The 1,153,433-nt window shown below is 43.3% G+C and overlaps 23 protein-coding genes, 6 long non-coding RNA genes and 2 other non-coding genes across 117 annotated transcripts; 15 read left to right on the forward strand and 16 right to left on the reverse strand.

Annotated features, from left to right (window-relative positions):
• The first annotated feature begins 338 nt into the window (after window positions 1–338).
• Window positions 339–4,328, forward strand: POLR2L (RNA polymerase II, I and III subunit L). 2 transcript variants are annotated; one of them, XM_064657624.1, is made up of 3 exons: window positions 339–454; window positions 685–792; window positions 3,861–4,328. In XM_064657624.1, the coding sequence occupies exons 2-3, from the start codon at window positions 698–700 to the stop codon at window positions 3,967–3,969; spliced, it is 204 nt and encodes a 67-aa protein (XP_064513694.1). In that variant the 5' UTR covers window positions 339–454; window positions 685–697; the 3' UTR covers window positions 3,970–4,328. The 2 variants fall into 2 exon arrangements, with proteins under 2 accessions (XP_064513694.1, XP_064513695.1); XM_064657625.1 differs by lacking the exon at window positions 339–454 and adding an exon at window positions 501–524.
• A 15,586-nt stretch (window positions 4,329–19,914) lies between these two features.
• On the reverse strand, window positions 19,915–53,995 carry CD151 (CD151 molecule (Raph blood group)). 2 transcript variants are annotated; one of them, XM_064657657.1, is made up of 9 exons: window positions 53,972–53,995; window positions 39,319–39,438; window positions 33,555–33,658; window positions 32,576–32,767; window positions 28,003–28,077; window positions 25,396–25,500; window positions 24,378–24,533; window positions 22,847–22,933; window positions 19,915–22,053 (listed from the first exon to the last, which is right to left on the reverse strand). In XM_064657657.1, exons 3-9 carry the CDS (start codon window positions 33,636–33,638, stop codon window positions 21,994–21,996), a joined length of 759 nt encoding a protein of 252 aa, XP_064513727.1. In that variant the 5' UTR covers window positions 33,639–33,658; window positions 39,319–39,438; window positions 53,972–53,995; the 3' UTR covers window positions 19,915–21,993. The 2 variants fall into 2 exon arrangements, with proteins under 2 accessions (XP_064513727.1, XP_064513726.1); XM_064657656.1 differs by lacking the exon at window positions 53,972–53,995 and adding an exon at window positions 53,505–53,610.
• Window positions 53,996–56,646: 2,651 nt separating this feature from the next.
• CRACR2B (calcium release activated channel regulator 2B) lies at window positions 56,647–103,058 on the reverse strand. Of its 10 annotated transcripts, XM_064657640.1 has the most exons (19): window positions 102,961–103,029; window positions 101,378–101,508; window positions 84,693–84,948; window positions 83,111–83,222; window positions 80,309–80,480; window positions 78,055–78,201; window positions 77,666–77,756; window positions 77,441–77,533; window positions 74,354–74,541; window positions 73,604–73,675; window positions 73,132–73,186; window positions 68,961–69,040; window positions 65,818–66,112; window positions 65,493–65,634; window positions 65,181–65,262; window positions 62,614–62,728; window positions 60,838–60,945; window positions 60,046–60,122; window positions 56,647–59,030 (listed from the first exon to the last, which is right to left on the reverse strand). In XM_064657640.1, exons 3-19 carry the CDS (start codon window positions 84,903–84,905, stop codon window positions 58,946–58,948), a joined length of 2,127 nt encoding a protein of 708 aa, XP_064513710.1. In that variant the 5' UTR covers window positions 84,906–84,948; window positions 101,378–101,508; window positions 102,961–103,029; the 3' UTR covers window positions 56,647–58,945. The 10 variants fall into 10 exon arrangements, with proteins under 10 accessions (XP_064513710.1, XP_064513718.1, XP_064513711.1 ...); XM_064657648.1 differs by lacking the exon at window positions 101,378–101,508 and having other exon boundaries at window positions 102,961–103,058; XM_064657641.1 differs by lacking the exon at window positions 102,961–103,029 and having other exon boundaries at window positions 101,378–101,726.
• Window positions 103,059–104,117: 1,059 nt separating this feature from the next.
• PNPLA2 (patatin like phospholipase domain containing 2) lies at window positions 104,118–133,191 on the reverse strand. Its single transcript, XM_064657653.1, has 9 exons — window positions 132,772–133,191; window positions 117,895–118,127; window positions 117,664–117,729; window positions 113,708–113,917; window positions 112,727–112,787; window positions 111,749–111,916; window positions 111,204–111,336; window positions 110,308–110,430; window positions 104,118–109,504 (listed from the first exon to the last, which is right to left on the reverse strand). Exons 1-9 carry the CDS (start codon window positions 132,956–132,958, stop codon window positions 109,240–109,242), a joined length of 1,446 nt encoding a protein of 481 aa, XP_064513723.1. The 5' UTR covers window positions 132,959–133,191; the 3' UTR covers window positions 104,118–109,239.
• Window positions 133,192–133,305: 114 nt separating this feature from the next.
• LOC135415655 (uncharacterized) lies at window positions 133,306–140,832 on the forward strand. The gene is made up of 2 exons (XR_010431220.1): window positions 133,306–133,828; window positions 136,020–140,832. It is a non-coding gene; the product is annotated as an uncharacterized LOC135415655 (long non-coding RNA).
• On the reverse strand, window positions 139,231–143,837 carry RPLP2 (ribosomal protein lateral stalk subunit P2). 2 transcript variants are annotated; one of them, XM_064657659.1, is made up of 5 exons: window positions 143,739–143,837; window positions 143,227–143,350; window positions 141,474–141,522; window positions 139,734–139,832; window positions 139,231–139,348 (listed from the first exon to the last, which is right to left on the reverse strand). In XM_064657659.1, the coding sequence occupies exons 2-5, from the start codon at window positions 143,347–143,349 to the stop codon at window positions 139,272–139,274; spliced, it is 348 nt and encodes a 115-aa protein (XP_064513729.1). In that variant the 5' UTR covers window position 143,350; window positions 143,739–143,837; the 3' UTR covers window positions 139,231–139,271. The 2 variants fall into 2 exon arrangements, with proteins under 2 accessions (XP_064513729.1, XP_064513728.1); XM_064657658.1 differs by lacking the exon at window positions 143,739–143,837 and adding an exon at window positions 143,461–143,709.
• Window positions 141,183–141,315, reverse strand: LOC135416825 (small nucleolar RNA SNORA52). The gene has a single exon (XR_010431762.1). It is a non-coding gene; the product is annotated as a small nucleolar RNA SNORA52 (small nucleolar RNA).
• A 138-nt stretch (window positions 143,838–143,975) lies between the features above and the next one.
• On the forward strand, window positions 143,976–163,088 carry PIDD1 (p53-induced death domain protein 1). 6 transcript variants are annotated; one of them, XM_064657633.1, is made up of 17 exons: window positions 145,684–145,807; window positions 146,365–146,445; window positions 147,555–147,926; window positions 149,644–150,057; window positions 150,728–150,931; window positions 151,787–151,841; window positions 152,048–152,249; window positions 152,911–153,039; window positions 153,344–153,517; window positions 154,104–154,251; window positions 155,256–155,391; window positions 155,623–155,773; window positions 157,279–157,402; window positions 158,562–158,680; window positions 159,058–159,165; window positions 160,120–160,325; window positions 161,054–163,088. In XM_064657633.1, the coding sequence occupies exons 3-17, from the start codon at window positions 147,644–147,646 to the stop codon at window positions 161,289–161,291; spliced, it is 2,691 nt and encodes an 896-aa protein (XP_064513703.1). In that variant the 5' UTR covers window positions 145,684–145,807; window positions 146,365–146,445; window positions 147,555–147,643; the 3' UTR covers window positions 161,292–163,088. The 6 variants fall into 6 exon arrangements, with proteins under 6 accessions (XP_064513700.1, XP_064513705.1, XP_064513704.1 ...); XM_064657630.1 differs by lacking the exons at window positions 145,684–145,807; window positions 146,365–146,445 and adding an exon at window positions 143,976–144,343; XM_064657634.1 differs by lacking the exon at window positions 146,365–146,445 and having other exon boundaries at window positions 145,677–145,773.
• Window positions 162,677–168,666, reverse strand: LOC135415654 (uncharacterized). The gene is made up of 2 exons (XR_010431219.1): window positions 167,485–168,666; window positions 162,677–166,884 (listed from the first exon to the last, which is right to left on the reverse strand). It is a non-coding gene; the product is annotated as an uncharacterized LOC135415654 (long non-coding RNA).
• Window positions 168,667–168,817: 151 nt separating this feature from the next.
• Window positions 168,818–221,190, forward strand: SLC25A22 (solute carrier family 25 member 22). Of its 2 annotated transcripts, none has more exons than XM_064657654.1 (10): window positions 168,818–168,916; window positions 192,732–192,838; window positions 196,936–197,061; window positions 200,202–200,257; window positions 206,304–206,394; window positions 214,866–214,984; window positions 216,647–216,818; window positions 217,139–217,293; window positions 218,147–218,222; window positions 219,043–221,190. In XM_064657654.1, exons 2-10 carry the CDS (start codon window positions 192,819–192,821, stop codon window positions 219,194–219,196), a joined length of 969 nt encoding a protein of 322 aa, XP_064513724.1. In that variant the 5' UTR covers window positions 168,818–168,916; window positions 192,732–192,818; the 3' UTR covers window positions 219,197–221,190. The 2 variants fall into 2 exon arrangements, with proteins under 2 accessions (XP_064513724.1, XP_064513725.1); XM_064657655.1 differs by lacking the exon at window positions 168,818–168,916 and adding an exon at window positions 187,454–187,477.
• Window positions 221,191–221,958: 768 nt separating this feature from the next.
• Window positions 221,959–227,189, forward strand: IRF7 (interferon regulatory factor 7). 4 transcript variants are annotated; one of them, XM_064657649.1, is made up of 11 exons: window positions 221,959–223,552; window positions 223,631–223,793; window positions 224,068–224,230; window positions 224,311–224,393; window positions 224,573–224,618; window positions 224,728–224,832; window positions 224,921–225,103; window positions 225,260–225,385; window positions 225,520–225,906; window positions 226,060–226,277; window positions 226,827–227,189. In XM_064657649.1, the coding sequence occupies exons 1-11, from the start codon at window positions 223,530–223,532 to the stop codon at window positions 226,971–226,973; spliced, it is 1,644 nt and encodes a 547-aa protein (XP_064513719.1). In that variant the 5' UTR covers window positions 221,959–223,529; the 3' UTR covers window positions 226,974–227,189. The 4 variants fall into 4 exon arrangements, with proteins under 4 accessions (XP_064513719.1, XP_064513721.1, XP_064513722.1 ...); XM_064657650.1 differs by having other exon boundaries at window positions 223,313–223,552; window positions 226,060–226,178; XM_064657651.1 differs by lacking the exon at window positions 225,260–225,385 and having other exon boundaries at window positions 223,305–223,552; window positions 226,060–226,178.
• A 200-nt stretch (window positions 227,190–227,389) lies between these two features.
• Window positions 227,390–237,726, reverse strand: LOC135415643 (malignant fibrous histiocytoma-amplified sequence 1 homolog). 3 transcript variants are annotated; one of them, XM_064657638.1, is made up of 10 exons: window positions 235,748–237,726; window positions 233,829–234,708; window positions 232,915–233,206; window positions 232,344–232,530; window positions 231,113–231,303; window positions 230,522–231,009; window positions 229,155–229,312; window positions 228,479–228,638; window positions 227,986–228,056; window positions 227,390–227,884 (listed from the first exon to the last, which is right to left on the reverse strand). In XM_064657638.1, the coding sequence occupies exons 1-10, from the start codon at window positions 235,764–235,766 to the stop codon at window positions 227,703–227,705; spliced, it is 2,628 nt and encodes an 875-aa protein (XP_064513708.1). In that variant the 5' UTR covers window positions 235,767–237,726; the 3' UTR covers window positions 227,390–227,702. The 3 variants fall into 3 exon arrangements, with proteins under 3 accessions (XP_064513708.1, XP_064513707.1, XP_064513706.1); XM_064657637.1 differs by having other exon boundaries at window positions 227,390–227,545; window positions 227,778–227,884; window positions 233,829–237,726; XM_064657636.1 differs by having other exon boundaries at window positions 233,829–237,726.
• Window positions 237,727–237,865: 139 nt separating this feature from the next.
• Window positions 237,866–269,318, reverse strand: PHRF1 (PHD and ring finger domains 1). 4 transcript variants are annotated; one of them, XM_064657627.1, is made up of 18 exons: window positions 269,095–269,318; window positions 263,135–263,286; window positions 262,674–262,796; window positions 260,934–261,166; window positions 259,883–259,966; window positions 258,770–258,891; window positions 254,197–254,294; window positions 253,480–253,652; window positions 251,580–251,709; window positions 250,371–250,507; window positions 249,393–249,580; window positions 248,461–248,580; window positions 246,351–246,505; window positions 242,689–245,481; window positions 241,966–242,042; window positions 241,160–241,420; window positions 239,934–240,062; window positions 237,866–238,821 (listed from the first exon to the last, which is right to left on the reverse strand). In XM_064657627.1, the coding sequence occupies exons 1-18, from the start codon at window positions 269,301–269,303 to the stop codon at window positions 238,687–238,689; spliced, it is 5,319 nt and encodes a 1,772-aa protein (XP_064513697.1). In that variant the 5' UTR covers window positions 269,304–269,318; the 3' UTR covers window positions 237,866–238,686. The 4 variants fall into 4 exon arrangements, with proteins under 4 accessions (XP_064513697.1, XP_064513696.1, XP_064513699.1 ...); XM_064657626.1 differs by having other exon boundaries at window positions 241,891–242,042; XM_064657629.1 differs by having other exon boundaries at window positions 263,135–263,249; window positions 269,095–269,204.
• Window positions 269,319–272,861: 3,543 nt separating this feature from the next.
• LOC135415661 (uncharacterized) lies at window positions 272,862–276,776 on the forward strand. The gene is made up of 2 exons (XR_010431223.1): window positions 272,862–275,075; window positions 276,097–276,776. It is a non-coding gene; the product is annotated as an uncharacterized LOC135415661 (long non-coding RNA).
• Window positions 276,777–277,187: 411 nt separating this feature from the next.
• On the reverse strand, window positions 277,188–325,612 carry LOC135415659 (ras association domain-containing protein 7-like). 7 transcript variants are annotated; one of them, XM_064657687.1, is made up of 6 exons: window positions 325,531–325,612; window positions 283,893–284,046; window positions 282,798–283,702; window positions 281,661–281,829; window positions 280,895–281,005; window positions 277,188–280,192 (listed from the first exon to the last, which is right to left on the reverse strand). In XM_064657687.1, exons 2-6 carry the CDS (start codon window positions 283,993–283,995, stop codon window positions 280,161–280,163), a joined length of 1,320 nt encoding a protein of 439 aa, XP_064513757.1. In that variant the 5' UTR covers window positions 283,996–284,046; window positions 325,531–325,612; the 3' UTR covers window positions 277,188–280,160. The 7 variants fall into 7 exon arrangements, with proteins under 7 accessions (XP_064513757.1, XP_064513753.1, XP_064513752.1 ...); XM_064657683.1 differs by lacking the exon at window positions 325,531–325,612 and adding an exon at window positions 313,678–314,332; XM_064657682.1 differs by lacking the exon at window positions 325,531–325,612 and adding an exon at window positions 296,972–297,110.
• LRRC56 (leucine rich repeat containing 56) lies at window positions 325,583–420,412 on the reverse strand. Of its 14 annotated transcripts, none has more exons than XM_064657670.1 (16): window positions 420,179–420,412; window positions 412,313–412,425; window positions 398,351–398,496; window positions 391,795–391,963; window positions 389,791–389,955; window positions 382,046–382,133; window positions 375,083–375,143; window positions 356,276–356,372; window positions 355,686–355,883; window positions 350,078–350,255; window positions 347,765–347,965; window positions 346,671–346,735; window positions 345,423–345,553; window positions 344,480–344,673; window positions 341,374–341,740; window positions 340,173–340,645 (listed from the first exon to the last, which is right to left on the reverse strand). In XM_064657670.1, the coding sequence occupies exons 5-16, from the start codon at window positions 389,944–389,946 to the stop codon at window positions 340,453–340,455; spliced, it is 1,929 nt and encodes a 642-aa protein (XP_064513740.1). In that variant the 5' UTR covers window positions 389,947–389,955; window positions 391,795–391,963; window positions 398,351–398,496; window positions 412,313–412,425; window positions 420,179–420,412; the 3' UTR covers window positions 340,173–340,452. The 14 variants fall into 14 exon arrangements, with proteins under 14 accessions (XP_064513746.1, XP_064513740.1, XP_064513739.1 ...); XM_064657669.1 differs by having other exon boundaries at window positions 398,351–398,499; XM_064657676.1 differs by lacking the exons at window positions 340,173–340,645; window positions 412,313–412,425; window positions 420,179–420,412 and adding exons at window positions 325,583–325,683; window positions 399,835–399,938 and having other exon boundaries at window positions 398,351–398,499.
• A 209-nt stretch (window positions 420,413–420,621) lies between these two features.
• HRAS (HRas proto-oncogene, GTPase) lies at window positions 420,622–461,741 on the forward strand. Of its 2 annotated transcripts, XM_064657690.1 has the most exons (7): window positions 420,661–421,003; window positions 421,587–421,697; window positions 451,153–451,306; window positions 455,936–456,114; window positions 458,387–458,546; window positions 459,265–459,389; window positions 461,440–461,741. In XM_064657690.1, the coding sequence occupies exons 3-6, from the start codon at window positions 451,196–451,198 to the stop codon at window positions 459,382–459,384; spliced, it is 570 nt and encodes a 189-aa protein (XP_064513760.1). In that variant the 5' UTR covers window positions 420,661–421,003; window positions 421,587–421,697; window positions 451,153–451,195; the 3' UTR covers window positions 459,385–459,389; window positions 461,440–461,741. The 2 variants fall into 2 exon arrangements, with proteins under 2 accessions (XP_064513759.1, XP_064513760.1); XM_064657689.1 differs by lacking the exon at window positions 421,587–421,697 and having other exon boundaries at window positions 420,622–421,003.
• An 8,314-nt stretch (window positions 461,742–470,055) lies between these two features.
• On the reverse strand, window positions 470,056–547,980 carry LOC135415656 (USP6 N-terminal-like protein). 6 transcript variants are annotated; one of them, XM_064657664.1, is made up of 18 exons: window positions 547,897–547,980; window positions 535,928–536,009; window positions 502,494–502,785; window positions 499,896–499,927; window positions 498,324–498,379; window positions 497,472–497,545; window positions 496,864–496,949; window positions 496,112–496,151; window positions 495,316–495,396; window positions 486,578–486,685; window positions 482,658–482,767; window positions 481,986–482,034; window positions 480,386–480,506; window positions 479,437–479,531; window positions 477,807–477,872; window positions 476,326–476,425; window positions 474,893–475,045; window positions 470,056–474,704 (listed from the first exon to the last, which is right to left on the reverse strand). In XM_064657664.1, the coding sequence occupies exons 6-18, from the start codon at window positions 497,535–497,537 to the stop codon at window positions 473,440–473,442; spliced, it is 2,340 nt and encodes a 779-aa protein (XP_064513734.1). In that variant the 5' UTR covers window positions 497,538–497,545; window positions 498,324–498,379; window positions 499,896–499,927; window positions 502,494–502,785; window positions 535,928–536,009; window positions 547,897–547,980; the 3' UTR covers window positions 470,056–473,439. The 6 variants fall into 6 exon arrangements, with proteins under 6 accessions (XP_064513734.1, XP_064513733.1, XP_064513732.1 ...); XM_064657663.1 differs by lacking the exon at window positions 498,324–498,379; XM_064657662.1 differs by lacking the exons at window positions 498,324–498,379; window positions 499,896–499,927 and adding an exon at window positions 531,826–531,969.
• LOC135415662 (uncharacterized) lies at window positions 518,097–529,403 on the forward strand. The gene is made up of 2 exons (XR_010431224.1): window positions 518,097–518,464; window positions 525,382–529,403. It is a non-coding gene; the product is annotated as an uncharacterized LOC135415662 (long non-coding RNA).
• A 110-nt stretch (window positions 547,981–548,090) lies between the features above and the next one.
• Window positions 548,091–548,163, forward strand: TRNAA-AGC (transfer RNA alanine (anticodon AGC)). Its single transcript has one exon. It is a non-coding gene; the product is annotated as a tRNA-Ala (tRNA).
• Window positions 548,164–553,050: 4,887 nt separating this feature from the next.
• RNH1 (ribonuclease/angiogenin inhibitor 1) lies at window positions 553,051–567,756 on the forward strand. Of its 2 annotated transcripts, none has more exons than XM_064657692.1 (10): window positions 553,051–553,305; window positions 556,657–556,762; window positions 558,418–558,588; window positions 561,363–561,533; window positions 562,209–562,379; window positions 563,205–563,375; window positions 563,869–564,039; window positions 564,974–565,144; window positions 566,385–566,555; window positions 566,966–567,756. In XM_064657692.1, exons 1-10 carry the CDS (start codon window positions 553,086–553,088, stop codon window positions 567,051–567,053), a joined length of 1,611 nt encoding a protein of 536 aa, XP_064513762.1. In that variant the 5' UTR covers window positions 553,051–553,085; the 3' UTR covers window positions 567,054–567,756. The 2 variants fall into 2 exon arrangements, with proteins under 2 accessions (XP_064513762.1, XP_064513763.1); XM_064657693.1 differs by lacking the exon at window positions 553,051–553,305 and adding an exon at window positions 554,951–555,031.
• Window positions 567,103–570,913, reverse strand: LOC135415664 (uncharacterized). Its single transcript, XR_010431225.1, has 2 exons — window positions 570,703–570,913; window positions 567,103–569,824 (listed from the first exon to the last, which is right to left on the reverse strand). It is a non-coding gene; the product is annotated as an uncharacterized LOC135415664 (long non-coding RNA).
• Window positions 570,914–592,247: 21,334 nt separating this feature from the next.
• On the reverse strand, window positions 592,248–615,245 carry CHKA (choline kinase alpha). Its single transcript, XM_064657694.1, has 12 exons — window positions 614,858–615,245; window positions 611,031–611,142; window positions 604,158–604,211; window positions 600,217–600,330; window positions 599,455–599,588; window positions 599,162–599,266; window positions 598,731–598,789; window positions 596,475–596,562; window positions 595,445–595,553; window positions 594,858–594,964; window positions 594,441–594,522; window positions 592,248–593,642 (listed from the first exon to the last, which is right to left on the reverse strand). Exons 1-12 carry the CDS (start codon window positions 615,166–615,168, stop codon window positions 593,583–593,585), a joined length of 1,335 nt encoding a protein of 444 aa, XP_064513764.1. The 5' UTR covers window positions 615,169–615,245; the 3' UTR covers window positions 592,248–593,582.
• Window positions 615,246–621,012: 5,767 nt separating this feature from the next.
• LOC135415666 (uncharacterized) lies at window positions 621,013–641,495 on the reverse strand. 3 transcript variants are annotated; one of them, XR_010431227.1, is made up of 4 exons: window positions 640,507–641,495; window positions 639,469–639,566; window positions 636,467–636,550; window positions 621,013–621,519 (listed from the first exon to the last, which is right to left on the reverse strand). It is a non-coding gene; the product is annotated as an uncharacterized LOC135415666 (long non-coding RNA). The 3 variants fall into 3 exon arrangements; XR_010431228.1 differs by lacking the exon at window positions 639,469–639,566; XR_010431226.1 differs by having other exon boundaries at window positions 639,469–641,495.
• Window positions 641,496–648,646: 7,151 nt separating this feature from the next.
• KMT5B (lysine methyltransferase 5B) lies at window positions 648,647–678,345 on the reverse strand. Of its 4 annotated transcripts, none has more exons than XM_064657695.1 (10): window positions 677,821–678,345; window positions 670,136–670,372; window positions 669,149–669,296; window positions 659,048–659,213; window positions 657,720–657,829; window positions 655,698–655,864; window positions 655,032–655,051; window positions 654,712–654,848; window positions 652,788–652,984; window positions 648,647–651,464 (listed from the first exon to the last, which is right to left on the reverse strand). In XM_064657695.1, the coding sequence occupies exons 2-10, from the start codon at window positions 670,287–670,289 to the stop codon at window positions 649,999–650,001; spliced, it is 2,565 nt and encodes an 854-aa protein (XP_064513765.1). In that variant the 5' UTR covers window positions 670,290–670,372; window positions 677,821–678,345; the 3' UTR covers window positions 648,647–649,998. The 4 variants fall into 4 exon arrangements, with proteins under 4 accessions (XP_064513765.1, XP_064513766.1, XP_064513767.1 ...); XM_064657696.1 differs by having other exon boundaries at window positions 670,136–670,375; XM_064657697.1 differs by having other exon boundaries at window positions 652,797–652,984; window positions 677,821–678,342.
• LOC135416564 (proline-rich protein 2-like) lies at window positions 675,424–678,733 on the forward strand. Its single transcript, XM_064659781.1, has 2 exons — window positions 675,424–675,457; window positions 678,072–678,733. The coding sequence occupies exons 1-2, from the start codon at window positions 675,424–675,426 to the stop codon at window positions 678,731–678,733; spliced, it is 696 nt and encodes a 231-aa protein (XP_064515851.1).
• A 61,156-nt stretch (window positions 678,734–739,889) lies between these two features.
• On the forward strand, window positions 739,890–763,654 carry LOC135415669 (uncharacterized protein C11orf24 homolog). 7 transcript variants are annotated; one of them, XM_064657702.1, is made up of 7 exons: window positions 740,136–740,280; window positions 741,100–741,222; window positions 745,225–745,321; window positions 745,707–745,755; window positions 757,616–757,854; window positions 760,544–760,660; window positions 761,821–763,654. In XM_064657702.1, the coding sequence occupies exons 5-7, from the start codon at window positions 757,698–757,700 to the stop codon at window positions 762,981–762,983; spliced, it is 1,437 nt and encodes a 478-aa protein (XP_064513772.1). In that variant the 5' UTR covers window positions 740,136–740,280; window positions 741,100–741,222; window positions 745,225–745,321; window positions 745,707–745,755; window positions 757,616–757,697; the 3' UTR covers window positions 762,984–763,654. The 7 variants fall into 7 exon arrangements, with proteins under 7 accessions (XP_064513774.1, XP_064513769.1, XP_064513773.1 ...); XM_064657700.1 differs by lacking the exon at window positions 745,707–745,755 and adding an exon at window positions 757,393–757,510; XM_064657704.1 differs by lacking the exons at window positions 740,136–740,280; window positions 745,707–745,755 and adding an exon at window positions 739,890–739,908.
• Window positions 763,655–804,208: 40,554 nt separating this feature from the next.
• LOC135415670 (low-density lipoprotein receptor-related protein 5) lies at window positions 804,209–938,388 on the forward strand. 2 transcript variants are annotated; one of them, XM_064657707.1, is made up of 23 exons: window positions 804,209–804,397; window positions 833,851–834,247; window positions 847,462–847,659; window positions 851,109–851,305; window positions 853,097–853,228; window positions 869,020–869,416; window positions 869,891–870,062; window positions 908,818–909,034; window positions 910,610–910,899; window positions 912,895–913,121; window positions 913,450–913,634; window positions 915,258–915,581; window positions 916,664–916,866; window positions 918,952–919,163; window positions 921,045–921,235; window positions 923,053–923,262; window positions 925,543–925,668; window positions 928,374–928,610; window positions 929,172–929,282; window positions 931,858–932,094; window positions 934,250–934,389; window positions 937,232–937,329; window positions 937,934–938,388. In XM_064657707.1, exons 1-23 carry the CDS (start codon window positions 804,307–804,309, stop codon window positions 938,193–938,195), a joined length of 4,854 nt encoding a protein of 1,617 aa, XP_064513777.1. In that variant the 5' UTR covers window positions 804,209–804,306; the 3' UTR covers window positions 938,196–938,388. The 2 variants fall into 2 exon arrangements, with proteins under 2 accessions (XP_064513777.1, XP_064513778.1); XM_064657708.1 differs by having other exon boundaries at window positions 804,258–804,397; window positions 833,851–834,002.
• A 24,243-nt stretch (window positions 938,389–962,631) lies between these two features.
• Window positions 962,632–1,016,788, forward strand: PPP6R3 (protein phosphatase 6 regulatory subunit 3). Of its 12 annotated transcripts, XM_064657713.1 has the most exons (25): window positions 962,650–962,760; window positions 976,376–976,546; window positions 983,825–984,057; window positions 985,449–985,635; window positions 987,047–987,184; window positions 987,695–987,760; window positions 988,201–988,313; window positions 989,019–989,132; window positions 989,801–989,930; window positions 990,767–990,919; window positions 992,833–992,982; window positions 993,474–993,538; window positions 995,631–995,746; window positions 996,145–996,230; window positions 1,000,614–1,000,700; window positions 1,002,286–1,002,383; window positions 1,004,472–1,004,526; window positions 1,005,226–1,005,356; window positions 1,005,960–1,006,078; window positions 1,007,398–1,007,551; window positions 1,008,827–1,008,933; window positions 1,009,891–1,010,041; window positions 1,012,932–1,012,949; window positions 1,013,278–1,013,400; window positions 1,015,321–1,016,788. In XM_064657713.1, the coding sequence occupies exons 3-25, from the start codon at window positions 983,831–983,833 to the stop codon at window positions 1,015,370–1,015,372; spliced, it is 2,640 nt and encodes an 879-aa protein (XP_064513783.1). In that variant the 5' UTR covers window positions 962,650–962,760; window positions 976,376–976,546; window positions 983,825–983,830; the 3' UTR covers window positions 1,015,373–1,016,788. The 12 variants fall into 12 exon arrangements, 11 of the variants coding, with proteins under 11 accessions (XP_064513782.1, XP_064513784.1, XP_064513788.1 ...); XM_064657712.1 differs by lacking the exon at window positions 976,376–976,546 and having other exon boundaries at window positions 962,632–962,760; XM_064657715.1 differs by lacking the exon at window positions 1,012,932–1,012,949.
• Window positions 1,016,789–1,054,218: 37,430 nt separating this feature from the next.
• GAL (galanin and GMAP prepropeptide) lies at window positions 1,054,219–1,062,303 on the forward strand. Of its 2 annotated transcripts, XM_064657722.1 has the most exons (7): window positions 1,054,219–1,054,353; window positions 1,054,509–1,054,589; window positions 1,055,267–1,055,321; window positions 1,056,235–1,056,306; window positions 1,056,712–1,056,798; window positions 1,059,845–1,059,922; window positions 1,061,998–1,062,303. In XM_064657722.1, exons 2-7 carry the CDS (start codon window positions 1,054,509–1,054,511, stop codon window positions 1,062,048–1,062,050), a joined length of 426 nt encoding a protein of 141 aa, XP_064513792.1. In that variant the 5' UTR covers window positions 1,054,219–1,054,353; the 3' UTR covers window positions 1,062,051–1,062,303. The 2 variants fall into 2 exon arrangements, with proteins under 2 accessions (XP_064513792.1, XP_064513793.1); XM_064657723.1 differs by lacking the exon at window positions 1,056,235–1,056,306.
• Window positions 1,062,304–1,100,652: 38,349 nt separating this feature from the next.
• Window positions 1,100,653–1,139,385, reverse strand: CPT1A (carnitine palmitoyltransferase 1A). 11 transcript variants are annotated; one of them, XM_064657727.1, is made up of 20 exons: window positions 1,139,267–1,139,385; window positions 1,127,260–1,127,338; window positions 1,126,963–1,127,117; window positions 1,125,856–1,125,995; window positions 1,125,281–1,125,452; window positions 1,122,052–1,122,153; window positions 1,120,691–1,120,828; window positions 1,119,743–1,119,820; window positions 1,118,981–1,119,088; window positions 1,117,862–1,117,949; window positions 1,115,133–1,115,328; window positions 1,113,925–1,114,113; window positions 1,112,788–1,112,893; window positions 1,111,517–1,111,633; window positions 1,110,561–1,110,725; window positions 1,109,760–1,109,894; window positions 1,108,925–1,109,077; window positions 1,107,275–1,107,379; window positions 1,105,165–1,105,257; window positions 1,100,653–1,103,751 (listed from the first exon to the last, which is right to left on the reverse strand). In XM_064657727.1, exons 3-20 carry the CDS (start codon window positions 1,127,101–1,127,103, stop codon window positions 1,103,665–1,103,667), a joined length of 2,313 nt encoding a protein of 770 aa, XP_064513797.1. In that variant the 5' UTR covers window positions 1,127,104–1,127,117; window positions 1,127,260–1,127,338; window positions 1,139,267–1,139,385; the 3' UTR covers window positions 1,100,653–1,103,664. The 11 variants fall into 11 exon arrangements, with proteins under 11 accessions (XP_064513797.1, XP_064513803.1, XP_064513799.1 ...); XM_064657733.1 differs by having other exon boundaries at window positions 1,127,251–1,127,338; XM_064657729.1 differs by having other exon boundaries at window positions 1,127,260–1,127,396; window positions 1,139,267–1,139,338.
• Window positions 1,139,386–1,153,433: the final 14,048 nt, after the last annotated feature.

The raw sequence follows: 1,153,433 nt of genomic DNA on the forward strand, positions 1-1,153,433 counted from the left end.
TCCGCCGGACAGGGCTCGCGGGTGCCGTGCCGCAGCAGCCACCAGTTGCGCTTCCAGCCCGGGACGGCTGCAGTACCTCAGGCAGGACGGGATGCGAAGTCTCACCGCCACCGCAGCCTTTCTCGCAACGCAACAAGTGGCGCGGGGCGGGGGCGGCGCGGGGGCGGTGGCGGAGCGGCCGCTCAGCGCTCGGGGCGCCCCGGCTGCCACTCACCGCGCCGCGCGCCCGGCGCCGCCGCGACACCGCCCCCCCGCGCGCGAGCGCGCCAGCGCCGTCTCTTGGGCAGCCGGGGACGCCGTACCCTGGGCCGATACCATCGGGTATCGCTAGGGGGGGAGCCGGGCCGCTCTACCCGCCCGCCCGCCGTGCCGGCCCGCCCGGCGGCGGCAAAGTTCTCCCCGCGTGTCGCGGTGGTAGCGCTCCGGCGGCCATCGGGAGCGGAGGAGCCGCGCGGTGGGAAGCGTTCGGAAGGGCCGGGGGTTTCCCGGGAATGACCGGGCGGGATCGGGGGATCTGCGGGCGGGTGGGAGGGAAGGACGGGCCGCTCTCCTCCGGGGAGCCCTCGGTTCCGGGCTCGTCCGGCCGCCCCCGGGCCTGTGCGTACCCGGCCCTGCCCGCGGTGTGTCCGAGCGCGGTGTGCGGGCGCCGGGCGGGAGTTTGATGCCGTGTTTGTGTCCTCACAGCTGCAGCGCAGAAATGATCATCCCGGTCAGGTGCTTCACGTGCGGCAAAATAGTCGGGAACAAGTGGGAAGCCTACCTTGGCCTTCTGCAGGCGGAATACACGGAAGGGTGGGTGTTTGTCGGTGTGTTCTTTGACTCACGCTTTAGGTACGATTGTACAGTGCATAAGATCACAGAATTGTGTCCTCTGGAGATCATCTGGTCCAACTCCGCTGCCAAGGCAGGGTCAGATGCGTTAAGTGCACGATCGTGGCATTACAGAGTAGCTGTAGAGAGGCTGAAAACCACAGGTATACATTTAACTGAGGCTATTTACCCAGAGCTTAGAAATCGCAATAGGCAAGAAAGTACTAGTTTCCCCACTGAATCTTTCAGGGCAGTAGTACGGAAGTTGCCAAGTCACAGCCTTTGTACCCAAAACATTCTCAGATGTGTAATTCCGTGCTGCTTGTTTCTTCCCTTCCCCTTCCATACACTCCGCTCTGACACCAACGTGGTGGTGGTTTTTAAAGGGAGAGAAAAGAACAAGTTACAAATGCGAGAAATAACTAGCGCTGTTGACAAAGTGTACCCCTTTTAGGTTTTTTTTTTTAGAAACATTTCATATTGGCTACCCGGAATTGCTGACCTTATTTATAAGCGCTGGTTTGCTGGGGGAAGGGGAAGCTCTAAGTACCTGATCGATAGTCCTAAGGTTTCTGTTTTAAGAAGTCCGTCCGTGTTTTGTGTAGCCAGAGTTGACTGTTAATAGTTCCAGGAGGGTCTAACTATAGTCAGACTACCTCAGAAGCAGTGAGAAGGAAATTCTTGAGAAATACTTATGTTGTCATCGAGTTTAAGTATGAAGAAAAAGAAAAAAAATCCATGGATGTTGGCTATTCAAAGGAGTGAAAATGAAGTTAGAAATTACATTGAAATTGTTAAGTAGAAAGTAGTATTTGCTTTGCATTCAAATGGTTACAGATCCTAATAGTTCATACAGGTAAGTCCATTTAAAAAACTATGGGAAGAACATGTATCAGCAACAAGCACTACCTTTTCTCTAAAGTAAAACTGAAAACATTCCTATGGTATGTGATACTATTTTGTCAAGGAAAGCTTTGCTTTTTGAGTCTCATCTAAACTGCTAGAAAGTTGTGGTTATTCGCTGTGCTTATTCTTTGATGTGCAGTTTGCACGGGAAGGATATCCTGTCCCCCCACCATTTATCAGCTCCATTAAAAACTGTCCACTGAAAATCTTTTTCTAAATCTCATTATTTTTGTCAGCAGCCTTTTTACAGAGCATTTACATCTCAGAACTTGTCAAATGTAGCAGAGTAGAATTTTGCAGCTGCTGAATGAAAGGTATCTGTAAAGTTCCTACAAATTTTTTATTCTTTCATTTACGGAGTTAAAAAAATTACAATAGTTCAGAGTCCTAATCGTTTTTCACTAATACTGAAATTTATCAGAGCTATTCTGATAGTACTTCTGACTTATTGTCTAGGCATTGCATTTTAATATTTTCCCTGTCTTCATTATTTCTCTGCTTTTGTACAGGACAGGAAGTTGTATATTGTCATTGACAAATGCTCACTTGAAAACAATTGCTGCGGTCACTCATGTGATTCTGTGGTGCTTGTTCAAACTCATACAGTTAGGGTATTGTAAGAAGCAGCATTTTCAGATATCAAACAGTTGAAATCTTCCAGAGCAGTATTGGAATCAATGGTGGCTTAAGAAATGGATGGAAAAAATGGAAAAACTTGTCTAACAAATTAGTAGTTAAAAAAGACACCCACAACTTCCTGTTTGTCCCTTAAAAGTGTTCTTTTTTTCACAAGTCTTCGGAAGCTGGAGGAAAAGGGAAATACAACTAAAGTTGTCTTGGTTAAAATGTATAGGATGACTTCTGGAATTCTGATTAATGTTGGTGTTTTTCATCTCTATTAACTGCATGTAGAAGTTCAGAACTTCCCAGATAGCTCTTAAAACTTAAATGTCAACAGACATCAGATGCTTTTGTTCTCAAGTGTTTTGTAAAGTTTAGATATCATGTGATGTTATTTATAAGCATTCTTTTGAAAAAACCCACAGTGTTCATATACTTCTCTTAAACAACTTTTGCGGGTGCTAGTCCTAAAATGAACAGCCCTATTTATGCCCCTGAAGAACTGTGGATAGGCACAGTATCAGCAGGGACTAACTGATACCAGAGAAGTTGCTGCAGTTTGACTCCTGCATTAAAGACTGTACTGCTTGAGGCCAAACAACCTCTTTCTAGCTTATCCAGAGGCCTCCTTTCAGCCATTTGTATTTTAGAAAAGTATCCATCAGCTTCTTCCTACAGGAGAATTACAGGTTTTGGGAAATTACATTTCTTTTAAGCAAATGCATTATTATTGCACTGCATTGTGTCAGTCTAAAGACCTGAGATCAGTCATATGTCATGAATGTCAAAATCTGAAGTAGTACCAGACTGGCTTTATGTTAATAGATTGGAGTTAAAAGAGCTTGGGTGTTGTCACTTATCTTTAAGAGGTCTGATAGCGATAGCCATGGAAGACACGTGCAGTGGTTCAGGCTAGGGTGACTCACACATCCTCTACCCAATGATAAGAATCTGGAGCAGTCACTTAGAAGGAATTAAGTGGAAAGCCTGTAAAACACAGATTTCTTGTTGATGAGCCAGCAGGTACTTATTTGTGGGGAGCAGGTTGTATAACTGAATGCTGCCTTGTATGGGAACTGGAAAGGAATTTAGCCTTTCTCAGAATTAGAATCCTTGTGTGGGGGAGTTTGCATTTTGAGTTATTTTAGTTTCTGTATATCTCACCTTTTTAGCGTGGCCTAGATTACAAATTTATCTTGTGAAATAGGCAAGTATCATGCTCAGTTTACAGAAACAGGTTGTAACAGTGCCCTCTGAAAGTTCAATTGTTGTGTCAGCTGGACACCATCTTTGGCAGCAGGTCATGTGCTGTGGCAGGGCAGAGAACAGGCAGACACCCTGTGGACAGTAAATGGAAAAGAACATTAACAGCACATGCTGAATTTCTGTGTCTTACTTTGAACTGCAAACAAATTTTCCTTTATGACTGAGCTCAAAGTAATCAGTGCGTTGCTTAGGAAACGCTTACAAGTGGTTCTGACTCACTTCATCCATTATTTTTTTTAATTGTTGTTCATTGATAGAGATGCCCTGGATGCCCTTGGTTTGAAGAGATACTGCTGCCGCAGAATGCTCCTTGCCCATGTGGATCTGATTGAGAAGCTTTTGAATTATGCACCCCTGGAGAAATAAGATAGAAAAAGTACTATGCTGCCAGCCATGTGGAACGGTATCTCCAATTCTAAACTTGAAACTGGACTTCAGGCAGTAAAGGATGAAAGCCAACTGTAGTGCAACCATCGAGAGATGTTTATCTTCTGGATAAAATACTGCCCTGAGCCACTAGCGTCTTTCAAGGAAACAAAGGAAAGATGAAGTCCACTTAACCGAGATTTGGAGATTAAAAGTTTGGATGCTTCTTTTTAAATCCGTGTTTGGAGTTGTTTTGTGAACTTTTAGATGCTTCTGCCAGTAAAAATAAATGTTTTTTCCTGTAGAAAAATTATTATATTTCATTACAGTGTTGAAATAAAGGAGGTCTTACCTTGTAACCTTCATAGAGTTTCTGGATAAAGTTAAGCATACTCTTCAATGGATCTTGCCCTTTGGTCGTGCTGGTTGTTTTGAGGTGAGGGATACTGCTAAGTACCCAGTTCAGTGTCCTGCACTGGGCAGGCAAGGGTTAGAAATGTGGGACTGAACTCAAGTTCCAGTGACACAGAAGTGGGTGAGCTTGTTTGATAGAAGTGAGGCATTACTCTGGAAAGCTGCTGGAGCCAGCAGAGTACACTTTCCACCGCATTTAAAGTCAACTTGCGGTCTCTACCCCAATCCTTACAAAACACTGGGGCTGCTGTATCTGAAAAACCAGTGAATCAGATGGTGCAGTGCCTTTGCTGAGGTAAAACATGTGTGAGTGTTCCCATGGAAAGCACTGGATGTGAGAATTTACGCATGCTGGTGTGAACAGGATCAAAGTCCTGATCCTGCCAAGCACCTGCACCCCTCTGTAGCTGGTACATACGCAGGCTTTCCACTTGTTAGTCATTTCACTGACTTCACGTTGTTCTGCGCGTGTGGCGCGGCACTGCCTGGCCAAACCGAGAGAGCTCTGTGCTCTCCTGGTGGCATGAAACAGGGAGTACCAGCTGTACCTGCAGGCCTTGGGAAGGTAACCTACACTGAGGCAGGCACTGACCCTGCCGAAGGGTCTCGCCTTCCTGTTGCACTATCATCTTGTAAGTTGGAGCACGTTTCTCTCTCTTCTCTGACATGCAGAAAATGCAGCGTTCTGGGTGATGTGTGCACAGGCACACAAACACACCTTACCTGAAAGTGAAGGAGGCCCTTTGGTACACCTGTGCATGCTCAGGATTCTGTGCAAATGCAGCGTTAGCTCATCCGTCACGGCAGCCTTGTAGAGAATGGGCTCGGAAAGGTGATAATCCCTTAGTTTGCAGCCTGTTACTCCTTGGTGCACCTAACTTTTGGCATTCACATATTGGCTGCAGGGTAAGAAATATCTCTGTGGATTCTTTTCCATAGAACTACAAAGAAGTTGAACAAAACCTGGCTTTCCAGAAATGCTAATTATTTAAGGTGTTTACTGGGTCAAACTTGTACACACAAACTAGATTGTCTCACAAAAGAAGTGGAAGGACTGCTTGCCTTCGGCTATCATCCCACCAATCTTTACACTTGAACTTGTGTTTCAATTTCCTACAAGGCAACAATAGATGTTTCCCATATTCATCAGTTCTTCACTGAAGACATTTTAAAACCAAATGCTTTATCCTAACACAGAGAGAATTAAGCAATTAATTCTAGCATTTGTTTCCTACTTGGTTGGGTAGCTTATGCTCTGCATGCCTGCTGTGTTAGCCAGCTAAACGCACTTCAAAAAAAAAAACAAACCAAAAACCCTTCACTCCTCTTTCAGGTTATTTTTTTTAAAATGGACACTGTGAAATAGAGGATGACCTTTCCAAACTGAACTCGTGTAGGCCGCTTTTCCATGCTACAGTGGAGCGTTACAGGGTGAGACGTGCCAGCTTGTTCACAGATCAATCGCCCGGGCCCCACGCTCGCTCCGTGAGCTGCACTGGAAAGCGCAGCAGCCCAGACGGGTACGTCTGGCAGAGGCAGCCGTGCAGGATGCCGTGCAGAAAGCTGTCCTGCATCACTGCCAAGGAACTGGATTAGACGAGCTGACAGGACTTGGGTTTCTATCTGCAAAAGCAAATTTCTAATCTAGTTTTCTGCTTTAGAATAACATGTTTCTTTTCAAAGCGCATGCCAAGTTGTCTGATGTGAAAAGTTATGGCTCTTAAATACTTGTAATGAAAATGCAAATTGCAGAAACACAGCAGGCCTCACTCAAAAATGCTAAGGAAAAAGAAAAATCACCTTTGTTGCTCTCATTACTGTTCTCAAAAACAATGCAGTGGAAGCCAATGACAGATGTTACACAAGGAGCAGGAAAAACACCTGAGTAGCAAGACTAAGGGACAGCAGACATTAATATTAGCTCATGCAGCACTTGACACCCTGTATGCACCACAACTTTTCCTCAAGAGTTTGCAAATGCAGTATTGACAAAAAAAAAAAGCCATTTCTGTAATGTGGCAAAGCAAACAGTTTATCGTGTTCATGTGAAAGGTTTTCTCAAGAGTTTTGTCCTTCAGAGGACTAGGATCAGAAGCAGAGTTTAAATCCTGTTGCAGAAGCAGTCAGTGAAATTTTCAAGGGATTTCTATAAATCCCAGCTTTCACCCCTGCTCATTGGTAACTAGGAAAGTAATTCCCTTTTTGCTGTCATTTCTCCTGTGATACCTTCTGCAGCAGTTAATAACAGGAGTATTGGATCTGCTGTCTAACCTTCCAGATCTCTTTGGGAAGAGCCATTACATATACTCACAACAACAGTACTTTTTCAAGGCAATGTAAAAGACACATGGATATACACAGAAGAAAAGAAAAAAAGCCTCTGTTTTCCCTGAACCTGAAAAAGGAGCCCTTAACAGAATCAACAGATAGGCAGAAGTGGCAAAAAAAGAGAAATGGTATTGAATATGCAGTCCTTAATTACATGCAAAATTCTGTCAATTGGAAGATTCCTGAAAAAATACAAAAATCCCACTGTATCCCTCTGCAGTCATTTATTCACTATACATATAAAAAAATTTGGAAATTTTTCAAATCTGTTTTGAAAGACTGTTGCAGGGCTCCCACTAATCTGGTGTTGTGGTATTACCCCAACCAGCACCTAAGTCCCACACAGCCACTCACTCATTGCCTCACCAGCAGGACTGGGGAGAGAACTGAAAGGGTAAAAGCCAGAAAACTCATGGGTTGAGTTTAGTTTAATAGATAAAGCAAAAGCCATGCACACAAGCAAAGCAAAACAGGGAATTGATTCACTGCTTCCCATGGGCAGGCAGGTGTTCAGCCATCTCCAGGAGAGCAGAGCCCATCATGCGTTAACAGTTACTTGGGAAGACAAACACCTTAACTCCAAATGCCCCCCTTTCCTCGTTCTTCCCCCCACTTTACATGCTGAGCATGATGTCATATGGTCTGGAATATCCCTTTGGTGAGTTTGGGTCACCTGTCCTGGCTGTGTCTTCTCCCACCATCCCATGAATTTCCAGCCCCCCCGCCAGCATGGCAGTATGAGAAGCAGAAAAGGCCTTGGCTCTGCGTAAGCCCTGCTCAGCAATAACAAAAACATCTCTATCTTATCTACCCTGTGTTCAGCACAAATCCAAAACACAGCCCCATATCAGCCACTGTGAAGAGAGTTAACTCTACCCCAGCCAAATCCAGCACACCCAGTATTTGAAAAGAGAGCAGTCACAATTGGAAGTGTAAGAAAAGACACCCCCGGTCACCCAGGCCGCAGCCTCTCTTCACACACCACAATTGTATCGAAATAATAAAGTAGTGCCTGAGACACACATGGTGGGAGTTGAGGTCATGAAAGTACAGAGGAATCTGCTTCTGGAGTTCAGCATCTTGCTTCTACCTGGAGCATCAGCACCAGGCTACGTGTGTGCTTGGAAAGCTTCACGATTCTTGAAATGACAACGTTAAACAAAAAAACCCCTCTTGATCATAACTCTGAGTCCATCTGCAGGAAGGAAGTGCTTTTGTGCCTATCTGTAATGAGCCTCAGGCCTTACATTTCAAAAGGAGTTTTGCTCTGAAAAACCACCTCTTGTGAGGGTCTCACCCCAGGGTGATTTACTGAGAAATGTATGCTCGGTTTTTGTTCTTCCCATGACTTTTCCCTAAATGCAGCCTGGAACTGGATATTCAAGTCTGACTTCTTGTCTATGCTTCTTGCCTATACGAAGAAATAGGAAAACTCTGAAAGTCCTGATTAAAACCAGCACACAAACCCCCATAGCTGTATGTTTCAATTGAGATGCCTAACTAGTCCTGTGGCTACAAAACTACATTTCATTGGTAATAAACTATGAAGATACAGAACATGAGCTACCTCTTTCCCTGCAAAGGGCCTACAGGAAAAATCAATCCTCGCCCTTTCAGAAAAAAAAAAAAAGAACCATCACCGAAACCTATTTAGAGGCCTATTTGCCTCTAAAATTTAATTCCAGTTTAATTCCCAATTGTTTCTAAGTTCAGTACTGATCCTAGTAAGAAAATAGCATTTCTACTTCGCCCCCCTCCCCCATGTAATCCATTTGAGCTCAATTAGCCAGTAAGATTTTCTTGCTACCGAAACTTCTCGGTAGTAAGACCAAGTTGGAGTTGAGACATCTCCAAAATAATGATGTTTCAACCTAGGTCTGACTGTTTAGATTATGAACACAGATTTGCTTTCCCTCTTCTGCGCATCGCACCGGGATTTACATTGTGGCTCTGTTTTCAGATCCGATTTTTATTCAGTTCCTCCAGCCAGTGAGAAAGCATTTTTTAATTGCTCAATAGGGACAGCACAATAGAGATGTTTGAAAACCAAGGGCAGGAAGCACGAGGCTGAGACTTCGTCTCTGCCGTGCTGGATGGTTTGATGTGTTGCCCACTGAAGTCTGTGGGAGTCTTTTCATTAACTTCAACGTGACTTAAAATGGCCTGGTGGCATGTGGTGCCTTACACCACTCGGGTGTCCAGGATTAATTCATATTGCTAAGTTCTGCTAAGAAAAGCTCTTTGAGGTGCCCAAGCCTTAGAAACTCAAAGAGCTTTCAGATCTTGCTGCAGACCTCGACCATGGGCACTTCTAGCACATAAGGCCATAAAAGTAAATAAAAGGTAAGAAGTTATCTTTGGCTTCAGCGAGTCCTGCCACCCAGAGGGAGCTGCAAGGCTTCGCTTTTGGGCTGGCGCTTGGAAGCAGCACAATATTTACATGGGAGTAGTTCTCATTTAAACCCTCATTGCTTTCTCCCTCATATTCCCTGTCAGAAACATAGAGGGAATGTAGAGCCAAGATGTGCAGAAAGCAGTAGGGTTTGTGCCCCTGATCTAATTTCTCCTCCACAAACGCACATCTTCCAGACACTGGCAGTCACCCTTTTAGGTGAGCTACATCTTGTCTTGTGCTGTAGGTCACACGTAGCTGGGGTGAAGCCACCGAGCTCCCAAGCACCACACAAGTTTCCCCACAATTTCCTCCAGGATACATCTCCTCCCATGTTGAACATTTTGTCTTGTAACAGCCACACTAGAAAATTCATGCAGGAAAGCCCTTCATTTATCCCTCCAAAATACAATGCAAATGTTTTAATAAAATGGGTTCATTATTTCCTGCCTTTTAGGAGCTGAACAGCCAGTGATCAAAGACAGGCGTGGAATAGCAGACAAAAAGCTAAAAGCCCACAGACACTGGGAGCACAAGAACCCTGCAGCTAACAGCAAACTTCAAAGCAAGTGGCAAAGGCTGTGGTCAAGCCTTTCTGTAGGCACTGATGACTTTGAACTAACCCACACCCCACCCCATCGGCTGGATTTACAGTTAGCAAGAAAGAATATTGAATACTCACTGTTTGGGAAGCAGACCTCCTTCTTATAAAACCAGGTCTACTTGGAGCACTCCAAGAAATGAACTACTTCTAAAAAACATTAAATAAATCAGTGGTGTGATTCAGTGGGAGCACAGGACAGCTGTGCTCAGCACCTGCTTTTAGATGCTGACCTTTCCTGAGCTGCTGCTTTCCACATTTTCTAGTGTTCTAGCTTTGAATTTCCTCAGAGATTAACCTAAATGTCACTGTCCTTGCCAACATTTCTCCAGAGACCCGATCCAAGTGCATAAAGCTCAACAGGAATCTTTCCTGGAATGCTGGGGTACTTTGGGTCCATCCCTTTCCATCCTCTCTTTGCATTCTCTAGGCTGGTCCCATCAGGAGTGGAGACTCCCTTTGCCCAGTCTCTGTTTAACCTTATTGCTTATGTCTTTTAAAGACAGAAAAAGGCTTCACTTCACAGTGAAGTGTCTGTTTAGGGACAGGCCCTGACAAGAACAAACGGTCTCATTAATGGGAACCTTGGGCAACCAGTGCGATGCCTGAGTTTCCCTGCCTGTACCTCTGAGATGGCACCTCATCCCACTCTTCAGAAACCATCAGAGACAGGCAACAAGGAGAAGCCTAATATCACCAAACCCCTGGTGTATTCTTGCCTCCCTCTTATGAATGACCCCTATCATATAACCTCAAATCCTAAGAGAATATTTTTAACTAGATTAAAAAAGCAGTTTTTGACACTAAGCAGAGCCCAGTGTGGGAACTGCTGATGGAAAGCTGCTGCCCTGAGCTTTTGCAGCAATTCAGAGATCGGCAGCATCACTGTCCCCAGCAACCCAGAAGATACAAGAACACAGCTAAAGTCCAATTATCTCCAGCTATTTACTGAAAGCTGCCTTAAAGAGCTTCCCCTCCTTTTTTTTCTTTTTAATGAAGTCTTCCCTACAGCAGTGTGTGTAAAAGTGTGCTCCTTCCCAGGCAGTGAGAGGAGAGAGAAGGGAGAAGCATCCACTTTACGGAGCAAGGGGTAAATGGTAATTAAGGCAATGCCAACTACTCAGGGTTAAAGGCTGCCCTGATGAAAAAGAATGTGCTCCTCCCATCACTGATCACCTACCAGCTGCCCAGCTCTGCCCAGCTCTTCATCAATACCATAACCAAGCAATACAGCCAAGCCCTCAAGCCTCCCATTTCCAAAGAAAGTGGGAACTCAGAACTTTTATAGTTGAGTTTACAAATTCATATGTAGCAATGCAATAGCTAACACTTGGGCTGGAGGTATAACAAGAGGTTTTTCTGAAATTACCCCCCAAAAATTTGAAAACAAGAATCAGATGAGTGCTGCTCTTGGCTGTAGGCCTTTCCTTGTAATGAGATGTGCAGCTGAAGCAATTACTAACTTTAGTTTTTTAAAGAAGCAATAGCAGTTTGACTGGGAGGTCTTCCTCCAGGAACGAGCTAGTAAATGAAAGCATTAAGTTAATAAGGGCTTGAGTGCTTCAGATCATTACAGAGATGGCCTGCAGCTCCACAATTCTCCAACTAGATTTTTTTTTTTAATATTATTGTCAAAACAGCTTGAAGAAAACCCTCGTTGGATCCACTGAGCATTAAATGCATCGTAGACAAATGGCTGCTTTCCTCTATTAAGCAACGTCTTAAAAGGCAAAAAAGTAATAATTAAATTCCACTGATGAATAATTGCTTCTAATAAATGAAGGACAAACAAATACCACTGGCTTCAGCAGCTTTTATGTCAGTGACCCAAGCTGCTACTGAACCAAATGGATAATGCATGCTGCAGGAGCTGGGAGCAGCACCACAGAGAAACTCCCATTTCAGCTACACCAGAGACATTTTGAGACACGGTTCTTGGTGTCTGAGCAACAGCCAGAGCAACTGGTAGTTTCTGGCAGCCTGGCATCCACACAGTTAAACCCATTGTCTCAAACCTTGGATGGGCAAACTTTCTTTGGGCCAGGTGCAGGACATGGATCTGCATTGTCCAGAACACAGCTTGATCCTCCACCCAGGATCAAGGTGGTCATGCACTGCCTGAGTGAACGTCCTTCATGGAGGCTGGGGCTAAACTGCCCCAGACCTACCACAACAGTTTACCTTCACTCCTTGCCAGGGTAGCATGCCAGCAGGCCAACAAACTCCTACAGCTTCCACATCTCAACTCAGGGCAGATTTCCACAAAAGAAGGTGACTCCTACAGCTAGTACCTGGACAGCAGAGCTCTTCTTTCTATTGAAGACCTCTTATAAATTACATCTTTTTTTCCTCCTATCTCACCTCCCTCAGGCATGTTCCCAACTCAAAACATCTGAAACTTACTCTAAACTTTGAGAATGATCAGCTAAACGTAATCAGAAAGAGCTTCAGACCTTCACTCCCTTTCACACATCCACTTTCAGAGGGGTTCACAGAATCACAGAATTAATTAGGTTGGAAAAGACCTCTGAGATCATCAGGTCCAACCAGTGATTGGATACCACCATGTCAACTAGACCATGGCACCAAGTGCCACATCCAGTCTTTCCTTAAACACATCCAGGGATGGTGACTCCACCATCTCCTCAGGCAACCCATCTGTGAAGAAATTCCTCCTAATGTCCAACCTGAACCTCCCCGGCACAGCTTGAGGCTATGTCCTCTCATCCTGTCGCTTGTTGCCTGGGAGAAGAGACGGATCCCCATCTGGCTACAATCTCCTTTCAAGGAGTTGTAGAGAGCAATACAACTTGGACTTGAGCCTCCTCTCTCCAGGCTAAACACCCCCAGCTCCCTCAGCCGACTGCTGCAGGCAGAAGCAGGGAAGTCATATTGTGTATGAGGTTACTGCAATATCACAAACTTAAGCTGGTTATTTCTTTCTTCTTTATTTTAAAAGCTACAATATTCAGGTAGCTCAAGGAAAAACAACCTTTGGATTTTGTCTGCTCATAAATCCATCACAACAGCTTGGGGGAAAACAGTAAATAAGATACTGAAAGAACAGCACAAGAGGCCAAAAGAGGAGCATCTGCCTCTGGATGTGCTATTTGCAACCAAAGCCAGGTAGCTGGCTGTGATATTAGTGTGTGGTATTGATTTGTTCTTAATCCAGAGAAATGCCCCTGTAATGAACTCTGCTGTGCCCTTAATGATTTCATATTGAAGGATGTTAGGTGCCTTGCTCATAACAGAGTAACAGCAATTCCAAAAATAGCAATCCTCATAATAAAATGTTATTGAGGAGCCTGAATTTCAATATAAAAGGGACTCCGCTGTACTCAAGGGCTTACTAGATACAAATGCATACTTTAAAAAGTTGTATTAAAGTCATGTTGGTACCTGAGTTACAGAGGCAATGTGAGATGCTACTCCAGGGAGCAGCTGAGCCCCATGTCCCCAGGAAACTTTTAGGTACATGTAATACAGGCTGGATTTAATCCCACCAGATGACTGGGGCTGAATGGCTAGAAGGAGCTGAGACGCTTTTGCGAGCTGCCTGTGAGGGCAGGAGAGCGTGGCTGCCGTGCTCCTCAGCAAATAACAGGGACAGCACAGGAACAGGGCGCTGGGCCAGGTGCCACATGCCTGATCCTGGCTCTGCTGCTCATCCCCCAGCCTCAGGCTGACATCTTCCAGAGGGCCACCAGCGAGCTGCAACTGCAACTGGTGAAAAGGGGGCTTGCGAGAGAGGGCGGCTGCCGCCAGCTGATCAGTGGGGAGAATTTGGTGGGCATTCCCACCAAGCTCAGGGTCACCACAAAGAACTCAGAGTTGGGAGCACCAGGTCTAAAAGTGACTTGCACTCACTTGCAGGTGATTTCTCAGCCTTAGCTTTGTCAGTGCAGCAAACAGCAGCCTCAAACTAAGCCTGCCAGCAGGGCTTCCCAGCCCTATCAGCACGGACCTCATTCTGCAGGCTAGTCTGGAGGGAAGGACCCCAGTGGCTGGGAAGGATGGTGGTTGTCCATCTCCCACTGCAGGCTCGTTTTGTTGGTGCTAGAGTCCCCCTCCTGGACTAGAAGGGCAGAAGGGAAGACTCAGCCCTGCAAAGAGTCGCCTGGAAGCAGCTTCAAGCCTTCAAATTACCCTCATGTACCAATCAGCTTAATTTAGAGCAACCAGGGGCATTTCCCACCACCTCTAGAGGGACTGGGGACAGGATTAATTAGCCAGAGGAAACAAGAGGTGAACATTTGCCTCCTACAAACCTCAAAAGGAAGCTCGGAGTTCAGCTCATAGGTTATCCACGATGTAGACTGGAAAAAAAGCCATTAGCTCAATTATGCCTTAATTTAGAGCATAACTGGCTTGATTACAGCCCGTTGTTTCTGACCCCTGCCCAGGAGGTATGCCAGCCAGGCTGCTCCTGCCTGCAGGGTCTGTGCACAGGGCAGGTGGGAACACCTGAGGGGGCTGTAGTTTGCTGCCTTCTCCCTCCAGGACCCTTTCCTGGGGAAAAGTGGTATTAAAAACTGGGCCGGAAAGGTGAACTTGTTCCCCCAAACTGGCTCTAAGCAGGTGAGGCAGGAACTGCCGCCTTCTCCCAAAACCCTGAACTCGCTCTCTGCTCTAGCCTAGTTCCTGCTTCCACTTAACCCACAGGCTGGCAGCACATGGTCCTCCCCTGGGAGACAACAAGCATCCTTGGACCTGACTCCGGGAAGGACTCTGAATCTTAATGCAAAGAAACAAGAGCATCTCTCCAGCAGTGAAGAGTGGAAGTTATCTGCACCCACAGCCCAGAAACCTCTGCCTGCAAGAACAGAATCAAGTTTACTCAAAGCTCCAGGCTATGCAAAACTAGAAAAAATTACTGATTCTAAACCAGAAGCTGCAGTTTGACACCACTGATGTGCATTTCCCATTGCTGTTTTCAGAAGAGGAGTGCCACCAGACTTCAGCAGTTTTGCAGGGTCATAACTCCTTTGGAGCAATATTTTTATTGTTACAGGCAGAACTGAAGTGATGCAGCTGTGACCGGGGCTTGGCACAGCTTGAATGGACACTAAAAGGAAGCTCTGAATCTAAGAGGGCAAGGAAAAGAAAACACTATTAGGAATTTGTCCGCTGTGCTTAGCAGGGGGCTCGCAGGTGCAAAGGAGCTCAGCCCTCACTCAGGCAGGTGCAGGATGCTGTCTGCTCCTCCACTCCCATCCAGCACAGCACCACCACCATCTGAATAGCTGGTCACTTCACTAAAGGGGTCATGAGCTCTGCCAAAAACCCTGATGCAAGAGGTATCCTCAAACCCCTAGGCAAACTGGGGACACAACACCAAGCTCCTGTATTCCAGTCAGTACCTTAACCACATCCTCAGCAACCCACTGCTCTGCTTGTGAAATGCTGCCTCTTCTCGCCCACATTTGTTTAAATTCAGTTCGCTCCCAGAAGGCAGAATCAGTTTTTTGGTGTAAAGGGGGCCAAGAGCCCAGATTTGTTAGAACTGTGATTTTAGTAACCCCATCCAGTGACATTACCTATGGAAAGGTAACTGTAAAATACATTTGAAAAACATATTTAATACATATGCAATCTTGTTTGCTGTTCCATGATTTAGGGCTCCACTCCCTATTCTAGAGTTCAGGACTGTTCAATTCCGAAGTGTGGACATGAAATGTTTCTTTTGAGTAATCCTGTCACAGCTGCCAGCTAGAGCCCAAACAACTGAATCATTCATGAGCCCATCCGCAGAGCACGAGGCATTCAGCAGAGGAAAGAGCAGGTCAGCCTTTAACTGACTGCTATTAAAAACTTTCATTAAAGTCCTGGAAAAGGGTGGTGGGAGAGGGAGAAAGGAGGAGAAGGAAATAAATTATAACATTGATCATGTTTGTGGAAGGACGATGGAAGTGGGCTGGAAAATGCAAGAAAGGACAAAATGTGAGTGAGCCTGGGATATCTCAGTCAGGCACGTTTAAATGGGACAAGATCTAATTTAGGTAAATATAAAATAGTGCCTGACAATGCTCAGCATATAACAGAGAATAACATGCAAGAGAGGAGCCATAAGAGCTGGGCTTGGAGGGACATGCCTTCAGATGTCACTTTGTAGTGACATTAGCTGTTATTTCAGTCTGCAAGGAACCGACACTTTCTAGGAATGGAGATAGCAGTTGGAGTCCCAAAACCTGAGCCTAGTGCCTCACATCTCAGGCCATCACTGTTTAATGCTGCATCCCAAAATGGGCAGCAAGAAATCAAAGTGTGTAAAACAACATGGGAAAGTAACTAGTCACTAAAGACTGTTTGAGAGGGTAAACAGCTGATTAAACAGGAACTGGAGAGAAGGGAGAAGGCAACCATGGCTCTGGAATAACTGAACATGTTTCTATGGCGGCAGATTCCTGGGGTAAAGGGGTTCCAGAATTTTGAGCAAAATAAGAAATATAATCCTCACCTGTATATAAGTTCCTGCAGGAAATGGAAATCCTCCAGCATAGCAGGAGATATGTAGATGTAGGTACACACACATACGGTCACAGCTGTAAAGCGTCACCCCACACCTCTGCACCCTGGAGTCAGTGCTTGCTTTGGGTTGGCCTCCAACCACAGAGGAGTGTGAGGGGCTCAGAGCAACCCTCATGTTTCCCCCATGGCAGCCAGGGACACATGCTACAGCCATCAAAGTCACATCTGGGACTGCAGGGGACAGGGCTGGCTTTTGCTGTCCCAGTGTGGGGAGACAGCAGCTGCTGGCAGGATCAGGCCCTGTCAGGGCACTGGGCTCTCTCTACACACTGTGCGAGTAGAAACTGCTCCTTGCTTGTCAGCAAGACAATTCACTGCTCAGAAAAATGGAGCCTGGAAATACCTGATGCTCAGCAGCTCCTTTTCTGCAGGCAGGAGCTGTAATCGGAAGAGGGAAAGCTGCTGATCCTGATGGCCTCGGCACATGTAGCATCCTTTCTGTTAATGCAAGGCAGCAGGAACGCAGAAGGAGCAGCCTCCTTTTCAAGGAGTAAGAGGACTTTGAAACCTCAGCATGCCTGATGGTCCGCTGTGCTGGAATAAGTCACTGAATGCATTTGGTGGGCATTGGCATCCCTGCTGTGGATGTAACTATAGCTCATTTAAGGGCATTATGCTCCCATCCCACAAGGGATTTGTCATTTTTGAAGGCACCACACGAACCTGCTCCCCATTGCCTCCTTAGCCAGCTGGGTGGTGCCATCGGCACCTTCCCTCCTGACCGGACTTTGGCGAAGAGCAGGGACAGGCAGACGTGCTCCTCCTGCAGGACCAGCTCCCGGGGAGACACGGCGCAGGGCCGGCAGCCCGCGGAACTGGTCTTTAATAGAGCCCAGAGCCCCCACAGCAAAATCGGCTGGGTCAAGAGAAGCTGGGAGTCCCTGCTCATGCACACCCGTGCCCCAATTCAGCAGCAGAGCTGCTTCAGCCAGCTCCCGTCGCTGGTCCATGCTGAGTGACAAGGAGCAGCACAGAGCACCCAGCATCTTCTCCCACGTCCACATGGAAACCTGGGGAGGTTTTACGGCAGGAAGGAGAGAGCATTCCCCTCTGCCAGTTCCCAAACAGGCTGCATTTGTCCTGTCTCGACAGGGAGAAGAGTATCACTGCCTGAGTCTCGACTTTTTCTCTCCACCACTACAGCTGTGCTTAGTCGCAGCCCATCAGGAAAACAAGGACATTACAACCGCTAGGAACAGAGGATTCACAAATGGGGAAAGAAAGGGCACCAAGGCCTCCCTGCAGGGAAAATTCCTCTCGATTAAACGGCAGGAGAAGAAAAGGCAGGTCTGTGAACTGGTTTGGGGTTAGAAGCAGCCCGGCAGGGGAGCTTCATAAAATACCTGTGTCTTCTTTGAAGCTGCAGGAACAGGGTGACTGCCCACAGCTGGACCCTCGCAGAAACTATTTACTGCTACATCTGTTTTCCCTTTCATTCCCGAGCAAATTGTACTGACCACGCGGGCCCCCCAGGAGAGCAGACCCCCGGCTGAGCTAACTGCTGAAAAGGGCAATTAGCACACTCCAAATCTCCAAAGGGGAGAAGACTGTGCTCCTGCCTCGAGAGAGGTGGCAGCATGCAAGAGACCTGAGGCTGTGGGCCCGCAGGGATGCTGTGAGATGGTAATTGCACCCTGATCACAGACACTGCAGAACCCAGCCTGCTGTGATCATGCAGAGTGTCGTAATAAGACAATGCCTGCCTGCTAAAACTCGCAAATTGAGTCTTAGAGGTTTTTTTAAGAGCTGATTTTAGGCAACATTTCAAACAAAAAGAGAAATCCCTTTTAAGCAATTGCTTCATGCTTAAAGACACTGTGCTACAGACTTCACAGACACCACCCTGTGACAGTCTTGTAGAAGGGGTGCTAATTTCCCTTTGGGGGTGGCAAAGGGTGGCCACACTGCACCCCTAAGGACACAGAGGGGAGCAGGACAAAGCGTAAGGAAGAGTGCTGTGGACATTTCTCTCTCTGCGCGGCAGAACTGTTTGGACACAGCACAGAGCCATCCATGCCACCTTTTGCCCCTCCACTGCTATCATGCAGGCAGGAACCAGCCTGTCTGCTCCTCCAGCCCCACTTCGGCAAACAGCCCTCCAGCGCAAGCCCTCCCTTATTCGTTGTGCTCCACTTTAAACTCACCTCTCCTGAAAACAGGGCTTGGGACAAGGTCTTATAAATGGGTCAGGACCACTTTCCTGTCTTACCCAACGCATCCCAGGAATGCAGCTCCCTCCCCTCAGCAGTACCACAGCAGGGGCGCTGTCTCACCTCGCCACTCCTGAGGCACCCAGGCCTGCCTCCTCCGCACAGGCAAACACACTTGGGGGGTGTTTTGGCAGAAATCCCGGCTCCGAGCCGAGTGCTGGCCAGGTCAAGCTGTCAGCCTCAGCCTTGCGAGACCAGTGCCTTGCTGTGGGCATGAAAATCAGGCACGTTGCCGGACCCGGCAGGAGCGACCCCTCCGTTCCGGCTGCGGGACCTGCGGCCGCCCCTGGGGCTGGAGACAGCGCCGGGCCGCGAGCGCCACCGCGCGGCCGCGCCCCCACCTGCGGCCGGGACAGCGGCGCGGCCGGGACAGCGGCGCGGCCGGGACAGCGGCGCGGCCGGGACAGCGGCGCGGCCGGGACAGCGGCGCGGCCGGGACAGCGGCGCGGCCGGGACAGCGGCGCGGCCGGGACAGCGGCGCGGCCGGGACAGCGGCGCGGCCGGGACAGCGGCGCGGCCGGGACAGCGGCGCGGCCGGGACAGCGGCGCGGCCGGGACAGCGGCGCGGCCGGGACCCGCAGCGGGACGTTCCCAATCCTAAATCCCAAACGGCAGTAACAGAGGGCACACGCCTGCTCCCTCTTTTCGAGGTGCAAGGTGGCCACAAGCTACTCTACAGAGCACAGAGCAAACACTCAGTCACAGAATCGTCAGCGCTGGAAGGGACCTCTGGAGATCATCCAATCCAAGCCCCCTCTGGAGACAGGGTCACCTAGAGCAGGCTACACTGGAATGCGTCTAGGTGGACAGGCAGCACTGTTTCCCCTTTTATTCCTAAGCAAACTGTACACAGGACCCAGCACCCACACACGCCCTGCTACCCTCTGTGGTAGGAACAGGCTGCCCCATTGCAGTAGTCCTTGTCCTTTGTAGCCAAGGTAGAAAAGAGGAAAGATTTCCACTGTCTTTGTGGTAAGTGGAAACAGCAGAGCCCTGAGCCAGTTGAGAGCCTCAAGTGGTCTTCTGAAGCAGACCTGACTGATAACCACAGGTGGCAGTAGGGCCATCACGGTGAATTTGGATGTTACCTGATGGAAAAGGCCCTGTCACGCCTGCCTCAGAGCTCGGCCTGCGACAAGGAGGTGTAGCCTGTGTGACAAGGGTGAGAGCACAGACCCTGGAGCAGTGCTTGGATGCACACACCACAGCTGGTATGCACTACCTCGTGCCCTGAGGTTCTGCAGCCTCAGCCTCTGGTGCCACAGGGAGCAGCCTGCAGCACCCCATGGCAGCACGTCATAACCAGGCTGGCGAGGCAGGGATGTGGAGCAGATTCTCTCCCAGCTTCCTTCCCAGGCTGGTCCCTCAGACTGGCTTCTTCTCTAGAAGCTGGCTCCTCAGCATCAGGATCTGAGCCATCCATAGAACCCACCTGGCATATGGTACCCGTTCAATTTTGCTGCATAGAGTCAGTACAGAACCTTAAGCTTTATTTTTCTATTGGCCAGCAACTTAAACTGGGTTAAAAAAAATCCAAAAGCAATGAATATTGTTACACAGAGAAAAAGTATAAAACAACTCAGTGTACAAAAGCCAACTTACTGTTCATATCTCATTCTTCCTGGCCTCTCCCAACCCTGTACAATGTCTTTGAAGGGAATGGGCAAAGGCAGCTATGAAGATATGCTTAAGAAACTAGAAATATTGCTTCAAGCAACATGCTCAATATTTTCCTCTTAGTTAGTAGTCAATACTTGTTAAGGAACTTTACTATAAAACAAGAAATAATTTAGAGATTTCTCCTTTAGATCATTACACAATAATTTAGATTTCTTTCCTACTGCTGTGGAACCAAGGATACACCTCAGTTCCTCCACCTCTCTTTTCAGCATTAGTCAAGGATTATTTCTTGGGGCTGATGATGAGGGAGTTTCAGATTGACCTGCTCTGAATTTTAGCATGTCACCCTTTAGTGCCAGTCCAAGATTTCTGCTCTGTGAACCAAAAACCCCACAATGCTGCAAGACCCTTTAGTGGTCTGGATGATTTTGCTTGTGTTGGCTGTCTGCTGCCAGGGACAGGGCTCAGCCAGCATCGCTAAAAGCCCAAGAGAGGAAATAAATTGTTTACAGAAGTCTGAGCCTGTCTTCACTGCTCAGAAACACCAAAATCCCATGGCCCTTGCTGCTTCATGAGTATAACAGACACACCAGGAATGAGGGCTGAGAGGCACACAAGATACCATGAATTCAGGCTGAGAACCTGCTGGCACTAAGTCCATGGCAGCAGTGATGTCTGTGTCCTGTATGTATACAGTATCTCAATGCACAGACAATATTTAATTAAAATCTATTCCACTGCAGCAAACAGTTAACCCAACACTACCAATTTACCAAGTATACTGGGTCAGATGGTTCAAACTGACTCTCCTGACTTTCTCAGCAGTAACCAGTAAAGTGGGCTTCCAGATAAAGCCAGAAAACCCTCAGCTGATTAATGAGGTCTTTGGAGGCTGATAAAACATTTGTATATATTCATTTCCTGCCCAAGGGAGGCAAGCCTGGAGGGTTTAACTAGAAAAATCAAGCCAAGGGCATGTCCCTACATGTATGGTAACAGATAAAGAAGGTATTTCCCCTAACTGAACAGGCCAAAGGGAAGCAAGATATGCCAGCCCCACAAACAGACCAGCTCTTCACCAAACCTCAGCAGGGGATAAGTAGGAGGAAGTGTGTTCCCCCTCATGCTAGAAGCCACTCAATAAGACAGACAGAATTAGAAAGTAGTCCATCATCTTTGCATCAGAATTGGTAGGAAGAAAAAGGCCTCTTGTAGCTCCTAATGGCACTGTGTTGGGGGAAGGTTCAAGGAAGAGGAGGAAGTGCTGAGAAATCCTAAGGCACTCACATCTTGGCAACATGAGAGTCACCACCAGATTTCAGCTGCACCAAGTTGTGCTCCCAGTTAGCAGGACAAGTAGCTCCTGCCCCAGTCAGCCAGGCAGGCATCCTTTCAGGTGAAAACAACTGTGTTAGGATGTTGGTGCACTCTTGGGAGGAGGGAGAGAAATCTTCCATGTATGAGAAACTCAGCTCTGACTCCAGCTCAGCACAGAAACATCATCTGTCCTCAGTGTCAATGCCCAGTGCTGCTGAGCCACTTCTCAGAAAGCAAACCATGATTCTTGTACAGCATTCTGATAGCTTCATGTTGGCTCAGGAGAAGCCTCAAGAGAAGTGGCCTTGGATAAATCTTGCTTCATAGTTATAACAAGGGACTGTTTCGCTAAAGCTTCTAGCAGAAGATCCACAGCTCTTTTGTTTCTTGACATGGAAGAGGACCCGCTGAGCTCCCGGCTGCCTTGTACACAACAAGGAGGGTGACTTTCCCCCAGAGGGGCAGGTAAGGCGGTGCGTGGTTCTAAAGGCATTTAATTATAGAGCCAAGTCCTCAGGTTACAGACACTTTGGTGGTGGTGATGGAGAGTGGTCAGGTTGGCAGGTGCTAAGGGAAGTGGCAGAAGGGGAGCAACAGTGTTCCCACAGCTATTAATATGGTTCTGACTTTAAACTCTTGTACAAGCAGCAGGTGAAAATCATCCCAAAGATCTACAGAGTGAAAAGAGAAGAGAGAAATATATGAAAAAAGAGAATGGATGCGGCGGAGGCAGCCACTTGCAAACTAGCAGTCTGGACTCTGGCTGGTGTGGCAGCCAGCTCCCGCCTGGCGGTACCACACTCCAGCTTGCAATAAGCAGCAGGAGAGAACATAATCTGTGCTAATCCTTGTAATTAACCACCAGTAGCTTCGTGGGGTGTAATTTGGCTGCTTTCCAGAACAAAGGGGAAGACAACGAACTCCCAGACACATCTGCATCAGGAAAAAAAATATCCTGTGCTCTCCTCTCTATTTATAGATATGGGACACCCATATCCTACCCTTTTATTCATCGCCCTCTCCAAAATAATGGCAGACCCACAGGGCTGCCATTCAATATGACACAGCTGAGGGAGAAATTCTGGATGATTCAGGATAATCCTGAGGAGCCGGGGTAGGAAGGCCCCTCCGGTGGAGCGGCTCCCCCGCCGGGCGGGCAGTGACGGCACATGGCCACACGAGGGCTCCCTCGGGCTGCCGAGCCGCCGCCATGGCCGGCACGGCCCTTCCCATGGCCCGGGCAGAACTGTCCCCTGGCCCTGCTGGATACCTGCAGGGAACTGACCACACCGGCTGAAAGGCTTCTGCTTTGGAGCTGGTGAATCCTCGGGTCCCCGGAGTACCTGGCAACTTCTTGCCAGGCAGGGAAGGGCAATACAACACCAGATGTTTCTTCCATCCCCTGGCTCAGGGGTTCCTTTAACTTCTGCCCAGCAACCCCAAAACTCCACCCAGCCCTTTTACCTGCACACAAGCAATGCTGATGCCCACTGCCCCAATAATTTTCAGATGTTCTTGAATGAAGTTTTCCAGCTTGGTAATGCAACCGCTCTGCAGGGTGAAAGGAGGGACATGGAAAGTCAGCTTCGTTTTAACCTCTTGTTTAATTTAATCCCATGGTTGTGACACGTGAAAGCAACATTATTGAAGGTGGTGTCTGTGAGCAACCTCTTCCCCCAGTGCCACTGGAAAAGTGACACAGATGATGTGAACTGCATCATGTTTTGTATTGCTCTGGACCAGCTGGCTCAAGAACCACTGAACAAACCCAAGGTGGCTGCTGGCTGGGCAGGAGAAATGCAGAAAAACCTGCCACATCACACAGAGCATGCCACTCTTAGATACGTGGAGAAAGATTCCCTCACTCACTACCTAGCACATGTCTGGGGAGGATATTTACTCCTGTCAGGCCAAAAGGCCAAGGAAACGCTGCTGAGTGGATGCAGTACAAAAACACTAAAATAACAGGAACCTTTTCAGAGGAAATTCTTCCCGCTGCTATTTATGACAGCAGTGAGTTTCAGTTTGAACCTGGAACACCAGGCTCTGGCTGCCTCTGCCTTGCAACTGCATCCTTGGCTGGCATCATGACCTTTCCCTCCCTGTTTCAGGCCCAAGTTTTTATCGTCAGAAGGCAAAATTAAATCAGCAAGAGCATTCTCTGTTGCTCTGTTTGTTTTTTTTTTCCTTTAAATAATTGAACTGTTTAACTCTTGAGACAGGTTTTCACTGGAAACATCAGGGGGATTTATTGTGTAGGCTACAGCAGTGCCCCAAGGATGCTGGGGGCCCTCTTGCCTCAGGAGTTTACAGTGAACACACTTACACACATGCAGGCAGAAGGAAGGAGTGAGCACACAGCCCTCCAGGGAGGGTTGGCAAATGCCTCATTTTTCCCACAGCAGCATTAGATTTTATAGTCAGACCCAGCTGTCGTGATATGAAGTAGATGCTCCTGTTCCCTATCTGACCCTTTTCTAGGTTTTCCTTCCCCAAAGCCACTTAAATAGCTTCACCCAGCACAGAGAGAGGATGGGAATTGCCAGCCCTGCCCCTCAAATGGTTGTGGGTTTCCACTCTTGGAAACACCTCATCAGCTCGTGGACGTTTCCTGCACTACTTCCTCATTGGGTCTTGCCCAAAAGGCAAACCTTATGGGAAAGCCTTCTTCCTGAAGAACCACAGGAAGCTGTGTCAAATGTAGGACTTGCATCCCAAGTCTCCTGCCAGAACCAACAACCTCTCCCACTTTCCCCATTACTAATGTACTCAGTGGTAACAAATATAATTTAGTATTTTTCCCTATACCTACATATAAATTAATAGCCTAGATGGCTGAAAGCTCAGCTAAAGAAATGAATTCTGCTTTCTAAGGCATGCTACTGACTTTGAAGCCTACTGATATACCTTGCATTAATAACCCAACACCCTCGCTCCCTGCCCACCTCCTTTAGATACTTTGCGACAGGTGGTTCTGAAGCCCTTTTCTCTTTACCTCCTTGTAGATGTTGGAAGGATGGTCTCTTCGCCCACACAGGTCAGTTATCGTCTTACAGCAGCTGTCTGGGACCTTCCGCCCGTTGGCCTCTGAAGATTTGATCCACAGGCTGTCAGCCCAGTCCGTGTGGTTATTGCTCCCACAGCACTTGAACTGTACACACAGAGAGCAAAGCCTGAGCCTTCAGCACCACAACCTCCTTCTCCCTCCAGCCTCCCACATCAAGATCTGGACTTCGCCCTCCTTTGCAGGGACTCCAGCTATCTCATGGGTTTGGGTTTTTTAGGCTACTATAATTATTAGTGACTTCTGTGTTAAGCATCCCCCAGATGGTCATTAAATATCAGGTTCATCTATCCTTCAGCAGCTGTGACTGTTGGTTACTGCTGGGATGAGCTGTAACCAGAGTGCACCTGCAGCTGCCTCAGCTCTTAATCACTGGAGAGTGTTAATGATGGTAACAGGGCAAGTTTAATTACCAGTTACTATCACAAATGCACCTGCTTTGGCAGTACGTGTATAGCAACCCCGCTGCTTTTAAAGTGCCTATGCACAAGGGTCCTTTCTGTGGGAAAACCTGTCAGAACTGTGGCAGCCCCAACCTGAACCACTTCTGAGCAGCAGTGAGCAGCAGTGGTGGGAGAGCTCTTCTTTCATTATATCTTGCTCTCTAGAGTACTGAGAAATTTAATGAAAAATGTCAGCAATTTCTCCAAAGCTTTGAACTGGGAAGTAGACACAGCTGTCAGAGTGACCTGGCAGCTCCAGTTCACTGGGAGCACCTCAGATGTTGTTTCCCAAGTGCTACTGCTATTCAGTGATCACACCATGCAATTCTGCCAGTTGCATGGCTCAGGCCCTGCACCTCACCCAAATTTGCCTTGAATCAGGACAAGAACATGCGCTCAGCATACAGAAGAAATACCTGGAGGTTGGATGTCAAGAGATGCCTTTTGTATGCTTCGTTTTAAGCCCTGCAATTGCATTAGTTCTCTTTGCCTGCAGAGATCCTTACCTCCTGCTGCAGTTTGTCTACAGCACTGGTAACACTCTCTTCTCCCTCCTTCCGGTACTTCTGGGTCATGGTGTTCTTCAGATTTTGTTTCAGCTCCATGCTCAGCTGAATAGAAGAGACAAATGGGATAAAATCACTAGGCAAACTCACTCCTTGGAGTGACCCAGAGCTCTGCATGTTTTATTGCCTTTGCTCCAAGAGGAGAGCAGAGCAGAGAGCCCAGTGGAAGCTACAGCTTCCTTCAAGATAATCCTCCAAGGTTGGACTGGACAGGCTTATTTTCAAATGATTACGGATCTTGCCTCTGTTTTAATAACTGGAAGGAGGTGTTTTGGGACCAAATTTCAAACCCTGTTGCACATCACCATATGGCTCCTCACCTGAATATGTAAGATTGCCAAGACATGCCTGCAACAAAAGGGAATATAAAACTGTGCCTGCTTAAACATGAATATGCCTGTGACACCATGTGTAGTCTTCTTCCTCTAAGCCTGTGATAAAATACTAAAACCCAAGTCACTCTGTCCAGGAGCAGGAAGAAATCAGTGTCCTTGGCATCCTGGACTGAAGCCATATAGTTTGAATACCTCTTGTATTAGCTTCAAAAAGGATGCCACAGGAGGGAATTAAGTGTGTGACTGCATAAGTACTGCAAGGCCTTTCTTGGTAATAGAGAGATGAAATCTGATTTTGCAAGAGCAGAATTTCTGAAAGCATCATCATAAACCACTGGCATGTTCAGGTGATTGGATTCAAACATTTATTCATGTGGAGACTTTAAGCTAGATGAATTCTTTGAATTCTTCTCACTCATCCAGACATCAGCGAAAAAGTACCAAAGAGCTGCATCTTTTTTTTATCATCCTAGCAGATCTTTTTTTTTTTTTTGTCATCCTGGTTCATGCAGCAACTTTCCTAGACCAAAAAATGTCAACATGATTTTTAGATGGAGTCAATGAATGAAACAGGTGAGCAGCACCTTTTATTCCACACAGTAAGTAGTAGATGAAAGGTCAAACATCCATTTATGCCAAACTGTGCAAAATACAGTCTGGAGTTTATTCTCCCTTTGAAACACTGTTTCTTCCAACCCCATGTGTCCGATGACAACAACACCTATCTCACAGAGCTGATATGAGGCCCTGTTCACTAATATTTGCAAAATGCTTGGAGATCCTGGGCCAGGAAGCTCTGTGGAAATGCAAAGGACTTAGCGTAAAAGAAAGAAAGAAAGAAAAAGGTTCAGCAACTGGAAGGCAAAGGCAAATAAAGGGGATAGTCCATTAGCAGAATTATTGCTTGGAAGAAAAGGAGTTACCTGCCGGCTCACGGGACAGAACTGCAGCATGGAACAGAGATAACAAAAGAACCAGTTTAGACACACACGCAAGAAGCCTTAGACACCAAAGCGAGGGCTGAAATAAAAACAGTGGCAAACAGAGCAAGCATCCTGCAACCAAGAGAGAAGGGGGATTTGTCAGCCAAAGGGAAAGGGGAAGTGCAGTTATTGATCAAAGACACACTCAAGCGACCTAAAGCACTCAAGGGTACAGTTCCAAATATGCTGTCCCTTATTTCAACCTAGGGATCAGCTCCTCTTCATCCACTGTCACATATGAACCTCACGCCTATGCACAGATGGATGGACAGACCCTGGCTCCCTGCCATCCCTCCCAGGATTGATCTTTTCCCGTTAAATATGCACACTCATACCCCAGATCCCTTCTGGGCAGGAGCTAGCACAGTTCTTTGGCTCCTCACAAACCACCAGGGCCCATCTTAGCAAGGCGAAACACAGAAGGCCCAAGAGAAAAAGGAATGGCAAGGAATCCTGGCAGTGAAGTCAACAAGATGGGAAATTCAGCTGCTTTTCAGACAGCCACTTGATAACAATCCTAATTTGCCATTTCCAATCAATTTCCAGACATGAGAGCAACTTCACAGGCTGTTTGTGCCTTGGTGGTTAAATGCCCTTTAAAAACAAAGCAATTACTTCAGCCTCTGCTCTCAGCAACTGCAAAAAGTGCCAGGCTAGACCTGCAGCTGTTGGGAGCCTGTGCTCTTTCTCTAGCCCCTCAGCTAGGCTTAAGCTGGGTTAAGTAAAGCTCTCAAAAACTTCCTTGACCTGAAAGGACCTCTCAGCTGGACAATGCTTTGTCTTTGCGAGTTCAAAGCATGGCAGGTAGCTTGCTGGATGCAGCAGGAACTGTTCCTATGTCCTGAACATACCAAGTGGCAGTAATGTGATTTCAGTTGCTTGCACTATGCCTTGAATGGTGTCAGGAGAGTTCCTAGATCTACATAGCCCCAAAAATTGTCTTCTACAAGCGTCTGCAGAAAAGCACCAGACGAAGGTGCACCACAGGAAGGAGATGAGCAACAAGGCTAAGCAGCCTCCCTAGAGTAACCACCACTGCTTTGTCTAAACCAGTAAATAATCCAAGGTCTTCTGTATGGGGAAGAGAGTGAGCACTGACATGTGAAAAGGAGAACCACAACCAGACCTAGGTCCCAAGCCTCCAAGACCAATTTTGGCTGGAGAAATGTGATGATAATGAGCTGTTCTCCCTCCCTCATTTGAGTCCCTAAGATCTACTGTCCACTCACCTGCTGGTAGTAGATATAGGCCAGGATTCCAGCAATGATCTCCAGGAGAAAGATGCACAGCAGCAATATGAAGTACTGTAAAATAATGGGAAAAGCAGGACATTAGAACAGAATGTAAGGAGATGCTGTGAGCCAGCTTTTCATTAGCTGGTAAAATGCCTGACTGTCTTCATCGATCCTTTCCTCAGCAGTGTTCAAAGGCAGGGGTTGGGATTCAGACCTTGACAGGGTAGGAAAGGAACAATCCCACAGGTTAAGAAAACCACCAAACCACAGGATAGTTGAAAACAAGCACCGGCAAGTGTGAGTTTAACTCAAAGAGCCAGAGGGATATAGAGAGTGGAAAAGTACAGGCAACTGAGATAAGATCACTGTACAAAAGAAAGTGGTTGCTGGATAACCTGATGACTGCACTCAGTATCATAGAAAACATCTGATTCTGACATCAATACAAAAAACCACCAACTTTTGCTTGTTTTGATATTGTTTGGGGCATTTTACCAAGTTACTAAGGTGCAATCTATATTATAATGATGATTCAGTAAAGCCACAAAGGAATCATTTTGCCAAAGATACAGCAGAGCAGCTAAGCATAGACCACAGATTATTGTTCCCGTGACTCCTGTGGGACTCAGCCACAGGCTGAGGGGCACTGCTGAAGCAGATGGACTTCAGCACTGCCTCACAGTCATGACTGTGACTATATGTTCTGCTGAACCGGGATCTAGAGGGAAAAGCTCAATATCTCAAATCCAAAGTGAGAAGAACTCCTGGAAGACTAAAAGGAGAACATGACTATTTCTTAAAAGGGCTTAATGGCAGTGACATGGAAAGGGACATGCCCTACTTACCAGAAGGAGAATTATATGGACAATACCAAAAACTGTTTGGGAGGCCTATTCCTATACACAAGTAGGGAAGCCAAACTCATGAGGAATATGTATACTAGATTAAAAGGACAAAGCAGCCCTGAAGACACAGGGTGATGTGGCCACTACCTCCTTAGGGTAAAAGAGATTTTCAGGGAGACCCCCTATCTTAATAAACAGCCCCTGCCTTGCCTCTGGTCAGCAATGAACAGCCTCTTTAAGGATCCAGGCTGTTCTATGACTGCTACTAAATTCATCTTCCTGTAGATAAAGCTGAACAGACATCAGTTCCAGCTGTAACAATAACTTCACACTAAGTCCCTGAAAGAGCTGACCTCCCCAGGACAGAACAAGGACAGTATCACCTATTTTCTGTTTTACCCCTGAAGGGTCTGTTGTCAAGACATGAAGTGAAGGGCTCTCAAAAAATGTCACTAGACATCAAGCCATCTCTCCCTTCTCAAAGGACTGTGAAGACCTGGGCAGAGCAAGGTGACCTACACAGCAAAGATGCCTTCAGTTGCATGAGGTTTAGCCTCCCACTGTGCACTCTTTTCCCCAGGTGTTTCCAAGCCCATTTTTCAGAATTCGAATTACACAAACACTCAGGCTTCCTCTTTCACCCTGTTGGGATTCATCAGCTGCAAAGGACTGACAGCTGGGTTTTATCTGCAGACCCAGCTTTAATCTGAGCACACAATCTCAGTCTTTCACTCCCCAGCCCGATCGATGATCACTGACCATCTCTGCAGCCTGTACAAGGTACTCATTCATACCAGGGGAATGAGTCACCCAGTGGGGAGCAGGATAGCTAAAGGCTGGTTCCAACATTCACAGGAGACTGAAAGGAGGCAAGAAAGGGTTGGCATGCCTTGACAGAACGCTGACTCTCTTTTGCTGGGACCTAGTTATGCTTAACTGCTCTGACATCATCTCTCTGCTGAGAAGGAGGCAGGAGCATGGCAGGATGCTGAGAACAACCAATGAACAGGAAAGCTTATTTATTTCTCCCTGTTCTGTGTAATGTCAGAGACATTCAGGTAGAGCTGAAGCTGTGTCACCACACAGCAGACCTTGAAAAGTTTGAGTCACAAGGCCCTTGTAAAACCTTGTCAGGGAGGTTAGTGCACCTACCACCCATGAATTCAACCTGTCTCTACTGATACACTCCACCATTATCCTTATCTCAGTCTCACTGTTCCCTGAAGGCCGCCTCCAAGTATCATATCGATATAGGGGAGCAGCAGCTTTCACTATGGACACATGCAGAGCACAGGGCTGCTCTCCCTGCTCTTCATCCATAGCTGCAGGGCTTTCTTAGAGGTCTGCTGTGGGAGGAGTAGGCCAGCTCTGGCATGGAATTGTAGGGACATGCCCTACTTGCTTCTCAAGTCAGAAATGTGTGATCACCCAAAGGCTTGTAGCAGACACATGCCCGGACCCGGGTGGGCTCTGGGCAAAATTTACTCTTACCCTGGCTCTAAGCCAGAGTCAGGGCTATCTGGTGTCTCAAGATCTACAGGGTCCAAATTGCTTCCATCCAGCTTCAAGTGTTTGAATGTAAGTACCAAACATTAGCATGTTTTCTCTGAATAACCCAAAAAATAGTTCAACCCACCAACGATCCAAGTAATTATCTGGAGGCATCTTTCTACTACCTGAAGAAGAGATATATAGCAACTATACTCCTAAATCAGCAACCTCACTTCAGTGGGAGGGCTTCAAGCTGAAATGCAGCAGGAACAGGAATCATAACCCCTGTGTGTTCCCTTCTCCCTGTCCAAGGTAGCTGACTAGAAGAGGCAGTGTGAGGGGACAATCCAGAAGAAAGCCACCTTCCCTCTTTATATGCAAGGTCTTCTATTTGATGGGTCTATTTGATGAGATTCCTGTTTGCATCTTGACTGATATATAACATAGTAGTGGTCTGCTTATAAAGAGCTGGAATGCAGCATCACAGCCAGTCAGGCCGCAGTTCCACTGCCGTGCCTGCTCATGGAGCCAGAGAAACTCCACATCTGCTGCCCAAGCCTCAGCAGAGCACTTAATTAACAAAGGCAAATAAGCAATGTCAAAAAAACAGCAGTACAGCTGTGGGTGATGAGCAATGAAATACTATGAAAAGCCTTGAAGTGGGCCCATAAAACTCATAGCTACATAGAAGGCAGCAAAAAAATTCACAGCTTCCCAAGTCTTCAACAGAAAAACAAACTAAATACCAGATATGCATTTTACAAACAGCACTCAAAGCTGTCAAAAATCCATTTTTAAAAGCAAAAAGAAAGCACTGGGGAGAGCAGAGTGCTGCTTATACCGCTCCCTCCCATATTTACAGGGGTCTCTTGTACAGAGAGAAATTGGGACCGACTGGCACAGACCCTGGGGTGACAGTGAAGCTGTCAGGATTACTGTCTGAGCTCAGAGCTGGCAAAGGCCCCCAGCGAGGCTCACCCAGCCCTGGCAAGTACAGCCCTATCTCAGATTACTCACAGCAACCAAAGCAGAGCACAAGCAAGAAGAGACAATAGGCCTGTCACGACCCACCACTCTGAAAGGACCCGTGGTGTAAGGAGACAGAGTGACCTGTTGTTCCCAAGAGACAATTATTAGTTTTCTATGGCAGATGACAAAGAAAACCCCACTGGATTTTCATACTTAGCTTCTGGCTGAGGGAAAAAGACAAAGGGAGATCTCTTTGGCATCGAGAGCAAGTGAAGCAAGGCCAAAACAGTCTGCTGCAGACCAGGAGGCTAATGAACAGCATCAGCAATGCACTCAGTGTCCCCTCTAAATTTTATTCTCCCTTCCTGGCCCTACTCTGCCTCTCACAGGGATTATCAGGTCTTCACAGCAGTGGTACAAGCATAAGGCTTGCTCACAGCTTCTATTTCTGCTCCTCTATCCAAACAAAAGAGGAGAAATGAGACAGTCAGGTGAACGAGCATTTGCAAAGGAAGGAGCTGGTGAAGAGCTGCTGAAGTACCTTTTTCTGTACTTGTGAAAGCCAAGAGCCACCGATTGTTATTTCAGTCACTGCTCTCATTACTGTAGCCCAGACACTAAAATGACTGCTGCTGCACTCCAGACTGAAGGGGATATTTGAGAGGGAGGGAGCAAAATAGAAATCCCAGGGCTGGTCAAAAACTTCAGTGTCGATGGGTGAGCAGGGAGCTCAGGAAGTAACACAGAGAAAGGTGTAAAAGAAGCAGCAGATTATCAAAACAGTATGGCTTTTTTTTTGTGGAAGCAAAACTAAAATAATTTTTTTGCAACTAAATAAAATATTGGAAACGTTCTTATTTTTGACAGCCAAGTGAAGAAGTGTGTTAATCTGGCTTGAACCTACTGTCATTAAAAGCTAGTTTTGCTACTTTCCTCTTCCTTCCCATTTTCCAAAAGAGAATACAGGATGGGCAGGAAAGAAGGAGGAGACAAAAGCCACAAGATTTTGAATAGTTTTAAATAGACATTCTTACACAAAGCACAGGTTTTACAGCTATACTTTGTACTTTTGAACCATGCAGCACATTCTTTGTGTGGATGAAAGGAAATGCTCTGCAGCAAAACCTGCCCCCTGGGACAAGGACAGCACTGCTGTCAGGAGCTGGAGGCCTCAGTGGTTTTTGGTCCAGGACAAACAAATAAGGTTGGCGCACAACACAACCAAGCTGTTCCCCCAGACAAAACTACCAAACGAAACTTACCACTCTCAGCAAATTCCGACGCTCTTTGAAGGTGGCACAGCAACCAAGGATGCCAGTAACCATGACCACCACCCCAGCCACCACCAGAATATAAGCAGTTGCGGAGTATGTGCTGGAGGAGAGCAGGCTGATGTAGTCACTCTTCTCAGCAAGGGTCCAGGTGCCCACTGCCATCACGGCCCCACCAGCCAGCTGGGAAGGGAGAGAAGCAAGCACATGAAGGGTTTCTGAAGTATGAACTTCTTCACCTCCCAAGCAACTGGACAGGGACACCAAAATGAGTCCCAGCTCCATAAGCTGAGCCAAAGATGATCTACGTTAAAGGATGGTTAAACTCTAAACTTTGCAGCAAATGAACACAGAGAAACCAACCACACTCCCAGCAGCCCCCTCTCTCTTTGCAAGCCTTGTGTTTCCAGAGGGTTTTATGCAGCTTCTAGTAAGCTCAGACAGTTTTTCTTAAACATCTGAGTTGGACACTCTAATGCTCTGTCCCATGCACCAAAGTAAAACACAACCCTTTGGCATCAGTAACTTTTCTGGTGGAAAGCACAACTGTAAGAAGCTCTAGTGTGGACCAGCTGCAAGAAGGTGTGTGTTATTCATGCTCTAGCTGTCCCACTTCACTGCCAGGACTCTCTCTGCCATTTTGAGAGGAGGAATGGCAAGGTAGTGGAGCCCTCAGGATCCTGGAAAAAGTAAACCAGGTGAAAAAATGAAGATTATTTTCAGGCTTCCTGTTATTTTCTGTATTTGATAACATGACCTACAAACAACCACAGACAGCATCAAACCACAGCTTCTGTAGCATGGGCAAGCAATCCCAAGGGACACGACTTCAACCCACAGGACGAAAGCTGTGTCCTACTGACATCAGCACTTCTTGACAAAGACTTCATCAAGGCCAAGATTTCTGTGCCCCTGACACCAAAACTGCAGTGCTGTCTCAGTGCCTCTGAAACAGATTGAAGTTTCTTACCCAGAAAAAGAAGTTGAAGATGAAGAGCAAGTACTTCAGACAGATGGTCCCACATGTTTCCTTCTTTTCTGTATACTCACGCATCTTTCTGGCTCAGAGGGGTCCTGTGGGGGGAAAAATTATTATTATTATTATTGTTGTTGTTGTTGTTGTTAATAACAGTAATAAAAGAGATAAGATCTTGAATCAGTCATTCATCACATCGCTTCTGCCAAAAGGTGATTGTTATTACTCCCCTCCTGCAAGAACTAACACCTCCAATCTTTTGCTAAAGAAAGCCATTCAACTGACTTCCGGGATGCAGGACAGTGCTTGTTTAAATAAAGAGCTCCCATATCCATTTGGGTGACCTACAACACACAAGACCTTGTACAGTGTGAAAGGGAGGCAGACAGTACCAGCATGTGGCCTCCCTGTACTGCCTTCATCCTCCTCTTCTCTCTCCATCCTGCTGTCACTTCTGGAGAATAATTTTTCTCTAGATCGACACCTCCAGTGGAATGATCAGACCCACCACTGAGTGGTCATGCCAAAACCATGAACTGTGATCAACATTACACTTTGGAAACTTCAGTAGAGGCTACATTCACTTCTTCCTATTTGAATTGAAATAAATAAAATCCCAGACCTGTTCTCCAGAAAGTCAGGAGCCAGACTGGATTATCACCTGTAACTGCTGTTCTGAAGGTGGCAACAGAAACCTCTGTCTTTGATATCTACAGAATAACCTGTCTCCAAAGAATATTATTTTCTTACTGGTATTAGTTACAACTCCCTTAAATAGATCCTTCTCTAAGTTTGGGCTATTTTTAAACTTTACAACTGTAACTGGGAACGTACGTGTTGTAAGTTCAAATGTCCTATCCTCTTTGAACCCCAGCAGTATGTTGGAGTAATTAATTCTCTTCTTCACTGCTTACTCCTCATGGCCCTTCTCACTGGCTAGCTGCTTCCCAGGGCAGCTGTCCCAGCTCCTAAGAGTAAGAAACATAACTACTGGCTTCAGCTGATCTGACAGTATAAAACACCCCTGCAGATACACAACAAAAGGGAGTTCATTGTGAGTCAGTCCCAGTGTTACAGATCTGCTGCTCTTGAGCAGGTTTCTCAGAAGCAGGTCTGCAGCAAGTGCAGCTCCATGTCACTTCACTGCCTGTTGTTCAGACCTCAGAAGGTCTAAACCTCTCAAAAAAAAAAAAAAAATTCTCACCACTGCCTGACCAGGCAGACAGGACAAAGGCACTGCCCAGACTATCACTGGTGGCATCATCTGTGTGAGGCAGGAAACAGAAGTGCAACCAAATTCACACCACCTGCATTCAATTAAAAAATCATCCCTTTCCTTCCCCAGCAGCCATCAGGGAATGATGCAAAAATTGTGCACCCATATCAGAGCAAAATGTTTTCCTAAAACAGCAATTTCCCTGGAAGCAGGCAGGCAAACAGCCTCTCCCTTTTTCCAGAGGCAACCGAGTTCACGCTTACTTAGATTACAAAACTTCTTTCCACAAGTGATGTAAGCTCCCTCCAGGGACCCACTGCAGCTGCAACCCAGCCATGCAGTACAGACACTTATCTACATTGGTAAAACACCTGACAGCAAAGAAAGCAAGCAACCTGTGTGCACAGCCAGGCTGCACATCAGGTGATTGTCAGTATTATCTCTGCCACCACACTGCTAAGCTTTGGCTTTAGAGCCAGAACCTAGGCTGGGAACTGCAGCTGCCCATTCTGCAGGATCATTGTATTTTATTTGCAGGAAATTATTTCCTTTTGCTGTATGCCAGCCCACTCCTAAACCTCAGCCAGGCCTCTCAGATGAAGCTAACAGGGAAGGCAAGGGTGAGAACATGCCAGCAGTCCCACCCATGCCTGTACCCCCCCATCACCATTTCACAACAAAACATTTTTCTCTAGAATAACATCTGGCAACAGCAGTTGGCAGCAGAAGGCCGTTTCACCAGCAAAGGGAGCAGCTCTGAGATGGTGGCACAGATCAAGGAGAACAACTCTGCAGAGTTATCTTCAGAAGAGATCAGAACCTCCAGCAATGCTCAGATTAATTACCATGTTGCAGCACAAAAGGGCCCGGGGCCCTGGGAAGGAATGGATGCTGCTGGTACTGTATGTACTGAACAGACTTGCAAATTCTTGATGCCAAGACACCTCGGGAACACAACATTCATGGAAGGTGACAGATTTACAGCTCCCAGAGGCTTCATTTAGCCACAGAACAAGAATGGCAGCAGCAAGGCAGGCTCCCACAGCCACACATGCCAGCACAACCCAAAGGGGACCTCAGCCCAGACATGAGAGATGCCCTCTAGTAGCAAGTCTTTTGCCTACCCCTTCTAACATCAGGGCTATATATAGAGGAATATGCACTGCAGGTCTGCAGAGACCAACCCTGATTCCTATCAGTGATAGCAAGGGGATGGTAACAAGGCTTACTGTCCTTGGGCTGGCTCCTTGACCCAGTTACCCTCTTGCTCCCAAGGATTTTAGAAACCTTCCTTCCTTCCTTCCCCTCAAAGTGTGTCCCCTGCTAAAAAAAGCAACTACAGGTATTTCCACATATTGCCATAGAGCAGATGCTGTGCCCTAGCAAAGGACACCAACTTGTCCCTCCTTCTGATCCAAGAGTGCAGAAATCCCAGTCACAACTGCATCCTTTTCTTGGTGAGGACTGGGCAAACACACAGCTGAGACTGCACCTGCACTCAGACAAGAGTCTGAAATCCCCCCAGGACTGCAGGTCCTGCTCCACCCAGGGCTGCGTACAGATCTTTCAGGCAGCTTGGCTTTGCTGCTGTCAGAGAATCTGCCTCTTTCCAGAGGGCTGGCAGAGAACAGCAGGTTTATAAAGCAGGGTGATTCACCAGGGATGGCAGGCCATGAATCAGAAAGCAATCAGGGCTGTCTCCTATATAATCTATCCTTCCGAGCCAGGAGCAGAGCTGATGGCACTGGCTGCCTCTGCTTGCTATATGACTCACCCAGCAAGCTATTCAGGGAAACAGCTCTCTCTAGACCCTCTTTTTGGAAGTCATGTGTTTGTGCTCCTTGCCTCAGAGTGCCTGCTGCCTCCCATCACCTACCAAGATAGGCTTTAGGGAGATATCCTCATCTTCAGAGAAAGCGAGTGAGGGCAGGAAACTACAGTGAAATACCTTTCCCAAAGAACCCAGGCAATGGAGAGGGGAGCCAAAATCTCCCTCCCAGGCTTATGGTAACTACAGGCTCTGAACCTCATGGTCCCAAAAAGCACAGAGGTGTTGATCTGTGCCACAGCACGGGGGTGAATATGGGGAGGCCTCATCCTGAATTCACTGAAGTAATCACGGTCTCCTGCCTTCCGTCACCTTGTAACAGACCCTCAGAAGTGATATGAATCACTCTTGAAACCAGACAAGAAGCAGTAACAGTAATTAACACATTCTATTTTAAAACACCGAGGCAAAGATCTACTCTGAATCACATCAGTAATTATGAATGAGCTCTCCAAAGAACAGAAAGTGGCAAGCTCTGCCACAGGGGTGTATTTACAAACACATAAAAACATATTACTTAAACATGAGCTTCATAATGGGAAGCACTTTGCTAACTGAAAAAGTGGTTAGAAGACTAAAAGCACTTCCATAATGAAGTTCACTTGGTCCAGTCTGACAGACAGTAGCTTCATCAGCAAGCTAAATTTAAGCAAGCAATTGCAGTATACAAGCTGTGAAAGTGAATTCACTAGAAACAACAACAGGTTCCTGCTATGCTCACACACACTTCAATGTAAGTGATAAGGAGAAATAATCCTCTAAGGAAAACAAAATACACAAAGCTGGGAAGAAAAAATAAGGACAAACTCAATGTGACAGAACCTACAGATGAAAGGGAGGGGTAACAATTGGAAGATTAATTCAAGAAACTGGGAGCTGAACAGCTTGAATCCAACTTTCCACTCTGACACATACTTTGTGCATGGACTTGGGCAAGTCCCTTAGTCTGATCTTTGCCTCTGCTCTTCCTCCCCAGTGCAGGACCTTCATCTTCCTCTAAATCCAGTGATGTTACAAGGATCTGCACGGAGAAGCCCTGCTGACAGAGGAATGCCATCTGTGAGGCATGACAGGCTCCAGGTGCCTGGCAAATTGGCAAAAGCCCTACACCAACACAATTTCACTGACTCAGAAGTGCTTTTGCCAACAGACTACTTCAGCCAGTGAACTGGCTGAAAGAAAGCAAACTCTTCTGGGCTTAGCAAAATCCATACTTACGAGAGGACTGTCTGGCAAAGCAATTTTGACAATCATTTATGAGGCTTGCTAGTTCAAATACATCAGAGATTGAGAGATGTTAGTAATGAAGTACAAGAGAATGGGGTAACACTGAAGCATCTACATGAAGAGCAAGGAGCAAAGGATGATCCACCTACATAAACATCTCAAAAAAATAAAAAAGACAAAGAGTGAGTTCATCCTGCCCTGTCTGACTGCTGGGCACAACCTCCTAGCTGGGTAGGAATATACAGTGCATGACTGCCAGGCAAGGCCGGGATCACTTCAAAAGTGAAACCATTCCATGGTCTGGTTTTCTTGGGCTCCCATCCTACTGTGATTGAACCCTTAGGACAAACTGGACAACAGGGAGCTCATCAGAAGTTGAGCAGTTTGGCTCCAATTCTGGGTGCTGAGCACCTGGGAACACAAGCACTGCACAAACAGCTGTTTCATTGTGCTGAGCCACGTAAAATTTCAGTGGCAGGCCTTGCACTGGGTGTCCCACACCACCCCATTGTATTTTTATTTGCAGGCCCAAAGGTACATACAGGCACACACCCACATCCCAGTGCAGAAAGCACGTGACACGCACACACACTCTCCTGCTGGCTAGACATTCATTTAGTCATCCCAGACATCGCTTGGTGCATTTGCCTCAACTTGCACAGTAACAGGACTTAATTAAACAGCAAAGAAAGCCAGGCCTGCAGGCATTTTCTGCACAACCTGCCCTAAAGCAGCATCTGACAGATGGGGAAGAAACAATGCCAAAGCAAATGAAATAGCTTCCAGGCCATTAGGAGCATCATTATTTTTAAGTATTGATTTTTGAGTGATAGCAAGAAAATTGGTATCCAACACATCAGTGACATCTATTTCACAGATAACTCGCATGCCAGAAGTTGGAGAACTTCTAACCTCCTTGCCCATGCACACAAGAAAGACTGGCTGCAGGAAACCCCACTGCACCCATGCTGCTACAAAAGTAGCACCCCAAGGGGCGCAGCCCCCCACCAGTACAGCCCCCTAATGCACCCACTGGGTATGCTGCTGGCCTGGAGGGAAACGTTCCACTGGAGCCTGTCTGAGCTGGGCTGACAACTCTGGCAGGCATTAGCAATGTAGTTGTCCTCCCCTTGGTATGTGCAGGGCAGGTGTTGGCCAATAACTATAATCTTCAGCAAACTGACCGAAGATCTCATTCTCCAGCAAGGTTAAAGTCCAGCCTTAGAAAGCATGAGCTCTCTTAAGTTCCCTCTCTGTAAGATGAAAACATTACCATTGCTACTTTACTTAACCCTCTGAACATCCTCAGAAAGGGCCTCCGGCAGCGTATCAACTCACCAGCCCAGAATGCAGCTACACATCATTTAAGCAAAGCCTTCCCAGGGCAGGAATTCTAAAGTTTGCAGGTGAAGAGCTCAAATTTATGCCATGTGGCATTATTCACCCTAAAGTGAGAGCCCTCATGGATCAACAGTCTTGACACTGACCTTTTACCACCAAAGCAGCTTACAGCACCAGGGCAAATGTTCAGTTCTCTCCAAGTGCTTTCTTCCACCTCCTCTCTTCTTGCTGGCTCTGGTCTGCTGTGGATTCAGGAAAGCAAAAAGCTGGAGAAGAAAAGAAGAGAGATGCAGAGAATCATGAACTATGTCAAAGATTATTCAGGGAATCAATATTTGATTATATGCTTTGCCATCAAGTCCTTTAAATAGAGACCACGTGATTTCAGAATACACCCTGTGAATGCATTTGATTAAACTGCAAAGCATGCACTGGATAACAGCAAAGAGCCAGACTGCAGCAGTGGAGAATATGAAAATCTTCTGCTGGTAGAAAGCTGTCAGAACAGATTTATATCTACTGCTGCATCCTGTCAAGGCTGTGTACACACAATGACAGCTCATTCTAGTGCAAAAGGCCTGAATGCAACTCCATGAGAAAACTTAGGAAGATGACCCTTCTGTGCAGTGTGAAGCCCTAGCCGGTGTTAGTGCCTTGAAGTGATCACTGCTCCTACCCCTCCCATGGGAACTGCCCAGGAAGAGAAAAGTGGTGGGCAGATGGTACCAGAGCTCATTGTATACATCCATCCCCTGCTCCAAGGGCCTACAGGCCCTAAAATATAGAGCACAAGGCAGAGCAGGGTCCCTGCAAAGCAAAAATGTGCTAGGAAATCAGTCTTCTTCAGCCTCTATCTCTGCCCAAGTACAATCAAGACACAGTTCCCAAGCATCATGGCAGGCTCTGCTGGAAACAGCTATCCTGAGTTCATCTATCACTGCCATTCATCCTAGAGCAAGGCCTCACCCTCACAGCGCCAATGCAGAGCATCTCCTTCAGATAAACAAGAAGCCACACAAAGGTGCCTTCAGTCTGAACAGGAGTTATTTCTCTACAACCTTACCTACATTTGTCATAGAATCATGGACAGCTCGCTGTGCCACTTTCCCAGCAGACACCGGGGTGGTTGAAGTCCCGCAGCAGGACAGGAGCCTGCGAGTGTGATGCCTCCTGTGGCTGGAGGAAGAAGGCCCCACCAACAGGCTCCCCTTGTTCGGGTGGCCGGTAGTGAACACCAACCACAAGGTCTCCTTTGTTGCCTCTGTCTCTAGTTCTTCCCCACAGGCTTTTGACCTGCTCACGGCTATTCCTCAGAGCCAGCTCTTCACACACTGTCCATTTCTTGGGGTACAGGGCAACCTGCTGCCTCTCCTTCCTCACAGCCTGCAGCCATCCATAGCCATACTCCAGTCATGGGATTCATCCCGCCAAGTTTCAGCAATGGCAAGTAGATGGTAGCCTTCTAGCAGCACAGTGGCTTCCACCTCCTCCTGTTTGTTGCCCATGCTGAGTGCATTGGAGCAGACACACTTTACTTGGGCTGTTGGACACGTCACCTTTTCAGAGGAACACACCTTAATTCCTTTGAGGTCTTTCACTGGTGTTTCCCTGTTGGCTCCTATTACTTCAGGAGCCCCTGGCTCCTCTCTCTAAGACTTCAAGTGTGCTCCAGTGTACCCAGCACATTGCAAACCAACAGGCTGAGGGCCCTTGCTAGCATTCCATCCCTCTAACCTTGGTGTGTCATCCCATGGCTTGTCATTTCTGTGGAGGCAGCCAGGCTGCATAAGGCTGCTGTACTGGAAAATGGCCTCTAGTATGCTCTCTTTCCCCTGCTTTTCTAAGATAGAGGGTCCCAAACTTTCTGCAGTTGTTTGTAGTGCCCCAACCTCATCCATCTCACCTTCATCCTACAGCAGGCAGGCTCCCTGCAGTCTGTTTCCATTGGCACTGCAGGTAGCAATATCATGAGGGGAAGAGAATAGCAATTATTCCTCCCTAGCCTGTCTTTTTGGATACTGAATTAATGATCCTTTGATCTACACCCTGACACTAACTAACTTCACAGCCTAAGGCTTAAGCTCTTATCTGCTGCCCGTACTGAGATATGGAAGCAGTAATACTTCTTGACTTGCCTGAGTGGGATAATGGAGTTTTTGAAAACCACCTGGGAAGAGAAAGTAGGTACTTTTTATTAACAGATCAAATTTAATAATTCATAACCATTTTAACTTCCTATTATTTTCAAGGAGGGGTTCCTGCAGGCCTTCACCTAGCACAGTATGGGCTACACACCTTCATTTATAATCAGCTTGGATTACCCCTGCTGATTTTCCCCGTGAAAAATGATGCCAATAAGAGACCGAAACCTGTTGATTCACATTATAAAAAAGCTTCTAGACCACAAAAACATCTCTTGAGAGAAACTGTGAAAATCTCAGCACTTGAGCCATTGAGAAGCATGCCAAACAAAGTTCCTGGAATCATTAACTAAAGATCGGACAAGGGAACTTTCCAAGGAACTGGGAAGAAGAGGGAAAGCACAGGCAGCACAGTCACCTGCAAGGTAAGCAATAGCTCTGAAGCATCCTCCTGAGGCTGAGCACAAACTCTCCTCATGAGGCCCTTGTGCCCTACCATTTATCCATCTGCTTCATACTGCTCCCACACTCCTGGCCTTCCAGAAGGATGCAGAGCTAATCGCTTTGCTTCCCCTCTCAGCATGTTGGCACATGCTGCAAAGTCAATGTACTTGTGCCTCTAGGGCTGGAGAGAATGCAAAACACAAGTCAGACATCCAGTGAGGCAAAGCTCCTTCTAAGGAATTGTCATTTAAGCTTGTGGGGGCAGACACACAGAATGGATTTTGGTCAAAACCCCTTCTCCCTGACATCTTGACCTCTTGACTGGGAGAGCACTTTTCTGAAGAACTAAGAGAGGATGAGTCCCCATGTTGGGAGTTTTGGAGGATCTCATCTCAGCACTCTCTCGGTCTAGGCAACATCTCCACAGATACATCACAGTCCTGCTGTCACCCCTCGGGATCCTTGCCAAATCCCTCCTTTCTTCTACTGTGGATCAAGCTGCTGTGTTTTGAATAGACCCCTCAAGAGAGATGTAGAGACCCTTAACTCCTGCTAAGTTTGATGAGAGCTAGGTATCCAGAGAGGAACTGCATGCCTAATGCACCTGCAAAGAGCTGCCTGCTCTTTGAGATAAGAGCTATCTCTCAGGATAAGAGCACTCAGCCCCTCCACTCATATTTTCAAGACTATTTATTCCCCAGGGGAGGGGCTTACTGAAGCATAAATAACAATAAGCGTAAATTTCAAATTCAACAAGGATTTACATGTTCAGCACCACCCACATACCTGTGAATTAAGTGTTTTATGAGGGGGTTATCCAAACCTGGGTGAGGCAATGCCTGGCTTCGAGATCCTTGAGGATAAAAGGGACCTTGGCATAAAACCAATTTTACAACCATTAAGGAAAAAAAGGCATGAGAGAGAAAGACAAGAGTGATCAAGTGTGTGCCTGGGACTGCATGTGTCTGTACTCAAGCACCATTGCACTACAAAGCAAACAAAAAACTCTCCATAGGCCTTTCTGATCCTGACAAAACCTGCAGCCAGCCACATCCTGAGAGCAGAAAGCCCATGTTTTCTGCTCCCAGAAGTGGATAAGCAGGGAAGCGAACAGACCCTCCAAGCACCCAGTCCTCAGGAGGAGCTGGAAGGCAGGCCAGAGACCAGCACACACTGCGTGACCAAGGGGAACTCCTTCTGCGTCAAACAACATCCTCTTGTATTTCATAAGGCCTCCTTTATCCTGAAGGATCCCAAAGCACTTTATGCTATTTATACACAGGAACCACTTCACTAGTCATTGAACTGAGGAGAGGAACAATAACCGTCTCTTTTCTCTCACTCGAAACACCAGAAATCAGAGCCTGGCTGTGTTTGCAGAGAGCTCATAGCAATGAGGGTTTGACACAACAAGGAGCAATAGTTCAGATAGGTCAGGGTTAGCCAACAGACAAGACAAACTCTTCACTGCAGCCTGCTATTGGTATTTTAAATTCTATTTTCCCAACTCTGCTCATGGGCATTGTGGGGTTCTCTTTGTTTGGGTTTTTTTTCCTTTTTTTTCTTTTTTTCTTTTTTAAGCAGGGCTTTGTCTGTGCTGGAGAACTTACCAGTAGCATTAAACCACATTTCTAAACAAAACAGTTTGTGCAGAATCAGCTTTCTGCCTGATCCCTTCCTATTCATTATCTTTCTATTCATCACATTCATTTCCAGCTCAGCTCTCAGAAGTGAAGCCACTGGGTCCTCAGTGTTTTCAGGGAGTGCTCACAAAACCTCCCTTCCCTGTACCTATGCCAGTACTAGGACCAAGTCAACAAGCACTAAAAGTCCTGGGAGAATAAAAATCCTCCCAGCCTCTGAAAAGCCTATTCAGGCAACTCTGTACATGAACTCAAAGCACTCTGCAAATAATGGAGCAATGATAACAATTTTTTCACTCTGTACAAAGAGCTGGGATTTTACACAGTGGTTTGAACTAAGGGCAAAGACTAACCAAAGAACATGTGCTGCATTTTAGCTAGTGCACAGTCACTCAAAATTTGGCTTCAGTGTCATTGCATTTTTGTTTCCTACAAATCATCTGCCAAGCTGTTCTGTCCTCTGGAAGACCAATGCAGAACACAAAGCTGTAAGATGCAAAGTTTTCAAGCTACTTGTTAGCACTGCCTTGCCTGTGCACGAGACACCTGAGCACAGAAAGCATAAAGCAAGAGGTGCATAAAAACCCACACCAGCTTTAGCTTATGTACAAAACTTGTTTTGCTTTGAGTAGGCTGTTCCCCTTCTCACTTTCTGTGGTACAAATGAGCAAAGCAAAAGTCTCTGGAATCATCCCACAGAGCTCTCCCAGGCTTGCCTCAATTTCAGCTCTGCAAAGATCATATACTAAAAGTAGCTGACAAGGGATTTGACAGTGGAAACTAAGGTTAATGTTCTTACCGTTTCAGATATGTTGATGATTAGCTCGGGTCTGGCATCAGCCATGCCAGAGAAAACCTCTGAGCATGTCAGCAATGGAGCAGGTACCTGCAGTCCCAGGAAAGGGGCAGTGCACTTTGCAGTGCCCTAGCACACTGACAGAAAAGTGTCATCAGCCACATCATGCAGCCACAGAAGAGGGCAACAGCAGCTCTCATCTCATCATGGCAGCTGGAGATACCGGTGACACCTTCAGAAGCCTCCCTTCCTACCAAGGACAGCCTACTCATGTGGGAACACTCTCACACCTGGAAATACCCACTTCACTAACAGCAGCACCAGGAACGGCCAAGAAGTCTCTTCTGACCATCAGTCTTTATATATATCCCCAATATCCTTGTCTCAGGAAGTGTTTTCAAGCAATCACTGAATGCTTTGAGGAGCTATATTCCTCTCCACAGCTAAAAACACTTTACTGGAGTGAGATCAAATATCAAGCACAGTCACGGACAAATTAAATGACATTTCATTTCCAGGAGCTGTAAGTCCGAGTTCATAGGAGCTGTCTCTCTCCTGTTGCTATAGGAGCAGTGCTGGAAACAACGCTCATTCCACGCTGCATAAGGCTGCCTTGAAAAGGGCCGTTCTTCCAGTAAAATTAAACAATTCCCAGCCAAAAATAAAACGTTCCTCCCCTTCCGCCTTGCTCTTGTGTAGCACATTTTAGTAACTCCACCAAACCATTTATGCAGTTTTATTTGGACCAGCCTGCAAACTTGACAGGGAGGCACCAGCAAGTGAATAAACAACCAGGAGGCAAGGGCTGCCCTCAAGGCAATTGCTTGCTGGCCCTTCACCCCGCCTGGGGGCAGGAGAAAAGATAAAAAGAAGTCCCTCACCCCAGAGGACACACCAATAAGCTCTGCAGAAATCCCCCAGCCCCAAGTCATCAACTACTTCCCTGAAACACCTCACTCCACCGGTTCCACGCAGAGGCCAGGGAGCTGGGCTTGCTCAGGTCCTCTCTGCTCCTTCAAATAAACACACAAAGGGCAGCTCTTCGTGAAGGGTACAGAGCAACAGCCAGTACAGAAACTCTGGCAAGTCTGTCTCAGTGTATGTCCTGGTTTTGGCTGGGAGAGAGTCCGTTTTCTTCTTAGTAGCTGGTGCAGTGCTGTGGTTTGGATTCAGTATGACAACAATGTTGATAACAAACCCATGTTTTCGTTGTTGCTAAGTAGTGCTTACTCCAGATCAAGGACTGTTCAGTTTCCCACGCTCTGCCAGTGAGGAGGTGCACAAGAGCGGAGGAAGCATGGCCAGGACAGCTGATCCAAACAGGCTAAAGGGATGTTCCATACCACAGAACATCAGGCTCAATAGGGAAACTGAGGGGAGTTGGCCTGGAGCCACTGATAACCGCTGGGGGATGGGCTGGGCATCAGTCAGCAAGGGCTGAGAAATTGTACTGTGCATCATTTGTTTCTCTTGGGGTTTATTTCTCACTCATCTGTTTATTGCTATTGTTATTATTGTTATATTTTACTTTATTTCAATTGATAACTGTTCTTATCTCAACCTATAAGTTTTATTTATATTTTTTTGACTGATTCTCCTCCCCATCCCACAACGGTAGGGGGATGAGGGAGGAGTGACTGGCTGCATGGTACGCAGTTGCTGGCTGGGGTTAAACCACAACAGCGTATCATCCATTGCATTTAGAGCTGTCAGGAAAAAGAAACTGCAACAGGGTTCCTCTAACAGATGCCAGCACAAACTAGCTGGACTTCAAACAAAGGAGGAAAATCCTGCAGGGGATTTCTCCAGCAACCCACCTTCATGTTACCTTAGCACTCTATGAGCAAGTTTCAATAAAGGAAAGCCTAACTTACTTTGAAACTTAATCCTTCCCACACCCACCCCTTGGAGGTCAATTTTCAAGTCTCATCTGATCTGTTATTTTAAAGGTTAAAATTTTAAAGGCTAAAAGTAGTCCACTCTACATTCTGTTATAGTACATTTTACCCTGGATTACCCATCAAATACCAGGAAGATTCAAGAAGGCTTCAGGAGATGGGAGAAACCACATACTTTGTTCCCTCAGGAGCCTCTCAAAATGTAGCTGGCACATACCCAGCGTTCAGATTACTTCTTTGAGCTCAGCAGAAAGCAGCAGAGCATTTTGCTCTGCATGTAAGAGGAGCATGGCAAACATCTGGTACTGGGCAGACTTATTATCCATTTTTCAATTCATCCAATGCCATTAGTGAGCAGGAGGGGAAAAGCAATCCACAGCATGGCTCGCTTGTAGGTTATTTAAGACACTCAGCAAGTCCTTAAATATTAAAAGCAAAACATACCCAAGAGAAAATCCAGGAACAACACAAGTCAAAAGTTTCTAAAGAAACTGAGTAACTACCTTCAGTACTAAATGCCCACTGCGAAAGTGAGGTCCCTCTAGGATACAAAGGGATAGAGGAACCCAGAAAACAAAACTCACCTCTTACTTTTTGAAGAATTTAGATTAAACTCTAAAATTCATGCTGGAAGTAACCACATCAGTTCTGGCACTGAAAATAATCCTCCTTTTATTGACCTCAGATGACAGAGTGTTCCAGCACTGACTGCTCAGAGACACCTCTCACTGCAGGGGTAGATGGGCACACAGCAGCATCATTGGACTCGGTAACCTGTGCCCAAACTGAGGAAAACAAAAAAGGCTATTTGGTCAGGCTGATGCAGGGAAAGCAGACCCGAGCTAACCACACAGGGTTATCGACGTAAAAATCTGTGAGGACACTGCTGATCCAGGGAAACCAATTTCCCACTTACACACTACTAAATATACTGTTGATAAGAATTATGTAACTACAATGATTTAATTTGGATACTTTCACTGCTCTCATCTAAGTTGGCTTCCCGCCCCCTCCTTTTTTCCCTAAAAACTTTTTTCCCCCAAGAAGGTTTTCTTCCACATGCATACCTGTAGCCCAGGTAAAGCTTGTGACACCAACAAAAGCAGAAGTTTCCCTCTGCAACTGTCTGCTTTTCCCTCTCCCTTCTTGCAGCACACCTGTAAGCCAGGATCCACACTTCCCCAGTGCCTGAGGGCAAACAGCCCAGTGACATCAGCAACCAGGATTTTGTCCTGGTGTAAGCATGTGGTTTAAATTCTCTTTTTTTTTCCCTGTCTCAGGACACACTGCACACACTGAAGGGAAGCCCTGGGGAGAGCACAATGGACAGAGCAGGCCTTTGTTAAGCTCTCCAGAGCCCATCTCTGACACTGAGCACAGCCTCATTCCCCATGAATGAACACAGGAGCTCAGCAGGAGGGAAAAAAACAGACAACTGACACTCAAAGATGCAGAAATCAGCCTGACAGTTCTTCCTCCCCAAATACAGAAAGAGGTCCTCCCAGTAACAGGAAAGTTGTCCTCCCGAAAGCCCTCCAAGGGGACAAAGTACATTGGAGACCACATCAAATCTCTCCTCACCTCTGGCAGACCTCTTGCCTAAGCCAAGTCTCTCAGCAAAGATGAAAGGAGGGTACTCCATATAGCAAGGAGGGACCTGCAACTAACCACAGCTCAACTCCTCAGCAAGGTGTACTTCCACAAAGGACTCAACTCATCCCTTCTGTGCTACAACAGCCAAACCCAGAAGAACAAAGCTTTCCTGTACACACATTCCTTGCACACAGCACTTGACACACAGCCCCAAGAGCCCTTCCTGCTCCAGCACTGGCTGCTCCAAGGCAGTGCTTGCCACATGTGTCCATGTGCCTGGCTTCTGTGCTCACTGTACACCGCTGTGATGGCACACACAGCTCCCCAACACCTCCCAGGAGCTCTGCATGGAGCTCACAGTGACCACGGAGGAAAACAGAAAAATCATCTCTGTTTCCAGAGCAATGTGGGGGTGAGATATGGGATATGAATTTCTCCCTTCTGGATTCCACCAAAGCTATTAAGAGATACTGACATTCACAGGCCATGACTCACGCCTGCCTTGTCAGGCACTACAGAAGTCCCGCTCACTGGCTGGCATGCCAGAAATGTCAGCATGGCTGGCATCTGCCAGCTGGCTCTGTTAGATATATAAATTAGACCAAAACCATCCTTCCCCTGTATTTTCTTTATTGTTGCAGCATGGTGGTCACTGAGGATCAGAGCACTCCCTGAAAACATAACCATGCAGGCACTACAGCTCCTACTCTGGCAGGTAACAGGTCAGCAATGCACTTCAGACAAAATAGAAACCTCTCCCCCAGTATTTCCTACCTCGAAACACTCTTGGTCCCAGTTTTAACTGGATCTCATTAGTGAAGGAGTCAAAGAATATGTTGTTCATACTCCAGCTATGTCGATAAGTCATACACTGGAATTTAAAGAGCTGCCAAGGACTTTTTTCAATAGTGCAAAACAGCAATTATCTGCTTGAACCTCCTCCTGTCAACTTCTTCCCCATAGGAGCAGAAGTGTTCCAGGGCGAGGTATCAGACACATTTTCACCTCGCCCATTTGTACTGTGCAGCAGATCTTTCTCCCACAGCATCTCCAAAAGGTGTTTCTTTCTCTCAACCTGTCCCTCTCCTACAGTAGCAAAGACATCTGTGAAACATGCTGCAGATTTCAGCACAACTCCACAGCTTCTTAGGAATGTACAACTTCCACGCTGCAGCTACAGGGACAAATTTCACCAAACCACAGGCACTTTGCCTTACAACTCCTTCCACTGCCCCAGATCCCCACTGCTGTTTCCTTTCCTATAAAAGTAAAAAGAACCTGGGTTGAACAAGTGAACTTTGCTCCTTTTGCATTCAGCTCCGGTACCAGCCACAGATAAGAAACAATGGTCAATGCCAAACATTTTATGTCACCTACTTCTGCCTCGGTTTTTCTTTCATCAGCCTCATTACCGCCGCCAGGAACAACCTGTAGGTCTGAGCAACATCCTCTCTTGCAACTCCCACATCTCATTTCCACCTCTCTCAAGAGACTGTGCCACACCCCACATCCTCCACACTCCCTCTCTTGGATGCACTCACCTCAGCAGGCAGGAAAGGTAACTCCTCAGCAGCCTACATGGATGCAGTATTAATCACGAGCGAGTTGCAAGGTGTGTATTTGGTTGGCTGCACCCTGTGGACAGTACCTGTGGGTCAGCATCCAAATGAATTTAAACAGCTGCCAAGGACACTTCATTAACCACCTCAGAACATAATTCCTGATATCCTCCCTTATCCCACTAAGCCAGTATCCTGCCTCCAATAGTGTCCAACACGGCTGGCATCAAAACTATGCATGAAATACACACACAAATACATATGTATCAATAACTGCATGAAAAGCCCAGCTGACATGTCATGGCCTCTATTCATGCTTGCATCCTTCTACACAGTCGGATACAGTTTTAGTCCCACTGTTGACCTTACTGCACTCCTGCCCGAAATGCACCCACGGAGCTGCACAGCACTTTTCCGGCTCAGACTGGAGAGTCATAACCACCCAACCAGCACAAGGAACTTAGGTTAGAAACACAGACCAAGTTGGTCATACCCAAATGCCCAGGCCACAAAACACACCTCTTACTCTGCCATGCAATGCCAGGAGTGCAAAATAGTCATCACCCTCCTGCTCATTTTGCTGGAGTTGTATTACTGTCAGCATCCACGACACAGGACTAATAGGACTGCCTGAATTCATTCCCTGGGATCCCAGGCTGTTGAGATCACAAGCAGAGGAGTCTGGCAGGCAGGACAGAGAGGAGCACAGACAAGAGAGATGCCCATCAGCAGTGCTGCTATTACAGTGCAGATCCTTGCCAAGAGGGCCTGGCAGCCAACAGTTTTTGAGCTGTGGGGAGAGATGGAATGAGATGCTCTCCCCAGAACTGACTGAACACCTCATCTCCACTCTGCAGGCCTGTCACTCCTCATTTCTCTCTCCACATCTTGGCTTCAGACATGGGGTGGTAGGGAAAAGCATGTTTCTTAGAGACTGGGAAGATGGTCACCATCCTGGGGGAAAGCTCTATCAAAATGCACATGCAAAAAAGAATGGGGAAATGGGGCGATTTTACAGTGACACTGTTCATTTTATTTCAGCTTGCTGTGGCAAAAGAAAAAATCACATTCAGGGTCTGAAAGACAGGATGAGTGGGTGAGACCTGTACAATCCTGAAGGTTTTCAAACAACCAGGGAGGCTTAGGTTTCTGTTCCTTGCAGAACAGAAGGAAGCCTCCTTCCTTGAGGGAAGCTGAGATGAGCTGCCATTTCCAGGAGTGCCCCTCCCTCAGGCTTTCCATGACCTCAGCTGTCAGGGCACGCACACAGTGAGAGCTAGAGATAATCCAATGTCAAACCCAGAGCAGAGAGTAGAGTAGAGGAGTAGGAGAACATCCTCTCAGGAGGTTTCAAGAGCAAGACTGATGAGGCCACTGGGGATAGTAATGGTAGACTGGGACAGGAGAAAGCAAAGCTACCTCTTTTTGCTTATCAGAGCAACTTATTTTTTTCTTTCTAAGCTTTTGTTTTAAACAGAGAAACAGTATGATTGCTCTATAAATGACCACATCACCTGGAAACACCAGACAGGATAGTCTGCCACATACAGGTACACATGGTGATAGAGATGTTACAGGTACAAATACACGTAAAAAAGTATTTTCCTTCTATGCATAAGAAGCAGCTCAAATGCGCTCCTTAGAGCAGAATCCAAACTACGTAGAAGCAACAAGTGAGTTTACCTGTGGGATGCCCTGGCTAGAAGAGACACAGCTCACCAGTCAACCTCTTCAGGGCTGTTTCAAGAGCAAGGGAGTTGTTGCCTTCTATGTATGTGCAATGGAAACAGCTAGAGTTGTGATACAACTTTTATTAGCTGGGAATAATATAATACGCCTGTTGGAAGCTTCCTAAGGGTAAAGAGAGCACTTCATCAGCCACTCCCACCTAGCATTTTTCCTTGACAAGGGAATACAAGCAGCTTTCTTCCACCCTCTTGTTGAAGAATCTCAAAGACACAAACTTCTGGAGGCTGCACTGAAAGTAGCCTTTGCACATCCAGCATTTTGGCAGTGTGTGCCTTACTGTATTTGAAGAGAAGCCTCAGAACCCTGCCCACTTCCAAACTGGCATAAGACTTCCCTCTGCAGAAGGGGGGCTGGGAAACTAAAGCTTTGCAGAAAAATCTTCTTGGGTTGGTATTCCCTGCTTACTCAGAAAATTCATTACTTTTGTATCAAATCCAAGAGGAGAACCACAATGCCAACAGGACTGTAGTAGCTCCCATTACTCTGCACTCTGGTGCACTAAGAACAATCCGCCTTTAACACACCTGCTTTGAGGCAGGTGAAAGAAAACTTGACTATTAAACTCCCACAAAATGTACCACAGGACAGACTAACCACGTTAGACTCCAGCGTAAAATGAGGTGTCACACATGGGACATTGTTTCAAGCACTCAGAAAAGGTGTGTTCTTATTGTTTCCTGGAGCCAAAATAGTGCAGGGATCGCCAGGACTTCTTATACCAGCCAACTGGGGGAGTCATTCTCCTCCACTGCAGAAAGACTCCACTGAGAAGGTAAGCCATTATTTTAAAAAAGCCACAGGCCAATGAACATGTGCAACAGTTTGGAATGAAACGTGCTTTTTACAGAAATACAGCATAAGGACAGAAGGACATACAGATCAGGAACCCAAAGACATCATCAGCAAACTATAGAGCAAGGATGTGATCCAAGAGAGTTATACAGAGGAGATCAAAAGCTGACACCTCCTCCAGCTCACAACTCAAGCTTTCAGCAAGGGCATCTGACTCAAATTACTGGCACGTAACAGCAGCTGTAGCAAACCAGAGCCCAGGCCCACCTGTGCAAGGCAGCATTACGCCTTCGACAGGGACCTGTCACCAGATGCCTCACATAAAACATAAGTGATGCTGCCTCAGCTTCCAACAATCCAATTCCTCGTTGCCCAGCTCATAACAATCTGCAGACTGGGAAATGCCTGTCCTAGGCACACAAACAGCTTCAGAGAGGATAAACGCACTAAAACTTTCGCATCAACTTTTCTAGTTTCTGTGAGCTCAGCAACAGCTCAGCAGAGAGAGGCACTCTGTTCCCTCCATCACAGGCAGTCCTCTTTGGCAGCAGCGAGAGTCACCCAGGAAGACTGGGATGGACCTTTGACTGGTGACACGCTAAGAGACTCTTCAGCCTCAGCAGTACCAGGCGGCAGACATCCATCCCAGCAAAAGCTTCCCTAAGAATGTTGGCAGTGGCCTCCTAGGTGGCAAAGGAAACACATTTTGGTAAAAGGGACTTATTTCAAAACTGTTTCAACAAAATGGCCACTACTGGGCCACCTCTGATGAGTTATGTTAATCAACCCTTGTTCTAGAAGGCACTATGTGAACTCTCAAAGCAAGCTAGGAAGAGCTGTAGGGGGACAAAGGAAGTGAAGCAGTGTCATTTAAGGGATGCTACAGAGTAACTTGAAATAAAGATATGTCATTGCTAAAATTCAACAGGATACTGCAACATGTTGATTACAAAAGCGCTCAGGAAAAGTCAGACTTTTTTTTAAATTTACATCAGTTTATGTTCCTTATGAGATGACATGGGGCAAAGGCTGCTGGGAAAGACTCCTCATGGAAAGCAATACTGCTGTACATCATCAACCATCAACACCTGCTCCCCCTGATCCAGCTTCCAGAGAATGAAGGAAACAGAACATCGCCTGGACCGTGTGGTAAACAAGGGCTCCCCCTCTCTCTCTCCTCCGCCTCCAAGGGTCCTGCAAGCCCAGCATAAAGGCCAAGTCTTTAATTGTACAACAGGGAGACTTAAGTGAACAAAAGACAGAGGGGGATAATAATAGTTTCACAAGATTATGGCAAGATTCAGAACACCTTTACTAATGCACCGGCTATGCAAAGCTTCTGACACCACGCGCAACAGGTTAAAACAGTTTTCTAAAGAAAAAAAAAACAACACAAAAACAAAACAACAAGAAGCATGCAAGGGTCGAGCCCCTGCGAAGCTGTGCAATGGCACGGGGCGCTAGAGGGGAGGCACAGCAGCGCTGCGATAGAGCCGGGCTCGGGTGACCGCGGCCAGGTGCTCAAGGGGCCCGGGGTGCCGGGAGGGCGCGCCGGGGCCCCGCTGCCGCACAGGGGCCCAAGGGCACCGCTTTGTCCCCGCTGCCCCGGCACCGCCGCCCCCAGCCTCTTCTCCGGCCCCGCTCCCCCGAGGCCGCCGCGCCCCCCGCCTCCCCTCCCTGCCGCCGGTGCCGCCATTTCGGGGGCGCCCCGCCTCACCCTCCGCAGCCGCTCCGCGCCGCCGCACGCCCCGACCTGCCGCGCTGCTCGGAGGGAGGGAAGGCACCCCCTGAGGAGGGCGGGAGGGAGGCGCGGCCGGCCCAGCCCACCCTAGCCCGGGCCGCCTCCCCCCGCCGCCCCGGCGCTCGCTCCGGGCCCGGCCCCGATTCGCCCCGGGGCCGCTGCTGCCCCTGCCCGTGGGAGCAGCGGGCCGAGCGCGGCGGTGCCACCGCGGCCCCGGCAGCGCTGAACGCGGCTCTGGGCTCCCGGGCCTCACGCTGCCGTCTCCATTGCCGCAGGCAACGCGTTACAGCGAACTCCCAACTGAAGCGGCTTTTTTTTTTTTAAGGCGTCAAACTTGGTTGTTAAAGAGTTTTCCATGAAACACCCTGTAAATCAAGATCAAGCCCTGACTGGCACATTGCCTCATCCTTCCATTACCTCACTTTCAGCCGCAGCCCACATACCTCTGTGCGGAGCAGCCCTGAGCTGCGAGCAAGGCCCTTGCCTGCTCCCCTCCATGGCTGAGTAGCCTCACATGGTTTTTCAGGGATGGGGTGAAGAGAGGAGATCTGGTCAGGGAGGGAGGAGGTATGGGCAGGGAGCGAGGGAAAATGCCAGCTTAGGATCTCCTGGGTGCTTGCCCCAAGTGTGACATTTAACCTCTCCATGCGCCCAACTCAAGAATCACATCATCCTTCCCAAGAAGTAAACTCAATCCTCTCTTCCTCAGCTGATGGGAATCCTGCCTAAGCTTTGCCTTGGAGCTGCTGGAGGGCCAAGTGATAGAGTAGAGCCCTGGGGGACTAGGTCATGCTTACACACTGGTAGGTTTTTTGCAGGGAGTGTGTGGCAGAGCCTGGAAGCCCCAAACTTCTGGAAGTCCCAAACTCCTGGAAGCCCCTACCCCAGGCCCCAGCCCTCCTTGGAGGAGCCTCAGGTACCCCGCTCCACTGGGCTGCTACCTTCTTGCCATGTCCAGGGATTTCATGCACAAACAGGAGAAAACATAACCCCCTGCCCCGGCAGATTTGGGTCAGCAAATGGGCACGACCAGGCACAAGTGTTGTCTGCACAGAAATCATGTGGCTAAAGGTGAGATACACCACAGGACCCCCCACTCCCAGTTCTCAGCTTGCTGCCGGAGTAATAGATATTTACTGGAGATACCTGTTTGCCTCGAAAAGACTAATTTTACCTGGTCAGGTGTCCTGTGGACTAGTAATTTCAGAAGAAGCACACAGCTACACTTGTGTTTGCAGAACAGGGCCTTACCAAACCACATGGCTTGATACATATATAAAATATGCCTTGCAGGCTGGAGAGTCCAGAGACGGATTATTGTAGCCACACCAACAGAAATTTCCGTGTGACTCATAAACAGCCAAATAAGTAATGAACATCTGCTAACAAAGCTCTGAATTGCAGGACTATGGGTCTATTGGAATTGAGTGGGAGATTCCCAAACAGAGCTTTAAAGGTGTATAGCACGGGCTGTGAGATATGTTAATACTTGGAGATTAAGTACTTGGTCTCTCTCTCTCTCTCTATATATATACCACACTAAGCAATTAACAAGTAAAAAGAGCATGAAAAGAAACAAACAGAAGAAGGTGACATGACAGGCTGCATGATCCCCATAGCCAGAACTCATTAAATGTGTCTAAATGGAAACTGTCCCCTGGAGTTCACCCTGCTGGAATAAAGAAGGTAGAGGAAAACAACATCTCAAACCTTTGCAATTCCCACATTTGTCCTATGGGAAAGCTTTAAACTTAACACCTTGGCTTAATGCTCTCTTTTCAGCCCTGTTTTGGCTTTTCAAAGAGATGCTGTCAGCCTAATCCTCTTACGCTTACCCTTAGCATATTAACATGAAAGAGACAAGTGAAACCCAAAGCAGAGTGAGGTCCCTTTGCCAGCATGCAGAGATTGGTGGCACCATGGCTGCTTATCAGAGCAGCTGCTGGTTTTTTTTTTTTTTGCTTTTGCCCCTAAATCTGATTGTATACACAGCTGCACTGTTGCCTGTGCCAGGATAAGGCTTCCTGGGCTATAAAAAGAGTACTTTCTTGTGATAGGATTCCAAAATACCTTACAGGGTATGTGCAAAATGTCACTTGTTTCCTAAGAGACTGCAGCCAATATGGTGAAGGAATAAGGCCCTGGGCAGTCTTATTTTGCATCCTCACTCATCTCGTGCCACCCCAGGATGTCTCCATTATTTGCTTTTTATTTCTGCTGCAGTTTCCAGCAGTCACTTGCAAAGGGTGACTGCTCCTGGTCTTCCATTTAGAGGCAGGAGAGATTCTGACACAACAGGAGGATGTAGTAAAATTAAGAATTTTGTGGAAACTCTGCTCTGGTTTGGGTCTGATATCAGAGAGGTTTAAAAACTAACAACATGCACCTTCAGACTGTATCTGGGTCTTCCAACAGGAATTATTGTGCTGAGAGACAAAAAAGGCAACAAAAGACCTTCCAGTAATAAACCCCATCCTGGTGCTTACTGTTGTCCAAGCACAACCCGCTCAAACTCTGTGCCATTTTGTCATGCTTGAAACAAAAATCCACCTTTTCCTGCTAAAAAAAAAAAGATGAAGTTACAATGAACTACTTGTGTTATCAATTTACAGCAAGGGAAATGAGTAATAATTTGTTTGGTCAAAACTGCAGAGTGATTAATTCTATAATGCACGAACATCCAGCTGGAGCCATGCCAAGGCACAACGATTAAAAGCAACCAAATTCATAACTCTAGTGAAAAGGATGCATGGGACATTAATAAAATGAAGGTTTAGTTCTACAGATATAGGTAACAAGGTGAGAACGTGCCCTCTCTGAAAGCACTACACACCCAAACACTGGGGAAGCATCTCCCCTTTTTCTCATCCCTGCTCTGCCTTCCCTGATCAGCTGGACTCTGGCTGCTTGAAAGAGGTAAAAAAAGACTGGAGATTAATTTCTCTTCTGCTGCCTCCGAGACATGGGCTCTTGATCGACTCTCTCCCTACTTACAAGACCCCCTGTGTACCATCATGGGGGACAGGCAACATCCTGAGCAGTGAGAAGTCACTACAATCACTGAAGATGGGAGGCTGAATCTCTTGCAGCATCTGAAAAAAATCTCTCAACACAATGGTTTGTAAGACAGCATTTCTTTATTATCTGTACTGTTTGCACACTAAGAAAACACGCATAAGGTTGTACATTAAAAGAACCTGGTAGTTCTTGCCATTGCAATATGACAGCACTGATCAAGGTACTACACACACTGCCTGTATTTGTGTGTCAGCCGTAATTTCATGCCTTTGTCTTTGATGGGCTCTGTACAGAGTGTAGGAGGCGCAGGTTCAGAACATTAGCTACTGCTCTCTTCCTTCTGCAGCAGCTTCCCAAATCCTGCTGCTGCAGGTAAGTAACTTAGCATTACGGATGTGCCACGACCAAAGACACCAATTCCTGGCCAGCCACTCCACGTTAACCGGCACCTGGAGCTCCCCTAACACAGGTGGTGGGTTCGACCTGTTCAACAGGAGATAATGCCTGTGCTCCTTCACGCCTACACTGGTTAGAAAGACACATCTATGTCCAGATTAGAGGTGTTTTCTGAAAACAGATGATTTCCCTTCCCACACATTGTTTCTTGCAAACACAAGGAGTCCCACTGGCAGCACTGCTGGTGTTACTCTAGGCTCCACACTAGCTACCCTGGTTTTGGACCTTTTCTAGCTTTCTGCTTCCTAGTTTCTGGAAGGCATTACTGCAGTTAAACACAATGTGAGCCACAGCCAGCCAACAGTAAGGACTGAGCAGGAGCTTATTACTTTTGGGTATTCGTTTTACTCAGAAATCCTGCTCTTGCAGAGAAAAACTTCCTTTCCTATCTGGAGTAAAGGGCACCAGGAGGAACCATGGAAATTCTTTGTAACACTGGAGGCCTGTAAGTGACTCAGAGCACTTTTCCTGCATGGGATATTCCCAAAGAAATTTGTGCAATAAATAGACATTCAGAGTAACCACCTTATCCCAAGGGAGGAAAGACAGTGGACAAATACAGGCCTTCCCATGCTGCAAGGTTGGAGGGACTGCTTCAAGGCTGCAGGAACACATCTTGTGCCTAAAATGTCAGTCGCATAAACAGGCTCAAAGGTGAAAGGGAACAGAGCATTACCAAAAAGGTCACTTAGTCCTACAAGGCTTTAAGAGCAACCGAGCTACAAAGCAGAAAGCATCACACCCCAGAGCACACCAGGAGCTCCATGCCCAGGCACAGCTGCAGCTCTGCCAACAGGCACATGGCTGGGGCCAGTTTCTACCTCAGCCCTCACCTCCCCTCGCTCTACTTTGCCCCACTCCTGAGCAACAAGAAGGCCCCTTCCCAATGGAAACAGGTTCAGTCCAGCTCTTTCTCAGGCCCTTCACCAGGAAAGTGAGGTTGTTGCACAAGGTCACTGCGAGAGAAAAAGCTGCATTTGACACAAGCAGCTGCCTTGTGCTTCCAGCCCAGGTACATTTGAAAGCACTGCGGGAAAGGCAGTTCCAAGTTGCCGGATATTCTTCAGGAAAAAATAGGAGAATGGGAGGAAACAGGCAGCGTTCAACCTTAAAACAGGCTATATATGGCTCCCCTACTTTGTACAGCACAGCTCTGGCAATGGGTTATGAATCAGCAACACATGTCAGCACCTGTGAGTCCCAGGGCAACTGCTCTGTGTTCAGTAAACAGTAGGAGAGGGACAGTGACAAGGTCCATTAGGGTAACAATGAGATGAAAGCCACTGGGGTGACTCATTCTATCAGTTCATACCATATTCACACATGGAATCAGTTGACTACAATATTGACAAGTCCAACTTAATTTTGGAGTAAATACAGGCCCTTATCCAGATCTTACAGGAAGTGGTGGAAGCGTTCTCACCACAGCAGGATCTCAGCTGGGCGCTACTGTCACAGAGCCAAGAGGAGATGCTGTTCTCTGAGATGGATGGATCACTACTTAAAGAAACTTAAATTTGGGCTAGCTCTATCTCTTACACTAAAATTCTACTTAAGACAGCAACCATTGTGTCCTCCACTCTCTGCTGCTAGGCCAGTTCTTTACCAGAGAGAAAAGGAACAAGACTTCATCCCTTTACAGGGAAGCAAACTCTCCAGACAGAAGGCCCACTTTATCCTATTAGCAAAGACAAGCCAAATTCCCCCAAAGAAGCAGAGGCCTCCAGAGACCAGGGCTGCATGCAGAGTTGGGAAATGAAACAGTGCAGATAATATGCACATTTTGGCCTGATTTAGTGCCTCAAAATTCATAGACTGGGAAAAGCTTCAGCTTCCCCAAATCTCTGGAGAGCTTATACCATCAGATTCAGCTTGCTTGAAAGGAACCCCCAGCTTCATGATACAGTGCTGGCACATGCCTCTTGCTGACACATTGATGTGCCTTATGTGCAGCACCCTTTCCTCCTGCCGATATCTTCCAGCTGCAGGGCATTCTCCCTCTGCCTGTCTTCTTGTGCTGTCAGCAACCTGGAAAGAGCAGCACAGACCAAGAACACAACCTGGTTACTGAGCTCTTCCTCCCAAGGCATTTGCCTCTGCCCTTTGCTTCCCACCAGCCATTTAGGATTGTAAGAAATGACTGGCCAAGAGACCGGACTTCTCTGGAAGTTGGGCTAGATAAACCACCACACACAGAAAATAAGCATGAATTTCCAGGGAACAGGGAAAGAAACTGGACATATACAAGAGGGGACCCCATGGCTTAGTAGTCAGAGCACCAGACTGGGGTGTGAGTGGTCTGTGCCTTATTCCCAAGCTCCCACACTGATTTCAGACTCTTGGGCTGTTTGCTTCACCTGTCTGGGCCATCTCGGGCAGCAGCATGGTAATAAAGCACGCTGAAGGCATGTGCTATGGGAGACACAATTTACCCAGCTGATAAGTAAATCATCCCAGTTAATGAACAATTAGATCCTGCTGTGGATTTAACAGAGATGATGTGCAGGAGGAGGTGAAGGGATAAAAGAAGACAAAAGGATAATTTCCTTGCAAGATTTCAAATACTTTTTTTCCAAAACTATCTTTTTGTAAAAAAACTAAAAATCTTAGAGCAAACTTCTTTCAGCCTAACAAAGTGTCTTATCTCCCTTTAAAACTACTGCCACCAAAATAGCACAATCAGTACAATGCTTAGTAAGATAGGGAAGAAAAAACCCTCAGAGCTGCATGCAGACTTCCAAAACACCAACTTAAAATCTATAATAGTACACAAGGTTTTTGTGGTGAAATATTCAAATTAAACTCCCAGTCTTGCAACAGCCAGCTCTGCCAGATGAAATTTTGTGTGTGAAAGTGTCCAGTCTACAATTGGTGCTCTCCAGGCACAGAAGACAATGACCCAGAGTCAGGAAGTCAGGTCTTTTTTGCGACATGGCAGAAAGTCAGTCTCTGACACACCCCTCTTCTTGGCCATCCCCAGGAGAGCCCACACCAGTCACCTATAGTGGGGAAAATATCCCAGGGTGACTTCCTGTTCACTGACCTGGCCATGTGCAGCATGGGCTCCATGATGTTATAGCCAGTCATCGCACTGCACTCATAGAAGACAGCCTTGTATTCCTGCCAGAGAACACAGCAAGCACCCATGTTGGCTGCCACTTTTCCACCACCATTCATTCACATCCTTGGGAGCTACTCCACCCCCACCACCAGGAACTCTTCCAAGATCATTTGGGGCCAGGAGAGTGGCTGTTATCACCCCCTCACCAGCCTAGAAAAAGGAGATGCTTTTCCAGCATTGGGGGCCCAGACAGAGCATCCAAAAGGGAGCATTGGAGAAGTTGTTCGGGAAAAGAATATATCTGCTCAGGGTACTTTAATTCCCTTACCTTTGTGTTGCAGAGTTCAGAAGATAGAGAACACCTTTGAAACCACTTTCAGCCTCCCCCCACCCAGGGGCCAAAGTCCCAGCAAGCATGCAAACAAGGGATTGAGGGAAAAGGCAGGATGATATTACAGTAAGGAGTCCTCAGATGGGAAAACAGCCATGCAAGTTTTCTTCAGAAAGACTATATGGAGGCATTAAGCCTCAAGAGAAATAAATGAGCCTGCCTCAAGGGCCATTGTGTGCCACATAAGAGCCACTATCTCATCCTGCCTGGTACCAGAGGGACCTTAGTACATATTTATATTGGAGAAACAGGGGGTGAGGGAGAGTGGCAAGGTACCATACTGGAAAATGGCTCCAAGAAGGGCTTTCTGCCAGCCAGGCTGCCCTGCTAACAGCTGAAGGGAGGCTGCAGAGCAGGTCAAGCAGCAGAGCAGAGAGTCACACCTTTGCCAGCCTTTCCCCCTCCACCTTGGGCACATTCCGGGTCTCTCTCTGCACAGCATCCATTTTATTTCCAAGCAGAAAGACCACAGCTCCATCCTCGATACCTTCCTGCAAAGGAAACAGAGTAAAGAACCCTGGAAACTCAGCTGAAGGAGGGAAGTAACTCAGAGCAGATCCTTCCAGTTCATGCAAACAAGACCTTCAGCAGCACAATTGGGCCCTTTAGCTCAATAAAGGGCCATTCCTTCAGTAGCCCCAGGGATTTATGGAAGAAAGCTTAAGCTACTGGAATGTATTCCAAATCTCTGTCATGTTCAGCTGGGATGCTGAGAGAGGGGAGACAGGACATAAGTTCCTCTCAGGGAAATAACAAGCCTAAGGAAAAGCAGCTTGCCCCATATGCTGCTGGGAATTTGAGATCAGGCAGAGCTTCTTAATAAGTTCAATAATTTTTGTGTGTATGTGTGGTACTATTCCTCTGATGTGCTGTCCTCAACTCAGTGATCCCTTGCTAAAAATTCACTGGCCAAGCACGATAAGCAACTTTCAACTTGTACACTGTCTCTGTAGGGACTGTTTATTCTTGGAACCCTTTACATCTGGTAAAACTCCCTCAGGTTCCACTGGCTCACTAGAACATTGCCAGAGTTAGAATAGGGCTCAAAGTTATTTCCAAACTTGAGTGCCCTGGATGACATAATACAGTACCTGAACAGCTTCAAAACAAGATAAGTACACAGATGGGCAGAGGAAAAGAAGAGAGATATTAAAAGTTACATATTTTGCCTGCTTTGATTTTCTGTGTGCTCAATTTAACCTTCCTGAAAGAAGCCTGATTTTCAGAGGCTGGTTTAGTTTTGAAAATCTTAACCTTTGATCTTTTAGAGTCCAAAGAAATAGCTGAGTGGTTGTTTGTTTGTTTTTCCCAACAAGCCTGTGGAAGTTAATAATATTAGAAACCTCCATCCTATGCTTATTCATTTCACAAGCATCTTGTTTTATTTTGAGACTCAGCATAATCACAACAAAACCACCTTTCACAATTCCCATTCAACATCTTGATCATCTACACGCAACTTATTTAAATCATATAGATGGGTATTTTTGTCTCCCCAAGGAGATACAAGCCACAGATGAATGCTTTTTTTGAGAGTTTGGAAATAAAAGGCAGGAGGGCAAGTTACAATATTAATACACAGTTATCAAATAAAGAAAAAAATAGAAAAGGAAAAAATTACCAATTGTTAAAGTTGGAGCAAATGAGGGAAACAAAAAAAGCTATTACTAATAATGCAGTCCCATCTAGAAATATCCAAACAGAGTCAGGATGTGACCATACAAAGTGCTGTGCTGCAGGTCTGAGCCTAAATGCATCAGGGCTGTCTCCCTTTCCTGTGCATAGGCTGACACCAGGACATCTCCTTACCTGAGCACAGGTGTGACGTGACCATGTTTAGGAGATGTTGCCAATGCACATGGGCTGCTTACAAACACAGACTACTGTTGTGGCAGGTCCCACCACATTCTGCCACAGAAACAGCCCTCCTTCACTCAATGGCCTACACTGGCTTTGGTATCTTCAGCACAAAGCCCCTGGTCCCAGCCTGACTCCCACAGGCAGTACCCACAGCATCTGCTTTGATAATTCAACTCCACAAGGTCAGTAGGACCTCCTGGGGCGCTGGGGAATGTCGCTCCCAGACAGACTGTTGGGACTGGTCTGGAGCAAGGCAGTGGTAGCACCACGAGCTTGGATAGCCGCGGTCCCGCTCTCACCTGGATGCTGCTCATCCAGTTCCGCACGGCCATGAAGGAGCACTCGGCTGTCATGTCGTACATCACCAGAATCCCATCTGCCTTCCGGAAATACTGCTTGGTAATGCTCCGAAACCTGAGCCCAAACAAAACCAAAGGCACTCTCAGAACCACGGCTGTGTAATGACAAGAAACAGAGCGGGATTATCTGACTTTTAGTGCAGGCCCTTTGCAAGGCCTGGCAGCCCCCGTGCGTGTCCCCTGGGGCTGGTGTGTACACCCCGGCAACAGGTCAGATCCTGGCACTCCTGAGGCAGGCCAGGCAGCCAAGGGTAACCAGGAGTCTTTCCAAATGCATGGTGCTGAGAAAGCAGGAAGGAAGACCTTTGCAGGTGAGGAAGAAAGAAACAAGAATCTGCTTAGGAGAGATAGGAAAAGGAAATTGCCTATGAAAAGGGAAAGTGCTGGACTAAACATGATCTTTCTCTAGAGTCTGTAAGAATCTGCAGACTAAGCTGTACCACAGTACAAACTAGGCATGCATAATGTCTGCCCCAGTGCTGCCAAAACAGCAATTAAGATCTCAACATCAATAGAGTCTGTTTACAGTCTTGAATCTATAAATCAATGCCATCATAAATAAAAAATCAGGAGTTAGACATAATTTCCAGGAAAAACTCCCACCAGACATCTACTGTGTCCTCTCCGTACCAATTAAAACCACAGGCTTGTATTTTTTTAATAAATTAAAAAAAAAAAAAAAAAAACCAAACAAAAAAACACCAAACAAAAAAAAACCAAACCCCAAAAAAACTAAAACAAACAAACAAAACCAAAACAAAAAAACCCACAAAACCAAAAAACCAACCCAAAACAAAAAAAAACTGAAATAAAACCAACCCAAAAAAAACACCAACAACCAAACCAAATAAACAAAAAAAAACCAAAAACCAAACTCAAACCTTAAAAATCTGTAAGCAGTTTGTGACAGAGCCATGATATAACCACACTGATTGCAAACTGATGGAATTAAATGTAACACAAGTACTGAGATCTCACTGGAAAGCTGTGTATTTCAGCCCTGCACAGGATAGCAAACTCCACTATTCTATTACGAGCCAAGAAAACCTACAGCAAGATGTGACCCTCCTGAACTCTTCAGATGATTGCCTGGAGCCTGTTCTTTCTCACTGCAATAAGGGCATGACATTCTGGCAACTACCCAACTGAGAAAGCACAGACTGTGTCTTTGGCAGTCAAGGTGCATCTCTGGAACTGCCAGACAGACCAGATGCTCCAGAAAAAACATCAAAAGGTAGCATGCACCTTTCTCCAGAAGCAGTAAAAACTTTTGCTTCTTCCCATGTCTTCTAATTGGTATCAGCACTGAGCCAAGTTCTCTCTTTCAAGCACACATCTAAGACCTGCTAATGCTAAAGATCATTCTGCAGACAATCTCTTGAATTTGATGCAATCTGGCCCCAGTAAAATGTCACATTTTATGTCATAACTCCCCTTACTGCTGAGTTTCAGCACTGAAATATCCACAGGAGTCCTTTCAGAAATCATTATTTCTTTAGCATGAAGCTTGATTTTGGAAGAGATAGTTGCTTTTCGATAAGATACTCCTACTTAGTACATTCCCACCAGGTCTGCATGGTCTAGCTGACTGAGCAGACAGCGCCATTGGCACAGTTTAGGATTATAATATTCCCATGATCTCAGCTGCCTCCTGAAGGCCTGCCCCCATAACATATTTAGCCCTAAATATCCAGTACTTATTTTTGTCTGGCCCTTGAGGTTCATGGTCCCCTTGAAATAGCTTTGCATCTTAAGCTTCAAAGTGTATCCCAAGTAAAATGTGATTTATGTGAAGGTAGAGGCCTTCAAATGGGAACCTGTGTTCACTGTCACAAAAAGCTGCACAGTCCCTCTACCAAGGATTATCGCTTCCACAAGTCTATCAGCAAAAAGGGACAGTGGGAGGGGCCAATAACCTCACTGACAGAGTCCAGCAGGGTAGTTCAAATCACCTTCCCCACAGGTCAAACTAATGCAGCTGGTTTTGACAACTGACTCCGACCTGGAAAGGTTCACACAGTCCTTCCCACCCCCTGAATAGCAGGTGGTGGTGAGCAGCTGGGGACAGGAGTAGCACAACCGAATCTGAGAACAGAATGTCTATCCAGAGCCTTAGTTTCTATCCTAACCTGCAGCCCTGTCCTGCAGCTTTTCCCAGAAGTAGGCTGATGCAGGAGAGCTTTGAGGGTTGGAGGAGCTTTGAACCTCACACCATACAGTGATCTATGGACAGACTACCTGGAGCCACAAGCATGCACATCAGACATATGGAAAACTACTTTTCTGTCAATCCTGAGAGAGATCTCCCCAGGCTCTGCTTCACAGCCAAAGCTTCTAGAAATCTCTTGAAAGAGGCCTTTGCTGCAGGTTCAGCACTGGAATAGCTGCTGTGACCTCTCTGGTCCTTCTGAAGCTAATAGTTTTCCCAGGGGTAGAAACCAGCTGCATGCACTTTCCCTTTCCTACAATGAGTCTCGCAGTAGGGCACCCTCACAGAAATTACTTACCTTTCTTGTCCAGCTGTATCCCACAGCTGCAAGGCAACCTGGGTGTTATCCACCATTAGACTCTTCACCTGGTAATCAATACCTGTCAGGAAAGTAACAATGATCATAAGGCAGGAGAGGGAGAAAGGCGCTTGCCATTACAATGGCCAGGGATCAACTCTGTTCAGTTCAGGGAAATTGCAAGATTGATTCAATACTGGGAGAGGGACCATCTTGACCTTTAGTTGGGCTATAATACAGGCAAAAAAGCATTTGTCCAGGCTGACTTTCCCACCCTTCTTATCCAGATGAGTCAGGGACCCTATTACTTACCGATGGTTGCATTGAGCTCAGCCAAGAACCTGTCATAGCAGAAGCGGTGGATAAAGGAACTCTTCCCAACACCAGAGTTTCCTACAAACACCACTTTAAAGATGCGATCTGGGGAACAGCTGGCTGGTTCCAGTGCCTGGAGCTACAATGGAAGAAAGGGACTCAGTTTTGAAAAGCCTAGCTGCAGGCTGTGCTTTCATTTGTGCAGGCATTGGGCCCCTGCACTATAAACCTATGGAGCTGGAGTTAGATGGGAAGAGAGTCAGAAACCCTCAAGTCCCTGGTAGCAGGTGTTTGAGGAAGAACCCCAAGTGACTACACTCACCCTGGTTTCAGTGCCAACAGGCTGTGCTCTAGGAGGCAGCGGAGCAGCATCTAAGCCATCTGCTTTTTTTCTGCAGTCAGTGTCACCCTTCAAAGTCATCTTAAACCACTCAGTATCTGCTGCCAAGGGCCATCTCTCCTTGTCTCTAGGGTTGTCTCCAAAGTTTGTGCTTTCTCCTTCTCCTGTCTTCATCCATGTCCTGTTGCCTGGGAAGTATTTACAGTTCTTTCTGTTGGGTTCTTCCACTGCCACATCCGCTGGGAAGGTGAAGGGAAGGTCCGCAGAGGCCAGTTGTCTGTATTAAAGCTCACAAGCATCACAGGCAGGGTGGGAGGGTAGGGAGTGAGGAGATAGGGAAGAGGAGGAGGTTGCAAATTCCCAAAACAACCAGCACAATCCAATTAGTGCATATGCAGTGCTTGCAGGAACTCTACTTCATACATACACTCCCCACACTCCCCGTGACTAAGTCATCAGAGGCACCCCTAAGGAAAAAGAGACAGCTCACCTGAGCTGTGCTGCACTCATATGTGCCAACAAATTTTTCATTGGTTTTAATAAAATTTGCCGGCTTCTGGATTTTTTTTAATAATTCTTTGCCTCCCATTTCCCCCAGTACTGAAAAATGAGGCAAAACATACAAAGGTGGCAAAAAGAGAACCTTAAAAAAAAAAAAAGGTGGCAAAAAATACCTCACTATTTTTCTTACGAAACACAATACAAAGAAGTAACAAAGGTTTTGAGGTTAGTGAAGAGGGTTTTGCCTGCAGGCAGCGGCGCAAGGGCTGTCTGATATCCCAGGGAGGCTGCATGCAGTGTGCCCTCTGCTGCAGGCACACAGTCCTGCTCCAGGGAACCTGCCCAGCACTCCCGAACACTGCTGTCCCAGAGTCTTACTGAGTTCAGGCAGCAGAAACCTGCCACAGATGTGCAAATTGCAGTGCACATTCTCACACAGGTGAGAGTCACTTTGTCTGGTGTTGGCTCTGCTCTGGCCTGTATCTATATCTGGCCAAGGTATGGGAGCCGGGACCTGAAAGATGTTTCTTTTTAAAGCTTCCAACCAGCCACACTGGCTCTGAATGGCAACAAATGCCCGGGAACCCTGTCCAAGCTGTGGTACTTGGGAATAGGTGTTGCACAGACTGCGCCCACACAAGAGCGGGGTGATGCACTTTGCTCTGCAGGGGGCAGAACTGACATGGTAAGTGGAGAAACAAAAAGCCAAAGGGAGTGAGAACTCCCTTAAAACTCAACCGAAGGGCTTTATCCACCACAGACATCTCCATTGCCTTCGCTGGCCAGCAGATTGCATTTGGAAGCAAATTACAGCTTTCTACAGTCAGTCTCTTCAGAGGCAGTACATTCCACCTCACTTTGCAACATTTTTCTCTTGCTACTAGTGCAGGAATCAAGACAACTCTCCTTTCTCACTCCTACAAGTACGCCTTATCCGGGTTGAAAAATTCCCCTGCTGCCATGCCTACACTTCCATGAAAGGGAGCTCACATTCCTGGTTGTCCTCCCTACATCTGCCCTGAATGCCAGTCTAGAGCCAGGCCAGCTGGAACCTCTCCCCCTGAAAATCAACACATACTCCCAGACTCAGGCTCTGAGGAACAGCCCCCATCTCCCAAGGCTGGCACAAGTCACGAAATGAGGGGTTGAGATTCAAGAGCCTCTTTGCGGGGGGGGGGTGGGTGGGGGGGTGGGTAAGGAGAGGAGGGTAAGGGACAAACACAAAACTTTCTGAATAGTGACTCCAGATCTCACTGGTTTTATTCATGTTTCTCAAGCAATGTGATGTGACACAGCACTGGGATAGATACAGGGCCAGCAACTACTTCTCCCCTTCTCACATCACCCTTACTGCCAGACTTCTCCACCTGTTAAGCCTTTTCAGTGGGTTTATGCCAGCAGCAGCTAGAAGGATCTCTGCAAGAAATACTTGGGGAGGAAGACGGGGGAACTTGGTAGTCTGATCTGATGGATAGCATGTGTGCCAGTCACGCAGCCACGAAAGAGCTCTGCCTCAAACCTGTCCAAGCAATCTCCCTTCCTGGGCTCAAGAGTCAGCCCTGCTCCACAATCCACTTGGTTTTCCACCAGTCCATGAGCTAAGGAGCCTGGAGCTCAATGCCACTACCAGAATTGCAGACATTAAGTGTGGGTTGAAGCTGGAAGAAACTCTGAGCCTAAACCCATGTCTCTGGTTGGCACTAGGAGGAACCGGGGAGCAATGGAACCCCCTGCAGAGACCTGGTAAGAGACAGGGAAGTGTGCTGCCTTTAAAACTTGTTTGGGGCCAGCAGTTGCAGGTGAGATCCAGCTCCAAGCCAAGTCAGGGCTGGGCTGGCCTCCCCTGCCTCCCAGAGGAACCAGGCTTTTGGCCAATACCAGTGTGCTGGTCACACAACTAGTTCACAAGGGCTGATGCTAAACGCCAGCATGGTTCAGGCAAGCATACGTGGGTATTGAAGGAACTGCATAGTCTGCTTGTATGGGGGGGGGGAAGAAAAGGCCTTGGCCACACAGACATGTTGCCTGCCCTGCCCGAAGGGAGGACTGGTGTGCCAGCTGAGCTTCTGCATAGGTGTACAGGGAGATGGGCAAGATGAACACACCTGGAACTGGGCCCTGACCTTGGGGCCTTCACCTGCCAGAAAGAATCCAAGACTAGTGAAAGTCCTGCCCTCTCCCATGCCCCAGGGATATGGGCTCTGGCATGAGACACCAGTGGACAGGATTTCTGCCTGAGGAGGAACTGGCACACTTGGAAGTTGATCCAGTCATTTCAACAGAGCTGCCTGACTCGGTTAAAGGCAGCCTTTGTGATTCCCTTCCCATGAACAGTCCCAAACCTTCTGATGGCACTTAGGTTTGCTCCCCCATTGCTGCAGTTAAAAGCAGCAGGGCAGCTACCTCCCCATGGAAGTTAGCTAATGGTATCTCAGCTTCATGCTGAGCCAACACTACCTGATGCCAAGAGGCAGCTCGAGCCATAGAAAAGCTGCATCCCTCCGTGCTCCCAAAACCAGCCAGCACCAAGGTGGGAGAACTAGACACAGGGCACAGTTTGACTGACAGGCTACTCCAGTGGGCATAGACTGACACCATGAACACAACACAGACACCCATCTAACCGTTTGACTGGCTTGTCGTCCAGCAGGTAACTGCCTAGCACTGAGCCTTTCTTCAACAGGGGCTTTTTGTTCTGAGGCACCTGGAAGTTGAAAAGAGAAGGAATGAAGAATGTGATTACGAGCCAGGAACCTGCTCAGCCCCCGTTCAACCACTCACCACCTCTGCAGAGCACTTTGGGGAGGCAAGGCTGGAGCCCTTGCAGCCCCACACCATGCAATGGTAGTGCCCCACTGGAAGGTTCAAACAGAGGTGAGCACTGGGTGTGCTTTCTTTAGTTCAGATAATTTAATTCGTGCAAGAAGCCATCACTGTTGCTGCTTTCTCCTTCACAACATAATTCATCAAAAGTAGTAATGTTCCAAACTGAATTCTTTCTCTAGCCAGAGTTTTTATTTCTGCGGTTGTTCTCCACTTGGTCTCAGTTGAATCTCTCTTCCCCCACCTCCCTCTTTATTATGGTGATGTTTTGTGGGACAGGCCAATTGCCCCCTCCTGAGAAGACACTAATACCCCTCCCTCCACCAGTGCTCACCCAAAGCTGCACGTGAACCACAGGAAAGGAAGGAGACCACGCTGCAAAGGGCAATGCACATGCTTTGCCTTACATGAATATCCCTCTCCATGCTTTCCTCCAACTTACCTCAGACTGTACACTTCCTACAGCCAGTATTCACTAGCTCCCCAGAGAAGGAGAAAGCAGGACCACTTCTCTCACAACCCTCTTCCCCCCATACAGCAGCTTTGCATTCCCAGTGGAGTCAAAGATGAGGAGCTTGCTTGCAATCACACAGCAAAGCCTGTGGCAGAGAGGGATTGACCTGCAAATCTTCCAAATGCCATGCTAAAGCCTAGTCCTCACCCCACCCCAAACAGACCAGCTCACTGCTCTGGCCACACACATAAAACACTGAAACAGCACAGCAAGGTGCCCATTGCATCGGCACTGGAAGAAAGGGAGATGTATCCAGTCTGCAAGTCTGGAGATCTCTAATGTGCCCTCACAAATTATTTCTGGGAGTAAAGGTGTGGAAAGAAGGGTTTGCAGCCTGCCAGATCTGCCTCTCACAGCAGTTTTGAACTGACCAAACACCTGCAGGCAGCTCTGGACAGGCCTTCCTTTGTACTGTCCACAGCCCTGGGGGAGGACTATGAAGATTATTTCTTCAGTAACCCTTACTGAAGGCTTATTTTAAGAGGCAAAAAAATTAAGAAGCTGTTCTGTTGGCCAGAACTCCCAGAACACCTTTACTGCAACACAGTTGAACAAAAGCAGACACTCTGGACTCCACGGAGGGCCTCACCCAACTAGGAACTTTAGGGGGAAGGGAGGGGAACAAAACATTTTTTACATGTAAAACATGTTCAAGAAAAGCTCCAGCCACAGAAACAATCCAGCACTGAGAGGCTAACAACTGTGGAGCACAAATCTTCCAAGGCAAAGGACCCCCAAAAGCATAGCATCACTTCAGTCATCACAGCCAGACTGTGTTTCAGACAACCAGTGGTTCTCCAGCAGGGATGGAGGAGGAAGTTTTCAGTGTTTGAGCAAGTTCCCTCAAGGGCACCCTCTAGCTACACAGAAAGGACAGCACTGTGTTGCAGGCCAGTGGAGCAGCCGCAACCTTCAAGTCACCTATGGGGCAAAAGGACTCTCACACAATGTGCTATGACACAACCCTACCTGGAGAGGAAACAGCTTGCAAAGCACATACTTGGGTAAGAAAGGAGAAACAATGGGGCATGTTCTGCCATTGGTTCTGCCATGCTTTATTGGCCTGCCAGGTTTGTGCAACATTTGACTTTTCACCAGGATGGTAAAGGGACAAGACAACATCACAGCTGTATAACACACGATGGCAAGGATTTCACAACAGCACATGTACAAGCATTTTGGATGGGAAAGATTCTGGTTTATCAGTGAAATACAAACACATGTCCAATGTAGTTTAAGTACCAAAACACTCGTCATGATGAGCAGACATGAAATTTGCTCTGTCAACACGCAGTGTGCAAGCATAACTCCACAGCCAGATGGGTCATGGGTGTGAAACTAAACCTGCAATCCCTGGGTCTTAAAAAATATCCATCGGTGGTTTGCACATAGGCAGAAACAGCCAGACATCACTGTTTGTGACCCAGACACTGGGACAAGAGAGCGCCCCACAGTGACGTGGGGCCAGGCCCTGCCCACCCTGGCAAGGCCAGAAACTCTTATGAAGAGCAAGGTATTAAGCTGGGCACTGAGAAGAGCAAAGGAGCAGTGACTGGGTTGCTATTACCCATGAACAGCCTGATCCCTCCTTCCAACCACTTCAAAATTTTTGCTATGAAAGAAACTCTGTTCATCACACCTTCACTTCATGGAAATAACACAACTCTTCCCAGCACTAACAGAGGGTATCAAGGCCTTGGGTTTCTTTTCAGCCTGTAAAAGCAATGATAGTCTCTGGCAGAGAGCGTGTTGCACAGTAGGGATCCCCATCAGAACTCTCCTTTTTGCTCCTGTAGGGCAGTATTGATATTTTCTCTCTCCCTTACAGTGTGACAGGCTGGACAGCAGATCTTCTGCAGGTGTGTGATGACAGCAGCACCTCTGCAATCCCTTGGAGCCCTGCTTTCCTGCAGACTGAAACGAGAGTGGCCAGAGGAAGAAAACCTTACTCCAGTACAGGCTTCAACTGCCCAGCATGACATAGACTTGACAGATAAGCAATGGTGGTAGGAGGAGTTCACCCTGCTGCCTCATTCCCTACTGCCAGTGGCAGGAGAAGGGAGAGAGCGGCTCCTCTGTGCTATGACTCTCTCTGCTAGGCTCTCTCTTGGCTCTGTCTGCAACTGCCATGTTTCAGAGCAGCCCCCAGCAGGACCTAGCAGGGGAATGGGAGAAGAGAACAGAGGAGAAGCAGACAAGCTTTGTACACACAGAGGTACATACCTGAGCCGTGGTCTCCCCAGGCCACCCATCCCACCCACAGGAACCCAGAAGCTGATGAGGCACAACACATGGAAAGAGAAGATGAAACCATTTTCTTTGCCTGCTTGCCCTGGACTCTGCTACAGAGTGACAGTGTTTTTATTGCTTCTCCAAGAGGGAGCAGGAAGCTCTGGTGCACATACACAAAGCCAGCAGCTTTAAAAATGGAGATAAAAAAAGATCTTTCAGCTTTCAGAAACACACACACGCACACACACAAAGGCATATGCACACACATCTCATCTCCATCCAAAAGAGTTACTGACATTATTTTATACAGCTCTCCACCTGGAGAAGAATTCGAACCTCTCTCCCAGCAGGGCATTCCACTCCCTATCTGAGCACAATCCCTATGCTTCCTTCCACATTCCCTTACAAATCAGACAGAAAGGCTCTCGCAGCCTACCACTGCCTGTCCTCACTGCAAGGCATCTACATCCAGATCTTCAAGTGGGGCATGGTGGCAGAGCAGGCAAAGACACATGGTGGCAGGGATGGGTTTAAGAGGACATAGCAGCCTTGCCAGGGACATTAGGGAATGCAAAGACGGTTTCATGAAAAAACAGTAAGAATTAAAAATAGACCCCATATTTGTGCTTATCGGGAAAAGGCCAGAGATTGACTGTTCCAGATGTCAGAGGCCCTACTTTATCCTAGCCTTCTGACACAAGGCTCACTGCTGCACCTCCACCCTGCAGAGTTCACAGGAATGGGGAGCTGCCCCAGAGGAACATCTGAAAACATCTGCTACAAACTCAAGGGGTCAGAAAAACTCCAAAACCTTCCTGTGTGCCCCTCCACACCCAGTCAGCCAGCAGCACATCTGGGAATCCATCTTCTTCCTCACCACCCAGCTCCAGGGATGCATCCAGCTTTACTCCCCTCCTTGCCTGTCACAACACACAGACCCCACGTGTGCAGCAGGCAGCACCCACTGCAGCCCTGCACAGGGCTGTGTGACAGTCACAAGCCAACATGCCTGGGGTTAAACTCGGGCACTTGGCAACAGCAACCAGCAGTGCTTGTCTCCAGCACGGACACAGAGGTGCTGTGAAGTCTGTATTAGGCAGCACACCAGGCCCTGTGAGCTCAGGTCATTGTCCCCCGTGGAAGTGACGGGCCCCCGAGTGATGACAGCAACAGCAGCAGATGAAAGGAGGGTGGTTGGGAATTGGGATTTTCTTTCTTAGACTAACCAGCTTCTTGGCTTCAAAAGCGTCTCGCTCATCTCGAAGTTTCTTGTTCATCTCTCTGCTCCAAAGGAAGACACAGGAAAGACATAATGAGGCACTTGTCCAAAATAGGGTAAAGAGAACATTTGAAAGTGAGAACAGAAAGGCAGCTTGAGGCAAAGATGCTATTTAAGGCCAAACATGTTGGGATTTCCGTGTATCCCAGCTCAGGTAATGGGCTCCACATGTTTCTTTTAACCAGCGGGAAAGACTAAATTCCTGCAGAGGAAGGATTACCTCGTGAAATAACAGAGTCTGTAATCTGCCAGAGCTGGCCAGATTGCACAACTCTGTCTGGACCTAGAAAAACAAGCAGAGTCTGAGCACTGCTTAAATACAATCCCGTAGCTTTCCATGGGAGAAATGAGCACAGTGCTGAAACCTCAGCCCCTTACATATGTAAGAGCTCAGCATTTCCCTCCAGCCTTGCTCTTACCTGAGGAGCTCCAGCTGGCGAAGGAGGCTTTGTTTCTCTTTCTGCATGTTCTTGGAGACTCTAAACACATCCCTGGGTGAAAGGGATTTTAAAAGGGGAAATAAATTAACGGGAGAGAAAATACAAAGATCCCTTTCTCAGGGGCACTCATGGTATTCTCAAAGATAAAGGCCTGCCTTATGCTAGGAGGATTCAGAGGAAGCAGCACTGCTGTGGGAGCTGGGATGGCTGGGTTGAACCACAGCTCTCCTGCTCTCCTCTAGCCTGAGGGGAGGCAACCCATCTTCTCCATTTCCTCAGCTGCCAGAGATGGGGAGGATGATCACTGCCATCTGGATTTGAAACATCCCAATGTTTTATCTATGTATTATTAGATTTAACCCAGAAATGGGAACAGAAGTGATTAGAAGAGTATCTTTAAAGAGAGCACTATAGAGGTGATGGTGAACTAGAAAATACATGGAGAAGACGACTTCTTTAGGCTGAGGCTGTACTTTTGCACTGATTTTCTAGCCAAATATCAATGAATATATTCATTTCCCGCTACTGGTAGGCATGAGATAGCAGTATCACTCCCCATTTAGGCCCATAAGACCATTGGGATGTCTCTTCTTTTCCTCAAGAAGAGACAGGCAATCCTCTAATAAGACCAAGGCTCCTAATTAGAGATCATATTCTTTAACTGCTTGCCCACCCTTCCTTCTCTGCCTGTGTCCTTGCCCTGACACCCCCTTTCCTGTCCTTTCCCACCTGTCCTTCTGCTCTTGCTCAAGCTGAGCCTCTTTCTGAAGCTTCTGTAATTGCCCCTTCACCGCCTCCAGCTCCCATTTGCTTTTCTCCAGCTCTTCCAGCAGGTTTTCATTCAGGTGCCGGAGCCTTTCATTCTGCACCCGGGTCTCCAGCTGCTCTGAGTTCAGTGACTGCAGCTGATGTTCCAGCTGCAATGTGAGAGGAGGAGGAGGGATTAAACACAGAGAAGAAGGGTCTTGTGCTACAGTGATGCCTGTAAAAACAACCTGAAAAAGCAGATGTAAACAAGGCAGAAGGGTAAACACAACTTAGGTCTGCAGGACCACTAGTGGCATCGAGAAGGTGAACTGGAAGGAATTCTTTCTCATTATGCCAGCACAGGGGAGCAAGCAATACAATTAGGCACAGCTGAGGAAGTGCTTCAGACAGCGTGAGGAGCCTGCTGCTGTCAGGCACTGTAGAAATCAGAGCACAAATGAGGGTCAAAGGAGGACTGGAAAAATTTGGGCGGAAGCAGGAATGTGTCTGTTGGGACCTATTAAGCACAGTTGTTGAAATGCATCTTCTGCTTTAGGGGCTTCCTGAGCCCATGGGAGCCGAAAGGGCGATATATCGAGGTGCAGGGGGTATCTCACACTACACCTGGAAAGTCAAGTGATCAGGTGGCCTTTACTACTGCTGGAGACAGATATACTGTTTAAATGCCACTGGGACACAGCTGCACTCGAGACAGCACAAGCCCACAGCACAACTAACAAGCCTGATTTGGGAAGCTGAAAGCCTGCTGTCACATACTCAAGCATACTCAGTGACTCAATTCCTCACACATGGCTGGCATAGTCTGGGAAGGAGTCACAGATAGATGCAGCAGTCAAACCTGCCCATCTCAGATGACAAGTAGGGCACTGCAAGAAGGATCATACGGACACTTCAGTATCTGGCCAGCCAGACCAGATAACCAGGGCCCTCTGCTGAAGCTGGTGCTACACAGAAACTGCGGCACCATCTGAGAGCTTACAGCCCAAAATAAAAGCATACAGTCCATGCTTACAAACAGAGAGAAGCGCCAGGAATCAGGTCTGATCAGGGTAGCAGGTGGCAGAGTCAGCCTCCACATTTACACCTTCAGCTTGCCTTTTCTCTCAGCCTACTTTCTCCCCCTCTCAAAGGAAAAATAAAGCAGCACAGTGTGGCACAAGGTAAAGTGCTTTTTTCCTTGCTACCCTGCTCTGTGCCAGCACATGTGAACAACAGTCATGAGCAGGAATGAACAGAGCTGACCTTTCCTAGGTTCCCTGAAACACAAACCCTACATCTCTTCCCACTGAGGCTACAAGGGCAAGTCACACCCAGCTCTGCCTGGAGACCTCTAGTCTTTGGACATTGGGGAAAATTTCAGCATGACCATATATGCTGAGCAGTGGAGTTTAGACTAAGAAACCCCTGCTTACAGCCTTTCGAACTTTCAATAAGCCAAGGGACAGGCTTTAAGTAAAGCACAACTGCCCCTCCCTAAGAAATCTCCATCACCTAAAACTCTCCTGTTTATGTTGCCTGTACCTGGAGGTGATACTGTAGAATAGCACAATCACACTACTGGTCTTACACCACAAGAGGGACCCGATTATCCACACAGCTCAGAGTTAAGGGCATCAGAAATGACAATTTGAGTAACAATGTCTATGCAGCCCAAGTATTCTGCCTTGACCCATAGCAAGATGAGATGCTACCTAGGAAGAGCATGCCCGGGCTCCTAACTATGGTCCATTCCCCTCATACGCCCCCAGCATCCATGGTCCCTGGACTAGGGATGTTAGAGGCCACATCTCTGACTATTCCTCCTTTTACCAAACATTTACAAGCCTATCGTACAATTGTTTGTCCAATTAATTTTTGAACTGCCAATACTCCCTGCCCCCTATGGCCAAAAGTCCAGCACTAATCTCTGTGTAAGGAAGTATGGTCTTCTAAATCAAATTCATACTGGTCTCACTGAGTGTCCCTCCTCTCTTCTGTTGCAGGACTTGGGGAATAGCAGTTTTATGTGGACCTTATCTGTCACTTTCCCGAGTTCATAAAGCTCACTTGTATCTTCCCTCAGTCCCCTTCTCTCCAAAATCAAGTCTAAGCTTTCCCAGTTTCCCTTCCTAAGGCAGATGCTCCATTTCCATAGTAATGTTAGTTCTCTGTATCTTCATACCCAAGGACACAGTGGAATTAGAGAAGACCAGAAGTGCACTCGCCAAATGAGGCACTCAAAGATGTGGGCAGCAAGAAAAATACATGCACATTATCTTATTCTTGATATCCTCCCTGATGGCACCTCAGTTTTGCTGGCTTTTCCAGCTGCTGTACAGTGAGCTGATGTTTTCAGAGAAGTGCTGTTTCATCCAGATCACAGATATGTACCCAACTTGGATACCCCCAGTCACCAGCATCTTACAGGTGCCTGCCATGACTTGTTTCTGTGGGGGCCACGGAGCAATTCTTCAGACACCAAGGAAGAAGGCATTCAGAATGGCCCATCACATACAAATGTCCATGCCCCGGATGGCAGGCTAAAGGAAAGTCTGTGCTTAGATCTTTTATGTGACTGATTAATCAGTATATCAAGTGCCCAAATGCAAATCCACAATATGTACCTCTTTAAAGTGTCACAGAACTGCTCACTACAGGTCGTTTTGGAGCAGTCAGAAAACAAAAACTAGAGAAATCTGGCTCTTTTATGTCCATACCCATCTTCCTTACACACCACAAAATACTCCAAACTCACAAATTTCAAATTTTTACCCTGTCTTTCTTGCCAGTATTGTACAACTGATAGGTAGATTGTGCCAAGAGAATACAAAGCAGATAAGAAAATGCATGAACAATACATTCACAGAAAGGCATTATAGTTGAAGACAAACCAATTATTTGACAAACCATTTCAACACCTTTAGAAACAGGAGAGAACTACACCAGCTAGTGCCAAATTAGCTAGTACTAACCCTGAGTAGATTAACACCATTTTTGGTCAGAAAAAGCCTTAGCAGAAAGACAGCAGAAGGGGATGTGCTTGTTTAAGAAGGGTTTGGGTCGTGTTACCTTCTTCTGACGGTAGAGGATTTTCTCCAGCTCCTGTTCTTTGTTGTGCAGTTCCTTTTGGAGCAGGTTACTCCTGTCATGTCTCAGTGCTTCCTGCAAAGGTAAAGATACAAAGCTGTGCATACAACACCCAGCACAGTAAGAGCTGTTTGGTGGCCAGATGAGCCACCACCTCTGCTTTAGACCAAAGGAGGTTTGCCTTTAGCCAAGAGATAGATGAGGTACCTGGCAGACCAGCCTCTCCCTTTCTGCTTTGATCTGTTGTTCCATTTCTTCATAAAGGCACCTGACTTCTCGGTCATGGTCTGACTCCTTCCTACAAAAGGCAGGTGCACACAGGTCAGGAGAGAAAAAGAACACAGAAAGGAAAGAGGAGGGTGGAAATGGATTCCTACTAACATCTGTGTGGCCTTGAGTGGGATTTTAACCAGACCATGTGTTACGGGTGGGCACTGATGCCAAACAAACTCATGGGGATCAGATCAAGATAAAGGGTCATTTTATTATAGCAGGAAAAATCTCTACATCCTGTAACCCAGTCTCTCCTTGCATTTGAGGCAGGACCCAAGCATCAGCTGGTTCTTGACAGCAAATGGCCATGATGTTCTCCTTACCGCTTCAGTGCCTGTTCCATGGACTCCTTCTCATGATTCACCTCCTTTATGTATGATGAAACTCGCAACAGAAATTCTTCAAAATTGGATAAGAGCTCCGGACGCTCCTTTCGTAGCCGAGCCCAGAGCTCCCGAATCTCATGTGGACTGGATCAACCATACAAGAGAGAAGGAAAGCAAATGAGTTTCTGTGTCATCTTACGAACTGTTATCCCAACTCCAACATGCACTCAGGACAAACTGCTGTTCTCCTATGATGACCTCCATTACACCATCAGAGCAAAGAGGGAAGTGACAGAGCACGCATGTGGAGTGGGATCTGCTGCGACATTAAAATAAAGGGAGTCATCTAGAAAGTTCATCCTGGAGTTATTTTTCCCAAGTATTCAGCAATAAGACATTTCGTGTCTAAACCAAGACTTGAAGAGATGAATATTCAGCAAATTTCCTGTGAGTTACGGTCAAGCAACAAACTGTTATAGCTCAGGGATTTTAGCACACATCGCAGGTGTTTTTCTTACACCAGGACTGTACTGGTCCTGCTACTGTCCTTATTTTTTTAAATGGGTTTGGAAACTGAGGCACAAAAAAGATGCAAATTTGCTTAGGTGCTTAATCAGAATAATAATGGAGAAAAGCCCTAGAAGAAGTCTCCTTTTTCTAAACCTGCAGTAACGATTACACTGTTTTGACATTTAATTTCTTGCACCTTCAACGCAGCACTTATAAACTTACTCTTTCCCCAAGAGTCTTATAAGCCTGCAGACATCATTTCATGCTTCTTTTTAGGGAAGAAATATTTTGTTTTTTTAAAATCTATGAAGTACTTCGGGGGAACTGCTTTGAAATATACAGAATAATTACACCTATAGATATTATCCAAATAGATTTTTTTTTTGGTATATGTATTTGCCTCCCTTAATATCCTTTGTGAAAAAAGCAAACAAAATAAACAATCAAAAAGCTCTTGATTTCCTCTGCCACCATTGCATGTCAGCCTCCTTTTTCTTTCCCAAGCTGAAAAAGCTGTAGCACTTCATCAAAACTTCGTGTTTTAGATAAAAAAAACATACTGAGTCCTGTTAGTAAATAAAACCATTTCTTTCCTGAGAAAACAGTGAAAATAATTCAGATTTCTGCTCTGACCCCCATTAGCTTCTGTTTTATATTACTTCTTTACAACAGCTGGCTTCCTACAAAGGCATGACATGAAGTAGCTACTGAACTCATTGCATAAAATTGCAAGTAAGTAGTCAAAATAAAACACAGGATAATTCCACTTTAAGACCTGATGCTTCTCAAAGCAGAGTTATAAACAGTAGAGACTGTTTTTCCAGAACAGTTTTCCTTTCACAGTGTCATCCAATTACTTGAGGCATAACAGCTTTCCAGAACGGAAAAGTTGTTTAGTATTAAAAACGTGCAGGTGCTTTACATCACAATACAAATGAGACAAAAAAAGTGTTTTGTGACAGATGCAACTCTGAAAGCAGCAAATTCCTTCACTCTCAGCTTCGGTCTCCAAGCCTGTCCACCTCCTTCCCTAACCTGGGCTGCTCCCTGCAAACTGGCAACACTGTTGGACTACAATGCCTGAAAAAAATAACTGCCACAGATGCAATTGGCACCTCAGCCCCTGCAGCTGTGCATCAGTAAGAACCAGTTATGCACAGTACTTCTCTTTGGAAAGCCTAAACACAGGCTGGATGACACTGGGGCCAGGACACTCTACTGGGGCCACATGACCACAGCATTAATATCAAGTTTCAAGGCTCAGGTAAGCATCCCTCGCCCAGCTTAGCCTTTCACACTCTTCAAGATCAGCCCAGTCCCAAGCAACAACTTGAGCATAGATTAAACATGGAGACTCTCAGAACTGATTGTCTGAAAATACATAAACAGTCACACGTCATTCTGGAACAGACAGCACACTCATCCTCCTTATCTTGTCTAACCCTCGCATGCTTCTTTTCGCTTGCTGAACTTCCATGCCACCAAGTGTTATCTTTTACAGCTGTGGTATGAACTGGAGTTTGGGAAACGCTTTGTGAAAAGCACTGAGCTAAAAGCAATTGGTAACTGATGAGAAAAGCCAGACCTCACTGCATTTGCTACCAAGCATATGAAAATCCAAGCACTGCTTCAGAGAGCAAGCAGCTCGGTTCACCTCTTTGGTCTCTTCTGGTACTTTGAAGTTTTGGTACTGCAGGATCAAAACAGGGCAACAGTAATGCCACGCGACTCCCCTACTTACTCTTCAAACAACTGGGCTGCTCCAAGCTGCTCCATCATGGAACAGAATCGTTTCTCTTCATCGTCATCTGCTGGGTCCAAGTCATCTGACCAGCCTGACTCAAAGGTCTCCTCGTGCCTGGAGTGATCCATTCTCCCAGCCCCTTGACACAATTCAATCCCTATTAACTTCCCTGGTGGAAGGAGAAGGAGAGAAGAAGAGTGAAAAAAGTCAAATTGGGTGTCATTTAATAAGCCGCTACTTACATGGCAGCCTGACAGAGCTCCAGGAGCAGCTGCCCACACTCTGCTGGGGCAGAATACAGCTCCTGGTCAGTAAAGAGCCTCCGTTCTGACGTCCTGAGTGATGTCAGCGTCCAGTCTGCAGTGCTGGGACTGAAGCTGGCTCCCAGCCCAACGACAGGCTGCCAGGGCTCTGCTCACATCTGTGCGAAGATGATCTATCACCCGCGGCCTTGGATTCTCAGCACGGAAAGCACGCGGCACGAGGTCACTTCACTCCCACGGAGCGGCGCTGTGAGTTCCAGTTGCCAATGATCCCACGTGTTCCCTCTGGACTGCACACCCGGCCCTGAGTAGTACCATGCCTCAGTTCCTCAGCTTAAAAATGAGGAGGAGCTCATTATCCCTCCCTTCTCATGTGCTAAATCTATTCTGATTCAAGTGCTACAGGACAAGGAGAGCCTTTTGCTAGGATTGTGTAGACTGTCTGAACAGAATGAACTTATCCCTCTGAGCACCTCCTCCTGCCCCATCCCACGTATGGAGGGCTTCCAGCTCTCTGGATTCTGTTTCATGCTGTGACACTAATGCCACGAGAACCTCATGCTATGCAAGGCATGTGACAAACACTGGTGCTGGGAACAACTTCTTCTCAAGAAACAAATCAAGCAGTCCTATCCAAAACACAGGGCCCCATCCTGTATACAGAGGTCATATCTCCATCAGCAGTTACTCTTCCTTTCCAAAATATATCTGCTTGGCTCAAAAGGCAGAAATGACATCCCAACTACAAGACCAGGAGTCAAGGATGTTCAGAGCACAGATGAGAACACGAAGCTGCTCTAAGGGGAAAAATATCCATCAGTATTGTACCTCAAGGGACTTAACTCTACCACTTCTTAGCTCCATGCATCCAGAATCGAGCTGCTTCTCTCACACTCTTAAAATGTGATGTAAAAAAACTTGCAGTGTGGAGATACAGGCCCTACTCAGTTTAAAGCCTGATGCTGAGACAGTTAATTAAGCAGAAGGGGTTAGATTAGGCACTTTTGATGACTGCTTTAAAGACAGAGTCATTATGTCGTTATCTTTCTTTTACAGATGGGAAAACTGAGGTAGAGAATGATCTGAAGATTGTTTTGTCATCCTAGAAGGAGCAAGGAGCCCTCTCAAGAAGCAGACTTGATTGCAGCTTGAACAGCTTTCTTTGATTCCCCTCTGTACACTCCATAAGGAATACAGCAATATGCCAGGCCAAACTCTTGATTTAGGGGCGAAGTCTGAAAAGGATTTCAATTATTCCAGACACAAAAAATGATTGTAAAGAAAAGAAATGCAGAAATTAAGTGTTTTGCCTAGACTGGAGTAATTGCCATGGAGTCAGGCTGCCAAGACAGGGTCGTACCTCACACAAAGGGAAAACTTGCCTACCTCTACTAGTGATGGCACTGAGGCAGGTGCCCTCATGATGCCAATCTGTGGCCGTGGCTGGAACAAATGCCTCAAACAACAAGATTTGGGAATAACCAAGTCATAACACAGAGGGCACTGTGGATGCCAAGGTGCCCAAATGTTGCCTGTTCACCTTCTACATAGTGCTATACAAGAAAGCCCACAGTCTTGTGATTACAAACACTTTTTTTGTGATTACAAACAAGATTACTCTTGTTTCTAGCAAAGGCAGCAGAAACAGCCGATAGGGGCACAGGCAGAAACAGGTACAGTCAGCAGTCACTCAGTGGTTTAAAACAGTCCTGGAACAGACTGTCCCAAGATACAGCTTTCTGGGTTTATTCAGGGGAGATGTTTGCAACTTCTCCATTCACAGTGGCTGTTTCTGACCATTCAAATTCAAGCATCAAAAGCCCTCCCTCCCAAGTTGTGAGAAAGCCAGGAGCAGCCACAATCTGAGCAATCAGGACAGCAGAATCACTTCTGAAAACCCTAGACCATCTATGTTCACTTGCTTTGACCTGGTACACTTAACACCTCTACATGTCCAAGGAAGGTGCTAACAGGTACAGATTTTCTGAGGGCTTAAAACCAGCTAAGGCAAATAAGCACCTGTGCTGTTGGGTGAGGACTCTGGTATAGGAGCAGCATTCTCCTAGTGTTTGGAAAAGACAAAAGTAAGGAAAATATAAAAGCTCATTTGGCAGTGTTCTAGCCTACTAACAGGACTCCTACTGATGCTCTTGAACAGCACTGCTACCAGCTGGAGACAGTTGTCAAGGGGCATATTTCTGTTCCTTTATTCAGTGAGGGTCCTTATCCAGATGAATAACTGTGGATCAGATAGCCAGATACAGGCTGCAATATGTACCATCTCCAGCAGGTGTTCAGAAGCTGGCTCTACCAGGTAGGCAGGTAACAGTTGTGGAAGAAGGCAACACAAAGCCTCGGGAAGGGGGATAGCTGTATAGCACACCCACCTTCTCCAGTGATACTCACCCGAGCATGGGGCATTGTTCTGCATAGCTGGTGCAGCTTCAGCAGAACCACCGCACTTTCTTTCTTACCAACATAAAACATCATGTCACAGGTGGGCTTTTGCCTTCCTCTGCCTCTGTGCAGTCCTTACCTAGTCCCATGCTGAACTCCACAGGTGTCAGGTATCCCTTATTGTTCTGTTCCAAGCTGTCAAAAACAGTCTCCAGCTGCTGAAGGGTTAGGGGCAGTTCACTCTGGAGCCGCTGCAAAGACATAAGAATGAACAAACTGTAGGCATGACTCAAGTCTTCCCTGTGACTGTCCCTGCCATCCTCAGCTTTGGCTCACAGCAATATGCCCTTTCAGCACTGCATCTTGTCCAGGATGTGATAGTCTGCCAGTACAGCTGAGTGATGACACAAACACCTGTCTGGAGCCATTGATATGGCGACACTTTCCACCGCTGGATGATTCAACCAGAACCACAGAGAGGGAATTTCAGGTTATTTTGTTTGGAGGGAGCTCAACCCTCCTCCTCCCCCACTTTAGAACCACTGCCTCTAGTTTGCTGTCTGCCTCCCTACACCCCTGCCTGGAGGTGGCTGCCCCCAGGGCACTGCCAGCCTCCCACAACCACTGCTGCTCCCAAGAGAGCTCTCTGTGGGCACATCAGATACCAGCTCCATCCCGCTGGCCAGAGAGAGAGGTCAGACTTGTGGGTATCTGGATTCAGTTCCCAGGTCTTGCAGGAAATCTTGCAGATTATAAATTAAATGTTCAGTCCATAACAGCAAGTTAGTTTTCTTCTGTCATATTGTGTCTGCTGGGGCTGTAGTATGACTCCCACAACATGGGCAAGGAGCAGAGTAATTTCCCTTCATAATACATGTGCACCTACTGTGGAGGAAGGGGACCCAAAGAAACTTCCAAATAACAGAGAGGTGTAGGCTAAAACCTCATAACTGTCTGTTAAATGTGCAGCTTTAGATAAAAGCTTAATAAAAATGTATTAATATAACTACAAAAAAGTAAGCTTCACACAACCCCAAACAAAGTGAGTCAATATTTCAAGCAGCATGAACCTGTCAGTGTTAATTACAGATGTAAGGAGAGATGGGACAAGAGAAAAACAATCCACATGTAACCTTCCTTATAAACCTTTAAAAAAAACCTCACTAAGAACTACAGAGATTGTGTTAACAAATACTGCTTTTAACAAAAAGGAGCAAAACACATTATTCTAGAGCAAAATTATAGTTCAGGCCTAAAGTGAGTTTTTGAGATGAGGCTTTAGCCATGACTGAGACAAAAAAGTTATACAACTTTTTTTGGTAATAGGTTGGTGCATTGTTCATTGTGTGTTCTTTTGGGGGGTTGTTGTTTGGGGTTTTTTTAATTAAACCAAGATTCTTTTCCCCCATATTTTCCATCCACTGCATGCTTGTTATTTGTAAGAACTGTCACAATTTTTTTTATTTTATGCATTCCTTAAAAATTTGGAATTGCAGTCCAACTTGTCTCAGGAAGTCCCTGGAGGTGCAAGGCCCTCTTGGGATTTTTGGTTCCTAGCAGCTGGCTGTGGCACAGTTTGGCTCCCAGATATCTGAATGAGACAGAGTCTACGGGCACACCCACACTCACCAAAAGTAAAGACATGGCACATTCTCCCCACTTCTGCCACCCATGACTTTACAGATCCTCCCAGAACAGGGGAAGGATTTTTTTTCTCTCACCTGCATGTCCACCTTAGTGATAAAACCCTTCTCATCCTTGTCACACAGCTGGAAGAGCTCCCTTGCCTTCTCAAGCATCTCCACCTCCACATCTTGCAGTCTACTCGTTTGGCTGGAAGGAGAAACACAAGAAGCCACCTGATCCTCCTCATCCCCTTCCTCTTCTCCTTCCCAGCGGACATATCCCAAGAGCACTCCCCTCTGGTTCTCCATCTTCTCAAAGTCTTTTCCCTCAGGGCATGGGCAAACAGAAGAGCTGTGGGACAGGAAACAGAGAAAACCCTGTCAAACATGACCCTCCAATTCCAACCCACATTTGATCTAGTTACATCCTTTGTCAGTTGAAAGAGCAATATTGAGCATCCATATCTGGATTAGATAACCTTTAGAAGACCCTTCCAACCCAAAATATTTCATGCTCATATGAACTGAGCGGAGGGGGCGAAAGGGAGTTTGTGTCAGAGATACACACCACACGTAGGTACACACTGTACACAACATGGGTGTAACTAAGCCTTCCACACGCAGGAACCCTCCACTTGTGATGGGCTCCAAACCCTGCACCGAGCAGGGATACTCTTTTGCTATCTCTCCTCCTCTGGGTCAGACCTTCAGGGCAGTGTGAGCTCTTTGCTGGTGAAAGCCAGCTGCCAAAGGAAGGTTTCAGCAGAGAGGAAAGACTGGGAAGGTAAATCTGTGTGGGAACACAGTGATAGTCCCACATCAGCTGAGACAGGAGGCTCAAATGCTGCAAGCTGCTTTTGTCTGGTCTTAGTTCCTTTGCTAACAACTTTTGCTCCTCTTGTTACTTTTCTGCACCACCTTTGAACACCAAACCTGCACATCAAAACTGCAAGAACCCAGAGCACGATAAGAGCAGACAGGAAGGAGTAAGATCTGTGCAAGTAACAGAGGAAAGAGAAGAAGGAATGTTTCTCCCAGCCCTCTCCCACCCAGGTCCTCTTTCTGGCCTTCCACCGCTGACATCTTCTTGTTAATGCTTTCCAAATAATAACTCCAACTTTTTTTATGCTATTACAGCACAAAGAAAGGTCAGACAATTCCTACACTGGGAACTCCTGACCCATTGCCTTCAAGCCTCTGTTTTGGGAGCTCATAAGCTGCCAAACAGAATTTTAATCTGAAATGTTCACCTTTATAGGAAGGAAACCACACAACTATAGAGACATTTCAGAGGCCAAAGAAAATAATTCCCATTAGTTACAAGTACCCAAAGCAAAAAGGGGAGGAATGAGAGCACCCATTTAAGCACAGCACTGTGATTGTAAAGATTTATACAACGCATCCCTACCCCAACCCACCTTCCAGCTTACTGATGCCACGTTAACACCCTCCAGACAGCTTTTCTTCAGCAACACCACCACATTTTTAAAGCCTTTTTGCATGAATTGCTCTAGATTTCTCCTTCTGCAGATCTGTATTCTGCATTGCAGGGCTGAAGTGAGCTGTGCAAACAGGCTGAGAGCAGATTTAAACAGTGCTGGACAAAGAGGGCTTGCGGGTTGGCTTCGTTGCTTTTTTTTTTTTTTTTTAATCTCGAAGAAATTAAAAGCCACATACAGATGCCATGATAACAAACAAATTCTGTTTGCACTTCTGGTACAATGGGAGGATAAAGAGCACGATGGCCAGGAAGAATGTCACATGGGAGAACGATATGAAGCTGACACAAAAGGAGAAGGCAATTATGTACCACGCTATTTGACTCTGTTTATTACTGCTGGTTCGTGAGCCAGCGGGTGGTTCTGCTTCAAAGAACAAGCAGAACGCTTCGCTCCCCCTTTCACATCAGTGTTTTTCCAGGACACCTCTGTTTAGTGTCACTTGAGAAGATATTTATGAAACTCTGCAGAAGACTACCTATAAATGGGTACTATTGTATGTTTCTAATCAAGTAGACATTCCTGGCAAGCAATGGACACAGAGCTGGACTCACCCTTTGGGGAATACAGCAGAAGAAAGGAGGGAAGAAAGCAGGAGGAAAAGTAAGGAGGCAGATGGTGTCTTTCTCTCTTGCTCTTTTTCAAACCAACCCTCATACCAGGCATTTTTTGTGTTATGGAGCCAAAATAGCAAAATCTAGAGATTAAAGTTTGATTCTATCTATTAGCTGGACAGTTAGCTTGCTTCTGATGGCAAGTCTGTATGTGTAAGTAGTAAAGAGGTCAGGAAGAACACCAGCTTACTTTCCACATTCAAGCGAAAGATGCGAAGCTGGCTTTGAAAGAAAAAGAGGGGGAAAAAAAGACCCAAGTATCTTATGCTGCCTAGATTTTACAGGTGATTATGGTGAGGAATAACAGCCACATTGAGGAACGATAATTAATGGCTGCTACAGGCCACCTTCCTGAAGTTTATTGTCAGACCCATTCCTTTTGCAAAGATACAGCCTCAGCACAAGCAGCACCCTGTACCAGACGGGGAGCACAGGCGGCAGCAGAGGAGGAAAGAAAAAGGGAGTTCAAAGCAAGAGCCACGGTAGGATTGCCGAAAACAGGCAGAATAAGAAAAGACACGAGTAAAAAAACATGTTTTCTGAAATATCCCTCTAGCTGCCTAAGAGACAGAGGCCCCCAGAAGTCAGGATGATCTTACTTTCCTATTATCAGCTTCATCATTTCTATTTCAAAAGCCAGAACAGCCCACGTAGTTCATGTCTCCCCAGCTTTGCTACAGCAAACAAAAGGTGGTACAAGGAGGATGTTCTGTTCTCTCTCCAAGACATTTTTTGAAGCTGAAATCCAACCCATTACATCTCTACCTCTAGCATTTCCTCACTTTATCAAAAGCCCAGCTGTACTGTAGCTCCCAAACACTGGCTGAGCTAAAAGCCCCTTAATTAGAAGAGCTGGGAGCCTGACATGGACAAAAGTCTGAAAGGACTTTACTCATGTAAAAGACCAAGCCCATTAATTCGTTGTTCAGAGCAGGCAGTCTCTTATCCAAGCTGCTTCAAGTGGCTTCAAGCCAGATGTGGCTTTTTCAATTGTGAGACAGCACTTGAAGAGGAACAAAGCAACGACTAAGAGAGAGCCCCAGTAAGCAAAATACATCGCAACTCTGATGGACTTCTTTCCCAGAAGCCTGTGACTGAGAAGCTCTTCCTCTCTATCCCTGTTTGTAAGGCACTGCATGATGTAAGTGCAGATGAGGCACAAAGCAGATCTCAGTCTAATAAGTGCTGTCATACCTTCTCCAGTTACAATCATCACTGCAAAGTACTGTGGAAGCAGCTTCATCAGCAAGATGCAGAGCATCACTGAAAGACCTCTTTGAAAGAGGCTGAGGTCAGTAGAGTGCCAAAACTGTGGACTGGTATCCAAAAGTGAGGCAAGCAGAGCTGGCTTGGGTGCAGAAGGACCAGCTTGGGAAGAGCCACACTTGCCCGACACAAGTGGTAAAGGCAGAGAAGACAGGTACAGGCAGATAATGCTTTTGGTCAGGCAAACCTGCCAGGCTCTGCCAGCAAGATGATGTCAAACCACCTCCAGTGACAAAGCCAGCGGTTGTAACACAAGTTTCCTGACAGAATTAATTTTCCCAGGTCCCTTCTGGCAGGAAAATGCAGTTATATTGAGTTGCCACCAGCTAAGAATTAATTTCCACACCTAGTCTGGAGTCAGGACAACCTCTGCATCTTGGGCTGTTGATTTCCATCACAAAATGTCCCCAGTGGGTCATGGCAGAGTTTGTCTAGCCCAGCATCTTGCCCTCAACAGTGGCCATGAATGACTGGTGAGGGAAGAATAACAGCAGGGCAAGCAAAGAGAAGACTTTCCTGAAGACACCTGTCAGGTACTAGCCACTGTCAGCCGGGGGCAATTCCCGAGCTACCTTGTTCCTTCCTTATCTTCCAAGACACTTGCCCAGCCTCCCTTTGAAACTGTCGAAACATTCACTGTTCACAGGAATATGCTGATAGAAATGCTGTGCCTGCTACAGACAGCGGGTGCTGACAAAGCTTCATGGGACTATTACAGTTTTCTGGGTACATGGTTTGAGCAGCACCAACTCCACGAGATGGAGTCCCAGCGTCAGCTCAAACAAGACTTCTCTGCCACCTTCACATCTGGGAACTGTGCTAGAGACCAAAAAGTCCTCTCCCAGGGTCTGGAAGATGGAAGCCCCAGGGACACTGGGGGCACCAATGGGCTCCAATCACCCTGGTCAGCCCCAATGTGTAATGTTCTTCTGCAGCCCCATCTTCTCCCACCCCACAGGTTTGGTTGCTTGTGCTCAAGGTCAGCTCTGATATTGCACAATCCAGATTTGGGCAGTGTCCAACACCTGAACAACCTGATACACAGCTTGAGAGAAAGCCAGGCTTCAGGTCCCATGGATTACACTGGGTGTCTCCCACCATGGTGTGTGCCGGGGCTCAGCAAGCAAAAATTCACCTGCTCCTGCAACACAACTTTCCCACGGCCTAGAAAGCAAACATTGGTCCTCTCAGACACAGCACAGAACGGGAAATGGACTGCCATAAAGACAGCTAACACCAGATTTTCTATTTCTGCACTGAAGTAACCCAGAACAATTTACATGAATATCCTTAACCACCTGAGGCATAAACAGAGGTTTGTCCTGTGCAAAACTGTTGCAGAAAGTCAAATGAATCCCAGCATTCTTTGGGGAAATCATGAGACCTGAATTTTAATCCTGACTCAGCTGGCCATATGGCCCAGGGTAAGTCATGTCACCTGCCTATGTCTGTAGACTGTTAGCCCCTCCAATTTGGTTCCTGATGCTTGTGGCAGCTGGCACTTTATTTTAAGACTCAGTTCCTGGAGACTGATAATTACATGTGAAACTCAAGCACCAAAATAGTTTCAAAGACTCGAAACTGAAGAATGAAAAATCTGAACACAGAAACTGCAAATTTCAGCAAGCAGAAGAACAGACCCAAGGTACTTTTCCTGGAAAGGGGAAATACTTATTTGAAGGCAGCACTACAGGGTCACAGTTTCCAATTTATTGTCTCGGAAAGCATCTCGTTGTAGCCACAAGTAGTTTTAAACAGGTAAAGGAAAGTCATGGCTAAAATACTATTGACAGCCAAGCCCTTATCTATGTGACCGTGACCACCATGAGCACATGACAACTTTGGGGTAGGTTGTTTTTTCCACAGCCCAATGACAAGGAGAAAAGGAAAGTGGGGAGCACAGCCAAATTTTCTACAGCTGGTCCTTAGATGACCCTATTCACCACAGGGCATTGTACATGCACTGAATTCCTAGCAGTCCTCCCCAGTGCAAGACAATGAATCAACAGTTAATAAGGAGGAAAAACCTAAGCATAACTGGCTTAAGTGGCTTACCCAGGATTACAGAACAAGTCCAGTGTTTGGGCCCTGGAGAACTATAAGGGAAAGCAGGTTTTTCTTTCCTGTACCACTGAATTTTTGGTGACACAGTTGTAGAGGGGAATATTAAATAATAATCATTACAGGTGTCCAAGGTGTCCCACAAACAAAAGTGCTCAGATACTTGCTGGGAAGTTTCCCAAAAGACATCCTCCTGTATCTCCGCCTAAGACAATATTATTAGAAACAACAAAACCACCCCCATACTAAAGCTAAATATTTAAGACGTTTATTTAAACAAATCAGGGGAACACACACCCTTTCCTTTCAGCTCCTGATGCAGAAAAATAGTCTTACAGCTTCGAAGGAAGGAATCCACCAAATGTTTAAGTACACATTGATCACACTCCTGGCACATACACTGGATGAGACAGGTTTGATCCCTTATATGAGGAGATATTACACAAAGAAGAGAAGGGTTTGGTAACAGATCCCTGCAGCAGGAGCCTGTTGCTTCAGCAAATTACAAATGCACAGCAAACACACGCCAATATGCAGTAGTACAAAGCATTTGTTACTTTTTCGTGGAATTGGAGTATCACTCAAGAGCAGATGAGTAACAGGTAAGTTTTAAAAGAAAAGGGCAATAAAAGTTTCACAGGTTCTTATACCATTTGATATCAAACACATGCCACTTGTTCTGTTTGTTCTACCTTCTTTTTGGTCCCAATGTTTTGAAAGCTAATAATTACTATAAAAACTGCATGCTGTAGGTCACAGTCACATCTACACATCCCGTATTTTATAGTACTGTGAAATTCAGGGATCAAATATACATATTTACAATTATTATCCTAGTTGCATGCAAAAAGCACATATTCTAAATGCATTGACAAAATCACAGGTATGCAAAACTGAACAGATGAAGGCATAGCAGAGCTCTTGCCAGGGAAAGACACTGACCTGTGTGTCAAACTGACTGCCACACAGGCTTAAGTTCCAAAAGATGCTTAAAGGAATTGGGTACCCTCTTGGTGGAAATTTTTTTAAAAGGCTCTGCCATGGTGCCTGAAAAGGCTGGGAGGAGAGCAAAAAGAAAATAGTTATGTCTCTAGTGTACTTTGTTCAAAATTAATTTTCCTCTTTCCTTTCTCTAGGAAATTTGTTTCCATTGTTTGGAATGTGTTTGGGTGGTTGTTGGGTTCTCCCTTCCCAAAGGGAAAGGCAGGAAAAGAAATACACTAAAAAATGAGAAAAACATCAATTGTTTTGTGAGGGTTTTTTCTTTAGAAAAACCTAAGAAACCCATACACACCCTGGGCAGAGAGCCTGAAATCAGGTGTTCATATCTAGAGCTACACTTTACTCTCTGTTTTAATTGCCTGCACTTGACTGTATCTCTTTAAGAAAACAGGAACAAATCCAGGAACCTTTGTGTTGTTTATTCAGCAGGGGATTAGCCCAGCTTGATAGCCCTGAGCTAACCCCTGCTGCAGGATGGATGGATGACTTCATCATGGGATATGGCAGTAGGATACAGAGGTATATCCCAGAAACAGGGACAGCTGCAAGGGGCTTCATCTTTCTGAAGAGCAACTTAAAGAGGAGCTCTGCTGAGATTCACCATTTCCCTCACCAAAGCTCCTCAAAGGGGAATTTACCATATCAACTTCTTGATCTAAAAAAATTTCCATGGGGAAACTGTTTGATGCAGACTCTCTGCTCCTATCTCCCAGCAACTTGAGAGTGGTAACACCTCTCTTTTTCCATTTTGAGAGGTGAACAAATAAACTTCTTAAAACTGCACTCAGTTATGCTTCCTGATTCAACGGCACAACAGAAAAGTACCAATGTGTGCCCAGAACTACCAGTATGAGAAGTCTGCAACACAGATAGGTAATTACAACATACCAAAACAATGCTCTTCACCCAGAAATTGCCACAATTCCTCCATCACAGCCTCATGCCACTCCCCAGCTATGCCCATCTCTGTGGCACTTTGCAGCTCTCTCACACTGGCACAGAATGGGCACTGCAAACTGGAGGCACTGGAACCTCTCCTACTAATTGGAGTTTTGGCTTTGCTGGGCTGTTTTTCTTGGGGAATGTAGAGAGAAAGCATCAGTTTTTCCTCTAATAATATTTGGGCCAAGAGTTAATTCTCAGCAATTAAAAACAAACCCCAAACCACATTTTTTCCATAAACAGCTAATGGTCTTGGATCTGTCAATATAACTAGCACATAGCTGATTTTTCAGAAAATAAAAAGCATGCCTGCAATAAGACATGACAAATAGTAACAGCTAGTTTAGAAACAACTTATTTTCACAAATTCCTTCACTTTATAAAGGCTTACAGGTTTCTTGAAACTTTTTTTTAAAGAGACAGAACATTACATAATGTACAGTGCAACATAAGGATTCGTCTTCTATACCGCAGCAGCAGAGTAATGGAAAGAACAGCAAGATTGGACCCTTTGGGTTCAAGAAGAATAATTAATTGTATTTTATAGGCTAGAGATCACGCTGCACATCACAGAGGACGTGCTTAGCCAGCAGGAAGCAAACATCTTTCACTTAGTGAAGGAGAAAGGGCTCTGACCAGTATCATTTCCCACTGATGCCACCACTGTTCATGTTGTACCACAAATGTGCAGTTGTTAGAGGACAGGAACTACCAGCTCAAGAACATAATTGAGAAAGACAGGATACTTTAGCTTAGATTGTGAAGAGATAATACAGCTTTTATTAGCTAAACACCACTAACAGTGTAGTGAAGTTGTAGATAGATGCTGCTCTGAGTTCAGCAATCAGAAGGTAGATTATGCCTGTGTAACACCAAGTATGTTGACCACAGAATATGTGCTCTGCTCTGCTGGTGATACCTACCGGCCAGGCAGATAGGCAGGACGCAAAGAAACTTTCTTTGCCAGCCCAGATCTGGGAAAAGGAGGATAAAAGACTCAGGATTTGGTGTTTGACATCAAACATGCTGGATCATTTTTGATTGAAAGCAAAAACTGAGAACTCCCAGGCAAAGGAGATCCCTGCTGTCTTCTACTCCTCTTTTCCAAGAGCTGGTGAGGCAGTCAGGAACGCCCCAGAAGGAAGGCAACTCCAAACCTAAGCTGGCATTTAAAGCTCTTCAGGAAATTACATAAGTCCAGGGCAGCTCCTCAGCTTGTTTAATTGACCATCACTGGTAATTCCCTCCTGCCTTACCTGCCTCTTTAGAGAAGGGAGCACTTGCATGCAGAGCAGGTTGTACTGGAGGCAACAACCAGAAGTCAGTACACTTCTGCTGCTCATGCCACTAGTTACTGACCAGCTAAGATGTCATCAAGGAAAACAGGGCCTCAGCTTCTGCAGCTCAGCAAGGACACATCAGGAGAAATGCTGCTGGGGAGACTCCTTTCACACCCTGCAAGCAGCAAAGGCACCAGGTACACGAGGCTCTTCCCCAGCCCTCAGGAATGCAACCACACTTGGCATCCTACAGACAATTAAGTGTGGGACTTGCTGACAGAGGATGCTGAGGATGTCACAGGCTGCAAAGTGGCTGTTTTATTCTGCCCTGAGTTTGTCCATGAAGGACAATTACATAAAGTATCGATTTTGGTGAAAATTTTCTGATTCACCAACAGCCAAAAGAGTGTACTAGAAAAGTATCATTACACATCTATGCTGGGAAGATGAGGGATCTGCCATTAGCTGCTGTAGGAGGTGCAGAGCTGGTTCAGCCTGGCTGCTTCTCAGCATGAATAGAGGCTGCTTTGTCATCTGCAAAAACCACCTTCAAAGTACACAGAGTCTTTGACCAAAAGCACCACAGCATTTGCTGTGTTTTCACCACCAACAGTCCTATGAACTGGACTTGGTACTCCAACAGCTTACTGAATACATGCGACAGACAATGATTTCTTTTCCAGCTGAGCCAGTAAGTTCTATGCAGTACCTGAAACCTCCTTATCCAGAGGGCTACAACTGCAGGGGGCATGCATGAAGTTCAAGCACCTTTTCCTCATCCCAGGAAATTCACCTCCAATATCTTAAAAACCACACACGGCTACCTCACCCCCACAACATCTTCCAGGCCACATGTTAGCAACGGGACCTGTGGGAAAAGCTTTTCCTCACTATTCTGAATTTGAGAGATGCACTTAAAGGGTAAAAACGGTCTGCAAATATTAACAAGTAGGAATGAGTATGGGGAGGATTTCTAGGCACTACAACTCACTGTAGAAGCCTCTCCATGGCTGGTGCTGTATTGGTTTTGCCCAGGAGGGATGTATGAGACCCACGGACAGTTTGACCTTTCTGCAAATGTTGTTAAAACAACAAACAGAGCCGAGGCAGATGGTGAAGCCAATTTCCAAGAAGACATTTAACCCATTCTCTGCCTCACAGAGATGAAACTTGCCATGTGCACAGGTGTGTGACACTTGGTTACCTCTCAGCTCATAATCTACCCTGCTAACAACAGGTATAAAAGTAAAAATTCACTCCTTCCTGTGAGCTAAGGAGGTGTTGGCTGTGCTATGCAAAACACTTTTCCTGAAATGCCAGTGTAACCTATGCACTAGAAAAGGATGAAATCTGTGCTCTTAGTAGAGAAACCTCTTGGCTGTCAGACCACTGAGGGGGACACAGGTAAAATCTTGAATCCAGGTACTCCCCCTCCCAAAAGAAGAAAGGATCAGTCTGAATGTACAAGATATTCAGAAATACCCTCTTCCTTTCTCATTCAGGGGGGACAATCACCACAAAATATTAAAAGCATCAGATTTCTACAAGACAGAAAACTAGAGAAAGTTTTGAGCAGCCACAAGCCTTGAACTGCTCCTCCACAAAGTGGGATAAGTGTGCAACTGAAGGGCACCTGTTCCCTGCCTCCCAGGCACAGTTTAGTACAAGAGGCAAACTTGGAAGCAGATGCTGTTTGAAAGGTGCTTTTGTTCAACACATACAGTTGTTCTGAGAAAGGTAAAATTACTGTAGGGGGGTCATGCGGTGGGATATTCCACTCTTTGACAAAAGCTGTCACTGAGTCAGAAGCCCACAACAGGAACAATGATATAGGATTACAGAAAGGGGCAAAGGGGAATAGGGATGTTTATGAGAGATAGAGGAAAATTTCCTGCCAAATGTTTTTACAGAAAAATTCCTAGTGGTCTTCAAAACCATGCAGCAGGAAATCCTTAGTAGTTCTTAATCTGACCAGCTCAAGGCATCCACTTCATAAGAAAACATCACAATCTCAAATATTCCAATATTCAGCTATTACTCTAAATCAGCAGTTTCCAAAATCAATGAGTCACTAGAATTAGTTAAGCATCTTGCAGAACCACATCAGAACTGAGAGCAAGTTTCTTAAGTTCAACATTTCCAAAGACCTCAAGTGATCCAAACTGATGCATTAACCGTCGTTAATTAAGCATTCCCAGCTCTTGAAAAACCAATCAATAAATTTTCCTTCCTCTGTCATGGGAATAACAACTGGTTTTTGCAGTGGTATACAATGCCACTGCACTCAGTGAGTTCTATTCTGCTGCTTTAAAGCAACAGCAGGAAGTCAGAACAGAAAATTCCTAGGAAGAAACTCTGCTGAGACACAGCAACTCGCAAACTCCTTCAGACTTTCTTCTCCAATAACTCCTTGCCCAAACGAGAGAGACTTTCTTCCCTCCCCTCCACCCCATTTTCTCTCTCTGCAGGTGTCCCCAAATACCTTGAGTGGCAGGACAGTATTGCTCCCCTTCCCTGGAACCAGCAGTGTATTCCACAGCAAAAAGCTAGTGGAGAACAAACTCTGCCACTGTAAATAGAGGATCAGAGCCGGTCCAAGCTGGGAGGTGTGGTTTGCAATGCTCCCTACGCATCTCATCCCCTTTCCAACACAAGCTGGTAGCCATCAGTTCAGAAAGCAGCACAGGAAAACCTGCCCTTAAGCTTCCAAGGTAAATTCGTTGTAATCCTGCCTTGCACACAGCAGTGAAAGAGAAGGGCTTGTTTCTGATCTGCCTTAGGTGAGACGGGAAGAAGTGATAAGAAAGCAGATTAGCCCTGGTCTCATGCTGAACTTACCTTCCCTGAGAAACTCTAGCTGTGCTTGTAGGTAGCTCTCTGCCTACCTCCCATCCAATTTCAACAAGGGAAGAGCTGCAAACTACCCCTGTGAATCCTGCCTCAAGTTTAATTCCACTTTTACAAGGCTGGAAACCTCTTTCACAAAGAGAAGGACAGAGAGTATAAGAAAAAAGAAAAGCAAAGCATAAGATGACAGGGCAAGGAGCATGTTTCCAAAGCACTGTAAAACACACCCCAGGGGTGGAGTACACATCCCAAGACTATCTCACTAAAGCAGTCAGAGATGCCACCCTCTATCCTGCCACTGACCAAAGTGTCACTCTATGCCACACCAACCCAGAAAGGAAGCAGAGCCACTCCTGCCTGCTGACAGCTGGAGATGCTGATGGGGATTTGTCATTCAGCAGCAGCTCCAGAGCCCCCTGGCAGCATGAAGATGTCCTGAGCTGTGTCAGCTCCTACTAGTTAAGCCTGATGCCTTCTCAGGAAAGGTGACAAAGGAAAGGGGAAAAAAGAGCATGTTGAGACCCTGGCCAGGCTGGCTCTTCATCACCTGGCATGATTTTGTCCTCTTTTTTCACCCTTACCCCAAATGTCTCTTTTGTCAGCCCTCAAGGATAATATTTGCTCAGAAAACAAGCTTTGCCATAGTCATGAGCGAGCAACCCTAGCCTCTACAGAGATTAAAAAAACCCTCTTCCACCAATTTCCACTGAGAAGACTCCAGCTTATAGCTGAACAGCAGAGACCTCATCAGCCTGCAAAGACAGGAGCTCCAAATAGCCCCATCCTACCTGCAACAAGCAGTAGCAGGACCTGCAGAAAGCAAAGGTAAAGGCTGGTCCTTCCCTATTAGCTTAAGATGGTTATTTCAAAACCCAGATTAAAAAATGGGCATGAAGACAACTACAAGCCATCACAGTTGTCTTTAATACAGGTTTAACAGGACCAGAGAGCTCCCCTGAGCCATCTGGGAGGGTTCTGTGATGCCAGAGGGCAGCTCTGCTCCACTCTGACCTCCTCAGAGGCTTGGCTTTGCCTAAGCCCCAGGACCCCACATGCTTTGGGGAAGGCTCTAGCCTTAGCAGTGTAGCTGTGGCAAAAATTCCAAACCAAACAAACCCATACCAAGTGAAGTATCTGCCTCTGAGTAGGAGAGTTTACTCACCATTTTGTTCCCAGTGGCTGCAGAAGTCATGCTTAACACTGACCCATGGGCTTGGCTGGGATTCTGCTAGAACAGTACAAAAAAGCAAGCAACCTGCTTTCCTGCACCTTGCAGCCTGTCCTGTCTCTAATCTCCTCTTGGGGTTCTTTATAAAGGTTCTCTTAGTACTGACTAGAACAAAAAAGCTTATAAGACACAAAAAATTAAATATACACATTGGAGCCACATTAAAGAATCTTTAGCGTCTCATGGATAAAGGTCAGGAAACACAAAAAGTTATGGTTCCCATAGTAATGCTAATCCAACCATACTGCACATCATTGTGTATTTAGTGGTACACATTGAAAAGAAAAACCCTTCATCTACCAATGCTTAAAAGGTTTCTGATTTAGTAAAGGCACTTGAACACCACCCCCCACACGCAACATTTATTGTTCTGAGCAGTGGATTTTCAGATCGAATTGGATTAAGCCAATCTAAGCATCACCGTAGCTCCCCATATCCAGGGCAATAGCAAGAGCTCTCAAGCATGATTACAGACTGAACATTATTTGTCCAACCTGAATAGAGGAAAGGGATCCAGGCGTCAGAATGGGTTGAGTCACCAAATCACAGTTGGTGCAGATTCTGCACTTGGATGCAGCAGGGAGGTGGTAAGGAGAGAGGGGAGAGAATGACCGACCAAGCCCCAGACACCCATAACCAGTAAATGTTAATCCATTTCTATAAACACTCATTTACTTGATACTGACAGCCTGAAATATCCTCCTGCCTAGTATCCCACCTCAAAAGTCTGGAAACAGACTGTGAGTGAACTACAGCCATGCTGACCTTCCTCTGGCACAAATCTGTGTATTCTCTGTCTCCAGGCTATTGAAGTCTTACCTTCATGCTTTACATAAAGCCTGCACCACTCTTCCAAGAGGGAACAGCTACAAGTGGTCCATTTGCATTGAGCAGCTCTGACTGAGCAACCAGATTTGCATTGGAAGCGAAGGACTCTTTGTGCCATAGCAAACACATTAAATCAAAAGGGTTTGAGCACCTGTACTGGAGCAGAGGATTACTTCTCTGGTTACATGTCTGGGAGAAAGGAAGGCAGAGCAAACATCCTGTACTCCTTTAAGAGGCAAAGAGGGTGAGGAAGAAGAAAGGTAGCTCTCAAGCACAGAAGCAAAGCATGCAATGGAAGAAATGTCTATTTGTAGGGGCATCCACATGTGTCCTTTTCCACCTCCAATAAATCTGAATTATCTTCCTAGTTCCCATGATCTCAGACAGAAGGGCACAGTTCAGGACAACAGGCATCTGTGAACTTCAAAAACCAGAGAGGTGAAGAGGTTCTCAGCCCTGCTCATGGAGCAACGTCAACACCAGAGTCCACAGCAGGGCACAGGAACACACAGCAGAACTCCTTCTGCCCACAGGGTTACTGGATGCCGGTTCCTTTATTCACACCCATCAGCCCCTTGCTCTCACTATCCCTTGGGGTGCACTCACCTTCCTTTTTGTGCTCCAGCATCAAGTCTCCATGTTTTAAGGAGGCTTTGCAACCCTTCCCACAGCTGCAAAGCCTGGCTACTCCTTTGAGCCGCACAAATTCCAGTTGGCATCTAGCCACACCTGCCAAGGGTAACAAGGATTTGGTCATGCTTTATCTTATCTAAGCAATGATGACGCTTTTCTTGCCTCTTGGGCAAAGCTCAGTAGCTCTGCACCTGCCAAAGAGGGGAGCTGGGCAGAGCCCAGGAGCTTCAGCCTGCAGCAGTGCACCCCAGAGCAGGATGGCTCTGCTAGCCTGCCTGTCCCACCCACAAAAAACAGGCACTTAGTCCACAAACAAGAACTGTGGACAAAATAAGGCTAAGCAAAATTTACACTTCTCATCTCACCACCACCTCAGGTGCTAGCACAGGCATACAGCTCACCTTCCCTAAAAACAGTACAGCCACACTAGTCCTTGCCAGTAGACAAAGCAATATTTTACAGGGAGTCAGACCACTTGTCCAGAGAGAAGACTTCAATATCTGTCCTGTGTCAACCTACAGGTCACCTACAGCTTCAATTCACAGCTGGAGATGAGCTTGGTTTCCTCCTTGTCATTTTATAGAGGGAGAAGAAGGGAAACTGAGGCAGATAAAAGCATCACTCTTACTCACAGATGTTTTGAATTCGATGGAGAGGGATTCATCTACTCTAACAGTGAGGGCCACCAAGTTCCAGTATTATTCCATGTCCACCTCCCTGCACCTCTCCCCAGCTCCCACCATGCTCAACCAAGGCTTTACAGCTAGCCTGCAATCTCCTTCTAACCCTACTTTTCCAGAGGCTGGACTCACCTAGCTATATCCAAACATAGCTGGATTTTTCCCAGAAGGTTTGTTTTCCGTAGCCTAAATTACCTATTTATGCATTCCACAATGTTATTTTAAACAACACACAGCTACCAGTTCTATTCCTCCAAAGGTCTGCAGATATCTTGCTTGTTATTCATTGGGAGAACTTGAGATAGGAAGCAATAAACAGCTGGGTGTTGTTACCTTGATTGCACAGCTACAGCAACTAGATATTTTTCAAGCCTTCACTGCATTGCTTTAGCCTACATCCAGCACATGTGCTAAAGGCTAATTCTTTCAAAAGAGCTGTAGGATAGGTCTTAAGAGCCTTGTTCATAGTCTCATCTCCTCTTCGGAAACACAGGTTGCCTCAGCCCATGACACATCACCTGCTGTGAGCAGTGGCAACTTGACATCTGCCAGGATCTTACCAAGAGCACAAGTTCAAACCAGCCTCAAGCCCACACTGTGCTGGACCACCAAAGCAGATCTCCAGAGGTTCACGGCTCCCAAACACATTTTTAGAGGTCTCCTACCATCCTCCGAACAACACAAGCCTTTTCTGCAGGACTTTCAGGTGTGTGTAATCCTCAAACTTCCTTCTGAACCAGGCACACCCTTCCACATAGACAGGGGCAGTAACTAGGGCAGAAAAGTGATACGAAGTCTCCTACCAGCACAGAAATTAAAACTACAGAAGCAGAGGCAACAACTCCTCCTTCAGATGACATCTCTGCTAAATTAACTGCACTCACACACTTCACTAAATAGAAAGCAGGGATGTTACAAGCCTCCTTGCTCTCAGTCTTATTATGTGACAGATTTTCTTCCAGTTATGCCAAGCAAACGAGAACACTGTACCCTTCCAAAGCATACCCCATTTCCTCCCAAACAAACTTATGATTAAAGCCACAGTCTCTAAGAGCACAAGACAGTATTTGTTCCTGCTTTAGTGCTCTGTAACACATGGTTAAGAGAAAAACACTTGGTTAAAAAGTCCACAGGGCTTCCCAGTCACATTACCCCAACCTGAATGAAGCACACCATGGCTCCAGACTTCATTTGAAAGTCCACAGCCTACACAGAACCCAAAACAGGTATTTTTGGCATTGTTTTCTCTCAAAGCTCACAGTATTTGTTATTGTGCTTGAGGTGCCCAGGTCCTGCAGTCCAGTGAAATACTGAGATTCAAGCATTTCTTGGAAGCTTATACAGACATGCAGAAATCTCTAAGACAATCAGAAATGAGCACGAGAAAGCAGATTAAGAATTAAAAAAAAAAATAAAAAGTTACATCATTCCATGGTGGTTTTTTTATGCCTAGTTGATGGTTTTTAAAAGCTTAGGGCTGGCAAACCTTTTGAACATACGGCCTAAGGAGAGCACATGGTGCTCCTTGCCATAGGAGAAGCACATGGGAATACTTAGTAGATCCACCCTAGTGCTCCTTGCCCAGCTGCAGAGATCAGGTTTGCTCAGCAAAATGAGCAATTAGGGCAAAGCACAGGGAAATCCTTCTTGGCATCAGACAAGAAATTAAAGGTTCAGGATGCAGGATGGGAAAAAGAGAACACTGATAGAAAATATTAAGAGGGGTAATCAGAACATCCACAGCACCTCTCTTTCAAGCTGCTGGGCTATGGATACCTCGAAGAATGCACAGTGACAAAGGACAGAAAGCTTTACTGACTGTTACTATTCTGCTCTTCTGGTAGGACAACAAAATGAATCATTCCAGATTCAGACAAACAAAGTAAATCAATTATTTCCACCTCAGATTTTATACAGACAGCAAGCCAAGGCATCTGGCAGGAACAAGATGGCTGCTCCACCCAGTGGATGAGGACACATTTTTGCTGCAGCTGAAGTTTCTTGTCACCATCCTTAAATCCAAGATGAGCTTCTACAAACAGGCAAGGAGAAGAGGGATAATTAAGTCACCAGAGCAGCCTTATGAAATCAAACAGATTTAGACAGTGAGTAGCTATATTATGGAAACCAAGCCTAGTTTATTGTACATAAGGATCGATATCCTCAAAGCTCTCTGACCATGAAGAACATTGTGCATGGAACTGTGTCCACATGATTGCTGTTACTGTCAATTGTCCTCATCCCATTAGTTTATTCTCTGAGGCTGCCTGGCAAAGTCACAAGGATCAGCTATTTCCATCGCCTTCAGGAAATGTATAAATATTTTATATATATATATATACATATTCATCTGCATAAACCTGCTTATATGATCCTCCAAAATAAATACAGCTCTAGAACATAAGAAGTAAGATGCAATTGCCCCTGACCTTGCATAAAGCAAAGCTAGAAATTAAGATTTTCTGAGAGCCCCTTGATGCACAACAGCCATCGTCTCCATTGGAATAACCAAGAACTCAGTAGGTCACAACTAAACAAGCAAGCTGTGTCTGGATTATCCTGCCTCCTCAGGATATTCCTGAGCACCGCCATCTCCCTGTGTCCCAGGCTGGAGATCCCTGGCCTCTTTTCCCCTTGGCTGTTTTCAGGAAGTCCTACAGGAAGGACTTGAGGTTCAACACACAAGTTCACTGAAGTGCATCCCATGCACACAGGATGTTAAAAAGACGCTGCAGCCTTAGGAAAAGGAAAGCTCTGGTATTTTTTCCTTCCAAAGAGAAGGAGAAGCAGCACCGACAGAGCTGCCATAGGGACCTGCAGCATCTTTACTGTGCAGTGTCATCTGCACCTGAATCGTGGCAAGAGAGAACAGTCCCTGAACAGAGGATGCTGTACAAAAAAAAAAAAAAAAAAAAAAAAGAGAGAGAGAGAGTAAAAGGTCTGCATTCAGGTCCAACACGCAAGACCAAAGTCCCGTGACCTTATATCAAAGAAGCCTGGAAACTTCACAGCAAGAGGAGGAGATAGGGTGAAAGGGGCGGCAGCTCCCCAGCCCGGACCCGACCCGGTCAGCGCTCCCCATCCCACAGCACGGCCGCGGCTACGCCTCAGGAGCGGCGCGCAGTGGGGAAGGCAGCTCTGCACAGGAACGTGGATGCTCCATACCTGTCCCTCACCGGCAAGGCACCTCCGACAGCTGGGGGCGAGGCAGGTGTGTGGCTCTGGACAGGCGAGAACCCCGCAGCTCACAGAGCCCCCCAGCCCTCCGCTGCCTCTCCCCACAGCCGCAGGGCGGTGCGCGGGAGGCCGGACAGGCGAAGGTGCCTCAGGGGCTCTTCCCAGGGGCGGCCGGTCCCGGCCGGGCAGAGCCGGAGCTGCCCCGCGGAGGGGACCCGTCCGAGGGGTACCGCGCCCGCAGCTCCCCCCGCTGCTGCCGGTGCCGCTGCCGGCCCTGCCCGCCCCGGGAGTCCCTCACGGCGCTTACCTGGCCCGGCGAGGGGAGCGGGGCGGCACCTGCGGCCGCCCGGGCGGGGGGAGCGGAGCCGCCGCTGGCGCCGGGGGCGGCCCCGAGCCGGAAATGAGCGGGGCCGCGGGCGGGCGGGAGCGGGAGCCCGGGGCCGGTCCCGCTCCTGCCCCGCGGGATAAGCGGCAACAACCCCCACCCACCGCCCCGACCCCAAACACCCCCGAGAGACGCGAAAGCCGCGCACCCAGCCCCGCTCGCAGCTGCTCCTCCGGCGGAGCCGCGGACATCGCCCAGGCGGCTTTTGGAAGGAAGGAAGATCAATTTCACCGAGTTGGGGTATTTGTTATTTTGGTGGCATTAGAGGCTAAAAAAAAAAGCTGTTCGCTTTACCAGCTGCATGCTGTAATGTTAATTACAGTTCTCGTTCCCGTCACGTGGCAGCACTTAACGAAGTCTCTTCCTAAAGTTTACTGCTGTCAAAAGCCCGGACCAAGACGAGCCCGAGCCCCGCAGCGTCCAGCCGACACCCCGCAGCGGCAACCCGCGGGCTGTGTGGGGCTATTTGCCCTGTTCCCGGGGATCCCAGCTGTGCAGCCTGGCCGCAGCTCCCTGGGCTGGCACCAGGGAAAGCCCCGACTTTCCCACAACCCAAGAGCCGGTGGTTTCCACGTGCTCCAGCTGGAGATTAACCGTGGCAGACCTTGGTATCTGACCAGAAGAGGCAGACACACAACAGGCAGTACCATCTATTTCACCCACTTGTAAATAGAGCCGTAAGAGACAGGTTCGGTTTCCTCAAGAGAGGCCCTTGTAGTGGAGAACTTTAAAATTTGTGAATAACTTTTTACTGACCCTTTCACAGGTGCCAAGCACCTGCTATTCCCACAAGATGGTGCTTAAGTCCTCCCGGAAACCAGGGTTTACCCAGAAGCTCCAATAAACAGAGAGTAATAGCATGTAGGTCATTTCAGCTTGAGGAAGTCAGAACTGGAGCAAAATGCACCATTTTTTCACCTCCAGGTCAATGCCCCATTCATCACATGCTGATACATGTTTACCCTGAGATGAATCTGAAGGGTGGGGGCCCTAGCAAAACAAACCCACATCATACAGTGCATTCAAAAAGTATTTAATAAACCTCGAAATAGCAAGACAATCTACCACAGCCAGGTAAATATATTGAGAAAGTTTTTATTAGAAGATATATTTCTGCCAAAATAAATAGTTACATTTTCTTCAGCAAAACATTAGAAAATAGAAATGGGAGAGAAAAAAAAGCATCAACAATTTAATACTGAACTTTTAAAGTGACTGTGAACATTACTCAGTGACATTGCCGTGAAAATATGTGACTTGTGTATGCTATTGCTGGTCTGGTTGCTGCTCTGACATCAGTAATTTCCACAGGATCTCCACCTGTATTGTGTGCTTAAGGGTCTTCTGAAACTCAGTGGCAGCAGTGGAGTCCCAGGACACATTTAGCTCAAACAGCTGTTTTAGATGCTGTTTTCAAGAGCAAGAGGAAACCCCAGAAGAAAGAGGAATTTATCTCAAGGTTACATTTCCAAGTCTTCTATTTGGAACTAGAGGTCTCCTCCCCACTCTGTGCAGGAGGGCTGACGTGGATCCACAGAGCGAGATGGATGCAGTTGGAGGCTGTCCCAGTAGAGCTGCCTGCAGCGTGGAAATGGAGCAACATCCCACCAGCAGGCAAGGGGAAGGAGGCAGAGCAGAGGGGAGCAAGTACTGCTGCACTCAGAAAGGCAGACACCACAGGGGCACAGAGGGCAGGCAGGCCAGAGCCCACTGTAAAGGCACAGGGTGTGTTTGGCACAAACAAGCTGGCTGACATGGCAGCCAAGTGAGGTGGTCCGTTCTCTCATTGATTTAAGGGAAACACAGAAACTAAGCTTGAGAAAACTGTTGGGAAGGCCCTCTGACTTTGGCAACGCACAGCCCTGCCACCCACCACATCTAGCACGTTTAGCAGAAATGGACCCTTAAGGGAAAAAACACATACAGTTTCAGGTATTTCTCCTAAACCACTTTGGCAAAAGTGAGAGCTCTTCTCTCAAAGAAAGTATTGAATTACTAGATTAATTTTTAAAAATTAACAAAACCACTGGGAAATATACAAGTACTAGGAACACCCCAGTGCTGTCAGACAGCAGATTCTCTTTTATTCTCTGGTCTGAGTGTTGCAGGTACACAGCCCTCCAAGAAACCATGAGAAAACAATTCTAGGTGCTATACATGGTGGTCAGTATTTCCTCCTATCCCTTGAAAAATCAGCTTGTTAACAGTATTAGCAGTAGGGCAGGCAGCAAACCAAACCCAACATCCTACACACTAATTTTGGGTTACAGACCATGTCATAGGTATGGACTGTTGTACACAAAACAACTCTACAGTGTTGTGCAGGTTAGGGGCTAGTTAGATGCACAAGAAGTTCACCATTAGCCTTGTTAAAAGCAGCAAGTAATAACACAGGAAGGAGAAAAAAAAAAGTGGATTCCTGAATGCACAGACCCTTTATGTGAAACAGTGGAAACAGCAAGGGTTGGGACTCCTGCAGGAGTCCAGCGAATGCTATAAGATAATTGGACATGGACTGCATGAACTTGTGGTCCAGGAACCTGACCTCTCTCCCACCATATACTGGAGAGCAGATAGGCCCTGGCAACCCCCTGACTGGCTGCCCAGCCACACGTTTTGCTGAAGAAGGGACTGACTGCTACAGATGACCTTGTTCCTGTGAACTTGGCGAGTGTAGGTTAATAAGCAGTGTCTGCCCAGAAGACAACTTTGCATGCCATGAGGTACACACAGAACAAAGTTTTGAAGAATTTCAGTTAGCATTATCACAATAAACACTTTCATATCTAATCCAGACTCTACCACAAGGTTTCCAGAGATTTCAAAAAGAGTGAGGTCTCATCTAGATAAGGCAGTACTGCATAACAAAAAGCTATTTCTTCAAAAGCTGCTATAACTCTTTTTCTGTATCAGTGGACAAAATAATCTTCCCTACTTCCTTCATCCTTTATTATCTGTGATGATCAAGCAGCAAGAATTTCAAGCAAATGGGTGAAACTTCTCAAAAGAAAGATGAGGGTAGTTTGAGGTATTTTTTACAGGCCTGCAGTTCCTTTATCAGAGCCAACAAGCTATCGCTCAACAGCCATTTTATCACTTGGGCAACAAAAACAGGCAAAGAAAGGGTTAATACAGAGTGGTGCTTTCCCAGTATCCCTTCACACCCTGCAAATTATCATAGGAAAAACAGGAATTTCCTTGTGAAAGTTAGACCTTTATATTTAAAGCCAGGCTTTGGTTTGTGGTTACAGTTTGAAGTGTACAAAAGTTTCTCTTTCAGAAGTTACTATCATAAACTATACTCCAGATGAGGTGAAATACAAAACAAAACTCAGGCCTTTTTAGTCTCTTGAAATACATGAACCAGAACCTGCAAGCCTTCTGGGTCAAAGCACTGGAAGAAGTGGCATCAGCCCAGTCGGCACCAGACCAGTCAGTTCTGATGCAAAAGGCAAACAGAGGAAATTCAAGGGACAAGGGTGCCAAGCTGCAACTTCTTAGCACACTCTGTTGGCAAGAATATTTTGTTTCATAGTTTAGTGGTTTACATAATCACTCAGTGGTTTTACCAGTCCAGGAAGAAGGGATAAAAAAAAATAGTTGCATCATTTTCTCCACCCATATATTAACACAAAAAAGGCAGAGTCAAAAGGGCAGCAGCTTATAAACACAGCATTTTCCTTATGCAGCTTTGTCCCTCTCAGATGTTTTGCTTCAGATAAAATGCCTTAATTTCTTGCCACTAAATATCCATATGTTCTTGCCAGTTGCTCTGTATGCATTAGGGACAAGAGATATGCCTTTGGCAAACTAAGCCACTGTGCAGCCATTCCCCGAAAGGTAGTCCAAAACAGTGGAAGAAAAGGAATCTGACCACAAAATGAACACCTTTTCTCAATTCCAAATTTCATCAAATTCATCTGCTCCCACTAAGTGACAGTAGCTTGTTGCTGGTTCACTTCCATTAGTTACATAGATCTAGCAGTAAGTTTTTTCTCCAGGCTTTGGACAATCACAAGATTTACTTGTTTTGTAATCCAATATTCCTATTCTGATTTCAGAATCCTCCAATTTTTTCCTCTTCCTGTAGCAACTTCCCTGTTCCCTAATTGACTTAACTATGCAAAGCTTAAGACTAAATCTGACTGCATAAATGCAGGCCCACTTTATAGGCTATGCAGGCCCTTGTGTTACATAGGTAGGTTATATCCAGAAAGGGCAGTGGGGTAATAATCTAGAGTCACAAGCTCATACTTGCACTGGCACCTCCTGGGCAGCACCACAGCTGCTCACTCCATTGCCTCCCAGCTTGGAACAGCCACTACTGAAAAGTCCCAATGCTTATCAGAATCTCCACACAAACACCAAACCCATGCCCAGTGCACAATTATGCTGATAGGAAACAGCACCCACCACCTCACCCACACTGTTCATGTAGACATGATGGAGCAGATTTGCTACTTTTTCCAGCTGTTAGTAGAGCTTCTGGTGTTATTTTCCCTTTCTAAATCTAAGGTGCAAAACAGAGTCTATAAATTATAAATCACTATTCCAGGTATAGGCTATGTAATCAGCTTCAGATACCCTGTCCTGCTCCCCAGCAAAGACAGCATATGTTTGCTTTGGCCAGTTGCACGCTGTTTCTGCTGGGAGAGGTAGAAGACGCCTCATGTAGCTGGACAAGCTGCAGAAAGAGATACCAGGAGCTGGGTTTGTGTCACAGTGTGAAGACTTAAGCTTAAATACATGCAATCCCTGCAGGAAGCCATGTCTCACCCTGTGAAGAACAGGGAAGTTCATACTTCTACACAGCAAGTCACAACCAGACCACCGCTGAGAAGGCAGTGCCTCACAAGGCACAGTCCTGCCCTGCTACAGACCCACTAGCACTGGTCTTTTAAGGGGCAAGACAAGGAGTAGCCAGTTCCAAGTGGGCTGCATGTGCATCAACAGTCCCATCACTTCACTTCTGTGTCCTGCTATTGCCAGCTGCAGAGCTGTACCTGTGAGCCACAACATAAGATGAGCAAGCTGTGAAGCTGGTGTAGCTACAAGCCTAAATCCTTCTCACTTCAAAGCCTCAAAAAACAAACTTCTTGAGCAAAAACCAGATAGAAGCCTCAGTTTGGCAGGAGATCCATTCTGTATCACCCACTTGGAATTTCCCTCAGTTGTACAGTCCCTTAAGGAGCAAAGCCCAACCAACCCCTATCAAAGGCAGCCACTTCCCCAGCACTTGCTGTGATACTCCACCACAAGCCTCTCAAAAATAACATGCCCTGCACAATCTCACCTTCCTACAAGCACTTCACATTGCTTCAGTTGCTAAGCTAACCCTGAGATAGTCAGGCTAAGGTTTTCCAGGGCAAACCCACACTAATTCCATTCACACTGACAGGAATGGAGCCTCAAATTTAACATTTCCCTGGGGAAAAAAAATAAAAATCTGTCAATTACTTCTTTAAATAAGCTCAATGACTTACTTAACACTCAGAGTTCAAGTTGCAGCAGTTCCTTGAGTACAAAAGTCAAAAAGGGAGAGACCATTACAACATGAATCATGGAAAATACATAACTTTTCTACACTTTTCCAGTTCCAGTGCAGTCTGCAGCAGGGCCAGCTCTGGCTTCCAGTGTGGATGCAGTTAGGAGAGAGAGGAAAGGACATGGTTTCAGCAAAGAAGAAACTCAAGAGGAGATTTGGAAGCCACGAGAAAAATTGGTTTGGCAAGAGGCTACTTCATCTTTCAGTAGCACAAAGAGCTAAGGGATGCCAGATGATTTAAGGAAAAGAACCGAGACACATGCTTTGAAAAACAAAGGAAGCTAAAAGCTGTATGAACTTGAAAGCGTCATCTACATCCTGATTATTTTGCGGTAAAAAAGCCAACGGCAATTCAAAGTGCACTATTTGGGAGAGCCCAGCTGAGTCAGCATCAGCCTGGCCACAGGCAGTGGGCAGGCCTCAATGCAAGTCTAGAACAAGGTATCAGCCTGTGTGTGCCTTTGAACACAGAGATCCCTTGCCTGGCCCAGTGGGCAACAAATGGCTACAGTCAATTCCACCAGTCTCTATCCTGGGGAAGTCCCCTTTGCAGCATATTCAGAAGCACAGGGCAGCCTGCTGCTGAGGGATGAGACTGGTCCCACCCCGTGTCCGCTCCCCTTCCCACCCACCCTCATCCCCTCACGGCAGCAGGATCAGAAGAGTGGCAGGCACTCTTTTGCACAGTCTAGAGGTGGAAGCTTGATCTGCAACCCTTCCCGAGGAAAGAGGGAGGCCTGCATGTCCACATTGATGCAGAGTAAGCCCAGCATGAGCTGGCGCTGGTACTCCTCCCACTTCATCATGACATCAGACACGGAACGAGTGCTTCTCATCCACACGGGCAGTGCTTCACCACAAGGTGGCGAGGAAGGAATTGGCAGGCTCTGGGGCCCTCCAAGCTCGAGGTGATAGTAAAGCCTGAAAGACAAATACATGCAAAGGATCAGTACATGGGAAGGCTTGAGCAGGTACCAGACCAGAGCTCCAGAACCACAGCCCTATTTCGTACTACCACTGACTGCATGACTGTAGTCAGAAGTCTGTGTGTGTGCGCCTGTTTTCCTCCTCACAACTCAGCTCTTGTGGATAAGAATCACACCCTTGTACTAGGATCCAAATTACAGCCAGGACCCTCTGCCTACTACTCTGATCTCTTCCTACCTTCACTCACACAACAGCCACAGCCTCAAGCCATGGGCTGTTGCAGGGCATTCAGTTCATAAGCACAGAAACACACACAGACCCAAAGCAGTGTCTCGTTTGGAAACTGTTGTTTCCTGGCCACCACATTGCCTCCCCACCCTAAACCAGGCCGAGATCTTGAGGCAGAAGAGGTTGTTTGAACACAAGTACTTCTTGGAAGGGACTTTTGGGGGACCCTGGGCCAGAAAATGCCACAAAGACAAGCACCTCTGTCTTCTGTAGGGAGCATACAATAAACTAGAATGCTATTTTAATCAGACTTACATCTTCTGCCCTATTGCTAAAGTGACAGCTTCATTACAGGGTCTGCCCTATAATGGGAAGAAGGAAGGAGACCTTGTGCTGAGTCTATCAGAAGCCAAGAGGCCATGGACCAGATTTACATTTCAGGTTGGGTGGTAAATCCTTCTGATCAATTTGTGCCTTACTTGCTCTGCTCCAAAGGAGTTGAATATCTAGAATTCAAAGGTGAAAGGAGGACTCATCCATAACAGTGCTGTGAAGGAAAGCAGCCATACCTGGCTGAAAGATGGCTGCCCAGTTTCTTCTTAGCTTTCTTCACAAAGTAGTTGCAGATTTCAATAATCTGCTCTCTCATCCATCTAATATCCTCAGGAATATCTGGGAGCCATTCCAGCAGCCTGTAAAGAGACCAGAGACAACTGTTAGCTGCACCACATAAAGGAACAGGATGAAAAGAATGCCAGTTTTGCCTCTGCTTAATTATTTTTAGTGACAAATGTGTTGAGGCATTTATACTACCATTCATAGAATTAAGGGGGAGAAGCTGTGAAGGTTGAGAATAGCCCAGAAGATTATTCTTTACATTTTCTGTCTGGACTTTCTATATTTTTCATCCAATTTCAGATTTGGAAAATGTTTTTCTCTAGCCTTTCTATCTGTAAGGAGATAGTTTGTCCAACTTTTCATAGGATACTTCATACTAAGAACAAGCCTGACAAATCTGTCTTCCCAGCTATGTATGAATAGAGCTGGAAATGGTTGGGACTACTCTACCCCTCACTCCAAAGGGAAACAACCTCTTGTGTGGTTCCTAATTTCATTCCTGCACTCCCAGATCAGAAGTTTCTCTCAAGATTCAAAAATTTACCACCATTTTCTAGGGCAAGTTCCAGCACACAGCCATCTTCCTTCACGCTGGAAGTATTGGCTGTAACTAAATGATGCAGGAAGATAGGAAAAGTTGTGGGTTCTTGGTTTTTCTGTGTGGTTTGTTTTTTTGGGTTTTTTTTTTCCCCTATGTCTGGTAATTGTTGGGAACTCCTTCCCCAGGAACTCTGGCACTCCAGAATTAGAGAGGATCCTACTCTTTGTCCATTCATGCTCCACCAGCTACATCAAACACTTTTCTGCACTGGGAAGAGCCCTGCTGAGGGACCAGCTGAAGGTTTACCTGACAGTGAAGGAAACTGCAGACTCCAGAGGCAGCATATAGGGCACCATCATCGCCGTGGCCACGCGTACAGGCAGCATGTTGGTGAGGCCAGTCAAGAAACTTCTTCTTTCAGCACAAGCCTCCAGAAGAGCTGAAGGCAGAAGAAAATATGGCTGAATCCCCCTAGTAGGTCTATCTCTTTCCTTGTCATACCCCAGAAGTTACCCAGCCTGAGGTCTCCCCTCGCCACCTTCCCTATCTTAAGGAAGTATTGCTCAGGTTAGTGATTCCCTGAGCACAGCTGAGAACAACAGCTTTTAGCTCTATCACACTCCAGAGCAGCAAGCAACAGGATTCCCTCCTCTCCTTACCATGCAGAACACTGTCAAAGGAGTCAACCTCTCCCAATCCAGCCCTGACAGGGCAAGCTACAACTTCATCTAAGAGACCCCCAATTCTATCTAACCATCAACAGGTGCTGGTCCGGTCCCTGGGTATGGCCAAGTCCAGCCATAAGCAATAACTACACATTCCAGTGATCCTCTGAATCCTTTGAATTATACCTTGGTTCAGTCTGGGAGGCAAGTGTTCGAAGATGTGCTCTTCAACAACAGCAAGGGCAGTATTTTCCTCTAGTTGGTCCTCAGCTTCTGTTTCTTCCTCTTTCTTCTCTCCTGGGGGAGCTTCTATGGCAAGAAGAGGACCGGCAGGACTTGGACGATGAAGGAGACCTGAAAAGAGAAGTCATACCTTAAGAAGGATTCAAACTGGCTGTCCTGCCTTGCTTGGCCTTTAGAGTATTAGTCCTCCCTTCACCCTAATTCCCCTGAGGCTGAGGCCTTACCCAGACTCTTTAGCTTCTGTCGTCTGTAATGCTTACCACAGGGAGCTAGAAACCTTGCTGTTATAAGATAATTCTCTCTTTCCCCACCAGAAATTCTCACATTTCCCCTTTACATTCTGCAGAGTGCTGTTTGGCAGAGTTTTGTTGCTCAAATCTGCCAGCCACCAATCTTGCAGGCAAGATTTCCCTCCGGCAGCACAATCCACACACACAGCTGTATGACTGTTGTTATCCCAGTTATTCCGGTTCAAATCTGGGAGCAGAAAGTGCCTGATCCACTGTCTATGGACACGAGGTGGCAGCAAGCACACACCTACCGCTACAGCAGCTGGAGGCAAGAGCCCAGGGCTGGCACATGACAGCAGTGACACAGCAGCACTTCGTCGGGGCTGCTGAGGGCAGCATTACACATAGCCCAGCTGCATGTGCAAGGAGCAGGGTATTTGCAGGAGGTCCAAATGGCACTGGTTGGTGCCCAACAACTGTGCTGGCAAATGCAAAGGTGACCACTCCACCTCTGCTTCCCGAAGAGCTAAAATAGCCTTATTAATGAAAATTCCATATCCCAGTATCTGAGGCACAGTTCAGTTCTGCACTTCTGCCTTTCATATGCACAATCGACTACCCTCAAAGCCAAGGCACCAAGCCTGGCACAGAACAGGCAAGTCAGCCCACCCTACAACACCCAGTGCTTTACCATTCTTCTTCAGGAAGTGCAGTGCATCCTGATAGCCCTGCTTGCACATATCCCGCAGCACCTGTGGGCAGAGGAAGGGAAGAATAAGTCATTTGGAAATTGGCTGAGCAGAGAAAACACCCAGCTCAATGCTGCCTTTAGAGGAATTCTCCTGACTCCTGAGCTATCCCAAGAACAAGTCTCATTCTTGCCAGGTCTTCCCAGGCTTTGAGCAGGACTGGGAGGTATAACATGAATACACTGGATATGGGAATCACAAGATAATTTAGATTGGAAGGGACACCTGGAATCCTACCTAAGTATGAGCTTAAGAGTTGCAGCCACCTCATTTCCCCACTCAGAGCTGATGCAGCTGTGGGCAGCCTTCAGCCAGTCACTCTGACAAGAAGCCCAGAATACCTGCAGATGCCAGGAAGGGCCACTGTGTTTGCAGATAAGGCCATCTAAGACTAGAGAGGGGGTGGGAACAAACTTGCTCAAGTAATCAGCACATGAATGCATGCTTATTATGCCCAAATGTCAGGGCTCTCTGGCATTAACATTTCCTCAGAAGCACACAAAGCTGTTTGCAGTGCCACCTGCTCCACTTGCACTTTTTAAGGGACAGGCACTGGCTTCAGGCTGGCAGCTCCATCCTGACCTTAAAACATCCTCGAGTGCACATTGGTTCTGATGGCTGATACATCTTTGTCTACAGTGAGCCTGATTTCTTGCCAGCTCTACTCTAAAGAGAGCAACATGGGTATACTTCCCAAGTAACTGCTGCCCTCTAAATTCCAGATGTTCTAGTAGCAAAAGCAAATCAATCCATCTATATGACCTTGTGCAGATACTCAAGGTTTGCCAAGGCACTGGGTTGATAATGTCAAAATTAAAAACCAGATAAACAGAAGATACAAAACTAACAGTGTCTGGAACGTTCTTCTGCTAAAGTGCAAGCAGAGCCTGTTCCCCAACTTCTAGTGTATCCAGGAAACTCACCTGTGGCTCTGGAGGAAACAAGGCCTTTGAGAGGCGGTAGAGGTTGCGAAGGTTGAACTGGATGCTTGTATTGGTGACTCTCAGCTCATGCATGTTGGTGGAACTGTCCCGTGGACAGATATCACTTTCTCCCGAGAATGGAGACACTGTGATTGTGTTCTTCAGCTCATATTGTGGCAAATTGTCAGAAATCCCTCCATCAACGTATCTCTGAAATCAAGACAAATGCAGCAATCTTCATTCTCCTAACCGATCAAGCAGCTTTTTTACTGTGTCCCTCTTCCTATTTGCGCCAACAACATGGGAAGAGTATGGAGTACATCCACCAGCACTGGAGGAGTCAAAATGAGTGACAGCATAACTGTGTTGCCTATAATCTCCTTTTGCTATGTGCTTTTCCTCCTATGGTTGACTGTGTTGGTTGTAAGTATTCAATAAGAAAAGCATATTCACTTGTGTGACTGCTGACTTACATCTCCTATGGGGTTTGACTACTGTCCAATTAAATAATAATACACACCAACAACCACCTACAGTGCAAATTAGCACTGATCTAAGCTGTCACACTGTGACATTGTGCCATTTTTCACTTGTGTTTAAAGTGCATAAGCTCAGACACAAGTCCCCACTGGCAGAAGGCTTGTTACCTAAGAGTGAAAACAACTGATTTGTTGGTAGCAGGCTTATCAAGCAGCAATCCCAACACATGCATACACACTGGGAATCAACTTGCTGTGGTGTGATAACAGAGCACATGGGACTTGGGTTTTGCTCTTAACAGGAACCCTCTTATCAGAGAATGTTCTGTACTTATATACCATAAGCACATTTGTGTTACCCTTGCAGAAAGGGCAACCCCAGTAGCATGTTCTCAAAATATTCGTTGGAACCTATAATTGCACAAGGAGCTGAGCAAGTCAATCCCTATCACAGGACTTTGGCAGAGTAAGCAACATGCAAAACCTAAAAGCAAAGGGATGTTGGTCAAGCCAAAAGAGCAGGAAGTTTGAGACCTTTGCACAGCAACAACTCCAGCTCTTGCAAACCTCAATTACAGAAGAGTCCTGTCAGTTTTGTATCAGAGTTGATCCTGCCATTTACTGCCTGGATTCCTTCCCTTTGGACAGGTTCAAACACAAATCATTATACAGGGGCTACACAGTCCCATAGGTTGGAGCTGTAACATCTTTCAGCTCTCTGATGGGTGATGAGCTGAGCTGGTATGTCTAAACCCAGGCAGAGCATGGAAATGCTGACTGGGAGAGGAGGTGCTCCATTCTGCATCCTGCTTCCTGTTGTCTCAGGCAGACCTACCACCACCAGCCTTCTGCTGCATAGTGCCTAAGAAAACACCAGATGTGTTGCCTGGAGGGTGCTTTGCAATTTGTTCTCTCTTGCTCTGGATGGCAGACAAGACAGAGAACTCTCCAAGCAGCTCATCTGAGCCTGAGGAGCAGTTTGCAGGCTCCTAGTCTGAAAGCAGTCAAATTCGGCTATAGGAATCCACCTGGATTTGGACAGTGAAGAATGTGGAAGGACAGGCTAGATTAAACTGAAGGATGAGTACACCCTCTCAGAAACTGTAACACTTAGCTTGCTTACAGGATGCTTTCCAGACAACAGAGGTGCCAACAATCAGTTGAACCCTCTCCTCCTTCTAAAGTGGCCAGCGGTGTTCCCTAAGCCAAAAGCAACCACAGCCAACTGTCATTGTCATCCTTTCCCCAAAGCTGCTCCACTGAAAGTCAGACTAGACACAGCTAGAGCTGGAGACATCTGGCTGACTCCCTCTGCAAGGATGAGATCATGACAGGCTGAGTGGGAAGAGGACAGAGCAAAGCAGGCAGCATTCCACTTTCTTTAAAGAAAAAGGAGGTTAAGTGTTTTGGCCACTTGGGCAACACTAGTTTTGCACTAAGGATGCAGAAAGACATGTTTCCCTGAGGGTGGCAGCATGAGTGCACGGATGCCATTAGAAAAAAGGCTCAACTACAATAAGGCTGACAGGCAAAGCCTTCTCACTCCACAGAAATTCAGGAGTACACATGCACACCCTACTCTTTGGTCCACCACTTCCCAAGCAATGCTGATTACCATTCCTTAGTAAAGCTCAGCTACCACTTCTCTGGATTTGCCTGAACCTCCAGCAACCCAAGCCTAACCACTCTCCAGTCTCCCACAAAACCCCAAACAGCTCAGAGCCACAGGCTGGAACCACCAATTGCTTGCAGGCATGAGCAGCAGCTTTAGGGGATGGCTTGTGGTCTGGGGTGCCCACTTCCATTCCCTTACTGTGTCCTCCCATGCACAGGGCCCCCTCACTCACATGATCTGACAATCAGCTTTGTGACCCTTGGTAGTGGTTCTCACTCGTGCTGCAGACAGTTCACAGCTACAGCATGTGTTGGCAGGTCAGTTACTGACCCTTCCACTCCTCAGTATTTAAGAATTTTTTTTCCTCCCCCACCCATCTCCATCATCCACTCCATGGGGCTACCAGACCTCAGAGAAGTGAACACTAGAAAAAAATTAGGAGGAAGGCAGAACATAGATTTTGTACCTTGCACACAATCCTGTCACCTTGAAAACTGGTCCTTATGCCAGACCTGTCAGTTTATCTCGTGGCAAATACAGTCACTACAGGCAAGCTAGGAACCATGCAGTCCTGTTTCAAAACCATTTCCCAAGCTCATACCCAACCCAATTTAACCTTTTCCCTTGTCAGCAACCCCCTTCAGAGCCATGCTTTTCTGGGGAAGAGGTAGGAATTAATTTCTTCATCTCATATTCCCTCCCCACCTTTCCCCATGAGAAGTCATCCCTCCATGTGCCAGGGCAGCTGCACATTCCAGAAATCCCAATGCTGTACAGAGTTTTGGAATGTTGAGATTTTTGCCTGATCCACACTGACCTCAATTAGCCTCAAAGAGGTGTAAGGCAAAAGCCACTGCTATGCTCCCACCAGCTATGGAGAAAAAGCCCTGCCTGCAGCTGCTGAGCAAATACCAAACCATTACTGATTCTGTCACCTCTGAAGGGCTGGACATTGGACATCTCTTCCAGGTCATTTCCCTGCCCAGCATGTTTACACAAGACAAAACCAGCCAAGTTGTGTATTATGCAGGAGCAAAACAGACCTCGCTCTTAGGACACAGGTAGCAGTGGAAGCAGATTTGATGCTGTGCTCTGACAGAGGCATTTTGGTCAGGCCACTTTTGAGAAACCAGGGCACACATACTTTAACAGCCATTCTCCCTCTCCTTTTGACTATTTACTTCACAAAACCCCTGCCTTTTAACCTGTACATTAACCTATGTAGCACAGAGGAGTGCAAGCTCAGCCGAGGCCCTTAAAGCCCTTTCTGCAATATTCAGAAATGCTCCAGCTCTGCACAGCTTTCAAATGCCTTCATTTCTAACATGCAAACACAGCGGGAGAAGTTGCTCTTGGACAGCATTGGACAGGACTTAGAGAAAGCTCTGGCAGGCAGCAGAACATTATTGTCAGGGAAAGGACAGGAAGAACTCCATGGAAAAGAGGGCTGGTATCCATACCACTAGTTAAAATCCCACAGAAAGTGTCAGGCACATGTCAGAGGGACTAAGCTCGTGACTTCTATCCGAGACCCAAGTTCTTTCCACATGCAGATGGTTGGAGCCTCAGTGATGGAGAGCACTGTACCATGCAGCCATGAGAACCATCTGCTAAGCCAGCCAGCCCTCACCCACACTGCTATATATTACTGTCATGTTAAATCCGTTTATAGCCAACTGTGGGCAGCAGTAGAAAGAAACTTCCACTGTTGTAAGCTATTTATTTGGGAAGTTCTCATGTCTCTTCAGGCTAAATGCTGCCAGCACACAAGCAATAAGATTGCCAAAACTGAGTATCAGCATTTCTGCCTTCTTATTCATTATTATGTGATTTAATGAAGGACCACCCTAAGTCTTACTTACCACTCCACGCAAAGTTGGAGGTATCAGCCCACAGTAGACGGGGATAAAGGTGCTGCAGACACAGGCCTGAGGGAGAAAGAGATCCAGAATTTAAGAATCACAGAGCCTACTGAAACTATTACTCTTCCCAGAACATCACACTGCCATGTGCTGACAATTATACTCCAGTACTAAGGACATTTGAAGATCAAGGCATTTCTGCCTAGCCCTCTGCAGTAAGTTTTCATTCACCTGGATCAGTTCCTCCTTGGAATTGAAGTCTGAAAGTATCACATTTTCTCCATCAGAGACCCGTGTCAGGGAAATACCCAAACGTCCTGCTGCAACCTCATGCCCATTCTCTGGCACGGTCTTGGACAGACAGATCCGAATGGTCTTCACCAAGTTGAAAGAGGGATGGAGTGGGCCCAAGAACCTCTTCCGGGCTTCTTTTGACACCCGAATAATGCTGGCACCAGCCTCACCTGCAACAAGAGGAAGACAAATGCACCATGAAATCCTAGCAAAACCAGTCTTCTCCTTTACAAAACTAAGCATGGAAAAGCCTCATTCCCAGCTTTACTCAGAGGTGTCTCCCCACTGGCTGATATACAACTCAAACCAAAAGGCTGTTACAGGTGGTATTACAGAAGTCATGGAAGTTTGCTGTCTTGGCCCTTACGCTCCCCCATCACAAAGAGCTACCCTTCTCTCATGTATGTCTTACAAAGTCAGGGAAGATGACATGCATCTGGTGAAGGCCTCATACCTCTTCTTAGATCCTGTTTCACTGGCCAGTGCAGGGCTGGTGAAAACAGACTAAGAAAGGAAACAAGGCAGATACTTTAATAGCTTTGAGCTTATGGCTAAATCCACTAAAACCTTTCTAGAAACCATCTTTCTCTTGATGGGGAGAAAAAAAGTCAAAGCTAAGCAAAAGTGCCAGTAAACAGGAACGTTGGTGCTTTCCAGCTAAGTGATCCCAATTCTGCTGTGAAATGCCACATTTCAGGTAAGATGGACTAAAGCTCCATTAAGGATTTTAGGGACTCTGTGACTTACTGTGTCCAATTCCACAGCACTAAAATAGGCCCCGATGGGAAGCAGGACTCATGAAAGCAACACTTGCTTTACCCTTTCACACAGTGACAAACACAGCACAAAAGGGAAGGCATCTGCTAAGCCCATTATCTCACGGTCACTAGGAGCCTGATCTGGCAAGTGCAGAACTCTCCAGTGGGAAAGAAGGGATGGGAGGAAACAAAAATATCAACCTAAGCCAAACCCTCAACATCCAGCATGTTGCCCTTTGCACACACTAACTGCTGCTTCCAAACACATCTCCTAGTCATGGTGAGATACAACAGTTCCTCTAAGTACCAGCTAATTGCTGCACTCGAAGCAGTGTCAGAAATATACATGTGAGAATAATTTAAAAAAACCAGGAGAAACGAGAGATGCTTTCACAAATGAAGATTTCTCTCCAATCAAACTGAAGGTCAGTTCCTGGAGAAAGATGAAAGACTATCAGTTCAAGCCAACTGGAAGTCCCTCCATTTTGCTCTCCCATCCAGTCTTTCAATTGCAGAAGGGAGGCAGCAGAATGAAAGAACTCAAGTTAGACCCAGGTTAATAAATACAACAAGATAAGAGCAACACCCTCAATGCTATGTTGACACATCCCACTCTTTTGCAATACACGTGTGCCAGCAGCATGTTTTCCATCAATGCAGCCTGGGAATGTGATTCTGTGCTTAGGAAACCCATCAACACCAGTAGCTAAAGCACGCAGAGAACTGGACCTTTGACCACGACCAGAGACTCTGAGGTCAGGATTTTTAGGCACTGTGAGGTAGCAACTTAGCAGAAAAGCCAAAGTTCCCTCCTCTGAAGCAATATTTAGCACTATAATCCCAGTCTTCAGTCCTAGAGCAATGTTTAGCAGTCTAATTCTGTTCTTACTTACTCAATTAGCAGTAAGCCATTGAGCCCAGCCTGTTCCAGTTAGTAGCCACATGGTTCAACATCCTTCCCAACATGAAGGAAGTCAGCCTCACGGAAATCACACTTTATAAGCACCATGACATTAGCACTCATAATGCTCCCTTTAGACACCTTTCACATCAGACAAGGGGAGGAAAGACACACAAAGAAACTGCAAAAGAGCCAAAACCTGAACAAATCCCAGCCCAGCACCTTGGCCACATGACCCCAGGAAACTCCTCTGCACTGAGTACATTGCAGGGAATTGCTGGCTTAGCTGAAAAACTTGGTGTGAGGGTGGGTGTTGAGCATGCAGCTGAGGGGAGACACCCTATGTGCAGAGACCATGCTGGGGGGAGCATAAGGGGGGGTGTCACTCAAGGGATGGTGCTTAGAGAAGGATCCTTTCAGGCTTGGCATCTCAATGTGCAGAAAGACTTGAAAGCAATACTGAAAACAACTGCAATTAAATTGAGCTTATGACTGTTTGAGCAAAAATGTGAGCTGGAAGTTTTTATTTAAGAAAAACAAAAGAGCAAAGTCCCAACTATGCCAGGAAACAGACTGTCTCAGCATTTGAGGGCAGGCTTCAGTTGCAGCTGCCTACTCTATCATCATTTCACACCCAAGAGAACAAAGTAAGAATTACTGCTAATTAGCAATTTCATTCTTTGAATACTTTCTGGGTGCTTGTTGTTTTGGGTTCCTTTATACACATGTGCATACCTGCCTACCCACAGGAGCTTTGAGGTATTTCTGTTTAAGGACATCTGTCATTCTGTTGCATTTGCTGGCTCACTTGAACCCAAGCTGAGTGTGGAATGGTTCTGTGGGAAGAGACTGGCACAGGGTAACCTGTGGCACCACCAGCTTTCCTGGAAATAAGGATAGCTGAGGGTTCGGCCAAAGAAGACAAGTTTACATAGCCAAGATCCATGACAGATGACAAGCCCTCTTGGAAATACATTTGGGAGGAGAGAGAAGAGGTGACAGTGTTTTGATCCTGTTACTACCAGAAGTACTATTTCAGGAAAACCAGCTCAAATTCTGCTCGCAGCCTCCTGGAAGGAACAGCTGAATGAGAGGTGGTCAAGAGAAACAATTCCTACAGGGGTCAGCCACAAACTGCCAATTATTGCTAGGACTAGTTCAGTGCCAATCCAGTCCACAGAAAAGTTTCCCATGGTTTTTGATGGATCTGCTGATTCAGGACACAGGGAAAAAACTAAATTTATATTTCCTTATTGAGGTATCTACCGAGGGGCAGAAGCAATCCCTAATAGTTGGCAGTGCTTGCTGAGAAAATACTTCATTCTTTTCACACCAACCCATTAATTCAACACTTGTCCCTATATAGATTTACTAAGGCAATATTCCTCAAAAATTTAGATATGTGTAATATTCCATTTTCATTAGAAAAAAACATATCCCTTTTTGTCCTTGCCCCCGTCACTGCCCCAGTGGGTGTCTCTATATGTGAACCCAAGTATTGCAGGGCTGTTGTCCTTATCTGAATTTCAGTTGTGATGACGCAAAGGAACATCACACAGTTGTGTCCTGAAACACCCCAACACATCCCTTGCCAGGCAAGGGAAGCCAGCAGCTCCCTCTCTGCTGGTGATCTGCAGTGGCTACAAGGGGCAAGATACTCTCACCCATGGGAAAAGTCTGAAGGCAGCTGCTAGTTCACATTTCATTTTTAAGCTATGTCAAGCCAGCTTCACGTTAGCTTGTTGACAGAGCAAGATTGTTCCCTTAAAGAACTGTTACTTTGCCTCTAGAACAGAAGATCTGAAGATCAATCACCTAAAACTGATGCTTGCCAGGCAGTGGGAAAGACCCTTAACTGCACCTAAAAGCTCTGGGATAAAACAGAAAGGCTCCTTCAAGCCTGTGCAGTGTGCAAGGATGAGGACCATTGCAAAGCTTAAACACCACACGGCAGGAGAGGGGACAAGTGGGGAAGAAGGGCCTCTTCAGACCCACATCTTCAGCAGCAGGGCTTTTGCACTAAGGGCATCATGATGGTCTGCTGTTGACATTAGATCACATTGACATCCACTTGCCAGCCATCAAAATGACAAACGACCCACAAAGTATTTCAAGTGGAAAAAAAAAAAGCCTGACATTGACAAAAATAGGAGCAGAAAAAACAGGCTGAAGAGGGAGAGGGGCACTCTGGATATTCTATCCAGCAGCTCAACCATGACACTGCAATTCCCTCTGGGAGAGCTCCATGTCAGCACAAAGATCACCCTCTGCACCAGGGACATTCCCTGGCTACTGCAGCAGTAAACAGGATGCAAACTTAAAGGAAAGGCTCTCCAATGGGGATGGAGAGCAGAGGATGGCACACAGTTGATGGATGCAGGGACAGCATCTCCCATCCCTGCTGGCAGGAGGCTCGGACAGAGAGGTCACACCCCAGACTGCAGATGCAATAACTTGTCTGGACTGCCGGGGCAGGCAGGAAACTGTGCAGATCCTCACTAAACCTGCTTCTCATTCAACACCAACAAGAATTCAAATGGACTCCTTCCGACACATCAGGAACACAGGACGCACCCTCCTCAGTCCCATTACCCAGGTAAGGCTCCAGACTGGCCAGACACACCAAGAGCTTTGAAAAGAAGCCAACCAGCAGAAGGAAGCACAGGTGGTTTTGGTATTCCCCCAGCACCCTGACAGCCTTGTTAGTTTGGGATCACATGATCTATGGATCTATGAGCTATTTTTACTGTAAGATTTTCAGGACAGGAGTCAGCTCCTGTGTACTGTAACCAGGAACCTCATTCCAGAGCTGTTTAAGTTCTGCTCAGCTGTCTGTTCCAGTGATGTTTGTGTGATACTCAGCACAGATGCTCCCTGTAAGAGTCCCCGCTACAACCTTCGCACAGCTTTCAACTCAGAGGGCTACTGAGCATCATGGGAGTTCTTGTATTTCCCATTGGTAGATCCCAGTCCAGACCTGAATTTAGAACTAGGATGAGTCAGTAGGAATTTACTAGCATGATCTTCCCCAAGGTTAATGCATCTTGGTTGCATGTCCCTTGCTATTTCAGCTGTTCCTGTACCTCATCCCTGAAAGAGCTAAAACTCAGTCTCTAATGGTGAGCACAGGTTTCAGGAGAGATGTCCCACATTCTTCCTGGGCACAAATCCTCAAGCTGCTCCAACTCAGCATGCACAGCTCCTGCATTTGCCTCTTCTCTGAGTACCAAAAGTAAGCAATACACCTGCTTTCCTGCCTGGCCTCTCCCAGGAGATGATACAGTCTTAATGATAACACAGGCCTGTCACCAGCCCAAAAAATGCAAAGCTGTAAACAAGAGGCACCAAAAAAAAGTTTGCAAGTTGACATCTGGAAAATGATTAACAGACAACTTTACTGGATGTTTCCTCACAGGTAGCTCAGATAATCAGAAAGGGCCTGTTTGTTCACCCCAAGGAGCAGTGCACAGCAATGTGCCCAGTGACCCAAGGACAACCCCAATTCTTGTGGGCAGTGACCTCAGTTTGTGAAAGATCCCATGCCTGGGTCGACTTCTGTTCCTCTTCCCACATGCACACTGAAGCAACCCTGTTTCCACTCATTGTCCCAAGAGAGCAAGAACCAGACAGCATTTCAGCTGAGCTGAACAAAGGCCAACTTGTCCTGAATGGGAACCTAACCCAAGAGGTTCTGCGAGGGTCCATCAGAGAAGCTGAATGGATGTCAAAGGAGGGTCCAAAGACAAATCCATGCCAGCAGGAAGTAAAGAGCAATGTCTTACAATTCGCCCTTATAAGACATACTCAGGTGACAGGTGTACCCCACCACTGCAGACAGCTCTTTAATTTCAGTCTGAAACCTTGGACAAATGCCTAAAAGCATTGGGAGTGGAACTCGCCAGAAGTTGTAAAACTGCCACTAATTAACACAAAGACAAACCACTCATTTTTAAACATTTGAGGCTGGGGGTGGCAGCTGGCAGTGAAGCCCTTAAGGGCACCAATTGTTTCCACATCTGCATTCGTCTTCCTGTAAGGCAGTAATATTCAGACACACCATGTACCAGAACAAGTTGTTCTTCTGGGACTTCCCTAATTTTTGTTGTTCTGAGGTATATTAATTTAATTTGTATTTATTTAAAGATTTTCACTTAATCCTTCTCTCCAACTATTTTGCCATCAGATAAGAAACAGTTCAGTCCACTTGGCTCCAGATAAGAGATACAGGAAGGAAGCTTTTATTTTTACTTTTGGTGATACGTAGGAGGCAAACACAACTCCCCCCACAGCCCCACCCACACAGTCTTCAGGCAGCCCTACTGTTTGACCAGCTGTTCCCTGTGGCAGGTAACCCTTCTCATCAGGGGTTGTGTACAGGGATTTGACTTCAGAGTACAAACAAATGATTTTTGCAAAGGAGATTTCTTAGAAAGCCTGGCCACCAGCTGTACATAATGGCCTTTCTCCCCTTTGCTCAGGAGTGAGGGGCACTGACACATACCCTATTGGAGTAACTCCTAGGGATCCCTATCAGACTATGGTAAGCAATGCCTATTCCGACCTTAGGGGCGGGGCTGGTGCAAACCAGAACCGAGAGGAAGAGACAGCTTTTCAAGTAGGGCCAGCTCTCGCAGCCAGAGGCGGATGCTGAAGGAAGGGCTCAGCCCACACCACTTTCTGGCTCAGATTCTTACTGCTCAGCATTGCAAAGTCTAAACACAAACTGTGTTTAGTCCAAGACACAGTCTGCAGCAAGAGGGCTAAGTAAACCCAGATCACCTGCAACTAATTCAGAACCAGCAGCCTCCCTCTTACTAATGTGTTTGTTCCCAACACATTTTTCTATTTCAACTAAAATTTGGGAAAAAAGAAAAAAGCTGTCAGTCACTTCATCTGTTAAATAAAGCCAAACCAAAAGGAGACATTTTCCCCCTTTGAGTCAAGAGATTGTTATTTTGTGTGCTCTAGATCCCACTTAACAGATGAATCAGAACTATTGCCACATGCTGGATATGGGGTGCATAAGGAGAAGATCTGCTTTTAAGCTGCCAGGGTTTTTACCTCTTGCACTGAGCAGCTCACCAGGCAGCCCATAGTGACTGTCTCCTGCCTATCCATCCACCAGTACCTACAGGGTAGGACCCCCATGCCAGCCAAAGTGCAGCTGCACCATTCACACCTCACTTCTGCTTTGTGCAGAAGCAAACAGGCTTTGGGAGAGCAGGCTCAAGAGCTGCCAGGCTTGATTATGTCTCCAGCTAAACCTTTGCACTGAACTTGTTGTTGTGTTGGCACACCAAAGCCTCACCAGGCGACTGCTGTTCTGCAAGCTGAGACTTGCTTTGTTTCTGTGGTCAGGACAGGAGCACTTGTTTTTGCAACACAAATCAGAAAAGAGAGCAGCTGCTACTGAGAAACAATCAGTAGGAAGGCCAGGAGGCAACTCAGTTCAGGCACATAGCCAGGATCATCTGTCACAACCACAACAGCAATCCCCCACCAGCCTAATCTTCCTCTACTGTAATTCCCTAATACGAGGCTTAACACTGCATTTCTGTTCATACCATTAGAGAGAAATTAAATGGCATAACAGTGCATGAAAAGGAAAAGTTGCTCAGGACTCCAGGCAAGCTGTACTGAAAGCTGTGTTCCGCCCTCATCCATCCATCAATCCCATCAGTGCTATAGTGCAACTCAAATTGCTTGGCATGACAAGAAAAGAGTAAGAGAAAGTGCAGCTCAGATCCTTGCTGCTCACTTTCAACCACAGCAGTGCTGAGTTTGAGGTAATTTTTTTAAAAGCAAGTACTCATCCAGAGAAAGTTAGTGGAGGGAAGAAACAGACCAAAAAACATGTTGTAATGATGAGAAATTACATTTCTCCTCTGGCTTGCACAGAGACAAAAGTGGAACCACATCCAACTCTCAACTTTATTCGCCTGAGTGAAAACGACTAACACAAATGCTCTAGTCACTGTTATTCTGAACAGGAACCAGTGCAGAAAGATCAAGCCTCACCCATGTGCACAATGTTACACACACATTCCATATTCGCTTCTCAGGGTCAGTTTGCAGGATAGTACCACACACACACACCCCTCTAGAGAAAATTGCACTTTTTCCACTTCACTAGAGGAAAGATGTTTTGGAAAGAGATCAGGGCCTGAGAGTACCTTTGCCAGGCACCACAGATCCACAAAGACAAGAGGTAAAGTAAGCAGTCATCATTTCTATTTCCACTTTAAAGAAAGAGCTGCCACTCCAGCAGCCCTTCAGCTTTATCACACACCAGCCATTGCCCTCAGCTGGCTCACCAACATGAAAGCAAGGCCCACACACAGCTTTTGGTGGCTTTCAGCCTAATCCCCACTGAATGCTTTCCTGTGTGCTTCCAGGTGGCAATTGTTTCGTGTCCAGAGATACCAGGCATGGTTACCTCTGCCACACAGAGAGCAGCCTGTCATTCTCCCTGTCCTTTATCCGTACACTTGCGTGGCTGCTAAAACCCCAACGCAGAGTGAAAAGAACAGCCCCTAAGTCCTCCACTGGCTCTCAGCCTGCATCATGCCCAGCTCTCATGTTTGCACGGCCGGCCAACTGCTCCAATCCATGCCAAGCACCTCCCCGTGCACCTGCAAGCACACTGCCTGCTGTGCCCGCTCTGCCCCGCCATCTCACACAGGCATGGTCAGTGTCACCTTACACCCCAATCTCTTCCCCACTAGCCCTACCATGAGCAGGGCAGGCTCCAGCAAGGAAGCTTTGTCCCAAAGCAGAGGGGCACGCACACTTTTCTCTAGAAGTAATCTCATTTTATTGGAGCAGCTTTGGGCAGACCCCAAAGTAAGACCCCATGACAATACCTGGAAACTCTTGCTACCTTTCTTCCACAGATATCAGCAGTGGTCCCCAAGCCACAACTCCCAGGCAAGCTCTCCCAGACACACTGTACTGCAGATCAGCGTAACCCCAGGGACAGGATCAGGACTGTCACAAGCAGCTATTGAATCCCAAGTGCCAAACTCTCTCCTCCCTTCCTCTGGCCTTTGTAGCTACAACAAGCTCCAGCATCTTTTCTACACTCCCAGGCTCACCAATCCCCTCCTTCCTATGTGCACCTTGGAAGGGATTTTCTACTGCCCCAGACCTTATCACTTCAAGGACACATTCTGCCTATTCCCAAGGACACAGACTTATTTAGGGCCTTCCACATGGAATTATTTCTTCTACCCCTCGTTTTCACCAGCTCTTAATCTACTTGCTTGACAAGGAACACAACCCAAGGCAAACACAGGCTCTGCTGACTCCCACATACTTGAAGGCACATCCTGACTTTGAGGTGAAAGTCCCAGGAACACTTGGCAGAAAGGAAGAGGACAAGTGTTAGACGTGGGCAACGGAAGTGTAGAAATGCAGAGAATTCAATAGAAAAGTGGTAACCAGTTTGGAATCCAGCCACCAGCAGGGTTTGTATTGTCAAGAGCAAGGTAGACAGGAGTCACCCACTCACACTGCTCTTTAGAGTAGGAGATTTCTAAGGCTTTGGAAAGGCCCTGGAATTAGAAGGCTTGTTCATTCCCATCTTCAGAAAGAAGGAATGCTGACCAAATTGCCATTTCTCCAGTCCTTGCATGGTCCCCTTCAAGTACAGTACAACAGAAGCACAGCAGAGGAGAAAATCCTCTCCAGCCAAGCCCATGAACGTTTCATCCGTGCTTCAGGGAGGGCACAGAGTGGAACAAAGAGAAACCCAGAGTGAGCAGAGGCCTGACATCAGAGTACAATCATCCCAAACTCAGTGCACTGGAGGGTAGCACGGCCCTCACAGACAGGAAACAAACACCATCAGCTACTGGACATGTAGGCAGAGCTCCTGTAACCACCACAGCAGCAAGGGTTTGGAACTGGATGACACAGCAAGGAAGGCTTCTTGATTTATCAGGACTAAACTTCAGAACATAGGGTGGACATAGGATCCTGAAGAACATCCAACAGCTTCTTCTATTTTCTAAGGAGGCCTTGCAGTTGCCTTGAAGAGTTTGGGGAGATAAGAAGCAGAAAGAAGTGGAACAGCCTAGACATGCTACAAGTTCAAGACACATTCTGAACCAGTGGGTGAGAAGAATGACCATGCAAAGACTTCTTGTGCTGTTGCCACTGACACTGCGTAGCTGCTTTTGTGTCTGAAGAGCAAGGCTGGGCACCAAGCTGCTCTGCACACCTGCTGTCTCAGTGGGGTGCCCTAAGAATAAACACATGCATTGCTATGACCATGATTTTCCCTAAAAGTGGCGGTTTGGCTTCCCTTGCACTCATCCAAACAGATGTCCATAAGACCACCTTTCCTCACAAGAACTTCCTTATTAGAGCAGGCAGGCAGCAGGAACAAGCTCCTTCCCTCCCAACAGAGGGTATTGCAGGGTGCTCTAGCTGCCAGCTTACTCCTCTGGACACCTGATCCTGCAGCCCTGTGACCGCTGAGGGCACTGATCCAGGTTCGGCAGCTCCTCCACCAAGGCAGGGAACTTTTCCAACTACATCCGCACAAAACATCTCCCCACCCACCTCTATTTTCCACCACAAAAAGCAACTTTACCACTTCCAGGGAGCATCAGAAGGTTCCCCATGAATTACATTCACATCTCCATGTATATACATAAGGATATTCCTCCTTCCATTGACTGGGCTGTAGCTACTGAGCTTCAAAACTTTTTCCCCAGGTAGGGCCTCTGCAGGAGGTACAAGTGACCATCTCCTTTCAAGGGAGGGACTGGAGTTTAGAGATGCCCCAGATGCTACGAAGCTGTGCTTTGTGTCCCTGGGGAGATTCATACTCTCTTCACACAGTCACACAAGACAGCATCACATATACTTCCCCTAGGATTAAGCATCATGATTCATGCTTTGACCAGCATAAACTGGCATTGCTCTGAGGACTCCATAGACTCTTAAGCTGGTTTATTTCCCTCTCTCAATCTGGGATTTGGTATTAAGACTACACAAACACACACAAAAAATCTCCATGACCAGTCCTTAAGGCTTTGCGTGCGCATAATCAAACTGCAGAAGCACAACATTTAAGATGCTGCTGTTGCTAATTATCTCAGTTTCAACAGGTGAAAGGCTTTGGTTGGGTTTTTGTTGTTGTTTTCGGTTGGTTGGTTTTTTTTTCCTCCTTCTACCCAATGGAAAAAGTCTCTACAGTTCTTTGGGGTATTTCCTGGTGGTCACATGGTGACAGCTGACAAGCAAATCTTAATGTCAAATAACTGTTACTTCATCTCAGGTCAAGCCTGAGATAGAGCCCTGGCCCTAAGATACCAGTTAAAAATAATTAAATAACTAAACCCTGTAAACAACCCAGGAAGAGCTCTCCACAGAACATCTCAAACAACATAACTCAGCCTAGCAGATCTATGGCCCTTCTGTATTCTTAATACTGGAAGCTTTATCTTGCTTTATCATTTTCTGCCAACTTTGTCACGCTTTAGGAGAACAGCTAACTTCCACATGGGGGTTTGAAAGCCAGTTTTGCCTTTGACAGCAGAACCCACCTCTTCCCCCCAAAATAGAAGCAATTCAGCAGTTCCAACTCACCCACAGAAAGCTGCGTAGGACAACGTTCACATGCCACACAGACAATTGAGATGCTGTTGGTTAACTATGAGTCAGAAGCACAGGCTGGGACCTTAGCATCAGCTCAAAGACAGCTTTTCAGTGACTACAGCTTCATATCCCATCATTCATCCAGGTTGCTACACTCTCAAAGCAGGCACACAAATCCCATACAGCTCACCAATAGGAGATGATTCAAGACTCTTAACAAAAGTATATTCTCTACTCAGTATTAAAGCTTTAAGAATCCAACAGTGGTTGCATTTTAGCATTCCTTGTGACTGAAGAAGAACAGTCTTGTCATGTCACATAAGCCAGTTTTCCTCATCCAGGCCAGTGACTTAAGGATTTATATAGACAGGTAACTGTCCTCAGAGCTCCAGGCCTAGTTTGTGAAAAGCTGCAGGATTTGAGGCATGCATAAGGAGCCTGGAAAGCCAGCACAAAAGAACTTTTCACTTGCCTGGCACATACAGGTGCATTTCCTGGTGTGATAGACTCCAAAAGCCCCAAGAGAAGACACAGGTGTGACAGCAGGCCATTTTCCAGAAAACCCTTGAGGCAAGAAGTGATTCACTGGAGTATGAAGCTACAACACTGCAGTATGCACAGTCAAGTAACATGTAAACACATGAGACTTTGCTCAATAAACCCTGATAGCCACATGGATTATTCTAGTGGAAAAACAGCAATGTTTTTTCATGTCAGCAAACAGAAGAACCTCAAAGCTGGAGAGAGCACTTCAGATGCAGGACAATATCACTGCTGTAGCCCCGGACAACAAATCCAAGATCTCTACAACTTAATGGTAAAGTGCTTATCAAGAGCTAGGCGAGGTCATATCAGACCGTAAATACCTCTTATATAAATATAAACTCCCCTGCCTAACTAATATGCATGCCCAACCAATGTTCTTTATTTGGCATTCTCAAATGCGCCTTTGAAGCTCACAGTGTGCTCCCAAGGCTGCAGATCCTTTAGTCGGGGCTTTCAGTTCAACATTAGCCCATAGCAAAGCCTTCCTGCCCTACACAAATGATGACAGCGTGATCTTAATTCAGGGAGAAGGCAGAATGAGTTCAGAGGTAAGCTGAACAGATGCAGAGGCCAGAAGGAAAAAACTCGAAAAGAAACCAGTAAGTGGGATCTTACACGCTGAAGTCAAGGAAAATTTCTTTTCTCTCTGATCAGGTTCTCAAAAAGATTGGAACCAAAGAAAAACCCAAAGGAACGAGTTTTTTCACTCCTCCCCAGGAAGTATTTGTCTTTGCACAGTAGAGTCTCATTCTGTTCACAGCCAGGTACACAGGCATGAAGGCCCTAACCTTACCTACACACAGCCAAATAAGCAAAGCTTCTGCAAAATTCCCTTCTGCTTATCATCCATCAAGAGACACTATTTAGCATTCCAGTTTGATGGACAGGGCAACAGGCAGTGCAGGGTAGCAGTTTCCATAAGACTCAAAGCCCATGGGCTATAACACCCGCTCTCAAGCAGAAAACAGCCACATAACAGACACACATACTTCGGACCCTACAAGAGCCTGTACTAGATTGAACTGCTCTCCTAGTACAGGCTCAGCTGTACCTTCTGCCCTGTCCCCTTTTCCCCCTATGATTTCATTCTAACCTCTGGACCTCTGCCTGGAAGCTGCACTGTCAAGAGGGTTTATGATATGGACAAAGTGCAGGAATACCATGTGCCAGCCACGCACCCCATTTGCTTTTACTTTCAGAAGTCCACTCTGTGGCCTTAGAGCTGCTCTCCACCCAAGGTTTATGCCAGTCACGTAGGTGAGTCAGAAGAAAACTATTTTAGAGACATCAGACTGAAGACTGAACTTGAACACCCAAGATCCAAGCCCTGGCTAGCTTTAAACATCACAGTTTGCCCTCCTTCAGAAGGTAGGTGAGTGCTGCCTCCTAGAAGGTGGCCCCTAACTGAGGGGCCACCCACAGTACCTCATAGGGAGTGAGAAAATCTATTCCAATTCACAGAAAGCTCTCTACCAGGCTGGGGGCCTCCCCGAGGTACCTTAGGGCAATCCCTGGCACTCTGTGGATGTTCTGGACATATAAATAGCAAGGGCAAGGTAGACATGATAACAGGCTCAGCACTTGAGCAAGGCAAAGGATTTGGGAACTACCATCAGCCTGTCTCACACTTGTGCCACACCTTCCAGTGGCACGGGGACCACCCCCTTAGGGAACTAATTGGGCAGTCACCTCTTCAATAGAAGCAACAGTAATTAAAGCAACCAAACCCCTGGCAGCTATCTGTAAACAGATCCCTACTCATGAAGGGATTAGGGGAGGCCTTTTCCCTTGTCCACGATAAAAGCTGTCACCATGGCATTATTATAGCTTTTGAGACCTCAGACGGGGGTCTGAACAGCTGTTAAAAGCTTCCCATCAGGCTCCAGAAGTTACAGTTGTGCTTCATTGGGCATGTCTGTAAAGAAAGTAGTCAGGAAAGAAAATTTTAAACATAACTGCACAGAAAAAGCTAACTTGTGCTGCATGAAGGCTACATCTCAAAACTCTACCTGTCTCCAAAGAAAAGAAAGTGCTGTGGAAAAACACCTGCCATCAAAGTGAGAGGACTTCAAGCAGTAGACAGCTCTGGCTTCCCTCGGCTCTAGGAGAGACTCAGAATTCTGAGACTATATAGGTATACCTGATTCTCTGACACCACATTTCCCATTCAAGCTTAAGATACTTTTCTGCATTTGTATTCTCAACATAAAAGCTTCCAAGTACAGACTCTATCACGTGTTTGTTGACTTCCCCCCACATGCAAAACAACAAAAAGCCAGGAGGCACCACAGACCATTTTCTTCAGCTGTTCCCCAGACACAGGGACACTCTACACTGTGTGTCTGCTTAAGAGATAACTTTTTAAGGTTTATTCTGTGACTTGAAAAGAGAGATAACATCTATCTGAACTGGAGACCTAGCTCTTGCAGAGGGCAAGAGAATTCCTCGGTGCCCAGCACCCTAAGGAATAACCCTCTTCCAGAAATAAACATGCAGATTAAAAGATGCCCTACTCAGAGATGGTCTCCGACTCTCACCTGTACACAGGTGCTCGGTGTCTCCACCTCCAGATGCTTTGCCTCCCGTTTGCGGCCACCAAGAGCTGGTGCCCACATGGCAAGAGGCTCCTCTTCTCACCAAGAACCCCACCAGACCTACACCCAAGCAAGCCAAACCCACGAAGCGAGCCCAACAAGCTCACATTACATGAGGGGTGGGGGTGTGTTTGTGTGTGTGTCAGAACCGGGAGCCCTGCGCCGACTTTCTACTGTCGGGGCCTCCTTGACCTCAGCCACCCGTCAGGGACCGGGGGAAGAGTGCGGGGGGGGGATGTGTGTGCTAGGGGTAAAAGGTCTTAAAAACAAAGCGCCGCTCGCATTTCGGGAGCAGGAGGGCGCAGAGCTATTTCCACGCACACACACGCACCCCTCGCCACTCAGTAATTAAGAAATTAGCAACAGCGAAAGAAGAGGCGAAGGAGCGCCGGGCTCGCCCCGCGCTTACCGAGGCAGGCGCCGCTGACGAGGGCGGTGGCGGTGAGCGCCCCGGCCGAGGCGCCGTACACCTTCTTGGCGTTGGCGACGAGGAAGGGGGCATGTTCCTGCAGGCAGCTGGCCACCCCGATGTGGTACACCCCTAGGAAGCCGCAGCCGGCGAAGGAGATATTCCAGGTGGAGTCCGGCGGGAACATGGCCTCCGCGCCCCGCGGGAGGCGGGGGGGCCGTGCGGGGAGCAGCGGGGGCAGCCGCGGCGGGAGGGGAAGTCGCGGGTCTCTTCTCGCACCGCCTTGGGACAGGCAGGAGATGCAGGAGGCGCTGCTGCCGGGCTAGAGGGGCTGGAACACGGCAAGATTTGCCGCTGGCTTACCCGCGGCGGAGGCCAAGCTTATATGCGGCGGCCCGGCCGTCGGGCCCGCCCCCGGCACGGCCACCGCCCCTCCGCAGCCCCGGCTGGGGCGGGATCGCCCGGCCCCTCCTCCCAACCCTTCCTCCGGTGAACCCCGTTCCCGGCCCGTGGGCACTGGGGGCAGTCACCGCCCGTCGAGCTACTGAAGCCGTGCTAGCGCCGCTCCGAAGCGGCAGGGGCTGAGCCAGCTGCTTCTCGCAGCATCCCAAGCTTCGCCCTGTACCGGAGCAGCAGGCTGCTCTCCCCCCACTAAACAAGTTAATTATTGGAGGCTTCTGCTCCAAGTCCTTGGGGTTTCCTTGGTTTTTCGGGGGATGGGTAAGAAACGTGAGAGGAAGGGAAAAGCTTTCCCCTTTCACAAAAAGCTGAGGAGCCAGAAGTAGGCAAGACTTGGCACACCTACATCGTAAGAACTGGGAAAAAGGCAGCCCCCCCTTAACAGCTTTCTCTGCCTCAAAACTCTTAGAATCACAGAATATCCTGAATTGGAAGGGACCCCCAAGGATCATTGAGTCCAACTCAACCCTTCACAGGACACCCCAAGAATCACACCACGTGCCCGACAGTGTTGTCCAAATGCTTCTTGAACTCCTCTATGTTTGGTGTTGTGACCACTTCCCTGGGGACCATGTTCCAGAGCCCAACCACCCTCCAGGTGAGCAACCTTTTTCTAGTATCAATGTAAACCTCCCCTGACACAACTTCAGGCCATTCCCTCAAGTTCTTCCACTGGTTACCAGAGAGAAGAGATCAGTGTCTCCCCACTCACTTTCCCTCATGAGGAATTTGTATACTGTTATATACTACTCACCAACACACACACAGTTGCTTGCCTTTGCTAACCTTCCCTCAACCTTTTTTCTCCATATGCGTCTAAGCTCACCAAAGCACTTACCTTTGGTCAGGGCAAATGCAATTTTCAGTAGTGCTTCTGCACAAGCAAGCCCACAGTGTATCAGCTCACCACAGAGCACCATTGGGTGAAAGGCCAGTGCTAGCAGGAGATCAAAATAGCTTTCAGAAGCTGCAAAGATCCCCTTGTCATAAACAATACAGATTACAGTCATTCAAACAATTATATAATTATGAAAGTTTACAGGGATATCAAAAGCATCAGCATAACAAGAAGCAGACTGCTCAACTCAGAGCCACAAAGCAAGATCAGCAGGAGGGAGGTTTGGGGGATACAAAACAAAAAGCATAGATAGTTGTTTAATGGAAACAACATAGGGCAAAAGCGCTTCCTACAAAAGTTTAAAAAACTACTTAATTCATCATGGCATAAAGCTCTTTGGATTAGTTTTCTTATATCCAGTCAAAAGTTTCTCATTTGGGATACTGTTATACCTGTCCTTAACAGCTCCCAGACTAAACAATGCCAGGCTTTCCTCCCCACGGGAATTTCACCAATTATGTTAGTGGAGGTCATCCAAGTAGCCCCTCTCCTGTTCCTTCCACTCCAAATATCCTTTCAAATGATACAACATAGGTTGATACCCTCCTCACAGAGAGGCCATCCAGGCTGCAAGAATAGCTGTTCAATGCCTCAGTCTACTGCCTCACAGTCAGGTGACTGAAGTTACCAAATTCAGCAGGTAACCCTTGTATAAATCTAATATTTGAGGTGAAGTTAGGCATCACACTCCAGCCTCTACAGACAGAGTGCTTTTTCATTAAATGTTTGTGCTTTCCTTTCATCAGACAGGCAGGAGTACAGCTTTATCTTCCTTTCAGGTCCTGCCCTGGAGCCCACCACCTCACCTAGCTACTAGGAACTACCCTTAATACATATTAGCTGACTCTGGAGCACCTGAAGAATTAACCTTCCTTATCTCAAGTCCTCTGCTCATACCCACCCTTCTCTCTCTTCCTCTTATAACTGTACTTGCTTTACAATTTCCTTCCTCCCTTGCGTTTGATGTGGTTACGTAAGCCCTGTCAGCCCTCATCTCCTCCACCTGGAGAAGTGAGCACTGGCACACCTGCGCTGTGACTCTTAAAGGCCCTTAACACCAAGATGATCATAGTGCTTTCACCCCATGCTCCTGATGACACAGAAAGGTATTTTCATGTAGTCGAACCCAAAGAAAACATCATGTCTTGCCTTTTCCAGAACAGAGATTGTTCTGCAGAAGAACCAGTCAATGGGCTGTGACTTTAGTGGAATTCTGTGGCAAAACCGAGCAGTGAACCTTGTTTGCAGATACCTCCCTAATGCTTGTAACTACAAGAACATCATTCTCAAGCCAACGCTGCTCCCTTTTTTTGGCCTTTCACAAACCTTAATGTTCCTAGCATATCTGGAAAACAGAAACAACAGTGCTGTGACAATGCTGGGGTTAGTTTCACTGGATTTCTCAACAGCCATCTCATCCTGAGTTGTTTACATCACTCTGCCTTGGCCCTCAAGGTTACTTATTTGAGTAGGTTAATGCTGCCCTGCTGAAACAGGTTGATGAAATGAACCATGTGAACACTAATCTCTTGTGAAGTGCTGCCTGGGCACTGTCACGAGTAGGCTGGCAAACAACTGTGTTTTTCTCAAAAATAAATCAACTCCCTAAACTAATCTTTATCCGCCTTAATAAGAAAGTACCATAGTTCTGCTATTGCTCACAATGAGGCAATAAGCCAGATCAGCGAGATTTACAAGGCAGCTTTTCATGTGTATCAAACTCCTATTGGAACATTGCAAGTTCACTCATGCCCTTACATGTTGAGATGCCACTGAGGCAGCTTTGTGTGCAATCTCTTGTTGGTTTATTTTCTAGCCTAAGGAATGGTGAGCAGTTAGTACATATGAGATAAGAATGTACAAGCAAACAATCTCTATTTGTTTTTTTCAGGTAGGACCCTGGTTGATACCGGCCATTGGGAATTCAAGGAAAGATGACAGGCAGTCTGCTACAGACTTCTGAATGTTACTTTAATACTGTTGCCCATAGTCAGCAAGACTAGTGTAGTGGCCACGAAGCCCATCTCGAGTTGGACTTTGCATCACTGGAAAGCCTGACTCTGATGTCTTTTTCTCACCTGTGATGTTTGTGTGTATCAGGCCATTCCATGACAAACACTTGGCACTTGCTTCATAGGAGCATCTCCTGAGGCAAAGGATTGGTCCCCTTGTCCTACTCTCTTGGGACTGAATTTTCCTTCTTGGAAAGCTACAGCAGATATCTCTCCCCTACGTAAGTCGCACATACCAAGTTCAGCAGCCTGTGTGCATGTAGCAGCTTGCAAAATTGGGCCTTAGTAGTAAGAGTGAAACGTTTTGAGAAGTGAAACAATTTGAGAGTGGCCCCAGGGAGCCGTTGCTTATTGCTTTACCGTAGTGTCCAGGACGTTCTCCCTGCCTTCCAAGTAGTGAAGATGTCACGTTACTCTCCCTGGCCCATGGTGTTTGTTAGCAATGATTTTCAGGCAGAGCTGATTTGAGATGCAGCATTTGTGCCCTAGTGAGGAAAGCTCACACAATTCAACGTCAAGCCTATGACTAAATCACTCTCTCCTGCTGTCATTTTGGTAATGATCAGTTACCAGTTTAATCTTCAGGCACAAAACTATCTTTCCTTCTCTTCTCTTCAATGCCCTTGAACCTTTCTTTATGAAGAATTCAGGACAAATTAGTTCTAACTGAAATGGATTCTGCAAGGGGATGGACTAGGCCACAAGCCCAAGTGTTTGCAGGCACTAGTTTTCTCTGACAGCATCGTGGAATAAACACATCCACCCCATCAGTACCCTTGCCTTTGGAAATCATTGCTAAGTCTGAAAAGGCATAAGTGACACTTGAAAATTCAGAACAGTGACTACAGAGCAGGAGTAGGAATCTCAGCTCCTTCATATCTGAAGCTCATTGAAACCAGCAGAATGGAGTGGTTAACTAACTCCATCCAGCGCACCTAACAAGTCTGCAACAGAGTTTCAGGCACATCACTGCTCATATACAAAGCCATCAGGTGACAACTGTTTCACAAAGAGGTAAGGGGAAAGAAAGCTTAATAGGTTTTGATTTTGCTTTCGGAAGAAACATTTACCATGCAGAGGTTTTAGCCAATTTTGTAAAACGTATGAAATCTTGGAGCAGAGCTGTGCCCTGACCTTCTCGAGGAACACCGAGGAGGTGGTTATGTTACAAACTCCGGTTCCCTGAGATAATGTAGCAAGTGCTGTATTTTCAGTGCTTTCTCTGAGAGCTGCCCCCCAAAATTTCTTCTCTAAGCAATTTACCAAATGAGCTGTCCTTTTTCTCATAGCAGATTGAGCTACAGTAGTTTTCATTAAAATTATGCACTTTCAGGAAGGAATTTAAAAGTGTTACAAGGACAACCAGCACAGAATCAGGTCCATAACTCAGGGTTTAACAGGTCACACAGAGAAGATAGACAAAAATAGGGTGAAGAATTTATCTAGCTGTAGTTGTACTCCTCCCCTCAATCTCAATAGCCAGCAGCTGGCACCACAGATTTCAGTGTCATCCCACAGGCCTGGGCACAGCAAACTCATCGAATAGCTCAGTGCCATTGAAACAAATTCCTTTGTATGTGGAAAAACCCTGCTGACTGGTGTGACAGGGCCATCCCTTCCTGAGAAAACATCAACTTTGCTATTGCAGCAGCCAAGCAAGGCAATATGGGGCAAGGAGGATACCTCTCAGTAGTGTCGCATCAAAGAACCACTCTTTTCCAGTGACCTGAAATGGAGAAACCACCACAGAAAGAAACACAGGTATACCTGCACCCCTCACAGGGCTGAACCACTGCCATTATTACAAGTCTGACAGAGAACTACAGTGAACATGAGTGTTTTTCATTACTACCAGATCACCATGATAGGACTTAAGAGCCAAAGTAGATGAAAGGTATTGGCACTGTTACCTCCTGTAGTTTTTTCTTGCAACAGGCACAGAAGGGCAGGAAGGGTTAGTTGCTTAAATCATGGCCATTTTGAGGCTCTTTCAACTGCTCTCTTCCTTGGCTGCTGTGAAGTATTGGGCGTTTCCTCTCAGTGCACCACAGGGAGATAAAATAGTTTTTTCCTACTTGGATTTCACCCATCTCTCCTCTCAGAAGTACTTGCCATGCTTAGTCCAATGAGTCATAAAGAACACAGCTGTATCAGCTAGTGCTTTTTCTTTTCCTCCCAAAACATTAGAAGAGCTCCACAGTACACACTGCTCCAGGACACCTTTGTGACACCACCTGTGCAAATCTGGCATGGGAAGATCATCACTGGTGCAGTTTGTACTCTCTAACACTGACAGATGACTTCCACAAGAAGTCTGGGTAAGTTGCCTGCCAAAACCATCTTCTAGCAGAAGACACTTACAAATAAAGCAAAATTTACTGTCCTCCCTACCTGATGAATTCTGGGCACACCAGAGATCAGCTTCAGTTCTCCAAAACCACCACTGACATGTAAGTTTCTCTTTGTTTAGATCAAGGTGATTCATATCCTGATAGCTCAGCTACCCCAAGAACAGCCATTCAGCAGGAAGGGCACCTTTACACTCATCTCAGTGCAGTATGGGGTTTTTTTCTTAGAGATTGTGTTAAGCATATGGATATAACATGAAACCCAAGCAGTCAAGCATTTTATTGGTACTGTCCCTAGATCTTAGAAATCTAGCACAGTGATGAAATAGGTCCTTTTAAAATATTAAAAAAAAAAAAAAAAGAACTCTGAAATTATGATGTTTCTGACTAATCCAGACCTGATGTCCATTCAGTTTCATGTTTTCGAATTGAAAAAACAGATCCTCAAAAATAGTCCTATTATTGATGAATACGTGGGACTCTTTACTGGGAGAAGGTTAACATCAGGTAGATTCCACTTCCACATACTGTTTAAGAAACACTAGTGTCAAAACAAGCATCCAGGTTCACACAAGCTTTGCCATTTCCTCAGTACTTTAATAGCTGAGTCCAATGGCTTGGCAGAAAATTCGCACACCTGTTGCAGACAGATAAAAATCAAAGCCTGTCAGAGCTATTTTAAGAACGGCTGTCTGAATCCAACAGCACTTGTATGGTAATAATAATAATAAACTCAAAAACATTTAAAACAAAGCATTTTAATAATTTCTCTATAACAAATAATTAATCAAATAGGCCGAATCCCATGTCATCATCAGATTCTTCAGATTCTTCTTTCTTCTCCTCCTTTTTCTCCTCAGCTGAAGGAAAAAAAGACCAAGCAAATGGTCAGTATAAGCACTTTTTGCACCACAGATTTTCACGATACAAGTTTTGGTGATCTCAGCTCCTGTATTATTGACACTTCAGTCTCCATGGTTCATCCCGACCCCTTTCAACAGCCAAACACAAACACCAAGGGGACACAGACACTATTGCAGGGATGTGCTTTATGCCACCAAGTCTTTTTGATTCTTGGTTCTAAGCCAGACCACTCTTAAGGCAGACAAAGAGCAAATGCTTCTGATTGCCCAAAGGAAAAGTAACTCTTCAGTTTACACGTCCATCACATACTGAACAGCCAAAGTGAACAAGCCTTGAAATTTGAACTAAAGGAGCTGTCCATGCCTCTCCACTCATACTCACCAGCAGCAGGGGCAGCAGCTGCAGCAGGGGCAGCAGAGCCCCCTCCAGCAGAGACTGCCACCGCTCCCCCAGCCGGCATGCTGGCGAGTTTTCCGTTACCTGAGAGGGACAGAAGAGAAAGTATTTACATGCTCATCCCAAGCACAGAGGTCAGGGGAAATGGAAGAGAAATGACAGTGCAGAAAAAACAGATCCTGTCTCATGGACTGAACCTGTCACTATTTGCTGAAAGGAACAAGAGACTGCATCCTGATAAATATATTCTCTGAGAAACACTCAACAGTTTTAAGCTTCACAAAGGCTTATGCCAAGAACACAGACAGCACATTATTGGTAAGTTTTCTTCTGTACACAAAGTGCCCTATTTTTCCTCCAGAACCTGTCATATAAAAATAGTAGCAAACATCCAATTTTGCACACCCATGAAGACTGTTCTCTGAATACAGCACAGTAGCCCAGAAATTGATAATATACCCCTGAAGTACCATATTGGCAGCACTGGCTTTCCCCCCTCACCTTTTTTTTTTAAGGGTATAGAGAACCCTGAAGGCATAACTGGATCACACAGGAGAGAAGGGGAAAGACGTATTTATGGCAAAGAGGACAGTATTTTAAACAAATTCCCCAGCATGCTATGAACACTGTTGCATCTCCTTTGAGACTCCTGATTTATGCTCTTATTTGGAAAGCCTACTAGTTCTCTGGCATCTGTCTTTCACATACCAAGGCTCCCTTGGCATTCAGAGGTCATGTACACACCGTGTTTGCCTGTATTCCAATTTCTGGGAATCAGTTTCTAAATAATTCTGTGTTACTCCAAGCTCTAATAAAATAGCAAAGTAAACAAACATGTTTCATATGCATGTCAGTATGTTCTGACAAACAATTTACTTAAAGTATTATAGGAGGGGATAGCATAAGTGTGTTGTAAGCTCATGCATAATAGCTCTCTTAGGTCTTCAGATCACGTCGACATAAGTGTCCACGTGACCTCACAGCAAAGCCTGGCAAAGTCCTGGCAACCTTTAAGCAAAAATATGCCTAAAAGTTCCCTTGTGCCTACACACTTGCAAAAAAATAAAAATTCATTAATCAGAAACCTTTGCACTACCTCAGCTCTGCTTTACTTCAGCCCTATGACCCAGTCAATTCATGCTAAAAGTTCCATCTTTAACCAATTCATGTTAAAAGTTCCAGCTTTGGTAAGAGCACAAGTTTCTATGGAAATCAGCGCTCAGAGTCCTATCTCAGGAAAAAGGAAATGCCAGACTTGAGGAGCTCTAGAAGAGAGGTGCACTGGAGAGGCTTGTGCTCCTCGCAGAGGGTGTAACTGTGCCCCCCATACCAACTCACACTGTGTTCTTTACCTTTTACATCATTAGTGCACACAAGAGGGCAAACACAAAAAATCCAGAGACCCTGAAGGAAAGCTGACTCTTTCTCCAGTCAACATGTCCAGAAAACTACATCATGAGCAGACCACCAGTAAGCTCATACATGTTAAAGTTCTCCAGTTTAATGTGGTCCACAAGCGAAACCCAGCAGGTACTGGCACTGACCTGCAGGGAATTAGAATGGACCTGGATTTCAGCCAATTCAGCTGCAATCCAGCATGGAAGTCCTCAACTGCAAAGCTAAACGGACGAACAATCAAGGAGCTGGCAGCAGTTCCACATTCTCAGAGCTAAGTTATCAAAGTTGCAGACAGAATTACCTGTAACGCTCAGAGACTCTACTTACCCTGAGCAATTACATCTTCGATGTTTTTTCCATTCAGCTCACTAATAACCTGTGTAAATAAAGTTTAGAATGTTAATACTTTCAAACCAGCATGAGAATAAACTACATTTAATTAAGTTCTGATTAATCATCACATACAATGGCTACATCCTGATGTTTACACAGCCCCAAAGTTCTTTATTTCTCAGTGGAAGAAACAGGACATTGAAATGAAAACTTCCACCAAGTCTTTTATACTTTTCTGTGAAAGCTTTTTCAAGAAATCTATTACAGTAAATTCGTAATGAATCTAAGGATCTTGCAGAAAGGAGGATACACAGATGTTGTGGAGCCAAGTAGCAAACCCCACTAATGGTGTGTAAGTCACTGAGGGACTGTTAACATTTCTTGCTTAATGCCCCCTGGGAGGCTCTGGAGCACTGGGTCCTGTACCAAAAACCACAAGGCCCCCTTCCCAGCCTTACCAAATGTTAACAAGCTGGCTATTGTATAAAACACAAACCCAAACATTGCTAAACCAAGCAAGTACTTAAAAATAATGCCCCAGACCTTACTGGTGAGTCCTGGCTATCAAGAGTCAGTGCTGAACACTGCTGAGTAGCCAAAGCCAAAGGACTTCAACCAAGAGTTTTCCAACAGGCACCTTCTGCTCACAGGGAGCGTGGGACATGTGAAACTCTGTGCCTGTGTTCTTGCTCCATCCAGAGGAAAGGTGCTTTTGAGACTTCACTACATTTACACTGGCTTAAGATACAGCCAATGCAAATAGAAAAGGATTAATTATGATCAAAACAAATTCCAGATACTGGAGGATCACAGAAAGCAATTAATTCATGAAGGTATTAAATCTAAACAAGACAAAGACATAAGACCTGGCACTTAAACAGGAGCATCACGAGTTCAAACCAACATCTCAAGCCATGAAAAGGATGATGTCAGCTCAGCCAACCTGTTGTCTAGTTGAGCCTCTGGTAAAACACTGTTTCCAACTGGGAAAATAACTTCTTTTTACCTCTACCTCTCTGGAAACACTTCACATACAAGTATGGGGTAGGTGACAAGATCATTTTATTGGGTTTTTTTTTCTTTTTCCCACGGCCACTAATTTTTTAAGTCCACAATGCTGAAAATCCGTTTTATTACATGAAACATTCTAGTTAAAATACTCTCTTCTTCAAAAGTCTATCTTTCAACACAATCATTTCAGCATTTATTTTCCAAATCTTCCTACATCTTAGTATCAAACACCTTTAAAGTCCACGTTAGGACTTGCCTATGTTTCTTGGTGAAGAAACAAATGGTGCTTTGCAGCACACTAAGAATGTATGACTGAAAACCAGGCCTTCAGAAGTGTTAGTTCAGAATCAGTACTGACCAGAAACTAAAATCAAACAGGAAGTGCAGACTACACATGATGTCAGAACAGAACTTATTTTCAATGTGTACTCATTTGTAGCCACCATCTTACTGAGAACGATTAGACTGAACAACCAAAAGTCAGCAACAACTGACAAGAGGCCTTTGTGGAGGACATGTGTTGAATAAGAAAACTAGACTTCTAACTAAAGTTGTAAAAACAGCTGTGATTGGCTCAGTAGCGTTTTAGAAATCACACACGTAAGGGCCACCGAACATCGGCACAAAGTAAGGGCAGATCAACAGCGAGGCAACCAGAACACTGAAGCCAAAGGAACAGCTCCAATGTCTGGCGCTGGCTGGGACACGACCACCTGGAATTAAGAGGCAACGCCACCTTGTTCATGCGTTCATCGTCCGTCTCGATGCCGACGCTGTCGAGGATCTTCTTCAAGTCCTTGGACGTAGGGGACTCGTTGCCCCCGAGCACAGCGAGGAGATAAGCAGCGACGTAACGCATCCTGCAACACAGGAGAGCGGCGTCCTCAGAGCCCACGGCCCAGGGGGGGCCCAGGGGAGCCCATGCCCGCTACAGCGCTCTGGCTTCGCTTGCACAGGAGCACCCGCGCACCCTGCACTCTGCCCGCCCTCTGCCAACACCGAGCCCGCACACGGCAGTCCGGCAAACGCTCCCGCTCTGCGCCGAGGGACTGCAGCGTTCGGCTCAGCCCGTCCCGTCCCTCCGTCAGCCCCGGCCCAGCCGCAGGCCCGAGAGCACATGGCCGCCATTCCCCCCCCCGCCTGCAGTGCTCCTTCCCGAGCCCCGCCGGCGGCCGCGGGCTGAGGCGGGTGGGCCGGGCGCGACCATTCCCGCGGGTGGGGGGCGGGGGGGGAGCCCAGCGCACTCACTTTGTCTGCGGCGGCGGGACACGGGCCTGGGGCGTGCGCTCGCGAGGGCCGCGCGGCAAGGAAAGGGAAGGGGCGGAGCCTCGGCAACGCCTTCTTCCCGACACCCCTCAACAACGAGCGCTGCCATTGGGCCGCGCCCGCGGCGCGCGGGCGGACCAATGAGGAGCAGCGAGCGCGGCCGCCGGGAGCGCGACCGATGGCGCATGCGCAAAGCGCGGCCACCTGTCCAGTCACGGGGTTGCTGGGGAGAGTCGTGGCTCGTATTGCGATGGGTGTGATTCCCAAAACGCACAGTCATAGGATCTGCTAGGCGGGAAAAGACCTCCAAGATCACGGAGCCCAACCTATGACCTAACCCTGCCACGTCAACTAGACCATGGCCTTAAGTGCCATGTCCAGTCTTTCCTTGAACACCTCCAGAGACAGTGACTCCACCTCCCCGGGGCAGCCCATTCCAATGCCCAATCATCCTTTCTCTGAAGAAATTCCTCTAATGGCCAACCTAAACTTCCCCTGGCACAGCTTAAGACTGTGTCCTCCAATTGCAGCACCCTGCCCTGCCCTGGGGTGGGCACAAGCCCAGCTGATCCACACACTGTGTCCCAGTATTTGTTAATTTTGTATCTGCATGGAGAGGGGCACTTGGTGGTGAATCCACAAAGCCAGAGTGCATCTCTGTACAGACGTGAAACAAATGTTTCTTCATGGAAAGGGTGGTCAGGCATTGTAGTGGGCTGCCCACGGAGGTGGTGGGGTCTCAGTCTCCAGAGGTGTTGAAGGAACAACTGGATGTGGCACTTAGTGCTGTGGTTTAATTGTCGTGGTGGTGTTTGGTCAATGGTTGGACTCGATGATCTTGGAGCAGCCAGCAGGACAAGGGAAGTAATTGTTCCCCTGTACTCAGCACTGGTGAGGCCACACCTCAAGTGCTGTGCCCAGTTCTGGGCCTCTCACTTCCATAAGGGCATTGAGGTGCTGGAGCAAGTCCAGAGAAGGGCCTGGAGCTCAAGTCCTATGAGAAGCGGCTGAGGGACCTACAGTTGTTTAACCTGGAGAAAAGGAGGGTCAGGGGAGACCTTATCACTCTCTACAACTGCGTGGTGGGGGTCAGCCTCTTCTCCCAGGCAACTAGTTGATAGGACAAGAGTCCTGACATCACCAAATCAATTAGGTTGGAAAAGACCTCTGAGATCATCAAGTCCAACCTATGAGCAAACACAACCTTGTCAACTAGACCATGGCACTAAGTGCCATGTTCACTCTCTCCTTAAACACTTCTGGAGACGGTGACTCCACCACCTCCGTGGGCAGCCCATTCCAATGCTTAACCACCCTTTCAAGTGAAGAAATTCTTCCTAATGTCCAGCCTAAACCTCCCCTGGCACAGCTGGAGACTATGTCCTCTTGTCCTGTCACTGGTTGCCTGGGAGAAGAGCAGACCTTCTGGCCACAACCTCCTTTCAGGGCGCTGTAGGGAGAGCTTTGAGCAAGGGGTGCTTCTCGCAGGGCAGCAGCAGCGGGGCACCAGCCGGGACTCGCCCCTCGGGGCGACACGGGGAGCAGCACACACGCCGAGGGGCCTCGACAGACCGAACGCAGCGACACAGCGGCTGGAGGCAGGTGCCCTCCGGGTGGGATGAGGGCTGGCTCGGCAGCCCCCAGCCCTGCGCCCTCCTGGGCTCGCAGCCCCCGCTCCGTTTCTCTCCCTGGATTTGCAGCGAGTGAGCACAACACCCGGAGCTGCCCGTGCCTCCCGCTCCCTTGGAGCCCAGGGGAGCCGCACCGGGACCGGCCGCGGTGCCGTGGCCGTGTCAGGAAAATCTCCTTTCGTGATATTGCCGTGGCGGCGGAACGCCTGGCCCTGAGGATGCCCAGGGCCACCAGCCCTGCGTCCCGCCGGCTTTGGCACCTCCCCGCCCCGTCCCACCCCGGCAGCGCGGTTCCCGAGAACTTTGCAGGAAGTGCCGGGCAGAGCCCAGCCCAGCCCAGCCGAGCCCTGCCCAGAGGCGCTTGTTGAGGGCCGGGGGCCGGAGGGGTGAGACAAGTGTGGCCGTGCTCGGCGGGACACGGTGCGCGGGGCCCGGCTGGAGCTGCTGCCGCGGGTCGGGACGGCGGGATGTGGGGTGGCGTGGGGCCAGGGGCAGGGCATGTGTGGACAGTCCGAGACCCGTGTGTGTGTGTGTCTGTGTGCGGGGATGTGTCCATGTGCAGGTTTGTGTGTCCGTGTGCGGGTCTGTGTGTGTCCGTGTGCGGGTCTGTGTGTCCCTGTGCAGGTTTGTGTGTCGGTGTGTCTGTGCACAGGATGTACAGACCCGCGTAAGGCGGCACACCCTGAGCTGCCTCTGTGGCCTCCAAGCCTTTCCAGCCTGGGCAGTGTGGAACTCCCTTTCGGTTCCTTCACCATCAACATCTTTACAAAGCTGTAGCAGATGATCTTTTTTCTTACGGTTGTGTTGTATACAGCCTATTTTGTAAGAAATGCTCACCTTTATACTAAACCAGCAGTTTCACTTTTATCCCACTGACACTTGGTTTCACGATGGGGTTCTATGAGGACCTGTTGCAGTTTTTGAGCTGCCTCTGGGCTCTGCTTCCTGTTCTTGTCATTACATTCCTGCCCTTTCAGGGAGATGGGTGTGATGGGTGTGACGTCTCCACCAAACTGTCCCTTGGGAACATCAGTCCTGCCATGTCCTACAGGTTAACAGTAAAAGCACTGCTCCTCAGGGCGTTGCTGGGGCATTAGCTTATTTCTACTGGCCTCGAAAGTAAGAGCCAAGTTTGTTCTAGTTCTGCATCACTCACTCAAACTTTTATTCACCTATTTGATCCATGATAGAGTTTACAAAGAGCTCTCGATATTCACATCATAAGCTAGTTTAATTGCCAAGCTCAGGAGGAGTTGCAAAAGATAAAGAAAGTGGAAAGAGTAGGAAACAAGGTCCTTGGAAGTATGTGACTACTGGTGTAAAAACAAGTGTAGTGCCTCTGCTCATCTTTTAACTACCTGTGTGCTATGGTGATAGTGTCTTCTTCTAAAAGTCCTAGATGGATGAAGGGTTCTTCACACTAAGAAAGCAGAGGAGTAATTAATTTGTTCAAATTTTGTATCTCTGCTCCTTTAGGTTCGAATCCTTCTCAGCATGCACTATGTGATATCTACTTTTTCCCTTTCCCTTTGTGGAGGATGCTGAGGGGAAGAAACAGGGACTATCTGGTAACTAGCTGGCCACAGCTCTGTGCCTGGTTTGCACTTCCACAAGAGCCCAGTCTGACTGCACAGTCCAGTGCTCCTGTGTCACGGGTGTGCCTTTTCTAACCCTGGCCCTGGCCCTGACATGTTTGCTCTGCTGCCCTTTGCCCTCTCACTTCTATCCCATTGGAACTCGGTTTCACAACTGGGTTCAATGAGGACCCATCACGGTCTGTGAGCTGCCCCTGGGCTTTGCTTCTGGCTCAGCTCTCCCTGTCCTAGTTTTCTTCTCCACTTGTAAAGCTTCCCACTAAGGCACTTTGAAATCTGCATAAGGAATAGGCATTTACATTTGTATCTTTTAAAGTTAATATTACTATTTATTCTGATGGTGGGTAATTGCTCCATTCCTTGCTGAGATGTTGGCTGGAAACATCTGAGGTTTCCCTAGGAGGAGAAGCCTCTGTGGCATCTGTCACTCTGAATTTCTGTGCTCTCTGCCTGCAAAGCTTTCAGTAACATGCATGTAATCCTTCTTGCCCTTTTGCTGTGATTATAAACTGTTTCCAGCCACTCTGGGCAGGGGCAGGAGGCATTCACGGTGCACTTGTGTTCTCTTTCAGCGCCATCTTTCCTCCTCCTCCTTGTCTCAGCTGCCTTGTGGTGCCGCTGGTTCCTGCCTGCCTGGCAAGTCAGAGCATGTCCAGATCCCATGGAGGAGATGCAGAAGACAGTAGAGCTGCTGAGCCTCTGGGACAAGTGCGTGGAGGGGGCTTCGGGGGCTCCTGCGCTTGCTGGCCCCTGCCTTGCAGGCAACAGACTGAACCTGGATGTTTATCCTGATGGCTGCTGCCATTTCCTCCGGCTGTTGAAGGAGCAACGGGAAGAGGTGGTCCAGGTCGAGTTCCTTCGTCTCAGCAGCAACGATTGCCTCATTGGCACCACGCTGGACAGCCTTCCTCATCTGCAGCACCTGAAATCCCTGGTGCTGAAAGGTAAGTTGGCTCGTCACCACCCAACTTTTCTAGGCTCGGATTTTCTGTTAATCCTCCTCTCTACATCTGCAGGACGAACTGCCCTTGGAAGTGTTTTGTTCCAGTGTCCCTTACCTCAGCTTTGGCTCTTAGCCTTACTCAGAGCTGCATGCAGATTTCAACAAGATACAGCTTCTAGACTCTTATTTCCTTACTTTGTTTCTACAGCTGCCTGGGGATCAGTTTTTGAAGTCTAGTTGAGTTGATGCTGCAGAATTTTCTCTAATCACTCTCTTTAAGAGCATTTTTTGCAGTTATTCAAGAAGAGGGGGATTGAAAGGTGTTGGATTTTTTGGTAAATGTTCAGCCCCTCTTTAATTTTTGGACGTATAATAAACTGTCTTTTCTGCATTTCCATCTGAATCAATCCATGCTTAAATCTTTGCTTACTGCCAATAACTGTACGTTTAGCAGAGTTCAAGACAGACCAGAAGAGGTTGATCAACATTTTATCTAAAGTATGACTCAGGGCATGCATGTAATTTGGCAAAGTGTAATAACTGTTAGAGCTATAAGTATTAGATCATTATTTGAACTTTCTCATCTCTTTATTGTGGGAGGATCTCAATACAAGTGGTATAATTTCTTTATCAGACTGAATCATTTGCTCTTTGGGAGGTGGAATTTTAAAAATAAATGAGAGAAAAAAGAGGGAGTTTGTGGCCAGAGTTCAGGGTTCTAGCTGAAAACTGAAAAGGTTGAGGTTCGTTTCTATATCTGCCACAGATTTCTCATGTGAAGAATTTGAAATTCTTTTCCATCTTTAGTAAGGTGATGATATTAGTCCTGTTTAGTGAGATGTACGCACATCCTGAGCATCCTGAAGTGCAATAAAATAATTCACTAAGATTTTCTTATGTTCAAAATGAAATGTGTCTGATAGCTTGGTTGTTTAATTTTGCACCATTATGCAGCATAAAAAGTGTTTGGTGCCCTCTGCTGTATGTGGATACAAATAGAGAACAGGAGAGGGGGAGTAGGAAACAATGAACAAACAGAGAAGTTTCCTTTTGTTTGCTCAACTTATTTTCCACGGGTGCAGCCCTTCTCCAATTTGAGTGTCACAAGCTGGGGGGGGGGGGGAACTTGTATCCTTCTTTCTCTGTGCTGTCTGGCCTACACAAAACTGAATTACCTACTTTTCCCCCCCCCCCATTTTCACTGCTTTTGCCGTGTCTGCCCTCCACTCTTGCAAGGGCAGATCTCGATCCTCGGGGCTGTTTGTTTCTCGACAGCATGGACAAAGCCTTGAGGGGACAGACTATCTCCTTAATCCATAAAGTGTTGTGTGTTGGCTGCTGATGCTGGTGAGGAAGAGGTGGGGAAGGAGAGTAGGAGGCTTGGAGGTATATGGGCCACCTTGCTGAAGGGCAGTAGATGTGTGGGGTGTCCTGGCTAGTTCTGAGCTTTGACTCCAGATGTGTTTAGCAGAGCTGTACTAGTTCACTGTGGCATCTAGATTTCATAACAGATTTTTATCATTGCACCCCTTTCACTGATCAGAAAACTGAGGCATGAAGCAGAAGACTCACTTCTCTGAGTACTTTGTAATCAGTGTTGCTCACTGTGATCAGTAACTCCCCATCTCATGAGTCTCTGCGCTAAGGAGTCTCATGTGAGGCTGGTGTGGTGTCCCTGTTGCATACTGACCTCTTCTTCTACTTCCCTCCACACCCAGGAGGCCATGCTAGAGATCAGTTTGGTTCCTGTCAGCGTGGCTCCCTGACAAGCTTGCCACAAGACTTTGGGAAGCTGAAGTGTCTCACCCACCTGGATCTCAGCTTCAACAGACTCTCCACCTTGCCGAGCTCCATTCTCTACCTCCCCAGCCTCCATGTGCTCCTGGTGAGCCACAACAGCCTGGTGGCACTTCCAGAGGACTTTGGCTGTCTTAGCAAGCTGACTTTCTTCTCTGCTATGAAAAATCAGCTGACCGACTTACCTCAGAGCATTGGGGAGCTGTCAATGCTGCAGACTCTGGATCTTTCAGACAATGTTTTGCAATTGCTCCCCGAAGAAATTGGGAATCTGCACAATTGCAAAGAGCTGGTTCTCTCTGGAAATTGTTTATCGAGCATCCCAGACTCCTTAGGTATGTATTTTATAGGGGAAAAGAAGACATGGGCTTGCCAAGCTTTTGGTACAGCCTAGGACCTTCTGAGGTCCTTGGTCTCTGTCCCCAGAGCTGTTAGCCTGCTGGAGCCAAATGAAAGGGATAACTGGAAGAAACATACTTGGTTCAGTCAGTCCCTTTGAGCATTAATGGCTCTCTGGATCACACTTTCTGTTCCTGTGGATCAGCAACATGGTTAAGATCTCAATACAATTTACAATCTGGCCTGGCTGCTTTTGGGTAGCACCCAGGACTGGAAACAGAAGAGCTGGGGTTTGATGGGATACAAATCTGGGCTTGAAATCACAGTGTACGGTGTGGACAAGTCCATGGAACTGGACTCTGACTTCTGCTGCTCAGCCTTCTGGCTCTTGGATCCTCTATTACTTTGTGCCTGAGGTTGTTATTGATGCTGTCACAGAAGTGTCTTACATCCACACTCATAGCTGGGTGCTGAAAAGCAGAGGACAGAGGAGGTTGTGTTGCCTCTCAGCTAATTCCCTGCATCCCTTTATTATGTGAGCTATAGAGATGTTGGGCTTTTGTACTTTTCCCTCATTATATGTGTGTTTACATGGGATGAGGAAGGAGGGGTTAGAGCTGATGTGTGACACAATTAACAACAACTTGTTCTTGTTCTAACCTGCAGCCAATTTGAAGTCTCTGCGTGAGCTGCATCTCCACAGCAATTTCCTGGTGACGGTCCCTGCCTCGCTTGCCAGCCTGCCCAACTTGTCCAGACTTGATCTGCAGAACAACTGCCTCCGTGCCGTCCCCGCTGAGATCCAGGCCTTGCCATTTGTGGACCTCCATGGCAATCCCTTAGGAGAAACTGAACCATCTCTGCAGGCTGGTAATTGCAAGGCTTCTGCTGCTGTGTGTTCAGCCCAGCTGTTCTCTCACTCAGCCCAGCATGGTGTAGATGGGTTTGGATTAGAGAAGGCAAGCAGGGGGGAATCAGATCAGCCTTTATTTGTCTGGAATAATTATTAGGTTGTAAGGATACAGACAGTACTAGTTATGTTTTTATGAGCCCAAGCCTGGTCCAAAGGGCTCAGTTGTCCCTGGAATTGGGCTTTCTCAATAAGGTTTAATTGTGGAAGTGAAAATGGGATTCACAGGAAATGAATCAGGAGAGGTCCCTAAAGAGGTCTAGCCTTTTTAGCAGAGGTGAGCACCAGTTCTTGGGCTTGCTGCTCAGCCCTAAGGCTGTGGTGGCTTATGCTGGAAGCTCAAAGAGCAGTAAGAGGTCATTCTGCTATGCAGTTACCTCCTGCTTTCCTGGGGTTCACAGGCTGCAGGGGAGCAGCTCTTTGTTCAAGATGAAGGTGATGAATAAGCAGGAATCTGAGCAGGGTTTCCCAATGGTGCTCATGTTCACAAGAGCAATCACTGATGCCCAGAGGTGGCCTGAGGCAATCAAACATGGCCCTGAGAGCTGCAGGGCTGGTAGATTGAAATATTTTATGATTCCCTCTGCTTCTGAGTTTCCCAGGGGGAGAGTCAGCATTTCCTTGTCTTGGGACCTCTAGACCTCTTGCCATCCTCTTGCTGCTGCTTGATCTGGAGCCCGCTGCAGTGTGAGCAGGGTTCCATTAGTGGCTTCTGTCAGATTAGGATTAAGCCAAAACTGTTCAGCCTTTTTTGTCTACCCTGGTTCAAGTAACCTCTGTCTTCTCCTCCTACCCAAACCTTCTTATTGCCTCAGGTGAATCCAGTGCTAGAGGGCTAAGAAAACTCTCCTGTAGATTAAGAAAGCACAGGTAAGCCTCTGTTATGAAGAACTTATATTACTGTGGTGTTACAAGGTCCCAGACAAGATTGGTGCAAGGTGGGGATTGCACTGCAGGAATGTATAGGCTTATAGCCTCAGCAGGCCAGTCAAACACAAGTATGAGATTCTTCTGTTGATTTTTGGAGGACTGAAGTCATTGCACAGTGTCATACATTCATGCATTTCTTCCAAAAGCTTTCCTGTCACCTCTGAAGGCTGCAAAGTGGTCCTGCCCTGTGACATCCATTTCTACTTTCCAGCGGGGGCTGTCTCTGATCCTCTCCGGATCCAATTCCGAGTCCTCGAACCGGACCCTCAGTGGGTAAAGCTTAGACACCATGATGTCTTGCTGAGTAGGGTCCTGGAGCTGCAGCCTCATGGGGTCAAATTCCAGCAGGTGAGGACACATCTAAGTCACCTCCTGATAAATCTGCCTTTGCAGTAGCTCATCAGAGTCTTCTGAAAGAGCCTTTTGGGATTTTGAGACAGCTACCCCCATAACTGCTGCTTTTAAATATCTGCAGGACTGCCTTTCAAAGAAGCCCCACTGCAAAGACTCAGAAAGGACACAGCCAGCTTCTCCGGAGCTGTACTGGCCTGGTGCCTTTGCCTTCCCCACTGCTCTTAATTCAGCTGAGCTGTAACCTTTCTCACTCACAACCCTCCTGCTGTGCCAGAGGATAAGTGCTGTTCCAGCATCTGGCCTTAGCTTGTAAAGAGAATGGTTTGCATCCTTCTGTAAAAGCCTGATCGTGTGGTTTTCATTCAAGCTGGCAGGTAGTTACACCCCCAGCCCCATCATGGCTAACAAGTAGCTCACTGGAGAAGTTGCTTTGCCCTTTCTGCCCAGCAGCTGCTGAACTTTTCCTGCTGTCCCACTCCATAGCAAATCCGACATCTGTCACCTCCCCAGAGACTGCAGGGTAGAGCAGATTCCTTCCTGCACTCCCTGCATACAGGTTGTGTGTCACCTTCCTCCTTCTTGTTTGCACAGGAAGCAGAGCTGGGCTTGGTTTTATCCTTTCTATTGGTGTCTCACAGCAATGCTTTTTTGCCAGGAGGTGCAGATCTGGATGCCGTTTGTCCGGCCTCGTACGCTTCACGAGCATGAGGTGGTAGTTCGGACCTTCAGTGGGCAGAGCTGGAGTGATCTGAGAACAAGAGTGAAGGAGAAGAGAGGATTAATGGTGAGCAGATTGAAATGACTAGTGACACACATTGTTGCTCTTTGGTTTTGCCCAGCCAAGAGTGAGTCCATTTGAAACATCTCGTGAGTGCATTTTGACCAGCTGCTATAAGATGTAGTGGATTTCAGCTCCAGGTTTCCTCTCTCATGGAGGTGTGTCTGCTGAAGGTGGTGAGTTGCAGCCTGCCATGCTTCATCCCTGTTCTAGTGCTTTCATCTGCTCAGCTGATACTGGTCCTTATTTTCCTGCCTTTATTGTATTAAATTATATACCTATATATTTTCTTCCCTGCCTTCTGTTACAGATGGCTCACTGTAGTGTCCTTCACTTCTCTTGGTTCCTTGTTGTGGGTCGACTTGTGCAAGATGAATGTGAAGTGCCAGCAGAGGGGACATTGCTCTTTTCCAGAATGGATCCAGACATCAAAGTGATCTTTCCTCCTGGAGTCACCGAAGAGCCTCGCAGGGTCAAGATGCAGGTATGCATGCTTTAAAAAACAGCCTTTGGTAAGCTGTGGTGCAGCTGTTGTCCCATGCCAAGTACAGGAACTGAACTCAAGATGTCTGCCCTAGGGCAGTTCCTATCTGACATGGGTGCTTCATGGGCTGACCCATCTCAGATCACCTTCTTTCTTAACTTCTCTGCCTGCAAAATGGGCTGTACTGCAAGCTGCCCTGTGGGGTCTCCAGCAGACCAGCAGGTAGCTGCTATAAAGGGAACACAAGGAGATTTTGCCTCTTTTTCCCTTGCAAAACTGAGCTTGGCAAAACAGCTCAGTGAGACTTGGGTGGGGGGAAATCTAATGTGGATCTAATTCTGAAGCCACCCCGCTAAAATTAATTGTTCTCTATAGTTACCAGATAGTGCTAAATGCTATTGTAATATCTTGGTCTGTCCCAGCTTGCAGGTTGCCAGACTTCAGCTAAAGTTCACTGTGCTTCTACTTCTCACTGGGTCCTGAGGCAAGAGCTGCATTTGCCTGCTGGGTGCTGGGGGAGCTGTGTGAGCAATGTGGGAATTTGGTGTCTGACTGCTCTGCTCACTGTGCTGTCTGCCATGTCCAGGTGCTGCACGTCCCTGCGGAAGTGATAGACGAAATCACAGCCAATGCAGGGTGCAGAGCCAGTCCCCTGCTCTGCCTCTCCCAGGACTCCCTGGTGGATTTTCTCAATCCAGTGACAATTCAGCTGCCCCTCCCACCTGGAATCACAGGTTGGTTCATTCCTAAAACTGGCAAAGAGAAATGCCATATGTGGAAAACCACAAATGGCAAGCTGAGAATTTTGTTTGCCTCTCCTGTTGATAATAAAGCTTGCTTTTCCTGCAGGAACAGCAAAGTCTATCTGCTGAGTGAGTGGTCATAAAGGGTGGTGGGAGCTGAAGGTAGTTCAGATCCATCAGATCAGTGCTGGGCTTCACAGACGAGACAAGCTGGGAGAATGGCCTTGGCAAATGGATTTTTCTGTCAAAATGCATGTGTATTTAGACTGCTGATTTCAGTATGGTGGATTAGAGAGTCACTCCTGCCAACCGAGGAGATGCTTGGTGAAAGGGCTTTGAATCATGATTGGGAATAGCTTGAAACAGGAAATGAAGATGCTGCCTCCAGGGTTCTGCCTTCTCTTTTCCTTGCTCATGACTCAGGTGCTGAGCCACTGCAGTTAAAGCTGTATGATGATATGCTAAGCCATATCCCACTCTCAATACTGCTAAAAAAGTAAAAAAGCCTCAGTTGTGCCAGGAATTCTTCTGTTTGCTGAGTACCACATGTCTCCTAATTCCTACTTTCTTTGATCTTTCCTGGCTTGTGAAGAAGTAAAATTTTTTTGGGTGTGATACGGTCTTTGTTATAACACTACTTGATATTTGTATGTCTGAAGTGCATCAGGATTGGAAAGTCTGTGGGATGTACATTAGAAAGAGATGGAACTTAGTTAGATTTTGGTGTTGAGAATTGTCAAATGAATCTGTTGGTGGAAATTGGCACACTATTGTTTTAAGTCTGCCTATTTTGCCAGAATATCCTTGAAGCATTGGGTTAGCATAGTCCTTTTATTGCTGCTTTTCTTTGAGCAAAGTTAAGTCCTGAATGAAGGCCATGAGCCTTAATTTGATGCTTTTAAAAAGTAAATCACCCAAACCCGTGGCTGGATTTGTAAAGCAATGAATAAAGGCTTCTACTGCCTATAGCATCTCTTGATTGTTGTTGTCTTTAGGGCTAAATTTGGATCAGTTAAGGCTGCGTCTTCTCCATGGTGACCTGGAGGGCCAAACCTGGGATGACATTACCAGTCAGGTGGAGCTGAAATTCACTCATATTTATGTGATGTTTGAAGTCACTCACTTCTCCTGGTAAGTGCAGGATTAGTCCTGAGGAAAAGATGGGATGTTCATCTGCCTTGCTTTTCCCACACTCTGACCAGAAGTCATGCCATTAACCCTATCTGTTCCCTTTTCTCTTTGCAAGTCAGGCCCAGTTTAGCACTTTGTCTCTACCCATCATATTTTAAAATCTTGTGGGTATGACACTAGTGTTTCTATCTGGACAGGATCCCTCCTGTTTCTTAATTCCTTGTCTGCCAGGTACTGGCTGTGGTACACCACCAAGACCTGCATTGAAGGCATTGCCAAGAAGGTCTATGAGCGACTGCGTCTGTACCAGGTGAACTTCATTGCGCTGCAGAGGAAGAGGGACCCCGAGCAAGTCCTGCTACAGTGTGTCCCCAAGCACAAGGTCTGATCGGTGTTCCATTGCCTTGTTCCTGAGCTTCTTGGGCCTCCATTTATAGGATATAAGGGCAGCAGTGCACCAAATGGTCCTGTTTACTGCCCCAGAGTCATGGCTGGAGTGTGCTGTCACCACACAGTTGGTGTGATACTGACTCACAGAGAGCTGGGGGAAGAAGGAAACCTCATTCTATGCAGTGGCACATGCCATGCATTGATTTCCTACCCTGAGGATTGGGCTGCTAAAATCCACTGAGCCAAAGTCACTGGCCATGTATATGCTGTTAGCATCCAGCAAACGTGAGGCAAAACATGTTGGCCTAAACTTAAGTCAAAGTTAAAGCTTACACGTCACTTGTCTGGGCTAGTGGTGTGGGCAGCAGCAGTGCTTTGATTTCATCTGGAGTGGTTAGAAATGGTACTCTTCCCAATGTTCCTTGCTGTTTACAGTTCAAGCAGTGGACAGAACATATGACCCCTCCTTAACCTACTTCAGTGCAACATCAGGTTAGTTTATGCTATGAGTTTGAGCTAATCAGGCTGACTTTGTAGGGAAGGAGATGGGAAGCACTCATGCATTCTCTTCTGCTGCCTCTGCTCTAGGGGTATCAGCCCTGAGCAGTGTTGCTTCAGATGTTAGCAAAGAGAGTGTGCATGTGTTTGTGGAGCCTGTACCTTGACAGGCACTGCTGCTCGGTGAGGTGGGGGTTGTGTTATCAGGCTGCCGGTACTGGGCTGCATATCCAGCTCTGCATAATCCTCTGATCTGGTTGCTTCTTCTCTTAATTTGTTTTGTATTGAAAGGACTCATGGACACAAGCATCTGCAAGGATTCTTTATATCTTGGGTTCTGGGCTAAAATTATCTCCACAGGAGGCAGCAATGACACTGACAGTGAGATCCTGGTTTGGGTGTGTCTGTATTCCTGCTAGGGGTGGTCATGGGGTGAAAGAGGTTTACTTTTAAAAATAGAAGGAAGACTAGACACTTTGGGCCCAAGCTAACTCTTGCACTGCCTCTGACACCCCAAGTCTGCCACTATGATCACAGACTGCAAAGCCAAAATGAGCTCTGGTGTATTGTATGAGCTGTGTCTTTTTGCAGAGAAAATGTCTTTTAATGGTATACTGTGAGGGGGACATGGTAGCAAGTAAATCCTTCCCTGTCTTTGAAGGTTACTGACCTGTTAAAAAAGATACATTGCTGAAAATGCTTATTTTAAAGGCATCTTTGGAATTGCCTATCTTTGTTAGTCCACATAGACTTGTCTGGTTTTTATTTGAGAGGAGGCACAAAAGGCACAAAACTCAGAGCACCACTTCTTTATCTGTAGTGAAGGTACCGGGGATAGCAGGGGGAGGGTGTTTGTTCATTTGTTTAAATCCTTCTCATCTGAAACGGTCTTTTCTGCTTAAAGGTGAGCGAGAGGAACATCAAGAGTGTAGGGACATGGGCCAGGGAACAGACATGCTTCAGGCCAAACACGGTGTCCTGTGTTGTCATCCTTGTCAGGTTGACCCAGTGCTGGAGAGGCTGCAGAACCGCTATCAAGGACCGGAGCCATCTGACATGGTGGAGATGTTTGAGGGAGAGCAATTTTTCGCAGCTTTTGAGCGAGGCATCAGCATTGATATGGGTATGGCAGTACTGTGCTCATGCTGCTGCTCCCTACCTCTTGTGCTTCTCTGGCCCCAGGCATGTTTCTGCTGGGGGCTGTACTCATCCATGACATTCCTCTCTGTCTTCAGTTGGACCACTACTCACAGCAGCCAAGATTTTGTCACATTCTCTGGTCACCCATCTTTTGTGTCTACTTTTCCCTATGAAAATACTGTTTGCAGACTTTCATTTCTTCTCGTGCTCTTGTAAACCTGCAGAGGGCAATAGCTGAATGTGTTTATTTTATGACTGATCTGCTTCTGCAGCCAGCTATGCCCTTTTCCTGGCATCTTAGACACCACACTGGGATGCCCATGGTGATCTAATTAATGTTGCCCATTTCTGAGAACACATATAAAGTTGGGGGTTTTTTTTGAGAAGATATTTCTGAAATAATCTAGAACAGATAATTCCTGCTGTTGGAGTCACTAGAAGAGAAGGAAAGAGGGAGCAGGATAAAAACTCAAGACGATGTTTTATGTCCCAATGTGGCTGGACCTGTTCCAGCTGCAAAATGAGCCATTTTCTGCAAAACTCGAACACGGAGCTCAGTTTCATTGGTGTAAAGTAAACACAACTTAAAAGTGCACTGGACTTTCAGTGGAGTTCATGAGGCCAGAGTCTGTCCCTCTATCTTGATTTAGGCTGGACTCTTAACTTAATTTCCAGCTAATTACATATATCAATGTTGTACCTGATTATATTTTTTTTCCTTTAGCTCTACTCTGCACCCCTGTATAAATGGTGATGAGATGGGTGACGGTTTTTTGTGCATTAAAGGGTGCTATTGCAGCTGATTCTGCCCTCCAAGGGATAGTATGGACTGAGATGGGAAGGAAGCACCAAGGATGGACTTAACTCCATGTGCCATCCTGCCTTGCCCTCCGTTCTTGAACTTTGTCTCTGCCTTGTGTCCGTTCTCCTTTTTCACTTGTAGGACTTGCTTTCTCTATAGTCAGTGTTTTCTGCTTTCCTGTGTCACTCAGTGAGGAAGGAAAGGTTGCAATTCTTTCAGCCATGAGCAGAAGGACTAGTTAGTAGCATGGAAACTGCTAGTGGATGATGGGGTGTTGGCCAGGCTTGAAAAGCTGCACACTTTTCTCCACAAGTTGACTGTTTGCTGCTTCTTTGCACAGATCGCCCTGACTGTGTGGACGGACGTCTGTCATTTATTTTTTATTCCCACTTGAAGAACATGAAGGAAGTATATGTGACCTCCCCTGTGGACAGGAAGGGCCAAGCTGTAAAAGGCCAGGTGAGCAATGAGTTACACGGACTTTTTGTTTCCTCTTTCATCAGCATTGCTTTTACAATACTCCTCATAGTAATCTGAGTGCTGCACATGACTCTTTTCCTCCCCTCTTTCTCTGGTTTTGGATTTCACTGACTAAACCCTGAATAATCAAGAAGTGTAGTCTGGAAGGATCACTCATCACTTAGGACTTACATTCCTGCTGTTAATTCTTGGGGTGTTGGCAGTAAGTCCAGCCCTCAGTGCTCCTCCCAGTTGCACGTAATTTGTGGGCTAGGGATAGGTGAGAATGTTGAATTCAGACAGAAAAAGCACAGTGCCAACAGGCTTGGCCACTGTGCTTGAATCAGAGCCTCACTGCATGCTTTCTGTTTGCAAAGGTCTCCTTCTACCGAGGGGCAGTTCCAGAAAACATCCCTGAAGATGCCAGCAGGAGGAGGAAAGGAGCAGACTCCCTCTGGCTTGCAACTTTGCCCATCAAACTACCTGTAAGTTGTCTTCTACAGAAAAATCAATCTAGATGGGATAGGAACATGGCCTTCCTGCTCAGCTAATTTTGTTTTCCTCTGTGAGAATGGATGCAATGAGTGACTACAAGAAATAGCTGCCCAAATAGGTCGTGGTGATTTCCCACTCCTTGTGAGTGAGCTCTTCTGAAACAAGAAACATGAATAGCTAGGAGTGGTCTCCATCTCTCCTGTCATCTTGCCTGCCAAGCACAGGCTTGTTGGATGGGTGGTCAGAGAGGGCGGATCCTTTGAATGAATGAGGGATGTAGTACACAAGGAAGCTCACTGTAATTAAGGGAAGTGTCTGTTTTGTTTGTAAATTTCTTAGTCACACAGCTCATGCAGCAGGAAAAAAGAAAGGATTAGGAGGAGGTAATTATGCTGGATTTGAATACAGACATGAAGTGTAAGTATTTTGGTGTGAGCTTTAAAGTCTAGGCTGTGTGTTATTGTGAGAAAGGCAACTTTTGCTTATGGAATTTAATTGATTTTTGAGAAGCTTAAAACAATATATACTTTGGTAGGCTGAATGCTTCCCTTCAGATCACGTGCCATGATCTCACATCCGTTTCTGTCTCATGCAACCTCAACTACAAATCTAGACTAAGTGCTCTCTTGCTGCTGAGGCACAAACACACTTTTGAGACATGGCTCATTTTAAACTGCTCTTTAAAGACAGGAAAGGAAATTTTCAGTGTGAGCTATGTGAAAACTATGATTTGATATTTTTCTGAGGCAGTGACCATAGCTGGTCATTGCCAGTGTGAGTGCTCCTTACTTCTTACAGCCTGACTCTTCAGCCCCGAGAATTTCCTTTCTCCCCAGTAGGAGGAAGGAAATTTCTGTATGGAGACTGAGTGGCCAGACACTGTCCTCTATGAAAACAATTTGTAGAAGAAAGTATGTTCTTTCTTTCTCTTCTCTGTGACACAGCAATTGAAACCCCGTTGCGATGAGAATCCTGGTCCCCTGTGTGGCTTCTCCTTCCCTCCCTTGAACCTGGGCAATGCTGAGACTGGCTACCTGACACAGGCAAACCTGCTGAGCATTGCCAGGCGTGTGGGATCTGACTGGCAGACCATTGGCCTCAACCTGGGCTTGACCTATCAGCAGATTGAGCGCATAGGGCACAATAACAGGTAAGATTGTACAACAGTGATCAACAGTGATGCATTCTATCTGTCTATCTATGTATCTGTCTCTCTGCAGTGTAATAGTATAAATTAATGCTTGGCTGGTTGAAAGGTTTTACACTGTAATTGTTTCACTGAATAAAAGACGAGTTGACTAATGGTTCTTCTCAAAATAATGCCTTATATAATGGAGAACTGATTATTTTCTCTTGCCATTATAAAACAAAGCTTTTTGTTTGAAAAACAAAATTGGGAAATAACAAACCTGATGAGCTCTGTAGTTCAGCTGAGTTGCATTCCTGTTTTGTTCTGTGATCTGGATTCCTGGCCAGACTCCATCTCTTACAATGAGCAATGATCTATGGCTTTAATTGTGAATATCATCTGTATGCAAAAAGAGCTTGTGGTACCTCATGGGGCATGCAGTCCAACCAAAAAGCCAGAGCAGTAGGAGAGAATTAGATTTGTTCTACTATTCCTGTGGGGAAATTACATTCAAAAGGAGAATGCCTTTATTTGTTATTTTCGTTAGGAAAATATTTTTTAGAGAAATGCTGTTGTAGGAGCTGCAACTCCTGTAAGATGGGTGGGGAAGAGGCAGGCCCACTGAGCGTTTTGTGCGTCTGGATGGCTTCTTTGGGGCTGTAGTCATGGACTGGGACTTAGGTCAGGTCTCTTTGGGTTGCCAGTCAGGAGAGTGTGTTGGTTACTTCTGTGTTTCCTCCTTTCTTCAGAGACGACCTTGATAAGCAGATCCTGGGCATGCTTTTCTCATGGGCTCAGCAAAACTCAGAGGATCCTGACTGTGTGAGCAAGCTGATTACAGCCATGAAAGAGAGCGGCCGCCAGGACATCGCTGATGAGGTTGAAACCATCATTGATCTGGGGCGACAGAAATACAGCGAGTCCATCCGCCGCGTGGGCTTGGAGCAGGAGAGCAGCACGGAGGACTCAGCAATAGCTATGATGTAGCACCTAGCAGAAAAAAATGAGTTTCGTACAGGGTCCCTCTGCAAACCCAGAGTGACAGTGTTTGGGGATGCTCCCACCTCAAGGGCCAGTGTCTTCTCAGGAGCTGGGCATTGATTTACTCGTGAGCAGACTGCTGAGCTCTCTTGGGTCTGTACTCACATGCCACTTCTGCAAATCCTGGGAAGTTCTGAGTGCATTTATGAGTGTTTTCTCTGCTTCTACTGCTTGACCTTGAGCTTTAGCTTTCAGAAACGTGGAGAAATTTAGAGACTAAAGTGTCTGTCAGTTGAGTACTGGCTAGTGTAGTATTTAATTAATTAATATTCATGTTACATGTATTTATTTGTAACTTATTCCTGTAACTGTGTTCTGCTGGAAACACTGGATGTGAGCATTTGGGTCCGTTTGTGCTCCAGTGCTTGTTGGGAGAGTGGAGGTGCAGTCATGAAGGCCTGTGATGTGGTGGGAACTGTTCAGCTATTTCTGTTAATGGTGTGTTTTGCTCACATGAAAATGTGAATTCTATTCTCCATGAAAATGTTTCCCGTTTTCTGTCAAATCTCTTCTAGTTCCCTTAGGTCCAAAACAAAACCTAAGTGGAAGAAGGAAAAACCAATTTGATAAAAATTTTTAGGAAAATTGCTCTTGTTTTTTAGTTTTGCTCCAAAAGCTATTTTGAAACAAACAGGCTGCTGCACCTGCCAGGCTTTTTAGATGAGACTTACATGGTGCTGATCTTTGACAAAATTCCAGTTTCATTTTACCAAAAAAAGGTAAAAATCCATAACCTGTTCTGGGAGAGACTCTAATATAAGTGAAAGTAAAATTTCCCTTGCAGTTTCAAAGGGATAGTCCTCACATCCTCCCAGTGAAATATGACTGTGTAGTAGTGAAGATGTGACCCCTCCTGAAGTTTGGTGAAAAGCATGACTTAAATTTGCATTTTAAAAACTGGTCTGACCAGCTGTGAAATAGGCACTGTTGTGGAATTGGCATGAATTGTGCTGAGCTAACTTCCCAGTTTTTTCTGTCTGAGTATCTTGTATAAGGCTGGAAGCATTTACTGCTTTTTAACTGCTCAGTTATTGACTACTGAGGTGCCCTTCTCTTCCTGTTCCCTGTCTCATGATGGCCCTCAGTTAGTGACCCAGTAATGACAGTGGAAAATTTCATGCAAGCTTTTTGAAAGACGACTGTCATCTAAGTAAATTCAACTCTTTCAAGACAGATTAGAATTCAGCATAACTCTCTAAGCATTACTTAAAGGGCTGTTTGCAGTCTGAAAAAAGAAATGTATATAAAAATGCCAGGTTGCAACACCCAAAGTCAACCTGCAGTTGCAGGTTGGAGAAATCCTGGTGTTTTCTTCCCCTTGTGAAGTATCATTGGTGGCTTCCCTGATGCTGTTTCAGACCTGCCGTCACTATTATTTAAAGAGAGGCATCAAATCATTCTGCTTTTTTTTTTTATTTAAGGCCATTCTAACATCTCAGTCCACAGGGTGCTTAGTGTCCAGTCCAGAGCACTGGACAATGACTTACAGACTTGATTTGCCACCTTGGGCCTAGGGACTTCCTCAGATTTGATTTCTTAGGTGCTCCCCTCAAGTCTTATGTTGGGTTCAAGTCATCAGTTCTCTTTTGAATGTACCTTTTCTCTTGTATTCTGTGTCATATGTTCTTGTCTGTAATTTCGATGTGTTACAATGAGTTATTTGTTCTTTCCTCCAGTTTTGGAGAGATGCATTTGGGCGTATTGCTCTCACTGGGAATAAAATAAGCACTCAACTGTTCCACATCACAGTCTACTAATCCATAAATGCCTCAGGAAGTTAGACAGAGACAGGTCCCTTTAATCCTGCTGGCAGAAAGATACTGGTGAGCTTGGCTGTGCTGTGCAGAAATGGGAGAAGGGCCCCTGTTTGGATACTGCTGGCTGCAAAGTGCAGGACAGACTGCAGCCGAGTTAATGGTGTCCCTGGAGCTTGGCTTTGCTGCAGCGGGGCTAAGCTGGGAAACACAACGTTCAGGACATGAGCTGAGCATATGTCTGGGGCTCAGGTGGAGCCCGGCCTGTGGTGAAAGTGCAGAAGGCTTTTGTCTAGGCAAAATAGGCTAAGGAAGTCTACAGGTGGCATAAGGCAGCATCCACAGCTATGAGATGAAGCTAGGCTACACTTAGCTTTCCATTTGTGATGGCCAGGCCACAGCTGAATTAGGCAATGCTGGAATAAGGGATAGGGTAGGCTGGACTCTTATGAAGGGCTCATCCAGGCATCAGCAGAGCTACAGCTCTTCCAGGTAACAGATAGATTGGTTCCAGGAGAGAGAGAGATTACTGCCAGGTGTTTAGGTTGCACGTGGTATGGGCTGCAACTAGGCCAGGCAACAGGAGATATCAAACAGTATCGTCAGTAAAATGGCTCTTCAGGATTTGAAAAGCTGATAACTTAAGGAAAGTTAAGGAACTACCCCAGACAAGTACTTCTATTTCCAGTCTCATTGCTGAGTGGCAGCCGCTGGGCCAGGCCACCTTACTGGCATCTGGTTTTCTCCTTGAAGTGACACCAAGTGCCCAGCTGAGGATCTGGAGGTGCTGGCAGGAAATCAGAGCAATTGTCCAATGCTCTTTCCTTTAGCTGACCTGGAAGCAAATATTTGAGCTGGATGAGAGTCAATGGAAAGCATGTTATTTTGAGAGAAGTAGGAAAGCTGGATGAGGGAGGTAATAACAGGTTAGCTGGGTGAGGACATAAGCTTAAGTATAAATCTTCACCTTGCTGCTTCTTCAGCCAAGTCCTTGGAAGACTTCATTCCTTCTGGAATCAGCAGTTGTTTGGGAAAAATGTTTTTTGTTTTCTTACCTCCAGGTTGGAGAAAAATGGAAATCCTTATAATTCTTTATCATCTTCCCAAGGCCAGAGCTGAGAACAAGCATGGGTTGTGACACTGGTTGTAGCTGCTCCCTCTCAACTCTGCAAGTTTCTGTCTCCTGGGGTCTGACACATCCTTCATATGTTGCAGGAGCATCGGGCTGAGTGACAATCCCGGCAAAGCTTTCAAGCTGGTGCATTGAGAGGAGCAAGAAAACAGTGTCTCCCTCTCAAAAATCCCTTACAACAGATGACTGGGTTGCAGTCAGGGCAGGGAAAAGGAAATCTTGCTGCAAAGACAGACTATTTTGTGTCAACTGCTGTGTATCAATGATGGCTGGAGGGCAGAGGCAGTCACAGATGGATCCATCAGCTTTTTGGGGTCTCAAAATAACATGGCTCTGAAGGAGGTGGCAACAGATCTTTGTGAGGTGGCAAGCCTGGAAAACTTTGACTCTCCCTGAGGTCAAGCTGTTTCACCCATGGCAGGATAGCAATGTCCTTAGTGTCCACTTCCCCCTCCATCCTGGCAGGATGGACCCATCCCACCTTTCTGCCACCAAGAAACAGCAAAGCAGCCTAATGTGGCTCCAGGTTTCCCGTAGTTATCTGCTGAAAGGGCAGAAGAACGAATGAGCTGTGGAGGGTGAGGAACACCGAAAGGTCCTGGAGCAAACTGCACTGTTTGGCATTATGTGGCCACACACCACAGGGGGAAGGAGTGATGTTCCCTATCCTGCAGTGGCCCATAAATCCAGTGCCACCTCTGCACAGGGAGAGATGCATATTGTGGGATGCCGTGGGCCATTTTCTCCCTGGGAAGAGGAGGAAAGCCCTGCTGAAAGGCTCCTGGGGCAATAAGTGGCTGCAGCTGTGGGCTCCCTGCCAGCAGCTGTGCTCAGAGTGAGATCTGGAGACCGATCTCACAGCCAAGACAGCGCCATTCATCGGCACTCAATAAACAAAAGTGCCTTGCTGTTTTCTGCAGGAGATAAGCGTGCAAGGCATAACATTGCTTTCCCTTGTGCTCTCTGTGCTGAGTGTGGGAGCCTGTGTTGGCTGCCAAAGGAGCCGAGGCACTGCTGCTGTGGGACACGCTGCGGACAGGCGGGTGGAACGGGGGCTGCTGGGTGTCAGGCAGCCCTGAGGCTGGAGCTTCATGAGTGCTAGGCACTGGTGAGATGCTGGTGTTTACTGGAGGTTGCCAGTCCTGCAGGATGTGTTGCAGGAGCTGGGCCATTTTGTAAGCCAGTTCATGACATGTTAGCCATTAGCACTCCAGGGTCAACCCTGCAGCTCTAAAAGTCCCTTACAAAGGGAGGAAAATTCTCCTTTTTTTTTTTTTTTTTAACACACACCTGTGTACCTTGAGCATCAAGGACTTTCCTCCTACTATTTGTTAAGGCATTTGAATCAAATAGCTACTAAGAAGAACGGGCTGTTTCCAAGGAGCACTGGCCAGAGGGGACTATGTACGCTGGTTCACCTGCGTGGTCTTGCAGCCTTGAACTTTCAGGGGCAACAGAGCTGAGGATGGGGTTAAAGCTGTCCTTTTCTCACATCCCATTCAGTCCCCAGCTGCATCTACATCCTCTCTCACTTCTGTAGTATCAAGTATCTGCACAGAAAATGAAACCAGACCTGCTGGGTCAGTGGTTTCTGGGTGATTCCCAGCATCCAAACCAGTGGCTAGCTGTTAATCTGTTCATTTTATTCATACTGTTTGGCTGTACTCTCAGCAGTCAGATGCTGAATGTCTCCCCTAGTGCCTCTGTGTCACTACCTTTGGCAACACATCCTGTGGTCCCAATGGAGAATGAGATCAGGTTCAGTTGAGATTGATTTTTCCAGAAAACAATGTTGACCAGTGCTAATTATGTTACTGCCTCTTCAATATTTATCAGCTAAATTGTCTACCAATGTTCTGATACTCATGTATGGCCCAAGAGGCATAACATATATGGCCACCAGGCCAAGGGAGCAGTGCCCAAGCTTGCCTAATCTGGCTTTTTTAAGTGTTGGTTTAATAACCGCACCCATCAGGTGCTTGGGGATTTCACCGGCACTCCATGATTTATTGAAACAGAAAACAATAAAAATGGGGAAGGAAGCTGAAAAACGCAACCTCATGAAAGCCTCTTTCTTTGCAGCAGGCTGAACTTGACCCACGTCCTTGCAGGGCTGAACCAACCCACGGCCACTCTGGCAGCCAGGCTGAAAGCAGCACAGAATTTTGAGACTCACACAGAGTGAGCTTTGTGATGAGCCAAACACAAATTTGGTATAATGCCCCCATGTATGCCATGATGACAACAAAATTGCCTTGTACAGGAGGTCCTGAGCTCTGCTCTTCGTCTTGTATCAGACACAGACACTGCTGATTTTGAAGCTCCACTCTGTGCCGAACAGTTTTAAATCTCTCTTGTGTCTGTCAGAAGAAAAAATTTGTGTCTGAAAGCAGAGGAAACCTTGACAACCTGGCACTCACTGAATGTGAACTTTCTTCCTCTGCTTCCTTTTTTTATGCCCTCTCTTAAATGCTGCCGGAAGAAATGGGTCCTTTGCGCCATGCAGGTTACAAAGAGCAGTTGTTTTTATGCAGCAGAACCAAAAATAAAAATGGGTGATTGCAGTCCTCCTAAGACACCGCACAAAGATGGACAGTGTTAACCTCTTCTTTGCCAGGGGATGGTACTACCAGTACATCTATGGCATGGCATGCTGTGATAAAGAGTAAAATCTGAGTCAAGTTGCTGAGGTTAGTTCAGCTTTTGTCTGAGCTGGTATACCACAGTGAAACCCACTGATGCCTTTACAAAACAGGGCAGAGCAGGGATGTGCCACCATCAAGGAAAGGAGTGGGAAGGAGTTTTGCAGCTGGGGAGTGAGAAGGAGTGACCACAGCTCCCCCACATTGTTTTGCTCTTCCCCAAGCTGGGGGAGCCCCATATCAGTGCCTGTCACAGCAACCTGCCCGCAACCCTTGCCTCCCTGCTTGCTTTTCCAAGGTCATGGTGGAGACAAGACTGTGGGCTGGACAGACTATGCTGGCAGCTCTCTGCCCACAGCACTTGCATTTTCCTTCTGTGTTGGATGCTCATCCAATATATGCCCATAAAATGGCCACAGTGCACAGGTCTCCTTCCTTGGTCAGGCACCACCCTTCTGCTGTGAGCTTTCCACCTCCTGTGCTGTACCTTCTCATACTTTGACCAGTCCAGGTTGAAAAGCACATAAGCCGCTCCCCTTTTCAGCTACATCCAATTCATTAGCCTTGGCTTCTCGTGCTTTGCTGGCCTCTGGTTTACATCTTTTTCTCACCTTGGGATCCAGGTCCCTGACTGTGATAACAAGCTCCTCTTGTTTTCAGGTGCATGAACAACTGTGAGGTTTCTGGGCTGTTCATCACGACTCCGCATAATTGTCGCTTCCTCTATGTACACAATGTCCTCATTAGCCCTACATGCTCCTGGTAGCATCCTTGTAGGCACGCTGATCATCTCTGATAACTGTGAATTTGTGCTCTGCCAGCTCCTGTGAGCCCTTGGTGCAGAGCTGGTAACTTCACACTCACTGTGTCTCATATTGGCAAGTGCTGGGTGTCTGTGAGCAGTAAGGGAGGTTCCTACAAATATATTCCCCTGGAGATCTTATCCTCTCTCCTTGGTAGTGTTGCACCTGTGGATGTCATAGAATCATAAAATGGTTTGGGTTGGAAGGGACATTAAAGGTCATCTAGCTCCAACCCCACTGCCAAATGCAGGGACACCTTACCCCAGACCAGGTTTCTCAGAGCCCCATCCAGCCTGGCCTTGGAACATTTCCAGGGATGAGACATCCACAGCTTTTCTGGGCAACCTCACCACTCTCACAGCAAAGAACTTGGTCATCCCAAGAGGCACAGAGATCTGGCTGGCTGCTGCTGTCTTCCTTGGCTTCATGATTAGTTTCCAAGGTGTGCTGAAACAGTCCCCATGAGTGTTTTGTCCCAGCAAGGACTCAGGCCCCATAACCTCCTGAAGCCGTGATGGAGCCTGCTAACCCCAAAAGTGATGTCCACCTTTAGCCTGTCAGCTGTCCTGTGGGGCAGCAGGCAGCACAGCACGGTGACCCAACTGCCAGGTCGCTATCCTGAAGGGAATGACAGAATCATAAAATATCCTGAGTTGGAAGGGACCCACAAGAATCACTGAGTCCACCTCTTAGCCCTGCACAGGACATCCCCAAGAATCCCATGTGCCTGAAAGCATTGTCCAAACGCTCCTTGAACTCATCCAGGCTTGGCGCTGTGACCACTTCCCTGGGAAGCCTGTTCGGCTGAAGAACTTTTTTCTAATATCTAACCCAAACCTCCCCTGACACAGCTTCAGGCCATTCCCTCGGGTACAGATGGCAGATTTATTATTCTCCCCGCCGCACCGTCGCTCGCCCCGTGTCCCGCCGTGTGCCGCCTCGCCAGATGCCTGTGGGCAGGGGCCGGGGGCGCTCGGAGGGCAGTGCGGGCTGCGGGCACGGCGGGGCACGCCCGGCAGGCCGGGCCCGGGCCGGGGGAGGCGGCGGCGGGCCCCGGCCGCGTTGCCATGGGGACGCGGCGGCCGCCCCGGCGGGGAGGGACCGGCGGCGGCGGCGGCTGTTCCTGCGCCGAGCGCGGCCGGAGGGGGCAGAGCTGAGCCGGGCCGGGCCGCGCCGCGCCAGGAGCTCCGCACCCCGCGCCGCACCGTCCCCGGCCCCGGCGGGAGCCGCCGCCGCCTCGGTAAGTGCGGGTACGGCCTTTCCCCGGCCCTCCGGGAGCGCCGCCGGGCGTCCCGGCACCCCTCCTGCCGCCGGGGTGCCAATCTCCCCCCCCGGCCTGGCCCCTGCTGTACTGGCCCCGTCGCCGCTCACCCCGGCCCCTCACTTCAGGGCTGTGCCGGGCGCCCTTCCTGCACCCCCCCTCCCTGCGGGGCCGTCATCTCGCCCCGGGGGCTGCGGGCTGCCCTGGCCCGCTGCGTACCTCCGGGAGCTCCGAGCTCCCCCGATCTCCACCTCCCCTCCTCATCCTGGGGGTTTTAAGGCTGCCCAGCCCTTCCCCTCCTCCCTGGGGCCGGGGTCCCTCTGCCGGCCCTGGGGGCCCGGCGCTGGTCGCCCCCCGCTTTCCGTGGTGCGGGGGTTGCCCTTGCGGGGCGCGGGGGCTGCAGCCTCGGCGCGCCTTCCTCTCCCTGCCCGCGCCGGGGAAATTGCGGGTGACACGTGTGCGGTGCCACTGAGCCCTTTAGTGCCGCGGAGCTGCTGCTTTTTGTGTTCAAAGCGGCTTCAGAATTTCTCCGGGGCTTCTGGTTTCTGGGGCGATTCGTAGGATTCTCTGGCCTCCCTGGTCGCGGGGCAGGGTCCTGCATCTAAGCCCCTCTGAGCTCCTTCCAGACTCTCCTAAGCCAGATCTGTGCCTCTTTGAGGTAGGTCAAGGTTATTGTGCTCTTCATTCAGTGGATGGGGAAAGTGGAAACACGGACAGACTGTGGGATTTCCTCAAGGTCACCCCGGGAATTGGACCCCAAGCATCCTCTCCTCTCCTCTCTCGCTGCACCCTCTGCAGCTGCTGTGCTCCTGCTGGGTGAAGGCAAAGTTGTGGAAATGGGATTTTCCAATGCCCCAGGCCTCTCTCCTGCAGAGCCTCTCAGCTTTTAGTTTCTTCACTTTGGCAGGTGTCAGAGCAGGATTCCAGCTATATTTGTTGGGCCTAATATCGTGTAGCTGTTAAGTATTTACAGTTAAATACTAAGTGTTTTTACCATAGTATGTTCATCTCTGAGAGTCTCGCTGCTGTTAGGATCTGACCTCGTGGCATTGCTGCTGCAGTTGGGATGATATCTGCAGTGATTTTTGATCACTGCAAGTAACTGTGGCTTTGCCTCTCAGAACTCGCTTCTGGCAAATGCAAGCAAAAGGCAATTGAACTATAGTGGTACTCGGCTGATAACAGTGTATCCTGTGGGACTGGGTGGTGGTTGTCTTCTTGTCCGCTGCTTGTGTTTTGCTTTGCAAGCTGTTACGACAAGGATGTAGACTAGTTTTAATAGGAGGAGTTACTCTAACCTCTTCCCCAGAAAATAAACGCCAGGATATAATGAGGAGTTACCCCTTTGAGTGTCTTGCCTGTAGGATTTTTTAACTGCGTGCTACTACTTCTTGTTCACACAGGTGCAGTTTTTTTCTGGTGCTGTGCCCTTGGGCTCATCTGTTCACTGAGTGCCTGTCATAGTAAGGAGTGTTATATTTTGAGGGTGGTGGCAAATGTTGACAAGGATGGCTGGCTGAATTGGAATAGGGAACAAATCTGTGTCATAAATTGGAGCCCTGCTCTGTTCTGAAGGAAAGTCTGCAGTCTTGTTTGATGTCCAGCAATCTTGTTAATGTCTTACTAAGATGCCAGAACCCTAGAAGATCCTCCTGCTGCCATTTTAAGAAGGGGTAGTGTGCTGTATTAGGTTACTAAAAAGTAGAAATCACTGACAGCTTGTCAAGGCCATTTACTGCTCCTTTCCTGCCAGTATTTAAGTTAGTGGGCAAGATGGTAGAAATATCAACCTGGCTGGCCAAGGTGACAGCAGCATGTACATGTGGAAACAGCCCCCTGCTCACTTTTGCGTCATGTTTTGTGTTGTAGGTCTCTGGCAGGGCAAAGGTGTGATGGAGTGAAGGCACTGTGATGCAGCAACTGGTGTTTGGTGTGCCTTGAAGCTGGGGTGCGATGAGGATTTGGAGCTGTGCTCTGATGAGGGTGTTATAATGGGGAAAGTTTTGCTTAGAAGCTGTAAACATTTCATGTGCCTATACAGTTGTTCTTGCGTAATTGTTGTCATTCTGAGAATTGTGAAATAGTAGGAGGGCATGATTTTCTGGAGAAGGGCAGCAGCGTTTTTAGGTGGGGAAATGTGCTGTGTTTAGCTACAGTAAAACGTACGTATAGAGCCAGCATCCCTGACCAGGGGTCCACTTCCACAGATTCCCCTAAGAACAGCTTTTCCACGACGGCTAAAGCCCAGTCTAGGGAACACCCTCATTGCAGAGTCTGCAATGGTGTGGAAACAGTTAATTGTCTTTGGCACTTCTTGAGGAATATGTTTAGTGCTGATAGCTGGGTGTGCAGCTGCAGGTTGTGCCCGTGGTGGGGGGAAATGATGGGAGCCCCAGGCAAGGAACTATAACCAGATACCAACCCTTTGCACAGCAAAGGGCATAGGGACCTTTGGCATTGGCCAGGAGCTGATGACACAGCAGGAAGACCCCAGACTGTTTGGGTGTCCGAGCTGTAAGAGTATAAAAGCCTTTGTTGGGGGTCTCTCCCAGGAGGCACCATCTTGAGCTGGTTTTTTGTGTTGCTGCACCACAGTTTAATTCCTCTAAGGATCCAGACATCTGAGACTCTGCTGTGGTAAACCCAGGGCTGAGCTGGTAAGGAAACCTTGTCTGACTGTGTGAGTGGGGAGTGTGCAGGGAGACAAGTAGGACACCTGTCAGGTCACTGGAGCCGTGCGATGTGAAAGGGCTTCAGTCCCAGCAGCCCCTTGCTGGGGCCCATCTGGGGTGGTGAGAGTGTGACTCCTGGAGTGGCTCCTGGATAGTCAGACAGGGAAATTTCCTTAATACACTCTGGATTTTATCTGAATAATCTGCAGACAGGAGGCTGTGAGAGTGACTGATGAGTTGCTCCTTCAGCAGGGAGTGCCTTGGTGTGGTGTAAGGCTGCATGGTCTCCATCTCCGGTTCTCCAAGGGGCCAGGCTTTGGGTTTGCTGCTGGGCTGCTGGTTACATGTTTTACAGATGTTGGCAAACCTCTGGACTCTCTTTCACCCCACTGTGGAAATAAAACGCTCTTGGAGGGTAATTGCCAGATTCACCACACTTACTGGAAGATGGTACGTCCTTGTGAAATCCAGCGGATGCAAGGCTTGTGTGTTGGGAAGAAAAGTTTATCAGTGTTGAACATAACTGTGGAGGTCCCCTGGTGCTGGCTGGCAGCAGGTCTGCCTTGTTCCAGCATGATTCTTGCTTTTGTCACTTGATCCTTGGGCTCACTTGGGGGTAGGGAACTGCAAATCTTCTGCGCTGCCAACTTTCCAGTGCCAGCAAGATGCCCTACACAGGGTGTATCTCTTAATGGGCTGGGTTTGTCTGCCTAAAATCACTTTGTGCTGCCAGAATGACACAGAAGAGCTTTGAACTAGGCCTCAAGGGAAAAGGAAAAGAGGAGTAAAAATGCAAAATATTTTTGTTCCGGTGTTTAGGAGAGCCTGTGATAGGGAGACAATGTGTAACCAAACTGGATTTGGAATGTCTGGGACAAATGAATTTCTTTGTGATCCTGAGTGCTGCAGTTCATGTGTATTATGGTAGGGTGCTAATGTCCTGTGAAGGGTTTTTCTGCAGTTTCCCCTTTTATAGGCTGTTCCAGAACAGAGAGGCATTTCTTCCTAAGCCTACCTTCTTCCTGGCCTTTGTTTTTCAGGATTTTTTTTCCCCTGTTGTTTTGTTGATGGGGTGTTTTTATTTTTTATTTGCTTTGTTTTTCCCCAGAATGAAATTTCTACGCAGCTATGGCAGGTCAGTGGTGTCTCAGAGCTGTGCTCCTTCACCCTTGATGTAGCTCTGGCAGAGGCAGTGGAGCAAATTTGGTTTGCACCAGCGGAGTTTGAGCCATCATGTGGGAGCCCTTGAGCAACAGGAAGAGCCTGGGCTCAAAGCCTTTTTAGCCTGTCATGTACAAGTTTGTTAATGTCCTGTTAGGCTTCCAGTTGGACACGCTTTCCTCCCAGCTGCCTCTACTCCCGTGTTTAATTCTGCAACACTGTGTAAGGACAAATGCCTGCACTGCTCCTTCGATAGCAACAGTGCATGTGGGGAAGAAATTGCCTGGTCACAGCATCCTGCCTTCTGCTACTGCAGGTACATAAGGACTGGTAATTATTCCTTTTACATCTGTGTATGCATTCACCTAAATCCTTAATGGTGCTTTCAGGAAATGCAAAAGCCTGCTTTGATGCCTGTGTTTGCATATTTGGGCTTTCTTAGAAGTGGCCAAACATCTGCACAATTAGAAGCTGGGAGAGTTGGAATTGTCAATTGCTTATCATGGCAAAGGAGCTAGGGATGCTGCCTATTGAAAGCAGTGCATTGTTTTTATTTTTTACTGTTGAACATGTTGAACACCGTGGCATTCCTCACAAATGGCTTCGTGGACTCCAGCTGGAGCCGGTTGCCTTGTGTGTCTGCAGTGAGACATCAGGACGTGACTGCAAGCTCCTCTTCTCCTCTGCCAAAGAGGTGTCTGAGATCTGACAGGGCAGTGTGTTTCAACTTCTCTGGTACCTGTGATTTGATGAAGCCATCCTCCTTTGGCAAGGCTGAGTGCTCTGGCTGTGCCTGACTGGACTGGGGACTGTCATTTGGCCATATCCAGCTAACAGTGTGGCGGGTTGCTAGAGCTAATGCTGTGTTGCTCCAGCTAATCCTAACAGCAGATAAATATTTTTTTTCCTGTCCCCTTCTGTTTGTTTTCCAGCACAAAGATAGCAGGAAGAAGGAGGTGGATTGATGCCAAACTTGGATGTTGCTTTAACCTTGCAGTATTGATTGCCTAGTAGTTCAAGTTATTGGGAAAATAAAGTAACAGGAGGTACAAAAGCTCTAGAAAACAAGGCAAAACCCCAGACAAACCCAGTGAAAAGACCTTGTCACTCTAGGTGGTTTGGATTTGTGTCTGGCAGTTTCCTCTTACACATCTGCAAATATAAAAGCTTTGAACATTTGCTGTCTTAGGAGGGCTGTCTACATGGAGATTATATCCTTGGGGAAGGGAGAGGCACCCAGGCAGTGCTGCTTGTTCTGTATCAGAAGAAATGCGATGGGATACTGTTTATTTAATTTGTGGGGTCTCGACTGATCTTAACTTAGTGCAACCTGTGGTAAGCTGCTCACAGGAATGCAATCTTATTTTATTTTGTTAATTTTTTTTTTGTCACTGTTTCTTGTTCTTATTTTGGTAGTGCTCTTGTGGGTGGGTGGCTATCTCTTGTCAAAACTCCCTGTGCCCTGCTCCTTCCTTTGGCGCTGATGCTGGTGTATGATGTATCAGGACAGCTGTCTGGATTTTTTTTCTTTCCTGTGTCAGAGGCATTTTTCCAGAGGCAGGAGGAGAGAGGCTGGTTTTAACCAAGCTGTGAGTTTCCCAGAATAGCATGCATTCGAGGAGCTGGACATGACTGTAGTCACATTGAAGACTGTGCCTGCCCCTCCTGGAGTTTGACTCCGTGGTTGGGGCTCATACTTTCAATTTAAAGGCTGTCCCAGCTATAAGGAACTTTGTGGACAAGGTGGGGAGAGGGAAGGAGAAGGAAATCTTCCTCTCTTATACAGGTCACTGGTGCTTCTGCACTGAGTGACTAACTGGCTTGGAGGAGGTGTTTGGGAAGAGAGAAGGTATGTGTTTTTCTATTTTAATTAAAGAACAAAGATAGGGGACTTTCAGCAAATTATTTTAGTAGGAAAGAGATGCTGTGCAAGTGAGCAGTTGGTTTGGATCAAGCCAGAAGGAAATCCAGTAGCTTGATCCTGCATTTCTGAATTCAGCTTCCAGTGAAGCCCTTTTGCTTTGACAAGGGCTACGCTGTGTGGTGTGGAAGCTCCTACCCAGGAGGAGTGCTGGCTTTGTGTGGATAAGCACATGGAAGGAAGCAGTAGCATGTGATGTGCTTAGTCTGGGGCAGTGCATCTTCTCTTTGGCAGAGGGCAGTTCCCTGTTGCCTGACAGGTGTGGTGGGATGGAAACACCTTCTTCAAGGCCATGTGCAGACTGGGAGCATGTTTGGTGCCCTGTTCAGTGCTGCACTCTTTGCTCTACAGTAGGGATTTATAAAAAAGAAGTAATTGTGTTTTAGGGACAGGCTGTGTCAGGGGCTAATTGTGAATTTGGGTATTGCTTTCTCCTTTGCTACAGATTTAGAGCTCGACCTGGGATAAGCAATAAAATGTCTCTGATTCTGTTCCCTAGAATGAAATGGGGACAGAAGTGCTTCCAGGGTTTTGCCACTTGTACACAATGGCAATGGCAGCTGTTGCAGAATGTATGATCTGATGTAGTAAATGGCCTCTTCTTCTAGGTGTTAAATTTCCTTTTTCAATTTGTGTTGGCTTTTTCAAGACAGGGGTAGTAGCTTCCTTTTCCATGCCCTGGGTAAGCTGAGCTCTTCTCTGTAAGGCAACAGGTGCACTTGTTGTTTCATCTTATCCTTTGGGAGTAGCTGTTGTTTATGAAGGCTGTTTTCTAGGGGTAATAGTTTTTTTAATGGACATAAAACTCATTGTGATGGCCAGACCCCCTTCCCCTGAACTGTCCCACTCGTCTTGTTAGCAACTAAATGTGTGCATGACCTGAGCAGCTGTTGTCTTTTTAATGCTGTTTTTTTATTTTTTGCAGAAACTTACAATGTAGAATCACCAGTGCCCCACTCTGGTTCTTCACAACTAATGGAGAGCTTGAAGGAAATAGCTTGGATACTGAAGTGATAAGCACAACAGAAATGCCAGACGCTATATAAACAACTAAAATCAGCCCCTGGCCCTTGCTGAAAGAGGGATGAGTTGCAGAAATACTTCAACAGATGGTCTGAATTTGACTTTGGAAAGGGGGGAAGAAATGCCAGGCCGCTGCTGAGCTGTGTGTGGGCGCGTGCCCAAGTGCGCCGTGCAGCGTGCAGCCTGCCAGCACGCTCCTGGGGAAGCTGAGCAGGCTGCTCCCGCAGCATCCATGTGCTCGGGAGGCACCTGCGCACTGCTGACTCAGTTTCTGTGGCTCTGCCAGGTCTCTGGTGTGGTGAGGTTCAGCTGTGCCCGCTTGTCAGGCTGCTCTGGTGAAGATGGGCGATGGCCAGTTTGCAGAGGCATGGGGTCAGCTCACGGAGAGAGGCTGCGGAGCTGCTGTGCAGCTTCTGAGGTGTTGCTTGGCACACGGGTGAGATTGTAGGGAGGTCATAGGGTGCAGTTACCGGGACCTGTGTCAGTGCAAATTGAGCTGGTCTGGAGCTGGAAACAAATGGATCAGCTGTGCTAAAGGTCACGTGCTGTTTGGACACACCTCTGCATATATGTGAGCTGGCAAGCTTGCTGGCAGCTTGAAAGGACGTGCGATAGGAGAGGGTTTCCATGTCATGGCTGGGGACTCTGATGAACTCCCGCAGAGCTGGCTGCTGTGGCCAGCCTTCCCTCTTCCTCTCCCCTGATGAGGTTACTGCTCTTGCAGGGGAAGGAGAACATGGGTTCCCCAGATGGGACTAGACCTGGGGTCCTGACACCAACCATGGCAGCAGCAGAGTGGTGCCTCACCTCCTGAGTGGCTCTGCTGTGAGGCAGGCAGGTTCCCATGTCAGTAGCCACAGCTGACTCTGAAGGGGTGGTGCAATGAAGCCCAGAAGTCCTTGTCCAAGGACCTCTTGAGCAGAACCGTGTGTCTTGATTCCTGCATTGCCAAACCATTGTTAGTCTCCCAAGGCAACGTGCCTGCTACACTTCTCACTGGCACGACAACTCCTTGTGTCTACTGCTGCCTGCTGTTCCTGCCACTCACTGTTTGATGAGACAGTGTTGTTTGGTAGTCAGAGCAGAGTTGTGAGGTGTCCTTCAGGGATGATTTTTGTTTGGAAACTTTCTGAAGACAGGTCTAATTCTTAAGCAGTGCAAGATGAATTGCTTCACTGAGGATGTGTCAGGTAAATTCTTGTGGATACATTTGGCAGGTAGCGGCATTGCACTGCACATGCGGAGTAGCCAGGTTAGACATTTAATGTCTAGAGAAGGATTTCTTTTCCTCTCACTCTTTTTCCTTTCTTGTGTTACCCATCCCCTTGCACTCTGTTTAGGTGAGCAGGACTGCACGTGTTGTCATTTGTCTGTAGCCTCCGAAATATGTTATCTTCCTGCTGGGAATGCCTTGCCTGCCTTGCAATCTGCTGATTCAGAGCACTCTGGGTGAGCAGGGAGCCAGTGAATGGACTATGCCATAGACTCTGGAGCCATCAGGCGGTGGTTGCAGTCCCCTTGACAATTCCTCCACTTGTCACAGAGTGCGTACAAGTTTCCCTGGAGGAGCTGCTAACCTCATTAGGAGCAGCATGACCCATGTGGGGCTGCTGCTGTGTGTTTAGCTAGGAACCATTTTGCTATGATCTGAACAGCTTTGACATAAGCAAACAGCTGAGGTGGGGAGGAGGGAAATGCTGTTTGTGATGCAGGAAAAGAGCAGTTGTGTTCACGTACCCCCACAGCAAAGGGACTGGCAGCAGCAGTATCCTGTGGCTGAGAGACAAGGAATATTGATTAACATGACATTTAAGTGGCATTTCTTCTAGTATACTGGGAGCATTAGTCAAAGTCTACCTTCAGCTCTGAGAAGTAATGAGATAAGCTTCCTTCCTCAGAGAGGTCTCTGCCTGCTGCTGCAAAGTGTTTGGCAGGCTGGGAGATGTCCTTTTGTTATCCTGTCAATTCTGTATGTCTGGTCCCTTGTACAAAAGGCACCTGAAGTACACCTTTGGCTCTGGCAAGCAGAGCTTATGTGGTGGCTCCTGCTCCATGCTTCTCAGTCACCTTGCTTTAGGTGGAGCCCAGCTTCTGACTCTAAAAGGTGACACAGGAGGGAGTATGTCCTTTCACACCCTGGGGTCCTCTTTGATTAACCTGAGATATTTTAGCGTTGGTTCCCATGTTGGTGGCTCTCGGGGCACTGTGGCTTTGCTACAGGGACAGGATGTGGGGTTTGATGGATGCTTTCCACTTCCAGTCAAGCTCAAGCTGTCCCTCTTTGGGACACTAAGTGACAGCTATCAGTTGACACATAGACCCACAGGGCTCTGGATTTCTAGGTCTTTTAAAAAATTCTGGTGAGGGCCCAGAAGCTCTTATCCCCCAGGCTTCCCTGGAAGGATTCTTTTTCTGTTTCATTGTTTTGTTTTTTTTTTTTTTCTGATGTGCACAGCAGGCAGGCTGCAGGCTGCTGCCAAGAGGGGCAGCCCTGCTTCCACTCCTGCCTCTCTCTGCTTGTGCCAGCAAAAGCATTTGTGTGTTTGCAGCTACATATTGACCTGGGAATAGGCCTGGTCCAAAATGAATTCTTCAATTTGCTGAGGGAGGGGAGAGCTCCCTTCTTTTTTGGCAGTAGCCTGATGTTATGCTGGGCTAGCAGTTGAGTAACCACAGCCTCTTCTGGGAAAGAAAATCACATGTCATAAGAGAGATGCAATTGCCAGGGGCTAAAAATCCCTGGTACTGTTCCCTTCATGAGAATATTTGCACCTTCTTTGCCAACACACTGCCAAGACTGCACTGAGCCTGTAGCAGTGCCTCTTTGTGCAGGACAAACTGTGTTGTGCTACCTTTCCACAGCATTGGGTCTCACCTGGTGCCTGATTGTAGATTCTCTCTTTGAGGGGGAGATACAGCATCGTGTCCTTACTGCCAGAGAAGACTGTTGCTTTTCAGGTCTCCTAGGGATGGCCCTGTGTACTGCCAGACTCAAGTGGTATAGGAAGAAGAGAACAGAGGGTAAAAACACCCCAATGCCTTTCCTTTGCGCCAGCACAATCCCCTAGCGCGCGCAGGAAGAGCATGTGCTTCAGAAAGCACTCGGTGAGCACCTGTCCTTGGAGATGCAAAGAAGTATGACCCACTTCCTCTCCTCTTCCTATCCCTCCCTTGCATGGTAAGAAGTGGTGGCAGTGTCTAGCAGACACCCTTAGTGTGAACATAGCTGATTCTGAGCCTTCCTCGCCAGGGGTGGCAGAGGTGAGGGATCTGGTTAACCTTGGGCTGAAGAGGTGGGAGGCTCCTCTCTGAGTGCATCTGAACCTTGCTGGGATTGTGTCTCTCTTTCCTGATGTTCTTTTGCTTCTCCCTGCTGCAGCTTGTCCTGTTTCTGAAGGTTCTGTTCTTATTTTGACATGGGAGGTACGCACTGGCCTGCCTGCCTCCATTGCCAGATAGGTTAAGGGAGGATATTGGGATTGCTTAACTTGGCTAAGCTCACGCTGCAGGCTCTGCATGCTGCCTGTCTGGCTGAGCTGTCCTGGCTGACTTCAGGGACATGGAGGAGACAAGTCTGGGTGAGGAGCAGCACATGGCTGAATGCTGGGTGACTTGCAGCCCTTGGTGCTGCTCCGTGGCTTGTGGCTGCTGGTACCATGTGGTCCCTGTGGGAAAGGGGTTCCCTACAGGGTCTCTGCCTCACAGTGTGTCAGCAGTGTCATCTCAAGACTTGTGACGTGCTCTGGGCCACAGAGGTAGGAAGAGAGAAGCTGGCTGGACCTTTGGAGAGAGGATCCTGTGTCCATCATTGTACCGAGGGCTGGGTGAACGAGCAGGGCTTTTTGCACCTTAGCCAGGCAGCAGCTGGGCTGACCGCGCCGTAGGGTGCCAGCCACAGCACTCTGGTGCTGCTTCTCCAAAAGCCCTGTCAAGGCAAGTACTTTCCACTCTCTCTCAGCTATTATGAAAGAGCCTGGGTTTGCTGCACCCTTCTCTCACTTGCCCTCAGGGCATGCTGGGCTTGTTTGAATTAATGTAATTAGCACATGCCTTATTAGCTCACTAAGGCACAAAGAACTCATGTATATTTGTAGCCAGGTTAAGCAGCCCCTATTAATTTAATAACCGTGTCCTCCTCAGTGCACAGCAACAGTTAATCACCGGTGGTGACTCAGGACCAGCCAGTATGGAGGAAATCTGGGCAAGGTGTATATGTGTGCGGTTCTCTTTTATTGTGTTGTATTTTTATTAACGAGCAGAGCTGTGAAGGGAATTAGCAGTAGATGGAAGGGAGCTTTCAGTGCGGGTTTACTAAACAGCCAGCCTTGGATGTTTCCTATGCCCTGTGCTGTCTGTAGAAAAGGATCTGGAGAATGAATCAGCGAAATATAACACTGACTGGGAGGTGGAAATATGCAGAAATAAACTTCAGCAACCCGTGCTTGGAACTCTGCTCCAATCAGGTTATGTACTATTTTACTTCATTGTCTACCCTTTTCCCCCCGGTGAGTCCTGGGGCAAGGAAGTAGCTAGTGTATTCTGGTGCTGCTCATATCTGAAACTGTGAAAGAACAAGGTTCTTGTGAAAGAACAAAAATAGTTGCAAGCAATTTCATTCTCTGCAGCACTGTGGTCCTCTGTTCCTTTTACTGGCCTGGGACTTGCCACACACAGCGCTTGGCTAGGTCCAGTGGAAAGCTGCCAGAATGCTTGCCACCAGGTGTTTTGTGGGTTTGAATGTTTTTTTTGCTGTTTGTTTGCTTGGTTGGTTTGGGTTTTTGTTTGGGTTTTTTGTTTGTTTTGTTTTTTGGGGGTTTGTGGGGTTTTGTTTGTTTGTTTGGGGGTTTGTTTTTATTTTTAAATTTTTGTTTGTTTAGGTTTTTTGTTTTTGTTGGGAAAATAAAAGTCTGTGAGACTGTGGGATGACAGCGGATGCACATGAGTCCATATGCAGCAGGTTGAAACAGATAAATTTATTTGTCCTTCCTTAGAGCCCATTCTCAGGACAGCCCAATTTTTGAGTGAAGGTTCTGTGAGTGGTTAGTGGGATGAGGAACTGCGATGGGTGAAGAGCTGCAGAGGTGTCCATGAAAAAGTCTGTGGGAAGATAAACAGCTTCTGGGGTACCTCAGATGCTACCCAGAGGTGGTGATTTTTTTCCCCCTTCCTCCTCTTTTTGTCCTTTGTTTCAGGGGCAGGAAGGAAAACTGCTCAGCTTGGTGGGAAGGAGTCTTTCCAAGCAGGATCAGAGTAGCTGACTCAGAGCTGTGAACTGCTTGGCACACACCAAGATAGGAGGTGTTTTTCCAGGGCAGCTTTTTAGCCAGTGTCCTGGTTTTAGCTGGCATAGAGTTAATTGTCTTCCTAGTAGCTGGTACGGTGCTGTGTTTGGATTTAGTATGAGAATAATGTTGATAATATGCTGATATTTTAGTTGCTGCTAGGTACTGCTTACTCTAAATCAAGGACTTTTCCATTTCCCACTCTCTGCCAGTGAGGAGGTGCACGAGAAACTGGGAGGGAGTATGGCATCAGGAAAGCTCTGACGTAGTTGCCATCATGGAAACATTTTGGGATGCCTCACATGACTGGAGTGCTGCATTGGATGGCTATAAGCTCTTCAGAAGGAATAGGCAAGGAAGGAGAGGCAGTGGCTCTGTACATTGGGGAGTGTTTTGACTGTCTGGAGCTCAAGGATAGTGATGATCAGGTTGAGTGCCATGGGAAGGTTAACAAGGCCAACATCCTGGTGGGAGTCTGTTACAGACCACTCAACCAGGATGAAGAGGCAGATGAAATGTTCTATAAGCAGCTGGCTGATGTTTCACGATTGCCAGCCCTTGTTCTTCTGGGAGACTTTAACTTTCTGGATGTCTGCTGGAAGCTCAACAAGTGGAGAGGAGGCACTCTAGGAAGTTCCTGGAGTATGTGGAAAATAACTTCCTGACACAGCTGGTAAGTGAGGGGTGGTGCTCCACTAGACCTGCAGTTTACAAACAGAGAAGGGCTGGTGGGAGATGTGGTGGTCAGAGGCTGTTTTGGGCACAGCAGCCATGAAAGTACAGTGTTTTCAATTCTTGGTGAAGTAAGAAAGGAGGTCAACAAATGGATCCAGAAAGGCTGAGCATCCTTTAAGAAGGAAATCTTAGAGGCACAGGAGCAGGCTGTCCCTGTGTGTCAAAAGACAAGCTGGCAGGTGAGAAGGCCAGCCTGGCTGTACAGGGAGCTTTTGCAGGAACTCAGAGGAAGAAAAGGAGAGTTTATGACATTTGGAATGATGCCTTAAGCCCCTAATGGTTTTTATTTTTCTAATACTTGTAAATTTTATAAGTAGTGGAAGTAGACTCTAAAAGCAGCATCCCTTTCCCTGTAGCACCCTTGTTTACACATTCCTTAACCCTCTTACCCCATTCTATGCTCCCTATATCACTCCTACCCCCGAATCCAGTAGAAATGTTTAGTCTTTTGTCAAGGCAAGGCCTAGATTGTTGGCAGAACAGCATATCAGGGTCTAAACCACAGAATACGGTCAAGAATTAGGTAACTATGTACCCTTTGTGCTCTGATGAAGATGAAGATAGGATGAACAGAGGGTCCCAAAATGCACCCCAGACCCATTTTCAGGGGGTGGACCTGGGGCGGTCCAGAGTAAAGGCCACAGGGTGGACACATCTGGGATTGGATGAATGATATTATAAAATGTAACATCTCAGGCACGGCCTGTGCGCGTCTTGTAACATCTTTGCCTTGGCATAATAAACCCTTTCTTATCTCACCCCTAATTAACTGCTCGGGAGATTTTTTCAGCACATAACTCCCACGGCAACAGGAAGAAGGGACAGATGACTCAGGAAGAATACAAGGGTGTCAATAGGTCATGTAGAGAGAAAAATAGAAAGGTGAAAGCTCAGCTAGAACTCAATCTGGCCACTGCTGTGAAAGGTAATAAAAAGTGTTTTTATAAATATACCAGCAACAAGACAAGGCCAAGGAGAATTCCCATCCTTTATTGCATGCTGGGGGAAACAGTGACAAAGGCTGAGGAAAAGCCCAAGGTACTTAATGCCTTCTTTGTCTCAGTCTTTAACAGAAAGATTGGTGATCCTCAGGGTAACCAGCCCTGTGAGGTGACAGGGGTGGAAGTGTTGTTCTGCTGGAGACTTTACAGAGGGATCTGGACAGGCTGGATTAATGGGCTGATGCCAACCGTATGAGGTTCAACAAGGCAAAGTGCTGGGTTCTGCACTTGTGTCACAACAACCCCATGCAGTGCTTGGGGCAGAGTGGCTGGAAAACTGCCTGGTGGAAAAGGACCTGGTTGACAGCTGACTGAACATGAGCCAGCAGTGTGCATAGGTGGCCAAGAAGGCCAATGGCATCCTGACCTGTATCAGGAATATGTGGCCAGCAGGACCAGGGCAGTGATTTTCCCTCTATATTAGGCATTGTTGAGCCCACACCTCGAATCCCATGTTCAATTTTGGGCCCCTCGCTGAAAGAAGGACATTGAAGTGCTGGTGTCCAGAGAAGGGCAATGGGCTTTCAAGAAGAAAAGTCTTTTCTAGTGCTGCATGCAGTGTTCTGAGAAAAAACATACTCATCTTGTGACATGAAGGTGATGGTCATCCATAGCAGTCGGTCGTTGACACAGCTACCACCAAGCTCCTTGACTTAGGGCCATCATCAGTGTCTTGAAGGCCTAGAATAGCATCACATGCATCCTGAACACCCCATGTGATCCCCAGGGCAGGGCTGCCAGGTCTCAGCACAGAGTCCACAGTGGGCACAACACTGACCTGAGCTGTCAGTCCTTCCCCTCTGGCAGCCTTGGGTTTGGCCACAGTGAGCCAACACCATTCCAGGACTACACACTTCAAGGCATCTAGCAGGAACAGCTCTGTGGTTGGTTGTGTTGCTCTGGTGAGGTACTGATGCAATTTGACCTGAAAAGATGCTTATTTCTCCCAACAGGACCACTTGCACCCCTCTCTTTCAGAGGAGAAAGTTGAGAGCCAAGAGCCCTGGTTTTGCTGCTGATAGGGAATGAATGGTCCCTTTCATGCCTCAGGACCTCAGCTCAGTGCTCTACCTCATTCCTACTGAGTGAACTAGAACCCGACCCTTGCTTTCCCTTGGGCTTCTTGGTTGATTGTTTTTAATTACTGTTTTGTACATGGTGATTATTTTAAATTGGGAGGAGGGAACTTTTTTCTACTCTACTGGTCTCTTGGCAGAGCAAGTGAGGGATTTGCACCATGTAGTTTCTCCATGGTATGTCCTTCCAGATCAAAGGGTTGGTCTGTCTGTCACCATCAGCTGGCTCTGCCTTGACCACCACAGATTATTGAAGAGAAATGCTGTATATAAGCTTTTAGTTGTTCTCCCAGCTCTGTCTCCCATCTGCCAGACTCCCAAGTGCTCAGTGAAGCTGTCCTCTTTCTTCAGCTAATGCTGCATTTCTCTGAAGCTGTAATTTCTTAAAAACTGGTACAGAGAACAGATCCAGAGGAAGGTGGATTTAAAAATATTTAGAATCACACCAGTTCAACATGTGACTACATGATTTCTCAATCATGTAGTGCCTTTACAGGCACTTGTAAAGGGCATTGCTGGCAATAAACCCACTTATGTTGTCCAGTAATGTTCAAGCTGCACTTGCTTGTACACCAACATGATCATGTGCAGGCAATTTTCCTATCTCTCAGTTGTCTTGTGCTTCCACTTGTTGGCTCTTCAGATGCAAAATAACTTCGCTCATTATAATCTTAATTTAAATAATCATTTTATGTAGAGGTTGCCACTTACATACATATATATAGTTCATTGTGTTTGCATACGTATAACTTGTTCTGTAGGTACTTTTTATGGATCCCTTTGAACTGGTGGAGGGACTTGCAGGTCTCTACAGACCAAAGATTGGAACTCACCACTATTTTCAAGCAACGTGCTGAGCCTGAATTTTTGCTGTGGCCACGCCCTGAATTCTTATCACCGCATCACTGAAGATTTTATGATAACAGGAATGGAAAGGGTTTTTGGCCTTCTGGCACCTACTCCAAGACTGAGTTTGCCTTTGAGCATGAATAGTTGTCCTAAATTTAGAGGCTATTTACTTGTGTTGTAAATGTTCATAGGAATGACAGGGCAGCAGGGCTGTAGCATACTTGATGTGGCATTTGTGTGGCGCAGAGGAGCCAGGTCTCTTGAGACTCATCCACTAGACCCAACTGCCTTTTTGAGAACTTGGAGAGGAGGCAGGTTGAGATGGGAAGAGCGCCAACATCTCCCATGGGTTTCCTTTGCCTCCCCCTGAGTGTTGCCAGGGGTTCTTTGAGGACTTTTAGACCTCTTGTCTCTCTCTTGCACTGCCTTCAGAGAGTGTTTTAATGACTCCATGTGTTCTTAGTAAGATGACTGCAAGCTTGTTTGTCCTGCTGAAACCTTCCCTCCGGTTCCTTCAACTTGGCAGCTCCAATGTCTTGGATAGCAAGACTTCTCACGTGAACCCTGGGTGAGTCACTTCACCTAACAGCTGTCCTTACTCATCACATCTTGCAGTTCAGTCCTTGCATCCAGGGCTGAAGGTCAGTGCAGCCACTAAAATAACAGGTCCCAGATATGCACCAGGGCCTTTTGGTGTGCTGCAGTACTGATACCAAGCTCAGCTTCAAGATGAGGTCAGCTTTCCATCTCTCCATCCAGGGCAGTTTCCCAAGACACACAAAGTCAAAGGGTATACCAGGTGTTTGTTCCAGATCAGCACAGGCCTGCTTCTCAAGTCTTTCTGTCTTGGCAGATGGCTTCACATTGAGCAGTTGCCCTTTGCAAACTTTTCTGCCCAGCCAAAGTGGGATGTGACCTGGTAACTGGAGTGTGAGCTGGCTCTAGCACCTATGAAACTAGTGTCTGTTTCCTGAGCTGTCCTGGAGTAGATCTGAGGGGTAGGAAACTCGTTTAGGAGAGAGATCATGCTGGTGCAAGAAGAGGCCTCCATGGGACTCCCCTTGTTAAGTAATAGGGCAAATGGCTTCTGCTCTAATCTAAGCAAGTCGCTGTTTTTTGACCTGGAGAAGCTCTCCAGATCAGGAAGGCACTTCTCTTGCTGCCCACAGTGCTTTTTGGAGGCCTTTCTCCAAGTCTTTGCTCTCACAGAGGCAACAGCAGGTGCTTGTTGTCTTGACTTACTGTAAAACATTTCTCGGCAAAGCAGGCAAAGTTGCATGATGCTCTACTGGGAGTGGGGGACCAGCCAATTCTTCCAGCAGTATGAAGAGCCCAAAGGAAAAGAGGAGTGGGAAAACTGGGTGTGTTTCTTCTGCTCCTACTGCCTGGAGGCAGGATCATCCCCACCTACTTCTCTGCTCTTTTGTCCTCTTGCTTTCCAGTAATACCTGCCACTCCACTCACTTCAATCCTTGCTTTGGAGTCAGCGGCTATGTTGGCTTTTCCCAGTGTGGCTGAGCCCAGGCAGACAGAGGGACAGTTGCTAGAAGCAACTGAGTGTCTCGCTGATGTTTTTGGTAACTCTTTTGCTTTGCATTGAGGTGATCCTGGTGACTGATGGCAGGAGGTAAATCTGGAGAGAGAGAGAGCTGCCTCTGGCACACAATGGGACTTTTCTCCCTGAGATAGGAGGGTTGGTTCTGCCAGCTCAAAAGAAGCTCTTGAGTGCTGAGCCCTCTCCCTCTTTGGAGAGTGAGGAAGGTGGCTGCATTTTCAAAGCCAGTTTTGTCTTCTTGACTGCTGTTGTGTGGATCTCTTGCAGTATCAGAATGCAGGACATTGCCGTAGTCTGAGGGGCTTGCAGGATTGTCCCCTGTGACATTCTAGCATGGTCCTGTTGTGACTCCTCTCCTAGCAACTTTATGGGTGACTACATTGAAACCAATGGGTAAAGGATGTGATGGGTAAATATGTATGCTAAGACGCTGGACTGTTTTTGTTCAAGGCTTGTTTTTTTTCCTAAGCCAGAATGTAGTCATAGGCACAGGGTGTTTCTCAGGCTACCAACTGTGGTTGGAAATCCTGTCTGAAGGTGAAGAGCAAGCCAGTGATGGAGCTGGGATGAGAGAGAGCTCAGGAGCTTTTACTGCTGATCAGGAGTTTTGTTCCTCTTTTCCCCCTCTGTGGGCATCCAGGTAAATCTGTACTGCCACCACCTATGTTTGCAAAGCCAAACATCTCTGTAACATGCCCTCAGCCAGGGAACTTGTCTGTTTCTTTGTGGCATGTGGGAATGTTTTGAGGCATTCTCTCCTCACAGGGTCTCACAGCATGAAGAAAGTAAGGCTCCCCAGACTGAGCCCAGCACGCAAGGAGAGTGGAGGCTGGATATGGGGGCAAAGTTTGCCTGTGGTTTTGCAAGGGTGCCAGCCTGACTGTTTTTGTGGCGATAGGAGGGGGTGGAGGGGGGACACCCATCCCAAACAGCTGGAGGGAAGCCACACAAGACAGGTTGTGGAGGATGGAAGGGACTGCAGAAGCTGAGGGTTCTTGTGGGGGGCTGTCAGGAAGGAGTTTCCTCCGTGCTGGGGCTTGACATCCCTGTGTCTTGCCAGCTGAGTGGGCACTGTGCCACTGAGCCTGTTTCCATGGAAGGGAGAGGTGTGAACAGCCAATGGTGCAGGCGGCTGGCATGGCACCTCCCCGTGGGGACTTTGGCCTTTTATCATCTGAGGCAAGCGGGGAAACTCCACTGGCTGGGCTTGGTGCTTTCAAAGCTCAGGGTGGTATGGGGACAGTTGAGCGCTGACCACGAGGCAGGTGAGTTTGTGAGGCAGGTGAGTTTGCGTCTGCAGCCCCAGGGCTTGTGTCTGGTGGCAGAATAGTACAAGTGGGCCGCGCTGTGCCCCTGCACGGCTGGAGAGGGGACAGGCTGTGAGGGTGGGGAGCATCCACCAGCGTGTTCGAGAGCTGCTTTGTTTTCTTGCCTTGCCTAATCCTGCAAGGAAATTTATGTCAGTGCCTGCTTTCAAGTGCCTAAAGGCAAGTGAACTGCAGAGAACTGACACCAATTCCCTCCACCCTCTCTATCCCAAAATGTTCTGAGCAGCATAGAGCCAAGTTGACAGCTTCTCCCCAGGTGAGATTTCCTGGTACCGACTCCTCCGTGCGCTCTGTTCTTGTCACACATCTAGAAAGCAGCTTCTCTCAGGAAATATTTGCAGTTTCATTTTGCACTCTTTAAACCTTAATCATTGCAATGGCCGCTTTGCTTCAGTCATTAGCAAAATTGGGCAGTGTCCGCACCTTTGCTCTTAGAAGGAAAGTGTTGTGCTGATTCCAGAGTTTCTCCTCTCCCAATGGGTATTTGTTGCTGATTGCTTCCCCCACCTTCTCTGACTATGAGCAGTTGCGTGGCTAAGTCCTCTTGACACAGTGGATGCTGGCATGGCTTTGCTCCCTCCTCTCACCCTCTGAGCCCTGTTTCTTGACATCAGCTTCTCTCACTGGTCCCTGAGTTTTCCTGCTCTCCAGACAAATCAAAGTATGTGGAAGGGAGTCCTGGCTTCCCCTTTTGCTATTTATTCTCAAGTTAAGGTTGTAGTTTGGACATTTGCTTTCAGTGACAGCTCCCTGTGTGTGCTGGCCTCCACTTCTATCTCATTCTTGCCTGACTGCTCTGCACAAATGTTTGTGCTGGCATGAAATCAGGGATGGGAACACGTTTAAGTGTAGGGAGAAGACTGGTTTGCTTTCTTCAGCCACAGCACCCGCTGACGTTTGCTAAAGGTGTTCTGTCAAGACGTCAGCCTGTGTGTGCTCAGACAAATCGGCGTGTCCAGCATTCTGCACCTGAGAGGATGTGCTCACCTGCAGTGGAGCTGCTGGGGAGCAGAGAGCCTGGAAATGGGAGGGCTGGCAGAGGGCAGAAGCAAAGAGCTGGCTTCTGGGAGGGCTGCAGGGTGCTGCTGGCAGGACTGGGGTAGCTGGTGGACTGGGAGTCTGCAGCTATCTTGGAGGATGCCAGCAGTGGCTCTGGCAGCCTGTCAGGGGAAGAGTAGGAGAAGGAACATGCTGTACCCAGGTCAGACTGGGTAGAGCAGTGGCATCTGGGGGTAGAGGTGGCAACCCACATCCACAGGGCAGTGTGGTGGCACTAAATGCAGTGAGCATGGTCAAAGAGGTTTGGGTAAGCTTACCCTGTTCCTTCTCCTGTGATGTCTTGGCTTGAGGAGATGTTGGGTGCCTGTATCTCCAGTCCAAGCTTGCTAGTGTGACACATGGTATGAGACAAGATGAGGTCTGTGTGTTCCCCTCCATGCCCCACGCTGGGCTGTGAATCTCTGGTAAGCACTTTTCCCTCACATGATAAGGCAAAAACCAAAGGTTCAGAGTTAAACCCCATGTCCCAGGCTGGTCAGGAGAGCAGATGCAAAGGTTGACCTGAAGAAACCCTTACTGTGTGGGTAGTGTATGTGGTATTTGGCAAGGCAGGGGCAAAAAACAGCACTGCTTTGCCAGTGGCTTAGACTGTGAGGACCAGATACATCCAGAGTTTGCCAGGGTTGCCTTGTGGTATCCCACTCTGGCTGCTCTGTCACTGTCCGGCTTTTGGGAGGTGAGAAAAGGAAGAGGCAGGGTTGAGGAGGCTCCTGGGCTATTTACATGTGTCAGTGTGAGCTTTGGGCTGTTTGTACCGCTTCTCTGCCTAGCACGGAGATGATTCCCTCTGCTGCGGTGTGTGTGTGGCTCTGAAACTAATTTGCTCGATCATTTTAATAAATGTAAAAGGGATGTCCTGGTGTGCAAGTAATGGGGCATTAATCCATGCCTAGCTGTGTTAACAGCACTCTAGGAAGGAAATACGCCCATGCAGTTCTCACTGTTAATTATGGGATGTTTAACTTAGGATCCCCCTTCTGTGATAGCTGCTCAGCCTTTTTGGCTTTTAGGTGAGTCTCTGGTGGCTCTCGTTTGCCCTGCCCACCCCTACCATTTTCCTCGCAGCTCCTCAGCTCCTTGTGCCATGCAGATTCCCAGTTCCAACTGTGAGTGCCATTGTCCACCTGGCCATGAAGTTTAACCATACAAAGCCTTTCTGAGGCATCAGCACCTTTTTGGTGTTGCTGGCTTGTCTGCTGCCCCAGTGCAGGTGCTGGTGGGAGATTTCCTAGGAAGATGCAAGCCTTGCTCCCTGACACTGCTCCTATAGGAAGCCTTGGAGCTACATCCTTGCTTGGCTGCAGATGCTTGCCTGCTTTTATTTGCAGCTTTTGGCTCCTTAGAGCACTGTGTTTCTGGGGAGATATACTTGGGTTGTTATTTAATCTCTTTTCTTTCTAGGTTAAATGTATAAAGTTGTTCTGAATTTGTTTTTTAAATGTCCTATAAAATTACTGGCATTCTCTTCCCAATCTGGTTTTCCACCTCTTAGACTGCAGGACCGTAGCAGCTATTTTCTTGCCCTGGAAGCGACTGGGGTCTGGCTCTCTACAGAAACTCCCTGGACAAGGTGCTGGGGGCTTCATCATTCACTATCTTTTAAAGGACTTTAGGGAGTTCTGTAGATTACCGCAAAGTGCTCAGATAAAAATTTGCAGTGACTTTGGGTTTGTTTTGCAAATGGTCATTCATTTGAGCTCTGTTTAAACAAACAGAGTTCAAATAAGCTTTCCACTTCAGTGCATTAAAATCCCTTAATTCATTAAAATCCCCTCTCCACAGACATAAAGGCCTCTGCTGTGCCAGGTGCTGTTTAAACAATTATCAAGTGCTGGTGTCTGCTGTAAAATGATCACATTGTTCACTTCCAGTTGGTCATCCACGAGTTGAGTGGCTTTTGTTAGGGGAGATGATACTAGTCCTGGTATTTGCTGGCTGTAGAGCCAGCACCAAGGAAACTTGTAACTTTGCCCAGTTTTAAACCCAGGAAGGTTGTTTTTACCCTGTCTTGCTGTGCAGCTGCAGCAGGAGTGTCTGTTCCCTGGTGGGAAGCAGGAGCAGTTTTCCAGCTGGATCAGACAGCTGGGGAGGGCTCTGTAGTTCCTAGGCAGGTACACAGCTGAAGCCAAAAGTCAAGAGAAAAAAGGGAAGAGCTAAACTCAACTCTCCCAAGTCCCTCTTGGTTCAGAGGGACTCCATCGCCCTACTTGTGTCATCAGGTAAGAAACAGCCCTGTGATACATTTGTGTGTCCATATTGGTCTCTCACTCTTTGGCTACCTGGCAGTGGTGAATATTGTCAGCCTTGCTGTCTTTTCTTAGTGATGCCCTTTGTGATGGGTGCCTGGCCTCCTGAATGCCTCTCTAGAGGAAAGGGTGCAGCAGGGGCAACAAGGGGGAAGTTTTCCCAGTTTGGTGCAGGCTATCAGTACTACTCGGTACATATATTTTGTCAGAGCTGCCTCAATAAACACAAATATCCTATTGAGGGTGTAGACATTACCATGTGTCATGAGTTTTTGTGGCTCAGGGCTTGTTTATGCCAGGCTTTCAACAACTGATCTGCCTATATTTTTATATTTTGATCTTATTCTGGTTAAACTGATAGAAAATTAGATTAACCTAAACCAAACTGCTCTCGTGGATGTGCGTATGAAAGCACATGAAAGATGTAAGTGATTTTCACTCGGAAAGCACAGACTTAGCTGATCTGTAGATTTTTAAGGTCTGTGTCCATAGATAAGTTGAGATCAGGTAAATTCTCTGAAGAGGGGTCACAGAAGATTTAACACTGTAGTGCAGAGGGTGAGGTTTGTGTGCAGTGTTTTGAAGAGGAGCCCGTTTTCTCAGTGAGCTCCGTATGCTGGTCTCTCACAGCTTTAGGTGAATGTGGGACTCGAGAAAAGGCAGTTTCAGTCTCATGTTGTCCAAGAGTGAGACTGTACAAATGGTTTCATACTGTCCTATCCTTGGCATTTGATGTAATAGGGAGGGGGAGCAGGTCAGTGCTGAACTCCTTCCCATACTTGTTTGCAGAATCACTAGCTCTTTTCACTTTCAGAGGCCTCTTATTCTCAGGAATGCTCTGGGACTCAAGTTGTATCTTCAGAGCAGAAGTGTCAACCTGTGTCACCTTGTTGGATGTGAGATTCTGCGTGGCTTAGGAAGTTTGCAGTTAAGGGGCAAATTTCATTCCAGAGACAATGGGCGAAGGTATGTCCTCTGCTTCTGGCTCAGGTGAGGTGGCAGGTAGAAGGCAAGAGGGAAAAAATTGGCTGAGTGCTGCTGATATACCCGCTGAAAGCATAGGGCATCTGATTCCCAGGCTTGAGGTGAGGAGGCAAGGATGTCTCCACAAAGCTGAAAGCTGTGGCTGCTTCTGAAATTTTCTCCGGTGCCCAGATTTCTTTGTGTGGCAACTTCTACCAGCTCTCATTAAACAGGAGCAGTTAGGAGTCTTAGAGAAAGCTGGTTCCTGCAGTCTTGAAGCTTCAGTGCTGTGCCAAGACAGCTGAGCTGAAAGGAGTGGGCCAAAGGGCAAAGTCACATCAATAGCTTGAGGGACAGACACTCTTAAAAGACAATGTGGGCACAAGACTGAACATGGGCTCTCTGTTTGGGCTCGGAAATAGAGGGAGGATAGTCACCTCTGGAAGTGCAGCTTTTTGAAGACTGTCCATTAGAAACAGCACATATGTGTTGGAGGGAAGTGCTGAACAAGTCTTGTAATAATGTGATTGTTTTGGGGTAGCTGGGTGGACCTGCAGTGGGTTGGGGATCCACATGATATGGAGCGAAACGCTCCTTAGAGTTTGAGAGAAGTGACAGACACTGCTGTCCTGGATGCTGGGCAGAGCTTGTGCCCTGCCTGGCTGCTGCCCTTCCTCACATGCTGCTAGAGCCTGATGATTCTGGCAACTCTTCCCTCCATATGTCCCTGTATATTTATATACACACACATTTGTAAGGCTTCCTCTGGAGCTCAGTCTCCTCTCTGAGGAGATCAGGTGCTCCCTTAAGTCACTTGTTCCTCAGCTGGCCTAACCCTACAGCCTGCCCAGTAACACCTGAGCTTCAGGAAGATTTTAAGTGTCTCAACTTTGTGTCCTTGGTGTCTTTCTGTCCTTTCCCAGGAAGAAATTGAAGTGAAAAAGACGTGACTGAAAAAGAACAATTTGAAGGAACGGATTCATTTCTTAACAAGAACAAGTTTGAATTAAATGGCTGATAAACAGATCAGGTAACTTTTAAAAAATTTTTTGAGTTGTTGGTTGTCTTTCAAACTTATTTCTGTTTTTGACACAGGAGGTTGGAGGTAATCACCTGATCATCTCTTCCAGCTTTAAACAGTTCTGATTTCTTCTCTGCTCTTTTCTTTATCTGTTTTTCTTCAGCCTTCTCTTATTTTCTGTCTCTGCCATGATGTCACATCTTTGCTTTCTTCAGTTCTTTTTTCTCATTGCCTTGTTCTTTCTGCACTCTGCTTTATATTCTGCACAAGTGTGTTCCTTTTTGCTTCCTCTTTCAAAGGTCACCTTGACCTGCTGACTTCAGCTGCTGGCATCAAAGGAGCAAAGCCAGCTCCTTGACCAGCCAAGGATGCAGCACTTGTAATTACAAAGTCCACGTAGCCTTGTGCAGCCTTGTGCCCCTTTAAAGCCAGTCAGTGCTTTGAATGATTGCAGGAACATGAAGAACCAACAATGATTAGTGACACTTAAGTGCGCAGCAGGAACTTTAGAGCGTTAGTCCTGGCATATGCAAAGGCTTGATTTGAGTCCTTCCTGGAAATGAATTGGGATGCGTTTTTGGGAAAGATAGTTTTGCCCTCTAGCTTCCTAAGAGCTGTGTCAGATGGATCTGCACAATCTTGCATGTAGTTTTAACTTTCTGTTGCTTATGAAGTTGCCTGGATAAGTGACTCCTACATGCTGTGGGATTCCTGTGGGGTTTTTTGTGATGCTTTTCTAGCATCTGCTTTTCCAGGTTACCAGCTCAGGGCAGGTGGAGTCAGTGGGTGAATGAAACCGGGTGACAGAGGGCCAGGACTTGGCAGTGCCTGAATGCTGCAGGCAAGAGGGCTGGCCCTTCTTAGTTCTTACTGTGGTGAGGATATCTTCCTGTATGCCTGTCTTCTGCAAATGTGAACAATCCTGAGCTGTGCTGATAATAAGACAGCATTGTGAAGTGTTCATGTGCCTAGATATGTCTGTCATTGGCTACTGCATTTGGAGTGCACTTGGTACTGTTCTTGCACACTATGAAGGGCACGCTGAGATTCACCTCCATGGAGCCTGACAGGTGTGTGTTCCTGATAGCCTCAGCAGAGCAAAAGGACCAGATGTCCGTGGCCATTTGAAGCTTGGTATTTTAAATGAAGAGGAGACACGTCCTATTGGATGTTTCTTGGCCCCTCCGATGTGCTCTTGGCACTGTGAACAGCAGCTTGTTAACTACTGGGACTAGTTAAAAGGGCTGAGGAGGAGCACTAGGAGAGGAGAACTGGGATGCCCTTCTATCCCTTCTTATGTTAAACTGAGCTTTATTTGCATGCTAGCCTGTGTTGTCCCTGTTTCATTAAGCCCTGCACACGTAGGTAGTGAGAGGCAGTAGCTGTTCAGAAGCTAAATAGGACAGAGAGACCAAGCACAGTGTATTCTTATCCCATGAGAGAGCAGAGAGTGCTGACGTGAAAAGTGAGATCACTTAGTCACAAGGGAGAAAGCTTTTTATTCAGGTGCAGTGGCCTTTGTCTCATGTTATTCTCTGTGCCTCAAATCCCTCATCTCTCCTGATTTGATCATCTCCAGTCTAGGTGACCACATGTCTGCAGCAGTCACAGGCAGCCAAGGCAAGGAAATCTGTTTAAGCTTAGAGTGTCTACCAAACACCTCTCTCCTTGCAGCATGCATCTCTCACTCCTTAGTAGAACAAGATTGATAGCAAAAGACTAATATCAACAGCAGAGGTTGGATACAAGGTGAGATCAAGGGCATCGTATTTCAGTGCACGTGGAACTTAATCTCAGTGTCTCGCCAGATACTGCCCCATAGTCCATCCGTACTAGTCTCCCTCTGCAGTGTGCATGGGGGAACCTGGATAGCTGGATTCAGGTGTGATGGTGTTGTTGAGCAAGGATTTCTCCTGCACAGACACAGGGAGAGGCCCTCTGCAGTGCACATTGCCTAAATTTTTGGCTTGCCCAGGCATATCAGACTATTCCCCTTTATTGCTGGGGTCTATGCTGAAACTGGGCAGTCTCTTGCACTTATAGTAGCAGCAGGTAAGATCTTTGTGTCTGTGTCTCACTCCCACCTGATATAAACCCTGTGATGATTTCACTGTTAGAACATGTTGAGAGAGGCCTGCCCTGGGTATTTCAGGGACACTGAGAGAAGTGATGACAGTGCTGAGGATTGAAAGGGGCACTCGCTGTGCCTCACACTCTGTGACCTGCCAGCAGTGACTTCAGAGCTGAATCTGGGGAGACTGAGGTGATCCTGTCTTGAAATACCTTCCTTCCCAATGGTGCCTCTATCTTGACATGCTTTTATCTGGTCTCTAACCTCCTTTTTCAGGGTGACTGTGGGTTAAATAAGGAGGGCTCCGTGATGTGAAGCTTACTGTTTGAAATTGTCCCATGTCCTGAGAACAAGTTGAGCGTAGGAGTTTGCAGGCAAATCTATTCCCTTCTCAGAGTTTGGCGCAAAGATCCCTGAGGCGACAGAATCTCGAGATGGTGAGATCTTGCAACCTGGCCCTGCATTGAGCTCATCCACTGATTTGGGCCTGCTTTCCTAACATACTGTGCTTGATTTAATCTCAACACTGTCTTGTTTGGAGTTGTGGGCTGAGCTCAGATCTGTCTGCTTGTCCTTGGCACCTCTTCTTCCAGCTGTGCCAGCCCTGGGGCTCAGTGTGCGTTATATTGGTGCAGGTGTTGAGGAGGAAAGAGCTTTGGCTGCAGGACAGCAGAGGCTGAAAGAAAATTCCTGGGGTGTCAAGATCAAGCTTAGCACTAGTGGACAAAGACTTATATTTTTTTCCCACCCCTTTTTTGTCTGCTTCCCTCAGGGAGACCTCAAGTTGAAACCTTGAGGCTCCATATCCTACCTTTTCCTCAAGCATGGCCACTTATTGATCCTGTGTGCAATTTCCCCTTGATGCAGAGTGCTCTGCAGTGCTGTTGGGAGGGTAACTTGTTTGCAAGGCTTCACCCCACCATGCCATGGCCAGCCTCACCACTGCTGCTTCCAAAGGGTAATGCAGTCTGTCCCCCCGTCCAGAGCAGCACATCACTCATGAAAGGCAGCATGCCTGTTCCCCCTGTGGGAGGACTAGGCCTTGCTGGCTCAGTCAGCTGCAACCTAGGACTGCTGTCAGCCCTCAGTTTAATATCCAACACATCCTGTGTTCAGGGAGCCATATCTTATGCTTTATTGGAGGGAGCTGACTCAAACACGCTTCCTTTGTCTCTGCGTGCAGTGGTTTATTGAGCATATAAGTGCAGGACATTTTTCTTAATTGAATTTGCTGGGAACTCGTGTTTAGCTGATCTGGCTTTCACTCAGTGCCACTTGCAAGAATTCCCCGTGGGAGCACAAGGGCGAGTGGAAAAAGCCATGCATTTTGGAAGCACATGCAGCCAGCCAGGTTTTGATTTCCCCAAGAGGTATGAGCTCACGTCTCCACATCTGCGGCCGTGCAGGCTGCCAGTCCAGCGGTTTTGCGAGGCTACTGCTTTGTGTGTGTTCCCCTCGCCCTGAGCGGTGGGTCTGGAAACAGTTTCCCGCGGTTGCAGCCGTCTGCTCCTTGGCTGCCAGCTGGGCGCTTCTGCCGGGCTCGTTCCCACATGATGGTAGCAGCTGACGTGTCACGAACCTCTCATTAGCTTCGTATCTGATTGTGGTGCAGGAAAGCATTTGTCAGTAAACCTGCTGGCTCAGATGCCATCCGGCCCTAACTAAAGGCTGTCCACGTGGTAGATGGTCCAACACTCTGTCTTTTCTCCTCTTGGGACAACAGAAACCCTTGGGTCCTGGGGAACAAGGTTTTTCCTTGCTCTTAGCAGTGTATGGGCTAGCTGTTTGGCTCCACTCCACTCAGCAGTGGTTGTTCCTGATGGTATGTGCTGCTTTCCCCACCTGCCCTGTTTATACAGCGGGAGCCAAGCTTTGCCTTGGGGCAGAGCTCCCTTTGTGCCGGGGAGGGACAGCCTTTTCTCACAGTGATGTATTAACTCTGGTCATGCAAAAGAGCTCAGTTCTTTCCTCTTTCCCTTCCCTGGTGTTACCCAGTGCTAAGACATCTGTTTCTGTCTATCTCATCCTCTTACAGTCTACCTGCCAAGCTGATCAATGGAGGGATAGCTGGGCTGATTGGGGTCACCTGTGTATTTCCCATTGACCTGGCAAAAACTCGCCTGCAGAACCAGCAGAATGGCCAGCGGATGTACACCAGCTTGTGAGTACCACCTGCATGGGCAACATCCCTTGGGGCTTTTGGCAGGGAATCCTTCCTTTTTGTTACCTCTTTCAGGTGAGTTCAGCATTTCTAGGAACTGGACTGTCCTCAGGAAAGCCAGGGGACAATCCTGAAGCAAGCTGTGCTTGAGGAGATAATCCAAATAGAGCAGCTATTGAGGCTGCTGAGCTGAGCAGATGAGATCTCTGCAGAGGGCACACCTGTTTGAATTCCTTGCTTGGGAGCAGAGTGTTCACTGCTGTCAGAGCTCAGGACCAAACCACAGGGAGTCCCGTTCGATTCTCTGCTGAGCCGCAGTCAGGCACATGAGGGAATTTCTGCCTGTCTTGTATTTCCATCGCTCTGGTATTGGAGATCCTTCCTTTGCTGTGTCAGTTTTCAAAAGACAAAGCAGTCACCCATTCCCAGTCTAGACTGCTGTGTGCGGACCTTTTGAAGGATCACAGGTTGACACATGCTGTGGTTACTCCAGCAGTCCTGTGTCCAAAAAAAACCCAAGTGCTGCAGGCTGTAGGAAAAGAAGGCATGAGTATATCCAGCCCACCGAACTCCCCTGGAGTTTGTGTTGGACTCATAGGGCTGTGTGTCTGCTGTGGGAATGCACACCACACAGCACAAGATGCTTCATCCTAGGAACCAGACACAGGCCTTAGTTTTCCAAATGTACTGCTGTCATTGAGGGGGAAGAAGGGACTGGGATGGGACTGATGAGGTCTGTCCTGTCTCCCTTCCACTTTGTTTAGAATTTGAGGCAGAATGGGGATAGGAAGAAAATGCTCTGAAAATGCTCTGTATGTTGATGATTTTAGTCTCTGTGCCTCCTTGCTCTAACTGATGACATGTAATGATGCATGAGCTTAGGCTGTAGGCTCTGGTGCTTCCCTTGACAGTTCTCATGCTCTCTGCTCCCTGCATTGTTTGTGTGCCCAGACTTGTTGGCAGGATGCAGCTTCCCATCTTGCCTTGCCTCTGCTTTTGGTTGTGTTCTGCTCCTGCTGCAGATTGCATCTCTCCCTGAGGATCACTTATCCCCCTGATCTTACAGGTGGCAGCAAGAGGAGTATGGACAGGATGGAGAACTTGTAGGCTCCCCTTGGGACTGCGTGCCAGGATGCCTTGTCCCTGGAGGGAAGCTCAGTAGGAGAGAGGCTTTTATTCTCCAGCAATTGAGCACAGATCTGCTCCATAGCTAGGAATTGCTGTGGGATGAGGCACTGTTAAGGAATACATAGGATTTACCCTGTATATTTGAGCTGGCTCCTTCTAAGAAGGGGAAAGGATGAGCTTTCCTAACAAAGGCTGCCCAGTTACAGGGGCTTATTTTTCTGAAAATACTGTGTACCCATCAATACCAGATCTCAGAGGTGTCTGCTGAACACCCAGGAAGGCAGCTAGATCATTAAGAATTTTACTGTCTTACTTTAAGATAGCATGCCTTGCTTCTGCTCAGCTCAGGAGACCTTTAGCATCAGGGGAACCTTTCACTTGAAAGAGCCAAAGATGCTTTGGAGCAGTTCTTGAGGGCTGGAGATAGCTGGGATTTTGGGCTGTCCTGCCCCAGGTATGTTATGTATCATTTTAGTTGGCTATTGGCTCCCTTTTCCAGGAAGAGAAAAGAGCTGGGCATGGCCTTGGCTGCATCTTGTTCTACTGCAGCTCGAGGGGCTGGAAGTGACATGCAAGCATGGTGAGGCAGCAGGGCTTCATGAGTGTGATGGGGAACAGCTCTTCCCAATCCCATCCCAGCCACAGCTTGTTCAAAGCAGCACCACTGGCTCAAGGAAAAATGTCTTGTCTCCAGCACTGCAGTGGAAGAACTTGATGGGAGGGATAGGAGAAAGGTGCACTGAGATTTCCTGGGCTTGCAAATGTGTTGAAGGAGCTGCTCCAAAGAAGGAGATGGGTGTGTGCAAGCTGCAGGAGCTGGGGTGGAGTGTGTGAAAGATGGGATCCCAAAGGATGTGGAGAGTCCCAGCAGAGAGGGGCAACTCATTGCTGTGACTGGCAGCAATGCAGGATGGGCTCTTCACAAATAATGTGGGGTACCCTAGAACAGTCTTGACTCAGGTAGGGACATAACACTCTCAAGGGAACTGTGTATTTCCTCCTTTTCCACCTCAACACTACTACAGAGCAGAGATGAAGTTTACTCCTTGTGTTGCCAGATCTCTTAAAAATGAATTCTTGTTTTCATCAGCCACACTTCCCTTATTACTGCTTAAAAGAGCCTTTTGGTTCTGAAATTATGTATACATGCATGCATTTGTACTTCTCTCTTCCCCTATGGCCATAGAAGTACCTGTCCCTTCCCAAACACCCTAAAGCCACCTTCAGCCAACATCCAGGCTTTGTGCACCTGTGGTTCGGAGAGGGAAACTCTGCCAGGGGATCTGTGCTGCCTTCTTGAACTGCGCCTTTGGATTTGCTAGGTGTGTGTCTGTGCCTTCAAAAGCCTTTGTGCCATTCCAGCACTCTGCATAGATTTCCCATTTGCAGTAAATATATTTGCAAGAAGGAAGGTGCCAGTTTTCCCCTTGGAGCACGGCACCCTGCCATGCTCTTCCCAGGGCAAGAGCCTGAGTGCTGGCTGCCTGCTCTGGGACCTGATGTGTTAAAAGTAAATGCTTTAATCTGTGTGGGAGGCCACAGATGACTGAGTGCTCAGGTCATCTAGTGTTTGTGTGTGTGCCTTGTGTCAAATTTCATGGACTAAGTCAAACAAGCCAGCATGGAGGGTTTTGGCCCCCCTTATTTCCCTTCCAGAGCTGGATTTAAAAATGCATACATGGGGATCTGCTTGTTAGAGTATCTCATGCGCGTTTGCCACAGGGGACCCTGGATAAATAGCCCTTGCAGTGACACTCTTCCCTTTTGTATTTCTAGAAAGCAGACAGCGTGTGCAGGGTGAGCCGGGGGTTTCAAAGCCCCTGTGAATTAGAGGTTGAAATTGGACTCAGGCCTCAACAATGGCACATTCAGAGGCTGACGCAGTTCCCCTCTCAACTCAGGGTTTTGCTGACAGAATGCAAATGGAAACCACTCCAAGATATTTGCTTTGTTTTTCTCTGTTCTCACCCACCTTTGAGCTCCTGTGGTTCATCTCTCTGTTTTGTTTGCAGGTCTGACTGCCTCATTAAAACAATTCGGTCGGAAGGCTACTTTGGCATGTACAGAGGTAAGTAAAGCTGAGTCAGGCACAGCAGAGCTTTTGCGTTGGAAGCACTGGTGCGTAAGTGGGAGGAAAAGCTCTGTTCTCTGGCATATAAAGCAATAACCTAGCAATATCCTAAGAGGTTGAACATTGCAGCTGTTTCTGAAAATAAGCTACTCCGTGCAGTTGTCTGCTCAGCTATCCATCATTGAGGGCTTGAGTCCTCCCCGTGGTGTTAAACCTTACCATTTACTGATGGTCATCTGTACTAGCAGTTTAAGTGAAGCTGCTGGACTTCGTTTCAGGACTCTACGTGTTTGTTTCCCGGCTTGGGCACGGTAACTTTTGCCAGAGGAGCAGTAGCAAATCAACTCTTGAAGTATCTTATTTTGCGGTTGATTATTGAGTTTATGTCAAAGCCCACCACCAACATGGTCAGGCCTGATATCTCTCAAGCATGCTAAAGTGCTTTGTTCAAGTATTAAGACAAGCAGCTATTAAAACAAAAATAACATGCCCCCAGAAAAGAACTCCCTTGAGGTGGTAAGAAAATCAGAGGTTGGCTCACAGTGGAGCTTCAGCTGTTTGGTCATTGTGTGTTGATTGTGGGGGGAAGTGGCAGGTCCACAAAGCCCCTGGAGAGGCTGGAGCCCCTGGAGCTTGAGAAGTTTGAAATATTGGATAGTGTTAGGCCTTTCCCATGAGAACAGTGAGGCTAATTAAATGTTTCCATGGACACAGCCTTGAGTTTTAGGGAGTTAGCTAGAAAAGGATAACAGTGCAAGGACGAAGCTGTTGACTGTGTGCAGGTGTTAAATTCCTAAGTGTTTTTGCAAAAATATATTTACATTATGTGTGTGGGAAAGTAGGGGCCAGCTAGCTCAAAAAAACCTACCTGCTGCTCTGAGGCAGCAGACATCCCTTGTCTCATCTTTCTTCATGTGTGTGTGTGTGTCTTCTTTCTTCACGGACCAAAACCTAATGACAGATACCCCACGACAGCTGACCTGCTGGAAATTTCCTATCTCCTTGACTTAGGCTGTCTGTTGCAGCAGCGAGTTCCTTGCTGATATTATACCTTTTATAGTTTAAACCCAAAATCCATGGAAGTTTTTAAAGCTTTTGAGGAGATTTTGAGGAGAGCAGGCCAAATTCTGGCTTTTATTTGTAGCAGAGGAAAATATGGAGTACCTTCTTGACTCTCAGCACAATCCAACTGGCTTAGTTGGCACTGAGGTCTGGTTCATTTTATATACTGATAGTCAATTGCCTTCATATGCAGTTTTTATCTGAGGTGCTCAGATAGCATTCTTTGTGGCACTCATTCACTGATAAAGCCTGATTAAAGTACTACTATAATTGAGTCCTTGCTCTTTGTCTTTCCAAGCGGAAGTCCGGAGGTGCTGGCGCCTTGCTGTTGGCATGTGTAGCGTCTCTTGCTGCTTCTTCTAAAGCTCCTAAGGAAACACAGACACTGTGGCTGGCCGGCCTGGGAGCAGGCATGACTGCTCAGGCAGCATCATTTGCCAAGCTTGCTGGTGGGCGTTTCAGGGGAGTGTGGTGGATGATGAGGATGGATTGGCTGCTTTGCCTGAGCTTTCCTGGGATCAGGCAACAAGACAAATAACCCTGAGGAACCCTGGCAAGCTCCATCTTCAGTGCTAGCAGTGACGCCTTCCCCTTTGACTTTTTCCAGAAGCTGGCTACTTCTGTGTTTCTAGCCAGGAATGGAGCCTGCATTAACTTTGGCTGTAAATATGCAGTGGCAGGCTGCTTGGTGGGGAGCAGAAGGAAGAAGCTGTTCAGGTAAACCTACAGGAGAGACTGTAGGACCCATCAGGGCTTTTGGGAGAGACAGCTGAGTTCTGTAAGGCATAGGGTGGTGGAGGGGATGTGCATCACCAGGCCACTTGTCACTCCCAAGCAGAAATCTCAAAGGGTGCAGAGGGTTTTGTGTACCTCTTGCTTTTTCCAGCTCTAACGAGTCTGGTCAGCTTGGTCCATGTCCCTGTGTCTGTTCCCTGGACTGCACAGTGGCTTGAATTTACTTTTCACCTCTGACTATTAAATGGGGAACTGGTTGGAGAGGGCTTTTCTGAATGGCTCCTGTTCCTTCCAGAAATTCATAGTATTTTGGCATGGTCAAGGTGCGAAGGTGAGTCCTGTGCCTCAGTTCTGTGAGCTGACATTAGCAGCCCTTCCCTCACTCTCAGGGAGAGGGTTGGTGGGTAAAATACATCCCAGATTCATGAAGAATGTGTGAGTGCTTTTCTGGAAATAAGATAAAGAGATGTCTCAGCCTTGTGGACAGGGAAATATGGAAATCAGATGGTGGGATTGGTTCCTGCTCCCTCCATCTGTCCCAGTTCCCCAGCAGAATTTGCTGAATGACTCATGAGCTCTTATTTGTAGCCTTTAAGCTGAAATTGGGAGGATTATATGTTAATATGCTAAAGTGGCAGCTGCTGTTCCCCATGGAGAAGTCACAAGCACATCAGTTGTCCCTGCAGATCACTTGGCCTCAGTTGGAGGACAGAAGGGGTCTGTTTGGGTACAGCCATTCCCACTGTGTGACTTCAGGGCTCCTTTATGTGCGATTCAAAACTCCACAGTGTGGACAGGAAAAAGGCTTGAGCTTGCAGGATGCTTTTCTGCAGAACACCTCTTAAGGGGTGTGTGTGGGCAGATAGTCCTTGCTTTGAATGAGTAGTCCATAGCAAACTGTGTGATGTACAAGACAATCCCAACATTTCTCTCAAGTTCTTGGATTTGTTTGGGGTAGGAAGAAGAGGTTTTTTTCCCTTATGTTTTTTTCCCATAACATCTAGGTAGCAGCAGTGCCTTAAAGCTGAGTGGAGCTGTCTAGCCCTGTCTGTGCTCAGGGAATGACGGTGTGCTGCCTTCAGACATGATGCCGAGCGAATGAATCCATAGTGCCTGTGGGCTCCTGGACCCCATGGGCATCAGTGGTAGGGGACCTTGGAGAGATGCTCTCTCAGCTCCCTGCTATAGTCCATCCAGAAGCCATCTAAAAATCCCAGCACATGTCCCACTGGGTAATCCCACTGATGTTTGAAGACCAACTGTTTAGCCTCCCTGGCAGGAGCTGAAGGCCTAGATCAGGCTGGGGAAGTGCCCTCTGCTGTTGATGACATTTGGAGGGTAGCTGCAGTTTAGCTGCAGTCGTGTGGCAGCCTTCCCTGGCCTCTGCTAATAATATCTCCCACGTGTCCCAGTGCTGCACTGGGGATGACTCAGTCCCCCTGTTATGTAGGTTGCTGGTGGTGTGTAAGGGCTTCTGTAGAAATGCGTTTTAATAACAAAACCCAAACTCAGTGAGAAGGCGGCACTTAGAAGTTCAGTTGGCAAACAACTGGTTTTGCCCCTAGTTGATTTTGTTCTTTGTTACTTGTTTTCAAAATCTTTTTTAATGATTGCTGTTTATTTTTCCATGCTGTTTGTCTGTCTTTGCTTCTGGTACATGTAGCGTTGCCTATAGGCCAAGGTTGGCTTTAATTAGGGAAATACTCATTGGCGTGGGTATAATTGAAGAGCTTTGAGATTTTGTAAAAAGATAGAAAACGCTGTGGAAAGTATACAGCCAGCAGCTGAAGTATCTACTTTCTCCTCCTCAGTGAATTGAAGCTGTTATGGATTATTGAGGACAGGGATTATGCATTCTCTGCTAAGCAGCTTAACTGAAAATATCAAAGATGTAGTAGAAAACCCAGGTTCATTAACTTTTTTTTCTGTATATTGCATGTTTTTACCCTCTGCTTTATTTGCAATTGAAGGAGAAATTTCTGTGAAAGCCTCCTGGTTCCTGGAGGAGGTCAGCATGTGGAAGCATACTTCTTGAGTGCCTATCTTGCTTGATGGTTTGGAGTTTTTCTTTCTTTCAGTGAACCCTTTGCACTGGTGTTAGAGTTGTTAGAGTAGATGGTTTATGCTTTTTCCTTTCTCTCCTTGTTTTTCCAAGGAAATAGTTGTTCATGCTGCATGTGTACAGGTGTTGTATTTTCTAGCCATTGAGAGTGGGGCTGAAGTTATCTCCAACTTGGCATTTGAGGAAACACTTCATGGGTAGCCACTTCCACTTGAAAATTAGGCTTTGTGGATTTGCTTTGTAGATCCCGATATGATTGACGTTAAAAGATGGAGGTGGAGCATGAGGGTCATGTCTGTGAGGCTTCTTATCACATGCAAGAGCCATGGTGGGGGGGACATGATGGTATAGGAAGAACATCGAGCTGAAGCAGTGCAATCACTGGTGCACTAAGAAGTTTGCAAAAACCCAGGAGTGTGAGAGTGCTGCCCTGCTCCCTGCTAGTTAATTTGTCTCGTGTAAAAGATAATGGCATTTCTTGGATGTCATGGCCAGTGTGGAATGAATGCATTGGCTTAGCTTGCTACAAGGTAGCGTTATGCTGTGTTTTCTGCAAAATCTGAACATGGGAGTTGAAAGGGGGAAGATGTGTTGGGCTGCCCAGCCCCGTGCAGCAAAATCTCTCTCTTTTCATGCTGCAATTTCCTGCATGGTGGAGATGTGTCTTCTGAGCAGAGGATGCAGAGCCAAGGATTCTTGTGTTCTGGTCCCAGTTGCAGTGGTCCCAGGAATCTCAGTTGCGATTTAGCTTCCTAATCTTAGGAAAGTCCCCCTAAACCTTTGTCTTTCCATTTTTGGAGAGAGGAGAGTCCATCCTGAGGAACCGATTGAGTTGCCTTTCTTCAGGTGTGTTGAGCCCTTACAGCTCTTGTCAACTTGTATTCAAAGGTCCTGAAAATGAACCACATTAGCTCTTTGGAGCCTGGTGGGGGTGCAGGACTCTCTGGCTGGTTCTCTTTGGAAAATGAATCTTTGGGACAAGTTGTTTAAATCTCAACTGCAAGCATAAATGCCTGTATTTGTCTTCGTTCTTGCAAAGGTGTTCATAGGCCATTAGCAAGTCTCAACTGTAACTCCATCGAAGGGCTTGGAGCTCCGTATGCTTCAGTGCAGGCAGGGAGACCTTGAGGTTATCCACTGGAGGACTTTTGGAGCCGTAAGATTTAAATGGAGGAGAATATTCTGGAGTGTTAATGTAATAGTGCAAAACTCAGTATACTGGGAAGGGACTGGCCCTTCCCTCACCCCATTTTCCCCAGGGCAGCTTGGAAGCTGCCTCCCAGCCACTGTGTTGCACTAATGCCAGTGTTCATGGCCCAGAGCAGCCGGCCAGGCCACGCAGACGTTTCATTGTGGCAGGCACAATACAGGGATTTGCTGTTTGTTGCTCCTGACAAAAGGGGTAGTTATGGGGGGGGCAGGGGGGGAGCCAAGGCTTGTTTACACCCCAAGTCCCCCAGCAAGCCTTGCCATGGAGGTCAAAGGGGAACTTCTGCAGGCTGCAGCTTGTGGTGGACAACAAGCCGCTTAAACGGTGGCTGTTCTGGGAGTGACACCAAGTGGTGATACACAAGGGAAGCCACTTTATTCTAAGGGTCTAGAGCTGGCTGACTTCAGTGCAGATGAACCAGATGACTTCAACCAGCTTCCAGGTCTTTCAGTGGCTCTACCTTTTCTGGGCTGCCTGGTAAGCAAGCTGCTCTGGTGTTTTCTGGGAAGGCAGGAAGCAGGGATACTAGTGAGAAGGGAGGGCAGGGAGGCTTTTGCCTCTCAGCATTACAAAATATTTGCGAAGGAATTGGGACAAGTTGTTAATCCAACTTGTACTCCTTCTTTGAAGGATTGATCTGCATCCTTCTGAATTTCTAGGAATGCACCCTTGGATGAGAGAAGAGGATGCATGTATGCATGGTGGGAGGCAGTAGTGAAGCTAAAGAAATTACAAAATACATATTGCAAATGGAGTAGAAATACATCTGGGGATATTTTCACAAAGCCAAGGTGTTGGGAGGCAGAAATCCTATTAATTTTCAGAGTTGTTTCTTATTTCTTAATCCATTTGGTGCACTGGGAGCTCTCTTTCATCTGTCATTGGTTTTGAGCAGAAGTTACGACACATTCCTGAAAAACCCAGTTAACAATTCCTTTATTCTCATTCTCCAATGGCCTTTTTTTCTTGCTCAGGGGCTGCAGTGAACCTGACTCTGGTGACCCCAGAAAAGGCTATCAAACTGGCAGCCAATGACTTCTTCCGGCATCACCTCTCCAAAGACGGGTGAGTAGGGAGTTGACCTTTTGCAGTCAACTTAAAAGACACCGGCTTTTGGAACACGTCTGTTGAGAATCAGGGCAAAGGTGAATGGGGTAGTGCAATGGCTGAAATATGAGTTGACCTTGAACAGCTCAGCTGGTGATTACCTTCAGGCTAAGGATGTAATGTCTAAAATGGGAAGCGTAAAGCACTCCACTGGATGACTGCTCTTTATTCAAACTTCTAAAAATAGTCCAAGACTTAAGCCAAGGTTAGTAGATCCAGAATTTGTAGAGCAAATATTTGAGAGGAACCCAGTGGCACTGATCATTGCTCAAACAGCTGCTGGGAGGACCCTTGTCCTCAGCATCCTATTGGATGCTCTGATGGTCCTCCTTGCTCAAATAGATGGCAAGTCAAGTTCTGTAGACCCCAAACTTAGCCCCCCTTTTCTCCTTTTTTATCTTGAAAACAGTTTTAGAGAGGTGGTGAATCTGAATTGACAAAGGGCACTTGCAGCATTACCCAGCTGCTGACCTGCATATAAATGCTGAAGGAATAAAATTATCTGTTCAGCTTGCAAGTGAAGGGTGGTTGATGTGAATTGAATATGAGTAAAAGATGCAAGCTGAGCAGCTGAGAGGGGCTGGGCCCTGAATATTTAATGCCATTTTCACCAAGATATTTCCCTTGCAATTTGGAGAACACTTGTATCTCCCTTCAGACAGAGACCTTTCTCCAGAGACAGAGAAGAACACTATCTCCAGTCCTCAAGTGACAGTAGCTGGAAAACAGCCTGCTTGGGATATGATCCCAACTTTTCCCATTAGCAGTTATGGGGTGGAGCCTCACTGAAAATGCAAAGCTCTGGCATGATTACTTGGCTTAACAACTTCCCAAAACATACCACATCAGTCTTGGCTGCTGCAGATCAGTGGCTCAACAGCTTCAGTGGAGATCGTGGACTGACACAGGTTGAAGATCTGTTTTTTTCATGTGCCTATTTTTTTTTGTTCTGGAGTCTTTTAAAGTATCAGCTAACATATGTCTATGTGACTCATCGGCTCGCAGCTCTTTGTGATTTTCTGTCTCTTCAAATAGTGTCTCTTCTGTGCTGTGCTCAGACAGTGGGAGGTGATGATGTCCTCATGGCTCCTCACCCCTGCCAAGCGGTGGATCTGATCCGTGCAGCAGACAGCAGGGTGCACCTTGGTGTACTGCAGTAGACAGCAGCACAGCTCTACCACCACCTACCAAGAGGGGGCTTAGTGGGTTGTACAGGCAGGACAAGGAGTGCCAAGCTACCACGTCTTGTACTACCACTAAGAGAATGGCCCATGGAAGAAATCAGATTGGCATTGCAACATATTTGGCATTCTGTGAGAGCCATCACTGCTGTGATGTTTCAGCCATTAAAATGTGACATGCCTGTCAGTCAGTGTCCTGCCCCGTGAGAGGTAAAGACTTCCTCAGAGGACAAGTGTGTGTGTCTGCCTCAGTGATGGATCTAGCTTAGAGCAGGACTTTGGGTAAATGGGATGCAGCTGTTTCCATGAGCAGCTGAGGTCTTCACTCAGACCTCTTCCAGTTTCACTTTTGGGTTCTTGACTGGTCCGCACGTGATGTGGATGATGGGCTGCACTTGATTCAGAATAAAGGAGCTAGAGAGTTTTTCCAAGAGTAAGACACCCTGTTCTCCTAAATCATATGTACAACTGGGACTGGTACTACCATGACCTGGGGCACTACTTGGGGAGTGGCGAGCCTTTTGTCTCAACACAGAGTGTTTTTACTTCCTTTAGAGAAAACAGAGGTTGGGCCACAGTTAGGGGACAAGAGCTAGGCAGCCTGTGGAGTTGGGGTCACTCATCTCATTCAGCCACCATGGGGGGCTTGGATGAGTGAAAGCTGGTCAGTTCTGCTCATGAGGGTAGCCAGCTTGAGCTGGACAGAGAGGCAGAGCCTTGATACTGCTGTGGTAGATGGTTTAAGGTGTTTCTAACTAGAAATGTCACTCCAAGATGTGATGGGAAAGAAAATGCCTTGTAGTTTTTGTCTGTGGCTGGTATAGGCTATGAACATGGAAGTTCCAGTGCATTCTGTCATCTTTCTTAGTGCACAGGGAGTAGAGGGTGATGGGTAAGGCCATGACATTACCAGTGATGCGGAGGGCCCTTAGAAACTGCAGAGCAGCTGCTTACCATGGGGTCCCTTTCCTCTGTGTTAAGGAAATCCAAGGCCTGGGGATGGAGTATGTAACCTGCTGGAGTTGTGCCTGGCCATGCTGCAGGCAGTGCATGTACCTTGCCTTTGGCAGTTCACGTGGTCTTTTCCCATGTGTAGCACATGCAGCAAATAGTGATTGCAAGGGGCTGTTTTATTGAGTCACAAAGCTATGTGACTCCAAGGGCTTGCCTTGCTCTTGCAAGCTGTTTGCAGTCTGCAGGTTTCTCCCTTTGGATGTTTCTGTCCCAAAGGATACTCTGGTGCTTTCTGACTCAAAGCTGCAAAAGTGTTCTAGATTTCTAATTTGATATTGAATGCTTTTGTTGCTAAGTATCTAGCACTTGTATTGCTTGAAGTATGTTGTGTGAGTTGGTGATCCTTTTCTAATAAAATGTGCATGTTCTATCAGTTATTTGCCAATTAAAATATGTGCTATTAAAACATACCTCCATGTGCAAGTGGAAGAAGCATGTGTGGACCAGACACAGTGTGGCAAGTCCAGCATGACTCTAAGTACTCTCAAGTTACAAAATGACTTCCAGTGTATATGGATTTATTTATTTTTATCCTTTGAAAAACTTAGTGTTGAAATTGCTTTTAAACTGCTAGGATAAAAAAGTGGCATAAAGCCTATTTTTGAAAGGCCAGACTGAAAACAACACCTGTGATGTAGGAAGCTCCTGGCTACAAATTGCTGGAAGAATATTTTGGGGATGTTGTTATTGCAGGTTTGTGCTAGACTCCCTTTTCCCTAGCTGTGTTCTTGGATGCTGCTGGACATAGAGTATTGGGACAGCAGATCCTCATGTGGGACCTCCTGCCCTTGTTGGTGCATCTATCTCCTTGTGTCTGGAGATGTCTGTTCCTGCAGCTCTCTCCACCCTAGGACTAGCTCAGTGCTTTTCCCCTCCCTTTGGTGCAGAAAGGTTGTGTGCTCACAGGCTGAGGGACTTGTTTTCCCCTTCTTTGCCAGTTTCTATTTTGATGTCATTATGAGAACCTACAGCTACAGCTTCTTGTTTCATGAGGAAACAAAACCAAATTGGTCCTCCCAAGCTATCCTGGTCATTAGGAGTAAGGGAGGCCAGAGTGAGTTGTGTGGGTGCCTAGAACACACTTGCTATGCCAGGGAGGAAAGGAGGGAAACAAAGATACTGAAAAACCTGAAGGACACCCCATAACCATGACTGAGAGAGGCAATAAGGGTCAAACATTTTTCTATGATAATTTTGACCTAAGATTCTCAACAGTTCCCAGGGGAAGAAGAAGAAAAGGTGACCCACAGGAGAGTCTTCAGGCAGGTCCTTGTGGCACTCTGTAGGGAAGAGTCCCCCTGTGGCTGGGGAAGGCAGGATGTGTGAGAGAGGGGAAACTTCTAGTCTTCAGGCTGCTGGAAACAGGCGGGATTTTTTTTTCCTGTGGCTCTCTGAAGCTGGATGTGTTGAGAGACTCATAATCTCACAGCTACTGTTAAAATAGTAGTGGCTTCACTGTCTTGAGCACAAGACATGAGAAGAGGGCTAAGTGAAGCACTCGAGTGTGAAACTCTTGGGTATGAAGCTGAGGAAGCAATTTAGATCGGTAGTACACCAGCTTTTGAAGTACATCACTGATTTTTGGGTGGCCAGTGTGCGAGGCCTCTTTGCCTGATGTAAGTAGTGCCTACGTTTTATGTCCTCTTTGAATCTGGGTGTTAAACACTTAATAAAAATCAGTCTCTTTAAAGCATCCTACAAGGTTTCATGTTTATCTCCAAAGTGTTGAGTGCCAGACAGCTGTTTTGTTTGGCATGTGTTTGCCAAGTTTTGTTCATTTTTCAGGTTCTTGGTGAAATATTCTGACTTGGTTACAGTAAGAAGTGTTTCATGCCTTCTTACATAAGCAATTTGTTGCTCATAAAAACTCTTTAGTGTCCCTGGATGAGTTTCCTGTTGCTCTTCTCCAAGATTCCCTTACTTCTCCTGTCCTCTTTAGTCTTGACCTTTATTTTGTTTGCAGTTCTGAAGCAAAGGCTGGCAATCTGCTGTCTTAGCAGCTCGGATCCCTCGGAAGACCAGCACGACTGAGTTAATTCTGCCTTTGCTGATGCCAGCAAGTTTTCTTCCTTTTTGCTTCCCCCTGCCTTGTGTCTTTCCTTAGGGACGAGAAATAGCCAACTGTAATTCTGAGACGAGCAAGGCACTTTTCCTTCAGTCCTATGCGGGTGTGGAGACCAAAGCTTGTTCTCCATTGCCTTCCCAGCTGATATGTCTTCCCAGGACTCTTTCCTTCATCTGCTCTTCTTTCAGGGTCTTCTAAAATACTCAGACCATCTCTTCTGTGGTGCCTGTTTAAGAATCCATTGCATGACCTGGTTGATTCATGAGCTGTAGAATGCTCACAGACAGGCTGTAAAGTGGGATGCTGCTGCTAGTCCTGCTGCTGAGCTGCTGAATCACCCCGCACACACTGTGCTTTGGTCTTTCTCTCCCCTTGTGGGCCAAGGCAGCCTCTCCTGCAGTTATCCATTGGATGCTCAGACACTTCTTTAATGTAGGTAACCCTCATCCAACTCACTGAGACTTGTAGGTGAGGGAGAAGGAGACAGTTAAGAACTGATAATCTTCCTGTGCCTATTCAGGGATAGCTGTTTGGAGAGGGCTCTTTTATTTAGCATACAGAGACTTGGGGAATTACAGTGGGTTGAAGCTGTTGACATCAAAGGTCAGCCAAAAAGTAAATGCACTTTTAACTGTTAATCTGGAGGGAACTAGACATAGGCTGTTTCATCACAGAATGCACCCAGGAGAGGAGCACTGCCCTCGTCACCATTCCAAGCACGTCTTGGGACAAAATGAGGGCTGTGTTCAACATGCCCAGTCGTGTTACCCTGTTCCATTGTTCACTTCCACAGACATTCATATTGGAAAAAAACACTTGGGATTTCCTGCCAGGGCAAACCTGATGCAGGCAGAGAGTCAGCCTTCTCTTGACTTAGTTCAAACACACAACCCAGAGCTCCTGCACATATCTGGAGTAATGACTACCAGAGCAACATTTTATCTGGCAATGCTACTTTGAGGTGTATCTGCCCCACATCAGTGCTTCATTTTGCTTGTCTGAGGTATTTTTGAGCTGGCATTAGAAGTGAGAGGGAGCTTGTAATGGAAACTTCCTTGCTTTTACATTTCCCAGCATCATAGCTCCAGCTTTCTGAAGTGTGGTTGCAGCGGCTTGTTGCTCCCCCTTGGAAGATCGGGGATGGGTTAAAGGGAATGACTGGTATTTTGTGAGCGTGTCCCCAAGGGGCTGTGGCAGACAGGGTGCCCTCCCTTTGAAGGATGACTCCTGTGTGTTGGTCCCCTAATCCATATGAAATACCCACTATTTGAATTGTTTGAAAGAAACTGACTCTGTTTGGTTTGAAACTCTTTGGGAACATTCTACAGTCTGTTGACTGTAGAAGTTATTTCATGAGTGAGGAAAGTGATTTCCAACCAGGGGACACTAACCTCTTGGGTAGGAAATGAAAATGGATGGCTTTGTATGGATGTTTTCTTAGGTCAGAGATTTTGTATCCGGAAATCTTATCGTCCTGATTCCAGAATGACTCTTTTTAGCCCCTGCCCAAGCAGAGTAAACTCGCATATAGTCAAGATTTTTCAGAAACTTGAAAAAAATACTACTCTGCTCCCATGTGACATCAATATACCAGTGCTGTCAGAGATCCTAACTTTGGACTGATGTGTTGCTCTGGGAAAGTCCTCCATAAACCTCTAGTTCCTGGTTTTGACTTTATTTTTCAGCTCTAGTTTGAAACTCTTAATTTGGATCAAGCATGAATCTCCTCCCCTTCCCATTTGTCATTGTTGATTTGTCACAAATTACTTGTATGTCAGTTAAAAAAGTGGAATGACTGATTTCTGCCAGTGCAGAATTTGGGGCTATTATGTGTATTTTATATTTAACACCCTCTTGCTGTGATAAAAGATGATTTCTGCATTTGTAGGACCAGATCTTTGCTGATGTTGCAACTTTTGAAGTTAGTCGAGATGTGCCAGTTTTTAAACCACTGAGGATAAGGCCTGTGGTGCCTTAAATATTTAAACCCCTTTGTTGTCTAGACATGAACCATTTTCAAACTCCTTTTATGTGCAGACTGGTGAGGTTTTGCAAAGGGAATTTGACCCCCTGTATGGCAAATTTTAAACCTCCCGTCAAAAGATTTGCTTATCTTAGGCTATATTTTTCTTGGACTCTCCCCAGTTCCCAGAATATACCAACCAAAAGCTGAAAGGCATTGTTCTAGGTGCTTTGATATACCTGTTTGACATCTCTAAAATAAACCCACATGTGTAATCCTTCTCTGGGTCACACTGGCATAGCTCCATGGAGTTCAATCAAGTCAGGCTGACTTTTCTTGGCTGGGATAATGGTCCACAGATGAACAAGCAGGCCAAGTCTTCCCAATCTTTTGAACTGGGTATCAAAGCAGTCACCCTGGATGAAAGCCAGAAGAAATGTACTCCAAGGATGCTCCAGGGCTCTTGCTAAAGTGGGAGATCCTCTGCTGTGCTGTAGAGGGAGACTGACAGCCAGCCCCTTTGAATGGTTTGCTTCCTCCCATGGCCATGCTAGGGACTGTGCAGCCTTGCTGCCGACTGCATTGAGCCATGCAGAGACTGCTTCTGTGCTTCAGGCTGACCAAAAGGCACAAGTTGGCCACCTCCAGGTGGCAGTAGCAGTGGGGACCCCTGGATTGGCACACCCTGGTACCTCTGTGCCTCCAGGAAAACTTGCTGTGCACACTTCAGCACCTATGTGGGTAACTCGGTGGGAGGGATTGTTCATTGCAGCTTCTCATCTATGGGGGAATTTGGAAAGGAGAGACTGCGAAATATTTCTCCGTTCAGCCTCATAGGAGAGCTCTATATTTAGTTGCTGGTAATCTCTGTTGTGGCTGTGTGCCTCTAATCCCCTGCTCTGATATCCTCCCTGGAGAAGATGAGAGGTGGAGAAATTGGCCCAGCTGACGTGGTGGCCCAGCAGGATTACAGCACATCTGCCCTCCCTTTCCTGAAGGGTTGGCACTGAAGCTGCTTTGCTGGCCCACTGCACCATGTTGTGCTCTGTGTGTGTGCATGTGAAACCCCTGGCACGGGAGTGTGCCTTGGTTTTGCAAGGGAATAGGGCATGTCATTGCGGGACTGCTTTTGCCATTGTGTGGGGACTCTCCCTGAGCAGGTTAAGATGAGGTATTGGTGCAGGAGCAGGGCAGTGGGAGGCAAAAACAGTACTTGCATTTAAAACAGAAAAAAGATGAGGCTGTTTCCCTTTGGCTGTGTGATTTACATATGCCTCTTTTTTCCCCCTTTTTAGAGAAGAGAATGTCAGATGTACTTTTTAATCAAGTCAGTGTTTTCTGGTGCCAAGGCGTGAGGTTTTTTACAGGGCAAAAACACATCAGTTTCTGAAAATTGAGACTTCATGAGTTTTTGCATCCTGAGTTCCTCTTTTTAGTCTTAGCTGGGCTATTTCATGGCTTTGGAACGCAGGGAACAATGAAATGCTGCATTTTATTAGGCAAGAACATGCCACTGATAATCCCTGCTCTCTAGTGCAGAGGACATACAAAGTTGCAGTGATGGGGGTCCATCCCACCCCCTTGTCTCTCAGGAAGTTTAGTGCAAAGGCTACTTTTACAGTTTTGGAAAGGCTAGTGAGATGAAGCAGCTCATAACCACAGAGGAGCTGCCTCCCTGATTCATGTTTGCTGTTTATTTATTTTGCTTTTCTTGGGGAACTCGAAAGCAGTAAGTGTAATGTTTTCCCCCCTTGCTCCTTGCTCTGTGGTCTCTGTTTGTTGACAGTGTTTAAAGGACTAGGCTGGCAGAAGGAAAGCTGCTTATCAGCCTTAATGCTCAGGTCCTCTGGTGCCCCCTGAAGTTGATACCCTTTCTGAAAGCTGTGCCCCGCCCAGGGGCAACATCGTGCTGTAAGGGAGCTGAAGCACTCTGTCTGTGGATGGAGAGGGTTGTGTGCTCCCATCTGGGGCTGTTCTGACTGGGCTTGTGGCTTTCTCTGAATGTTCTGTTTCTGGGACCAAAGGAGTCTATTCTCCAGGTCTGGTGATGCCAGCAGAGATGTCAAGCCTGCGCTGTGCTGAATTGTCTGTCTCCTGGGCTGCCTTTCCTGTAACCTCCAGGGTCAGAGATGTGCCCTACGCCTTGTACCAGCTGCCCCAGTGTTAATCCAGGCCACCTCCTCTGACCACTCTTTTTTTTGAGCAGGAAAAAACTGACACTGATGAAGGAGATGCTGGCGGGCTGCGGCGCAGGTACCTGCCAGGTGATTGTCACCACTCCCATGGAGATGCTCAAAATCCAGCTGCAGGATGCAGGACGTATTGGTATGTGGACTTTTCTTCCCTGTGCACTGAGCAGGGAGGGGAGAAAGGGCTGGGACTGGGTTGTCAAGGTGGAGGTGAAAGAATGAGTGGAGAAAACCTTTTTCCTTCCCCCTGCTCTCCCAAGTCAGAGATAGACTGTAGCAGAAGTTTCTCCTCTTCTTCCCAGCTTCCTTTCCCCACACACTTCTCTCAGCTGGCTTTGCAGAGGCCCTTGCAGTTACAAAAGGTGATGGTTTTTTTGCTCAAAGCAATAGGCTTGGCAATTGAAACAGCAAATGCTGCTGGTGGATGGAGAGAGACAGGAGAGTGACTGGGTGGTCATTTTGTGAGTGATTGAAACTCGTTAGATACTGTGCAAACAAGAAGGGATTAGCATCTTCCAGTGCCTTTCCCTTGTGGTGCTTCCTCCATCTCCATGTTTTCTGATGTCTGTTCTTTCTCCCTTCTACCCCCCTGTAGCACCTCCCTAACAGCTTCCCAAGGGGATGTGCTCTTTCCAAATGACTTGTCTCCCCTTGTACTCTGTCTTCTTTTCTTCCTGACGAAAACAGCAGTTGTCTCGGTTGAAACAGTAAATAAAATTCTCCCAGTGCACTGGATTTGAACGAGGTTTGGGGTCAGGCTCTCGAGACTGTGGGCAGGAGCTGGCAGACAGAGGCAGGAGGGAGTGTGAGCCTCTTGGCTGAAACAATGTGGAGTGTTTCTGGTGAGAATGCAGACCAGTCCAGCACAGAGACTCTAGGGGAAAGAGTTGATTGCTTTTGCCTTAGTCTCTTCCAGAGGTCAGCCTGGGCGATGGCCTCACTCCCCAGGAGCCCTGCATGACACTGTTAGAATCCGTGTTTGTGGCTCTTCCTGGAAAATGGGCCAATTTGCCCTTTAATCTCTCATTGGATGTGGCGTTCCTGAATAATCGCGGATTTACTTTTTCTTTCCTCTCTTCACTGTTTTTAATGCAGACCTTATCCTCTTTGTGTGTATTATTTTAAAATGTTTGAAGGAATTAAGCCATGGTTTGAGGGTTCAGGAGAGGTTTTTGCTGCTGTGAACAGCCTGTTCTCTGTGTGGCAGGAGAGCTGTGGTGTCCCGGTGGCAGCCAGAGGATTGCCTACAGGTTGATGTGTTCTCCATCTTCTGGCCAAAGGGCAGAATTGCATCAGTTGGGAAAGTGGGAGAAACCAGGTTGTATTTATAAATCTGGCTGAGAAACTCCCCGGGTTAATGATTGCTTTCAAGGGAAGGAGACAAAGAACAGAACTGTTGAACTACTCTCATTTATGAACATCTTTGCTTTGTCGTACAGGCAGCTCAGGGACACAGCTGGAAGCAGGGACTGGCACCTGCCTACTCATAGCAGCTCCTGTTCTCTGCACTGCAGGGATTGTGTGTGACAGGCTGCTCCTGCTCAGGCAAACCATTTGATGGGAAAGTGCAGTGAGCATTCCTGTGGTGTGGCAGCACCAGATGCCATACTGGGACAGGCTGAGGGAGATGGGCAGACTGGGAGCAAAAGCTTGCAGGGCACCTGGCTGGCCTTCTATGGCCTTCATGCATATTTTGTCGCACCTGGAGATCTGCCTCTTCCTCCTTGTCCTATGGCACCAGGCAGCAAGAGATGCTGCTGAGCAACTTGCAGACCTGTGGTTGTGCTCTTCTCCCCAGCGGCACAGAAGAAGCTGATGGCAGCACAGGCCCAACTCTCCTCTTCCCCTGCGGCGGGGGCGGCCGAGCCGGTGGTGGAGACGCGCACCACAGCGACACAGATAACGAGGGAGCTGCTGCGGAGCAAGGGCATCGCGGGACTCTACAAGGGCCTGGGAGCCACACTGCTAAGGTAGGGTGGACAAAACTATGGTCCTCCACATGTGCTGGGGTCTTCAGTTTGAGTGCTGAAAAAAAGGGGGAGCCCATTGATTCTGCAGGGCTGCATGTCTCCCATGGGCCTGTTGTCCTTTGTGCAGTCAGTCTTAGCCCTCTGAGTTTCCCCTCCTGTCTGCGTTGCAGTCACAGAGTTGGGATGTCTGCATTGCACTCAGGGCTGTGCTGCCAATGTGTGATGCTTGCAGCCCCTCCATTGCTCACTTTCTTGGTGTCCTTCTCTGAGTTGGCTCATCCTTGTACTTCTTTCTTCCCTTTTCTCCCACCCCACTGCAGGGATGTCCCATTCTCCATTGTTTACTTCCCGCTGTTTGCAAACCTGAACAAGCTGGGCCAGAAAGACCCCAATGTCAAGGCTCCATTCTACGTGTCCTTCCTCTCTGGATGTGTGGCTGGCAGTACGGCTGCAGTGGCTGTCAATCCTTGTGATGGTGAGTCCTGAGCAGCTTGTGGTGGTGGCCTGGTGCCAAGTGACAGGAGTAAGAGGCCCAGAGTGGACTAGGTGAGGAGGAGGGTGACTGCCAGCCTCTTCACAGTATGAGGGCACAGGGAGGCACAGGAGGGGACCTCTGCTGTCTGAGCTGCCACCAGCTCAAATGGTGTGACTTCAGCTGAGCTATAGTTTTGGCCACAGCTTGCACAGAGGTTTGCAGTACTCAATAGGTACACCAGAAAGAGGGTGTCATTCATTTCAGTCATTCTTCACAGGAATGGCTGCAGACAAGCCCCTGAAAAGCCACATTTCCATGTGGAGTGATAATATGCAGACCACTTACATACATATGGTCATGGAGAAACAGAGAAAGCCTTAAATCTATGGCCTTTTCTCCTGCCTCACAGCATCTGCCTTAAATACTACCTTGGCTTCTCTCCTGTGAAGAACACCAGGAAGTAACTCCTCTCTCTACAACATTGCACACGCTCCAAGGTGTGAAAGAATGTAAAAACAGAATTGTATATTTTAGATACTTCTTCCAGAAGGAGCTGAGCATTTGAAAAGGAGTTCCCAGAAAGATATCTGAATTTGGAAGTGTTTAAAGCTTAAGTCAGCCTTTGAAACCTGGATCACAGTGAGGGGAGAGGTTGGGTTTTGGGTGGCTGTGTGGGTTTTTTATCTGTTTATGAAGGGATGGGTTCTCCCCGTTCTTGCTGATAAATATACGAAAGTGGTCTGTGTTCTTGGTAATCTCATTTTGGCAGTGTTTCAAAGACATTACTCTTGGGCTGGCCCTTGCCTGCTACGCTCCCAGTGCTCACCAGTGTCTCTTCTCTTCTTCTCCCCAGTGATCAAAACGCGGCTGCAGTCCTTGCAGAGGGGAGTGAATGAGGACACCTACTCGGGAATCCTGGACTGCACCAAGTAAGACTCCTCGTGAAGGAGGGCACCATATCAGGTGTATGGCATCTGCTGCTGCCTGCTGCCAGGCAGGCAGTGCAGCTTTTAGACCCAACCAGCAGCTTCTGTTCCAGGTTCCCTCTGAAGCTGTGCTTTTATTAATCTATCTATATCCATATATATATATATAGTTATGTAAAAGAGAACTTCTCCCCATATTGAGCAAGATAAATATAGCATTTATATTTAAATACTTATGTCCAAACCCCAGTAGTCATAACAGTGAGATTTTATTTCTGCAAGGGAAGGCAATGCTGTGGTTGTCTCTCCTGAGGCCCCGCTGTGTGAGAATCCTACAGTATTAAGTCTTGTATTCCTCCTGGGACTGCTCTGCACAGTGTCTGCAGGAGCGCTGCCAGAGTGGGCTGTCCCCAGCTGCATCCTGTGCTAAACTGTGGTCTGGCTGCTTCAAGACATGAAAGGACTTTTTCTGCTTCTGTATTTCTGTCATGGCCAGAATCTCTTGCCATCTGGCTGTGTCCCATGCTGAGGGTGGAGCTGGCCCCACTTTGGTACGGGGGGACCTCTTGATGTAAGCTTGGAGTGGGTCGTCTTAGCTGTACTTCCAGACACAGGCAGATGCTCCTGCTTCTGGGTCAGATGTAGGGATGGGGCATGTTTCTGCATGGCCATTTGCAGAGCATGTGGGTGATGATCTGCTGTGGGGGCAGTGCCTGGATTTAGCCTCTGGAGGGAGACAGAAAGCCAGGGCATGGCCAGAAGCTCTCCTGGCATGGTGGAGGAGTGAGGTGGACACTTACCTGTCTCTGCTGTTTCTCCCCAGGAAGATCTGGCAGAAGGAAGGGCCCACAGCCTTCTTCAAAGGGGCATACTGCCGAGCCCTGGTCATTGCTCCTCTCTTCGGCATTGCACAAGTTGTCTACTTCATTGGCATCGCAGAGTTCCTGTTGGACATGCTCCCCAAGCCCCGGGCCTAGCCCTGGCATGCTGGTGTGCCCTCCCGCCCTCTGCAGCGCTGAATTCATCCCCGTGTTCACCATCCATGTCCATTGATGTCAGAGCAACAGCACAAAGGGTTCGCGCAGGGATGCCGAAGGGATGTGGTCCCCAGATGAGCAAACATGGGGAGGGAGAGAGTCCCTTCTCTGTCTTGGTCTGGAACCTGCTCCCTCCTGCTCCTTCCACGGACAATAGTTAATTATTCATATCTCTTTTTTTTTTAATTTCCCTTTCTTTTTTTTTAATTGTCATTCTTAAGGACACTGGTAAGCACAGACTGGGCTTTCAGACCCAGAAGTCTCCTCTCAGCCTTGGGGAGAAAGAGAGAGGGGAAAGAAATAACTTGAACCCTCATCCACCACAGATTCCCTCTTTCTTCCTGGAGCTGCCAGCTATCTGAGGAGGAGCTGGAGGGGCAGCTGTGTCCCCTCAGCACCTCCTTGGCTCTGCTGACCTTGGGTCCAGAGCGTGCACTGCACAAAGGGGGCTTATCTTATTGCTGCTGGAGGCACAGTGTGGGGGGTGCTGGATCTGGCAAGTTCCTTGGCCTGGAAACCTTCACTCCTCCCTTCTCCCTTTTTAAAAACGAGTTGGACTTAAATGAATGCTGATTGTTAATATTGATTTTGTAATTATTTTTGTTTTAAAGCAAAAGGGATATCCCTCCTAACTAGGTGTCACAGGCACATTCTGGTGAGGTGCAGAGATAAGATGTCTGCTCTGTAGGGAACATGTCTGTGGGATCACATGAATGTCTAAAGGTGCTTCCCTGCTTGGCTACAGGCAGGGAAGGGAGAGGAACTTGGGATCAAGTTATTTTCATTTGGGGGTGTTTTCTGGGTGGGTTTTGGGGGGGGCGGGGTGTGTTTGGTTTTGGTTTTTTGGAGGGGGCTTTTATTTGTTTGTTCTTGGTTTGTTTGTTTTTTTTTTTTAATGTGGGGTTGTGGGGAGGGAATACCAAACAAGAAACCACTTACATTCCTTCAACCTGCCCACCCCCAGGGTGATAAAGTGGTGGCTGCAGGTGTAGAGTAGCTGATCTAATTTTTTTCCAGCCTGACCCCAGGTGTGGGAAGGGAGGCACCTACTCCATTTCTGTGGTGCCCAAACTCAGGGAGCCGCACTAGAAATGCTGCTCCTGCGTGCTCACCTTGCAAGGTGAAAACACAAAGCCTGGTTGTGTTTTGATGTTTAACTTGGGTGTGTTTGGAGTCAGCCAGTGTAGAGGAGGCGGGAAGGTTCCCGCACCCTGATCCAGGAGCTGTTTGCAGGTGCATTACCTGCAGGGTGAGTCCTCTGCATCACAAAAAACTCGGGTGGTGATCACTGTTGGGTGCCAGAGGCCAAATCCACACCTACAACTCGCTCTGTCAAAGGGACACTGCCCCAGCTAATATCACTTGTCAGAGGACTTCCTCGTTCAGTACTCTTTTGGGCTATGTAATTAATTCTAGTTTAAATGACCTTAAGTGTGAGACCTTCCAACCCAGTGTGATCTTCTCCGTTATTTATTCCATTTGGTGCAATCCACCCAACTTTGGTGTTGAAATTAAACTGGTTGAATTCACTTTTCATTCCTTCTTTTTGCTTTGTTCTCCAGGCGCTTGCTTGGTGTTTGTGTTTCAAATGTGTTTTAAATTAATTAAAAAAAAATCCCTGTTTTTAATGTTTAAAAGGAAACCACCTCTGTTTCAATGTTCTTGGGTTAGGTTTTTGTAAAACCTGTATGTTGAGGGCCTTCTTCTGTGATGAATCCTTTTTCTCTTCAAGAAAGTTGTTCTGTGGCTAATTTGTTATTTGTCACTATGCATATATGAATAATTTTCTTTATTTTTCTTAATGACTTCTCCATGTATCTGGGAAGGAATCTGTGCAAAGATGATGATAGTTGTCTGTTCTGTGTGTGGTGCTGTGATGCTGCTCTTGCTCTGGATTTTCCTTGGGTGGAATTAAAAGAGAAAGATTTATTTTATTTTTTTTTTAAGGTGCCCCATTCCTTGCTGCTTTGTGATTTACAAGGAGGGTCCTCAAAAGAGACTTTGCCAATAAAATTAGTGGGGTTTCAGCCTGCCCTCCTGCCTGCAAGGATTGTCCTCTGAAGCAGGGTGACTTGTGGCTGCAGGGGTGTGTATGGGGTGCAGGTTTGGATTGTGGGGTTAAGTTTGGAGGAAAATTTGGTGCAGTGAAGGGGTGAGGTTTAGGGAAAGCTCTCCTTTTCCTTTGGGATGCTTTTGAAAACCTCTTTGTAAAACTGACTCTTCCTTCTCAAATCACCAGCTCTTCTTCCCCTATGTTGGAGCTAGTGACCCTAATGGGGCTGATTTTTAGCTTCTTGGACATGTCCCTGAGTCAGCAGGAACTGGGGAGGCAGCAGGGGATAGTGACCGTGGCTGCACAGGAGCTCCCCAGGCAGGCAAAAAAAAAAATAGAGTTTAAAATGGGAGAATTCTCATCAACCTAATTAATCATTTATTAACTGAAACCTGTTGGTATTGATTGCAATAATGAGGAATAAAAGTAAATAAACACACCTCTGCTCCCTTCCCTGCAGGTGCCACTTGTCCCTGGGGCAGCAGCTGTCAGCCAGCGAGGGGTCAACTCCTTGTGCGCCCTTGCCGGTCCCTCTGGCATCTCTCCACCCACCCCAGGCCCTTCCCAGTCATACCTTGTCCATGTCAGCCCTGTCCCTTGCTCCCACCCTGGCTGCCATGGCTCCTGTTTGGGTTTCATGGTGTTCACTGCCCTTATAAATACATTTTGCTGGAGCTGCTGTACTTGAACCCTGTCTTGGGTTCAGGTGTGTGAGTCAGTTTTGGCTGGTGGAATTCCCTGGAACGCAACAAGGAAATTTCCTAAAACCCTGGGGAGACATTCCTACGAAGCAAATGTAAAATTCTGGCAACTGATAGGAGAATTCCTGGAAAGCAAAGGGAAACCATCCTAGAAAGTTAAATATTCTGGAAAACAAATGGGAAATTTTCTGCAAGACAATGTAGGAATTTTCTTGAGAGCAGTAGGGGGAAGTAGGAATTTGTAGAAAGCAATGGGGGGACTTTCTATAGGGAGGATAGCGTAGAGAGACAGGGAGAGAAATTCTAGAAAGCAAGGAGGAAATTTCCTCAAATACCTAGAAAATTTCTGAAAAGTAACTAATAATTCCTAGAGGGTAAATTTCTGAGAAAGTGAAGGAGAAATTGGTGGAAAGCAAAAGGGAAATTCCGGGGAGAGGAAGAATGATATTATTTCAGAAATAATTTCTTGCTTCCCAGGGAGTAAGTCTCATGGGGGAATTTCCTAGGAAAGCACTGGAGATCCTCTAAGCAGAGGGGAAAATCCTGGAAAGCAATGGAGGACTCTAGAGAGCAACAAGGACATTTCCCAGGAAACAAGGAAGAAATAGCCTTCAAAGTGACTGGGAAATTTCATGGGAAACAGTGGGGTTTTGTTTAGGAAGGAAGCTGAAGATTTCCTGGAAAACAAAAGGCAATGTTCTGGAAAAACATGTAGGAGTGCCTAGTAAGCAGCAGGGAGAAGTTCCTGGAAAGAAGAGGAAATTTCCTCAAAAGCAGCACAGTGGGAAAAGAGGCAGCAGCAACTCCGTGTTTCAGCCCCACTGACCCCCACTCTGATCCTTGGGTAATGAACTCGAAAAACATCTCAGGGGATTTGAGTGGTTTTTGCTGCTTCCCGCAGAGCTCCAGGGGGCTCAGGGGAGAGCCGGGAGGGCGCTGGGGCTGCCCCTGACCTGCCTCCTGTCATGGGTATGGATGAGCTGTTTCGCCTCTGCTTCAATGTCGAGCGTTGCACTCCGGGCCTTGGCCTTTAATTGCGTTTTATTTCTTGACAGCCTTAGCTGCAGCCGAGGCAGCCCGGGAGAAGAAGGGTTAAAATAACAGAAAATCGCCCGGGGATTCCCAGCCCTGTGCCCAGGCGCGCCCCGGGAAAACCCGGCGGGAGCGGGTGCGGCTGAGCCCCAGGGCTCTGTTTGCCCCAAGCTCACGTTTTAAGTCCGGTTTATTTATTTTAAATATGGTTAGTTTGGGGAGGGGGTTGCGCGGGGCTGCGCAGCAGCATCTCCGGGGGCAGGACCGGGCTGGAGCATCCCCCGGGCACCCGCGGGAGCGGCGGGACACACACGCACACACCCCCACATACCCTCCCCTCGGGAGCGGCGGCACTTTCACTTTCGGAAGGGACACGTGATTTCCAGGAAAACGGGAGTAGGCGGATAAAGGACCGGGCGGGAAGCGGCCGCCCCCCGCACCGAGGTCGCCGCCCGTCCCGTCGCAGCAGCTCGGCGGAGCCCGCACTATGGCAGCGCTGGAGAACGAGGGGTAAGCGGCGCCCCAGCACCCCCGGGCCGCCGTCCCCGGGTGGCTCTGATTGCCCCGGTGACGGCCCCCTGCCCGCAGGGAGGCCCAGAGGCTGCGTTTCGTCCCGTGGCTCCTGAACGCCATCAACAGCGGGAACTACCGCGGGCTGCGCTGGCTCGACCGCGAGCGCACCACCTTCCGCGTCCCCTGGAAGCACAACGCCAGGAAGGACATCACCAGCAGCGACCTGGAGGTCTTCAAGGTAGGTGGGATTGAGGTCACCAGCAGGAACCTCACGGTCTTCAAGGTGAGCGGGATGGGGCTGATATGCAGTGCTCTTTCCAGGTCTTCAGGGTGGGAGGGTTGGAGTGACCACGCCTTCAAGGTGGGTGGGATAGGGTGGTGACCAGCAGCGAGTTGAGGTCTTCAAGGTGGGTGGGATGTGGGAACTGGGAAGGCAGGGGAAGACCAGTCATCCCTGAAACCTCCATGCTCATGGAGACAGAGGCCCCATGCTCACCTCCTTGCACCCACAGGCCTGGGCAAAGGTGGGTGGGCGGTATGAGGAGTCATCTGAGGACCCGGTCAAGTGGAAGACCAACTTCCGCTGTGCCCTGAGCAGCACCGGCATGTTCAAACGGCTGAAGGACAATTCCAAGTGTGGTGAAGACCCACACATGGTCTTCACCATTAACCAAGGTGAGTCTGCCCCCAGAGGGGGCTATGTTGGGTGGGGTGGGCGATCTCAGGATGCCCCATTCCTGATGATCTCTTTTCAGCCACCCATCAGCGCAGCACGGAGGGGGATTTCAGCAGCCCTGATCCTGCGGTGGACCAGCAGCCAGCACAACAGCAGCTGCAGGTAGCTGGGTGGGCACAGCAGGCTAGTGGGGTCCCCACTGCCACTGCTCAGGCATTGCACCTCTATGGCCTTGGGCTGCTCTCAAGCTGCAGCCCAGCTTCTGGCCAAAATGCAGGTCACGGGGAGGCTGTGAGCTCCTCAACCACAGCAGAAAGATCCCATCCTGCTTCCCTTCACAGGTGGAGCTTCACCCCCAAGACATGGCCCCAGAAATTGCTCTCCCAGGTAAATGTTAGTCCCACAATCATTTTTTTTTGGAGGGGGCACCCCGCTAGGCTCAGTTGGGGCTGATTTTGCGGTTGTGAGACATCCCACCTGCTGTGCTCCCTCCTAGGCAGCACCGACCCCACACAGCCCATGTCACTGGAGAAGCTGCTGCAGCTGTGTGACATCTCCCCCCGTGACACTGTCTGCATGACCCCGTCCTGGGTGCCCACAGGTGAGACCAGCCCTGCTCACAGGATGCAGAGCGGGTGGCTCCATGGGTGGGTGATGCCAGCACCTCCCCATTGGTGATTTCCCTGCAGGGGACACCCTCAACCCGGACATCCTGCTCCAGCCTCCCCAGGACAGCCTGCTCCAGCTTTATGCCGACCCCAGCCAGAACAACTGCTTCCCTCTCCCAGCATTTCAGCAGGGGGTGCCCACAGTGGAGCAGCCCGCTTTGGGCACCTACAGGCCCCTGAACTTCATGCCACCAGAGGAGCTAGGTAGGTGCTGTGGGGCAGGATCCAGCCCTGGGCATGGGAATGCCATAATGGGGTGGGAAGAGGCCAGGGTGCTGCCACTTGCAGCCCATGTCAAAGCAACCCCCATCCCGCTGCATCCCGAATCCCCATGCCGATGCTGCTCATGTCCCGCTGCAGGAGCCGTGCCACTGCCATGTCACCTGACAGAGGGCGTGGTCCCCATGCAGTCACCAGGGGAGGCGATGTTTTTGGTCCCCGCTGCCAGCCCTGTGCCACAGCCACAGCAGCTGGTGGGTGACACAGGTGAGGGTTATTAATTATTAGTAGTTATAAATTATTATACTTATTAATAGTAAATAATGCTGGGGGGGGTTCACTTTGGAGAGGGAGAACATTTCTGTTTGGAGGATGCGGCCGCTGATCACTGCCTGGTGCAGGTGCCTTCGTCTCTAACCTGGATGTCACCATCTACTACCGGGGAAAGGAGTTCCATCGGGAGATCGTGCAGGGCAGCCACTGCCTGCTGACGTACCAGCCCCTCGGTGGCTCACCAGCGGTGGCTCAGGGTCCCTGGCACGTGGTGCACTTCCCCAGCCCCGCCAACATGGCCGATAGAAAGCAGTGGCGTATCACCGAGGAGCTGCTGGGCAAGGTGGGGCTGCAGCTGGAGCAACGTGCCTACAAGGTCTTTGCCACCCGCCGGGAGAAGTGCAAGGTGTTCTGGGCCCTGTCCCAACAGCTCGAAGGTGTCGAGGACCCCCCATTCAACCTTCTCTGCCGGGATCAGGAAACCCCTATTTTTGACTTCAGTGAGTTTAGCACAGGTGGGTAGGGTGTCACATTGTTCCCCATGTGTTGTTTCATCTTCATCCTGGTTTTGGGGCTCACGGGAAACAGGATGTTACAAGCATCCAAATCTTCCCAGTCCTTCTGTTCCCCAGGCTCAGCCCAAAACTGATCCCTGTCTTCTCTTGCAGAGCTAAGGGACTTCCGCAACGGCCAAAGGCGGCGGTCCCCTGACTTCACCATCTACCTCTGCTTTGGTCAGGCCTTCTCCAAGGCCAAGCCTAAGGAGGCCAAGCTCATCCTGGTCAAGGTGAAGGAGCCAACAACCACTGCTGCCCAGGGAAGGGGAGAGACTCATGAGGGCCAGGGGAGCTGGGACTCTGGGTGTCTGAGGAGGGGGACCCTCGAGGTCTGTGGGAGAAGGAGGATCTGGGTGCCTGAGGAGGGATCCTTGGGGGCTGGGGCAGATGGGTTTCTGGGTGCTTATGGATGGGGACTCTTACATGATGGATGGGGGATGGAGGTTCCTCAGGGTCTGGGGAGGGGGACCCTCAGGGGCCTGGGGAGGTGAGTGCCTGGGTGCCCAAGGAGGGAGACCCTCTGTGGGCAGTGGAGATGGGGATCTGGGAGCCCTTGGCATTTGAGGCAGATGGATATCTCGGTACTCCTTGTGGGGCTGAGAGAGATAGGGGAACTGAGTGACAGGGAGGGCTGGGTGACCAGGGAGAGAACCCTTGTGGACCAGGGGAAACATGGGGCAGCGGTGGACCTGAGTCAGAAGACACTCGGGGTCTGGGCGGGATGCTGTGGAAGGCAGCCCAGGGATGGGAACCTTGGGGTGGGGGAGACAAAGGATGCCCCAGACACCTCCTCCCTCCGCTCCAGGAAGACAGGGCTATGCAGGGTGCTGCAGCCGCATCAGGCAGCTGCCCATAACCCTGACATTTTTCTTCTGCAGTTGGTGCCCAAGTTCTGCGAGTACTGCTATGAGATGGTGCTGCAGGAGGGAGCCTCATCCCTCGACAGCCACACCATCAGCCTGCAGCTCTCAGACTCCTTCAGTCTCTACGATCTCATTGAGCAGTACACCATGCAGCTGGACTGACCCCCAACCACCACATGGTCCCTGGGACAGGCAGCAGGACCACTGGGCACTGTGCAAACCGGCACCCCCAGCTCAGGGACAGCTTCACTGACCAATCCCGGAACTCACATGTTTCTTTTCTCCTCGGTCAGCTGCTAACGTGTTTTTGTGGGTTGTGATCATTTACAGATTTATTTTCTTAATTTTTCCAAGTTTAAATATATGTTCAGAAAAGTAGTTCCCTCTTGCTGGTGTTACCTGGATGTCTGCCCCTACTATAGGTCTGAAACACCTCCTGTACACCCCAAAACGACGGGGGTCCGGCCTTGTCTCAGCAAAGTCCCTGCTGGCAGCAGCGGGCTGATATCAAAGCCCTTGTTAGCACCTTCTTCCTCTAAACTTTTAGTGAATGAGGTGACTTCCCACACATGAAGGGATGCATTTATCGATTCATTTATTTCCGTGCGTTAAGACTGCAAACATGACTTTGACTTGCAAGCAGAGAGTGTTGAGGACAGCTTGGCTTTGGCTAAACAAAAGTAATTCTTCAGCAAGTGCCTCCCCACTGGCTAGAATTATTCACTGCAGATGTTCTGGAAAAATAAGGCAGTAACTGCAATATGAAGCACTCGGACCTGAGCTCTGAGGCACAGAGGTGGTGCTATCTCAGGGAGGAGTGTGGAAACCAGAGCGCTGCCTGAAGATGGGGTGTCCCCTCCCCAGGCCGCAAGGAACCACACCCCCCTCATTTCAGGAGCGAGGGGAGAGAACCAATCTGGTTATCACCGTTGGTCCCTGGGCAAGGGGAGGTGGCAGTGTCCTTACCTGCCTAGTGACCTGGATGCTGCTGGGCCCAAAGGTGGTGGTCCCATAGCTTGTCACGTAATAGTGAGCAGGAGGTTGTGCTGGGGGCTTCTCCAGCTGACTGGGCACTGTGGGAATAGGACACCCTCAGCACCTCAGCTCCATGAAACCGTCAGCCCTCTTTCCCCTGAGAGCTGTTGCAGCACAAACTTGGGACCTTTGGGCTCACCTTTGGGGAGAAGCAGCTCTGTGCCAAAACAGTGTCCACACGTCCCACATGTTTTAACATCTTCCCTTGTCCTGCGGAGGGAAAAGGCACAAAAAGAAGGAGCAGGAGCTGCCTCAGCAGTCCCCATGGAAGATGACGCCAAGACAATGGAAGAGGCTTGCTTTTCCCACCCTGACCTGAGGTCCCACCATTGGACCTGGGATACCTGCTGCCCTCCCAGGGGCCTGAGCACTTTCAGCTCTTCATGAAACGGGACATGTGGGCATGTGTTCAGAGTGAATATTATGTGCCTAAGCCCAGAGTCTCAGCTTCTTCACCCTTCTTTCCATGATCGACTTTCCCACACCAGTAAGTGCTAACAACACGTGGGGCATGAGCTGCTGCCATCAGGAAGAGGGCATGTGGCCTCTAGCAGCTGACCAGCCCCACCAGCATTGCAGTAGCGGTCACCCAGGTCCTGCCCTTGGCTTGGAGTGGCACAGCGTGTACGTACATGGCACTTGTGCCATCCATGTCTGGCCAGATGAACTCCGCGGGACAGCCCGCTGTTCGGCAGGGAGTCTTCACACACACGTGCAGCCCCGGCCACTCCTCAGCAAGCTTCTGGATGATGAGCACAAGTGCCACGAGGAAGTCCCAGGCAAACTGAAAACCTTCCAGGCAAAAGGAGAATGTCTCACTTGCTTACAGTCCCCAACCCCAGGAGATGCTGTGGTGATGCACCCATCGCTTCCAGCCCGCCACACCACAGCCAGAACAGTTGGACCAGCTCCATATCCCAAATTAACCAAGACCCATAGCCTTCGTACAATAGCCTTCTAACGATGTTAGAAGAGTTCCCCTACTCGGATGGCCCTTTTGCTTGTCACTTGAAGACTCAGCCTGAGACTGTACTCTGCTGGGGTCTTTATGGGGAAGGATAACACATTTGCTCCATGAGAAGACTGAAAACTTGACTTTCCACCTCCATGTGATACTTTAGAGGGGTCCTGAACAGAAGTGGATGGAGAAAGGGGAAATTTTTAACTGAACTGCTGGTGGGCCCTGGTCGGACTAGGACATGTGGCAGAGGCTTCTTGGGACACTGCCCAGAGGGCTGGAGGTGGCAGAGGGGGAGCTAAGGAGAAACATAGGGTTGGGAGTCATGAAATATGAATCAGGAATCTTACCTGTCCTTCCTGCTGGCTTTCTGCACCGGAGCTCCAGGTAGCTGTAGGCCCTCTGGTTATTCTCTTTGATCAGCAGAGGTTTGCCATTGCATACAAGCAGGCAGGTCACCTTGGCCACCCAGTGTGTGGAGTAGAAGGAGCAAGCTTTCACCAGGAACCTGTGAGGAGATTCCCCATGGCTTTCACCAGCCTCCTCCTAGCTTATCCCTTGCACCAGGAGAAAGCATGGCACCAGGTGAACTTGAAAATATGAACCCAATTTCAGTAAAAACAGAGGCAGACACCAAATGAGGACCCTCCCCTACCAAAAGCTCAAGCAGCAGTAGCAGCTTCTTAAGCCAAGAGATGATTCCAGAGTTGGCCATCTGCCCTGGTTTTGTCTGGGATGAAGTTAATTTTCTTTCTAGTAGCTGGTGCAGTGCTGTCCTTTGGATTTAGGATGAGAATGATGGGGATAACACACCAATGCTTTAGTTGCTGCTGAGCAGGGCTTACAGCAAGTCAAGGACTTTCCAGGTTCTCATGCGGCCCTGCCAGCAAGGAGGCTGGGGGTGCACAAGAAGCTGGGAGGGGACACAGCCAGGACAGCTGACTCCAAATGTCCAAAGGGATATCCCATACCGTATGGCATCATGCTCAGCATATAAATGTGGGGGAAAGCTGGCTGGGAAACCATTGCTTGGAATAGGCTGGGCATTGTTTGGTTGGTGCTGAGCAATTGTTTTTCCTTTGCATCACTTGTTCTTCTTGGGTTTTACTTCTCTGTTTTTTGGTTTCCTTTTAATTACAATATTATTATAGTTATTACTGTTACTATTATATTTTTTTTTCAACTATTAAACTGTCTTTATCTCAACCCATGAGTTTTCTCACGTTTACTCTTCCGATTCTCTCCCCCATCCCACCAGGGGGAAGTGAGCGAGTGGCTCTGTGGTGCTTGGTTTCCAGTTGGGGTTAAACCACACCGCCATCAGGTAAAACTCTGGAAATAAGTCCACAAGGCCAGGAGATGTTCCCAAAATTGGTACAGTCCCATGACATGTAGAAACTGGAACATCCTTAGGTGGGACTGGGAGACCTCTGAATACCTGGACAGGTGCAGACCAGCCAAACACCACTCCAGATGAAGGATGAACCAGGAGCGTGGCCCTTGGTCACATCCAGACAGTGAACATTGCAATGGTTCATCCAGGACTCCACATGTGCGTGGCAGAGCTGAGAAGCCACCCTGATACCTTGACTCCCAGCCTCATGGCTCAGCAGATACAAGTCTCAACAGCCAAGGGCTTGCTGACAGTCATACTGGCACTGCACCGAGCAAACCCCGAGTCACACAACCTCATCAAGGGCTGGAAACCGCTGCTTACCTCTGGAAGAAGCTCTCAGGTATTTCAGGTGAGAAGTAGGCACGGATGTGGAGGTCCTCGGGGTGATCTCCTCCCCACACCTCAGAGACTTCTTCTGTTTGGTTCAGATAGGTTGGGAACAAGTACCAGGACTCGCCTTGGCTCCGTGTTGTCTCCCATGGCTTCCCAGGCACAAACTCACTGGCCTGTGGGTTGAGTGCTTCCATATGCCTCACCTCCAGGCAGAGCTCAAAGTGCTCCAGAAGGCTGAAGAGCTTCCCTCTCCCTCTCTGAGGCCCGTTTCCCATGATTTCCTCAAAGACATCCCACATCCCTTCCGAACGGAGCTGGTGCTTCACCAAAGCACGCACAGCCTGGTGGCACAGCATTGCCTTCGACTTGAAGGTCCACACCCAGTTGGCCCTGTCTCTGATGGTGGCGTGTTCCCCGATCAGTGTCTCCACAGAGATGCTCTCGAGCTGCTGGACTAGGCGATACCTCACAAGGAGCTGGATGGGAAGAGAAGAAGTGACAAGGTGGCAATGAGAGCAGCCCAGCAAAGCTGCAGAGCTTGAGCCCTGCAAAGTAGATGGTCCTGATGCCCATGCTCACCTTGAACATAGTTATTAGGAAGGTAGGCTGGAGAAAAACAGTGCTTTCCAGTTGCTTGATTTCCTCATACCACACGACAAGCCCGATGCGGTGGAGGTACCGCAATATGTCCTGGAGAAGCTCTCTGCCCAGGTTGGCCAGGTGCTTGTGCTGGGAGAGTTTGCTGAGCAGGTACTGGAGGTCCATCATGCCTAGAGAGAGATGCAGGAGTTCAGCATGCATCTATCAGACACAGCATTCCAAGGCAGATGCTTTAGAGAGCCAACAAACACCAGCAGCACCCCATATCACCCATGCCATTCCTGAGGAAGCAGCTGGGAGGAAGCAGCTGGGATTGGAGCAATGCTCAGTGGCTGTGGCCCAAAATGCTTTGCCTATCCTCAGCTGTCCCACTGCCACCCTGCAGCTACCATGGTCTTGCCTTGACTCAGCGGTGGCAACAGCCAGGATTTACTGGCACATCTGAAAAATGAGGCTAATACTGATTTCTGTCATTGTTTGAGAAAGCAGGTTTGTTTCCAGCCAGAAAACCTCAGATTGCCAGTTAAACCTCTGATTGTCATCCAGTCATGCAGAGACAGACAACAAAACCTGGCTTATCTCCACAAAAGAAAAGCATTTGCTCCTCATTCTCTAATCCTACAGTGGCCAGGGGAGCCAGAGATGACACAGGGTGCTGGTGCTGTTTATACCTGCTTTAGGTACGTAAGCAAGGAGCTGGGACTGCCTGCTAGTCCTGCTAAGTGACAAGAGACATAGAGAGGCGTCTAGGGAGGGGCAGGGGCCATTGAATAAAGTTAGCAGGATGTAGATTTGGAAACTACATAGAAACATTAAAGCTATGGAGTTCCTTCCTGCAAGATTTTTTAATTGCTTATACAGTGAAAAGGGGAGAAAGAACAATGTTACTGGAAAGACACAAACTGGACAACACGGCCAGCTAGCAGAGCCTCCTGGTGAAGACACAACTGGCTTTCTCCTATGCTTTTCCCTAGGCACCTGCCTGGGGTGAGGGGGGTGGGGTAGATGCTTGTAGTGACAGAGTTGGGCAGCAGCAACTAATGCTCAGCAATAATGCTGCAAGGTCTTCTGCAGCAGTCCCACTGCCACACAAGCAGGGCCAGAAGGTACAGCAAGCACCGGAGACCCCATTCTAGATTCAGGAAAGCTCTGGAGAGAGCCTGTCCCAGGCACAGGACAGCAGGTCCTCCCAGGAAGACGTGGCACTCACCATGATCTGCCGTCTCCTCGCTCTGTGCGATATCCACAATGGCAGCTTCCACCTGCCTGTAAACAGGTGGCAGCACTCGGACCACCTCGGGGAAGAGCTCCTCGTTCTTCACGTGCTCCAAAATAGTGGCCTCGAGCTTTTTGATATCACAGTGATCCGTGCAGTTGACAGCAACTAAGCTTAAGATCTGGAAAAGAGAAAGCACATACCTGCCAAAAGCACATCCAGAGGAGTCTTTTAGCTTTTGAGGTAAAGGAAGGACCTAATGCCAAGGAGGTCACACCTTTGTTCTGCAGCAGTTCCTGGAAAATCACCTGGTGATGGTAAATGACCCCTCACACTCCTCCTCAGGCACTTGCTACAAGCCACAGGAGGAGATGCCCATTACCTAGCAGGGACAAGGACCCAGCAGGTCACAGCCAGGGGTTACCACATCCACCCCAGCCCGGGGAGCAGCTGCAGTAGGGGCTTGATGTATTAGCACCAGGTCACTATTGCCAGTAGCACACTGGGCTGCCAGAGACAACAGGTGACCACAGACAGCCAGAAACCAGGATAATCTCAGCCCTACGGTTAATGTGCAGCTCTCCATCTCTTTCAGCCTCTCCCACTGGTCTATGTAAAGCTTGGGCTCCTCGCTGCCCTCCAGGTTGTTGATGCAGTGAGTGAGGTTGCTTTTTCTCTCTGCCAGCATGGCTGTGATCTTGGCCATGATGTCCTGCCTCTTCTCTTCAATCTCCTCCTCCTGGCAGCAGTCCACATGGGTTCCCACAGGAAGCACCACTGAGTTTGGGACTCGCATGGACAGGTTGTTGATCCAGAAACCAACGAGCTCCTTGAAAGTGTCGTCATTAGTTTGGTACCTGGGGAGGGAGAGAAAGAAAATCACAAATTCACGTCTCACTCTCTGGATCTCCAGACAACTTCCACCAGTGCAGGTCTGACCATGCACCCTGTGCTGTCCCAGGAGTTCACCAGAGAAGAGATCAGACTTCAGAAGCTGACATGGGCTGTATCCAAGCTCATCCTTCAGTTTTCCATCCTTAAGCTAAGCCAGTTAAAGCTATGGGGTGTAGAGTCCACCCCTGCTGTGGATGGGAAATTTTTGTGCTATACAGGGACAAAACCCAAGCGGTGATGCTTCCTTCACATTCAGGGAACACTGCAGGATATAGAGGCATTGTAAAGGTATTTCCAAGGCAGAGAGCAAATTCATGTAGACAGGGTTCAATTGTCACAGAAGAAGTTAGTGCTTATTCAATCCCTCTAAACAGAGGCTTTTGGCAAGGCAATGACAGACCTAGTGGCTTAATTAAAAGACTGATCTGCAAAAAGGGGGAGGGAGGAGAACTAGCTACTCCAATGGTGAGAAGACCAGGCCTCAAGGTCCAATGGAAATGGTGTGAATTTGTGCAGGGGAAAGTTTCCCTAGTTCTTTTTTTTCTCCCCTGCCTCACCTGGAATCCAAACCAGTTGAGCACTTACATGTGAAGATTAATGACGAGGATGACGAGCGCCTGTGGGGTGATGAACACGTGGTGAGTCATGTAGTACTCCAGCTGGCCGGCAAAGTCCCAGAAGAGAAATGTGAAGTCCTCGATCTGGAACTCACTGATCTCTATCCCAACTGTTCGCTCTTCCTTGGGCACCAGTTTGGATTGCCCTTGCTTCAGGCTTTTGCAGATGGTGGACTTCCCTGCCAGTGAAGCCCCCAGGAACATGGTCTTGACCCTTTTGTCCTCCTGTCCCAAACTGTGTTGAAGCTGGATGAAGTAATTCCGTATCTGCTGAATGCCACCAGCGCACACTTCACTGGGTGGCTCCCGGAGGGGGTTCCCTTTGGCCTTAAACATTTTCAGGGATTGCCTCTGAAAGAGCTCCTTGGGGAGCTGGCGAAGGGCATTATTCTGCACATGGAGCTCCTGTAAATGTGCCAACTGCAGGACAGGCAGTGGGAAGGTCCGGAAAAGGTTGTTGGAGATGTTGAGGTATTGGAGGCTGCCTTGACAAGCTGCCAGGTCCCTGGGGAGGGCACAGAGACGGTTGTTGTTCAGCCGCAAGTGTTTAAGCCTGGGGAGATGGGAGAAAATCCCCTCTGGGATGACCCTGATTTGGTTCTGATTCAGCTCAAGCCTCTCTAAACAGACGAGGCTCTGGATTTCATTGGGAAAGTCCACAATCTCATTTTTGGACAGTATCAGCTTCTTTAGATTGCAAAGCTTAGAAATGCCAGTGACTGTCCTGAGCTTGTTCCTGTCGACGTCAAGGCTCTCCAGCATGGGGTTGCTCAGGACTGCTGGAGGCAGCACACGCAGCCTCTGGGTGGAGAGAGACACTTCACGCAATCCATCCTCCTGCTCCTGACCTGGACACAGGGGACAGGGAAGGTGGTTAAGAGACACTTTGACCCTTTGGATTGCAGACCACTTTTTCCCTTGAGCTCTGCACAACTTTGGGATCATTTTAGCCAGCAAGGAAAAGCAGCGCAGCTGGTTGAACAGTGCAACCACAGTTGCTGCATGAACAGCTCCTGAAGAGAGAACTGCAGCAGAGGTACAAGGATCTTGGCTGGGGCTAAGACACAACAAGAAAGTTCCCACTGGGGCTAAGTCACAACAAGAAAGTTCCCATCAGATGTTGACCTGTACACCAAGCATCACCTTAACAGATCTGCTCTCATGCTTTGAGCACTGCAAGAGCTCCAGCCACAGATGCATCTACCCCAAAACTGGCAGTTTGCTTATCCCAGCAGCAGGTTGGCAGGGCAGAGCTGACGTCAGGAGGACAGCTGCTCTCCAAGTAACTCACCCAGCCTACCCTCAGCTCTTGACCACAGCTAGGGAGAAGTGTTGAAGCCAGGGCTAGTGAGTTCAGGCACTTCCTCTATCTCATCCTCTCCCCTTGCCCCACTCCAGATGCAGATGATGCTGTGATTCCCTGCAGAGGTGCTTCCAGCCCCAGGAGACTGGGGGAATAATGCAGGTGACAATAGGATTCCCCAAAGGACAAGGCACACAGGCAGGGACTCAGTGATGGCTGAGAACATCCCCAAACAGAGCATGTTTAGAGTGGAGAGATTTGCAGGCAAGGAGAACGCCAGCAGGATGCAGGATGGGGATCACGCGATACCAGAACAAAGCATGGCTATATTTGCTTTCCTCTCCCTTGTTTCACTTCCTCACCACGTGACACCAAACATGGCACCCCCTTGTGCAACGCACCCTGCTCAGGACTGACTCATCATCATTTCTCAGCATCCACTTGAACACACAACCTGCTACAAGCCCAGCAAGAAGGCAAGCTTTCACCCTCTCCCAAACACCCGGTCTCTCCATCAGGGACAAGCCAAAGGACTCTCCCCCCACTCTGAACCAGAGCAGTGAAGAGCCGAAGCAGCTACTCACAGGCTCCGGGCTGGGCCATGGCCCGGCAGCAGCACCAGCTGGATCCTCCAGGGCGTTCCCCCTTTCGTTTCCTCCCCTTGTTTCACTCCCCGCCTCCCCAGGCTCTGTCTGGGAACCCACCCTCCCTTTCTCCATCCAACCTCAGAGCAGCTCTCAACAACCTGAACACTCTGGCCAGATGGCAGGGCCAGGGCTGTGTCCCAAAAGCAGTTCTGGAGGCCTCCTGTAAGACAAACACGGTGGCAGAGCAGCTCCCGAGTCAAATTCCTAGTGCAGCATCCCTCCCTGCCTTTGCTTAAGGAACTTTTGGCATTACCCCTGTTGCAGAGGAGCGAAGGGACACTAAACAAGAAGTTATCCTGTTACCAAATTACTGCATGTGTTCAGTAAGATTTCTTCCCTTAAACAGGTGGCAGCATCTGATCCAAGAGGGCCAGGAAGTAGCATACACATTATACTAGACAAACTGTTTTCTAGAACATGTCAGAAAAGGCATTTTTAGGTATATTTCTCATTGCCTGTCCCATGGGGCAGCTTACAATTTGATAGATTTATTTTTAATGGCAGACAGAAAGAACCAGTATTCTTGTGGATATAACTTCAGTGGAAAGCACATGCAGAAGGTATAGTTTTCAGCTTCAGTGCTCCTCTAAGGCAGTGGCAGATGCAGAGGTAACAAATTTAAGAGGTCTTACAGCACAGGCACTCCCAATACACCCTACAACAGGCTCTTATCTTTACTGCCAATTCAAGGCTAACATTAAACAAGAAGTGAAACAGTCTGAGGAACAAAACAGACTGACACTGTCTTCCTGGTAAACAGTGTAGTTGTTTCTGTTATTTGGTCAAGGCTTGTTTTTTCACACCACCTACCCTTTTTCACTCATGCAGACAGGTTATTCCTGAATTATTCCTCTGACACACTGGGAGGTGCCCAATTTCCTGCCTAAGTGTTTGCACAACTAGATCACATTCCCTCATTCTTGTGCCAACAGTGCCATAGAAGTGTCTGAACTTTTATTTTGTCAAGAAATCTATCAACAGTGTTTGTATTTACAACCCCACGCCCATATGCCAGGTATGTATTCTGGCTACAAGTTTAGCTTGGGAACTACAGCTTCTCTTTCAGCTGTTCTGCAGTCAGTACTGAGTCTTTTTCAAAAAATCTTCAAAGCAACTCCAAAGTTATCACCTCCTTATATTCCATCCAGGCTGCACTTCCACACAGGAAGCACACAGACCCAAGGAAGATTAACTCCAAATTGCTCAGGGCTCATCCACAAACACTTCTCTAGGATGGTGAATGATGGGAGCGAAGCATTGTGCCAATCCAAACACTACTGGTATATAGGCTTGTTTTGCTGAAATAATAAACTCCCCAAACAAGCTACTTGGAACCACAAACAAAATTACAGTATGCAGACAAAAATCTTACAATCAAAATCAGAGTAACTGAAACGCCAGGAACACCAGCAAGGAACCAAAGGTCTTGCTATTTGTGAGTTTTCCTAACTCACTATGGGGGAGGAAAGAGCTGCCGTTATTTGCTTTATAAAACTCATCCCAGAGAGCCTAAACGTCTTCTCTTGGAAGACAAGCAGCAAGACTGTCCTCAAAGAGGGCAGTTTCCAAGAGGTTAGGAAAGCCCTCAGTAAGAAGTGCTGTTGCCATCTGGTCCAACAGGCCACATGCATTCTGTTCCTGTGAAGGGAAAGCCAGTTTCTGAGTTGTATCTTACGGGTTTTCCCTTCAGCCTCCCTGTGAAACATCTCCTCCCTAACATAGTTAAATGGGGAATGATTCAAGTCAGGTTTAAGGGTGCTGAATATATTTTTAAGTGACTGTTTTTCAGATGGTCCCTTAAAAGATCTGTTGCTCTGCAGTACATCCGGGCAAGGAGCGTTGTTAAAGAAATCAAGATGAAGTCAGTATGTGTGCTGGACTTCTTTGGTTCTTGATAGGAAAATGAGTCCTCCTACAGAGGAGGAGGGGCAATTACTAATCCAACTCCAATTCTCTTCTAGAAACACCGTATTCCTTATGAAAGAGCCAAGCCTGCAGGTTTATACAGATCAGCCAGGGCAAAAGGCAGATGCAAGACAAACAAAAGACACCTGCTATAGGACTAAAACCATTCAAAATAACTTTATAAACTCTGTCACATTTCTGCTTTGTACATCAGTTCAACCTTATCCCTCCGGCTTGTTACTGAAAATTCACGACGCTTGCTTTTTGTTTCACTGTTTCCTGAAAGGCAGACATGAAACCAGCCATCAGTGCATTATTTACACAAGTGCAACACAATCTTCCACCCCGAAATTAATTTTTTTCACTAACAAGATACTTCCAACGTAAATAAACACCACAGCTTGAGCAGTGTTTCTGAAGTCAGTTTATAAAGGTTAGGTCATTTCTGCAATCCCCAACTGCCAGAGCGACTAAAGCTTCGCTCACCATCCAACAGGCTAAAAATACAATATTTCAAGTATTAAATCAGAAATTTCTAAAGACAATCCATTGATAAATAAACACAAGGGAAACAGTATACAGCTTTCAATATACTGTAAGAAAAGTGGTGTCCAGTTTCAAACTTTAGCAAGACAAGTGCACAGCCCAAAAATGTGATCAAAGTAACCCTGAAAACTGTAGCAATCCGGGAGTCCCAAACATTAATCTTTTCTGTGTTTCCCCTCGAATTACTCTGCTGGTCTGAGGCATTTGATTGTTATGTAGTTCTACATCTGTAGGTAATCAAAAAAAAAATCCTAAGTTCATTCCCATATGGAAACAATTCAAGAGAAGGTTCCATAGATAAGTCCTGTTATAATCTTGTTTCTCTGCACTTTGTTTACAATGAGATGCAACTGCAGGTCTGTTATTTCCATAGTGTCCACAGCTATGATAAGTTCAGTCCAAATCATGCTGGCTGTGGCTTGCTCTCAGTTTTCCACTTCACGTGTATCTTCACTATCAGTTTTCTTATGTTTCCTCATATGTTTGTATTTTTCCACATATGCCTTCACCAGATTAGCCACCTTCATAGGGTTGATCTCTCCACTTTTGCTGTGGCAGATCTGCAGGGGATTAAAGGGTATTCAGTCAATTACAGCAGTTCAGGCAGGCAAGAAGCAAGTGACAGACAGGACCTGAGATGCTGTCCAAGGGAACCAATTCCTGCACAGGCCCTCAAGTCTCATAGCAGTGTACATTAGAAAACAAAGGTAAGAGGAATATTTTACTTCAAGCATTCCAGAAATGGCCCAGTGCTTATCTTCTGAGCACCAACTGAATACAGAGGCATCTCTGAAAACAGAATTATTCATTTTTACTACAGGCTTTTCCACCCATCCACCCAGTTTTACACTATACGTGGTAACCAAGGAAGTGCTGATATCCCATATTTCTGATAATTTTGAGGAAGCAATGCTCAGACTAAAAGAATTTGGCAGTTTTGAGGGCCTATCTTGAAATACAGGAGAAAGAACAAACCCTACAAAGAACTTTATCCATGTTCAGAGAGGAGTTCACAGTGACTTCAGCAGCGATGGGTGTTGCTCAGCTCTCCTACACACAACATGAGGTTCATATGGGTCACGTAGAAGATATGAAATTGCAGCCATTATCTCAGGAATTTTGATTTATGATGGAATTTCCCAGTGATGGCAAGAATGCAGAGCAAGGACAGTCTGCTAAGGTATCAGTTAATTGCCTTGACTGCAAGAGCATTACCTCCCCTTACAAGACAACATTTACCTGCTGATCAGGTCTTTTTTAGCCACGATCTGGTCAGCACTAAGATTTGGGACAGAAGTCAGTATCAGTAAAACTGCCAAGCCCACTTTTAAGGTTCAGGGACACCACAGACAGACGCTCAAGGAACTAATGCACAAAGTATTTTCTCACTTTATCAGAAACAGTTGACAATTCTAGCTGAAGTTGCTAGTGAGAGAGACTCAACCATTCTCATCCAAGGCATGTACCACGTAATATTTCACCTCAGGCAGCTCAAGCTTAGCAATGTTCTTGTTTCAGCACAGGACAGTAGGGTATGAGTCAGGGTCCAAAAATCTGCTACTCAGTTATGGCGTGTAACTGCCAAAACTGGCACGTGCAATCCAAAGTACTGCCACTTATTTCATGACCTGCCCAGCTCCTCCTCTTGACTTTCTTTCACTTGTGCCCTTACCTTTTGCACTGCTTTTCGAAGGATGCTCTTGTATTCCTCCTTTGTAATCTCCCTCTTCTGGTAAAACGGTTTGATGGCAAGTTTCACTTCTTCCACAGCCCTTTCCTGCATGTGAAGTTTCTTCATGTACTGCAGAGCAAAGAGAAGTTTATTACTTCGTGCTATCTTGGCAATGGCTTCTGACTGTATTTTTCTCAGAAAAGCTCTAACAATGAAAATTCTCATTTCACAATTTCAACAATCCAAGGTAATCACCTCAAAGTGCTTTCCTTTACTGTCAGTTGCAGTCCTGAAACAAATACCACTTTGCACTATGAGGAACCCTTGTTTTATGTGGCATTTATTCCGCGTCTTAAAGAACGTGTTTTAAGCAGGTGACTACAATGTCTACTTATTAACTTTGGTCTCGTCCTTGCCTTGCAACAGGTCTGAAGTAAACATATGTCCATGAAAAGACATCAGATTATAAAAGCAGCAAATCATGGCTGCGAATATAAAGCTTCAGACAGCTCTAAAGTCAATCTGAAAATTGCAGAGTTGCCTATAAATTAATGATTACAAATGCCACCAAAACAAGTTCATAAAAACTGCTGCTCATAAATGGAGGCTTAGTGGAAAAAGCATCTTACTGTTTGGTTTTGTGCTAGAAAGTAAAATAATGGGCTAAGAAGTTTTTGTTCTCATGTTAGCATCCACTATGCTTAGAGCAGATTGTCCATACAGCAAACCCAAAACTCAGCAGCAAGGGACTAGCACTGCAAAATCTCCAAAGTATATTACTATCTCTGCATTTTCAGTGCTAATAAACAAGAAGATACAGTCCTACCTCTCTATAAGATTGTTATGAGGACTGACATTGATTTCAAAGCTGGAGGGGAAAGGAAAAACCAGGTGTTTAGAGACATCTGGACATTCTGGTTTCTGGAAAGTCCCTTCCAAACACTCACACAAGAAGGTTTCAGAACTTTAAGAATGTATTTTAGATGCTTTAATCCCTCTAACTTCTTGTGATGAAGCAGTAGAAAGAAGAAACCTCAAATGGAATAAATCCCAAAAGAATTCAAGGAAAGGATTGCCTGCTGCTCCTGGGTTAGCATCATCAGGCACCAAAACCAACAGTGACAACAGGGCTGGGAAAATACAGTATAGAAAGCTTTAAAATCCCCCAAATTAAAAAGTTCAAATAAATAATGTTACACATTTGCTACTTGGCGGTGTTCACTCACTTCCTCATTTTTCATTTTATCCACTGGAGGTTTGGGTGCTTTGATCTTTTCTTCTGCATTTCCAACAGAAGCAGCTTGGACTCCTGGCTCGGATGCAGTAGCCAAGCTGCCTGGTTCTGGAGTGAGGCTCTGTCCTGCCACGCAGCCAAGCGCTGGAAGACTTCCCTGCATGATAAACTGGACCGTGGGCTGGCTGACCGGGGCATAGGGGGGAAGGCTGGAGGGCAGAGGTGGCGTCAAAGGGATATTTTGACAGTACACCTGTGAAACAGATACCACTCTGTAAACGCTTGTGCTTACAAGACAGAACATCAGATCAGGATTTTCAGAGCACCAGGAGCTACCACCAGCCTCTCTTCACCTTTTAACTGGTGGACAGAACAAACTGATGGCTCAGACCAAGGCCACCAAGCCAATATTTACAGCCTGATCACAGTCAGGGAGAAACTCACAGCTGCTCAAACAGCACCATCTTTCTGCAAGTTACTGCTGAAAGTTACATGCAGAAGCTGCATGTATAGAGCAGAATTAAAAGAAAATACATTTCTTCAACTGTAAGGACCACTTGAGAGATTAAATGATTAGAGGATTGCTGAGGTGTATGGGCTATATGAAATGTACCACACGCAGAGGAAGGCAAACTCTGCCATGAGAGGAGGGTGTTGCACAACGAAGGCACAGATGAGATGAGATGCCTTCCATGACACTTAGGTGCTGGAATAGGAACCAACCTGAGAGGAACCTAGATCAGGAAACATAGGCTCAGGAATCATATAATTGGTTGGAGGAGGCTCATTTAACTGCACCTGATTTAACGTTTGGTTCAAGTCCTCTGCTTTCCAGGCCCCTTCTTTTGCTCGCTGAAGTTTGTAAAATGGTATCCCTAGGTTCCCCAAGAGAAGAAAAAGAAAATATTTAAGAACAAAATAAAAATAATGCGTCAAAGAATTCAAAACCAATTATATTGTTTAAATAAAAAAGATCTAACAACAAAACTCGCTCTAAAAGTATTCTGTTTAGCAGTCATCCACATTTTAAAGCTTCTGATAATAGAGAACTTCTCATTCTCCCAGGGAACCACACAGGCAACTCTGTCAACACAAATAGCACAGGGGCCCAAGCCAAACTGTTTCTAGCAGCTTTGGTTTAGCAGTACTCACAGGAGTGAGCTACAGAGATTTGTCATGCTCCTTGGTTCTGAGAAACACTTATAACTTCTGAAGGCAAAACAACCATTCTAGTTAACTGCAGAAAAGGTGGGACATGGGCTGCCAGTTCAGAGATCGGGCTGCAATACGCGCTTCATGGCCAAACAAGCTGCCTCTGGCTGGTTGAGCTGTGCTGACAGCACGTCCTCTCCAATTCATTAACACAACTCACCTCATGATTTCAACAAGCACAAAACGCCAGCTCTCAGGATTGGAAACCACAGGATCACCCCAGCTCAGATGACAGAGCTGTTACACTACAACCCTGGGCTGCTTCAACAGTCTGCTTCAACTGCTGTTTGTTTTCCAAAAGAGACTTACTTGGAGCTTTTCCAGCAGACAGTGTGCCGCTTTCTTCCTCTTGAAGATTCCACGTAACTCTTTTCACTGGTGCTTTTGATTTCAAGGCAGGACCCTGAGGTACCACTTCCAGTTCAGGCTTAGTGAAATTACTCATTTTCTCATCTGACACAAGGCACTCCTCTTTAACCTCCCTCACACCATCTGTAATTTTGCTTTTGGACGAGCTTTGAATTTGTGCAACCTCATTTGAAACATGCATGATAACTTCCTTCTTTGGGGGTTGTTCCATCAGAGATGGACATAATGCAGTATTTTCAATTTTAACTGTAATCTCTAGGTTTGTATTGCTACAGCTACCGAGCACTGCTTGATCAGTACTACTCAATAATTCTGTTTCAGCAAAAGAATCCACTTTGCCAATTGGAACACAAATGTTTGTGATCTCTGGCACAGGGAATGCAGTTTCACTGGTCACTTCCTGACAGATGGGCTCCACCTTTATAGTTTCTTGGACCTCTCTCAGCTGAACTGGAGTCTCAGCCTGTATTTCCTCAAGTTGGACATTTGGTTCGATGGTTATGGAAAGCTCTTCTAGCACTAACTCCTCCTTTGGCTCTTGTTTGAGAGAATGGGGTTGCTCCAGACACCTGGTCAAATTTTCAACTGGAGGCTTTTGATCTTTTTCTGGTGGAGGAGGAAGCGAGGTCTCCTTTGATCTGTGTTTTCTCTCTTTGGAACGTGATCGCGATCGCGGTCTTTTTTCCTTTGATTTGCTGCTTTTGTGCTCCCAAGATCGAGATGCAGAGCGAGACCGAGACCTCCACTTTCTCCTCTCCCGAGATCTGGATCTCGATCTCTTTCTGTCCCTTGACCTCAAGCTACTGTCTTTATCATACCTCTCATAGCTTTTGTCTCTCCTGTGCTTCCGCCTTTTAGTCTTTTCAGTGCTGTTTGACCGGGAACGGTCCCTCCGCCTTGATCTTGATCGAGACCGTCTTTTCTTTTTTCTATTTTCATAAAACTCAGAAGTGCTTCCAGGACTACCTGAACGTGACCTAGATTTCCTTCTCTCCCTAGACCAAGAAGTTTTTGCTTTTTTATCCTTCGTTTTATCCTTCATTTTCTTTTTTTTAGATCGTTCACGACTGCTAGAACGGTCAGTAGAAGACCTCTTGCTCTTGGATTTCAACGTGTGTGTTTTGCCGTGCTCTTCTCCACCTGACCAAGAGGTAGATCTGGAGCTTCGGTCCCTTGAGTGTGCTCTATCCCTAGACCCTGAACGCGATCTCTTACGCTCTTTGACAAGTGCTTTTTTCCTTTTCATCTTCTTCTTGCTTCGGGAGCTGGAGTTTGAGCAGGATCTGGAACGTGATCGCCTCTCTGCTTGTTCTACCTTTTGGACTTTCGGCTGCCCATCATTCTTTGAGGGACTATCTGGTTCTAGTTTCACATTAATATTAGGTCTCATCAATTCTTCAGCATTAAAGAACACGTTAGGTCCCTCTCTGCTTTCCTCCTTTAGACACTCTGTAGTAGAAATTTGCTTAACAGCAGATGAAGTGCAAGGACTGCTTAGAAAATCTTCCTCATCCATATTATCTCGTTCCTCTGCATCAGAGATCTGTTCTACAATCCTGCTTTCTACTGTCACATCATCACGAGACTCTGTATTACCAGATGGTGCATCAGAGTCAGCCTCAGATCCAAATATATTTTCTACCCTGTAAGGGGTGAAACGACGGACAGTTTGAAATGTTTGAACTTTTGGATTGTCAATGGAAATAGTCCTGGTAATATTAGTCAGCGGGATCCCGGAGCCAAGCCTTTCAGGACTGCTGTTTGCTGAACTTGAGTCTGATCCTGTTGGCTCAAAGGGATCATATATTTCACTTTTGACCTGCTTTTTCTTAACTGAGAAAAGAGGTGAAGGACTTTCTTTCTGTTGCGCTTCATCATCCACAGGGCGGAAGGTGTTACAAAATCCTGGGTTAGACAGCCTGCTTGGATGTCCTGCATTTCCAGGAATATTGATTTTAAAACTCTCAAAAGAGCCTGGGCCTTTGCCCCTGGAAGTGCCCAGTAGTGACGAACTGCTATACACACCAGTATTGGCAGAAAAAGACACCCCGCTTGTACGTGTCTGCTGCTGACGTTCCTTGGAATTCGACTTCTGACTTTCCACCTTGCTACCCTTTCCCGGCTGATTAGTGCTCTCTTTACCAGTCAGCTGAGTTATACAGGAGCTGGGGATGTCACAGCTTTGGCTTCCTGTGGGTTCTGGCTCCACCTGCTTGTTGCTGGTTTCTTTTTTAATCTTTGGTATCCTGGGAAGCTCAAAGATGTCAATTCTCTTGGAAGGTGGTTTTAATGGTTGCCTCACAGTTACAGCTTTCGAGTCAGAATTCAAGTTACAGCTCAGGGGCTTTGAAGATGAGTCAGTGGGTGAAAAGTTTTTAGATCTTCCATTAAATCTGGGCACTTCACCTAACTTGGAGCCATGCCTGCTCAAAGTAGCTATATTCTGAGACTGAACAGACCTGGGTGTCATTGAATATTCTGATTTTACAGTTGCCTTTTCTGATGCAGTCTGTGCAGGGTTTGCTGCAGACTCAGTCCTGCTCAGTGAGGGTGAAGGCAACGAAAACAAGCTTGAGGAGAAGGGTCTGGTGTGAGTACTCAGCCCCGAGGAAACGGAAGGTCCAGCAATGGAGCTACTTGCTGTGGTCCCTGAGTGCACTGTACTTGGGTGGGTGTTATGCCCTGAACCATCATCCACTCTCGAGTCACTTGCTGATTTTCTGTGAAGCGGAACTACAGCACACAAACACACAATTAAGCTTTTCAGTAGATATCTGTACATTTTCTGCCAACGTTAAAAGAAATACTAAGCTCATCATTTTAAGTTCCACTTTGATTTGCTGACATACCCCACAGTAATAAGGCAGTCCGATAGTTCTTTCGTTCAGATACTCATGGTATAGTGCCAGACAACCACATCTTTGAGGTAAACACTAATGTTTACAAAAGAAATTATTCTGTTCTGTAGATATCACCAGATTAACGCTTATTATCTTGCAGTTGGTGATTGACAAAAACTGACTATAACAGAGAACGCATGGGGTACTTATTTTAAAAACAAAGCTCTAAGTTTCAATTTGAAGGGATTCTTTTCAAATAATACCATGCCAAGGGAATACACAAATGGAGATGCTAGCACATATTTAGAGTTCTACTTCTGCAAAGAAACTTCTTGCCAAGGTCCTCCATGTTGCTTTTCAAACTGAAGTGCAGATCACAGGCATGGTAGCAATGCATGACACATGCCAGAAAAACTGGGTACTAAGATAATTCTAGTCTATCCAGTCCTACATTTTTAAAACAAAGCATGAAACCAGTTCTTTCAGATCTTTTGAAAGAAGAAAACTATGTATTAAAACCAAAATCCTCCAGTAACATCTCAGCTCTGCAACTAAAACAGAGACAAGTAACAATATTTCAGAGCATCTGCCTTATAAGACAGATTACTGTTGGTAGTCACTGAATCTATCCTATGAATTCAAATGCTCAATAAGTGTATCCCTGTGTTTGAAGCTATTGCAGCCTCTAGGATCAGGGCAGATGAAACAAAGAGGCAGATGAAACAAAGAGGCTAACTGCACTATGAAGTGCCAAGTCCTTACCTGCCTTCTTCGCTGTCAGTGAACCATCTCTGTTGATGACCACATCTGAACTACTCATCATGAGAAAGCTCTGTCCAGACAGGATACTTCCCAACAGATCAGGCACAGGAGCAGCTTCTGCTTCTTGATCAGGACTCAAGGCAGGTACACTGCTTCTGCATGTTTCAGAGGGGTTATATTTCCTTTACTCTTACAGCACTTGTTCTATACACACACGTTACATTAAAAAGAAACCAAAGCCAAGGGCATAAACAGAGGTCAGCCAGGGAAGTCCACTACTAGTTTTGGCTTCACTAGAGTCATTCAGTCCCCATCTCTCTCTCTGACAAACAGAAGGTGAAGCTTTTATTGACTTCACACAAGACCACCACAAGATACAAAAGCCTGTAATCATACCCGAGACCTTTTGTTAACAAATGCTTTAAATCTTATTTAAGAATGGTGCTCACTGTATTGTGTATCAAGATTAACTTTCCCGTGCATTTAGTATGCATCTTTGAAGGATAAACCATTGTTCATCACTTCAGAGGTATCTCCATCCTAGCTGCTTCTCTTGCCCCCACAAAATCACAAACACAAGTGTATTCCTCGGGTCTACATTCCTATCTAAAAAAAAAATTACACAGCTTGAACCAGTGTTCAGCACCAGTAAAGCTACACAAGGTGCCACAGGTAGGGTACCTAAGAGCATGGCACAGAGAAATTACACTGAAAAACAACAGCAATGGTGCCACACATGTGAAAACACAAACACTTCCCTTCATGCTTTACTCAATCTTATGAAGATGGTCTAAGTTCTTGGTTCTTGAAATATGGACTGAAAAAGTTTGGGTGTTTCTGGTGTTGGTATTTGGCTTTTTTGCTTTTCTTTCTTTGCATTTGTGTTGATGGGACTTGGGGGTTTGTTTTGTTCGAGTTTTCTAAAAAACAAACTTCCGAAGGGGCCAATAGGCCCAGCTCTTTCAGGGAGCTATACTTGATTTCTGTATGACAACAAAGCAAGCTTTATTAATGTAATGTACACCAAAACCCCGGTAATAACATACAACAGAAAGACAAAATGGGAATGCTACAAGAATTGGCTGCTAAGGCCAGACCAGGAAATTCAGTGTATTCCTGGCAAATCAAGCCTTTAGAAAAGCTGAATGTCAGCTAAACAGTTCTACCTTCTAAACAATATGCTACTCAAATAACTTATAGGACATGAAAAGCTTCATGAAAGGCCTCCTTCAGAATTGAGACAGGAAAGGTAGAGAAAATCTAAGTTATCATAGAAATACACTGCCTTAATCCTGAGAAACCAATCTTCACTGTAAGTCACATGCACTAGAGGACAGCCATGTAAACCTCTCACACCTCTAATCACTTAAGCTGAGCTCCCTTCATTTCTTTTCAGCTCTCTAAGCTTTGCAGTTGGTACCTGTCTCAGTGATTTTCCCCATTTGTTTTCTTCTTGTCATGCTCCTGGTTCCCTTTGTCTTACCCCTCAGTTCTGAAAATTCCCCGTGGCTGCCAATGGGGGGCACCCAGGGCTCCCTGGCCTCAGCAGGTGCGTAACACACAGACATCTGTCAGACAGCAATGCTACTGGTAAACCGCAGGATCAAACAAAGAGTTTTTTCTCAATTTTCTGAGCTCCAACAAATGGCAAAAGAACTGGGTGAGGTGGGTACAGCCCTCAGCTTCTTTGGATGTGCAATTAGATTCCTTGGCCCTCTCAAAGAAGCAAGTGGTTTTTTAAAGGTTAATGAGACTGGAATTTAAAACATACTAATGGAGTTACCAAACAAACACAAAACAGAAAGCAGGAAGAGTCAGATTAGGGTGGAAATACCAACTTTAAATTTCAGTGTAAATGTTAAAGGTAGGATGAAAGAATGTGTGTCCTTCAACATAAAAAAAGATTGCACAAATTGATGTGGTTATTTATCTACACTTGTGCAGGCATGCATGTACACACACACACACCCACACACTCTCTTTTTGAAAGATAAGAAAAGAAAAGGTAAGAAAAGGGTTAAATCAGGATGATCACTCAGTTTACTCTTTCATTAGGGTCATTAGACAACTAAGAAAAATAGAAGTGAGTAAAATAATAATGGATTTTTACCTGGGAAGTCCCACAGAAATGGGTCTAGCTACAGGACGGTGAGACCTCAGTGCCGACTGGGAGAGAACTCTCCTTTTGGCACTCACTGGTGAATCTGGATTTGCTGGAACCTCTTCATTACTGTGGTAAAACACACACACACAAACCCTGAAATTGTCTGAAATGTTTTTCACATCAAATTGATGAAGTAGATAATACTACTAGGACAGATAAGTTAGAGAGCATTGCTTGTTGTATTATGGTACATTGAAAAAATATCTGTGCAATGTACTTATTTTCTGTGGCTATATAAATAGAATAGCATAATTTAGCCAGCAGAGACTCAAATGTAGATTTTTATTTCTAAAATATTAAATGGACAATTTCCTTTTATGAAAGGTTCAAAACGACTTGTTCAGTGGAAAATTAAATTTCACCAACAATAATTTCAGTGTCCCCTCCCTAAAATTCAAAGTTTAAGAGTGACACAAACTATGGCATAGTAAGATATCTCCTCATTTTAAAGTGTCTAGAAAAGTGAAGATGAAGGAGAAACATGGAAGATTTCACAGGTCCATTTAATTCTATATTAAGTCAGTTTTCATTGTGAATCATATATGCTAGCTATCTTCATTTATAATAAATAAATAGAAAGTGATGGATCAGGATCAGACTCTTTCAGATTCTAGCCTTTCAATAACCCCAAAGATCTTATTAAAGGTTTCCATGAGGCTGATTATTTCAGCAGAACTCTTTAGAGAAACCTGATTCTTTAAAAGCTCAGCAACTCTACCCAGAAGAAAAGAAAGAACAGGCCAAAGTGTTATGATGAGTTGTGTATCCAAAGCTGCCTTCAGATGTGAGATCTACACTCTGCATGAAGTCACACGTACAAACAACACAACACTTGGTGAAATTATCAGGTCCCTTACCATAATCCAGAGATATCTTACCTCTCATAAGGATCCAACTCATATGGATCCCCAAACACAGACAGAGAAGCTGCTCCAATATCTGCTCTCATCAGACCAAGTGAGGGCTCCATGGGTTTGTACATGGAAGGAATTGAGGCCCCACGCACAGGTTTACTAAGACCAAGAGTTCTTGCAATACGGGAGCGAGTAGTAACCTCATTTTTTACCTGCACAGATAAAGAGATTGGGTTATTTGTATGTTAGGGCAGGTATGTACCCTGCATTTAAAGCCCCAAATTCTTCATAGGCTGAGTCATCAGGTTACTGATGCAGAAGTGGTGTGCATTTATTATTTATATTTGTTTTAAAGCATTTATTAAACTTCTAACTATGGTCTGTATGTCCCTTCAAACAGATCTGCACGTATCAGATTTAAGTGACAAGATATATTAAGCTTCTAAAAATCTTTAATAATGTCAATTCAAAACTGCTGGTTCCTTATTAAAGGAGGACAGTTGTGTCTGTAGAAGGTAAATTCTAGTTAAGGTAGCTGATGACAAAAGTCAAGCTGGTGCAGAGTATTCGGTATAATTCACACGAGAACATTACCCAGAACTGAAAGGAATTTTGGAAGCCCTTATGGCTGATTAACTGGGTTTGCAGCAACATAGACACAAACATCCATAGCCTATTAAAAAGAATAGGTAGTGGTAATTTTAACTGAGCTTGCATCAGTACCAAGCAAACACCACATCTGAATGACAAGGCAGAACACAAAGCCTGCAGGACATGCTTTACAGTCTGATCCCAACAGCTCAGGTAACAGGATTTGTCAGCAAACCCAGGAGGCCTGCCTGGAAGTTGCAATTAATTTCCATGTACAGCATCTTTCTGGAGTACACTGGACACATCCTGCATGTACTCCCACCTCACAGAAAGGTGCCTGCTATGATCATAAGATGGCATTTTTTCCAGCTGAATCCCATGTTATGGCGATACTGACTGGCAGAAACTCACATGTGATCTTACTCTCGTCTTTTTCCCCCTTCTCTTCTTTGTCACACGCTTGCGTCTCTTCAGCTGTGTCCCCGAACTCTTCTTTCCAGCAGATTTTGTCTGAGTTCTTTTTCTGCCTCCTACTTTCTTCCGCCTACCTAATGGGACAAAAACCAAGGATCTGGCTAAGTGCTAGCACTGCATTTTACCCTGTACTCCCCTTCTCGTACCCCCATGACACACAAAGCAGCTCAAAGAGAATACAGTGTGCCACAAACAGCAGGCAGACACAGTGACATAATTAGGATTTATTTAAAAACAACCTTCAAGACATGTGCTGGTTTAAAAGTAAACCGGCTGAAGAAATGAATCCAACTCAAGCGAGGTTACAAGTCAGAGTTACAATTTACTAAAAAGATTACAATAAATACAATGACACAGAGAAAACCCGGTTTTAACCCACAAAACAGATGTATAACTCAGCATTCTGGGACAAGAACAGAACAGTGTTCGTTAACCCCTGTGCTGAGCACCATGTGCCCCCCCGGGTGCAAAATAAAAGGAAAGGAAAACCTGTTGGTCTGCATAATGCTCACAGTTCTGTTGAAGTAATGACTGCAGTCTTGTCAAGAGTGGCAGTCACAGTCCTGCCAAAGTTCTGGTCCTTCTCTGGATCCAACGAGTGGTACCAGAAGTCCCAAAACCCCAAGATTACATATGCTCAAATTTAGGTGGGAATATCCAGTACCTCCCCAGGGTGAGGAGTTTCACAATGGGTGATTTAACTCTGTCAGTCATGGGATAGTTTTGGAATCTTTGATGGTCTAGGTCATTGCAGGTGCCTATTATGCCAGTCCACTGTGGCCCATTAGCAGAGACAACCCCTCAGGCTGCGTGTGAAGCTGCTAATGCCTCCCCGGAGAAGAGTTATCACAGCTGAGTCATTAGGTGCCAGGTGTGCCCTGGGCAGCTGCTGCAAATAATTAATTATTAACAGTCCATCAGAAATGACACAGAGGGTGTAGAATACACAATTTTGGTTATACCCACATAGCGATAAACTGCTCCCGGCCCCTGTAACTAGGACAAGACACTTCTGGGCAGAGGTGGTACAGGAAAAGACAAAAATGCATGTGGGATACTTCCCTAGCTGCACAGGTGTGGCAGCATACAGCAGATGCACAGTACTTTGTATGATCTGGGCTTTCCTGAGGTGCCTAATGTCCTTACCTGTTTTTCTTTTCTGCCTAGCTGGAGCCCGTGGTGTAAGAGGACGCTGGTAGACAGCAGTGTTTAAGCCTGCTACAACTGCCTCAATTGTTTCATCCAGAAGAGATGACATGAGGTACCTTGGCACATGCTGTGTGGGGGATTAGAAGTTACATGATACAAAGGTCAGCAACAAGTTACTTATAAAAGCATTTGATGAAAAATGGATTTGAGATTCGAATAAGGAAACCCCCCCTACCATATCACCAAGCTGACAGTTAAGCAATTATGTCACTTATCTATTGACTGACATATTAATGACCTTGCTCTTTGGCCTCTTTCAGAATTACAAGTCATGGCTAGTCTAACTCTTTAAATGAGAACAATCCCCAAGACTGACATTTCCTCAGTGAAAGAGTTCACCTAAGAACTTTCTCAGATTCACCTAACCAACCTCTGCCTCATCACACAGACTGTGGGGAGCAAAGACTGAAAAGCCAACAAAGTACAGATCCACTGTCTTAAACATCTCATTCTTTAGGTCAAACTGACCTGTGAAACATGTCCAGAGGCGAGTCACCCTGCCAAAATATCACTTCACTGTCAGTAGCAGGGGTTTCTCCAACAAGTTTCAGATTCCTCTTCCTCTCTACACTCAGGGATGCATGCTCCCAGCTTCTCACTGTGCTTGGAGGACAACAGCTTACACACCCTCAACCAGTGGAATCAAGGTTCAGTCAACTCAAGGTATGAGCCAAAATAAGATGCACTTTTATTCAGAGACAAAGGCAATAAATAACAGTGCCTTTCTAGTTTGTACTCATCCCTGCACATTGAGAAGCAGAGCTAGGAACAGCCTCTTAAGTCCTGGGTTCCCAGGCTTACACTACTACGCAATGGTAAAGTCCCTGGGCACCACCTCTCTCACTTGCAGGAAACAGTTGCACACTATTTCTAAAACAACAGGCAGAGAAAGAAAGAGAAGTACCAGCAGTTCCCTTGCATAGTCCTTCACTTCAAACAACTCTGCTCCCATTATTTTTCTTCAAAATATAGCCCCGATTACTCAGATATAATTACTTAACAACAATGCATCACATGATTCCTCGACATTTTCTACTTTATTAATTCTTCTAAAGCTAAAATTAAAAGGCCTGGGTTTTGAGACAGTGGGAGTTGGCAGTCAAATAAGATCACTCCGTTACACAGGACATAATGAATTTAATGACAGCTAGAGCACTCAGGGAACTCCTTAAATCCAGGGGAAAAACATGATAAAAACTTAAGGCAAGCTTGATCTTCGTTCATGGCATTTATTTCAACCTGTACTTAATACTGTAAGGAGGGATCTCGGGTATTTGGGATATTTTCTTGCACAGATTCTCTGGTACTGTTAAGGTGGCTGAAGTCATGCTGCCCCATTACTGAGGACACTAGCACCTGGGTTTTTTTCTTCAACAAGAGGCTGAATTTCACCTCATAGAAACCTTGAAAATACTAAATTTTTCTCTTCAGTTGGGCTGAGGGTGATCAACAAGTTCTACTGCTGTGGGAAAAGAAGTAGAAGGACAAATAAAGAAATACACAGCTGTCAAATAAACATGCTAAAGAAACAGATTTGATGCACAAACTGTGTATTAATAGCCACTGGGGAAAAAAAAAAATACAATTTTGCTCACACCAGAGGTGATAAAAACACAGATTAAGAGAGGAAGCTACCGCAGCATTTAAAATAGAGAGTCTTGGCCGTGTGCTGCACTCCATTTGCACATGTTCTACACCTCAGTTTAAAAGAACTCCATAACTACTACCCACTGTGCTACGGACAGTCAACATAGACAGCTGAGCTACTTAGGTGGGGATTTATCTCAGCTCTCCCACAAGGTTCTTCCAGATGCTCACTAGCAAACACCCCAATTACCTGAATCCGCTGCGCCGTTGTTATCCGGTTCCGGTTCACTGTTGCCCGGACACGCTCGCTCTGCCGAGTCCTGGCTATAGCTCGGGTCCGGACGTGAGGGCGTAGCCGACTGGTGGTGGGAACAACGTCTGCCATGAGAGCAGCCACCTCTTCTTCACTGACATGATCTGTATCTTGAAAGAAAAGATGCTGAGGTCACTTGTCTTTCTAGATGTGAAAACATTTAAAGAATTTTGGATCAAAAAAAAAAAAAAAGAATTGTCCCTTATTCCCTTTCTTAAACCAATCACCCCCAAAGGAAGACACTACCCTCTCAAAACGAAATGAGCACAGACAGGTACAGACTGTTACACAGTAAGATGCTTTTCTAGGTAACAAAAATTGCTGTTACCTTGGCAAACTGAGGTCAGTATACTGATAAACTATTTCCAATGTAATACAAAGCAGTTGCATTAAGGTGCTGGGCTTGCCTCTGAATGCTTACAAGAAGCAGCTCCACAAATTGTAAACGCAGATGAAAATCCTCATAAACAAGATCCTCTAATCAGTCAAGAGTTCAAGTCAACTCTTATGGTTCAAGAGAGAACACTTATCAAAACAGTTGTTTAAAACAGATAAACCCAGGACATTAAACACCTCTTCAGAACAGCACATGCTTCCCATTTTCTAACTCAGGAGAAAAATATTTACTTTGAGTGGATACTACAAAACCCTTACCTGCAGCAGCACTGGCACCCATGGGGGCACAGGCTGGACAGAACCATTCATCTACAGGGACTTCACTCAGAGGAGGATTAAGGCATTCCATGTGATACCTTGGGGAAAAAAAAAAAATCAAACAAGGTGGTCCTTAACAAGAGAAGAGAGCCTTTGACCTCTATCCATGTGCTACGTAAGGCAGACTCATTTTCTTAAGCTTGAAACTACAGTCTATGCATCTGCTTCCACCAGTCTCCAGAGAAAAGATGCTACCTGCTGGTTATATAAGGGTCTTCAATTCTAGATGGTATTTTCATCACTTTAGAAAAGTTTAGAAAAGTGAACATTTTCCCCTCACTGTGTGGTGAATCGCTCGCCATTTGAACCCAAGCTGCAAGAAATGTGCAGAGCCAAAACTGATGGTGGCAAGAGAAGCACTGAGGTGCTGGGGAAACAGGCAATCAGGAAACAACATCAGTTTCCTGTGAACCAACACAGCATTCACACTACTGGCACTTAGGAACATTTTATTTTGCATGACAAGGCACAGGTCAAGTGCAATGCCTTGTTATGCTGAATAAAGGCACTGCATCCCACATGTACATGATTAAGACAAGCGGTGATTAGGATTTCTCTGTTATTGCACAGGTTAGGTGGCAGAGCATTGGTCAGTCACTGGCTCCATAAAGCTGCTTGCAGGACTGCAGACTAAGCACACTGACTTCCAGTCACCACCCAGCTAGGAACTGTCCTTACCAAACCTCAAGGGGAAAGAGGAAAGCATGATACTCCCCTAGGTAGGCCTTTGAAATGTTCTCTACCCAAGAGGTTGAGCAGCCAGACTGAACACCAACCACTTAAAGAGAAGCTCTGCAATTTCTTCAGTCCAGCAGTTTAAACTCAGAGAAAGCAACGTGTGTCAGTAGTATAGAATTTTTGAAGCAACTCATGTTCAAGTTACACTGCTAAAAAGAATTAAAACAGATTTTCCAAGTAAATGAGATGCTTCCCATGAAAACTAAATGCTTAGACCAAGTTCCCTAGGCAAGGAACACACGGAGACCACAGCTTTCAAGTAAGTTTCAGCTTCAAATCAGCAATTTTATGACCAACTTTGTTCTTTTTCTATAAGAGAAAAGACTACTGTTATTTCTGGTGTAGTAGAGTGTTTCACTCTGAAATAAGTAAAGAAAAAAGAGGGAAGCTCTCTGTTTCACCTTCTCTTAGAAAAATTCACTGCCTGATAACTCAGTGTCTGACCACAAGGTAAGGAAAGGGAAGGAGCAACTATCCAACCCTCTAATCCCAGTTTACAGCAATACAAAAGAAGCAATGAGACTACAGCCCTTAATCTACCTTCCTTCCATGACTCCAGCTTCAGATTATGTCTTTCAAACCTGCTCCCAACTATGTTGCAATAAGCTCAATTTGCAGCTGTACTGTCAGAATTGCCAATATTATGTTTATACTAAAATATATATATTAATTGTCAATACAAAATGGAATACCATGTCCTCCTTGCATGAAAGAGTATACTTCAGCAGATGAGATTTTACACTCTTTCAGAGATTGAAGAAGATGAAATTGAAAAATGCTGCTCACAAAAAATCATTACTTTAAAATTAGACTAGCAAAGTATATTCCTTCTGTGGGAAAGGAGAGCTCATTCTCCAACTGCCAGCTACCAGGAATGAGATCATTTCCCCAAAGTAGTATTCTGACAAGTAATACTGTTATGTTCAGGCCCAAGTCATAGCAAAAGTGCTTGTAGCAAGAACTTCACTACATACTTTTCTAATTATGTCTGGGAGTTCTGAAGTCAACTTATGACCCACTTGACAAGCAAAGACTTTCAGCCCTAAAACTTTGGACACTGAAGAACCTATTGCAACAGCTATCTAGAGCCCCTTGGAAAGGGAAAGAACCTCATCATAAGGGAAAGAAAATCATCATAACCACACTCAATGCTAAATCTTCCAGAAGGATGATACTTGTTTTTCAAAAAAACTCCCAACAAAACCTGAAAAAACAGCCTTGAAGCAAAGTCACCTCATGCTCACTCCCTCAGGTTCCTTTAATTGCAGTCTTGCACCCACCCCCTCACAAACACAAAGACACTGTGTGTCCAAGTGGTCTGGTCAGGATTATTTGTGTGCAATGCAGAAAGCAAGAGATATTGGCCATCAAGTCCTCAACACATCTCTCGAGCTCTGTGACCAGCAGTGAAGAACTGAGATAAAAAAAGGACGTTTTGTACCTTTCAGGAAGAAATGGATGCTTTTAGGGAACTTTTGCCTCATCACTCTGTCTCAGTCTTCACAAACAGTAAGAAAAAACAGGTCTACGAAATTAAAGAATTTTGGTCATGGATGCAGCCCTGTTCCTCAACTTCTTGACACCAATCTCTGTATCACTGTTACTCGCTTCTTGCTACTTGGTAACCTGAGCGTAGTCATACATTAATGTGTCACACCATAATGCAACTAACCCTTTTTCTACTGTTTGTTCAAATTACTAGACATCCACACTTCTGTAATCATACCAATCCTAACGCTGTTGTTACACAGTTCAGAAAATTAGGCTGTTACAAGACATCTGAAAATGGTTTCAATGGAAAAAGATTTGATAACTTACATTTGTAAGGTAACAGCATTATACCACACACTTTGAACACTGTAGAAAGCCATGTCTAGCTAAAAGCAGTAACTCCATTGGCTTTAGAATTGCTGGCAAAAATAACTGAGGAACTTTTCAATCCAGTGTCAGGTCAGACAGAGAATCTAGATGAACAAAACCAGGATTTGAAACAAGCTATTCTCCATTTTTCTAGATTTAACCTCAGCCACAAAGAGCTAGTAATGATGCCTTAAAATCCACATTATATAGATTTAGCATAGCTTTTTAGCACTTTTGGTATAGCTAGCTAGTGCCTTTGGCCTGTTAGTACCTTTGTACAAGAATTCTAAAAATGCTGTTTAACATTTCTTGTCAAGAATTCCAATAGACAAAGATTGCAGCAAGGTAAAGAATAATTTATCTGTATAAAATGTTCTTAGAATAAGACAGAACAGGCACATTGCTTGATATAACTGAGTCAAAGTGGCTCAGAAACCTTAAAACTGTTCCAGAAAGCGTGCTACTGTGCCGAAGACCAAGGAGCAGGATGAGGAAGATGAAGATAAGGGGTCTTTGGGATCACCAACTCAAATTTGGGAGGTATGACAAGGGTGGTATGATGGGATAAATGGTTTTGGGAAGTAGGTGTAACAGATGATGCAATGTTAGATACTATAGTATAAAACTGTAGCATCTCTGTAATTCAGTCTGCATACTTCAGAAATGATTCCTACGCAGCCAGCATGCTATAAATAAATGAGTGCTTTTTGCTTTCTCATACTCAAAAAGAGTCTTAGAGGGTTCTTTCTGGCCATTTAAGGCATCAGTAATGACTGCAAGTTCTTTTTCCAGAAGTGCCTCTGGAAGTGCTAACTCTAGAAATCAAGCATATATAAAGAACTTCTTTTAGGAAAATACGACAAAAATTTAAAAACTGTATCAAACTAGAAATAAAAATGTATAAAAAAAATGGAGTAACTGTTGAGAGATCAGAAAGAAAAATCTGAAGCAATACCCTGAGCTGAGATGGGCTTATGAAAGTTCAGAATGAACTTAAAGACATGGCTTCAGGTCAGACCTATGAAACACTGGTTTTGATTAAGTATTTTAAATTCAGTGTTCTGATGACACTCTTAACAATATTTAGTGTTCCTGATTTTGTCTATTTTCCAGAAGATGAATCATTGTACATGGACACTACAGAACATAAAGACAAAATTAGACTTATCAGGGATCCAGTTAGCTTGCTAGAGGAAATTTCTGCAAGATTATTCTACATATTCATTGCAAGCATCTCTTTGTTCAATGGGTAACTTTTGACAGCAAACTGACAATGCTGGAAGACTGATTAAACATCACAAGGGCTTTAAATTTTAGCAGAAAACTGTAGGCCCAAACTTGTGTTCAAATATCTTGATGACTGTACTTAAATATCTTGATGACTGTACTTAAACATTTATTTTATTAATCAAGGAGGGAGAAAAAATATGTTGGCAGAGACAGAAGTATGCAAGAGTAAGAGAATCAATTTAAGAGTTATGGCTCTAAAGGAAAAACATTTTAAAAAACTGCGAATCTTAAGCATTTTTCCTGCACAGCCCTAGTGCCCAATCAGCTGGGACCAGTCATGCATCCTCTCCCAGAGACATAAAAGGATGTATATTTTTTACCCTTCATGCACTCAGATGTTGCAGGGATGAGCACAAACACCTTTATCACTTGAAGGTATGGTCACCTGTTTCTATGGTCTGCTGCACTGATGTGCACAGGACTCTCCACACACGTTGCTACATGACCAGAAAAGGATCCATCACATCATGGGGATGGATGTCTGCACCGTAAGCACATGGATGCACAGCTGGCTGCATGATGAGCCTGAAGAGAGCAGCAAGGGGCAGCCTACAGACCAGATAGTGTCTGTGGACCAAACAGTGGTCAGATCTGCAGGTGCTCCATTCACTTCAGCCTTCCTTACCCTGCATCACAGCCATCACAGAGCAGCAGGCGATCCTCGCGGTCACTTCTGCCACACACCTCACAGAAGGTTGGGTCATCCTCCCCATCGCTACCCTGAGTTTTCGTGTTCTCAACAGGAATCTAAACAAAAGAGGGATTCACATTTTATGCACAACGTGGCACTTTTAAAAATCCATCAGCACATTAAGAGTACCTGCAGCAAAATCTAACAGTGAAGAGAACAAAAGAGCTGTTACATACCAGAACCTTCATTTAGTTCATTCAACACATCTAAGACCTGATGAAATGCCTGAAAACATCTCCTTAACTTGTCTACTGTCAGACACCAACAAATACAGAAAACTGCACTTTAAGAACAGGCAAAACAAAAATTCACAAATAAGATCAAAAGTAGTCAAAAAACCCCAAAAGACCCCAAAAACAAGACAAAAGAAGAGATGTTAAATTCGCACTTCTGTTAAAATGCAAAATGTAAGAAACCATCAGTTCATGAAAACAGAGCATGAAACTCCTACAAGTCCCCTGGAAACCAACATCTTTCTGATATCAATAAAGAGCAATGACAGCTCTTCAATATTCTTTTGTGAGCAACTACCAGCACACACAACCAGTGCCTCTCAGAGCTCTGCTATTGCCTTGTGCCTCTCTCCAAACAGTGCCTTTAGGAGCTCTACAATTACCTTGCACCTCTACCCCCTTATAAACCCTACTGCTACACAGCATTGTGGGTAGCAAGACATAGGGAAGAGATCATGTATAACCCAGATTATTGCTATTCCCTGTGTATAGCACCTGCAGTACACAGGGCACTTTCCATGTGTGGACAGGCTTATCCGTCGTGCCTGTCCACACATGGACAGTTTTCAGTCAGATGTCCATTATGAAAAAGAGACAGCTTTGAGAAACACCTTTTCTGCCACAACACGGTATTGCAGGAAACATGGTTAAGTGGGAAAAAAAATTCTTACAGTTCCTTGAAAGGCAAATGCAAAATAGAAAAGAAATAATTCATCCAGATACCAAGTATCAGATAAACATGCTAGAGGTGTAAACCTCTGAATAACTATCTTGTGGCAACTGGTTTTGTTGTTTGCCACAGTAGAAGGCTTACCTTTTTTAAGATTTTACCACCAAAACGTGCCCGGATGCTAATGTACTTAAAGAGGATTCGATCCACTGGACAGGAGTTTGCATTCTAGGAAAAAAACCCAAACAATTCCCAATACAGTTAATAAGTGCGTCTCTTTATTCAATTTCTAAAAAGGAAGTCTTAAATTATTAATGAAATAAGCATTAAATTAATGTAGTAGTCATTTTAACAGCTATGATCTTGACATATTAAGTACTTAAATCTGACTTATCTGATTTGCAAACAGCCTGTTGGATCAGAGAAAACATACATTTTTAGAGAAGCATTTATTATACCGAAGCAACTTAATTATTATTCAATTGCAAAGCAACATCAAAGTTCTTCCAAACATTGCCTTGAAGCAGCACTTGTGCTTTAAGGCATTTTCTTTCTTTTGGATAAATGAGCGAGTAGAAATGGCTTACAAATATATTCAATAAGAGTGAATTTTTTTTTTATTTAATTAACACTGTTACTGCTGCACACACAGTAAGTCTTGTTGTAATTCTCACCCTGAATTATGACTGGGGGAACTACACAGGTGGCAAGGAACTCAGACTGAAAACTGAATTCAGAGCAAGTTGCTGCTTGTCATACTCTTTTATATCTTCTTTATGTTTAGATGTTTAAAACAGATCCCCATCCAATGGTCACAATACAGAATTTAAGAAGAGATAAAGTCAGATATACATACAAATATATATATATTTTAAAAAAAGCATAGAGAAAATCAGTATTGCTGGTGTCTTGACTTGAAAAAGCAAAAGAATTGTAAATGCCTAGAAACACACTTGCTTACGACATTACAGCTTCCAGAGAAGAGAACAGATCAGGATGGGTACAAGAAAAACAGATCCACACTTCAAACATGAATCCTGACAAACAGAGCAGTAAACCAAGTCTGTTTAGAAAAGCTTAAAGCAAATATGAATATTACATTTTTTTGCTCTCATTACAGCAGAACAACCTGATCAGAAGAGAGAGAGCAGAGCACTCCAGAAAGCCACAGGACATCACAGACAGAACAGCTCACCTTAGACCACTCCACGATGCAGTCCAAGCAGAAGTAATGGGAACAGTTCTCAGGAGTCCCAACAGCCTGATCCCTAAACGTGTTGAGGCAAATGGGGCAGTTTTCACCATCCTCATCAGAGGAGATGTTCGCTCCGTTTAAGTGTGGCTCTAATTTCAAAGAATCAGTCATTCCCTCCACAGTGGCCTCAGTTTCCTCCTCCTCTTCTTCTTCTTCATCATCATCTTCACAATCTTAAGATGGGAGAGATAAAAACCAACTAGCATGTGCTGCAGGGCTTCAGCAACGAGGGCAGAGAGGGCAGGCAGGACAAGGTACTAGTTCTCAGAATTCCAAGTAAGCTTATTTTATGAGGCTGGAAGAGCGAAGCACAGCCCTCCCAGTTTAAGGTAATAATTTTTGCTGGTTTATTTCTTCCTAAATCCCTTCACTATAAAACAATGGATTACTCTGGTGAAAAATAAAGCCTGATAATGTGAGTAGTCTTCCAAGAGATTAAAAGGACAGACAGCAGAAAAACAACAGATTATCAAAACAACAAGACAGTAAGCTATGTTAGACTACCACTGAACAATGAAGTTAAAACAGTTATAATAAAGTTATAATGTACCCAACTTCAGAGGGCAAGCACCAGCAATACACTGATCTGCAGAACAACAAATTCAAGATTTCCCCACTATATCACCATTTTGAGAGTCAAGGGATCGAAGTGCCTTGGAGACCACTTAAAGAAGCCTGGTTTTGAGTAAAATTAAACACTCAGCACACATTGTTGAAAGGTACTTTTTTTTTAAGTACAAAATACAAAGACCTGTGTTAGTCTTTCCCTAAAACCTGTGAATTAAGTTGACATTTTCAAGAAACAGGAAAAAATTACCTAAAAAAACCATACTCACTTTGGGGAGGAGGGGGAAGGGAAGTGGCTATTGCTGGGTTGTTGATTTTTTTTTTTTTTAATGAAAATATGGCTCTTGTCTTTTGCATTTCCCACTGAATTTTCCTGTCTGGACATAACAGAAAATACTCTGAAAAATGAATTAATAAAGCTTTCTGGCACCTGGCATCAATTTTTTCATCTGTGTTCACATCAGGCTAACTGGTAATTTGGAAAATTGCACTTCTTACTTCTCAACAAGCTTTAAGATTTGATAAAAACCCTCCATTTGTCTATCCTAATATTAATTTGAGCACAGCAGTGTCAGAAGTACATGTATCTACAGAGTATGTTTTCAGTAAAATTAACAAATCCAAGTAACATCCACATTGTTTTTTCAAAGAAAAAATAGTCAAGTCTTCTTCCCTCCTCCCCAGGCATAAGAGCAACAGTAATTTATTTTCAGAACTCTCCAACACAACATTCACTTTAGAGGCCCAAAGCAAACTAACAAACATGCTTTCATAAGTGAAAAAATAGCATGAGCCATTGCTGCAATTTTGACATTTTTTTCCCAACTCATGCTCGGGTAGAGTTCACTCCTGATGACTGCAACTACATCACTTTAGTTAGTGCATAGTCTTCAAACATACAAATGCTTTAAAAGCTTAGAATATTGGGGAATATTACTTGTTTGTTTATTAATGGAGGATGGCCTGACACAGTTGCATCACATCTGTGATGTGGCCTGACACAGCTGTATCTGTGGATCTACATTTCATTGTTCATTTCTGGAGGAAAAGCTTTTATCTCACTCTTCCTCAGTTATGAAAAAAATGCCTGTTAACACACATTAACAGACCTACCTTCTAATTCTTCATCTTCACTTTCTTCCTTGTCCTCCTCACCTCCTTCTTCCTCAGTGTCATTATCTTCCTCTTCACTTCCAGTATCATCATCTGAATCACAGCTATTTCCACCATTGCTTTCTTAAAAAGAAAAAAAGAGAAGAGAGGAAATACCTATTTGATGCAGGCAGACAGGCAGGCAGAACAGCAGAGGACACAGCAGAACTCCTGCTCAGGACATTACATATGAAGCGAGACCCTAGATTTCTGCAGTGGTATCAAAGCTGCCCATTTTGAGAAACTCAAGGGAAGCATGTCAGCAGTCTGATACACACAAGCTATGAAGCAAAGCAAAACAAAAAAATTTTCAGGGAAAAAAGGAGATAAATGGTCAGAAATACAACTTTACCACCCTTTTGGGGGTAAATCAATAGGTTCCCCAACCTATGCAGAAACACATGCAGAGAAGTCACATTTACCTGTTTCACTGAGGAGTGCAAGACACTGCCTTTTGCCCTTTCCTAGAGCAGCATTCTTGTTTATCAGTTCATCCTGGCTGTCATCATCCATGGCAGGACATTGGAAATCCACTCCCTGCAAGAAGGCAGACTTCAGTGAGGCAGTGCACCACCTACAAAAGCAGGGCAGGTGTCAGTCCGTCAAAGAGCATCCAACACATCTGTGGAGATGTGAATGGCAGAAGGGACATTGCCCTCCCCACACCATTGATTAGCTTCCCCAGTTTCAATTCAGAGGTGGCTACAGGTAAGCAGCTATTGTTATGTGAGGTTTCACAGCCTTACTGGAGTAGATGAAACCAGCTGCTTGAGAAAATCAACTTAGGTGAAAGATACAGCTTTATCTTGGGCTCTTGGATGACAGAAAAAGGTATAATCAGAATTCCACTGAAAACAGCAATAGAAAAACCACAAACTCCAAAACCATTCTGTGGACTAGAAATAAAATGCAAAACTGAAATTGACCAGAGGCCATGTGAACTAGGCCTAACAGGATGACAATATGTGTTTCAAATCAAAATACTCTATCTTGTCCAATTGAAAAGAAGATCATGTGGCTTAGGTCCTTAAAAAAAAAAAAAAAGGCAGGCCTTTGCACAGGTCTGTCGTGAAATAGAGAAGCCTCAGACCTCACAACCATTATTCCATGGAAAGGATAAGACTTGATTTAGTGCATATTAATACAATCACATTAATTGCTGTGCATCAGCACAGGCTGGCAGTAAAACTGACAGATACTGCGAGATGTCACATGATCCAAACTCACAATGACAATCAAATCAGAGCTTTTAACATATGATGCTACAAAGCATTAAGACAGACAGACCCCTTGCCAACTTCTATAAGCAAGTCATGGAAATACATAATTAATTGACACTCAAAGCTAAATATCATATCTCAATATGAAAAAAAAAAATGGATTCTTCTGTATGTGTGACAAAGTTTCAATCAGGTGCTCTTCTCCCACTCTCCCTGCTCTGTACTACATATCTTGCATATTAAGAGATTTTTTGGAACAAAACATTATGTTTTATTCAAGTGCTCTTGATCCATACCTTTGCTTGCACACTCCCTTTTTGAGCCACGTGGCACAGCTCTGCATTAAAGAGCCTCAAAAATGTAGGTTTTGCTAAACCAGACTAAACTACAAATGGAGTCTTCAACGCAGAGGGCAAAAAAAAACTAAAACAGAAAAAAGATCGAGTTTTAGCACAACCAAGTTCTTTTAAAGATTTCTCCTAACTTCAGTAAGATTCTTGACTAAATAGTGGTTTGAACTTTTAGCTTAATTCGTGGCTGGTAACAGGAGTGTTTAAAAAACTGTTTAAAAACAATTGATGTTAGCTGAAAACATGCCGACTCATCAAAATCCAGTCACTTCATCACGCAACTTAAAAAATAGGAAGAAACACTAGGAATTTTTCAAGTTTCGGCAGTGTGTATGCATGAATTATTCAAACTGAAACTCAGTTATATAACATCCTCTCGAAAGCTCAGTTAGCTACAGCAGTGCAAAATCTGTGGTGACGTGACAGCCAGGACACATAAGGGTGTGAGGACTGGCAGCACCAGCCCCACAGCAGGGCAGTGGCAGGCACGTGTCATATACGTGTATTTTGAACCTCTGCCTTTACCACTTCTCCATCAGCAGGCTGTGGGAATAGAACGGGTTCCTGCTGACTTGTCACTGCCACATCCAGCCAGCCATGGCACTCCTGAGCCACCGAGGACCACGAAGGCCAAACAAAACCAGGGCCCGCGAGAGTAAAACTGTGGATAAGCCTCCACTTCACTACAACCATGACCTTCATTTCCCTGCTCTCTAGTTTTCCTTAAAGCAAAGCAGGTAAGCACAGGGAGAAGATCTTTATATTTTGAAAAGCAACTCCTACAAGCCACAGTTCTGACCAACACACACTTATCTACATTTCCAAACAGCCTGCATTTCTTCACTGTAGTGGGATAAAACAACTACCCATGTTATTTTTGCCTTGCTACAACCCAGAAAGATATCCTTTAAGCACAGAGGCAAACAAATCAGCACTTGTGACTTGACAATCTAAACTGACATATTTATGTTGCAAATGCAAGCTTGTACTTTGCTCGGAGGCAAAACTCTGAGTTAAAGAAAATCTGGTATCGCAGCAAACAATTGCATCTTCAAATCCTGTCAGTAAAAAAAGTCTGGTTTGTGAGTAGTTGAAAATAGACAAGGAGAAACCAAGCAAGATGAAGTGAATTTGAGATTTTAAGCACATCACAAATATTACTTTTCCAAACTGGGCAGCTGCTCTTAAGAAAAAAAGTAGGAAACCAAAGTTGACTGTACACCTAACATGAGAGCTCCTTCTTCTGTGTTTTAAGAACAATAAGCAGCATTTCTAAGCTGTTTCTTTTTTTTATGGAAGACATTTCAAACAAATTACCACTGTGAAACACAAAAACATTCATGATACACTTCAGAGAGCTCACCACCTGTACAAAAGCCCAGTTTTCTCCAGCACTTACCACATCAGAATTTTTCTTACACATCCCCTCCCCCACCCAGCCCCGAGCTAGAACTGGCAAATACAAAATAGATGAGAAGCATTTTTATTATTATGCAAACCAAGATGTTTGGTTAAGGAGCAAACTGTAGTCTTTCCTCCAAGGCAAACCTTAACTATGTCCTCCTATGACATAAAACCCCAGACTGTTAAAAAGCAACTGGTTATCCCTGAAGGCCATTGGGCTCAGGCAACTACAGCTGCTTTTAGTTTTGGGGGTGCCAAAGCCCTGCCCTCACTGCTGCACCCAACCCCCAGCTGCTTGGTCCCTTGGAAAATCCTGTGTGCAGTACTCTACATACAGGCCTTCAGCTATAAACAGCTCTCACATGCACTGATCCTCTCTTCTGCATCCCACTTTGTAAGTCTATTCAAAGGAATTTAGGATGCAACCCAGGGACACAGATGCAGGGTAACCTGGCCAGAGATCCCTTGTCTTCAATACTACTAACACTTATAGCAAACCCCACCTCAGTTCCCTAGGCAGGTGCATTATCCATTTGCACAGCATATCCAGTATCTGGATTGCAGGTTGCACACCAGGTTGGCTGAAGGCAGACACCGTCCTCCTCCCTAACATCCCCCTGCTTTCAAATTCTCATTCAGAAGAACCTCAGAATACCTTAATAAACCAATAAGCCACAGAAGTGATGAGTGCACGGCAGGTATTCAGTCACTTCACCCTCACCAGTGCTTTCCCCAGCCATAGGTTTCCTTCCCCAACTTTCCTTCACCAAGACACAACCTCACTAGGACCAAGTCGGGTTTGCTCTGAGTGCTGTGTCCCTTCCACAGTATATGTAGTAAGCCTGGCTTTGCTATTAAAACAGATTATGTTTTTACACAGAGATGCCTTAAGTAAGTTTAATTGTACAATCAAATAGCAATTACAAATGCTTTCTTCAAGCCGTATTAGCAACAGGGCTTTCTGTTGGCTTTAAGAACAGAGAAGATTAAGTGTTCCCTCCAGAAGAAGTGTTTATCAAGCAAGCACTTCAGTAAACATTTAGGTTTTTGAACTAAAATCCTTATGCATTACATTGTAATTATAAATTACAAATCAGTAATTTAACGTACTTTGGGTATGTTCCGGCTAGAAGGCAAGTGCAGGTTTCCAACCAACAAGACGAGACACAGTTTGCAAAAGACACTCCAGTTCCATCCCATCTGACATGAAGCCAACAGAGCTGCCTACAGCAGCGAGTGGCTCTTCCAGCCACACGCGCCTTCCCTTCTAGCACCAACCGATCTCCTCCTCCACCAACTTCTCACAGTAGTTTCTTGGGTTTTTAGAAACAGAAGAGCCACTAAACAAGGCATTTACTTTAGTCTGCTTGGGTAATATTCTGGATTATACACAGGCAAAGAAAAGTTTCTCACAGGATTTTCTCGCAGGGCAGTTTTGAATGCTGATCTAATTTCATGGGCCGTCACTGAGCCATCATATACCAGAGACCACTTATTACTAAACTTTAGTCCACTAAATATTCAAATTTATGAGGTTTCAGTTCTCTTTGAGACATCTGCTTTATTTGTTGGTTTGTTGCGGAGGGGGGGGGAAGGGTTTGGTTGTGTTTTTTCTTGGTTTTGTTTTTCAACCAAATAATTTGGTTGTCTCTGGAAAACCAATGTCTCACATCAGAGCACTCTGGGTGTGTTTCCAATTTCATATGCTACATTTGAAGAAAATAAAACAAGAGTTATAAAAATCATTATTGTACACAGTTGGAAAACATCTGGATATGGTGTGAATACTATCTGCCACCACCACATTTCAAAGGTAAAGACAACTTGGCAGGAAAATTATTCAGATTAACAAGAGACTCCTACGGCCTAGAGCTGCACACTACCAGTCTAGCATGCACAGGGAGCTTTAAGAAAGTCCTCTAAATCTAAATTTAGATCCCTGTTTAAATTACCAAAAAAAAAAAAAAATTAACTCTTAAATCAGAACTGCCCATGCAACAATTTAAACAACTGAAGCACCTAAGAACCTAAGAGATAAGGCACAAATAATCCTGGGGTAGGCAAGGAAGTGCCTATCTGCCACCCATTCTAGCCCTGCCCTAAATTTAGCCACCTTAATTCCAGGAGGAAAATTGTTCACCAGAGCTTTCCCAGGAGCTCTTTCGGGAGTTTGTAATGCAAACAAAGCAACACACAGGCTTTGCAAAAGCACTTTTGAAGTTCAGCATCTTACCCAGAGGAGCAGCCAGGCATTTTGTATTTCTGTATTCAAAGCAGCAGCCAAGGTCTATGGAATTCCCAGTCTACAATTCCCTGCAGCCATTGGCTCTGCTTCCAGCTGTGAATTAAACAGTCTCCAACTTCACACATCCTCCTCTTTCTTAACAGGCTTCTTTTCTTAGGAAGAGTCACCCTTACTGGTGAATTCCCTTTCAGTATCAGTCTTTCACACCAACCTCATCTTTAACTACAGCTTCCCCTGCTATTTATGGGCATGACTGTAGGAAAACAAAACAAAACAAACTGAAACAAACAAAAAACTCAAACAAAAACCTCACACACTTTTATTATTTATTTTGCATGGCCATAACAAACAAGACCCACTGACCTAGAAGAAAGGAAACATCAGGAACGTGTACATGGCAACAAACCTACAGGAAAGCAAGCAGCTAAAACTACAAAAATCACACCTACCCCACTGTCACAGAGTTTGGGGCGGACAAAGGGAGACACCAGTGGCACAGCTTAGAAACCTCTCAGTAAGCACAGGTCCCTCGGGGCAAAGTTTTGACGACTAAACACAACCTTGCAATAAGCTAATACACCATAAAATTATAAATTTTTTTTTTGCAAGAAAAACATAATTTCTATTTGACAGCCGCTGGCTGAAAGAGCTGATAACTTCTCCAACACTCATGGGCGCACTGAAAACAGCGGGAATGGGTGGAAAGGGAAAGGGGGGTTGGGGGGAGGTGGAGACACGACAACCGGAAACATCTGGGGTTTTGTTTACTATCTACACTATACTTACACATGTATTTAGCGTATTTATTTAGACTTCTGGCGCAGCAAAGGCAGCTGGATGGCTCCCGGGCCGAGGCGCCCCCGAGCCCGCCCGGCCCCTCCGCAACCCGCGGGGGATTCCCGCGGGAATCCCGGGAGCAGCCGGGGAGAGCCTGACCCGGAGCTGCCCTCCCGCGGCGGCGCCTCCCGCCCGAAAACAACCCAATAAACATTGTGTTGTCGCTGCTGTTTATCGGAGCGACACCAAACAAGGGATCCCGAGCGTGGCGGGGCAATTCCCCGCAGGAGCGGAGGGGCGGCCACTCCGCGCAACTCCCGCGGCCCAGCCCTCGCCGCAGGCCGCGCAGGCCCCGGCAGGCGCCCTGCCCGCCCCCGGGCACTCACCGAGGAGCAGTCCGGCGCTCACATTCCCGGCAGGAGCAACCCCGGCGCTCGGTCACATCCCGGGACCCCGCGGCCGCCTCTCCCCCGGAAGCGCTGTGGAAACACTGGCGGGTCACGGGGCGCCAGCGGGCGGAACCACCGCGCGGCGGCGGGGGGGGTGGGCCGAACCATCTGGTGATGGGGGGAGAGCGGCCGCGGGGCTGAACCATTGCGGGGGAGGGGGGGGCGCACCGGGCTGTACCACTGCGGAGCTGCGAGGGGGGCCGCACTGGTTGATCCCCGCGGGTAGTGCCGGTCCCGCTCCGGCCGCTCCCCGTTGCCCCATGGAAGGAGGGCTGGCAGAGGTGACTCCCCTGGCATCCCTGCCCAGTGTCCCCAAGCTTTGGAGGGGAAGCGGGGTGCAAACGCCACCGTGCTGCGAGGGGTGCGGGGGGCCGGCGGGGCTGCGCCCGCGGGATGCTCCGCTCCGCTCCGCCTGGGGCCGTCTCTCGGGGTTGGGAGCATCCTTGCACTGCCCGGTCTGGCCCGTACGGTGCGGGAGGACACGGATCAGTGCTAAATACCTCTCGAAGACAGCGCAGACCGCGGCTGTTTTTTTTTTTCCCCTCTAACTACGCGTGGCTGGGCCCGACCCAAATGTTCCCGTGGCACTGGGTGAGCGCACGCACGTAGAGGAGAGGGGCTGGTTTCGCCCTGTTCCCATCAGCCGTGGGTCTCCGCCGGGCTGAACTCGGCTGTCAGCCGGCGAGGGGAGAGCAGCCCAGGCTGTGCTCGCAGGCGGACGTGACCCAGCGCTAACGTGCATGTCCTCGCAGACACTCGGGTCATTGTCAGGAATGAGACGGGGGCCGGGGGAGAAAACGAGGTCCTTTTCCAGAGAACACAGAGCGAAGCAAAACCTGCGCCAGCCCTGCTGCTGCCTGCCCGCTCGGGGCCTGTGAGAGGGGCGAAGCGGGACGGGTCGGGATGAAAACGCTGGTGATGCCACAGCCGGCGAACACGCACAGCCTTCGTGTTAGAAAAGGCAAGAGCTGCGCTGCGAAGAGGCAACTTTTTATTTGCGTGTTAATTGATGAGGTGTTTGCCAGCTCCAAGGATAGGATGGGGGAATGTTCCCCCTTTAGGTTTGCTCCCCGAGCCCGTGGGACAGCACAACGGCACCGGCACCGCACCAAGGCGGGCACAAAGGGCCGGTGCCCAGGGCATCCCGTGACGCTCTCCTGCCGTCCGCGGATGCAGGTCCCTGTCACCGCACGCATCGTGGCTCTGGCACTGCCGCGGGGACTGAAAGCCAGCTGGGAACAAAGGGAAGAGCTGCACGGTTGGGCTAAGCGGGGGCTCTCCCCGGGGCAGCACCGGCCGTGTCAGCAGGACATTTCATCCCAGAGATTAAGGGCTGAGCCACGAACTTGTTTGGAGCTGGAGGGGGAGTGGGGGCTGAGGGCAAACAGCACCCACCAGCACTGTGGCAAAGCCCTCAGGCCCGGGGCCTTGCCAGGGAAATGGCAGATCATCCTCTGAGCCCAGGGGTTCTCACTGTTCCTTTAAAGACTCGGACGACGGCACATCCAGAGCGAGGGCCCGATGCGCCCGTCTCTTGGACTGCAAGCGAGCGCTTCGTCCGCCGCATCCCGCATCCTCCCGCCTGCCATGCTCTCGGCTGGCTCCACGCCGGCCCTGCTCCACGCTGGATGGCTTAACACGGCACTCCGGGAGGTCCGAGCAACGACCACGGCTTGGCTGTGCACGCAGCCAGCTGTGCAAGCATCGCTTCAAAACACACTCCTTCCCTGTGTGCCTACAGTCAGGGGAAGGACTTTTTTTTTTAAATAAAACCTGAAATGTTTGGCACTGCCTGGAAGAAGAGACGAGGGACTTGGCAGAGGATAGCAGCTATCAGCACATGTGTCCCGTGCCCTGCAGAGCAGCTGGCAGAAGCAGCAGTGCTAGTAGGGAGGTGCTGGGGCAGTATCCAGCCATGTTACTCCCCACAAAAATACCTATTTCAAACCAGAGTATTTTCCATGGCTATGCCTTGCTTTTGTTGTTGGCTCACCCCTGGAGGGCAGAAGGGCTGGTGTGCTCCAAGGACGATTTCTCTCCAACTCGGGCACCAGCCCTGTGCTGGGAAAGATGTAAAATACGTGACTTTTTCCCTACGGCTACTGGATGAAAACAAAAACCCTCACATAGCACACACACAAAATGACAACAGAGACAGCCTGTCATTGTGTGGGCTGTCACGCAGAAGAGGGGCTGTCCCCTCACCCCCCCTCCCTACCGGCAACAGGAGAGCAGAGCCATGGATGGCTGGTAAAGTGCTTCAGCAACACTCGTAAGGAAGTCCCTTTGGCGGGGAATCGCCACCAGCTATCAGGGAGCCCGCGCTGAGTTTTGCTTTCAGATCTTACTCCAGATTGCAAAACACCCATTGGAGCCGGGACAGCTGATGCCAAGGAAGTTTTCACAAGGGATGCAGAGCTCTTGCCTTTTGTCGGACAGCACGCGTTAGAAATTCACCAAGGATGAGCCTCATGGCTGCTGTTTGGTCAGTGGCCACAAAACCTGAAGTGTTTTTTCCTGACCATCAGCAGTATGATTGAAGCGGGGGGTCCCACCAAAAGGGCCCACTCCCCCAGATGCCTGAGGAGGGGATGTGTGTTACTTTGGGCAGATGGCAGCCAGCCTACAGGCTCGACGCCTAGGTCTCTGGGGCTCCAAGCAAGGATTTTCCCACTGCAGAATAGTGCTGCACCCCTCCATAAAGCTCTGTCTCTGGTGCTTGGCAAATCCTCCTTGAGGTGCACTAAATTTTTCAGCGTTCCAGCCATTTGCTTGGCTGTGGCTTGTAGGGTGATGGGCAGGAGCGAGCCCTCCGCGTGAGAAGGTGAGAGCGCTTACACTGACGGTACCCAGAAAGCCTCCAACTGCCCTTACCTTTTTTTTGGGGAAGTTGATGGGAGCAGGCTCCCGGGGCCAAGGGACCCCATGCAACACCCCTTGGTGCGAGGAACCAGATCCACCCCCCGGGCACTGCGAGGGGCGCTCGGTTCGCCAAACGCTCAGCCCAGAGAGGAACAACCGGGGCGGAAATACACAAAAAAATAATGTGACACGGTGACATTTGATGCAGCAAAGGGAGAAGGGGCAGCGAGGAGGGGGCGGCCGGGGACACCCTGACCCCCCCCGCCGGCCTCCCCGGCCCGTCCCCCCCGCACCGCCTACGTGCGCCCCGACACTGCCCTGATGGCACGGCCCCGGCGGGCCGTACCATGGGCCGGGCTGCGACGGGGGCGGGGAGGGGACGGAGGGGAAAGGGGGAGACAAGCGACGGGGGCGCGGGGCGCCAGCGGGGACGGGGCTCCCCGCGGGAGGCGGCGGCGAGGCAGGGGGGCGCCGCCGGCAACCGCCGGCCCGAGCGGGGCGGCGAGGGCGGGGAGAGCAGGGGTCGGCGGGGCGGGGTGAGTGGGGGGCGGGCGGCGGCTCAACAGGTACAAATGGTTCCTCCCCGCAGCAGCAGCGACGTGCAGAAGCGAACGCGCCGCGCCCGCCGCTGTCACCGCCGGGGGGCCGGGGGGGCCGCGCCGCGCGCCCGGACACGCCCCGCCGCGGCCGTCGGCGGGCGGTGGCGGCGCCGCCATTGGCTGGGGCCGCGCGGGGGCGGGGCCGGCGGGCGGGCGCGCGGCGCCGCCATTGGCTGGAGCGGCGTGGTGGGCGGGGCGAGGGGCCGCGGCGCGCGGCGTGGGCCGGGCCGGGGCAGAGCGAGAAGTTGGCGGCGGCGGCGGCGGCGGGAGCGGGGCGGCGGGAGCGCAGGTGAGCGGCGGCCGCGCAGGGGAGGGACGCCCGCTCCGGAGCCGCGGGGCGCCGCCGGCCCCGGGGCCGCACGGGCGAGCCCGTCCCGGGGGTGGGAGCGCGGAGCTGCAGCCCGGCGCGCCGCGGAGCCCGGCGCTGCTCCCCCCTCCTGCGCCCCCATCCTTCGCGCTGCCCGGTGTGTCCTGTGCTGCAGGCGGGCCCCGCCGCCCCCCGTCACACTCCAGGAGCAGGTGAGCCACTGACTAACGCACATTGTGCTCTCGGCGACTCCACTGTGCGTGTGACAGCGGCTAACCTGCTCCTCGGACATCGCTGTGCGGCCGCCTCGCCTCCACGGACCCGCGCCTCGACGCCTCGACGCCCGCCTCCCCTCCCGGCCCCCCCGGTGAGGGGCTCCGGCGTGCCAAGGAGTCGGCGTCCCCCACCCAGCGCCACTGTCCCGTCTCCAGCAGCTCCCCATGCTCAGCGCCGTGGACCCCCGATGCGCCGTGGGTAGCGCCCCGCGATCGGCCGCACTGCACAGGGGAGCGTGGAAAGATGGAACACTTCTTGCAGCAGGGCTCAGTGTGTCCGGCAGGAGCAGAGATGAAGGGAAGGGGCCGTGTCGGCATGTGGGTACAAATAGTTGATGGTAAAGTTGCTCAGGAGGGATGGCATGCGCCTCTCTTTCCTCCCCCGCTCTTCTCCAAAGCAAATAAGTGCTAGTGGACTCCGTACCAAGTTAAAGAGACGCATCATCCCGGCCGGTGACGTCTTGATACCCGGTCAGCGACTAACTGAACTGCTTTTGCCAAGGGTGTGTTAATAGAAGAAACTCTTCCTAGTATTGCCCTGGATGAGTCACATTTAAAGAGAGACTCTCTAATCTGTTAAACGAAAAGCAGAGACGAGCCTCACTTTCCTTTTTTGTTGCTGTTCCTATCCTACCCTTCACCTTTACTTGCTGCTTTCTGCTTCTTGTGCCAGGGTTGTATTGGCGCCCCAGCCCTGGCTGGGCATTTTCAGAGCTGTCTTGCATGATTGTGGTGTGATGTCACGCAGGGACCTCTGACTTCATGGCCCTGAGGAACAGGAAGGCGAGCCAGGCAGGGACTCTTCCAGCCACCCAGGGTGGCTGTCATTAAAAATGGAGGAAGTGACGAAGCAGATGGCTTCTCCTACAAAGTTCTCTCTTGTGATTTCTGGGCTGGTGAAGAAGCTGAGTAGTTGCAAAGTGTCTTTTGTGAAGAGCAGCACAGCTTTATTGTCAGCTCAAGTTCCTAATAATAAGCTAGGATTCACCGCAGCCTGCCAAGGTTCCCTGAAAGGACTCGGGTATTCTCCCTCTTCCTTGAGCTGCTCCCATGTAGCCCTGCACCGCTGTAAAAGCTTGATCTAAAGGAATTGGCAGTGCTCTGGTCAGTAAGTAGTTAATTGCACAGAAGGCAGAGCAATGTCCGCTGCATGGGTAAAGTCTCTCACTGAGAAATTTTGCCTGTCCCCATCTCTCCTGCCTGTTCTTGTTTGTCATTTCTCCCTCTGAATCCCAGAGGAGCGCCTGCTCTTCCGCAAGAAAAATCAGCTCCCTCTGTTCCCTGTGCAGACTGAGTGAGTCTGGGGTGCTCAAAGACGCTGGAGAGTCAGGAAAATCAACTGAATTTACTAAAGCTGCTTTCATGCTTGTTCAGAAGGCAAGTGGGCCTTTTTTTTTGATGGGGGCAGAGGAGGAGGTGGGGAGGGCAGGCAAGTTCGCAGCTGTCTCAGGCCTGGAATGCTTTTTTCCTCCCCAGCTGCACCTACAGCATCTTCCCACTGCCAGTCCCGAGCAGGCAGGAGCACAGTGTAGCCACACGGAGACTAGGGAGAGAGGGAAACCTGGTGCAAAGTCCACATGTGTACAATTGTGTCTGAAAGCTGAAACAGAAGCCCACAGTCCCCTACCACCCCATTTTATAGGTTACTGCGCATGTAACAAACCTGCATCTGAAAATGAAGGTGCTCTGTTTCTCTCTGAAGAAATAACCCTGTGTTTGGGACTGTGCTGTCTGATGACTAACCCCTGGAGATGCCACTAGCAGAAGCAGCTCTGCGGGTCACCTGGCAAGACTTGTCCCAGTTCCCGTGAGCAGCACTGTGGTATGAATGCTTCCAACTTCCTGCTACCTATGGAACCATCCTGTTCAGCTCCAGTAAGCAAAGGGAAGGGGTTGAAAAGAAGTTTGCTTGTTTGTTTTTGCTGGTTTTTTGTGTCTCCAGTAAGCGGGGGGAGCATACAGCTCAATTCCTGTTTTTAACATTCTTGGGGCGTGATTCAAAACTAACCTGCTGTGCTGTCACCTGAAGTCTTCAATAAATAGTGCAAAACCAGTGTTTGGGTGCTGATTACTGTAATCCAGGGTGCCAGACCAGCTGAAGAGGAAAGCTGTGCCTTCTCAGTGATGTGTCTGATGTGCGCTGCATGCCCTGTGCCTCCCATCTCTTATTTTGCCTCTGTAGCCAGGGAAGGTGGCTTGAAAAGGAGAGCAGAAGGTTGTGACATGGTCGTCCCTCAAGCAGAAAGCCTGGCATCAGTGCCTTCCCTCCTGCCCCAGCCCAAGAGCTGCTGAGTGCTCCTGAGTGATGAGAAAATACACTAGGACTGTGATGCCCCTTAATTTCATGGTTTTCAGTAGCTAATAAACAGGTGATACTTAGCTTGGTAACAAGAGTAGTTGCGTGCTCTCCCTCAAAACTGATGCTGTTAGCTTTTTGGTGAGGGGCAGAGCTATGCCTTACAGGAGGGAAGATGCTGAATATCAGGCCCACTGAGCTGAAGGGACTCTCTGTTCTCCTCAAAGATTTTTGTTCTCATTTCAGCAGCTCGTGGAGGGAAACAAGCAGGCCTAGCCCTCCAAGCATCACACCGAGAAGTGCCTGTCGTGTTCTGGTGTTCTGTCTGTAACGTGGCCCACTGGCAGGCCCTACGTGGTGAGCCTCACCGAAGGAGCAGGCTGGCCTCTGAGGAATAGAAGGAGTACATAAATTGTTTAAGAGGAAGTCAGTTAGTTAAATGCAAGCAGAGACTTATATAATACATCCCAAAAAAAAAAAAAAAAAAAAAAAGATTTCTGCTGGCAGGAGGTTCCATTGGGAGAGAAACTTGCTCATCCATAAACAAGAAAATTTCCCAGCATCCTCTAGTGCTTTATGATTTTTATTTTTTTTTTCCAGGGCAAGGTAGAATGCACTCAGTCTGTACTCTGAGACAGAAAGAAAAATCATCATAGGAGAGCAGACAATGCTCCCTGCATGGACACGCACGCCAGTTCAAGCAGCTCTTCTCCATCTGCAGTGAACTACCCTGGTAGAAGCTGTGCACCCAGGAGCAGCAGAGCATCTGGACACCACTTGGGGAGCAAAGCCAACAAGCATTTTCTCCTCCAGATATTCACACCTTTCCTTATGTAACTGGAACTGAAGTGTGTGCTTTAAAAGCTGCTTGCCAAATTCAGGGGCTGGGAGGCAGCACAAGTGCTTCTACCACTCTAGATGAAATTTAGGGGAAAAAAATCCAAACCCAAACACTGAGGTACTCGTACAAATCTGTGACTGTGAACTGGGGGTGGTGTAAGTGTCTTGAGAAACTGTACTGGCCTGGGGCAGTGCTGGCACCCAGACCATCTGCACAGGATGCCTGGCCTAAGGAGCTGACAGTCTAGAGTAGATGGGTGAGGAGATGGGGGCAATTTTTCTATTGCCATATTAAAAAAAAATTAAAAATCATGTAGTGCAGTGAGGAAAAGAGCTCCAGGGAGGCTAGAGGTAGCTGAATTACTCTCCTGAATGATGTCTTGTGCTGACAGAGCCTGCAGATTTATTTAAAAAAAAAGAAAAAAAAAAGGCATCAAAAAGCCAGGGCTGATGACCAGTGACAAACAGGTCACTGTGCTTTGTGATTTTTGGGTGGCACTGGAGCCAGTAGTGAGAAACATCTGAGGAGAGAGAAGCTCTGAAGCCCATTCCCGCCCACTACAGGGAAGGAAGAAGCTGCCCACAATGCCTGAGGGACATGGGGACACAAGTCCTTGCTCAGCCAGGCACAGCATCCTCGAGCCACCCCGTACGCTTAGATCCCTGCCTTGCCCGCAAGCCAGTTGTTCCCTCTCCAGCACGCATCGTACGCTGGGCTTTTGGTTTGTTTTTCAAGGGAAAAACAATAATTTATTTGCTTTGTTTTAATCTCATAACAATGGGTAATTCCTTCCTACTGCTCTGTAGTGGCCTAGAAAAGGACAGCATCATCTCCACTGTAGCAAGAAGGCTTGTCCCAGGGCATAAAATTTTAATTAGGAACAATCACGCAGCCTTGAAATGGGAATTGCGAGCAGCAAAAAAAGTCAAACCATCAATAAAATATTCAATGGCAGAAATGTATTATTGACACAGGCTTTGGAGCAGATAAAAGCGGGAGGGCGGGGGAGCCAGAGTGGGTATTGAGCCTCCCTCAGTTAAATAACACGCGGGGACCTGCACGTTCGCCCTGCCATCGCAGGCCCCCCGTGCCGGGAGGAATATAGGTCACCCACGGCTGGGGAGCTCCTGAGGTAACGTGTGGGTTTGATTAACGCCTCTCCCCCCCACCGCCACGTGCACCACAGCAGGGACAGAGGTGTTAATCAAAGTAATTTATTGCCTTACAAAACACTGCTGCCTAGGCAGCAGCTGGGCGATGGTTTGTAGGACACAAAATGAAGAAAATCTGCAAAGTGCCACAGTCTTGAGCTGAAAAAACAAGAGTTAACCCCTGGCTACAGTACTCTTTCTAGGCCCCTGCCTGATTATCAGACCTCTGCGGAGGACACGGTCGAGTTACACTGTCTCCCATCCCATGCAACAGTTCCAAATCCTGCATCCCAGCCAAGGGGCATCAGCTGAGGGGCCAAAATCTGCTGTGAGATATATATTTTAAACTTTCATTTTCCACACCCTACCACACCTCCCTCCAGGAAAGACTGGTGCTGGTTTGACCTGTGAGATCATGACTGAACAGAAGTAACCCGCAACAACAATAAATAATATATAATCATAACAGAGGGCAAAATCCCCCACAAAATCAGATTCAAATTAATTTTCTGCCCCTGTTTTTTTCCAATAGGAAGTGCCATAAGTGACGACCCTTTTCTCTTGATTACCATTTATTTTGCTGAAGGCAAAGCTACAAATGTAGCCCCAAAAATGAAAGATCCAGTTTTTAACCTGCAGAGGTCAGTTTTTCAGGGCATGCAGAGGACTTTCCAAAATCTAGCCATATCCAAGGCAAGTGAGTTTTCTAAACCCACTTCTTGGGTGTTTTTCCCAGGCAGCACTGAAATGCTCTTTACAACCTCCATCACCCTCCACTTCTCTTAGCGAGGTGGAATCTTTTTAAAAAGCAAGAGAGTCCAAAAAAATGAGTGCACAAAGTCCAAAAAAGAGGCAAATGGGAGAAACTAGATGCAGCTGCATGGAGCAAATGCATTTTTAACTAATTTCCCTGAGATACATGGTTTAAGGAGGGAGGTGAGGAGGAACTTGAAAAAGAACCCCCCAAAAAAAACCCAAAAGCCCCAATTCAAAAAAGACAACTTCAAAATTGCATTTCCTCACTGCAGCAGCTGTCCAGTGGTAACCTGAGACCAGTGATCTCCCAACAAAACAAACTTTAATCCTTCAATATCACTTGACCAACCTGGTGGCTGTGGTAGCACCTTGAAAATTGGCTTTGAGAGGGGCATGTCCCTGGGGACAGAGCCCAGCAGTCTCAGGGGAGATGCTGATGGACAGCAAGAGCTGACGCTCTTGGCTGCTGTTATCCAGGTGCAGACAAAGGGGCTTGAAGGCAAATGGGAGGTTTCCCCTTACCTGCTCCTATCTGCAGACAACCGCCATCCCCTTTGCCTCCTGTCCTAAAATGCTCCGAGCTGCTGCTGTGCATTATTAAAAGGTTGTCATGTTTCATCCCAGAGATGGCCACATCTCACCGGAGACAAGCTGCATCCGCCGGCTGTAAAGCACTTTGTGATTTTAAAAAAAAAGAAAAAAAAAAGAAAAAAGAGCACTGTGTGCATAAGATTCAGTCGGTTATAAAATACTTACAGCTTTAATTCAGCAAATAGAAAGAGATGGCTTGGAAACGAAAGAGGCAGCTGCAGGGTGCACAAACAGCTCAGATGTGTCCGTCAGGCACCAGACCAGGAGCTGTCAGAGATGGCTCACCCTGCCCACAACAGCACGCTCACTTGGCTCAAATCCTTTCCCAAAGATTTATTGAAAACTGGATCTGCAGCACACAGGATTACATTCGCACAGGGAAAGCAGGATTTTATGGTGAACGCTGTGCCCAAGTCATGTTTTTTGCATATGACGCGTTGAAAACAGGCTTGAGGATCTGGACAAACTCATTCCCTCCCCAAACCGCTTTGGTTTTGCAATTAAAATACAAGGCAACCCACTGGGACAGAGGACAGATGAACAAAACAGTAGCTACTGGCCATCAAGAGTTAAAAAAAACAAACAGAAAAAAGAATCAAAAAAACCCCCAGGGGAAATGTCACCAAGAATGTTTTGGTCCTGCTCCCCACTCACATCACCACTGAGGAAGGGCTTATTCTGCAATTTTTTATTTTAAAAACAAGTTGAAAAACTGAGTGGATATGAGAAAAACAAGCTCCTGCTCTGTGCTCCATTGCTCCCTTCAAGCGTGGTCCAATGGCACCATGGAAAATGGGCTTCTACTACAGGTTTCTTATAATATATATAAGAAAAGAGGGGCCAGAAATTTGTCTTAAAGCTGCTCTTGTGCCTCCCCTGCAGCCAGCAAAGAGGCTATTTGTCATGGCCCTGCTTGCTGCGACCAGATGCTGTAAAATCTGTTAACTTGCTCCATCCAGGTGAGTCTCCAGGCAGGTCTCCACTGCAGCTCTGCTCCCTTAGTCAAAGGAACAAGGACTTTTCCAAATGTACGATGGATCTTTTGAGAAGGCTACGCAGAATGGGAGCACCGCTGTTTTCTGTTGAATATAGAAATTGCTTTAAAAAAAGTAGAAAGGGGTCACTTTCATCCACAGGGGAAGATGGTTCCTTTGTGTCGTCAGTCTCTGGTTTTATTTTATAGTCTGTAAAAATACTCTGTCTGGCCGTCCACATCCATTCACGATATAAAGCAGTAAAAAAAAAAATATAAAATATATATATAATATGGTTTATTTATACAGTTACACTTGCAAAGCAATTGATCCTCCACTGCCTGGGCCCTTCTACCTCCAGATGCTCTGCCTGGTTGATACAACTGCAAGACAAGAGAAAAAAAACACTTGAGCAATCCCACCATGGTGGGCAAGTGCTCACAAAAAGGGGAGCAGAAAAGAGGATGTACGTGAGCGCAGAACCTGGGAGATGGACATGCAGATGCTGCAGCATCTGGCAAGATGGGGGTGGATGTATTGGGCAGTGAGGAGGACGGCAGTAGGGTTTTGCTGAGGCAATGGTGGTGTGGGTGGGAAGGGGATGCCAGGATGGAGGCAGCATCGCCATGGCAGGCAAGGACACCAGAGCTCACTTTTGCTGCACTCAAAAACAGGTGCAAAGTGAAAAAAGAGTAACAGGAGGTAGAAAGGGGTCTGGGGTGAACTGGTTGCTAAGATGGAGCAACAGTAGCTCCTGTAAAAGACGGGATACAAATTCTCCCCACCCTAATCACAGTAAGGTCTTAGCCCAGAGTGGCAGGAGAGGGGGTGAGGACCATCCTCTGCAGCTCCCAGCAGGGCAGAGAGCTGGACTACCAGCATATGAGCCTCTGGCAGCAGAGCAGAGACTGCTGGAGTGTGAGCTTTGTGCTTCCTAATGGCATCTATAAATAGCTCCGGCCTCCCACTACCAGCACACGCTTGCTCTCTGCAGCCCATTTTGGGCAGCAAAAGCCTCTCCCCTCTTCCCACCCATCCTCTGCAGACTGGCTCATGCTCCCAGGGCCCCAACAGGACATACGCACCCTCAGGATTCAGGCTGGACACCAGGGGCTCCGGCAGGGTCCTGGGATGGCTGAGGAGCTGCTTGGTGCTGACTCGGGGAGGCGAGTCGGTACCAGCGGTGGGAGGAAAACCTACAGGACAGGGAAATACACCTGGCTTAGGCAGGGCTTGCCTGTGCTTTGCTTTCTGGGCACAGCTGCCGCAGTGCTGCAGGGCAGTCACATCACCCACTCCAGGTGCTCTGGAGGAGAAACCACCAGGTCCCCTTCTGTGAGAGCCCCCCCCCCCTCCTCTTGTCCCTGCAAGGATGCAGACATGGCCCTGGGCACCACACTCACCCTTCCCCTGCCAAACACAAAGAGGTCATTGGTGACCAGAGCCTGTCCCCACCAGCCCACAGCCCCTGGGGACTGACGCTGGCCCTTGGCCACCTGCTTTTTGCTACAGCTGCTGCGGTGACATGCAGCAAGGCTGGGAAGGAAAGCTCCCTGCAGCCACCTCAGCCCCTAAAGCAGCACTGCAGGATCTGAATTCTGAGCATGTCTAAGAGCAGCCCCCAGGCTTCAGTGGGGGCGAGGAAGGAACCCCAGGGGTGGCAAAGCTCAGAAACCCACTGGAGTGGTGAGCGACTGTCGTGTCAGCACCAAACCCCATCCCTGCTGCCTAACCTCAGTGCCCAGGGCAGAACCAGCCAGCTTTGGGACTGATGCCTTGGAGAAGGAGGCAGGGAGCAGGCAGAGGACCGCAGAGCAGCCCCTGTGGCCGAGCCAGCGGCAGCATGCTGACCTCCGTTTCTCCGGTAGGCTGGCAGCTCGCACGGGCTCGGCTCCGGCTGGGCATCCTCCTCAGACCTGGCCTGCAGGACAGTCACCGTGGCCCCCGTCTGCTGAATAAACTGCTGCAAATTACACTGCCTCAGCTCCTTATTTAACTCCTCCAGCTCTTGGGTCTGGGCCTGCAAAACACACACCGAGGGAGGGAACAGGATGAGCTGCATGTTCCCCTTATGTCCCCAGGCCACAACCTGGGGATACAACCCCTGGGGCTGCTCCCACAGTTGGGGCTCACTCTGCCAAAGTCAGTGGAGGGGACCTCAGGAGTATTGTGGCTCAGCTGCCCCTCTCCGAGGGTCTGCAGGAAGGAGGGTGCTCAGGCAGTGGCGATGAGAAGGCATTGTTTTGGGAAGAGCCCTGGTTTGCTGCATCTCCACAAGAGGGTGCGAGCAGCCGGCAAATGGCAGCCGCTGCTGTGCTGGGAGATGCCGAGCACAAATGAGATGCTTAAGGCAAGATGCTGGAAGCATGGCCAGCTGGGAAAGGGCAGCTACCTGGCTGGGTGAAAGCTTTTTGCTTTTGCTCCACCAAAGGGGACCCAGTGAGCGGAAGGCAGGAGTCACGCAGCCCCTTGACTCCCTGATGTTGGGGAGCTGCAACAGGTGAGCTGGGGGGGCATCACAGCTCAGCCTGAGCTGCCATCTCCACACTGTGCAGCCCCCTGCCATGAGCCTGAGCCCCTGCACAGCTTGCATGGTCAAAAGACTTTGTGCACAGGCACTATGAGGACCTATGCTATGCCCTCTGTGACTCCTTCATCCAAGATAACATCGACTCTTGTGCCAGTGCCACCAACCCCACATGTGGACCATTTGCTCTCCAGCACCGTTGTCTGTGCTGGAGCAGGGTGATGGTGTGCTCCCAGGGCACTAGTCAGCAGGAGCCCTAGCCCAGATGCAGCTTGCATGCAGAGCGATGGGCGTGTGCCCTGTGCCAGCCGGGTCAGAGTGGCACTCAGTGCCATGTTCACTGCCCAGGTAGGGTAACTAACCCCACTCAACCCACTGGTCCATGGGACTGGAAAGCTGGTCCCATCCCCTCCCCAAAAGTCCCACTACCCCATGGGGTGGCTCAACCCAGTCCTATCTACCTGCAAGTTCTTTTCAGCTTCCTCCAGGGCCTTCTCCACACTGGCCAGGTTGCTCTCCAGCTGGGTGCCTTGCTTGACCTTGGCCTCCAGGTCCCTTTTCATTTTGGTGGCCATGTCCTCCAGCTCTATGGGGCTGGGCAGAGAGATCTCCTTTCCTCTCTTGGCCCTCTCAGCCATCTCCCACTGGATCTCCTCCTGCAGGGCTTCAGTCCGGGCACTCAGCTCAAAGATCCTCTGGGTGTACTCCTCCAGGCTGGCCCGCAGGCTTCTAACCCGCTCCTGCCGCTCTCGCTCACACTCCTTTTCCAGCCGGAGCTCGCTCTGCCAAAATTCCTCCTCACCCAGCTCTGTCTCATTCCTTCGTACCAGTTGCTCCAGATAGAGGATCTCATTCTCCTGGCCGGCAAGCCGGCTGCGCTCCCAGAGCCGTAGGTCCATTTCCAGGGTGTCCCCATGGGCCTCCAAGGAATGCAGCTGCTCCTGCTGCTGCAGCACCCTCCTAAACAGCTCCTCTTTGGAGGGTTGGACAATCCCACCACCCTCCAAGTCGATCCCTTCCCGTGTTTGGTGCCTCCATCGGCTCACAGCGAACGGGTCGCTGGAGCCTGTAGGACCCAAGTTGAAGGTCATGGATTTTTTTGGCTCCCGAGAACGGGGTGCATCCATGCTGGTGAGCCTGGGCTTGATGGGCAAACTGGCCCGGATGAACGTCCTCTCGGGAGCTTGCGGAGCACCCTCTGAGGAGGGCCGCTCGGTCATGCTGGGGCCTGTCCGCCGCAGGATGAACTGCACGTCGTTGGCATACTGTCCACACTTGGCCAGGGACTCCAGGGGGCACTCCAGCGGCAGCAGCTGCCGCTCCTTCTCCCGCAGCTTCTGCACCAGCACATAGCGGCCTGTCTGACCTGCCAGGAGGTGAGCATATCATTTAGGGAAAGCAGTGGCCAGCACTAGTGGGCTGAGGCTGCTGCCCCACCGGCAGCAGCTGGTGGCATCCCCACAGCTGCAGAGCAGGACCCCCACCCACCCAAGGTCTCCCCTTCCCAGGAAGCTCCTGCAAATGGGGCATCCCCCCAGCAGATGGAGATGGCTCACCGATGGCCCGTGCCAGGGCAATGACCACTTCTTGGCAGGTAGTTTGCTCTGAGACACCGCACACAACCCTCTGGATCCCATCCACCCAGACCTTCAGCTCCATCCCCACGACTGCTGGGCCTCAGGTGCACTGGGTCATTGCAGGACAGGCTGCCTGTGGGGAGAAAAGAAACCAGGTTTCCATCCCAAGCTGCTAACAAGGAATACAAGACACTTGAAAAGCAGTGTCATTAAATCATCATCCCATGGGTGAATTCTAGACCAAGGCTTGCTGCTGCCCTGCACAGATTGCATTTTTGTTGATGTTATTAAACACTGATATTCATCTGCAAAGAAAAATAATTTTTTTCCCTCATGTCTGTGATGGGAAGAGATGGGGTTTGTGCAACTGCATCGTGTCCAGAGGATGCCCAGGTAATTTCTGCTGTGAGCACAGACTTTTAATGGGTTTGCTAGACTTTCACTGCAATTTCTCTGACAATCTGATAGCATGGCACAGGAGGATTTTCCAAAAAACATTGGAAAAGGCAGAGAAACCACTGGCTGCCTGCTTTTACAATGGAATTTTGAGGGAAGGTGCAGATAATGCATATTTTAATCTATTTATATCCATCTCAATTTATCAGAGAGGGATTAAGAAATTAAAATAATACCTCTTTCTGCATAAAAACATGACCAAAAGTCAGGTTTGGGAGAGGGATCCAGGCATAAACACCCATGATGAAGCCCAGGCTCTGACCAACACTGGGGTCTGACTCAACTCTGACCCATCAGCTACTTCTAGCTTAAAACAACACCTGTTAGCCTGGGCTCACCCAACTCCTGCCTCTTCCAGCAGCTCAACAACTGCAACGGTCATAAATAAGAAAAAATTAAGCACAAGCTGTAAAGAATTCAAATATTTGAGCTTATGCTGTTTTCAAACACTGTGCAAAGGTATATCTATTTTCCTTGTTATAATACTGTTTTTAGTAGTGTCAGTCTTGTCTGAAGGCCCTGCATGGAGGAACATAGACAGGAAACTCCCAGGCCCTCTGTCCTGAGGGTCACAAACTGCTTTCACAACCTCACCCATGTGGTTGCAGCCCCTCCATCCTGTGCTCCAGCTGTCCCAAGTTTGCAGCCAGGCTGTGAGAAAGCTTGAACTCAGGTTAAATATTCCTTCATTATTTTTGTTGCCTACTTGAGTAATCAAAGGCGGGGGCTTGAAGGGTCCTATCTCCAGTGACAAGGAATTTTAGTCATGGTGTGAGAAAGGTGAGGAGGAAATAGGGAAGACATGTCTTGGTGAGGCTGTTCCGTGCAGGTGCCGGGTCCTGTTGGTGTCACCTCCCTGCCCACCTCCGAAACATGGGCACAGAGCAGTGCAAATACCTCAGCGCTGAGCTCATGTTTGCCTTGGCTGAGCGACCGGGGAAAACCGGTGGGGATGAAGGGCACATTGGGTTCAACTGACCTCCCTGAGAGCCCAAAACGACCAAAATTTACAAGATTTGACCCAATTTAACTTTAAAGCTGGGTTTTGGCACTGCTCCCCCTATTCTGTGTATTCACAGCCGCAACTGTCCCCTGGCATGGAGCAAAGTCCAGGTGCCACTGTGGCACCACCCAGCTCACCCTGAAACCACTGTTGTACACTAACAGACACACCCCAGCCTCCCCCTCAGCAGTACCCTAATGCCAAAATCGGAGTGGCAACACATCCCGGGGAGCATTATCCCCCTGCCAGGGACCCAGCTAGTATCAAATCCCACCTCCTGTGCCATGACCCGGTAAGGAGGCCAAGAGTGTAAAAATAAATAAGAAAAATAACCCAGCTCATTGAGTCACGCCACACAGTCTCACCTTGCCAGAGAAATCCAGTGGCTGCCGAACACTGCGGGCTGTGGAAGCAGGATGGCTGCCGGCACACGGGTCCCAGGCACCCGTCTGGGTTCAAACCCCGCACCAACCTCTGGCCCCGCCTTGGCTGGCGCTCCCGGGCAATCATTTACCAGCAGCCAGCACGTGGCACACCACTGCCAAAAAGCTGGGAGCGGTGGCAGCCAGCTTTTCTCCTCGTGTGAGAGAAACCCCCACAAAAAAGCAGCCAGGGCGTTGTCCTCGCTGCATCTCCCCCTCTCACATTCCCCAGCACCCCAAAACCCAGTCGATTTTATTGTTTCCTTAGATCTTTGCAAGCACAGGGGGTCCCTGTTAACTAACTGATCACTCACTGTAACAACTGGGGTATTTGGGAGTCATTGTGCCCAGCTCGCTGCCAGATACAGGATGTTATCTGTCTCCCTGAAGAGGGTGCTAAATAGAGCTGGGGGCTGCTCCCTCCTGCCTTCCAAGGGAGGATCAGCTCCCACCCAAAACCAGCCTGGCTGCCCTCTTCCTCCAAAGCTCTGGGCTCACAGGGAAGCCGACAAGACGAAGGTTCATCCTCATCTGAGGTAAACCTCCAGTGCTCCTTGCACCCTCCAGTTCCTGCTTGGAAGGGACATCACAACCTTAACACAGCATCTCATTCCCAATATCCTACTATGCCAGTATCACCCTAGTTCAGAAAAACCCACCAGGCAATAAACCTAAAAGCCTTCACCTCACCCCCAGCATCACCTCTGCTGTAGTCCACCCAGCTCTTTACCATCAGTCAAAAAAACCCAACAGCTGGGGGACAGTCTCATTGCTCCACTTGCAAATACAACCCTCCTCTTCTCGAGCTTTGCTGCCAACCACCTGCATTAACAGTTGCACCACCAGGTAACAGAAAAAATGGGCTTTTCCTTGAGCAAGAACTGCTTTTCTTGGGGAAGAGAAGCTTCTGGAGGGAGGCAGATTTCCAGCTGCCTGTTTGTATTTGCCCTAGGAGGTCACTTTGATTACAAGCCAGAAGTGCAGGCAGCTGCCAGGCCCTGCTGCTGCCCCAAAACAGCACCAGGGAAGCAACCAGGTGGCTGCAGGTGCCGGGCCACGTGATGGCCACTCATTTTATTCTTTTCCCCACCATTCCACCACTGTGGATTTGTAAACAATTTTTATCAGAAGCAGATTAAAAAAATGACTAATTTTCTGCTCCCGTCCTCATACGATACATCCTAAAATTGAGAGTAGGGATGATTCATACCACGACTTCAACAGATTTCCTGAGAGTCGGAATTTCAAATGCCGACACTAAAAAAAAAAAAAAAAATTTAAAATTAAAAATTTTAGATCTTGCAGCTTTATTTTGTTTACTGTTGTCTCCAGCCTCTCTGAAACTGTCAGGCTAAAGGAAGAGGAGATGAAGCAGCATTTCTGCATGTGCAGGAGGATGAACATTCTGCTCCTGCAAACTGCCACCCTGATTGGCTGCTGGGACTTGCCAGGGCTTGGTGATCTTCCTAGACCTGAAATAATACATGTGCACTCACCCTCCCAACACTGATTTGCAGGGACCCCTGCCGTGTCCCCCACAGGGTCCCTCAGAAGCTGAGACAGCACCTTCCAGCCAAGGACTGCAAGCACTTTGCAAGAGCCTTTCTACCACATTTTGCCACACACAGGAATAAAAAAAATCTGGTTCAGAAAAAACCCACCCATATTGCACTTAACAGCAAGGCTATCCTGCAAACCAAATCCCAAAGTGTCCCAAAGACCTCTACCAGAGCTCCTAACAAGGACCATCTGGGACTAGCATAAAGGTTTTGAGATGAGCATCCCGCCGGCACTAGGGTTTCACACATTTCTGTGGGTTCACTCACCTCCCTAACTATGTCCACCCCCTGGCAGGAGAGCAGGGCCACAGGAAGAGCTTCCCAGAAAGTGTAATTAAAACTGAAAAGAATTGATAAGACCAGCCTTTCGGGTCAGGGTTTGGGCTGGGGGTAGAGTCATAGAGACTCATAGTTAATAAAGATGTATTTGTACTTGTTGCAGGCTGTGATGAGCCTATCTGTGAAGCACCAAGGTGTCCATGGGGAATAGCAGCTCTGCATTTCTTTGGATACACTCCAGGAAAATGCTGGGGTACTGTCAGTCATTTTATTCCTACTTTGACCTTGACCTTCTTGTTCTTCTCCCACCCAATGCCAGGGGGATGCTCATCCCAGGCACAGAAATAAAAAATAAACCAATACATAAGAAAACATCAAGCAGGGAGGGGAGGGGTGGCCCCATGCCACCACCTTTCATGCTGGCAGGCTCACTGTGACTCACTGCCCTGGATCAAGTGCTGTGGTGACACATCCAGCAGCTATTTAATACTTCCTGAAGTCTCTCACTGCCCAAAGCACTGGGTCCAGCTCCTGGACACCAAAGGGAAGAGATAATACTTGTCTGCCTGCTGAGACCGCTGGTGGGGGAGAAGCTTCCCTTCTACTCAGATGTGGAGAGGTGACCCAACACAGAAAAGATCCATAAAGAACCAAAGCCTCCTGACAACACTCATCCCGCAGCAGGTCGGAGGGGATGGGCTGTGGTCCAGGTTTCCCTCCAGACCATCAACAGTGTCCTCTTGCCTCGAGTCCCTCTTTTGGAATGACACCACCTGCCCTCAGCTGGGCTGTTGCAGGGATCAAGCAGCTCTGCTGGGCTTTCCATGCCATGTCCCTCCCAGGCCAGAAGGTGATGCCACAGTCAACGCTGACACTGCTGGCATGTCCAGCACTGGGCAGAGGTCAGCCATGGCAAGGGTTGACAGTGTGGCGCTCCCAGGGCTGGCAGTTCCCATGCTGGGTAGAGATGACCATCGACATCTCTGAACGAGCTGTCTGTGCAGCAGACTCTGGGGACCATTGATGGTCACTTGCACTGCATCCAGGAGCAACAGACAAAGCCCCTGCCTACAGCAACTTGGGTACATGCCCTTTCCATTGTGCCAGCTTGTCCTGAGGATGGTGGCCCCAGAATCCCAAAGGAACACATCCCCTGGCCTGGTGCAAAGCTGTCAAGACCTACCAAAGAGGTCATCGTCTTGTCCTTCAGCATCGGGGCCATCAGATTGTGGGCAGGACATCTGCACAGGGCTCCAAACCAGAGCAGCAAATGGGTTACTTCAACCCAGCACAAAGCATTGACAGTGGTTAAATGTGCTCAAGAGATGACAAACGAGTCCTACCAGAGTGGTCACAGCACAGAGAGGCAGCTTTTTATGCTTCCCTGTCACAGGGAAGGTGTGCAAGCATTACTCACCCCTCAGGCCTATGGAAGCCGCCAGCTCTTACGCAAAGCAACCACAAGCACCCAGGAGCAAGGAAGCAGCAGGCATGGAGCTCTAATTTACACCCAAGCAGCTTATTTAGGGGTGGCCATAATAGCCTCCACATCCTCAGTTCACCCACCATCCCCCATCGAGCTCCCCACTCTGACATGATGTGCCTGACAGCAAGCCCTAAAAATCAGCAAATGACTGAAATCAGTAATTTAACCTGAAGGTGCAGTTTTACCAGAGATGTGCAGATGGACCCCAGCCTAAACACACCCCCAAGCACGCTGCGCTTCGACAGCAAGCAGTGTCTTCTGTGGGCATCCTACAACGCGTAATGCACATTCGGCATCTGCAGAAGTTTCATCCATGTTTCAAAGGCTTTTTGCACCCAAAAGGTGTCAAAGAAAAACTATATCCTGTGGCACCTGCATGCTCAAGAGCTGAAGCATAACTTTAGTCTGAAGTCACAGACCACCACCAAAGTCTCCTGGCAGCCCAAGGAGGATGAGCCCCATACATGAGGATCTTGCAGGAGCTGCCCAAAGAGACAGATTTCTGGAGAGCCATAAGCACTATGCCAGCAACCACCTATTAAGAGAAAAATAGAGGCTTGGAGATTTTCTGCTCCACTTCCTCCCCAAAATTACAGACCCACACTAACACACCTGTGGAGGCTAGCAATGTTGAGCAGGGCAGGAAGAGTCAGGGACAAATCCTGCCCAGGGCTGTGACACAGGATGGGGACAGTCCTCGGGGTGATGGCCTCCAGCAGATTTTGGGGAGGGAGGCTCATACTATGGCTGATGTCAGACACTCACTCCATCCCAGATCCACCTGTGGGGATTTCTCTTACCATTTCTTTAACCCAAGCTTTTGGATCTGCTACAGCATCAGACCCACATGAAGGCTTCAGAAATAACACTGGGAAGAAGCCGGGAAACTTTTTTCCCCCCCTCTCTTAAACAAGCTAAGATTTATTGGCATGGCAGGCCAGCATTGAGAGCCAATTCAAGGATCACAAGCAGTAATGACATTTCAGGGACGACTACCAGTCAGTCCATCCCAGAGATGAACCACCAACCAAAAGCTCATTATATATTAAAAGTATCAAAAAAACCCCCCTCCATCTACTGCACACACTCACATTACAATGTTTCAGCCTTGGAAGCGGAAGGATCATCTTTCGCACCTTCACGCATCACATTTCTCCCTTGCAGCACTAATAGTTACTGTCCATGGGGGAAGAAGAGCTGGCAGGGCTGGCTAGTAAAGTCTGCCGTAAACATGAAGGTTTTCAAGGGAACCATTAGCAGCACCTGCTATTCCTGTAACCATTACCACCCCCCTCAGACCCGCATGTGAAGAGTGACTTCATGAAAGCAGCTGAAAGTAAATCCATAGTTTCTTTTCAAGGGGGAGAAGCAAAATTAGCAACATGTAGATTAGAGGGAAAAGAGGAAGGGCTTTTGTACTGCCATGCTCATTTTTCCTTTCTATTGAGCTTGCCCTAATGCCATGCCCAGGATAGGCTGGGGAATTATTTAGGTTTCCAGCTCCCAGCAGAGGCAGGGCTAGGTATCAGTATTTCTGGGCCCTAGGCTGATCTAGAACTGATCTAGGCTGATCTAGATTAGGTTCATCATCATCTTTAGGGGATGACTCTCAATCCAGCTCTGAAGGGTATTTGCCAGACCATCTGCACAGAAACACAACCACGGCATGCATATGCCAGCAGGTCCTGTGTCTCTGCTGCATTCATCTTCCACAGCAGTCATCAGTGAAGGCATGAAGTAATTTGTGAACATTTCCCCATTATTACACACAGCCCATTCCCCAGGTTGGACAAATATTGCAAATCTAGAGATGCAAGAGCCTGCTCAAGCCTTGGAAATACTCCAAAGTACCCTCTTTCTCCTCCCCAGCTAAAGATGTGAGAGAAAGATAATTTCCATTCCCCCTGCTCGAGGGCAAGACCCATATAGGGAAAACCCAACCAATGAGCTATTTGTCCCAATGCCTCTAGAAGAGCCAGAAACAAGCCTCAAAGCACAGCTTTCTGGAGATGCTCACCCAGTCCAGCCCAGGGGACAACATGCACCTTGGCCAGCAACAAGGCAAGTGGAGACAGGCACTCTCCCTGTCGCCTCTCTAGTTAATCAAGAATTTCATTTCCACAGGATTACAGGAAAATTCAGGCTCTGCAGCTCTCCTCCAAGTAGGACCAGGGACACAAAAAAGCAAAATGACCTACAAATATTTTCCTGCCAACCTGCCTTCCAGCCTCCTTCAGGAGAGCTGGTGTCAGCCACCAGCAACTGTCTTTCCACTCTAATTCTCATCCTACAGGAGAAGGTGATTAACAAATTAGCAAATGCACAACCAGGGATAAACCTCCCAGATTTTATTTGCCATTTCCAAAATAACTTGCAGTTTCCTAGCCTGCTTCATAAAGCAGCCACATGTCAAGGACATGCTGCTGGGTCTCCAGAGGAGAGGATGCACTGATGAATATGCAGGTACATGCTGTCAGGGATATTTATTTATAACTTTATAGGATTGAAAAGGTCTTTAATGACCATTTGCAGAGAGCTGAAAAGGCTCCTTTCTCTCACACACACAGACACAAAGACAAATAAGCAAGAGAACCAGAATTAATCCAGGCTGAAACCTTTGATAAGACACTTGGGTATTTTAGAAGTCTCTGCTTTCACACTACTTGGTTAATTAGGTGGAGGTACTATCAATCCCACCTAAACCTACCCAGAGAAAATAAGCTCTTAAAGTACTAAAATCATGGCATATCTCTGGAGAGGCAACTCAGTCTGGGACATCAATCCAGGGGTAAAAATCACTGTCCTTCAACAAGTGATAGAAATCATGGCCACATGGCCTCTGCTGGGAGGCAGAGGACCTTTGGCTGAAGGGGTTTTGATGCCAGCAAAGGGCTTCACCTCCCTCTCCACATGTAGGTCTAAACACTGGCAGTCAAAGTATGCCAGCACTCAGTGATACTTGAAGGACTAGGGTAGGACAGGAACTGGTGCCAGGGACTGCGCTGGCTCTCCTGCCTGTGCAGAAAGGGGGACTCAATAAAAATATATTGTTTTTTCTGAAGCATTTAGGAGCTTAATCCTCACACAACTAACGCTCACCTGGGGTCACTTTGTGGAAATATGTCCTTCTGAACTTTCTACTCCAACTTCTTCATACTCCTGGCAGGTCATTAAAAAGCCAAGTGAATTCAAAGAGGACAGGAACAAATCCAATGTCGCAGTCTAGGCAATCCTTGAACCGCATAAAAGTGCTCCAAAAAAATACCTGAGTAGTAGTTTTGAGGGACAACTAGTCCTCAGCATGCAGCATCTCAAAAATTCAAAGCAATGTTTCTAGTACATCCACTCCTGGGTCCCAAGGATGTTTCCCTTTCAGAGTGGGAAGAACAAATGTCCTTTTGCTACATATGATGCTGAGTTTATAAGATTTTTTTAAAAGACTAGAAAGAGCAATAGAAAAGGTCTTAAAAAGAAAGAAAGAAACAAACAAACCCCAATGAAATCCCCCCAACAACTACAGGAATCCTTTCTGAGGTACAAATGCCTATGCAGATACAGCTTTTTTCCCCATTGACGGTGGGCAGAAGGGAATACCTTGGACCAGGTATGACGTGTTATGACCTTGTGCCCAGGCTGGGTTAGCCCTGGGAAAGCGTCGCGGATCCACTCCTTTGGGATAGGACCCCGAGGACGTGACAAGCAGGCCTGAGAAAGCCCCATTCCAGAGGAATCAGGGCAGGGAGAAGAGGAAGGAGAAATGACCTCAGAGCAAGTCTGGGATACACAGACTTTCTACAGGATCAAACCATTATGCAAGGACCTGGGCATACTGGTCAAGAGGCCAGGGGGATCGCAAGCTGCCTTCTGACAATTGAGCTGTCCCTCAGAGAAGCAGGGGTGTGTGTGTTCATGTTGCAGGAACCAGCCAGCACCAATCACAACATGCAAAGAGGTCTACTCAGCATTCCTACCACAAGTATGTTTGGCTCCTTGCAGAAAGGAGTGCTGACACCTCCAAACATTGCCAGAACTCGGAAAAGAAAATATAAACTGGCAAGTGAAAACAGCAACCACAAAGCCTCCAAAAAAACCAAATCAACCCATCTTTATTCTTATCTTGAGATGCCTATGGTGTTCATCCAACCTGCTGCACACCACCAGCTGCCTCAGGCAAGCATCCAGAGGCAGAAACCAGCTCCCTGCCGTACACTCACACTTCCTGGGGAAAGCAATGTTCCCAGCAGGAATCATTAAACCAGCAAGAACCCTTCAAGTGTTCTCCCTGCAATCACACAGTCAGACAGCTTCACAACACCATCTGGGTGCCAATGGCTTCCCTGGGCTGGTAGGAAAAGCAGGGAGCAAAGGGGAAGCTGCCACTTGCTGGGCTTCTCTGACAACACAGTTATTCTCCTACAAGATGCTCTGTGTGCCTCCAAAGTCCCCGTTGTGCTCAGGAGCATAGTGCTTAGCATCATGGAGAACATCCATGGGGGACTCTGGATCCCAAAACTCTGTTGAGAGCACTGTGATATTCCATCATCAGTCCTTCCAGTTACACAGGAGGCACCTGGGAAGGGTTGAGTACGCAGCTCCTAAGACAAATAGCTTCAGCAGGTTCTGCGCTACAGGAGGGTTAGGAAATAGCAGAGAAAGCCTTCCCAAATTCAGACAATCCTCAACTGCCCAGAAGTTTCCAGCTTCGGGCTGATCCATCCATGTGTTTGGGTAAGAAGTGTTCCAGGTTATTTTTTCAGCCCTTTTTTTTTTTTTTTTTTTTCAGTAACAAGTTATTCTAGATGACTAGCCTGAGGCAGCTGGAAGCACCCCAGCCCTCAAGAAAGTGCTGACTCCAATCCACAAAAAGCCAGATAATCAGCTGCTTTTAGAAGCTCATGAACTTGGCATCTGAAAAATGGAAGGACATAAAAATGGTAGCAATCATTTGCAACAATAGGATTTTGTTAAAATCCTTCAGTGGAGACATGCTTATGCCTTAATTTGACTACACAGGTTTACAAGGGCACAGACAAGTTGGGACAGATGGAAGAACATCCTTTAAAAAATGCTTTCAAAAACAATGCATATACACAGAGCTAACACTTAGTATCCCTTCACATTTATTTAATCTTGGGCACAGAGCAACCCACTGTCAAGTAGCACCTGGACTTCTTCCTAGCTCACCACAGCACATGACCTCACAAGACTCTGGAAAATACTCTACTCTGAAGTCTTGGCACACACATCATGGCCTCCCAGCCAGGGAGGATTAACCCCTTGTCTGGGTTTGGTCCCAAAAAATCACCCCTACAACACATGGAGAAGCAACAGAACATGGGCTTGGGTCCATTCCAAGCCACCACTGGAGGTTTTTCATATAGCAGAAGACACAAGGCAGGACAGAGAGACACTGAAAAACATAGATGAGATGAACCAGTGCAGTTCAGATGGTAGCAGAGGCACTCAAGTAATATTTCCTAGCAGCACATGGTGATGGTGAAGGCAAGCACAATACAAATCTCCACTACGGAGGTGGACAACGCACACATTGTCAGAGCACACCAGCTCCCACCAACCCCATTTAACATCCAAAATTCTTCAGCACAGAAGCTCCTCCATTTGTTCGGGGCAGTAAATCCCTGTATCTTCAGCAATTACACCACCCTACCTTTTTTGGTCAAGTCATATTTCCAAGAGCAGGGAAGCCAGGATGATTCAGGCTGGCTGCTGCTGCACCACTCTGGCCAGCCGCCACCCAAAGGTTTGGTCAAGCCTGGCAAGCTCCCCAGCACCCTCACTGGGGCCTGCGGGTATCCAAAGCTACAGAGTAGCTGAGCATAGCCATAACTCACTTTTTTAAGCATAAGGGGGAAAAAAATATTTAGAATAAATTAAACTTAGTTTTTAAGTTGTTTTATTATCTCAGGGTGAGACAGTTGCTCAGGTCCCCCTCTTCAAGCCCTGGGTAGAATTAATTCCTATGTCTCTCTTGCACTCATTTGCAAAGAGTTTTGTATTTTAGAGCAACTGCCACCCCTTTGCTAGGAAATTTCAGAGTGCAGGACCTCCAGACCGGCACCCACAGCGCTGCAAGCTGTGCTCCCTGGCCTCCCAGCTTTCTATGAAATGGTGGAAAAAAAGCTTTAGGAAGATGTAAGCACTTGTGTGAGCTTTTTGATTTCTATGCCATTTCCTTCAAGAGGGTGTGGGGAAGCCAGCGGAGCTATGTGGAGAGGGAAGCTAGGCACCATGCTCAGGCTCTCCCAGCAGATAACTGGGATACAGGAGGATTCCTGGCATTCCAGCGGCACCAGCGGAAGGTAAGAATGTCCATCCTTCCCCATAACCCCTTCCTGAGCAGACATCACCAGCACTGACTGATAAGGCAGGCAAGCAGCATTTGGAAACGTTCCCACTCCTACCCACTGCACATACAGCATGTGCACACGCATTTGTTCTCTTTTCCCTAAAAGGGCTGCAATTCCTGCTGCATGAGGAGTGTAACCCCACACAGCTGCCTCTCGAGGTGAGCTGACAGGTGTGTGTAGCATCACTGTCCCATCCCGGCGGGATCCAGCGCCCTGCCATTTGACGGCAGAGCTCTGGCATTCGTGCTCCCACACGTTCCCGGGGCCCAGTGCCTGCCTGGCAAGTCTTGGCAGAGCACCAGGCCAGGGCCCGCCAGCGTGCCGTTAACACCAGCATCCCTGAGAGGTGGCCCTCGCTCACTGCGAGGAGCAGACAAAGCTTCTGTCCTGCTTCCCAGAGCACTTCTCACTCATTTCCACTTGTTTCTCCCTAATTTCTCCTGAAATCAGCCACCCTGAGGGGAGTGCCAGGGGTTGTGCTGGAGGCAGCCCCTCTGAGTGAAGGGGTGCACGGCTCTGACCTCTCCTTCTGCACGAATACCACACTCTTAACACACATTTGGGTTTCTAACCTGCAGTTACAAAGTGCTGTTGCAGGGCAGGGAAAAACCAGGGAGAGAAGTTTGGTATCCCGTCCCCCCTCCCTCCTCCTCCCCGCAGCAGGCCACAAGTGGAGTTACGAAACAACCTGCCAACCTGCCGGCAGAGTTCACAGAAGGCATCAGAAGTATGCAGCTGAAGTCTGGCTCTTATCGAGGAATTTAACCCTTCTCCTCGGGGAGACGGAGACGTCTCTGGACGGAGGAAGGACGGGCAGCTTTGTCCCAGGGATGCAGATGGCGAGGGGAGGAGGCTCACGGCATGGACTGCTGAGACCCCACGCCGCCTCGGCTGCTCCTCCGCTGGGGGCTCTGGCCAGCGTTTTCCGCGCTAAGTGGGGCCGCGATGCTGCTCCTCCGAGTGCGGCCTGGGTGGCCCATGCCGGTGGCCAGAGCTGCTGGGGATGCCCGTGCCAGCGCCCGGCTCCCCGAGCAGGTGGGAGGCAAAACCACCCGGCGCTTGACTGACCGAGACACGACCGGCGCGGCACCAGGCAGGTGGCGCTGGGGCTCGGGGGCTCTCCAGCGCCGAAAGCCGCTCCCAGTCAGCCCAGCCTCGGCTCTCGTTACGGGATCCGGGGTTCCTGCGGCGCCCTGCCCCAAGCCAGCCCCTCGCCGCCCCCGCTCCAGTTTGCAGCCCCGGGGGATTGTCCCCCTCTCCCGTGGGCCCTGCCAGGCGGTAAGGCGCCGGCTGCCCCGGAGACAGCTCTCCCCGCGGAGACCCGTGTCCAGCGGCCCCGCCGCAGCCGCAGCCCCCTCCCCGGGGCCGCTCCCGGAGGGGCCGGCCCGGCTGCGGCAGGGCAGGGCCGCGCCCCGGTGCTGCAAAGCAGCGGCGGCCACTGGCCGGGAGGCCCGGCCCGGCCCCACGGCGCCGGTGCGCACTCACCTGCCGCCGGCCCGGCCACGGCTCAGCAGCTGCAGCTCCGGCTCCTCTCCTGGGCGGCGGCGGCCGCCCCGCTCCGGTCCCGCCGCTCCGCTCCGCAGCGCGGAGCCGCGGAAACCTGCGGCCCGCCCCTGCCGCGCCCCGCCTCGACAGCCCCGCCCCGCCAGGTGAGCCCCGCCCCCGCCAGGTGAGCCCCGCCCCCGCCAGGTGAGCCCCGCCCCGCCCTCTGCGTCCCAAACTCACACCGCGGCCTCCGCTGTTTTAAAAAAAAACAAATCTGAAATTCTCCTTAAAAAAAAAAGTCTTAAATTCTTCTTAAAAGAGCACTGAATCAACAACCTTAAATTCTTCTTTCTTAAAAAAGTCATAAATCCTCTCTAAAACCAAACCAAAACAAACTAAAATTCTCCTTTTAAAATAAAGTCTTAAATTCTCCTGCTTGTTTTTTTAAAGAGCTCATAAATTCTGCTTTTGTCCCCCTAAAGTCTTAAATCCTCTATTAAAAAAGCCCTCTTAAACAAAGCTTTTAAAAATATTAAATTCTCCTTTTATTTAAAAAACTTATTAAATTATCTTTTCTTAAAAAGTCTGAAAACATTATCATGGTTTTTAAAAGAAGTCTTAAAATCTTCTTTCTTAAAAACAAACCAAGGAAAATCTCACTGTACTTCTCTATCCCTGACTCCTGGCCCCCCTCCCATGGGGCCATATGGGCGGGCTCATTCCTGGCTGGAAGCGCTCAGCCTGTTTGACAGCAGGGCCCAGAGCTCCACCTGTCCTGGCAGGTCCCCAAGCAGAACAGAGGAAACAACCCCTTTTCAGAGAGGAAGAGCTTGGCCTGGCCCAGGAGGGGGGTGCAGCCCTTGTGCCCTATGCCCTTCAGCCGGCCAGGGGCTTAGAACACCCTAAAACCACAGCAAGACGATAGGAGGGAGACAGGTTCAGCCGGTTTTGGAAGAAGAAGGTGCCTGCTGCTGTGCTGGAGACTTTGGAAATTTCTCACCTCCTCCCTCTATCTGCTTTTCTAGCTCCCAAAAAACCCACCTGAAAGCTTCCCCTGCCTGGCACACCAATACTCTTCCTCCACAGCCCACTAAGCAATGGGGATGGCTGTGATGGCATCAGCCTCAGCATCCCATCCTGGTGGTCTCTATTGGCAAAGGTGCTCCAGCAATGCTCGTGCTGGTGCAACCCCAGTGCCAAGCATCACCCACAGTGAAGCACACACACAGTTATGTTTATATTTCTTTATCCAGAATCTCTTGTGAAACGTCCTACCACTCATGAGGAAGGATGACCCAGCCATCAGACCACGGATCCTGAGATGACCACTTCAAAACAGATCTCAGGGTTGCTGCTCCATCACAAAATGTGTGTTAATTTTAACTGATAGTCAGAAAGTCCCCATCTCATGTGGACCTTATGATATCCGTATCTAAGGTTTTGGATATCCTTAACTATTCTCTTCTCCACATCCAAGCTGCTGGGATTAGGAGGTGATGCAACACACAGGTATGTAGCTGTCACTCGGCAGCTTTAATTGGGTTTTTAAATGAAGTTTTCTGTTGTTCTGACATATTCCTCATAATTATGATCTCCTAAAATCAGATAATACATCTGGCACTCCATAACACAGGCCATGCCCTGGAGACCGTACAGCGCAGGAGGAACAAAGATCCATAAAAGAAAACAACAAAAGCTGTTCTCAGGAGATACATATCTTATTTATTAGCTTGGATACTCTTCTGAGATCCTAATTAGACACATACTGAGGAGAGGTTCATTTGCCACTAGTGAGGATGATTGTCTTTCCTTTAATAAAAAGATTTTGTGTTTTAAATCTTTCTGTCTTTTACAGGTTGTAAAAATATTGGAAAATCCTTTTCACTTGTAAAGGTAAAGCTAATACTGTGGAAAATAATCTTCTACCTCTGCACCCACGCCTTCATGATCCCTTGATCCCCCACCCTACTGAGAGTTTTCCACACCTTCCATTAACCGAGATGGATGAAAGCATCCAGGCTATAGTTTCACAATGGTGAGCTCCTCCAGCCTGGCTCACGGACCACCTTCTCCATCCATTGCACTGTCTCAGTGCATCCACTGTCTGGATTTATTCCTAAAGGTCCTGTGATGTTGAGGCCATCTTCAGGGACTGACCAAGGAATAGTGACTGAACTGATTTCTAGGTTTGGTCTCACTGGTTCCTTGCTGGGTTTTCCAAAGGTTTGTCTTAGAGTTTTGAAAAGTCACATGGTTCTTGTACACTGTGTAGCCAGGCTGCTTCTGGGAGGAGAGCAATGCTGTCTCAGCATCTTGAGCAGCTGAATCATAACCAAGCAGGTCCTTTGGTCTCTCCAGCAGCAGATGAGATAGCAACCCTATCTGAGTTTCCCCAAAGAAAATGATACTGTCTTGCTGCTCTCCTTAGAAGCACAAAAAGTGTCCTTGCTCTGATGCTTCCTAAGATACAGAATACGTTTGCACAAAAAGCCCCTCATGAGTACAAATGCAGTGTGTGCAAGGAGAAGGTCACCTTTCAGTGACCAGCTATAGCCTCTCTTAGCAGAGCTTATCTCCCTTGAGACAGCCATCCAAGCCAGCTCAAACACAGCAGTGTTAACCTGTGCATAGTCAGCACGGGCAATAAGGGGAAAAGGGGTATTTGAGGCACTGGGATCTGCAGAGCTCTTGGGTTTCGGCTTTAGGCACAAAACCAAAACCCTCTGAGCTGTTGTTGGGAGGGGAGAGTAGAGGAAAGCTTCTTTTTTAGGCCCATCTCTAAAAGGAAAGAGTGAGAAGCCAGATTTTCAGAGGCGTCTCCACAGGAGCTGGATGCAGTCAGCATAATGGCTGTCAAACCTTCCTGCCAACCTGAGGGTTGTCTGTTATTTTGTCATCTCCCAGCAGGCACCAGAGGCAAGAGCTGCAGTCCCCCTCCTTCTGAGGCACAAGGGCTACATGGCCCCCATGGTGCTTTCCTCTCCTTCTCCCCTTCCCATGGACTCCTTAAGGCCTTGGGAATGTGGCTCCAGATCCTGTGAGCCTCAGGAGATTTTTCAGTCACTATCCTTTCCTGACACAGCCACAACATTTCATGTGCCTCAGGGAAATTACTCAGTGCATCCCTTGCCTGCCTGAGCATACAGAAGGGCATGTTTATCCCAGATGAGTTTTCCTCTCAAATAAAGACAACCACCCCCAAAATGCCAGCCTTTCCAGCAAAGTCCTGGCACCAGGAGAGAAAAGTGGCCGGTACCATATGGCATATTGACTTTCAGCAGACACCCTCTACCTCAAGAGCCGTAATTCAAAGCTAGAAGAGAGGACCTATATATATGTACATATAAATAATATGTATAAATAATACATATAATTACATCTATATGAAAATAGATAAAAATATTTATATATATACAGGAGTACTGCCTCCCATTGCTCAACATATATTTTTAGCAGTGTTAGGAAGTGCCCATTGACTCTTTCAGTACTCTTAGGACTCTGGGAAATTTGGAGGGTATGAAGTTTTCCCAGGTTTCTTCAGAAGGTCAACCTGCAGTTGATTTTCTGGCAAGGGTTTTATTATGCAACCATACACTGTTTCGGTAAGAAACAGAAGATGCTGCCTCAAATTTAACAAAAACACTTCTCTGGAAGAATTTTTTTCTCTGTTTCTAGGACAACAAGAGACATGAGAAAGAAAAGATGCTGCAGCATCACAGGAATGCCGAATCGGGGCTCAGCATCACAGAGCCACTGCAGCTGACTGCCAGTGTACTACAGACCATACCCCATCATTTCCACCTGCAGCCCTGCTTGGGTTAGGGCTTGGAGGAAAGAGAGACTTTGGTCTGGTTGGTAGACTAGCTGTTCTCCTTCAAAGGCAGGCCTCTTGGCCTCTGAAACTTGATATATTTCTTGTCCTCCTGCTTTATTCAAAGGAGCATTAATTCTGCTTCTGCAGCAGGCCTGGAAAATTTGCTGAGCACTTGTCTCCTGTGACTGCAATACAAATGGTGATGCTCAACAGCAGCCTGTAGGATTGCGGTCTGAGACAGTAAACTTTTTGGCTACATTGGTCTTATGTATTTGAATTGCCCTGTGTAGGCAAACATCCCCTTTCCAAAAGCACTGACAGCCACTGCAAGGGCTGCATGTGTCTCTCTGCTTTCCACACCTGGGGTGGTGGGAGCTGTGAAGGGAGATGACCTGCGAACGGTCTCATGAAAAGTGGTGTCCAGCACATTCACAGTACAAGACGAATATGAGCCAAGCGGAAAGGCATTGTAAAAACCCACGACAGAGTCAGAGCCAGAAATCTCAGGTCCCTACATCCTCCAGAAACCTGCACTGCCTTGGCTTTGCTAGAATGGCTCTTGCAAAAGGTCCAAACCAGCAAAATCCAGCTCCAAAGTGGAAGTGAATAACTCAAAATGTGGGGCAGAGCTCTCGCCCCTTTTGCAATAAAAAGTAGAAAAAAAGGGATTTAATTAGGTTGGAGCTCTTGCATTCCCATCCAGCATCCTTAGGGGAGAGTATGGTGGGGTCATTACAACCTCATTGCCATTCCCCACTTCAACAGTGAGTTGAGCTGTGTGACACCAGGAATAGGGGAGGAAGAAGTAGCTGAAACAAAGTTGGATAGGAGTGAGAGAGAGAAAATGGACAGGAGAAACAGAAAGGGGAAAGGGCAACACTGTCAGGAGAAGAAAGGATGCCCAGAGCACATCCCACAAGATTTTATTTCCCATCCAGCTGCTGGACAGAATTCTGAAGACCTGCCTTTAGCCTAGGAAATAGCCTCATTAATTATGGCTGTTGAGTATGGGAATGCAACAGCTCTTCACCATTCTGCTGCTCAGGGAGCCTGTGACCCAAGCCGTTCAGGTTTCCCAAGCATTTAGCAGTGTGGTCATGCTAATTTAGTTCGGTTTTTCAACTGAACTTGCAGGGAAAAGTCCTCTTCTTCCCAGAGGCATTGAAAGTTTTGACCTCCTGACCCTCCCTTTTACTAGGAGGTTCAAAAGCAGCATTGCAGCTGTTAAAGTTTTTCTTCATGCCTCAGTGATTCTCTGATGGGGGACCAAGCCGGTGTTTATCTAGGCTTGACCTCTCTTCTTTGAGCCCAGAGATGTCTCTTTCATTCAGTGCTACAGGCAGGGCAGTGCTGGAAACCTCCCTGCCTTGCTATTCACTCCCTCCCTGTGTGCAAATGCACCAGTACCCGTTACTAATCCATCCCCCACCAGGAGCTGGGATTCCCGGCACTGATCCTATTTGTCCATCATGCTGCAGATTCATTTACCTTTAATCCACCATGACTTGTCTATGAAACACAACCCTCCTGCTCTGATGCTGGCATCCATTTGGCTTCCAAAAGTCAACAGTTGGTGTCTGAAAAAAAAAAAATAACCTCCTGCCTAGCAGGCCACTACTGGCCTCACATGGACCTCCAGCGTCTTGTCCTCCCCTCCACTGCCAAGGCTCGTTATTTGGAGAGGACATCCTCCACTTAATTTACCTCTTTGTCACACACCGTATCTGTGACAGGCTCCCTCTTTCTTAAGGACCAAGATCCACCAAAGCACATGAGAACAGATTTAAGGTCAAGCATCTTGTTTCAGGATGTTGCTCACACGTCACATCCCCTATCTGAGACCTTGGAGAGGGATGGCCTGATTCATTACTGTTGTATCCTGGATATTTACTCACAGCAGCCTGATTTTCAAGCTGACAGGGCAGTGCCTTCTGCTTTGGACAGGTGCCACCAGCTCATCTCAGTGCTGAAGCATTAGGTTAGGATGCAAAGTGAGGTGTGAGAAGGCGGGAGAGGAAACCTCTCTGAACTGCTAGTCTGTAGAGCTGTGGGATTAACCACATGCACACCAACAGATTAGGGTCATTAACGTAGTCATTAAAAAAGGGAGAGTCCTACTGTGAATAATGACAGGTGCTTCACACTGGCAGGTGCCTGGTCCCTGTGGTGGAGGCTTGAAGGTGATGAGATAGACATGAGTGTTGTAGACATCTCCAAGGCAGGAGCAGCTCTTACCCTTTTTACGGCTCTCCTGCCACCTGAAAATAGTGGTAAGCACAGAAACATGCATGGGTGAGGGGCTGAATTACCCTGGATTGTGCTCCCAATGTCCACACTGCAGAGCCATCTGCAGAAAGATGCCTGTGGTAGAAGCTGGGGTAAGGGTCTGCACCATAGGCCCCTGCATCCCTGCTCAGTTGTTATCTCTTTAGGTGAGCTCAGCTTCCCTAGCTGCAAAGTTGGGATAATGTTTAGTTTGCTTCTAGGGGTGTGGAGGAACAATTAATTAATGTTTATGAAATGCTTTCAGATCCCTAAACAAGAGGGGTGAGATAAGCAGTGAGGATTCATGAGGTAGGTGCAAAGCGTTATGATGAATTATTGGAATTCAAAGGTAAATTACTGTTATTGCTGCCTAATAAGCAGACATAGCCATTAGCCTCCGACAATCTGATTTCTAACGCTGTTAGCTCCTTTCCCCCTCCTTCTTCTCAGCAAGATTGTGGTTTCATCTTTGCTACTTACACCCAGTTGACTGTAAGAACCCAGTAAGTCGTGGGCTGACCCACCTGGCCCATCTTCTGGTGGGAAGGAGAAGCATGGTGCAGCCAGCCCTGGTGCCAGTGTGGATGAGACCTGCAGCAGGGCAGCTTGCACCACTGTCAGGAGCTTTTCACCAGGGAAGGCATCTGGGGGAGGCAGATCACTCTTCCCTGGCAATGGGGAGCGTCTCCAGAAGCAGTTTCCCATCCAGCTTCAACCAGCAAGCTTGCTTCTTCAAACCCTGTGGTTTCAGGAGATGTGAGTGCCCAGATGCAATCCCACCCCTCAGGTGGGCTGGGGAACATGCCTTTTTGCATGCCCCTAGCCCAGCCTTTGCTTAGAAAGGCTTAAATCCCAGGAAAGATCTTGCACTGGTGAAAGGTAGGAGTGCACAAGGGCAGTGACACAGGGAACAGGCACAGGGGAGCTCAGAACTGCTCTGAGCTGAAAACAGTCTTTAGGCAGTTTGGCCATCTTTGCCTGGAAACCAAAGTGAACCTGACCTGCTTTAAACCAGTGTGAGTAATGTGAATCCCAGCCTGGCATAAGCAGGTTTTTCTGGTTCTTGCTGCAGCTTTTCCCCCTCCTTCCCTGCCTGGGCTCCCAGTTTCATGCTGGAAGGGCACCCGAGCCTGGCACAGTTTCCATCCTTTGGGACACCTTTTCCTGCTCCCTACCCATGCCATTCCCATTGATCCCTAATTGCTTTTCCAACAACATGCCTCAGTAGCCACCTGCCAGTCTGTGCTCTCAGAATCCCCCACATTACACACAGCCAGTCCCTCATCTCCAGCCTCACAGCCCTCTCACATCACCAAAACTGGAGGTTCTCTCCCATGCCTTGCTCTGCTGTGGCTGCTGGTGCCAGGTGTCAGAGCACAGCACAGACTCACACCAGCTCTGCATCTTGGTAGTGCCAAGTGGGGACCTTGCGCAGAAACAAGGAGGGTTCCAAGCCTGGATTGCTTTGGATACTGACTTGGACATCCAAGTCCACCTCTCAACACAAGCTTGCAAAGGACAGGCAAGTTCTATAGTTTCTAATTGTCCTAAAATATTTTTATACGCAAAATCTTTTTTTTAAATTTTTTTTTTTATTTTTCCCTGGCTAACACTAGGGTTATGTATTAAGACCCCAGTTCAGCGAGATAGTTAAATCTGGGCTGGAACCCAATACTAAAGACATAAACCCCTGCAGGATTTAATCCTGGGTTTCAGTCCTGTTGAGCCAAAGCTCTTTGGTGAACAGGGATGAAGGCCTAAAATCACTCCAGTTCCTCTGTGTCTCCCTGGAAATTCCAGTCTGGTGGGAAAGCAGCCAAGCAGCTGTCTCTTTTAAAAGTACAATGATGATAACAATTGTTATCCTTAGTTGATTAAGTCCTAAGTGGTTCCTATATGCACCTGAAACACACAAATAACAATACCTAAACAAAGAGGAGCAGAGATTTTTTTCCTCTTTGACAAAATTTCACAGTCTGTCTTTTAATTTTAAAGATAAATTGTTAATATCTTCAAGGGACTGCTTCTTGTTAGCTATTGATTTTACATGAAGATATTTGGTCTCCATGTCCAGAGTACAGAAGTAGATTAGGCCATGTCAACTGGAATTCACTTGGGGAGCCAAATAGAAAACAGATTTTATTACCTGCTCTGCTAAGAATAAATAGTACCTGATGCCTACGTAGTATCACTGTATTCTTAACCCAAGTTTTTCTAGTAACTACACGAATCATGCAAATAAAGTTGCTTTTCCATTTGTATGTTAGCAGCATGACTGAAACAGAAATATCATCCAACAGATGCACATTCAGCATGTATCTTCCTTTCTATTGGGAAGTCAGTAAATTGGCTTTTGCTTCCATAATGCTGAGCTCTTGGCAATTTCTGAGCACACCCGTACTCAGCACACAGCAGGCAGCTCTAATAACAGGCGACCTAAGCAAAAAGGAGGATTTAGACTGCCCTCCTTGCTCACCAACATTTTCCACCTCTTAATAGTCAATATTTGCCTTCAGGCTGTGGGTTAGTTAAAGAAGTCAGGGCAGCCCAGCACCAGTAAGGCTCTGCAAGTGGTGTTCTTCTCCCGCACACTGAGCGAACCAGCATGGTCCCAAAACACACACAACAACCCTGGGAAGGACATGGCACAGCACATGTACTCCCCTCCCAATGGCTCTCTGGAGGGTCCTGGTTTTTTATACCAAGCATCCCCCCTCTTCTCGCCAGGCATAGGAAATATGCCTGGCTACCATTCAGAGAGAGTGGAATACAACTGAGAAGCCAGACACTTTAGACAGGATGAAGCCTGGACTGTACTGCCCTCAACAAGTGGGAGTTTTAGAAAATACCACCTTTGTGAAACCAGAGAGAGAAGACAATACAGAGTGTGGCATGGGCAATGAAATATGTATGTACCTAGGACCTCATCCAGCCCTCTCCCGACACTGTACCTCTTGCCTTTGCATTCAAGGGGCACTGGATCTCATCCAAAAAAGATGCAAGGGAACAAATGTAGCCCTGGCAACCCCACCAAGGACCGGGAGGAACAAAGAGGACCTCCGGGCTGAACTTGTTTCCATTTTTAATCCTTATCTATACCCATCACCCCCATGCATGGAAAGAGGCTTCTCAGCTGTATAGATTTGCATTGCTATGGGAGTTTGAAGTGATAAAACATTTGGCCTGCCTATTCAAAAACAATTAGTGATTCAAAGCAGTCTGAGATGTCTTAAAGGGGCCTGGTTTTCAAAGAGACAGGTGCTCTGAGCTGACTTTAGGGGAAAATTGATTTTTTTAGAAAAAAGAAGTCATGGGCTGCTTGAAAATACAGTTCCTTCAAGCCTTAGTAGTGAAAAATAAATATTGTACAAAAAAATCCAGTTTAGGCTGGTAAAATCTATGAAGAGGTGGGAAGAAAAGGCTTGATTTACAGTGCTGGTAGAAGTACTGTTTATCTATCTACTGAACACATATAATTTATATTTTCATGTTACAGGTTTCCCCTCCACCACCACGAGTAATGCAGGCAGAGCCATCTCCCACTAAGGCTGCTACCCCAGCATCCCTGTCCCAACACAACATCAGCACCGAGCCAGACTTTCTCCCCCAGATCTCCATTCAGGAGAGGATGTATTTTTTGAGCATTGTTGCTCTTGGACTTTTAAATCTACCTAGGCAAAAGAGCAGCTTACCAGCCTTTAATCTGACTGCAGGGACGAGCACATCCTTGCTGCCACTGTTGCAGGGCAAACCCAGGGAAGAAATGAGACCTGCACCACAACTGTTACAGTCTCTGAGAGAATGAAAAGCCCTGGAAAGGCAGCCTGGGGATGACTACTCTCTGGGTCTCTGAGAAAAGGCAGGAAAATTCATGCCAAGAATGAGTTTGCCTGTGCAGAGACACCAGGGCAGGACAAGCTGGTATATAAATGTCCAGTGCAGAGGAGTGTCCACTCTCCCCCAAAGGAGTTGTTCTGTGGTGCCCTCCCCACGCAGCTCCTTTTCTCCTTCTATCAGTAGGAGATATAAAGAGGCTCCTGCAACAGGCAACTGAGGCTTTTGCTTGATGCTGTGGAGGCTCCAGCTTCTCTCTATCCCCATGCTGTCTAGTCATGCTGACACAACTACTGAATTGTTGGGTTAGGGGGAAAAAGGGAGAAGGAAGAGATTTCTGACTTCCATCTGGAGGCATTTTCTCCTCCCCACTATGCTGTGTACAGCACCAGGGCTCCCTGCAAAAGCATCCCAGTCAGCCAAAGTTGTTTCCACTGCACGTGCCACATTGCCCGGGGGCTGCTGCTGGGGCTTTGCCAGGCAGAAATAAGCAGAAGACTGAAGGAAAGGGTAGGGCTCAGATAAAAAAAAAAAAGAGGATTTCTTCCAGAGACCACTTAAAAGCTAATAGGGCAGAGGGCCACAGCTGGCAGGGGATGCATTTTAAACTGCTTCTTAATCTGAGAGCAGATATATCCATCACCATCTCTAACATCTGTCTGGCAAGCTGGATGGATGGGGGCAATAATCTCTGAGGCTGTTCCATGCAGACTAACTAAGAGGGAAACTAGGCAGCAGATAAATTCACCACCCATCAGGGGTTTCCAAGGCAAAGCACTGGCTGTGAGCAGGTGCTGCTCAGCCCTGGTGAGCGATGGAGGAACACTCCCAGGTGGTGCAGATATCTCCCTTTCCCCACAGAGCTGCAGGAATCAAATGCTCACCGGGGAAAAATGCCCTCCACTACATGCAGCTCTGCAGGGCTTAAAGAGCGTCTTAGCTGCTCAGCTCCAGAGCTAGTGTTCTGTAATTCAATATAAGCCTCCAACTGAGATCAGGGCATGCAACGTGCACTTGCACACATATGGGGACATCTCCTACCCCAGCAGCTTTCATGCTGGAGAAGACTATTAAAAGGAGAGAGAAATAATATTTCTTCCTATCTACCAAACGTAAAATGAAATTATGAGATCCAGCTTAAAACCAAAATAAACAGCACGCAGATATCAGTCTGCACTTTTAGGCACTTACATGTCTTCTTTCAACAGATCCCGATTGATTTTTGCCCAAGCTATAAAGCATCAAAGGCAGAGGCGCAAATTGCAGCTGCTTTCCCTGGTCCCAGGCTGCTAAACCTGCACTTCTCTGCCATACTTGGCCAAAACAAGGGGCCAGAACTACAAACCTATTCCAGGTGCTCTTCAGAGTTGCTATACCTGCAAGAATAACCTAGATTTTAGGCAAGGTCATGAGCACGTGTGAAATGCAAAAACTAGCAGTAAGACAAGAACCATGGGTGTTGTGGAAGGGGCCCAAGACACCTGTCTGGGGCTGTTCTCCAAAGGTCCATCAGCCTTCATGGTGTCTGCTGCGTTTCTTGTCTCCTCAACAGCAGCTGTTTGTGTGGATATCTCACTTTTCTTACCACATACACATGCAGCATCAGGTTTTAACTCCCGCTGTTGCAAAGACACCTTAGAAATGTGACCCTGAAATGCTGCAAAGGTTCAGAAAGTAAAGCATACTCACAATTTACTTATTCAATCTTAAACTTTGGGGCTGTGCTGCTTTTTGAGTTGACAAATTGGTGTGGTTCAAATAGAGTACTAAAGTGCCAGAGGTTATCCCCCAAATCAGGTGTCAGAAAGGATAAATGGAGTCTAATGGCAGCTACAGGAAGGACTTCCCTAGATCTTATGGGACCCTCAAAGTCATCTAGCAATCACCTGGAACAACTCACCAGACAAGAAGAAAGAAGAGGCATAGCTGAACCAGTAGGTCTGGAGGTGGTCCAGAAGACCATTTTCAACCCACTGCTGGCACCCACCACTCATTCCCTCCCAAAGGAAATTTACAGCCACTCTGGTTCACTTGTGTGACAAGTTTTTCTTCCCCTACCTCTGCTCAGGTGTGACTATATCATCTGCTTTTCAGCCAAGAGGATGCTTCACACTGAAGGGATCCAGAGACAAGCCTTGTAATTAGGAGGTGGGTGCCACCCACCAGTTAATCCCTCCTCCTTCCTCATTGAGCCTGGGAAATATGTAGCCAGGTTTGTTTATATTGCCCATACAACTTATCATTTGTTCATACTGCTTTCTGTCTTCAAAGCACTTCAGAAGGAGTTTTGCAAGCTTCTCCCCAGCCCTCATGTGACAAAGGATTTGGAAAGGGGATGGAAGGGGAGCAGAGAAAAGGAAAGGTAAATAATTTGCCCAAGGACAAAGAGAGTTGGCAGTAGAGCCAGGATCAACACCCAACAGCTCCAGCCTCTGAATCTCGTGCTCTGATCTCTGCCTGTACCTCACTATCTTCAGGTTCAAAGATATTGTATTGGTAGGGCTTATGGTATTGTGTAGCTCAGTGATCATCTTGGTACCAGAGAGCAGGTTTCAAGGGATTTCCTTCAGCCCAGCACTCCTGTGATCAGAGCCACTGGACCTAGTGGTCCTGGACCAATGATTAAACTAAAGAATTTCAAACATCTGGCAGTGGTCAGTAAAACCACAATCAACATGTTTCCCTTATCAGCACCAGAGGAACGACAGAGGAAAGGATTCATCCATGACCTCGCATTCAAGCTGATATTTTGGACTGGTTAAAGCAGGCAGTGGTGGGCCAACAGCTGCACTTTCCCCTCCACCATGCCTGCACTGCTTTTGGTGCAGAGAACTAGATCAAGGACTTGTCCAGCTGTAGAAAATCCCCAAGGGAGAAAATGTTGTGCTTTTTTTTTTTTTTCTTACGCCAGACCAGTGCCTCTGCATCAGGCAGCTGGGTAAATGCTCATGCCAACAAACAAGGTGGAGCAGTGAGTGCTTGGATCAGGCTGGGGAAGGAGAACAGTTTAAACCACTTTTCCCATCACTAACCATAACAGTAGAGCAGCTCCAGGCGTGTCAATGGAACTACAGCAACCTGGACCAGCACTATCATTTCTATCAGCCAGTACCTGGAAACATCTGGCCCACTTGCCCAAAATTCTTAATATATTGATAACCCTGCCACAGCTTTACTGTTGGTACTGACTTGCTAAGCCCCTTAAATCATTGCTGGGGCAAGAGCAGACTCTCTCCTGGGTTGTCCTGGGCCCACATATTACTTATTTTTTCCCCATCACTGGAACAATCTTGTACTGGAATTTGTTTTGCTGCAATTTTTCTCTCTTGCTACAGAGGGAAAGGAAAGCTCAATAATTTGGAGAGAAAAGACATACTCCCCATCTTTGTCTCTTAATCATGAGACAAAATGAAAAGGTTCGAGCAGATAAAGAGCCACTCAACCAGAGCATTCCTGGTACCAGACCAACCTGGTGAGCTCGAACCTTGGGTAAGGTGAGAGCACCACTATCAGCCCCTTGGCCCTGCTGGGAGAGCCTGCCATTTGCTCTCCTTCTGGCAATGCGTGTCAAGGTTCTGCCCCTTACTTTGCTTTCACCCTCTCAGCTGTAAAATAGATGTAAGGCATCTTTCCCAAAGCCCTCCAGGACCTGATGATGAAGACTCCAGAAGCATTAGAGGACTCTAGCGTCACCACTGCTTTGGGGATTACTCCTTTCTGGGGTAGGAGAGGGTGGCAATTATAGGGATCATGTCTTCAGCCCTCTCCTGCATGAGAGGGGAGGGCAAAGCAATTTTGGCTTTTCCACTGATGGGTATGCAGGGCAAACAAACACAAAGTGCCAAGGCTGGAGATCGCAGGCACTGGGGGTGATGCAGCACCTGAGATAGCCTCCGACACTAGGACTAAGTGAGGACTGCCAGCTCCATGTACGTGCAGGCTGAGTAATATCCTGAGGAGCCCAAACACACATGGAGATGGCTGGGACTTGAGAAATCTTGCCCAAGGGCCATGGGGCTCTAGCAAGTGACCACACAAACTTCTGTAGATCCCACATTCATTAAAAGTAAAATTAATGTCTCCCCTTAATAACCTCATTAATGATGTCTGCTCTCCTAGGAACCAGGATTGCTCGAACCTCATGTCTATGGATGAAATCTGAGCTTATGCTGAAGCCTTCTGGTGAGTGAGCTTTGCTGGGGTCCCTCTGCTACAAGGACTCTCTGGGATCTAACAGAGATTTGGTCTACGCCAGGCATTTCTAGGGACAGTGAGTATGTCTTTCTCTTTCCTCCTTTCAAGACTCATTTTCAGGACACTTTTAGGTGTCCTGAAGCAGAGCATCTCTACTACTTAAGTGTTTAAAGGGTATGAAGAGAAGGAAGGAGCACAGATTGACAGGCACGTGTCCTACCATGAGTGTCTTTTCTTTAAGAAACTGACAGGAAAGAAAACAGACCAAGCTTTATTTTTCTTGGTATGGAGAAGGGATAATTTCCTGTTCATGATTCAGTGCTGTCATACGGAGACAATGACCGTCCTTTATACTCCTCACAGCTTTGTCTTTAAAACACCGCTCATGACAGCACACCTCTCCAGGTAAGGTGCAATTACCTGGGAGTTCACTAGCTCACCACTAGCAATTACCCAACTGCCCTGTGTCCCATCAACACACCCTAATCACCACATCATCACTACAGCCTTAAGACTGGTGGCTCCTACAGTAAATACCATCATTAAGCATCTGGGAGTGAATTTACTACCAGCCATGGAGTGGTTACTTGCTGGGGTCACTGCAAACATGCAAACTGAACAGAAGGATTGTTATAAAATATGATCCCACTCAAATAAAAGCAGATGCTATTAGCAAGGAACAGGCACTGTTGATTCCATAAAATACCAGGAAAGACAAGTTATTTAATGACTATCTGGGAAAGTCCTGCTTCAGTGGGGCTAACACTCCCAGTCATAAACTCCCTAGGCAGAATGCTTGGGGACATACAGAGTGAGCTGAATTTGTTCCTTTTTATGGCCTGCAAGGTGTGGGTATGCTTTCCCCTCTCTTGGGTTTCAGAATGACATTACTGTTCATGGGTTTAATAAGGCTTGAAGAATGTACTTGCCTTAACCCTTCAGAGAAACAAGGCTTATTTGAACTAATTGGAGCAGGGAGAGCTGCTGGTCCAAGTAGGAGTATCACCCAGTCTCAAATTGCTAAATTTTAAAAACTGGCTCTAAAACATGATTGTTGAAAAAAAAGAATGAAAATACCCAATCAGTTTAATTCATCTTTAGGCTTCTGAATTTTCAGGTTCATTTAGGTCAAACCTCCTCTTACTACATGGGACAGATGTTTTTTCTTAACTTTTATTTAGATATAAAAAGCATCACTGAATCTCATAGACCTGGTACGTGGGTTTTCCAGGCAAAGCCTATACTGCTGTAAGTCCATCACCCCAGAATTATAAACCTTGGCAACACTGCATTATGCAGGATTTTTTTTTAACTGACAATTTGTGTTGCATATTCCCACTTAAACAGTGAAAAATGATCTATGTAACAGGCATGACCCTTTCCCTTTCTCTAATCCCCCCACAGTCCTGGGATAGGCTGACTGTGCTAATCTTACACCTCCAGGTCATCAGTGAGAATCCAGGTCAGCAACAAAACACTGCCAGCAAAACCCTTTCTGCTCATTTTGTGATGTCCCTCTGCCTTTCCCTAACACCAGGATCTTGAGGAACTGCTCTTCTGCTACAAGCATGACAACAAGTCTTCTTGTGCCTTTGGCACTGTGGGTAAGAATTGCTCAGGCAGCCCTCAGCCCTGTGCCCTGATAAAGAACACAAGCTGTGATCTCAAAGGTCTTGGCATTGTTGCCCCACTCGTGGCACCAAGACCTTTCTGAGTTGGGGTGCTGCTTTTCAGTGTGTGCCACTGAATCCACACAGGACACCAGCCCTTCCACAAGCTCACCACCCACCACCGGAGCCAGGAAGCTCCTCTGGGATGGATGTTACCCTGTGGAGGTGCTCCCTCGTTTAGGACAGCTTGGACCTGCTCTGTCATTAATGGCTGGCACATCTTTCACATCTTTTTACATGTTTGTCTCTGCTAGTTTTGACAGGTGCAAAACGGGCTGTGGTGAGTGCTGCCTCCCCGTGCCGGCAAGCGCCCTCCCCCAGCAAGCTTCTTACATCTCTGCTCCCATCTCCCAAGTAGAGGAAAAAGCCTTTTCTTTACAGCACACCCCCACAATGCTCCTCGCTTCCCTACACACAATTGAGCCCTGGAGGGCCCTTCCCTCCTCACCCTCCCCCCGGCTCCAGAGGAATGGACAGCTATCAGCAGGAAAAGCTTTAATTCCAATTTAAAGCCACCTTCTTCTAGCACAGCTCGTAGTCTTGGCTGCCCTGCAGGGCTTTCGTGAGTTTGGTTAATCAGGCGAACCCAAATTTACCCAAAATCACCTGCTCCGTCCTCTTGGGGCAAGAGAGCTGCCTACAAACTGTCTGAAGGCTGCTTGACTCCTTCCTCCCTGCACAGCTTCTACCCAAGCATCCCTCCCACAAAATCACTTTCAAGACCCCCAAAATCCCGGTGATTTCCCTTGCCCTACTCCCACTCAAAACAAGCTCCTGCACTGCCGTGTCTGTAGACGGGAGCACAGGTGCCGGCTGAGCGACGTGTAGAGTCAGTGCCGCCGTCGGCCACCTGACACCCACACTGAGTGAAACTCATCCCACCTCCAAAGCTGGGGCCGGGGCATGGCCCGGGACCGCGCAGAGGGTACCTGGAGGAGGGCCGGGGGCCCTCCGCGCTGCTCCTCGCCGTCGATGCCTGCCTTTCTCCAGCACCCGCCGCGCTCCCGGAGCCGAGTGGGGACGGGAAAGTCTGGCTCCTCTGCTTCTCGTTGCCAGGACACCTTGGCGTTCAAACCTGAGCTGGGACCAATCAGCCCCGGGGCCGGGGAGCACCAGCCTCACGTCATCCTCCCCTGGCGTTGATTTGAGCGAAAAAGCGTGACAGCGGTCACACAGCCCGTGGGGAGCTGCCTTTGTGCGGGTGGGCTCTGCCCCCACCCCTGCCGCTTGCTGGAAGCCTCTTCTGTCAGGCTGCGGAAAACAAAAGAGCCGCGAAGAAGGGAAAGGAAAAGAGAATTTCTTCCGACTGCCAAAATTGATTTCGAAAGCCTGGGCTCTTCTGGATGTCCTCGTTCTTCACCTCCCGGCTCCAGCCTAGACCCCGGGGGTCACCTCATCAGGGAGAGCCAGCGCCTGGGTCACTTCATTCAGGGAGCGATGGAGCTTCCCCAGAACTGGTAGTGTGCTCCTTGTCCCCCAGTGTGGCTGCTTCCACCTGACTGGCTCTGCCCCAGACTGTGCAGCATTGGTGCAGACCCACAGACTCACAGTTCCAGGGATGCTTTCTGGCTTGGCTGCAGTTGCAGGGGCATTTTTTCTCCCAGCCAGCCCCTGCAAGATGTTTTTTACAGAGGCCAAAACTGCAGCCCTAAGTGCCCCGTGAGCACAGGGCACGTCAAAACACAATGCAAACAGTCCATCTTTTGTTAAGGAAACTTTCCTGTCTGATCATTCGGGAGGCACTTTGGCTGTCCCAGTCCCAAACTTGAGTGCCTCCCGAATGATCAGACAGGAAAGTTTTCTTAACACCTTGGTGCTGGCTTCTCGGCTCAAACAGGTGCAGCTGCTGCCAAGGTGCAAACCTGAGTGAAAGATGCAGCCTTGTTTCCTGTGGTGCCAGTGATGAGAACCAGGCGATGAGAACCAGTGATGAGAGCCAGTGCATTTTGCCTGCCCACAGCTGAAGAGGGTTAGACCCACCAGGCTCCTTCCCAAGGTGGGTAGGTCCAGGTGCCCAGGTACAAACTGAAGAGAGACTTCCACATCACCTTGGTGGTGGAGATAGTGGGATGGACAACAGGGATCCAGATATCTTGGCAGAGCTTCTTCCTTTGAGCCGTTTAGACTCTCCAACCCAGGCATCTATGTGGATCTCCTTCCTGCTCACGGTTCAAAGTCATAGCATAACATCCTTCATGCCCAGAGCAGATGCTGAGCCTCTGGGATAAGTGTACTGGGTTTCTCTAACCCTGTTGCCTGTAATTTATTCTCCCCACCAGAAGACAACTGAGGTTTTGCCTGCTCCCAAGAGAAGATGACCTGAAGTGTGGTCTGAGCATGCTGGAGGGTGGAACCATAGGATCAACTCCATGTGGTGCTGTGCCTGACTCACTCTCTATTATACCACCTCCCAACCACTCATTTCACTTCATTAATTAGCTACGCCGCCGAGGTGCAATTCACTCCCGTGGCCTGCGCTTGGGCTGCTTTCCTTGTCACCCTGTGCCAGCAACAATTAATGAATCCAGGCTGGCTCCTTACCCCACTCTGCTCTGCAGGTGGATGCGAATGAGCTGTGGCAGCCTTTTCCCTGTGGATCCACATCTTTCCTGTACAGCACCAGGCACCCAGACTGCCTTCCTCACCTTTGGGCTTAATTCAGCACCTCTTGAATGAGGTATGATTTAATTAAGGACACTGTTTCTGCAGAAGATGGCCCATGTGAGGCTGTAAAGGACTTTAACTCATTAACTTTCTGGACATACCTACAGTTAATTTGTGGTGACTTTATGCAGTAGACAAGCACACAGGGAGGTGTCCATGTGGCTCTGAGGTTGCTCTGCTCATCCTTAGCACCGAGCCTCCAGTAGTGCTGGTCAGACCACGGTTACAGACGTCCCTTGTTTGGCTCAGATATCAGATTTCTCCATTGACTCAATGAAGGAGGAGAAGGCAAATGACAATCACAGAAAGTGATGGGATGGATTTCACCCCCTCATTAGTTCCATCACCCCAATTACAGAGCTTGGGGAGGATGTCAGCTGTCAAGCAGGGATACAGCCCCACCACCACACACAAAGCAGGAGGGTGAAAACATTGACATTTCTGGCAGCTTTCCTGAAGAGAACAGACAACATCTCAAGAGATCAGGTGCATATCAGCATGGAGCTGGGGGATATGAAAGGATATCCCTACCAGTGCTGTTAGTGCTTTTAAAAGCAAGTTAGGAGGGCTGAACAAGGCAGCAAGACCTGGCTGTCTGGGCACTGCTGTGGTGCAGCAACACACAGCAGTGAGCTGCAGTGCTGCCCCCAGGAGAAAGGCAAACAGCAGTCCTGGCCATCATGGGGCTTGGGGATGAGGCTGTCAGAAATACTGAGCTGAGGTGGTACCAGCTTTTCTGTGTTGGAGAAAGAGCCATTTTCTGCACTTCTTGCATATGATTTAGAAGCATTCCCCTTTATCCTCAACCCATTCTGTCCTCACCTGAGCCAGGAGTGAACTTCTAGCCCCTCCCGGACTCACCATCTTTTATCTCAGGCTTTAATGCAGGCAGCTAATCTTGGGTCCCAGTCACCTGGGGAGATTTTCAATCAGGGGAAAAAACACACTTGAGAGTGATTTCTCTCTTAAGAGACTGACTCAGCCCCTGGAAGTGCCATCTCCCTCCTCCACACAGGCAGGAGCCAGGTATAATCAGGCATAGTCTCGTGTTAGATGGGAGAGGAATCCTGCCTCCAGACAAAATCAAAGGTGTGAGATACCAAAATAATCCAGAGGGCATGGGCCTCACTCCTTAGCTAGGAGTCATCCCCCAACCAGCCCCATGCATTTTGTCCAGGCATGGGCAGCATTGGTGTATTGGATAAGTGAGCTCAGCTCCCTCCTCCAAGACTCACCAGCTCCTTCAAGAACTGGAGATACTGCCACTGCCAGCATGGGGAGGGAGCACAAGATCCCCTTTTGCACAGCTCTCTTGCAGCCAAGCTGTCAGAAAAGCTGTTGTGTCACGGACAATGGACATCCATGCAGACAGCTTGGATGTCTGACCATGGAACCTTTGAAAGTATTATAGTGGAAGAGGGTCTCAGCAGAAACCTCCTCTACCATGTCACTATGAGTGTCATAATGCAACGAGGCTACAAGATAGCAACAAAACATGCCAAACTAACCCAGTGGTGGGGCAGAGTGGACTCAACCAGTCAACCATTGGAGACAGAAAGGGGGTGGTCTTTTCCAAGGACCAATGGCTCGGTTTTGCCCTTTAATGCTTCTCCAAGCAAGATCTGCTCTGCCTGTCATTGGTGCAGGTGTCCCTTCCAGAGCCACCCAACATCACAGGCACTGATGCAGTGGCACATGGGATAAGACCCTAGTGGGATGCAGCAGAACAGTGTGATTTCCCTTCAAGCAGTTATTTGTTTGTGAGCTCCCCAAAATCCCCAGCTAGCCAACACCAGAGCTGGTGAGAAATAAACCCGTTGTTTCTGGAGGGGCTGGAAGAGGGCCCAGCAAGTATTGATTCAATTCTTCATTCAGTGCATGTTTGAGTGAAGCAATTCAGAACTGTTCCATCAATTCAAACTTGCGTAATAATATTAGCCACAAAACTCAGGAACTTGGTCCATCTTTCCTAGCAGATCCATTATTCTGAATCACTCCCTGAGTAACGACAATAAAATGATCTTGGCCTGATACATCAAAGCCAAAACCCCTAAAAGTCTAAGAGACAAAGTTTTCATTATCACCTTTTCCTGGACAAGAATACCCTACGGGAACGTTCCCCATCTCCCTCTTACCTTGAATAAATAATATTGTAAAAGAAGTATAAGAATAAAGTAAAATTTAGAAAATATATTCTTGATAAGCACATCTTAAAAAAAACAAAAGAAAAAAAAAAGAGAAAATGTGCAACCCCCTTTTAGCACTCAGAGCAACCAGAGCCAAGGAAAACAGCAGGGCTGAAGAGGAAGATTGTATGGGCACTGCCAGGGTGGGAACAGACTACAGGGAGGGAACTGTGACCCCCACTTTTCCACATGTACACTTCACCCTTACAGTAGTCTTAACTTGAAGTTACATATTTTCAATTCAATAATACCTCTAAAAAACCTATGTCCATCTCTGCTCTCCCCACATCACCTGCTCTCAGGTGATCATCTCTTCTAACCCATACTTTTGGTTTAGCCTATATATTCCTTGGACAAACTCCTCTAAGGTGGCAATCTCCTCTCCCCATTCTCCCTGAAGGGTTTTCCTTTACCATTAGATTTATTTTGTCACATGCCCAGCAGGAACTGAAATGAGGGCAAACAAGTGTATTCATTCACGTCTCTGTCTCCATATTATATCTGTCTCACAGGTAAGATGCAAACCCTGCTGTGAATAACAGCTTTAACCATGGCAACACACTCCAGCAACACAAACATAAAGGCACTGAGGTTGTAAAAAGGCTGGAAAAAAGAATGAAAGGAGGAGAGGGACCAGGTCCATCAAGGCCTGTCAAGAGCCAGGCACCTGGACCTGGGTTGAGCAGCCAGGTATTAGGGGTGGTACCTCTTCTCCCCCTTTTTTCTCCCTTTGTACTCACATCTCAGCATCTTGCTAAGCGGAGGTCTTATTCCATCACCTCTGCCACCACTGGGCTTGACTGACCCGGCATAGAGCTTATTTCCTTCTGCCCCAAGTTGTAATAAAGGCACATTACAATTGAAGATCCTGGCTGCTTGAAAATTACAGACATCCATCACTGTGTGGCCTGATGGAAAAACCAGACCAGTGGTGAGATGCCATCATCTCAGCTCCATCTTCCTCCTGTGTGATGAGCTAGCCACATGGCTCAGGCTATAAAAGCCAACAGCCCCTTCTTTCATTATGGGGTACCCAAGCCCCTTTCATGTTAGACACCGGCATCATCTTGCTGTGCTCATAGGACAGCTTCAAGGGTACTTGCTGGCTGAAGAAATCAAAGCACTGATTTACTCATGGAGAGGACAGAGATCATTGTTGGTATGGAAGAAAGAGAGATTTTAGCTGTTCAGAAAGCACCTGCAATGCAATCAGGTTATTCCTGGCATGCTTGAAGCCTCCAGTGAAGACCCTGGCAGCATTACATGAGGCGCTGCACGGGCAAGGCCCTGTCCCACTGAGCTTGCAGGGCAAAGGAGCAAGATTGATGAGAGGTGGAAGAAAGCGTGTTTTATGAATTCCATTCTCCAAAGAAGATGAAGAGCAAGGGTTAAGTGGCCCTCCCACAATCAGCCCAGATGCCCACAGCAGTGTCAGAAGTGGACACAGCCCCACTGCTGTTTCACCTCCCTTGTGGCTGCTAATATTCTTAAGACACAGCCAGAAATACAGGACTGCCACCTGGTCTGGGTGGACTGGTCTCTCTCCTCTGAGCAGGGAAGTGAATCTGGACAAAGCAGCAGCCTTTTGCTATCCACAGATGAAATGTCATAATTTTTTGATGATTTTGACTCTACAGTGACCTCAGACCTCCTTTTAAAGGGTGATGTGGGTTGTTTTGCTTATTCTTGGTTAAAATCCAACAAGCCTTTGCAGCCTGCAAAGAGCGAAGGAGATGGTGATGAGGCACACTGTCCACAGACAGTGAGACTGGAGGTGACACCCGTGGCTTAGGAAAGCTGTACCCATGCAAATCAGAGAGAGGAGGAAAATTGGAGTGGCATGGGGAGAGGAGCACCCACAAGGGTAACTGGTTAGTGAGGAAGAGAGGTGCTGAAGGGTTAAAGGGTTTTAGTGAAAGCACAGAAGAGACTAAATGGATCGGAGAGTGAAAATCCAATTAGGAGATCTAACAGGAAGAAGCCAAGCCCTGAAACAATAAAGATAATAGTTTTAGATGCCAAAGAAAAGATTAGAGTGAGAGCAGATTTGTGGTGGGGCCAAGAGGAAGGAGAAATTGTAGCAAAAAACCCAAAAAAAATATAAAGAATTATTATTCGTCAAGACAGATTCTCACTACAGTCTCACCTACAGCAAAGTTCATCTTGGGACCCACACTGTGCAGCTGGTTCTCACTTTTATAATCGACTGAATGCCTTCAAAGAAGTTTGAAGTTCCAGTTTGAGCCCCTCACTTTCTTGTTGGCATGAAAGAAGCCAGAAGAGAATTGACCACACTGAGGTTTGTTTGCTTTCTTTGCTCTTACATGTTGTTTTGTAAATACATTTTACCTGGGGTAAAAGCAAAGAGGAGGAGCTGGTACAGCTTCAAATGTGTCCCCTTCAGGTCTCAGGGGGGCTCTCACCTACAGTCCCTTACACAGCATGGGGTCTCTGCAGGAAAAACAAGGAGATTAAACACTGGGAGCATGGCTTTGCAGTCAGGAGACAGGAAACAGTCCAATGCTCAATGAAACACTCAGATGAGACTTCTACCCTTCCAGAGGAGAAAGAGTCCTGGATCAAAAAAAAAAAACCAAAACAAAACCAAAATCCCAAGCTGGTTATGCATGGTATGCTGTGCCAATTACTTAAGCAAGCAGGATCACAGGAGCTGGCACAGCCTGTGGCCAAGAAACATCAGCATCTGGAGGGAGCAAGAGCTGTGGGGCAGGCATGCTTGCCAAGCCACTGCACTGACCTGTGCCCCAAAAGGCACCTCTTTGAAGCCTCAAACCCCAAATGTAATAGGGCAATATGGAGAATGGGATGAAGGAGGATCAAAGGTCTGGGGGAGCCTCCCTGCAAGCAAGGACTCGTGCATGCCAGGCCTTCTCAGTCTGGAAAAGACATGGTTGAAGAGGTTATGGTAGCGGGCCATGAAGTCATGCATGGCCCAGAGAAGGCTGATAAAGATTAGTCTTGCCGCCTTCTCCCAGTGCAAAAACCGGCGCTGATTTCAAAGCATGAAGGTTCTCATGTGATGGGGGTCAGACCTGGGGATCTCTTTGCCCAAGGATGCTGTTGGCTGTAAGCATTTGCACAGGTTCAACACAAGACTGGACAAGTTGGTGGGGGAAAAAAGCCATTTGGATTAATAAATATAGACACGTGCTGTTTAGGAAGCCTAGGGGATTGTGCTCTTGACCTGTGTTAGTAGCAAATGGTGAGGGGACATATGGGCCACACTCTACCCATTTAGACCTCACTCCTGGAGGCGATGGCAAGGGGTGAGAATTGAGGGAATGCTAATCAACATGCCCTTGAGAGCACCTACTGCTCCCTGTAGCCACCCTGGGATGCTCAGCAACTCAGACCCTTGATCTTAGTATAGGATTTTCTACTTCCTCATGGCTAAACAGCCACATGGATCCCAGTCTTGTCCTAGGATCACAGCTTATCAACAGGAAAGCATTATAGGGAGTGATTTCTTCCTGTAGTATGTGTCCTCAACTGCTAGCCTACATCAAAGAAATCCAGCCACAGCCTCATCCAACTTATTTCTAAAGTGTGACTTGTTATACTTAAAAACAGAGGTCCTCCCACTGAAGAATCCCACCATGCCAACAGAGGATCATCCATCTCTCACAGGGTTGAAGCTCCATCTCCAAGCTCATGCAACCCCACTCAGCCCATGGCCATGCTGTGTTTCTCCACCACCAAAAGCACACCACTCACATTAGACGGCATAAAGCCTCTGACCCACTTGTCAGATGGGAATACACTCTTGCCAGCACCAGCTCCCAGATGGCAAGAGGAAACCTTTGCCAGCCCCACGCCAACCCCAGGGCAGCAGGTGCCCCTGCCAACTTCCTGTGTGCTGAACCATATTTGCTATCTCAGGGAACCACGGAGCTTTCATGTTTAATAAAGTGAAGGCTGCACAGGTGTGGGGGTAGCAGATGGCTGGCTGAAGGTCAAGATGCTCATGTGCTCCTTGTCCCTCCCATATTATGTCTTCCTCAACTCTCCCTCTGACCTTCCTTTCATCTGGATGCACATGGTGTGGATGTGGGATGTGATGTCAAGCCAGAAACTGTGGCCTGACTTTTATTGCCTTGTGAGATCACTGACCCCCACAAGAGGTGCCAGGCAACAGCCAAACCTGTGCTGGGTCTCTGTCTTGTGCCTATTGGGAACTGCCTCATCTTGGCCAAAAGAAGAACCTTGCAATCTAACAGAGAGGTCTTTTCAAGCTCTCAAGAAGACAAAAAATGCCTGTGCCTGCCTGGCTTACATTTCGTCAGCCCATGATCAGCTCAGAGACCCCAACCCCAAAGCACAGCACTGCAGAAGCTGTGGTAAACCCCTGCGCTGCCAGGACATCCTGGGAAGGCTGCAGCAGAGGAGAGCTGTTTGAACTGGAGCTGCTGCACTCGGAGTGCAGGATGGAAATCTTGCCTAAGCCAAATGTTAATGAGATGGCAGAGGCTCTGGGCAGGCTTTGTACTTTTTTTCCTCCTGGATTAAGCAGCGGCATGTGAGGATCATGGAGCTGAATGGCTGACAGCTGAAGGTTAACATCAGGTCAACAAGCCCTTTTCCATGCCTTTCAGTCCCAAGACCCTGAGGTGAGAGGGTTACCTAAAGCAAACATTTTTAAAAAGGCAGTTCTCCTTTCTTCCCTGTCTCTTTCCCTTGCTTGCAGAGGAGATGCCCTGGTTTTGAAAGCCAGCTTGAACACTGCTTATCTGTGAACATCAGGATGTGGGAGCAAAGGCAAGCCATGGCTCTTCTCCCATCTGAAGTCCACTGGTTTCTTTTTCCCAGGACGAGCTCACTCCTACACACCTGCAAGTGTCTGCAAGCACCTGAGCTGTGCAAAGGAAAGCAGGCTTCAGCTCCTGACTCTGCAGCTGATTTCTTGGGTGATGCCAGGCAGGTTTTTCACAGACTGACTCAGCCACCCTTGGGTTTCCTTGTATTGCAGAAGGATAATCAAGGTCCGGGCTCTGACGTCTCTTCCCCAAAGCAAAGGTCATCACCTCTCTCCTCATCACCCTCGTGATGTGTGCTGAGACGGTAATGCCCCCGATGGAGCAGTGGTTTCTGTTTGATCATCTGGGTGGTACCACAACTCAAACACAACAAGTGGCTTGTTCCCCCCCATGCTGCTGTGCAGAGGGCTGTGGGCTGCCCTGGCCTGCACCCAAAACCACGCAGTCTCATCAACAGTGTTAAGGACAGTAGAGCAAAACATGGTACTTTAAGGATCTTTTTTTCCAAGGCAGAGTTTGGTGACTCAATTACTACACACCTTTAGAAGTAGTGATCCAACACACTGGATGGGGAGATCCAGGGCAGCTTCCCCTGCACAGAAAAGTGACTCGTGGGAGCTGTTTCCTAAAGGGATCCAGCTGGGCAGTGGGGGAACTTCAGAGGGGACCATGGCTGTCCAAGCTAAATAAAAAACCCAGCCAAGCGTGCCACAGGGATGAGAAGAGGTTCCCCAATCCTTCCCACTGCCTCTGCTATGGGTGCATCAATCCTGAGCAGTCAGAGTACTGAGAAACTTGGAGACGAGGAACAGAGGAGGGAACAGGAGGAAAAACAAATCATAAACCACCACAGATACTTCTGCCATCACCTTCTGGCCACTGCTTCAAGCCTTGTTAGCATTCACAGGTTGCATCGATTTAAAGCTGTTAGAGTAATTAAAGTGGAACAAATTTCCCAGGAATTTTTTTTCCATGCACACACACACACACATGAATGTGGATGTATATGTGTATATATATATATATATATACACGCACCTGTAAAACTGAAGCACCATCCTTTACATTGCCATAGCTTACTTACTTTTGCCTAGGAAGGAGGTATCAGTACAGATTTTTAGGAGATGTGTTATCAAATGTTGCACGCCTTATAAGACAAAAATATCTCACTTTCAAAACACCTGCCACATTTCTGATTGGTCTTTATACCAATAAAAATGTCATGTGCCCTCTTGGAAAATGAATCCAAAATGATTATGACTGTAGATTTAGATTAGTGGAACCACATTAAGTCTTTCTGTATTCACTCTCATTTGAAATAAACACTGTTAATTTAGGTTAATTTGTAACTAATTGAAAAAATCCTTAATTCAATTGAAGGGACCATTAGTCTATTATGTTCCAAATGAGGCTGTCAATAGAGCTCTCAGCTGATTATATATTGCCTGTCATAATTACACCAGAACAGAAGCACCTGAGAGTTTCCGTGGGCAGCCAAGAAGCCCTCAGGGTCTGTGAGGGGAACTTGGGGACAGTGATAAGACATTCAAGCCTTTTCTTCAGGCGTGGTGCTGTGAACAGAAGCATGACCACTTGAGCAGAAAAATAGCCTTTTTGGGCTCTTGATCCTCCAGTCTCAGCATTCCCACCTCCCTGATGCCTATTGCCCTCTGATGTGGCTTAGGAAAGGAATCACTTACTTCCTAAGGGTGTGTGGGGAGGGAGCTCACCCTGCAGCCCCTCAGGGACCCAGGCCTAAGGGAATCACTTGTTTAGAAAGATGTAGGTGCACATTAAGGTTTTGCATGTGCCCAGTGCAGTAGTTCACCCTGCCCACGGCAGATATGGCCCCCAAAATCGTACCTTGCCGAGAGCCAGCTGGTTGCCCATCATCACTCATTAGGCAATAAAGCTTATTCCAAAGTCAGGATCAGTTTGGGGTATTTGGGCAGTTCAGCCCAGCCAGAAACAGGAATGGGGCAACCAGCATCCATGCCCCACAGGACCAGAGAGGTGGAAGCATGACTTCTCTATAACCCAGCCAAGATCAAACACCCCATTGCTTGTGTCTTCTGCCACATTCTTGCTTTTGCTCCAGTGAGCGGAGCCAGTATAAAACATTCCCTGCCATTTGTTGAGGGTCAGCTGTGATGAACCCATCCAACCACTGTCTGTGGTAGAGCCACTGGATTTGAGGAGAGGGAAAAAGCAGGAGACAACATATTTTTGATGTTAGTAAGGCTTTAGACATTGTTACAGATAAAACCATTCTCATGAGTAAGTCTGTGGAATGATTGTTGAGATTAAAAACACTGTACGGGGAGTGCACAGAGCGTATTTACTGGTTTTTCTGGTCAAAACAGAGAGGGCCCAAAACTGTTAACCCATTCAGGTATTCAGTTTGGAGGTAACAGCAAATGAGAGGAGTTGCCAGCACACCTGAGAAAGGGATTATGATTCAAAATGGTGTTGAGAAATCAGAGAAATACTCTAGAAAAAAAAATCCCAAAATATAATTCAACAGAAGTGTGGGTGAGGTGAGATGGGATAATCAGTCGGACAAATAGAGGATGAAGAGAGTTATCCTTGCTGGAACAGTCAGTTGAACAAGAATAATAATTTCTATAGAAAAGGTGCTTTTGATCATAATCTATGATACGGGTTAATCATGCTGTGTTGGATGGCTTAAAACAGGTCCCTTACTTGGTTATCTCTGCTCTGTGCTGGTAATGCTTCTCAAGAAAATAAGAAGCACTTGAAGAGAGCTATACAAGTTGGGGAGAAAAGTGATCAGATAGGGGTTGGTAAAGGAATGGCGATCATTTTGTCTAGGAAGGGGAAGGCTAAGGAGATGTTTCAAATACACAGAAAGGGCTGTGATGGAGACCAGAGTTTGTGCAAGCAGAATGAAAGCAATGCTTTGCAGTGGGGCCAAGGGCAGTGTGGGCTAAACGGGGCAAAACATCTTTATCCCAGCTGTCAGGATAGCCAGTGCTGCACCGGTGGGAACTGGCAAAGAAAGTTTCAGGAGAGCTAGGACAGGGCTAGGCAGTATGATGTCACCTCCCCTTGCCCCTTCCCCTTGCTCCCTTCCTCCCAGCCCAACAAAAACTCATGTCTCATTTGACTCAGGCAATGAAACAGTGCTGGGAATTACCTGCGTGGTATCTGCTGCAACATGGCAGGTGAGAGCAAACACCAACAACGTTGCAGGAGCTTATAATGAACTTTTTTCATGTTTGGAGTTCATCGATGCCAGCTGGATTGCAGTCATTGACGACGGTGGTTTGTAGTGCGGAGATGCTGCAGCCTGCAAAAATGGGGGAATAAGGAACAGTGATGGTACCCAGCTACAAATATTGCCATTTATATGTGTCCCTTAGCCTTGTACAGTGTCTCTAGCTGATGAAGGGATGGAGGCTTTTCCTAAAGCTACCAGCACAGAGATGAGACTACAAAATTATGCCATTCCTGTATGCCAAAGGCACAGACGATTACAATTTTTCTTCTGACTCCTACTCATCCCGCCTCATGAAGATCAGATTAATCGTGGCACATGATCAAAGAGATTGAAATGAAGAAACCAAGAACCAGATAGCTGCCGCTACTCTGCTGAAAAACTTGGGTGCAGATAAGGACTGTAATTTTGCTGTGAAATAGCCTGGGCTAAGAGAGGTGAGGGATACGGTGTTAACCCCATGTGTTTTTATCCTAACAAGTACCCCAGCACTCCTGATTCAATGAGAACCCTGTTATCACACTTCTAGCTTCAAGAAAAAAAATTCACTGCCTTTTGGGAGAGTAAAAGCAAAGTGTGAGACCTGTGAAAATCAGGAGAGCTGCAAAGACACTTTGCCATGCAGAAAATGCACATGGTGGCTTGCAGCACTTGTGGGCTGAAGCTCCTGTAGATGAAACTCAAAATGTTCCCAGGTCATGGTTATGGACCAGCTGCAGTCCCAGTAGCCCGTCCCCTGTAGCTGAGGACCAGCAACACACCATAAATTGGCCCCTAAACCCACCATCCCTCTCCTAGTACAGAGCAGTTGCTTTAATGAAGGGTTAGCACTCTCCAAGAGAAACTTGGCAGTGTGGGGCACCTGTATCCCACCCACTCCTCCTCCTCATTCTCCTCCTCCTAGCCTGCTTCTGGCACACCACCCACAGACCCCGCTGGCCACCCTTGGCAGCTCCTCAGAGAGTTCCACTGAAGCAGAGCCAGATGGAGCTGCCAGCTCTCCTGTACAAGATGGCACAGGCTTTTCAAGACGCCTCTTCCTGGAGCTGCCTACTCCCTGTGGGAGGTGTAAGCGAGGCACGTGTTGCTTCCCCTGATGAGTGATCCTCCAGTGTGTCCCATGCCACCAGCGCTGCCACTGAAGCCTGTGCTTGGTTGTCCTGCAGAGCTACCAAGCATCAAACTGGCTCAGATAAGCACTGCGTCACCTCTTCCAAAGGCCCTCTGCGTGGAGTGCAATTCAAGACAGAGCATTACGGCTGCTGACCCAAAAGCCAAGGGATTTTCATGGTCACCTGGCTGTGTGAGCAGTATCTGCGTGCACAAAAGTCCTGTCCATGGCCCGTGACCTTGTCCACCATCACGTCGAGATGGTGCCAGCAGCAGGATTCCCAGCCTGGGAAGTGAAATTCCTGGGAAGACCCTCCTCCTTGCACACTCCCAATTTTTATTCCCACTTACAACTTTGGGAGGACCATAGGGAAGAGTATCCACCACTGTCCCTTAGAGAGACCTGCCTCAGGCATCCTGTGGGATGTGCTGCCTATGACATGCTGGTGGGTGGAAGGGGAAGATGTCACCTGCTGTGACACACATCTCCATGTGGAGATGAGGTGTTTGTGCAGGGTGAGAAAAGCCAAGACCACTGCAGCCTGGTGGCTCTGGCAAATCCTTAAGGTAAAATCCTCTCTTTAATTCCCGGCATTTTACTATCTCAGTAAAGCCCAGAACACATAAGGGAGGAAAAACAGGTACCCTGCCTGCACTGCAGCTTGCCAAAAATGAATTCAGGTGTTGGCCACACTGCGGACACTTGCTTCAGGTTGCCACAGGGCTTTGTCACAGTTTCAAGCCTGCTGCAACCATAGGTGCTGGGAATGCTGCCTTTGGAATATGGGAAGTGACCAGTATGGGTCTGCATGGGAGCAAGCAGGCAGGTGTCAGATTTCCAGTGCTTGGGAAGCAGAACGCAGCCTTTTGTGGGTTGGGTGAGCTGGCTTGACACAGAGACTCGCACGTCTCGCTGCCATTGCCAGGGACCGGGCTGTCTTGACACATTTCCAGGAATCTTCATCTGTGTTGGAGAAGCACTTCTTGCCTCTGCAGTCTTGATGGCTGGGGAGAGATTGGAGTGTTCAGAGATGCAGTGTTTCTTCCAGGGGGAGCAGGCAAAAACAGCTCATCTGGCTGTATTTTCATGCTGGGCTTTCAGCAATCAGATAAACTGGATGCAAAAATATCTTGTAAAAGGAGAAAAAACCCTTTCACACCTAAAGTGGGACCCCAGGGCTGCTGTTGAGGGTCTATCACTACCTGGGGAGCCTGTCAGGGCATGTGGAGTGGTAGACCGCCAAAGGTGGCATGGCATGGCCAGGGCCATGTGGGCTGTGTGTGCATTGTCAACACAGCTGGAGCAGCACGCAACACAGGACAGTGATGAGGACCTCCAAGTCACAGGCAGCCTCCTGGCTCTTCCCTTATCTCTTTAGCAAAGGCCTCTCTGGGGTCAGGCCAAGCCAACACCAGATACAACCTTAATTACATGAGTCTGGTTTTACAGCTACCATTTCTCTCTGCCGTGGAGCCACGTTCAGCCCTCTGGGTGCTGCTCTGTGTTTTTAGCTCACTTGGCTGATGTTTGCAGTGCTGGGCTGGGCTGCCACCAAAGCAGCTGAACCCAAGAAGTGTTTTTCAATATAATCACTTTTGCGCTGCCATTGTTGTATGGGAGGAGGGATGGCAAAGTGCTCGTCTGAGGGATGTGGACTTGGTCCACCAGCTGTGATGTGGCACTTGCCACACCAGGCCTAAGGCCACCACTTCCTCCAGCGAGGGGGCTTAGGAGGTACCTAAGGTCTGTTGTGATCAAGGGTGGTGGTTGCCACCTGCAGCAGACCTCATGAGTGACACATGATAATAAAACAAATATACAAGAAAACCCCTTCCACCATCTCTCCACTGGCCTTCACCCAGGATGCAGGGTGCATCCCTTTGCTGGCTCAGCTTTCTCCATGGTAACAGATGGATGTCGGAGTCCCATCCCCCTTCATGATGCTGGGACGGGCGGGTGGGAGACAGATGGTGATGGAGGGGAAAAGAGTCCAGATCCTCCTGAGTGGCAGAAATTGCAGGAATCCCTGATTGCCGAAGCCAAGACGCTGACCCAGAGCCGTGGGAGGGAGGGAAAGCGGAGGCGCGTGTCTCTGCTGAGCCTGGAATAGCAGAGCAGCTGTTAAGTTATCACTTGTAATTATTACAGCATATGGGAGGGAAAGAATAGCTCTCAAAGGGAGAAAAACAAATAAGGAAAAGTCGGGCTGCCGCAGGGCTGAGCTGCAGGAGGAGTGACACTCAGCACTGTGGCGGGTCCCCACCAGGTGGCAAGGGCATTGGGGGACAGCTCTTCCTGTCCACAGCTCTGGTAGGAATTTGGGTGCAAATATTTGTACCCGCAGGACTAGGTGCTCACCCATCTCAGAGGGTGCCCACTGCCCACTCAGGGCCATGGATATGCTGGGGAGAGGATGACACTGGCTGGGGTGTTGCAAAGGGATAGAGCCTGGCATGCTCCCCTGGTCCCTTCTCCCATGCATGATACGACTGCTCGCTCTGCAATTTGGCAGGAGCCATCGCTACTGCGTGTGAGTGAGGCAGCAGGGCCATGGGCAGCAGGTGACACCACTAGAGCACCAAGTGCCTGCATGCCATGGTTTGGAGGGAGAGCACTCAAATTTCTCACCTATGGATGCTGCCAGCCCATGTCCAGTGCTATACAGGGAGACAGAACGGGTGGCATGGAGCACTGCTGCTCACACCGGCCACTGCAAGACAGGGCTGGAACTGCAGAGCCAGAGCAAACACCTGCCCTCGGCTTCAGGATGCATCAGTTAGCCCCAGTAAACCAAAGGGGAAAGTCTCACGGATGGGCCCCACATGGGACAGTCTGCTTGCAGGAAGGCATGGAGCAGGGGAGAGCAGCAGCATTAGGAAGAAAAGAGAAATTAGGATTACAGTCTGTGAATGAGGAGCAATCACAGTCTCTCTTAAGTCCTGTGCCACTTGGAATAAGTGGCCTCTTATGGCAGTTATTATTCTGGGCTTTCAATATCAGAAAAAAAATAAAAATGGCAATAAGTCCTTGGAAACGTGGAGCTATTGGCAGCTGCATCAGCTTCATCCCACCTTTGGACTGCAGTGTGGGGACAAGGAGTGTCAGGGGATGCTACCCTTGTCCCCACCCAGAAAAAGCCTGAGAGACTTAATGAAGAAAAATCTAAGTATATCTGCTATGTATTATATGCAGATATTTAAATTCACTGATAAAATTCACAGCCACTGAGCTACAGATTTTCCTGAGAGTGGGAGAGCTTTTGGAGCCCATTTTGATATTTGCTTGTCCTGCGCAACAGGCACATAGCCACAGAGATGAGTCAAGACAAGAAAGAGATGTTACTTGTCCTGTTCCCATGCTCTGATGGCTTTTCCCTGGGCAGCTGCTACTGGCTACAATTGGAGATGATGCAGGACCAGGGGCAAGGGGTTAAGGGGTTAAAATCTATTCTGAAGAGATGCTTTTATACTCTCTTATATTCACCTGTCTCCTGCTTTTCAGCTGTATTTTTTTCCTGTCTACTGCTGCCTTCTCCCTGACAGTGTAATGATTATCCTCAGAGCAGGTGAATTGGCACCCACCTGCTTACCTAGATCAACACCAGTGTGTCCCTGGGTCTCTCATCCCAAGCCAACCTGATCCCATTGCAAAAAGCCACTGGCTCTGGTGAAAAACACCAATATCTGCTGGAGCAGGAGATGGAGAACCCTGGACACACTGGGCTAATGTGCCAGGACCAAAGCACACCACTCCTAGACTGAAGCCAAGAGCTTGGAGCAATGCCTTGGACAGGCACTGCCAGCAGGACACTGATGTAGATGAGTGCTGAGCATCTGCTGGTCCCATGGGAGCCTGGGAAGTGCCCTTCAGCTCTGGTACTCCACTTGGACATGCAGCACAGGCAGCTGTTGAACAGTGATGACGCTGCAAACAAAGCTGTGACAGAAGCATTGGAAATAGGAGACGGTTCAAACTCTGTGATCCAGAACAGGAATAAATCACATGTGGCAGACAACAGCCCCAGCACCCGTTAAATAAACCAACCAAACCCTGCCAGCATCCCAGGATCCTTGCCAAGACAGGCACTGTGCTTGGAGATTGAAGGACCAGCTCTGCTGCTAGCACAGCCTGGGTGAAGATCAGGGAGGCAACAACAGTTTGCACCAGATGGGAATCTGGCCTGATGCTTTCTAAACTGCTGGCCCTGCCAGGAGAGCTGACCCCCACCTCATGCACCCAGGCTTGACTGCTGATGTGTGGGGGTGACCCGACAACCCAGCTAAACCTGGAGGTGTTCCCCTCTGCACTGACACCTCAGAACAGAGGGAAGCAGCAATGCTGAGATTTGTAGAGCTGCTTGGTCCTTTCCTCCTCCATCTGCAGTGACTGAGGGGTAGGGAAGGGCTGCAGCAGGGCAGATGGGGGCTGTGCCCTGGCACAGGACACAACTTGGGCTGTCCCTGCCCATAGCAGTGGGTTTGGAACTGGGTGATCTTTAAGGTCCTTCCAACACAAACCATTCTATGATCTAGAATGAAAGTATTTTCAGCATTTCTGCCAGAGCCTCCCTGGGGGACTGTGCTGTGTCAGGCAACCAGGAGGAGACAGAAAACCTGCCAAGAGCAGCAAATGGAGGAGAACTGCATTTGTAGTTCTTTCTTATCTCCATTTTGGCCCTGGATTTGCAGTGTCTGAGTTAGAGCCATCAGGGTTTTGACGGCTAAGCCCTCCTTGTAGCAGGATGCTCTGCCTAGGTGGAGGTAAAACAGCTCAGACTTTGCCCTATTTGCAAGGAGTTATCAGTGATGGATGGAGAAGGGGGGTCACGCTGCTTTTGGTGTCAAAGAATGCTGAAACCAGCCTGACTCATCAATACCAAAGTTAAACATTCTGAGGACATGAAAAACAATGTTTCCTGACAGAAACTGGCACCAGCGAGGAGGTGGCAGACAAAGTTCCTGATAAAGGAACCAACAAGTTATAGTACTGATAACTTATCTAATGGTGCTGAGCTAGGGGCTGCTGAGCTGACATAGCTGGCCTAGAAACATATGACTGACAGGAAATCACTTTATACTATAAAAGCCCAGTCCCACTTTTTAATGTCAGGGCCTTCTAACACACCCCATCTCGGAGTCCGTGGAGATTCCTCTCTTGAGTGAGGACTTCCCTAAAGGTTACTCCTTAAGGCTGAATGAAAGAGATATGCCCATGGTTGTTGGTATGGGTGAATAACATCAATCTCTACTTAATAATTATTTTGCTAGTTTAAATATTGTTACTTCAATATGGTTTCAAGAAATAGTGTACTATATTAGTAGTTACAACTCTCTATATTCTGTAGTAAACAATTCTGATTAAAGTCTTTCAGTCTAATCATCATTGTCATCATCATTTAAATAATCATTCTATTCATATAAATATATTTGGTTTGTCATCCTTAATTCTGTAGGACAAAGTTGTATAAAGGCACAATTACACCTATATAATCCTTTAGACATAAACTGTTGATCAAGTCTGGGACCAGGACTGGATCCAACTGCACTTAAGACTCCTCTCTGAGAAGGAGTTTAGAAAGCAAGGGGTCCTTTCTGACCCTCATGACTGAACAGGAGGGTTTCCATGATAGACCTTGTCTGAAACTTCCACCTTTGCCCATGACAATCCTGCATCCCAACTCCCCCTGCAGCCCTTGTTCGACCTCCCACGCCCTCCATTCCTGACTCAGGGCAAGGTGGCAGGGATGCCAGAACCACCCCAGAGCTTAGCAGGGAACAGACACACACACACACACACAGTCACACACAGGTGCATACACAGAGTCCCCCTCTTGCATTTTTGGCCACCTTCCCAAATGCCAGCATGACATAGCAGTCCCTTTCCATCTCTGTCCCTTCTTCTGTAAATCACTCACAAAGTTACTTGATCTTAAGGTAACCCCTTTTTCCACAGCAGCAAGGGCCTCTCATTTGTTTTTACATGCCATTAATCTAATCCGAAGGTTTGTGTTTGGATTCCTGCTTCCCCTGGCTTGTTTGTAATAAAAGAAAATCAGGATTCGGCAATAGCAATTGAAAGAGGAAGGTAATACCTCCCTTTTTCTATCAAAATTGACACTAGATAAAATAAAAGGGACAGGAGAAATCAGGGAAAGTAGAAGTTTTGAACTTTTTTTCCCCTCCATTTAAAAAACCTTATTTGTTGCTTTGACCCTACAAGACCCCTGAATATTTTTAATTCCTTGCTATGGCTGTGAAACCCCACCTAGGGAAGCAGCAGGAAACATTCCTTGGAGGATCCTAGCAGCTTTTGGAACTGAGCTTCTCAACAGGGGAAGGTTTGGTGACTAATCCAGGAAATCCCCTTCTCCTGGACAAGACATCCACATCCTGATCCTGGCTGCTGTTCCTGGTGTGCAGCATTTTTCTGGTAAGGACTGACAGATTCATACCCAGACCCTGGAAGATGCTTGCCTTGGCAAGACATTAGCAGTCATTCAAGTGGTCTGGAAAACACGATCTGTTGTAACCCCTCCTCTCTTGAGGAGGGTGTGCTTTGGAGGGGGTCCATCACGCCTGCCTTGTTACTAGTTCCACATCTGATCCAGCAGAACATGGTTTTCCTCCTGTGACAGGATTGCACAGTGCTCCCAACCTGACTCCTGCTGCTGGCACACCCATCTTCCCTGTGCTGACCACTGCAGCCTGTGCTTCCTCTTCTGCTTGCCAAGTGCCTTCCTCCTGGGGCAGATGTCCCAAAAGTTTTCAATGCTTCCTCCCACGGCAGTTTCACCTTTTCTTTCTCTCCTTGAACATGACATCTCCTTTCCATGGCAGATGGTGCAGCCACAAGTGCCTGTACCCTTGGTTAGTGCGTGTGCCCTGGCACAGCCAGGAGACCTCATGTGCTCAGCAGTGTCTCTACAGGCAGCATGGCCAGGGCAATGTGTTTTGGCTGGTGAGGAGAGAGCAGGTACTGTGGTACTCACCTTCAGGCCCCTGTCATGGCTCTAGACGTCCCCTGGATATGGATGATGCTGGTGACAGCAGCCTGCAGCAGCAGTGGCCCAGACATGAAGAAGGGACTGTTGCAAGCTGTTGGGGAAGAAGGGTCTGATCCTGCCCACAAAGCAGCAGTAAGAACGTGGGTGTTGATTTTTGCCAGGCTCCACATGGGGAAAGGGCTGGGACAGAAATGACATGGGCTAGGTGGTGGCAGATATGGAGCCCTTGGGACCTGCCAGGGTCTCCCAGTGCTGTCCTGACATCAGAAGGAGGGCCAAGATCCCTGCAGGTGGAAAGTCATGGAAGAGAGAAGAGCTACAATAAATGCAAACCATGCCTAGCTTTCACAACTCTTCCAGCGAGGCCCTGCCAGGGAGGTACCAGGATGCCAGGTGAGGGGCCGAGCTGGGTTAGAACCAGGAGCAGGGCAGGGGAAGGACAGAAGAGGTGAAGGTGGGGATAAAGTGGAGAGAAGTGGCAGAGAGCTTTCACACAGCTGGGCTGGGAGAGGACTGGTTTCAGACTGGAAGACCTAGCAGCAGGGACTTGCCCAGCAGCACTGGGGAGCACAGTCACCAAGGAAGTTCTGCCTGCTCTGCTGGGCTCTGGAGATGAGAGGGCCCTGGACAGCATGGGAAGAGAAGCTGGAACTCAAGCCATGCGTTGTTTTGAGCCTGTTTGCAGCTCATAGCTGTAGTCTGTGACAAAGATCATACCTTTAAAACATGTTGGGATTGCACATAGCATAATCACGTGCCCTATAACACTACTAATGCCTGAAAGCACCACAGCTTTCCAGTGCTGAGGCAGGTCTGGGATGTTCTCCATTGCACTTTGAGGGCATTGCAGGCTTCCTAAATTTCGAAATAAACCAAAGCCGTGTGCGATACAGCAAGCCACTATCAGCATAGCGCATCTGGGGGCATCACACTAGGCAAGCACACTGCGTGCTGGATAAGATAAAGAAGAAAACGTTGAGTGTCTGACTGTCAAACTCCTCCCAAGCGCTCTGGAGCTGCTTGGGTTTGGTTTCCGACTCTATTACACTTGTGAGACTCTCTTCTTCCCTCTAGCGTCCATTCCAATTCTTACTCTTTAGCTAAAGCGGCGCTTGCCTCGTTGCATGTGCAGTCACTCCCTTCCTGAGACACAGGTTTAATATTTATAAATGATACTGCAACTCTCCACCCAGGAATCCAACGTTTTATTTTTCGGTTTACACTGTGCCATGCAGGAGGATCCTGCAAGGCTGTCATCCCCTGGCACAGTTGAAAAATGATCTCAATTACTCCCTTAATTTTAGCATGATGGTGCTGAGCTACAGCTGGGGATGCGCAGCCACAATGAGGTTTCTGATGGCAGTGAGGAGAGGACGTGACAGTGGTAAATGTATTGTTCGAGGGATGGGTCAGAGCAAGCCCCTGCTCTTGTTGCCTTTGTAAGACAGGCATCTCTCAGATCAGGATTTGTCCTTGGGCTGTAGGAAACCAATGCAGAGCTGAAAAACTACTCAACTGCCCCTAAGGCTGGATCAAGGCTGTCACTGAAAGGTTGTTTTATTTCTGGCGACAGCAAGAGACCTCTCAGGCAGGATCTCCATTACCTGGGTCCCCTCCCAGATAGCCGGACCGGTTTCTCTAAGTCCAGCCAGCCTCCTCCTCTTTGAGGACAGAGATGACAGACATCCCCCTCTTCTGGGGACTGGGCAGCAGACCTGCACTCCTAGATGCATCTGCAACAGGCCAGCTCTCTGTCTGCACTCACGGTCTGCAGAACACCTTGAATTCAGTCCAGGACAAGTCCTCCTTGCTGTCCTGCAGCCATCCTGATCTACCTGCCCCACTGCCTGCGCCTCCCTGGAAGGTCCAAAAGCTTCACAGGCCTGCTCAAAGAGCCATGTGCACCAACTTGAGGTGTGCTGCCCCAGCAGTCACAGGCTCCCATGCTGTCTCCACTCTCCATGGCCGATCCTTTATCTCAGCCAGAACATTTCCACTATCCCCTAGGGTAACTTTAGAGGAGCAGGATACAATAAAAACATGGCCAGGATACTCTGGCATACTGAGAAACTATTGCAGGGCAGGATTCATCTCACCTGGCTTGGATGGTACCATCTAAGCCATCACAAACCCTGTTTTATCAATGGAGAGACTGGCACTGTTGGAGCACAAGCCATCTGACTAATCATACTCCAGGAGCGTCTGCGTTCTACCATGGGTGCAGACCTGCCCATGGCAGTGAGCCTAAACATGTCAGGTTCTGAACAAGCCAAGGAACCATGTAGGAAATAATCCTGAGCTGACCTGTCATTTGCATGTATTTGAAGAGGAGGCATGTACAAGACTTTCCCTCCTGAACATCTCCTGGGCCAAAGGTCTCCTCCTTGACAGCCAAAGAAAGTATCTCCTCTTCATCCTTTAATGAAGATGAATTTGTTCCAAGTGCAAAGCAATCCCAAGCCTTCAGTGAGAATAATGGCCTTGGTAACAAGCAGGACAGACAGCCACGAGCCCTGTGGTGGTCTGCTGTGCACACAGCTGCCATGGGGACCCTGTCCCCAAATGGAATGCTAAGGTCTCTGCCGTGGGCGGGGCTCTGCAGAGCTAAGAGGTGTAGAGCACAGTCCAAGTCTGAGCAGGAGCCACCTTTGCTTTTCAGGGCCCATTTGTCTGAGTGGGATACTGTCCTAGACATGCTTCGCTTCAGGAAGAGGGACAATTTTTAAACAGTGAAATAACAGTCTGGCTGGCACACAGCTCCCTACTTATTTCTCCAGTTTTTTTTTTGTTAAAGCTCCATCTGAGTGGAGCCTTTCAGCATGCAGGACAGCACCAGCCACTCCTGCAGAGCTGCTCACAGGACACCAGTGATGTTCAGAGGCCTCATGGATAGATCATGCTTCTGCTAATGCCACAGCATTGTCACTTTGGGCCAAATCCTTTTGCTTCTATCCCTGCTCCCTGCAGGGCAACTGTTCCCAGCTAACCATTGCCCCCCTTCCCTTAGCAGCACATAGTGATGAGACTTGGCTCCCAGTGGAAAACTCTTCCCTGCAGTGCTGATTTATTAATAGGTGAGGGGAACAGCTCTCACCCCTCTCTCCAGCTTACACACTAGATATCAATTTGGCAGCCAGCAGCAAATGCCATTAAGGCAGTGAGACACTTAAAGGCATCAGCAGCTCCTGGCCCATTACAAGAACAAGGAGATGGACTCTGATAATGCATATCTGAAACTCGTCACATCCAACTGGAAGCAAGGATCCTACTGAGATAAATATTAGGAGTCTGAAAAGGCAAGGGATGGGAATAAGCTTGTTCATTAAAGGACTTTCTCCATATTCAAGGGACCAATGCAGGGGAAAAGCAACAAAAAACCACAAAATGAAACTCCCCATATATTTTCGTTTTGGGCCAAGAGAACTGAATTCATGAGTAGCCTATCATACCTGACATTTCCTAATGCCAGGTATTAAAGCCTATTAAAGCCCTGGCTGACTTTTGCATTTTCTAGATGAAAAGGGTGGAATATGGACAAGCAGAGGCTAAACCAGAACAATAATTTTCTCTGTGGATCTGTTGTGGCTGTGCAGACAGCAATGGCCCTGTTTATTTTGCTTGTCCTGGAAAATGCAAGACAACAGCATGGTAGCTCTGGGAAACCTGGAGGCACAGCCACTAATGGCAGATGGAAGACTACCAGTCCTTCTTCCCCATCAGGTCAGGCTGTGATCACAAACTTGCCCTCTTGAGCCTCCCTGCTGCTCCATGCATGACAGCCTGGTGTTGGGTCCCATTACTCATTCAGCTTCAGAGCACATACTCTTGCACATGACCACTCATCAGGTCAGATTGCCCAGAAGGGACACAATGAAGGTGGCACACAAAAATCTGACGCCTCCGACACAGCTGTCCACCTCTGCCTGGCTCTGCTACCTGCTAAGCTTTCATGTGCTGGGAACTAACCAGTCTTACTCCACTCCCTGTGCCAAAACCATATTAACAAGATGTGTGCAAGTCAGAGGCAAGTCTGGTGCCAACATGCTTCACCATCCTCTCTGTATGCCCGAAACCAGGCTCTGCCCTGCTGGGTAACACAGCTGGAGATCCACCTTGGGAAGGCAATGCCCAAAAGCTAAGCACTGTTGCTTCACTGAGCCTGAGAGCATCCTTCTCTGGCCTGTTGCCCTGTGCTCTGGGTACGTGGTCAGCAGTGCAGCTCGAGACCAACCACATCTCCCAGATAAGCATGGGGTGTTGTGTCCACAAGGTCCATCTGAGCTTTTGCTTTCCTGCACTTAAACCAGAGGTTCAAATGAGGAGAGTGGCACTAAGATGCTGCCCTGCAAGAGCCCCAGGGCCCCCAGCTCCTGGCATCACTGATTTCTGCTGCAGCACAGTGCCACTAAAGCCACAGCGCTCATCTCAACTACTTCACTCCTCAGGCCTTTAAGTCTGTACACTAAATCCCCACAGTGGCACCACCAGGACACAAGAGCACGTGGCATTAAGCCTGTCTTACATATCCATCCCTAGCAATATGCACCTGAGGAGGTGATGCAGTGATTATCAAGTGGAGTAGACATCTCCTCTCGTCTCTGTGAACACAAGCCACACCATGATGCAGCATGTGATTGCCTCGGTTAGGCCACCAGTGGGGCAGAGCTGGTTAGTAAGGGGTGGAGTGGCTCTTTTGAAAGTCACTCACTGCCTGCACCCCTGAGAGTTACCACTGGGGTACCTGAAGAGAAGGTAAAACGGGCAACCCTGAGTTAAGTGGTCTGGATAAAGCCCTCAGTAACTTGTATTTCCCATACCTGAGGGTTCAGCTGTTTTTTCTGACCATTTCTCCATGTCCTCTCTGCCACCTCAGAGAAGCTTCTTGCTCCATGCACACAAAGAGCCAAGCTGAGTTTGTGGTGAGAGAAGTTAATAGGTGCTTTTGAGAGACTCCAGATCTGTACCCAGAGTTTTGCATTTGCAGATGCACATGTTCAGACCTATCCATATGCCACAGTTTACATGCACAAACCCCAGTGACCCTTTCTTTTCCCCTTCACCCCTTTGAAATCAAAGATGCCAGTTGAGAAGGAGGCTCTGAATACTTGGAGAAGACAGCCCTACCCATTGCCCACTAATACAGCCCTGGATATAGAGAAGGGCCTGACTGTCACCAGTGCTGACTGACAGCGAGGCCCGCAGACTTCAAGAAGGCAGGGAGGGCACAGACAACTTCTGAAAACTGTGCTGTCACTGTCTTCTTTCGTTTACAAGGTCAGATTTTTCTTTTTGTGATGGTATGATCAGTGACACTGGCAAAAAGTCAAATTTAGGAGGCCCATATAAGGACACAGGCACTGTTGCTGGGTGACATTTGACAGGGAATCCTGCTTGCATCCACAATATTGCACAGAATCACATCGCATAATTTTTAATGATTTTGATGGATGATTTCCACTAGGGCTCATCAAAACTGGGCAAGCTAGCTTCAAACTCCAGACATTCTGTAGGAGAAAGTGGTACAAGGAGCACCATGACAAAAGGAAGTTTTAGGGCTCTGTCTATTACTCTGCTTCTCTATGTTAAGATGGCCAGCAGAAAGCAGACAAACCAATTCACCAACTCATTATGTAATTACTGTTTTATAAACTGATTTAAAAATATAATCTAACCATAGGAATTTAAACTGGAAAAAAATGTGATGATGCTTGGTTTCAGACTGCAACGTCAATAAAGTTGTAAGGCACAGTCATCTGGAACAGCAACTCAGTCTGCTGTCCCACTAAAACAAATGTTTTAAATCTCACCCAAATATAAAGCAAATGCCCTACTGGAAAAACAAGAGATTATTCCCTTACTTCCCTGCCTTGTCTTTGCTGCATCATCACTTAAAATCATTCAGTTATGCTAAATTGGAAAGTCTATTTGATCTAAAAAAGCTAGAGGTAGGATGGAGGTGAAAGGCACGTGCAGGGGATGCTCCGACACCTAGTGCCAGAGATCAACTCTGCTAAAGAAATTTTGGAATGCAATGTCTAAAGTAAGAGAAGTCCTTCCAGGTAGCTATGGAGCAAACAAACATGCTAATATTGGGATAAGCCACTTGTTCAGCATTTGCTCCCATAGCAATGCATCTAATAAGGATCTCTGATGCCTGTGAATGGGGTGAGATCCTGTGGGGGCATAAGCTCTGAAACCATCCAGCCCTCCTGGGCTCTTCTTCAGGCAGTGCACCCCTCCCTTAGAACCTGCTCCAGTCAACACTTCTTCTCAAGACTTCGGTTTTGGCCCTCACATGTTAAACATCCATGACTGCAAAAGGCAGGTGGCATGGCTGCTGCCTCGTCACCACCTTCAGCCCACTCCCAAACAGCAGGCTCCATGCTCTGCTTTGTTCATTGTCCCTGCTTGACTCCCAGAGCAGGGCATGGTGTGGTGGAGAGGAAATACGATGGAATTTGTTCTGTTTTAGTGCACAGAAGTTGCAAAAATAACCATGTTTTTCTGTAATAAGAGGTTCATTAGCTCCTTGGTTGATCAGCGGTTGCTCTTTAAAGTATTTCTGGACCATCTGTATCCTGAATTGAGGCAAATCATGTCATTTGTTTGAATTGCTCTACTTGCACAGCTCTGTGTTTAGCTGGCAGAAGAAGCTGAAAGATAGCATTGATCCTTCATGACTGTTCTGTGTATATGGCTTCAACACATGCTGAAAACTGAGTATTTTCTAGGACTGAGGACTTCTGTTCTGAGATGTTGTTGTGGCAGTGGTACTGTCTGGCAGTGGCTCCAGCACAGCCCTGGCAGTCAGGGGCCAAGAAGCATGTGTTGGCCTAAACCTCTCTGAGGCTTTCGTGGATGAGCAGACAGCTGGATGCTGGTGGTTGATCTCTCCAGAAGGGCTCTCATCCATGATGGGCCTGAGGAAAAGAAAGAAATCCTGTGGCAAGATTGCACTCTGGATCTGGGTATCTGCATGCTCCTCACCAGCTCTGAAAACTGATCCAAAAGCTGCCAGGCCTGGGATAAGCACAAGGAACACCAGCTTCCCACATAAGGCATGTGTTCTCTGCCTGTACTGACTCCATAATGACTATGTTAACTGAAAATCAAGCTGTCATGTCACAAGTTCTCAGCTGTATTTCTTCAAAAAGCAACACGATGTTAATCTTACAGTAAGTGGGTTCAGAAATAACAATGTTTTGGTGCATGTGACACTTCTCTAATGTCTATTTTATTTTCCAGAGCTCATTCTAACGTGAATTCATGTCAGGGAAAAAAACCTAAGTGGGATGTCAGGAACTTGTCCTGGAGTTTACTCGAGGAGAGTCTTGAACAAACGACACAACAAGAGCTGTGCAACAGACAGAGCATTGGCTCTGTGTGAGGAACATGAGAATGGATCAATAAGAACACAGTAAAATTCTGGGCTATTATTCAAGAAAATACAAAATTTCTAACACATGAGAAAATGTTTCATTTAGCATTAGACAGACAAAGGTAAATGTCAGCACAAATAAAAGGAATTCTCTTTACAGAACAGGGAGTAGACCCCATAGACAACACAGAAGTCTGCTTTTTCCTGCCGTGAAGTCCCTTCTGTTTTCCCCAGACACATTGCAGGCATTGCTGTCAGCAGTGCACATACCTGATCCTTGTTGATCCAACAGCTGTTGGTCCTGGAATAGGCCTTTGCTGGCTGGTGCAGCCAGCAGGTTGGTGCTGCCCTTGGGATCCAGAGGCAGACAGCATCTTGTGCAGGCTCAGGAAAGCAAGTTCTTCGTCCAAAGGCTGGGCTGAATTTTCTTTATGAGCCCTTGACTGGCATCGCTGTGTACACTGCCTGTCCTCCTCTTGGCTGGGTATTTTTAGGCATCTTACCCTGTGGTTTCTTGTTTTCCAGGATCTTGCTGCAACACTCATTAAAGATGCAGGCGAAGGGCTTTTTGGAGGGGATGGAATTAAACAAGGGCTTGGGTTGGAGAACACTGCACCCTCCTGAGTCTGTGATGAACCTGAAATAGAGTGAAAAGCACAGTTCATCTTACTCCTACACGACTAATCCAGTGAGTCGTTTTGGAGATGCTGTGTGATGGAGATGGGTGGGCAGATGTGTCCTGGGGCACACAGTGATGCTGGCCTTGTTGAACTGATTCCTCTGATAGTCAGGGGTTTGGGTTCCTTGGCAGCCTCCCTGCCAGTTATGCTGGTGATGTGCCAAGCACCACAATTGCTCACAAGCCATGCAGAGCTCAAGAAAGACAGACCAGCTCACCTGCCCTGCTGTTCTCAGGCAGGATCACACCTGCATCATTCCTGGCCAGTGTTTGCACTGACTTGTTTCAAATACCTGAGGACTCCTTCCAGCGATCTGAAGTGCAGGGCACAGGAATAATCACACATGAGTGGATCTACTTTTTTCTATTTGGCACAGAGATCATAGAATCTCATAATTTTGAGATTAGCTTTAAAATTACAGAAAGTGCCTGACTGCCAGCGAACATACTGCACTACATGCAGGGCTACTACTTGGCTGTTCGTATTTCAGCCCATGTAATCTTCAGGTGCAGCATACAGAGAAGAAAAAACTTGTTGCTAACTTATATAACGACCATGCATATATGTTTAAAACCATTCTATACATAGCAGGGATCTGATTGCTCTTGTCTACTGAAAGAACCAACCATTCTATATATAGCAGGGATCCAATTGCTCTTGTCTATTAAAAGAACCAACTGTACCTAAGTGCCTAATGTGCAGGGTCCAGGGCAGGAACATAATCTAAAGAATGTGTCATAAAAAACCCAGGCCCAGAAAGTTCAGCTTGGTAGCTCCTAGTTGATGGGGATGTATTTTACTAGCTAGGTAACCACATAAAGCTGGTATAAAATTTTCACTGAACAGTTTGCATCATATTACGCTTTTAAAATGTCTAAACTTCATAGGGTTTTTAAATTTGTTTTTAAGTATAGACACACTGAGAGACTGGTATGCCTGACTCAAGAGCCTGAAATAACATTCAGTGCCTTCCAAAGAGTGCAGTTTATATGGATCTGATGCTGCAAACACACTGCGTAAGAGTGGCTTTACTCAGATGACTTGTCCTTTTCTGGTCAGAAGGATTGCTTCCAGCAACAAGTTCTTCTGTGACAAACTCACATTGGGTAGGACACACTTCTGCTTTTGATTTGGGATCTGGGTCATTCACCCCTGCCACCTTAGATAATAACAGATTTCAAACCACTCCATCATTTCCCAGCAGATTTGGTTACAAAATGGTCAGATCTATGCCCAACCATTCACTTTCTTAGTACTATATGGCATGACACTGGTACATTGTGAGATGTTTGTGACATTGCCTTCTCAATCTACAAAGATGATGAGACCATAATATTCAATCTAAAGAAATAACATAAAATGTAAAAAGATAACATTAAATCTAAAGAGACTATGAGATCACAATCTTAAGTCTTCTGTGGTCACTGGACAATAGGTCATTCCTTTAGATTTTTCCAAACAGTTTCTGTTGTTGTTAAGGAGATATTGTTTACACCACTGTTAATACACACAGAGGCTTTGAATAGTTTAATGATATTTCTGGGGTTTTTTCCCAAATATATTGTATTTTTCCAAATTTTAATAGATCCATTTTTGCCCTTGAAAGAAATGTAAAATGAAAACTCATGTGCTTTTATTTATTGAGAAAAAAGAGTTATTATTAACAATAGAAAAAGATTTAAGTTGTAATTTTGTGAGGTCCTCTATTTGATATATATTTGGAATAACAGTTATTAATGTTTACGATATTCTTAAAGACAATATTCAACAAATGTTCATTCATATAAAGGCAATTTCAGAGAAGCCTTTGGCTTTGTTCCTGAGTAGAAGAGCATGTTTTGTTTTTAAACTCTTGAGACCAAGGGAAGAGCTCATTACAGGTCTACAACTTCCTTGAGAGGGGAAGAGGAAGGGCAGGCACTGATCTCTTCTCTGTGGTGACCAGGGACAAGACCCGAGGGAATGGCCTGAAGTTGTGTCAGGAGAGGTTTAGGTTGGATATCAGAAAAAGGTTCTTCATCCAAAGGGTGGTTGGGCACTGGAACAGGCTCCCCAGGGAAGTGGTCACAGCACCAAGCCTGATAGAGTTCAAGAATTGTTTGGACAATACTCTCAGGCACCTGGTGTGACTCTTGGGAATGGCCCTGTGCAGGGCCAGGAGTTGGATTCAATGATCCTTTTGGTCCCTTCCAACTCAGCATATTCTGTGATTCTGTGATACCTTTAGTTGCATATCTTTCCAGAATTCCCAGTTGCCCAGTTAAACCTTAATCATTAGCTCAGTCATTATTTACATCAATGCCAACTGAGTTCAAATATAGCTCAGTTGGAATGACAGTATTTCAGACTCACCCAGCACTGTCATAAATTAATGACACAAAGTAAAAGACAGAGGCATGTCCTTCCTCTATACTTGATGCTAAGTTAGAGTAAGATCACCTTTGATCCTCTTAATTCTGCAGATCCGTGCTGAAATATATCAGCTGATGGTCAACACAGCTGACCACCATGTCCTGCTTAAAAACTGGAATGGATTATTTAGGCTCTGGCTCTGCAATGGTATTTCCAAATTACTCCTCTAGAGCACAGAAGCCACATCTCATAAAACACTGCAGTTACCAATACACATATCTACAAACAGTAGCCTGTGTTACTAGCCTGATGCTAACCCTTCCCCAGAGGTTTTGGTCCAGTACCTGAGGAAGACTTGGAGAGACTGGAGTGGCAAGAAGAATCAAGTGAAATCCTTTCAACGAGGTCCTCATCATAGGCCTTCCTCAACTCATCTTCAGAGCTGTCAGTCAGGCTGCAGTTTTCACCCTCTTCCTCATGATTAAGAATTACCTTTGATGCTTGGCTGGCTTGTTCTTGCTGACCTGTTTGCAGGCACCTGGACAACATCAAGTATCCCATCTTTAGTTAGCCCTTTGAGTGAGTTTATGCAGCCAGTCAAGTGCAGTTGGCATGGCCACTCAGGCAAACACCTAGGCAGTAGATTTAGTTATCCACTCTTATTTCACACTTTTTGGGTGATATGAAAAATAATTCTAATTGGATCAGCCATCTAAGATGCCTGTGTCTGATTATCTGAAAGTGTCCTAAAGTTAATCAGGAGAAGTGGGGCAGATTTAAAATACTTCCTAGTAAAGTAAGCTCAGAAAAATAAACCCATTTTTACTCCCAAAATAACCATTACCTGCCTGTGAGATGGGGGAATCTCAGCATGATATTTGTCTTTCAGCCTTTCATTTGGTTAGGCCAATGTGCTGCTTGAAGAAAACCTCGACAACTTTCAGCTCTTCTACTGTCTGAAGGTAGACACCGTCAGGGCCAAGAATGACTTACCAGTTATAAAAAGTCATTTCCCTGCTGTGGCTAAGGAAGTGAGCCCACCCTGCCTATGCTGGACTTCAGTTTGCTCTAGAGAGAGGTCAGAGCGTTTTTCTTCCTCAACCAGATGCTCGAGGCAGGAGGACAGATGGAAGGATTGCCAGCCTGTTCCAAAGCAGGAACAGGAAGGCAGGAGGCCAAGACTATCCCTCGAAACCGCCACCAGGTGGCCAAAGCGCTTATTTTATTTTTGCAGGAGAAAATGAATGCCTACTTCATTGCACGACAGGAACTCTCCCGCGGTCTCACCTCTTCTGCTGCTCTCTCCATACTCTCAGTTCAGAGGACACATTTTCCTGGTGCACATCTTTTCCTCCTCCAGAGTCATAAACGTTTTCTGTCCTCAGACTGCTCAGTTTCAAAGGGCTCACTGCAGGTTGCTGTGAAAATGACAGAAGTTATCTGGATAACTTTGGGAACTCTCCCCAGCTCTGTTTCTAGATGTGGATTTTAGAAGGCATTAAAGTTCAGTTACCTCTGAGTTTTTAGATAATCCCTCACCATTTTCTTATCCTTCAGTTTGAACAAGTCCCACACCACAGTCACGTGCTGTTACAGCCTGAGGAACCCAGGGCAGCAGTGACAAAACTGTTGATTTACATTTCACTGGCATATAAGCCTGTAGCATCTATACCAATAAACATATTAAGACTGGTACCACAGAAACTGCATCATTCAGTATATGACCACAGTCCCATTCCACATCCCAGTTTATAACACAGTAATTCACTCAAATGTTCAAATTTTTTTCAGAAAAGCTTCCAGTGCTCAGGCAGTGGCAGGAGAAAGACAAGAGTGGGATATATTTTTTCACGCAGTTCTTTAACATCTGTTGTCAGGCTGCTGACAGTGCAGTGATGTAGGTGTCCTGTGCATGCTGTCTCCCTGATTTAGCACAGCCTGTTTAAACCTGCACTCGTGTCTGTGCTGTGTTGAACCTCAGGGCCCACAAAGTGTGACGAGATGGGCTGCACCCAGTTACATACATGGGTGTCCTCTCACTAAGCTACTGCTGAAATGAGCAGGCTGACCCGCAGGGCTGGGCTACCACCCCACTGCCAAGAGGCACAAACTTTGGCTTTGTGTTTGTTTAGTCGATGGGAACGACCTTGCAGAATCAGCAATCTGACTATTTATGCCAACATCAAAGAACCAATGAAGTCTTTTGCCTAATAACTGTTGTAGAAATACCATCAAATTTTGTAATCCTGTCTTGCACTTTGCTCACTGCAGGATGATAAAGAAATCTGCCACCAGCAGCTGGTATGTGATTTTCACGTGTTCCTTTACAGGTGATGGTTAACTGCTGCTAGCACATGGGCACGTCCAACATCATGGCAAGAGACCCTCTGTCCTCCTCAAGGGCAATAGTATGTTTGTGTGACTTTTGGGCAACAGAAGAGAGTGAGCTGACACAAGCCACATTGGGAGTTCAGTTTATCCCAGGATTTGTGGGGGTCACCAGGCAGGAATATGAAGTCTACAAGAGAAACATACACCTAGTTTTTGCCTCCTTTCACGAAGGGCCTTGGTGGGGTTCCCACATATAACTTGATTCAGTCCTAGGAAAGAGAGGAAAAAAGAAAACATTTTACTCCAGTGATTAACAAATGATGCAGTCTTTGAAATCAGTCAACCTTTTCCAAATGTGCCCTCAGCTGATTGACTCTGCATTGCTTCATCTCATTCATCATCCTGAGTCCCACCTATAGCAAGAACTGAGGAGGGACTGGCATCTGAGAGAAGCAGACCACAATGCCTGGAAACAAATAACATCTTCCTATCTAATCTGCACTCTGTGGGGTGGTGGAGTTGCACCATCAAGTTGCTTCCAGAAGCCAGGGAAGGATGTCTTGGGAAGTGCCAAATATTGTACCGTAAGTGAACTTACTCTCTATCCAGCTGTCCCCAGGGGCTACTGACTTTGTAGTACTTCCAGGTGACCAGGGCAAGACAAGCAGTGGAACACCTGTGTTTTGGGCTAGTCTGTAGATCAGGTATGTGAAGTTAAGGAACTGACTCCTTTTGCTAAGGGATCAACCACAGTAAACACAAAAGAAAGTGCTCATTGACCGCAGCGATGCTGCTGCAGTATGAGACTGCAGAACACATAGCCTGAGCACATGATCCAATGGGGAGTGAAGGAGCATCACCGCACCTTTATACAGGACTACCTTGGACCACATTCCTGTGACTGAACAGGATGTGACCAGGTGTTAGTCTGTAGCAGTTCTTAGTCCAGTGAGCCCCAGCTAGGCTGACATATTAAAGGGCTGAGCAGGACAGCTTTGATGTCAGCCTTGTCAGCAAGGGAGCACCACTGCAGTATGGGGCTGTCAGGAGGGACAGCAGCATATGATGCATGGGGATGAGGGGTGAAGAGTGGGCAACTTTCACCTTCTGCTGCAGGAGGAAATAAAGGAAAGCTTACAATAGAGCAGGTGAGTCTTTCTTGGAAGAAAACATATGCTGAACCTGATCTAGCAGTGACATGGATGGATGGTATTCAAAGCACCCAGGCTTTCATCAGTACTAATAACATTCAGAAGGAGGTGGAGGTGTGGGAAAGAACAGGATTAAAAACACATTACCATGTGTCAAATCACTGGAGTCATCTTCTGAGAACAGCATATCAGAAACAGCAGGATCTGGAAGAGGACGGCTACCATATAAGAGGTGGGCATCGCTAAACCTCCCTACATTAGCAGACCACTGTGCATTTCCAGGTCTGGAAGCTGTTGGGGGTCTCGGGCCACATCCAGACTGCCTTGCTACTGCCTCAAGATATGGATCTAAAAGAAAGATTTCACTAGTGAAAGCACAGTTGTATAAGGCTTCAAACCACACCATCACTGTACATAGCCAATATAACTGGCTGCTGCACATTTGAAGCTATAGGGCACAGAAAAATATGTAATTGCAGCTAAAAGAAACATGCTGGAATGGGTCAAGCCTAGAGAAAGAGGGTTTTCTGTGCTGCACACAAGCCATTCTGTTATTTGCAGATGGCAGAATGTGGGATGCCCAATCAAAGTAATATCCCTTTCCCACTCTTCTTCTGCTCTGGGTAACCAGGGACAGACTACTGGGGTCAGGAACTGCTCTGTGCTCACCATCCATCTCTGGTTGTCCCACAGGTGAATCTGGATGCATCCAGGGCTCTGCTACTTCCCCTGCCCACATGCCCAGGATAAGTGTAAGCTGCCTCTCATTTGCTGCTCACTTGCCCATGGGGGAACCATTGCAGACTTGCCACAGGCACAGCCTAAGCTCCCAGTCTTAAAATACATTGCTTAAATGCCAAGGCACAACACAGATGGTTATGGCCACCTTAACAGAGCAACTAGACAATCAGGGCAAACTGTACCAGGAGTTACAGAAATCTGGGAATGGCAGTGATAGGTTTTTCCAGTACTGCCTCAGAGACAGATACTTCTCTACCACAGAAAGAAAGGTGAAAACTGCATTTTTGTAATGCTGCAGGACAGTGTGAATTACAAAAGCTAGCAAAGGCACTCAGAGCCTTGTCCTCTTACCTGCCCAAACGCTGGCTGTCCTGGGAGCACAGCACAGATGTAAGAACAGCATATGCAGCCAATAACCCACAGAAGAGTGAATTTCATTTCAGTGCCTAGATGAATAACGCCTTTGTAAAGGGTTGAGCATCTACCAGCTCCACAGTGAGCCATCAGCTCCGTAATAATAGGGCCATTTCCTTAAGAGCTGAGTGTCTTTAATGTATCTCAGCCATAGTTGTTAACACAAACTCATGTAATACACAACACGTGAAAAGTATCCAAGTCAATATTGGTATAGGAAAGAAAAAATATGGCAATGTCTGAACCTGATGATATGAGCTCATCATTTAGAGCTGACAGCAAGAAGATAAGTCTGGTTACATGAGGAAATAACATGAAATCACAATTTTGTGCTCTGTCCCTACTGTTTCTGTCAGCAAACTTTGTTAACTAGTTTTCTGAACCACAGGTGATGTTACCAAAGTGGGATCACTGAGGGATCAGATTTTAATGGATTTTTTCTCTACCATAACTACTATTACAACTAATGATTTGGACCCATAGGGATTAAATAAATGAAAAATGTATGTACTTATTCCAAAACAGATTAAATTTTTAATGGAGTACAATTGGCAGGCAAACCACAATTGAGGGGTGGGGGGCTAGGAAGCCAACTGCATTGCCCACACTAATGGGAAGCAACAGGAGCAGTTATAGGAAATACTTTGCAATATTTAATGGTATGTGGTAAAGTGCATGTAGCATGACACTTAAAGCATGGACATCTGAACTACTACCAAGGCTGTAGGTAAGGGGACAACAGATTTACTTTCAAACCATTTACTCTCTACTAATGAATGTAATGGACTCAATCACAGTGGAAGAGAAAATAGAACAGATCTCTTATGAGACCATGCAATCCTGATGGGATGTTGCTACCACTGAGGGGTGATGACCGAATTCCCTTTCCTATTATTAAATTGGAAAAGGAAATACTACTACATACATGCTACATGGGATTAACTGTTCCCATGGAAAGGGATGTGAACAGCTGTTATCGAAACATTCCTTTCCAAGCTTTGCTTCTTCCTATCATGCAGAATGAACCCTAAGTACAGTCTCCCAGCTACTGCTGGATTTGCTTGATGCTCTATAAGTTTTCTGCATTTTCCTGATCTTGATACCCATCTTAGGACAACTTTCATTTAAATCTGCACTGTTATCTGCTGAATTAAAACTTTCTTACTTCCCAGGTGAAGAAGACAACATCCTTTGTCCCTTCACTATAATTAAATGTTGGCTTTGAAGAGGCCAGCTTGCTCTTCATCTTTCTTTCTTCATATCACATAACCTGAAAAATGAACCCCAGTAGGAAACCTGTCATACCTAACCACGAAATGCCTCCAGCTAAACCACCTTCCTTGATGGAGTCCTTGATGATTAGACGATCTTCATACATCTTCTTGGAAGGAAGGGGAACAGTCTGGCTTGCTGGTATTTTGTCCAAATACTTCAAGTGGGGAATAAGTTTTTTTACTTCTGCTCTGTAATTATAACCTGGTTCCTGAAGAAATTGAGAAAGTGGTCAGTTTAACAGCCTGTGGACTTCCACCAGGAGCACAGCACTCTTCAGTTTGTATGACTGCCATATAACTTGAAAGGTTTTCTATGAAGCAAACCTATTCATCTCATTTGACAGATACAAATACAGTCAGGAGTTTAATTTCACTGTGCTTTCTCCTCACATAATTTCTACTTGAGTTGATCATGAACATGTCCTGAGCAGTGCAAAGACCTGGCCTTCACCAAAGGCACATTTGCTGTTTACCTACTGGTGACTTTGGCATTTGTCTTTGTTATATTATGTATAATTTGCAAAAGTATAGAAGGCCAGTGATGCCCATGGAAAGCCTGGGCACCCTCGGCATTCAGCCAGTCTGTCTCCCTGCTTTTGTGATTCTCTGGTTGTTGCATCAATACTCAGGTGATAGGAAGACTTGAAAACATATTATGAGTGTTGCCACACCAGCTGATAGGAAAACAAAGAGCATTTTCATGGATCGTGTTTTTAGGCACAACCATAAATCATCTACAGTCAATGAACTGCACTGATTTTCTGGGGCAGTCTTCAGGGGTTTGGTGTCTGATTTTACACACTGCTAGAAGCAAAGGCTTACTTCAAACTATCTTTTTTTCTGCAAGAGGTAGCATGCCAACAGCAGGTGCACAGAAGACTAAAATGGGCTGCAGTTGGGTTTCTTTTCTGTGTGCTGGAAAAACAATATGATTGTTCCTGATGCACAAGGCCTCAGTGTGACAGCCATGGGGAAAGCACTGGTGTAGCCCCTCTCTGCATGAGTAGGTGGAGCTGACAGGTTGTAAAATGATTCATGAGCTCAGAGCTGGGGGACCCCTGAGCAGCAAGGCCAATCCAGAACAATTACATCTGTGCTCAGAGCACAGTGCAAATTGGCTGTTTTGGTGGATTCCAGCAGTAGAAAGAAATCTTCTTGTCGTACCTTCACCTTTGGGAAAACTTAAAAATACCTCAGGGCTAACTGGGCTGTACTGGTTTGCAGTGGGAATATGTTTGGTTAAAGCAGTCTTGGATTACAAAAGGCAGCCAACGGTCTTGCAATCTCTTCTACTAAAAAAACTATAAAGGCAGAGTGGACTACTAGTAGCAGAATAAAAATTGACAGCTACCTACAGATCAACTGCTTAAGCCAGGTAAATGTTACACTTTTCGGGACATTGCATGTCACATTAGAAAACCCCACAAAGTCCTCATTCAATACAGAGTTGCCACAAACAAGTGTTTCTGTGGGACCTGACAGGCTGGATGCTCTCTCCCTTTGTACGGTGCAGCACGGACGCTGGCAGAGGGAACTCACCAAACAAAACGTGTTTGTTGTTGTTAAGAGGCAGACACTAATTTTCTCTAACTAAGCCTTTAATCCTAATTTAGAAAATGATTCAACCATTCACGGCTAAAGCCACTTTCCAGCCATGTCCTGTTGGAGAGAAGAATCATGTTACATTCATGTTACATTACTGTAACAGAGGCTGCAGAATTTATCATCAGGGTTGCTCTTGGTTTAGATAACAGGGGAAGATGAGCTCATCTGAAAATCAAATCACAGGGAGCAAACAGGCTATCTGAAGAAAGAACAGTAAATTTAGTTGGACCATTCTGTAGATTACAAGTAAATAAGTAGGAGAGCTTATACAGAGCTGTAGCAAGGGCCAGACTTGTAGTAGAAGACTTGTAGAAGGAGCTTGAAAAATTAGAGCTAGCCATCTAGGGCACACCAAAGTAAGCCCACATCTATTCTTTTCTATATTTCGAGTGGCTTTTCTATACCCTGAAGAAATGCAAACATCAGTTGAAACCACAAAAGCAACAAAGTCCATGGAGAAACTCTCGGCAGCCAAGGGCTGGATCTACTTTGTAACCACCTGAGGGCAAAGCAGCTTCCCAATACAGACACTGGGTGGGAGACTAGAGTGAACTCACAGTCTGTCTCTGCTACAACTCAGTGTAAAACACACAGACTCCCTCAACAAATTCTGCCTGGCATTTGAACGCAACTGTTTGCACAGAAGTAGACACAGCCATTCTGTGTGAAGAAGAGCAGTAGAGCACACCACCACATACCACTCCTCTTTGCACTCCTGTTATGTGACAACATGCAGCAGCATCCCAAGGACTGATTTCCTCCTCTGAACAAGCCACAGGAAATCTGACATTTCTCCATTACAAGTATATTTAAGGACCGAAGATACCAAATGAAAACTACATCCTCCAAAATCATCATTTGCATTGAGCAGGAATGACAACGGAGTAGAATCAGACTTTCTGCACCATTAGGACACACTGCACTATTTCCATGGTAGGAAGCTATAATAAGGAAGTGTCAGAAGTTGTATTTAACTTCACGGGAGTAAAAAGAATAAATAGACATGCTTTGTCCATCACTAGCAGGCAGTGCTTTCTTACTGTGGGAACATGTTTTTTTCCTCTCATGATTGCATCTTCCATAACGAAGGAATGTTGATGGAGAAATTATTCTGATTACAAGTAGTTACAAGTGTGGTCTCTTAAGTATACTTTCACCATTTCAAAAGAGAAAGGCAAGTATATAACATTTTCTCTTGAATTCCAGAGAGGAAAATTATGACAGCTAAAGAGCTGCCTTCCATGGCCCCTTTTACTGAGTGGTATGATCAAGCCAACAATTACATCTGAAAAATGCTATTAACTCATGCATCTAAAAAGTGCCAAGATTTAAAAAATACACATCTACTACATGATTGAGTTTTACTGTTAGCACCTGTTTTCAAGTCTAAGTACAGGACAAATATCAAACCTTACCTTTTAGGCAAATAAACAGCATGATTACTTTGAAATGCATAGTGAAGCTATGGAAAATGGCACAGTGGGATCACAGTGTCAACTCCTGCTCTGATTTTTGAACCCTGCATTACCAGCTCTTTATGGTGCCATAGGGAATTGCACCATCCTTAGTGAGTGCTGTGTATTCCATGGCTCTGTCTGTGTGTGCATAGGCCTCTGACCTTCCAAAAGACCTGAATGCCAGTATGTTGGTGCACTGGCCATAAACAGTCAATGACATGCACTAGAAATTATGTGACCAAAATGAGGAACGGTCTTTTGTGGCCAAGTGTTTTAAACTCTTATTTTCCTCCAGTTCCCTGCTCAGTACATGCCAAGATGCTTTTTTTTAATAACCCAGCAATACTTTTTTATGAAGCAGGAGAAAGTGAAAGAGAATAATACAGCTCTGAGACTGTTCATGTAGAATTAGATCTCCCTTGCTGTGCTTTGCTTGTTGACTGCCCTGAAACCCAAATCAGATAATGTATTACTGTGTTCTCATCTTTGTGACACAGAGGATCTCATGCCCTCAACAAAATACCTCAGCAGAAATTATTTTATCATTTCAGTACGTAAGAGGTGAACTGCTGTATTTTGTATCCTCAGCTTTCTATGAAGGTCTTTTTAATCATTTGATTTTAACATTTCAGGGGAAAGGGCAACAAGCAGTTCCTACAACATAGTTACCTCAAGCATCATTTTCTGAGGGTTCAACTTTTGAGCATGGTGGTGTTGAAGCACTTGCTTTTGGACTGGAGAATCTCCAAAGGAAATGCAAAAGCCTCAAAAAATGGATATCTAATTACAGAATCATAGAATCACAGAATGGGGGTTGGAAGAGACTTTTGGAGATCTTCTAGTTCAACCCCTCTGCTACAGCAGGTTCACCTAGAGCAGGTTTTACAGGATCATGTCCAGGTGGGTTTTGAGTATTTCCAGGGAAGGAGACTCTACAGCCCCTCTGGGCAGCCTGTTCCAGCGCTCTGTCACATTCCAAGTAAATAAGCTTTTCCTCATATTCAGATGGAACTCCCTGTGTTTCAGTTTGTGTCTGTTGCCCCTTGTCCTGTTGCTGGGCACAAGTGAAAAGAGTCTGGCCCCTTCCTCTTAACACTTGCCTTTGAGATATTTGTATGCATTGACAAGATCCCCTCTCAGTCTCCTCCAGGCTAAACAGGCCCAGCTCTCTCAGTCTCTCCTCATAAGCAAAGGGCTCCAGTCCCCTAATCATCTCCCTGGCCCTCCGCTGGACCCTCTCCAGCAGTGTCTTGTCTCTTTTGGAGCTGGGAAGCCCAGAACTGTACACAGCACCCCAGGTGAGGCCTCACCAGGGCAGAGTAGAGGGGCAGGATCACCCCCCTTGTCTTGCTGGCAATGCTTTTCCTAATGCACCCAATGATACCATTGACCTTCTTGGCCACAGGGACACAGTGCTGGCTCATGGACAGCTTGTTGTTCACCAGGACCCCCAGGTCTCCTTAATCTTCTTTTTGCTACCAGTGTAATTGAACAAGCCCTTCTTGTTGTCCTTGATAACCTTTGCCAGATTAAATTTCAAGTGGGACTTAGCCTTCTTCATCACATTCCTGTATACTATATTCCTATATAGTTGAAATACTATCTTTCTGTATTCCTTACAAGTGGCCTGTATTTTCCACATTCCATAAACTTCCTTCTTCTTTTTGAGTTTTGCCAGATGCTCCATGCTCATCCATTCAGGTCTCCTGCCCCTTTGCTTGATTTCTTACTCATAGGGATCCACCAATCTTGAGCTTAGAGAAAGTGAAGCTTGATTATTAACCAGCTCTCTTGAACCCCTCTATCTTCTAGATCCTTTACCCATGGGATTCTTCCTAATAAGTCCTTGAGGGGGCCAAAGTTAGCTCTCCCGAAGTCAAGGGCTGTAATCCTATTCATTGCCCAGCTTCCTCCACCCAGGATCCTGTACTCCATCATCTCATGGTCACTGCAGCCAAGGCTGTCCCCAACCTTTGTATCCCCAAACCAGTCTTTCCTTGTTTATCAGTACAAGGTCGAGCTGCACACCCTCCTCGCTGGCTCTTCCACTACCTGTGTCAAAAGGTTGTCATTAGTGCTCTGCAGGAACCTCCTGGACCGTGTGTGCTCAACTGTGCTGTCTTTCCAGCAGAGATCAGGGTGAATTGAAACCTTGTGATTGGGCACATCTTGTCAGAAAAATACTGACTACTTTCTAACCTGCTGCAAGATCCCTACAGTTCAGAAGGATCCACACAGCTGGGGTCCAAGCTCATCCTTTCAGACGCCTGTTTGCACTGCAAGCAGTGAGAAGACAGATGTGAACAGCTTATTCCTAGTTTAGTCCTGTTCTCACAGGTAAGAAGGAACACATTGCTAGGAAACAGGCCCGAGTCTTTACTAGCACTCTCGTATTTAATTTGTGGTCATGTTGGACATCACGCCCATGAGACCACAAAATCAGAAATGAAAGGTGAGAAATACATCCCATGCCATTACTTAGAATGATACAATAAAAAGATCCAGAAATGTTTTTCATTTCCAACTCAAAGTTAAAAAGCACAAAATTAACACAATATGTGCAAACCAAGTCCTCACCTCTGCAGATTCTGCATTTGGCTTCAGGCAAATAAGGTTGCCCTCCAGTGTCAGGTGGCTTAGCTTGCAACAAAGTCTCAAGTACTGCATCTGGTCGATGTCCTCAATATTGTTCCCTTCCAGGTCCAAAACCTCGAGGTGATCTAGCCAGGTCAGCTGGCTCAGCTCAGAGATATTGTTATAGGCTATGTAGAGTTCCTCAGCAAAAGTAAAGAGAATAAATATGTAAACCACAGGCTTGCACAAGTAACACTCAAGCTTTGCAAACTGTTTTCTAATACTTGAAATATGAGATTTTACAGGATGAAATTAGCAAGGAAGTGAACATTTTTCAAGTGTGGCTGTTGTCGCCCTAAACAACTGGGGCTAATATGGCAACAAACACTATGTTTTATGCGTATTCAGGATCAAAGCAGATTGTTACACCTCATTTAAAAAAAGCTATATTGTAGCATCTTTTAAACATGCAATTCAAAGCATCAGACCAAAGCCATTTACGAAAACAAAGGGTGAGAACAAACACTACAAGCAAAGAGTATCAACTGAAGATAGTTCTGAAATTGTCATTTGGCAGGACACTGTATACTTACTTTTAGAGAGCTGCAGGAAGAGATCCCATCTAAATCTGAGAGCCCACAGCAAGCCATCCACAGGACATAGAGGTGAGACAATGAAGTTCCAAGATCCCTGATTAAAAAAATAAAAATAAAATCAAGCTCTATTTGAATGGATGAAGAAAGTCAAGACTTCCTTTCTTTTTACTAAGACTAGACCACTGCTACATACTTCAAATCTCACATTGTTTACAAGAAATGTCATTAAAAATGTTCACCTTCAAAATAGAGAATAAAATTATACCCCTCTACTCCTCTCTCTCTTAGACATCTTTGTCTAAGACATGACAACATGTCACCCTAGTTCAGTTTGATTAAGATTATTCCAAGCACTATGTTATGGTAATTCTGCCATAAATCACTGGCAGTTGCTAAAGATTAAATGAGGTTTTCTTACGCTGGCATCCTTTGATCTACACACAGAACACATATGAACATATCTGAGCTGACTGCAGAGTCATCTCACTTTATCCTTTTATGGAGTTACCCTTCTGGTTTTGCAATTGAAAGGAATAGCATTCTTGCCAAATAACATTTTGAATTAGCAGAAAATTATAATCTTTTCCATCCTATTTTCCCACTCTGTAGATGTAGCAAAATATAAATAAGGGATCATTTACATGAAATCTAAACTTTCTGGCCCTAACCCAGGAAACCACACGCTTAACTCCATGTATATGTAATACCCCACTACATTGCAATGGTGCACAATACAAAAATAATGCAAAAAAGGAGGCAAATCAAACTGGGGCCTTAATCAGCTTCCATGTTTAGTAACATTAAGCTGCATAAAGCCCCTACTCTAACATAAACAAAATATAACACTTTATCAAATCCCAAACCAACTAAAAGCCCAGAATTCTCTACTGTAATCATGATATCAGGCTATCTGAACTAAACAGCAGGGAACAAAATATGAGGACAGTTTATCAGAGGAAGTAGAAACTAGCATGGAGTTCAGAGAACCACCGCAATGGCTGAGGTTGGAAGGGACCCCGAGAGGTCATCTTCTCCAACATCCATGCTCAAGGGGGGACTAGTTGCTTAGGTCCACATCCAAACAGTTAAATAGTTCTTAGATGGAGATTCTTGGACTTCAGAATTGTGGGTTAACTATATTTTATAATATCCATTCCTATAATATCCATTAAATTTTCTAGGAAAAATTTAAGAAGATATATGCTGTGGGGTCCCTTCTGATCTTGGAATAAAGGTAACAGTTCATATACTCATGTCTTCTCTTTATAGATGACAGAGAACAAGAGCAGCTTTGCATTGCTCTCTGAGAACATCACACAGCTTTGATACAGTTCTGCAGCAGAAAACTTGTAGGTAAACTGCCTGCTTCAGGGATACTGTGCACTCAGCCAGTTCAAGAGGTCAGGAAGGAGTGCTTTAACCAGTGGAGATAGATGTATACTTGTCTGTGGCTTTTGTTGTTTCTCCACTACCTGAATACTTGGGAAGGGCCATGTCAGGAGAAAGGAGACTGCATAAGGCTGAATGGAGGATGGATGCATGGAAAAATATCCCCAGATGCCTCTCTCCTGTGATGTACCAAAACTGGGGATTTTCATCCCTCTGCCTTCTAGGGACTGATATGTCCATGGACATCATTCAGATCTATCTCACTTCATTCATCCTCTATCACTGCAGGGGCCGTAGGCATTGGGTGCCTCTAATTATCCCTTCCTTGAACACTGCCAATTTAAGTAAGCTCACAATGGATACACCATACAATGTGTTTATGCAACATTTTATAATTTTTTAAGTGCAAACAGTGCAGCTTAATTAATGGCCAGAGCAAGGCAAAAAAGAAAAATCTCAGTCATACAACACATCTCTTTCTGTCTAAGGCTACTCCTCCTTACAGGAAAAAATTCCCAACTGACATAAAGCACAATTTCTCCACTGAATTCTGTGCATCCAGGCAGCTTGCCTATACTGACACAAGGATGAAGAAAGCCCCCCATGCACAGAAACTCTTTTCATGTATATGATTCCTTCTGCAAACTTTACCTTATCCCTTAGCTATATGGCAACAGGGAACACTTGCCACAGTGTCACTGTTTCTGTGACCAGATAAACCCCTAAAAAAATTTCTTTCCAAGTCCTAATTCATATTTGCCTGACCCGAAGGATCGTAATGTCCCTGTATCTCATCACATCCCTGGCTTCGCATAAGATCTTCCAGGGACTGTTTACATTGTGTATATTTTATAAATAAAACAAAAAGGGATTCTAAGGTTTCCTTGAGGAACAGATGCCTCCCAAAGTAATATTTACAGAAAATTTATTATTAGATTTGCAAGCTGCATGCCTATAATAAGAAAGAAATTAAATTACACAAACAGAACCTACCACCAAGCAAGGACAACACATCCATAAACACAAATATGGCATTAAGAATAATGGGTCATTTCATGACCCACTTCAAGCACTGAGGAGAGTTTCAAATTTCAGGCTAATTTTGGTGCATAATTTTCTTTTCTGTAAACCACTGAACATACATAAAAGGAGGTAGTCACTCTCATTTTTGTGTCATTGAAACAATGCTTTTGATAGATGCTCTGTTTATTAGGCCAGCAAAACTGAAGACAATCCTAACCTGATTACTTGACATATGGTATGGTAAGATATGGTTAGTGGATTTTATTTTCATGTTTTCTTTGCCTTGAATTTTCTAACTGAAGGTTTTTTGCCACAGAAGGAGATTGCAGTAATATGTTTGTTCCTAATGTTTCTCTGTCAATAAAAAGAAGGCCAAAGCAGAGTAAAGAATTAATTCCCACTCAATTTTTACACAAGGCCCCAAAGAACAAACAGTTATCCCCCTCTAGTCCTAAAACCTTCATGCATTTGTAGGAGTCCCCTGCTCTGACTCAGAACTCAAAGACTTCCAGAGTTAAATCATATTTGCCTCTGTGTGTCACAGTTTTCAGTTCCAGTGCCAACTATGGTTAAACCCAGTGGTCACAAATGGGGCCAGTCCCTACTCCCACTCTCTGCTACATCACACAGAGCACAAATTAGCTATGAATTATAAGCTAACAAGTCTTTAAGCATTCTCCTGCTGTGGACACCACCAGAAGAAGACACTAACTGAAATGACTTTGAAAACCTACTTACCTTACTCTTAACAATTTATGCTGCCAAGTGTATAGTCTCAAACCCATTCCAGTTTCATTCATGGGTTGCAGCCTGACTCTCCTACAGCTAACTGGTGCAAGCCAGGAGTAGCACATTTAAGGCTGATACTAATCAAAGTTTAGTATCAAAGATTAGTATCTGTATTCCAGACAAAGGAATTAGGTTGTATATCCCATATTCTGGGTAATTGCAAAAGGAAGAACTGCTGCATGTTTGCAATGCACCCCAGTGTTTGATAGCAGGGCCTTTGTTATTATAAAAATGCATAAACAGATACTGCAGAAAAGAAAAAAACATGGAAGCTGATGTGAAGTGGTTTCTTGTGAGGCTGAAGTTGGCTGTCTCAAAGCTCATCTTTAAGTCATGAAACAAAATACTAAGAAAGCATGAATTTTCTTGCAATTTTTGGTATTGTTTGGCCTAATTTTGCTCTCTATTTAAGGAAATAGAGTTAGCAAGCCAAAGTATCTTCTCCCCTGCCCCTCAATAACAGCATTCCAGCTCTTATGAAGAGCAAATGACTGCTCTCTCTCCTTCCTTGCTAACACTGTGAGAAGAGGCAAAAGGACTTTTTCCTTTGTCCAGGCCTGACTGCAGAACTAAATTCCTCTCGCTGACACTGGGGTCATGGAGCTGCTAAAGGAGCCTAAAATTCTGGATCGTGCAGTCATATTTTGGCCCTGCAGATCTTTATTCCTGCATCCGTAATGAGTCATCCCCAGTCAGAGATGTTATCACATATAAGTACATCTGCAAATATTTTATTCAGTAACTAACAAACTAATCTTTTGGAAGCTGCATGACTCACACTGCAGCATCAGAAAAAATTCCCTTGTTAATTACTAGAGAGATAATTGCCCTCGAGAGCAGGGCTGCTGTAAGGTGAAATGGCCACATAAAGCAAGCTGCTCCTGACAACCGCGTGCACCTGCATTTCTGAAAATTCTTCTGAAATATTTTGGCTGGTGAGAAGATAACTTAAGAGCTTCCAAGAGATGGGAGTGTCTCCTCTGGGACCAACTCTACTGCTGGTACATCCACCTTGGAGGCAGTAAGAGCAAAGTGAAGAGTTGTGTGAGCACGCATGACCACCATGGGAGTGCAACTGTACACACAGGCATGTTTTCATTTGTTTTAAGTGCAGAGGGTGAGATCAACCCAAACTGGGGAGATGCATCTCATGACCTTTTAACAAGAAATTAAATGAAGGGGAATCTGCACTCTAATAATGACCTACTAGGGTAAACTATTTGAATATAATAATAAGCTCTTAATAACAATTTATCAATGTAGTAAAGAGAGAAAATCCTCTATAATTATACACGTCGTGTAACAAAACAGCCCCCCCCAAATAATCATTGGCTGAGACTGAAATTAATGAGACACATCAGAGACCAGGGCTCTCCTGTATTAGGCATGATATAAATGTATAGAAAATTACAGCATCTATTCCAAAAACAGGGTAGAGAGCATGATTGAAAAGTTTGATAGCTGAAAGAAAAAATATGAAACATTGTACAAAGCTGGTGGTAATGGGTCATAGGACACAGCACAGGAGTGCCCCAGTGATGTGCAAACAACAAAGAACATACAGAAGGAACTAGAGGATGCTGTAGAGGAAACATAGCTCCCATTAATATACACATTAGGTAATCCAATTCCAGTGAACAAATGTCCTGTACCAAGTGACATGGAAGCTGGGAACTTTACAAGAAGGGCAAAGAATTAAAAGCCATTATATATCCTGCTCACCTCTGCTATGGTTTATTCAAGTCAGGTTTGAGGCAGAGAGATGGAGCATGGGGTGGGAATGTGTATGTCATATGTGTGGTTGTGATAAACAGAGAATTACAGCTCCTGAAGCTGCCAAACCAGAGCACACTCCACATACATACGCTAGTCCACACACACTCCTATGTGATTGCCTGCAGAAAATGCACTGAATACTAGATCATGTTTTTAATATCCAAAAGTGCCAAGGAATCAACATAGACTTTAACCTTTAACCCACAAATTTGCATTTATAATTGATTTTGAGAAAATAATATTAATAAACTGAAGGATTTGAAACTTGGATTCCAGCTATCTCCAGATACTGCTGCAGGGATGGGAACTCATCAGACAGCTCTGCATTTCTGTATGGGTCTTGGCAACACCCTCCCCATTTGTGCACAACCATTTAGGATTTTTCCCACAAAATCTGATGCTCCCATCTTGTCATCACTCCCTCAGACTAGGGAGAGAGCAGAGGGGCAATGAACAGTTTGGCTTACAACACCTAATAACAAGTTTGAGAAATAATGTGTTCTTCCATTAATCCAACATCTCTGTTCTTCAGGGATTGATTTTCTCCAGCCAAAATTTTACTGGATGAAGACCAGACCTGAAGAGCCAAATCCTGCTCTTGGTTTCACCACAATAAATCTTGAATAGCTCCACTGAGCCCAAGCTACCCAGTAAACACAACAGCACAACCCTGAACACATTCATCACCTTGAAAACCACAGTTTCTTCTGGAAATTGGTTTTGAATCATTCACCTAGAAATAAAGCACTAAATCCACTGAACTTGCAAACAGTGTCTCAAAGCATGTGTGCGTCTGTTGAATAAATCTTCAGAAGCAATACATCTAAAATAGCCATTGATGCGGATTTTATTTTTTTAAAGGTTGGTCTGAAAAGGAACACACTGGTAATCAGAGAGATTTAGACTGTAAAAGAGTATCCAAACTACAACCTTACAAAATAAAGGAAAAAAAGAATCCAGTCTCTGATCTACAGAAATCAAGTGAGATATATCAAGCCACACTGTGATAATGACAATATGGTCAATGTCAGCACACAATGGTTTGGTTGTACAGATAATTCTGACATCTGAAACAAAAACTTTTAAAGTCTGAATGTATTTTAAATCAGTAACATATGTTCTAATAGGAAGCTTACATAATAGTTTCATTGTGTTCTCAAATAACTGTATTTCAAATTGTAAAACTGATTGTATGCATGTGTTGCTTGTACTTGATCAAATCTATGACACAGCCCCCAACTCTGCAAGCAACACTGACACTACGTTCTTGTTGTCCCTGCAGTGCCCTTTCACAGTTGAACAAATGTCATACGAATGTGAAGACCCAACTTCCTTTGCAGTATTGCAGTCTTTGTTGGTTTTGTATCTGCCCTTTCAAATTCAAGTAGCAATATGCCAAAAACTGTTGGCTTGCATCTCCTCTGTCTTGCACCTTACATCGCCATGACACACAGGTTGCCTTCAGCTTCTTATGCTCCCTTGTGCCAGTGTGAACCACGGCCCAAGGTGCAAGATAACAAGCATCATGTCCCATCTTTTGCTGCCAGAAGCTCACTTTTAGGCTGAAATACCACAGAAACGTAGCACCAAATAATCTGGCCACATTCTGCCTTCTGAAGATTAGCTCAGTTGGTCAGAGCATGGTGCTAATAACACCATGATTGTGGGTTTGATCCCCGTATGGGCCATGCACTTAGGAGTTAGACTCAGTGATACTTATGGGTCCCTTCCAACTCAGAATATTCTGTGATTCCGTGCCACGTAACTGTGCAGCTTTTCAACAGTAAGGGTTCTTAAGCATAGAGACATGTTAGAGACTTCAAAAACTAAGCAAAAAGACAGTTTGCTAGGCAATTTTTAACTCATATGCTCAAACACATCAGAGGAAGGCTAGTGTGTTTTAGGCTGAACAGAAAGCATGCATTTACCAAAGGTCTTCTTAAATAAAAGTTGTGTCTATGAAATTCTGTTTTCATATCCCCCTTTTACATGCAAATGAAGAATTTCTGTATGAACAAAAAGTTATTGTTGCCAAAGGTCTTTGCAGTAGCATGTCTGTTGTCCCATATTTTTTAGGTAACCTAACTATGAATAAGCAGCTGTTTTCAAAATGGGCTGCAGTGCTAATGCCCCTGGCAATATTTCTCCCAACAAACAGATTTCACTATTTTATTCCAGGGTTGTGGTATTTATTTTGTTGGTTGGTTGCTTGTGTTTTAAGTTTCAAGTTTGGAAAGGGGTAAAGGTCTGGTATATTGCTTTTTTTAACCTGTGGAACTCTGCTGCACACTTTCCTGACAGAAAAATGGGTGACGGTGAGGAAATGCAACTGCCTGGTGCTGCACAAAGGGTTAATAAATTAGGGAGAACATTCAAGGCTTCACACTTTGTCCAGCCCTTGACTCTGCCTTCTCAGCTTTGCTATGCCAAGGGGAGAAACAGCTGCTGCAGCTTTTGTGGGCCTACCACTGCAAATGGCGATTATCAAGGAGTCGTGTGCTTTTGGCCAGCACTTTCTCTAAAGCAAAAGCCTGAAAACAAGGACAGGAGACTACCTGGCTATGGCAGTCAAAATCACAAACTTCAAGGTAGTTTGTCTGTTTTCCAGGACTGGAGTCAGAGACCACACTGGTGGTCCTGATAAGAGTACCTGAGCTCTGCCATGGACACATCTGTGACCAGTGCTTTAACCACAGACACTGCATAAAAGTCCTTGTTGCACTAACACCAGTTCCCACCTCCCTGTGCCTTTAGTAGGACGGGGATCTCCCCCTCCAGTGCTGGCAGGTGAGGATGGCCTCTGGATAGAGGAGATAACAACAGTGGAAGAACCCAAACCCAATGAGACACATCTCTGGGCCATTCCTGACTTTTTCACTTGTCATTGTTGCCTCTCATTGCCTCATTGAACTCACTGTAGCAACTGCAATAATATACCAGGTGCTATGCTACTTGCAAGCACTTTATTTGCCATGTCAGATTATATTTCATTTAAACAAAAAGTGCTTTATGAGACCAACAGGAGAGAAGTATTTGTAAGTGAAATGGAGTGCTGATACACATGCTTCTGTAACTAGTGATAATTGTGTCTACGGTAACCCAGATGTTACTTCTGTTAGAGTTAATAGAGATGAAATGTAGCTTTAATTTCAAGTGCTCTCAGTTTTAGTTGCTGTCAAAAAAACCTAGAGCAGAATAATGGGCTTGATCAATGTTGATGGAGTCAGAAACAGCAATTCCCTAACACACGAATATACATATGTGGAAAGGATAATGTAATTTTGTGTTAATTTCCTTTTGATCATTAAAACTGCTTGTCAACTTAATTACTGCTAGCATTTTAACAGTGGAAGATCGGTTGCTTTAACTCAGCTCCCACAATCTGAAAGGAGTAGGAGTTGCCAAAGTGTGTACCTGTGGAACAAGACCTGTCCTTGATTTTTTTTTTTCCACCCTACTCCAGATCCCACCCTTGGCATAAAGCTGCATCCTAGAGATGCTGGAGAAATCCAACACACCATGGCTGCATCTCATCAGATACATTATGTCTTCCACAAGACCAAGTGAATTTTCAAATAGGAAAAAGTTGAGACACACAGTAAATAAAACTCTCACACCTACATTGTCCCTCAGTTTAGCCCCAGAGCTACTGACAGTTCCTATAGCTTTGGCAACTGTTCATTCTCATTGCTGAAAGCTTACATGTAAAAAAACCCAAAGGACAGTGAAACTGTGGTTACAGAATGAGTGAGTTACATTGAAGAATTGAATCCCACAGTGCTTTGAAATTTCCTGCATGAATAACTTTTCAGTCTCCCACATGTTGTGTGCCTGTTTCACAGTATGTTCCAGGTCTGAGTTTTGGCAGAGTAAGACAGATATATTCCAACTTCGGTTTAATACAGATCTCATCCTTCAAAATCAGCACTTGAAACTTTTAATGCTGCAGGGTAAGCAGAAGGAATATTCTATAAAAGATCCAAATCATCTGACAGGTTCAGTGGTGTTAACACACACACCACTAAAAAGTCCCTGAAACCTCTTTTTCTGTGTTCCAGAAAAACTGAAATTCTAGATTAGTTGACCACACACAACTACAGAATTGGATCAGCTTGGAGTAGCTGATCAGGCACATTTGTATGACATTAATGATTTTCTCCTGTGGCTGAGGATAATTTCTTTGTAACTTTTCCTTTTTTTTCCTTTTATATCTGTATATATATAATAAGAAAAACAAAAAATACAGGAGCTCACAAGCAACAGATACAGGTACAACTTGGGCCTGTGAATGTCAGGTGATTTACTCCAAATTTCTTTTATCTCTCAGCCTCTAATGTTCATTCCCGATTTGGCATGACAGACTTGTCTCCACATATCCCAAGTCAAGACTTTTTCCTTAAAAAATAGCTTCTAGGGAGATTTTCTCTGCTTGTACTGGTTGCCAGATGTTCTTTTACAACAAGCAAACAAGATGCAGAAGAGAAGCTTGGGGGACCTCAGAGCCCATCAACCCGACTACTGAGGCAGACGAGACCTTACAGATTTCCATACTACCGGTGTTACTACAAGGCAGAACCTCAGCACTTACTGTACAGTAGACCAATAGACATCTCAAATCTAGTGGACATATAGCAAATTCCACACCTCATTCTTGACTTCTTTCAAACAAATTCCCACTCCAGGAGTATCAAGCAGTAGATGTTGTAATCTCTCCTCAGTCATGGAGATGGGCCTTATGGCAGAAACGCAAAACCTCACAAGGGCTCTCAGCTGCCAGTGGTGCCACTGATCAGCTCACTGAACAACGGAGAGGCTTCATCACGTGTGAGCAGACTAACTGTTCTCAGCGACCTCCTGCCAACCAAAGTCCCAAAAGGTCTGCATGAACAATTTCAAAAAATTCTCCGACACATCTCGACCCCACTTTTGACCACCTACAAACAGTTCCTTTGTAGACTAATTTGCAATGATTCCTTTGCAGGAATAACTAATTGCAATGTTTCCTTTGGGTTTGCAGGCTACCAACCATCTCATCAAAATGGTACACAGTTTTTGTGCAAGAGAAATGCACACCATGCACACCTGTAACTACAGTGACAAAATAAGACTCATTAAACAAATAAGCACATTTTCAAATATTTTTAAAATCCCCCAGCATGATTTAGCAATCATATTTTATGTGCTTCTTTTATAAAGGATAAAGTTTATGCTACTGATTCTTCCTATTTCTAGGGTCAAAATGTAATGTAGTGATAAAGCTTTTTTCTTTAAGAAGTTCTTATGGAACAAACATTACATCTTAAAATTGGGTTTATCCTAGGATGCTGAGAAAAAGAACTTGAAAAAAAAAAAGGTCTGTTGGACCTTAATATGGACAATTACTATAATTACAAATAAGGGCAAGACAAAATAAACAACAATAAGTAGAGTAAACCAAAACACTACAAGTTCTTGCCTATAGTGGGATGAAGCAGTAGGAAGCAGAGCAGCAGGACCGTGAGGCTGACGAAGCTCAAACCAGGAGATGCCACAAACGGTCTTTTTGAATACATAATCCTTCATAAAACTTCTACTGCCAGAAGTGGAGGTGATAGGTTTTATTATCAGACCTTTGTGTTCAGGTTCTCACTTCCACAACAAGAACATGCAGTGCAGCTTAAGGCAAAGGGTGAAGAATATGCATGCATTATACATGCTGATGAAATCACAAACTTCACCTCCTAAACCACAAAGGCATTTCTGTATTTCTTTCTTGCAGCTATTGATCCAGCTACCAATGCATCTGAGAGATCTGATGCATTGTTTTAAGATGTAGAGAAAAAGTGTGCACGTATTTTAGGGTAAAAATAGCAACAGGCCCTTTGTGTGCAGTAATGCATCCACAGAAAATAAGAACAACTAAATCAGCTCCTGTGTGGAGAATATTCTATAGAAATTAGATCATAAAACTGATTGTACACTAAAATTCTATTTGTTCATTTTTTATTCATATTGCTTGGCAGTTACCAACTGATGAATAAAACCATGTAGCTTAATTTCTCCTCCAACCTGACTTGCTACCTTTTTTAAAATCAGAACTACCTTGCATTCCAAGAATGTAATTTCCCACTGAACATAATTATTTTCAATAAAAAAACCAAACAAGCTGCAGAGAAGCAACTCTCTCGTAGGAGAAAATCAAAACAACTACAAACCCATTAAACTAATGCTGATGATTTTACTACCTATTTCCATGAAGACAATCCTTCCACAGCTGCATAGCACTAAGGAAGGAGGCACCCAGCTCAAGCTGTTTTTGTGTTACTGTGTCACGATTAAATTGCTTAAAGGATCTAGACATCTGAGGCTCTGCTATGGGAAACCCAGGGCTGAGCCAGTGAGGAAAACTTGTCTGACTGTGAGTGTGGGGTGTGCAGTGAGTCAAGTGGGGCACCCATGGGGTCACTGGAGCCGTCCAATGTGAAGGGGCTTCAGTCCGAGCAGTGAAAGTCTGGGGTGGTGTGGGAGTGTGACTGACAGTGGCTCCGGGGTGGTCAGACAGGGAAGCTTCCTTAACAGTTAGTTCCACTGGCAATGAGCTAATTACTGTTGCTTCCCAACCCTGTTCTTTGGGTTTTCTCATATGAGGATTATAACCATGTTTTCTCATCACTGACTATAATTAATATTTAGGTGTAAGTTTTCATAAGTGAGCCCTGACACTGACAGCTGAAACAGAGCAGCTGCAAAATGCCTAATAGCCAGCCACCTAAGTACTTATTTGTTGGCAGAAATTAGCTAGTTATTACCACCATTTTTATTTATCATATCCATCCAAAGCATGTAAGCAAGATCATGATCCCATCAGGCAAAGCGTTATACATAACTCATTCAAAAGACTGTGTCTGCCCAGGAGTAATAAATAAAATAAACAACTGAGACAGAAAATATGGCATATTTCTACAGGATGCTGTAGAAACAACAGCTAACAGGAACTGAGTTGTATTTTTGAAGACCTGGTTCACTGTGGCTCAGCCATAAAGTCCAGTCTTGCGACAGCCTATTCTAGCCAAAGCCTCGTCAGCCACAAAGCCTTTTTTGCTACCTCTGGGTGATTAAAACATAAAGCTTCCCCTGTAATTCCAGACACTGGAATCAGGTGGGCTTGGGGACTGCTGAAAGGTTCCTCATTTACTGAAAGCAATTAGTGCATCCTAAGTAAGTACTACGTGTAAACAAACAATATTTGTAAGACCAAAACACCACTTACTAGAGAATTTCAGAGGTTCCCTTCAGAAATGACAAAAGCTTTTATCCATGCATTTTCTTGATGAAGGGAAGGAAAAGTAAAATGGTGTATAGAAGGTGAGAGCCAGCAATGAGGCTTTTGCAGGTGGGGATACATGCACATTTTGCTGCTCACTGACTTTAAAAGAGTAAGGGCTGGATTCTTTGCATGGGACCAAAGAGTTTACCCTCAAATGTCAGAAGGAAGGCAGAAGGAAGGTTCTCAGGTCTTCTCAGAAGAAGGGAAAAACTGAGAAATGTCCCCCATGACAGTCCTCTGACCCCCTGGAACACACTGTGCTGTCAGCACATCTGTAGCTGAGGGAATGCTTGCTTCAAGATGAGCTGCATCTCCTGGACAACACCAAGTGAAGCTGAACCCCAGAGAAAGTCACACATGGGAAAGGTTTGAGGCCTTCACATCAACAAGCCCAGGCTCCAGCAGAGGTATTTACTACTCAAATATTAGCAAGTTAGTGGCTGAGGAAGCAGAAAAGAGAAGCTGAACTCTAACCTTGGATGGGTGCATGACATGAGAGAACATCCTGAAAGAAAAGGCCACTTTTTACCAAATATACTCAAAGTGTAACGTCTATTCAGATGGTGGTACAATTATTTAATGGGCTTACCTTCCCTTGCAGGAGTTTACTGGCAGACTTGCTGCACACATTATCTATTATTAATTTATTTTGCTATTTCATTAGCAATGTGAATGCTGCAAAAAGTGTTGTGGTCTATGATGATCCTCTTACAGTTTTCATGCTCTCTATTGTATGGCAGCTCGGATCACAAAATAGACATATGGTAGTGGTGCACCTGGGGGAAGAAGCTACCACCATGGAACTGCTCAGATGACAATGAGAGCAGATCCTCTCTGCTTGGTCTGTGATGAGACAGATGCATTAGACCCTCCCCACTTATCCTATCATGGCAAGGAGATTTTTAAACCTGGAGCTGCAATGGTAGGCTCTGCCTCACAATCCTGTTCCTTACAAGTATACTCTGTACCTGACAGTCTGAAATAGATGATGGGAGCTCCAGCTAGGGAAGACTTCAGAAAACAGAGTGCTGAAGGCAAGAACCATGTAAAGGCACTGCAAGGCCATACATTTGTTTTGATGTCCTCCGTGCCTGCTGCAGAATGGAGCCCAAGCTCCAGAACTGCAGTGGTGCCTTTGTACAGAAAAATTAGTTCAGCTTCCCTTGTTGGTGAATCAGCCTGGCAGAATCCCTGACATTTAAGATCATAAAGACATTTACACTATCTAGTTTGGGGACCTGACCTGGTGATATTAAGCCAGAGCTAGGCATCTCAGAGAGCTCTACCTAGGACAGAGAAATGGTTAAAGCAATCAGATTTCCCTAGGGCCTAATACAGACAGGCTGATGGTACTTTACTCAATATAATCCACTCAACTAAAAGTAGCTGTATTTCTGCCCCCAAATCATTACTTTTTATCAATAATATGAATATCCCTAAAACCATCAGTGCTAAATAAAACTTGAGGCCGCAGCAATTTTGCCAAGGTTTATAATGCTCCCAGGGATCTCCAGGCATTAATACAGAGAAGACTCATTAATACAGAGATTAAGATTCAATTTAAATGGTTTCTTAGTTCCTGGAAAGCACCCAAATTCCTCAAAGAACATGTTCTTAAGAGAGACTTCACAGCAACCTTAACCACTGAAGGACTTCCAGGCTGGCTACACAAAAGAAGTAACAGAAACACTTCTTACAGAAACTATCTCGCATTTGAAATTAAATGCTTTCCCCACCCTGGAATGCGAATGTGAAAATAAACAGTGATGCTCTGGGCACTGAAATAAAGGCATGAAGCAATTCACCCAGACCAAATCAGAGCAGTGGTTCTCTGACAGCACGTGTAAGTACAACCCAGAGCAAGAGGACCCTGATCCCTCACTAAACACTGCAAGAAACTACTGTAATACAAATGAATCATCTGTTGACAAAAATGTGCACCTTTAATGCAAACTAAGCAACTGAATTGATTTTAGAAAATATTTGTGGATTTTATCTATCATAAGAACAATGCTGATCCTTGTTGCATAAAACTCATTGCATTTATGTGTGGTACCTGTGTTACATGCATCAAACATAGTAATTGCAAAAGATTAGAAAGGACAGGTAGAAGAAAAAGCAAACTGGAGGGGAAAAAAAAAGAGACAGGAAGGAAAGGAATAAGTAAAAATGACAAGGAAAAAAGCAAATTTAGGGGAATGATGCCCCCACATTTCTCCTGTTTGAGGGAAAATCATCCAGCAAATAGTCAGTGCCTTAGACACAGAGTATCAGTAATACATCAAGTCTTGGGGTGATAAGTATCACAGCTCAGTCTTATACAAGATGGTGTAACTTGACCCAGATCCAGCAAAGCACTTGGATCAATTTTTAATTTTCATCTTGTGAGCAATGCCACTGAAGGCAAACTTTGTGTGATTTTAAGAGGTGCACATTTCCTTAAACTCTTCATTGGATAAGTACCAAGGAGTTATATTGCTAAGTTCAAATACCTAAAGATCTTGATTCATGTCTAAAAATATTTTTAAACACTCTTTAAAGCCCTTGCCCTTAATTAAGAAAGAATTTACTTGCCTCTGGTTTCTTAAAGTCATGAAATGATCAGCAAACCCCTTACTTAAATCACTTGGCTCACATTTTCAGTTTTTTTTTTCACAGCCAAGAGGGCTCAAAACATTCCAAAAAGTGAATATAGAGATTCCTGTGTAGGTAGCCTTGTCTCCAGGAGCTGGTGCTAAAAACCAAACCAAAACAAATACCCTAAGGCTCATAAAAGCATGAGAATTGTTAATTTTGAATGCAATCTGCACCTTGTTCATCTGAACTTTCTGACGATTTTACTGACTGAAATGGACCAAAATTACTGCCCTCTTGTTCTGGGAGATGCTTCTGCAATAGTGCCAGACCAATTTGAGAACTGCAGCAATGAAATGTTAACTCTACCTGGATAAAGAATATCTGCTTTCCTTTACTTATATCCTTCATACTCACTTTTTCCCCACATTTTGAAGGTTTTGCACTTCATCTCACTTGAACTATGACCTCTCCCTGCTACAAGCAGTTGCTAAAGTAGCCCTGAGAGCAGATTAGTCTTCTGCTGGCTACAATGCGTGGAGCTGAATGGGAGGAAATGAACTTCAGCTGGTGAAACAGCTTCTGCTGTAAACTTATGGGAACCAGTTCCTAAGCTCCCCTTATCTGATTTAAAAGCCCTTTCGTAAAGATATCTATCTAAACATTTTTAAACAGATCTTTTCATTCATTCCTGAATTGAGAATAAAAGCAATCTGATAAAAAAATATATAGGCTATGTGCCAAAGCAGAAGTAGTAATTCATTGGCCTTGAAGTATAGTTCTTTTCCTGGAAACACTACAAAGATGAGGACCATGGTCATCACACACACACAAAAAGAAAAAAAAAAAAAGATAGGTTTGACTTTTCATCCTCGGTTATCAGTTCATAAATCTAGAATTTCTCAGCTGCTAGCAGATGGGTGAAGGTCACCAAACAAGGACATAATAAAATTATTGTGATTTAGAAAATTAACAACAATATGAACTAATTTCTTTTCACAGTACATTGGATTTTCCAGAGCTGTTTGCCTTTAGCAAAGGGCCAGTAGAAAACCAAAACCCAGAAACAGCCAAAAAAGAAATTCCCTTTCAACCGCCAAGAATGATAATCCGCAAATAAACTCGGATATATTTTCCTTATGGATTAAATGAAATAGTTGATAATGATATCCTACGCTTACATACAGTCTTTTGAAGTTTCAAGTATTCAAAAGTAATGCAAGCTTTAGGAAGACTGGGGAGGGACTATGAATTGACAACTAAAGTAGCTCAACCACATTCCCCATGAAAGGAATCAGAACTTCTTCAGAAACTACCAGGAGAAGCCAATATCCAAATTCACTGGCCTAGCAAGCCTTGCTCTCCCATAGAAAACTGTAATACATGAATACCTTGATTCCTCACTGTTAGAACATCCCTCCTTTGATTTCTACTGAACAGCGAATGGCAACGCACACCTCAGCATCCTCACAAGTTAAGTTCCTATGTGAGGTTGACAGGAGTAAACACCTCAAAAACTAAAGTCAGGATCATAAATCTTCATTTTGACATCTCCCTCTATCCTGTTTACTATCAAGTCAATTCTTTCCACATTTTCAAAATGAAAATATATGTTTTAATTCCATTTCATCCTAAAGTAATTAGGTAATTCTACTCTGCAAGACAAAACTAAACAAAAATAGTGTCAAAAAACAAAGTTTCCCATCTTATTACCCACTTGTGTATGCACAGTCTTTTGTTCATAATAATTCAGAATAATATGTTTTTTTCACATAAAATAGCATGAAAAGAATGTCTGCTTTTAACATTCCAAGTATGTACAAAACACCCTCTATCTTTTGCCTGCTTTTTTTGTCCTTACCTTCTTTTTAGTAAACAATCCAATCTTACAGTCTGATCCTATGAGCTGTTTCCTGTTATCTGCTGCCCATTTTCAAATTACAACCACAATGATTCTGACCTTATGGCTGAGGGAATTACTCTGAGAAGGAAGAACAATTTTTTCTATCATCCTCAAAAGTCTCAGTTGCAAGGGTTTGTTTGAATACAACAAAACAATCACTTTTTGGACAGAATTCAAATATCAACAAGATTGATTCAGAAATAAGATTTCCAAATTTTGGAATAAATGGCAACAGCTTGCTGAATGGAAGCAGCTATGTTACATTAGCTATAGCAGGCATCACCACTGCTGTAGCAGCAACATTACTTTAATGGGCATTAAATTGACATGATGCAGACATCCAAAAATAAAGTTCAAGTAGTCAGGCTGCGCCTGCATGGATGTGCCCTTAAATGATATGTGTTTATCAATGACAGATTGTCAAAGATGGGAATTAATAAAGGAAAGCTACTGCTGTAACTATACCGAATGAGTTCAAGTCTGGGAGAGCTAACAAAGTCGTCTTTTTCTTCCTTTACCTATTCCCTGAAAATTGCATTTAACTGGCACACAGAAAGGACACTTATTTGAAAGTGAAGCAGGTAGCTTCTCCTGGGATTTGTGTGCCTGGGAATCGTCACAATATTAGACTTGATATCCAAGCCCAAACATATTTACATTATAGTGGGTCAAATAAAACCTCAACTTGAGGCCAAACATTACCTGCATCAAAAAACCACAAAAATATCAGGTCAAAGAAAATGGTTTGCCAGAATGTCTCATGACAGAAATTAGAGTCTCAGACTACAGAGCTGCACAATCCTGCTAACAGCAGTCAAACAGTTTAGCTTTCCTGAACTGCATTCTATATTCGATACCAATAGAACTGGTCAAAACATTTTCCATTGAAACACTCTAAAGTGAACATGGATTTTTGACCAAACTAAGAAACACTTTTAAACTTTTTTGCTTTTTAGTATAATATTTTCTGATATTGTCAAAATTGTAATTTTTTTTTTACCCACTACTTACTCCTCCATTGCAATAATGGAGCAATTTCATGCTTATGACAATGGTTAGTTGCTATTAAAATAATTGCAGCAATGTAGAATTACCACTTTTAGATGTTACGGACTAGAAGGTGGGAAAAGCAAAATTTAGACTGCAGATACTTCATCTCATCACCAGAACAAGGGAAAATAAGATCAAAGTGTGACAACTGAAGTTCATTAGCAACTTTAGTGAGACCAAAAAGAATTTATCCCCATTTCTTATCAGGAAACATGTTCTCTTTAACAAGAATTGGCAAAACCACTACCTTTCCCCCCCCAAATTTAGCAGATAGCCACAAAAAGCCACAGAGCAGTCCCGTTTAAAATAAAGATGGCCTTTTACACAGCCCTTTCCTAATATGAACTGTAGTTTTCCACTATGCATTAATTACCAAGGGTAATACAGATATCAGCACAGAAAAGACAGCTCTGCTTCCTCATTGTGATGGTTTTCACTTCTACCTTTCCAACCAACCAACTCCCCCATTGTCTGGGAGAAGACAGGTGATGATTTCATGAAGCTCAGTAAGCCAGGGACATGCAGTCTTCATAGCAGCTTTTATAAACCCAACTTCATTAACTTCAATAGAGCCAGAGCGATTTTCATCAGCTGAGGAACTGGTCTGACCTGTATAGAACGGGCTACTGCGCACAATAAAAGCCCAAAGGCTGAAACATTCTGAAATCCAAGCACCTAGACACAGATAAGAGGTGAGTTTTTAGCTCCTTTCAAACTTGTAACAAATTTCCATGGATGTCAGGATGGCAGGAACTTCCCTGGTGGCATACTAGGGCTAATTCATTGGCACCATTGCAGCTAGGCTGATTTATTCCAGCTCAGGTCCCGTCCTTAAACTTATGTAGTAGCAGAGCATATATACATGACCTAATCCCTTATCATAGCATGGAGAAATGGAAGAAATGAAAGCAGCACAAATGAAGATTTTACCACTTGAATAAAATCGTGGACTGTTATTCTTTATACTTATTTCATAGAATCATTCATTTCTTACCTCACAGACACAAGTAAGCTATTGTTCAACTTCAGTTCTCTCAGATTAGGTAGATGCACACCTATAGGAACAGAATAAAGAATCACTTTGCAGTCCTGGGATGAGAGTAGAGGAAACTTAGGACAATCAAAAGTTGAAGCATCTAATTTTACTGTTTAGCTGTTTCTGCCAGATCTGCACTGGAATTCTTCTAAGGAAATCCATGAGATTATTTCACTCAAAAAATATTTCATCCTTTGCATTTTTGAAGCACATACGTATTGTCTGCATGACTACTCAATTATAATTTTCTGAACCCCTCTCTGACAGGGCACCTTTCCAGACAGACAACAACAGAAACTGGCTTCAGGGGTGTCTGTTTTCTTTGGTCTGATTCCGCATCCTTATTGACTATTAACTGAGTGATACTCTGAAGAGGTAAGGGATGCTTTAGAGTATAGCATTCCATGACTTATTTATGGAAAGTAGTGATGGACTTAACTGGATACACAGCTAAGTGACAGTTCTTCAAAATGTAACTGAGTCAAACAACAAAAACACAATGTTCCATGTTACATCATCTTTTATAGCTCAGAGGTCCCCAAAACACTACTTCTATTTTGCTAAGCATTGCTTTCCCCTTTTTAATTTTCTGGATCTGATCAATTGTTTACTATTGAACTGTACAAGTTTCATATCTATGAAAACCTCAGTACTCTGTTGTTATTACTTTAATTAATGCTTTTTTTTTTTTCTATCCCTGAGAGACATTTGCCTTTTTGGTTGCTTCTAAAGATGTCTCTGAACCAAAATCATACACCAAATCCCTCCAAGGTACAGAATAATTTGGACATAAGTCTCAGGAAACATTTGTTATTGACAATAACAAACTTTTACCCTTTCCCACTAGCAGAACCTACCCAAGGCTGGTGAGCATCCTCCAGTATAACATGCAATCATGTAGAAGTAATACCAATTTTAGACAAACTGGATCATTGCTGAAACATTAAATTGTGTTCTCAGCAAATATTTTTATGAGTCCTCTGAGTAATCACTCTCTGGCAAGGGTGACTTATCAATGTCCAGAAGGGCATCATTCCAGCACTTTGCAAAGGATAAAAATTAAAAAAAAAAAATGGAAACAAACAACAAAAAAAGAGGTAAAAAAAAAAAAAAAAAAAGAAAAAAGGAGTGGGATCTCCAAAGCAAACAAAGGAGGTTTTGTTGTTCATTCCCCAAACAGAACAAGAGCAGTTATGGCAAAAACATCTTAATGAATCGTGTTTTAGTAGAAGCATAATCTACATCTAATGTTATTTGGGAGTGATTATAATGAGTGATCTTTATGCTATACTGTAAATATTTAACTTCATGTCTTTGCAAAGCTCTTTTGGAAAAACCAAAAAATTCAAAACACCTTGTGCAAATTTTTTAGCCATGTTTTTTAATCATTTTCCATAGTCCATAAAAATCGGAATACAAATTATAACACATAATCCTTATTCTGCAGGGCATACCTTCTCATGTCAAACAAGTTTTATTCATTTATAACAAAACAATTTGGAGTCCTGGCAAAGGAGATATTAGGATCTCTGTAATTATTCACAGCAGTCGTACTAGCTGTTGAGCAAATACTCCCTACAGAAAAAAACCAAAATCTAGACTAAAAAAAATTGCTGTCCTGTTTCTGATTAGGACAGAAAAAAATCAAAATCTAGACTAAAAAAAAATTGTTATCCTGTTTCTGATAGGGACAGAAAAAAATCAAAATCTAGACTAAAAAAAATTGCTATCCTGTTTCTGATAAGGAGAGAGAGATTCAATGATGTCCCCCAAAGTGTTAAAGGAAAGAGTGAGAAGGATGCAGTAGCCTTTCCAGTCCCAGCTCAGCAGTGGATAATAGCCTTGCCATGGATTCAACCAGAGAGGTAAAAGGGTTACCAAGCAAAGGCTATTGCAAAGCATTACAAAGCAAATGTGTTTTAAGAACTAGCATTAAGCAGAAGATTTGAATGAGGAGTCAAGAAGAGTAGTGCAAGAGAAAGGGAGAGACTTGCCTGAGAAAAAGCTTTCCACTGAATGCATTTAGGGTTGGTTCAGGAAAGAACCAACTATTAACAGAGTGACAGGCTGATGATATAATTTTCACATCTGGTTATTTCATTACTGTAACATGATCCTCCATCCCAGATATTTTGGCATGATCTATCTCTAGGATCTTCTAGAGTGCTACACTCTAATGTGCGGTTTGCTAGACTGAAATAGAAGTATTTTATGCGTAGTAGTGCAAAATTCTGCAAACAAGATTCTGCAATGTATTTCTGCAAGTCTGCAGGTTATTCCCTCCTCTAAGTTTTATATCGATATGTAATTGTTCTTTGGTGTTAAAAATTCATTGTACATGGTTTTTACAGTCCCAAGTGCTTATATATACATTAGAGCCTGAAATATTAAATTAAGAAGAGAAAATTGTAAAATGAAGGTGTCAAAATAAGAGATCTACCCAAATGTAACAATATGTTTCTAATTTTCTTAATTTTAACCTTCATGGCATCTTTCCTGAGAGCAAGGACACAAATTATTCTTATATTCAAATAAAAATACTCTAAAATATCAACAATGTTAACTTCAAATATTGATTTTAAAAGTACAGACCATATATTCCTTATTCTGAAACTGCCTTCATGGTGCATAATTTCAAATTTCAAAAACGAGAATGGTCCAGGAAAATGCTGACAATTGCAGGACAAGGCTAAGAATTCAGAGTGACAAGCAACGTTATCTCATCTGTCTACGATTCCCTTTCGCTAAATACCGTTTTTGTTACATGGCTCTGAAATTACTAACCACCAACAATGTACTGGTGTTAAACTATTCTACTGTACTGTCCCAGTGGAACAAAACTAAATGAAGAGTAGAAGGAAATCGAAGTGTAAGGTAGGTGAATAAAAGCAACAGAAGCACATTCAACAACATCGCCTGCAGTGCTGCATTTCACAAGCAGGGTAGCAATGCAGATGTCTTTCTGAGCTGCCTTGGCAAAGCAGGTGACATTTAGAAAACTGACTAGGAGTAAGGAGAAAACAGCCAAAATGCTGGTTTTGTTATATTCTGCAATCTATAACACTTATATTTATAACACTTGCTGTTTACACTAGGAAGTATTCTTTAGGTAGCATCATATATCTTGTTATCCTATTGTTAACAAAAAACGTCATGTCTTCACTTCTTATGTCTTTTGCAATATGGACTAGTGAAAAGCACACAAAAGAAATTACTAATAAGTACTTGCACTGCCATTAGGCAACCTTCATGCTTTGTTGATCCTACAATACAAAACAGGCATGTGAAAACAGGCTGTACTCTTCCAGCAAGAGCAACCTGATATGTAAATTAAACAGTCTACCTAATTCACTTAAGATGTATTTGATCAAGTAAGATACATCACTTCGATGTTATTTCTACACATTTTCTTAACTTGCATTTTTTTTCCCCACATTTCTGAGGTGAACTGGGCAATATAACTGGAGATAAGAAAGCAGCACCTGCAGGCAAACTCAAGCTAGCTGCAGTCGAGCTACCTGAGATGTGAATCTCCCAAAAAACACATCAGTGCAGGCTTTAACATAAGCATGCTGCCGCAGTACACACTTGTGACTCATAGAGACCCTGCTCAAGCCCTGCTGCAGTGGGTTTTGTCCAAGCCCTACTCAGCAAGATTTGTCAGTCCGAGCTAAACCAAGACCAGGATGGGCCAGACTCACACCTCCAGCCCCTGTACTGGCTCCCTGACGGTGCCAGCACCTGCTGCTGTGACACCGGCTACCGACAAACATCTCCTGGCTCCGCACCAGGAATGCCAACAAATAGGGCAAGAGGAAAGAGAGATGATGACCCTGTGTGAAAAACAGCGCATGCCTACTTCTGAACCTTTAACAGAGCTTTTCCTTGATAAAATGCGTGCAATGGAAGTGGCAATCTCCAGACACGTAATCAACTGAGCCTGGCACCAGCAGGCAGCAATTTAATAAGTAGCAGCGAAGAGCACTGTGGGTAACTTGATTTGTAGGTATTGAAATTACTTAGAAATAAGAGGACTATGTAGTGTCTTAAATAACTCTATCACACCATTATTTTCAACATGAATTTCTGTGAGCAGGTCACAAATGCAATCCCATATCTGTCAGCAATCAAAACTGAAGGGATGAGCTAATGAAAAGCAAATAGTCCCTGTTTGAGTATGAACTGAAGTCTACACGCAGCTGAAAAGCACAGAAATCAGCTCCAAGATCTGCAAAGCTGGATACAAGACCTGCTAGGGTTTTCAGTGTTTTCCCTGTCACTCAGCAAGGCACACTGAAAACAGCTAGAGATTTCAGCAATTACCCCAAGCCCCGCAAATACTCAGATTCAAGCTCTGGCATGAAGCCTTTCCTTAATTTTAAAACTGATCACATGAAAATATCTTGATAACAGTCTTTCTGTGTTTTAGCCCACACCCTATCCCTAAGAAAAGTAACTGTTCCCACCACGTCACGCCATTGTGTAGAAGCAGACCTGACAAACTGGGAAAGGTTAGCAGGATGGTGCTTTAAAGTTTAGCACATCCCAAAGTGGAATGGTCTCAAGAAAAACATCAAGCAACAAGTTTTAAATCACTCTGGAAATCTTTAGGCCCTGCGTGTTTGTGTTACAGTCTGTAACACAGGCTGTGAATCTTGAAATGTTTCTCAAGTGGAAACTGTGTTGTAAATTTGGGATTCCAGTGGTGCAAGGTTCCAGGTGACCCAGTTATGTGCAGTCCAGTAACTTTTAACACTTCTACCTGGCCATTTAAGTGCTTGCACAGCCTGTTTTATCTTTACACATAAAACCAGTTAAAACAATATACTGAGTTTGGACTAATCATCCAACAAATAATTTCTCGATGACAAAGATGCTCCTTCCACAGCCAAGGAATACAGTGAGAACAAGGTTAAGTGCTTTAATATGGCTACAAAGCAAGCCAATTAGCCAGGTTTCAAATGCAAAAAACCCAAAATTACAGAGCAGTCCAGGCTGGAGGGGACAGTTGGAGGTCTCAAGCTCAGAGTCAGGTTGTCCGTGACATCAGATCAGGGTGCTCATGTCTTCAACCAGCCAGGTCTTGAAAACCTACAAGGATGAAGTCTCCAAACCTCTCTGGATACCCCTATTGCTTGACTGTCCTAGTAGGGGAAAAACTGAACTTCTGTCATTCCAGTCGGTCTGGTTCTTACCCTACTCTTTCCCTCAGGCTATTTCTCCAGACCGCTGTGACCAGGGACCAGGTCGGCAGCACAGTTCCAGGGGCAGGCAACCAACAGGGAGCAGGCAATGAGCCTAACACCTTCAACAGCACTCTTCCCTACACCATTCACATTGAAGACATCAACTGCTCTGCAACATCCCTAAAAATTTAGGCCTTACTCAATGCACATAAAAATCATCTGCCATGTGGAAAAAACAGCAAGAAACTGAAGATCACTGGAAGCATTAAGTGGCAAACTTACTGCCCTAGCCACCTGTTGACATTTGCAAAGAGATTTTCTCAGGAAGGAAATTCAGAAGTGCACTCAAAAAAAAGACAGAAGGAAATTCAGGACGGTCTTGATGTTCTGTTATTCTCAAAAGCAGTGGGGACCTGCAGCTGCTGGTTTTTATGGCCCTCAAGGGCCAACTCTTGGTGCAAAGAGTGGGATATAAACAAAATGGAAATTGTTTGCAACATGAGAATAGTGCTCTGTGTTCTGTAGAAGCTGCAAAAGCCTAATCATGGGGAGGAGAAAGGGATTTATCCTAGTAAAAGAAAGGAAAGGGAAGAGAGAGTGAAAAAGGTGAAACATTTTGCTAGCTCATCACAGCTAATGTAAAATGGCATAGGAAAGGGAGCATCACTTCTGAGCATTGTAGAAATGGCATAATGAGATTTCCTTATCAATTGGAGGAAACATGACTGAATAGATTATGATCTCTGAAAGAAACGGATGTAATTCACTTTAAATTATCAAGTGCCTATCAGAAAGAGACCTATTTGTGAAACAAGTAGAATAACCAATACAAGGGGGCTATATAATTTCAGACAAAAGCCCCCTTCGCTGTACTTGCTTAACTATTCTTGACAAATGGACATCAAAAGACCCACTAAAGCTAATCAACTGTTACATTATAGTCATTTGCATATGAAAAATTAACCGCTTGGCTGAAAATACCAACACATACTTCTGGGGACATGGCTCCTTTCAGCACAGAAAACATTACCCTGCAGTAGTTACTCAGCTTCAATGTAACAGAAGATAGACTTGGTTGTGGTAGGAAGCCAAATGACAGAAAACGATTGCCAGTACCGGGGAAAAAGGAAGGTTTTATATTCTCAGTGTTAACTCTACTACAGAGGGAATTCCTGTGGTACTTCTCACTTCCCTGGTGCAGTGATGATGACATAGAAATGAATTACAAGCATTAGGGCTGTTTGTGGCTCATCAAAATGACATATCTACAGGACCTTCCTCCAGCACAGCTCAATGAGGCAGTACAGGGGGCAAAGACAGGCTGCTGGCAGCATGAGCCACCTGATATCACTGGCAAAATCTCAGTCACAGGGAAATCTTACAGGGGAGGAAAACTGACCTTTGGCTACTCTTTTGCTAGAGACAAGTACTCTAGAGGACAAGGTAATCAGTAAATGCTCATTTAGGGCCTAGAAGTGTATTATACAAGAAAAATTTGTTCAAGCTAGTTGGCTTTAGACAGAAGTGGTGTCACTCATCTCATTGTCATATTTTCAGTCCTATTTAGAGCCTCACACAAGAAAACAGATCAAGGAGTGTGAGGTACCAGGGAGATCATGTTTCAAGAGCTTTGAGCAGGACACTACTTTATATCGGCTGTTGGTCACTGAGTCCCCAGTCCAAGACACGATAAAGGAAAAATTGAGATGGTGAGCAGAAAATAGTGTTTTCTTACCAAAGTTTCCCAAGCTGGTCTCTCTTGTATCTACTCGCATCTCTAGGGCCTTCACTTGCTGCAGATCATCTACCCCTGCCAAAGCTTTCTGTAAAGACAAGCAGAAATATATGTGTACTCTCATGCAATAAACCAGATGTCACAGCAGCAAAAAGCTGTAAAAAGGCTTTCAACCAGTGTTTTGTCAACATATATTTCAGGACAAAATGGCTAGACATGCAATCACATTAAAATAAATTTAGTATTCGAAGACCTTTCTTTCTTGTAGCTCCAAAATATTCTAGTCTCCCATAACTTATACATTGTTTAAAGAGTCAAGGCCAAGGGTTACATTCAAGCTGCAAATCAACAACAGACCTACATGCCCATTAGCTTCATTTAAACAGCGTGTCCATACTTTACAATTTGCACAAGTCTTGCACTAATCCTCAGCAGATAGAGAGTGTTACCCCTAAGTATCACCTGTAATCAAAAAGGTAAGAGGTAGTAAAACTCAATAAAACACACTGGTTAGCCTTTTAACCTGAACCAGTGAAAAAGAAACATAATTTTAGCTCAAGCAGCTAACTTTTCTGAAAGAAGACAACACTAGTTACAAGAATTATGAATTCCTTCGAAAATATCTAGGCAATGCAAATAGATGCCTCCAAAATTTCTCATTATTTTACAAAGTCTTTGTAGTTGGATCAACCACTGCATTAAGCAAGGATGTGTGTGTGAATGCAGACTCTTTCCTATCTTATCACAGGATCTTTCCTAATACCCTAAAGTCTGTGTTGATTGATACACGTACTTTTTGCCTTGGCAGGGTAAGCAGAAGGAACAAAACAAGCAGAAGCTACACACAGGGGAGAGAGAGAAGCCCTAGGACCTCCAGTGAAAACTACAGAAAGGCTGTGAAATCCAAAGATGCCAGGCTGCAATTCCACAAGCAGCTGAAGTAATCTCACATTCCCACTGTTCTCATCTCCTGTTTCTTCCTGCTATGATCCAGCTTCTCTCTCCTCAGTTTTTGGGCCTTTACTTAAGTTGAAAGTAGGAAGTCATTCAACAACCTCCACATACAAGAGACAAGTTTTCTTAATATTAAAAAGTTACAACATTATTTAGTTTTTTTAATAAGGGAGAAATGATTCATTAGAAGGGAATGTGTAGGACCACCTTAGGCTTATGAATTTTGGGAAGAAAAAATAACCACGAGAACATCCCATTCATTTTGCAGGGGAAAATATGGTGGTTGCAGTCTTCCTGCTCATTAAGTAACATTTTTATTGTGCAGCGAAGTGGCTGCAACTTCATTCACTCTGAAGGTTCCACATCCTCTTACAAAGCACCAAGTACAGTCTGTCTGTAACTGAGTTTAAAAGAACACAGTTTCCAGAAAAAGCTGAGCATACCTTCTTGAAAAACTGTCTCCCTTTATAAGGTGTTGACTTGCACTCCTAAGAAACAGAATTATCCAATATCTTCAACTGCTTTTGAACTATCTTTAAAACATTATGTTTAAAATTACTTTTAATCTTATTTTTTAAACTGTAATTTTAGGCAGGCTGAAAAAACATAAGCTTCCAGACTGTCTTGCCTCCCCACTAGAGTATGAGAAACAACGGTCTAAGGTGAAAATGTGGGAGTTCCCCATGGCACCCAGAAATTTTCTTCCTATTCCCAGATGCAGCCACCACAAAACATGTTTTGCTCCTGCAAAGGTAGCAAGGTTACCAACTACAGACTGCTTTCTCCCTCCAAGTAAACACAAGATCTCTCACTGCAAGACACATCTTGCAGTAACCCTTTTCAGCAGATGACACTGTCTGTCACGAGATTATGTGTGAAACAAGAGCTGGCTGATGTCCTGGCACACAACCATGCACTTGGATCACTGGATTTGGATGCAAGCTTACTGACATTAAAGGAAACCGCCTCTGAAAAATACCTCCCTGCTCCCCATCAAAACAGTCTTAAGAGCCTACATCAGAACAAGAGGAAGTCTCAGAACAAGTAATAAGCTTAGGGTCATACACTTTGTCAGTAGAGTAGGAAAAGGTCCTGACACCACAAGGAGCTTTTGCTCCTTTTTTGTCCTTTTCTCCTTGCTGTCAGCAACTTCCCTTCATGCTGTCCTTCCCCTGCTGTATTCCAGACAGCTTCCCCTCACAGTTCTGCTCCCTGTTCTTCTCTTTAAAAATCCAAGCATAAAAGCTGCCTAAAGTTATATTCTCTCATTTTTTAGGGTTCCCTATTCCTTTTTCTAATACCAGGGATTACCAGTGTGATTCTTTGCCCTTCTTTTCCTATTCCAGATCCACCATTTGTACTTTTTCCACTGTCTGAGAGTTGAGCTGCTTAATGCATCCATATTTTTGTACTGCAGCAGGCAGAACTGTGGCTCCAATGCTGGAAAGGGTTATTGGCCATCATCACCAGCTCTTTGAACTACAGATAGCTGTCTTGAAGCATGTGCTAACCAGATGCAACAAACTCCATGTATTCCTGGTGCCCACCTCCATGTTCTGCATTTCCAAGAGTTCCTGTGAAAATCACTGTCCTTCCATCTGCTGATGCCAAGGACATGCTTGGAGAGCTTGAAACCAACTTGCTGTGGGGTGCAAAAGTTAGTGCAGTACATAAAGGAAACGAGAAATGCTCCTGGGTGGAGGATATGAGCTCATTTAAAGGCACTAGAAGCACAGAGACCCCAGGTGTTGACTGCAAGCTAGTCAGCAAGCAAAAGGCCAGGGCAGCAGTTCAAGAGAAGGTTATGTGGTGAATAGTTCCTGTGGAAGATAGTTAGGATATTACTACTCCCCAGACACCATTCTTGGCATACTGATGCAGCTGCAAGTGTGATACATCTCGTGTAAATTCTGACAGCTAAAATTCTGACACCAGGAATGGGGGAGATTGAGGGAAGGATGCAGAAACATTTAAAGAAAGATGATAAATATTTAGCAAGATCTTTTTATGCTGTTGTTTCATGTCCAAGCACAGGAACCTTCACCAAAATTCGAAAGGATGCATGTATAGGAAGAATTTTGATGTTATTGAGTAGCAAAACAAAAAAATCATGACCAAACACACCGAAGGGTCATCAGCTTGGACAGATAAATGTCTGGCACCACATGGACAGAAGTGATGCTATGGTGCTCTGGGTCTCTTCATTTCTAGGGCCATCCTAGGTCTAGGGCTGATTGTTGGTGTTCAGAGAGGATTCTGCTTGACACCCACCTGCAACCCAGCAATAGAGGTACCAGTTATACAGAGAAGGAGGATGTTTTCTAAAGAATCAAATATTAAAATCTTCTGGAACATGATGTTCAAGAATGTGACCTGACAGCTTGATTCTGAGCAGCATTACACTCCACTGTAAATTCATTTATTTGAAAGGATACATTTCCACGGTAAAGCACTGCACAATTCTTTGAAGATGAATACACAGTAAGTAAAACAAAGATGAATAAAGTTCACTTTACATTTTTTCACCTTCTTCAAAATAGGAGTAAAACTATTTTTCATGATATTATGCAGAAGTTATTGGTTAATGATTTAGCCAGTATTTTAAGAAGCAACTGCATGATGGCTCACAAACCATTCCCACCATGCAAAATGTCTGGCCAATATCTAACTGGAGAGCATGCGCTTGTTTGGAAAGTTTTCCTCTGACTGACGAGTCAAGCCAATAAGTATTCTGTAAAAATTTCAAATGAGAAACACTTCTGTGCTTGCAGAGCTTCCCAAGTGGCAGAACAGTCACCCTGGCATGCTGGGAAGTCCCACTTGCAACTATCTGTAACTTCCTTAATTGGCAAATAATACTTGTTCAATTAAAATTGCCATATACAGTTGATGTCTTCTCTCTTCCCCAGATTTTTCACACACTCCAAGAAAAGTAGGTATGTTTCTGAGGAGCATGTTGCATGCAGCTGTCACAGAAATATTTCCAGCTGTGCATTTATTTTGCTGATCCTGGTTAATTTGGCTAAGACAGGAATTCCTGAGTGGTGAGTTTGTTTTCTTTCAATATTACACCTGTATGCAAATATGTCCATTCATGTGTTCATTGCTTCTTTTTTTTTTTTTCAAATTCTCAACTCGAGTATAATCTCTCTGCAAAAAAAATTTCTGCAAAAGGAAAAAAGAAATGATCGAGTCATTTCAGCAAGAATCCAATCTGCTATTCCAGGACCCTCCAGCATTTTTTCCCCCCACGAGGATGACTGCATACCATATGAAATACACCCTAACCTCCTGAGCAACAAAACTAAACACCACTTCCGAACATGTGTTCCTAAGTTTAGAAAACATGATTAGTTGGAGCAGGATCAATAAATAGCGAAATTAGAGAACACTTCCTTTCTTCTCTAAAGATCACACACAAACGTGATTGTTTTTTATAATGTGACAATATCTGGAAGATCATTTGACCTTGTAAAATGAGTTTCTTGTGAGAAGTGCAATGCATTTTGTGGAATTCAGGAAAAGATCCTTTGCAAACAGTGGGGAGAGGATGGGGGTTAATAAAGCAAAACAAAAATGTGATTCAAGACAGGTGGCACCCTTAATTTCAGTTTTTCCACATTTAATGAAAAATCTGTGCCACAGACCTAAGAGAGTTAAAAACTGATTGCCTATTAATAGCCAATTTGCAGAACAAAGTGAGAATTTGCTCACTCTGATATTCTACAACATCTGACAACAACACATAAGCACAAGGACAAGCAGAGCAGGGAGCTGGAAATATTATTAACACAAGTACAAATGAAAAAGCAAGAATGCCTATTCATATAGAGGAAGATTAAAAAGTACAAGAGAAAATTAACATTGACACTAGCAGAAAGAATAAAAAGGACATCTAATGATACCAACTCTTGCATCAAATCTTTTGACCTGTAGCTTGGATGAAGAACATTCAAATATAAAAGGATGTTACCTGATAGCGCAGCAAGAGAGCTGGCAGCAAGCAGAAACTAGATGATGTGATTAACATAACAGGGATATGGAATCATACAGGATTTGAAGTGAACATTATGCTGAAACAAGCCCACAGAAGACCAAACTCTGCAGTGAACAAGCATAAGGTCTAAGTGAAGGGGTCTGCTATGGAGTAGAGGAGAATGGGCAAAGGTCCAGTGGTTCTGTAGAAGTTCTACAGGGTCCAAGAAGACAAGGAAAGGAAAAAAAAAACTGGTCCAAGCCAAACTTTACTTTCTTTGGAGGAAAACAATCCAGCAACTGGATAAAAAAAGTGAAGGGATACAAGTTATCACAGCTTTTACAAAGAGTTCTTAAGGATAAGGACTGCTAATGGAGACTGATAATGTTTTCACTACAAAATAGATGGCCAGTCCCCTGGAAAAAAGGACAAAATGAGTCAAATGTGCAGGTGGAAACAAGGCTGCAGGCTGCAATTCAAGGTGCCCAATCTTCACAATTCTGCACAGCCAGACCTTCCAGCCTCCCCAAACTCCAACTGAGCTGGTGCAAGAGAGAACACTGCAAGGGCAAGGAGTAAAGCTGAGTATGTACCTCAGTACAAAAACCTTCCTCAGGAACCTCCATCAAGTGTCCAAATATCTGCCTACACAACACTGCAGAACTGGGGCCCATGTCCTTATTTGAATGTAAAATAATTTTACTTTAATGAACATGTATTTTAAAAGTGTCTTAGTTTCCTTCTCAGAGCACTTCAGCGAGTACAATCAATAACTCCTAAAATATTCACAACAATGAGACAATCAAGAAGATATTGCAATTGTACTGATTTCAGCAAAACAACCTTTCAAACCATTTCATTGTCAATGGCATGTGGTTTCTTAAAGAAATATGCATGTGAAAACCTGTTTCATTAAATGTTTGAACATTCTGAATGTTTGCAAATCCTGAGGAAGTAAATTTATGGAAGCAGTGGTTTCCATTTGATCAACATAAAGGTCAAAGAATAGATAGACTGGATATGTTATTAAAACAAGCTAAAAACACTATGAATGTTTCCTTGACAATGTCATGTAATTTTTCCTCTGAGCAGGAAGTATCCCAGCTATGCCAACACAAATGTGAGGTTCCAGGGCAGGAAATAACTATCCAGAAAAATTAGCAGGAGAGTATGCATCCATTTAAAAGAATTTTTGAAATAGGATTCCTTACAAATGTTAAAACACACAATCTTGAAGAGGAAAGGCTCAATTATTTAACTTATCTGCATTTAAAAAAAAATACAAAGTAATGAACAGTAAGGTCATGGGATGTGGGTAACATTGCCTTACATACACTTTTCTGCTTACAATTTACTGTGAACTAAAGTAGCAGAGCTTCAGAAAGAGAACTTCATGCCAATGAAAGAACTTTCTAAGGGTTTAATTCAAAGTTTATTGAATCAGAGGGCAGCTGTTTTGGTTACTTTAATGGGCTTTGGTTCACACCCTAACAATACAGACTAATCTGAGAGATTCCCATTGGATTTATACAGAGTGTTGAAGGCCATAAACACATTAGACTGGTCAAACTCTATGCCAGGTTTTAAAAAAAAAAAAAAAGTTGTCAGAGGTTCTCATGAGCCTGAGGAAAGGGAATGGCATAAATCATATAGTCATGTAGCAATTTTCCTCCAGAGTGCTTAAAGTATACACTCTGCAGAAAATTATTTTTGCATCTTCAACCATTTTACAAACACTAAAAGACTTAGCTACTAAGGGAACAACAGTTCGGAGAACAACTTGCTGTTTAATCTACAGCACATGGTCAAAATGGTGACTGGTATGTGGTTCGGGAGTGGTGTAAACCTGCAGCTGGAATATGCTGCCTGCGGAAGCTCATGTCTCTCCACTGGTGCAGTGGATACACAGAGGATTATGGATACTGCGATCACCACCCGGCCTGGCATATGAATGCCTGCCAGCATCTGAACCACAGTCTTGGCAGCCCCACCTGTCTTTCATAAATTCTACCCAGCAGAAGAGCTACTCTTCTGTAGCTCTGCAACATAGAAAGGTTCTCCCCTTAATTTCTGCTCTCAGCTCTCCCTTCCTTTAGCAGGGAAAAATGAGGTTATTTTCTCAGCTCCTGCACCTCCCACTGGATTTCACCTTTAATTAGTCCTGAGCAAATAAAACACAATATGCAACCAAGTATTCTTTCACGACTATTTCACAAAGCGAATTCCTTCATGAAGATTTAAGCATGTAACTTTCTTTCAACAGGCTGCACACTAAAATAATTTCCCCCAGTCAAAAAGGAACGTGGCTTTCAAATATGCTTTGAAATTCCACACACTTTGATATACATACAAAGTACTTTTAGCATTTGCAGAATATTTTAATTGGCTTTGTAGAACGACAGATGATTTCACTAATTCAGAAAAAAAAGTTGTGCTTTTAAAGTTACACTTCCAATCTCTAGAACAAGGTTAATGCAATTTTTTCCCCTAATGCTAAGATTCAAGGTACTCCGGATGGCATTAATAAGATCTGTGTAGATTATAATTATGCTACTTGTACTTTTCTTCACGCTGCTTCAAGAAACCTAGCAATAGAAAAAGCCACATTCATGCTGGCAGTATTTTTGATATGAAACAAGGTGAAAGGAGGACAAGCACTTGATACACTTTCATAAGATAGAATCTACTTCATGCAGGAGTCTAAATGTCAGACAAACAATCCATAATCAGCACAATAGCAGTTGGAAGGTTAATGCAGCTCTGTATATGCCAGTTTGCCTCTTCCACTTCATTAAAAAGTTGGATGCCTACTCACCAGTTTCCTGGGGGAAAGATGTTCCTCCATAAGCAGCTCTCCATCATCTTTAATCAGCGGACTGGGATTTTGGTTGCCTCGCCAATTCAAATCAGTCATCTGGACTCCAGATGAGCCCGGATGAGAAACTCTGTCAGGATTCCACTTCAGGTCCATCTCAACACGCTTTGAACAAAAGGATAACAAGCAGTCTGATTTTTTTACCCATATTTATTATTTTCCCTTTAGTAAAATCTATTTTGACTCCCATTACAAGACAGCAAATGCCTATGGAGATCCAGGTTTCTTTAATCAGAACCCAAAGCAATGTGTCATGTAACATATATTCTTCCTTTTCTTCACCCTCAAGAGCTATCAGAGTCCCACACCTCACTCAGCTTTAAGTGTAGGCTTTTACAGCAAACTATTGTTTGCAGTTATACAAAAAGCTAGGCATACCCATAGCTCTGTAAAAGGATGTTAGATGAGAACAAACAATTCAGGACACTAGCCCTTTTCAGTCTTCTCACTATTCCACTCACCCTTTTCCAGTGGCAATGAATTTCCCATCCACATGGGCCTCCTACCTACCCATTCACTCCTGAGAAACATGAACAGCACTCAGCAAAACTCTGCTGGACTCCAGCAAGTGCCAGTACCAAGACATGCCACCACTTCTCTCCAGCATTTTGATCTCTGCCTGCAGGCAGCATGGACAGAAGCTGTCTGTATTGCTGTCCTAAATTAAATATACCTGCACTGTCACTGGCTCTAGGTCAGGCAGGCTATGGCTGCTGACTTCTCATTTTTAAGACAGTATTGGAGAAAATCAATGTAAAATACAATTTAAACAAAACTGTGTATGCTTCAAGTGAGGAGTGAAATCCAAAGTTGGAAGAAGAAGCACTTCAAATGTGTTCATTCTTCAATTCCCAAAGCTATTACTTTCACAGAAATATTAGCAATTAACTTTGAAATATGAGAGTAAGCATATGTACACTTGTTAGAGGCAAAAAGCAATTGGCTGTTCCCAAATGGTACAAGCACTACTATGATTTATAAAGCTATTTACTATTACTTGGCAGCAAGGAAGTATCACAGCTGGAAACACTGCTGTAACAACAAAAGGCTAGACTAGAGAAAAGCCGTCTTGCTCTGCTAAAGGGACACCTGCAGTTTTGTTCTGTTCTCCACTGTGAAGCAATAGCGCTGGAAAAGTAATTAAATGATCAAGCTAATCATAACTGGCTGACAAAGCTTCAGTGGTGGCCAAGACCTGAGAATTACCACCTTCCTTCCCCCTCATACTAATAAACAGTTAAACACAGGAGTAATTTCTGTTAGGATGAATAGAAGTTCTCACTGCTCAGCTAGTCGCCTCTGCTTGAGAGGACTGTCTTGTTAGTAGGTGAGAGAGGTTTAGATCGAAGAGACTTCTTGCTCTGACTACTCATGTCCAGTCAAAATTCTTCACTTGCAAAAGAAAAAGAAATTCAAAGGACTAAGTACTGTCAGCAAAAACAGCAGCCCTTATTAAAAGAAAAACAGCAACGAAAAATTAACAATCCACCAAATCTCTCTGCAGAATCTCCTAGGATTAGAAAGGGAGGAACCAAACCCTCAGACTCCTAAGTGCTCCTTTCATACATTCATCAGGGGAGAGGAAGCCCACAGAAAGCAAAAATTATATTTTCAGATCACTGCACGTACCTGGCAAGCACTCCTACAGAAGCTGACTTCTCAAATGTGCTACATCTAAGCCACAGCAATATTCAATGCTTAAAAATCATATTCAAGAATAAATTCTTCAGAGACACATACTTCCTTTCAATCTTTATTACTGGATTATAAAACAACCACCATAAGTGAACTGAGCAGTGATATTTGCAGCTTCTACTCAGCATACCTATAGTAGTATAAGGACAACTTCCATATTTTCATACTTCTGCCCATTAGGAGGGACCTCAAAAACACTATGTGTCTTATATTTTGAAAGAAAAGTTACAACCCATAAATTTCTATTACCTGTTTCTTTTTCCAAAGACTTCTAGAATTTCTCAGATTTTTCTCCTCTGCTTTCTTTAGAGCACGTCAGTATGATTGAGTCAGTAAGAGTTGCAATAGTCATCAGTTGTCCAAGGAAACTAAAGAATCTTCTGTGACAGCAAGATCTTCTGGTGTTGTCCTTATTTTCCTAAGAAGGAATTATTTTGGTCAATAACTGACTTGGAGTAGAATATCTGTCATATAAATTCTGGAATACTTTGCCAATTGCACAAGATTTGTGTTGGATCATGTGCAAGTACTGGTGGTTCTTCCTAATTCAAGTGAAGATTGTTATTATCCAGAGATAATCCTGTATGTTACCAGAGCCAAGTGGAGCAATAGTTAGAGAACACTGATGTAACATATGAGCGAAAAACATAATGAGATAATCGCAGGATTATGCAGATTTGGGCCACAAAGAGTTAACACCCTTGCATAAAACAAATTATTGTTCTCCCTCTATTGGTCCCTCGCTATTATGTTTCAGAATTTCCTCAAATCTTAGAAACGTGTTGATACAGCACTTACTTTAGGTTGACAGGGAGATCAATTTATGGCTTAATATCCAAAGTAACACTTTGTTTTATACTTCCTGCTATTGATCTGTTCTTGTAATTATTGTAACAGTAGATTAGTGAGGAGAAAAGTATTTTCATTACAAATTGCCAGGGATCAAGTTGAATTATTGTCAGCCATTTTTTAAATGCTTCCATCACTTCAAAACTTTCTCCATAGAAGAAATAATCTTCTCCTGAACATGGATCAAAATATCATCCTCAAAATGAGGAATACAGAAAAGTAAAGAGTGCAGGAATCGTAGCGGTGAGGTGCCAATCTTACATAAAATCCAAAAGCCTCTGAAATCTCCAGCACTGTGCAGAAGCGAGAAGCGGGCCTGGCACAACACTTGTCTTCCTACAGATACAGAGGATATACTGCTCATTTTCATCAGGTCCACCTGATTTTCTGAGACAGGTAAAACCACTCCAGTAAAGCCACCTCATCCACTCATTTATAATGCTAAAAACCAAATGAGAGACCTGTGACTCTGTCAAATGCACGGGAGAAGCAACCATTGACTCTAACTAGTGTTAGCCTCAGTGGGACAATTTACAGGGACTGGAAAGATCTTTTTGTCATTAAAGAGGTCTGAGAAGTCACAAACCTGAAGATTTCCTCCACGGGGAAGATGGCTGCATTGGATATGTATTGGATGTATGAGCTGAATGGACTGACCATTCCTGCAAGACTTTGTGAGACCAACAAGGATGGAAGCTAACTGCACCTAGTACAAACCTTCAACAAATTCAGTGGGACAGCAAAGCAATACCAGTAAGTAGACGAGCTTCAGGGAAAGAGAAAATGGACAAAAAATAATGGAGTTTTGTCCTGCATGTGAACACTGAGAAGAGTAAAATCATGAAAGAAACAAAAGAATTTGTTTTTGCAGGATTTGCATCAAAGGCATTAACTTAACAGGCTCATACATATCTGGATAACTAGAAGCAGATAATAATTGAATGCAGGAGAAATTAATGACCAGAGCAGTAACATGGAAGATCTTGAATTCCACGAACTGTTAAGCTGACAACTTTCTCCACTGCTGCCACTCTCCTTACCAAAGTGAGTGTGCTTGATCATGGCAAGCTATTCAAATCTCAGGCATGTTGTGAAAGTCCATTAAAAACTGCAGGACATTTTAAACATATATAAATACCACTAATAAAGATCATTATTAAAATTTAATGATCCTTGCAACCACATGTTATTTGAAATCCCTGCAGAATACTGTAATTTGCCAGAAAGAAATTGGCAGAGAAGAGTTACTTGATGTTCTTAGGGTCTGACACTGGTAAAACTCCAAGATTTTACTTTCCTAGTACAAGATTTATTGAAGGGTCAATGGTAGGATTGTGTACTCTTCATTAAATATATATTAATACACATTTCAAATTCAGCAATCACCATGAATGTCTGACTCAACATTAATTATGGCCTCTTAAGAGTGTGTAAAATCCTCTGAATTGTGTGACAAGGCATGTTTAAAAACAAACAAACGAAATATCAAACAATAGTAATCAATCCAGATTTAGTCTAGGAAAGGCATATACCTCTATATATTAACATCCCGTACAAAAAGGAATCTCTGCTCCCTCAGGCCAGCTTCTCAGCCAGCATCCTCTCCTGCTCTGTGGCTACTCATGCCTTCACTGGACAGGGAGGGTACCATTTCAGTGGGGGTTCCGCAATCTTTGGACCCTTATCTGTATGTCACCAGCCTAAAAGTTCTCTAGGAAAAAACATTTGAGAAGCACTGTGCTATGTATCCCTTCATGACAGGAAGCTTGCACTGCAGACTTCCATTTCTCTTGTCTTGCACAATATAGTTTTTATTTGTTTAATTCAGAACCACAAATTACAGTAGTGCCCATACTGTTACCACAGACACAGAATGAAAACAAAGAATTCTCTGTTTACTGAGGATTTGACAAAAGGTTTGGTTTATAAGTCCCGAGGGAACTATGAGGGCCCTTTTAAGTGTAATTTTGCGCAAGTGCACTGCAGATAACCTCTTCTGGAAAATAACTGTTTGGGCAGCTGGAATTTACTATGATGTCACCAGGAAACTACTGTTACAATAATCCACCCATAATGGCAAAAACAGTTCCTGCAACATTTATGTAATATAAAGCATCTCGCAACACATCAGTCTATTTTAGCAGGTGCGACTTCCAAAAAGCTGAAAAATAAAACATCTGACCTGTTATTAACATGAATTCTTTTCAGTGTATGACTGGACAGTATGATTCTAATCTTCTGCTTTTGTTAAGCAGAAGGAGGTAACAACTACTTCAGTTATACTACTTTAATATCATGGGATCATGTAAACACCATAAAGAACATTCATAAATATTCCAGTTGTGTGCCCCACTAAGAAAAAAAGCTTTTAAGAGAATGCTGAAATATCAAGATATCAATATCCAATTTAATATAAATAAAAATTCACTGACATTAAAGACACTGAATGACTTGAATGCTCACAAGGATAGTTTTTTGTAAGTGTTCAGTCAATTTAAAGCCTTGGGTCGAGCACCCAAATTTACAGATAAAGCAAGTGCATTGATTTGTCTCATTTGTTTACCTTCCTTATTTGTGGTTTTACAAGCTGTAAGAGCCCATGACAGTCCTCTGCTACTGCATGTAAATCCTGCTCTACAATTACCATGACCATCGTAGGTAATTTTCAGGACTTATGTTGCACAGAGTCTATGTTGCACAGAGTCTTCAGGGTAAGTTCTTGGGAGCTTTGTGGACTTTGTATTACCCCCATGCACAGAGTTGAGTTCAAACTGTGCTGTCACCCAAAGCAGCAGTGATCCCAGAGAAAAAATGCATGCTACAAACCCAGACTAGGTTTGAGCCAACCCTGCTGAGATAAAAGATGCCTAATATTCTTTAAAAACATTGCAGTAATAAATAAAAAGGCAATGCACTTCAATGTCACCTGTTTCTTCTTTATATACCTACAAATTGCATGTATTAAATTGCATAATTACAATTGCATGTATAATACTTTCCCAGATCCTGCTGAGAAGGTTGTAGAGTAATGAGAAATGTTTTATCATATGTGCTGGAAATGCCTCTATATCAAATCATTCTGGAGCTAGCCTGTCAAATTGTTAAGGAAACCTTCCTGTCTGATCATCCAGGAGCCACTCTGTCAGTCACACTCCCACCACCCCAGACTTTCACTGCTGGGACCGAAGCTCCTTCACAGGGGTGGCTCCAGTGACACGATGGGTGCCACACTTGACTCCCTGCACACCCCACACTCACAGTTAGACAAGTTTTCCTTACCACCTCGACCCTGGGTTTCCCACTGCAGAATCTCAGATGTCTGGTTACTTTGAGTAATTTAATTACTCAATGCAAAACCAGCTCGAGCTGGTGCCTCCAGGGAGGGACCCCCAACAAAGGAATTCTCGGCATTTTGTACCCTCACAGTCTGTGCATCCAACCTGTTCCTCACATGCTCATCACGTCCCTTACACACACCTCTTGGTCCAGTGGTGATTTTGAAGTATCCACTATTTGGAAGCATTTCCAGATTCCAGCTAAGAAAAGGACAGTAAAGATGGACTTTTTTTTTCCAGGTACTGTTGCATTACATTTATGAGCCTTTTGAAATACAAACTTCTGTGCAGGATGAAATGCATCATATATGGCATTTCTGAGTTTCAACGTGCTCTGGTTGTCCTCAAACAATTCTCAGTCCATTTTGTTTGGTAATTAAGCTAATTGAAGCAAGAGATTACAAGCCCTGCAAAGCCATTTGAAGAGCAGCTGCAATGTTTCTGATTTCCAATGTGTTGCTCACATGGGACAGATTGTATAAAAAGAGACAGATTTTAGCTGAACTTGTAGAAAAATACTAAACAATGGAAGATGCTGCAGGAGCTTATTTAGTAATAGACATTCCCAAAATTTTAGCAAGAGCAGAAAACTCACTGTGAAAAGGACCTTGCATAATCAATTTAGGTTACTGATGAAGATGCATTATAACTGTCCTGCTGGGTCAAGACGGATCTCCAACTAACTACTGTAGTCAGAAATAGATCCTTTAAAAACAATATCAGAAGTGGGGTAGTCCAAAGAGGTCTTTCCCCCAGCATATGGCTGTAATTTCTGGCAATCAACTGCTCAGTATCTTCGCAATTCCAAAGGTGGTGTGTTCAACAGCTGGGGAGGTATACAGGGAGGCAATTATTTATCATGTGTTGAGACGTGACAAATAGTCATCCAATGACTAAAGACAACACAGAAATTTTATCAGGAAGCAGTTTCTAAAAAGGAGAAAGTGCATTTTTGCACTGTATTTATTTGAATTGTGGAAGACACCGGCATAGGTTGTTGTGGAGGCAAAAATTAGAAATTAGGTCAAAAGCAGTTAGAATTATGGAGGATACATCCCATTGTCCATTTTTTCCATCTCATTTTTCATCTCCTCTTCTATCTGAAGTATTTCATGGAATCTATTTCAGTTCTGCCATTTACCCTCCAAGATGATCAGTATTGGACGTAAGTCGAAAGATGTGGCCACAGAGACAGTACCTGATTTTCCACTGTTTTCAATTCCTTTACTCAGAAGTTTTAACACTGTCTATTTGACCAGCTGCAAGATGATATTTTCAGAGAACAATCACAACAGCTAAATGCTCTTTCTGAAGTAACAATAAGTTACTTAAAGCCCTTCATTCTATATATGTTTCTTTTCTTCACGTTCATCACTTTGAACTTGGGTGGATATTCTATTAAAATAAAGCAAAACGACGCCCAACCACTACATATGCTAGTAACATTAAAAAAATGAAAACCAAAGTAGTTTTAGAACTCCATTATAAAAATTAAAACTTAAGATGCAAAAAATGTAAAATAAACAGCCAGGGGTTTTTTATACTTCAAATACTGCTTCCTGATTTTAGAAGCTACAGTCAAAGGAATGCACGCTTTCTGAAATTTTTTTTAAAATATCAGATAATGCTTCTTTGAACCAGCCAGGGTCTACAATCTTTTCCTTTTAATACAGATACATTAGTATTTATTATGTCTGCCATGGCAAATCTGGTCTTTTGATTTGTATTATAGCAAGTACTTGTGGCCTTACTAATATAAGTTTGGTTCCAATCCTTTTTCAAGCCCACATGTGAATCTGTAGAAGGTATAAAAACACTAATAATTTTACCAGCAAATTAAAGTTATGCAGATGTACCTAAATAATTAATTTCTGTGAAAAGCTCATGAATTTTCTGATTTAAAAAATAACCTCTTCATAATTCCTCATAAATAAATATTACGCCATTCCCATTAGTGACAAATGTAGCAATCCCAAATTTACGGCATATCACATAATGTTACTATTTTGCAGCACTAACTTTTATACTACTTCAAACTTTGGGAATAAATGTGATTTCTTTAGCTGTTTCCCCCGAGGAACTTCAGTTTGAAAAGCACATGCACCATCATAATCATACATAGTAATATCACTCCAGTCCACTGTTAAACTTGCATCTGGTCTCACATATAATCTGAATCCTGCTTTTATATAGGATCAGGTCCCTTGAACTGTGTAAGAACAGGCTGATGGCAGGCCAGGCCATGGGCAGAGCCTGTTCTCTCTTTTACTGATAGTAGCGTATGACCAACAAACTGAGCTGCCCATAGGCGGATGCATCCATATATCAGTGCCTTGAGAGGTCAGACCCAGAGAAGCCTTGTAATTCTCAGTGTTAAAGTCAAGAGAAAGAACACAAAGATCAGAAAAAAACTCAGTGCCATCCCCAAAACAAAACCTGTTAATGACAGCAACTCTGAGATCTGACATGCCTGAATGCTGCATTTTTAATCCAAGTTCCTTCAGGCAAACTCAAAACCAGACAAAATAACATGATCCAAAGTAATAAAATTAAATGGGAGAGTATTTTAAAAAAAAGTTCTGAAACATTTTCAGTAATTTGCACATTTGAAATTATTTTACCTTTTCTTCCAGTGCCACTGGTGTTCTGCATCATTTCCCATCCCCCTTCTACAGACATCTTAATTTAGCTGTCCCAGCCGTTCATCTCCATTTATCTTGAATTACAGGTGCTCATAGTGCAATTTGTTATTTAACTGCTCCATGTCCTGCTAAAACAACAGTTAAGAATACAATCTTCAAGAGAATAAAACTAAAACAAACCCAAGAGATTCTGAGCATTTCACAATTAATAACAAAAAGTATTTTGTCCACTGTAGCAGCAGAAGTCCACACTCAAAAGGGCTTAAACGTATAACAGGACATGAAGTAGTAGAGCCTAGAAGAGCTTAATGAAAGTATAACTGAATACAGTTCCCAAGCAGATCACGAAAAGGTGAGGGATTTGATATGGCAGAATCTACATATTTGAAGAAAAAAAAAAGTTATTTACTGAACAAAAAGAACAGTCATTTCCTAGGTGGTAGAAGTAAGTTGAATGTGTGTTAGAGAAAACATTGCCATTGGGGTAGCATGGGATAAAAGGTTAAAGTCGACATTTAATATATTTCACTGTCAGAAAACATTGGCTTGTAAAAGCAGTCCGAAAGGAAAATAGTAGGCAAGCATGAAAATCATTATCAGGATTCAACAACTACAGAAGACAGGTGCAGAGCAAGGATAGCACAGGCCTCACATACAGGCCACAGGGAGAGCTGAAGATATACAATTAACTAATTACTGTCTGCTAAAAACTATGAGTAGGCAATATGAGTCTTGCTGACAGCAGGTACATCCCCAAAACATCCTCGTACCACAGAGGGCTGGTCAAGGACCACACCTAGCCCTTTCTGCAAGAAGTTAAACAAAACTTAAAGCCTGTAAGCTCGGCACTGTAAAGTCTCTTCAGCCCTTCAAGAGAAGTTGAGGAGGCAACACAGAGGAGCCACATTCTCTCAGCACAAAATACCTGGGGATACCCTCTAAAACTTGCACCTGCTGCCGAGGACTATTTATTCATCAACTTTTTTCTCCTCAGAGCTCCACCAAAACATAAAATTTAAACGTGCTGTTAAACCAGATTTATTGCCAACACTGACATAAACAGAGACTTTCGGTCTCAGCCCTCAGATGCTTTCCACCCGTGCATAGGCTGGATTGCTACAGTGATGCACATGCTTTGGTGGGGTCTTCAAGCCCTGGGATGCACTGGAGGTGTCCCACACCAGCCAGCGTGTCCTGCTCCAGCCAGCTCGTCGCACACTAGCCAGTAAGTCCCGCAGTGCTCACCGTGGTCACCACAACGGCCTTTGTTAACGCCCCTAAAACCAGCTGCACAAGCCCTGGGTAAGGAGGGTAAGCCGGACTCCACGTTACTCCAGTCCCCACGCCCACCACACGACCCCAGACACCTCCGGGCTCCCACTGCTCCCTCCGTCCCACGGGCTAGAAGCACGACCCCTCCACACGGGCCTGCCTCCTGGTGGCGGGGCCGGGCCGGCTCCTACCTGTCGGCTGGGCCGCGGGGAGAAGGGAGAGGGCAGGAGGGAGACAACGGGAGCGCCGCCCGTCGCCCGGCAACGCCCGCGGCCCCGGCACAGGGACCGGCCCCCGGCTCCGCCCATCCATCCTCCCCATCGCCGCCGGCCCCGCCCGCTCCCGGGAGAGGAGCCGGAATGGAGCAAGGGCATCCTTCCGAGGCACGAACGCTTCCCGGCTGGGACTAGCAGAGCAGGGTGCTTGCAGGGGGAAGAGTGGACATGCAAACAGCGGGAGCAAAGTGGGCAGAGAAGGGCTGGGCACGGCATCCCATTTTCACGGGACGGGAAATGCAGCAGGACCTTGTGTGGGATTTGGGTGGCAGGTGATCACACGGCTGCAGGAGTCAGTGTGACGGTAGGAGGGGTTGGGGACATCTCTGTTCCCAACAACATCCGAAACCTTTGCTGTCCGATGAATAACTAATGACACCACTATGCACAAATGTGATTCCACATGCCTGCAGTGTGTTGAGGACCGAAAAATACAGCTTGTGGTGTGTAACAAGGCTGGTTTCACCAAAGTATTTTGCATTTAAAAAAACCCTAAGAAACAAACAGATTAAAAGATTACATTTCCAGACCAGAGTTGACACCAGATTAGACACTTAAGAATTAAGTTTATCATAATCTGGATCCAACGGGACGTGGTTCAACTTTTATTGGTGACATGATCAAACATCTGTCAGTGGAGGAGTGCAACCCCAGTGCAGCTCCATGAGCAGCAATGTGCTATTCTTTCACCCTTCACCATCTCCTGGTTGGAGATTGCCACAGCATCATCATATTCCTTTTTCACTATTCAACCTCAACATGAATTGAATCATAGAATGGCCTGGGTTGGAAGAAACCTTAAAAATCATCTAGTTCCAACACTCTTGCCATGGGGAGGGACACCTCCTTCTAGACCAAGTTGCTCAATGCCCCATCCAATCCGGCTTTGAAAAAAGTACTTACTAATTTCTGGGGGAAATTTTCTGGGACATCAGAAATTCAGAGTTCAGGATTACCTTCCTGTGGTTTAATGAGTTACCATGCACATGCAGAGCCATCTGAACTGACCATGTTAATAGCCTTTCCACTCTAAAACAAACATGTTTGCTTTCCCTTAATATAATTTATTTTAAAAAGCAAGGGACTAAAGCACAATGCAGTCAGTTTTCACAGCTCCACTGAGAGGCAGTAATTCATTAAACCAGGTTAATTTAATCATTGAGACTCATCTGTCCATAAATTAAATTTGCCTGTTTGAACACAGGCATCACCTGATCTTTTAGACTCACCACAATATATTTATTCAGAACATTGCTCTTACCATTCTCACCTGCACTTAGAAGAAATCCACATTTCCACATTTAGATATAGGATTCATAAATCAGGGACCTAGGAAAATGAGATTATACCCTCAGTGGTCCCACATCAAAAGCCTGCTTTTTCAGGGGCTTACATTCGGGATGGTACCCAGCATTTTCTAGGAAGAAGCCCTTAGCAGAGTTTCTCTTGAGGGCAGGAAGGTACGAGTTCTGGAGGGAATACACAGAGTCCTGCCTGCCATTTAGAAGAGGTTGGGGTTTTGCATACCCTAGTTGCATGCACTCACCCCCTCACACCTCTGGTATATACTGTACCTTTGTGAGGATGTTGGAGAGTAGCAGCTGCTGGTGGATTGCGTCGGCATTTCCTCTGCAACAACATTAAATTTACTCTAGCATTTGGAAAACACTTAGACCATAGGCCAGGAAATGTGTTGACTCCCCTCTTGCAGGGTCCGACGGTCAATTAACATCAGAGAAAACCACGAGGGGCCTGATTTTCCAAGGTGATGAATGCACTCAGCTCCACCTGGTGTCATTGCAATCCAGCTGCCCATCTTCACAGGAAGGAAGGCAATGGGCCTTGACGTGCTCCAGGAAGGTAGTGTGATTCATTGAAAACAATACTGAATCACGCATCTGCCCCTTGAATTTTATTCCCAGCTATGACATTTATTTTCTAGGTAACTAGCTCAAGTCACCTTGACACGCTTTCTCAACACACTGCTTCTTGGGATACACTTCCCAAAGATTATCTACAGAGTACATGTATTGTGTATGCACACGTCTGCATGGTGGTTTTCTTCTTTTCCCTGCTTTGCTGGAGATAATCTTGTTATAGCCAATGCTGCCTGAACTACTTGAAACCAATCAAAGAAGAAATGCATCTTTCCATCACTGAGCAAGAGAAAAACGTGGCACAATTTCAGGGTAGATACAGAAGCTTTATGTCTGTCCTGTTCAGAGTTACTGTAATTGTGCTGGCATGATTCCCAGAGCTGAGCTAAGGTCAGTGAGAAACCTGTAAATTAATTACTGTGGAGCCGATGTGATCTCTATCCAGGAATCACACTGCACATTTATGAAGCTTTATAGGAAAGAAAAGTTATGTTTCGGTTTTGCCAAGAAATGTTTAAAATTTTAAAATCTTGATATTGACAATTAGCACACTCTGAACCTATTTGGAGATGTTGGACTCAATTCTGGTCTCACCATCATAGGAACTCCATAAAATGGGTTAGTCTGAATTAATTATATCGGTGCTACCCAAATGAACAGGAATTGGGTAAAGCCTTCTCTGAAACCGAGCCTGGATGAGCACTCTTTCCTTTGGGTGTCTTATCTTACAAAGAAGAGATTTGTCCGTCCTTCTGGTTTTATCCAGTCACTGGCAACATCCAGTCAACCCAGTCTCTAATTAATATTATTAATTAGTAGCTAATCGCTGTTGCTACTTGCATTAATAGCTAATCGCTGTTGCTACTTGCATTATTAACATTTAGGAATCCCACTGTACTACAGCCCAGAAACACAGAAGCAGAAAGGACTTTCTGGTCAGAGGAAATAGTTTTCTGCTATTGCAGGTAACCACATCAGAGTCATTTAGATACCTGTCAGTGTCTTCCTCCTTATTCTGAAAGACTGGTCCAAAGCCTCTCTCTGAAGACTACAGACCTTCTAATTTATAGGCTAAAGTTATTTATTGCCAAACTATACCTACTCATTCTCCTGCCATATTATTTTTCACCTTAAAATAACTCTTCCTCTCCGATGTTTGATATATTTATAGGGCCCACTGTCATCTCCTCTCAACACTTCTTTTGCGGAGTCATACAAACCAAGCTCAAAATTTCTTGTCATTAAAGAAGGCTCAATTTTTTTTGGTATATCCTGGGGTCACGTTATCAAGTTCATATCAAACTGGTTGCTCATAATCACTGACTATTAAGATGGGGTTCCTCTCTTTCTTTGTCCTCCCTGATTGTAAAGGCAAATGGAATGGAAGTTCCCACTGTAGTAAAAGGTTTTGTAAGTATGTGACCCTGCACTGTGTACCACTTCATTTTATTCAATTCCTATTACCCCATCCCCTTCTTCCTATCTTGCTTTGATGACATCCCTTAGTAATTAGCAAATGTTACTAGCATGCTTCTGTCTTTTCCAAATGGCGCTAACAGAAATTAAAATTAGTATTGTCCATAAGAACCTCCACTACAAACTATCTTTTTGCCTGACAGTTGTCCTTGCAGCATGATCTCTCACCCCCATTAGCCAGCTCTGTAATCACTTTTTGTCTTGTGAGAATCCCTTTTCCAGCACAACTACCAAATTCATAGAATCATAGAATAGTTTGAGTTGGAAGGGACCTTTTAAAGGTTATCTAGTTCGAGTAGATAATACAGATCAAGGCTATTCATCCCCATTTTATACAACAAGACAAAAATCAAAACTAATTTGAGATTAAGTGGAGAATTCATACTATGGCACTGCCACCCCCATCCAGACTGCAGCTCTGCTGGAAAATTCTCCCATCTTCTTGTATTACACAATAAGGAGAACACTCACTACTTTGGCAATTCTTCTCTCAGTTAAGAACCAACAACTACCATAGTATTAAAAAAAAAAAAAATCAGCTCAGGTCAGCAGAAAGAGCTTTGAAGTCTCGACTGTGGCATTAACTTCATGATTTCATGTGAGTGAAGTCACTCTGTGCAGGAGATGATGTAAGAACAGTTTCAACCACAGCAAGTGTTTAGAACTTCATCCTTAGCATCGATGAATGAGGCTGGGAGGGAATAACAACTGATCCAAAGATCCGGAGGATGACAGGAGTCTGCGAATTGAATTTATTTTGCTGTCACTGCACCTGGCATGGAAAGAAAGGGCAATGAGAGAACCCAGTTAAAAAAACATCTTCTCTGACTCAATGAATCTGGCCATTTGTTTTTGCTCCTTTTCACAGGCTTATGTGCATTCATAAACTGCAATCAGAAAGGAAATCTTCATCAGGCAACATATGGCATTTTGTACAAAGCAGTATCTTTTCAAGCTGAACTAGACCTGTAAAAACTTTTGCTAGCAGTTTTTATAGAGTATTCTAACTCACACTGAAAGATGGGTGATCATAGTTTTACTTTGCCCTTGCTTCTGTCACCAAAGTCGCACAGAAACCATGTGTGACATCTGGGGATCTGACCATGCACTTCAGGGGTCTTGAGCTACGTGCTGAGTGACAGAACCTGTCTCCTCTCACTGTTGTATGCTCACTCAAGGAAAATGAACACTTTTCTTGGCTCAGTAGATTTTTGGGGTACTAAAAGGCAATAAAACCAGCAAATGGCACCTTCTCATGGTGAAGAGTCTCTTAGAGAAAAGGTAAGCTTAAGACAGGCTTCAGTTGTGTTGGGATATCTCATTAGCTTAAGCCCTAATTCAGCTCTGCTGGGAGAGAAGAACTCTGATGGAATTCCACTTACTTTCAAGCAATAGCAGGTACAGATGACACACCAGAGAGCTTTTTCCTTCCTTTGTACCATTGCTTTAGAAAAGCAGGCTTTGGTTCATGACCAAGTGATTCTACTCAGAAGTAGCTGCATTACTGTGCAGTCAAGATGATTGATTGGGATGAAAGACATGAGGTAGTAAAGGTGAGATAGGGCACTATATTAATATTTGAGCCACTGAACCAGAATTTCCTAAGTCCATAAGGGCTTATTTCCTAATTCTGTCTTAATTTTAATGAAAAGTTGTAAATAAATAAATAAATAAATAAATGTAAGACTTTTCTCCCTTCCCATTTTTACAGGAAAAAGGAAACAAAAGCTTTCTTGCCTGAAAAAAATATTGAGAGCCAGAAAAATATGTTTGCACTCCCTTTTTTTTATCATTCCTGACTCAAGATGAATCAACGGTAACTTGAAATGCCCGTGTATAAATTATTACTGTTTTGTGTCTCTGTTCAAGGCCCTCTATCTTTCTCAGTTTCTTTTGGGTCAAACTATTTCCTGGTTTTGGAAAGCACAAGGATGCTATCTGCACACATCTGCTTTTCCAGGGTCTGGTATCCTGTCCTACTGTATGGGACAAGTCCAAAGTTGCTCTACAGCTGCCAGATGGTAATTTTTACTAAAGAATTGGTAGGTACAAAACCTGACATTGTTACAACCATCGTACTACTACAGGGGTTTCATTCAGTCTAGGGGCATTACAGTGCTTGGTGTGGTAGAAATCCTCTGTAGGAGAAGGTCTTGCTGAGAGGTCTTAAAAATGGCAGGATTAAAAGAAAAATATAAAAGGAAGAGCGTTGGCTATGGGACTAGTGCCCCTGGGACACAGAAGATCTCTTGATGATGCTATTTATAACCCACACCTGGTCCACATTGTTGGTGGTCCTTGCATTTCTTCTGGGATGAATTCCATAGTCAATGATTGAGTTACAAGTTTGTTTTTGACAATAAACTAAGAGGAAAATAAATTGATGTTAGAAAGGAATTAAGGTTCAATGACCTTGTCCACAGTTTTTCAGGAGCATCACTTATTCTTTACATCACTTGTTGCAGTGTAAAGGAACCTGTGGCCCCACTATGCTTTTTAGGTCTGTTTTTACAACCAAGCTTTTAAATTCATCCAGCTGTTAAATTCATCTAGTTGTCTTCAGACAGGGGAACCAACAGCTTTCCAATGTGTACTTGCTTTTGTGCCAATGCAAAGCCACAACAAAATGTTTCCAAATCAGAAAGGGATCTATTTATTTTCACTTCCCATCAGTGTAAATGGCAAGATATGATGTGAAGCAGTGGAGAAATTGGGGCTTTAAAAAAATTAATCAGGTCAAAGCACCAGTTTGCATGCTATTACACCACTAGTTTGCATATACTTTGCACAGTTCAAAGCTTACTCTGAATGCAACTCATGTACACCAAGGCTTTCAGCCATCACAGCAACAGCACTGCTGTGAGCCACGCTACAGACAACAGCTCTGGCAAAAGTCCTTCACAAATCCCTGTCCAACAGGAGAGGAATAAGGTGGCTGGAGTGCAGTCTGCAGTGGTGGAGGGAGGAGATCAGCAGGTAGATAAGAGGTCAGGCAGTTCTGAAGACTGGAACAAACACTGCAAACCCACTGCATCCCTGTGCACAGCCATGTAGTCCTAGGGCCAGTATTAATAGCTTAGAAGACATGGCTCTCTGTCTTAACATGCTAAGAGCCAAAGTGCTCCTTATGCCTTAAGTGCCTTATGCACTCCCAACGCTCCCAGGGGTGTTTCAGCTCCATGGTATACTAGGTGATTTGTGCTCACTTCTGGCTCAGCATCAGTGAACAAACTAAGAAAAGGCAAAAATGGTCCTATCTGCTCTGTCAAAGGAACCCTTGACCCTACACATCTGCTTCTGCTGCAGGCAGTGTGGAGTTGAGTTCCGCAAATACTATACAGGAATGAAAAGTGATGCAACACACTACTGTACTGTACTGGATTTTCCTTAAAATGGAAGGGGCTCATGTAAGGGGCTATTCCATGAATAGCCTCTTCAGAAAGCCTTGGGATTCACCTGTATTTGGGTCATTGTCATGTGTAACTTCCTCTAGACTACTGGAAGGAATCCTATCCTCACAGAGAGGGAAGTAAGTTTCGCTCAAATGACAGGAGAGACCTGATTTCCTAATACTCTCTTTACAGTCCTGGCTCTGAATTTGAATAATGCGTGCTTAGAAAAAGGACTATGTACTTACGTTCCAGCAGCTAAGTTAGGTTAGTGATAAGAAGAGATGGATTATTGGTACACTTCTGTACATTTTATGCACTGTCTAGAAGTTTCAGTAAAATTCAGCTCTATTACCTAACTCAGCATGCTGGCTGAGTCCCAGACAGATGCTCAGGTAGTGTTTACAAGTATTAAAAACTATAAAACACATCCCAGGGCACACGAATCTCACACCTACCTCAAATGCCTTGCTTGACAGGTTGTTTTCAAGGCTGGATCTGTCAGCAGCCCCACTGGCCGGTGATGGCACATGGCAGCGAACATGGCATGTTGTTTTCTACCAGGGACTCCAGCTGTGCTTGTAGGCCAGCCCTTTGGCCATGAAAACCCACACTGTATCACTGTATGCTTGCACCTTTGGCTCAGCACTCCATCCTAGTATCCTCTTTTCTTGTAACATCTTAGAAGAGACCCTGGGGTAAACCCTTATAGTGGCTTAATAGAAACTCCTAGTGCCAGAACTGCATGGTGTGCGTTTGGCTGAGCAAATCCCTTCAGCAGAAGACAGAAATTCAGAATAGGAATCCTCCTTTGACCACAAACTACTGTTATCTATAGGAGTCATGATGCTCCTGTAGTACTGTGACTCACCTTCATCCACTTCCTATAGTCTGAGCAGACCTTTCATTCCCAGACTCACCTACCATTCTTAGCAATGGAAATGGATCTTTGACAATCTCTGTTTCAATTTGGATCTGAACTTTTGGAAAACATAAAGGTGGCAAAACCAGTGCTGGATTTGCACCTGGGCTTTTCTAATATGATGGGTTGCAGAGGCTTGATCAATTAAAAAATATTGCTTCGGTGGGATGAGCAGAAGTTCATCCATTGCACTGGCATTAAAATGACTCAACTCTGCACAGTGTTTGGCTCCTGCTATTTTGTAGCAGAGGCCAATGTAGATGCTTATGTCTAAAATACTACCAAGCAATGTGACAAAATGTGTTTCCCCCACAACCACTCCTGACACATCACCACTGTCGGAACCTGTCTTCCTTGGATACACACAAGCCTCCCCTGTCCTGTCCTGCACTGATCACTCCCTATACCTTGCTCGGGATGTACTAACACAGGGACATTCATTAAAGACCGTTCCCAGTAATCTTGGGTACCAAACACAGGCAGCTAAGTTACCAGTTGATTACTCTGTGCAGTAACAAATCAGGTTACAAGTTAAGCTGGTGTTAAAAATACATTTCCTTCTCATCCTCCTTAGAAGTCAGTGGAAACATAAGTGTCTAGCACTCAACTATATATTCACTGTTTACTGGTTAACTCCTGTTTTGTGGAAGGCAGATTTTCCAGGTGTAGTTCACAACTTCCTTTTCTAGAGAACTGAACAGCAAGCAGCTGCCTACAGCTGTTTGCATGGGTCACTTCTTTCTTCCTTGACATACTTGCCTTACAATACAGAAGCAAGACACACAGCCCTTGGCAACCTGGAGAGTGAAATACAGAGATCTGGGTGCAGGTGGGCGGGTGGGGAAATAAATAAATAAATAACCAAACCATGGGTGTGATCTCAAACCTATTGAAGTCAAGGAAGGGATTTCAAACCATATCCGCTAGGTAGCCTACAAAGAGGTGCCAAACTAACTCTAAGCTATTGGGCTTTCCAAAACCTCTGCAAAGACCATACTTATAAAGCAGTGTTGTGTTGACAACAACCATTGTGATAACGCCTGGTCAGTGACCATTAATATACAATCCTTGTTCCAGCAGCATGCTTGGCTGCAGCAAGAGTTCAGTGAAACTGTTGACTGCTGCATGTGATGAGTACAAGATCTTGAAACACGGAACAAACCCTGTTTGTTCCACAGTCAACATCCCAGCAAGGGCAGTTCCCACATCACTACCATACCACGTACCTTCTTGTTTGTGATCGCACGCTTGAATTGCTTCCTCACTGCTTATACAACAGCTATCTAGGAAATATGTTCAAGGAGTATCCTAGCACTCTAAGCACAACTTTCTGATATGCCCAACTTTTAACCAAGATGTTAGACAAACAACTGCTGAGGAACACAGGTCCCTGTGACCACCCTACCCTGCTGCTAAGTCTGGAAGCCTTCCTGCTGTGTGGCATGGTGCATGGCCAACTCCCAGATACATGGGAACCAGTGCTGCTTCTTCTGAAGGCACACTCCTCATCAGTGTAATGGACAGGACCAGGGAGCAGAATCGACAGAAGACTTGGGGGCTCTGATAGCTGATCAAGATAGCCAGGTACTAGGGCTAATGACAAAGCTCTGTCTGGATGGAGAGAGAAAGGAGAGAACATAAATTAAAAGCAGGAATTAGGCTGAGGAATATTTCAACTATGATCCCTGAAATGCCACAGGTAAGGAAAGATCTTAGAGTAGGAAATGTCTCCATCTTGAACACAGCAATACCTGAGTACCTTTCATCTAGCAATTTCATAAAACTGTTTATGAAGGTACTTTATATCTTCTCTGCTGCAGCATAATATCTGCTTAAGCCTGACATTTTAAAATACCTCTGCCACATGGAGATGGGCAGGTGACTCAGTACAAACATGCAGACCTCAGCTTGGCTCTTTCATAGGTGCTGTCATATCACAGTCTGGCTTCTGAAATCAACAGCTATTATATGCTTCTGGAAAAAAGCATGCCAGCCAGAGGGCAAATCTGCCTGCATAGTCACTGCACCTGGCATTACAGCTTATGTTACCATCCACTCTATCTATAGGTACCAACCATCTACGAATGGAGCAGCCCAGGGGCCTGGAACATCCCTGAGGAACTGTGGGCTTGGGATGGGACGTGCTGCTTGCTGCTGTACCAAAGCCAGCTGAATGACGTCTCAGAACAAGGTGCAATTTTTGTGTCAACAATGGGATCATTAATATGAGCGTCTGCAGGCTTCAGATCAAATCCCTTTCTTAGAACAATGCAAAGGGAGTAAGGAGGTATTTTTTGTTGAGCCTAAAGCTGAGCTCCCCTGCTCTGGACTGCAGCAAACAGACAGGGGTAAGTGCGTGCGGACAGAAAGGTCTTTGCTCTCTAAGCCTGCCTGGCTCCTTGCCCAAGCTTCAAATGCAGCCTGTGAGGGTTTGACTCGAGACAATTTGATGGATACTGTGTGGGTGCTGGAGGCAAGAGAAGCCAAGAAAATGAAATATCTGTCTGTCAGTTGTTCTATTTCCTCAGATATTTAATGCAAACCCTTCACTTCTGGAAATAAACTCTGCATGCTACTATAGATAGGGTATGGATTTTAAGTGTGATACTGAGAAAAGGGCGCAACACATAAACCAAAACTGAAGAGTTTTTCATCTACAGATCCTGTTCCATTCATTACATGTGGTAATAACATCCATGTGATAAATTAATTTTTTTCTGCAAACAGAAAATAGCAATCCCCATTAATCCCATTCTTTGACCTCCTCTGCAATATGCCTGAGCCTTTACTACTCGCATAGCTTTTACCTTTACCAAGTGCCTTAAGCCCTCTGAATTTTGATCATTGATTGCCTACAACTGCAGTGATTAAACTAAAGCCTGAGCCATCCCCATTACCAAAAGCTCACCACTCACCTTTTCTGCAAATCAGATTTCAACAGTATTCCTCTCCTATTCCCCCTTGTCTGACTCTGACTGAAAAAGATATGCAGGATCATTTCCCAGGGTTAATTTTTAATCATGTCCTCACTACTGCAGCGAATGAAGTAATTTATTATCCAGCAGGCAGCATGCTAACATACTAGGAAATAACAAATGCTAAAGGAGGTGACTCAGGCATAAGCAATCAGGTGGAGCTTTACATTCCCACCTGCTGGATGGCTCAGCACAAAGAGCCAAGCATGGCGTTTCAGTTTACTCTGCTTGCGTCTCCATCCAGGGGACACCTGGACTCAAGCCACACTGCCAGTGAGGTTTATTTGCTTCATAGTCATGTGCAAAGCATGTACATAAACAGAGGCTGTGCAGCCAGCCCTCCCTCTGCCTGGGCACTCTTTTCCTCTAATGAAGGAGGTTAGTATTCCTCCTAGGCGGTCATCCTTGCTGCAGGAATGTGTCAGCCCAGGCAGTTTGGCCCTAAATAACGTTTTGTGATCTCAGGCAGACTGAAGCACAGCTTACCCACCTGTAAAACAGGTTTAATGGTAGTTGGCTTTTTTCTAGAAAAGCTGGGAGGATTACTTCATGTCTGAGATCTCTAGATGAGAACTGCTTAGTGGCAGAGAGCTTTTTAAAATAACAGCTCAAAATTAGGTCCAGAGCAGGTTGGCAGCCCTGTGAGCAGGTAGAAATAACTACAGAAGCTGCACTGTTCTTGTCTCATTACCCAAGAGTCTCAGAAAGGCTGGGATGCAGATGATTCACAAACCAGAAAGTGCTTTCAAATTACTTATTAAGTAGGATTCATGTTGCTTTTACTGCTCTGGGATGCACAAGGTTGGGCTGCAGAACCTCTTTTGCCATCTCTTCAGAGTGAAATGTGATGGTAATGTAGAGTTCACTCACCCATGTATCTATCACAGTTGTATTTTTGCCTCCCAGAGTAGCCCAAAGACCACTGAAGAAGTACATGAATCTTTGCTGTATCTGCAGTAAGCTTTGGATCAGATCTTAGTAAGCCAACAAGAATATGTGGCTAAACATGCTATAGCAAGTTCACCAGCATGTGCTGATCTCTGCAGGAGTGCTGGTCTAAGCGTGCTCCTGAAAACCAGGAAGATCTTGGCTAAGGAGGCAGTAGCTTCTTGCTTAGTCCTTACTGGAGCACACCAGTGCCACTTAAATGGGGGAACAGAGTAGCTCTGAACCCATTCCCTCCCCAGTGCACTATTCCAGAGAACATAGAGAGAGGGTACTGTTTTACTCCTAATTCACTTTGTGATCACATAAGTCCCCCAAATCCCACTGCCAGTAAGCTCCAATGATTAAACAGCTCACTGAAGGGAAACTATAGCTAACACCTTCTATCCCTATCAAAGCGTATTGCTAATGAGGACTGGGAAATCGCTCAGTGCTAATACAACATCTGTAGATTAACATAAGCTTACTCATGTTTTTACAGTTAATGGCTGAAATTCCATCAATCACTTGGATTCATGTAGCATTTAGGATCAGTGTTTTGGTACGTTAGCCTCAGTATTTCCCCAACTGAAGTCCGCTGACTGTAAGTGGAAAAGGCAAAGTCATGAGTCTGAAGCCAGGGAAGAAATTTGCAACATGTTGCTTTGGGCATCTCAGCTTAGGAAGCTTGCAGGACGTCTGACTTCTGAAAGCCCTCAGAGAGTATCTGAGTGATTTGAACACACACACACACATCCACACACACACACACACACACACACACACACACACACACATCACTGCTCAGCTCGCAAACACATGACAAGTTACCTCGAAACATGCAGTGGCCCACACCAGTCCTTCACAATGCAAGTGACTGTAGGTCCTCTTCTGCCTTTCACCTTCCCTGATGGAGAAGCACCAGAAGAAAGGGGATGACCAAACTGCACACACACAAAAAAAAAAAGATGCTGTGGCTTCATTGCGGGAAAGTGCTTTAATAAGGAAGGGGGTAGCTGCCAGCAAAAAGAGAATCTGTGTGAAATAGGTGTAGAAATACTCTAGAGAGATCAACTATGTCACCTCACTGACTGAAGGGACAATTTCTAACCCTGTGTTGCTCTTGAAGGCATTTGTGTGGGAGGGCTATGCTCTCACTTTTACTAGGGGTCTCTCACTATTCCAAACTGGATAGTGACACAAGAGCATAGCCTTACTGCTAAGGAGACCTTCCAATATCTCACATGAATCTCACTTGATGTGGCAATACCACTACCATCATAAGCTCACAGGGAGCTGTGTAACTCAGAATCTCTAGCTCTGATGACTGTCTGAGCTATACTGATGCAGCTGTACTGAAGGAGAGTCTACCTTTGCTATAAATAACATGAAGGCTGAGGTCACCAATGGACTCTGTTACTGCAGCAGTGCATATTTGAGGTAGTCACAGAAAGGGACGAAGGAGGAGCTGAAAACACTCCCCAGGAGCATCAGGAAGAGGCTGCCACAGAGGAAAACAGATGTCTGTAATGGGAAGGGAACAGATAAACTGGCTTTACTAAGGTATACAGGAGTAGAGTGTACACTGGAGTGTCCAGAGCACCAAGAAGCAGAGAGATGCTGGGAATGCTGCATTCCATCCTCCTCTCCAGTCAACTAGGTAGCTGCATTCTATGTGAGTACTGCTTTGCATCAGCTTTACTTGGTCACATAGGTAGGAACCAAGGTGGAGGGCAGCTCCTCACAGAATTAAAATCAGAATTTAGGGAAGGACTTGATAGAAGAGAAGAAAAAGCTCAGCAGCATGAGTTTGATGATGAGACGGAGGGCTGCATGGCAGAGACAGTGTGCAGCCAGTACATTAAAAAGCAATCAAAGGAAAAGGAACCAGTAGTTTAACTGGATAAAGACAAATGTCTTTAATTCTATCTGCTTCTACCATGTGTGCATGCCTGAATCATGCTGCGTAACACTGCTTTGAAATTTCTGCAAGAAACAGATGTAGTTAGCAATTGTTCTTTGATGCTGAGGGGAAGAAAATCAGCATTAGCTTATGAAGAAGTAAGAAGACTATTTAAAAAAAGACTATGAATAATCTTAGTGTCTTCTCCAGGAGAACATGTGGGATAGTCTGAGATGTCAGTAAAAACTCATCTGGTACAGAGAGGCCTTGAACTACAAGATAAATCTGTTGCGCATCAGTGAACGCAGAAATGACACAGGGCGCAAGACATCCCTTAGCAACTCATCCCGTTTCCACTTTGGAAATCTGGCTCCTGCCAGCAAAAGTGACAGATGACCCAGAACATGGTAAGTGATCCCAACTGTCCCATAAAAAAATTGATAGCATGTAAGTTGCAAAGTGTTCAAACTTTTCTGTAGAGTTTGAAAAAGAAATCACATGGAGATTAAATATCGCAAGGGATTCTTAACAACAAATAAGGCTTTCAAATTCCAAAGATCTGAGTTACTGCTGTCTGAAGACAAAGGCAAAACCCCTCTCTCAGAGTGCAGTGATCTGAAGATCACACCAAGGGAATGATTGATGTTCCATTCAAGCTGACAGCTAACAAAAGCTCCTTTACATATGCCAGCAAACCATTGCCAGGAAAATCAGTTTGGTTCCCAACATACATATTCCTGCATTACCAGGCCTCCTACCCTATATGACCCTTGCTGATTTACAATGGCAGGCTCAGCAGAGAGTGGAAGGAGATACGGGACCTCACCAACCCTGGCAACTCTTGGTCAGGTGAGGGTATTTCATGAAAGAATCAGTGCCATTTCTAAGTATCTCAGGCTCCAGACTCACCATATGATCAGCTATAAATCCCTGGAAAAGGCACAAAATGTCAAAAAGAACACTTGTTGGGAGCTTAAGCAAACACCCACAGGAACAAATGAGACACTGCAGAGGGCAGTGTGCTTCAGGTCAGACTGAAACCAACAGGCAGTTGTAGAAAGAGACATTGCTTGTAAATACAGTCCCAGAGATCAAACCTGTATCTCATCTCTCCCACCTGACCACTCCTCCAGCAGAATCTGATGTCCAAACATCCCACTCAGGTGAGGGCCTCGTGTTACTAACTATTGCATATCATGGCTAGGGAAAAGCCATTGTTGTCATTCCTATGGTCTCTCTACAAGGAGGCTGACTGGGAAATGGCCAGCCTTGAACTATGTCTTTTTTTGTGTGTGTATTTGGGTTGTGGGGTTTTATAGAAAAAAAGGAATCAGCAGCTGTCTGTATTTTTAAACTACATAACATAGACCTCCTTCCACTTCCAAGCTCTGATTACAAAGCCTTTCACTTCTGTGATTACAGAGCATCTCCTCTCTGCAAGTTTCTATTCTCAGTTTACAATTGATCAAATCTAACTGTTAGTAGAACTCATTTCAGTCAACAGGAATCTTTCCTCTCTCTAGCTTTGGTGGTACTTAGGCCAGGCACCTGGCAAGTTCCTGCCTTGCTTATTTCAAAAAGGAATCCATAAGAAAGATCCTGTCCTGGGTCAGACAGCCCTCCAGAATTGATGATTTTGCTCTATTCACCTGGAATCTACTGCAACATTTCAAATGGTTTGGTTGAAAGAATCCTGAGCACTCTTACTTAGTAGAATTTAATCCAATATTTATGCCATTATTTTGGCGATTAAAACCAAAGTGGTCCCACTCACTGCTTGGGTCACCTGAACCAATGGAGTGTTTTTGGAGATGATATAGAGGAAGATTTTGTTGATTAATTGAGGGTTGATTAATTAATTTAGTGTTTTGTTTTGTTAATTGATTACTCCAGCATATTTCTCCAGTTCAGTGTCTGTCTTAAAAAATCCTTTGACACGAGGACTGACTGGTCTTTTTTTTCCTCTGTGTGGTCTCTCAGTTATACTGCTGCTTCCAAGTCTTAGGTATCTCCAAGAGTCCGAGGCCCTTGGGATGATGGTACACACTCGCAGAATTTCACTCTTGTGATCTGTCTTCTGGCTATGTCTCTTATGGTACAACCTGCACTGAGGATTACCCGCAAACTCTCCAGTCTCTAGGAGACTGTGTTAAATCACAGTGTTGAACAGTTTAGCATGGTTTCTTTGAGATGACTTTAATTTGATAGTCTCATGGTTTCTTTGTGCTGCAGAAGACTCAGATTTTCCCCATAGTCTTTTTATAGTCAGTCACTCACAGTATAAGAATTCATTGTCAGGAGCGAGCTCTAGCTTTGCATGTCCACATAGATTTATCTGATACATTAAGAGTTTCTCTCAAAGGCTTCTTTCCAAGTCATGCTATTGTTGGGGCTTGTAATCTAGCAGTATTTTCTCTACAGCCTCACCAGGAAGCTACAAGAGGATTGTCCATGACTCAGAATAATTTTACGTGTGAATTCAGCTAAGCCCCCAGGCAGCTCGAAAGGCTGGCCACTGTTTCTCAAGCCCTATACTACATCAACAGCATAAACTTCAACTGGGAGAGAGTGTTTTTAAAATAGAACAGGGAGCATACACTTCATTCCATCACACAGTCGGAGCTGTGTTACTTGTGGTTCATATCAGTAGTCTAGGGATTAAGAAACTTTCAGTTTTTCCTTCACTTTTCAAGACTATCCCACAGAAGACATCTTTTCTAGCTCAGGAGCAAGGCAAACATTTTCTGTATACCCGAGACCCACTTCGGATCTACAAATGAGTCAATCTTCAGCCCAGGAATCCAGCACTAGTTCCACTGGATTCTGTGACTATTTGTGCATAGAAGAGTTTTCAGAATTGTCCTCCTCTGAGCCAACAAAACTCAGGTTTGATTTTCTCCCACAGTGGTAATATGAGTGTTTCCCCTCTCTGCCCTTAGCTGATTCCCTTTGCCATTTCTAAACTCACTCACTAACCCAAGTAAAATGTGTAGCAATGAGACTGCCCCTCCCAGGAGCAGCCCTGTAAAGAGCATGGGTTTGAACACAGACTTTGCAAGCCTATTCCATCCTCTGTCCCAGGTAACTCCAAAATACTCATAGATCTGCAGAGATTTGTTCCACCTTAAAAAAAATAAAGAAAGGAGGAGGAGGGAAGAATGGAGATTGTCAGAGAATGCAAGCCAAATTAATTTCAGAATTGGTTCATCCCTTCCCAGCATCTTCAGAGTTGCATCAGCTTGCTGCGGAAATGGATTTGGCTTTGTGTTTCTGAGAATCCAGACTTGTTTCAATTCTTCTGAACACTTCTTTCTTTCCTTCTGACTGCACTTCAGTTTTGATCCAAGTATCAGATAGGCCCACGAGACAGCTCACTTGCACTGAATCTAACACAAACTTCTGACAGATTCTGCTACCTAGATGATGCAGTGAACAAAATGGATAAGGTCAGCTTCTTTCCTTGTTATAGCAGCAGAGCACCTTGTGATGATAATTTTTTTTTCTGTTTCATAAGCTGCTTGCCATGGCAAATTGCTTGGGTTACTCTGTCAGACACCAGAAGGAAACAATTTGCGTTCCCTAGAAAAATACAAATTTTAAAAGTTGATTGCATATTGGTTTGCTTCTTGCTATGACACTACTCATCCTCTAAGCTCAGGGAGAGATATGCAAGGAAAACAACCCAGTATGAGAAAAGGACTTGAAGGTTTCTTGGGTCTAATGTATCTGCAGAAGGACTAAACTAAAAACTCATGAAGAATATGGTACAATGGGAAAGTAAAACTCCCAGGGGTCTCTGCTTTCCTCAGTACGCTCTCAGAGATACTGTTAAAGAGATCACAATGATAGAGTCTTCCTTGCAAACACTTTTCAAGAAAGTTTCAGTTACACAGAAAAAGTTGTGCATCCAGGAAAATGGACTAGGGAGAGTTAAAAAAAAAACAAACCAGAAAGAATCTGCATGATTAAAAGTCAGGGGAACTGGTAAATATGGTGAAGCAACAGGAGATTAAGAACAACAAAAGCAACTGACATCACTAATCTACCTTCTTTGTCTGCTGAGAACTGATATACCCTTCAGTATATAAAAAATATATGATGCATATCTGTAGGTATTCAAGTATGTATCCTTGTGAAGCTAGAAGATTACTGTTACTTACTTTGCTGATGATTTTGATGATCACAAGAACTTTTCATGTTCTTTTTAGGATTTTTTTTAGGGAAAAAGAAAGAATAGTTCAAGTTGGCCATTGTCTGAGTGTTTCTACTAGAAATCACTCCAAAAAAGACTATAATTTCAAATATGTCAGTGATAGCCTTGATCTGTAGCTGATGAGCAAGTTCAGTTGCTTACTAAGCTTTTGGCATAAGTCTGTATGTCACAGAGTGGACTCCTAACCTTATGTCTTGTCTGTGATTTTCCTCTTGAAGAAGTTAGAGAGGGGGTGCAATATCAAGCAGTTATTTTTTGGGTCACAGCACCTACAAAAATCAGTGACATACTTCACAGACTGAATTTAGTGTTGGTACAAAAAGTCATGATGGGATAAGCATGTCTATGAGTTCTGGCCTCCCACCTGCAATTAACATGCAGTTTGGGGAAGACAATCAGGAAAAACTGAAGGCATGGGAATGATGGGACTGCTTTTCAACCCCACTGCAGATCTGGTTTTCACAGTTTCACTGTGGCAGTAAGGACCTTCTAAGATACTCTCCCTTTCCTTTTTATTGCTTCACATGCCAGTAGACCCAGTATTTGATTAGCCTTCCTCTCCTGTCAAGCAAGACTTACAGCAGTTAAGAGCACTGCAAGATTTCTAGAGAGCTGCACATTTCTCTTTGCCTGCCTTGAGGTTCACCATAGAACACTGCTGCCTGGTGGGGCAGCTGGAGGAGTTTGTTGCCAATCCAGCTGAAGTCACAACACTGGTTGAGTTAGCAGAGTAGTGTTAGTAGGCTGAACTAACTTCTTGCAGTAGCATTTGCACTGCTGTTGCTGTGGCACTGCACATCCCACGTTTAAAAATGAGGGTTTTGTCTTCCAGAGGCTTCAGACGAGCCGGACACTTTTCAAGAATTAAACTCAAGTTTAGAGAAAGGAAGAAAGAATCTGCTCAGGCAGAACCATATTTTACATACAGAATGGGCTATAACCTCAGCAAATGTAAATCTGTGCTCTGACAAAAGCAATGGAGTTACATTGCTTTGCCAAAACTGAGGATCTTGTCCCAATATTTTGCTTTTATATCAAAAAATAGAAAGAGGAAGAAGACACCTTGAAGTTAATATCACCCTCTGTGCCTTTGCAGGTTTGCATCATCACCCCTATGCGATTGTGTGGTTATGACTCACCAATAGGAGATTATGTCTCTGCTTCCAGCAGTCTGCAAACAAGTAGTCCTCAGGTATCTTATATCCTGATGTGATCTGGCAGTGAAGAATGAGCAAGTAAGAGGCAGTTTCAGTTCCATCTTCTGGTGTTTCTTGGTTCTTGTAGGTCACAGAGAAGCCCAAGAAGCATGAAACTGAGATTCACCCACAAATGTGCCTGTTTTACTATCTGTTTGGTTCTTGCTCCCTGAAAAGTTCTTCTGGGCCACCCAGGTACTGAAAAATATGAGCCTGCTTTCAGGGTGCTTCAAAAAGCAAGATTTGTGCATGCTCCAGTACCCTGCCTGCTCGTTAGAAACGGCTAAAACAAGACGAGACAGGTAGCACGGAGAGGCGGTGCACCGTGCGTGCATGTGTCTGCCTGTGAGGAAACCCATCACCTTTGTGTGTGCTGCTGCTTCTGCCCTTGGCTTGGTCAGGAGAGATGCTGTGTTTCTGTGAGCTGTGGTCCTTGCCTCTGTGGAGAACCGAGAGGTCATCCAGATCCAGGAGGGCTTGTTAGAAGCAGGGAAAGAGTTTAAGGTAGGTTAAAGCTTCAGCGTTTTTGTTTGGACCTGTCTGTTTGTGTGCTGGCTTTCAGAAAGTGCTCCGGCAGGTTTGTTTGTGCTGGTGCAACACATTTATGAGACCTGAGAAAACCTGCACAACCCTCTCAACGGGTATCCCTACAACATGTTTCATCTGCTCTCTCTACAAGCTTTGCAGGGCATGTGCTTTCCTTTTCTTATGTGTCAAACGTAATATCTAGAACAATAGGTTTTAGATCCATTTTCAGATTACTAGATACTTTTGTAATGGAAACAATAAATTGTTTAAGTGTGCTTGAAACATTATGTCAGAGAGAACAGTGCTTTTCCAGTACCGCATACTTTGTTTGGCATCATATTCTGCATTTAAGCTTGATCACTTCTGCGTGCTGCTGGATAACAAGGTGACTGTGCAATCTACTGTCCAGTTTCCAAAGTAATAGGGGAATCATGCTGCCTTATAGTAGAAAATGTCTGGTGTACCGTGACAGGAAGCACTGCATTGACAGACCTAAATTCATGGCATGAAGCTTGAGTCCACCAAGATTTACTAGCTCTGATTCAGCAGTGCTCCTTGAGGGACCCAAACAGGATCAGACACGAGCCTTCTGCCACGCTCGGACCTTCGTCTGTAACTCCAGTAATTCTGGAGATAGGCAGAGCCTATCTCTGCTGCTAAGCCTAATTGGACCCCAGCTGTCTTACACAGAGCCAATTCAGGTGTATTTTCTTTTGCGGCCTCTCCAACTTGCTCTGGAATAATTTGGAGCCACCTATTTTTCTAGGCATTTCCAGGGGCCAGATAGGAGCACCCTGTGAGCCGAGTTTAGCCCAGCGGGTATTCAGCCGGGGGCCGTGACCGGCAATCAACGCTACCTTTCAGGGGTCTCCGGTCTTCCTCTCCAGAACGCCCCCGTGGGGCGCCGACAAAGGCAGCGCAGCCCCGGGTAGCCCCGCGGGGCGCGGGCGGCCGCCAGGCCTTCCCCTGACCTCGGCTGCGGGGAGCTCCCACGGAGGGGCCACCGGGGGCGGGAGGCGCAGACGCGTCCCCGCGGGGCGGACGCCGCGGTCCCGGCGGCTCCCGGGGCCCGGGGGCGGCGGGGGGTCACCGGCCGGGGGTCACCCGCCGGGGCGCGGCGGCACCGCCCCCCCTTCGCCGTCGCCACCGCCCCAGGGACCGCCCCGCGGCCGGGCCGCGGCGGGCGGTGGCGGCGGGTGATTGACAGGCAGCGCGGCCCACCCGGAGGGCGGAGGCGGCGGGGGCCGCCAATCCGGGGCGGCGGGCGGGCGACGAGCGGCGGGCGGGCGGGGCGCGGGTTGGGCGTGTGCCGCGGCCGCCGGCGGGGCGCGCTCCCGCTCCGCTCCCCTCCCGCTCCCCCCGCACGCACATTGTCCGGGCGGCGGCGGCGGCACAGCGCCCCGGCGCCCCGTGCCAATGCGGGGCGGGCGCGGCACGCCGGGGGCGCCTCCACCACCGCGGTGGAAACTTCCCCTCGCCGCCGGGCCGACGCGCGGCTGAAAGCCCCCGGCGGGGAGGAGCGGAGCGGGGATTCGCCCGCCTGGGGTGGGGGGAGCGCCTCGTCTAGTTTGGTTTTTCCTCCATTGGAAGGGGAAAAAAGCAAATAATACTGTTACCCGGCTTTAAACTTCCGCGCCCCGCTCTCCAGGACGCGCATCCCGCCCGGCGGGGTGGACGAGCCGGTGAGTGACCGCCGGGCTGGGGCTGGGGCTGGCTCGGGGTGGGTGGGACGCGCCGTCGCGCAGGGGCAGCGCCCACCGGCGCGGCGGGGACGGGGCGGCAGCGCCGCCGCCACCTGTTAGCGGGGCTGTTCTCCCCCACCCCGGGAAGTTTGTACCCCCACCGTGCTGGGGGTGCCCTCCGCCGTGCCCCGGCGGCGGCTGTGAGGAAGGAGTGACCCTTAGCCCGGTGGGCGGTGGCGGGGACCCACCTGTTCTCCTGGCCGCGCCATGACTCTGCTGCCTGGGCGCTGCCTGCCGACCCCAGCCCCGGCAGGCCGCCGAGGTAGGAGGGTGATGGGGTACCACCGATCCACAGCCTCTTCATCCCCTTTACACTCCTCCTGCCCTCCCCCTCCCAAGCTGCAACCCCTTTCCCTTTTCCCCCCTTGCCCTCCGGCTCCCCTCCCCATCCCTTAGCTGCAGCCCTCTCCACCTGCTCTTTCTCGCACCCCCAGTTTCCAGCCTCCTTCACCCACCTTTCCTCACCCCCTTGAATCCTCCACGCTGCTCCTGTCATGTGACTCCCCACTCTTTGCCCAAGTAGGTGCCTGCTGGGCTGCGGTACCCCCCAGGAGAGACCAGGTTCACGGCAGTGCCAGGCGTCGGCAGGCCGGGGGCGAGGCGCGGAGGGGGCGCGCAGGTGGCGGAGGCGCAGGTATATATGTGCGTCTGTGATGAAGTGAGCGAGGTCCCCGTTCTGTGAGCATGCGGCTCTGCGGAGCTGGTGACACTCCCTTCCTCCTAGAGACGCTCTCTGCCGGGGCTCTGCGGCGTTCCGAGGTTGCCTGCCTGCCGTGCCAGGGTGTCGCGGGGTCCGGGGGTGCAACGCCTTCAACCCAAGTGAAGGGGCATCTGAGAGCTTGCTTGGCCCGTATGGATCCTGGTTGGGGCTGTGTTTTAAATTGCCTTAAGCAGTGGAGCGTGTCTGGAGACAAAAGAGACAATGAGAAATCAGAGTGGACTGGTGAACTCTGGAGCGGCTGGAGAAATGCTTAGGACAGCTGGAAACAGGAGGACCGTGCATCAGGAATGGCTTGTTAAGCCATTGTATGGCAAGTCAAGCCATTGACTATTTCAGTGTCCTAGGTTGGATGGTAATGTCTCTTTTAGCCTGTGACATGTCTCTTTTTACTCTGGTCTTTGATATGCGGAAGGGGTACAGACTCTTGGTGAGGCTGTGTCACGATGTACTCCAGTCTGGTTGGCGTGGGTAGGCTGTGCAGCTTGGAGCAGGAGCTGGTTTTGAATGGAGGAAAGCACATGAGGTTTGGTGTGAGCTCAACTAAAGAGTTGCTGGAGTCAGAATTGGTAATGTGTTTATTCTTCAGAGTATTTTGATTTTGCAGCTGGTGATTTGTGTGATTTCTGCAAGTGTTTGTAAAACAGCCGTGACTTTTAATCCATGTGTGTCCCCTCTCTGTGCGTCTGGCCCTTTCCTTGTCAAATGTTTTCCCTATGTGATTAATACTGTGCCAACTGCTTCATTTCAGCACTGGGGAGGCTGATGCTGATTGATTTCCTTGTTCAGTCTCCTTGGTGGGTCTGGAGGCTTATGGGTGTTATCACTGCAGAAAAGTCTGCTTTTGGGTGGGAGCTGTCAGCATGTCTTTTTTTTATCTCAGTGAACCTCTTATTTCTTTTAATTAAAAAGAGATGAAGTATACATGGTAATATCCTTCATGTTTACATAAAAATGATCTTGTAATTAGCAATAATTATCTCAATTTGGGATATTGCTGTGATATTTAAATAGGACATATGACCTGAGGGGCACTTTTCTGGCCCCAGGGAGTTGCCCTTGGTATGGTTCTTTCCTGTGATGAGTTTGATTCTTGGCTGCTGTCAGTGGTGAAGGTAGAACAGCAGTGGGAGTACCCTCATGCTTCTCTGATGTCTGCCTAGAAAGCGATGGCCATGATTTCCTTATCGGATCTGGTGCTGCTGCACAGGGCTCCCTGGCAGACCAGCCACCACATGCATGGAGATGGTCTGCCTTGATGGCTTTCACTCCGGGTCTGAGGATTCTCAAGGGGACCTTGCTATTGTCTTGGGGGAAGGGAAAAAAAAAGGGCTGAAAAATTGCCAGTTGACCTTTTTTTTCCTAGTTCTCCTAGGGAGATTTGGAAAAGTCTGCTGATAATGTGGGAAAATTCCCTGTGAGAGTAGAGATCCTGAGGCATCCTTGTCCATGTAGCCATCTTTCACCTGACTTCCCTTTGCTTTAAGAGGAGCAGAGCTAAGCTCACAGATGTAAACATTTGCTTCCAGGCTGCATATGGCACCTGCTGCCTCCCCTCCTGCTACTGGTGCACCCCAAATTTACCTTCCTGCTAGGCTTGGAGAAAATACCAGGTTTTCTTGGGGTGAAAACCTTTATGGAGTAAGAAAAGTCGAATGCTGGGAAAATGTTCAACAAAATAAAATCCAAGACAAAAAGTGCTACCTGTAGAGAGGTGTTAGTTGTGGGAATGTGTTAAAGGCAAAAAGTAGGAATATCTCCTCTCCTGTCTTTCAAGATGTGTTATACAATATACTGTACTTTTTGTCAGTCTAGGAGAAGCAAAATGGTTGTGCTCCAAGGATTTTTTATCTAATAGTAATTTATTACCAGCTTTCTATTTTAACATTTTTGACCTGTAAACTTAAAACCAGAGCTTATTAAGCAACAGATAAAAATGCTGAACGTATTTGAATTTTACGTGTGTTAATCTAATAACGTATTTATGACATGATATTTGATCACCTCTATAGCTGGTTGACGACCAAAGTGTATTAATCAAATAAATTATTTGACAAATATGGATGAGATTAAACAAATTATCTATTTGCCAGCTGCCGTTCAACTGATCTGCCATGGAATGTTCCCTGTTCTCTTATCTTTCCCTTCCAGTTTTCACTCCACTTTTTCATGGTTTATCTTGTTCTGAACTGTCCTCGGTATCTGTTTCACTTACCTCTTTTGTGTCATGGTTTTCTGTTCATTCTTTCTTTTGCCTCTCTATTGAACCTCTCTTTCCATGCTTTTTGAGTCTAAATTAGCCATTTTTCCTCTTTTTCTCTACCTTCCTGGTGGAGATTTTTATTGAATGGTTCATAGTCAGCTCAACTAAATTGGTATGTGTTTAAACCCATAAAAATGTAAAACTAAGCTCAGACTGTGTGTGAGTGTGAAGATGTTTGCTCAGTGGTAATGCTTCTCTGCCTCTCCCCAAGTTTTTTGGCTGTTGCAGGGTGTTCCTGCAATTCTGGAGGTTTTTTCCAGCTCTGGTTTTTGCTTATGCTCTCCTTATGCCTTTTGCAAACGTGAATTTGATTTTGTATCTTAAGAAAGAAACTGGGATCAAATGGCAGACCTTGTGTTGTTCATTGATTGTGTATCTGTATGCAACCTGCTTCCATCTGCTGTCTGACCAAACCCAGCTTTCCTGCCAGGCAGTTCTGCTTTCCTCCTGGCATCATCCTTCCTCCCTGCTGGGTTTACAGCCAGGAGGTGCCTTTCAATAGGGCAAAAGGAACGAGTGCTCTGAACGTTTTCTGACTTATCTGTTAGTTGCAGAGTCTGTATGACTGTCAGGTTGATGAGGGTAAGTGGCAAGAGGTGAACAGGTTACTGTGCATGACCAAGCAGTCACAATATTCAATTTGATCTAGCATTCAAAGATTAAAGTCTCTTAAAAATGAGATTGCTGTATGGAGAAGACTTGAATTGTTTTAGGGTTTTGTTGTTTGTTTTTTTTTTCCACGGATGAAATCTAGAGATGGGGAGGATATTTTTCAAAAACAACGGAAGGAATAGAAAACCTTGTATTTCAGGGGAGGAATTTTGCTATTCTTTGGCAATAAAGCACAGACAGTCCAGAGGAGCGTGATGGGAGTGCTCAGAGTGCGTGATTCGCCTCCACTGATGGTTGCAGTGATGTTGCAGCAGCAGATGACCTAAGCTGTGTATGTCATAGCTGTCTGCTTTAAGTACTCCGAGTTACGAGTTACGTGATGATGCCCTCTTGTACCCCTAAGGAAAGGTCTCTGCTGCTCCGAAGTTAACAGTTACACCTCTCCTCTATGTCTTCTGAGGCGTTTTGGATAACGAGTGCACTGACAGAGTGAGCAATCCAGGTGGTACATTGTTGCAAAGCAGAATTGATGGGGGAGGATGGAGCCAAGAGGAATATTCTTTTCCAGGTAATTATTTACTGCAGGGAGAGAGGGAAGCTGATGATGTTTGGTTTATAATTACAGATATCCAGAGGAAAATACTTCGAGACAATCTGTTTTATTCTATGTGTTGCTGACTATTTCTCTATAACGTGGGACCAGCACGATTTAATGATTGGCTTAGTAAAAGCGAAACTTCATTATCAACTTCTCATTGATGGAATATGGTTTTACAGCTTCCTATGTGTAATGCAAAATGATCTGAATGCTTACAGAGGGAATAGTCTTTCCATGCTCACTGTCTTAATGCATGACCTGCCTGTGGTGCCCGTCTGACAGCATTGTGGGCTCTTGGAACAGTTGATCTCTATAACTGAAAGATGACTTTGTGGTTAAAGTGCAGGATTGTGAACTGGGGAGTCCTCACCCCCCCTATCTGGTCTTGGATAAGCTATTTGCCTTATCTTACTGGGTTCTCTTCTTTAGGAGTGATACTGACCCAGCACATATCCAGCCTGTCTGCTAAAAGGGTAGGATACCCTGGGTGAGAGGCCCTCTGATAACGTAGAGGTAGTGGCAGTCCGGGTACTTGCGTACTAATGTGCCAGGGGCCAAACTTTAAGTGGATTTTTCCTTTTGCATGGCTAAATGCATTACAGATCAGACTGCTTGTATGTAAGTTAAATTCAAGAGCTGGTGGAGCCGAGTTTAAATGTGTGTGTGTGGGAGCAATAATGTGACGAATACAAAAAAGAGACATTGCTGCAATGTCTCTGGGAAGATGCCTGTATGTCTTCTGCTTGTTTAGCATCCTTGAGAGAACAGCAGACGTGAGGGAGAAGCTGTGGCCTGTGAAACGAAGAGGATGTCTTGCTCTTACTGGGAGAAAAGATCTAAAAAGCCAGGGAGTAGGAGTGAAATGAGGGATGCAGGTGTGCACAGCGGGGGGTGCTCTGGGCTGCCCTGTTCTCACTGGGTAAGGCTCTGTGGGAGGAGAAGCAAGGAGGAGATGAGTGGAAAAAGGCAATGTGGAGGCTGCTGTTGTGCAGGGTGGTGTGTCAGCTATCCTGCTGATCTAGGCTGAACAGAGGCATGGATGGCTGGCAGTGGAAGTGCACAAGGTCGTCTTCCCTGAGAAAGGCAGACCACTCTCCAGAGGAGAGTCTGGCTAGCAAGTGCTTGTGCCTGAGGCAAGTTGGGATCTTGTTCAGTGGCTTGCTGAGAAGCGAGCTCTGTTCATCAGTGGCTTGTTGGTGTAACAGGCAGCCATCGTGTAGGCCTGCTCCAGTGTTGTGTTGAGTGCTCTGATGCTCTGTGCTATCTTCAGCAGTTCTGTGGCTTACATCCAGCCCTATTCAGCCTGCTCCAAAATGTGTGTATAGAATAAGCTTGAATGTATGAAATTGGAGCCTGCAAATGATGGATTTTGTCCTAACCCAGCTAACCACTGCAGCAGTAAGAGCAGTATTCCTGGTGTGGTACTAGGTCATCTGTTTCTGTAGTGATTCTAGCATCTGTGCTTGTTCCCTGCTGCTGGCTTTGCATGAGATGCCAAGGAGCTTAATCTTATGTGGGGGGCTGGAATTCATCCTCCAGGAAAAGGAGAAGGCTGGGCTTGAGAAACCAGGCTTTGGTTGGTATGATAAACAGATAAAACAGTTGTTGACTATGTTAAGTAAATAAAGCATCACCACTTCTTGGAGGTAAATATGGGACCAGCCCCCGACTTGTATGTGTGCTAATCTTGTGATTAACTTTTTCACTGTCTCCCCTTGGATCTGTGTCTGTAGATGCAATGGCTCCTTTTGAGTCCCACTGTGTTAGGCTCCTACTGTGAACAGCACAACTCTCTCCGTTGTAGAATACAGACCCAGCAAATGCTGGTGAAAGCAGGAGGTACCTCCTCCCTGTGTGTGTCTGTGCACACTCCTTCCCTCTCCCCTTGTGTGCAGAGGCTGAGTATATAACCTTACAATATAACCTTGATCATGCAAGGTTTCTCCCAGTCTTGTTTCTCTCAGCCTTTTCCTGATTTGCATGATACTGTATGAGGCCAGCCAGCTTTTTCTGGAGGGTTTGTCCCACTTTCTACACAAGGCAGCCTTGGGTGAATGGTCTGCTCCCTGACCTTCTTCGACAGGCGTGTGCTGGCTTCTTGCTCTGCTGGTGTGGGAGGGAGTACAAATGCTAGGGGGCTAGGCAGGGGGAGGACATTGCTGTGCCTGTTGGTGTCACCTCCCATCTGGCAGTCAGCTTAGCTGCTGATGGATGAGGAGATACACAGAAATCCCTGCCTCGCTTTCTGCCTCATCGTTCTTCTAAGGGGTGTGGAGACCGAGAACTGTACTGAAGTCTGTGAAGGTCAGAGCTGCTCTCTCTACTCCTCTGAGTACAAATGCATGTCCTCCATTGTGCTGTACTTAATTGCAGCTGATGGCTCTGTAGCTATTGTGGTGTCGCCCATGAATTACCAAATATCAACATGTTGATTCTCAAAACATATGCACTGGAAAGAAATGACCACCATTACTGTGGTGAAGGTGAGAAACAGAGGTGTGATACAGTCAGACCTGGACCTGGAAAAGTGCTTCTGCTCCTGCTTTTCCACAGAAACAAGAAGGCTGTGTGCTGGTGGGCTCATAGTCACAGAGGCATGTGCAGGGTCTCACCAGGTCTGTGGCAGAGTAGAGAGGTAGATGGATGAGGGTGGAAATCTTGTAGCTGATTTACAAGCAGGATGCATCCGGTACAATTGTATTATGGTTCCTTGTGCAGAAGGAACGAAAGCCACAATATTCATCCCAGAAAGTCACCACAGAGGCAACATCAGAACTATTTCTGAGAGTGGCTGGCAAAGTTGACACAGATGTGTTGTCCAGTGCAGATCAGTTCTGTGTTCCCGTTCCTGTAATACACGTGATACTGAAGAATCAGTGGCTTTAGAGATGTTTTCAAGTGTGAGAACCATAGTTTTCTGAAAAAACTATCCTTTTATGTATCATTCTTGGTCATTCAGAGACCAGTGTTTCCACAAACTGTGGTAACGTTGACCAAGACTTGAGGAGAACAAGAAGATGGAGCACAGAGGTAGGGCTGTGAGGAGCACAGCCTGGACTCAGTGTGCAGATCATGATCTGCATGGGGTTGTTGAGCGAATGCAAGGATAGACAGAATCCATTGGCATCAGACTGGGAGGTCCACCAGTGGCAATAGGTGACTGAGGATGGAGGGTGCTTTGCAACACACAAGGTTTTTAAACCACTGGCAGTGGTTATTTAGAGCTGCAGCAAAGTGGTTTTTTGTGGGCCTACCACTGCAGCTTGACTTTGACTTCCAAGAGACTGGTTTACTACCACTCCATCACAAACCACAGGATCTTAGGGCTGATCCTGTGTGGAGTTGTTGTCATATGCCCACCTCATCCCCATCCCTTCAGCGCTGGTCTAACAAGGCAGAACCTTGGTGGCGTGAGGGCGCTCCTCTCCTTGTGGCAGGCACAAGGAGGATACAAATAGGAGGAAAATAGCCTTCCTTGACTGATTGCAGCAGTGACTTTCAAGGTTTTGTTCCTGAGATCACTTCCTATTTGCCATCCCCGGCAAGAGTTTGGGCAGTTGTCCTGCAAGGAGGAAAGGTAGGACTTTCAGACCCCATTTGCTCTCAACTAATAGTCATCTGATCCCCACAACTACTGCAAGATGTCCTCTGCTTCATATTCCTTCTGTGCTGAACACATTGATCTGTGTTCAGTAAACATCAGCTTACACCTCTGCTGTTCCTCTTCTTCTGCGGTGTATATCCAGGCACCCAGCCTTTTCCAATCTATGAAGTGTCCAGGCCTGCCTGCCCCTCATATCTGCTAGAAAGTGAAAAACTGCCAAGTATCTACCAGTGCCTACAGCCAGGGCATACACTGGGCAGGGAGAGGAGACACATTCTTATAACCTCTTGTTTTACAGCTGGGGAACTGAGGAATGGAAATTCACTTTAATAGGAGGAGCCTAGAGCAGAGCTGACAACAGAAATTGTTGTCCTAGTCTAGCACTTTGACTGCAAGGTCAGTTTCCCACTTCCTTGGGTAACTGATGAGTGTCAAAAGATTCAGCACCCAACTGTTGATGTGTTGCTAACCTGATTTTCTGATGACAGCAGTGCTTTCTTATCACAATGAACCCTGAGAAGGTGAGGGGTTGTTTCTTTTTACCATTTCAAGCAAGGCTGTCTTGACTGTTATTTTAATATTTTAGGTGTCTGGTCTTAGAAGTGATGTGAGTGGAGGACTGGGATAGCAGTAATTTGCATGTCACTCTCCCAGGCTGTAAGTGGGGCTTGTGTCTGTAGAAATTGATAGATACCCCATGGTAAAGCTGAGTGTTGCGTTGTGGGTTGGAAAAATGGTAAGAAGATTTGGGTAGTTGAAAAGAGATGTTGGAGCCCTCTGTATGGGGATTGATTTAAAATCGGAGGGCTTTAGGATCTTAATTTTTGTTGGTGGCAGATGATTGCAAAATGAGCCATCTCCCTATTGGTCACCTGCATCAAGACACTTTTTGTGGAAAGATTTAAAAAAACAAGATGCAGTTAATTGACGAGATCTTTGAGGTTAAAAAATAAAACAAACTTCCCGAGGGGAAAAAAAAGTAAGTTTCTTCAAGAAGCAAAAACCCTTTACTTTTTTTCAAAGCAGTTTCTGAAGCACCTAATCTAATCTTTCCAAAACAATTCTCTGACTGCCAGGGCTCACATATTTTAAAAAATGGTGTAGAAAGAAATGTATAGTGACAGTTTAATTTGTTGCTGAAATATGGTCACCTCTGGGATAATTCAGAGCAACCACAGAGTGGATGATAAAACTGTTCAGGATGGGAGATGAGTAGAGGTAGCTGAGATGAAACACCAATGGAGAGTGCCCATGCAGAGGTGTAATTCCTGGAATTTAGGTTTGTCTTCCTCCTTTGACTAACAGAGCTGTAGCCTGTTCGCATATTCTGAACAGGGCAGTTGTTGCTGAGTCCTTAATGTGACAGCAAGGGAGGTTTTTGTGGTGATTTCCCCAGGAAGGTGGTAGGGAAGAGCCTCTGGTATTAGCCAGCTTTAGGGATGAAATGGATGCAGAAAAAAAGCTGGATGATTACAGCACATAAGGTACAGGTCCCTGGCTGGGGACTTGTAAAAGCCCAGGGCATCTAGCTGGATATTGTAGTCACCAATCCACAGATGCAGATTGAGCTGTGTTATTGTAAAGCTGGCCTGAAATTTTACTCTTTTAAAGAGAGAAGAAGGCAATTGTGGGGTGCTCTTGAGAAGGCAAAGGAAAGCCTTCCTGAGTTTTAGCGGAAGATGTACAATTTATAAAGAAGGATGTATGGAGTTGCTTATCTGAAGTGTGCTCCTTGTGAAGAGTGGGAAGCTGAGTGCCTAGGAGAGGGCTGGGCTTTTTCAGAGCATGCTGCTAAGCACATGCTTTTTTGGCAAGCCCTGCAATTGCATTGCAACAGGGTTATGAGGTCTTGTTCAAATTCTGCTGAAGTTGGTTGAACTACATTGACTGCATGGGATGGTGGGCAGTACAGCATCTCTCAGGTCAGTTCAGGTTTGTATCTCCTTTATTTCAAAGTCTGCACCTGGAATGAGTTTATTCAATTTGCAGCTTAGAGCAATTTAGGAATAAATCACAGAGGAAGAGAAAAAGGAAAAGAACACTACCAGCATAAGAAATCAAAATAATCAAATGGGTGGTGCTGTGGAACTGAGATGTGACTGGCAGGCGCTGTGTGGAGGTGGACAGCCACCAGTCACACTTTCTCAGCATGGCTTCCTCTGCTGGGGCAATAGGAGCAAGTACCTGTTGGGATTAGGATGCAAAGAGATGGTGTTTAAAATCTGAGGTACAAGCCTGCAGACTCAGTGACAGCTGAATGCTGGGGTGGAAGAAAAAGCTCTACCACCAGTAAGTCACCCTTTCAGGGAGCTAAGTTGTACTTGTTTTCTTCTGAACTCTTCAGTTCAGTCCCACTGTGGGTGAACGTTGTGCAGTCTCTTCCGTGCTTGCTTTTTTGCCCGTATTTGCTTTGAGGGCCCTCATGCATCCTGTTATCAGGGAAGTTATTCTGCCTGCAGTCCTTGTCTGAGCTTAATTTTCTTATTTTCTGTAGCACCAGGGCTGATGGCTTCACAAATCTTAGAATAACTCCTCCATCTCTCCCCTGGCCAGCCTAGCAGCATGACAGCTCCATTTAATGTGTGCTGTCTGCTTTGGCTGTGTGCCCCTAGACTCATTATTTTGCAGTTGTCTGCATCGAGCTCCAGTGTTGCCTGCCCCAAAGGATTGTATATCAGAAGTCATGAAAAAGAGAACAGTCCTTAAGGTTGCTCTGTAAATCCCAAGTCTCTCTGCTAGAAGAAATTGCAGTCTTGCTGCTCTGTTCTTTCCTTTCCCTTGTCCTTGCCCCAGCTCTGCTGCATAAGTGTATCCCTCCTTGCCTGACATGGTGCATGTTTTCATGGGCATGAAGTGAGCCTTGCAGGCTCTCTGGGCAATGCTCTTTTTATGGCACAAACTGTTTGGTGCCTGGGATGTTTTCCTTTCTTCACCTGCTAACACAGAGGCAGGTTGAAACCTGCAGCTGTGCCTTCTCTTCACCCATCCCCCTAAATTATTTGGATCCACTTGGAGTATCTTTACGGGGAAAATATTGTGAAGCTTTCTTGCTTCAGGTAGATACTTCAGGGCATGAGCCTCTCATCTACCACTTGAAGTGTAGCATTACCTTTGGGCCTTAGGGACTGGAAGTGCTTTCATGTTAGGTGCAGAGTGAGATAGTCCCTCTCTGAAAGCTTACAAGTGAAGTGCAAGATGGGGAACATCAGAGTGCAGTTCAGCTGTCCAGATACTGACATCTAACATCCCAGCTGCATACTGTCAGTCCCGCTGTATAGGCAGTGGAGGAAATGAGCACTTTCATCTCATCGTAGTGCAGGTAGAGATCTGAAACAGATTGTGCCTGTCTCTGTTCATTGATGATAAAGCAGCTCTGGACAATGGGCTCTCATGTTGTAGGTGAGGTGAATCCCACCTTGATTAGCTGCACTGAGCAGGTTGGGGTAGCACACAGAAGTGGCAAGACAGTGTTGAATGTAGTCAGTCCTTGTCTTAGCTGTGTGCTGTCTCATTTGGTAAACATGTGTGTCTTCCTTTGGTCAAGAAGCTATCCTTCATTTTCATTCCTTGCTGGCCAAGAGCTGGAGGGATGTCATCTAGACAGCAACTGGAAAACAGAGTTGCTCCTAGGTGCTCTCAGAGGTGCTGCTAGGACAGAGCTGCAAGCCTGTCCCAGCTCTGGACCAAGCGGCATTTTAGCTGAGTGAAGGCAGAAAGTGTAGGTAGGAATGGGACAGTTTTATCCCTGTTTCATCCTTTCATACTGAGGCCAAGCAGCTGCTAGCATAGGTCAAGGGTTATTCGGCTACTTCTCAGGAGCTCCTGACCTCCTGAATGTGCCCAAACAGGTATTGTATTGCTGTGGGGAAAGACATGAGACCTCTAAATCTGGAGCTGAGACAATGGCATGGGACTTCAGATTGCAGAGTAACAGATGATATCAGCAGGAGCCCTGCAGTGCCTCAACAAGGGCTGCACACCTGGGTATTCCAGGCTTGGTGGGTAAAACCCCTTTCTGTTAGGGGAAAAAGAGCTTTTTTCCTAACACCAAAGCACTGTTAAATGTCGTAGTTGGGCTTTGGGTATGATGGAGCTGGTTTCTCTGGATTTCTATCCCACTTGGCCGGAACCTTCATGATTGCTCTGAAGACCCTGTCATTGTCTGCAGGGAGCAGGTTGGAGGAGCCCCAGAGCTGTTCTTGAAAGAACTGAAAAAACAAAGCTGAGCCAACTGGAAGGAATAAAGCCTGGTAGCCTGGGGAGGATTTTCTTGACTGGCTGAGTTTTTCCTTTGATTTGGAGCACTTGTTCCATCATGCCTTTTGCTGGAGAAGAATTAGCCTGATGGCAGAAATGCAATACACTGGGCGTTTTGGGAGCAAAAATCTGTCCACAGCAAGAGACCACAGATCTTGAACTCAGCCTTTGAGTCCCTGTGCTGGCAGCTGATTGCAAGACTGCTCAGTATGGGATGGTGCTGTGCCAGCGTCTTTACCCTCATTCTTATGCCTTTGTCGTCAGCATGATTTAATGCTAGAACCCTGAAGAAAAAAAGAGTCAGTTTTATACCCCGATGTTGTTTGTTATTGATAATCATGCTATAATTCCCATCAGTTCAAACACCCATAAAATGATGGTTAGCTCTGAAGAGTCCCTGGAAGTCTTCTGTGTGCACTACAGACATTTCAAACTTAAAATAGCAGGGAATTTATCAGGGGGAAATTTCTGGCTGGGCCTAGGTGCGAAACCCACATACTGTGGTACAGAAAAAGACAAAAAAACTACCTTATATTCCATTAGATAGTGTATTTTCCTCACTTCACAATGCATCTTAATCTCTCCCTGCTATCTTTTCTGGCTACATGTGTCCATGAAAAGCTTTTGTACTTTTCATCTTGTGCTTCTAGGAAACAGAGAGGGCAAGTATGAAAACCATCAGGAGGCTTTTGATTCAGTAAGGAAGGTATATCAGGGCCTTGTAGTTAGGACCCACAACATGTGTTTTGCTCTGATACTTTCTTTACTTGTTGTCCTTTCCCTCTGAACTTTGGTACAATAAACGGTGTCTGTGTTTGAAGAGCGTCCCAACAGAGAGGCACCTGGCACAGCATCTGGTCCTGGCAGCTTCTCTGCATTTCTGCTGCACGTGGCCTCTTGCCTGGTCAAAAGTGCGTCGTCAGTGGCACCGAATGGCGAACGTGCGCCTGTCCCTTTTTCCTGCTCACCCAAGGTAATTCCTTCTGCTACTCCTTCTGTGTGGCAAAACATGTTGCAAAGGGAGAGCTGCAATGCCTTGCTGTACTCTGTTATTCAGGTGCAAAACTCTGAGCCCCGTCTGCAGCAGGGGTATTGTGCCTAGGACCGGCTTTTTGCTGCAATCAACCTGCTGCTGGTTGGATGCACCCTGGAAAAACAGTGCTTTTTACTTGTTAATTTTTGCCACCAGCAGTATGCTGGTTGTCTTGTCAACAAGAGGTGGTTTGTAGGTCTCTGGAAGATTTGCAGCAGGGTCACTTGGCTGTTTGCTGTCCACCAGGACACATACAGGTCTTTCAAAGCTGGTGGGAGAAACCAGGATCCATCCATCGATCCCTTTCACAAAGGTTTTGTAACAATATAACCTTCCTAACTAATTTTCCTAACTCCCTAATAACACGTGTACGTAACTAAATCTAGGAAGCCAGGGCTATATTGAGCCCTAGGCATGGGAAGTTGTGTAATACGATCAGGTTGCATATTGTGTCCAGGGCAGAGCCAACTGTATTGTACCAACAACTTCCTTAAGATTTTACCTTTAGAGTGGGAAGACAACTCCCATCGCAGGGAGCCCCAGTTCTCTAGTAGTCCACCAAAGGCTGCTTTGGTTTCTAATTCAGCTCTGCAAATACTGTCTAGTGGCTTCAGACTGGGTATGAAGTCAGCTGGTATTATTTCCCCTGTGAAAGCTAAAGCGAGGGAGAGAAAACTGAAGCAGCTTGTCTTAGCCTGAGTCAGCACTGCAGAGTTGCGAGTGTGTTTCTGTAGAGCCTAGTGAAAGGTCCTTGCCTTATGTGTCTTGATATTTTGTTGGTTACACAACTTGCACATCCCATAGATGCAAATATTTTCCTGAGGTTGGTCCTGGTTGCCCAAGGAGGGTGTTTGCTCAGATTCTCATGCTTTGCAATTAATATGAGTTTGCAATTAATTTAAGCTTCTCAACTTCATATGAGAGAAAAAAAGGGAAGTCGTGCTAGGTGGTTTTGTTTGTTTGGGTTTTTTTTTCCCTCTCCTTGTTGTTGTTCCTCACCAGCTGGCTACTTTGAAATGAGCATGTTGTGGTTTGTTTTTTTTTTTTCCTTAAGCAACAACATGTCGCTGCAAATTCAGCTTTGGAGAGGTTGTGGGAGGTTTTGTCCGCTGGCATTGCAGCTGCTGCGGGCAAGGCACAGACAATACGTAGTCCTGCGGCTGCCCAGCCTGCAAGCTGGGTCTGGCTAAAGTGGATGCCAGCCCAGCTGAGTGGCATGATCCTTCTTTCCCGCTGAATTCCCACACTCGCTTGGCGGTGGCTGGGACATGCTAGTCCTGCCTTCCTCCGGGGTGTGCAAGAGCAGCCCAGTTCACACCATGGGATGTTGTCAAAGGAACCAGAACCTGGTGTGTTGCAAGTAAATATCTTTTCTCCACCTCATTTAGCTACAGCAGTGTTATCTCAAGAGGGCTGTATGAAGTGTGCTTGTCACCGACAAGGCACTGACACAGCTCATGGAAATATCTTGCACGTTCTCTCCTGAGCTACTGGATGAAAATTGGCTACTTCAGAGGGTAAATTGCCTCCATATTAGTACACATTCAAAAAAAGGTATCTAGTTGAGACCTAGAGAGCACACATCATCTTTAGGTACAGTGGCAAAACTTGGAGTAAACCTCATGAAGTCTGTGTTCATCATGTTTTCCAGAATACTCTCTGAACTTGCATTTTTATGTTTTGTGCTCTTCAAAAGCAACAATTCCTTTAGTGCTGTAGAATAAAGGAAGCACTTGCTTAAAGTGGCATGGAGGAGTTGTCGCCCTATAAAACTCAGACTGGCCATCAACTGTGTTTCACAGTCATGCTGTTGGCCAGTCATACTGGTGGAGTTTTCAGACCTTGCAGCCACTCTGAAGTCTTTTGGGGGGAAAAAGGCCAAATACATGAATTTTTGTATCTGATCAGGGTTTTTGACTGCTAAGTTAAGTCAGATTTCCTATCTGAGTTGACGTAATATGTCCTGAGTTTAATCAAAACTGTATGGAAGTAAGGGCAAATGAAACCTGTGGAATAGCAGCCACCACTTGGAACAGCTTCTTTGTGGAAGATCTCCATTTGAGTAAGAAATACTAACCTTAAATATACTTTTCATCAGTGCAGGTCTTGCACCCTCTCTGTCCTATCTTAGATGTACAGGTGAAAGGCAATAATTTTTATGTGGGGTGATAAAATATTTGTGATTAGTAGATCCTAGACTGTAATCAACCTTGGATGGAAGGAATTAATTTAGAATGGGGCAACCTTCACCACAAGTTTTTAAGAATGGATTATGAGGGTAAGTTGACAAATTCCAGCTTGTTGACAAATTCCATCTCTCAGAGCTCTTTGCTTTCATTGCTGTTGAAATATAAATTTTCCTCTTGTGTTAATACACTCACACTCTTGCTACAGAACACTGCAGCATCGTTTTGCTTAAGTAGTGTTTCAGGTTAAAGTTGGCTGGTTTGGCATGTGAGATGGTGATTTTCTGTGGGATTTTTCTGTTTTTAAAAACAGCTTTTTGCAAACACTTGATTCATTTTTTTAATTTAATTTTACCCTTTTAGTTGAAGTTTCTGTGTGGGAACAATGAGAGCTATGTAGGAATCATACCCACTACACCATGCTGTGGCCTTGAAGGTTCATTGTAGAGACACACATGGTCCTCAGGGAGTTGCTTTCTGAAAATAAGAGGATTTTAAGGGGGAAATCAAAAAGCATTTTATTTCTAGGTAGGTGCAAATGATGTCCGAGAGTGAGAAACTGTTGTATGTGCCTTAGGAGCCCTGAGAAACAGCACTGGTGAGCTCTACTGCCCTCAGACGAAGAGGGAGGCTTTATCAGCACGTCACCCCTTCCCAAAATCTCACTGGTGGCTTGTTGCTCTGCCAGGCTCCTGTGAGAGCACATGGTCATGTTTGAGATCTCACAATATTGGCAAGACTGTAAAAATTCAGAGTTTAAGCTTAATCTCTGAATGTATTCTAAGGAAAGAGAATTTTATTGTTCTGAGGATTTGAGGAGCTATGGACTCATGAAGTAGAGCCTCTGACTGCAGATACTGTGGTGGTTCTCTGCTCCCTGAAGGAAAAAAACCCACCAAAGTACCATAACTCTGAAAGAGGTTCCTGTCCAAAAGTGACGATTTTCTGTAGTTATTCCTAGTGACTGTTTCCTCAGAGGGATAATTTCCATAACTTATGCGCAATTTTTTAATCCAAGTTGAAGCCCACAAGACAGATGGGGTTGTGACAAGAGCCAGGAAGTTTGCATCATCTTATTAGACTGGATCATCTTTAACAGTGCTGGTTCACATCACCTGTCCATTTTCTTGCTTGCTTTTTCCATACTACTGGGGGAAGAAATAAACTCCCTAACAACCTTGTGTCATTCAGCATTACTCATTCTTGCTGTCTTGAATGGTCAGCAAAGGCACCATGGGCAAATTCTATGGCGTGTGGGTAAGCAGAATTGGAGAGGAACCTCAGACCATGTGTAGGACCAGGCTCCTACCACTTGAACAGTGACTTCATAGCTGTTATAATTCGTATTTATAGTAGCATACCAAAAAAAGCCTCAAGGTGTGAAAAGAGATGCAACCACCAGTATGAGCAAGCTGTGGTCTTTTGGTGCACAGTCCATCTCTATGTCCCACCAGCCCTGCCTGGAGCTGCTTTTAGTGGTATTTGCTGTAGCCCAAGAGGTAGTTGTGTGAGCTTTTTGGTGTCCTGAGGTCCAGCTTTCAACCCCCTTTCCAAACATCATGGCTTAAGTGTCAGAGCTTCAGTTCTTGTGTCTTTGCTGGTACTTATGAGGGCAGATGCTGAACACAGGGGTGACTAATAGAAAAAAAGGTCAGGATTCATTTGCTGGGGGCTGATGGCAAAGGGTGATAGCATGAAATACACCCCACAATCAGTGATTTGCAAAGTGATGTAGGTCATATAACAGATCTTCCCCCACACACACACTGTAGTAGCATACAGAAAATATAATAATTTTACTTATAATAATAAAGTTGTGTTACTATACACTGGGGAATTGAAGGCAGATGCTTGGATTTTTCAGTGGGCTGAAGGGAGGTTCAGGTTTTGTTTTCTTTATTTATTATATTTTAAACCAAAGCCAAAGAACTGAGTCAGCTTGATCTTTGCTGCTGCAGTTCCTCCACTGTGGTCCCAATGCATTGTCTAACAGATGCCTGTACCTCCACAAGGCTGGATGAACCAGAGACTGGAGGCTTATTTTTGTCACTCCTGTTGCAGAAACTCCTTAGGAAGGTTCTGTGTATCTTAGTAGAGGGTTCTGGGAAGACACTCAGCTGGTGATCCCAGGAGCAAGTTCTCTGTGCCAGCACTCACCAGCACCATATGCAATTCCTCATGGCAGCCAGACCTCCAGGGAGGAGAAAACTACCACCTTCTTCCTTGTTCTGCTTTATGATGGCTCAGTTTTATAGCTGCTCCGTAGGCACTCTCTTTGCCTCCCTGGCTTAATGAAGATATATTTGTAGCTTTCACAGGTAATGTCAGTCTACCTTGCTACTGTCTCAAGATGCAGGGAGGGGTAAATGTTCCAGATTGCCTAAGGTTGAAAATTAAAATAGACCAAGTGAGGTCCTCAGCCAGTGTTGACTGTCTTGTCTTTAGTGGATTCAATGCAAGGACATTACTTTTTACCTTTTCCTGAAGGTGAACCTTCAAGGTGAGATCTCAGTTTTGGGACTCGTGTTTGGTTCTTACTCTTTGTCTTGTTCTGTCCTCTTGCTTCCTTTGGTAAGCTATAAAAGCTTGCACCTTATCCATATTACACACGGATAATGTCTTAGGGCTGTCAGGAAAAGTCGCCTTTGAAGTTCTAGGTTTGCCTTTTGTGGTTATTTTTTTCAGGTCAAATACAGAACTGTTTGCATGAGCCTCATAAAGTCCAAGAATAAATCCAATGAATGCTGCTGTGTTCCTTTTTTAAATGTCTCTGCAACATGTGCTTCCCCAGCAATGCAGAGTTGTGCTTGGGCAGCAGGATCAGAAGGTCTGAGAGGCTAGTTGGGAGATGTCTAGACACCAGGAAAGAAAAAGGGAAGCCATATATACAGATATAAAAAGAAGTGATGTTTGTAGTTTGGGCATCTCCTGCTCTTCTCTCCTTCCTTCCCATGACCTTTTCTTGTTGCTGTGTGGTATTTACCTGGGGACTTTGCTGAGCAGAGGTTGATCTGTGATGAAGGTCCATTGTCATGCCTGACAAAAGGATGCTTCAGCTAGAAGGACACCTGCAGGATTGTGTTGCCCTGTTTTACTTTTCCCAAGCAGTGACTCTTCCAGCTCATGCTGTGGATGTTTTGGGTTGTACTTTGCGTGATCTCTTACTTTCTGTGCTCTCAGGAGAAACCAGGTGCTAAGAACAGGGTGTTGTGTGTGCTATCTGTGTCTGGTCACCAGGTGCTTGCCATGGTAGTACCAACTGTGGGCAAGTGCTGGTCTCTGACTTTTCCTACTAAAGACATATTCTCTCTAAAGATTTCAAGGTTTTCTTCCTGTTTGCAGCTAGGATGTTGTGTCGAAGCTCCCTTGCATTTCTTTGTCCATTCACTTCAGGGACTTTCTGACTCTTTTTCACAGCTAGATGTCATCTCAAGCTCAGGACATGGTGTGCTTCCTGTCTGTACCTCTTTCAAACAAGCGACTCTGGTTCATGTGGCTGGAGGGAGCGTTTGCCCGTGCCGTCGTGCTGGTCCGAGTGAGGATCAGAGCCCTGTGTAGCTCTTTTCTCTGTCAATTGTTGATCTGTGTAGAGAAACACCTAAATTGAGTCAAAGAGGTAGGGCAGGGTCTCTGAAGCTTTATGGTCATCTCAAGTGCAGTGCCAAAGCCATATCTGGATCTACTCATTGCCTCTACCAGGATGTCTGAGGGACTGGGATTCAACTGAGGGGATTCTACGATGATGTGGTTATACCTAACCTTTAGGCATTATCAAAGGGAGCTCAATCACTCTTCTGCTTTCAGAGGCTTTGCTTATTTGTTAATCAGCTTGTTGGGCTTCAGTGTTGAGGTAGGGCCGCATCTCACACAGGCTTGGTGTCTTGCATTTCTGTGGTTTCTTTTCAGCCTTAGTTACTCCGCGGATGCTGGCTGTGAGCCCACCCAAATCCTGCATGTTGTCGTCACTGTGGACTTCCAAGGAAGCTCTGGAAGGAAACCCACCCAGCTTCTGCTGATTGTGCAGGTCTGCCAGCAGATGCTGGAGGCTGTGACGGAGGTGGTGGCATAGGTGTTGTGTTCCTGTCCCCTGCACACTCAACCGCAGCCATTGATAAGGACAGTCTTGGGACAGAAGCTTGAATGTGGGGCAGCAGAAATCCCCAGCTTTATCATAGGTTTCCTGTGTGACTGTCAGCAAGTCACTTAATTGTTGTGGATTCTTCATTGCAGGATGGAGTTACTATTTCCTTGATCTGCAGCTCTGTGTGTTGCTGGGGGGTGTGATACGTGAACCTGCGTGAAGGCTACTTAGAGTTGAAGGAGTATGTCTTCTGTGTCCACACTGTGATCCTTGCAAGACAGGCAGGATGAGTCTCTGGCAGTGTCCCTTTGTTACTCCAGATCCAGAAGAGGGGAATTCCTTCCTTTTCAGCATGGAGTACATGCAATCTGTACATCTTCAGTCTTTTTTTGTAGCAGGCCTGTGCTGTGTTTAAATAACTCAACTACAGCAGCATTGCTTGGATTTTTTTTTTTAAATCCAGACTGCTGCAGAGGGCCAGGATATGAGAATCACATTATTAAGGGTATTGTGGCTGAGATTTACCACGAGCAGCAAAGTGAGGCTCAGGTAATCCAGGACCCTAACTTTAAATAAAATCTGCTGATCCAAACTTAATTCTTGCACCTTTACTTTTGGACCTCTCTGTTTCTCTCAGTGTTGCTCAGTATTGCACACACAGTGTGTTGGTTGGCTCTGCATGGCTACAGACTTGGTCATGATGAATTCATTTGCCATGCTTGTTGAAGGGCTGGTTTGAAGGTCTTCTGTAAACCTCTGTGCCAGCTGCACTTGCTGCCCCATTGCTCTAGGTTGCAGCTGCCAGGTCCATAAATCAGCAACATGCCCCTGAATATCTGCTGCATAATTACCGATGCATATTCATGTTTGTTACAGCATTGTGTCACCCTGCAAATAATGTATCGTGGTGGGAAGGAGAGCAGGGACAGGCTCCCAGCAGCAGGTGCCTGCTCACTTCATTTTATCTCCTCTTTCTGCTGTCACCTTGTCTTTGGCTCCAAGATGCCCCCTCACTTGCTTTTCTAATGCATTTTCCCCAGCTGCTTCTGGATTTGCTAAAGTGAGCCCTGCAGGTTTTATTTTTGCTGTGGTGCCTTCTTCCTCTTCATCCCTGCTCTGCTAATAAATAAGGGGGTGTGCCTGCAAAGGCTCTGCAAGGGCTAAATGAGTGCGAGAGGATGATCATTATATTTGATCATGTAAATTAAAAGGCTTACTAATAAAAGACATTCTGGAACTATCTGATCTTGGCTGTTCCTTTGAGCTCTTTTTAAAATGAACTGTTTTGAACAGCTTTCTATTGATGTCCCATTGGGAATGGAAGTGCAATAAGGAAACTCAGTCTTTGTCCCTCATCCCAAGATGGACTGTCCCTCACCCACAACTAGCCTGGGGAGATGATGCTGTTGCACCTGTCCTGCTTTACCCTCTATTTTGAAAAATGAGGAAGAAGAAAAGTTCTTTCCCTGGAAGAGAAAAAACTTTGAAAAAAATATGTTTAACAGCCTGTGATATACCACATGTGAGAGAGGACAGATGGGTGTTGACTCTGCTTTTCCCCTTCCAAGATCCTAAGTGCTGTCCAGGGAAACTGGGGGAGCCAACTTGAGGAGTAACCAAAGCATACCCCAAGAGACAGTTGAGTTCAGCACTGCCAGGGCTGGCTGTCCCTTCAGAGAGGGATCCCTCTCACTCCTACTCTGTGTTTCTACTAGGGAGACTTGAACTGTTCCCAGAGGATCCTGTTTCTCTGTGGAAGCTGGTTAGCCATCCAGGGCGTGTGTGTCACGTGGGCAGGAGCAGACTGGGCACCTACTGTCCCAAGATACTCATTTGTCTGCTTTTCTGCTGCTGGCCAACAGCTTCCACCTTTTTCACCCAAATTTGATGCTGCTGGCTCATTGTCCGGACCCTTCTGCTGCAACAGCTGTAATGTGATAAGATATGTGCTGTATGCACCATTCCATTCCTGGAGACTGGAGCTCACCACTACTCTTGTAATGTTATTTTGCTCCAAAACCTTGCTTTCTAAAAAGTCTCTTATCCATTAAATATTTACATTAAAAAAAACCAAACAAACAACCCCCTAAAAACATTATCAAAATCATTCTTGAAACTTTCCAGCTGCAACCATGCTGTTTTCTTATCCACGTATGTGCTGTGAAGATACATGTGTTAGGATTTAAAGCAAGCAGGAAGCTGAACAGCCATACCTATTTCCATTGCAAATTCTTCTCAGCAAAAATGGCTTGGATGCATTTCCTGAAACCAGTTTCCTAATTTTTCCTTGTCAGCAGTTGTTTGGGAGGAATAAGGAAGGATGGGGAAGGAGAGGAGAACAGAAATCTCATACCGGGAGTGCCTTTCCTGACTACGGGGTCCTTCTTTTGGTCTGATATACGTCAGTGGTGTTCAGGTTGGGATTGGCCCTTTCCTTAAGTGATGTACAAGGCCATCTTATATCAGTGACTTCCCCCTTTCTTGCAGTTGGCTTTGAGTGAGGGGTAACAGGAGCAATGCTCAGCCTGCCCCTCTGCTCCCAGCCCTACCTGCATTTTCCATTGTTTATCTGTGTATTCAGAACATCTGCCTCTCCACTGGCTGCCTGTGCCCATGACCCAGTTGTGATTTCATCAGGATAATTGGAGAGCAGGGCCCCTTTTTCAGCACTCTGGGCTTTCCTGTTTGATGTACCCTGCTTCCCCAACTCTCTCTGCCTAGGAAAGCTGGGCTGGAGCTGAGCTGGCAGCTCAACACAAAGACCCAGCAGGAAACCAATGGCTTTGCCATCCAAAACCTTTACTGGGAGCTTTTTGTCTCAGGTGAAGACCCCAGATGGGAAGTCACATTGCCTGAATTTAGTTCCCAGCTTTACCATTCACTGATGGCTTTGGGCCAGTCCCTTGACTTATTTGCATCCCCTTGCCTGTCTCTACAGTGAGGAGGATGGTGTTTCTGTTCATGCATGGCCACCATCCCAGCTCTAGCAGTGGGTGCTCCATCTCTTGCTGCTTAGTGGTGAGATCTGCATTTGTCCCTTCTTATGCTGTTGCAGCAGAGAGCCAGACAGCTGCAGCCTGCATGGTGAAAGGACCATGGGAGAGGCTGTACCTTTCCCTGGAAGTTTGCCTGCAGCTGCTCTTCTCATCACCAAGAGGACCAGGCAGAAGATACCAGGTACCTTAGGAAACCAGCCTGAAGACAGCCTCTCTTGCAATTCCATGCCATTACCAGGCAGTAGTTTCCCCAAAGCCTGATATTCTCTGTCCTTGTAGTTACATAGATCCACTTACACTTGCACTGCATATTCATCTGGTCCAAGTTTCTAGTCATTGCACCTTATATCTTGTGGGAAAATCAATACAATTTGGTACTGAGACTAGCAAGACAAGAGATTGCTCAGAGCTTGGGTTTGTGGTTGTGTACCACGTGTTTTAACAGTTAACAGTTACTGTCATCTATATTGTGGGTCGTGTTTTAAAATTTCCTGGTTACCTGTCCATCTCTTTATATACTCAAGATACATCATGCTGCCTTTCACCCATCCCATTAATGTTTATAGGTGGGATTTTAATGTAAAGGAAAGTTAAAAGCTACCTGTTCTCTTAAGCTGCACCTTGGCCTCTGTTTTATCATTTGTTTTTCTGAAAAAGGCTGAGAGGCCTGGGAGAAGTCTTCTTTCCAGGGCAAGGTGGAGGGCTGCCAGCCAAGGCAGGGAAGCGTCTGCCTCTGAACCACCTGCTTGGCCCAAGGAGGCTGGAGAGGAGATGAAAGCAGAGGAGCCCTGGCAGTTTGCAGCCTTCTGCATCTCCACAGTGAGAGCTTTTCCTCCCCCACACTGCTTTCCCGCATGTGTTAGTAGATTCAACACTAGGTCCTAAGTCCTGACTGCAAGATAAGAGTTCATTTTTTATTTAATTGTCCTCTGTTGTCCTGGCCTGCATTGTGGCATGTTCACGCCTTCGTGCATCCATCTTTACCAACTTTCAGACGCAGCTCCAGTCTCTTCTTTCCTTAAGCAGGCTACTCTTGCTCATCTGGAGTCTCAAAGAGCACTCAAGTATTAGATCATAAATCACAGGCATAATTTAAAAACCATCTTCGATTTTAGTTGTTGGTTTTTTTTCACATCACTGCCAGATGCAGATAACTGGTGTTTTCGGGAAGTGACTTGGGTGCTAGCACAGGTGGTCTCTCCCATCTGCTTGTGATTTTTTTTTGAAGGGTCTGCATTCAGTAGTGGTGTGGGATGTATCATGTTTCTTTCACCCTTTTCATGGACTGGCAGTGATTAACAGCTTTCTCTCTGTGGAAGTTAGCTTGGAAGATTGGTTCTTCTGTAGACAGTATGGTGGGATGAGCAACTTGTTATCAGGGAGATGGGAGGTGGTGGTGGGAGGTGAAGATTCCACTATGATTTCCAAGCATAGCCCAGTACTTGCCAGAGTTTCCTAACTTCACATGCTGCTCCTCATGGCACATGCATGATGCCGGAGGTGTGGGCATGAGCAGTCCTGATTTATAAGCTCCTGAGATAAGGGGCCTGCTCATCTTTCTTTGGAGTGTAATGATTTTGCTGGCCTCTATTGGCTGGAGGGAGTGGGGTGGGCGGGCAATTCCTTTATCCAGAAGGAGGCTCTTGGGTAGCTGGTTTGTTCTATGAACTTCTTGCATTACTGACTTGTTTAGGTTGTTTGCTGGTTTGAGTAGTTTAGGTATAGCTACCTCTACCGGTTGTTTTTCTTGGAATAAGCTGGCAACACAGAACTTAATTAAGAATATTTATTGTTTGAAAGGGAAAGCAAGAACAGTATAGTTGCACTCACTAACTGCCAACAAGCAGTGACTGCACAGCTTTGTCTTTTAGTCAACTGTCTGACAGCTGAAGCAGGAGCCAGGGAACAGAGAAGAGGTAGCAGCTCTGGTGAGGATGGTACTATCTTGTTTTCTTTTGTCCTGTATCTTCACAAGCTCTTTGCAGTTGTGTAGTCTCTGGCAGAGGGGTTGTGTTGCCACAGATGCTTCAGCTGAAAACTGCAAGGGCTGGGCCTGCTGCAGTGACCAGTCTATGCCTGTTCAAGACCTTGTGCAAAGCCGTGGCTTATACCTTGCTGCTGGGACATGTTTATGGCTGCTACAGAGCAGCAATCCCTCTCTTCCAGACCTGCCTATGCCTTGAACCTGCCTGCAGCTTTCTGCTGTTCTTCCTCACAGGTTTCTCCTTGAATGTGCATCTGTATTTTGAGCCTCCTACATTATGTCATTCCTTACCTCTTTTCTTTTTTTTTTTCCTCTGCAGCAATATTTTTCTGCTCAGTCTCTTGGGACAGGCTGTCTTCTTCAGATCTTGAAGAGCTAGCAGAGGATAGAAGAAGCCATTCTGTTCCTTTTTGGCTTTTTTTTTTCTTTTTTTCCCATAGTAGAAGACATTTATTATCTCCAAGTCATTTCTGCAAAGCAGGGCCAGCATTTGCAACTTTTATTCCCTCTTTGGCATCCCTTGCTCTTCTTTCATCTGTGAGGTGCAATGTCTGATTTTGCGGGTACACAGCCAGCAAGCCAACAAGCAGCACAGTGGATTAGATTTACAGCCCACTTGTTAACTTAAAAAGCAACAAGTAAGTTAAAATGAAGCATTGGCTAGGCAGATTTGTAAGAGTATCAGCATGCCAGCCTCTTTTACATAATTTCTGTCAGGCTGGGCAGGCCAATGAGAACATCAGCATTTTGATCCTAGAGTAAAAACAAAAGGTGGCATTTCAAACCACTAGAGAAGTTCCTTCAGTCCCTCCAGAGGCTGTATTTTGTGATGCCGATGACAGTCTTGTGCATGAGCAAACCGAGGAACCTGGACAGTCAACGTAATGAGCCAACAAGGTTTACTTTTCCAATGCTCAGAAATCACTGAGTAGGATCGTGGCCGGAATTGACTGCTGGTAAAAGGCTGAGATAAGTGTTGTTCTCCTAGAGGATTGCAGACCAATTCTGCCTGCAGGGCATCTCTGCTGAAGGGAAATAAAATCAAATGCTGTGGCATTTGTGGTCATAGGGCTCCTGGGTTCCTCTGGACCGTGCTTTGGAGGAAAGGGTGCCTGGTCTGGGATGTGCCCAAAGAGATTTGCAGAATTGAAACTGACTTTCAGTGCTTTTAAATGCAGAGACTCCCAGTGGACAGGTAGAGGGTAAATGTTCAGTAATGAACAGCTGTAAAACTTCTGCCATGACTGGCCTCAGTATGGCAGTGCTGCACAGAAATCTGTCTCTTGACTTGTTTAGTTGGCTTGGTGTCCATCCTGGGAGAGATACAAGGTGATGGGAGGAAACAGAGGACACAGAGAAAGCTCCTTCAGTTATTCTGTGGAAGGAGTGTCAGAGCCTCCCTCGTGGTGAACGTGCTGGAAAACCACTGCATATCCCTTTCACTTGACGCCTGAGCTTTTGTTGAAACTGTGGTGGTGTGATGTGATGTACTGATGGGGTCAAGCCCCTCGAGTTCCTCACCTCTGGTAAGTTTCTGAAGGCTTCACAGTCAGGTCCCCCAAACCACCTATCTGTGCTGGAGCATAGGAACCATGAAGATGAGATTGTTTTTTGCAGGACACAGCTGCATCTCTGGGTAACACCTGTAGCCTTGATGCCTAGACCTGCTTTAGGTCTTAGCTCAGTGAAAGCTTGTGCCGAGAATCTTGGTCCTTGTTTCTGTGGGCAAGGCCTCCATGCTGCTTCCCAGCATGCGCAGGCAGGGGACATGATGTGCCTTCTGCCCTCACCCACATCTTCATCCCTTCCCTGCAAGACAAAGGTAGGATGCTGGTGTCCACCAGGGCTGGCTGCTTGCTCTCCCCACTTCCTGCACAAGGCTGGCAGATGTTTCTTGTTTGCTGGAGCTGTGTGGCTCTGGCTGCTGGGCTGGGAGCAGCTGCTGCTGCCAGGCAGAAGCACTCGGCGAGTCTTTCCTAGACAGCTTTGAATGGGAGCCAGGAGCCCTCTCACTACAGGAGAAAATCCACGAGGTCAGGAAATACAGCAGCAGCAGCTCCGGCTCCATGCTGGGGGTGTTGGCTTGGCATGTGGATTCCAGCTCTCCTCTTTCCAGATGATGCTCCTGAGTGGCTCTCCTCCTTGCCATCTCACTCAGCTGTTGCTTGACAGCTCTTTGTGGCTTTTGGTGTGTGCAGTAGCTGAGTACTGCAGAGGTGATAAATTTGGATAGGCAGGGGAAACACTAAGTGGTGACCTGGATCAGACCTTTCAGATCTGCTGAAGAATGGAAGAAGCTGCAGAAGATGGAAGAAGCTCTGTTCCTGCTCTGTGTGGAACTGGGAGGCTGTGCTTTTGTGTTTCCCTCTGTTATTTTGTGGTCAGCTCTGTGTGGGCTCTGTCTTAGCTGCTGAGTAATAGAAACTGGAAATCCTCACATCAGGAGAAGCTTTCACAACCACCAACAGTCTGTAAACGTCCATCTGGTGTGTCCCCAGCATGAGAATTTGGGGTGTCTGTTACAGTTGCTCTGACAGGAGCCCCATGCTCTCTTCTCTGCTTCTGGTTTTTAGGAAGCCAGAAACATTGTCTTTGGGATGGCTGTTCCATGAACCAGCCCCTGTGGTGGGGGTGGTGATGTTCATGTGGCATTGAGGTACAGCCACGCCTTTGTTGAAACCATGTGTGCATCAATGAGAAGCCTTATTCTTCCCATGTTGAGGAGTAAAAAGCGTGATGGGGAGCTGTGAGATGGTGTTGGTAAGGTCAACTTAAGGATAAGATTGGCTGCCCAATCTTAGCAGAGTTTGGCCATATGGAAATTCCTGCTTTCCTTACAGGCTTTGGCCAGGTTGCTTCTTTTGGGGCATTTGCACATGTTCTGATGTGCAGTTGGGTGTGTGTGCTGCTTGTGAGGAGTTTGCATTGTGGATCCTTTGGGAAAGGAAGCAAGCTCATCTGAACATTGATTTTAACACATGTTAATTCGGGCAGCTCTCATGCCCAGAGCTGTCCATCATTCCCCACGCTCTTGTGGACATGTTTTGCAGCAATGGTAGGAAATGGGTGGGTAGGCTGGACTTGCTATCCTCTGCAAGCTGCAGAATCTCTTCTGCCATTGCTGGGGCAGGGATGGCATGCAGAGCAGTGAAGAGTTAGCTGAGACTGGCACCTTCTAGGTATGGTGTGAGCAAACACCAACTGTTGCAGAGTTCTTGTATGTAAATTGTCTGTCTGCTGGCCATGAGTAATGCATTAGCAATATGTCCTTTGCCCCTCTCATTTCCCCTGCCTCTTGGGTGGGTGTGGAGCAGGAAGATGTGGGTCTGTGTTTCTCTGGAGGAGCCAGATCTCAGAGCTCTGGGCTGAGGTGGTGATGTGCAGGGCTTGCTGGTGTGCGGCTGCCCCTCTGCTGTGCAGTGGAGCTCACTTGTGGTCCTGAGCAGAGTAAGACCCTTAAGCTGACATGGGTGACCATGTGGCCCCCACCTCCTGCTGCAGTGTGGACCAGAAGGCTGGTGTGGCTGCATGGGCTAGGGGTCTTCCGAAGGGATAGGCAATGCCTTCTGCTGTGCTGGTTTTGAGGGAGGACGTCCTCCTTGAGAACTCATGTCTTTTCCTCCCTATATTGAGTCAAGGCTTTTCTCACTGCCTTATAGCAAGTCCTATAGGCCTGGGCAGTTGTGTAGTCCTTCTTGAGCATCACAGTGGCAACTGCTTCATCATCAGCATCAGATACAGAGCAAGGTCCATTGTAGCCACTGCAGGCCTTTATTTACAGCCACCATGTGTTTTGCTGGGGGTTGCAGATCTCCCTGCTCTGTAATGAAAGATGGGAACTGGTTGCAGAGTTTCTTCAGACCCTCAAGACCCCTCTGTGTTCAGCAGTGAAGCTGTTTGCTGCAGGAGCGATCCCCTCCTGGCCAGCAGTGTTGGTGGAGATGGTCAGTCAGCATTTGTTCCTCAGTCCCCGTTTTATCCTGTCACCGTCCCTCATGATAATTGTCTCTGCCCAGAGAGATAAGAAGCCTGGGGTGGGCATCTCTCTTGTCCCTGAGAAGCAGAGTATGTGAGAAGGTCACAGACGTGAGAGTGTGCATTAATGGAGCAGAGCAATGTATGCGCTTAGGTTCTTTCCTGTAGTCTTGTTTTCAGTCTGCATCTCTTCCTTGGCTGCCAGAACAGAGGCAGATCAGACTTTCCCAGGAAAAAGTGGCACATTTGGGTAGGCACTTAGGGTATGACATTATTTACACTTCATTTTCCCCCTCCCATCACCACTTTTCCATGGTGTTTTACTGCTTCTCCAGCAGTGAAGAGCAGCACAGCAACCAGAGGTCCTGGTTAGGGTTAGGGTGGCATCATGTTTGTTATTTGGTTGCTCCTTGGCACCCCCTCCTTTGTCTCTCTTTAGTATCCTGGGTGCTGAGAAGGGCATGAGCTTTGTTTGCCTTCCGACTACCGAGACAGCAGCTCAGAAATGGGCTTCGGGAAGAGGTGTTTGTGTCCGACTGCTCCCAGCTCGAGTGGGTGATGGAGCTGTCAGAGTGGTTTAGAGTTGCAGTCAGGTGGGGATTGAAGGCAAAAGGTTCTGGCCTCCTTGCCATTAGATTTCTGCTGCATTAGCAAATGCATTAAATGCAGTCTGGATCTAGAGTGGCCGTTGCTGGCACAGTTCGTACCAGCTTCCAGAGTTTTGGGAGCAGGGCTGGCAAGCCTTGGGAGGAGGATTGAGTGATTTAACTGTCTGGGGTGGGGACAAGGAGCGTGTTCTAATCCACATGCAGTAGTGTTGCAGGCAGCATTGAAGGCTGACTGTCATGGGGAACTGAGAGCTTGTCTTCCTGCTACCTGCTGCATTTTGGGTGCTTTCCCCAGAGCTTGCAGATGGCAGCTGAGAATGAGTGTTGGACCCTGGAGTGACTTTCAGAGGGCAGGGCCTGCAGTCCAATGAGGATGGATTTCTATTTAAACCTTTGAGGTTTTGTAATCTTCCTGCAATAGTTCCTCTTTCTCAGTGGGCTTGGAGCAGAAGTTTAAGGGAGGAGCTGGGGGGATGTGAATTTTCTCCTGCTGATGGGCCGTGGCAAGTACACAGTACTGCAGAAGTGTAGTTTGCTCATCCTGGCCCTAGTCATCATTTCTCAGTTAGAGCTTTTCATGGCAGCAGCTCTTTATTCCCTGTTGGGCATGCCAACTTCATCTCTCGGGAGCAGGGGTGCCCCTTCTGCCGGCCTCCCTCTCTGATGGCCAGCACAGTGGGAGGCACCGTTGGCTGGAGGATGGGCAGAGGGTGTGGATGTGCCACTGTCTCAAACCTGCCATCTGGTTTGAGGTTTAATGCAGTCTTGAGGGTGTAAGACATGGCAGTAACAGCATATTTGGGTGGGGCTGGATGTTTTTCCCTGCTCCTGTGGGAATTGACATCCCAGCCTCATTGTCCAAGAGTTTCAAATCTATCAGATGATTGTCATCTTGAGGTAAGATAAATCAGGGACAACACTGAACACTTTTGCAAAACCAGACCTCTTAAATTGATTACTTTAGGGATTGATTTACACAGCATGTACCTCTGTCTTCTCATCAGTAACACCTCTTGAAGTTTGCTCAGGGAATCTGTGAAGTTTGCATTCAGACTGTCAGGCTGAAGGATTGCAACATGCCACAAAATAAACATAGTTTTATTCAGTTTGATGGATTATTTTGCCCATGTTAAAGTAACTTCTCCTAACATGGTGACCATGTTTCTCCTTGCAGGTGGTGGTGCTCCTGGAAGTCCTGAGCTGGGGTCAGCTGGAAGATGACTGAATACAAGCTGGTGGTGGTGGGAGCAGGTGGTGTTGGGAAAAGTGCTTTGACGATACAGCTCATTCAGAACCATTTTGTTGATGAGTATGACCCCACGATAGAGGTAAGTGGCTCTGGGCACAGGGTCTGTCTTGTCTGCATGTTTTCCTCTTGCTGTTTTCCACCTTGTCTCCAACCCAGAGCATACTCAGTTTGATCTCAAGTCTGAACTTGATTAGGAATGTTCGTCTGCTTTGCAGAGCTATTCTGAGTCACTACATGTGTGTTGAGAGGTCACAGTGACCGACTTGTGTCTCCTGCAGAAGGACAGTGATGTCTGCTGAAGAGAGATGACACAGGAGGCAGCAGAAGCAGGCAGAGCTGGGCAGGTGCTGAGAGGCAGCAAAAAAGTCCTCTTTTCTGATGAGGTGACAGCACAGGGAGGGATTAAAGGTTTGGGACTGAAGAGCCATTTTGTGCCTGTGCTTCCATTTCTTCTCCTGTCAAATCAGAGTAAATATATTGACTTTTTCTGCAGGATATTTTGAGATTTACTGATGAAATGGATTTTACCAGAGCTTGGTTGTATTATGTATGTCCTGCAGTTTGAGACGTGCCAAGCAGCTGAACTGTTGTGGTTCACAGAGTGCTGCCTCTGCTTCATCGCCAGGAGTTAGAGGTTGATGTGTGGGTTTCGCAGTCAATGTGGATGGTAGCACTGACCTGTCTAGCTCAGCAAACTTCCTGAGGAAGCAAGCAGGGACCCTGTGGTCTTCACAGGCTGTATGGGGGTAGAGGGGGATCTGGTCTTCAATATCCATTACACTATTCTTTTTTTTTTACTTTTTAAAAACATATTCCATTCTCTGTCTGCTATCACTGCAGCTAGTGGCATGTTAATTAGCCTCTATGTGACTTACACCTTTGTTGGGGGAGATGTGGGTAGCAGCTGCTGCTCTGCACGAGGAGTAAGTCCATCCTGGGAAGGCAAATTGCAGCTCTGTCATGTCTCTTGGACAATGACCTCCCTGTCTGCAGTCCTAAAGAATTCTCTGCCAGATGCGTATAAATACAGCTGTGGTTGCCGCAGTTATTATTATCATAATGGCTAAAGGCCCCAGCTGGGACCAGAAATCTATTCTGGTAGGTGTTGTATGTGTAGTCCCCACCCTGAAGAGCTTACAACTTAAATAAACAAGCAGGACAAGGCTTGGTAGAAAGGCTGAAATAGTCTTACAATCCTACAGACAGGAAGGAGAGAAAGCACTTAAAAAGCACATGCTATTATGTCATTTGGCCAAGGTCACCTAGAAAGTCCATGGCAGAGACTGGAATTTAATTTAAGGGCTCCTGAGTCTCCTTGCTTATGGATGCAGTTGCCTTGTTCTCCAGCTCCTCTCTCCTCATGTGCTCATCCCCAGTAGCACTGTATACTTTTCTTAGAAACCCATTCCAGGTTGTTTTCAGCAAGAGCTGCTGATGGAGAGCAGCCTCCCTGGGGAGACATCTGCATGGATGAGTCCTCTCTTGGACCTTAGGTGGGCAGAGGCAGCTCTCACCCTGTGATGTGTTGGGTTTTGGCATCCTGTGTTTTTTGTCTCCAGCTGCCTGCCCCTTGTATGTACCCTGCAGGGAATTTTCTCCATGTAAACAGGCAGTGGGGAATGTAAACCTTGCATGGCATTTCCCAGCACACCCTCCTCACCCTACCCACTCCTGCACTGCCCCGGGAGATGCCTACTCTCTCCTCCCCTGTTCCCTCCAGCCCCATTCTGTTCTTCTCCTCTTCCAAAAGCTCTTTAGCCCTCTCACCCCTGGTACTTTTCCACCTGCAGGTCCCACCAACCCTAATGCCTTTGCAGCTCCCTTGGTTATACCTCCCTTCCCCTGCTACCCCAGCCATCTTCTCATACATTTTAGGAGACTTCTTTTAATTATGCTTCATTTTATGGGGATTTAGGACACACAGAAAGCTACCTGCCAGCCATCCAAATGTGACCAACAAACCACCCTCCTGTGACTAAGCTGCTTTGGATCGTGCCCAGGAGCTGACTATGACTGTTCAGCCAGCTAACAAGCAGCACAGCAATGCTGAAATGAGCAGGATAAAAGGGGGCAAAAAAGAGTATATGTGCATGGAGCAAAGGCATTGCCTGTCACCCAAATGGACTGAGCTCAGGCTGTGCTGCAAAGGGCGGTTGTGAGTGGGTCAAGGTGCACTGAGAAGATGCTCCCCAGGGCAGGAGGGTTTTGTCCCCTGTCTGGGGCAGAGACCCTGACTGGATGCCTGCTCCCCTCCTGCCCTCCTGACTCACTATTGCAAATGTTTGGCCCTGTAACTCAACACTGTCCAACCCACGACAGCACATGCTCTCATGCCTACTCTTTTACTGCTGAGAAACCTTAAGACCTTGATTTTGGGAACAGGAGGGCTGGGGCTCCAAGGAAATGTATGCTACTGGCATTGTCCCATGGTGAATAAGCAGGGATGGAGTAAAGAATTTCACTGTGTTGAGAAATTCTTTGGTTCATCTTCCAGCTTCTAGCAGCTGGCTAGTAGTGGGCTTCCCAAGCCTCTGATCATATCCTGACTGTAGCATTTGACAAGTGGACGTCTTGGCCTGGACCCCCAGCACATCCGGGATGCTCCCAGCATCTGCCTGGGATCCTGAGTCTGAACGCCAGACAGATGTTGTTTCTGCTGCCTGGCACTTCACAGCTGCATCTGGCTGCTTTCCCCTCTGCATGAAGGTAGGGTAGGATATGAGGGGCTGCAGAGGAGCATTGAGGCAGGGTGCTGATGTGGGCTGGTGGCAGCTACCCCTGCAGTGGCAGCCAGGTCACCTGGCAGTGTGGCTGAACTGCCATCCTGAGACAGGGTTTGGATGAAGCTGCACACAAAGCAATGATGGGGAGAGCTTGTCCCCTTCCTTTGCAGGAAGCAAAGCATCCTCTGCAAGGCAGTTAATGCTTTTGCCTTGTAAGCAAGCTAGCTGGCCTCACGGGCAGCCTGTTGATGACCTGAGCTGAGGTGTGGGATCTCTCCTCCATCTGCATGCTGTATGCTTGAGAGACCTCCTATAACTGGGGACTTGGCAATTAATTGTGAACACGTGTGCCAAGAGGCTGGTCCTCTGTACACAAGCCAAGGTGCAGGGGTAGGAGGATGCTTTGCTGGACAGAGCAGGCACTAGGGTCCCCTTGCACCAAGGAGGCTCCAGGTACATTATTGATTAGAAACGGGAGCACATTCCTGCAGGGCAGCCTGCCAGTTGCCTTCAGAGTGGTTGGCTGGAAGCCAGCCCATCACTCGGTGCTTATTCTCGATGGGTCAGCAGTCCACTTTTTGGGAAGGCACAGCTGAGAAGGTCGTGGCAGAGCAGATCTCATCTCTGATTTCACAGCCCTCTCTGCAAGGTGAGGAAAGACTTTAATTAGTCCCAGCAAATGATGTTGTTTAGTAATGAACCAAAGGATGGAGGCTGTGTTGGCCCCATTCCCTTCCTGTGCTGCTGTTGGTCCTGTTGTGACCTTTGCTGTGTCGGCTGTTTGTCTGCAGACCTGCAAAGCTCATCTGATAACATTGTTGTGGTCACTGGAAGAGCAGCCGACATTTGAATTAATTTTAAACTGCAGCCGTAGCCTCTGCGAGTGGTTGCAAAGCACTGTTGTGGTCATACCGCTGACTTGCACCTTTTTCGTATCTTTCATTTTGGCTTCTTTCTCTTGCTGGGGGTTGAGGATGCTGCACTGTCCACAGGGGATGGCTGTTAGAGAGGGAGGAGGCTGTCCTCCATGCAGGGGCTGCCCCAGCAGCATCCCTGCTGATGGGATTGAGCACGGGAAGAGGCATGGTGGGAAGGAGCAGCGCTTTGAGAAGCCTGCCTTCAAAATTAAACCTTTTGAGGGATGCCCTAGGTGATTTCCAGGCCTCCTCACATCTGTGATAAGTTGTGATTGCCTCTGCTGCAGGGAAAACCCCCAACTTGAAAGGACCTGCCTGGATAGTTCTTGCCTCTCCTGGAGCCCTCTGGGCACAGACTGGTTGTGGGAAACACCCGGCTCACAGCATGATTTTATTTTATTTTTTTTCTCATGTTTAAGGAAGAGGTTTACCATCAAACCCAGTCTGCAACCTTACTGGTGGCATATTGCCTCCAGTGCCTGATCTAAGATGCATTGGAGGCACTGGATTTCCAGGTCATTTTAAACACCTTCTAGTCCTGCAGATTACAGATTGTGGCTGGAAGCCCTGGCTGGCTGGAGCCTCCTCTCCTGAGTGTCCCCTTCCAGCACCCAAGCAGGGTGGCAGCAGAAGGGATTAGAACTGGGACTAAATAATGCTTAGGAAATAGTTGCCGAGGGTTGTGCAGTGTGGTAGAGATGAAGCTGCGCCTGGTCTGCCAGAGGCAGGGCTGGGAATGTGGAGAGCAAGCCAGGAGCTGTCTTCTCTGTGGCTCAAACAGACCAGGAGAAACCTGCTTAGCTACTCCCTTTTTCCTTTGTGTTTTTTTTGTTTTGTTTTGGGTTTTTTTGGTGTTTTTTGTTTGTTTTTTTTTTTTTTTAATTATTATTTTCCCTTTTCCTCTCGTTTTTGAAACAGATTGAGTTGTCTCTTTAATGGAAGCTAAACGCAGGCCGAGCGTGACCTGGCATCTTCCCAGGGATGCACTTGCTGCATCCCTTTGTTTAGCCAGACCCAAGCCCTCTCTTAATGCATCCTCCTCCCTTTTCTCCCTCTTGTGGCCTTCAGGATTCCTACAGAAAGCAAGTAGTCATTGATGGAGAGACCTGCTTGTTAGACATCTTGGACACCGCAGGGCAAGAGGAGTACAGTGCCATGAGAGACCAGTACATGAGAACAGGGGAAGGATTCCTGTGTGTCTTTGCCATCAACAACACCAAGTCCTTTGAAGATATTCACCAGTACAGGTCAGTATCCTGGGAAGGGCCCTTTCCCTCTTGCCCTGTGCAAAGGGGAGGCCTTGCCTCTGCACCCTCCTGCCCACCCTTTTAGATCAGGCCCAGTGGTGGAAGCACTGGCTGCCAGCAAAGACAATTAGCTCAAGTGGCCATTCCCCAGGGAAGAGACGGAGCAGACGGCTAATGTCAGTGACTCCAATAAAGCCCATCTGAAGGGATTCCTTGTGGCCTTTGGGGACTCGGTAATGTAATGTTTAAGTGTTTATGGTGACTAAAGAGAGAGCTGATCCTGTATGACCCCCTCCTTTCCCTCCCTAATTAGTGGAATTGCTTTGTTAGCGCAGTCGATCTCAGGGACTTCTGCTGGGCCCTGGAGCTGGGAGAGGAGGCTGAGAAGGGCAGGGAGGGCTGCTTGCTCTGCTGTCTGCCATTGTGATGAGGCTGTAGTCTGCCAGCTGCACACATGCAGGGAAAAGCAGTCTTGCCCCTTTGGAGCTTGGTTTCAACCAGGGCAAAGACTGAGCAGGAGGGGAATCAGGACCCCAACGAGGTAATTTGCCCAAGACAATGTACAGGGAAGCGGCGACAAAGCAGGGACCTCATCCCGACATGGTCCTGCTTTGGCAGCACCTGAGTAACTCATCCCACTTCTTCTCCTTGCTGACATCACCCCTGCAGAACTGGAGAGGTGAGGTGATACAAACACAGCAGGAATCTTTCCTGTTTATCCCAATGCTTAGGGAGGGATCACTCTGCCTTGTGCCTTTTTCTGAGGCTTGGCTGTGATGGGAGGCACTTGCAGAGGATGCAAGAGATGGCTCTGCCTGTCCCTGCTCTGTCCACTGCCCACCAAGGGACTGTGTACCCCAGTCCCCCACCATAAACTGCCGTTCCAGTAATCCTGTTGTTCCAAGCACAGGCACAGCCCTTCCTTGCTCCATAGTCCAGAGGTGCTGCTCTGAGCTGTTTCAGTCTCAGTGAGCAGGCTGTTCAGTGTAATAGCTGCACAGGTGGACTAATTTGGCTTGTTTTAGCTAAACTGGAGGACAAAGGATGGGATTTTCCTAAAGCACCTGAGGGATTAAGCAACATTCATCCTTGTGCTGGGACTGGTGCCTGTGAATTGCTTGCAGGATGGCACTATTTCAAGTCATCATGATCGTGGTTTAAATCACTGGCTTTCATCTCCTTCAGCCTCTGCTCTTTGTGTTTGCACTTTTAAAGAATATTCCCCAGAGAAATGCTGGCTCTTCCTGGTTAGTAACCATTTGAAGATATCTCTTTTCAGCTAAGTGTAGCCTGTGCACTAAATTTAGTACTTGCATTTGCTGATCAGGATGTTACATGGAACATTTAAATGGCTTTATGGCATATCATGCATATAGTTAGACTTCATTTCTATGTTCTACTTCATTAAAAAAAGATAATTGATTCTTTTGTATGTGATACATGTCCAGCTGCCTTTGGATGGAAATTTGCATTAAATTAAAATGCAGAAATTGGCATTTTAAATAATGCTTTTATTAGTTTAATAAAACCATGTTAAATGTTCTTGATGCATGAGCAAAAAAAAAAGCTAAAGTTAAATGATTTATTAAGCAAAGGAAGTTATTATCTATCAGAAGGGAATTGAATGGATTGTTTGTGGTCATAATGGACTTTAAGAGTTTTAGAAGTGGTAGATCTCATCCTCGTCCACCTAGTTTTAGATCCAAGGTTGGAATGAAGAAGTGAGCATTACAGTTTTTTTAGTTCCCAGTTGGTTTCTCAACTTTGAATGACCTGAACTAAACTGAGAGGGAGCAAATACTGCCTGTGCATCTGCAGAAAAGGTTACAGCTGCCAAAAGCTGCTCTATCAGCTCAGCAAATTCTGATTGCAGTTGATTTTTTATTGTTTTTATCCCCATTTTGGGGAGATTACTTGATCTAAAACGTTGGAAGTAGTACAGGTAAGTCCTCGAGAATTCATTTTTATTTAGCTTAAACTATCTTAAGGTCATTTCTTAATATAGTTTATCATAATTCAAGTTGTTTTGTAAATAATTGCAGTTAAAGAGCAGAAGTATGTTTAGTTTTCATTTCCAAAAGTGCCCTAGCTATTTTGCTTTTTATTCACTTGTGTGCCATAGTCATTTACATTTTCCTGAAAGCCCAACACAAAGCACTTGACAGGAGCGAGGCGTAGCTGTTGATTCTTGACAAAGAAGCTGGTGGGGATTGTTCTGGAGCTGCCCCTGATGCCTTTTCTCCTTTCACTTTGTCACTTCTTCCTGTTTCAGGGAGCAGATCAAGAGGGTGAAAGACTCAGATGATGTTCCTATGGTGCTGGTGGGGAATAAATGCGACCTACCAGCCCGGACAGTGGAGACTCGGCAAGCGCAGGACCTGGCCCGGAGTTACGGGATCCCCTACATAGAAACGTCTGCCAAAACCAGACAGGTAGGAGGAGGGTTTTAAACAAAATGTTCTTCTTGTTTTCTTTTCTCTATTGCTGCCCTGGAATGGCAGGAACAGGCAGACACCAGCTTGCAGACAGATGGGTGCAAGGGCTGGGGTTAGTTGCTTCTTCGAGGCTAAGTGCTCCGTCAGGATGTTCTCTCCCCAGTCTGGGCTTGAGCCTCCAACCTGGAGAAATGCGTAATTCATGCTCTGGCAGCAGTGATACTTTCTAAGGCCTTTCTCCCAGGCTCTGGAATAACCCCCATAAGTCACTGCAGGTCAGCTAAACTCAGGGGCCTTGGCTAACCTCATCCGTCATCTATTTTGGCAGACCTACAGGCAGAATATACCAGTGCTGGAAGGACCATGTGGGGCTCCCAGAGCACAAAGGTGGAAATGGAACAGCTGACACCTTCAGTGGTCCAGTGGTGGCTTTTCTCTTGGTGGTAGACCTCATTCAGACTGCTGAAAGCTGATGAAACTCAGGGACTTGAGAGCTCTTTGGCCTCGTGGTTGCTCATTCAATCTTGCTCTCTGTTCGAGGGCCACACTAAGTCCTTGTTAAGTCTCCCCAGCTTGGTTTTCTGCCTTTAACTCTGCAATTTGCACTGCTGGAAGACAGAGCTAGGAACACCTTGCTGGGGAGCAGAGCCCTCTCTTCTCTCCACTGTCCCCTCTCAAAGTGGGCAGCTGCTTGGAGTGATGCTTTTTTCCCCAGGGCGTTGAGGATGCCTTCTACACCTTGGTGCGGGAAATCCGTCAGCATAAACTGCGCAAGCTGAATCCCCCAGATGAGAGTGGCCCTGGCTGCATGAACTGTAAATGTGTGGTATCATGACTATGGTGAGTTGTGGAAGCAGGAGATGTGGTGCAGTGGGGTTATATCGGCAGCAGGCGATGGAGTGCCATGGAGATACGTTGGAAGCAGGGCAGGTGGTGACTACAGATGCACTTGTCTGCAAACATTTTTTGAATGAAACACCTTTTCATTGAAATAGCAATAGTCAAAATTCCCACTTTCCTGGGGAAGTGTGGGAGAGGAAGGCGTTGTTAATTTCCCCCCTCATTTTGTAAAACAAGATTCTATAGAACTGAATTTTTTTTTTAAAAGTATGTTTTGTTGTGCTTTCCCCAAGAAAGCTTGTTCCCATGTTGCTGCTCTGAAAGAGAAGTTAAGCTGGTGTTGAAGCTGTACAGCTCAATGCCTGCTCACCAGACTGGCTCTAGAAGAGTTCAGATGAAGAGCTGGGTGGGTGCATTGCCTTCTAATGCACTCATGAAAATTGCCTCATCCTAAAGCTGTAGAGCAGACCCGTCTTGCTGTGAAAGTCCCATGTTCCTCAGAAGAGTTTTCCCCATTAGATGTTTCCCCTGGGATATTTGGAACTGATGCAATGTTGAGAATTAGCCATAAGGGGGCTGTTTTGCTTTTATAAATTGTGTGTGCTGGAGCCAGAAACAGTGTTTTTCAGATTGTTTATGTTCACTTGCCTCTTTTTCTTCTTTTTCTTTCCTTGTTATTTTTTTTTATGATGAGTTTATTTAAATCATTGCAATCCTGCTGGATAGCAATCAGGGAGAGCTCTGTTGTTGTCCCTGCTGGTCTTAAACCAAAGGCCTGTGAATATCTGTCTGTGTAACCAACTCGTTCCATGGCAGAAGTGGAGAGAGGGGCAATTGGGGATGAGATCTGTATCTCTATCTAAGGACATCTGGGACTGGAATGTGGGAGAAAAGCCTGCATGAACATTGCCCTTAATGTCTTTTGGGGAGTGTCCCAAGCATCTGGATTGGCCCTTCACCTCTCTAAACAACTGCTGGAGTCCTAAAGAGAAGTGCATTATATCCAGAGATGGTGCTAAGAGGGTATCCTGAAGGTGGAAGTGGTCAGCTGGTGGTTGCCTCCGTTGCTTTTTGAGCCAAAGGCTGTGAGCACATCAGAGCTCTTCCTCCTACCCCCACCCCCCAAAAAAAAACCCCAGCAAACAAAAAATGCTGGCAGTGTTTGCTTCCTATGAGCAGAAAAACACCCAAGGACCCCACCCCTCTGCTCCCAGCTGAGGCACGTGAGGTCATCTGGGGGCTGAGCCAAATGCTGTGCCCAGCACACTTATCACTACTAAGGGAGATTTTCCAGATGTTTGGGTCCTCCAGATGTTCAGGAGCGTTTCCTCCGGATGGGGATGTGAGCTCAAGGCTCGTTTCCTGCTCTGGCTCACAGCTGACAGCATGGGCTTGGCAGACACTGCTGCTCCCTTACACTGCCAGGAGCCTAGTCCTTGTCACAGCCCGGTGGCAGCACTGGTGTGGGCAAGAAGGGGAGGGAAGGAGTCTCTTGGAAACACTCCTCTCTCTTAAAAGAGCATGCCCTGTGAGTTGCCCAAGTCTTTTTCTGCTCAGACAGAAACTGGAAACCAGACATCCCAGCTTACTCTAGCTGCAGTGGCCGAGAGCAGGGAGGGAGGAACATCAAAGCACAAAGGGAGAAGTGAGGCAAAGACATGCTGGGATCTGGGGAGGGGAAGGGTGGGTGTGTGGCCAGGGAAATTTGGTTGCATTTGCCCTGGATTCACTTTGTGGTTCCCATCATCCCTGGAGGAGGGGGGAAGATCTTGCCAAACAGTGCCCCTTCCCACAAGGAGGTTCAGGCAGAGGCAGAAGGTCTGGTGAGGTGCCTGGGGCTCACCCATCACTCCAAAGCTTATTCCCTTCAGCAGATGTGCAGATGCTTTGCTGAGCCAGGCCCAGGCCTCTGAGACCTGTGCAGCCTTTTGCTTTTCTCTGTGGGCACTAGCAGAGTCATTCCAAAATGTGAGGAAATTGAGAAAATGGAAACAGCCCCGATGGTTCTGATGGTGAATGGGTGCTAATGAGTGTCCTCTTCTGGTTTCAGCTGACTGGACCGTGTCTTGGAGAGGTTCCCACTGTGCAGTGCACAAGGACAGAGGTGAAGCAAAGGAAGAAGCAAACGGATTCAGAGGAGGAATATGGGGGAGGGGGAGAGGAGGAGGAGGAAGAGGACAGGGTGAGCATGAGCCCTCCAAGGACTATCTCACACTTCACCCAAGCCTGCGGCAAACAACATTTTTTCTTTTTTATCCCCATCCCCTCATCCTTTGGCGTCCTCCCACCCCGGCAACTGTACAAAGCCACAGATTGAATCACAGTAAATTATTATTTGATGGTCTCGACAAATCATCTTGATGGCTGTGTTCTCCTTCCAGAGGGTGCTGCTGCTGGTGCTCCTGAAGGATTGCTGATGGGATGGCAGGGAGCAAAAGGTGCTGATATTTGCTCTCCGCAGACCAAGGTCATGCTGTAGATCATGAAGGTGATTGGGGTGGGAAAGACAAGCTGCCTTTCAGGACAAGACAGCTTGTCTTTGTCTCCAGCAAGTTGTTGTCATGGTCCCGTCACCTCCAGCCCACCTGAAACTCTGCTGGCTCCAAGTTTTGGTAGGATGGAAGAATCCAACCAGTCCAAGCTTGTCCTCGGTGCTCCCTTGAGTGCCTTGCTTTCAGCCTAGTTCTTGTGTGATTTTTTTATGGCCTCAGATGCAGTGCCTGGAAGGAAAGAAGCAATGAGGAGGAGATCCAAAAGCCTGGTTCACTTCAGCTGGTGCCAGTTAGTTGCTTCTGTGACTTTTTTCCAGGCAGCTCTTTCTGGCACAAGACCTCCATAATGTGTTGTGCTCCAGAGGTAGAATTAGGCCTTTCTGGTCCCCTCCAGCACCTAGCTAGTGCTAACACCTGTATAGTACATATACCTCAGGCTGTTCTAGTCTGTTGGCAGTGTGTAAAAGTATGCAAATCCTCATCTGCCCCATGCGTGGCTTCATTACTGGTGAGCACGTAGAGAAGGGCTTTCGTGCACTGCAGATAGCTGTCTGGCCGCTCAGCCACTGAGACTAAAGGATTCAGGCTTCCAGTCTTGGGTTTAGAGTAGGTAAGAGTGTTTTGGATAAGGGCTAATGTGTTGGGAACCCCATCTTTGCTCACCTCTGCTCCTTTGTGATTTTTGCCTGAGCTCTGACCTGTGTGCTTTTCACTCGCAGACCCAAGATGACGCACTGTGCTCAGTACTGCGGGTGGCTCAGTACTTGCTGCCTTTCCCTCTCCCAAGCTATTGCACATGCTAATTTAGCTGGCATCCAGAATAAAGAGCACCAAAGGGGGAAGGTGATCCAGCTGAGTGTGGCAGAGAGCTGTTCTGCATGGGCTAGCCCAGGCCTGAAGAGGTGCTGGCTTTGGCAGCCAAGGCCGGTCAGGGTTGGGAGTGGCGAGGGCGGTGTGTGAGTCACATGCTTCATATGGCAAAACTGGTACAGAAACCCTGGTCACCCTCAGCACAAAGCCACAGCCCACCCAGGGGTTCCCAGCATCCATGTGAATAGCCTGCATCCCACTCCTCATCCTCCCTCATGCCAGGCAGCAGCAGAATTAAAGCAGCAGAAATTCAACTCCTATACTGCTTGGAGGTGCTGCCTTTGCTTTTGGCCTGGGCAAGAGAGGACTTGTGCTAATGGCTTGGGTTTTTGTACATGCCTGCTCCCGAACTGCTGTGGGGCACAGCCCCCACCCTGGCTGCAGCTGCCTGGCACCCTGTTCCCATAGGAGAAGGACTGATACCAGCTAGAGTGGGAGAAGTTGCCCAAGGGAAGAGCTGCCTTGCCTTTAACTGGGTGTGCTGTTTGCAGCAGCGCCTGTCCCTGTGCTGTAGGAGTGCTAAATTTGCCGAGTCTGGTATTACATGGTAGGACTGGACCAGAGGCTCCCAGAAAACCTCCCAACCTAAGCTGTTTCAAGTGTGAAGCCTGGAAGAATGGTGTTTGTTCCTAAGTTGGCAACTTGTGTGCAGCATGGGGCAGAGGGCAGGGATACTTTGTCCTTCTAGAAGATGACTAAAAGCCTTAACAGTTAGTGGGGTGGGTGGGTTGACATGGGAGCCCTCGCTTGGTGGTGTTTCTGCACTAGGAACCTAGTGCTCTTTATCTGCGATAGAATTTCTCCCATCCTTCACCAGGCCCTTGGTGAAGGATGGGATAGCTGTATCTGGAGGCCTGCAGACGAGAATTAACACTATGTCTGGGGCTTTCTCAGTGACTGGACTCTGGATGGCTCTAACCACGGAGAGCATTCTCTCATTTCTGGTTGGGAGCCAAGTGCCACAGTGAAGGACTGGGAGCTGTGGTTAAGCAGCTCCCCTGAGGAGCTTCTGGGAGCACTAGGAATGAGGTGTCTTTGCAGGGCAGGCACCAGCTGCAGTCACAAGAAACTGGCACGTCTGGGTGAGGGTGTGCTAGTGACACTGGCCAGAATGCAAACTACTTCAGCAGCTTGGTTGGGAGCAGGAAGCCAAAGTGGGAGCATCTCCCTTCCAAAATGGTTTCTGAACTCCTCAGAGTAAGGTTTTCCAGCTTGTTCGGGAAAGCTCCATGTCTGGTCAAGTCACATATGTTATCATAGCTTGTTTGAGCACCTGCTAGTTGCAAAATACTGTTGCTTCCTTGGACCACTCTTCCTGGCTGTTGCACCAAGAGGTGCTGAAAATGAGCTGTTTCATCCACAGGTCAGCATTCAATGTCACCATCAGGCACCAGACAGGCTTTTCTTCTCAGCAGAAGAATTCAGTTGAAACTTCACAGCTTTCTTCTGTTGTACACTTCAAGTGATTTCAGATATTGACAGTTTGTTCTGGTGTAGCTGGTTGTAGTCCTGTTTTATGTATAGCTAAAGCAGACCTAGATGTGCTAGGAAACACTGGGCTTCTGCAAATGGCCCCAAGAGTTCTTCAGCAGCCAAGGTCTTCCTTCACCTTGGTGCAGGTGGTAGGACAGTGCTATGACAGGACAGCATTTCAGAAATCCAGTGGTCAGGTAAGAGGTAGAACTGGAAACAGAAAGCATTCTGAGGAGGACCTAGCTGATGAGTAACATTCTGAGTCTGGCAGTTCACAGACCAGTCTTTGCAGCCTTGTGGATTGCACCCAGCAGAAGCAGGGCAGCCAGGACCCTTTTTCAAACAGTGCTGGTCAGTAACATGACCATCTCAGGAGCTGGTTAGCCTTTTGTGTTAATTGGAAGATCACAAGAAACTCCAGCTCAGGGTCAAGTCCATGCTGAAAGCTGGAGATAGTTTGGGAGCAAAAAGGTGCTAAAAGCTTGACACCACAGCTCTTCTCTGGAAATCATGTTTTAATTGTGTATTAATGTAGTGCTGCATCTTTGTTTCCAGGAGGAGAATCATGACAGATCTTCAATATGCAGTAAAATACATCAGCTGTGATCTGATCTGATCTTTTCTGTAGGCAAAAACCAGATTGTATCACTTCTCTCAGGTGGAGCTGTTCCTCTGGATTTGGCTTTTTCACTTGCTACCTTGGTGCTGGTAATTTGGGTACAGGACAGCAACTTGCTGGCCATGACAGGCAGAACGTCAGTATATGAGCTCATGATGTATTGTCTGCTTGCTAGCTGAACTTCTCAAGTCTGAAAGTAATGTCAGAATTTCAGTTTCACTGGAGTGAATGTAGGCCTGGAGAAGGAATTGTGGGGTTTGGAGTTGGTTTTTCCCATAGTTTTTTAAGGCACATTTGTTCTAGAAGTACATGGACTGGAATATGCAGTTTTCGGACGCTGCAGTCATTTCCCTTATGACAAGGAGTTTGTTGCCTGTCTCAACTCCGCTTCTGTGGCACAAGCTTAGGTGAGCAGAATGTACAATTATTCTGAAGGGCTGATCCTGTTGCATAGCTAGAAGCTGCAGGAGTCCACAGAGGAAAGCTTTTTGCTATATTTGACACATCAGCTCACGTTGGCTGTTGTGACCTCTTCAGCTGGTCATGGCAAGGCTGAACTAAAGCTGGTGCTGTGCTCCAGCAAGTGTGAGCACCACTTCTGAGAAGGCTTCAGTCATCCTACTGATTATCTGTTGACACTGTATCTCCTGTGATGAAGGAGAGCCACCTTTGAACCTGTACTTAAATGACAGAATAGCTGACGAGGTCTGTTCTAGTCTGGTCAGGTACATGTCTCAGGATGTATAATGTATGTTTTTCTCTCACACTGTTCAAGAGCCTCACACCCTATTACAGGGGGGTTGGGGCTCTAGAGACATCACAGCTGAGTCAACTGAGGTAATTGCTTACAAGTCCTTAAAGATGCTGATTAAATGCTGGAACAGATCTCATGCCTTTTGGTCTCTCAGGGCTTCCACAGAAGCATTTTCCTAAGCCAGCAGAGATGGTGACGCCAAAACAGATGAGCACATGGTGCTTGCTGAAGGCTTTGGCAAGCACCTTGGTTGAGTTTTCCAGGAGCTGGCAGCAATGGCTCATTGCTGGAGTGAGAACTGAGATGTGATGGTAGTGGCAAGGGTAGGTGAATGAAAGGCTTGAGTTTTATGGAGAAGCATTGGCTAAATGCTGGCCTTATCCTCCTCACCTGCAGTCTGGTTGGGTAAAGAGGAGCAGACCAGGTTTCCCTTCTGGACTACAGCCACTGCTGCAGACCTTTTCAGCCTAAGTGGTACTTCCAAATGGCACTTTTTGCCTCCACCAGGAGCCATAAAGGTAAGCAAAGCCACTCCAAGAACCAGCTTCCCCAGGCAACTGCCTGCCTGAGGTTATCTAAGTCTGTCTGCAGGCTTAGGTATCCCAGGGGCTGGGCGCTGATGTGGAGCCAGGCTGTGGCCTCCAGGGCACCAGAGTGGCTCAGGCTCTTAATGGGATAGTTGGAAGCAGGGGCTTGTGGTATTGCACCCTGGCTATCCACAGGTACCTCTAAGGGACCTCATACCACTTTTGGACCAAGATGGAAGTTTCTTAGTTTTTACCTTTCTCTGTGTCTTAGGAGGAGCCTGTTTTCCTGTGTGGAAGAATAAGGCTCAATAAGCCAGGCTTTGTTGACTTCAGTCCCTCAGATTCATGTCTTTGTGTGTACCTTCAAAGCCATCTCCCATCACCATCTTGGGCTCATTTGTAACTGCTGCCAGTGAGTGAGGATGCTTGTGGGATGAGACCACTTGCTGCGTCAACTACTGAGATACTATTTCACCTCTGGTTTGCTTGTCTCCTGCACTGTCTTGGTGTCCACATCCTTCTAGGTGAACAGGATCCTGGTGTATGCCCTGTGGGCTTCCTCAGCTGCTGAGGTTGTAGGATTGGGGAGATGGTTTGAGAAGGGGTCAGACCTGCCTCTTTCAATTGCCAGGCTCTTCTGTTCTCCATGTGCTACCGATGTGCTGTAGGAATGAGGTGACATTGCTCAGAGGACCCCCAGCAATGGTGGGAACTGGGACAGGCAGATGGGGCTGGCCCCACGTGCAGCTCCTTTCCCCTTAGCCAGATGGGCCCTGCTCTCTGTGTGTTGAGTACAGAGTCTGTGGCTTAGCAGATGTAAGGTACCAGCCCCAGCCATGGCTGCTGGGGCTGGGGGAGCACACCCTGTGCTCTGTGTGCCCTCGCTCTGCTCTGCAACCCCCAGCCACCACTGCCACAGCCCCTTTCAGCACAGGAGAAGCACGTGAGTAGTGCAGCAGGACATGGCAGCAGGTGAGCAGCACAGTGGGCGAAGAGGAGGAACACTCCCAGGCCCAGCCAAACTCCGACACCGCCCCTCAGCCAAACTGGCTGGGGCGCAAAGCTGCCAGACACAGCACACCGATCTCTCTCCCCCCACTACATCCTGGGACCAGAGCCTAAACCAGCACAAAGCCTTGCTCCCTCCCTCAGGTTGGCTCTGCTCCAGGCTCCACTTAGCATCAATTATTCAGTGCCGACTGGCTGAAGCGTTGCAGAGGCACACAACGGGGGTTGATGAGCTTTCCATGTTGTGGGTGGTGGGCAGGGAGGGTGAGGAGTGCAGCCATGGCTTGGCAGAGACCCAGCGAGCAACAGGGATGGAAGTGGCCACCTGCTTGTCCCAGCTCCTGGCACTGCTGGTTTGACTGTTCATGAGCCAGGAAAGACAGGAGCCATATGGGGCTGCAGGGCACCAGAGCTGAGCACAGCCTGGGGAGTCTGCAGTTCTGCCTTGGGGTCATTTCTGGGCAGGGATCAGCCCTGGGAAATGGAGAGCTCTGAAAGCCATGACGAGAGCAGTGGCTCCACCAGGGAAAGGGTGATAGGCAAATACCAAGTGCAGGGGGAGAGGCTGTGGGAGGACCAGTCCCTGGCTGACAAGGCCATTAGAATTCAGGCAGCAGCCTCAATACCTTCTGCAGAGTTCATTTGCCACTGGTCCCAGTGCTGTCTAGCAAGTGGATATTGGTAATGTTGGGCTTTGGGACTGCCCTGCTCTTTGTCCCCTGTGAGCAGCAGCCAGGCCCTGGGGGGACACAGGAGAGGGCAGGGGGTGCTGCTTGACTGATGCAGGGGCTGTCTGCCCTCCCATCCCATTAGGGACATGAGTACTTTCCGTGCTGACACCTCCCTGCAGCAGGGAGCATGCCATGGCCTCGTGCTCCTGGCACCAGCTGGAGGCCTGGCATTTAGCCTAGGCTGAACACCAGACAAGGTTTATGTTCACCCCGAGGTCTTTCACTTCTTGGGTAAGGGATGGAAGTCCTAGGGTTACCTGGTGAGCAAGTCCCAGGGGAGGTCTCCCCCTGGGGAGGACTCTGCAGTGGGTGCTTGGCATCCCAAAACCCTACCTGTGACCCCCATTAAGCACCAATTCAAGGCTGGGTACTGCTGTGGCTCCTGCATTAGCTGGAGGGATGCTGTCAAGAGGAGGTGGTGGAGCCCTGCCTGTCCCTAGTCCTTGCAGGAGCAGGGTGAGAGTACCCTGCCACAGCTAGGAGGCCACAACTGAGCACATACATGGAGTGTGGGAATCAAGGATACCTGTAAGCAGTATCTTACTCCATTTTTTTTTCCAACTACCAAGTGAACCAAGGCTGTTTAATAAAGGAACAAACCTAGCACAACTCACCTACCCTGGGGAAAACTCTGCCCTTCTGGACACTTCTGCTCCCTCTTTGGCAGGGAGGCTGTTCCTGCAGTTGGATAAATGCCATCTCTAATCCCTGTAGTGCCTGTCATTTAGGCAACCATGGCAGATGTTCAAACCTGGTTCCACCTGGCTGCTTCCTCCCCACTACCTGAAAGCCAGCTGGGGCTGTTGGCTGGGAGGTGACACAAAGCAACTTGTGCAACCAGACTGCTTGTGGGTGCCTGAAACACAGAAGGGTCTGGAGTTTGTTTCACTCCAGCCCATGGATGTCTCACCCATGCTCATGCTGGCATCCAGTGTGAAATAGCACAGGAGATGTGCCAAGAGCTGCATCCTCAGGGCACTCCTGCTCCGTGGTGTTTACTGGTGCAGGTTTGGTTTTTTTGGTAGTGTTACAGATCAGGTTTTAAACAGTTAATGTAAATTAGCTAACTTAAAGACACTGGAGAGCAAGATAGGAGCATTTTTTTTCCTATTTGACCTCTTTTAGGTGAGGCACAGGAGTGATAGAAGCAGGAATACCAGCCTACAGCACCCAGCAGGTGATACACAGGGATGCCAATTTCCTGCACTACTCTTAAATCCCAGGGTGGCATTTAGGTAATCCTGGCCCCTCCAATTGCTGTCAGTCTTTGTGCCCTCTGTGCTACTCTGGCAGAGACAGATGCCCCTGTGTTTACTATAAACATGTTGCTTAAGAACAAATGGCAGCTTTCTCTTAGGGAAGCTAGAATACTGCTCACATTTAACACCCCAAAGCCAACAGTACCATGGTCATCTAAATGCAGGAAGCCCTGGCCATGAAATCTGAGGTATGTCAGAGGTACTGCTCACACACAGCTTTGTAAAATTCATCTTCAGCTGTGAGCAGCCCCACCTTATGCTCCCAGTGACTGGCATAAACGTGACTCAGTCCTGACTCATGAGTCGCACCCACCCACCCACCTGCTGTGCAAGGAGCTGTGTCCACCTGCTCCCTGTCCTGTCCAACCCTCCTAGCACTGCCTCCAGCCAGGAAAAAAAACTCCAAACAAAAAATCTTGGGCAAAAAAGAAGCTGCAGAGGGGCTGCTGGGCAAGGGGCCATGTGTCAGATGGGATGCGCAGGAGCTGCAGGCAGAATACTGCCCTTTGCTCAGGTGGCAGAGGACAGGGCTATGTGGGATGAAGCATTTTTCTTTCCACTGCTGCTGGGGATGCCTGGATTTAACTACAGTAGAAAAGCCGGGAGGAAAGCAGAGATGAAGTAGGAGGGACCCTCTGCAGCTGAAGCTTACCCAGGGAACCAGGATAACACTCAGGAGAAGGCAACCAGTCTTGCTGCAGCTTCTGTCACTGTAATAAACCTCATGGAGTCTGATTTTATGCTAAACTTCTTTAACCATTATTATTATTATTACAACCATGTAAAACACAGCATCAAATACTTTGGACAGTTTGGATCAGCGTAAAAAGGAATGATAACTTTTTTTCCCCCGAAAAAAACTTCCTTTAAAAAAAATAACCACACAGGAAAAAAAGCAAAAAAAAAAAAAAAAAAAGCACAGACATAACAATGTTTCTTTAAAGTAATAATTATAATACATTAGAAAGAGTCACGGAGGAAGCGTTCCACGCTGTAAACAAGAAAAGCAATTAAAAAGAAAAGCAGATGGTAGCCAGGTTCTCAAAGTGCACAGCTGAGAAACCCTGACCTCAACCACAGTCCCATACTGGAACTCGACTCCATGGTTCCTGCTGCCCACCGATGCTGCAGCCACTCAAAGTGCTCAATCACAAACAAACAACAAAAACAAACCAACCCCAAAAAACCCCAAACCCACAACACTGGTCTTTACATTGACATGGAAGACAGCAAGGCAAAGAGTTGTCTCAGGGCTGCAAGGGCTAAGATGGGGAGAACTGCTTTCCCAAGTTTGCTCACAGTAAGAGTGCCTTTTGCCAAGGGGCTGACACTGTTATAAGAGGCTGGGCAGGGGGCAAGTGGCTTAGACCAGTTAATTTGGTAAGAGGCAAGTGGCTTAGGCCAGTTAATTTGTCCTGCTGAGCTGCCACCCTCATTCTTCCCTTCCTATTCCCCGTGAAAAGAGCTGAGGATGGGCCAGGTCCTGCCCATCCTGTCTGCCACAGACCTGACATGGCTGCACTTTTGTCTGCAGCAAGAGGCAGGTCTGCAGACAAGAGGAGGCAGGATTTGTCATCTCCTTGTAGATCATGCTTTGATGTGCTGAAGTAAAAGCATCACAGCAAGGAAAGCAATGTACGCTGCTGGCTCCCAGCCAGCTGTGGCAAAGGGCCTCTTCCCAAACCTACCAGCTTTCAGGGCCTGCAGGTTGGAGAAGAGCTTCTTAGATGGCACAGTGAGGAGCTCAAAGACCTTCCCAGCAAGAAGCACATTGGTGGAAAGGGGGAGCCTTTGTTTGCCTGGTCCAAAGGTCACTGAAACCAGCTGGTGGCTTCCCCTAGGCGTAGAGGTGACTAAGGACCTTGCTGCTCATTCCCAGTAGGTCTTGAAGGGGAGGAACTGCCCCCTCAAAATTCACGTTGAACATCATACACCAAACGCTATGCAATGAGTACTATGCATTTGACAGCTCTCCAAAATTAGAGCAAACCACCTTCTTACATGTTAGTACTGCAAAACATCCCAGACATGCTGGATGAGGAGCCCAGGTGCACAAGCAACATGATGTGCCAAGGCTGTGTGCCTGAAATGAGGGAAAATAGGTCAAAATGAGGGGAAAGGTCTCCGCTCCTGCACGCATGAGCCAAATGCTCAGATGCATTAGCAGGAGTCCTATGCAGGCTTCAAGGAGAGGACAGAGCCCCAGGCTACAGAAGCCAAGCCAAGATGTGACCAACAGCCCTCAGATGCTTCTCGTTGCTTCACAGTCAGCTCCAGTGGCCAGTGAGCTGCCAGCAAAAGGCAACAGATATCTGTCCTGAAATACTGCTCAGGTATTTTAACACACAAATAGGTTTAACTATGCAGAGTTACAGGAAAACATACTCTAAATTAAAAACAACTCAAGCACCATTGTCCTAGAAAGGACCAGTGGTGTCTCAAAACACAAATACTGAACATTCATAGAGCACTTTTCCTCAAACAGCAACGCTTGACTCCTCACAACACCCCTGCGAGGTAGCTAATAGAGTTATCCCTGCTTTGCAGAGGGAGAGGACAGCCAAGGCTGGAAGCTCAGCAGAAGATGGGGCCTTGGACAGAGCAGGGGTTGCAACAGAAGCTGAGAGTGCTGTGGTCTGGCTGGCTACATCCAAAGAAAGATCAGGTGCTCCCTTTGACACTCTTCCTGCTACAAACACAACCAACCACACGTACACAAGGCAAAATAAACCCTGATAAATCATCAAATCATAAAACGTGATGAATTGGAAGGGACCCATCAGGATCATCGAGTCCAACTCCTAGACCCCACTAAGTAATTTAGTGGAGGTTTGGGGCTGGGCTTTCATGTAGGCTTCAGATCAGGTTATGCTATTGAAGCAGCCTGTGAGATAAAAAAAATAGTTTTCCAAGTCTCCTTAGAAACTTAGAGAAGCTTTTGCTCAGAGTCTCTGTTGAAGGGGTGGGAATCACACCTGCAGCCACCCCTTCTGAACTGCAAGGTCAAAAAGCACATCTAGATTGGTTTATTTCTTGCTTCTTCCACTGATCTACCTTCCTGATGAAGGCCCTTCAACCTCTAGGCATGCAGTAGATGCTGGAACAGGATTTTGGACCAGCTCTTTCAGTGGGGTGTGTCCCAAGGTCCCTGCACACCTCCAACCAATGGCATGGGCTGTGCAGCAGCAACACTCTGGGATGGGGAGAAGATGGACAGGCCACCAGGACTTGGTGCATGAAGGGCAAGCAGGCATGTGGGCACCTATCATGCCCAGGTTTCCTTCCTTGGTTGTTAATTTCTGTGTGGTCTAAACGAGAAGAGCTGAGATCAGACCCTGGGCAATGTGCTCCCTCTCCCCAACTCCTACGCCCTTTTCCACCCTGACACTTAACCTGCTCAAAGTAAAAGCGGACTTCAGCTTGGGCACTGTGATTAGATGCCATCGCACCTCCAGCAGCTTGCTCATGCTGACAGGCCTCCCGAGCCAGCAATCCCTTTTTCTGTCTGGCCAATAAAAAGGCAGCGAGCCTGCTCGCCACGCTGGACCTGCGAAGGAAAGGCCAGCAGAAAGGTCACTCAGCTCAAGAGACCAGGCTCAACATTCATCACCGGCCTTCTCACCTTGAGAACTTGGGAAAAAATGACCCTGTTGGTGGTCCTCCACCGGGGTAACACCAAGCAGACGCCTTAGGGACTCAGCAGCTGTTAAACCTCTTCTCTGGGACACCATCCACCGTGGCGGCAGGAGCTGGGTACAGCTGGGCACTGCTTTGTGGAATTGCATAGAGGGAGCAGCAGGCCAGGATGCCATGGCCCTGCCTGGAAATCCTGCTGCCTACAACCATGGGTCTGGGAAATGAAATAAAGATCTATTGCTACAAGGCCTTTGAAACCAATGCTGTGGCTGTGCTGATGGGGCATTTTAAAGAAAGCATCTTGGATTCCTATGCCTTATGCCTGCTTCCCTGGCCATGGGTACCCATGGCAGGCAGGAGCAAAAGAAAACACGCAACACATTCACCAGCCCTGCCTCTTCCCCCAAGCCATGTGGCTCAGGGAGCTTTGAGGAACAAAACATGAAATCACTTTCCAATTTGTCCATAGGAAAGACGCAAATCCAATTTGTTGGTGTCTCCTGTTGCTGGTGGCCCCTGCTTCGTCTCCTCGCTGGGCACACGTACCAAAGCACAGCTCAACATAGGATGGCTGCTGTGCTGTCACCCCGACACAGCCCTGCTGAAGGATGGGGATCCTGTAAATGAGGCAGGGGTGCTGCTCCAGAACCCACTTCCTCTCCCTCGCCTCCCCCATCTCCACTAAAACGTCACTGATTTGGGCATCTTTGCCAGGGGAGGAGAGCCTGAAAGGAAACTGTTCTCTGAGTGAGATTTGACAACCTGTGGTGGTAATTTTGGTTTGGGGCTCAGAGGGGGTCGTGGGGCTTTCAGTGCATTTAATGGTTTCTGGAGGCTTTTCTGGACATCTACCTCCTCCGGGTCCGGCGTAAGAGTTGGTGGCGTGGAGGTGGCAGGCAGGGGGTGCCCAGTCTCTGACAGAGGCAATGCCACCTGCTTTCTGTTCAAGAAGTCCTGCTCTGTTGCATGGGCCAGGTGGAGGGGAGTGACAGTTTTGATAACGATGTAGGGGCTGTTCCCCTCCACCACAGGGGATGATGCCTGCTGGAAGGGGCAGCCCTCACCCAGCTCTGCTCCCTCCGGCTCGCTGCTGGATAAGATGGGCACACTGCCTCCCGCCACCCTGTCCTTGGGCCAGTGCACAGTGCTGGCGGCGCTCCCCAGCCCATTCTGCAGGCTGGTGAGCTCTCCTGTGGATGCAGCTTTGGATGCTGAGCGCTTCAAGTCCATTTTGCCCGGCAGCACTGCTCCGCAGTGCTCCTGGTCCACTGCCTCCCTGTGCCCACTCTCGGGGGAGCCGTCGTTCTGTGACGTGCAAGAGAGACGCCGGCAGCTGCCCAGCAGGGGATGGGGGGGTGCTTCAAGCGCTGCATCTTCACACAGGGAAGATGCTTGTTCTGCCGGCAGGGCAGCAGGATTTGGCTGCCATACTGCATCATCCGTAGTGGAAAGCTCAGCAGTGCTCAAGTCAGGAGGAGTTGGCCTGTTTTGGAGAGAGGAGTCTAAGGAGCTGTGCTCAGCTGGGGCATGGAGGGGGACTCCATGGTCCATCATGGCACAGCCAGGAGCAAGAGGAGGCTCCTCTGGAGGCAGGGCCGTGGGCAGGAGGTGATGATGGGCTTGTGTCTCGCTTGCCTTCAGAAGAGATGATGGCTGCCCGTCCACAACGGGCTCCACCCGGCCCTGCTCTTCCAGTGGCTGCCCACCAGGAGGAGGCAAGTTTGTTGCTTCTGCTGCTTCACTGCCCTGGAGAGTGGGAATCCTCTCTTCCACCACTGTCATTCCTCCTGGTCCCTCAGGAACTCTGTGAGGATGGGGCTCCCTCTCCAGGGTGTGCTCACCCGCCCGGCCATTCTGGCTGTTGGCTGCTGGGTTGTCCTTTACAGCTACTGGATTGAGAGAGAGCTCCAGGCCCAGGGGTTTCCTTGGAAACTCTTCAGGCTTTGCTGCATTAAAAGCAGAGAAAACAAAATAAGACCCAAATTGTGCATCAGTCCATTTCTGTACGCCCTGAATGCAAGGAAGGCAGATGCTCCACCCAACAGGTGCCAGCCTTTCTGGGCTGCCCCAGCTCCCAGCCAACCAGCGGGATGCTCTGGTCCCTGCTGGGCTGCCCACCTTCCCCTCTACCCACCTGGTGGTGGGAGGTCAAATTTCATCTTCCGCAGCTCAGTCATTGACACCTGCAGTTGCTCGATGACTGCATCGTCCTCATACTGCAGGGAAGCAGCAATTTTCTCCTGCAGAAACTCACGTAAATCTTCCAGTGTCATCTTCAGCAAGCGCTCTGGGGAACAGAAGAAAACAGTAATGATAGCAGCACAGCCAAATTGCAGGGTAGCATGAGCGTGGGTTGCACTGCTTTGGTTTTATCTGGGATTCTGCTGCTGTTCCCACCCTGCAGTGAGACAGCCTGAATGTTTTCGCCCCTCTCCCACCTTTCCACTCTTGCTCAGGGTCATCAATACATGTACATATCCCTGTGCCACCTCTGAGCAGTAGCTCTGCAATGGCAGGACAATGGCGAGGCTGGGAGCTGTGCTGACAAGGATGCACGTTTTTGGCCATTTCTGGAAGTTCTCACCAATACCTCTAGGAGGAGGAAAAGCTCCATGAGACAGGCCCTGAGCATCAGGCTGACAGCTACTGCTGGCAGCTGCTACCACCAGCCAGGGATGCCAACCTGCACCAGCCAGCAGGCAGGGATGCAGGCAGAGGTGCTGGCCCTCACCAGGGTTGCAGGCAGGGATGGGATACAGTCTGGAATGGGTTGCAGGAAGGGATGCCAATCTGCATCACATTCCTCAGGGAGGAGAGATTTCACAGGCAAGCTGAAACATCTGCCTGCCTGCCAGTTTCCAGCTTTTTGCAGACAAACAGGATACTTCAAGATTTATTTCTGGATAGCCTGTTCTTCATTTAACTGAAGGAAGAGTGGGGGGCTGTTTACAAAAGCCAACACACGCAGTCCCAAAAATCCCGCTGGCCTAAAGGTTTCCAGCACACACTCCTGCCCCAGATCAAGGCCACAGAGTGACAGAGCAGGGTTGCGATCTTATGGGAGGACAGGGGTTCAAAGTCACAAAATTCTCACGGTAGAAACATCACTGCTCTAATGTTATGCAAGAAACCCAGGTTTTGATCAGTTTAGAAGTATATTAATGGATTTACTTCTCCTTCTACAGACTTTTCAGCTGAACCACCACCTAGAGTTCTGCAGACAGATGCTTCAAAGATGCAGCAAAGAAAGATGCTGCAAAGTGTGGCAATTGCTGTCGGTATTGCCCCTAAAAAGCCTGTTGATAGAATATGTGGGGCACATACACAGAATATGTGTAGAAAGAGGCAGCTGGGAGCGTTTCAAGTGAGGTTTGTGTGTGATGAGCACAGCACGTCAACCCTTGCAGCATCTCATTTCGTCCCCAGAGCATCAGCTCAGGACTGTGACTTTTATGGCCAGCGCAGGGCCTGGAGAAGGCTGGAAGTGGCCAGCAAGGCGTTCTGGGTTGGCAGCCCAAGGGCAGCCCAACACAGGGCCACGCGGGACACAGTCTGCTGGGACCTTACTTTTGTGCAATTTGAGGATGGTGTAAGCCATGGCTGTCAGCACACGCTCCCCTTCCAGGATGTAGATGTCCCACAGCCGCAAGGTGAGGGTGAAGGGCGTCTGTTTCAAATACACAAACAAATACACATAAGGGATGATGATACAGAGGTTGGTGCCATCACTACATCCCCTTGCACCAAAACACACAACACAGCTAGGCTTTGGAAGTCTTGAATTCATCTATAACACAGAAATATATCTTTTCATCTATGGCTTTGCCTTAAAGCTAACAACCTTGGGTGGCTGGGAAAGTACTTAAAACCCACCCATGAATGGAGAAAAATGAGAAGCTTTCCTCACAAGCATGCTAGCACATGGATTCCCCTATCCTGGAGGGAGCACCATCATCTTTCAGCCTTGCAAGCACACAAAACAACTCCTGTATGCATCCAAATTTCTCGAAAGGGCTATTTATGGCATAGGTCTGAAAGCCCAATGATGCCTTACTAAGCATTAAAAAAATCACTCATGTGGTGTCCAGAGGAGTGGTTTTCCTTATACACAGACTTAGTTCTGCCTGCTAGAAACACCTCTGCAAGAGGTTTTCATCTGCACCCACACCCAATCTGACAAACAGGAGTGAACTGATATCCAAAGTGATGAAGGAGCCTTATACCTCCCAGCAAAGATCTAAGGCATCTCACTAACAAAAACGTCAGTACTGGTCCTACTGTGACATGTAAGTTCAAATTTAAGATGCTGCACTCCAGACTTTGGCACAACTGACCATTGCAGCTCTTTTGCCACATGCTACTGCAGACTTTGCATTTTATACAGCTTTTAGTGGAAGACTGCAAAGCAGTGAGTCCCCTCTCAAGGGGAGGAGGTCATCCACTGTTTTACAAGAGACAGGGCATCAGAAAATTGAGACTGGGGCACACAGATGTCCTAAACATTAGCAAGTCTGGACATTGCATTCAAGTGTGCAAGCAGAATACTGCCCCTAAAAATAAAGTAGTCTTGGCTCAGGACTGGCAAATTAGCTCTGAACAAATCAGGGTAATTTTCTCATGCTTTCACATGTTTCCAGTCCCAGCCCTCTCGTCTGCCTGCAGCTGCTACACTGCTATTTGTTGAAGTTTGTGCCCCCAGCTCTTCTCCTCCCTATGCTGTTTCCAGAGCCCAAGTGAGGTTAATTGCCTTTGCAGCAGTGCCAGTGGGCAAAAGAAAGATCTCTCCCAAGTTTAAAGCTCATGCTGCTGCTGCTGAGCCATCTCCCAGCAACTGCTTTAGATGAGGCAGCAGGAATTGGTTTGTCATCAGTGACATGCAGTTATTTTTAGCTTCTCCTTTATTAATTTGTCTTATGAGAGTGTGCATAGTATCCCATCTTATAAAATATTAACACTTTCTTCAAAGTATGATATTTAGAAAAAATCCCTGGCAGATTAACCATGCATGCAAACAACAGAGCAGCAAAAAACCCCCAGAGCATCCTCACCCGGTCAATGAAACACTGCAGGAACCACTTGGTTGTATAAATCCCTGTAGTCATCTGCTCTTTGTCCTGGGGGGAGACAGCAAAGAGAGACAGGCTTTCACCGGGGTGGCTGCTGGAAGTTCAAACAGCTCATAAGGCTTTGGGGGAGGTTGGTTGGTTGGTTGGTTGGTTCATTAATGCTAGGGTCTGGGTTGCAGGATCTGGCTGTGGTTTGTCTCCCAACAAAGCCCCTGCTTTTAATACCAGTTTTGAAGCCCTCCTTTGGCCAATCCTCGATGTCGACAGACTTCAGTTACAACTTTGGACAGGAATTTCTAGGAGAAGCTTTTCTGGCCTACTCCAGGGATCCCTACTCCAAGGGATTTACAAAAAACTTTGAGGAACCCAAACCACTCACTCCTTGCAGATGACCATTTTTGTTTCCATAGCAATTCCCATGCAAGCCTCTCTGAGCACAGTCAAGCCAGCTTTAAAATCACCACCTCATTTGCATGGCATGGCATGGCTGCTGCAGGAGCAGGACAGCCTGACAGGCTAAGGAAAGCTCTTAAGAAGTCTTAAAAACCTCACCATCATCACCCTGTCTAACGGTGCTGGATGCACAGTGCTCTGCCCGTGCACAGAACTGACATAACCGCTCCTGCAAAGCCAACAAAGCGGTGGGGATGGGAAGAGGAAGAAGCCCATGGGATTAACGTCTGAGACTCAGGCCTTTGCTCTTGTCTGGTGCTGAGTACCTGCAACCCTGGAGAGCCTTCAGGAGCAGGAGGCATGAAGCAGCTTTCAGAGTTATTCCCACCCTCCCTCCTCTGCTGGTGACCATAATTAAGTGAAAACCTGTCCTGGCCCTGTTTCACTTTTACAGGCAGGTCTGGCTCGTTTGTAGCACGGAGCAAGAGCTGTTGGAACTGATGGCAATATAAGCAGCTTTTCCTGGAGCTGGGGGCCACCAAGCCCTTTGGTAGCATAAGAAAACTTGAGGAGTCTGGCCACTGAATGCCAACTGTCTTCAGCAAATGCAAGGGTGGACAAGGCAAAAAAAAAAAAAGGGGAGCAGGTGTTGCAAAACAGTTGCCTAAGACATTAGACTGCAGTCGGTGTGTCCTGCAGATGCTTCTCCAGCTATCAAACGGGCCTGTACCATCTGCTAGAGAGAAAACCAACTGGACATGCCTGAGCAACAAAACACAACAGCAAATGTTATGTGTCTCCTGTCTTTAAAAAACAGCAAAGCACTTGGAGCTAATAATTACTGAATTAAGACTCCAGAAAATTCAGCATCAGCCTTTGGGCTTTGCAGCTGGTATAAGAACACAGTCCAGCCTCACTGCTGTATGGAACAGCTCCTTCTGCTGCAGGCCCTGTAAGCCTTTCTGCCTGGTTTTCCTAGGGAAGCCTTTAGATTTTAGCAGTCCCTCCACTAATGATGACCAGCAAGCGAATGATAACCGTTTGCCTCAGCAAGGTTGGGGCACCCCATTTAATAAATGCTTGCCTCTTTGTGGCTGAAGCAGTCCAACATGGTTAGAAGTATGTTCGGTTGTGCATCTGTTTGGCAGAACATTACATTAACTGCTTTAGCATTAAAAGGTGGTATTATTTTATAGGAAGACTGATAGCAAAGAGATACCATGTGCTTCTTCAGTTTGGGAAACAGTTTGCTTAAAATCTGTTCGTGGTGAGCTTGAAACCTCTGCAGCTTCGGGAACCCAGGAATGAAAAAACCTTAACAAGAAAAGATGAGAGAAATAAAAAATAATCAGAAAAGCTCTGGAGCAGGGACAGGGACAGTCTGATTTTCTAGAAACTCATCTCTTCAATTGCCTGTTGAAGTCAGCTGGACCACAGGGAGCCCAGCTACCTCCCTCCCAGAGTCCGCCCTTCACTCCATCTACATGGACAACGGGACCCTCAGACCAACCTCAGCTGGTCCTTCTCAACCAGCCCCATGGACCAGACCATGCACCTTCCCCAGCCCACCTGCCTGAGACTTGGCTTGGCCAAGACCTCTCTGAACACACTTCAGTGCTCACCAAGGTTCAGAGAAAACCTGAAGATGTTTGAACACCACAAGCTTGTGCAGTGCCCTGTAATCTCAGTTAATCACATTTAAGACTGTCCAGAGTTATCAAGGCTTAGCCCTCTGCCCATAAAATAACCACAAGTAAGATGAAAGGATCTTTAATTCGTTTGAAGTAAAATAATACAGCACATTTGGTGGACTTACATCCACATTTAATGGATGCTCTTGGATGTACTTCTGTGAGACTTCTTATAAACTCATAATCTTGAGTTAATTTACTGCCAAGGGCAAAGCACTCTGGAGGGAGGATAACACCTCTGTGGAAGTGTTAATTACTGAGCACTAAATTTCATTGTCGATAAAACACATTTTTTTCTGATAAGAACTTGTCTGCCTCCAAGAGCAAAGTTCAACTCCACAGTCAGGCTGCGTATATAGTTAAGCCTTACCCACTTTAATTAAACAAGTATGTGAGGAGAAACAAGGCTCTACTGACCAACTAAACAGCCTTCCCTTCTGTTGCCAGACACCCATCCACATCCCCCCCCAGCCTTACCGTGCATGGCGTGTCGCTGATTGGTCAGCAGCTGTGCCAGTGCCCAAAACGCATCTTCTTCATTCAAGTACATCAGGAGGATGGCTGCAATCTGGCTCATCCCTTGGCAGTAGCTCACTTCCTGCAAGAGCCAAGAGGGACACACTTACTACCATAATGCTAAAACTGTAGAAGCAGGTCAGGCTGCCGATGCTTCCCTCTCCTCTTTCAAGGTTTGTCCTGTTTCAATGTCTTTACCATTTATGTCCAAATTCACAGCTCCCACATGTCTACAGCATCTGCTACATCACTGTCTCACAGTAGATTGGGTTGGAAGGGACCTGCATAATCATCTCGCCCAACCCCCCTGCCATGCACAGAGACACCTTCCACTGCACCAGGTTGCTCAAAGCCCCATCCAACCAGGCCTTGAACACTGCCAGGAATGGGGCATCCACAGCTTCTCTGGGCAACCTGTTCCAGTGCATCATCACACTCATTGTGAAAAACGTCTTCCTTATGTCCAACCTAAACATATCTCTTTCAGTTTAAAAATGTTGCCCCTTGTCCTGTCACTACGTGCCCTAATAAAAAGTCTTTCCATCTTTTTTTTTTTTATAACACCCTTTTATATATTGAAAGGCTGCAATGAGGTCTTTCCAGAACCTTCTCTTCTCCAGGCTGAACAATCCCAACTCTGACCCTTTCTTAACAAGAGAGGGGTTCTGACCCTCTGACCATTTTTGTGCCCTTCCTCCAGACCTGCTCTAACAGGGCCTCCAGCAGGAGGTGAGGGGTTTGAAGGCAATGTTACCCCACCATGCCTCTGCTCCCTGCTCAAGCCTGGAGGGTGAGGGACAGAAACCCAACATAAGAGGTGCCTGCAGCTACTTCAAGGAGATAGGATGACAAACAGCATGTGACTGATGCTGTTTTGGATTCCTTCAGCCATATGAGCACTGAAGTAATTAAACAATAAATAAATAAAATAAGCATTTATCTAGTATGAGGGAGGCTCCTTGACTAACCCCTTGAGCATCTTCTGTGCCTCACGGGGTAACTGTCCCCTCCTGGAGATGGAGGCTGTAGGTTCAGCTGCTAGTTTAGGCTTATTCTTCCTATGCCCTTCAGCTAAAAAATGACTGGTTTGCTCTAATAAGTCAGTGTTCATAACAAGGAATGCCATTTGGTGTAAGACAAGAAGGCAGAAACATGGCAGACTACCAAGAGACTAACTAGTGTTGCTGGAAAGCCAAAGGGCAATCCCCTGTTCTTTGCTGACTCTCACCCAAACTGAATCTGCCAGATGTCATTTACCAGGTGACAAAACGAACAAAGGAATGAAACAACTATGCAAAGACTCCTGTACTGCCTGAGAGTCTTGCAGCTGTCTGTATAAGCCAGCATTAGGACTTAAAATTGGAATTACCACTGGTTAAATATGTGTGTCTATTTTATATATATATATATATATAAAAATATAAAATACATATTTTGTATATATACATACAAACATACTTGTCTACATATATATATATAAAATGCTTTTTAAAAATCTTTACGTATATATATATACATGTAAATCACAATGCTATTCATGTTGACTGGACTTACTACTTACGGTGTTATAAACAGAGTATGCTGACAAGACATGGAAGAGTGCCTGTTGCCTGGGGAGAAAGAAGGATATTAAAACACTTGAGCCCAAAGTCTCCAGCTTTGTGACCACACCAATGCATTCACAGAGAGCAAAGACCCTGAAAACACCCAGCCAGTTATGCCTTTTGCACAGGAGCCTCCTGCAAGGAGCAGGTCTCACAAAACTAGAAAGCAACTTCCTCAGAGACTGTGTAGGGCAGCTAGGTGTGACCCATCCAAGTGACAAAGCCACTTTGTCAAACCTCTCCGACTCCATCTGTTGTGGAGACCCCATCCCACCCAGATCCTGATGGGCCCACTCCATCATCCCAGCCATCCCAAAACAAGCCCTCTGTAACCCTGGGGGACAAGGCACTGCAACAGGTTAGTGGTGCTTGGCTCTAGAACTGGGGCTGAATGTGGTGCAGTGTGGACCTCTCTGAAGGGAGAATCAGCAGCCCAACATGTGTGGGTTGTATTGTGTGGTGAGGGTTTGAGGAGCAGGCAGAGATGGCTTTGCTCTCCTGTGAGCTGCTCTGAGCCAGGGTGCCAGTGGCCACCCCAAACCAGGGGACTGCTGGCCCCTCTCCAGCTGATCCCCCCATATCCACTGGCACCAGCGTCTGTATAGCCCCGCGAAGCCTCCTGTACTCACTTCACTCCGTAGCGATCCCGAAACATGATGTGGTTTCGGAAGGTGCGGTTAACATCCAAATCTATCTGCTTGATTTCCGATGAAAAACACTTTGCTTGTTCTTTCATTTGCTGGACAGGACAGGGACAGACAAGAGGCAGAAGTCAGACACCATCTCAGTCCATGCCTCTCCCCCTACAGTGGGAAGTCAGGCTTCCTACAGCAGGAGTGGCAGCTTGTGAGCTGCACAGAGGTATCCAGAGCAGGGGACATTGCCACCTTTCAGTAAGCAATGATATGCAGCCTGGAGGTGAATCCCCAACCCTTGTCTGTGCTGCTGGCCCAGGAGAAGGGGACGACCCCACATTCACACACTACCCCACATTCACACGCTACGACAGTGGCAGCTGCCAACCCAGCCTTCGCCCATCTTCCAATGCAGATACTGAGTTTTCAGAATCTAAAACCTTTACAATTAAATTCCACTTTGATTTATTTTGATTTCTTAGTCTGGCTGGCTATCATAAAGCATTGAGAGCTCTGTCAGTGCTTAAGGAATGATAAACTTCCTTAAGGAACCAACATGCAAGCGTACACACTGAGTCCCTGAGCTTTTCAAAGGCTCAGTCATAACAAAGTCCAAACTGTTATAACAGACTCTGAAATGATCTCCAACTACTACTTGCCCTGCAGAAGAGAATCATCTAAGATTTAAGGAGTTTCCATTAGAAAAGCAGTTCTGGGGTATTCCCTTGGACTGGTGCAAATTTTAAGAAACCGGCAGAGACCAGAAGAGAAACTAAACCCAAAACCAAGAACTCCCATGTTCCCTCCATGCTGGTTAATCATTTAAGGCAGCATCACATAGACAAAGGACTTAAGTCCAGTGCAAAAAAATGAAAATTCAAATGAAAGTTAAGACCCCCTCAACCAATTGTGCCCTCAGAGTTCCAAGCTGAAGGTGCTCCATGGACAAATCCCACCACAGTCCCATTCATAACCCACTGTTCAGCCCTGTGCTGCAGGCAAAGGCCATTATGCAATAGCCAAGGATCTCATCTCACAGCCTTTAGATACCGCCAGTGGTCATGCCCTCCTCCTTTGATAGCTACAGAGCCAACTGCATGAAGAAAATACATTTTGTGACTGTCTTCAGGCAGACTGAAATCCACCAGCAGGTTAGAGGCAGCGAAGATAAACAGCAAGCCCACCCTGCCTTAAGCCCAGGTTCAGGACCCCTCCTGGGCTGACACAGGAGACAGAAAATAACACATCTGCACAGATGCTTATTATCTGCTCCAGCAGCTGCCATCCTATGAATGCTTGTCAGCCTGACACCAGGTGCCTCCATGCCGTTGTTGACCTCCTGAGGTGGCCACATCAGCTCTGGGGAACATCAAAAGGTCAACATTTGGGGCAGTCACAGCATCTTGGGAATATTAACTCCAACCTTGAAAGCAACTGTGTGGAGAAGCAACAGTATAAGGGCTATTTTGAATTTTTGCCTGCACAAGACAAGGGAGGATAAAAGCAGCCACAGAGTGAAGGTCTGATGAAGAACATAATTTCCCTGCTGTAAATACTGTGCTCTCTGCATCTTATGGATACTTGTCCTCTATAAAGCAAATAGACTACCTGAGAGAAGAGGATTATTCATATCCACTGGGTCAGTTCAGTTCAAATTTCCCCGCTAAAGTCCCTCTTGTTTTCCCTGCCAGAATAACATGGCAATCTCTCAAAGACTGTAAAAAACCCTACTTCAGTTTGTTTTGAAGTACTCCACCTGAATAGCAGGTAGGTTGCACAGCACTTTCTCGTCTCCATGCACTCAGAAGACTTTAGTAATTGCGCAGATGTTAAAAAAGAAAACCCAGGTTGGGTTATTCTCCTTTTTTTCCTGTTTAAGTAAACTGGGGGTTCCACAGTTGCTCTGCAGTTGCTCTGCTGAGCTCATTAGCACTGTGAGCCCTGCAAGCTGGTGGCAGAACAGAGGCTGGGAAGCTGAAGGTCCTGTCCCAGAGACCTTGTACAAAGCAGTGGGTAAAAGCCAGGATGCCTCTGCTCTGCCCCATGGCCAAGATGTTTCTCCTGCTGCCTTCTCAGCTCCCCTCAAGCCCTCCAGTTGTGACTAACAAACCCCAGAAGAGCAGAGCATCACACCCACATCAAAACTAAGCATGGCATGTCCCATGGTAGCCTCCGGGCTTTTGTGCTACAGTTCACACCCCCGGGAGAAATGGGGTGGCCTTGGGACCAGCCCCTACATGACACAAGTCTGAGGCTGAGGCTTAGTCCCTTCTTGAAAGCAAAACCCCTCATCCAGGATCTGCACTGAGCCTCTCCTGGAGGAAATTAGGAGAGAGCTAATTACTGGCAGCAGGTGGCACCAAAGAAGAGGCAGATTAAGATGAGCTTGTAGAGGGTTTGCATCCAGCAAAGCTTATTAGCCCTGAAGCTCCTGTTTATCGCAGACCCCTCTGGAGCACAGATAAACTCCTTTCGACTTTCATTTGCTTGGATTGCTTCCCTGCCTGTGTAGCACAGCTTTGAGGGAGGGAGCACAATTTTAATCTGTGTTCTGGGAGATCTTCCTTATCTCTGCTGACTGCAGTGAGCCCAGCCCACCTTCCCCAAGCCCCTGCCTGTGCCCCCATCCCAGCGGCACCTCGCCAGTAACATCTATGCCTGACTGACTATAATGAGCGTTATCATCATCCTGCTTAATAGGCAGGGATTTTTAGACATACGTGCTGGAAGCAGCACTCAACCTCCTGCCTCTGAAAAATAATTGTCTCCACAACACCTCGCCCTGGTACGTGATGCGAGCTAAATCATAACAGAGGTTTGGAAAATAAGTTAATTATCAACCAAAGGCTACCATACTGCCTATGGAAAGGAGCCAAAACACCTGAAATAAAAATAACAAATACAAGAAGCCCTGTCACTTGGGTTCCTGTTCAATGCATGCTACAGAAACTGCTTATTTAATGACATGGAATCCAAGCCTGAAGCATGCAGTGCTCTGGTAGGAAGCAATGCAAGGGAGGCTTTTTTCCTACTTGCAGAGAAAAGAAGTGATTTTTAACAGAAAAGTAGTTTTTTATTTTAATATTGATTTTTAGTAGAAACGTTCACAACAGTTATAAAGAATTGAAGATGGAAGATAAAAGAATCCCCTTCAATCCAAGCTCTTCCAATGCTGTCAGTTAACTTTTGGCTGCACATCTAAGTGCTAAGCCAGGACCCTGTGCTCAGAATTAAACCAACTTACAAGATCTGCCTTCACCCCACCCTTATTTTGGTTTCTTGACTAACAACCGATTGCTGGCTGGTTTAGGGCTTCTCACCTTGCTGCACCTGGGGATTTCAAACTTTCAAGCACACACAGAGGTTTGGGGTACCCCCATCCAGCACCTACCTGCTCCAGGGTACTCGTGACTACTCTGCATCACCCCAGGGAGCTCAGGGAACTGTGAGCGGTACCTTTGCTAAGCCTTCCCTCACTTTTTCCTGCATCTCTCCCTAAAGATGCAATAAAACTGACAGCAACTTTGCTTGCAACTCCCAGCACAACAGATGGAAGCAGCATATTACAGAAAGCAGCCAGCTAACATGCTAAAAGACCCCAGCTTGATGTACTCCCACTGATAAAGAGTTTATACTAGACAGGATGAGGCCTCACCACCAGCACACACCCGAGGGCACTCACCACGCTGCTGCCCTGTGAGGGAGCATGCAAGGGCCGTGCAATCCTCCTGCCCATTAAAGCATCCCCACAAGAACTCCCATTTCTCTCCTGCCCATGCCAGTGGAGATGGAGACGCCTGCATGCACCACGGGTCCAACTTGCCCTGACTGATGAAGCCCCACCTAACCAGCCTCCCCAACCACTCTAGCCTCCTCATCACCTTGCTCTTGTCTTTGCCAGGAAGAGCTCATACCTCATATTTTCCTTCGTTCTCCTTCTTCATCTTCTCGACATCCAACAGAAGTGACCAGACCTGGCCTCTCACTTGGAGTGGGATCCCTTTGTACACTCGCCGGCACATCTGCAGGGAAGGAAACGTGTGCAAGGTTAGCTGGTCCTGCTGGTGGCAGAACAGATTTTCTCCATAGTTTGCTGGGGCAGATCAGCAGCCATCTGAGCAGACACCCCAACCGGTCACTTCATCTGCCTGCACTGGCACATCTGATGGATGAGCTGACTACCTACATCCATTGAAGACAACTACTCAGTCAAAATCATAGAATCATGGCACCATAGAACAGTTTGGGTTGGAAGGAACCTTACAGATCATCTATTTCCAACACCTGTTTTCTGCCATGGGCAGGGATGCCTTCCACTCCACTGGGTCGCTCATAGCCCCATCCAACCTGGCTTTGAACACTTCCAGGGGTGGGGCAGCCACAGCTTCTCTAGGCAATCCATGCCAGTGCCTCGCCACCCTCACAGTAAACAATTTCTTCCTCACATCTAATCTAAACCTGCCCTCTTTTAGTTTAAAACTGTTCCCTCTTGTCCTATCACTATCTTCCCATGTAAAAAGTTGCTCTCCCTCTTTTTTTATAAGCCCCTTTTAAGTACTGGAAGGCCACTAAGAGTTCTCCCTGGAGCCTTCTCTTCTTCAGGCTGCACAATCTAGCTATCTCAACCTATCTTCAGTGGAGAGGTCTTTGTTAGGAAGCATTGCTCCTGAGCTTGGGGGAGGCAACGCCTGAATATCAGCCAGCTTCCTTGGATGCCTCTTCCCTCCAGGGCTTTATCCCATGATCCTTGAAGAGGACAAAGTCTGTTCTCCTGAAGTCCAGGGTAGTGAGCTTGTGCATCCTCCTTGCTGCCCTAAGGATCTTGAACTCCAGCATTTCATGGCCGCTGCAGCCAAGGCTGCCCTTGAACTTCACATTCCCCACCAGCCCTTCCCTGTTGGTGAGAACAAGGTCCAGCACAGCATCTTCTCCTCGTTGGCTCCTCTGTCATTTGGAGAAGGAAGTTATCATCAGTGCATTCCTCCCATATTGCTTATGCCCTGCTGTGCTGTCCCCTCCAGCAGATACTGGGGTGGCTGAAGCCACCCATGGGGACCAGAGCTCATGAACATGAGGCTGTTCCTATCTGTCTCCAGGGCCTCATGTGCTCAGTCTTCCTGGTTGGGTGGCCTGTAGCAAACCCCCACTAAAACAACACTTGTCCCTGTCCTCCCTTTAATCCTGACCCACAAGCTCTCTGCTCCTCGTCCATTCCCAAGCGGAGCTCCATGCACTCCTCACTGACACAGAGTGTGACACCCACTCCTCATCTCCCCTTCCTGTCCTTCCTAAAGAGCCTGCATCCTTCCATTCCAACGTTCCGCTCCAGTTACAGAAGCCACCCCACTATGTCTCCATGATGCCAATAGGATCACAGCCCTGCAGGCATGCTTGCCCTTGGACTCATCTTCAAAGACCAGATGCAGCATCCTTGGCTTTGAAGCCTTGGATCTGACCTGGCATAGCTGTTCTCATCTAGATGCTCAGGGACTGACAGAAGAACACATTTTTCCTTGGAGAGGAGAGCCCTCACCATGAGAGCCACAAAGATGTGTCCACAGCAGCTTCACAGCTTGACAAATGGCAAAGCAGATTGCAGGCTACACCAAGGGCTCTCCCCTGAATGTGCAGGGCACTCAGCAGGCAAAGAAGGGGATTGGGGACAAACATGCACATGTTCACTTCATCTCACAGATGCTTCTTTCCTTTTTCTTGCCATAAAGCCCTTTCTCTCTAAAGAGACCATTAAATTTCAGTGTAAAATGGAAAGAAAAAAAAAGCTTTTGTTCCATTGCTGACTTATTCCATTAAAAGAAAATGCTTCATAAAAAAGAAAAAAAGCTCCATTTTGGAGTATTTTCCACCCTTTCATTCATCCCACCCATGAAATGCCTTGCAGCTGCAGCACAAAACCAACTGGAGCACTCCTCCAGGCTCCTGAGGACCTGCAGCACATGCCCAAGCTCCAGCCGTGGAGGGTATTTATGTTGTGATGTGGTGCTCCCTCAGAACCAGACAATCTCTTGTGAGGGGACAGAGGTGCTGGATTTTCAGTCATGGGAATGAGCTCGAGGCTGAGCAGGGCAGCACCCAACCAGGCAATCAGCTTGAGCTACTGTCACTGCCTGGTACAAATGTACCTGCCCACCTTCAAAATCCCTCTTTTTTTTTTTTCCAAAGGTTGTTCTGCTTCATGCAATCCAGGCTGATGTAAGAGAAGGGCTGCAATTGACAGGGAAGCATTGAGATCCTAGTGGAAGGTTTTCTGGATGTGGGCCTGCTGCACTGTCTTTGCATCTCTTACACCAAACTGAACATCTGCTCTTGCTACCTTTCCTTTCTGACCCACCTCACACCATTGCCTTTTTTATTTCCAACCTCACTTTTTAAAGCCAACTTTTCACAAAGATATAAGGACCATAACCACAGCTGGCTCGCAGCCTCTGTAGCACAGACCCATGCCCCTCGTTTTGTTCCTGTCTGCACAGCAGCACTGTGCCTACCCAGGGCAAAACCCAGCAATGGGCTGAAGAGCCAGGACAAGATGAGGCAAGACAGGAGGTGGAGTTCAAGCAGACAGGCTAGGTGACAGCAAAGAATTAACACCACTATCCCAGCCAAAATAGGTATATAAACCAGCTCTCTAGCAAGTGTCAAGATCACCATGTAGTACTAGGAGAACTAGATGTGTGTGGGAATGCTTTTGCACCCCATTATGATAAATATTTCAGTATTTCTGCTGTCACAGGAAGTGTCAGTGTAATGTATCCTGATCCTGTAAGTGTAATTCACATTCAACATTCAAAACTCCATTCTCTGCACTTCCCAAATCCTTGCTTTGCCCAAGTGCTGCTTAGCACCAGCTTTGAAGGTCCAATATACAGCCAGGACCAAATCCTACAGAAATCCTTTACCAGATCCTGCCCTCCCCTCTGTCTACCTCAAGGCAACCTCAATAGCAACAAAAGGCAACCTCAATAGCAGACACACCCATAGAAGGCCATCATCCTGCTCAACAGCATCCCGCATTTTAAGAGGGACATCACTAATTCACCATCTGCACATCCAGGGGAGTTGGTTCTGCTCGTCCAAGCTCACGTGGGGAGGTGCTTCTGAGGACAGCAAACCTTCACACCATGCAGGACAGCTTCATCCCCACAGGTGAAAGACCCAGTTCCTGAGAGTCATTAAATCAGGATGAAAGAAGTGCAATGCATCAAGAGGCACAAAGGTGAACCACATCCCCAAAGTAGTACTGGTAAGGCACCCATGAAAGCCTGGCTCCTGCAAGCACTCATGCCTTCATGAAGAAAAAGCTGAGGTGGGATCAAGAAACTGGAGTATGAACCAATTCTGATAAAAACACCGATTCAGAAAAAATTATTTATTTCCAATGGATTAGGAGAGACTGACTGACAGCTGCCAGGGTAGGTGATGCTTAGCTCTGTGGGAAGAAAATAATTTTGTTTTGAATTCCCAGAGCTGGTATTGCTGTACTTTAATGAGTGCAACCCTCAGTGGCATATAGTAAATGTCTCTAATGATTTTCTTTGCACAAGTGTGGAAGGAACAGGAAAGTTACAAAACATGCTGAGATGACACTGAACTGAAATGCCTTCATGTTATTTATTCAAGGGCTTTCCTCCTCCCACCGCCTCCAGACATGAAAGTGATAAAACCTCGGAGCTGTGAGTCACGCAGAGGAAAAATGAGCAACTTTTCTGCACTGTGAAACTTAAAGGAAAACAGGGAAGTTACCATTACAAGCAGCATTTACGCTGGGATGAAGTGACAGAGGTAAGGCATCAGGTGATGACAATTCCTGTTTCATGTGAGAATCAAAAACAACTCTCAAGGTCACAATTTTTGATCTCTTATGGACTGCTCAGCCCTTATAGATGGGAAGGGAGCAACCAGATCACGTGCTATGCAGACTGGCAGACTGACCAATGCAGGGCAGGAAGAATGGACATCATCCCGCTCCACAAATGGAGCTGCTGGTGGTCAAAGCAATAGTTCAAGACACTGTGCAGAAAAGCCATGTCAGCCAAGGACTGAACCCACAGTGTTTAAAACCTGCTGCAGATTTTGTCATAGGATCATCTTCCCTCTCTAGGCTTTAGCATACCAAGGTTGTGGCACAGAGGCCATCACCACCCCATCCTTATCTCTCCCTTCCCCATGTATTTTCTTTCTGGTAATTGGGATGGGGAAGACTATAGAAGTACAGACCTGAGCTCCATCTTCCTGCATCAGAAATCTCCTCTGAGAAGTACCCAACCAAGTGCTCCAGGTCATTAACTAGAAGAGTGGAGTTACTGCCTTTAAAGACAGAACATGTTTTTGCAGTAGTTAAGACACTGCAGTTAAAAAGGGGTTGGGAGACGTGGGTTGGTTTTTAAAGCAGAATATACACATTGCAGTTCACTTTCACACTTTGCAGTCTGTCACTGTTAGCTTCTCAGCCTTGTGCATGGCTCACCAGGAAGAGACTGCAGGAGCAATGCCCAAATCTCGATATGCATGGTGATATCCCTTTCAAGTCTCTTTCTATACCCACATACATCTCCAACGCCCTGAAGTGCAGGGAAGCCCCCCTTCCTAAATTCCTTTAGGGCTCAAAGAGTGATCCTTCTGAAGAGGAAAGACTTCTTCACATCCTCTACCAATGATGCACCAGGGGAAATGAGCTATGAAGATTTTCACCACCACCACGACAACCATCACCCCAGAGAAGAGGATTTCTTTTTCGTACCACAAAGCCAGCTGAGTGCACAAAGATGACTGACTGATGATGTGGCTGTGCAAGACACTTGGCAGATGGGACATCACTGCACATGGCTTTTTTTCCATACAGATAATGCTTACTCCCAACTCAGCTGCTGTGCCCGCAGCTGGGGCCTATGCAGCTATGCCAGATGAGGTGTAACCAGGTCTGCAGGGGCTCCAGCAGCAAAGCAGGGGCAAATTTAAATCCTAAAGCTGATGGGCTGTGGGTAGGCATTTACCTTTACTGCCTGGGCTACCTTTGGAGGAGAGAAAAATGCAACCTGCTCTTCCAAAATGGAAAAAAAAAAAAGGCAGGCGAAGCCACCCTGCAGCTCCCAGATGCAACCCCTTTTCTTTCCCATAGCATTTGCATGCAGGAGACCTGACTTCAGCCAACCCTGACATGACAAACATCTGCTGGCTCTCCCTGGCATTAGCAGACTATTTGCTCCTGGGGGTCTGTGTCAGTCCATACAGATCCCCAATTCATCCTAAACTGCTTTGCTGGCATGCACTGGATTAAGTGCCCTGCACTCCCATGACCTTAGCAGAGACCAGGCTACCCCCATGCACAAAGGCAGGCTTTGCCTAAAAACCAGACATCTCTGACCAAAGACATCCCTTTTTAATGGTCCCATCCCACATGGACAGCAATAAGACACAGCTTGCAAATGATGCAGATGTCATATCCTCTCCCTGCGACCGATACTTCTGGCTGAAATCCATCTATTTCAGGGCTATGATGAATAAATTATCCCACTGTTGGAGCACACACAGCAGAGCCTTTTTTCTCTGCAAAACTGTGCTGCCTGAACTGTTATATTTTTACATGCACCAACCACTTCCTAACCTTCCCAAGCAGAGTCAGGTTGAGATTTAAACCTGGGTTCAAACCAGCAGTGAAGAGGACAAAGATCACCTGACCCTCCCTGTGCTGAACCCCGAGTAACACAATTTAGCACTTCTTTGCAAGTTTGACATAGCTTAACTCTGCAAAACAGTGTGGTCCTTTCATGGACTCCTTTATTTTTGTGCCCTTTCCCTTGTGGAAGTGCAGCCAGAAAAAAGCACTATTGCATCATTCTAACCCCACCCATGTGAGGAATTGTGCTGGTGTCACTTTTTGCTGATGTTGCTACTGAAATTAAATCATGTCGCTACAAAATGTGTTGAGGAGAGACATGGAGACAAATCTGAAGTGATAACGAGCACAGGGAGCCTCAGGACATCACCTTAATTAAGATAATCCTATTTGTTTCTCATCCTGAAACAGGTTATGCCAGAAATTATTTTAGGCATGGTCAGGCCATTCTGGGCTAGGAACTGTAAAAGGTCTTCCTCTTTTTTTCACCCTGATTTCCTATAATCTGTGACAGCCACAAGACCCAGACTGCAACCAGCAGCAAACAGGGATGCACACTGGCTGCAGGTGAGGGAACAGGAAGCCAAACCTGCTGCTCTCTGGCAATGGCTCATGCCAGGGGTCTGAAAAAGCTGCTTTCTTGCCCACTGATGGGTAGCTGCTTTGGAGTCAGCACCCTGGATGGGTACAAAACCTCCCTCCTCCTGCGGACATTTCACAACACAGAGACTGAGACAACAACCTAAGCCCCGATCGGGTACAAAGATGCTGCAAAACACAGTGGTCTGCTTGGTAAGTCCCTCTTCATCAAGCACTCAATATGATCAGATGTCTGCCAGCTCCAGCATATGAACTGGAACTCAAAAGGTTGGCCCTGAAATCCAGAAAGTCCTAACCTGGAAAATAAGACAGGTTTCTACATCATTCATGCAGTCAAAGTCAGGGCAATTTCTCTGTGAAACTGCCTGTGGTTCCAGCAACAAGATTTTTTTTCCTTCTAAAAAAGCACAGTGTATCAAAATGAACATCAAAGGGAAGATTCCTGTCTTCAGTAAGAGGAATTTTTCAAAGATGACATCCTAGTCATTGTTAAAATAACATGGAGCTGCTGTCTTGTGACACTCTGGTTTCTATCATGTCAGCAAAGTGGCAAAGACAAACCTGAAGAAAACGTGCAAGGCAGATGTGTCAGCCTGAGTGCTCAGAGAGGGAACAAAACCAACCCACTCTGCTTTAAAAAAATCAGATCAAGGGCTTGTCAGATTTACTTTACTTAGAAAAGAAAACGTAGCCATCTCAAGGGCATGACTGTGATCCCAGCATAAGGTCTTTGAAATGCCACAGCTGAACTGCATCCAGCCGCTGTAACAGGAATATCTGAGCACCTTCCATGCTCCTGACATGAGAGCATGGGGTTGCACATCTAGGTGAAGGGTACAACCTAATTTTACTATTTTTTTAAAAGCACTTTTTTGTGCCTCTCAGGGTCTGTGTGGCTGCTACAGACCTCCCTGCCTGCACTTGTCTTGGCACAAGGCAGCAGGGTGTTAGGCTGGACGGGACTGAAACCAAAGTTCCTTTCTACTCTGGGGTCACCAGACTGCTCCCTTCCCTGCTTGGGGCCAAGCACTGCTTCTCTGTCTGCTGGGAGAGGGGACAGCCATTTCCAGTCCCCCAGCATGAAGACAATGCCATCTCTGTGCCCAAGAGTCATCGACCATTTACAGGCTGTTATAAATAACATCCTTTATTCTACTACAAGAGCTCTGTGATTTTCTGACCCAAAGACCCTCAAACCCCACTTGCCGGTCCAAGCCTTCGCCATCCAGCAGACCTGAGTGATGTCAGCCACAGTGTGCTTAACACACCCACTAATTATTAAAGTAAATCCAAGATAGATGGGGATCACTATTGCTCTACACCCCTCATGCCAGATTCTGTCTGTCCCCACTGGCTGACTCAGGGAAGTCAAGTTGTGCATCATTACTCGCCCCCAACATCCTCCAGGACCCAAAGGAATTCCCTGCACTCTGCTGGAATTCAGTGGTTTACCCACAAGGCCACTAAACAATTAGTGCTAACTTCTAATTAGGAAAAAAACAAGCCATAGGAGAGCCTCTAATTTTGCCTGTGGAGCAGCACCGATGAACCAAATAATTAGAACCACCCTGAAGTAAACAAAAAGACTTAAAAGTCCCAAGCCCATCTATGCCCTATCCCTGCTCTAATGAAGATGATTTTGGTTTTGTTTTTTTTTTTTAAAAAAGGATGAGACTACAGCTGGGTGAACTGATGGCTGGGCAAGGAGGATGCTCTGCTTGACATTATCCCTACAGCTATGCAAATATTCTCATCTGAGACATTTCTCTCTGTGTAACCCTATTAACCAAGCCCAAATTTCTCCCAAGGACTCTCAGTAGGAGCTAAAGCAACCCAGATAAACACCCCACTCCTCCTGCTAAACGTGAAGGCTATCTCCATCCTTGATTTTCACACACAGGTGGACACAAATCTAACACCTAAGTGGCTTTTCACAGGCACAGCTAGGAGCAAAATATGAAATCCAGGTGATGCTCTAGACAAATAATTCTTTCTCCAAGGAGAATTACAAGGAACATCAACTGGACCGTATCAGTCACATCTCCCACATCATTCCCAGGAGGTGGAGACACAGAAGCAATCTGTGGCGTGCACTGCCCCTGCTCTCACTGGGCAGGGACCCAGCTGGGCACACAAATATCTCTGCTGTGCTCCTGTTTGCACAGGGAAGCAGAAGTGCAAACCCGTCAGCAGCATTTAGGAAACCCTTTTTAAAACCATGTAAGTCAGAACAGGACTTTTCCCTCGACTGGTAACCCAGCAATTTCAAGGAAAGGTTTAAAATATTAAAGACCAATGAGTAGAATTAGGCACTGTTCCAGTGATCTCTGGTTTCTCTATCAACTTTTTGAAAGCCTGACTCATCATAAGGATGCACCAGACCCGCCCTTCCAGACACATGCTCTTTCTTTTCCTCCTTACCTTGTCACTGTTTCTGTATTTGCCCCATTTCTTCAGCATCTTAAGCCACTTGTCCACACGTTCAATTTCCTGCTGTTTTTGCTGGTGGAGGGAAGAGAAGATAAATTTAAGAAAAAAAAGCCCCAGAAGATAACTCCTGAAAACACAAAACTTCGTTCTCTTAGATTTAAACTTCTATGAAAGACTTCGCATTAGAGATGGGAATAATCCACTGCTGCTTGCAGAAACTGGTAATTTCAACCCATGGTAATTAAAAGTAGCATTGGTAAAAATGACAAGACACACAGGCTTAACATAGAGAAAGCATTTCCAAGAGGATATTCCTTGACAATAAAAATACTTGCAGGTTCAGCTAGCCTCAAAAACTGTATCACTGTATCAGACTGGCAGAAACATGATGCTGCTGAGTCCTTGTTAGTAGGATCCTAACAGAGGACATGCTTTCATCTCAGGGAAGATGAGGATGGAGATGACCTCTTTCCCCTGCACACGCAGTCCCCCTTTTCAAGCCACAGCTGCTGAGCACTGTGCCAAAGCAGAGGGAAAAGCCCAAAATTGCTTGAAAAGGTGCTTTTTCAGTTTGGCGTGGAAGAAGAGATGCCTGACCCAGGAAAATAAAAGCTCCAACAGCTGGGCATCGTGCAGAGTTCCCACCTCTGGGCAAGCAGCAGTGACCAGTGGGTGCTGGCTGCCTGCTTCGCTCTCACTTGCACACTCGTTTCCTCAAAAAACATTCCCTCCCCAGATGGTGTGATAAGGATGCCACATCCATGATGACTGAGCTGGCAGCTCTCACCTTCTCCTCCAAGGCGGTGCGGGTTGGCAGCTCCTGCTCACTGGAAAAGCAAGGGGTCACTGGTTACTTTGTGGGCAAGAAACCCCACTACCCAACAGGAGCTCCTGGGGGGTAATCAAGCACTGGACATAACTAGAAATCCTGGGCATATAGCTCCTCTTCAATACACACATCATTAGCAATTTAAAGTGTGTGGAAGCAGAATTTCTGGACAGCAATTTCTTCAAACCCCACTCCTACACACAGAATGCCTACTATTATAACTTTTGTTCATATTTGGAATAAAAATAGTTCTTTTAAGCATTCTTCCCAGGCACAGGGTGTGCATCTAAGTCATCTGTGCCTTGCTTCGGATGGGGATTTCCTAAGGGAACCAAAGATGATCAGATATCTCATCTCTTCCTATACCTCCCTGAATTGTTAGGTGCAAACACAAGAGCCTCTCCCTCTGTGACAGACTGTGGTCCTTCATGGAGGGACAGGAGCACCAGACTGCACCTTCTAATGCCAGGCTTGTGATAGGAAACCACTTCTGAGCCTCGCCTCAGAGGAGATTCAAAGCATCAGAGTGTTTGAACATGCACAGTTGAGGAAGGAGGCCCATCTCATCTTTCCTCCTGCATTTGGGATTGATCAAGCCAACCCATAGAGCAGCTTATAAGAAAGATGCTGGGCCTGTCATGCTTGGTGCAGAAGGATGGCCCACACACATACACAGGTCAGAGGAGACAGGATTGGGCAGGAGGACTTACTGTAGGAATCCAAACCGGTCTGTAACTTTATACAGGGTGAAATCAGCATCTTCCCAGTGGTCAATCGGAGCTCCTTCCTGTCTGCCCTGAAAACAGAAAGAACATTTGTGAGCTGGTCCCAGCATCAGGAATGACCTCATCCCACCCCCAAAGCCCATATCCCTCTCTCCCTGCATGCTGAAAGGCACAGAGCAAGAAATGCAAAACCTGTGCTAAAGAGACAAATACAACACAGGCAAGAGAAAAACAGGCAAGTTCAGTCTATCCAGCATTCCATGCATGCCTCTGCTACAGGTTGGGAAGGGCTGTACATCAGAGAAACCGGTGCTGTCAGGCACAAGCTGTCCTGATGTTAAGGGAGCACTGAGCATTAGAAGCCCAGCACCTTTTGGGATCTATACTGAGCACACAGGGGATCCTCAAGAAACTCCATGGATATAGTGAAAGGACATGTGCAGGCAGAAGAATGCAGGGAGAGCTGGCATGAAGCCTGATGGCATGAGGGTTTTTGGGGCAATGTCTGCAGGGAAGCAATTCTTATTTGAAGCATTCCTAGCTACTAGCTTCAGCCTTAGCCAGCACGCTGGGGAGAGACTCGAGGCTGGTACCTTCTCATACTTGGCAACGATCTCTGCTTTTTCCTGGGCTATTAAAGACTCTATATCCTTCTTCATATCAGAAGCTGTAAGAAAAAAAAAAGGAGGGGGGGGAAGGAGATACATAAATGTGTAGACACCATGAGAAATACCTGGAGAAGTGCTAATACAAAGCATGTTTGCTGACAACTTTAGTTGCCATCCATATCACAAAGCTAAAATTAGGCTGAGGTTGAAAAGCTGCTGTACAAAGCATTTGCAGGGTTTGCCTGAACACAGCAGGACTGCCAGCTCCCTGCTCCCTGCACGAGGACACAACCGAATCTGAGCAAGGGGGAGGCTAAAGCCAGGCCACTGCAGGCCACATTACCCAAATGTTTGGACCATTGCAGCTCTCTAATGGATACCAGGAGCCATCCTGACCTTCCTTTAAGAGGAACAAGAAGGATTCTTGTCATTGGACAGCCTACCCCAGCTTCTGGTTGAAGCTGCATCTCAGCAGTGGTGCTTGCCACCAAAATAAGCCAGAGCAGCCAAAGGCGTCACACTTGGGATCTTCTGAAGGATGTGATCATTCCTTGAGGGGAAAAAATCTGGGGGAGATATGATGAGCAAAAGCATCAGCACTCTCCAAGGCTCAGCCTACTTCTCCACACCTTCAGACATCTGCAAGAGATTATTTGTCTCATCTTAACAACTCCTTAATGCAACCTGTTTGTTGCCACATCTTTCAGGCATGATGGAGATGGCTGGGACATCCATCTTTCCCTCATTCTTCATTTTGGAAGCAGTTGCCAGCAGTGTGATAGAAATATTACACCACATGCAATATAATCAGGGCTATCAGGACAGCTCTTTAGTAACCTATTATCAGCCAACAGCACAGGCATGGCACCACTTGACACCAATCCGTACGGACACTGGAAAAAGGCAAATTCTTCAAATTCATGACAGGAATGGGTGTATCTTTCCCCATTACTGACAATCAAAACAGAGCAAGGATGGAAATATTAAAGTGTATTTTGTTCTTTTATTTTTCCAAGCTCTCACTTCAAGCATGAACTTTGCTCAATACATTTTAATCACAGCTTAATTTTTCAAAGTAGCAAGATTTGAGTAACTGTCTCACAGTGTCATCTGATATATCTGCATCTCCTCCTTCTCCTGTGAAGTTTAACCCAAAGGCAATTCCACTCCCCCACTTCTGACACTGTTTTTTTTGGTTGTTACGGGGCCACAAAATTCAAATGATGTCCTTTATGTGCTGCTAAAAATACAAATATTCTGCAGGCTGCAGGGAAAAAATAAACTGTACGTCAAATTAAACGGGAAATTTTTCAAGACGTTTACAAAGCAAAAGCTATTCTGAACATCTATGACCACACTCTGTAATAGAATAACCAAAGGAAGAGCAACTTGGAGAGCAGCAAGAACACATATATTTTGGCATCCACCTCTGCAAAAGCCTCTCTGCAGCCAGAAACACCAGACTGGTGCAAACGAGCCAGTTTTGCATCTCATGCCTGGAGTATGCATATTTATTTTCTCTTTCTACTATAATAGTACAAAAGTCCAAATTTAGGAAAAAACTTGAAAGCAGAGAAAATGGTTGATGGCAGTGGGAAGGATGGAGATGGTAAGTGGCTGCACCAGCCTCATCTGATCACAATACTGCTGCTTTGTGGAGTACAGAGACAGTGCTGTGCTCAGCTAGGTGATTTTCAAAGTACTCTAGAGAGGGAACAGAATATAGCTTAGCTCTGCAATAGCCTATATTGAATATGGATTTTTTTTTTATTTCATTCTGCACATACTCAAACTCCAGAGTAGTTTGACGCCATGAATTATATAGCATTTGCTTGAGGAAAATGACACCTTGTGTACATGGAAACTACTGAGACATTTTGTTTTCTGAAGCATTTGAGGAAACACATCATTTTTTTCCTTGATATAAACAGGCTTCCTACAGAAAGAAACAGGCTGTACCTGCCATGCTTCTCCATATACCTATATATGCCTGCATACTTTCTTTTTTTTTTTGTAATACCACTCAAATTATTTTCTCAAGCCTGACACCCAATTTTCTCCCACCAGTACGGTATTTTCCTAGCAAACAGATTTTTTTTCCACAACAAACACACAAGATGAAGTTGCTATGAACAGGAATGGTAAGAAAACTTGAACAATGCAACAATGGTACTACATAAATTTACTGGGACATCAGCAACAGAAAGCTCCAAGCCATGCACACTTAAATTCAACTGGGAAACAAAGTTATCAAGTAGTTCCTTTTAAAAAGGACAAATTGAAAACACCCACAATCTGTCATCTCACACTAAAACTTGCAGCTTCCAGTTTACAATTTAAGGAAGTAAAAATTAATCTCAGCAAGAGTAAGCCTAAAGATTTTTAATGAAAATGCATATTACTACCTACCTGCATTGAACACTATCTAGCCATCGGTAAGCCTGAAACAAAATACCAAATTTTTGGATGAAAACAACTTTCCTGAAATTAATTCACCAGCTGGGATCTCAAATATTGGCAGTGGGAAGAAGGTGTCTGCATCAAAAATCCAAGACTTGGTGTATGTTCTCCACAAAGCAGATTTACTGTTATAACCTTCCCCATATTTTTCCAGTCAAATCTGCCGAGCTCCCGTTGCCCCACATGAGGTGGTACCCAGTGGGACCAGCCTGGCTGGGAGCATGGGAACCTCTGCCCAGCAGTCATCCAGGCCATTGCTGCAACCCTGCTCGTTGCCCAGATGAAGAACAAAACTTTTCCCATGGCCCAGCAACAGTGCTCTCTGTGACACAGTCCAGGACACACACACACATGTCCCTGCTACCCCCAGTCATGACTCTATCTCTCATTCTTATAAATCCATTAACAATTGCCCTGCCAGTACTTGCATCAAGTGTCACTTGGCAGAAGGGCTTTTGGAAATGAAAATATCAGTAAAATCTCTTTTTACGAAGCATAGCATAGCAACATGTTCTCAATCTTGGGCTGGATTTGAGGATATTCTGGAATCAAATTTTTGAATTTTTTGTATTGTAAAACAGCATTTACTCAAGCTATTTAAGATTAAGACTATCTCTTTTGGTTTTCTGGCAGGAGATCATTGAAAAAGGAGAAATGGTTTTAGGTGAACATGTGTTCACATTCTGAATGCGCCCATTTAACTTTAAATACAGAGTGCTGCTAGGAGAAGAAAAAAAAAGTACATTTTGACACACTGTACTTCACCATCATTCTGGCCTCTATCAGACTGAAACTACTGCTGTGGAATAAAGTAAAAAAGGTATATACTTACTACAACCACATCCACCACTGCTGAAACTCAACAAGTCGCTGTTCCTGTTTCATGTTCTATTTTAAAAGAACATTTTAACACAGCATTTTATGTCTTTAGCCATCTATGTTATAAGCCTACAATTTTTCCTTTAGAGAATAGTTTTAAAGAAAAGGCTTATGCATCTATGCAAATGAAAATGCTTATACAACATCTGCTAAGAGGTGAGACCCTCTCGTGACACAACTGCAGTCTGCAACACTTCCCAGCAAAGCACTGCTTTCACTTCTAAAGCCAGTATTAGTTGTAAGGTGACTCGTGCACTTGCACGTCATGGAATAAACCTGGGCATGCAAAGCAGTACAAGGGGCTAAAATCCCTATCGTGGCTTTTTTAAGTGCATGAAATGCACCTCGACACCCTTCAAACCACACAGACTCATGGCTTGGAGCAAACTGTCCATCCTGGTTGCCTGGTAAAATTTACTGGGCACAGTCAGCAGCTGCAAGCCAAGGGGGGCTGTCACCAGAGGCTCTTCTCCCACATGCTTAAAGCCTTTCAGAAGCAAAGCTGTGGGGTTACACCACTGCACGTACCTACCAAGCACAGCCAGAATGAGCACGGCTTTTGGACTGCTTCAACTGCATCACCATGGCCCAAGGAAACCCTAGAGCTTCCCAAGACATCCAGGAGGGGCTGTGGGCTGTTGCAGACAGGCGCTGGCATGCATGGCTGTGTGCCCTGTGCCCCAGAGGTGACGAGATGAGGGGGAAGTGATGGCCACAGGCTCCTAACTGCAGGTAGAGCTTCTGCTTCGTGAGAACCAGCCCCCACATGAAAGTCAAGCTGCTCCTGAGGTCTTGGTACAAGATTGACAAGCATCTCCACCTCCAGTGTTGCAGTGTTGCTGCTGCTGCAGTATTTTTTTTACTATAAACCCAATTTCTATTCCAAAATGGACAACACACTCAATGTGCTTGCATCGAGCATGTCTGCTGATCCCCATCTGCAGCCCCTCTCTCACTAACAAACCCAGACTGCAAACATCCTGGCCAGGCACTGGCTTCAAAACAACATATCACTGGTCTGTGCATCACCAACCTTAGCCCAAACCTGGCACACGCTAGAACCCTGCTACTGGAACGGAAATCAAGACCTGCACTCACAAAGTGAATTATGACTTCAGGAATGAAATTACTATCAAGCAGGATGAACCAAGATACAGGACATCCTGTTTGCATGTTTATTTCCTTGACTACAATCCAAGAGCACACAAGCAAGCTTTTTTGTTTGTTTGAAGAGCATAAGGAGCACTAGCTGAATTGCAGGGAGGTTTATGTTTTAACTGTCTTGGGGTCTTTGAAAATGACTGCACATAGATCACTTTAGATGAATCACAGATGTGTTACAGAAAATTCAAATGAGCTTCTGTCCTAGTAAACTTGCATTGTATCTGAAACTGCACAGGATGCTGTGCTGGATAAAACCACGGTCACCTCCTACAGTAGAGGTACTGGGAACACCCAAGGGAGAACTGCAACTCACTTTGATGCCATCAGCAATATCCCAACAAATCAGGGGATTCAGCATCACTGCAGATGAGATCCTGCTGATTTATTAGCATGTGTACCCACAGCACACAATGGCTCTCAGGGCGATTCTCATCTGCTCCAGAGCCGGTTTGTGAGTTCAGAGAAGACAGGATGAAAATACAGCCCAGCTCCAAGCTCCCTTACCTGAGCGTTGTATCAGGTGCCGAGATGCATCAGCTCAGCTGGAGTTGTCCACTCCCCTGCGGGCATCTACCTGGCAGGAGCCAGCTGTCCCTGTTGTGGGGTGGTGAGGACCCCCAGCAGCCACAGCGCACTGGTCAAATGCCCCTCAGCTCACTTGTGCTGCCCCAACTCTATGCAGTGGCTCTCCTCCACCCTCTGCTTCTCTGGCATGTGAGAGCTCACTGTAGGTGGCTGGGAGAAAAGGCAAGGCAGGAGGCAATCCACACGCACGCTCTCTTGTCCCCCAGGCTCACTGCAAAGGAAATAAGAAGTTAGTAAGCTTTACAGGCATGATGAAGGCTCGATCCTTTACCAGAACAGGGGTCTTTCCACATGGAGGAAAAGGCAGGTCCCACTGGAGCAGGCAGAAAGAGCCTGGTGGGGAGGGAACAGCCTGTAACAACAGGGGACTCAATGGCAGAAGGCAAACTACGCTCATCTGCATTGCAAAAAAAACCCCTGGTGTGGTTTTCCTGGCCATTTTCTGGCCTGGTTGAGTGCCAAGGGATAGAGGGGCTTCCCCTTCAGGTCTGAGAATCCAGCACACCTTTGTACCAGCAGGCACGTTGTACTGGCAACTCAGCAAGCAGAATATGCCCCCAGCCTAAGTCAAAGGCACAGTATTACACCCAACTTCAGCTGATCTAAGAGCATGTTGCCACCAAGAAGGGCTGCAGTGGAGGGTCCAGGCCATTCCTGTGGACTTTGGTCAGGTTAAGACCATCAATACAACATCACTGACTTGCATGGCAGAAGAGTTGGCACTGGCCGTGCCACCTGAGCCACTTACCAGCCCTTGCAGCTCCTACCTGATACATCCAAACAGCTAACAGTTCAAAGGACACCAGAGCCCAACATACAGCTATTGTTTATAAAAAACTCCAAGGTTTTAGTTCTCACTTTCAGCAATTCAGAGAAGCAAAGTACTGGTTTCACAAGTGAGAACTCAAGACATCACCCCAAAGCACGATGCTCTGTTTGCAACCAGCAAGCACTGGGAGAGGAAGCACAGCTCACTGTCATGGGCAGCCACTTCAACAATGCCATCTCTCCTCCAAATCCCCACACAAGCACCTGTGAATGGAGCTATCCCCACATTCCTGGGCGGTCCTGTGCTGAATTTCCCTGCTGTCACCCCTCCAGCACCCAGATACAACAACTTGGAGACCCCAGATGCAGAAGACCTTGCACTCTTTCTATCTAGAGGTGGCTACCTTCAAAAACAAACAACCCATAACACAGATTACATTTTATGTAAGTGATCACTGAGTACGTTATAATGTGGCTTAAATGCATTATAATGCAGATTACACGCATTTCCCTCTGTTCTCCCAATTTGCACCAAGTTTTTACAGTACAATGGTAAGGTGTGGTCACAAGATAATAATACTTTGCCACTAGACTATGGCAGTATCAAGAAAACCAAATACATTGGCCCAGTCTTCTAGTTATAGAAATAACTAAAACCATGTAAGATTGCAATTACATGCCATCCCATCCACTCATCACAACCAGCGTGATGGTAGCACTGACAGTAAACAAAATCTGAACCCTCTCCCCACCATCCTTCTCCCTGTGTTCCCAGTACTTACATCTCACTCTCATTTTCACACACATTTTTGGTGCTGTGCCTTGGCAGCCAGGTTAAGATCTTCCACCCAAGGATGGAGATGGGAGGAGAGAAGCAAGAGGGCTAATACAGGGATTTGCTCTCCTCCCTGCTTACGCTCAGTAAGCCCAGCCTTAGTGCTTCTGCACAGCTCAGCTGTTGCAATGTCAGAACATGCAGCTTTAGATGTAAGCTAAACCCTCCGAGCAGAGCAGTGAGTCTATAAGCAATTCTTTGTCAGCTTCTATTTTTAGACCTCACAGGGAATAAAAGAGCATCCAAACACTTTTTAAGCTCTTTTTAACATGAACTCATCTTCTACATACAACAACAGCAAAAAAAGCCAAACGGAAGACCGCACAAAAATCCCAAGATGCATCATTATTTAAATAATTTTTCATTTTAAAAAAGGAAGTAAACTGAAGAATGCAAAAGTCCACACGCTGCTTTGGGAATTGAAAATTAATTTTCTCTCTGCACTCCCTCCTTCTTCCATTCCAGTGGCTATAAAAAGGCCAAAAAAAAGCCAGAGGGAAAACAAAAAAAAAACCTCTTTTTTCGGGTGATGCACTGACCTGGAAAGGAACTATATAAACACAGTGCTTAGGAGCTGGCTTCTTCTGTTTGCTTAAGACTGTAAGAGCAGTTTACTTCTCTTTAACTATAAACTAAAGGATGCTACAATGATGGTCATTCTGCATTGGACATGCATTCCTCTTAAAATACTGCATTTTATTCCTTTTGGTAAATGTAGCAACACCAAGGGACACAATACTTTTCCTTTTTACCATTCCCACTGTCATCCTTGCCTCCAGCTATACTTGGCAATTTTGGGTAAGCTAAAGGCTCCTTTTGCATCTTCTTTTGCTATTTAAAACTTTTCCTGGTTTTAGCTTGGCAGGCACTGTCAGCTAGAGGCCACCCAAACCTAACACGTGCCCGAAGCAGCAGGGTGAGGACACGTGTCCTGGTTGATACCCAAGATGTCACCCTGGGCACAGTGGAGCTAACGATGGTCCCTAGCCAAAACCCAAAGAACAAGGATGCAAACATAAGCTATCATGCTGCCGGCAACCTGTGCTCTCTTTGGCACAGACAGGCAGCACCTTTTTTAAAACACATGCAAATAACAAATGTACCATTATATAAAGTCACTGGGGCATCCAATGAAATAAAGGAGTAGGAAGTTAAAAATCTACGAACAAGATGCAGCTTGTCCATGAAAAACTTGTCCAAAATAACTATTAAGGGGAATGACTTATAGATATCTAAGCTGAGTTAAAGTGAGATGTATGCTCCTATGCTGACCGTGTCGGTCTTGCACTGCTTGCCAGAGCCCCAGGCTGCACCCCATTTTTAGGAGGGGAGGCAGCTTCAGCCATTAGGCTGACCCAGACTAATGCCCAGCCCCTAGGAAAATATGTTTTAAATTACATTCTCTGAGTACCACCCTCATTCCTTCAATCATTTTAACGAGTTTAATCAGCTCACACTGCCTCCAAATACAGAACCCTTGCAGTAAATTATTTGTATTTGGCAGCCTCTGCAGAGGACACTCCCTGATCATTTTGCTGGCAGTCCCCTGGACTTGCATTACTTTCCAACAGCATCTCTGGATGCTAATGGGCGAACTTTTGTTAACTTCTTTTCTACCAAAGCCCCATGCAAGCGTATCCAACAATAGAAAACTTCAGAGAAATAAGAAGTATTTGATCCGACACCAGAAAGGACTGAGAAAATGTCTCCCAAAACTTTTTTACAGCCTTGAACTACATGCTGGCAGTCTTGGATCACCTTCTTGTCTTGCAAGTGCCTTAACATTGCTTCCATGAGGATCTGTTCCATGATCTTTCCAGCCACAGAGGTGAGGCTCATTGGTCTGTAGTTCCCAGGGTGCTCCTTTCTACCCTTCTTAAAAATAGGAGTGATGTTTCCCTTTTTTCCAGTCACCATGGACTTTGCCTGACCACTGTGACTTTTCAAACATGATGGACAGTGGCCTGCCAATCACATCAGCCGGTTCCTTATGGATCCTGAGATGCATCTCATCAGGCCCCACAGACTCGTGCCTAATCACTTTCATCAGGTGGTCTCAAACCTGCTCTTTGCTTACAGTATGAGGGACTTCACTCCCCCAGTCTCCCCCTGGAGGTTCAGGGACTTGAGAGATGTGGGAAGCCCGACTGCCAGTGAAGACCAAGGCAAAGGAATTGTTGAGTACTTCAGCCTCCTCCACATCTTTTGTTACCAGTTCTCTCTTCTCATCATGGTTGTCTTGCCTTTGAGGAAATTTTTCACATAAGAAGTCCTCCCCTCTTCTCTTAGTGGAAAACATGTTCATAAAATCCAACTGAAATGAAGACTTAAGGTAGAGGTAATATTTCAGCTTATGAAATGGTCAGGTAGGACACCCTGTTAAAAGCAGCTTGCCAGCTTACAAGTCAATATAAAAATAACTCAGAGATCCTTGGGTTCTTTTAATAATGTTGAAATCAACACCTGTGTCATTTGGTCAGGGCTCCAAAATACATTTTAAAATTCACAGTGTGTTTGGCTGTTACCACTTTACTGTGGTCAGTGAAAACTAGACCTACCACTGGGGTTGAAAGATAGACAAGCAATTTCCCAGCTAGGGAAAATTAAACGGTACCAACGTTTTGGAGTAAGCCATATTACTGCAGCAACAGCTTCTGTACTGAAGTTACCAGTTCAACGAATTGATGCTCAGGGGATTGGTGAAAACACAGCTGGGCAGGCAGGTGTTGGATGCTGGTAAGAGTTAAGTGTGGAAGAAGATGCAAACTTCCCAGTCCCCGGCAAAGCCCTAACGCTGGTAGCAGGCAGCTGGTGAGGTGCCATGCCAGGCAGTGTGACAAGGGCTAAGCAGCACCAGCTCCCTATCATCAGCACAGCCAAACCAGTGCTCCTGAAACTGTGGCCTGACCCAGCCAACCACAACGCCATGCAAGCGTGGCACACATCTCTCTGTGACTGCAGCTGGGAGTGTCCGGTCTCAGAGCAATGCCTTGCATGTCCCTCATGCAGGGATGTAAACAGCTGCTGCCCCTGCATGTGAGCTTGGGGGATAAAATGAGTCTTATCTCCTCCTCCACCAGCCTCACGTTCACCCTAAAGACCCCAACACCACTTTTTTGCTTGCAAACATACCTTCAGCACTTGAGAAATTTCCTAATTAGCTAAACACCACTCTGCAGGCTTGGCAAGGATTGCTGACATCACCACACTGCCATCCCACAGGCTTTACCACAATGGCAGTGCTTTCCCCCAACCCTCAGCAGCGAGGTCGAGCCCCCAGAATGCACGCCTCCATCAGGGAGATGGCAGAACACTGCCACACTTCGTGGCATGTACCACCACGTAATAGTGTATACCACTAGCATCCCTAGGGCACCTCAAATCAGTGTGAACCACAAATTCAGGGTTGCCAACTCAGTGTCCTCCTCACCCCTGGCTTGGAAACCACCTGTGATGTTGTGATCATCATGGGGAGGCATGAATTCAGCTTTGTTTATGAGGGGAGAACACTACCCTGAGCACATTATCTGGGTCAATCCTTATTTAACACCATAAAGGACTCAGAGGTGAAAGAGCAGCAAAATGAATGGCCTGAGCCAGCCCCCTGTTTGGAATCCAGCTCCATGTGGTGCATGGAGAGCCCCAAGCAGGTCCAGTGTGAACCTGAATCTGCAGGTGCCTGCCACCGTGAAGCCCAGGACCCAAGGGGATGTACAACCGAGAGAGCCAGGTGACATGAGCAGACATCAAACTAGATGCCATATTTGCATTTCTAGATTTTTCAGAGGCATTCAGCAGCACCTTTAATCAAACATGCTTGCGGAAGCAACACAAGGAACTCCAGAAAAACCCATGCTCAGAACCGCAGTGGATCTATTACCTACATTTACTGTTTTGCATGTCCTCAGCACTTCTGATCTGCATAATGGACTGCAATGGAGGTGGGATAAAAGCAAGTCAAAGGAGACCACAGCAGGCTCAAGTCTATTAATGGACATGATTGAGAAGGGTTTCTCCAGTGAAAGCTGGAGCTTGCTTTGGGAAAGTTACAGTAAAAGTTAAAAAACCTCTTCTTGGACAAGATAAAAAGCAGAGGGAGAAGTTTAAGTACATGAGAACTTGTGACAGTGACATAAAGACAAGCATTTGGTACGATGGAGAGCCATGTAAGGGTGTCCAGAAAAGCAGCAGGAAATTATGTTCTCCCCAGGAAATAACCAAAGACAACTCAAGTGTCACCTACATTTCAAGATGCAGTCTTAGCTGAAGGCATGCTCAGCTAAAGAAAAAAAACCCAAAACTATTCTGAACTGGAATGATACATTTGTCTTAAAAATGTTTTAATGTTCACTCAACAAAGCAACAACTAGACAGTTCACTTAAAACAGTTCACTTATAAATAAAAAATTTCAGTTAACTGCTACAAAAAAGGCATTTTCAAGCAGAATGATCATTTCCTCAGCAGCTTGGGAAATTAATCTTCCTGTTCAAAAATCAAAACCTGGGAGAGCTGAATCCATCCTACTAAATGATAGCTGAACTCTGCACTGTGCAAAAAAGCTTGGAAAAGGGAAGTTGCCAATAAATAAGCATCTGAGGGCAGTGGAATGCCTTTTGATAGGAAAGGCACTTTTTTCCCTGACATAAAGAATGGGTCCAACACAAAGAGTAAGATCCCTGCTTGAGTTAGAACATGCCTGCAGGACTTCAGATAAAACTTCAACATTGAATAGCAATTGCAGGGGAGCTTTTTGCATTGTTTTTTACACAACCTCGAGTCTTTCCATAGAAGAATCTTTCCAGAGAACAGAGATCAGAGCTGGTTCACTCTTTATCATCACTGTCAGTTGAGTAGAGAAGGGCCTCTGTGAGTTCTCCCTTTAATTTAAAGCACAGTTGCTTAAGTTTTGTCCTGAGTACAAACCAAGGAGTTCAACTCCCCAGTTCCCATTTGCCACTTAAGCCTGGACCTGGATTCCCATCTTGGCTCACTGGTCACAGACCTTCCTTTAGCATCTGCTTCACACAGGTGCACAGCTGCAGCAAAACAAAAGCTGTGCCTCTCCCACCCATTCCAAGCAGCCTCTTGTTATGGATATCTCCTCTCCTAGGACCCGCTAGATGAGTATATGCACTAAATCTCTTTTGCAGCAGTAAAGCCTGTGCTGCCCTAGAGCTATTACATGTTTCTCCCACTTCCTTCCATTGACTACAAACAAAAGCTTGTACTGTTGCTCACCGTTATCAGAAAATATTTGCTTTCCCAGATTGTTTCTGCCCTCCCTGTTTTGGAAGGGTTTTCAGCAGAGTAACAGGCTCACTCCCAACAATAAGCAGCAGGGGGTGATTTGAGACAGAGGCCCTTCAGAGCCCACCCAGGAAATCCAGCCTGGACCCAGGCACAGCCTGGTCCTCCCCTTCCCAACCCTGCTGGGGACTGCACACTCCAGTACTGGCTCCATCACCTCACAGGTCCTGCGAAGGAGACAACGTTCCACCAGCATGGCTTGAAGAGACCCGGTCAGTTCTGCACCACTGACCTGGCTTCAAGTGGCTGCCTGTGTTTTCCAGCTGCAAACCATCTCCAGAAGATACTCTGTCCACTCTGAGTATCTGCTGTATTACACTCCAAGTATGATACTCTGAGAATCTGCCCTTCTCACCACACACTGCATTTCCTTCCTGCCAGATCTCTTATCACCATGTTTCACCCCCAAATCACCCAAATGAAGCTTCCACTCTTGCTGATGTTGCTCCTTTACTCAGCAACCAAAAGAAACACTCTCTCACCATGCACTAAGCCCATGGCATTTCTGCTAATGAGCGATGATAAAGAATTAAACACAGGTGTCACATGAAAACAGGGTACCAAGCTCACAGTTCCCAAAAAAGCAATACTTAGTCACTTTTTATTTTTAATGTAATCTTTTTTTAAGCAGCCAGAGAAACAAGTGTCAGGTCCTAAACCTAAGAAGGGCACCAAAAGTTTAAGTATTATTCAAGATATGAAACGTTGAACTACGGCACCCCAAGCTGATACCTTGCGGACTCCTGACTGAAATCTGCCCATGACAGTTGTTGCTAAGCCCAAACAGCTTTCTTATACATGCAGGGATTCTCTGCAACGAAAGCAATACCCAGATAACCATTTTATGCCCCAAAATCGACACAAGGGAAAATGTGGTGCCACAGACAACAGGCTCCTGCAGGAGCTCAGCACCTGCCCTGCACTCTTTCCTGATGAAAGCTCCCAGGAGGTCTCATTCAGAAAGGTCAGGTCTTAACTCTGGCCATCACTTTGGCACAAGGCTCTCCTGAAGACAGTTCTAAAATATGAGCTTCAAAATAAATAAGTAATGTCTTGGTCCCAAAATAAGGGGAGGAGAGAAGGGGGGAAGCAATAAGGCCACTTTGGCAAGTTTCTAATGTTGAATGATCCATAACCCCTTTCAAGCAAAATCCCCTTTACTGGGGCAAGTCCTGCCCAGCCCCAGAGCAGTGTGGGGCTTGCAAACACCCCCAAAGCCACTGTCCCCAGCCAGCAGCTGCAGGATGTGGGCTCATGTTTTTGCAGAGCAGCAACCCTTTTTTTTTTTTTTTCTGTCTCAAGGTTGGACCAGTGACCACATGCAGTGTCAACACCTTCAGTAGGCTGGTCTGTCACAGTGCCTGTGGTCATTAAAAAGGCACCGCAGCATGAAAGGATTTGCTGGAAAGCAAAACAGCCTCAGCTCAGGGAATGTTTCCTTAATTTCATTTCATTTATTGACAATTAGCAGAAACCATTGATAACTGATCTGGGTTCTGAAAAATAAAATATATAGAAACAAGTAAACAACAACTTAAAACACCTTCCTTGTCCCTTCCTCAGGTTCAGCCTAAGCCAAACACCTCTCCAGCCCCATCACCAGGTTCAACTTCCCTGATGCCCACTGTGATGGAGCAGTGCACCACAGATGCAGCACGGGCACCTCTTGCATATCTTACTCCTGCTCTCTTGCCCTCGAGCCTGTGTGTCCTTATTGTTTACACTCGGCTTAATTGCTTTCCTCCCACAGTGCCATCAGAGGCGAGCTTGGGGAAACACCTAACTCGGCTGTTCACTTTGGAAAGCCAGATCACCAAGAGACAGACAGCATCAGCAACCCAAACTGAAAAGACTCTCCTGCTTTTCATAACACTTGTCTTTGAGAAGCTTTTTCATGGCCTCTTTGATGTTCACAAAAGCCCAGGTCCAGCTTCTTTACTCTCAGGATCTGTTCTGGCTTTTCAGTCTATCAACAACAGGTGAGGAGAAGCCCATCAGACTGAGGACTTTCAGGTTTCACACAGGAATTTATTGGCTCTCTTATCTCAGAGACAACATCTGCAGGTAAATCCTAAGAGCCTCCAGACAGTCAGCCACAGCCCAAACCACAAAGACCTGAAATTTAAACTGCCATTCCTTACACCTGCCTTCCCATGGGATTCCTGGACTACAGCCTCTCCATTAGCACATCATTCCTCTGTCCAAGCTTTCCTCTTTCAACTATAAAAACTTGTCCCAATTCACTTTTTTGATCTCGTTTTCAACTGCTTTTAAGAAGCAGGCAGTGGCAATTTCACAGTTGCTCACAGGACAGAGGAAAACCTGAAGCATAAGCCATGCCTCTCAGCTGGGAAAGATCCCTCACAAGATGCACCCAACTCTAACATTGCACCCTTTTAGGTACCAAAATCCAACAGAAAACAAACAGATTTCAATAGTTCTACTGCCTGTGGGCTGCTCCTCCTTCTTCTCCTCCCCCCATCTTTGTCTGAAAAATCTTCTGGAACTACGAAAATTCTAAAGTGTTAAAGAAATGCATTATTAGCAGAAGGTCACAAAACAACTTGAGAATAGCTGCAGCTAAAAATACCCAATCGCCACACCCCTTCTTTAGAGAAAACATTATCAGATGTCACTTCCCAATGGTAAAAACATATTTGTTTGTTTTTTAATTAAGGTTATATTTTGAACACTGGATTTTTTTGCCAGGGAACACAGCAAGAAACTTCAGGAAAAGACCTTGTTTGATCCCTCAAAGATCCCACTTTTCTGTACTACCTAAAGGAAAGATACTGTCAGAAACTGGCACCTGCAAATCTGTATTTTCTTCTAGCACCACCTAACTTTGCAAAATAACTTGCTAAAGAGAACAAAGTATTTTGGCCCCCCATACCAAGTTGCAGAGTATTTGTGCAATATGATTTATTTTTATTTTTTAATACTTCAGAGTATCGAGGTGGTGAACATGGGAAGGAGAAAACATCAACAAATAGAGCAGCAGTGCAGAGGGCACAGGGCTGGAAACTGCCTCTCATTTCACCCAGATCCTAGGTGGGACTGGAAAAATCTGCATTATAAACAGACAGAAGTGGTTAGTGTGCTGCCCAAAATCTCCCAGCTCTAAAGGGCAATAAGCCATGATGTACAGCAACCTCATGGCTTCCTTCAACAGCCAGAGAAGCAGAATTAAGGAAGGTCAGTTAAATGCCCCCCAGCAGAGACCGTTATACCTTTTCATTGGTTAAATAAGCTCTGGTTAACTGATCATAAAGAAAAATACCCAGGAATTACTGCAGGCAGGTAAGGAAATGCCTGTGATAACATTTTAACAAACTGAGCACGTACAAGGGGAAGCTTAGTACACCATAGCATGCCTTCTCCTCCAAAGATGTAGATGAAATCCAGGAATAACTTTTCCAGAAGGTACAGAAACCTTGTCCAGGCCACAGTCACTACTTTGTTACCCTTAACAAACATGTGCCTTTCCTCCATTCAGAAACACTCAAAACAATACTTTTTCAAGAAATCACACACAAACTAATTTTGATAATCCATTACTTTGGTGGTCAACTCTTACCCTGCTGCCCCCCCCCCCCAGAGGCCTCCTTCTCTCCACCATAAAATAAGCAGTACATCTCATACATGCCCACTCCCACTTCTTTATGCCTGTCCATGCAGGCATTCGTACCTTTAGTCCACCTGCTTCCCTATCAAAGTTATTTGAAATTGGCCTGATGCAAAATTCAGTAGCATCAAAGAGACTGTGTGTGCAAAGCCTTCTGCTTCCCTGAGACGTCAGGGTGAGTACCACCAAAAAGCACTTCAGAGGACTAACCTGAAAGTGATGAGCAGGAAGACAACCAGACCACCACACCATATTATAACACCAAAAAGTTTCCTAAAGGAGATGCAGAAGTGTGCTGGGGGGCCTGGAGTAATTTTGAAGGACATCCACTGAGCAGAACCACAGGGGTGTACTGGGAAAGAGGCAGGGCTCAGCTTCACAGCCACCACCTCCCTCTGTCCGCTCAGCCTGGTGGAACTCGGAAGACGTGTCCACATGATGTCATTACTGGGTTGGTGTCTAAATAAAGGAAGCTTTTTATAGAATTTCTCACTGACAAACTTATTCCGGTAAACCCCGAGAGCCAAGACGTCAAGCTGAAGGGAAGGAAAAGGGAAAACAATAACCATAGCCTTGCTGGGGCCTGGGCAGGTGGGTGGAGTCTCAGGAAAGAAACCTAAACAAACTCAAATTTACTCCCTAATACCTGCTTGTTGGATAAAAAGCATGGGTAAGAGCAGCGTGCAGTGTAAGGGAGACGTGCTTTTACACCATCTGTCACAAGGACACACAGCCCATTTCTGCTTCAGGTACGACAGAGAAGATGAAGACAAGGAGGATAGAGAGAAAAAAAACTTTGCTTAAAGAGAGTAAATAAAACATACTTCCATGTCAGAGGGGTTTTCCAGCTTCATATTATTCATGTGGCAATTTCTGTGATTCCTAAAAGCAAACTGGCATTTCTGTGTATTCAGAAGACTCTTGGTTGCAAATGCCTTAGGCTCAAATCATCAGCAAACAGCATTTGCTGGAAGTTCCAAAAAACAAACAGAAAACCCCAAACAAACAAACAAAAACCTAACAAAAGGAAAGCAAAGGTCAAGTTCACATGTGCCTGCATGTCATCCTCTTCTTCCTAACTCTTTACCACTTCCACAGCACTAAGGAGCAGTTCCCGTTCCTCCCTCTGTTCCTCGGTGCATCTTTAGCAGGGCATCTGCATGGAAAGCAGTTGCAATAGCCTGGTGACTCATGCTGCTGTAATGTGGGTGGGAACTGCTCCTATGCCCAGCTTCTAAGGACACAGCCTTTTATGGTATTTTTAGAGTGGAAGCTGTTGTGGTTTGTAGCACTTTGCCCTTTGTCTTTCAAGAACCTCCAAGGAAAGAGCTCACACTCCCCCAGAGCTTCAGGATGCAACAGTGAGGAGCAAAGGCAGGTGATGAGCAAGGCAACTCCAGGCTCCCTGGACTCCCGTGCCCAGACATGCTTAAGGGATGCTCAAGGATGTCACCAGTTCTGTGTGGCTGGTCATAGTCAATCCACAGGCTCTCCCTTCCATGTGGCAGGTCCTTGTGTGACTGCACCACCCCACAACCTCGAGAAGACGGGAGCATGCATGTTACCTGTTTTGTGGACACCTTAACTACTACAGCCCGTCTTTCTAAGGAGTCATTCCCTGTATCCCCTGAATCTTGCCACCCTGTGGCAATACACTAACAACCTCATCCTGGCGAGCCACCAGACATCCTGTTTCTACCCTTGACGGGTTGCCGGCATATGAAAAGCTGGCAGGGCTGACAGAGTCCCATCTGTCTTGCCTCAGTTAATTTAGGACTACATCTCTCCAGCAAGGAGAAAATTAACTCTGTAGGGTTTCTAACCCATACAAATTAGTGTGAAGGGGGGCACGAAGCTATTAGGAGAAAGCAGACAAGGGTGTTACACTGAAACCAGGTTAAAAGCATCAGGGATAAGGGCAGTGGCAGAAAAGCCACTCTCTGGGCTTGTGGACCACAGCACGCCCAACTCAAACTTGGCAAGACAACGAAGAAGGCTCAGCTGTGCTCTTTGAAAGCTGAGGGTCATACGTGAGATTAAAAGGGTGTCCCAAAACATTACTCCATAGGGCTTGAAACAGGACTCTGGTTGCAGACATGCAGTGGATTGCTTTAAAGGACAGCCCCCCATTCTCCTTTGCACTTGAAGCATTATCTGCTGTAGAAGAGGAAGACATGAAAGTTTCTGCATCTCCAATCACAACTCCAACCAGCAGTTGATTTTAGTCCTTTTAAAGTTGTTAAATTCAAGAGGAAATTAAATTATAATCTGCACATGCCTAAGAAGTCTAGGACAAAAGCGAGCAGGATGAAGGAAAAAGTAATAATCAGTCCTCCTGATGCAAAGCCACTGACATTAAAGGTATTTTATAATTCCTTCTGAAATCCCGCTGAATTCTGGAAGGAGTCAGCTTTTCAGTCAGGACCGATGAACGACAGACTGCCCTACAAACATTTCACCAAGTGGGAAGCAGCAGTGGGAAGTTACTCTGCAGCAACTTCTCAGGTAGGAGAGACACGATGGAGGGGAAGTTCGGGGGAGGTCCGTGTGGGCAAGCACTGCACAGCCCACAACATACCTTGGAAGCAAGCCAACAGCAACAGAGGAAAAACATTCCAGCCCTAATGCAAGTTAAAGGTGACACAACGCATTGTGCTGGGCACAGCAACCCCCAGCATCTGCCAAACAAGGCACCAGGGGCAGAGCCAGGGCCCTCCAGACAGACCAAGATGGAGTCTTTTGCTCCCCAAGCAGATGAAATATGTTTTCAAGTTTAGGTAGTCTTCCTGCTATTAGATAACAGATCAAGATTACAGAATTAGTTTCAGAAAAAAAAAAATCATGTGAAAGGCTCCATCCTGTTCAAAGGAATACAATGTGTTTCCTGTGGTCTTATTCCTAAATCCTGCAGAGGCAGCTTGGCCATATGAGAGCAAAATGAGCTCTGCCTTGCCTCATTTCTCATTAAACTACTAACTACACACAGCAGTGGCAGTGTAAAAAGCAGGACAAATTACTCAATTTTCATTATACTTTACTTGGACCAGTACTATGAAATCTGAATTAAAAAAAAAATAAAAAAAAAACAGGAAGGAAAAACAAATGGAACAGAATAATCAGCCTAAAGCTCCTACACCAGAAAAGGGACACATCCAGTCCTGAACTCAGGTTCACATCTCCCACGCCAGACAGACCTCTGTATGAAGCCTTTAGTTATCAAAACCTGCCATCTGTACTTCTGAAAAAGCCAGGAAAAGGAGGAAATGCCAGTTTGCCTCTACACACTCCACTCTGTAGTTGCTGCAGGCAACTTGGTGCTGCTCTGACCTTGGTGTGCTGCGCTGGCAGACCCCTGGGACCTTGCCCTGTGAGACCATCCACATGCCCTTACCTCCAGCTGTGCAGTACACCTGCATTTAACATCATTTTAGTACTTTTTCCCACAACAGAAAAACTTTCCCAGCCAGCAGGTTCTCTGTAAACCTAAAAGCATTGGATTCAGATTCTGACAGAGCAACAACTTCCCTTAAGTTGTCAGGTGGTGCCAGCACAGCCCGGACTTGGATGCATTTGTGCTTGGATGTATCCAGGCTTTGCAGCTGATGGTATCTTCAAAGGAGCAAATCCAGACAGTCTCCTCAAGTGCTTCCAGCCCTCTCCTCCTCCGCTGAGTGTTCCATCCTGCTGAGAGACCATCCTGCTGTATACCATGAGAGCTGGGATACAGCTCCCTTGGAGACAACCAGACTGTAGTTTGCTGGGATGGCTGTAGGAAGGGATGGATGCCTTTCTCCCCCTCTTCATGGAGAAAGGGCTTCTTTTAAAACCATCCTGTGGAGGATGCAAGGTAGACAAGTCTCTCCAGAGGAAGAGGCACAGGCTTAAAGCATTGGTTAGCTGGAGATTGCAACCCAGGCTCCACTGAAATGAAGGAGAATGCTGCTAATGCATCTACAAGGAAACCCAGATTTCCACTGGTCTTCATACAAGGCCAATCTGAACTAGAACATAGTGTTTGCTGGAAAGGCTGAGCTCTTCATAGCTCCTGTTCCTTATGAGTTTTTCATGCTTATCAGCTTACTTTGCCCTCACAAATCTGCAGATGGGTTTAAGCCCACAGAAGCTTCTGCTATGGACACTTCTCAAAGCAGTTTACATCATGTCAGGGTTGAGTTTGATCTGATGGCTTCAGGAACCCTTGCAAGGAAAAAAAAAGAAAATCTGAGAAATTACATCCTTCACAGGATCTGCAGATGGTGTATTCCTCTCAGCGGGAGCAAAACCATTGAAAAGATAGGAAGCAGCCTTCCAGAAGGAGATGCAGACATTGCCAACATAGCCAGGTGAAAAGAAGGAGGCAGCAGACCATGACAGAGGTGTTGTTTTAAACAGATCCTCTGCTGTTTTACAGAAAGGAGAGGGAAAAAAACAAAAAGAGAATCACCCCACTGTGTGAAGACTGCACAACCTATTACCTTCATCAGTCCTTTGCAGGGTCACAGCCTTCAGCTAAGCATCTGCTTGGCTGGACCCAGTCTGCAAATTATATAGTAACGGGAGGCTTTAAAGGCCTTGCAAGAAAATGCAATAAAATAAATAAAAATCAGCTGGGCAAGTTCTGTCTGACAACTCATTTTCCCCCCATCCAATACATTGCCGTGTGGAGACACTGTGGCATGAATCAACCTGTTTTGGCAGCACACGTCTAGCCAGGAAGGGCAGGATGCATCACTCAGGCAGTACACGGGCAACACCCTCCAAAAGGCTCTGTTTACCCAGCAGGAGCCAATGCAATCCCTACACAAAGCCTGCAAGTACATTTAAAGCTCAAAAGTAATCTGAAACAGGTCCATTCTCCACTCCCACTCCGTAAATACAATCCAAATTGGGTCATCTCCTAACAATGAATGAATGACACTCACTTAAGCCTCTCTGCAGTGCTGACATAATCTAGGTCCTTTCATTCTCCTTGTACTGCAAGTACTAAAGATGCTTTTGTGCATCCTCTGAAGTACTCCATTTAAAAAACCATGGTAACTAGGGCATTGCATTCAGATGCTCTTGGGAAAAAAAAACACCATTCCCCTTGCCTCTCAATGGCCTTTTAGGAGGCTTGGGACAGAAAAACATCACCTAATTCAAACTCAGCTTCACCAGGATGTCTGGAGCTGGGTCCCACGAATGGGGGATGAACACAATACTGGGTACCACTTGGATCTCCAGTGTGAAAAACACCAGCAGTAGGATGGCATATGGAGAAAGGGAGCCCATCACCTGTGTCCTGCAGCTAAGCAGCACCCAAAAGTCCCATTTGAAGTCACCGAGTGCGACAGCACAACTGTAGCATCCAACAGGTAAAACATCCTATTTTCTTTTAAAATTATTGAGTGTTCCTAAATATCTCAAGTTCTTTTTAGGGGATGACAGGATTATTCAGTTTTAGTACTTGAGCGTGACAAGGAGTAGGGGAACCAAGAAGCAAGTTTTCCTGTTATCTTTGCATGGCAGTAAAAGTTTAAGGAGTTTTGGGGTTGTTTTTTTTTCTTGCTCATTCCTAATGCCTCAGAACTGTGACACCCCCCTGCATGGCAGCTTTTGAAGTTTGTCTGCCGGCACCAGCATCCTTCTCCTTCCTGAAAAGGAAATAGTCAGAGGTGTGGGCACAGAGATCAGATGGAAAGAGCATGGCAGCTCTCACTAAAAGAGCCATTAGCTGGGAAAATACCCCACTATTGCAAAAAAAGGGATATTTGTCTAAAATGGAAGGTCTATTATTTGTATTTTTAAAAAGAAAAACGTTCCTTAGGAAAAAACCCAAACACATGCATCAGCACCAGAAAGTCTAACAACTTTAACATGACCTAACTGTTTCACTATCCCTTATATACAATTTTACCAGACTTTTTTCCAAATCCCACTACATACTGTTATGGAGCCACATTCCAAGATGAAAGGTTTTAAAAATAGAACCCTTTAACCACAACATCTGCAAAAGTACCTCAAAAAAAAAAAAAAGGAAAGAAAATTTTAAGTCCTATCCTATTATGCAGGCCATTCTCCAAATGATGCATAGAAAGACATTTTCAGCCTGTCTGTAGGAAGCAGCATTGGATTCACAACAGCATTGCTGCAGAGGACTTTTATAACAAAATTCATGCCTGTTTGAAAGAGGTGCAAGCTTGAGAGAAGATAGGCAGTTTTAAAGATTTAAAGAATAGATTCTTAAATGGGGAAACTGAGGTATGTAATGATTAGCCAATTCCTCAAACAGCAGAAAATTTATTTCTGCCCGCTAACACACTGTCATCTTTGCTAACACGGGCTGTCAGGGTGAGAGACGTGAGCGGGTCAACTGAGGACAAGCTCAGTAGTTCTCGAATTCCTAACTCTGCTCCTGACACCATCCAATGTGTAACTTTTCATGAGGAAAACAGGAGAAAGCTTATAAATGAAATCAAGACAACAACAATTTGGGGAAATGATCACAACCAGATGAGCTCCTAGCTCGTGTGGGACATGGAGCCATAAACCCAGGTATCAGCACAACTGCTGGCCGTCTTGTGAGACATGCAAAGACAGAAGGTTGTTCAGAGGCTGAACTACTGTGCCCTTACTTCTAAATATTAAGGGGAAAATATAAAAAAAGAGTATTAAACTTATGTAAGCAGCAAAGAATAAAAGCTAAAATAACAAGGGGTTTGCACGAGATGCCCCCATTTCTGTATCGTAACATGCGCAAGAAAAAAGTGGGTTTTTTATAGCCAGCATTTAGTATTGTTTTGTTGCTATTTTTCTTGAGACCCTAAGAGCACTCTCCTCCATATGAACCTTACAGGATGGGGAAAAAAAACAGGAAAGGCTGACACTTTTTGTATTGCTCTAGCAGGCCTCTGCTCATTTAGGCTTTTGAAGGCAGAAATTTTTTATGAAAATTAAGGAAGAGAATTAACTCTGGAGCCTGCTGCTCCCTGCCACCTCTCTTGGGATGAGTATAGCAGCTCCTGGCTGTGCTCCCTCATCTCCACCATGGATGACGCAACTGGGAAGAGTCTGCTCACAGTCAAGTCTATGAATGTTTCAACCATTGCCTCCTCCTTTGAGCAGCTGCCTAAAAGCTTACCCAAACCTGGGCCTTCTGCCACATCATCCGGCTGCTCTAGCTAATGAGCTCCTCTGTTTGTAAACCCAAGCCTTGACAGACACTCTCTGGTGCACGGGTACATAACGTGCTCACACAACCACAGATGCTCCCTGCTCCCAACCTGCCACAAGGCTTCTCCATCCCCTGCACCATGCACCTTGTGGGACAGCAGCCTGTTGACTTTAGATCATCAGAGGCTGGCACTTCACAGGATCTGCTCCAGCAGGAAGGCAGAGCTTCAGGAGTAAGTTCTCCAGCAGCATTTCACTCTGCTTTGCAAAGCCAGACTGTGCCGAGTTTCATCTCACAGCGCAAGACCCACAGAAGTTTAGCTCCCAGGACCACTAATGCCAGCTACACTGTGGCAAGTCACCTTGGTTAATGCATAATGTCTGCCACCCCTTCAGGGGAAGGACAAGTCCCTGGCATACCTCAACCTAAACAGCAGAATTTTGGTGTTGCATCGCCACGAGTTTCTTCAGGAACACGAAGAACCAAAGAAAGCTACTTGCACTTGGATCAAGAGACAGAAGTCTGCAGTGCTGTGTTGTGGTATAGCGGAAAACAGCAACGAAATGCTTTTTAGAGAGCAAATGACAGCCACCTGGTTTTGCTGCTGCTATTCCTAAAGAAACATCAGACACATCCTGGTCCCAGGTGAAGAACAAATCCCACACGCACAGCGGATACCAGTCTCACAGGAAACTATGACAGGTATTGTAGCACAACCCAAAAAGCAGGAGGAGAGGAAATGTCCCACCAAACTATCAGCACTCAATCAGGCAGGCGATTTCCTCTGCTCAGAGCCATCATCAATTAGTCATCTTGGTGTTTGGGAGCCCTTGCCATAGACAAAGGCCCTTCTCAATCTGATCTAGCACCAGCTACCAGAAAATGGAGAGTGAGTTTTAAGGAAATCTTATTGGAAAGAGAAATCAAGACACACAGGAAAAGTTTCACCAAAACGAGTCTCCACACAGTTTCTACTCTATTGCTGTTGATGGATCTCCAATCCTCTTAACACAGACCACACCGAGACAACACAAGGTTTAGCAGAGAAGTAGAGATCTGTAGACTTAACTTTTAGCCTGCTCCCTTCGTCAGTCACCTCGAGCAAGAGCCCTCACCAATCATGGTAACTGGCGAAGCTTCCCCTTTGCCTCCATAGCCCATACGAAGCAATACCCCTATATGCACAAAGAAGAAATTCATAGACATTCAAATAAAAATCTTTGCTGAGGGGAGATCAGAAAAACCCACAGCCAATACACACCTGTCCTCCCCACACGCCACAGGAAATTAAGCTGCTATAAAGTGTACTATCTATTGTGGAACATGACAATCAATTCACTGGATACACCATTATTTCCATCAAGCCATGTCAAGCAGTAGTGCTCTTGTATAGGAACATGTGAGTTGGGCTTTAGATGTGTTGGATTTTTTTATGTGTATGGACATAAATTCTGGAAAATTTGAGGAAACAGGGCTGGTTATTTTCTTATCACAGCACTTGGAAAACAGAAACAAATTCATTTGTGGCTTTCAGTACTTTAAACTAAGTGAACAAATGGAGAGAGCAGCCAATTTCTGAATTCATCTAGATGAATTGCTGAGATCATGTCATTAGCAAACACTGCTCTCACTTTGGTTTTGGCTGGAAAGCCAGTCCAAAGGGGTGTCCAGTTACAGAATGGAAACACTGATAAACTGCCTAATGTTTCAGCAAGAGAGTAAATGCAAGATGTGTGACAAAAATGCTTGCTGAGTAATAGATGTTGGGTCACATGGCATGTTTCTAAATTCCTTCTCTTTGGTATGTTCAACAACTCTTCCAGGAAGAAAGTCAACACGATGAAGCACAGAATGCTTTTTTCAAGTGAGTCTGCCATTACTCTATTTTCCCTGCAACTAGAAGATCAGTTCTAATCCTCTTCAAAGCGTCCACAAAGCATTTACCTAAATGCTGACTCCAGAGCAGCACGGTCAAGGCAGAGAGTATATAGCCACGAAATATTAAGCTGTGGGCATCACAAAAAAAGGCATCTACGTACCAAGGCAAGAAAGAAAACAGGAGCCACTGCTGTCATGCAAACCATGTTAGGAGCACAGAGAAAGACCATGAGACAGCAGATGAAAAAAGACAATCAGAAGGAGGAAATGCTTCTTTCAAGTGACCCACAATTGCCCTGTAGCATGTTCTTCTACTCAGAGTGAGTTATAGAAAGTATCTGCAAAGTGCAGGAAAACAAGACTGTTGCAATTATTAAATTCAGTGACTAATTCTCCTTCCTTGAGGATCCACTCTGGTTGTCCCCAGGGGAGGGGATACTGGCTGAGTTGGATCTTGGCTGGAGCCAGCGTGACAGGTCTTTCACTCTCGAGCTACCATATGTGGGCATTACAGCAAAGCTGGGAGACTGGGCCCCAACATTTAAGTCCTTTGACCAGACATCTTAAGAGACCATCTCTGCCAGGGCTCTGAAACATGAGCAGACCAAGAAGGGATTACAGATACTTCCAACAGTCTTTGCAGATAATAACCACCATCTTCTCTTTCCTGAGCAAAGGATTCAGAGGGGAAACACTGTTTTTTCTGGTGCAGAGCCCAAAGCAGTGAGACACAGACAGTCCTGTCTTTTCCACAGTGTGTCACTCTGAAACAGAAATTGCAAGTGTTCTAAAAGACAAGAACAAGAGCAGCAGCCCTTCATCAACCCAAAGGCAGCTCAAACTCTGGGACTGAGATCGCCACTGAGTGGCACAAAATTTATCCAGCATCTACAACTATCTGCCCATTACAAAAGGCACTTGCTCTCATCATTAATGGGCCACAAGCTTTACAGAGGAAATCTGAAGGCAAGAGGCATCTCCAACTGCTTGGACATCCCTGCCACACCAACCACTGCAATCTTAGATGTTGCAACAAGCAGATCGTACTTACAAAACTCTTGCATCACCAGACAGGACGAACTTCCAGGAAGACACACCAGAATCAGCTCTCTACACCACAGCATTCCCACACAGAGCAAACACTTCCACAGCCATTAACTGGTGGATGACACTGGAAGGCTGTGAAAACCAGTACACTTAAAAGGAATAGAAAGGCGATGTTGTGCCATCCTGCTGAATAGAGCGAGTTTTAAGCCACTTTACTCCTGCACTTGTCCTTGATGATTTAAAGGACCAGGGCACTGTTTTCAAGCTGTTCGTTTCTTTCACTACGTATCCAAGGCAAAACCTGGCACAAACAAACCTGCCAGAGTGGCTGTGTTTTTCCTGCAAAACAGAAAACATCTCTCATTAATAGTGGAAAGGTTCATGGGAGGGAGGAAGCTGATCCACTCGACTTTAAGGCTGCTCTGTCAGAAGATGCATGAATGCAGGCAAGGTCCAGGGAAGAAGTAAATGGCTCACACAGAGGACATCTCCATCTCGCTTGAACCAGGTAACACAGAGCAGAGATCTCAATAATCCTTCTCCCTGTGGCAACCAACCCTCCAGAACAAATTAGCAGCAACAAAATCTGACAGAGGTCCTTTCTTCTGAAGGTTTTTAGCCACTTCTGCCTTCAGATGGGAAATCATAAGGACTTTATGCAGATCATACAACTTGTCCTCTAAGCCACGGCAGCTTGCCTTGATGTCAGAAACTGCATGTGCACATAAAAAGAAGTATTTTGTCTCTGCTGTAGCTATTTTCCAACCAGGCTGACAAAGTCCTCCTGTTTCTTCATGCTCCTCCTGTGCTTCCTATTCTAGACAGCTGTCTCAAGTGTTTCATGTACTTTCACATGAGGTTATACTCACTTCTGAGTACAAGGAGCCAAGACTTCTAAGGTACTAAAATGATAGGTTACAAAAATTTTATGAGGATGCTCTCACCAGTTGCTGATTAAATTAAAATCTGAGCTCTATGGACATTGCAGACAAAAATAATGAGAGTGATGATCGCTATTAAAAACTGCGGGCCAGGCATCTCTCGCTCCACAAAGAGGTGCAGATAAGCATCATGCCACTGGCCAGCTCTGGGGCTGGCAGGGACCACTCAGCAAAGAGGTGTGAAACCCTGTGCTATTGGAAAGGTGCACACAGAAACATGTTATGTTTCAGGGCCGACAAATCCCTCCGCTGAGAAGGTTAAAACCAGGACATCCCATAAATGGGGTCTGTGCATTCATGGTCCCCCAGCTGTGAGAAAATGAGAGCTGACAGCAGTGCCAATACAAGCAGTCTGTCCTCTCTCCTGTTCACTAGGTTTATGTGCCGACGATGCAGCCTGTGGGCATATCGTACTCGCTCTTTATATTCGGCATCCAGCTAAAACAACAATTCCTCTTGTTTCTTCTCCCACCTCAAACCAGTTGGGCTTCTGGCAACTAGCAGAGTAACCAGTCCTCTGGTCCACTAACCTGAGCATCTCTGCCTTGTGCTAGACTTGTAAACCAGCCCACTTCAGCCTGAAGCTAGGTGTCCTGCAAACCAGGGCTCCTATCATGCCACCATGGAGAGATGCTCATGCAGAGTGGCGAAGCAAGTCCCTCAGCGCCGCCACACACCAGTGTCACGCTCTGTTTTAGCATGCCAGCTGCAAATGGAGGCCAGTACTGGATGAGGTTTCCTTCCTCCCAACAGTACTTCTCGTTGTATCAAAAACACAGCGGAGAACAGAAACAGAGCTGTCCTGTAGACGTGCATCTCAACTCTTCTAAACAGAGTAAGACCCGAGTCTTGGTCTTCCTGCATCCTAGCTCAGCATTGTCTGTCACTTTTCATGCCCCAGCCTGCTTTTGCCTAGGATTGCACCATAGAAACACCTGCATCATCATCATGAAACTATAAAATGCCTGCCATCTCCAAGCTGCAGATTTCTGGCCAAAGCAGCAAGCCTTTGGAAGTCTCTGATGACTGTTTTTTCCTCCCTCACCTATATCAGTTCATCTGAATAACAGATGCTTCCTTTGTTAGTTTTGGTTTCTGTTTTGTTCGGAGGTTTGCTCACTTTTCTTATTTGAGTTGCTCTTAACAAAAAGCCCAGCTCCAGGCTGTGGCATGACCTGTGCATTAGGCTGGCTGCTAGATTGCTCTTTTTTGATCTACTAATAACAGCTGTTTTTTTTCTCTTGGTTTCCAGGGAAGGCGAATAGCTCAGCCTCCAGGAAAAAGAGACAGCAATTACATTTACCTCAAACCAGCAGAGTGTTTTAGTGCAGAGCTTGCAGAGCACACACTGAGCTGGTGCCCTCCAGCATCTGCGCTGTAAACGGAGCACACTGGGGACAAGCTGACCAAACTGAGAAGGCTGACAGCTCCTTGCCTCTGTGCTGCGGAGGGTGTCCCCAAAATCCTCTGAAGAACATCTGATAAGCCTCTGTCTCCCTGCTACTTTCATAAACTGTAATTCTAGATTTGGAAAGAAAACAATATGCAACAAAAATTAATCCAAAGACTTCTCTTTGTTAGGGTCACATTTCCACCAAAAAGGAGGTGATTGCTCAATTTGCAGATCAATGCAGCTTTACAAAGTACTCAGTAAGCACAACCACTGTGACTTCTCAAGTTCAGTCCAATATCCAGCACAATTCTTCATTAGATATACTAATAGTTAAGTATAAAAATGAATAGTTATGTCTACAGGTAAGGTTTTACGCAGGTAAAAATTCACACTGCATTCACTTTGCAGGGTGTTATCATATCAATAAGTAAATCATATTTTCATGTATGCAACTGCAGCTATTAAGAAAGCATTAGGCATCTTATACCCGGTCTTGTGGAAGGTGTCCTTGCCTACGGCAGGAGAGGTGGACTAGATGATCTTTAAGGTCCTGTCCAGCCCAAACTGCTCTATGATTTCATGATCTAGCCTCTAATTTATTAACACCAAGTCTGTTTTCTCATGCATCATCCTTGTGGCTTTTGCAACCTTAATAGGGATAGCAGGGGACTACTTTATCACAGATACCAACGATGAGGGAGAAGGTACCTTGTACCTCTGCAGCATGCCAAATTGGTAGAACAGAACCGAAGTGATGCTTGGTTTTATAGGAGCTGTTTTAGCTATACCAGTATACCACTATCATTACCTCAACAGCATAATTAATGAGTTATGGCAACTTTATAAAAATAGGCTCTTTGAAAGGTGTGCCAGCTGCCAAATCTATCGGTATTATTTTGCATGACAAAGTGTGCCAAGCCTGATACTCTGCTCAAGCAATGTAAAAAACCAGATTTTTGGGTCGATCCCCAGGACAAACACTCAAGCAGACACAGCAGCTGGTTTTTCCAGAGACACGGTGAGCCGGGTACACTTGCAGGCTTTTCCATACCAGACTCACAAAGTCCTTCAACTCAAAGAAAGTTTAATTCAAAGGGTTTCCATCAGGAAAGCAGGAGTCTCTTTCACAACATGCCTGCCAAATTTCTAAGGCTAGAAAGCTCAAGCAAGATGTATAGTCCATGCATTTTGTTTCCCCTTTTAATTTTTTAATTTTTTAATGTTTTTTCACAATTAACGTGCCACTTACAGAAATGGCTACTTACAGAAATGCTCTCTCTCAATGCTAAGACTAAATGTATATCCAAGAGAGCTTCATAACTGAGATAGAGGATAAACTAATTTAAATACAAGCCAGCCTATCAGGAGGGTTCTTAATATACCAGGCAAAAAGAGACAGAGAAACCACTGCAGCATGGAGATGACTACTGATCGTCTTGCCTTGGAGGCTTGAAGGGAATCTGCAATTTTGGTGGTAGAAAGAGAAGGAAATGGCATTTTCCCTCAAATAATATTCAAACAATTGTCAAATACTAGTCCTTCTGAAAATTACATTTTTTAAATTGACTTCTAACCATTTTTTTCAAGGATTAGCATAACCAACTTCTGACTTTACTAGGCCTTTGGCATCTTTAGGTAATCATCACTACACCTACCTAAGGGATGCTGCAGTGCCAGGGTTAGGTCCTTCAATAAAATACTCCCTTGTTTAACCTACACATAAAGTCTTCTGAAGGCTGAACACCAATATTTTTGGCTGGTATCTGAAAACAGTCAAAATAACAGGTGCTTAGAGTAATCTTAAGTCAAACTAGACTAAAGAAGGAAAGAAAGTGCATATTTTCCTATGGAAATAAAAGTCATCACCATGCTTAGAGTATAACTCCAGGTCAATACAGGCAAACACCACACAGTTTTGAAGAAAATAATTAATATCCATCCACACCTATCACCAAGCTTCTCAGAGGGGCTGATACAGCAGGCCATGACTTGAAAAGAGGACAATGACTGAGACAGGAGGACACAAGCTCCTCTGCTCTGAGACCAACCCATCACCAGCAGCAAGCACACTTGGCTGCCCGGCCACAAAACCTAACTGAGAAAAAGCATCTCCCCAAAAAAACCAGAACCATTTTAACTGTGATTAAAAATACTTGAGTTTGCAGTTTATACACATGAACTCAGAAGAGATGCTCTGAGAAATGTTTCTCTCTTGTGGTTTCTCTAACAGCATCATCATTACATCATTAAAGGGGAGACACTAATTCATTCCACTACTAGTTGCTTAATCCAAACACTTCTCTATGGCCATTTAAATAGTCAGATGACATTGAGGTTGTTTTGACTAGAAGATGCACCACTGGTTTCTCACATGTGGATTTTATTGCAAAATTCTGTTGTTACACTGAGGGAAAAAAAAGCTTATTCAAAGGATAAAACAGAAAAAGGACTTGAGAAAAGGTTATTAATCTACATGTGCCCCATTCTCCACCTCCACCAGTTCTGTTTTTACTTTTTTTCCCCCTATCCTAAGGGACACAAGAGCCAAGGAGCATGTTGTTTGCTCTAGCCCATCCAACTTAGCTGGTCAGCTGCAACAAGTACTGGGATCCTGTGTTCAGGTAAACACTTAGGAAACCTATCTCCTGAGCATCAAGGTCATGGTAATGAGCTGGTGGTTGAGAAGATCTCAGTGACTTGCTGTGGTGGCTCACATCCTGTCCCTGAGTAGTTTGCTCATCACAGTCCTCCCACTGATGGATCAGCAGACTCCCAGTACCCAAAGGCCAGGAGTTCCCCCTTGATAAGATCAGTAATCACTGCAGAGAGGGGAAGAAGTCAGACACATCCTAGGAGATGCCACTGCAATGCCAAAAGTATCATCTACCTGGGCTCATGTAAACCAAAGCCTTTCACCCCTGTTCAGTGCTCAAAGGGAAGGGGAAAATCCAAACATGCAAAAAAACCCACATCTCACATAAAAGATACTTAGCGGGAAAAAAAAAAAATCTGAGTGGAGAAATTCATTACTGCAGCTTATTTTAAATTAGGGAAGCAAACTTAAGTCTTTGCACAGCCAGAAGATCATGCTCTGAACAAACCAAGGGAGGTCTGCAGATGTACACCATGCTGACCACAGGGTTCAGCTTCTGAGTTCAATGTAGGTAAAGGAATGCTTCGATGCAAAGCTATGTCAAGCCTGGTAAACACATATATATACAGATCCTATTAATAACCTGTTATTTCTGGAGGGAATTGGGTGAGCTTGAAAATAAGCATTGGTCTGGAAGAGTAGAACAAATTTAACATGTGAGATGCTGTGTAGAAAGGGTTTATTATGTCACTAGAAATGTTTCTACGAAAGTCAACTCTGTCAAGGTTATGAAGTCCTGCTTAAAGGTGAACTTGGCACAATCTTAACCAAAACCTGGCTAAAACCAAGCAAAAGCTACACAAGAATCACACTTTCATAAACTCAAATGTAAGCACTACAAAGGCAGCTTTCCTGCCTGGAGCTTTGAATATAAGGCCTTCTCTAACAGGAAAAAAATATTTTCTGCTATGTGACCCACAAGACTCCAGAAGCATTTAGGAGACTGTTTTAGTCAAAGTCAAAGGAGGTTAAAAAAAAGCCTATAAAAGTGGAAGACAGAGTGAACAATGCTGAGCTATTCATTCAAAAATGAAATCTGCTTCTGGGAGTGAAGGGGAAATGCACACCACAATAGCTTTGGAAATCACTGCCCAGAACCCTCAGGAAAAGAATAAAAAAAGGAAAACATACTTTCAGAAATCAAGAATGATAAAAGTAACACAGAAGAATTACAGCAGTTGCACACTAGGAAATAAAGACCAAAAAGAAAATCACCATGGTCAAGCCATTTATCCCAGCTCTCATAAGCTTGTTTTTTACCCAGTTTAATCCAGAAAACTGGTGCAGGGGTTTTGGCAGCTGCCAGCACTTGTGCCATGCAGGGATGCAGCCCCCAGTGCTCCCCACCTCGATGCTCCTACTGCAGCTCCCACCTGAAAGTGGGACAAGCCCAGATGCCACACCTGGACTGCTTGCATCATGCTAGGGCAGAAAACACAGAATGAAGGATGGATTGTGGATCCCTTAAAAAATCCTCTTTGATTTAGATGCAACCTGCTAAATCCCTAGGGGACTGTGCTTCTCCTTGGTGTGGTCCTCACCATGCAACATGGAGGTTTGGAAACACATGGGGGCTGATGGCAGCACTGGCAGCACCGTCACATGCTGTGCATGTGCTAGTCTCTGCCCTCCTCAGAAAGCCTCTTATTTCCACTCAAAGCATGACCACTGAAACCCCAAAAACAGCTATCCTAGATTTTTTTTTTTAATGCCTATTTCAGGAATAATATACCTGGAAGTACTAGCCTTGTGCTGGCATTTTCCCAGCCTCCCAAAGCCTACCACGGGCCCTGCCACAGCAATTTTTCAGGGTTAGATAAATAAACAAAGAAATGGGTTATATAAATAAACAAAGAAATAGACAACAAGCCACAATTATAGATACCCACCAGAAACCTTTGCCATTTCAGGTTCCCATTTTCACCTTCTTTCTCAGTCTCATCTTCCTGCACCCTGGTAGCCTGGTACAGGAGCCTCCAAGGCATGTTAAGTCCAACCACAGCTGCATATCAGCCAGCTGTGACTTCACTTTGCTTGTTCTCTATGGCTAAAAGGCCAGGAGCAATGCAAGACCACTCTGGTTTTATGGACCACACCATTCACAACATCCCGGATCCCAGCAAAGGACACAAGCAAGAGACTGTAACTTCATTTTCATAAATCACCAGCACACCAAACCCATGTCTTCCAGTAATGCTATCATTCTCCTTCCTTTCCCCTCTGTTACAATACCTCAAAGACCTAAAAACACTTATTATTTATCAATCTAGCAATTCCAAGAGCTACTTAGGAGGAAAAAAAAACCCAACCCAGATTAGACCAGCAGGACTCCAAAGCAGAGCACTGGCGCTTGTCTGGAAAAAGTGGCACCACTCAGACAGTCTCAACAAGCAGCAAAACATAGCCAAAACCACTCTTAATGAAAGCTGTGTCTTTTCTCTGAGGAAAACAAACAAGTGAACTACAAGGAAACTCAGCCAAAAAGAAAAAGCAACACAGTCCCTTATGAACTGATAAGACATGAGATAGCCCACTGCATTCCCAGTTTAGAGAGAAAAAGCAGAATATCCTTACTGTTTCATTTCTCTCTAATTCTGCTATATGGGTTTTTTTGCAAATCTGGGTTTCACCTGAGAGTAATGCAAAAAGGAACATAAAAAATCTCAACATAAATGACAACTGAAGAGTAGCCATCTGTGTGGGCGTTTCTCTTTCCAAAGAAAACTTGGAGTGAAAAGGGTTTTCCAATGAGCCAGCCAAGAAAAGGGAAACTTCATCAAGAGTCACAGTGGGATCTGCCTGGAGAGTATGCTTCATGCAAGTACCGGGGCTAAAACCATTCCCCTGCCCACTACCAGCAGCCCTCAGAGATGTCCATCTGTCCACTGTTCCTTATCTTCCCTTTCAAAAACTGCCATTTTTAAAAAGCTGCTGGGAAGCACACATTGCATGGCAAGTAATTACAGAGCAAAGCAGAGCAGAGCCACCTCCAGGGATAAGCAGCAATTTAGACAGTCACCAAACACTGACCGTCCACAAGGGCTGCATGACATCTCTGCATGTGAAACCACACAGAGACACTGACACTGGCACCTCACACTCCGCTGTGTACGCACGAACCGCGGAATGCCCACGGATCAGACCCGCGTGCTGCAACTGCTCACCTGCAATAAACAAAGATTTCAAAAACGGCGATCTGACCCTTGCAGAAGTCAGCTCTGTTCTCTGCTGCAGGTAACCCACAGACTGCCAGAATTTCCATTGCTGCAACCTCACACGCAGATCTGGGTTTCAGCATTCAGCCACAGACTCCTCACCTGCTTGAGTACCTGGGGCTGGAGGCTGCCAGCTAAGCACAGACCTCAGCCTGCTCAAAAACCCAGCACATTTGCAAGGCACAATGTCAAACTACAGCAGATAGAATGCTGAATTAGGCTGCTCAGCCTCCATCCAGCTCCTTCCAGGGCAGCTCCACTAACACCACTGGAGACAGGGTATTCATTTGGAAATTAGCAGTTCACCTTTGGTCCAACCCAGGACAGCTATTTTCACAGTACCTTTACCAGCAGATTACAATATAAGCCCACATACTTTAAGCATAGTTCAACGACACCAGCAAAAATTCACTGATAGAAAAAATGTTTTCCTACCAGTGTACTCAAAGCTCGAGGTAGACACTTCCTTCTTCAAGCACTCAGCTGCTGGAATGAAACCCTCCTTCCTTTCATCTGAGGGTCAGAAGAAAAGCTGAACCAGGGATGCCCTGACATTCCTGGTCATTTTGTAGCAAGTCACTGTAAAAAGGAAACTGAGCTGAATATTCACGTGCTTAAGGCCATTTAAAGCAGAGACTGCTTTCCTAACATATCAGTGTTCTTCTGGCCTCTGAGGGCAAGAGACGGACAGGAAAAGAACTATTTTTTGGGGAGAAAGCACAAATAAGATAGGAGTTTCCCTGAAATAATTAGCAATGTGAGGGGAAAAAAAGGAAAAAAAATCCCACAAAAACCAGCCACCCACAAACTTTCCCTAAGGAAAAGCTTCAAACTTATGAAGTGTCTATATCCACAGGCCATCAGATGGATGGCAAGTGTGGGGCCGAGCACTGCAGCAACACTGGGAGACAGGAGATCTTCTGCATCCCACATGTACACCGGATTTGCAAATAAGTTTGTAACTAGAAAGTCCCCAGGAGCTATGGAAATTTGAGTAGCTACAACAATCCTGATTTGCCAGCTGATGTTTTTTCAACAGGAGATACTAACAAGTCTTCGGAAAACATATGCCCCCTCCCCCTTGGAGAGAAGAGTGTCATTTTGGCACTTATTTTTTCCTAGTCTTCTCAGGAAGCTTAACAGGAAATGGCAGAGACTTCCCCCACTGCATAAATTTTTTTATCAAGTTAAACTAGATTAATTCCCTTGGGAAGATTACTGCTCTAGACAGTTGATGGGTGCTCCTACCTTGATTCTCATGGTGCTTCTACTCCAATGACTGAAACAGCACTTAAAATTTTGTTTCACCCCCAGTTCTTTCACAAAGATACAGCTCCATTACCCGCAGGCAACATATACCCACTTGGACCAAATGCAGAATACACCTAAATTCCTAGTGCTACTTGCCCTCTTTCTTCTGGTTTCCAAACATTCAGAAGAAAATTAACACTGAATGATTTCTCTTTGTTTTCTTAATGGAACCATGACAAAGCTACTGTGCAATTGTCTGCTATGGGAGGGGAGGAAAGAAGAAGAAAGATAAAGAAAAACTGCGGGAGTTAATCTGCAGCAGCAAACAAATATTTACATGCCCACATGTGGAGTCAAGTCTCATTTTTTCAGAGAAGTAAGTACCAAAGGCTTTGAACACAGTCATCCACTCTCTGGTGTCACTCTCAGATGTCTGGTCCTTTCAGCACTAACAGTTAATGGTAACAAAGATGCCTCTGTAAAAGGAGTGATGGAAACATCAGGGGAGATGCAGGAACAAGAAGAAGATATTTCTACCTCTGAAAGGTAGCTGTTATGTGAGAAGCCAGTGCAAGACCCAGAGTGGTTAGGAGCAGTTGGTGAAAGCAATGAGGCGTATGAAGAGAGTTTGTCCCTGAAGCGGCAGCTGGGTAAGAGAGGAGGAGACAGCTGCAACACTGCCCCAGGACATCCCATGTGCCACCCTATTCATTTCAGGGTATCTGGCAAGGGTACTCAAACATGGGGATGATAATTCCCGTATCATCAAAGAGCTCAACCCTCAGCGAACCTCCTGTGGCAGCAAACGCGAGTGCAACAGGACAGTGCAACACACTGCATGATGTAACGCTTCCCATGGGTGCAGTTAAGGTGACTTTGCTAATTCACTGCTCAGGGTCAGGCCAAGAAGTTGGCTACATCAACCACCTGCCCTTGAAGAGCAGTTCCCATCCACTGTTGGTTAACCTCTGTGGCAGCCATCACAATGAAAAATAAGAGCAACCCAGACTGAATTATCCACTGCAGCAAATGCAATGCTGTTCTCAATTTGCATTACCCAACTCTTATGCTCTCAACAACAGTGTCTTAAGGTATTTTTCAAGTCAGCATTTAGCTTTTAAACTAGCTAATATGACATTTCCTCTCCCTTCCCCCAGTCCGAGTATTTGGCAAAATCGCTTCTTCTGCAAATTGCACTGCAAATGCTGAACTGTTGCCAGTTAGACAGGGAAAGTCTTGACTAAAAATAAACCACGTTTCAGAAAATAGATCCCTTCTCCATACGATGAAGTAGTGGATAATACATGCAAGCAGATCTGCCAGGAGAACACAGCCTCCAGATTTGCATACGAATCTCATCAAGCTCAACAGACAGCTGCAACTCCTGTGATTTGTCCCATCTTAACAAAAAAAATGGGAAAGAAAAGGAGAGGTAGGGTTGAGGGTGCTGGGATAAATCAACTTTCCATCTGTTTTGGCAGGAAGAGAAGTGTCACCACCATCACTTGAGTGCATCCCCAGTGAACCAAACTGCTCATAACCCATATGGGAGGAAGAGGATGGCACTGCACTCCCTATATGGTCACTATAAGAGGCAAAACCTTGTTACAGGAAATTTGCTGCAATTCAGGCATGAGAAGAGAACCTGGGCTTTTGCCACCTGAGTCACCAGGAGTCTGGGGCACTGACTCAGTGCTGGCTCCCTCCGACTCAGACGCACCTGCAACACCTTGCTAGCAAATGGAGGCACTCCTGCCTTCACTGTTCCCATTCTTATTATGGTTCTCCCTCTAAGAAGAGGCCTTTTACACTAGAAAATTAATTCAAGGAAAGGAAAGCACAAGGAGAAGGTTAACATGGGAAGCACAGGCAGTGCTCTACTAACCAGCTCTGCTTTATGCTCCAAAGTGGAAGACACGTCTGCTTGCATGGTGTGATAAACCCTGAGAATTATGGGAGAATTAGGTGGAAACAGCTCCACCCTGACTCCTACTTCTCCAGCATGTCTGCGGCACCGCCCAGACAGTCCTGGATGAACCAGGTTTTCAAGAAAGGTCTCTTTCCGTAATGAATCCATTTCACTTTTTTAGGGATCGAGAAAGCTTTATGCAGCAAGTTATGGCTATGTCCTTATACAGTCAAAAGGGCCATTTGGGCAAGCTAAATGCAAGGCAATGCCATTTTGAGATGAGATCCATCAGGGATGGACGTTCGCAGAGGGAGTTTCTTTTGCTCTGTAAGCTCTTATGGCAAGCTGAAGGCTCGAGCTCAGCATGCCAGGCCAATCCCTTCTTGTCCATCGATGCTCTCACAGCAGTATCCATCTACCTGCTTTTCAGACCTCGCCTGAGCAACCACAAATGGCAAAATATTTCACTCCAATTCCACTGGTTGCACACACACCTCTGGTCGGCCAGGAACATAATTCCATTTGATAAAAAAGTAGATTGCAACCCAGCCCTATATTTTCTTCTCCTCAAAGTAATGCAGGAAATGAAACAGAGGTGCAAGCGGCCCTGCTGGTAGCACAGCAAGGGGCATCACTGAAAGCATGTTTGGCATCTCAGGGACCATATCCAACTCAGGCAATCCACTTTGCAACTGTCTGGCATTCTAAGACTGCAGATTAGATTTTTCAGTTGAGCACTGATGCCTTAAAGCAATAACTAATCAAATAACTCCAGCAAAAGGACACACAGGGCAGCACAACAGAGGCACTACTCCACTGCTCTGGCTAGCAATCCGTGGCAGAGCAGAGCAGTAATTATCCAGGGAGGAATAAGCTGCTACAGGCTGCTCTTGCCATACATTAAGAAAACAACAGCAGATTTGTTCGTGGTTGGATACCAACACGAACACAGCTCCCTCCCACTCCTGCTCGGGATGCAGGCAGACACACACCACGGGGGAGCTACCAAAGGCCAGCAAGGCAGGAGGGCGCAGCAGCCGCCTGCGCAGCCGCGAGCTCAGCCGGGATTCCCCAGCTGGTGCTCCTGGAAGGAAAAGGTTGTGCCTGCGTTAGCGAGGAGCATGGCCTCCCAGGAGCTGCTCTGCAGCGATGCTGTGTTTTCCAGTGCTCCCCTCAGAGGCTGTCAGCAAGGCTAAATGCAAACTTTGTCTTCTGCCTGGGTGTTTTCACAACGTGTCTGGATGGAAAAAATAACTACTCACTGTGGAGCAGTCTCCTCCACAGTGTCCACCCCACACCCATAAGGCAAACTCTGCACGTTTCACTGCTGGACTCATAAAGACCCTCTTCCCCTTGCCAGGAGCATGGCAAACATACCTGTTCTGAGCATCAGCTTCTCTTAAAACACTGACCAGGAGCCAGGACACGATTCCCATTGGCATAAAGGAACTGGCAAATGCTGTAAGCATTACAGAAAATAGTAATTAGTGACATTAGTAAGAGCTGGCTGGGGAAAGGGAAGGATGCCAAAGCAATCTCGCGAGAACTGGAAGGGTGTTAGATCCCTGCCCTGAACACACTCCTGTCTAGCCCGGGCACCACAGTGGAGGTATCTGGCATGAGGCTGTCAGCGGACTTCTCCAAAATCACAAAAGGAAGCCAATGTAAAAGGCAAGACAATAAGTCCCAAACCAAGGCTGTTCATCCAGTAAAGCCTCCTCAACAGTCAGTGCACTGAAGTTAACATCCCTGAGATGCCGCTGAAGATCTGCTCCACAGCACTTGTGCAGTTTCTTCTAGTTTGCAGAGCAGGCAAATCCCACATGATGTCAGAGCCAGGCTGCTTCCATTTTTTCATCATCATCATTATTATTGATTCATCATTATGGCTTCATAATAGAAACGGTTTTATATCTCCCACTGATTGCTATATAAAGCTTTTGTACCTTAGTCACAGAAAAGACATCTAGGAGCACTCAGCAAAAGCTGTGACAGAAGTTGCCTCTGAGGGCTGCAAAAACACGTCACTTTGGGCATGTGAAGTGTCTGCTGCATGCCAAAGAAGAGGTATCAGGAATGTTTTACTGGAAACAATTCTAAGCACCTGTAAGGAGATGTTCTTCTGATGATACAACTGAAGCAAAGGTCACCACATCTAGTACAATTTTACTTTTCTAATTCTGTTCATGCAATGGTTCAGGGATAGCAAGGAACATGGTGGATGAGTGATCATCCTCCAACACACTCTAACATAGACAGGATTTGGAATCTGAGAGAGGTAAGGAAGCAGAGGGACAACTTATCTAGTCAAAGCACCAAACCAGCAAGGGGAAGGTATAGAATCAGCCTGACAATGTCTCGTGTATTTCCTGCCAACTGGACTTCATTACGAACTGTGAGAAAACTTACTCATGCAGCACATCAGTTTACCTTGGACTGAGAAAAAGAGACTTGCCTGCTTTCCCTAGTCTCTGTGGGTGACTCAGAGACCTCAGTCATTGCCAGCTGGTATTTAAAAAACTGAGAAAAACTGCAATTCATTTGCAGTACCCCCTCTCTCATTTTTCCTCTTCTCCTTTCCCATTATGGAAGGGATGAAGGCATTTCTGAGGATGAAAACAATGCAGAAGGCCACAAGACCACAGCACAGACTTTGGACTCCAGCCTCAATCACAAATTTTCCATCACCATTTATAATCGTTCTCCCTGTTGCTTTACATTACCACTCCAGCCAAAACACAAAAGCTACTCCTGTTATACAGAAGACCCCAGGAGGGTCTTCTGTTGTTCTTTTTCAGCCAGTAAATGAATACTGTTCAGCAGTTCTACAAAGACAGAAATAACGTGACAAATCCAACCTGGCCAATAATCTTCAAGTATGGAAGGACAACTTTCCTCCCCCAGCAAGGAAATTCATACTTTAGTGTCACATAGCTTAAATCTAAAGGGGGCTGCTTTAGCTTTGTAGGACTTCATGTGCACTGGCATTGACCCACGACTGCCCCAGGGCTCAGCATATAAAGATGATCAGCATGGCTGCCATGCAGACAACGTTTTCTCCCTTCCTCCTCTGGCTCCTTTTTCCTCTAACAACTTTCTCAACATGTTTTCTACTATTAAGAGAACATTGCAGAAACATCACTGGCAAAGTTCAAAACTCCTCGCCTCCCAGTATGGTTGAGCAAATCAAAGAGATGCCTGTATCTTCCCTAAGTGCTGCTGGATTTAATCAAACCCATATGGAGGTGGCCTGGCTTGCCTTCCCAAAGCAACTGCAGCTCTCAGACAAAGCATTTTGTCTCGCAGTGGACAGATACACTAGAGTGCCAGGGAATCAGGCTGCCCAGCCTTTTTCTCTGTTCCCAAACTCCCTTCTCACGGTGCCCAGCAGCATCACTCATCCCCAGGGCTGCTCCTCCCCAAGACATGACCAGGCTCCAGGCAATGCAGAGCACGGATGACACACTCATGACAGCAAAGTTCTTCTGCTACCTTCCTGCACCTCCAACTTGCCCACCAAAATATGTATTTCTCAGTGTCCCCACCTCAGCAACCCTTCTCTGTCCTTGACCAAGACATGATGACTCATTGCCTGTTGGCAGACTGAAGTAGTGCTGCAGAAACACGGTAACATTTTATTTCATTTAATGCAGTAAAAAAAGATTCACCAGAGTTTATAAAGAAGTTATGAAGCAAGGGGGCAGAGGACTGAGCAATACCAGGTGACTACAAAGGGAGAAGGAAGCATCTCCAGATCAGGAGTGAAGGGTGCAAGAAAAATGATGGAGCAGGGAAATAGGAGGGTTCTGCACAGCAGGAGTGACCAGAAGTCCCCCAAACTATAAGCAGTAAAACCAGAAGGGTGACACTGGCCAAAAGAGCAAGCACATGACCTTGGTGGACCTGCCAGACCCCAAGCATGATTGTGCAGCTTTGCTAATGCCCCGGTCACAAGCAAATACAATCACCATAAAAGAAACCCTCCTCTGAAGCCTAAGTAGAGAGATATGGTGTTTCCTGCCAGCTTTGAGAATATTTAAGTTTTCTCTAAGAGGCTTATGCTAATTTCTGCCCCCCTCCTGTGATGATCTTCCAACATCAGCAATTTCAAGCTCAAACTAACAGCCATGGCTGCCCCCAAACCAACATCAAGGCTGAGTTCTGCATTGCTTTTAGGAGGATGATGCACAACTCTCTTCGACACAACATGCAGAGTGAACTCCTCAGACACGGCTACAGCACGATGTGAGCGCTGCCACAGCCATGCCAGCTCCCCAGCCACCAGGCCCTGAGAAGTCATCGTCAAGGCAATAACATGCTTGCAACTAGCACCTAGCACAATGGCTTTTCAGCCTGATATGGGTCAGATGAAGGTTTTTAACAAGTCAGGCAAGAGGATAAACCTACCCCCAGCCTTATGGCTAGAGGAGAAAGGACAGCAGAATTTGTCCCTCCCAGAGAGGCACTAACACATCAGGCCCTGGTCTGCAGCGTATTTAAGCAGAGAAATCATAGAAACACAGAGTGATTTGGGTTGGAAGGGAACTTTTAAAGACTATCTAGTCCAACCTCCTGTTGTGGGCAGGGACACCTTCCACTAGACCAGGTTGCTCAAAGCCCTGTCCAACCTCTCATTGAACACTTTCAAAGACGGTGCATCCACAACTTCTGGGGACAGCCTGTTCCAGCGCATCACCACCCTCATCACAGAAAACTTTTCCCTTGTATTCAATCTAATATTTTCCTTGATATGTTCAGCAGAAAGTTTTCTTTTAAAGCTGTGCTCAAAGTTCTCCCAGAGGGAAACCTCCCCTGGGTTAACTGGGAAGCCAAACACTTCCAGCATGTACGTGAAGCCATCCGATAGCAGTGCCCCTCAAAAGCCTCTACTAACATTGTAGCCTAAAAGAAATATTAACACACTTACACTCTTTTTTTTAACACATTACCACTCTTTTACAGAGAAGAAAACGGGGGTAGAAGCAGGACATGCTCTACCAGGGGCTACATAGCTGCCCTTCAGCAAGCCACGCCCACTCCCACATGCTCATCTGATCCAAAATTACCCTTCTCTGCCAAAACAGACAGTCCTGACTTTTCCATCCTCCCCCTTCTACACATCCCAGTCATCTCTACACTTGTGGTAGCAACCATCATTTGCTTGATCCAGCTGGAAGCCATCCCAGAAAGAAGAAAATAAAGGGGAAGGATTCCTGGCAGGAGAACAGCCTGAGATCAGCTAAAGCTGATGGGAAGCATGACCTCAGAAAGATGGCACAGTGGTACATCTGGAAACCTAGATGAGGCTTCAATCCATCATATCTTTGTCTTGCACAGGATAAGTCACTTGAAATCAGTTTAACAACTCCATTCACTGCTGAACCTGCTCAGCCACTTGCTTTTCTAAAGATCCATCCACAACAGCCTGGTGAATTGCTGTGTGAAGTCTCCAGACTAGACTGATGCACCCAAACAGCAACACACCACAGCTATGCAAGCCTCGCAGCTTACCACATAATGCTGGTAAAACAAAATTCCTCCAAGAGGTTTGGGGATATTTTTTTTTGGGGGGGGGGTGTTTCGTCATAGTTGAAGCATGTTCTCAAATGGTTTCCAGAAGAGGAGCAAGGACAAACATATACAAAGGATCTAGCAAAAGCTCTTAAGCAAAGCAGACAGCAGGAAGCTGAAAATAAATACGCAAAGCTCTTTGCAGCACCGAAGTTCAAATCCATCTGGGTATTTCCAAGGCTGTCACGGCAGCCCATAGAAGGGATTTTCCAATTCCTTGCAGAGAAATCCTGGAAAATAAGGATGGAAAAACAGAAGCACAGGCTCAAACTGTAAGTCAGCCCTTCCTGAGATGTGACATCCTTCAACACCACGGGGAGTGTGGAGGGAGGAGCACGACACAGCCCTGCAGGGTCCCCACAGGCTGGCTTGTCCTCAGCACTGGGTAGCCTGAGCCCCCTCCACCTCCATCCTGCTTCTCCCCTGGCAGAGGTGTGATGGAGGGGTTGCAACAGACCCAGAGGTATCAAAGGGGCTGCCAGCACCAGCCTTCACATCCCAGCCAGTCACCTCACCTCCAAAACCAGCAAGAGGCACGATCCCCACCTCAAAAGTACTTGCCACAAGGCTGCACTGAGTGGGGAGAGCTGATCCATCAGCTTGCTCAGGTGTCCCAGCAGCAGTCTCACGGAGCTCCCCACCACTAGCTGCTGAAGGAGGTGAAAGAGGCAGAGCTAATCCTCTCTTGTTTTTCTGAGTTACACAGCATTAGTCACACAGGCTCCTGAGGAAGCTGCCCCAGGGCCCCCAGGCAAGCCTTGCCTTCGATCGCTGCTGCGTGCTCCCACTGAAACCACCAACTCCGCCTGCTCTCGACACGAACAGACAAGCAGACAAGCACAGTTCAAAAACTCACATTCAAACCTCCTCTAAACACCTTTCACAGAAATACCCAGAACTGCTCCTCCACTTAACACAGTTCTTTTTTTCCGCCACCAGAAAAAGCACAAAGCTACTCAAAATGAGTTTCCATCATATTAAAATCAATTCACCAGCTACACATCTCCAGCTACTCCATTCCCAGTTTTTCTGATAACTGTTACCATGCAAAGCACATGCACATCCCCAAAGCATCCTTAAGAAAATCACAGACTTTATTACAAAGCTGAAGCTTTCGCCTCTGCAGAAATTCATCTTCTCTTAGTTTAAAAAACAAACCAACCACAACAGACTAATTAAGGCCGACTTCTACCGAGCAGAGTTTTAGAAGTCAGCTGCAGATAGACGTAACCACAGAGCTGATGCTAGGCAGGACACAAGAGTCATCACATTAGAAGTCCAACGTTCATACTGGGGACCTTCCAGTCTCTGCAAGCTCCCGGCAGCAGAGAGTTAGGGCAGAGCATGGCTCCTTGACTTGCAGGAAAAAGCAGCTCATTGCACTCAGCCAAGACACAAGAGACCACTGGTAACAGATGGAAGCAATGCCCACACCTGGTTCTAACTAAAGATGAGCTGCCAAAGCAATCAAGCAAGCCCTTCGGCTGCACCTCCACAGAGGTCTCCTGGCCCGTGCCACAGTTCTGCTTTCACCACCAGCTTTGCAACACCAGAAGGAATTGCTCTGCAACACAACGTTGCAAGCAGACATCTGCAGCGGGAGCAGCCTCTGGTGCACAGCCTCTTGGCTCATTTCTTAATACAATTTCTTGAAATAAACCAAGAACAGCTAAATTCATTCTCTCTCAGCTCAAGCAGGATACTGGCTAACCCAATTTTTTCATTTCAGTCTGCCACTTCCAGCAGTCAGAGAAGATGGACTAGCAGCATTGTTTGAGCCACAAACCAGGAACACGTTTCCCAGTCAAGGACTGGAGGGGCAATCACCCCTCCTGCCCAGCCTCTCTGGGTATGGACCTCTCTGTCCCTCTAGCTGACCCCATGCCAGATCCAGCACCCTGCAAGAGGTGATCAGGGCTGGACTGCTTGGATATGCCACAGGAAGAGGTCAGTGAAGATCCAGCAAGCATCCATGCCCAAGGCAGCAAAGCAGTAAGAGAAGAGATCCCTGTAAAATCCAGACAAAAGACTTGAAAAATTGTTTCCTTAGACACATAGGAAGCTGACAACAGTCCACCAGTGCCAGAGGGGGACAGACACTCCCAATCCCGTCTCCCTCCTGTTCCCTCCAGTCTATGCTGAAGGGAAAAGCTCTGGCTGCCACCGAGACTCTGCCTGCCATCAGACTGAGTGCTGGCACACAAGAGGGCACGACAATGACAATTTCCATCCAGACCTTTGGATATTAAAAGCATGATGAGGGCAATGCTGCAGGAAAGAAAACTCCACGAGTTCTCACGAGTCTGCAAAGAGCTAGAATAACTGAAGGGATTTGCAGACTGAGCCTGAAAGCACACACACACTTCTGAGCAGAGTCCACCCCTTGTCTTGACAGACGTGTGGTGCAATTTTTTCCACGGAAACTGGATTACAGCACCCTACTTTAAGAGGTGACTAATCACATTTTAAACACATCAGCTGGAAAACAAGTTCAGCCCCTTCAGTGGTTAAGGTCTTATGACACTTACTGGTTTTCTCAGCTATATGTTATGCATGCCCCCCTTCCTACTCCTAATACAACTTCAAATTCCACCTGCTGTATTTCATGGCAAGCTGATCTTGATCCTGCTGATTTCTGGTGAGTGAACTGGCCCAAAGCACGTGCATGAAGAAGGCAGGCACAAGTGCACAGCTCCGGCAAAGAGAAGTAAGAGATACACGAGCAGGTTGGGGACTTAGGATGGCTGTCCCAGCTGCTGCAAGGTCACCAGCAAAGTGTGCACCTCGCTGTGCTCAACAGACAACTCTCCCCCACACCTCTCACAGCAGAGCAGGCATCGGCAAGCTACTGAAACCACCAACAAACAAGCCTTTTGAGACTTTAATTCTGCTGTCAGGATGCCAGCAGGGACCCAAGTCCTAAGGAGATCAAATTTGTACTGAGGGATACTTGGAGAAAGCTGGAGTGATGGGGGTACGTGAGGGGCTGAGCATTCCTAGCACCTGCTTCCTCTTCATGGACCTTTTTTCCCCCTCCACTTTGGACTGATGACAAGTAGTCTCCCACAAAGAAAATCCTGTACTGAGCTTCAAAAGATGGGGGCAACCATCTTGTTTGCTAGAATTTTGGGGTACCAGAGCACTGGGACTCACTGGTGCTGTGAGCTCCCACCCTACTGGACACAACTGCTTGGCAGCTGCCTACAGCACAGGAAGCTCGTCTACATAAAGCTGAATGGTGCTGGCTCCTGTGTTTGATTTCCAGGTTCCGAGACACAAGGAGAACTAAAAATATCCCAATTAACCATTCTTTTTCAACACAAGATTTGATGACCGTGCCACAAGGGTATTATACAACTACAAACAGGAACATGTGGTCTGCAAATCAAAAAGAAATCAAACTGAGAAAACAGGTGGCCAGGACCATAACCTCTGAATTCAAGCGTGGACCACATCCAAAACTGTGGAGGAGCTTGCACTTGCAATTGCAGTGGCTAGCTCTGAGGGGCTTGCAAGCTTTCTGATGTGACACGCACAGGGTATATAATTTCTGCTCTGCATTGCTTATATACAGGAATCTTGTTCTGGCAATAGCCCATGGAAGCTGTCTCCTGGGTCAGCTGGGTCCTTAGCTGGATGCCATGCAGCACATCAGGAGTCAAGCAGGGAACTTTTATTCCTGGTCAAACCCATTGCCTCTGCTAGGCTCCGCTGCTAAGGATTTCTTCACATGCAGATTTAGCAGCAAATTTTTTTATCACTGCCCAATCTTTACATTGACATCTAGACTTTAAACATAGTCTGTGGGTAATACTGGAGTACATTACTCACAGCAGTGCACCTGGGAGAACCAGCAAATCCTCTCCATTTGAGCCTGAGCGTCGGCTTTACCCTGGAATTACATTTATCTCTCTGGCACTAGGCTCTCGTTAATGGAATTACCAGGCAGGCTGCTTCAGACTTAACACTTGAGAGAAGCGGGCTGGGATGGCTCCACTCCAGCCTCAACCCGAAAAGCCAGCACTGTTTCTCCATCCTCCAGTGAGCTGCAGCCCTAACGAGCCCGACCCCGTGACGAGAGCCAGGGAAACAAAAGAAACAACCCCGAACTGTCCAGGGCAATCAATATCTTTCTAGGAACATCCAGGCTTCTTGCCAGCTTTCTTCTAACCCCGATTTAGCTCTTCTGCAGTGCAGAGGGGGATGGCACGCGCAGGAGCAACCCAGCGGGATGCAGAGCCGGCAAGCGTGGCTGGCACTCGGGGAGGCCAGTCTACAGCAGTCCTTCTACTAATACCTCACACTGAGGGCGTCAAAGCAAACACACAACTACGGAAAGCACCCATCCACCTCGAAAATCAGAGCAAGCACTCCAGTCTGAACACTTGTTTTAGAAATACCACTGCTACTTAAAATGGGGAGGCGTATCATAGCAAACCAGCCAAAATTGCTAACCTCAGCATGAGAGGTTACCCTGCACTTTCTAGAAAACTGCCTTCCATCGCACAGCAGCTACTGCACTGCCATGCTGAGCAATCTGCAGCGTGGCATGAACTGGATACTTAAAGCACCCCTTCACCACCCAGCAAAATGGACAACTGGGAGCATCACAGGCTGCTGAAAGCCAAAGGGGATGCAGCAATCAACCCTACTGCAAAGCTCCTCTGCAGTTTCAGCACCTCTGTGGGCTGTTCTTTGCACAGAGCAGCTGTAGGCTTCTTTAGATGGCCTTTTCCCAGTCACCTGCAAAGGGACTTCTCTAATCTTGGCATGGAGTGAGCACAAGGAGAAAATAGAAATTCACCACAACTTGAACAATGTTTGCCCCAGATATATAGACCTAGGAGCACAGCACTGCCAAACCAAGTGGAAGATAGAAATGGTAAAGCAAGGAGAAAACTGACTTGCAGAGTATAGACATGCCCTTACCAGCTTGAACTGTGGGAGCTGAACTCCTCTCTCCTGTAATTAAAAGGCAGGAGAGGAAAGCATTGGAATTATCCCAGTGTGACTGCAAAGGACTGACAAGCTTTGAGTTTCAAAGTCCATCTTAACACACACTCTTTGGTGCAATTTTAATCCTAAAGAAAAGGAAAAAAAAGAGGTTTTGCTGCAAGAAAAGCTGCCATACAACATTGGTATTAAACAACACAAGGTGCAAATGAGGGAGGACTGTGCCTGGGGTTGACCAAGCAAAGTTGAAGGCAGACCTGTCTTCCCCCCTGCCCCTGCATTTGCTCTGCCACTTACTCTCAGCAACATAAGGATTTAGAGAGACAGACTGCCCCGTGACAGGAAAAACACATGTAACACCCGGGCAGTGAAACCTCACATCTGAGAGCATCTATGCAAAACACAGCCTGAAACATATTTTCCAGCTCCACAGAGTCAACTTCATGTTTTGCAAAGCCGAGCTGGTGAAACACTACCGGTTACATCCAAGGTGAGATTTGCCAGCAGATGTTACTCTCAAGCATCTCCCTATTTTCTGCATATCAGAAAAAAAAGAAAAAAAAAAGAGAAGCCTATGGGAAAGATTATGGGGTCCTGCAGCTCGAGGTGATGTAAAAGAGACAGGAGGGCATCAGAAAAAAAAAAATTACACAAGTGCAATACTCTTCAGCCTGGCACCCAGCGGAATAGCCTAGCTACGAAAACTACTTTCTTTTCAAAAAAACCTATAAAGGTAAGGAGCCATCGGAATTATGAGTCAAGCTCCAAGATAAGAAATCAGGCTGCTGGATGGGTGCGGCTGCCTGCTTGTTTGGTCGCTGTTGGGGTTTTTTCAAAAGATAAACATGTCTTTCAGAATGTGTTTGTTGGCCAATCTTCTCTCTGCTGAAAAAAAAAACCAAGAAGGAAGCTCACAACCGTGAAAACGATAAATGAAAGGCAGAACAGTTTCTGATGAGCTGACGTCACGCTTCATGGGCCCTTTAAAGTAAGATGCAACATATCAGTATGTTGAAAAGAACAAAAGAGGAGTAAATTTAAAATTCCAAGTAATTCAGTAAAATATCATTCAGAAAAGCTATTAAGCAAACTCTGCATGAAGCAGAGCCCACTCATAGACCAGAACCTGTCAAGGAAAAGAAAGAAATGTTTTATATCTATTTCAATTTTAAAGTTGTTGATATATAAGAGTATTTAATCAGAAATTCACAGTCTGGAAAAGGCTCACTGAGCAAATGCATCCAGGAAAAAAAGTAACTTGTATATTAGAGGTAGAACTAAAGCAAATGCCTTAGGAAGGGTGTAATATTGAGCAGAGAATGTTTTGAATCCAACAGAACGATGACTTGAACACAGCCACGGTAGAAGTACAAAAGTACTGCAGGAAAGCAAACAGTGTAAAGGACCCAGAAATTCGATGGAGCAAAAGCCGCAGCAGGTCCCATTGCTCTCGCCAAATTCCCTGCTGCTCAGTGAATTGCAATAACTTGGTGACAGGCATCACTGCCTGAAGCCCAGCCAGCTCAGCCCAGGACTTTGCTGCTTTCCAAACACAAGGTGTTAAGCAGCTACCACCGAGGTTATACAACAAGGTTATTTGGTAATCCCTTTGGTTCAGAAAGAATTTTGCATTGGCCATCAATGCTGCTTGGTTTTGCCTTTTCTTGTTCAAGAACATCAGAGGGGAGGAAAAGTGACCAAGCACAAGGCAACCAATTTACTAGAATGACAGGTTTTTAACTAAGTCCTGGATATCACTGCTGCTGAACACCGACTTAAATTAAAGTGGCAAGCCCATCAATAACCTCATCTTCCTCAGTATAGTGCCGGCAAAGAAAGGTCCCAGTGCTCTCACCTGCTTTGCTATGCACACCCTGATTGAGAGCATCCCCTTTTCCCACCAAAAACAGGGCACCAAAATCCCATCTCATCAATGCAGCTCCCCAGAAGGCTCCAGCACATGCCCTCATCTGCCATTTCGACAGGCGCCCAAAAATCCCTGTTTCAGAGCAAGTAACTCCCTCCTTGTCCAGAGAGGAGATGTTGTCTTTATTTCAGCTAGAGCACAAGGGCATACGGAACGATTTCTTGGGGAAAAGACCTCACGATAAACCCCAGTGCCAGATACCACTTTTCTGGGTGTTGTTTTCAGAGGAGGTGAAAACACGCACGGCAAGGCGGGGGGAACCAGCTGCCAGCAGCTGGTTAGCTCATCAGGCACTTGAGCTGCCGCATCTCCAACTGCCCCAGACACCCGGAGGGACCAAGCCCGCACGTCCCACCATCGTTGCCAGCTGCATCCCCGGCAGCAGGTATTTTGGGGGCTCCCCTGGCTGCCCACTCGGCTTCCAGGCCGAGCCCCCCGAGCTCCCGCAGGGAACAGCGGGGCGGGGTGCGGGCTCTGTGCCCGCAAAGACCGTGCCTGGCTGCGGGGAAGGCGAAGCCTCCCCGAACAGTAACCGCGGCCATCCGGGCCGCTCCCGCGCTGCTCCATCAGCTGAGGTGGCTCAGTATTTTGTGAGGGTTGTTTTTTGTTTGTTTGTTTCGTTCTGTTTTGACCTCAGTGCAGCCCCAGGGCGGCTCAAAGGACCACCTCGGTCCCCCGGCAGAGTGTCTGCCGGGAGCACAGCCCCGCGCTCGGACCCCCCCCCGCAGCCCCCCGGCGCACAGCCCTGTGCATCCTGCCTCCCAAACACACAGCCGCCCCAGGCACAGCCCTGTACAGCGCCCCCGGCACACAGCCCTCTGCAGCCCCTCCAAGCGTGCAGCCCCTCGCACCCCCCCCCACCCCATTCCCATTCCCGCCCCGCTCCGGGTCTCACCGCGGGGCGCATCCTCCTGCCCCAGCGCGCGCCCAGCGCCCAGCCCGGCCCGCCGCGCGCCGCCGCCGAGCCCCGGCCGACGCGCTTCTGCGCAAGCGCAGTGGGAGACCCAACTGGGAAGTGCAACTGCCGGCAGCGCACGGTGTCTCGCGAGAAGAGAATATGTGCGCGCCGGTAGAAGAAAACGCCGGGGTGGGGAATTAGCTCAAATGGTAGAGCGCTCGCTTAGCATGCGAGAGGTAGCGGGATCGATGCCCGCATTCTCCAAGTACTTTTCGTGCTTTACTTTGCCAGGCTGCAGCCCTTCTCTTCCTTCACGGTACACAAGTGCAATACTGGTTTTGCTTTTTAAAATTTCTTATGTTCTTACTTGCTTCCTTAGCATTCCTAAAGATCATAGAATCATGCAGAATATCCAGGGTTGGAAGGCACTTACAAGGATCACTGAGCTCTGCACAGGACATCCCAAGAGTCACACCATGTGCCTGAGAGTATCATCCAAAAGCTTCTTGGACTCTGTCAGGCTTGGTGCTGTGACCACTTCCCTGTGAAGCCTGTTCCAGTGCCCAACCACCCTCTGGGTGAAGAACCTTTTTCTAATATCCAACCTAAACCTCCCCTGACACAGCTTCAGGCCATTCCTTTGGGTCCTGTCACTGGTCACCACAGAGAAGAGATCAGTGCCTGCTCCTCCTCTTCCCCTCACTTGGAAGTTGTAACTGCAATGAGGTCGCCCCTCAATCTCCTCCAGGCTGTGAACAGACCAAGTGACCTCAGCTGCTCCTCATACGGCTGCACAGATACTGCATAGATACATGTGCCTATCCCATGCTTAAGGCAAGCAGAGTGCTCTCTGTGTATTCCCGGCACTTTGAGTGGGCCGTTTGCTTTCTTACTTGATAATGGACGAGGCCAGCAGCAGGGAGCAGCTACCCACTGCCTCCAGTGCTTCCCAGCAGCTGTGGCCCCAGCCATCATCTACCTGTTCATCCCATCCAGGAGCAGGGGGCCTCAGAGATCTTCTTTTCCTGGGAGCCTCCACTAGAGCTGAAACACTCATTTGCCTTTAGTAAATTTGAGAAGGAATCAAAACTCCTCAAGGAGTCATTGACATAGGTGCCATTTAGTAAAAAAAATCAAGCTCAGTGAATTTATCCAGGTGCTAATGTCAGGAAAACACTTGATTTCTTCACATTCTGTTCCTATTCTACTGCAAAAAGCCCCAAGGAATAACCAAAGGCTTTAAAGAAAAAGAGAAGCAGTTTTTAGAAACTGAAGGTGTATCATGAAAAAACCCCAACCCCACAGGATTACGCTCAGTTGGCATTTCTATCCCAGTTACTAGCTAAACGGGAAGCCAAAGGTGGAAAACAAATCTGCACACTTTCTTGGGTTACATGCACGAGGAAATGACCTTCCTGGCAAATTTCAATAACAAAGAGTGGAATTCAGCTTTCAAGCTGCTCACAGGCCCCAGCCAACACATGAGGAAACTGCAGAATATCCCACTCCCAAACCTTCACAGTGAATTAATTGACAATTAATTCCCAATAGTCCAAAGAAGAACAGGATTGAAGAGAGGATACAATGGGTTGAACACAATGATCTTGGAGGTGTTTTCCAACCTTAATGACTCCATGATTCAAAGTGATTTTTTGGCAGAAATAACCACGAATTCTCATGGGTAATCTCATGGAAATTAAAAAGAGATGTCTCCACTGGCAGAGGACATCTACAATTCCTTTCCACAAAATGACAATGGTAACACACAAACTGAAGTCCGAAAAACAAATGAGTGTATGGTTGTTGGGATTTTTTTTAGCTTGAAGATTTCATCCTTGCCTTTTAAAGCTGGTTTAAACTCAGGCTTCTGAGTTCCATACAAACTCAGGAAATAACTAGCTGTCACTACAGTGGTCTTTAAAGCTTCAGAAAATATTTGACTCTTCTTATGCAGCAGGATTTAACAGGAAAGTGAAATCCATTGCAGTCTCCTATTTCATCAGCTGCTACACAGCTGGCATGAAGACACTGTGTTGTGAAGTACATTTGTATCTGGTCTGGTCCTGTCATTTTCCCCTCTAGCTCTGGCCTCACCTCAACCCTCAACTCCTTCAGTATCTTGGTGACCACGGGCAACCTCGGGGTGATGGAAAACCACTGGACCGTAAGTCTGGTCAAACTGATGCTGCATCGCCCTCTGCAGACGGGCAGGCAACGACTGCCACGGGCTGAGGCAGAAGACACAGAAAAGCAGGGATGTGAGAAAAATTCCTCTGACCGTACTTTTTCTGCAGGTCAATGCAGTCCAGTGGTTGATGAACAAATCTGGAAAGCTCCATTTTCTTGGCGCTCCATTTTCACTGGACCCACGGTGAAAGACTGTATCCAGACGGATAAAATATGACACATAGAGTCACAGCATTATTTCATTATAATGCTCCCCACTCCTCCCAAAAAACAAAACCAGCACGAAATGGAGAGACCAGCTTTTCTTTTACAAGAACAAGCCGACCACATCAGAACAGCAAACATTTCCTCCCTAATGGTTTTCTTCTGGGAATCTATAATGAGCTGCCACAGTATGGAACATCCATATGCGTGCATGCACGCATGCGAGTCAGGGTGAGCATTTGTCTGTATTTACTGAGGAACCCAAAGCTTGCTCAGCCACCTCATAGCTCCCAGCCTATTGCTACCAGCATCTGTTTATTGATCTCTCTTTTTTTTTTTTTTTTTTGGCTCCTGAGACATCAGTTGAGCCACAGTGTCAGGTTCTCTGGCTCCACAGATGCTTTGTTCCCCAGTGCTTAATCAGCCCTCTGGCTCTTCAGGAATGACTCAGGTTTTGCATTTCTTTACCCTACAAAGCCTTACTTCAAGTTCACACACTAGCTCAAGGAACAAATGGCTCCCAGCAATGGATCAAGAAGGAGTTAGAACAAGCCTCTCAGAGCAACAAATGGAACTGGGTGTATGCTTATAACTCGCTGTTTTGATCACCATGGCTGAATTTATGGAATGAATTTGCTTGTAAGGATGGCATAGTCAAGTTAGCAAAAGATCTGCAACTACTCTTAACAATTTTATTGTTTTTAATTACTATTAAATATACGCACAGAGGCATCTTGAGAGCAGAGAGAATGGAACAGGAAACTGCTAGAGGGGAAAAGGCAAAGCTTTCAGCTTACACTAATGGTCTTAATTTAAATATCCTTTTGTAAGTTTGCTCTAGGGTTATGTGCTTAAAAGTAAAGTCATCTTAAATGCAGAGATACATTTTGACTTCCTCAGATCCCACAGCACAAGACCTACACTTCATGGGTCCATGGCAGCCATGCACAAAAGCAGCAGGGACCAGATGGACCAACGTAAGGGGAGCACATAAATAAAGGGGAGATAAATTTGAGTGAACTCAAAATGGACATGGAAAAATGGTGATAAAGAAGGGAACACAGGGCAGATGTCCCCATCAGACTCCTCAAGGAGTCAGACCCGAGTCTGTAGACACAATCAAATGGACATACCTTCCATGCCAGGAGTCTTCCACTGTTTCTACAGCAAGACACATGCATGTATTTCTCACTACTGTTTGCTGTTGGATTTCTTAGCCCCATTTTGCATTGTTTCCTCTGGACTTGTGTGTACATCTGTAAGTAGGACAGCCTGGTCCTGCTTGCTAGGGGGAGGGCAATAGATTTGTCCCAAGATGCCTCTTGTTGTCCCCGCAGTGAGGGCAGCCAAAGGGATGACAGAGAGATAAAAGCTGATAACATTTTGGCATGGCTATTTGGCTTGTAAATCTAATATTCCACAAGCACAGATCAGTGTGTATTGGGTGCTTTGTCCAGGGCAGGAGGTCTACAGGAGGTCCATGTGATGTAAACGTCTCTGAAACCTCTAACAAACACTGGACTTCGTCCTTTAGGGAATCCTGGCATGTGCAGTGGAGCAAGAATCAACAGTAGAGAGATGCCAGCAGGGGCAAAATAGGAAATGAGACCTTTGCTGTTTGGCTGAATGACAGGCATCTGATTTCAAAATGCCTGGTGGACCAGGGGATGGTGCAACCTCTTGCCAGTGTTCATTCTTCCTAACACTGGTGGTCTTCCTGGGAGCATCGTGCCAACACAGAAGGGTGGAGACACCCTTCACCAGCCACGGCATTCACCCATCTGCCTGCCAGGGAGCATCCTAACAAGCAGAACTCAAAAGCTTGTGCCATCCCCAACCTTGTGCCATCCCCAGATTTTTGCCTGTGGTTCAGTAGATTTCAGGTCAGACCTGAAACAGGCACAAGGACTGTTCTAGCAAACTCTTTGTGTGGACAGTCCAGTGTCTCCTGGGAGGGAATGGGAAAGAGGTGCACTCTCTAGCATTTAGCTCTCTTCTGGGCACGAAGGAAGGTGGGTTTTAGCTCGTTGAGCTCTTCTGGTGGTCGGTTCCCGTCTCCTCCAGAGGAAGGATAATAAAGGTAACTGTGGGGAAAACCTCTAGTGCTTCACCTGGGGCTCAGCAAAGGCTCTGTTTCCCAGGTTGCAGTGCCATCTCCTCTGTCAGCATCAACAGCTGCGGGAGGGAAAAATGCAGCTGGCCTTCTGCCTCTGGCTCATTCACAGGCTATTGAAACATTAATTCATCTTCGGACCATAAAGGATGGGGAAAGAAAGCAGGTTAGTTCAACCTGCAATTAGCATGTGATGCAGCTTGAGTGATGGCAGGGTATTCCTTGGGGAGCAGAAGACCCAGTGGGAATTTGGGAGGAGGAGGTGGAGGAATGGGTTCATGCTTGCTGCTGAGAGGCAGCAGTTTTAGGGAGGCACAACCAGGGCTGTTACCAAGGGACCCTTCCAGGCAGTGTGAGCATCCAGCTTGTGCAGAAGCAGGGGGCTGCCTGTGCCCTAGGCCCTGCTGGGAGGTAGGGTGGATGACCCCTAGGTGAGGTGACAGGTAAGCAGTAATGTGCTCAGCATCACTCCTTGGCCAGGTGGGGCAGGGCTTGCCTGGGGAACGGAGAAACTATGCAATCTCCAGCATCTCTATCCACACTTTAACAGTGTGGCGGCCTCATTTTCGGATGGATCCTTCAATGGCAACCACTTCCTTGCTCTGGGCTAAACCATGTCGAGTGGCTACATGATCCAGTGTTAGAAGTTAAAGCCACCTCTGTCCTTATCACGCTTAGTGCGATGGTTGCATCGTCACTAAGCCAGACACAATCGCGTACAGAGTGCTTGCTCCTTGAGCCCCTGGAAAGCTGCCACGGGAGGAAAAAAACCGTCACAGCCCAAAACTTGCTTTCCTCCCTCCAGCAGGCACCATGTGTACGACAGCAGAGGTTGCGTGGTAACGGCAGCAGGGAGGCGCCAGCTCTGCCTTCCTCGCTCCCCGGACGGCACCGAGAGCAAGGTACGTATCAGCAGCAAAATCAGACTCTGAAACTCCCTGAACTTTCCCTTCTGCTTACCGGGGGGCAACACGTAATCGTTTTAAAGCCGTCCTTTGTAGGCGGTAGCTGGTTGTGCTTAGTTGAACTGTTGTGTGAGCCAGGGGGACGGGAACAGGGTGTTTGTAGGAAGAAAAAACTCGGGGAGATGCTGAGATTTTGGGGGTGAGGGAGGAAGGGAGGCAAGTCACTATGTTGCCTAGAGCCTCGCGGCACTTCAAAACCTTTCTTTGCTCTGTCTCGTGAAAATCTGAATGAGCTTTTACTGGGGCTAAAACTACTGGGAAACAAAAGGGAGACAGGGAGTTGCCGGCAGCCGGAGGAGGAAGCGAGCCGAGTGATGACGAATGCCTTCCAGCCCTGGCCCCCTTGCCCCGCCGCGGGATGTGCGGGAGAGCCGCTGGTCACTGGGGTCGGGGGGAAATCTAGGGAGGGGATAGTCACGGCAGCGGCCGAAGTCTGGCGTGCCCATCCTCCATCGCTGTCACGGCTTCGTTCCAAACAGCTTAGAGAGAGGCCTTTGTGCCAGCGAGGTGCAGCTCGTCTGCTCGGCAACATGTTGCGCTAACGAGGGAGACAGAGAGAAAAGATACGTCATGGATAGGACCGGTGACAGGGATGGAGAGCGGGGACATCCCAGGCCCTCCAAGCTGGGCCCCCGTGCTCAAGCTGTCTGGCAAGGTGGAAGGCAGGGACACCACAGAGGAATGGATGTTTTTGTTGTTCCCAGTTTCGATCTCCCTGGGGAAGAACAAGGCGGGGTCCTGTTTCCCCCAGCCAAGACCCCGCCATGGTGCCTCTCCTCTGGGTGATGGATCCCCATTGTCCTCCAGGTCCCAGCATGGGTTACAGGTTGCCCTCCGAGTCAGCTGGGACACCACCTCACTTTTACTCTCATCCTTTGTGCATCCCCTAATTATAGGGATTTCTCCTGCTCCTGTTCTCCTGTCTTGTATCCCAGTGCTCCTGCTCCGGGTGGGGGTGGGGAGATTGGGGTGGATGGGAAACAGGGGCAACAGGGGATGGGAGTAGAAGGAAAGGGAGGAAAAGAGAAGGAAAATAGGTAAGTTGGTGAGAAGAGGGGAAAGAGAGAAGAAATGGTGTAAGAGGAGGGATAGCAGAAAAAGGAGAACAGAATTGTGGAAAAGGCACAAAAGAGGGAAAGGGAAAAGAAGGGAGAAGGAGGAAAAGAAAGAGAGAAGTGAGGAGAATACAGGAAAAAGAGGGAAGGAAGGGAGGGAGGGAGAAGATGGGGGAAAAGAGGGGGAAAGGGAAGAAAAAGAGGGAAGGGGGAAGCACAGGAAAGAGAAGAAAGTGAAAGGTGAGAAGGGAAAAGGAAAAAGAAGGAAGCAAGGAAAACCGGAAAAAAGAGGGAAGGAAGAAGACATGAAGGGAAAATATAAAGGAGAGTGGAAGGGGGAAAGAAAGGAGGGAAAAGGGGAAAAGAAGTGGGGAAAAGGGAGGGAGAGGGAAGCAGGCAGAAGTCAGGAAAAAATTAAGAAAGGGAGACACAAAAAAGGGGAAAGAGAGGAGAAACGGGAAAAAAAGGGAGACACAGAGGAAAAGGGCGTAAAAGGGAAAAAAGGAAAAAAAAAGGGGAGGGAGGAGGGACAAATCCTGCCCCTCCCCGCTGCGCTACCAGGCGGAGCCGGGAGGAGCCGGCGGCAGCTGCGCGGTGGCGGCGCGGCGGTAGGAGCTGGGGGAGCGGGCGGGGGGGGCTGGGGCGGAGGGACGGAGAGAGGGAGGAAGGAAGGAGGGGAGCGAAGGAAGGAAGGAAGGAAGGGAGGAAGGTTGCGGGAGTTGAGCGCTGCCCGCGGTGCGGGAGCTGTCGGGAGGCGGTGGAGCTGCGGGCACAGGGGCCGGGCAGGGGCAGCAGCGATGGCGGGTGTGCCCGCGGGGCAGCGCCGGGCCGGGGCTCGGGACCCCGGATCGGGATCCCCCGTCGGCTCGCAGGGAGGTGGCAGAGCTCGAGCGGGTCGGAGGAGAACCTTTTGTCGATCCGGGTTTAGGGGAAAACCAGGCAAATGCCGGGGAGGGCTCTGAGTGTCCCCTGGCGTGTCGCCGCGGGCGGGGGTTGCTCCGACCCGCATCACCCCGGGACACGTGGGCTGTGCTGCCATCCCACGGAGGCCGTGGGCCGGCATTCCCGGCAGCGCCCGCGTTGGGAAGGGCAGAGGCCGAGCACGTCCATGAGCTCGTGATCCCGCTGGCGCCGTGTCCCGGGTCCCGCCGTGATTCCCGAGCGCAGCCCCGCGGTCGGACGCGTCTCCTCCTCACGTGGGTGAGGGGTTTGTTGCGGACGAGACCTTACGTGAGCTCTGATGCCGAGCGCGCCTCCGAGAAAAGCGAGTTTGGCATACCCGCGATGCTGTGGCAGCAGGAGGTGATGGGAGGGAAAGCGGTGGTTAACTGCAGTTCGCATTCCGATGTGATAGCTCAGGGGATTATTTCTTTTACAAACGCCCTGTAGTCTGAGTCATGTTGGCCAAACCAGGGGGCCAAGGCTGCATTTTGTCACCTACTGCAGCGCAGCTTCTAATCCCATCCACTGCAAACTAAGCCTGGAGCTCAGCTACTGGCCTTGTCGTGGTTTTGTGCACATTTATCTGGAGCTGCTCTGCAAGGGGCAGTGTTTACATCAGTTCAGAAATGCAGGTTGACTGCAGAGCAAAAAAATTCCTGCTTACCAGCTTCTGGTACTTGACTTGCACCACCAGAGCAACCTTTCAAACCTTGGAATCAAGGCATGAAGGAACACTTTTCCCATTCACCGAGGTTCCACTTCTCACATACAGACATATGACTCACAGGATTTTTAATTTGAGCCCAGGCAGTTCTCATGTTCATTTTTCTCACTGATCCTAATTCTCTCAAAATTATCCCAGTTTTAATTATAGCTTGAGGTTCCACAGTTGGTCGGTGTGCCACGCTGGTAGAGCTTGGCATCTGTGTGGCTCAGCAGTGCAATAGTGAGTAACACCAGTGCCTCTGAAAAGCTCGTTCTGGTTAAGCTCCCTTGGAGAGGGAAGGGAAGCTTCCTAGTTTCACACAAGCAGCATTCAGATAACCGGCTGTTGCCATATCTCTCCAGGATTCCTATTTCCCTCATGGAGAACGGCCTTGACAAGTCCCAAACAATACCATTCCAACTCTGCTGGCTTATAGTGGTGCTTGCAGCAGAGTAGTGTTGGAAAAATATTATCTGTCCCCTTTGCACAATGTGACTCATAGCTGAGAGCTGAGGGGGTTGGAGAATGTTGTTGCTTCTCAGTCAATTAGAAAAAAAGGTGGTTTTGTTTTGTTTTAATTTTCAGGTCTTATCTCAACTGCCAAAATGGAGCTTGACATCCAGTGTGAGGAGATGAGCCCATCCAGATGGGCTGAACTTCTGACTACAATGAAATCCTGCAAAACGATCAGGTAGTAACCAGTTGTGTATCATCTCTTCTGAGTAAAAACTGTTGCAATTCTCTCCTGTGCTCTTCACCTTCAGAACTGTTTGACATAGGACTTAGAAATTGATCAGCAACAGTATTGATTCTACCTATTTTTATCCAGAAAGTTAAATTAATTTAAAGTTTTTCAACAACAGATAAACATCGTTTGGTATGAAGCAATGTTGCCCTGATTCTGTGGTGTGCCATAGAGCTCAGCTAGGTGATGTGATTATCTAATATTTGACCACCATTTTGGTTATTCTGCTTTTCTCCCTCAGGAGGGGGAAGACATCACCCTGTGCTCATTAGGTTGCACATTCTTTGGGCTGCAGCTTAGATGCTGTCTTAACTTTTGCTTAATAGTCACACACAAGCCACCTACCATCGGCTTTTAATTCTTCACTTGACCTTCAGAAGTACCAACCTTCTTTGTTGAGCAGACAGCATGAGGGAACCCTCTCCTGGGGTGTAAAGTGTAGGACAGGGCCCAGAAGAGTTGCTCCTGCAGTCTTTCGCCTCTGCTGGTTGGGAATTCACACCCCACAGGCTGGTATCATCCTGCTCAGGCTGGAGAGGATGGGCTGCATCATGCCAGCAATGCCTCGGAGGACATCAGCCAGGCTGAAGGTGGCTTGCTTTTGTTTTGCAAAAGAGCTTTTGCAGGCAAGCTTCATGGGCCTGGCCTTGACTTCCCGAGGCCTGCCCTGGGTGGCAGAAGGCAGTGGGATGGTTGTCTCCTGGGCAGAGGGTGGGCTGCTCCAGATGTAGTGGATGAGAGTGGCTGCAGCATGGATTGTTCATCAGTATTGAACACAGTCTCATTGGGAATCAAGTCTTCTTGCCAGAGGGGCAGAAGGAGAAACCTAGTGGACCCTCAGTTTTCATGCTGTTGTCTAAGAAAAGTGACCAGGCAACTTTTGGCAATCCTGACTGTGGCTGGGGCTGTGGGGTTCTTCATAACACCTTCCTTTTCTCCCATGTCTTTTCTGCCTCCCTCTATGGCTCTCTGCCTGTCCTGGGCTCCTGATTCTTTCCTTGGCTCTCCTTTCAATTCAGTTAACCCACATCAATTTAGCAACAATGAGAAAAATGCTGATGTCCAGTGGGAGAAGCTGCTGCCATACTGCAAACTCACCGTTTGTGTGCTGAGATTCACGGTGGAGGGAGATGGTGCAAACCAGCATGACTCACCTACAGGAGACCAAACTGCTTGTGGGTGTCTCTGGGGCTGGCTGAAGATCCAGCTTGGCTGTTCTCAGTGCAGAACCAGTCTGACAGCCTGTGAGCTGCCTCTGGTTAGACATGGCCTCAGATGGCAGGCAGTTTGCCACTGTGACTGTTTAAATGAAGGTGCATCCTACAGCTGAAGGGGAATGATTTGTGCCCTCCTCTGTGCAGCACAGAGGAGGAGTGAGGCTTGGGGAACTGCCACCCAGCCCATCCTGTACTGCAGCCCTGCAGAGAGCACATCTTGTTTTGGGCCATGCAACGCTCAACAGGTCACACACATACTTATGGAGGCATCCCAGGAACTGCAGAAGACTAAATTGCCCACTTTGCTTTAAAAGGGAATGCTCCAGCCAGGGAGAACAGAGCAGTTCTGGGGACTAAAATGCTCCTTCTCTCTGTGTCTTTCAGGTTGGATGACTGCAATCTCTCCAGCAGTAACTGTGAGGATCTCTCTTCCATCATCAATACAAATCCATCCCTCACAGAGCTGAAGCTGAACAACAATGAACTGGGAGATGCAGGTGTTGAATACCTGTGTAAAGGGTTGCTGATGCCAAGCTGTAGCCTACAGAAGTTATGGTAAAGCCCCATTTTGTCTTGCTCTAACATGCTGTTGTGAACGAGTGTTTTAAGGTCACTTGAATCACTGGCAAAGGTATTGGCAAAAGCAGGTTTAACATAAAAGTGAAAGCACAACAAAGTTCACTGGGAAGGTTCACTCTACTACTTACTAGATGGTTAAAGCACAAAGAGAAAAAGCAAACAAAAAGCTAAAATAAATCTAAAACCAATGTCAACCTAAAAATTATCTTCATGGAGGCTGGGGTGGGAGGAAGGATAATGGTATGGATAAAAAGGAATAAAGAAGACTTTCCTGTTGAGTCTCAAGGTTCAGAGTAAACACCCTTGCTAACCTGAGCCCCAAACTTGATCAACAGTTTAGGCCTAAAGGTTTTAACATCACTTAAACTTAACAGCATTTAAGCGATAGTTTAAATTAAACAATTTAACAAAGTATTCATTTAGAATTTACTATAGCACAACAGTTAAATCAGGCCTAACCTACAAATCTAAAGTACTTAAGAATCTAGCAGAGCAACAATCATAGTACATTTGCTGTAGCATATTGACACCTGCACACACACAGACCTAAATAAGTAAGTACAAGGTGCTTGCATCTTCTCAGCGGGTGAAGGACTGAGCCTCGAGGTGGGAGGGGGTGTCAGCACAGAGTCCATCGTTGTCATTTGGCAATCCTCTGAGTATAGCCAACTTCAGAGTTTACCAACTGACTCTGAGAGGCCCCGTTCTGGTTGCAGCCCACTGTGGTTCAGGAGAGCTCAAAGGGTCTCACTTTGGACTGCTGTTTATAAGGTCATGAGAGAGTGGGCTTTAGTCATAATAATTTTTCATCCTGGTTGGTAATTTTCTTTGAAACTTTGATAAGGAAAACGTTATTCCACTTGGGTTATTATTCAGGCAAGAAAAATAAGTTTCTAAGGCTGTTTATTTAAAAAAGAGGAGCTCATTAGACAGCGTTAGTTCCTGGGAACAGACAGTGAGCTTTTTTGTAAGTTCAAGGGGACCTTAGCCCAGGTGCTATTTGTCAAGGCCGAGGCCCAAGGGAAGGGAGGGGATGCACCACTACATGTGCTTGCAGGCAGCTACGGGTGAAATCATGAGGCAAACTCGTATGTGGTGGTATTAAGAGCCATGACAATCCGTTTCAGCCATTACCATGGACAGATGGCTGGAAAACCCCAGCAGTTTGTATGTAAGTGGTATATTTATTGGAATAGTCCAGATCATCAGCCTCTCTTCATTTTCCAGCACAGAGGGAAGGACAGGTAGGGTTTTCCCAGTCACACAAAGGCTTTCTGGGGACTTTCTTTAGAAGAGGTGCTAGATCTTTCCACAGTCTAGGCAGCTGAATTATCTGTTTAGGCCAGCTTAAACAGAAGGATGACCACAAAGGGCCCCCACTCTGCCATTAGCACATACTTGACATTGTCACAAATGCATTTTGCAAAGGGCTCTTCTGCCAGTATTAAGCATGGTATTCAACATGTGGTCTGGTTTGCTTTCTCCTTTCTCTGGGAGCCAAGCAAAAGGGTGTTCTTATGAGCCTTGGTCTTTCAAGAGCTGTCAGCCTTTCTGCATTCTACCAGACTGGCTCAGTCTCAAGCCTTGTCTTCTCAGCTGGGCAGAGCCAGCTTGGTTCGGGACAGCATGTTTTATAGAGGCACCCCGCCACATTATAGCATTAGTGAGCTTCCATCAGCAACCCTGGTGCAGGAGCTTTAGTCAGAGCCAATGGCTGCTGCCCCTGCTCCTCAGAAGCCCTCAAAGAGATGGTTTCTCTGTCCAGCATCTCTTCTTCAGGATGCTGGAGTCCTCCAGCTTGTGAAGGGGGTCTGGGACACTACCTTGTAAAAATCATTTGCCTTTTAAACCAGATATGCCTGCTTCAAAGTCTCTGTGTCCCCTGCAATGAGGACTCAGACAAATAGAGGGAAAGTTGACTGTGAAGCTAATCAAATTGCAACTCTCTGATGGGCCTTCAAGAAATAACTGTGGTACTCTGTACTGGAAGACTTAAGTAATTTTTCAGAGAGTTTGTCCTAGGCTTCACACTTCTCCAGATGCTCAAGTAACAGCCTGGATTAGGCTTTCTCAGTTCTGTAGAAATATAATTGTCCATTTTTGAGGTTCTAGTGAGAGCAAACAAACCCAAGTCAAACTTAGTACCTCCATTCATGACCTCTCTCCGTTGTCACAAAGTCTTGTCCGATAACTATATAAACATCCCATAGCAATACTAGCACAGTTCCTGTGCTACTTCTCCAAGCCTGAGTGCTGAAGGATCAACTTTGTAGACCCTTTTTAGAGTATACCAATAAACATCTAAATGATATCCATGGATTTAAGCCAAGTAGGATGAAATTTTAACTTCTAGCTACTCTGGGTCATATCTCTAGAGGGGGCAATAAATCATAAGATGCCACTGCTTTATCTCTGGGATCAGCCTCGCTATAATTAAAACAGTTCTATAAAGCATTTGTGGTGCTACTTCATGTAGGGTGGATCCTTATTTATTCTGCTGGAGGTGCTGTATGAGCAGTTATGCTGAAGGAAGCATGGGAGCTATTATTCATGGTACAGATATAATACTAACTGAGAGAATATTTTAACATCTGTAAAACAGCAGCACTAACCAGGATATATCGTTTCCTAGAGGGTTAGTGCCATGGTGTCCTTTCCAAGCTCAAACCTTGGCAGATACACCTCGCTGAGAAGAGCCTCTGTAATTCTGGGGGTGCATTTCCCTCACCCTGGTTGCCTCTCTCCTTCAGGCTGCAAAACTGCAATCTGACAAGTGCCAGCTGTGAGACCCTGCGGTCTGTCCTCAGTGCACAGCCATCCCTGACAGAGCTGCACGTGGGTGACAACAGACTGGGAACTGCTGGAGTGAAGGTGCTGTGTCAAGGGATGATGAACCCCAGCTGTAAGCTGCAGAAGCTGCAGTAAGTAGTCACTGGGATTTTTTGGTCATCAGACAGGTCATGCTTGTCTTTCCCTTGAGAGAAGGAGGAGTTTTGTTCCCAGATGTGGATTTCTTCTTGTTTTACCTGAAATTGTGTCACACTTATTGACACCAGTGGGTGTCGTGGGTTTGTAAGACTTGGGTGTCTGTTCCCATAGGCTTTGTTTAGGCCTCCTGGCAGCAGTGGCTGTAAATGCAGGACCTCTTAGACGTCCAGAGGACATCAGATTCTGCTGCCCTTGGTCTTTGTTTTATGACTGAGCGGGACCTTGGTCTATTTGCAGCCCCCATCTCGGGCTGGGAAGGCCCGATGGTGAGGCTGTGAGATGGTGTTGCAGTGTAGAGCTCAGCCATGTGCTCCAGAACAGCCTGTGCAGTGGTTTAATGGAGGATTAGTGTAAAAATGGGTGGGTAATTAGTCTTGCTAGGGTCCCCTAGGATCTGGTTTAAGAATCAATGCTTCCTGCAATGAGCAGAGAGATGCTGTTAAAAACTCTTATGGTTATCTCTGTCTTTATGCATTGCCTGGTCTCAACTCATGTTGGCATCTTTTCTGCCCCGGCTAACACACACTTTGCCCACAGCTGATTCTTGCAGGTCGTGAGACGTGGTAAAGACAGTTGGTTTTCTGCCTGGATTTCTCTTCTTCTTGCAGGCTGGAATATTGTGAACTCACAGCTGATATTGTGGAAGCTCTCAATGCCGCTCTGCAAAGCAAGCCCACCCTGAAGGAACTCAGCCTGAGCAACAACACTCTGGGAGATACAGCTGTAAAGCAGCTGTGCCGGGGACTGGTGGAGGCAAGCTGCAACCTAGAGTTACTACAGTAAGGAAGAGCTGGACATCTCTAATTTCAACCAGTCCTGCTGCTAGTCATACCATCCATAAGACAGTAAAAAATATTGCCAGGAATGCTTGAAATTTAGGCCAGATTTTTTGCAGGCTCAGATTTATGTAACAGGAGGCTGTACACAAACGAGTGTACAGCTTTCAGTTTTGGAAATTTTGGTACCACAGGTTAAACCAGCACTTACAAGGAGGGACTGCTCGCCAGTGTCTCAGAGCAGAGGAACAAGTACTCTCAGTGGCTTCAGTTCTTAACTTTGAATTACTAGCCAGATGAGCATACTTATTAGAGCCCTTTTTTGCTACAAAACAGAGGTGCTGGACTTGGCCTTGTATCTGGGGTAAAGCCCTTGAAGGGCTTTTGCGTGTGTGTTAAAAACCCTTGAAGGGCTTTAGGGTAGAAGCACGATTCATTTTATATTGCCCCTGTGGTTCAGCAGGGGTTGGCTCAGCGGGGACTCACTGTATGATACAGCCAAAAGTTCCTCTTAAAAGGGATAATCAATATAAAGTGGGAGTTCAGCAAGAATGATCCTTGCTTTAATGGTTATGAATGGATAGGTCAGAGTAAAAATGCCCTGCAGCCTCATGAAATGCAGGAGCAGTGTGTTCCCTCACCCAGAGCCCATCTAGGACACCTGTATCATCTCTGAGCCTTGCAGGATCTAGCAATGCCCAGCTAGGCTGTACTGGTTTGCAGCAAGGAAGCAGCACATAGACCCTTCTCAGTCTGAACTGGGTGTGTTGAAGTGTATCTAATACAGCAGGTCTGGAGCAGTAACTCCAACTGTGCTTTTTCATGCAGCCTGGAGAACTGTGGCATAACCAGCGACAGCTGTCGGGATATTAGCACTGTTCTCAGTAACAAGTCATCACTGATGGATCTCTCTGTGGGGGATAACAAGATCGGGGACTCCGGGCTGGCTCTGCTTTGCCAAGGACTGATGCATCCTAACTGCAAAATCCAGAAGCTGTGGTAAGGGTGGGAAGAGGTTTCTTAAATCCCTTGTGCAGCCCTCAAGCTTTCAAGGTTGTGCTGCTGGTTCGCTCCTAAGTGGAAAGTGTCAGTTACCCCTCTGGCCCAGTGAAAAAAGAATGTCTCAGCTGCAGATTAGTTCCTTCTCAAAACTGGTGGAGGACACCATGAGCAAGCAGAACCACGCTGAAATCACTTGGATCAGATTCTGGGAAGAGTGTGAATGGAAGTTTGCGGTGGCATTGTCTTGGTTTCCTGTTACCTACTAGAACTGCATGTTCCTTTTTTTGTGCGTGTGTGTTAAAAACAGAGCTTTTGCTGCAACAACTGGAAAGTAAGGAGAAAGCTGTGTGATACGATGCATGAATGGGTTTTGTAAAGGATAGAAGAAAATGAGATGATGTAACCAGAAATTCAGAATACTAAAATAGGATTCTGTTTTCTGATCTAAGTCATTCTTGGGAGAAAATAATGTTTTTTTTCTTCCCTGCAGGTTATGGGACTGTGATCTCACAAGTGCTAGCTGTAAAGATCTCTCCAGACTCATCAGTACAAAAGAGACCCTCACAGAGATCAGTCTAATAGACAATAACCTGAGAGACTCAGGGATGGAAATGCTGTGTCAGGCGCTCAAGGATCCCAAATCTAAACTTCAGGAGCTATGGTGAGCTGCTGTCAAGTTTCACGTATCCACTGCCTTCTTTGAAGGCTTCACTGAAGAAAGATGTAAGTGAAGTAGTGCCCACCAGATTGATGCTCAGTTGCAATGGTTGTATAAACAATTTGTGCTGGTTGTTAATGAAAGGATTTATGGAGTTGAAGAGGGTTTTTATAGACTTACAAACTTAAAAGGTATTTGTATTTCTAAACTCGTAGACACTTTGAAGATCTGCCCCATAGTCCTGTTAATAGGAGACCAAACATCACTTGTAGAGCTTCTAATATATTTTATCGTGCAACAAATGTCAGCTGAGAGACTTTTGAAATTTGAAAGGCCTCATGTAATAGCAAATTGAGTGCTGTGATCAGATATCTCAGGTTCTCCACTGGATCTAATCTCTCTCACTGATCAGCCAAAAGAAGCTGTAGTGACATAAACAGTTCTCAGCATCCTATCCTGTTGACTGTGTTACCCTTTAGTCTGGGACGGTCTGGTGGCCAGGAGAGGAAATTTGTTCTTTCACTCAGAAACTGAACAAGCAACACTTGAACTTTTCTACTTTGCAAATTCAGCTCCTGCCCCAGCTGGGTTCTTGCCCTACACTGGAGGCTTGGAAGTCAACCTCAGGAGTGCATGGTGGAGCCAAGAGTGACTTTTAGAGCAGTGTGCTTCATTTTTGATTGTCCCTGTGCTTGATGGGCAGGTGCCTTTCGTAGGTGCACACTCTGAGACAGACAGCCCACATATAAGAGTGGGAGAGGTGCTGCTTAGAAAGAACAGAGCAGATGGGGGTTGAGGGGAGTACAGTGATTATGGGAAAACTCTGGTTTCTCTGTTCCCACTGCCTGGGCTCCTGTTAAGCAAATGTAGAGAAGCGAACGGTGCCTGATACTCTCTAGATCTCCCACCTAGATCTCACGTCACTTTTGCCTTGCAGGGTTAGGGAGTGCGGGCTCACGACTGCTTGCTGCAAGGTTGTCAGCTCTGCGCTCAGCACCAACAAGCACTTGAAAGTACTGCACATGGGTGAGAACAAGTTGGGAGATGCAGGTGTTGAACTCCTCTGTGAAGGGCTGCTGCACCCCAACTGCAACATCCAGTCCTTATGGTAAGGTCCACCCTCAGAAGTCATCTTCTCTCTTGCTGCATTACCCTTCCAAGACTGTACAGAGAGAGAGAGACAGCAATAGATGTTAGTGTGGTATTTTTTTGTTTTGTTCATTATGAAACAATTTGCACCACAAGCTACGATTAAGTAGTCCAGGAGCAAGTCAGTGGAAGCCACACCTTCTTCTATGTATTCTGTCAGTCATGATCTCGAAAGTACAGGCTGGCACCTGTGTGACAGTGCATTCGTAGCTGTCCACAGGTGCTGTCCCAGGTGCAGAACTGAAAGTTCACAGCACAGTGTACCTGGGACAAAGAGTGGGGAGGCTGGAGTGATCTTGCTTTGTTGTGGGAGCCATGCACTGTAGAGCTTCTGGTGCCCTTCTCTAAAATCACGTGCAGGGCCTCTCTCAGGTGGGACACTGACAAGGAGAAACTGCTGGTCGAGGTGTCATGTGCTTATTCTCATGCCTGCCAGTCTCAGTGCAAAGCCTGCCTGGATTCACCTGTTGCCCCTTATTCCCATAGTCCCTATGGGTGCAAATACAAGTACTGATCCAGCCTCACTGGTAGGAGTAGGAGGCCATCTGGAGCATCACCTCCAGCCCTGTGGTGGGCTTTGCCTTCTCCATCTGCCTGTCCCTTCCCAGGTGGGCACTGAGCTCTGGACTGTGTGATGCTCAGGGCACCTCAGTTCCTTCTCCATGTCTCTGGACAGAAGCCGGAGCTGTGCTCCGATGCCTGAGTCTTACAGTGAGTGAGTTGAGCCAAAGGGTCGTGGGAGGCATCAGTAAGACTAGAAGTCTCTTCCAGAAAGATATGTTTGCTGACCAGTTAAAGCTTCTCAACTGAGAGGTCTCAATTGCCCTTTTTGGAGAGATTGTTGCAAGTCTCAAATAGCACTCACATAGTACTAAAGTTTAGAGATGATTTATGATCACTTTAAACCAAAAACATGATGCCTGGTGTTGAAGTTGGGAATATCTTCTATGGGTTCCTTCTACCCCTGTAGCCACACATTATTAAGCTTTAGGGAGGACTTCTAGGTGTTCAGCAGTCACCATGAGGGTGGCTGTCTCTGTGCTGAGACCACAGGCCAGCCCCTGCTGATATCTCAGAGCTGTCAGCTTCACAGAGATTGCTGCTCCGTGCTAGGATGTCTGTGTCTGCTGTCTGAGGGTGGGCTGGTGGTCCCTGGAGCCATGGCTCACTGCAGTGTCCTCTCCCTGCTCTCCCTGTAGGCTGGGTAACTGCGATCTGACGGCAGCCTGCTGTGCCACCCTCGCCACCGTCATGACCACCAAGCAGTGCCTTACCGAGCTGGACCTGAGCTACAACCCTCTGGAAGACGAAGGCATCAGGAAGATCTGTGAAGCCTTGAGGAATCCCAGCTGCAACGTGCAGCAGTTAATGTGAGAGACGTTTGTGGCCCTGTTGTGTTCCCCCTGTCAGGTGGCGAACTCAGAGAGCTGTGGGAGGCTGTGGGGAGGGGGCCGCAAGCACCGGCTCTCTGGGAATTGCACCTGAGGGCAACTAGTGACCAGGGGGGATTCAAATGCTGTCTGCATGTCCAAGTGACATGACCACAGTGCCTTGATCTGTTTTGATCCACAGGGCCAAAGAACAAGGAGAAGGTGATGCTGGTGAGGGAGTAATAGGGCTCTGGATTGTAAAGCATGTTTTTGGCTGTTGGGCCGGACTCAAACCTAGATGGGGCCCTTCCTGTTATATGATCTTCCCATACTGGCCATCTGTGCATCGTTCTCTTTCTTTAACAGGAGGATGCTCACTAAACTTTGCTTGTCTTTTTGTTTTGGTGTAGTTTGTATGACATTTTGTGGAGTGCTGAAGTGGATGATGAACTGAGAGCCTTGGAAGACTCCAAGCCTGAAGTGAAGATCATTTCATGAGTGGTGACTGCCTGCAAAACAACGTCAAAGCAACATCCTCTTCTTTATCTGAACTTTCCATACGTGAAGCTAATTAACTTAATAGAGAATTTTCTTGTACCGAAACCATTTTTGGATTCCCTGATTGGGTGTCTGGAGAGCTGATTGATCTCCTGTGCATCTCTGGATGTACTAACTCTGAGGCTCATGAAAGCTGCAGCATCACTATCCTTGAAATAAACAATTACTGTCTTATAGAAGTGGGTCTCTAGCCTTTAGGAGCTCTTTAATCCTATAATCCCTTCTAATGAATTAGTTGGGCTTTAAAGAGAGCTCCTTTCCCAAGGCAAGAGAACTATGCACTGTATTGTTACTACGTGTTGCTTTTGATAGGTCTCTGGGGGAGGCTCTCAAAAAACCGAAATGTTTTTTAATCTAAAATGGAGTTCTCCCCTGTCTTTCCCTGAAAGAGTTATTGGAAAAGCAGTGGTGGCCAAGGAACTAGAGAAAAAAAGAAATGAGCAGCTGTTCAGCTGTGTAATGTCAAAACTGGTGTCCTTTGAAAAGTGATTTTCCTACAAAAGATGCTGTGTGCATTCCTGCTAGTATGGGAAATTATTAAATGATTGATGTGTTTGCTCTGGCAAAGAGTGGTTCTACAGGAACTTTATACTTAATTTTTCTACTTATAAAAATAAAATATATCTGTATATTTCTCCTTTAAGACCAGTCTAATCTCTTCTGAATTACAAGCTTGTTTTACTTGTTTGGTTTTGGTAACTCTTTAACTGAAATATATCAGAGATCTTAGTCAAGGTAGACAACAAGCCTAGAAGACATTCCAGTTTTCAGGGAATGCTGACTGGCTTTTCATGCCCAGTCAGAGTTTTAATAAACCCTGTTCCAAGAGTAAATGCATCTGTTGCATGCCTAAAACACAAAAGAATGAACACAGCTTTAAAAATGTAGAAGGAGAACCTGGCATTGCCCTGGGGTGGCCTTGCAGGAAGAACGCCAAAAAAATCCCATTCCCCAACATCCCTTTCTGGAGTGGTCACTTGGTGTTTCATTCACTTGCAAGTCCTGCATGGGCACCCAGGTTCATAGAATATGCTGAGTTGGAAGGGACCCATCAGGATCATCGAGTCCAACTCTTGGCCCTGTGCAGGATACCCCAAGAATCACACCATGTGCCTGAGAGCATCCTCTGGGCTTTGGCTTCTGATACTCACCTATTGATCATGTAGAGGCTGTAACTGGCTTTTTTTTGACCTAAAATACTTGAGCATTGTTTCTACAATAGCCTTCACAAACCTCAAATGGTGCCTGTGAAACAGTTTAATTGTGTCTTCAGGCAGGTATGAAGGATAGGATTTGTCTTTTCCTCGAGGCATGTCTCTTGATGCTGCCCAAAATGCTTAAAAACCACTCCTTTTTGCTTTGGTCTTCCCCATCAATAAAAACTTACCCATTCTAAGGAGCTCATTAATAGGCTTTTCAGTTCATGGTCTCTCCTGGACTTAGCATGCACAGAATTCATTTCAAGCTGGGGGAGAAGATAGGGCTGCAGAGGGGAAAGAGAAAAGTAGGGGGAGCCAGGAAAATTAAGCATCTGCTTGGGTGTAAAGACAACTCTAAAAAGACACAGCAAATATTAGAAACAGATTTCTGAGAGTACTTGGTATGGTGGATAGAAAAGGATGTCTGAGAGGGAAGCAGAAGTGCTCCTGGGCTGCTCCCAAAGCAGTTTGTGGTCTGGCAGATTGAAGGTGAGGTGGTTTGCAGGCAAATCCTCCCTTGGCCCCATCTAGTGTGCAGGATGGGCTAAGGACTGCATCATCCAAAGTCAAACCCTAGCTAAACTACCCCACAGCCAGCACTTGTGATTCGCAGGACACGCTCCCTGCAGTGTCCCCTGTGCTGGCTACCCAGGGGGGGCACTCTACCCTCACACTGCAGCACAGGGCACCACTGTGCTGCTGTCCTCTGCTGCCTGGAAAGTGCCTCCTTCCTCCACTGCAGGCAGAGGAGCACTGGGAAGGGTCTGCTGCCATGGCCTCTCTGCAGGCATTCAGTCTCCGACAGTGTGCTCCAGCCTGGGTATAAACCCTACGCCTGGCTTGGGTCCCAGAGTGGTTCTGCATTTCCTCCAAGAACACAGACAGAATTTGGAAAGGTCTCTGCAGCACATGCCACGTGTCCAGCTGCCAGCTTCATCAAGAAAAACCACAGGAGGCATATTTTGCCACCTCATGAGCTTGGAGCATCTCAGGCCAGGCCAGCCCAGCAGAGCTCTGCAGGTCCCCCCAGGATGGGGGGTAAAAAGCAGGTATAAATCCCGGGATCCAGGAGCAAGCCACTGTAGCAAGAGACATTTGCACTCATAAAAAAGACTGAAGCAAGGATTTCTACTCCTAAAAACTCATTTGTTTTTATTCATCTATTAGTTGGTCCAACTCACTGCCCTGGCAAACCTTGTCACGTCAGTGAACTCAGGAGAGTTGAAAGACAGAGAAATTTGCTGCTTCTGCATTTTAGACGTGTGGGTTGTCACCATTTTAAGCTAAAAGTAGTAGTCAGTAATTGAGTCACAAACCTTTCACATGGACTAGACAGGAGGCTGGCAGGCAAAGCCTTGCTCATGCTGAGACAACAGCTGAGCACTTGCAGCTTCTGGGACATTGCAGTCACATTCTGGTTCTCAGGTCAAATGGTTGGATCCCCGTCGTACAGTGGTTTGTAAATACTGACTTTCTACTAGCAAGGGCTGAGTTTCACCTCGTGTAATGAAGCTTAAAGACAGAATTATACAGCCAAAATAGAAGATTAAGATATACAAGTATGACTTCCAGTTTAAGCAAATACTAGAACCTTAAAAAACACACCCCAGAGATCTTAAATCCAGAGAAAACAGATCTGTATTTTAGATCTCAGTAACAGCAACAGTGGTTTAGAGTGTGGTAAAACTTCCATTTTCTGCTAGTAGTTTAGGATTCTAAAAAGAATTTAATTTTTCACTCATCACAGCATATGATCACAAGCAGGGAGGTCACAGTGTTCCCGTTAATGTTGCCAGAGTAGTTAAGCAAACACTGCTTACAGTTTATACCCCAAGCAAACCTCCTACTTGCTTTGGAAGATCTTCAAATCACAGCTGCCCTGGCATCCCTGACAACTCTCTTGCTGCCTGGGCTTTTTGGGAAGGAGCTCCAGTGCAGCAAGGCTCCAGGCACCAGCTTCAAATGACAGTGATGCTAACAGCAATTTCAGTGCTCCAGTTGAATCTGAAAGGGGAAATCAAGCCAGCTGTGTTTGAAGAGTTAACCACACACAGCTCCCCACTTTGAAAGCAGCACTTGCCATCTGAGTCATTCCCAAGCCTCTACTAAAACAGTCTGAAAGGGAGTTACTTCTTGCCTGAATTCCCCTTTTGCACAGAAAACAATGATTTTCAATTATAATTTCCAACACATCTTCTCCTTTCTGTGTGCTTATTTCCTCAGTCACCCCTTCCTCCCCAGCACCTCCTTTTCATTTCATCTCTTCTACTAATGGGGAAAACACATGGGAGAAAAAAAAAAGAAAGAAAAGAACAAAAAAACCTGAAAAACCAAACCCCACTAAGGGGGAAAGTCCCTCATAAGGTAAGAAGAGTTTTGATCTACTTTACCCATTCCCCTCCTCACAGCTGAGCACGGACATCTTGCATTTCTCCTCCTGGGGTACAGCGTCACAGCCCTCTCCTTCCTCACGTCTCCCACTTGTCTGACACACCACAAACACTGGCCAGTCAAGTGCACTCCCTGGTTGGCAAGGATTCACAAATTGACAGCTTGATGAATGTGTGAGGTAAATCTTGCATCTCTCAGCTAGAGCCAGCTGCATCCACCACGAGATGAAATGCAGCCCCCAGCAGGAGAAAGAAAGTGGGCTGGGTCAGATGACTGCACAGATGATAAACCTTTCCAAGCTAGAGGGCAAATTGGAGGCACATGGGATGCACAACCATGTAGCTGGGGGGATGGAAACTTTAACTGGCCAATATTCTGTCAAAGCCTATCTGGTTTGCAATTAGAGGCAGGTATGCAGTGGGAGAGGTGAATTGTTGGCAGTACCTCAAGCCCTTGAAGATGTTCCAGCAGACACTCAGAAAGTCCCAAGACAGGCTGTGCTGCCATCAGGCTGGCACACTGCAGCCCATAATATCCTCAGAGGGAAATAAGGTACCAGCACAGCTGTCATTTGCACAGGTACCCTACAAGCAACTCATGCAAATCCTCCAGTGCTGCTCACTGTTTCCTACCTCCCTGGTAATTATCACATCCTAAGAACCACAGTGTGCCATTGGGACAGTGAATAGACTCCATGTACCCTGCACTGCCAGCACTTCCCACCCCAATGTCTTTATGCCCCAGGTATTGCTTTTGCCTTGTTCCACACTTCACTTCCACGCTTAGTTCAGACCCTAATCACGCTTTGCAGATGATTAAAGCACCTCTGTTTCTGAATACAGAAGTACTCTGCAGGCCCTATTGTAGTTGTCTGGGAAACGCTGCCTGCCTCCGTGACTTGTAGGTGCAGCTTAGCTAATTGAGCTCCTGGTAGCTGGGTTACATGTGTCAGCTCATCTCTCCTATGCAGTAACCGCAAACCAAGTCGTGAGGCTGCACTTGGAGATAATTAGAATACAAAGCACCAAAGAGTTTTCTCCATGGCACTTCCCACAAAAAGGGAAAATAAGACTCTTTCATTTCTCTCTGACTGCAGTGGGGAGCTGCTGCTTTCTTCTCCCAGGGGATCTCTTCCCAGCTCTGTGCCACAGGATGCAAAGCAAATATAGATTAGACGTGCTACGTGGCATGCAGCCATGTCTGCTAACTACAGCAGGATCAAAGATAGCTATAATCCCAACAGTGTGGGTTAGATTCAGCTAATGAATTCTCTGGGGAAGAAATCTTGCCAGATTTGGATGACTTCATAAAGAGCAGATAGAGCTTCCAAGGCTGGAGAGACCAAATGGTACTGATCCGAGGCTTCTCAGGGAAATTCATCCAAGCCCAGGTGGGATAAGGAGTGAAAACCAGGTGAGGGAGAAAGGAAAGCACTGGAGGATGGCTCCTGTCTTGCTAAGCAGGGTGGTAACTTGTTTTTCTAATACAGCAAAGCAACGTTTTACCACATCAGTGGCAGTGTGGCATGTGTATGATGATCTGCTTTTACACCATTTCTGAAGGCTTTTGTTTAAGTGCCCAATGTTGAGTTAGACACGTGGGAGGAACTGTAAAGGGGATTCTCTTGGTTTTCCAGGGAAATACAATGATGTTCCCAGCATTCAGGTGCAGGTTCTTAAAAGTAACTTCTCTCGGATGAATGACAACGAGTTAATGAGTTTGAAAATGAGTGTGTCCACTGCCTATCAGTGATGGTTAACAATGTTTGGAGGTTTTTCTAGGCTGAGCCAGTCAGTGCATGGGTCTCCTGTCCCTCCCTTGCTCACTCATACTCTTAAAAGGGAGCAGACAAGACTGCTCTGCCTTCAGGATGTTATCACAGGATGATTTCAGGGTCTATTGGTAACGTCAAGGTGTCTTTGATTCACAAATTCTCTCCCCATCCTAATGAGAGCCTACTCTGCACTGGCAGAAATGTGCTACTCCCCTCACTGATGAGATGGTACCCTCACTTGATTACTATTTCCCTTCCCCAAGACAGACATCCAATACTTTAGCCTCTCTGCGGTTGCGTGAGCTGAGAGCACACCCCTGGATCGCAGATAAAATGAAATGAAATAAAATAAAATAAATATCTCTTCCCACTTGCTTCTTACTTCTCTTCCTTCCTCAGCTGTGCAAGGTCACAAGCTGTGACCATGTCTCATTCCACCTCTTTTGTCCAGAGGCATCAGGCCCAAGAACATCTGAATACAGCTTGCCAGACTGCTCCAAGATGCATTTTTATTGTAAGCAGGTCACAAGGCTGTCTCAGAAAGTCTAAACCATATGGTATTCACACCAGGTGGTCAATGCCAGAACCTGGATGATGGCAATGTTAACACTGGACTCTTGGCAGGTCCCACTAACAAGGTCTTGCTGATGACAATGTCCCTGCAGCAAGAGAGCCTGAGCAAAAGCACAAGATCCACTGTCTTCCTACCCATGCCTCAGGTGCTGGGAGAAGAAACGCTTCCCATTGAACTGGGATCTTTTCTAGCTGGACTAACCAGGACATACCTGTGCACAAGCTAAAGCAAATGTAAGTGTAAGACCATGCAACAGCAATTTCTTCCCGCACTGCACTAATTTTTGGGGTACCCTATCTAAACATTCTGCTTTTCAGAGACACGATCCTCAGGAGTTTTTAAACTCTGGCCTCTCTAAAGGCTTTCACAAGCTATCAGGTAAAAATCCCACTCCAAGACCCTCTTAATCATATCCGAATGTCATCATTTTCAGAAACCCCACAGAAACAAGCAATGGACTGAGTGACAGTCTGGTAGAAAAAAAAAAGACCCCCAAACCTGTGGCATGAATATATACAAAGAGTGAGACTCTCCATCTGAAAGGAATGGAGAGAGAAGCAAAGTAGAATAGAATAACCTAGAACAGAATAGAACAAAACATAACACAATATATTCTATATAAAATATGGCACTTCTACTTATATCTGTGTAATATAAAATGCTGCTCTTTCACTTAAACAGAAGCTCTTCCCATGTGTGCACCAGGGAGACACCTCCCCTCATCCCTATTTCCATGGCAGGACTAGACAGTCACAGAGACACACAGCGAGGAAGTGAGGACCAAAGTACTGACACATCAGGTCAGCAGCTGGCCCCACTGCAGTGCTTTTACAGGTACTGCAGCCCACCCACAGCACCTGTGCAAGCAGTTCCCATCCTCCATTGCCCCCCAGCCTCCCAGAGGGTACTAGAAGTAGCCTGGGTAAGTTCTGGATGGCAAATACAAATTTTGACCTTTTACACATAGGGCTACTGGGATGCTCCAGTTCTTCAGGCTGCAAAAAAAAAAAAAAAACCACAAAAAAAACTGCAGCAGAGACATACCACAGCGTGTGACAGTGACCTTGGGTTTTGTTTCCTTGTGTGTTAAGGAGATCTGCAGACCTTGTGAAGTATGAAGCTGAGGGAAGTGAAAACACTGGCAGAGCATTTCCTGGGGAAACTGTTGCAAAACCTCTCCTCTCACCTGATCAAAAGTTTGACTTCTACTTGCTTCTCTTTTGTCTGTCTCCTAAATTTTCACTGAAAAAGAAACAATCTCAAACCCTTCCTGTCCTTTCTCCTTCCCCTATGACTGATGAGATCAAGTTTCTTCTCCGCCTCCAGCCTGTGTCTCTCTGGATGTGGTTTCCAGTAAAATTAATTCCTCAAGTTCCTGGTGACCTTCCTGCAGCTGGCCCGGGCTCACTGGGGAGGAGGAAGCCCAGGCAGTGAGCTCTACAAAGGGGAAAGAGCCAGCTCAGCAACAGGAGAGAGGAGACAGTACCAAAATACCATCAGCAGCTGCTAAGTACAAACTGGTTATTAGAAGGTTGCAGCTGCTCCTCTCTAATTAAGAGAAGAGCCAATGCCAGAAAGAAAAATGTGGCAACAGGGAGATTAAAGTCTGAAAGAGCCCATCCTGCATGGCCAGGGGTGAGGGAAGCAGTGCATACTTGCTTTCCATGCTGCAGCTCAGCTGTTGGACTCTCAAGTGAGGCTAGGCTCTTTCCCCTCTTTCTTCCCACAGCCAGAACCATGACTAGATGCCCGTGCTATGCCAGGGAGCCAACCTGCCAGGGGTGCTGGCTGTACCACACAAGTCCTCACAAACTCCACTGGCTCTACTGCAAAGGCACCAGGTCTAAACACACCTTCTTCTCTTGCTACCATTGTAGGAACAGGAGGGAATGTCAGCACTACCAGACTATAAAAGACCCATACCTCTCTTTTTCTCTTTTTCAGTAGCCATAAAGAAGGGTGCCTCGACCAGAGAAGAAATGGGTAATGGCTTCTGGAGATGTCTCCTTCTCTTACCCCTCTGAGGAACAGAATAGGACCACTCTCAGGGTACAGCCAGCTGAGAGGCTGGCCCTTTGCAACACAAAGAAGACCAAGCTTGCCAGTTACCATCAGCAGCCAGAAAGGTCAGAAAGCCCAGAACCCTTAGAACTCTTTAGCTTTCAGATGGATGCCCTATTAATTTATTGGACATTTTATTTTTGGGCTCTGCATTACTGATATGGGGGGACGGAGAGATTTAATTTCCCTATAATCTGTTTCCCAGTGCTCTGTAGTCTCCTGTCCCTTGCCACAGGCATTCCCTGCGGAAATGTGCTTGGATTCACAATACTGCAACAGGATGCAGCATAGAAACTGCGTCCTGAGGTAAATGCATGGCACTGAGGTTAATGAGCTGAGGGATATCATACAGTGCAGAGAGAGCAGAGGTACCTCTAATGGAGATAACATGGTGAGCAGAAGCAGCCTAAAGCTACTGTTGGCCTCTTTTCCCTAAATTCTTGTTACTCATGTTTGGCTGCTTCTGACTTACCCCATTTAGAGCTACTTTGGGTCTAGCTGCAGAAGTAACTCTGCAGATGTACCTGTGAATACCCAGGATTTTAAATTTATACCATGCCTTGGCATCAGATAGCTGTGAGACATCTTCTAGATTGGGATGGATTTGAAATGTGTGCTGAAGGGACAGCAGAGAAGACATCACTGGTGAAACCCACAGCAGATAGGTCGTTTTCCAACCAACTATTCCCTGCAAATGATCTGCAGATACCATGGGCCAGCAGTAAGAAAGCACATGAAGCTGAATTCTTTGTACTTTGAATCCCTTTCCACATCATACCATTGTGCCCAGGAGCTCAGCTGGAGGCAGAGGGAAATGGATCATCCAGAAATCTGGAGTTGCACTAATAGCAGGATAAAGACAAACTGGTGCTCCAGAGCTGGTACAAACTCACAGGTCTCAAGGTGTTAGCTAAAGGTGTAACCAGCCAGGGATAGATGGCTTTCCCAGGACCACATAATCCTTTACTGATCTCTGGCGTGTTTTGCTCCTCCTAGGAGCTGCAAGCCATTGCTGCACCTAAAGGCATCTGTGGACTAGTAGGTCTGAATCTGAATGCTGATTCCCATGTGTTGCTACAGATCTCATGTTCCTTGACAAGCCTTCAGTTGCATGTTATTTCAAAGCCCCTTTGATTTGGCCACTAACTTTTCCAGGGGTAGCAAGCAGAAATCTGGGGAGCTTACACCAGTGTGGGAAATGGCCACATGCTGGAGAAACAGCTGTTGGAAGGGGGACACAAAGAGGGGACTGAAGCCATGTGTGAGCACCTGCAGTGACAACCCCAGGCTGCCACGAGACAAGTGTGGGCAGCTGGTGGAGGACATGCCCTTGTACAAGGGGATTCCAGCACTCCTGCACCTCCAGCCATCCATGGCAGGGAGCAAACCTTGCATGGAGGAAGGGCAGGACTCAGCAAGGTCAGAGGGGTCATGGCCTCCATGCAGCCTGTTGAAGCTGGTCTGAGAAAGGGGACAGGGCGAGGTAATGTTGCTTTGATGTTCCAGTAGGCAGATGTCCAAGAGCAGTAGGGTGGAAGCAGGGGTGGAAGCGTAGCAGAAGGGATTTTTCAGGTGATACCACTGAAAGAAAGCATCTGAATTTTACCTCTTCATGTGGGCCACCGTTGCTATCATAAGAGCCCGGTCCTGACTCCCCCAAAAGCTCATGTCTGTACATGGAAACATGTGAAAAGAGGCCCTAATGACAGGTAACTCCTCTTGAATGAGGTTCAGCTGTGGTCCATATGGATGCACAATTAGAAGATAGAAAAGCACTAAAATGTTAATTGGTTTGTCTAAGCTCAAAGAAGAAATGTAGCTGGGAGCTTGGATTTGTATTGAGATCCTCTCCAGCATCTCAGAAAGCAATCAACATTTTTTTCCTAGTAGACTCCCAGGCCTGACTTACTAGGACTTCCAAATTTGTTACAGAAAGAGTGAAAGCAGAGGCTTTGGGGCTATTGGAGAGAAACTATCTTAGGGTGAGTGCTACTGTGCTTGCATGAGGCAGGTTGGTAATGGGGAAATATCACCCATCTCTGCTCTGAGATACCAGCCAGAGGCTTTCATTAGCGGTGCAGCCATCCCCAAACTGAACACATGCACCTCTCCCCACACTGCAAGCACAAAGGTCATGTCTCATCTCTGACTTCCGTGCAGAGGAAACTTCTTGTGATGCGTGGGAAGTGACATCTCTCTCCAGGGAAGGGTGCTGCTCCCAGCACCCAGGAGGGCAAGAACCCAGCAGCACTAAGGTGACCATGAATGTGGCACTCTGCTCTCTGTCCAAACATAGGGAACACCAGTGTGAGACACATCAGATGTCTGCCTATCTCACATCATCCTGCTGCAGGAACCCATGATGGGTCTTCAAGGAGGCATGAAGCTGGATCTGCCTCCCCACCCTTCTTCTCCCCTCTCCAGCTGGATCTAATGGCTCAAATGTTTTCTGCACCCTGAAGCAGGGAGTTTAATCTACCAGCTGACATTTCTACTGTCATTAATTCTAATGAATCTAGATACTCTTGCTGTCCATATCTATTTAGTCTTTCTCTGAATCTTGATGTATTTTTGCCTTTGGGAATTTCTGAGCCAGGTTTATTGCATGTGGTAGGGGGAAATAAATGAAAGAAAAATAGATTTTCACAGCTTAAAATTTCCTTTCACCTGTTTCACTGTCCTGATGTGATAAGACAGACCAATTTATCATTTCCTATACTCCCAGCCTGCCTCGGGACTGATTTCCTAGGCTCTCAAATCAGCAAATTCCCTCATAAAAACCATCCTCTGATTTGCCTGCAGGCAGGTATGGGTTGAAACTCCAGTTTTCCTTTGGTTGACAGTTTTTCTTAGTGGCACTGCTTAAAAATTATGCCACTCTGCCCCAGTCACAAGACATATAAGGTCTCACCTGCCATAAAATCTGTTAAATGCATGGCTGGGTTTTACAAAAATAAAAAAGTGATTAAGATCACAAAGGCTTATGTTGGTGTGGGAATCAAGTGAAAGGAGGCCAGTAGAAAAGGGGAGGGAGGAAGAGGTGCTCTGTTGAAGTGGGTGCTCCTACAGCCATCCCCATCTTTGCATGGTTCCTCTCATGTTTGCTTATCATACGGAATGTCTTGGGTTGCACCACAGGTCTGGATCCCTGGTCCTGAGACAGCAGAAAGGAGGAAGTTTGGAGGAGGAAGACGGGAGAAATGCTGCAGTGCACTGCAGACTGGTGGCGATGTGCAAGTTGGGATGAGGGGTCCTGCAGAGCCCAAAATTCAGCTGTCTGAGGTGCAAAGCCCATGCAGGGCGATGGGAGCATGTGACAACTCAAGGGTGCTTGCAGGGTGTGGACACTGTAGTGCTAGGTGATGGAAGCTCTCCAGGCAAAGAGAATTGCAGAGCTGCAAGGACATAACAGAAAGGAATCCCTGTTTTTGTCATCCTCAGTCCTTCCCTCCCTGCAGAGGCCATGCACAGCTTGGTTGTCTTTGGGGTCTCCTTTCTTTTATTCATGACCACCTTCAGCCCTTCCAGGCTTCAATCTCCAAAGCTGTCTGAACACAGAAGCAGCAGCATTCCTTGATGCCTGTCAATTTGACTGGCACAGCACCTGAGGCAGAGGCTTTCTCTTCCCTCTTTGGGGATGTGCCACTTGTGTCTTCTACAGCAGACAATTTTCCTCTCCCAAACCCATATATTGAATTTCAGTTGAAGTTGATCAGGTCCAATGGAGTGCTGCCCTCATGGGAGCACACATGGACAGCAGGTCTGACTCCAGATGCAGCCAAATGATGCTGAGTTGAGGGTGAAAAAGGTGGCTTATAAATAAATACATAGCGTTTCTATAGAAATATGTATTATTATGTATCTGTAAAAAAAATTAAATAAATAGGTACAGAAAGACAGACAGGTGGGCAAGTAGCTTTGCAAATACTACCATAAAAATATCACTGGAACGAAGTGCTATCAAACCTTCATTTCTTTCTCATGCAGATTTTTCCACCTCAAGGCAAATATGTGGAGAAGAAGTCAGATTCTGGCTTACAGGTGAACACACTGCTCAGGAGACTGTTATTCCACCCTTGGTATAATGAGTCAGTGTGTTTGTGCAGTTAAACTATTAAGATAATTTTACTCCTCAAAGTCTCAGAGCTTCTATAATTAGTCTCTGGCAACTTTAGGTTTGGAGCTATTAACACAAATTGGAGGTTCATTCCTTTACAATTGCCTGTCTTGGTTGTTGGCTGTGTTTGTCTAGTTTGGGGTGCCTGGGATTGAATCCAAGGGAGGAGACTTCTGTCTGAGGTCTCTGCCCCTCCAAATCATCTCAAACTGAGACACCATGGCAGAACACAGTACAAGTGGACTGGAAGCAACACATCCAGTTCAGACACACCTGGATACCAAAGTTCTCAGGTCACTTTTGTTCTACACTCATGTTAGATCTCCCTAGACTATGGCAGATCTGACATTCATATCTGGAGATAAATTCTGGGGTCCAACCAACTCAGCATTAAGTTTCAAGTCCCCTAAACTACAGTTTCCAATGCTGTGCTGCCATTCAGCTGGTGGGAAGAACTCTGAAGGTAGTCAAGCTGTGCCACTGAACACTTTGAGAGCTCTGACATCCAGGATTTGGTCCCAGCCAGGAGTGTCTGCAACCAAGCTTAGCTGGTAGAAGTAAAAAGGAAGATGATCATGGATTTGCCCCATTGAACCGCACCTTCCTTCAGTTGCTGGCCAGGAAAATCATTTTAGAGGAGCTGGCAGCCGCCCTGGGCACATGTGTGCAGGATTGAGCAGCCTTTGATCAGCTCAGCTTGTTAATCTGCCCACATGTGCCATGTGTCTCCTCCCCAGGAGCTCCCAGCTGCTTCGGTGCCTGGCAAACCTCCCAGGTCCACCCTTCCCTCCCTCCTCCTGTCTAAGCACCTGCTTTCTGTGGCAAGGGAGGGAGCAGACACCTGCCTCTCCTCTTCCCTGCCAACCCAATCATTCTGCAGTACGAGTCCTGCTTTGCAGACATGTCTCCTCAGTTAAAAGCAAGAGAAAAGGGAGCTGCCAGGAGCGTGCACTGTGCGTCAAGCCCCAGCATCTTCCCTGTCATTTCCATGCTCCCAGTGCTGTTGGGCCTTTGGCAGCCCTCCCACCAAGACCCTAAAGTCATTATGCACTGTGCTCCTCATGCCCTACATGGGCCCTTTGGGTAAACAAAAGCCACCCAAAATCTCCCTGAATGTGGGTCCTCCCTCCCCTGTGTGCAGCAGCTGGCTGGCAGCAGCGTTCCCTGCCTGTGCCCCCCACCTGGCCCTCCTCAGGTCCCCTCCTCCTGGCCTGCGCAACTATGTCCTTGGGGACAGTGGCAGCTGCTGGGGCAGGGAGTGGGGATCTTTCAAAGTGCCAATTTGTGATGGGCTGTCATGGGAAGGAGCCAAAAATGCTGAGACTCATCCTGCTTGCCTGCCTCTGGACCCCCAGGTACCCTCCCTGGCAGGGCTGGGCATCTTCAGGAGCAGTTCAAACCTCCTGAGGGCTGAGCCAGACCTGTATAGCGTTTCTTCCTTGATGTTGACTTGAAAAATCCAGTCTAGGGTGATTCTAGTCCTTGTGGACAAGTATCATTGTCATGATGCTCTGGTACAGCCACGTTTGCTGGTGAGGTGTAACAGTCCACCCACCAGTCCCTATCCTTGCCTCCCATCCCTGCATGCGAGTAGCTGCTGCTGGTAAAGCATGTGATTGTTCCTAATCTGCCAAAGCAGTCCTGATAAGAACAATCCCTCGTCAGGAATGTTCCTGATGCCTTTGGACAGAAGCTGCTGTCCCTACCAATCCTCCCCAGCAGCAGCAATGGAGCCCCACTCCTTCTGAAATCCCAAGGATCTTGCCCAAACCTTACCTTCAACACACAGGGCCTGATGCTGGGCAACAGCATCCCACCCAAACTGGAGTCCTGGAACAAGACTAAACCATCACATCCAATGGCAGGTCAAAAGCAGGGAGTCAGGAAGCACCCCTGGCTGTGCCTGCCCACACCCAGCTGTGTATCCCCAAACACCACTCACACACTCTGCATGGGGATATGATCCCCCTGGGAGATCTTCTGCATATTTTAGGATTTTTTTCTGCTTGCAAGGACAGAAGAAGTGTGTGTTTGGGACGGCTCCATGGCTGCTTTCTCATCTGATGGCACACCACTGCCATATGGTCCTCATCCAGTTCCATCAGGTGGTGGCAGTCACAGCTCCCATTCTGTCAAGCAAAGCAGGGGGTTATACCAGCAGCCATCAATCAAAAATTGTGCTTCCTTCCCCCTGTATTTACCCCACGTAAACAAAATGCAAATATGTGTTTAAAAAAACAAACTGCACAGAGCTGGCGGGGGACCAGGTGTCATCTCTGTGTCACTGTGTCAGCTCTCACAGGGCCCACGGCAGCATCACCAAGACAACAGCCATTCAAAGGAGGAGCAGTCTGTTCCCCTGGAAAACACAACAGCATCAGCCTGACCTGTGAGCCTCCAAGGTCTGCTTGCATCTAGATAACCATCTGCTTCCCACACACCACTGATCTCCTTTTCCAAGGCTCTCATCACTGAAGATAAGAGGCTTCATGACTGATTTAACTTTTCCAACAAACTAGCTGGGAGGTGAATATTATTTCATCCAAGAGATAAGGGCATTGACCAAACTCACATAGAAAGCCTGTTATAAAAGAAGGAAGAGAATTTAAACCTACAGAGCCCTGGTATTGCTCATTAATCACAGACAGAGGCTTTACTCCACATGGGAGTGCAGCTGAACTCCCTACAAGACAAGTTTCTCACCAAGGAGCTTGTTAGGAGACCATCTTATCTAACCACCCTGTGGTTGTAGCAGAAATGAGAAGATGAAAGTTGTTACCTGGTAGTAGCATAGTGTTTGCAATCCTGGGTTAAAAAGAGGTTTTATTAAAAAAAAAAAAACAAACAGGAGCTTGGGAGAGTGAAGGGGGGGATAAAAGGCAATTGCATCTTTGGAGAAAGAGAAGTCTGAGTTCCTTATGCCTTTAGAATTTGGTGCAGGGACCCAAGGCAATGTATTTGGTCCACCTTGCTTTGTCTGTAGCTCTGTCTCCCTGCATACCTGGCAGTGTGAAAGCTGATGAGAGCTGAGGCTCAGCTTTTCCCTGCTGAGAATCTGCTGGTGCCTCACAAGCATCCCCCAGTGAGCTGAGCCCCGACAAATGCCGGGATCTCACACTGGCTCCCAGCAGCTTCCTTTTCCAGCTGATGCTGGGGAAGCCCAGCACCCTGACTGCTGCCACCCCTCTAGACACCTCTGTGTGGCACTTTCTGGCTGCAGGGATCACGGTGGAGGTCAGACAACAAATGCAACAAACATATCCTCTGGCCAGAGGGGAGGAATTCCTGATGCACACACCCTTCAGCCTCTCATTTGAGCAATGTCTCCCTGTAGTTACAAATGGGATAACAACATGGCAGGAAAAACTACACTAGAAACAAGATACATGTGTGAGGTCTGAGGCGGGGAGAGGAAGAAGCAGTGTAAGCAAAAGGAGGAAATGTTGTGGCAAGCCAAGTGAGACTGCAGGGAGAGGTCTCCTTCGTGTACCAGGGATCTGGCCAAGGACAGACTTCACTTTGTTCTTTGAAGAGAGAGAAAGATACTGGTTCACTCAGCCCATGGCCCAAAGAACTTCAGGAATGAATCCTTCCCATTGCCCTCTCCTGAAGCCAGCCCCAGTCCACTGGGAAGGTTTGCCATCCAAAGACAGCTGGGCAAGAGTGAGAGAAAAAAAATAAATCTTTTTGATGCTCCAGCAGTTGAAGACCCAATCTTAAAGGCACCCAATTTCCCTGAAGCCTCACTACAGCCTGGAAAACTCAAGCCTTGCCAGGGTGGTGTGTTTGGGCATCTGACTGCAATTTGAATTTCTCTCACTCAAAAGAAGCCTGCAAATGTTTCTTGGAGCCTTATATTTGAAGGCAGCAATCTAACACTTTTTGTTTGTCCTTTAGTTAAGCAAGACTAGCAGTTGGAAATGCTCACGTTTCAGTGAACATTAAGAAGTATTGATAAGAAAAGGCCTGGAATGAATTCAGCTGATACAGACTGCAGTATGCCCTGTCTGTATACAGGGTTTAGAAACAGAAATTTTTAGAAATAACTGCTGCTGGGGCCCCAGATTGTTGCCCAATTCAGGTAATAGTTTCTCTTTGTTTATTTAAGATTAGGCCCTGTCATCCCAGTCTCCAGCTTGTTTAATATGGAAATGGTACCTTTTTGCCCTTTTTTTTTAAGGCTTTCTGCATGGGGACTCAAGGGTGTTTGGGGCTGATGTTTTGGAGATGTCTCTCTCACCATCCTGGTCTTTTCCATAGCCCTGTGTTGTACTGAGCCATTTTCCTGAGTGATACATTGTGGGAATTTGAGAAAGTGTCCTCAGCACACAGTCTGCAAATTTGCTGTTCTCACTCACTGGAAGTGAAACTGTTCCTCCTCTAAGAGAAGCAGAGATTTATGTTTTCGGGTCAAACCCACACTCAACCTGTGCCTTCTGGGGAATGTCCTTGACATCTGGTTTTAAATGTGTTAATGAACAAACCAATGCCTCCAAGCACTAAATATGTCATTTCCCTGCAGTTTAGAGAGCAGGGGTTTAGATGGAGGTATTGTTAAAGGCCACCAAGACGCATCACAGCTCCAGAGTGTCTGGGAGAGCAGTGAGCAGGGATCACTGACAGCTCATAGTGTGTTGCTTCCATCTCCTGAAGATGTTCCCCCTGCCAGCTACTGCTCTGAAGCAAGGACAGACTGAACTCTGACTATATATTCCATGAGGACTTTAGCTGGGTCTCTTTACAACCTAAAAAGAGGTTTCTCACCTGGATTCCTCTTATGATCCCATTGTACTCAAAAGCATCCAGAGACTGCTGAGCAGTTCTCAAGTCCCGTTGGTTTTCAGATCTGCCCTCACCACAATTTTACATGCAAGAGGGAAGGTTCAGGTCAGCCCCAAAATGAGCAACTGGGCTTACAAAAACTCAGCAAGTTTTTAATCACGATATCCCCAATCTAATTTTTTTCTTTTTTTTATTATTATTTTCTTTTTTTCTTCAGTTTGTTTGTTTGGTTGGTTTTGGTTTTGTTATGGATTCAAACATTTAGATGGCCTTGTGCAAGTGCCGGACAGCTACACTGTATTAAACAAATGAAACCAAAATGTGACCTTGGAAGGCAGGGCTTCCTTTGATTTTCTTAAGGCTGAGGACAGGTGAACCAGTGAGAGCTGGAAGCACAGAAGTCATGCTGATGGTTTGCCTTGCAAGGACACTGCTCCAGGGGCTGATCATCTCCCATTGTCGGCCCAGCATCTTTATCAGCGGCCTCACAAACTGACTCCAGTCAGTCATGCTCACTCCACAAACAGAATATTTGCTTTCAAAGACTGAAGCCAAAATCGGTTGCTGAGAAGGTCATCCAGGCCTGGAAAGAGAGGGGTTTTTTTAATATCTCTGTATGTGTGTACACAGGATGCATCAAGTCAGCTCTACAAACAAATTGGTGCCATCAGCTGAAAGTTCCCAGGGTTTCCAGCAGTAGAAGGGGAAAATGAGCATCCAAAATAAAAAAAAAAAAAAGCAAAATCTGCAGCAAAGCCCATGGGATCTGAATGGAGAACAGATAGGGGTTACTGGGCCAAAAATATTCTCTGTCTTTTATTATCTGTTTGCAGAGCTCATGCAGTCCTTTCCCTACAACGTTAATGCAGGATCCAAATAAGTTTCTTCTAGAAAGAGGAGGCAAGGATGAACAGCATTTCAGTAACTTGTCAGTGCCTGCAGTCTTGATAGAAACCCTGATGTAATAAAAATATGGATACACTGGGAACAAGGGCAGCAATCAGCATATAGTCTTCTGCTTTGTATTGGTGGGAAGTAAAGATTAAGCAAAGAAATCCGTAATTTAGCTAGGGCTTGAGGAGAAAGCACTATTAAAATAACTTTTCCCTTTCTAAGTGACATCCTTGACTTCTGCGATGGGATTAGAAATCCTAGACAAAGGGCAGCTGGCCTTTACATGAACTGCCTACTCTTGTGGCTCAGGCCCTCATTCTTCAGGAAAAACCATTGAATTCACTCCCTGTGACCTGAAAGCAACTGTGAAGTGTAGGCAGAGCTTAAGCCTAAAGCTTCCCCTGAGGAATGATCAGAGTCAGGATAGGCAGTTATGTTGCAATTTCTGGGACAAAAGTGTGTAAATAAGCTATTGACCCACTGAACTCCAACTCCAACAAGAGAATATACCAAGTAGGAACTTTGAGCTTCACTAGATCCTGAGTCCTGCTCTCTTAGGTCACATTCTGGTGGGCACTAGTTACAGCTAGTAAAATAGCTTTTTTAGGCATCATCATCCACTGCTGCTTCAGCTGGAAGTGCATCAAGATCCACAGGATTATCTTCAGATTGACACAGTGGAGATAGGCTTTTAAAGGCCATGATTCCTACACCTCCTGCCCAATACCTTTGCAACTTTACACATGTGTCTTGAGCCAAACATATCAACACAATACACTTCTCAGAGGTCAGCACGCTCACTTGTACTCACAGAGCACTCAGTTTTGCCAGAGACTATACAGTGATGCAACACTAGCAGCTTTCCAAAACAAAGGTTGTTCAACAGATGCATGATGCTGGGTTAACACTGTTCTACCACTGAAGTAATTCACCATGCACAAGTACACCGGACCTAAGGTTACTCCTAGAGCAAAATATTCAGTGAGAACAGAAAGTAATTACCTTATAGATTTGGTCAAATCCCTGTCAAGATTTCTGGCATATTTCACTGCTCAGAGATGACTTAGACTCAACATGAGGAGTCCAAGACTTGACAGAAGAAGAATGTAATATCCTCAAGGTAAGGTGGACCTGCTTGTTATGCCAAAGGCAGGGGTGCTAAAATGTGTGTGCTGCCTAATACAAACCCATGCTGGAAATGGAGGTGAGTCCAACTGAAAAAGCTGTATCCAGAGACTTAAGTCACAGATGAATTCTAAAAGCTCAAGTCTCTTCCACAGGTGAAGATACAAGTGAAACATTATCAGGAAGTCCAGGATATGAGGTAGAAACTCTTTGCAACTATAAACATTTTGGTGGAAGACTATAATTTTGTCAGTTCCTTGTGGATGCCGTATTACTACATCTAACTGGAAGTGAAAGCAAAAAGCCTCATTTGGGTGTTTGAAGACAGTGAGGATGGTGGCGTCCTCTTCCTCAGGGCACTCGTGCCTGGAGGATCTTTGCTTGACATCCCTAGTCCAGAATCACAGGTTCATTTGAAAGCACTCCCTTCTGTTGCCAGCTCTTACACAGTGCAAAGCTCGAGACCCGGGAGGCTGCGAGCCATGAAGCAGCCAGGCAAAGGCAGAAGCAAGGTGAGCCGGAGATTGGGAAGCCCCTTCCCTGGAAGATCCATGCTGCCACGTTGCCACCTGGCTCTGGTGCTGAGCATCAACCCATTGTGGCCCAGAGGGGCCATGGCAGAGCGAGGCTCTGAAGATGCACAGTGAGAACCAGTGACTTGCACAACAGGGGCATTTGTACAACTGCTGTTTATAGTGTCTCTGCTTTTGTCTTTCTCTTCCATCGCTTCCTCTTTATGTGTCTACTTTCTTGGGAAGTGAGAACATGAATTGTGACGAACTGTGGTTTCACATATAACACAGCTGAAACATGCAGCCAGGGAAACTGCTGCTTAGGTATAATTTAATAGTTCTTATTTTGTCTTCTTTTGGTTAAATTGAACCGTAGAAAGGATCATAACCATGACATTCACCTGCTCCTTATAAAACATCGTCACCAGTCAGTTACTCAGTACTTTGGCAGGTGTACAAATATTTATTTATGTAATAATTTATAAAAGCCTGCATAATTATAATTAAACTTTGCAAAAATATATAAAAAGTTAATCAAGTATATATATAAAAAATATCAGTTGGGACGGGTCATAAAGAAAAATAAATTAAGATATTAGGAAAAACATCCATTTTACTCTAGGTTGTTCACACTTTCAGACTGGAATGAGAAGACCTCAAAGAGAATTTCAAAAACCTGAAGTCTGAGCCTTGAGCCTTCATCCAAAATGTAATTTAATGTAAATGAATAGTTTGATTAATTTTATTCCTAAAGAGAAACCAGTATTTTTCCAAACAACTCTACTGAGGGATTTGAGAAATAACTATTTGTCTTTACAGCTCTAGCCTTCTAATTAGACTTTCATTCTAAGGTGAATTTTTAAGCCCTTCAGACTTGAGACATTACACACAATCCTCTATAATCTCTTCCTGAGGAAATTATTGTATTATTTAATATTCCTTGTGTTGGGTAATTACAGCAGTCTTCCTTCCTCCTTTCCATTCATTGTTCTCTTTATTTACTTTTTCAATAGGTTCATTCTCAGCTGACTTCCAGTGTATCATGCTTCAGTGAGGTACACCAAGAGCATGGCCTTAGTGGGATTATTCAGGATGGAAGATTTGGGATTTTAACACAGAAACTGCTATACCCTTTCATTCAGTACACAGAGTCAAGACAAATACAGCATAGCAGCTGCCTCACAGGCTGTAGGAGGAACTGCAGTGACAGGGAGAAAAAAACACATGCAGAGGAAACTGAGAGTTTCCAGATGGCAAACACCAGAGCAGAGGTCAACAAATGTTTGAGATGATTGCAGGCAGTGATTTTTCTCTGCCCAGCCAGAGGCTGTGTCCTCCTAGGTGGGGAGAGCTCTGTTTCAAGGCAGGACACAGGCAACTGGTAGCATTTCAACTCTGTTCAAGGCTGTGCCTTTTGACTCTGCTGTATTTCCGACTTGGTGGAAGCTGGGAGCTTCTCATCGATGCCCTCACAGAGCTCTTTAGAGCAGATGCCAGCTCTGACTTTACAGGACCTTGAAAGTTGTGGGCTTTGAAAATTAGGAAGGATGGCTGATTGCCAAGTTGTATTTTATTTCCATAAGAAGGGAACAGTGAATAAAAGTAACATTCCTTAGGACTGGCAGCAGAGGCAGCATTCGTAAGGCTTTCTGAGAAGATATTTAGTTCAATATACTGGGGTGGAATTCAAGTGCTGCATACTGTTCCTGGCTCTGCCAGAGTTGCCTATGACCTGTAACAAATCCAATCTCCTCAGCTTGCTCTCCTGCCTTTTCTAGCACCATTCCTCAGACAAGTACTTCGGTGCTACACCCGTTCATGTCTCAGCCCGGCTCCTGGTCAGGATGCTTTCTCCTAAGGCAGGGCTCATTCATGAAAGGTAGACTAGACTGCAGTCAGACTTTATTGGCTAATCCCTAGTTAAAGAGACTGGTAAGTACAAATCATATCATATTTGCACATTATAATACAATTACAATAAAATAGCACTTAATCCTGAGGCAATAGAAGATCTGCATACTTTGAAAATGAAATCCATAAAAAGTGAATCTTGCATTCAGAAAACACAAGTAGCCTGTTTGCTAGTGATCAGCTTCGTTGCCTGGGTACCAAGTACAGAAGCTCCTTTTTGCTTCCTGGCAGGAGCCTGTGAGTGTATGCTGTATTTTATTTCAGTCCAGAGCCATTACGGCCATCTATTCATCTCCAGTGAAATGTTCCATTTGCTGCTTCACGCAGACCCAGGCTGGCATCAGAGACAATCCTGCCTGACTGTTGAGGGAACTCACCCAAGGCTGCCTCAAGAATCTCTCAAGGAAGGATTTGAATTCTTAAAAGCCTTATTGTCTTCCTAAGGCACAGCAAACAGTGTTTCCTCTACCTACCTGCTTTTCTGTAAGGCACTGAAAGAATGCAGGGTTGTGCTGCCCGGCAGCTGCAGGCGCCTCCCTGCACTGGCTGTTAGTGTGCTAGGATAGTTGAACTGTGGTGGAGAAACAGCAGCAGGTTCTTTTGACTGCTGGACCTGTGATTTTACTAACCCTGGAAAGCTGTGATGACTTGCTGACGTGGTCTGTGGAGAAGACAAACTGGTATCTTGAGGCATCAAGCAGATTCAGTGTGATTTAACTTATCAGCTGAACCTCAGGAACCCACAGCAGTGCAGTTGTAAAGCAGAATACATAGGCTCAGAGGTGCTGGCACTTGGGCTAAGGACAATCATCTTTCTTCATCCTGGGAATGAATTTATTGGCTTTCTCATTTCCTATTACAAGTCAGAGAATGCATTCTTCAGTTCCCAGTCCTACAGATTTTTCATAGAATATACTGGGTTGGAAGGGACCCATCGGGATCGAGCCCAACTCCTGGCCCTGTAAAGGACACTCCAAGAGTCACACCATGTGCCTGAGAGCATTGTTCAAATGCTTCTAGAACTCAGACATGCTTGGTGCTGTGACCATTTCCCTGAGGAGCCTGTTCCAGCACCCAATCACCCTCTAGGTGAAGAACTTTTCCTGATATTCAATCTAAACCTCACGATGCAGCTTCCTCAGCTGTTTCCTTGAAACCCATCACTAGTCACAGGAGTAAAGAGATCAGTCCTTGCCCCTCTGCTTCCACTCACGAGGAAGTTATAGACTGCAGTGAGGTTTCCCCTCAGTCTCCTCCAGGCTGAACAGACCAAGTGACCTCAGCCACTCCTCATATGGCTTCCCTTCCTTCACCACTCTCATGGCTCTCCTTTGGACACTCTCTAATAGCTTTTTAATATTGTGGTGCCCAAAACTACACACAGGACTCAAGGTGGGGGCCACACTCTTGCAGAATTAAGCTAGGCTCCTTCCATCCTATCATCATGTCTAGTAAAATTGCATGACAAATTAGGTCCGTGGACATCACAGCTGCAAGCCCAGTGCACCCTTGAGGGGCATCCACAGCCATAATAACCTGGGATAAATAATTATATCAACCTGAAGGTGTGAAAGCCAGATTGTTCCATTTAAAACGTAGTGTGAACTCAGCCAAGTTAATATGAAGGAAAAAGCAGAAATTCTTATTGATATTAGGAAACTGAGAGAGAGAAAGGGAGCTGACTTGCAAAGTTACGTTTTCATGTAATTGCTTTTTAGAACACTATCGCACCTCAAAGTCACTGTAAAGAATGCCCAACAGCCATGGTGAAATTTTCCCATTAGTGAACAGGATCTTCTGACCCATTATTGAAGAAGCCTAGCAGCGAAAAACTCAGCAGTTCTCAAAAAGTAACTAGTCAAAATAGTGGTAAATCCCAGTTTCTTCCCACAATGGCAAAACCCTGTACATTTGGTGGAAAAACCAAGAGTCACATTACACTGAGAGCAAAAGGTGCTCTTGCTTTTTGCCATTGTTTCACCTCACAGTGTGTTCCCTGAGGGTAAGGTTGGAAATAAACTTCCTCCCTAATCAATTCTCTAGAGAACAGCAACTCCAAAAATAGTGTTATTCTTTTAGTGGCATCACCACTATCAAAGATGTTTAATTTACTGATTGATTGTATCCAATTCAGCCCAGAAATATCTACTTCTTTTTGATTTCAGAGAAGGCCCTAAGACTGTGCAGGATGAATTTGACAGGGTAAGATCCTTAATGAGCTGTAGTGGGACACTTAGTCCAAGCATTCGGGCTTTTCTTACATAAATGGCCATGGGAGTGATATGGGTACACCCTAAGCTATACCAACTACCCACTGAATCACTTCAAAGGGGCAGCTGAGACCTTCCTTTAAAAGTAAAAGGAGTTTTTTGGGGGGGGTTGTTCTTTTAACTCTTCTACAAAGCCACATTTTCACCAGTTAATAGTAGGTCCAGACACAAGAATTCAGTGTGGAAATAAAACCCATCAGTTTCAAGAAAGAGTTCAAGCACAAGTTGTATTTACAAATCACCTGAATCAATCAGTAGTTTTAAACTGCCTTTATGAAAAAAAAGACTAATTTCAAAATGGTTAAGGTTAAAGAACTAAGAAATACTTAACTACAGTTGTCCCAAGTCTTATGAATATGGCTTCACAAGACCATTAGAAATGCCAATACACTTAAATAGCTGCTTCGCCAGCTTATAAATCCACTTTAACATACTATGAATAACAGAAGGCTGCACTCAGTTTGTGTTTGTCTACTGCAAGTTCTCCAAGAAAACTGAAGGAACGTGCCTTTCATAGGCAAATATACAAAAAAAAAATACCAAGGAGAAACTAAGTCTCTCTGCTCATTATTTTTTACTTACCGATGTCTCCTTCACTAAGTGTACCACACAACACTTGGGGGAATCTCATCCTCTTTAAAATGAATTTACATTACAAAAGACAAGCTGGAGCATACTTTGCTTTCCTCCAGGGTCTTTCCTCACCCTCAGAAACCTCAGTAGTAACACTGATGTACAACTGCAGTTCTGGGACCTACTTGAAGCATCTTACCAAAGAACTTTAGTTTTCTCTCCAAATTTGTTTAACAAGAGCCATCTTAACCCTAAGAAAGGGCTTTGCCTCTAATGAAGCCTTTTTTACAGTTTGTACTACCATGACCAAGTCTTCTTCCCTTTTTGATTCTAAGAAACATGAAATGCAATGCATGAATCATTCTCCACAGGTTTCTCAGGAACTTGAACCTACCTTTGGAATAAAAAACAAGGCTTCCTACAGAATCAAGACACCTACTACATATCAGTTCTTTTCAACTAGCTGCAAAGCATCATTCTGAACTATTTGTTCCCACACCTTTCACTACCACTGCCATTTCCACTGGGTTTGTGTGCAATAGTACATTAAATGAAGCCTTCAGTGGCCTAGTGAAATTACTTGGCTAGTTATACTTGCACATCAGATGAAATATTTGTAGTAAAATTCAATGTGCTGGTAATTTTAACCTTCATTTTGAGGGTAGTTAACAGGGCAGATACAGTAAAATGCTTAAAACTAAAACTTTTCCCACCTCTACAGCTACAGACTTCTAAACTGTTGTTCAGCCTGCTTTTTGTCGCTTGCTTAAAACACCTTTGTTTCTATTAGTATTCAGTCAGACAATAAATGCTAGAGATACCTTTAAGTATAAGATACATTCCACAGCACTGAGCCTGTATCTCAGTCTACCTTTGCAAGGAAGCACTTCCAGCATTAAGGCCAGAAACAGCACCTATTTTATCCTGCAGCTATAACAAAGACAATAACAATGTTTTTAAGTGCTTTATATTTATTATAAAGTATTAATAATTGAACATATGGAAAATGATGCTCTATACAAGAGAATAAAATGACAGCTTTTACAAGTTATGCTATACAGTACATGAAATGCTGCACATTTTTCAGCTGCTTGGAACAGTATTTGCTATACAAGTCAAAAAGTGTAGACTTAGAAGTTTATTTATAATACAGTGTGTTAGAAAGCACAAACAAGTAACATTCAAAATAAACAAGCTCCCAAAAAAATCTAAAGAAATCTTTAGATGACATGTACATAGATTATACTCAAGTTTCAATATACATGTTATTGTTCCCCACAAGATGCTCCACTTTACTGAATCACTGGAACATGATGAGAATTGAAGGTGCAAGAGAAGCACCTCCCAAGCCACATAAGGACTGGATGGGCAGAACAATTTCCTGAAGTGTTCTCCAGTCTTTGGCTCTACTATTTCTTACAGCCATATATTGTGGCAACACAAGAAGAGAGACAGGCTTCAGTTACCAGTATTGTCAATGCCAATCCAGTTATCTGGGGAGCTGCTAGAGCAATTCAAGGCACTCTTCCTAGTGCTGCCAGTCCACAGAACCCCCTGTGCAGGACATAGCATTTTAAGAGACAACCAGGCTGGGCTAAAGCATGTTCTTGAAGGACATGGAATGAACAGTTCAAAACAAACTCCATCAGAATGCCCAGTTCAAAGCTCATTCATACTTCACTTCCCAGGCACACTAGCTTAAGAGAAACATTCATGTATGTGTCAGTAACACTTTAAAGCACTCTGCTTCAATGTGTTTAGTTGCTTCTGGTTAAAGTGGTGTAACTTAGCAGCAGCTTTGAAGATAGTGTTCATGGGGCATGTTGAACCTAACCTCACAGTAAGTTTTTAAGCCTACTTCACAGTTTAGCAGTTGTCTCCTTCGCTTTTCCTTCTCATGAAGAGGAATGAATCATCTTTTATAGCTGTTCTGCTTACAACATAAACCATAATGCCAACACCCCCCCCAAAAGTACTCACAATAAGTTTGCTCTGATGCATGTGGTATTGACACTTAATTGTAAGCTTCTCCCATAATATAGCTTCTAGATTGAAAAGATTTAAAGATATTGCACTGTTGTATTTTACTTCTGCCTCCCAATCTCATTCCAAGTATTTACGAAACTGTAAACAAGTCATTTTTATAGTCTTCAGTACTGTACACCTGCATTCCCAGGAACTGGAATTCAGTGACACCTTCGTTAAAGATACAGTAGCCTAAGCACAGTGAAAGTTCTGTCCAGCTGCCCTCTTCATACAGTAACCAACAGGCCACTCCTCCCACATTCACACCTTCAGCTTCCTCTTCTGATCAAAGTAGGCATCGAATCTGGATAACGCATATTCCTGGAGAAATAAGGGATGTTTAGTACTCAATAAACAGCTCAGTTTTCTTATTTGGGAAGGGGAAGCATAATGAAAGTATTAACTATGTTACTCTCATAATCCATCATCTCAATGCACTAATTAGCTCTATTTGGGAATGATAATCTCTCCAGAGGTGTTCTGGCCTCTTAAAATTTCCTCCAATCTTATTTAAACTCTAACACAATTAACTGCTGCCCAAACGTCAGAAAAAACAGGTACTGCAAAGGTCAGGACTTCACTGAAAAGGCTGGCTCCTGCACCAGTTCCTGCAAGATATTCCATGTACCTGACAGTCATATCAATTTTACAGTACACCGAACACAGATCAAGAGTCAGACTGATCAGTCTCTCAAGTACAAGCAGCTACCTGGCATTGATATTGTTGCACACTAAACATCAATATGTTGTTTCACGTGCACTTGGAGTACTCAGTTTCAAAATTCACACTCATTGCATGTTAACTCCCCTCTTGCACAGAATGCCTTATTGCAGAAGAATGCACCACTGCAAGGCATCGTCCCACTGCAAGACCTGACACATAAGTCTATAGACTCTAAACATACCAATGGGAAGAATTTAAGAAGTTTTTAAAATATTAGAAGTTTTTTACATTCTTAAGGAAAGAGCACAAACTAGTAACAAATGGATTTTAAAATCTTTACTCCACTTAAAAGATATTAGATGCTATGAGAGGCCATTTCATTTACTTTCTGATAATGTTCCACAGGTTTAGATTACGTATTTTTAGTTGTGTGAAACTACAATTAAAGAACTTACCAGGTAACCAAACTCAATGGACGAGATCTTTGCTTGTATAATAGACCACAGACCCCAGAAGAAGTGTGATGCAAGGGCAAACCTGAAATTACAGGGCTATGTTTATTGAGATACCCAGCTAAGTCACAACACCTTATTTCAATGTCCTGCTAGAACAGTATTCCCTAGTGTGGGCATGTCCACACCTTTTCTTCAAGTATGACAAAAATAATTCCATTAGCTTCCCCATGTAGTAGTATTTTGTCTATGCCAGTATTTGTGTATCACATAATATTGCAATAGACAGATTGTTCTTTACCACATATAAATAGCTTACAATCTCTCTTGGCTCAATTTTCTCCACCCAGTGAGGTAGTTTTAAGTATAGGATTCAAAGTGTACCTGTAACTTGAGATACAGTTGTACAAGACAAGTTACCTGTTAACTTCTACCAAAACTTCTTCTTCTAGTTCAGACTTCTCTTCATTGCTCAGGCTTTCGAAGCCATCATGGAATGCAGACAGGTAACTGGAGATAAAATGAAGCTAGAAGGCAGGTAAACAACAGAGTTACAACTTTGCCTCTCAAGACATACTTGCTTCTTTCAGACGTAGGCAGACCTTCCAATATGCTGCCATTTATTTTTTTCCCAAATACGAATAGTGCTGGAGTTCACTTTAATATTAATGGTGGTTCTAATAACTGCTTGGAAGTCTGGTTTAAGAAGACATAATATTAGGACAGGCAACATTTTGCTACTGGAAATTCATTTCAGAGTTGCAGTCTGCAACTGGACTCTTTGTGGTGGATTGCTACATGGCACATAGTAAATAGTCTATCCTGAATAGCTATTAAGTTACTATGATTATTAAAGCAAAGGTAGCCAGGATTACAGGCAGTGTTACATCTAAGGAAGTCATGGAGGAAAGTTCTTGGGACACAATAAGTCCAAAAGAGAATTGAAAAAGAGTTAAGATTTGAAAACTGGTCATTGGCATTTTATTAATTATGTTTTATGTGTCTACCTGTTGTTTCTTTGAAGGATATTTAAGAACACTAGCTTTGAAGAATGGGTACTTTTCATACGAGTAATCATACATCCATTCGCAGAAGTGATTTCCAATGTCAAATCCTCTGAAAAAGAAAAAGAACCTCAGTATTTGCAAACTAACAATCTGTTTTTGTTTAAGCAAACCTAAAATCAAGTTTAAAAGCGCAAGCCTACTCAGAACTTACTTCAGTTTTGCTGAAGGAGGTAGAGAATTGATGACTAGAATAAAACTTCTTTGCAAGTTATAAAAACCATTTAGTTAAGATGGGTAGTTAAGAATGAAAACTACCATCTACATGAAAAACCTAAACTTTGCTACCAAATTCCATACCAATGTAGACATTAAAAATACTTGAGTATGCAGTACATCTCAGCATGAAGTCAGACACATCTCTAACATTATCACAGGCAAAGAGATCATATTCAAAATATTCAACATATCTACTTTTACATTATTGGAATTCAGTGTTTCATTATGTTCCAGCTATGGTAATGTTTAATGATCCCAATGACTTCACACGCTTAGATCATCCTTAAAATACAGTTCACTAGACAACTGAGGGAAGAACAAAAAGCATGTTGTGTAACCATGTAGTGAAAAACCTCGGATTACTCATCTGCATAGATGAGAAAGCCATTAGACAGGACAGAAAGAAAAACCACAAAAGCAAAGCTGCCCTATATGCATGCAAACACATACAATATACCCTTCTCAGCTTCCCACTAGAAAGAAATTTTGACATGCAAGCCAGAAGCCATTTGTGCATAAACAAGCCCTCTAGTCTGGACAACCAAGGAGCTCCAACAACTTTGCCTCTGCTGTGTGCCTATACTCAACAGCATCAGGACCAGAGCTGTTTTGACTAGTTGTATTTGCTGACCACCACTAATGGCCCAGAACACAATTTAGAATGGACAGACAATCAATACTGCAGCACTTGGTCTCCCTGTAGCATGTAGAAAGTAAAACATTTTCCTGCTATATAGAAAATAAAGTGATTTACCGGTAATTATAGCTGCTGTATTCAAAGTCAATGAGCATGAGCTTTTGGTCTTCTGAATTCTCTCTGCCTTCCAAAAGTAAGATATTACCTGAAAATTAAGATAATACTGCATGTTCAATAAGGTTCCCAGGAAAATTAGAGAAAAACAATACTGTATATCTTAAGATTGTTCAGCTAATCCCAGTTATCCCTTATACCTGCATAGAAGAATTATGGGTGTGCTGGTTTTGGCTGGGGTAGTTAATTTACTTCATAGTAGCTGGCACGGGGCCATGTTTGGATTTGTATCAGAAACAGCATTGATAACACAGGGATGTTTTCGCTACTGCTGAGCAGTGCTTATGCAGAGCCCAAGTCTTTTCTGCTTCACACCCCACTCCAAAATGGGACTTGGGGGTGCACAAGGAGTTATGAGGGGGGACAGCCAGGACAGCTGACTCCAGCTGACCAAAGGGATATTCAAGACCACATGGCATCGTGCTCAGTATACAAAGTGGGAGGAAGAAGGAAGAGGGGGAACATTTGGAGCCATGGCATTTGTCTTCCCAAGTCACCATTACATGTGATGGGGCCCAGCTCGCCTGGAGATGGCTGAACACCTGCCTGTCTATGGGAAGCAGTGAATGACTCCCTTGTTTTGCTTTGCTTGTGGGCATGGCTTTCATTTTCCCTATTAAACTGCCTTTATCTCAACTCACGAGCTCTCACTTTTACCCTTCCAATGCTCTCTTCCATCCCACTGCAGGAATCAAGTGAGAGGTTCTGCAGGGTTGAGTTGCCAGCTGGGTTTAGTTAAACCACAAACCAGAAAAGCCAAGTTGTAATGGCTGTTCACCAGCCCACTGGAAATTGAGACATATATGATAAAAACTTGTAAAGCTGGAAGAAGAAAGTTTTCATCTCAACAGGCAGAGGTAGATTTGTTCTCCCAAGTATTCCTGTTTCTTAGAACTAACTCAGGTGGCACTGTCAGCCTTAGCAGTCCTTGCTGCATTGTTTCTTTCTACAGCTCGAGACCTATAGATTTTGCACCATCTCTCTTATCTGTGTAGCACTATCATTGATCACACAACACTTGGGACAGAAATTGCTTTTCAGCAGCCTGAAAGCCACAGTCTGACCACTCTGCTGTTCTAATACGTGGCATCATCAATACCTACAGAAAACTCAGGACATCGCTTTATCTGTGTTTCAATTCACATAGTCACTGTAATTCATCTGAAAGACATCAAGTCTCCCTTTCTCAAGTGGCAGTTAGTAAACAAATTCAGAGTAAGGTCAATTTCTGCAATATTTTGACCCCTCTCTACAGATACATCTGTTCTCCATGCCATACCCTTGCACCAACAGAACAATCATTGTATTTTACAGAACTATCGACCCCCAAATCCCCTGGAATTTTAGGCTCCACAGCTTGCCCTAGCCCTATTATGCTCTGACTCCTCTAGTACAGCACCTTGCCATATCAGCAATAAGACCTCAAACTCCACCACTACTGAGCTAGCTCTTCAGACCTCAATCAATTTCCCTTGTGCTGCCTATCCTTACGTGTCTCTTCCGCAGGGCAGTCCTCTTCCAGGCTAATTCCTCAGCCTTTTTTAACAAGGCTGGGACCCCTGAGAACAAAACAGCATACGGTCCCAGTATAGCATCCTTCCAGCTCAGCCCAGCTTACCCACTGTACAGGTGACAGGGAGCACACAGCATACCCAACACCTGCAGTCCTGCCTCCTCTTCATCTTTTTCAATAACCGACTCAGGAAAATTACTATTCCTTCCATGAGTCCCAGAGAGCACTTAAAAAAGGTGGATAAGGTTTTCCTAATGTTTCTTATCAGTACAAAATGAAAACTGCTGAGTCAAAATACCTTAGTCTCCATTTTCACCACTCACTTTACTTTCTCAGTATCTTTTAAAACAACTGAAGTATTATCTTACCCTGATCATGTATATTGCAGACAGCAAAGAAAGGCATGGTCTAAACAGAAACACCCAAGGCTCCCATCATCAACTGACCTGTACTAACAGAGCACTATACATGCTTGGCTTAACCCAGTTAGATACCAGAGTTCTCTTAAAAAGCCTCAAGGGTTGCTGAAGCCAATACACTTTGCTTTGCTACTGCAGCGCACCCGAGAGCACAGGCCGCTCTCCAGGGCAGCATCTCCACAACGTGGCTGCCTGTCAGAGAACAAACAAGTAACCAGAAAAAGCTCAGTATTACATCATTGAACAAGACAAATATTGGCAGCTTACCTTCTTGACAGTCATTGTGGCAAAATACAACTGGTGATGAAGTAGCTTCAAGCATAGCTCTAAAAAGCAGCAATATAGGATCTTGTAAGTAACAAATCACTAAGTTCAGTTCCATTTCCAGGTGAAGATGAATTTTGTTATAAGAATTTGAAGTGCTATTCCATCCCAGCAAGACCTTATTTTCTCAATTAGTAGCCAAACATCATCACAATCAAGTTTAACTTCACTGATCAGCAAGTCAGATAAGCAATTTGATTGCATCAATTTGTGGTCATATGAGATTCAGGTTGGCTACAGAACCAAAAACAATCCCCAGCTTGTAAAGTAAAATGAATATAGGGTGTTATACTGTATAATATGTTTGAACAAGTATACAAAAATCCATACAGAAACTGCAAATTGGTAGATAGCAATAAACAAAATAAGCCTACCTTAGACTTTTCATTTCCTCAGGGAGATTGTAACTGAGAAGTTTGTTCAGTTTTCTGGTTTTGGATTCACTGGTAAATTTAATTCTCAGCACTTGATTTAGATACCTGTTAAAAAAAACAGACAATAATAAAGCACTTGTGACAATGAGTATATTATTCTTCCCATACTATGTTACTTCATGTAACAGCTTCTAGGTACAGTGAGAGCTTGTGTTCTCAGAAATTCAGGAAGAATGATCTGCTTATCAACATTACAACAGGTCACCTTTTTTCTGAAGTATTGCATAACTTACTTTTCCACTGTTCCAAAAAGCCACTTAGGTTCTTTATTAAATGGCATTTTCATGCCATGAAATCTAGCCATCTTCTCAGCTATTTCAGCAGATATGTCAGGTAAGCTTAGTTCTTCAGTCCTCAGTTTCCTGCTCTGTAATAAAACACAGTATTCTTAAAGTGCAGTTAATTGATTAATTACAAAAGTGTGATTAATTACAAACACTAGCATTAGTCTCTATGTAATATAGTGTAAAATACTAGCACGGTACCCAAGAAATAGACTTTTTTCATCCCAGATGAACTTATAAAATTGTTGCCTTGGGAAAAGCTGAATTCGCCAGCCTAGCTTACTTATGACTTAATCAATTCTCATCTAGATCAAGACCTGGGGAGTATCACATCTCACACTAAGAATATCTTCAAAGCAGAATGAGTATAAATATTTAAGAACATCAAAAGCATCTGCTCTTGTTGCTGTTAGAAGGAAGTGTGACTCCATAGCTTCCCATGCTATGTTTGGTATCTAACAAGCTTTTTATCTTCATTTATTAGCCTCTGCTACAGCTAAAGAGTTTTTAGATATCTCTCCCTGGCAAGAGCTATAACAGGGCTCTCCAACACCCACTATAACTGTATCAAATTACAGCCAGCAATTACTACAAGCTGCCAAGTATTTCATTCCCACATCTCTGCTTTTCTGGGCAGTCCAGCGACCTTCTTGTCATGACTAATTAAAACAGCTACCAGCCGCCCACTAACTAATTATGAACAGGACTTACGGGAATGAATTCCTCCAGTCGCCCTTGTGGAAAGATTCCATACAGCTTTGGGCCAAGCGCTCTCTCTGCAAGGATGGCAAACATAACACTTTCCAGAACCATGGTTTCTGCCCCCTATCAAAAAAAATTAAAGCATTAGTTGGTGCTTGCATGGAAATTAACTTGGGTGTACACAATAGCTAAACTGCTACAAAGTGAGACATTTTAGGGCTAGCTTTAAAAAGAAGACTTGACATTTTACTAGCCAAAGTTCCTTGACTAATAACTTTTAGTCAGCATGGGAGCAATACAAGTAATTTTGCTTTCAAGTTTAAAGCTGGGGAGGAAAATCTGTACAGGTACTGTTGGTGGGTCAGGTCAAAGGAAAATGGCAAAAATCAAATATCCTCTCCTCTCTGACCTGTGGAACTCTGCAAATTCATTTCCTGAAGGAGTTATCCTACTGAAGTACAGAAACTACAAATATTATCCTGCATTAACAATTTTAACACACTTCAGATCACAGCCTTACAACAGGACATTTTAACAACACAAGTGAATAGAGTGAATGCCTGAACTAAATTTTTCACTTTGAAGAATGACTTAGGATTCCATCAAACACATTTTAGGTATTCCCTATTTTATTTTTTTTGAGAGAGTAATTGAAACTCCCAAGGACCACATGTGTATGAATAAACATTATTCCTTTTCTACTGCCAACATACCTAAGCTTCAATAACTTTTATCCAAGGTTTTCCTTATGTCAGTAAACTTGGTCCACATGTAAACAATCACATGCAGACAGCTTTTTAATATGAATGTTTAAAAATTAATATAAATATGAAATGTCTCAAAATACAGTTTAAATCACTGAAGTATAACTTTCTTGATAGGTAAGATTATCTGTAAGTAAATACAGAAGCCACATTATAAATCACTACTAACAATTATGTTAACCAGAACCCAGCTGTACTTAAACCCTAGTGATCTGCTAAGCCTCTGCCTGTTTCTGAGCAACTCATCTCAAAAGTCTGACCCATGACACTTAAAAGTATAAGAATTAAGAGCACAAATTTAAGAAAGCTCTCAGGTATTTCTGACTACAGAGCCTTTTGCATTATTGCAGTCAATGCAGTATCAGTCAGTAAATAAGTCTACAGAAGATCTACCCTTGAGTACGCTTCAGGAAGTACTGTTGATAAATTTTTATTATTGACCCACACCTTATTTTGACATCTTCAAAAAATTCTAGGATTTCACATGGAAGTGTAGTAAAGATTCATGTAACTATGTTCTTTTCACTCAAGTTTAAGACAATTTGCATATGACTGTATTGCATCTGTTCTCCACCATTTTTTCACTTCAACTCCTCAAAGCAACAAATGCATTATCCACTAACACAATAAAATATGTTTTTAGTCATTTCACATGCCCCCACCACCAGATCTGAACTTTTCTGTTCAATTCTGAAACCTAATGCCAAGCACCAAAAAGCAAACTAGATACAAGTTACTGAAAGTCCACTCCATTATTAACCAATACTGACTTTGCCTGTGCCTGGTTCAACGCCAGAGTGTTTTAAAAGTCTGTTCCCATTAACATGTCAGTTCCTTGTTTTCACATCTTACTGGAAAACCAAGTAATGGTTCTTGGATAACAGCAAGTACAATAAATGTTATTCATTAAGATGTCCCTTCATGCATCAGAAGTGACAACCAGAAATACTGAAAGAGCTACTTCAATATTAAAAAGTACAGGCAAATGTTATCTAAAAGCAGCAGTGTAAGAGTAGTCAAGCTTGAAAGCTCTGATACCTTAGCCTTAAAAGAAAAAAGTTTAGAGTACCAGAAGAACTTCCTCTACTGTAACAGAAGAGTCACTTGAGAACAAGTCCTGTTAGAGCTCTGAAATAATACTGTCTATGAAATCTCAGACACAAAGGGTCCTGCTTTATAATACCTGATGGACCTTTTACCAAGTCTCCACTCCATACATTATTTGTCAAGCATAGGTGTGAAAATAAACTACTGAAGGACATAGAAAATTCTATAGCATACCTCATACAGACACTGAACAAATCTAAGAATCTGACTCCCCATATAAATGTTCACCTGACAACTTTTTAAAAGATCAAGCACTGTAATCAAGTAAATGATGTACCTCAATGCCTTCAAACACTTTGCAATACACTCATGCTGCCAAGACAGTAACCTGTTGTTTTAAGCTCTGAAGTTCTCAGCTTTGATCAGTTTCAAAGAGATGCATCCATAAGCACTCGTATTTAAAACAAGCATTTGGAGAACATCTGACCACTAATATTTTTAAATAAATATTTAGAGATGTTGCATTTTAAACCTATGAACTATAAACACTCTTAACAAGACTTTTCCAGTATGCAACTCCCATTCAGGCAAGGAGAAGTCAAGTCTTTCTACAATTCAGTTGGAACTGAAGCTTCTGCTATACACTATAAAATACACAAAATAGTCATATTCTGAGGAAAATTACCCCTAACTATAGCAAAACCAAGGTAAAACTTAGATAACCCCTATTAAAAGACCTTATGAGCTGACAGAAGACTAGCCAACATCTACTCACACTAGTCACACACCAGGTAGCTCAGAATAGCTACAATTCTTTTGCTAGTGAACCCAGAGGATTTCATTCTCTCTAAAGGATACCCAAGCAGGATACAATTTTTACCTAGGCACAGGAAGATTAACAAACCCACTCTGACAGTAATTCTTGAGAACACTGATTCAACAGTGAAGTTTTAGCACTACAAAACTAACAGCAGAAAACAATAACCTACCAGCAGAGAATCACTATTTTCAGGCAACAGATGAAGACAGTTCAAAACCTTGTTTCCCATACTGCAAAATCTCTATGAACTTCTGGCACCAGGGTGGGGCTTGTTTGGGTTTTTATTTTCTTTATAAAACTTAAAGAATATATTTTTTTTTTACAGAATCAGGGTGAAGGAGAAATCAAGCCACCTCCACTTTTCATCACTGAAGAAAACTGAGGCATCAAAACAGCACATTTTTCAGTTCAGTCTTGGTTCAACTGATTGAAGTTGTTCCAGTAAACTAAACTGAAAGTTCAACAAAACTTCAGAAGCAGTCATTCAACAACAAAAAATTTAAAACCAGTTTCAACTCACTAGAAGAAAAAAAAAAATCCAAATGCTTAAACTGTTTCAGATGGTATTCCCATAAGGCTAAAAATACAAAGGGAGAAAAGCAGCACTCATCAATTGAGTAAAATGTACTTTTCCCTAGTCACTGCCAAAATCATTACAGAGCTGAAAACTGATAGTACATAACAAGCAAGGCATCTGGCTAACATGCTGCATCCCTTACTGAAAAAATACTGCCAGGGTAGAAATCTACATTACCAAATCCTATTAAGATGAGTTTATGAAAAGTTACACTCAGTTAAACATTATGCTTCATGAGCAGAAATGGTTCCAAGTGCAAGAACTTTAAAGTTTGCAGAACACAGATGATCTGAGCACAGTGCTAATCAGAAACACTTCATATCCAAGAGCAAGTTCTCTCCTGCTCCATTTACTTTCCTCAGAGGAATTCACCGATATAATAGAATATAAGGAATAGGTAAAGCAGAGTACTGATCTTCATCTACTAAAGAAGGAAGAGTCTAATACTAGAAATAGCAGTACTGATACCAATGTTTGAATTTAGGGTAGGATTGGGGGCTGTTTCTTCATGATGTGGAATGCTTAAATCTTTCCAAAACTACGTCCAGACATTCACATTATAATATTACTTCTATGAGCGAATAAATGTCTTTATTACTTCTTACAGTTTCTAGAAACAGCCCAGAAACTTTTCATAGTTTCTACAACCAGGTAGAGTAACTACCGGTTTAAAACAAGCAGGATCACTACATTTCCCTATAACATATAAAATTCCGTAAAATAAGCAAATTTAACTACTCACTTGTAAGTCATTTTCCTTCTGGGACTGTACAGACTCTCCCTTATCACAGGACCTCTATGGATGAGAAAAAGCAAACACAATGAGAAGATGAAATTTAACATGATTAACCTGCAACCACCAGAACAAAGGGAGTAGAAGTGCCAGCTACAATTAACTAGAAGTCTCAACACTGTCATGGATCTGTGACATCTACAGCACTAGTATCCACCTGACCTCTGACCACCACACTATTTCAACAATTCCAAAACCTTTCAAAAGGATGTGCCACTGAGACCAAGCCACTGATTTTCAGGTAGGTTTTTATTGCTTCCCAGTTTACCAAAATGAGATTTCAACGTACCATAAGCTTAGAGAAACATTTTTAATTAAGAGAAAATTAAGTCCCTCTGCATGACATCTGGGATGATATTCTTCCAGGCAAAGCACTTGAGACACATTACAGAGATTACATACAAGCCTTAGCACTATTAAAAAGAGGCATGTTATGAAGGCTACAAAGCATTTACTTTTTCCTGTTGTCTTATTTTCCAAGTTTCTTGTGACTAGAATTTCCTAATTAAGAGCACACTGTCTAGGCTCTACGTCCAATGTACCACTGGCTGTGCAAATGCAAGATTTTTCTGCAAATGAATTGCCCATGTAAGCTAGAGGTGTCTCACTGAGAAGTGCAGTATACTAGCAAAACTTTAAACAAATTCCATGCATCAAGTACTGTGCTAGGGTTGTTAACAGTCATTATAAAGCAGTTTCAGGGTATTAAACCATACCATCAGCAACTGAACCCTCAATGGCACATGCTTTTAATAGAACTGCATATTTAAAATTCAAGATGTATTAAAAACCTTTTCCTTTAAAGGGCTTGAAGGTAAGGAGAAGAGAAAGCAAATATCTGCTTAGAATTAGTGACAGTTTGTGGCTGCTATTTATGTCGCAATTCCACCATTGACTGTTTAAACCGGACTAGCTTTAGAGGCCCATAAAGGCAGCCTGCATCTCCACCTTCTGAACACAAACATTTCATTCACAGAACCATGTGCATACCTTTCTGTTCCAAAGCTCTAACATGTCCAAAACAAGGGTGGAAATATGAACTTAATAGAATACAGTTAAGCAACATCAGCTGCCTTAAGTACAATACAACAAGCTAATGATTTATACAAGCTATGCAGTTACAGTATCTCAGAAGCTATAGAAGAAGGATAGTTAACATAAATCGATGTTCTTTCAGCAAGTACTTCCCATAACACTAATAAAATAAGTTTAAAACAAAACAATATGGAAACTACTATTACTTTATATTCCTTTCAAGGAAATTAATGAAGTCCAAACATATTCACTACAGCTAAATGTGTAAGTACTTAATAGCATTAAGTCATTTACAGAGGGCTTCTCTGAACAAGCATGTCCTACATCAATACCACTCACAGATTTTTCTTGAGCAGTCAGAAGGTTACTCACCATCCAGGAGTCTTTCCTGATAAATGGTGCTCTCAGAATGGTTCAGTTCATCAGAAGATAAGCAGTTTAGACTTTTCCCTAGAACCTGAACTGGCATCTGCTTTCCAGAAGTCATAGTGCATAAAGAGCTAGCCAGTTCCAAGAGTCCACCTCAAATTAGTGTTGGAGAGAGCCTAATGGCAGCTACTGTGCCATTGCAAAGAGACAGAGCTGTGTACTGCGGAGTCATCACAAGAGGAGACTTCTGCAGCACCCCTTCCTCTTTTCTGTTCCCTCAGCACGGAGCATTAGTGTCCAGAAGAGAATGAATATGAATTTGTAAATAACTTGCAAACATGAATGGGAGCTTGGAGAGGATCAGTCTTCACACATGGCCATGTAATCAGCCTAGAGTTAGGGAAGTCTTCAGTATGTATGGTCAAGGAGAATTAAGTAAGCAGGATGCAATTTTATGTAATAGAAGAGTTTGGTTAAACTAAGTTTAACAGATATTAAAGTAGTAGAATTTGATTGTTTCCTGATTGCACAATCACCTATGAGAACAGTAGTTCAAAACAAGACATCTATTATGATGAGGCATTTGATCAACCTACTTAGTTCACTTGTTCTTGGCTAAACCATTGCAAACTTCATCTTTTCCGTAAATTAGAAATGGACAAGTGTTCTGTAGCTTTAAGATTTCTTTAAATATTTGTTCAGTGCTTCTTTTATTGTGGGAGTGTTTATTCTCAAAGTAGACTGAGAAAGCTAACTACACTTTCAGTAAGGGTGAACAACTATATGCAACAGAAGTTTTCAGAGACTAATTTGTGATCATGTAAATTGATTTTAATGCAGGATACAAGATCAAAATCCTAGAGGACAGTGTACATTGATCTGTGATCAGAAGATGACCAGACAGTGTTTATGCATCTGGCAGTTTGACACAGAAAATTGAGTTCAACATGTTCTCCCTGAAGCCCCTAATTAATTTCTCTTGTAGCTGGAAGATGAGATCTGTATCAAAAATCCCAAATGACGCTTGGCCAGAGAATTCGGTACAGAGAAGGAACTTGCATTTCTTTTTTTCCTCAAATAATTTTTAGCTCTGCTCACAAATTTAATGTTATAACTCAATTTTTCTGAGTTTACCCAGCTTTAATTTTCAGTACGTCAAAATACTACAATACCTTGATTTAGACAAATCCTTAGGAATTCAAATCTCAAGAAATTATGACATTACAAGGAACTGCCTAAGGGTTAGAGGTGACCTGTGCAGGGAAAACTTTTCTAGAAGGTGTTAGAAGACATTAATTTGAATTTCAGCGTACAGAAACAAAACCAGCTTTAGATTCAGCAATAATTATTTCTCCTTCTAAGGATCTGCAGCTGATCATCTATCCCTGTCAGACCTGAAGGAACTGATACTAATTTGCTGTAGTCCTAAAATCTAGCATGTGAAGAATTCCCAGTTCAAGCTCTACAAAAGCCAAAGACATCTCTAATCCTCTTCATTTCAAGCCACCATTCTCTTATGAGGGAGCAGAGAAAAGGAAGTAGCAGTTTTTTGATATTCTGTTATTGCTGTAAACATTCAGATGCAGACAGTAGTAGCTGGTGCTACTCAAGGCTTATTTTTAAACAACGAAATCCAGTACTAAAGAAAATGAAAGCTGTAGAGAATGCTCCAACTTCAGAGATCTCATACTATACCGTGAATCGTGTCTGTCACCTGGAAACCAGAGTGCTCTAGGCACGATCGCATGGGCAAGCCTGCAGCAGAGAACACATGCATATACAACTAAAGTGGTACATTACCCCCAGAACACCCTTAACTCCACCCAACACAAATATATCCCCGTAAGAGGTGCTTGGTTTCTTTCAAGCCGTCTGCCAGTGCCAGGGATTTGTAGTTACTCCATGCTACAAACAGACATGGACACCAACAACCACAGAAGACGTTGATAATTACAGTTACACAGCAGTCTGCATTTTATTTAGTTACACAAAATAAAAGGCAGCAAGGCAGGTATGGAAAAGATTTACCACAGAACTGTGGCAACCATTTATACTTATTTTGCATCTGCTCACATAGAAATTGAGAGATCAGAGAGGAACATTAGGTATACTGGTTTTGTTTTTCTCATTTATACACAAGATTTTGTTTTGGCTGTTGCAAAGTAACAGAGCCCCAGTGAATCAGAGTTCAAGGTTCTTTTGACATGTGTAAAAGAATGGGAATCAATCCCCAAGTTACCTTTTGCTAGGTGAACTTTAAAAAAAATTCACCTTAGTTTGAGCTTTTTTTTGTTGTTGCTATCTTATGTTGAAATCCTATCAGCATTTCTAAGATGTTATTCTGAATTTAAGTAGAAACTCTAGTGATCTGCATATGAAGTCCAATTTTAAAGTCTGGACATTAAGTGGAATATTGATGGAGAACCTTTTGTTTCAGTTGTTAACTCTAATACAACCAACAGAAAGACATTTTATCTCAAGGAGTTTTACTTTCAATGCTCCCCTTTAAATTTAGTAACTAAGCTGGAGCAAGAATAAGTGAAGCAGAGTAAGACATTTCCCTTTTTTCAATGTAGGACATATCTGCATTGTGCCTCAAACATTTGAGTTTTAATGTGGTTAGTACTTTAACCTGTCACAAGTATACAATACTTGTCTTAAGAAAGAAAAGTTCTGCTCAAGGATACACTCAAGAGAAGTCCTTGATTTATGAACGTCCATGCCAGTGCGACCATTCATAATAATGGCCAAGCCAGCTCAGTTCATCACCCCCCAACTCCCCCCAGAACAGTCATGCACACAAAAAATTGGTTTAAACATATCAGCTATGACAGAGGAAGGCACAAAGCCTTCCCTGTGTGGCAGCTTTGGCCAGCTGGCATGGTTTATATTGGATGAGTTTCATGTACTGACATTTGTGTCTTCCAAGAGTCATAATAAGCAAACTGGAGCTATTTTCAAACTGCAAAAAAGGTTCCTTTAAAAGGTGGCTCAAAGAATTATGGTGCCAGTATCATTCATTCTAAAGTTAGTAATCAGGTATCCATTTTTCACTTGTATTCAAAATTTTAACTTAAACCTGTCTTCTGTACATAAAAGAATTTGGTGCGGGTTGCTATAAATATACAGTATTTACAGTAAGGAATGAGAGCTGATATAACTGTTTTATGTTCCAATTTCAACAGAAAGTAAAGTGGACAAGAGTTAAAACATGCTACAAAGGCTCAAACAAACAAGTGGTAACTACTAATACCCAGTGGCAGTTACAATTAAGTCATTGAGAATTAAGTTGTGATTTTAGTATAAGGTCTCAAAACTCAACTTACTTAAGCAGTGCCCCTTAATTTCTATAGGGTTTTTAACTTAAGCAACTTTACTAAAAAATATCAAATCACTCCCTCTTAACAGGTTTGTCATAACATTCTGCTTATGCCACCCAGAAACTCATAGGAATCCTATGTGAGGTTTTCAAAATATCCCAATAAAACAGTTTGCTTATATTTTAACTTGCATTTAAGGTAGAGGGGCTGGAAGAGACAAATGTTTGTTGACAAAAATTGTGAACCTCAATGCAATCTGAAAGTTTTACCTTGGGACTTTCTCTGCTTACTTAACCTTTAGTGAACTGCACCAACAAGAGCAGTCATTTCACTGCCACTATGGAAATAAAGGAAGTTAGACATCTCAAAAGATCCTTCAACACCAAGAGTAGAAAGGTTAGAAAGTTATGAACACACTTTCAATTTTCAAACCAAATTAGTTCTGATTTTAGAGTCCAAAAATTAATTTTGATTTCTTCAGTGCATAGGGGCACAGAAAAGCCAAGTTAAACACCCTGAGGGAAGAGGAGAACAATCAAATTCTAAAGTCCACTTTTCCTTTGAAATACAAGGGAAAGGCCACATTTCTTCACAGCTCTTGGGCAACAGAAGCTCTACTACTACAAGTTTTACAGCCCATGTTCCTATTCAAGCATTCTACATATTAAGCCAGCATTACATTAAAAACATTAATAATCTTGAAAAAAAAATCCAACCTTAGTATCAATCCTAGAAATCGTTTAGAAAACAAAGTCTCTCACCACCATTTTTTTTCACTCTGCTTTTGGTTTCTCTTAAAACTATTTAAGCTTGAATTCATTAACTTTTACACACTTTTCGAGTTTAACTTTCCCAACACACATACAGTGGTGTAGCCAAGCATTTCATGCTATTTCAAACCACTGGAATATTTTACATATTTCTGGTAAAGTTTGCTACCACAGGAAAGTTAATAACTCACATAAATATAATAAAGGAAGACTTTAAAGTCAGTAAAGTGACACTATCCAATGAAACTTTTAATAAGTTTGGTCAAGACAGCAGAAGCAGGAAGAATGGGCTGAAATTTCAGGAACAGTCAATCTCCTGCAGATATTGGATCAGTTGTGCAATGTAAGTGACCAAGTACTGGAAAATATAAAATTAATGGATAATAAAACCAGACCCTCTAAGTCAAATAGAAACAATTGCCAACATACAAATGTCATGTTATGAAGCTGCAATTTTTCATAACATTAAACATTTACATTATGATTACTTGTTTGCAATATAATCAAATGTCTAGCAGAGATGGGTAAGAAGATCTGCTGTACAGCCCTACAGTAACAGTCTGTAAGCTTTAGAAGAGATCACCTTTACAAAATATTCTTGCTTTTAAACCTTAGTATTTGAAACAGATTTGCCAACCACTTCTCTTAAGGTTTGACAAATTTCAGTATTATTTACATTTTACTAACCAAATAAAAGTAACATTAGAAGAGTTCCACAAACATCTGTTTAAGCTTCTGTGCCAGCTATGAGGCATATCACACCTTTAGGAAAGCATGTTTTGGAATGAGATGACTGTACAGTACTGATGATCGCTCTTCATTCTTATTCTAACACTATAGATCAAGTTTTCCAGCAACACAACTACCCATGAGATCTAATAAAATGCTTGAGCACTGTACAAGCTTGACAAAACCTTCAACTAATCTCCGAGATTCATAAGTGCTACCAAGATTAAAATTAAGCAGTTTAGTCTCTTGCAATCTTGCTAGTTATGTCAAAGTCCTACATTCTGTACAGAAGTAAACTTTTCTGAAACACGACAGTCCAAACTTAACAGCGTAAACAACACATTACTGCTCAAACAGACAGCAAATGAGCCTTCAGTTAACACTCGCCAGCCAGGACCTGTGTAGAAAGGAGTGTAAGTTCTAGACAATAACAAACCTTAAAGAAAATTGCTTTTAGCTAGCAATCTATGCCCCCCCCCCCAGTAAAACACATTCCCCAAAGGATAAAGTTGCACAGTGTGTCACAAATGTAGATCTCTAAAGATATTACAGTGAAGCTACAGAAACCCTCCCACTCCCAAAGCACTCTATGTACTCACCATCTGCAGGATTGCACCGTATAAGCGCAGGAGAACTTTCCGTGGTTCATCTGCAACTGTCTCAATGGTATCAGGTAGTGAGCACTGAAACAGCATGTTGCTGAGGCCACCTCTAAAAGGAGAAAAATACATTTATCAGGTAACTTGCATGAGCATACATGTTTCATTTTCAACAAATTAGAGGTGCACATACCTTTTGGCACAATTAACTGGTCTACTCTAACAGGAAAAACAGTTTTCTAACAGTACCAATAACTCACAACATATAAGTTTTAGATAAAAAAATGGCAGCTTCATGCTTAACGTATAGTTCACCATCAAGGTCCATTGATCCAAATCACAGCTCAAGCTATGAATGAATTGATGTGAAAATGTAACAAGCAACTAAGATGTAGACTTCTGTAAATTATTTTCAGTGATGGAGTCTTGTCAAATATACTTGGCTGCACAAGCAAAACAATGTCAGAATAAATTTAAAACCATGCTGTGAATATAAAAGTTTGAAAGAGCTGGTATCACTGGGATGGCAGCTACAAAGTTCAGCTGTAAAGATTTAACCTGAATACCTGCACTACAGCATTGCTGATAAAAGTCTTATGCTGTTGTTCTTAGGGACACACTTTCAATTTTAAAATTTACAAATAAAGTTCTTTATTTTACACAAGTTGCTCATATTTATTTGTCAAATCTGAAGTTACACTCATAATCTCATCAAGATAGACACAAACTAGGGAGATCTGTGCTTCAATCACCCAGGTGTTACACAAACATGCCAGCTTTTTATATAATTAGTTTTACAACATATTTTTAAAGAAAAAGCAACAGCATTTGTTCTCTATGGGTTTATCAGTCTAGATAGATACTAGATTGGAGAAACTAAGCTTCTTGATGTTTTAGTAGCTCACTAAGGACACCTATCTACTCAACCCGCATTTTCTTTACTGCATCGACTTTCCACGTTCTTTTCATTATCAGTATGTTCATTAATGAAGTTCTCAAATTTCTCTTCTGCAAGAGATTTTACCTATGGCTTCTTCCTCTCCTATAAGAGGAAAAAAGTACTGAAACTTCTGGTTTACTTGCAAAATAGAAATGCAAATCAGCTCTACTGAAAAGTCTTGTCTGTCTCGCCATTAAAGAAAAAGCTTTCAAAACCAGATACAATCCAAACAGAGTAGCTAGCAGTAAAGGGATGAGGTAGCACATAATTTAAAAAGTAACTTTACTTACAGCATGCTACATAGTGTACCGCTATGGATTCGACTCTAGAATTTGTCACCCTGTGACCTTCTTCGCAACCTAATACAGTTTTTTCCTAATCACCCAAACCATAAGTATTTAGTATTACCTTGCAGTGTGCTTGGATTCCAAGAATCCATGGCAGATCCAAAATGCAGCGGCTAAAATGCAGCCCTTAATCCTAACCTGATATTCCTCTCAATGCTTTTTCAAATGTTCTTCTGTGTTCTCTTCCAGCACAATGGGCAAGTAGTAAAGACTTTCTGAAGAAAAAGGCTACCAAGGAGACAAGGGCTGGCCTACATATCCAAAGTCAGTGATTGAGAAGGAAAAAAGAAATCTCAAGAAAACAGGGTAAAACAGCAGCTGCACAACATGCTTAAGAAAGGAGACAGAAGAGAACCAGGTGGCTTGGCAGGCATCCAAAAAAAAGGATGTTTAGAGACAAGAGATATGAAGTAACTTTGAACCATGAAGGTGAACAGCTAGAAAAAAATCCCATGAGACAGATGGAAAGGATACCAAACAAAGAGCAAAGCCAGCTATTCAGATGCAATCTGAACACTGGTTGGTTATACTAACTTCTGGCTTCATGTGAACAGTGCTAAACAGATTTTTTTTAAAAAACATTTGCCACCTTTTCTAAGGCTGATGAAAACTTTGGTGAAAACATCAATACTTAAATAGAAAAACTAAACACACTGAAACCCACTTTACAAAAAAATACTGGACTAAAGCTCAAAAACCTGCATAGTTACATTATTTAAACACATGCTCAGCCTGCACAGAGCACATGAAAGCCCAGAAACTCTTTTTTTATACCAGACAAGACAAACAGGAGTGTCTTACTGAGGTTGAACTCCATTAAACAGAAGTCTCCCTATAGTTTTATGCACTTAAGACTTCAAAAGGTACCTCTAATCAAGGAAATCCATACGGGAGTGTAATAAAGGCATTGTTCTCCTGAAAGGTCAGTAGACTCAACAGCTTGTTTAAGGGTCAAAAGGGCACATCTCACTCACACAGATAAAGCTACCAGTTAGTTTACTGCTACAAATTACTCCAAAGGGAAGCCCTTCCAACAGGGTCATCTATATCCAAAGCTACCCCAAACCACAGCCACAGCATTTCGATGTGCTTATGTATTTGCATTCTGTTTAGATGTGAATCTTTCTTTGCTCTCCAACAATACAAACTGCACTCCTTCATCCTATGATACCAAGTACCTGGCAGCTGTTCATGAACGCGATTTTGCACTCAAGACAGCAATACTGATGGACACATTGGAAAATGCACACTGAGTGCTTGACTTCAGTGAAACTAGAATCAGCAAACCAATATGATGCATTTGCTGCGGATGAAAGTGGTGGGAAGACTTTTGCCAAAAAAATGTAACTGCCAATTAGCATGGCAGTTTAAGTTTATGGTCTTAAGTTTCAGCCCACCTTCTCTTCTTCCCAATCTGGAAACCACCAAGCCATTTTGAAGTGGTGTCTTAGAAGGGAAGTTCCCAAGAAATGCAAAGGTAACTGTGCTAGAACACAAGGCTTTAGAAAAAAAATACCAAAGTCAGCAGTACACATTAATACAGATGAAAACTTAAGCCAATCAAACTACACGTATATCAGACTAGTCTGTTCAGGAACTATATCAGCCTTCTAAAAATCCTCTCCTGTCGTAAACTCCTTATGATCACATCAAGAAGAAATGATCTAGAAATACTAATACTACCTGCACTGGCTTTCAATGAGTTGCCATTTTTAATAAGGCTTTTAAAACGCATTTAGAAATGGGCAGAATGGGATTTTGATCATACTTTTATACATCAGGGGTCTGTCAAATGTTTATGATTCCTTAGCCAGCAAGGGTATATGTGTGTATATTTTGTATATGAACGAAAGTAGAAACACTAGGAAAGCAAACTCAGAGGGGAAGAAGGTAATACCTTTATCCTTTAAAACTGTACATGACTCGACATTTGATCAGGTAGAATGATCAATCACGAAGACGCTAGACAAGCGGTGTGCAAACAGGAAACTCTGAACTAACTCCGGTTTAGTTAAAATAAAATAAAGAGGCAAGAATCTCAAACACATTACATCATATGGCTTCTAGAACATCCCCTATTTACATATTTCTGCTGCCAACGTGCTGAGTCACGAGCACCCGCTACTATTTGCGCTAGAAGATGACTCACATCATCGATACATCGCGTTCACCTGCTGACTGCTCCATCCGGAGCAGCCGGGGCCGGGCCAGAGGGGCCCTTCTACCCCGGCAGGGCGCTGCGGTCGCGGTGCAGCGGTTCTTGCCGGCTCCATCCCTTCCACCGCCGCGGCCCGGGGCTCCTCCCCCGGCGCGGGGCCGACACGGGGCTGCCGCGATGCAGCAGCCGCAGCAGCCGCCGCCTCCCCCGCACCGCCACCAGCTCCGGCACGGAGGTGCGGAAGCCAGCCCGCTGCCCTCCGCCCACAGAGCCGAATTCAGGAGGGATTTTAAGAAAGAAAACGAAATAAAAGTGAAAGCCCCTCGCCCCCCGCGCCGGGGATGCTCCGCCCCCCGGTACCGCCCGCCCCCCCCGCGCTGACCTGATGGGGCTGATGTGCAGCTGCTCCTCCCGGAGCCCCCGCCAGGCCCCCGGCAGGAACTCCTTGCACCACAGATACGCCCGGCGCTGCGTCTGGGGGTCGAGCGGCGGCGACTCCTCCTCGGGCGGCGGCGGTAGCGCCGGGGGCGGGGTCGAGGCGCCGCCGCTTCTGCCCGCCGCGGCGGGGTCCTTCCCCTCGGGGTCGGGATGAGCCAGCGGCGAGGGCGGCTGCCCGGCCGCGGCGGACCCGCGGCCGAGGAGGAGCCCGAGCGGGGACGGGTCGGCGTCGCCGTTGCAGAACTTGGTTTTCATGGCGCGGCGGCCGTTGGGGCGGCGAGTGGGGGCGGCAGCGGCTCGCGCGCGTCCCTCCACCGTCGGCGCCAGCGGCGAGTGAGCCCCGCGCTCGTGCCCGGCCCCCCCTTTTATAGGGCGGCTCGGCACGCGGGCCCGCTCGCGCCTCACGCTCCCCTCCCGCTTGCCCCTGAGTGGCTGGAGCCGGCCCTCGGCTCCGCCCTCCTAGCGGGGGGTGGGTGGGGAAAGGCGGGGGGAGCGCGCGCGCGCCCGGCTCGCGGCTCCTCCGGGCGCCTGCGGTCGGTTGTGCGCGCGAGGGGAGCACGAGGCGCTCCCCCGCGGGGCGGGGGCTGAGCCCGAGGGCAGCGCTGAGGGGACGGGGGAAGAGGGAGAGCGAAGGGGCAGGTCGCGGTGCGCCGTGCCGTGGAGCTGAGCCGCTGTGCCTGCGGTGATGCCGTGCTGGATGCCGCCGGCACCCCCGCAGCCAGGGCTGGCTGTGCCGAGCCTGCACAGCGTGCCAGCGCCGTTCGACCCGTGACGTGCCACCGAAATATGCGGGAAATCCCCTTGCGGTGCGAAGTGGATGGCGGCAATGAACGATATGCTTATTTAAAATCTGCTCCTTACCGAAAGTTACCCAGTCACTTTTAGTTACCGTGTGTGAGGGCTGGTTTATGCCCGCATGGTAAACTGGTCTCTCGTGGCTCGGGAGAAAATCCTGAACGAAAAGGTAAAGCGACAGGAACAAAAATAGCGTCCAGACGCAGTGCTTCCGAGCTGAGTTTCTTCGGTAGTTTTGGCATTGGAAAGAAATGTTTTCCCGTTTTGGGAAACGCCAGCACCTGCCTTACGGTCCTTCCTCGGCGGCACCCGAGGGTGGGAGCGGTGATGTCGCTCCCAGCTGGAGCAGCCGCGGCTTTCTGCCCCTCCGGCCCGAGCGGGTGGGGTTGCTGCCCAACATCTTATACCACCTCGTCATAAATGAGCAGTAAAGCAATAAATCCCTTTAAGCCTTGAACTACCTTTGTACTTCTCTGATTTTTTCCCCCTCCTTTGGCTGCTCGCCCTTGATGGTCTTTTACTGTATATGAGAAAAGCTCGTGGGCTCCTGTAATAATAGTTGCCATTTATTGTGGTGATCGTTGTTAAAGCTGGGGATTGCTGGGTTGCTAGGGACTTCCCGATGTGCTCCGTCCCTCATCCCTCCCCTTCACTGCATGGGCTGCTCCCTCATTTTGTCTGTGTGCTTCGTTTTGGTGCTCTAGTGCTGGAAAACCCCCAAGTAACCCAAGAATTTTCTGCGAAGTGGCAGGAAAACTCCAGAACTGGCTTCAGAGCAGCCTTTGTGCTGGCAAAGCAGCTTCAGCACAAGTGAAGCTGTTTTGGCTGAGACATACCAGACTCTAGTTTAGAGGCAGAGCGGTATATGAATTAGGGTTGCCAAACTGGGACAGAAGAGACACACATTTTCTTTTCTCCTTATGCTTCAGATCTTCATTTATTAAATAAAATCCCTTAACCCAGGCACAGATTAGGATGCTGGAGAGGACACAGGCAGTGACTGCTGGAGATGGTAACACAGGTTGCAGAGAAGCCCTTTCTTTTTCAGGTCCCTGCTGAAGTACTTGACAGCATCACTGATGTTGAAGAGCTAAATACCAAAACACAGTTCTACAGATGGAAAGCTTCTTCTGCAACAAATGCTTATGTCTCTACGTGTGGGAAGAAGTGGTGAAAATACCAAAAAAGACTTGCCTTTCACACAGGCCTTTCTGTTTCCAAGTGCTTGAGCTTCACACTGCTTTGTCATGATAGCATGAGTAACAGGACTTTTAATTTTAGTTTTTTTCATAATTAGAGTTACTTAACTGATTTTTTTTCTAGACTGCTATCAGTGTGGAACGAGAAGGCAGTCAAATCAGAGAAATTAAATATTTGTTTTTCTTGGGTATAGAGAATTCTATCAACTTTTACTATACAATAAAACTCTGACTCGTTGTTACTGGCCACTTCGCTGATAGCTGTTCATATCAAGTCATAAGCTTTGCTTCAAAACTTCCAGTAATCTCTTTCTAAGTATCAGGGAATTTAAAAGGAGATAGGAAAATTACGATCTATTTTTTTATATCCTTTTTATTACAACACACCCTTTCTTAGTGTGAGTTTAGCTTGGGTTCCAGTCCTTTAATGAGTTCCAGTTTGATAAGTATCCTGGATCCATATGAAGGCCACGTGTATATTTCCTCTAGACATTTGTTCCTCTCATTACACCCTTTATTGTTTTAACACTTTATTAGCCATTAGCAACTCGTTGTAATTTATTGCTGATTTTACAAAAAGGGTGTAACTCGTTTGAAAACAGTTCACTGTGTTTTACAACAAACTGGTCTATCTTCTGGGGAGCCACAAACATATAGAGCACACTAATGGCAAGTACTCATGGTAGAACTCATGATACACATATAGTGAGTAATCGTAAGGGCCTGCAGGTTTAGTTGATGTGAAGGCAAATCGATATGTTATTTGCTAAAATTATTTTTCTTTCATTATGCCCAAAAGTAAATGTTGGTTTGGGAATTCATTATTGCTTAAGATGACTCTCATGTTTAAATTGTGGGTAGTAGTCCTTTCAGCCATGTTACCCCTGCCAGTGTGCATTTCAAGTGTGGTTGGTTTGAGCGGGCAGGAAGCAATGTGGCAGCAGTGGCACAAGCTTGCTCTTATTGTAAGCCTAGGCAGCAGTGCCAACAATGAATGGTCTGAAGGTATGATGGAAAACCCAGTAGAGCGTGTGGAAAGACAGCTAGTGATTTCACTAAACAGCAAAATAAACCATTTTCTGCTCTTATTCAAGAACTTCCCCAATTTAGCTCAAAACATTCAGGAGGAGCAACGCACGAGAAATTTATTTGCTCTTCTTCATGCAGTATGCATTAAATGGATAAACAGAGTGACAGGTTCTCCTTAGAGACTACTAAGATGTAATAGTCGTAAGTTTTAAGTCCCCATTCAAATAAAACAATTAGGAAAAAAAGAAAATAAACCCATTTCTTCTACTTTTATATGTAATATTTTTCTGCTCCTAAGGAGAAATCAATTACACTTAGGTAATTCATATACTCAAATCAACAGAAGTAAGGCTTCTGCTAACACTGGAATATATTGAAACTTAAAAGGCATCAGAAAAAAACTAAAAGAAGATAATTAAGTGCTGAATTATTGGCTCAAAAGCTCCAAGACTGACTGATTAGTTAAAATACTGGACTCAGGTTTGAGAAGCCTGATTATGTTCTCAGCAGCAACTGATACTTGTTTCCATTTAGAAGCACCTTGTTGTTAGGTACCAATGCAACAGCCTACCTCATGGATTAGTTGATCAACCAGCCATCTTCTTCAGTAATAGGAAAAGGCAAATGTGTCTTCATATTCCTTATGTCAAATTTTACACCATAGCAACCAAGCTGCACTAGCTCACTTTTTTTGTAGCTAGCAGACATGGGTTCTATATATATGTTCAATTTCTGACTCCATCTAATAGGTTAATTTGCTGCAGCATCTAATAAATGAGACCAATTAAGGGAGTAATACTTCAGCTGCCTCTATCCCCTGGAAAACCTAGCTTTAAAGCCTGCGAAGGAAGTAACTGAGATAAGTAAGGTTAGATCACAAACAAACACATAGCGACTAATTCTGCTGTAAGCAAGGTAAAATCTAGACTAAGATCCCCTCTTCTGGTGTGAGCAGAGCCTTGAGACTTTGTATGACCTCCGCTGTCAATACGGAGGGACACAAAACTACTCGTCACAAAAATATCTTTCCCCTCAGACAATAAAAACTTTGCCCTCAACTCTGTATCATGACCAGATAATCAATGACTGAACAGAATATAATGATCAGTGAGTCTGCTACTTCCTTTGAAGTAATTGAGACACTTCTGCAAGTCTTAAAAGAAATTTCTACTTTTCACTGTTCTGAATGCAATCTTAATCATATACTCAATCACAAAATAGTCAATCATTTCTCTTTTCTATGAGAGTATAACATGAACCTTTTGTTAATTTATTAATTTGTGTGTTTTAGTAAAGCTTATTGGAATTTTTTTTCCAGTTTTCTGTAATGTATATCTGCAGCAAGGGAATTGCAGCAGTTAGATTGATGATGATTTTGTTCACATCAGTTGCATTGTGGCAGCAGAAATTGCTTATTGCTCACAAAAGAGCTAAGTCTAGAATTCTGACTTATAAAGCACTTAACTTTCTTTCACAAGTCTTTCTCACTATTATACCGAGTGGCAGCAGATTTTACTGGCCAGATCAAATGCCACCTAAGGCTGGATCTGCCACATGGCATAGAGAGAATGATAGGGCACAGATACTTATTTCAGCTGAAAAGCTTGCAGACATCATAATAGCAGGTGTTGATAAGCTGTTGATTCTTCATGAACCAGTAGCAGGTTGATGTTGAGTTTGTGAATCCCCTTTCTAAAACTAGTCTGGGGATGGAGACTTTGCTGTGGGAACTGTGCAGTTGTTGCAAGTGTGGGTGATAGTTCAGGGCTGTCCTTGAGTCCCTCAGAGCCTCTTGGCTCCCCACCTCAGTGCACTGCTCACAGGGGAGCATTTTGCCATAGCAAAATACTCCCAGCCTAGTCCTGCATTCAAGTTGCACTTGGAGCGGGGAACCTGCTTTCGTTTTTTGACTCCTTGGTTCTACATCTGGTATGACTTTTGACATATTTTAAACAAATACGAAGGCTGCTGTTTCTTATTCCCTGCATCAGTGGCCAAAAAAATGCTACTCTGAAAGACAGGGATGAGGAAGGTTTGCAGTTGTGTTAGCCACCTAGGTGAGATGCAGCTGCAAGAGAGTCTGCACAGCTGTCCCCTCTTCCTCTTCCTCAGTGATAGGAAGGGTAGTGGGATCATGGCAGAAAATGTTCTCCTGTATCAGTGTCTCCAGCAAAAATACTGCATGGAAAAATAGACAGTAAGCAGCCTAGGGAGAAGAGGGGGGCATAATATTTCACCCAAAGTCCCTTTTGCTCATCTGTTATCAAGACCATTTGCATCTTCTGTGCTTTGACATCGTGAGAGAGAGAATTTCAGGACTAAATTCAAGATGATCACATGTTGTTTTATTTTCCTGCTGTATTTGGTTTCCAGCACCAAACACGAGGTGCAGCTTTGGCCCTTGCAGTGTACCTACCAGAGCAGACAGGGTTAAGGAGGGTAAAAAGGAGGGATTTACCCTAGGCACTGGTTGGTACTTGTGTCTCCTGTGAATGCAAGGGGTGTGTTACACAAGACAGCAGCCCTACTGAAAGGATAATATGCTCATTCATTTGCTATGTTGGTCTAAGGTAACCACAAAGACCTAGAGCTTGTACAGTGCCAGGTACTCCAAGCAGTACACTAAGATAACATTACCTGGCCCTAGTCCCAGAGAATGACTTTTCCCAGAGTCAAACTGACCAAGCCTTTATTATATTACAAACTATTTAGTTTCTTACACTGCATCAATTTGGTCTTATTGAAGAAACCCATCTGGGAAACTTTCCTAGGACCTCAGATTCAAAAATCCAGTAGGAATTAGCTAAGTATTCTCTTACGTCTTTTAAAAACTCCAGGCTTAAAACTCCTGGTTGTGTCAGGTACTGAGGTACAGCCCCAGCTTCAGGTGTAGCTGCAACCCACAGAACAATACACCACGATTTGAGTGTCACTTTTAATACGGGCTCAGTTAATTCATTATTCTCTCCCATGAGTTCAGGCACTTCAATCTCTGCTTTACGCTTGGATAAAGAGTCAAGCTCTTCTACAACCCTATCCCAGCTCCCCACCCTCTCCCCCCTGCGCTGATCCCCAGCAGAGTTCAAGAGTGCAGCCATGCAGCCTTTGTCAAACAAGATTCCTGAAGCAACTTCCCCCTCCAGCCTGGGGACTGCACAGAAATCCCCTTGCAAGGGAGTCCTCCCAACCTATGCTCAAAGAAGAAAACAGTTGCTATAGTAACCAGTTCTTTACCTGCACTGAATTGGCTCTCTCTTCCCTCTTAATCTTTGGTTTTATTAGTTCTGGATGAGAAGCAGCTCGTCAGGTCAGGGCTGTGCTTGGTTCTGCAGGCTGGAGGAATGGGTGAAAGGCACTGGAGGGGGGTCCTCAACCATCAGGTCGTCGTTGCTTGCTCAGTTTGCACCACTGTCCTTTTGTGACAGTGCCACCCAAGCCACAGAGGGACAGACTCTTTGCTTCCCCTTCCTGCCCCAGCTTGTGTTGGTGCCCTACTGCTCTCCTGTCTAAGAGCTGACCTGCCACCTGCCATCTGTAGCTTTCCTTCCACATCCTTTGCAGCCTCACTGGGATATATTTCAGCCTGCCAGTAGAAAAAGAAACTGGATATAGTCTCTTTTCTTCGATAGAATGTTTTTGTAACTCTTCCTAGGGTTAAAAATGACCACAAAACCCACTGAAAACACTCAGGAAATTCTAAACTGTGATAATCTATGTCTTTTCCAATATGCCTACTGTGGCCAGGTATTGGACTAACAGTTTTGTGCATTATGAATTCCACTGTGGAAGTGTATAGCTGAAAGCCAAACAAAACTGCTACAAGGAAGAACATGCCAGAGCCACTAGCTGTCTCAAGTTTGCACAGCAGACAAATTGCCTACACAAGGTGGGGCATGTCCCCCTGACAGCAAGTGGGCTGGCAATGAGGTAGGTATGATGTGGTGACTAGGGAGGGGGAAAAAAGCCACAGAATTAATTACCATGGATGTAATAATGGTCACCAATAAAAAGCTGCAGAGAATCATGTAGGACAAAGCAGGTAGTGCACCATAACCAGGCACCAGGCACTGTCACTGCTTGTGTTAATTGCTCAGAGCCTGTGTGCTGTGAAGAACCCAAGCGCATTCACTGGACACAAACAGAGACGGAGCAAGCCAACTAGAAGACTTCCTTCTTATGTTCATGTGGCTTCCAGTAACATGATAGTAAATGCTCTATATTTAAGTATAACACAGTAAAAAGATTCTAGAGTACACCTACATGAATATGTTGCTTGAACAATAGGCAGTATTAAAGTAAAAATGTGCATACATTTCTAAAACATTTCAAAATCTATTATTTACCCAAATAATGAGGTAGGGCACAGACTAATCTTAAAATGTCCTGGACTTCTAAAATGTCTTTTTTTCCCCCTCTGTTTTTGCTTGTTATGCAGCAATTTGCTATGCTAAGCATGCTTAGCAATGGACTAACAAGCTGAAGTGATTGATTTGTGATGGAACTTGCAACTCCAGTACTGCTGGTTATTCAAGCATGGTGCAGTTTTTTCCTGTGTTAAGATGTAAAAAAGTGGATTCCAGATATGGATTCCAGACACCATAGTCTTTACTTGGGTGCTGATTATACTTAAGCAGTTGGTATCGTTTCTATGCCATCCTGGCCGAGTTTCCCATTTCAGTCAAAGAATGGTTTCTAGCTGGTTATCTCCCCATGGGCCATTAAACCTCTATCATGGGTGCACTCAGAGTAAGGAGGTGGAAGAGAGAAGTTTTGGAATCTTTGAGGAGTCAAGCCTGCAGCAATGGCAGCAATGGAACTCTGCTGGCAGAGCCTGGGGCAAGATATATGTTTAGGCAAGAGCTTCAGCTATTTGCTGCACTCAGACACATTTGTTCCTTCTCAGTGATAACAAGGAGCAGCTTGAGGTTAAAGAAAGGTCATTAAGGTAGAAAATGATTCCAAATATGCCACAGTGTGATCATTCATGGTGAACTGACTGCCAAAGAAATGGTCACTGGACTTAGAGCACACACATGGAGGGCAGACAGGGTAAATACAGGAGGATCATGAGAACAAAGAAGTTAGAACATTTCAGGGGCCGGCTGTGTTCTTACATACACACAGACACACACATTGATTTTTCAAGTGTTCTAGCCTGAGACCTAGAAAGCTATAGGTCTTGTCTGTTTTACACAGACACTGAGGATTTCTTAACCTATCTGAATAGATTTAAGTCACCATTGCTATTTGTAGGAGGAAATGCATTACTCTGAATTTCCTGGGCTTGTTTATTTTATATAAAAAAATATCTCTTCCAAAAGATCAAAAAACATTTTCAAAGTAAGTCCTCTGACCTAGTATCTTTGATTAACAATAACTGCTTATTGTATAGGTCTTTAGATTCTTTCATTAATCTTTTTATTGCAATATTGGCATAAAATGAATGGAGTGGGTTTTTGTATGAAACTCCTCATCATCCAGACAAATGGCCTTCCTTCAGAAACAATCACTGATAATGCCCGGGAGGTGAAGGTAACTTTACATAGAGCCAGAGTGGTTTTGTGATATACCCTAAACTTCACAACTGTGGGCTAGTTTCTGATGCCAGAATTAAGCTCACTGTTAATTGTTACCAGATTTAGTGCTGCACACTATAGTGTTTTTTAATGTGGGATTTTGTAAGTAATTAATTCAATCCTATTTTTTTTCCACTTTGACAAAGAGGAATAACACAATTACTTATGACAACTAGAAAATGGTCACCAAGAAATTAATCCAGATTAGAAACCCTCTGAAAACAGAATGAAACCCATTGCCCCTCTAACCAGAGCACGTACTACTCTGTTACAGGTATCAAACAGATTTATGAATTAAATACAACATGATATAATTAATTTCCCCTTTCCATTCTGATGATAGCGCGTGCCAACTCAATTTACAAATCTGGTTCGTTACGTATTAACCAGTCATCTGGGAATCTGATTGAGTAACACACCAATTGTTGCAAAACCAAGACTCCCATATAAATCATGCCTGAGTCCTAAGTAAATATTGGTTCAAATATTGATTCACATGAGAGATAGGGCTGCAGTTTAAGAGGTTACAGGTGCCGACTGAACTACTTTAGAAAGGACCACTCCCTCCGTGTTCATTTGAAATTCACATCAAAGTGCTCATTTCACTTTGAATTCATGAGAACAGAGCACTTGCCTTCACTTTTGATACTGACACTCTCTATATCAGAACCTATTTTTGATGCACTAAAATCAAAGGTATCACATCGTGTATGAGTACTAAGTTATTCAGTTATTTACACTCCAGAGAGATGTAACATCTGGGTAGATGAGAGTGAGACACAAGAATTTATTTTTAGGTAGCATTAAAAGCAGGAGGAGAGGGGAGACATGCAATCTTTTCCCTGTTTATAGATGCTGTAACAACTGCTACACAAATAAGCAAGCAAACAAATGGAAAAAAAGAATGTGAAGTGAAGGAAACATCCAACAACAAAATGAAAAACTATCTTTGACACTTTTGAAAATTGAAGGAATCTCTCATCAGTTGAAGGAAGCTCAAGAGAAAAGGAAGCCCCATCCCATTTGTTTTTACACTAACAAGATGTATAGGGAGATGCATCTACACTAGCAATCTGCTCTTCCATTGCAATATAGCTATCTCCTTCACTTAGCCTTGAATCCCAATTGTTCTTCTGAGTAGGGCGAGTACAGATCGATCCTTCTGGAAACATTTCGGTTAGAGATCTAACCAAGAATGAGTTCCCCCAAAGTCTCCTGGGCCCTTCTGTCTTAGCAAGTCCTAAGCCAGCATCCAGAGAAAAGAGTGAGTATGCTCCATTCCAGCCAGTCTGAGCAAGTGGACTGTGAATAACACAAGCCAGCTGCTATAAATCTGCAAGTCTTTTAGATACTCACTTTTAAGAGTGGTTCTGTAATTGCTATATTGACTAAATGAATTGTTAAGGAATTGGTTTACACCACAGAAATGAAGTTTCTGTTTTGAGCAATTTAAGATAAGTACATTTACATAAAAAGACCTCAACCTGGCATACCTTTATCGCTTAGAATAGCTCATTGCTCTTATTTTTTAAAGGCACAGAAAATAAATCTGTGTTTGTTTTACTTTCAGAGTGACACAGTTTTCTTAATAATATTTGTAACAACTGTTGGAATCAAAGCTTAGTCACACCACATGAAACACGATATAAATCATAATAGTTTGGAAGTGAATAATGAACACCTAACTAGTCACTGAATTCAGAACAATTAGAATCATAGAATATTCTGAGCTGGAAGGAACCCATGAGGATCCAGGTAAACCATCTGAGAGCATTGTTCAAACGCTTCTTGAGCAGTGACAGGTTTGGTGCCATGACCACTTCCCTGGGGAGCTTGTTCCAGTGCTTGACCACCCTTTCAGTGAAGAACTTTTTCCTAATATTCAATTAGGCCAACAAAACCTTCTCTGGGTGACATCTTTACTGTGATATGTTTTCCACAATGTCATGCAGAAAGTTGTTCTTTGAACTCTGTGCAGACTCTCCTTGCCGTGGACTCATCCCATGCATGCTCAACTGAATACTTTTGGCCTGCAGTATCTGCTGTGGTTCAGCCTCCCTGTGCTCCATGGAACGAAGAACAGAGCAAATGCAGTTATCTCTCCATTCCTTCTAATTGCCAGTGGCCATGAGACAAAATCCCCACACGTATCATTCCTCAGCACGTTGTGCAATTTTAAACCCTTTCCTTACAAATGTATTAGCATATTCCTCTGAATTGTGCAAGAAATTCTTTTGTCCACTAGTTGACAAACTAGTTAGTGTTAAGAATATTTTTTGCTATTGCAATCTAGCAGCTGCAGCTGAAACAAACTTCTAGTGGTTTCTAGTTCATCTGTAGCCATATTTTTTTACCCTACAGAAGCTGCCTTATCTGTCACAGGAATTCAGTTTGCCAGTTCTCTTCAGAATGAGCCTTCTTTTTGGGACAGGATTTGGCCAGACAGAGTTCTGCCTCAGCTTCTCTGAAGACTCTGACATGGATGGTGGGAAAATGCACCCACCCAGAAAGAGCACAGGATCTCCAGCAGCAGCATATGGGACCTCTCTAATGTGACTTCCCGTAGCATATCAGGGATATCAGCTATGCACCTCACCAAAACATATCATGCCTCACAGCCAGATGTCAGATAATGTACACATTGCTGCATCTGCGCAGGAGGATGAGAGTGGCCTTTCCTCACTCATTCTTCCACATATTACTGTGGGATCCGCATCCCAACCACCTGGGAAAGCTTGTGCTGCCATTTGGAGAAATGCCAGCAGCAAATTCAGCAGCAGCCAACATTAGCCTGGGGAACCAAAGCTTGGTGGTACCCAGTAGAATCATGGCTACATTAGACATACGCTGAAGCAACTAATTTAGGAACTAACTCCAAGAAGTGCTGCTCTGGACCCAATGTGCTCTTTTTCTGTTCAGATAAAAACATCTCAGCCACTTTGCAGTTCTCAGTGCAACACTGGAGCAGAGAAAGTACTGTAATCAAGGTGTGACTGATTATTTCAGCATTCCCTCCCAGCCCTTCTCTAGTGCTGGGTTCAGGGAAAGGGGGCTATTTTGTACCAGTGTCACAGCCATTACTATATTTAGAGGATTTTCTCCCAGCTCCTAAACAACAGCATAAAAGAGTTAAGATGTGTGCTTTCTGGGCATGGTTGAGATGGAAAAGTACCAAAATATATCTCTATTTCAGCCATTGGCTCTGCTATGAGAAATAATTCTAGCTCACCAACCATGTAACTCAAATATTATTGTAATTACGGGGCTCCACAAGAACAGGAAAAAAATCTAACTTGATTTTGACTCCAAGCACAATATCTGCAAGATTACCGCCCCTCTGAGGTTTCAGGAGACTGTCTTACACAGAATTCAAACAAGAATAAGCTCTTCCAAACACAAGTCCCTAATTTGTTTTCTTACTCCTGCATCATAGATTTTGCCAGACATTGTTTAGCAAGTCTCTTTGAAACCAGCATTTATGCTAAATGAGGAGCTAGTGGACCAGATTTTTTTTCCTTTGGGAATAGATGAAAAAGCCTACTTAAACCTTTGTAAGAGGTTTCCTTCTTTCACATGTGCATGCCAAGGCTATGGCTGCCAAGGCTATTGCTAAAAAAGGTTTCATTCATGGATGGATAACTTGCTTAGCACACTGACAGTGTGTGCAAGATCTCAGGAAGATGTTCCCCATGCAGAAGGTCTGAAGTGAGCAGCTATCCTCTTGTCTTAAGACTTACCATTCCCTCCTCCTGGAGATGCACTGTGGAGGACATGACAGGTAAACCCACAGACACGTAGTGTTTCAACAGAAGAGCAGAACCAGCCCTGTCATTAGCCTGTTTGGCTTAGGATTTCGTGCATTTGTCTTTAGAGGACACCAGAGTCCCCTTACCTGTCTGGCAGTTGGTGTTCCCTGGCACAGCCCCAGCAGTCCTGTTATCCCAAGTAGATGGGAGGCAGAAGCCTGGCAGTGATGGCCCCAACCTGGGTCAGGCCATTCTAGCACTTGTACATGACCAGCTGTCAGTGCAGCCTGAGGGATGCTGCCAATCCTGCCTCTTACTGCCCTTCAAAATCCCTCCTCATGGCTGCATGGCTGCACGCCACAGAAAGATGCTGCTCAGTTAAAGTTCAAACCAAATTTGTAGCCAAAACCAACAACTCCTGGCCCTTTCCAATCCTGAATTAGAATGACTTCAAAACAAATAGAGTGACCTCAAAAAACCAAAAATAGAAGTGCTACTCAGTCACCACCTGCCTTCCTAGAAAATCCTATTTCTGTCCTTTGCACCTACTGACAAGCCCCACGGGACCTTTCCATTGGTGTCCTAAGGATACACAGTCCAGCAAGCTAGCCCTGTAATGAATGACTTGCTGTCTGTAGTGTTTTGTCCCCCATATTGAAGTCTACAGGGGTCTGTTACACCTGTTTTTCCCTATTCAAAAACCATCCATCTTTGTGTTAACTTGGTAGAGTCACAACCTTAATAGAACTTTCTTGTTCCTAATAGATTATTAATTCACAGTCTTCCTGTGTTCCACATCTTCCTTTCACAGTGCAGAATGACTTGGGTCCCAGGATGTCCTCCAGGATTTTATTACACCCCGGGTGGGATTTCACCACAGACATCTGCATCTCAGCCCAGACCAAACTTCTGTCAACAGCACCAAGGGCAAGGTTCACTTAACCCTGAAAATTCTTCAAACAACTGCCAATTTCTTTCCTTTGACTATTAAAGGAACCCAGACTCGGCAGCTTGGGTGTACACACCTACTTTGCAGATATCTAGAATGAGGATGAACACCATCCCAAGTTATAACTGAGTTATGCCTGAATAGGATTTACCTCCCGGTTATTTTCCCACTGCTCACACAAATGAAGGGAAAGCTGTGCACCAACAGCATGCAAGGAGCATGCCCTTTTTTCCAGTAGGAGGGCCAGACTTCCTTTGGGTTTGTAACTTTTGCAGCAGAATCTCTTTCCTTCAAAGTACACCATGAACAAATGAGATTAGATTCCCCTAAATTCAGTGTAGTCCTTAACACCCTGGGTTAAACAGTCTCTATTATTTCCTTAAAAAGCATCTCCACTCCAGAAAGATGCAAAGTCCCTGCACAAGAATCAGTTCATGCATTTTCCCAGTTCTGGCCCTTATGGGGGCATTTTGGTCAGACACACATCATTTTTCTTCTGTGGTTTTGAACACGGCAACTTTGTGATAGGGACCCCTTGAAAAACCAGAAGACTGCCATGAACATACAGAGGAAGAAGAGGTAGCAACTGCTAGAAGCAGCAACAGGGAGCTGTGAAAAAAACCCCACCATGTCTTAATGGCAAAAGAGAGCTTGGACAGAAGGGAGGTGGTGTAGATTTGCACTGGGAGGGTGGGAGAGTGTTGGCCTGCTGGGAATAGGGCAGGGGGCCTGTTCTTAGACGGTGGCCAGGATTAGGTAGACCAGGACGGGATGAAGGTCTCTGTGTCCCCTTGTCTCTTCAGGAAAGATCTACAGAAGCAGAAGGTTCAGCACACATACTGCAAAGGCAGAAGGAATGATAGTTTCTGGTTTAGCCTAGCTGTTCCTTTTGGCTGATAACCAGTAAAAATAAAGCTTTACTGTTATTATTACCACATTTGAGAGATCAGTGTGAAGGACAACCCTGCCATCAGACAGAGAGTAACATGGGAAGGATCTAATAGCTCCCTCCTATCCTTTTCTCTTAGACTGTGCTAAAATGATAACGCTTGCCTTATCTGCAAACAGCATAGGAAAGTTAAACAAGCCTTGAGTCAAGGGGATGTAGACATTGCCCCTATGCACTAACCACATACTCTTCTAGGGGAAAAAAAAAAAAGACCAACCTGCAAAAAGAACAAGTTTTGAGGTGTTGCTGACCTAAAACTATAGTCCTATGGTTCATCATGTTCCACCTACAAATATTCCCCCAGGTCCAGATCACAGAGTAGCAAGATCACAGATATGGAGTTTTTTGCCTGTAGATCAGAATGTAGCCCCCATCAATGCAGATAATGCTCTAACAGTGGATTTCATCCATGCAACAACAGAAATAGGAAAGAAACTCTGCCATGGAAACAGTCATCAATAGACAGGCACTGCGTGGTGTCTGATCTAACGTGCCTCCAGGAACTGTACTGCTATGGAAAGGTTTGCAGCATGTGGCAGGGAAGAATTAAATTGGGAAATTTCTGCTCTTTTCTTTGTGTTCAGAATCAGGTTGTTTGCAGCTGAGTGGTAAATTCTCTTGTACAGTGCTTGTAAAGACAAAAATGCAGTTTGGAGCATGTAGTTTCCTTGCTGCATTAACTCTGGATAACTGCGGCACTGCATCATGCTAAGCAGAATATGATCCCTCTACTTCTTATAAAGTTTTTGTGCTAGTAGTCATTGAAATCCCAGGCAACATACTTTGCATGGTACTTGTATGATTTTCCTTCTATGCTACATCAATTTAATTAAAATATGACAGACTTCTGAGAAGGGCTTTGTTAGTTCCAAGATGTATTTTTTAATGTTCTTAGCTTTCCTCTCAGTAAGGTGTGTTCTTCCACACCCACCCTTCGGCCTTGAGAAGGCCAATCCCTAAACAAACCACTCCATGCTCTGTTTGTTTTAGTAATTCTTACCCAAGGTCTTTATCTCAGAATCCTGTTTGTGCAGCTTTGGACAAGATTCAGCACTTGGTGGGGAGGGTGAGTGAGGTGGGAAGGATTTCTCAGTGCCTTTAGTTTTTAATATGTTATCTTACCTGTGACTATTAAGTAGATGATTTACAAGCTTCTTGACACTGATATGGTGTGAATTTCTGCCCCTCACGGTACGTGCAAACACAACTTGACACAGCAGCTATAGGAGGGGTAAGGGCTGCATAGAACTAGAGTTTCTGGACTGTGCACAAAGTGCCCAGGAAACCTTTGTGGTGGGTAGCCCACTGCAAGCCCTATCACCTGCTTCTGGTAGGTTTGTTCACACCACCACCACACTAAAATCATATCCATTTTCTCTTGCAGCTGCAGCTGCAAATTCACAGCTTGCAGTGCTACTCCATGTAGTAAATTTGCTAATGGGAGCAGTGTGTCTGAGAGTCCCTGACCAAGAGACACTTGGCAAGGACAGGCTGCTGCAGCCCGAGCAGCATGAGCTGCTGCTATGTGAGCTTAGCAGCACGGCACAGGAATGCCTGGAATGTTTCAGTCAGCAGGTACTTCAGAGATCCTGTTCTAGTAAATGTCTGCATTTCTCAAAGAAATAGTCCCCCCTGCCTGCTGCCCCTCTGATACAGTGACGGTGATCTCTATCTTCTGCCCTCCAAGCCCCACACAAATCAAAATCTCTCCAGTTCCAGTCTTACTGTGAGGCAAAATCATTGTGGGAAATGAAAATTCCACAAATCAGCAACATACCAGTGTCTTTTCAAACATGCTGTGTGTCTGGATATGACCTTGGAAGGCAGGCTGCTTTTAGAGGATGGTCCCCTCCACAGCAGTGGGGCCAAACGCCTGCAGCCCATCAATTCAACAGCTTCCAACAGCCTGGAAAAGAAGCTGCTGATCTGCCTGTTAGAGGCAAGTGGAGCTATCATAGTTTTAAAGACTGTCTCTTTTTTTAGTAATCTTCCATATGCTGTCCTCACCTTCCTCCACCTCTCCAACACAAACACCATGCAGACTTTATGAGTAAAATTTTCAGGCAAGGACTTCTCTGGTGTCTTTTAAACTTCTCACCTCTGCAAATCAGTGCTTGGCAAAATAAATTTGTCCCTACCACACTGATCACCAGCCCAAGTCCCTACCACACGAATCATCCATACCAAAGACTTATTCTTCAGTGTCTAGGGCTGTTCTGGGAAAAGATGAGATACAGTATGGAGTCCTCTTTAATATATCCTAAAAACACTTCATTGCAAGATTCTCAAACTATTTTAAGTGTGAAAAACCTCTGCCCATTGGATTAATTCTTATCACTTCTGGACAGATAAAGTGACTGTCAAGAAACATCTCTGGCTCATTTATAATCCATTAAGAAACTTCACTTCTGGGAGGGAAGAATGTAAATCACTGTAGCTGGCACTTCAGTTGATTTGAAGGGTAGATGTGCCAGTGTGAGCGGAAATGGAAGCAGGGCTTGTTGCCAACTTGGCAGTGTAAACTCCTGGAAAGACACCAGTCAATAACATCTCCTTTCTTGTCTCCAAGTTCACTTGTGTCACTTGAAACAAGATGCCATCAACCAAGCCAAAAACTTCCAAGTTCTATACTCACGGCCCACCCCATTCATGAGATTTGTGTTAGGAGCACAGTACCAGGGACAACAGAACCAGCTGTTCCAAAGTACTTCATAGTCACGCCATGCAAATAGAAGTTTCCTAAGCTATAGGTACATATCTTGTACACAGGCAGGATAAGCAGAACTTTCTGAAAGAAGAATTAAAGCAATGTTTCTTGCACAGTGGCAAGCACAGCTAATTGACTTTCTGAATATAAAATATTAATTCAACATATAAATATGAGAAGAAGGAAGAAATAAATTCACTTAACACAAATTTTCTCTGTGTTGGTAACCTACTAAAATCCAATCACATCAGTGGTCAAAGGAGAGATTCCTCCGATGTTCAACCCATTCATCCTCACTGTTGATCTAGGGCACTGGCAGCAGACAGCTCAATCCATCACAGGTGTGTAGAGCACAGAAAGTCTTGTTGGGTAGGATTCCTCCACTTCAGTATCATGAAACCCATCCTAAGACAAGCTGCTGCTGCTTGGGACTCAGCAGGAACGGGTGTCTGACAAAGTGATTGTGTCAGGGATCTTCCAGTGTGGCAGTGTGACAAAGCTGCAGTCTTGATCCAAGGAGCCTGTGTACTAAAGATGCAGCCCAGCAACAGTGAGAGATCGGATGTTACTTCCAGCTGGAACATCTAGGACTGTAGCATGCCAGGCAAACTGCCTTGGCCAGGTTTCTCAAATGCTGTGTACCCAAGCTTTTAGTAGTGTTCTCTACATAGAGAACACTACAGTTGAGCAGCAGCTATTCCTCTGGGACTCAATGTCACACACAAATCCTCAGCAAGTGGAGAAATTCATCTGCCAAGGACACATACAGAGAAACTTTGAACTAGTGCAGGATGGGCAGCATCCAGTCCAGGTGCTTCATGCTCCTTTTGTACTCCTGTAGGCAAGATAATCCATCCTCAGCTTCTCCCTGAAACAAAGCTGAGTAATGGGGTCCTTCCTAGATTGGTAAAGGGAAAATAGGGTCTGTCTTCTACGTGCACTGCAGTGAACTTTAAGAAAATTGTAAGAAACAGCCACCTGAGCTCTTGTATACCACTTCTAGGACCCAAGACAGAGTTACATCAGCAAAATTAAGGCAGCTTCAAGGTTTTATTAACTCAACGGTGCAGTGACATCCACCCCATAGTCTTCTGTGAACCTGCTGAGAGTGTGGTAGAGTTGGCAGGACAGATTTCACTCAGTCCTTTAGTGGGTCTGATCTGCCACTGACTGGAACTTCAAAGCAGATGAGAAATGTGACTTGCTCAGACTAGCTTTCATGGATGGTGACACAAGCTTCAGGGGAGAGGTGAATTTGGCATGTCTTAACTTGTATAGAGAGAGGAATTTCCTTTAAATTATTATTGCTCTACCAGCCATAAAGCCTCAGATTTCTGTTTGTACACGACACTTCTTCAAACAAAGGCATTATACTGCATGTGTAAAAATCCACCCACTGGGGAACTGCAAAACTGAACACGCCTTCTGGAGAAGTAGCTTCTAGGAAAAAAGTCAACAACTCTAGAAAAAGGACAATTTTCATAAAATTGAGAGAGAAAACAGAAAAATCCCTTACGCTTGTATTTCTGCTTTCTAACACATGGTGCATATGTTTATCTCTTTCACTGCATGAGAAAATGGCTGCACAGCTGCCTGGAAATATCAGTGCAAGGTCCCTCCTCCTCAGTACAGCTTAGTCTCGTTAATCTTTCCAAGGTCTCCCCTTTCCACTGTCTATTGCACTTCCATCTTCTGGGCCATCACTGTTATTTTCTTCTGTCAAGGTCACTCTTACTTTTGTTCTTGTCCCATTTTTATTACCTCCCCCCTTCTTCTGTTACCATCTTTCATGCAAGTGCCACTCAGCCTCTCTGTTGTCTCTCTTGCTAACTCTCTTGATGAGCAGAGCAGCTGAAAGGCAGGAAATTTTTAGAAATAGGAGAAACCACAGCTTTCAAACCTGGCTACAGGACCAGTGTTTCTGCTGTCCTTTATAAGCAGGAGTCACTGCAAAGAGAGTCTGTGCCCTTTGCTCTGGGTGAAGATGCTGTGTTCTCACATAGTGTCTCAGTTTATAACAAAAAGGCTTCTGCATGCTGACTAAAATAGCAGAGGAGAGACAGAGCAGAAAGGGTTGGGAGGTGGTGTTCAGCTGGAACAAATAGTGCTTCCAACTGAGTATCAGGGTAGTCTATAGTGTCAACTGCTCTCTTTCTGATTCACAGCTCAAGAGACCTGTGTTTTCCACAGCCCTGTGTTCAGCAGGTAGTGTGGCACATGCACTTCTGCAAATTCCAAAGCAGATAGGTGATGCTCACTCCTGGCAGTGATCTGGCCATTGACATTCCTCAATTAGGCATTCAGCTCCATCCCTGCCCCCCAAGTCCAGCAGCTTAAAGCACTACCACCACCCTTGCTGCATCGTTTGCTCTCAGAGCATGAGTGACAGAGGGTGTCCTCTCAGTGCCCCAGAAGCAGGACAATAGCACAGGATTCACAGAGCCTGAGGGAATGATTTGCTGGAGCACACAGTGTTGGCCTAGTGCCACTACCATGGAGGTCAGGGACAAATCAGCCATTGGCTTATGAAGCAGCTGGTACTATTGAAAAATGCCACCCTTGGGCTCTGTGAACTTGGGCTGTGTTCCCTATCCCACAGTAGAACTGAAAATATTTTTCATCCACAGTCCCATGGAGAGGATGGGCAGTAGAGAAGAGCTATGCAGACAAATGTCCCTTTCTTCCTAACACCACTTTGAGATCTGTCCTTTAACCAGACTCCTCCACAAATGGACAAAATCACAATCCTTTAAATAGGAACTTCTTGTTTTTTGCATACACAAATTTGTATGCAAGTAGAAGTGAGAGAGCCCATGAGTTGTCAGAACCCACCTAAGGCCACATCCAAAACTTCAGCTGAATTTAGCTTCTTTCAACAGCTGATTCTGTTTGGTAGTTTTTCTCCCCTTTTAAACAGATGCCCAGAAGCAAGCAAACAGCAACAAATTAAATATCCTGGGAGACCTGCTATGCATTACTGTCATAGTTTAAGCATCACTGTTGAGCTTTCAGATAGAGTCATATCCAGGCAGTGCAGTGCCAGCAAGTAGAAGGACCATCTGAAAACAATTTTAAAACTTAAGGTACACAACTGAAGTAATGAAAGATGGAAGCAAAGACCTATAAAGACACTAAAATGAAGCTAAAGAGACTTGCCAGTGTCAATAGACAAAATCTGCTGCACACCCAGCCTTAACAGGAAGCAGGAATTCCTTGCCTAGAGATGTCTTCTGAACAAAAAGTCGTGGAAATTATAAACTCTCTAAGAGCACTGTCCCTTGGATGGCACCAGCCCACAGGTCTCTGGTGAGATGGCAAAGTGCATTCCTCTGAAGTAATACATGTGGTTATCTCAGAGCACATTACAAAACTGAGGTGGAGATGGTATTTATATTGAGGTTCAAGTCATGCTTTTTTATAATGGAAATGTAATTCTGTGGCCCTTTAGTGATTCTTCAACTGTGGAGGTCCAGAGTCTAAAGTCTGGCCTTCATAAATGGCAATTTGCTCATGCTCAGTTGACTCTGATGTTGCCCTTTGAATGGACACATCAACAATATGAGTTAAATTGCCTCACCCATTTCCACTAAAGCGCTTCCTTTTTTATACCATTTTATCAATCCAAACTGGAAGCAGAGATGACAACTCAGACCTGCAAGAGTGAACTTTGGCTGCCGTGTGAACTGTTTACCCTGACCACTGTGTAGTGTCACCCACTAGGCTCCAAAATCAACATGAACTACATGATCTGATGGGCTTAGATAACATTCACCAACAGCAGATAGAGAAGCACTGGAGAAGTAAACTGTCATACTCCAACTACTGCCTCGTGAATTGCAACACTGCTCAGGTGTAATATACACCTCCAGCCAAAGAAAGGACACACACAGCTTATAGATCAAATCCCACTTTCCTCACCTACACAAAAGGGGACTTAAGCATGGGCCTAGATACTGTTAAATTGTAGTATAGGGGGCTGCTCATAACACAAACTTCTGCAGGCACTTTGTCATGCCTGCTTGTACTAACTTAAAAGAAGCTACACACTTAAAAGTTTACCCCCTTTCAGGATATGGCTCTAGCACAGTAGTCTCCTAGGAATGCTGCAAGCACTGATACCTTGCACTGTCCTCAATCTGTCTTTCAGAACTCTGCCCGATGCTCCCTGGAAAATTTCCCAGGGTGGTTCAGCTGACGGTAGCATTAAAAATCACAGCATGTGTCTATAGGGTTCTTTGTATCAGACATTCAGAGATAGCACACTGCAAAGATGCAATTGTTGCAGCTATGTGCTCTTAAAAGACTGCTTCTGTCTCAGGGAATGTCTTTACCACAGATGACCATCTCCAAGAAGACAGCTGCAGATCTCAGCCAGTGAAAATAGTTTATTCCCTAGCAGCTGTATAACTTCAAAGCTGTATAACTTTGCTGCAAAATTCACCACTCAAGTTTTGCCCTTAATTTGAGGGTCATCCATACACAAAACCTCTTAAATCTTTCCACTGGCACACTAAATTAAGAGTAACACTATTATTCATGCCAGTCACTGCTATGGCAGCTTCCCTGCCACGCTAGTTTCCCAGGACTACTGTTGAACAGATACCTTGTGCTGTCCTCATCTTGTCCTTGAGAATTCCTCCCATTATTCCTTGGAAATTTTCCCAGAGTGGTTCAGCTTACAGCAGCACTAAGAATCACAATCACATGTCAGCAGATGGTTTTGTATCAGATGTACTGGGATATAATGCAGTATCCAGATACAATTATCACAAAGTTAGCTTAGTTATATCTCCTCTTGGTTATTTAAAAAACAAAGAAAGAGAGAAAGAAAGGAAGGAATAAATAGCAAAGTAAGTCAACAAGAAACCACAATCCCTTCCCTAAGCAGTAACCAGGCTACTGTGCTTTGGAACTTTTCCTAATATAACAAAAGACACCATGAAGACAGGAACTTTGGCAGCAGTGGTTTTGAACTCCACAACCTCCTCTGGTTTTTTACGCATATGTCACCGGAAATATAATGGACTGCTAGGGAAGCAGTCAACCTCCAAATGGATATCTAAGCAGCAGCAAGCCTCTGGAAGTTACTATTGCTGGAATTGAAAAGAGATTTCCAGCGAAGCAGCCCCAAATTCCTGTGTTAACCGATGTCCTGTTTTGCCTGACCACTGTCACCATAGTGACTGCTGGAGCTGCCGCCGAGCCACTGCCCTGCGGCTCGGGCCGGAGGCGAGCGGGGCGCTGTGCTGGGAATGAGGTGATTTAGGGCCCGGTGATGGAGATGTGGGCCGTGGAACAGGGCGCTGAAAGCAACCTTGGGGTGCACTGTGGTGGGAAAAACAGCTTAAAATGCAAAGAGGTGCAAGTACCTTCCCTGAACGCCAGCCTCGAAGAGCCAGCACCGCCAAAGCTGTTGCAATGCTACGAGAGGAGTCAGAAGATGAAGGAAAAGGATGAGGAGCATGAGGAAAGAAGGCATGCACAGCAACGCAGCAAACACGGTTTAGCGGAAGCTGGAACAAGCTGTTTCATTCCCCTCGGCATCATTTATGTGGACTGCTCCCTCTCCTGGGGAAAACTTGCCAAAAAGAAAAATCATAACCTAAACCGTTTCTTCAAGCAAACGATGCACCCACAGAGCTCACAGGCAGACAGTTCCCATGCTTCCAGGTTCAGGAGAGTAGGGTGCAAGACCCCCGTGCTGCCCTTCCCAGTGTGTGGGTCTGCCCTGGCTAGAGGAGCCCCGGGTGGCCAAACCAGCTGTAACCTCCAGACCCCGGTGCACAGCTAAGCATCGCTCCCACCTGCACAAACAGTAATCTTGTCTTCTCCCCGCTGTGGTGCTGCTGCCAAGCACCACCCAGACCATCCTCCGCTCTCAAACCAGTGGAGCTACCCGGTGGCGCAACAGGCGAGGATCCAGGAAACAGTGCTTGCAAGTACTTTTCAGAGTGAATGCTGGAGTACAATTTCCCCTTTGCTGGGAATTGTACAGAAATCATCAGTTCCAGTCTTTAGTGCTGGTAAGGACTGACAATTTTAGCCACAGAAATAAATTTCGGAGTCTGTGAGCAAGAAAAAGGAAGGACAATCTTGAAATACTCCTGTGGTGAGAAGTATCACTTGGTGTGTGCAGCCTGGAGGAGTCTGAGGGGGGACATCATTGCAGTCTCCAACTTCCTCATAAGGGGAAGAGGAGGGGCAGGCACTGATCTCTTCTCTGTGATGATCAGTGACAGGATCTGAGGGAATGGCCTGAAGTTTAGGTTGGATATTAGAAACAGTGTCTTCACTCATAGGGTGGTTGAGCAGTGGAACAAGTTCCCCAGGGAAGCAGTCACAGCACCAAGCCTGACAGAGCTCAAGAAGTGTTGGAATGATACTCTCAGGCACATGGTGTGACTCTTGGGGATGGTCCTGTGCAGGGCCAGGAGTTGGACTTGATGATTCTTGTGGGTCCCTTCCAACTCAGCATGTTCTGTGATTCTGTACCTAATCTTTACTCCTTTAGGATTCCAAAGTGCAGTTAAAATCTTTGCAATGAAGCTAGCTCAGAAGACCTTGCAATAAGATTAGAACCAGCTGGTGAAAAATGGCACGTTACAGCAGCCAGTAAATATCCACATGAACCAGCCCTGGAGAGGTGAAAGGCTCTGCTGAGCTTAACAGCTCATGAGCATATACCATATTATCTGATACTGGTGTATGACTAATACCTTCTTCCTTCTAAATCCTTGACCATTTGATGATCTCTGCTGTAGGAAAGATATCATTTAAATGCACAAAATTAAAAATGAGAAAAGAATTATTTCCATTTTACAGGGGGAAGAAAGTGGGATAGGTTTGCCTGTAAGTAGAAAGCAGTGGCAGGGCTGTAAAAAACCCAAACAAAGTAGTACATTCCAAATCCCTGAATTCGACCAAAGTCATCCACCTTGTACACTACCAAGTGCTATGACAGCTTTGTGGAAGCTTTCATCCTGGTGATGCAAGGACAAAAAAAAGCCCTGCTTGATTCTTAATAGTCCAGGAGAGTCATCATATGATACCACGTCAGGCAATCATGCAATCAGCAAAGGTCACAAGACACAGAGCCATTCCTTTTGGCTTTACAGCTGCTTTCCACAGCCAAGACTCCTCCTTCTTACACCATTTTACAGTGAAGTGCAGCAGCACTTGTGCCTGCCAAGCACTGTGAAGCCCTACCATAAGTCAGGTCCTGTTACAGGCACGTAATTTTTTAGTGTCTACAGGTGCCAACAAGAGAACCATAATGGATTTTCAGCATCTAATTAATCTAAATAGATTCTTACTGACTGCAACTGCAGCTGCTTGGCAACATAAATGGGGTGCAAGTCTCACCTGTGTGCAGATATGCTAGGCTGGGGTTGAGGAGGGAAGCTTTTCCAAAAGATAGAAAGGAATGTAGAAAAGTCACTGTTGTCCTACATCTTCTACAAGCTAAAAGAGGAAAGAGGTCTTCCAATAATTTTACTGTTCTGTGAGTTACAGCTACCTAATTCGAGACTCATACTACATACGTAAAAGTTTGCATGACCAGGAAAGGTCCTTCTCCTGAGAAACTTTTAGCTTTATTAGACTTACAGGCTTTATTAGGTCACAGGTAGTACCATCTCTGTTTTGCAGACAGAACACAGATCAGGAGCCAGACTTCAAGTGCTTCAGTGATGTGTAAGGCAAGTCTAGTAAAGGCAAGCCAGAAGGATACACAGGAACAGGAGAAGTAATAAATATAAGGTGGAAGAGTTCAGGACTTTAAAAAATAATATCTATTACAACCTTGCCTGGGCAATGCAGCCAACCAGTCTGATTCCCAGCCACTCAAACAAACTGCTCTTCTCCCACAGAAACTGCCCCTCTGCTGCTGGAGCTGTGGCATGGTATGGCAGTCATTGCCTCAGACTCCAGAGTGTGCTTGTCCAGACTCCTGTGCTTGTCACCAGCCCACCTCTATCCCAGATCATGGGTGCAAACTGCAGTGTGTGTGTGTGTGTGTGTGTAGTTCCCTTCTGCCTCCCTTAGCTTGCTACTTCTGGCAGACGCATTTGTCAGTAAGCTGTGGAAAAGCTCAGGGCCCTTAACCCACTGATAACCATGACTACTCACCCACTAATTAAAAAGTTCAAGGGCACACAAACAGCTTGTAACAGACAACCAAGATTTCCTGCATCTCTGACCTCTGTCATCCCACCAGACACTGGACATCCCCGTTAGTGTCAGGGAATTCTTAAACCTGCCCAGAAGGTGATGCATCAAGTCTTTTCTCTGCACCTTAACTAGTGTTTAGGAGATCAGTGCTGTTTCAGAGTCTGTCACTTCTGTCATTGCTGGGTTCCCTTAAGGAAGCCAGTTTGTTTTTTTGTGCCCCAGTATCTCCATCACTTCTTGGTAATTCTTGATCCAAAGAAGGCATGGGCAAAAGTAAGAGTCCAGAGACTAAACTGCCTGGTTTCTGTGAGAGCAGCAAGACAGGCTACACAACAAAGAAAAAGGGCCACATAGCCTGGATTGAAGGAAGGCCAGGTAGTGTTCAGCTACATTTTTTGCTATTTGTATTCATCCCTAATTTTCATTAAGACTTCATAGAAATTGATTTACCATGTCTGTTTAGATAATAAATACCTTGCAGTGTGGGAGAGAATAGCAAGTAAACCAAACATAAGAGTTCAGTATTCTAGAAAAAGATGTTGCCTAGATGGCCAGGATATTCCTACTACTGATGGCACATAGCATGGAGATGTGACCTCACAGCAAATATTAAATTAAAAGTATTGCATAGCAACAGGAGAGGCAGCAGCCAACTTGTTCTCACTTGATTTTGGGAGCTGTAAGACCAGCCAACCACCCCTCCCCCTCAAGAATGCATACAACATTCCCAAGGCAGGTGTTAATGCTGGATCTCAACCAAGAAAGAATTCCTATAGACCCAGGGGATGAGAGGAGGATGTTACACTGCTTGCTTCTTTCCCCTTTCCCCCTCATGCCCCATTCATCCTGTACTTGTACTGCCCCTTGCATAAGGGCCTTTAACACAGTGGCCAGCGGCTCCCAGCAGGATGTGAGGCACAGCAGCACACACTGCCTGCCTGCCCTTGGCAGGAGTTGTTCTGACTAATGGAAACAGCAGAAACTCGAGAGACAGGCATGGATAAGTCTGGAAAGTGCTGAAGGGGGAAACTCCAGGTGGAATGCAAAAGGATTAAAACCAGCAAGAGCACATTCAGCATCAAGTTATTTCCCAGTTGCCCTTGCCGAGCATGGCTGGTTGTTTTCTTCCCCCAGGTAACACTCTGATGCGCTCCTGGGATACCTCACAGTACAAAACAATAAATGGCCGAGTAGCTTGTAACTAACACACATTCGTCTCTTAAGTGGAAGTGGGGCTGCAGGGCCAAGCAATTCCTCTCTTGGAAACTGAGTGCCACCTTGTGCTGGGAATGGTAACAGTCAATGGATAAAACCCAGCTTGTCCAGAAAAGCAAGGGAGAGACAGGGGACTAGAAGCTGTCGTTGGAGCAAAGCTGCTTTAGGCGTTTTGGCTTTTGGAGATCTCTCCCTGGTACCAACCAGCATCACTCCCAATATCCCGCTGTAGGGCAGAGTCTGCTTTTTGAAGGGACAGGTGGGCCCTAGCAAGCAGCTCTTTGCAGGTATGCTGTGACCCCAAACAGCAGCACAAGTCAGCCCTCAGCTGTAACCGTGCACACAGAGCTACCCCTGGAGGTGTCAGCTCTGTCCTTGGCACAGGCAAGTTCAGGGAGAAACATGGTGTCACCTCAGACTGTAAAGTTTTGCTGAGTGTCACTGACATTCCCACTGGAGCCTGGTTTGCGACAGGTAAACCTGTGAGTAGTGCAGGTGTGGAAGATGAACCAGCAAAATGCAACAAGAATTTTACAGAGCAATTTCCAAATGCAAAATACTGCTAACTGAAACCCAAGTGCAGGTGAGGGAAGGCAGCTGGCTTGCTTGGGGAAGGTAATAGCAGGGTTTGAGTTTCTTATTTGTTTCTTTTAAAATTCAAGGCTTTTTTCTAAAGATGAGTTAAATTCCATCTGGTCAAATTATATGCTGAAAATGAACTTCTGGAAACAGCTGCTTCTCTACACTGATTAGCATAGTCAGCCTCATGGAAATGTTTTATTTGTTAGTTTGTTCAAAAATGAGAGGTTGTTACTGTGTGGAAATGTATTTCAAAGTCAGCCTAAAAGACTTTGCACTGCTGTGGGTCACTTTAGGTTTAGTCTTTTTACAACTTGGAACATTTTCACAAGCTGGCTATAGGATTGGAGACACTAGTACTTTGAGTTTTATTTATCTCAAGGTTCCTTCACAAACTTAAGTGAGGGGAAAAAAAACAGCATCTGGAAAATAGTTCAGTAGCAAGGGAGGAATTCCCTTGCAAGCACCTAGGAAAGCAACAGGGTGTGAGTATCCTTTCATGAAAACTGCTCACAATCAGGATTCAGTAACATGAATTTTGAAGGCAAGACTACAGCTAGGTACTCCTAAGGATTAAAACGTCCCAAGGACAACACTGTTTTCTCTTAGAACAAGAATGGTAAACCTAGGAAATTCAGAATTCAAGTTATTTTCAAAAGAAATCTGACTGTGCCACAGAAATGCAATTAAGAGTGCAAAGCTCTTATCCCTAAGGGTCTTACACAAAGCACAATTCCAAAGCTACACATCTAAGCAGTGCCTCTGTCCCCAGCAAGATCACAGATGTAGATAGAGGCTACCTCTAGGGACATACAAGGCGCAGTCAGACAGATAATTTTTACCATCAGTGATTAATCACCCCGACTGCACCGGGCACAGGCAGGCACATCTCAGCTTCCTGACAGAACGTAACAACACATCCTAAGGGGGAGGGAATACCATCACTGGAAACTTGAGAGCAATTAGGACAGAGAGACCACCACCGGGGCTGAATTTGTCTTCCATTTCCCTCTCCCAGATTCTTGCCCCCTTTGGCATTTGCAGCACACAAGCTCTGATGTAACAGGGCAGAGGAACATTATCAGTGACACCACCCACTTCAGAACCAAGGTGGCCAAGCGGGGCTGACGTTGGTTCCCAGCAGCAGGGCCACTCTTGGCTGCTTTGGTGCAGCTGCTGCTGGGAGCACCGCTCTGGGTTCTTGCTGACTGTGAGCTCTGCAGCCATAGCACGAGCTGTGAAGTGGGTTTTTTTCCAGTCTCCAGACCTCTCCCCTCTCTCTGTAGAAGCACCACTTCTGGGGTGGCAGCTGCATCGGGCGTGCAGGTCAGCTGCATGGGTGGACATGTGATAGTGGAAAAGCCCTTTAAGGAAAGAGCAAAAGATGGGGTAGAACATTAAACTCCCAGAGGGAAGGAAGGAGCAGGAAGCAGGAGGACTGCATGACCCAAATATTTCCCATCGGGGAAGCGTACCATTTAACTGAATGCTCGGTGCCATTGAAATGGTACTCCTGTGCTCTGCCTGACAGCGCTGTGAGAAGGGCTATGTACATATGAACTAACTACTGATTAGTCATAACACCATGCATGTGCACTAAAACATATGCATGCTTTATTATAGCATTTTTACTGACAGCGTAATAACTGGCCAGCCTAACAGAGAAGTGTCAGACATGAGCAGGCATGAGTGACCAGCTCCTCCCTTATCTAACTTGTGTTCTCACTAGCCAACAGCAATCATTTTCTCTTCCTTCCTACCAAATATTCTCTGGAAGTTCTGTAGGTCCTGTCCATCCTGACAGACCTTGTCATTAGAGCAAAGCTGCAATGGCTCAGACCAAAACAGATCCTGACATCAGCAGGGTCAGACAGAGAGTTTCTTAAACAATGCATACTTTGAGGGCACACCCATGGCTGGATCCCCAAGCTTGCTCTTGCTTTTTAAGTTTGAAAGTATTATCTGCTGAAGCATTAGCAGTTTGGCATTATGGGAAGGTAATCCCTCCTGGACTGTTTCCTACTGTGACTGGATGGGCCATGGCTAATCTTGGCTCTAGGATATTTTGCACTTGAGCTACAGGAGAGGACTTAATCTCTGGATCTGGAAAGACTACTCTTCTGTCTTGGCATTCAGAACAATTCAAGAGATTTTGGTAACCATGAACTACCCAGCAGTCCTGTCCTAATGTTACACATGGTTTATGCAAACATGAGTACAATCACATCCTATCCATCACATTTCTATAATTGTCATTCTCTGCCTTAGATCACAGAATCACAGAGTGGTTTGGGTTGAAAGGGACCTTGAAGATCACCTAATTCCAATCCCCCTGCCATAGGCTGGGGCACCTTCCACTAGACCACAGCCCATCCAGCCTGGCCTTGAACACTTCCAGGGATGAGGCACCCACAACATCTCTGGGCAACCTGTTCCAGTATTTCATCACCCTTACACTAAAGCATTTCTTCCTAATATTTAATCTAAACCTACTCTCTTTCAGTTTGAAGCCATTCTCCCTTGTCCTATCACTGCATGCCCTTGTGAGAAGTCCCTCTCAAGCCTTCCTGTAGGCCTCCCTTTCAGTGCTGGAAGGTGCTCCAATGTCTCCCTGGAGCCTTCTCTTCTCCGGGTCAAACGAATCCAGCTCTCTCAGCCTCCAACCTCAAGGAGCATGGGGTGTTCCAGCCCTCTGATCATCTTTGTGCCCTCCTCTGGACCAGCTCCAGAGATCTCTCTCTGTCCCAGCTCCATGTCTTTCCTGTGCTGAGCACTCCAGAGCTGGATAAAGCATTCCAGGTGGGGGTCTCATGAGAGTAGAGGGGGAGAATCATCTCCCTTGACCTGCCGACTACACATCTTTTGATTTACCTGTTTACCACCAATTCTGTTGTAAAATGTTGCAGCCAAACACAGTAATTACACAGAATCACAGAATATTCTGAGTTGGAAGGGACCCACAAGGATCATTGAATCCAACTCTTAAGTGAATGGGGACTGAAGCAAAAAAGACTGCAAATCTGTTTATGAAATAGAACTGACTTCTGGTGAGCATCATAAAGCATCAGTGGAAAAATCTATGGTTTGTTGGATCCCTTGATAGCTCCACACTTGACTGAAACTCACTACCACAACCAGAAATCTTTGCTAATTAAGCTAAAACGATTCCTGGGCAACATTGTTTTTCTGGCCCTGTACCTGCTTCATCTCTGAGTTACCTGTGCCTGTAACAAGGAGTCCTCCAACACCTCAGTTTGTTTCTGTGGCAGGAACTGCTCTGATCAAATTTCATGCAAGGATGAATCCAAATAAAATTACAGTTAAATCAAATGGAATGAAGTCATAGATTTCCTTTGTCTGTGGGGAGAAGGAAACAACCTGTATAACTTGCAATAACAAAAATATTTTTAAAATATTTGTAAATAAAGTATGTAAACTCAAGCACGACTGCCACAGAAGTTCCTTTGGTGGGCAAAAAAGGAGCTATAACAGGCAAAAAAAGAGCAAATACATAGTTACTGTTGCTGCCAGGAAGTGATGCTGAAGAACAACATTCCACCATAACCTCGTTACCTGAAATCAAGAGTTTAGGAAGGGGCAACAGAGATTATGCAAGGCCATAGGTTTACTTATAACCCAGCCCAAACAAGAGAATACTCACTGGGGAAGGGGATTTAGGAAAAGGCATGACACTAGCAGATAAATGCAAACTTCAGTGCTTTTGCTTTTAATTTTCAGTAAACCTTATCCTGCACAGCTCCCAAACCTTCAACCTTTCATTCTAAACAGGGCAACCCACCATACGATTATGGGGAGCAAAGGAATTGTGTTTCTGAGCTTATTTAAAGAAGGTGCACTGGCAGCACTAGGCAAAATGGACAAAAAGGAACCAGAAAAAACCCAGCCCAAGCAGACGTGAATACATTCCTTGGGTACGTGTAACACACAGGGGCTGGCAGAGTAACTGAATAAAGCCAGTGCACTGTGAACAACAGGGTAACAGTCTTGAACGACTGAGCTTCAGGCAAGGCAACACCTGAGCATTCAGAGTACAGACAGCAACAACACCTAATGCCCAACAAATATACTGGAGGGAGGGGGGGAGAAAACAACAAAACCAAAACTGGGCATTTGAAATACAGGAGAAAAAAAAGATGGTCACAGGACATTCACATTAATCTTGCAGAGAATCCACAACAATTCTATCAGACACAGTTTTTTCAGGTCTGAAACCCTCGCATGCATACTACAGCAGGAGTTACAGATGGGGCAGAGAAGACCTTGACTGATGCAGAGGGGAGACACATTTCATAAATATTGCAATAGCATCTGAGAGTCACAAGCTTCTGCTGTTTGCAGAAACATTGCTGCTTCTTGGTACAAGCTATTTTCCAGAAATTGCCCAGCGTCCATGGAAACATCCCTGTACACGTGAAGCAGAAAAGGCTTTATTCTTATTCAGCTATATCCAATGAAATTGTCCCTCCTTTCTATATCACTCCAAAGAGACACAGGGAAAGGTTAGAATTCCCTATGCAAAGCACACAGAAATACATTGAGCAATCATCTTTTCTGTCTCTGGGATCAACATCAGTGGTATCCAATAGGATCGAACTGCATGTAATGTATTTTGCATCAGTTTTGCTGTACAGTGTCTATGTAAGTTTCTAGATGACCAGTGTTCAGGAGTGTTCCCTCTCTCTTGTGCTCACTGCCTTTGATGAGCACTCACAATTCCATAACAGTTTTATGATCGAACAGTATCTGGTTTTGTCTTACAAAGAATCAACGCCTTTGCCCCAACCCCAATAACTCACCACATCACAGATGCCAGTCAGCATACACTTACGCCCGCTACCCAAACATTCAAAAGCTAAATCTGCCCTCAATGATGTATTAGTTCAGTATGCCCTGCACGTGCTGGACACTCCCAAATCCGCAGCCAACCTGCCATTTTCATGGTGGTTGGGATGTTTCCTTTATAGCCCAATAACCTGCCACACATAACACACAATGAGCTGGCAAAGCACATCTACAATACGCTTCCTCCAGTTCTTCAACCTGCTAAAAGGTGTGCTGTGGTCATCTCAAACTTACTCAGCTGTGGCATCTTTTCTTACCCATATCTTGGGAAACGAGAGACACCAAGGCTAGATGGGCTCTCTGACAGTCAAGTCACTATTAACTCCACAGTGCTTTGCAATCTGGACAGCAAGAAACATGGTCAGGTTTTCAGGTGACACAAACATTCACCTTCCCCTACCACTAAGGTTAGGGAAACATCAAGATCTGCCAGTTCACCTATTGATGATGAAAGAAAAATGCCTACTTACTGTGTCAGGGGAAGGACAGAAGAGACTGGGGTTGTGGAAGCCCTGCCTATCTTACCAACTTGGAGGAACACATTTAATTGTTTTCAAGGTATCTGTAACACAAACATCTGTGTAGCAGGACACAGCTGTGGACCCATCTACCCTGGAAATGACTTCGAGCTTTTGCTCAGACTCTCCAAGACAAGAAGGTTGTTCAATAAACAAGACCAATCCAGAGATCTGATGCCCAAAGAGCTACTTACACTTATTTTCACACCAGAGAAAAAGGAAAGCAAGTTTCATTAGGGAGTTGGCTGAACTATGAATTCAGTGGCCAGGAAAACAGCTCCTACATCTAAGGGGAGGATTAATTTGCAATTTCTTCCCCACCTGTTTTATGATCTGCTCTCATTGCTTGATGCTGGTTTAGCAAGCCCTAAACTTGCTCTCAAGTACGCTGTCAGTAAATACCAACAATGGTGGGCAATGTTTACTTGCTGCATCATCTCCCTCTCCCTCACATCTCCATGTGAATTACATTTCTGTAAACCTATTACCTCCGCACAACAACCACCAAGGCTGCCAGATGAACCTGCAAGCAGGAGCAGCAGGGAGACAGAAGGCTGCAAGGAAAACTGCCTGTGGATTGAGGAGGGGAACTGGTATCCCAGAGCATGCTGCAGCAATAACCTATAAGGCAGTGAAGGAAAAGTGAGCAGATGCTCTGTTCAGCTCCTCACAGCTCTCACTGATACAGCCACATGCTTGCAGGGCACAGCACCCAGTGAAAACGCCTGGCAATTCTTGAGGAAAGAACTATACTACTGTCATTTGTCATCAACTGTTTCCTAGTACACTTCCTACTACAAAGCAAGCCCTTAATAACACAGCTATCTTTCCTTTAACCCAACATTTAATAACCCATTTTATATGATACTGGACATTGAAAGATCCCAGAAGACGATCCACCACAGCTGTCAGCGTACTCACCAAAGCTTTTGTGTTGTCTTCCCTGAACCAAATGCCCAGGTCTGACTGGAGAGGCCGTACACTGCAGACAGACAGACCTACTCATGTTTTAAAAAAATACACACCCTGTTCATGAGACACAGTGACCTGACCTTTAGCAGACTGTTACAAGTTACAAAGTTACAAGTATTGGGTTTAATTCTACACTTAATTCTCTCCATGGATGTTCTCCAGTTCACCACTGGGTAGCACAGTGGCCACGCAACTCAAGCTCTTGCTCTTTTGGGCAGACACGATAATCCTGTGCAGCCAACAGTGGACTTAACCAATCCAACACCAACTGTTTTAGGATGAAACTTGTTTCTACACCCCCAGATATAGAAACTCTAAACCTTAATCCATGGCTGAGTAGAAACACAAATACCACAGACTGAAGCGATACACAGTTATGTCAACTATGATGTTTTAGACCTGTTTCACAGAAATGGCTTTTGAACAAGCTGATTTATACATACAAACAAGTCCATTGTGCCCAGAGGTTTCCTAACATTCTTTTATTAAAAACCAAAGAGCCAAAGATCGCCCTGATGCTCTTCATTGTTATAAAGCAGACTCTGAAGTATTACGTGAACTACGTATGAGCAAAGAACTCCAACTGATGCAAAGTTTAAAACTAGGTTTACAGTTTCCTATTTTATTGGCATGGATGTATTTCTAAACTTAAAAACCCTTCTGGCAAGTTATCTCAATTTCATATGACAAAATTTCTCACAACACACAAATATTTACAACATATACATATTTTTTCAGTCTTTTACAACTGGTTCTTAAAAGACAAACAATTTATAGGTTACCACAGAACAAAAGCTGTGACTTAGTTGTTTTTAATTTGATAAAACTATCATAAGTTAAAGTGAATAGATTTTCTTTAAATTCCTTGTAGCATTTTACAAGTGCAACAGAAAAATATGAAGAACCAATTTAGGATAGCTGCAGTTCATTGGATAAATGTTGCCCGTCGTAATCACATTATTTCACAGCAAATTCTTGAAAAAATAAGCACCAATCATTCTTGCAAAGAACAATTTTATCTAAAAGTATTGAAAAGTGTTAAATACAAGGTGTTTAATTTACGTAACAAGCAATAAATACACCATATCCAAACTTTTATTCTGCATACTGCTACCCTTGTACATATAATGTACTAAAAAGTCAGCAAATTGTCAACACCTTTTCATATTTTTTTCTCTTTTTTAAAGAAATCAATTTGACTTCCAACCAACGGTTTGCTACTATAACAAAGGCCACAAACAGTACGTCTGGGACAGCATACAGTGTTAAAACTGACAAACTCCAAGGGGGGAAAAAACCATCTAGCAAATAAATTGGAAAGCTGTAGATCATTGCTGGTGATATTAACATATACTAGAAAACCTTAATATGCTGCTACTATGATTTTGTAAATTGTTTAGTCAAATAGTGTAAGAGCAAACTAACGCTCTTACCGATCAAAAATAATTCTGTAGCCACACTGTATTCTCATTGTCCTGCATGGAAAGATCTGATGCAATTTCATAACTTTGCTTGAGCCTTTATTTTACAACAGAGCATTACCTCTAACTCGGAATTGCACATAAGAAGGCTATTAAAAAGTACAATAAAAATCTGCACAAATCAGACTTAAGAAGAGTCAGGATGCTGTACACTTTCTACAATATTACGTTGACAGGTGAATAAAGAAGTGCTGCCACTAAGTTTTTCAGAAAGTTCTTTAGTTGAGGAATAATCAAATGGAATTTTTGTTGTTTTTTTTTTAATTATTATTTTTTTTTATTTTATTTTATTTTTTTTTTTTAAAAATGACATCCAGGTCAGTTTAAGACCTATAAGCTTATGCATTGAGCCTTAAAGACTGATCTTCTCTCCTCCTGGAAGAAATATCAATATCTATTGAATCCTTGCCAACAATAAGCCTTAATCTCTTCGCTGGAGGAAGAGGAATAAAGTCATCAAACTCATCATCATAATCATCTTCCTCTTCATCGTCCTCTTCTGATGAAGATTCATCTGCTGTTTCCTCTTCATAGTGACCATAATCATCTACTTCCATTCTGGACTCCAAAACAGACAGAGTTTCACTACAACACATACCATTTTCATGAAGGTCCTCAGGGTATGTCCCTCTGTTTTCTTCCTCTCGTTTTAGCTGTATTTTTAATTTTGTTGAACTATTGCCTGATCCTGAGTTAAACCCATTATTTAGCTTTGCTACATATAAGTTATTATCCTTTTCATGGTCTTTACTTAATTTGATGCTTATTTTTGAAGAATTCATTCCATCACTTTCTTGATCATTTGTCTTGCTACTGCTATCATGGCGCCTACGAAGAGTCAGTTTAGGGATCCCAGAGCTATTTTCAAGGATAAGTTGTGCATCATATCTTGTGATTCGTCTTTTCTTTTTACTTTTTGCAGTTCTAAAGCTGTCTTTTGCTTTAAAATTGTCAGTTGTTACAGAGCAGCCACCAGATCCAGGGATGCAGTCTTTAAAGCCAACAGGTGTGTCCACCACATTATTCCTCTCTTCAAGTTCTGAATGAGAACTAATCAAATCTGGTACTTTGTCTTTCACAGCTGTGTTGTGCATAGTATCAATTTCCTCTGTTTTTGAAGATGTTTTCACAAGCTTTCCTTGTCGAGATTTCTTTTTTGATGTGCCTGCATCATTTTTCTGGCACCTCCCCTCCCCTTTATGTGATGGTCCATGAGCCACCTCGTTTTCATTTCCCGCACGAGACTGCTGCTCTACAACGTCCGATTGTGTTCCAGTCAAATTATTCTTATAGCTATCCAACGTATTTGGTTCAAGCTTTGTGTCAGAGGTCTCCTTCAAACTCATCCTTGTTCTCATCGACCTCCTTGTTATGTATGTGCAGGGTGGAATATCACCATGCTCATGAGCACCTTTCACAGAATTCAGTTTATGTTCTCTCGCTGCGTGCCTCGTTAAGCATCCGCTAGAGACTGCAACTTTGACTGGTCCCTCCAATTCTTTATCCTTTTTAATGGGCAAGTTTTTATACAAAACTACTTTAGGCTCTTTGAGAACTAAATTTCCCATTTCAAGCTTTCTAGAGGCATTCTTTTGCTCTGGCCTTTTGCACTGATTTCTCAACTTTATCTTTGAAAGTAAAGGCTTTGCAGGCTTTTTCAGTCTCTTTGGTACCCTGGAATTATTTATATGAGTTAGTTTAGATGAGGTAGAATTTGATGATGCTGGAATTCTTGATATAGACTGTCTGGTTAACGTTCTATTTTTGCTGTTCTTTTTAACGCCAATTGAAGATTTTCTGTTAGCTGCAAAAGAAGAAATTAGTTTTGTTATGACACTTCTTTATCCTGAATTCCCACTCCCAAATACTGTAGTTATTTCATTTATTTGGAACACTTCAAGAGAATCCATGAAATAGGACAGACAGTATGCAGTAAGGAATGAGACTGCTTAACTTGCAACTCAAGACATGAAAGGAATTGCCAAACGAGCCAAAAGTACAACTACATTGCAGATAAACTTTCCCTCACCAATCAAATTTGGTTTTTACTGAATTTTTTCTTCTACCAATTGAAAAAACCCCATCTATTTGATATTATCCACAGTTTTTACTGAGTATTATTCCAGCAAAATCTGAGGATCAGCATGCTTCAGTATTAACTCTGGGATTTTTTCCTCAAGAGGGAGACAAAAACCCCAAACACCTTAACTAATGTAGTGGTTTCAGTTTCAGGTATCACTTAACTGTCACAAGCAAGAAAACCTTCCTCTGCTCAACAGATGTGCAACTCTATATCCAGGTAATTAGAGACTATAAAACTTTTTGGGGAAATGTTTTGAGGTGGGTTTTTTTTGTGTGTGTGTGTTTTGTTTTTGTTTTGTTTTGTTTATTTAATATCACAGCAGCAAACAGGAAACAACTGGCACCATAATATTTTATGTGGCTCCAAACTTTACTAGTTAAGTCAAAGTTTAAATTATTTACATTTTGCCCATACTGAGGGTGGTGAGGGTGGGAAAGGGGGGAAAGCAAGTAAATGATACTCACTACTCCATCAAGGGAAGTTTTGCAGGAACATTACAAACAAAAATCCCTTCCAATTTCTTCTGAAATTACTAACTGTGTGCACTTTCACTTCAGAATAGGTACCTGACCTATCAATTCTGAATGTGGAGAGGGAAGAGCAGCCCAATTTAAACAAACTCTAAAGGAAATGACTATTTCTTTAGTAATCTCTACTAAAAGTATTTATTCAATAATTGTTTTCCTACAGAATATAGATAATTCAAACTGTGTAAGTTTCCTTTCCTAAACCACACTACTGCCTGTGGTAGTTTACCTTGTTTTGAAATACAGACATTAGTGACAGGACGTTAAGTTTTTACACTTTGTATTTGATTTTGATATAAATAAAACAAAACAATAACATGCCACCTATTGTTCTTGAAACACTTGTGGAAAGCCATGAATTTGCTATTTAAATTGCCTTCAGATTCCTCAATAAATTACAGTTTTAATGACCAGTATCTGAGAACATCTCAACACTAAGAGAGGAATTCCATCACAGTGAAAGTTTTCCATGTTTTTAAGAAACCTTTAACATCTCCAAGCTTTTCCCTTTACTTACTTGCATTACCTTTTTCCTGAGTGGTATCTGCATCAGTGTTAGAGCTGACAGACTGGCTGTCTGAATTCTTGCTGCTGTCACCCAACTTTTTAAGCCTGTTCAATCGTTTATCTGTTTCTCTCAGTCCATATTTACTATTAATCACAGGAGTAGGTGCTGGTAATCCCACTCTTGATTTAAAAGCACCAGTTCCACGTCTACAAAGAAAAAGAGGACACAAAGTATTAATAAATCTCAATGTAAACTTACAGCTTCGTTTCATATACAGTAGTTTGAATCCCAGGAATATCTGGATAAATGATACCAAGAGCCACTGAATTGGATCGCATTTTGTAGGTTGTTTTGTCTTCTGACATGTCATCTTTGGTGCCTACATGTCTCAGTTGGCCAGCATGAACAGCAGGCTCACCTAGAAAGAGTACATGGACAAAAGCAAATCTTCCTGGGAATGACTTTTGGAAGCTTGAAAAAAATTGTACAGCACCAAACTTCCCACTGCTCCAAACATACCCACAGTTTCTTCAAAGTCTAGCATTTTAACATTACAAATTAACACCCTTTACAGTACAGTCAAAATTGAGTCACTTAAAAATGATTTTTTTTTTTTGTGGCGTACAAAGCAACAGTTGCCTCATCTGTCTTGAACAAGGAAAAATGAGTCCTTACTAACTTCCCTAAAACAAAATCTTTCATATTTGATTGCTGTAACATTGCCTTGTGACTAAAATGCAAATTCCTAAAGCTAGAATCACCCAAACATTAGCTTTAAAAAATAATGTTTTCATGCACTTAAAATACAAAAATGACAAGGTAATGCAAATGTTCAGACACGCAAAACTAGTTTGCCCTCAAAAAGAAAGCACGCCTGTAAAACACTGAAACCAACAATCATGGTGCCCATTTATTCCACACTGAACAGTCCCCAGGACTGAAGTACATTTTTACCAGCATCTCTCGAGATAAAGTGTGAGATTGTACCCTTCACTTGGAATGATCCACCAACATCACATGAGCTTGGATGCCCTTACCAGAAGGTTTTCCCTTGATTTGCAAGATTTGTTAGTGACCAAACTAGCCAGTAAAAATCAAAGTAAGATTACTGAACTATTTATATGTAGGTGCACTATGCTATTGTCCATATGACAAATTCTCATCGGTCATATTCTCAAAATGACCAATATTTTGTCCTTTGTAGGGTTTTTCTTTCTACAGTTAGATCCAACAGTAACAGAACCGTTAAGAGTTCCGTGCGATTCCTCTTGGAACTGGGTGAAGCTCTCTCAAGTGATGCCGAGCCTGTCTGCTCACAGTGAGCAGAAATTTCAGTGTGGCAAAAACCAACTAAGAAATTCTTTCAACTGATTTTGTGAAGAAAGCAGATTGGGACAGCACAGGTGGAAACCAAATATAACAACTCTGCTGCTATTATGTGATGCACAGATATAGGGGAATACTGTCCAAACTAGTAGATCTTTACCAATACACAAACTCCCAAATTCTAATAGCATTGGGTGAAAAACTATTCTGCCCGTTCCCAGCAGAAGAGAACTTCAGGTCAACATATAAAAATGAAATTTGCTTTTTCTAGTGCAAAAAGGAGCAAATGTTGGGGAACAGTTGACAATGGTCTTGTAGAAGCTGTTTTTCCTTCCAATTCTACTTTATTCAGTACAAATATTTCTAAGAATCTACACTTATGATTTGATCCACTTTGTCTCATGTTGGGCTATCTCCAGAAAGAGACTCAAAAGAAAAACAGAATGCAGAGTTCTCAGGAATCATGACCATTCTGTAACAACATAGAAAAATCATTACAGCAAATACCCAGGAAGCAATTTTTTGTGTCCAAAAATCTGAGTACTCATAATCAAGGACTTCCAGTTTCACAAAATATGTCATGAAACCTATTTACATCAATGTATACCTTTCACAGGTGTAACATTCGCAGTATTCATTATTTTCTCCAAAAAACCCATCTCCATAGTAACAAGAGATTTCTTCTCCAGGTTCAATATCTCTTAGAGCTTTCACACATGCCGTATCTCTGCCCGTTGATACAAACTGGGGAAGGAGATGACAGGAAGGGAAAAGGTATAAAATAAGGTTAATCATTAAGGCTGTATAGTATCTGAGTAAGAAATAAAAGTAAAACAGTCAGGGAAGAAAAGTTGCAGGGACAAAGAAAAACAAAACAAAACAAAACAGCAGGGTGCTTTATTTATTTACTTTTAATTTCTTGCTTACCTTGCAGTTAGGTCTGCAATCTGAAAAAGGTCCAAAAGATAAAGTCAATTAACTGTGGATAAGACCTGAAACATGAATAGTTGTAGATATCTAAAGTAAGGATTCACTCTGACTTTAATAACTGTAGAATCTCAACTAAATATTGGGAGTTAAGTTAGTATTGCACAAAATCATACTTCAAAAGGTACTTGTTTTGACATAGTTGGGTTTCTGAGCTCTTCCCTATTCTACCATAAATGTTCAGTTTCCCTCCTCTTTAGGGTGAACAGATTTATCTTAAGTCCTACCTGCTTTTCCCTGAATTGCTAAACTTCTGTGTAAAATGTTAAAGAGGCATAAGAAGTTTACTTAAGAAAGATGTTACTGTTGACTAAGTTCACAAAGAACTCAAGGTAACCCACCATATGCCCCAGTAATTTAGCTGTCAGTTCCAAAATCGATTTCAAGTAAGAAGGCATCACTTCCTAGAGCCTTCTGGGAGTTTCCCAGTTCACAGCTGATCAGCTCTGGTTGGGAAAATCCCAACAGATTTTGTCCTACAGTAATACCGTATGTCAGATTCAGACATTTTTCTCCAAGTTCTTGTGTTATTCAGCTCACATATAATAATGCTTCTGAGTAGAATTGCTTATGCCCTTTAACATGCTTCCTGCGTTTACTACTCACCATGATTGATAAATGCAGCAGGACCAAGCCACAGTTGTGCACAGTTTTTTCGTGTGGAATACATGACGCTGAAGTCATTTTCCCCATGTCTCAGCAGCATGTTTTCTTCCATTTCTGATAGTTCAGCAATGCAGCCCACAAGTAATTCTATTTTATCATTTCGTTTCCTTTAGTGCAAAGAGTAGCAGAAATAAGAATACACGTGTCAAAATTACAAAATAATTTCACAAAAAGAGAAGTTGCAAAACACTTCTTGTTATTGACAAACCATTCCACAACCCTATAAGCCTCATGTTTTAATTCACTGAGAGACAGGATATTAGGCTGAATAACTTTTTTCCAGACTCGAAATAGATGTTTTTATGCTACTATATAGAATCAATTAATCAAATCTGACGTCAGTAACAATTATGACCATTATTTCTACAATTTCCTGAGACTGCAGGCAAGAAATTGTAAGAGTTGATTACTTCAGCTTCTACAGTTGTTAAAACCAAAAGCGAGATCTTTTCATTTGTGTACACTCCCTCCCCATCGACACTTAAGATATTTTGACTTCCTACAGCTGCTCCTGCTTGGCGTTTCCTATGCTTCTTCCTGTGGCCAGGAAAACCCGGCATAATGAAAATGCTTACAACTCCATGGCTTCTTAAATGAGGCCCAGTACTGACTCGAACAAAGGCCAGAATTCAAGCAAGATGTTTTCCTCTCTCATGAGCAGATCTTCAGCATGAAGCTGTTAGTTGAAACAGACCGAGGAAGGGGGAAGGACGCACACCAACAAAAATCCACAAATCCAGGAAGCCTTGGTGTGCAGGCAGCCCATCTGAACAGAGCAGAGGCACTGCCTGCTCAGCCTAGGAAGAAGCACACCACTTCTGCTCCCCTGTATGGGCACTGTTTCCACAGCTCCTCAGAGTGGCCATTCCATATTTTGGCCAGATTACTCTGACACAGATGAATATGGAGATACTAAACATACATGAAGGACATACACTAGAAGCCAAGTCTTTCAGGTGCAAAAGTCTCCTCTGATAGAGAACGCTGAGAACTCTATCAAGTTTGAGTCTCAATAGTTTTCCAGATATCAAGAGGGTTAAGAAGCAACTTTCCTGTCTTCCTTGCTCTCAGGCCACTCAAGATTTGAGCGTGGAAAGTTAATTCATTTCTAACACACCTACATACAAAGCTTCAAGAATCAGCCAAGGGGTGAATTTAAACAAAAAAATCACCAACCAGTTTTTTTTTTTTTGGGTTGTATCCTGATTGTGGAACTTTCAACTATGGTCATGAAGAGTTAGAAACTAGCCTCAGCCTACTTAAAGATTACTCAACAACACATGGAGGTTGTGTTGCTGCCAGCCCAGTGTCCAGCCACTCCATCCTAGCCTGCACATAACAGCATTTCGTCACCTCAGATGCGCTGGTGTGAATGTGTACTGCCACTAAGCAAAGCTAACATAATTTGTGTGTGAGTTTATTTTAAAATCTGAATTAACTTGGAATCTACTGGTGTTGCCATGCATATGCTTATAATGAAACTCAGATGTTCCAAAATGAGATGTAGAAATACAATGGGGTTCCAACTTTGTGTTTCCAAGAGAGATTTATCTTGGAAAATCAAAATATGCAAATAACACCCCTGTTTCACGAAGGCGAAAACCTCATTTCCCCCACAATAATTTGCTGCAAATCCACCGTAATGTCATGTTTCTCACAGGAGGCCAACAGCTCATGACTAGAGGAAAACAATTATCTGACTGAAAACAAGATTAAAAAAAACCTTGTATAATGAACACTGTATGGATATGCCCAAATATACAAAGGAATGTCTTCCAGAGGCATGTATCCTGTGTTAAGTACTTAGCAAAAACACACACAAAATTCAATTTGCAAATAACAATACAGAACTGTATTTCATGGGTTGCAGTTTTAGTTCTAAATCACCCTTTTTAATATCTTTTTTAGGGTCTTTCAAAATAATTGACAGAAACAGAATGCAACAGTAAATGCATTTCTTACCATTCTTTCGTTGCAACAATTTTGGCTCCATTTTGCTCTGAAGAATACCGATTACAAGGCAGGATCTCAAACCCACTGTCAGTTGCAAACATTCGTAAATAAATAAATACCTGCAATGAAAAAAACCAGTATTTTCCTGTTACAAGCAAAACAAAAGCAGTGAGGAACTTCTTATATAAATAGTGAAAGTCAGTGACCTGCACAAAAACACACACAAAATGGATATTGCAATGGGAAATATGAAATATGAAATGCATTGCTGTACATTTTAGCCATACACATTATGTTGGTCTTATTTCTTCACAATGACTCGCAGGAATCCTCACGTGGGTAATGTGACTATGCAAAGAGTTTAAGAAAATTAAAAATGCCTTGAATGGTACAAAACTGGACCAACCAATGAAAATGGATAATTTTTTTCCTTAAAGTCACTGAATAGTTGCATTCAAATAATCTCAAATCTTTAAGAACCACTGAGATCTAACAATCTACAGGAACTCATGTTATTATTTGAAGTCCTGAAAAAAAGATATTACTTCCACGACAAATTTAGATAATGAATTCAGGGACTGTTGGATCAATTTTTTTCAGGTGAAATGTGGTTGTTTTACTCAAAAAGCATTTGACAAAGCAGAGTTTTTTTCTGCTAATTTTTTTCCACACTACTAGATTTGGTGCACTCTAAAGTAGGCCAAATTCCTTTTGATTGTATCTGGAAACAATAGACTCATTCCTGAAGAAGTTTCTTTTTTTTTCTTAAGTAAAAAAAAACAAAACAAAAGATGATTTTCTTGCTTTGAACTTTGAGAATCAACAACTTTTATGTTACATACAAAATGGATTTGGGGTATGGCAAGTGGAGGAAGAGGAATAACACTCCCACATAAAGCCCCTATACCAAAAACAACTGAGGTATTTTGAGGTAACAAGGTTCCTCCCTTTTCCTTTACCTTCCTCTGTCACCCAATTTGATTAAAAATAGCTGTAAGCAAAAAAAAAAACCAAACAAAACAACAAACCCAACCAAAAAACAAAAATGAAAAAAACCCCAACCAAACCACAAAACAAACAATGAAGGGGAAAAAACTTCACCTTCCTTTTTACATGTCTATTAATAAATGGCACTGTAAGTTAACGACAAAAATAAAAGTGAGGGTGTGTCTAGTTGGCTTTAAAAAACAAAGGAAGTTTCTGATAAAAAACAATCAAACAATTAACATGTAACGGAGCAATTGATTGCTTTACTACTGCTACATTCCTAAGAAATTTTTATGTTTTCTTAGCCTTTCAACCATCTGAAAAAGCACATTAATTACAAATACACCTACATGTTCCTTGAACAACCTTTCCTGCATTTTGTTCTTGTTAAGAAAATAGTGCCGGGCCCAGTCACCTGACGTCAAGGACTTGAAGGCTTTTTCTAAGTGCTCATCTTTCTTAAAACGTTCAATCACCTCTTTTAGTTCTTCTTGCCTTCCTTTAATAGGTCGAAATCTGAAATAAAGAATAAAGCTATTCCAGTCCATTGTCAATCATTCTCAATTCTTCCTTACAGTTACTCACAGTACAGAGTTCTTTTGCTAGACATATCAATATTTAACTCCTAGCATAAAGAGACTGACCATCAGGTACTCAAATCACAGGTCCTCATTTCCTGAGGAAGGGGCAGAAGTACGGCAAAGCCAAGCGCACTACCTGGAACCTTTAAAATCCTCTATTCTGCCAACGAGCATGATTTATTTACAAAACAAATCTCTGATAAGGTTAACCAATGCACAATAATATTTCCCTGTTTTCAGCACCTGTTATTTGGAACAAAGCAGCTAAAGAACTATTATAATAAAAGTGTTACTTTTTTAATAATAGTATAACTTTAGTTAACAAATTTGTTATCATTCAAAGTAGTTGTGCAAAAAAATTCTGCAAATAAACTGGATGCTGTTAAGTTTCCTAGTTAACACTGGTATTAGGGGATCTGTGCACAGTACTGGCTTTTGTAACTGGGTTGTGTGTATGTGGGTATATGTGATTTTAAATTTAAGCCCTCTACAACATCACATGCCACATGATTTTTTTTAAATAGGGAGCAAACAATTAGGCAGTGCAACCAAAAAGACCGAATAAGAAATCTTGAAACAGAAAAAACGCACAACTACCTTGAGTGATTTCAAATCAACTTCTGCCAAACCCAAAACATTATTATATTGACAAATTCACTACATAGGTTTATGTGGAATGCAAACTTAACATGTGCATTCATACAAAACACACCTCTAAATGGCTACAGAAGAAATATCTATAAATGGTAAGACACGGCAGAGCTACTACATCCGTGGAAGATTAAGGTTCCACAAGTTAGTGCAGTTGTAAGAATTTTTTCCCCCAAACACTGGCTACAGGAAACAAGTAGCTGAAAAATCATGGGCAGGTAAAATATGAAAATGAACCCCTGTACATTAGCAGAGAATTCCACCTTCTTCCCAAAGATTGAGATTTAAGAGAAACTGCCCTTCATATATTCAACAGTAAAAAAAACAGGTAACAGAAAAAAACTGCATGACTGCCAGAAGCAGAAGCTCCATTTTGAGCTGCAAAACCACCAAGAGAAAGCAGCACTTAATTAGAGATTATGTCGAATCTCTATAAATTGACTGAGCACATACCCATATATGCTCTGCTTTGGGACAGAGGTTGGGTGTGTGTACTTTTAAGTGCATGACACACCCCGGGGGGACTCTTCACAAAGATAAAAATTTTCTAGGGTCATGAGAAATGGTTTTCTGCAGATCTTTTTACAATTTGTATGTTTTGCCTACACAACATATGACAGAAGAGCTAAACAAAATAACAGCTTTTGAGTAAATCTGTAAGACTAAGTCCTGTTACTTGCTGCTTGACCTGCATTACCATGCTGATTTTATTTCCTCTTACTTACCAAATGAAGTCGGTATTCGACGACAAAAGTAAACAAGGGGAAATAAATTATTGAAGTTGGTGGAAGGAAACCTCATCAACTTCCTCACTGATACTGTTTTTTAAATTACCACATAAATTGGCTTATTCTTATCTTAGAATGTTGCCAGTAACTTCTTTTCAAATGACCAAGTAAGAGTTGCTGCTTCTATGCAACTTGTGTGAAGGAAACAAAATACCTTAAGTGTTAACTCTCAGTTTTATTTTACCTTTTAAGATATTAAGAATCTAATAAGAAAGAACTAACAATGATGAGGATTCAATTTCCTTCATTAGAAGGAAAGTGCTGTATTTATGCTCCTGATAGAATAAAAACAGACCTCCTAACAGCAGTATCACTTTCAGCAGGTTATCAGCGTTCCATGCTACCGCTTTTATAAATCTTCTCTGCATCCTCCTTCAGAAAAACTTCCTTGTAATATAATGACTAAGCAACCTTTGAGACACTTTTGAACACAGCAAAATTTATCAGCAAAAACTTGTGAGTTTTCAGAGAACACAGCACAGTAAGGAGTTCTGAGCAGACAGGTAAATTTTCTTCTGGCTGGGATATAACAACAAAACAGGAGTCAGTTAAGAAACAGATGCCTGCTTAGAACTGTGGCATGCATCATGTCAAGAAGTTTCCAAAAAAGCTCTTCATTAAGGAATATACTTATCCCATCCTCCCAAAAAGCTAACTGCCTAACAAGCTGCTGAGACTGTATCATGGAAGAAAACTCTCTACAGATGACATGATCATCATTATTTTTGTTCTGCAGCACACTAAAGTCTCCCTCAACTTGCCAGTCACACACAGAAGTATCTCTATTCTCCCAAAACCAGAAAGATTTCTCCCAGATTTGATAATCATAATTCACAGAGCTTCCTCATACATCAAGAGAATGTGAAGTCATATAGCCTGAACTGAACCTGACTAGTTTCAGAATGTGACCTGCTGTCATTTTTAGTTTTAATCAGAAACATTTTTCCATCAAGGAAACTTATACCAGGGGAAGCAGAAGTAGAATATGCACAAATATGAAGAGTTAACATTTTGCTTACACCTTTATCTGCAAACATTACATGAAGGAAAAAACCTGCAGGATTTACAGCTAAAATTGGTCTTCAGCTATGTCTGTCCTTTCTGGGCTACATGAATGACTGCCCTCTCCCTTACACTATATATTACATGTTGAAATGCACCATTTTTTTTAGCTATGTGACCTGCAGGAGCAAAGACAGGTGGAAAAGCCACCACATTCAAAATTGCATTAGCACCTCAGACAGGCAGTGTATATGCTGATAGACATAATCACACTTGTTTATCATCAAGGAGCTTGGTACAGGCTAGCTAAAGAAAACAGTATCCCAAGTCAACTACCAGTGGGAAGAAAGCTATCCCAACTGAACCCCCATTGGGAAAAAAAAAATAAAGAGAAAAAAACAAAACAGGGCAGATGCCAAGCTTGACAGTGGCTCTCAAGACCTACAAAAAAAGAATCAACACCCTACATTTTCTAGCAATTAGAAGCACATTGTACAGCCCCAAAGTGATGTTTATATTTCAGGTTTCTAACAACCTCCCATTCTCAGAGGCTGAGCCAACATCTACATGACCAGCCACCTTAGGCAGCTCGAAACCTGGCCTCAGCCCTTGAAAAGTCATCCACATACCTCCATGGATGACATTCAGTAGGTGTTTCTTTGGGTTCCTGTCTCAGGCATTCTACACTGCCGGTGGCACTCCTTTAAATGATTAGCAGAAACTCAAGTAACACCATTTCGAAGAAGTAGAATAGTTAGTGTATGCCAAAGTCTTGAAAAGGCCAAAAAGGTGGCTGGAAACAAGAAGGGGGTGAAGAGACTGTACAAACCCCCAAACACTATAAGGTCAGATGAATGCTGCACTGTATGTCAGGCATTTCAAACAGGAACTGAGTTTTTTAAACAACATGACTCTCTGCACCCAAGGGTTCAAAAATCAGTACCAAGGGACCTCCTGCAGCACCTCTATCAAAATGTTGCACTTACAAGGTGACAAAACAGAGATAATGAGAAAAGATATGCAGGAATCCAAATAAGCAAAAAGTATCCACAAATACACGGGAAGATGCTGGAAAACATGATGTACAACATTTCACTTCAAGGGTTCCCAAATCAGGTGAGACAGAATGACACTGTGCACCCTGAGCTTGAGTTAGTGAGTTGTTCAGAGCTCAACAGCATATGTAAACTGCACTGAGAGCATATAAAGTTTACAAGCAAATTCAGAATACTGCAGTCCAGACTCCTCATGAAAGCTTCAGTCTTTCACAGGTGTATCTCCATACATACGTTAAAAGGTACCTTCTGACTTGAGACACTGAAGAAGACAAGAAAGCCTAGAAGCCCAGTGTTCTTTAAGAATTTGAGGGTCTGCTGGTAGATACCTCACTTGTCCCAGGAGTATAATTTTTTATCTATATTATATATAGACTATGTAACTATATTATCATAGTTTCTTTATTAGTCCTTGGCAACCAAAAAGCCAATTGGTTTTGAGAAGCAATCTTACATCCTACCATTTTGGTGTTACAGGGCTTCCACATTTACACATGACAATAAACCCCCCAAAACCTATAAACCTGATGGAAGAGTCTACACAGCTGTTTTTGAGCTCCACCACGAAGAGAGCCTGAAAAGGCCCCACAGCAAAATGTATAGAAAACGAGCCAAAGAAACTGGCTTTTAAGTGTCAGTAAAACAGGAGAACTAGTTCAAAGAAGAGAGAGATAGAGCACAAGGAAACCAACTGAACAAACCAGCCAATCCAGTCTCTAAACCACTTTAAATGGTTAAAATCAGAATTGTTTATGCAGACTTCTGGTTTGCTCCTGTGAACAGTACCTTTATTAAGTTCTGTAAGGGAAGCTGAACAAGACACTTTAGTCTTTGAATTTGCTCATATGCACAGATTCCTTGAGCTACCCTACGAACAACTTCAGGGATCAGGTCTTATGGAACATGAAATTTTCTGCAAAATAGTCTGTTGTTAAAAGTAAGCTAAGAATGAAAAACCCAGCTATGACACTATCTTTAAAGAAATAATAATAGCCCTTCTTCCTCACAAGCTGCAGAACAGAAACTTTTCACACTTCCCTAGAAAATACTTGTTTTTCCCTAGTCAACAAGATCCAACAAAACTATGGCTACTGCAGTTTCAAAATCAGACAGAAGATGATCTTATCCCAACTAAGGGCAAACTGATGTGGTCTCAATAAGGAAGACACAGGAAAATGGCTCGGGGAAGCAAAGCTCTTTCTCTCTCAAGTTTCTCTTACCTCGGGAGTACTTAAAGACTCTTGAAACTCCAAGGTATAAAGCCAAAGGTCAGTGAGATGCTTGCCTATAAAGGAAGTTAAAGGAGAGTTTCTGGTAAGTTCAGAAGCACAGCACCTTGCTCAGTCTCAGTCACTGAGAGCAGTGAGTTTGAACAAAAAGGATAAACTGATCCTGAAGGAGATCCAGAGTGAAACTCCACAAAGCATAGGAGTGCACGATAAAGAGTTATACTTCCAACACCTGTTTCTTAATTTCTGACTAGGGAACATCAAGACGAGTGAATTTATCAAAACATATCATCCAATTAGCCTCTTAACAACAGGGACCTTGTCTGGATGATATTTCTATTTACGTGGCTGTGGAAAGACAGCAAGTTACTATTCACGCAGTAGCAGAGATTGAGCACAAAAGCTAAACTGCAAGCCTGTTAAGCATTCAACACAGCACAACAAGACTTGAAAATCATCTATTTAAAATTAGTGTAAACAACTAAATTTAATTAACATACATTTTGGCTTCTTTCCTGCTCAACTCTGTAGTATGAGTTTTTTTTTTCCTCCCTCAAAGCTGGTTGTATCAGTTACGATCAACTTTTTCTGCCTTTAATCACCAGTACTTCCATATGGGACCTCATGTTCTTTAGAGGCTAAATTTCAAACAAGCATTCTTAATGAAGAAAGTATTCTATGTTATCTAAATTTCTTGAACACTAAACACACACCAGGTCTGGTCAAAACTCCAATACAGCCTAGGGCAGAAGTAAAGAAAATTCTTTATATAATATCATTCTCCTTAATAAGAAATACTTTTTTAAAATAAATATGGGGGGTACAAACCCCTCGCCCCCAACACTCTCCCCCATTCGTATTCTAACACTCCACATGGTAAATTCAATTTAGCAGTTACCATGTCTACTGGATGCAAGCCACTCCATCTTTTGGAGATGTAACAATTTTTATTGAAGCTATAAGTACAACTAAAAAAAAATGTAAAAGTAAGGTGGTGGGTGTTGGTTTGAAGGGCAGGGTGTCATTTGGTTGTTTAGGGTGTTTGGCAAATGTTGGTTTCAACAAAACAGTCGATTCCAACATAATCACTGTGCGATTACACACAGTGAAGGAAGACAACCAGAAGCAAGGTAAAGGACTTTATTGAATTAATTTTACCAGTAAAAATAATCTAAAAAACCCAGAGAAAGTAGATTTTACAAAAAAGTCAAACAAAAAATAATTTTGCAAAGTACACAGACACTGCGGTCTGAAAAATGTAAAAGCTTCAGTGTGAAACAGGTTGTCACCACATAAGAGCTCTGTACCTCTAACCCAGCATCTCCATAGCACCACAACACCAAAGTTGAACTATACAGCCACAATATCTTATTTAGCAGAATTCACGTAACTTTTTCAACCTCCAAACTCCATTCAAGATGAAATTAATAAGATTAATTATTATATTGAAATGAGCTGAAGAATGCAGAAGAGATTCAGCATAGACCCTTAAATGCAAGTGATATGGAACTGCTTTGTCTTTTTTGTCTTTGCTGCTCAATGATGACTCTAACGGATGAAGCGTGGTGTACCCTGTCAAGTTCAGGAATGACTGTTTATACCAAAGTCAGAGACTACTCCTGATGCAGTGTTGAGAGACAGCTGCTTCCTGTACATCATCCCTGAGCACTTTATGTTTGCAGTGGGAAACATGGAAATTCTCAAAGCTTGGTCCTTTCGTCCCGTGTTATCAGACACCACCACCCACCCCACACACCAGTTTGTAACATCACAAAAAGCAGCAATATGGAGGTAAAAAACACCCTTAGATTCTCCTAGAACAGACCACAATGTATTTGACTTCCTAAACCACTTGCAAACTTAGAAATACATTGGAACTGCTCTCAGTATTCCCTAGCATGATGCTGGTGCTTTAAGGAACCAGGAAACAACACTGACTGTTAACAGCAGCAGTATGATCAGAAGTCTGGCTTAAGGTTTAAATACTAACACTTCATATGTGAGACAGTAAGGAGCAGATTAGCCATTAAATCATGCAATTTCAAGATTCAGTGCTGAGCCTAGGGAAAAGCATCTGAAAATGAGATGGTAAGATAGGCAAGAATTCACTTCACTTTTTACAAGTGTCAGTTTTAATCTCTAGTGTTTGACAACCTTCAACCTAGGATGTATAGCTTGCAAAATGAGTTTTGTTTTCAACACAAAACCAACCAAATAAGTCCTGATATAACAGGATTTGTACAAGAAGCGACAAAACCTCTTAGAACAGCTATAGTTGACAAGAACATACTAGGTAAGATACAGGATTTCTTCTATTAACTGCTAGCCCGCTATTCTGTGGAGATAAGAGCTACAAACTGGATGAAAGAATGACAACTCAGCATGTAAAGAGGATTGGAAGCTCTGAAAAAAAACTGCTTCCCCTCAGAAATCTAAGACAATGAAAAAAATTACTTTTGAGTACAGCCACTGAAGACATTTCCAAAGCTACATGTTATGCTGTCCATCAAATCCCTGGTGACAAGAAGACATTTCAGAGGAACACTGGACAAACACTTTGGGGGATTCAATTGCAATCTTTTGAGAACTAGTCTTCAGCTGTTTCAGCCATTCCTGACTTGACAGCTTCCAGAGCTAATAGCCCAATTCCCAAGATGGAGAATATTCAGGAATTGCAGGACTTCATTTTTATGCCCCCCCAGAAAAAAACTCACCAAACCCTCAAAAATCCCCACAAAACAACAAGTAAAATAACAATCAAGTTCTTGTCACCATTGCACCAGATCACTAATTCATTATAAAGAAGATGAAGTATAAAGACATTTCAACAGCAATCTAGATACTTTACTATAAGGTTTTTTTCCCCTAATCAATATACTCTGGACAAATCACGTTCACAAACTCTTCAACTAGAAGAATGAATGAAGCAGAAAAAGTGCTTATAGAGAAAACACTCATACAGAGAAAAACACAGATTTGGCTCACAGAGGTAAGGTGAAGTACAACTTCATTAAGTAGTCATCAACTTATCCTGGGCTGCTACTTGCAAAAATACAAACCTCTTCTGTGTTTCCAACAGCACAGCAGAATGGTGGCACAGGCGCTTTCACAAATCAGAACAAGGGAACATGAAATACTTGCTTGCCACCATAAATGGCTGTTTTATGTTAAGCACGCCTCAATACAAAAACTATGTAACTAATATGACTCCATCCCACTGAAGCCCAAGATGCCCAAACATAAGCTGTAAATCTTTATTTCTACTACATCGTAGTATTTGGGTACTGGCGTCTGGCATTTTGGAAACAGTCTAGCTTTTCACACTTGCTTTCCCCCCACCTTCCCTCAAAAGCCATAAGAACAACAATAAATCTTAGGAGCTCTAGAAAGACTACAGTTTACTTGATGGAAGGAGGGTAATCTAAGCATCACAGCTACAGTAACAAGCAGATGTCATCACCGCACCAAAAAGATAAACAAGAACTATGCTGGTGCCTCTATTTTAATTCATTACAACAACAGAAACTCTCTCAATAGGACAAGAAAGAGGCAAGCAGATGTGCTTCTAGTAGTTGTAAGCCTCACCTAAGTATTTCCCATACTGCTCCAAGACTATTAACTACTCTCCTTGAAGACTGCCTGTAACTGTTCTCCAAGTCTGAGAAAGGAAGAAACACAGGATGATGGTCTTTGTGTGGCCTTTTGGCTCAAAATAGTAATTAAAGAAGTATTTTAGGTGTTGACACCATATCAACATAAACCACCATTTATGACAGTAGGTTCTCCAACTATTAAACAATGAATACATCATTCCCTTTGTAAAAAGCCTAAGAATTAACTACCTGTGTGTAATCTGTAGACTATCATTCGTGCAAGAAAACAAAAAAGTCCTTTGAGCATATATATTTAACTTGATTAACTGATCAGAATACAAAGACACTTCAAACTAAACTGTAAAAATATCTACCTGGACACTGGGCACAATGTGATACTGTAACCAATAGCACGGAGGGAATAGGAAGAATTCAAACATTCCTCTTAAAGGTGGATGTTGCACTCTCTAGCAAAAACAGAAAAATCTCTTTGGAGTAAGTCTTTGCATTTATTAGGACCAGACAGCTGAAATTTCATGTGCAACTCATGCTGTCAGGTTATAACAGCAAGCACTTATGTAACGTGACAACACCAATTAATCTAAAAGTCATTTTTGAAGCAATCAGTTTGTTGCATACACACACACACAAAATCTGCTTAAGTGGCACTGTGGTTATGTGACTGTGCTGTGCAGGTGAACTGTCCTTCTTGAAAAATTGTCACAGCAATAGTTTGAAGAGCTGAGCAGTCTGTTTCCCAAGATGTGCTGCTTCAAAACCCTAGTTCTTATTACTGCACACTAATAAGCACCTGATTCCAGTCCTTGGAAACTTTAATTTATATATAGCTTTTCCATTAAGCTATCAATGCAGATCTTGTATGCAAACAAGAGCTTAGTAGAGCTCTATAGAATATACTTATCATCAGTAGTACATCTGTAAAAGAGGGAGAAGCACGAACAACTAAACCCTGAGACCACCACATGAATTTACACCAGATGTGTAATAGTACAAAAGTGTGTGAAATTCTGGTAAGCAAGTTTCCAGTTGGCACGTAAAATTTATCTTATGCACATAGACATGTCTGAGTAGCAATTCCTTAGCATAGGTCTGCAAGAACTTCGAATCAAGTGGCACCAACACTGAACTGCTCCGGAACTACATCTTTCTTGTGATGTTGTAAAGAGTAAGAAAGGGGGGGGGAAGGCATCCAGGCATATGAAATAAACAGAGAAGTCACCAAACACTGGCTTCTCTCTTTGAAACATTTCACATGACTAGTGGTTTAAATTATGATTAATTAACTGTTTCAGCCAGGAAATGGTGCCAAGTAGCAACCTGCCCTACAGCACAGATACATGAGGCTAATGGAAAGACCTACGATGGAGCACTGTGAGAGTGTGCATTTGTAGTGCTGAGTTCCAGTCTCGCATGCAACACCATTTTAAAGGCAGAAGCTACTCACAAATTGGCATTTTTTCGCTTTCTTAAACATGCAAGAAATTCCAACTAAGAAGACAAATTCTTTTCTAGAAATATAAAGACAAGTTACCTAGTATTCATTTTGTGTGTCTGAAAACCTAAATAGGGATCAAGAACCAAACTAGTCGCTAGGTCATCGTTTTCACAGAGTTCCTTGGCAGACATTCCAGAGGAAGGCACATAACGACTTTGACCCTCAAATCCTGAAGCACCGCTACCTGCGAACAAGAGAGCATAAATTAGGTATCATCTAAGGGACATTATAAAGCCCAGCAACATCTGGGGACAGACAACCACAGGTTGGAGGCAAAAAATATAAAATGATTAAGGAAGATGATAAAATACCTATAGAAGCAGAGGCACAGTTAATTTTTCCCTCTTGCTTTTGTTGATTTAGGTAGCGGCCAATGAAGAAAGTGTTTTAGAATGTTATTTTATGGGTTTGTTTAATTAATTTTGGTTTCCTTCTCTCTTTCCTTCCCCAACTACAAGCATCTTTCCAGACTACACAGTTCAGTCATGCCTACCTCTAAAATTTCTGACCTATAAACATGATGAAGACATGAAATTTCAAACCTGACTTTCCCAAGATCTGAAAAAAGGACTTAGGACTTTGAATTTGTGTTAAGTCCTTCATCCCAGATCAACAGCGAAAATGAAACCCCATATTCCTTAAAACCATTTCACAGTGATATCGATGTATGTGACTTCATTAAAAAATGGCGTTTCCTTCCACAAGCGCATTCACCAAAAGTTGGGCTAGTACTTCAAATTATGTTATCCACTTCAAATCATACTGGTTTTTACTTAGGGCCAACCACGTATCTTATTATTATACGAGTTCAAAATTAATTTGCACCCAGTTATTCTTACTTAACTTTTAAACTGATCTGAAGGGAGTTAACACATCCAAAAAATACAAACATAATTAATACTTGTGATGTTAGCTCCATGCTGACTGCAGACCTCCCTGATGAATTAAGATAAGACAGAAGTATGACTTGCAAACTGATTAATTTATCACATACAGCACTAAGCAGCATAAACATGTACATACATCTGCTTGATCTTCTCTCGACCCCGTTTTTGCCTGTCTTTGGATTCTCCTTTCCCGCATGCTGCAACTTGGTCTGCGCGTGGTCATTAGACGACTTGCTTCCACTTCTCCTGCCATTCACCACCATGTTCTTGGATTCTCCCAGCCACTTCATACCCACAGACGATCTGACTCAGTTGCATTTAGTCACTTTTCAAAAGGCTTGGAGAAGTGGATGAATAAATTCAGTTCCAATTCCTACTGGAAGTAAAACAAACATGATTAGAACTTACTGGGAAACTCTTTCCGATACACAGATTTTAACAAAAATAATAATACCCCATAATAATAATAATAAAAAAAAAAGTGGGGAGAGGGAGGAAAAAAGATGGTGATCTGCATTTGCATTAGGAAAAAAAAGAAGCAGTTCATTAGCACTAGTACACGGAACTGTGAACAGGTGAAGTATTGTCCTACAACTGACAATGACAACTGGCAGGAGAGACTGAATTCTAAAGCTGATAAATTGCTAATGACAACTCATTTCAAAGAGCTGGACTAGACACACACATGTACCTGTACAAGCACACATACACACAGATAAACACACACAGAGCTATGTGACTCCAAACCCAGAGTACTTTCAAATACTTATCCAGTTAAGATTATATCCCCTAATAAATAAACCCCATGACCTATTAAGAGCTCTACAGCAAAGAATGAGATTTAAAAGCATCCTTCAAGAACTAAAGATGAACACAGTTTAGAAAAACAAAGGGAAAAAACCCAATTAGAAAGCAGACATTTTTTGAATGGGGTGGGGGAAAGATGTAAAATCTTTATTTAAAAATCAGAGATCAAAAAGTCCTCAATGATGACCTCGAGGACCCAGGCTACTATCTGTACTGTTCCATATAACAAAAAATACAGTCACAACACACCTGGCTCAAGGTGACAGTACTAAGTGGGGTCACAAGTAGAGCTGAAATTTTACAGTACATAAATGTCTAGCAAAGCACATGCTATCTTTTGTGAGCAGTCTCAATGTCTTTTGCATAAGTAACCATAAGAAAGCTAATAATGTTTTTGTACACAGTTGTACCTCACTCTGTACAACTTGCAGGAAAAAATCTGACACTGATTTACCCAGTTATTTTTGCATTTATGCATTAGTAATTCACTTGATTTTAATTCACCCTCCTCGCTGCTTCCTCACAAAGAAATAAATTGAGCCTTTTCACTTTACCGTAATTATGAAAAGAACGTCAGTGCTCTGCTCACAGCAGGTAACAGGCATATTGTAAAAGGCATTTCAATCTGGTGGAAGAATGTCGCGACAAACTAACAGATGTTTGAAATACTGTCTTTTGTAGAAATTCTGCTTTTAATCAGGTAAGAGTAGTGAATTACTAGATTTCTGTTAGACACCTATGTGATCCAGCCACTGAAAACTACAGAAACGTTTACAGCCAGATGATTGGTAAATAAGTTACTTACAAAAATTCAGAAGATTGAGGTAATTAGAGAAAACAGTAGAGACAAGTGTATCACATATTAACAGATGCATTGGCTCAAACATCTTACTAGAACATATGACCCAGAAATCTACACGTCTTAGACCCTTTTACAAATTGTCACAGAAAGACAGCAAAGCCTATCAACAAAGTGTAACAGAATCATACTGAGGAAAAGCCAGATCAACTACTGCCTCAATATAAGGAAAAGCAACTTTCTTGCTGCTAGTGATAGAAAGGATTTGCTTTAATCTCAAGATTAAAAAAAAAAAAAAAGAAAGGAGAGGGAGAGAGAGGGAGGGGGGAGACAGACAGAAAGGTTTAAATGTCTATGTTACAGGACCAGCAAGCTTAACACAGCTTTTTAAGACAGTTATAGCCGAACAGCTGGACTACCAGAATGCAAAAGTCACTCTGCATATTGACAAAATTCTTTAGGAAGTTATCAGACAAAGCCTAATAGAAGCCAGAAACTTAAAATTTTCTAGGGAAAACTCTATTCATTGTATTCAGCTATATGCAGAAGCAGACACTTTTACATAGAACCTCCAAAAAAATCCTTGGATAGGTTGGGTTTTTTTTCTTCACAGAGCTTGCCTGATAACACATATCTAAAAAAAAACCACCAACAAAAACCCGAAAACAACCAAACAACCAATCAAAACTTTCCTGTTAAGCATCCCACCTTCTCTCAGAAGACCAACCCTGTGAAGATCTGCCACTGACTGACCATCATGTAAACACTTAATGACAAACTCACTCTTAAACTTCCCTTTTCCTGTTTCCCAATCTATTCATTTTACAGGTCTATAGAGTCTAACTAAGCCCCACTCCCCGTTTTTGTAATAGTGGTAATGAAGAGCATTAAAACAGAAACTACATTAAAGACTTGCACTAAATTCAGTCTCTTTGTAAACCAGGACTGAACTCCACCCTGTGGTGTGCTACAGCTCAAGGGCAGTACAGGTGAATGACGTCTACCATGAAGTCTAATTGTAGAACACTGTATTGTATCCAACAATCTGAGGGAAAATGTTCCATAGGGTATTGTTCCTGATAACTAACAGATACAGTAGCTACACTTTTGGCTGAAGGAAAGGTACTTCTGCACTGAGAATGAGACCCATCTTTCACAAGTCCAGCTGGGGAGGGTGAGTACTATCTGTGCTAACGCACCTCTGCTTAACAAATAACAGTAAAGACAAGAAAGGTACAAAAGATAGGAAGCAATGTGGCCATAGAAGAATACTCAAACTATACTAAACGTTAGGAGAAACACTTCCTTATGCTCCAAAATAGACTGATATATACAGCCACATAAGTCCTCCTCAAGCAAAATTAAATCATTTAGTGAAGCCTAGCAAAATTCTGGTGAAAAATCATTATTTGTTTGAGCCCGGCAGCCTAATGAGCAAGAAAACCTTTGTCTCCATCTATTGCTGCCTTTTTTTTTCTAATAGCAGCCAAATTACCAACTTGAAGACTTCAAGTGTGCTTCTTCCCCCTCTGTTCAGAGACAAGAGGCAACGGGCAGAAACTGATGCTCAGGAAATTCCACCTGAATATGAGGAAGAAGTTCTTTACTGTGTGGGTGACTGTGCATGGAACAGATTGACCAGAGTGGGTGTGGAGTTCCCCTCACTGGAGACATTCAAGAACCATCTGGATGCAATCCTGTGCCATGTGCTCAAGGATGACCCTCCTTGAGCAGAGAGACTGGACCAGATGACCCACTGTGGTCCCTTCCAACCTGACCCATTCTGTGATTCCTTCTCTCAATACACAAACACTGCTTTCAAGAGATGATATCGAAAGCCAGAATCAAAAGACAGGATTCTTTTCCCTATGAATGTCACAGCTGCTAATACCAGCAGAAAACCTAAAAGGGAGCAAGAGATGCCCCACTCATCACCACTATGTGATCTTTAATACATCTTCAGATGCGATTTGCTCTCACTACTTTCTACATCAGACTCATGCTGAGAAGTCCTTTAGGAACTGAGGGAGAAAAGAGATGAACACTATCTTTCCTACTGAAGAAAAAACTCAAATATACTTACACCACCACATAATTTGAAATGCTTGCTACAGGGCTCTGCCATCAAAAATGTAACACCACATATGGACCACTTATGACTTCAGGTTTATCTACACTGTTAAGTTTACCAGCACAATTAGAGCTTCCAAGGGACCTTTTTTACTTCAAAGTAAATGTCCACACTGCTGTTTTAACCCTGCTCTTTACATTTTTAACCACTATTCCTTATAATTACGCTGCTTTTCATAATGCTATTATGGTAGTTTTACAGGCATGTTTCCTCAAATGCCAATATATAGCTCAATTGCATTCAGCACCTCTCATTGAGGTATTTGGCATTTCATTTTAACAGTACTCTAAACGATGAAAACTCAAGTTTCATTTACCTGTATTTAAATTTATTAAACCTATTAACACACTTTCTGGGCATTATTTGCATTTCAATAACATTTGGAAGCACCAATCAACAACTGAAGCACAGACATCATTAATGCTGCCATCACCCAAGATACTCACAAAGCCAGAGTTACCCACAGGTGTCTGCCAGACTGATTAAACAGTATCATCCAGATTTATATTCCATTTGGAAAGCCTTAGTCCTTTTATACCGGGAAGTGTAGTAAATCCCTATGAATTTGAGTAAAGAAATTCTATGGCTGTTAAAATGTATCTCAAAAGTTGTCTGAGCCTCCTGGATTTTGGGTTCTCATCTGTGAAATCTATCAATTCAGAAAATTCTTGTTTTGAGGGGGAAAAAAGTTGCACAAAACCAAATCATTAAAACTCTAAACCATAGCAACAATAACACTGGTTACTATAAGAAATTCAAGTGTCAATTATTTTAGTCTTCCATAACATAGTTCTTTGCATATAAGTATTTATTACTTAAAGAACAGGGACAGTTTCTAAGATAAGCAGTGGATTTTGTTCATCCTTCTCCAGGACACAAGCAAAGACACTAGGGTCAGGAGGTTTTACTAACAGGCAGGGTCATCCTCCCCTTTCCCATGGTCTCCAGTATACAGGCAGGCAAAGGACCTCCTCCTAAAATATGGTTTCTCAATATTTTTTTTAAGAACGCAAACACCTAAATTTTGGCTCGCCTTTTTTGTTTATTAGTGGCCTAAAGCAAATATAAGACACACACAAAAACAAACCCAAAAGACCCACTGATGGCAGCCTCAGCCCTTCTGGACAAATCAGTGATATCAAGAGGAAAGATGTAGGTTTCATTATGCTCTACAAAAAGCAACAGAGCTTTGAATTTGGGAAGCAGAGCAAAACTATGCAACTAGTTTTCCTACAGGATTACCAGAGTAAAAAAGACTGGTCAAAATCAAAGCTGAATGAAAATTTGCACAGCTTTAGGGAGCTATTCAAAACAGCCTCAAATCTTATTTTGGTTACTGCCCTTGGGATGTAAATTGGACCCCCAGAAAGAAAACCTGTTTTTTGAGTGTTTCTTTTCAGCTAGTTAGTTCTGAGAACAGGTTCTGTGCAGAACTGTACGTGGATTAACAGTGGCACTGGGAGGCTGCAAGATTTTGAACTGACCTGAGTCAGTTTTGACACACTGTCACAGAACTGCAGCCCCAGGATGCAGGTTCGTGAAAGCACACATGGATCCAAAACTCACCCAAACCCAGGCTTCAGTCTCCCACCAGTAGCTCAGTCTGTACATTCCCCCCTTCTCCTGTGCCAGTTCTTTTGCAGCCACGTGATTTGTGTGTGTCAATTTGGATACTAATCCAAGCACAATGCAGGCACAGAAACAATCCAGTACGAGCGCAAGTGAGTGGCAGAGAGGGAATTACACACACAGAAGTGCTTTAGCAGCTCCTGCCCCTGCTCCTCTGCCCCTCCATGTCCTCCACTGGGTGCCCTCTCCGGGTGAAGCTGAGTAACTGGCTAAGCAAAACTCCCTGAAGCCTGTGAGATCCCCCTGACTGACTGCAACAACTCCAGCAGACGTTCATAGAGACAATCCAAAACCTCACTGCTTCCAGGAGAGGGAGAACCTCCTTCCTCCTGCTTGTCAATTCACACAGACATTTCCACCAACTCTGGAGTTCAGGTCTCCACAAGCCAATTTACCTGTGTGTGTCTGTAGCAACATGACTTACACAGGTTCAGTTCAGGGCAGTCCCACCACGGCTGTATCAAACAGTTCAGTGAAGATGCCAAGCCAGCATTAACAGCAAAAGCAGCCCTGCTGCTTCCTCAACTTTTGTGCCCACTTCCATGCCATCCTCCCTCTGTGCCCACAAAACAAATACAGAGTCGAGTGACTCCAATGGTTTGGTGACCGAATCAAGGGGGGAGTCAGACAAGCCTGAACGGTGCTGTCTTGAGCACAAGAGGATGCTGTGGGGCAGGGGGAACACACAGGGTCAGGGAAGTGGTCAGGAGTACTGAAGCTGGGACTTCTCCCAAATTCTCTGCTTCTCAAATCACAGCTCTGGATTCACTGTTGAGCACAAAACTATCCCACCTTACACTTACTATGTTAATTGAACTGTCTGTTGCTTTAAAGCACAGTGCTGTTTGAAGTGAAGAGCATACTGGGAATTGTAGTCCTGGAACAGGATAGTGCTAACAGAGCAAAACAAATATTCAAGAGCCTTGATGAGTCCTGCTACTGACTGTACAAGGATACATCATCCTACTCATTCATTTAATATGCAATACATTTAGCAACTGCTTTAAATAAATCTGATTTTCCAGTTTGTGAGCTCCGATGGGTGTAAAGCAGAGATGTCTGTGTCTATCTGGTCCTAATAACAAAATAGCCTGATTAAAAAAAAAACAAAAAAATCTCACTTTTCAATCAAATAAGCCTTGATTTCTTCACACATTGTTACTTGCAAGGAATAAAGCTCAGAAAACTCAAGAGAAAAGTTCAGTTTTAATGAAAACTGAAGCGGATGCATCCAGAGCTAGAGTGACTAAATTATGGAAACAAGTCATGGCTCCGTGTGAACTTATCCTACAATACATTTTAACCTCAGTGATTAAAACCTCACACTGTGTATTTATAGTTACACTATTAAACACTTCGATCAGATTGCCATTCATAACACAGAATCACAAGAATCAGTCAGGTTGGAAATGAGCTCTGAGATCATCGAGTCCAACCTATGACCAAACACCACCTTGTCAACCAGACCATAGCACTAAGTGCCACATCCAGTCTCTCCTTAAACACCACCAGGGACAGTGATTTCACCACCTTCCTGAGCAGTACGTTCCAGCATCTAATAACCCCTTCTGTGAAGAAATGCTTCCTGATATCCAATCTAAACATCCCCTGGTGCAGATTAAGACTACGTCCTCTTGTCCTGAGACGTGCTGCCTGAATCCAACAGACTAGAAAACTCCACAAAGTTCTACATTTCAGGTTCTCACGCTGCCTGTGACACACCTCAACAGAACACCCCGTACTCTCCCCCCCCTCCGTCCACCCCACGCTTTTAATGTTTCCGAGAGTAACGCCTTGGAGGTAACTTGACGTTAAAAGTTTGAGACACAGATGTTGGACAAAGACTCGCCTTACCCCCTTCCTTGAAAGCTTGTATTCCCCGATGAAAAATCACGCACACATAATAATAATAATAATAATAATAATAATAATAATAATAATAATAATAATAATAATAATAATAACAATAATAATAATAATAGACAACCCAAGACCTCGGGGCTCTCCACCAAACTGAGGCAAGCTAGGGAGGGTCACTCCAACCAGACCTGAAACTGCTGGCACCGGCTGAAACTCCTGGCACGGCACCCGGGCTGACCGGGCGGAAGGGGCGCGGGCCCGGCCCCGGTCCGGGCGGCACCGCCCCCGCCCGCGGTGCTGCCCTCTGGCGTTCGCCTCCCGGCGCGGCCCGGCCCGGCGCGGCCCCCACCGCCCCCGGCCCCGGGGTGGCGGCCCCGCCCGCAGCCGTCCCTCCGGCCGCGGGCCCCCGCTCCGCCCGCGGCTGTCACTGCCCCGGCGGCCCCCCCGCCCTGCCCGCGGGGCCCCGCACGCCGCCGGGCCCCGGGCGCGGCCCCTCACCGCCCCCCCCGCGGAGGGGCGCAGCCCCCTCACGGCCCCGCCGCCTCTCCCGCCCCGCAGAGCACACACAGACCCCCTACCAGAAACCCGCACTCACCGCCCCGCGCTGAGTCTTTCACTGCCGGCGCTGCCCCCGCTGCCACGGGGGGAAAATGAATCATCAAAGGGAAGGCAGCGGGGGGGGGAGGGAAAGGGAGGAAGCTGATGGGGGGAAAGCGAAGATCGGGCGAGGGAGAGGCGGAGCGGGGAGGAAAACTAAGGGGGGGGGGAGAAAAAAAAAAAGCGGCGATAGTGATAAAAAATAATTCCGAGTGGGGGGAGGAAAAAAATGGCGGATTAAAATCCAAGATGGCGGCGCCGAGGGGCTAGCGGCACCGGGGGGAGGCGGCGGGGAGAACCGTCTGGAGATCCCTCCGCCGCGCCCCGCGAGAAAGAGTCCCTCGGGCTCCCCCGCAGAGACCCCGCAGGGTGGCGGCGAGGACCGGCCGCCGCTTCCTCCTCCTTCTTCTCCTTCCCTGCGGGGAGCCCTCGTTCCGCCGCGCTGCCAAGCCAGGCGGGCGTCGCGCCGGTCGCCGCGCCCCGAAGTTTCTTCTTGTTCCTCCCAGCGGATCCCGCGACCTCCTCGCCCCGTCCGGGGAGACGCCGAGTGCCCCTGCGCTCCCGGCGGCGGAGGGACACCGCGGACACCCGTCGCCGCTGCACTCCCGCCGCCGCGGAAGGATACAGCTCTCGCAGGGAAACACCACCCGCCCCCAGCCGCGCCGCTCCCGCCGCCGCCTCCTCCCACCGCCGCCGCCGCCTCACCGCGGGCGGCGCGGGGGCAGCCGAGGCAGCGCGTCCGGCCGCGGAGCGGGGACGGCGGCGGCCGCAGGCCCCATGTCCGCCCTGCGTGGCGGAGGGATCCCGCTGAGGGAGGGAGGGAGGGAGAACGAGGCCCGGGTCGCCTCGCACGGTCGTGTGTGCGGGAAGAAGAGCCGGCCGCGGGATCCCTCCGCGGAGCTGCCCTTTAAACGCGGGGGACTCCCTGCCGCGGGGCGAGTGCCGGGATGGGGCTGCGATGTTTGTGGCTCTGCTGCCTCCCGGAGCCCCTTGCCCATCTGTCCCGGGGGTCTGTGACGGGACAGCGCGTCCTGCCTTGCCTGAGCGGGGAGCGGGCACCGCAACCTCAGCGACTCCGGCACCTGCTCGGCCGGAGCCGCTGCCTGACAGAGGCATTTAAAAATGGCCCCCGCGGGCCGGAGGGGCTGGGGCGGCACCTCCCCCCGTCCCCTCCCGGGGCAGCCCCGGGGGCAGCGGCACTGCCCGGTGTCCGCGCCCCTCACGGCGTGGCGGTGCCGCGGGCTCCCCCCAGCGGCGGGGCGGGGCAGCGCCGCCGCCGGGCCCCGGACAAAGGCGGTGCGTGGCTGTCGCGCCCTGTCGCGATAGCGGGGCGGGGAGGGGCGGTCGCGATACCGCCCTGGTTCAGGAACAGGCTGAGCTAAACGCGTTGGTGGGGAAAAAGGCTTTTCAGTGCGGTAGCTGCTGAGCGCTTTGGCGTTCACAGGGATTGGAAAGCTCGGAATTCAGGGAAGCTGGACGTTCAGGAATTTTACGACGGGCTGAATGTTTCATGTTATCTCTTCTGTATTTTGGGTGTGCTTATAACAGAACGGACTGTTCGCAAATACCAGCTTTATTTTTATACGTTTCCTAAAGCTTTCAGATTGTTTGCACTTGGTCTAAAGTAACCAGAAACGTCTGTGGAAGAGGAACGGATTTGCCGTGTAACACCTCTCCTGTCAACAGCTACTCACCAGGAGTACCAAATCCTCAGTTTTGTTCATAGTAGGATGCTAAAGATTTTCAATAAAATATAATTTTGCATGTGACGTTGTTTAATTTTGCTTTAATATCACAAGTGAGATGATATTGGAAAGGTCATGTGTCTCAACAAGCTAAATTGCCAGGGAAATTGATTTTACTATAATTTCATAACAAGAAATTTCCTCTGAAGCTGAGATTTTGCCTGCCCAGTTGTTAAACCAGAGTAACACAGACCTATGTAGATAAATTATAAACCTCTGAAAGATTTAATTCAAGCTGGAATGGACTGTCAGAAACATCACAAGGAGTGACACTGTGATAATATCAGTAACAACTTGTGTTTATGTTTTATAGTGCACCAGGTTGCTCTGTATATTTATGGGAATAGCTACACTCATCTTGGAAGGTTAGATACAGCTAAACTGGGAGATGCTGAGTTCAGTCCCTACAGCAAGGAGAATTTTTCATAGCTCCAACAATGGTTGATGAGTCTTAATGTGGTTGAAGCAGCACACATCAAAAAAACCCATTTATATCCCTTTGATAGACTCCAGCAGGTGATCTGGTAACAAAGCCCTGGCTACATCTGAAAGGATGATACTTTTTTTTTCAGAATTCATTAGTTTAAGATTTATTTCCTCTGCTATGCTGGTAAAAGTCATAAAGTTAAATAAATAAAAAAATAAACACTGTTTCCAGTTTAATTACAGTTGGGTTTGTTATTTCTTCTATGTTATAGCACTCTTCCATTATAGGCTTTTGATTCAATAAAACAATGTTTTTGAAAATAAGGAAGTTGGATGGTCAAACCATGGTCAAAGAGGATGCTTCAAGAATAAATTTACTATGTTAAACATGTGCCCATTATTTTTTTTCTGGAAACCAGCAGATACATGTCAAGTATCTCCATCTAAATGTAATGTTGGAAATTTATTGTGCTTTTTATAGTGAACAAACCTTAGGTAGTTTCAACATTGGTTTCACATTCTAAATTAATGCTACTGCATCAGCCTAAACCTTCACCATAATGTGAAAAATCTCAGATAATAAACCTTTATTGTTTTCTACTTAATTATCCAAGGGTGGTCATGATGGCATTATTTGTTAAAGGTGTAAAAATTCCAGTCAGTCACATGTTACTCAAGTTGTCTATAGCGATTTTGTGACTTCTGCTGGAGAGTTTTTTTCTGGTACTATTAGATGGAAAGATTTTGAGCATGCACAGGACAATGGGTAAGTTTATTTCAGTGTACATTGGCAAGAATCATTAGTCTTTGTTCCCAAAGTAGCCTTCCTAAATTATTACAGTTATAAAAAATTTCTTTTTGCAGATTTTGTAGATGTTCCCACTTTGGGAATAGTTTTTACATTTTCAACATCCCGTGTCCCATGACAGTACAATCCTAATATCGCAAACATTTTTGGTCATCAGGTTGTTACTGAAAAATTGTAGTCATTAAAATATTTGTGTGATGAGGGGTTTTGTACAAACCATGTCTTTTAAGAGGCAAAAGGTGAACTTTAGACTTGAGTTACATGTAGAATTTGCTGGTGCATTGCAATCGCTGGGGCTTTGTGTCAGTCCAGACTCCTGCTCATAGCTGCAGAGCCAGAATCCAGCCCAAAGCCTCCCTGTTCCAGACCACCTCTGCAACAAAACCTTTCCATTGATATGAAGCCAAATCCAGCTTAAGCTGAAAAAGATACAGCTCTAGCTGAGCAAATGATGTTTTGTGCCTGTGTGTCCACTCTTACTTTATTCGCAAATCTGAGCTAAATACTGTGGGTAATTTGGAGATCTACAAACGTATCATTACAATTGAAAAGTCCATCACCTGCCTGACAGTTCTACTCAGCCATTTGGGTTTTTTTTGCTTACTTTTATTCTGTAGTGCTTTTACACAGACCCAGCATAAGCAGTTCTGAAACAGACGTCTGGGAGTGTTTCTGTGCCAGTGTCAAAGCAGGGTGGTCATACATGTTCTGGCTCTTCAGCAGGCCTGCCAGGCTATAAGGCACCTTCATGCCACAGAAGATTTAAAGCACACTGTGACTTGTGCTGTGACTTACATAGAACTTATTTTGGAATTTTAGACTGGAAATACTGTGACAAAGCCCTTACTTCCAGTTATGCCAATTTTCCAAGCCCAGCAATATCACTGAGTGAACTACAAGGAAGGAACCAAAGTAAATCATCAGGTGTAATGAGTTTGGTCTTGCATTCATGGTGATGTTTTGTCTTCTGTGCATGGCAAGGAGATGCTCTGTAGCCCTTATTTTCACTATTGGGAAGAAATGATGATATGCAAAGTTCCACATTGTGAACGACACTTTCCTGTCGGCATGGTCACATGAGAATTTGTTTCCTTTGTATGCTGGGTGAGAACATACCTTCCTGTGACACCTTTGAGAGGATTGTTCCCTTCCCTCTGTGCAGGAGCAGGACCTTCAGCACGATCCACCATGCCTCTATAAAGGTGCTGTGAGGGAGACCGTGACCGTCAAGGTGTAATCACCTCTGGCTGGTGTCACAAGTTGGCTTCAGTTACAACCCCAAAGTTGAACATCCCAGATGAATATATGTAGGAATAAAATTAAAGATGTTTCCCACAAAAATCTTAATAATTTATCAAAAATGTACATATTCTTAGTAGCAGATGGTCAATAATAGATGATAGATGGCCTGCTCTGTGTAAATTAATGGCTGTAATTCACTTGAGGGGATCTGCTGATGTCATAAGCTGCCAGAGTGCAGCTTGAGTGATTTATTAACAGCTGCAGAAATCCTAGACTGAATTACATCCAAACTTATGGTTTCTGGATTTTTATTTATAAACTGTGTAGGTTTGTATTTCTTGATTATTGTAGGGATCTCTTCTGTGACTCTAAGACGGGGCACAGTGAGGAAATGCTGACTATAAAAGCTCAGCTGCCTGACTGCACTAAAGGCAGATTTTTCAGACATTCTCCACTGATGCTTATCAACAGCAACTCTTTCCATTATTTTTGAAACAGTCTAATCAATATCTGCAGAGGTTTGCATAAGTCCTGTTTTAGGTTTTGTTTCCCCCCCACTGTCAAATATAAGTCATGTCAGTATCTTCAGATGTGTCGTTCAATGTTGTATTCATTGCTTCTGTGCACACTGAGCTGTGTCCAGCACAAAAAGATAGGAAACGGCAGAGAGACAAACAGGAATAAGTGTTCTCTCTAATAATAACTGGCTTTTTCTGTTTAGGAAGAAGGCAACAGATACAGAAGGCTAGAAAAGGTGCCTGGAAACCAAAATTATTTGTGTACAAGGAAGAGACTATTCCTGTTCAGAGAGAAAACCCTTCCTTTGCTCCACAGAATTCCTGTATGGTGAAAATCAAAATTTTCTGAATATGGATCCCAGTTTTATCACACCCTTCTAACATGTGAGCATATGCAAGCAAATGAAATAATATTAATTTCTGTTTCTTTTTCCTCCTCCCCAAAAATTAGGAGCTGATTAGGATGATACTAAATCCTGTTTCTCAAACATGGGGTACATTTCCAAAATGAAATGCAAGTTGTAGAGGAAGAGAAAAAGGGAGATGAGAATAGATTATGAAGAGTTGCATAGCAGGAAGGAACAGTCAGAATTAATTTGCAAATAACTACGCACATTATATTTGCTAAAGATGCAGAATTTCCTGAGAGAACTCACAGCAAGTGTTTGGATGCTGGTTAGATCCCAGTGAAAACCCTTCCAGCCTTCTCTCTTCTCTCCTCTCTCCTCTGAGATTAGTTTTATTTGTTGATAGTTAGATTTTACAAGTCCTTGGGAGAGTGCTGCAAGGAATGCTGCTTTGCTACCAAACACTGCTTTACTCCTGCTTTTCTTCACCAATGTCTGTCTGGCCTGTCTCTGCATAAGAGATATGAATAGAAGAAGGCAGTATTTGTACAGAAAACAAAGGTTAGAATTTGAAGAAAAACAGGCTCCAGAAATTGTTCGCTGCCTTGAGGCAAAGCCCTTTCAATTAATTATGAGTTTACTAATTTCAGTAAGCCTGATATTGATCCTACAGTGTCATGGACAAAGTCCAATCACATCAGGATCCCACTATGTTAGATATTATACAAATGCACAGAAAGGTATCAAAAAGGTGTTTAAAAAATGGCTATTTTTTCTCTCTTTCCCCCCCGCCACCCCGCTTTCTAGAATGAAATGCTCACCTCTGGATGCTTTTAAAATTGCTTATGGTTTTGCAGCAGCATATATTAGAAGGCTTGATTCTTCAGGCTTGCCTTTAGCTGTAGGAAGTATGCATGTAGCAGATGACCAGCTGGACCACAGTCTGCCCATGATTTGCAACTTCCAGGTCAGTTCTGAAACACAGTCCTTCATTTCCTCTTGAATTTTATCTGAATCCATCTCTTTCCTTTTCAAACTCAAGTTAAGTTGGTTGGTGTTTTGTTTTAGTTGTTGTTGTTGTTCCTTTTTTTTGTTGGGTTTTGTTTGTTTGTTTGTGTTTCTGTTGGTTTGGTTTGTCTTTTAAAGTACAGGATCATGGAGAATTTCTGATGGGTAATGATCTGATTCCAGCTAACCGTGCTGTTCAAAGTGTTATTTGTCCATCTAAATTACTACTATTAATTATCTCACACCTGGAAAAACTAGTGTCTGTTTCTAAAATGATGCAAAGAGCAGAAAAAGGGCAAAAAAAGGACTCAAAAATGTGTTTCATATTCTTCTTTGCAGATTTTCATGCACTAACACTGTTCTGCCATTATCTGATTATAGAACTTAATACTAATTTCTTCTTATCACTGCTTTTGGATTTGTTGGAGAATTATGTGGGTATTCATCTTTCTCCCTCTCCTACCAGAGCCTGTCAGGCCTTTGGTTTTCTCCTGATGGAGGGTGGTTCTCAGGTGGTTTTTAGGTTGGTTTTTTTTTTTTTTTTTGCTTTTTTTAATTCATGGAATGCTCAGTCCTTTTATGCTCCATCAGCAGTAAAGAATTACCTCACAGTGAGCATTGGATCCACATGCAAATCATGTATCCCTTCTGACATAAACCACACAGGCACTTTGCCAAGAGTAAATCCCAAGAGAAGGGCATTAAATCAAGCACGATGTTCTGTTTTCCCTGTGCATACCTCAAGCCCCAGCTATTGTTTCCAGAGAGGCTACCTTACCCAGAAATGGTGCAGTGACATGGATAATTTGTGCACTTGTAATTTTGACTTCATGTCCCAGGGCTGACATAAGAATTTTTCCTCTCCTGGAAAAAAAAAAAAAAAAGAAAAAAAAAAGGAAAATAGAACATTTCTGTCAAGTGACAAAAATAAGTTGAGTGTATCTCTGCATCATTTTCACCAAGAAGAATAGAGTTTACTGTGTTCATTGCTTGCTCAGAAAAGGGAAAAATGTTTTCTACCGTGTGATTACACATTTTGGAAGCATGCAAGAGGTTAATTTAGGGGAGGGAAGGATGAGGAATTAAAAAAATTCTGCTCTTTCGGCTTCTTCTTCTTTTGGGGAAGAATAAAAAGTATGAGCTGAAGTAAGTTTGGACTAGATGTTCTATTAACACCTGCAACAATGGAAAATGTCTCAAGACATTTCATGTCTTAGGACATATATGCAACTATTGAGTATCTGTTTTTCTTACATCTCTGTTACATTGGAAGCTTGTGTCTTATGGAGGTAGCTTTGAGACCAGGCTGGAAGGAAGCCAGGAAAAATCTCTTTCAAAGCCAGCCAATTTTTCTAGGGGATTTGGATACAGTACCAGCTATGAGTTCTGTGGGCAAAACAATTTCAGTTTTATTTCAGATTGAAAGGCATAAGGAATGTTGGTATTTCTCTGTTGCTACAACTCTACAGTGCAAAGTGTTGGTTTTGCTGTACCACCCTTACAATTCTGCAGATGGGAGTGTCACACCACTTTACAGGATGTTGGCCCTAAAGAAGTGCTTGATCAGCATCAGGAGAGGTTCACAAAGGTCCAAGGCAAATTCACTCTGAAGAGGTGGAATTTTCTGTGACCTTTGCTTTGGTTTTTTGGAATCACTATCCATTTAAGGTGCCAAACTGAGGCTAATTAAGAGAGGTTGTTGCTCTGCTCTTCGGTAATCAGAGATCGCTGTAAAATATCATAAAGTGGGCACTCTGTCTCTATCTGCTTTTCAAAATTTTGGTCACAATGCCCAGTTGGCTACTCTGTGCTGTGGTGAGTTCTGCTAAAGTCCCTATGGTGGATAATTTGTTCACTCAGAGTGAAAAAAAATAGATCATTTGTCTGTGCTTACTTTTGAGGCTTTCACTCAGTGTGCCTGTGATAAGTATGTATATCTCAGTGCAATGGAATTACAGCTTTGGTAAGATGTCTTCCTTAGATATGATAGAAAGTCTTGCTGGGCTTCAAAGAGCAATGCAGTAAATCTGCCTCATTATTATCACTTCAGGAGCTGTCATAATTGACATGCTTCCTTGTGACTGTAAAACATATTGAAATATGTCACTGGAAAAGACCTTTTCACTCTTCTTTCATCTCTGTCCAGAACTGAAGTTTGGAAAAAATATCTGATTACTGCCATGGATGTATATGGAGGTGGTTTGAGGCCTCTGTTTTTAAGCTGTGGAAAGACTGTGTTACTCATCGAGGCAGAATGGAAGGCAAGAGATGGAAATTTTTTCTGTACTCATTTTTTCATACAGGCAAGTGTGAAATTACCAACACATCTGGACTGGGCTTTGCCTTGGCAACAAGTTTTTTTTGGCTTGAAAGGTTTTGGTGTGGTTGTTGGTTTTTGTGGGGGTTTTCTTTGAGTTTTTTTGGTTTGGTTTTTTTTCCCGCTCCTTTATGGGCTCCATCTTTATGACTTTGGCATTTGTGTGAAACCAGAAAATGGTAGGTGTAAGAGGCAGGATTGCAAGCTCTGAACTTGATGAGTGGGCTAATACTTTTAAATGACAGAAGGATATAATCAGACAAACTCAAAAAAAAGGGCTATAATGTGTTCTAGGTATGCCTGCCTATTCTTCTGACTTCTGCAGAAGACACCTTCCTCTTGGTCAATCTCTAAAGCTATCTGTCTGCTTTTCCACTTAGTTGTAGCACTTTGCTAGCAGTTTACAAAGGAAGCATTATGAAAATATAAAATCCTCCTACTGAAAATGGTGCCATTAAAGGTTAGGGAAGGACTGGGATGACAGATGCATCAATGCTGTTTTAGTTTTGCATATGAAACATTTCGCTAATCTCCTGTCTCTCTCTGTTAGTTTATTGTCTTTCTAGTCTTCTTTTTTGTACCCTGTCAGTAAGTTAATGAAGTCTATTCCAAGGACTTCAGAATGTTTAAAAAGTGCATTACAGGAAAGTAAAAGGTCCTCCTGAATTTCATCGTCTCACATTCTCCTTCTTTCCCTTTAGTGAAATAATGAACTTGCATCCAGCTTTCTGGATGAGCTGGAAAAGAAGTTCTTCAGTAGTATTAGAAGCCCAAAATTGTCATTCTTGTTCAAACCATACAGAAGGAAAATTGTCAAAGCTGTAGAGACTATTGCTCCTCAATTACAAATGCAGATTATTATTTGATTTGCTGTAACTTTATGATATTCCTTCTCAGTCTTCTGACAGAAGTAACTGTGGTCATGGAAGTGCAGTGACAGGTCTTGTAAGATGAAGACTGGTTTGGCAATTTTGGCTTTCTTGAAATTTCTGTGTGTTTTGAAGACCCAAATCAGCATTATAGGAGGTGTGGTTTTACCAGCAGTAGAAAGGAGGCCTCGGTGTGCAGATGCTGCATTAGCACTGACAAAGAAGCAGCCTGTGCTCCAAGACTGAGGGCAGGTCTGGCTGACATGATTCAGGGCTCTGAGTCTGTAGCTGAAGGCCAGTCACTTAAATGCCAAACCCATTTACTTCTTTGAAGAACTCTAATATGCCTCTGAGGGGAGGTGGAGAGGAACAGAGAAACTTGGTCAGTGGTGCATCAGGATAAACAAGGAATCTCCATGTTCAGGATTAGTGAGAATAATGATGGTGTGATCAGAGTAGACGCTTGCACATATGTCTACATACAGAAAGGAAAGGAATTTTGCTTCTTTTGCTTTGCTGTCTTTTCTCATTTCTATTATCTGAATACAAAAGAATATCTGATGATAGGGAAAATTTTTCTTGAACTTTCTGAATATTGATGGGAAGCCCCTTTTTCTTTTAAGGAGCGCTGGCTTTTCTAGTCAGTGGTTTTTCACATGAAGAGGAACATGAAGTGCACTTTACCATTGTTCAGAAAGCTCCTTCTCTAACAGATGTCTGCCAACATGAAAGGGCATATCTGCCTGACCTGCCACAAGCAGAGAGGGACGGTTCTCTCTCAAGGAGTCAGAGCCCAGTCTATCAATGCAGCCTTCTTCACATCCCAATCATCTTGGAAAAAAAACTACTTGGCTGCCAGACAGCTAATAAATGCTTAGTCCCAAGAAAAGGCTACTGGGTTCAAATCTGTAGGCAACATGGCTGGGAACAGCAGTCTAGGTGGCTGCAGGATGCATACAGCTTGTGATTTAGGGAAAGCTGAAGGCACTGGGAAGGTGCTGGTTTCACTGAGGACCTTGAGGGTAAGAGCAATGTCTTATTAAATGTCTAAGTCTGATAGATTCTGCCTTATGTACCCACAATAGAATTCCAGTCTTGAAATTGGGCATTAAGGGCTGCCTTGTGTTCCCATGCATAAAGGACACTGTGTGTAAGGCCCAGCTGCCAAAGATGTTGCTGCATGTGCAGCGTTGTGCTGAATGCAGAGAGATTAGTGCACCTTGACAGCAAACCCTGAAGGTTTTCCTCAGCTGCCTCAAGAAATACAGCGAGTTTATTCTTCTCTTTGAAACAGCTTCTGTGCTGAAACTGAGAAGCAAAGAAGAATAACCTTTTTTTCTCCAGTCCAGCTTTTCTTTCAGTGGTGCGTTCCCCTCTCCAAGAAAGCCATAGAGTTGGTATGTAAGAGCAATGCCTTTAAAGGACTGCATGACTGAAATCAGAACTTGTTATTTATTATTATATCTCCCAGAAAAGTATTAGCCTTCTTCCCTTTATGGTTAAATACTATAAATTTTTCTTAACTTTTTCGTAGTAACACCTAATATCTGATGCAGGTGCGCTCTTGGCTTCTGCCAAGACAGGGTTGGCCAGTCTCATGCATCCTTACCCAAAGAGGCCACTTCACACTGATGCCCCCTCCCCCAATTGTTGCCTTGTCAGAGCTGCTCTGACCATCTGGTAATCCTTGGGTTGCACGATAGATACTCCTCGTAATGCTGTTGCATCTTTGATCTCAAGCTCTGTGAGTGGATTTCATGCGACCCCTTCTGCATTCACACAGAAATACTTCTTTTGCATTCTTATTCCAACTGCTTTATGTTGGGGATGAAACTTTAGGTTACTATCATATTTGACAAGCAAGCAGCAGTGGTCTAATTACAGTCCCTGTAAGCTCTTAAAGTCAAATGGCCCCTCCCGATTGAGAACTCATAAGTCTAGAAGCAATCTATTTGTTACTTAAACTAGACATAAAAAAGGAAAAAAACCCAAACCAACAAACCTTAGTTGTTAATTTTTTCCTCATACATTTGTTTACTCAAGGCAGAAAAATGTGTTTGGTTAAAGTACAAGAAGGTGCTATTTGCAGGACTAGCAGGAGTGGTCCTACTTTTGGTGTATTTTTCCGCAGCATTTTGTGGCTAGTGCCCAAGTGCTGTACTACTGAGTTGTTCTGCTAGAGCATGTTCTAGACCATATTCCTCTCTGCTGTGTAAGGGAATGGCAACTCCACGGGTTATAAGCCAGTAATTTAGGGATTCATAATATCAGATAGATACTATAGAGCAGGCATTTTGTAAAATCCTGCTGCCTTAGTCTAGCTGTTCCTCTCTCTGTTTCTTGTGGAAAATTTTTGTCATGTCTTATGGGTAAGATGATCTGATTTTTATTGGAATTTTCAGTTTCTTTTGAAGTAAAAGGTTTTCTTAAGTGGAATTTTGCAGAGGGAAACTGTTAATGGACTGTCTCTGTAACGTCTTGTGGTGAGATGTTAGGTGTATAAGACAGACTGACAGTGCCCTTTTCTGTGGGAGGGAGGGCAGCACAGGGTTGAGCTTGCTTTCAAACAAGGGATTACTAGATCCTTGTTTGCTCTCCTGGTGTTTGCAACCTTATTTATGAGTCTACTCATAATCCTCCTATTTTAGGAGAGAATTGTGAAGAAAGGTGATTCATCCCTCAGGATGCCTGACACCCTCTGACTCTCTGGAGTGTGGATAAATTTGTGTACCCTGTACAAAGTTGGGTGACTGCATTAGTTTTGTGGCTGCCTGTGGTCAACACTTGATCCTTTTGGGTCATCTCTCTCTGATTCTCTTGACCGTGGAAATACTGACATGCTTAGACATCATGTTCTTTGACGGCCTTACTTTTTGGCAGAAGAATCTAGTAAGCTTTACTTACCTGTTTTGACTCCATCATCTTCCTCTGTTATCTCAAAGTGAATCGAGAATATTAAGTTTTTCTGTCAGCCCCTCCTCAGTGCTAGAGCCATTTCAAGGTAACAGTGAGACCATGCAAGCCACACTGTCTGCAAGGTGTTGAATTTCTTGTTTTGATTTGTTTGGTCAGTTATGCATTGTCCTGCTGGCAGCAGGGCCTGGACACAGACATGGTCACCATCGCTGTCAGGAATGAAGTTAGGTTAGGAATTTGGAGAAAACAGCAGTCCATGCTTGTGTCACCTGAAGGATGTCAAACACACCCTGTGTTTTTTATTCTCCTTGTGCCTCAGGACTAGGCATGAACTTCAACAGTCAATGGGCAGAGTGTTTTCAGGAAACAACTATTTGTGCTGTGCACAAATCTTTGCTGGCTTCTGGATTGTCAGATGAAATGTGATACACGATGTCCTAAGTGGATTGATTCCTGGTTACCTGAAAAAGAGAGGCTGATACTGCTGCTTACAAGACTGTCTGAGGTATCTGGGCTAATAGACTCTTCACAAGACAGTTGCCAGAGAAGGATCCAGGACTTTTCTTGAAAATTAATTTATGATGAAATGTGTTTTCCCCATCAGATTGGTACCCTAATTTATTGATTTTCAGTTCATATTTTGAGTCTATACTTGTTTTCCTGAATCCTTAAAAATTCAGAAGCCTGTGTGCATTCATTTGTCCATAGTTTTCTAAAGCTCTGAACTGTGGGGACTTGGACATACTGCCTTCTGCAGAAAGCTGGTCTTTCTAATATGTTCAAAAATGTGTTCTGTAACTGCTTAATATTGACCAGTGTTTAATAGGAATATCCTGTTATCCACCACAGGCTGTGAACTCAAAAAACTGAGAATTAAACTACATAGAGACCAGGGGCTGTCCCAGTACTGACCTTCTGACTACCCATTTCTTGCTCAATGCCCAAAATTATCTCTTTTCTATAGCAGAAAGATGTGACCATCTTACTTGCTCTCTGTGATTTTATAAATACAAAAAGTTATCAGGATATTTTAAATTAGCTGTTAATAAAGTCTTTCTGATTTATTGCAGGCTTCTCTGGAAAGTTAAGCCTCCCATAAAGCTGTCTAGCAGCGATTTGGAAATTTAATTATGTTTTTGCTTCAGAGGTTATGAAAAAAATTTCTTTGTGAGGGTGGAGAAGGGAAACTGAACTTTTGAAATCACTCTCCTGCACTGAGGAAGGCCAGCTAGACCTAGGTTCACAAATAAAACTTGTTTTTAAGGAGCAAAGTTTTGAAGCAAAGGAAAAGACAAACTGTAATGAAAAGCCAACATTCAAGGAAGCATTTTAGGCCAACATCAGCAAAACTTCTGGTTTACTACCACAGTCCAGGCACAGTTACACTGTTGTAAAATAACTGAGCCAAAAGAACATTACCATTTACCTATGTTATGAATGGTAAGTATTAGTGTACACAACTGCCCATTCTGGGTCACTGTGAGGATGATGATGCACAGACAGGGCATCACCATCATCTCTATCCATGAAAATCCCTCACCACAGAGTATTAACATGGGGGAGTTGCTAATATTGCTTTCAGAAGGAACGATAAGTATTAGGGCCCTGATCTGACAGCTTTAAGACAGAATCTTTGCCCTTTTCACCCTTTCTATGCCATTCAGTTAGTGTATTTTAAAAGCTTTATGCTAGCTTTACATATTTACCTACAGCCACATGTCAAAATCAATACATTCTCTTTAAAATTCATTTGATGCATTACAGTACTGGAGAGAATTTCCAGTGGGAACATTGAAAAATTGGAGATTAGTTACCAAGTAAATATCTGAGGTCTGGCGCCAGAAGGCTATTCTGGTTTCATAAGGACAATTTAATAATTTTTGCCTTTATGTGTGTCAGATTAATAACTGAATGATTTTTGTTTGTGATTCTAAAGATTCCTTTCCTTTTATTTCTTCTGGCAGCTTCTGGACTGTTAACATAGTTGTGAAAAAACCTAGTCTAATCAGGCTACACAAGACCCAATGCATCGTCCACCTTGTCCCCTGGGTCATCAGAGCTCTTCTCTGCATTGTTGCTCCTGATGCTTAATCCAACCTGCTGTGCAAAGGAGACTGCTCTAATTTTGTTTGCTCCCTACACAAATTTGTGTGGTAAACAAAGATTTTGCCATATTTTTCCTTATGCTATAAATCTTAACAAAACACTTTCTCAACTAATGGCTTTTTCTCCCCCAACAATTTGGGTCCAGCTGTTCATTTAACAAATAACGGTGTTGCTCTTTTCTTTTAGCACCCTCTAATAAACCAAGAGTAAATTACTGGCTGACCTACTTTCTGGGATTGCTTAAATAATCCTCAATATGGCAGTATAATTTGATGCCTTAAAATACAAGGCATACAAGTTGCAATTTAAAAGAAGAAATATTGAATACTAACAAAAACACAAGTGGGTAACATAATAGCCTGAGGGATATTATGTTTCATTTCTAACTTTCCCCTCCCTTTATTTTTTTCCCTTCAGCAGCAGCATTTTGTTCTCCCCTCTTGTAGATGAACTAATTCCTTAACCTCTGAATTAATATTTCTCCCATCTTTGAATGGGTGAAATACTAATGATCTGGTGTTAAAATGTGTGGTTTTTTATCTTTAATAGGTAGTATGTTTTAAAGGGAGGGCAAAATGCATGCTTGCATGCTACCATTTCTTGCTTTGTGCATTCCTTGTGCATTGCTGAGCAATTCCCAGTGATGGCCCCACTTAAAGAAGAATAAAAGTATTTCAGGAGGGGGAAACACTAAGATACTAAGTTTTCTTTTTTAAAAAGGCAATGGAAATAGTTCTAAGTCCACAGTTAGGCAATCATCTTCCTAATTTAGCAAAGCATTTTACTTAATTCTACTTAATAAGCATTTTGTTACAGATTCATGTTATAGCACTCAATCTCAATTTCAATGACACAAGTCTCTATTTATACTTGTCTGTTTGGGACCACTTCACAGAATCACAGAATCACAAAATGGGTCAGGTTGGAAGGGACGACAGTGGATCATCTGGTCCAGTCTCTCTGCTCAAGCAGGGTCATCCTAGAGCACATGGCACAGGATTGCATCCATGTGGTTCTTGAATATCTCCGGTGAAGGAGACTCCACAACCTCTCTGGCCAATCTATTTGAGTGCTCAGTCACCCACACAGTAAAGAAATTCTTCCTCATATTCAGATGAAACTTCCTGAGCATCAATTTCTGCCTGTTGCCTCTTGTCTTATTGCTTGGCACCACAGAGCAGAGCCTGGTTCCATCCTCTTGACACCATCCCTTCAGATTCTCATAAACATTGATGTTTATGAGTCATCTCATCTCAGTCATCTCTTCTTGATGTTGAACAGGCCCAGCCCTCTCAGCCTTTCCTTGTAAGAGAAATGTTCCAGGCCCTTAGTCATATTTGTTGCCCTCCGATGGACCTGCTCCAGGGGCTCCATGTCTCTCTTGTACTGAGAAACCCAGAACTGGACACAGTATTCCAGGTGAGCCCTCACTAGGGCAGAGCAGACAGGCAGGATCACCTCCCTCAACCTGCTGGCAATGCTCTTCCTAATGCACCCCAGGATACCATTGGCCTTCTTGGCCACAAGGACACCCTGCTGGCTCATGGACAGCTTTTTGTCCACCAGGACCCCCAGATCCTTCTCTGCAGAGCTGGTTTCCAGGAGGTTGACTCTCAGCCTGCATTGATGCATTTTTTCAGTAGTAAGTAAGATATGAGAGAAAGATGCTATCCCCTCAAAATTCTCTGATTTTTCTTTCTAGTTACTTCTTTCTTTCTATTATGTTGATTTGAGTCCCCATGTTGTAAAACTATTACACACTACTGTTTGCCTACATAAATAATTATCAAATAACTTCAAGTTTCATATATGACAGAGTAGCAGTTCAAATCTTGACAAGGATGAATCTACTTTTGGTTATTTCTGCATAGGCATGGCAAGCTCTCAGTGGCCTCTAACTGAGAGAACTTCAAGGCAATTTTATTCTTCATGATTCACCCTGTTTTGTAATAGAGTTTGGCCTCAAGTTCCTGATCATGGCTGAATTTCAGAGATGCTGAATGCACATCCTGGTCATCACTTTGAGTATGTTGTTTCATCACAAATCCGTGAGTAATGGTATTTCTAATTTCCACTTAGTTGCTTAAGCAACCTCTTAGGAGTTGGGCCTCAGTGTATATGCCACAGAAGACTTACAGTGAATGTGTGGTTACTGGTAAACTAAACAGCATTGCAACTTCATCTCTGTAGAAGCCTTTGCTCACACCTACAATCTTGGCTTAAACAAGGACCATTTATTGCACAACTAGGAATCTCTCTGCCTGGGTTTGTTGGATTTCTGATTTAACAAGAACAAGTGCCAGTCATTAAAAAATTTAATATCTGATCCAATATACTCTGCCAAAGGAAGGGTTTTTTTGAATGAGGAAGATCTACACAGGAAACAGAGAAAACAGAACAACTTGGTGTGGTTAGAAAAATGTCCCAAATATACCTTAGCAACTTTCAACAAAGAGCTGGGATCATCTGGGTTAAAATGAAATGCTTAGTCACTTCAGTGTCGAACAAGACTAAAAATTACCTAGTGAAAGCACTCAGCTTCTGGTTCTAACCAGGAACTGCATTTATATTCGAACAAAATAATGAGGGAAAAAGGACTAGATAAAGAAGAACTTAGCTGTACTACAGAGGTTTGATAACTATCTGGTGGTAGTTAAAATATGCGAAGAGAAAAGTTGTGGAGCCAGGTTTGTTCACAGGATGTCTTTACAAATGAATTAGAATACAGCTTCTCTTGCTTAGTTTTAGGCCCCATGTACAGCTGTCATGTTGTCTAGGAGACTGATGAATTATTTCACAAAGAAAGTGATGAAAGCTTTTTTATGAGTCATGTAAGACTGGACTGATAAAGCAGTAGATAATAGTACAGAAGCAATTGGATATTGACACTAAATGGGGAAGGACTCAGTGGATTCAGCAATCCTTATTTCCACAGTGGAGATTAGGAGAGAAGAGAAAAGGAGAAACGAATAAAACGCATGTGATGCCACTCAGCTGCATTTCTCCATTTGCTCAGGATAACAAGTGTTAAGCCAGCATTACTGACAGAGACTTACTGTAACACCTAGCTCCTTGTTCAGTGAGAGGCACTGGAACAGTTGTTAAATGTAAGAGCCAAAACTGTGCGAAGAATAGAGACAAGAATAAAATTCAAAACCTCCTTTGCCTTAAAAACACTTCTTGCCTGCTCTTTCCAATCAGTTTATTCTGCAATAATGATCACAGAAAGATTGTGGTTGGTTGTAATTATAGTAAAAACTATGCTATATGTTAAGCTTTTGGCATTCTTTCTCTTACTGTTGGTCTGCAGAGTAGGTGTAAATTAGCCTGTATAAATCTTTATGCTGCTTGTGCTTTATGGTTTTCAGGGATAGCTCTTTTAATACTCCATGCTAGGATGACACTGGACACAGTATTCCAGGTGATACCAGTTTTCAATCTCCGTTTTTCTGTAAGTGGTTTTCCTATGGCATGGCCATAGGTGCCCTGCTGTAGGAAATGCAGCTTTTTAGTTTTCCATGGTGAATGTGTGTTATTTGTTCTAGCACCATGAAGTTCTGGAAGGAGACTGCAGAAATCTTTTATTACATCACCCTTTCTGAAGCAGCAGGGTATCTCTAAATGTAATAGGCATGTCAAATGAGAAGTGTTTCTTCAATTTGGGAAGAAGGGTTGCAAGAAAAGAAGAGGAGGAGGAGAGGATTTTCTCAACAGCATCAGGAATAGAGTTTCTCCCAACACTTGCATTGTCTACTGAGATGGATTCTTTCTTAATTTCCATGCCAGAGGTCAACAGGTGGAAGATCACGTCTCTCAGTAGGAAAACCTGCTCTGAGACACTCCTTCCAAATGGTTTGAAAGGGTGTGGTTGTATGTGCAAGTCCCAGCAAGTGCCAGTTGCACTTCTTTACTTGACAGGGAATCCCGTTGAAGTCTTCAGTAAGGCAATGCCCTATCTAAGAGGAGACAGGCAGAGAAGACAATATTTAGAGCTTCCTTGGGTCTGTGGACAAGATAAATTAATGGATTGGGAACCAGAGAAGAAATGCAAAGGAAAAAGAATCACAAATTAAGTAGTCAAGAGGCTAGAGTTCCATGTTTAGGCTGGAAATTTGTTAGGATGTCCTATGGGCTCATTACGCCTATGGACTCGAATGGTGTTTCCCATTGGATAGATACTACAGTCTGTCCAAATGGATAGTGTATATAATCCTCAGGACACTTTAAGGGAGCTGAACCTGTACTTTGTCTGTCTCTTGGTTTTTCTTTGGTCAGACTTCATGCATAAATTGTGAGAAGAGACATCTCCTTCTGAGACACTTGTTTTGTACTTGGGAGAGAAGGCAGCCTCCTTTACTGCCCAACAAAAGACTGCTCTGCAGTGAAGTGTGTGTCTTCACAAAGAGGAAATATGCTCTGGCAAGGAATTCCTCCTATGAGATGAGTGTAGTGGCTCATAAAAAATACACATGTTGTGAAAAAATTCCCATTGCCACATGGACCTAGGGGCATAATTGCAGCTGAAGTCAATGACTGTATAAGGAAGGATGTTCAAAAGAGCAATATCTCCCAGGTGAACATAGGAAGAAAAGCTTGGACTGTGCAAAATAGACCTCATTTTGTCCAATACATGAAGCCCTAAAATGTTATTGGAGCATCTGGAAAAGGATGATGGTCTCTAAAATCAGGAGAGATAAAACATTTTCTCCAACCCACACTAAAACAAAAGTTTTTCCCTGACCCATGCTTGTTTACCTGAAGTAGTCAGTCTGAAGCCTGTATACATGACTTCTAAGAGCCCTGGAAACTCAGTCTGCTAGTTCAAGGAGATGAAACAGAGCACTAATTTGGTAGCCCTTCAGAGTCTGGCATGGTGTCAAAGGTGATCTTCAGTGTGTTATGAGGGAAAATTTGTGTTTGCTGTGATCTAATCTCTTGTACTCAACAGTCCGGTGATGTCATTTAATGAGAGGAAATGAAGAGTGTTTGGTCTTTGTGCTGTTTTTGTCTGTGGTAGAGTTAATTTTCTTCCCAATAGCTATTGTGGGGCTGTGTTTTGGATTTCAGCACTTTCTGGAAACAGCACTGAAAATGCAGTGATGTTTTAGTTCTCTCTGAGCTGTTCTTACACAGCCTCTACTTCTCACACCACCCTGCCAGTGAGGAGGCTAGGAGTGAATAAGAATTTGGTAGGGATGCATCTGGGACAGCTGACCCCAACTGACCAAAGGGATATTCCAGACCATGTGGCATCGTGCTCAACACATAAAGCTGGGGGAAGAATAAGGATGGGATGGATGTTTGGAGTGATGGCATTTGTCTTCCCAAGTCGCTGTTACATTTGATGGAGTCCTGTTGTTCTGGGGATGGTTGAACACCTGCTCGTGGGAAGTGGATTAATTCCTTATTTTGCTTTGCTTGTGTGCATGGTTTTTGCTTTACCTATTAAACTGTCTTTATCTCAACCCATAAATTTTCTTATTTTTACCCTTCTGATTCTCTACCCCATCCTGCTGTGAGGAATTGGGTGAGTGGTTCTGAGTTGCCAGCTGGGGTTAAACTATGACAGTCTTAGATTCAAAAAGATATTTACCATAAGAATTGGGAGGGCAAGCCACAGGGTCAAAAAATGTTGTTATATGTTTTGTCTATTCCAGTTGTCAAAAAGACATGATTTTACATCTTGGCAGTTTGAGGTTTTCTAATCTCCTCCAAAAATCCTTGCTACAGTATTGTATCCATTTGTACCTTTTGAATATTCCCTGCTGACATTTCAAATCAGTTGAAAAATGGTCTTTGGAGAAAGTAGAAGCATCTGGATATGGGACACTATTAAATATATAGAATAGCAAAAGCTGGACTCTCTTCACTTACTTTCAGTGCTGCTGCAATTCATTTGAGACCATGTACTTAGCTGAGTCTGGAAATCTGTTTGCTGTGGGCTGCACAAGCACCAGAGTCCTGTTCTAAATGCCTGCTGAACTGCTGTTTTTCTTTGTAAATGAACAGTTGGAGAGAAATAAGGAGGGAAGGGACTAGTTTCAGAGAGCTGCAGAGCTGGGCAAGTCTGATTCTTACTCCAGTGCTTTGCCAACTTGACTGCTGCTTCCTCAAACTATGCAGGTAGCAGGGCAGTTACCAGCCTCTGTCGGGGTATATATGATGCAGTTGCACCCAGAAGTGCAATAAGTCAGGCAGCAGGCAGGGTGCAGAGTGAAAACAGCATTGCTTAATTTGAACTGACAACATTTGGATGTAACACATCAGTAGCTGTAAAGAGACAGGAGGCATTTCTCTTTAGCTGGACTGCTGATGTCAACTTGGATAGCAGATGCTCCAGCTAGATTAAAGAGGCAGGATGGAAAAGGTCTCACTTTCTCACAATATCTACTTGCTATTCTTACTGTTTTCCTCTAGCCTTCTCATCTTTATCTTACATTACACTGAGACCTCTTTGATTTTCATATGGAAAAAGTGTACACCTGCAGTCCCACTTCTGCATCTCTTTTCTTACAGAGAGGTAGTATTGGCAGGAAAATGATGATTAAATATTTCCACTTTCTCACTTTCCATTTATTTCAGGAATCAGCATACACCTGCACACATGCACATGTTGAAAGCCAAAGCTGGATGTCTGGTACTCAAGATCCATACCACCCTTTAACTGTGCCTTGTGCAGTCAGATTTTATTCAATGGTATGATGCATGAAATGGCAGACAGAAACATTCTGTGGGGACTGTCACATAACAGCGGCAATCCTGTCCTATGCATAGTTGCAGCCCTGCATAAACCCTGAGTCTCACAGGAACCTAAATCTGACCTGCACAGAGTGAGGGATTGCTACAGTTTAAATAAGCCGAGGCAACTGGAGAAGGCTCAAGTGCAGACCTTCCTCTATTTTGAACCCTTGCTGCCCTAACTCAAGGAATTCTATAATGAGCCTGCCAATTAATACATATTCACACTGCTTATGGAATGAGACAATGCCCTGGCTATTAAATCTCATACTTGCTGATGGGTTTGATGTTGCTGTGGCTGCTAAGCAAAATGTGTGATTTTTACTTTCTTTTTACTTTGTTCTCTTGGAATTTGTTTCAGCATGTTCAAGTTGCTTTTGGTATCATGAGTTGACTAATCTCTACATTATTATTATTATTAGAGTACAGCCTGGAGAAAAACTTGGGGTTAATGTGCCAAGTAGAAGGCACTGTATGTACATATTATCTGCTTCTCTGCAGTGCTTTGTTCTTGCAAACTTGCTCTTGCAAACACATCACAGAGAATGACAGAAAAAAGTGAGACCTAGAAGTCACTTGGCCTAATGACCCTATCAGGAGAACCAGACACTAAGTCCAGCTGCTAGACCCAGACCTTAGGTGGTTGGCCTGGGCAGCCCCTGGATACCAACAGATCACATGTGGTTATCCCACAGGTGTATCCGGGCTGGTGGATTTGAATTATCTGCCAGTTGTGGTTTACGAGATAGATAAGGGAAATGTTTGGTGGTGATGTGATTTAGCAGCAGAGGGAAATCCCTTGTGTCATCTCCCAAATACCAACAAGAGGAGACAGACCTTCTCCTTGTCCCAACCTAGCAAAGAAAAAAAAAATGAAACAAAAAAACCCTTGCTGACTCAGCTTATGGTTTGTTTGTGAATAAACAAACTGAGTTCTGAAAATTAATTACTAATCAACTTGGGGTTTGTTCCTGTTCTTTGTGTCTTGGATTTCTGTTGTTTTGGGTTTTTTTAATACAGGATGACTGTAGAAAACGAGTAAGGGGCGGTTCCTTTGTTTGTGAACTGTTCGCATCCATACGAGGCTATTGGTATGAAAACCCGCCATTCCCTGAGCATCCTGGCTAAATAAAAAATCTTTGGAGCAAAGTGCTTAAAAAGGGCAAACAAGAAATGCAGACTTGGGGTGGGGATGCGTGTGTTAACACTGGTTTTCAATTTACACTGATATTTCTTTGACTACTTAGAAAAGAGTTAAATGACAGAATCACCTGACCCTCTTTTCACCTCCCAAGGTTGTACCTTAGAATGAGAAAGGCTCCCCTGCCCGCTTTTGAAAGAAACAACTTCAAAATCTTTGTGGCTCGGGATGGCCCCGAACTCCGTAGCTGGGATGGCATCATGCTCTGCACGGCCCGGATTCAGCAAGACCGAGATGCAGCCTGTATCAGAAAGACAAAGGCAGAGATAATGAAAGCGGGAACTAACCCAAAGAATTAAGGGAATCGTGCAGCATCTGATGAGAGCTGAAAGGAAAACCCGGTTGGTGTTTCCGAGCCCTGGAAAGTCGTCTCCACTGCAAGTGATCCGTTCCGTCGCCGGATGCCAGGAGGTGAGGACGGGACAAGCAGGCTCCTCCTTAGGAGGTCCCTTATCAGTCACGGCATAACGTGCTTCTGGTCGGCTACAGGAGTGCAAGCGACATAAATGGAATTTTCTCTTCCCTCTCCGGCAGAATTTTGCAGAGAGATGGGAGGTGGACGGAAGGAGTTAATCTCTGTGCAGTCAGACTGTGCCTCCTCCCCGCTATTTTGTCGCCGGCTCCTCTGTTGTTGCTGTACTGTGGTGCTCGGGCAGAGCTGCCGATGGAGCAGCTCCCTCATTGCACCGCCCAGGCGCAAACACCGCCTTCTCAAAAACTCAGGCGATTCACCTTTTAAAAATTAAAAACAAACAAACAATAAAAACAAAACAAAAACCAAACCCCACACTAAAGGGCTTTTTAAACATATGCTAGCAGTTTGCTTTCCTTTTCCCTGGGGATTCAGCTTTTAAGTCTCTGTAGTAAAGCCTCAGCCGTTGCTTTCTTGAAAGCACTCCCAGCCACTGTATAATTCTGCTTTTTATGTCCACTCCTAAGCAACAGCCGCCACCACTGTCAGCTCTGCCATGAGTATCATCCTGCCTTCCCACTCTTTCTTTTATAAGCTCTGCTGCTGTCAGAGATCTGTGTAATTGTTCCCATGGGGCTAATGTAGAAAGGCAGGGTCACAAATCAAAAGGATCACTATCATTGCCTATCTCTACCCTTCCCACCTCACAGAGGGCACAAAGCTTCTTTCTGTTAGTCTTGAGTTGGATCTTGTAGCTTTTGGCTGAAGTAGAGAATAGCCTAGATACTTGTCTCTGCCAAGTGAGGATAGCAGAGCAAATTCTGCATCAAATCATCAGTTTGTTTACCCTGCAATCATATTTTCTTAGGTGCTAAAATAATTAACACTTCAAAGGCAAGTGATATACATTTTACTTGCAAAATTGTAGGTAGGGTGTTGACCCTAATACTTTTGGATTCTGACATTAGCTATTTCCTGACAAGAAAAAAGGAATGGTACTGCATAAAGTAAGATCTCAGTACAGAAGTTTGGAAATTGCCAAAGTCCATCATGCCAGTGTGCACGTTATTATCTATCCTTAATTTGTGAAGGCTTATCCACAGCATCTGACCTAAGTAGTAACCCTTCACTCCCTTGAAAGGTGCAGGTAGGATATTTTTGTCCATTTTCACATCTAGGGTATTCCGCTCCTGGAACTCCATATTTTCCAGCGTGACCAGGGATGTGCACAGCACTCTGTGTTATGCTTTTCATGTAACAAAGGCACTTCCTCACCACTTGGCCCTGTGTTGGTGATGAGATCTGAGTTTTTATTTTAAGATTTAAACTGGAAAAGCATTATTTTTTCAAGAATCTCTGAACATCAGCAATTCTAAACTTTACTTAGGATTTCTTATGACATGTCTTGATTGCCATGTGGTCTTTTCAAGCTTATTTCAGAAGTGTGTGCAAGTCCAAAGTCTTTCCAAGTATGAGCATGTGCAGTCCCATTTGGCATGAGGGATATCTGCCATGCCTCCAGGGCAAATTACTGAACTCAGTTTGGCCCAGGGACATAAACCAGCCTTCTGCTTCCCATGCATAGTGTCAGAAATATAATCATGTAGCCTTCTTTCTAGAAGACTCCTGGACTGCACAAGCTCTGCCAGCAGGATCCCAGTTTTAAGTGAACTGTGAAACAAAAGAGCTGCTGACTGACATAGTGATAGTACTAAAACCTTGTAGAAGGCTTATTGACTTTCCTCTGCTTAATTTTATTTTCAATTACAGGATCAATATAATCGGGAAAAACTTTGTAGGAAAATAGTCTCTTAATTGACAAAATCAAAGCTTTGACTAACATAATTTAAATTTTATGGCTAGCAATAAACTTCTCCATTTAACACTGGGTTTAGTTTTACCCTGAGAAAACCAACCATGCTGGCCTCTTGCTTTTCACAAGGCATTCATCTTGTCATGACCCAAAGCTTGCACCTTCTTTATGGAAGAAAAATGAACATTTTTCTTTAAGAGGGAAAAGAAGAGTATTTTTTTGTGACTGCTCAAAGTCATATCACATCATCTTGCAAAGCACGATGGAAAGGGATGTGTGACACTCCCTTTTTTCAGGGCCCTCAGACACAAAATATTCATCTTATAATGCCCTTTGCAAAGAGATGTTCCTTACTAAAAAGCTGATAAAGCTGATAATGTGAACTATCCTTACACGTCCTAACTCATGGAAATGCTACAGTTTGTACCAAAGCTCAGTGAATTCAGTGACCTCTGGGGTGAGCTGGGAAATACGTGCTTTCTTCAATACTCATTGAAACACAGCCCATCCCTGTAGCTTCAAGGAGCCGTAGAGGATGTTCTTCTTAATACTGTAAGGTAGTCAGAAGATGACAGGAGCTACATAAATGAGAGGATATGGATCTTTGCATTTGTACGTGTGCACATACGTATGTGTGTATATATAGGCAGGGTTAAATTTAGACCTTACTTGCCACAGACTGACCTAGAAGCACTTCAGAAACTGGAAGTGCTCCACTTCACCCTGCTCTTCCACCTACACAAATATTTACACATGCCTTGGCACTGGCATTCTTTGGACCCTCAGTGTCACACATAGGTTTGTAAATGGGAAACTGAAACTGTTGGAACAGGTGAGACAGCAGGAAGGAGAAGTAAACACCTAGAGTGGGACTCAGCACACCCCAGGGACAACCTTCTCCACTGAGAAGGGTGGCATGACATCTCCAGTAATCCCACATCATCCAGTTCGACTCTACTGAAAGATTGACCTCAGTATTGTTTAACTTTGGTGGCATTTGGGTTGAAACCACATGGAGAGTTAAAAGTTCACAGGGAAGGGAAGGGAACGGAAACACAGGCTGAGCCCAAAAAACAACCTTTTGCCACAAAACCCCTCTGGCCCCTCAGCACCTGAGTTTTGTGTAAGCTAGTACCCAAGCTGACCTTCCTGAGGATACAGGATTGTGTGTGACAAGATCACAGCCAGTGGCAGCACGGCTGCAGGCCAAGAATGAGGGAAGGAAGGCTAGTTCTTCAAGTCTGAGCTTTGTTGACGTTGGCTTGTATTTTACCATGATTGGTGTTCGGATGCCAATATGCTAAAGGAGAGGCAGAGCTGGTTTGACAGATCCATGCTTGTGTTACAATGAAATTCCTGGAGCAGTGAAAATTTTCAGCCATGCGGAAATCTTTTGCTATTTCAAACAGTGTTCAGAATGGCAGCAATTCTTCCCAGAGCCTTTAGCCATGAGCATGTGGATATTGACTCTAAGCAGAGACAGGATGGCACTGGATGAAGGTTGTATTTCTGGAATACTCTGCCACACAGACTTATTTGATAACAACAAAGGTAGAGAAAAGACCTGAAGCTGAAATAATTTTTTCCTTCTCTCTTGTCTATAAGGGATACATAGTCAATGAATATGTCACTGAGCAAAAGCAGATTTCTATCAACAAGATGAACTGGCCAAGTGCAATATTGCAAAGGCCAGTCTTGATAGTCGATCTGAAGAGGTAGAATAGCAGTAATTTAATAATAACAGCTTTTTGCACTGTGAACTGTCAATTCAGAACTTCATTATCATTACTGCTTAAAAATATATATGTTTATATTTGGTTGTACAGCAATCTGGAGTTTCATGAGGACAGCAGAATTACAGTGGTATATACATTATATATAACTCTCAAATGTTATTCCATTACTGGAAATCTCAAATGTCACACTCATTTGGATTACTCTGCTTTAACTCTGATCCTTTGAGATTCATCTTAGAATTGGGCTTTTGGAGTCAAATTGAGGTGAATCCAAGAAAAACGTTCAAATTTTTCATTATTTCCACCTGAAGTCACCTCACTCCAGTCAAGCCTCATCTAGAAGCTTCAGAAACTCAGCAGGTTTCAGATAATCTAGGGAAGCCATGGGTTTGCACTGAAACCTGAAGTTTAATGAGATGCACATGTTTGATGACAAGTTGTGCAGACATCCAGTTGTGGCAGGCTTCAACAAGTGTGTCTCAGCACACAGTCTGCTAAATGTCAAATAAAAGAGCACAGGGACAGCGTATGGTGACAGCCTGCACCTAGGGAAGAGCAGATTTAAAAAAGCCCAAATCTTATTCCATGCATCGTTTTCATTTGTCATGAAGGATTTATCATGAAACCTGTCTTGCTTATCAAGAAAACAGCAGTACAAAATGAGAGACACCTGGAAAGAGAGGTATATTCGAAAGCTGCTCCTGAGCTTAAGAAGCCTTGAGCATCATGGGACACATTAAAGACATGTGGAAGTGTCTAAGGGAAATTAAAAGTTACTCAGACAATGAAACTGGAGGAATATAAAAGACTGCTCAACAATGCAGATCCACATGTGTGAGGTAAGGCCATCACACCATGTGATGGAGTGGGAGAGTAAGACAGGGCATTTTGTGAAAAGTCTGGAACTGCTAAGGTATTTTTGCAAAAAAAAAGTCATTTACTGAGGAAAGGCTCAAGGTGACAGCAAAGGGAAAATAGTACAGATATTTGTTCAGGACTAAGAGTTTATTTCTATCAGTAAGGGATATTAAAAAGTTTACTGACCAGATAGATGCTGGATGGATAATTAGTTCTCCAGCAGATGTCAGGGTAGTTAAAATCCCCCATAAGAACCAGTGTCCTGTGGAGAGTTTGACACTGCTTCAAACTGCCTGTAGAAGGCCTCATCCACTTCCTCCTCCAGATCAGGTGGCCTGTAGCAAAAACCCACAATGGTGTCACCCTTACTAGTCTACCCTTTTATCCTAACCCATGAGCTCACTACTTGCTCATCATCCACCCCAAGACAGAGCTGCATGCATTCCACGTGTTGCCTCATATAGAGGGCAACTCCACCACTGCACCTTCCTGGTCTGTCTTTCCTGAAGATGAAGGTGCTGAAAAAATCACTCAGTGCTCATAGCTATATTATTTATGAAAAAGTTAACAGAATGAAATCAATGGGTGGGCAGAAACATGAAAAGCAGAAAACAGTATCAGTGGTGTGGTGATCAGCACAAATGATGCAAAAAATATGTAGAACAGATCAAGGCAACTGTTAAAACATCTACAAAAAGCAGGAAAATTGCATAGTGAGCAAGGAAAGGGATTCTTCATGTGACAAGGAGGAGGTGTATTTAGGATTGTAACACAGTGCATCAAAATGAAAAGGGATTTTCAATTTATAGTCACAACCCATCCATCACTGGCAACAGCATGGTCAGTGTAAGGTATATGTCAAAATGGAAGGGTTAAAAACATATCTGCAATCAACTGCTATTTGGAAGAACAGTGACTGAGCTGGAAGAGCATGCCTTGATAATGGGAAAAGGTTAGAAATTAAGTAAGTCATTTTGTGGGGAGTTAAATATATATATGTCCCTTAGTCTGATCAAGAGGCTACATGCCACTGTTTTTCAGGACAATCTAGAGCCACACACATGGGTGTTAAACAGACTTTGCGGTAAGTTCCCTACAGCATCCAACAGCATATCCAGTGTTTGCAGGGTGTGCATGACAATTTCTGCAAGTTTTAAAAGAGGATAGAAGGCAGGTTGTACAACAGAAAGAAGAATAAAAGAACCAATAGACTGGACTGACTTCATAAGGATCAGGAAAGAGCATACAGAGGACTTTTTGTGAGCTCAAAGGAGTTAAATCAAAAAACAAATGAAAGGAAATGCTTTCACTTGTCCATAAGAAATAAAATCCATTCTGACATGCCATTAGCCAAATTCTTAATAAATTGAATGCAATGGCATGATTTTAACAGTTCTGCTGGAACACAACATTCTCCAGGATCTCCACTTAGAGAGCAGCATTTGCAAATACTGCATTCTTAAATGGCTTTTCTGAATATATCCAGGACAGTTCTTCTGGCTGCAGTATAGTGGGCCCAAGGGCTATGCCTAGCAGAGAAGAAAATCTACACTGATGTACTAACAGACTGGGCAGCAGGACCCTTACCTCAAGAACAGTAGAGGACAGGACTGGAAATTGTAAGAGCTTAGAACACTTAAATCTAATAAGGCTGAATATCAGTTTCAAAGAATGAAACCACTTCATTTGTAGGGTGAGACTGTTCTCAAAGGGAAATCTGGTTGAGGTTGAAGAGACTTGAGCACTGCTGAAGATACAGTCTGAAACAGTCTGAAAAAAATCTGAAATTGTTATTCAAGTTTGGTTGTGTCAGTAAATTCATGCACTGAGGATCATACAAAGGGCTGCTTCTTCACAATGTTACCCAATGCGTATGTCACACATGAAGGAACTGAAACATGTCAAGGATGATGTGGCCAACCTGTGGCTGTACTGTGTGAGAGGCCATTAGATGGGACTGGGGTGGATGACACTGGGCTATGTGAATACTTGACTGATGGAGGAGATGTGCCAGTAGATGTTGAGACAGATATCACCAGCTCAGCCAGGAGCAGGCTTGTGAGAACCTATCTTCCTGAGACAACCTGAGTTGCCATATGTCCCCACCCTATCTCCATCAGTCACCTCCAATACTGAAAATTATAGATACTGTCAACAGACATAATGGATATCAGCTGGCTGATATCCTTGCATCTTGCTCACAGTCATAAAACAGGTGAAAAAATGAACTCTACACAATTCTGAGTGCATGCCTGGGACAAGGAAATCGAAAACAGACTCTGTGAAAATTATTCACAGAATTATTTTGTTGTTAGTTCCCAAGCTGAACAATCTGTTGCTAGTATGGACTTATCTAAAAAAGTTGCATAACAGCAGATTAGTAAGATTGGCTGAAATCCCTGAAACTGACTGTGCCATACTTACCATGATTTTCAAGCAACCTGAAGGCTTATGGTATTTTGTCTGTTATGGGTTGCTATCTTTACAGGTTTTTAAGTAAGAAAGGAGATTTGAAATGAGTTCTAAAAAGTGATATGGTTTGATTTAGAACAGCGATTCCTAATCTGTTGTCTATGAGACATCAGGAGGTAGGCTGCAAAGCATTATCAATTTATTTTCTTTAAAACCCACGCACGCATATTCCCATGTATTCAGACTGAGAAAATTACCTCAAATTTAGTAACATCCTACAACATATCTCTAGAACTCATTTATTTAAAAAGAAGGTACTGTGCCTATAATAGCCCATTCAACTATTTTTGTAATAATTTCACCCACTGTACTTAAAATTACTTTGTTTTCATGTGACCTGGCACAATGACAAAAACAATGACACATGAGCATAGTGGTAAGTGCTTGTCCCAAGTACCTCAAGTATAGGTTACACGCTTAAGGGGTGGGTGGGGAATCTGATTCAAGGGGGAAGTTTTGCATGCTGACAGGACAGTGTGGGATTGAATATCTGGTAAAACCTGATTGCTGGCAAGGGAAGACTGGAGAAGTACAGGACACATTTCAGGTTTTAAATAAAAAATAGGTGGAAATTTTTGTTATTTTATTTTGCACGTAATTTTCATTTCTAGTTAAAGGTTCATCTGGAGATCAGTCTTGTCTATCAAGCAAACACTACTTGTGACATTTCAGCATCACAATTTTGGGGTCTGTGCACTATGAAATTGTGCACAGTAGCACTAATGCTCAAAAAGAGCCTGGCAGGGCTCATTTGGCTCTCTGTGGTGAAATCATTTTCCTTTTTTTTTGCTCTACCTGGTAAGCTATCCCACTGAACACTTCCATGATGTCAGATTTCCTGTCTAGAACTTTACCTTTGTAAAGCTTTATGTCCTTATGGCTGTGACACAGCAAGCTGTAGAAAAGGAATGCTTCTCATCCAGGGAGCAAAATTAAGGGTCCTCTAACTTATGACTCTTGAGTTGCTGAATGATTTTTGATTATATCTTGATAACTTGTGAGCAGCAGAGTAGAATAACTGCAGGATGATGTTAATATGCTCTCTGGTTCTCAGAGGAGCAAGGGTGTGAGGCTCGCTTCACTACTACTAGTAAAGCTTGTTGAGATTATTGCATAAAAACAATGGCATAAGCAGTAGCAATGTAGCCATTACATACATATTTTGCAGTGTTCAGAAAAAAAATGGGGCTTCTGTAATAAATAAAAGAACCTAATAATGATGTATCAGTAGTAAAGACGTATATAAAGACGATGATTAAAGTAGGGTGGGTTTGAATTTCTGTGAAGATGAGATTGCTGACTGATGGAGGAACTGACTGTAAGTCCCTTAACTAGGATCCTTTAGGCCTGTCTCATCTTGGATCAGTGAGCCATAAGTCTGCTCAACAATGTGTCTTCCTCTGTCTGCTCCATGCATCCCTGTGTGGCTCTGAGACAAATGGGTTTTACTCTTTTTTGACCACAGCTTGGAGCTCAGTTCAATTAGCAGCACCAGATGTGGGTCACTTATCTGTCTAAAGGCAGGAGGAGCTACAAGGAGGAGCTGAGAGAGATTTGGGGAGTAGGAATCCACACTGGACACAAGAAGCATCTTTTTTAGTGCTTTGTTGCAGAATAAAACTCTGGCCTGAGAGATGTATGAGTGGAGTTGCAAGCAAGCCCTTCCTCTGCTGGAAACAGTGTCTGGTGATATGTCCAACACACCCTTCCTCCTGCCCCTGGTGCCCTGCAGGGTGGGGACATGAGGGGGCTGCCACTGGAGGAGAGAGCAGTATGGTGCATCTTCAGGGAGTTCCCCCTCAAAGGGAAGCCATGCTTGGCTTTGGTGGGTGTTTAGAGTCTTCTTTGGAAGGACTTAGCAAATCTAATAGTGTGGTTTGCTTCTGCCAGGATCGGAAGAGTTGCTCAGGAGTGTGTCGGGAAGATGAATTATCTGCTAACAGCAGTCAGGGGTTCCTGCAGCTTTCCCCGGACCCTCTGGACCTGGTCTTGGTGGTGAGGAGACTGAGGCCAGCTGGATTAGGGTAGGGGAGGTGCACATGCTTAGTTGAGCTGCTCTTGAGTTGACAATTCCTACCGCTCCTGCTTCAACAGGCATGCTCTAGAAACTGTAGTGCTGCTGTTATCTAGCTCGTGCATCACCTCAAAGGCAAGCAGACTTGACAGCAAGTGGGACCAAGGAATAAATGAACTTGTACTGTGTGACTTCATAGGTCAACAGGACAGGGAGGGGTCAACAGGAACAGTGGAGGAGAAAAAACACACAGCAACTTACAGCTTCATTTCAGATCTCTTTCTCTCTCTGCTTCAGTGAAACAGGTTCCTGCCGAAATCAAGCCACTTCATTTTTCATTCTGAATGAATCACTGCAATTCTGAAACAGAAACAATAAAGTAAGGTCTGACTATGCCACCCAAATCATTGTGACAGAACAACTATGGCTAATGATGTGGCATTTGCCTTTTGCCCAACTAGGAATCTTTATCTGCCTCTGTAGGAAGTGCTGTGACTCATTTTCTTTTCAGATGGATACATCCCATTCCCTAGCATAAGGTGAGGAGAGTGATTCTTGATCCCTCAGCAGTTATTTCTAAGGATGCAGGAAGCAAAGCACTATACACACTTCTGTATTTGCCAAAACTATGGCTGGCAGACAGCCATCACGCTGCTCTCCCAAACCACTTGTTTCCATGAGGAGGGAGGGATAGGACACAAGTATCAAATTGTCAATAATCACTCTCAAATTGTCTTACAGGACTGCAGAGACATCAATTTCTGTCTGCAAAGTGGGTAACTGTGCTCAGAAGCCATAGCAAATGAGCATGATGAGCACGTGTGATTAATTATGGGATGTGGATACTCAAATCCTGTGACCAGTTCTGGGCCCCTCACTACCAGAAAGACACTGAGGTGCTGGAACGTGTCCAGAGAAGGGCAACAGAGCTGGTGAAGGGCCTGGAGCAAAAGTCTTCGGAGGAGCAGCTGAGGAAACTGAGGTTGTTTAGCCTGAAGAAGAGGAGGCTCGGGGAGGACCTTATTGCTCTTTACAACTTTCTTAAAGGGGGTCAGTTTCTTGACCCAAGTTATAAGTGATAGGATGAGAGGAAATGGCCTCAAGTTGCACTAGAGGAGGTTTACTTTAGATACTGGGAAAAATCTCTTCACTGGAGGGGTGATCAGGCATTGGAACAGGCTGCCCAGGGAAGTGTTGGAGACACTATCCCTGGAGTTGTTTTTAAAAGATCTACTGAAATTGCATCAGCAATGCCGTATACTCTTGGAGGCACATACCCCCCACGCCACTTCCACTTCAAAGAAGGATTAATTCAGGCTGTAATGAATATGCACAAAAAAGGGTTATTAAGATGACAAAGGAATGAAGATCTTATCTTAAGTGAAGAAATCAGAAAGGCTGTGGCTGTTGATCCAGGTAATCTGGAATGGAGGAGGAGAGATGATTCTTGTCTGTAAATCCTGCATCTGTGTAAATATTGGCTGAGAGGAGAGAAAGTTAAAGCCATGACACACGTTGGCACAAAACCTAACAAGTTTAATTGGGATATATAGGGTTATATATAAATTTATGCAAGAAGTTAGAAGGCTTTTAGCTGTTCCAGGGATGCCTCAGCTGCTGGGCAGTGGCTTTTAGAATAAAAGCCTTCGCTGTTTCTTTCCAAAGTCTACAACAAAGGCATTATTTGTCTTTCCCTGAGGAAGGAGAGCACATGTCCCTAAACATTTCCAACAAACACATGCACTGAAGCGATTTGTGTTCCCTTATTTGTATTTCTACAAGGTTTCATCTTAGACCGTCACAACAATTTCTTAAATGAAGAAACTGGTTTTTAATCTAGGTTGTTTCCTTCTTGGTTTGGTTTTTTTTTCCACCCAGACTCTCCATTTATATACAAGTGTTACAAGTCTCTCTTGAGCTTGCAGGGCTGGAGAGTAATTTCTGCCCTCAATTACTGTGGCATCAAACAAAGCAGAGGGAAGGAGACCAGCTGAGCTTTTCTGCAGCATCCCTATAATATCTGCTCAGTCATATCACAGGCAGTGGAGTTTTATGAACTACAGAAATATCCTTTGTGAGTGTAGCATTTCTCCTTGCTTTTGCCCAGTCTAAATGAAGCCTGACAGGCGTACGGATAGGTGTGGTGGGTTTACCTGTGAAAAATGGGGACAGTGCTTGCAAGCCTGAGCAGTGTTTTCTGTTCTTATGTCTCTTTTCATTCAGTGCTGAACAAACTGATACTTGAAGAAAGCACTGTCCTGCTTTTCGGGTGGGATATAGAACATGAGTAAAGACTCTCTGCAGATGCTGAAGTGTTGTAGCTATACTGGGAGGGGAAGTGGCACCCATTACTACTGCCTGATATCAATAGTTTTGGGGTTATTTTAATGGAGGATCCAAAATGCTACTGGCATTAGGCTTTGTGGAGGCAAATCTGTTCTGCTTGTGGAATAGGAATAAAGCTAGCAGCTGAAATGCAGTGACACACAGATAAAGGCACATTTTCCAAGGAATAGAAGCTCCTCTGAATTTTTTTTTTTACCCTGGAAACCAGAATCATGACATAGATTTGAAAAGCATCAAGTATCATCTGTGAAGATTGGGTTGACCCACTGGATAGCCCACCTGCCCTGCAAGAACAGTGCCCACCAGAGACCTCCTGCATGGTCCCAGCTGTCATACTTGGGCAGATCTCATCAGTGTGGCAGACAGGGAGCAGACTCCTGGGCACAGAAATGTCTCCTGTGGACCTGTCCAATCTGCCTTGGATGTGACTCAGTGTCCCAACATACTTGGTGAGTGGCTGGTTTGTAGTGAAGTCCTTCACTCATAGGGGCAATGTTTTTGTACCCGTCTCCTTCAGAGAGCTGACAACAATGTCTGATAAATTTTGCTCAGGTTACCCTTCCTCATTTTTCAACAGCTGAGAGGCAGAAAATCTCAGCAGCTCAGGCTATTGCTTTTTAAAATGCTTTTGTTTAGAAAAAGGAAGGCTGTAAAGGGAAATTAATTTTTTTTAACCAGGTCTAAAGACATTCATGATGATGATGACCTGCTGACAGTTCAGTTGCAAATAACAGCTATAGTATTTGTTAGCAAGGTCGGTTTTTATGAGGAATGGCTGAGGGCACTGGGGTTGTTCAGCCTGGAGAAAAGGAGGCTGGGGGTGGGGGGGAATTATTGCTTTCTACAACTACATGAGAGGAGGCTGTAGTGAGGTGAGTGTTGGTCTCTTGACCCAAGCGACAAGTGATGGGACAAGAGTAAAGCCAGTCTTGAATTGTGCCAGGGGTGGTTCAGACTGGGCATTAGGGAAAACTGCTTTGCTGAAAGGGTTATCAAGCATTGGAACAGGCTGCCCAGGGAAGTTGTGGAGTTGCCATGCCTGGAGATATTTCAAAGACATGTAGACATAGTACTTAGAGACATGGTTTAGTGGTGGACTTGGCAGTGTTAGGTTTGAACTCAATGATCTTAAGGGTCTTTTCCAACCTAACTGATTCTATGAGTCTATATTTACTGAGATTTAAAATTAAATAGGAGACATCTCTCACAAGATTGTTAAAGCCCATGACAATTTTCAGGAAACAGAGAAGTTCTATTTCTAGTGTTTCCTCTTTCTAAAATTTATTTTCTTTTCTTGGGAGCTTTATTCTTTATTGCCAGGGTGGTACTGGTTTAAGTACTCTGCTTTCCCCCTGCTCCAAACTCTGCCCCCTCCCTCCCCACCTCAGCATCATGGCACTTTGTTGTATTGTAATGTCTTCTTATCCACTTCTGGTGTCACATTCTGTCACGTGAATGGGCTGCTGTGCCACTGCCAAAAATAAATGCTGTGCTGGCCTTTCCTAAATGTGTACGGACTCAGCTGGATCTCCAGGACTTTTTATAGCCCTCCAGCACAGTCCTATCTTTGGTAGCATCAGCATTTCCATAGCAACCAAATGTGATGTCAAAGCAACATGGGGTTTTTTTTTGGTGAGAACAGGCAGGAAGCAATGAACTCTTCATAAGCAAAGATCCAATTTTAATGCAAATGTCTCTCATAATGTCTGCCACCACCGCTGTTTATGGTTCTAATCCTAATTATCTCACTGTTACCTTGCTGTCCCCCATCTGTCCTACCCACCTGTTGCATGATCTTTAGTTAGGCTCTGCAGTGTGCTCTTCCTTACAGGAATATCTGTGTGTTGTTGAGCAGAAAGGTGTGCTCTGTTCAAAGCAAGGAGGAGCACTTACAGGAATGGGAGAGATGTAGCAGTAGCATTCATACACAAATATTTATTTTTTTCTAAACTAATGTAATTGGTCAAGACCAGCCTTCTCCGGCCTTTTCCACTGGATATATTTCCAGTGAATGGGTAGGCCGTAGTGATGGGAACTGAGTCTCCTGACTATACTTTTCAGGACCTCTTCCAGGGAGGTTCTCCAGGGGGAAGAATCATGGATTGATATATTACACTGACAGCCCATAAGGGAACAAGGGTAACAAATGAACCTGCAAGTCCCAAAGGCTGCTTACTAATCCTATCTTAAATAAACTCTCAAGACCACAGATTCTGCCTCAGCCTTGTCCACTGGCAGTACTGCCACTATGCATGTCCTCTAACCCAGAGGACAGCAATGAACAGTGGGGGATTTAACTTTTAATAGGATCTATCTGTCTTTATCTGCAGTACTGCATATTCCTTGGACCAAAACACTCACGTGATGGAGACTGCCTTGTGGTATTAAGGATTAAGCCTGTAAGAATTTTGATTTGTAGGGCAGACTTCCCCCCCTGCTGAGAGTGGGAGAAACAACACATTGTGGCTTAAGGCTGCAAAGAGTAGAATTTATCTACTCAGCACTCTCCTAGATGTCATCTGTTTTGTTGGACTGATTTTTTTACAGTTTAAGTGAAGATATAAGGGTGATTTCTCTATCCACAGCAGTGAATGGGGTTCACTCAGTTCTAATTTGGGCAATGAAGAGTCAATGTACTCCTCCCTGTCCAACTTGAATCAACAAATAAATGAGTTTACTTCCTTTTTAATTACAGGTAAGTCACTGGCTCATTGGCAGCAGAAAATGCTCTACGGTTTTCCCGTAGAGCCTTCAGTTCTCTAACATTATAAAATAAATACATACATATGAAACAGAGCTGAGAGAGAAAAATGAATGAATTACTCCCTGGCCCTGCAGGGGAAACAAGTTCACACAAAACCTTATCTGCATTTACGACATGGGAAGACATAGGCAGACGTACTCATCTATAAATTGCCTTGCAGACTTGCTTCTCCACCACCTCATAGGCACTGGCTGGTCCCCTGCATCCCCTTTGTCACGGTGTGACCACGGGAACATGGGATTGTGGGGCTCCCTTGCCCAGATGGGGCACATTGAAGCCTTGTACAGACTTGGGGACATCTCAGTGTGCCAAGGGCAGAAGCGTCTCATACCCTTTGTACCAACCTCAGGGCAACAAGAACATTCTCATCTCACCCCTGTGTGATGTGCAGCTGAGCTGTTTGCTGGGCTGAGCTGGCTGCTGGCTCAAGCAATGTGCAAGACACTTCTGCACACAGCAAGGGATCCTACGTAGTCCAGCCTAACAACCCAGCCTCTGCTCACCTTGGCGCAGCAATTAATCCTGAAGCCTAATAATGGCCACAGACCTGTCGATTATGCAATTAATAATTTAAAAATAAATGTATATAAACTCTGGCTTGTGATAGTTCCTTCCATAATATAGCCATCACTGTGTTTACAATTTGCAAAATGCTGCTGTTACAGTAGCTTATTACAGAGATACTACGATTTACTTCAGTTTTGTCACCATTTTGCAAAAATTCTATCTATTGAAAAGTTTTTCAACCAGTATGATGACAATAATAATTATTTTAGGACAAATTAAGCAAGTCAAAACAACAAATACATACTGATACATGTTTTATGACAAAAAATCCTAACAGAATATAGCTAGATAAAATATAACAGAATACAGATAAAAGAATAACAAATCTGGCAAGCTAGTTCTTAAATTTTATGGCAAATTGATTTTTATATTCAAGAAACTTTGTAAGGGTTCGACATCCTAGGTGTTACATGCATGATCTCTCATTTTTATTGATATAACTTATTTAAATGTATTGAGAAAATGGGTGTTTCTGTGGTCTGAGCACTCACACACATATTCCTTCATGCTTCTGATCAGTTTTAAACACCTATACTACAGACCCAGTCTGAAGAAGCCATTTCAAGCTGTACACAGAAGTGAGGGTACCAGAACAAGACATATCTCTTCATCATTGTAAGGGAGCCAAAACAATGCTCCATGCTAACAAATTTGTGTTACTAAATTCCTTAATTACTAATCTTGGGCGTATACACCAAATTGACAGCGATGGGTTCACACAACAGCATTGTGCCTTGCTGGTGAGCTGCTGCCTGTGACTATGGCTTTAAAAATTGTGCTGCTGAGTCTTGTCTTGAGACCCTGCTGCCTACCCATTTCCATGCTGAGAGAGCTGAGCAAGTATTTACTGTTTCTCAAATAACACCCAAATGCACTCATCCTAGTCTGTGCCTTTTGTTTTTCTTTTTTTTTTTTTTTTTTTTTATGCCTGTAATACCTCATAGAAGCTAAACCACAAAGGTCAATCAACTCAGACAACCAGTGCTTCCTCAGGGAAGATATCCAGGTAGTCCCTCAACGAGATTTAGAAAAGGAAACACCTGTCAGCACTCAAGCAACCATTATCAAATTCCAACCACCTTGATCTCCTCCCCTATGCAAGTCTTCTTCATCTGCAACACTATCAACAAACTGAGCCAAATTAGTGCCCAAGAAACCCTGGTTTCTGCCTCTCTCTAGGTTTGGCATTTCAGTGCTAGCAAGGATATTAGGAAGTTTTGTTGTTTTGTTGTTTTCTATCATCACAGTGCGATTTCATGCACTCTGACCAGCATACTTAGGTTTATGAACTCTATGCAGGAGCTGGTCTTTAGCAGCCTCTCCACATTTTGTCCTTTCAGTTAAAACCTTTGCATTAAATACTGACAGTGTTCTGCGTCTGTGTCAAGCAATGAGGAAAAGTTAAAAGCTACGTAAGTAACCCAGACCTAAGCAAAATCACCTGCTTCTGCTTTTTGGGTCACACTGTGATTTTTACAACTGCTCTGCAGTGTCATTTTCTGCATAGAGTTTCCTTAGCAACAATGTTAACAATTGGCCCAGGGCTAGACCTTAACATTAACTCATGTTTTGGTTCACATGCAGGGCCAAAAAAAGGGGGAAAATAATCTGCTTATTTATAATCCAAGATAAAAGAATGTTGAGATTTAAAGTGACTAAACTTCGTAGCAGATCCTCTACAAGAATCAGCTGTACTTGAGCAGTGCTACCTAAAGAACAACCTCCTGTTTGTATCATGCTATGAGTATAATGTGGGATTGCAGCATGACCTGCACCTGACTGATCAGAAGCTGTTTGCTGTATGTTTTGTGACAGGCCACAAATAATCCTGACCTCATATATTTGTAGAGATATTGAAATACAATGAATTTGCTCAACAAAATTTTATTCACTTATTCAGTCAGCAAAACAGATTACTGTCATAGGATTTGATGGTTGTACTAGGTAAAGGGTCAGAGCAAAGTTTTAACCCTGAATCTTTGGAAGTCTGCAGAGAAAAGGGGGAAAAACATAAATTTGGAAAATGATACTACCTCTGAGACCATCTCCATGTAAAAAGAAAGGTTGTGGTTACTTCTACTGGCAGCAAAAAGGCAAGCTTCAAAGCTAATATAGGTAAAAGAAGAAAGCTACCAGCAAGGAGGCTACTAGCAAAGGAGATATCCATAGCTGCTACATTTGTTACATGAAGCTGACTGGGAGAAGGGGGGAGTTGGAACAAATGTCTCTGACACCTTCATTTGATGTTACCGGTATCATGTCCTTTTCTGAGTCTGAGTGCCTGTGTAATACAGAACCCAGACACCATTTTTCTATCCTTCCCCTTGGAAATGCTCAGGGCTTTGCTGACAGTTGTTGCAGAGAAGCAGTGTAACAAGCACATCTCCCTCTGCATAACACGTGCATCAAGAGGGGAACCAAACCAGACTGTCTGTGTGGGACTTGACTGACACCTGATTCCTCTGTGGTATCGATTCTTAATCCACATTGCCACTGTGTGAGCTCACAGACACTAGCACAAGTTATCTTGGTATACAAGTGTAGTGATACTTCTGTGTCTTGCTTGAGCTGGGGGAAACAAACACAGCGAGTTGGCAGCAGCCTTGCTATTTGCCATCCATTTTGTTCTTCATGAGGTGGCATGGGCCTTCCTGAGACCCTGCTGAGGTGATGAACAGGGAAGAGAACAAGGCAACTGCAGAAGCTGAGCTTCCATAGGTAAGGTGAAGCTGAAAGATGGTGTGCCTCTCCTCTCGTTCCTAATCCATGAGGGTCCTGTCTTGATAGCACTCCTTTCTTTTAGGGAGGTGAGGCATTTTATAAAGCCTCGTTTGAGAAATTTTTCTGACCACCTGTGAGGGGACAGCTTCTGCCTTGCAGTGAGGAACAAGGTAACCTGGTTATAGAGAGGCTGATGTGTGACACTGGAGTGTTTATATGCTGCTCATGAAGCAAGTAAGGTTTAACTGCTTTTGGAGCTACTTGGTTGCATTTAGATTTTTATTTAAGTCTCCCTAGAATAAGAGACAGCAGGGGAGGACATACTGTACTCTGCCTGCAACTCATTTCCAGATGCCAGGATGCCACAAGGAGCTGAGACACCCAAGAGGACAGGTACTTTCAGCAAGTTGGGAGAAAAGCATCTTTCTAGGGATCTGAACTGCTAGCATTCAGAACCTGATCCTGATCTCCCTGCAAGCTCTTTGTGCATGTGCTGTGGGAAGAACTTTCCCTGCTCCCTTCCAGCTTTATAATGCCCTGGACTTGTTAATAAAAAAAAGTTACAGGACAGGACAGGCAGCTGTTGCGGTCAGACACTACAAAAAAACTTCCACAAAAGACAAAATTTATCCAAGGCGATAAGGAGGAGCAGTGTCCTTTTGCAGAGCCATCAGTTTTGCAACTCTCCATCTTCTATACTTATTTCCAGGCAGCACAAGCCAGTGTGACCTGTCATTGTTTGCCTAAAGGGATCATTTTGCTTTCCAGCAGAAATACCAGATGCTGTTAATTCTCTTTTACTGCTAAAGAAATGACTGTGCTTGAGGGAAGCCTGATACCAAAGGCCCTAAGAGTCTTCTGTCTCTCTGAGGAGCTTCTTCTACACACCTTTATGGACACACCATCCTCCTCCTTCCTTGGTTGCCTTCCTTCTGCACTCAGAGTCTGTTTTACATCCCAAAGAACAATGGAATGTTTAGGACATTACCCTAAACATGGGATGTCCTCATAAACTCCCTCCAGACTAGTCTTAGTCCAGGTTGCCCTGCAAATCCGACCATGGTCTTGCCTTGGCCTCTCTGCATGAATAGCACTGGGGTTGACAGGTTTTGGGGTGGGGATGGGGTTTTCCATCTTTCCTGAAATAATCCAATGATTATGGAGAAAGACAGCAGAATGGCAGCAATGGCAAGACTGATCATGCCGTGCTGGATACAAATGCAAACTGGCAGTCCAACCACAGGACTGGGACAGGAAGACATGATGAATTTGGCTGTGGATTTGAGCACTTTGGGGTGTGTAATTGTGTGCAAAAGGCATGAAAGAAAATGGTTAATGACTAAAAAGATGAGCTAGAAGCTCTGAGTGAGGCCTCCATCTTTGCGTTATCCATCTTTATTATGGTAATGCCTTCAAGATACAACCATTTTTCTGGGAGTGGAGCCAAGTAAGGAACCCCATTGGTTCCTTCTGGAGCAGTTTAGGGAGGTTTCTCCTCAGCAACACATCCTTGGCCAATGTCTACTCTATGAAAGCTGGAACAAGCCTGGATTTCATCTCTTGTTTGTGCCAGGGCTCCCTTAGGATAAAGTCGGTTGCTGCATTTTCTTACTCCCTAAAGACACTTCTCTGTACGGGGGACCAAGGGAGGGATCTACCATTCTGCATCCACATGGCTGGGTGAAAGGAGGCATGAGACCTTTTCTTGTGCTCCACTGAATGAGAAGGAAAAACCCAGGGCTTTTGCTGACTTGTTGCTTTTAAGCAAGACATTCTTCTCCTTAGGGCACAAAGGAGTTTGGGTGTATTCTCCTCAGAGCCCAACTCCATATCGAGCACCAGGAAGTTGTTTTCCAATACTGTCTTCCTCTTCACAGCTGAATTAAAGGACAGGACCAGTGCTTCTCTTTAGCCTCTGCGTATGTGGCAGGCTGCCTGCCCAGTAAGACATATAGTCTCAGGCTGGCTGTCCCTGCTCCAAGCCCTGCAGAGCTGCTGACATCTCTGACTTTCAGATTTTGAATTGAACAGCTTCAGTACGCAGATTGTGAATGACTCAAATGCTCTTCATCAGCAGTTGTTGAATCTTCCCCTTTCACTTTCCAGGAAGGAGGAAGAGACTGATTTATTCATTCTGCTGGGTGGCAGAGGACAGAAGTAAACTGTAAGAAGGAACAGCATATTCTAACATTATTCAAATCCCAAGGCTTAATGCATGCAATCTGCCCTTCCAGGATTTCAGCCCTCTCATGAGTGATATCTTAATTTGTATCCAATTGCAAATAAAGTGTGCACCATTTAACTTTCTAAGGGAACTCTGACAAGCTGACATGTGAGATGTTCCTCGTAAGTTAATGATAAACTGGTTGCAGAAAGCTACTGAAACTGTGCATGTGTGGTTATATCATTGCTTTTCAGAGAGCTGACTGCTCATCTTTGTCATGTGTTCTGTGCTGCTTGGGGAGATTTTTGTTTTGCTGAAGAGTGATAGAAGGGGAAAGGAGAGAGTGAGAAGTCCATTTTTTGAAAGGAACATCATTCAAATCCCCCTTCCTGTGGTGCTGAGGTCCTGAGCAAAGGATTAGTTTTATTACTAGTATTTCCTTTTACTATGATGATGATTAGAGGTATCAACACTTTTACTGGGCATGGTGCAAACATAATAAATTGCCTCTCCCTGCCTCTCAAATTACCAACAATCTAACAGTCTGATGTCAGCAAATCTGAAACCATTAAGTGGCTGGGAATTCACTACCCTAGAGAGAAAGACACAGATCACTGGTCACCTCCCCCTCACATGCTCAAGCCTTTAACTCAGTTCCCTATGCAGTGACATCTTTTTCCTTTAAAAAAGAAGAGCAAAGCAAAGGTCTATGCCATGACCCAGAATTCTGTAGGTCCTGAGACTCCTGAGACTCTTGGTAGGGAGAATAGCCTGGTCTGTGGCAGACTTGCAGCAAATGGCATTTTGCAGCCAGGCAGCCTTCATTCCTGGGTGGGTGCATCTCCCTGTCCAGAGCTGTGTGTCCTACCAGCCCAGCCTTTTTAAAGCACTTTACTGAATAAATTCTGAAGGGATGCTGCCAGGACACCACATTCAGTACTGTTAAGATTTTAAAAAATCACTTCTATTGTTTTAAGGGTATTTTCTATTTCTGCTATAATTTTTGCTGAGAAGTGGTGACAACCCTGGAGTGATGCATTAGTAAACATGCATAGTTCATTCCTGGCTATCCCTTTCCTTATCTCAGACATCTGTTGAAGTAATGGTGATGTCAGTCAATGGACTCTTGACTTTGTTGATTCTTCTCCAGCTCAGTCACCAGCTCCAAGTAGGATATGGCGTTCAAATTGGTCATGTGGCCAATAGCTTTTCCACAATTTTAGCGTGTCATGCTGATATGATTCATTTTCGCAAGCAGCCAATTTCCCAGTCCTCCAATAAAAACCCCCACAGGTCTCAGTTCTTTCCTGGCCTTAGATATTACAAATTTTAGCCTCTAGGGAGCTGGTAGCCCCAAATTCTGGGGCAAATGCTAATTAAACAGCTGTATTTCAGCCACTTGGGACTAGTAACAAAAGGCAACAGCTGTGTGAGAATTTTTCCCATTTCAGTGCTGCAGTCAGTGAGCTGAGCAAAACTCTGTGCATCCCCATTTCCTCCCTCATGCAGGTGTTACACAGTGCAGAGCATCACATGGGGCTTGGGTTTTGACCATGTTGGAGCATAACAAGCGAGGAGGACTGCAGCTGCCTTTCTGACAAGCGAGAAAAGGAGCATCGTCCTCTAATTACTCTATTCCCTTCCTGAGAGGTGAGTTCCCCACAAAAGGTGATAGGGAAGGCTTAAATCAGTTGAGAAAAGGAGGCTTGAAAATTTTATTTTTTTTTTAATGAGAAATGAAGTATTTTTTCCTCAGTTTGTTTTTCTCATTACAGATAAATAGAAAATGGAGGAGGGTGGTCAGACACTGGAACAGGCTGCCAGGGAAGTGTTGAAATCACCATCCCTGGAAGTGTTCAAAAAGCCTGTGGATGTGGCAACTGGGTATATGGTTTAGTGGAGAACATGGTGTGTGCTGGGGTAACAGCTGGACTTTATAATCTTAGAGGTCTTCTCCAACCTTAAAGATTCTGTGTCCTCCAGGCCCTGACACAGACCTGCAAATGAGCAGCTGTAAAAGTTGTGAATGAGTTTTGGGTACAGTGAGATCCTTGAAGTCATCTTGCTTCCTTTCCTGTATCTGGCAGTGGGCAATCACAGACACATGAAGAAGAGCCTAAGAAAAGAGCAAGCCCAGAGTCAAACTTGTGAGGGTTTTCACAGCTGAGTGAAAACAGCAGAGTTATCTCTGATAATTTCTTCCATGCCATCTGAACTACTGATTTCATGTCAATGGGCACAGAATGGCTGACGGCTGCAAACTCTGTGTGTTCCAACATGTCAGCAAACATGCAGTGGATCGGAGCAGGCTCTGTGTCTTCTCTCTGCCTCTGAATGAGCTGATTTAAGTAACTTGATGGCATAGAGGGAAGGAGATGGAGGCATCCAGGTAGATGTTTTTCTCTAGTCTTGCAACTACTAGGCTCTTTCAGACAAAAGAAAGCTACCAGCACTATGAAACCATGGCCTCTCTTGCCTTGTCATGGTCTGGATGGTTTCCAGGCCAACTAGGCAGATGAAATCCCATTGTATCTCACTTCTTGCTGTGACCTGATGGTGAAAAATGCACTTTTTCTGTCCGTTTTCTTATCTGCCACCCATCTCCTGAGCCATCCTGTGGGAATTCAGTTTGAGACAGGAAGTGACATTCAGCTGCGCTCTTATCTCCTCCACAAAGAAGAGTATTTCTTTATATGCTTGTTTTTTTAAAGTCAGGGCCTCAGGAAAACAATCCCACCTCTCCCTAAAATGCTGGGAGATACAAACACTGAGACCTTGGCCTGTTAAACGTCACTGGAATAAGCTGCACCTCTCTGCTTTCTCTCCAATTGCTTTTTCTTTCAATTTTACCCTTCAACTCAGAATGTGTCCCTGGAAATGATTCCTTCAGACATCCAGTCCCCAGCATCCTAGAGGATACTACTGCCTGCACAAGAGCAGCTGGATCTCCTCTGCATGCCTGCAAGGCTAAAACACTCTGATTATTTCATGGAGAAGATGGAAGGGGAGAGATCAGATAGCTGGAGCTTAACCCCTACACAGCTGGATCTTCTACCTCACTGGCAGAGTGGGTGTAGGTTGGGACACACCCAGGTCCTGCCTGAATGACCTCACTTTTGAAAGAATAATTGTTAGGAGAAAAAGAGGTGAGGTGTTACCAAGCAGCAGGGCAAGAAATGCAGCATCAAAATAACATGGCATCTGCAAATTTTGAGAAGAGACAGCAGAGAGGAGCTGGGAGATGCTGGTGCTTTTCTGGCCGAGGGAAAGCAATATCAGGGCTGGGTATCCTTTCTGAAACAGTCATATTGTAGTCACACTGGGTTTTTTCTCACCTAGAATCATCATCTACTTTCAGAGGCAGCAACATCATTGCTCCTGAGGGGTCAGGCTGGTATTGAGGGCCAGCCAAAGAAGCTATCCTTTGAGGATGGCCCCTGGGTGCCCTGCACATGGTGAAGACCACCAGTAGCCTGCAGTGGATGAGAAGTGGGCAGGTGGGGGCACAGTTCCTTAGAAGAAGGCCCCTCTGTTCTCTCCCCAAAGCCTCCTCCAGTAGCTGGAACCTTCAATCCTCTCTAGAGCTCTGCCTGATCCTGAGGCCTTTGACAGGCCTTCTACCTGGAAAATCCCTCGGGAGAATTTGTTCTTTTACTGCTTCAGCTAGTCTGTCTGCTGGGCTTTGTTTCATCCCCAGCCCCTAGGCATAGCTCCAGGTTGGACCCCATCCTTCGCTTCCCCAGACCCCCACCCCTGGCACTACTACCCTCCAGCTATGCATTTGCAAGGTAAGAGTACAGGCTTTCAAAGCCCATGATGCTTTGCAAGAAGACTTGGGGATTATTTGCAGTGCACTCCTCTTCCAGATCATTCTAGTTCTTGCTCCCAAATACTCCTCTTTGCTTCTGTTCACCAATACTTGAGTGGAGCCAGTGTCTTTTGAGACATGTAAGCTCTTTGGTGTACCCCAAGCAAGGAAAACCAGTCTTACATCCTACTGGCAAATGAGGGCTTTCCACCCCTGCGCTTGTCTCCCTCCCCAGTGGCAGCCTCTACTGCTCCTCCCATACATGGAGTGAAGCCTGCTTTGCTGGGAACAGCCATGTCCCTTTAGGACAGGAGAAGATGAAGTGCAGATCCTCAGCAGTGTTCCTTCCTCCTCCCCTCCCTATAATGCTGGGCAGCTGCATCAGCCTGACGGAGCTTTGAGCCGAGCTGTCACACGAGTGGGAAGTGGCAGCATAAAGGGACACGCAGCCCGTGTTTATCTCCCTGCCATCCTGCCTCCTCACTCCCTTCATGCCCAGGCTGTGGATTGCTTACTGCAGTGATTGGTATGAATAGGATGGAGAGAGAGGGATGCAGAGGGGACAGTGCCCCACAGTGTGTGACCCCCCACAGGTAGTGACCCCCCCACCAGGAGACTCACAGAGCCACACTGCTCCATGCTGCATGGGCCATGAGTGCGTTTTATGCGATGGCTCAGGGTTGAAGCCAGCTTGGTTTTGGGGTGAACACCAGGAGAAATGTGTCCTTGGGATAACACACCACAAGGGATGTTACAATGCTGCCTGCCCCTCCTAGAAGGGAAGTTGCAGCATGTCTCACTCAGATCTCTCTGCTGTCCACTTTACCCGGAGTCTGCTGCACTTGGTGGAAACAGTTCAATCAGCTTTGAATTGGATCTGTGTCAGCAGGGAACAGCAAAGCCTGGCAGATTGAGGTGGTAGCTGCCAGCAAACCAGTGGCGCCCTCTCCTGCCTTATCTTTCCTTTTCGGTTTGCAGCCAAGTCATCGCTGTCTTTACAGGGTTTTGTTGGATAGAAATACCTTGTCTCTGTCCCACCTCAGGAAAGCAAAACTTAGTGCAACCTCCTGGACACCTCTTTTCCAATAGCAGTTTGCAAGCCACCACTCTTACTTACGGTTTGGCATTTTTTCCCCTTCTGCCTCTCATTTCTATCTAACAGTCTTCAGAATCATGCAGACTCATTAATTTCCTTTGTTGTGCACTCCTGACAGAGACTTCCTGCTCCTGGTTTAGCTGAGGTCTGAGCAGATCCTGTGCTCACCTATCCTGCCCCAGCACTCCTGATGGTGGCAGCTGGATTCTTTCTACATGCAGCATACCCTAGGCTTTTTTTGCAGCTGCCTGGTATTTGAGCTGTACAAATCCACACTGGTGTGCAGTGGAAAGGTCTGACTTATTTGGTACAGAGCTTGGAATTCCAAGAATGGGGTCCTGCAGCAATGAATTAATCTCAGACTGACACAAATGGACATCTGGCCTGCAAACTCAAGTGTAAGAAGTGAATATTCTAGGTAATTTTTAGTCTACATAAACACCATCTAGGATTTTTTAATTATTTCACAGCATGTGATCACATTTAAAGGAGAGAGAAGACATTTTGCCATTGACTGTAGTAGTTATAAAATGAGAATATGATGCAGATTTTTAGGTCCAGGTTGTTTTATAGGGGTCAGGGAGCTAATTGTCCACCTAGATCTCACATGTGAATACAGAACACTCTGCAGTGAAAAAACCTGCATGTTACTCTGAATATGATTCCCCCATGAGGTACCTCTCTGTTTAGGCAGAGTTTTCCAGCAGTCAGTTGCCCTTCAGAACATCAGCAGCTAATGCTGTAACCTAAGCTGCCCAGAAAGTTGTCTATTATTGCAGCTATTGCCATTAATGAAAACTTCCAGCTTAAGAGGGAGTGTCATTATCTGTAACATGGTACTAAGGGCAATGGTTCCAATAGCAAATGATGATGCCTAAGAAAACCCTGCAGGCTTGAGATCATGAGAAATACAGGAATTTCTGACCTTGTATAGTCTGCACATTTTTTTCTGCCAGCTGATGCTAAATCTACATTAGTGGACAGCAAAGAGAGAAGAGGTTGGCTGGCAAAGGGTGAAGTCAGGATGCCCACTGATCTGCCCGTGTCCTTGCTCTGAAGTTTGACAGTGCTGCTGGAGACCTTCAAGACATTCTGTTTTCTTTTGGCATGCACTGCAGTCCAGCCCTGAGGGAGAGACCTTGCTAGCTGATTTGGAATGTGGTTTTATTGCATTGATGCTGACTCAGATGTTTTACAAGGGTGAATTCTGAACCTCATCTACCTGCTAATGTTTCCTTAGATGTCTGGGGAGTCAGAGCATGGGGGCAGACCATCTGTCATCCCCAAATCAAAAGAAATACTTGAAAAGTTCACTTGGAAACAGAAATGTTCATAGGCTACGGCTCAAATCTGGGACTCTCTTACGCTTGAATAACCCCATATGGAATGGTATTGGCAGGAGCCAGCAACCTCTAGGGCACACAGACATGCCGCATTACGCATCTGAAATGCATGGCCATGCATGAAGATTGCCAGAGTCAGGAAGAAACAGCTGCAAAAGAAGCACCAGATTTTGATGAAATGTGTACTGACTTCCAGTGGATCAGAAAAAAAACTCATGGGGAGGAGGAAAGGCTGCCTGTTCAGGTGACCAAGCTTTCTATGGTAAAATGATCACTTCTCCTGCCAGCAAGGGTTTAGATCCCCTCAGCAAAACATGCCCACATAACCTACACCCCAGGGGCCACCAAAGGCATCAGGACACAAGCTGCAAAGACAGAGGAAAATTTGTAAATCGCTGTTGGATTTGGGACTTTTAGCCCTGCTATGTCACTATGAGTCCAGGAACTGCCCAAGGAATGGGGTGGCTACCAATTTTTTCTAATATACTTAATTACAGATCAATTCGCTCTGCTCAACCTCCAAAAGTTGTTGGATATAGATAGAGCAATAAAAGGCTTAGCTCAGCTGTCACTCAGTGGTAAAGTAGGGCTGGTGCCCTTTGGTAGTGGTGTTTGGAAAGAGATGTTCTACTTGCCCAGTGGGAGTCTGGCTGGATATTCAAGAAGTGGCTTTAAGGTTCAAACACCTCAAGGACAAGTGAAGCTGGAGGATGGAGAGTGATCATAAGCATCATATGTGCTAGTTAAATGTTAAACATCTTGGACTACTATGGGTTTGTTTTTCCCTAAAAACATAGCCCTCTGCTGGTTACTGTAGGCTACAAGGTACACTTGTTCTGAGGCTTTTTTCTCTAATCCTAAGGATTATAAATCTGTATTATTGCTAGTGGGTGAAAGCTCAGGTATCTAAATCACTATTATGAAACTGGAATCACACAGCCCAAAAGCCCTGTTGCATGACTGCAAAATAGCCAGAGGTGACAATGCTGCAGTTAAGTCGGGCCCAAAGCATCTGAGTTAATTTCCAAAGCTTCCTCTCCTGCAATTCCTCCTCCTGAAGGCTCCTGGCTCCTCTGGTGAGGGTGACCTTGATTAATAATGCAGAAACATGTGAGAAGCCAAAATCAGCATTAATCCCTAGAGACAGTTCAATAAAGCAACAAAATGGTTTTCCCCTGAGATGTGTATTTATCCTGACAGCGCTTTGATGAAACAGATGAAAATCTAGGTAGGAGGGCTGGTTCTGGTGACTCCTGGAGCAACAGGCATCTTGTATGTCTCCCTTCTGCCTCATGATGGATAGAGGGTTTGTGTCTCCTCTCCCTCAGGATAAGTACTGCCAAGGTCCTACCTCCTTATAGGCTCAGCTCGTCAGAACTCAGCAACAGAGAACACAAGCTTTCTCTCCAGCAGCCCCCAGATATTCTGGAGACTTGGAATGGGAACCTCTTCTGTGTCAGTTCTGTGGCTGCTTTACCAGAGTGTTGCAAGATGCATGGAGAGGCCATGGGTATTTGTCCTGCAGCAACACATGCACAGAAAATGGAAATATGTGAGAAGCAACATTACCAGAATGTCCAGAGGGACAAACTCCAATGGTATACATGCACCTCCATATTCAGACAAGTACCCTCAGTACATGCAGTGATGACCAGCTCAAATGAAATTTAACACGAACCAAAAAGAAAAAAGCAGCTCAACAACATAAACCCTTGGCAAAATGAAACCAAACTGAAAGCCCATCTGCAAAAAATATGTTACAACCTGACTCATTAACAAATTCTCATATGATGAGTAATGTCTCCTGGCACCTAGCAAGCAGTTAACACCAAGCTAGCAGAAGTCAGGAAGGATGTTGAATAATCCTGTGTTTTGCAGAGACATCAGCAGGTGATCATTCTGGTGGTATGGGTCTTCCCTGGCTCTTTCAGAGGCTCTAGCCCTTTCAAAAAGAAGGCTGCAAGCCATGGTTGCAATCCATAAATATGATCTCTGAAATGTAGTTATTTCCTTCAAGGGTGCTTACAGGAACTCCAGTTTTCACTTCTCCCTCTGCTCTCTAATCTATTAAACCAGAGATAATATGTTACTGTAGGTAAGTTAAAAACTACTAAAATGCTTTGTGATCTACTAAAACTCTTGTGAGTTTTTTCTAGCGTTTTGGGTAACCATGTGAACTGTCTGAACTACTGCCCAACTTGCTTGCACTGCTGAAAGTTTGACATTGCTTGAGTGATGTAGTGAGAAACAGGGGCCTCATGAAGTCATTAAAGAATAGAGGGCCATATATCTCACTCATTCAGCTCAGATGCCAGCATTGGCAGATTTTTTCAGTGTGTTATGTTGTTGCTCAATGAGTTGTGCAACCACTCAGGGTTTAGAAGGACTGCACCCAGTACCTTATTAATTCAAAAAGCATGGTGCCAGCCTCAGATAAAGGGGAACTAAGGACCTCATGCAGTGTCAGGGGTTTGTTTGCGTTCTTTTCTATGCCAACAACTGTGAACATTTTTCCTGGACTGGAGTGAGGAAACGTCCTCTAGCCGGGTTCTTTCTGGTGATCAAATGAGCAGAGGAGTGGCATGTGGCCATATTGCTTCATAGTGATAGACAAAACAAAATCCTGCAAATATGTCTTTTTGCTTAAGGGTTTTTCTTTCCTGATGTGATTACACTTTTTTCCCTATGCTTTTGCAATATCATGGATGTCGAGTCCTCTCTTATTTCTCACTTTTGATGGAATACCTGTAAACTACCAGAGAGATGCCTAACACAGAAATATGACTCATGACTCTAAATCTAACTGCCAGTTGCCAGCCCTGAATAATTTCCAGGTTCCTTTTCCTGTGTTCCTCCTATAAACAGCTCTCTAGAGTACACAGATCTTTGATATGAGCTCCCAAGCCACCTGCTCCCTCCTCACCTGCTGTTCTTTCTCTCTTGGCATGAAACGTCTGGCTAAGGTTTCTGTCTCAAAGGATCTAACAGCTGCTGAACTGGGTTATTATCTACAAAGGAAGGACCTAGGGAAACAGAGAGACCAGTAACTTAGCTGTAATTTTTTCCCCTCCAAGCAAGGAACATTCATGAGAGTAAAAGGCAAGAAAAGAAGCTTTGTTTGCATTGTCACTTTGTGTCCTGTCTCCTCTCCCCTCAAGAGTGATCAATCTACATGGCTTCTGCTGGCCCAAAGCTAATTCACAGTTCCCAAAAATTAGAGATTTTCCCTCTGCACCAACAGAGAGTCCCTGTTAGCTCACCCCAAAGCTGTATTAGCTGCTTTTGTTAAGTCTTTTGTAAGCCTCCATATGTCTGTGTTCAGCTTGTGTTTTATCACATTCACCATGTCCCTACCCAAGACAGAGCCCCAGCTTTTATCTCTTCTACACCATGTCTTATCAGCTTAGGACAACACTCCTACTTCTTGGAGTTTGTCCTTCCACATGGTTGTATTAAAAGGTACTTGGACTGAATGGGCCTATGGCCAAGTAATCCAGTAATGCCATATGACTGATGGTGGTAGATAAGGAATTTTGTAGGAGTTAAACCACCTGGAAATATTGTGCTGCTCTTAGGCACAGCTGTCAGATGGTACAGTGTTATTATTATTATTTCCACCCTTTTCTTCCCTCTCTAGTCACTTTCTCCTTACAAAACCCCAGATTTAGTCTGAGTACCACAATGTACCCCTATGACCTGCTGAAATGTGGTGTAAGACTATTTCTCAGGGACTCATTCAACAGCTCCTGTTTAAATTCTCTTTTCCCCTCCTCTTCCATAATAGAACACTCTTCCTTTTAGTGGTTTCCCACTCTCCTCTAGCAAATACCCTTTGAGCAAGCCAGTTTGCACTGCTGAAGAGTGAGCCTGAACCAAAGGAGTTTCCACACTTCTGATTTGGGAAATAGAGATTACAAAAGGGGTCAGCCCAGAGCAACAAGTAGGAAGGTTTAGCTGTTGACTAGATCAGTGGTCTCCAAAGTGGGTGCATGCATCCCATGGAGGGTGACAGACTATTCATCAGGGTGCAGGAATATAATACTATAACTTCAATATACATATATGTAACATATAAATACATATACATCTATTGGTGATGTGTGCTCAAATTTTTTTACAGATAGTGGTATGCAATCAAAAAAAGTTTGGGAACCACAGATCTACATTTACCACAACATGCCTCCCCTTCCATGCTGTTCTGTCTGGAGGGTCTTAGCTCTACATTTACATCCAAGGAAACAATAGGATCAGCCATTGCAAGGATACTTTAAACTTGGCTATGAATAGAAAGACTCTATAGACAGGAGGGCCACATGAAAAGGAGACAACCATCATCTCCGATGATCTGGTTTCTGCACATACACAAGACAGAGGCTATTATTTGCCCTGTGGACAAACAGAACTCCAAGGGTTGTCAGTGAACCGATGTTTATCAAGGAGTCATTTTCTGTTTTGAAGGCGATTCTCTGAAGTCCTCTGACCATGAATGCTGACAGATGGTGATCTCTGGTATAGCCAATGTGGATGTAGGAGTGTTTTCCAGTAAAAGAACATACATTTTAGTGCCATTGAGAAAGCAACACTTAGGCTTATAAAAGACAAAAGATATTTTGCCCCATCAATATGGATTTGCATACTTGTAGTTTGCTGTTGTGTTAGGCAGTGCTTCTGCATTCACATTAAGTCTGTCATAATCAAAGTAAAATATGTGAAGCCAAAGAAGGCAAATATCTGTTTTTGGGGACATTTCTTCTTTTTTTTACCACTATCTAGGTGTGTGGTTTCAGGGTAAGAGAATAGTAGTGTCTTTTCAGATTTGAGCAGCTGGGTGCCACCTCTAAACAACTGACATTTTAAAGTGATTATCATTAGGCTTCAGAGTTCAATAACCTAGTTGGAAGGATAGAGGCAGTGCATACCACCTGTCAGTTTGAAAGAGGCAGAAGAGACACTGCTATGACCAGAGATTGTAGTGCAGCTGTAAGATCAAGAACTTTGAAAGGACTTTGCTGTGAAAGCATCACTGAAGGCATCACTATGGAGCAATGAGGGGCAGAAGGACATACCAAGCAGAAGGAAAGGTAACAGAACTAGCAACTGGTGACAGTCTGTTGTTCTGCACTGTTTGTGTGAATTTGTTTTGGGAGTGTAGGTATCAAAGGAGGCCCATTTTCCATGACACTAGCAGCCTGGGGAACTTTGTAAGCAGCCCAGGGAACTTTGCAAGCAGCCCAGGGAACTTTGCAAGCAGCCCAGGTTGCAGTATGAGACTCAGATTGCTTTGGAACTGTGTTGCAGAGTGGGAGTGGGATAGGCACAAAACATCCCAGCTAACCTCAGAGATATGCAGCAGTCGGTGGGGCAATGAACAAGGTTCCCCTGCCAGCATGCTCCCACATTACACTGTCCCCTTGGACAGCCTCGTGCCTATCAGCAGCTGCTTTGTGCGATGTGCAGGAGATCTGGTGCAGCAGGAGGAGATGCTGGTGGTGTGCAGTCCCTCTCTATATCCTGTGCTCCTCACTTCCACCTGCATCCAGTGCACCTTCCTGCCTTTGTGCATGTGTGTGTGCATGTGTTTGGGAAGTTCAGCCGCCACCTGGAGGACACGGAGTGCTGCAGCTCTACTGCCTGGCAGTGGGGCACGTCCCCACCAGTGGATGCTGGTGGACATACACTACTTAGCCAGCTGCGCAGAGTGCTTGTGGAGTGCAGTGTGGCACGTGCATGAATTGGACATGGTTGCTCTGCTTCTGTGACAGGGTCAGGTCCAGAAGAGAAGGTCAAAGAAAGCTTTAAGGGATCTGGCTGAATGCTGGTCTTAGGGCTTTACAGAGTGACTTCAGCTCTGTTGCCAAAGTGGCATGAGGGTGGGCTTATATCAAAACATTAATTTTGGCTGACAGGATGGCAATAGGTTAATTAAGCAGGAAAAGCAGTGAGCAGAAGATGCTTTAGTCCTTCTCTGTTTTCTCACAGGCTCTGAAAAGGGAAATGAGTCCCTAAGCCACCTTTGGATGTGTGCATGCACATCCTTGTCTAGCCTGCTTTCCAGTTGGTCTAATTCCCCACTGGTGTTCAGGCAATCTCCTTCCACCACCCCACTCCTTCTTTGAGGCTTTTGGCACTCCTGGGGTTTCCTGGGTTGTGGCTGGGAAAGCCCCAGTGTCCTGGGCAGGCTGTAGGGGAAACTCATGTAGCACCAAGAGTGCTCAGCTCTCAGGTCAGTAGACAGATCATTATTTAGGAAACTAAGCATGGGAAAGTATGCTAATGGTTAACTGCCCTCTCTTGCCCTGTTTGCACCTGATCTCAGGAGGAGATTGGCACCATGCAGTGCTGTCCTTCAGCTTCTGTGGACACTGCATGTACTGCTGTTTCAAAAGATACAGGTATTCATGCATGCGTTATATCATTAGAGCAGCTATTTTGCTGTTCCATCAGTGCTTCCACTATTTAGACTGTTGTGTGATTTGTTTGGGTTGATTTTTCTTTCTTTAAAAAAATCTACAAGTACAGATTGTGATGGTGTGGTAATAATACAGTGCCTCTTTCTAAGCAGGGATGCCTCAGAACTTGTCTGAATCCATTCAAAAGGCTTTATTTTAAAATAACTAGCTTTTTTCTTTTGTAGCACAACAAAACAAAACCACATCTGCTCCACACTGAGTTCATTTGTGCAGGCTCCTGTTCATCTCATGTTTTAATATTGAAGCTATAAACCCTGGAGTGCAAAGGTGGTGAGCAGAATGGTGTCTTGCAGAAATGCCACCAGACACGAGGCTGACAGCAACACTTCCATGCATTGATTCAACGATCTTTGTTTCTTTGAGTTATGCAAGCAGCTACAGACTGTTCCTTCTGTGCCTGTCTAAGGCCAGAAGGCTGGTGGCTCAATGGATGCTGCTGTTAGGATGGCAAATAGAGTGAAAATGCTGGAAAATTCATTGGCAAATCATTGCTTGTACACACACAGGCTGAAAAAAAAAGCAAGAAAATCAACAGCAACATTTGCAGAGCATTCAGCCAGCTTGGGCTTCAGCTGTACATAATCTTCAGGTGTTCTTGGCATCGGGTCAAGGTCCTGGTTTGTGGTATGAGGAGGAAGGGAGGAGGAGGAGGAGGACTGAAACCGGAAGTCCTGTATCTGACTTGAGTACGTTGCACTCAAAATCAGGTGCAGTGCAATCTGCCATCTATTTAATTGGGAAAGTAGCATTTGAGCTTGATTCCTTATTGTGACTGATCTTTTCAAGCAAGAAATCCCTGCTTTCAGCATAAAGGATATAGGCTCAAGTTCCAGGTTATTATTTTTAAGCACTCCTAATCCCTCATGTTAAAAATCCTCCTGGCATAGCTCTAGGCAAAAATGAGATTTGGTGACTATGTCGTTGCTTTTTTTGTTTTGTTTTCTGAATGGCAGTTCTCTGTTCTCTGCCACCCCACTCAAACCCCCACTTTTCCCACTGTATGGATTCTTGCTTATGTTGCTTTTCCAGCATTACTTTCTGAAGGGGTTGTCTCTTGTTCTCAAATACATCCTTTGCGTCGGCTTGGGCTGTTCTTCAAAAAAAGGAAGCAGCCAGTGCAAAGCATTCTGGCATGAGTCAGAAATACTTATGGATGAGCTAAACACAGCAGAGCCGAAACCAGGTCAACAGTGGCTCTCATGAGAATTTTTAGCTATATCCCTGGAGTGGCACTTCTGATCCGTCTCTCTCCCAAACCTTTACTGCCCTGTGTGGTCACACCTATGCCAGGAAGGGTATGCTTAAAATGTTTGTGGGGACAAGGAAGGTTACATTGACTAGCCAAAGCATGTTTCACTTTTCCTTAGGAAAAATTCATTAGTTAATACACTGGAAATGTTTTCCACCCTCATTAGTAAAGACAAAGCCTGTCTGCTCTTCTTCTTCTTCTTCTGGATGGTGTTTTGCATATGAGGATCAGCTCTTGTGTGTGTCTGTACAGCAAGCATCAGACAACTTCCACATCTGTTCAACATGAACATTACAAACCAGAAGCAGAAAGCACCATATCCTCCCCCTTGTGGTGATGTTGGAGTCTTTGCATCATGAAAAATCCAAATGCTAGAATGGCCAATAAGCTTCAATTTGGATCCTTGGGAATTGGAATAAATTCATATTGCAAGCCCCGGTTCTGGTTTATTACATAACCCTGTGGTATATGATGGCACCACTGCCTGCTGCAGTGCATAACAGGCCACATCAGCGGAGTGTAGCTGCCAACTGTAGTCCAAAGACAAACTACAACAGCACTCCCACCTAGACTTCACAGGGCACAACATCTGCCATGGATGAAACATGAATTTGTACTTGGCTGAGAGATTTTCCTGGTTGCAGTGTGTCGGCAGGGTAACATGGTGAGGTTGTGCTTAGAAAATTCTCAAGATCTGCTTTTTGCCGTGTGCCATGGACCAAAAGCAATTTTAACAGTTTTCTGACACCCCCTTCCTGCCCCACCCTCTTGAGCAGTTTGTAGCTCTCTTTGGTCCCAGGTTCCCTGCACTTTCAGCCTGCACTTTCTCTTGCACTCCATCAAGGATGATGACCCTGGCAAGGAGCTGCACCAGGAGGCAATGCTAGCTAGTCAGGAGAAAGACAGTTAAGTACAGGACGTTGCAACACATTTTGCCATGATGTCAGGTACGATACGCGTCTGATAATGCAGTGCTAGAAATATCTTTCATGCTGCTTCTCTGAGGAGTCAATGTATATTTAACTTGTGCTTCAGAGATTCCCATGGCTTCAGAGAGGAAAGATTTCTGGCAGAGTATGATATGCATTTTTCATGACAAAGCTGCAGTAACATCATGCCAGTGGCACAGCTCTAGGAGTCTGAACATAGGAGGAACATCCTCATGGGTCCTGAGTAATGTTATATCCATGGTTGTAATGTTCTGTGGATGCACAGGGAAGATAATTTGTAGCTGTTTGCATGTATTTAATGCTTTACGGTAGTTCAAAATGCATTCAATTTGATGGTCTCTCCCTGTGACCAATTCTTTTATTTGGTGTATATTGTTAAAATTAAATGACATGAGAATCTTGGCTTTAAAATAAGTTTTAAAAGTGCATTTGGAATTTTAATTATAAAATTTGACTTTTAAGTGACCACTGCCAGTGGACTGGAACCCCTCTGTTCAAATACAAGAACTTAATCTCACTGAAATTGAGATAAGGTTATCCATGTTTCACATTGCCACATGTTTCCTCACATACACCAAAGTAATTTTAAAATGATAGTCAAGATTTGTAGACAGTATCTTGATTGAGAAAGCTGGAATGCTCTGAAAAGACTCACAAATTACAAGAACTGGCCAGACTCATGGTTTGGTGGGGCTGAATTCAGGGCTGGGAAAAATGCAGGATCAGAAAGGAACCATGGCCAAATCCCTTCAAGACTGTCACGCCAAAGCAAGCCAGTGTACAGTTGGCTGAAGGTAGTAGTCCTGCTGGAGAAAAAGGAATCTCTTTCCCCAACTAATATGTCCCTTGTGTCAACCTAGAGTTCCTTGCTAGGAAAACCTGCACTCCTGCAGTGTGTGCTGCCTCAGTTCCACAGAGAATAGTACCTATTCCAGCACTGACATTTTGCCGAGAATGTAATCCCCAAGGAATGTATTTCATTATCACACTATTGTCTTTAAAAAAAAAAAAAAAGCTCCAAAGAATCAGCATGGACTTTTTTTTTCCCAATGTGATTTTCATTAGTAATTTATTCAGATGCCAGCATGCAAACTATGCAAAGAGCAAATCTCTTCCTCTAACTGTAAATATTTACAGATCATATTAAATGGTATTTAGTACTCTGCAAACATATTGTCAACAGTTCTATCCAGATTCTTCCCTAATTACAGCCTGAGAGTTGGCACAGGCATGTCCTCCATGAAAAGATGGTTATCAGAAAAAATAATAGCAGGCTAAATAGGTTCCTGGCTTAATTAAGACCGGAGTTTATACCAGAGGTGAATCTGGCCCACACTGAGTTAAAACTCTGTTGTAGCAGCTTGTACATACCACACACAGAGCTGGAAAGATGATGCTTCCCCGGGGGGACAGCTTTCCCAAGCAGGCTGGGAACCTTTCTTGGGCCCAAAAGGGCCACTACAATGCAGGGCAGAGAGTTTCAAACTTTCACGTGTTTTAAGGGGTGTAGTTCCACCTTTTCTTAGACATAATAGGAGATGTATGACTATTCTTTAATTTGCATCAACTGGCTAAGTTTATTTGAATAGTCCAGAAGAGCAAATATTCCCCATCCAAATCACCATCTGTTCTTAAAACAGAAATGCGTTAATTCTTAAACACAGACCTGCCTTTTGGTCTCCAGATCAGACTGCAAAATCCCTGAATGGGTTAATGTCTGGGACAGAGCTTGATTATATTGAAGCCATTTCTGTTTAAACTAATGTCCTAAAATCTCCCTTCCTGTACTTCCAGCCCAATCCCCGTTATAGCATTTCATTATACCCCATAACGTCTGCTGTCCTCACAATCTGGAACAAATACAAACCAACTGAAAGCTCAGTGGTGACTTATCCCTCATTTATATTCTAGAAAAACCTGCTATTGCAAGCATGCCTTAGCACCCTGGCTTTTCACATGAGGTATGTAAAGTTGCAAAGATCTCTAAAGACTTCAAAATAATGCCCTCCGTGTGTCTCAAACAAAACAGCCGGACTGACTGACATTCTCCATGCGTGGTACAGAGACAGGTGGGCAAGGGCACATTCTTGACATCCCATTATCTTTGATTGCATGATCTCAGCTCTTTTTTAAGTGCCTGTATTTTCCCATTCCACATCTGGACTTTTCCATGCGCAGTTTTTTTTCCTCTGTTTTTCCCAGAGATGTGCTTGTTTTTCACTACATGAACCCTCAAGGCCATGCGCCCTCCTGCTTTGTTCAACAGCTTCACGTTATTTCCTCCATCACTGTGCTTGGTCCTGCCAGATAATCTGTTCTACAGCAGACAGTGCCCCTCCCCCTTCAACTGTCTCTTCTAATTCTCTTAAATTGCAGAGCTTCCTTCTCCCTTCCTCCTCCTCTTGAAAGGAGGGGAGGGAAGATTTCAATAGATGTCAGTATCCTACATGAATGATGGAATGCTATATCTATACAATGTATACAGACAGAGATGCTTTAAATGGAGTACTCAATGTAGAATGCCGGCTAGCTCTGCATTTTGTCTATTTTTAATTAACTGATGAACCAGGGTTTCAACTCCTCCGCCTCCTCCTTTGCTCATTTTGAAAAGCAAATCTGTGTGTTCTAAAATTACATTGGGATGTGCGAATGATTTCAGCATCACTTTCATCTATGGCCAGATTAGCAGTAGCAGACAAATCCATAGAAGAGTTGAAGTAATAAGGGTTTTTTCTTCACCTGTTCAATGCCACAGTCACATCTCACAATCTGAACTGTGCCTGTGTGTGCACAAGGCTAGTTTCTGCACCTTTTGTTGGATGACTCTTCTTTCACAGAATCATAGAATGGTTTGGGTTGGCAGGGACTGTAAAGACCATCTAGTTCCAAATCCCCTGCCCTGGACAGGGACACCTTTCACTAGACCAGGTTGCTCAGAGCCCATTCCAACCTGGCCTTGAACACTTCCAGGGATGGGGTATCCATAACTTCTCTGGGCAACCTGTTCTAATGCCTCACCACCCTCACAGCAAAGAATTTCTTCCTAATGTCTAATCTAAATCTCTCTCTTCTTTGGGCATTCTGGAAATAACCCAGAGGAGCTGAATTAAGGAGATAGTGTGCTTGCTCTAAAATGGGCACCCAGGGTTTATTGGAAGTCCTGCTGCCATTTTAACGAGCCAGCTCCACACTTCAGAGTGCAGCTCAGACATGTATATTATGTATGTGTCTGTATACACACGAACATTACATGGTATACAAAAGCTTCAAAGCTCCACTGCTGCTAGGATGTGCCCCAAACAGCTGTCGGCTGCTGATGTGCACACTTTTGGCATAGGCAGCAGCGCTAAAAATAGCGAAACAACAAGGAGCTCATTTCTGGTATTTGATTCAACATTTAATTCCGAACATTCTATACTTAAACAATGCTGTGGCCAGTTGTATTGTGTTTCTGTAGCCAGGTTTTGGTATCAGGGGCCTACAGGGGTGGCTTCTGTGAGAAGCTGCTAGAAGCTTCCCCCATGTCTGGTGGAGCCAATGCCAGCTGGCTCCAGGATGGACCCACTGCTGGCCAAGTCTGAGCCAGGACTAGGAATGATAGTAACATATTAATGATCATAACATATTAGGAAGGAAAAAAAAGTTGTTGTGCAGATGAAAATTGCAACCAGAGAAGAGCGGAGTGAGAACATGTGAACAACTGTGCAGACACAAACATCAGTGGAGAAAGAGGCGTAGGAAGTGCTCCAGAGCACCGGAGCAGAAGTTCCCCTGCAGCCCGTGGTACAGACCACAGTGAGGCAGCTGTGACCCTGCAGCCCATGGAGGTGAAGGGGGATGCAGAGATCCACCTGCAGCCTATGGAGGAGACCCAAGCTGGATCAAGTGGATGCCCGAAAGAGGCTGTGACCCCATTAGAGGCCCATGCTGGAGCAGGGTCCTGGCAGGGACCTGCAGACCCATGGGGAGAGGAGCCCACGCTGGAGCAGGTTTTCCTGGTAGGACCCATGGCCCTGGGGGGGACCCACGCTGAAGCAGCCTGTGCTGAAGGACTGCACTCCATGGAAAAGTGACCCATGTTGCGGCAGTTTGTGCAGAACTGTTGCCCGTGGGATGGACTTATGCTGGAGAGGCTCGTGAAGGACTGTCTCCCATGGGAAGGACCCCAAAGGGAGCAGAGGAAGGACTCCTCCCTCTGAGCAGAAAACAACCTGTGATGAACCGACTGTAACCCTCATTCCCTGTCCTCATGCGCTGGTTGGTAGAATTTGGAAGGAGGGAGGGGTGGGGGAAGGTGTTTTTAAGATTTATTTTTCTTCTCATTCTCCTGCTCTGATTCTGTTACTAATAAATTTAATTAACATCCCCACTTTGAGTCTGTTTTTCCCAAGATGGTGATTGGTAAGTGATATCTGCTGGTCCTTATCTCAACTCATGAACCCTTTGTTACATTTTCTCTCTTCTGTCCAGTTGCTGAGGGGAGTGTGAGAGCGGCTTCAGTGGATACCTGGCGTCCAGCCAGGGTCAACCTGCTACACCAGTGGACTGCCATCAGGAGACTTGCACAGAGTATGAGTTATATGAGAACATTCATTCCTAGATTATGGTGGAATATATGTTTTTCACGGTCCAGGGCAGCAAGAAGCTGTTATCCGGTACATTTTCCTAACTTTTGTTCCTGCTTGGTGGTGATTATGAATCATAGAATGGCCTGGATTGGAAGGGACCTTAGGGATCACCCCGTTCCAAGCCCCCCGCCATGGGCTGGGACACTTTCCACTAAACCAGGTTGCTCAGAGCTCCATCTACCCTGGCCTCGAAAACACGGGCAAAACGCGTTGGTAGTGAAGGGAGCTTTGACAAAGCCACTCCTACTGCTGTTCCTCAACTCGCAGGGGGTGACGCCGGAGTTCGCGCTGTGAAACACCCAGGAGGAGGAGGAGCAGAACACCCTCCTGCGAGCGCAGCTTGTCACTGCTGTATCCTAGACCGAACTCTTAAAACCCCACGAACCCTAAGCTGTGGAGCACGCTCAGGGTAATTTAAAAATAACAACAGCAAGGTAATTCCTACACCACCTCACACAGTGACACCACCGGTCCCTGAGGGCCGGCGCACGCGTCACTTCCGCGGGCAGTCCCACCCTCTGCCCCCGGCGCCTTCCCGGGGCCTTTCCGGGGTGAGACGCGAGGGGCGGGGCAACGCGAAGGAGGCGGGCCCATGGCGGTAGGGGGCGGGGCACTGGGAGAGCAGGCCAATGGGGGGTGGAGGGGCGTGTCCGGGGCGTGGCTTGGCTGTGGCATGTGGCGGGGCCGGGGTCTCCAGGGGTCATTCCCATCCTTGCTGTTCCCTGCCTTTCCCTGCCCGCGGGGCCGCGCGGGGTGAGCGCCTCTCCTGCTCCGCGGCCGCGTCCTCCGCCGGGCTCCGCCACGTCGTGAGTTGCGGGCGGGCAGTGTCTCGTCCTGGGCCTGGGGGAGCGCGGGCGGGAGGGACGCGGTGCGGGGCGAGCGGCGGTGCCGGGGGTGTCCGGGGGGCCGCGGAGCGGGGGCGGGTTGGGCGGCGAGTAGCCGCGGCCCAGGGGCGAGCAGGAGCCTCGCAGCCGCTCCCAGGAACTGCCACAGAAGTTGGAAGTTAATTTGTCACAGGAGTTGCGAATAAATTTTCCGATAAGTTGCATTTCCCCCCGTAGCAGCGGCGGGAGTGGTGGCTTTGCTCTCCTGCGGCGTGTGGATGCTTGTAGATGATTTTGTTCCTGGGGAGGTGGGAGCCGGGAAAACTGGGTTTCCTTGTGGGGAAGAGAGGTGATTGACTCAGCAAGTAACTCGCTGCCTGAGAGTAACATTTTTAGGCCCTGTGGACCACCTCAAAGGTACGGTGTCCTTACGAGACGCCACCCTTATGCGTGGCATCACTGATATGTAAATATACCGTATGTCTGTATAAGTAAGATTGAGTGTGTACAGTTGGGATTACCCTTGAAAGCAGCATCCTGCTTTGTGTGGTATTGCACTGAAATCTTTCACCTCTTTTCCTACCTTAAGTAAAGGTTTTCAGAAGGTTTAACTGTACCCTAGGCAATGTTAGCAAGGTGTCAGCTGGAATCCAGTAAATGGTAGGAAGAATAAATACTGTTCTTTGACCAAGCTCTCAAATACAGCATCCTGTGGGGAAATCCTATTGCAGTGGATCTTCTTCTGATGGATTCAGCAAATCCTTTCACTTTCCCCTCTGTCTCCTAATCTTTGTTTTTTAGGATTGGCAAAGAAAACTCATGTTACAGGATCCTGTCAAGTGAAGTACCTTGATGTCCTGCATGTTAGCTGACTGAATCTCTGCCAGGCTTGGTCATGCAACACCACTCCTGTTTCCTGATAAAGTGAGTTAGCTGCCTGTTTACCAGAGGAACAAACCCAAGAAATACTAATCCTTTGCACCTTAAGCTAAATTGCAGTGCAGCCTTGATGAGTGAGGTAAACTTGCTGATAGTGAGCATTCGGTGCCCTTTAGACCTCAGAGGGTTTGTGATTGATCAGTAGCTTTGAAAACTAGGCAATGTGTGTTGATTCAGTGTTTCTCTCTCTGAAGTGCATGTATTTTTTTATTAATCCAAACTATCTACCATAATCAACCACTACTATATAGATTAATACAGTCCATTGCATGGTAATGGATAGTTTGGAAGGAATCTATACATTTTTATTAGCTTTCATGTCTGTAGTAGATTAGAGAATGTGCTGTCCATTTTTGCTGCTTGGTTCTAGGTTTCATATATATATATATATCATGTATGTATACACACATGTATTGTTCTAGTACTTTTCTGGGAGAAATTCCAGGCTACATGCCTCTTAAAATGTTGGTGAGGACATCTTTATTTTTTTGTTTTAATTGCAAATTCCCTGCTGGATTTATAAACCCATCTGCCAGAAAACAGACTTTGCATCTGGTTATCTGCTATTGAAATTCTAATTGGCACATCCATACAACCTGAAGCCTCTGCCTTCTAAGGAAAGTCTCCTGGCACAGACTTTTTGAAGGCTCTGGGAGTAATTTGCAAAAAGAATTTCCAGCTATGGTGATGAAAAACATCGATGCTGAATGCCTGATAATGTATCTAAAATGTCGGGATGCACACCTTAGATTACAGGGTTAGCTAATGTAACTACTTAGAAACATACTAGCAGACTTTTTCAGTTGTGTGTTACTGACTAAATTTTCAAGGGAAAATACTACAGGGACATTAAGGAATGGAGATGTTTGTTTAAAGCAGTGCGTGTTGAAAATGTCCAAAACTTTGCTTGAAGGAAGTGTGAAGAATTGATTTGTTTGGGTAAAGTTTCTTGCCTAGTATCCAGTTCTGCTGATGTTTCCCCATGCTCTGACACATAGTTAGCTGAGTATGTGCTCTGTGTGTCATCATCCACCCTTGGACACAGTTTTATAAACTGAAAGAGCCATTGAGCAAGTCCAGCTAGAGTTTATGCCAGCATATTTGCAGTGAACATTTCTGGGGGAACCTAGATGTAGGAGGAAAGAACTTGCTGCTCTGCTGTGTTCCCACGAACCAGGGTACTGTAGTGTCTGTTTCATCCTGGCCGCTGTGCGTGTTCCGAGTGGTGCTGGGCTTATGGCTCAGAGCAGTGGTGGGGATGGCTGGGTGTCATGCACATGCATTGCCTTCTGTCCCTTGTCTCCATATGGAGATGTGCATTGTCTGCGTGTGAGTGCTGAACAGCCAGGCTCAAATCCATCTGCTCTGACCGGTTTCTTCTCTCATCCCTGGATGTCACATATAAGCATGTTCAGACATTGCTAATGCAGTATGTTTTAGATTTATCCTTGCCTTTTAATTGTTGCTTTGTGTTTGATACAAACTTCTAATACCAAAAGCAATTATGCACTGGGAAAGCCAGAGGAAAAAGCAGTCAATTCACTGACACTTGCATATAGATCCTCAGCTGCTGTGCATTGCTACAACTCCTTTGCAGAGCAATGACAATCCACACCAGCTGGCCATTTTCCCTTTTAAGTATTTAAATTGGGATAGGATGCCTTTCTTAAGGAGATGTTTGTCCCTATGTACACAGCTGGTACAAAGTCCGTTCGTGTGGTTGATGAGATACCCTTCCCACCCTCTGTTAACACAGTAATTGTTGGACGAACCTCTATGGTTTATGCTGCACCAGGAACCAGACTAGGTGATCATTGTGGCTTTTTTCCCTCCTACCCTTAAAAGGACTGTGAGGGCAATATCCCTGCTGTGAGTGCTGTTGCTGGATGCCATCTGACACTGTGTGCTCTGGCTCATCAGGGTTGTTTCCCTTTCCAACTTCCAGCCTGTTCTGTAGGTCTAATCCTTTGTCATACCCCACCTGTCAATGATACCCAGCCTGCTTGGGTGTGGAAGGGCTGTTGACCCAGAGGGCTGTTGACCTTGTTGACTGGGAAGCCAAGAAGTCCTGAGAGGTATCAAGGATTTAACACATTCGTTCCTCCAGTAATTTTTGGTTCCCTTTCTACATCTTAGACTTGGAGCAGTCAGTGGGGCTTGTGAATTGATAGGTGTGGTATTAGTATGCTGCTGGCACTGCAGGGACAGTAATAATGCTGAAAATTGGTGCAGGCAGGACCTGGTTGCACACTTTGGAAACGTTGTTCACAGCTCCTCCAGCTTTTGACTGCTGGCAATCCAAGTCAGTCAATGTGCAGGTAAGGTGCCCAAGGTGCCTGTGGTACAGCAATTCGTTCAGGAAAGGACAACTTATCTCCAGCATGGTATGGGGACCCCCTTCTTGAAGGAATGTTTGCATGGACATTGCTGCATGTTCCTGTGAACAACTTATCCAACAAAAGCAAGTGGCAAGAACTGCAGAAGTGGGTTTTAAAGCTCAGTGGAACCACAGGATTGCCTTGCTAGTGTGTAGAGTAGCATTTAGCTGAGGGCTCTGCTTTGCTGTTACTGTGATTTCACTGGAATGAGGTTTCCTTAGGGCAATTTTGAATGTCCATCAGCATAGGTGCAAAACTTCTGACAGTCTTCTGTTGCCTTTGCTGGCTTTATTTTTCTTTGCTGTTCTGGGGCATGGCCTCAAGGGTTGGGTTGGGTTTCAGTGCTGAAAGGTGGGCATGCTACTGCACTGATACCAAGCTGGTGCTGTGTAGTGTTTGTCAAGCAAAATGGGACTGAAACACTGTCCCCAGTGGCTGCAATTGCCATGGTGGGAAAGTTGGTCTTTAAATGCACTTGGCAGAATGTGAGATCTCTGGATTGACAGCATGTGGGTCTGGATTCTCCATCACATCCTTTCCTCCCGTTTTACATGATAGCTTGTCAACCGTTTGGAGAGCACACTGGGCGCTTGTTTGTTTGGTTTTTTTCTTGTAGGACAATGTGGTATGAAGAAAGGAACAGAGGGCAGAGAGCCAGGGATATGGGTACTTGTTTATTTGCAGCCAGCTGGACTGTCCCCCAGTGCATGTGACAGGACCCACAGTCCGTTTGTACTCTGCTCGAGGAACCAGCTGGTCCTCCATTTGAGCAGGAAGGTTGCACAGTCAGTGCAGGTTACAGTTGTGTGCCTGGATTATCTCGCTGCATCACCACAGCTCCTGTCACCTTTGCTTGGGGAGTCTCAGTTGGGCTGTGTCCTCTAAAGGACAGCTAAATTGTGTTCTGCAGACATGGCTATGGAGTGTCCAAGCCCCCATAGCTGCCTCTGTTATTCCCTAAGTACACAAAGAGGGAAGAGAGGTTGTCTGTGTGCAAGAGCCTTTTATTAATTTACTGAGACATTCAACAAGTCCTCTTCACAACTATCACTGCTTCTGCTAACAATGACTGCCCAGGAGGGCATTGGGATTGCCTGGGCTCCATCTGACTCTGACTTGGTGCCAGGCCTGGAGAACTGCTTATGCAATAGTCCAGGAAAACACTTGAACCTGTACTTCTGATGTACCCTGGTGTCCTGGTTTCAGATTTGTTAAAAAAAAAAAAAGGTGTGGAAGTGGAGGGGAGTGACTTGATAAAATTTGCATTGAATTTTACGTGTATGCTTGGGTTGCATTTATATTTGTTTGGCTTGGGGAGACTTTGCAGCACTTTAGCTAAATCTGGTTTTAAATCCACTTAAGTTAAACTCCTAGCACAACTTGTGTGTGGAGACCAGGATGAAATCTCATTAATTTTAATAGGATTAAGCATGTTCTTTTGCTGAGTCTTCCCCTCTATCTTTTTTTTTGTTTGGCTTCTCTGTATTAAAAAGCAGGATAAACCTTTCCACTCTTCCACCTCTTTGTGAAAATGCTTTATCAGTCTCAGAGAAATGTCTCTCTGGTTGCATACAATAATATTTTACACATTTTTTTCCTGTGCTTTCAGCTGTAGTCCTACTGCATCCAGTCTTTTATTGGCTTTTGCTTCCCCTAAAGGCACAATAATTCCTGGCAGCAAGAAAACAGTTACAAGTGTTTGCATGGTAAGTTTCTACGCTCAAAATCATTATTTTTCCTTTTGCTCTCTCTGGATAGATTTGAAACTGCTGTAAAACAAGTCAATTAGTAGAGAGAAACTCTGTAGAAGTCAGCAGGAACTGAGCATGTGCAGATGGGTGAGGGCAAAATTAATCCCTGTTCGTGAACTGTGAATAAATTGAAGAACAGGAAATAAAGGTAGAAGTGTTATGAATGCAAACTGGTTAAAGGGAAATATTTGGGATCTGTCTAAGATTAAGCAAACCATTAATTGGAGAGGAGGCTGTTTCGTGCATTTGTGTTACCTTTTCATTTCCTCATTTCTCAATGTACATCATGCCCTGAATGTCAGTATTGATTATTTTGATTTGTATGTGATTTATGTTATAGGAACACTCCTCTTCCACCTCTCCTTCAGAAAAGACAAACTCCACAGCAGGTATTTCTGGATGTTCCTGAGATGCTCTTAATGGCACACTTAATAAGCATATGCCTTCATAGGAAAAATAAACTGTCTTGTAGTTATGTACTAAGCTGGATTTCAAGAGACTTAATTTTCATTTCCAGCTCTGACTAGTTCCTGTAGCTATATGCAAATGACTCAGTCTTCTCACACCTATAAGATAAGGGAGGGCTGGTCTGTCTTACCTGCACTCCACTCTTTTGAACTGATGCCCTGTTGTTCTGTGGGCTGGTCTGTATTACAAAGGTTGGGCTGATGTCTCAGCCCAACTTTTGTCTCAGCAAAGCTCCTTTCTACCATCAGTCCTTGTGAGGAAACTTTACATCATCAGTGTGTTGTCTTGCTGGCAGTAGCATCTAGATTTAAATTCCTGTATCTAAGTAAAAAAGGAGAACATAGTGGAAAAAAGCTTTCTGGTTTTTTTTTCCATACAATAAACAGGAGATTAGCTTATTAAGGGGGCTAAGGAAGGGAGTTTCTGATGGATGAGAAATGCCCAGTGGTATCTTGAAATTCTCCATGTCCAAGCAAAGAGTACTTATTCCCTAGATCATAGAATCATAGAATGGTTAGGTGTGGAAGGGGCCCTAAAGATCATTTAGTTCCAAACCCCCTGCCATGAGCAGTGATGCCACCCACTAGACGAGGTTGTTCAGGTCCCTGTCCAACCTGGCCTTGAACACTTCCAGGGCTGGGGCATCCACAACTTTTCTGAGCAACGTGTGCCCATGCCTCACCACTGTCACAGCGAAGAATTTCTTCTTAACATCTAATCTAAATCTCTCCTTGTCCTTTCACTGTCTGCCTCTGTAAAAAGTCACTCTCCCTCTTTCTTATAACCTCTTTTAAGTACTGAAACACCACGAGGTCTTCCTGGAGCCTTCTCCAGTCTGAACAGCCCCAACTCTCTCAACCTGTCTTCATAGGAGAGGTGCTGGACACAGCACTCCAGGTGGGGTCTCACCAGAGCAAAGTAGAGGGGTAGAATCGCCTCCCTCAACATGTTGCCACACTGCTTTTGATGCAGCCCAGGATACAGTTGGCTTTCTGGGCAGCAAGTACACATTGCTGAGATATGATGATTTTTTTAAGGGTTTGTCAGCAGTTTATATTTGTGTTGTAGAAATGACAGGATCCATGTGTTCTGGCTGTAGTGGCCATGAGATGAGTTGGCATGTACTGTGGCTGAAATGCATCATGGACAATGTCTGGGGTATAGCTGACTCTAATGGCCATGTTTTGGTTGGTGAAGCCAGCAAGGGAATGCAATGTCATAAGCCTGCCAGCAGTTACATGACTCAGTTTTATGCAGGTCACAGGTTCCACTAGTTCTGCTAGACTTACTCTCATATATAAACACCTGCTTTGTGTGTTGAATAATTACTGCTAAAGACAGATCTGCTGATGTGGAAACACCTGATAATGTTCTTCAGGGACACGCTGCTTGAGTTTGAGTTTTGAGTTGAGCTGTGATGCAGGTGGCTTTTGTTACCAGCTGACTTGATAAGTAAAAGCAGGAAGTTTTGTTTGCTTGCTATTTAGCAAATAGCTTTTAACTGAATCCCCTATATTCATAGATTCCTGTTTGTTGTTTTTCTCTCATTGGAAAGAGAGCAAGGTTTTCTAGGCTTTGAAAATCTCATAATGTGTAGAAGTTGGATATGTGTTTATGCACTGAAATATATTCAGTGAAGTAGCAGAAGTGGATTTCTGGTGCTGATAACCCATCTTCATAAGGAATATCTGAATGAAAGTGTTTCAAAATAAAATATAAACAGAAAATGCTAGTGAGGTGAGGTGGAGGGTTTTGTGAGTTTTGGTTGCTTTTTTTTTTTTTTTCCCCTGCAGGTTTTGGCAGTATTTGTAAGTAGTTCTTTCTGGGTGTTATGTTCTGCACTTGGCCCTTGACCCCTCTGAAAGTTGAAACAGATGTCATGCAAACTGTGGTAAAGGCAAACTGTCCCTTGGGAACTGACCAAAAACTGCAAACCCTTCTACTGAATGAGCTCTTAAGTTATTGCATGACTTGTGACAAATTTGTTTGCAGTAAATCAGTAAGATTACACCTGCAGAGGTCCCTTCTGGAGTTAAAATACATGCTCCAAGATTGTGATACACAGCTGACTCAAGCATTCACATTTACAGTTGTTCTGAGTAAGATATCATGAATGCCATCCAGCTGTAACACTGGATTTCATACGGCGATTCATCTGCATAAAAGATGTCTGGATGAAGGACAGAAATTGTAAATATGTGTACAAATTTATTTCGGTATTTTTGTCTCATCTCCAGGAAAGTTATTGCTGGAGAAAAGTGTTTTAAAAAGCAAAGGCTGAAGTGGTGGGCATGCAGTTTAAATGGCTAGAGATTGTTTGATATTGTAGATGTTAATATGCATCTGTATAGGTAGAGAGTTTTCTGTACTTGTATGTCAGTGCTAGAGGATTTGCTAAGCAAGATGTGACATGTAATTCCTCTTAGATGGCTGTCATAAAAAAAAAAAAAGGCAAACAAAACCAACTCCAAAACCCCCCAATGCATGCTGAGAACACCTAATCCTCACTGAATTAGTTTTTCTGCTCCGTTATCTGCTTGGACAGATTTACCTTGTGATATGATTTCAGGCAATTGAAGTGAAAGTGCTTTACTGTAGAATGGCTCAGGTGCCCGAGAAACTGAGTGCTGAGACAGAAGCTGGATTTTGTTGGGAAGCTGGTGGAGGCAGAAGCACTGTTTTCTAGGGCAGAGGAAGCCTTTAATTTCTCCACACTAGCGAAGGAAAGTTGTCAAGGTACTTCCACTAAGTGCTGCAAGCACTTGACTGTTGGGTTACGTTAGTGAAACATAATGTTTGTGGTAGTTGTAATCTCTCTTGGTTAGATGGTGAGATTCAGGTATCCCCATGGAATAGTTTTGGAGTTCTCCTCAGCGACATCAGCAGAAGACAGAAAGACAGACTTTCTTCTATATCAAGCTCAGAAAGGTTCAGAAGAACCTGCTGCTGCCTGTGCTCTCCCTCTTCCATCAATGAGGGGCTCTTTAGTGCAAAGACATTTGTACTGGAAAAGCTTTGAGGAGCTCAAACCAAACTTATTTTACTTTGACTTATTTAGCGGTTTTTGAGCATCAAGACTCAAAGCTTAAATGAGTTCCCCTGAAACTGAAAAGAGGGAACCTACAACGAAGTAGCTGCTGCCCTGCTGCCCTGTAGGAGATGAGATACCCAGGAGCTGGGCTGAAGCACTTCTGCAGATGCTGCCATGAAGTAAGGAGAGGGAAGGATGTTTTTCCTGTAGGTTCTTATAACCCATAGGTTTACATTCATGTTGCTGAATACTTACTGGCTATGGAGAACCTGCCACAGGGAAGGTCAGCAAGGTTTAGGAAAGCTGCTACTGCATTTGATTTTTATTTTGTTTAGAAAAAATAGACTTGGCTAAGCTTCCCCACCCTGCCCTGTGATTTCCATGCCTTTCAAGCTGTCAAAATCACAAAGCAAGGAGGCATGCACCAACAAACCTTATTTGGTATCGCTATAAATGTGTTCCTTGCTTGAAGACTTTAGGAAGAATCTCTTGATTTGTGCTATGTATTTGTGATTTATGTATAGTGAAAAGACCCTCAGTATCATATTGTATTGTGATAAGCTGGAGTGTCTTTTTGCTGCGTCTTACCTGGGAGATCCTTGGTATGAAGCTACCTTTGTTTTTTAACCTGAGTTGTTCGCTTAAAAAGAAGAAACCTCCTATAATCTAGTAGCCTTCAGGATGTTTTGCTTGTGAGGATAAGGGAAGGTGGAGGCACATATCTTTTGATTAATTTTTTTTTAATTTGTATTTATTCTCTGTGTTTCAGAATATGCACAAAGATCCTATTTCTTTGCAGAAAGGAGAAACAGCCAAAAATGCTTTCCTTTCTTCAAGTTCTTTTAGCGCTGAGCAGAAGTTTCCTTTCAGTCATTGCACTGGGACCATGTTTGGCTGTTTCCAGGCTGCCTGAACTTTCTTTTCAGTTTCTGAGCTCCTCACAGTACTGCCTGATGCTTTTGTAACATAAGGTGCCATCTCTGCTGTGTGTAACCCTGCTGAAAACCGTGCAGAGGCTTAAATTCCTGAGGAAAGTTGCAGAACCTTGTGTTCTGGATGGAGATGAGTCCTCTGTTTCTACAGACCTAAAATTAGTGTTATGGCGACATGAACCCATAGAGGAGCATAATGATTTCTCAAAAATATCTGGAGTGAAGGATGGCATTTCAGTGAAATTTAACTTGATCTGTATTGCCAGGAATTTGCTGATTGTGGTAAAATTCTGCAGGGCAGGAGGTGGGTGGGTGACCAAACTTCAACATGTTGGCAGTTTTACTTGCTCCAAAAGTAACACTTGGTTACTTGTGCCTTCAGGCTGAAATTGCTGCTTGTTTAAGTCTCTGTTAGCTCCAGACTTGTCAGTTTTGAATTTAATAGCACCTCAGGCACAATTTATTCCTGTGCATGTGCACTGTGCTGGTTCTAGCTTCTAATGCCATCTGTCAGCAACCATGAACCACCCTTGCTGCAGAGTGCCTGATTCTGCAGGCACTTAGAAAAAGTCATGAGTTTGCCTTTTACCCTTCTTGAGCAGCTTTGCTCTGTATTAGCTCAATGGCTGCAGAGTTCATGTGGGAGCCACTGGATGGTTCCTTTGAGGGTCTTGTTGAAAGCCGTTTAATTTGAAACACATGGTATGAAATGCCCTACATTTGATCTCCTGTTCCCATGAGACAACACCATGTCTGAAAATTTGCTATCTGTTTCAGGTTCAGATCAGACTAGGGAAGGTTGCAGTTGAGCCATAGTACATGTTTTTATTGCTTGGAGGTATTTTTGTTGACAGATTTATTGTTCACTCACAGCTTTATGTAGTTAGCCTTTGGCAGTTCACTTTTCTGTATATTAAAACTAGATTGTTTCAGATATTTCAAGACAAGGCACAGTTTCATAAATCAAATAGCTGTCTGATCATTTTTCACAGGAAAAGTGTCCTGCTGAGTAGTATTTCTCAGCATTGGAGCTGCAGCACATGGCACTAATATGGGGGAGAAAGGATGATGGATGGGTGATGCTGGTTTGGGGTTTTAGGCTTTAACATTTATTTCCTCAGAGGCAAAGTGTTGTGGCCATGAAGCCTCAATGGTGACAGTGTGGACTGTCCTCAGCTGTATAATCTGTCTGCCTTGTCACCTGAGGGAGGAATACAGGTGGGGAACAGAGGCACAGAAAGATGGAAATGGGTAAAGCTGGTAATACTTGAAACAAAACTAACCCAAAAAAAGCACCCATAAGCCCCAGTGTAGCTAAATTTGCCTGTTGTGGTTTAACTCCAGCTCACAACTCAGCCTCACAGAGCCACTCGCTCAATCCCACATGGAGTGAGGGTGGAGAATGGAAAGGTAAAAGTGAGAAGACTCTTGGGTTGAGACAGAGTTAGTAGGAAAAGCAAAAGCTGCGCTTGCAAGCAAAGCAAACCAAGGAATTAATTCGCCACTTCTCATGGGCAGGCAGGTGTTCAGGCATCCCCAGGAAAGCGGGGCTACATCATGGGTAACAGTGACTTGAGAAGACAGACACCATCACTCCGAACATCCCTCCCTTCCTTCTTGTTTCCCTGGCTTTATATGCTGAGCATGATGCTGTACGGTCTGGAATATCCCTTGGGTCAGTTGGGGTCACCTGTCCTGGCTGTGTCCCGTCTGACTTCGTGTGCATCCCCAGCCCAGCCTCCTTGCTGGTGGGATGGGGTGAGAAGCAGGCTCATTCCCTGAAGCTTGTAGATGCTGCTGTAGGCGTTGCAGTCACCTTTCCTGTGGGGTGTGTGTCATGCAGATTGATAAGAGATTTAACTGTAGATGGAGACTACACTACAAATTGAAGGAGGTGGTTTATATTTAGGGGAGGAGAAGATGTATAACTTTATTGCTGCCTAATTAAAATACTTTTGCTTATTGGGCTGTTGTCCTTAACAGATTCTAGTGTGATGCAGTCTGTGTAGGCTTTTTGGCTTTGTAGGATCTTTTAAATCTCTTTTTTGTAGACGTGTATTGGGAGAAACGTCAGAAAAGGCAGAAGCAAACCAAACCTATGTCCATCCAATACCCTATTTTGTCTGCTGCAGCAAGGAGTGTGCTGCTAATGTGCCTGCTTTTCTGTAATACATGGCCAGCTGTGCCATGTTAACTGAAGAATTGTGTAGGAGAGGGAATATAAGAAATGAACTTCTGGATCTGAGCTGGCAATGTTTTTTCTCCGAATTGCATTTCAGAGCATGTGTAACTTGCGTCCTACTGTTGCAGCAGATCATCCTCTAATGCTCTGCTGCCGTCACGTCAGCCCCAGCTGTTTATCAGATCCAGCTGGCTGGTCAGCATTCTAGCCTGGCCAATGTATCTACGAGATAGGACTCATGATTTCTAGGCACATTTTCCTTCAAAACTCCCTCTGAAAGTATGGAACTCTGCACTTCCATCTCAGTCATCTTTCTATGGGAGCGTTTTGTTAATACTGGAAATGATGGGGGCATGGAGAGCCAGTATTGGGGCAAAAAATGGGCCTCTGATTGTTGTATCCTGGTTTTCCAAGGAAGTGGGAATGCTTCACACTGCGCAGACATCTTAGGAAGTCAAAGGAACTGTGTCCAGACCAGGGACCTAGCAATGTATTTCCTCCTCTATAATCTGTAATGCTTCTCTGCTTCACAGTCTTTTCATTCTTCATTGTTGGTAGTACATTACATGTTGTAGAAACAGCTTTGCAGCCTGTCAATAACTTTCTTGGGGAGCCAAAGGAACTTAATGGCTCTAAAGCTGCTGTTCAGAGAATCATATAACTTCGTCTGGTCATGCTCAGCTGACATTGGGTCAGCCTCATGTACCTTTGGTGCTGCCCCTTCTGTCTCCAGACTTGGGAAGCAAAGTGCTGCTCAGGATTGCAGCGCAGATTCCCTGTCTCCTGTATTCTTGCCTTGATTTACCAAACGAGGTGTGCTTGTCTTCCCTTAGCAAAATCTAATTGAATTCTGTTTTTCTAAAGAGAGTAATACAGCACTTGTTTAGACGGCTGACAACACAACAAGTGTTTAGCAGCAAATACAAGTGGGAAACAGGCCTTATGTCTTCTCAGCTGGACGGGAAAGTAGCATTGTTGTCTGCAAAAGGAATCCCACCTCTGTTTTCCCTGCTCTGTTGATATACTGAAGCTAGAACATTTCTTTGCTACTCTTTGACCTTATTTCATACCTAGTCCATGCACACTTGTAAGAATGAATTTTGAGGCAGTGTCTGCTGGCTCTTCGATGACAGCTCAAAGGAGCATGTGTTGCCTTAAATGATTTGCTTTGCACACTTTGTACCTGTGATCTCTAACACCCACGCTCCCTCTTGCCATGGGTTTTTTTTGTCTAGTTCTACATCTCTCTTTTCACCCTGGTGCAGTCCCTGTGTGCACCTTGCAGCTGCTTAATCACAAACAACTGAGTCTGGCTGGGAGGGCGTGGAGGCAAGGGATTTATCTTCCAGAGGCTTCTCTCTGCTCTTGAAACATCACCCTAATCATTTTCTTTGAAATAGTACTCTGCATTTTTTAATTTGTACAAATTCCTTGTCTTGAGCCCTGTGAGAGCAGCAAGAAGAGAGTAATTCTTTTGAAACCCAGCAGGCAGTACGCTCTGGATATGTGTGTACATTGCAAAGTCACCAGTCATTCAGTTGTTGACTCAGTTATTTTAGTTATATATGCTAAGTTATAGCCACAGATGACAAAAGTGAACTTTACATTTTTCAGAGCGTAGTCTTTTCCCACATTTTATTTGTTGCTGTCTTCTGTGATTTTTTTTTTAACTTTTAATTCCCTTGGGGATGCTCTAAAAGTGAAGAAGGTCATGCTCAGAGTGTGAATTTTGCCCCGATTTCTCAAAATTAATTCTGATGGGAACAGTAGCATTCATCTCTTCCATCATATTTTCCAGGCAGAGTGTGGTTTCTTCTGGGGATCAACAAGATTTGGAGAAGGTTTAATTAGTGCTGTTCTGGGTTGTAGGTGTGTGGAGTGGGTGTTCAGTGGGGTCTCTGAGCACAAGTGGAGCTATGTGGAACTGGCTAGAAGTATGATAGGAAGGCAAAAATACAGCTTGTTGCTTGTGATTATAAAAGGCAGTTGTTAAATCAGGAAAAGTGATCTGCAGATAATTGTAACTCTTGTTCTGGATGTATGGGATTGGCTAAGGTGGAAGAGGCCAAAAAACCCCACCTCTAGCTGGAGGTTCTGATATTTAATACAGCATCCTAAGTGCCATTTGTACTGCATTAAAGTATGACTGCATCTGGTTATCCCCTTGCTGGACTTGGAAATGAGCTATTTGCTTCTCTGACACACTTATAGTCTGTGCATTACGTTTGTCTACTTCACATGCTCAGTCTGCAACCTGTAAAGGGATTTTTATAACTGGCTAAAGAACACTGAGAAGTGTTTTAAGCCTCTAATTTTGGATTGAGTGTCTTAGAGGAGATATTATCAGTTGGCCACTGAGGAGACCATGTTTATTGAGAGGGAAAGGGGAGACAAATCTCTTGTGTGTGAGCTTGGCTAAACCACTGTTGGCCTAATCCAGAAAGGCTGCCAGGTACTTTGGAAGAGGTGAGAGTCATGTGCTGGGGTTTTGCTTTCCTCTAGAGTCGTTGCAGTTGAGTGGAACCAAAGTCAGCCAGGATAGGAAGGACTTATAGTGAATTAAGGTGGTTGAAGATACAAAACACCTCTTTGCATAGGGGACAGATAGCTATGTTAACGCAACAGCTTCAAGACACTGAGTGTGATCAACATTTAATCTTACAAATATCTTTGGTACTTGGGTTGGTTCAGTTTTATTTGTCCTAATATACTGAGATTTTAACTATGATAATAATTATAGTATTTATTCATAGATATAATGCTGCTATATCTGCAGTTTCAAAATGCAATGGAAGATGTTTATTCTTTGAGGGTGGTTAATATAACTAGAGAATTATTAGTAAAGGTAGGAAAAAATTCTGTAATAAGTGTTAAGTGTTTGTTTTCATTGCTGTTATTCTTTACTACTTTATTTAAAACAGTATATGCATACATTATTGCACAGGCAGTTCATTCTCAGGGTCACTTCTTAGGCTGTAAAATAATGCTTCTTGTAAACACTTTACCTTGAAAATGGACAGCAAAGAAAAGCTGCACTCTTTAAAATATAAAATTTGCCATTAATTATGTATTTTTTCCTTTTTTTTTTATTTTCTGTGGATCAAATACTGCTTTCTGCATCTCTGCCTAGGTCTGCTGAACTTTAAAAAAAAGTGCAGTTATTTTGGCATGTTGTGGTGGGAGTGCAGGTTGACAAACAGTGTTCTGAGGCAAAGTACCTCTCTCAGTGTCCGTGAGAGAACCCAGTTCACTTGCTGTAAGTTAAAGGAATTTTTGCTGTCTGCCAGCAATAAGGATCTGCCTGTTCTAGGAAAAATCTTTTGTGGGCAGAGTTACTTCATGTCTTCCCTTGCTTTCCCACTTGCTCCCAGTCTTGTCAAACTGCAGTTTTCAATTGTTAATCTGCAATATATGCTAAGAGTGACAGCAAGAGCATGCTAATGGCTAAGGCAAACTTGTAGAAGTGTCTTGTAATTTGGAACAGTGGGAAAAGTATTAAAGTTAGCTTGGCTGAATAGCACAAATTAATTACCAATAAATTACCAATCCCCTGACAAAAAACGTGGGGCTGCTTTCCTGAGCAGCTGATGCCAGTGTAGCGTGTTGCCAAGGCTGTATTTGTGTATTGCACAGGTCATCTCCTCTTCTGTGCTGATTCATTCAACTCCTGCTAAGGTGCACTTGGAAGAGCAAGTGATAAGGAATGAGCAAAGTCAGTCTGTGCTGTGCGTGTGTAGTGTGAAATGGAGAGAGACCCTCGTGAAGCTGGTGCTGGCTGGACACCAGGCGTAGTCTCTGGTACACAGGACTAGATGGGGCTGCTGAGCTGCCTTTCCTTGCCAAGACTTCTGTTGTTAGGTCAGACTTAGAAATATTTCCAGCTGCCAGGTGGGATGACGCGAGCGTGAACTTTTGGCTGCACTGAGAAACCTGCTCACACAAAGCGACTGCGACGCTGTGCACACCTGCTCCAAGGAGAAAGCTGAACGGGGGTGCATGAGCTAAGGTCAGCAGTGCAAGTACCCTACAGCCCAGTCAGTTGGGGCTCCCCTGCTCTCTGGGAAAGCAGAAGATATAGAAATGCTCCATCTATTTTCAACAGGTAAAATAACTCTCTTTACTAGAATAAGTGGGCAGGAAGGAGACTCTGAGTTCCTTATGGAATTTGTAGGGTGACTAGAGAAGCTGAACTTGAGGCACTGCAGTTTAGTATCGAGTTTTGTCCCCATCTTTGGCTCTTTGACCATCCAATGTGGACCTGTATATTATGTGTCCTCTGCGAAGCTTGGGGTACCTGTTTATATTTCACCCCTTTTCACACAGGGTTATTTTGAAGCTAAAACTGTTGTCCTTTTTGGGGCTTGAGGATATAGAAGAAGAAGGAAAAATTGGAAACAAAAGTTCCATGGTAGGAGGCATCAAAATGTTGTGATCTGTGAGTCAAAGCTAATAAACGTTATTTTGGGCTTTCTTGGAGGGGAAAAAAGGCTCTCAGTCAGATTCTTAAATTCACAAGTGTAGTTGGGACTGGAGTTGAGAACTCAGGCCGAAACTTCTTGCATGGATGGCTAAATCAGGGTCTTACGCACATTCCTGATGACTGTTAGATGTTCTTCACTATGATATTTATACCATTCACACATGCTGCTCATTCTGTGTTGTGAGCTGCCTTTGCAGTCATCACATACATCCTTGAGATGTCACACAAAGTTGAATCTCAACACCCTTTGAAGGCTGTGACATTTCATAAAAGCAGGATGAGGACTAAAACTTGCTTCAGTGATGAGGAAGAGGGTCGCCCTTAAAAATTACTTAGGTCACAGCCTTAAAATTGGTGTGGTTCAGGCTGAACTGTTTGGAAGCTCATATAAAGCTTTAAAAAGCCTCAGAAACAGGAGGGTAAATCCAGACAGAAGCCAATGATCTGCTCTGGTATCAGCTTGAGCTGCTTCAGTGACTTCAAGGATGAAAGCACGTCCATTGGGACAGAGACTTGTGTGTGCATTGATAATGAAGGAAAGACATTGCCAATTGTTTTATGTGGGGAAATGAAGGCTTGCTGTGGGTGTGAATCTTCTTCGTAACAGTTGATGTGTCTGTGTAATGTCTTGGAAGATCTGAAATAGTGGCTTTTGCTTGTTTTCAATCAAAGCTTCCTGTAGCTGTCTGCAATGAGCAGGAAAATCAAAGCAGAAATCAACCTTTGGTTCTTGGTTTTGACTGACTCTGTATAAAGGCAGGGACAGGACTATAGTTCCCCATATTATCAGTGTACTCAAACTGGTGTAAACCCTTCTGCTCAGCCTGGGAACAACATTGAGGGTCCCAGAATGAGTCAAAAGGCATCATATCTGTGCTGTCATATGCTTGTGTGCTTTGAGATTGACTTTGTACCCATGGCTTTTGACTTAAGCTGTTCTTCATTGGGACCTGGGAGAAGAAGAGCAAAGTACCTTTTCCAAAGAAGGAGCCTCTCTGTGAATTTGGGAATGGTCTGTACTCTCCTGCCTCTGTGTCCATGCTTGTTTGTGGTGTGTAATGATACTTGCCTGCCTTTTGTACATTTTTTTTCTATTGCTGCTGATAGGAATATAGAAAGTTTTGTTTTGTTTTGTTTTGTTTTGTTTTTTTAATAGGTATATTGCAGTGGATCTGAAGTTGATATAAGAAAGAATTGCTTCTGGGAAGAGAAGCCTCCCTGTAAGGCCAGCCCTGAAGATGTGGACTGCCACTGTATTCTTCCTGCTGATTTCCTTCTCTATATGTGAACACAGGTTTTCTGTCCTAAAGGGCAGAGGAGTCCATGTAGTGCAAATAAACAGGCTTACAACTGAAAAACAATGCAGGGAGGCTTGTCAAAGCCCAGGTGCTTCAGGTGAGGTTCTTGTCCCTTAGATGGAATTCCAGCTGTGTTTTCTGTTCCTTGAAGGTCTCCACTGCTCCCCTGACAACTTTCTTTCTTAATTCCAGTTGTTTACGGGCTTTTACAGTTATGCTTCTCTGTGCAGTGCTGTAGTGCTAAGTAACTTCTGACAGCTTTGGTTAAATTGAATCCAGAACAACTGTTTCCCAGGGCCCTTCTAGCTTCTATAAGAAACAGCATGCATGTGCTCTTGGTGTGCACTGATAGCGTGCAAGCAGTGTTAGGTCACTTGAATTGAAGAGTGATTATTCCATTCTGCCAGATGTTTGCAAGTAAACAGTGCTCTTGTAGACAGCTGCACTAGAACGAGTAGTCTTTGTTCCCTGCTATGTTTTTCCTGCCTTAGAAGAAACTACTTGTATCCTGCAACTGAGCACAGGGTTAAACAAATCTGGCGAGATGAAAGCCTTCTGCTCACTACCTCTGGGATGTCTTTATAAAAGCATTAAACTTCTAAATGAGTTTGAGTTATCCTTATGAAGGTCTCAATCCTATCTAGCCACACGTGAAAGCTCAAAAAGCTGGTGATGTTGTGGTGAAGATGAGGCCTTGGCTCAGGTGAATGAATATCTGACATTCAGATTGTTAGGAACATAATAAAGATGCTGCTTTTAATGGCCAGGAGTTTCAAAGCTGTAGTTCAAACATGAGACATTCCTTCGTAGTGGAAAGAAAGTACCTTTATAAATTGTTTTATTTAGGAGATAAAGTAAGGGTGAGTTTGTTTCCCAAGGCACCAGGGCTGTGAAAACTCCAGGTTCTGTTTTTTAAGGTGCTAAACCCTAGACAGATGACACATTCACACTGACTGTGCTGACACTTAGGGTCTGTAGCACTTCATGTTGGTGTGTTCCACCTGACAATCTCTAACTTGTATGCACGTGTCATCCTTAACCTTCTGATATATTGATAGGGTAGAAAAGGTCATCAGCTGCCTTTTCCAGAAGAGAAACATAAAAAATTTAGTTAGCCTGCAATAAGGGCTGCAACATGATTTGGCTGAGTGGTTGGACCTGTTGCTGACTTTAACTACTTTGTTGTCTCCTAATCTGTTAGTACAGAATAAGTCCAGTTGAGTGTTAGCTTTGTTGAGCAGAGGGTTTGAGCCTCTACAATTAGGTGACCCATTCCATTTCAGGAAACCGTGCAAGACTGAACCCAAAAGCATAAACTTTTCTAAGTTTTACATTCTGTATTAAATGTACTGAAGCAATTTAATTTCTATTTGTTACTTGATGGCTGGTCTGTTGCACTACCTGGTGTCAAGGGAGGTGGAAAAGATAGAAACTCTTGACATGAATGTATGTGCAGAGAGATCATCTGGAAAGAAGGACCTGAAATGTTTTTATTTGTTATTAGCTTTAGGTTTTAAGATCAACTTTACTGATCTCATTCTCATCTTCCCCAACAATATTTTTTTTATGTTTTCTGTCACTACAGACATGAGACCTGAGGCTTAGTTGTCAGAATAGTTACACATATGTAACTGTTGGTAAGAAGCAATAGATATTATTTTTTAAGATATTATAGTTTTAAGTTTTAATCTACAGTTGCACAGGGAGATGTCTTCATAGCTACATTGCTTGGAGAAGTGGAAAAATAACATTCCCAGCTGGTTAGGCACTCTTCCGTAGATGTAATTTGTACCTTTGCTGACATAACATCAGTTACTTATGGAAGTAGTGCAACTACCACAGCAAAAAGGGACCTTTTGAAGTTCCCTGGTCCAACTCCAATTTAGATCTGTCTGTTCAAGAACTGATGGAGAGACATCTCTGGTCCCCAGTCCAGCGTTGGAGTGCCCTTGTGCTAGAAACTAACTTTTTCCCTTGATGTTGAGTTGGGATTTGCTGTAAATCATCTGCTTCAGGCCCTCAGACGTCTAATAGTCTCCCTTGGACTCACTCCAGTATTTCAATACCACTCTTGTAAGCTAGAGAACCCAAAACTGGGCATAGTGTTTAAAATACCTCCTCAGTATTTGCTGGAGGAGGTTCATTCCTTCCCTCAGAGCTTAGTTATGTATACGTAGACATGTAGAAAGAAGTTAGTCAGTTCAAAGGGATGCCAGGAAAGCGATTTCTTGCTGTGATGAGTTTATTTAGCTTGTGTTGGGATTTGACTTAGTAAAAGACAATTTCTGTGATGGCTCCCGTGGCTAATGGTATCATTATTCAAAGAATGAAGAGTGAATTTCTGTGTAACTCCAAGCACTGAGATGAGAGCTGTCTCCTATGAGTGATGAGATGGATGTCTACTCAGTTTTGGCTCATTTATTCTTTTTCCCTCAGTAAGATATGTAGATGAATGCTAGCATTTACATGAGAACAAACTGTAGTGCACTTTCTTTGTCCCTGCCTGGGTGAGTGAATTGCTGTTGTTAGGAGATGTTGGTACCAGAAGACAAGCAGGTAGGTAGGCTGCAGCTCCTATATTGATTTCATTGGCTTTCCAGTTATTTTCGCCAAGGCTGAGTCAGGATCCTTTTAAGGCCAGACCTTCTAGTTATTGTGTGGGTTTGGGGGTTTTTTTGTGTTTTTGTTTGTTTGTTTGTTTGTTTTTTCCAATTCTTTAATTAAAGCTATGAAGCAGCATGTTTGGTATGTTTTGTGTAGCAATGCATTTTCTCTGCTGTTTTCAGGAAACCGTCGCTGGAATTGGTCTGTGCCCTACCAGAACCACTGCATCCTCTTGCAGTGTCCCCAACTGAGTGTGTGCCAAAATGCTGGGGAACAAGACATCAAAGATCTACTTGGAGGTAAAGCCATGTTTCAGGTTCCTAGTGAATCCAGGATCCTGGTTCTTTTGCTTTAAATGCCTGTGTTTAGACCTTGATAGGCTTTCAGCTGAGGGAGATGGATTCTGAAATGCCTGTAGGATAATTCTGTAGGTAGAGTTGATTGGAATAACCACGACCTAAGGTTTCTGGCACCTGCACGTGCAGGCTATGTCTTTGAATAACTTTTGTAACTGTTACCGAGTAACAGTTTGTTTCCATGTTGAAGACATCATTCATTCAAGCCATTTGCATGCCACACGCTGTCCTTGTGAAAATAAAGTCATAACAGATGTATTTATATTTTTTTCAGAGAAAGGAAAATGTCTTGGCATTGTTTTTCTCTCAGATTGCCAGAATTTTGTTCCAGAGTCAACAGGCTGCTTCTATAATCAGAGCAGCAATTGCTCATGGTGACTTTCCAGTGCCAGGGTATTGAATTTTAATTAAGTGACACAATAACAAAATGGAGCTTATTCGTAATTGAGGAACCAACCTTTTAAAGTATGTTTCAAGAAATCACTGTACCCCAGTTTAAAAAAGAGTTTGTTCATGGTTCTTTTGGGTTGGCAAAGGTTTCTCTGCAACACACCAACCAAGACCTGTGATAAGCAGATGGGGTTTATGTCACTATAAATCTAGCTCACTAGTTGTGAAGGAAATTATCCTGATGTAGGGAGGTGTAAGTGGGAATTTCTGCCCATTTTTGAGAGGTGAAAATTATGAATCTAAGCCCAAAGGCTTTGTCAATGATGTGTAATTTTGAAAGCATGAGTCTTCTTCTCAGGAGCTGACATTTGTAATGCTGCTCCTGTTGATAATGTGCTTCTGCATTGTAGCTCTCTACTTGATTACTCCCCTTTTGTGAAATTAATTCCCTGGTTGGGTAAATACTAGAGGTCTGTGGTAAAAAAAACTGAACCAAACCAAAAATCCTCAAAGGGATTATGTGCAATAAAGACAGGGCGGGGGGGGGGGGGGCTGAGTTTTCATGTTCTTGCTGAATTCAGGACTGGTTTATTCCAGTTGTACTATGTCTACTGCAGAATAAGTGTTGTGGTGTGCATGTTGGGGGGGTTGAGGTTAGATTTGAGCTTGAGAGTTTTATTCTTACAAAACTCATTGTTTTTGTCTTTTTGAAGAACTTGTCAGCAGGAAATGGGAAACAGTCCTGTTTCCCCACCAAAGCTATCCACAGAAAAAGGAGAGGATGCTGAACGCACAGGTTGACCAACACAGTGTGGAAAACCTGTTTTCCTCAACTGCTCAAACTCACAAAATTCATTTGAGGCATTTGCTTGGGTTTGAGAATGAAAATGTCACAGCAAATACAAGCAAATCAATTGCAAGCAGTGCTACCACTCCTACTGCCCCAGCTGTAACAACAAACATTACAAATGGAAGTGTCTTCATTACCACTTATGAAACAACTGCCAAAGCTTCAAATGCCCCTGGAGGTTCTGATACCATTGCTAAAACCATGCAATCCACTGCCTTTTCTCCCACTTCTGGTAACATCTTTTCTTCCACTTCCAGCCATGCCGGCCAGATTGTGGTCACCAGCCAAAAATCAGGAAATAGTAGCTCTGTCTCAGTATTGTCCCCCACTTCTACTTCTGCTCCCCTCACTGTTACTCCTAAGGCAGGTACTCAAACAGAGCAGTCTAACCCAGCTACCACCACCACCACCACCAGTGCTCCCCACTCTAACAACCCCACCACTGCTGGAGCTGACCTGAAGACACTGACCACAACATTGACCACCCCCATCCCACAGGATGCAAGAACATCTTCCACTGCTACCAGTCATGCCATGACACTCAAACCCTTGGAGAGTTCTCACTCTGCGAATCCACTGCATGTCAGCACGCTGCCAGCTCTAAAGCCAGAAGCAAGTACAAACACAGGATCCTTGAGTGAATCAACTTCTCTTCTGGGCTCCACAAGAGGTGCCATGGTTTTAACTAGAGCCTCTACAGTAGAAACTACGACTGGGCACGGGATAAAGTCAACATCTGACATCTTTTCAACAACCATGGCTCCAACAGATGCACCCAAAACAACAGCTTTGGACCTCACAGAAACTCAGGACAAAGACAATGAGTACCTTCTCATTGCTGCCGAGCCTCTGACTCAGTACTTGGTGGATAAAAGTTCACTTCTTGCAGTGCTTTTAGTTGGTACGGTTTTTTTCATAACTGTTATAGTTCTTTTCCTCATGCAGGCCTATGAGAGCTACAAGAAGAAAGATTACACACAAGTGGATTACCTGATCAATGGAATGTATGTGGACTCAGAGATGTGAAGGGGTGGGAATAATACAGTAGGCAGAGAGGTGGAAAGGAGTTTCAAAGTCTGTCTGACTTGTTTTTCCTTCCTATTTGCCTATAACACAAACTGAAAGTGCTTCCAAATTTACTTCTAGTGCAATTGAGGAGAAATGCCATGTACTGTATTAAGAAGAAAAAAAATAATTTTTTATTTAACTGTGCAACAAGTTGCTGTAAAAACGTAAAAAGAGGAATAATTTTTAACATTTTCATAATGCACAATAGCTTTGGCCATTATTTTTCATTGCAAAACAAACCTAACAAGGGGTAAGCTACCACCCTCTGAAAATGCTGTAGCGCTTCTTCAACTGTGCAAGTTGAAGTTACACTGCAAGTTCCTCGTGTTCCATTTGTTTCACATGTGCTCCTTGGAAAACAGAGCAAAGGATGCTGTCACCTTTTGTGAAATGCTCCCAAACAGCCAGATGAGAAGTCTGGAGTATTGTTGTAACAGGGAACTTTTAATCCAGTGTGTGTCATATTTCAGTATGCTTCTTGCTTGTAAAGAGGTCTGTTTACAAGGTATTGTAAACCCTGTTTACTGCTAACCTAAGATCTCTTTTCACCACGGAGTGGATTACTGTGCCTCTGCACTTAAATGATCTTATTTTTGTATTCAGTTAATAAACGGGACCCTGGAAGGGCATATTTTGTTGTGTTTCTGTTTTCATTCCTGTCCCTGCTGGTTCAGAAGCAAGCAAATGGGCTTTTGGGGCTTAAGCAAATTACCTCCACTTTAGTATTCCAATTATGGGAGCTTTGAAGACCTCACTGAAAGTATGGACATGTCTGAGAAGATACTGATCATCTTCCAGAGTACTGCTTCTGTAATTTAAGACCAGTATGCTACCAGTCTCCCAGGTATGCAGACCCACTTATTGCCTATTATCTTTCATGCTTAGAGCATCAGGCTCTGTTTTGGTTTTGCTTTTGCATTTAGGACCAGCACAGAGTTCTTAGTATTTTGGAAACTTTATTGCGCATGCAGTTGCAACTTTCCTCCCAAGATCTACATTTGAAAGAATGAGTAGAAAACACTTGGTTTTTAGGCAAGTATTCTTCAGTGATTAATGTGTCTTGAATGCAACATACATACCATTAGCAAAATTATGGTTCAAGGTCTGTTCTTGTTTTTTTAACCATATTGATAGCTTCTCTCTTGCTTTGAATTTGTTGGCTCTTCTTTAATCCTGCTTACACGTAATCTTGAGTGAGGGTGATAATAAGTAAACCTCAGAATCTGAGCTGCTGAGTTTTGGTTTCATTATTTATTCAAATTCTTCAGCTGTTTAGAATTTGGAGGGAATCTTTACCCTAGAAGAGGTTACTTTGTAGACGACTTCATCATCAGTTGAAAGTGCTATGAAAAGAAATGCAGATAGCACAAGCAGCAACAGAGCCAAGGCATTGTTTGAACAAAATAGGCTGGAGAGAGTTTCCTGAATCTTACCCAACTCAAATATTGAGGTCAAAACTTCAGCAAGTAGAGTATGTTGAGCAAAGAGATTGCTTTGGAAGTGAGATAACTTGGTTGTCAGCATCAGGTTGCATTTTGCAGTACTTCTGTGTGGACCACATCTGCATGGCAGTAGGTTAGAGCATCTGTCAGGGTAAAAGAACAGGGAATCTCCCTCCTTGGAGAACTTGAAGTATAAGCCACAAAATTCACACCATGTTTCCTAGAGGGGGAAAAAATGTTTGAGGATCTCAATTGTATTGTATTTTAAGATTATTATTAATTGGTTTGCTCTGAGCAGAAGGAATCCCACCTCTGATTTCTTCCATCTTTCAGGAGCATCTATGCAACAAGGTGCTGGGAACATCCCCTAGCACAGCTGGGGAGTTGCACCCTGTTGAGATGCTTGGGACTGTTCACCTCTCAGCACAACTGTTTTGAGCTGTTAGCAGATGTCTGGCAGATGCTGCTCTACAACCACAGAGTCCAGAGATTTATCTTTACATGGGGATCTCAGATTTTGCCTTAATTGCAGGTGAGTCACTAACCACAAACCTAAGCATGTGGTCTTTGAGCTCTGCTCCAGATAACTAAGATAAGAGCTGTCTCCTCGGCTCCCTGCCATCTCCCAAGTAAGGAGGTGAGTGTTACCTCAGATTCAGCTCACTTCTTCTCCTCCTCGTTTAGGTGTCTTGGATAAATGCATGCATTTTGACAGGGTAAATCCAGAAAATAGTGGATTTTAATTTATTGTCCTTTTAGTTTGTCCCTGTCTGTGTAAGTGAATTTCTGCCTTTAGGAAGTGCCTTCCTGCATAAGGGGTCAGTGTTGCAGTTGTTCTGCTAGTGCTCTGCAGTATTTTTTTTCTAAATTGCCTGAGCCATTTCCACAACAGAAATCATGATCATCAGACTTATAAATGCTTATCCTAGTATGGGGAATTTTCTGAATGAACTTTGCACTCACTGTGGCTTGCTTTCTTTTGGTCTCTGTGGATCTGTTTGTAGACCCAAAGTTGGACACCAGATTCTGTGGAGTGGAAGTCTGTGAAGTTGCACTGATTTTTAGTCTCCTCTTTGAAGAGATATTAGACTCCTCTACTGATTTGTTGGAGAGAGTAGGAAGGGAAGGGAGAGAAAAGTAACATTACTTAAAAAAACTCTTGAGTTTTTCTGTTCTGAAAACAGATACTTTTGAAGATTGGTTTATTAAAAACAAATAAAACCCTTCAGGGATAATTTAAGTGGGGATGATATAATTACAAGAGTTGAAACTGGGTTACAACTCTATTTACAAGAGTCTAAGGGAGTTTCTCATGGACACAATGAGAATATTACAACTACATCATGGCTAAATGAAACCACCTCTATAAAAATCTTTGTGGCTTTTTAGCAGGTTCTTACAGGAAGGTGAGTACTCCTCAGAATCTTGATGCAGTTCCCACAGCTCTGGTATGTTTACATCCAGGTATCCTCATCAGATACTAGCACAGCCTGTCTTTTCTGTTCTTATTTGAGCTACTGCACTTCCAAGTGTGAATTACTTTCTTAGCAGAAACTGAGCTTTTTAGTGTTAGGCTGAGCACCAGAATGAGTCTTAGCTCAGAATGTTTCTGCACACAAGGTGGAGATCTTTGTTTGCTGTAGAATCATGGAATGATTTGGGTTTGAAGGGAACTTTAAAAGTCATCTGATCAAAGCCCCCTGCAATGAGCAGGGACATCTTCAACTAGATCAGGTTGCTCAGATCCCCATCCAACCTGATCTTGAATGTTTTCAGTGATGTGGTGTCTGCCACCTCCCTGGACAGCCTGCTCAAGTGTTTCACCCCCTCATCATAAAAAAATTCTTCCTTATTTTTAGTCTCAATCTACCATCTGTTAGTTTAAATCCATTACCCCTTGTCCTATCTCAATAGTGCTCAAAGTGCAGTTTAAGCTGGAGAAATGTGAAGTAGGTTTTCCTTTGCGTCCCAATGGTTTTGTCTCATACTAGCTCAGTTTAGACATTAAAAATCACAAAACCTGGGCTGGAGCCTGGCCTCTGAAAGTCAAGGTGTGTTTTCTAGCTTGTACATTGAAACCCAGTTGTAAAGATTTGGCAGCTTTTGTGGCTCTGTTTTTTTTTGTCTAGCTACTTGTAAGCATTGAAAAAGGAGAGCAGTGGGACTGTGGAAGGTGGGTTGCATGTGCAGTTTTCTAAAGGTCTCTTCTGTATTGGTGACTTGATATGCAAGTCTAAAGTGATTAGGATTTCTTCTCTGCTAACTCATCAAGCTAGAGGTCACCAGCAGCAAACATACACTTTGTTGTTGCCCCCCAACTCATGGTTTCTGTCCAGGCTAAAACCAGCCTCCTGGAATGGCTTCACTTGTTTCGCTTTTGAGGCCTTGTATGGTGGCACGTCTGCTGCATCTCATGGTGCAGTATTGCAATAGTTAATAGTGAGTATGTTCAGGGAGAAAATGCAACACCTTTAGAATTTTGCTTGCAGAATTCACCATATAACAATAGATAGGGTCCTACCAAGTTCTGTAGAAGATGTCTGCCAAAGAACTGCCAAGAACAACATTCTGCTGCTGTGAAGCATAGCATATCTGATGCATGTTGGGTTTCAACCTGTTGCATGGCCTCTTTCTCAATAAAACAGGAACATCCTGGAATTACATTTAGATTAGATTAATTCTGAATGTCACCTCCCTCTTACTTCATTACCTGTATTAGAAGTATGTTGCTCTAGACAAAAGAGAAGAAAGGAAATAATGGAATATTAAAACATTTAAAGGAATAGTAGGAATGAAGAACTTTTCAACTGCAAATATGAGTTTGCAATATGACATGTGGTGTCCAGAGAATTAAAGAACATATGCAGAACTCTTAAGCATGACCTTTAAAACAGCTAATCAATGTAGTTGGAAAATGCCCAGGAAAGTCTGGAAATGGAGGTATCACGGAGGTTGTTTCTCTGGATTTGTCTGGTGGCTGCTCATTTTTGGCATCACAAAAGGAAACCTGAGCGTTGCTCTACTAAAACATTCCTAAGGACTTTTTCCACTGTGGGTTCTCTGGCATGCAGTAAAGGAAGTGTCCTTGTTTCAGCTGGGGAAGAGTTAACTTTCTTCTTAGTATCTCCTCCACTGCTGTGTTTTGGATTTAGCGTGAGAAAATTGTTGATAACACTGATAATTTAGTTGTTGTGCCAGCGCTGCTTTGTTACTTAGTTGCCAGTTGGGGTTAAACTGTGACAGCAAGTTTATATTGCAACACCTCCTAGACCGGGGCAACTCCAATTTTCTCCTTTCCATGGCCTCTAAGTCTCATGAAACTTAATTTCCTTTGTTGTGCTTGGCTGAAGTTGGCCCGTGGGTTCAAAAGCAAATGCTTTCATCTTGCACAATGTATCAGTTTGTAAGTGTGCTTTTCTAGAAGAAGCCAGGCTAAAGAACGCAGAGCCTGGAGCTGTATTGATTCCTCCCTGCTAGAAGACCTAAGTAGTTCAGAGTTAGGGATTGCTTTGACTTTTTGGTCTTGCTGGTTATTGTGGGGAAAGCTGGTCTTTGCTCTTCTGCATTTTGGCTCAACGTCCTTGTAGTTTCGTGTCCTTGGATCTTGTCTTTCTGTGCTGCTGCTGCACTGGATGATGTCTTTAGAGCAGTCCTGCCTTGGCTGAGAAATGCCAGCAGGTTGTGCTGCGGGGCTCCAGAAGGGCTTGCCTGTTCAGCCTCCCCCTGGCAGGGAAACCCCAAAGGATCTGTGAAAAAGTCTCCGCCTGATCTGGGGCTTCCTGGTTAGGCCTGGGTGATGTTCAGCTTTTGCTTTGGCTGAAGTTATGTTTGGATTACGAAGTATGTTTGAAGGAGAGGTCCTTTGCAAGCACGAAGAACTTGCCCAACATCCTGCTGGTCCCAATTAAAAAGACTAAAGCTATTTGGACTGGATTGTACAATCTGTTTGAAAAAGCAAACAAATACCTTGTATTCATGAAAAGTGCCTAAATATTTTAACCCTTTCATGCTCAGACAGGTGAAATTAATTACACTGATTTGCAAGTCACGGACTTTTGCAAGTTGTTCCTGTTCTTTACTGCATGAAGATGACATAGCCAAAGCTTGTGAGTGTAAATACTGTTGCATCTTCCACATAACTCTTATAACACTAAGGAATGAGAAGAAAGGAGGAAGGATTTATTCAGCTGGAAAATGCTCACATTTAGAAGTGACTATTCATGGCTAGTTAAAAAAATAATATTTAAAAAATAATATTTAAAAAAATAATCCAGATTTAACCAAATCTAGAGTTAAATTAATCATTCTGCTCTCAGGTCTTGAGATTACAGCAACTGTTGCAGATTAAAAAGTGAGAATTTTCAAAAGTACTTAAAATCTGAGTGTTATGTTGTGATTTCTCTAACTGCCACACCCACTACAGGCATTTTGTGAACAACTTTGCTCATCCTTGGTTAATGCAGTTACGCTGAAGGCAGCAGCTGAATAATAATTAATGTAAACTGTACCATGGGGCAGAAATTCCCATGCTTTTGGGAACATGACTTACTGCAGTAGGGGAATGGGAAGGTATGCAGTGGCTGACAGGTGGTTCTGCATCCTTGTGGTATCAGGCAATTGTATGGTGTGGCACCTTGTGTGATCCAGGTGATGTCAGTGAGCAGATGAACCTGCAAAGTGCCAGAAGGGAGAGTTTGCTCAGGGAGGGAGCTTTGCTGATATTGGTGCACAGGGCAGTTCTGTTAGGGAGCAGCTGAAATCCTTGCTGATGACTTATCAGAACTAGGTAAAGCCTCTTATGTAGGTATGTGCTAATATGGCCATTCAAGATACACAGGGTAAATGGAAGAGATGTCTCATCTGGGTGAATGTGCTGTGTACTTCTGACCAACTCAGTAATGGGCACCTGTTGCTGGTAGAAGATGGCTCCAAACTGATTCCTCCTGCATGCATCCTGGTGAGTATTCCCAGCAGTGAGAGATCAGCAGCAACACTGTGTGCTACCAGCCCATGTGTACAAGTTCCAGGCAGAAAGGCCATCTGATCTGTAGGATAAGAGCCAACTCTCCTATCTCATTCTCCTGATTGCTGGGTCAAGGTGTATTGCAGAGGTGTTGTAAGAGCCAGGTGTTGTTAGAAGGCCAGTGTTTTGGGCTTTTCTTCTGATTTATTGATTTTTACATATACCTATGTGTCTTCAATATTTAGAGTGAAGTAGTATTGGGCTAAAGATCTTCAGAAAACCATGAGCATCTCTGGTAATGGCACGCTGGAGCAGGTCAGTTTTCACTGGAACTTTCCCCAAGGCTTGGTCCCTAGCTGGGGTTGAAATCCCCAGCATATAACAGAGGTTCCTGTGGTCCAGAACTGCCTTGGGAATTTCTGTGGAAAGTTTTATGCTTTTCATCCTACTTAAGTTTGCAAGAAGTAGAGAGACTCTTCTACAGAAAAGAGCATTCTCATACCCCAGCAATTTGTCACATGCAGTGAGCATCCCATTTTGAAGGAAATGGTGAACCTCATGAACATGGTCTCCATGCCTCTCCTCAATCACACAGTCTTGGGGTCTTTTGTAGCCAAACATAAAACTTTTTCAAAAGATGATCTCACCCATTGAAAATCACATCCATATGAACTAAAGCAGGAAGGGGAGCAGTGGCTGAAAGGGATGGAAGGCCCCACGTGGGCAGCAGATGCACATGGCTTGCTCTGGGACAACCCATGCGGTTTTTTCCAGCTGTGAACCTTGGTTCTGCCATCAGCGTGTGCGAGGCTTGGTAGAGTGTACTTTTTGTTGAATGTTTGCAGTTTTGTTAGACAGCGGGAAATTCTGGAAAATGTTAGTGAGAGCTGTCAAACTGTGTAATGATCTCCCAAGGGAAGGAGTAGCAGCTCTACAGGACTTCAAATCCTTGCAGGCTGATGTAGCACAGGAAAAATCCAGGGGATGAAAAGGATGACTTGAGAACTCTGCTGTGAAGAAGTAATGAATGATGCGAACTGTGTGCATGCTAAAGGTTAAGGAAGACTAGACATTCCCATGAAGAACAGTCCTTCCTTAACTGGACTGGGCTATTAGTCTTCATGCTTCTGGGTGTACAGGATTGCTGACCAGATGAAGAAGTATACCTTTGCATGCATTTGTACAGAACTGTCTGCAGAGGGAATTAAAAGCCAGAATAGAAACATTCTTTGAGGTATGTGATGTTTGTGCTGAAGAGATGTTGTTACCCCATTGACTCAAGTTGCTAGCAGAAAATACTGGGCTTAGCAGATCGTGTAGCAGGGTCATGGAGACAATTCCTGGCCACAGGACTGTGTAAAAGTTTGCTACATTACCATGTCCTTTTCCTAACTTAGCCTTAAAGCTCTTCTGATGCCTCTCACTAAGGAGAGAGCACTGCAGCAGCAAGGTGGGATTGCCTCATGTCCCCAGTGCTGTGTGTGGATGCCCACTGTGGCTGCTCCAACCCCCCCACAACATGTGTGTGTTCATGTGGGCATGTGTTGGTCTAGGAACTGTTGTCCCACAACAGCTTTGAAGTGGATATAGTTCACCCATTGCCCATACAGATGTCACTGCTCTTTTCGAAGGAAAATGCAAGACCTGTCCTGTGAAAAAAGAAGACATATGTGAGATGCCTCTTCCACATCTCTGAATCTGGTTCCAGCCCTGAACTGTGAGGCTTAGTATTCCTTCATGTCTTGCCATTTCCTGCCAAAAGTGACCAGCAAGGTGTGACAGAGAGGCTGATTCTTATTCTGAGATTTATTACACCACAAATTCCCCTTTAGCACTGCTAATTAAATCTAAGCTTCACTTAACAAATGACAATGTACCTTTCTCAGGGCCACAGATGCCATGTGGTATCTGTTCTTTCTCCATGGGTTTCCTGGTCATTTCAGTGAGTTGAGGATGTCATAATATAGATGAGACTAATAATAAACCTGCACTAAAAGCAGCTGCATTGTGGAGGAAGTCTAAACCTCAAAGCAAAGCAAGGGGGGACAGTTTTAATTGCAATGTGCTCTTTAATTGCCTGGGCTGGAGCTGACCTGCCTGCCTTGTGATACTGCGTGGGTTGGTTGGGGATGCAGCCTGCATTATTAACCGACTGCTATAATATTTACACAGATAATGTTAGCCTCTGACACTGAGAGTGATTTTCTGTGCAACATTTTGGCTTGGGACACCTATGTACCCTGGGAGAGAGGAGATCGCGTGAGGGCTGGCATGGGTCTTTTTGCAAGTTTCTTGTGCTCCTAATGGGTAAAGAGTCACCAGGTAGGAGACAAGAGTACCTCTGGAGAAGGTGGATTTTAAGTCATCTCACCTTGTTCTTTTGTTTATCCCCTAGCTATAGCAGCTTTGTTGAAGGCTTTTTTCAGTGCGCTTACATAGGCTTCACAGGAGAGCCTTGTCTTTAACAGCTGGCTTTGAATTGCACTACTGGAGCTGGGCAAGGGTGTGGGACAGATGGGGCAACCTGTGCTGCAAGTTGAGGTGGGGCTGAGGTGCCAAGGCAGGTCACTGGAAGGCTGAGATGGCCTCTTTTTTTTTTTTTTTCTCCAAAGTTTCCAGTATGCCTGGTCAATACATTTTAGCTACAGCTGTCACTTAATGGGGATGTGCTGCAGCATCACCTATTTGAGCCAGCAGAACCTGGAGAGAAAGGGGTGTCTTCAGAGAAAGGCCATGCTAGTAAAGTCTCTGAGCTGATTTGCTGAAACAGCTTGGGCAAATGAAGACTTTGAGTGCTGGTTCCATTGGGACCTCCTGAAGTGCCTCCTTGTTCATTGGATCTGGACCACAAGCTAAAGCAGAAGGTTTCCCCAGCACAGCTGCTGCTCAGACCCTAGCAGGGGTGAGCAGTGGCTGCCCTAGCCAAGCAGCAGCTGTTTTGTGTTATGGAGACTAGTAACAACTTCCTCTTCCCTGTGTGTATGCTGGTGGCATGGCCCATGTGGTGGCCTGGCCCATGTGGGGCCATAGCTACTGCCTGTCCTTGTCACTGCTCTTTGGGTGATCTGTGTGTGCAGGCAGCAGAAGGGAGGTCACTTGTTTTCTAGCTTTAGTGTCAGGGCAGGCTTTCTCTTCTCGGCTCAGAAGAGAAGGGGCTAGGAGAAATGAAAATGAGCTGAGAGGCTGCTGCTGCTTGCTTTTGGGCCAGCTGTTCTTGCTCTGTGTCTCTCATAGCTGCATTCACCAGAGTCAGGGAGGGCAGAAAAGGGGAGTGTTCAGCAATCTACTGTAGAAGTACAGAGCAGGAGGAAGAGGAGACAGGTCCTTGAAGTTTCATATTAAGTACCCTGTCTGTTGAACTTTGGCTGCCTGTTCAGGAAGAGTGGCCTTGCATGGACAGGCTGATGAAGAGCACCGGGTTCTCTTGCTTGTGAGACTGGCTGGAGGCATGATCTCAAACAGCTGGCAAAGCAGCAGCTGTGGGGTGGGTGAGAGCACAGAGAGGCAAGTGACTGCACCTTGTTCATCCCATACAGAGCGCAGAATGACCAAATGCATTGGTGAACCTCCCTTCCTGATGGCACATTTGCCAGGGTGTGGTGCTTGACGTTGTTCCCAGTCTAGGAGGTTTAGGCATGCCTGAAATTGTCACCAGTAAGCTGTGCCATGATACAGGGAATGTAGGCTACTTGAAGCCAAAGGAGATGACCCCACTGGCTTGGTGGGTTGGAGCCAGGGCCATAGAGTCACTTAGGCTCTACAGTCTTTCCACATGTTGTGTTAGTGGCACCGATGGTTTTCTCTAGTGCAGGTGCCTGAAAATGGGTGACAAGTGAATTCAAATGGCAAGAGCCAGCCTTGCTGCTCATACTCTAAAACACCTTACTGGTGGGGTCCATTCTCCATCCTTCTGTGGCTGTCACAAAAAGGCCAGAGGTATTTTAGATTTGGGGTAAGAGTAAGAGACCCTTTCTTAATGTTGCTCTTTGCAGATTAGCTGGTACAAGAATGTGTGACAAAGTATTTACTCTTCAAGCACATAAAAGTAAGTAAAGCTGACCAGCCCCTCCTATACAATGTAGTAGGGTTTGAGGTTTAATTATTTAAAGTATTTTAGTCATGCTCCACATTGCATTAGGCTGGAAGGATACATAATTGAGATGCCGCCCATGGCTTAAAGAGCTTGTGCTCTGTGCAGACTAGACATCTTTGGGGTACAAAAGAGTGAATGTAGAGAAGTGGCAGCTAATGTAGGGAAGTAGAGGTGAAGAGTGGTGAAGTCAAAAGAAGTGGCTGGACTTCTGCTTTCCCGTTTCCTGCTTTCCATCCCTGACAATACAGTTTCTGCTGTTTTAACACAAGAAGGATCCATGGTAAGGGGGGAAGGAAACAAAAGCTGTTCTGCTCTAGAGGTAGTGTCAGTTTGCTTTGAAACTTTCCATGAGGCATCGGCTCACTGTCAGAGATGTCAACTCCAAACAAAACTGTTCAGGACATTTCCTCAGTGTGCTGCACTGCAGCAGTCCTCGTTGGCTGTAAAGCTGAGCAGACCACTCAGGGTGGTTTGGAACTGCCTGCCAGGAAACATGCCTTCATTTATTGCCAGGCCAGGAGAAAATGTTTACAATGTTGTTTTGCATGGGTATTTCAAATTGCAAGAGACAAAACATGGTACCAAGGCTCAGCATGCCTTCCAAGAACCAGAGATGGTCTGCTGAGTACAAGGTCTTAAAAACCATGGATTTTCATAAGATCTATTTCTAGCCTTCTCTGGGATGTGGGTAGCCATGGCAAAAAAAGGGGACTTTTCATAGTCTGGTGTCCCCTGTCCTTCTGCTAGCTGGATAAGAGTCTTGTGTTGAACCTCTGTCTTCAAGCTGTTGTTCTGTCAGCTACAGGCCCTGTTTGAGGTGTCACTTCATCAGGTGTTTGTTCCCCAGGGGTTGCTGTATCATCTGTGGTGTACTGATTCAGCTGCTTCTTCTGCTATACTCTGTTCTGAATTACCAACATGACTTGTTACGAGTGGGTTTTTCTTGCTTTTTTAGTTTTTCAAACAAATATCAGGAAGAGATTTTTCTTCAGTATCATCTTCTTCAGATGTTGGATGCAACACTTCCTTTAAATTGCTTTCATTTGACTTGAAGAATAGGCTCTGAAAAGGTATTTTGTAGCATTCAAGGGCTAACTAATTTGAGATGTGTTTTCACTGGAAAACTAACAAGTGCGTTTCTGAACCAACTTTAAGGTTCTCTTTTCTTGATGAAGTACTGGATTGCTCAAGACAAGGTGACAGAATATTTATTTTAACTCCTAAATCATGGCAAGAGTTGTATTTACCCCCGCCTACTCACTGCCTTAAAACTAAAAAACAGCTGAACTAAACTTTCCAAAATGTTTTCTGGCAAAAACCAGAAGGGCAAAATTCCACCTGAAAAGGTTGAAGTTGCTTACAACTGAAAAAAGCCATTTGAGAATAGAAATGAGAGCTGTCCATATGTGCTTCTCATCTAATATTAATAGTAATAAGAGTGCTAGATGGCCAAGGAACATTTTATAGGTACTTCAGGTACCTAAGAAGATGCCAAAAATCTGTCATGTTGACAGGTCTTAACAGTATATGGCAGCATTACACAACAGCTCTTCAGAAGTGGAGAAAACTAGTTCCTGGTGAAAATTGAATTAAGTAAAGGGAACTCTAATTAGTCCAGCTGGAGTATAGCCTGGCCAGTAAGATTTTTAAAACTGTGCTTGCTGTGAGCTGTGTCAAAAGTGGTCTATTCTCCACTTTGCATCTCACGCAAAAAAAGGAACCTCTGAGAGCAGAGATTAGCTGGCACTATGGGAAGGTACAGAGTTCAGCCTGGGAAGGGAATAATCTAGTAAAATTCAAATGCCACCTCTGGCAGAACAAGGTATTTTATTGGCAGCTGTTTATTCAAGTGTTGACTCAGCCTAGCTTTTGAGATTTAACAAGATTGAGAGCCTTAAGGGGTTATGGCCATGGGCATTAATAAAGCAATCTAATTAAGAGATAATTAAGTCACATTTATTAAATTCCTAATTAAGCAGCCAACTGTAAATTTGTTAAGTAAGGAATGCTCAGTTGGAATTATTCACTTTCCACACCCTAGTAAAAGGTTAAAATGGGTGGGGGAAAAAAAAACCCAACAAAAAAATTCCCCCCCCTTCTGAAATATGATTTATATTTTAGGTGTGGTGCTTGTGGAGGAAGCAAAGACTAAAGCCTCTGCTCTGCTGAAACGGAGGGAGAGCATTTCCAGAAAGTTACCCTCCTTCTGAGAGTGTTTGCACAGTGGGAATGGATGTGTCTGCATAAGTGCTGCTCCTTGGGAACAAGACAAATGCAAATCTGAACATGGGAAGGTATCTCTGTTGGTCTTCCTGGTCTCTTAAGCAGCTTGAGTTAAACTCAGCTCTGCTGTAAACTCATGGCCTCCAGTCTTAACTAGGACCACGACCAGACCTGAACTGCAGATTACAGTATCTGGCCAGAAAAAAAAGAGATGTGGAAAAATAATGTATTTTGCTACTTCTGTTTCACAGATGAGGAAAAATAGGACCAAAAAGGAACTGATGACATACCTGAGGTGACCTAGGGAGACCATAACTGAAAACTCAATTGAAGGCTTCTGAGCAACCTCCCTTAAACAACATATGTTCCCTTTGCACTGTGAAAGGACAAACTGTGTTTGTCCTCTGTATGGGACAGTTCTCTGCTCTTACTTTCCATTAGCTTCAGCTCTTCTTTGCAGAATCCCTGATAGGTCAGATTTTTCTGCTTAAAGCCAAAAACAACAAAAAAACCCCCAGCTGAATTGATATTTACTGACTTGGGAACATGGGAATCCAGAAAAAAAAAAAGTGCCAGTTTTATCTTGGGTTTTTTTGTTTGATGATGCAAAGAGGAGGATGATGGGAGAGGACTCCAGCAGTGCCCACGAACCTTGCACAGAGCTGGCAAGGGCACAGTGATACCAGTGGGTTTGGCCACACCTACGGGAGTGGATGGTAGGCAGCAGCATTTGGCCTGGGGCTCTAGGGCAGGCTTCTAGGTGGAGCCTAATAACCTTTCTTTCCTACTCCTCCTAGCTACTGACAGCAGTCCTGGAAGCTGTTCTGGCTTACTAATTTGCCTCCCAAACCATGTTCCTTTCCTGAAAACTCTTTTGGACCCGATCACTAAGATAAATGTCTTGCCACAGGGTTTAGCTTCCCTGCCTCATTTAAAGGGCTGGACAAACTCATAGCTGTAGACAGCTGGTGTATTTGGACTGATCATGGGCATCTCTGAGATTTAGTTTCTATCGTTTATCTGTCTGGTTCAAGCTCCTCCATTTTCCAGAAAAAAGATGACGAAAATGCTGATGGAGTTACAGGAATGATTAATAGCCTAGGGCACTGGCAGATGTCCAAGTTTACCAACTGCTAAACTGTGGCTCAGGGCAGTAAATTCCAGTCCAAGCTATTTAAACACCTGGCCTGTCTGGGAGACATTGTTTCTTTCAGCAGTCCCAGAGCAGCAGTTGGAGTTGGGAATATGAGATTTCCAGATCAAATGAGGATTACTTTCCTTTCATTCACACACCATGGCTGGAGATCATATCCTGGGCTAGCACGGATCAAAATAGTGACTGAGGGATAAAAGTGTTAAGCATGTATGCACACAGCAATAACCAGTTCATGAATAGTTTGCACTCCTCTTTTGTCGCTTCTGCCTTTCCTGGTGCCTCTCTGTTTGCCTCCTACTCTGCTATGGATTCTTCAGTCTACAACAGGACCTCTAGCTTTAATGATACTTCAGCCAGATTTTTCAGCCAAAGCTGAGTCTGCTTCCTGCTGTCCCGTGTCCAATAAACTACAGTTGTCAAGTTTCAGGCTTTCTTTGGCTTGCATAATTTTGAGAGGCCCCTTGCTTCTCACGGGCTGGGGTTTAAGGAAAGCAGTATGCTCAAGGTTCTCCAAGGCTCTTAAACTCTTAACAGCCCACAGAAGAGAGCTAGTGGTGTGGATGGGCTTGTATAAAGCAGGCTGAGCTCACCAATGTAGTACTTTGGACCAAGTTTCCAGTCAATGATTTTACAGGTCTTTTCCAACCTGCACAATTCTATCATTCTGTGATTAAATTCTGATGATGGAACAGAGGCACTGTGGTGTGGAACAGTTTATGCTGCTTTATCACTTACATCTAGCCCAGCTCTGGATTCAGCTTCAGACCTTCTTTAAGGAAAACGGGTCTGGTCAGATGAGCTGGGTGAGGGACAGGACCTGGAATTAGGGACTGAGACCATGCATGACAGTTTCTGAAAGACTTTCTTTGGGGGATGGCTGGAGCTGGAGCTGCATGGTGCCGGGTGTCACCCATTTAGGGTGACAAAGCTTGCACATAACATGTAGAGCTGGACTGTGCCTTAAAGCCATTCACTTCAAATCACTTCAGGTGTTAGTACCATTACAAGGTGGATGAATGTAGACAAGGAAGATGTTTCCTTTTGTCCTGCTCCTTTTTCTCTTGCAAGTCACAGGATTATCACTCAGAGCAGTACTATCTTGCATATCTTGTATCTAGGTCATGTTAGTGCCCCTAGTACCTGTTTTCATTTCGGTCAGGCAGGAAAGCAGCTAACACAGAGGTGAGATTTCAGATCTGACAGCTGTTCAGAGTTAGAAATTCTTGTGAGGATATGAAGTGTCTACAAAATGATCTGTTGGTCTGGCCTACTCTGTTTAGCGAGGTCCATAGTTTGATGGGAAGGGATGGTCTTGGGGAGCAGGCAGGGCTGTTTTTGAAACACCGGGAATACTATCCAGCACTGAAGCCTTCCTTCCTATGGGCTTGAATTTGCTACTCTGAATTTGCACTTGCTGAAGCTGAGGGATGCTTGTAATTTTGTAGTTTTATATTCAGAAATACATATTCAGAAACATTTACTAATAATACATTTCTTCCGCCTCCTCTCCCCCCCTTTTTTTTTTTTTGTTAGCTTTGCTTTCTCCATATGAATTCTGATTCATAATGATACTCTCTCTGGTTATTAAGTCTCCTTTTCCTCTACACCCTTCCTCATGCCTCTTTCGTAGACTAAGCCAAAAATATTTGTCTACCACAAGCGATCAATGCCAGATTTGTTGTGTGGGCAGGACTAACAGTGAGGGATAACAAAATAGAGAAAAATTGATGCTTCACTAAAAATAGACCTGCTGCAGAAGGTAGAAACTGTTTCCTCATGTTGAAGCTAAACGATAATTAATTGAGCAATTGGGATGAATTTGGAAAATGATTCTTGGTGAACCACATCCTTCCTGTGCTCAGCAAGGAGGCAGAGGATGATGCAGATTTGAAGCAAGCGCAGCAGTGGTGAGAGGGTTGGTGTTGCCTGTCCTTTGGCTTTGTTGTAAGTAGCTAGAGCATTATCATACAAGGTGATACTGGCAGTTCTTGAGATCTTCCTTTCTGAATGAGCAGGAGTCTGTCAGTCTCAAATGAAGCAGGCAAACTTTGCAGAGAGAGAGGGCATGACAATGTTTCTTTCTTGCTTGTCTGTTTTCCCCCGTACTTTGCCTCCCATGCCCACAGTTTTGGGGGTCTGTCACTTGCCATGACCATCAGTGCCAAACACTATTTTAGTGAAGGCATCCATACTGTCATATAGCAAACACTACTGATGTGGTCTAGTGCCTCTGAAAGTAATTTAGACTTAATTCAGTGTTTTGCATTCTGGATCAAGCCTTGAGACTTAATCCAGCTATTTTATTGTACGTAATTTAATCTGTTGTCCTGTAAACCATGCTCTCTGCCACATCCAACCAAAATTATATTTTCATCCTTCTAATACATCGGATTATAGCAGCCAGTTCCCAAGTAGCACCTCCTGTTTCGTTATAGCTAATAGATTGTTACCTACAAGCACCACGGTTGCCAGCACAGGAAGAAACCTGTGTCAGAAACGAGCCATTCCTGATGATGGGAAGTTGAAGGTGCCTGAAGGACAGGGAGAATGCCCAGCCAAGTCTGGTGCACTCTTCTCAGAAGGCAATTTGCAGTGAGAGCAAGGGAGAAATAATATAAAAAGTTCTGAGATAGAGTTAAAAATGTGTATTCCTTTGCTAGTCAGGATTCTGCATCAGGATATTGAATCCAGTTCTGGGGCCCCCAATATAGGAAGGACTTGATGGAATGGGTCCAGAGAAGGGCCACAAAAGTGATCAGAGGACTGGACCACCTCTCCTATGAGGAAAGGCTGAGAGAGTTGGGGTTGTTCAGCCTGGAGAAGAGAAGGCTGTAGGGAGACCTTATTGTGGCCTTTCAATATTAAAAGGGGTCTTCTAAGAGAGATGTTTAGTAGGGCCTGTTGCAAAAGGACAAGGGGCAATGGTTTTAAGCTAAAAGAGGGTGGTTTTAGATTATGGATAATAAGAAGAAATTATTTAATCTAGGGGTGGTGAGACACTGGAAGCACTTGCCCAGAGATGCCCCATCCCAGGCAGAATGGGACTTTGAGCAACCTGACCTAGTGGAAGTTGTCCATGCACATGACAGGGCAGTTGGAACCAGATGATCTTTAAGGTCTTTTCCAACCCAACCCGTTCTATGATTTCAGTATGTGACCACTTGTGGTTATTATATCTTGTCAGTGGTAATGGCAGGCCCTCTATTTTGAAAAGTACGTGCATCTAAACTTGTGCCAAATCATGCCTCAGTCTTGCATTCAAAAGCTTAGAGGAAAACCATGTCCCACTGAAACCAGCAGATGAACCAGTCACTACTCGAACAGTTTATTTCCTATGATTATTCCAATGATGTCCATTGATGACAAATTAGGCAGAGGACTTGTAATGAGGGTAATAGTTAAGTGTCTGTAAATTCAATGAAACCCCTGGGAAGGCAGAAGTGAGAAGCACAGATTTGTGCCCTAGCCAGGGAGGAGACCGGCAGAACTCAGCTGTGACACTGTCCCAGTATCTGTTTTGCCAAACCACTGTGATGTGGGCTGGCCAGCTAGTACATGTGCTAGACAGATGGTCAGCCTACGCACAGTTCTTGACTAGCAGCAAAGCATTATTTTTTGCCTGGTGGGCAAGAGACAGGGGAGCTGAAGGATTTCTAACTGTGGAGGTGTCGCAGTGAACACTGGACGTACATCACTGGAAAGAGAGTTGTATCAATCCTGCTTTACCAGAGCAACTTATCATAATCAATGCAGATTTCACTCCTCTCCTACTGATGAGTCTTTATCAAATGGGCTGTAACAATTGTTTTGGATATTCTTACAAAGCTGTAGAAATGCCAACTCAGTAGAACTATCACTTTCTAAGGGCAACTCTGACCCCTTTTGTGTATTGCTTGGTTTACACTTTGTGTTCGTTAGTCTTCACTAATTTTGATCTTGGCATCTTGAATCCATGGGAGTCCTAGACATGCAGGCTGGAAAAGACTTGACAAAATCATGCAATCCTCCCTATGACCAGAGGTAATATTAACATATCTAGACCATCCTGTAGACCGTATCTAGAGATCTTGACAATGATTTGTTTACACCTGTTCCTAAAGATCATATATGAAGAGGATTCTATATCAGTTGTCTACTATAATGCTTAACTAACTTAATAATTGTGAAATTTTATTGCAATGATTAACTGAAATCTTGCTTATTATAAATATAGCCTTTTATATTATTTTCAAGGCAGAGAACAGTTTTAAAAGTTTGTATTTAAAGTGTTTTGCCATATAGTCTTCATCTTTTTCCCAGTGAGGCAAAAAAAAAACAAACGTTCTTTCTAACTTTTCTCTTTATCATAAATCTTAACTATTAATATTGTTAATTTCCTTTAACTGGATCACATTTTGGGTGAGAGAGATTTGAAGGATCTTTACCTGCTAAGGTAGAGATCTATAATCATAGAAAACCACTTTAATACCCACTCAGACAAAACAGTGTCAGGTGCCTCATATGTCCAGTAATGGATAGGGAAAATATAAAAATTGGGGTATACTCTACTTCATAAGGCATGCTCATCTTTCAGCAATCAGTGGTTTAAAAACTTCCTGAACTGGAGGTTACATCTCTATCATCACATTTAATAGACCCCGATGGACTAATTCTATTGACTGAAAAACAGATTAGACAAATTTTATGGTTAATCTTCAAAGCATCTGGTGACACTGAGTTCCTCAATTTATGTGCTATCCACATGAAAAACATATTTCCCACAGTTTGTCTCAGGCATGTTTGCCTGGCAGCTTAACCACTGCTCCCATCCCCTTTATCCCCCATTAGCTTTTGCATTCTGAGAAACAGCAAGTGTTGTCCATATCATTCATGTTTGCATAGACCAGTGGCAGTATGTCTGGGTTTTTTTCTAGAATCCAATGTATGTTACTCCTGAAGTCTTAGAATAAGATTGACCTTCTCTAGACCAATTATGACAATTGGTCAGCACTCCTGGCTCTTGTTTAGTTTGTGGTTTAGTCCAAGTCCTGACCACTTCAGTGCCTTGCCTAGTCAGTTGTTCCCCTTTTTGAATGATTGTGCTTGGTTTATTATTTCTCCTCTGCCTCTTTAGGGTAGCCTCTCACAGTTTTCTGAACTTTGCTTATCATGGTGCAGGCATTTGTCCTGTTGGTGGAGACCATTGGAAGCAGTACTGTGAGTCTTCATCAAGGGCAGAGCCCTGTGCTCCAGCACCGAAACTCTGTCTCACAAGATGCGTAACAACAGTTTGCTCTGGAGTTGTCTTCTTCTGCTTGGAGTTGTCCTGTATCTTTGTTTGCTGGAACAGAAGCAGCAGCCTGTCTTCACAAAGAATCTAAACTGACTCATCTCATCTGTGCCATGGAATAAGAGCACGGACAGCTACTGCAGATTAGGTGTCACATGGGCCACGAACTTTGAAAAGTTTTATTATTGGCCCTGGTAGACTGAGAACTACTTTCGTTCGCTTTGATTGGTGGTTCTACAAGAGAAAGTAAATATTAAATGCTGGTCCCTGGCCAAATTAGTCTGCCAATTGTTGCATCATATGTGGTATTTCACCTTAACAGTTCCATCCAGCTAAACAAATAAGATGATCACTTAAGGATGAGTAGATGTGCTGTGAAATGTGACCCCTAACAACAATTAAAAAAAAATAAATTGGAAAGTTGTGTTTTCTTGAAAGCTTAAGAAGGAGATAATGCATAAATTTGAGTATTGCATTATAAATCACTTAAATCCTTCGTTGCAAGGACTGGCTACCAGGAGCCAGTGGCACCTGGGCTCTTGAGTTCCAGCAGTTGGCGGTGAGTCTGATCATCTGTCTCTTGGTACCAGCCTCAGCCTTGGTGTCCCTGTGCTATGCTGTGCCACCAGAGGAAGATGGAAGGCAAACTTCTCGATGAACCTTGTTCGGGCTCTCCAGCTTCTCTGCAAGCTTTCCAGGACACTTCTATATGCTGAGGGCTGCCCCTGTGTGCTGCCCTGAGAATGGATATGTTCTGATGCAGGTATTGTGTGTGTGCGTGTCTGTACACATTAAGTTATAAAGCTAGATGACCTAAAATTATTACAGCTCCAAAAGGCCTACAACAAAGGTTATCATAATCTCTTTCCTCTCTTCTAAGCATGACCTGAATTAATGGCTTTGGTTGAAGTCTAGCACTTTGTGAAGGGAAGTTCTTGCATTTGAACAAAGCAGCATGGTGGTAGTTCAGAGGAATGTAACGAGCTCTTCTCTTTTTCCCCTTTCCTTTCTGAAAATGGGGGGTCTTTCCTATTCCTTCTCTGTGTATTATCATTCACTCTTACTTGCATATATTTAATATATACATTTCTCAAAAACAGTAAAATGTAAAGATGTGGTCCAAATATTAGGAGGGATGGCTCTGCAGGGTTGTGGCTAGACTGAAGTGACCTGTAGGTTTAACCCTGCTCTAGAGGACCAAAGTGCTTCAGCATTCTGTGCCTAGACAACCCCTGCTTCATAGATTGTTGTTAGAACAGCACAGTAAATATATTTTATGGGGTTTTATGACATTTTAGAAAAGAGGTTGCACACTTTGTAATTTTTATGAGGGTAATGAAAGATCACAAAGCATACTATGATTACAGTTTGAATTCACCAAACCTGTCCTTTTTTTTTCCTTTTTTTTTCTTGTCTTGACTATTCCTTTTCCCATTCTAAAAATTACCCGGTGCAGGGAACTCATGAGGGCTGGGAAGTCTGGCTGCACCTGCACTCTGTAACCTCAGTGTGTTCACATCATCCTTACACAGGCCTCATTACTTCTTTTACTGCAGTCACATTACTGAGGATGCTGTACTAAACCTTTTACTGCAGTCACATTACTGAGGATGCTGTACTAAACCTTTATTCTGAGCTGTTTACAATCCTTGATCGTTCTGTTTCACTAATGCTATAGATCTGATTCGGTAAAAAAAAGAGTTGCTGTACAGATGTCTCTATAAATACCATGAAAAGCTTTTGCTCCTCTTTCTACTTATTCTATATAACTGATCTCAGGAAAGTTACAGGGAATCTTCCAGGGAATGCAGCTGGATGCTGGCGATGATACATGCAGAGAGATGTGAAAACAATACAGTGGCCCTGCATCTATATTAAGGGGCAATAAAGTTGTGTGTAACACAGGAAATCATAGGCCAAATATTGGCAACCACATCCTATGTAGATTTTGCTGAGATTGGCTTTGATTGCCAACTGGCAGCCAGAAACTGCCTCTGATTCAGTTATTCCCCAAGGCCACCCACCTGATGGCTCAGAGGCACTGGAGTAGCCAGATTGGTTGTGGCCACAGCAATGCTCTAGTCAGAGGTCAAGTGAGCATCTCCTGCCAACACAGAATGAGCTGTCCTGATCCCTTCTTATTGGTAGATTTGTTTTAGGTAAGAAACTAGAAATGCTCTGTATGCTGCATTACTAAAATGTTGTCTATGTTGATATACCTCTTTCTACTGGAAGAGTGCAGGTATTGGGGTTTGACAGTAGTTTGTGAAAATCTGTTGTGATGGTAGGTAGGAGGAAGTGTTTCCAAACCACCCCTCTGGGGACTTCTGCTAAGACTCATCAACTCATTGCAGTAAATTGGCCAAGGACCTTGTTGGGAGGTGAAATTTGAGGTGCTTGTGAATGTGGCTGGCATTGCCTTAATTAACAAAAATACAGCTATACACACAAGCTCTAGTGAGTCCCATGAAGGCTGGTGCTTGCTGCTAATGCCCTTTAGGTACTCTGGGGAGACTGATCTTCCTGGGATATCTAAGCAATTTTCTGATCGTCTGGAGCAAGGAGGATGTGGCAGGGGAATGATCTCTTTGAGGTACATGAACTATTGTGCTGCCTATGCAGCAAAGCAGCTGGACTGAGAAGGAGAATCAGGTAGGAGTTAAAAAGCAAGAAAGCTCGTTCTTTGGCTGTTGGGCTGAGAGAAGACTTGCCTTTCTAAGCCTCAAGAATTCCAGTGTTATGAGAATTACTACCTGAATATAGCTTGAAGGAGGACAAGCCTTGAGGTGGTAGTCAATATATCCTGGCTACTCAAGAAATAATGTCCTTGATAAAGGTCTGGTGGGAGAAGAGGTTGCTTTTTGACCTTCCTTTTCTTCACTTTGCTTTCAGACTCCTGCTTGTATAACGTTGGAATAAACTTAGATAACCTAAATTGCTGGCCTGGAGCTCATACAATTGGCAAAAAATGGTCAGGAAAGAAAATACAATGCTACTGCTTTCCCCTGGCTGGTTACCACACCTTCATCCTATCACTGAGGCTATTGGTAGCTCCAGTTGCCCTTGTTTGCTGGATAGGAGGAGAACTGAGCAGCAAAAAGGCAGACAAGACCTCAGCTTCACAGGAGCATGTTTTAAAGCTCAGTCTGATCTAAGGGGTGAGCACAGCCTGTGTAAGAAACCTTCTCTGCAAAAGGCTGCACAGATCTTGCCAGATACACAGCCCTGTACCTCCCTCACCATTTCCAGACTGCAGTCTGTGGCTGATGGAGTGGAATCATGCTCATGAGAGGGTTCTGCTAAGCTCCATCACCAACCTCATCCTTGGCAGTGACTGAGAAGAGCTGGAGGTGAGGAAGAGGAGCAGAATGGTAGTGTGGGTACCAGTTATTCATCTATGAAAAGAGAGGAGGTGCAAAGCACCCATCGGGTATCCTAGAACCTGTCTGAAACCCCTGTCTGAAACAGCTGAGGGCTGTGTGGGACTCAAGGTGGTTCATTCAGAGATCACTCTAGTACTTAAAGCCACTTATTACAGCAGCATACATTGACATGTACTGCTGGTGCCTGAACTCATCTTGTATGTCTTGGCTACATCAATGGCTTGCATATGGCCATTTTTTCCTCTTGTGAGTAGCAAGAGTTACAGATGATCACTCACTGGGGTTCCTAGAATGGTTCAGATCAATGCATCTTGTCCCCACATTTCTCAGAGTGCAATTTACAAAAATCAATTTAATTGCTTTTGGGCCAGCACAGGCCAAGTTCATGATGTGACTTCACAGTCAAACTGAAGGGGTAAAATGTTCATTGGTTCACAGTGAGCACCTATACCTTTTCTTTGTATTGAAACCTAAACTGAATTACCCAGACTTCTTCAATTTGCAGAACTGGTCCTGAAATATCCAAAGCCCAGGCTTTCCCTCTGAATTTTGCCATACTAGTTTCTGGGCAAAACCACCAGAAAATAGAATACAAACGAAAACATAAGAGAGGAGGTGTGTTCACCACCTGCCTGTTTTTAAACAGGGGTCCACCTGGTGAGAAGGTCTAGTACAGTTTAGATAGATTCTTCTTGTGCCACAGTGATTTTCCTATCTCTACTTCAAACCACTCTCTGCAGGCTTTTTCAGAGAAGTAAGAATGTGCTACTCTGCTGCACAGAAGCTACTTATAGCAATGTTCATGGTGCTGGAGGGCTGTCAACTTTGCTAAGTGGTGGGGCAGGGGGGAAGCAGGGACTTGAGATAAGAATAGTAAGTGAAATCTTAAATTTGATGGGCCTGTCAAGGAGGAAATTACAGCTTGGAGGAGGAAAAGTGGTTGTGTTTTGAATTTTCTGTAGTAAATATAAAGTCTGGGGGTTTTGGCGGTGAGGAGGCAGTTCCACCAGGAATGTGTAAGGCTTTGTTTTGGACATGCCTGCCACAGCTGTTTTTCATTATAAGAAAGTAAGAGGAGGACTTGGTGACAAGGAAATCTTGTATACTATGGTAGAACTGGTGTAGAAGATGCAGAGAGGCAGGCAGAGATGAGTGTGAAGGGAGAGAGGATAGAGCCTGGAGGACACTGGAAATCACTTAAACAGCCCAGGTGGTACCTGAATAAATTTGGCATAAGGTTACTCTTTCTTCCCTATCTCCACTGAAACAACAAATTGCTGACCTCACCTGGCAGTAACTGCAGTGCAGTTCCCAGCTGTGCCAGGGGCCGGGTGCTTGTATTTTCATGGTCTCTTTTAGAATATGGTGCTTGCTTTTTAAATTATATTTTAAATTCTGCTCTCAGGCCAGCTTGAACTTGTACTGTGGAAGAAGTGGTAGTATTTATGGCTGCTCTGCTGAGTTTGTAAAGATTTCTGCCAGAGGGAGTGGAGGGTGAAAGGGGAGGTGAGAGATGCACAGAAGAGCTCTGCAGGTCCAATCTACAAATGTGTCAGCATGCAGCTATGCACCATTACCTGCTGTTCACAGGAGGCAGAAGGGTGAAATAATGTGTCCAGGGCCAGACAACAGGCTGTGGTCAAAGCACAGGCAGTGCAGCCATGTCTCAGCCCTTCCTGTTGGACTCTGCACTTCTCTGGATAAACTGTACTGGTCATCCCCTGGTCCTCCATGTGGAGCATCAGCTTCTTTTTCTGCAGGATCTGTTCATGTAAACTGAATGCAATTTGAAATGAAAATAGAAGAGAGATACACCTTCATCCTTTGCTTTCCAACCAGGCTACTGAGAAGGTTTAGTGCTGTACCAACAATACCACCAGCCATGCATTTGGCCAAGGAGGGTTTGGGGCACCAGAAATGACAGTACTGCAGTCGAAGGATGTTCTGGTCTCGTTTTCAAGGCAAACTCTTGGTGCATTAACCTAGTCTTGGAACAAAGTTGTCCAGCAGGACTGACTGAGATACTCTATAACAGTGTGCTGTGCTGTATACCATACCCCTGGATGGGACCCCTGTTTGCCAGATCCTGTGCAGCTGCTTCCCTGGATTTCAATCATGACCCAGATGTGAGCCATCCTCGCTGTTGGAAGGACCATCCCCAGGGGAAAAGGGGACATTTCCAGACAGCACATGTGTTAGTGGAGTGGGGTCAGCTATCTTAATGTTATGAATGCAAGGCAGCTGGGCTTGCATTTCTCAAGTGTGACCCCCAGGACCAATCTGTCCATCAGTGAACAGAGATGTTTGAGATATTCAGTCCTTTATTTTGATCCTTATCTGACTGCCAGTCTGATTTAAATACCTGGTCTCAAGAAGGGAATGCTGAAGCACTTCTCAATGTTGGTCATTCAACAAGTCACTCTTAGATCACTCTTTTAGTGTGGCTGTCAGGCTCTGGTTTGTAAGAAATCTAGATTACAGCTACCTGGGGAGATAAGAAAATGAAGCTGTTCTCTGAATCTTTTACAACTGGAGTCTTCAGTGCCTAATAAGAGAGAAGTTCTGTTTTGAAATATTGTCTAGATGTGGCACTCCCATAATGGATCTTGTCCTGTACACATTCTTTGATGTCTAAGAACAGTTCAGGTCCTGCCTCTCCTTTGTCTTCTCAACTAGCCATCTATTTTTATGAAACTTCTGCAAATTTGCTATCATTGAACCCTCTATTCTTCTATCAAGACTGACAAAGGGTTTTAAAATATTACAGGAGGAAAAAGAAAATGATGGCACAGGTAATTCGAACATACAGTTCAGTTTCTTACCACTTATGCCCATTTAAGAGGGCCATGATGCTCCTTGGATTGTTTGTATAAGGTATCAGGATGTTTCTCTTTACTCTTCCTAGCTGCCCTCCTATTTTAGAAAGAAGTGATGAATGACTTTTGCTTCTTCTTGAAGTAAGACTCTTAGCAGTTATAATAGCCCACCATGCAGGAATACCATGTTATTTATGAGCTTGATCTTTGAATACAAAGCTGTTTGTTCCTACCTCTTCCACAGTGGATTGTGCCCACAATTTTTAAGCTCTGCTAAAGTCCTTTTGGATGCTTTCTTACAGGTACAGAGCAAATATCGGAGAGTTCCTAGTGCAGACAGAGAGAAATAAGATCAGAGCCCAAAGCAGTTCTGCTCCCTGTGGACACATTGGTGTGATAATGGGAAGCAGGATAGCTAAGGACTAACCAGGGCAGTGCCAGAAAGCTGGCCTGTTGACCACCTCTCCTACCAGGAGTCTGTTGTTGGATTCTTATGGTGCTATCACGGTGCCAAGAGCCTGGATCAGGGAAGTCATAGAGCCAAAATAAATATTTAAGCAAACACTGATGAGCACAGACTGCCTCTCTAACATGGGTTTCTCAGAAATTTGAGTGCTAAGACCTTGAGCTTTTTTAGTTTCTGCCATAACAACTAAGATGACCTCTTTCTTTTCTCTCTTTTCCCCCCATCCCTCCTATTCTGGTTTTTTTTTTTTTTTTTATTCCATAGGTCCCAAATCACCATTATTAATCACTTACAAGGGCTAAAAATAAAGGTGGGAGATGGGAATAAATATTCTACTTCTAACATTCAGATTCAGTTTGGGCAGGAGCACAAGGTAAGCAGTGGGTTTTGTGTCCTTGCTCTTGGCAAAGACAGTGCAAAGAGGATGTACCAGCCACGGTTTCAAAGGAGAAGGTGGTAATAAGGCATTGCTGAATTTCAGGAGAACAGCTTGAGAGCCTGGCTCTTGCTTCTCTAGATCTCTCTTCCTTTTGGCTCCCCAAACAGTTTGCAATACTCGAGAACAAGAGTAGGTCTGGTTTCTGCTTCCCAGTCAGCTGGAATGCCACAGGATGTGGCTTCTCTGATTTTCCTCTCTAGTCCTCTGGGAACAAAACCTTCATGTTCCAAATACAGACACTTCAGAGAGGAGGCATGGGCAGATTTCCCCACACTCACCTCTCTGAGCCAAGTGACTTGCTTTGTCTCCCTTTTACCAAGCAGCATTACACTGAGTCCTTTTCACAGCTTCTTGCTTAACTCACGTAGATTTGCCCATCACTTGTCTTCTTTCAAATTATTTACAGACTAAGACATACCTTTTAGTTGAAAAACTGGGAGTACTGATATTTTATAGTAAGTAGACTCATGGTCATATTTCAGCCTACAGCTTTTAGAGGTCTGGAAACAAACATTTGGTTTTTCTCAAAGCCAAGAGCCTTTATAACCTGTTACAGCCTACATCTATTAATGCTCTCAGACACAGAGCCTCCATAGATGCTTTTTTTGCCTGGCATGCCTTCCTAAGGTTGATTTCTTTATTTTCAGCCTTGGCAGATAAAGTGCAAGTGCTTTTTTTGCAAGTAGCCACTTTCCACTTTGGCTTGTTATTGCCCAATTGCTAAGAATCTTAATTCCTGTTGTGTTTTATCTTTATTTCCATTTCGGTTTGGGTAGTTCCTGAGTTATGGTGTCTTCTCATAATAATAACAGATGTGAGCATGGCTTCTCTTGTGGCATAGACTGTACAGAGCAAGACAGTATTGCCCCCTGTGCCCGTTCATGTGAGCTGGCAGTGCATCACAGAAGTCCTTTAGTGCATAAAAGGTAAAGACACACTAATTTCCATGTGAGGAATTTTTTGCCTGCCTCGCTGATGAACTGATGGGACTAGTGTGTAGCTGTTGTGTAGTGTGCTTTACTAGTGGATTTGAACACATTTCAGAGGAAAGCAAGATTAATTCCTGCCCTTTTACTGGCGGGAAAACCAAAGCACATGGAAAAGTTATTCAGGAGATCAGGTGCTGAACTGAGAACACAACCAGAATACAAGATTCCAGCCTCTCAGACTATGCTCATTACACCTCCTCATGAGGGAATGCAGTCTCTATTTTCATTCCCTTTCTATCCAAATCTGCCTGCTAGTGTCAGATCTCCCACTACATGAACATTATGTGGGCTGGCAGGACCTCCCTGGCATTTCCCAGAACAACTCTCCTGCAAGGCATACTTGAAGGCCTCACTGGTTTAGGCATTGGTCCAAACTTGCTGGGATGATCTGTGAGGCACAGGGAACCCTAGGACAGGCACTGCAAATCTTGTGCTCTCTAAGAGTCCTGGCACCATGAGGTAAGAGGAGTCTCGAGAGCAGGAGGTGGAAAAAGCAGGACCAGATCACTTCTGGCAAGTCCTAGGTCACTTGAGAGGGGAAAAGGCAGGCTCTCTGGTCATCGTTGGGTACCTGTGTTTGGCCATTCTGGGGTGCTTACAACTAAGAAAGATAATTCACAGAAATGGAGGAAATAAATTATAGAAAGCTTATGTTGGGGAGTCTTGTTTTTTCTCACCCTTCCCCTTCCTTCCTTGAATCTCCATATATAAGAGCTTCAGAAAACACTGAAATATTCCCTTTTATCTTACAGGACTTTTTTAGACATTGTATTAGCTATTGATATCGCACACTTTCAAAATATTTGGGTTTTTTTCTTTTTTAGTGATGCCTGATATTAAGAAAGTCAGCAGTTCAACAGCTTTATCTACTCTTATCTTAGGGTTTGGTTTTTTTCATGGTGACTATTTGAATATTTTCAGCCCAGGCAAGAGAGAGAAATTGGCCAATTTACAATTCTGTTCATTAGCACTGTTCACCTCTCTATACTACTGGACATGCAGAAAACTACTGTAATTCTTTTGTAAAGAGCTGTTGAGATTAAGGTAAACAAGGGAGAAAAGAGCTCAAGAGGTCAGCTGCTACATTCCCCAGCCTCAGGACAGAACTGACTGTACCATCAATCTGAGAGGTGTTTATCATACTTGACCCCTTAAAATCTCTGGCAGGGCTGATTTCTCAATCTCCTTCGGTATCTATTCCAGCAATCCATAACACTGTAATGTTTTTCCTCATATATAAACTGGACCCTCACCTTGCTGTGATTTGATCCCTGTACTTCTTGTGCTGTTTACCAAGGGTATGGAAAGTAGGTTATTCCTTTTCTCTTAGCAGCAGCTACTACTGTTCTCATGTCTCTTCTCAGTCCTCCTTTCTTTAGGCTGCCAATTCTGATGAATATTGCACCTACTGATGGAGTTTTACCATGAATATCACAGTCACTCTGTAATATTTTTATCCAGACCATATTTGTCCTAGTTTGTTTTTGCCAAGATCAAGTGAAACACTGTTAAAACCCACAGCAAAGTCACTGTATGTGGTTCCTTGTGCTTGCCTTGTCTCTCTATGAGGTCTTTGTCATAAAGACATGCTTTGTTGCATCTGTTTGTGACAGATATGGGTTGGATTTTACCTACCTCCAGAATACTGGGTAGATGCTCCCACCTGGGTTGTTAGTTTTGTTTCTTCTTGGAATTGAAGTTAAATGAAACAAGTCTGACTCCTCTCTTTCCCCTTTTCTTAGATAGACACTGTCTTTACAGCTCTTCTGGAAACATGCTAGTCCTGCACAAGCTGTCAGATACCATTGCTGATGGCTTCAAGGGTTCTGCTAAATTTTCCTGGATTCATTGAATCCAACTAAAAACTATATAGCTTATCTACTTTGTTGTTTATGAGTTCTAGCCTGAGGTTATCCCTGATATTGCTGATATTAATGTTGTTGACTGCCTGATCTGTAGTGTTTTTTAATAGACACTAAAGGAAAAAAATTCATTAAACACTTCCTGCTTGGTGATATCTAATAAGAGCTTTCAATGCCTCTTAATAGATCTGTTCATCACTTGTTTTACTTTTACTAGTATTGTACAAATGGGAGCTTTATCATCTTTTTTTCTTTGTATTTCACTTCCTGTCATGGCCTCTCTAATTTTCATCTCTATACATCTGTACCAGCATTGCTTGTAATTTTTATTTCCTTTCTCAGAATGTACACGCCTCCTCTCTCTGGAGGAGATTGCTGAAGAACCTTAACATTTAGTCTCTTTCTCCATGCCGTTTCTACATTAGGATAGTTTGTGACTTAGTTATGCATTGGTTAAGGACTGGAGACTCCTGTGAACTTTTTTCCCCACAGGATCTGAATTCTGTTCATTTAATTTCACGTTCAACAACTTATTTTGCTCTTCTCACTTCTTCCTCTCCTAAGACTCCAAGACTTTTTTTTCTCCTTCTCAACCAGTTTTCTCTCCCGCTTTTCCGATTCGGTGCATTTCACTGCTGCCAGCATCGAATAGGGAGGACTTTGCTCCTCTGAGTGGTATCACAGATTTTGCATCTGCAGCATTTCTCCTTGCATACAGCTGGACAACCTGCGGAGCAGCCTGTCCTCTGTGGCATTCTTGTCTCAGTTCATCCTTTACTTCTCCTGACAACTACAGGCAACCATTGTCATGTTTCAGTTTGGCTAAAGTTTTGTAATTTGGTTCCTAAATTGTTTTCTTATGGCCTTAATTTACCCCAACCATTTCTGCGCTCTCCGTCAGATCTTATTCCAATTTGCCAGCCACACTGAGGAGTTAAAATGCTCATTTTACAAAATCCCTCGGGGAAGATAGCAGCAAAGAAAACTCAGAAATGCTGGATGGGTGTGCGGTGGAGGGCAGTGAAAATCAGTATAGCAAAGCTAACTTCAAGGCTAGCCTGTTTCTGAAGTCAGTAAACTGGAGATAGAGCTGTTACAAGTTTCTTGTGAAGACCTCATTTTCATTTGGAGTGAAGAGGATGAAGGCATTAACTCAGTCACATCCTCCTTGTCAGCAGAGAGTTCTACCGTATTGGCTGAAACAATTGTTTTCATCTTGTAGAATTCCAACAAGTAATGAAACCTTAATCTTTCTGTTTCCTAAGCAGAACATCATGTGTTCTCTATTTTAATTGGGTTGAGGCCATGCTGATACTTCATTAGTACAACTATTAGCCTTACATGAATTCTTGTGTGTAAGTTCTGGTCTCCTGAATGCTGAATGGTGCTTCAGTGTCACATTCCTGTGCCTGTGTATGCCTGATAAATCATTCTGTCAAAATTCTTGTCTAATATGTATTTGTGTTGGGCAAATATTGTAATTTTGATGCATACACTTAGTATTGGAGGAAGATGGGTGAAGGAAAACTGTAGAGTTCAGAATATGCCAAGTACCTGATCACAAAATGATTTGGGTTGGAAGGGGCCTTTTAAACATCATCTAGTCCAATGCTCCTGTAATGAGCAGAGACATCTTCAACTAGATCAGGTTGCTAAGAGCCCTGTCCAATGTGACCTTGAATGTTTCCATGGATGAGACATCTGCCACCTCTCTGGGCAGCATGTTTTCAGTGTTTCACCATTCTCATAGTAAAAAAAATTTTATCTTGCGTATAGACTGAACCTACCCTCTTTTAGTTTAAAACCATTGCCTACAGCTCGCTGTGCTACTTTTCCAGTAAATGCTAGAGTGGTTGAAGTCCCCCCAGCAGGATGAGAGCTTTGACCAAGACTTTCAGCCTCGCTTCTGGACACTTTAGGTTTGTAAGGTGCAAACTATGTGAAGAACTGGACAGATGCACAAAATCCAGCCCCCCAAACCAGTTTAAGATTTAATGTTTAGAGGGTAGGGAAGCTCACAGTAATAGTGGTGTTGTATTTGCTTATTGCTGTGGATACAGTTCGACTTGATCAGTTCTCCCATGCTGTTTGCAACACAAATTCAACAGCCACCTGCTAGCACATGAGAATTTGAAACTCAAATTAACTCTAAAGTGAGAACAGGGTTTTTAGTTCTATATGACCAAAAGTTTGCTAACTTTATAGTTAATCGTGGACTGTCTGTAAAAGAAAAGGGACATTCTTTAAATAGTGTTGACAGACCAATAGGAACAATAGGTTCTTCATCACTAGACTCCTAACTTACTGTGGATTATGGCTCTCCTAGGAATAGCAGCAATCCTTATTATAGCTAGATGCTGCCGATTACAGTGAGTCCCTTATCACTGAGCAGAGTTCCCACGAGCTGCTGACATAGCACTGATTTGGTTCAGAGCACTGTTTCTGGCAGGACTATGTGCTTTGTCCGACAGGGCTGAGAGAGAAAAAAACCTAATTATTTAAAAATCCCAAATCGTGACAAGTAAATTAATGATGAAAAAACCGCTGTGTTCCACAGTGAAAAGTGCTACAAGAACTTGCTATGAAACCGTAGGTGTCGGCTCGGCTCTGCGAGGCTGCGGTTCCAGGAGTGCCGCTCCCCAAGGCTGCCATCTGCAGGTTCCCATGCTCTGTGCCGGACCTTCAGGCACACGTCGCGCTGCGGCACGGCCAGGGAAACAACTTCATTTGTCTGCACAGGCAGAGTTTCACTCTTCTGATTTGCCACATAGCAAAATCAGTATAGGCAATGTGTGCTCGCAGCCTAGAAAGCCAGCGTGTCCTGGGCTGCATCCGAATCAGTGTCCCCAGCAGGCTGAGGGAGGGGAGGGGATTCTGTCCCTCTACTCTTCTCTGGTGAGACCCCACCTGGAGTGCTGTGTCCAGGTCTGGGAGCCCCAGCACAGGAAGTACATGAACCTGGTGGAGCGAGTCCAGAGGAGGGCCGCCAAGACGATTATAGGGATGGAGCACCTCTCCTACAAGGAAAGGCTGAGAGAATTTATTTTTTTCAGACTGGAAAAGAGAAGGCTTAAGGGTGACCTAGTTGTGGCCTTCCGGTACCTGAAGGGTCCTACAAGAAGATGGAGAGGGACTTTTCACAAGAGCATAGTGACAGGAGAAGGGGGAATGGCTTCAAACTAAATGAGAATAGGTTTTTAGATACTAGGAAGAAATTCTTTAATGTGAGGGTGGTGAGGCAAGTGAGGAACAGGTTGCCCAGAGAAGCTGTGGATGCCCCATCCCTGGAAGCGTTCAAGGCCTGGCTGGCTGGAGCTCTGAGCAACTTGGTCTAGTGGAAGGAGTCCCTGCCCATGGTAGGTGGGTTGGATCTACATGACCTTTAAGGTCCCTTCCAACCAAATCATTCTATGATTCCATACATTCTTATTTGTTACGAAGTGCAGAACAGGTACTGTTCAAGAGAATGTTGAATGCAATAAATCTTTGTGTGTATTGATGCCTAGTAATACATAAATCTTACAGGAAACTTTATTGGGGCATTTTTTCCCCCAGTTACACTGCTCAGCAACTTTACCCCACAGGTCACTTTCCTCTTTGTTTTTCCTCCCTTAACTTTTCTTCTACTTTCTTTGGCAGCCACCAGGAGCATGCAGTGTAATCCCAGCAAGAACCACTCCCAGTGCTGTCAGCAAGAAGAGGGCAGGTAGAATTAATGTAACTGCATTCAGGATTGGTTTCGACATCCACCATTTTAATATCTAAATATCATGGCACTGAGCCATATCATAGGGCCTTTCCCATTGCATACGGTGGAAAGATTCCCATCTTGCTGGGACAGAGCAAGTCTTGCCTGGCATCTTAACCACCCACAAATATTAGTCAGATGGTTACTAGTTGAGCATGGCTTAACCCCTGCTTACAACATTTTTTGTCTTGAACAGCTTTCAAACGTACAAGAAACTTCTAATGCTGAAAATGTCAAAAAAATCACCTCAGTCGGTGATCTTGCCTACAATCTATTTAAGGGAACACCTTACCACCAGGCTGTTCTGATACTATTGCTACATACTCCAGTCCTACTTGGTTGATGCTTTTAATGGTGGAAGTGAGCTTTGTCATTTAGGTATGAATGAATATGACAGTCATGTACTAGTGTAATGTACTACTATTTTACGTGTGTGTATCAACCGCAGTTAGCTGGAGTGTAAAGTGAGGCAGAACTTGGCAGTTATATGAATAAACATTGTGTTTATTCTTCCCTCAAACAAACTCTTGTTGCTCTACTCAGTACCCAGTCACCTGTGCAGTGCAGAGATGTTTGAAGCAGTGTAGGGGCATATAAAGATGCTACCCTAAATCACATCATTTTTCCATGCCCCATTCAATATCTGTTCTTGCATCCTCACTATCTCAAGGGCAGTTCTACCTGATTAATACTGCATTTGGAGAAGGCTTCTCATGCTACCTATTTCCCGGTGTCCTTTAGGTCCCTGTAAGCTGTGGAGAAAGGAAAGAGCCTTTTTTTACAAACAGGGCTGCTTTGTTGGTTGCACAGATGTAGCTTAGGCTAGACAATGACTTTGCAGTCTAGGGAAAGAAGAAGGAGGAAGTAAAACATATCTTTGTGTTGTGTTCAGATTTTTGTTCTTAATTCTCTATAAGAAAAGTATTTCACAACATCCTTCTCTCTAAATGGGAGAGATATGGATTTGATGGATAGACTGTTCAGTGGATGAGGAATTGGTTGGATGGATCCATCCAGAGGGTCAACAGCTTCAATGCCCAGATGGAGATCAGTGATGAGTGGTGTCCCTTGGGTCCATACTGAGATCAGTACTGTTTAATGTCTTCATCAATGACACAAAGACATCAAGTGCACCCTCAGCAAGTTTGCAGACAACACCAAGCTGAGTGGTGCAGCTGGCACATCTTAGTGATGGGATGCCATCCAGAGGGACCTGGACAGGCCTGAGATGGACCCATGGGAACTTGGTGAAGTTCATCAAGGCCAACTACAAGGGGCTGCAGTTGGGTTGGGACAACCCACAGTATCTGTACAGGCTGGGGGATGAAGGAACTGAGCGCAACCCTGCTGAGAAGGACTTGGAGGTGCCGGTGGATGAAAAACTAGACATGTGCTGGCGACATGCACTTGCAGCCCAGAAAGCCAAACATATCCTGGGCTGCATCTAAAGCAGTGGTCGAGAGAGGAGATGCTGCCCTTCTACTCCACTCTGGTGAGACCCCACCTGGAGCGCTGCGTCCAGGTCTGGGGGTCCCAGCACAAGAAAGACTTGGATCAGTCCAGAGGAGGCTGTAAAAATGATCAGAGGGCTGGAGCACCTCTGCTATGAGGAAAGGCTGAGAGAGTTGGGGTTGTTCAGCCTGGAGAAGAAAAGGATCTGGGGAGACCTTTTTTCAGCCTTTCAGTACTAAAAGGGGGCTTAAAAGAGAAATGATGATAGACTGTTTAGCAGGGCCTGTTGCAATAGGACAAGGGCTAATGGTTTTAAACTAACAGAGAGTAGATTCAGACTAGATATAACCATCCTGGTTTCAGATGGAATAGGGTTAATTTGCTTCCTAGTAGCTGGTACAGTGCTGTGGTTTGGATTTAGTATGAGAACAATATTGATAACACTCTGATATTTTAGTTGTTGCTAAGTAGTGTGACTCTAACTCAATCTCTTCTCAGTTTCCCACACTCTGCCAGTGAGGAGGTGCACAAGAAACTGTGAGAGAGCAGGGCCAGGACAGCTGACCTGAACTAACCATACCATGGAACATCAGGCTCAGTACAGAAACCAGTGGGAGTTGGCCTGGAGCTGCTGATCACTGCTGAGGTGATGGGCTGGGCATAAATTAGTGGGTAGTGTGCAACTTTATTGTGTATCACTTGTTTTTCTTGGGGTTTATTCCTCGTTTCATTACAATTCCTCGTTTTCATTACAATTATTATTATTGTTACTATTGTTGTTCTTGTTATTATCATGATTATTATAATGTTTTATTTTAATTCAATTATTAAACTGTTCTTATCTCAACCCACAAGTTTTACTTTTTTTCCTGATTCTCCTCCCCACAGAGTGGTGGGAGGGAGTGAGTAAGCAGCTCCATGGTACTTAGTTGCAGGCTGGGGTTAAATCATGACAACATAAAAGAAGAAATGTTTTACATTGAGGGTGATAAAACATCGGAACACATTGCCCAGAGACCTGGTAGATGCCTCATCCCTGGAAATATTCAAGATCAGGTTGGATGGAGCTCTGAGCAACCTGACCCAGTTGAAGATGTCCCTGCTCATTGTATGGGCATTGGACTAGATGACCTTTAGAAGGTTCCTTCCAACTATTATTCACTTAGGGATTTTTTTTAGACACTTTGAGATGCTGGAGATGGTAATCTTCTTCTTCCTCTGCAACTGAATTTCCATGCACTTTTATATTTCCTCTCTTTGATCCACAATTTGATGACTCATAAGTAGACACAAGGTGTATCTCCAGTGCCAAGAATAGTTAATTTTGCAAGCAGCTTTGCAAAGGTTATTTGTCATGGAGGTTTTAAAGAAAAACTCTAGCTTGTACAGTGCAGGGAATTGCGATGAGTGCTATGGTAGTAGCTGTAGCAGGGAGGGTAGTTGTAACCAGAAAAGCATTCAGAGTCCAAGTATCACCACCAAAAAAACCCACTAAACTATTTTTATGTTTTCAGAACTTTTTATGGTGATGTGTTTCTCAAGCAATGTCAGCCCCTCTGTTCCTGAGGTTGCTAGCCAGCAGGAGGCTTTGGGAACAGGCTCTTTACCCGCTGTCTCACTTAAACATTGTTTCAAATGACAGTTAGCAGGACATTTGTCATACTTCTTTTAATATTAGTTTTCCTCTTATAAGCCATCTCTCTCCTTAAACTCATTTTTTCCAGGAAGTCTCTGTCCTGTAGCACTCTGATCCCTTAGCTTGCAATGTCTCCAGATTTCCCTGTATTTGAGTTACTGGCATGTGTGCCCTATTTGTCCCTGGTGGAGCAGAAACTGTTGGCAGATGGACAGATGGGTACTGCGGAAAATCTCCAGCACTGGGAAATGCTGAAAGATTGCCATTCTCTGTCTTTTTCTTTCTAGATTACTTGCAGCACTGTCACCTAGATTACTTGCAGCACTGTCACCCCTTAAAATATGCCATAACCATTTGATAAAACCATTTTTTCTGTGAGATCCCAGTTCTATTTGTGACTGCCATAACCAGCCTCGCTGGGGTCACTGCATTAAAAATGCTGGGGTTGCAATTTCAGGTGTGGCACTGCAGCCCTGTCTATGCAGGAAAGCACAGGAAAGTTCTCCAGCTTATGTGTAATATAATGTAATGTAATATAATAATGTGCATAATGTTCTCCAGTTATACCTATAATGCACCCGTGCTCTTTTGCTCTGAAAAGAGTAGCTTTCTTTGATATTTAACCTTTCACTGAGCATCCTAAGATTTTCAAGTCTTTTCAGTCCTTAAAGCCTCCCAATAAGCATAAAGAGTACTGTATAGAAAATTTAAATGCACCAAAATTTGGCTTCCTTTTCACTGTTTTATTTAGGAGTGTCTTAAAAGTACCTTACAAGCTGTGGGCTGAAAGATCACTGATTTTAATCTAAACTGAAAAAGTTGCTCCTTTTACTGTCTGCATGGCAGATTGTGCTGGTTTAACTGTTCAACTCATGTTAAGAGTTCATCTGGGGAAGGAGGAGAAGGAAGGAGAGGAAAACTGCCACACAGACAAAGTCGGGTTGCTGAGATATTTTGAGGAATAATTAGTTTGAACAAATTAGACAATTATCCTTATGCAATGCCAGGGAAACTGCATGATACAAACAAATGAATTATTTTTCTTACTGTCATCTTCTTTATGGATAAGAAAGTGACTTTTCCACCATTCCAGGCAGCTTGATGAGTGCAGTACAGTGATTTAGTTTTAAATATTAAGTATTATTTGGTACCTAGGAAATCACCCTTTTCAAAGCAACACCTAAAAGCCCTATGCAGCCTCAGGCCACTATTGGGGCTAGCTTGTGCTGAGAAGGATGTTCTGAATGGGCAAGGCAGAAGAAGGAAGAGTGAAAAAAAACCCTGAACAGGACAAATGTGAGCACCTGATGCTGGAGGAGAAACCAAGCGGTTTCTATAGAGCCTGTGATGGGTGGAACTGGAGACTAAACTTAGGTTTTCTCAAGCTTGTCCTGGTGAGTCCTTGACCAAGCCCATCCCTTACCTAGACTACTTCAGATTTCTCCCCAGGAGGGGTAATCTTAACTATGGCTGGTATGTATATATGTTTTTCTTAGTGTGTCTATTTTTTTTAGGAAATGAAGGAACCTGTATCCAAATAATACTTTCTTCTGTAATTTCTGACTCATTCTAGGTTACCTGTAAACATTTTCTCTTGTGGTACAGGGTGATAAAGAATAGGGGTCCCTACATATAAGTAAACTGAGACTGCTTTCTAGCTGAAAGCTGGTGGAATAAGGGTGAAGAAATGTAGCTGAGACATGGGTAAAGGAAAATTATTTTGTAATATGGCCTTAGCAGTAGAGAAGGAAAATGTTTTCATGGTGTCTTTGTTTCTCACTGTTTACTTTACCTCTCCTTTGCAAAACACCAGAGAGCCTCAGCCTATCCAGATGTAGTGACTTCATCTTGACTAAACTGTGCTGTCCCAGAGAAATAAAGATGTGTGTCTTGGTACTGATATTCATCGTGAAATAAACATGGGTGTCAGTTGTAAAACAGTATATTCACTTTAGGGGCTTCTGCAGTCGTCATTAAATGTTAGCTCTACAGGAGCTCAGGCAGCTCTGGCAGCTGAAAGAGAAGGATACCGTAAACTGGGGTAGGAAAGAGAAATCCAGGAGGAGTAAACATGCAGAAAACATTTCAGTTAAACCAAGTTTCCCAGCTCTTGTGGGATGGTTACATTATCCTGGAGGACATCTCTGGGTGCTCAGATACAGCCAGGATCTTTGTTTTCCCTGCTATATCTTTACAAGTCCCTCCTTTCTGCATCAGGGGTGGCAACGGCAGAATGCAAGAACTGACCTGCTTACTCGTTGGCAGGGGAGGGCTAGGCTCCCAATTTGGATTTCCCCTTTCCTGCTTCCCACAGTAAGGCTCCAAATTTGCTGCAGTTTCCATCACACTATACACAGAAATGATGAAAGTTAGGAAAATTACTCCCTCTGCTTCTTTTATTTTAGGAGAAAATGAGGAAATGCTAGACTGTGACTTGCCCAAGATTACACAAGAAATATTAGATGAATCGCTGTATTGGCTTTATTTTTGCGGTTTTACTTGGGCACTGTGAGATACAACAGTATGTAAAGAGATCCCTCTTTCTTCAGTAAGAGGAAGGATAGAATCATGCTTTTGGTATCCTGATGAAGTGGGGGTTTCTGTTTGTTTGCTTGCTTTGGGTTTTGTTTACGTTTTTCATTTGTTTTGTTTCAAACTGTTTTTTTACTTTCATGCAGAAACATATACATCAGACATTTCAGGAATATCATAACTTTGCTTCGCCTGGTTTTGCTGGAGGAATTTTTTGCAGGGCTGGAAAACAGGTGGAAGGCAGCTTTCTCAGCACATGCATAAGACTTCAGAGTTGCACAACTCTAATTTCCTCCAAATTCCCCTGCAACATATTCATTGAGTTTAAAAGGGCATCTTCTGGAGAAATACTGTGTTTCTGGCTGCTACCAGTCTTGTTACTTTAGATGAAGGTCTTTAATATTTTATTTTTTTTTAGCAGAAGTGTTATGGTCAAAGCCCCAAAGATGTATTCTGCTAAGACTCTCTTCCCTAGTTGCCTGCCTCCATGGCCTGAGCTCTCTTCTCATTTTTAGATATGAGTCAGTCTATTACCCAATCTGCTAATTGCTCACATTGCTATCTCTCCCTTTTGGTATAAAATGCTGCCAATCCTAAATTGCCCATGCAGTTTGACAGGGTCAGATAGGGAGATAAGCAAACAAACCTTGGATGGAGCAGGGATAGCGTCAGCCATATTGCATCCTAGTACAGCACGTTGGGACCCAAGATACCAAGTGCTGGGAGCAGCTTCTGGCCAAAAGAGAAGTTGCTGCTCCCCCACTGCAGCCTTATGGGCAGACCCACCCACCCCACATGGCTTGGCACTGGCATTGGAAATACACAGAAGTCATCTCAGCAACTGATCCCTGATCCTGTTAGGGCAAAGGGGAGGAAGGGCAGGGAACCCAATTGCCCAGGTGGCAATTCAGTTGGTGCCACTGAGGCCATCACAGGACAGCCCTGATCTCCATGCAGGCACACAAACCAGTTTTGGGTATGAGTCCGAGCTGATGGGGTTTAGGATGGGATATACAACCACAGTCCCCACGGCCTGCTGCAAGTGCAACTGTTTCATGTGCCCTTTCTCTGCCTCTGACTTTTATTAATACCAGTTACTGTGATGCCAGGACTACTCAGTAATTTCTAGGATGCAGGAGGTTGGACCCATCAAAAAAATCCATTCACTGTCTTCAACAAAGAAATCTTTTTTTCCAGTTATTTATCTGGTGTTGGGCAGTTTTTTAAAGCAGTTCCAAACCAAAGCACTTATTCAGTTGGTTTTTCACACAAAGTTTTGCTATTAATGATTTACAGCAGCCTAGATTTGGGCTCCAGTTCAGTACAGACCTATGACAAAAGACCAACATCTGCTTTTCCCATCTTGAAGACAGTTGAGATTTTTCTAGGTTTTAAATGCCACCTAAAATGAGCCCTCCTTAAAATACATGCTCTTTATACGTTAAAGCAGCAGCAAGATACAGAAGAAAACTTTTTTTTTCCCTTTGCAGGTCATCCTTAAGGTCAGCACTATAAGCCTTTTGTAACTCCTTGATTTTTTAAACTGCTTTCTTTTCCAAGTTGAATACCTCTGACTTTAAAAAACAAACCAAACCAAAACACTAGACCTTTTCCCCTTGCAGGGGACACCTGCAATGGAGTAACCAACAGGACCTAAAGCAATTCTTGAATATTTCATCCTAGTATTTGAGTTGGGCAGGGATCCATGAGGCACTAAGAAAAAAATCTCAGCTGCTGCTGTAGCAGCTACAGCAAGGCAGATAAATTAGTATATGGCCTTGGGAACTCTGAAATTCATTCACCTCTGAAATGAAATGAAAGTATTAAATATAACATCCATTTGTTAAGTAGTTGCTTGTGACTTACAGCTCCTGCTCTGAGACCTAAAAAAAACGGTTTAAGGGGATGCCAGGCAGCCCCCTGTGGATTCCATCACTATAGAAGGCCATCGAGCATCTTTTTTTCTTATTGTAAAATTCGTGCCAGGACAAGGGGAAATGGGGACTCAAATGAAAATTCTTGACTTACCCTGTTTGTTTGTTTATTTCCCTGCGATGGAGGCAGGGGCAGCATCTGGCCTGGGAAAGATGCAGGATGTTTAAGCGTGACCTGGGTGCTGCTCAGCCCTGCGTACCTGCCCTCAGCACTACTCAGACCTCATGTCACAGGGCAGAGTTTCTGTCTCTTTCGTAGTGTAATGTGTTTATAGGAACAGGTGGCATGTTTACCGGGGGGAGTGGGGTGGAGAAGGCAACAAAAGATTGTTGTTGAACGCACTTTTCTTTGAAAACTAATGTTTCGCATAGGAGTGACTTTATAAAGCATTTGTTTTGGTGGGAGGAGAAAGGCAAAAGCGAACTTCCATTTGGGAAGAAAACAACCACCCTTTTTCCTGGAGACAGAAAAAGGGGGGAGCGTCCCCGCTCTTAACTTCTAAATCCACCAGAGAAACACGCAACGAGCTCTCTTCTCCAAACTTCCCCGCTGGTTTTGGAGTAATTGCTCCAGAAGGAACGAGATTAAAAAAAAAAAAAAGTAAAGAAGAACCCCCTAAAATCCCACCTCCTTCCCGTGCGGCCAGGTGCAACCACGCGCGGGACACGCCGGGCCGGTGCGCCCCCGCCTGCTCCCGGGATGCGGTGCGAGCTGGGATCCTCCATCCCAGCCCCCTCCCTGGCTGCGGCGGGAGGAGGAGGATCGGCTCCAGCGCCTCCCCCCTTCCCCGCCTCCCTCCTCGCCGAGCGCAGCGCCCCGAGCATGGATCCTGCTTGAGCAGCTCCGAGGGCTCCGGCGGCTGCTGCGGCGGCACAACATGGAGGCGGCGGCCCCGCCGCTCCCGCTGCTGCTGCTGCTGCGGCTCCTGGCCGCCTCGGTGCTGCGCTGCGAGCCGGGCCCGGCCGGGGGTAAGCTCGCCGGGGCGTCGCGGGGCCCGGGCCGACGGGGAGGCGAGCGCCGCTGTCCCTTTTGTTGTCGGACTTGGGCAAACTTTCCCCCGCGCTCCGCCGGGAGGGGCGGGAGCGGGGCCAGGCTCCCGCGGGGGGAGAGGACGCGCACATGGACGAGACGGGGCGGGAGGAGGACGGGAGGCTGGGTGCGTCGTTTACCCCTCCACCCCCAAACTGTTCCGCCTCGCCCCTCTTTTCTTCAAAAAGGGGGCGCAGGAAGAGGAGGCCTCTCCTCCCCCTTCCCTCGGGACATATCCCGCTGGGGGTGGGGGGAGCGGTCTCCCCCCGGGATGGCTCAGGTAAACGCGTACAGTTGCAAAAAGAGAGACAAAAGTCGCCCCCAGCCCCCCCCGCCCCCACTCCCGTCCTTCCGCGGTCCCGGGCAAGGATTTCTCTGGAGTTTGGAGGGGTCGGTGTCGGGTGTCGGTCAAACTCTTGGCAGGGCTGGGGAGGGGGTGGGGGGAAGGCAAGTTTGGTGTGTGTGTCCTGCGTGTCCCCCCTCCCACCCCAGCTCCGTTCTAAGGCTTTAGGCGGGCGACGGGGGGTGGCGCTGCAGCGGGAGGAACCGGCCGGCCCGGCTGGAGGCGGTGGGCGGGGGTCCGGGTCCAGCCCGGCCCGGGTGCGGGTGCCCGGCCCGGGTCCAGCCCCGCCGGCGCTGCCCGAGCTGGAGCCCCTGCCCTGGGCCGGCCGAGTGCTGGGCCCATCGGCAGCCCGCGCCCCGTCCCGGGCACGGAGCCTGCCCTTTGCTTTCCCTTGCAATACCGTCTTTAAGTGAGTGTGCTAATCCTTTTAAATCACAAATAAACGGAGGCGGTGCTCTGCCTGCAGCATCCGTGGGGAGCGGACCTGGGTCCGTTCTCCTCTGTTTTTCCTGCGTGCTGTTCCGGTCCAACTTTGTCTCTCCCAGGACGGGGGGTTCGAGCTGCATGTGTAAGACTTCTGGTTTTTTGCTGCTACATCTGGTCTGCCTGAATACATCACCCCGGTGCTTCAGCAAGCTGAAACCTAGTTGTTGCGATTTCCTAGGTAGTTTAGAAAACTCGGCAGTGTGGCCAAGGCTGTCAGAACATCACCTCAGGGCCTCTTTTTATTAGGCCACCCACCTTTTCAAACCTCCTGTAATTATTAGAACTGTCATTTAGAGCAAGAGAATCGACCATTTTCTGCTGGCATCATCATTCTGTATTTTTAGTTGGAGCTCTATGTGGGTGTGTATTATTGTATTGCTTATTCTGTCAGGATTATATGAAAAAGATGCCCTTCATATCTTAAGATGCACCTTCTCCATGCACATTACCACAGTCTTTTAAAAATGTTTCAGAAAGCCTGAAGTGTGGCTTGTGCCTTTCTGAACGCTTACGTTTGTGTAAAGGTGTTCACATTCCTGCTTGACTGAATGAAGCTACTGTAGCTTTAGGGGGAAAAAATCAACTTCTGGGAGCCTTAAATGAAGGCTGATAGTGTTCTTTAAGGATTTCCTTAAATTTACTCAACAGACTCTAATAGAAAGAGATATTTTAAAAAAGGGATAACTTAGGGGAATAAGTTCATGATAAAACCAAGGAATAAGTTGTAAGTTGGAGTTTGCTTTTCATTCACCTCCTTTTAGAAACACTGATTCTTTTAATATAGTGTACGTTCATCATGAATAATCCTTAATTCCTTAACATGCATGGAAGAACTCTTCTACAGATGTACCATTTCTAATAATTAGCTAAAGAATCTTGGTTATAAATCTTAATGACATTGCCTTTGTTCTGCCTACTTAGTAGGAAAGTATGTGATTCTTTTGTCGAGTTGATCTGGACAGTACTTTTAAGGACAGTTCATCTGTCCTTTTAGAAGGAGTGTGAATGTACTGTGAGAGGCTCTCCATGGTTTTAGTTCCATTTCTGAGAAGCCCCATTCTGTAAGGACATGCCTGACTTTTACCTATTAAAAGTATTTTGATGTGCTTATCTTACAAATATGTAAATACATCTCTGCACATTAGGCATTTGATGGAGCTTCTGCAGTATTAAAGCTTCTGTGAAGTTTCACATGTTATAATAGATCTTGAATACTTTGGCTGTGAAATAATTTTGCTGTAGAGCTACGTTCTGCTCTGTATGTGGTGGTGTCAGGAGTGGTTTTATTTATGTGGCTTGAAATAATGATAAACCTGTTACAGATATGGGTTATACTTGACTCTCATTTCACTGTGATAATGCAAAATGGTCATTGCAATTGGTGCTTCCTTGAAGGCTGGAATCTCTTGCCTATGCAAAGTATTTTATGCTTTTGTCTGAAAATATTGTAAGTTCTGGATGCTTAATATTGCAGAGAAGGTATTTTATGTGGGACTCTTAAAACCTCAACATTGAGATAGTTCTTGTTTAAGAAGAGTCTTAAGCAAGAATTATTTTTACTTAAACTCACAAATGCTTTATTAGCTGTAACGTGTCATGCACTAGGATGTTTCCCGAAATCACGAGATCGTATCTTAGTTTTCTTTAATGGAACTACTATTTGCCTGATATCAAGAAACACAAGATACAGAAAGGTAAACAGAGAAGTGTAACAGGATGGTTACAAATGCTTGAAACTAGGGATGCAGCATGAAATAAAAAATACATTTGAGCACAACCCTAAAATTACTTTTAATCTATACTGTTTTTCCTGAGATGACCTAAAGCTAGTGAAACATATCACTATTTTTTTAAATGTAGAACATAGCAGTAAAGATCACTTACTAGTTTTATGACAGGTAAATGTGCTATGTAGGAGTCCTCAGCTGCATTTCAGTGCTGTTTCAGTCAGTCCGTCATTGATTTAGGGGGCTGTTTTCCTAGTAACTACTACTAGCATGATGTGAGGGTCTGTCACAAATCATAGTCATAAATCCTCTTGAAATAATAAGAAATACTGAAAGTTCAGACTGACTCTGAAGTTTAAGTTGATACTTTCAAAGCATTGAATCTTCTCTCTTCAAAGTTAAATGGCTTTAACTGTCTTTTAGGTATAGTGTGGGAATTCATTTGTTATTGTTTCACTTTAAATTAAATTATTTAAAATTTAAATTAACTTTCAAGCATCCATAGATGCTGTAAAATCACTCATACTATTGATGTGTCTGAAGTACATAGATTAGCATGACATACAAAGTCAGTACTTTAGAATAATGTGAATGTATTTCATTGATATCCCAGTATAAATTCCACCATTGCCTCTTGCTGCTTTAACTTAAGAATTTATGTTTTACTTGTGTATAATATAGTTGTTAGTAAAATAGACTTTGTTCCACCTGTAAATTTTCTCAGTCCTGCATGTTTCTTGAATAATGCAAGCCAAGGTAACTTTTTAGCAAACACAGAGATTGTTTCCGGGAACTTGTTATCCTTTAGTGTTTGGGTAAGGTTTGGCAGCATAACAACAAATAAAGGTTACAAAACGTCTCCTAGAGTATAGACTCATGTGACTTATTATAAAAGAGTGTCTACTGTAACTTTGCTTCTAGTTAAAAATTAGCCAGTAGTGCACAGTTAAAAGCAGTTGTTCCTCTTTTTGTCAAAGCAGAAATAAATTTCACTATTGATGGTGCTCAGAAACAGCTATAGTGATGAGTGTAGTGTCCTGTTAAATCAATATTTCTTGTGAACGTACTGCATTGTATGAAAGCAGCGTGATGTCTTGAGACTGAGAACAATAACTATGTTTAAATTCCTTGTTAGAATGAAGAGAAATAAAGTTACGTACGGTAGCTTCTTTCTAAGAAATTCGCTTATTTCTTTCCTTATGTGTTTAACCCAAACTATTAAACATTCAAAATGTTTTGCATCTGTAAGTTTGGGATTTCTCTTGGGAGTTTATATGACTGAAAAAAAGCGCAACACTGAGAGCACTTTAAGGAAATAGATGTTATTTTCTTCTCAAGGCGTTTGTGAAGAACCTAAATAGGTACCAACCCAAGCCTCAGGAATAGAATAAGTATCCCCCCAGTTTGTGGCACAGGCCAGCAGCGATGCAGCTCTACTGTGCACAACGGAGAAGAGCATTTTGTTTAGAGATTTTGAGGCATGTAGATTATTTTCTTTTCCACTATTCTGCTTTCCAACATGTTGGACATGTCCAACAACTGCAAGTTCACATAGGGCAGGAGCACATAATTAAGATATTGGCTAGGGATGCTGGCTAGCCAAACCCATGTGCTGTTTGGACACTTGGAACTTTCTGAAGAAGGCAAAGATGTGCCATCTCCTGACAGCTCACAGCTGGGGCTTCTGAACTGGAAAAAGCCCCTCTGGAGAGTCCTTCCCCTGTTGAGTTAGGCTATGGAAAAAATCATGATAGAGTCAAAAGATCTTTTTAGCAATTCTTGAGATTTTGTGTGATGAAACAGTTGTGGTGAGAGGAGGAAAGAAAATGGGAACTATGTCCCACAGAGTATTGTTCAGTACAGTTGTTGCTTAAGAGTTTACAGGCCAATAATTCTTTTGGTTTCTTCTCTCTTGAAAAAAATCAGAATGTGGAACTCACCAGTGTCTCATCTTTGTGGTTTCTGTTTACTAAAGATTGAAAATATCTGTTAAGCCACACAGTTCTACTGAGAAGCTCCAAAGAGTGTAAGGAATGGGTGGTGGGCTGGCAAGAGTGTTAACGGTCCATTTAATAAACAAGATTTTTAATTTAATTGTTCTTTCCTTTATTCTTGCTTGACTCACACTTTGCCTGCCAGCACAGGCAGTTGTAAGGTGTTATTTTGTATTGATGTTAAATGCATGGGTGACTTTTGCAAGGATGCCAGTAAATTGACACAGGCTCGATTTAAATTGGTATGTTTGCTCTGGATGATAAAAGGGTTAAAGCAGTTGAAACCACTTTTAAACCAATAAATAATTTGTATGTGTGGTGTGTTAGATTAACTTAATGGAACAGCCTACTGGGAGAAGGAATTTCTTGACTGTGAATCAGCTACAGAATTGTCTTCATTTCACAGTATGAAGGTTTATTGCTACTGCAATAAACACCACTGACAGCAGATGCAATAGTAAGTTCCTGGTGTGACTGTCAGTGGTCTGAAAAGCTTAAATGTTGGCATATGTATTTAAAAATGTTCCTGCTTAATAAGTAATAGTTGTTGAATAATTCTTGGCACTTTGGCTTTCTGAAGTGCGGTGCAAATTTTAGCTAATTCTGAATATTCTGCTAGGATAGCATGTGTTATTTATCTTTCATACATAAGAGAATCAAGCTTCCACAGTTAAAGCTCACTTACTTTAAACAGTAACAAAAGTTGTCTTTGTGGCAGGCAGAATTTTTGAACTCTCGTCTTCCAGTTGAGACTGTAGACGGTAACCAGAAAATTGGTCATTGAATCAAGTGTGCTGTTCCTGAGCTATGGTAAAAGATGATGCATCTGGAGAAATGAAGTTGCAAGTGTGTTAGGCTGTAACTCTTCCCTCTACTATGAAAAGTAGAAAGATGGAAATTATATTTCTGATTTTTATTTGGTTACACAAAGGTTTTGATTTTAATTTTTTTCTCATGGATTTTTGTTAAAGGATGTGTGATGTTCTGTGAAAGTGTAGTGCTCTTAATTTGGTGGTTCTGTCCTTCTTACAGGACTCCTGTTGGCTTGAGTTTTGTCTGAGAGGGAGATGAATGACTGAGTTACTTACCTTGACATCTCTTCATTTGATTCAGAATTTGGCAACATTTTGTGATGGTGATTCCAGAGGTTCTCTGTTGCCCTTTCTTTAGGTTACCTTGACTGTATGTTTACTTTATTTCACCGTGTTGTTGCATTGAATGTGATTCATTCAACATTTATTAATACTGGTTTTTGGAAGTGGCTTTTTACACGATTGTAAAGATGATAAATTAGTCCTGGAGGAATCTCGATCCTCAGCCTGCAAGAATTAGATTGAAGGTAGGAGGGGGCAGTCAGTAAAGACAGAAGCTTGACCTCTTCTTTTTATGGTGTTTAAGAGTAAAAGAAAGCCAGAGAGTGTGAGCAAGTGTTGTCTGCTTTGTGTTTCTGAACCTCTGGGCAGATGAGGAGTAGCAGTGGACTGAGTGAACCTGCTTAGTGAACTATTTAGCTTTTGGGTTTATATAGTGTTACTATAATGTGATTTTACAGATGTTCTTTTTCTTTTTTGCTGTTCAGTGCTGGTTTTGACTAAATCAAAAGGAAAAAGAGTGGATGATCTGAGAAGACATGATGAAAGTGTACAGTGCTGCTGTAATCTACAGGTTATTGATAGGTCATTTGAGAACTTTTATGGAATGTTGTATGTAGTTATGGCTTAAGCCATATATTCTAGGTTTTGAATTAGGCACAGATTACCAGCAGTAATGTAATTAAATCCTTGTCAATAACTTACATGCCTTCTGCAGAAATTGCAGTTTCATGGATTTCAGTGTCATGGATGCTTTGTCCAGTCCTTGTACTATTTTCATTTATTTTGCATGAACACATTATTTTCTGTTCTTCCAAAATGAAACTCTTCTAGCTGGCCTTAAGACAGGGAAAAAAAATCTGTAGAAGACTAGAAATGTAATTAAATGGGTGTGGTTTTTCTATAGAGTATGGTTATCCAAAAGGTGAAGTTGCTTCCTTTTATACTTTTATAAATTGAGAGGGAGATACATCCCCATGCCTGCTTGTTGTACTTGTCTTTATATGAATTAAAACACCACAGAATGCCTAAGTGACAATGTAATATTGTGGATCAACCAAAACAAAATGATTTCCTGAGAGGTACTGCTTTGAGCTAGTCAGCATATAGGATGTCCTCACCTACAGCTGCACTTTATGATATGCTTCTGCCATTCTCTTTTCTCTAGATAACTCTTAAATACTTGGTGTTGGCCTTGCTTAAAGAGATGAAATGCTTTTTTAGTGAACTCTCTATGACGGCAGTGATCAGAAGTACCTTGTTTTTGTTTAGTATGTGCTCCTGAAGTAAACAACTGGGTTGTGCCTGGTATAGGTAAGTGTTTTGCAGGTTTCTCACCATGACACATCTCCAGGAGCTTTCTGGCTTATGCCACCTGAAGCTTTACTTCTTTGTAGTGTGGATTTTTTTCTTCTTGTTTCTTAGACTTCCTAAATAACATACTTTTTACATCTGTCTTTACAAGTAAGACTGAGGGGTATTTTTTTGTGATGTTGAGTGAATATTCTGCCAGCTACTTTATTGTTATGAGGTTTTCCTCTGCCTTGCACCCTGTCAGGTGCTTACGCACTCTGTCATGTCGTTTTCCATCAGCCCATCATTTCTAGGGTGCTTTGTAGGTTGTGGCATATTACTGTGTAATCAGACTTTGTCTGAAGAAGCTATTGAGGGTTGAAATCTCAGTGCGTTGAATTTTAGAAAGTCTTCTAACCTGATTTCTCTAGTTTTTGTTTTAAGAGTGGAACATACTTGATATTTGAGGCAAGGTGACAGGCCATAGGTCTTTACTGTTATGTTTATTGTTCATGGATTACTTCCAAATAATTAGTAAGGGACAGTTTCTACAAGTATTTGTACAGATACAAAAGTAACATTTTTGGGGCAAAGAATGCTTGGTTTAGAAGGACAACCACAAAGCCATGGCATTTGGAGTAACTTAGGAAATGTTGCTGCCGTGTGTCTGTCTTCAAAATACTGTTTTTAGTTCTGTGGTTGTTTGACCTTGGCTGGTTGCCAGGTGCTCACCAAAGCTGCTCTGTCATTCCCTTTCTCAACTGGACAGGGGAGAGAAAATATAACAAAAAGCTTGTGGATCGAGATAAGCACAGGCAGAGATCACTCACCAATTGCTGTCACAGGCAAAACAAACTTGGGGAAATTAGTTGAATTTATTGCCAATCAAATCGGAGTAGGATCATGAGAAGTAAAAATCTTAAAAATACATTTCCCTCACCCCTCCTTTTCTCCTGGGCTTAACTTTATTCCCAGTTCTCTCCCTTCTCCCCTCAAGTGGCACAGGGGGTCATGGAAAGGGGGCTCAGTCAGTTCATCACACATTGTCTCTGCTGCTTCTTCCTCCTCAAAGGGAGGACTCCTCACACTCTTCTGCCTCAGTGTGATATCTCTCCCATGTGCTCCATGACCTTCTCCAATGTGAGTCCTTCCCACAGGCTGTAGATCTTCAAGAATGGCTCCAGTGTGGATCCCTTCCACAGGGTGTAGTCCTTCAGGAACAGAGACTGCTCCAGTGTGGGTCTCCTGTGGATTCACAAATCCTGCCAGCAAACCTGCTCCAGTGTAGACTTCTCTCTCCATGGGTCTACAGGTCCTGCCAGGAGCCTGCTCTGGCATGGGCTTCCCACGGGGTCAAAACTTCCTTTGGGCATCCTCCTGCTCCAGTGTGGTGTCCTCAACAGGCTGCAGGGAAATCTCTGCTTGAGTGCCTGGAGCAACTCCACCCCCTCCTTCCTGCACTGTCCTTGATGTCTGCATGGCTATTTCTCGCACAGATTCTCACTGCTCTCTTCTCTGGGCACAATTTGTTTCTACACAATAACTTTTTTTCCCTTCTTTAATATGTTATCCCTGGGACACTGCCACCGTCATTGATGGGCTTGGCCTTGGCCAGTGTTGGTATTGGCTCTATAGAACATAGGGGAAGATTCCAGCAGCTTCTCAGAGAAACCACCTCTGTAGCCCCCCTGATTACCAAAACATTGCCACACCAATGCAATACAAGTTCAGTCACTTAGACTAGTGTCTTGATGATGCCAGGAAAATATATTCTGAAACAGAGCTATCTTTTTATCTGTTTTATATTTCATTATAGAGGAAGAGAAAAAGCAAGAGTTTGCCTCTAGGATAAGAAGCTGTCTCTGCTGATGACAGTGAATAATTCAAGGGAGAGAAGGAATGAAGGGTTATGAGATTTATTCTCTGTTGTGTAACTACAGGGGATGTCTATATAACATGCTTAGTGTTCATTCTTAGCACTTGTAGCTTAATACAAAAGCCAGTATGCTGTTTCTTGAACTTCTAAAGCAGCAGAATTTAAAAAAACAAAATCCTAATCCTTTTTTATATAGATGCCACTTTTGGCCACTGAATCATAAATTACCCAGTGTTAGATTTATATCGGTCACTACATACATCGTGCATATTGTTCAAAGAGCTTTGGAGGCTTTGTGTAACTACTTATTTCAAATAAAGTGTCACTTATAAGTTCTGTCCCATTGAAGCAAGGTTACTCGTGGCCATCAAGTTTCCTATTTTCTCTGTCACATTTTGCTTTCATTTCAGTCATTGAAAATTTTCTGGCAACTCAGAATAGAGTTGCCTGCCGTGTAGGAATGAATTTTGACCTAAAATATGGTATAAATGATACAAATAGTTTTTATCTTTAAGTTTTTCTCTGATTATTTCCCCCTGCTTGAGATTTGGCAGCTTGAAGTACGATGTGTTTAAACATCAATGTTTTTTTTCCAGAGGGAAAATGTTTTAGCCTCAGAAATCTTACCTGGATGTGTCTTTCCCAAAACATATGAAAGCAAATTAAACTGCTGAGTTATTCATGTTCCCATGTGAGAGCTAAGAGGATGAAAATGCTCATGGGTAGCATTTTCTACTTAGGTCTACACAGCTGTGCATGATTAAAAAAAAAAAATCTATACATTGTCTCCATCTTCAATAGCTGAGCAAAAGAAATACATAGTGGAAATTTTTGTCTGTCTGGGTTTTAGCAGTATGTTTTTTATGTCTGGATAAAGTTGACTATTACATAGTCATTCTAAATCTCAAGTTTGCAGGTGTTCAGTGATAGAAAGAGTTACACATCTGGGCTGACTTAAGCAAGCTGCACAGTGAGAGTTGGTAGGGTGTGGCTAATGCAGGCAAAATTATAGTGAAGCTTCAATAAATTGGAATTGAATTGTTGGCAGTCTTTCCTTGCCCCTAAAACCTGTATGAACTTGGATTTGCATCTCATTTGATCTACCTTCAGTAGCCATTCCATACTAAGCCACAAAAGCCCCTGACACTCATTGTCAGCTGTGACTTTGGAATCTGTGTGCAGGAGGGGAAGATTTTCTATGATGCCCTTAAAAAGGTGCATTTTTCAATTGCACATGTCAGGTATGGCAACTGCTAGAAGGAACCATGTATGCTTTAAAGAGCTAAGAGAATATTCCTGGAGGCTTTTTGAATTGAGTAACTGAAGTCTTAAGGAAGCTCAAAACCCAGTTTCTGTGAACATTGTAACTAATGGGAAGGGACTTGGGGGTCCTGGTTGATGGCAAGTTGAATAGAGTCAGCAGTGCCCTGGCAGCCAGGAGAGCCAACCTTGTCCTGGGGGGCATCAGGCAAAGCATCACCAGCTGGTCGAGGGATGGGATTGTTCGCTCTGCTCTGCACTGGTGCAGCCTCACTTTGAATATTGTGTGCAGTTTTGGGCATCACAATATAAGAAAGATATTAAGCTATTAGGGAGTGTCCAGAGGAGGGCAATGAAGATGGTGAAGGGCCTTGAGGGGAAGATGTGTGAGGAGCAGCTGAGGTCACTTGGTCTGTTTAGCCTGGAGAAGGGGAGTCTAAGGGGAGACCTCATCGCAGTCACAACTTCCTTGAGAGGGGAAGAGGAGGGGCAGGCACTGATCTCTTCTCTGTGGTGACCAGGGACAGGACCCGAGGGAATGGCCTGAAGTTGTGTCAGGGGAGGTTTAGGTTGGATATTAGAAAAAGGTTCTTCACCCAGAGGGTGGTTGGGCACTGGAATAGACTCCTCAGGGAAGTGGTCATAGCACCAAGCCTGACAGAGTTCAAGAAGTGTTTGGATGATATTCTCATGTACTTGGTGTGACTCTTGGAGAGTCCTGTGCAGGACTGTGATTTAGACTCTATGATCCATGTGGATTCCTTCCAACTCCACATATTCTGTGATTCTGTAATGCTGAAATTTGGAGAAACGCACACACACCAGCAAAAATGTAAGCAAGCATTGGATGATATTTGCAGTAAATAAACAATTATCTGCAGGTATTCTGTAAGAGCTGCAGACAACTGAAGTGAGCTCTGTAGTTTGTGTGTAGCTACCAGACCACTCAGTTTCCTGGAGCAGAGGCAGATTTTCTTCTAGTTCAGAGAAGTGCTGACCTAGGCAGTAGTAATTTCTTACAAGGTCCTGGCTAGTTTATGGTGAAGTACGTATATGTGGAAGGCTCTAAGATTTTGGAGGGGAGGGGGTGGTGGTGGGGAAGTTTTCCATGTATGTATATGTGTGAGCATGTATACAATATGTATCTGTGTTCTTACATGCTTACACACTTGGTTAACCAGTTTCTCCTGCTCTGTTTTTTTTTCCTTTCATTCTAATGGTTGTGTTATTGAATAACCTCCTGTTCTGAAAAAAAAAACCAAACCAAACCAAAACCAAAACCACAACCATGCTTTTTATGTACGCTTTAACTCCTGATGTTAGATGTCAATACTTTACTTTAAGGAGAAAGGTTTCACAGTCATTAGGTATGAGACTGGAATTCAGTATACCCAGATTTGGTTTTGGTGTTGTTACTGAAATATACTTTAAAGTCTGTGAAATCCCTGCATTTCATCTGAGAAAAGGTGACACTGATACATAAATGGTCTCTCTGAATGTATCTTGGAGTGTTTTACACAAGAAGTACCTTGGAGTGATCTTTTCCTGTACGTACGCTTTTAAAATAACCATCTAGGAGTAAACCTGCTTTGTTTGACTCCATCGTATTACTCTCTCAATGACTGATGTTTCATTAGAGAGAAACTAACAGGATAGTAGGTAAAGTATTCCTGAGAAGGCAGGGCAACATGCATTTTATTAATCAAAATCAGTTTTGTGCATCTAAATATTTGATCTTGCATAACCACTTTCTGTACGTTTTGCAATCATTATTTTAGAATTTCTGCATGTTGTATTGCTCTCTTGTATTGGTAGTATTTCTTCTTCTCTTGAAAGCTATTCTAGGCAGGGATCTTGTGTACTGTTTTTAAAGCTTTTACCTGCTTGCTTTGTATTATGTCGTGTCCCCCCCCCCCCAACTGTCTGAATAACCAAGATTGCTGAAGGCTGAAATGTCTGTAGGTGGGTAATTAAAAACGGTGGTCAAGAGAGCTCTTGGAAACTTGTTGGGTTACTTACCTAAGTAGGATGATGAGGCAGCATCACTGAATGAAAGGCAGAAAACCAAACCTTAAGCAAACGAAAACAAAAAAACCCAACCCCAAAACACCCTCCTATTTCTGGCAGTTTGGAAAGGCTGCTTGCTGTCCCTTTAGCGTGTGGCTCCACTAACATTGTCTGCTCATGACAGAATTGGTAAAACTGGAGAAGGTGCAACTTAGTGAGTTTTTGAGGAATGCTGTTTGTACTCAGCCTAGTGCACAATGGAGAGAAGATGAGCAGATAGAAGTACTTTACCCTTGTGACCTCTGTTGATATTGTCTCTCAACTCGCATGGTCCAAATTAAGGTCTTCATTGTTACCTGCAAAAGATTTAAGTTATCTAGAATTCATTTACCTTGGGTATTACCACCATGACACATTTAGCCCTTCTCCATCCTGCGACAGTAATTAGAGTTCATGGAGAATAACTCTGGTTGCTGATCCCCAGGTGGTGGAACTCCTGGCATCTGGAGATAGAGCACATCTGGCGCTGGTCCTCAGAGGCAGAATACAGCCAGCCCAGAGCTTATTGCATGTGGGGAATGATGCAAGTGACTTGTTTTCTCTGAACAATGGCTATGGGATCTTTGTAAGCATTGGCCTTTCGCCTGTTTTTTTAAATTATTTTTTTTCCTGAGGAAGTCTGTGTGCAATGAGGGAGGATGTGGAGTACTGTAAGTTTTTGATACAGCTGACTCAGTCCTCCAAGCAGTTCTTGCTTCTTGACAATGGTGCTCTTATATATGCAAAATGCATGTTTAAAAGGTTTTGGTAGATACAGGTAAAGATTCTGGCATCCTTTTTTTTGTGCTTTTCTGATTCCTAGGATTTTGTGGAGTCAGTGTTGCAGGGACATAGAAAAAAGTTTTCTTTTTAAAGGAGTTGTATTGCACTGCTCAACTTGGAGCCTGTTAGCATCACCTTCCTTGTATTAGGGTAACAAAACTTGCTTCGTTTGAGGTAGAATATGAATTCAAAACCTAATAGCTATTCCAGAATTACTTCCCCAGGGGTGTTTGTATTTTGGAATGGTTCCCCACAAAGATTAGTTCTGGAATACTTTATTATAGTCCTTTCTCTATCTTGGTCCTGGAACTCATTTCAGACTGTGGGGATTAAGAGTGAGTTACACACATTACTGCATCTGAGCATCTGTTGGTCACATCCTGATGTAAACTGTTTCATTGTCGTGGTTGTTTATAACAGGACACCTCTCCATGTGCTTGTTGATAGCCTTTTAGGACCCTTTTGTCCACAAATACTGGTTTCTGAGGGAGGATGTGTTCCAAGAGTCTGTGAGAACAGACTCATGTGGCAAGAGTGTCTTTCAGACAGGGTTTTGGCCCTTGATTGACAATAAGGCAGGGGTAGGTAGGAGGACTTTGAATAGATAACAGAAAAAGTATTGATTTGCTTGGGAGGCTGCAGTGCAGGACAGGTGCACTCAGCTGGTGTGCTGTATGGAGTAGGAATTTGTTCTTGTACTAGTAAATTCTGCTGTTCTTTTTTAATTACTGGTAAATTCTCCAGGTGTTTAGATCCTTGATCATTAACTGGGAGGAAGCTGATTTACACATTCTTTCCTATGCTCAGTTTGAAACTCTAGCTGGAGTTCTTTTTTTTTTTTTTTTTTTTTACTTATTTAATTTTTATAAATAAAACCTTGGTCTGTGTTGGAAACTAAAATGACTTCAGGTGTCTCATCCCTGCTGCAGAACTGTCACTGCTGTTGCAAAGCACTGTGTTGACAGGAACTCATCATTGGATCAGTAAAACTTCATAGCAATTGAGAGATGATGTACCAGTGCTAATGGAAAGCATCTGCATGGCTTCTGGAGGCTTGGGCATCAACAGAAGATTGTGGAGAGGTTGCAGGAATAAAAATATGACTTGTCAGCTGCTGTGCTGTGCTCTGAAATACAGCTGCATGCAGTGCTTTCTCCTGTGTAACTTGTTTTCCATTTTATTGGGAGGCAGAAGCAGTACACCAAATTCTACAAAAACCTCCCAGTTTTCTCAAGGAACTAGAGTTTTGATAACTGTTTTTTTTTTTTTTTGAACTAAAATGTTTGTATGCAAGTCAAGCACAGTGGGAGATTTTTAAGCATTATGTGCACACACTTAAAACTGCAAAAAGAAACTTTAGCACCAGTTTGTTATTATAAAGTCTGAACGAATGTTGGCTGTTTATAAAAGGGAATGGACTTCACAGGGTTATTTTCTTATTTAAACTTCAGCAGGACACTGGGAACAGATTACTGTGAGTATTTGAGTAAGTTGTGTTTGCTTAGTGTGCTTGGCAACACTTCTTTTAATGAAAGTTTAACTTTTAAGCTATTCAAGTTCAATTTCAAAACTTTGGGCTTCACCAGGAGAGCAAGATGACTGGAAGAAAAAAAAATAGTGTTTTGGGGTTTCTTTTGCAGTTACTGATGTGTATGATGGCAGCTGTCAGATCACTGTTGTGTATGTGGCCAGAAGCGACTGTGTTTTTTTATCTTTATTCAGAAAGACTTTGAAACATGGAATGGTAATTTATTCAAAGTCCTGTCATAAATATTGCTTAATTCCAAGAGGAAAATTTTTGCTGGGATGATCCCAAAACATTAACAAATAGATCAGTCTACAGCAGATAGCATTCTATGCCTTTCTCCCACGTTTGGCTGAACATATGCCAAATGTATGATCAGACTCTTTGCTGGATGCTACAGATCTCCCAGCTTCAACTCCACCTGTTGCACTGGCTTCAGCAATTCACTGGCAAAGAAGTTATGGTTTCAAAATTCTTCCCAGTGTCTGAAATGGCATGTAACTTTCTAGTCCTGACAGCTGCAAGTTCATGTTAAAAAAACAAGAATTCCTGCGACTTGTCTATTAGCTACCTCAAAGTACATTTTTCTAAATAGTTGTAAAACTGGCACTAACAAAAAAAAAGCCCTGAATTTTGTTTATGTGTAGTTCATTGTTTAGTTTTAAGTTATTTTTTTGCTCTTCCCCAGAGGCTGATTTGACACTTAAACGGAACTGAACAACTGTGTCTCTTGTTGCTTCTTAAGTCCTGGAGAAGTGTTTGTTATTCTTTTGTTGTTTTTGTTGTTTTAGGTTTTTTTGTTGGTGTTTTTTATACAATATTTAGGCAGAGATCCTGCAAATGAAGTTGCAACAGTGTCATGCCATTCAGTGAATTTACCGATTTCGTATATTCTGGAGTCTGTTGGGAACTTTTCGTGACTAATGGTGTTGCATTAAGCGTGAAAAAACGGAGCTTGTTTGCAACACCTGGCATAGATTAGGAAGGGACTGTGTTTCAAATGGAGTGTTTTGTCCAGTGGTTTTAGTTGATGCAGCATCCAGCTTCATACTCCACCCAGTGACAGCACAATAATGTGTGGCTGTGTAGTAAACTAGGGCCGAAAGTAACCTCTTTAGTTACCTTTTGTATTGTGGAATGTCTTATCTGTGCTCAATTATTTTTTTTTAACTTCCCTCTTGCCTCCCCTTGCCTCCCCTTTGCCATTCTCCCTCCTCCATCAAACATTTTATTAATAAATACCTGTATCAGAGAGGAGAAGGAGAGAAGCTGGTCTATAATATAGGATAAAATATGATTTAAATAAATTTTTCTCTAGCTCAGTAAAACTGTGATACTGAAAGATCAAGTGTTTGATGATTCTAACATATTAAACTTTGAAGGAAGGGTAATGCCACATGTTTCCATGTTGCACAGCCTGTGATGTGATGATTCTTTGTGTTGTTTGTTTTTTTAATAAAAAAAAAAATCTAAACTCCGTGTGTTATTTTTGCTAGTCTTTAATTGTTTGTGCTGCACCTCATTAGAGACAAGAATAGCATCTTGAATCTTCTGAGCAATGCAGAAATGGAGCATGTGTTCGCATTTATAGTGTGATGTGATGTGAAAGAGGGTTAATTGTATGGATTAACTGTTCTCCAGAGTAATGGATGTTTTCTCCTTTGATGTTGTAGTGTCCTTGGACAATGAGCTGAAGTTTTTGAAAGTTTCAGCTTAAGTAGCCTTTAGAAATGTTTGGTGTCATTTGATGTCAACTCTCGTTACCTCATTAAGCGTGTCTCTATATATGTTTATCTATCTATCTATCTATCTGTGTATCTGTCTATCTACATGCTCTGCATTCTAAGGTTTTATAAAGGAAACAACTTAATGCTATGATCAGCGAAGCACATTCTTGAGGGGTTTTAGGTGCCCTAACTCCCTGCAAGTTAAACTTAGGAAAGTTGGTGTTTCTCACAGGTTGATAACACAGGGGAAATAAAGCACATCTCACTTCAGAGCTTCTTGATGCAAAGCAGTGGATGGAGGATAATGGCTTCTAACTGGCCCCTCAGTGGCTTTTTTAAAGTAAGTTGGTGGTTTTGAATCTCATTCCTGCTGAGATAACATGTATTGCACAGTAGTGCTCTGCATTGCAGGTATTGGTCACAGCAAAAGAGACAAAACCCCCTGAATTGTCCTCAGAAGTGAGTTACTTTCTGTCACCCAGGTGAAGTCTGTTGGTATCAAGGTTGACCCATATTGCTCATGGCAATTAACAGAGGACTGACATGAGCAGGGAGTTCTGGATTTTAAATTGCCTTTTTAAAGAAGGAAAAGTTTTCATTTTAATTTGCATCTTTTTTAGTTCGTTTCTGCACTGGATGAGCTTGATGAAGGACTTACCTATTTCCACTTTGTACTACTTTTATTGTAATATTGCAGTACTTTCTCTAAGGAGAACATGAAGGTTTTGAGCAATTATTTAGTTACAGGAGCTGCCTACAATTAGCTTAGAAGTGAAGGCTTTTGTCAACAAGTTAGTGCTTGTTTGGTGTGGATTTGGGTGTTATTGTCATCTGTTTTGTTGGTAGACACTTTTTTGCTTGTTTTTGAGGAGGAAGCTGTTTTTCATAAAAAGCAAGTGCTTTTGTGGTCTAGTTTACACCTAGTTTTTAGAGAAGGTAGGTTTTTCCTCTCTTTTAACAATATTCTGGTTGTTCAGCCTTCTCTTTCAGACAGTGCTTCAAAGGTTAGGTGGATGCAGGCAATATGTTCAATTTTCTTGCATTTCACAAATGAAATATAAGGTGTCTGCAGTTTGTTTTTGAAATTATTCACATAAGGCTTACATTTGGGGCATACTGTATTTTCAAGCAAGTCTTCCATCTTTAGTACATAGGAAAAACAGCCCTTCTTGTTAGCATGTAAACCTGTGGGTTAAAATGGGTTGGTTCGTAATCCTCTGTTGTGTTATAAGAGGGTAGATGTCTACTTTTGTATTTAATCATTGTCAGTCATACCTGGAGGGAGTTACTTAAATGCACGTGGTCTTTTCTTGCATGTATTTCGTCTTTATTAACAGTCTGCTACAGGGTCTTAGTTATAGAAAGTTAAAATGCAGTTGTTACTTGCTGACAGTGTGCAAGTGTCTGGCATGTTGAATGTGCCATGTTTGTCACATTTCTGCATTGGAAATGTGGCTTTAGACTCATAGCTTTTTGTGTTAACAGTTGTATTTTGCACTGTTTTTAATAAGTAAAAAAATATGCACGTGTTTAATAGGGAGGGCAGGATCCAGGGCATTTAAACTCTGAAGCAATCTGCGACAGCTGGGAATAGAAGAGGTGTAAAAACTGGTTGTAATAAGCTTACTGTGCTTAAAAGGCTTTTACCAGAGAGCAGACACATGGCACTGATACTTAGTCCAGCTATGAATGTGTTATATGAGAGGCAGTGGTGAGTGTATTAAGTGTATTCTGCCTCAGACTCTCAGTCTGGCTTCTGAAGGATGGCAGTACTTATTCATTTTTCTCAACTACTGCATGTGGTTCAAATAGTTGTTTGGAATATCCTTCATTTGAAGTGCCCTGGATGTTTTCCAGATGCCAAGAGAGAAAAGTTCCTGCTGCAAAAGTCCTGGGTCATGTCTTCATTGCTGAAACAGGTGTAATTATTAGATTGATACTGCAATCTTGATGTAAAATTCCTGATAGAGTCAGTGCAACTCCATGCAGCTGATGAAATCTCAGGTGGAGCAGTGAGATAAAGACACTGACTTTTTACTTGATGTAAAAGTTTCCAATTCTGTTCTGGCATTTTAGCATTGAAATAGCTGTCTCAATGTGATAATTACATCTTTCTCTTTAGCAATGAAGGCACAGCCAGATAGTGCAAATGAAGGATGGAGAAAGGGGGGATATGGTGCATAAAACAGGATGATCAGGTCACTCTTGGCCACATGTTGCTTCAGTTAGTTTTGTTTTAGTATAAACAAGTGCACTTTGTTCTGTCTTCCATGATATTGCTTCCTTGTGTACTAATAGCTTGGGCACTTCCTTCTGCAGAAATAAAGGATAGGATTTGGACAAAAAAGCATTTAGTTACACTTCCCTAGATGTGTTGTTTATCCGAAGTCCAGTTTCTTATTTGCAGTACACCTTGTCTAGGCTGCTAAAGGAATGGGAGATTTGGGGTGGCTGAGATCATTCCTAAGCTGTCCATTATGGTAAAACCTATGCCTTTTTTAAAAAAAAGAACTGTGAGGTAGCTTGATGGTATGAAAAGGATGTAAGTTACTCTGTCTGGAAAGAAACAATAGTTATGGTTCTACTAGGGTTCTGTTTAGCACACTGGGCTCTTGTCTTGGCTATGCCATGGACTGCATGACCCTCAATCCTCTGTGGCCTTCCTTTCAGTCTTTGCCTCATATTTCTAGACAGCAAGTTTTTCAGCTGTAAGAATCCTTCACAATGTGTCCATATTGATTCTCTCAGGGTGCGAATCTCAATTCTTACTTGTAGGTGTTTCCATAATATGAATGATGACAGTTCATGTTGTGTAGTTTGTGGTGTTTGTTTTTTTCCCCCATGTAGTTCCTTTGCAGGGAGATTCTGATTTTGCCCCCCTTTTATGATGGACTTCAGGTTTTTTTAGACATTTACTTCCTTTATTGTTTGGGAAAGGCAGATATGCGTTGGGTTAAAACAATAATTAGGCTTGGCTGTTTATACAGGTGGGGAAACCACGTGTAGAAGAAAAAGGAGGAATTAATCTTGGAGTGCACTGGGAAGAAAAGAATAATTGTCTTTATTCTTCAGCTTGCTGTTGAAGTTGAGGTACACCATACTTTTCTAGAACCACTTCTACTTTGTGGTTCTGTAAAATGAGAGTATTTGACAACGTTGTGACAGCTTCTCTTGCGTATGCATTGCAGACAGTTAATTTCTTATGCTGGTGGGATGTTACTGAGACTCACATGAAAATGTAAAGAGGTAAATAAGCCTAACTTGAAAAATAAAAGGTAACTAACAATTTGTTGTAGCTCCACATGGAAATATTTCAAAATCTTAAGTTTGGGAGTTTGTGCATGGCTAGGTTTATACTTAAAGCATATGAGTAAAGCAAACCTGTGTGTGCCACTGTATTATTTTTCATAAGCGCAAAACCACCTCTGAAGTTCCTTCCCCTGAGCACTGTTGTGTACAAGACACAGCAGCACAGAGATGGTGCTCTGTAGGTCTGCAGTTAGACAACATTCTGTCTGCAGCTGAGCTGGGCAAAGAAATTGCCTTAGTGCTTTTTTTAAATCTGTGCCTTTTTAAACCAAGATCCTTTTGACAGGATCAGTTGAAGAAAAGAAACTGTACGAGCAGTCAAACTGGCAGATTTCAAGACACCAAAACATCTGTGATGTAGTAGGAGACTGGGGGATGGGGAGTAATGTGCTGCTGGGGATGGGCAGGAATGGGCAGCCAATTCAAACACACAGCAGAACAAAACACATCTGACCCAGCCCAATACGAAGGGCATATTTAAATCAAGATCCCTCCTAACACAACGTAGCTGGAGTTCAATTTGCGCAGAGTTTATGGTTTGATCTGGAATACTGGGTTTGTCAGGAGTGTATGTACTGTACCCTGCATTGCCCTGGGATCTTGGGGAACCCCTCCAGCTGCTCCTCATTCTGCAGTTTTATAGCCTTCCCTCAGTGCAGAGGACCACCACTTCTTGAATGTTGTTTTTAGTCTCCTTTTTTGGGATCTTTATCCTTGATTACATATCACACTATCACATACATGTCACACAATTCTGCAAACACCAGAATTCAACAGACACTGAGAAGAGTGACCAGTTAATAATCTTGAGGTGATACAGAACAGTAATTATCTGCAAAAACAACAAAACAAGAAATGTTAAACAGCTCCTATTTAACTTCTTTTAAGGCTCCAAATTTCAATCTGTGCTGAGATTTTCTTAATTTTTAAATAATTATTGACACTCAAAACCTTTTCCAAAGAGCAAATGGGGCATTCCAGGGCTGAATTTCAAAATGTTTCCCATCTTGCACATGCACACTGCCAGTCTATAAATTTAAGTACATAAGACTGTTGCAACCTGCTTTTTTTAAATATTATCAATACAACTCCAAATGTGGAGACTCTTCTGTTCTGGAGGATTTGAGTTAACAATTGTGTTTTGTGTAAATGTCCTTAAATTCCATGTTATGAAGGGACAAATAAGAGATGATTATTTTGTGTTTCTTCATCTGAGCTAGCATTTGTACTTTATTGCTCTTTATTAGGGACCATTTGTACTTAGGTCTAACAGAACAAACAATTTTTACCAGTTTATAATCTTCTCTAATTTGCTATACAGCAGAATTATGAGCAAGCTACATGCATCTCCAGTTTAAAGGGAAAATAATTTCATGGGCAAAACACTCGAGCTCTTCTACCAAGTCTGGTACTAATAGTCCTTGGGACTCAGTGTTGAAGTAAATACAATCTCTGTGAAGACCTTAGCAAGAATATTTGGACTCAGGGATAAACGTGTCACAGTTGCAGATGATGGCTGCCAGATATATGGTAATAGAATGTGATCTACCCTGTAAAGCAAGAATATAATCAGTTAATGAGCAATATTCACTTACCTGCATTACTCAGATCAATTCAAGCTAACCATGCGCTTTGCAAGTGTGTGAACAGCAATGCCACTGAAGATAATGCTGGCATTAATTTGCATTAACAGCAGAGTGCAGGCATGCCCCAAAGAGCATAGGATCCTATTCCATTACACTGATCACCAAAGGCACATTAAATGAGTTTATCAAAACAACTGTATTAAATGACATTGTGACACCTCTTTAATTAGCAGTTCCCTCCAGACTTTGGAAGAGTTGATTCTTCAACTCAGTTTGCAATATACTATAATCATTTTAACTTAAAAATAAAACAAGTCAGATTATTTTTTTTCTGACCCATAGCCAACTTCTGACAAAAAATGGAAGTAAAGATGGTAGTATCCTGAACACGCTTTCTTTTCTAACAAATCCACTATTTTTTTAATAGCTGTTTGGGATAAAGCTAAATTATGAGAAGTGCCATGTCTTTGCCCCCACAGCACTGAAAAACAGATGATAATAATAATAATAATGAATAGAGCATAAAATCTTCCTTTTTGCTCCAGATAACTTGCAGGACAAACATTGACCTTAAAAAGACAAAAGGAGCCGTAAGGAATTGATTTTGTTCAACCAATGTTCTTGGCTAAAGCAGAATCATCTCCAGCAAGCAGTGATTTGAAAAGCTTGCAGCAGGTTACTCTGTTTATTTGCTGCATTTGACGAGGTAAATTAAATATTATCAGTGATATAAATACAAGCACAGTGTTCCAGATTTTGTTATCTTAAATACTTCTTTTCACCTCATCTTCTTTTTGTGCTCCTTCCTAATAAGCTCATAAAATCTCAGTCTTGAATATTTGACTGAAACATAGTCATGAGACTTGCACAAAAATCAGAAGTCCTGTCTACAACTTGGCACTAACAACTTCTCCCAAGTTCACACCCTTTAAAACCCAGTATCATGTGGCGGGTTCCCTTTAACAAGGTTGTTTTATTTGGGATTATTCTTAAATGCTAGAAGAAAACCACACCAATTGTGGAAGCAACATTCGAGTCTTCCACATCTGACTTGACTACACTTCTGTTCCAATGAATAACATTTGCCAGCAGCTGAATCCAACACATGCTATTTCTGAGTCTTTTACTGCAGTGTGCAAATATATTACATTTTCAGGGGTACAGATTGTATGTTTAGTGGAGATAGAAGTAAAATATCTTTTTTCAACTTTCTTGAGATTTGTGTCTTTTGGAGTTAATGTAACATCTGGAACTGGAACTAAAAATTGGAAACAATTCAGGTCAGAAACAAGCATACCTTTGTCAAGCCTGTATTTGTTCAAGTCCTGGAGAAAATTTGCAAGCCAAATTTTCCAAATTATGTAGAACCACTGTTTTATCCATTAAAAGTTTGGAACCCTCATAGCAGTGTAATCTACTATTATTGGCCAGACAGCTGTCTGCCAAACCAAGGAGGAATAAAACAAAATGAAAAAGAAAAAAAACCAACCAACCAAACCAGAAAAAAACCTTGCTCCCGTTGACATCCAGAATCTAAAAACGGGACACTGCAGATGTTTTTTCTGTTCATGGATTGACCTGATCTGTTATTCGCAGCAAAAGTCATGTTTAGATGTTCAAGGAAGTCACCCTTTTGTCTGCATTCTTCTAAACAACTTTATGCAGAAGTAGGACAAATCTTCAGTTTCTTCTGCAGTTTTAAAACTCTACTGAGCATACCATGGGGGTGAGGGGAAATCCACACCTATTGCATTTAGAATAACAACAACAAAATTATTGTCGTGCGCTCTGTGTCACAGAATGTGAAATATCCAAGTATATTTTTTTTTCTGTCACATCCCCCCACCCTATTTTTAAGCACTGCCTCTGCACTTACCCATTTTGGCAAAGCTACGTAAGAGACTACTTCAGTGCCACTTCTGCTTATACTAAAATCAGAAAATACCAAAAATCTCAGTGGACAGACTCTTTCCAATTTTTGTGAGTACAAGCAGAGTGCCATATTAATTCTCGCAAAGAAAACTGTCATGAGTCAGCTGACAGCTCCAGGTGTGGGTTGAATATGGTAAACACTGTTATGGAATTGAAGCTAGTATCCTGTGGTATTAGACAAAATACAAGTTTGTACTTTAAAGAATCCTTAATTAAAATATGAAACTTTCTCACTGACAAAACAATGTAAGTATTTGGTTTTTGCAGAATCAATGCAAAGAGGAGCAGTATTTGACCAGGGTGGTCTGGTAGAATCTACATCTACCAATTTTTTTCCCAGTACTGTCACCCCACAAACATCCATTTCTAACTCAGATCTCTGGATCCAGTATAGAAACTCAATCCAATAAGGGATTCATTCACAATCCACCCACCACCTTTGCAAAGAGAGGATAACAGGGTGGACTTTGCTAGCATACTTATACCACATTGAGGCCCTTAATTTCCTATATTCAGTCTCAGAATAGTTCAATGCAGACATGCTGTGTGACCAGGCAATAAACAAGTTAGTGTTTCCTATAACCAACCAAGATGTCTTAACAGGCTGAGGAGGGAGGTAGAGTGTTTGTTCTTTAGTTCTGAACAAGTATGGGTGACAAAAGTTTGAGGTTTAGATTGAATATTAAGATGAAATTCTTTACTGTCAGGGTGGTGAGACTGGGAACAGGTTTCCCAGAGGAGTTTTGGATGCCCTATCCCTGGAAGTGTTCAAGGCCATGATGGATGAGGCTTTGAGCAGCCTATTGAAAAGTGTCCCTGCCCATGGCAGGTGGGTTAGAACTAGATGATCTTTAAGGAACTTTCCAACCCAAACCATTCTGTGATTCTATGACATCCAAGATCTAAGCCTCCTTATGCTCCAAAGAGTAGAGCTGGACAAGAGGGATCATTTTATGCTGCAGAACTGGTTTTTTCAATTAATTTATAGCTGCTAGGACCCTACCTACATGGTCTTGTTTCTGCATAGCAGCTGTTTTTAAGTATAGAAAACTGATGCATGCTTACTCCATATCCTGTCTTAGAGTTTCCATAAAATGGTACACCCTTGCTTGCAAAAGTTTTGACATGTTTATTTTTTACCATCTTGTGTGCCTGTGGCAGGGGTGTGGGGGGGTTTTTGCTCCTTGGTAATAAGCATTTTTGTGGTTTAGGACATCGACTGCTGCGAGAATTGTGCTGTTCTCTCTGTCCAGCAGTACAGATGGCTTAACCACAGAGGTCTCCATTGCAATTGTCCTGTTAAAAATTGAAGTAATATTTAAAATATAAGTTGGTGCACATACTGTAATTTTGGATGGCTGTTTTTGCTTGTATGCTTATTAAAATGAGATCTTCATTTTATGTTGTGTACCAGGCTCCCAAGATCCTCAGTCACTTTTCTTAAAAGCACAGTTAAACCTTTCCATGACCTTTAGCCTAGTTAACTGGTTTAAGAAATGTTAAGTAAGGCTTTTCTCCTGTGCTGTACATAGGGTTTGTGTTTGTTCTGTGCTTCTGGTGCTTTCAAGAGTAGAAATCATGCATGTGCCTCAGTATTCTCATGTCTTTCTATTTTGACTTTAAGGGGAAGGAGACAAAATGTAGGCATGTCAACAAGTATGAAGCAGTTTATAAATATAAATTTTTTAAAACTCTTGCTCAGCTTGTCTTAGAACTGTTGCAGCTTTGCAACAAACCAACAACTGATGACAAATGCACTGTTGATTATCATTCGTGATCATCTGAGTCTTAATATGTATGGTGAGCCCTGTCAAACTGGTTTTTAGAAAACTATTACTGAAACTAATAACAAAGATCATGTAGTGCATTTTTTAGTTGTTTGTTCCATGTCACTTTGCTGGAGCTAATGGGTACCCCTGAAGCACTAAATAAAATTTAAATGCTCTAGGTGGGATTGGTACAATTAAAACAGTGAAAGTTAATGGCTGAATTCAGAAGCAATCAGAAAGCTTGTTCTTTTGGAAGGTACTTAAAGGTGGGCAGATGGCAGTAGACTTGCCATACTTCTCTCAGCTTATGTTTTTAACAGAGATGGATGGAAGGCAGAGAAAAAGAAAGATCATTACTGTGCTTTTATGTATGAAGTGCAGAGGAGTCTTAAGACTCAGTGCATTAAAAAATGCTTTTTTGTATCACTTATGAATGTGATAGAGATGATGGCAAGGGAACTATGGTAGTCGTGCTAAAACTGATTCTGTTTATAGCGGTCAACCAAATGAATTATGGTGTGCAAATTACGGTGTACAAATCCTTCAGTCTTATATTGTGTCTGCACAAGACAACTTTCCCGATGCAGGTAAAACAATTCAAATTTAGTAACTGACCACAGACAAGGAACAGAAGATTTGCCCATGAGCATTCAAAGGGATCGAGAGCAAAGCTGGAAATTGAACCCTTGCTTGATTCCTACCCAGCCTGATCAGGAGTGTTTCCTGTTCTTCAGTTAATAGACTGATGAGAAGCTCTATTTTCACACTGTTGCACAGTAAGCCTGTGTGTAGATAGCTCACTCCATTGTCAAGTCAAGGGTGTGTTTTCCAGTTAGCTGAAAACCACTGGAAAATTGGTGGGGTTTTGAATAGAAATAGTATGTCTTTCTAGAATGAAGTGGTTTTGATTGAGTACTGCACAATCCAAATAAGATTGTAGAATTGCTGCAAGAGGAAAGTCTATAACTTTCTATAGTTTAGGCTATTATCTGTTTAGAGTTTATTTCATAATTTGTGAGATTTCAGGTTCTTTTTTTGCTTTGTCCAAGGATTATGAACTCCATGTGTGTACAGAGGTTTTAAATATTGCGTATTATGGACAAATGAACTGTTCTAATTTTGTAGTTTTACTGAAAAAGAATGTATTTTTTTTTGAAACTACATTAAAATGTTGTCATTTCAATTGGGCAGTAATAGACTGAATATAAACAGTTTGTCCTCCACATTCAGTGTGCATCCTTTTACTGTTTATTTTTTTATTTTTTCAAAATAGAAGCTGGTGTTTCCCTTTTCAAACAATTTGCCGTTGTCAGGAGTACTGCTGATCAAAATAGAGCATAACACTGAGCATTCCTTTGAGTCTCCTAGCTTTCTAACCACGGAATACCTTCTCAAGTAAGGGATATTCCCTCTTGTGAAACAAATAAGCTCATTGGAAGATTAATGGTAGTCAAAGTTATTACTAGTTTTTTTGGGTCTCCCCCATTCAACTTAGTCTGTTCAGCCTGGAGAAAAGGAGGCTGAGGGGAAACCTCATCACAACTTCCTCATGAGGGGAAGAGGAGGGGCAGGCACTGACCTGACCTCTGTGGTGACCAGGGACAGGACCTGAGGGAATGGCCTGAAGTTGTGTCAGGGGAGGTTTAGGTTGGATATTAGGAAAAGGTTCTTCACCCAGAGGGTGGTTGGGCACCTTTTTATGCCTTAAAAATCCTGTTGGTTGTAATTGCATAGAGTACGAATGTGTCCTTTGAATTTCTAAACTGTTGCATTTAGTAATTCTATGAAACTAAATGCTATGCATTGATCTTTTCAGAAATGCATTTGCTGTCTTGGCTGCCTCTTTCAGATTTACTGCTTACTAACTGGGAAAGTTGAAAATTTTAAAAGGTCTGTGAACTTTCCTTGGGAAATCTTGGGGGCTGTATTTAGTCAAAACTGCAGTTACCAGAACTAACTTTGCCTGCTAATGAGCCATCACATTCTGACCTGAAGCGATAAATGCAAGGCCATGGAATCAGAGCATTTTATTGCTCTTCTGACTTTTGCTTTATTTTCAAAGATGGGAGACCCATGGTTTCTTCAGCAGCATTCCAGGCAAGAATTAGTGTTGAGAAGCAGTTAGTTGTTTTGGTCACTTTTTTTTTGTTGGAGTTGTTGTCTTTTTGTTGTTGTTTTGTTTGTTTGGGTGTTTTCCCAACCCATATTGGTGTAGAAGAGTTCTGTAACCACTTTTTATAAAATTTGGACTGAATAAAATAGGCTGGTGGGGAGGAGCAGAGAAGTGAATATAGTTTTCAAAATCAGAGTTCTGCCTTCTCTTTTTATCTGTTTCTAAAGGAAATTGAATACTTACTTGTTCTTAAAGGGGATAAAGTCTGGCAATTCTCAATAATCAATCAGTGTATGTGGGTGTGTAGCGCAGTAAAATTTTAACACAAGTGCAAGCAGGGCAGTGTGATTTCCCTGCTGGGTGTTTGTAGCCAACACAATGCAGCTGCACTTCAATCAGGACGACTCTGAAGCACAGAAGTGACAGAGGACATAGTGGTTAATGCGTTATCTGTATGCTGTTGCCCTAGTGTGTACATCAGTGGGGAAGAAATCCCTTGAAAGGGAAAGGGAGCTGGGATAATGTTGATACTGATTGGATTAGACATTGTTCATGTCTGATCTTTAGTTAAGAAGCTGTTGAGTTCCTCTGCTGTTGATTGGACTTGATATTTCAGGTTGCCTTTTCCTTTGTAGTAGCATTAATAATGGCTTCAGCTTGGAAATGTCCAGATGAAAACCCATCTATTCATATTCCTCTAAACACATTTTTGGGACAATTTTTTTTTTATATTTCTACTTTTTGCTTTTTACAGTTTTGATCTTTGATCGGATATGGGGCTGGTTTTGTGAGGCAATGTGCATAACTTCAGAAGTTCTCTGCCCCAAAGAATTTGTGACTTAGAGCCTACTAACATCAGACTTTCCAAATGTTCAAATGGTTTGATACAGTGCCACTTAAAATAGACATCGTTATGGGGAACCAATGAGTTGCAGAGAACAAAACAAGCGTTTGGCATTCTAGACGCTTTTTCGTCTGTTTTCAATAAGTAACCTGTCAGGGTCTCATGATACTATTCCTGGTGTTTTTAAAGATGGCAGAGAGAAGGACTTGGCATGTTAGGAAATTAAATACGAGGGATCCTGAAACTTCATTTCTTAGCAAGTAATTCTCCTCAAGCTGTATAAATTTTCTTGAGTTAAATATTGTAGAGTACAAAGATACTACGTTTTCAGTGAAACATCAGTGATAACAGTTGATTGTCTTTGCTGTCCAAGATCCTCACTAAAACCACCAGCTGATTTAAATTTTCCTTATTACATCAGCATAGTGTTCCTCCGAAAAGAAAAATAAAACAATCTCTTTCCTGACTTGGGGGGGGAAGAAAGGCCATGCAGAATAATAATAAAAAGTCTGAATTTTTATACATGTTTTTGAATTCATCTGAAGTTGAATTGTAGATGCTAACTGAGGTCCTTGGCCTGCACATAAAAACATAAGCATTTGTCAAAGATAAACTTCACTTTTGCCTGTGCAGTGGCACACACACTCTCCAGTGAGAATGTAGCCAGAGCTAGAATAGCATTTGGCAGGGCTGCCAGTATCACAGACCTGCAACTCAGACCCTGTATAAACTGTCTTCTTTTAAAAGTGCAGGAGGAATTGAATCTAAAAGACAATATCAAGAGGTAACTCTCATATATTACATTCAATAACATGAGTTTGAAACTAAAGGTATTTATGTAACAGGCTTGAAGCCATAGAATATATACTATATGCTGCTCTATTCTGTATGTTGTTCTTTGAGTTGAGTGGCAAGTAACTGGACCTCTGCAGAGTGTGCATTGGAAGCAGTGAAATGGTTATGTATGAAGCTAAGAGTCAGCAGTTGACTGGTGTAGAACTCCAACAGCTACTGCTTGAGTTAGAAGAACTGGGGGGAGGTTGGGGAAGTTAGAGAACCTTTGTGATTTTGCTCTGGCTGCCTCTGGCAGTCTCTACAAACTTCCACAACCCACATCATTGTCCGCCTTCAAACTCTGTCTTGAATTTCTCTTGCATTGTGGAGCAATAGAGAAGACAGTAGTTCTGAAACTCTGTCACAATTTTTGCCATCTGGGAGGGCACTTGGTAGGAGCATTTCAGGATGTTGTGTCTAGTGCTGTTAGCTTTCAGCCTGTTACTAAAAGGCATCAGAACCTACTTTCTGTGTGTTGTTACTAATTCAACTGGTTGAACCAAGCTTTTAGACCAGGAAGACTTAATTTGTTCTAAATGTGGGTTTGTGGATTGACAGAAGGTATTGTTGAGAAGTCTCAGTTCAAACTCCCAACTGTGTTGAAGACGCTATTCATGTCCTATAGATAAAGAATTGGACCTGCTCTTCCATCTCACTTTTACACCTTTGTCTGACATATGGAAGGAAGAGGCTTTTAGATACTGTGCATTTTTCACTTATGTGAAACTTCTTCTGTAATCCATGCCCCACTGATCTGGGAAAACAAATCCTCCTCTGCCACATACACTCAGTGCTTTACCATCTGCAGATGACAATAATACTGACATGTTTTTCTGGTTTTTTTTCTTCTGTAGCATCTCCCCTTCTGCTTTTTGCCAACCGGCGGGACGTTCGACTTGTGGATGCTGGAGGCACGAAGCTGGAGTCCACTGTGGTGGTCAGTGGTTTAGAGGATGCTGCTGCAGTTGACTTCCAGTATTCACAAGGCATCGTTTTCTGGACAGATGTGAGTGAAGAAGCCATCAAGCAAACTTACATTAACCAAACCGGGAATGTGGTACAGAATGTCATCATTTCTGGTCTGGTTTCCCCGGATGGCCTGGCGTGTGATTGGATTGGGAAAAAACTTTACTGGACGGATTCAGAAACCAATAGGATAGAAGTAGCTAATCTCAATGGAACATCTAGAAAAGTCCTCTTCTGGCAAGACCTTGATCAGCCCAGGGCAATAGCTTTGGATCCTGCTCATGGGTAAATATTAATTTGGCTTAAATGCTTAAATGGATACAGTAGTGATTTATGTTGACTTTTTAGTTCTGAAAAGAAAGAAAAACACAGCCTTTTGTTTCATTTTACATTTTCCCAAGGTATTTTTCTCAAGTTCTGTAACTGAACTCTGTATGTTTGAGCTTAAATATTTTGTGGCAAATAATGGTAGCCCAGACACTGAGCCGAGAAGAAAAATAGAACTGTTCTTAGGTGCCAAGCCAAATATTCAACCGGTATAATTACTAATTTATTCCATTGCACTTCTGAAAGGTAATTAAATTTCCAAGCATTTTTTGTATTATTAATATTTTCTCAGTTATCTTGTCTGGTAAGTTAACTTTGATTTAATATGTGATATCTATTTAATGAAGACAGTAAAATGTGTAAATCTGCATGACGTGAACCAGGAACTATGCTCTGGTAAACAAAATCAGAATATTTTTAAGTGATGATATTGAATAATCATGTTTGAGCCAGCAAGTAAAAGAGTCCAGGTGAGACTGGGTATTCCCAATGCTGTAAGGTGACCAGGTTAGTAAGTAATAAGAGAGCAGGCTGGATGTGCAATTTCTAGTGCTCTTGAAAATACTTGTGTATCTGTATGGTTCCTCCCTCCCTCTTCAATACTCCACACCATTTCACATGTGCTGTTTACTATCCCTGTGCACAAACAGTACTTTGGGCTTGGCATTTGTGTCAGTGATCACTGAAGATCTGCTGTGCTAGTTGGACCCTTGTGATAACCGTGAAAGAGAAGCGAGGTGCACTTCTCTTGTGTGCACAGATCTACACAAGTGAGGTAGTTTGCCACTAATTTGCTGCCATTTTCACAACACTTTTCTCAGAGATCACTTTGTCTTCCCGTATAGTATATGTAGGTAGGTTTCTCGCCTGTAAGAAAATCAGGCATCAACTGACATTTTCACTGAGTCTGGCCTCTTTGCGAAGTGATGCTGAGTTAATGCAAGGGCTTGGGATAAGCCACAAATATAAAGTACTTTGTGGTTTATCCTGCTCTGGGAGACAGACAGTTTCTTGAGAAACTACCTGCTTCAGGTGCGTGAGAAGCAAAAATTGAAACTAAGCAACAGAGAGCAACTTAAAATTGCCATGTCATCAACTACCATGCTACAGACTGGGGCTTTGTCCAGTTGTTTTTGTAGTGTTTCCAGCATAAGACTTCCCAAATGAATGTGTGGAGTTATGGGTACATTTATGATTAATATGTAAAGGGCATACAAGTACTAAATGAAATTGTGTGTACCCAAAGAAACAAAATCCTTAGTTTTGTTGACATGTCGAATGCTGGAAACTACCTGTATACCTTGGATAACTGTTGGAAAGGTACAGCCATCATCAGTGAAAGGGAAAGTGGAGTGACTTTGTTGGACCAGAGGACTTTTCCAGAGGAGTTCTTGTCCTTTTAATCCTGTCTTCACTACAGATGCCTGTAGGTGAAATGAATTCTTCCCATAGCAAATTGCTGTATGAAGGTATTTTAAATAAATTAACAGGAATCCTGTGTTATCCTGGCAGCAAGTAGTCTATACAGAATTAATTAATGCTTAAAACTCACTTTAGATTTAGTGTTCAGTTGTATATTTAAAGAGAGAATATAGTGTTGAGTATTTTACAATGAGATAGAGAGAGTGCATGAAATGCCAGTGCTGGGTTGACATCTCATAAGTGGATGCAGTGGATGCACAGAACCATCCCCAAGAGTCCCACCATGTGCCTGAGAGTATTGTCCAAATGCTTCTTGAACTGCTGTCAGGCTTGGTGCTGTGACCACTTCTCTGAGAGCATTTCTAAAATGTCTCTTCTTTAAGACACACTGTGAGACACTTGGTCATCCGTGTGTCTCTACTTTTCCCAGAGGTAGTGAAAATCATTAATTGTTCAGGATTTACTGATGCTCTTATACATTATCATAATTAACAGGTGGCTGCTTAATATGTAACATGGCTTTTTTTTCCCATACACCTTAAAACTTTCTTGGTGGATCCACTATATATTCTAGGAATCAAAGGAAGCAGAACATGCAATAATCCAATTATTCTTCCCTGAAATGAAGGATAAACTAAGCAGACAGAGGAAAGTACAAAACATTTTTCTGCCAATTTGCTAACATTTTGTTTTGAACATTCAAATCCCAGTCTGGTGTGTAGGTTATGTGAAGCTGAGTTTTTATAATGAAGGACATGAGGCTGAAATTCTTGGTGTTGTTTTGCAGAACATTAGCATTTATATACATTCTTGCTAGGTAGACTGCTGATGGGGGATTTGATAGTGTTGGTGGTTTATTAAGTTTGAGTTTGCAGCCTTTGCATAAGTATTACTGTGTTTTCAGAACAGCAACTTCTAAAAAAACTGAATTTATTGTATGTAAAGATTTTGCTCAAGCTCAACTAAAGAAGTAGCTCAAATTCTGTGCAATGTAGTGCAAAGAACGTAAATATCATGGACAATGTCTGAAGAAGCTGGAATGCATTTCAGAAGCAAGTTTTTGTCATGTGTCAAGGCAAGCAAACTTCAGTTTCCTGAAAAGAAATTTTCAAAAGATTGCATGAATGAGTAACCAAAACAAATTACTTAATTCTCAGTCCTGTAGGGAAGGTCTTAGATCTGAACAGCCTAGAATGTGTGTTGTCAAGGATCATTAAATCTATAATATATGAATCTCAAGGCTTGCTATGTTTTATATGTTCTGATTCTGGGAAGCTGTAGCATATCCATAATCCTCATATCTGATTTTCACAAAGTGCTTAATGAAGTAGTTAGTTCACATTATTAAAGCCTACAATGTATTAGAAATATTTACTTTGGTTAATGTAAATCTTAAATTTGTTAGTAGTTCTATGATGGCTGCTGTGTTACCTTCTGGACCAAGCTAACTGTTCAAGTTTAGGCTGTATTTTCTATAGCTTGGCCTATTCAACAGACAATAATGCTTGAAAAATTTCTGCCCCCTTTGTTTGCTGAAGCACCAGGAGCTGAATCAGATATCTATGAAATGATTGTTTTAAGGAAAGATAAAAATTAATTACCTCAAGAAACTCCTGTCTTGAGTGTGTTTTTGGTGAGGGTGTAACTGCAGTTATCACTTGATATAGTCACTGAGGTTGTTGAATTTGCCATACCTAACTCTAGTGGGGTCTGTAGAAATGATGTCCGTGGAGGGGGAAAGCAAGGAACTTTGAATTGGTTTGACTTACTGGAGGAAAGCTGCAAACCTCTTTCTACATTTTCTCCCTCATTTTAGTTCTTAAAAGTCTGTCATGACACAGTGTGGATCTGTTGGGCAGAGGCATTGCCAGTACCAGTGGACTAGCAGTGGACAAGTGGGATATTAAAAATGAATATAGAAGGGACAACTATCGCAAATAGAAAACTTTCAGTTCAGAACCTAAAATTAAATGCCTCAGATGTGCCTGGTTGTTAATCCAGTGTTTCCTCAGTGTCACAGCAAAACCATGAACCAGACCTGTTAGCTGTTCCTACATAACTCACAACGGTGTTTATAGCAGCACTTCAATAAAACTGCAGTGGTGTTTACTGATGATTCACTGGGACCTTGGTCCCACACAACAGTAGACAGAAGGTTAAGCATATTGGCTTGCTGTGTTGAACTTATTGGGATCTCTGTATGCTGAAGCCTGATCTTCGTGAGCTGCAGTAGACTAAGGCTTTGAATATTTTGATTCAGTTGAGTGTGAATGATGAAATATTTTAAACAGTGTATCATCTGATCTTCTTTGGAATAGTTCAGAGGAGGGGGAATACTGCATAAAAACTTGTGAATGTTGCAAATAATAGAGAAAAAAACCATGAAACATGGCATGAGTAAAGACTATGCTTTTTAGAACTTCTTCCTTTAACTCATGGCTACTTGGTTAAAATGCATAAGATGCCCTGGTTTTGAGCTAACATGATTATTGCTGCCTTGAAAGTTAGAGATTAGTTATATCCTGTGCCTCTAGTAATTAATTGCAAGTAGAAAATTATTTTGAAGCTTTTGGTTAGTTATTTAAAACTCTGTAATGATGTTGAATGTATGAATAGCACAGTTGTTTTCTTAAAATGGAAGAAAAGTACTCAACTGTGAAATTGGTTAGGAGTCATATCCAGCATCTTGGTGTGGCTGAAATTTCTGGGAGTTGGAAAGCTTTTGATATGTTGTGTATCCAAATAGCTGCAAATGGTCTCGTGCATAAGAAACTTGAAGTTCTTGTGGGAAGTGTTATTTACTTTAATTTTCAGATAGGTGTCCTTGATGGTGACAGCCTTGCCTTAAATGTTTCCTTGGTCTCTTGCTTATTTCTCCCTTTTCCTGCTCATAGAGAAGACTAAAGCCCATAAATTGTTCAAAGACCTTTTGTTTCATTTGAGAGCAGAACTGTCTTTTCAGAGATGACAGAAAAAAGTGATTTACTTGCCTCCCAAATTGCATGGGAATGAGGTGGAAATGTGTAACTTCCTTAACCCTGTTGAACTCCCTCCCCTGTTAGCACTCTTCTTTTGCTACAGGTTCTGTGATTCCTCGTGTCCTGAATCCTGGAGACTGATCCTTCTTTGTCCTATATACATTTAGTCTTATTAAGCAGTGTGGGAATCGTATTCTTACCTTTTTAATTTCTACACCATTTCTTAAGGGAAGAGAAGGATGGCTTTAGTGGTCAAAGTGCCAGTGTGTGTTGCAGTGGTTTCTCAGGTGAAGTCAGGAATGTAGGTTTGGCTCTGAGACCAAAGAGATGATGGAAGCTGGGATTCTCTTTGATTAGATGACTTGATGAGTGCAGTTTATGGCTGCACAGGGTGGAAATCATGGCACATACAACTTGTTGGTCTGACTGGACTGGCACCATTTTGTTTGTCATGAATGGGTCGCTTTGGTTTAAGTCAAAGCATGTTTCTAAATTTTTTTTTGTTGTAAAATTAAGCAATAATATAAGCTAAAGTAAGAATTTTTCCACATAACCTGTTGAAGTTGTACTTACATGGGGTTTTGTTTGTTATTGTGTTTAAAAATACAAGCATGCAAATGAATGTGCTTAGATTGCATGCCTTGACAAATTCCTGTCTGTAGCTGGAGTGTACTTTTCCCTGAACATTGAGTTAGACTGCATCAACACACTGAAGCATAAAATGCATTGGCTTGAGCTAAATGTTTAAAGTCGGAGATCTGTGGATAAGAGAGCCAACATCTGACTTGCACGATTGGATTACTGTTGTCCAATATGTTTGCTGGACCCCATCTTCTGTTAAGTCAGTACAATGTGTAGATGTAATTTCTTGGACTGTCCTGAAATGTTTTAATTCAATGTTCCTTATAGCGAGAGGAAGAAATCTACGTTTAACTTCAGGTGGACTTAGTTAAGTCTAGCTCACAAGCTGATGGAGAGTTCAACAGTTCATTCTGCACTTTTTGATATGAGGATACCGTGAATTTTGAGTGTCTGCAGTGTGTCTTAAAATAGTTTGAATGTAGTGAGATTTGAACTATTTTTCTCTTTCCTAAAATAAATCGCATCTTGTGAAAGAAGAAGGGCACCTGGGGTCACTGAACTGAATATGAGCCAGCAATATGCCCTTGCTATAAAGAAAGCCAACAGCATCCTGGGCTTCATTAGAAGGAGCGTTGCCAGCAGATTAAGGGAGGTCAACCTCCCCTTCTGCTCAGTGGTGGTGAAACAATCCTTGTAGTCCTATGTCCAGTTCTGTGTTCCTCAGCACAAGAGAGACATGAACATGCTGGTGCGAGCCTAATAAAGGGCCACAAAAGTCATTGAGGGGCCGGATCATCCACCACAGAAGGCAGGGCTGGTTGAGTTGGGATTGTTTACCCTGAAAAACAGAAGGTTCAGGGGATCTCATCAATGTGTATAAATACATGATGTGAAGGAATAAAGGTGATGGAGCTAGACTCTTCTCAGTAGTACCCTGTGAAAGGACTAGAGGCAACAGGGACAAACTGAAGTAGAGAAAGTTCTGCATAAGTGAAAAAAAATACTTCTCTGCTGAGAGAGTGATGAATCACAGGAACAAGTGACCAGAGAGGTTGTAGAGTCTCCAACCTTAGAGATATTCAAAACCTGACTGGATAAGTTGGGTTTCTGTTTTCTGTAGTTCTTGCATATGAATGTGCTGGACGTTCTTTTAGAGGGGAAAGTGCATAACATGAAAAACATGTGCAACTTCTTGGTTTTTTTCCCTGGGAAATCCTAACATATCATCTGCTTACTGCTGCCCTCCTTCTCCAACTTAATGGTTTTGGAAATCTTGAGTCCCTCCCTCCATGGATTTTTTCAGCTTCATGCTGTCATGTAACCTGACTATTGAAGCTGTATTGAATGTGTGCTTGTCTAACTTTGAGAAATCACTAGGGTGTCTTACACCTTCCCATATGGGTGAGCAGGGAAAGATGTGCTCTTTCCTTGTAAGCACTTCAGTAATATTTGAACATCCATTAGTCGACAGGCAATTATGTCTTTCCTCTTTGTTCTCAGTTGCCAAATAGTATATATATGTATACTGTACTATATATGTGTAATGTATATATTTTAAAAGAATAAATCAGAATAAAAGACATTGTAGGAAAACTGTAGTGGAGAAGTGTGGTTCTTGAGGGTTTTGTTTGCTTTGCTTTAAGTACACATCTTTAAATGCATTGTGATTAGTTGTAAAGGTTATCTGCTGTGGCATACTTTTGGATTTGATGTAATGCTTTTTGTCAAGAACATCCAGGTCTCAAAATTCAATACTTGAAAAAAAAAAAAAGAAAAAAAAAGGTAGTTTGAGTAAGCAATTTGCAGCTTAATGCTATGCAAGATAGCCATTCTTTTCGCTTCTGTGAACCATTGGGGCTATTTAATTTCACAGTGAAGCTTTTGTAATTTTGAAGGTGGGATGGGGGAAGTTAGTTTTAAATGTGCAGGAATCTAAACTTCATAGCAATTTCCTGTAAACTCCTGTTTTGTGCCATGGGCTTGTATAAGTTAGAGAACATTGTTGAAATTGGAGAAGTTTGTACTGATTTATATCATCTGTACAACTGGCCTCTTTTGTGTAAGCAGGTTATGTAAGGTTTGGCAACTGTACTGCATTTCGGGAGATGGAAAAAGTGTTTGGGCAGTGCTGCTTTTTATTATGTCTGTGATACCTTCCAGCTCAGACGGCTGATCAGCTGCTCTTTGAGGGCACAGCCATGATTTCTAATCTTTGCAAAAATGAGGACACGAGAAGCACCAGGAAATAAGAAATGACCTGCAGCTTTAAAACTGAAGGGAAATACGGTTTTCATCCTGGTTTTGCTCCTGCACCTGGAATTTTAAAATGAGATAAGCAGGGGAAAGAAAACAAAACAAACCAAACGGAAAAAAAAAACCCTCCAAAAAACCCCCTAAAAAACCAACCCCAAAACAAAAAAAAAACCCCACTGGGGTGCAGTTTGCCAACTTCAAAATCTGTTTATTTTTGCAAGGTGGCTTTCAGTCCCATTCTTGTGAAAGGACTGAAGCACCATTTAAGCCCTGGTTCAATGTAGTAATTTATATGCCAAAACCTAGTGACTTGTTGACTGCAGTTGAACAGCATTTGTTTAATTAGGTTCTGACTAGAAAGCTTAGTAGTGAAGCTTGCAGCTACTGTGCTTACTAATAGAGCAGTAACTGAATTTTATGAACTCCATTGATCTGGTACTTCTGGCTACTGGGTGATGGACTGGATGGACTGTTAGTGGTTGTGTGTTCTTTGATGAAGCTTTGGCTTTTGCTCTACTTTGTTCCAACTGGTTCCTTTAGAGTAGGAAAGTGCAATTCAGTTTAGCGACAGAATTGGTGCAGTTGCTGTGAAATTATTATTACATGTTAGTCTCTTCTTTCCCCTGCCCCTCCTTCTTTTTAACTTCCCCTGGAGTTAAGATTAAAAACCAATAAGGGCGGCAAGACACTTAAACATCTCTGCAGAACTGAATATAGTAGCCCGTGAATTTGTCCAGGGTCTGCTTTTTGTTCAGTGCTTCTGTAGTGTTGTTTCATTGGGGGTTTTTAATAGTATTGATTTATGATAGCTGCTTAGCAGTGAATTTTGCCCACAATACCTTTTTTAATTTTGTTTTCATTTACTTTTAAGGAATTCATGTTTTCTTTCTCTTTTATAGCCTCAGTGCTGTTACAGTTTTACTGACCTGTTGCAATCCAGTCAGGATTCAAAACTCTTCAGATGCCATATCTCAGTCCTGAAATGTGATCAATCTAATGTGTACAAACTGGGTTTGATATTTTTAACTTCTTACAATTGTTATGGTATGCCCTGGCCCAGGGGTATTTAAAACTCTGTAATTTACATTTAAAAACACCACCACCAACAACAAAATCAACCAAACAAAAAACTTACCCAAATACTTGCCTTAGACTCTTCATTATTATTCAATATGCATCTTTTCAACTGGCTTCTGAAACTGGAAGGCAGTAATAGCACAGGTAGTACCGGACTGAGATTCTTTGCATAGTCTACTTATTTTCCTGAAATATTATCTGGGCTAAATGCCCATTTTTTAAAATTGGTGAAATGAAAATGATAGGGATTGGTAATGTACTGGACACCAGCAAAATAGGTTATATTTGAAAAACCAAAACCCCATCATCTCTCCCAGAAACATTGATGATGTCTAGACTGTTTGAAAGTGCTTGTTTCTTGTTGAAGTGAATAAGAGATGTGGACTCCCAAGTGTTCTTTAAAAAAATAAATTTTAAAAAGCTTTCTTTTTTTTCCCCTCTAAAGAAATAATATACCAGTTACCACTCCAGGCTCCTGAATTAAGGTTAATTTAAATCTGCTTGAATTAAATCAGTTCCTCACATATAAACTGTTCTGGCATGCAGACTGATTGCTTTCTCTGAGAAGCCACTTGGAGCTTTTTGTCATGTTCTCCCCTGTCCATAAAGCTCCTATCAAAATTATCTGCTCTTTGTGTAAGAATTGATCCTGTGTACTGGGGACAGGACATTTGGAAAATGCAAGACATAATGGTTACCACTGGACATTACTAAAATCCTTAGTTTCTCCACTGTTTTTCCTGTATGGCTCTTTCTGTGATGAACCCAGATAGTGCAAGAAGATTTCAGTAGTTTTGACAGAAGACTAATTTTCTTAATCAGATCCGTGGGTTGTTTCAATGATAGGTAGCCTTTCTCTTTCTCTTGGTAACTAATCACATCAAGAAAGCTCCGCCTCACCCCCAAAATTTTCTCTTGTTACTGTTCCAGTTAAGTTTGCAGTGCTGCTTTAGCTAAGCTCGTGTCATTCTTTCTGTAATAACCATGAATTTTTTTTTCGCTAGGATTTGTAACTTTTGCAAAAAATTTCTGTCTTCAGCTGACTCTCGGTGTATGGTGTCTCGGCTGGGACACTGTTCTTAATTTGTTTGGAACTAGGTTGATCACTCAAAATAGAGGAGGGCCAAAAAAAGGGAAGCTTGACACTTTGTGCAGTCTTGGAAATCCCTCACAAGCGTGCAGTTAAAACATGATATTTTATGGCCTGTTGAGGTCTGATGTCCAGTGTTGTGTTGCACCTTATATTGACCAAAAAATGTCAAAACAGCCTAGATGTTACAGTGGGAGAAGAAGGATGAAGGGAACTGCCCTAGGTAATTGTAGAGTCCAAGGTGAGTGACTTATCTAGGGGAACTAGATGAAAATTGCCTCTTTCTCCAAGAAAGTTTCCTAGATGGTTTCAGCTGGGTGGTTGCTGCCTTGATTTGCTCCTTCTGTTTTAGCACCGCTGCTGGGAGACCACTGGTCAGACTGATCGTTTTCTAAGCTGAAATGTTTGGGGTTTTTTCTTTTTGTTTCCTTGTAGGATGCTAATGTCAGCACCAGGGGTAGGAACCATGGAAGGAACTGTTCCATTTGGCAGTGGCATGGTTTTAAATAGGCTTAGGTAGACCAGAGACGCCCACTCCTGCTGCCGGAACAGATGATCAGCTGATCTCTTCTTACAGTGATACCCAAACTCCCAGTTCAGGATCTTGATCTGTTAAGAGATCCCCAAAACTGAGCCAATTTCCTATAATTCATGGCAATTCAGCACCTGCTGCCTGATGAAAGGACAGAAGCCTCTTTGAAAAGGGGAGGAGGTTAAATGGAGACAAAAATTGTATTTGCCATTCCATGGCTTGGCTTGCTTTCCTGTGATGGACCATGGAGATTCTGTGTAGCACACGGAGGGAGGGAAGCTGTTACCTCTTTAGGTTCTTGATTACTTCAGAGACTCAATATACTCTGAAAAGTTCATCAGGAAGATCAGCTTTACACTACTTCAGGGACACCCTGCAATCGGGCAAGGTGATGATAGGGTATGTTGCTCTAAAAATGTCCAACTTGAGAGAAAAGTGCTTTGAAAGAAGGCTGCCTGCATTCAGGTTGTTCTGCATGTCATCTAAATGCATATTGATCCTGCTAACCTTCCTTTGTGGTGCAGTAACTTTGCTAATACTGTGTAGTTTTAAACCTCTGAATGACACAGGCATTGAGCTTTGTATCTCTTTAATGAGCTGAAATGTAGAGACGTAATTTTCCTGTGACAAATTTGTGTGTGGATTTGAAAGTACTACTTTTGTACAGCAGTCTCTGTGTGGCCACAGGTAAATACACATCACCTATGAAGTTATGCAACAGAATATTTTTTAGGAGGAGGTTCTTGAGCTGGAGCTCCCTTAGTATCATAGAAAAGCCATGAGGACCCTTTGGCTTACAGACTTTTTTTTTTTTTTCCTTTTCTTCATCTGAACGCACTGAGCTTCAGGACAGGCTGCAATTTTAATGGAAGGCTTGAGGAGAAGAATTTTGCTCAATGATAGTTTTGGGGATGTTTTTTCATCCTTTTTATTTCAACTGCTTTAAAGGTTTAATAGGCCTTAGCTAGTTTTGTCTCCTTTGTTTTTACTTTTAAATAACATTCATGAGATTTTTTTATTTTTTTCTAAGCTCGTTTTTAGTCTGCATTTATACATTTCAATAAGTATGTATGAGTAAGTGTGAGATTGTCATAGCCGTATGATATGGCACAAAGCCACCTTTAATAGCCAGGTTTTTCTTAATTTAACAGTCCATCTTTTGTCTGTCTTTATTCCCATAGAGTTGAATGCAAATGGTGCAAGCTAGTGCAGATGAGCTGGATCAGAGGACTGATTTGACCTGATCAAAAATGAGTATTTGGCCACATCAGTTTCACAGTCTGATTCACCAGTTGGTTGCGTAGACAGGTTTTTTTATGTCTGCTTTTCTCTGTCTTCCGTTGTTTGTCAATAGCTGCTTCCCCACACAGTTTGAGTTGCCACAAATTACAGCCTGACTTGGTAAGGAAAACCAAAATGAGTGGCAATTTACATTCATAGGTTGTCCTGTGAAGTGGGACAGCTCAGCTACTGCTGCTGCTTCTTCAGGAGCAGTCAGTCTGTCCTGACTGCTGGAGCTGAGAAATTTTGGGAAGTTACCTGGGGACACGATTCTGCCTCAGCCAGGCTAAAGTGAGCTCAGAAACCGGAGGACTCATCTGCATGGGAGCTTTACTATTTCAGCTAGAAAACTTCTTGGTTTACCCTTGCATGCTCAGATGTGTGTGCTGTGATCCAAGTGAGCAATTTCTATGTCTGTCTGTCTGTATTGTTGGAATGGTCTAAGTAGGTGCTGTGACTGCCGTGGAACTGGAGGTACACCTGAATCAGTGTGTACTATGTACACGGAGATCAGAACATTTTAGTTGAGTTGTGAGGGACATGTCCTAGGAATAACTGTACAGCTGCCTGTTCCTCCTTGCCTGAACTGATGGCCCCATCTGCATGTAAAGCAGCTACAGAGCTACTGTAGTTTACAGGGGGATCTTTTGTAGTGAAGGGAAGACCATCCTGCTGAGGAACATGACAGCAATTACAGATGTAGTCCTCATTTCATCTCCAAAGTGGGCAGCATTCTCTTTCATTAAAAAAACAACCATGAAGCTTTTTGTGTGGATGTCTGTTTTCACAATGCACATTCATTTACTTCCTTTTTGGTTCCTAGTGTGGTTGCATAGCCAGTGCTGTCTTCAGGGATCTGAGGGTCTGGGATAATCCAGGTTGTGAAAAATCTGGCTAAGCATAGGTTTTGCAAGGCTGAATAGATAAATGCCTCTGTACCATGTTTTCCTGGAGCTCCAGTGCCAGGAGGACTTGGCTTAGTGCACTTACCCAGGTGGTGCCCATCTGGCAGTCCTGTTGATCTAATACAGCACAGGGAGCCTGGGGAGTGGTCGGTCCAGTGCACAGACACCTAATTTTGTTTGAGGGCTCAGTCAGGTCAAACACTCCCTGACACAGACCCATGCCCCAAATAGCTGTATTGGCATTGGGAAAGCAATATGTTTCTCTGACTGGCCTGAGGTGGCTGTGCTAGGAGTTGGCTGTGTTGTGTTTGCACCACTGACATGTTGAATTTGCAAGCTGGATTTATGATGCTGGGTAATGTTTACCAGCTGTGAACTGACTGTCCTCTTCTGACCAGACAATTTCTCTCCTAACTGCACACTCTCAGCTTTTCATGCAGATATTGTGTGATTTGCCACACCTTTATCTGGTCCTTTCTGTTAATGTCTATTCAGGCTACTTAAATTGTTCATAGGTGGAGTGACAGGGAAACTGCGACGTGGATGGAAGGGGGAAAAACCATTCAAAAATTTAGTGCAGTCTTTCCAAGTCTGCCTGGATTCTTGTTTTATTTATTGGAGAAACAAATTTCAGGGCCCTTGATTTTATTCTTTTTTCTCTATAGACTTGCAAAAGGAAGTTAAGCTGTGGTTATTGCCTACTTGGATGGGTAATTAGTTGCTTCAGATTTAGGATTTAGGATATTAACTTGTAATAACTGGCCACACCAGGATGATACTCACTTAAAAATGCTTATGATAATCAAGTACTGCCAAACATTTAAGAGAACAGTAACACAATATAGAGACAAAGCTTGTGAGAGATGATCTCGTGAAGGACTTCTTTTGTGCCCTGTGGAACTGGATTTTGTTAAAGTTTTGGGGACAAACATTGGTGTCTGTATGCCCCTCTATGTATATACCTTTACAAGCTTTACAAGGAGTTGCTATCCCTTCTGTTCCTGAAGCTAACCAGCATGTATTGTGGCTTAATTCGTGTATGTCTTTTTCAGATACATGTATTGGACTGACTGGGGTGAAACACCCAGGATAGAACGGGCAGGAATGGACAGCAGCATGCGGAAAATAATTGTTGATTCAGATATTTATTGGCCAAATGGACTCACGATAGATCTTGATGAACAGAAACTTTACTGGGCTGATGCAAAACTGAGTTTCATTCATAGGGCAAATCTGGATGGTTCCTTTAGGTAAGTTTCCTTTAATCAATAATATGGTATAAGTTATTTCTCATTTCATGCATTCATTTTGAACTGAGACTTTTTTTTTTTCAGTAGTCTGGAATAATGCCAATACCTTAATGTTCTGTTTAAATGCAATTCTTAATAGCCTTGCAAAAAATAGCCTCACATACTATAAAACTGGTTATAAAAGTAAGACTGTTTGTATCAGTATTTCCCTATAGACTGTTCATCGCCTTCTTGTACAGCAGGATTTTTTATTTGTCTTGAAAACAGTTGGAGATGCTTATCCTTGATCCTAGGCAATACAACATTTAACTAGTAACTGGGATTTTACAGTATTGTTAATGTCTTTTTTTCCAGCAGGAAATACACATTGAGACACACTTGTCCTTAGCCCCATCCAAAGATGTCCTTTATGCCATGCCTATTAATTAACCAAATTCAGGTTGCTTCAGATAGCAAGCAATTAGGAAGCAGATTTTTCTAAAGATTGATGGAAAGCACTCTGTGGAAGTTTTGTTTGGTGGCTCCTGTCCAAGTGTGCTGTTCGAGTTTTGGCTTTTGTAGGCACAGAGAAGTGACACTTCAGACAGGACAGACTTATGCATTTGAGACTGCGTTTTCAATTCTGTGCAGTGTTCAATGGGAAGGTTGTATTGGTCCTGAAGGGTGAGTGTAATATGCCATAAATGTCCTGCCAAAGCAATCTCTGCATTATGGTCTGGTTTTGGTCTTCAGAGTGTATTAAATGACATTTTCGTGATTTCGTAACATTTAAAATGTTGGTGTTAATAAAATCATTTTGCCTTGGTAAAAAGTTGGAGGAGTTTTATTTTATGTAGGTCTGTATAATAAAATAATATGCCTCCCTCAAAAAACCATTGCATTTGCATGGTGTTTTTCAAATTTTTTTTTGTTTTTACTGAGATACGTTCTGTGCCTGATTTTCACAGTCATAAAAGAAGAATAGCAATATTGACCTTTATAAAGGTCCTTTATAAAACACTGAGGTTCCTTTGAGAGCAGTATGTAAGAGTTAGATAATGGTGGCATTGTAAGTGACAAGTACTGACTGACAGTCAGAAGTATAGGCAAGGGAAAAGGCCTTTACGGAAGGCAGTGGTAACTCAAAGGCTGGCTGCAGGTTCGTAGACAAAAAGAAAGATTTTCATTTAACAACATGAATGTGTTTGTCTTATCTGGGGGTGAGTGGCAGAGTGTAAGGTTTCCAGGCTGCTTCTGCAGTTATCAGACATATATGCAAATTGTGTAAACTTTACTTAGATGTATGTGTAAACCCTAAAGTTGTAATTGGCAAGTGAAATCTATTCTGCTCATTTTAAGGTAGAGAAAGGCCCCCTAAAAGGGAGCAAGCCTTTGAATACACTAATTACATCAGTCTGTCCAAATTACTTTGTGATAGGTCAGTGCATGTGCACCACCTCTCAAGCAGATTTCTGTTGAACCATCAATCCGATCATATTTTAGGAAAAAATAACATATTTTGCATTAAAAAAAATTGGCTCACTCCTGCATATTTTACTCAACTGCTAAAGTATGTAAATGCATGCTTGAGGTCAGGATATTCCTGTACAGGGTGCACTCTGAAAGTTCCTTATGTCTAACTGCATGTGAACTTTTAGGCATTTTTGAATATAGTAACTTGTGTAATTGTTCAGACTAGATGATAACTTTGGAAGTTGCTTCTGTTCCTTAAACATGGAGTAAAATAAGTTTCACTCATACATGTCAATAAAAAAATCTGTAGCGTTTCAAATGCTTCCACTCTTCTCATCCCAGAATCAATTCAGAATTACTTCAGAATTCAAATAAGAAGGAAATTTTTGTTCTGTGTGGTGGATTAATTTTACTGGAGCAATCTGTGTCTTGTATCTTAGCAAGCTTCAGTTTGCAAGCACATTGGCTGGAACTATTTCAAGGGATGTAATTACAGGAGAAGGGGAGATTTGATATCTAAGAATGATGGAAATAGGGCAATACATAGTGGAAAACAGCTGTTATGATATTAGAATACAGCCACTGCTGTTATTAGTCAAAAAGAAACAGCAAAGGTGAGAGTGGAAAGAGAAATTAGTGTTTATATTTATTCTATTGTGTTTTATGGTGAAAGAAGTGGTGATAATTTGAAAGAGAAATTTTAGAAGAGTTTCAGTTTTATCTCTAGAAGAGGAAGATTATTAATATTTTCATTTTCTTTTTTCCACATTATCTGTGTTGTTCATGTATATGCTAATAGTTGTTTGCATGTGTCAGTCTACTTTGCACTTGTCCGTGTCTGAATATATGTCAAGAATTTTGGGGGTACTTTTTTATTTCCCCCCCAACCTGGAAAAGGCAAATAAGTAACTATGCTGCTCAAAATAAAACAGAATACTTCCCCTGCCAAATGTTAGCTGTTTTTTGTTTTTCCTAAAATCCCTTCAACTGAAAAAAAATGAATGCAGATCTGAATATTGGTATAAGAAAAATAAGTTTGTCACTTTCCTTCAGGATGACACTGATACTTCAGCTTTCTCAAATTGCATGGTGAATAACTTACTGGTTTGTTGTGTCATAGCACAACTGGTTTGAAAGGTGTGGGCATGCCTTTCTGTATACATAAAATGCATAATCTTTGTGAAAACTGACTACATAGTGTTTTGACTAAGGAATTGTCAAGTATCTTTTCTCTGACTTAATAAATGTCTCCAAAACTATTGGATCTAAATTATATGAATTTATTGCAATAGGTATAAACTTGGGGATCCTGTGAAAACAGGGTAGAAACATCATGTGTTTTTTGGCTCTCAGTTCAGCTAATAACCAATGTGAAAATATACACATTCTCAGAAGTGTGGCTGAATGATGTCATTGAAGAAACAGCTTGAAATGTTTCTGATTTGTATTAATTATAAATATTTAGCCTTAGAAAAAATATAAGTGACCCTTGCTCTACATTAGAAAAATAATCTGAAAAATATTTGTTTCTGCTGCTAAGTTAAAGAGGGGTAATTTAATGAGACTCTTAGGTAATTTCTTCCTTTGTCTGCTACAAGAAAGGACTCAGTGCAACTGAAGTTCTGGACAAAGTTGTCCTGTAATGCTTTAATTGGAGGGGCAGTATTCGGACTTATGTTTCATTGAAAAGTCAGTTGTGTTTGGGTATTTGCACAGCTCCTGAAGTTAAGGATCTTCAACTGTCAGTGTAGAACTGAATCAGATACTTTGATGCTATGAAATCCAGTATGTTTGTGTCTTTATTGCTATGAAAGCATATAGCCTTATTTTACATTTTTCAGTTTGTTGTCACTTTTATCGCCAAGTGAATCTCTTGGTCCAGTGAATTTGTTAAAAGACGACAGCTTCTATATGAGTTTTACAAAGCCAGGTTTTCATTCTGCAGGGTAACAAGTGGAAGCAATCCATTTTTAATCCTTGCTCTTTCTTTCACATAGGCAAAAAGTTGTTGAAGGTAGTCTTACTCATCCCTTTGCTCTGACGTTGTCTGGGGACACTTTGTATTGGACGGACTGGCAAACGCGCTCCATTCACGCCTGTAACAAAAGGACGGGAGAGAAAAGAAGAGAAATACTGTCTGCCCTGTATTCTCCCATGGACATCCAGGTCCTGAGTCCAGACCGGCAGCCATACTGTATGTTTTCCTTTTCCCTGAAACTTTTTGCATGACTGTTACTTACCTGTCAGGAAAAATGTTAATCAGAAAAGTGGTTAGTGTGAAGTTTTAAGGTTGTGCACACTTGTGAGGGGATTGGTTGCTAAAGGTGTAAATGCTTGAATCCTGTACCTTTCTTTGAAAATTCCAACCTGAATTGGTATAAGCTCACTCACCATCCCATTTGTTAACAAAATCCAAAATCCAGTGCAGTACTTCAGTGGCTTCTCTTGGTTTGGAAAATTTGAATGAGAATGATACTGATTCACCTGGCATCTTTTCAGTGTCATTATTTTAAAGACAATTGAAAAAAGTGCTTACCATGACTTTTTTTTTTTAATGAGTAGAATTACCACAAAATATGTCATGTTCATATTGTACTTATAAGTGCATTTTTTGCAGTCCAGACTTGATCGTGTTAATCTTCAATATGTAGCAAATAGTTGTGAATGTTTTAGTATGGAAGGGATTTAGTTTTGAGCTTTTAGATGAACATGTATGTTTTTTCTTGATATTGTATGATGCTACTTCAGAGGAATTCACATGTAGAGTATTCAAGTAAGGCTGCATGTGTTTTGTATGTGCATGTGATTCCATGTGGCAGTTGGTCTAGGGTTTTTTTTTGAATGGGATTTAAAAGCAATGGTGTAGAAATGTAGCTCCGATGTAGCTCTGGGAAGAATCAGCTCTTGTCTAGGGAAGACATTCTTGCCATTTGTATTGGCTTCTTTATTTATACCAACTGTAAATTCTGCTTCCTTAAAGATAACATTTGTTATTCCAATAAAGTTTATAGGATGTGAGGAAACAGGCTTGAAAGTAAGCAAGAGGAGTTTGGAGATTATCTTGGTGATGGAACATAAGCAAGTTTTCATTGTGGTTGCTGGGTATGCACAGCACCCTGGTTTATCTCACAGCTCCAGATAAGAGTTTGTCTATGCTGAATTCTTGTCATTGCTTTTAGCTTCAAGAATGTCCCAGGCTTGGGTCATAGTATTTCTGAGTCAGTCACAAAGAAAGTATGGCGCATGGGGAAATAGCATATGCTGAAAATAGCTCAGATGCCATTGACTTCATTAAGATCAGACTTGGATTCCTTCCTCACCCTTTTTTTCCTCTGTGATTGTCAGTGGAAGTAACCAAAGTCAAATGAGCTGTAAATTTTGTTCTTTTATATTAAAGTAGTCCAGATGATTACTCAAACTGTAATTTTGTAGAGATCTTGCACAACTTGCAAGTATTTTTTTTAATAAGTTGGAATATTATCCATAATTATTTATGATTACAGTTTCATGTCTTGCTGCCATTTTTTCCCCATCTGAAGAGATAGGAACATTTGGTTATGTCCATCCCTCTCCTGTACACATCTCCTCCCCCACTTTTTTTCCTTTTATGTTGCTCCTCTGGATTTCCTGATGATTCAGGGATATGTCTTGCTGTAAAAGCTTTGCAAAAGAAAAAGATATTTCCAAAATGCAACACTACTGTAATGTAGGAATTGTACAAATTATTACGTTTTCCTTTCTTTCATAGAACTGATCACCCCACCAACTGCTTACATCTCAGTTTAGGTACCCCTAGAAGTAGGATGCTGGGGGTGGGGAGGTGGGGAATGGTATGGGAAATCAGACAGTTTGTGTTGTGATTCCTCTGTGTTTTAGCACTAAAGCTTGTGCCAGTTATTTGGTATCTATAATTTCTTCCTCATGAAGAAAAGAGGGCTTTAGGGCTTCCAGAAAAATGAAAATAAATCTTTTTGGTTTCTTGAAGTTCACACTCCATGCGAAGAAAACAATGGTGGTTGCTCCCATCTGTGCCTGCTGTCTCCAAGAGACCCCTTCTACAGCTGTGCCTGTCCCACTGGTGTGCAGCTAGAAAACGATGGCAGAACATGCAAAGCAGGTAAGAGCTTGGCTTTTCTACAGTCACAGTGTTGGCTTGTTTTGGGTTCAGTGCTTCAAAGCTGAACCTTGAAGAAATGAGCTGAGAGGAGCTGCCTGATACACTGAAATGTCATTTGCATCCAAACTTCTCACCAAGCTACCAAAAATGGTGATTTTTATGAACTGAAGTAATAATCCCTTGTAGAAATCAGAGACTTTTGACTGTGTTTAGTGTTGCCAGTTCTCCACAGGAATGAAGTAGTATGTGGAACCCATTGCTGAAGAATTTTATTAGAAGTAAGTTAGTGTAGGACATCTTACCATTCAGACAGTGGACAAACTTCTGCTCCCTCCCATTTATTGTCCAGTAGAGGTCAATGATACAGAAGTGGTGGCTGAGTTGTTGAGATAACTGAGCTAGAGAAAATAATGTTCTAGGTGGCTGTTCCATGTTCCCCAGAAGAGGCTTGTGTATCACCAGTAGAAAGCTGTTTAGAGAATAATAGCTAGAGTATATGCTTTAATTGAAAGTAAAACTAGATGCATATTTCATATTCACAGGTTGAATGAGCCTAGTGGTGTACTTTGAAAGCTTGATTCTGTCATTGATCAGGAAACCTCTTTTAAAAGTGCATCTTACAAAAGCAGGCAATGAACAGTGATATGATGGTAGGACAGTGGGAGGCAAGGTTTTGGAGAATGTTCTGCCTAGTCTGTTGCCTGTCTCCAGTGCATTTTTGAGTTTAGTCAAATACTGTAATAGTTTTCTGATGTTACTTGATTTGTCTGTGTACTAGAGCAAGCATAAAATAGATGCCTTTCATTTGTGAATTTGAATCACAATTTAAACACTGAACCTCCAGGGTTTAAGGGCCAGCTTTATTAGCTCATCCTGCTGCAATTGAAAGGCTTATAAGGTAGTCCTTGCAGCTGCTGAAAGACTTTTCTCTTTCCTCCTTCAGCTTTGGAAAGTTTCCCTTTCACAGTTTTTATAAAAACCTTTCTGAATGCTCAGGACAACCTTTTTAAACGTTCATATTGACCTTGTGTTTCTGGCTGCGGGAGTGAAGGTCACCCTGCTTTTGGCATTTTGTTGGATTGCACAAGCAGGAGCAACTGCTTGTACTGTGCTTTCACCTTTCCATTGTCAGGCGAGACAGTCTGCCAAGGGTGTTCTGTCAAAGAGGGCAAAAAAGTGGGACGAGAACAGGAAATCTGGTTTTGCATAAGAATGTGGCCTTTTGGTTCAGTTTTATGGGTTGTTTCTTTCCCAAGCTCCACATGTTTTGTTGTCCTGTCTGCCTTATGCCAACATCCATGTGCTTCTCTTTCCCATCTTATTCATTAACTCTTGGGTTGCAAAGAACTGACTTTCTGTTCTCCACAGGAGCCTTTTGTAGTAAAGTTGTAGCAGGAGCTATGGATGTAAGGATGTTGACTACCTCTTCATTTTGTTCCCTGTTGGCTTGGGCAAAAGTGCAAAAGTACAGAGTCACTTGGGCACTTGAGTTTCTTTGACTTCAGGCTTTTATGTGAATTACACAAATACTACTGAGGGTTCGTCTGCAGGAAGAAAAAGCATTCTGTTCTCAAAGTCTCTGTCCACATGGGGAGTTTACTGGTGCAAATGTAACTATATAGTGTTACTGTTTATATCTGTCTGAAAGAATTCTTGTACAGAAAAGCCCTGAGGCTCTTAGGCGATTTCAGCTCTCGTAAATACTGAAGAATACATATGTTGGTAATGTTCAGGCAAGAGAGCTCTGTAGCTCTTTACAAAGGATGTTGAATGGTAAAGGGCCTATGTAATTAACAAAAACCATGAATTTGAGGACAGGCTGTGCCAGTATTTGCCTTTCTGAGAGTTACATCTGTATGTATTGAAACTCTGAAACTTTGGATTTTTATATTTTTATTAAACATATAACTGTTGATACGCTGGAGCCGTAACTGTTGGGTCTGTGTTAAAAGACTAGTTCATTATTCTGTAGTTTTGGCTTTTGGTGTTGATTCATTCTTGTGTTCTCTCTGTTCTAATTAGCTCTACAGTAGATATATATTAAATATATATAGATAGATAGATAGATTGCAACTGGCATCAAGTATATGTTCTTCTTTGGAAATGTGTGCTTGTTTTGTGCAGGTAGATGTTTTGTATTCCTGCCCACTAGATTAACCAACAATAGTCATGCAAACAGTAGCTCTGTTTCCTTTGTCTTCTCTGGAGTTTAGAGGGGAAGCTATTAATTTCTGTAAAGTCTTCCTTTTAATTTTGCATGATGTATTTTACTCTCTAATATGAAGGAAAATGCCTGATGTTACTTTAACTGCTCATTCTGTGCTGGGTGATTTCTCTGTTTCCTATACAACATATGGCAGATGTACTTATCATAAATCAAACATTCCTGAGTGTTACACACATTTGTTGTATCTAAATTCCTCTCAAATCAAATTTAAGTCTCTATTAAGAGGAATCTTTTTGTACTTGCTTCTAGAAAAAAAAAACAGACCACACCAAAACAACCCAGACCTTTCTGTGACACTGAAATCTCTTGGAGATTTAATTTTACCCTGATTTATTGTCTTTCCAATTTTTGTGCTGAGAAAGGTCATGATTCCATTCCCTTTCTTGTAGTTGAAAGCAATATGAGACACCTTTTGGTAAGAAGGCATATGGGTGGTTGAGGTATAGGTGTATTTGCATGCCATGCAAGCAATAGGTGACAAATGTGACATCAAGTGCAATTTTAATAAGTGTTTGGCAGGGGGGAAGCATTTAGTGGTAAACTGCATCAGCAGTCTTCCATTATAGCTAGACTGCTCCTATCTTCTAGTGCTAAATCCAGGCTCTGATCTTTACCACCAGTAAGAGCCTGATGTCCATCTATATGAGATAGCCCTTCTCTGTCCATGGCCTCCGAGTTTACCAGTTTCAGAGAAATGCTTTTGGTATTTTGAAGCTTGCAGAAAAGAGTGATGCCAGGAAGTAAGGGCAGTGCCAACTGAGGTATGTTCTTTTAATATGCTGTGCATTGCTCAGTGTAGATCTAAGTTGGGGGGTATCTGGACAATGTTCTTGGTCGTGTAGTTTAGTTTTAGGTGGTTCTGCAAAGAACGGGGAGTTGGACTCAATAATCCCTATTGGTCCCTTCCAACTCAAGATATTCTATGATTGTAAGTAGACTGAGCAAAACCATCTCCAGGAAGGGCAATAAAAATGTAAATGATCTTCTGCAATAGCTGAAGACAAATAATTTGGCTGCAAAAACAACAATATAGTAATGGTACCTTAGCTTCTGCTTACAATGATATTATTACTGAACTCAGAAAAAGTAAATGCCTGTGTGCTGGGGACAGATTTGTGAGCTGATGCTGTACTTGCAATGCACAGTAATGGATTGCATCTGTCAGGGCTGCTTCCTAAAGGCTGTGCAAAAAAATTCAGCTGGTTAATATATTAAGGGTAAATATCCAAGATTACACTGACTCTTGCTAATGACTTGCTTTAAGATTTGACAGAGAGGAAAGTATAGAGCAGAAATAAAGGAAATTTGGATATATTTGCATCCCTCTGAAAAGCAGGGGGTATTAGATACTGCAGCTGAATACAGCTATAGAAAATTCTTTGGTACAGTGACAAGTGTCATTGGTCCCCTACATGACTAAATGATACTGTTTTGGTTGTTAACACATCTCTTTTCTTCTGTGGCTTTTGCTTCTTTCACTTTTATTTTTTGTCAGATGTTTTATATATATTTTATACATAAACGTGTATAATATTTTTTAAAGACCTTTTAAAGTTTAAATTTCTTATTCTTAAGCTAGAGATAATCTCCAGATGATTTGATAAGTTGTGTAAAATGCACAGATACGTGAGTTGGCTGTTTCATGATGGCAGTGGAAACTTGACCCTACTGAGATCACAGGAAAGCTCCTGTAAGTTTCTCTGGGACCAGGAAATGCATTCAAGATCCTATCTGGATATTTTTTGAAGCCCTTTAGTAACCCTAAAGTGTTTGTAGTTGTTATTTTATATTTTAAATTTCTTACATTATCGTGAATGAAAGAGGATCAGCTTTAGTGTCTTGGATTAAATTGACTTAGGGTATGAGTGTTTTAAAAAAATGTTTATATATATATATATCACTTAGTGTATGCCATAAATGCTTAAGGGCAGGAACTGTTAGTGTTTGTGTGTCCCATGATACCTGTGAATGGCCTGCTGATGTAGCTGGCAAGTTTGACATTGAAACAGGTACCTGAATTCTCAATTAACTTGGTGGCTTCTTTACACCTGCAAATCTACCCTTACAGAAAAGAGGGTTTACACTGCATGAGATATGGAAATTAAACTCATACTGTACATCAGTGTGAGCAGTCCTTTAAGCCAGCATAAGAGCTGTTGCCGTATATTTAGCTTTAAGCATAGTGTGAGTCAAACTAAAAAAGTTACTCATTTTTAGAACCTTATTTTAATTAATCAGTGCTAGGAGGTTGTTTTAAAGGAGTAACAAGGAGAATTTCTTCCCTTTTCTGCTCCCCCTCCTCCCAGTGATAGGTACTTTCTAAAAATCTAATTCCTTTCAGATCTCTCTGTCCAGATGTTTAATTAGCCAGCTGCTTTTTGCAGTAGTCTTGTCCCTGGTATGTCAGAATGTAAGTGGTCATTTGAGACATGACACATTGACCTCAAGATACATAACATTTTAAAAAAAAACCCAAACAACTGAACACCAGAGGTGCATTTCTGCAGTTGAAGGCAACAGTTATTTGCCTGAAAATGGGAGAGCTTTGGCTGTTGAGTCAATATCATGTGGTGATAGAAGCTGAAGGGTTTCTGCCAGGAAGGTGTGACAGCTGTAGTTTCTCGAAATAAACGGAGAAATTCTGTTTTCCCAAATGAAAAACAGAAAACCCACATACAATTTCATAATTGGAGAAAAATGTGCTAGCCTCAGTGTTTGAAGAGTTAACTTCTATCTATCCTTGATCCTGTTGTTGAGGCAGTTGATCAGAGCTGGCTAATATTCCCAGTGTCTTATTTCTCCTTTGCATTCTGCACATTGCAAAATAGAAAACAATGGTTTTGGAACCTCTGGCAAATACTGCAGGAATTATACTGGGGTTTTTTATGCAGGGGATAGAAGAGTATTGGAGGAAGAAATGTTAAGACACTTCACATCTCCTGTGTGTTTCTTGGTGCACATTATACATTTTAAAAGTTTTGTCTGAGGTTCCTTGGCTGAGCAATCATTACCTTATTACAGCAACTAAGCCTCCAAGCAAGACAAGCAGGCAGACAAATATTTTCATTGTGAAGTATTTATCTCATGCGAACTAACCACTGGAGAAGGTCTCTTTGCTAAACATGTTTTCCTGATTTATAAAGAGGAACAGTATGGACTAATACAGACCTTCTGATTAAGTAGATCAGCTGCTAATTGGAGATGAACAGCCTCTTTGCAAAAGAGAAGGGTCAGGGGGACATTTGTTATCAAGGATAATTGCTGTAGAATCAGCTCTTTCAAGTACCTGAGAAAGCTTCTGCTGGTCTTGTGTGAATAATCTAAAATAACTATCTGGAGTCTTCTAGCACTTGGGGGGTGCTGGAAGAGAAAACTTCCATATCAGTAAATAAACTCTGATTATATTCTGGCATTGATTTGCGGCTGTATTGGGAAGCAGCACTTATGTCCTAATCTGTTTGTCACAAGATAAATAAACAAAAAGAAAACTGTATTTTACCTTATTTACTAGAAGCTTGACAGCTGACTGGATACCTGTCTCTCCCCCTTGCTAGCTCTGTGATTGAAATGCAGCTGTGGAAAACCATGGTCTTTCAATTGCAAGATACTTCTTAGATGTCTTCTATCCTGTACCTGGTGTCTGACTACCATAGGGAGATGTTACTAGAAGGTGGAGGACTCTTTCTTCACTCCCTCTCTCCCTATTGCACTCCCAAAGGTGTTCTTTTGCTTATGTTGAATTGTTGAAATTGTAAGTTCGTAAGTAAAAACTGTCCAGCAATGGGTACCTGAAGAGTCCAGGAAATCTAGAGGCTACCTCTTCTGTTTCTACTCCATTTCATAAAAATTTCATGAGTGGTTTTTTCCCCTTTCATTCATGTGTAGATGTTGTTTGTTTTGAGTCTGTTTCCCCCTTGCCTTTTTTAATGTATTATGTTGATTTTATTTGATTTATATCAAAAGATTGCATTACTTTCTATTCATAGCAACTTTTACCCTTCTAAATGGGGAGTATGTTGTGTAGTGAGCAAATGAAATTGCCTCATATGGAAATGGCCTTATTTCTAATTCCATTGGATAAAAGCCATTAGAAACATACTGTAAGGAAGAAACCTGGAGGGCGTGAAGAGCATTCTTGAAGGTCTGCCATATCATCTTCTAGTTCTGTTGTCAGTGGTTTTTCAGGGCTTAGTGAATGAAACTTTCTTTTCAAGCTTTGTTGGTGCGTGTTTCAAATTGATGACTCCTTTCCAGGACTCTGAAACACTGTCTAGTTAGAGTTTATTTTGTTTGTGGTTAGGGTTTGGGGAGTTTTGTGTGTGTGTGTGTATAAAGGAAAAAGGGACACACTCCCATTTCAACTCTGTTGAGTCTCTGCATTGAAGCTGGTTTTATGCTGCAAAAGAACCACACCCTGGGTCTGCACTGAAAAGGCTTATGTGTAAACTTTGTTATCTTGCATTCAGTATGTGCTAGCTACATACATAGATAAAGTTACCAAGACCCAGTGATAACTTGTTAAGCTGCTGTAGCTCGACTGCCTCTTTAAACGTTGGGTGGTCAAGCTCTATTTTACTGCATCAATGTAGCAACAGTGAAATTGCAGCGCTCCCTAGATTTGCAAACCCTAATTTGCAAATGTTTGTATTTGTTTGTTTTGTTTTGGTGTTTTGTTTTTTTCTTGATTGTGTCAGCTCAGAATTGAATTTTCTGTGGCTCCATCATACTTGGAACATAATAAATAATGCTTAAATTTCAAAGCATTTTACAGTTACCAGCCTCAGAGAGGGCTCGTGGGGTGTAAAGTATTTATTTCTCTTTGTGTAAAGGAAGACAGCAGTGCAGAGAAATTTAATATGTTCAAGGTCTCAGTGAGTGGGAAATGTCTGTAGTTAGAAGTCAACAGAAGTTGACTTCTTTTGTAGGGATTGTAGAAAAACTGCTGCATTTCTCTTCAGTTGTTTTGGTTTTTTTTTTAAATGTTATGTATCTTGTTCAGTTGTAATGAATTTTTGATCAGTGTCTGTATGTATTTGAAAGTGTTACTGCCAAAACTCTGCTTAAGAGAAAGTAGGTGGTGAAATGGATGTCACTTCTAAAGTCAGTGATTCCTTACTCTGAGCCAGTGGAGTTGGATATCTCCAGTAGAGAATAGGTGCATGTAAACTTAAAAACCATGCTTTGTGAGGAAAAACCACAATCCAAAGCCTACCCTTTTTTGGTGGTAGGGATTTCTGACAGACTTTTTCTTGGCCTGTCCTTTTTCCTATGGCTTGCAATGTTATTAAGAATTCTGTGCAAAGGAATGTTCTTTTTTTTTTTTGGTTAATAAAGAGTAGAAGCTGAGACTATGATATCCATAAGCTAATATTCAGATTTAGCACTTAACATTTCCAACTTTCTCTTCTCTTTCTTCAAATCTTTCTACATATACATACATATGTATATATATATATATATATATATATATATATACACAGACCTCAGGCTGGGTGGCGGTGCAGGATAAGACTTAGTTGTTCAAGTGCTTTGAGGCCTTTGGATGAAACCTGTGTATAAGGGCAGATTCTCTGCTTGGTACAGTGATAGCCAGATGATTGTGCTGATCTTTGATTCTGGTTATTACCAGTGCAGTTATACTAATGCTTTTTTGAGTAAGTCTTCCTAAGAGCTAGCTATCTGATCCTCTGACAGTAGTAACTTTACAAAGCTTTGTGCTCTCAAGTATAGTACCGGGCGTGTACAAACTCACAGAAGCTCCATTCTAAACTAGAATAGGGTAACTATGATTTCTGTGTTGCAACAGCTTTTTCTGGAAGAAACATTACTTTTTGTCTTAGTCAGCTGCTAATGATCTTATCAGCTGTGCAGTTTAACTAATATTCCGTTTGTGGGATCTCATTTTGGTGGCTGTATGAATGTGTCAAAACTCTGATTTGTAGGTGTTTTTCCTGGTTCAGGCAAAGTAACTGTTAGAAGTCTGCTACTCAGATAATGGAAGAAACAGTAGACAATAGCCTTTTCACTGTAACATGCAGACAGATATGATGTAATTTATGAGTTACGTAAGTGCTCTGGTATTTCCTTTCTTTGTCACAAGTGTTAGTTTTCCTTATGCCTACTTACCTTTCAATTAAATCAAGTCCTGTCTGAATGTGGCCACTCAAAACATTCTTTCAAAGAAACCTTTCCTGTTTCTATTTTGTTGGTTGCATACTCCCACTGCACACAGTCCTTGGTTTAAATTGGTAACCCTGATGTGCACTGCATGTGCAGTGTCGAGTTAGAGAGTACATCACCAGCCTTTTGCAGCCCACCACTATCACACAGTGAGAAGCACTGCTGTCTTCCTCTCAGACTGAAAGATAAATGAAGGCCTAACTGGGATGCATAGTGCTGTTCGTGTTGCAACTGGCTTTGTTAGGGTGTCCAAGGAGAATACAGAAAAAGAATTTCAATTTATTTCTAGGTATTGCCAAAGTTTGTTTAACTCCTTAAATATTACTGCTTTCTGAGAAAGTTGAAGAGCAGGAATGGGATTTCACACAGTGTTGTTGGTTTAAACCTCTCACAGTTGGTTTCATTACATCATTTTTCTTGTGGTGTGAAGAGTGGCTAATACTGAACCCTTGAGCAAGATGTCATAGTTGTGGAAAGCTTATTAAAAAGCATGGCGGTGGTACCAATTTTCATAGGCTCCATATAGAATAATGAAGTTTTCTCTCAGCCCCATACTCTGGTCCCCTCTTTCCCCTTTTGCCTTACACTGAAACTTTGCCAGGTAATTCACTGTATTACAACAACCAAAAAAATCCCATGCTTTTCTGAAAATCTTTTTGGTTTATCAGGACTGCTGAAATACTGCTGTACTCAAATAGCTTGTAAAGGAGTTGCCTTTAAAGCAGTCGAAGTGCTTTTAACACACTCTTTAAAAAAAAGTGTCTACCATTTTGTTCTTTGGAGAAGAGCTAAAAGCTTTCCCATTTTTACAGTTTATCTGATTTTCTCCCCACAAATATAGAGATTATACTATATATAATGATGAGACTGAGTCTATACGTGCAGATACATGCACATGCACGTACATAAAGCTGGGCGATGAGTCCCACAGTAGATTGTTGTTCTAGCCTAATTAGCAGACAGACAAATGGGAAAGGAATAGCATGGCATTTTCTGACAAAGATTAGCAGAGGCAGCCACTGAAGTCTACGTGTTTAGGTTGGGTGAATAAATTGGAACATTTGTTACTGTATTATAGATGTCTTGTTACTTTTCAAATGTGAAGGGGACTAATGGAAGAATAAAAAAAGCCCTTGTCAAGGCGGTGAGATGGCCTGTTTTGCTTCTGTCAGCTCTGATTGGAGTTAATTTTGCAAATAGAATATAGTCACCATTTCCAGCACTGAAGCATGAATTTTTAATAACAAGAGCACAAACCAACCAAAGCAAAGCAAAGACAATATCCTAGCGTAGATATTAAAAATACTGATTACTGGGTATGGGAGGAAAGCATCATGTGTAAGTGAAAAAAAAGGCTCTTAACCTGTTTCTATAGGATTTATTGGTGGCACATAGAACATATAGTCTTCAGGGATTGAGAATAAGTGCCCTGAGCAGTATTATTTTGTTTTCTGTTCTATTTGTTTGGGTTTTTTTCTTTTAGTTTGTTTCTTTTTTGAAATTCAGATATTGCTCTGATGCCCCATCCCTGGAAGTGTTCAAGGCCAGGTTGGATGAGACCCTGAGCAAACTGATCTACTGGGTGGCATTCCTGCCTATGGCAGGGGGGTTGGAAGTAGATGATCTTTAAGGTCCCTTCCAACACAAACCATTCTATGATTCTGTCTTAACCGGAACAGTTCATCAGCTTTTATGGATATTAGATGTGCTGAAAATTTCTTTTGAAGATCTGCAGAAACCTTGTGCTGAATTAAAAAGAGTAGAGAAAATAAATAGTTCAAGGTTTAAACCAATTGAAAAAAATAAAACCATTTTAATTTGTGTATTTTAAAATGCTTTCTGAATTGAAACTTTAGAGGGACTTAGTTCCTTCTGGTTTTCTGGTCTATGATTTGCATAGCAAACTTTGCATAAGCTTTTTGCTGAAGTGTTTGGTTGCTGCAATTGTGATGTTGGAATAGCTTGCATTCCCCGCTCCCCCCCAAAAAGGCTTTTGTTCATTGTGTGGTGTTATATATGGCCATGTTGTAACAGTTAGCAATTTTGCTGGGAATCTCTTAATCATGTGGTTAGAAAAGTGACTGCAGTGAGAGAGGATTTTGAAGATGATGTTAATTAAATATATGCCATAGCACTTTAGCACTAGCTGTAATGTAGTAGGCAGGTTCTAGGATATCTAGGATAACATTAGGCAAGTCACAGCATAACACTTCTGTAGCCTTGAAAACATTCCTACCAACATTAATAATCAAAATACCTCCATGATACAGATAAAACTAATGAGCCAGACAAGCGTGTTTGTCCAGGTTTTTAAACAGAACCAGTGTAAAGTTCTCATCCCTTTGTGATGTGCTCAGAGCCTGCTGCCAACTCTTTTTCTCTAGCAGAAATTTGTTGATGGAGTCAGATATAGTTATAACTAACACTGTAATTTTAAACTACATTGTAATAAAAGATGGGGGATTTTGCACCTATCAAATTACCCACTATAAGGATCTTTTACCAACTTTCAAGCAGGTCATGTAACGTAGTGATGTACACTGCGGTAACATTTTCCCTGTTCACGTGTTTTTTAACATTCAAGGATGCATGTCTGTCAAGGGTCTTGTTGTGTAATATTTGACTTAATGTTAAACATCTCTACAGTGGAAGTTGCCAAGAAGCCAGAACTTTAAATGGTAGCTCATTTCCCTTATTATTTCTTTTTCCCTTAAGTCTCAGTTAGAGGTATGTTAGAAATTACCAAGAGGCATCCAGTTCAACCACCAATAAAACGTCCCAGTTGTCAAGTGAAGTGAAGATTTTATTGTTAGTGGTGGTTTTGTTGGTTGGTTGGTCAGCAGAGAGAAGTTTTCTTCTCTCTGTTCATTTTTAGCCATCTATGTCCATGGGACAGAGTTGAGGTTGGGAATATTTCTACAATAGTGTCTGCCTGCAGAAGAAGTCAGAGCAGCTGAACGTGTCAGAAACAGGTTGTTTTCTTCTGTTTTCAGGAAGGTTGTAGTCATGATGTAGTTGATTCATGGTGTTTGAACTGTCCTGTTCCTGGTCAAAATACTGCTTGGTATGCAAATAAATGTGTGGTCTTATGCACAGGTGAACATATGACAGAGCTGAGATAAAGCTGAGTCTAATTATTGCTGCTGTGAGGAAGTGTAGACTGTTTTGTTATTAATTATGAATTTTAGGGGGTGTTAAGAGTGTCTTTCAAACCATTGTCTCGTCAGCATCTCTAGACTCTGGGCCTTAGACTGCCAGTTCCATCCTCTGTCTCTGACCTTGTTCACAGTGAACCAAGGTGAAGCTGCAATCCCTTGTGTGAAGAGACAAAACATATGCAGTTGATTCTTATCTGTTTGTTCCCATGCAATGAGGTTTGTAATGTTGATAGTCCTAGAAATACATGTAATATTGGTAGTTGCTGTGTAGTCAGTTGCTAGGCATGTATTTGATGGCCCTTTGCTTCAAACTACTTATACTTCAATATTAAGATTGATTGCAGACACATAAATATAGTAGAAATTCAGAAGTTAAGATGGATATGAACCTGAGTGCTGTGGGTGTCTGAACAGCTGCCGTGCTGTTTCTTGACTATTAACCAGCTCTGTTGGACCCCTCTTTTCTCTAGAACATGTTCCCATGGGATTCTTCCAAGAAGATCCCCAAAGAGGCCAAAGTTAGCTTTCATCAGGACCTTATTCATGGCCTTGCTTCTTCATTGCAAGATCCTGTACTGCACCATCTTGTCACTGCAGCCAAGGCTGCCCCCAGCATTCACATCCCCAGGCAGTCCTTCCTTATTAGTACAAGATCCAGCAGCCCACCTCTACTCAGTGGTCTCTCCACCACCTGTATCAAAAAGTTGTCATTAAATCTCTGCAGGAACCTCCTGGACTGTGTGTGCCTGGGTGTGTTGTTCCTCCAGCAGAGATCAGGGTGCCTGAAGTCCCCCATGAGAACCAGAACTTGCGACTCTTGAGGCTCCTTTCAACTGTCTGTAAAAGACTTCATCCACCTCCTCCTCCTGATCAGGTGTTCTGGAACAAACACCCACAACAATGTCACCCTTGCCTAGTCTGCCCTTTAATCCTAACCCATAAAGTCTCAACTCGCTCATCATTCTCCTGAGACAGAACTCTGTGCATTCCAGGTGTTCTCTTACATAAAGGGCAACTCTACCACCTCACCTTCCTGGCCTGTCTTTTTAAATATATAATTCAAAACTCTTCTGTGTTTGTAGAGCGCTTAGATGACCAGACACATCCCCCTTTCCATGTTGAGTTTTGAGGCCTGAATTTTTACTTAACTTGGACTAAACAGGAGTTTTTATTTTGACTCCCACAATTGAAATATTTCAGAAACGTAGAAGCTAGATATAAAACCTCATTACATGAGGTATTTGGTTCTGCTGTAGTTGCTGTGCTGCTGTAGCTTCCTCTCTGACCTCTGCAGTTGCAGGTCCGTGTCCTGGTTTATAGGTGCTCTCTCTTAACAGTGATTTTCCCCCCCCCCTTTGACTGTTAGGGTGTAATTCTAATTTGCATTAGAAAATCAAATGTTTTCTGTGTGTCTAAGTAAATGGGTAGCACTTTTGGAAAATTTTTCCTGTAAATAGACTATCTGGTGGTGGATAATAATACTGTTGGAGGTAATATGGAGGTAATAGTAATTAAGATATGCCATGAATTGCTTTTCATTTCTGCCATTGTGAAGCTAACACTCTGGATAAACCAGTGTCTGGTGACACTATAAGTTCTTCAAAAATAGTAATGTTGGAATAAAACAAGCACATGCAATACTTAGCACCATGGAAATCGATACCAGTTAGGAACTTGTAAGAAAATGTCAACACAAACATGTTAATGAAACAGAAGAGATCTAAACCCCTTTCTAGTTGCACAGTCTCCATAAAAACACTGGTTTTAACACTGCAGAGAGCAGTTTTGACTACAACTGATTTTGAAGATCCTCCCTTTCTGCATAGAGTTGATTCTCTCCATATTATCTAGGTTTTAACCTGTTTTCTAATCCAGAGATTAGAGACTAGGCCCGAGACTACTGTTCCTGGGGTAATCCTTGATGGAGAGAGTGAGAACAGTATCACAGAGTATGGACTGCTTTTGTTTCCAAATGGCTTTTTAAAATAGCTGTGGGGGAACTGTCTCACATTTGATGTACTCTAAAATAGTTACCATGAAGTAGTTAACAGTGTCACCTTTTTTTTCGTGCTGTTTGCCATTATAGATAGTTAATTTTTCAAAGATGATTTGTTGAAATCTGCATCTATCAAAGAAGCATGGTAGAAGAGGAGGAGCTTTATATTGGATTTGTGTCCAGCATGGTGTTTAAGAAAATGATTAATTGATTTTTCACTGTTCAGGAATTAAACCAACATTTTAAAATATCATTTTAAATATCAAAAAGTGGTTTAGATATCCCATTGTTTTTATTCAGTAAAGGTTCTAAAATCCAGGACATTCATAAAGCTTTTGAAAACGAATATTTTTGCTAGTAATGCCTTCTATGGATTGCTGAGGCATGTTGTTCCCTCAATAGAAAGGTTACTAGTTTTGCTATGTCCAGAAGAGAGCAGAATTTTCAAGCATAAGAAACACTCTTCCTGAAAACCTGTTTTTATTTTGCAACCTTTGAAGTTAGAAAATGTGTTTTGTGGACAGGTGGTAGATGTCTCTCTTACTTTGCTGTCACGAATGTATGGGCTTCAGCTCCTCCCTTTTCTCCATGGGGTTTGTGAGCCTTGAGTTGTTGTTTTTCTCCTTCAAGCATTCCCTCAAAGTTTGTTGGTGCAAATGATGTTGTAGTTATCAAACCTTGTCAACTGACACTGATTGGAAGAATCATTCTTGCTGGAGTCCCTCCCCGTGCCAGCACAAGTGTTTGTGGAGCTCTGCTGGTCTGGTTGTTAACTTGGGCTGATGGATTTATTTCTGTTTAGTTAGTTTTTGTTTGGATCAGCTCTTTACTGTGGTTTGCAACACACACCCATGCTGTGCTTGCATGTGAGAGGGGGAGATAGAGGAGTGAGAACAAGCAGCCCATGTCAAGGAGAAAAGCAGCACTACTTCATTCAGGAGCTGATTCTTGAGGTAGTTCAAAGTGTTTGGGTGATGTTACAGCACTGCTCTTCTAGATCCTTTCTTGCATTATACACTTGCAGGCTGAGCACTATTTCTTTTCAGAGCTTCTGAGATATTATTTGGAGACTAAACTCTGATTTCCAAACCCAAAAGCAAATAGCACAGTCCAGCATCCATTGTTAATGTGAATTTGGTTTTCATGTGCAATAGATTCAACTTCTGAGCCTCCAGAACTCCATAAGCATATCTAGGTGTGAAATATTTATAGATGAGTATTCTCATGAGGCTTTAAATTTCTGTTATTCCTAGGGGGCTCAAAAGATATGTCCCGTGATAGCCATTTTCATTCAATCTGGGCTGTTGGTGGGAACTGAAAGTTGCCGCCCTCTACAGGTGTTTGCTGGTCTGGATGAAATGCAACAAAGTACTTCTATTCAGGTTTCCAGTTTTGGAGTGTTGCCAAAGAATAAAAACTTCTTGTCAGTTTTCAAGCTACACAGCATCAATTTAATAACAGAGCAGGAAAAAAACCACATATTGCTCTTTTTGTACATGCATGGGTGAGCGTGGGGAAACTTTGTTAAGCAACTGGATGTTTACTGTGTGTCCTTCTTTTGTACTAATAAAAGAAGCTGCCACTTCATTGTCAGACAACACTGAAGATGCCATTTGTCCTTGAAATTTACTCTAAGTTGTTGTTTGGCACCATTTCCAAAGCAGTGGAACTTTGCAGGGGGGAGGAATAATAGAGGAGAGAAAAGAACAGCAATCCTATTGCCTTAGAATTAGATTTGCATCAACTTTGGCCAGATGATAAATACTTGTTGTGGTTGTAACTTGCTTTCTTGTTGGGCTGTCTGGAGCAAATCATTAATGTAATTTGTTTACAAAATACTTGAGTCTTCTGTAAGCCCTTTTCATTTATTATGCAGGGTGTGTGTGTGAAAACTGTCTAATGCACTGATACAGCTAGTGGGGAATTTGGCTGAGCAATTCTGTGTAACGTGATGAAATGTTTGGACCTACACTCACCAATGCATTTATTTATTTATTTATTTATTAGGTTCTAGATAGAGATTGCTATAATCCGTATTAGATTAGAAGGACAGGAGAAAGATGCTGTCATCTAAAATATAGACAAGTCTATATTTTGATGAAAGTTTGATGTCTTTATTTAAGGAAATCTCTTTTTATAGTGACAGTAGTAGTTCACAGCCTGCTGTGCTCTATTGAAATTTTCACATCAGTAGCAATGGAAGTGATACCGTGAATGGTTTTCTCCCCAGGTGCTGAAGAAGTCTTGCTGCTCGCTAGAAGAACTGACTTGAGAAGGATTTCCCTGGACACGCCGGATTTCACTGACATTATTCTGCAGATAGACAATATCAGACATGCAATTGCCATAGACTATGATCCTGTGGAAGGCTACATCTACTGGACTGATGATGATGTCCGGGCAATTCGTCGGGCCTACCTTGATGGTGCTGGAGCACAAACTCTGGTAACCACAGAAATCAACCATCCAGATGGTATTGCTGTGGATTGGGTGGCAAGGAACCTGTACTGGACTGATACTGGAACAGACCGCATTGAAGTGACCCGGTTGAATGGGACATCAAGAAAGATACTTATCTCAGAAAACCTGGATGAACCTCGGGCCATAGTGCTCAATCCTGTCATGGGGTAAGTTTTGTGTTTATTGATAGCCCTGTGGTAGGCCTTTGGATCCAGTTTATGGTCTCCCGAAACTGAAAACTTATAAATTGGGGGGTGGTGTGTGTGCTGTTTGTCAAATATTGTGGAAATAACTGATTTTCCCTTGCTTTATCCCTTTAATACTGTGCATATAAAAGATGACTTCTAAACAGAGTGTTGTTCAATGAATCTATACATTGGGTGTTAGGTTGAATTTTCTTTTCTCTACATCTTCAGTGTTATCCTAACTAGGAAAGAATTGGACCACCACACATTTTCAATAGTTTAATTTATTTATTTAGTGCTCAAACTTTATATTGTCATTACTGATTACAGTTTGAGTTGGCTTGTTTGCTGCTGTTGGGGAAGGAGAAAGAAAGTTCTTTGAAAAGCAAGACAAATCTTGACACGTTTTTGTCTTGTATGTTGAGTGCGTTAACTGTTTTCCCTCTTTTTTTACAGCTACATGTATTGGACAGACTGGGGTGAAAGTCCAAAGATAGAGTGTGCTTATTTGGATGGCTCAGAAAGGCGAGTTCTGGTGAATACGTCCCTTGGTTGGCCCAATGGCTTGGCACTGGATCTTGAAAAAAACAAGCTTTACTGGGGAGATGCAAAAACAGATAAAATTGAGGTGAGTAATAGAGCCATACTTGGGTGCATTTGTAGAAACCAAGTGCTGTTCTCACGTGTAGCTTTATTTCTTGGATACATTTGTCTTTTTTTGGAGGAGTCTTTTGTCTCATTAATATTAACATGATATTTAGCATAACAAGACATATTTGAGAAGAAAGGAAGTACATTAATGTGGTTCAGAAAACCTCTGCAAGAAATGTTATATTTGTTATGTCTACATTGCTCCAAGTGTAATTTAATTGCTTGAAATCTCAGGTTTTACCTGAGGCTTTTGCAACAAATTGGGACACTCGGGTAAAATCTGTTTAAAAGGTGTTTTGACTTGTCTGTGGTGCTTGGAACTACTATCTAAAATTGCTGCATGCATAAGACTTGATGCAAAGTTCATGTACAGGAACAGGTGGATGTGGGAGCCCTAGGGAGCCATATTTCAGGATGTTAATGATTATATGATGTCCAGATTTGTGGACAAGAAGTAATTTTTAATGTACTGCCTGCTTGGTAAACAATGGCATTATGTGCCTGAATTTGAAGAGGGAATTTTTTACTTTGGTCATGACCTGTGAAATTGATTGAGTTTTTATGTTGTTTGAGGCAGTAGCATATGCAGCATTTTTAGATAAATAATTTAGATATATACGTTTTGAGGAATGACTGTGCTTTCTAAAGGTTTTGCCCTCAGGAAGAGGGGAAACAAGACTGTCTGCTAGCTCCAGAAATTTAACTTCAGTGTTTGGCAGTAGCTAATACTGGGCTTGATGACTATCAGAGAGGTCCTGTCTCCCCTTACCTTTCAGCCTGCAGGACAGGGAACATTGCGGATGCCACCTTTTATATCTGGGACCAAAGCTGTGCCATGTGTTTCTTGGGGTTAGGTTAGGCAATCTGTTCAGTTTCTCACTTCATTGTAAGGCAGCAAAGCCAGTGATACTGTTTGGTTTAACATCAAAGTTTAGGAAAATCAGAGAACCCAAAGCAAGGACTTTTTATTCACTCTGTTTTTGTTTTGCTTATTATACTTCCTTTTTTTGATTCTCTTCTATTTGCAAAAAACAGAAGAGAGTGGTTCACTTTGTCTTGCAAACAGAAGGTACGCTTTAGATGAAGTGAATTGTGACATCTGTAACTAATGTTGATTCCTACATATTGTGCAACCTCAATTTAATTGCTAGCACAAAGAATGAAATCGCCATGCTCCTAGCAATGGATTCCACATTTTCTTAGATTAAAACAGGTGTAAATATTCTTATTTTAATATTCTCCCCTCTATTTTTCCATTTTTGCACTTTTTCTCCTTATGCTTGGAGTTTACTTTTGATAACTATCACAGACTCCTTCTGAGACTGTATTTACAAATAACTCAGTAGGCCCATTTAGGATCAAAAATAATGGGGAAAAAAAAGGTGTGTTTGCTCACTGTTATGAAGTGTGCTGTGAAAGGGTCTGTTGTGATCTGTTCTGGAGTGGCATGAGTTAAAATGGCACTGGCATGTTATTAGTAGAAATGAATGTGTATTGCAGAACTTTCATTAGAAGACAAATTTTCATTTTCATTTTGGAATATGTGCCAGTCACATTTGTATATTCTGCTCACTTGGGAAGGAGCTGTATGACTAACAGTCACTGACACAGCTAGATACTGGTCAGTTTGAGGTTGGTTTCTAATAGAGCTTCCTTTTGTTAATACTCCTCTACAAGGTGAAAAAAGTGTGCTAAGAAAATATTTTAAAATAGAAGCAATCCAATGGATTGTATTTCACGTTTATTACTCCTTTTGCTCTATTTATAGCCTAACAGTCCTTTTCTTCAGGATTTGTGTTTATTAGGTTCTGTCAATATTCTAGATTTTCGCAGTAAACCATAGTTTGTACTACTCTGGTGGCCCCAGTACACACAAAACCTCACTGTATGGTGTGTGAGGTGGGGCATTTCCACTTTCACTTGGTGCTGAAGTTATTCAGCATAAACTCATTTTCTCATGCTTGTGTTCTTTTGCGAAGAACGTGCCATTTAAGTGGCTTGCCAATGCAGTTGATGTGTCAGTGATTTGTTCTGTATGTTTGTTGTGTGTATGTTGCATCCACAGCTTGTCAGAAACAAAAATCAGCTGACTGCAAGTCAAGGATACACATAATTTATACCGTAGTTGACCAGGCTGGGTATTGAGATTTTTCTTTTTCCGGGTAAGCACCTAAAAGTGCCTTGAAGCATGTTACTGGATAAATTTAGTTTATGGTAGCACCTAAAACCGGTGTGAGTGGGATAGTAGATAGTAGAGCTGTAACTCTATTTTGTAACTTATTAGGTAGCAATAAAAAAAAAGCTGATAATGTTTTGAGTGTTTTACTCTCTTGCTACACTACGAGAAGGGGGTTCTTGCTTCACCTAAAATGACATTCAGACTTATGCTGAGTGCTCCTGAAGAAGGAAGTCTTCAAACAACTGTTCAGCCCTTACAGAGTTCAGAAAGTTTCACTCTGCAGCTGCACTCTCCTGCAGAAGGCAAAGAAGGTGCTGCCTTGTCTGTGCTGAAGATGAGACCCCAAAGAGCTGTTAGATGGTAATGGAGAGGGACAGTGGCTGAGCTGGTATATTGCTCTGCATTGGAGCAGTTGACTGTTAAGGTGCATTCTTTACTCCCATAGCCTTCTTTTCAGAGCAGTCACTTTCTCTCGGGCTTTTGCAGAGCTGTCACTTGACAGTTTTCTCATCTAAAAACCACAGCCCCAGATTTCCAGAAGAAATTGGAAATTTTCCAGAGACCAAAAATCTGCAAAACGTGTAAGGTAAATGAGAAAATTCACATCTCCACTGTTTTCCTCTATCCCATCTACTTTCACCTGCCTCAAAATGTCACAGCTCACTGTGTAGGTATTGCAAAATAGAATAAAGTGAAACCATTATCTCCACTCCTGTGCAGAGCACAGTTGATCTCAAAGCCCATCAGGAAAGAAGTAATATTAAGACTGATGTTCAACAATGTAAAAAGTGCACTCTTGGAGGCTTTTCTGTAGCTTTCTGACAAACTGCTTCTAGGTGAGAATTGCTTTCATCACATATCATGCCTTCAAATGCTTTCCATATAGAACAAGAATGAATATAGCTTGTGCATATTTGTGTGTGTCTGCTTGGTATTCTGCTCTGGTTTCTGGTGTTTTAGATCTACAGAGGGTCATCTTACTCTCATTGGGAAGGCCTGTTCATATGTAAACTTCTTAAGCAGTGTCTGAACTTTATACAGCTTGGAAATTTGATAAACTTAAGACATCTGTCCTATTCTTCCTGGACCTTGGGTTTGAAATATACTGTAAATATCTTTGGTTTGGTTGGTTGGTTTCTTTCAGGGGTGGTTTGGTTTTGTTTCGGTAACACATTTTGACACTACTTTTGGGTGCACTCTTCCACAGTTAGAAAATATGCTGCAGAGCTGTTGAGGGTACACCAAGCATCATCCTGTACCAGGAGGTTGTGTTTCACTTGTGCGTGTAGCGCTTCACGGAGTGAAAACAGCGGTTAACCTTTCCTGTCAAAACCCCTTTTCTAACCTTCCCATCTGCAGCATTCAACTGCAACACAAAGGGCCCAGTCACTTTGCAAGCAGTTTGCATCCTGAAGAAACCACTTGGCAAGGCTTGTCAAAATTTTGCGTGACAGGAGCCTACGGGGCTTTCACTGCAAATTTGGCACCCTGTGGTAACATTATTCCCAGGTTTGAAATTATTTTTTTTTAATTAGTTTGACAAAGTGTATGGCAATGAAAAATAGATAGCAACTTTTGAGTTGTGTCTGTCAAAATCATAGCTTCAGCTACAAGTAAGGGACATGCATTAATCCAGCTGAACTTTGGATTTTACTGACAGAGTTACTTTCCAGGAACAAACAGCAGATTAATAAGGATTACAGGGTTCCAGCAGAGAGAGAAGCAAAGACCCACGTGTATAGTTTCCTAATTCTTCTTAAAAAAAATTCTGTGGTAAGCCAGGTTTTCCCATGTATTATTTCTTCAGTGTATTTGCTTAAAGTGCCTCAGGTATAATTGCATAATGAGCAATTATGAAATTTTCAGATGCCTGTTATTATGTATGCATTCTACTTAAGCTTGTGCAATATTCTTGGAATAAATGTTCGGCAGACTATCCCTTCTGGCAGCTTCCCCTCCTCTCCCTCCTCCCCTTCCCCTCTGTTGACAAATGTCCTTCATTTGTTTTTTTTTGTGGAAGTTTCATAATCACATACAGTAATTCTTTGCAAGTTTATGGGATGTTTAAAGTGCAAGTCAGCACCTGATGACAATCTTGGAGTTCACTGAAATTTTTTACCAAGGTGCAGTTATGTGGACTGTCCTTGAAATTTAAGGAAATAAACTTTACAGTTGTTGATTACATTATGCATAAATAGTGTAAAAGGACATTTGGAACAGTTTGCACCTTAAATAGGAGTAGGATTTGTAGAATCAGTTGTACTGGGGAAAAAATTAACAATCAAACTAATTTAAGGCTGCTAGTTCTAAACAAGTCCAGGTATACTTTCCATATTACATTTTATTTTCCAGTCGTTTGACCTAAAAAATGCAATATTTAGGTCATACATGAGACATTTTCTCATAACCAACACTAGCAAATGTTCATCCCTACTGTTTTTTTGTTAGGGAGTGACATGAGTGCGTGTTTGTGGCCATTGGGTATGTTTTTTTGTTGGAGGTTGTGTATGTGGTTTGTGAGCCTTATATACCACTATGTTTTTATTAACTTTAAATAGCTGTTAGGCCTCTCTATTGCTATGTGTTTTGTAAACATTATCATGAGACCTTTATTTGTAGCAATGTCCAAAGACCTATGTATAACCAACTATTTTTTAGGGTTTTGAAGGGGAATAATCTATACTAGTGAGCTTGGGACCAGATTTTTACTAGGAGCCACACAGTCATTGTGGAATGGATAGGAGAAGTCATTTGGAGGAAAGACTTATCTGCCTCTTGGCTGTGTTCTGCTTGCACTGTCGGACTTATCACCAGACTTGGGGTGTTAGTGGAGTCTCAGCTTCCTCTGCTGAAAGAATCTAGAGTTTTCTTCTCATGCATACTTGGAATTATCTCTCTTGACTAACTTGCTATCATAGAAATAATGCTGCAGTTAGTCCAGCCTTGTACACACTGGCCTGTAGTGGGGAACAGACTGCTGAGATGACTTACAGTGATCTGTAATGTTCAGCAGGTCAAACTGGTGAGTGATTTCAGATCTTAAAGGTTTCTAATTAATTTAAACCCTTCTGGGTGTGTTACATGTTTCTAAACCCTGAACTCTGGCTGAGGATTTCCTGGTGTGATACTACCTCTTTCTGGAACACAGAAATATAGCTATCCTCTACCTGCCAACAAACAATGTCCATATCCTGTTTCAGAGCATAGAGCCTTCTAGCTCCACTCCTGTAATTAAAAGATCAAGTTCTTTGTATTTTGCTTACTGCTTAATTAGGGCTTTCAATATGTTATTTTATACCTGCACCACATAAGCTTTGTTTACTTTTAAAAGGACTGTTACCAAGTGTGGGAGCTGTTGAAGAAAGTCAGATCCAGGTTCACAAAATGAGATGCTTTAGATCAGAACAGACCTGTCACACCCTTCTGCTCTAACCTTTGCAGTAAGGAAGTGTCCACAGAGGATAGAAGCTCACTGACTGAATGGAAGAAGATAAACTTAAAAAGGTGAATTTCCTCCTGTTCCTTTTCAATGTTGGCTACCAGGCAAACTTGTATTTGAGCCCTGAGCAAGTGAAAGATATGACAGTACTGAAGAAGAAAGTATTTGCTAAAAGGAACCATGGCCAGTTCGATCCTGTGTTCAGTAGTGCTCTTGGAGATACATATAATTTTCCATTCTTCAACAGTCTTGAGAGATTTTTTTCTTCTGTTCTGGATGGGATAGAATGGCATGGGATGGGGAGTGCCTCTGCAGGTAGATGATGACCTAGGCTTAATCTTGTCTTTATCACCTTTGGGCTGAAATGAAGCAACCCAGTAGACAGGGGTGTGGAGGCTTCCATCTGCAAGGCTTCTACCATGTCTCCTCAGCAACATGTGGTGCCATGAGCACATTCTTAATTCTTTAAGCTGAAATTTCCCAGATAACTAACTACAATTTCAAGATGCCAGTCTTTTCTTCATGGTCCAGGCCATGCATATGGAAAAGGCAGTTACATGTCTGAAGTGAGGACTGCTGTCTGGGCTACTGTTGAGCATAAATGGATTTTCCACAATAAAGGCAAATCTTTTTTGTAGTAAAGAGAATTTTTTCTTAAGAGCTGTGCTGAGATGCTGGATTAGCCTGCTCTCTTATCCCTTTCTACAATTTTCAGGAACTGAAAAACATCAAGAAGTTTTGTTTCTCTGTTCCAAGTGCAAGGTTCATATTAGTTGACCTTGCCTTCAGCATTGTAAATAATCAGAAATGCTCATCTGTAAAGAAGTAGAGCAAATCCAGCCTTGCAGCAAAACCCCCTTGTGTAGAAGCAGTTGCAGCATGGACCTCTTGTCCCCAGCAGATGATACAGGAGATCATGTGGCTTTTGTTAGTCATGGCAGTTAATGCACTAGTAGAAAATTCTCAAATAATGTTTTGATTGAATCACCATTCTATGCAGGGACCTCTATAGGATGGTCCTGATCAGGGATTCTCCTAAACTTTTATATGCCCATCTTGGCACTGTATCCATTAGCTTCCAAGTGAAAAATCCACAAATATTGGCAGCTGCTAGTTTAAATACTGCTTTGAGTCTTTCCACAGTCAAATTTGTACCAGTATAAAGTTACTTTCGTCTTCAACCATTTGTGATTTATTAGGGTTGCTGAATTATCATAAAGACCTGTAAATCTTGTGGATTTATCCAGGGACTATATTGTTTTGTACTAGTTTTTTAAGGGGACAGCTTAAAAAACCAGCAACTGACAGGCAGCTTCTAAATTTGGTCTTTGTGGAGTGCTCAGGAATTAATTCTGTATGTGCAGCTTTTGCCATATTTATTGAGAGGAAATCCTGAGGATGTATTAAACTACAAAGTTGAAGAATTATTTGAGTTTTACATGTTTGGGACTCTCCTTTCTCCCTGAAGAATTATTTTAAGCTATCTGATATCAAATCACCCTTTTCCGCTGGCCCTCCTTTCTTCCTGAAGAAGTGTTTTAGGCTGTCTGATAACAAATCACCCTTTTCCACTTGCTAGAGAGAGAATTCTGCTTTACTTCCATTGCTGGGATCAGTTTCCTGTACTTAAAAGAGGAATTTTATATGTAGTGGTACAAAGGCTTGTGTACCTATGAAGTGTGGAAATGACCCCCCCTTTATGAGAACCTGATGTATTTTCTGGCGCAGCACAAGTGCATCTTTTCCATTTGCTGAGAAAAAGGTGGCTTGTATGGAAACTGGAGTAACTTTGAGTTCCCTGGTCAGACTAGCAGGTAGGATAGTTGAGAGAGGTTTTAACTTGGTAACTTTCTCCAAATTACTTGCTATGTTGTTTGCCAATAGCTATGAGTAATTGTCTTTAAATACTGTTACCTTTTACGCTTTTATTTTCCTACTTTCTTCTGTTCTTTTCCAAGAATAATGCTGGGTTTTGCCATACAGCTTACCTCTAACCTAGAGGTAAGGTGATTTTTACTGTCCAGGAGTTGTGATCCCATGAATACTGTGTTGTAGCAGTGTTGAAAGAGACTTGTTTCTCTGATATTTTGGGCATAGTTCTGTCAATGTGCACAGTATGCCCTAGCAGATAGGTTGGTCTTTCACCATACTGGGGAACTAACTTTTCGTTGGGAAAAAGTCCTCCCCCACTCTACTTTTAACCCACTAGGGACTATGTCACACCCTTTCTTGGTGTTTAGTGACCTTAGGTTTGTGCTTTTCAAATGAAGAGTGCAGAGTTTGTGCCACAAACACAAATTCCAGCCTCCTCCTATTTCAGCTTTGTTGGGTCATTTTTTTAAGGGACCTGCCTTAGTGACAATATTTCACAGCACCATAGCACCACTTTCCATCATATTGGAAAGTTCCAGCTGGGTCTTGAGCAACCCTGGGAGAGCTGGTGGTGGTACTACAGCTGCCTATTGGCACAAATTTCTGCAGCTTTTGGTTGTGCAACTTGTGAACCTGGATGCTGTAAGAAACAGGAGACTTGGCATGATGGGCTGGCCTGTTGAGGTTCCTGTGTTTCTGAAGAACACACACTAAAAATAAAGGTGTAGAACTTGCTTTTCATGCCACGTCTTATTAGTGAAATTTTGAAAGCTGTCAGTACTATTTTTGGTCTTGTATCAACCAGACCTAACAAGAAAGAAATCTAACAGACATACATGACAGCCACCATCAGCCTACCCTAGTTCTCCCAAGATTGCCTTTAGTGGTGGGAAATTTTTCTGATAAATGTCGGTAGTATAGATGAGACCAAAGGTTTTTGTGTCTATTTATCCTTTCTAAAAATTCTTCAGTGCACTGATGGGATAGCAGTCACTCAAAGGAGGACTTCCTTTGCTTGGCTTGATTGACCAGAGTCATTCTGTGGGAAAGGATGCTAACTTATTCTAAACTGAAGGTGACCCTTGCCTTTTTGTGAGCAATAAAGACATAATAGAGGCCCAGTTAGGGTTCAGCAGAACCCCCACAGCCATCTGCACACTTCATTGGCAGAAGTGGCTTTCACTTGAACTTGCATTTGACAAGTGTTTTCTGTCTCTTTCTCATTCAGAAGGGTCCTTCAAAGCCAAGTAATTGAAATGCTTTCACCCCTCACTCCTTTTTCTCCTTCCCTCAGACTTGCTTAAATTGCAGGGCAACCAGCATTCAGTGTTAAATGAGTAAAAATGCAGCGCTTCCTAAGCTCACACTTTCTTTCCTTCCCATAGGGATGTTTCTAAAAAAACTCCCACCCTCTTTTCCACACTCTCCAGCACCAGCTTCATAAAGGAAAAGTTGGGAGGGAAAAAAAAGTGTTTCTGTTGCATGATGCGTTTCTCTCCCTCCCCCTTTTTTTTCCTTTTTTTTTTTTTTTTCATCAGGCTGGACTTTTTGAAATGAAACACAAATCAGGTCTCTGGAATAAAAGGTTGTGAGTATGCCTTGTGGCATTTGGAATGAGGCTATTCACTGCCTGAATGACTATAAATAGAAAGCAAGGAGCTGCGTATTTCTCAGTTCAGACTCCCTGCAAAGAAGCGCCCTTCCCAGTTAAAGGGTGACTTTTTGAAAGAAACCTTGTTCCTTGAGCTGAATTGAATTGCTCCAGGAATTCTACTCCTTGCATCTTGCATAAAAGATGTTAATCTCTAATTTATTTCTCCTTTTAAAAGGCAGTGTCCTCCATCATAAATGTATATTCTTAGCCATGTTGCCAGATATGCCTGTCTCGTCTGTACAGAGTTGCATGTAAAATAATTCTGAGCGCAGAACAAACATTGTTGTCGACAATTTTTGTGCCTGAAAGCTTTCTTTTTGGCTCAGGGCCAGCTGTCGGCTCCCTTTTTATCTGGTATTCATTCTTCAGTGAGAAGGCTAAATTAGCAGCGCTCAGGTTTTTGTGGGTGTTTTTTGGGTTTTTTTAGGGATCGAGGAACAGAATGGGGATTGTGACTGATTTTTATAATAAAAGATGTGATTCTCTCAACGAACTTGTGATGTTGCCGATGATAAGAACTCCAACAGCTTACTGTTGCAGTCCTGCAGACAATTTGTTTGGCTGATTTGGCTGTTAAAAAATGCTGATAAATCTTCCATGTTGTGCGGTTATGCAAATTTAGTGCCATAATTTTTCTTCTGCCTCCCCTTTTCAGAAGGACTGTAGTAATTGAAGAAAGAAACATAGTAGATGGGAGGAAAATGTCTGACAGGTTTGTGAGCTGGCAGTGTTAAAGATTCTAACGCTCAAGCTGTTGGATTGGCTTTTTTTCTCTTTTCCCCACCTTTTTTCTTTTATTTTCCTCTTTTTTTTTCTTTTTCTTCTCTCCCTTTTTCTTATGCCCCTTCCCTTTTTTCATCCTAGCACAGCAGCGTTTTGGGTGGTGTTATTTTGAAAGCTGCTTTTTATTTTCTCCTCAGACCCTTTGTTTCACATTTTTTTCTGCCTTCAAAAAACTAGCAAGGGCAGCTTTTTTCATAGTCTTCTTTTCCTTGTTCATAGTTTTTAGAGAATGGGTCTATAGATTCTTTGCATTGCTCTTTCCATTACTTATGGATTCCTAGTGGGGTGGGTGGTTTTTCTCTTCCTTTGTTTAAAAAAGGAATTAAAAGGTTGATAAATACCTAATTTTTTAAAGCTTAGGCTGTGCATGGTTTGCAGTGGCTTTTGCATTAGTGCTAATATAAAAATGAGAGCAATAGTGAACGACAGGTAATAAGGGGAGCAGTATGTGGTTTCTGTTCACATTTCTAATAGAAAGCAGGAAAAGCAGAAAGAAATGTGCTCTTCAGCAAGACCAGGAAAGCAATTTTTAAGTGGTCACCAAACAGACTAAGGAGATAAGAGATTCTATAATATTTAATTTATTTGTAATTTTTTAAATTGGAAGTTTTTTAGCTTAAAACTGATGGTCAGTGTCACTCAATAGGATTTTTCATAGGTGGACACGTGAAGAACAAACTTCATAGAGAAATATATTCAAGTTGGCCATTTCCTTCTCATGATTCCAACTGTTGAGACATCTTGATCCTTGTCATTTTACATCTTGTTTGTGTGCTGGTGTCTATCTGGGGTATGTTTTCTTTGTCACCTTTATTGTATGACTGATGTCAGCTATGAAGGGCCTCTGCTGTCCTTTTGTATTTGCAGCTGGTGTAGGTATTTCTGTCACCTTTTTGCTTTCCCTTGGGAGCCATTGTAAGAACACATTGGTCTATTTTTCATCTTGCCTCGCCTCTAGTGATTTCAGTCCAGCATTTAAAGCTGCCTTGTAGATGTCACCTACCATCCATTCACAGTTGTAAAATTTGTGTGCTACTCTTCCTTTCTTAGGTTATGTTTTTACAGTAATTTCTTTCCTGCTTCTTAATTTGAAGTGACTTTGCTTCATAGGATGTTTTACTTTTCTAAATCCCCTTAAACAGACCTCTTAGTTTAGAGAGACAAGTGATTGCTCAGACTATGTTTTGGCAGTTACTCATCTGACTTGCCTTTGAGTTCTTCACTTGACTTAAAGTTACTTTCTAGCTAAAAAAGCGCAGTTTTTCTTAGATCAAATATTGCATTGGCTTATTTTTAGTTATGCTGCCCACTAGTTCATGATTATATGCAGTTTTGGATCACATGCCTTTTTAGCTTATCAGTAAGATCTTTTTACGTATATAGTAAGTATATTTAAAATAATTATATGTATATCCTGATGAAAAGTAAAACATCACAATTTGTGAAATAGGTGGCAAGCACGGAGTGCACCTTTCTCCTAGCTGTGAGTGTGATTTTATTCCTTGATAAAATACCAAACGTTTTTGGCAAATTTAAGGCAAGAAGAGACTACAGGAAGGACAGCGTTAGAATCTAGGTAGCTGCTTCTAACATAAAGCTGGCCTTCATTTTGTCATATGTATCATTAATATTTTAGTCTTATTTTGAATGCCTGAAAACCCCTTTGCTGTCACCTCTCAGGTGAAGCACTGGAGAGGCCCTAGTCACGAAAACTGTGTTCTTGGAGAGAAGGCAGGTGAGATCTGTCTCTAGGAGAGCAGAACTGGTTTTTGTTTCCCTTCCCTGAGGTTTCTCCGTATCAGACTGGTTAAATCAGTAAGGTTGTAGACCAAGCTGCCTGTTTTCATCTTCCATTGCTAGAGTGAGTCCAGCTCTTAAAGTCCCTAGCAATTAGCATAATCTGCATGAGCCAAGTCCCCACTCAAACCCCTTGTCTCTTGAAAACGTCTCAGAACGGATCTTTGATTCATTGGATAATCAGAATTAACAAGCTCAAAGCATCAGTTTTGCCTGTGTCTGTGATGAAAGATCTGGTTTAGTTTGAGGCTTCCCTCCCCTTACTCAGATAACAACTAGGAGTGTTTTACAGACTGTGCTCAAATAGTGTGGATAGTCAGTCCGCTAGTTTACCTCCCATTCCTCTCTGTTTTTGTCATGGGATGGTTTCCTAACCCAGAAGCAGTGAGTTTGTCTCATCCAAATTCTGTGCTACCTGTGGACAATAATTGCCTTTTCCAGTCATGTAAGACATAAATAAAAATGTTCCTTTTACTTTAATACTGCTTTAACTGAATTCGTCTGTGCATTCCTTTGTTCTTTCTTTGCTTTACTCTTCTTCAGTCTGACCTCGTGAGGCAGCACTATTGTTAACTCTCATGGCTTAGGGCTCCAGCTGCATTCCTGTGGGAGTCAGAAGGTTTCTGTGTCTCATGTATAACTGAGAAGACCTATTCACCGTGGCCACATCTGGAGGCATGACACTGAATCCATTGTGTGAGGTGATACAGAAAATCCTTTCTTCATAGGTACTTGGTGTGCCTTGTGTGTATATGCAGTCATAAGGATCTGGCCTTAGGAATGAATATTCTCTATAATTTGCTGTACAGCCTGACATATGGTCCTCTTACTGTCAGCTCTTTATAGAAGTGGGAGCAGTGCATCTTTGTGGCAGTGTTTGTGTCATCCACTTTGCCTGTGGCATGCCCATGACTCACCTTCAGTGCCAGTAGAGAGAGCTTGGTGTGGAGCAGCGTATGAATTTAACTGGACCCCATGTTCTTAAATGATTTCGAGATTGACATCTGTGAACCATTTAATGAATTAGTGGATTTTGCAGGTGTTTGGTTTTTTCTTTGGAAGGCAAAGCAATTATGCTTCTTGGAAAAATAGTTCCCCGCTTTCCACTAATAAATGGTGTCATCATATAGCAGCATAAGGTAATCTCCATATTCCCTGATCTCATTGTATAACTGTTTCTGAATGCTCAGTTTTCTGGTGCAGGTTCATCTTCACTGGAAATAATAGAACTACCCAGGTCTGTTGTCAGATCAGAATATTAATGGGTTGCATCTTATTAAATCAAATTAATAAAAATGCTTAAAAGAGAAGCCGCAACCAACAGCTGAATGTAAAGCCAATACTCCCTGCATGTAGCAACATGAAGCAGGACTTGGACTGAAAGCACAGAAATGTGTGTCTTTTTAAAGTGCGAGTGAAATATTTGTCATGAGCATTAAAAAGAGAATTTCTTGGGTTTGTTTGCACAGCTCCCACAGAAATAATCTCATCTTAAGCAAATTTTCAACACCCAACTTGTCACTGCCTCAACAGCTTGTGTAGAAATCACTGCAGCTGGGAAATCTTGTGCCTGTGAATTTGTGCTTAAGATTGGAAGTTACTCCTGAAGGCTGTGCTGTGCTATAGGAATATCATTTTTGCTAGTCCAAACTGATACAAGAGATGTCCTTTGCCTTCTTTGCTCTCCTACTTTTAAATGGCAAAGCCCAGCCTAAGGTTGTGATGTTACCTTAGTAATTCTGAAATGTTAGGCGCAACAAGAAGAAGCAATTAATGCCAGGTTCCATGGGGAATCTGGGAGGTGACAGAGGTCAGAACCAGAACTTTATGAAGATTCTCCCAGAGTAGTAATTACAAAACCCTTGGGTTTGTTGTTCTGTTGTTGGTTTTTTTTTTCCCTTAAAGGCTAGTTGTATTGGCCCAGCAGAGATTTCATAAATTCCAGCCTTGGAATACTGTAGTTTGAGGCAACTTTCTAGAGCATCCTGTGAGGCAGTGAAATATAAGTAATTTCTCTTTAGAGAAGGATTAAATTTCGTGCCACACACTTCTGTGAAGTTGAAGACCTCTTGTGAAGGGCAGTGATGCTCCCTACTTATGTTACAGATTATTAAATTATTATTACATGTTGCAGTTAAGTGAACTGCTTGGAGAGGGTTAGATTTGGGACTTGGGCCAGATCTAAAAGTTGGGAGGGTTAGGAGTGTGGAAGAAGTTATGTCTCTCAGCCTATGGTAGAGCCAGGAAGGTCATTTGCTCAGAGTGCTTATGTTATCCAGAACCATCTCTCCTCCTTCTTTCGCTATGAGATGTTCTCTGCTAGTGGGTGTTTCTGGCAGAGCTGCACTGGGGAAATCTTTCAGCATAAAGTAGATCCCCAGGGGACACAAGTAGATTGTGCTTGTACTGACTTGCAGCAAGACCTTTGGTTGAATGTCTCAGTATCATGTGCCCCTGCAGTGGAAGACAGTGTTTTCCAGCTTGTTGAAGCCTGAGTAATTTAAGGTTTGTAAAATGCTACATAAATGCAAACTTGCTTTTGCTAGGAACTGAGATTTAAGACATCTTTGCAGAGTGCCACAGCCTCTCCTTTGACCTCTGCTCTTTCCTCCCTATGGTTTGACTTACAGTTTTAATGTTCTGATCTTGTGAATCTGCCTTTGAGGAATCAGCAGCAGACCAAATGTCAAAATTGTTCTTAGTACAAGCATTTGCCTTTTGTCTTGTTTTATCAGCAGGCTTCTGGCACGGCCATACAGGCAGCAAAAGCAATGTCTTCTTCTCCTTGTCTTTGACATTTTGTAGTTGTGCTGTTATGGAATGTGAGTCTCTAGACTTTGTGTGGTGCTTATGCATGAACAGGATCTCCTTTTGGTGTGAGTTTAACACCCTCACGACAGTTCTACCTTGTCTGTCACCAGTTTGTTCCCACTGCGGAGACAATTCACAGGGAAGAAGAATCCATTTGTTCTACAGAACCAGCGCACTTGATGCCATCCTTGTGTAGTCAAGAGCTTCTCAACCATGGTGTTTATTGTCTTCTGAGATGGGAAGGATCTACAAGATAACTACTCTTCTTTTGTCCTTTCATTTTTGTAGTTATCAATAACCTGTTGATTGTGCTACAATGTATGAAAATCAATGCTAGCTGTTACTTACCATTTTTAAGAACATAGTAAAGGTTACATCAGTCTGTGCCTTCATTATCTATTTCCTGGCTTTTGAAACTTTGAGCTTGTCATTGTAATAAGGCACTCAGTAGTACAGTACTTTGCTTTGTCAATGCAAAGTTGAAGTTTTTTCTGTTGGTGAATATCCCATCTTGTCAAAGAAGTTGAAAACACGTAACAAATGATTCTCAAAAGATAAAAGATTGTCAGTGAGGTTTGGGAGGGGAAAGATGGGCTGAAGTCAGAGATAATTTGCTGTTACAGATTGATAATAAACCACAAATCATTTAGTGCTGGAGCAACAGACTGAGTTTTTCAACATGTCAAATCAGTCTTGTCTCCAAAGTGGAGTAGAATACCCTATGATATGAGTTGAGATAATTTCCTTTTTCTCCAAATTAAACTTGGTACAACTGTGCTTTTCTTTCCATGCTAAAACAAGTATTTGTACAAGAGGCATAGGATGAAGAGGCCCTATGAATCTATATACTGTTAACACCTGTCAAGTTTATGTCAGCACATGAGACTTGGAACAATTTATTCTGATAACGTCCAGGTCTTTGCTCATCTGTGAGTTCTTGAGCAACTAATCCATTGGTGAATCAACTTGAGAACCACTGTCTTTTTCAGCTTTGGTGCTTTAAAGTAAATGGACTCAAGCTTCTCCGTTAGAGACCCCAGCAAAGACTGAAATGAAATTAATTTCAGTAAGTTCTCAGATATCTTCTGCTTTGGAGAGGTGAGTACTAGACAAGCCAAACGCATGTCGCTTGTCAACTTCTCACCCTGGTATCTTTCCAAATTAGTGGGTTAAAGTTTTCACCCTACCTTTTTGCAATCATTTTTGTCTCTATGATGCAGCTTCTTTGGACAATTCCTTAAAGAAACAGTGGAATAGGCAGTGCCAGCTGTTCATGGTCAAGGGATAAAAAAAATGTCTCATGTTGAATATACAGTTGGAACTTAGACGTCTCATTAAGATACAGGCAATGGAAGGTCATGGGAAGTCTCATAGTTATGATCAAACCAGCTTCAGCTTCCTTTTTGAGAGGAATTTCCTTTGAGTATCTAATAGTTTACTATATAACAGCTGCATAGTCCAGGCATTCCCAAAATTTGAAATATTTTTCACGTGGAAATGGCAAATCCTTTTATAAAAAGAATTGGGGTTCGATGTACTGAACAAATTCATCACAGTCTTTGAGTAAATTAGTTGAATTTTTTACTTACAATTGACATAAAATTGGTGAATATGAACACTGTAATCCCAGTCAGGAAACTATCTTATCTTTAATACAAACAAACAAACCAACCTCCCTCTATCCAGAGAAACTTCTCAGACGATAAGCCATCAAATCTAAATAGAGTCCCAAGTTTAAACAGGAAACTGATATTTTTGTAGTCACAGTGGCTGCCTCCTCCCATGTCCTTGTGCTTAAAAAACCCATAAGTTTCCAATAGACACATGGAACAGTTGTTAAAAGTGCTGTTCTTTTATATCAACTTAGTGTCTAGGAGTAAAAAAATTATTTTTTTGGTCTGTTTAGATACTCTCCCTTGTTTTCAGCCTTGTTTAATAAAACCAGGGGAAGAAGTTCTCCATGAGTCTGTACCTCTGCTGACACATAGGGTTCTTGGCAGCTTCCTTGTGACCTGGCTTGTCATCCTTGCTGGCAGTGAGCTGGGAACTAAAGCTTAAACATGGCCTTAAGTCATTCTCTGAAGCAGGTAAGATGTGCTCAACTGGAGTTATCGCAGTGCCAGGCACGTGGGACTGGGTGGGTGTCCTTCTGTCCTTATCCTCAGCTCCAGTGAGGCACAGTGCCACCTCATCTTGGTCAGTTGGGTCGTAAGAGAATGATACAGTTGGGTCCTGTCCAGCAACAGTACTGGGAGGTTTTATTCAGATGACATTTGTATTCCTTAAATAAATGAGAAATTGCAGTAGCTTTCTTAGTGACTAAGGAGCCCTTAGAATATGTGCTGCTCACTGGGTCAGAAGAAAGCGCCAATTTTCTCACACACCCATGAGTGAAGAGCACAGTTCTGGCAGCCAGGAGCATCCGGGGTTCTTCGTGATAGTGCCTATGAGTCCTCTTCTTTCTGTAGTTCTGCAGTGTTCAGAAGATGCTGAAAGGTCTGTAAAACTGCCTTTTGTACCAGATCTGGAGTGTTACACCATTGCTTTCTTTCCCCTCTACTTTTATCCTCATAATTTCTTTCCACCAGAATACTATAATGATCATAAACAACTAAATCAGTCAAAACATAATATTGAATAAATATGAAGAGACAAAGAAGATCACTTCTGAAAAGGAAGCTCTAGAGAGTCCACAAAGTATTCTGTAAAGGTCTTCTCCCATTGTAAGTGACAGATATTGTAATTTTTAAAGATCCTCATGTTAAAAGCAAATGATTCTAAGGGGAATTTATGAAGTTGAAATGATAATAATCCCTGCAACACTCTCAAAATGACAGCTGGGAAGCAAAACTCATTTTGGCAAGACAGATTTACTTTCCAGGCTATTGCACAGTAAGACCTGGTACTCATTCAGGCTTAAATTTACATGGATGTGAGCTGTATTAGAAACTTCATTTAGTGGTGAGTTTGTTGGTTGGGTTTTTTGTCCTGGAACAGTTATCTCTGTCTTGGGTACTAAGTACTTGTCCCTGGAGATTAGCAGTGAGATATCATTTTTCTGTATTGTGGAGATGTAGTTTCATTCTTGCCTCTGGCATAAATGCCTGATTTCAAGAGTCTGCAATAATTTGTACATGGGCTTTGAGCTTCCAAAGGAAGAAGAAAGTAGTTTTGTGGTCTCAGCATTTGGAATTAGGAAGAGTAACAGGAGCAATACATACTCCCTTGGTTAAATTTTTTGTATTCCTTTTAAAAATGTATTCGGCTAATCCTTCCCTTCAATTTTGTTCTTTCTGCCCTCTTACGCACTGTCTGTCAAGGATGTAAAAATTTTAGCTCCTTATTTCTGGTAGTTCTCGTGTGTTTTTTATAAAATGTGTGCGTGGCAGCATCAGTCTGGAGGCAGCAGTGGATCCTGTGACTTTACTATGCTGCCTTAACCATCCATATGACCTACAGCAGTGTGTAGTGGTGTCCTGATTGTTTCCTTGCCTGCAACGTGGGGATATCTGATAGCTTTCTGTGCAGTATTTGGATCCATGGATGGAAAGAACGGAGAGAGAGGCTAAGCACTGTAGTTTGTGAGTGGAAAATTGACCTCTAGTTAGCCTCTCCCTACTTCTAAGTATACACTGTGTTTTGTTTGATAGTGGAAATCTAATCCTTTGGGAAGCGCAAATTCCTATAACAGCTCTGATATGTATAAATAAACCCATATTCCTTGTTACAAACAACATCAAAGCAATCACAGTATGGATTAAAATACACAACCCACCCTCCTCCATACTAATATGCAGCAATGTGGAGTTCAAATGAAGCCATTAGCAGCATCTCCAAGTATTTGGCAAAAGCAACCACACTTGTGTAGCTACAGGCGATGAAAGTCCCTACTACAAAAAGGGAGGGACAGGGGGAGTAGCTTGCTTTGGTCTAATTAGTCAATGAAGCACAAAGAATGTAAAATCTCATTATATATCACCAGGAGAATTTGGCTTGAGAAATAAAGAATATGTAACTGATTTGTCCATGGGTGGGTTATTTGGGTCTGTGAATCTTCCAACAGGAAACAGGATTTCTGAAAATGTATTAGAAACACACACATGCACATACATGCACACACATGCAAATATATATAAGTATGTTTATATCTGTGTTGATACATATGCACACACATATATGTAGCCAGATCCTGAAACTTTCTCAGCCCCTACTCAAGGTGTGTTTTCATGAGAAAGTTCCTGCTATGGATAAATTAGTTTTTTTGATTGCTAATGCCAGTCACAGTCTGAAAACACAGTGTGTGGCTGTTTAGTATTACTGAAGTCAGACCCTGGGTTTGTCCCATTGCCCCAGGCAGTGCAGCTCATGCATGTAATAGCTCTTCTCCCTAAAGAAGATCTGCTTAAAAATGGGGACTTAAAATGACTTTTTATAGCTTGCCTTTTGCCCTTATCTTTCAGGGATTCATGTTACATTTTTTGAATTTCTCTGAAACCCAGAACACTTGAAATATTTATATTAGAATTTAAGCCAAGTTTCCCTCTCAGTCGGTGTCTCTCAAGAGCTGAAGATTTAAGTAAAATGCCAAATAAAAGTTACAACCACTTCCCCCCACCCCCCAAAAAAGAAACCCGTAAAACAAAACCAAAAAAACACAAACCATACACAACACCCAAGGAACCACCCACCAAGCCCCAAAGCTAAACAGACAAAACAAAAGGGGAGAGGAAGACACAGAGGCACTGAAATGAAGAGACTAGTTCAGTCTTGCAGGTGGCCAGTAGCAGGAACAAAGGAGGAAATCTTCCCACTCTAGCATCCCGTTTCTTCCACACATGGAGTAAAACAGAAGGTTTGTGAGTCGCCAGAAGTTTGTAGGATCAGGAGGGATAGTGTTTGGAGAACATTGCTAGTGCAATTAGTGATTTAGCTCTTGATTGCAGGGTTCATTTAATGTTGGCTACGTTCCAACTGCCAGACTAGTAGGCTCATTTTTGTTGGCCACTTCTGCATCTGTTGCCGTGGTTCTGCTTTGCTTCTCTCCCTTGAGCTCTGCTGGGACACAGGTTCTTCACCCAACTCCATCTTTTACTGTTGTTGAGGAGGTAATGTGGATCATGGTCGTATCAGCAGTGAGTTGGTGAAGAGAAGATCTCATGACCCTCAGAAGTTGAAGTGAGCACAGTCAGAATCCACATCTCTGACTGGGTGTTGCTTGCAATAAACTGTAAAAAAAACCCTCTTCTCCCCAAAATAAGAAGCACGTATCTGCTGGACCCTCTCAGAGACTGCAAACTATCCAGGTCCCATTTGAGCTTGGATTTGCAGAAAAAAAAAGAGTGCATCTGTACCACTGACAGTGGCACTAAACTACCAAGGGGTTATTGATGCTTCACAGCTACTTTGAGAATTCTGTGCTCTATGGGGAAGGACACACTAGCACATAGAGGAGTTGTAGCGCAAGATATTTCCTGGGACTCAGTCTCTGGTGCTCCGTTGCCCTGTGTGATACATGTGCCTGTCTGCAGATCGTTTTTACGTGACCCGGGGCAGCCATAGTTCAAATGCATTTATCAGCAGAAAGCATCCAAGTGTCTGCTCACACGCATGTGGCTTTAATTATCCTTTTTTCTGAACCTACGAGTCAGCTTCCTCTTTCCAAAGCTGAGGTGATTGAAATTAACTATATCACTGTTGAAATTGTACTGTTTTTTCAGTCTGTAGAAACTGAAAAACTTCAGAGACTTCAGAGGAGAAGTCTGTTAGGTGGTCTTTGGCTTGCAGCTCCCCATTGACATTGTTTTATCAGCAGTGGTGAAGGCACTAAGAGTGCTTCAGTGGAAAATACTGCACATGGTAAATTGGTGTATAGAAATGAATCCCTTTCAGCTCATTATAAATAAATAATCATAAATAAATAAAGCTACTAAAAACCAGACATGGAGGTGGACATCCAAGGATCTAGGATTTTGATGAGACTGGTCGCATCCCTGTAACACACCCTTTAATTCTGTGCTTTCCACTGAATGTTACAGCAGCTATAAAGCCAGGAGTTCTATGCAAGGTATGAGATTAAAAGGATAGCCAGAGCTGAAACAGGAATGCTGAGCCCTTTTTGGAACAGGGGTAGAATGCTCCATGAGTGTGGAGGCCCCGCCCTTTGAGCCAAAGCCTAAATCTAACTTTAGAAAAGAAGTTGAGTATTTGTGTCCATTTGCAGGCTTGAAAACTTCATGGGATTATCATAAAAATAAAAAACACTAGCAATTGCTGAGGTTGCTAAATGAGAGATTACTGACTGCCATGCAGGATTGGCAGAGAGCTCTGGTAAAGGCTAGGGGGAGTATCTCCCCGGTGTTTCAGCTGGTACTGGGAGCCTAATACCTGGAGCCCTGTAGGTGGCATGTTTTCTAAGCCATGAACCTCAGCCATCATTTTATGGAGCTGGACTTGATCCCTGAGAGACTGGAGGCATTGAGTTATACTAATGAACTATGAATGCAGTACAGTGTCTCATTCTGAATATCTGGTGTGCTTTTGCAGCAGACTTCTTAAATGAAAAGGCAGAAGGTAGCTAAAACAGACTGTCTAGCCTTTTTATGAGCTGCTTTGTTTTAAAGTTGGCTGAAGGAATGAGTGGAGTATTAGCTGTGGTATGTTGAGGACGACTGCATCTTGACTACACAACCAAAAAAAGGTGCTTGAATACTTACTCAGTACAGTTTGCAAAGAGAAAACAGTGAGTACAACACCAAATCAGATGTTACACTTCTTTTTTTTGTTGTTTATTCCCTTATAAAAATAGACCTCTTAGAGGAGAAACACTTTTACATTGGTCACGTGTGTATGCGTAGAGGAGGAGCATAAGCTGCAGAGAGTGGGGGAAACAAGTCCTGTAGTGCAGTGAACAGGGCACTGAGAGACAGTGGAGCCATGCTGTTTTATTAGGAGACTCTCCCCTGCCCCCAGTCACGTGCCTTTTCTGTAATTCAGATCACAGGGCAGATAAGTCATTTGCTTTCATTAACCACAAGGTCTAGGAAGGACAAACTTAGACTATGCAAATGCTTTCCTAAAATTATCGTAAAGGAAGAGAAAGATAGTGATACATCTGAGAAATATTTGTTAACTAGTAGGCTGTTCTGTGACATTTCAGAATGTCTCAAACTAAGATCGCAGGAGTCTCCTGAACCCATGCAGTACTGAGCAATGTATTTGTTTTCTACTTTGGTACCAGTCTGTTTTTGACAAGAGGTTATTTCATTACAGTGTTAAAATTACTTTCAGATCCAGGACAGCCTTGTATGAAGTATCTACTGGTCTGATGTATGGCATGCAGGTTTACCAAGTACTTCAGCAATTCCTCACATTTTTCTAATATGTTACAGTGAGTTTTTTAATTCAGTGAAATCACACAGATATGACAAAATGTCTTGTGAGTATTACCTGTGATAATACTGCAGGCATTCTGACAAACTAAATGGTTTGTCAAGTGTATGAAAAGATGGGGAACAATGAAGAGAAATAAGATTTCAAGAGTGGGTTATCACCTATTATTGCTTAAAAATATGAAGTATAATTTAGAAGAAAAATTAAAAGTTCTGTAATTTGCCGAGGTGCAGCTTTTCTTTTTCTTAATCTAATTAAATCAATCTAAAGACAAAGAAAATGCAGAGAATTTTTTTGTTACTCTTATGGTTATGTTTGAGACTTACTAACATAATTGTGCCAAAACTGGGATTGAAGTTTCATATTTTATAAAAGTGTTGCTGTTTTCAGAGCTGGCAGACGATCTATTCACAATACTTTCCATATGTGCTGGAGACCACACCATGAAGGGATTTACAGGGTACAAGTTGGACTACAAATATGGAGGTGGGAAGCACCCATTTCTCCTTGTTTTTTAGAATAAAAGGGCTTCACAAAGCAGCAGTTGCACAGAATCACAAAGTGGCTGATGTGGCAACCTGTGCCAGTACTTATTTTACTCTCACAGTGAAAAAGTGTTTCCTGATGTTCAGAGGGAATCACCTGTGTTTCAGTCTGTGCTCATTGCCTCTGGTCCTGTCACTGGGTAGCACTGAACAGAGCCTGGCTCTGTCTTTTTTACACCTTTCCTGCAGGTATTAACATACATTCATGAGATTTCCCTCCAAGCCTTCTCCAGGCTAAACAGACCCATCTCTCTCAGCTTCTTCTCATAAGAGAGATGTTTTAGTCCCTTAATCATCTTCATAGCCCTTTGCTTCACTCACACCAGCAAGTCCATATCACTTCTGCTGAGGAGCCTGGAATTGGACACAGTACTCCAGGAGAAGCCTCACTAGTGTTGAGTAGAGGAGAAGGATTGCCTCCCTCAACCTGCTGGCAGCGCTCCTCCTAATGCAGCCCAGATTACTGTTAGCCTTTTTTGTAGCAAGAGCACATTGCTGGATCATATTCAACTTCTTGTCCATCAGGACCCCCAGGTCCTTCTCTGCCAAGCTACTTTCCAGCTGGGTGGCCCTCAACATGTGGAAGTGCCATGGGATTGTTCTTCCCTCGATGCAGGACTTTGCAGTTCTCCTGGTTGAACTTTACAAGGGTGCTGTCAGCCTAATTCTCCAGACATCATGTATAACCTTTGAATAAACATCCAAACACAATTTAATTTTAGCTAAGGGATCATAGGATTGGCAGAAGGGGTTTAAGAAACTGTAGACATATTTTGGAACATTCTGTGTAGAATTGTGTTTCATGTAAAGTGAGAGTGACCACGTCATTGACCTTACCATGGAAAAGGCTAAATGAAAAAGTAGTGTTATGTGGGCCTCAAGTTCTACATGACTGTTTGTCCAAGGGTAATCAAGAAAAATATATTCATATGAAGAATGTGCTGTTCTTGTGTCTCACAGTGGCTCAGTCTTAGGTTGCCTTGCTACCTACAGTGTTTCTTCTACTGAACTTTAATCCCACAGCTCTACAGCTGAGAGAACAGGAAAAGTTTCTGGTTTTAAGCTGAATCAAATCCTTAGTCTTGCTGCCTGAACAGCCACAGGAAGGCATCTGCTGGGAGAGAAGGAAATGAGAATGAGCTGCAAAGGCTGATGTGTAAGAAAGTTTCTTGAACCATCTCTTCCAGTGTCTTAAAATGATCATGAAGTTTCTGCGCAATTGTGTAATAAATTTATAACCTTAGCTGTGTTAAGAGAGCTAAATGAGCATCTTTAACCTTTACACTGGTTTCACTTTTCTGAAGTATGTGGATCCACATTCATCTAGGGAAGACTTTACACTTGTCATAGATGTCTGTTGAACAACACTGGCTTTTGCAGCTCTTAATCGAAAGCAAGGGGAGAATCAAATTGAAGAACTTTCTCCTGGGCATATCAAATAGTTTTGCACTGGGAATAATGACATCCAGGAGAACCAATTTCTTGTCTTCACATACCTCTTGAAGAAGCAAGGAAAAGGAACTGGAAATCTTCATACACATTTCTGGGGGTATTAACTTGAGAAGAAATAATATGGTTTGAATTACCATACTTCATTTTTTTATTGGCTGAAAAATTGTAAGATTTCTTTTTCTTTTTACACAGAAATATTTTCAGGAAACCTTCTTTGATTATGTAACTGTTTTCATAGAAGCAGCTGTTATATTCATATTAGAATATGAATTCTAATATTAGATATCTGATTCCTGAATGGACTTCTGTGAATACCCCTCCAACATCTTTCAGTTCTGCCATTGACCTTTTCGAAGCTGATAGAGGTTTCTCTCTAATTCCTTCATTAAAAAAATGGAAAAAAAGTTTGCATTGCCTTCATTCTATGTTACTGACATGAACTATTGCTGCTTTTTTTTTTTTTTTTTTTTTTTAAGCCTCAGTTTGGCCAAGACTGACATAGCTGGGTTGGAATTGAACACAGGAGAGGTGAATGCTTCTGTGTTACTCAGGCAAGATCAGGAGTAGCCCTGTGACCAGCCCTCCTCACAGAATGACTAAAATTATAGTGTCCATCTGTCAGGACTAGATTAATGTTTTAGAATTTGAGGAGCCAGCCTGGCAACTGAAGTAGCTGAAGATCTCTATAAAATATTAGTAAAGACTGTAATTTTCAATTAAAGCTAAATCCATTTGTAAAGCTAAGTAGTATTTGTATTAATGGATGAGGCCAGCAAAAGGCTGAATTTAAAATGGAGTAATGTTTTTTTGCCTTGTTGCAGTTTGTAATTTTGAGTATGTGAAGTTTGACTCTTTTAACAAGGTTGAAATAATTACCTGTAACGTACGTTGACTAAATTGCCTTTAGGATCAAATTAAACAAGTGTATTTTGTTTGCTAATGTATTTGTGACTCAAATCCTTGTTCAGAAGTAACCTTTTTTTGTGGTTATTTACTGGTTTTGCTTCAAAATAAATACTTATTTCAGGAATTTCATGCATAATTATAGATTTTTTTGTGTGTGTTTTCATAGGCAGCTTACCAGTGATTTCTTTAAGCTTTTTTATTGTTGTCAGAAGTTCCAGTAACTTTAAATAAAGCTTAAGCATTTGTTTCTGATCAATTGAAAGCTTTCTGTAAAAGTATTGGGAGATAGACTGATGATACAACTGCAAGTAATTTTGTTTAACTTGGAATACACCATGTTCTACTGCTTTAAAAAAGAGGCACTGTTATGCATTTATTCTCAAAGATAATGACATGAACAAGTGCAGCAGCAGGGTTATGCCTCTGTTACTGTAGCAGGTAAAAGTTGCATCCAAGTCCAATGCTGTTTGAGATCATATTTGGTAGAGTTCCTCCAAAGCCTTCAATATTGTACAGCACTGGCATTTGTCTCCAGTTCTCCCTTCCTTTTCACCTTTTATTTCTCTTATCTACTGAAAGTATTACGAACTAGAAATGTCATGTCCATCTAGATGCAAGCTCTCTACTTCCAATGAGAGGTACAGTTTTGGGTTTACATGAATCAGCTCAAACTATCTGTCTCTCTTCTTGTACTTGAGAGTTGTATTGTTTGAAGAGGCATTTGTAAGATCTCGGCAAGGAGCAGTGGGTGTAGCTGATGATCTCCTGTGGTCTCTCTCTTCCATTTGAGAGCCTAAGTACTGCTAAAATCATACTTGAGCTCAGAGACCTCAAGGATTCTAATTTGGAGATTCTTCCTTTCCTAATTAGGATCAGAAGGTAGGAAATACTTTCCTCAGATGATCATTTCCAGTCTTTCTTTCTAAGTCATCTTTTACTTGTGTTCCTTTCAGGACTTCCTATTACATTATTGAGTTAGAACTTTAAAAAAGGCATTTGTGCTCAGGCCAAAGTCCATCTGCTCCTAGTTTCTATCTCAGACAGTGAACCAAAACAGATATCTACAGAGGAGGAAAAACCAGGTGTGCATACACTATTTACCTGAACTACTCTCTCATCTTTCAAATATTTTTAAGCTCAGGGGCTTTTACTTGACGTGGGAGGGCAATAATTGATCCATACAGTTTGGATGCCTGAGAGATGAGAGTTTAATGAGCAGCATTTCTGCCTTTGCCTATATTAAAATGTACTGTTAGACGAGTGTATTTGTGGCTCACCTGAAATGCTTTATTTTTTTGTCTACCAGTCCATCACTGTTGTTCTAGCCTGAGCTGCCATGGCTGCAGTTGCTTGTATGCTTCAGAAACAACTGTTTCAGAAATAACTATCCTTCTAAAAAATCATGAAAATATCGTTACTGGTGTTTCATTGTCCTTTTCTTGTAAATCCAGCCTCCCGTAGTATGAAGTTTTCAGTTCTGCTAGCCTTCAGGGAAAGAAATACTATCATTAAAAAATGTATCATTCAAATTCATACAGATTTCCCACCCCTTTAAAACTGAATCCTGGTTTTCTGATTAACCTTTTTAGCCTTAGAAGCATCATGTGGCAATCTGGTAAAATGAGGTTTTGCCCCAGTCCAGTGTTTGCAAGGTCAATGCAATGCCTGAATACGGGACAGAAAGACAAATCTTGGAGTGCAAGCAGGTGGAATTGTTGCCTTCTCTGCATGTTCAGGGTGAAAAAGCTGTGCTTTCCCCCATCACTAGGCTCCCCATCTTTCACACATAATAATTTGAAAGTGAGCCTGGAGTTTTGTATTTTAGTTATTGTGGGAGGAAGTCGTTAGTTGACTTAGATTACAGATGAGATTGGTGTTGGCTTGGTTTTTATTTCTCGGCTTTGCACACATACCCTGTGGGTGACAGTTGCATGCACAGATTGTAATTTGCCCCTTTTACTTGGGATTGAGTGTCTTCAAATAATGCTGGTTTCACAATAAATATGAGCTTTTTGGGGCATATGCATAGGATTAAGAGAGCACAAACTTTATAATTTGTTTCTTATTTAATGTCAGTCCTCTAAGGTACGATTATCTACTCTATAACATGTAAGTCATCAATTATTTATATATTTATTATTTTAGAATATGTCCTTTGATTTTAAGCATAAAATCACTCCTACTGTGTCAGAGGGCAAGAACTCCTCATGTTACCCAGAGAGACACACTGTAAAGATGTGCTTTTCCCCTGGGTCTATTACATTGCTGAATATGGTGTTACACAAGTTCTTTGCATCAATGCCTGAAGACAGTCCAGGCCCTTTCTCTCATGGTGTGTTCCTGCTCTGTCTTGGCTGGCATAGCGGTCTCTTCAGCCACGTGGAAAAACAGAGCAGGGAACTGATCCAGCTGAAAAATAACCAGCCAAAAAGGTTTATATTTTTCAGTCTGATATGTTTTCTGCCACACAAGTCGGTGTGCTGACATGGCAAGATGATGTCAGGGCGAACAGGAGAATGAGGGGCCAGAAGCAAAGTGGCATCTGCTTGAACTGAACTGAGCAGCACTGCCTGCCAGATTTTGAGCTGTGCTCTGAAAGATGTATTAGCTTGCCTCCTTTCTTTGGTATTGAGGAGCAGTTTGAACAGACAAGGCAGGGTTCGGAAAAGAGGGAGAAATTTTATACATTTTATGCATGTGGAGAAATAGTGTTTGGAGAGGTGTGGTGCCTCACTTGAGGGTACACGCTGGGATCCATCTTTGTCTAATATTTGAGCTGTAAGACCAAACCATCTTCTTGATACCTGAGTTAGCTGCTCAACCTCAAATAATAGGGACTCTTAGGTACTTTACTTTTGGAGGACAGCTCTTAATTGTGATCTTAGACCAGCTTATGAAAGCTTGCAAGTTGCAGTTGACTGTAGCTAACTGCCTGAAGATGTTGTCTATGTCTGCTCTTCTCTTATCAGTAGATGCTAAATATATGTTTTTTATTTACTTATGTGGGGGTGCAGGGAATCATACCCTAAGAATCTGTCTTGTAAGCTAAAAGGACATCCTAAATTTCAGCTAAACTCTTGACTCCTCTGTTTAATGTTGGTTTGATCTAAGAAGCTCTTGATGAACAACCTTACTTGGATTTACTCTTAGGAGCCTTCAGCCCTTCTCACTCTGTGCTGATTAGGCCCAGGGCCAAGGATTGAAAATAAGCTGTGTGATGTGGACTGAAGAATTCATATTCTCTTGAGTGAAACCAGGCCATATGAACCGTGGGGAAGTTATTTATCTATTTATTTGTTTTTCTTCCAGTAGGTGGAACATGTTGCAGATTAGCCTCACATAAAGGGTTATTCTACCTGGCAAGTGCTCTCACTTACCTGAGAATGGGAAGAGAGGCACTGTTGTGTGGTGAATCCAGCGTTAGGTTGGCCCTTGAGTCTCTGGAGTACTTAGTGTTGCTTGGTGATTCAAGGCAGCTTCTTTCCTATGCTTCTCTTGTCCTATCAGGAGATCAGGATGGTGTTATTTTCCTTTTTCTTAAAATACACTGAACTCATCTGGCGAAAAGGGTTTGTAAGAACTGGGGTGGGACAGTTAGATCAATTGTGAGATTTACATAAGAAATGTAACATTCTGGGCAATTTAGACCGTCAACTGATGGTCTGACCTCCAGAGAAGACTGATGAAGAGAGAGCAATGTAGTGGAGCATCTTCCTGTGTTATGTTTACCCCACAGGAGACTTTGAGTTTTGGCTGCAGAAGTGGTGGCACCTTCCCTATGTGACACCACAAAACACATTCTGTACTACAGTAATAGGAGACAGGGCCTTCAGCTGTGCAGGACTTGGTTTCCTATGGCAAACTTAGTGGGCTGAACTTCAGCTCTGAGGGTCTGTTTGTCTTGCCAGGCTTTGGCCTGAGAAGGAAAGGTAGCTTTCTTTGAGAGCAGATCAAGATTGTGCTGGACAAATTTAAGTGTTTCACCTTTTTAGCCATATGCAGGGACTAGAGACCATCATGTTTTTTTGATAAACTCTCTGAATGCTACCTTGCATAACTTACCTATATTAATAGTGTCTTAGATAAATGTCGGATATTGTTGCTTATCCCAAGTGACAGCGGAGTGCAGGCAACTTATCAAGGCAGGAGGTCTTGTTGTTATCTGTTCTTTCAGGAGGCACATTTCAGCTGTGAGAGGGCTTGCATGTGTCAGAACTACATGGCTTAGTTCTGCAGGAGCTAGCAATGAGGTTGTTTTAGCACAGTATCTTAGCCTGGCCTCTGTACAGCTGTTGATACTCCAGTTAACTGGACAACCTAGTTTGGGTTTCTGTGCACGGCTTTTGCTTATGCTTTGTTGACACACACACTACATGGTAGTATGTAAGACTGGATTTATTGGATTAGTCCAATACAGTGTTTCTATAAATGGTACAAATAGAAGGGAGTCATGATCAGAATTTGCTGTTTATTTGGACCAAGAGGCTTCATGAGATGAGGAGCTGAATGAACATTTGTAAATGCATTCAGGACTCCTTAGACTTTCACTGCATCCCTCCAAGGAGACATTGAATGCCCGCTGCCTTTGGTTGTGTGTTACTATTTCATCTGTCTTCCTCTGGCAGAAATATTTAATGAGAGAACTTTGATTCAGTTTCTGAGGAATGACTAAGGAAAGTACATGAGACTTGGCTATTCCATTAATAAATGAGGATAAAAGCATCTATTCTGCAAGGTGTAGTGCCATGAATAGAGGGACATGTCAGCTAATCTGGGGTCTATTCTTTTAACCTTTGACTTCCAATGGAATTTACATATGTGACACCTCTGGTGACTTAGAGCATAAGGGATTCATTATTGGACTCTTTGAAGCACTGTATGTGCCTAGCATGGTGTGAAGAGGGTGTGAAGGGCTACAAGTGACTTTTGATAATTGCACTGTGGTGAGGTTAAGAAAAAGAATATGTTATGATTCTCCAAGGCAAGAGTAAGAAGCTAAGTTCTGAGCAAGAGGTCCCACTGTGCTGGACAAAACACTAGCAGCTTAATCTCAGTTTACTGCGGACAGAGGCTGACTGCATGAGACCCAGCATTGTATGGCCACGGGAGGGGGTCATGACTCGACCAGCGTTTCTCGATCAATTGTTCAGGGACCTCTCATTGTCTCTAACATAAAAGATTATTTTCAAAAGATTTAAAATCTATGTATTTTTAGGTAAGCAAACAAGAAGGATAAATATAGCAGCAGTATGTACTACTACATCTAGCTTAATTTTTATTTCATTATAAGTTAATGTTAGCATGGTAATATTGGACAGGATGCAAGTTTTTTCCTTGGAAAGATTGACCAGTATTGGTACCACTTTCTGCTTCAGGATTAAGTGTAGCTGTTATTTTTGGCATCCTTTTGACTTTTTAAGAAATTCCAGTTGGCTACTGAAATTGCTGACTTGTTTTTTGGACTCAAAAGTTTACCACAAATTTTTTCTCATATCAAGTTCATTCTGTTTTTTTGGTTTTTTTTTTTCTTTCCTCCATGTTGTACATACACCTTATAAATGTGCTTGCAGTCCCAATATCATCATCAGGAGTATAACATAGTAAATATTTATATGATGTGCTTTTTCCACAGACTTTTAGTTGTCTGTGAAGTTGAGAATATGTTTGGATTTGGAAAGGAGAAGGTAAAGATCTTAGGGGATTATTCCAATCCATTTAAAGAAATGGAAAATCAGGAGAGAAGTGAGAAAAACTAAGATACATGAGTTTTAAAACTATTACTGTAAAAAGTTTAAATTCCTCTTCAGCTTTCCCGGACTAGTTACCTAGAAGTTGGAAACGCATATTGTTTTCATAATGGGTGTTAGCTAAATTTCAGAGTTGTTGCATGCCCCTTTAAACTCATGGCGGTCAACATTTGAGAGTGAAAAAGTATTTACAGAAGGTAAAATTTCCCTGAAGTGCATTAAATAAGTGGCTCCTACCTAAAAATAAAACTAGAATACTAATTCAGTAGTTTCTCCATGCTTTAAAGTCTAGCCATCAGTTGCCATAAATTATTTTTGTGTTTAACTTTTTCTGTTACTTTTTAAAGTAGTTTTAAAGTATGTGATCAAGTTCCTGCTTATGAGAGATAAGTTACAGAATTAACCAGCTGCAACCTTAATCCTCTGATATCCTGTAAGCAGAAAAAAGTTCTGGAAATGTCAGGCTGATGTAACTTGTGGAAAACATTTATATTTATAAAACATAAGCAGGTTCAAAATCACAATCGTGTTAACACAACTTTTCCAACAAGAACCAATTTATCCATCTATCAGTGTTAGAGCGTATTTCATATTGAAAAGTCTGTCTGAAAATGCAATACTCTCCCTGCAACTAAAAAGATTTTGGGAAACCCTAAGAGAACACTAGGAGCGATGGTGATTTGATATGGAGAAATTAATAGATCAACACTGCAAATAAATAACCTCTTCAAATGGTGATAATATGAGCAAAAGGATAAAAATGTATTTTGTGTATATTATTCCCAGAGAAAATGGGAAATCACTATAAACTAGTTTTTTATCATGTAGATTTATACTCTGTTGCATTTGTCATCTTCATAGGCGGTTGGATTGTTGGGTTTGTTTTTTAGCAAGTCCCTACTTAACTATCTTACCTTCATTTTTAAGTGTAGATTTTACTTTGTCTGAAACAGAACAAAGTGTTTAAGAAAATGTACTGGAGTGACTGCATTTGGAACAAGGTTTTAGAGTGTCCCATCAAGAAGCCGACATTGCTCGATTGTTGAGAGTTTTCTTTGTAGGAGTATCAGGAAATTTTGAGTGCAGGCTCTTTTATCAATGGCTATAATTTTGTATCACACACCAGCTACTTTGCTTTGCCTGTCTGAAGGACTGGAATGGCTGCCCTACCAGCCACAGCAGGCCACCACCACAGCTGCAAGACATAGCCAGGCAGCAGGGATGGTTTGCCATTACTGCTGTGCTTTAGCTCCAGGAGGCTGTAAAGGTAGTTGTGAAGGAAGACTGCCAAAAAAAGAGTTCTGACGTTCAATAATCCTCCTTGGAATTTTCTTTGCTGAGCATCTCAGAGTGGCTTTTGTATTGTGAATAAAAATATCACCCATCTGTGTAGCCATAGAGAAGTATCCTGTCATGCTGTGTCTTCAGCAAGCTAAAACGACATGTTCTACAGTGAGAAATGAGAAAATGCCTCTTAAAGAAAGGAAAAGAATATATGAGAAACGGGTGGTGATGTGTCACTCAGTACGCGTATTTCCAAAGGACAGATTGTTATTCACAGTTCACTCACGGTATTGTATAGATTGATTCTCTGTTTTCATGGTACACAGCTTACTGTGAATGTAGGTGGCTGATGATAGTTTGCAATTGCAACCAATCAAGGAATGTAAGAATTCAAAAATTATAATATGAATCTATGTCATCATCAAAAGTTGCCTGAAAGAAGAACCACAATAGTACATGTAGGATTAATCCATGAAATATAATAGCAATAGAAGCCTGATGAATGTTATTTATGAGGCAACTTTTACCAGGTAGCCAAAATATTGTCAAAGGGGACAGAAACTACTGACAACAATGAGGAACTGCTTTCTAAATTCTCAAGTGTTTGAAGCAATAGTTTGCTAAAACACTCAAGCAGTCTTTGTGGAAAATGACCAGTTATGGCTGTTGTCCATCTATCTCTTCTTTTTTGATTTATGAGTTCTGGTACTGTTTGTTTTAATATTGTTCCCTTTATTGCTTGCCAGTGTCTGCCATTACATGCCTGACATTTATGCCCTTCAGACAAAGGGAAAAAAAAAAAAAAGAGTGCACTTTTATCCCAAAGCATCGATGAAAGGTGGCTCTGTTTCAGCTGTTGGAAATGTTAACGAATGGCTTATACTCAGCTGAATATAGACTGTGGTACAGACTGCTCACAGCTGTTTCACTCTTTGCTCTTTGGGGTAGGCTTCTTTACCCTTCAGAGTTTTCTGTGTCATTCCAATTTTCTTTGTCTTTTTCGTTCCCTGTTGACTTCCCTGTTTTCTTTTCCATGCCACCCACATGATTTGTCTTCACAAGTTCTTTCTCCAGCCAAAGAAGACTAGGCATTTTTCACTTGAGATGCCGTTTTAGAGTCTGCTGGTAAGAATTGTTAAAAGCCATTCACAGAATGGTTGAGGTTGGAAGGGACCTCTGGAGGTCAGCTGGTCCAAGTGCCACCTGGAGATGGCTGCTCAGGGCTGTGACCAAATCACTTTTGAATAGCTCCAAGGGTGGAGAATCCACAACCTCTTTGAGCAACCTGTTCTAGTTCTCAATCACTCTCACAACAAAAACATAGCTTTCCACAAGATGTACAAGAGAAGAATCACAGACCCATAAGTCTACTACATGAGTCTCCTAAAAATATGTCAGTCATGTCATTTTACTGTTGTGAACCTGTTATGTGTGGTGACTGCTCACATAGTAATTTAGCTCAGCCCAAGAATTGATTTCCATTTGACTACAGCTTTGTCTGTAGCAATCAAATAAATTTTGTTTTATCTTAATGAATGAAATATAGGGGTAAGGTCTCTGAGTTCTCTTTGTTGTTCTGTCAAAAGACATCCTGTATCTATGCTGAATAGTTGTTTTTCTCACAGATGCACCTGAAATATAACTTGACTACATGAATCATGCTGATGTGTAGAATTTAATTGCATTGTTTTACTTTAATCTTCTTCAAAGAGCCAAGAGCTTTTGAGTGTTATATTTAGAAATATTTGTTAAATCATTTGCATACATTGCAGCAGCATCTAAAAAAAAAATCACACCTTATCACCTTACCGTGTTTTTTGTGTAATTCAGTTCATTAAGGCGTTTGATGTTGATTTCATTTTACCCACAGCAGATTTTAGCTGAGCTTGGCAGTGCCTCATTAGGAAATTTGTCATTGAAGTCTTAAGACTAATCAGGGGCTTTCAGTGTGTGCTGCTGTTCAAGGGGAGCTTTCAGTGTTTCGTATGTAAAGCACAGCAGATTTAGTGTTGCATTTATCCTTTGAGATCCATTTATCAGTTATATAGAGAGAACGAAAGCCCTGAGTAGAATAAAGCCTATTCTAGTCAATTTGTGCTAAATTATAAGGATTGCACCTTAAAGGCTTCCCTTTGTCTGCGACTGGCAGATATTAAATGATGAGTTAATAACAGTATTTTATTATCTGTGCTGTTTTAATGAAAGGAGTTGTGCTTTTGGTGAGGCCTGTTTGTAGATTTTTATTTTGCATCCCTATGGTTTAAGTTACTATGCTAGAGTAGATCTGGATCTCTGGGAAGATGGATGGCAGCAAAATTTGAAGTAAACGCTATGTACATGTGCCTGTACTGAAGTGCATGTGACAGCTCACTGTTCAAGCTTTGCTCTGGCTGCTACTAAAAGATAGTCTCATGGTTAGTTATCACTTCCTGCTTGTTGCCCTGCATTAACTGCCACTAAGAGGGCTCGATTGGCCACAGCACAGAAAAATCCTCCAAGTCAGAGCTGCCCTTTCAGCATCCAAGGGAAGCCTGCTTGGGTTCATTGGTGTTCTGCCCATAGTGAGAGGGCAAACGCTCCATCATTTTCTTAGCCAAAAGGTAAGCTATTAAGCATTTTATTGCTGTCTGATTGCACATTTTGGACCTCCATTCCCACTATGTTAAACAGCCATATAATTTGGGAGTGCCACAGTAAGGTCTCACCAGAGCCTCCTCTTCTCCAGGTTGAACAACCACAGCTCTTAGCCTTTCTTCATAGTAGAAGTCTTCCAGCCCCCTGATCATTTTTGTCGCCCTCCTCTGAAGCAACTCTCAGTCTTTCTTGTATTGGGACCCCAGAGCTGGATGCAATACTCCAAGCGGGGTCCAAACAGAGCAGAGTAGGGGGTAGGATCCCCTCCCTCGACTGCTGGCCACACTGTTTCTTATGCAGCCCAGGACATGATTGGCTTTCAGAGCAGCAAGTGCACATTGCCAGCTGATGTAGATTTTTTCATCCACCAGCACCCCCAAGTCCTTCTTGGCAGGGTTTTTCAATCCATTCATCCTCAGCACCTTGCACTTGGCCTTGTTGAACCTCATGAGGTTCCTGAGTTCAACAGCTTGATGTCATCTGCAACATCCACAGATGTGCATGGATTTAAATAAGTGTGTTTCTACATCCTTGGATCCAACCTTTGCTGGTATATTTTAGTCAGCAGCTCTAGTATTTGAATTATACTTTGGCTGTCCATATCTGTAAAAGCAGATGGAAATGTGGTAGATTGATCATCATCCTGCTGATGCAGTGCTGTAGGGGAAGTGGTGTCTTGTTTACTTAGTGTGGCACCAGTTTGGCTCCAGCACCTGAGTATGCATGACGAACTTTTGAACCTGCCGTATTGCCTGTGGGATTGATAGTTTTCTAAGTAAGTGAGCATTTGGGGTTTGCCTGGACATGATGTAATGACATAATTGCAGAGCCATTTGGCTTTTAACCACAAATATAGACTTTTTTTAATGTACTCTATTTAGCTTAACAAAATAAAAAGATCTTAATCTTCAGTCTCTGCTACTCCATTAAGTATTAGAAGAATTGTAAGTTGATGAACTTACAATTGATAAAACTCCCCTGAAACTTAGTTTGCAGGAATGTTCGTGTTATTTTTAATTGTCTCCAGCAGGAGGCTTTTTGTCTGGAAGGAATCCAGAGGTTTACCTTGTAGCCTGTGTTCAAATTCACACAGGCTGCTAGATAGTCTTAAAGAGCTCACGAAGTTCTTTTCCTCTGCAGTTGAAGACATCTGCACTCTGTGTGGCAAGATTGTGTTATAGTGATGGATGTTTGTGTACAGCACAGCTAGATACAGGATGCAGTAGTTGACTACTCACCTCTGCTGTTTAGCTGGAAGATCCAGTGCATGTCCCATATGTGTGTAGTGGGTTGACCTTGGCAATGCCAGGTCCTCACCAAATGCCCTCTCTATCATTCTGCTCCCCAGATGGACAGGGGAGAGAAAATACAATGAAAGGCTCGTGGATCAAGATAAGGACAGGGAGAGATCACTCAGCACTTACCATCGTGGGCAAAACAGACTCAACTTGGGGAAATTACTTTAATTTATGGCCAATCAAATCAAAGTAGGGTAATGGTAAATAAAAATGAATCTTAAAACATCTTCCCCCCACTCCTCGCTTCTTCCTGGGCTTGACTTCACTCCCAGTTTTCTCTCCTCCCTCCAGTGGCACAGCGGGACAGGGAATGAGGGTTATGGTCAGTTCATCACACATTGTCTCTGCTGCTCCTTCCTCCTCAAAGGGAGGACTCCTCATACTCTCCCCCTGTTCCAGCATGGGGTCCCTTCCACATGAAACAGTCCTCCATGAACCTCTCCAACGTGAGTGCTTCCCAGGGGCTGCAGTTCTTCATGAACTGCTCCGTTCAGGTCCCTCCCACGGGGTGCAGTCCCTCAGGAACACGCTGCTCCAGTGTAGGTCCCCTGTGGGGTCACAAGTCCTGCCAGCAAACCTGCTGCAGAGTGGGCTCCTCTCTCCATAGATCCTGCCAGATACCTGCTGCAGTATGGGCTTCCCATGGGATCACAGCCTCCTTCAGGCATCCACCTGATCCAATGTGGGGTCCTCCACAGGCTGCAGGTGAATCTCTGCACTCCCGTGGTCCTCCATGGCCTGCAGGGGCACAGCTGCCTCACCACGGTCTGAACCACAGGCTGCAGGGGAACCTCTACTCCGGTGCCTGAAGCACCTCCTACCCCTCCTTCTGCAACCTTGGTGTCTGCAGGGCTTTTGCTCTCACGTATTCTCATCCCTCCCTCCAACTGATGCTGCCTGGCAGTTGTTTTTTTCTCCCTTCTTTACTACATTATCCTGGAGGCACTACCATCATCACTGATGGGCTCGGTCTTGGCCCGTGGTGGGTCCGTCTTGGACCCGACTGGCATTGTCTCTGTTGGACATGGGGGAAGCTTCCAGCAGCTTCTCACAGAAGCCACCCCTGTAGCCTCCCTCCTCCCCAAAAACTTTGCCATGCAAACCTGATACAGTATGCTAGCATTTAACAATTTTTTTCAGATAATATTCATATCTTATTTGTGTTTCTCTAAAAGGGAAATGTTGTGCCCATATAACTGTGTCACAGAAGAAATACATGTTGTTTTCACAAATTTGAAAAGTATTACAAGGTTTCAAAGTGGAGATTTAGTTTCTAAGTTTATTTTGTTAATCTACCGTCTGTGTGTAAACATACTGAAATTCACATGCTGGTTTAGAAAGATGTAATTGTCACTGGTCATGTTGAAAAAATAAATTGTAGGTGCCTCTGCTGTTTATGGTGTATGAACAGAGCCTTACAACTCTATTAAAGTTGTGGTACAAATGATGGTTGATTTTGACTGCCCACATCATTTAGGTATTTAGTGGTTTAATCTTACATTGCATTTAAGTTATAGATATTTATAATAAGAAATAAATATTGCTCAAGCAGTTAGTAATTTAAAAGTTGGGGAATACACTGTTCAAATGACCATAGGCCTTGAAGCACAGGACAATAGAAGCACTGCACAATGAAGGCAGCTTAATCACCTACAAGGTACAGGTTTAGTATGAGTCTGAATAAACAATTTCTAAATAATAGTAAAGGGGAGACTATTTAAAATCTCAATCACAGATCAGGGTAGCTTAAATTAGAGCAGAGCAGTTTTCCATCTGTAAGTAGTTTCTAGCAACAAATGGAGATTTGACCTGATCACACTGCAGAATAAATTGTCTTAAGTTTTGGGGTTTTGTTTTGGTTTTACTATGATAATGAATTTGATGCCACTCATGGTATAAATTTTCAAGCAGCACCTTAAAAATAATGTAGATAAATTGCAGCTACCAATTGCAGTGGGGTGGAGAGAAATCTCAGGGTTTGTCAGATAAATATTTTACCTTGGTCTTATAAATACACACTCCTTGCTGTGGGTAGGAGATGTCTAGATGATTGAAAAGATGCTTGCAGTTTGTATAGCAGGTGGAGGTGACTTTAGGTGTGTGGCATGTCAGCATTTTAATTTCCTGTCTTGCCCAGTGATTATTGATCTGATTATTGATCAGGGTCAGACTATATGAATGTCTTTCCTTTTCCTAAGCAAAGTGGGGTAGCACAAGATCATTGTAGTAATTGGTTATGAAATAATTAACCAGTAGCATATATATATACACAGACACACACACACATACATATAAGTGTGTGTGTATATATATATTTGTGGAGCTTATCCCATCTCCAATACTATTTTGTCTTCTTTGCAGCTTTACAAATACAAATTTATATAAGGCAATACTTATTCCACATTTTATAGATGTTGCTTATCTTAAGAGTGAAAAAACCATAATTTTTTATGGTATAAAATACCCAAAATTTCAGAAAGTAAAGATTTTACATGTCCTTGTTGTTCTATGAAAGAATTCTGATGGCCTGTATTCCCTGTGATTGAGGGCTGAAGGTCACTGCAGCAATCCCTTGTTTCTGGGGAGAGAGTTCAGAAGTGAGACCAAGACATGAGTGATGTTGAAAAATCCCCTGAATCTCACTCTCATCCCCAAAAAATACTCCCTCTCCAGTGGTCTTTGCAGGTTTGAACTGATGCAAGTTAAATACAAGTTGCTTAGATTTTTTTCAATGGAGAAGGCATGGCAGAAGCCACTTTCAGTCACGTCATTTCAATATATTTCACTTTCAACAAACTTCGAGGTATGTTCTTTTGAAAGGAGCATGCTGGGAATTTCAGGAGGTTTTTGCATAAAAACAGTTGTTCAAAATATGATTGCCATTTTAATTGTACCCACATTAGAGAAGATTATTTTTTCCTTTTTTCTTGGACATCCCACAGGTCATAAATGTTGATGGAACAATGAGGAAAACCCTTCTAGAAGATAAACTTCCACATATATTTGGGTTCACACTGCTGGGAGATTACATCTACTGGACTGACTGGCAGAGACGAAGCATTGAAAGAGTTCACAAGATAAAGGCCAGCAGAGATATCATTATTGATCAGCTGCCAGATTTAATGGGCCTTAAAGCAACAAGTGTTACCAAAGTGTTTGGTAAGCATGAGCAATATAGGATGGGTCTGTAGGAGCTTCTAGGTGAGCTTGCTTTCATAAAGCAGCTGTTGATCACTTGTAATGAGAATAACTGTGGTCTGACTTGAATAATTTTAAAGGAAAATCACACCTATTATTTGTCAAGTTGGGAAAATACAGTGCTGCAAAAGAAGTGTGGGGTTCCAGTTTTTAGTGACATTTGACATAAGTCTTCCACAGCTCCCACTACACTCTTTGTATTTTTGTGAGAATTTTATTTTATCCCTGGGTCTACACTATAGGAATCATTATTCTCACAGAAATGCTTCATTTTCTGTTGCTCTTTTCTTCCAGTGCAAAGTTCCAGTGATGTTGAGTCAGCAGAATGCTTTTCACTATGTTGGGCATCATAGGCAGAGTCAGTCGCCATAACAATGTTGCCCCAAAGCATGTGACACTTATATATTAACTCTAATGCCTCAATTGTACCTAAATCTTAACAATTAAACCTTGCCTTTAGCATGGGATCAGCAGCTGGATCTCCTTGTTCTTCCACTGCATCTGCTGAAGGTGCAGCCAGTGTTTTAGGTCCTCTGCTGGCATTCTGCAGCGAGTATGTCACAGGACCTCCTGGCTTCAGTAACTAATGAGAGATGCGTGTTCATCACAGATTTTTCTACTGCAAGGAACACTGGAGTCTGGGCATAGCAGTAAACAGATTCATTGGTCAGCTCTTAAAATTACTGAGAATAGTCACAGTGGAATCACATGAAGTAGGTTGTCAAATTACACCCTGACAGTACATGGATTTCTAGCTTTTCAGGAAGCTGTACTTGAAGAATAATGAAGTCCTCAAGCTGCAAGTTATGCCATTGGTCTGAAATATGTATGCCCTGAAAAGGGAAAATGAAAAGAAACCTCTTTGAGACTGATCTTGGAGATCTTTTTTATGTGTGGTAGCAGTCTTTAAATACCTAAATCCTTGATTCCAGCAGATGGAGAAAGGCAGTCATTTATCTGTTGGTCCTTACTTTCTCCTCCACATTCCCTCCCCATCACACAAAAAAATAAGTGTGAGATTGTGGTGATCTTGTTGGAACTGCTTCTGCTAATGTATCTTCTCAGCTTTAAATTAAACATCTGGGAAAGTACTGCAGTTATCCAGCTCCTTTCTCACCCTTTTGTATCTCTGAACGTTTTTAAAAACTGATGGTTTCAAAGAGATACAAAGGTGGAGTACTTGGCCAAAAATAACCAGCTAATTATCTGCCTTCAGTGACTGAATTTAATCTTTGGGGAGACAAGAAAGTTCTGTTTGTAGCTTGTATTTTTACAATAGGAGGGATAGGTCCAGCTTCGTTAGTCCTGGGTAGAAGGAAAGAATCCATTTGGAGTGCTTTTTTTTTTAGAATTCCCTGTTGACAACCCAGAGGCTTAACTTACTTTGAAAAATTATAGTGTTGCTGCTCACCCTCCCATGCTTCTCTTTCCCCTCTACCTTTACAATGCATTTGTATCTGGTTTGGTTGGTTTGTTTGTTTTAAGGAACTAATTTAATGCACTAATATATGTTTTTGGTTTTGTTTTGTTTTTAAGGAACTAATTCATGTGCAGAGAACAATGGAGGCTGCAGCCATCTGTGTTTCTTTACACCCCAGGAGACCAGGTGTGCCTGTCCCATTGGCCTTGAGCTGTTGAGTGACATGAAGACTTGCATCATTCCTGAAGCCTTCTTAGTTTTCACAAGCAGAGCAGCAATTCATAGGATTTCTCTTGAAACCAATAATAATGATGTTGCTATTCCTCTTACTGGAGTCAAGGAAGCGTCTGCTCTGGATTTTGATGTCTCTGATAACAGAATCTATTGGACTGATGTTAGTTTGAAGGTATTACTGACATGTGAATTCCTTGAATATAAAGCCACAGAGCAGTTACTTTGATCTAACAAAGGTCTCCGTTACATGATCTATCCTGCAGTTGCTAGTGTTGTCATTGAATTGCATCCAAGGAGACCCTTGGAGATGAAGACAGTTGCATTGCTGAATGCACAGTAGGATGACAGGCATCTTCCCACTTCAAATAAAAATCCAAAGTGGCGTCTGGTTGTACCGAATGCCTAAGTCTTGGATGCTGGATGTGTTGCAACCATATATGTATCTACTGTAGAAAAGCTGTTTTCATGTCACACAGTAGAGTAATTTGAACTTGGCAGCCCCCTGAGCTTTCTGTCCTCTTCCAGTTTTGACTTGAAAGACAATTGTACTCAATATTAACATTTGGCAAGTGAACTTTGGATTGGTTGCTGTTAGTCTGTGGCTCCAGCTTGGCATAGAAAAGGCCAGGGAACTTGTCCAGTGTCCTCCACTCTATGTTAAGGGCCTACCTGTCCCTAGTTCAATCTCAGTCTGTTCCCCAAAAGTTTGACACTTCCTGTGATGTTTGGTTCACATCCATGTGCGTGCTAAAGTGTGTTGTGCTCTTCATCAGTGTTACTTTGCTTTCTAAAGTGAATTAAGTAATGGTAGAAAATTACAGATTCACTTTACTATAACTAAATTCTTCTATTTAGCCTCTTAATAGGTTTTCCAAGAGCAATCGAAGTTTCCTTGCCAATGTGCCCAAGCCATAATATGGAAAAGGTCAATTTTAAAGCCTGAAGGGCTTGTGCAGTTTCCACAGCCTCCCTGTGAGGTCTAATGAGGGCCGTGCTTCAGTGGTAACAGTGCCGGTTTTGCTGTGGGTACCTTTCTTTTGGGGAGAGTGCCAGTGTAATAAATTAGTGTAGTGCAGACACAGTTACTAAATAAATCTCACATAAGGACGTGGAGAACAGGAGTTATGGTCATCTTAACCATTTGTAGTGGAAAACACATTACTTCACCTGCATAAACATGTAGATCCCAGTCTCACGCTGTGCAGAACTGGAAAACATTTTACTTGTTTTTAGCGCCCTGAATTATCTAGCATACTGTATTTTCACATATCAGGTCTGTTTCAGCACCTCTGGGTTCTCATTCCCTCTCGTCCCCCACATCCTGCTGCTTAGCAGCAGGTATTATAACTTCAGAACCCATAGTCATCTCCCTTTCCTTTGGTGACCACCAGTTCCCTGATCTCCTCCAGCCTCTGGTTATATGAGGATGCATTTTCAAAAACTATACTACATGATTTCTGGTTTTGACATTTACCTTTAAAAATATAAAATGCCTCTTACCCTTATACATTCGTTTATCAAATTATTAAGAAATCAATAGCTGAATTGTTGGCAGGCAATCGTAGAACGATTGCTCAGTGTTGATAACACAGGTGGATAATTGTTCCTGCAAGTTACCATTTCCCTGGCTGTTGTTTCAGTGCTCCTTGTTCGGAGGGACTTATTTATATGTGTGCAGTCCCTGCCCTATGACTTGTTTTGATGAGTGTGCATAACTAAAATGTAGATGGCATCAGGAAATGTGCTCCAGGTGACTGGTTACGAGAAAGAACTGAATTTAGATGTCTCCAAACTGAGATGTGTTTCTAAGACGTAAAACATTACAGTGAATTAAATAATTTTAAAAACAGCTTCTTGTGTGCAAATAGAAGAGAGGGAGAAGGGTCAAGGAAGAATCTGCAGCTACATACTGCTTTCTGAAAATCATATCCTTTTAAAATGTCTTGGTCTGATCATGAGAAACCAGTAGCTTTCTGAAAATTCAGATGTTTTTATCCTGAGAATTTCTGTATCTTTTTTGACTATGTAAATTAATTTTTTAAAATGTAAAATGGCTGATTTTTTTTACTAATTTCTTTTTGTACACTAAACTTTGTAGTCATTATTCCTTTTCATTGCAATTGGGTATCTGTAAGTGCTGTAATATTTTTACACGATTGTTTTTCAGACCATAAGCCGAGCTTTCATGAATGGGAGCTCTGTTGAACATGTGATTGAGTTTGGGCTAGATTATCCTGAGGGAATGGCTGTAGACTGGATGGGGAAGAACCTCTACTGGGCAGATACTGGGACCAATCGCATTGAAGTAGCCCGCCTGGATGGACAGTATAGGCAGGTCCTTGTGTGGAAGGACTTGGACAACCCGAGGTCTCTGGCTCTTGATCCTACCAAAGGGTAAGGGACAGTGTTGTTTTTCAAAGCTTTGTGTGCATATTCTTGTATGTGGCAAGTTATTTGGCAGCTTATACAGCTCCATTTCTTCAGAGTCTTTGGAAAGACAATAAACATTCCACAGTCCCATGGGTTACAATGAAAAATTAATAATTGTCAAAAATATTATTCTGCCTTTCTCTAAAAAAGGAATATTATGATACTGCACATAATCACATGGGTTGTGGGGTTTCTTTTAAGAGCTGAAGAAAAAATTTAGAAAAGTCAAAGCATGCAGCTAAACCCAATCATACTTAGCTGATATGCTCTTTTTGTTCCATTCTCATTGCAGATACATGTACTGGACTGAGTGGGGAGGAAAACCAAGGATTGTTCGAGCGTTTATGGATGGAACAAACAGCATCACTTTGGTGGACAAAGTGGGTCGTGCCAATGACCTCACTATTGATTATGTGGACCAAAGGCTCTATTGGACTGACTTGGACACAAGCATGATTGAGTCATCAAATATGCTCGGTAATCTAGTGTTACAGTACACCAGCCAGTACAGAAATATGCACTGACAGTAGTAAAGCAATTGAATAATATGAGATTTGAACAATATAACTGATATTAAATCTGTGTGTGAGGCTCACCTGTCTGTAGTTCCTTGGGTCTTCCTTTTTATCTGTTTAAAAATAGGAGTGATGTTTCCGTTTTTCCAGTCACTGTCAGCTTCATGGCTTTTCCTTTTTCCTGGAGAGTGGCTTGCCAACCATATCAGCCAGTTGGCACAGGACACTGGGATGCATCTGATCATTCCCCATAGACTTGTGCCTATTCAGTTTTATCATGTTGTTCAATGTCTTTTTAGTTAGCAGGTTATAAAGACGCAGGTAGACTTCTAGCAAGTGAGCTCATCAGTTAAGATGATGTTATTAGATTTGGCCTTTGGTATGCAGTGCCAATGTCCTTGCCAGGATAGATCTAAATGAGTGTTGCTGATAGAAACATCTACCCCACCAGAGATGAATAAAGCACCCCTGAGTGGATGAATGAATGTTCTTCCAGCTTAATCTTGGGCATTATAAACATTACCCAGCAGGAGAACAATCACTCTTTGGGGAGATTTTCCTCCTTCTGCTGACTATGAAAATTGAATTATGCAGCTACCTCCTTCCTTCAGAAGAGTCTTTCCGCTAAATTTATTACTGTGGACCAGAATTGCTCTAAGAAGTATCTGAGAGTGTGCAGGGTATCTGTACTCGTAACACGGAGAATTCAGATTCCTAAAAGTTACATGGGGAGGTTGCCTCTATATTTAGTTCTGGTGGTTCACAGGGAAATGGATTCATGTTATGGTTTATGGGTTTTTTATTCTTTCTCAAGTCTTAGTCAAAGGGAAAGTACGGCAGAGGAAGAAAAATGAGGTATTCTGTAGAATCTAGCATTGGATGTTTGAGACAAGAGGAGATGAGGCTGATAAAGTCTACATCTTCATTCGATGTGAGATTCACAGAGGTTTATGCTTGAAAATGTTTAGGAAGGCAGTTTACAGTAAGAGTTTACACAGTAATGTATCTCTGGCAGTGGCCATGCTCTAGAAGGTGTTAAATCTGTTATGAATGTTGTGAACTGAGCCACAGTATGAGAGTATTGAGATTTCTGCCAAACAAATGGTTTCCTAAAGTCTCGGGATAGCTGTATGTTAAATTGCACCGCGAAAGATTTGTTTCTTGAGTGAAACACCATAATTTCTCGTAGCTGTTTCACTGTGAATCTCAAGTTTTGTTGCTTTCATGCATAATAATTTATTGGCCTAAGTGATTATTGGAGCTGATGGTATTCTTGAATGTGTTTTCCAATGTCCATTTGGGACAATAAGCATGAGACATATAAAGTAGTATTTGTTTAAATTACAATACACTGACACAGTTTAAAATTGTTCTGTAGGCAAGAGGGTATCAGGATAAGGTTTTTGAATGAAACTGTTTACATTGTCTCTTGAGCAGATACTGCTTGATAAAGAATCCCATGATGCTGATTTGGGAAATGAGGTTTTATTTTAAAAAGAAGAAAACAATTTTTCTTAATGCCAGTCACACTCTTCATTTTATATCATGGGAATTGTCCTTTAGTTGATTATCCTTCTTTTTGCAGGACAAGAACGAGAAATCATAGCAGATGATCTACCTCATCCATTTGGATTGACCCAATACAGTGACTACATCTACTGGACAGACTGGAACCTTCACAGCATAGAAAGAGCAGACAAGACCAGTGGGAAGAACAGGACACTTATTCAGGGCCATCTGGATTTTGTGATGGATATATTGGTTTTCCATTCTTCACGTCAGGATGGCTTGAATGATTGTGTGCAAAATAATGGCCACTGTGGTCATTTGTGCCTTGCCATACCAAATGGATTTAGATGTGGCTGTGCTGCTCATTATACCTTGGATCCCAACAGCAGGAACTGTAGTTGTAAGCATTTTTCTTTGCTACTATGTTCTGCAGTGCTTTTGGCTCCCAAGTGTTTAATGGGATGGGATCACAAGTCCATTTCAAAGGTTCTGACTTTAGAAGTGATCTTTAAGTGTGAGGATAGAGTATGGAATTCTATAGCCATTTTTGTAATGTGAGCTAGGATGAAGATATATATTTTAGATCTTAGAACTGGCAGCGCTGTCAAGTCTGGTCTTTCTTGTTTTACCAGAAGTGCTTTCTAGGTGATTCAACTGTGTGATTGAAGCTTTCCCACTCCTTACCTAAGCGTGTAGGTGTGTGGAAGAGAAATTATCAACAAAAAATGTCTTTTTCTCCTAAGTGTTCAATAAAGTCACCAAAAATAACATGCAGTAAAACTCCTAAGTAGTCTGCACAATATGCAGATGCAGTTGAAATTCATATAAGTTTGTTTTCTCCCTCCGTGTGATATTAAGAGCCTGCTGGTTGACTGGTTGTCCAATACGAATTTAAGTTTCTAGTAAAAATAGCAGATTAATAGAAAATGGACTGTTGATTTTAAAAAAATAAACCAACAAAGCTTTGGGCATCCTGCACAGTAGCATATAAGGAAATTTTAACTGGGTGACTTTTTGGAAGGCAGGTCCTGCAGACTAACCTGGTCTCCTTCTGTAACAAAGTGACCCACTCAGTGGATTAGGGAAAGGCTGTGGATGTTGTCTACCTGGATTTTAGTAAAGCCTTTGGCACTGTGTCCCACAGCATTCTCCTGGAGAAACTGGTTGCTTATGGCTTGGACCCGTGCGCTGTATTGCCCACAGTCACTGGTGTTACTTAAATTCCACATGGGGAACACAATTACTTTATAATATGAAAAGGAAATACTTTCTGGTTGAGGATGTGCATATCTACCTTCTGGAAGTACACAAAGAAACATTTTCAACTTAATAGCAAAAATGTCCAGTTTTATGAGTTATCTTAATTTTCATTGTAAATATAAGTGTCTCTCTGGGATTTTGTTCCAAATATTCCTTGTCTGCTGTGGGGATATATTTTTGTGACTTGCATTTTCTTATGCATTCTGTTTTGGCTTGTTTCAGCCCCTGCCAGTTTCCTGTTATTTAGCCAGAAATCTGCCATCAGCCGGATGATACCAGATGATCAGCAAAGTCCAGATATCATCCTACCTATGCATGGTCTGAGGAACGTCAAGGCTATTGATTATGATCCCTTAGATAAATTGATCTATTGGGTGGATGGACGTCAGAATATTATAAAAAGAGCCAAAGATGATGGCACTCAGGCAAGTTTACATCTTGTATATAATTTTGAGTTGGTTTTTTTGTGTGCTTTTTACTTCATGCTTGACCTTCCCCTTCTATTTTCTGCACCAGGGGTTCATCATTTTAAACTCTTGTCAACACTTATTCATTTATATTCTATTTTAGGATTGTGATTTCAATTTATACATGAAGAAGTGGGATAGAATAGAGTACATTATATATAGAAATTATAAGCCTTGAATTGCAATCTTTAGTTAAGGATGGGCACTCAAGTAAGGCAGACTCACTGTTTATACTTGGGACAGATAAACCGTATTGTAAAATCAATAATGTGGATGCCAGTTTTGAGATAATGTTGTCATCATTGTAAAGCTCTTTGAGAATGAAAATCCTCAGCTATCCAAGCTGTAGTTAAACCCTGAGGTAATGATGAATTGATTGCTGTGCCAGATATATGTGCATGGCTTATCCACATACTTAATGGTTTTAAAGTGTTGGGGGCATTACTTTTTTGCACTTGATATTCACACAACAGTGGTAAGGAGTGCAGTGTTCTTCCATGCAGCGTTATGTGTTAACATAATATAATTTCCAGGTCAAGGTAACAGATTCTTTGAAAATTATCATCTGAATAAGAATATAAAACAAAGTGGAGAATGGGCAAGTTATCTTTTCCTATTTCTCGGGCAGTTTTGAATTTTGACTTTTGAATCCTCACTAAATATATTTACTTAGTTTACTAACATTGTGCTGTTTGCAGATCGTGCATATAAATTTCATACCTGGTTAATGTTACCTTTGGTTTCAGGAAAATAATTATTTCTTTTTATTGCTAGGCACGCTGTCAGTACAAAATAGCACACTGTCAGTACAAAAGCTTTATGTAAAAATAAAAAAACCTGTATATCACTATGCTTAAAATGAAATTGTGGAAATATAACTTTTCACAAGTGATGCTGTGTTGGGTGCTTCATTTGACTTAAGCTGAGCACGGAATGGTGTCTTCAGCTTTCTTGGTCCATTTGAACTCTTTCTGGTACTCTTTTTGTGTTTGGATTGGGAACACCGCATTAAGACACTTAAGGAAACCACCACTTTCCCCTCACCAATATTATGTCACCAGAGGCAGTCATCTTTGAAGACTACTTTGATGCTGGGAGTCCTGCCGCCGGTATCACTATCCCCATGGCACTGGGATTGGCTACATGCTAGTGGAGCCTGCGCGATGTTAAACAGACACATTTTTTCCCTTCAGGAATTTTTCTCTATGCTCTAGTGCTCTTCAAAGAAATAAAGTATTGAAGTCTATGTTAGTATTCACAGTTGAACGCTATGTTGAAAAGTATAGTGAGTTGTGTGTGAGTTAGATTGGAAGGGTTTGAGGGTAATGACTCCAGAAACTTTGCAATAATGTCAAGATTTGTAAGCTCTAGCCTGAAGACCTTGAGAGTGAAAGCAGGTAATGTTGTTAGTAGAGGGTGAGGCAGAAGTGTAGCCATTTAACATGTGAGCAAACAGAACCAAGTTTTGTTAAAAGATTTTAGGTTTTAAGAGAAGATGGGACTTGAAGAAAATAAGTATCTACTACACTACAAATAATGAAGGAAGGAGGCTTTGGCAAGAGATAGAGATTAGTTAACTGACTGTATAACAGTGCAGATCTGTCCAGAAGGTTCCCTGGTTTCTTACATTGGTTCATTCAAGCTTGTTCCATGCATAAACATTCACTAATGGTTTATGTGCTTATTGGGGGTTGTGACTAGATGATCTTTAAGGTCCGTTCCAACCCCTTAACATGCTATGATTTTATCATTCATCTATCTCCTGGTAATAAATAATACTTAACAGAAGTCCCCACAACCACCTTCTGGGGAGTTTTGCGTAATCTTACGGATTTTGTCCAGATGTTTTCCCTCTAATCCACAGTTTGAATCAAACCCTTTTTTATTAAGCATTATTTCACTCCTTTTATTTGTTTCCTTTTGGTTAGTTTTAGGTGTTTCTGAACCATCAGGTTGGTAAGCCATACTTTCTGTGCAATCAGTGTTCTTCAATCAAAAATCAGAATAATTACAGGAAATTGTTCCCCATGTGTTGTCTTGCAGCCTTTCACTGTGATGAGTACTCCAAACCAAAGTCAGAACCCAGAGAAGCAGCCACATGACCTCAGCATCGATATATACAGCCATACCTTGTACTGGACTTGTGAGGCCACAAATTCAGTCAATGTCCACAGGCTGAACGGCGAGTCAATCGGGATGGTGCTGCGAGGGGACCACGACAGGCCCAGAGCCATTGTAGTGAATGCAGAGCGAGGGTGAGATTTCTTTCTGTACCACGTACAGAGCACTCTTGGGATGTATGTCAGCTCTGTGTGTGTGAATCTTGTGCTGCATCTAAGTATTTTTAAAAGGAGAATTTCTGAGTATTTAATTGTTCAGGATGTAGGTGCTTGTCTGATTTTGGCTTTTGAAGGTATGCAGCTTTCTCTTCCTTTTGTCTCCTTTTCCAGCCTTCACACAGCCGTGTGTGAGCAACTAACCTGGATGGGGAAAGCAAAGTAAAACCACCTTATCCTGTTCTCTGTGTGAATGCACAGCCCTGCCACCTAATGGGAAAAACAGGAGAGTTTACATTGTGTCTGTATCAACTGGGAGTCTGGCACTTGGTCATCATAAAACAAATGTTTCCAGGGGGGAAAAGAAGGAACTTCTCATATGATGCAACTAATTCCTGCTAATCTAGTACTCTAACATTTAAACAAACACTTAAGCTGCTTATGTTCTATACATTTTTACAGTTAGTTCTGCCTTGATGTTATCTTAAAAACTTCTGAAACAGGTAGGATGCACTAGAGTGATTTCCCACAAGAAGAAAATATTTTGTTTTGCTGCAAAGCAGTTTTGGTTAGATTCAGCAGATGCCATCTCCACTTCTGGTGCTTAGTAACTTCATTCTTAGGTGTCAGACATGGTCCTTTACCATTCTCTTTAGTAAGTTAGGCACTTAAATCCCAATTAACTACTAAATGGCTTACCATTTGCTTGGCAGATACTGAATGACAATATTTCACAACTGTGTGGATACAACAGTACCTACAGACTTTATCTGGAGCATTTATAGGACTGGTATTTTATACCAGTGTGCTCTGCACAGTTCAAAAGCTGTTGTGGGGAGAGGGGGATTAGAGGAAAGATTCTAATCTTATTGAGACTAAGTCACTTGGATATAGTTTGTATTTATAAAAGCTTATCTGCTTTCTCCATTAAAATGGGAGTTTGGGTTTGTTGATCTCTAAAACCCTCAACTTTTGAAGTCAGGTTTTCAAATGATTTAAAGCTAAATCCATTTATAAATTAAAGGAATAAAAATGAAGGAGAGGCTATGCTAAACACTCTGACTATCTGGGGGAGCTGAATGAGTGAACGGTGTACTGAAGAACTTCTGCTATGGTCCCAGAAATCCTTCCCTTCACCTCTCCCTTGGCTGCATGTTCTGACTGCTGCCTTCCCTCCTTGTGCCATAACGAAAGGCTATGCAGCAATGTAGCCCACTGTGTTAGAGAGTTTGCCCATGTTATTCACCACTGAAAATATAGTGGACTTTTCCCTTAGAGAGTTTTCGATTCATTATATGGATGCACAAGCCTTTTTTTCAGGGCAGAGACTGCTTTTGTTTGCAACTTAGCCAGATATAAAGAATTCATGGAACTAAGACATCAGGAACATGCCATCCTCAGTTGTTCTTCTGTGACCTTTGTTCCTCTCAGGTTTGGTAGCAACTTCTACTTGCTGAGAAGGAAGGTGACACGGAAGGAAGAGGAGGTGGACATTAATTTTTTTTTGTCTTCTGGACTTTGATTCAGAAATGGGGACAGCTTTACCCAAGGAGAGTTGCAGAAAGTCTGTGCTTGTCTCCTACAACCCCCACCTCCGTGCAGGAGCAGTGCTGCCAGCACAGCAGTGCTGAGGCATTTTATGGCCTGGTGACAAATTCTATTACTTTCAGGCTTTCTCAATGTGTCAGTTAGCAAATGTTTGATTCTGCAGCTGACAGATCTGGATCTTTGCAGCTGGGAGCAAAGTCACCCAAGTCATACCTGTGAAACCATTCCCACTTACAACGTAGAGCCTCTGTGCAAAGGTGGGTTGCCTCTCTCTGAAGCTCTCAATCAAGAGGTTGGTGTCTTTGTTTTCAGGTACATGTACTTCACCAACATGCAGGAGCGAGCCCCCAAGATTGAGCGTGCAGCCCTTGATGGCACAGAGAGAGAAGTGCTTTTTACAACTGGGTTGATCCGACCAGTAGCGCTGGTGGTTGACAACAAACTTGGAAAGCTTTTCTGGGTGGATGCAGATCTGAAGCGCATTGAAAGCTGTGACCTGTCAGGTATGTGGTATGAGGTTAAACATTTGCAGCAAAGTGTTTGCGTGAGTAGGACATCATTCCCACTTTGATGCTGACTCTGGTAGCTTTCATCTCCACTATTGCCAGTTCTGGGTAGACAGTCACAGACAGTAATTGCTGGTGGACTCCCGTCTTTGATATAATTGGAATAAATGTCTGTAATAATTGACACCCTCCAAGAGAGCCATTTGACTTTTTTATGTTCTGAAAGCAACTCTTGCAAAATCAGATTTAAATAGATGTTGCCAGTCATGGAACCACTAAATCACCTCCCCCATGCCCTTTTTTTTTTCCTTATGGTTTGAAAAGTTTGCATACTCTTCAGTTTTTCTTCCTCTGGAGTTTACAGCTTAGTAAATCAAGGTAGCTTGAAAAAACCGGAAGAATAGTCAATGTTTTTTTCTAATTTTTCTCTTTTAGTTTAAAATCATTGCCCTTGTCCTATCACTATCTGCCCATGTAAAAAGTCAGTTTCCCTCTTTTTTTTTATAAGCACCCTTTAAGTACTGTGAAAGGCCACTATGAGGTCTCCCCACAGCCTTTTCTTCTCCAAGCTGAACAACTCCAGCTCTGTCAGTCTGCCTTTGGACCTGCTAACAGGTCTATGTCTTACTTTGCAGGTGGTAATTTTATGTGCAAAACTAACAGGACCTGTTAATGTTACATTCTCATACTTGGCTGAGCTCTAGATAATTTATGCAGCAAATTAGTTGAATCCAGTTTTTATAGCATTTTTATTATCTATCTAGATTCTGTAATCTCATTTTGTGCAGATATTAAAAACTTACATCTTTTAAATGCAAGCAGACATAAGGTCTTAATTCCAAAATGAAATATGAAAGCAGAAGAACCACCAATTTAGGATTTTGTTTTGATTTTTCATTTTTAAAATCAAATATATCCAATTATATAGGCACACATTGGGTCAAAATAGTTTCTGTGAATTAATAGAATAATTTGGAATCTCTTGTTTGCCCCAGAAAAGCATAACAAAAACAATTAAATGCCAGTAAGTGTAGAGTATCATGCAGTTTAAGACTACAAATAATTAAAGTAAAAAGCAGTAATAAATGCATTTTTACTTGACCTGATTTTTACACATTGGCTTAGAGCATAATTTTACATATTTCTGTAAAGCAGAAAACCTGAACATTTTATATTGTTCCTATTTAAGAGCATACTGAGTTAGAGTTTGGGTTTTCTGGTTGGTTACTGAATAAAAAGGAGAAGGTGAAGAAAGAAGTGTGGCTGGTAGAATATGAGCTTTTGATTTGTGATCATGTGTCTGTGGTTGTCACATAACCTATGACAAGGCTCTTGCTTTGCATGAGGGGTGTGTTTTGTTTGAGTAATGGCAGTGAAACTAATTGGTTGCATTTCACTCTTTCTTGTAGATTCCAACAAAATGAACTGCTCAGTGTGTAAATGTATTGTAAAAATTTTGGCCTAAGAGTTGAGTATGTATCAGCTTTTAGGGATGGCTCACAGTTGCACATAACAGAACACATTGGTGTGAGGCTGATCGTGGCTGGCTGAACAGCCATGCAAGGATGAGCTGTGTTTTGTGTTGTATCTGCTTGCCCTCATGACTTGGCAGCTGGTTGCATGTACCTCAGATGAGACTGAACAAGCAGAACTTTAGTCTGCATAGACAAATGAAGGCAATGACCTTATAGCTAACTATAAGGTTTGGTTTGGTTTGGTTTTGGTTGGGTTGTTGTTTTGTGATATTTTTTTTTTAAAGGAATTACTTAAAAGTCAACTGGTGTAAAACTAGCCTTTGTTTATGTTGATCTTAGGTGCTAACCGTGTGACCCTAGAGGACTCCAACATCCTTCAGCCCATGGGACTCACTGTGCTGGGGAATCACTTGTATTGGATTGATCGTCAGCAACAAATGATTGAGAGAGTGGAGAAAGTGAATGGGTACAAAAGGACTAGAATTCAAGGCCGGATTGCTCACCTAACAGGCATTCATGCTGTGGAAGAGCTTGATATGGAAGAATTCTGTGAGTTTATTTCAGTATTTGATGTGTCTCTGTCTTGGTCGTTGTCTCTCAAAATCCTCATCCACCTGAATATTGTAATAATGTTGCCTAGTGGGCTTCTAGTAAGCCATGGATTGCTTTCATCTTGTCCAGTTGGGGTCCTGGAAGAGAAGGAGGAACAAGTTCCTTGTTCTTGTTGAGAGGGGTATTGCTGCACAGCTAGAATATGTGACATCGTAGCACTTAGTTACAGTCTAAAAGCTACTTATAATTATGGTTGTTAATTTTGTTAATTTTGTAAGTACCAAGTAATAAGTCTTGGAAAAACCTGTTATAAGAGACAAAAGGATTGTACTTGCCTTTTTTCCAGGGGTTTCAGACTCCTGTGTAAAGTATGACTGGTTTGACTCTGCACAATGGATGATGTAAAAAGCCTCCAGCGAGGGAGGGAGAATGGGAAGGAAGCTCCTACAGTGAATTGTACCGTGGATGTAGAATTTCCCAACAGAGGTGGAACATTTTAGGTGCTCCCTTCTCAAAGGGATCATGCATGCAGGATGTTCTTTTTCTGGATTAGTGGTCCAAGTTACTGTGGTCTGAGGGAGAGTACAGAAACCTCTTAAAGTAGTCACTCCTCAAAGTGACAACCTACAGCTCCTCCTGCTTAACAGGAATATTAAAGAGAATATAAAATTACAAACAAAAAGTGGGAGAAAGAGGTCTCTTTCAACTTCGTTGCCTGTGATGAGTTGTCTTATATAGGGAGTGTACATTTGTTTATAGTTGTTCAATTTTCAGAGGAAATTATTCCATTTCACAACAAACACTGTGTCACATACATTACTGTCTGTAATGGCTGAAATTACCTGAACTTGCATATGTGGGTAAGCTGTTACAAATAAGGTAGTGTAAATATCTCAACTGTCTTAGATTCTATGTGCTAATCATGACCCAGATGTTCTTTCTTTTGCAATACCCAGTTTTTCTTCTTCTGTGCCATTTCTCATGATTTTTGTACATTTCAAAGGTATTACTGAATGAAGCAAGAATTTTTTTCTTTAATTCTCAATACTCCTTAAAAAAGAGTTTTACTTTTACCCCATGTGTTCATTTAAAATGAGGATTTTTGGTTTGGGTTTTTTTTTAATGGTAAAGAGTACTGTTTCTTTTAAGTCACACTGAAAGGAATCCTGTTTTGCAGCTGAAAACTCTTCTATGTAGGTATTTTCTGTTGCAACAGGGGAGTAAAAATACATATGCACATGTAAGTGTATATGCATGCACTTCTTCTGCGAGCAACTCATGAATCAAACACTGTTTTAAATTAATAAGTGTAGGTGAAAGCAGGTTGCTGAGAAGCCTGGACAGATGCAAAACAACTTTGGCAGAGAAATTATGTTATCTATACTGTTTCTTCCCCATGGAAATTCTTAGCGGTAGTAAAAAATGCATTGTTCAGCATCATCACAAATAACACAGGGTATCACCTCACAGATTGCTCCAGCAGATGCTCAGCTATCAGCCTGAATAAGCAGGCAAGAGGCTGGGTCTCTTCGTACTCTGTTGGGCTGGGGTTGTCAGACAGTGACCTCCCTTCTCTGTGCCTGTTTCTTATCCACCTAATGTTCATTTAAAATGATTCTATCTGGAGCTCTCATGTGCTCAGTGCTTCTGGGTAACTGATTGGGAACACAACCATGTAGCTTCCTATCTTTAAAAAAAATAAACTATGTGTGCCTATATTGCAGTTTTTTGAGTTGCAGGGAAGCTGAGGCATTGCATATTAAAGGAGAGTTGCTGCTGGGTTTAGGAGTTGCATTCTGCAGTGACTTATGTTAATTCTTGATGCCCACCCTAGAAATGCAGGTGAAATGTCTAGGTACGATGTAAATGCAGCCTTCTTAAATCTGCCTTTTCATTTCTCTTCACCTCAGCTCCCAAATTCTTTCCAGAAGTCCTTTAGAGGTCTCCATATCATAGAATCATAGAATGATTTGGGTTGGAAGGGACTTTGTAAAGGTCATCTTGTTCCGACGCCCCTGCAATGGGCAAGGACATCTTCAACTCGATCAGGTTGCTCAGATCACTATGAGTTGAAGAAATGTAGTCTTTATGAAGTAGTAGATCAGCTTTTGAGCAGTGAACTAAAAAATCCTGCATTTATCTTCCTAATAATTTCTAGTAAAATCTTGGTTACTCAAACAGAAGTGATTTTTGAGTGGTTTTTGATTTTCCCCAAGCTAGGAATAGTTATAATTTCTTTTATGCTATGTAATATTCTTTTTCTGTGTGTTTCACCAGCTGTGCATCCATGCTCCCGTGACAATGGTGGATGTTCACACATCTGCATTGCCAAAGGAGATGGAACTCCAAGATGTTCATGCCCCGAGCACCTTGTGCTTCTACAGAATCTCTTAACATGTGGAGGTGAGTTATATTTTAGTGCTGCTAATCAATTTATATCAAAAATATGGGAGTTGATTTTTGCATTCCTATCCAAAATGTGAATTTACACGCAGTTTTCCTATACGTGTTGTGTTGCCTCTTGTTAAATTACCTTTGATTCTCCTACCAGCTGTTTTCTGCTTCAGGTTTTGGGAATATGTGACTTTTCATTGTGTGCACAACATTTTTGTTTGACCTTAAAATACTTTTATGTTCTACTGAGATTTTTATAATTGTATGATGTGACAGGTTTGTACTTTAAATAAGTGCTTATAAGATGATGTTGCCTCAACCCATGATGACCTAGCAGCAGAAACTGTGCATATGATTCCCACAGTATGATACTTCAGTCTTTCAAATTAATTTGGCCGCATAACACAAACCACTGTACTAACTAGTTCTAAAATGTAGGCTCCATTGCAATTCTTTTTTATTAGGGTAGCTCTCCTCTTTCCACATGGTAGACATTTCCTCTAGCTTTCCATTTCACAATCTCAGGATTTTTGAAAACTGTTAACATTACACTTGCAGGGGGGATTCAAAACAAAACAAAACATTGTTTCTTTTTGGGAGGCATTGAATCTTAAATCATTTGGCTCTGTTAGTCCTCTTGACTTCTTTCCATGTATTTATTTTGCTGTGGATTTCATTTTCTGGCTGAACTCTGACCTCTCATGGGACAGTTATTTCCATGATAAACTGTTTTCTTTCCCATGACCACAACACACCATGTGGTTTTGGAGTAGTGGTGGTTACATAGGGGAGGCAGGGCAGATCAATCTAATTATACTTCTTGCTGTAGTGTTGTTGCACAACAAGGCCAGCAAGAGACTCTTAAATTCCACCCCTTTGTATCTTCAGCTATAAATCTAAAAATTCAGGGACCTCCATTTCAGTGTCTGTTTTTTTTTATTCTAATAATTCACTAAGCCTGCAACAACTTTTTAGCCTGTCTTGTCTGCCCTAGTAACAGCCAGTAGCCAGTGTTTCAAAATAACTTAGCTTTCTGGCTGGAGAACATTTGTCCATGTACTCTTATGAATACTTTTGTCATGTTTTTAAATGTAAGCTTGTGCTTGCCAAGTACAACCATAATGCAACATTAAATGTGGCTTTACATGCAGAAGTAGTAATCTGTCTGTTGAATTACCTAAACAGCACACTCATATAAAATGTAATTCAAGAATTATCTTAATATGTGTATCCTGCATCTTTATTTTACCTACAGCCATCAGGCTATATTTGTAGTTCTTATATTGCTACTCCAAATGACAAACTTAAAAAATTGTAATTTTTTTCAAAAACCAAGATCGTTTGTATTTTTACTTGCGTTTTGTTTTTCAAGCTCTTGATTATACTTGAGTCTTGTTCTTGTACATTTCTCCCTAATGAAGGAAGGACACCAGCACTTTAAAAATTGCTTGCATGTAAATGCATAATTCTAGCATTTTTAACACCACCCTCAGAAGTAAAAATACTCATACAAAAGTCTTGCCATTGGTTACATCTAAGAAGCTTTCTTTATGGTGTGTTCTTTGTCAAGTCCATTCTTGACCCTGAATCTTAACAAAAGCTTGTTGGGTTTTCAGAGGAGTGCTGCCATTCAGTGTCAGAGCACGTCCATCTTGCTCATATTGTTGTCTCAGCGAGGGTATGATGTGGTACTTTGTTAATCCAAGTGGTAAAGCATCTACTTAGAGCATTGTTGGCAACAGCAGCTGTGGGACTAGTGACTGCTTCTGTTAACTGCTTCAATTACATCACAGGGTTTGGACCTAGCGACTTTTGAAAGCAGTGGAAGTGTGTCTGTTTGCAGCAGGAGTATTTTGAGATGTCCCTCTCATTTTCACCATAAACAGTTGCTACTGAGACACAACTGAATGACTTATTTGTTGTCTGCTTCTTTCATTGATACTAATGGTGAAAAAGTGTGTGCTAACTTGCTGTACATAAGAATCTGGAGCGTTTTTTGCAATAGATTCTTGATCTGCATTATCTTTACCTTCTGACATTCTGAAGAAAGTAACTATGAATGCCTTATTACAGCATAATTGTTGCATCTCTGTATGGGGTTGTAGCTGCTGCTTAAAGCTGTCAGTGCATGATTGCACCTTAAGCTTAACAATATGGATGTGGAATGGAGTGATACCAGCATCTTGGGGTCCACGAAAAGTCAAATTTGAAGGAAGTCTCAGCTTTGTTAGATCTAACAAACATAAAATTGGCTGTGCACAAGTTCCAGTGTTCTGTCTTTGTAGTGAAAGAATATAAGATTAGATCTGCTCCTTAGACTACTCTAACTTCCACTGACCTGCTGCTCGGAGACTTTCCAGCAAGAGGACTTAGCTTAATGTGTAACAGTCCTTTACATATATTTTTTTATCCATTCATATTTTTCAATTCATATCTGACTCAGGAATTTGTTTGTGGACAAACCACAGGAAAAAAAGAGACACAGATATTGTGCAAGTAGATATTATATGGTTTAGGTGTATTCCTTGCCAATTAACCCTGTGTGTCAGGTTTTTTGATGAAGAATTGGCCCAGGCTAATATAATTGCAGGTATTAGAATTATTTAGAATGTGGTGTGCAATCAGAAATGGAGTATTCATTTGAATTTATGTCACACTTTGTTGTAAGGGATAAATTTGAATATACAAATATGATTTGTTTTCTTTTTCTGCAGAACCTCCAACTTGCTCCCCAGACCAGTTTACCTGTGCAACTGGAGAGATTGACTGTATCCCAATGGCATGGCGGTGTGATGGATTTCCTGAGTGTGATGACCAGAGCGATGAAGACAGTTGCCCCATATGCTCTGCATCCCAGTTCCAGTGTGAGAAGGGGCAGTGTATTGATGCACACTTGCGATGTAATGGAGAAATTGACTGTCAAGATAAATCTGATGAAGCAGATTGTGATAGTAAGATTAGTTTTCCTGAACTCGTGGTTCTAACATAAGCATTCATTTGGGATTCTAACTGTTCTTGAAATATATAGATACAAATCCTTTTTGCTGAGACATAGATTCCTGAATATAGATAAGAAATTCAGCAGTTATTTAGCAAAGTTTTATACAGGTCTGCTTAAGATAGTATGGACTGCATAAGGTTTTATAATATGTCAAGTTACTACATTTTGTTAACATGTCAGTTCATCAGCTACACTTTGTTAGTTATTGTAAGACATTCTTGCTGATTCGATCTCAGTTTTGCCTCAACAGGACTGATTTGATAAAGATAGGGATTATTGGGATCAGAATTTTATTTTAGCCCCACTGAGTAGGATGTATAAGAACAAGAAGGAAGATTCAGAGATATGCAGACTTGCAATTTTCCCACAGCAGCAAAGCAGGTGTTCTGGTGCCTACCCGATCGTAATACAAAATGCACTGTGCCTTCATGTCTCACTTATTTCTGTTTTCTTAAGACACTGAAATGCTCCCAGTGCTATCAGTACTAATCTTATCTTTCTTTCTGTGCAGCAATTTGTCTACCCAATCAGTTCCGATGTGCAAGTGGTCAGTGCATCCTCCTGAAGCAGCAGTGTGACTCCTTTCCAGATTGTATTGATGGTTCTGATGAGCTTATATGTGGTGAGATGTCTTCTCTTGAGATTCGAGTGTTGTGTTCAATCATAATGTCCTACATCTCTATGCAGAGATGGTCTTTGCAGAGTAATATTCTTTCAGGGAAGCCCAGTGAATCAACGCTCCCTTCTTTAGATGGGTCTTTAGATCTGTACTTAGGGGAACTTGATTCGACTGTGCTCAGTACCTTGGAAGTTGCAGAGCTGCTGCTAAGCTTGGGATGGCTTTTAAAGATGTGCAACCCTATTCACTGCAATTACAGGGTCAAGCTAGAGGCTAATTATTTGGAGGAACTAGCATGCAATGAACAAGGGTCCACAAGAGACCACAAATCAGTCTCTTAAAGTGGAGGTGGGAAAAGAATATAAGGAGAGACCTTGAGTTTTCTGGGAAAAAATGTTAACTTTGAATTCTCACGGCAGTAGGTATGTGCAAGTTACAGACACACTCATGACAGTTGCTGTAATAGTCCTTAGATAGTCTGTTATTTTGCAGTTCCAAGTGGACAGTAAAATTCACTTGCTTGTGGCTCTCTTGCAGTTTCCATCTTTTTGCACTGTTGGGGTGACTAATGCATGATAGATACGGGAGAGATAAAGGGAGCATTTAGTAGCATACAAGTGGTTTAGCAAAATATTTGAAACATAGCATTTTAGAATAAAAGCAAATACATCTGTCTGTGGTTCATTATGAACAGGGTTTGTGTAGAGAAATGCTGCACTTATGTTGCCTATAGGACCAACCTTAGCTGATTGTGAAGGTTTTAACATCTTAGAATCTTGTCGGGTTTTGAAGCACTGTGTGTTGGAAGCTGTGCCACTGCTGAGATGAGAGAAGGAGTCACCAGGTTTGGTCCAGGGTAACCTTGGTTTTTCCTTCCATCTTCATGGTGGGTACTACAAGGAAAAGTATATTTCATGGATAAGAGTGGTGAAAAGAGCCCAAGTGGTGAATAGAAAAAAAAGGCTAAAAGAATGGAAACAAAAGGTTTGGGAAATTTCAGATTGAACCTGCTTCTCCCACATCTTCCATTTACCTCTCAGCTTTCACCCAGTTACCCTAATTCCCTGGATAATACAAAGTGACTTCTTCCTTTTTTTTTAGTTTCTTTGTGCACTTGGCAAACTTTTGTGCTGCAGTTTTAATGCAGCTGTTTCCTGTTTGCACTTTGGGTCCAGTCCTTCAATTAGATCTTAAATGATTTAAATGTGTCTTTATGTAGACACAAGATTGTCTCTTCTGGAGTCTCATTGTGGAACAGAGCTTTCTGTGGTTTCCCATTTGACTGAGGGAAAGAACTCAAGTAGGGAATAAAAATGATTGCTACCTCCTAGAAAAGGATCTTGTATTCAAAAGAAGCTAGGTTTAACCAAAATGAGATTTGTGTGTTTTAAAATAGCTTATTTGGGAACATGTTTTCATTTTGGCTTTGTTTTTTTCTGGTATCACAGCTGAACAAATCTGACTTTTTGAAAGTTAGGACCCTAGCTGACATAAAAGCTGTCATGCACTAATAAGTGTGAAAAGAGATAAAGATTTTAGGATAGCAATGAGTTCTTGATGCTGAGCTGTTAAGAGTTTATTTGTATTTCCCTTATATTCCTTCTCAAATTTCAGTGTTTTTTCATTCCTTTCCACTGCAGTGGAAACCAGAACCACTGGAGAAAAATTCTGTGAAGGGAAGTCTTGAATCTTATATAAACCCTTTCACTCTTACAACTTCATTAAGGGGGGGGGATCTATAGCTTAAACTGAGCACGTAAAACTGATAGGCTTTGGACAAGTTTATTTTTATTTTTTCATTTTTTGAATATATCTATTTGTGGGAATCACATGGAAAAAATCACTTTCCCTGAAGAACATTGCATATGTGAAAAACAGAGGTGTGATGTTTACCTGACAAGAATTTTTAATGTGTTACCCATAATCAGGGAGAGATATGATGTGTAGCTCATCTCAAATACTGCAGCACTTTTATTTTTTTAACATTGGGCTATAATGGTGGGGGGGAATAACAGTATTTGAAATACTCTGGATTGTGTTTTCCTTACAATTTGGAAGGTGGATTTTTTTGAAAGCAAGTCATATTTTAGGAAGGAAAAGTATTCTGTTTTAAGACCTATATTAGCTAGGAAGAGATCCACTGCTTAATACATATGATAGCTTCCCTACTGGTAAAGTTTCAAATTTTTTTAAATGTTATTGCTAGTCCAAATGGCTTTTGAGAGAGCAGATTCCTGACTAAGGACTTAGGGAGCATCCTGTATCTTGGAGGGAGGGAAAGAAAAGGAAACTTTATATGTTGTTGTTCTATCAAGATGACAAGTAATCCTGTTACAAGATTAATTGCTAGACAAAAAGGAGAGTACTTTGCTCATACTGCTTTATGGAGGGGGGAAGGAAACGTGAAGTCTTTTGCATTGAGTCAGAATATATGCCTGAGTGTGATGCAGATACTTTTAAAGACACTGTGTGAATGACTCTGAGCTGATTTGTTGCATGAGCTCCAGGACAGCAGCATATATACTGCTCCATGTTTAATGACTGACCTCCTTTGTTTTTTTTTCTCCTCTCTTTCCAGAAAAATCAAAGCCAGCCTCAGATGAGTCACAGCCACACAGTAGTGCCATCGGTCCTGTCATTGGTATAATACTGTCACTTTTTGTCATGGGAGGAATGTACTTTGTTTGCCAGCGAGTGGTGTGTCAGCGCTATGCTGGGCCCAACAGTCCTTTTCCACATGAGTATGTCAGTGGCACCCCTCATGTCCCTCTTAATTTTATTGCTCCGGGAAGTTCTCAGCACGGCACTTTTACTGGTAAGGATGCTAAGGACCTGGCATTTAACCAGTACCGTTACATTGTCTGGATTTCAAGTTTTACAGATCATTAAGAGTGCTAGCTGTGGAGTTTTCAAAGAACAGAAATTAGATGTTGATCTGCTCATGGGTTTTGGATATGCAATATTGGAAACTAAGAATGCATGTGTCATTCAGTGTCCTAGTGTGAGCTCTGTGGAATTGTTCTTTGTGTCTTGTACTCAGATGTCCTTCTGTTTGTCCTGTCCATCAGAGGTCTTTACACAGTTGTGTCCTGTCTGCTTAGGATGGGTAAATTAATCTACAGTGGAAAGAAAAGGAGTAAAGAAGTGAAGCAGCTTAGTTTACTGTAGCAGTTTAGCTTACTGTAATACCAAAAAAGTAGGAGATAAACCTCCCCCACCGAAGTTACAACAGCAAATGTGGAAGAACACAAGGAGTCTGGGTGGGGTTTTGTAGTCTGGCTACTCATTGCCTGACATGTAATGAAAACATCCCCTTTGGTTTAGCCCATCTCTGAGGCAGCTTTGCTGTTTGCTTTTGGACAAAGTATTTATTCTCTCTCTGTCTCAGTCCTACATCTGTAAAACTGCAAAGCTTCTCTACCTTGCAAAGGATTGAGAGCATCCATTTGGAGAAGTGCATGCAGCTATGATGCTGACATCTTGAGAACTTGAAGTATAAATAAAAGCTCAGGACGTTCAGAAAAGAATCCAGAAACACTTAAATGATGTCCCTCATTATTTTACAAATGTAAAATATATTTTGCATAGAGGAAATAGCAAATTCTTAACTACAAAGCCATGAGAAGGAAGAATATCTCTTCATATTTTTCAGGAAGCTGGAAAGTAAATGTTCACCTGCAAACCTGCCAGGCAAGAAATCCATAATTCAGAGTGCCTGCAATCTGCTTTTCATGTCAGCTGAAAATCAGATAGATGATAAATACAAATGAAAAGATGTGGCACTTCTTCATATTAAACAAGCTTTTGAGATTTGCTAATTGTTGTTTTCTTCTGGCCATGACTTTGAAGATAGCCAGATGCAACTTAGGTTTTAGCCTTTTTTGGACTTCAGTGGTGTGGTTCAGCTATTCCTGCTTAACTTATGTTACTACAGTTATCAAGAGGGTTTTGTGGTAGGAAATAAAATTAGAGGATGAAATCATTGCAGGTGAAATCTTTGCAAGGATGTTTTAAATTGCACTTCATGCTATAAAGCTTTTTTAATTAAAGCAAATATCAGTGGGTTTTGTCTGTACTTCTGTAGGTGCTAAACCAAGCTGTCATTCTGATTCTCATTCATATTTGTGAGGGTTTATTTAATCCATATTGCTGTGACAAGTTACAACAGCTGAAAATATTACTATTTATGTTATTTCTAAAGAAAACACATAGATTCCTAATAGCATGGCATTTCCAAGAAAGATGTATAGTCATGAATGATGGTTACAAATAGATGACCCTGATTGTAATAAATATTTCCTGCATCTGAGAAAAATTCTAAAAAGTTCCCAAACTAAACTCTTCCATTAACACTGAATAGTCTGACAGGAAGAAGCTGAAAATTAATTGTCTGAATTAAGTGTACATTGGAGTAAAACAGATCACAGAATGTTCTCTTCCCTTCTCCTGTAATCCAGATTTCCTTCCTTTTGTCTCTGCTGATTTTCAATTTTAACTGTGATTATTTTCAATAAAAATAGTTGGGTTTTGCAGTTTTTCATGTACTTGAAGTTGAATTTCTTGAGATAGAAATGAAAACTCTGAAGGACTCCAGCTTGTTTTTCTTGGGCATTGTAGGGTACTTTTTTTTGCAAATGCCTAAGTTTGTTTAATTGGAAAATTTCTTAGTTAACAATTTGGGTGAAAAGTTTGAATCAACTGTTCTGGAGATTCCTTTCTCATCAGGGTGAGAGTAGATTGTGAAAAGTTCAGTGCTTCAGTGAGACAGTAGGTGGTCTGAGGGTGGGATGTTTTCTTTACAAAAAGTGTTTTTCATGGTAATCCTGAAGTTTTTACATAAAACACTCTTCCTAAAGTGACAACCATTATCATTGCACAGGTTTGCAAAGCTGTGGATTTATTTTATGTTTTGCATTGGTAAATCAAATTGTGGTTTATCTAACCTTGTTTTCCTGTCTGTTTCAAAACAGGCATCTCTTGTGGAAAGTCCATGATTAGCTCCATGAGTCTCATGGGAGGAAGCAGTGGTGCCCCACTGTATGACAGAAACCATGTTACTGGAGCCTCTTCAAGTAGCTCATCCAGCACTAAAGCCACTTTCTACCCACAGGTATGTCTTGAAAATGTACTTGTGAGTTAGGTATCTCCTCCTTCTCAAGAAAAGAAAGATGAAAATTTGTGCTACCAAATAGAATGTTAAGAACTGTTATTCTTGGGTGTTACAGTTTATGATATAGAGGCCCAGTTCAACACTCGATGAACTTCACAAAAGGGCTTTGTTGTAGTCCATCAGGATTATACAGTGTTTTATGGTGTCTAAAATGTTTTGTTACTAGAATGATACTCAGCTGGTTTATTCCTGGACATTGCTGTTCTTCCCTTGGAGATGCCACCTCCTTTGTTCTTTGTAAAGTCTAATGTCAGTGGCCCAGTGACATTTTGCACTGCATAATGCTGCAGGCACACATGGAATAATAAGGCAAACAAGATACAACAGGACTGGAATGCAAACTCATGTGAAATAAGCTTGACTGGCTGTTTAGATAAAGTCTCGATTGTTGATTCAGAAAACCAAGTGCATACACTGGGGGAAAACACTGGTACAGCAGTGTAAAGCAGAAATTGCTTTGCTTGCATTTTTCTGCTGCAAAAATTTAGCTCCATTTCTGGCTTTTAAGTGTTGGAAGTGACAGAATTTTAGTCACCATATCACATTTTCATGAATTCAAAGATGTATAGCAAGAATGGAAATTCTGTATGAATACATAGGAGAGGTACAAAAAGGTTACTGTTTGCCAGCATTTTGTCATGACAGTTTTTTTCCTTAGTGCTCCTGAGCAATACATTCGCTCTTACACTCACATAAGCTGCCAGAGTTGATCTGCCAGCTATGCAGGTGATTTTTCAGAAGTATTGAATTAGGAGCCCACATGAATGTGTGGGTATACTTGCATTTGTGTTTACTTGTAAACTATTATGCTATATGTGGGCATTTTCATTGATAGTGTTTCAGCAAGTGACAAAGGTGCTCTCTATCCCCTTTAAGAAGGACAAAGAAGGAAAAGAGAGGCTTGTGAGCTTATCTATTGATAAGGTAGAATTAGTTACTTACTTCTTGCATTGCCTTCTCTGTGAAGCCATCAAGAAGCTAGTCACAGCTAGCAGACATTTGGAACTCAGCAGCCCTTCTAATTTAGCCTGTCTCACGCTTCACCAGTGTCTCTCTAACAGACTGAACAATTTCATGCTAGTACCTGATTGATGTATCAGTGCCACACTAAAAAGGATGAACAGAAAAAACACTTACTTAAATAAAGCCTGAAAGAGAAAAGAAACCCAAGAGCTGATCTGCCTGTGTGATTGTATGGGATCTGTGTTGATCAAAAGATCGACTGTTCTGTTTGATTTTTGGCCTAAGCTAATCTGACTGTTGCTGGGAATTCTTCTTCCATGCTTTCCACTCTGGGCTATGTCAGCCAGGGCCTTCAAGGGATGATATCAACCTTTCCTTTATGAAAGGCATGCTGGATTCTTAGAAGGAAGCTAAAGTTACATTAAAGTTACTGCTTAATCCAAATGTTGTGGTGAGTTCTGCCTGGTAGCTGATTACCCAGCTTTATGTTAATAATCAAAAGGACAGATCTCAGGACCTAGTTGTCTTGGCTTTTTCATTTTGTTTTTACACATTTTTGTGTTAATGAGAAGATGCTCCAGTGAATAGAGCCTGGAAAAGAATCAGTGAAGTTATGCCAGTTTATATACATGGGAACCTGGCCACAGGCATCCTGGCTGACATGGTTTGCTGCATTTAATCTCAACATGAAGTGATATTGGTGCAGCTCAGGGTTTTAGTAGGAGCAAATCCGAAAGTAGCATGCAGTGCTCCTCCAAGGAAGAGGATTTCTGGAAGATACTCTTGGAGCAATTACTCATTCCCCACACCTGGCAACAAGCTAGTCTCCTTTCACAGGAATCTGGATGCAGGACTTGTCAGTATTAGTAACAATGAGCTCAACTCAATGGTCAGGAATCATTTTGCTGCACAGTGAAGACGGAAACAATGATCTCCACTCCAGTGATTTTAGAGTATTATTATGGGAGAAAAGCAGAGACAGAGGAAGGATGGTGACTGTGGCAGGCCATGATTTGGCAGAATGCCCAGGACAGGCAGTGTACGAGATGGTCACATCAGTAGCAAGGGTCAATCAACAGCAATGGTGCAACTTTCCACGCTGGAAGGGGTGAAGAAGCATTCTTCTTGGGTTTAGGCCAATGTCCTGCTGGCCATGTCAGGGGTTCTGCTTCCTGCTAGAGGAAGAAGCCTAAATTATTCTGAATCATGCTGAACTTTTTTTCTTGTGTGAAGGTTACCAGCAACCAGGTATATGCACACATAGGCAGTCTATAATTATATTTTAGCTCATAGGCTTTTTGCATTGTGAACTGTGCCAAAATGATACGTTTACAGAACAGCAGTAAAAATGAAACATTCAGGGAAGGGTGGAGTTGTATTATTATAGTAAAGGAACTTGGCTTCCTGACCCTATTATTGACCGGGGGTATGTTTAGGGGCTGGGAGTGAAACATACTTTTTTTCCCATTAGCATCTGCTGAGGATGCTGCCAGTCCTTATGTCCAAGTAAGTGCACTGAGGTTCTGCAAAATTAGGTCTAATTTCCAGCTTTACTGCAGCCTTCCAGCGTAATAACGGATATGGCAAAGAAGAAAATGCCCTGTACTTTGAGAACTTTAAAGGCCTGCACTGTACCTAAGTCCAAAGTAAAGTCTTGTAATGAACTCTGATCTTTAAAAATGCATTAACCCATCCAAGCAGCAAGGAGAGGAAACTAGAATAAGGATGAGTGACAGGGTCAAGGCATAAATAATATTTTCAAACTAAATAAAGTTGTATAATTAACCCAAAATTTCACGCTTCTTTTTCTTCTTCCTAGATCTTGAACCCACCTCCTTCCCCAGCTACTGATCGCTCCCTGTATAATGCAGAGATGTTTTATTCCTCAAACATTCCTTCAAACACAAGATCATACAGGTACAGTTCAGATAAAAAGGTTTGCCAAATTTTCTATTGATCTGCCTTTAATTTTAGATCCTAAGTAATATGTTCTTGTTCAGACATGACTTTATTTAAAAAATCCTTTTCCTCTTAATAAATGACCGTTCAAATTATGTATGTTATATTGCTGTGCAACAGCTACTGACCATCCTGTATAGAGAAGGTTGGTGTCCTCTGTCCGTTTCTTCAAGCTTGTCTTAAAACTCTTTGATAAGTCTTGAGGATAAGCCTAAATATATATATATATATATATATATATATATATATATATATATATATATATATAAATAAACCTATTTCTTAGTGACTGGGCTAAATGGTCATGGTGGTCTCCTCAGGCAGGTTGGGGGCTGGAAGAATATGCTGCTGGCTGAGGATACTTATGCCATTCAAATTTAACACAGTTCAGATACTTCCTGTTGGATTGCTCTGAAAGCCCGAATTAAGGCTCACATAGTATTAGTGAGCAGGCATCTTGACTGAGCACACAGAGCTGTTCATTTTCAATCTCTTTCTTTTTTCCTCAGATTGCAACTAATGCATGTGCTTTATTTTCTTTTTTTTTTTTTTTTTTTTGCAGGCCATACCTTATACGAGGGATAGCTCCACCCACAACCCCATGCAGCACAGATGTTTGTGACAGTGACTATACTACCAGTCGATGGAAGGCCAACAAATACTATATAGATTTAAATTCAGACTCAGATCCTTATCCCCCTCCGCCCACACCTCGCAGTCAGTACATGTCGGCAGAAGAAAGTTGCCCTCCGTCTCCTGCCACGGAACGAAGCTATTTTCACCTCTATCCCCCTCCACCCTCTCCTTGTACAGACTCTTCATGACCTCAACAGAAGGAACTTTTCCTGTAAATATTTTAAAATATGAACAGATTTAAAATATATATTTTATGATTTAAAAATAAATCTGGGTGGGAATTAAACAAAACTAAATGTGAATAAAAATGGGTGGGAGGGATGGGGCTGTGAAAAATTGTACAGAGGAAGAATATTTATAAAATTGATTTTTTTAACTTAATTTCCATTCTTTTGTGCCATATTTGCCTTTTTGAAGTCATGTAACTGACTCGGTCTCCAAAGGATTTGGGGAGGGAATGTTGAGACTTTCTGCATTTTTAAGTCACCTTTTTACATGCAAAGTTTATGTAGTCCTTTTTATTAATGTGAAACAAGAAAACGAAGTGGCTTGTGAGAAGAGGAGGTGTCTAAAGAAAGATGCAGGTTTATCTGTAGAGAAGTAATACACATTTAAGTACAGTTGTCAGTATCATCCCTTCACCACCACTGGGAGAAAACATGCATGATCACAACCCTTAGATGCTCCTGTTTGCAAGTGAGCTGAATGCTTGCCAGCAGAACTTGTGTGCCAAGACCTGAATTTTAAACCTCCTTCTGCATTTGCTTAAGCATTGAACTGTAAGAACTCTTCTTTTGGCCAAACCTTCCAGCTTAACTAAACCCACAGGTGTCATGTCCTACCTCATGTCAGTACCACTCTGCACATGACCAATTCTGTAACTGATTCAAGTTAAATAAGATAACCAGTCCTAAAAAACTTTGTTTAGTTCTGATCAGTTCTTCACTTGACTAAGTGAATGGTAGCAGAAGCAGTTGTATTGATCTGTGGGTGAGAGCAAAGGTCAAGTTTAAGGTGGTATTTAAGGGAAGAGAAATGCCCAATAAACTGCAGATTTGGTCAGACTCACCATTTTAAATGTAATCAAACCAAGCTCCTTCATCCTTCCTTGTGAAGCTCTGATGACTGTCTGGGAAGAGGCTGAAATAGTCAGCTGGTTCTCAAAAGACAGTGCTAGTTCTCTTTTTCCCAGAAGTCCAGTAATCACTGTGCCAGGTCTCTGAGATATTCACTGGTGTTGATTTGATCAGAGAATTGCTTCATCTTTTAATGTCCATTTTCCAAGTGGAATTGTCATTTGTATTCACATGAGGAAAGTTGTTTGAGTTTTAATCAGTGTTTGTAGAAAATGGTATCTGCATAGCTCAAATTAAAAATGCATTCAAACAGTTTAGTCATATTCCACAGAAATTTGCCACGTAATTCAGATTTAGAAATAGACAGGAAAAAAAAGAACAGAGGGAGAAAAGACAAATACTCATTTACTCTTTCTGTTGAAATACAAAAGATGAACTCTAATACAAACTGTTGTAACCTAAGGACATCAAGATCAGCAAAGTGCTTGTGTTCCCAACTCCTAGCAAAAAAACCACTTTGGGAATGGGGGAGCTAGGATCAGTCCCTTTCAAATTCAGAAGATAAATTTTTGCTTTGATTGCTCTTTTGCTGTAGCAAAAGGGATTGAGTATTGTTATGGCACTTTATAAATTCAGCACTGGTAATGATAATGTGATGCCTCCTTGGGACATCTGAGGGAAGTTCTGAATATGCAAACTTGCACCTGTTTCTGCAGCTGCTGAATAACAGATGCACTGGGCCTCTGACAGCTTTAATATTGACAGCAACAACGAAAACTTTCCTTGTTTGAACTTAAATTGTAACTTGGTTTTGGGTCTTCTTAGCAAGTTACTTGAGTGCACATCAGAGAAACCCTACAACTCTGGGAGAGAGGTCTTTGTTGTGGTGGTGGAAGGGCTGGGACCACAGTGTTCTGATCTAGTTTGTGTTTATTACTCCAGATCTGTTCTTCCTGTCTGTATAGTTCAAGGATAGGATTTGTGCTGTCACTGACTGCTGTCAGTGAAGCTCTTAAAGTAGGTTTCACTATCTTATCACTAAATTTTTCCTTGAGAAATGAAGCACAAAGAAGATGTCCATGGTTTTTCATAGAGAAAAGTACAGAAAGGGAGAATACAGCACTGGAGTTTAAGAATGGATTCTTTCCTCATCCTCTATGAAGATTAGTAATTTTGTAGTATGCCATGATGGGCAAGATCATAGTTTGTGTACTCTTGGAGTGACTTGGTACATCTCTGAACTAGTGGTTTGGTGAAAAAAAGCAATTCTCACATGATCGTGTTTCAATTAACTAAATTAGGAATATAGATGCACAGAATATTTTATGAACCACAACAGTCATATAAAAGGGTATTTGTTCTGCATTACAGCAGTTGGTAGTCCAATATCATATCATATGTAATTTTCTGCATGATAACTATTCACTGTTTATAATGAATTCATTAGTTGTTTTGTGTTACAATTCTAGCTTAGAGAAATACCGCATTAATTTTCCTGTATTCCTGTGATGACACTGGATGCAAAATTACTTCAATTTTTTTTTCATTAAACCACTGATCTTTTTTAAGAGCCACAATTATAACAAGCATAACCACTTCATCTGAAGACTTGTATCCTATTACAAACCTTGGAATTGAGACCAAGAAAATTATCATTCTTGCTGAGAGCTAAACTCTCTTAAAAGTCACATTCTTTTGGAGCTTAAGTGTTCAGAAGGAAGGAAGCATTTGCTGAATGGGGTAAATTAAGTGTACATTTTTATTTCAGTTGAACATTCATAGCCTCTTGCTGCTGATGTTTGCTGAGAAATTCCCTCCTCTGAGGCACCTGAAGTTTGGTGAACAGAATCTAAGCCCCATATTGCTCCATAATACTGACATTAAAAGCCTCTTCCAAAAAAGATTGTATACAAATTTAGGATCTTAACATTTAAATAGTAAATACTGGATTTGATTGCTGTAGACTGCTGCTGCATTGTAGAGTGCAGTAGATTACTGCACTCCTTATGTTAGAAAAGACCAGAAAGAAAATTTGAGTGACAGGAGTGACTTCTCTCCAGAAATAACTTCACTGTGTACTTAGTGGTTTCTATCCTGTGAGCTTTCAGGCTAAAACATAGAAAATAGGTGCTATTTTCTAGATCAGGATGAGAGAAAGAGTTGCAGGGAATTAGTGAATACTTATGAGAAGTTGTAGCAGTTCAGGGATGAATAGGAAATGTGGGAGGGGAAGGTTGTATTTTTGTAAGGTTTAAGCATAGTTTTATTAATGCAAAAGTTTTCTGTGAGAAAGTGGACTGAAATATTCTGAGAGTTCTACCCTAAGAACCTGTAGAGGGTGCATGTAGTTTGACTACCTGTGTGAGCTTGTGAGTACTTGAATCAGTGTTTTCAACCACTATTTTCCAAGCCCGCTATGACTGCATATTAGCACTCGTAACAACTCACGGTGTAGTACAGAATGGTGTCTGCAGAGCAGCTAGTAATGGACAAATGATATGATTGACTCTGTTTACATTTAAAGGAGAGATGTCCTAGCAGAGAGCAGCTTACCTGCCTTCCAGTGCAGTCATGAAAGCAGCCACTTAGTCATCTTCTCTTTTGTAGAATTTGTCCTGTCTGCAGGGCAGGTGTAGCAGCAGTGTGAAACTATAGGTAAATGGACAAGTAATCATCTTTGACAGTGAAGTATTCTTTAATTCCAAGGAAAGTTTTCTGTAAATTGTCACAGAATTATGGCTTGACTTTTCTTCAACTGGACTGGTCAACAGCTGCTGCTGCTTTAAATTTGCAGTGGAGGTAATGAGTTTGTTCATTATTGCTGGATGAGTTTGAGGAAATGTCATGAGCACTATCCCAGCTGTTTTACTTAGACTTCTCCTGTCTGGACAGATTGCTAAAGAGCATTTTAGTCTAAGATTAAGCTAAATCTGTATGTATAACAAATAATGTCTTCTTCAGGATAGTGTCAGTACAAAATGCTCCATGTCTAAAAATGAGATTGTGTCATTATCAGCATATTTGAAAGAGGAAGGCAAAAAAGAGTAGAAGAAAATTCTTTTGAAATAATGGCTTTGATTTTCAGTAATAAACCTTCATTTCTGTGGTTTGCAAAGGGTGCAAGCACTTCCCTAAAAATTCTGATTCTTTTCAAAGTAACAACAAAATGGTCTCTTCTTTCAATACTTGTTCTATACACTTAGGATGGGCTTTCAGGAAATCTCCAGGCCCATTTACCCTAGATCTGTTCTTCATCTGGTGTCTAGAAGGTCATATGCAAGATCTAGGACTCACCATATTCTCCCCATTTTATGCCAACTGGTGCCTCTTGGATTCTGGGTCTTTTGACATTCTGAAGCTCTGTACACAGCAGTGAAAAAGGATTTGGAAGCAGGAGCACTCAAGTGAGGGCTGGTCATGCTGGACTGATGTCATTCCTCCGTTGTCTGCAGGGTCAGATCCCTCTGCTAGGGAGAGCTCTTGTGCTGCCCTTCATCAGAGCCTCTAAAGCACGTTGTACTACTTTACAAGTGTGCACAGTTAAACTTCACAAATGTTGTGTGTCCTGTTTGCTTCAAGCATTTTTGGAAGCAGATCTTTTCTGTCAGTCATTTTGTTGGGGTTTATGTTAAGTCAGTCCAAATGAGTAGCTGTGCTTACAATTGTACCACAAGTGATATCCATTAATGTCAGGAAATGAAAACAGAAGGCAAGCATGTTCCCAGTAATTAATAACACACAAGACTGCCTGGCACGGAGCCCTGAATTGGAAGTAACATATTTGCTCTTAACAGTGCTGAAGGGCATTTTGTAAACATCCATGCCTGGACAGAGCCTTAGACAAGCCACTGTCAAAGATGATAACTGTTTACAGATCAGTCATTTGATTGTTTCTATGTTTGTTATGACTCCATTATGAATTATGAGTACAGTCTTCACTGTAAATTTGGCTCATCGGTAGAAGATTCATTGAAGGCTGAATCCTAAACTCTGAGAGGTGTCTACTGTTTCTGCTGCTGTTCCCTTAGGTACTGCAATACTTTCTTATCATCATTATATGTAAAACTCCCCTTCTTCAGCTGTTGTAAGTTTAGCTAAACAGCTTAGGGGATTTACTACATGTTAAAAGAAATACTAATATACATAGATATTTTCAATCCTGTCAGGTCTTCTACCTCTCCTCCTGAGAACACTCCAGTTTTTGTAAAGGGTATCTTCCTTTTATTTGTTTATTTTGAGGTTGGCCAACTACGCTGTGGGCCTTTTCACAGCGGATCATACCCCTGTAGGGAAAAAAATGAAAAAGGAAAACTTTATTTTAAATCAATGTTAAGCCTGCTGATAGGAATGATGGAAACCAGTCTGATGTGTCTTCTGCATCCCACAACAAAAGCCTTCGAAATGCCATGTCGTGACACACTGACAGTGCTCCCAGCCACCTGTGACAGCAAGCTGCCACATCCTGGCTGTTCCCAGCATGAACCACAGCCCTTGTTGCAGCCCACCACTGGAGTCAGGGGCTAGGTTCTCACCAGCCAACACACAATCCTGGTGGATAGAAGACCACAATGGCTATTCCTAAATGGTCATTTTATTTTGACAAAATACATGCAGATAATGAGCTTAGAAGGACTTATCAGAGGAGAAAAGTGAGTTTGACAGCTACAGTGACAGACTGATTCACCAACATTGACACTTTTGAAAAGCAAGTACTCCCAATGATGCACCTCTCTGTAAATAAGAATAATGCTACTGTTGTGACAGCATTCCTGGGGTAGCTGTGTTTGACAAAGGGAGCGATATTCCAGTTTGCTTTGTACCGAGATCCTGCAGTCTGTAAATAGTTGTAAATGGAATTCATCAGCCTGTGGAGATAAAACAAAAGCTGTTGAAAGCAGGAGAACTGCCTTGCTGTTGTACGGGAAATTTGGAGGGCGTCATAAACAAAACTCTAACCTAGACCGCTTTCTTACTTACCTACTTGTATCGCAATTGCTGCTATTGTAAATGTACAGGAATATACAAAGAGTACCAAGAATTTTTATGATATAACCAACACATAATCTTTTTATATTTATATTAAAATGTGTATTCTGCAAACACCGTAATAATTACAGCTTTATTTGTGTATCATTTTGTAGCATTTGTTACCTCAAAAGACAACCAAACCCAATACTTCAGTGCCTTGTGTATTTTAAACAGATTAACATATAAACGGGGGGGGGGGAAGTATATTGTACTCCACTGGTTTTAACAAAGCTTTGTATCATTGTTAGGGTTCTCTTCAGTTAAAATACATACAACCACAAGTTGGGGAACTAACTGAAAGCTTACAACTTTGGAGATTTTTAGAGCATGCATGTTTTGAATTTGTAATATATTGGAATTTCTCTCAAATGCATTCTTTCAAGTTAATTTTGATTTATATATTCATATCTATTTCAACAGAAATCCCAAGACCTGTCAAAAATACGTAGCATTTTTTAAAATATAAATTCCAGTAACTGATACTTATGTATTTGGGGGTTAAATTACTGCTGGTTTCAGCTCATCACCATTTTCATCAGAGCCATAAAATCTTCATTGTGTTACAGAAAGTCTTTATCAATTATTTTTCCAAGCATAGTCTTCTAGCATACAAACGACTTGGTAATACTGTTGTAAAATAAACTTCTTTGAGGCTGTCATCACCTCAGATTATCCTACGTTAACAATTTTCTGGTCATGAAACTGCAATGTTTCTTTATGTTAACAAAACCAAAGGCTTGTTTGAAGTAACTGGTATTTTGTATAAATATTTGTACAGATAACAGACTCTGTATTTGTACTATAGATTATGTGGATTTTGTTTTATAATAAATACTTTAAAAAGATTTGGTTAGCAGCTCTTTTTATGAGCAAAGCTGTTTCATCACCTACAGTAGAGACAACCAGCCATATCACGATTGTTTTAGATACTATTTAAGATACGGATAAGTGTTGCTGTCTCCTTGGTTTAAATTTTAAAATGTACAACAACAGCAAGAGCAGAAGAGTGAAGAGGGTGACTGGAAAATGAATCACCTTTAGAATTACAATTGTTAGCTAGCTAAAGAACTTACCACAAGTTTGTTAGCATCATGACCTATAAAAATTGTTACACTCCATTGGAACAATCTCAAGTGTTTTGAGTAGACCAGATCTGATCTGTATTTGCTTTTTAATTGTATGGTATCTTTTAAATGAACGCTATAGGACATCAAAGAAAACTTTTTAACTAGTGGCTTCTCTTTTTCTGTGGTGAACGTACTTGAAAACTAGTTTCATGGGTCTAAGTCTTGATTTCTACAGTCAATATTGGTGGTCTCAGATTTGTGAGATTTACTGTTTAACCTTGAAGTCAAAACAATTTTCAATGGAGATATCCTTTCCCCTGCATGGTGGTTAGATTAAACTTAGAATGAAGCCTTTCTGAACAGTCATCAGCAGTCCTGGTGATGTCCAGTTCCATTTCTTTGGGCTTTTCCAGAGTAGAAAAAATTTTAGCATACAAATTCAGGGACATGCCTGTTTCCTGCAAAATTCTCTCAGTTTTGTATTGTACTGAACTAGAAAATGTCAAGAGATTTTTCCTCTTATCCACATTATCCTTGCTAATAAAGCTTAATATAAATGGACCCTGGAGCCATCATATAATGACTGCCTGACCCTAGTGGTTTATACTGTCACTGTGATTAAGATGCATTTGTAGTTTGTAGGAAAAAAAATAATAATCTGAAGTTCCTGTGCTGTGTACAGCCTTCCATCATCCTATTGTGTTATAAAAGTGGGACCAAATTACCCAGAAGAATGGAAAGCTTTTTGGGATTTCATATGGCATGAAGCAGAACTTGTGGCTGTAGCTAGGCTTTCTCTCCTGAGAAGATGCACAAGGACTTTGCCTCTTGGAGTGGACCCTGTCTGATGTAGTGGCTGGTTGCAGAGAGGTGTGTGATACATATATCCCACACAAGGAATACAGATTTCTGCACAGCATACCTAACATTCCTGTTCCCCTAGTGCCTTAATCCCAGATGTTTTTTGAAAATGGAGGAGACAGTATTTTCTGTTTGCTCCAGAAAAACTTGCTCAGTTGTCTGACTGGATTTTTGTAATCTTACGCTCCCACAATTTACAGATTCCTTAATGTGTTAATTGGGAAATAAAGCTCTGTTATATCATTGTCTGAATGGAACCTAAATATGTTCCCAGGACCAAACCTGCAGTCACAGGGAAGGATGCCTAATTCTAAATCCACTGGTCCTGATCTTGTACAAAATTGCCCCAGCTGTTACTGTCCATGGCAGGGCAGGTAAGGTGTTTGGTTGATTTTGTGCAGCATCACCAAGGATTCAAGTGAGTAACTAATTGCATCTGGATGCGCTAGGAAGTGGCTTAAGTAGTTGAAATGCATTCTGTCACAGCATGGGTGACTCACAGCTGTGCTGGGGAAAAGCTTGGTCCTGACCTATTCAGCTGTACCAATCTCCTTCCGTGCTTTATGCCAGCCTCAAAGCAACCTGGAGTGAAATGCTGCACATCAGAGCAGTGTCGAAGCTATCTGTGTTACAGACCCTAAAAAGGATAATTAGGCATGAGTGTGATGGGTTGACCCTGGCTGGATGCCAGCTGCCCACCAAGCTGCTCTATCACTCCCCTTCTCATTAGGATGAAGGGAAGAGGAAATAAGATGGAAAAAACTCTCATGGGTCAAGATAAAGGCAGTTTAATAAAGCAAAAGCAAAGGTCATACACAGAAGCAAAGGAAAACAACAAATATCTTCTCTACTTCCCATCAGCAAGCAATGTCCTTCTGCTTCCCTGAAAGTAGTGCTTAAGTACACGTGGCAGTTGCTCCAGAACACAAACATCATCAATGACTAATGCCCTCCGTTCTCTTCTTTTCTCTTAGCTTTTACTGCTGAGCAGACATCATATGGTATGGAATATCCCTTTGGTCATTTGGGGGATGTTCCTTCCCAAGATCTTGCCCACCCCCTAGCCTAATAGTGAGGGGGAGAATGCTGGAGAGACAGCCCTGATGCTGTGGGAGCTCAGCAGTTGCCAAAACACGGGGGTGTTACAAATACCTTTGCAGCTGTCAATGCAAAACACAGCACTGAGAGCTGATATGGGGAAAATTAACTTCATCTCAGCCAGACCCAATAAAATGAGGTAACTGTGGCCACATGTTGCCAAAAAGCCCACATAGAGTTATGGGGAGAAGAAAATTCTTCCTGCAAAACTAATGCTTTTTAGAACAGGTACTCCCCAGATGTTTGCTTTTCAACCACCTATGCTCTGAGGGGTTTTACACAGGTTGTCCTTTGAGTGAGAGGCCAGGAGATGGTGGGGTGGCCTTTTGGGCAGTGCATGCTGCTGTGTAGAGCATGGTGAGGGAAGGCAATCAAACACACAAGCTCTCTGGTTTCTGCGTGAGAGACTGACTGCAACAGGCTGCCCACAGCCCTGCGAACAGCACAGGGCACTGCACACCACAGCCTTCTTGACCAGTGCAGGTGGTTGCTGGAATCTGCTCAGAAAGCAGGAAGAGGGTTGGTGTGCACAGGAGCCAATGCTGTTGTGGTTTTAGGCATCACGAAAGGGCCCCTGTCTATATTTAGGACTGAAGACAAAGGTAGTGTTTGAGAAATGAAGGCTTGATGAGCCAGACTAATTGCTGGACTCTGAATATATTGCAGAAATGAGGCAAGGATAGTAACTGCAAGGGAGATTGCTGGATCAGCTGGCTAAAATCATAGCTACAGTGGAGATTAGGACAAGCAATTTACTTGGGTCTGGCCAGTTTGGGTTTTGATGGATTCCTCATGGAACACAAGAGCTGGAAGAGGCATGGGAGGGAGAGGATAAGGCCTTGAATTTCCTCTTGCAGTTAGAGACTGGTCTCCTGTCTGCAATTAACATGAACAGTAGGCTTGAAGCTAGAGTTGGCTTTTGGGATAGAAAAATATCAACAGTTTACATATATTCTGGACAGCCTGTAAAGACAGGATCTCAGCTTTCCCTAATTGATTTTAATGCCTTCTGTTACAATTTCCTGAAGGCAGAGCTGCTTTGGCAATAAATCTGATTTAAGGGATAGCAACAGCTTAAACAATCTATTACATAGGGAGTGATGTTTTTTACTGAACTACTCATGGACTAGATGGGTATAAGAAGGACTCACGAGAACAGCAACAATGCTTTCTCTTGTATTTTAATTTGGCTTATCAGGTTATTGTTACAGGTTTAATTAGGACTTAATTCTTAGATGATTTCTCTCATAGAGATCTGAATTCCTTCTAGGTTGTAGGGAATAGATTTAGTGCTTATGTTCATTTTAGTGTAAGCATTGTACATAGGCAGTCACTAAAAATAAGAAGCATTCAAAATAGAATTTGGGAATCACAGTATCTAAAAGTTTGTCAGTTCCCATATTACACATAGCCTGCAGCACTAGAATTAGCTTCTCTTCTGCACTGTAGACTGTCGTACAAAAAGCTCAGGTACTGGGAACAACAGAGTGGCAAGAATTCAGTTGGTAGATTCTGTGGAGCTAGAGTAGGGAGAAATGCTCATGTAGGTGAGAGCTCATGAGCTGAGGTGCCCTCAGCTTCTCTTGCACAGCAGCTGTCTATCCTTTGCCTATAATTACAGGGAAATGATAAGGTTTAGAGATTGAAATAATAAACTTATTGTTGATTCAGTAGGATCCTGAAGCCGGGAAGAGTGCTAACTGATAGTGGCAAGCATCTGGTCTCTCAAAACTTTAGATTCCCTGGTCCTATACTAACCTAAATGCTGAGAACTGATCTTAAAAAAAAAAAAAAGGTAGCTCCCATTCAGATAAATCTTTCTTTTTAACTCTTGATTATGCCACAGGAGCCAACAATAAACCGAAGGCCAGGTGTTTTACATTTCTCAACCCGAATATTAATCCTAACCCTTACAGGAAGGCTGACAAGGAATCCTGATGGAGATGTGAGCATCTCATGAGCTCTAATCCTCATTCTTACCCCTTTGCTCTGCAGTTCTGGCAGGTGCATCCAGGAAATACTGAAGCATAAAATTAGGAGAAGGTATGCAAGCAGTCAGAGGACCTATGTGTCACAGAGTGCTATCCAGTTCCTTGAAAAAATGTTTCCTGAGCTTGTTCACATACAGCATACAACCCCAGCTTTCTCAGCCGCTCCTCGGAAGATTTGTGCTCCACATCCTTCACCAGCTCTGTTGCCTTTCTCTGGACACACTCCAGCACCTCAGTGCCTTTCTTGTAGTAAGGGGCCCAAAACTGAACATGGGATTCGAGGTAAGTGCCCAGGTAAGTGCCCAGGGACAGACAATCACTGCCCTAGTCCTTCTGGCCACACGTGATGTTTATATGGAAACATCCATGTTAAAATATAAATACTTTAGAGCTTAGCACTAAGCAAAGCCACAAGGTGGCACAGTCATCTGCTGTGAAGAGCTGCTCACCAGACTTCATTTCCCAAAGGAAACTCAGTTTCAGAGCTGCCCTTTTCAATGGGGAACTGCCCTGTCTCTCTTCATCCCTGCATTAGATTTCATAGAGTAAACGCTGATGGCGAGTATAGCTCTTCTCAGAGTGAGATTCTTATTATAGAATAAAGCCCTACTCTGGAAATACATGGCAATAAACATTTTGCTGCTTTGCTAACTTTTCTCAGCCCTAGAAAATGTAACAGCAACCCCCTCTTTTTTTGCTAGTGGAAGCAACATCTCTACAAGGCAGCAGTTTGTTTGGTGCCTGATTTCAACACTAATATCATGAGACTTATGCGGATTTTCAGAACTAAGTTAATTAATCTGTTTATACATGCATTTTCTTCTTTGGAGAGAAACACGGAAGATACAGAAATCCAGAGATGAGTATCAGGAAGAGGTGAATTCCCAGAAGGAACAAATGATCTTTAGGGAGAAAAAAAAAAAAAGAATGTCCTTATAGCACTTGTTTGCAGAGACACCTGCATGTGGCAGGGGCATGCAGAGGATTTAGCATTGCCAGGAAGAAGCATCACAGTAAAGGGAATTATCAAACTGTCTGTCTTTCCTTCTCCTTCTCACGAACCATAGATTAAATGCAGACACTTGGAGCTACTTTTGTTTGCTGACTGAGTGCTGTTTGAAAGCAGGTGGAAATAATTTCTCTCATATAGATTGTTCATTTTTCTTGTCTCTAATAGGAAATATGCCTGTACCCAACCTGCCCACAGGCAGCCTGATCTTTTGGCCTGGAGCAGCCCACATTTTGCAGTTTACTTTAAACAGAAAGACACCCAGAAATTATGCATCTCTTGCTTGGTGTTAAACAGTTCTGACAACAGATCCTTTGGTGTTGTTTAATAGATAGCTATCTGTCTGTACACATATATATACGTTTGCTTCCCTGTCCCTCACTTCAACACTGTCTCTTTTTTGAAGTTATATATATAAAATTGCTCCACATATTGTCTCTCTCTAGATATATAATTTCTACATATGCTTAGATGTGAGTGCTAGGGAATCTTGGGGAATTAACTAACTGTGCTTGACTCTGTCCAGTTGAAATCAACTCCTCCATATATCCCAAGTCAAGCCAGATTCCCATGTACAAAATGTACATTTATTCCCCTGTTCAAAACTTTTGTGCTGTCCCTTCTTTGAGCTTTGCTCCATGCCACAGGCTGTGCTGAGCCTCCTGTCGTTGTGAAGGCTCCCTTCATGGGCAGATCAGGCCTCACAGACAGAAGTAGGATTCTGTAGGGTCCCAAGGCTGCTGCAGGAGCTGGCAGAGCTGGAAAGAGCTAGACTCAGAGCTGGGTGCTTGAAAATAAACTGTTCAGGCAAAGCCTGCTCCAGATTGTGCTGTTTATCAGTTGCGTAAGTCCAAAGTTTATTTCAACAAGAATGAGATCAAATTTCTGGCACTAGTTTGTTTCTTCTTCCAGAGGGAAGGGATTTGCTTTTGGTGGCCTTTCTTTTTCTAATTAATGAAATAACTGAAGACTTCCTCCTCCTTGCATGGGAAATCAGAAGTTTGAAATGTCTGTGAACAGACATGAGGCATACAGGAATGCAGCAACTTTTTACTTAAATGAGAGCATGTAAGTAGTTAGAACTCAGTGTCTGCTCCTGGCCCCTGTTGTTAACTCCTTCTGTATGTAAGCTTTCACCATTAAACTTCACCAAAAGTCTAAAGTGCAACAGCAGTGTGCCAGCTTGGGCATATTCTCACTCCATTCGACAAGCTGAGGTAGCTGAGCACATTCATCTGTGCTGCTGCAAGGGGAAATGCTACACATCCCCTCATGCTGGACCATAACTAGTAAGAAGAGGCAGGACTGTCCAGTGAGAACTGATCTTTTTGGTGGCAGCTTGGAGTTATGATAAAAAATTAGTGAAAGGCATCTCTACTGCATTATTTCTTTCCCAATCACCGTGCATCTTCCCCTGCTCCCCAGAGTCTGATAGAGCAATTATATTCTTGATCAAAACATGCCCCCTGCTGTTTGTCGGAAGGGAGACATATAGTCAATAAAGCCAGTGGATAAACTAACAAAACTAGAAAAATATTTGCATTGCAAAACCAGTCAAAGGTCCTGAGTACGACAGGTTAGAGTCTGCTCTTTGCCAGTGTGCAAGAATCACCCTGCAACACTACGCTCTCAGAATCAGAATTATTAAGGTTGGAAAAGACCTCCAAGATAATAGACTCTAACCACTGGCCTAGAACCACCATGTTCACCACTAAACCATATCCCAAATTGCCCCATCCACATGCCTTTTAAACACTTCCAGGGATGATGACTCCACCACTTCCCCAGGCAGCTTGTTCCAATGCCTGACCACCCTTTCAGTGAAGAAATTTTTCTTAATATCCATTCTAAAGCTCCCCTCTTGCAACTTGAAGCTATTTCCTCTTATCCTGTCACTTGTTACCTGGGAGAAGACACCATCCCTACCTTGCGACAACCACTCTAGGCTGATAAGATCCGCATAAGCATCCTTTTCTCCAAGCTAAATAACTCCAGCTCCCTCAGCTGCTCTTCATAATACTTTTGCTCCAGACCCTTCTCCAGCTTTATTGCCGTTCTCTGGACTCACTCCAGCACCTCAATGTCTGTCTTGTAGTGAGGGCCCCAAAACCCCAACAGGATTCAAAGAGTGGCCTCACCAGTGCTGAGTGCAGGTGGAGGACCATCCCACTGGCCACACCATTTCTGTTACAAGCCAGGATGCCATTGGCCCTCTTGGACATCTGGGCACACCTGGACACTTTTCAGTGGACAGCTTTTCAGCCACTTTTCCCCAAGCCTGTAGCATTACATGGGCTTGTTGTGACCCAAGGGCAGGACCCAGCACTTCACCTTGAACCGCATACCATCAGCTTCATCCCATGGATCCAGCCTGTTAAAATCCCTCTGCAGAGCCTTGCTACCCTCCAGCAGATCAACACTCCCACTCAACTTGGTGTTATCTGCAAATTGAGTGAGGGTGCCCTTGATCCCCTCATCCAGATAATTGATAAAGATACTAAGCAGGACTGGCCCCAGCACTGAGTCCTGGGGAGCAGCACTAGTGACTGGCCACCAACTGGATGTAACTCCATTCACCACCACTTTCTGGGCCCAGCCATTCAGCCAATTTTTTGGTCATCAAACAGTGCACCCATCCAAGCCATGAGCAGCCAGTTTCTCCAGGAGAATGCTGTAGGAAATGGTGTCAAAAGCTTTACTAAAATCGAGGTAGACAGCAGATGAGGCCTTTCCCTCATCCACTAAGTGGGTCACTGGGTCATAAGGGGAGATCAGGTTGGTCAAGCAGCAGCTGCCTTTCCTAAACCCCTGATGGCTGGGCCTGATCCCCAGGTTGTCCTGCTTGTGCTGTGTGATGGCACTCAAGGTGATCTGCTCCATGACATTCTCTGGCACCAAGGTCAGACTGACAGGCTTGCAGTTCACCAGATCCTCCTTCCAACACTTCCTGTAGGATGGCTGTTACATTTGCTAACCTCCAGTGAAGTGAGAGGGTTGTCAGGACCACTTGGTCCTTGGTTAGTCAGGACCACTGACAAATGATTGAAAGTGGCTTGGCAAACTCTTCCACTAGCTCCTTTGGTACCCGTGGGTGAATTCCATTGGGGCCCCATAGACTTGTGTATGTCTAAGTGCTGCAGCAGGGTACTGACCATTTCCTCCTGGCTTATGGGGGCTTCATTTTGCTCCCCATCTCTGTCCTTGAGCTCAAAGAGCTGGGTACTTGGAGAACAACTGGTCTTTTTATTAAATTGGGGCAAAGAAGGCATTAAGTACCTCAGCCTTTTCCTCATCCTTTGTCACTATTGACCTGCAAATCTGCAAATGCCATGGAGCAGCAAGGCCAGAGCCTGGACAACGTTACAGACTACCACTATACCATCCAGAGCCAAAGCATGTAATTGGCACTGTCTGAAAAAGTCACAATGCAAGCAAACACCACTGCTGCCTCCAGCTGAATGTGTCTAACACAGGGCAAGGAAGGGCCTAGCCAGGACAGGAGAAACCGCTGTTGAAGTAGATTACAAGGCAACACCCAAGGTCTGCTTCGTAAGTGTAGTGATAACAGAGGAGGGCTCTGGGAGGAGGCACTGCCTCTGTGAAAGGGAAAATTCTAAACAGAGAGACTACAGCACGCTTTAACTTTTGGTCAGCCCTGAAGTGGTTAGGTAGCTGTGAGGAGACAGTGAGGTGTTCCAGGACTTTCCAGCTGGAACCTGGGCCCAGATGGCTTTTGGGATGCTACTGAGATGACCTTGTGTAGCACAGAGCAGAACTGCAACCCCCTTTGATATCCTGTGTGTAGTCCCACTTCAGCACTGCCTCCTGGATTATCTGCCTGTTGCTGCAGAGCAGTCCCCACGGTCCTAAAGCAGTCTGCAGGACAGCCACAAGTCCCTGGAAGACAACATATGGTCTGCATAGAAGGAAGGAGGAAAGAAGGGGTTAAAGGACAGAGTGGGGGACGGGCTACAGTTAGCAGATGTCCAGGATTGAAAAGTAGGTCACCTATTTCTGCCTGGGGGGTGACTTGAAAATCAACACTACACCAATGCACAAACAAAGACAAGTAATACAGCAAGGAATTGCCTTGGAAGCCTGACAGAAATCCTCCAAGTACACATGTGGCTCCTCTAGCACACCATACACAGCCATTAATTATGATCGTCCAAAAAAAAAAGTATTTTTACCTGCATATACATATATACAGTCAAATAAGAGGAGAAGATAATGAAGAAAAATAGTGAAATGAAAAACACACAATAAAAGCATCATTTCTCTTATTACCAATGTAGGAGTCTCAAACAGACGTGAACTTAATTCCACGTTTTTCTCATCAGGAGCCTTATGCACATTATTGAAGCCTAGACTCTCAAGACTGAATACTAACTCCTGCTGATGACTTTGTGAGTCCTTGGAAGACAGATCCTTGCAAATACTTCAGAGGTTGTGGTCCTCAGTATGCCTGTGTCTCTCTCAATATAAAAAGTTTAAATAGTGTCACTGAAGCAGGTCAGGTGGTCTCTGCAAGGCATTCCCTACCTCAGATGTTGAAATTATATGATCAGTTAATTGCAATCACATACACTTCTCAGGAACCGAATCCAATGCTGGGGGGCTGCTGCTGGGGGTCAGGACAGATGGGATGAGAAGGAGAGGAGATACAGAAAGGTAGGTGAGTTTCTCCAGCCAGGTCAGGGTAGAGTCATTCAATGTTTACAGTCTCTTTTTTATTCAGAAAAAAAATTAATTTGAGGACAAAGGCTGATTGACATAAAAGCAGCCAAAGCACAGAGCAATCTCTCCTGACACCATATTACCACCAAACTGTTGGACTCACTGCAACACAAAAGATCTTTCAGGTCGGAAAAAAAATGGGCAACTTGTTCAGAAAACAGAATATTTCTTAATTTTCACAAATTTTTGAAAGTGTTAATGAGAAGCTTCTGAAATATTTTAAATGCTGCAGAAAACACATGGGTGGGGTTTTTATTTGTTTGGGAGTATCACAGAGCAGTTATCAGGCACTCTTCAGAGCTCTCTGATATAACATGTTCCAAGCCCAATTTCAAAACTCTTACTCATTGATGTCCTTCTATTTCTTTCACATCAACAGTGAAATTACTCTTTGGAAAGAAGCTGTCAAATGAAAGCCTCAAGCATAGGATTTAAATCAGCTTCTTAAACCCCAGACTTGGGGGAGGGGGTGGGGTCAGTAGATCTCTGCAAGGCATTTCGTAGAGTTAATTGCAATCACTTAGACTTTTTAGGAGACTGATCCCTTTGGTGATCACTCCTCATCTTTGCATACATGTGCCGTACCATGAGGGCAGTAGGTAAGGATACATAGGAAGAGAATGAGGCTGAGATAAAGAAAGCATCTTTGTTGTCCTAGAAGTACTGTGAAGGTAACTTCTCCACTTTGTTTTTCCTTTTCTCATTTAGTCATCTTAGTTATCAAAAGATGGGTTAGTTGATCATAGTGGTCCTTTCTGGCCTTGAAACAGGGAAACATCTCTTTCCTTTGTTCCTTCCTACCTAGTAGAACAATGAGTTAAAACCAAAGTTTGGCTCTGTATTTCAAGGTTGCAGTACTTAAACTATGTACAAGCTTTCATCTTGACCAATTTGAGAGATGTCACACCTTGGACATGGTGGAATAGGAGGAGAAGAAAGAGAAGAGAAAGGAAAAGCTTAAAGTAAAAATAAGATGTGACTGCTGCCTCTGACACGCACCGATTAGATGACCCTGTGTTCACCGGTTTGCCTGGGTAATCCAGCCTGTTCCTACCACCTCTTTCAGTCCCACGCTACCGTTTCAGAAGCTCAGCAGTTACTAGGCAGCCGTATCTTGGCTGGTTGGGAAATTACACGATATATGCACTTTGCATTCTTTGGAGGGACCCTAATTTTCCTAGGAAAATTACCATGAAGGTAATTTCTCTAACTTGTTTTTCCTCTGTGCTAGTTTAATCAGCTTAGCTATTAAAAGATAACATGGGTTTAGGACTATCATTAGACTGGAGTGGTCATGTGGTTATACTGGTAATTAGCACAAGTGCTGAACTCAGTGTTACTTTTTTTAATAGGTAACTACATAACAAAAACATTACCTGCTGCACATCTAATGAAGCAAAAGACAAATGAACACTCCCTCTCTCCCAGCATCTGTATTTAACTACTTGGCTAGCTGCTCTCTTCTCTCTTTTCTCCTCTGTCATATTAGTATGTATATCAAAAGATTTTAACTACTTGAAATGGGATTAAGACACTGTAGTCTAAAATTGCAATCCTGCAATCCTCCTGCTCAGCTGTTCTGTAAGCTTTAAGGTGTCAAAAATCCCTGTGAGGGCTCTGAGAGGGCTGAACAGCTGACACTTGAGTCATGATGCAGAAACTCTCTATTACTTGGCCGAGTCCCCAGGAGTTCAGTTTGGTCAGCATCCCAAGTCCCAGGCATACTTCCAGGATACTGGACTCTCCCCAGCTCAAGAGTTCTTGGGTATGTTTTCTCTTGAAGCACAGCCAGAGGGAAAATAAATGGAAATGGGTGCCCCTGCTATAAAACAGCCTTAATGAGGCTGCAGGATACCAAGCTCCCATTCCCTTCTTTCGCCACAGGAATTTCAACCTGCACCTCTCAAATGTATCTATAACCACCAGATTACAAGCTCTCCTGGGGTAGGAATGTGCTGCCAGCCTCCTGTCAGGTCAGTTAGGACCAAAGACAGATGAGCAGTGCTGTAGTATTTGAAGGCAACTTCTCTGTATTTGCTCTGGGTGCTGCTTTTGTCTGGTGAGTGTTTAACGGATATTAAATTAAGTTCCGCTCATCTTTATCCCTAGACTTGGGTTTTAGCCTCAGATGCTTGATGGAAAATAGACATTATTTCTTCTGCTTACAGTACACAACCTGCTTTATTATTACAGCATTATTTGCTTCTGATGTTAATAATTGATGCAGCCAGCTCTCCCATTGTTCCCCATAATTTTTAAGTGCTATGTTTGGATGGGAGATAAACCGTAAACATCCAACCCTTTTATCTGGACAAAATAACCCAAAGGCTTAAGGGAAACCACCCTACATATACGTGGCATCAGTGATAGCACCAGGACCTAAAGTTTAGGATCATTAGTCTTCCATTTCTGCACCCATTTTACCACATAATAAGGTACCCAGAGTTTCCAGCTAATTATGTCCAATTGCCTAGTGCTACACAAACAGCTTTTGATCATGTTCTCACCGGTATCTCACGTTTCCTCTACTCTTGTAGAAAATGGATGGGAAGAAATCAGTGTTCACCCATACTGCTGACACACCTTGCCAGCCTTCAGCATCCTCTCAGAAAAAGTGAGAGCCATCCTACCAAGAGGGTTGGGGTTGGCCCAGCTTTTTGTGCTGCCACCCCACTCTCCTGGCCACCCACCTGCATGCTGGGCCCACACTGTGCACTTTGCTGGCAGGTCACCAAAGCTAGCAAGTTTGGTCTGCTTTTTGCTCCCAGGTGATATAACATGATTGCTAGTGTTGCGTAGGTGGGAGAAAACATGAGAAGAGAATGACCAATACTGATATAAGCCCTCCCATGGTGGTGTAAGGGGGATGGCAAAGCACTCAAATGCAAATAACATGGATTGATGACAAAGCTTCCCTCCATGCCTGTGCTCTTTCCAGCAGGGCCACAGAGATGGTATGGAGGTCCTATCCTACTCCCCAGCAGCTTTGTCTTAGAAATGCTAATAGGATCAATGCTTGAAATGAGATTAGAAAACTGAATTTGAACATTTTGTTTCAACTAAATGGATTAACTTGTGGGTCTGGTGCAGCCAAACATCCATGTTCACCCTCAGAAGCATAACCATGAAGTCATTGTTTAGAAATGCTCCTTCTCTCTTCTTAAAGCTACTTAGTTTTCACAATTTTAATAAGATGTTGGGCTAAACACTAAATCATTAAAATTCTTTAGAAGGCTTTATTCTCTCTGAACTACAGGAGGAATAAAGGGTTTTGTAAGGGTTATGTTTAAACCAGAGGTGTTTTTGTCTTGGCTTACTCTACAAATATTCATTCAGTGTTAACACAGATGAGGACTCTTTGGTGCAAGGCACCCAACTGTCCCACTTTTTCTGTGTCTGTTTCCTCCATGTAACTTGTCAGTGCTCAGAAGACTGAACCTCAACCAGCATAAGCTTTGACTTCATTTGATGCCTGAGGTGATCAAATACCAGATATCAGCAGTGGGGATGTCCAGCATCGGACTTGTGTTCAGGTGCTCTCATTGTCTTGCAGGCACTGGTGCTTCCCTGTGCTTGCAAGAAAACCCAAGTCTGCAAGCTGGGCAAACTGGGAGAAGATAACCCTTAGCAGCACTGCCAAGCTGGTTATCTGTCCCTCAGATAGGTCCCTCCTGCCCTGGAGGGACAAAGGGAAGATAACACGTGTGTAGGGAGAGCTGATGCAGAAACACACCCCACGTGCTCATGGTCTGACATTATGGCTACATAGGAGCAGCAGCAGACAGTGGTGAAATGCTGCTGGAAGAGTACAGTCCTGCCTCCCCTCCTCTGCTGTCACATTTAGCAATTGCAGAGCCACGGGATGAGCTGGCTTGGCAGTCTGTGCCACTGCTTGGGAAGACAAGCTTGTTCTCGAAGGTGTGGCAGAGCTGCTGAGTCACAGCAACCCCTAACAAATGATCCCCTTTGTATCTGTGTAGTGGGGCCCACTAGACCCCACTAGCTTCTGAAGGCAGCAGCAGCTCTGGCTGAGGGGTTAATGGTGCACAGTGAGGAAATACGCTCAGCATTGTGTGATGGAGCGATGGTGACTGAGCTGGCTGATTATTTTTTTATTTGCCTATATTACTTTATGCTGAGGAAGTGTCTCACTCAAGTGATTAGTGGAATCCATCAAAAAATGCCTGTCTCTGGAAGTGCCCCAGGCAGCAGCCAGCACAAATTAAGATACTGACATTTGCAATATTAGCAAGAGCCCATTTAGTAAAACACTATCAAGTTCAGGTACAGACCGTGACTAATAGTTAGAGTTTCCCTGCCAGCAATAAAATACTACAGCCACCCGAAGCAGGCTAGGGTTTTGTTTCTGATCTGTCTAATCACAAGTATAAGAATAGTGTGGAGGTCTTCAGATTTGCACACAAGTCCCGGGGATAAAGGACTGGGATTTCACTATTTTGCATCTGGTTCAGCTTATTGTGTGACATTGGGCAAGTCACACAACCTCATTTCCCCTCATGTTCAATAGTGCTTTGAGATCCTACTTGTAGACATGAAGTCTTTCTGTCTTGAGGTAGTAGTGTCCTAGCATTAACACTTGGACAGCTGCAGTTTTAAAAAATAATTACACAAAATCAAGATTTAGAAATATATTGACAGGAACTCTGCAAGATAAAAACAGGGCCTGTGATGTCCTAAACCTTTCCAGAATTGTGATGGCAGTGATAAGATCCTTGAAAATCAGATACATGCCAGTGCAAATATTATCCTGCCCCTTCTGAGTTGAGATGCATCCCTTACCATCAGGGCACATTTGCTCAGGATACAGGGCATGTCAACAGTCACACAGTTTAACGCTACTGAGTTGTGAAGGCAAGCTTTATGTTTACAGAAACTATACTAGGTATTTATCTATTTTACTGTTGTAGCTGTTCTACACTCAAACTATTAATCTCTCCTCCAGATACTGTCTCTGGTGCTTGCTAAAGGTAATAATCTCATCACCCTGTTAACAACCTACCTGCTTGTACTGAGAATGCCATTTAACATTATACACTCATTTATCCATTATTTAGAACCTTTTTTTTCTGTTAACTCTCTGCATACAATTTCCAGTGTTTTTCCTACAGACTGTCATTTACAATGACAACACAACCAGAACTGCCTCTATACACTTTATATTGTGAAATATCCATTTGTTGTAGTTAGTGCAGTTAATCACTGCTAGAACACGCAAGTGGCATGACATAAACAAAACTCCCCCACAAAAGCAGACACAGTGAAAGGAAAGAAAACAAAAAGGAGACATCTAAAATAAATGTGGAATAAATACAGTCTGGAGACCTTTCTGGACTCAGCACCAGCTGAAATAACGAATATAGAAACAATGTCTCATTTCATGTTGATTGTTTTGAGGATAATTTTTTTTGTACATTTTACTAAATAAATCTGCTTGAGTGAAAATGAAAACAAAAAAGAAGTTTTACACCTAACTGTGTAGCTCTGTGCATCAGCAAATATATTTCATGCTGCCGAGTTTTTACCATGTGTTTGTGACACATTAAGATCACATGTATCTATAATTGCTGCAGCTCCACTAACTTATTCAGGCAGAATAAGATGATCATGTGTCTGAGTTAGCAGCCAACAATCTCCTTCTACTGGAAGCAACCCACTGGGCTCATGGCTTGGGGAGGGTTTCTGTTCACAGAGGTTTTGTGAAGTAAGGATGTGCCATACATATCCTTCTGAAGGGGAACATGTGCCAGGATAGCTCTAAGTAGGATAAGCATGCTGCAACTCAATCTTTGGGAGAACCAGTAATACCTACAGAGAGCATAGAAGCCAAAGCTTGGTCAACTGGTACGAAGGACTTAGGAAAACAAAGCTGACACTTGGGCCAGCCTTTTATGCAATGGGCATTATGAAACCAAGCACCTGAGCAGCTGGCAAGAGTTTTTGCTGTGTAACTGCCTGGACAAAGCACAAAGGCCAGGCCCTGTTAGCCTGTTCGCAGCTATTGTAAATCTGATAGTCACCTTTTCCTTAGAAGCAAGCAACTTAACCTATTTTTCTGTATTTAGAGGAACGCCAAGCAGCCTATATCTTTTACGTTCTTGAACAGAATACCATTGTGAAGGAGAAGATGTGGACTCCCTCTGATATGCAGGCAAAATTCAGTCCTTACACACAGACATAGATAAGCACACAGCTTTACCAATTATATCATCCCTTTGTCCAAAAAACAAGATTTTTTTTGTAGAGACAGGCTCCCATTAACATCCTACTCTTGTAGACCAAGATTTAAGCGCATTTCTAGCTTGGCTCACTGTTCCTCTGATGAAAAAGATTTTGCTTTCTGCAGCACCATCCTCAATATTTATATCTCTTTGTAATACTAATAACTTTGTTTAATGGGAGCAGATCTGCTGATTGATTTGCAGTAAGATGTAAGTGCAGCCGTAGTGAGATTAACTTTGTCAGATGAGCATGTGAAAGATGTGAAGATACATTATTTACAAGTGAGTTCCTTTATCCCAGACTGCTGATTCATAATGAAGTCAAAGAAACGTATTGTTTTCCCCTTCCTTCGGTATATGAAAAAAACACAGCACTACCCTTCAGTTTTCACATGAGGTGCCTGCAAGAACTATCCTATCACTAAACTATCTTTTCAGCGCTGTAGTCCAGAGAAGGGCCATGGAGCTGGTGAAGGGCCTGGAGCACAAGTCTTAAAAGGAGAGGCTGAGGGAACTGGAGTTGTTCAGCCTGGAGAAAAGGAGGGTCGGGGGGGACCTTATCGCTCTCTACAAGAGAAATGAAAGGAGGGTGTAGCCAGGTGGGGGTCGGTCTCTTCTCCCAGGTAACAAGTGACAGGACTGGAGAAAGCGGTCTCAAGTTGTGCTGAAGGAGGTTTAGATTGGATATTAGGAAAAATTTCTTCACTGAAAAGGAGTGGTCAGGGATTACAACAGGCTGCCCAGGGAAGTGGTGGAATCATCATCGCCTAGAAGTGTTCAAAGAAAGTGCGGATGTGGCACTTTGTGACATGATTTAGTGGTGAACATGTTTGGTGGTGCTGGTTGACGGTTGGACTTGATCGCCTTAAAGACACACCGCCGGATCTTCGGCGGCGTTGGAGGCCTCACGGGCAGCTGCATGAAAGCTCGGAAAAGGCCAAGTCCCGCTAACTGGAGGGGGTGGTCACCGACCCCGCACCTCCCGCACCCCAGGCGGGCGCTCTGGCACCGGAGCCACCTCCCCCATCCCGTGCCCGCGCGCCGTCGCCGCCGCCTTGTTGCCAGGCAGTTTGGCGCCCGCGCGCGCCCCGGGGGCGGGGCCCCGCGCACGGGCCAATGGTGGGGCGCGGCGGGCGAAGCCGCGGGACGGGCCCCACCGCAGGCGCTCGCCCCTCCCACCGCGGCCTCCGAGCGCCGCGGGCCCGGATTGGGGCGAACGCGTTTATTTTTAAAAGGAACTGGCTTTTTCTATTGGTCGAGGAGGACATCAGTCAGGGTGACGTGCCCTTGTTGCTAGGTCGGGAAGGAGGGAATCGAGGTGCGCCCGCCCCTTGCGTTGACTGGCCAACAGGGATACGAGAGCCCGCCCCCGCCCGCATTCGAACCTGTTGCAACCGCGTAGCCGAGTGACTGACGTTCAGGGAGGGCCAATGAGTGGCCGAGTTGAGCACGGCGTCCAATAGAAAGGCGCGGTCCGGGGAGGAGGGCGGTGCTGGGAGTGGTGATTGGCAGGCGGGGCGGAGGCAGAGGAGGGCTCGCCGGAGCCGCCATGTCCGCCATCTTGAAGCGTCGGTGATGGTGGCGAGTGGAGGTTTTCCCGCCTGAGCGGAGGCACCCGGGGCCTGTGGCGGGGGACGCGCTGCGGAGGTACGGCCGGGACGGCGGCGACATCTCCCCGCCGCCACTTCCAGCGGGACGGCGCTCTGGTGGCGTCTCCTCCGGGGCGGCGCGGGCCTGGCGCCCGCTCAGCGCCGTGCGGGGGCTCCGGGCTCCGCTCGGGCGGCGCCGGGCCGGGGCCTGTGGGGGTCGCGGAGTCGGTCATGCGCGGCCTCTCGCACACGCCCCGCGGGCCCGGAGCGGCCGGGGCGCGGCTGCGGGTGCTGGGCCTGGGCGCGGCGGGAGGCCCAGGCCGAGCCGGGGGAGCCCTGCCCGCCCCAGCACCTCTGCGCGGGGGCCTCCGCCGAGGGGGGGTTTGGTGGGACCTTTGAGTTCTAATTTTTTTTTTTAACAGGGCAGTTTGTTTGAATTACAATTTTTTAAATAGCGTAGCAGTGTTTGGGTGAGCTTTAACTGCTGTTTAATGCGTTTGGCAAAATCGCACCGAGGACCTGCCAGTTTTTCTGGTTTTGTTTTGCCCTGGTTGCTAAGAACTTTCCAAAGTGTAAGAGGGAATTAGTGTTATAGTTTATCTAGCATCATATGACTCTGTCTTATATGACATAAATGCAATTGAGGCTAAAGATCATTTCTGTCAGCATAAACGGTGTTTAAGTCAGAACAGTGGGATACTTTGAATGGGTGTGTTGCTATTTTAAAAAAGTATTCTGAGTGGAAGAGTGGAGAAAACTTATGAGTAGGTGGATAGCTTTAGGAAGGATTCCTTGTGAGATGTTGACAATTTAGAAATGAAAGATTGTGTGACTGCTAGTGATATTACTTAGGTTTAAAATCTTCTTCAGTGGATTAGTCTAAATGTACTCTAACAGTGAAGTGTGTCTTTGTGTTGCACAAATTCCTGTGTGATTTTTTTTTTTTTTCCTGGAAAGCTGAAAGATGGGAATTGTCCCTGTTTCAGTGTTCCAGATAGATTGCTGCAGTTATTTGAACTGCAATGTCTATTTTCAGTGCAATAGACATTCTGGTAAGAGTCTGATTACTTATCTCTGTGTTATTTATGTTTTCAGTAGTAAGGCATGGACTAACTGTGGCTTGCAAGACTATTACACATATTAAATAACACTACAGAATTACCTTTCAATGTGGAAATCGTTAATGAGATGTCATGCAAATGTGTTATCCAGTCTGCATATTTTCTTTTGTATTTTTAGGTACTTGTTGAAGTTCACTTAAATGATTTGTTTCCTCATCTGTGATATGATTTGAACATAGGTGACACTTATTTGCTTTCTGTGTGAAAAGCAGAATGCATATGTAGTATTGAATCCTGCACCTTCTGAGGTACTAAAGGAATTTGTTTTCTAATACTACTGGGAGACTCTGTTTTGACGAGAAGAACTGCTGATGAGGTCTGTTTACAGTGAACTTAAGGAAAACATTGAGTTAAGTGAAAGTTGAAGTTTAGAAATTCTGGAAAAGCAACCTGTTTAACAGGAATGCTTTTAAGTAGGGTAGTGCATTACAGCTTCTTTACAAGCAAGTTAGGTTTGTATGTAAACTGCTAAAAGTGCACCAGCTTTTGATTCTTTTAAATATAAATCAACTAGCTGTTATTCCCTCATGGAATTAAAGATACAGAGTAGTTTATTTGTCTCTGCACGATACTGCCTGCAAACTGCTCACTTCAATTGACTTGCTAAAGTGACCAAAAGCGACTTTTTCCTTCAGAATGCTTTTGTGTTGCACTTAACTGAGATGATGCTCCAGCCTGTATATCACTCAGAGAATCAGATCATGTTCTGAGTAAAATTCAAGTGAATTAATAGAATGGAATCTGAATTTAGCAGTGTTAGAGCAGAAAATCATGTATGTAGTTTTAATACAAACAGATGTTTAGAGAGTGAACTCTGTTGTTATGGCTCAACAGCTTTGCTTCTCTACTCAGCTTAAGCTTGATATGCATGTACTATGAAATGTTAGAGAGCTGGCTCAAAACCAGCCAGTATGGGATTGAAACAGTCAGAAGGGAGAAATGCTTTGAAGAACTGTCTGGTCCACTCTCTGTCCATTAACGTCCTGTTTTGTCAAAGTGCTTAAAAAGCTTTGAAGTATTTACCTAACTGCAGGTAGTTCAGATTACTCTGTGTTACTATGTTGAAATAAGACATGGTTTTAGGTTCAGTGTTTCAGCGAACCTACACATCATCTTTGTAGGTAGGAGGCTGGTACACTCACTTCTCTCCGATAGCTGGGTTATTTTATGGCCTTTGGAAGTTATGGTGGGAACTATGGCTTTTCAGCTTGGGCAGAAGAGGTGCTGGTGTGAGCATAGTGGTTTGTTGTGGTAGTAAGGTAGGATGTCTTAAGCATATTGTCTGCCATCTAGATTTGTCTTCTGTAGTAGCACCTTCGTCTGTGATCCTTGAGGCTGCTGGGTGCTCTTCTGTCTCATGTGCCAGGTTTAGGAATTGCGTGTAATCTCAAGTTAGTATCTTGCATCCAGATTCTAGAAAACCAGATGTCTGATGGGGTTATCCTAAAAGCAAGATGTGGAGCCATTGTTTTTGGCAAAACTTTTCACAATAATAAAACAAGAAGGGGTAAATGAGAAATAATATCTTGCTTATGTTATCTTATTTTGTTACGTTAGAGGAAGAGAGCAAAAAAACTTCAGAAACTAATGATCCCATTTGATCCTGGTATTTTCAGGGTGGGAAGCAAGCTGAAAGATCATGCAGAAAATACATAGAGAATATGAACATCACATTGAAAGCACTGCATAGCATGCATAATTGTTTTTGTAGTGTGTCAGTGTGCCAGCATCTGTTTTAGAAACTATATGCTACTAAGCAACTAAAGTAAAATGTTTTTCTACTCTTGGATATTATATGTAGCTCTAGAGCTAGTTTGGGACATTTCTCAGGAAATGGGGTAGACTGAGTTGAGAGGATTGTGAAGATATTTGGTATAAGCTGTTATAACCTTGTCTCTTTATGGTATAGTTCTTCACACAATATTGGCAAAAAAATCTGTTAGTGTGAAATACAAGACTCTTCATGACCTTTGTTTATTTAGTAACTTTCATGAAGTGCCAAGAACCATGTCTGAAGTGGTATATGTGATTTGGAGTGGGTGAAAAAATTCTCAATTAACCCTTTGACTTTTCTGTCTTTATGCTGTTAGTCTATGTAGTCATCCCCTAATCCTGTTACGTGGATATATCTTTTCCTCTTAAACTGAAAATGCTCAATGACAAATCTGTGTGATGTGTTATGTGCCAGCAGTGGGAAAAAAGTGCCAAAAGGACCTCAGTGTACAACTGTGTGGACTGGTGAAGCTGAAATACACTCTATTGGAGGGTGGTATGTGTTGTAAGGTGTGTTGGCAAAACGGCTGAGTAGCTGTGAAATGCACAGTGAGGATTTGGTTAAAGATGTGAATGAAAGAAGGCAGAATTGAGTAAAAATGTATGTATGTGCAAGTAGAAATTGCCCCATAGTGAGATTTGAGGGTTAAGTAGTGTCCTTGTAACATTCTTACTATTTCTTTTTGAATGAACACAGTCTTAAGTTGTGCATCTGCAAGGAGGTGGAGTACATGGCCTAGTGGTCTCTGTCCTGTGTCCACCGGGCCTTCTAGAGATTGAGCACTGGAAGACCATAGGCCACCTCTTGTCAGCTGTGCCAAAAGGTGCTTTTGTCCATGAAGAAAACTCTAAAGCCTTTTTATGATGACCAGACAGTTTCTGGGTGAGGCTTGAGAAATGGCCACATTGTTTCCAGTTTGGTGATGAGGCGTAGTTGGGATGGAGGATGGAAACTTCAAGGTTTTTTTTAGTGCAAAGTAGTTTCTGAGTTTATTATGTATGTTCTAGAATATAGCTATTCCAGTGCTAAAAGCATTCAGATTGTTAGTTACTACAAGTGATTTCTAGGCCCTCTTATGCAGTGGGCAAGTTCCCTTCTTGAGTGACCATTGGCGGGATTTCTGACTGGGTCCTAATATATAAAATAAGATTTTTATGTACAAATTTAACTTCTACTGTAGCTTTTTGGAGTGAATCCCATCATTTCCCACACTAGTAATAGAAAGAAAGGTGCTTTCTGTAAATGTACATTATGCTGCTTTAGAAGAGCCAAACATAAGACCCTAGTCCTCAGTTGGGTGTTGCACATTTAAAAGCTTCAGGTAGTGCTGTAGGCAATGCCAGTACAGGTGTGATTGCATTTTTTCATTGTACTCTAACTGGTTAGAGCGTTTGCATTAGAGCAGAAAACAAGGGAGTAATAGACATTCTAAAGGCTTGTCTTGCTACAAAATGATATTACTTCAGTGCTGCTGGCATTGTGAAAGGAGTATCAGCCACAGCCTCCACTGGGAGGGTTTTTGCATCTTTGTAGCAGAGTAGTTATACCCTCTATAAGAGAGTAGTCTCTTACAGAAATGGTAAAAATACAATGCTATTTGCTTTTCTGTGTAAGTATAGTGGAAACTAGGTGGGGAGGAGAGAAGGTGTTTTTGTTTGGCTGTGGTTTTTGTTTGGTTTTTTTTTTTGTTTATTTTTTTATTACTAATAGTTACATAAGGGCTAAAATCATAGGTAAGGTCTTGGTGGAAAAAACTCTTTCCTTCTGTGATATGAAGAAGTAGGGCTCTCCATATTCTGTTCTTACTTAGCATGTGCTTACTACTTTGACCAGTCTCCAATCTAAAGAGCTCAGCTGGAAGTTTTAGGTCTGGCTTGAACTGGAGTAATTCATGCTATTTTTTCTGTTACTGTCTTGATGGACTTGCTGGATATCCAAGTAACTCTGGGAGCTAACTCTTTTAGAAAATAATAGGTACTTGGGTACATTTGAGTAGTTTAGCTGCTGCTACCAAACATCTCGGAAAAGGATGGAGAGTTTAGAGACAGCTAAAACAAAGTTGTGGTGGTGGCAGGATGTTGTAACCATCTCCTGTCTATAGGAAACCAACATCCATTGTGTGTGGATATTGGTCAGCACAGTCCAGGTGGAAGTGCACTTAGAAGTTCCAACAGCATAGGGGGTTCCTTCCCATCATCCATGTTCGTCTTTCTCCTGTTCTTTCTGGTGGTTATGAAGGAGGAGTTTGTCACTGCTCATGGCAACTCTGAGGGGTAATGGCATTTAGGTGTTCTTTCCTGTCTGTAAAGGACAGCTGTAGAAGTTACAGTGAGCTACCTATGAAGTAGTCAGTTCTTCCTCTTGGCTGTGACAACCAAACATTCATCAAAAGATCCTTCTCTGTGTGTACTTGATGCTGATGATGGGCTCTTCATTACAGCTTCAAGCCAAATTTAAATAGCAAAAAGTTGTTCACTGAATAATGTTTAGATGAAATTTGTTTGATAAAGGAAATGGTAAAGGTAACGTTCATGAGAGGTGTGCATTTCTTAATGGTCAACATAAAAAACTAAGAGTGTCTTCTCTTGCTGCTTGCCTGTACTTTAAGGGCTAAGGCTCTCTTCTGGAGTCACTTGTAACACAAAAGCTTTTATAAATTTTTCTGATGTGTGATTGGGGACTGAAATTGCCATTTTGCTCTTTCTCAATCCATTAATCTTTAATTGCTCAGTAGTTGTGCCAGGTGCAGTTGTCTTAATATGATTTCAGTCACAGATTGGCACATACTTTTTTTTCCTGTGGTGGTCTGTTCCATTATGCTCTCCTGCTGTACTTAAGTATTGTTTATTTTGAGAACAAAACCCAAAGAACTTTGACGTAGCGGAACTGAGTACCAGCTACACCTGGCTTGGATGCTCTGCTTCAAAATTGCAAGTTTATAATTTGAAAAAATGTGAGTTAAAAATATAAATTAATTCCTAATGCCCTGGCTACTGAATAGGGAGTTTAGTTGCGCAGATTGGAATTACAGAGATAGGATATTGAAGGCAAGCAAGAATAATTCTGAATCTCTTACATATGAGGGTGTCTGTGAAAAAAGACTCAAAGTCTGGAAAACCCATAGGTTTATTTATTTATTTATCTTAATATAGAAAACACCCTCAGGTGTTTTTTGTTATAGGAAACATGCTGCTTTTTAGGGCATAACACAGAGCAGTGATGTTAATACTTGTACAATAGTTGTTTTTCTTTGAAATACACTGGTCCTGTCTTCCCCTCCTCTGGACTCCAGAATTCTGAATTAAACTGAAGTTTAATTTGCAGTCCTAGCCACAAGGCTGGAGATCAGAATGCAGTGGGGTTGCTTTGTTTCTTCCCATGTTGAAGTTGTAGCCCCATGCAGCCAAGAATAAAGTTATTTATAGATGTAATAGAAAATTTGTATCTATAGTACTGATCTCATTCTCATGAGAAAGCGAGATTATAGGTTATCTAAATGTCTATTTTTTAAAAAACTTATTGGAGGTAGTGAAGGTTGAGTATGAAGATTAAGGTATTTTCTGGAAATGTGAATTGGTAACTATGGTGTTAAATAGTGGAATTACTAAGCAGCAGAATGCAAGTAAAAATGGTAGATGTATTTTACTGTTAAGTAGGTTTTTGCAGATAAAAAAGTGATCTCAATTTTATTGTAGGAAAAACTGCAAGCAATAGCCAGAGAATCCATCCCCCCAAAACTTAAAGCAAACTGACAGTTGTAAATAAAGAAAGTTAGAGAGGGGATAAAATCTTTTTTTTTTTTTTTAATTGCTACTAAACCACCTATCAAATCTTGTCTTAGGCTTTCAAGTATTTCGAACTAAGTTAATTTCTGTACCACTTGCCACAGTAGTGACTTGACTTTTTGGAATGGTAATAAGATTGTCTTGACAAAAGTCTATATGGAACCCTAAATGTTAGTTAAAAGAATAGAAGACTTAAGTTCAGGTCTTAAATAAATTGATTTCTAAGTTTTTCAGCTCAGCAGGCTATTCCTCTTTAGGCCTCTATCATGTAATGCTGTTGTAAATGCTATTTTAAGTTCTGAGCCAGCATTTTAAATGGCTTAGTTTCTTTGAAACTTCATTCTTCAAATCCCTTGAGTAGGCATAGGGCACAGAAGTATCACGGTAGTTTTCTGTAACTGTAATCTGTCAGTACAGTTTTGAGCCTTGCCTTTGGATTAGTTTTAACATTGTGTGTTCAGTATTTCTTAGGTAATAAAGTAACACTTGTTGAGAGTTGAGACTCTTCTTGCAGCAGGAGAAAACTGTTGGCAGGTATCTTGGTAGTTAAGAGAAGGAACTTGTAGGAAGGAATGGATGCTAAAAGTATTGTGGTAAATTACTGTGTGGTAGCCCTCTCTTGGAAGGGGGGGAAGGAAATGATAGAGGAAACAGGCAGTCAGAATAAGTCATTCCAAAACAACATTGTTTCCCTTAACTATGGCATATTGCTTGAATGACTTTTTTAACTCTATTTACAAGTACATACTAGTGCACTTATGATACTGCACAGCTGATGATCACTTCAGTGTAAAAATTTAGAATTAAGTAAACTCCCTTTGGAAACGGTATTTTTAAGAAATGCTGCTAAATCTCTGAGATAGACTTCTCGCTTGCAACCATGATAGAATTTTGAAAGGCCCTCAAACAAATGTGCTCCTCTTATGCTCCAGAGAGAGGCATTGAAGTAGAATTTAAAAAAGATTATTTTGAGGATCATAGAGAAAACAATAGGTTTGGCATTTTTTTATGAAACTTCAGGGTTTTTTTCTTAAAGTAGGGTTAATGTTACGCTTGAAAGAAGGTGGCTTATTCTGTTAGGCAATCTTAATTTTTCTAGTATTGTCCATCAAAATAGATTTGCATGGTGAAGGGAAAAGTCTGTTTAATTGAGACACCAGAGGCATCTGTGCCTGAAAAATGTGGTGTAATTGCTGTGTGTGTGGTTCTAAAAGCACAGCATGGCAAAACTCGTGATTTGCTCCAAAATGTAAATTGCCCGGGGGCTTGGGAAGTGGGAAAGAAAGGCAGTATTAACTTAATAGCCCCTTCAGACTTACGTGCAAAAAGCCTTCCTGGTGATATTTCATTATTTTGCTGGGTTTCTAATTTCTTTCCTAGAACATATTTTTGCATATACCTAAATAAAAATCATAAGCATTCATTAAACTTACATAGATGAGACTTGGAGAACTCTTCTCATTCAAAGCAGTATTTCTTAGTTTTGTAAGCTGAGTCTCTCAGGAAAGTAAAGCTAGTCATGCTTTTTTAGTGCTTGTTGTTTAAATAACATTGGGCAGGGTACTTTGTAGCATTTTGTATTACAAAAAAAAGGTGGTAAAATGTGTGTGGAGGATATTGAATCACTATTCAGTTGTCTTAGTCTTTGAGTGATACATTAACCCAACTGCTTGGCATCAAGTACTTAATTGATATTTCATATGTATTAAAATATTTTTCTTTTCTAAGTACTTACCTTCATCCTCGGAATATCTGCAGCGGTGGGGAAACTGTTGTATAGACTGTTGTTCCTGAATATATGGAGTATGTTCTATGAAGAAAAGTAGTGTGTTCTTACTTGGTTAAAGGCTCAGCTGAAGCCATAACATTAGCAGTAAATTAGGGCAAATTCCATGTGGCACGAAAGCATTTTTCTAAATGCAGATCCCAAAATCTAGATAAGTGAGTATGCTAAAGTAGCATCACTTCCCTTGAATCCTAGTGCTGCTACTGTATTTTATTTCTCTTGCTTGATATTGGAATAACTTTTCTACTTTTTTCCTAGGGATTGTATTGATAAACATGAAAATAAAGGGATTGTAGAAAAATGTATTGATGGGGCTTAAGCTCTTTGATAAGTCAACCTTTGCCCAAGAGTACATCAAAACAAAACATTTATTTTAACTTGCTTAAATTAAAGTTTAAAAGAGGTAATATCTTTAGCTTTTCTTTTCATAGTGTTGGACCTGCACACTCTTCAGAGTGTTAGGGATTCCAACTTCCAGTTTGAAAAGCAAAGCATGTTTATGATACTGTCATTAGGGGAGTATTAGCCTCTGTATTTATCTAGGGTGGGTTGATTAGTTCTGTCAGTCTTTGCAGGATATGGTAGCACAGAAATCACAGGTAATATTACATTTAATGACTCATTTCTAAATATCCTGATTAAAAGAACTTGAGAACTTGCAGCTGCCAAAAGTTATTTCAATGGTTCTATAAACCTTAGTATGAGGGAAATCAGGAAGATAATCTTGTCCACAGCCTCTAACTAGTGCAGTTCATGTAACCTGAAATGAAAGTGCAGGTTACCTGAACAACAGGTCCTAGAAACCTTTAATGAAAGTGAAGAGTCAAGCAAGAAGTTAAGAACTGCTTGTTTTAATTTTGAAGTTGCTGTTTTAATGCAACAGTCCACTCCAGTTCTGGCAGCAGCTATAGCTCGCTATATGAGTGGAGTGTCAGGAGGCAGGACATTGATAAGGGTCCACTTCTGAACTGCAAACGATCTTAAGTATTCTTTTTAACAAGACTGAGATTTTGTGTGAAAAAAAGAAAGCTAATAACAGACATGAATGCACTGTCTATACAGAAAGAACACTGGTGTCCTGGTTAGAAATTGCTGAGGTAGCGTTTTTCTACCTCTGTGTATTTTTCATGTGCCTCAGAATTTGATTTGCCTCCAATTTTCAAAGTCTAATCCACAAGGGAAGGGGAAGATGAACTTGGAAAAAAAAAATCCAAATTCATATTCTCTTTGAACTAATACTAGTGAACAAAATAGAATAAATGCTTATAAAGGAACCTCTGGTAAAATTCAGGCATCTAAACTTAGGGTTGTGTCTTTAAGTTACAGTAGCTGTTTCTTAAATGTTCAAACAAAAAAGTTAAAGTTTATTGCTGAAGCAGTCAGTCAGTATTACTGTTTTTTTTTTTTTAATATTTCCAGAGTAGTAGTACAGAAATTCAGGATTTGTTTACCCTTGCAAGTTATCGGGTGGTTGAGACAATAGTAGAACTGGTGTTGAATTGTCCAAATTCAACGTTACACATGTTATTTATTGTATTCAGGGGAACTTTTACTCTGCAATCCTGAGCAGGCTTGAGATCATACAATTTGAGGCAAAGATGGAAGAATCAGATCCTGACTGCCCTGGTATGTTCCCTCTTCTTTGGCTGCACTGGCCCTGGTGATTGACAGACCCTTTGAGCTGTTTCAGCCTGTGGACGTGGCACAAAAACTTTTTTCCTTCTTCCTCCACCAGCTGCATTTGTCACTTCTGAAGTAGGTTTTTCACTTGGAAATGTCTTGGCAGAAGTTTCATCAGTGTTGGGGAGCCAACAGAGGGAGACTACACAGCAAGGGGTAGAGCAGAGCTGCTTGGCATAGCCAGTTTAGCTTCCTAAAGCACTCCTGTGAGAGACTGTGAGGAATTTCAATCCTCATCCTCATTCTGAGTGGGGATGGTGACATTTCAGCATACAAATGTGTCCTCTGAGCAAGGTGTTTGGAACTGATAGCCAAAGCAGTCAAAGTTTAAGTGAGTCTTAGCTTGAGATGCTTCTTAGTGTTTAAAAATTGCCTTGGTTATAATGCAGATTTTTCTATAAACTTCATTAGTTCCCAAACTAGAATTCTAGGCTGGGTCACATGCACCGATTTCTCACCCTTCAGCTGCCTCCACCCTATAAATTCATGGTTGTGGGCAACACTTTCAGGCCAAGTTTCTTTGAGGACCATCTGTTCAAGGGGTTGCTTAACTAAAAGTTTTTGGGAAGAGATGTTCCTGATTAATGTCTGTAGTAAGCCTTAAGATGTGAGTGTTCTAAGGAGTGCATGTTACTCTGATTTTTCTCACCAGACATTTGGAGAGGTGTGGTAAGGAACAATGCTGAGTCTTAAATTCATGTTTCTCTGTGCTCTGCCTAAATTTAGCATTAAACAGTTTTGTACTGCTAGACTGTAACTTCACTGGGGGATCTTTCTGGGCCAGTAAGGCAGTGGAAGAACGGAAATAAATCTACTATTTTGTACTTGAGCGTAGTGTTATATATAATTACTTGCTCTTGTTCTGGCCTAAAGAGGTGATAGAACTAAACCACACCGTGTCCTGTGCTTCCCATTATTAATTGCAGTCCAGATGCTTTTAGTGTTCTGGAAGAGATGCCGGTGTTCTGCTAGTGGTTTTGTCAAGCTTATATAACAACTTTATTTTAGATATAGTAGGTTATATAAGTTACTGTTTTGAATGCATGCAGTGTATTACTGTAAGAGCAGCACTATTCAGTAGCTTGCAGTTCTTGCAGTTTTTTACCAGGATGCAGAAATACTGCATTTTTTTTCTGTAAGCAGAGACAACTGTCTAGTTTCAGTGTTTGGGCCAGTAGAGATGCGTGGGAATGGTTTTAGAAGTAGACATGGCCCAGTTCATGTGGCATTAATAACATTTGTTTGGTTCTGTTTATGGCAGCTGGTCACATAGTGGTTAACTTCTCTGTCTAAAAGAGTGTAAATCAAGTTTGTTAGGTAATACTTAAAACAGACTTTACCATGCTGTTGCATTTTGTGTGAAGATGGATCCTACCTTGGGTAGCTGTGCTGTGCTTTATTTTTTAGGTATGTGAGATAAATGCGAGCATGGATGTGTTCCTAGTTGTAATGATGGGTCTTCATAGTATTCTGTTTGATTGTAGTATGTATATGTGACAATACTTCCCTCCTGCCTTTGCATATTACCTTCAGGTCTAAATTTTTGATACCTTCCATTATGATACCTTCATCACTTCTCTGTGACAGAGCCACGTTAATGTGGCTGAATTATTGCTGAATGTAAGCCATTCCTGGATATAGGAAGGTCAGATTTAAATAGACTTGAACCTCATCCAGTCAGATGATTGTTTTCTTATTCTTTTAAGGAAAGAATTGCTACATGGCTTTTTTGTTAGTGTTTTTGTATGTTTTGTTTTGTTGTTCCCCTTTATCCATAATGAAACACCTAATCCTGCAGATAGGAGCAGTTTGAGCCAATAAACCATCTGTACCACTAAGTGGAGGTCATTCTTTAAACCAGCCTCTCTACTCCTGCAGATTTTGAGGCAGACTGAAAAGTCCTGATTGACCAGAGCAGGCTTCTAGTGGAGCACCCTTCACAGAGTATGCTGTAATATGTTCACTGCAAGTATCTTGTTAATTTTGATTATACTAGTGTTTCTAGTTTACTATGTAATCCTACTGTATTGAATTCAGAAGTCAGCTGTTTTGGTGCTAAACAATGGTATTTAGACACTGAAGTTTTCAAGCAGAAAGCAGAGTAGAGAAATAACAGAAAGACATCCTTGTAAGAGGAATAATAAAAGTGGTTTTCATTTGGATAGTTCAAACATTAGAAGTCTGTGGATAGTGTCTTAAGAATGTGTAAACTCTTCTGAAAGTGCATTAAGCTAAATGGGCTTCTTTACTGAGGAAGTAATGTTCTCTCCGTTTTTGGAGCTCTGCTTCTGAACATAAGTACACACTTAAAATGCAGAAATAATGACCTAGGATACTTCAGTAAAGTGAACTTAGTCCAGGTAGCTGGTTTCCTTTTTCTGCTTTGCTTAATCACTTGACTCACAAGGGGTTGGCAGGTCTATCAGACCTGCAGACCTGAAGGTCTACAGATGAAGAATGTGTGTGACCTTTGAAAGAATTATGGCCAGTGTGTAACATCAAACTTCATGTGTATGTTAGTTACTAAAATAGCCTGAGAAATTATATTTAAGGTCTTTTCTGACCCAAACTGTTCTTTGATTCTGTGGTCTTTAGATTGATAGGGGCCATCTCTTAAATCATCCGCAAAGATCAAAAACCAGCTTTGAAAACACAGCTCCTTATCTTTAACATGGAAGGTGTAAAGTTAAATCATTCTTCTCTTTGGCAGGATACTTGAAATGCTTTTGATTTTTTTTTTTTTTTTTTTTTGCTGAAGATGCGTTTGTGACAAACTGTGATAGAAACGCTTCTCAGCCAAATACTGGGTAGTCACTGACCTAATAAACATTCTACTAATTCTGCTACCCTTCTTAGTTGCTAGTATTTATACTTTATTTTCTTAAAGGGTGACTGAATGTCTGGTTTTGCTGAACAGGTTGTTCCTCTGGAAGCCTATATGTGGTCTGTATTGGTTTTTTTCAAGTTAGCCTGTTTTCAAATTGAAAGTGCCTGAATTCTTTGTAGACTTATGCTGACATAACTGGCGTTCTTAATGCGTGTTAGTTTATTTCTGTGCAGGCTTGTAGATAAATCAGATGTTAATATAAGAGAATAGTTATGAGCATAGGAAAAAACTTACTGCAGAAAGCTCTGGCAATGGGTATTTTAGATCATCTAGATCTGAAGATGTCACGTTATGGGAAATTGCTAATAGTTTATAAAAAAGTCTGGATTTGTGTTAGATTTCAGTCAAGGGCAGATTTATAAAGGCAGTTTTCATTTCAGTGAGGCAGTGAAGTTTCTTGGAAGGGAATGTTTAAAGTTGGTTTAAAAGTAAGTCTTTCAGATGACAAACTGCTTTTGAATTTGTTTTCATTGTATGCTCTACTGAACTGACACTTCTTCCTAGCAAGTTGTTTCCTTCCTCTGTTTATGTGTTGTACTTGGTGCAAAACAATCCTTAGTATTCATTCATGCAGTTGTCAAACTATTGAATAGAACGTGTTAACAGTATTAAATTATAAAATTTTTTTTTGTCGTTATAGGAAGAAATCTGCTTCATCTAATTCAATGCTAATTCAGTCCTGCTAATCTGCTAATACTGTAGATTGAAAGATTTTTTTGCTGTTGCCAGGATACCCTGTAATGGGCAAGGAGCCTGAGAGAATACAAAACGTTCTGATTTTTTAACTTTTAAAAACTTTTGTGTTTAACAGGTAAGAAACTATTAAACTTCACCTACAGCAATAGATCTATAAGGCTTTACCCTTAAGCGTACAGAAACCACTTAAATTTCAAGTTTTTCGTGTCCCTGGTGTCCACTGAAGTCTTACCTGATTTCTGCAGGCTCACATTTACCACCTTCTAAGCTGCAGTTCAGGCTTTGTGGCCATTCCTTACCTTTTCTTGCAGCTTTTTTCAGACTACTTCCTAGCTGACTGGTTCTGACTTTGTGTTTTAACCCACCCTGCTGTTGCACTATCTTCTTTCTCCACCCTGCTTTGGCTTACTATGACAATCAAGGGTTGGCTAGACACACTGTTGTGGATATTCTGTTTGTTTTACAGTGTTTTGCTTTTGTGCCAGGAAGTATATCTGCTGCCCAGCCTTCTTTGGAAGACTCTCAAAGCAAATGTGTTCATGAACTGACATATATTAGGTATGAGTGATGTTTAGCACTATAGGTTATTATATTGAAGTACAGTAATACTGTCTTCTGCAATTGAATTTTTTTGTACTGAACTGCATGTTTCAGTGGAAGAGTATCTTCTGGGTTAGCTGGGCATTGTTTATCTTGCTTTTTATATTATTATGGAACTGTGTGCTTTTCTTGGTGCACAGATATCTTCATTGCCATTTTGAAGCTAACTGGGAGATCTCAGAAAAGGAAAAATCTAACTGAATTCTGTGACCGATGAATATTTTAAATGTGCAATTGTCTGGCAATTGATGTGGAATTACTAGAAAATGATTCATTTTCTCTACTAATTTGTAGTTAATGCAGATAATTAAGATTTGTATTTATTAACACTTATTAACCTGTGGTTTGAGGTAGTGTAAGAATTGACAAGGACATACTTGTTGCTTGGTATAAAATGACTCTTGCAATTTCACTGCAGACTGTAGATTTCAGCTGATTTTTGTACTTCTGAACAGTTACGACCTCTTGAATTTTGGGGGATTGGTGTCTTTGAGTAAATGTTAGTTTGGACTTACATACTTCAGCATGTCAAAGCTATTGATTATGGGGCTGTTTGGTCATAATAGGGGGATGTGTATGTATGCACATGATGTGTGTGTGTGTGTGTATGTAGCAAAAGTCACAGGATTACAGAATAGTTAGGATTGGAAGGGACATCTGGAGATCATCTAGTCTACCCTCTTTGCCAAGGCAAGGTTACCTAGAGTAGGTGAGGTAGAAACGTGTCCGGGTGGGTCTTGAATGTTTCCAGAGAGGAAGACTCCATGACCTCCCTGGGCAGCCTTTTCCAGTGCTCTGCCAGCTCAATGTAACAAAGTTCTTCCTCACGTTGAAGTGGAACTTCTTGCATTTTAATTTATTACTGTTATGGCTTGTTCAGTCACTGGACACCACTGGAAAGAGTGGCACCATCCTCTTGGCACCTGACTTTGAGACATTTATGTATTGATGAGATCCCCTTTCAGTCTTTTCTTCTCCAGACTAAACAGCCCCCGCTCCCGCAGTCTTTCCTCATAAGAGAGATTATTCAGACCCTTCATCATCTTTGTGAACCTCTATTGAACCTTCTCTGGTATCTCCTTGTCTGTCTTGAACTGTGGAGACCAGAACTGGACACAGCACTCCAGATATGGCCTCTCTAGGACTGAGTAGCAGGGCAGAATCACCTCCCTTGACCTCCTGGCCACACTCCTCCCAATGCACCTCCTGGCCACAAGGGCACACTGCTGGCTTGTGGTCAACTTGTCATCCACAAATGTGTATTTATTGTTCTTACATAGGTAGAAGTGCAGCTAGTGTGCATAAATGTGGAGGAGGGTTAGGTGGATTTAGGGCCCCTTTTTTGTGGGATTGCTCCCCTGTTCCCTGCTGCTGCTGCCCCTTGGGCACAGAGGTTGCCCTCTACCTCCCCTGATGGGCCCGAGTTCCAGCCTGCTCTTATCCCATGTCTGGGGTCCCTTGGATGAGATAGTGACAGCAGTTTTGTAGGAGGATCAGGGGTCCTTGATAACCTCCTATTGTGCAGTCCCCTGTACCCAACAGGCTGAGAGGGGGTGAAGCATCCAGAAATCCCACAGTGAAGCGAGAGGTGCAGCCAGCCTGCACGAGATCTCCTAGCCTTCCATGAAGGAATTGTTTGTTCGTTTTGTTTCCCTTTTGGTATCTCTTCTAGTTTGCTATGCCCTTGGACTAGGAATTGTGTGGTATTAGAAATATGTATTAAATTGTTGAGGTAGAAGTGTTTGTATTTTCTGTTCTATTTAATTCCTAATAATTTCAAACCATTTCTTATCTGCTTTCTCCGGAAAGTTTCTTTGAAACTTCACTAGCTTATAATAATGTAAGTAATGGAGTATTTATCAAAATTTAATTTCTTCTGTGTCTCACATTGGTGACATGAACAGGCTGTTCTGACACCAAAGAAACAGCTACATCTTATTTTGCATTCACTTGAGACTTGTATTCTAAGTCAAATTGATCTTACATTTTGTTTAAGAATTGTAGTGACTGTAGCATGAAAATTCTCCTGTGTAATTGCCTTTATTCTTTTGTAATTGCTGGGTGTAATGTAAAGTCCTGTAACTAAATCTATGGACTTTGAACAACAACTTATATCTTCCTAGCTAATAACACTCAATAAACCTCACTTCTTCGATCGAAAATAAATGTATTTCAGATAGGTTATTGGGTAAGTATAGACTCTGTTGTATTATTTGAAATATTTAGAAATAAAACTAAGGAATAGTTAAGAGCAGAGTTCACACTACTTAAAAACCATACTATTTTGATGGGATAAATTAGATAAAGAATTCCTTATTTTTCCTTTGAAATCAATGCAGAAGAAGCAGTATAAGTGTGTTGCTATATAGGAAAGATTTTCTTGCATTCATCAAGTGGAAAAGTGGGAAATTCAATTACAGCATAACTGTCTTGCTATAAATTACCATTACTTTATGGAAAAAAATTGGTTTGGTCCAGATCTTTAAGCTAGAATGCAGCTATTTTCTCTTTTCACATTATTTGCTCTCAGTTCCAGAGTAAATGCCTAAGTGCCTAATTTTCTTGTTTAATAGTTCATGGGCTATTTAATGCTATGAGGAATTGCAGGCCCCAGCCTGCAAAGGACAGGCAGTTGAAGACAGCAAGTTTACAGGGGGTGATGCTCTGGCTGGGTGCAATAGGCAGTTTAAAAATTAGCCACTGGTGTGTCTTTGTCATTTTGGATCACTGGTGATTCTCTTTAGCTCTAAATATTTTTCAGACGTGCATTCATGCTTAGTTTTGTTTTGGACAGATGATCCACTTTCAGTGTCAAAATAAGCACTTCATAAGTGCTAGTACAGTGTCCTTATTATGGTCCATTGATTGGAGAAAGGAAAAAAACCCTCAAAAATGGAATCTAACTAAGTAGACCTAGAGAGCAACTAGTTGAGGTTATGTGAAACTGGCAGAAGGGCATGCTTGGCATTTAAAATAAAACTCTTAATGTGTTTAAAGGTCTTAGAAGATAAATTCTTATGCTTTTATCATGAAAAATGTTGGTAAATTATCTTCACCATGACTTTGTCCTTCCTCAAACCTACCTACTTACTTGGTTTTTAAGGAGGCAAGGGCTTGTTTGCATTGGAAATGCTTTTATCATTAAGAAATGCAAGACTGTCTTAAAACCTGTGATGGCATCAAGGATTGCTTTGGTGGTTGTTCTTGCATCCAACAACTAGGTTGTCTTTTGATAATTGCTACACAGGATTTGTAAAAACCTGTTTTGGTGAAGTAGGCTACATCACTTAAGGTGTATTTCAGTCATGGAAAGGTTTGTTTGTGCAAAAGTAACTGATTTTTTCTTTTCCCCCCCATCTGTGCACTTGAACCCTACAGTAAGAAAATATGGTGGTACACAAAGAAAAATGACAGTTAGGTTCTGAGTTTGGGTTTTTTATAATACAGTTCTTGTTACAACTCTATAGGTAGTATTTCTCAATATTACAGTATCTCAATATTACAAAATTTTCAGCTTGACACCGGTACACTCAAAGCTTCTCTTGCTTGAAAAATGAAACTGGGTATTGCAGTAAAATCTGTGAGGATCCTACCAGAAGATCTGTGTATATGCCTTTAACGTATATATAGTTGTCAGGTAAAACAGCCTTCAGCTGGCTACTGAGGTCCTCCTAGTTTTCCTTCTGAACTGGTTTAGATGCCCATGTCTGCTTACAGCTACCAATGTGGAAGTATGAGGTACCAAGTTAGAAGTAACTCACTGTAACACATGTTTCTCATGTTTAACCTAAATATGATGCTTAAGAGTTTAACTCAAATGAGCAGCTTACTTTAGTTTTCTTATTTGCTGAAAAGACTTCTGGACTTGTTAGTCTGTTTTGTAAAAGATTTAGTATAGGAGACGTCCAAAATTAAACCATATGCTTTTCTGACTAAATGTGGAATTCACATCTTAGTCTGGTAGCTTGACAACATGAATGTCTATATTCTGGAAGGTGTTTAACAACTATTATCACTTGAAGCTACACAGAAACTTACTGATAAAATTGTTATCAACTGTTTCTGGTGGAGATGCCATTTAAGCACTTCACCTCTAGAAAGAACCACTGACTAGTTACTGTTAAAAATACACAGGGTGTTATTTATTCCGTTGTAGTGGGTAGAAGACTTCGATTCAATTTTTGGTCTGAAAAGATTGTTTCTAAGCTTTATTTCTTCCCTTTAGCAAATAATACAAGTGAGAATTTCAGTTACCTGTATCTCAGCAGTTGACAGACTTTCTTTGCTTTGTTGAACTACTTTTTTCCTTTCAGATATAAGTCAAGTGTTTACTCATGGAATGTTATTCAGCATTCATTCAAAGAAGAATTTGTTTGCAATATTAACCAAGAAAACAAAGCAATATTTTGCTGGATATTAGGTGTTACTTAGGATCTTGAATTCTCATAAGTTGTGCATCAGCAAGTTGATGTAAACTTTTGTAAGTACTGTGTAATGAACTGGATGTCAGTCCTGCTTACTGGAAACTTTCAGAGATTATGGAAAACTAGCTGAAGTTACAAAAGACAGTCAAATGCATGAGACAGCTTTACCATCTTTAACACATTTTTTTTTCCACATCTGAGAGTTTTTAACATTATTCTGGACTGTTTTGCTTGTTGTAGTATCTGATCTTGAGCATATCTCATATTTGGTAGTCTTTTGTATCTTGCATTAAATCCAAATGTGTTTTTCTGCTCATGTTGACAGTGAAGTAACATTGGGAGTAACACCACCCGTTTGACCTGTGGAGTTTTTTGTAAATTTGTAAGTAGTGAAATTCTAGGAGGAGCACACTTTTGATTTGTGGACAGAAAGCCTAATTCTAGCTCTGTTAATGGGAATGAAATTTGAAAAAGGATGATGGTAATTCAGAATTTCAGAATTTGTAGATTTTTGGGGGGAGGGTAGAACAGTAGGCTCTGAGAAAAATAGCAGTAATGTGTTTTGGTTTTAAAACTTCCATTCAACACTGTGATAGGCTGATTCTAGAATACTGCCAGTGATAGTGCCTAAGAAAATTCTCTTCAGGGTTCCTGGATTTCCCTTTGGCACAGTTTATGTTGTTTATTTTTCCTTATTTCAAGGGACCTGGGCTCCTGTTGAGAAGTGATGGAATAATCTCTGGCCGGCACCTGACATGTTGAGGGAGCACCCCCTAAAAGAGCTTTCCTGGGAGACAGTTTGTGAAATAACGCAGTAACATGTTTGCAGTAGTATGCCTCTTTTTTTGTTGTTGCTATTTTCAATTGTTGAATTTCTCTTAAATAAGTAACTGAGAAATCCATTGAATACTACTGAAATGAGCGTTAATCACTACAGAGGTATTTACATCTGAAATTAGTGTTGGTAGTGGTTACTTACAAGGATGGTACTTTCGCTAATTGGGCAAGGGGAGGGATTTGATCTACTTTCTAGAGGTTTAAAAATCCCAAGGAAAAAATATCCTGTGACTTTAATAATGCAGTACTTTCACTTGCTTACTTGTTTGTGTATAGCCTGAATACCCACAAGCTGACGTTTTTCATAACAAGTGTATAATTTGATTTAAGCTAATTTGTGAGATCAGGTGTATTAAACCCTTCTTGTAAGTTTACTAACACTTTTAGTACAAACTTTTTTTCTGCTTCTAAACCGCTTAATACTTGCATGAGATCTCAGATAATTAAAAGTACTGATACTGCAGCTGAATATCTCTGTACATTTCCTGGTTGATTTTATTTGACTCCTGTATCTTTAAACATAAAGCTGTGTAATCTAGGGACCGTTATGTGTGTTACAGCTTCTGAAATAAGGTGGTAATATGTGATCAGTATGTAGTGGTTAAAGCAGCAATGAAAACCCTAAAAGCAATTAAAACTTCTCCATAGTGAATATACCAAGCTTTTCAATATTAAACCTGAATACTGCAAGTCTTGCTAATTGCTGCTTCCAATTGTAAGGACAGGAAAGTTTTTTTTCTTACTGTTTTCTAGTATCTCTTTTCAATCCACTTAAAATCTGTATTCACCAAAGACCAGTTAATCCTGCGTCAGAGGTCAAGTGTCATGTAAAAGCCCTCTTTTGGGGGCATGAGGGGAATGAAACAGATGCTTATATTGAGCTTAATGAGAGGTGAAAGCAGGAATTTACTGGATATATTGTAGACTGATATAATCTCTTCTGATAGCACAGTTGTCTCAGTAGTAACTGTTTGGAAGGTGTCTTAGAGAAACAGAATTAACGCAGAGATGCCAAAGCATTTTATAGGAAAAGGTGAAATTGCACATCCTTATGCATCTCTGTCAGCAGCTTCTTAAAATGTTTCAGTGGTTGGGGCCACTGTCCTTTGACATGTTTGTGTAACATTTTATTGTCCTTTGTTCCTCCTGTGTCAAGTTTGTGGAGACAGGGACAATGAGAGTAAGTGTTGAAATTAGCTCCTGCACTTTGATGTGTGCTGCCTAAAAGTTTAGCTTGCTCCTTTGTAGGTGTTTTCTTCAATGGTGGGGGTAGTACTGTAGAGCAGTTATGCACTGTCCACTTTATCTTCTCCCAGCTCTGTTAATTGCTGAGCAAGTTGTTCTGAATCTGAGATCATAGATAAAAACAAAGATTTGGAAAAGCAAATTCTATTAATTGCAAACCAAAGTTATAATTTTTTCTTTAATACGAATTAGCATGTTCCTTTTGTGTAAGTAAAACCATGCCTAACTTTATCTTTGGATGTTAGAATAATGGCTATTGTTAACGTACTGCTGTTCTTCTTATACAGACCAGCATGTTTTGGAAATTTGATCTCCATTCGTCATCGCACATAGATACACTTCTAGAGAGAGAAGATGTAACACTGAAGGAATTGATGGATGAAGAGGATGTTCTGCAAGAGTGCAAGGCTCAGAATCGCAAACTTATAGAGTTTCTGCTGAAGTCAGAATGTTTGGAAGACTTAGTTTCATTTATTATTGAAGAGCCACCTCAAGACATGGATGAAAAAATTCGATATAAGTAGGAAAACTTTTGGGATGGGAGAGATTTGGAGGGTGGAAAGAGGACTAACTTAACTTAGTTAATTGATAGCATGTTTTGAATCCCTGTGTGCTGGTGTGTAGTACAATGCTGCTGTCTTTTAGATTAAGTTTGTATTCAAGAGACTTCATGGAACTTTTAAATAAATAATTCTAATATTTGCATATTTTTCAAAGGGAAGCTTGTTGTTCACAAATGCTTCCAAACCAATTGCTGTCCAAAGGAGATGCAAAAAAAAGTCCAACCAGGACTCACATGAAGAATCTTATAGTTGTGATTAATAAAATAGTTGAATGAAAATCCCATTTTGGGTAGTATGGTTCTATGATTAGCTTTGTTTTATTGATTGGTAAGACATTTTGAAGATGATTATTGGAAGACCTGTAGTACTCCTTGGAAGAGTCTACTTAAGGTCTAATTGCTCATATTTTCCTGAGTATGGCCATGACTTCAGCTGGCTTGCTGAGAAGGTTCAAACTCAAAAGTCAGTCTGGCAATTTGTGTGAAAGTACTTCTACTGCTCTGGCCTATTTTAATGTTGTCCATGCAGAAAGCTGCTTTTTTTCTTAAAATGGTGTGTAAAAAATATATGAAATAAGATAGACTTTTAGTTGCAGAACTTCACCATTTCTGGTAAACCAAGCCTCCTGTAAGTGTTTCTAGTAGAGTTTGAAATTTAAGCGTCTTTCACTTAGAAACCTTGAGCTGCCTATGTTGTCAAAAGGACCCTTACCGTGAGTGATAGTACTGTCAAATGCAGGAAATTACTGGTGTTGATGGCTTTGTAGTTTAATTACTCAATGTTCTGAACTGTACTTCTGACTGTCATGAAGCAGTGCTAGCTAGTTTTGCAGACTTTGTCAAATTTTGACCAGTTTACTGACTTTCAACATAATCGCCATGTAGATTAGAAAATCCCGAAGATATGCCTTTTGACCTTTTTAATATAATCCCTGTTATATAAGAAAGGGGGAAACACTTCTTCCCCACTGTTGGTCCAGTACTATCAGTCTTCTTTAACTCCTTGATAACTTTTTTCTCTTTGAAAAAAAATGGCTTCTGAAATCAGAGATCAGTACTTAAACAGCTGGGTTTATAATAGATCTTAAAATAAAAGCTTGCTCTTTTCTTTCCCCACTTGCTTAGTGGTGTTCTGTTGATACTGAAGAGCAAAGTTATCTGTTTCTTGAAGGAAAAGAGAGCTTGTAGGCTGAATGTGCAGTTTTGTTACCTCGTATTAGTTTGCAACTCTGCTGCAGACCCACCCTGCTTGAAAACTTGGTCAGAAGCCTTACTAGATTATGAAGTCAGAGCTGGAAGTATGACAGTTCTGAATTGTGAGTGATGGATAATTTTTGTCTTTTCCCCAGATACCCAAACATATCATGTGAGCTGCTTACATCAGATGTCTCACAGATCAATGATCGGCTGGGAGAAGAAGAATCCTTACTCCTGAAACTGTACAGCTTCCTCTTAAATGAATCTCCTCTAAACCCTCTACTGGCCAGTTTCTTCAGCAAGGTGTTAAGTATTCTTATAAGCAGAAAACCAGAACAGGTAATTGTTTACGAACTCCCCAATTTAACAAGTGCTATTCTGCTTTAACAGTGCATGTTTGAGGGATAGCAGCAGAGGCAAAAGAGAGCATTCAGCTTCCAGACTAGCTGAAGACGCTTTCTTATTGTGCACAGGATTAAAAAGTATATGTGCAAGTTTCGAGCTGGCTTCCCACCAAGTCCCCGAAACTTGACAACAAGGACCTGCTTCCCAGAGAGGGAAGAAAAAAAAAACGACTTAAGCAGCCAAAGCTATAGCAAAAAATATATATATTTTACATATAAGACAGATATATACAATGAGAATATTATATACTATAACTCCAGAAATCCTAAATAGCTCCCTAAAAGGGAAGAGGGGGAGGGAGAAGGGAAAAGGACAAAATAGGACAAAAACCAAACAAGTCCACACAATCTAAAAACCCAGTAACCAGCAAACTGAAGAACTAGCCAAAATCTCACCACTTCCCTTGAGAGAAGCAGGATGGCTGGACACGGCCCAGGGCTCTCCCCTCACGTGTGGCAGACACAGCAGTCACTGCAGGCCTCAGCTCCAGATAAGCCAGACCGAGACAGGGACCCTCCATTCTCGAACCTCGCCAGAAAGGAAGAGAGCGAGGTCCCTCCTGCTGGCTTTATTTATACCTCAAGTTACCTAAAGGAATAAAGCATGGAATACTTCCGTGATCACCTTCCTAGTTCCTTCCTGGTTATAAGCTGGTCTCCAGGAAGGCCTGAGTGAAACCATCACAGTACACTTGGATGAGTAAGATGTATTTGATTCAGATTTGCCTGAGCTATTTAGACGATCAGTGTGTGAGTGCTTATCTTTTGGCTTAGCTTAGCTCAGTGATGGTATGATGATACTTAATTGCTGTTAGAGGTGACGGTAAATGACTTGAATCAGTGAGAGTAAGTCTGACTTGATGTGAAGAATTATTATAGAACAAAGTGAGAAATGTTTGGAGTCCTTGCTCAGAAATGCTGCTTTACTCTATTCATGTGACCCAATACTGCAAACAGCTGCAATGGCTTGCCTTTCAAACCTGAGATAGTCTTTGTATTATATTAAGGCTTTGCTGTGTTGAGCTTTGCTCACTAAGCTGGGATGAGAGTAATTCATATCAAAAAGAAAAACTGACTCTGCATTGAATTATAAGTAGGTTGTGATCAGCAAGTTGGGCTTGAGAGGAGGCCCAGGACATAATGCATGTAGTATGGATCTGCCCTGTGCCAGTTTTGCTACTCTCTACGCATGTATTATTTTATCTTGCCTTGTACTGCAAGCTTTAAGTGGCAGAAGTTCTCATCTTTTTTGTCTGTTTGGTAGGAGAGAGAAGTTAAAAGTGGTTGGTGTAATTTATCATATAAAATACAGAGAAGCAAATATAAGCTTACTTTTTAATTTCCAGATTGTGGATTTTTTAAAGAGGAAGCATGATTTTGTAGACCTCATTATTAAGCACATAGGGACCTCTGCTATCATGGATTTGTTGCTCAGGCTACTGACTTGCATAGAACCTCCACAGCCCCGGCAAGAAGTGCTAAATGTGAGTAAAATTCTCAGAATTTTTGTCTGACCTGTGAACTGTAAAATGGCTTATCTTCTGCTGGTGTTTCTAAGTTTATTTCTTAAATGTGCTGAAATTAGATGTGTGGGGTTTTGTTTGGTTGTGGGGTTTTTTTGTATGCTTTGAGCTGACAGTACTTTTCCAGTGGAACCCCTGTGCTGCTGTGGACAACTTAGAACCCAAGTGTCTGGTCTCTTCCTCAGTCTTTAATATCTAACTTAACAACCGACAGATGCAATTTTAAGATTGTTTTGGGCCTTACTGAACACATTTTTTACATCAAAGTTTATTCTAAAATTATACCTAAGGCTTTCTTTTTTACTGTGGCTCAGAAACCTAATTTTACTTTTTCCCTTTTTTCTGAACTATTGTTAGTCTGTGTTTAGAAGTATTGACAGTATGACTTGGGGCAGCTGTCAAAAGGCTACTTTCAATTTTGTAAATTCATTCACTTGGAAAAAATTCTAACATCCACAAACACTTTTACAGTGGCTTAATGAGGAGAGAATTATCCAGCGGCTTGTGGAAATTGTACACCCATCTCAAGATGAAGATGTAAGTATTAGTCTGACACTCCTCTGAGTCTGTCTGTTCAGCTTTGCAACATGATATTAGAACTTTTTCTTTTACTGTTTTCTTCTTGCTTTTTTCAGTAAGCTGGTTTCAATATCTGTGCAGTCATTTGAGGGAGGGTGTGTGGTTTTATTTGCCTCCCTGCCCCCTTTTTGAGATCCATATCAAAGCCTTATGCATACTTGGTGTTTGAAGATTCAGCTCTAATGTTTTGCCACCTTAATACTGGAAGTAGATTCTTGGCTCATGTCTCAAGGTTATTTTTGTGTTAAGGTTTAGTTATGGCATAAAGCTACTGCTTGAATGTTTTTTGGGTAGGAGGGACTCTTGTCAATGTTGAAACTTTCACCTTTTTTAATTGAAGAATTGCAGTCCAGCACCTTGTTACTCTTCTAGTGAAAAGTGATGTTTTTCTGTTTCAGAGGCATTCAAATGCATCACAGTCACTCTGTGAAATTATTCGTCTAAGCAGAGACCAGATGTTACAAGTACAGAACAGCTCAGAACCAGATCCATTGCTGGCAAGTTTAGAGAAGTAAGTTGGTTTGAATTTCTGATTTTATTCTCACTTTGTAAAAAAGTAGTTTTTAACTTTTGAACTTGAAAACCTTCAGAAATGGCAAGCGCTGCTTTTCAGGTGAATTTTCTTGTCTACCCATCATCTGTTTGTGTAATTTGAAATAACTGGGCAAGGAAGCAGAACCCCACCTGGAAGACTTTCTTGTGGTGGTGTGGGGAAGGAGTTGTCTTATTAAAGTATTTTCTGTGCTGCACAATTTATTGGGATCTCTCACGTGGAGGTCAGCTTGATAACTGTGCAGACTAAACATGGAAGATTTTGACTTTGTTATGTTACTTGTACCGAGTTAATCTAAGTGTATGTTTCTGCCAGAGAAGATTCTCCTGTACTCCCTTCTCCCTTTTGCTGTTATAGGTTTAGGTTTATGTGGCTGTTATGGCATGCTGAACCAGGTTTTTGATCTGACTGAAAAATTCACTTTTTTTTTTCTTTTCTTTTTTGGTCAGATCAAAAAACTAGATCAGTGGAAGGAATCGAAAAATATGATTGAGACACTGAGGATGGGAGTGATTGTCCTAGTGATACCTGCTAGCCTGAAATGGCTACTGGTTTTCTTGGTATTATCCCCATATTAATTTTATGTGGGCAAATGGTAGCTACTTCTGCTAACAGCTGTATCCTGAAAGTAGTGTTACCTGATGCCAATGCTTTTCTTTTCAGACAAGAAATCATAGAGCAGCTCCTGTCTAATATTTTTCATAAAGAAAAAAATGAATCTGCAATAGTCAGTGCAATCCAAATACTATTGACCTTACTTGAGACAAGACGACAGACGTAAGTGTTACTTTTTCACTTGAATTATGCCTGCAGTAGCAAGTGTCTTCCATGTACTTGTGACCAAACCATTTCTGTGTCTGTTGTAGCTGCAGGAGTAAAAACACAAGCCAAGTGATTGTGGTTGGCTTTGCAATGCTTTAACTAAATGACTAGTCTTTCTGCAGTTTTTTCTGGAAGTTAATTTAAGTGCCAATTGACAGATAAGACTTACTACATTTCATCAGTTTATTTCGGGATACAAGGAATAGGGTAATTCTGTATAGTGCAGTGAGTGAGTATTGACTTCTTAAAAAGTTATTTGTCATGTTGTTACAACTTCATTTGGAGAAACTGCTGAACAGATCTCTCTGGTACGTGCAACTTATGCTTGGGATAGACAAATGAAGCTATTCATCTGCCTCAGAAGAGCAAATAGAACTGTAATTTTTAATCTCAAAACTATTTTTGAGATTTCAAGCCAATAAACTTAAAAATACTAGGGCTAGTGTTTGGGAAAATCTTGTTCAGCCATTACCTCACACTTAATTTGTATGTGTAACCCTATGTTTTGGCATTGTTTACCTCTTCATTCTTTTCACATCCTTTTACATACTTTTACATACCTCAAAGATGTTTTACAACTTGTTTTGATATTAATTATCAGATCCTACTTGTGTGTGTTTTAGATTTGAAGGCCATATAGACATCTGTCCTCCAGGCATGAGCAATTCCACATACTCTGTCAACAAAAGTGTTTTAGAAGCCATAAAAGCACGACTTTCATCCTTCCATGAACTCCTACTTGAGCCTCCAAAAGTAAGTGAAACTTTGTGTTACCAAATTAATTAAAGCAAGACTGTCACTATGTGCTTGTGTTTTAGGCAGATTATAATAAAAAACAAAGCTTAGTCTGACAGCTTTCAGGCAGGTGCTCAGGCTACTCCTAGCCTATTGTGAACCTTGGCTCAGACAAATAAGAATAATGAACAGTAATGTCTTATGCTAATTGATCTGCTTTTCCAGCATAAACGTTGTTTAATTAGAAAGTAGTCTTGAAGAATTAATTCTTACTGAAAGCAATCAAAAGAGATTTGCTATACACACACACACATATATATGTTCTTACTGGCTGGCACTGTGACCACACTTCTGGTTTGTTAACCAGCTAAAATTAGAGTAAGACACCAGAGATGCTGGTTGCTTAATGAAATTGTTTTCAAGTATATGAAGTTAGGGTTGCTGAGGCATTATGATAAATTTATAGACTGTCCACCTAGCTGTTTTGTGTATATTGTAGCAATGTAGACTATAGCGGGATCAACTAGTGGGAATCATTTCTTAGGAACCAGCTCCTAATTCAGGGTTGAGTAGACTTCATCTCCTTTGAGATCCTGTGTGTAGTTAACAATAACTTTTACAAAGTCATTGTTTTCATGTGGCTGGTTTTAGTGCTTCCTGTCTTTGGAATTAAAATAAGCGATAGTGTTTGGAATTAAAATTAGTTTTTTGCAGTGTGAAGGTAAGACAGTTGTTCAAGGACTACTTGTATTTATTTTTAAGCACTACTTTGTCAGTTGTTTGTAGTAATGATGAGCTGATTTTTTTTTAAATATTTTAATGGGTTTTATGTATGTACCTTGTTTCTTTTCCAGAAAAGTGTCATGAAGACAACCTGGGGTGTACTGGATCCACCTGTGGGAAACACGCGTTTAAATGTGATTAGATTAATATCTAGCCTTTTACAGACGAATACGAGCAGTGTGAATCAGGAGCTTATAGAACTTAACAGCATAGGAGTAATACTGGTAAGAACTTAATGCTGTCTTCTTTATTTTTATAGATTGCTATTAGGATCTTGTCTGACTTTTCTGTCACTGCAGAAAATCTTCCAACCTAACTTTTCAGCACGTTTGTATTGTGATTACTATTGCTTGGTTTAAGAACTTTTAAGATTGGATTTTACTGTTAAATTAATCTGTCTGAAGTCAGTGTTTTTCTATGATCACTTAAATGGTTCTTGTTTGTTACACCTTTATAAGTACATGAAGTGGTTTTCTTCATAAGCTTATTTTTACTTGTATGTTCTCAAGTTTTCAGCCACGTTCAAGGCTTCACTGCTGTTTTCATTCTTTACCTAAGTTGTTCCCTCAAAACCCCTTTTCCTCACTTAATTTATGGCCCACTAAATGGTATCTCAGCACTGTCCTATAAAGGAAGCTTGTGCACCTTCAAACCTCAAAGCACAATGAACTCAGTTAACTCGCTGCTCTTTGCTGATGTACTTTGAGTACTTCCTACCTATGCTTCCACTATAGCAGGTCTATTCTTTGTGTTTAGGTTCACCCAAGAAATTCAAGCGTTTGTATTGATTAAAAAATAACTAGCAAATCATGTAGAACTTAAACTAGTTTCTGAACAGCATGTAAACTTTAAGTAGGCAGTTGCAAACTTAAGGTGTAAATACTGTCTCTACCCCAAATCGTTTTAGTCCAAAATCCCTTTTTCCTGCCACTGATTAATACAGTATGAGTTAAATGTTTTCATCTCAGATTTTTTTCACAGTTGGGTTTGCAGGCAGGTGCTAACTTATGTACAAATAGCTAATTTCATTGTAGCCGAAGTTTTTCCTGGATCCATTGTCTGAGGGAACATACATGCTATGAATACTTGTATGTTTTTATAATTAGATTATTTTGTAAACTGAATTCAGTGAGGTTCGAACACACTTTTCTGTTGCAGATTTTACGTAATGAAAAAAGTAATTGTAGCCACATAAACCTCGGTGCTTCATGCTGTTAGCTGAAACAACGCATGTTTTACTGTGCAGACCTGCCTGTTAGGAAAAGTTATGGGAGGATGTCATTAATTTAGGAGGACTGAAGGAAGATTGAAGACCTTTAGCTGTACTTTGAATGAGACTAAAATTGTTTAATGCCATTCCAATCACTGCACATATTTCCATAACTCACTTCCCTTTACCAGTAACAGAAATCATTTGAGTTTTTTAGTAAGTAGTCTAAAATAACTAAGCATAAAGCTTGGAAAAAATCTTTCCTATGTTTAAAAGAAAAAATGGGGAGAAGCAGGAACATGACTAAATGAACGCTGCTTATTGTGTCTCAACCTCAGTGTTTGTCTTGTGCCTTGTTAATCTTAAACTGCATCTAGATTATCTGAGGTAGCTTTCTGTAATATAAGAATAAAATTAGTAGGTGATGGGTTCAAAATAGGCAGATAGTATCTTGTAAGGAATCTCATGCAAGTGAGGAGCACATTTATAAAAAGGTACTGTAGGTGCTAGGAAGGTTAAGTGAACTCAAGAAAGAGAAATCTGTCAAGGACTCCTAAGGTCATAAATTACCCTTCTGACTCTGGGATTTTTTGGCCTGTAGCTAGCAGAAGCAGTGTAAGTGTGGTGCATCATTTGTCCCAGTCTTTGTAGTCTGAAAGTGCATTACTGGTGACACCTGCAATAAATCCCATTACAGCTGAGTTCTTGTTCTGGTCTGGTATAGTATCCCTTGGTTTTAGATAATGGCAAGCACAAGAATTAATGTTTTTGTAGGTAACATTTTTTCTTGGGTAATAATACTTAGTGTAGGACTTAAAGAATTTTTTCCGGTGTAGTCATTTCATATGATTTGGTGGGGTGAGACAATCGGTTATGTTTAATGAAAAGATCTTGATTTGTATAAACCTTGGTGAATTTGTTTTTCAGGACATGTTTTTTAAGTATACATGGAATAACTTTCTGCACACTCAAGTAGAAATCTGTATTGCATTGATTCTTGCAAGTCCTCTTGAAAGCACGGACAATGGCACAATTACAGATCAGGATTCCACTGGGGACAATCTCTTACTGAAACATGTAAGTTGTGTTTTTTGTGAGTCTCTTGAATTTTCCTGTTTCCAGGCTATTGTAGCAGCTACTTTTACATAAATATACTCCAGTTTTATTTTGTGTATAGAGCAAACAAGAATATCTTTCTGTTTTTACTTAAAATATCAGTTCAGGGTGTCAAACCTGAAACTGCCATAGAGTAGATTTTTTGCTGCCCCAAAGTGAGCACATGTGCAGAGCTGCAACTATTTATTTTCCTTGAAATTCCTCCTATTTTTAAGAATTAAAGTAGTTATTTCAATAGCTTTGTGCTACTACAACTCAGCACTTACAGAGAGGAGTAGAAATACTATGGGTTTAGCTTTTAGGTTTCTGTCTGCGGTCTGACTGTTGCTTCTGAACTTTAAATCTTCTAATGGAAGTATAAATTTAGTTGTCTTTTGGACTTTAGTATCAACTGTAAATGCATAATAGTGTTCTATTTTACTGTTACTAAGCATATTTTGCTTTTTTGACAGCTCTTCCTTAAGTGCCAATTAATAGAAAGAATACTTGAAGCGTGGGAGATGAATGAAAAGAAACAGTGAGTAATTAGTTTTCTCATTCCCTGCAATTGTCTACATAAGACTTGAATTGTGAAATGAAGGTATAACCAATTCAGAAGTGATCTGGCCAGTTCTGAAATGACTTACATGTTTGTATTTGAATTAAAGCTTTCTCTCATACTTTCTGTAGCATTCTAATACTTTTCTGTCTGACCATCTGAGAATGCAATAGTTGTCATTCTTGTCATGTATAAGATATTGCTATGATCTTTAAAGTTTACCCATGTTCAAGTGCAGAAACATATTGTAACTTTTGAGAGGACAGGAAATACTTCCCGAGTAAGCAATTGAGAATTATTTATGATATGACATACTGGACAGCATTCAGATGCCTAAGTAGTAAAAGCCAAGTCCTAAGCAATGGAATACCTTCTAAAAGTATGCATTGAAAAGGATATAAGTTTCAAGTAGCTAATGTTGTCTGAAACACTTCTTATAGCAGGTGAAAAAATCTCAAGTCATCACCTGAGGTGGTAAAACAGTTCTCTGAAGGCTCATAAGTTCGGCTCGGGAGATACTGAACAGTAGATGTTAGTTCTGACTTGTCAACATACTGAATTAGCTAACTAGGATAGTGCTGCAGGTTTACTAGTGTGTTATTTGAGACAGTTCCACTTTCCAAAACATTCCTGTTCCTATCTTATGTGAATCAGATAGTAAATATATGGCTAATGTAACTGACCTGGAAATAAGAATGGTGAAGAGGAGGGTAGAAAAAAAAGCAATGTGACTTTAAGTAACTGTAGGAGACATGCTCTCCCTAATGTCTTCTATTTTATATCGATTCTCCTGAGGTTATAGAGAACTGCCAACTTCATCAGCAATTAGATTCTTTCTACTGGTAAAAATCTGATGTAGTAAAAAGTTGTTTGATTCTGTTACTACAAGTAAGCATGTAGTAACAGAAGATACAATTGTATTCCAGACTTTTTGGTTAGGCAATGACAAATCAGTCCAGTTTGTCAAATACAAACAGTCTTTGTGGCATATCCTTTATTAGAAATTATAACCTTTGCCATCGTCATGTGCTGCTTGTTTTGAATGTGTTTGTTACCTAAGTAGTCAAGGGAAAAAGACAAGAATCTCTCTCAAGGTGTTCCTGTAAACAGTGTAATAGTTTGATTCATGATATTTTGCATTGACATAATTTCAATTATCTCATGTGTTAGGTGATGGTGGGAAATCAAATCATGTGATTTGTGTTTGCATAACATAAGCTACTCCTGAACTGCCGTCACCTTATAAAGGTTTCAGTCAAGTTCATGGGAGGTTTGTCTAGCCAGTTGGGTGGGTCTGTCTTGGTTTTTGTTTAAAACACAAAACTTTAAACTGATGCAGCAGAAGTCTGGTTGCCTTGCAGCTAAATGCTATAAAATTAGTTCAAGTTGGACCTCTCATTATCGCTATTTGGTCAGATGTAGAATGGTTCCAACTGATAATAGGTATTCAGAGCACTGTTCTAGCATCTGGTAATTCCTGTTCTGTCATAAATAAATATTCAAATAGCTTTGTAATTTTATCTTTGGTAAACATGTAAATGTTGTTCCTAAATTTCAGGATAGCAATGGTCCTAACTTAAATTGATATGCTCAATGTAATGTTAAGAAGCTCTGAAATACTAAAGCACACATAAGAATTCTTTTCCCTTTTGATCATGGGCTCAAAGCTCTGAGGGAATGTTTGGTGTACTGTGGTTTTGCAAAATACTCTCAGCAACAGAAATTTCCTAAAAACTGTGGATCTGTTGCTAATTTTGTCATTATTTTGATAATGCTGTACATTTTTCTTTCTACATACACACACAAATATTGAAGTATTTGCATTTCCTTCTTGGTACTTTACGTGCTTGTTAAGTATCTTAAACTGGCTCAGGGTAGTGACACCAGTTGATACCTTAAATTCTTGAGTATTTTTGTGAACCTTTGGTTTTAAAATGCAACTCTTTAGCTTAAGAACACCTGTGCTATTAGTCATGTGTGGCATCTTGACTCTGGTAGAGTGTTTTATAACAGAATATAGCAGCACAGTTGCTCTGAGTGTGGGCAGTTGAATTCCTTTTGTCTCTTGCAGGGCTGAAGGAGGAAGACGGCATGGCTACATGGGTCACCTGACAAGGATAGCAAACTGCATTGTGCATAGTACAGATAAGGGGCCAAACAGTACACTAGTCCAGCAGCTCATTAAAGGTATTGATTAATGCTCTGACATTTATTTTCATAGCTTTCATTATCAAGTGCTGAGGAAATTAATCAAACTTAAATTAAAAGGTAACTATTGGATAAAATAAGAAAAGATTGATTACTTCTGAAACATTCAATTTAAAACCAGCTGTCCTGAAGCATATGCTTAAGTTTGGTTTTTTTTTTTTCAAATGGTATCAAAGCTCCCTGAAATAGATGCAAAGAGATGCTGACCTGCTTGATTTGGACTTGTTTACTAGGTGGAGTAATCTTTATGGATTTATGAGGATGTATCTGTTCTTACCAGTATTTTTGGTAGAGCGGAAGAAAACATTTGAAAATTAAGTGTTGCTTCATTGTTGATAGTATCAAATTGGTTTGGGTTTTTTTGTTTCCTGGGCTAGAGCTTCCAGAAGATGTCAGAGAGCGATGGGAGACATTCTGCACAAGCTCTTTAGGAGAAACTAACAAGAGGAATACAGTGGACCTGGTAAGTAGTGATGGATAAAGTAGGAAAATTGCTGCTACTTTACTTGGGCTTCAGTTTCTTTTTGTCAACAGCATGGTCAGTCTTCCAAAATACTATGTACTTATGAGAAATCTATCTAGTTGCTGAGCTATGGAACTGATAATTCTTTAGTATACTTTTCAACTAAAGCCATATCATTAATATTTTGTATGGGAATAATGCAGAAGTTTACTTTGTAATAGCTGATCCCTGACAATCTCCAAGAATGAGGACTTCTTTACAGCTTCAAGTTAGTGTCCTTGAAAGCTCCTGTCTGCTTGAAGAGTACAAACTAAAAGTGTAGGAGCTAGTGTTAATTGCTTTATCTACAGGATGTAAATGACCTTATGTAAGTTTAATGGGAAAATACTACCTGTGTTCCACTGCATGTGTTACTGACTTTGCTGAAGTCACATAGCTTTGCATACTCCTGTGCACCTGCCACGTTCCTTCTGCATGCAGCTGTAGTGATTACACTTTTAGAAAAGTGTTGTAGGTCAGAAATTGTGTGAGCAGTTTCTGTTGCATTTCTGTGATTTCTCCCCTGGCATGGCTGGGTGCAGGTAGTAAAAAATGCTACGCCACTAATATGGCTGCAGGCCTTGTACCAAGATGCCAAGGAGGAGTTTTTGGCAAATGAATAAAGTTTTCTCATCTCCTATGACCACCTGTTGTGGTCCAATTAGCAGGGAACAGCAGAGCATGTTTTCCTTATGTAACCAATGTTGTGTGAACAAGAAGCTGAGCGTCATGAGCACTATATAATCTGTCTTTCTCCTAATAAATCCGACATTTGCCTGATCATATTGATCCTGGAGCAATCTGTCCATACCCTTCCATCGAAAGAAAAGTGCTGAACTTAAGTAGAAGTATGAAGAGGTTTTGTGTAGTCATGTTAAAGATACAGTTTAAGGGTAGTCACTTGGACACTAATAAGCAGAGGCTGTTTCCAATGTCAACAGATCAGTTCTTGAATTTTAATATACCTGACTTCTCCAGGAATGCAGTGCATTCCATGTGCCTTCATTAATTAACTTGTGCTGGTCCTAAATTAATTGGGCTATAAAACTAATAGTTTGTTATATTTGCTATTTCAATATAGTAACTGGAGCATAATGCTAACAGGTCTCAGTAGAAGCAATAGAAAATTCATCTGAAACTGTGCCACTTGTGGACAGGACCAAATGATGTACATAAAGCAATTTTTCTTGATCCTGTGAATGCGAAGAAGTGCACAGTGCTTGTAGATTATTGTTATTTTTCCTCTGGTTGGAAACTACTTGGTCAAGACCAAGAGAAGGATGATGTGAAGAAGAATTTTAGGCTGACTTACAATAAATAACACTAATGAGCTCTTTAGATATGTAATAATTTACTTAGATGTACTTGGTGTAACAACAGTAAAACTTAATTGAAAACTTATCTCCAAACTCCACAATTTTCAGTATAATAGAAATACAAAGCATTAAAACAATTTCTTTTGTCTGAAATGCCATCTGGAAAACTTGGTCTTGGAATTTCTGAAGTCAGGCTTTGTTTCTGCTTGTGTGATTGATTCCCGTGAACATAGGGTTAGCATTTAGTTCAAAGATAATCAGTAATGGACAGTACAATGTGTAGGAGATATAAAAAGACACATCTCATAGAAAACTCAGCTTATTGTGTGGCCGAGTGAAATTTAAGTATGGTTACTCTTTTAGTGTATCCTGAAAGCACAGTTCCACAGTATTTCTTCCCAGTCATACTGTTCCCTACTGTCCCCCATACTTTCGATCTGTGATTTGGTCTCTATGGGTTTGTCCATAGACAAATAAACCTGGACAATTTGGTATGTCTGAGTGTTCAAGCTCTTCTGCAAGTTGATGAAAATATCCTTTCCAGGTTCAAACAGCAACTTAGCAGAACTAATGTTTATACCTGAAAAATCATACACTTGATGTAAAGTGCAGATTTTTCAATGTCCCCAGAGCAAGATCTTAAGCACACATTTTTTAATTTTCTATGAATTAGCCTTATACTTATTGTTGGGTAGATGAGTAGACTTATTTACTTGGTTGAGAGTTTTTCTGTGCTTAGCAAGACGTTGAGCAAAATATATCAGACACTGATTCCTGACCTGAATGATAGAACTTTGATTTACTGTTAAACTTGATCTTCAGTCAACTTACTGAATTTACAATGCTCTGACATACCCTTATAGTGTAAGGTTAACTAAAAAATATGTCACTGAGTTGGCTGTGTGAATGCTCTGGAAATAACTGATCTTGTGAGTACTCAGTGCTTCAGTTACTTGGTGATTAGCGAGAGCTATTTTACCATAATGGAACAAGGTATGTCTTCTGGGGTTCCATGTATAATGAACTGCTTCTGCAGTCATGAAACTATTCTTTTTCAGTTGTTATATTGTAAATCTATCAACACTTTATCAGTTTTACTCCCTTTCTCCCTCTTTAGGTTTTACTGTCTTTCAGACAAGTTCTTGTTACATTTTCTGTAACAACAGTAATTGCAGACTTAGAAGTGAGCATGCAGAACTGTCTCTGAGTTTCTCCAAAACACTTTGCAGAATTTACAGGAAGTTTACTTTTGTTTTTTCAGTGCTAATTGTCCTTCTGGTAGAAGGTAGCAGTATTTCCCTAGGCTTTCCTACTTACACTTACCTAGCTGAAGATTAAACAAATATAGAGTAAATGTTGATTTTCAATTTAGACAAGGTGCATTAATGATGCTGGTACAGTAAGGAATGATATACAGCTTGTAATGCTAGGTTTGTACTAGAGACTTTGTGTAACTTTCCATGTGTCTCTGTGGCATCCTTCCAGTATTACTCATGGTACTGAAAGTTTCTGAGGTATACCTAAAGACTAGGTGAGGAAAATATACCTACCCAAGCCTAAAAGTAACAGTCTCCAGGACAAACTGTTCATGTTTGCCTTAAGAATTGCCATGTAGTTCCTTTCACTTAAGGAAATCCTTCTCAGTGTTACCAGGAAATGAAGCAAAAAAAGTCATGCATAAGAATGAATTATTTGTGGGAAGTACTGGTGCTGTGTTAGTGTTACAAAGTGACTGGGCTGAACAGTGAGGAGCTCTAAGAGTTACGTGCTGCACTTTGCAAGTGAACATTCCCACTCCTTTCCTTGGCATCATTCTACCATTTAGTTATTAGAGTGGAGTAATGTTAGTTTCTTTTCATATTTATTCTTCAATAAATAACCTGTCAGGGGAGTTGGGACCAAATGATCTTTAAGGTCCATTCAACCCTTAGCATTCTATGATTCTATGATCTAACCTCTTACGTCCCCTTGATTGCCAAAGGGAGATTTTTGAGGAGAAAGTACTGTCTAGCCAAGAGTCCTGAGCTTGGTTCTTTTACAGCAGTAAGGGCAAGATTTTTACTGGAGATTAAAATGTTCATTAGTAGTAGCTAATACTAAATAAACAGCTTCTTACTTGGATTTGAGTGTCTTTTTTCCACAACAAGTTGCAATTGTAGAAGGGATAGGTGTATTAACTTTTGTCCTCTCAAAATGTTCCACATGAGGGTGGCAGTATCTAGGGCAGCTCATGTCATGGTATGGAATGCCATATAAGTGCCTTGAAGTATACAGACTTGTCTCGTATGAAGCTTTATATGTGTTTCAGTACTCCCTTTGAATAGACTTGTATTATCTTTTTTGAATAGGCTTATATTTAAAAAAAAAAGAAGAATCCGTGAGCCACCTGACATCACTTAAGAATCTGTAGTGTGAAATTCTAGGAGTGTGAAAAATAATGCAGTTTATTATAGTGCAGTATAAACTTTGTCTTCTGTAGATTTGCTTTTTACTAGTTATCCCTCATAGAAGTGTGTCTTAAAGGTCAGCTGCTGCTACTGTTACTTCAGTTAATTGCTGTCCCAGCCTAAAACTACTTTTGGAGTGCTGTTCTGATTGAAAATGAGTACTTCTAAGAACATGTTGCTTAACTAGCAGTGTCACCGAACAAACTATTCCCACTAGTTATATTTTTTTTTTGATGATATGACATTTTCTTTCATTACTGTTGTTTAAAACAGTGGCTACTGTGGCATCAACTCCGAAGACAAGGTTCAAGCTTTGTCTCATTTAGTTTTAGATAACTGTCAGCTGTAAGACTGGCTTTTTTATGTTAAATAGTCATTTTGAAGTAGTCAGAATCTTTGGCTTCATGTATGTGATAATGCCATGGAGATATTTCAGGGTCTGTTTTATGTGGTATTACAGTTAGTAAAAATCAATAGTTGAGTTTCTTGTTTTGATACGAAACTGAAGATTCAACCAGATGGTGTGAGTGTAGCTGAGTGTCTGTCATACGCTGTCCAAGTGACCCCCTTTCTTTGTGCAGGTCACTACCTGCCACATCCACTCCTCCAGCGATGATGAAATCGACTTTAAAGAAACTGGCTTCTCACAGGATTCTTCCTTGCAGCAGGTGAGTTGAATTCTTTTAACAGTTTAAGTTGCTCTTTCTGTACAAGTAAATTAAGATGTTTTTAAAAAAGCAAAGGAATCTTGCCAGCAAATATAAATCTAGAAAGTTTAAGATAAATGACGTGTGCGTGCACACAACTGTGTCTTATCGAACACATAATATGCATCTCTTTGAATTCTTTCACTGATGGTGAAAGAGTGGGAGCCACGTGGCACAAGATTGCCAATAGATCCCTTAGGTGGAACGCATTCCTTGGCTGGGTTACTAATAAATCTTTCAGCTCACACTGACAGCTGTGTGGCAACTACCTAGTCTAGGACTGGCTTTAGTATTGTATGCATCTTCTATAGTTTTTATAATAAGTAATTGCTTGTCTAAGTTTGAATTGTGGGTGGTGGCTCAAGCTTTAAAATCTGATGCATTTTTATTTAATTAAGTGCTTTTGTACATGTAAGGTGCACCTGAATAAAAACTTGATAAGTTGGGTGCTATCTGTAGCAGCTTTAGTGAGAAAGTAAGATCTTCTAATATCTCTGTGCTTTTCATGCATCCCCTTAGTGACCTGCTGTGCCTAGGCAATCCCAGCAGTTCCAGGTAGTTAAACTGGAGAAATGCAGATGGTCCAGTGCTGCTTCTTTCAAGTTTGTCTTGCTGTATACCTCCTCCTTTTATATATATTTTCTTTTTCCTTCAGTTTTCATAATGCCTTAATCTAAACTTGGGGTTTTTGACTGTTCTTTTGTTTTATTTTTATATTCACTGTATTCAACTTTGCCACCATACTGTGTCCCTTCAGCTACTGGGGCAAAAAACCAAGAACGATGACATGACAGCTTTATTCCCTAGAATATCTTAGCATTGACTGACTTTACACATGGAAATAACATTATGAAAAGTCCCTAGAGAATGTGTGGTAATTTGTAATTTATAGTCCTGGGAAATAAGAGACAAAAACTATTGTTATGGATAGGAGAAGATGGCCTCATGTACCTTAATGTGTATATTCCCATCTCTTGGCAGTTGACACTGTCATCTTTATTTAAAAAAAAAAGTGTATGGTTGTGTCAGTGACGCTGCACTGAGATGGAAAATATTCAGTGGTTTAGGTCTTCTAGATATTTAATAGGTGCTGCTGGTATGTGTGCCTGAGACTAATACTGCTAGTGAACTACATGATAAATAAGGAACTGTGCTTTAGTATCTATATATAATCTACTTTTTGGGTTCTTGCTACTTATAACTTCATGTTATTTTGAACAAAGACAGCTTTTTCTTTTATAGAGTATGCTGTGTTGTTTCACTCTTTCTTCGGGGTGCATTTGGAAAGGTGCTGATTAATATGATTAAACTACAGATTTAACTTTTTTATTGAAAGCTACTATTTGACTGGTTTTCAAGTCAGTAAATGTAAGAAGAGTTGTAGTTGATGTTGCCATTCAAAATTTAAAGGTTAAGACAAATCCTTCTCCTGTCCTTTTATGTTTAATTTAGATAGACTTTTATTTCTTTGGAGCAAAATGGGCAAATAGATTTTAGAATATTATTAGAATCATTATATCACTGTCGTTGGTCCTGGGGTTGCCAGGCCTTTTCTGATTATCAGATGCAACAAATGACGTCCAATTTTATTGACCAGTTTGGCTTCAACGATGAGAAGTTTGCTGATCAAGATGACATCGGCAAGTGAGTATAACATTATACTGGCTTTGGCTAGTCTTGTGAATTTTCTTTCTTACTGTGTTTTTGGCTGTGGTTTTGCTGATGGTAAACAGAAGCATTTACTGATGTGAGGCAGTTACCAGTCAGTCCTGTCTTTTTGTACCATCCATGTGCATTGATGGAAGCATCTCTGAACAGTTTACAGAGGAAAGTAACAGCTTATCTTCCTTTCTGATGTCCTAGTTGTGTCAACATTGAGAACACAGTGCTTGGGAATAAAAAACTAAATTATAGCTCTGCTTTTGAAAGCTGTGGCTCTGCATTGACCTGGCATTGCTTTGGGGCATTTTCACTTTCTCTGTGTCTCAAATTGTTTTTTTTTTTCCCTTGCTGAATCTATGTACTGGACCAGATGAATATCTCTACTTTTAAGTTTTCCTGGAAAAAATTTACAGGAACAACATGTCTCTGAATACTTTAGGGGACAGTAAGGAAGGACATTGTAAATCTACCTTTGTTTATAAGGTCAAGGCAGTTAAGACTTATTTCTACAAATATGGTAAAAGATGAGGAAATGAGAACAGTCTTAGTCAGGTTAAAAAAACCCCAAACAAGCGAAGCAAAAACCAGCACACAACAAAAAACACCCCCCCAAAAGACTGGTATCTTTCTTCAGTTCTAAGCAAACTGATACCAGAAGGGGAAAAGTGAACAATGGACGTTCTTGCTGATAGTAGAGTCAGTTGTGATTGTTGTAATACCTCATGGCTTGGGATGCAAGAACATGCAGATAGGAGTAAAAAGCATTACTTCAAGATGGTTTTTAGAAGGGTATTTTTATAATAATCTCAGTGCTCTTCTGTAAGACATGTTGAGTAAGTGGTGGCTAACTAAAGGTTGTATGTGCCATCTAAGAAGCATTGCTGCTTTCTTACACCACATAATATGCTGAGATTATGGATTAAGATACAATGGTAGAGGAAGTAACTCAGGGTACTCCTTAACTTTTTCAGAAGCAAGTGGATTTTAGCAAGGATAGGATTTGGAATTCCTTTCAGTTCATACCCTTGGAAGTCTCTTGTGTTGGTAGAAAGATGACTGTTCGTGTAAGGAGGTCTCTTGAGATTTGTGATAGATACACTGTTATATACTCATGACTTGAATTAAGCTGTAGACAAAGTTATTTTAAAGTTATGCCTTTTGTGCAAGAATCAATTACACTTTAAGTTACCTGCATACTGTTGCACAGTAATTCAGATGGTAGCTTGCATAGTAATTCAATCACACTTGAAACTTAGGTTCCTTTAGACCACTTACTTTTCTCTTTACTATGTAATGCATTGAAGATTAGAGGAAGAGTAGTAACATGCTCTGCTGAATGCACTGCTGTATGTGGCTAGGCAAAGAATGTATTGGCTCTTCTGCAAGTCCGGTAATGTTTTGTATCTTTTCCTCCTCTATTTCTTTTTGCGTCCCCTAGAGATTTAGGTTGCCTAACATAATTTTTAGTCAGACGTTTTTTTAATTACTTTAGTGAAAGTGATTGATAGCTTAATAAGTGAAGATGTAGTCTTATGTTTGGAAAAATATTTCAGTGATTGGTTGAAAAATACCTTTTTGTTAGGAAACAGAACTTGGTATTACATTTTTTATTTTGTCCCTTCCAATTGAGAAGGTCCTTAGATAGAGCGGTGAAATCAGTTAGAATATGTAGGAACTGCTAATGCAGATATTTGCAGGACTTTGAGCTGTATCATAGTAGACCATAGTCAGGTTAGGCATTTTTTAGGTCTAGGCTTTTTCCAGTGCATAACAGTACTGTATTTGAGATTTGTGTATGTAATTTCAGTTATGCTTGTTTAGACTTGTTGCATCTCTATGGTTAACTGTAGCGTAGAGGTAGCATTGTTTTGTGCTTTTGTTTAAAATATTTTACAGTTAGAAAAATCTCATGAATGCAAGGCCTCCTTCATGTGAAATTTGACTGTTTTGTGTTGGAAACTACTGTCTTTGGTCTTTAGATTATTGGAAAATAAGAAACCAAAGAGAAATGTTTTCATGTCATAATAGAAAATCTTGTTTTATTGAATACATCTGCTTTTTTTCTTGTAGTGTTTCTTTTGATCGGGTCTCGGACATCAACTTTACCCTCAATACAAATGAAAGTGTAAGTATGTGTTTCCAGTACTGTCAGACAAATTACTGGCTTTAACTTATGTGGGACCTCAAAGTTTTGGTGGTGGTTATATTTACTCCTTTTATGTGTAATTGTTGGAAAATAATTACCCTACCTTATTCCTGTATCATGAGATTTTCTAATTGGAAGGCACTGTTATTGTTCTTTGTGATCAGTATTAAGCAGAATTGCTTCTAATTTGTATGGCTTAGTTTGAGACCAGGCTTTGATCTAATTTGTGCATATTGCACACTTGTGTTTTATGACTAGAAGCTATTTCAATCTTCCAGTGGGATTTTAATGACAGGAAAGTAAGAATAGAGACTCTAAAGCTAGATATTATTTGTTGGTTGAGCTGAAATGACATCACCTACAGAAAATAAAGCTGGAATACTTGGTGGTCAGGTTATCTGGAAAGGTCTTTGGTGTCATTGATCTATCCCATTCTTAAACATGGTGGAAACTCCTAGCTGTTCTTTGGTTCACTCAGCTTGTTAGTAGCCAAGTAAAACAAGCAGCACTGAATATTTTTTTGAGAAGCTTTAAATTATTAAGACATTCTGGTTTTCTGCTGCTTTTAGAGAAATGTTTAAGATTGTCTTCGGAATGGTCATATATTTTCAAGATGTTTACTAATGTAAGTAAAACGATCAATCATAAATATGTATTTTATACTTTTGCTATATTTAGGGCAATATAGCCTTGTTTGAGGCATGCTGTAAGGAACGGATACAGCAGTTTGATGATGGTGGCTCTGATGAAGAAGACATTTGGGAAGAAAAACATATTGCCTTTACACCAGAGTCCCAGAGGCGTTCCAGGTAAGAAATGTATTTTTCATCCAAGTAGCAGTAATAATGTACCTGTCCTCTGGTTCAGACTGGCTGTTAGTACAGATTGTCCAGCATTTCCATTTTATGGGGTAATGGTTCTAGTGTTTTATTTTCCAGCCATAATTTGCAGAAGATGCACTTCAACTTTTGTAGTTTGTTGTTTTGGGTTTTTCGTTTTTTTTTTTTTTTTTTCCTGCTGCTTATTCTTTCCCTCTGCTTTTAAACCTGCTCAGCCATTCTTGCCTTGGACAAGGCAGCCTATCTGCCTTTGTACACCTTGCTGTCTTATCTACAGTACCAGTGTGGTTGTGGACATAGGAAGATGCACTGAGGGGAAGGAGCATCTAGTCCCCAAAGCTCAAGGCTTTGCAGCCTCCCTCAGTATCTGCTGAAAGCCTCTTCACCTGATCAAGTGAAAAACCTTTAACCTTGGGTTTTTGAGAGAAAAATAATATGTAAAAATTATATCTCAGTTATCTATCAGAAATAATGGTTGTTGTAATTCTTTTTAGCCTCAAATTCTCCAGTATTTCTTAGTGCCCAGGGTCTGACACTAAAAGCAAAATTTAAACTATCTCTTTGTCTTTGAAGTTCGGGCAGTACGGACAGTGAAGAAAGTACAGATTCTGAAGAAGAGGATGGAACGAAACAAGACTTGTTTGAGTCGCACACCAACACAGAAGACAAAATGGAAGTAGACTTAAGTGAACGTACGTAGCTTTTTTCCCTACTGCTTTGGTTATAGGAAATTGTTAGATCTAGCAGACTGATTTTGTAGGATTTTCCTCGTTTGCTGTTTTTATTCCAACTGTCTTAAAGTAGTCTTTCCCACTCACAACAGAGCATGCAAATGTTGGGAAGTTCAAATTCCTTACACGTCTTGAATTACTTTTTGTTTCTAAAATTCATGTTATCACTCTTCAAGAGGGGAAAAAAAGGAGGAGCATCAGAAAGGGAAGGACTAACTGTACTCATTTATAAATGTTGAATGCCTGCAAAACTAATAGGTTGTTAATCTCCAAACCTGAAAGATGGTATTTTTACTGGAAGCCTTTCAGACCAACTTTTCATCTAACAATGCTCTTTTAAAAGACTTCCTACAGAAGCTAAGTGAATTTGCATTGTTCTGTTTTCATGTGCGAACAAACGGTGCACATCAGGAGACTATAATGTGAAATCTTAACTGATGTAATTGGTTGAAAAGTTTTCACATTGGCAATGTCTATAGGTAAAAGCCCTGTATTTATCTAGACTGTAAGGAATTAAATTAAAATAGAAGGAAAAGTTAAGGGTTTTCTTTTCTTTTGTCAGATTGGTGTCGTTGGCATCTGTGTGTCAAACAAGTTTTGATCCATGTGGGTCTCCTCCCATATCTGCCTGGGTTGGAATTTCTAATTGCTAGTCAGAGCTTCCTTTTCAGCCTGTTTTTTTGTATGTAAGTGTTAATGAAAAACATGTTTCCCTTGGGTAGGTGAAGTATTTTGAATTGACCTATCCTAAATTAGATGCTATTAAGTCACAGTTACTCCAAAATTTAGAATACCAATAAATATTTTAAGTTGTAAAAAGCCTTAAACTTTTCTGAAACTTAGCAGTGGTGTTAGTGCATGAGAATTTAAAGAAATTGAAAAAGGGATGAAAACTCTTAAGATTTTTATTATTATAGAAATAAGTTCTGAAAACTGTTAACAAATGTTGATGCTAATTTAAAGAATAAAGTGGAATTATACTTGTGATCTAGTATGATTTATTAGTTTTGTTCTTCAGATAAACATAGCCTTTTTTTGGCAGAGTACTCTGAGTTACTGATCTTAAAATTCTGCCTTACTAGCAGAATTTTCCTTTTAGGGAATACATCCATTTTTTAACAGGATATAGAGGATTTTTCTGCATGTGCTTTGAAGTCTCGTTAGGAATTTTGCTTTCTCTTTTTGGAATGTGCATAGAGAGAATCAGTGTGTTAGGCATATGTGCATTCATGTTCTTTATTTAAATTTTTTTCCTAATGAACTTCTTGGTGGTTTTTCAGCACCTAACTGGTCAGCAAACTTTGATGTACCCATGGAGACTGCTCATGGTGCCAGTCTGGATTCTGTTGGGTCTGGTGTGTGGAGTACTGAAGCACCTATGCCAGCAAAAGAAACTGGCTGGGCTTCATTTTCTGACTTCACATCCTCTTTGAGGTAAGAAAGTTAGTTATTCAGAGTAAGTTTGGTTTCCTTGGGGTGTCCATCTCTACACAAGCCTGTGTTGGTGAAGTTCTGGTGGAATACGAAGTGTATGGAAAGTGTCCAAACGGTCCCATGTGTCCTAACAGCGTATCTTTGTATGATCTACTTCATAGCAGGCTTTTCTAGGATGAGTGGATACTAATGTCATTGTTTTAAAGGGGTTTTATGAACATTCGTGTCCTTTAATATTGGTTTCTGACCAAAATTTGGACTGTAATTTTTTTTATTGCTTATTTTTTAGTGTATACTGAACTCAGTGAAGGGTTGAACGTGAACTGTTGAATGTAAAGGTCACAAAATGTCTATGATGATTCCGTTCTATGGATGTTATAAAACAAATAGGTTGGGGTTTTTGTTTGGTTTGTTAGGGGTTTTCTGTTGGGTTTTTTTGTTTGTTTTGGCAACTCATGTAGTTGTGCAGCTCTAATAACTAGGTTAGGCAGTTCTGCACTATTTTGAGAACACTTGAGATAATGCTGTTCTGTCTTTGATGGAACTCTACACAGAAAGTAACAAGTCTTGTGTATGTACCTAATCACATAGATGTAAATCTTGAGTTGCCAAATATTAGCAATCAAGAACTGATTCCTTCTCGAATCAAAAGACTTTGCTTTTATACATCTGGCTTTTGATTTTTCTCTCTGGGCATTAAAACAGCTCAGATATAAAAGTTTGACTTTTTTTCAGTGTGAAACAGTGCATTGTTTCATGCTTGAGGCGGGTAAATTGATAACCAAATTAAGGGTTTAGAAAATGAAGACTTGGTGTTGCCACATTACGGGATGGAAAAGCCATTATTCTGTAAATGGTGAGAAGTTTTTCAAGTGGCCAAATCTTGTCTTTTGAGTTTCTTCAGAATGAAAAACTTGTAGCTATACTGCATGTACGATTAAGTGGTGAAATCACTTTTGCAGTGGATGATGACTACATTGGCAGTCTCAGAGAACCATCTTTCAAGTTGAAGAGTGCATTTAGAAAACTAACCAAATCAAACAAGTCAGAATAAAATGACCATCAAACATCCTCAACTCAATCCTGGTGGATTTTGCAATACTGAACTTCTGTTTAGCATGTCTTTCCAAAACTCCTACGAACTTGCTGTCTTTAGGTTTTGCTAGGGGTCTAGTGAACTTTATTGTGAACTTTGATAGAGAACTAATACTGTTTTAAGAACACTTTGTTCTGCTGTTCAGAAATGTTTCTAAAGCTTTTTTACTGTATTTGAAGCTCAAAAGATTCCTTAAGAAGTAATTCTCCTGTGGAAATGGAAACAAACACAGATCCAGGTGATCCCTTGAGTGCAAATGTAACTGCTCTTGCAACACAGCTAGAGAGTAAGTATACTGCATTCACAAATGCTTGATTGTAGGAGTTGTACCTGAGAAAGATCTTCCTGAACTTTAAAATTTTAGATTTCCAGAGACCTCTTTTTTGGTTCTGCTGCTGTTCTGCCAGGTAATGAAAATGACTTTTCAAAGAATTTCTGAACTATTTACAATAGTTTCCAATTCAAAGTGTGAGCCAGTGTTACTGTTACCTCTGAAAAGCCTGCACATCATGAACAGAAAAGCCTCGCAGAAACCAAGTGTGTTCTGTTAGAGAATCCTCTCATCTGTGTCAGTGCTTAGCTGAGCTGATGCCCAAGAAGAGTGGTAGCTTCCAGTCTTGTCCAATGTTGCAACAGGCCTGTAGCCTCAGTGTGTTCAGATTTCTCCTTCCTACTCATTCCTTTCCAAGCCACGTTCATTATGCACGCACTAATTTTTTATTCTACATGTATGAACTGGTTAAAGGACAAAAATATTTTAATGAACTTTTTTTATGTATATCACTAACAGACAGAGCAAGAAGTGCAGATAAGTTCACGGAGACTGGACTTCCCAAAGGCTTGTCTGTACTCAGAAACTTAGTGTCAAATTTAAACTGTGTGGACTTGAGTCGTGAATTTGGCTGTACAGAAACATAATTCTTCACTGTAATCCTATTTAAGTCTTGTTTAGGCAAACTTGTTGTAGTAATTGTCAGTCTAAATCACTAAGTGGCCTGTAAAATGAAAAAAGAAGTAACAGACTGTGGCTTTTTCTTAAGCCATCTGTAAGTAGTACTTATGCACTCTCTATATCTATATCTATGTGGCACTTGCAAAAAAAGGTGACTCTCTCTGTAAGGAAGAATTCAAGAAGTGTACAAAACTGCAAAAATATTGTTCTGGTTATATTGGCTTATATGCTTGCTCATGAAATAGAAACATAACCAGCCATGTACTAAATTACTTCTATTTTTAATTCTAGCCCCAGGAAGTGTTGCTATGGAGGCCAGCTCAGATGGAGAGGATGATGTAGAAAATGCAGATAAGGTAACTGAAACAGTCATGAATGGCAGCATGAAGGAGACACTGAGCCTAACTGTAGATGCTAAAACTGAAACGGCTGTTTTCAAAAGGTAACAATACCTATTTATTGTCTTCCCACCTTGTAAAGTAGACACTGTTGATGGAACACTGTCATTAAAAAGAGTTCTTTTAAGTGATAATTCCTGAGGCTTTAACTAGAAACTATTCAATGTAATTGTTTTGAAATTTTACTTCTACTTAGTTACTGTAACATACGACTTCGCTTGTCAAGCCTTAGTTTCAGTGGCAGGTTATTAGTGGAAGACTGAATCAGCTTTTGACCCTGGTGCATATTATTGTGCAATTTTCCTATGCAGTTCTTTTAACATATGGTTCATTGCACATCAAAACGAAGCTTTTTAAATTTTGCACAGAATTCTTAGATTTGGATTGGAATTTCATTCTTCTCATCCAGAAGGATGGAGGACAGTAGTGGAAGGCCAGCCAGGCACTGCTCTTGAGAGCAGCTTGTCAGACACTTGGGGTGATCACTGTTGGTGGTATGCACGAGGTGTTAAATCTGTTCTGGGCTACAATGACACATGGAATTCTAGAATAACCAGAAGAGCAACTCCTTAATTTTAGTGTCTTCTGATACCAAGTGCATGATTTAAGAATAACTGTCTTACAATATGGTTAAATTCTATATATATCAACATTTTGATCCTTTTATGAGAATAAAGCACATTTCAGTTTTGTCTACTTAATCCCATCTACTAAGATCTTGTGATCTTAGATTTAGTGATCAAATGTTTTTTATTTAGTAGCAAATATTTATGTAGGGAAACAGACTACAAACAGTCTGACCTGCAAAAATTTTGCCTTCATTAATTGAAGCTGGTATGTCCTGCCTCCACCCTGGTCTTAACAAATTGGAACATGCTACTAGCATTTTGGCCTGCAACCCTCTTCTCATTCTGTTAGAATAACTTCCTAGTATCTGTCCCTATTCTAGCTTTAAATATTGAAAAGAAATTGTCTATATGTCTTGGAAGTTGCTTAAAAAAACCATCAAACTCAGTTGATTTCAGTAGAAAAAGCTTTTCCAGTGTTAGTCCTTAGCACTGCCTGTCATTTAAATTAATTTTACTTTGTCCTGCTAGTGATAGTAGATAATTCCTGAACCATCCAAAATGAATAGAACTTGAAACATAGCAGCTTTCAATCACTCTTGCTTCCATCCCTTTGATTGTCTGATTGACTTAAATTCTGATGTTTTTCAGTATAGAGGAGGGAGCATTTTTAACTGCACAGTCCTTATAAATCAAATGGCATTGATAGAGGAATTGAACCGAAACAGTTTAGAGAAGTATTGGGACAGTGTGCAGACTGATGTGACATGCCTTGCTGATTTAGTAAATTATGCATCTGCTCTCCAGTTTATTCTGTCTTTTGGAGAGTGTTTTTATATGGTCTTCACTCTTAGATGTTTTCAATTTGATTTAGTTATCCATGGTGTCTTTAAACGTCTCCTTAAACTGCTTTAGCACATGTGCACTTTGAAGTTCTGTGACTTCTTATACTGATGCAAAAAGTAACATAAGGAGGCAGTATGTGGTGGCAGTTCCTGCCTACCTTCATGGAATTATCTGCTTGAACCATAGTTAAAAGGACATAAAGGTGCAAAGGGAGGCAATATTATAAAATTGCCCAGGTCAGAAGGGACCTTGAAAGATTATCTGGGTGGGAAAGGGAGCCCAGATAATATTATCTGGCACTCTGTCCAATTGCATCTTGAAAACTTCTAGCAATGGGGACTCTGGGATCTTGATTTGGAAAGGAAATGTTAAAGAAATGTAGAAGGAGGCTCAAAGATGAGGTCTAAAGTATAGAGACTGTTCTACTCTGATGGAGAAGTGTGGCCTCATACTGAGTCAGTGCTCAAGTGGCTCTTTTTTAAATCAACTTGCTGGGAAAAAGTCTAGATTAAGGGACAATTAGAGTAGTGAGAGGAGGTCCTTTTCTGGCCTGTTTACCTTGCAAAGTGGATGCTTCCAGACTTCAGCTTCATCTAGATTTCTGTCAGTAGAAAATTTATGATGTTGAAGTCAATGCTGAGGGGAGGAGGAGCATTATAAGCACAGTAGTTAATTTGTGGAAAGCTGCAAAGGACGAAAATGTGATTTTTGAACTTAGTTCAGAATAGAGAATGAGAAGGAAGAATGCTAGAAGAGACTACCTCTTTAGAAAATAAAAAAATTAGGACTCCCCTTGTGATGGTGACAGGTATTTTGTTTGGAATTAATACAAAGAGTATCATGGCAAATGAGATGGGAAGATTAGATGGGGAAATTTGATGAGAGATTGCAATACAAAAGACAGTATTTTTGCAGGCTCTGCGGGTAGAAGGAGGAAAGGGAAGGATTCACTGAAATTTAAAGGATCCATGGAAAACTCTGAGAATAGGAGGAAAACCAGCAGAGGAGATTGGCACTTTTTGCATAAGTAGATTTGTTGTCACAGAGGTATAAGATTGATGTTTGTGTCTACTTCAGAGCTACCTTATAACTATCTCTTGCAGGTATATATGGTCAAATTTCTATTTTAGTGCACTCATAATGGTGTGACTGCAGTGGAAGAGGGTGGAATAGAGAGGCAGAAAAGCTTTGGTTTTGAGGCAAAACAGAAGATTTGTTTGCTAATGACTTTTGAGGCTGCCTGGTTACATGGTAATGTCTTATATAGTGTGAATGTACTGCTTTTTCACCAAACTTTGATTTTTGTCTCCAAGAGGAAATTTGTGAAATAGATTGGGCTGCAGTCTTAGTACCACGTAACCCATACATCGTATTCACTGTGGAGTTACTAGGGAGTTTAAGATGTAAGATGGTAATAATTCTGCTGATGTGTTTCATGGACAGATTTTATTAATGCCAGTTTCTGAGGGAATCTTGAATTTCTTTTATACTTTCTTCCATTTTTGCATACTTCTGGCTTCAGAGTGTTGAAATCCTATCGGTATGTATAGTAAAGGATCGTGACTGTGATTTTTTACACTTCAGGCATCACACACATTCCTTATTTCCTTTCTGATCTTATTTGCAATCACTGTATTTCCTGCCCTTTTATCCAGTCAAATTTTAATGGATGTAAACACCAGTGCATCATTAGGTGTTTGTAAAGTCTAGAGCCATGTGCTTGACCTTCATGTTGCAACCATAACTTAAAATCCATTTGCATGTGAAATACAGACCCGTCTGTTTTCTCCTGTTGCCTGAAATTCCCTATAAGTAAACTTAAAAAGTAAACAATTTAAATAACTTTTTTTTTCTTATTTTTCTTTAAGTGAGGAAGGAAAATTGTCTACCTCGCAGGATCCTTCTTGTAAATATGTAGTAGAAGAGAATACAGAGGTTGCAGAAGAGGTCCCTTCAGCTCTTCAGCCTACTAACAGCAGTCCGGAACAGAGGTAACTGCATTCAAGGATGCTTTCAATCCTCTAAATAGCAGTTTGTTTGTTTTTTCTAATAGAATTGGTCTAAAGAGATTGAGTTTAGCTCAGTCTAAATGTGTGCTTGCATCTATTTTATTAAATTCTCGCAAGTTATATTTTCTGTTGATTCTAAGACTCTTGAGTCATCAAAATGTATTTGTCTTGCAAGGAGTCGTAAATATCCACATTGTGTTTTGTGACAATGTTATCAAGTTAGAATAGTGAATTGATATGCAGAACTCTACTACATGTTCTGATTATACTGTATGCAGACTAAAAAAAGATGTAAGCATGTTTGAAAAATTTAGATTCTGTTTTTATAGACTTGTTTATGAGCTAGTATGTAACTAGCTCCTTTCTACTAACTTTCTGCTCTGCATAAATCTTGAACTTGATCAAGAAGTGAATTCTAATCAGAAAAAAAACCCAACCCTGTATACTTAAAGTGGGAAACCGGAAAATTCTTTCACAGCCTCTTCTGGAGGTACTGTCTTTATCAAGACTATTTTTTAATGCTGATAAGTATTAAATTATAGGGAAGAAGTCTTTGGGTACTAGGTGATTGCCTTTTGAGCAAAGATGCCTGTCTAAACCAACAGAGGGCTCTCAGAGCTAGCAGTTTGTTGGATTGCTTTTGGCTTGCAGGAAGTCTCAAGGAACTCCTTTCATTGAATCCAGCTGGCTTCAGCAAAGCTCAGTACTTTCTCTAAAGGTGGCTGTCGCAGTAGATCCTCGTAAGCACAGTATAAATATCAAACACAGTTGTGCTTTTGGGGCTCCATGTATGTATGACTAGTGGAAGGCGTCCCCTAGCTAGGTCTCTGGCTGGTGGCTGGCAAGAGTAATCTCTGCTAGGAGCCCCATTCTGTCATGGACCCGTGACTGCCATGCAGACTGTCACGCTTCCTGTCCGTGCAGCACTTGTTTCTTACCTTCCAGGTTTCTCTAAAGTGTTTGATTTTGTCTAGTGCTGTCTCTTCTCTAATGTGTACATATGTTTTTTAAAAAGTGTTTTTATAGCTTAGCAGCCAAAGACTTAGCTAGGGGGCTCCTGCTGGTCACGTGCATGTAGAGCACGGACCCCAGAGTGGCTTCTCTGTGATGTCCACCATCAGAGAACAGGAGTTACAGGTAACTTTTCTCCTCTGTAGTTTCAAGCACTACTTGCATTCTTTTAGGGAATCTTCAAATGTATTCCGTAGACTTGCATTGAATGAAAGTTAAAATTTTTTGCCTTTGTTGCTTGCATATTTTTAATGTTCTCATACACTGATTTGATCTTTGTGCTAGTCCAGAGCAATTGAGCCCATGTTTACACTAATAAACTTCTTTATCTAGAAATGTATATACTGTTACTGTTTTCACTTTTGTGGGTTTACTCCCTATTTTCCTTCATACTTCCTGAACTTTTTGTCCTAATGGACTGACATTCAAAGTGTTTGTAAAATGGATGTTTGTAGATTAGATTAGTAACTAAAGCAATTTTTAGTCTTAGCTGCTTACTTTCCAGTGCAACCTTAAATACTCTTGGTATCACATTTTGCCCTACAGAATAAGACTTGGATAAGTATCAGAAATGTGCTTTTTATTAGTGATTCTCTCGGAGATATCTCCTCTCTAGAGATTACTTTGTATCCCTGTTAATGAAGATCAAACACTTCAGTGGTGTGCTTGGTTAATTGAGTGCTGTGCTTAATTAGGCAATAAAGACTCCAGAAATGCTGGACTGCAGAAGATAAATGGGATTAGGATGTTATTAGCACATGTTTCCTCTCTTCAGTTCATGAGTTATGCTACACATGATCTGGGATTGCTTTTTAGTTTCGTTTTTATTGTATCTACCTGAATTTGTTTTGAACCTGTCTTGTATACTTACATCATTTTTTGGCCTCTTAGGACTGATCAACACACCCATTTAGGAGAGGCATCCGTTAATGGCCCTGTATGATATGTGATGTCTGCTACCTTGGCTGAAGAGGAAGAACTGATGTCCAGGTGTTTAAGTATTTCTTGAGGATTTCATCTAGACCCTGTTGAAGCCAGTCACTGCTGCACTAATTTCGCAAGGAATCAGGACCAGCAACATTTATATTCTAGATTTTAAGACATTGTACAGAAATTCATAAGTGTAAAAATATTGCACATTGAAAAATACCAATAATTTTTGCGTATGTTTATATTGTATTGTTCTAAATAACGGGGGGCCTGTGAAATAAGATCTTGCTACCCATGTAATGACAGTAGTGTTACTATAGTTAAAATGGCTGTAAGAATAGTTTTATAAAAAAAGTGAATACAAAAATCTAATGTATTTGAGACATAACTATTTGACGATTAGTGTGACCAAAGTATTTAGCAGTTTTCTTACATTTTTCACCTTGTAAAAAAGAAAAAGAAAATTCATGTTTTTTCTGAAACTGAAATGCCCTATAAATGTTATTTTGGTTGTTTTAGCTTACAAAAGTGATTTAAATAAGAATTTTTTGGTGTTCAACATTTTACAACAGGTTTTTTAATTGGTAATTGTTTTCTGTATTGTTCAAAACAGATCAAAAAATGTAAGTCTATTGGTAGAGATTTTAAGTATTTATTGCAACAGCTTAGTTGACAAATTGATGTTACTGTAAAGCCATATGTTCTGTTAAGTCTAGTTTGCTTGAAACAATACCTTACAGGTGAAACACTAGAATATTTGGAGTGCACATGGCTTGTTGTGTTTAAGTGGTTCACCTGCCTTTTAAACAGTTCACCAAGATTTAGTTTCAATACCAAGCATTATACAATGGAACATTTCAGAACAATCTGCGTATTTAAAACGCTATAATCCTTTTAGACAAGTCAAGTAAATGAAATGCCCGTGCTGCTAATGTAATTACAGTACATGCATTTTAAAAGTAAATAGTGTTTTTAATACAAATTTTGGCAGCAGAGCATGTTAATTGTTAATTTCACTGTACTGATCTGTGTGAGGCTTTCATTTGTATGTTCTAAACCAGTTTTTTCACAGCTGGTTTGTGTATATATATAGTGATTATGGAAACTAATTCTGTGTAATTTATAATTTTCTATGTCAGTGTAAAATTCCAACAGCCTTCTCAAACAAACAGAAGCAATATACTGTATATTGCCACATTGTCTGGTGAAAGGGTTAAAATACTCCTGCACTTTTAGATGCAAATCCATTTTTGTTTCTGTAATATTCATTTATTTTTTACATCATTTGTTTTCCTGACCAGTATTTAAAGCCAAAATGATACTCTAAACGATGGCCAATGATTTATTTTAGAAGGCGTCCCAAGCAACGTGCCTAAACATTACATTGCATACAGAAATAAAAAAACCCACATGTATGTCATTGCCCTTATTGCTTTCTCGCTTGGATTTTCTGCAAAGTTCAGTGCACTCGTCGTTGGAAATTCTTACAAACTGATCACCTGTGTGAAAATTGAGGGCCAAAACCCACATTATCATAGGTGGACTTGGTAGCTATGGTTGCCCTTTTATCTGTACTTTATTGATGGAATCCAGTTAGTTTCTAAGTTGTTTCTTCTTCAGTTCGGAATTACTTCCAGATCAGCTTGACTAAAATCATTTTGTATGTTGGCTCTAAGGTTGGCAGCTGTCCTGTTGTCACCTTCTGATCTGTTACTGAACAAGCAGTTTAGGAAACAAAACTGCTCATTTCAACACATCAATTGCAGTCAAGTGGAAATTCCAAATACAGGCTAGCAACAGGTTGGTTGACGTAAGTTTGATGCTTTTAAGGAGTAAAACTTCTGTCCTTTCCAATGAAGCTATTTGTCCCTTGCTAACAAGTTGATTTATCTAGCTCTACCTAGCCATGAAAACTGGAGAACATAGTAGTTGAAACTGAATTTCAGCCCTGTTGCCTGCAGTTAAGTAGTCTTCTAGTGTTTGTCTTTCTGTTAATCAACTGTCATACCAGTCCACTATCCAGTTCATACTGAGCTCAAAAATTGAAAAAGAGGAATATTTTGTGTTCCTCATCATTTCTGATGAGTAATATGAGTTGAGTGGAGATGTGGGAAGTGGTGAGTGGAATTCACCCTTCATTGTAGTTTGCTGTCTAACTAAAGGGTGCATTAGAGACAAACTAGGTTGGCTTACCTAAAGCTGATTTGAGTGTTCTTCCTTACTGTTGCATTTATTGTTTATTTTAACAGCTTCTGTGGGAGGTGAGATTTGATGTAGTGTGAGCTTGTTTTGAGGAGGTGTAGGGTGCGTTTTACCCACTAACTGTATTGGTTGTACAAGGAATCCTGAACATGAAGGGAAAGCTTTGGAGGTGTGTTTGGCGGGGGGGGCGGGATTTGTGGGTGTGTGTACATACACATGCACCCTTTTGCCATCTTTTATCAATGCTGCTGTTGATATGCTGCTCACGTGGCCTTATGGAGGTTTGAGCGTACTGGGAGAATCCTTCTGAAAGGCTGTTACCCAACCTGTTTAATCAAGTTTGACTTGCATGCAATGGAATTTCAGTCTTCTTTATGTAAAGGTATTTTAGTGCATTTGCAACATGGACTAAAGTGTACTACCTTCATATATGTTTGAGTTCCTACAGTGTATTTAGCAGCAATTGATGTGAATTAAGTTTATTTTGAAGGGCTTGGACACTGCCACATTCCACAGTGCTCTTCGAAATGGCTGAAAGCGCAGTCACTTAAAACTGAGGAATAGTGATGTCAGTTGATATCAAAGGGCAATGGATTTAACCCTCAGGACCTCACTGGTAAAAGACTTTCACTCAAGCAGGAGTGTGTTTTGAAAGTGGCTAGACCAGTAATATATGCAGTAGCTCATTGTCTCTTCACACCTGCCAGAGTGGATGAATCATGCCTTCTTGACCAGCTAAGCATTATTTTTAAGTGTAAGCCCTGTACTAGATTTATAGCAAGATTATTCTATTTAAGTAAAAGCATAAGCCATCATCTAGACTAGCATTGCTATTAATTAAGCAAGCATTCCCCCGTTCAGTGAGTTGACAGGCAGTCACTGAGAAGACAGCAGGGTAGTTAAAACAATTTCGTTATGTCATTGCACATGCAATCCAGTGTGACCATGCTCTTGAGTGAAGTCTACATTTTTGCACCAATTAAGCCTTGTATCTACCTCTTGAAAACAGTGAGTTCTGTATTGTCATCCACATACTTCTGTGGAAACTTACTGTGAGATTCATTCTTTGTGTGTGAAATCCACTGAGGAGTTATAAAAGATTTGTGAGGAAGACGAATCAGGTTGTTGCTGTCATTCATTATAAACTTACCTTCCTGTTTAAATTAGCATTAATATCCTTGGAGATTATTTTGTTTTGTGACATATGTCTTATACAGTTATATCAGGAAGTATTTACTGTATATAACTGGCTCTATTAATAGACTTAATCACGTCTGACTGTCTCAGAATAAATAGTGCTCTCTCGAGTGTAGTATAAGTGTTTTGAGTTTCATTATAAAAGTGTCTTGATTGTTTCCCAAACCATGATGGAAAATAGCAGTTATTGCAGCAGCAACATGCCTTTTTTGGTAATGATTTTAATGTTTATCTTTTAGTTTTTGCATTTTACTTGCTAACAGGTAAGGATTTGGCATCCTTCTGTTCCATTATTGTTTGAATATATATGGTTACAGCATGGAGGGAGACTAAGGCAATAAAATTTAAAACCAATATATGCTCAGCGTAAAAACAGAGGTAGCTTCCTGTCTGCTTTAGCTAGGACAGTGCACAAAATTTTTGGGACTTGCTCAGACCTTGCTTGGCTGTTTGTTTCAAATTGTTCCAAGCGTGTGGTTTACCCTGTGTTTAGTCTTGGTTAATGACTTGTGTGTAATCACACTTTTCCTGATGATATTGCAGGGAAATCTGTGCTGCTTATTCTTCTGCCACGAGCTGAAGCAATAACGAGACCCGAACTTTACCTTCTGTTTTGCTAGTAGTATCTTTCAGAATGTCTGTGTTAGACGAGTCTGGCCTTAGTGTTTGCGTTTTTTCGATTGGAGAGGGGAACTTCTTGCGTACTTTTATCTTCTCTAAATCAGTAAGTACCTTACAAAATGAGGTAGGATTCCCTTTAGTTTATCTTTCTGGCCATAGCTTAAATGCTGTAATTCAGATTCTAGGGCCTTCTTCAGAAGGAGCATTCTCCCGTCTCATTCTGAATCTCAGAGTTGTGTGTGATGTGAGTGCTTTCCTGTGATCTGTGTTCCCTGTGTCTCAAAACATGAATTCTGAAGACTGTAATTTAGGCCATGATTGTCTGTTGGCATACAGCCATCCAGAGTAAGAAAACTAAATCTTGCCTAGCTGTGCCTGAGTAGATGTTGTCACTCGTGTCTCATGAGGTTCAGCTTGCCCATTTGCACAGGGAAGGTTTATCTGTTTGTCTCATTGCTTTGATCTGTGGATGATAATTAGGTAGACTGGTGATTTATTCTAAAGGGAGGCATACTTCATTTTTCCAGATGGAATCAGGACCTGTTACATATCTGTTGGGTCTGTTTTTGAACTCCACTGTGTGCTACTCTTCCTATCTTTTTTAACTGATGGGGTGCTTCCATTCCCCTCTGTTTGCACCAATTAGCCGTCTAAGGTTGTCACAGTTTCACCTTGGGTAATACACTAACCTGGTTCTTTTGCCAGGACACTGCATACATTCCAAATAAAACCTGCTTTTCCTTACACCAAACAGAATTAAGTGTTGGGAAAATCCTTCTTTGCAATATTTTCAAATGAAAGATACAAAGAGTTGACTGTCTTCTACTGGTTATTTTATCAGACAGAGGCACAAGTTTGCAAAGATAAGCCAATTGATTCTGCTAAAACTCAAGCGACCTTGTTACTTTTGTTGTTGGGAGTTCTCCACAGCACCTTTCCTCCTATATCTTTATAGAAATAGTTGTTCTTAATGCTATATTTGTTAAAAAGGGTCGTTCTTCTGTAGTCAGTGCTAAACTATCCTGAAGTGTGCTTTCAGGTGAGCAGGGCTCTGCTTTGGAGTGAGCCATATTGAGAGAGTGCATATTGATGAGAAAAGGTAGTGATCAGGGAACTGCAAGATATTCATGGGACTGTTGTTTCTCTGTAGTCCCTTCAGAATGAAGTAGCTTGAAAAGCTAGAAGGGCTGAGGAAGTGTGCCACTTTTCTTTTGAATGCTGGTACCGCGCATCTGGTTTGAAGTACTTGGGAAGTGGTGGGTAACTTCCTAATAACTAAATTGTTTCAAGTGTTAGTTACATGATTCATGTGTAATTCATAGTGGTTGCTGTGTCCAAGCACTTAACACGATCTTTAACTAAATTATAAATTATATGGATTCCCACCTGTGTGCATACATATCAGTGTAGAGGATATATTCTCTTAACATGGCTAGCTGCAGTGCCTGTGGGGCTTTTCCTCAGTGCACTGAATTGTAGAATATCAGGAAGAAGAAAGAGATACTTTTACTTATGGTACAGCCCGTTCTGAAGCATTTCAGGCTCCTGTCTCTGCAAGTGTAGACACTTGTCAGTGGCCTCTGGCCAGGCTGAGTGTATCTTGATGGAAACCAGTTTGCCTTTGGTTTCTGAGGCAAACTTAGCTTTTGTCAGATGATTTCTCTGATTTTCTCATAGTCCAGCTACTTGATATATCAAGCCTTTTTGATAACATGTTTATGGCTTCCCAGGCAAGAATTTATATTTGTCATCATTGAATCACTGCTGCCCAGTCCACCCAAAAACGTAAACCAAAGTGTAAGCTTGTACTGGTGCCGTTAATCTGTTCTGCATACTACATTAAATTCTTTCTGATAAAGTGGTGAGGTCTATCTGCTTCAGCAACTGTCACCAGTACTGTCATCGAGAACACTCACAGGTTGACTGCAGCTTTGCATCTGGTGTTGCCCAAGTGTAAACCATTGTAACACCCTGGTTGAGAAAGGTAGGGTCTCTTGGCTGTGGTGGAACAAGCCTTCAGCTGCTCTAAGGAGTGGCCTAATGAATCCAGAAAACAGTCCAAAGGAAATAAATTCACCTGAGTGGTTACCTGTTACTCTTTAGGAGCTTCCTGGTCTCTGCTGGAGGAGCAAGTTGCCCTTGTTTTTGCATTAAGTTCAGAGAACAGTGACTATAGATATGCATGCAGGACTTGTCGCCAGCCATCCCAGTGTCACCTGAACAGGCTGCACCTGCACAGAAAGGGTTTTGCAGATGACCCAGCTCTGAAGGGAGTGTTCTTTGTATGGTAAGGTATATCAAGTGGGAGTCTTCAGTTGTGATCTGGAATGGAGTGACTCAGAAAAGGACTTCCATTGTAAAACTAGGCTCAGGTCAGTGGTTATGTTAAGCTGTGATTTGCACATGTGGGTGCTTGGTGCTCTTCCATTTGAGCTATTCTCCAACATCCTTTTCTGTCATATGAGGAAATACGGACTATGTGCTACCTGACTAACCTGTTCCTTCAGTGAGAGGAGTAGCTGCTACTTCCAAATGCATTTTTGTGCCAACTGTTTGGAAAGGAATAAAGAAAGCGATGTTGGGGTAGTGTACAGAAACTAGATGACCTAGTTACACTGGAACATATTTATTAGGAGCAAGAAATTCTTCATGTTCACAAATATGCAAAAAGGTTATGGGTAGGTGAAAAATAATCACTTGCAAGTATCAGAATACTGGCTTGAAAGAAAGCAGGTAAATGATGAAATTAAGCTTTGAAGGCAGGGGAAGGCAATTGGAAGTTCTTAAGCAAGCTCTTAATTTCTTCTTAATCACTGCAGCACTTCAGTGAGCTAGAAGAAGGTTAAGTCTTTCCAATGGACTGCTGTAAACAAGAACCTCTGAATGGCCTTGTGCTCCTGGGACAATTCTTTCCATAGTTTCATGGCCATGATGGCTGTGTCAGGTTATTCATGAGGGGAAAGGATTTAAGTTGTGAGTTGCAATAGAAGAAGCAAATACACATGATGGAATCCTCTGAATATGAAGTTTGTTAATATGAAGTCAGAATTTATACGGATGGTGTGGACTGAGTATTACATACTGAAATCTGACCCTTTAGAATGTGAAGATTCAGAAGCTCAAATGATTGCAGCTGCTAGACAAAAATTATAAGGTTATTAGTTTTCTGTTAACATCAGTTTTCTTAAGAAACATTCCTCTGTCTAGACTTGTTATGAGGACTGTGGAGTTAGTCTTCATTTACACATAAACGATATGACTGACAATACTGCATGTTTGAAAAGGTAATTAGTTAATTTTAAAGATTATTTTTGAGACTACCATAACACCCAACCATGTGTATCTTCAAGGTATTCCACAGGCTCTTATCTGACTATAGGACTTAATATGGCCTCTGGACTTCTGATTTGCTCGAGTTTTGATCTAGACTAGTATTTCTCTCCTTGAATACTGCCACTTTTGACAATCTTCACTGTATGAATCACTATATGATTTCATAACAGAAAAGCTTTTTTGACCTCGGAGCACAAAGGGTAATGGTGCAAGGATAACTTTTTTTATAAGCAATGTATGGCCTTGATGTGCGCTACAAACATCTAAGAATGTCTTAGAAACTCAAAAATAAGCATAAGCTTTTCTATTAGCTACAGCTTTTCTGTTGAGTAGAAATAAAGGTAACAAGGCTTACTGCTAAGCTGACATGCATTTATTAGACCTTCAGCTTGCTGAATATATGTGTAAGGATCACTCTGCCTTACTGCTGCCACAGCAGCTTCTGTAGTGGCTGAGGGTGGAATCAATGAATTACTGCAGTAACTGTACTGCAGTGTAGTACTTGAACTTTGAAACAAACCCCTCTTACTCTAAGAAGCGAAGGAGGGAGCACAATCTATATCAATACTGCCTAATACTCTTCATTTTAAGTGGCCTCCATCCTTTTTGTCCAAGTTCTTTATCAGGATAATTTCTTTCAGAAATAAAGGAAAAGTAACAGTGCTAGAGATGAGATTTTTTTTTTTTTTTCCTATGGTCAGGAGATGACATTAACAAACAGGGTGACAGATAAATGCTTGAAGCTTTTGAATTATTTTACAGTACAAGAAGCTCTTGCTTGCTATGCATTAAGAATCCTGCCAGCCTTGCATTTGGCAGTCTCTCTTGATGTCTTATGGAAGATTTCATAGAACTAAGATTTGGGACTGTGCGAAGATAGAATGAACTGCAAAAATCACATACTCAAGACATAGGTGTTTATTAAGTAAAAGTTCCTTTTTCATAGAAGTTAGAAGTTAAATAGAGATGAAGGCTGATAAGTAAAAGCACATATGTCTAAAGCTGGAAGAGGTAATTAAAAACACCTCTGCAAATCTGTGTAACAAAGACTAGAATTTCACTTCATTCCTACTGCTATTGCTTTGAGTACAGTAATTGGCCTCTTACTGGTGAATGTTAGTTATATTAGTTGACAGCTTTTAATAAATGTGGATAAAGTAACTTACTAGAGGCAATCAAAAAAGCACACTGATTTAGTAGTCTAGTTTGTAACTGATAAAGGTGTAAAATTCAGAAATGCCACATATTATATAAATCAAGGCAATAGATCTGAAATAAAAAAGCTTTCCCCATATCTGAAGAGTTAAATGATGCAGAAAAAAGATTTTACATCTTCTGTCTTAGCTTACTAGGTACCAGTACTGCAAATCAGATTTTTGAAAAAACAAAGATTAAGTAAATCACCACATCTGCAGTATGATTAACCACACTTACTTAGCTTTTCTTTGGGTATCACTTAGCATACTGCAGTTTTAATTGTTTTGTTTGCCACAACAAGGAACTAGATCAGAACTGCTTCGTTTATTTCTAGTAGTAATGTGAAATATGAGTAACTTCAAAGCACTGGTTCTGAAGTCGTTTAGCACCCCAAAACTCATCTAATGCTGAGCCTTTAGATTCAAACTTCTTGTAGCCTAGTTTCCCTTGGTGTATGTGGTTGTGTGGGTTTTTTTTTTTTTTTTTTTTTTTTGCTTTTACCCTCTCTAACCCACTTGAGTGTGCTAGATCGGCTTGAACTCTGAGTCTGTCACATGCTGTGTGAATAGCTCAGTTTAACTTATTTACAGCATAATTCCAGAACATCGATGCCTAAATTTTTGTTCTATTTCTCCTCCCTCCCACCACCGGCCCCCTGCTCCCTTCCTTGCTCACTTCTTGAGAACTGACCAAATGGTAAAAACCCAAATAAGATGTATTTTTCCTCTCTGGGACAGTGAAGCCTACCTGTTCTAAGATTGCAAAAGGGCCTGTCTTGCCGCAAGAGGACAGTGCTGTCCTGGGCAGTGAGAAGAGTCTTGCTCAAGATGATGCACAACACTGAAGGGGCAGCCAAGTCCCCAAATTTCCAGTCCCTATGGCTGTCCATGAGACTTTATTTGCAAGGTCCTCATGCCCTGCAGAAGTTGAGCCTTAGCAAAGTTCAATTGGCTTTGATAGTAGAAGGCAACACTTCAGAACCTTCTGAGCGGCACAGCCAAGTTGCATCATAATCAGAAGGAAAAACATGACCACTCACCCCATCCATGTAATTTTTTTCCCCACTATGCATTTCTACCCACTTTATAGGGGCTTAAAAGATTTTAAAGCATTTCCTATAATATATTTTACTACTGTCACTATCTTTAAAGGAAGACATTTGTTTAGTTAAAAGATACAAACTTATTTGTAACAGATTACAGCTGTTAAATAAAAATATGAATGCTTAAATGGGTTTGAGATTAAAGCTTTTGTTATTTTAATCAAGTTTTACAACTGTTTACAACTTCAGAGAATCAGCAGTAGTGGCATGTTCTCAGACAGCTGTTAATGTGATATTACAAGGCATAGCTCCCCTTTCAAAACCAGTAGAGGGATAAAATGCCCTTTTTGCACAGTTTGAGCACACACAATAAACAGTGCAGTATAACTCCTCAGTTGCACATTTACCACACTGCAATCACTAATATAAATCTGACTGAGTAGAAAGAATAAGGAAGGAAAAGCTGGACAATTTTATCTTACAAGAAAAGTTTTAAAATTCTTAATGAAGTACACCAGAATCATCATACTACTGCAGACTAACTCCATAATAAAAAAAAAATCATCAGTCTTGGCTGTAGTACTGAAATACTGCCAGGGAATTTGTAATGCTCCCCATGCACTTAAAAATGTCTAACAAGTCATAAAACTGAGATTTAGTCAGAATTGGGCACTTTCTTATTGGTGAACCATTTGCTGCAGAAAACACATTTTAACAATGACCAGGATAACACTTTTTGTAATTGACTGGTATTGTATTGTTGGCATTAAGTCTAGCATTATTGGTCTACGTAAGACTAACTTGCATTTTTAGCATCTAAAAGCTAGATTGCCTGTACCCATCTGTTAGTACCTTCTCATATTTATTTAGTCTGAAAGAAGTGACTTAATTGTTTTTTATATTTGAGAAGGCAGCACTCCTGAGCTGTGCTAGGTAAATCTTAAGTGATACTGTAGAGGAATCTGCCTCTCCAGTGAGAGCAGGAAAGGCTAGGGAAATAGCTGGCACATGTAACCATGTAATTTCGTTAACTAAAACTGAACTATATAGATAGTCCTTTAACAAAAACAGTTTGGCTTTTCTTTCCCTAGAATACTCCTTACTCCCATTCCTCCATCCTTGTGACAGAGTGACTTAGTGTCTGTGTTGTGGAATGCCAGGGAAAGGTCACCTTTAGAGTTATACTTTCAGATTTCTTGCTTACTAGTCAGAAGAACATTAAATACAAATAAAATTTAAGTGATGTTCTTTGACACTGAACAGCAATTACATAAGTAGCAGTGTGTTGTATTTCTTTCTCAGCCAGGTTAACTTGCCCCTTACTACTCTACTTACCTGTTAAACTGGTAAGTACCTTTGTAGGATGTAGAATCCAAAGTGAGGGCAGGAACCATAAAGCATTCCAACTGAGAAGGATAATGTGAAGAAGCAGAGAAGCAGTGACTAGAAAAGGAATAAGGAATTATAAGGAATTAAGTAACTGTCCTATGAGATCTTAAAGTAGTACCAAACAAATCAAGTGCCTCAGACGCATATCAATTCTGATCAGTAATTTAAAAAATCTGAATTTAAAAGTGTGTTCCATTTCTGTTGTTAGGATTGGCTTTACAGGGCACAGTCCCGTTTGTAATACTGAATCTCATAGAGTTGTGAGGCACTACTTTTCATGTTTGCCAAAAAGATCACATTTATCTACTTACTTTCCATTTTTATTCCTTATTACAATCTATGCTTGCTTGTTATTAACATGAAAATAGGCCCTATTTTTATGGTTTTTCACTCCTGTAGTACAAAGTAGCATTTATCATCTTGTAACAAAACCAGTTACTCTCCATTCTGCTCTATATAGGCAGCACTGATGTCAGAGGACTTCTTCCTTGTGTGACCCTCTTGAAGGCAGATTACAACAAATACATTACTACATTAACTGATGCAGAGTATCCACCCAAAACCCCTGAGAGCAAACATAAGCAACTTATACTTTTTCCTGTCGTTGCCATCTCTCCTTTGGTTACAAACTGAATGTTTTCATAATCAGTCTCAATATTGGATTTTTTTGTGGTTGCATCATATTTGATCATACGCACTCTGTCTCTTTTCAATTGTAGTATATTTCTGTAACTGACTCCAAAGAGCATCTAAACTTGGGTCCTGACATCTTCAGTTGAAAAACATTCTCTTTAAGCTTATATGCCCAGTCATCCACAAGACTAGGAGCCCTAACTGTGCACCCTGGACAGGGTTTGTAAATATCTGAGTTGACCATGTTGGATAGAAAGAGTGAACTCTTTTTTAATGATGATGACGAGCTCTAAAACCAAATACAGAGTACTCTTGGGTATTCACCAGTAAAAGCTTGGGGCATTTTTTTAGAGATTTCACAGAGGTAGATTACTGATTTTATGTGCCCAAGAAACAGGATGACTATTTCCTAAAATACAAATTCTGCTGCCATTACAAAGGCATTGGGAACTTGTCAAGATATCTAAGCTGTCAAAAATGAAAAATCTCCAGAGTCTGTTTGGACTTGTCATGGTTTAACCCCAGATAGCAATTAAGTACCATGGAGCTGCTTGCTCACTTCCCCATTGACCCCAGGGGGGATGGGGAGGAGAATCAGAAAAAGAAAAGTAAAACTCATGGGTTGAGATAAGAACAGTTTAATAATTGAAATAAAGTTAATAATAATAATAACAACAATAATAATAACTCTAATGACAAGGAAAAAGAGAGAGAGGAAAAAAACTCCCAAGAAACACAAGTGATGCACAGCACAATTACTCAGCCCTTGCTGACCGATGCCAATCCTGTCCCCCAGTTTATATACTGAGCCTGATGTTCTGTGGTATGGAACATCCCTTTGGCCAGTTTGGATCAGCTGTCCTGGCCACATGCTCCCACCCAGCTTCTTGTGCATTTCCTCATTCACTGGCAGAACAGGAGAAACTGAAAAGTCCTTGATTTAGAGTGAGCAGGACTTAGAAGCAACTAACATATCAGAGTGTTCTCAACAGTGTTCTCATCCTAAATCCAAAACACAGCACTGTATCAGCTGCTACGAAGAAAATTAACTCTATCCCAGCCAAAATCAGGACAGGTCCACTTTGGCTTCTCAGCAATGGGAAGACTGCTAACTAAGCCATTTAAAGCTTAAATAATACTTTCTGTAATTTAGAAGCACAGGTAAAAGTGAGCCATATGATAACTGTCCTCTGAGCTCACAAACAAGTCACTCAGATCTTTTGAACAAGATACCATGAGGTTTATGTTGTCATCTGATAATATGGAAGTTAATACCTGCACTTCTAGATGTGATTTCAGATCTTTGATTTATACTGGATCTCTCAAAAAACCCAACAAAATGAAACCATTTGTGGTCTATCTGAGCAGAAACAACCCAAGAAATTGAAGCTGATAAAGAATTTGATGTTTTGATATGATATGGGTAAGGATCAGGCTCCTGATTAACTTATTTTACAAATAAGTTAGTTTGTGAAACTTAAGGCTCCCATGTGAAAGAGTGAGAGTACTGATATTACCAACATATTAACTATTGAGTCGGAACATAGTGGTGCATATAATGCATATGAGTAGTATCATGTCAAATTCCCAAATTATGAGGATATTTATATATATAATTATAAATATAATCTTATAATATAATCTATTATAAGATCTGGAACTTAGTCTTAGAAAATGACGAATGATGAAAAAAAGTCATGACCTGAACATACTCTGAAATGGAATAAAAAGAAAAGAACTTGCAATCGGCTCGGGAACATTTTGAGTAATGGCTATAAACCTGAAATCTGAAGTAGAAAAAGTAAGATAAGTTGCTGTTAAAAAAAAAAAAAAAAGAGTTCACCAGCGCTATTCAAGGAGTAAATGTTCCCTTTTTATTTTTATCGAGACATCTCTCTGTGTAAGTTGGTTTGTTTGCCTTTACTGATCCTGCAGTTATGTGATAGCTCTACATTTTTACATAGTCAATGAAGCTGTGAGCCATAAGGCCAAACATCAACTGAACATAGATCAGTAAATCGAAGCAGCTGGATAAAGCAAACTGAAAACTGTAGCAAACATATTAACACATGAAATAGTTACTCCATTCAGCATAGGAAAAAACCTCAGCTGAAGAACTTGAGAACACTTTGTGTTTTTAGGAAAATGTACCCATTTGGACAGAGAACTTAGAAAGCTATGTGAATTGGAGGGGTCCAGTAAATGTCACTTATGAAAAACACTTGTATGAATTATTGGTTAAATTTTGGTCTCTAATGCTGCATTTTCAGCCCCCTGATTCTTGTTAATTTAACCTTTACCTTTTTGGGTTGATAGAACAAATAATTATTGTTCTACTTACAGCTAAGAGTTTGTTTATGGTGCAAAAGCTTCTCTTCCTGATAATGATTCCTTGCAAATTTCCAAAACAAATACGAAATGGATCTTTTGACTCATCCATTTTATTGGGAAATACAGTGTGCAGTCTAAATTGGGTAAATGAATGTTCTGTTGCAAATAATCTAGGTTCTGTAGAAGGGAATATCAGACTATATGCAAATGATGGAAAATGCAGATTTGTTAATTTAACTGAAATCAGGTACTTATTTTAGAATAAGTGAATTGGAAGTGCTTCATATCTTGTTCTCTACTATGCAGTTCTTTGTTTGAAAAAAGAAAATCAACTTTTTTATCATCTATTGTAGTAAAACAATCTTTGATTCAATAATATTGGAAAGAACACCGATGCAGACAACAGACAAGTGATTTAAAACAGATGTGAAATTCCCTCTGTGTAGAAAATTATAGGCACTGGTGATGACATTAGATGCATATGACTAATCACAGTTAATGCTTGCTGTTGCCAATTAGCTTTATTAGCACAAGCAATTTGAACACAGCATGACATTACTTTAATTACTGTAAGCAGCTTGTTCATTTATTGAGTAGCATGCATTTAGAAAAGGGTTATTCTATCTGCAAATTAATCACAAACCTCTTTATCATGAGAAATTCAGGAACACTGAGGAGAAAAGACTTTTTACCATGCAAATAGAAAAAAATGAGTGATAAAGTCTGGCAGTAATTTTAGTATTTTACTACTATTTTATTTTTTGATAAAAAGACAAAAGCTATTGTATGATTTCTGTCTGAAAGCTGGACATGAGTGAGACAAAATTACTACCATTAGAGATAAGGCAAGACATTATGACCATTAGGTGGTAGCAATGCAAAAAGAAATCTTGTGAAAGAGTACAGCAAAAATAAGGCTAAAGGTATCTAGGAAACAAAAAAACCTGAGACTCTAATCTGCACAAGAAACTTATTTTCTCCTTTTTATGTCATATGAAGATATGTTTGTTGGTCTGTGACGTAGGTAAAAATTTGCATATCAGACTACAATCTTCAATGGGTGGAGTATGCATAATTTCATTAGCAAAATGCAAAAAGAGTCATCATGCAATTACGTTACTCAGAATTGCTGTAGCAAATGAAACAGAGCTGCACTATGAGCTGATTGCATTTGCACCACCACACTGGTTCACAAAACTATTACAGAAATGAAAATCATGTTGACGTTTTGGAAACAAGAATTCAAAATAATATTTTTTTTTCCCCTTTGTAGTTTTCTCTTAAGACTTTATAATATCTCAGAAATTTATAGTTCTTAATTTGAAAAGTAACAGATTGGAGACAAAACTTACCTCTCCTATATTTACATCTGTAGATATTTTGAGCTTGAAACAGAAATAATATTCTCCATGTTTTACAATAACTATTTGCAATTTTTCTTTAAAACCTTCTGTTACAAATCCTGTTTTGGACAAGATAGTCACTGTTCAAAGCTGAATTTTGAGAGGTCTTAAAGAAAGTCCTTAGCAGTTGTTGACTTCTGTGCTGTTGTTATTCTTCTGTTCATCAACAGTGCTTGTAGAAGCAGTACTGCTAAAGAAAGTAGTGAGCCTGTGGCTTATGCTGTGTGGGCTTCTGTGGCACAGGCACGTCACATAATCAGCTGTGGACTCTGCTATATGCAGCTACTGGTGAATTCCTGCTGTGGGATGAAAACAGAGTAAGTTAGTACAGGCCAGCAAGGCTAATAAGCTGGCTTGCCCTTGGTGGCATAAACCAGGTAAGGCTAGTGAGACACTGGAAAATGTTGCACTGAGATGTGGAAGTGTTAGTCTGGATGGAGCTTTGAGCTCCATCTGATCTAGTGGGAGATGTCCATGCCCATGATTGGGTTGGAGCAATGTGTTTATTAAAGGTCCCTTCCAACCCAAACCATTCTGTGATTCTGTGTGTGGGTTTCATCCTGCAGTGATGTGGAGGAACTCCTCAGGACCCACTGTCTCCTTTTGCATGGCAGTGGTGAAATCACCATCCCTGGAAGTGTTCCAAAAATGTGTGAACGTGGCAGTTGGTGACCTGGTTTAGCAGGGAACATGGAAGTGCTGGGTTAATGGCTGGACTGTGTGATCTTGGACACTTTTTCCAACCTGAGTGATTCTATGATTCTAAGTACAATGTTGCATAAAGGAAGGTTGGGTGACTTATGCTTTGGTTTTCCTGTGGTCTGTGTCCACAAGCCTCCTGTGAATTGTCCTTAAAATGAGAGCATACATTCAGACTGTGTTTTCCACTGCATCACCTCCACGTCTGCTTTCAGTCCTGGGACATCTGCAATTCAGAATTTCCACTGACTTCTGACAAAACTGAATTTGCCAGCCCAAGTTTCTTTTCAGTAATGTCAATGGTTTTATTACACTTGGATGAATGTTTAACTCTGATGATATACCTGTGTTCACAGAAGAACTTTGCTAGTAGAGCACTCAGACTGTGTATGCTGCTACCCTTTGTTATAAGCCATTAGACTAATCAGGCTGATGATTCTCAGCCTAAAGGATCTAGCCTTTGAGCCATCAATAGAAAGGAAATGATCACAGCTGATCCTTCACTGGACAGCTATTCATCATGGGATACAAGAAGTAACTCAGGATCAGAGCCACAAGCATTTTCTCTAATTGCATAAGCCACCCAACAGGCATGCCATGAGAAATGAATGACACTGAGGGTGGAACAATTGCATTTCCAGATTTCTGTGTGATCAGGTCTGGGAATAGGTACAACAATGTTGGGGACTGGAGATAACAAAGCTAATCCTTAAAGCTGTCATCTGTTACTTTTTATGTACCCAAATGGCAGACATTCATCATGGAACAGTACCAAGACTGTAGATGTTTTTTTGTGATGAAGCTTACTCATGGAAAATGCAGAGCAAGATCTTGTCATAAGCCATCACCTTGATTGGTAGTATCTATTACAGGCTAATGTGGATGGACAATACTGCCTCTTATAAGTCATAGCCATGAGGAATGTCAGCCCATTTTGGATTATAAATTGCAGGAATTCACTCAGATAAAAATGAAGGAGGGTTCAGTACTGGTGCCAAGATTGTTGACCTTTACATCCCAAGATATTGCTCAAAAAAGTATTCCTTCATCTGTACCAAAGACATTTTAATTTTCTGGGATTTACAGCATCTGAAGGGGACCTGGATCCCAATCCTCACTTTTTCAATATGAAGAGTAAAAATGAACCTCTATAATAGGAATATGTCCACAACAGGGAAACTTTGAAGACTTATATAGATAATGGAAAAACCACCAAGCAAAAGAACAAATGAAAAATTGAGGAAAAGGAAATATATCCAGCAAAAAATGACAGGTGTAGGGTAACAGCAGTTTTAAGGGAAAGGCTGCCATACAGCTGAATGACTGGAGGGAACTCAGGACCATACAGCCTGCACAGTGTCTGTGTTCAAGGTACATGGAGTGGTGTAGCTTCATACCCAACACTCACTGCAAGGTGAAAAGGCTACAGCTTGAATGCTTGCTAGGAGTAGATAAGCAGTGAGCAAACGCTTAAAGAGGAGTAGCTCATGTGTCTGGGTTCCCAGATGAGCTGTTCTGTGTGCCTGCACTCATCAACATCTCATAATACTCATCACATGAATACACCACAGATTTCTGTGTTGTGTTCAGGGGCCAGTCTGAGTAGTTATAGTTTATCCCAATTTTCCTGTGCAGTTTCTACTCACATGTGGTTGTTGGTAGCCTAATGAAGATATACTATGATATTATGTGCTTTTATGCATATGCTGCATCACTGAGAATGTCATAGTTGAAAAAGCAACACCAGTGAATGCAATTTATAACACAGAATTGTTAAGATTGGAAAAGACCCCTGAGATTTTCAGGTCCAACTGTTTACTCAGCACTAATAAACCATGTCCCCAACTGCCACATTCACACATTTTTTTAATGTTTCCACAGATGGTGTTTCCACCACTTCCCTAGGTGGCTGTGGGCAAAATACCTTCGCCTTAGTTCTCATTAACTGCATTGCTTGCAACAGAGCATGACCACAACACCAGAGTGCTGCTCCATTCTTCGTTTCATGTCTCCCTTGGAGTGGTACCCCAAGCTCCCTCAGTGTTTCTGCTCCTGAGGTGTGCAGACAGTTTGTCCCTGATGAACTGTGGCCAACACAGGCACTCCCTCTTGCTGAACTCTGTTTTTCAGTATTTTGCCCACAGCCGCCCAGGGAAGCGGTGTTAATGAAGCAAAGCTCAGCCTTCAGTTACTGAAAGCTGAGCTTTGCTTCATTAACAGGAAAATATGTATTAGTTTTCATGCCTCTATATATGCTAGTGACTAAAGGTACCCGAGCTCCACCTAAACATGAAACTACATCAACTGTAACTTTACCTTTTTCCCTCCCTCAAAGAAAACATACAAACACAGCATAAGTGGAGAGGGAGTTCAGAGGAGATTCTGCCTTTGTATCCTGGGACAGTTGACAGGTTGTACCTATCTCCTCCCCTCATAGGGATGCCTATTGGGTAAGACCTGAACACTCAGCTACACAGAGTGCTTCCTTGGGAAATTTAGAGTGCTGGCATGTGTTGTGATTGTACTTTTAGCACTATATAGTCATCTTGCAATTTAATGTATTTGTTGCCAGCTGCATTATCCATATTTTAAGTATCCACGTGTGCTTCTGTGGGCAGTGTATTTATCATCGACAATCCAGTAAGAACCTGCATCTCTTTGCTCAATAAATGATGCTGGTTTGTATCTGGGTATGAGAGTCATTGACCATGACCGAACTTTCTAGTCCAGCCACGATAGTTCATTGGGTGTGACCAGACTTGTAGTGTCTCGTACTATTTGTGAACCTGTAATCGTGGTAGTTCTTACTGAACGTGACCAGACTTAAAGTGCCACTTGGCTTTGCATTTCTGTTGCTTAATGTTTCATTGGTTGTCACTCAGAATCAAAGCCCAGCTGCCAGCTTGTTCCAGTGTCTGACCACTCTTTCAGTGAAGACATTTTTCCTAGTATCCAATCTAAACCTCCTCTGGCGCAACTTGAGGCCATTTCCTCTCACCCTGTCACTTGTTACCTGGGAGAAGAGACTGACCCCTCCTGGCTACAGGCTGACCCCCACCTTGCTACAAACTCTGTTCAGGTAGTTGTAGAGAGAATAAGGTCTCCCCTGAGCCTTCTTTTCTTCGGGCTGAAAAATCCTAGTCCTCTCAGACACTCCTCATAAGACTTGTGTTCCAGACCTGTCACCAGCTCCCTTGCTCTTCTTTGGACACACTCCAGCACCCCAACATATAGGGGAACTGAATCCCTTCCTGATTTGTCTTCTTAAAAATCTATGGAGGGGAAAGTGAGGAAGAACAGATGTTATGATGGATTTCCTTCCAAAGTAATATTTAGGGGAGGAACACTAATCTGATGGTTTTGCTTAAATCTGACTGTAACAGTTTTAAATTACATGAATTATAAATGCTCATTGAGTGTTACACAGTAAAACTGCTTGGAGATGTTTCCTAAATAAGGTTGGATATAGGTTGACAGTTTGGACATTTTAGTCTGATCCGAACTAAACATGGAACCACAAAGAATAAGCAGCACAAACTTACAATATTTCACAGGTAATCAAATAATATATTAAGGTTTCCAAATACAGAGTTAGAACCCTAAATTTAGGGATCTATTTTTTAAAATCTGTTTAAACACTGCTTAATGAGGAGGGTTGGAGGTTAACACCTCCCCATACTGCATTTGGTGTAAAGGTAATACTTATTCAAAAAGAACTGATGTGTGATTGGGACAAGATTTCTATACCCCGCACCCCTAACCAGTGTTAATACATTCTTAAGCTAAGCCCTGCTCAATTCCCTGAAGCTTTTTGAAGTTTCATTGGCAAGGTGGGGTAGTGGAGTGGAGAGGGAGGGGTTCAGAACAAACAAAAGGGAAGAAAAAGGCAAAGGTTGAGAACTATTTCAGCAAAATTCAATATGGAGAATATCCAGTGAATCAGACAGAGCACTAAAGCGGTATCTAGAAAACAGAATGACAAGGATACATGGAAGTGCACACAAACAAATGTAATTCACATTGCTTACAGTGGGATTATTTTGCAGATGAGAGGACTATTTTGCTATTTAGTATTTTCTGAATATGCTATGAATTAGTACTTTGTTTTAAAAATGCTGTCTTGAGGAAAGATGAGTCTGCTTCTTAATAGCCCACAATGACTCACAAGGCTTCATGGTTGACACCAACTGCATTTCAAAGGTCTTAGTTTGCAAAAGTCTAATAAAAATATTTTAGACAACTCTATATATTGAAATGTCTTTCAAAGCATTAAAATTTCCCTAAATATCACATATATTTTTCAAATAGGAGTTAATGCAGGAATAAAATGCTAATAAAATAAGCAAGCTAACCATAAATATACACAAAATGAGTAAATTTCATTTATATAAACTATGAATGTCATTTTCGAACTGTAGGCCATACAGTGAAAGCTGACAGAAAAATGTGATGCACTTTAAAGAGCAAGATCTCTGTGGTGACAGAGATCATGGAAAAGAAAATTATCTAGCTATTTCTAATATCTTGGGTTCATGTGAGAAAAAACCAGAACTGCCACTTCAAAGGTTTTTTTTCTTAGTCTTCAAAAACTGCAGTAAATACCAGTATTATGCACACAGTATCTGTAGGACCCTTGCAATAAAAGAAACTAGCTCTAATATGTGTTGTGCTCTTTCATGCACAATCTTCCAGCATTTTTTTTCATTTGCTGACTTTTTCTTACCTTTGTTACAAGCAAAAAAGGAAAATATCACATTTTAACAAGGATAATTTGAAATTTGGCACCACATTCATTAATAGAAACAATTCAATGAAACCTTAAGACAACACAAAATGAGTTTTTTCAGCTTCGTGGTTAGTTTTTTTTTTTTTTTTTGCTAACAAGCCGGTTTTCTTCATGTTAAATTCTGTAACAGAGAATATCAACAGTAATATTCTTCACAATCACTTTGCAAAGGTATTCCTTATTGTTGCATATTCAGTTCACTTGCATTGTAAATGAATAAAGTAAGGAAAGCATGATCACACGTAGTGTCATATCAAAGACACCCAAGACACTTAACAGATGAGACAGTGATCATTCTTCCATTCCATTCCTCCTCTTTAACTGTTTATTTTTCCCAGTGGAAAGCTGGAGTGACCTAATTCGAAACTGAGACATCTAGGTTTATCTGAGGGAAGCAAAGGAAAAGTGGGGGTCTCATTTTTACCTTGCAGCAAGGTCAAAGGAAGTTCTCCAATAGACTCTGGAGCTGTCTGCTGCTAAATAAGGCAGCGAAAGCATTTGTATTGTTTCCCCACAGCATACAATGAAATCTTCTAGCCACTTATGCTCCAAGTTTAGCTCTTAAAATATGAAGGATTTCAACAAGTTTCAGCCAGCTGTTTGCCAATGGGACTCAAAGATACTGCTTAAATGTTAATACAAAAACCTTGAAAGATTATAAGATTAATTGTAACAACATTCTTTTCAGATTTCTTATTTTATCTTATTTCTCCACATTCAGCTGAAGTCCAATTTCACCTCAGTCTTGAATTCATCAGTGAGAATAAATGCCTGCTTCAAAAACATACAGAGTGTATTTCTTATCACAGTTTACTGCTGTACTAATTCTGTTTACAAGGGTCCAGAATATCAGTAACTAGCACAAATTTTTGAAAGGAGGCTACATTTACATGAACTAAACAAACTTTCTGACAAAGTCATTGAGGAAGTCAGAGCAGACAGTCTGCCACACCAGCCAAATATTAATACTGAAATACACTGAACATGTATTGAAGCTGGGGACTGCTATCCTGGATGGGTCCTCTCCTGACTTCTGATACTCTCCCAGGGGAAATGGAGAAAGCCTTGATGCTGTGCAGACACTATTCAGCAATAGCTGAAACACTGATGTATCAACCATACAAGCTGCTGTGAAGGAAATTAAATATATTCCAGACAAAACCAGTACACCTATAAAGGTGACAACAAGTCAGAGTAGACATCTGAAAGCTGATGAAGCACCAAAGTCCTGCCCTTAAAAACAAGCATTATATTCTCATTTTGCATTAAGTAACTACATTTGGCATGTTGTTTTGACCACTCAATAAGTAACTAACTTTCCATGTCCGCAATGTATGTAGGTATTTACATAAGAACTAGTTGTTCAAGGTGTCATTACATTTGAAAGACAACTAGCCAGTGGAATTCAGAAAATTATATATCTCATCCTAAAGTACACAGTTCTCTATAGTTAAATGTATTTGCACTGAGTTCCAATGGCCATGTTGAAGAGGTCTCTCAACTCTAGTGGCGCTAAGATAACTGACTAGCTCATTGCATTTGCCTAAAAGTAGGTAGGCAAAATAAATGTTGCCACCATTTTTTCCACGTGTCTTAACAAAGAGAAATTTTAAATGTATTTTTCTTTAGCCTGGAGAGATGTTTGCAAGTAAAAAGACAACTTTTCCCCTTCTTATCCTATCCTACTCTACCTTTCCTCAGCTACTTGTTGTTCCTAATTCAAAATACCAGATACAATCTTTAAAATCCTCAGTAATTTAAAAGCTCCAGTTGGGAAAACACTTTTCTAGCCATAGAATATCATCTTGCAGCTGAAGTCAAAATGCGTAGTTCTTCAGTATTGTATTAGGACTTTGATTATGAAACACTTCCTTTTAAGCTTCTGTGTTTACTAACTTTCAAGGACTAGAAAAAGCCATTAAGGTTAGCAAAGGACAGATGGAAAAGCAAGGGTCTATTTTATGGGTATCTTTACCCAGTAGTGGAGGCAAATCTTTAGACCAACCGTAGTATTTCATTTATTTGTTGACATGTGTGTCATGCCAGATTCTGCAGCTACTGATATTAATTCTTTTTGCAAAGACATATTAATGATATCCAGGACATATAGAGAAAAACCAACTGGAAACAGAATAAGTATTATTATTCCTATTTTTATCATGCTAGCAAAGTCTACATTGATACAAGTGTTTATTACAGAAACCTTTATGAAATTTCTGTAGATATACTATAAAAACAGCCATAGGTGTTTTCCCAGTTTATAATACTTCTTGGGGTTTTTTTCAGTGTATACAAAACTTATTTGATAAATATTATTCAATTTTACAAGAAAACTAGTAAGCTAGCTGTCTGACAGGCATATTTCTGTTATGTTTTAGGGTTTTTTTCTGGTTCATTTAATTTGCTTTATTCAGTTATTTAGGAAAAATGGAGCCTCTAAATTTTCAGTAATAACTGAACTGCTGTGCTGAAAGAAGGAAAGAAATAAATAAAAAATAAACACACAGGGAAGTTTCTAACCATTGAAATAATCTGAAGAAAAACTACCCATTTGTTTTACCTCAGCATTTGTACATTTAGAGAATTAAATTTTTGGGTGAAAAATGAACATTTTCGTATTCTTTGTAAAAACAGATGAAGTAAAATCTTACAGTGAAGATTGGCCTATAAAATCAGGCTTTTTCAGCTGAAGTTCTGAAGAACAAACTTTTACTTTAGTAAAAAATTTAAATCTATTTTTAAAGGCTTCTAAGTAACATGGGCAAATGTATTTTTTTAAAATAAACAGGCATTCACACTATCTACCTTTATAATCTAAGACTCTTAACACAAGTTCTTACCTGCTCACATTTTCAGCAGAGAGTGCGAAATTGCTGAAAAATATTCAGAATCATTCTCTTGAGACCTCACAGATCCCTAATGTAGGTACTTACACACCTGAAGGTAGATGGTGTGAAACTCCCTTTCTGAAAAATGCAATGTTAGGTTCTGAATACAGCCATCAAGAAATGTGCAATGATGTCTTCTTGAAACTATAAATAGCTTGAAATAACAGTTCCAAAAGAGTTATGAAGTGTTCTTATTTTAGTTTTATTGCAAATTAATATAATATTGTAGACTAAGACGGTAATCATTTTACTCTGAGCTTTTGATGGCCTTCTTACACTGATAATAAAGAGATGAAACTTGATTAAAATATACCCATATAACAGTACTTCTAAACTTTACAATTCTGCAGAAGTGTTCAACCAAGTAATGAATTTCTCTACTTGACAAATAAAATAAATATTTCTTTCCCTCATGTAAAACCAAAAAATCCCCAAGTAACTCCAAAGGTAGCCATCTCTTCAGGAAGTGTTCTGTTGGTTGGCCATGTCCAGCTTAAAGCAACAGCAACTACCTGTCCTCTATTTCAGAAGCTGCAAACTGTCTCATCAGAACAAGATCCTATTTGCAAAAAATTCAAGTTAGACAAGAAAACCAAACCAAAACAAACAAAAAAACTCAGCAAACAGCTATTAGACATGAGATTCTCTGAAAATGGATAAATCTGTGATGACAATTAAGAAAAAAGGTGTTGAGGAAAAAAGAAAGTGCTCCTGAAAGAACAGTATTTCAACCATATGCCTCATAGAAACAAGAATGTTTAAGGGCACTATTTTGAGAACAGAAAAATCACAACAATCATAAGCAAGTGAAAATTGTTACTAATCGTATTGAAAAAGCAAATGCTCCCCAAAAAATAATCTCAATAAGCAAAAAAAATTGTTAATTGTAGGAGTATGAGCTGTATGATCAATAATTTTAGACTATCTTCTCTTGCTAATGAAAGTGGTAGTACCCACAGTGTTGTGCTTTTCCGAACAAAACACAGCTCCATGGACATCCAAAAACCTAGTACAAGCTTAGCTTTCCAAAAGTTCTGTTTTCACAAGCTGTGAAGAAGAGGTGAACTGGCAAAGCCATCAAATTCAACAAGGTAAGGTAATTTTAGGATAAAAACAGTCCAGACATCTCCAAAATCAGGTAATTGCTGGGCATGGGATTAAAAAATTTGAAATTGGAAAAATCTGAAACTTGAAACCTCAAGTTTCAAGTAGCTACGCAGTCTCTGGAATCTGATCTTTAAGGAATAGCCTTGTGATAGCCCAGCAGGTTGAATTTTTTGCTAGAAACAAAGCTTGCCTTACTGAATCTTAAATGCAACAGGTGACTTCCGTATCTTCCAAACGATGCTTAGTAACAATTATTTTACAGGCCATTTCCCTCTCTCTTATCTGTAAAAATAATTGTTATTTTGTAGTAAGGAGAGAGGATTTGAGAAACCAGACCCAAAATGCTGATGGAAAGCAAATGCTCAACACTATTCTACCACTTTGGTTCTTTCCAGTCACAGAAACGTGTTCATGTTTTTCATTCCTCCTCCTCAGTCAAGGGGTGCAGTACTGGTGCCAACACCATTCATGTTTTGTGAACGACAGAATATATTTACCAATTTGACAACATTTATGCCAAATATTTCAAAATATTTTTTGTTGAAATTATCCACTATTAAGGCAAAACACTTACCTTTTTTACTATGTTTTATACACATCATATGTGAGTTTGGAAGACATATTTTAGTAGATTCCTGTTGTATTTTGACCCATTTATCTGTATTAGAATTAGTTCTTACAAACTTTAATTGCAACACAAACAAAGAGTGCATTGTCCTCCTACAGCACTTTTTAACAGAAATACCTTTCTATTTCAGAATTTAAATAATCATAAAATCAGAAGACATTCCTTTGAATACACACAATAATGTATTCAACAATCTGGACAAACAGTCTTTCTTCTGATGACTGAACTTACATATCGGTGTGAAAAATTCCAGAAATACCTTCCTCTATAAAGCATTGCTTTTTCTGTTCTTATTATTTAAACAATTTTAACAAGAATCCTTTAAAGACTGGGTCACTCCCATATCTTGGGAGAAAACTAATCTTTAAAGAGTGACAGTGAACTGTATCACCTGTTAAAACACATCTATTGAGACTTAAAGGTCAGAGAAGTTGTGCCTTCTCATAAATATAGTCCTTCATAACTCTTTGGCTGAACACCCTTTTTTCAAGGGCCTTTTTTCATTGCCTAGTTTGAGGATAGCCAAGAGAGAAAATCTAGCAGTTTTAAATATAGAAAGTCTATGGAATTATGGAATTTAATCCACCTAGTTACCTATACAAACTTTTGAGACTATTACAGTTAACAAAAAAAAAAAAAAATCAGGTCTGTTATCATAGTCAATACTTCTTTTGGAGAATTTGAAAAAGGAAAAAAAACAGTCACAGGGATAATTTTCTGAGCAATGTGTAAAAAAAAATCTCAACATGATCTCAACATTTATCTTGACTTTTTTACTGCTTCTTAAACCTCAGATACTTACAGCAGTCACTTATATAACCTATCTGACCAAAACAATTAGAAGAAAAGTTAATAAAGTGGAGTGAAAAGTAAAAGCCTAGAGAAATAGGGGCTGTATGGAATCAGGTGCACAATGTGTCAACCACAACCTACAAATGTTATCTTGAACAGAATAAGCCATTAAGTTTAGAAGATAAAAGGACACTGGAAGGTTTTTAATAATACATGCAATATCAATACTTTTCTGTGACCTAAAAAGGAAGCTTTTATTTATTTTCATGCAACTTCATTAGGAAAATGCAGGAAATGTACCGAGACAAATCCATGACTTAGCATGGTTGTTATAAAAGGACTGCCCCAAAACATGAACTTTAACCAGCCATTCTAAAAGTCCCTGATCCGAAGCAGGGTGTAAGTACTTTGTGTATAATATACACATGTGGTTTTAGTCTTTTATCCCTTGAGTACAGTAAACTCCCAAGTTTCTGTGATTATCCAACTGGGTTGCTCTGTTAGGAAAACTTCCTTGTCTGACCATCCACTGTCAGTCACACTCCACCACCCCAGACTTTCACTGCTGGGACTGAAGCCCCTTCACATCGGGCAGCTCCAGTGACCCAATGAGTGCCCCACTTGACTCCCTGCATACCCCACACTCACAGTCAGACAAGTTTCCCTCACTGGCTCAGCCCTGAGTTTCTCACAGCAGAGTCCTAGACACCTATTCCTTCAAGTAATTTAATTGTGGCACAGTAACACAGAAACAGCTCAAGTAGATTGAGCTGCTGCCTCTGGGGAGGGACCCCAAGAGAAGGAATCCCCAGGCTTTTATACCCTCACGGTCTGTGCTCCCGATAGTCTGGGGTCATCTTCATGATGCATGGGTTGATGGTAAGAAAACAACATTTCTTGGAAAGAAAAACAACATGTGGAATTTTTTTTTAAACAGTTAGATGGATTAGTGTTGTAAGTACAAGAGATTGTCAATATTCTGTGTTGAAGAGAACAATAGATCGACTCCAGTGAAGAAAAGTTTAGAAAAAGAAAATAATTTCTTCCCATTAAATATATCATTAGCAGGGGTTTAAAGTATGCCTCCTGTAATTTTATTAGTGATGATAAGCAAAAAACAAAAAAAAATAATCTAAGTTGCTAATACAGATAATTGAGCTGTGCACAAAGCAGTGAGACTTCTGGTAAACCACGACCAATGTCTGTAAACAGATAGTTTTTAATAGTGCCTTGCTTTTGGTGACCTTTTAAATTTTTACTTTGTATTACACTGAGAAAAAATAATTGCTAACATTCAAATGAGCTCAAGTACTCAAGAGTACCCAAGAGTTAAATCAAAGGACTTCTTATCATCCAGATTCAGGTTTCGGTTAAGACAAAAAACCCCCAATGGTTATTGTTTTTGCAACATCTTGATTATACAAAAATTGTGATTTTTTTTTAATGTTTCCCTTAGGAAAATAGGAGTTTAATGAAGGCTATGTGCTCTGTTTCATACAAACTCTGAGTCACAGAAAGTACTAGCAACATTTATACTTTCCTCTGTTCTACAGCTGTACACAGTTTAAGACATGCACAATGGTAGGATGAAAGGCAGCAGACACAAGTTCCAACATAGGATATTCCAACTAGATAACAGGAAGAGACAAAAATCACCTTGAAGATAGGCAAACATTGGAGCAGGGCCCCACAGAGGTGGGGGAATATATCCAGCTTTGGAGATATTCAGACCTCAGGTGGTTAAGGAACCAGATCTAGTTAGATGTGCTACCAGCCCAAGGCTAAACTACATGACCTCTAGAGGATTTTTCCAATTTAATTACTGTATGAGTCTATGAAAAGAAAAAGAAATTTGGTCTTTCAGCCATTATTAAAGGTAATGAAACATGGTTTACTGCAGATTATGCCTTATGTTTGATGGGATGCTTCATTTTAAGCTTTTTTCCCCCACATTTTTAGACACATTCACCAAACCTGTTCTCTAGAGAAGCCTGCACGTAATTTCTCTACCATTATATTTCTTATGACATTCTTTTCCTAACTGTACAGTTAGAAAGTTTTTCGTAATAACTAACCTCAACATTTTCTCTTGCAGGTTAATCCAGCACTACCTTCTTCAACCCTCATTAAGCACTGATAAAAATTGATCACTGTTTTCTAACATTTTTTTATTGTTCGAAAAATTGTCATAATGATTGGAATTATTTGCCATTAATTTAAATCCCTACAGGTGAGCTACATGTCAAAGCTTCAGTAACCGTCAATGGATTTGACCGGAGTCAAAGCTTTCCAAGAAACCTTCGGCCTTCTCTTATTGCCCCAAAATGCACTTAAACTGGAAGCATCCTCTAAATCCTGTTCTAAATTAAAAGCATGGTCTCCCTCTGCAGCTGATGGAAACAATAGGCACTTTACAATGCAAAAGTCTGCATGCAAACAGCATGTAAAGTTTTTTCTGTCTTTTAATTGTTCATAAACTTTCCCTTTTCATCAATACAACACCGTTACACAGGGATCTTATTTAACCTATCTTGTGCATGACATCTTTGACATTTTTGATTCCCATCAAGGAAGACTATAAGGCACTGGTGGGACAAGTGAAAAGTATTGGTGCCTAAGCTGTCTTTTTCTCCATTTTACCCATCAGAGGAAAGGATGAAGCCAAAAATAGACATATAATGCAAAAAATAGACATATTACAACTTTGTGACTTCATGACGGTTTTGGATTTTGTGACAACAGGACATTCTTCAATGACTATAGTCTGTTCAGAAGGGATGGGATCCAGCTGTCTAAAAGAGGCCAGGGGATCTTTCTTTGGCAGAGGCTGGCCAACTCTGTGAGCAGGCTTTAAATGAAGGGCAAAGTCCAAAGTGCAACACTCACTACATCACACTCAACTGGGAATAAGACAGGCCAACCAGAGAAATGACAAATGTTTCTTATCTGCCTCCCAAGATGAGATCCAGAAGGCAAACCATCTCAAGGGTGCCTATGGCTGTGGTGGATCCTCTTGCACCCCCCTCCTGGGAAACCTGTAGGATCAATTACCTCTCTGAAATACCTGTACACCAACACCAACATTGTGGAGAATAAACAGGTGGAATTATAGATCCATGTGTAACATTGCAGTTACAGACATGGTGGGATAGCTGTCATGACTGGAATGCTGTCCTGGATGGCTACCTACTTTTTAGGAAAGACAGGCCAGCAAGGGGAGGTGGTGGAGCTGCTCTTTATGTGAGAGAGCAACAGGGATGTATTGAGCTCTGCCTAGGGGTGGGTGAAGAACGAGTGAAGAGCTTATGGGTAAGAATTCAGGGTCAGGCCAATGTGGGTGACACTGCTGTGGGTGTTTGCTACAGGCCACCTCATCAGGAGAAGTCAATGAAGACTTTTACAACCAGCTGGAAGGAGTCTCACAGTCACAGGGCCTGGTTCTCATGGGGGACTTACAATCAGCCTGACCTCTGCTGGAAGAACAGCTCAGAAGGGCACAGGAAGCCCAGGAAGTTCCTGCAGAGCACTGATGACAATGCTTTGACACAAGTGGTGGAGGAGCCAACGCAGAGAGGTGTGTTGCTGGACTTTGTACTGACAAAGGAGGACTGGTTGGGGAAACACAGAATCATAAAATCATGGAATCACTAAGGTTGGAAGAGCCTTTCAAGATCATCAAGTCCAGTCATTAACCATGTGAAGGCTGGGGGCAGCCTTGGCTGCAGTGACCATGAAATGGTGGAGTACAGTATACGGCATGGAGGAAGCTGGGAGATAAGTGGGATTACAACCCTTGACTTCAGGACAGCTAACTTTGGCCCCCTCAAGGACCTACTTGGAGCAATCCCATGGGTTAAGGATATAGAAGGTAGAGGGGTCCAAGTGAGCTGGTCCAAGTGATGCTCAAGAATCACTTCCTCCAAGCTGAAGATTGATGCTTCCCTATGAATAAGAAATCAAGCAAAGGAGGGCAGGAGATGTGCATGGATGAATAAGGAGTTTCTCGCAAAACTTGAAAGGACGCATGAAGTTTACAGAATGTGGAAAAAGAGACAGGCTATTTGCGAGGAATATGGGAAGGTTGTCAGAGTATGCAGGGATGTGATGAAGAAAGCTAAAGTCCACTTGGAATTAAATCTCGTAGGGAATGTCAAGGACAACAAGAAGGGCTTTTTCACCAAAATTTCCCTAACCCGTTTTCAAATTACACGGTAAGCCTGTAAGATGGAATGGGTTATCTCTTATCAAAGCAGAAAAAGACTAATTGGGTGCATTTATAGTAGGATAATGAAGGCTGTGTAATATCATCATGCTAATTCTATTTTGTCCTTTAATAAAATAAAACCCAGTAACAACCAAGCTACAAAATTGTATTTTGTAGCTCAATATCTATCTTTTAACATGCTATTTTCTTTTTACATTTAAATAAATGTAATATAAAAATATTTTTTGAAAATATTCGATATCTAAGTATCATTTTAAAGCTCTTTTTTGCATAACTGTGAATGTGTTTTATGTCTGAAATGCTTACTTGTGAGGCTTTTTGTATTATAATGTTGCAACATCCTTGTTAATGAAGCAGTTGGCATTGTGTCCTGTTAAAAAGTAAAAGCCCTGAAAGCACTGACCTGTTTTCTTACGGATCTTCATTTTAGTACACATAATTTGATGACTCACTTGTTTTAATTTAGTCCAGGTTGGAAGGGATCTCAAAAAATCATCTATTATCTAGCATCACTTGACTTCAGTGATAGGGACTCCACTAAGGCTCTGGAAGATTGATTGTTTTCACCATAAAAAATTTCTTTCTTGTATCAAAATGAAACTTCTCCCAGCACAGTTTGTACTTTTTGCTCCTTGTCTTCTTAAAGAACTCCAAGCTCCTTTCCCCTTCATGGATGCTTCCAATGAAATCCCTCACAGCTTGGCTCAGAGTATTGATGTTGGCTCTCCTAAAATCCAGGGTCTTTGTCCTACTACTGAATTTTCATGTGCTCAACACTTCACGTTATGATCACTGTATTCAAGGCTACCACGAGTAGTTAAGCTGTCAAGTAAAACTTCCTGGTTTGTGAGCAGTAAATGTAACAACACACTGTTCTGAGTTGGCATGTCCACCACTAAGGAGTCCCCAGTGCATTCCAGGAACCCAGTGGGTGACTTGTGCACCACCATTTGTTTTCCCAACAAATATTCAGGTAATTGAAGCCAGCCATGAGGACCAGAATTTGTTGGCCCATCACTACTTTAGGCAGACAAAGTAAGGTTTCATCTGACTCATCATCCTGATTGGAAGGCTACCTAATGTAAGATTCTCTTTGATGACAATCCCTCTAATTTTGATCCAAAGGCATTCTATAGAATTTTTGTGGTCTCCGTACCTCAGTACCATACACTCACATTTCTATTTTACAGAAAGTGCAACGCCACCTCTTCTTCTTCCTTTCCTATTTTTCTGAAAGAGTTTGCAGCCATCCATTGTGGTCTTTGTCATTTGACTTTTCCCACAAAATTTCTGTGATTCCCATGACATCATAACTCTGACTGAGCATGGAGCTTCAGTTTCTCCTGTTTATTACCCAGACTGTGTGCAGTGGTATACATTTACTTGAGATGGCTGGTCTTAGGGTTTTTGTACTTAGAGATAGCTGAGGGAGTATTTCTCACTACCCTGGTAGGTGCAGACATCTAACATGATTATGAACATGCAAGTGTCACAGCTGTGGACACAATCCCACAAGTTCATTAGTTTAAATTGTGATTCACTTAATCAGCCAACCTGCTAACAAAGATTCGTCTCCCTTTTCTAGAGAGATGGATTCTCTCTCTCCAATAGGTTGTATTCATCAAAGAATGTCTTGTGATCATAGAAACCAAAGCCCTTTTTGGTGTTGAAGCCAGTTGTTGATCTGCATGATGTGTAGACCTTTGCCTGCACCCCGTCTCTGACTGGCAGGACAGAGGAGAAGATCCCTTGGGCACCTGTCTGCTTCACTTGTGCCCCCAGGGCTCTGAAGTTCTGATTAATCTTGCCCAGGTTTTGCTTTACAGTATCACTGGTGCCCACACAGAAAAGAAGCAGTGGAGAGCAGTCTGTGCTTTAAACCCTTTGTAGCAGTCTCTCTGTGATATTCTGTGTCTTGGCTCCTGGCAAGCAGCAAACAGCTCCTCCCTGTTTAGCAGGCTGACAGATGGGAGCCTCTGTGCCTCTCAGCAGTCACGCACTCGCTGCTTCCTTTTGCAGCTTCTAATGTGTGCTGCTGGTGCCACTTCTCCCTGTGACTCTTGCTCATTGTCATTGTCCACCACCAAGGCTTCATGTCTGTTGCTGCTTGGTACATACGAGGAAGGAGTGTGAAGTGGTAGCCTGTTCCTACGGGGCACCAAAGACCATGGGGCCTCATTCTCCAAAGTATTGCTTGTTCACTGTGGAAACTGTTTGTCTGGTAGTCCTTAGAGGTCAGTGCCAAAGAGCACTACTATTTCTTCTTACAAAGTTTCAAATAATACTCTGGTTCCCACTCCCTCACACAGTACAGCCTATTAACTTCTTTTTGCATTCCTACACCTCCTGCCTGAGGTACTCCACTGGAGCACAGCTTTTGCTTCCACCCTTCCCCCCCAGGAGGAGAGGTGCAATCTTTGCAGCCCTTCACCTGGACAGCAGCTGCTCTTATACGAAGCAAAGATCTGTCTGGGTGGGTGCCCTTCACTCCTTCCAGACTAGTCTGACCTAGGTAGCTGATTGCTGTCTGCTGCAGCAGTGCAGTCCTTGCCTGGTCTCGACCACTATGCTTCTCACAACTGCAAAGCATTGCCTAATAACCCTTCTAATTACCTGGAGACCTCAAGCTGCTGGGTAGGCTTGCACAGCCGGCAGCGAGCTGGGGTGACCATGAGCTTGCAGCTTAAACCTGTGGTTGAGCAGAGCAGGCAGCAACCCAATAACTGGGAGTGTGCACAGCCCTTCCTGTGTGCCTTTCTGTAGGAACCACCTCACCCTGTGTTGGTTAATGCATTTTAATTTCCAGTCTAAAATACAGTTTAAGAAAATGTGTGGTAATTATTTATATTTTGCAGAATTAGCTCATCTAGTGATGCTGAAATAAAGTCCCATGCAAATATTTCAATATTTGCAGAATGTTGTTTTCATTGTGATTTAAATGCAAAACTACAATTTAATAATAGGAACCTTTTGCATTATGCTTTTTAAGCACATTTTAAGAGCTTTCAACGCCACTACAGAAATTCTAATTGAATCATGATGATATTGTTTTCAAATAAGCAACGAATACAATTTTTAACATAGACAAGATTTTTTAAAAGCAGTGAATCTTCAGGTTAACATTAAAATGCACAAAATATAAGATTATTTCACGTGATGGAAAAAAATTAATCATATTGGTTTGATGCATCTGCACAGAGCTATTCACATAGGTACCTCAGTAACTAAAATGATAATGGGCACATGGTTTCACATTGAGCAAGAGGCGCAGACAAACTGCTTCAGATCTTTGTTGCCTTTAAATAAGAAGAGCTTCTCAACTTTTGGTGACCTTAGTAGTTGCTCGCATGATTTTCATCAGTGGGGTAGGCATTAATTTTCCTGAGAAAAGTTAGGAGTGAGCTTCCACTGAATTTACTGTTCAAAGGAGGGTCACTGGTGAGTGAGGAATTAAATGGAAACCTTAGCCAAGCACCAACTTCCTTCAGGTAAGCATTGGAATTCAGAACTTGGTAAAGGAGCCTCTGCAACTATAAATCCTGAATCTGCCCTTTGAGTCAGAGGTTCCCAGCTGTTGCAGGACTCAGACAGATTTACTGCCTCCAAAGAAGCTGAGCTCTAATATTAGCAGGAGCTGAGAGCCAAACTCAGCCTCTTACAGAGTTGAGATCCTGTGTTTACTTCTGAGAGAGGCAGTGGCTCTGTACCATCCTTCTATTTGGCCTACAAAGAAAATAGCTGAAGCAGTGGGTTTCTGGAGTTTCAGTGAGGCTTCTGCACAGAGCCACTTTGCTCAAATAGAAGTGCTCTGGGGAGACACAGGCTAGGAATGGTAGTAGGGTGTGCAATCTATTGATCTACCACTGTTAGTACTGGAAACCCTTGAAAATGGTGTTCCTTAGAATATTTCAAATTCTCATTTCTTTTTGCATATACAGTGTCATCAAGAGAGCCTGTGACTTCTTTAGGAAATGAAGCTTATGTCTTTGTGCTGGCTAGAAATCTGTCCTTGATAGGTTTGAACCTACTGGCTAATCTTAACCAAATGGATACATTATTCTCCTGTAAGTTTTATGAAGCAGGCATCCAGATTAAGTGGTTTTTTTTCTTATTTCTCACAATATTACTGATGTTTACAGTAATTAAATTCCAGAATTTTTCCCTGAAGTTTTTATTCTGTGGTTTCTTTTTCACATATATACACATTTAGTCTAAAATCACCATGCTTCTTGAACAAAAAATCATCTTTAAAAAACACGAAATGATCTAATACATGATAGTCACGCTTTTGATGCAACGATATATATTTGGGAATAATAGATCTGGTAGCACACTGATCAATGTAATAATAGGAAATTATTGGCTGATATCAGTGTAATTCAGAACAGAAAATAGCCTTTAATTGAGAAGGTATCTATAAGATTTAGTTCTATTTGACACTGAGGTGGTAAAATGTGCAACAGATTCACTCAGTGAAAATTGCCTACATTTCATAGAAACTACAAAATGGGAAAATGGGAAAAAACAATAGCAAAGGATTTGGAAGGATGAAGGAAATGACCCTTATTACTACATTTATTTTTAAAAAAGCCCCCCAAACACAACAACATGTTCTCTGCTCTACATCCATTAAAGAAAAAAGTAGATCTATACATATGAGGGAAAACATAATCAAGAGGTTTCTTGAAGACTTAAAGAGCAAACTACTTTCAAAATTATAGTTGCATATTGAAGTTCTATGTCATCTTCAGATAAATGCAAACTGTCATCTTCAACTTATCTCTGCTTAGGCTGACAATGAGAGGCTGAGATGCAAATACTGAGGAGTGGTGTAATGTTGTTGAACAGAAAAAATCCCTTTAAATAACTTTTCGGCTTTGTGACAATACCCTCATTTACCACCAAAATGGCATTAAATCTTTAGATCAGTGAAGCAATTCACAGCCTTGATGGCAACTGGAATGCCTTGTTGCTTTTGGATATTCAGATCTGTCAGCGTCCATACTCTGTTAGAAAGAAATTTGTGCCTTTCCCACTCAGATTTAGCCACAGAAAGTCCTGCATTTGTGTTCTCCCATGCTCAGTTTTGATAAATTTCTGTATTCAGGGTTCAAACACTGATCTCAAAAAGCTAAAATTGTTTCCAATGCAGAAAAGACAGTAACAAAATTATTGGTGTCACTGTGTGTTAGTGATCCCCTGGTAAATATTGAATAGGATTCAAAGATAGACATCTTCAAACTTCTGCAAAGAATCATTTCTAGTTAGCTAGATGATGACACTCCTCCAATAAAGCCCTTACCTTCTGTAATGTCGGTATTTCATTGGAATTACTCCAGTGTAGGGGAGACAAATTTTTCTGGTAACTTATCTCCCAAGCCTAGAATCCATTGCCATTGTTCATGTTATGTTAGAGGTTTCATGTACATACTGAAAAAGGTCTTGAACCATACATTCACACTTGATGTTGCCTGGGAAGTAGAAAAAATCTGACTCATCTTTTGTGCAGATGGACATCACTGTGACTGCAGTAGTTTCTAATATTTGGGTTTATTATTCATTGGTGAGTTGCTGAAAACAAACCTGGCTATACAACTTCAAAACAGAAATAGCAGACACACTTTTCCTACTCCATTCATTATCTCTCAATAAGCTTAACAGTGAAGAGAGCCACTGCAACACCAGACCCTTTGAAAATATAATGCAAAATCCACTTTTATTCAGTGTTTTTCCTGAATACTATACAAGGTAGCCATTCTGGATAGTTTATGTTTTTTGTTAATGTAAATTTAAATGGGACGTCCTACCTCAGCAGTTGTATAAAGGAGAATTTTTTACCATTATATGCGTGGTAAAATCATTAGGATTTATTGTTTGTTCTCAAAATAAAATCTCCAATGACAAAAAGGAAATTGTTTTATTTCCCAAGTCCAATGTTTCAATACGGTCACTTATTTAATCCATATTATATTTTCCTTAAAAATTCAAAGTTTTTGTCTCTGGCTGAAACCAGTATTTTCCACTGTTGATTTTTTTTTAATTATTTTGAAATGCAGTTACAATCATGTATATACAGTTACATGTACAGAGTACATGTTGTGTGAGACAAGCAATGGTACTCCTGTCTTTCCTGTATCAATTTAGAGACAGTTTTGTTATCAATGTTTATTGTTCTATTGGCTTGAGTAAATTTTAGATAAGCTTCATTGAGAGTTTATATGACAGTGAATCTCTGGTAAGGACTGGGCATAACCTGACAGGTACTGCAAATTGCATTAAGCTTTTGCAATTAACCAAACAACAAATAAATCAGTGGAAGAACTAGTACATTGAAGGGTCTCCTCAATAAAAACAAACTGTGTAGTCACAGAGATGGCCATTTGTCAAGCTAAGCTAGAAGAGGCAGGCTTCAGACTAATGCTTTTGTCTGAATAGTGAGATTTAAAATTCCTATGGAATAAAAAAAGACTAATAGCATTCTTGACAAGGAAAATTGAGGGAATGAGAACATCAATTGTAGGAATGAGTGATAAAATTATTTAATCGACACTAGCATAAAGATACATTTAGACAAAAAGTGTGATGGGCAAGTGATGGATTAAGCCTTTCAGTATATGAAGAGGTTTTATTTTGCATCTGACTCTATTGGAGATAAAGAGATCATTTTACTCTGTAATTTGACAGGAAGGTGCAAGTACTGTGGTGAAAAATCAGAATAAAAACCGCAGGTTCAAATAAATTGTTTCAAATACATTTTACAGGACACGAAGAACAAAACTGTAGTCAAAGATAAGAGAATTAACACGTTTTTGTAACACTGTTTGAATGTAAAATTTGACATCTTTTCATATAACTTCTGGGGTTTTATTCAAATAACACAAGAAAACATTTTGTCTCACAAAGAAGCTTCAAGTTTCAAAAATTACCTTGTGGGAGTTAACAGCTGAAAGCTAGAGAATTTCAGACAAAAGTGCACTTTTGATAAGGTAAAGGAAAAGAACACTTTGCAAAAATCATATTGTTATTTTCCAGATCTATCTAATCTGAATTGTGAAGATCATGTAATGGCTGAATGTCTTTAGCAAATGATAAAAAGTATCAAATAAAATCTACGAAGTTCAGCTTCCTCATTTAGCTCTATTAACATTTAAGAATTGCATAAAATAGACTTTATCCAAGCAGTTTTTGATCAGACACCCAAAGACGAGGCTAGACTATTATAACTCTACTGCACCTGACTAAAGAGGGTAGGAAATAGAAATAAAAGACACAGCTTCTGCTTCTTGCTTGGATTATGAATATTATGCTACACTGAAGTAAAAAAAAAGTTTGCTTTTAAAGTGGTGAATGATAAGTGTATTGCATTGTTCAATAGCTGTCTTGGCTCCACATTCAAATTCATGTATACACTTTGTAAAAGGAGCTTCAGAAAAAGGAACTGTAAGTATAACTTATTCTGTGCAACATCTGTGACGCTCTTCTTACTCAAAGATGAATTTGAGGGACTTTTAGTGAATAAACTAATTTGTTGTAGAGCAAATACAATTTGGCTGGGGGAAAAAAAAGGAACTAATATTGGAATCTCTGTCTTGTAATTAAATTTTGCACATCTCAATGCCAGCTGTAACTACAACTAAGATAAGCAAATTGGTGAAACTCCACTGGTTGTAAATTAACAGGCCAGGGCTAGTCTAATCACTGGAGAGCTGAATCCCTAGCCTTTCTCATATAATCTTAAAAAAGTACAATCTCAGATAACAGAGCAACAAGGAACTACAGTAAGAGTTTTGGCAGTTCCTTTTATTCTGATGGTAGAGCACGGGGCATGAGTCAAAGGGATTTTCAGAGGCCACGAGTGGCCTGGACCACAGGGAGCTCCGGGGATCGCAAGCAGGGCAAAACTGCTTGAAGTCCTCAGTATTCCCAAACGCAAACCCCAAACACGCTGAATCTTGCTCACCAGCATCACACGCAGGCATTTGTATTTAGCGCTGCTCCTGTACCTGTCTGTGATCACTTTAAAGTGATCTGTAAAGCGATTTGTATTCACTTTACACTTTCTTCTTACCCCTCTCCACTCCCGAGCCCTCGCGCAGCTGCAGCGGGCGACAGGCGCAGGCTGCCAGGCTACCCAGATCTGAGCCCCTCTCCCTGCCCAGCTCAGAGCTCCCCTCGCTGCCCACCAGCCTTCCCAAAGCCGCGGTAACAAGAGGTAATTGTCCGCGCTGTCAGCTCCCGGCAGCCTGCGTCGTGCTTCCAAGTACCTCTAATTGGATTGCTGTAATTTCTGCCCTTCCTAATGCTGTGGGCGGCGAGGGGGAAATGACCCGGGGGAGGCGGGGGAGCGGGGAGTGGGCGGCTCTGGCTCCCCCGGCGCGGCGGTGCCGCAGCCCATAAAGGGCGTCGGGAGCGGAGCGTGGGCGCAGCTTCGCACTCGGGCTGTGGCCATGCAGTGAGTGCCCGCCGTGGGACACGTCAGGAAGAGCACTGCGAGAGGCAGAGCGCCGCGCCCCAGCTCAAGGTACTCCCTTCTCCACCCTTCTCCCAGTGGGAATTGGGGTGCCGAGCCTGGGTAACCAGAGCCGGGAAGGTTCACCCGCACTTCCTACCCGCGGCGAGGAGTGTCCTGTGCGCTGGGGAAGGCAGAGCATTTACCCTCGTGCGGTTTCTTTCCAGATGCAGAGGTGCGCTAGTTTCCTGTTTCTGTCTTTAATCCTTGGTGCCACCCTCTCGGAAACATTTGGGCTGGTTTTCTCAGTAAGTATCCGTGTCTCAGGTGGCAAAGTAACTGTAAACCTCGCAGGTATATACGCTGTATTTAGACGTAGCAGTTGCAAAAGATGCAGCACTCAAACCCGTTTGGCTATAAACTGGGTGTTTTTTAGCTAAGAATTTGGAGACTTTAAGTACTAGCTCCCTTGTAGTGAATACTATGAATAAAAGGGTGTCTAGTTTGTAGACCAAAATTGAATGGACGTCCCATCTGACTCAGAAAAGGTGGTCGTACATAGGGGTTCTTTTTATAAAGAGGCTGTCATGTAAATCTAAGCAATTAAAAGAAAGCGTTGCTGTCTGTTAAGATGGCTGTCAGGTGGTAATAAAAACTTGAAGCATAAAGGCAAAATTTCTGTCTCTGAAGTCTGATTTGCATTTTCACTTACATGGTGTGAAATCTTCATACTGAGTTCATGTCTTCATAGAGACATGGATGTCAATAGCAAAACTGTAGACTTAGATGGAGAGGGGGCAAGAGTTCACCATTAATATTTACTTCAATATGTTTGGCTTTTTTGTTTGTTTTACTTTTTTTTTTTTTTTTTTTTACAATTTTTTCTTGATTTTGAGCCTTTGGAAGACTCTGCTAAGAGAATGTCCTTTTGACATTTGTCACTGTGTAAGTCATGTAATAACATATTTGCATTTTTTTCTTTAAGGCAAAAGAAAAAAGGGGTTGGACTTTGAATAGTGCTGGTTATTTACTCGGGCCACGTAAGTAAGGCACTCTTTTTTTCTTTATATCAAAATGCAAAAGTTGTGGGGTTTTTCTTTTTCTTATAATCTGTTTCCTGTAGTGTGCTATTCACTTTTCTGTGTACAGCAATTTTGTCTAAACCTTCAAGGCTGAAGAAACTCATGCCTATTATAGAATTGTCTTAAACAACAGCTGTTCTTTTCTAAAGCAGAGTTGTGACCTGAGGCTTTATGTCCAGAAACATTTGTGCTCACTCTGTGCTTCTGGACTGTAATTTTCATATGACAAATTCTTCACCACAGGAAGTGTTACAAAATGTTGTATCATCTTATATCATCTTATGTCAAGGGAAGAATGACAAGATGTGACATTTGGCACTTTCCTATGTATTTCAGATTTCACCTTTAAATCTTTTCGAAAATTGTTTCACCACTTGGCTTTATTATACTACATTTTTTTTTGATTAAATCCCAATAAAATAAAACAATAACACGCAAACTAATGACTGTGAAAAATTAAGATAAAAGTGTTCAAAATACAGGAACACTGGATTACAAATGCAGATTATAAGAAAAGTAATGCAGGGCTAAACTGTCTCAAATATTTATCTTTTTACCTGTTCTTGTTAATGTAATAACAGTCATTACCAATGTTTCTCTATCTTCAGTCTCAGTAATACATAGACAAATACTACAGGCACTTACTATGACTTTCTTCATTCTCTTCAGCTAACCTTAAGGATACCTAAAAAAAAAAAAAAAGAAAAGCTTTATGCATCTTAAATGTAATAACTGGTACTGTAAATGTCTGGAAGTGTATTTGCTTCGAAGCAGGTCTAAGCAAATGGGAAAAAATACTGCGGGGAAATGTGCCATTTATCTAAGTGCCATTTATCTAAGACTGGATAATAGGAATCATCCTTTGTTGCAGGTCGTATTGATCAGCTTTTACTGATAAAGGAAATGCCCATTGCAAGGGGGAGAGAAGAGGCACCAGGGGCATGTAAGATAGTTTCTGAAGGTTATTCATGTAAACTACCTGCAGTTTTCTTTTGAGTAAACTCATCAGCAACATTTTCTTACAGATAAGGGAGAGAATAGTAAAAGCAACTTCCCAGTTTACATGCAGATGTACAGGCTTACATTTTCTTTACAACTTCTTCTGAATTCAGTAATAGCTTCAGCAAGTATGTAGCACGGGTCTGTAAACAAGATAAATCATAAGCACAAATTTACAAGAAAGGTTATTTTATTTAATGACACATTAACTGCTTCTCTGTAATTTTGTACATCAAAACTGCTCATCATGATCTTTTCAATGAAATTCATGAAAAGCAAAAAATATAATAAAAGCTGTTGTTAAGTCAATTAACTCCTCTGATTTTTTTTTTTTTTTTTAATTTATCAGATGCAGTAGATAACCACAGATCTTTTAATGATAAGCATGGTTTCACTGGTAAACGTGAAATACAGCTTGATGAGGATATTAAAGCAGGTAACAAAAATCTGAAAGCCACTATTGTTGATTTGTTTTTAATGATTTGCAATTTATTTACTATTAACTGACTACCTAGATACAAGGCTATTCCTGCACTTTAACAGAAATCCCAATAAACACGTGAAAGGAAGAAAAGTGACTTTTGGCCATTTGGTGTGTTCTTTGTATGGTCATAGTTTAAAACATGGTACGTTTTCCTAGGCACTTAGATAATATTGTTGCTTTAAAGGTATGATAGGTCATATTGCTTTGAAAAAATCTTTTTTTCTTCTTTTCATATGTTCAAATAAGTATTTCAAATGTCACCTTAGACACTCAAGGGTTTTTTTTTCCTCAGGAAAGAAGTGAGTTGACAAAGGCATCTTTCAGTAACAAAAGCTCAAAAAAATATAAAGTCTCAATATTTCCACTGTTTAAGCAAAGTGGATTATCATCACAAAAGATTGAGGATCTGGTTGCAACTGAAGTCAAGTCAACATAATGTTTTGATATTGCATGTGTCAGAATTTAGTAAATATCAATGAAAAGGATGCAGCTTAGTTCTGGATTTTTCATATAAAGCCAGGCCTCTAATGTATGTCTAGACTTCCTTTATGAAGAGAAGCTGACAATTTTTAGCTTTATTTTAAACACCTATTTCAGGATAAGTTGCAGAAACTTCTAGAAAAGCCTATTTCTTTCTCCTGAGGAGAAACTAAACCTGCTGCAAACAGCTAAAGTGAGCTGGTATGAATCTCATCTTTAGACTGTTAAAGAGTGACCACAGTACTTACTTGAGTAACTATTGCATTCATCACTGCACTAGTGGGGGAGGACAGAGCTTTTGGAGGCTATTTTAAATATACCCAGCACAATGCAAGTGTAGTTAACACTAAATAAGTTCATAAATATAGGAAATGTACTTGATTACTATCTCATAGACGTACTTACTTTCTAATGAAAAGAGTAACATCAATACATTTCTTAGTTGTTACCATTCTCTGAATGACTGTTTAGTTCTGGTACATAGTTACATAGTGTGGTTTTGTGTGTGGTGGGTTTTTTGTGCTGTGCTTTGTTTGTTTTGTTTTGGGGGGTTTTTTTGTTTGTTTGTTTTTAAGGAAAAAAAAAAAGAGGAAGCACCCACTTTTTCAAACGCTGGTGTAAAAATAATATTTTGCCAGTCAGAAACAATGCGAAAGAAAGGTGGTTGTAATCTAACAATGGAGTTCACATTGCAACATGTTGCCATTAGTGGATATATTGGATCCTTTACAGGAATACAAACTCTTAGATTTATGGAACTCTTTTGCCAGGTACTGTTGTGCCTCCACAATTACAGGTAAACCCAACCGAACGTGTCAGGATTAGACTGGAAACTCATATTGCTGCCTCTGCTATGAACCTCATGCTTTTCTCTTATCAAAAGTTTTCTTTGAAGCTGAAGTTTTACAGAGTTCCTAACCAAAGGAGATTTAAATACAAAAACAAACAAAAAAAAGGCATAAGGTAGTCAGAATCTTATTTTAATTGAAAAGGAAGATTTTTTTTTTTTAGTTAATTTTTTCTGATTATTTACATAGGCACTTTAAAATGGCAATATACACACATTATTGCTGTAAAAGAATTAATGCAAAGGACTGTGCTCTCTCCCTGAAGGAATGCTGCAAAATTCGTAAGCTCTCCAGATAACCTAGAAGAACTTGCAAGCTGTATTAGGGACTTAACACTAGGTCCAGAAAAATAAAAGATCACTACAAAACAACCTTCAATGAGCATAATTAGTCAAATCTTCAAATTACAAGATCATAATTTTTTTTTACTTATTTAACTTATTTTATACAGAAATAAGGTCAGTCACAGAGTATAGAGAAATACACATGTACAATATGCCCAAGCCACTTAAGAAAAATATTTATCCAATGAATATCACATTGATAATAAAATCTGGGTCAGAAAGTGACTAATATAATAACCATAACAAAATTCTATAACAGATTAGGTGGGAAAAAAAGTTAAGGAAAAATTCAAATAATGCAAGTATTACTAATGTAAATAATAGCAACATCTTTGTGTCAGTTCAAAGACTGGAAGACAAGACTTTTAGCTGCAAGCATGTTAAATACATTCTCAAATGCTTATTCTCAATATACCAAAAACTTTTGTGTCCCTTCAACTCTCATCAATGTTTTCTTAATTTGTTTTGCAGAGCTCCATCTGCCTTCTATCCAGTAGGACAGTATTGTCAGTGATGTGATAATGGGCTGTTGGTACTGGCACCCATCTCTATGCAGGGAACTAAAAATCTTGGGGCAATTACTTGCCATTTGTTCTCTAATACAGGAAAATTCTCCATCCTGTTGGAAAAAAGCAAGATGTCTTCCCTGCCCCCCCTCCCTCTCTTTTTTTTTTTTTTTTTCTGCATTAACAGATACAGAAAGCATCCTTCTCAGCCTCCTAAAGTGCAATAACAAGCTCCCAGGACTCCATTAGGCCATTAAAATAGCATCAAAAGGCCTATTTTCACTAGATCAGAGATGAGTATATTGGTTTAGATACCTGTGTAAAAACATACCTCTCTGGGCTTTTAGAAAGACACCCAGGCCCAGCTTTTGGGCTACAAATCACTTCTATATCACTCAAGAGGCTTATTTGGAACAAAATCAGGCTATGTGAACAACTTTTAACTGTTTTGTAAAGGTGATGAATTTGTCAATTAAATTTAACCTTATCCCTTCAGTCTCAGGTGAGTGGACACGAGAGAGTTGAGAACTGAGGAAAACTCTTCTGCTCAGAACTCTGAACACTGTGACCATTAAGGTGTCAAAGCAGCTGCTATGCAGCAATGGCATATGGAGCTGAGCAATTTTGATTCTGAGAAGTGCAGTTACCACCCTTAAAGGGGCTTCACTCTTCCCTGAAATGAGGTTTTCCATTAAAGATTTTAAGGAAAAAGGCATTTCAGGTAGCTTATTTTCAGAGTACTTATAAGTTTAGCCGTGATGTCACATAAAATGTATCTTCATACTATGTAACATTAAGTGACAACCAACTTGTTTTATAGGGAATCTTGGAAGACCACTGTCTGATGAAAACATTATGCGTACAGTAATCGAATTTTTGACTTACTTGCATCTTAAAGGTTAGTGAATGCCCTTTAACCTTTCACAGCTTCTGGTACTGAGAACACAAGAGTATCCTTGAGTGTACCAGTCTGCTGCAGATTTGAGTGTGCAAGATTTTGAACAGCACCTTGGGAACACACACAGCTAGTATGCAAAACCACAGGTCAATGAATATCTGATGTAGCAGAATTCTTACACCATTCGGTCGCTTGTTAGTGGCACAAGAAATACCTCTCCCGTTTTGCATGTATTCCACAATAAAGGTGTATCATAAAATTGCAACAACACTAAGATGAATGTTGGCAAATAGCTCAAAATGCTGCTAGTAAAATATCTGTAGAGTCTCAAAATTGTGACAAGAATTGTAATGTTGGGCTTACAGCTGATTCTGTAAGAATGGTAACCTTATTATAGAATTCAGTGAAGAAGAAACTTGTATGTTTCTGAGTTTTCATTAGTTTTGCTTTAAAAAATGCAAACATACACAATTTTTAGCTTTCAAAAACCTTTTCAGGGCTTCTAAAATTGTCTGCAAAATGTATACAAATATGATATATAGTTGCAAAGAAAATGGGTAGAAAACAATTATTCTAATGAAAATGTCTGAGCATTTTTCTGTCTCAGAAAGTTGACAATTCAATAAATCAGTAACTTCTGTATTCTTACTTTTGTGTACAACAAATTATAAGCAATTTTTGGGGCAAGTGTATGCTGTGGAACTGTGTGTTAAATATGTGTTTTAATTTCATTATTAAAAGAGACTTTCAAGAGATTGTTCATTTTTTGCATATCTAGGATCAGTTTTTGGCATTGTTGTCTGAATTATTTGTACCTACCCAGGCAAAATAATTCTCATTACTGAAAATATGAACCCAGTATTTTTTGCATCAAATTTGTATCGGAAACAAAACCTCTTTATGATTAGTAATAAGGGCCTGAAATAATTCATATATATATATGTAAAGTAGATTATTAGCCTGTATATTTACTGTGGACAATGCAGTAGCTTGTTTCTTGTGCCACTGTGAAGAAAGAGCCCCAAACATTCTCTTACTCTGCTCTGTGAGCCTAGGAAGTAAAATCAGTATCTGAACACAACAAAAAGGTTGTAAAACAAGTAGAGCTCAAGCACATGAGCTCTGAGTTGGCAAAAAGCTGTTAAGTTGGACAAAAAAAAATGCATCTCACAGAAATACAAATTACTTCTTCCCTGCAATGAATGAGCAAACAAGGTTCCCTGTTTAGGATAGTGATGACAAACACCTGCTTTTATTCAGAAAAGATGGTGGTATTATCTGTCCTTACTAAAAAAAAAAGAATCTTCAGATCATATAAAATGGCATTTCCATGAAATAGTTCTTATGTTCCCAGGTTTCAGAAGACACAGAGTTATTGCATTATATTAACAATATTTTATTGGAAAGGTTTAGTACAAACTCATACAAAATCAGAACTGTAGATTTAGCAGGTGAAAAACATATTTTTTAATGGTAGAGATGCTTTAACATTTTTTTCTCAAATGAAACTTTACTACACTAAGTATATTGGTTTAGAGTGTTCCTTGGTGGGGGGGAAAACTCGCACTCATAGGATTCACATTCAGGGAATAGTTAGTCATATTAGACATAAATTTTAATCTGCAAGATAAAGGCAATATTTTAACTGCTAAGAAATATCTTGACAAGATCTAAAAGTGGCCTTCAGCGCTTTTTCTTGAAAATTTTTCCCTCCAGCTTTAAATGCTTCCATACAGAGCAGTCTGTAGGATGGCAGCCATAATTGAATAGTATTAAATATTTCGAGATACTGGGATCCAGCAATATCAATTGCTGTAATAAAACAGATATAATTTAATTGTTGTTCTGTCACTGCTGTTTCTAGAACAGGTGAAATTAAAACAGGAAGATATTATTAACATTCAAAAGAAAAAACCCAAGAGTTTATGAATTAAAATATGAAAAGTTCAAAGATTTTGCTCTTATAGTTGAGAGCACAAAAATGTAATAAAAATGTATACTACTGTAACTGGATTTCATTACTTAATTGCTAGGATAAATATGTGCTAATTAACTTTTTTTTAAATTTTTTGCAGAGTTGGGAGCACTTGACAAGCTACCTACACCAGAGGAAACAAACCAGTCTTGAAGAATGTATTTTTATTTTGTTGCAGTGTAGATTTAGACTGAGTTCTAAACAAAAGATGGAAATGAGCTGATGTTGAGAAGTATTGTTTGCATTAATCTGATAAATGGTAAATGGCATTCTCCCCTCTGGTTTGTTTGTTGAATTTTTTTTGCTTTTTTTTTTCCCCCTTCTCCTGCAATGTTATAGTGTATAATTTTGCCTTGGTAAAATTTTTCTGTAGGTAAATGATAAAATAAAAATAAGAGCAACTAAATTGTTTCATTTTAAAATTAAGTATCTACCAGCACACAATGTACCATATACAAAGCCCAGGTTAAATTGTAAGATTACACTGCACCAATTCTCCGCAATATTAGAGCAAAATAAAACATAAATACTATATATTGGGTACTTTAGATAACACAAAAAGAAGGACTTCAAGGTGCTGCCATGCAGAATCTTTTTAGGTCACAGATCTGTCTGTACTTCTGTGCTTCAAGAAGCATTACTTCCCATTCGTGTTTTCACAGACGTGAAATAAACTCATGTTCATAAGAAATTCCATATTATTCACCTGTGATACACCAGCCCATTGACTGAAGCATACCTTGATGCAATACAAATTTAACTGTTCTGTACAAGTTTATACAAATCATATGTGTAGGATTCCTGCATCATCAAGAATACTGGGTCTGTACTCCTTAATGAAGAAATGCTTCTGTCTGCTCCAAGATTAAAAAATTATTTTATGAGATGCTTTATTCTGAGTCTAGCAAAGCACTCAAATCCATGCTTAAGCCATACAAAAGTGCTTTGACGGACCAGAATGCTAGGCCTGTACACAATAAATGTCATATTAAGACTGAAGAAAGGTTTGAGAGGATACAGAACCATGGAAAGGTTTTTCATATTCAGGTGACTTTCCCTCTCTGCACGGTGCAATGAAATATCATCCTTTCAAAATGCTGAAGTGCACTGGAGTGCACAGACTGACAGAAATATTGCAGACCTTTATTACCTAATCTGTCTTTCACTTTTAGCGTAGCAAAATACATTCTAAATGCCAATCCACTAGTGTCTAGTTTGAGTCTTCATGGCTGTCCCACCTTGTCAGTCAGGCTTTGCCCTTCCTCTGATAATAACTCAGCCTCTGATCTCATATCTGATGTTCACTTTCCAAAGTGTGCAAACTACACTTTTCATCAGATCCAGAGAGCTTCTGAGCAAGCCCTTCCAACAATGTTACACTGGATTACACTTTTTGTAAGAGTAATGAAAGTGTACAGTGCTGCTATACAAAGTGTATGTATGCTGCTAGTCCAACATTATTTGGTAAATTTATGGGCTTCCAAAAATGTCAAATAAGGATAGAGTGAAATTTAACCTCTGTACATTAATACAGTTCAGTAAGTCCAAACTCTCATTTTCACTAGTAATGTCCATTCCTACCGTAACCTTGAAGCAGAGTTCACTAAAATCAAGACCATTATTTTCATTGACTTCCATGGACTTTGATTGACTGTAAAACCTGGTATCCATTTGAAGAACTCAGTATCAAGCCATCTTTCTATGGCAGAGCACCCCAATCTATGATCAAATAAAAGGAACATCACATTAGCATTGAATTTCTTTTCTTTTGAAATAGGATAAGAAATTAGAAATAATAGAATAAAAGTAGAAAACAGTTATTACTTTAATCAAATTAGCATACTGTCAGCTCATTAGAGTTGGAATGGTCCTGTTAGAATGTTTATTTGAAATTCTGAAATTTGAGATTATTTAAAATAATGAAAAACTCATGGGATCAGGAAGATTTACAGCACTGTCTGAGCAGGGAGGCCCACAAGCTTTTGCACTGTGCTGCACTGTTATATGAAAATGCTATAGAAACCAGAATATTATTACCTACTTACCAAAAGCAGTCCACATACTTTCACTTAATTTCTGCATTCAAACACATATTGGTAATATTCCAATATACTGAGACAGGTAAAATTTTCAGCTTGTTTCTTCACCCTCTAACATCTCTTATCTTTGTAAAAACAAAGGGGAAAAAAACAATAAAGGGGCATTCTTCTGGATCAATTACGCAATTTCAGTAATGTTATTATTTTATTAACCTGGCATTCAGCCAAAGTAAACAGCCACACATTCATTTTATTTAAAGTATGTCTTACGTCACTTCATCTCAGACGTAAGTTCTGCAAATATTTGGAATGACATCTCCTTAATCAACCTCTTGGACAAACACCTCATAAAAAATGGCCCTTAAACCATAATTTGGAAGCAATCAGTTTCAACAGGGCAAATAGACAATAAAAAGATGTTTTAGCAGAAAATAATAATTAAAATCCCTAATAATTTCCATCTACTTGTATAATTTATTTGCTCCTTTGCATACATTATGTCCCACTTTTCTGTAGGATTAGCTCAAACACATACATGCACACTAAAGACAAAAGCCAAATTAAAAAAATACAGAGTAAAACTTTGTTGTAATGTTTGCCAGTGCTGTGAAATTACCCATCATGCAAATTTAACTCTGACAATGAACAGAAGGCTTGCGTGTTGCTGAATGACTGGACAATAAATGGAAGATGAGATTAAATGCTGATGCAAGAAAATTATATACGCAGAGAAAAACAATTCTAATTTTACCTACGCATACTGATGCTACTAAATTGTGTCTGGAAAAAGACCCATTCCACACAGTCTTATAAAAATGCTTTTTAAAACCTCAACAGTGGTTAGAAAGGCAAAAGGAATGTTAGGAATCATAATGAAATTATACCATTCCCATCTTTGACACCAGCAGCAGTTCTGGGCAGCTCACTACAAATTAAAAACCACTGTACAACCAGGAAAACTATAGAGAAAATGGACAAATATTTTTACAATCATTTCCATACACAGAGAGACTAAACAGATGAGAGATGAGTCTTAAATGTTGTGCTAGAAGTGCTTAGCAAATTCACTTATTCCTGTAACCCAAGATTTAATGATTAAATGATAAATGATGATAAAATGATCAGGTAACTTTTAAACCCCACATCCAGAAAAAAAAGGTCTTTTCCATAGATCTCATGATGAAATTGCAGCACTGACAGGCACAGGACTTTGTGGAGGCCATATGCTCTGAAAGGAAACAGTCACATTCATGGAAGAAAAGTCCTCCAAGATCTACTGCTCAAAAAGTCTAATTAAATTGTTTCTTAGAACAAATTATGGACTCTTGTGCACAGAGTTATAAAACGACCCTTACAACTTGATCCAGGGATTAATTAAACAGGGCTTCTTCAGCTGCATAACATTTGATGCCAGTTTACAAAAGAAATTTGGAAATCGCATATTTTTGGCTAAAAATTCTGCAGGAATAGTGAATTCTGAATAGTACCCATAACAAAGTAAAAAAAGGTATATTTTTATACAGCGTTTCACCTGTCAGGTAGTCTCATTACAACTTGTTTAAATGCAAATCAGTTCAGCATCAAAGAGGGAATTTCTGGTGGCACAGCTGGCATTGAACAGTCTGTTCAGATTAGGAAGTCATTAGGAACCTGACAGGGCACATGTATTTTCCCACCTGTCTACTCATGTAAAGGTCAGACTACAACATTAGCATAGAAAAATTAGATAGGACTCAGATTACTGAGGGTGTTTGAGGGGGCTTGATACTGGGGTTGACATAATCCTTCTTTCAGGTTTAATGTTACCATGGTTCAAACTACAGCCCCTTTTGCCTGACTAATGCACCAACTTCCTAACGTCATAGAGAAGCTTGGTGGGAGTTAGTTTACAAGAGACTGCAACATGTCTTTAGCTGCTCTTTTATATTTCAAAAAAGACAAGGAGATATGAGATAGTATGTGTAAAGACTCATTAATAACTCCCAGAAAAAATGGCAAAAGTATTCTCACATTATTTCAGAATATGACACAAATTTGCAACAGCTTAGAAATGGACACCAGGAGTACTTTGCAATGTGTCCAAAATGCAAATTACCTCAGGAGATGTCTAAGGCCAGATATGAGGGTTGAAAGAAAGTTTAGAGCTGAGTTTTATTAGCAGAACAAATGATTTTTCACCAATTCACAAAGTACTTTAACAGTGCAGTAGTTCTGTCACTATTTTGTGTTCTATCACTTATTTTTAAATAAATGCAAATAATAATTCTGATAGTTGATTTTGTGAGGACAGAGCATCAGCCAACCATAGAAAACTGTGACTCACAGATCACTCTACTACTCAGATTCAGTAGCTGGGTATACAAATGTCAATTTGTGAAGATTTTTAATACCTCAGAGCACTGGACATTTGTCAGTGCATATGCCACGCTCAGAACCTCCCAGAAATGAGCTTTAAAAAGTCAGAGTTAAGATGCAGATGAGAACTATTTTATCTCCTTGCTTATAAAGCACTACATTATTCTCCAAAACTTTATCAAATTCCCTTGGGATTCAACTTGTGTATTTCTAATTTAATTGATCTCCACCGATTTCCTGCTAATTAAGTATACATAAATCATACATCCTGAGTGCTGGGAGACATGAGTCTCATATGGAATGTCTGTCTGAGGGGAAATCTAAAACATCTGTTACCATTTGGATTGCATTTTTTTTCTTTTTTACAGTTTCTAATATAAATGTTGACTAGATATCACACATAAACACATGATTAATTCAGAATGGATTGCTTCTATAACTTCCCCTTCAAAATGTTATCCTATTCTTCTTGGACTTCTAATCTAAAAGATAGTAGATTTAGGAATCATTAGTTATCTGATGGTTTTCACATCTACTGTTCCCTGCAACCATTAAACCCCTACTCAGCATAATCTCCGAAGATTTGTGTGAGAGTTTTACGCACCCCTCCCGCAAACCAGTGTTGAGGGACACTTATATTGAGTAACTTCTAGGACTTTTCACAGGCACTCTAGGCACTGGAACTGAAGAGGGCAGTTCTGCAAAGAGAAGATCTGAATCTCCTCTCTTCTATCTACAGTGTGAGTGCTGGCTCTGAATACAGAGCAACCTTTTAAATTAGGCATTTTGATTTGCTTCTTCAAATCAAGCAGAATTAACCCAGGCCCTGAGACTTAGAGAACCAGTAGAAGCAGACAGGAAAAATAACCATGTTTTTACAGCTAATGTCACATTTTTGTACCACTTTTCGAAACACAGTTTTGCAAATTGTGCCTGCTTAGCTTTCATGCTGGTTACCTACTTAGTCACAGTTTTAAAACACAGCTCATCAAACACAACATCCGAGGCCCAAATCCTGACCTGTGAAACTAAGTGTAGTGGTACCATTTACCTTAAAAATACACTTTATTATATCAGTTAAGATTGGACCTTATTCAGTGGAGAAACATTATTAAAACAAATTAACAAATACCAGATCGTATGCAAAAAATAATTTCAGAAGTAAAAGCTATAATCATCCTTATTCCATAAACAATACTCGTCCTTCCCATCTGCTGCAAAGCATGGTGTTTATTAATTCCTTCTGTCACTTGGTGCCTTTGGAACCATCTACTAATCCTAGCCAGTAAAGAAATGATACTCTGTCTGTGTATTATTTAGAAGCATCCCCATATCTGTGAAATTTTATTTCATTTTATGTAGTTCAAACTATGTAACACCTTTTTTTCCCAGAATATTTAAATTTTCTTTGCCTTTTAGACCATTCCGTCTGCATTCCTTTTACAGTGTACATTATAGACAGTATTTTATTGTTCACCACAGCCCTCAAACATCTGTTTAATAGACATAATAGTTTTATGTTAATAATTATTTTGATATTCTTCTCCCCACCCTAGCTATCTATTATCATAAAACATACTAGTTACAAATAATTAATATATGTGACAGTGCTGATAAACAGATATTGTTAACCAGATAAAGGGAAGATGTAATGTATTTTTTCCTTCTAGTGATTATTCTTTGCCTCAGTCAGATAGAAAAGATACTTTCCTTTGTGGGGAAAAACACCTAATATTTTTTACCACATTACCTTTTGTGAATTTGCAGTGGAATCAAATCTGTTGACAGACTTGAGATATATTTTTCAGAAGAATCAAAGCAATAAAGGATTTTAATCCCTTATTTTGAAAAGTGGTTTGAGGAGATTTTTTTGAGGTGTTAATTAATTTTGAGATGCAGAAACACACCTGACTGGATTTATGGGACCATGTGAGGAAGTTGGGTGTTGAATTGCCAACAAGATTTGAAAATTTAATTATTTATATGCAATATGAACCATTTCTAAAGCAAGAACTTATGTGCTCTTATAAATCCAACTTTATCAGTCTCAGGATGCCAAAATAAATTCCCTTTATAGGTGAAAGCCTGGTGAACACTATTAACTTATGCTATCAAAGTTTTGTATTTGTTATTATTGGTTTACATATTTCTCAGCACAAATGTGATGTTAGCCAGCAAATAAAATGAACTCACCAACATCTCAAGGCCAAAAGAACTGCTAGGAAAATGTCAAGGTAGCTCCATAGCAAAGTAATTACAGGCTCTGAGCCAGTGTGTAACATGGGCCATACAGCACAGAACACCCTGCACTGGCAGGTCAGTCAAGTGTGCTTGTGCTGTGGCAGTGCCTGGGTCCCCACACCTGAGAGAAGCTTGACTGGATGATGCAGGCATCACCTGAACCTCCTCTGAAATATTATAAGACTTTGGCACCATAACACTTAAAGCTGTGCTAGAAATTGAGACTTGCATCACCTTCTGAAAATCTTACCCTTATGCTGTCCGATCTGGGAAAAAAATTTTGCAGAACCTTCACTTCAGGTTAGGATTAATAATCCTATAATCACATAAAAACCTAAAACTATGGCTTGCAACAGGAAGGACCCTCCTTTAGAAGAAGGAAAGGATAAAAAAAAGATGAACACTGAATATATGTATATGTTCTGACAAAAGCCAGAAAGCCCTGTATGCACAATATTTCTTCATTACCTGGTATTATGACACTTTCCTTCTGAGCTCCCTACTGCCATTTCCCAGCAAAATCACAACCAGAGGGGACAGATACGTTATATTCTTAGGCTTATTTTCTGTTCAGTTGTGCCAGTTCTGAAGCAATATTAGCAATTAGGGTGGTAATTCAGGCATAAATTGCAAAAACATCTGAATAGCATTGCAACGGACAGAGCTTTACAAGTTTTGATGACTCCATGGGTTTTGTTGCCTTTCCAAATTTGGAAATGTGACCTGTAAAGAAGCTTGATAGAATAGAATCATATGCTTGGTAGCTTACTGCTACTAAATTAGAATGCTGAAGGTGGAATTATACAAACTGAAACATTTTGTTGATTTCTGGGAAGCAACATGGTTTACACCAGTTGAAAAGTCATCTTTAAGAGATAATGTAAGAGCAGATGTTTGTTAAACAGGATGACTTCATGTTGTTACCTGGATTATGTGTTTCTTTGGGGTTTTATTCTCAACAGAGACAAGCCCCATTAGCTGAAATTGGAAGCTACACCGTACTGCCAAGATTTTGGAAAGTGACAGAAGTAGGTGTCATACCTGTGGTTTCTGGTTATTTTTTCAAATGAAAAATCTAGATATAGTCTTTAAATGGCAGTATTTGGAAGTAAATGTATATCAGCAGGGATTTAAGCTCGTGTTAGAGAGAGATATATAGTGCAGTTACTAAAGTGGTGTTAAGAGATGATTTCTATGGTGACTTCTAATACAAGCAAGAAGATGACTTCTGGAACTCTTTTTCATAGCTTTAGTAGATGTAGCTTTACTGATTTATACACAAAAAGAGACAGAAGAAATCTATGGAAAAAATCTAAACAAAACTTGCTTTTATTCAGAAGCCAATTCATGCATGACAAGAAATTATTCAATCATCATATCCTTTCCTAACATAAATAAATAAACAACAGTCAGGTCAACCAATTTACCAAGGAAATTCCTGGAATTCCTCACAGAAGGACTTCTTTTCCCAGGTCATAAATTTGGTGGACAGGAAAAAAAATGCAAGAGGTCATTTAAATTATTCCCTAGTTCACTACTAGATCAGCTGCTCATAAACCATGTCAGAAGAGTGCTTGTTTTTACTACCTCCAGTGTTAAAGTCTCCACAACCCTTCCAAGAAACTAGTCAGTGAGTAGTTCACTGTCCTTTACTATTAGAAAACATTTCTGGATACAGAGCTGAAATTTCCTTCCCGCCTTTTCTTCCAAGCTCTTATTTTATTGACCACGGACATGGGAATAATTTTTCCCTTTGCTGTTACTAAACTGATATGTTTCAAGAGAGGTACTATGCCCTCTCTCACAACCCTTCCGGATTTTTTTTTTTTGGATGTTGGGGCTGTTTGTTCTTGATGTTTTTATTCTCTAATTTTTGTGCATCCAGGTGAAAGCAAAGGATAAAGCAGAGAAGGCTGACAATTTAGAAGGCTGCAGTATACTGGAGCACTATTCTTCTGGGTGTAATAGATGGCCTGAATAACCACAAGGTGGTAATAGTGCTCTTCTTGGAAAAGCTCAGCTGTGTTCAGCAGAACAGGTTTAACTCTATACAGATATCTGATTTACTAAGAATTGTAATTACAAAGAACAATAATGCCTTTAGAAATAAGGAAGTGAAAACCTCTAATAGAACACTGTGTTAGCATGGCAAAAATTAAGAACATCATTGAAGTAAAGTTAGGTAATAAAACCCACAAGAGTCGTGAAGTGGTTGTCTGGGTACTTCACCAATGCTTCAGTGAGAAATAATGCAGGAAAAAACCCTCATAATTTTTGCATTATAAACAGGGAAGATTATAGCTGTCCTGATTTGTGCTGAGGTAGAGTTAGTTTTCTTCACAGTGGCTGGTATCGAGTTGTGTTTTGGATTTGTGCTGAACTCATGGTTGATAATACGGAGGTGTTTTTTGTTATTGCTGAGCAGGGCTTACACAGAGCCAAGGCCTTTTCTGCTTCTCGTACTGCCACGCTGGCAGGGGGGCAGGAAATGCATGGGACATTGAGAGAAGACACAGCTGGGACAGGTGACCCAAACTGACCAAAGGGATATTGCAGACCACAGGACATCATGCTCAGCATATGAAGTAGGGGAAGAAGGAAGAAAGGGGGGATGTTTAGAATGACAGCATTTGAATTCCCAAGTCACCATTATGTGTGATGGGGCCCTGCTCTCCCGGAGATGGATGAACACCTGCCTGCCCATGGGAAGCAGTGAATTAATTTCCTATTTTGTCTTGCTTGTGTGTGCAGCTTTTGCTTTCCTTATTAAACTGTCTTTATCTCAGCCCATGAGTTTTCTCACTTTTACTTTTCTGATTCTCTCTCTGATCCCACTGGTGGGGGAGTGATGTAGCAGCTGTGTGGGGCTTGGTGGCTGGCTGGAGTTAAACCACATCAATAGTCCCCTCTTTGGAAAACAATTGTGTTGAGAAGTAATAGGGCAGCTTTTGAAGTATATTTTTCTGTTAGTGATAGTCTCACCTTGAAAAGAAGATTTCTTGTAAATCTGTCATTGAGTGAATGCATGAGAATATTTCCTTTAATTTTAGTTATTTGAGAGAGTTATAATATCTAGCTAGTCAGAACACCAGCTTAAATACAGAACAACAAATTACGTAGGGGAAATAAAAATTATTCCTGTTAACAAATTATTTCTGATAACAATATCTGTGTTATCCCAAGTGACCGTGATCATTACTGACATGGTTGCAACAACTTGCACCTGTAAGTGCCAATGTTACTTTTGTGACAATTGCCTATTTAAAGGTGGGTTTCTTTGAAAGGTCAGTTTAAAATCTTATTCCTGACTATAAGATTTCATTCTAGTTTCTAGTGCAAACCATCAAAAGAAAAGAGAAATTAATTGTCATTGAGTGACATCATTAATGCAAAATTATTTTCATAGAATCATAGAATATCCTGAGTTGGAAGGGTAACAGAAGGATCATTGAAGTCCAACTCCTGGCCCTACATGGGACCACCCCAAGAATCACACTATGTACCTGAAAGCATTGTCCAAATTCCTCTTGAACTCTGTCAGGCTTGGTGCTGTGACTTGCTTCTCTGGAGAGCCTGTTCCAGTGCCCAACCACCCTCTGGGTGAAGAAACTTTTTATAATATCCAGCCTAACCCTCTCCTGACACAATTTCATGCCATTCCCTTGAATGCTGCCACTGGTCCCCAGAGGGCAAACCTCAGTGCCTGTCACTTGTCTTCCCTCGTGAGAATACTGCAGAGTGCAGTGAGGTCTTCCCTCAGGCTCCTCTTCTCCAGGCTGAACAGACCAAGTGACCTCAGCTGTTCCTTGTATGGCTTCTCATCAAGGCCCTTCACCACTTTCTTTCATTCGAGGGAGAAACAATCCATCAGTTTTACACCTGTTATATTTACTCATCCAAGCAATATAGTATTAAGTAGCACCCTTTGATTAATCAGTTTTTCCAGATCTTTGGATGCTATCATTAGTTTTGTTGTCTCTAGAAGTCTGTTTAAAGTTTTGTGTTCTGAAGTCATATGACAATCTGAGAATTTCATCCTTTCATAATAAATGCTAAAATTGTGTAATCTGACTGGTCACAAGAGAAAAAAAGCATATTTTCAGTGCTTAAAAGCACAAGATAAAATCCAGTATATATAAAATAGATATATATTTATATTTATTTATTAATATATATTTATTTCATATAAGGAGAATGTATTAATTTAGAGAGTCATAAATTTGGATACTTGGGCTTGGAGACAGCTATCAGTCCTGGGAATAAGTCAATTGTCTGATCAATCATATAAATCAGTAGAAGCATGTTTTTACAACATTATATATGTCTGTGGGCTCCAAAGAACATATTGGTGTTAAAGCATGAAGTAAAAGAATTTCCAGAAAATGGAGGTGTGGTATATCTAGGCAGAATAAAGGCTATGTCACATGCAAAGTGACACTTCATTTCTAATCATGCCAGTCAGCAATTATTACGTGAGCAAGCAATTTTATTACTAGGTTTTACTTACTATAAGTTGATACTTGAAGAACAGTATTGCAATGCTATTTTAAATTTATTTCACATCAATGGAAGCAACCATGTGGGAATTTCACTCTGTAATTCTTTTCATGTTGCACTTGAATGCTGCTTGCCATGGCAGACTTTACAGCACACAAGTGTTCTACATAGGCTGTGTGGAACAAAATGAAAAGTATGAATTTAAGTTTTACCATGTCACTTCTGAGTCCAGACTTTTAAACCATCCCATGTAAAGTCAAGGCACTACTTCCATGACTAGAGATTAGCTCCACTAAAAGTATCAGAATTAGGCCTTTTATCCTTGACCAAATGAAGAAGATGATTGCATCAATTGTCTGTAATACTTACATGATTGAATCATGTGAGTAATAGTTCATTCATCTTCTAGCTGTCTAATTTACAGTTAATGAATGCTCTTCATGCACTCTTCACCAAAAGGACTCAACTGTCCTTTTTTTTTGCTGTCCATTCATGTGGGAGTTCATTTGTCTGAAGAAACAGACTATGCAATGGTGTGACTTTTATGCTTCTCATCTCTTCAGAAGGTAGCAAGTCAGTGGAAAAAATAAATAAATCACACTACCTTGCCCCACAGCAATTTTCTTTTGGCTTGGTACAAAGAGATTCTCATATGTAACAGGACAGCATTTAATTTACTTTGTCACAAGGCTTTCTTTTTTCCCCTTTTCTCCTTAAAAAGGGCTCACATATACTGTTTGTCTTCAATCGTTTTTTCTTTCTTAAGCTTTAATTATCATTATGTAACTTTGTTTCTTCCCTCCTAACCTCATTGACCCATTTAAAGATCTTGGTTTTAACCACTCTAAGGTTTATGGTACCTCTTCCTGTAAAAGAGGTAAAAATGCAGTGGCCTTTAAGCATGTGAACAGGGAGAAACTAGACTGCCTGTGGGGCGTCCAACACTTGAATTTGATCTCCATGACTGCTTCTTGGAACAGGGCCCTCTAGTTCTCACCAGAACCATCTGCGGCAAAAATAAACAGCTTTTAGATAAACCAAGGCATAGTCAGACATTAGTACTGGACAATGAGAATGCAAATTTCACAGCATGAAGTTACTTTCAGGGATGGTAGAAAACACAAACTACTTGGCCCACTAAGTTCAGCCCTTTGGTATTATTGACAAACAGTTTATATATCCCTTTTCTTGTTAAATAAGATGATTTTTTCCTAGCATATGTAGACACTGTCAGGGTGGGTAAAATCTTCAGTCTTGTCATGTTGCAAAATTACTTATTTTCAAACAGCTGTATGACAGGAAACAGCAAGGGTAGGGTGAACAGATGAACGTGGAAACTAAATGGACAGAGCTGCCCACAGGTTGAGAGATAATAAATGTTTAGCATAAGAAAGTTTTAAGTAAAATGAGTTACATAGATTTGTAATACAATGTGATTTAGTACCTCATTTGCTTAACTTTACTTTGTCAGCATGAGTAGCTGAATTTGGTCAAACCTTAGGTTGCAAGCCATGAACTCACACATAGATTTTTTTTTTCAGCTGGCATAGAGTTAATTTTGTTAGTAATTTTTCCTCTTGCTGGTATAGTGCTGTGTTTTGTCTTTAGTATGAGAAGGATACTGACAATACACTTATGTTTTGGTTGTTGTTAAGTAATGTTTATCCTGAGTCTAGGGCTCTTTTACTTTCCCATGCTCTACCAGTGAGCAGGTGCACCAGAAGCACAAACAAGAGCTATAACCATCATCAGAAGCTGCAACCTGGCAAGATAAGGACAGTGAATGACCTGCCTGCATGAACAGAGAGAAAAAAATCCAATAAGGTTTAGAAGAACCCAGACCAAAAATTACCATTTGACCAAGAAGTGCATGCAAGTGCTTGGGGGGGGGTACATAAGTTGTAAGGGTATAATAGTTGCCAGAGATTCTTTGTTCTGGATCCCTCTATAGAGGCACTCAGCTCAAGCTAATCTGCTGCTGTACCACACTATTAAATTATTTATTTTTATAAATCCAATGCCTGAGATTCTGCTGCTGGGAACCCAGGGTCAAATCTGTAGAAGGAGGAAGTGCACCGGAGAGTGAATGCGTGAGCAAGGAGTTGAAAGAGGCACCCATTGGCTCAGTGGAGCTGTCCAATGCAAAGGGACTCTGGTCCCAGAAGTTATAGTCTGTGGTGGTGTGTGTGTGACTCCTTGAAGGATGGGACAATGCTCAAGCAGTGGCTTCTCCTTTAACATAAATGTTATTCCTCACTGTGCCTATACATACTCACGTTAGGCTACCTAGAAAAGGTTAAATCAAACAACAGCTCTGCAGAGTTCATTCAAGATACAAGATTTCTGACAGATTAAAGGAGATGTGAGTGCATTCAGCTCTTTCTTTACAAAAACATATTCTGTATAGGTAAATGCCACATTTTTCTTCTGTCCAGTGAATAAATTGGATATTGTGTTACATTATGCTAATAGAGCTCTTATTGTCCTGAAACAGTCATCCCAATAGAGATGCTCTGAAATAGCTAGTTCACAGAAACCAATTTAAAAAGTTATGTCTTCCTTTGTTATAACTCTTCTGATGTTCCTTTTGTATTCATCAGACTAATACAATAAAAACCTTTTCAATACATCATTAAGAGTATCAAAAGAGGACTAACCTAAACAAGGCAGAAAAGAATTTATGAGTGGGTACTGAGAAAAATCCTACCAATTTCCTTTGATAATTGTGTTATCATTAGTGTGTGGGGTGGATGTAAATGAGATTAAATTTTTAATAAATTATCAAAGATGTGACTGAAATGACATTATGGGAGCTTGCTTGGAGAAGTTGTTACAGATCACTGCAGTTTGCTTAAGAAAAGATAGGAAAGAAAAAAGGAGGTTTTGGAGTGTTTGTAACAACAGGGTATCTGTTCTGTCCCAAAACTCAGGAGGAGATGAGTGGAAAACTTCTTTAAATCATGCACAGAAAGATAAAACAAGAAGTGATATATTATTCAAAAACTCTTGCTCTTTGAAATGAGGCTTTTTGCAGTAACAGTGTGGTGGGTTGTCGTTGGCTGGCTGCCAGGTGCCCACCAAGTTTCTCTATCCTTCTCTCTTCTCATAGACAGAGGGAGAAAACCAGAATGAAAAGCTTGTTGGTTGAGATAAGGACAGGAATATCACTTACCATCACAGGCAAAACAGAATGTATGTCAGGAAATTAATTTAATTTGCTGTCAATTAATCAGAGTAGGATGGTGGGAAATAAGAACAAATCTAAAAACACCTTCCCCCTGCCCTTCCCGTCTTCCCAGATTCTACTTCACTCTCAAGTCTTCTATCTCCTCTCCCCACCAGCAGTGCAGAGGCATGAGGAGTGTGGGTTGCAGACAATTCATAATGCTTTGTCTCTGCTGGTCCTTCTACCTCATGCTCTTCAACATAGGGCTTTTCCATGGGGTGCACTCCTGCAGGAATGGGCTGTTCCAGCAAGGATATCCCATAGGGACACAGTTCCTGCCAGGAGAATGCTCCAGCAGGGGCTGTCCATAGGCTGCAGGTTTCTTCAGGACACAGCTATCTGCTCTGGCGTGGGATGCTCCATGGGCTGCAGGGGACAATCTGCATCACCCTAGTCTTCTTCTTAGACTGCAAGGGAATGACTGCTCCAGGACATGGAGGTTACACATACAGACTGGGGGATGACAAGCTTGAGAGCAGCCCCCCAGAATCAGATCTGAGGTCAAAGGGAAGTTGAATACAAGTCAGCAGTGTGCACTGGCAGCCAAAAAGGCCAACCGTGTTATGGGGTACATCGAGCACAGAATAGCTTGGTGGTTGAGGGACCTGATTGTCCCACTCTATGCTGCACTGCTGTGGCCCCACCTGAAAAACTATGTGCAGTTTTAGGTGCCTCACTATAAGGACATCAGACTATTACAGTGTGTCTAGAGGAGGGCAACCAAGATAGAGAATGGTCTCAAGGGCAAAAGTTGTGAGGAGTGGCTGAGGTCACTTGGTTTGTTCAGCTTAGAGAAGACAAGTCTGAAGGGAGACCTCATCACAGTCTACAACTTCCTCAAGCAGGGCAGCGAGTCATATGCTGCTTCAGAGCTGGCACAACTGAACAGAAAATGATCCTAGGAAAATAGTGTTCATGTTAGTTAAAGTGAAGCTGTTTCCCTTGGGGATATGATATGTTTCTCTTAAAAAAATTTTGAATTACTATTGCCACTAAGCATGGGTAGAAAATCTTTGGGAAAAAAAGTTCATTTCTTCATTTTCAGAACTTCAGCTAGACAACACTTCTGTGGAAAATTTGGAAGGTATTCCTGTGTTTTCCTCATCATGTTATTTTTTCTCTCTTGGCAGATCTGCTAACAGAGAAATAAAAATGTAAGCTATGCTGAATTTCACATGCAGCAGTTAAGACATCACGGCACACAGTGACACTTTATATATCAGCATACTTTATCCCTGAAACACATGGGAAATAGGTGATTACACTGCACTGTCAGTATGATTCACATTAGTGCAGCACAGGTTGCTATAAATAAAGGGACAGCTAAAGGTAACCGCTTCAGGGAGAGATACTGATGAGTACCAGGAGCAACGTTCCAAATAACAAGATAAAGAACAAAGAGGTTAAGCAATGGAAACAATAACCATAGGCATGTAGAAGACAAAATTGATGGCCTAGGTTCTTGACGTGGGTGTGTGTGTGTGCGTGTAAACAAAAATAAGTAACTCCCATCTTATCTGGGATGTTTAATGATGAGCTAACAAACCCACAGTTCTGACAGCTTCTGTGGTGAAAACTTGCCCCAGCAATGAACTTTTGCTCATTATAATAGTAAAAAACACACTGCTCACTCAGGCACTCCCTGACCACAAGAAGACCACTACTCACCAAGCACGTGCCATGACTCCTTGGGACATAATGTCTGTAAACTGAAGTGAGGGAAGGATGAGCCAAGAGCAACTTAGCCCATTGACTTAACTGAGATATGCAAATAGCCTAAGGTTGTAACCCTGTAAGTATACCTGCTTTTGTGTTCCCTGTGTGTAGCTTTGTGGATTTGCCACCTAGCTCCCCTTTCTGTGCAGAACTGTAAATAAATCAAACGCCTCGGCTCTGTGTGTGGATTGGCTTCTTGCACCATGGGTGAAAGAACTCGGTTCAGGACAACAGTACCCCTCTATACTCCGTAACAAGTGCAATATTTAGTAGTCTGCTTACCTGGGGGACCCCTCTGTTGCAACAAGTTATCTCAGCTATGTCCTAACCCAGAATTTTTAACTTATCCCCTCAAACAAAACACTTGATCAAAACATTAAACATAATGTGTATGATCTGATCCTCAGTAAACAACACAAATTTTTCAAAGAACTGATGTGTTCTCACTCAGAGGTTTTTAAATCTTCTTATAGTCCTTCTTTGTTGTAGTAAAACACAGGACCAAAGAGGAAGGTTACACGTTTGCACCACTTCTTAGAATGCTTGACATTTAATCAACTTCTGTGTTGTGCCTATCCAAAAGTTTCTCCTCTGAACAATAAAAATATATGCTTACTTAGATGAAGACATTAAAAACATTAATAGATATTTAAACTATCATAGAAAATCAAAGCATGTTAATAAAATTGCTTATGATATGACAAGTGTGCTAAATGAAATGATGCAAATCAATATATTCTGTTATGGAATGGCTATAAGAAAGTTCTTGTAAGCATATTTGTATTATGTATAAATTGTTTCTAGCAGATTTTTTTTTATATTTATGTCATAATACTTTATTGACATACATTCTTATTTTATATGTGCCTCTCATGGAGAGAGGTTTGCAGCAAACAGCAGTAAAGCTTTGTTTTATTAGAAGCAGCTGATATATGTATTTTGTGCATCTTATTACAATGTTCAGAATGTTCATTGGTGTTGAACTCAGGTTTTTTTAGTCTAAAGCCTAAATAAATAAAAACAAAAAACATTGTAATAAGATGCTGCAAACCTCTCCTCATGCTAAAAAAAGTCAACTGAATGTAACTACTGGAAATATGACAGCATAAGTGTCCTTAAAGACCAGAAAGTGTTAAATCAGTTTGTTTCAAGATGAATATTCATTTTATCTCATTAAAGTTACATCTGAAAGTTATGAAAGCTGAAGGCTTGCTAATATGGCTCATCTTTTTTTCTCCTTACATTATGCATGAGACAATGTCAGTAAATGAAAAGCTTACAGTTCTCCTTATAATTTTCAAAATTGTCTGTGAGAAACAGCATTATTCAAAATACAAGATAAACATATCTTTGCTATCCTCAAAGAGCTTCCTTCCAAAACCTGTCACATATGATACTACAATAGTCATTCAACTCCACGATTATATTCAGCTTCTCTCTGTGCGTGGGCCTTTCACTCTCACATTTCAGGCTGCTGAAGTGAACGAGATATCTCCATGTAGACACAGTCTTTTTGATCTCATGACACAGAAGATTACACATATCTTTTACAACACCACGTGTGCAAGGGATCACATTATTTTTAAAAAGAAGTTAAACTGGGTAGTGAGTCTATCCTTCAAAAAGGCCATTGCCAAAATCATCAACAATCAAATACATGAATCATCTGTTACTATTTCATATATTTTAGTTCAATTAAACTTACAGGGTTTGCTTTTTTCTCCAACTTTGTCAGAACAGAGCTCAGAAATCTGAAGAGATGTTTAATGGATATTGCTACTGCCAGTTTCATGAACATTCTTATATTTCCTAGTAGCTGGTACAGTGCTGTGTTTCAAATTTAGTATGCAAATATCATTGATAACACACTGATGTTTAGTTGTTGCTAAGTAGTGCTTACTCTATATCCAGGACTCTTCAGTTTCCCATGTCTAGTGTACCAGAAGTACACACCAGAAGGTAAGGAGACCACAACCATCAGCAGAAGCTGAAACTTGACAAGATGAGTTAACAGCCTGCCTGTGTAAACACAGAGAAATAATCCAATAAGGTGTTAGAAGACCCCATATCAAAAATCATCATTAGACCAGAAGGTGCTTGCAAGGCACATGAAGGGCATGTAAAAAACGAGTGTATAGACTGCGAGGGTATAGAAGTCCAGGGGTCTTTTTGTTCAGGGTCACTCTCTGGAAGCACCCAGCTTGAGCTGACCTGCTGCTGCATCATGCTATTAAATTATTTATTTATTTTTACAAAAGGGGCACCCACTGGCTCACTGGAGCTGTTCCCTGCAAAGGCACTCTGTCCCAGCAGTTAAAGCCTGTGGTGGTGTGCGGGCAACTCCGTGAATGGTGGGACAATGCTCAGGCAGTGGCTTCTTCTTTAACCCCTGTTCTATCTTCTGTGCTTTAGCAAAGCGAGAAAAACTACTGGGTGATTTTTTCACTGTTTCCTTAAGCTCTGCTAAAAGAGCAATACTGCAAAAATTCAAGACCCATGTATAAGATCACTGCCTTCCATAACTGACTGAAGTCAAGGGAAAGACTTCTACTGATTTCACTCACTGACCAATTCTGTCCCTGCATCAGAAAGCAAAATCTTTCCTTGCTGCCTGTCCCAGCACTATAATGCAGAAAACAACATATTCAAGATGGCCCATTTGGTTATGAAAATCCCACTAGTAGCTCCAGTTGCAAGTACAGCTCCCGAGGAGGAATATTTTTCAACACTCCAAGACAGATTCTCAGTTAAACAGTATAAAGCTGCAAATAAATCCTTTCTTAAATGAAGCAATAATGTTATAACACATAAGTGACAAAAAAAAAAAGTCTACTCATTTCTACTGAAGAGAAAAAAATGATGTTTCATATTCACATATTCATTTCCAGTGAAGAAGGCTATTCTGTATTTATCTCCCTAAATTCAATTTTCTCAGTACTTAGTGCATAATCAGAAAACTGAAAAAATGGGTTTCTCAGGATCACCCTGTGAAGCAGCACACAGTCTGATACTTTGGACATTAAACTGAAAAGCTGCTTGAAACTTCAAAACTTCTCAGTCTGAAAAAATAGGTCTCATAACAATTGTTTCTCATAATCTGTTTATTATTATTATTATTGTTATTATATTCCCTGCAGTCAGAATCTCTCTTGAGGACTGCTTGTTACTGCTTCTGGCAGTATCCACATCTTAATAGGCTTCTTAACAAGACACAAGAGAAAAGGTATGCAATCAAATGAGGCTGGATTAATTACATGAATGTGAAAAAAAATGTAATTTTGGACAGCTTCCTACTGAAGTTGATGTCCATTGTCCCCAGTCCTTTTGAAATGAAATAGAAAAATACAGTATTATCTTCTGTAATTTCTCTTCCTGCAAAAAATATGTTTTTAAACTTGTTACTCTGATCCCATAAGATTTCTCATTTTTATACACTTTAAAAGAGCCACTTCATTCCCCACAAATATTACTAACAGATGGCAACTATTTATAATAGCTGCTAAGACACTTGCATAAAAGGAATTTAGCTTAACCTGACACTTTCTCATATTCTGCTATGTCAATTGAACAATCCATACTCAGTTGCCAGAATTTATCTTTGTAATCAAAACAATTTGGAGCACCATATTATTCTTATCAGCTTTGTATATCATATATACTCCAGGGCCGTCAGCTTGCATTCAGTAATTCAAATATGGAACATTAATGCAACAGAAAGCAAAATCTGCAAGAAGTACTTATGTCATGCAACAGACTCTCATCAGCCCACAACCAAACACAAACTGCCACTCTCAGATGACCTAGTGGTACCCTCTGTTTATAAATTTTGACACTGCATAATACTTGTGAAGAGATTAGCTTTTCAGTATCCTTTCTAGAATATTTAGGTTTTAATTCCTTAGCTATATTTACAGGCAATGGCCTGTCTGTTCTTCCTCAGCTGTTACATTAAACTTCTAATAACATATTAAAGGAAATGTGAAGTGTCAAGTTTCCCTCAAAGACAAAAAGAAAGGTGAAAATTAAAATACAAATGAAATTCTATAGCGCACAGTCTAATTAGAATCTGACCCTAGTATTCAGGATGTTTGCCATTAAATTAACAAATTAATACCTATTCACTCAGTAATAAAATATATCTATAACAGTTTCTTTGGATAATCTGGTTCAGAGAAAAATGCACTTTTGCATAATAAAATCGACTTCAAAGACAGATATCTAATACTTTCAAAGTACAGAACACAAACTCATTCATGTGTTTCAAATACATTTCCTCCATACTTGTTAAGGAACCTAAATGCAAATGATCTTTTTTTCCCCTTTATAGACTAGGATTTTACAGCTTCAAACTATGATTTTGTTTCCATGCTCCTTTCAGATATGAAAACTTCTCCTACGCCACATCAATAATGTAATTATACCTTAATGTTTCTCTTGTTACAAAGAATTGAAGCATTACATTGCCTTTTACCAGCTTCCTTGCTAGGACAGAATACAGAGGGATGTGTTTTTAGCTACAGTAATTACCTTAATTTTGTAGGAACATAAGATTGCTGTGTAATCGGCTATTACTAATGCAATTACTCTGAAGAAATGGCTCACAAAGAGATGTGTCAGGGGTGCTTCTACATCAGCACAGATTGAAGTAATTTAATAATGAGTCACATTTGGTCTCTGAAGTGGGTAATACTGAATGGCAAATATCCACTCTGTAATGAAGATTTATGAAAGCATTATTCTGGCATACAGTTACAGGATAGCTACTAGGTTTTGGAAATTAACTATACACCTCTTCTTTTTCCATACATATAATTTATGTTATAGTTGAGGCCCCAGCTGGGCTCAGGGTGCCATTCTGTGAGGTACCTGTTCAGGGTCTGGTATTTCTTATTCTTTCTAAAAGCCTGACTCAGACCTTGCTGAAGTAAATACGGAGAGACTTTGGGTGAGTTACTCATAACTGAAAACAAGGTGGTGGTAGGGGCCTGCCATCCCACTTCCAAGAGTCCTAATTCAAGAAGGTCCTTGACAACATGATGGACTTTATTATTCAGTATTCACTCAAATATTTTCCTGAATAAAAGCCATGGAAATTCAGTGAGTATCTTAAGACCTGGAAGCATGTGGCACAGCGCAGAAGTGAACTTGGATCTCCAAAGTCCCTCTTCGGCTTCTTAGCCACAAACCTCTGTAATGTGTAAATAACTAGTAAATTTATTACCTATTAGCACCTCTCAGAAGGCCTGTCTGACATAGTTTAATTATTTATTTATATGATTTTAAAAAAGTACTATAGTGAACAAGCAACATAAAACATGCCACAGCAGGTTGCCACACTGCAACAGTTGGAATGAAAACCATACGTGCAAAGTTGCTCATGAGCTTTACCAATTGATCAGAAGTAGCTCTACAGAATGACATACATAGAACTGTCACTACTACAGGTATGGCAATACTGGCAATACCTTTTTTCTTTTTCTTTTTTTTGGGGGGGGTGGGGTATTCCCATTCCCTTAACAATTCCCAGCACTTTCTTGTCTCTCTCATACATGAATCAAGAGATTAAAAACAGTACCATGCCACAGAAAGAATCAGAAACTGAGAGCATCACCATCAAGTAAATCTTTCAATTGGCAGAACATTAAATAAAATAGAACATCTAAAAGAAGTCCCTGTCTCGTGTAGTTTAAAATTCTTTCATGATCTAAAAGTGTGTTTGACCAACTCAAGTTTAAGCTTTTAAACAGGACTATTTAATATCTCTAGGAAGGCAAACACACAGGTTAACACACAGGTGAACAAAATGTCTGCATTTTGCCTCAGCATCTGTTAGTGTTCAGTACTTAAGGGTTCTAAGAATGACATAATAAGGAGGAGAAATATTTTTCTGAGTGCCATAGGTGACTATAAAAGCCCTGAAGTATGAGATTCATGCAAGGAAAAATGGCATAATCTACCATCTTTCCTTTCAGAATTCCCTGAATATGCTGATATATATAGACACCCAAAACCTTGTTCCACAGGTAAACAGAAAATCTGTTTTAATGACACAATTTTTGAAGTTCCATTTTTAAATAGTTTAGGTTCCTGGCTCACACTACCCTATCTGGAAGAACATTTCAGAACCTCACTCTTTGAAGGGTTAGGAAAACTTATTTTCCATTCCAAATTTAAGTGATATGTATTCCTTATCTTTAACAGCTTCTAACCCTCTTTAATATTTATCCCCTGAATTTAATTTTAAAGAGGAATCATATATCCTCTCAGACTTAATTTGCCTAGACTATATCAAACTCCTTTGATCTCTCCACCTAAAGACAGATACTCCATTCTCTCATTTGTCCCAGGAGACTTTGAGGACTGCATCTGTTCTAAATTAAGTTTCTTTTTCTTGAGCACAGATGACCGGAAATGTACACGGTATTCCAAATGGAGATTTATTGGCATTTTATAAAATAATACAAAGAGCTTCCTCTCTCTACTAAAAATATACTTTCCAATATTTCCTAGAAGAGTATAAAGCTTTTTTACAACTGTATGATATGAACAAATACTGGTAACTGAGGGGGACCTTTTGATTCACCATATAATTCACATCTTTCTTTTTGCCCTCCCCGTTCCTCAAACCAATGCAAAACTAATACAGAATTAGAAGCTATTTCTTACACCTTGTTACTTTACTCCAACTCTTCCTGAGATGTGTCTCATCTCCATTTGCTTTCATGTTCCTCTGAATGCTGCCTTTTATTAAAATTTGTGCTCTTTTGCTGTTCACCCTTTTCTTCTTCTGTCCATATATGTTAGCTTCTCAAATGGACCATATAGTGTAAAAAGAGAAGGACATCTTCTGTCAGAATATGGGAAACATTTAATCCCTAAGAACTTTAAGAATAGTTGAATAGATTTGATGGCACCTGGTGTAATCAAGCAGGGACAAACTCCAAACCTAATAGGGAAGGCATCAAAGAGCAGCTTTCAATTTTTATGTAAATATCTCATGGAGATATCACTTCTCTCATCCAATATATATCTCATATATTTATATATATGAGAAATTCCATTCTTCACATAACTTTTATTCTGTACCAATCCATACCCTTCAGTAAGTTCTCACATACCACATTACAACATCCTTCAGCTGAACTCCACGATTATGAGCCAAGAGAGACCTCCTAGAAGTGTCTGAACTTCTTTCAGAGACCTCTCTGAAATAATCCTAATGTGCTGACCCCTGCTTTTTGCACCAAAGATCTTGACTACAATTTGCCAAGCCTTCAGATTACCGTTTAATTTGCCTGGAGGTAAAACCTGAAATTGAAAAATTCTGATTTGATGAGAATATTTGCTTTAAATAACTTTGCAATTGTACCCATCAAAATAATCTCTATCCTTACATATTTTTAAAAGATGAACATACTTGTTCTTTTCAGATGAGACTGACAAATCGACAGTTTCAAAATGGCTTTTGTGTTTTATCTGCAAGCTTAAAATGTAAGTAATTCATGGTAATGCATGACTTTATGCCCATTTAAATTCCTGCTAGTTTCCTCAGAAACGTGAATATATTTCTGATATATATGTTCAGAAATTGAACAAGTTATAAAATACTGTGAAAAGAAGAACCAAGAACAGCATAGTAGCTGCTATAGAGAGCTATCCATGCTTCATCTCTTACTGATCCTTTCCCTTTTTATTTATTTGCTGGGCACATGGTTTCTTTTGCTAAATGAAGCAGCAGTGACTGAAGGCAATTCTGCTTAGATCTTCTCGTTCACATTAAGTCATCTGAAGAAGTTCCATTCATTAGTATCTAATTTTGAAAATCCTTCTATGAAACAGAAAGGCAAATCATCAACTTATTTGAAAAGCTATTTTCCCCTTTATATAGTACCTACATGTTCTGATTCTATTCAGTTAAAATTTTTCTTCTCCATCTTTTCTGTACAGATGTCAATCTCTTGACATCCTCAGGACTGGATTTCTGGTGCCCTTTTCCCCACAACAGTTTTCACTTCTGTTATGAAACCAACTTTTCTTTAGTACAGAAGTGTTACACTTAGTTACAAAAACAGATACATATTTCCTACCTGACTGTTTCAGGAAGAAATATATGACTGTGCTAATTTTGTTCTCAAATACTTTCACTACTGACTGCAAAAACCATCATTTGTAAGAGCTAGTTTTAGCTTTGTTTATTGAATATATAACTCTCTTTGAGAGAGTTTTTCAGTTTGTTAAGACTTAAAAATATTGCTTCTGCTAGGCTTGTCTATTACATTATATATTATCATATACTGTTTTGTATTTATTTTTTTGTTTTCAGAATGTAATTACAATCCTAGTCATCACAGAACCCAGGAGTGTTTTTACAGTCTGAATTTATACCATCTGAAATATAGAATATATTAAATCAAAGCAGTTTTACCTCTCTATAATGAAAAAAGATAATTAATTTCAGCTTTTTACATCTTGTAGTTGGGTTTCTGTTACTTCAGTGTAAACTCTTACATATTCCAGTGCCTTGTATTTTTTATCAAACTGTTATTAATTTCCTTTATGCTCATCTCATTTATACACTGACTTCAAAATTTACATAAGAAATGCAGAAATCTTCCCTCAAGGCATCTTAGCTGGCACCCTGAGAGAAAGTCTCAGCATTATATAGCATTTTTAACAGAGATGAGGGCCTAGGGATGTTGCTCAAAGCTGTAGCTCATATCTTCTTCATTCATTTCCTTTATTGTGCTATTTGTAGCTCTCCTACCCTTTACTTTTGGCAGTAGAAATTTCTTATCATTTCCACTCCGATTACATTTTAATTCTCTGTATTACTTCTTTTAAATATCCCTTGTGATTTTTTTTCCTCTAATAAAATTTTGACTAGTCAAGTGGTGGGAAAATAATATATTTTTCTTCTTAATTTTCTTTTTTTCCTCATCATTTGAGCTCATCTCTCTTTTGGGCTTAGTAACTTGACATTTTATATCATGGCATTGTCTCCTGATGTGTGTATTCAAATTAAGATACATCTGGAGATGAGATTGTATTACATGAAATTTGTTTTTTCAAGAATTCTATCAGTTCCTCTCAAAATGTATTTTTTTCCATTCCTCTCAATAATTATAAATTTAATTTTTAATTTCTATTCCTAATTTCTATTTTTAATCCATGTCTGTGTCATTAGTCCTAACCCTAGTTTCTTGTTTACTAGTGTTAATCTTACTGAAACTCACCCCTACTGGGAATTTCAGTAACTTCATTTCTAAGATTTGATTTCAAGGCATGATTTTAGCAATACAGGCTTTTCTTCAGCCTTTGCTTCCTTAAGGAGTGTCTACTGACCCTACAGCCTCTGTGTGCTCTGCTGATTCTTGAGCTCACAGTAACCCTATCTGGGGACAAATGCTTTTTAAGATAATGCTTTTATTCCAAAACCAAGAGAAATCATCTTAGGAATTGAAGGGCCCAGGAAGGGCTGAGATGTACAGATAGTGGCATAACAGAGCACTTTGGAAATCCATTTTCCCCTGTGGCCTTCAGCAACCTCCAGCAGCAGTTGTTGAAAACAGAGATATAAACTGCAATCCATTTACATATCAACTCCCAGCAATAAAAAAACCCTCTCCTGTATTAAACAAAATCTTAAAATAGCACGCAATCTCACCTGCTGTAAAGAATTTTTCATGTATCGACATGGAGAATAATTTTACAATTTAAAGCATAAATGCCCAAAAAACCTAAGAATGTATTTTTAACTTAGCGTAACTTCTTAACACAAAAAGCATTAATTATTATATTATCTATCAATTCATTTAGATGACCATCTTAGTTTTTTTTTCTTTTCCATAAATATGTCAGGAAATAGTTTACTTTGTTAGAGAAAAGAAAATCTGCTACTATTGTAACAGTGAGAAGAGGAAGAAATTTCATGGAGAAAATGTCCACATAAGAAAAATGAATAACTCCAGCCTTTAGGGGAAACTGGATTGCAAATGTAGGATTCAGCAAATTTCAATCCTATATGCTATGTACATAAAGGATTTTCCAGTCTCACACTCTTGTACTTTACAGTAGGAGATAAGAGGGGGTCATCATCTTCCTATTCTTTATGAGGCTCATAAGTCTAAATATAATATTGAACAAACCCTGGTATGGTTTTTTTCCCCAACACTAAATACCAAGCATACTGACAACATTACTCTGTTTTCAAAAAATACACCACCTGAAGACAACAGAAATAAGTTGCCAAAACAGAGAAGACCCAAAGCTAAACTTAGTAGATTTGTCTACAATGAAATTGCATCACAATTCATAAAACAACCAAACGAAGATAGCAAATTCTTACTCAGTTTTTACTACCTCTTGACCCACGTAAATATCCAATTTCAAATTAAACTTACTTTAAAGTCTAGGTAAAGACTGAAGAATCAGCCCAGAAAGTCTTAACTACAGAGAAAATCTGTTTTAGTAAAAAATATACTAAACTTTCTACAGCATTAAGTTATTCAGAAAAACACTGGGTGTGGTGCTGGTTTCACTTACACCAGGATAATTCAGAAAGAATTCACTGAAGTCAATGAAATCATTCCTATGAAAGATCAAAGTAAAATCATTAAATAACAAAATTGTGGAGAGCAGGGCAATATATCAATATTAATACTTATTGGCTTTATAGTACATTAAACATTATTCAACTTTCAATCCTTTAAATTTTAATTATGCACAGAGGATCTGCAGTAAACATCTCCCAAACTCCTCCATGATCATCTGCTCAACTACACAGTTGGAGTAACCTTTTTTTTCTGCATCTTCAGCTTGCAGCAGGAGACAAGCACATGCATTGCTTTCACTTCTTCCCAAGACATGCACAGAGCTGATTGCCTGACAGAGAAAAAGAAACTACTATGAAATATCTCCATTCTAAATTTACAAAATAATTTAAAAGACAAACTGCAAAACTCCATTGAGAGTTGGAACACACAGAGCTGAATCAGAGTAGCCACACTGTTATAATAAGATACCTCCTTGTAGGAATTTCACTGTTCTACACTGAATAGCCTCTGCTTCTAACAGATTGCTTCTGAGTTTTTTCTCATTTATCACATAGCAGACTGTACTCTCACCACATAATTAAACTGTGCCAATTCTGTTTAATGGGTGCAGACAGAGAAAGGTTAAACAACAAGCCTTACTCCATCTGCACGCAACATTCAGATCCTGCCCCACGTACAAGGAAACGCGTTCAAAAGGCTAACTCAGGGTCTAGGAGGTACTAAATGTAAATTCAGTTACAGGAAACAGCACCAAGTGCTTCAAGGATTCCCTGAATGGCACCTCAGCAGCTTTGCTTTGAAGAAACTCTTGAAAATACCAGTCGTTAACACCTTAACTCATTTTAGTACATGAATAATATAACATCCTATTGTGCGATTCAAGTAGAGGTAAAACTTGGCACGATCTACCCCATCAATACACTATCAATAGTAGAAATTATTAAAATATATTACAAAGTATTTTAAAAATGGAAATAAAATAGGAATTTCAAGGTAATGGTTGATGCAGAGAAGGAAAGAAAATCATGTAGGGAAACTGAAAATTTTAGAGCCCGGAGCAACATTGCCTAAAATCAATTAAGAGATATTTTAATCAATTTTAAAAGTTTATTAACAGGTGCTTCTATTTATTAGGTAAATGACTATAAACCAAGCAAAAACAGAGATTAGGCTACAACTATGTTAGAACACATAACAACATCAGGACAGTCTGGTCTTCTCGGAATATTTTACAATCCAAATTGCCAAGACAAATAAAATCAACAGGAGCAGGACCAAAGGTAGAAGAAATGGGAAAGAAGCACTGATACAAACACATTTATTAATTGAACATCACAAACATTAATCATACACTTTTCTTAATACTTCTTTGGTCAAGGTTTTGTTAGAAATGAATTCCTGCACGTGGAAAAATTCAAGAACAGAGAAACTGAAGGAAAAACAAAGTAGCTAAGGGGGGAAAAGGTTGGATGAAATATGTGATCAATACATAAGTAACTGCTGTTTTGTAAGCAGAACTACTACATATATCCCTGAACTCTGTATATTATATTCTTAAGGGATAGTTATAGTCTCAGCCTTAGGTATTTTTTAATTTATAGAAAGATAAAGGCAAATGCTATCTGAAGTGACTCCTTGCTTATAAGCCCTCTGTCCTTTTAGTCCCTATTTATTAGATACTTATGATAAGGGTTATACAAACACTTAATGAAGTCAGACCAATGAATTATGCACTATTTCCAAATATTCACCCATCTTTCTTCAGTTTTGGTAACATTTTGAATGTTGATGTCAAAACTGGGCTGTTCCCTTCATTAATTCCAAGGTCCATGTAGTTTCACACGTTCAACTGTTTTTATTCATCTGGACTTTCTTCATGATTTTTGCAACCAATTCATTTGCAAATAGGAGAACACATAATTTTATCCAGGTAAATGTAGAATACTTAGAATAAAATTTATATAAATCTTAAATTAAACATACATTTGAACAACCATTTGAGCCATAGCACCAGGGACTTATTCTAGATGTGCTTGTCTTGGACACTCAGCAAGACTATCAGTAACAATCAACTAAGGAAGCAAGATAGGTTTTTTTCCAAAGAATCTCTGTGAAGGTTGATGTTCTGTACATGGACAAGTCAGTCCTCCTGTCAATTTGTGGATAACTTTGCAATATAACAAAATACCACAGAAGAAAGGATTAGCAGAAAATCATTTCTCATTTCTTCTGGAGCATGGGATTGGCTGAGAGCACCAGATCCTGAAAATTTTAGCTGATCAACTTTAGCCAGATTCCGTTCTTTAAAAAAATGACATGAAAAAGACTTTGCCTCCCATGTTGAAAAAGTTTTATGATGAGAAATGTAAAGAAAGAAGGCAAGTGATTATTTTTAGCCTCTGCTAGTTACAGAATCTAGTAAATGTTAAGGTAGTAACTGACAAGACGAAAGTTCACCTGTCTCACTCACAATAATTCTTGAGGCATTCTGAGCACTTGCAATTACATCCTTTGTTATGGTTATGCTTAATTTCTCCTAGTTTCCTTTTCCCAATCTTTGGTAAGAAAGCTTCTGGGTTTCTATCAAGACAGGCCTTAAACAAAAATGGCTCGATTATGAGAAATGTTTTGCTCATTGCAAAAATAACCAAGAATAAAAACCTGACCACATGAAAATAACCTTAATAGAAGAATCCACCACCATTTTGTCAGCTGGGAATCTGAGCATAGGATGCTTTTACTCTATGACATTAAGTACATTTAGATTCAAATGCCATAGACTTAAAAGATTTTGATAAAATAAGAGAAATAAATAAAAATATTTATCCTGAGTTTTTATTTTACAAATTTCCATAGTTCTGTGAGAAAAACTGAAACAGAGGTCTTTAGCTTATGAAAAAAGATTACTAAAAACTCATGGTGAAAACCATAGCTGTCAGAGTAAGTCTTTGTGTAACTCCTGGTGAGGAACTGCAGAAAATAAATGAGCACTCAAGCTTATGCAAAAACAACCAAACATTGGTCATTGTAAGATTACAAGATGAATTTTAAACTTGTATTTAATTCCTTCCCACCTAAGGAAAGAAAAAAAAAAAAAACAAGAAACCAAAGGACATCTTAACTCTAAAGTTGAATAGTCCCTAGAAACTTTTAATTACTTAAAAAAGACAAAAGCTCAAGCAAATAAAAACTAAAAAAGATATGCCAGCACACTCCTCCTCAGCTTATTCTTCCCTAGCATTACAGCAAATGAATGACAGTGTGAATTTTATACAGGAACACGACTTTTAACTTGAATATGCCTGGTTTACTCTTCTGATGGTTTCTGACAAATACAAGCAAACAAGATGCACACCTGGAGCGTTTGCTGAGAGATGTTCACCCACAGCACCTGTTGCTATTGAGAGCAATATCTGTGCTTGTATGGTGCGTAATATTAAAAGACTTTGGTTTTGCACTGCCATCAGAATAAAAGACCACATAAAATTACAGTAATAAATAATGAAATAAAGCATGTAAATAATATTTTCGTGGAAGCTATATTTAGGTAAAGAAATATTTAATAACATTAAGTAATAAATTAATAATAAATAATTAATAAATAATACATTAAAACTAAACTGCACTCAAATTCTCTGCTGCTGTTAAAATGAAAATGTGTTACTCCATCGAAATAGCATTAACTTTAGGACCTCAGAAACCACTTTTAACAACCGATGGTATTTCAAGTTCACATAGTTATCTAAATATTATTGAGACATTCTGAATTCCAAGTCCAAAGTGTACCCACAGCCCTCAATGCTGCTCTTCATTTATAGAGAAACAGTGTCACTTGGTGGCAAACAAGGGTAAATGCAAATGTATGCAGGAGCTTGTGCTAAATGTGTTTTATATGGAAAGTAATCTCTATATTAAAAGCTTTCAATAAATTGAAAATATCCATTACATCATTCTTATTGCACTGGAGGCCCTAGTAATTTTTCATTTATAAAATGAAGTAAAATGTTAAGTGGTGGTATCTACATTACCTTTGGCTCATCTCACCCTGTTGCTGCTTAAGAACATAAATATATGCAATTGTAAATTAAGAATCTATGATATACTATGACAGATTAGAGATAATTTTCATTTTTACTGTACCCAATTGAAGATAATTATTTTGGTCATGATACTCAGGAATTAGAGGAACTAGTTTTAGGTTTTGTGTGCCAACTGTTTATACGCAGTATTTGAGTACCTACTTCCAACTGGCAGACAACCTGTAATGAATAATGATTAGTTTTAATCTAAGAAACTGAAATTATAAGCACATAGATATAAAAGCTTTCATAAGACTGCCATCCATCCTATAAAGCTTTATAGTCACAGACTGGAATCTCTCAAAGAACTGAGCATTAAGATGTTTGCTTTTTGACCCTTAATTTTAATCTACTTTTTGAAGCACAAATTGAGATCTAACACTGTAGCTCCTCAACATACCATTGTAACTGTTCATGTTTCATTTGATTTATTTAGTTGTGATTTTAAATTGAGACTTTTCCTTTGGAAGAAGCAATCTTCAATCTTCACATAGGTGGGTTTTTTTCCATATGTTAACTAGAAAGCAACATGTTATATAAATATACATACATATATATATATATATGTATATGAAAAGTAGCACTATAGCTAGATAAAATTTAGATTGTGAGTCCAAGGAAAGGACTGCCTTAGTATTCTTAATATGGCACTTACTAAGTGGGACTTTCCAGGCTAGTGGGGTACAAATTAGTTAATTTTCTCTAGCATGTAATTTTGCTATCAGTTACAGCATATAATTACCACAGAGTTGGAATAATTTCTGGGTGAACATCTGGATTCCTTCACCACACTGTGCAATGCAGTCAGACTTACCAACATTTGAACTCTGAAAAATTGCTGTGTCTTGGTGATTCTCAGTAATGTTACTAACTGCCTCTTACCTCAGCCTGAAATAAAAAGTTTAAAATCTTTACAGGCACACTTTAAAATGTACTTTAAATTCCAAGCAAAGACAATAAATTTTAAAATTTATCTGCATAAATCATGTACTTTAAAGTGAGGATCGTATTCAAACCTAATACTGAGAATAGTTAATTTACTTATCAATGGCAGAATGACTTTTGTTTCTATTTCAAGTAAAAATATTCCTGAAGAATGGCAATGAACAGTAACATACTTCACAGTTACAATGGGGTTCAGTGTCTCCAACACCATGAAGCGTCATCTAACTGGCCCTGAAGAAGTTAGGCAATAGTCACAGCAAATTATGTAAAACAAGAATTCATCTTGAATTATATAACTTGATGGAGGATAATTGGGATTTAGTGTAAGTAAGAAGCAGTCATCTAAGACTGGACTGCAAATTCATCTATACCTATAAATCAGATTGTTTCCAAAACGAACCACTGTGTTATGGCATTCCATCATAGATGTGGTGCCATTCACATTTGTTGAAAACCAATTTTTCACCCATCGTGCCAATCTATTACAGTGTCATCCTCACAGAAGTCACACTTCCAGATGAAGCCTTGCCCTTCTCGGTACACACTTTAAACACCAAATGGACAACCTTGAAAAACCTGTTTATAAATTTCCAGTACCTTTCAGAGAAGTCTTTCATTAAATACTTGAATTTCTATAATTTGTTTTGCTCATATTTAGGAATTTATATTTGAAAATCCAAGCATTTTAATAAGTGGCAAAGAACATCTCTCCATAGGTATGGAATACTAATGTATTGACATTTGCATTGACAGATGTGCATTGTCAGCTCTGTTCCTTTATATACACTGCACATGGGAAAGAAGCTCAAAAATCAATCAGCTGCTCAAGGTTATTTGGTGCAGTCCCACGAGGCAGTTTGTGTTCAGGTTGCCTCAGGAGAAGACTTCCTAACTGTCCTGAACTGGAACCAGTAGTAGCAAGTGGCAGACAGGAGCCAACCAGACTTGAGCCTTGAGGAACAGAAGCAGGAAAAAATTCCAGATGGTATTTTGCCTTCCTCCATAAAGTGGCAGTGTTGGAAATCTACAGAGCAACATTTTTCTTTTCCTTTCTTTTGTGAAGAGATCAGACAGGACAATGTTTTAAAGTACCTTTTACCCTCTGGCACTTAGAATAAATCCCATTTTAGATATTCAGTGGTCGGATGGATTCTTCCAACAATAGCAAAATCTTACATACATACTTACTATTTCATCATACACAGAAGCACTAGTCTGAGGTAAACCACAGATATCACCAAAATGTTCTAGTACACAAAATAAAGCATGTCTCATTTAGAGAGAGATTAGTGTTTTATATCAAGAACTCCACTGCAGCATCAATAAAAGATTTTGACGTCACTACAGCATTACATTCTTGTGAAAGAAATACTTAATAGTTATTTGTAACACTCTTGTTGGGAAAAACAGACTTCAGTTTGGGTCTTTGATGTCTTCAAAACAAAACCATTTATTCTTATGTACATTTGGAATTATGAATGATATGTACACTTGAAGAAGAGAATTTTTTACTTACAACTATTCTATATATTAAATGATTCATTTTTAAAATGCCAAATGAATAACCCCCCCAATTGAAAGTGACCTTGAAAATGGGAAGTTATTTACATTTTCATGACATAATTAAGCACATAAATGCTGCAACCTGCTCAGTATTATAGCATTATATACCTTGATTTTTTTTTCTGTTTTTTTTCTGTTCAGTATACAGTCCAGGTAGAGATCTAATGCATTTACAACTATAATAGCATCATACTTAATACCTACATTTGTATTTTCAAAAACAAACCAAACAAACAGAAAATGGAACAAAGACAGAAACCAACTATTTTCTAGTTTCAAGTTAGAATTTAGATTGTTTGAACTTGACAATTTGCTCTCCACCTGTGTGTGCTGTGCTTCCTCTTTATATAATATAGGCAGCAGTTTAGGAAGGCAAGCAAGCAATGTAGAAGCCAGCAATCAGCTTTCTTTATTTCAATAAAATGATAAGCTGATCAGAATTTCGTTCTAATACCTTCAAGAAACAGGTCAGATTAAGGGAACGTGCAGATACAGTGTGATAAACTGTAAGGATACTAGGAGGAGTTGGTTGGAAAGATTTTTCTAAATCTTTCTAAATTTCTAAATTAGCTCCTTGTACAGAGACTAACAAACTTTCATTATCTTCAACTTGACTTTGAAGAAAGCAACTGTTACACCTTAATCATATTTATTATCTAGAGGCTTCCATCAGTCTTTTAAATCTTATTAACAGTTCAAAAGATTGAAGGTTTCAATTATTAAAGAACTACTGATAACATTGAGCATGGGTGTAAAGAACCTTCCAAGCCAGAGACACTTTTAAACTATAACCATAATCAGAAATCTGGAAGAAAACCATAACATATAAGGTAACTGTCAACAGCACCCTTCAAGCATCTCAGGATGAAATGACACTGGGAAGACCCACTGGGCTAGGTAGTACAGCAATGATTTCTGTGATAGAAGGTTTCCTGCACAGACAGCCCTGAAGCTTCCACCTTGCTTCAGCCTGGCACCTGAGGGGGATACTGCATGGGAAAATCAGACTTTTTTTTCAACTAAATGATTTTTGTGAGTTTTGGGGGTTTTTTTCAATGCCCTGGATTTTTAAATTTGAGACCAGCACAGTTTGTCAAAACATTTACATGGAAAAGAAGTCAACTGGTATGCTCAATTATTTCAAGACAGCTTCTCAAAGGAAATCTCAGTGCCCCTCTAGAAGCAGCCACAGTGCAAACTTAGAATTTGGAGATTTCTTCAGATATTCTTTGGCCATCAACAAAGATGCAAGGACACACAGGTATTCCACACATGGATAGCCTGCATTAAGCAAGTGGGTTTGGTCCTGTGAGCCCCACAAGTTCTATGCTGTGGACTTTTCAAGATAGTAATTGATCCAGCTTAGAAAACATAACTTCCAACTACACAGAAAAACTGCTAGACGTGGTAAGCAATGGGAAATTCCTCTCTTTTACAAAAGTACTTTCCCCATGGAGATTTAACAATAGAAGCTACAGTTTACTGCTGCAAATAAATTACTTTTTAACTCATTAGGACTATAAATTTGAAGCTGAAAAGTGTGTCAGCTGTGGAAGTAAAGAACAGAAGTTAGCATCCTATTTGCACATTTTACAATTGTCTAATAGTTGCTAATACAGACAGTAATATGTAGAACCAAAGTGGGTGTATTTGTGACATGGTAATGTTTTTAATGAGCAAAATAACTACTCAACCATTTTAAAATATGGTTCATAACATGGACAAACCCCCCAGCAGTTGAAATCTTATGTTCACAGTGTATGCTATTTCTGACAATATAAACCAGAAATTTATTTCTGTATTTACTACTAAGTTAGTTCTAGTAGAAAATATAGGATATGACTTCAAACATTATGTGGATCCCAAATACAAGTTTTAATGTGGCAATTTCCCATGTTTAAGTCACAAATAATAATGAATATATAAAATTCCTATTTCCCTTAATATTACTGGCATAATTTCAACATTTTCATTGACTATTTCTTCAGGAGAGAAAATGTTTGAAGTTGGAAGACTGAAATTTTAATGCAGCATTGATAAAGAAGAAAGAAAGTGGACACAATTTGAAGGCAGACAAGGCTGACTCCATATGTTCAGATTCTTCTTAAAGATTTAATTCCTTGTACTTTTCAAGATCTTCATCACAGCTGTTGTTTCTACATGGATGTACTTCAACTTTTACCACTGTAATTCAATTTTCAATGTTAAGTGGATACTTAAAGCCATCTAACAAAGTCTCTCCTAGATTTACATTTATGTGCTTAATTATGCACAAATTATTGTCTTGACTAGATGCCAATCCTACTCCAACAAAATTATTCATTACTGCAATTTCCAGATTAAAGTTTTCAGAACAGGACTATTTTGAATACATATTTCAGTTACGAGTCCACTGTTTATTACTGATCTTATATGAAGTGATATCTGATTCTCTAAAGTCTTTGGCAGACTATCAAGTGGTTCATATTTGTTCTTTTTATCGAAGACAAATCTCCTATTTCAGTATTTTGAATAGTTTTTCTGTCTGAAAGTGAATGAAATATTCTTAACTAAACAACACACATATATATAATACTGAAGATTACCCTAATTAACATGTAACTGAGAAACTTTAAAACAGAATGCTGGGAGAATTCTTTTGGGTTCTGAATCTAACTTTCAGAACATACAGGCCACCATACCAATTAAAAAAAAAGCTGCTTTTACCGTAAGAATGCATTCTTTTTAACTTTTAAACACATTAACAGCATTCAGACCTGAATCAGAATTTTGCTATTTGGCTTTAGTAGTCAAAAAAACCCTCTATCATGTAGTACACTTAGCTGTAATAACACTGTTTTAAATTTGTGTCACTATCATAGAAAATCCTGAGTTGGAAGGGATCCACAGGAATCACCAAGTCCAGTTCCTGGCCCTGCACAGGACAGCCCCAAGAATCACACCATGTGCCCGAGAGTGTTGTCCAAGCTTCTTGAACTCTGTCAGGCTTGGTGCTGTGACCACTTCCCTGGGGACATAGGGCATTAAGACCAAACCTTATCTGTACTCTCAATGTCACTATTGCCAGTTGCCAACAACACAAGCCAAAGCACCTCTACCCAGAGTAACACAAGGTCGCCACCAAAAAGACAGGCCGATATCCACCTGCGCTTTCATTATTACTATTTTTGGATTTAGGCTAAGGCAACACTGGGAGGGTCAAGGTCCCCATGGGCCCTCAACTAGGCCAGGGTATGACAGCTCTTCAAAGATTCAGATCTCTCTGCCCATATGCATCAACCACTACTGGCCTAGGACCTGTGCAGTGAGGGATAGGGAGGGTTTGGATGCCCTCCTGCTCCCCACCCCTCTGTCCAGAGCAGATGGGGAGGTGACAGGCCCTACCTGGGGCATCCCAGGCGCTTCAGAGGGCACATCCTTGGTTCTACCCCAGGCAATTCACCTTCCCCCAGGTGGGCAGTGACAGCTGTGCACCAGAATGTTAACGGAGCGGGGTCCGCGCTGGAACGCCGTGTCCAGGCAGGGGCAATGGCAGAGCCAAATGCAGAGGCATGGCCCAAGAACCAGGGTGTGTTTGGGGGGATTTTTTTTGTTGTTGTTCCTTCTGTGTTTATTTAAATTCCCTTGGAAATTATCCCACATTGCAAGGAGTCAAAGATTAACCAGGACCCTGGTACCGAGTCAGAGGTTAATGTCCTAATCCATGTAGAAGTGCTACGCAACACTGGTGAGGCCACACTTGGAGCAGTGTCCAGCTCTGCACTTCTCAGAATGAGAGGCATGGACAGGCTGCTCAGGGTCCAACGCAGGGCCAGGAAAATGAATAAGGAACAGGAGCATCTCTCCTATAGGGAGAGGGTGAGAGAGGTGGGACTGTGCAGCCTTGAGATAAGAAGTGGGTGCAAAGAATATGGAGCCAGGGTCTTTTCCACAGTGTTCAGTGACAGGACAAAACATTGAAACTCAGGAGTTTCCCTCTGAACATCTGGTAACACTTTCTCACTGTCAGCGTGAATAAACACTGGCTTCACTGGCCTGTGGAGTCTCCATCCTTGGAGTTACTCAGAAAGTCATACAAATGTGGCCCTGAGCAACCAGCTGATTGCACCAGATAACCTCCAGAGGTGCCTTCCAACCTCAACCATTCTGTGAAAAAGTTGGCTTCAAGTTGCTGCCCTTAAGAGTCCTTTCTACAAATCACTGTGTAAATCTTGGAATTGTTACCCCGATGCTATGAAGATTTCAGTGTTAAAAAACACACTAAACCCACCGGGCCACTACCTATGGCCACTTAAGAGATATTTTTCTTGAAAGCAGAAATTGAACCTGGACTTTACATTTTATGCATTAAATGTTTTCACTTTTAGGAAATATTATGTGTTTAAAAAAAACAACATAGCAGCTAAAGACACCCAAAACAATTTCAAGCTACCTCTCATCCATAAGGTGCTGCACAATTAATTCAAGAAGCAACCAGAATCAATTTTTTTGTTACAATCTTCAAGCCCACGGGCCCCAGGTCTGCAGTCAATGAAGTCAGGGAAAAACAAAACAAAAGAAAAAATATCCCTACTCTTCCTTCTCTCCTCTCAAAGGTTTTACCTAACAATTGAAGGTTTTTTTATTCTAATGCTTTCATCTTATACTTGCCACCCTGAAAAACAGGCAAAGGGAAGATGGGGAAAAAAATAAAAATCAGTATCTTCTGCGCCTAGAAAGTTCCCATGGTGTTTCTGTTCAGATTGAACATACTCATTTACAACTTCAGTATGCAGTCTTGGGGAGAGATGTTTTAAATACAGTCAGGAACTAAAAGTATTGAAGAGATGAAGTGCGAAATTGAAATCACCGTGTTCTTTCGTATTGCAAAGGATGCAATGTCCAGCAAAGCAGCAAGCTAAATGGCTGTGAAAATGGGGCATCACACAAAACAATTTGGTGGGGTTTGTGTGTGTGTGTTGGCTTGTTTGTTTGTAGATTTTTTAAATTAAAGAGCATTTTAAATATCAGCATATGAACCTTCAAAGGGTAATAAAAAAAATCCCTATCAACTATCTCAAAGTAGCCCCCCAGTTATAATGAAATTCCAAAGGAGTTTTCAGTTACTGGGAATCTATAGATTAGACAAATAACGTTTTAACAATGATAACTTTTTGTGCCTGAAATAGTTGTCCACTGCCTTACCATTCCTATTCTATGGATTAGTCACTGTAAAAATCAAACTGGAGCTATCCACTGGCTTGCAGACAGACTTTCACAGAAACATTCCAGCAGTTATCCCGATCTCGTGAAAAGAAGCTCATCTAAAGTAAGACCTACATTGTTTCTTCTTTCTACTGAACCCAAAAAAGAGAATTCTTCATTAACACACTCCCTATTAACTAGCAAGACATGTTTAAATCATTGCTCAAACCAACTCAATAATCTGTTACTACTGTTCCTAACTGGATTTAACAGCAATGATTTTGTCAGTCCAGAAACTGCAGCAAGGGAACTGGGAAAAAGACACAAAAGATGTTAAACATTGCAGTAAACACAAAGTAGTGGTAATTGTGAAATTTTATTTCATTTTTTGAAGTCACAGAAGAAAGTAGAAAATTGAGACGAAGTGTTGGATGTAAATAACCAACAATAGACGTAGAGTAACTAAACAAGATTAAAAAAACCCTCTAGCTTAAATTAATATATTTTACATGAGAAAACAATTGGTAGAAAGGCTGAATTAGAACCATGTTTTTCCAGGTCACGCACACACTTCTTCCCTAGTTATTCAAAAGACTCAAGCCTTTAATGAATATTCAGTTGGGAACAGAATTAATTCTGAAGAACGGTACCCTCCAAATGGACTTAATGCTTTCCTAATTTCTGCTATGAAATAGCTGAGATAAATTTGAAAAATACGCATTCTAGGTATTTCACAAATTCCTAATGCAATTTAATAAACAGAAAAATTTATTATCATCCAACCTCACTTTCACCACCAACTCAACCTCAACTTTGAGCTCTTAAATCACTAATTGCGAATCAATGATTCAAGGTTTTAGTAACAAATTAGTAGTTTTACTGGAATATGAACATTTTCCTTTACAATAAAGTACACTGTACTAGAAAATTCATTCAAATCTAAGCAATTTCAGTTACATTCCTATGGCTTTGAGCAAAAAAAAACCCAAGTAGTTTTACTGTATTTACACAATATTGAACATCATGATTTAAATTATTTATTAATAACCTACATTCACTGTGGATTTCTAAGATTTACATCCAAAAAGCATATTTTATTTACATGCTGCTGACATTTCAAAGAAAAAAAAATGAAATATTATCTGTTTAGGAATTATGATCTATTCCAAAATTTAAAAAGATACATTTAACAACACAAAACGTTTTAAACAGTTACAATAAACAGCTTTCTGTGCCAATTATAGTTACTCTCCAAGAATGTAAAATTGCATTGATAACTGCACTAACTACAATTAGACTAGAAACACTTAAAACCTGAGAGTCAAATCTAAACCTTTCTTTTTAAAAGAAAATCCTAAAAGCTATCATGCCCTAATGGTAATTTAAGCACAGATTGGTCAATTAAAAAAAAAACAGAAACAAAACACAACACAAACCCCCAAAACCCCCAGTGCATTATTTCTGCAGCTCCAAAACCAGATCACTGTAAAATTGTTGCAGTAGTTTGATAAATGCCAGGCCTGCCATCCACAGTAAGGCTTATTTCTAAGTGTCCTTTCCCACATACTGTACCCTAACCAAATAATTAGTGTCTTTGATCAATTCCTGTGTGGATTCCTACATTTTTGTAAGCATGCAGTTGCTTAGGTATGCATCTTGGATCTTTGAGGGTTCCCACCACATATTTTATTAGCTAGATCAGAGTAAAAATAAACGTGAGGAGGCACAGAAAGTTAGAAATACTGGCCAGAAAATATTCAGAGACTAATGAGAAGTTTTATATCCACTCCAAGGGCCTTTTAAACTCAGCACAGCTCTGGAGCACCATTCACTGTACTACTAACCACCATGTATCTTACATAAAATAATAAAAATAAATTGTGGTGTTAACAAGTACACTCTACTACACTGCAGGGATGTAAAAAGTTACCACACCTATAAAGCCTGTGGAAGAGAAGCATCATGCACAAAGTTACTCCATTTGGCAGCAGCCATTTTATTTCTGCACTTGGAAACATCATTGCTTCTTTTTGAGTGAAATAGCTTTCCCCCTCCCCTTGTATCCTTTAGAAACTACGTGATCAAGGGCATCTCCCAGGAAGGGTTTAAGAACTGCCATGATTCTCCCATTCTGGAGTTTTTTCCATGGCTTTAATAGTTTGCCCTTCTCATGCAGATGGTTGGCAACGTAGTAGTGGTCCTTCCAGGCTGAAAGGAGGCAAACTGCAACTGCCTATACAGACAACCTTGCTTTGTAGACTATCCAACACAGTACATTTAATTAAATTGACAATTCCTGGGACACAGAAACTCTTATTTCAAGTGACCATCAATACCATTCACCAACACAAACATGTGAGTATCTGTAAATCTGAAACAAAGTTAGTCCTGCACTTCACAGGGACTGATCTTTATATTTAAGATGGGAGCATTTAATTAGACTTTTAAACCAAACTGCACCATATGGCAACATATTCAAGTCTCCTTATGACACATCATCCTAACTTGTAATTTGAAAACCAGATCTGCATTACTACTACTTCATTTTCTTCACCACTAAAACAGTGTAAAATCAACTCCCAGCATATGCTTTTTTCCTAGGTTAAGGATCTTTGTTTTTCTAAGGCACTTGCATGAACAAGCACACAGGTCCATTTATTTACACAGAAATAAGGTCAGTGTCGCAAACATGCCTGTAAGCAATCAAAAAATGTGATATCTGTTACTGAGGTGACACATTTTACTACCCAATGATTGGGTTGTTTTGTTTGTTTAGGTTTTTTTCAAAAAACATAAAATTTATACAACTTAGTGTGTTAAGGTGGGTTGCAGCAGGGATTTTTTTTTGGTATGTTTTCCAAAATTTACCTCTTAAAAAAAAAAACCAAAAAAGGCAAACAGCCACAAGTTTTGTCACTCATTTACATAAAGCAGCAGATACACTGAAGAACATTCTGCTATTAATACATAGCAAATCTAACTTTTTCTAGTATTTAAGTCGGTGTGTTTTATCCCTTTGATTCTGGAAAGAAGTAAACTAATTTTAGAACAGAAAAGAGCAAGTGTATACAAATTAAGAGAAAACTGTAGAAGTTAGAATATACATGACTTCATGCATTAATACTACGCTTCATCCCTATAAACATACAAGATTTCAAAAGTCATCCTTTATGGAAATAAACTCTTCCAAACTACCGAAAAAAAAAAAAAAAAGAAAAATTTAATACACTGCTAAAGTCTTAACAGATGTTTAAGAAGGTGTTGACCAGTTTCTTCGCCAGCTACTGTTTGACAGACCTTGCTCTAGTTCACTGTGCAGAAGAGTTCTCATCCCAACAAGAGGAGATTGCTTGGCACCAAGGAAGTGTTTCACTTTGTACAGTTTTTACCGAGGTTAAATAAACCCATGATGTCAACCATTGCTTTTTGGATGTTTTTTCCAAAACGATGAGAATCCTTAAAAACAAACAAACAAACCCCAAAATCAAATACTTCTACTGTCAATCAACAGCTATTTTTCAGGCAAAAGAAGAAACCTTTTAACATTTTGTAATTTTGGAGCTCATGGAATTTGGGCATGTATTTTACCATACAATACAATACAAATGTATTACTTTCCTACAGACAGAACTGAGATAATATCCTTTTGAAATCAGTAGGTTTCTGTTACTTTAAAGTCACTGGGTTTTGATATTGCTTTTTATACAAGATTTTGCAAAAGCTAATTTTCAGAAAATAAAGGAATGTTCAGAGGAATGTTCAGAATGTGTATGACTAATGACCAAGAAATAAAAAAAAAAAAAAAAAAATCAGAAAAACGTTTCTGAGTTTCTATCAAAATCATGAATCATCTGCTACTGAAAAAGTACATAAAGTATTGAAAATAAAAATAACAGTGTTCTAAGTGTAAACAAACTAGGAACTTGTTCTGTTTATTCTAAGTGCTAGATGAATGATACAAGAAATTAAGGCTACAAATATAAATTCTCAGCTACATTTCAAGACCTACTACAAAGATCCTACTAATATCAGGGCCACACACATAAAATGCTTCCTTTTCTGTATGGACCTTTGACTTGACTAATAAGTAAAAAGAATACAGAGAAATTTAAAGCACAAGCCAACAGGTATCTGAAGAACAATTTCAACTCTGAGAAAAACAAAGTTGTATTTCCTAATCTTTAATAATTAACCAGAGGTACCATGATTTCTCAGATAAATTTAGGTCAAAAGAGGAAAACTAGTTCAGCTATGTAACCCTGAACAAACTCAACATGTTCATTAAAGTCATAAAAATATAAAGGGGAAAGATGAATTGAATCTGACTCAAGGCAGGCTTCCACAATAGCAGGATACTAAATAGATGACATCTACTATATTCTAATAACAGGTGTTATTCTAATAAATTTTGATGAATTATGTTTCTCAAGCACAGATTACAACTTATGGGCCAGCTTCTTTCAGTATTATTTAAATAGGGAGCATACATTTTACTCTGTCTCTACAACTGCAGCCAGAGACAAATCAAAGCAAAACTGTAATAACAAAAACCAAGACATGCCCATCTTACTGTTTATGGGACACATAAACAGTAAGTCATTTTACATGAGTTCCAGGGAACTACAAATGTGTAAACACATGTTTTCTTTATGCTTGAAAGTATAAGTGAAAGAGAATATGGTATTCTTGGTTCATGATCTATAGAAGTGGAGACAAAAAACCCCAGAAAAACAGCATATGTTGAGAAAGAAAAAACACATAACAGTATGCTGCAAATTCTACCACAATTTTTTAGACAATGAATAGAACAGTTTTATAAGCAGACGTCGGAACAGATTTATTAAACCATAGGAAAGGACTGACTCTTACCGTCTCAGAACAAGATACTTTGCTGGAGACATGGAAATGAATGGAATTTTCATCCAAGATAATGTAAGAAACACCATAACCATCATCAGCCACCTATGGGAAGAAAGAAGAGAAAAACAAGTTCTAAACTTCTTCTTTTTCCTTCCATTCCCGAATCAACTTATACATAATTAAAGAGTTCTTACTGTGTAGTTTTTAAAATCAGTTGCAATTTCTCCTCAAGCAAAACTCAAGATTCCATATTTAATGGATAATTTTTGAAGACTGATTTCCACTTGAGAAATAGTTCTAGTCTTATCTGAAGTGCGTGAAATTAATATTTTCTGAATATTTGTCTGTAATATTTCCCTGCTTTGGTATTTTGAAATAAAATACTTGTTCAAGGAGTTTCTCTTATCAAGGTCTGGTCCTAAGCAGCTGCACAGCTTCAGTGCTTAAGCAGAAAGGAATAAAATAGTTCAGTTGTATACCTAAACATGGGATCATTCTGCCAATGTAAATAAATATGATACATAAATATGGAGTATAAAAGCCTTGTATTATGAAAACCTGCCCAAAGGCAAAGTCATCTGACTCGACAGCAAATATATGATTCTGAACACCTGTATCATGGAGCAGAGGTCTTGTCCAATTTCAACATTAGTAGCATTAACTGTCCCAAGTTTGAGTCTGATGTTATATTCAAAGTACGCCTAGTGAACACAAATTATCCTGCTGTCACCCTTCTTTGTCTCTTTCCTAACTCAAAGGATCGCAACCTTCCAGCTCTTCGTTGCCACTGCTGCCAAGCAGCCTGATTGCCTTCTCATCATTACTACTACAGCAAGAAGTTCTACAGAATGCTTAAAAAAAACCCCTAAACCCAAGAAGCTGATGCACTGAATCTCTGTGCTACTTCAGCAAACAAAAGCACAGTTCTTCTAAGAACACAAGAAGGGATTCAGGGAAATATAAGCAGGGTTATTTGGAAAGGTAGACAACAGAAGGAAGGAAATTAAAGGAATAAAGAAATAGTAAGAAGGGATCAGTTAATGTACCTTTAGCAAAAACAAAAGGAAAAAAGTGCTAGAAATTCCTGCAGCCAAACCCTTATTCTATTGCCAGATCACATCTGGGGATTCTGAATACTGACTTTATAATCTGCTGGAATAAGCCAGTTTCTCAAGAATAAGCAGTATTGCAATAGCTAGGCTTCCTTGATACTGCAATTCAAACTCATTCCAACTTCATAAACTACTGAAACCTGTATCAGAAACAAGATTAAATAAGTAATAATAATTTAAAAACTGCCCACATCTTCCAGCTTGACAAATTGCCCAAAATACACTCTGTCACCCTAATTTCTGTGTGACAAAGAGCAGTCTGGTGATCCCTCTCATTGTTCTTTCAATATAAATGGCTTTTGAAAACAGTCTTAAAGCCCCATAAAGTCTGCTTAACAGATCTTGTTAACATCAATGTGATCATCAATGGCCGAGTTCAAATCCCCATAAAATATGACAGCAAGTAAGCAGCTGGTAATATCTCTAAAAATACACTAGTTTCTTGAAAGTCTACAGAAGTTGTAGAACACAGTTGCATGCTTGACTTGGCCACTATTCACACTTAGGAGGGGAAGTGGAACGATGTGAGCAGCTTAATCTAAAGGAAGGGATGAACACATTTACTAATCCATCAGGAAATATAAAGAACAAGTCAAGAATAAGTACTTTTATCAATCCCAACCTTAAAATCTATTTTAAGTAATAAGGCATTTGTCACTGTAATGTGCTCACAGTGATGGACAGTCTGATGTACAGAAGCTCTGGGCACAGGTAATATGACAAAACCCCCATTTTTATCAGATCTCTCTGCCATGGAGCCCCATACCACATTTTGTAACTACATATTTCCTTAAGAACAATCCATTTTTGTAGCGGGATACCAGAAAAAGGTGACACAAATTTTTCCGAGCACATCCAGATCACGGCAAAGCATTAAACAAATGCATTTAAAAGCGTAAAGTTGCACCCTGATGTGCAATATTAGGGTATTACAGATCTGAAATTTTTAAACTGGCATATTGAAACTAAAAACTTTTTCAATGGGTACTTGTATTTAGCAAACATACCGGTCCAAACCCTCCACCAGAGGATAACATCTCAGGGTTCTTCTTTAGATCAATGTGTTGCTGTGGTGTCTGACTCGTTGACAGCCTCCAAGGTTCTGACAAAACCTTCATTAGATATGAAAGAGACACAAACAAGTATAATACACTGTTTAAGAATATGCAACCTTCTCAAAAACTAGTTAAGATAAAGCACTCAATAAAGCAATATTAAGGATAACTCCAGTTCCCATTTCAACAGAATGAACAATTAAGGAGGTTAAAAGAAACAGGCAAACTTGTCCTGATATTAACATGAGGTAGTGATGCCAATTCTTTAAAGAGAATAAAATAAAATTTGAATAGAAATGCTACTTCAAACAAGATTATCTGGTCAATAGTCTGGTAAATAATGCATAACAGGTCTTGTTTTAACAAGATCATTACTAGCCATATTCAATTCCCAGCAAGATACTACATCAAGTTAGAAGCTTGTAAAATATCTAACAATACAGATGTATCTTGAAAGTCTATGCAATATGTAGAAAGTTGTTTTATTCTTGACTTAGCCACCAGTCACATTTAGGAGACCAAACAGGCAAATGTGAGTAGAGCAAACAGGTAAACATGAGTAGATTAATTTTGAGGCAAGCTGGAAGTCATTCATTATTAATCAGAAAAAAATGACTACGTGCAATGTAATTATTTTTATAAAACCCAATCTTAAAATCTAGTTTAAGTAATAAATTTGTCACGGAAATAAACTGTGACATTAATGCCATATACAGCTCCTTTAGCTTATAATAACAAAGTGAATTTGTCACAGTTCCAAAAGAATGTTCTTGAGACAAAACACACAGCCTCTGTTGTGTTGCCTTGAAAATATGTAAAAACCACATGCAAACAATATTTTTTCTAATACTATATCCTTCTAGCAATTCTTAATAACACGTATTATCAGAGAATCACAGAATATGCTGAGGTGGAACAGACCCACAAGGACCATTGAGTCCAACTCCTGGCCCTGCACAGGACATCCCCAAGAGTCACACCATGTGCCTAAAAGTGTTGTTCAAATGCTTCTTGAACTCTGTCAGGCTTGGTGCTGTGACCACTTCCCTGGGGAGCCTGTTCCAGTGCTCAACCAAGGTCTGGGTGAAGAACCTATTCCTAATAACCAACCTAAACCTCCCCTGACACAACTTCAGGCCATTCCCTTGGGTCCTGTCACTGGTCACCACAGAGATCAGTACCTGGCCCTCCTTTTCCCCTCATGAGGAAGTTGCAGACTGCAGTGAGGTGTCCCCTGAGTCTCCCCTTCTCTAGGACGAACAAACTAAGCCGCTCATACAGCTTCCCCTCAAGGCCCTTCACCATCTTTGGTGCCCTCCTTTGGACGCTCTCTCAATAGCTTTTTTATATTGTGGTGCCCAAAACTGCACACAATATTCAAGGTGATTATACTACAAAGCTCACTGAAAAATAATAAATGCATACATAAAACAAAATGAAACTTACAATCTCTCACTAGATGTGAAAAAATGCTACCTACAATGCTATCTTTTTTCTTAGAAAAAACAGCGCTCTACAAGTACATAAAGCAGACACAGCAAAACACTAATTAAACAAGGGATTTTTTACTGTAATGAATATTTATCAATAAAAGTCACTTACTTCCTTAAGGAAAGGAGAATCCACCGCAAGGTACTTGGACACGACATAAAGGCAAAACAGATGGCGGTCAATGCCAGCACCAGTCATGGCAAGACGATATAAGAGCTGATGTTTGGCAGCAGCAAGCCGAAAGAATTTCAGCTTATTTTCATTCTAACAATGAAAAAAAGGTTAAGAAAAATCAGTTAAGCGAACTGGGTTGAGCAACTACTTACTTCCTGTGAATGATTCTTGCTTCCCTCTCAGAAAGGAAAGTTTAACTGGTATGAAATTACTTGTTCTACAAATCTATGTTAGAGTTTTACAAGTCACAAAATTTTCACAAGTAATCACAGTTTCCTGAAGTTCAGGAACTATAACTAATGGTTAAGTTCTGCCATTCTCTTTTGGTATGGCCTAGAATTTCTGCTGTATTGACAGAAAATGTGGACAATTACCTTATGCTGCACTTCCTTCCTAAAAAAACAAAAGCATCACTACAAGCATATAAAAACTATTTGAGGACTTACACAGTTGTCCAGAGGTAACTCATGCGCTTATGAATTACCACAGAATCATGGAATGACTGGGTTCGAAGGGACCTTAAAGATCATCTCATTTCAACCCCACTGCTGTGGGCAAGGACACACTTCACTAGACCAGGTTGCTCAGAGCCCCATCCAGTCTGAACACCCAGAGCCCCATCCACTCGAACACTTCCAGGGATGGGGCATCCACAACTTCTCTGGGCAGCCTGTTCCGTTGTCTCACCACCCTCACAGTAAATAATTTATTCCTAATATCCAATCTAAACCTACTCTCCCAATTGTTTAAGGCAACAACACCACAGACTTACACTTTCAGTTGGGTCTTCCATGGCTTGAACAAATTTACAGGACTCAACAGTACACGAACGAACAGTTTCAGTCCTGCCTTCTCTGAATAAGCGTGTCATAGAGGCTTCATATGTTAAAGAAAATTTTCCCATGTCCTTGAAAAAGGGAAAAATAAGAACTTAAAGGTTTAAGAATAAAAGCCCCCCTTTCTTAATCAATAGTCCAAGCTAACCACACAGGATATTAATCATTCCACAAATTAAACTCAAGTTTTCAGTAGCTTATCATTAGCCCTCCGATCTGAATATAATAAAGGCAAAAATAAGATTAGCAGCATGATCTGATAAACGCTAATAGAACAATCAAACTAGCAAGGACTACTATTTGCATTTTATATTCAATCTTTTTCAGTTTATAACAGAAGCTGAATGTTGCTATACTGGCCTTTCCTGAAAGCACGTTACAGAAAAGGTGAACTAGCAGAAGAAAACACAGGTAGGCGTTTTTGTTAATCCTGCTATGGATTGTCCTATAACATTGTTTAGATTATAAACACAGCTACCAGAAGTTTCATATCTTCTTTCAAGTTCCAAATGCCCAATGATAGACCAGCTAAGAAGAAGAGAAAAATCTCCACGTGTCCTTGAAGCAGTCACTTCCAGCTAGTAATCCATTTAGGGTTTTTATCAATTTCCACTGAACATCTTTAATAACCTTGCACAAGCAGCATGAGATTACTCTACCCAGTCACATGTTTCAATCACAAATATTTTTTACCCAATTTAATGAGATTCTGTAAGGCAGAAACAGTCTGTTCTTACCCGATAGTGAGCAAGCTGCAGGGCGAGTTGCACAAAGGCATCAGGGCTGGTTTTTGCTTTCTTTATTAGTCCTTTTCCAAAAGTTTCAAAGAAAAATGAACAGAAGTCCACATCGTCTGCCAGAGCTACGGCAGTGCTCAGAGACCTCTCAATCACTTCCTGACACTTATATAAAGAAACAAATAATTACACACACCTATATGCATACACTCATGCATTCAATGGCAAGTATTTTTAAATGATAAATAAGAAATGTTGCCTTTATGCATGTCAGGAACATCACTACCTAAATAATTTCCCTTTAGAGAAAGAAGAGAAGCTATTTTTGCCAGGAAGTTAAAATTCAAAAAGCTAATAAAAATGTTTTAAGCCACTGTACATCCAAAAATAACACTTTAAAAAACACCAGCATTAAAACTGTTTAGATCACCAGAACATAAAAGAATGACCCATAGATATAGAATGGCAATAGCTGTATGACTTCCAAGCTGCCATACATGCCTAATTAAATACATCATCAACCATTATTTTTTTATTCAAAATTAAAATCAAAACAGGCAGTGGCAGTTTGTCCCGAACTCAAGGAAAAAAAAACCCAAAGAAACCTTATTAAGCACGTATACAGAATTTTGAACACAAAAAAAGACAGGTAGTTTCAGGGAACTATTAGATGAGTATTTGTTGTGACAACAGTAATGAAATCTCAGCAACTTACACTTAATTTTAATATAGTTATTATTTAAAATAGATAGCCACTTTTTTTGATATATTGCCAACCAAGAAATTTTGATGTTAAAAAACCCCTGACTTTATAAGTAAACTGAGTAATGCCTACACATCCTACAGGACTCATAGGAATTTATAGCTGATTTATAGGGTTACCAGTAATTACATAAATAATATGACTGCTTAGGAAAAGAGAAGCTTCTTCCTCAAACCACTTCTTCTGTACTTACTTCTTCTGGAATTTCCCACTGTAGTTTGGTGGGAATAGGAATATTTGGATTGGTATCTCCTTTGCAATGCCCATCTTCTGAATAGCCCAGTTCCAGATACTCAGTTGCCATCACATTCTGCAAAGAATGATACTTCTTTAGAATTGCAACACAATATGTACTGCTGTGGAATTAGGATTTCATTGTGAAATCAATATAACCTATTTTCAGTATACAGTGAAATACAATATACAAGCCATTTCCAAATACAGAAAACAACTGCAAATGAAGTCCTCAATTTTACCTCTTATTTTAAGGCATTTTTATTTGTGTTCTGAGTGGGAAGAACACCAGATATGCACCAAACACTTATTCAATTACACTGATGCATTTTGTTAATTGCTACTGAGTTAATCAAAATGTTTCAATTAAAAACCCACTAGAAGTAAAAAAATAAGTCTCTTTCATTGAGACAGTCTAAACTGTCAAGTCACTCTCAAATCAGTTTGACCTTCTTTTTTCCCTCCTTAGAGAGTGCAAGGAAATTTTTTTTTTGTTCTTACAGACATGAAAGTGCTTCTACAGTAAATCTAGGAAATTACTGGAGGGACCAGTTAGACCTGGGACCAATTTGCACAAATACATATGAAATCAGAACGAACTAATGTTTATGAAATAGTTTTGAGTGAGTCATGCAACTGTTTATGGGTTTAAGCTTCAAAAATAAAATTAAAAAAAAATCAAATAGGATTTCAAGTAATAAACTAAGCTCATGATGAACAGACATGACAAAGTGCATTTATTCCACTCACTGCTAATAAATACAAGAGATAATGTAAACAGCATATCAATCTGCAGCTGATCAAATAACAGGTTAGAGGAAAAGTTAAATTCTGTATAATTTCTTTAAATTTTGAAAGTAAGTGTGAGATTTCTATAGCACAAGGAAGCTTAAGGGCTTCAGGAGCACATATATACACAAATTACACTGCCATATCAAAGAGACGACAATCTATGGATTTAAAATATTATAAACATGTTAGATTGGAAGCTGTATCACTTTTCTATGAAGACATCTATGCTCACTAAAATGCTGCCTTTCAAAGGATAGCATCCTTTTAAGCAAGGGTTTGAGATATTTTTAAAATTCTACAGTTGCTGCAGACATAGGCCCCTGATCACTCATCAGCAACATGAATGCAAGGGATTGAAAGTAATTGCTGATCTTCAGCACTGTTGCACAGACCATATCACATTATCTTCCACATTAGCTTTTGGTACTAAACACCTACCTCCCACAGGTGTCCAACAATAGGAGCATCTGCCCAGGAGTGCTCTGCATTCAGACCCATTTTGCCATTCTTGAATATTATGAGAGTGAATGTTTTGTCAAACCACCTACAAAAGAAATCAGTATTTCCTTATGGTTTTGTACATTTCCAAAGCATTTTTATATTGTAACTTCATCTCTCTCCAAAATTCACATTAAAATGCATTAGTTCTCAACCTTTTTTTTTAAATAACATTTTATTTAAATAAATAGACCTAAATTTGAACCTCATGAAGTTCAACAAGGCCAAATATGAGGCCCTGCACCTGGGTCAGGGCAATGCCCAGTATCAACAGGCTGAGGGATGAATGGATTGAGCAGCCCTGACAAGCAGGTATTGGGGATATCAGTTGATGAAAAAGTCTACATGAGCTGGCAATGTGCACTTGCAGCCCAGAAAGACAATCATGTTCTGGTGTGCTTAAGAAGCAGCATGGCCAGCAGGTCAAAGGAAGTGATTCTCCTCCTCTACTCCACTCTGGTGAGACCCCACCTGGACCACTGCCTCCAGCTCTGGGGTCCCCAGCAAATACAGACCCAGACCTGTTAGAGTGGGTCAGGAGAATGTCATAAGAATGGTAAGAGCAGTGGAATACTTTCCCCATGAAGAAAGGCTGAGAGTTGGGGTTGTTCAGCCTGGAGAAGAGAAGGCTCTAGGGACACCTTGCAGCCTTTCAATATCTTTTATTTAGGGTTTAAAAGAAAAGCTAAGAAAGACTTTTTACCAGGGCTCATAGCGGCAGGACACATGGCAACAGATATAAACTGAAAGAGGGTAAATTTCAACGCATCATAACCGAGAAATATTTTTTACAATGAGGTGGTGAGACACTGGAATGGGTTGTCCAGAGAAGTTGTGGATTTCTTGTCATTAGAAGTGTTCAGCATCAGGCTGGACTGGACTTTGAGCAATGTGATGCAGTGAAAGATGTCCCTTCCTGTTCCAAGAGGAGTCGGAACCAGTTATTTTTGAAAATCCATTCCAACCCAAACAATTCTGTGAACTCTATGAAATTTATCAACTTTTAAGTCACTGATTCGCATGTATTAGCCAAATTCTAAAAAAGAGAAGGCATTTTCCACAGAAGCAATACTGCACCTGTCGTAACATCTGCCATGTATTAATGATTTTGCATATGCATCCAGGGACCTCTCTGGATCTTCTTTCTTGTACCCATGCTCGAGGTCATCCAATGTCACAAAGAATGCTGCTTTCTCAACAGCATCTAAGGACTGTTTGTTCTTTCCACGGCTAAAATAAGCCTGACGAGCTTTAGCCCATGGTACTCTGTAAAAAAAAAACATTGGTTTATAGCCAGATTACATAAACGTGTGAATGTTTCATCACCCTGAAGATCACTGTGAGATCCCTCCTAGTTTTACAGAATTTGACACAATTACTTTCAATGCATTTAAGCTATATGAGCAGTGAAATATACTGAAAATACTCATACAGTGTAATCCTAGGAACCAATTCAATTTATCACACACGTGCGAAGCTTAATCCTCAGAAATTCAACATTTTTACACATAATGAAAGCAATTAACAGATATTAATGCCCATTGTTACAACACCTAAAAAGTCTGGACTCTTACAAAAAAGTCAATAAATAAGTCCAACAAATCTGAAGCAAAAGAAGTTCTGATCAATGTAATTTCTATATGGCTGCACCATGTTTACTTCTAAATTTATGTGATTTTCCCGATGAAAAAAAAAATCTGTTTGTTTTAAAGCAGAAAGTGAACAAAAGGAAGTACTCCTAGTACATAAGTATATTAAAATCCACAGCTCTTTCTCACTTGTCCAGAAACAATTTGACAGAGTTTGCCACAATTTAGTTGCATTCAGTGATCTTGTACCTAGAACCGAGTACATACTGCTTTATTGTGTAGGTGCAAGTCATGAACATGGAGTAACAGTTACTGAATTCTCATTCTCAATCAAAATTTTTAAGATATTCTTTAAGATGCCAATGAATCTCAGCGTAGACATAAAGCTATTGAACTCAAATAGTTCAATATGTGTAGCACTGTAAAGCTTTCAATTACCACTCTTTTGACTGCCGCAATTAAACCAACTTCTCCAGATAAGTAATCCATATTACTTATTGTCACTGCAAAATTCCTTTAACTCCACATAGTTACAAATGACTGAAGCACTGTTACACATCAGCAATATACAAAATAAGTGACCAATGTACAAGCAACTGACTGCAGACTATTCTAAAATTCCAAAGCCAGTACTCAGTTAGCATGTTATGTAACTATTTCTAAACACTAAATTTGTCTAAAAAATAACCACCATACCTATCTCCTGCAGTAAGAGCTGCAAGTTTCTCTTCACCAGCCTGAGGCTCTGAATCATCATCAAGAATTCTCTGCATCTGCTGTTCAATTTCTCGGGGTTTCAAGAGTCTGCCGTCATGGTACAGCCACACTTTGAAGTAACGGCCCTTGTGATACACAACAATGTGTTTGCTGTCTTTCACATGCTGGAGAGTATCTAGAATTGCAATCACTTGTGTGAAAACAAGGTTGAGATCTCAAAACACTAATGCACTAAATAACATCAAATGCCTGCTGCATGCACTACTAGTTATTTCAGCATCCCATGTTATTTCATCACAAATATTCCTGCACGAAACAGTCAAATACCCAGATCTGACAACCACTTGCACACATAGCACCACCAGTTTCCATGCTGGAGGCTAGTATTAAGGAACAAAACCTGCATTTTTCTATCTGAAAATTGAGCACTAGTAGTGTAGTCTGATAAAGCAGTCAGCAAAAGAACATGCTAGATGAATCTGAGGAGAGGTACTTTTAAATCATCTCCATTGAAGTGCTAAACAACTCATGGTACAATCTGTGAAGAGTCTTAAGAGACCCAAAATTTAGTACCACAAGGTTTTGTTCACATTTATCCTGGTAGAGTGAACACTCTATATATGGTCAAAATGTTTAATGTTATGGAAGTCACTGAAGCAGAAAACTGAACCACAATTTTTTCCTCATTTTATTATTTATATGGCTTAATTGGGATAAGCCAAAATTTAGTCATGAAGGCATTGTATCAAATCATAGGTGAAGGTTTCCAAAACAGACAGAAAAAGCCTGTAACTGATGAAAACTGTTAACTGAATTCCTTCACTACCCCAAAGAACTGTTATATTCCTATGAATCTGAAAAGACCCATTATTGAGATGGTGAAGAAAGATGTCAAAAATAAAGGCTGAGCCTAAAAATCATGATTCTGAGAGATCTGAGAAACAAGAGTTCATTACTTCAGCTGTTCTCAGTTAACCATCAGGTTTTGGTAGGTATGCTCAATCTACTTATCAGAAGCAGCACTGTGCTAATTGTACCTCTGGCTATCCATGTTGCATTTCTGCCAACTATAGGTCTGGTAGAAGCATCACTCCAAGTGTCAACTGCATTAATACAATGGGCTGTGAATTGACAAGATCCCCCTGATGGGGGGGCTGGGAAAGCAGCAAAGCAATCAGCTAATGAGGTAAATTTTTCAGTAATCCCAACCTGAGTCAGGACACTGCAAGTATTTGTACCTGATGTGTCCATACTAAAAAAGACAACCTCATGAGTGTAAAAAAGCAAAACTGAGATCACCAGTCATCTACATCAACAACTGACTTCACAACAGTTGTTAAGCCCTGGCACTTAGCTTTAGACACCTTTACTTATATAGGCCTAAATACAGATACATGCACCTGGAATACACATTTGTTGCAAAACAAAAAAATCCTTTTGTTTTGCTAGTCCAAGAAACCATTAAGGTACATTTGAAGATGTACATAACATGCTGCACGGAATTCCTATTAAAAATGGGAATGGAAAGACATAAAGGCTCGTTCCTTCTTAGAAGAAGTAGTTCATCCCATAGTATGTTTTGCTAAAAACCATGAAGATGAAACAACTGCTCAAGTGACAGAAAAAGATTTTACCATCAATTAATATGAAGACATGCTATGGATTTTTTCCTTTTTTTCTTTAGGAACTGTAATATACATAGAAAAATTGAAATCAGGGGGCAAGAAATCAAGATACTCATGAGAATGTGAGAAAAAAGTCCTTGTAACTCACATATTCATACAGAATGACAAAGTTGCTTGTCCTTTAGAAAAATAAAAACAAAGAAAATGGAAAAAGTGAAATAGAAAATGTGAAGTGCTTAGGAGAAAAATAAGTAATTTTTATGATACTGACTGTAGGTTAATTTGAAAGACTTGAATCAGGAGAAACTGAGGAGAATCATTAAGACATATAGAATCTATTTTAATCAGATGTTTTTTAGAATGAGCCACTTCTACATTTTCATGCAAAACTCATTTTCAACTAAAAGAACACCAAATCCAAAGCTAAATGCGAACCATTTATACCTTTTATTTTATTGAGGATAGGGAAAGGGCAAGGGGTGCACTCTCAGTACTTGAAATACTCTAAATAACAATAGCTCATACACTACAGATGTCCAATAGATTTAAAACCTTGCTCGTCCATTTAAGCTACTAATTTGTGACAGGGAGTAATCACATCAGGGATGTGTTTGTCTCCACTTTGCAGATAAAGAAAGCTGAGGCACAGCTGGAAAAAAATTCCTCAATAAACTAGCAAAGGGCAGCAGCAGAACTGAGAGCAAAGTATTATCCAACACATGCACCTGCTGCTTTATCCACTACCCAATGCCACTTTTCCCCTTTATCCAATTTCATACAGTACAGCAAATGTGGGACAAAGAATAGGCACATCCCTGTGTCTGTTTAGAAACTCTATTTTGAATTCTGTAGTTGAGTGGGAACAACATGCTCAAAGGCAGTTTGAAACATAAGAGCGAGTAACATAGGAAAAACATCTATGCACTCTGCAGCAATTCATTACTTCCTGATTCTTGGAATACAGTATTTGATGTATACTTGTGTCAGTCAGATCCTTATGTGGAAAAATGGGATTTTGGCAGAAAAGACCCCAAACCCTGAATTCCATTACAGCATTTATTTTCCTTGGCTGGCCTTGCTTACCTGATTCCTCTCCTGGGATACGGGAAGTATTAAACATCCTTTCCCACTGAGCTGAACAAAGTGGAACAGTAGATCCCATCAGAAGAATCTGTGACACAAATGTATATTAAAATGTAATTTTGCATATACAATTAGAAAATTAAAAAAGCAAAGAAAATAACAAGGATCTGACTAAAGACAGGCTGCAGAATAATAAGATTTATAATACATCAACTCAGTTTTGTTTTTTTTCTCCCTGTTCATTCTCTTTCCTTGAACTACACGTGGAAGATTCCAAGGACATTCCAGTAGCATTATTTCTTTTCCTTCCTACCAAAAGTTCGCTCTTCAGGAGGGATGACTGAAGCTAGCTAGCATCTGAAATCCAAAAAACCTCTCAATGGCTGGTCTGGATGCAAAATTTACACATGCAGCATTATTACCCTTAATTTCTTATTTTAAAACTATTTATAGCTGTGTAGGAACAAAAGTTCACATTTCTCAGATTTGTAGTTACATACAACTAATCACATCCTTGCCATGACCTTGAACAAAACTACTTAATTGTTTCCACAGCACTTGTTCACTACAATACACAGCCACTGGACATAATAGAAACTCAGGATGGGATTTACCTTGCCTATCTTTGCTACCTAGAAATTAGTGCAACACAGGATTTTATCACCATCTATGCTTAAACTCCCACTGGCCCACTCTTGGCATCAAGAGGCCTCCAGTCCTTTGTCCCAAAAGCTCATGTGCTCACACCACATGGTACCACAGACTTTTCATCCTTCAGTGACTCAAAAGTACCATTACAGGCTTAACACATACCAATAATATCAGTTATACAGAATATTTGACATAGGCAAATACAAGTCTCTATTTGTCTTTTGGGTAATGACGATGCTAACTTCAAATACTGCAATTACTCGGCATGACAGAATCCTGTATTTTTGATAGTTGCTATTTTGTGCCTGCGTGTAATTGAAGAGATAACAAAGATGACATGGGACCACAAAAATTAGTTACGTCTTACATATAGTTCTAACAATAAGAATTCCTCTCCTCTCCCATTCTGAACAGTGATCAACTTGTCATTGGAAAGAGATCAAAAGCCATTTAAACTGATATACATACTGGCTTGAGTTCTTGTCTGTCCAGTTTTTTCCGATAGAGCAGGATGGCATGGATAACATTACCAGCTCTAGCTGCCTGCAGGGTTGTGGGACGTAAAGAAAGGAAGTCCTGTGAAGTAGATAAGAATCATAAGTTAATGATTACCTGACTTTATTTGAAAAACACCACTGACAGTACTTTTCATCCACATTCTTAAAAGTTTATTCTGGAAAATACATATAAGGCTTTAAAAGATATGGAATGCACTAATGCAGCGAGTTGATGACTTGAAAATTGAATTTGTTCAGCAGCCATTATCTTCGTAAACAGCATCGGTATTAAAAGATACATGACAGATGTTAATCATTCCAGCAGAAAAGACAATGCTACGTAAAACTTGATCCAAGACCATGTTTTTTCACTTCCTTTACAGACATTTGCATGTATGAGCACACATCTCCTTTGAATTGTGTTACCCATGGAGCTTTTGAAAGAGTGCTTGCTGCAATAAGCACAAAACCATGTAAGTAATTACTGTATGAGTTTGCCAAAGTGGCAGATGTGCTAGGTTTGTTATTAAGACAGATGTACTTAAAGTACTTCAAGTACTCAAGGTACCTGAATGTTCGTGAAGGCATTGGCTGCAGACTGTATTAAAGAAAGGAAAATGAATGTTGCGTACTAAATGGCAATGGATTTCTAAGCAGAAGGATATCACAAAGTAAGACACCTGGTAGAAATGTTAGTGCCTGACACATAAGGTGTTTATAAGTATTTACCTACCATTGCAAAATAGTTACTATTAACCATAATTGGTCCACGTCCTCTAAGGTAGATATATTCTTCCCACCAATCACTAACCTGAAGGAGGAAGGAAAACAAAAGCAGTAAAATCTCATAATTTCCACAGTTTGTTTTTAGGTTAATGGCTCCACAAGACAACATTCTGAACAGAAGCAGGAAGGAAACTTCTAATTTGCCTCCCTACTTAAAAAAAGACAACAAAACCCCCCCAAATTTGTCAAACTTCAGGGAAAACAGCAAAAAAAGCAGTGAAAGAATTGAGTTAAATTCAGCTGTAGCTCTCTGATAAGGTTCCAAAGAAGTCATGATCTCAAGATAATATTTGAAAATGATTCAGATCTCCTGAATGCTTTGCAGCCTTTGCCAGGACAGCTTAGGCTACTGGGTACAGATATATGCTTCATAATATATCACAAAGGAATTATGTTACAGTTCTCACTGTGATTCTGGGGTTTGGGTCTTCTTTTTGGTAAGAAAAAAAAGAAAAAAGAAAGAACAGAGCAACAACAATATTATTACAATTCTTTATTTTTCTTCTATATGATTCAGCTGCTCTGTATTATAAAATTGGCCTAAATGACTCTTCTAAACTATCTGGGTAGCCAGACCCATTGTTGAGTTATCAAGGTCAACAAGTAAATAAACAGACCCGAAAAGCAATCCTAACAGCAAAAGCTGAATCACCTGCTCCAGAATAACAAACACAAAATAAGGATTCGTTTTTTCAAGTTCCATTCACCACACTGTTTACCAAATCACACAAATTTACGTGCAAAATCAGGTGGTCTCACACATACTTTACAAAAATATTAGGCAGTTTCAATTTCCTTCTTTTGCATTTAAGAAATAATGAAGCTTAAGCCAAAAAGGGCAACAGGGAACAAATAATGTCATTTGAACAATTGAGCCTTCTATTTATACACTCACATAATTGGTGGCCCACCAGGATTTTAGCTTCAAATACCACTGAAGCCTTGGTCCCAAATTAAATGCAAAGTCTTTGGCCAGACCCTCCATTCTTCTGAACTTTTCATCATCCATTAGTGGCCGAACTGATTCCAGATACTAGAATACAGGAAAAGAATCAGCATCAGTACAGTAACAAATAAGTAGCTTCTCACCATTCCTACTAAAGCATTTTAACAGCAAATAAACATTATCCAGTCTCAACCCATGAGGCTGCAAATACTACATTTCTAAAATAAGAGTGTATGCTCTTCTAAACGTCTGCGGCAAACTTCAAAAAATAAGATACTTTTCCAGACATTTGTCAGCAAACCACAAGTGGAAGAGGTTAGTTTTCTAAAGATTTTCCACTCAGGAGGGGAAGATATACAGACAAATTTTTTTTCATCTCTAAAAATGAAACCTTCAGTTTCTGTGACATACTGTCATACTTACACACTTTGCTGTAAGGCTGTGTGCCAGAACACACACATTTACCTTTTCAACCTGTGGAAGACAATAAAAGTGGTATGCTCCAAAACCCTGGAAATCACACTTTGTGGCACAGTCTTACAACAACTGACTTCGTGCCATCCAATATGAATTACACTGGCTTCAAACTGTCACCAGTTTCAGTGGTTTGTCACAGCCTTTATTTTAATTTCTATGCAGAAGTTTGAATCCATCACACAATATTAATACTGCCATGCAATACTTCTATAAGACATGGCAAACTCCCCCATCTAAATATGGATTCTCCTAAACATCCACTGGTCAGATTATGTGACCAATCCATCTGTTTTAGAACAAGCAGAGTCACTAGCATTGAGGCCATGTTGCTGAGAACGCAGCTGCGCTGGGCAGGGCACGTCACCAGGATGAAGGATCACCGCCTCCCTAAGATCTTGCTTTATGGTGAACTTGCCTCTGGCTGCCGCAAGAGAGGAGCTCCGAAGAAAAGATACAAGGACTCCCTGAAACAACATCTCAGCCTTGGCCACATTGATCATCTTAACTGGTCTACTCTGGCCTCCAATCGGGAGGCCTGGAGACACACCATCTATAACGCTACTGTTTCCTTTGAGAACACACGCAGGATCACTCTTGAGGAGAAAAGACAACACAAAGAATCGTATCCTGCTGAATACACCACCTAAGGAGTCTTTCTGCTGTGCCCTTTGCAATCGGATATGTCTATCTCATATTGGCCTCATAAGTCACCAGCATGCCTGTAACAAACGTGGATAGAGCCTTCCCAAATCTTCGTTCGCGAAGCCCAGCCATGAATGAATGAAATATGGATTCAATGTTACTGAATAAAATAAATCAGTGAATGTACACACCCTATTGACTGTGTCTTTAACAGCTGGAACTGGCAATCGTGGTAAAGATGTCTGGAAACTGTATAACATGGGTTTACGTCCTGAGAACAGTTTTACAAGGGCCTGAAGAAAAGCAAAAATAAACACCACAAATTATTAGGTGCAGCAAAAGAAAAATTACAGAGTAAAAGTGTAATGTAACTCAGTTCTTTTCAGTGGTAAATTATATTGTACTAAATTTAGGAGACTAGCATATTTATCACTGTTTCACAAATAAAAAAGGCATTGACAGAAACTAACTCCCTAAAGGTTAAACAATATGTCAGTGGAAGACAGAGACGGTTATAGTAATTTCTGACTTTCCAGTCAATTTTCTTGTCATTAGACAATAATGCTGTTTTATGTATGGCACATCTTGATCTCAGTAGAAAATAAAGACAGTTACTTAGCACTTCTTTTCTTCATATATTCCCCTCTGTAAAGATTAAAAAAACAAGTCTACCAGTTGATCTTTTACTATACTACATAGTAGATACTACAAAAATACCTGTACTGCACTTCAAAACAGGAATCAAGACTGTCAGTCAAGGTTTCTAGGTAACTATAGCCAGCTTCAAAAATACTAATTATGCTTTGGTATCGTGGTTTAATGTTTTCCAAAGTTATAGCTCAACATCAACAATAGGATTGATATCACAGGGAATTAATTCAAGCATAAGTATATCTCTGCTAGTCTACTACATGATTTGAACATATAAAATTGTGCAAGCATGCCAGCGTTATACTCAGTGCTTGTGTTACAACCCAAAACAAAAAAGCCAGAGATGACTTAGCTTCAGATATTACAGCACCTCTTGTGTTCCACAGGAGACTGAAAACAGAAGCAGCATTTCTGTCTACAACTACTTTTCAGCTGCAGCACACAGTAGATCGAAAGTCTAAACCATGCAAGTTCTAGGTTACACATGAAAGGATTTTGACAGTGTCACCCTATTTCAGCATGAAAGTGAGGTTAAGCATTATTCCAACAATCCAGTGGAACCTTTAAATCTTGGTCCAATATATTACGCCATATATTGTATATGAGCCAACAGACTAAAGACAGAAGAAAACAGAGGACGTAATTTCACCACTAAATTCCGAAAACTTCTCCCTTCTGTCTCCTGTTCAACTGACAAAACTATTAGTTAAAATGTAGAGTGTTTCCTCCCTCTCAATTTCCTTGATCAGCACTTCTAGAGGAGGTTATTTCAAGAAGCACAAAACTCTTAAGAATTGCAGAGTATTACCAGCAAGAAAGACCTCCCTGCAAATGGATCTGTATCAGAGCCATCAGATGTACATAGATGCACCACAGTGATCGGCCCAATAAAATCTGTTTGTGCTTCATGACAAGATAAATCTGAAACCAGGTGGGAAAGAAAAAGCTCAGCTTTCCATATGAAAATCTAATTCCATACTTGGAGACAATTTTATTCCAGAACTCTTAAGCCAGAAAAGGCTGAAGTTACCTTCAGACAGAGAATACCTGCTCAACTGACAAAATTCAGCAAACAGATTTCATGGTATTTACCTCTTAAGCAAACTTGTAGCAGAAAATTCATAAAGTTTGAGACCATTAAAGTGATCTGACAGACACACACACTTCATTACATCTGATTTCATACACAAACACAGCAAACAATGTCATTCTAGCATATGTTGCATCTGTTCACAGATGATTACTATTTTTTAACTAATTAAAATAATTTATTTAATTTTTTAAAACCGCAACTAATAATTGCATTTCCCCCTTACCACTGGTACAGGAAATTTGACTTTAGAAGATGAAATATGTTCATTAAAAGTGTCACCAGACTTCCAGCCAGTCTGAAAAATCATGTTGTACTGTGACTGAAATCAGAGCTCAGGTTTTTGACTGGCATAACTATTTGAACAGAAAACCGTATTATAAAAATTATTATAAAAATATGGAAAGCTAAGGTAGTTGGAGCTGTTTAACTAGCAAGATCAGTCTTCTCTTTTGTTTGGTCTAGTTAAAGAGAGAATAAGATCTTAAAATAAATTTTCATAGTAAGTATAGATGAGTGCTGAGCATACACCTTTAGCATTCTGTATTCTTAAAACATATATAATACACAACAAAATACATATGCAACATACATGATAGGAGAAATTTATAAATATGATATGCAACAAAGCATGGTAAGTAGCATTACAGTTCATACTCTTTTAAGTTCAATAAGGCAATATTAAGAGCTTTAAAAATATCTGGTAGGACATGCTGAAAACCAAGGCAGCTAGAGCTTCAAGCAACTGACAGAAAACCTTACCATTCAGAGCCTCTGGACTGTACAAATTCAAGTCACGAGGCTGATACCGCTTCCAGGAGAAACCATCAATTAGAAATTTCATTTGTAACAGACAAACATTAAATTCTATTTTAGTGTACCATTCTGGATACCTGTCCTTGAACATATTTCATAGTAAATCATGACACGTGCCTCGGTTAACGTACACCAGTTAATTTTTGAGGCTGCAGAGACTGATTTTATCATAGTATGGTACCTCAGTTATTTCTACAACGATACTGCCAAAAGTGAGTTGAAACAACTTAGACCAAGCAGCAAAACCCCACTTCATCTCTTGCAGCACCTATATCTACATTTCCTATCATATCCTTTAAGAATCCTTTTCCAAAGCACCACAATAATCCACAGGAGATACAGCACTCTCATCTTACCCCTATATGAAAACTGCATAACAAGCCACCTCCACCTTATGCTTCTTCTCTAACTTGTTTTGGAGGCATACCAGTAAATCAATTGAAAGGACACTCAATATTATTTTCTTCAAGCATAAGAATAATTTTATAATGGATGACCAGAAATCCTAACATTTCAACGAAGAATTGGGGTAGCACTTTCTGTGAAGACAAGATTCTTTGGTGCTGCAGGCCAAATTCTTGCACACAGAGAAAAAGTAGGTATTTCAGTCACACGGTCCCAAGGCATTGGCAAATTTAGAAGTATTCTTGAAGTGTTTACTCTTCCTTCTATAAGGCCAGAAAAAACAGTTTAATTACAGCACTAGAAGGGTGACAGTAACTAGTAGAAATAGCTGCCTAACAGCCTCCTGTCCCATGACACAGAAAACAGAAGTAGAGAAAAAAATACAAGATTTTTTTCTAGGGCTTTGAATACCAATAAGACAGAAGTTAAGATGAAACAGGAAGACAACATATCCTTACCATCCAACACTTGGTGCCTGTAGTAAGCTTGCCATGTTCAGAGAACATCCAACCATGATAGGAAAGCAGCATTTTCAGAGAGTAGCGCATTGTGACAATAAGGGCAACCCAAAGCCCAGTGCCAAAAAGCACTCCACTCACGATGTTCTGTGTTTGGTTTGACATGTAGCCACTATTTAAAACAAAAGCCAGCACATGCCAGTTAATGTCTGTTTAAGTTCCAAAGAGAAGCTGATATGGCAAACCTAAGTTTAATGGTACTACAGGCAGGCATTGCACAAGCTTCATGCCTGCTTACCCCTTTTTCATAAGCTTCTTTCCAAACACCTTTTCATGCATCAAGATCAAAGGCCACAAAAGTTGCCAAATGTGCTTCCCAAATACTCAGAAAACAATGCAGTAATACTGGTATAACAACCTACCTATTTCATACCCTCATACATCTGTTTATTTGGCTTACCCTCTCACAACCATAGATCCCAAAACTGATACATTTTAAACAGGAATAGCTTTAACAGTATCTGCAAATAAAACCGATTTCTCTTTAGAGGAAAGTAACTTTTCTGTCTACTTACGTTGTATCAAGTGTTTTGTTGATTTTAGCTATAATTCCTAAGGAAGGATCAATTTTGGCATACATTGTTGACATCACACCCACAACTACAATAAGCCAGCTAGATGGGCTAGCAGGATAAACGCCGGTGATAATTCCATTCTGGAAAGAAAAGCCTTCACATAATTTTTTCATACCAAAGTGGTTGACTTCATATTACCATGAAAAGATATTTAAGTCATTTAGTTTTAAACAAGTAGTTAAGCTTATCCAACGTTTTCTTACATACGCTGATCTCAGGAGTAGGGAATGGATTTAGTTAAGTTTGACTACTACAGAAAATTGTCCCATTAATATCAAGAATTAAAGGAACTTTTAAGTTCTCTTACCGAACAAGACACTGAGAATCAGAATCAAGATTTTTTTTTTTTTATAATTTCAATGGTCCTCCTCATAGCTAGCTTTATATGAAAATTGTAATAAGACTGTTGTTAATATGCTTATGTTTTTGAAAGAGATTTTGAAGATAGCCTGTAGCTTATGTAGATTGATAAGTATCTGTTTTGTTAGTAGCATTTATAATCTCATGAACAAAACAGTAAGTTCACAAGGATTTATATCAAATACCTCATTGGAAACAATACTACATAGCATAAGTTGTACAAGACAGATGCTCAGGCAACTTTTTGAAAATAGCAAACCTTCTCCTTAATTTGCAAATTTGATTTTATACATTCTTTGCCAAAATAAAGAGTGTAGTCTTGTACCTCTAAGAGATATGACATTAAAAATCACTAGTTGTATATTTGACTTAAGCTAAAAGAATATATAATTACGTGATGCATTACAAAGAGAATGAAGTCAATTAAAGCTATTATTAATTCCTACATGTTTCATCTTGCTTCCACAGAATACATCAAAAACATGTACTCTTTCAGTCTTTACAGCATTACTCAGTGCTATTTTCTTCAGTATCCCTTGTATTAACTAAAACCTACACAAGTCTTTCACAATGAGGAACTTCATTTGCCATAAAGGAAAAAAAAAAGTTTTGCCTAACAAAACTCCAGTAAATCTATAAAGCATTAAATAACCCTCAGGTTTAGTGGATTTGACTAATTTGGCATACCTTGAATCTGATGAACTTTTTCTTCCATGAATAGACACCAGATAGGTAAATTTGTTTGAGTGCCTCATGGCTCATTCGCAGGTCAATCCCATCTGGAGTTACTGTAAATTGAAAAGCTACTGCCTGATGAGCTTCCGCCATTTTCACAGGGAGTTCTGCCAAAAAACAAAGTTAAAAAATAAATACTTCCTTCTCATTCAACAGAACTAGAAGCTAGCCCATTTCTAGAAAGACATATTCTACACCGTAATTTTGGGGAAGATTTCCAAGTAGGAAAAATTTACATACAGTACTTGCCTCTTCCTTACAGACTATGCTTGCACTTCGGTCTGACTGTCCGGTTTGTTAATTAAGGTACCTCTTCTATCCACCACAGCTGAAAATGGAAGCAAAACACTCCTGTAACTCCAGCATTTTGGCAGCACCGCAGCAAGCTGAATATTGAGCATATACACAATACAAAAAAAAAATAAAAATATCAGAGCAGAGCAGAAAAAGCCATAATATTTGGAAAAAGCGTATCACAGCTACAGAGCATCTCCCTCTTAATGATAAAGGCGATTCAGCAAATGGGTTTTTTTCATCCTTTTGAAACAAAAGATATAAAGTTTTCGCCTCAGCTAGCAAATCAGAGCTGCTTCTGGCCATATCTTTCACTGAATTTTTTTTCATATCTTAATTTCAAGCTGATTACTCACACCAATAAGACACTATATAGTTCCTATGGCTCTGAGCTCTGACTGGCACATAACTGCAAAAATCAAAATTATGCAGAGTAGAGGAAATTCTGATAGACTGTCATCCTCTATTGAATGGTATGTGAGGACTAACCAGTGCAGTTTAGCTGGACACTTCAAAAGCAGTTTACTATGACTGCAGTGCTGCTCCTCTAGTCTGTAAATTTTCTACTATGTCAAAGTCCTCTAAAACACAAAGAACGGGTGCAAAAGTGTATGAGTAGACAACTAGGGAACATAAAGACTTGGAATGCAGCAGTAACAGTAGGCTTAGGAAACAAATGCATAATAAATAAAAGAGAAGGAGTACTAGGTAAATATGAACAAAGTAAGTGCTGCTACACATCATCTAGTAAGGCTGCTGACCAACAGGCAGGGACTGCAATATTTAAAGTGCCTATCTGTAGACCAGCCTGCAATGATCCACCTCTGCAATACAACTACTGCTACAGTGGCTGATGGTAATTCACAGATCTCCCAAATCCATCAGCCACTGCTCAAGTCAGAAGCTGTGTTCTGAGGGAATCAGGCTTCTCTGTTTCCAGAGGGGTAGCTAAAGCTCATAGTATCCTACAGATAGTATGTAATTTGATCTATGTGCATACAGCATCTGATTAGGAAACAAAGAACTCAAATCAGCTTTGAAGACCGGTTTAGAAAGCTTTAAAACAAGCCCTGTATGCCCTAGTAACAACTGCAATTTGTAGTACTTAATGACTCAGTCACTAACAACTACTTATATGGGCCCTGCTGTATGAGGAAGTCAAAGTCAGCTGTCCATTCATTCATTTAAATTGTTCAGCACCAGCTGACGTTGAGACCAAAACTGCAACAGAGCAATAAAACAGAGACAGGCAGCAGTAATACACGGTATAACCTGGGCTCAACAGGGATTGCGAAAGGGGAAAGTATTCAAAGTTAAGAATTTACCATATGTTTAGCAGTACTATTAAGACTAGGATCAAAAAAACCCCAACAAACACAAACAAAAGACCCCAACCATATCCACATACAGAGAATCAGGCACCTGGATTTGTCTCAAGAAGGGCCAACAGGTTCTGCAGTTCACTCATGGAATTTTGTATTTTAGAATGTCAGTGTCTTAAGTACCAGATCTACTAGTTTTCTTACCCTTCACCTCCCCTCTGACTTTTCGGCTTGGAAATTTGTAATTAATCTCCTCTCTGTTTCTGAAAGGAAAGAATTTCAGGAACTCTCATTTTTAGGCACATGGTTTTTTACTGTTGAAGACATAAAAATACTATAAATAGCATTAATTGTGAACAATTAACCTAACATTTTAATGAATTAAAATTTAGCATGCTCATAAAATTAAACATGCTTCAGTAAGGAAAATATTCCTCATTCCCAAATGAAAAAATATCAATCCAGCAAGAATTAATCCCGAATCCAGTAAACAAATACAGTCCAGCTCTAGGACTGTACTGCTTGACCTTAGGATGTGAAACAATAAAACGGCCTGTTTCTTTTCATATTCCTTTTCTTTACTTAAGAAAACCATAAGCCTTTAAGAGCGTCCTGAATTACGATGGCTGAATACCAAAGGCTTCCTGAAGTCTCTTTCTCTGAACACTTGTTTTCCTCCTTCAAGGCGAGTTTAATCATAAGCCGCTGTACACTTCCCCTCTGCTGCATTCCTCCACTGCCACGTGCTTGCAAGGAAAGTAGGTAAAAGGGCACAGGCCGGAGGCGCATGCCTTAGACTTTTAAACTTGACTTGCCACTGTTCCTAAGGCAGCACCCACATCAATCAGCTAGCACACACTGAAACAATGGCTTCTTCTAACTTCAGGCATTTTAATCTGCAACGTATTTCTGTACGGCGTACACTAATTGACCTCGTTCCCAGCAGAGAGCCCTAAACAACAGCTTTTGACTTTCTTAGCAGTTTGGCCAAGTCTTACTCAAAGAGGAAAAAAAAAAATCCAGCACAATTATTTCTAAAAGTAATCTGAAATGGTTATTTTCATTCCTTTCAGTGTCCTCCAGTAATATTAATATATCTTCAAAAACCACACACTTGCCCCTTAAAATTTGGTTTATTGATCGTTTGGGGTTTTTTTCCTGTTTATTTAAAGAAGAAAGCTGCCTGTTCCTTGCTCTTATCTGGTTTTACTTCAATTCAAACATGCTGTAACATCTGCAGATGTTTCTCCTCTTCCTTTTTCATACCTCTGCTTAAGCCAAACAAAACTTAGCACAGTTTTTTTTCCATTGTTGTAAGCAAGTACTGCTATGTCGGATGTCACTTTTAAGTCAAGAAAACACAAAGCACACTAGAAAGCCTAAGTCGTGATGGTCTGAAAAAACTATGCTGCTACACCTCCTATGCATAAAGCATCCTCAGGCTGCTGTTTTTGCAGTTTCAGGACATTTATACTACAAAGCCTGACGTTTAACTGACAGACCTTATGACTTCAGGACATTATGACACTGAACTGTGTTAGGGCTTACGTGTTCCTACAGTCACAGAAGGAGATAACAGCCTCAACTCTGGGAAATCTGAAGCTAAGAGAGGCCCCATGTGCCCCATTTAAGTCAGGCATGCAAGAAGTTACTCCTGGTTGGTAATGTCTCTCTGAATCACACAATACAGAACACAATGTCTAAAAGACAGTGAAAGAATTACCATGCGCGTTTTAAAACACACCAAGCCACGATACAGCAGTTAAATGTATTATGCTACACTGCACAAAACTAGGTATTAATTTCTGAAGTGGTTACTTTTGGAAATGCTACTGAGTATGAATCTTCTTGTGTTTCTGTAGATTTCATAAGCTTTATATGGATAAAATAATAGGGCTAAAAAAGAGTTAAGTCACCACCTATACTTCATAAAAAGCAACTCCTCTGCTTTAAGGGGATGTCACCTCTTATCACAGAATTCATCCTAAACACTTGCTTCCCATACATTGCTTGCCTCATGCAATCCACTTTTCCCCCCCATTTCCTCTTCCTCTGGAACAGAGAGAACCCTGCTGTTTCCCCATGTCAGAAGTTCAAACATCCAATGGAAAGACACATATTATTTAAATGTAGTTTTCACATCTATAACTCCTTTTCCTGGAAAGGAAGTAAGTTAACAGGGAGGAAAACTGGAGAGAAGTCTTACTCATGTGATCCAGAATAGCTAAAACCTTGATGAGAGACTTAATTCTATGACTCTCACTCGCAAGTTACCTCGGCAATTTAGTTTGACCCTGTCCTCACAGATTTTTAACATCTATTTATAGATTACCTTTTATATGCAGGGCATACAACTGCCAGTGACCAAACCAAGTTCACAAAACAATTGTCTCCAATTATTCTACTCTGACAACCAAGGACTGACAGTCTTCTTCAAAAAGCAATGGCTGCTGCATACAGTTTCTCTGAGTACTCTGCTACATACCACCACACACAGGTTTCATACTGCCAGAGCTCTCAAACAGACGCCTTTGGCACTCAAACCACTGCGTTCATAGATGGTGGGTAGACTTGCAGCAGTACATGTATGATGGCAGCTCTGAATTCAGAATTACCTGTATAATGGCAGTTCTGAATTCCCAATTACCTGGAAGTCCTCATAACTTCATGGAGGTGCAAGGTATCACCAATAAAGCAATGAGAAGCATCTTATCACATGGACTCTGCCTTCTGACTCCTGCCAAGTTCCTACGAGGCAAGCTTAGAAGTAAACAACCAAACCATAACAGAAGCCTGCCCCTGAAGAATTTTTCGTTCATTCATAAAAATAAAGTCAAAACTTCAAAATTTAGCTTAGCACTCAGGTTTCAAAAAGAAATAGAGACTGCTGAGAAATATGATACTAAATCATTTAAAGTTACATTGCTTAAGGAAGCTTTCAAGATGGGAAGTGGAGAGAAATATCAGATGAAAGTACATTAAACCCAATTTTTATTAGCAAACATACTTAAAAACTGTATTAAAATTTCCATTTAAAGCTAGACACCTTAAACTAAGAAGGTCTTGGAAAACCTTCTTAGTTTAGCAAGTACCCCAAACTCTTGGTCTGACCCCAAAACAGTTTATTTCAAAGAGAAAAGCAGGGCAGGGAGGGAATCTATTTCTATTAACATGCAAAGCAGTAAGAGTTACTGTTTGAATGCTAAAAGCAGCCACAGAGAACTGGAAAATAATTCTGGAGTTCTCACAAGTTCTCGTAAAACACTTCAACTCTGAAACCTGTTTAAAAATTGAAAACGTTGAAGTTTTATCCAGTATTTTACTGCCCACAGATAAGATCTCCCTTCAGAAGGTGAGCTTGCTACAGCTTTTGGTAGAAAACAGACACTCAAAAAGTTTATTTTGTATGTTTATTTGACAAAATAATTTGACACTTTAGGATAGATCACTGAATTCCAAGAGTCTGAGGACAGACTTAGTGAAATCAGAGCCAGTACTAAAACAGTAAGACATCTGCGCTGTGTTTGTGCTGAGACAGTGACCAAATATTTTCTCTCAGCTGTGTAAGCTATCATTATGGAAATCTGTATTTTCTACTCTCCTAAAAAAAACCAAAAATACAAACGTGTTTTGTTCTATACAAATCAGTAAATAACTGCTTATGCTCAAATCTGTTGATTTCATATCAGATACTAAATAAAAAGAGAATTCCAAACACTGGGATGTCTATCCAATCTCCTCATGCATTACTCTGAATTTCTTTTCAGATTTCAATTATTGATGGTTATATCAGTCCAAGACTTCCGTACCAGCAATACAAAATAATTCAGACTACCCTATAGTAGCTGACTTTGCCTGTGTAATGTGCTAGCAATGAAATGATATGCAGTGAAGCACAACAACGACAGTGCCAACATCCTCAAGTAACTTGCTAGCATGTTAGTTTACTTCCACACTTTGCCACCAGCTACAGTTAAATGGCAACACCAACCTACACAGCCACCCCAGAAGTGGATGCAAATCCACTATGGATTTGCACAGTGGATAATCAAGGTTGCTTATTTTTGCTTTTGTTGAAAAACACTCATGCAAACAAGGTTCTCCAAAACAAAATATCAAATACTTACAACACGCAGCAGGGTCTCTTATTACACAAATGTAAAGGGTTAGAATCTTCCAAAATATTTTGTAAATGGAGTTGGCTTTGTAACCTTCAACAAGTGTGTCTTCACCTGTCTGAATTCTGCAGAGGTTCTGAAGTCTCTCAATCTGACAGCCTTTTAGATGTTCGATGCAAAAGCAGCAGCTGTCAAATATGTTGAAAAGTTTGAAGATGGCAAAAAAAAAAAAAAAAAAAAGAAGAAACTGCAAATGGATTTACCAGTCCCTGTACTGAAACTGGGAGCAATGGCTGATAAAACAAAGGTTTTCACTGCCACCCAGATGGACCTTGACAGGCTGGAGAAACAGGCAGGCTGAAACCTTGTTAAGTTCAACAAGAAGTGCAAAGTCCTGCACCTGGGGAGGAGTAACCCACACATTAGTACACGCTGGAGGCTGACTGGTTGGAAAGCGAAGCTGCAGCAAGCTGCACGTGAGCCAGAAAGGTGCCCTTGAAGCAAAAGCAGGTAACAGAATCCCGGAGGGCATTAGGAGCACTGTTGCCACCAGGTGACTCTTCCCTTCTAGTCAGTGCTGGTGACACCCCATCTTGAGAACTGTGTCCAGTTCTGGGCTTCTCAATGAGAGAAATGAAACTACTGGAGAGAGTTTAGTGAAGAGCCACTAAGAGGATTAAGGGCTTGAACCATCAATCCTGCTTTTTTATGCAGTTCTAACATAGCAGAGATGCTTTATGAAATTTAACATAGGAATTTTTGTAAGAGACTTGCTTTAAAAAATAAACTCAGAGCACTGAACAAGAAATCCTGTGCTTCAGTTACTTTAAATAAACATCATACTTTGAAATTCGCATTGGTAGTAGCAGTCAAATATTCAAGTATTCAATAGCTAGTCTGAAGGCAGGAGGTAGATTTTTGGAGCTGACCTTAAATGCCACATACATTGCAGTGATATGGTGGGAAACTGTACAAACTCCTAATAAAAAATAAGGTTGAAATTTAATGTTACATGTATATCCCTACCTAGACAAAACATTGACTGTCCCAATCAAATTAAAAGTGTCTGTATTATCAGTAATAAAACTGACATGACTTCAGTAAACTGTTTTCATGGAGTTTGGTACAAATGCAATAGTTTCAGGCACTAAAGCATGTGCTATACAGCAGCATCCAGCGCTGACTCAGTAATTCAAGGTGCCATCCACTCATATGTCAGACAGTGGAGGGGAGGCAGTCACTCACACAAATGCCACAATTCTGCTCTAATGCAAGAGGTTTGATCAAGTAAGACAGCTAACCAGAGAATCCCAAAAGGATGCCAAAAATGCTTTTGGTGCTCCTGGTGCTCCTTTGATGCATAGCTGAACAAAATTAAAACTAAAGCTAAAGAAAAAGCATTCAGTTTAATGGAAAACTAAAAAAACATCAAATTTGTCTGGAGTTTTATGACCTCCAAAGGAAATTTAGGTTTGGATCTACAAAATCTTCAGTAAACAGTATAAAATATGCAGCTCAAACATTTAAACATATGACTAAAAAGACTGTCTAGTCTCTCTCATATCTATTTCTTGGATATTTTATTAGCTAATGCCACCTTTATGTATACTGCACTTCTGCAAAAAGGTATCGAGATACCAAAGCCTCAGAAAGAGCAGAGTTTATTCATAGCTCATGTGACATTCCACGAGGTGCTGACTTTTGAACTTACTAGAAATATTAACAAGACACAGTTATTGACTTGAGAATTTCTATTTCTAAATAGCTTCCTTACCTAATAACCTTCAATAATATCTAATCAGGCTTCAACATATAAGACAACACGGATACTTGCTGCTCTCAATTCTTACCAATAACTCAGCTATCTTACAATGACTAATCATATTTTACAGACACAAAATCATTATGAGAAATCTAAGGAGTGAAGCCAAATAATTTCCATGCAAAAATTAGTCATGTGGATTAAATTCACTTAACAGGGCTTCTCAGGTGAACCTAATGACCACGGCATAGAAATAAAACAGAAACCAAAGAATCATCTCCTTTAAAAGTTGAATTAGCATAGCATTCAATCAATTATCACTTGATCTGATGAAAACAAAGTTAAACTGACAGGTGTTCTCATGCCACTTTAGTTTTGACAAGTTCTCCTATTTGCTTATTGCCCGTCATTGGCTCCAATCCTTCCCACCCTCACCTACACCTGACAGCTGTGGTCTCTTGGAATTGCAAATGTCTCTAAGGATTTCCCACATCTAAAAAAATGAACAAATGCTGTGGTTCAAGACAAGGTGGAGAACTGAACACATGTATTTTCCCAGGTACAGCAAAAGTCACCCACAGCAGACAGTCTGAAATCAGAACAGCTAAGAAGTCTGCAGCAACTTGCTGTCCCACTGACAGTTTGTGTCCTGACCTCAGCAGTTCTCCAAAATCACCTGCAGGTGAATATTCATTACCCTCTGCAGGTATCTCCCTTGGAATCTAGGGCCCATTTCTTTATCCCCTTTCCAAGTGGTAAACTGGTGCAACAGGTATATGTGGATGGAGGGGAATAACAAACAGACCAAAGAATGAAACATAAACATACATGAACAGATCTCTTCCTTAAAAGCCAGTTTGAGATCTATTTATCACACATAAATCTTCTGTTCCAGAAGCTCACTGCAGCTGGGATCTTGAAGGTAGGACACATTGAGAGGCAGATTCATGCCAATGCTCCTAGCTCCTAACAGATATTACACAGCAACATCAAACAGTCAGCTGTAGCTCTCAAGTAGAAAGTCCAGAAAAGCAGTTTGAGCTTTTAATTCACACGCAGCTTTCAATTGCTCAGAGGGAATAGATCAGATTGGAATAATTTCAGAAAAATTGATGCCAGTGGAGAAAATAGTCACAGACAGCAGTTCTCAAACACTATTTTTCATTACACTGTATGAAACCATTTACACTGAAGATGTCTGAGATGGTAAGGAACTGTGGGGTGACAAAGTTCATCTCCTACCCACTCAGTCATTTCTGAGGGCTCAAGCTTGTGACCGCTAGCTACTGTGACAAGTGAGTGTATCTCAGGGGCCAGAATTCAATGCTAGTTTTAGCTTTCATTTTAGACATCCAAACAAGTGTTTGCCTGCTGGCTTTAAACTCCCATTAGACTCAACACAGATGCCATCAAGGTTTCTTGGAGAGATGGTCACAGAACAGACTTTTCACTAGCACTTCTGGGAGAAAGTTAGTAAATTGCCTTCTCACCTGATAAAACTGAAGACAGGCAAAGTAGAGGAGACTGGCTATAGCAAACAATGTGTTAATTACTAGGCTATCCCAAAGGAATATTAATCCCTACAGTTTCTGGATCTTATGACCTCTTTTCCCAATAGCATGCTCCTGTAAATGATGGTTCCAAAACATACACTTCAACAAATAAACAAACAACCCCCCCCCCAAAACCCTCAACAAACACAAAACACCAACATTCTTCACATCAAAACAGAAACTTATAACTGTTGTATTATTTCTAGGGATTTTCCCCTGTCCTGGCTAGGACATACCATACTGTTCCTAGGCCTCTTACATCATTCTAGCATCTATTGCACTACATGTTATATTGTACACACCCCAGCAAGCTACATCCTCTGACCTTCTATAAATCCAGAATAATCCTACTGAGTAACAGAGAAGCATACTCTGCTAAAACACTGCACAGTTATCACACCATGTAGAAACTTCCCCCACCCCACAAACACTAGGCTCTAGATCTGGGTATTTCTTTTTAACTGCTATAAAAGACATACTTAGGCATTTAGATTATACAAGTTTTATCCCTTCTCTCTCTCTCTTTGAACTTAATGAGCTTCTATGCAGCAAACAAGAATTATTCTCTATGACAACAAATATTTCTGGAATGGCAAGACTTTTACGAGACATACAAGATGTCAAGTTTTAGGACTTAGGAGATCCTGGAAGATGGACCACAATGTAGGGTGACCAAAAGCAAACTGAATTAACTGCTCTCACAGTAATTCAATGACATTTTACTGTATCAGGTTGAAAGACTTGAATAAGGTCTTTCACCCTGTAGAAGGTTGAAAGACCAAAGAACCAGTTCCAAACCTTTTGCAAAAATATTTAAATTGGCCATTCATATTAAAGCTAACCCAGACTTGAAGAAAGAAGGATGCTCTTCAGTCATCTGGATCTTCTTTTTCTGAAAATGTGGAGTTCGGGACTATGATACAGCATGCTGCACGACAAAGACAATGGGTTTGGAATATTAAAAATACACAGTTTTGGAATTTGGTTGTTTGGTTGAGGTTTTGGGGGAGGGAAGGGTTGTTTCCTCGTCTTTTTAATACCAGCATTTATCCAAGTCGATTTTTACCCAAGATTTTCAACAGGAGGCTCGGGATTCAACATCCCGCCTATGGCAGAAACACCCTCCCTGTCCAGTGCGCACCGAGCCGCCGATCGCTCCAGAGTCGGCGTTTGGGTGTAGCTGCTCGGGATCGTGTGCTGCTCCGTCTCCGGCCCCCCGGATTCCCAACGCGGGGATCCGGGATCCCTCCCCAGCGCCGCAGGGCGCGCTCCCGCCCCCGGCGCGCCCCCGCCGCCCCGCCCCGCTCCGGGCGCGCTCACGTGACCGCTGCCGAGAAGTGGGTGAAAGGTCGCGCCGCCGCAGCCCCGCCCCGGGCCGCCCGCGCGCCCCCGGCCGCTCCAGGCCTTTCCACGCGCGCCGGGAAGGCGCTGCCAGAGCCAAACAAAAGTTCCCAGGGAAAAGCACCGCGAGCAATGAAAGAAGCGGAGTACATCTCACAGCTAGGAGGGGAAACAAAAAAGGGTGTTACTCAGCTTGTGCAACGGAACAATTTCCATTCTGCTTCTCAGCACTATAAAGCCTCAGTTGTTCGAGGTTACAGTTTTGTTGAGCCAGGAATAATGATTTCTTCCTGGGAAAAGCTCTTCATTCAGGGCTGTAACACCTCAGAATTTTAAAGAGTCCTCAGATCAACTTTCAAGCTAAGTCACAGCTATGACAGATCCCAATACCTGTGTAATCCTGTAAATCTACATTTCCTAGACTAACAGAGATCCACACAGTACTTACCTACAATACTACCTGTGCTATTTTAAAATGGTAATTATTAGTTTATATCGATATGCTAACAACAAAAAGAACCTGCTAATTACCTCTGACGCCCACAAGAATTGTTTCATTTAACATCCGTTTGCAATGGTCAGAAAACGCAGAAAGGAGGTTGCAGATCTGGAAACTGAACACGTCAGACACTCAGGAAAACATAATGAAAGAAGACCGAAGGCATTACATCTCCATTTTCAGTGCTACACTCCTACACACGTGAAAAGGAAATGAGTAGCGTTCTGTACTGTAACATCCCTTAGACTGCAGACTGCCCTCTAAGTGCTGACAATCTGCCAGGTTAAGAGGAAGAATGAGATGTTTGTCTTGATCCTAACTTTGCACTTTTCTCTTTCCAAAAAAGGAACTTCCTGTTACACTTTCATTAACACTACTACAGCTCTGTTATAACTGGATTATAACAGAAGTAATATTTTAGGTTGAGTTTTCTATTTTAAACCCGAGAACATAGCGCAAAAGACCGAAGCTGTGCAAAGATGAAGCAAGAAAAGGGAATTCCGAAATGATGCAAAAATCTTGATCTTTTACAAGAAGTCTAATTAGCGTCCTCCTACAGTAAACCTGTCATGCCTTGAGCAAAGTATTACGTTTTCGGTGCGAAGCTCGAACGCAGTTTTTACAGGTTTCACAGGCTGGAATCGCACGGGCAATATGGACTAGTCTCTCATACACACACACACACACAGACACACAATTATTTCGCTTCCGCACACTTGAAAACCCACCAGTGATGCTGCGCCGCGTGCACACTTCTACAGACGTGAAACTCCTCCCGGTTACGGGCCACAACCACGAAGCTGCGGGTCACCCGTGTCACCTTTGTTGACACGGCGGCGCAGATTTAGCGAGTCTCCCCGTACCTGTGTACCTGTGTCTCGCCGCTCCCTTGTCCCAGTCCCCTCCCTCATGTGCGGCACTAAGGCACTAGCCCTCAAACCACGGGCAAATCGCGAGCAGGATGCCAAGGACACCGCGCCTTTCCACGGCTCTCCAGCGCCCGCCTCGGCACCGCGCCCACCACCTTCTCTGCGTTTCCACCTTTTTCTCCAGCAAGGACAAGCCCCGCTTAACAGCAGCACCCGGCACACTGGCGCAGGCACCACACAACTTCGTGCTCGACCTAATAGAAACAATAATTAGGCTGAAACCGGACCAACCGAGCCCGTCCGCCTGGCCCCAATGTGGCCCTTCCTCAGCCCCAAGGAAGGCGCGCCCCGGCTGAAGGGGGAGGGGAGCGGCGGCCCGCGGTGAATCAGCCGGACACGGGAGGGACGGGGCCCGCCGCGCCCCCTCCCCGCTCCCTGACACCGCCCGAGCCCGGTGCTCGCAGCCCCGGCGCGGCGGCCGGGCCCCGTCCCGCTCACCTGCAGAGCCCGGCGGGGACGGGCGCGGAGCGGCGCTGGGCGGGCGGGCCGGGAGCGGCCGCTCGGGAGGCAGCGATGGGACGGCGGCCGCGCCCCTGCACGCCCCGCGGAGGCGGAGCGAGAGCGGGCAGGGAGGTGCCGCCGGAGAGAAGCGCTGGGCTGGGCTGGGTTGGGCTGAGCGGTCGGCGGGAAGCCGGGGGCAGGGATACAGGGAAGCCCTCCCAGACCTGGGGGAAGTCCGGGCGGGGGAGGTGGTCTTGGGGTTGCAGCGGGGACGGGGTCCCACGGTCTCTATGGCTTCTCAACCGCCCGCGGGAATGAAGCTCCAGGGATTGCGAGGAGAGGATCCGGGGCGTATAAGCGGGGGCGAAATGTGCACCTTGGGAGAGGATTGCGCGTGGGGGACCAGTTTGGTGATAAGTGTGGCCAACAGGTCCAGGGAAGTGATTCTTCCCCTGTACTCAGCGCTAGTGAGGCCACACCTCGAATACTGTGTCCAGTTCTGGGCCCCTCAGTTCAGGAAGGATATTGAGGTCCTGGAGCAGGTCCAGAGAAGAGCTATGAAGCTGGTGCAGGGACTCGAGCACAAGTCCTATGAGGAGAGGCTGAGGGAGCTGGGGTTGTTTAGCCGAGAAAAGAGGAAGCTCAGGGGAGACCTCCTCACTCTCTACGACTCCCTGACAGGAGGTTGTAGCCAGGTGGAGGTTGATCTCTTCTCCCAGGCAACTATCAGTAAGACAAGAGGTCTTAAGCTCTGCCAGGGGAGGTTTAGGTTGGATATTGGGAAGTAATTCTTTACAGAGAGGGTAATCAGGCATTGGAATGTGCTGCCCAGGGAAGTGGTGGATTCTCCATGCCTGGAGGTTTTTAAGGATTTTATGATTCTATGAATGGACTGCCAAGGAAAACAGATTTGGAAACCCTAAGCCACTTCTGTGAGCCCAAGGCAATGGCTTTCCCGTAGGTTCCTGGGTGCTTGGGAAGGCTGGGGGTTAGGTCTTAGGGCAAGTGCAGGTGGAGGTGTGGAGTTTCCAAGGGAAGGCATGAGACACAACAGCCTGGTTCCTGGTTCCTCCCGCTCAGAAGCCCTAGCTGGATGTTCTCTCTTTTGAACCAATGCTCAGATTAGGGAGATAGAAGAGCAGGTGCAAAGTGGCAGTATTTGCAGTGCTGTGAAGGGACTGCCAAGGAAAATGACGCTAAATTTGAAAATTACTGCTTTTTGAATTTGTAATGAACTAATCCCTTTCAAGAGCTCAGAGCTGGAATATCTGATGCTCTGCTTGATTTCAGCATCATAACAGCTAGAAGACCGCTGTGTCCCAAAAGGAGGTCGTGGCCTGTCAGGCTGTAGTGGTGTCAGTATGAAGTCTCTCCTTCGAACTAGTAAGAGCTGGGATTCCTATATTTTCGCTTGTGTGCAAACCCACCCAACCATGCACTTCTGCCTGCTGCAATTTCCAGGATGTGGCAGAAGGCTTCTAAACAAACGTGACCGAATCCAGAAGCGCCGACACTACAGGCTAAATCTTTGCATTGCCCTTAAGAAGATGCAGTGTCAATAAAAAGTAAAACCCGCTTCTGGTCAGAATTTTCCCTTCTAATGTTGTATGCCTAATGATGCAATTTTAAGGTTTTATTCTTTTAGAAGGAAACATAAAGCCTAGAAAAAATCAAGAGGAAAATTAGAAAAGAAGAGGGATTTAGATCTATTAATATTAGCAGGGGGAGAAAAAAGCCAAAGAATAAGTCACCATCTACACCCAGTAGAAGCATTCATATCTACATATTTTTAGCTATAGTGGATAGGAATATAATTTAGACAGTTGCAAGAAGGTAATTAATTACTTAGGAAAAATCATCTCTATGTTCTTCATTATGCAGAAAGGCAATCTAAAATGTCTTGTTAGGCATTTATATATTTATTTAATCTTGCAGGTGCCTTTTACTATTGAAATATAAGTATATATAAATAACAAAAAGTCTGCTTTCACTCATTCTACCAGTAGTTTTTTATATATCTTAGTCTCCAGTCAACATTTTCAACTGCATATGAAATCAGGACTGGACCAGTCAGCTAAGAATATATGTCGGTGTTAGTTATTTTGTTCTCCGTATAATTGTGCAAGCTGTCATGGATTATGAAGCATCAAGACAGAGTGCTTACTTTAACATGATTAAGTACCCTGCAGATAACCTTAGTAAAGACATGAAAGGTATTGTATTACATAAGGCTGTGATGATTGCAACTTAGCTAAACCTGGCTTGGCTCTATTTAGCTGGCAAGTGTAAACCTCACAGATAATCCTATTGAGTAGTTCCCAGTGATCCTGACACTGACATCTAGGTCTGGCTCTATTCACCCATTAACCCCCAAGAAGAAAGTTTGGTACTTCTCTAAGAAAAACCAAATCAGAACACACCTTTTATTATGAGAGCATGCACTACTGAAATGCTCTATCTCCTCTGCTATGTTTCTTCAGCTAAGGGCATAAGATGATTCTGCCTCTCATGGCTGTAAGTACAGTCATCTGCATGCCTGCATCAGAAGCCTGTGCTTCTGTAGCAATCTTGCACTGCTCAGCAAAGTTAACTCCCCTAAAATTGACCTATTTATAATTTCTAAAAAAATTACGAGTATCATCAGCACAGACCACATGTGCTTGGTGCTGTAAGACTTATAGTAATTAATTCTGATCCTTGAAATCCAAAGAAATCAAAATAATCAATGACAGGTCACATTTATCTGTGGCTTGTAAGACTGAAATAATATCAGTTTACTACAATGGATATGTAATTCTTGAACTAAATATATTTGGTTATCTTATCCCATCCCTTCAAGACTTCCTGGTTTCTGTACATGCAGCATGACATCTTTGTAGCAGCTTTTCTTACTCAGTGTACATATCTTTCATTGTTTTTACTTTTGTCTATTTTTTAAGACATGGCAAAGTACTATACCCTAGATCTGGATCTGTTCTGGAAACCTGGTTATCTCCAGTGCAATTTTGTGTTTCTCTGTTTTGGTGTATTGTTTTTTTTAATTACTTCGGTTTTTCAAGTTGCTTATGTCAAGCAGTTTTAATATAGATAAGCAATTCTCTTCACTATTTTGAAACAGAATTATTCTACTTACTGGAATTTAATTATTCAAGACCTTCAGAGCACAAATTTAGTGGATGCAGTCTTATTTGCTTGATCAGATATTTTCCCAATTTGCTTGCTAGTGAAAACATCACTGCAGTTTCGTTTTATACAGGACCAAAACCACTTGGTTGGGTTTTTTTCCCTTCCTGTTTTCTCTCATGGTATCTAAAAAATTAAGGTTTCCATAATTAGGATGTAAGGTCAGGTAAGTCAACGTCCCACAACCACCTGAGTGGCAAAACAAACTGGTAGAAAGTGAAATGAAGAACAGCTCAAAAGTGTAACTTTGTTTAGACAGGTAAGTGTATGCATGTTTGTTTGCCAGGAACCCACGGGTCAGAGCAAAGCAGGCCAGGTAGGACCCTCCCTGACAAGGGCACCTTCCCATGGCATCTGAGCAAGATGAGCAGGACAGGTCCTGTGACAGCAAACAGGGTCAACCCCATCATTAGACAAGTCTTCAGCGATGAGGCAAGTCCAAAGTTGTGGAGGTGGAAAACAACCAGATGCAAGTCAACTGCAGAAGTGCACCAAGAATGAGACCCTTTGCTTAAAAGCTACTCCCAAGCTAAGCAGGGAGTCCCATTGGGACCTTGCAGAGCAGCTTCTCCCAACAGCTCATTTCAAGACCAGATACCTGCACCCTGTGTCTAAGGAGGCCCAGAGGTCTGGCAGCCAAAAGTCCAGGAAGGGTGGAGGGAGACTATCCTCAGGGCGCTGACAGTGTACACACATTTGTGCAGACTCACAAAATGGCCACATTTACCTTCAGAGAGATGAGGCAGGAAAAGTGTTATTTTATTTGTTCTCCAAAAAACTGTGCAAATTGGGGGCAGTGGTCAACTCCCTCAAGGGCAGAGAGGCCCTGCAGAGAGACCTTGAAAAATTAGAGAGCTGGGCAATCACCAACCATATGAAGGTTAACAAGGGCAAGTGCTGGATTCTGTACCTGGGACAGGGCAATCCTAGTTGTGCTTATAGGCTAGGGAAAGAGAGGCTGGAGAGCAGCCCTGCAGAAAGGGACTCGAGGTCCTGGTCAATGGCAAGTTGAATATGAGTCAGCAATGTTGCAAAACTATGTAGTGCACATAACTGACCAGTGAAAATCACTGAGTGATTCCATGTACCATATTGGCCATGCCTTGCCACATCCTCCTTTTCTTACATGTTGCAGACCACTCCTGTCTCCCATGTCCTTATTGGTATGAGTCAACCATCTCATCCACTGTTGTTATTTTGAGTTACACCAAGCTCTGTCAGCATAGTAATATCTCATACTTTGAGCAGGCTTTATTAAAAATGCTTTAGCTGGCATTCTTAAATACTTTCTCATGAAGATACAGGAGCAATTCAACAGATATTTAAGCAGAACAGTGTCTTGCTATTCCTTGCACTGCTTTTTTTAACCAGATAAAATATATACTACTAACCTGACTGAGTTGTCAACAGGGCTGTCAGACTACCCTGTGGCAGTCAGACCTAGCACAGAACATATGGTGTGTGTCTGTGATTGCAACAGCAGAAAGATGTTTTGGGAAAATAAATATGCCCTTCTTCTCCTAAACAATATCCTTTTTAGAACACTTATAGTTTATTCATTTTTCCTGAGTGAGACAAGCGTTTTTTTTTAAGGAATGGCAAAATGATAACTCAGAACGTGTCACAAGTTTTGATTGGAGTTTATAAATCCAAATAAAACAAGTGTACCTTTCCAGTGCTCTGTCAAGCTAACTAGACTTTGCAGTCTGCCTGGAAAGTGAACACTTGCAGGTGCCATTTAACCAATAAGTAATACATTACTGCTTTAGAAATGAAATCAGATCTAATAATTCTCCATGGCCACGGTTATGTTCCCAATGTCTGCTGTTACTATTTTAAACAACTGAGATAGTCTTATCTACCGTAACATTGCCTCCAAAGAGATGACCAGGGGACCAAGAGAACACAAGCACTAATGAATATCTTTTTGAAGTTGATAAGTATAGGTCTAATACGCTACAGACCAAAATATCCATCAACTTAGCAGGTACCTGAGTTTTCTTGGAAAGTTTAAATTTTTAATTCAATAACCATGACTACACCCCATTGAGATTTCCTAAAATGCCTGAGCATCTTTAGCAGAAGAGTGCAAAAGAAATTAAGTGACAACTGCATACTCTGTGTTCCAGGCGATTCACTGTCTCTCCAAGTTATTTTTAATGCATATTGACCAGCAAGACCAAAAGGAAAGTACTGCTGTGACATGCAGAAGAGATAGCACTTCTGGGCAAGTTTGTAGGGAATCTTCCACCCAGAAAAATGGGCCAAGAGGCTATTTGGTAGGAACATCCACAGCAAGTGACAGATCTGCACCATATGCAGATTTTTAGATCTCATGGTTTTAATTTCTCTCCTTCTGGTGTTTCACTTCTTATCTCTTACTTTGCATATTTATGACTCCTGACTTTGTCCTTCACAGTCACATTGAGTGAGGAATATGGATCTCTTGATACCATCCTGAAGGTGAGAGGATGGATGACATCCCAGGTATAAAGGACATTACGTACAAGCCTCACGACATGTGCCTAAGGTTATGTTAACAGTAGCAATACAGAGCCTGGCCAAGCTTTGAAAGGAAAGTATGTTTTTGGAAGTTTTCTAAGGTAAGGGAACAAGTAAAAAATACAATACTAAAGGTCACTATGTATTAGAAAAAGCCATAGTGAATGTTACAACCTAATAGTGGCCGTGTTTATGGCACTCCCTTAACTCTGCAGAACTCTGAGAAAGAAAACACTCTGGCCTGAAAATACGCACCATCATTTCTGGCAAAGACTAAAGGTCTATTTAAAGATTATTTGGAAAGTTATTTAGATGTTTATTTGTTCAGATTGGAGGATCTGGCAGATACTTTTGGAAAGATACTGTTATGTCCATTTGCAAAATATTTAAAATAATCTACTGTCAATAGAAAATCTGTCGGAATAACAGTTGATCTCAAACTGATAGCATAGTTTTCCTTAACAGTTTCAAATGTCAGCCATAACTGCAGAATTTTGGGCCACAGATACTGTAAGTGCTACTTCCTACTGCAATCTGCTGGAGAGAAGCAGAACTATTTGCTACCCACCAAAGTCTGTAGGGACTCTGGTATTTAGTATTTGTGTCTATTTGTTTGATTTCTGTTATACTGATTATGTGCCTTACAGTAATTCTTATACTGGTCCCAGATATTGAAGAAAATTGAACTGCTGTTTAGAGATTAAGTCTAAAATGAAGGAAGTGAGTTCAATTTCTTGCTACTCTAATTTCCAGTCAAAGCATATCAGGTGAGTTCCTCACTGGTATTCGTAGTTCAAGATAAGCAAAGCACATGGGAAGGCCATTGAAAACTCGATCTGTGCAAGTGAGGAGTAAGGAGGAAAAACTTCCCTTTTTTTCACCTGATTTTACCATTTTAGACAAAATGAAGAATGCATGGGATAAGACCATGTGCTTCCAGCTAAGTGGATTAAAATATTTGAAGTGGATTAAAAGATCCTTCCTCTTTCTTCATAGGTTTTGAACAAATAAAATAAAACAAAACCTCAAAGCCTTGCAACACTCACTAGGACTACTATTGGTTACATGGCATTGCTGTGTCAGTGTAGCCTTTTTCCTTCAAATGTCAGCAGTTCATCCCTAGGTGACTGAAGCACATCCCCACATCATTATGGCATTTTCCTTATTACTTGTCATGCTCACTCAGATACGCCTTCTTTAGTAAGGACTACAGCTGTGTGAGGACATATTCTTCCATTCTGCCTAGTACATTGTGATTTTTTTGCTCTACATTTCAGAATACCTCCCAGAAAATACAGAAAATTTGGATCAGACCAACCCTGCCCCCATCAAGCTTCTCTTAGTATCTAATATCAGTGCCAGAGCTATTTCCAAACTAAGCCAGATAAAGTATTCAGTGTTGAACACCATAGTCACAGCAATCAAACTAAGATCCACAGTGCTATTCTTTATAAAGACTGTTCCCCGACCACTGTGTCAGGAAAGATAAAGATATTTTAACCTTCAAAGTCCTGAAAGAGGGCTCATTTTCATTATAATGTTTATACTAAAGTAAAAAGTCTCTGTGCTATAGTTTCTCTCAAATCACACCGGTAGATTTCCATAAACAGGCTGCAGTATGAGCTCAAATCCTTAGACTTTGTTTCAGATGTATAATGCATAACCAAGAGATTTTAAAGACCCGTAGATTTGCAGTGCGTGCAAGTCTCATCTTCAGTCAAAGCTGCGTGTACACATATGATTAAAATCCACCTTTGTACCTTTTCTATTGGATTTCCTAATCTTTTTATATTTGCAGCCACAATAAACCATAATTTTTTTGTGATGTTTTTCCTTTAACTTCTATAGTACTGACAACTCAAGCAAAGCAGAGTCCTGAGTGGGTTAGAAGGGGAAAAAGTCCTTCAGAAATTGGAACAGGACATGAGAAAGCAAGTGTGGAGCAGCTTGGGTATGGACAGTGTTTGTACTGGAAGGAAAGCAGTTTAAAGTCTCCCTTCACATCCAGGTTACTAGTGCCACCCCTCACCTGCAGCAGTGGTGTGCAGGCTGCTGCTGGGGGCAGGTGTCCAGTATGGCATGATGTTCTGTGTTGTTCTTGCCATGGCTGTTGGGCCTCATGACCCTCTACACCCTCAGTACCTGGTTTTCTTCACCATGAGACACTCTGGTGTGCCTGTGTGCTTGTTGCAGCAGCAAATACCACAGCTCTGTTGTGGATTCATGGTGCTAATATGAGTGCTGCCTATATGAATGCTGTTGCAGGATTCTGACATTCACTTTCCTCCCCTTTGGTTTCTTTCATGCCCTGATGCCTTTGATGTCCCTGATGACATTTTGAATCTTCTTCATCCTTATTGGGAAGAGAGGAAACATAGGTAGCTGCCGAAACAGTATGCTCATAGATGCTCATAAATGCTTAAATTAGAAACCTAAATATTCCATACCTCTGCCATGGAATCTCTAACATCAAGCAAGATAGGGTTTTTTGCCTTTCCCCCCACTCCATCAGAAACTGACACCAACATCAGCAAAGTCAATGGCTAGTTTTACCACTAAGGCCTTATTAAAGAGGAAAATTGCTTAAAGGCTGAAGAAATGCCAGGTTCAAAAGTTACTTTGGGAGTTGTTTTGTTCTATAATCTTCTGTTCTGCTGTTTGTATTTATTCTTCCTGCATGAGCAAACCTTTCCAAGAGCAAACAATTTGTCATGTTTGTTTTTCTTGCCCACTTAATTGGCAAAATGTGTTGTCTTTATGTTTATATAATTTAATATTTCCTGATCACATTGATGTATCTACATGCTTAAAAGCAAAGCAAGTCTGGAAGAAGTGGTTTATGCTTCATGCAGAAGGCAGTGACTTTTGTGGTACTCTTCACCTAAATATAAGCAGGTGAAAGATTGGCTCTGCTGATAAACAGCTAAGAAAAGCACTGCATTATTTTTCAGTTTCTGGAGAAAAGGAAGTATTTAGTCTCGTTTAATGACCTTGTGTTTATCAAACCATCCTAATGAGTAATAAAAATTGTTACAGAAAGCAAAATGTTTGACTAACCCATTTGCCAACATTACGTTCAGCTCATATCAGGATGGACAGCAGACAGCAAACCAAGTGCACAAGTCCTTTACTGCTGTTTGGCCGGTGTCTTTGAAGTGACGTAGGCATCCAGTGGACTTTGTTCATATTTGTGACTGAGTAGTTCTAGTCAGTGTAATTCTGCTCAGTTTTGTGGTCATACACAAAGCACAAATGCTTCTGAAATCACAAATGTATCTAAAATAGGTATTATAACCACATAAAGAGCTGAGAACTGGAAGCACAGATCATCATCATGTTTCATAAGATTTCTGTGACCTAAAGAATTGTAATATACACGACTCTGTGGGCAATTTACTAACATGTAGGCAGGTCAGCTTCCTAAGTAAGCCATATCTGCCAGGGTACTGGTCAAAATACTGTCAGCCAGGGAATGACTACTGAAAAGCCCCATGTTCTCCCTGCTGGAGCTTCACAGTGTCATCATCTGTAAGAACAAGTCTAGTTTGCACTTGTGCCTGGGAAACTAATGAATTTAAAAATCACACAGATTTTTATTCAGCCTGCTGGATGACTAGAATATCACCTGCAGATTAGGATCAAGGAGGAAATGGCTAAGATAAGAAAGCCATGAGTATGTGGAATTATTAAAAGCCTATAGGGCTGAGAAGTTTGTCATCTTCTATATGACAATTTAGAAGAAATTGAATTGGTCAGAGAAGGAACTGCAATTGCACCTCTCCTTTAAAGACTATACTTTTCTGAATGATTTAAAATGAAGAATAGTGAAAAAAATCAATTACAGAATGCAAGGAAAGAGTGCTTTCCAGCACAGTTTATAAAAATAGTGGTGTGGTACTTCTCAGCAAATCTTATGCAGGCCTAATATTTGTAGCAAAATGGGAATGACTCTGCCAGTGACTAACTTTACATGGCTTCTAGGAAGCTAATATGATTTGAATAATGAATTTGATACAGGCAAATTTTGGTTTTAGAAACAATTATGTGAAAATGACTTTGAAGAAATAATACGTGGGGGGAAATTACATACTCTTGGATGAAGCCATTTTAAAAAGGCCATAATACTAGGTCCCTAATTGTAGTTATATTCATGAGTCCTGAATTTGATTCAGGATTTCAAAATGATCCTCACTTTGAAAACTTGGCAAGGTACTGAACTGTGTCAGTCCTTAGTGTGCAAATATCAACTACACATGTTATTGAACGAGCACTTTGTGCAACACGTTCAGTAGAAAATAGGTCTCACTGCCATCATGTGACTGTTGTTAAGATAAATAAATAAATAAAGACCTTGGAAAACGTACACTTCAGGGTTTAATCAAACGAAACTACCCAGAACAGACATTCACAAAACATAGATTGCATGTTTTTTTCATTGTAAAATTTTTTCTTCTTACCTTTGAAGCTGTTGCTTTCAAGCAGGACTTGACTAGGTGAGCAGTGCATCTTATGTTGTCTGACTTTTTTGTTTTTCTGGGCTCTTCTACAGTTGAGGAGGTATTTTAGCTCATCTGTTTGGAAACAGGAAGGAAATTATGGATTAATTTTTTCATTCTATAATTTTTGTAACTGATCCGTTATTATTTCATCATTTTCATAAAAGCATAGGAATACCTGCATGGAGGTCAACACTCTTCTTAAAAACCCAGCATGAGATGTGTTTAAAAATTTTCTATTTCTGCATTTGAGAAATTAGCCAAATGCAGAGTCACTCTGCTCTCATACTTTTTCAGAAGGTACTTCTATAAAGCCCCTTTGAAAGCTGAAGGGGTTTGCTTGTTTGTTCATGTTTATCTTTGTAAAAAGTCCCACACAATGCAGGCTTCTCACAGATATCTGCAGTTCTCACCCCTACCATGGGATTTGTGCTGGACATGACTTCCAGAGATAAAAGTGTGCAGTTTTGCTGGACTTCTTGTGATAGTGTGCAAACAGCATGGATATTGGTGCAAATACAATTGGACTGTTTGGAGATTAGCTAACATCCCTCACTCCCTTTCATCTATAGCTTTCTGTAGAGGGGCTTCTAACTGTATCCATCACTACTTTTCAGAAGCTATAATAATAATGCAATGGAGAAGAGCTTGCAAAATCTCTGTTTTTTTCCACAGGGTGCATGCCTTCATAATGCTCCTCTAATACGTAGTGATTCTATTGATAACATCATTAGCCCTGTCAGCTCGTGATTGACCTTTCACATTGTACCTGAAGCCTTCTGGTGAAAATGTCACCCCTGTAATGGGATTCCAGCGTTGCATAAAGGGCCATTACCTACCAAAGATGTCCTTTCCTGGAGTTTCATGTGTGGGATGCCGTCAGTTGGCCACACTCCTTACCTGAAACAGGCATGGATATTATGGCATGTGCGAGTGCACATGTGCTATGCATATGGCAGTGTACCTGTAGGGTACATATCAGATATAAGACCTGACTTTACTTGGAAAATGTAGGCATGTTATCCACTCCTGCCCCTCCTTCACGCACATTCTTGCAGCAGTCAAGAGACAGTGAAGACCTTTGAGTTAGCCTTTAAAAACAAATGGTGAGGACAAATAGAGGGAGTCTTTCTCAAGCAGACTATCTTTTCAAAAGAAGGCCACAGGCACAAAAATACTTGGCATCCTTGCCCAAAATGGACTCTTGAACTGGACAAGATACATGGTTGGAGGTTTAGCAACTTATTTATTTCTCTCTCTGTAAATACTGGTACTAGGACACTATCGCCTACACTGATGTTTACATTTCAGCCTGCTGACAGACAAGGTGGACAAGTGTGGCTCAATCACATCTTGTTCAGCAAAATCCCACCAAATACCAACCAGTCATGGTGGGAGCGGTTTAACAAATGCTCAAGATGTTCGCACAAATTAAAGGAAAAGGAAAATGAAGTAACTTTCTCAGTTGGTAAAATTACTAGAGAAAGCATCATTGCTGGTGCCACAGCTGTTGGGGGCTGTCCAGGGTGGCAGGGTTTTTTCTCTAGGTTTTTCTAGGCCCTAGACCCTAGCCTGCACTGGTTCAACAGGGTTCTGATGCTTTCTTGTACATGGGGAGTTTATGATTTCTGCCACAGAAAGAGAAAGCACAGATTATTCAGAAGGCTAAAGTGGGAAATGTCCCACTTTAGAAAGGTAGGGTATGTAAAGCCAAGATGTTGGTTTTTAGGCCAAGCAGCTCAGTTTAATGAAAATCTTCCATCATCTAGGCAGTTGCCAAATCTGCTGTCATGACAGTTTGTCTTACCTCATGGTGCCTCTCTGACACTTAATTCATGAAATCTGATCCCAGGTCCCCCTGTGGGTAGTGACAACATATCCTCTTCAAGTCAGCTGAAACATGGCCCAGAGGCATTACAATGACTCTGCAGGTCTAAGAAAGGAGCCAACACCTATCTTACACTTTCTTAAGTAATTCTTAGGCACCTAAAATTAAATGAGATGGATTCCTCCACAAATAAGTTGGTCCAGTGATGTTTGATTATGGCCAAATACCGCCTGCCTGTTCCCACTGATGACTGCAGGACAGTTAGGTCCATTTCTTCCAATGTGAGTGAAGTGTTAGGCTGTGGGAGTTAGAGCTGGTCCTCTGACTTTAATCTGCACTCTATCTATATAGCAAATGAAAAAATGAAACAGTCAATTAGGAAAAGAACTGATACAAATCTTTAAACGAAATATTTAGCCTAATGAAAGTTGCAGTGACTCATTTTATCTTCATTAAAATGACAGGAAATATCTGCAATTTGATGGAGTTTCCTTTGAAATCCAACTCAGTTCACTTATTTCTCTTAGCTGCAGACACAGTGTGGCAAGGCCTGGGAGCCCAAGGTGAACTGTTTACATGACACTCTGTGAAATGCATGGGTTTGCTGGGTGAAGAAACTATAGAAAGATTTACACCCTCACTGCAAGATTGCTAATTTAGCCTACTGACATCCTGGCTCCGACAGCTGATTGCCTTGACTATGCCAAGTAGCAGATTTAAGCCCATTCCATGCTCTTCTAGGCTACAGCCCATAATGGACACACAGCCTAAAGTATCCACAGCATTTCAGTAAAATTCTTAGTTGTATTTACTGCACCTGCATCCTAGTTACATTTAAATAAGCATAGTCCTGTGTGACTTTTGGGATAGGCCCTTGCCATTTTTAATGATGGATTCTTATCAAGGACAGAACTAAAATCAGTTCCAGATCCTCAGTGTTCCCAAGAGAAGTCCATATGGTGAGACATTGAGTCCCTGGCTCTAATCCAACAAAGCATTCAGATAATCTACATGTGAATTCTGTGGGGTTGTTCTTGTGCTTAAAGATGAACCTTCATTTTGATGGCTGCTGCAGAGGAGACCAAGGCCTTAACATGCTGTGTGATATGTAAAAATAAGAGCAGCATTAATACAAAATACAGTATTTGAACTTCTCACTTTTATGATTATCAGGCTTTCCATCTAAATGACATCCATGCTCAAACAAGTACTTTCAGCAGTAATTTTTGTATTAAAGTCTGCTTTTATGTTTTCTTGTCTAGATTGCTATATAACCATAGAGAGTGGGACCTGTGCTTCAACTTACAAGACCACCAACCCAACTAATCAGAGTAACAAATGAGACAAAAAGTGAAAGAATGTGTATTTTTGGTGCATGGTATTTGAAATACTCTTCTCTGCCAGATGCTACCATCAGTTAATTTTCAGAAATAATTTTCTCCAAAAAATTGTATATATTTAAGTTACAGGGACAAGAAGCAAAACAATGTGAGATACTGAAAAAGTTGCTGTGAGACATGCAGACTCAGCACCAAAGGCAAAAAATTGTGCAAGAATTTCCTTTAACTGATGACTTATTAAACTGAGGTGTGTTTATGGGCAACAGAAATTGGTTAGTTATCTACTTCCTGGAAGTACTTAAGCGTTCACAGGAACATTTGATTCACTTTAACTGAACAAAGCTGACTATAGCACAGAAAATATCACACGTTAAAGACAAAACCTCTCAAGCTTTAAAAATGGGAAGAGCAAGACTGGCATGTACCATAAACTGCTAGAGCCAGCTCTGTGGCAGTGTCAGGCTGTTGTACTTTACTTGCTGCATGCCTAGCACATCTTCCCAGGCATTCCTATCTCTTGGTCCTTTCTATTCAACAACGTTGTCCTAGGAACTGCTCAGTGAGGATCCTGGACCACACGGAAAGGCACTCAGAGGCCCTGGGATGCACAGAAAATGTCAGCAACAGCTTTCTGTCCTACCACCTTTGTGTGGGAGCAGCGACTGAACGTTTTCATATTTGTTGGTGAGAGTGAAAAAATGTGATTGTACATTTAGATCAAGAAGAAAAGCACCTAGAACCAGTGTTGAGGTCCAGTACATAGGCTGTGTAGGGAAAGAGAAGGTGAGCAACAGCTTTCTGTACTGGCAGTTTTT

The sequence above is a fragment of the Pseudopipra pipra genome, chromosome 6 (genome assembly GCF_036250125.1).
Source record: "Pseudopipra pipra isolate bDixPip1 chromosome 6, bDixPip1.hap1, whole genome shotgun sequence".
NCBI lineage: Eukaryota > Metazoa > Chordata > Aves > Passeriformes > Pipridae > Pseudopipra > Pseudopipra pipra.

Coding starts and splice junctions, on each gene's coding strand:
- CRACR2B (XM_064657639.1), bottom strand. CDS start 98,882: ATGCCAACTGGAATTTGTGCGGCTCAAAGGAGTAGCCAGGCTTTGCAG. Junction 78,202..80,308: donor GCAGCCCAGTTGTTTGAAGA/GTAAGTAGGGGA, acceptor TGGTTGATCCAG/TCCACATGAGATTCGGGAGC. Junction 65,635..65,817: donor CTGTTGGCACTGAAACCAGG/GTGAGTGTAGTC, acceptor CTTCCATTGTAG/CTCCAGGCACTGGAACCAGC.
- CD151 (XM_064657657.1), bottom strand. CDS start 33,638: ATGCGTGAGTATACAGAAAAGAAGGAAACATGTGGGACCATCTGTCTG. Junction 25,501..28,002: donor CCTATATCTACTACCAGCAG/GTGAGTGGACAG, acceptor TCTTCTATTCAG/CTGAGCATGGAGCTGAAACA. Junction 22,934..24,377: donor CTTCCAACATCTACAAGGAG/GTAAAGAGAAAA, acceptor TTCACCCTGCAG/AGCGGTTGCATTACCAAGCT.
- CHKA (XM_064657694.1), bottom strand. CDS start 615,168: ATGAAAACCAAGTTCTGCAACGGCGACGCCGACCCGTCCCCGCTCGGG. Junction 598,790..599,161: donor GAGGAAATGAAAAGTCTAAG/GTAGGCTTATTT, acceptor GCTGCTTTTTAG/AGCTATGCTTGAAGCTACTT. Junction 594,523..594,857: donor GTTTTGGTAGAAGTTAACAG/GTAACTTGTCTT, acceptor CTGTAATTTCAG/GTTTGCCCTTGCATCACACT.
- CPT1A (XM_064657727.1), bottom strand. CDS start 1,127,103: ATGGCGGAAGCTCATCAGGCAGTAGCTTTTCAATTTACAGTAACTCCA. Junction 1,119,089..1,119,742: donor ATAGTAACTATTTTGCAATG/GTAGGTAAATAC, acceptor TCTACTTCACAG/GACTTCCTTTCTTTACGTCC. Junction 1,115,329..1,117,861: donor TATCCCAGGAGAGGAATCAG/GTAAGCAAGGCC, acceptor TTGCAATTCTAG/ATACTCTCCAGCATGTGAAA.
- SLC25A22 (XM_064657654.1), top strand. CDS start 192,819: ATGGCTGATAAACAGATCAG. Junction 200,258..206,303: donor CTACTTTGGCATGTACAGAG/GTAAGTAAAGCT, acceptor TTTCTTGCTCAG/GGGCTGCAGTGAACCTGACT. Junction 216,819..217,138: donor CTGGGAGCCACACTGCTAAG/GTAGGGTGGACA, acceptor ACCCCACTGCAG/GGATGTCCCATTCTCCATTG.
- RNH1 (XM_064657692.1), top strand. CDS start 553,086: ATGGTTGCATCGTCACTAAGCCAGACACAATCGCGTACAGAGTGCTTG. Junction 558,589..561,362: donor TGTAGCCTACAGAAGTTATG/GTAAAGCCCCAT, acceptor TCTCTCCTTCAG/GCTGCAAAACTGCAATCTGA. Junction 562,380..563,204: donor TGCAACCTAGAGTTACTACA/GTAAGGAAGAGC, acceptor TTTTTCATGCAG/CCTGGAGAACTGTGGCATAA.
- LOC135415669 (XM_064657704.1), top strand. CDS start 757,698: ATGTGGACTGCCACTGTATTCTTCCTGCTGATTTCCTTCTCTATATGT. Junction 757,855..760,543: donor TCAAAGCCCAGGTGCTTCAG/GTGAGGTTCTTG, acceptor TGCTGTTTTCAG/GAAACCGTCGCTGGAATTGG. Junction 760,661..761,820: donor CATCAAAGATCTACTTGGAG/GTAAAGCCATGT, acceptor GTCTTTTTGAAG/AACTTGTCAGCAGGAAATGG.
- PIDD1 (XM_064657630.1), top strand. CDS start 144,115: ATGGCCTTAAGTGCCATGTCCAGTCTTTCCTTGAACACCTCCAGAGAC. Junction 150,932..151,786: donor TGAACCATCTCTGCAGGCTG/GTAATTGCAAGG, acceptor TTATTGCCTCAG/GTGAATCCAGTGCTAGAGGG. Junction 155,392..155,622: donor GAAGTCACTCACTTCTCCTG/GTAAGTGCAGGA, acceptor CTTGTCTGCCAG/GTACTGGCTGTGGTACACCA.
- PNPLA2 (XM_064657653.1), bottom strand. CDS start 132,958: ATGTTCCCGCCGGACTCCACCTGGAATATCTCCTTCGCCGGCTGCGGC. Junction 113,918..117,663: donor CTCCAACTTTGCGTGGAGTG/GTAAGTAAGACT, acceptor TCTTGATTTCAG/AGATACGTTGATGGAGGGAT. Junction 111,337..111,748: donor GCCTCCCAGACTGAACCAAG/GTATAATTCAAA, acceptor TTCTGCCTTCAG/CTCTTCTGGAGGCTTGTGCT.
- LOC135416564 (XM_064659781.1), top strand. CDS start 675,424: ATGCAGGCACAGAAACAATCCAGTACGAGCGCAA. Junction 675,458..678,071: donor ACAATCCAGTACGAGCGCAA/GTGAGTGGCAGA, acceptor TTAAAATCCAAG/ATGGCGGCGCCGAGGGGCTA.
- LOC135415670 (XM_064657707.1), top strand. CDS start 804,307: ATGGAGGCGGCGGCCCCGCCGCTCCCGCTGCTGCTGCTGCTGCGGCTC. Junction 851,306..853,096: donor TCCAGACCGGCAGCCATACT/GTATGTTTTCCT, acceptor GGTTTCTTGAAG/TTCACACTCCATGCGAAGAA. Junction 909,035..910,609: donor AAGTGTTACCAAAGTGTTTG/GTAAGCATGAGC, acceptor TTTGTTTTTAAG/GAACTAATTCATGTGCAGAG.
- LOC135415643 (XM_064657636.1), bottom strand. CDS start 234,805: ATGATCCCAAAGTTGTGCAGAGCTCAAGGGAAAAAGTGGTCTGCAATC. Junction 228,639..229,154: donor AAAGCCAGCAGGAAGGACAG/GTAAGATTCCTG, acceptor TTTGCCTGGAAG/GTTTTCAGTTTGCCTGGGAC. Junction 227,885..227,985: donor AGAGCTGCTTCTCCCCAAAG/GTGAGCCCAAAG, acceptor CTATTCCCACAG/TGCCCAGTCAGCTGGAGAAG.
- HRAS (XM_064657689.1), top strand. CDS start 451,196: ATGACTGAATACAAGCTGGTGGTGGTGGGAGCAGGTGGTGTTGGGAAA. Junction 451,307..455,935: donor AGTATGACCCCACGATAGAG/GTAAGTGGCTCT, acceptor TGTGGCCTTCAG/GATTCCTACAGAAAGCAAGT. Junction 456,115..458,386: donor GAAGATATTCACCAGTACAG/GTCAGTATCCTG, acceptor TTCCTGTTTCAG/GGAGCAGATCAAGAGGGTGA.
- IRF7 (XM_064657649.1), top strand. CDS start 223,530: ATGGCAGCGCTGGAGAACGAGGG. Junction 223,553..223,630: donor GCAGCGCTGGAGAACGAGGG/GTAAGCGGCGCC, acceptor CCCTGCCCGCAG/GGAGGCCCAGAGGCTGCGTT. Junction 225,104..225,259: donor CATGCCACCAGAGGAGCTAG/GTAGGTGCTGTG, acceptor GTCCCGCTGCAG/GAGCCGTGCCACTGCCATGT.
- LOC135415659 (XM_064657687.1), bottom strand. CDS start 283,995: ATGGAGCTGAAGGTCTGGGTGGATGGGATCCAGAGGGTTGTGTGCGGT. Junction 281,830..282,797: donor AAGCTGAAAAGAACTTGCAG/GTAGATAGGACT, acceptor TGTGTTTTGCAG/GCCCAGACCCAAGAGCTGGA. Junction 281,006..281,660: donor AGCCTACCGGAGAAACGGAG/GTCAGCATGCTG, acceptor CCTGTCCTGTAG/GTTTTCCTCCCACCGCTGGT.
- PPP6R3 (XM_064657709.1), top strand. Junction 985,636..987,046: donor TAAGCAGAAAACCAGAACAG/GTAATTGTTTAC, acceptor TTTAATTTCCAG/ATTGTGGATTTTTTAAAGAG. Junction 1,007,552..1,008,826: donor GACTTCACATCCTCTTTGAG/GTAAGAAAGTTA, acceptor CTGTATTTGAAG/CTCAAAAGATTCCTTAAGAA.
- KMT5B (XM_064657695.1), bottom strand. CDS start 670,289: ATGAAGTGGCTGGGAGAATCCAAGAACATGGTGGTGAATGGCAGGAGA. Junction 655,052..655,697: donor TGCTGCATTTATCAATCATG/GTGAGTAGTAAA, acceptor GACCTTTTTCAG/ATTGCAGACCTAACTGCAAG. Junction 654,849..655,031: donor ATTGCAGACCTAACTGCAAG/GTAAGCAAGAAA, acceptor CTCCTTCCCCAG/TTTGTATCAACGGGCAGAGA.
- PHRF1 (XM_064657626.1), bottom strand. CDS start 269,303: ATGGTTCAGCCCCGCGGCCGCTCTCCCCCCATCACCAGATGGTTCGGC. Junction 251,710..253,479: donor CAACGGCGCAGCGGATTCAG/GTAATTGGGGTG, acceptor TCCCCCACACAG/CATGTGCCAAGGTACCTCAT. Junction 240,063..241,159: donor ATAAAATGAAAAATGAGGAA/GTGAGTGAACAC, acceptor TTTGCTCTGCAG/TACATGAAGAAACTTCACAT.
- LRRC56 (XM_064657674.1), bottom strand. CDS start 389,946: ATGGACCTGAAGTGGAATCCTGACAGAGTTTCTCATCCGGGCTCATCT. Junction 375,144..382,045: donor GACCAGCTTGGGAAACTTTG/GTAAGAAAACAC, acceptor CTGTTCCTATAG/GTGTGCATCTACCTAATCTG. Junction 356,373..375,082: donor AGCTTACTTGTGTCTGTGAG/GTAAGAAATGAA, acceptor TTTTTTAATCAG/GGATCTTGGAACTTCATTGT.
- LOC135415656 (XM_064657660.1), bottom strand. CDS start 498,435: ATGGGGAAAGATACACCCATTCCTGTCATGAATTTGAAGAATTTGCCT. Junction 497,546..498,323: donor GTGCTGTTGGCTGATAATAG/GTTACTAAAGAG, acceptor TTTTTCTTACAG/CTTCTGATATGAAGAAGGAT. Junction 482,035..482,657: donor CGGGATCGCTACGGAGTGAA/GTGAGTACAGGA, acceptor CTTTCTCCCCAG/GCAACAGGCACTCTTCCATG.
- POLR2L (XM_064657624.1), top strand. CDS start 698: ATGATCATCCCGGTCAGGTGCTTCACGTGCGGCAAAATAGTCGGGAAC. Junction 793..3,860: donor CAGGCGGAATACACGGAAGG/GTGGGTGTTTGT, acceptor GTTCATTGATAG/AGATGCCCTGGATGCCCTTG.
- GAL (XM_064657722.1), top strand. CDS start 1,054,509: ATGCAGAGGTGCGCTAGTTTCCTGTTTCTGTCTTTAATCCTTGGTGCC. Junction 1,054,590..1,055,266: donor CATTTGGGCTGGTTTTCTCA/GTAAGTATCCGT, acceptor TTTTTCTTTAAG/GCAAAAGAAAAAAGGGGTTG. Junction 1,055,322..1,056,234: donor TGGTTATTTACTCGGGCCAC/GTAAGTAAGGCA, acceptor CCTTTGTTGCAG/GTCGTATTGATCAGCTTTTA.
- RPLP2 (XM_064657658.1), bottom strand. CDS start 143,618: ATGGCGGCCATGTGCTCTCGGGCCTGCGGCTGGGCCGGGGCTGACGGA. Junction 139,833..141,473: donor CGAAGATGTAATTGCTCAGG/GTAAGTAGAGTC, acceptor TGTCCCTCTCAG/GTAACGGAAAACTCGCCAGC. Junction 139,349..139,733: donor AGCTGCTGCCCCTGCTGCTG/GTGAGTATGAGT, acceptor TTTTTCCTTCAG/CTGAGGAGAAAAAGGAGGAG.